The 1,033,339-nt window shown below is 43.8% G+C and overlaps 11 protein-coding genes, 4 long non-coding RNA genes and 2 pseudogenes across 32 annotated transcripts in view; 6 read left to right on the top strand and 11 right to left on the bottom strand.

Moving 5' to 3' along the window:
- Nucleotides 1-81,627: 81,627 nt before the first annotated feature.
- Nucleotides 81,628-267,151, bottom strand: PLB1 (phospholipase B1). Its single transcript, XM_032652827.1, is given in 62 exon segments — nt 81,628-85,076; nt 85,078-85,145; nt 86,670-86,744; nt 93,488-93,583; nt 94,107-94,205; nt 94,933-95,017; nt 96,125-96,219; nt 96,744-96,809; nt 98,239-98,319; nt 99,286-99,337; nt 103,027-103,126; nt 103,344-103,387; nt 103,635-103,702; nt 105,896-105,954; nt 106,522-106,582; nt 109,748-109,813; nt 116,051-116,122; nt 116,672-116,767; nt 117,818-117,922; nt 118,594-118,675; nt 119,669-119,769; nt 120,862-120,927; nt 121,462-121,542; nt 122,267-122,318; nt 123,680-123,788; nt 124,508-124,551; nt 128,701-128,774; nt 129,727-129,785; nt 130,625-130,685; nt 131,257-131,295; nt 132,377-132,448; nt 132,683-132,778; nt 132,889-132,993; nt 135,651-135,732; nt 137,734-137,834; nt 138,184-138,249; nt 139,467-139,547; nt 139,893-139,944; nt 143,142-143,250; nt 146,283-146,326; nt 147,853-147,926; nt 149,713-149,771; nt 158,405-158,468; nt 160,504-160,578; nt 161,377-161,448; nt 166,051-166,107; nt 167,176-167,280; nt 168,214-168,289; nt 169,372-169,451; nt 170,239-170,301; nt 177,204-177,290; nt 178,769-178,820; nt 179,157-179,247; nt 181,012-181,055; nt 181,638-181,678; nt 185,083-185,141; nt 186,333-186,405; nt 187,657-187,718; nt 216,649-216,836; nt 263,035-263,239; nt 264,666-264,854; nt 267,068-267,151. Coding segments are annotated over 59 exon segments (4,389 nt in total). The 5' UTR covers nt 216,707-216,836; nt 263,035-263,239; nt 264,666-264,854; nt 267,068-267,151; the 3' UTR covers nt 81,628-84,943.
- On the top strand, nt 103,065-111,383 carry LOC116764309. The gene is made up of 3 exons (XR_004352837.1): nt 103,065-103,156; nt 107,584-109,768; nt 110,675-111,383. It is a non-coding gene; the product is annotated as an uncharacterized LOC116764309 (long non-coding RNA).
- Nucleotides 267,152-296,635: 29,484 nt separating the features above from the next.
- Nucleotides 296,636-320,266, bottom strand: FOSL2 (FOS like 2, AP-1 transcription factor subunit). 3 transcript variants are annotated; one of them, XM_032652829.1, is made up of 5 exons: nt 319,349-320,266; nt 310,975-311,422; nt 308,959-309,210; nt 304,404-304,511; nt 296,636-301,953 (listed from the first exon to the last, which is right to left on the bottom strand). In XM_032652829.1, the coding sequence occupies exons 2-5, from the start codon at nt 311,008-311,010 to the stop codon at nt 301,432-301,434; spliced, it is 918 nt and encodes a 305-aa protein (XP_032508720.1). In that variant the 5' UTR covers nt 311,011-311,422; nt 319,349-320,266; the 3' UTR covers nt 296,636-301,431. The 3 variants fall into 3 exon arrangements, with proteins under 3 accessions (XP_032508720.1, XP_032508721.1, XP_032508719.1); XM_032652830.1 differs by having other exon boundaries at nt 311,063-311,422; XM_032652828.1 differs by lacking the exon at nt 310,975-311,422 and having other exon boundaries at nt 319,349-320,265.
- Nucleotides 320,267-325,461: 5,195 nt separating this feature from the next.
- On the bottom strand, nt 325,462-329,953 carry LOC116763926. The gene is made up of 3 exons (XR_004352679.1): nt 329,547-329,953; nt 326,543-326,712; nt 325,462-325,553 (listed from the first exon to the last, which is right to left on the bottom strand). It is a non-coding gene; the product is annotated as an uncharacterized LOC116763926 (long non-coding RNA).
- Nucleotides 329,954-355,779: 25,826 nt separating this feature from the next.
- On the bottom strand, nt 355,780-807,125 carry BABAM2 (BRISC and BRCA1 A complex member 2). 9 transcript variants are annotated; one of them, XR_004352840.1, is made up of 14 exons: nt 806,893-807,021; nt 803,124-803,275; nt 764,839-764,915; nt 721,265-721,359; nt 675,780-675,974; nt 656,893-656,967; nt 575,877-575,986; nt 550,177-550,212; nt 471,014-471,113; nt 467,915-467,985; nt 465,033-465,115; nt 412,949-413,102; nt 365,065-366,575; nt 355,780-356,985 (listed from the first exon to the last, which is right to left on the bottom strand). XR_004352840.1 is itself a non-coding variant. In XM_032652844.1 (13 exons), the coding sequence occupies exons 2-13, from the start codon at nt 803,249-803,251 to the stop codon at nt 366,491-366,493; spliced, it is 1,209 nt and encodes a 402-aa protein (XP_032508735.1). In that variant the 5' UTR covers nt 803,252-803,275; nt 806,324-806,417; the 3' UTR covers nt 366,387-366,490. The 9 variants fall into 9 exon arrangements, 8 of the variants coding, with proteins under 8 accessions (XP_032508735.1, XP_032508736.1, XP_032508737.1 ...); XM_032652844.1 differs by lacking the exons at nt 355,780-356,985; nt 806,893-807,021 and adding an exon at nt 806,324-806,417 and having other exon boundaries at nt 366,387-366,575; XM_032652845.1 differs by lacking the exons at nt 355,780-356,985; nt 806,893-807,021 and adding an exon at nt 806,295-806,412 and having other exon boundaries at nt 366,387-366,575.
- LOC116764321 lies at nt 406,275-407,983 on the top strand (annotated as a pseudogene).
- Nucleotides 793,042-793,495, bottom strand: LOC116764319 (mitochondrial import receptor subunit TOM6 homolog). The gene has a single exon (XM_032652860.1). The coding sequence runs from the start codon at nt 793,493-793,495 to the stop codon at nt 793,271-793,273; it is 225 nt and encodes a 74-aa protein (XP_032508751.1). The 3' UTR covers nt 793,042-793,270.
- A 138-nt stretch (nt 807,126-807,263) lies between the features above and the next one.
- RBKS (ribokinase) lies at nt 807,264-881,393 on the top strand. 3 transcript variants are annotated; one of them, XM_032652854.1, is made up of 8 exons: nt 807,264-807,492; nt 824,090-824,222; nt 830,324-830,387; nt 831,534-831,596; nt 835,186-835,350; nt 843,493-843,584; nt 848,726-848,914; nt 881,149-881,393. In XM_032652854.1, the coding sequence occupies exons 1-8, from the start codon at nt 807,395-807,397 to the stop codon at nt 881,320-881,322; spliced, it is 978 nt and encodes a 325-aa protein (XP_032508745.1). In that variant the 5' UTR covers nt 807,264-807,394; the 3' UTR covers nt 881,323-881,393. The 3 variants fall into 3 exon arrangements, with proteins under 3 accessions (XP_032508745.1, XP_032508747.1, XP_032508746.1); XM_032652856.1 differs by lacking the exon at nt 881,149-881,393 and adding an exon at nt 850,383-855,545; XM_032652855.1 differs by lacking the exon at nt 881,149-881,393 and adding an exon at nt 850,378-855,545.
- LOC116764322 lies at nt 821,049-848,703 on the bottom strand. Its single transcript, XR_004352842.1, has 7 exons — nt 844,698-848,703; nt 843,667-843,759; nt 829,852-830,031; nt 828,795-828,937; nt 828,315-828,409; nt 827,058-827,133; nt 821,049-821,238 (listed from the first exon to the last, which is right to left on the bottom strand). It is a non-coding gene; the product is annotated as an uncharacterized LOC116764322 (long non-coding RNA).
- MRPL33 (mitochondrial ribosomal protein L33) lies at nt 850,174-892,179 on the bottom strand. 4 transcript variants are annotated; one of them, XR_004352841.1, is made up of 7 exons: nt 892,060-892,179; nt 891,186-891,204; nt 888,819-888,925; nt 882,715-882,793; nt 861,390-861,614; nt 858,733-858,960; nt 850,174-850,217 (listed from the first exon to the last, which is right to left on the bottom strand). XR_004352841.1 is itself a non-coding variant. In XM_032652857.1 (5 exons), the coding sequence occupies exons 1-5, from the start codon at nt 892,079-892,081 to the stop codon at nt 861,515-861,517; spliced, it is 327 nt and encodes a 108-aa protein (XP_032508748.1). In that variant the 5' UTR covers nt 892,082-892,179; the 3' UTR covers nt 861,188-861,514. The 4 variants fall into 4 exon arrangements, 3 of the variants coding, with proteins under 3 accessions (XP_032508748.1, XP_032508749.1, XP_032508750.1); XM_032652857.1 differs by lacking the exons at nt 850,174-850,217; nt 858,733-858,960 and having other exon boundaries at nt 861,188-861,614; XM_032652858.1 differs by lacking the exons at nt 850,174-850,217; nt 858,733-858,960; nt 861,390-861,614 and adding an exon at nt 864,875-865,051 and having other exon boundaries at nt 892,060-892,176.
- Nucleotides 892,180-893,804: 1,625 nt separating this feature from the next.
- On the top strand, nt 893,805-894,114 carry LOC116764320 (annotated as a pseudogene).
- A 12,770-nt stretch (nt 894,115-906,884) lies between these two features.
- Nucleotides 906,885-911,633, bottom strand: LOC116764401. The gene is made up of 3 exons (XR_004352870.1): nt 911,549-911,633; nt 910,238-910,301; nt 906,885-910,000 (listed from the first exon to the last, which is right to left on the bottom strand). It is a non-coding gene; the product is annotated as an uncharacterized LOC116764401 (long non-coding RNA).
- Nucleotides 911,634-955,184: 43,551 nt separating this feature from the next.
- On the bottom strand, nt 955,185-977,776 carry SLC4A1AP (solute carrier family 4 member 1 adaptor protein). Its single transcript, XM_032652334.1, is given in 16 exon segments — nt 955,185-955,513; nt 956,739-956,808; nt 958,196-958,260; nt 958,937-959,023; nt 961,048-961,288; nt 963,503-963,614; nt 966,930-967,116; nt 967,497-967,566; nt 968,863-969,023; nt 973,512-973,651; nt 974,208-974,268; nt 975,056-975,072; nt 975,074-975,176; nt 976,639-976,834; nt 977,047-977,436; nt 977,438-977,776. Coding segments are annotated over 16 exon segments (2,223 nt in total). The 5' UTR covers nt 977,711-977,776; the 3' UTR covers nt 955,185-955,463.
- Nucleotides 977,777-977,836: 60 nt separating this feature from the next.
- SUPT7L (SPT7 like, STAGA complex subunit gamma) lies at nt 977,837-987,626 on the top strand. Its single transcript, XM_032652335.1, is given in 5 exon segments — nt 977,837-980,112; nt 980,115-980,469; nt 983,883-984,207; nt 985,120-985,357; nt 986,927-987,626. Coding segments are annotated over 5 exon segments (1,236 nt in total). The 5' UTR covers nt 977,837-980,057; the 3' UTR covers nt 987,190-987,626.
- A 975-nt stretch (nt 987,627-988,601) lies between these two features.
- GPN1 (GPN-loop GTPase 1) lies at nt 988,602-1,009,653 on the bottom strand. Of its 3 annotated transcripts, none has more exons than XM_032652336.1 (14): nt 1,009,384-1,009,653; nt 1,008,589-1,008,682; nt 1,006,463-1,006,502; nt 1,005,629-1,005,695; nt 1,004,869-1,004,906; nt 999,932-1,000,010; nt 999,630-999,724; nt 998,617-998,662; nt 997,822-997,968; nt 997,013-997,095; nt 995,670-995,709; nt 994,934-995,024; nt 991,739-991,846; nt 988,602-990,228 (listed from the first exon to the last, which is right to left on the bottom strand). In XM_032652336.1, exons 1-14 carry the CDS (start codon nt 1,009,492-1,009,494, stop codon nt 990,143-990,145), a joined length of 1,125 nt encoding a protein of 374 aa, XP_032508227.1. In that variant the 5' UTR covers nt 1,009,495-1,009,653; the 3' UTR covers nt 988,602-990,142. The 3 variants fall into 3 exon arrangements, with proteins under 3 accessions (XP_032508227.1, XP_032508228.1, XP_032508229.1); XM_032652337.1 differs by having other exon boundaries at nt 988,873-990,228; nt 1,009,438-1,009,517; XM_032652338.1 differs by having other exon boundaries at nt 988,873-990,228; nt 1,008,771-1,009,509.
- Nucleotides 1,009,654-1,009,703: 50 nt separating this feature from the next.
- On the top strand, nt 1,009,704-1,012,947 carry CCDC121 (coiled-coil domain containing 121). The gene is made up of 2 exons (XM_032652980.1): nt 1,009,704-1,010,172; nt 1,010,642-1,012,947. Exons 1-2 carry the CDS (start codon nt 1,009,841-1,009,843, stop codon nt 1,011,591-1,011,593), a joined length of 1,284 nt encoding a protein of 427 aa, XP_032508871.1. The 5' UTR covers nt 1,009,704-1,009,840; the 3' UTR covers nt 1,011,594-1,012,947.
- Nucleotides 1,012,948-1,016,852: 3,905 nt separating this feature from the next.
- Nucleotides 1,016,853-1,033,339, bottom strand: part of ZNF512 (zinc finger protein 512) — a 24,483-nt gene continuing 7,996 nt past the window's right edge. The window contains 4 exon segments of the mRNA XM_032652715.1: nt 1,016,853-1,018,871; nt 1,020,948-1,021,046; nt 1,022,220-1,022,282; nt 1,023,208-1,023,309. Of these exon segments, the coding sequence (XP_032508606.1) occupies nt 1,018,563-1,018,871; nt 1,020,948-1,021,046; nt 1,022,220-1,022,282; nt 1,023,208-1,023,309 (573 nt within the window). The 3' untranslated portion in view covers nt 1,016,853-1,018,562.

Raw genomic sequence — 1,033,339 nt, 5'->3', positions numbered from 1 at the left:
ATCCCACGTGCCGCAGAACAACTAAGCCCGTGAGCCACAACTACTGAAGCCTGCGCGCCTAGAGCCCATGCTCCACAACAAGAGAAGCCACTGCAGTGAGAAGCCCGCGCACCCCAACGAAGAGTAGCCCCTACTCACGACAAATAGAGAAAGCCCACGCACAGCAACAAAGACCCAGTTCAGCCAAAAATAAATAAATAAATAAATAAAATTTAAAAAAATAATAAGAATCCTGGGCTTCCCTGGTGGTGCAGTGATTGAGAGTCCGCCTGCTGATGCAGGGGACACGGGTTCGTGCCCCGGTCTGCGAGGAACCCACATGCCGCGAAGCGGCTGGGCCTGCGCGTCCGGAGCCTGTGCTCTGCAACGGGAGAGGCCACAACAGTGAGAGGCCCTCGTACCGCAAAAAAAAAAAAGAATCTGCCTGCCAATGCAGGGGACACAGTTTCCAGCCCTGGTCCAGGAAAATCCCACGTGCCACAGAACAACTAAGCCCGTGAGCCACAACTACTGAGCCTGCACTCTAGAGCCCGTGAGCCACAACTACTGAAGCCCGCGTGCCTAGAGCCCATGCTCCACAACAAGAAAAGCCACCGCAATGAGAAGCCCGCGCACCCCAACGAAGAGTAGCCCCCACTCATGACAACTAGAGAAAGCCCATGCACAGCAACAAAGACCCAGTTCAGCCAAAAATAAATAAATAAAATTAAAAAAAATAATAAGTAAAGAATCCGCCTGCCAATGCAGGGGACACGGGTTCAAGCCCTGGTCTGGGAAGATCCCACATGCCGCGGAGCAACTAAGCCCGTGTGCCACAACTACTGAGCCTGCACTCTAGAGCTCGCGAGCTGCAACTACTCACCCTGCAGGCCACAACTACTGAAGCCCTTACGCCTACAGCCTGTGCTCTGCAACTAGAGAAGCCACTGCAATGAGAAACCCGCTTGCCGCAACTGGAGAAAGCCCACACGCAGCAACGAAGACCCAACGCACCCCCCAAAAATTTTTTACTAAAATGAATTAAAAAAAGAAACAAACTTTGGTGTGCTTACAGTTCCCCAGAAAAATAATTTAAATCAATATTCCCAGCCCAACACCATAGATTTTGATTCAGAAGAGTGGGACAGGGCCTGAAAAAATGCATTTTTAATAAAAAACCAAGGAACATTTACTGTTCCTTGGTGACCTTCAGACCACCCTCTGGGAATCAGTGACCCAGTTCTAGAGAAAAGGAGAGACCAGGAGTAAAAATTTGCCAATGTTTCTCCAGCACTGGCCTTCCCTGTCCAGCTGAATAGTAGATCATTTGCCCACCCGAGGCTGTATGTCCTTGCAATGAAAAGAAAGACTGCTTAATGAATATAGCCTTTCCAAACATCGAACTTGATTTGTTCAACTTCCATGTTTAACATTTAACCATCTGACTTTAATCTGATTTCTTAAATATGTTTTCCTACCAGCCAGAGTGTGTGCTGACCAAAAACATGAATTTCAGTCAGTAGTTGTAACTCTCACAGGTAATGAATAAATGGCATTGTACTTTATTAGTCTACTATAAATCTGATTAATGTGAATCACTTCCCCAGAGCCAGCTCTCTCCAGAACGCACTGAGAACAATGACTTTATGAACCTGCAAACTTCAGGGCCAATGTACATTTTGAGGCCTGATTTATCCTTTCCTTAGTATCACTGAGCTGGAAGACACATTTTGAGACCCAGAATCCTGACATCTCCATCCCTCCAAAGGGGTAAGTTTATCAAATTTAATAAAACAATTCATAAAAAGCCATTCACTTGGGCCTTAGTCTTCCTTCCTTGGCTTTTAAACACCTGTGACCTCTGAGATCTTGAGGGGCACGGTGATGAATTTTTAACATCCTTGCCCTTTTGCTCTTCTCAAATGTCATTTGATTGATTTGGAACATGGTATCACCTGGTAAATCTGGAAAAGACTTACAGATGAGTTTGGCCAGAGACAATGCTACGGAGACTGAACCAACCCATATTACACACCCACCTTTCCTTATTACATATTTTTAAAATAGAACAAAAACATGAAGCAGGCAAAAAAAACATTTTACAGTTTCCACAGTCCCTCTAAATGAGGAAATTATCAACGTATTTGCCCCTGCACACATTCCACATCCCATGCTGTGGATGGAAGACTTATTCTTATTCCTGCTCTCTTCCCTGCCAGCCACCCTCTAGCCTTCTTTCTCTTCCCTCGCTCATTAAGCCTACTCCTCCTTTGGGGCATGTCCCAGGCCTTCTCTACTGTAATGTTCTTTACCCTCATATTCCTATAATTGGCTCCTACTTTTTGTTCAGGTCTTAGCTTAAACTGATGACCTCCATCTATTACGTTATTCAGTTTTGTTTTCTGTAGCGCTCAACTAGCTGCTGATATTCTTCTTGTTTGTTTGTTTATAGTCTGTCTCCCTCAACTAGAACATAAGCCCCATTAGGTCAAGAATCATCTGTTATGTCATATTTTCACGGTTATAGCTACAGTGCCCCAAACTATGCCTCACACAGGAGAGAGGTTTGGGGAGGAGAAAAAGGAAGACAGTGGGGAAAGACTGGTTCTGATCTGAGACTGATTCTGGTTGTCCAAGGCATCCAGCTAGCTATTTCTTTGCTTAAGAGTCAAATACTTTTATCCACCTCCTTTGGAAACAAATCAGAGATATTAAAGATGTGTTGAGTTTATTGCGTGAGACTAACAGTGGTTAAAGACCAGATGACTTACACTGAGAGTCTTCACAAGGTATTTGTCATCATTAGCTCAGTCTCATAAATTATTACAATATGAAATCAGCAAAAACTGCTTACGTGCTTGAATTCAGGTAGTTAAGTTTTAAAGTATAATAAAAAGTTATACTGAAAGTTTTCTTTCCAAAGAGCTCAAAAATGCCTTTGTTAGCAGTAAATGGGGTAATGGCTTCCAAAGAAAACTGGAAGTAGGAAATGAGGTTTCCTTCTGGGAGTTAAATGGGTAAGGCACACACAAATATACACACACACACAGATATGGTAAGTCAACTGAAGGAGTAAACTGATAGATAACCAGTGTGTAACTGCAAACACCTATAAATTCAGCCAATCTCAGGATGGCAATCTCAGGATGGCAAGCACCGGAATGTGACTGAATTTAACAAGTGTAAAGGTAATTGATTGTTTGGAGAAAGCCTGGATGAACAGCGGCGGTGGGCAGAGCCGCTGTTAGCCTATAGCATAGAAAACCCAAGCTAAGGGCTTCCCTGGTGGCGCGGTGGTTGAGAGTCCGCCTGCCGATGCAGGGGACGTGGGTTCGTGCCCCGGTCCGGGAAGATCCCACATGCCGCGGAGCGGCTGGGCCCGTGAACCATGGCCGCTGAGCCTGCGCGTCTGGAGCCTGTGCTCCGCAACGGGAGAGGCCACAACAGTGAGAGGCCCACGTACAGCAAAAACAAAAACGAACAAAAAAAAAACAACCCGAGCTAAGAAGCCAGAAGTTGATAGCAGCTTCCCAAATAGTGTTCATGGGAGAAGGGGCCTTGGCTCAAGGACTTGAGCTCTTAGGTCTCTGTAGCAAATGTATCCTTTGATAAATCATCTCCCTACTTCTCCTTATGCAGATTTGATGCTCTAAGTACAGAATTTAAATCACTTTTTTCCCTGTCTACAGGGAGCAAATGCCCTGATCTGCTGATGTGAGGGCCCACTGGCTAGCTGGTTGCATTTATCATTAAAATGGAATAAATTAGTATTCTGGCTATATGGCCGTCTCTGCGAGCTTGGGTTAGTGTGAGTCTACCCCTGAGATAAAGTTCTAGAGCAGAGTGACTTGTTGGCTCCGTACTGCATGGCAGAGAGTGGACCACACAGGCTAGCTCTGAGAAGATAAGGGCTGATCTAAGCTCAGTTCCTTCTCCCAAGTTCAACAGTCGTATAATTCACATGACTTCCTGAGGGGATGTTGAGTGAGGGGAAGATGAGAGGCCAGGAGTGATTATGGTGGACGCATCCCCAACAGAGGAGCCATGGGTACTTTAGTCCACGGTTTGACAGATGTTTTCTGTAAATGGCCAGATAATAAATACATTAGGTTTTGCTAACCACAGAGATAGGTAAGTCCAAGAGGGGAACAGGGACTGGAGGGGCCAGACAGGAGCTATTGCCTCCTAGGGCACTTGGGAGAACAGGGGTTTTTAGAACTAAAGCAGAGGGGGAGGCAGGGCAAGGTGAGACTTTTAGAGAAAGCTAAGGAGAAAATGCCTTTAGCCAGGAATGAGATGAGCTCAGGTAACCGGTGGGAAGTACCAAATCCAAGGGCTCTCTGAGACATCTCATACAGGTCTCCAAGCTACATACTTACCCCCGGTGGGTCTGTAACTGCCTGGCTCTGCTGGGTCCTGTCAGCGCTCTATCATTCGTCTAGATAAAGGGATCTGCCCCTGGAGTTTGGATAATATACCTAAATTGCATCCCAGGGAATGAACGGGCATCATTTTGAAACTGGATCCTTTAGCTACAATTGAATGTCTGTTCCGTTGAGGGGTAAACAAGACTTACTGAAAGAACCCAGTTTAACCAACTTTGCTGTTTTGGGGTAAGTATAGTAGGCAGTCTAAATATATTTTTTTCTATGATAGCTTTTTCATTATATATTTCATTCTTTGGGATTTAAATCACTTTAAATTTTTATGTATTTAAATTCAAAGTATACAGATGAACAGATTAGTGTGTTGACTAGAAGGTGAACCAGGATCACAGAACAGCTGGGGAGCTGGTGACAGAAAAGTAAGTGGAGCTTGGTCTCCATGTTCTAATCTCCTATTGAGACTCCCTACAGCAGTGATTCTCAAATGCTGTGATGGATAGGGATGGGCAGAGGGGCACTGTGTAGTTTGAAAAAGCTCTTATCCCTCCCACTTGAAATTCACTGATCTACAATTCATCTCATTTTACCTTGGGTCTTCTTGAAACCTCTTCAAAAAAGCAAAACAAAACATGAGTTTTACAACTCAAGCTGGAAGATGGTTCTCCTTATTTAGAAGTGGCCAGGAGAAGAGCTGTAAAGAACAGAATGATTCCTGAATCAGCAAAACCCTATGAGCTTGGATGATACAAGCCAAGAGCCTGTGCCTGGGATCAGCCTTGTACACTGGCAATAAATCACGAGATACAGCCATTTTAAGGCCTCTCTTTTCCAAAACAGAAGAGAGGAGTATGTCTCAGACTTGTATTCGTTTCAAAAGGATCAAAGACAAATTCTTTTAGAATTTGAATCTGTGGAAAGTAACTTGAGTAAGATGACAAAACCATTCTCCACCAAATGAGGGTGAATTGAAGGGGTACTGCACTTTCAAAACACACCCATACCAACCCCCCAGCCCCCATGGATAAAATGTAACTGTGGGACTTTACGTAGGTTAATAACATAAGGAAAACATTAAGAGAAGCCTGGAAGAGACAGACTGATCCTGGCATCAGCATTGGAGAAAGTCTATAGCTGCATCGGTGTAGCTGTTAAACACTTCATCTGAAATAATATGGAAACTAGAGTCATCAGCCAGATGTAGAAAACAAATTTATGGTTACCGGGCGGGGGGTGGGTAGTAAAGGGGCAGCGGAGGAGGGATATTTGAGAGATTGGGATTGACATATACACACTACTATATATAAAATAGATAACTAATAAGGACCTACTGTATAGCACAGGGAACTCTGCTCAATACTCTGTCATGGGCTATAGGGGAAAGAAAATCTGAAAAAGAGTGGATATATGTATATGTATAACTGATTCACTTTGCTGTATACCTGAAACTAACACAACATTGTAAGTCAACTATACTCCAACAGCAACAGAAAAAAACTAGAATCACGTACATTTTACAGTTTGAATGGGCCATAGAGAAGTTATTCAGATGAAGAAACTGAATCTCCTCTGGACTCAAAATCCGTGGGCTGGGCTGGAACAGGAACCTCATGCATGCCTCTAGCAGAGAGCACATATCACACGGTATTCCCATTGTCTGAATTCTCCAGACTGGGCTTCTTGACCCCAAAGACTGTATTCTTCATCTTTGAATTCCTAACATCAAGCACAGTGTCTGACAGTAAGTGTCCACTGATACTTGTTAAACCAATCAGAATAAACAAGAGTATAAGTCCTAGGGCAACAGAGGAAAGAAAAAAAAATTGAGAGGAAAAATTTTTCTCTGATCTCCCAGGGCATGGCAGGGCAAAATTACCCAAAAAACCAAAAGTGAGCGTGACCTCAGTGTGTCTTTTTTTAGGTGAACACCCCAAGTCACAGGTAAGCATTTGCTAGACTGCCCAGAGCTATCACTTCCATCATTGCCATTAACAACATGGCTTGCTTATTTTGTCTTATTGGAGTATTAGAATGAGTTCACTGACAATTAAGTTCCCTGCTTTAATTATGGCAGAAATAAAAATTAGGCAGACAATTGCCTTTGATTCAAGTATCTCAGAACTGTTTTACTTTTGAAGTCTGAAGTATTAAGGGTAGAAAAAACCAGCCTCGTTTGAAGTTAAAAGTACAGGTTATCTCCTCATGGAAAAAGATTAAATGTAATTCTATGTACCTTATGATTATAATGGTTCATCAGATTTAGTAACTGTAGGGAAACAATCATATCTTTTCTGTATCTTAATTATTTGGTTCTTTTCTCTGAAAAGACTAAAAATACATGAACCCTTAATTTCAATGGCACAAAGTATTGTGCACTGCATATTTGTAAGCTAGCCACAGGACAAAGGGAAACCATAAAGAATTAATCATTACATTCTCTTAAGAAAGACTTTCTTTCAGTATTACATAAATATCTTTGTGCTTTTCCATTTTCTTTTTGAAACCAAGTAACCCTTTGACATTTCAAAGTGAAATAACCATACACACAGTTTTTATACAGAGGCTAAGATGACTTTCTTTTTTTAAAGAACTAAGTGTAATTAACCACACATGGCATATTATTCATTGTCCTATGACCTTTGTAATTTAATTTCGTATTCTGAAAATATTTGCTTCTAAATTTAGTCAGGAAAATGAGGGAATGTCATGGTTGCTTTGCTGGCTGTACATTACAACGGATTATACCTAGAAGAATTTTCAAATGTGAGTGTTTAAAAAATGTATGTTGTTTGTCTGCTTTGGCATGTAAAACGTTTAATAAAGCCTAGTAATTTGGATTTATAGAGAGACTACCCACCCAAAGTCCTGAAAAATTCTAAGTGACTGTAAAGGCTAGTGCCTGGTAGGGTCAAGGAAAGGAAGTAGACTGGGCAAGGGCACCAATGGAGACCCATGTACCTTATGTCCACGTATTTAAAAGCTGTAAAAAAAAAAAAGGCTAAAAACTGTTAAATAAGATTATCCTATCCTTCTATCTTGACAAATCAATGACAAAATCCCAAAACACTGATAAAGCTATAGTCTCAATATGATGAAAGTTAGCAAAATATCCAAGCTGGCTGAATTTAATTGTTGCACATGTTTGGATGAGCTAATGATATTTTGTATGAGTGACAAAAGACTTAAATAATTCATAAATCATTTATTCCACAACATTTCCTTCATTTCAGCAAAATCACTGATTATGTTCTTAAAGATTTTCATGTAATATATTCAATTGACAGTAATAACAAAGTAAATATAAAGTAATTATATTCAAAATGTTTAAAATTTGAGTATATTTTTATCAAAATGTAAGTTAAGTGAATGTACATTTAAATTATAATTACTTTGAATATTTTCAAAAAGTTATTGCTTTAAAATATTTGTATTATCTATTAAAATTAAAGGCAAAATAAAAACAAATATATGGGGCTTCCCTGGTGGCGCAGTGGTTGAGAGTCCGCCTGCTGATGCAGGGGACACGGGTTCGTGCCCCAGTCCGGGAGGATCCCACATGCCGCGGAGCGGCTGGGCCCATGAGCCATGGCTGCTGAGCCTGCGCGTCCGGAGCCTGTGCTCCGCAACGGGAGAAGCCACAACAGTGAGAGGCCTGCGTACCGCAAAAAACAAACAAACAAACAAAAATAAACAAATACACGAATACACCAACATTTTAAATAAAGATTATTTAAATATAGCTGAACTTTAAATTTAACTCTGAATATTTGATTAAATCTTATTAAGTATATTTATAAAATTAAATTATTGCAGTTCTCGTGTTTAATATCTATCTAGTCATCAATAGAGAATCAGTATTATGTTCCATGCATGCTACATACACATATTTCCATGTTAGAAGTAATATGAATGGTTTGCTATTGTGAAATATCCTCAGTCACCTGTGCAATTATTGCAAATGCATCTAATTCTCAAGTGCCTCCAGGACTATGAGATGGAACACAAAGAGAAGAAAGAAAAGGGATTCTCAGCACTCCTGGCTAATGATACTTTGTTAGGCAAGAACCTATTGCGTTCATACTCTTTGAAAAGAAAGATTTGACAACTTAATTCATTTGTCTTTTCTTATCTAAGAGCTTCTGTCACTCAAATCTTTCCAAAGTAGTTTTTATTTCTAATATGGGCAGCAACACAACCCACAAACCTTTTGTTTTGAAGACATAGGGCAAAAGAGGTACAGAACTGCTCCCGTGAGTTCAGGATGGTGTTATCTCAAGAAGAAATATTTAGGGTAATGGGTCACATTTGAACCAGCATGAAGTGCTGCATCTCTGGGGCCAGAGGCCTTTAATCAAGTTACTCTGTGTGTGTCTGTGTGTGTGTGTGTGTGTGTGTGCGTGTGTGTGTGTGTGTGTGTGTTACATACTGGGTGCAGGTCAGGGGGCTCTGCTGTCTGGGTATCGGGGAAATTCAGGAGCAATCGTCCTAAAAAACACCTCTGGTGTCTGAATTCGGAAGCGCATATTTACGTGATAGAGAGCCTTCTTTAATTAGCAAATTACAAATAACATTTATGCCAAAAATCTACTTCCCGTTTTGCTGTGAGAATAGTTTTTTCTTTTTCTTTTCTTCCTTCCTCCTTGCTCTCCCTTCTTTCTTTCCTTCTCTCTTTCTTTCTCTCCCGCTGCCCCCTATGTATTGACAGCACAAATCTAAACTGGTCTGGGCTACATAAGTCAATTTGCATTCTGAACTTGGTGCCGGAATTCTGTTTTTTAGCAGTCTTACTGAGATATAATTCACATACCATACATTTTTATCCATTTTAAGGGTACATGTCAATTTTTAAAAATTTATCAATTTCTTTCTTTAACGCCATGTGATTTTTTAATTGAAGTATAGTTAATTTACAATGTTGTGTTAGATGTCAGGTTTTTTTGGTTTATATTCAGAGTTGCTCAACCATCACCACAGTCAACTTTAGTACATTTTCGTTATCCCAGAAAGAAACTGTGTAGCCATTAGCAGTCACTTCCTATTTCCCCCCAGACTCCTCTCCCATCCTTCTCCCTTCCATCCCCTCCCCAGCCCTAGATAACCACAAATCTACTATCTGTCTCTATAGATGTGCCTATTCTGGACATTTCATATAGTTGGCATCCCACAATATGTGGTCTTTTGTGACTGGCTTCTTTCACTTACAGGGTTTTCAAGGTTCACCCGTGTTGTAACATGTCTTAGGACTTCATTCCCTTTTGCTGCTGAATAACATCCCATTGTATGTATATATCACTTTTTTTTTTTTTTTGGCCGCACCAGGAGGCATGCAGGATCTTAGTTCCCTGACCAGGGATCAAACCCGCACCCCCTGCAGTGGAAACGTGGAGTCTTAACCACTGGACCGCAAGGGAAGTCCCACTACGTTTTATTTAGCCATTCATCAGTTGATGGACATTTGAATTGTTTCCAATGAACATTTGAGCTTTTGGTTATTATGAATAATGCTGCTATGAACATTCATGTCCAAGTTTTTGTGTGGACATATGTTTTCATTTCTCTTGGGTATATACCTAGGAGTGAAATTGCTGAGTCATATGGTAACTCTATGTTTAACATTTTGAGGAATTGCCAGACTGCTTTCCAAAGAGGCTATACCATCTTAAATTCCCACCAGCAATATATGAAGGTTCTGATTTCTCCACATCCTTGTCAACACTCATTAGTGTCTATCTTTTTTGTTACAGCCATCCTAGTGAGTGGGAATTGGTACCTCACTGTGATTTTGCTTTGTATTTCTCTAATGGCTAATGATGTTGATATTTCTTTTTAATTGGCTATTCCTGAAGAGAGAGAAAACAAAACTCTTTGTAAACAGCCTCCTCAGTGCCACGCTCATGGTGTTTAGATATAAACCAAATCATAGAATGAAAGTGTTAGAAGGGACCTTAGACCCAGGGCAGGCTCCTGTTTTACAACCCAGCTCACCTGTGGTTCTTCCACTGTCAGAAAGTTCTGATCTTTAGCATCTTTAGTGAGATCTTCTTTTTTTAATCTGAAACTTTTTTTTCTGAAAATTTTAGTTTCTGGGCCTAGCTTTGCTCTCTGAAGCAAGGTAAGCTCTGTCTTCACCCCAGGATCCATCTCCTTCATTTGACTAAACCCATCTACATATTTTTAAAGACAAGCTTTGGCAGTCCACTAAGTTGTTGCCTTTTCCTTTTCCCTTTTGGGTTAATGAACGCAGCCTGAGGCTGCTGTTGCAGATGTGGCCACCCTTTCAGGCTCGGACAACTCAGCAGGGATCCTCATGGAGAGCCCTCAGGTCAGAAGGGTACAGACCAAAATCTGGGCAGGGGGGCATATGTAACTCGAAGAAACATTCTGAAATCACCTTGCTTTGTTTTTAGTTACTATTTTTATTTTGAAGTTTCAAATAACTTTAAGAGGGGGTATGTGATTTTTATGTTTACTGAGAGGGAACAAAGGTTAAAAGGTGTTGAGGATGCAGTCTATACAAACAGACTGGTCCTCCTGCCTTCTGTATAAAAAAAGATACTGTGAGCTCATTTCCCTCAACCTGGCACACAATGAAAAGGCAGCTGTGATTGCTGCATGAGTGTGTGACTGTAAGTGTGTGTACCTGTCCGTGTGTCCGTGTGTTAGCTCCAGGTCTGCTGGGAACCTGGTCTTCCCTCTCCGATTCATCACGTCTTTAGTTCTCTCTCTTTAGACCTCTCAAGGATTCTCTCTCCTGTGTTTGCTCAGACTCTGGAACTCTGTGGGCAAAATGTCCTAAGCTAATTTCTCTTATTTCATATTCCTAATCCCCCATTCTTCCTCATCCAAACTGATGATTTTTCTCTGGAAGACACTGTGCCCCTTTCTCCCTTTCTTAAAGAGACCTCATCTTTCTCTTGCTCTCTGCTACCACCTCTGGAGCCTGGACTGATGCACTGGCCTGCCTTCTCTGTCTAGTCTTTCTACTCTGCCATTGCCTACAGCTGCCACACTGATTTCTGGAAGCACAGGATCCCCACCCTCCCCTCCATAGCTTGGAATGGAATTAGAGGCCTTTCAAAATCTGAACTTCTCACCTTCGGCAGGGGGCACGTCTTTCTCTCTTGGCATGGCTCCAGCCCAGCGACCTAGCAGCTACAAGTGGCCTTCATGGGTGGGTGACTGGATCCCAGGAATAGTTCACTGAATTCCTTTCTTTTCCTGGGATGCACAGAGCTCATGCTCCTCTCAAAGGCTTTGCTTTGGGCTGGTCCCTCTGGTAGGAGCACTCTTCCAAGTGTTCTCCCCTGGGCTCACTCCTTTTCATGATTCTGATGTCAGCTCAGATAACACTTCCTCTGAGCCACCTTCTCTGGCAGGCCTCAGAGGGAACTCGGTGACAGAAAGGATTTCTTCTGCTTTGTTCACTGCAGTATTCCCGGCACCCAGAACAGTGCTGGCAGACAGCGGCCACTTGATAAATACTTGCTGAGTTATTAGAATGAAGTAGCTTCTACATAAAGTACTAGGTTGCATAAATTCTGCCTTCCTGTGTTGGGCAAGAAAGAAACCGAGGACTGAACAAAGAAAGGAGGAACCAACAAGAGAAGGGGGGAAAATAGCTCCTTATAGGGCAGTGGACAAACCTGGATAGCTGGAGAGAAAATAGGGCACAGGGTTCAAGGCCTATTCTTCACTTTCTCTGATGTGGAGAATGCTTTCTGCTATGATTAAAGCAAAAGCCAGGCTTAGCTTGCAGAAAAGGACATTTTTGAAGGAACCAGAAAAGGAAACAATCCCTCCCCACATCCCTCTTGCCTCTCCTGATTTTCCAGTTTTCATCACCAAAATTAAAAATGGGTATATAAGTGTCAATTCTCACCACATATTAGATAATTCCTTAGTTAAAAACATCAGCAAAAAAAATGGGGTCCAAATTCAAAGGACACAAATCCTCTGAATTATATGAAATTTTAAAAAGCAGTTCCTTCTAAAGTGCACATCATTTCCTGAAACTTTTTGGCTACTCTTTAAGGTGTTTTGCTCATGATTGGCTGACAACATATAAAGAAACGGACAGTATATAAAGGACGTTCCCAACTCAGAACCCCATTGTGCAACTATTCTGGATTTTTTTTGGTCAAACTGGACCTTCTGCTTCCTTTGCCAACTGAGATCAAATGGATGCATTAGGTCATGACATTAATATGAAATCGTTTCCACCCTTGTTTTTCTTTCTCCATTCTTACTCTCTTTTTATTATGTGTAACAAGTCAGATTGTAATCTTGAAAGTGAGGAACTAAGGCAGCCTGCTAGCACTCTGAGGCTGAGCAATGCTGCTGATCTTGTTTAGACCATTCAGTCACAGCTGAAGGGTGTTATCCACATGATTGTTCAGGATGTGCCATCATCCAAGGCTAAAATGACATCACCAGAGTGAATTACTCTGGGACTTTGCAAATCTGCAGTGCAGGATTTGCCAGGGAAAATGAAACCATTCATTCTTTTTACTCCTTCCATCCCCCATGTAAGTAAGTATTGTTTCCTCTGTCTGGTATGTTCTTCTCCCTGGCCCTCTCCCCTTGTCTTTCTGGTAAACTCCTTTAAGACCATTTCAAATGACTCCTTCTAGGTAAATTTTAAGTACATACATATTTAGAGTTGTTACATCTACCTGATGAATTAAGACTTTTATCAAAATGTAGTGACTCACTTTATCCCTAATAATACTTTTTGTCTTAAACTCATGTGTATGATATAATAGCCATATTAGCTTTTATTTATTTATTTATTTTGGTGAGTGTTTGACAGCTTTATATTTTTTCATACTCTTTTCTGTCCTTCTGAATCCTTACAGTTTAACAAGTCTTTTATAAAAATATATTTGGATTTATAATATTTTTCAATCTAATATTTTCCCTATTTTTAATAGGTCGGTTTAATCCATTTACATTTATTGCAATTACTGATATATTTGGATTTATTTCTATAATCTCATTTTGTGCTTCCTATTTGTACTGCTTTTTCACTGCTTTCTTCTCTCCCACTTTTCCAAATGTTAAACTTTGTGATTCTTCCTTTTTCACAAACACGTTTGATGGGCTACCCATACATGATTGAACCAGTAGGTTTCTGTCTTGTTTCTTCGAGTTTCTTTTTCTTTTTTTAACATCTTTATTGGAGTATAATTGCTTTACAGTGGTGTGTTAGTTTCTGCTTTATAACAAAGTGAATCAGCTATATGTATACATATATCCCCATATCTCCTCCCTCTTGCGTCTCCCTCCCACCCTCCCTATCGCACCCCTCTAGGTGGTCACAAAGCACCCAGCTGATCTCCCCGTGTGATGCATCTGCTTCCCACTAGCTATCTGAGTTTCTTCTAAGAAGGCAAATGAGAAGATTCTAGTGGATGTTTATAACTACTCATTGCATCATCAGGAAAGAAGAATAGCTATGAGGAGACTTGGTGAAAATCTTTAGTCCTTAACAATTTGCACTGGGGACTAAAGCAGTTTAGCAGCCAAGTAGCTAGTTTTCGAAACGATGAGTCAACAGTGTGCAATGTTGGATAAAGAAAGGTGGAATCTGTGTAAAGTATTGTGAGGATGGTACCTAAGGGGAAAATCCTTGTGTGTCTGGCATACCTATACTGCTGTGTGCTGAGACTGCGTGAGGAGGCGAGCCTCCTATGATTTGTTTCTGTTCAATCACTTGTAAAACCCTCATTCACTTGGTGTGTCATTATCATATTTGGCCTCTCTTGGCTAGAAATAAATCACAAACAAAGCATAGTGAGCCATTAAATTGCAACAGGACTCAGTTATAATTGGACTGCCCGACGATCCAGAATATGCTTATATCTATTTTTAAGATTATCACTTAAAAAAAATACATATATTTTTTAACATACTTGAAGCAAGTTTTACTTTGTGGTGTCTTTTCTGGAAATTTTTTAATTGGGAAAAACAAGTATAGCAAAGCAGTTAATAGTCTAGAATTTGAGGTTTGATACAGACTGGGATTTGAATCCTGATTCTTCCATGTACTAGCCATGTGATCTAAGGCAAATTACTTAAGCAAGCTAAACCTCAGTCTCCTCATACTCTACGTGAGGTTAATGATAAATCTATACATAGAGTTGTGAGAATTTAATAAATTAAAACACAATAAATTATAAGGTCTCTGGCATAAAATGGTACTAAAAGGAGTAGTAGCTATTATAATGATTATTATTTTTTAAAAATAAGGAGCTTCTTGGAGGCATTCCTTCTTCAAGTCTTTGTCCCTCAACTCGGAATAATAGGTGGAGGATAGGAGCTGAAACTAGATGGTCTCTTTGCCTCTCGGATTTAACAGGCTGAGTATGGTGGAAATCCCTTTGAACTTTAAAATGCCCCGAAAGATGTCAGGAGTATGACTTATACCCTCATGTGTGCCGTCCTGAGTTAACAGACATCAAGGGTGTTGATAAACTCTTTGTTTCAGCAAATGTGACCTCCTTAATAAGGCTAGCCTGATTTCATGCCCTCAAATCCTGATCTCCCCTCCAAATCCAGTTAGAAAGCTATCAGACACCACACAGTTGCCAATCCTCTCATTTTCAGGAATCCTTACTCCAAGGGCTAGGGGGAATCCTGTCCTGAAATGCTGATATAGAATTGAGATTGCATTTTCCTATACAAACATGATTATTTGTAGCTGATATGTACCAATGAGCTCAGTACTATTAACAATGGGTAAAATAAGACCTTTAGGACCTACCTGAGATCCTAACCTCTTTAAATAATATGTTTCCCAATGGGAAATGTGTTCACAGTTCCAAATAATTGATTTGCAAATAAAATATTGAAATATAAACCATTAGGAAAATGGGGCTGCAATCCTTCACATCTTTTTTTTTTTTTTTTTGACCACGCCGCACAGCTTGCAGGACCTTAGTTCCCCGACCAGGGAAGTGTGGAGTCCTAACAACTGGACTGCCAGGGAATACCCCCTTCACATCTTTAGTGTAGGAAAAGGAAGAAAAATTCTGCAGACCACCCAAAGTGTAGGAACAGTTGAGCACTGTACCTTTCTCTAAACTGGATGTCAGCCAGGACAACAGATGAGCAGTTTCTTGCGAAAAGCAACGCCGGCTCCTTAGTGACCACCAATGATGGGGACAGTGAATTAGATTTGGTCGAATAGCCACCCCTGTTCCCTTGCTGTATCTGGATGCCTTATTATTCCTTGGAGAGTGTTTCTCAGAGGAGAGAAGACTATCTTTTTTCTCAGGGCTTTCTGGAAGTTTCTGAGTATTGCCTAGAAGGGGTCTCTGTGGCTGCACTACCTTACCCTAAATTGGCCTGGCTTTAAGCAGCTCTCCAAACTCTCTGCAGGATCCCTCTCTATCCTTTTGTCACCTTGTGTATGGCATTTGACCACCCTGGGCAAGGGTCTTCCATCAATCAGTCAGTTAACAGGCAGATGCCAAGAGTCTGCTATTTATTGCTCAGAATTCCTCTAGGCTCTGTGACAGTCCAGAAAAGAAAAAGATAGAATCTCTTCTCTTAAGGCATATAAAAACTTGTTCAGCAAGCAGTATATCTGAGATGTTAAAACACAGGATTCAAGTTAGCCAGCCCTGATCTATATCCCAGGTGTGTACCTTGGGTCTCAGTTTTTTCATCTGCAAAATGGGGATGATAAAGTAGCTATCTCATAAGGTTGTTATGAATTGTGTTGCAAAATAAAGCACTTAGCACATAGTAAGTACTCAGTAAATGTTAGCAGTTATTATTATTATTTTTAATCATTATTCAGAAAGTCCCAGATGTGGTATAGACTAGTCTGGGCTGTGTAGGAACCTAATAACACTTTCCTCAATGCCCTCCTTAGTCTTCTCAGACCTGGGGGAGGAAGTAGTACTTTGTGGGTCACAGAAATGGATGGGGATGAACTGGTGGGAAAACGGCTTTCGCGCACATTAAAGAGCTGCTGTTGACTTCCTGGCGAAGGGAGTCTGCCTGTCTTGGCTCAGTTCTGCACAGGGCTCCTTGTTGGGCTTAGAAACCAAACAACTGGAACTTCCTTTGCCCTTGAACAATTTGCTACCTAGGTGGGGATTCAAAACATAACACAAGATGCAGCTTTAATGTAATGGAGCAGAATCTTAATTGACAAGAACAAAATGATGTGGTAAAAACTCAGTATAAAGAAATGCTTATTAATAAGTCTAAATTCTGGACTCTGGGTAAAATGTTCTGAGTGTGTTAATACCACCCATAGCTCTGTGGCATCACAGCAGAGAGGCCCTTTTCTTACCCCCAGCCCCAGAGCCCTGCCTCTCTGTCCCCTCTCTCGATTTCTCTTCCCTGACAAAGTGTGATCTGGACCAGCCAGTGAAACATAATTCCGAGTCCTACCCACAGCCTTCAGTGATTTTGGAAGAAAGGCAAGGGTGATTTCCTAGGGGAGCCCCATGTTTGTTTTCATGTTTTAAAGCAGGGACTGGTGGAGAGATGAATGGTGAAAGCTCTCTTTTTAAAAGAGAGAGGTTGACTCTAGGTGACTCTGACTGGGCTTTTGCTGAGGATGGTGTTTACTTTGCAGGCTAATAACAGGGCTGGCTTTCTGGGAGTGTTGCAATGAAAGAGATTCAGAGGCCTACAAGGACCTCCTCTCTAGCAAGGCTGCTCCGGCTGGCATCTCGAGGGCAGTTCCACTGAGCTTGGGATTTGGATGTGAGGCACAGCTTTTGTCTGAAGATTTTTAATCAAACATCTGTGTGGTTTTGCCCTCTGGATAAATGTGTGTGTTTGGCAGCAACAACATCTCATTCTTTTACTTGATTATGCAACTCTGAGAAGTAAAGCAAAACAAAACAAAAAACATCGTTGTGATTCTATATTACTTAAAAATATTGTTACAGGGCTTCCCTGGTGGCGCAGTGGTTGAGATGCCTGCCGATGCAGGGGACACGGGTTTGTGCCCCAGTCCGGGAAGATCCCACACGCCACGGAGCGGCTGGGCCCGTGAGCCATGGCTGCTGAGCCTGCACGACCGGAGCCTGTGCTCCACAACGGGAGAGGCCACAACAGTGAGAGGCCCGCGTACCGCAAACAAAAAAAAATTAAAAATTAAAATAAAAAAAAAATATATATAGTTACAGAATTTGAAGGCACCATAGAAATCATCTGCAGATGTGAAAAGCTGAAGCCCAGAGAAGGCAAGTGCTTTGTCTAAGGTCGCACAGCAAATGAGTGGCAGAGCTAAGAATGAAATTAGGTTTTCAGCTCTGGTTCTGTTCTCTTTTCATTATTCTACTTCTGTTGACAAACATAGACAGTTTTCTTCTCCCTTTCGTTCAACTCTTCTTTTTTTCCCAAACCCCCCAAAGAGCCAAAATGATCAAGGAAATCATAATTCACTTCCAAAGCCAGTTTGTTGTCTGTTGGCCATGTTGTGTGGCTTGCTGGTTCAATTAAGTTGTTCAACATTCCGTATGAGAGCGTACAAATTACCACTGATTGTAAATAAATCAATTTAGATATTCAGGGTTTATAAATATAAAGAATTTTGCTTTCTGTCTCATCCTATCTCTCCCCTGGCTTTCTTCCCTCTGCCTGCCTCTGTTAAGATACTTTTTTTTTTTAAGACTTCTCTTGGGATACAAATTCTGGTGAAATCCTTCACATTTTTTATTTCCTATGGTTTTATATGATCATTGTTATAATGACCAATGTTGTAACAATATATATTTTGCAGATTTTTTAGTATATTAATTTTGCCCTATAAGTTTCTCAAGTTTTCTAATGAGAAGGGGGAGGAGGGTGCAGATAGGACTAGGTAGAGAGACTTTTGAAAATGTGGGCAGGGTGTTTGTGAATGTCTGGGCAGTGGAATATTTTGTGGCACGGTGGGTGTTTTGAACTCTCTGGAAACTAATAAGCAAGCTCCACACATACACTTGATGGAAGTCCTCCAGACTGTGGACAACACAGAAGCCTTTGAGAAGTCTGAACTGCATCCAAGTCAAATTACAGCCTAGTGTGCTAGTGCAAATGAGAAGCAGAGAGAATCAGAGGAAATGACCCTGGTCCAGGACCCCTAGGAGACCCAGGGCTCAGTGCTGGCTCTACCACTAGTGGTAGCTTTCTTGTCTGTGGAAAGGGTTCTTAATAGCTCCTACCTCATGGAGTTGCTTCAATGATAAAAAATAAAATGATGTATGGAAAGTGCTGAGCACAATGCCTGGCACATAATAAGCTCTTGTTATTTGTATGAGATCCCGATAGGCTTCTGAAGAGCTGACAGTCAACTAGACAAGGTCCCTACTTGGGCAGTGAGGAACCAGGGCTATGGCCACAAGATTTGAAGTCAGACACGGCTGGCTTTAGATCCCAGCTCCAGCATTTTCTAGCTGAGTGATCCTGGGTGAGTAACCTAACTTCTTTGGGCCTCAATACCTATCTCATAGGGTTATTGCATGGATTAGGGATGCAGCTCATGTGAAGGCCCTGGCTTACCACATGCAGTAGTGCGCAGGAAACGGTGGTTACCGTTCTAGGTTCTCAGAGAAAGGGGCTGCAATAAACTGGAGGAGTGAGGCAGCTAAGACAGCTGGTCAACTATGGGGGTTGAAAGAACCTAGAAAAGCAAAGTTAAACCCTTTGGGGCCCACGTTAGTTTCCTGTGGTTGCCATAACAGATTACCATAAACTTGGCAGCTTAAAACAGTAGAAATTTATTCTCTCACAGTTCTGGAGACCAGAAGTCCAAAATCAGTATCAATGGGCTGAAACCAAGGTGTCAGCAGGGCCACACTCCCTCCAAAAGCTCTAAGGGAGAATCCGTTCCTTCCTTCTTCCAGCTTCTGGTGACTGTTGACAATGCTTGGTTCATGGCTGCATTACTGCAATCTTTGCCTCTGTTTTCACATGGCCTTCTCCGGGGTGTGTGTGTGTGTGTGTGTGTGTGTGTGTGTGCGCGCGTGTGCATGTGTGTGTGTGTGTGTGTGTGTGTGTATGAGAGAGAGAGAGAGAGAGAGAAATCTCCCTCTGTTTCTCTCTTATAGGGACACTTGCAGTGCCATTAGGGTCCACTTAGATAATGCAGGATAATCTCTCCATCTCAAGATCCTTCATTAAATCACATCTGAAAAGACCCTTTTTTCTTATAAGGTAACACTCATAGGTTCTAGAAATTAGGACCTGAGGTCTTTGGGGAGCCATGATTCTGCCTACACAGGGTTTAAGGCATCAGTGGTTGGGACAGGATTCCAGTTTGCCTTTCCCTGGAGTGATGTGGCAGGGCCAAGAGGGGAGGAGAGCTGTCACCAGGACAGAGGCAAGACAAAGCAGGGCAGAGCAGGGATGTGGGAGAGACAGGTACAGACCACATGGCAACAGGCAGGGTGACATCAGTGAGGCCGTGGGGCAGAGTGGAGCTCAGCACCAGCGTCTGGGCAGGGACATGTTAATGGCCTCCAGGAAAAGGCGTGAGTCACTTAAACACCTGGCCAGGGGAAGGAAGAGACCAAGGCGTGGCTGATTGCACCGCCTGGGTTCAGAGCCTTGGTGGGCTGTATTGGGAGCTTCAGACCCGAGAGCCTGTGCCTGACCTCACTAAACTGGGCCCAGCTGGGCCGCAGTGAACAGGACCCAATCCCTGTCCTTGGAGAGATCACATCCTGGTGGGGGAGGCAGGCGTATTCAAAGTGCTCTATTAGTAATGTACGTATCTCTATGGGTCTGAGAATAGTTATTCTACCTGGAGCCAGAGGGTGGTGGATCTAGAAGCTTTCAAAGAGACATTTGAGGTGAGTCTTCAAGTTCAAGAAGTTTTCTAGGCAGAGGTAGGCAAAGTCTGCTTGACAGATAAGGAGACACGTGGGGCTGGGGACACCAGCTGTGACTCTGCAGGTTTCCGGATTCCACCTGCCTGAGATACATGGATCCTTTTTCAAATCTAAACAGGCAACAGAGCATCACCAGGATTTATCTTCAACTCGGAGCTGCAATATAAAACAGAACTCCAGGGCTTCCCTGGTGGCGCAGTGGTTGGGAGTCCGCCTGCCGATGCGGGGGACACGGGTTCGTGCCCCGGTCCGGGAAGATCCCACATGCCGTGGAGCGGCTGGGCCCGTGGGCCATGGCCGTTGAGCCTGCACGTCCGGAGCCTGTGCTCCGCAATGGGAGAGGCCACAGCGGTGAGAGGCCCGTGTACCGCAAAAAAAAAAAAAAACAGCAACAAAAAAAACAGAACTCCAAAACTGGAGTTAGAACATGTAAGCTCAAGTCATGGCTTTTCCTTGCCCAGCTGAGTGACTTTGGGCAAACCACAAAGGCCTTCTGAGCTCCGGTGCCCTATGTGTAAAGTGAGGGTAGTAACATCTTCCTCAGAGGACAGTTTTTAGGATTAAGTAAAGTAATGCGAGGGAAATGGTCTAAAAATCTACATTAACTACATTAACTACATAAATGTTAGTTTCCCTCCTTCCTGAGAGGTAAGGCAGCTTAGTCTGACAGACCATATATGGGGCAAAGGCTCTCCCTGCTGGGGATGGGACAATAGTATTACCGAATACCTTTATGGGTGTTAAAGGCATCTCACCTTACCAGAAATTAGACTTGTTTGTTTTCTCAATTGTATTTTCTTCCTCATTCTTTCCTCCCTCTATGCTCACAGGTAAACACGCAGAAGGATTCTGTCTGGTCCTTTTGCACGTTTGTGTCTCTCGATATCGCCAGTTTGAGACTCCATACTCCTAAAAAGAAGGGGGTCTCTCAGTCATGGTGAAACTGTGCAACTCAGATTGGGACTTGAACCCATGCACTGGGACTCGAACCTGGCCAAAACCCAGATTGGGGCTTGAATTCATGGTCTTTTAATTAGAATCACTCACCTGGTCTCAGGACTTAATAAAGCTCAGGTTCTTGATGTCTCATTGCAGAAAGAATTCAGCAAGAGACAAAGTGATATGTAAGAAGTGGATTTATTTAGAGAGAAGCACACTTCACCGAGTGTGGGCCATCTCAGAAGGCGAGAAGCCCCAAAATACGGAGTGGTTAGTTTTTATGGGCTGGGTCATTTCATAGGCTAATGAGTGGGAGGATTATTCCAACTATTTTGGAAGGGGTGGAGATTTCCAGGAATTGGGCCACCACCCACTTTTTTTTTTTTTTTTTTTTTGCGGTACGCGGGCCTCTCACTGTTGTGGCCTCTCCCGTTGTGGAGCACAGGCTCCGGACGCGCAGGCTCAGCGGCCATGGCTCACGGGCCCAGCCGCTCCGCGGCATGTGGGATCTTCCCGGACCGGGGCACGAGCCCGTGTCCCCTGCATCGGCAGGCGGACTCTCAACCACTGCGCCACCAGGGAAGCCCCACCACCCACTTTTTTGCTATTTGATGGTCAGCCTGGGAACTGTCATGGCACGGGTGGGTGTGTCACTTAGCTTATGCTTATGTTATTACAGTGAGCTTATAATGAGGCTCAAGGTCCACTGGAGGTCAAATCTTCCACCATCTTGGACCTGGTTGGTTCTAACCAGTTTTTGTCATGTCCTATGGCTATGTCATTCTTTCAAAGGTTGTGCCCTGCCCCCTTCCCTCCTGTTTCAATGGGGGCACTAATAAATACACATAGTATGAGATAGTTCCCATCTCATAGAAATGTTCCAAGGATGAAATGAGGTACTTGTAAATTACTTAGCACAGTGCAGGGTTACTATTAATTGGTCTGAAAGGGAAAGATTAGGAATAAAAAGAAGCAAAAGTTATTTAGAAAGACAGGAGATGAAATGGTGAAATCAGCATTTTCAAACTCTCCCATGATTTCCAGTGGTTGGGTCACCGGAGCAAATCCACAGCAAATTGTGATCTGATAGGAGGCTGCTGATAAAAGAGCCTTTCCCCAAAGCTATCTTTTTTCAGAGAGCCTGAAATTCCTAGAGAGCCTTTGTCTCTTGGCAAAGACATTAAGTCTCTAGGAGTTCTTTGATAAAACAGAGAGGTAACACATTAAATCATTAACAGTTTTGCTGACAATATTTAACATCAGCATTGGGACCTGAAGGAATTAAGCACGGGACAGGTAAATTTTGACAGGGGAGGTGGAGTGGGTTGAATGGTGGCTTCCAAAAGACACGCCCACATCCTGGAACCTGTGGGTGTAACTTTATTTGGAAAAAGAGTCCCTACAAACGTAATCAAGTTAAGGATTTAGAGATGAGATCATCACAATTATCCAGGTAGGTCCTCAACCCAAGGACAAGTGTCACAGAGGACAAGAGACACAGAGGAAGACAGCCCTGTGAAGAGGGAGCTATGCCTGCCTCCCCCACTAGGATGTGAACTCACCAAGGACAGGGATTGGGTCCTGTTCATTGTGGCCCAGCTGGGCCCACTTTAGGGAGGTCGGGCACAGGCTCTGAGGTCTGAGGCTCACCAAGGCTCTGAACCCAAGCAATGCAATCAGCTAGACCTTGGACTCTTGGTCTCTTCCTTCCCCTGGCCAGGTGTTCAAGTGACTCACGCCTTTTCCTGGAGGCCGTTAACATGTCCCTGCCCAGTTGCTGGTGCTGAGCTCCACTCTGCCCCACAGCCTCACTGATGTCACCCTGCCTGTTGCCATGTGGTCTGCAACCAGCCTCTCCCACATCCCTGCTCTGCCCTGCTTTGTCTTGCCTCTGTCCTGGTGACAGCTCTCCTCCCCTCTTGGCCCTGCCACATCACTCCAGGGAAAGGCAAACTGGAATCCTGTCCCAACCACTGATGCCTTAAACCCTATGTAGGCAGAATCATGGCTCCCCAAGGACCTCAGGTCCTAATTCCTAGAACCTGCAAGTGTTACCTTATTTAAAAAAAAAAAGACTCTTTTCAGATGTGATTTAATGAAGGATCTTGAGATGGAGAGATTATCCTGGATTATCTAAGTGGACTGTAATGGCACTGCAAGTGTACCTGTAAGAGAGAAACAGAAGGAGATTTCTCTTTCTATTTCTCTCTCTCTCTCTCTCTCTCACACACACACACACACAAACACACACACAGGAGAAGGCCATGTGAAAACAGAGGCAAAGATTGCAGTAATGCAGCCATGAACCAAGGAATGTCAACAGCCACCAGAAGCTGGAAGGGGCAAGGAGAAGATTTTCCCCTAGAGCCTCTGGAGGGAGTGTGGTCCTGCTGACACTTTGATTTTGGCCCATTGATACTGATTTTGGACTTCTGGTCTCCAGAACTGTGAGATAATAAATTTCTGCTGTTTTAAGCCACCAAATTTGTCATAATTCCTTATGGTAACCACAGGAAATTAAGGCAGAACTTAGGAAGGTGAGGGGAAGGTCTGAGGTGTGTACCACTGAAGGTGTTGGCTACCAGCGCTTTGAGGCAGGGAGAGACACTCACTGAGAAAAGCCCACTTTCAGGTGTTGTGTCCTCCGTTTGGTCGAACCCCCGGTTTCCCTCATCTTGCTCACTCATTGGCTTCTGCTGGTTTTTTTTTTTTTTTTTTTTTTTTTGCGATACGCGGGCCTCTCCCACTGCGGAGCACAGGCTCCGGACGCGCAGGCTCAGCGGCCATGGCTCACGGGCCCGGCCGCTCCGCGGCATGTGGGATCCTCCCGGACCGGGACACGAACCCGCCTCCCCTGCATCGGCAGGCGGACTCTCAACCACTGCGCCACCAGGGGAGTTTCTGCTGGTTTTGACAATGGCCAGTATTTATGCTGTTCTTATTGTGGGTTTGCCAAACTCTGCTCCAGGTTCTGAGCACAAGGCAGTGAACGGGGCTGGGGGATCCCTGCCATCACAGCGTTCCGGTCCTGGTCCGGTGGAAATGCACCAGCCCTCAGCCTGTGTCTTAGCCTCTGTTCTTGCTGTCACTCACACTTGGATTTAGCCGTGGGATTGCAGCGTTCTGACTTTAACCTGTTCTACTTGTTTTCAGCTTTGGCTATTTCCTGGTCCTCGCTCCTCTTCCATCTACTCCTTTCATTTTCCAGGGTTGGCACTTGGCTCCTGCTGTATGCCCGGCCCAGGCTGGCAGTTTTGGATCAGCTGATGCCAACTGCTCCATTATCCAGCACCTCATCGTGGACTCATCCACAGTGTGTGATTCTATTTTCTGGCCTGGTCTCTTAACATCCTGCTTTGCCTCCTGAGTATAACTTTCCATTCGTTCTTGGATTTTTACCACTGCTTTTGATCTCCTGGCTCTGATCCCAAATCAAAAAGCTGTTAGCAATTTGCAGTTATCGACCTGCCCCACCTACCTGGATCTAGCACAGTGAGGGCACCCAGAGTAGGTTGAAGAAAGCCATGATGAACTGGACAAGATTTCTGTTATTGTGATCTTGAGATGAATGCCAGCCACACCAGCTGACAGTTTAATTGTCACGGTGCTTCCAAAGGAGGGAACACTTGGCTGGCTTCTTTCTTATACATTGCAGCTTGGGCCAGGTTCATAATTCTACTTTGTAGACTGTAAATAATCTCTTTGTTCAAAGCAATCTGTTTATTTTGGTGTGTCTAACCCAATGATCAGCATACACGGCTCTCCACAACTTTCTCTTCAGTTCGTCTTTTACTCTTTCTTCTGTTTCCTGGGATAGGGTAGAAAAGGTGAGAGAGAATATTTGAAAGGTCTTTAAAAAATTTTATTGAAATATAGTTGATTTACAATGTTTTAGTTTCAGGTGTACAGCAAAGTGATTCAGTTATACCTATATACATATATCTATTCTTTTTTAGAGTCTCTTCAATTATAGGTTATTACAAGATATTGAGTATATCTTGTATGCTGTATACCTGTGCTGTACAGTAGGTCCTTGTTGGTTATCTATTTTATATATAGTAGTGTGTATATTTTAATCCCAAACTCCTAATTAATCCCTCCCTTAAAAGTCTTTAAACAAAAGCAACGTGTATCTGAAGTTTTTAATACTCAAATGTATGTCCTTTTAGAACACATGGTGCTGGATGAACCTTGAATGTATCTTTCTGTTTATTTCTCTACAGTGTTGTATAGCAAAGGAGTGAGAATGTGGGGGAAGAAGAAAGAAAGGAACTGACTTTCACCGAGTGCCTCTAAGTACCAGGCACTGGAGTGGGTACTTTGCAGATATTATCTCATTTAAGGCTCACAACAATCTCCAGAGTTAGGTACTATTATCTCATTTTATAGATGAGGAAATTGAGATAGAAGCCTCAAAAGACTTGCCCAGGGTCATGAAGTTGGGATTCAGAGCTAGAACTTGAACCTGTACACTGATGTCAGTACCTGATACAAATGGAATAATAATAATGAAATACTTTTTAGAAATCAGCTAGGAACGGAACTAAAATACGTCCAAAACACTGGAGGCATATATTACCTCTTTGCTGGAACAAGGGCTGACATGGTCTTTAGAAACCTTGAATTTCTTTCTTAATGGAGACTTATAAGCGTAAAAGGAACTGCAGTTGTAGCTGGAAGTTGCCGCCTGCAAGTCTGCTTTTTTAGACTCTGTCTTGCATTAATTAACATTCCCAGAGCTCTTTAAGATACAAAGATAAGAGCTGTCATAGGCGTGACATACTGCTCCCAAAGCAAGGAAACAGTCCAGAGACATCACGTGGGCCTGGCTGATGCATAGGTGTGTTCCAACAGCTTGCATGGTATAGGGAAGGCCCTATACTTTGGAGATGCACCAAAGCGAAATTCTCTGTAGGGAGATTTCAGTGCTTGGGCAGAAGGTTCTCACTCTCATTAAAATAGAAATGCTCTTTGGAGGTATTAGTGATTATCTGTTACTTTCACCTGAGTGGGAAGGAATTTCCAATTCTGTCCAGAGATCAGTTTTGGTTAGAGGAAGAGAAAACCAAAGGACCTCAGGTGCCAGGGGCTGGCAAGAGGGGGGTGCATACAAAAGCAGTGAAGTCCAAGACCAGCTCTACCCAATCCCATGTTTTGCTTGGGGTTGGTCCTTGGAATGAAACAGTATTTTAATTCTCCAGCTAAAGGCCCAGGTATAGGCGCTAACTGCAAACAGGGACTGGAGGCTTGGAAGTAGATGGAAACTTCCAGGGAAAGAAAATATAAGCACAAAGAGTGAGCAAAGGGCAGAAAGGTATTTCAGAAATCGAGGTCAAAAGGATTTCCTAGGGCAGGGGGTAAAGAGAGGGAGCCAGGAAACAACAGTAGGAGATCCACGTGTGGTGGGAAGGAGATATAGAACCATCTCATGCTTTTTGATTGTTGGTGACAAGACACACAAAATGCTGTGTGTTGTCCTTTTCACCATGATAGCCTTTACTTTCCTCACAACACCCCTGCAAAGTGGCGTTACTCATTTTACACGGGGAAGTTGAGGTTTGGAGAGTAGGAGTGCCATATCTGAGTTTGAATCTTGGCTCCAGCACTCATTAGTTTTTTTAATTTAATTTAATTTAATTTTAACATCTTTATTGGAGTATAATTGCTTTACAATGGTGTGTTAGTTTCTGCTTTACAACAAAATGAATCAGTTATATATATACACATATGTTCCCATATCTCTTCCCGCTTGCGTCTCCCTCCCTCCCACCCTCCCTATCCCACCCCTCCAGGCGGTCAGAAAGCACCGAGCTCATCTCCCTGTGCTATGCGGCTGCTTCCCACTAGCTACCTACCTTACTTTGGTAGTGTATATATGTCCATGCCTCTCTTTCGCTTTGTCACAGCTTACCCTTCCCCCCTCCCCATATCCTCAAGTCCATTCTCTAGTAGGTCTGAGCACTCATTTGTTGTGTGACCTCGGAAAGTGTTTGACCTTCTCAGCCTTCTTTCCCCCTAGTCGCAGAACAGGGGTGAGAGTCCCCCCCTCTTCTGTGTTTTAGAAGCCATTCATTTCACACTTAAATGCAGGTGATGACAATAATGATGTACATTATAATAGTTTACGTTTATTGAGTAATCATTTTGTGCCGCACACTGTTCTAGGCACCCGCCATGTATTAACATATGTAATCCTTACAACAACTCTGTTAGGTAGAGATGATTTGATTCCCATTTGACAGATGAGGAAACTGACGCACTGTGAAGTTAAGTAAGTTGCCCAAGGCCCCCTAGGTAGTGAGTGGGAAAGAGAGGCACAGATAAACCCCTGGGGCCTGGGTAGTGTAGATTTACAAGGATTGGGGGAAGAGCTGGCCTCGTGCCACCACTGGGCCCTGCACAGTCTTTGCTCAACAGGTGGGAGCTCAACAGGTAGTGCTGACAATGATCAGTTTCTTCGTCTAGGTCCTCCCTGTCCTGGTCGTCTCCTCCGGAAGCTTCTCTCTCTGTCTCCAGCCTTGATTTCCTTCTTGCTGGTTTTCAGCTGCAGGCCTTGTGATCCAGTTCACCTCTTGTGCCAGGCTTTCTCTCCTCAGTCAGGTCTTGATTCCATCATCTGTCACCAATCCCCACCGCCACATGTCAACAGACTCCCAGTTTCCTGTCTTTTGCTCCTCTGGTTTCTCTATTTCCGGGCACCCCATCACTGTGTTCACTTCTCGGGGTCTGATCCTGGGAGGCAGATTACACTGTCTTCAGCTCCCTAAACAGTTACCTCCAGGAGCACTTGGTCCAGGGGGATGTGGTCCAGGGGGATGAGAACATCCAGGGGGATGTTCTCTGATCTGCATGTCAGAGAAGGAGGGAGGTGGGACATGATCGACCTTGAAGAGTATTATACTTTGTCTCCGAGCAACTATTATAAAGGCAAAGCTGGTGTATGCTGGGCCTGGATAGGGCAAAGAGTCCCAGGAATGTGCACCTGGAGCTCCTGGCCACAAACAGTGTGACCAGACCTGATGATGAGCCCCCTATAAGACCCCAGGCCTTGTTGCTTCAAGTTTGAGATCCAGGGGCAAATCCGTCAATTTAAGATGCTGGAAAGTAAATCGAGCCTCCACTGATGGCCTTCTTGCTGGGGTGCAACTCTCTCCACCCCCACTCTCTGAATTTTGTTTAAGAAGCCACAGGTGATAGTAGTTAAGTCACTGGATGATGAAATTGATTTAAAAAAAAGCCTCTTTGGTTACACAGGGCAAACCTGGAAGAGTAGAGATGCAGAAAAACCTATACCTCCATCGCCTAAAAGCAGATGAAAAGACTGATGGGAGCTTGTGACCCCACGTAGTGGAAGCGCCCGGTGCTCACTGGCCTGGGAGCGTTGTGCACAGCAGCCGTGGTGAGCAGCTGATGAGATGCACACCCAGCTCGCATCTCAGACACAGCCAAGGCCCTGAGCCTTCTCTCGCTGCTGTGCTACTGCCATTTGCACCCTGTGGGTCCTTCCTGGAGAACCCACCCTCCTCTCCTCTGGGCCTGGAGGAGGGAGCAACCTGACTGATTACACCCACCTCCCCCAAAGCTCCTTTTAGAGCGGGCTGTTCCATTTTCCCTGTAGCTTAGCAACCCGAGCCCCTGACAACTGATTTACTGAAAAAAGCTTGACTTTCTCCCAGCAGGTTTTCTTTTTCCTTTCCTTCTCTTTTCTTGTCCTTCTTTTCAAATAACCAAACCTTGACTATGACCAGGTCCTTGTGGATTTCTCCCAGAGATGCTGTTTTCACCTTGCCTGGCTTGCCTGGACTCCTGCACAGACACCAGTTTCCTCCCTGGTCTTCCAGCGTCAGGTCTCACCCCAGTCCGCCTCCATGCTGTAGCCAGATTGATCTTTCTAAAGTTCAGTTCTGATAAGCTTCCTCTCTTGTTTAAAACCCTGTGGTAGCTCCCAGGAGAAATATTCCCAATGGCCCTTCAGCAATGAACCCTGCCTGTCTATTAGATGTTACCCATTGTCTGTCACACCTTCACACCCTCTGCCCCCCTGGATTATAACTCTTCCTTGCCTCCAGATCTTTGAAAATGCTGTTAAAACCCTCCTTCTTCTTACTTAGCTGTGAAATGTTCTTCAAGATTCAACTTAAACATTGGTGCCTCTGTGAGCCTTCCCTGACCACTCCCCAGGCAGAAGTGACCACCCCTGCCTTTACTTCTGAGGGTTATACATGGAATTGCCACTAGACTGTGAGCTCCTGGAGGGCGGGGAGTATTTCTCATCCTCCAAAATGTGGCCAGTGCCCAGCACAGTGCCTGATGCATAGAGGGTGATCCACACATAATCAGATGTGTGAATGAGGGATACTGGAAGGAAGGAAGAAAAGAAGGAAGGGAGGAGGAAGGAAGGGAGGAAGGAAGGAAGGAAGGGAGGAAGATGTCATGGAAACAAGCGAGTTTGAACATCCAGTAGGCAAGATGCAAGGGTGTAGGGAAATGGAGCCCAGAGTGACGCCTGGCCACCAGGACGAAAGCGGCTTCTCTTTGATTCCTGGGACTAAAACTTGTGGATCAAAGGCAAAGCAAGGTGGGCTTCTGGAGGCCTGGCACAGGTACATAGTAAGAGAAAATGCAAAGCCACACCAGTTGAGCCCATTTGCTTCCGGATCTCTTGCTCTGCTCTGAATCACAGGGAGGCTGACCACTAGAGGCTCCGTGTCAGTGGCTTCTGACTGGGTCTGACCAATCAGAGGTGTTGGTGGGAAGCTAGGGCATTTTGGGCAGTGACTCTTTTTGGGTCTCTGGTACCGGCCAGATAGGTCTGCTACTATTCCAGCGTTTGGCAGGTGACCCTCGCCCCTGGGCTCAGGTAATGCTGCCTCTCTCTCTCTCCTTGTCCCTCTAGTCCTTGGGAGTGATGGTTGCTTCCAGCCGCTCAGGGTGGCCTCATCATCCCCTGATAGATTTACCAGCTCCTCTGTCACGCGTGTAACTAATTCCGTGCATTAAATCCCCTTCGTTGTGAGTATTCAGTGCTTTCTGGTTTTTGGTTGGACCCTAATTAATATACCAGCTGAGTTTAGTGACCCCACTAAACTCATAGGTCACTGATGCGTACCTTGGAGGGGGTGGTATATTTCTGTCTTTTTTCTGGTTTATGATGGGGTAAGGGTATGTGGTGTGTATGTTTAAACCGGATGGGTGGGGGGGTCGGATGCAGTTGTTTGGTCTCCAGACCACACTGCTGCTCACTTTGAGCTCTGAGGGCCCCCTGTGCACGGTCTCCATCCAGTGGTTCCACCCAGCCCCCTGCCCCTGGGGAGGAGATGGGGGTTGGGCCTCTGCCCCTGAGTTCCAGTTGGAAAAGTAGCATAAAGGAGGATGTCGGGGAAGCAAGGAGCTGGTGAAAGGAAAGAGAGACTGCGAGGCATGAAGAAGGAAGGAAAGGAAAGGGAAAAGATGGGGAAGAGAGAGAATGGAACAGGTGTATCCCTGTTTATCACAGTGTCTGCACGTAGTAGGGCTCAACTGATATTTGTTGAACGAATGAAAGATCAGAAGAAGTAGAAGGAACAGGTGGGGTGCACGGGTAGTACTAGCAAAGAACAAGGGGAACTCAGTCCCCATTCCCACTGCGTCATCACCCTACTTCAGAGCCTCTGAACAGTTCACCTACGACAGCAGCTCCCTAACGGGTTTCCTCCACTCTCCCTAACCACTGCTTCAGGGACTTTTCCAAAATCACAATCTCAGTTGCTTGAGCCAATGCTTTAGTGGCTCCTAGAAGCGTAGAGATTAAATTCTGTTGTGTACTTCCAAGCATCATCTTCTACTACCTGCTTTCAGCCTGGACTCTTCACGTTGTTCCCCACTCCTGGAACGTCTGGGAGGACCATTTATTTATAAATGACCTGCTTCTTCTCTCTCTCTCTCTCTCTGTCCTTTTAAGGCCTGGGATTCTAAGGGATTTGAGGCAGGCCTAGGGAACAGAAAGTTAGATAATGAAACTCAGATCTGGCCCTCAGCCCCACCTCCTGCTCTCCCTCCTCCCATAAATTCCCTTTGTCTCTTGAAGAGCCTGGGATGACGGTCCCGCTCCAGCAGCCAGGAGGTCACTGCGATGGTTCTCACACCCTGGGCTCCTGAGAGAGAATGTGGAGGATGGGATGCGGCAGGCTCTTGGTGCACAGAGGGGCCCAGCCCCCCAAGGCAGGCTTTGTTCACGCTCACAGAAGTCTTACGGTGCCCGCTGCTGAGCTGTGTGCCCAAGCAGATGTGGGGACTGGCACTGGGCAAGTGAGGAGGAGACAGATGAGCATGTCAGGTGGTGCTTCCCCACAGCCCGGTGGGGCAGCCCGTGACTGCGTGGGAAGCTGAGCTGGGCCGTAAAGAATCTTCTGTTGATTCTGCCAGGGAAACTAGAGGACACCTGGTTCGACCACACCATTCCAATGCATTCCAGTTAACATCTGCAAACACACGTGGCGTGGCATGGCACAGCGGGTTTGATCTGCACAGACCTGGGTGTGACTCTGCTATTACCAGCTCTGCAGGCAAAGTCCTTAATCTCTCATTTTCCTCATCTGTAAAATGAAATAATAAATACCTTTGTTACAGAGTTCCAGGTATTTTGCACCTGATAAGGCTTCAGGAAAAGGATACTCTTATTATTACTGCTCTTTATTAATTTATAAATTATTTGAGACCTCTGGGGGCTGAACTCTGTGCTTGGCCTTGAGGCTACACGGGAAGCCACAGAGAAGAATAAAAAGCTTGTCAGTACTTTAGGGAACTGACAGTCTAGAGCAGGGTGACCAAAGTATGGCCCTTGGGTAAGTTCTGGTCTAGTGCCTGTTTTTGTGAACAAAGCTTAATTAGAACACAGCCAAGTCCATTCAGTTACACAGTGTCTATGACTGCTTTCATGCTACAGTAGTGGAATCAGGTTGTTGCAACCATATAACCTACAAAGTCCAAAATATTTATCATCTCGATCTTTATAGAAAAGGTTTGCTGACCCTTGGTCTAGAGAGGAAGATGGATATATAATCAGGATGAAGCCAGTTGCAGGAGAGTGTAAATTATCTAAACTGATGGCCCAGAAAAAGAGAGAATCAATTCTGACTGGAGTGGGCATTAGGGTTTTAATTCAGGCCTTGAAGGCGGAGAAGGAAATTCATCGCCCGCACCTGGGAGTGGGGAGGGGTGAGAATAGGCAGGTCAAGATGACCGCAGGGATTTTAAAGGGAGATCGTGCATATGAGGATGGAAGAGACTAGAAATTAAATGGCTAGTTCACTTTGGAGTCAGAACTTAAACCTAGTTCAGTGCCTTGTAGGATTTATTGTACATTGCTTTATAGTTAGATAGCATTTTGTAAAATGCATCAACATGCATCAACACATACTGTCTGATTTAATCCCCACAGTCACATTAGGAAGTAGGTATGTCTAGTCTGATTTTACAGATAAGGGACACTAAAAAGAATAAGGATCACTCAGCCAAGAGGTAGCAGTGCGGTGCCTTGAATGCAAGGAAGGGGCCTATGACAAGGGTACAACGCCAGCACAGGTGGGAACTCTGTCATAGGAATATGTCCCGGTTACCTGATGTATGACGTAAATGACGCCCTAAAGACACAGGCAAGGTAACCTTGGGCCTGCACAGCTGGGGGTTATTCAAAATTCAGGATATCTTTTTTTTTTTTTTTTGCGGTACGCGGGCCTCTCACTGTTGTGGCCTCTCCCGTTGCGGAGCACAGGCTCCGGACACGCAGGCTCAGTGGCCATGGCTCACGGGCCCAGCCGCTCCACGGCATGTGGGATCTTTCCGGACCGGGGCACGAACCCATGTCCCCTGCATCGGCAGGCGGACCCTCAACCACTGCACCACCAGGGAAGCCCCAGGATATCTTTAAGATCTGTGGTGTTTGTGCACAGAGTCAGATGCTGAGAGAAAAGCCCAGGGAAGTATAAGGTGAGCCTGTGCTGACCTCTGAGAGCTGTGGGTTCAGTTGAGGACAACCCTCAGAGTCCCCTCATGGTTTGAGGCTGTTCACATCAAGTGACCAGTGTGTGGTGCTGACAACAAGGGCACGCGAGTCAGAGGCTGTATCAGGAAGGCTCCATAAAGAGTGTGGGGCTGGAGCTGAGGCCTGGCTGATTCTATGCCATGGATGAATTCAGGCGGCCATCTCCTCATATCACAAAATCCTCATAAAACCATAGAACCTCAGAGCCGGAAGGGACCCCTGTCCTTCCTATCAATTTACAGATGGGAAAACTTGAGTCCCCAAGAAAGGACCAAGGTGCCTAATAAGTATTGATATGGAGTTCAAACCCAGAGCACTGTTTTGTCCCTTTCCTCTGAATTAACCCTGCAGACTCCAGGTTTTCCATTTCCAATCCACCTTAAAGAGTGCTCATAGATGAATATTCCCCAAGGCCCGGTGGTTTCATGACACTCTTCTCCCTCTCCTCTCCCTGTCCCCCACCCCCCACTCTTAATATCTCCTTGCTTCCTTCAGGATAAAGGCCAAGCCTTAGCCTGAGAGGCTGCTGTGGATAGTGGATAGGAGTGTGAGACCTGGCATCAAACTTTCTGGGTTTGAGCCCTGCTCTACTGCTTGATCACTGTGTGGCCCTGGACAAGTAATATAACCACCCTGTGTCTTAGTTTCCTCATCTATAAAATGGCTGTAATCACAGTAATTACCTCAGAAGTTTGTAAGGAATAAGCAAGATAATTCACAAATGAAACATAGATTAGTGTCTGGTATCTAGTAGGTGCTCAATAAAAGTTAGCTAAATTATTGCCATTAGCCTGGTATTTTTCTGACCCTGCAATTGGCCTCCAGCCCATTTTTCCAGCCTGGCCTCCCCAAACAGGTCTACTTACTGTCTCTTATAAGCCAAGCGCCATCTTGCCTCTTGAACCCTCCTCTCTGTTCTCCTTCTCTTCCCTGCATTAACCTCACACTCTTTCTACTTATCTAAGTGTGCGTGTTTTACTGAATGCCTTTGAAGCCCCAGCCTCTGGTCACCTCTTCTTTCTTACAAGTCTTGCAGCACTCAGTCTGGACCTCTCCCTTGGTGTCCTGCTGCCGTTATCCATCTTGTACGTCCATATCCAACCGTTCCCAAGGGTCAAGTTCAGGGTCCACCTAGCACTTCACGTCAGATTTTGCACTTGGCAGGCAGGCACTCATTCAGTTCTTCATTTATTGAGCGCCTATGATATAAAGAGGCCTTTGCTCACCACTAGGGGTACAGGCTTGATGAGCCCCAACTCCAGGCTCACAGTGTGGTAGGAGACAGACTCACGGCCAAGTGCTCGGCACTGGAATGGAAGTAGGACCACAGTTCAGGGGAGCCCGTGGAGGGAGTGAGTAATCGGTATATTTGAGGGTGATGACAAACAAGGGTAAAGGAACTAAAGAGAGAGATTCCAGAGTCATTATACCAGAGGAGTGAGTGGATCTGGGCACTGAAGGACAAGGAGTTAAAGCTGATTCTGGGCGTTCTAGCCTGGACAACTGATGGCATTTGTCTGAAAGGTACACGAGCCGGGTACCTGGGAGCTGCCATGAGCAGAGAATGTGTGGACACGGGACCTGGCTGGAGGCGGGGGGGTCTGTTACTCCATCTTGGTAAAGGAGGGAACCCTAGTCTGAGGCTGGGAAACAGCAAGAAGCTTCCCAGCCAAGGAAGGTCGATCTGTGCCTGGCACTGGAGGGGCAGCCTGAAAAAGAGGGATGGGCGGCAGCAGCAAGGCCGGGGGAAACAGGCATGGGTGGGGGAAAGGGCAGTTCAGGAATGAATTCTGAGAGTGCCCATTTCTGAGAGTGAGTCTGAGCATTTCGGGGCCAGAGTGGGGTTTTGAAGGCCCCACTTGCACTGGATGGTGGTGTTGGCAGAAACAGGGAAGTCCAGGAGGAGGACAAAGTTTGCACTTGGGGATTTAATTTGCAAACCCTAACTGCATGTATTGTACAGGCACCAGTGCCCAGAGGGCTGTTGGGAGATAGGAACCTGAGGATTGGAGTTTTCAGGTCAACAACTTTGAAGAGGCAGCAGGAGCTATAGCAGTGGGCCCATCCTCTGAGGGAGGGACCATCAAGGAGGGAAGAGGGCTGGGGACCAACGGGACTGAGGGGCTGGAGAAAGAGAAGTCAGAATAATCAGAGAGGTAGGACGAGAACCGGAGGCAGTGCCTCGCAAGAAAAGCCAGGCAAGGCGAAGCTTCCTCAGTTCAGGAGTGGGCCTCTTTCCTCTGGAAAGTTCTGAGTAAAAAGTCAGGGTCAAAGGAATGTGCACGGAGGCTCTCTAGTCAATTCTCTTTTGGTACATATACACAATGGAATATTAGCCATAAAAAGAACGAAATATTGCCATTTGCAGCAACATGGATGGGCCTAGAGATTATCATACTAAGTGAAGTTAAGTCAGGCAGAGAAAAACAAATACCATATGATATCGCTTATATGCGGAATCTAAAAAAAAAAAAGGATACAGATGAACTTATTTACAAAACAGAAATAGAGTCACAGATGTAGAAAACAAACTTATGGTTACTGGGGGGGGCAGGGATAAATTGGGAGATTGAGATTGACATACCCACACTAGTGTATATAAAATAGATAACTAATAAGGACCTACTGTATAGCACAGGGAAATCTACTCAATACTCTGCAATGACCTATACGGGAAAAGAATCTAAAAAAGAGTGGATATATGTGTATGTATAACTGATTCACTTTGCTGTTCACCTGAAACTAATACAACATTGTAAATCAACTATATTCCAATACAAATTAAAAAAAAATGTCGGAGCAAGTGTTTCAAGGAAAGGAGAGATGGGAGAGTTCCATTAGGACTTCATAGCAATTTAATTCTATGTGAATGAATGCCAAAGCTGAACAGCAAAGGGTCTCCCCAGCAGGCTTCTAGTGGCCCTGACCATCCCCTCATGAGAGGGAGCAGGTGTGACTCGTGCAGGGGAGCAGGGACAGTGGGCAACACGGAGGGCATAGGAGCACAGAGAGCTCCTTTACTGTGTGGGACTCTGGTGAAGGGGGACAGAGGGGACAGGACGGGGACTGATTTCAGGGAGCTGCCAAGTTAATGGAGTGAGAGAGGCCCATCCTGGGTGAAGTGTGACAAGTGACACCTGTCAGGTATGAAATGCAAGGTCGTTTCAGGAGTGTGTGTATTGCAGGGGCTGGCAGGAACGGGGGTTTGGGGGAACAGGGAAGCCTCGGTGAGGGAAAGGGCATTTGAGGCCGCCCTGAGAGAGAGGGGACAGGATTTCAACAGATGAAGCCAGGGGAGAGTGTTCTAGGTGGGCGACCAGCATGAGTACCGGGGTGATGCTGGAAGGGTACCTGCCGTCTGATGACGGGAGTTAGGGGACAGGATGCTGGGCTGAGGAGCTGACATAGGAGCTTGGCAGCAGAAAGCAGCCCCTGGAGGTTTAGGGCAGGGAACAGACGACCGAGATATGATTCAGACTGGCTTTCAGAGAGTTCGGAATGGAAGTCCCACCTGCCATGGGTTGATACAGGGAGTACCTGGTGCCAAGGGGACCTTCTAGAAGGCTGTTCTACAGCCTAGTGGAACTTGCGGCGGGAGCCTGAGCTGCTTCATTTTCCACATGGGGACCTGGAACCACCTTGCCGCCCTCCTTGCTCTGCTGACCCTCTGGCTGTTTGAGACAGGGCTCCTGATAAGGCGACCAGGTTACATAGGCCAGCTCGGTGGGTGTGTCACAGATAAGTGGGGATCCTCTCTCACAGCCTGACCTTATCCAGTCACTTTGGGTGGGGCTGGGGGAGGATCAAATAGCTGCTCTGGCCCTTCCCTTTCCCGTCAGACCTCTGCATCAAAACTCAGGGTTTTGAGCCGTTGATGGTCTTGGGGGTCACCCTCCTTTCAGATTACTTGTTCCTATTTTCCACCACAATTTATTTACTCTCTTGTATCAGGGACTATCCTGAAAACAAAGAGTTACTTCTTTTCTACCTTTGTATATCTCACACCATGCTTTGCAGGTAGTAGGCATGCAACATACTTGCCAACCTTCAAACCCAACTAGACAAACACTTCCCACTCCCCCAAGAATTTTTCAGTCCAGTCTCTGAGGTGCTCAGACAGATCCCTGCCCTGGTTAACTGGCACTATATCAAGAGGAGACAGGATAATAACCAAATAAAAACATTCCCTTGGCATCAGCATTTTCCGTGGAGAGAGGAGGAATTGTTCTCCCATGCTGAGTTTCGCAAAGGCATGTAAAGAGTTAATTAAATCCCTGCCCACGGGACTTGGCCAAATAAAGGCAGTGCACCCAGAAGGAATGAGGGAGTCGTGCTGGGAAGCAGGTTTCTCTCTAGGCTTGGGGGCCTGGAGGGCTTGTACCAAAGCTAATGTCTGGGGCTGTGTTTCCAACGCTGGGAGACACAGGTCCCTGGGGCCACGGAACGTGATGTAGATTTCCTGGCTCCCCGGCTTCCTTTGCCTGCAGTGGAGATGCCCACGGGAGTCCAAACAGTGATGTGGCTCCTGGCTGGGGGAGACTCACAATGATAATCGGTACAGCAGCTGCGTTTGCTGGGTGATCACCGTGATCAAGCCCTCTGCCAAGAGCTGTCATCTGTGACCTTGTGTCCACCCCCACCCTGGGAGCCCGTGGCTCTTAAGGACGCGTGGCCGTGGCATCCACCTGGAATGCTGGACTTCATGACCTCTCATCGGCCCTGGACCTGCTGCACATCTTCTGTGTCAGTTTTGTTCTCAGCTGAATCCCCAGTACCAGGTGCTGGTACCAGGTACCCATACCAGGCACATAACAGGTGCTCAAGAATGAATGGAGTTAATTGTCTCACCTTTACTCTAATTCAAGCGTGAAGGAAACAACTCGCAATCTTCTCCCCTCAGTTTCTCTGGCGTTGTGAAGGGTGGTGTAATTATCCCTGGGCTGGCTGGGTAGAAACACTTGCCTTTTCTCTCCTCTTGGTTGATCAGTGTTTACTTGCTGTACGATCCCCCTCAAATACAGGTATTCTGTGAAGCCTTACTAACTCCGCTCTCAAATCCCCCTCAATATGTATGTAGATAGTTATCTGCTATTGTCCTAATCAAAGTTTCTTGTTTTCTTTCTCCCCAAGTATTTCGCTTCCCTGCCATAACCGACCCTCCGCCACAAGCAGCCAGGCCTTTCTAAACCTGTCACCTCAGGGGTGGGATGTGACAGGGCAGAGGAAGAAACAAAGGCATCTTCCCATCTTTGGGGCCCCATAAATTTATCTTTAGGAGACCAGAGGGGACTATGGGCGTAGACAGAAAGTTTGGGGGAAACACAAGAGAACTGAAACTGGGGGGCAAGAGAGGGGCTGAGAGGCTGTCAGCTTCCTGCAGTGGAGCACTGGGGAGGTAGCCAGACCACAGAGGCGTTGGCCGCATGGTAAACCGTGGCCTATCAGGCCTTGGCCAGCCTCACAGAACTTCCTAGGGCCAGCATGGCACACAGTAGGGGAGTGAGTCCCCTGCCCTGAGCATGGCACCCCGCTGGAGGACAGGAACAGGGGACAGTGAGGGCCACCCACGTGGGACATGATTACTGAGGCCCAGATGGGTCAGTGAAGCCTGGACCACCTCTGGATGAGATGCCCCTTTGGCATTTTGCAAATCCCATCCTCACCCCACCCCCGCCACTGGAACTTGAACACATTTCAGAGAAAAGGGAAGAAGAATCACAAAATCACAGAACTTAGCTTCCTGCCTCCCCAGTGGATGGGGAATGTGGTGTAGAAATTAAGTTGTTACAGAGGAAGTTATAATGGTTAAGTACCAGACTCTGGAGCCAGGCTGCTTAGGTTCAGATCCCGGCTAGCTGTGTGAGCTGAGGCAAGCCATTCCACTTTACTTCTCTCTGTTTTGCCCCAGTTTTTGTTTGTTTGTTTGTTTTATTTTGTTTTGTTTATTTATCTATCTGTTTGGCTGTGTCGAGTCTTAGCTGTGGCAGGCTGGCTCCTTAGTTGTGGCATGCAAACTCTTAGTTGCGGCATGTATGTGGGATCTAGTTCCCCGACCAGGGATCGAACATGGGCCTCCTGCACTGGGAGCGTGGAGTCTTATCCACTGCGCCACCAGGGAAGTCCCTGTTTGTTTGTTTTTGTTTGTTTGTTTGTAATCTATAAAATGGCTCGCTCTACAATGGCGGGTTCGTATCATTTATAAGACAGTCCCGGGTTCCAGTCCTGGCTCAGCATTAACTAGCTCTGTGACTCTGTGACAGTCATTGAACACTTTGCGACCAAGTTTTCTCAAAATAGTCCCTACTGACCTCACTGGGCTGTCATGTAGATCCCAGGAGACATATGGTCTTCCTTTGGTGGTGCCCTAATATGCAGTTAATTTCTGAATTCTCATGCATTTTATAAATACCATTGATTATTAGGATGACCCTTGTGACTTGCAAGTAGATTACAAATAACTTGAGGGCAAATACTGATTTAAGCTATGCTAAGAAATGGATGTGCCACACCTTTGTCCCATCCTGCCCCGACGTAGTGCAGGGCCCAATCACAGGGACATTCGATAAATATCTATTACTATTGAGGATTCTGAAGGAATAGATGCAACTTTATTTACAAAGAATCTGAAAACAAGGTTTGGTTCAGAGGGTCAGGAGATGTGAGCGGGTCAGGATTTGCTTGGCAGTGGCCCGTAGAACTTAGAATTGTTTATTTTTTTAATTGAAGTATAGTTGCTGCACAATATTACATAAGTCACAGGTGTGCTAATAGTAAGTCACAATTTTGTTTTTAAAGGAACGTACTTTTCCTTTTTAAAAAAAATTTATTTTTTTTTAAAATTTATTTTTGGCTGCTTTGGGTCTTCATTGCTGCGCACGGCCTTTCTCTAGTTGCGGTGAAGGGGGGCTACTCTTTGTTGCGGTGTGCGGGCTTCTCGTTGCGGTGGCTTCTCTTGTTGCGGAGCACCGGCTCTAAGCGCAGGCTTCAGTAGTTGTGGCACACGGGCTCAGTAGTTGTGGCACACGGGCTTAGTTGCTCCGCGGCATGTGGGATCTTATGGGACCAGGGCTCGAGCTCGTGTCCCCTGCATTGGCAGGCGGGTTCTTAACCACTGCGCCACCAGGGAAGTCCAGTGATTCACAATTTTTAAAGCATATAGTTATCATAAGATATTGGCTATATTCCCCATGTTGTACAATATATCCTTGTAGTTTATTTTATTTATTTATTTTTGGCCGCACCGCACAGCGTGTGGGATCTCAGTTCCCCAACCAGGGATTGAACCCGTGCCCCCTGCAGTGGAAACACAGAGTCTTAACCACTGGACCGCCAGGGAATTCCCTGCAGTTTATTTTATACCTAATAGTTTGTACCTCTTACTCTTCTACCCCTGTATTGTGCCTCCCCACTTCCTTCTCCCCACTGGTAGGCACTAGGTTGTAGAACTACAGTTTTGACTTTGCTTCATTCTGTGATTAGCCTCTGAGAAAGGCAGCACAGGTAAATGTGCCTGAGCTCAGGCAGTGGTCCCAGGAATAGATCTATCTGGGTGGTGGGGTTTTTCCATCTTTCTCAGTTCTCACTTCCTGTGTACTGTCAGCAGAAGCACGCTGATTTTAGACATAGGTCTACATATCAACTCCACCCTGGACAAATGTTGTGATCTTGCTTGAGTTACCTAATGAATTGCCTTGTGTCTCAGTGCCCTCATCCATAAACTCTAGCCAGTACCACCCATGTTATTGGGTTCCTGTTGGGATTAAATCGGATCATGCACGCACAGCCCTCTGTCCAACGCTTGGCACCGAAGATGTGCTTCCAACATTTGTTTTCATCTCCATCCTTTCCCTTCTTGAGGAGCTGGCTTAGAAGGAAAAACCTAAAAGCAGGCAGTGGGAGCTTTCATCCTGCCATGAAAAGGATGGCACGCCCTGTGATGTTTGCCCCTGACCGGAGCAAGATTTACTAGATATGCAGCCACTTAAGGGATGTGGAAGCCCTCACCCTCCTCTGGGGTCAGAGAAGGTCAGGCTCATGTTTGAGAAGTGGTGTATTGTGTTCGGAAGACATTATACACTCTATCAATATTTGATGAGGCCCGGGGGTGCGGTGTGGTTGGCTGATCCACTCTGCAGTGTGACTACAAGCTGTCCTGTGGCTGACTGTGACAGGTCAAAGAGCAATGTCCTCAGGGAAGAAGGGGCACATTGTCCTCTAGGGAGGACAGCAGGGCTGATCTGGCTCCAAATATCTTCTCCCTTTTTCTTGCTCTCCCACTGGAAAGCACAATGATACTCATATCTAGCAATTGCTGACTGCTTATCCTGTGCCAGGCACGTAACAGGTGTTATCTCTTGTAGTCCTCAGAAGGCTCACCTTACAGTTAAGAACACTGAGGCCTAGAGAATGAAGATACTCCCTCAAGGTCAAATAGTAAGTTGTGACCTGAGGAGCGCCAGCTAACCAAGGCAAAGAGGTACATGAGTCAACTTGACCTCAAGAACGGGGGCCTTTAGGAAAGATGTTTTCACCAACTGGGGGCTGTGAAGCTCAGAGAATCTTGGGGAAACAGAAAAAGGATGGGAAGCCGTGTTCCCAAACACCCGCAGACCCGCCTCAAGTCTTAGCACAAATTGTGGAATTGACCTTAATGCCTCCTTCGATTTTAGCTTCCCTTCTCCCAGTACTGTTCTCTTTGCCTGGCCCAGACCTGTCCCTTTAAGAGCAAAGAGAATGACCCAGGAGCTTTATTGCTTTTTGTGAGTATGAAATAGTGTGTGCACTGCAGCCCTAAACAGCTCCCTCCCCACCCAAAGGCTAGGCAGGAGGCACCCATTCCCCCCGGGTCTGTTTCATAGTGCCCACCTCCCTGCCAGCCCCTCACGGTTGCTGCTGTAGGTGGACTGTGGGTTTGTTTGGATAACGGATGTTCGCTCCTGGATGCTCTTAGCATTGTATCATCTTTAGTGTCCATCCCTGGATGTCTTTGGGATGTCTAGCCTGAGCACAGCTCCATAAACTTGTCTGGCTGGGAAGTGAGTGTGCAGCGAGGGAATCATGGATTGAATAAGACTGTGCACGCAAAAGCACTCATCATGGTGCCTGACCCATGGCAGGTACTCCATGTGTGTTATTGGAATTTGATTTGGAGTGGAAGCATTGGATTTCAGTTCCGTAAAGGCACTTAAAAATTCTTGGCTCAAACCCCACATTTTATAAATGAAGAAGTTTGCCCAGAGAGTTGAAGTGGATTGCCCAAAGTCATGGGGAATGATCTGGGTGAGCACTGAGTTCCTGGATTCAGATTTTACATAATAATAATGCCCTTAGATGCCCTCTCTTACTCTGGACCCTGGGCTTCACAGGACCCCCACTATGAACCTCCTTCAGCTATGCCTCTCTCTATGGGTAAGGAGTCTGCAGGGCCAAGGAGATGTGACTACCTGGAGCCCATGTACCTCCTCTAGAACATTCTCTGGGTACCTAGAGAATTCTAGAATATTCTCTACGTACCTAGAGACTCTCTATGGTACCTTGAATTCCCTGCCTGAATGATCCCAAGCCCGTTTCCAGCCTTCTTCAGGCCTCTTTTCCAGGTTCATCCTACTAAAGGCAGAGGTCACAGCCAGTAGGGCCAGTCTGTACAGAGGGGGGCAAACGGGAGGCTCTTAGTGGGGTGTATAGCGGGAGCTCGGGGATATGGGCTGGGATATGGGCAGGTGGTGGCGGATGGGAAGAGAAGTCCATGAGCCCAGGCCCAAGCATTGGGGCAGACTCTCCCTGTGCAGCAGAATTCTGAGGAGGGTGAGAGCTCTAAATTTGAAACTGGGCTTCTAAGTCATTGGGAATATGTATTTATTAGGATAGGATGGTATAACATTTTCTTTATTTGTTAGCTTGATCTATAACCTTTAAATATTAGACCCCACGTAAATGGGGCTCTATTTGTACTCTTGTGCTGGGCCCTGCAGATGTTAGGGGTGGCCTGCTTCATAGTGATCTGTTATGAGAGCCCCAAGGGGAATCCTGGTGAAAAAGACAGAGAACACATCACTCACTGAGATGACTGGGAGAGCATGGCTGAGTGCTTTTCCTAATGCTCTGTGGATGTTCAAATATATGAAAGACACGGACAACGGTATGAGAAATGTGAATGCGCTGTAAATGAGGGCAAGAAGAATCCGTTGCATTATTGTATTAACATAATATCCATTCTTGAAAAAAGGTGACTCTTTGGCCTTCAGATTAGTTTTGCATTAAAACTGAAGGAACCTTTGAAAATGCCTTGAAGGGTTTATGTCTAGGCCGTCATCCACACCAGCAAGGCCTTTGATAATAAGTAGCCCTTTATTCTCCGTTCCTCAAAACCAGAGGTTCGGGGGAGGATGTGCAATTTGCCCTAGGTGCGTCTTCTTCCTTTTCCTTCTCTCCACAGATAAGTTTCTCAGACTCCAAAGTGAGGGGATGGACTCCAAGGGGAAGGGTTAGGTTAGAGCCTTCATTCCACCGGAAGGAAAGCCCTTTTCTGTGGCCCTTCTGTTTTTCTAGAAAGCTGGTGGAGATGCCTGGCTCCAGACGCCCCTCTTGCTGTGAGGTGAGCATGCCCTTGGCCGCGAGGCTGCACTGCCACGGTTGATAGGGAGCTACGTCCTGGGCTATTACGCTGCGCTCCCTGAAGGAAAACCTCCTTCCCTTCCCTGATGGCACGATCCACGGTCTCTGTTTACTGTCTTGCGCAGAGTCCGGTTCCCAGAACTCCCTGGAGGATTTGCAAGGCTCAGGCAATAAGGTGTCTCATCTGGAGAGAAGAGAGGGGCACGGGAGTCACCAGAGTCCATGTGGATGAGGTGACCTCGGAGTGGCCTTGACTGCTTGTTCTTGTTGACTTGAAGCCACCCAGCAGTGCTCAGGGTCTAACCGCGTTGCCAAAATGAAGAGGGGGTAGAAGCGCTCTAGTAAGCACTTTGGTGGAAGGCTAAGGGCTCATCCGAGAGGTCAGAGGGGTGAGACCCCTCATGTAATATCACACACTGTAGGTACCCTACAGCCTAAGCTGGAAGGACCGATCTTGCATGAGGCTCTGAGGCCAGCCAAGTTTGTGTTGGTCAAAGTACCCTCCATTAGCTCTTCCCCTGGAACCCAGATGGGTGCCATGCTGCTCTGTTGTCTCATCCAGCATTGGCCCACGTCTCGCAGCTCCCAGGGCCTACACTGGGCTTCCTGGGTGGGTCCCATCATACTACCCTCTCCTGCCACACCCTTGAGGACTAAGGTTTACACACACACACACACACACACACACACACACACACACACACACACACACAGAATTTACTGGTTGGCATTTTATTTCTCCAGAGTTCTGTTTACTGATGGGAGGCAGTAGAAGAGTGACCCTCACATTTCAGGGAACATTTGTTCATTTAAACCCTGATCACTTGTTTCCTAACTTCCAGGTGAGGGATGTGCTGGTCCATATGGCAGGCCGCCCATGAGAATTAGAGGAAAGCGCCCCTCCCTGTGGGCAGGCACAGGCCCTGCTAGGTGGAATTGAGGGTGGATTCTAGTCCCTACTTGCCCTTTGCCTGGATACCCTTGGGCTCTGAGCTCTCTCTCAACTGAACGTGCTCCATGGGAGTAATCCTAATGGGAAGGGTTCTAGGCTAGGGAGGAGGGGAAAGTTTTGGAGGCAGATGAAGACTTGTAGTTGCCCACAAATCGTCTCATGTAGTGCCTGTCTCTTTCACCTACTCTGATGCTGGAGCTGGTGCTATAGGCTGCATGTACCTCACTGGCTCAGCCGGGTTAATTCCTAGGAGTCCCTGCTAAGTGCCAGACACTCCCAGGAGTACTGATGCCCAGTGTGTGATGGGCTTTAGAGTGGACCACGTTTTTAGAAACAATGATTTTATTTGACCCAGTGATGACTTTGGGAAATAGGCAGGGCCAAAGATTATATCCATTTTATAGATAAGAAAACTGAGACTCAAGAAAGGGAAAGTGGGGACTTCCCTGGTGGTCTGGTGGCTAAGACTCGGCGCTCCCAATGCAGGGGGCCCGGGTTCGATTCCCTGGTCAGGGAATTAGATCCCACATGCACGCTGCAACTAAGTGTTCGCATGCCACAACTAAAGATCCCACGTGCTGCAACTAAGACCTGGTGGATACTAAATAAATAAATACTAAAAAAAAAGAAAAGAAAGAAAGAAAGGAAGGTGAAGTGGTGTGCACGCAGTCACCCAGCTAGTAAATGGCAACGCTGGAATTATGATCCTCCAGTTCTACTGAATCGACAGCTATGCCACATTGCCTCCTACCAGACAGACTCACAAAGTCCAGCTTTCATCTTAATTTTCCAGAATGTACAAATCTTTAAGGAGTCCTTTGTGCCTTCAAACTATGGACTATTTGCCCCACACATTCGCTAGTGTCCTACCGGCCATTTGACAGGATTCTGCTAACAATATGACACATCTGTTTAGCACTTAATGTTTGGGGGAGGCCTTTCCCAACAGTCTTGTATGGCTGGCAGGGTGGGCATTCTGTCCGTTAGAGATGAGCAAATGGAGACCCAAAGAGGATGAGTGAATTGCTGACTCACACGCCTGGTTCAGGACCAGCATCCAGGTCTCTTCCTTTTTAAGGCTACAAGCTTTCAGCTTTGTCATGCTGGATCTTCCCCAGAGAGCTTAGGAAGCATAAGAAACTGCCTACAGGAAATATGCTTCACCTTCCTAACAGACACGGCATTCCAGAACCAAACTTCATGGAAACGGAACGCAGAGGGTATGTCCATGCATCGCCTCTAGACCCACTCCAGTTCCCGTTAGAAGCTGATAAGCCACCACGTATTTTCATGGTAGGTCAATCCTAATCCATATCCTCTTCAAAGCCAGAAAAATCGAGTCACAGAATATCAGAAAAGAAAGGGAACCGTCGAGTCTCCCTTCTAGTCAAATGCCTTCATTTTACAGATGAGGAAATAGTTTTTTGTTTTGTTTTTCAGATTTATTGAGGTATAATTTATAAAATGGTAAGACATGAATTACGAGATGATTTGAAACACTTATGCCTTGTGAAAGGACTCCCCCCATCAAGTTAATTAACACATCCATCACCTCACATGTTCACCTTTTTTGGTGTGTGTTTGAGAACATTTAAGTTCTACTCTCTTAGCAAATTTCAATTATACAAGTATAGTGTTATCAACTATAGTCACCATGTTATACAGTAGATCCTGAGGCTGTATTCATCTTGTAACTAAAAGTTTGTAGAATTTTACCAACTTCTACCTATTTCTCCCCCTGTCAGCTCCTAGCAACCACATTCCTACTCTCTGTTTCTATGAGTTTGACCTTTTTAAAAAGTGGGGTTTTTTCCCTAAGATTCTACAAATAAGTGCTACCATGCAGTATTTGTCTTTCTCTTTCTGGCTTATTTCACTAACCATAATTCCCTCTAGTTTCATCCATGTTGTTGCAAGTGATAGGATTTACTTCTTTTTTAAGGCTGAATAATATTCCATTGTATTTTTTTTACCACATTTTCTTGATCCATTCATGCCTCAGTGGACATTTATGTTGTTTCAATACCTTGACTATTGTGAATATTGCTGGCATGAACGTGGAAGTACAGCTATCTCTTGGAGGTAACAGTTTCATTTCCCTGGGGTATATACTACGAAGTGGGATTGCTGGTTCATATGGTAGTTCTATTTTTAATTTCTTGAGGAATATTCATACTGTTTTCCATAGTGGCTGTACCAGTTCATATTCCCACCAACAGTGTACAAGCATTTCCTTTTCTCCACATCCTAGCCAGCATTTATTGTCTTTTTGATAATAGCCATCCTAACAGGTGTGAAGTGATTGTGGTTTTTTGATTTGCATTTTCCTGATAATTAGTGATGTTGAGCACTCTTTCATATACCTGTTGACCATTTATATGTCTTCTTCGGGAAAATGTCTAATCAGATCCTTTGCCCATTTTTAATTGGGTTATTTGATTTTTTGCTGAGTTATATGTGCTCCTTATGTATTTTGGATATTAATCCCTTATCAGATAAGTGGTTTGCAAATATTTTCTCCCATTCCATAGGTTGCCTTTTTATTTTGTGATGGTTTCCTTTAGATATTCTGTGCTCATGGATTGAAAGAATTAATAGTGTTAAAATGTCCATACTACCCAAAGCAATCTACAGATTCAATGCAATCTCTATAAAAATTCCAATGCACCTTTCACATAAACAGAAAAAATAATCCTAAAATCTGTGGAAACACAAAAGACCCCAAATAGTCAAAGCAGTTTTGAGAAAAGCAAAGCAAAGCTGGAAGCATCACATTTCTGGATTTCAAGCTATATTACAAAGCAATAGTAATCGAAACAGTGTGGTACTGGCATAAAAACAGATACATAGACCAGTGGAACAGTACAGAGAGCCTAGAAGTAAAACCGTGTATGTATGGTCAGTTAATTTTCAACAAAGGAGCCAAGAATATACAATGGGGAAAGGATAGTCTCTTAAATAAATGGGGAAACATGGACAGCCACATGCAAAAGAATGAAATTGGACCCCCATCTTACACCATACATAAAAGTCAACTCAAAATGGATGAAAGACTTGAATGTAATAACTGAAACTGTAAAACTCTTGGAAGAAAACTCAGAGAGATGAAGCTCTTTGACATTGGTCTTGGCAGTGATTTTTTGAATTTGACACCAAAAGCAAAGGCAACAAAAGCAAAAATAAACAAGTGGGACTACATCAAATTAAAAAGCTTCTTAGTATGGATAAGGAAAGAGTTTGTGGCTACAATAGAGACAGGTTAAATGACTTGCTCAAGGCCACCCATTTAGTTATGGGTATAGGGAATACTTCACAGTCTCATGTTGAAGTTGTTAGCTTGGCTTCCACCTACACAGATCCAACATTTGGAGACTGGGCCCTGGGAAAGGTGAATGGCTGCTGTCGTTGGAGTCCTCTGCTCTATTCTGAAGGAGACCCAGGAGGGTGACAGGGTGAGGAACATGAAATAGAAGGTTGGCATCTTATTGCTTGCTCTCAGTCTGAAATCTGGGCTCTGTTGGCTTCACCTGATTCCTTATAACCTGGAAGAAAAACCTTTCTACCTCTGCACTGACCTGTGAGGACTCTCTGGGCCCTGGACCTGGGCCCCATCCTCTGCAGATCCCCACTTTTCTCTGGGAGCAGTTGCTCCCTCCACACACTTACTGAGCATGTATTTCACGCCAGGCTCTGGGCTAGGCTGGTGATACCCAATAAAAGACAGACATGGCTTCAGTCCTCAGTCCAGCAGAAGCAGAAGGCTGCTTAAAATATTTAATCCTGGAATTAATTATACAATTAATCCTGAGAATTCCCTGGAATCAGCATTCATACCTTGGTTGGGCTGTTAGGTGACCCCACTCACCTATTCTGGATCCTGAGCCACCTTTCCTAGCCTCTGGGTCTGGACGCTTTTCCCTGATTGTTTTCTGATGCCCACCTTAGACCCCAAACCTTGACCTATGGGTATCTACAGAGATGACCACACCTCTGTGTTCTCCTGCCTGGCCTGAGTACCTGAATTGATCACTATGCCAGATACTGGGGAGAGGGTGCTGAACATGTCAGGAGCGAGCCCTATTTTCAGGAAAGGATGCTGGCTCCTGGCCTCTACTCTCTGGCCAGGGATATGCATGCTTTCCCTGTTCACTTGGAACTGCTGAGCATAAGCCTTGGCTCTCTTACAGATTCAGTATTATGTGTGTCTTGCCTTTGATCTCCTGTCAGTCTCTGCCCTTGACTTTGAAGTTTGGGTTCATGGTTACTGCACGTCTCCTTGCCCAATGAACGGACCCTGAACTGTAACCTCTGACACAACAACTTCCTGCCACCATGCCCACCAGCTTGGCCCACCTCCTAGTGCCTCGCCCACTTCGTCTGAGGCAGCCGATGGCCTGGAGCCGACCCATCATTATAACAGGCCCTCAATAAATATTTATGAATTCAGTGAACTCCAGAGTGGTTCAGAAATTACAGGTGCCTCTAAAAGAATCCGGAAGAGTTGGCTGTCATCTAATGGTACTGAAACCTTGCGCCTCAGACTGAGACTCAAACCCACATGGCCAGGACTCGAACCTGGCCAAAACTCAGATTGGGATTTGAATCCACGTGGCCGGGACTCGAACCTAGCCAAAACCCACGGTCTTCCAACTGAGATCACACGCCTGGTTTCAGGACTTAATGAAGCTCAGATTCTTGATGTCTCATCGCAGAAAGAATTCAGTGAGAGACAAAGTGATAGGTAAGAAGTGGATTTATTTGGAGAGAAACACACTCCACAGACAAGGTACAGGCCATCTCAGAAGGTGAGAAAGGCACCAGGGTATGGGATTGTCAGTTTTTATAGGGGTGGGTAATTTCATAGGCTAATGAGTGGGAGGAGTATTCCAGCTAATTCAGGAAGGGGTGGGGATTTCCAGGAATTGGGCCACCACCCACTTTTTGATTCCCATGGTCAGCCTTGGAACTGTCATGGCGCCTGTGGGTGTGTCATTTAGCTTGCTGATGTGTTACAGGGAGCGTATACTGAGGCTCAAGGTCTAGTGGAAGTCAACTTGTGCAACATCTTGGACCCATTTGGTTCTAATCAGTTTATGTCTTGTCCTCGGGCTATGTCATTCTTCTAAAGTTTCTGCCCTGCCCCCTTCCCTCCTGTTTCAGTATGTTCCAATATCCCTGTGCTTCTCTCTGTCTCCATAGAGAGTCCCATAGGGGATGTGAGTCAGGATGAGACAAGAGGCTACTCTCCATACAGGATATTTTTTTTGGCTGCGTTGGGTCTTCATTGCTGTGCGTGGGCTTTCTTTAGTTGTGGCAAGCAGGGGCCACTCTTTGTCGCGGTGCACGGGCTTCTCATTGCGGTGGCTTCTCTTGTTGCGGGGCACAGGCTCTAGGTGCGCGGGCTTCAGTAGTTGCAGCATGAAGACTCAATAGTTGCAGCATGTGGGCTCTAGGGCGCACGGGCTTCAGTAGTTGTGGCTCATGGGCTCTAGAGCGCAGGCTCAGTAGCTGTGGCACATGGGCTTAGCTGCTCCATGACATATGGGATCTTCCTGGACCAGGGATCGAACCCCTGTCCCCTGCATTGGCAGGCGGATTCTTAACCACTGCGCCACCAGGGAAGTCCCTCCACACAGGACTTTTATTCTAGGGTATAGTTGGCAGTCTCAAGCCCAGCCTTCTAGGGGGCCTGACCAGCCCTGGATATTGGAGGTGTGGGAAACAGGTGCTGCCTGTTACTGGCTGATCTGGTGAGCCTTTTCTTCCCTCCATACTTCTCCATAACAGGTCTGCCTACTCAGAAAGCAGAATCAAAGCCGGCCTGTGAGGTGCTTTGTTTTCCTTGAATGCCTCTTTAGATGTTTGCTTGGGCCGTTCCTCCAAATTAGAAACCTTTGTTGGCATTCATGAACTTTCTTCATGAGGTAGATGCAGTCAACTTGCTTGGGCACCAAAGCTTAAATCCCTGTAAAGCAAATGACCAGGTCCCTGCTGAGGGGCAGCCAATGGCGATGATTTCTGCAATCAGGCTCAACTCAGGCGCTGTGTCACTAACTGGGGCACACTCTGGTTTCTGCTGAAAGTGAGCTTAGAACTTTTCCCAAGTTCTGTTTGTCTCTTAAACGATCTCACCCCCAGGATGAGAGAAAGATTGTGTTTTCTCTCTCCAGTAATGACCTCACTGGAAGAGTGGTTGAAACTTGATATCCTGACAGGCAGCCCCTAAGATGGCTCCAATGATCCCCATCTCCCAGTATTCACACTCTAGGGTACTCCTCTCCCTTTGAATGAGCGCTGGATTTACTGACCTATTCTAAGAACAGAATGGAGCAAACAGGACGGGATGTCACTTGTGAGATTAGGTTATAAAATGACTATGGTTTCTGTATTGGAAATGTATCCGCATTTTTCTTTTCCTCTCCTCTCCTCCCTCCCCTCTCCTCCTCTCCCCTACTCCCATCTTGTTTTCCCCTGGAAATATATCCATGCTTCCCTCTCCTCTCCCTTTCTCCTATCTTCCTGTCCTCTCTCCTCCCCTCCCTCTCCTTCACCCCATCCCTTTCTCTCCATTATCTCTCTCTCTTGCATCATTCACATTGGGGGAAGCAAACTGCCATGTTTTGGGCAACTCTATGGAAACGCCCACGCGGTGTGGTGAGGAACTGAGCCCCTCAGCCCAACGACTGGGAGGAACGGAAGTCGGCCAGCTTCCCCATGAGAAATCTCTGAAGTGGATCCTTCAGCCCCAGTTGCGTTGAAATCACTGCAGCCCCAGCCGACAGCTTTACTGCAGGTTTATGAGATACCCTGAGCCAGAATCAGCTGAACTGCTCCTGGATTCCTGACTTACAGAACTGTGAAATAATAAATGTTTGTTGTTTTAAGCTGCTAAATTTTGGAGTAATTTGTTAGGCAGCTGTAGATAAACAGTATATATACCCATGTAGGAGCTCCAAATGCATGGCTTTCATTTCTTCACTACTGATTTGTTTATAACATTTGTGCCGGCTGCCTCCTGTCTCCACCAAGGCTGCTGCTGGCCCATCACATTGTGCCAATTAAGAAAAGGGACCCATTCCTCAAGATAGTTTTCTCCCTTTGGCTGGAAAATTGTCATGAATATCCACTCTGTGATGACCAGGAAGGGAGGATGCCTTGCAGATGGGCTGCCTTTGTGCAGTGCACAATCCACATGGTTGCACGTAGCACCCCTGACCTTACTCCTGCGGAAAAATTCCTTTCCACTGTCATCAAATCTGATGACCTTTCCTTAGTTCTCCTCCTTCTCTTTGATCTCTCAGTTTCATGTGACATTATGAGCCACCCCCTCCTCTTTGCAACTTGTTATGTTGGATTGAAGGAGACAGGATGGAGCCGGATTAAGGATACAAGTGATATATTGCTAAAAAGATTGACTGGCTATTCCAACAGCCGCAAGCCCCAGCACGGCTCTTCAGAACGCCAGACCTCCACGGTAATCTACCCCAGACGTTCGTTGCCTGGGGGCTTCCTGCTCTCATTCTCAAGGTCACCTCTGGTTCCAGCTTCCCGTCTCCAACGAGTTCTTGTTCTCTGCTCTGGCCTTGGGCCTTTCCCTTTATTGCTACCCTGGTGTTTGTGCCAACAGGGAATTCATCCTTTGTTCCTTACTTTTTACCCAAACCTCCCTACTCCAATAAAGTTTGAGGAGACAGGAGTGCCTTTTCATTACAGAGTTGCAAACAGTGAACTGTGAGAGCCCTCTACTTTTACATTTTTAAAAATTTATTTATTTATTTATTTATGGCTGTGTTCGGTCTTCCTTTCTGTGCGAGGGCTTTCTCTAGTTGAGGCAAGCGGGGGCCACTTTTGGTCGCGGTGTGCGGGCCTCTCATTGTCGCGGCATCTCTTGTTGCGGAGCACAGGCTCCAGACGCACAGGCTCAGTAGTTGTGGCTCACGGGCCTAGTTGCTCCGCGGCATGTGGGATCTTCTGGGGCCAGGGCTCGAACCCGTGTCCCCTGCATTGGCAGGTGGATTCTCAACCACTGCACCACCAGGGAAGCCCGAGCCCTCTACTTTTAGAAGTCCTTTGGGGTCTCTGTACTCCTGCTGGTGCCCCACTCTGTTCTCCCATCCCTTCGCCGATGCAGCCCTATGTAACCTTTTCCTTCATAAGCTTGTCTCCTGCTAGCCTATGCCTCCAGTCACACCTGCCATCTGAAGGCTGGTAAAGGTACTATCCTGTGGGAAGACGGTCTCCTCCCTGAGAGGAATTCTGTTACCAGACATTAAGCCAAGGATTTTTCCACAGGCCTCGGTTCTTAACGTGATCCCAGATGGATCAAGTGTTAAATGTTACCTCTCCAGACCGACTCAAAGTGGAGGGAGCAGTTTTAAGACAGTGAAGATTCTTTACTAGAATTCTCTTCTCTCTGGGACCATGTTTATCCCTCTTCCTGGGCATTTCCCCCAGGGTGCTGCTGCCACATTTTACCCTGCATTTCTGGGTTCCTACCATAGCTCAGAAACTGACTCCTGATTGGATGGATTCTCCATTGCGCTTCATGCAGGCAGCCCTTTTACTTTGAAAATAATTACAATGGAATGGGTGCCTGGGTTGCTCTTCACGCAGGCCCAGTCTGTCTGTACATGACATTTTCTTTGACCACCTTTGAAAAATCCAATTTAGATGATCACCACCTGCAGTTTCAGTCTCGCATGCAATGCTAACTCACAGACTCTTTTGTTACCAAAACAATTTGGTTAGACTTTGCTGAACAATCCCTCTCTCTCTCTCTCTCTCTCTCTGGCACTGCTACTTTCCAAACGTTTCTGAATCATGTCACAAATTCTCTCCCTCTTTGCCTTTTGTGACGTAAAGCCTTTCCTCCCTCTCCTTCCATCTCTCAGACCAACTGTCTCTCCTTCTTTAGACCAGCTTCCTTCTTCTGTTTCCCAAAGGTGACCCCTTCTGGCTCACTTTTCCCTCTTTCCCAGGAAACCTCATCTCCTCTTGAGGTTGGGCTATTACTTTTAAAAGTTAATAGAGATTTCCTTTATTTATTTATTCATACAGACACACACACACAGACGTATATGTTTTTACAATCCTAGCCATTTTTAAGTGTACACTTCAGTGGTGTTAAGTATATTCTAAGTATATTCATACTGTACAAACTTCACCACCATCCAGCTCCAGAGATCCTTTCACCCCGTAAAACTGAAGCTCTGTCTCCATTAAACATTGACTCCCTATTCTCACCTTCCCAGCCCCTGGCAACCATCGTGCTACTTTCTGTCTCTGTGAATCTGACTACTCTGGGTACCGCATGGAAGTGAAACCAAACAGTATTTGTCCTTTTGTGACTGGCTTATCTCAGCATAGTGTCCTCAAAATTCATCCATGTTGTAGTATGTCAGCTATTACTTTTATGCAAGTAATTCCTACAGATCCAGTGCTTACCTCTCTTTTCTGATTCACTTCTACACCCGCAGTTACCTTTGGATTCTCTAACATTGAATCACTGCAGTCCCCTCAAAGACCACAATCTAAGATCATGCTCACCTACCTTCCCTTCAAATCAGAGGTTCCTCACTAATATCAACAGAAATAAATTTCCATAGTCTCTTTACATCTTGGGTCCTTTTTTTTTCCTTCTCCCTTTATCTTTCCCCCTCAGGTTACTCCACAGCTTATAAACTGTCTGTAGCTCCTTATTGCCTATATGATGAAGTCCAGAGTCGTCAAGCCACTCACAACCTGGCTTTGAATTAGTTGGGATTAGGCTCAGTTGCATGTGTCAGAAAAGCCAAAATAATAGTGGCTTAAAAATGAGATAGAAGTTTATTTACTTTCTCTCATGCAAATGAATGCTGGAGATAGGCAACCCAGGTCTGGTACACGAAGCTGTCAGAGACCCAGACTCCTTTCTAGTTCACTGCTCTATCATTTCAAGGACATCTCTATCCTCATGGTGCAAGATGCAGCTGGAGCTCCAGCCATCACATCTGCATTCCAGGCAACAGGATGGAGGAAGGGGTAAGGAGAAAGGGCACATGCTAATTGTTGTCTAAGGACATTTCTTAGAATTATCCCCATGCCATTTGCAATTATATCTCATTGGCCAGAACTTAGTCACATAATCACACCTAGCTACCTGGGAGGATGGAACCTATCATCTTTATTTGGGTGACCCCATATCAAACTAAAAACTGGGAGTTCTGTTACTAAGGAAGATGGAAGACTAAATATTAGGTAGGAATACTAGGCCTCTCTTCTGCTTCAGAGTGCCCTCTGCACACCCTGGTATCAACACATCCCATTGGAATGGGATTATTTGACACTTGCTGTCACTCCTACTAGGTTGAGAGCTCTTTGAGGCTGAGAATCTTGTCTGCTTCATTTTTGTGCTCTGGTGTTTGGTGCAGTGCTTGGCAAGGAGATGGGGCTCAACAAGTGTTTGACGAAACACTGGCAAAAATCATACAGGAGGGAGGGGCCGGGAAAGTGTCCCTGAACAAGGAAGAAGCTTCTTTGGGGTAAATAATCCTCTCCTAGAAAAAATAACAATAATACTAATGAAATTAAATAATGTCCTAGAACATCATTATGCATTTGTGATTAGGACAGATATATTTTCCCCCCACTAACAGCAGAAATAAGCTATTCAGTGATGTTGAGACGATGCTTGAAGTCACATATCCATTTAGTGCTGAGGAGGCCTGGAGCCTGCATTCCTTCACTCCAAGCCCAGTGATCTCTTCCCTAGAATGGGGAGGCCAGAGCAGACTGCTGAATCACCTACCTCCAGTGCCCCAGCTCCAGATTCCTTTTGCTTTGTAAATAAATGAAGTCCTGGAGGCCTGCTTCAGAGCGAAGCAGCAGCTCCAGGGAGGCCCAGAGAGGAGCTTCAGAATGTGCCTTCTCCAGACGGGGACACCCCACCAGGCTGTCTGGCCTCTGTCCATCACCAGCCTTGTAAATTCATGGGAGGCCCAGGACCTGTAATCTACAGCTGCCTGGACTTCAGTAGAAGTCTGTCTTGGGGTCCATCCCACACAGTGTGTTCTGAAAGTGCCATAAAGTTCTCATTTAATTGTTGATTGCCCCCAAACCGGAACTCAAGAACAATATTAGAGCCGGGCTTCGCTCGGGGGAACCATGTCTCATACTGGACGAGAGAGGAGGGCTGTTGACGTGCTTTCCTGTCTAGTTCCATCCTGGGCCCAGGACAAGTTTTGGTAGAGAGTGAAGCACTAGCTGTGCCTTCCACTGACTCAAAGCACTCTCAGGCTTTCACTCACACAGTGGTCGGCTCTCCAAAGTGGTCCTGGGCCCAGCAGCATCAGTTTCACCGGGGAATTGTTAGCAAGGCAAATTCTTGGACTCCCTCCAGGCTAACTAAATTAGCAGCAATCTGAATTTTAAGCTCTCCAGGTGATTCTGAGAAACACTGCTCTAGTAGGCACCCAGGTGAAAGTTGTAAGCGTTGGAAGCAAGAGCTGGCGGAAGCAAGAGCTGGCGGGCTCCTCGGGCTGCAGTGAGCGTCTCGGCAGGCTGCTCAGGTATATCCTGGCCTGTTTGGGGTGTTGGCTTTGAAGAGGCACTGAGGTGTCTGTCCAGTGCGTGCTGCTTCCTGAGAGGAGAAGGCGCATCCCAAAGGAGGAACCATGGCCAGCCAGCGGCAACAAGTAAGGGAACTGGTGGGACCCCGCCATGGAGGAGGGTGGGCAGCCAGCGAGGACAGGCAGGTCCGGTTAGGCACAGCAGGGCCTAACGTGCAGGCCGGGCCAGAGTGGATGCTGGTCTCTCGGACAGCTTTCTCTTGTGCTCTTGGGTACGGGCCAAAGATTCTAGGCTGCCTGGTTGTCAGTGAATTATCAGTTTGTGCCCTCTTACTTGGTAATACCCTTCCTAGTTGCCTTGCATGAGCAAACACTGTCAATGAGCAACTGGCATTCTCCACTGTTCACAATATGCCCGGCACCTCCCATACTTCTCATTACCCGTCTCCCTCTAGCTCCTTGCCATGGCGATGTGTGGCAGCACCTCCGTGGGAAGGGGTGCACTTGGATGTTATGCCATGAGTACTGTCGGCTTGACTGGGGTTTCAGGCTTTTGTTTCACATCTCTACCTGCCAGTGCTTTGTCATTCCAGGGACGGGAAGATGAATGGGATATCAGTATTACATGCAGTCAGGAACTGGTGTGCCTGAGTTAGTTGTGTCATGTTAAAATCAATAAATCATATTATGAAAAGTTATTGGTAAAAATCAATTGTCCCAGTGCTGTAATTCAATCCTGTAACTCCATGTTTACTAGCAGGCAGTGAAAGTTCTAGCCTATGTGTTTTAAACATTGAGGGTAAATAATGCACCAGTCCTCACAGTCACATCACCATCATTGTGTCTGCACCTGTGAAGGTGGTGGCTCAGGTGGGCGGGGCTGGAAGGAATGCCAGGATCTTAACGCTGGGCGTGGGGAAGGGGTAGGCACACATTTGGGGAGTTGGATTCTGAGGGAGGTGACCAAAAACTTACTGTGTCTACATCAGTAATTGGGTTTGACAAATGACAAGGGTTTGCTAGTGTCCAAGTGTGGGGCACGGAAGGGGGAGTCTCTTGGTCTTGGGGAGAAGCAAGAGTAGACAGGTAGCCACTTGAAAGTCCATTGGGCTTAGAGCTGGGTGGGCCAAGGGCAAGGCTTCATAGCAGGGACCAGCCAAAGAGGCAGGGACTCCAGGCCTAGAAACAGGAGCTACCCAAGAACTCGGTGGTGACTGGACGGTTCAGAGAAGGTAAGTGGACATGTGAGTGAGTGTCTGTTGCAACAGCTGTGTGCCTGGAAAGGTGACTCCAGTTCACACGGCTGGTGGGTGAGAGGTTGTACACCTGCCAGGATTGGCTGCAGACGAGAAAAGGTGCCGGGGGGGGGGGGGTGCTGAGGGAGGTGGGACTGTTGATGCCTGAGCCCCAATTCCACTGCTGGGAAACAACGTGGAGTGAATGATCAGTTAGATAGTTTCCAAGGAGGTCATGGATTTTCCGAGCTTTAATTACAAGTCTACCTTCCACGTGTGCGCCCCGCCCCTGCCCTCCCTGGGGGAGGTTTCTGGAGCGAATGCGGAGGGTTGTAGAGGAAAGCACTTTGGAATCGGGCCAACCAGCCTCTGAACCCTGGTTTTGTTCTGTGAATCTGGGTATTTTGAGGGAATTTCTCTTCATCCCGCTGAGTTTCAGTTTTCTCATCTCTGAAATGGAATCCCTCATGCCTACTTCACAAATAGTGCAGTTATGAGGGTGAGGGAGGTCAAGCACCTACTTCATCACGAAGGCCCCTTCTCCCCCCTCCCAGCCCACATCCTGTACAGGGGACTTGAGCCCTCTGTATTTTGCAAACCCGAGTGACTGCCTTGAATAAATACACGTTAGCCCTCTGTGTCAGCTTTGCTGTAAACAGGGGCTTGGGGAGAGGGAATCTATTTCTTTCACTTGGAAAGCCAGAGGCAATTTTCTTTCCTTTTCTTTCCTTTTCGTAAGAGAGGATCTATGCTGGATATTCTGTCCGAGAGATCAAGTTCAGTCCTCTGGGCAAGGAGTCACACAATATCCATAGAAATTACAGGGAAGGCCGAGGTCTGGGCCTCACCCACGATGTTGATTGTGGATGTGGAGTCTAGCTCTGGTTGCATGTTGGTAAGAACCAGGAAGGGGTGTGGGCTCAGGCACTTAGACCATCTACTCTATGCTACCACTTTGGAACAGCCCAATACTTCATTCCCCTCTGGAGGAATGAATTTCTAAATTCCGACTCATAGCCAGGGTGTGAATTTGGATTATACCACTTCAAACAGCCCTGTTTGCTGTGTGCCCCGCCTATGCCCCAATGCCGCCTTGGGTTTGAGCTGTGTTTGCTGCTATTAGCCAAAAAGGGGAGGTCCCTTGGCCCTTCAAAATATTATCCGGTGGCAGGGCCGCCTGGCATATCAGAGCCTTACAGCTGCATCTAATCTTCCTGGAGTGGGCAGCTGAGGCACCCCAGCGTCCTGGCGCCTGTGGGCGGGTGATTGGCTTGCCCCAACTATGCATTTGAATTGAAGAGCCTTCAAAAGGAAGAGTCACGTTACAAAGCTATAGATGTTCCTAAGTGCTGTGCGTCGGGGGTACGTGATATGTGTATGTCATCCTGGCTTAAAACAGACTCTTGAGAGCCATTGGATCCCCAGCTGTTTTTGTTACACAGATTGGTAAAATGCACATGGAGATTTTTGGAAGAGGTAGGGGAAAATGGTAGGAAAGAATAAAGGAGGCCTTTTGGGAGACAATTCTGGAGGAGGAAGGAAAGGGACGGAGGGGATGAAGAAAAGGGGAGAAGAGAGAAGGCTGGCGGAGGAGAGGCAGTCAGCCGTAAGTGAGTGATCCAGTTCTATGTGCATACAGTATGTCCCTACTGTATGCCAGGTACGAATGCCAGCACCTGCAGCCATAAACACTCACTGTGCTGTGCTGTCAGCAGCAAGGTGAGGTTTCCACAGGGGAATGTGTCACAGTGAATGTCCAGCGCTCTGGACATCTCCGTGAACGCAGCCAGCCCTGGAGGACTGGCTATGGCCATGGCCTTGGTTTCCATTCCTTTGGAAGTCATCACCACAAGCTCTTCAGGACCTAGACTGGCGTTGTTTACTGCCCTGTCCCTAGGGTCTGGTGCAATGCTTGGCACAAGGTAGATGCATAGTAAATATCTATTGAATGAACAGGAATGAATATTTGATTGAATACTGTGAAAAATGACACCAGAGACTGAGGAAGGACTTCAGTCCAGACATAGCTCACTATATGAGTGCTTCTTAAATTTTTTTTGAATATTGTATTGCTGTCTTTGAAGATGGAGTAAGGGGTCTTACAGCGAAGGAATACAGGTGGCCTGTACAAGCTGGAAAATGAAAAGAAATGGATTCTCCACCTAGAGCCTCCAGAAGGAATACAGTTTTGCTCACACACACACACACACACACACACACAATTACTCTCCAAAGAATCTTATTTAAATGTTGATTAAGTAGGTCTGGAGCAGGGCCTGAGCCTCTGCATTTCTAACAAGCTCCCAAATGATGCCGATACTGCTGGTCCGTGGGCCACTCTTTGAGCAGAGATCTTCATCTTTCCTAAAAGCTGGTCAGTCATCTACTGATTTGATCTAGCATCCCCCTGACCTCAGAAGTGAGGCCCACGTGGGCCTCACTGAGAAGTGGTTAGAAAGGCTGAAGTCTCCTTCACCAGAAAGTGGAAGATTATAGTTTGGAATTCAAAAAGAACTTAGTTCCCAGCCTTGTCTGCAACTTGCTGAACTCTGTGGTCCAGTGACCCAGGACCAGACAGAAAGAGAATGCAAGCATTTCCCCTCTTCCCACGGCTGGCCCCCTGGGACATCCCTGCGGTGGAGAGGTTTGTGTCCTGCAGCCTCACCGAGCACCCCTTGTGACCAAAACCTTCCTAAACTCCAGGGAGGTGGTTGTTAGGATCCCATGGGTATGTTAGGTGTCTTTTCTCTGTTTTGGGAGCTTTTTTGTTGTTTTTTTTAACATCTTTATTGGAGTATAATTGCTTTACAATGGTGTGTTAGTTTCTGCTTTATAACGAAGTGAATCAGCTATACATATATCCCCATATCTCCTCCCTCTTGCATCTCCCTCCCACCCTCTCTATACCACCCCTCTAGGTGGTCACAAAGCACCGAGCTGATCTCCCTGTGCTATGCGGCTGCTTCCCACTAGCTATCTATTTTACATTTGGTACTGTATATATGTCCATGCCACTCTCTCACTTCGTCTGTTCTGGGATCTCTGAGGCTCTCTTTCTAGGATGGACATTACTCCCGGAGATTTTGGACAGACCCATTTTTCTTCTGGAATCCAATCCAGCTATACACAACCACCATCACTTCTGTTTCCGCCAACTTGTTACTTCCATCACTGCCTCTGCCACTTCTGCTGCTGCCTCTCCATCACTGGCACCATGGCACCAACTCCATCATCTCCACCTCCACTGCCTCTAGCTTCCACTCATAGAGCTTTTTAAAAAAATTTTTATTTGTTTTTGGCTGCATTGGGTCTTCGTTGCTGCACACAGGCTTTCTCTAGTTGCGGCGAGCAGGGGCTACTCTTCATTGTGGTGCATGGGCTTCTCATTGCAGTGGCTTCTCTTGTTGCGGAGCACGGGCTCTAGGTGTGTGGGGCTTCAGTAGCTGTGGCATGTGGGCTCAGCAGTTGTGGCTTGCGGGCTCTAGAGTGCAGGCTCAGTAGTTGTAGAGCACTGGCTTAGTTGCTCCGCGGCATGTGGGATCCTCCTGGACCAGGCCTCGAACCTGTGTCCCTTGCATTGGCAGGTGGATTCTCAACCACTGCGCTACCAGAGAAGCCCTCACATAGAGCTTTGGTAGTTTTCACAGTGTTGTCATATCAACCTGTGTGGTAGGCACTGTTACCTCCATTTAAAAGAAGTATAAGGGCAAAAGAAACTAAACTCTATGTCTGAGGTCTCAGAGCTAGTAAGTGGCAGGGTTAGAACACAAATCAGTGTCATCTGATTCCAGAGCAAGTGTTATCACCCACTCTTCCAGTGTCTCCTCGAAGGGGCCGTACAGTCTATTCCAGTCTCATCGGTGGTTTTACCCTGGCAGGGAGGGCCTGCTCCGTGGAGAGGGACAGATTCATCCTCCCCTGGGCATGGTGCTTATCCAGCCAGAGAGGGAACTGAAATCTCCCTGAGTCCAGTGGCCAACCCCATTCATTTATGGCCATGTTTCTGTGCCAAAGCGTCAAGCTGAATGGTCACTTCGTTGAAACTTTTAATTCAGTGGGGTGGATAGGGGGAAGTGGTCAGCAATGTCACTGTCACTTCATGACTGCTTGTAGAGCCAACCTTTGAAAGACATTTATTTGTACCTAAAAAAAAAAAAAAAGCAACAACACCCTTCACCCTGCTCCCATCCTGAGCCTGTGATGTGGGCAGAAGACGCTAAATTGTAAAACACTGATAAGAATGCCTTACATTGTTATGGCGATGTACACCTTCTGATTAGCCCGTAAGACTTTGTTTCATCTTACTCCTCCTGATGCCTCCTTTTAAGCTAGGCAGGACAGGTATTATTAACCTCATTTTATAGATGGGAAAACTGAGGCTCAGAGAGGTTAACGGACTTGCTCAAGGTCACAGATCTAGGTCCATAATGCAACTTGTCTGCCCCCAGTTCTGGTGCTCTTTGGTCACATGCACATGCTATGGTGGTCACCTGCCTTGAATGCACGGTGTCACCAACCAGCAAAGAACTTTCAGAGGGGCATTCCATCCAAGCCCTGGCGGATTTATTACCAGTAGCCGTCATGCCTTATTTTATTACCCCCAAATGCAAGTCTTTAGAAAAACACCTGCAAATTAACCAAAGTGCTCTGGGAGCTGAGTTGGCATCTGAATGAGAACAGGACATGGAACACCCAGGGGAGGGGCAGGAATGCTTCTAGAGGGAGGGGCATAGGTACTAGAAAAGAGCAGGTCCAAGGTCATGCCCAGAGACAGCTGATGTAGGGAGCAGCGGGCAGGGGTGTGCCACCCAGCAGGCCAGGCTCAGGTCTGGAAGAGCTGGGGCAGGAGGCACATCAGGCCCAGAGTCTGGGTTTTCAGAGCCCAGGCCCAGAATTCTGAAGAAGAATTGTCAAGGACTCATGTCTGGCAACAAACAGCCTGGGCAAAAAAAAAAAAAAGTGTCTAGGCAAGAGACCAAGAATACCAAGCATGGAGACCGACTCTAACTAGGGTTGCATAAAGCAGAGGCCGTTTTTAGACTTCCTGTCCAAGACAAAACTAGGTTTAAGTGTTTAGGTTGGTCTGAATCCATGGCGGAAGGCAAGCAGGCCGGTAGACTGCAGTAAGAGAAGCAGGAGGTGGAGTGCAAAGGATGTCTCTGACAATTTTTGTAGCCCTGTGTTTCCCGAGCTGACAGTCTGCAGAACACTGCTCCATAGGATGCTTCTGAGTGTGTCAAGACAGAAGGGTCTGTGCTCAATAAAGATGGGAAATGCTGGATTAAACGAAGCTATACAGGTTCCTTTATTACAGGAGTCCTCAGCACCTTTAATATGCAAATATGCAATGTGAATTTCCAGATGAGAACTATTAAAAGCAGAATTTTCCAAACATTTTGGACCCTTCCCCCTTTTATTTTTGCCTTGACACACTTGTTAACATCTCCTGGAACACTGTTTGGGAAACTCAGTCCAACCCTCGCTCACCTGGGCCAATGGCAACACCAGCAGCGCTTTCTGCTTCCATATTGGGACCCTGGCCTTCTCCCTTCCTCTTGAGTGTGCTGGAGGAAGGGGTGGTTAGCTTTAGAAACCTGAACAAAACAGAACTGTGATTTTAAGATTAGTCCACCCCTTCATCTCTAATTTGGCATGTTTCCTTCCAGTCTTCTTTTCAATGCCTTTTTAAAGCTCGGTTATCACAGTCTAACACATTTTAAACTCGCGTTGGGGTCTTGTATCTGGGGGTTGGCAGCCTGTCTCAATCAATGTGCAAACTATACTGAAATTCAGAATAGAAGATCAGCAAAGCCGGGGGAGTCCAGCCTTTCTCTGCTTACCAGGACGTAAGCTTCCCACCTTGTTCACCCAGCGAGCAGGACCCAGAGGGACAGAGTGGAGTAGGGGGCAGTCAGTCCTTATTGTACTTTTGGATCAAGCAGAGTCCTATGTGTGACCATAGCCATCGGGGCTGGAACCAGCAACACTCCCTGATTTTTCTTTACGGATCTGTTCCCTTGCTGTTTCTCCTGCTCTGGCCTCAGCCCCTCTGTGTTGGGAAGTCCTTGATGGTCATTGACTACTACAGTGGTTCTCAAACTTGGATATTGATCGGAATTACCTGGAGGGCTTTTTAAAACACAGATTGCTGGGTCCCACCCCCAGAACTTCTGATGGGATAGACCTGGGATGGAAACTGAGAGTTTGCATTTCTGTCATGTTCCCTTGTGATGCTGATGCTAGTGGTCAGAGGACCACATTTTTAGAACTATTAGTCTGTAGTTCCCAGACCTGAGTATTAGAATCAGCTCGGGAGATTGGTTACTTGGAGATTCCTGGAGCTCACCTCAGCCCTATTGAACTGGAATCACCAAGGGTCAATATCTTGTGTGCCTGGCCTGGCCTCTGGTGGCCGGTTTCCCTCTCTCCTGTGCCAAATAGGAATACTGGGATACTGGCCCCTCCTGTAGTGAACTTCCTCAATTGCCCATTGGCACAGAAACCCATCATCTCTAGTGTGGCTAGGAAAGTTGACAAGGAGGATTTGTATTTGCCATTTGATTAGTTTTAAGAAGGTCCCTATCTGGATGTAATCTTTTTTTTTCTCTCTAATGGAAGTAAAACTATCATTTGCGTAGCACTTACAGTTTGTCAAATGTTGATCTTTGACAGTAATACTATGTCATAAGAATCATAAACCCCATTTTACACATGAAAGTCTGTGCTCAGAAGGTTTAAGAAATTGGCTAATGACTCCAAGTCCCATTATTTTTCAGTTATCCACTGCTGGAGAGAAAGCTCTAGGAGAGTGTGTTTACACCTGATTTGGAGGGTAAGCTCCTCCCCTGTCTACCTTGGGGCAGGTGTGAAGGCAGACCTGATAGCTCTGCCTGATCCCTGTGGTGAGGCCATGGCATCAGGCTGCACTTTATTTCAGGTAATTTTTTTTTTTTTTTTTTTTTTTTGCGGTTCGTGGGCCTCTCACTGTTGTGGCCTCTCCCGTTGCGGAGCACAGGCTCCGACGCGCAGGCTCAGCGGCCATGGCTCACGGGCCCCAGCCACTCCGCGGCATGTGGGATCCTCCCGGACCGGGGCACGAACCCATGTCCCCGGCATCGGCAGGCGGACTCTCAACCACTGCACCACCAGGGAAGCCCTATTTCAGGTAATTTTTATACAAAGACATCTTGATAGGGCTCTTAAATTTGAACCTCAGACAAACTAGTCTTCAGAATTGAGACTAACTGAATAAATACAATGTGGAAGTAATTAGATGTGCTAAACAATTGAACACATAGTTTTCATTTTCACTTGCCACATAAAATTTCATTGTATGAATATTATCCTTATTTTAAAAATGAGGAAACTAGATTCAGTAAAACCAGATGACTTATCCAAGGTTATGGGGGTAGCAAGTGGCAGAACTAGAATTTGAAGTCTGTTTGACTTCAAAACCTGTGCTCTTGAAATGAAAATGATCAATAATAACGTGTTGGTGAGGATGTGGAAAAAATGGAACCCTTATACAGTGCTGAGGGGCATGCAAAATGGTACCACCACTTTGGAAAGAAGCTTGGCAGCTTCTTCTAGAGTTAAATGGACCCTCACTTATCATGTGACCCAGCAGTCTCACTGCTAGATATTTACCCAATAGAAATGAAACATGCATATATGCAAAGACTTGTATTTGATAGTTTTGTTCACAGTAATCCCAAATCGGAAACTACCAAAATATCCAACAACAGGTAAATGGGATAAATAAATTGTGGTATATCCATATAGGGGAATACTAGTCAGCAATGAAAAGAATAACAACATGGATGAATTTTAAAAAATTGAAGAAGCCGACATCAAAGAGCATATTCTCTATAATTACATTTATACAAAATTCTGGAAAAGGTAAAACAAATCTATAGTGGTACATGTGCCAGAGTTAGGGTATAAAACCCTGTTTTTTAATCTCCATTTTACAGCTGAGAAAATGAGGCTCAGCAAGGTTAAATAGCTTGTCCAGGATACACAGCCAGCAAGCTGCCCTTCTCTTCTTGATCTCAGGCCGTCTTGCCTGACCACACTCTTTTCGCTGGCCCCCTCCTCCGTTCGAAAGAGTGTCAGCTTATTTTGCTCAGAGCTGAAGCCTGGGCTTACTGCTTCCCTCTGCAAGTGACCCAATACCCTGTAAGGGCTGGCATCACTTGGACTTTTCTGCCCTGTTTTTACATCCTTAATCTCACGTTATTATTTTCTTTCTTTTCCTGCCTCTTCTGTTCTCTCTCCAATCTCTTAATACTCCTGCTTGCTCCCTTCAAATCTTTCCTTTGCTTCCTTCTATTTTCACTGTGTCTACACCCATATCTCACTGTTGAGGTGGGAGCTTTCTGCCAAGGTGTGACTCTCAAACAAACAGTTTCTTTGGTGAGAAATTATCTGCTCCTCCTAAGGTTGACAGGTTTAGGGTGGCAGGATGACCAGTTAAATTTGAATTTCAGCTGAGTGATGAATATTTTTTCAATATAAGTATGTCCCAAATATTGCATAGGACATACTTATACTAAAGCATTATTTGTTGCTTATCTGAAATTCATATTTAACTGAGTGTCCTGTATGTTACCTGGCAATTCTAACCTGTCTTGATAGCCCATCATTTTGTTAAGAAAGGACAGGTTTTTCGCAGGACCTCTAAGAACAGTCTCCCTGGGGAGCAAAATGAGACTGGCCCTTCAGGGTTTCTCCACCTGTGTATCTACCACCCAAGCTCATCTTGTTTAAGCCTCCATCCCCAAGAGGCTGCTGGGATTTCTCTCACTCCCTGCTCTGTCCTTCACCTCTTTAGCTCTGGATGCCTTGCCTGTCTCCGACTTACCCACTCACTGTTGTCCTTGCCCTGTTGTGGATCCACGTTCTCTAGCCTTGTCTGTCTCTGTCTCTCTCTGTCTCTCTGTCTCTCTGTCTCTCTGTCTCTCTGTCTCTCTCTCTCTCTCTCTCTCTCTCTCTGTTCTTCTTTTTGGGCCATGCAGCATGCAGGATCTTAGTTCCCCGACCAGGAACTGAACCTGTGCCCCTAGAGTGGAAGTGTGGAGTCTTAACCACTGGACCGCCAGGGAAGTCCCCCTTGTGTCTTTTCAATACCATCTTGCCCTTGCCCTGCCCTATCTGGCCAGGCTCAGGACTCTATATGCCAGGGTCAAAGCCACAGTGCATTGAAGATATCAGTGCATTCCAGACCCCAACTGGGGTCACAGCAAAAACCACTAACTGGGAGCCTTGGCTCGTCCATCCATCTCTACCCATTATGTGTAAGTTACACCAGCAGACTCATTCATTGCCAGGGTTGAAACTGGGCAGGCCTCTGATTCACTAGGCTGTTTGCAAGTGGTTGCTGGGTAAAAGGACTTAGAAATATATCCTCAGTTGACAAAGGGCAAAAAGGGCCTATATTTAGTTTATGTCAATAAAATTCAGCAAGAAACAAGGAAATCTTTTTTTTTTTTTTTTTAATTTATTTATTTATTTATTTATGGCTGTGTTGGGTCTTCGTTTCTGTGCGAGGGCTTTCTCCAGTTCCGGCGAGTGGGGGCCACTCTTCATCGCGGTGCATGGGCCTCTCACTCTTGCGGCCTCTCTTGTTGCGGAGCACAGGCTCCAGACGCGCAGGCTCAGTAGTTGTGGCTCACGGGCCCAGTTGCTCCGTGGCATGTGGGGTCCTCCCAGACCAGGGCTCGAACCTGTGTCCCCTGCACTGGCAGGCAGATTCTCAACCACTGCGCCACCAAGGGAAGCCCCAAGGAAATCTTATATTAAGCTCCCTGTTGAGATTATTTTGCAATTCTTTCTATTCCCTTTGAGATTTTGCAGGCACAAAACACATGTAAACTCTTTGGTCTGTGGAAAACTAAATGAGAAGCTGTCTGTGGGAGCGGTTGGTTGGTTTATGGTTATAGTAGTTTTTTTAATTTATTTTTTTTCAGACTTATTGAGGTATAATTGACAAAAAATTGCAAAATATTTAAAGTGTACAATGTGATGATTTGATATACATGTGCATTTTGAAAGGATTCCCCCCCATGGAATTAATTAACACATCCATCACCTCACATATCCACCTTTTTTAGTGTGAGAACATTTAAGTTCTACTCACTTAGCAAATTTCAATTATGCAATACAGTCTTATCAACTATAGTCACCATCCTACACATTAGATCATCAGCCCTTTTTCGTTTTGTAGCTGAAAGTTTGTAACCTTTTCCCAACTTCTCTGGATTTCCCCCACCCTCAGCAGCTGGCAACAACTTTTCTACTCCCTGTTGCTATAGTTTGACCTTAATTTAAAAAATTTTTTTCTAGGTTCTCTATATAAGTGATACCTTGCAGTATTTGTCTTTCTCTGTCTGGCTTATTTTACTTAGCATAATGCCCTCCCGTTTCCTCCATGTTGTTGCAAATGACAGGATACTCTTCTTTTTTTAAGGCTGAATAATATTCAGTGTGTATATAAACCACATTTTCTTGACCCATTCATCCATCAGTGGGGCACTTAAGTTGTTTCCATACCTTGGCTCTTGTGAGTAATGTTGCAACGAACACAAGAGTATAGATACCTCTTCGAGATAATGGTTTCATTTCCTTTGGATATATATCCAGAAGAGGGATTGTTGGATCATATGGTAGTTCTATTTCTAATTTCTTAAAGAACCTCCATACTTTTTTCCTTAGTGGCTGTACTTTAGTTTACATTTCCACCAACAGTGTACAAGTGTTCCCTTTTCTCCATATTCTAGCCAGCTCCTGTTATCGGTTGTCTTTTTGATAACAGCTGTCCTAACAGGTGTGAAGTGACATCTTACAGTTTGTTAAAATTCATTTTTAAATTTTCTTGGAGTATAGTTGATTTACAATGTGTGAATTTCAGGTATACAACAAAGTGATTCAGTTATACATATTCATATATTCATTCTTTTTCAGATTCTTTTCCCATATAGGTTATTACAGAGTATCGATTAGAGTTCCCTGTGCTATACAGTAGGTCCTTGTTGGTTATCTTTTTTTAAAAAAAATATTTATCTTTGGCTGCATTGGGTCTTTTTTTAAAAATGTATTTATTTATTTATGGCTACGTTGCGTCTTCATTGCTGCACACGGGTTTTCTCTGGTTGCTTCGAGTGGGGGATACTCTGTTGCGGTGCGTGGGCTTCTCATTGCAGTGGCTTCTCTTGTTGCAGAGCACGGGCTCTAGGTCCACGGGCTTCGGTAGTTGCAGCATGCGGGCTCAATAGTTGTGGTTCGCGGGCTCTAGAGCATAGGCTCTGTAGTGGTGGCTCACGGGCTCTAGAGTACAGGCTCAGTAGTTGTGGTGCACGGGCTTAGTTGCTCCGCGACATGTGGGGTCTTCCCGGACCAGGGCTCAAACCTGTGTCCCCTGCATTGGCAGGCAGATTCTTAACCACTGCACCACCAGGGAAGCCCCCTCGATATGTATATTCTTAGTGCCATTTTGTTAATTGTTTTGGCTAAATTCTTTCCTACTTTTTTTTTTAATAACTATGCATTACCTCAGAAATTCCAATTTAATTGTTCCAGGTGGGGCTCAGTTACTGTGATTTTTTTTTTTTTTTAAGATGTTGGGGGTAGGAGTTTATTAACTTATCTATTTTTGCTGTGCTGGGTCTTCGTTTCCGTACGAGGGCTTTCTCTAGTTGTGGCAAGCGGGGGCTACTCTTCATCGCGGTGCGCGGGCCTCTCACTATCACGGCCTCTCTCGTTGCGGAGCACAGGCTCCAGACGCGCAGGCTCAGTAGTTGTGGCTCACGGGCCTAGTCGCACCGCAGCATGTGGGATCCTCCCAGACCAGGGCTCGAACCCGTGTCCCCTGCAGTAACAGGCAGACTCTCAACCACTGTGCCACCAGGGAAGCCCTCCTGAGTGTTTTTTGATGCTATTGTAAATAAAAATTTTTTTCTTAATTTCTCTTTCTGATAGTTCATTGCTGGCATATAGAAATGCAACTGATTTTTAAATATTATTTTGTAGCCTGCAACTGTACTAAATTTATGAATTTCAACAGGTTTTTAGTGGAGTCTTTAGGGTTTTGTACATATAATATCATATAATTTGCAAAAAAGGACAATCTTATTTCTTCCTTCTCAATTTGGAGGATTTTATTTCTTTTTTTCTTGCCTGATTGTTCTGGCTAGGACTTCCAATATTATGTTGAATAAAAGTGGTGAGAGTGGGCATCCTTGTCTTGTTTCTTATCTTAGAGGAAAAGCCTTTAGCTTTTCACCATTGAGTCTGATGTTAGCTATGGGCTTGTCATATGTAGCATTTACTATTTTGATGTATGTTCCATCTATACCCAGTTTGAGAGTTTTTATCATGAAATGATTAATTTTGTCAAATACTTTTTCCACATCTATTGAAATGATCATATGACCTGTTTTTTAATTTTTTTTAATATTAAGGTATGAGGGGTTTTTAAAAAAATTTTTTTTTTGGCTGCCTTGGGCCTTCGTTGCTGTGCACGGGTTTTCTCTAGTTGCTGTGAGCAGGGGCTACTCTTCGTGGCAGTGTGTGGGCTTCTCATTGCAGTGGCTTCTCTGGTTGCGGAGCACGGGCTCTAGGCACGCAGACTTCAGTAGTTGCAGCGTGCGGGCCCTAGAGCACGTGGGCTTCAGTAGTTGCAGTGTGTGGGCTCAGTAGTTGCAGCGTGCAGGCCCTAGGGCACGTGGGCTTTCAGTAGTTGTGGTGCATGGGCTCGGTAGTTGTGGCTCGCGGGCTCTAGAGCGTAGGCTCAGTAGTTGTGGCTCATGGGCTTAGTTGTTCCACGGCATGTGGGATCTTCTGGATCAGGGATCGAACCCATGTCCCCTGCATTGGCAGATGGATTCTTAACCACTGTGCCACCAGGGAGTCCGATCATATGATTTTTATCCTTCAGTTTATTAATGTGATTTGTCACGTTGCTCTTGTGGTTGTTTGCATCCCTGGAATAAATTCCACTTGATCATGGTGTATGATCATTTCAACTTATTCTTGGATTCAGCTTGGTAATATTTTGTTGAGGATTTTTGCATCTATGGTAATCAGGGACGTTGGCCTGTAATTTTTCCTATAGTGTCCTTGTCTGGCTTTGGTATCGTGGTGATGCTGGCCTCATGAGTTTGGAAGTATCCCCTCTTCTTCTGTTTTTTAGAAGAATTTCAAAAGGGTTGGGAGTAGTTTTTTTTTTTTTAAATGTTTGTTGAATTCACCAGTGAAGTCATCTGGTCTTGGACTTTTGTTCATTGGAAGGTTTTTTGATTACTGATTCAATCTCTTCTACACTAGTAATTGGTCTATTCAGATTTTCTATTTCTTCATATTCAGCCTTGGTAAGTTTTCTATTTCTAGAAATTTATCCCTTTCTTCTAGGTTGTCTCATTTGTTGGCAGGTAGTTGTTCGTAGTAGTCTCTTATGGTCCTTTATATTTCTGTGGTATGGCTACAGCATTTTAGAGGGGACAAAGCATGGGATTTATTTTTGGCATTGGTCCAGCGGTAAAGATGGAATCAGTCCATCAGTGCAGCACCACTGCCTTGTGAGAACCGCTGTAAAAAACTGTTTTCTCAGAGACATTAAGGAAGACACACAAAGCAGTGAGCATGCAGGACAGTGTCATACGCAGTATAATTAAGCTGTTCATGAGGAGGCAAAGGTAATAAGCGGGTTCAGAGGCTAGAAGGGGAGTAGTGGTCCTGGCAGGGAGAAGTTGGAGAAGGAGTCAAGGAGAAGGTACTACATGGAGTTGCATCTAGATGGCTGAAAATGTTGAGTTCCAGGGAATGGAGGAGATGCCCTCCTTCTTCTTCCAGAAGCCCCTTCTCAGTGTGGGAGGCCCTTGGAAGGAGGCCAGGGTAGGTGACAGCTTTGCCATTGTTCCTGGCTTGGGCTCCCACTAGGTTTCTTGGTGGTGCCTGGGGAGGGGCACGGAAGTATTTCTCTCCATGGTGGTACCTTTCTAGCCCAGTGTGGAGAAGTTTCCAGGGGTCCCTGCCTTTTGGTTCCCTAGCACAGATAACAAGGAAAACGAAAGCTGCCCCCTACTGGATGGGGGCTCAGGCTAAACTACACTTAGAGCTCAGTAAAGGAATAAACTCGGGCATGATATTGCACCAAAATCACACTTGGTCACCAGGGGCAGCTGTGCAGCCTCCCAGGCCTCCATTGTAGACGCCACAGCACATTACACCATTCACTTGGTCTGTGGGCAGGGTGTGTGATTTAGGGTAGAGCCAGGGAAAGAGGCAGTGTGGTTTAGTGGGAAGAGCGCAAGTTGTCTTTTTTAAAAATCTACTTTATTGAGCTATAACATATATGGTATAATCACCCATTTTCAGTGTACAGTTTAATGAGTTGTGACACAATGTAACCCTACCACAGTCAAGGTATAAAGCAGTCCCATCACCAAGAATTCCCTCCCTCATCCCCTTTTGTACTCACTGCTCCTGCCGCAGCCCAGGGCGTCCACTTATCTGCCTTTCTGTCATTATAGATCTGTTTTAACCTCTTCTAGAATTTCATATAAATGGAATCACAGAGTATGTGCTCTACATATTTGGCTTCTTTATGTTTTTGAGGTCCGTCCCTGTTGTGAGGACTGGTAGTTCATTCTTTTCGTTGCTGAGTAGTATTCCATTTGTATGGATATACGGCAATTTTGTTTATCCCATTCTCCTGTTGTTGGGCAGTTGACAGTTTCCAGTGTTTGGACTATTATGAACAAAACTGCTGTCAACATTTTTTTTTTTTTTTAAGAAGATGTTGGGGGTAGGAGTTTATTTTTTATTTATTTTTGCTGTGTTTGGGTCTTTGTTTCTGTGCGAGGGCTTTCTCTATAGTTGTGGCAAGCGGGAGCCACTCTTCATCGCGGTGCGCGGGCCTCTCACTATCGCGGGCCTGTCTTGTCGCGGAGCACAGGCTCCAGACGCGCAGGCTCAGTAGTTGTGGCGCACGGGCTTAGTTGCTCCGTGGCGTGTGGATCTTCCTGGACCAGGGCTCGAACCCGTGTCCCCTGCATTAGCAGGCAGATTCTCAACCACTGCGCCACCAGGGAAGCCCTGCTGTCGACATTTTTGTACAACTTTTTGTATAGATGTGTGTTTCTTTTCTTTGGGGGCAAATATAGGAATATATTACTGGGTTCATGTGATAAGGTACATTTAACCTTAGGAGAAACTGTCAAACTGTTTTTCCAAGGTGGTTGAAGGATTTTGCACTGTATGGGGAATTCCAGTTCTTCCACCATCCTCTCCAACACTTGTTGTTAGTGTTTAAAATTTCAGCAGCACAGGTTTTTGAAGTCAGACAGATTTCAGATTCTAGTTCTGTTACTTGCTAACCCTGTAACTGTGGATGAGTTATCTGTTCTTCTAGAGTCCAGCTTCCAGTCTCATTTTAAGAATGAGAATCCTAATACCTTCTTCATGAAGTTGTTGTAAGGATAAAATGTTTAAGGTAAAGCACCTGGCCTTGGCTACATGATTTATGTAAACTGGGAACCAGGAAAAGGAGAGGGATACAAGTTTGGGAGGGGGGAAGAGTTAGACACTTTAATAACAACAGACTTAAGTTGAAGAGGAATGAACATAGAATTTTCAAGTTTGAACCTAAGAGTAGCTTAGGTAACTATCAGATAGAAGCATAATAACTTGCTGACATATTCTAGCTCAGAAAACCGACCACACAGTTACCTCCTAAAATCAGTAAACGTATTCTCAATTTTTAAAATTCTTTAAAAAATTTTTTCTATTAGTTTTTGGTCTCAATTTTTTAATGTGCACCTGAACCGTTGTAGGTGGAGGTGAGGCAGTAGGGTGATAGATTAATGCAAGAAAAAATTTAGCTAGAGAGTTTTGAAATACAACTTGCTGTCTGTATGATCCCTGGAAATTTCTGATTCTCATGATTTGGGGCAGGGCCCAGTCATCTGCATTTTTTTACAAGCTCTCCAGGTGATTCTGTTATCAGTGGAACTTGTCCTGTATTTAAGCATGTTTTCAAGAGGGCTGTGGAAGGTATCTAATCATACCATGCTCTACTTAAAACAAATCCTTCCCTTCTGCCTCTAACATACTGTCAAATGCATCCTGGACAAAGTCCAACTCCTTAGCATGGGCTTCCAAGTTTCTTCACAATTTCCAGGCTCAGGTACTAAGGAGGATAACGCTAGGAGACACTGTTTCTCATCAGGGAAGAAAACAAATCTCCCATTCTCTTTAAGAAAACACTGCACAGTGCTAATGTGAGGAGGGCACATCTTAGGTCCTTAACAGAAACCAGTTTCACTACCTGTTTCTTCTGATCAGCTATGAGTATTTCCACGTTCCCCAAACATTTTGCCACTCATCCCATAACTCAGATGCTTTTCCTTCCTCCCACTGAAATCCTACCCTTCTTTTATAACTTATTCAAAGGTTCCACTACCTCTAGTCTGAAATCTTCCTGAATTTCTCCTCATTCTGTCTCGTGAGGGTCCTTGTATTGTATGCAACTTTACTCAACATTCACTACATGCGTTTACTTGTCTGTTTCTCCATCTAGCACAGTAGTTCTTAATTGTTCACGCCCACTACCCAGGACAGAATAACACAACCCCACCCCTCAGGGATCACTCCATGCTCAGGTCCTCTTAGGCAGGAGTCCAGAGACCAGCTTTATCTTCAGACCATTCTCTCTCTCTCAGGAAAGCACGTTGGGTTGCAAGAGTGTTAGAATGATGGGTTGTAGTGATAACTGTGATTTCAGGTGAGGACTTGTCCCCAAAGAAAATTATATAGGTTGACCCATTAGGATGTGGAAGAAAATATTACATTTTCTACTTATTTGCCATTTTAACCTAAAAATAAAGAAGAAGCTGGCCTTCCTAATATTTTCTTTGTGGATTGACCCTGGCATTCCATGCAAGTGTAACATGTATGGGTGGTTTCCCGGGTGTGGCAGTGTGAACCCAGCACAGAGGGATTTTAAAGTGGTCCTTTGCTGAAGTGTCTACTTTCAACATGCTGTGATGGACTGTCCTCCCAGGTCATAGAGTTAGAGAGTAATAGATCCGGAGTTGAAATCTGTCCTGACAACAAGCTGTCAGACAAATTAAAGCAACAAGAAAAATGGCAGAGCTGACAGGCCATGAGAGTAAGGGCTCATTCAAAGCCACATTGAGAAAGTAAAACAACGATGATCTAAGCTGACCTAACAAGGAGACCAAAAAAAAAAAAAAAACAAAAAAACCCACAACCTTACAAGCAAACCCCCCGCCCAAACGTTGACATTGATGCTATCAAGAAGTCAAGAAGTCTATATGGAATAGAATTTATAGCAACCTCTTCCGAGTACTAGCAAACCCCTGCCTAAGTGCATCATTGTACATTCAGATTTAAGCTAATGGAATGAAACCACACGATTCGCAAGACATTTCAAAACTAAGCATTTTGTAACATGTCAGTAAACCACTATATTTTTTAAAAGCAATGTTTGAAATCATAGGGTTTGAATTCAACACCTCACAAAATTCACTAAAACTTACTGATAAATGTTTAGAGGTAATTTTTTTTCCTTTTTTTTTTTTTAGTTTTCTTACTAGCAGAGGCAAAGAGCCACATGCCATAATGACTAAATAAAACAAGGAAACCACACAGTGCCCCCCAAAAAGAATAGGTACATGCTTGTCTGTGTCCATTGTTGGAAGATGCATAGAAAATATTGCCAAGTGTTAGATTATGAAGCTTTGGGCATCTGGATAGAAAACCCAATATAACTTAGCCTATGGTGTTTGTTGAATTGTTTCAGTTATGAAATATACATACAGTTGCTCTTTCTCTCTTCTGTGTGTACCATTAAAAAAGGAATACGTACCAGTGAAGACATATACTCAACAGAAAATTACTTCTTAAAAAAAAAACCCTGGGGCTTCCCTGTTGGCCACAGTGGTTGAGAGTCCGCCTGCCGATGCAGGGGACACGGGTTCGTGCCCGGTCTGGGAAGGTCCCACATGCCGCGGAGCGGCTGGGCCCATGAGCCATGGGCCGCTGAACCTGCGCGTCCGGAGCCTGTGCTCCGCAACGGGAGAGGCCACAACAGTGAGAGGCCCGCGTACCGCAAAAAAAAAACAAAAAAAAAAAAACAAAAAAAAACCTGGAAGCCATTTTCACTAATAGAGTTACTCCATTGACTAGAATAAAAAGATTTCCAGGTAAGAGTACAAACCAGCACCGTCAATGAAATTCTTTCACTGTATCATTTATTGGCAAGCTATTGCAGCAAAGCCAAAAGCGTACAGAATGAGATAGGATATCATCAATGTGGTTATTGTTACTGGAGCCAGAATCCTTAAGTGTAATAGAATCTTTGTAACATTTTTGTAATGAGATGGGGAGTCACCGTGAAAATATTTTGGCAATGTGCTCGTAAAAACCATCAAGCCTGAAGATGAATTACGCATTTTTTAAAATCAATAGACAACTGTTTCAAACTTGCTGACCTTTTCTCTGATGACAGCTGGTTGTTGGTAACATGTCACCTAGCAAATATTAAAAACAAACAAACAGAAACACCCACCTCACTTCATGAAAAGGAGAGGAAGTAATTGCTTTCTGAAAGTAAGTTGTAGAGTGTGGTGTGTGAAAATACTCTTTAAAAACAAAGGTAGGGGAGTGGGAGAGGGATGCACTGGAAATTTGGGATTAGAAGATGCAAACTATTATATAGATAATGGATAAACAACAAGGTCTTACTGTAAAACCCAGGGAACTATATTCAATAATCCTGTGATAAATCATAATGGAAAAGGAATATGAAAAAGAATGTATATATATGTATAACGGAATCACTGCTGTACAGAAGCAATTAATACAACATTTAAAATCAACTATTAATTCAGTAAAATAAATTAAAAAATAAAATTCAACAAAATGACAACAACAAAACAAACAAAATAGGTGGCGTGGGAGCTGGCTTTGAAAACACATGTTTGGAAATGTTGCTACTATTATGTGATTCCGCTGCTGACAATGATGAGCTCCCTCCATAAACTCTCATATCTGTTGTACATTAAAAATATCTGGGAAGTAAACTTTTTAAACCTGCTTTTAAAATTTCAAAATGACTTCATCAGTGGGGTGTGAACCCATCTGTGACAAATCGGATAGCTTCCAGATAGTTTGCTAAAAAATAAAGATTAACGTCAGGAAGAAGCGTATTTCAGAGTGACGTTCAACAAAAACCTGTACATTGAATGAGAATCATGACTTAGCACAACCAACCAGGTACATTCTTTTGTTTGGAACAATCCATCTTTGTGAGGAATCTTTTTTTCAGCCATGGTTTTTTTGTTTGTTTTTTTTTTTCCTTTGGCCATGCCATGTGGCTTGTGGGAACCTAGTTCCTGACCACGGATTGAACCCCGGGCCCCAGCATTGAAAGCACTAAGTCCTAACCACTGGACTGCCAGGAATTCCCAAGCCATGGACTATCGTTGAAAGTCAGTTCAGAAAGAAAATTAACCTGAAACAAGGCCTTTGAATAGTCACATCACAAAGCTCTAATCAAGAGTCTAAAATAGTGAAACATATTCAATCAAAACGCTGTCCTCCCCCCAAATATTACTATTTTAGCAAGAGCAAAACCTTTACTTCACCTTTATCTTGTTCTTTACAAATGTCTATTTTTGTGAGTTTTGTGATTGATGTATTAGTGTAGTTATATACCTCTATAGTTTGTAAATAAACATCGCTATATTGTGGTTCACGTGCTGACATTTTTTGCAGGTACATAATCTAATAGTGTGGCAATCCCTACAGCAGAATGTAAATCCCTTGGAGGTGACCCGAGCCTTCCTCATCCAAGTTTACTTCTCGCCCACACAGAGCACGTGATAAGGAGCCTCAGTTCCGTAGGCTGCCTGGCGGGCTGGCTGAATGAACGACATCAATCGGTAAAAATGTTTCCATCATAGGAACAACATAAACACTCAACTCGCGGAGGGGGGCGGGGTACTGAATACATAAATAAGCATTGGCAGAGGAACAAAAACCATCAAATGTGAATCCTGAGGTGCGTCTATAAATAATACTAATAGGAGCTAAATTCACTGAGTGTTCACTCTGTGCTAGGTGTGTTCCATATTCAGCCCTCGGACCCTCCCCGAACTTTCACAACAGCCTTGTGAGATATGCCAGCAGCAGGCTGGTGTCACAGGTACCTGTGCCACCTTCTAGAAGGAGGGCTGCCCTGGGGACAATTCTGGAAACTGTTTCCTTGTCTCCTCAGGGGATTTTCAGACCCAAAGACGATCCCGATCATGTGCTCTCCTGTGTAAAATGAGTTACAGAAAGAACTGGGAAAAGAAAGGTCGACATGGAGCCTCCATATATAATGATGTTATCATCGATCTGCAGGGCACAGGAGATAAGCTCTGAGCTATTTTTCCAGCAAGTGGAAAAAACCAAGCTGCCCTGTAGGCCCTCCCTGTGGGTAGGGCAACCTCGGGTCTGCCCCAGGGTCCAGCACTTCCTCTCTAGGGGGTTGACACCCCTTGGCCTCCTCCTTCCTCTCCCCACAGACAGGGGACAGGGTGTGCGGGGAGGTCCTGTCTCACTCTGGCTTTTGAGAGCGCAGAGCACTAAATGGTCTAAGGCAGGCTAGCTTTTTTATTTCTAAACCTAGACAGGTTTAGAAATCAACTAAAACCAGACTTTGTAGCATTATAGAGTCCCCTGGCCGAGTGAGCACGGGAAACGGCTGCCCTCCCAGGTGATTTGGGGACTGGAAGGTGAGAGCCTGCCCTCCTTTGTATCCTGGATCCTGAGATATTCCCCCAGTTAGAGGAACCAAGATGATAACACTTGGAAGGCTGTACTGTCAACTTCTTTCATAGTCCTTTTGGGATCTCAGCAATTCAGACAATTCCGAATTGAATTCGTTGATGCTCAGAAAGGAACTGTCAGAGGCACCTGAGGCCACCCTGTTCACCTCTGAGTGTGGGACCCAGGGCTGCTGCCTCAATTGTTCTATCCAAGGAAGAGGCCTCTTCTTAGATTACCGGGGCGGGGAGGCTGAGCTTCTGCTGGAAGGCCAATCACTTTATTCTAGGCTTAGGTTGAAAATGTTTGGAGGACCAGAGTGGACAACGCACTGCCGAGGGTGGGGAGAGCAGGATTCATGGACGCGCTTTCGGCCCAGTTTGCACACAGGAGAGGAGAATAACTACAGCTGCCATGTTTTCAAGCTCCTCCTCTGCCAGACCCTTGTCATACTTTTTTTTCTCGTTTAATCTGCTGACAGCCTTTTAAGGTAGACATTATCCCTGCTTTATTACAGTTGAAGAAATAAGGTCACTCCTAATCATTCAGAACTGGAATCCCTTTTTGCTCCCATCTGATCCCCAGCTCCCCTTCTCCCGGAGCCTGCTTGTGCTTGCGACTTTATTTAATCATAAAGAATGAAGTTCAACTGACTGAAACGCCATCTGGGTGAATGTATTTAGGAGAAGCCTCTGTTTCCTCCCCTCCTTCTCCCATCGTCCTCACTTCCTGCTCACCCAGCACTGTGTGACAGTGTCCTGATGGCAGCACTCTTGGTAATGCATGGCGTAGCCAGGGCCCAGGAGGGGTGGACTCTGGGCCTCCGGGAAGGCACATGTTCCCTTGGCCCTTGGTGTATCCCAGTGCCAGCTGCCAGAACAGTGGGACAAGCTTATAGTGACAAGTCTTCTAGACTTTGCATGGAACACAGGGGGGACACACCTGAGTGGCCTCCTATTGCTGGTGAGCCCTGGCTGCCACCCAACATCGCCATGCTGCTCAGGAGCTGGGCCCAAACTGGCCTGCTGCAGGGAGGCTGATTCCTCACCAGCTGGATGTGGGATCTCTTTTTCTTTGCCCGATCAACTTTGACTTATGTTTACTTCACTTTAGTGACTTTGAACACTCACCAAATTTCTGTAGGTGGCCCTGGGGTAAAGAAACTCCTCCAGGGGCTTCCCTGGTGGCGCAGTGGTTGAGAGTCCACCTGCCGATGCAGGGGACGCGGATTCGTGCCCCAGTCCGGGAGGATCCCACATGCCACGGAGCGGCTGGGCCCCGTGAGCCATGGCCGTGGGCCTGCGCATCCGGAGCCTGTGCTCCATGGCGGGAGAGGCCACAGCAGTGAGAGGCCCGCGTACCGCAAAAAAAATAAAAAAAGAAGAAACTCTTCCAACTGGTCACTGAATGAATAAGCAGCTAATTTAGCTTGGTTCTTTTATAAAACATCTTCCTCCTTCATTCTTTTCACTTAAAAAATATGAAATACACATACAGAAAAAGCCTGAAATATATATATATTCAATTATAAGAATAGTTATCAAGCAAGATCTTGTGAAACTACCACCCACGTTTAGAAATTGCCATTCCAGTATTGAGAAGCCTTCTGTATATCCCTCCTCAATCACCAACCCCTCCTCCTCTCAAAAGTAGCATTATGGTGTTTCTGATAATGGCTACACTGATTTCCTTTTCTACTTTTACCGCCTGTCTCCATGTTTAAATGGAGTCCTCTTACATGTGTTCTTTGTAATACTTCCTTCTTTTTCGGCTCAACGTTATATGTAAGAGTACACCCAAGCTGAGAATGCAGCTGTAGTTATTTCACGATGCATAATTACTCCGTTATATTAATACACCATGAGCCGTTTTTCCCAGTCCATTATCGATGGACATTGACCTCATTGTTTCTGGCTTTATTGTTTTTATGAACAACACTGCCATAAATATTCTCCTACAACATCCTCCCAAGAGAGACACATTTGCAAATGTTTCTTGAGAGCCATCACCTAGGGATGGAATTACTGGGTTGTCGGTTTCCACTTGTTCAGATTTACTAGGTTTTTATAATGTATCCTGTGGTTTTATATACTTTCGTATAATTTAAAAAAATTAGTTTTCCCCTTAGGTATTTTAAATTTATTATTTGACTGCGTTGGGTCTTAGTTGTGGCTCACAGGCTCAGCTGCCCCACAGCATGTGGGATCTTAGTTCCCCGACCAGGGATCGAACCCACGTCCCCTGCATTGGAAGGTAGATTCTTAACCACTGGACCACCAGGGAAGTCCCCCCTTAGGTATTTTTAAAAAGTCATTTCTTTCTAAAAAGTTTAAAATATGATTCTCATACAAATATAGGATGAATGTATGTCAAGACTTTAACTCAGTGATTAACAAGGGGATTATTAAGATGGTCAAGTCTGATTCAAAGGAGATTTGAGGAATGGAGATTTATGTTGTTAGCTTGTCAAAGGAATACTGAAATGATGTTGCTAATAGAAATACTAGTTAATGTTCTATAGGGTGATAAAATCATAACCTTGATTTATCTTTTCTACCAGTCAGAAATCCATTAGTAACATAACTTCATAATATCTGAGCTCTAATCAAATAGTAAATAGCAAAGTCAAACACAAGTGTATTCTAGATAACTAAATATTTCTTAGATGAGCTTTGTTCAACAGTGACATTAATAGGACACGTGATCACTGTCCTGCCTTCTTTTCCAAGTTTGGGATATTTTTTCTTAATAATACTGCATGCACTTTGCTTCCAAGTTTGTGGTGAGGATCAAATGAGAACATATAAAAGTGCTTTGTAAACTGTAAGGTACCAAATATATTTTCATTATTATGGTTGTTTCACAAAGCCCTCCTAAATAATCTATTGGATTTAATATGGGATATGGGAATTATTGAATACCTATTTTTTAAACTATTGTTTTTATCTAATTTAATTCTTACAAAAAGACTGAAAAGACCCCGAATCTGCTTTAGTTTTTCTGTCTGTAAGATTGGGATAATAGTAGTACCTATCTCATTGGGCTGTTGTGAGAATTAATGAGTAATATAGACTTACTGTTAAAAACAGTGCCTGATACATAGTAAATACACAAGACATGTTGTTTCATTGAGTGTCAAATCTGTTACTTGAACAAATCTACTGAAGATTATTTTTAATAATATATTTCCATTTGGTTCTTATATAAATCTGCCTTCATTAAAAAATTACCTTAGTCTTATGTTTTAAGTTCCTGTTTTTACTAATATACTTTATTTTTAGAGCAGTTTTAAGTTTACAGAAAAATTGTACAGAAAATACAGAGTTCCCAAATACTCGCTCTCTACCCCTGTACAGTTTCTCCTATTATCAACATCTCGCATTAGTGGAGTACATTGTCACAATTGATGAACCAATATTGATGCACTATTAAAGTCCATGGTTTCCTTTAGGGTTCATTCTTTGTGTTGTACAGTTTTTTTGGTTTTGAAGGATGCATAGTGTCATGTATCCAGCATACAGCATCATACAGAATAGTTCCTTTTGTCTTTAATCTTTCAAAATCTGCTTACATATAGTCTGTCTTCAATACTGTTATGTAAAATGTGGGTCTAATCCTGTCATTTGTTGTGTCTACTAATTCTCACTGGGATTGTTTCTTCATTTTTTTTCCTAATTAAAAGATTTGCTAGCTGCTATATAACTCCACATATACTCTAGCAAAATAAATCTTAGCCCCTATAGTTAATTTTTAAATCACAGCTTACTAACCAGAGATGGCTGAGTTCTTCAGACCAATTGGAGGCACAGGAACTCGTGGTGGCCATCATAGCCTTGTGAGGATAATGTGTATCCTCTTTTCTAGATTTTTATTTTATATCACATTTATTTGCAGTTCAGCCCAGTTTACTGCTAGAATCATCTGTTGTGTATTTTGGGGTTATTCCCCTACCCTGGAAACCAGTATTCATCTTGATGAACGTCCCATTATGTAATGAAAGTATAACTCTGGGCCAATTAACTCTTCTGAGTCTTGGTTTTCTCTTCTGTAAAAAGGGGATGATAAACAGGGATGTGGAAGCTTAATTATTCTGTACCATGTTGCCTGTCATAGTGCAAGCACTCTATAGGCAACTCTTATTGATGTTATTTTTCTTCGTACCAATCTTTTCCCAATAGCATTTTAGTCCCAAATCAAATGCAGCCTGGTATTACAACCATTTTAACAATATAATCACTATTAATTCCTTGTCCTTCCCATAGCGTGTCCCTAATCTGACTGTATCTGGCTCATCCATCCTCATTGTTTCTGGACATCTTTCTTGTTGTCCCTATATACACACCATGCTCATTCATCTCTCCACTTAGATGGAGTTTTCCCAGTCTCCATGACCCCATTCTTTTCAGCCTCTAACCAGATCACCTCTCCATTCTTCAGCGCTCAATTAAAGTTCTATGTCCTTTGTGAAGTCTTTTGACCAAGTTTAATCCACACTAATCTTTCTTGAACTCGAAAGCCTCTATGGAGAGTATCTCAGAGTGTAGCTTTCTCAGGATTTGGTGGTTTTGTTCCTGGTGTGGCTGTGATTGGCTTCCTAACTAGATTGAACATTTTCCTATAGGAAAGGACATGTTTCGTGTATATATAATACCACCAGGTTCAAGTAAGTGCTCTCATGTATTTTTAAATTTTGTCTTTTTAGTGTGTATTTGGTGGGAATTTGGGGCCTGGTTTGCGGTTGTGTCCCTCCAAAGAGGATTTCTCTTTATTTCTGCAAAGTGTTCCTTGGTGACCAGTCTGGGAACCACACCTTTCATTAACTTTTCAGACTGGGGCTCCTGGATTACTCAGGTAGTATAAATTGCAACCCCCAACCCAAGTGAGGGAGACTTGTGGTTATGAATTCCATGGTTCTTTGAAGTAGGAGCTACTGGAAGGGAAACTTATTTAAAAAAAAAAAAAAGTCGAACTCTTCGACTTAATGAGTTATCTTGGTTGTCACACTGTGTTAAGCCAGGAACACAAGCTGGGATTGCTGGTTCTTTAGGGTATGTGATATTGTTTTTCGTCCACAGGAAGAAGTGGGGCAGGTATGCTGTTTCCCTTTGTACAGAAGCAGAAATTGAAACCAGCAGAAACCTGGGACTGGGTAGGTCCTCTGCAGACTCTACTTTTGTCAAGAGAAACAATATGATGACCCTTCATGAGAGGAAGGTGGGCAGTCTTCACCCATACATTACCCCCAGTTCCTAAACCCATCTCTGGACCCCTCCCCACCCCCAGCAGCCTGGACCCTAGCTCAACTCTTCATAGAGGAGAAGACAACCCACTTTCGTGGGTGCAGTATTTTAGAGTTACAGAGCACTTTTCTACAGCATCTTGTTTTTTAGCAGTGCTGGGAGACCAGGCAAAATGGGTACTCTCATTCGAATTGTATAGATGAGGTGTCTGAGAAACTGGGACCTAGGCTGGTGATGGGGTTTGCTGTGAAAGCCACACATTCAAATGGTACATCTGGGATTCTAACTCACATTCTTTGTCATCTCAGGCTTTGGGGTCAGAGAGGGTACTTAGTTCCTGATGATAATGGATTTTTGTTTGCTTTTTATTGAGGTGAAATTCCCGTGACATACAATTAGCCATTTGAAAGTGAACAATTCATGCATTTAGTACATTCACAGTGTCGTACAACCACTATTTCTGTCTTCAGAAATGACCATCAACCCCGCCCTGGGTTTTTGTGCTGAATAAAAGAGCTTATCTGTGTAAGACATCCAGCTCAGGGCCTTGCCCCTGCTAGGGGCTGAATGGAGGGAGCTTGTGTTATCAGACTCTCTCTAGCTCTCTCATAAACCTGGTATGTAGAAAGAGGAATTCTTTTCTAAATTTAGCACCTTGAGAAAATCAGGTTGAGGATATGTGAAGCATTCATGTCCCAATCCTTTTTTTAAAATGACATTTCAAATTGCTCTCTTCCAGGAACCCTTCCCAAGGAACTCCTATTCTTGAAAGCAGACGCATTTACCTGCCACTGCCCCAGGACTGAACCACACGCTGTCACAGAGCATCTCGTAGTTTTGAAAGAGTTCGTCTCTTGGCCAGGCCGTTACATGCACAACCTTGGAGGTACCACGATGCTCTACCTTGTCCTGGGTACAGAAAAGATGTTGGATGGTACTGAGTGATGGCAGGCAAGCTCCAAAATTCCAGCCAAACCCTGGTGACCAAGGTTTTTCCCACATTTGAAATAGTGGTTTTGGTGACTGAGGATATGCCTGTTGGGTGCCAGTCGGGGCTCAGGTTGGCCATCCCCGTCTGAGACAAGGTCCCAGCTCCCACATCTGCACCACACGACAGGTTGGAAGGCGAGAGCTTCAAGCAGGCGAACCCAAGAATAGAACGGCTTTGGCCTTTATTTAGATGTGCCGATTCCAGGATCACAGGTCTCAGGCCCCAAGAAGTTGTGACTGTCCCTTTGGCTTCCTACATTACCAGGTGTTGAAGCGAGTGACCTCCGTAGTGGCCAGGGGTGGCCAAGGGAGAGGGCTGGTGAGGAACGCGGCTGGGGAATTCAGCATGAGAGCCCGCACAGGGCTGGCGGGCCTACAAGCTCACAGTGTTCAGACTTATGGGAGGATTTTCCCTCTGGCGACCCCTTAGGGCTCTCCAGGCCATCACTGTGCCGACACCAACCGCAAGGCCACCTCCTGCTGCCACTGGCACGGCCAGGAGAGCACTGGGGGTCTGCTTTAGCCTGGTCTTGGAGCAGCCGACTGTTCCTCAGGGTGCAGATGTAGGGGCGCCCCTGTGGAGGAGGAGAGGGTCAGGGCTCAGGGCCTGAAAACCACCCATCTGAGGCTTGTGTAGTCCCCATCCCAGAGACGGTGCAATAACCTTGTTTCCACAGCTCATCCCTGTTTGTAAAGCTCCTTCATCCACACTGTGCCCCAACCCCTGAATAAGGAGGGGGTATCCAAAGTGGTCAACACCCAGCTATAACCTCCTTTCCTGTCAACTCAGTTTTGAAAGATCGGGAACTGATAGGTGACCCGTGGAAGAGAGTCCTGAGGAGCTTGCTGAGTGCCCACCTCTGTTTCCTCTAGGCCGCCCCGGACAGCTATTCCCATCCTCCCATCCAGGAGTGCCCGCGAGCAGGGAGGTCGGTGTGGAAGGACAGCTGGTTCTGTAGTAGGTTAAGAACCCAAATGTGAAGGGCCTGCCTCCCTGGATCCTTTCCTTCCCCCCGGTGAATGCTGGTGGCATGGTGGCTGTGTGGAGCCCTGTGCTAGGAACTGGGAGGGGGCCTGAGGGTTCAGGTGTGACATCAGTCGCTTGCGGTCCAGTGGGAGATAAGACATGTTCAGAAACAAATCACATCACAGAGGAGCCTGGGTCAGTGCTTGTGAGAGGCGTGCACAGAAAGAGAGACCAATGCTGATGTGCGTCTGGGGTGGGAGTGGTAGGGTGAGATAAGGTGGACAGTAGCCCAGAGAGGGAAACATCTGGGCCTTGCAGGATGTGAAAATTTCCCACAGGCGGAGATGGGGGATGAGCCTCCAGAGGGAGCAGATGGCAGAAGCAGATGCACAGACGGGGGCTGTCGTGGGGCTTCTCTGGGAAGCCGCTCTGTTTCCAGGAGCGGAGTGTGTGCCTAAGGTGAGAGAGGAAGGTGGGCCTCTTATCTGGACTCTCCTCCATGGGCGCGGGGACCGGGGAAGGGTTTTGACAGCCTTGACAAGACTGGAATTCCTTCCAGGTGGGCACTCTGGGTCTGGCACGATTACAGGACGGACAGAGAAGGGAGAAAGGAGAGCTGGGGAGACAAGGTTGGGGCTTCGTCCCTGGTCCGGGCGAGGGCGGTGCGGGCCTGGACACTGGTGGTGCTGGAAGGCCAGGAAGACGATGTGGGCACCCAGAACAGACACGGCCTCTTATTTCTCTTTTCCTCCCAACCCCCAACTCCCAGGAGCATGCCTGACGTGGGAGGGCTCCTCGACGCATGTTTAAGACAGAGGATGCCACAGACCCTCCAGGGTCACGGGGGTAACGAGGGTTCTGGCCAGTGCTCGCTCATCTGCCTCCCCGGGCCTCTTCCTGATTCGGCGAACCCATCCCTTTGTCCCTCCCCTCACTTCTGGCTGCGGCTCCCTGAGGACCTGAGAAGTGTCGGGGCAGCCAGGAGAGGTGAGATTTGAGAATGGTGGTCGTGAATGAACGTGCATGATGGTGAAGCCTCCCGGGGGACTTTTGTGCCTCCAGATGGCCAGGACCTCCCCCCTCCCCCAACCCAGGCACCTGTTCCACTCTAGACAGGCAGGACCTTACTCACAGGGGAGGGGCACTTGAGTTTGGTTCGGCTATAGGTGAAGTTGTTGGAGGTTGTCTTTTGACCCACGGGTTCCAGCTGAAAAGAGAAAAGGAAACCTTGGTTCCCTCCAAAGCTGGGAGAGACCTCCCTGTCCGAGGGAGGAGAATCTCACACCAGATTCTCTCCCTTTGCAAGGCTGAAACCAGCCAAAGGGGCAAGACCTGTGGCAGACACTAGCGGCCCTGGGGCCGGAGCTGGACCTGACTTCTGACTCACAGACTGACAGGTCAGAGTCCATCAGAGGAGGGGGCAACCCTGAGTCTGTGTCCTGGATTTACCGAGGAGGACACTGAGGCCCAGGAGAGACTGACCGGTCCAGAGGCTGCAGCGAGAGTGGAAGGGCAGAGCCCAGGACCTCCACCTCCTGCTTTCCTGGTGGGTGGTTGTGACTGCAGACACTGTATTTTCAACTTTATAAAATGGTGATAATCATATTTACCAACTCCTTGAAGTGTCTGGGGATAGTCAATTTCAGGAAAATTTTGAAAACATACTGGTTACCAGGACGTCGTTATTACGCTTGGCTTGTCAACCTTAAGAAATTGGCATTTTCTCACTTGAGCTACTTTCGTGTGTTTTCCGCATAGATGAAAAGGTTTACTTGAAACCTCCCGGGGAGCAGCTGTGGTTCAGGGAGGTTCTGCTTCATGCTTTTGATCCTGGGACCCTCTGAGAATGAGCTAGAAGCGGCTGTGACTCCCTCCCCAGCATCTTAAGCCAGTAGCCTGCCCCCTGGCAGCATGTGGCCAGCACCAAGGAGAATGGATCCCTGGCACTCACTTATCCAGACTCTGTCCTGAATGTCTAGCGTCCACCCATCATATGATCTGCTTCCCTGCCTGTTCCTGACCTCATCAGCTCCTGACCCCCAGGTACTGCCCAGGAGGGAAGGGAAAGTCCACTATGCCGGCTAATGACCACACCTGGCCCGTGACCTTGCTTTCTGTTGTCTTAAAGCCGTTTCCACCTGTCTGTTAGTAACAATTAGAGGAGGAAGGGCTGCTCTGGTCTTGGGAGAGTCACCACGGTGACTGGACAGAGCATGGTGGGCACATCCACTGGGGTCCTGGTTCTGCGGATAAAGAGCTGTGTGGTGCTAGGCGGGCTCCTGAACTGCCCCTAGCATTTTTCCTGCGTAGCAGAACCACCTAGTGACAGAACAAATGCTACAGATCGGTTGGCTGAGCCCCAGTGATACTCCAGGAACCCAGGAACTAACTGGCGTCGAGGAAGGTAATGTTCATATGGATTTGATGACTGTATCAGTTTCTCCCTTTCTACTGGTCCCTCGGCATCGGTGCACAGCCTACTCTATTTCCCAGCCTTGACGCCCCATCCCCCCTCCCCTCCAGCTGCCTTCACCATTACTCCTCATAACTCTAGAAGAGTTGTTTGTAGCCCCTGGTTGCACTTCCCAACCTCCCGTTCTCTCTAACACCCATTCAGTAGGTCTTCAGTCTCTACCACTTGACTCAGCTCTGGCAAGGTCACCAAGGACCTTGCCAGATTCAGTGGTCACTTATTTTGGATTCATCTTGCTTGACTTTTCAGCAGAATTTGTCAAAGTTGATGCCTCCCTTTCACAACACTTCTCGTTTCCCTCCCACCTCCCCCTTCTCTCCGTCTCATCAGTCGTTGGGTCAAAAGTTGGAAGAAAGCCCCAGGCTTGGTGGTTGGTCCTTTGCTCTTTTCCACCTATTCTTTCTCTAGGAGATCTCAGAAAACCCCATGGTCTCGAATACCACTTCTATGCTAATAACCCGCACATTTTTCCCCCTAAATCTCCATTTCTGACTCTCTCTGAGCTCCAGAATCATACATTTAACACCGTACCTGATGCCTCTGGGTGGATTTCTGGAAGGCAGCTTACACTGACCATGTCCAAAATAAGAACTTTTGACTTTCCCCTCCCAACTCTGTTTCTCTCTACACACCTCAACTGTCCACCCAGTTTCCTTGACCTCAGACTGAAGAATCACCCCCGTTCCTCTTCTGCCTCATCCACCAGCCAGTCCAAAACACATCCCAAATCTGACCACTTCCCTCCACCCCCACTGCCATCCCCTGGTCCCGGCCAACTTCACCTCTCACTTGGACTTCCAGCAGCTTCCTAATGGTCTTTCCAACTCCTCTCTTGCTTCCTTCTAGTCTGTCTCTATGCAGCAGCCGGAGGGCAAACCAGATCACGTGGCTCTCCCGCCGAAAGCCATCCAAGGACCCGGCCCCTGCTCTCGCCCACCTCTGACCTTGCTCCCCTCCCTCCAGGCACACTGGCCTTTACGCTCCTCACACGCTTCAAGCTCCTTCCTGACTCTGGCCCGCACAGGTCGTTTCCTCTTCCTGCAACGCTGTGGCCCCAGACCTCTGCGTGCCCGGCAGCCTCTCGACGTTCGGTTCTCAGTTCACACGTCACTTTCTGGTGAGCCCTCCCTCTCTCCACTGTTACTCTCTGTCACATGGCCCTGCTTTATTTTTTTTTTTTTAAGCCATGAATGTGGTCAGAAATTACCTCATTGATTTATTCACTTTTTTTTTTTTTTTGCGGTACGCGGGCCTCTCACTGTTGTGGCCTCTCCCGTTGCGGAGCACAGGCTCCGGATGCGCAGGCTCAGCGGCCATGGCTCACGGGCCCAGCCGCTCCACGGCATATGGGATCTTCCCGGACCGGGGCACAAACCCGCGTCCCCTGCATCGGCAGGCGGACTCCCAACCACTGCGCCACCGGGGAAGCCCGATTTATTTACTTTTTATCTCTTTTTCCCATTAGACTGGCAGCTCCCCAAGAGCAGGGACGCTCTTTTCCCCAGCACCTGGGGCAGTCCCCACCACATAGTGGAGCTCAGGAAATAGTGGTTGAGGGGATGGATGGAAGAACTGGACTCATAAAGGCCTGAGGCTGGCCACAAGAAAGGCAATTGTTTTTCCTGGAACTTACCTTTCCTAAGACAGACACTGTGGATACCAACGATGTGGCAAATGACAGGACTGAGACAAGGTAGGGTGCCACGGGGCCAGCTCTGGGGACTCGGAGAAGGCTTCTTGTAGAAGCTGGCACCTGAGTTGACTGTTGAGGTGGGTCAGAGTTAGCCGGGGAAGGAGGCTGAAAGGGCAGCCCGAGATAAGGGGAGGAGCAAGGGCAAACACACGGAGGCAGGAGACAGCATGGGTGGTGCAGGAAACTTCACTCCTTGCTGGATTGCTAAATGCAAATCAGGGAGATGGGAGCGGCTGCTGAGAGGTTAATTGGGGCCAAGTCCGGAAGGCGTGGTGTGCTGCGCTAAGGGGCCTGGCCTTTCTTCCTCAAGGAGGGGCCAGCCTTGGAAGTTTGAGAGCAGGGGCATGACTTGGTCAGATTTCACTTATGCAGACTATGCGGTTGCCCTGGGGTGAGGAGATCTAAGGAAGTGCTTTGCAAGCCCTATGCAGTAATATCACCTGGGGAGTGTCTAAAACGTATTGAACCCAGGTGCTACCCCAGACAGTCAGAATTTCTGGGGATGAGGCCCAGGCACTGGGTTTTTGTTTTGTTTTTGGGTTATTTTTTCTGGTTTTTCTTTTAAATGATTTTTTAATCGAAGCTCACACACATCTAGAAACAAGTACAAATCATAAGTGAGCTGCTGATAAATTATGACAAAATGAGCATGCCCACATAGCGTCCAGATAAGGAACAGAATATAATCAATACTCAGAGGCTCCCTCCTACCCTCTTCCAGTACCATCCACTCCCCAATAAGACCATGGATTTATTTGCTTGTTTTTGAAATTTATATATATAGTTGCATGTTGTTGAAATTTTATTCTCATTGCTGTGAGGTGTTCTATTTTATGAATGTGCTGTTTGTTTATCCCTTCTGCTTTTGGTAGACATTTGGGGAGTTTCCTGTTTGGGGGCTATGAATAGTGCTGCTATGAAAATTCTTGTTGTATCCATCTTTTGGTGAACCTTGTGTATACCTTTCTGTTGGGGAGATATACGTAGGAGTAGAATTTTGGGGCCATAGGGAATACATGTGTTCAGCTTTAGTAGATATACCAAGGTTTCCCAAAGTGGTTGTAGGTATTAATTGTTTTTAAGAGTCCCCAGATAACTGTAATACACAGCCAGAGTTATTCTAATGGCTGTAAGCCTGGAGACAGGGAAACCAGTTAGGAGGCTAGCGTTGTTACTCAGCGCCCAGGGAGATGCTAATGTTAGCTGAGAGTAAGATTTCCACAGAAGAGGGAGCGGGCAGCAGTAGAGGAACAGGCATCAGAAAAGAGGAGAAAAAACTGTTCATAAGAAGACAAAAGGAAGACTGGACTTCCCTGGTGGTCCAGTGGCTAAGACTCTGAGCTCCCAATGCAGGGGGCCTGGGTTCAATCCCTGGTCAGGGAACTAGATCCCCCATGCCGCAACTAAGGCCCGGCACAGCCAGATAGATGGATGGATAGATAGGTAAATAAATATTTGAAGAAAAGAAAAGAAAAAAAGGAAGAGAAAAAATTCCCTAGTGCCGTTGGTATTTCTGGCTTTGCGGAAGTCTCTGGAGAAGGATGCATAAACTGTTCAGAGAGGAGGGGCAGGAGATGCAACAGTTTCAAGTGTGTTTGTTGCCACAGTGGGGTACTCAGGGTGTGAGCCAAAGCCTGCAGACACTATGTCATAGGACTCTAATTATGAGACATGAATTCACTGGTTACGCATGTGCTTATCAGGCTGGGAGCAGGGAGGCAGGGTGGTGCTGTGGCCAGGACGCTTGGCAATTAGACCCGTGTTCTAATCCTTGTTCTGCAACTAGCTGGCTGTGTGATCTTGGGCAAATTGCTCCATGTCTCTGTATTTTAGTTACAGAGCATTCTGGCTAGATGATCTCTAAGAGCCTTTCCAGGTCTATCGGTTCGTCATTTATTTTATGTCACTTTAGGGGTGAAATTCCAGGAAGAAGACCTGAAAAGTTGGCATGATGCTATAGCTTTATATCTGAGATGGTTTTGGAGGAAAACACTGGACCCTGTAATTATTTCCACAAATCACATAGCACAGGATAACATACTCATAGATGATTTCAGGTTTGTTTTGCTTTGCGTTGCTTTGTTTTTTAAATTTGGGTTATGGCTGGGACAGGGTGGTTGGGGGGCCGTGGACAGTCTTGTAGTATTAATAATATGGCTCCATGACAGTGTTCATCTTTTGTTTTCAGATCTAAATCCCTTCTACTCGCTTTTATGAAATAGAAGCCTCTCACCTGTGTGAATGGGAAGACCTACCGAGCTGTTTTGGAAGAGAAAGGCCAGAACTACATTAAATCATGCAGAATGCGACAAATGGGCCCTTGACTAATGTTCAAAGTCATCAATACGGCCATCGACCCCCAGGAGACTTGTGGAGGGGTCCTGGGTCCTGGCACTGAGCAGGCTCAGAATGCCCTGAGGTAGGAAGACTATGCCCTGATGGGGATGCTGGGAGGGAAAGGCTAGGGCTCAGCATTCCTGCCCCTCCTTGGAGTCTGTGGATTCCCCCGAGGTCACAGGGGGGAGAAATGGACCAGGCAGAGAGATCCAGTCTTTGTGGGGAGGGGATTTTAAAAGGAATGAAACTGAGTGACTCAGCCCCGGAAAGACACCTGGACTTCAAAGCAAAAGAGTCTTCAAAAGAAACACAACTGCTCTCAGGAATTGTTTTAACTTTGATTTAAAAGACTACCGTGGAGGTAGGGTTGGGAGGGAACTCAAAGGTATTCTGATTGCAATTCTGAGTCCTGGACTGACGGGAGATGATGAAAGTTCCAGGAGGGGGCAGAATGTTGTGTCAACAGGAGGAAAACACCAGGAAAACAAAAGCAGAGGAAGGCTAAGTGAGCAATTAAGTAGGCCAAGGAGAAAACCTCCTTACATGCTGTTCTGAGGAGAGGAGGAGGTGGTGTAGCTAAGGAGAAAGACAATATTATGAGTCAGCCGAGTAAGATACTGGCCACGTGGGCGGAGCTGACAGGTGTGGGAATATTTGCACAGTGGTGCCTGGCAGAGCCGCAGCAGGCCTGAAACTGCAATGAAAGGAGCAGGCGTGTGGATTGTTTAGTCACCATGGGAGGAACGAGGGAGCAGGCAGGTTGGCGTGGGGATTGGGTCACCCGCAGAGCCTAGATCAAAAGAAGCCAGTGGGTTGGAAAGGCATTTCACTTGCTCCGTGCAAGAGGATACAGCGCTCAGGGTTACTGGTCGAGCTCTGTGCAAACATAGCTGACTGTCCAGTCATGCGTGGCCAGTTGTAAAGGGCAGAGCAAGCCACAAGGCCGGGTGGTCCCTGTGGCCTCTGGGCTGTATGTTCATTTCGTAAGGTCCCCTTTTTCCCCATTAGGGCTAGAATAGGTGGCAGCCTGGGAAAACAGGCTGAGTGGCTCTTTTCTTTTTGATGTTTAAAGAAATAATAGTTGGGACCCTGTGGATTATTGTGCTGGGTGCGGTACACACATTATCTCGGTCTTCTAAGACCTGTGTCACCTTTGTTGTTTTTGTAGATATCGATACCAATGGCCAGAGAGATCATTGGCCCAAGGTCACACAGTAAGGGGTTCGTGCTGATATTTTCATCCAGTCTATCTGATGACAACATTATCCCCCGACAGCACTGGGGCATTACCGAAAGAATAGAATCTGTCTGGACAAATACGTGAGCTGCCATTTGGAGCTCTGGGGAGAAGGGAGCCACATCAGCCAGTAGGTTTTTCGTTGTGGGAAAGAGTCAGCTTCCTCGGGTTTCCCCTTGACCCAAACCCACTCGACCCTCAGGCACTGACCATGTTATTCCAGAGAGCGATGGCCATCTCAGCATGCCCGCGTTCTGAGAAGTGGAAACAGTCCTCGGAGAAGAAGGTGAGGTCAGCGCCTCCTCTCTGTGACCAAAGGCAATGGGATTATCTTCCTGGGACGAGGGCACTGCTACCCCCCCATCCCGCGGCATCCTGGGCATTTCAACTTTCATCCTTTCAACTCTGCTGCCAGTTGGCTCAGATGTTGATGGAGAAATTCCCTGGTTTTGGAATTTTTATTTTTTAAAAATTATAGCCACCTACAGTCCACATCCCTTTTCCTTCAGCATCCCTGCTCTAATGGTTGAAAAAAGAATAATAATACTTTTAGGAAGCTTTCCATTTTATCCCCCAACCCAGCAAATAGCAGGGCCATGTCTGGGGAGCTTGGTCACTGTTAATTTTCACCTTTTCTTTCCAAGTACATCTAAGTTCAAGTTACACTCAGAAAAGGTGGGTGCAGGGGAAAGGAGGAAAAGCAGAAACAGCAACCCTTTGGGAGCGCGCTTGGAGAGAGATGGTCCAAAAAAGCCCATGTAGAAAAGGAAATACATTGCCTAAGATACGGCCTCTGCACACGCACCTCCGAGACACACCCGCAACTTACGTCGTTCAGGGGGACAAGAGTGTTTTGGAAGAAAGGCTGCACAACCACGGCGAAGTCCTCACGCTGCAGGTACTGGTAGGAGAGCCTGGAGAGGCCACTCTGGGGATGGGGAGAGAGGCTGCTTAACCGCCCGCAAGGCGGGGCAGACGGCCTGTTCCTGTGGGCTTGGGTGGGTCACATCAGGGGCAAGGGACTCAAAGGAGCCGCTCTAGTGCCTGAGCACCAGGTGGGGCCGCCACCCCGCTCTGCCCTGACGTCTGCTTGGGCCCAAGGCCTCCTCTGCCCTCGCTTCATGAAGAGGTGAATTAGAACACGGGGCCTCAGTTCAAATGGGAATTTCAACACCAGCTCCTCAAAAGGCCTGTGACGTTGGGGGATGAGTATCCATGGTCTTTGCATTTCTTAAGTGCCAAAAGGTGGACTATAAAAGGGATAAACTTATTCATCTGGGAGATGGAAAAATCAAAACCACGTAGGGCTGACTGAAATTGCCGGGGGTGCTCCGTGGGGGGAAGCTTCTCAGAAGAGGTAAGAAGACAAGCCCTGGGCATGAGATGGATACACTGCAGCAAGGCCCAGGGCACGGCAGGTCAAGGGAAGGCACAGACAGACGTGAGAAGCTAAAGGAGGGAGGAGCCCGAGGGCAGTGAGCACAGCCCCTCTCCCATCTGGGAGCTGAGACGTGGGCTTCCCTTCTGAGCTTCTCCCCGCCCCTGCCTTGGTGTCTGATGCACCTGGACACATATTTCAGGGGCTGTGATCTCGGTAGAGCCCTCACTCCAGGAGTAAAGATGGGGGGGTGGGAGGGAGAAGGGGACAGGGTCACCTGGAAGTCCCAGTTCACTGTCTTCAGTTGTTGCAGCAGCTCCAGGGAGTTCTCCTGGGAGCCTCGGAGGCAGGTGCAGTTGTTCCTGTGAGACAAGGAGAGTCCTGAGGCTCTGTGCCCGCCCCCCCCCCCCCCCCCCCCCCCGCCGCCACGGAGGTGTCCCCAGAACACAGCCTTGCTTTCTCTTGGGCCCGGATCACAGAACCATAGCTCAGGGGCAGGAGGTCTAGAAGGTGCTTGTTGGGAGAGAAGGTGGAAGGGCTGGCACCAATGCCCGGGTCTCCTGTGGACGGGCTGCCTGTTCCCCTGGCCGCCTGACTGCTCCTTCCCCATGCTCCTGAGGCCTCCCTTCTCTACCTTGGGCTGCTTGGGACTCTCCCACAGGGCTCCGGAGTGAGGGGTCTCTTGGGCAGCAGTGGCCACTCCGAGAATAGGAACCAGCTGGTCACCTTCCCAGCGAATCCATTTGACCCCAGATAGGACAGGACTCCTCAGCTCCCTGTAGAATCTGCTCCCCCCTAACTATGGTCACAGGAACTCTGGGCGAACCTCTGGCCTCAGAAGGGTCACAGCTGAGCTTTAATAAATTCCAGCCCCAGCAGAAATTCTTGCACATTGTACCTTAGCTCCAAGCCTGGCTTTCATGGACAGTCCTATCAAGCACGTTAAAAAAAGGTACTATTTCCCGAGCACCTGCCCCACAGCGACCAGGTACTTCATTTGCTCTTCCGCTAGACCTCACCTCTACCTCCCAAGTGAGGAGTAAGAGGCCGTGTGGTTTGTACAGGGTCCCACAGCTCCTAAGATGGCAGAGCCAGGATTTGAGGCCTGATAGAGCTGTTTTGAAAGCGCACTGCCTTGCGTTGCCTCTCAAACAGGAACAAGCAACTTGCTGAAGTTGGGGTTTGGCATCACAGACAATGTCAGGGGCCCTCACGGGTCATCTAAGTGTCTGTCTGCCTCACTTTCCAGAAAAGCAAACTGGGGTCCAGGGAAATAAAGCGACTTGCGTACAGTAGGCATTCAAGAAGGTAGCAGCATTTCTGAATAGTTTTCCAAGCCCCTGGCTAATTGCTGATGTCTGCTCCCCAGACGAGAAGGTCTGGCTCCGCCTGTATCAGTCTCACCCACTGACATCTAAGCCCTGCTCTCCCCAGGTGCCCTCCCCCTGGGCCCACGTACGTCTACTTACTGGGCTGCCAGTGGCATGACACATTTCCCACCTTGGCCCTGGTGCAGGCCAGCCAGCTCCATGACCTCTACCACGTTGATGAAAGCCCTTGGAAGCTGTGGGCAGAGGGATGGGCTTCAGTAGTCCCCAGGCACTTGTTGAGGGGTGGGGGGCACTGGTTACTGCTGGAAAGAGCTTGGGGGATCATCTACAATCTACTTCCTCCTCCCCAACTTTACCAATAAACTGAGGTCCAGAGAGGGAACGTGCCTCATATTATCCTGTGGAATCTCCTTTATTGGCCCCGCTTTATAGACTGGGAAACCAAGACACAAGGCACCTGCCCAAGCCACGGTACCTGGCTACAAATCAGGCCGACTGGCTCCAGAAGCCAGCTCTTTCTTTGCCACCAAACAGATGCAGTCGGATCCAGCTAGAATCTTCCCCGCAGAGGAGCTACGCAGCTGCCTCCCCCCACCCCCCACCCTGCCCATCCCATCCAGGGACCTGCTCACGGGGGTGGGGGTGGGGGCTCTGTTTGGCGTGCATCTCACTGAACACATCTAGATGCACACGGGTCACAGCCCCTGGGGAGCAGCCTGGTTGTCGCCAGGATCGTGCTGCCCCTGTGCTGTCTTACCTCCTCATAGAAGATGCCCAGGGCCTGCTGGATGTGCCGAACATACTCGCTGGCTGAGTGGGCCTCCTGTGAAGAAGCAAGGGGCTCTCCTCAGCTCCTGGCGGGAGGAGGAGAGTGACCTGAGGCCAGCACAGGAGGGCACTGCATGGGCTGGGAAGCCCAGCCCTTACTGCTGGTGGACACAGTCTCTCTTGTAAGAAGTCATCCCTTGACCCCTACTAGGTACCATGAACAATGCCCACCCCACTCTGCTCCCGGCTCCTCTAACCCAGAGCCTGTCAGTGCTGGACCCCACTGCCGCTCCAGTCCCATCCGTTCCCCTGCCTCTCCTTCTCCAACCAGGACAGGGCCCCTGGTGGCCATGCTGTCTCTTTCCTCTGGGCTTTGGTTCGTGCTGGCCCCACTGCCTGGGACCCTCTGCACTGCCTCCCCCTCACTCCCATCCCTGTAACTCAGGTCAAGGGTCTCATCCTCTGGCTCATCTCCCAACTGGAAGCTGATTTAGCCCCTTCCTAAAACATAGCTGGAGTTAATCCTGATGGAGGCCCCAGGTTTTTCCACAAAAAGCTGCTCTCAGTATCATAAACCTGACTGTTTGCACGAGGACAGGTATTCTGGGGTCACTTCTGGCTCCCTGGACCCCCAACGAGTGCAGGACACAATAGCATTTAAAACCCCATGGGACTAGGTCGCTTCTGCCTCTGGAGTCTGGGCAGGGAGGGAGAAAGCCCCTGGGTTGGGGGAGGCCGGTTCTCATCCAGAATTTGGTCACTGCCTGTGAGCCAAAGGAATGATAAAATGCCTTCTCCTCGCTGCCTGTGACTGTCAAATATTCTACCACAACCTCTGAATTATGGAAGCTGCTTTTTTTTTTTCTTCTGGCCAAATAAAATATAGCACATCCTCAACTTAGAATAAGATGTATTCCAAAAGTTATTACTTCCCACAGTTGGTAAGTCTGGACATATTTCCCCTTAGAAACGACATTAGGAGTGGGCTGGGTTCCCGGGCCGGCAGAGTTTGTTAACGCGTGTTGTCCTTGAAGGAGCAGTAAGCCATCGATCAGGAATAGTTCAGCTGAATCAACCCTATTTATGGCATTGTTTCATCCTCCCCCTGCAACCTCCCCACCACCAAGAGACGCCCAAAAAAGTGGGCAGGGACTCTAAGCAGGTGAGGGTGGGGCTCCCTAGTTATCCACTGGATACCAGAGAACAGTATTTGTGTGCCTAAGAGAGGCCGCCTTGGCAGTGCCTGAAGAGTGGGGACATCCAGACACTTCTGGAATCAGGGGACCAATGCAGCAGCCACTCAGCAGTGGGAAAGACAGGCCTCTCCTGGCATGTGTGAGCTGGGGCTTCCTGGGCAGACTCAGGTGCCTAGGAGAGCCGGCCCGTGTGCCTCCCGTGAGGGAGGTCCCGGCCCTGGGCCTGGATGGTGACCTTGGCCAGCAGCTCCCCTCTCAGGGCCCCCAGGGGGCTGCGCAGGGGCCTACCGGATTCTCGCAGTAATGGCACAAATCGTTGCTCCCAATGAACAGGGTGATGAGCTTCCAGTCTTTCTGTAGGTTGATTTCCTGAGGGGACAGAAGATCCCCGTTTAGGCCTTGGTGGGGGACACGTGCATGTGCCAGACGGCCCCCCAAGTGCCTTTTCCTCTCTTTGTATCACAGTGGAGAGAAGATGCCGAGTGCAGGCTCTCCTGCCCTCACCTTGGTGCTGGGGCAAGGACTCTGCCAGAGAGATGTGTGTGTGTGTGTGTGTGTGTGTGTGTGTGTGTGTGTGTGTGTGTGTGTGTACGCGCGCACGTGTGTGCTCACTCAGTACAGAGGACCTTTTTCCCTTTGAGATCCTCTTAAGAAAGTTGCAGTCCGGGAGGAGGTGGTGTGTATTAACCCACCCCTAAAAGGGGATCGAAAGGCCTTCAAAGGAGCCGAGGGCACAAGACACATCTAGAAGCAAAAGCCCAGAGCTGGCCTCTCTTGAGGCCTGGGTCCAGGGAGGGGGGTGGAGGAGGAGCCCCTCGTGGACTGAGAGTTGGGAGGGGGACGGGGCGGCCCCCGGGGGAGCCTGCTTTCCACTCAGCGACGCCATAATAGGAGTCCTCCCAGACGCTGAGTTCCAAGGCATAAACACAGAGTGTTTAAAAAAGTGCTGGTGGGGAGGTTTAGAGGGGCCGGGTTAGTGGGAAGGAGGAAGGGTTGGAATGAGCTGCCTATTTTTAGAGGCCAAAGTTTACATAATAGGGCTCTGGAAGCCAGCTCCTGGGTAAAGTGGAAAGCTGCCAGAGGCCGAGGTCTGCCACCTCCGGCCACCCTCTGCCCCTCTCACCTCCTGCAGCTGGCCCTGGGGGGAGGGGGGTGGCAGAGACGGGCGGCGTCTTGGTGGCAAGGCCTGCTACTCGTGGCTCCTTTGGCCCCTCTTAAGGACCAGCCAAGAGCCTGAGCTGCAGTGATACAGAGGGGGCTCTTTTAGGGCAGCTTGCACCCACCCCAGCTACGGGCAGAGCGCCTTTCAGGGGTGGCCAGGGGTCCTGTACTCACAGGGCTGTTCTTCATTCGCTCCATGAGGTCCCGGGCCTGGGCCGGCATGTCACTGGAGCGGGGGGAAGAGAAGGGGACGTTAGGGCTGGCTCACGAGGGAGGGCTCAAGCTGTAGGATTTGGGCCTGGCAAGGAGATGTTTCAGGAAGAAAAATGTTATATAAAGTTCACTCCTTCAGAACGCATTGCAAGGCTTCCAATTCTCAAGAAATCTCAACCTGTTTAAAAATCAAAGATCTGCCATGGACCTTGAAGCCGTAATTGATCCTGACCCTGCCAAGGGCTAATCTGCATCTCCCCACCCCCTTCTGCAGGCCTGGTCCTCTGAAGCCACTTCAGGGGGATCTGCTCGACCTTCCCATCAGGGACATTCCCTTATACTTCATCCAGCTCTTTCGCTGCAGGATGAAACTGAACTGAGCCTGTCCAGTTCTTATTTGGCTGTCTGTTTTAAAAATAACCTTTTGTATACTTGAAAAAATTCATCGTCCCAAATGATCCCTCAGCTTTCTCCTTTCCAAGCTTCACGACTCCTTTAACCTTCACCTCTAAGTCCCACTCTCTGTTCCTTTAATCCTTTTGTTATTCTTTTCTGTAGTTCCTTTGGATTTCCACGCCATTCCCCATCTCCTCACTTCTCCCACTTGCAACAAAACAGGACGGGGGAGACAAATATGGACAGGACTAGTTCTTCCTTCACCTCCTGGATACCTGCCACGAACGAGGAATTGAATGCTTCTGGATAAGAGACAGGTATGTCAACGGAAGCTTGCCCAGCAATAAAGGGGAATGAACTAGTGATACACAAAACAATGGGGACGTACCTGAAAATAATTTTGCTGGGTGGAAGAAGTTAGACAAGAAAAGAGTACATAGTCTATGGTCCTGTTTCTGTAAAGTTCTAGAAAATTAAAACTAATCTATAGTGACAAGAAAGCAGGTCAGTGGTTACCTGGGGCCCAGGGAGTCGGGTAGAGACAGGAAGGGGCGGGAGGGAGAGATTGATTACAAAGAAATACAGGGAAACTTTTGGAGGTGATGGATATATTTATCATCTTGATTGTGGTAATGGTTTCACAGGTATATGCATATAACAAACTGATCAAATTGTACATTTTTAATATGTACAGTGTACTCGTCAATCACACCTCAATAAACTGTTATTTAAAAAAAGATATGTATGTGAGAAGGGATACAGCCAATGGAGGCTTCCATGGAAGAAATCATAAAAGCAGTAACTGGTACAGAATGGGCATTTTAAATCTTTGCATGTCCACAGTGAGCTGGGCATGTGGCCAAGCATACATGGTACCATCCCTGCCATGTTTCTCATTAATACATTCAGGACCGCATCTCATATGCTACTGCTACTGATGCGTGTGTCAGAAAGCTACAAAGAAAGCCTGTCCTGGTTAAAGGTGACCACAGAAATCCCTGTAACCTTTTAATAGGTTCAAGATACGAATAGGGGAATCCACGGGTGATAAGCCCTCAAGGGCACTAGGGGAAGTCAGGAATGGCCTCTCCTCCCCTCTTCCCAGCCATGGTTCTTCCCATGCGTCAGGCTCAGCGCAAGCCCTACCTCCCCCATGGGCCTTCTCTCCGGGCTTGTTTATCCACACCTCCTCTGTTTCCTTTTTCAGTCTTGATGTGAAGAGCCATGCTCTGGGAGTTACAGGACCGGGAGTCCCCTTCCAGCTCTGCTACCAACGTGCCGTGGAGCTCACCCAAGTTACTGGGTCCTGCTAGCCTTGAAATTTTTCATCTTTTAAACAAACAGCCAAGCCTAGATGACTTCTGGGGTCCCTTCCGGGTCTGCATCTGTCTGTATTCAGCCTGCCCGGTTCACATTTTGTACCTTTCTCTTCTCTTAGTTGTGCTCCAAAGAACAAAATCATTTCAGTCTGCAACGTTGCCATTACACAGCACTGTTTTTTTTTTTTTTTTTTCCAAAAATTATGTCCTGTAGGTTTAGGCTTCTTAACTAGAAAGCAAGCTCTTTATAGGCAGGCAGTTCACTTTTTGGTTCTTTTGTATCTTTTAGTAACCATCTTGGGGCTCAGTCCTTCCCAGCTGTTCAGTGAATTCTTGCTTATTGATGGATGGAAAGGAAGTTCGATCTTGAATAAAACTTTGAAACGAAATACTCTAATAATGACGAACTTTTTTTGCATACATATTATATACTGTACTAAGTGCTTTCCAGGGGTTATTGGTCTCATTTAATCCTTGTGACAACTCTGAGAAATAGGTACTATTATTATTCTCATTTATAGATGGGGAAACTCAGAGATACTAAGTGACTTGCCCAAGGTCACACAGCCAGCAAGTCTGGGGGCTGGGATATAGACATAGATGGTCTGACCTCAGGTCTCATTATCCTGGCTGCTCTGCTGTGGTATTTATCTTTCTCTCTAGGTGAACTCATCCTTACCCACACTGTGCTAAATGGCACAGTGCGGGTAAGGGAGACTCACAGAACAGTTCTCCAAACTTGCTTACTTAAGCTGACTAATGGCTCGCTCTCCTTTCCCCTAACACGGGACCGCAGAGATACTAAAAAGAAGCTGCATGTCTCGGCTACGTCCCCTGCCACTCTTCCCCAGGCGCTCTTGGTGCCTGATGGGGACACCAAGCAGCAGTGAAATAGAAAAAGCAGTTTAAGAGAAGTGAAGCAGGAACGGGGAAAGGGGCTTGAATGTCAACAGACTAAGGAATCAATTCCTGGTTAATGAAGCCTGGGCTCTAAAAAAAAATAATAAAAAGGTAATAATAATAATGGTAATACCAGCAACTAGAGGTTGATATCATGGCCCCATGAAGCCCAATTTTTTTGCAGAAAATAATTCTTCCTGCTTATGATGTTGAGGACCTGACATCGCTTCCTGTGGCTCAGAGGCTCAAAGCGAGCGTGGGACCCTCCTTACCGCGTCTGAAAGGAACTTTCCCTGTAAACAGGGTGAGTCAAGCGGGTTCTGTTTCCCTGGCGATCTGAGTGCAGCAACCCTTCTACAAAGCAAAGACCCAGCACGCTCTGTGCAGAAAATCAATGAACTCCGTCAGGCATTTCAACTTTAATTATCTGGGTTGTTGTCAACCACAGAAATCCAAGTGAAAACAAACAACTGCTATGTTGTTTTGAGGGCCTACCATCTAACTCCCTAGTGTCGATATACGGCTTTTTCAGAGTCAAGGGCTGGAGGTTCAGAGGCGAGAGAAGGGAGGAGGGAAGGGCGGCCAGCCGTGAGGTCCTGCTCTGTGTCCCCAAGGTGCTGAGAGTTGTCACCTGCACATTCGACCCCAGCCTCCTCTGGGCTGGGAGACCAGCTGGAGTCAGCAGGAGGGCACCCTGCGCCCTGGCCGCACGCTTCCTGTCCGGCCACCCTCAAGGGCTTCTCCCCACTGCCCTGAGAGGTGCTAACAGCTCAGTGGGCAGAGCGAAGGCTCTGATTCAGCCTGGTCTGATCCTGGCTCCTCTGGTCCCTCGCTCTGATAACCTTGGGCCATTCAGGAAACGGTCTAAGCCTCTGTGTCCTCACGCTGGTACCCATCTTGAAGGGTGTAAGGATTACAGGAGATAATCCACATGAGGGGGCAGCTCAGGGCCGGGCAGCAGAAGCGCTCCGTGCACCACGGCTCTTACGGCCCGTCTGTGGGCCCGGGTCCCAGACATCACCCTTCTCTCATCCCCGATCTCTCGGCCTTGCCCTCCTCTGTCCCTCCAGTACCCACGTCTACTCACCGAGCTCTGGCCCCTCCCACTGCTGCATTCAGCCCAGCGGTCTCCTCCCGGGTGCCGGCGGAGAAGCCGAAGATTTTGGGGTTGAACTTCTTCAGAATGTCTTTGAAGAGGGAAGGAGCAGAGAGCACAGGTGAGAGGGAGATGGACGAGCAGTGTTGGGGCACAGGTGTGGGCAGAACGCTTCTGGGTCTTTTCAGGGCAGGCTGACTTCTCTCCTTACAGACAACCTTCTCTTCCCTCGCTCAGGGGAAGGGCCCTGGTCTCAGGGAGGGGTTGCTACGGCCACAGTGATGGTGCCTCTCCGTGTTGCTACTTACTGGGCAGTGTGGTGTGGGTCCCCAAGTCGCCATCCCCTCCAATGCTGGGGAAGAGAAAGCACATTTGTTAAAATCACAGGTCATCATATTTCTGAGTCAGAACCAGACAGTCTGCCCTGGGGCAGGATTCCCATCCCCCTTAGGAATAACAGAAGCATCGGGGATTCGCCTTGCATCCCAGCACCGGGCCTCGAGTACCCGGCCTCACCTCTGGAGGGGTGACAGGGAAACACACCACCCATGCTTCTGTGGGGAGCGTCATCAACAGAGATGAGTGGAGAACACCCTCACCTCCAGGAGAGTCCCCTCCAGGCTGTGGGGAGGTCACTGGAGTTGCTGGGTCGGGCTCCCACCGCTGTCTGAAAGGCAAAGAGAAGGCTCTAGAGCTGGGCTGGGTCGGGTGCAGGCTGGGGGCACCGGGGAGGGGCCCTCTTGCCCTGGTGTAGCAGCTGGGACCTGGATTTACCTTTTCTGAAAATGGTACTAGCTTTTCCCCAGGCCACTTAATCTCGGAGTCGTCCTGACTTCCCAATCTTCCACACACAACCAGTAACCAAGTTGTGGAAGAAGCAAGATTCTTCCTCCCCAGCCTCTCTGGCTTCCATCCCTTTCTTCGTGTTCCCTTTGCCATATTTCCAGGTGAGACTCTCATCTCCTCACCATGGACAGCTCTGGCCTCCACCTGACCCCACAGTCTCCAGTGTCTCTTCCCATCTCACGGGGCTGCCCCACCTGCTCTGCCAAGCACACCTGTTCCTTCATGCCTCCCCCAGACTCTGACCTTTCAGTGGGTGCCTCTTACTCACAGGGTCAGAGCCAAACCCCTTCACCAACATTCAGAGCTCACCATGACCTGGTTTCCACTTTCCTTTCCTTGTTCACCGCCTCCTTTCCTGTCCACACAAACCTTCAGGTCTAAACAAGTTGATCTGAAGCATGAGGGCCTTGGACCAGCCTACTACCAGCCACTCCATCCTTTCTGGGAATGCTAAAGCTCCTCCTTTCCAGCCATTATGTCTCCAGTTCATTCTCTAACACCTTTGTCAATTTCTGCCTCCTCCATAATGCTTTTTCTAAAGGCCCTATTTTTAACTTTTTTTTTTTTTTTTTTTTTTTTGCGGTACGCGGGCCTCTCACTGTTGTGGCCTCTCCCGTTGCGGAGCACAGGCTCCGGACGCGCAGGCTCAACGGCCATGGCTCACGGGCCCAGCCGCTCTGCGACATGTGGGATCTTCCCGGACCGGGGCACGAACCCGTGTCCTCTGCATCGGCAGGCGGACTCTCAACCACTGCGCCACCAGGGAAGCCCTAAAGGCCCTATTTTTAAAATTAATGTTTATTGGAGTATAGTTGCTTTCTAAAGGCCCTATCTTAAAAAAAGAGAGTATTCCTCTTTGAAAATTACAAAAGTAATATGCATTCACTATGACCAATGAAATGATACAAAGATGTTTTAATTACTAATTTACCCCTACTTTAATAACCTGCCCCCTGCTCCAGGTTCTACATCCCCTCCCTCCTCACCCCTTACCCTCACATACACGCTACCAGGATCAATTAATGGTTAAGAGCCTGGTGTGTATCCTTCCTTCCACAGCTTTCCCCACGTTCATACCAAAATTAAGACACACTCAAACTCATCTGGAGAAGTTGTTCTTTACTGAAATGAATACCTGATTTCACAAGTCCGGTTTGTCCCCTATATGATTACGTACCTCCTTCTGTGTAAGTGTTTCTTATTTCCCCAGCTGGACAAGTTTCCGGAGGGTTAAGACTACATCTCATACTTATTTTCCCTCTGAATTGCTAGCAGAGTGTCTCACACACAGACAATAGCTAAATAGTCGGCCAATACAATTCCTTTGGTGAAACTGGGCTACGTGCAGGTATTGGGCCCCCTCTGTCCCCACAAACACATCTTTAAATGGGGTGAGTGGGTGCTGGGCAGTGTGTGGGTAAGACCCACCACCCTAGGAGTCTGGGTGAAGGAGATGAGTTCCCTGGTAAAGGCAGGCAGACTTGGATAAGTACCTTAACACAGGGGTCCCCAACCCCCGGGCCTCAGACCAGTACTGGTCCGAAGCCTGTTAGGAGCTGGGCCGCACTGCAGGAGGTGAGTGGCGGGCAAGTGAGCAAAGCTTCACCTGCGATTCCCCACCGCTACTCATTGCTCACTTTACCACCTGAACCCATCCCCTGCCCCCCTCCCCGGTCCGTGGAAAAACTGTCTTCCACGAAACCTGTCCCTGGTGCCAGAAAGGTTGGGGACCGCTGCCTTAACACACACAGATGAAATGCTTGGGAACAGTGGGGAAGGGGGATGGACGGCTTCTATCAGGGGATGGAGGGGAGGCCCCGTGGAAGAGGTGGTGTTGAGCCAGGCTGTGGAAGGGAGGAGGGGAGGGCATTCTCGATTGCCTGCTGGTGTTTTGCGGCTGCCTGGCTATGTTTCATTGCCGGCCACAGGTATGTTCTCAGCTAAATGCTGAACACAGAGCTGATGTGGAGGAAGAGGTGATTCCGCACAGGGCCTGGCCCAGCTCAGTACTCACAGTCAGCGAGTCACCCAGGGCAGCCACCACTTTGATATCCGCTGGTCGGAGCTCATGGACTAGGGAGACAGGAAAAAAGATGGATGGTCAGTGGAGGTCTTCCTTTGAAACTATTAACTTGGCTAGGAGTCTGAGATTCTGTTCTTATGCCACAGGTTCCCATTAAACTTATTTCTAGCCTAAGGCTTTAGAAAATTTGTATTTTCCATCTATTCAGAGCAACTAAGGCACTGAAGGTAATGGCCTTGATGGCTCTCATCCATCCTGAGAGGAGCCCAATTCACACTGGAGCGGTCCAGGAAAGTTCCAGCTGGGTGGGGGGGGCGGGTGGGTCATGAGCACGGGTAGAGAGGACCCCAATCCCTGACTATACCTACCTCACTGGGCAGGGAGGTCAGAAAGGCTGCCATTGGGACTAAGCCGAGAGGAGAAGTGTGGTTTGTGGAGAGCCTGGGAGCCCAGCAGTGCTGCAGCCTAGCTTGTCATGGGCTACCCGGATCAAGGTCTGCACTGCATGGGAATCAGCAAGACCTGCTCAAGGCTCCAAGGTGTGTTTGCAGGTTCTCCCAACAACCTGACACTTAACCAGGCCCTTGACTGAAGCGGGTGGTGATGTTTATACTAACCTGACGTGGGGACACTGTTGGAAGGATTCCACTCCTCACACAGGAAGTCACTGCCCCAGTTCTAAATCAACAGGAGGAAAGACACAACACCCGACACTCACTGTGCAGGAAGGTTAGCTTCAGCCCAGGAAGAACTAGCTAAGGAATTCTTGGTGGAGGCTGGAATTATGTTACTGTAGGGGATCATGTGAGGCTAGAGCTGTGAGTTGTGGATGGAGTGAGAGGGGAATCAGAGAGGAGAAAATAGGTCTCTCCCCACCCGCCATGCACAAAACACACGATGTGTGGACACACTCATGCACACCCACAGTCTTTCCCACCTCAACTTATCTACACCCTTAAATGGAGCCCACAGTCATCCAAAGTAGGGGAGAAAACAGTGAAGGCGTGCAACAGGTGGTCTCCCAAAGGAACACAGACTTGGATGCCTGATAAGAGGTTCCATGTGGGTTTTGGTGGCGTCGTTTAACATGAAACTAATGGACACTAATGACAATGCTAGGACCAAAACAATAATTACAATATATTTAGGACAGTAACGTGAAATTTTTACAACTGCAAAGTTTCTGGTTTCTGCATATCATTTCTGAATATGTGCATATCATTTCTTTTGGTGTATTTAACTTAATGGCCAAACAATTCCTTGTATGTATATAAATTAACGTCTATAACCTGGATACCTTCAGTCCAATTCTCGTCTCCGGAATATAGGGCACACTTGCCAGGCGCTGGAGGAGGGGATGGGGAGGGAAGCAGAGGGCGCAGAAGTTGGGGGAAAGACAGAGTCCCTTCCCTAGTGCAGACGCTTGCACGTGCCCAGAGGGGCCTGAGGGACAAGCCCAGTAGGGCTGAGTGCACAGTAGGGCTGCACACACAGGTGTTGTCCGGTTGGCTGATTCTCTAGGCGTGTGGTTGCCAAAGGCTTTGGAAGCTTGTCTCTTTCATTTGGTCAGATGATGAGGCAGACATGCCTTGTTAAAACACTCCTCTCACAAGGGAGCAAAAATGAAACTTCCTTTAAATATTAGTTGCTTAATCTGATGTAATTTCGTTTATTCCAAGGAACTGCTCAATTCACCACACGGATGGAGTCCTTCTTCCGTGTGGGAGTTCTACTGAAATCAAGAACACATTTGTGCGCAGATGACAGACATCTGGGGAAGATGCGATTAAAAAAAAAGTCTATAGCCGTGAGCACTTTAGAAACACCTCAGAGAACTGGTGAGCCAGAGACGAGCCCGTCCCATGCAGATGAACAGACCCAGGTTGGAAATGGAGCGCTCTCGTCTGTCCCAAGGGAAGAAGTGTACTTGGCACCCTACGCCAGGGCACCTGGATCCCCTGGGTCTTGTTAAATGCAGATCCTGAGACAGCAGGACTGGTGTGCTGCCTAAGACTCTGCATTTCTAACAAGTTCTCAAGTAATGTTGCTGTTGCCTGTCTGTGGCTAATTTAAATAGCAAGGTATTTTAAAAAAAGAAACAAATCCCACCACTTTCTAGGCCTGGGTTTTTAACTCTGCCAGCAACAGAAGCAAAGACACATGAGACTAAGATCCAAGAGGACAGGACAGGAGCCACTGTTTTCACCAGTGTATACCCAGCACTTTGTACAGTGCCTGTGCCATTTAGGTATCCAATAAATATATACGCATGTTAGATAAATCAGTCAATGCCCAAGTGACAAGATGTAGCTGACATTTCAATTCTAATGGATTTTGTCAGTGGTTGGCCTGGGACACACCTCTGTTGGGCTAACATGAGCCTAAGAGAATTCAGGGAGGCTGGATGGCGGCATTACCACACGGCTTGTATCCCAGCGCTTAGCACCTAACGGTCCTTCAATAATTTCAGGTGAGTTAGTCTCAGTGCTTCAGCTGGCTTATAAAAGGTCTTTCCTCAATCACTCCTGCTGCTCCCGAATCCATTTTCCACACGAGTCAGGGGGTCTTTAAAAGGGTGAAATAGATTACATCACCTTCTCCTAGAACCTCCGACAGTTTCCCACAGCGCTCCACCTGAAGTCCAACCTTCTTTCTTAGGGATTCAGATTCCCTCAATTCAGGGTCCCTCAATAAACCCTCTGGTCTCATGACCTACTCTCTACCTCACTCACACACCCACAGCCACACTGACTTCTTTCTCTCATCAAATACACCCGACTCAGCCCCACTTCTGAGCCTTTGCACTCCCTGGTCCTGCCTGGGACTCTGGCTCTGGCTCTCCAGATAGCCGGCATCTTTTCATCATACACATCCCAGCTCAAATCTCTCCTCCTCAGAGAGGCCTGACGTGGTCTGCACGGCTCATGAGAACATGCCACCCTCCCTGCCCCATCTCACTTTCCTGCATCACCTTCCTCAGAGCTGTCTTCACTCTATGAAATGACTGTGCTTAGCTGTCTACTGGATGCCTCCTCTGGTAGACTGTAAGCTCCATGAGGGGTGGGACCCATCTGTCTGGTCCACTGCTCTATCTTCCTGAATCAGTGTCTGACACATAGTAGGTGCCCAGTCTGGAATGACCTCTAACTCCTGAGGGCAGGACCACGCGGACACTTCTCTGAACGGCCTCCGGCCCCTCGCACAAGACTGGACAAACCATAGGTGCTCATCCGATACTGGTGGCTGATCCCTCGATCTGGTGGCCGACACGTGTGGTCTGGACCCGGCCGGTCCTGCAAGGCCGGGCGTGGTTCAGGATCCTTCAGGCCATCTCTGCAGTAGCTGCCCCTAAAGCCACGGGCCCTGAATCCTCAGAGCTAGAATGATTGACTTGAACCAGAATGATTGACTTGAACCAAACAAGCCCTGGAGACCCACCTGCATATGTGTCAGCTTCCTGTTGGGCCCAGCCCCCGGAATTGAGGTTCTTCCCCCTCAACTACAGGAAACTGACAGTGCCTCATACCCACTGCCTCCCCCTCATCTCTTCTTGAAAGGCTGAGCTGCCTCAGCAGAGATGATGTTTGTGCAAAGGTCAAAGACAACTGATCCACAGGCACTTCCTCTAGCTGGTTGCTGACATGAGGTAAACACTCGAGAACACGTTAGGACAATCCTGGGACTCTGTGGTTCAGGAGCCTTTTCTTCACATTCCAATTTCCAGTATGTAAGAGGGGTACGTTTCTGATGAAGCTAACTCTCGGAGACCCACACCATGCCCCGAGTCGCCGGGAGGTGGACATGGTTTGTCCCTGAGAGAGGCAGACGTGCGTCAGGGGTTACCTCAATGGATGGCTTCGTGGGGTATGTGTAGTTACTGTTCCGGGGGGTTCTCAGGAAGGGTTCATTCTAAGAGAGAAAAGAAACCACAGGGAGAGGTTATCTGACAGCCTGGAAGATTGCTTAGGAAACATTAAGTACTAACAATCCTGTCCTGTAGATTTATTTAACGTGATCTTCTGCATTTAAATAGAAAGAACCGTACAAACATAATTTCATTCATTCCCTAGAGGGTTTTACATAACAGCTTTGACAAGGGGTGCACAATAAAAGGCCTAAAAAGGGTTCCGTACGTGTTCTATTCAGGGTTCTGCGCTGTTGTTTTCACCTCCCTCATCCTCAGAATGATTTTCTTTCCTTTGTCATTTCTCTGGCAAGAGATTCACATTATAGCACTTTTTTCTTCACCAACAAGTGTTATGATCATCAATGTATTTTAATATCTGTTGCTATTATTATTATTTTGCCTCCTTTGAATTATGTATCTTACCCCCTTTGGGTTGGCTTCACATACTCTGGTTGTGTTTTTTTTTTCTCGTGAAACAGCCTCTTCTTTCCCTGCTCGCCTATTTATTTTACAGTCAGTTTCACACATGCCCAGTCAAGAATCCAGGTCTATTCAGCTGTGGGTGATAAGTTAGTCGAAGAAGGAAGTAGACAAAGGAGAAACGGGGGAAAGCAGGTAATGAGAAAATGTGAAAATGACAGTGAAGCCATAAGAAGTTCATAAGCCAGAGATCAGGCCAAACAGCCCAGGGCTGTCAACACCTTCACAAGACGTGCTGAGTGGGGTAGAAGGGCCATGGTCTGAAAATTTGGGAATAACATGGGAGTAAGTAGGAAGAACCGGAATGTTGGAGAAGAGGTCATTGGAGATCCGAACCAGGGGTTGAAAGCTGACTGCCCATCTGCTCTATTTTGGCCTGAAAGGTGCTTAAAAAGGAAGAGGAGGAAAGGAAGGGAGAGGAGAGAAGACCAACTCTGAATGCTTCCAGAAGGGGTGTGTGCCCTTCAGTTCTGGCCCTACCACCTCCTCTTGTCCCAGACCTGATCCCATCCACACAGTTGTGTTCCTGCCTGGCACTGCATCTGAGTTTGCAACCCCTGAATGCCCCCACTCTACAGATGAGGAGCAACTGGGGGGCAGAGTGGAGGAGGGACCTGCTCCAGGTGGAGAGCAGGCAGTGAGTGCAGAGCCGGGCCCGACCCGTCAAGCCTCCTGACCAGCAGTGGCCTCCTTCCATTCCTCACGGGGAATTCCTCCTGATCACGGGGGTCAGGTCCGAGAAAGACCCTGCTGGTCAGACAGAGGGATGAGGAAGAGAAGGTCTCAGCAGTCACCTTGGAGGATGAAGTCTAGGTACATGAAAGCCCTAGCCCTCAGCACAGACCCTGGCTCCCTGGGCAGTGCACGTCTCTCCTAACCTCCGAGTCTCGGCATTCCTAGCTGCAACACGATTCAGAGGGGGCACTCGGGGCCAAGGGCGGGAAGTGTGCCCTGGACCATCTGCAACAATGCAAGGAGACAGAGCTTACAGTGGCACGTCGCCCCGGCTAACGAGGCTTGTCTCTGGCCAATGCTATTGTGTCCCCTGAGCTTCACCATCAGACGAGGGCACTCTGGGAGCATCCTATAAATAAATGACCCACCTTCGTAGAGCCCCATGTGTTCAGAGCTCTGTTCTAGGCGCCGGAATGAGGGGAGGATACAGAGGCTTACAACCCAGTCAGGCAGAGGACATCAGAGGATAGCGAAGCATCAGAGGATAGCGCGTCCAGTAAGTGCAGTAACTGCTGAGGAACGGCTGCAAGATCTGGGAATGTGTGGTCCTCAAAGACGAGACTCACTGGGAGGGGGGTCACTCGTTATCGTTCTCTCCCCACTTCACGGGAGCCCCGATGGGGCACAGGGCCTGGGGGCTGCAGCTAGTCTCAGAGTGGCTACCACAGGAAGAACCGGAGAGCAAAGACGCTCCCTGCCCTTCCAGACATGCTTAAAATCCAACTGGAGAGTCTATTCCATCACATGATCCAACGGTAGAGGGAGGGGCCGGAGAGGGGAGACTGAACTAAGGCGTCAGGGAGACACTGGAACGCGGTGGGGAGTGAGGCCAGAACGGGAACAATGAGAACAGGTCCAGGACAGTGGCAGACAGGTGGCCCGGGTGCCCTGGGCCTGTTTTACTGCCCGTTGACCGCACTGTGTCTGCATGAGTCAGACGGGGTTAAAGGCCTGGCGCTGAGCAGAGGGAAGAGGGAACCCATTTAGTCCGCTGGCTCTCCTAGGCTAGGTTGCTAACACCAGTAAGTAGAAAGCTAAGCCTACTGGAGGCCAGCACAAGGAAACGTTCTCCTAGTTAGAGCTGTGCAAAGATGGTGTGGCCTGCCGGTGGGCACAGCCCAGACAGCCACCTGATGTGAGTCAGCAGCGTGAGTCAGTGGTTTCGGGAAAAGGTCTTGTTCATCTTGGCAGTGTTACTAGGTGTAAAGTTCCGTGAAGGAGAGCTGGTTTTCTTCTGTTCTGTGCTGCTCGGACCAAACCAGGTGTGTACTGTCAGGGCCGGGCACCAACTTAAGGGGGGGGGCCACGTTCCAAGGAGACATACCTACTACGTGAGGCAGGGTTTGGGACACTTGTCTGCGATAAATAGTTGAGGAAACTGAGGAGAAGACCCAGGGGAGGGTGGTAGTGGTAGAAGAGAGGAGGACATAACAGCAGTGCACGGAACACCCTCTGACATTTCTGTCCCACCTCATCCCAACCTCCCATCCTATCCCATCCCATCATCCCATCCCAAACGCGACCTACTAGGCTGATTTTACAACATATTAACAGGTAGCCACTTGGCTGTTAGAAAAGCACTGCCTTGAGAGTGTGGAAGTTTAAGTAGAAGCCATAGCCTCTAGTTGCCTTGGGAGGGATGTGGTAGAATAATTCAATTATTATATGAGAGATTGCCTCAACAGGACTCCAAGGCCCTCTGCACTGAGAACCTAAGGTTATAAAATTCTCTGTCGCTCTATGATGGGAAGCGTCAGGTGACCTTTAACACACAAAGTGTTGAGGACCTGAACTGGGGTGGTGGCAGTGGGAACGGAAAGGGCGCCAGCAGGAAAAGCGCTAGGAAGGATCCCATCAGATAGCGTGCCTGACGTTTCACACCTGCAGAACTGTGACAGCCACAACAACGTGGACAGAAATAGGAAGTCCTAAGGATCAGAGAGTTTGGGAAGACAGCTATTTCGTTCCTATGGACGTTGTTACTCAAACATCATTTTTTGAATGAATATGAGTTTGAGATGATGAGGAGGTCCGGGCAGGAATGGGAGATTTAGAAGTCCAAAGCATTCAAAAGACAATAGCCCCCATACGTAATTCAAAAGAGAAACACTGCTAAACAATAAAGGAAGTATAAGGGAATCCAACAAACCTCGGCTTTTTCTCAAGATGAAAGACTGGATGAAATAGCACTTGAAATTACTTCACTTTGTCTCTCCGTGTTTCCCCCTGGTTCCCCCATTCTGTGGGTGCCCTGATCATATATTTAATCTGCCTTCTGGGTAAGCTTACACCATAGGGGGCAACCAAGGGGGAAAGATCTCTTAAGGGCTAGAAATAGAGCTCAAGTTTGGGGAAAAAAAGTAAGAAATGACGACACAGGTTGGGGGATCCTAGGCAAAGACATTCAACGGGAAACCCTGGTAATGGACAGATCTCAGAGTGAGGGGACCTAAAGAAAGAGAAAAGAGAATAGGGCTGAGACATGGAAGTTGGAGAATGTCCACATTTTCGATGCTGGGAGAAAGGAAGGAGGGTCATTAAAAGAGATGAGAAGGGGCAGACGCTAGAAAACAGAACAATCAAGGTGGTTTTACATCCACGAATGCAAGGAGGAATAAATTCACGGAGGAGGTGGCTAACTCTGACAAACGCTTCTAGAGAGGGCAAGAAAAAGACCTGAAAAAGGACTCCGCTCACCTTTGGCCGATTTCTTCAAAGCTTGGGGAGGAGCCACAGCCAGCAGCCCTGGGTTAGGGAAGGAGTGGGCAGAGGCCATGAAGGCAGGAAGGGGACAACAGTCACAGTCCGCAGAGCAACTGATCAAAAGTTGGCCATAGGGCTTCCCTGGTGGCGCAGTGGTTGAGAGTCCACCTGCCGATGCAGGGGACGCGGGTTCGTGCCCCGGTCCGGGAAGATCCCACATGCCGCGGAGCGGCTGGGCCCGTGAGCCACGGCCGCTGAGCCTGCGCATCCGGAGCCTGTGCTCCGCAACGGGAGAGGCCACGACAGTGAGAGGCCCGCGTACCGCAAAAAAAAAAAAAAAAAAGTTGGCCATAAAATCCTGTGTGCAACCTTAAAGTCTAACAGAAATCCATGGAATACTGTTAAGTGCCCGACCTGGCTGGGCAGAATGCACTTGCAGTTGATCGGGGCTGGGGGAGGCACAGGCAGGAAGCTGAGAGAGCTCCCCAGTGCTTGCATCCGTCCCTGCCCCCTCCTCCCTGCTGGGTCCTGCCTGTGGCCTCTATGTTTAGACTCAGCTAGGATTAAGATATGTGATGCCTGGCCCCTGTCAGCTCACACTGAGTTGCTGGTGGACTTTTATATAGCTCCAAGGCACATGGGAGGGAGCAGATGGGACCTGAGGAATGCAGAATTCTACGTTGCCTGGTGCGCTGAAGTTGGGCTGGCCAACAGATGGATCCTTTTGGAATGTGCTCTGGGGTTGCCTGGCAACTGCTTCTCCCAGGCTGGGCTTCTACGGTTCCAGGAGGCTGGATTTGCTCTCCTCTGCTCACCAATGGCTCATTCAGGTTCTGTCCAGGAGGAGAAGCGGAGCCTGATGTGGCTTGAGAGTCTGGGTGAAGCAGCAGCCTTTCGGGGCTCCTTGCCTGATCTGGGACTTTGAAGCCTATGGTGACAGGGCTCTACCTGTTCCAGTGCCTAGGCTCCAAGCTGGTACTTAACAGATATTTGTGAGGAGGAGAGCAAATGACGGCTCCCTGGAATGGGTTGTTATTACTTTTACTATTTAATGGAAGGGAACTTGGCAGATTGGAGAGGGTTTTCCATGGCTGATGTTCAGAATGGCCATATGGGTTCTGAAAATATTGAAATACTTACCCCCGTATGGCTTACAGCCACTGCTCTGAGTCCCCGAATGCCCCCACTACCCAGGTTGCCTGGTCCCTCCCCTAGAACCCGCTGTACATGGATCTAGCAATTAAAGGGTTTACACCTGGCACAGAAGGGCCCTCTAGGACCTTGCCCACATTGCACTGATTATTCCATCTTTTGACCATCTCCTTCGCTCCAAGCCCTGGACCCGGCATCTGAGCCCTCTGCTACCACTGCCTTCACTCCTGCATCCCTTCTTCCCACCCTCCTGATGAAGCTGATGGGACACAAGACTGAGCCTGGGCCTGAGACTGGGGTGGGGAAGGCAGCAGACAGGGAGGGGTATACCAGGCAGGGCTGCCCACTGTCTCTGGAGCCCTGGCAGACACACAGGGGAGCTGCAGGTCCTCTCCCTGCTCAGCTGGGAGGGTGGGAGAGGGCGAAGCAGCCCAACCCAGGTGGGAAACCCAGCCTCCCAGACCGGGTCAGGCTCTCCTGCTTTCATCGCCTCTGAGGGCTCTCTGGCCTCAGCCTTATTTGGTTAAAGAGCCATAAGACAGGGGGCTAGAAGAGGGGGTTGAAGGCAATGGGCACATGTACCTGCCCCACTCCTGGGTCTGAAATCAGGTTTAACAACCACTTAGATCTTCCTCCTTAAAAGGAGCCCAGCCAGCCTCACTCCAGTCATGGCAAGGCCGGGCCTGCTTGTCCCTCCCCCACCTAGCTCCAGGGCTCTCCTCTCTGACCCTCTCCCTGCCGGACATTCCCGATCCAGGCTCGACGACCACTAACCACAGCTTCTGAGCCCAGCTGGCTTCTTGCTAGGCCTCCAACCTGCAGCCAGACCTTCCCAACTGCCCCACGTACCGCTGCTGAAATGAGTGGTCTTGCCACCTTCTGGCTTATTAACGCCACTTCTCAAGAATCCACACCCGTCACCCTGCTCGTCTCCCTCTACTGGGGCCAGGCCTCCTCTCCCACCTGCCTCTTCTAAAGACACAGGTGCTTCTGTACCGTCTTCTACCCCTCTCTGTTCTCCTCCACTTTCCTCCATCCTCCGAAGTCCGTCCTCTCCCAGTCAGGGGGCAAGATGGGCAAAGGGGAAGCTGTGGTGTGGGGTGAAGGGGATGGGTGGGGTCTGAGCTCTGGGTTTCTGGAGAGCAGCACAGCAGGCCCTCCCTCATTACCTGAGCAGGGCAGGGGAGGGGTATATCTGCCGTCAGGTCCAGGGTATCCGTTTTCTTTCCTAGTGGTTCAAGCTGATTGAGGAAGAAAAGAGAGACGTGCATGTACTAATTTGTTTCCACTGAAGTGAACATTCCCTGGCAGGGCATCCTGCAGTGGGGAGAGCTCGGATTTGAATTCAGGGGGTCTGGCTTCTACTCCTGGCACTGCCAGTTGCCAGCTGTGGGATACGGGGCAAGTTTCTTAGCTTCTGTAGGATTCAGCTTCCTCATAAACTCCCAAGACTTTTCTTGCAGGGCTGTTGAGAAGCTTAAATGAGATAACATGGCTTAAACTGCCTAGAACAGCTGCTGACACAGAAAATACTGAATAAACGTGAGGGTTCTGCCTTGCATTCACGTAAAGAGTCCTGCACCGCAGTTCAAAGCCCATAAGAGGGGAGGCAGTTGATCCCGGAATCATAAGGACTCCGTATTTTCAGTTCTATACAGACTTCCACAGATGCGCTGGCCACTGCTCCTCTGTATCTTGCTTGCAAAGGGAGGCCAGGAACAAGCTCCATTCTGGGGGGCTTTGCTCTAGACTAGAACCCCAGAGAACCAGGGACATCCCACTTATTTTACCATATTGACCCAAAGGGCTCTGGAGAGCTGGGAGTGGAATTTCTGATTTGGATGGAGGCAGTCTGGGGCGAAGAAGGACACATCCGGGCGCCCATCCTGAAGGAGAGAAACAGACGTCCTTAAGATCCCGTTGGTGCAGAGGGTGGATAGTGGGCCACAGCCGGTGGGCCTGACCCCTGGGGTTGACCTCTCAATGCCCTCCTCCCCCGAGGGTGCTCCCCGCCTGTGGCTTCCTAAGGCCCTGCTCACCTCGAGAGGGAGATCAGAGCAGTCCCACAGATCAATAGCCTTGAGTGACCCCAAACTCCTAATCTGCTTTCTGGTCCCACAATTCCCCTTATTTAATTTAAAAAGTGCTATATGTATTTTTAGGCACATGTATGTAACCCATGCCATGGTTGAGGGAATGAGATACTAGTCCCTGAGGAAGTCTTGGTCAGCCAGCTGGGAAAAGCTACTTCCCAGCCCTTGGCCAGCTGGTCCCCGTGACCTTGGTGGGGAGAAGAGGCCAAGCCTTGGGGCAGGCCTGGGCAAAGCCTAGGTGCTCAAAGCTTCCTCTGGCTTCCCTCCAGGTAGGCCAGGCCCTTGGGATGGAGGCCCAGGTAGAGAGAACTGAGTCCCCACCCTGGTCCATTCACAGAGCTCTTCTGCTCAGAGTGGAAGTGTCAAGTGGAGAGCAGAGCCAGGGGCGGAAACGGTACCCTCCGTTACAACTACAGTGTTGGCTGTGGGGCAGAAAGTAAATAGTCTGGAATTGGACGTGTTCAAATCTCACCTCTGTGCCTTATTTCCTGTATGAGTTTAGGGAAGATACTTCAAGTCTCTGAGCCTCTGTTATGTGGGGATGATAAAACTCACCTCAAAAGGCAGTTGTGAAGATTTAATGCGTGGTGCGCACAGTGCCTGGCACATAGTAGGTGCTCAATAAAATGGAGGCTGTGATGAGTAGTAATGAGAACATCTCACGTGGGACTGCCTCTGGGAATGCAGCTCTGATGTTCGGGGAAGCTGTACCCACCAGACCAGCAGCTGGAGAGCTGCCCGGGTCTGCCCCATTTATTTTCACTCTCACGGAAGCACTTGGCATTTCTGCCTTGAATTTTCTCCTCCCTTTGGCAGCCCTGTCAGGGAGGGCAGGGAGCCTACCGCCAGGATGGGGAGCTGGATGTTGTAGAAGAAGGGCTGCAGCACCACGGAGAAGTCCTCCCGCGTGTCGTAGCGACCTGACTCCACCAGCTCACGCATGCTGCTCTGGGGACACACACATGGGTGCCTTCTGCACAGGCCCTGGGGCTCCAGGTGCCCATTAGGGCAGGGGTGGGGGTGGGTGGGTAGTGTCCTTGTCCCCATCTCCCCCAACAGGTGGGCTGACTCAGTTCTTCCCTTGAGAACACAGACACACCTGATGGTAAATCTCTTTCCAGAGTATTGGATATGGGTTGTGCCACCTTTTGGTTTTGGTTTTAAGTGGACCGCAAGTTCTGAAGGGCCAGGCAGGAAGTCCCACAAGGAACAGAAAAACCTAGGGAGAGTCTCCAGAGGGCCCCCAGGCTCGGGACCTGCAACTCCCCATTCGTGCGTGGCCTGCCTGTTGGGGAGGTGGGAGGTTGGGGGGACAGCTGGGCCTCCAGGGCGCAGTGGAGGGAAAGGTAGTCCGATGGGGCACCTAGGGCTGCCGCCCTCTTCAGGCCAAGTGTCAGGGCTGAGCCACCAAGGACAGCTCAGCCATGAGGACTCCGCCACCTGGGTTCCTTTGGGATGACCCCAACTGGGCTGCCTGAGACACCTCAGCCAGGAAGTGGCCTGGAGGGTGATGTTACCCCTCAAAGCCTGAACAGCTCTTCCCTTCCCCGTGTGCCTCCCCCAGGGGGCTCTGGACTGGCGTGTTCATCGAGGGGGAGGAGAGACTTTCTTGGTCTTACCTGGTAGGCTCGGGTGACGGCCTCCAACCTGGCCAGCTCTTGGGAGCTCTCCCGCAGGGTCAGAACGCAGTTACACAAAATGCTGCACAGAGAGGGGGAGGCAGGGGGACCCAGAGCGGAAGCTTAGGTCAGAGACTGACTCTGCTGCGTGGGGCGAGGTGAGGCGCTCACCGGAGCCCGGGCTTAGGAGGCTCTGCCGCGTGTGCTCAGGGCAGGTTTCAGGCCTGACAGGGGAATGGACAAAGCCCCAAGGGTGTATGGATGGGCAGCCTCTCATGTTCACAGAGTACAAGTGTTGGACCACAGGCCCTGGGCCTGCAGCAAATTACGCTGAACACGTGAATTTGGACAATGAAAAGCCAACGTTCAGTGTTTAGAAATAAAGTACAGGTGCGTGCTCTGGCTCTGGAGCTGGTGTTTTCGGGGCCTCTGATACTCATGCCTCAGACATCTCCTGAGTTCACACTAGTGCCGCACTGTGTCCCCTTTTGTTTTGTTATGGATTATTTCACATCCATAAAATACACTTAATGTTAAAAAAGATATCTCTAGAGCACTCAGAATAGTACCTGGTGCACAGCAAAATTTTAAAAAGTATTTGTTAAATGAGTATGTGGACATAGAATGTAGGAAGAATAATAAAACACACACCTTGCACCTCTCACGCAGCTTAAGAAACAAAACGCTCCCAGCTAGAAGCTCCCTGTGTCCTTCCCCAATTCGCTTCTTCCCCACAAAGGTAAGGGAATCTTGGGGACCATTCCCTTGCTTTCCGTTACGCTTCCACCACCTGTGGACACGTCCCTATATGTTTCTCCTTCTCACAGGCTGGGCTGCACAGTCTCTGAGAACTAGTGTTTGTCCCAGCCCTAACCTCTTCCCCGTGGCTTCCCCGTATCACAGAGGTTCTCGCTGGTACCCTGAGGCTGGTAAGCGGGGGCCCTGGCTCCAACTTCCCAGAAGGAGGTGGTCCTGGCACAGACCCTGTTACAGACTTGCACACGTGGACGGACCAAGTCACAGAGACCCCGAGGAGTCCCCACCGCATGAGCCAGACCAGCAAGCACCCGCCTACCTGGCCTGCTGCACCGGGCACTTGTCGGGGTTCCCCAGGAACACGCGCCGCATGACGCGGGGGCTCATGAAGTCCACGAGGTTGACCAGCGCCCGGGGTACCTACGGGAGAGGCTTCAGATGAGACAGGGGCTGAGGGGCTTCTTTCACAAGCTGCCTTAGGGCCCCAAGAAGTGGGATCTGGCTCCGGAGTCCCTGAGTTGGGTTCTGGGAGGTGTCGACACAAGGTGACCACCTAGGGCCCTGCAGGCTGTGCCACCCACGTTGGCAGCAGCGTGAATGGGCCTCCTGGAGTGGGACAACGTGGCAGACCCGAGTCTAAATGCGGAGGGCTCAGCTCGTTCAGCCATCCGTTAGTGAACCCAAATCCGTTAGCTTTCTTTTTTTAAATTTGTTATTATTTTTTTTTAATCTTTTAAAAAAATTTATTTATTTTTGGCTGCGTTGGGTCTTCGCTGCTGCGTGTGGGCTTTCTCTAGTTGCGGCGAGTGGAGGCTACTCTTCGTTGCGGTGCACGGGCTTCTCATTGTGGTGGCTTCTCTTGTCGCGGAGCACGGGCTCTACCTGCGCGGGCTTCAGTAGCTGCGGCACGTGGGCTCAGTAGTCGTGGCGCACGGGCTTAGCTGCTCCGCGGCATGTGGGATCTTCCCAGACCAGGGCTTGAACCTGTGTCTCCCGCACTGGCAGGTGGATTCTTAACCACTGCGCCACCAGGGAAGCCCCAAATCCGTTAGGCAGGTGCCCCGTTTGCCAGGACATTAGCCCTTGACTGTCTCCTTCCAGCCCGACCTGGGCTAACTCTGCTGAGCAGGCCCAGAGTCTTGGCAACCCATAGAAGCATCTGGTAGTCAGAGCGCCCCCTCCTGGGCAGCTGGAAAGGCTTGTCCATGCCGGGGGTGGGGAGACCAGAGAGGGGCCTACTGTAGACACTGCCTGCCACTCAGAGAGCGGTGCCCAGCTTGGGAGCCGCCCAGCTGCCTCCACCAGGGAATGTCCCAGGTAGAGGTGGGGGGACTGCCTTCCCTTCTTCAAGCCTGAGACCCTCGGGGCTGATTCCAAATAGAATGAGGCTTCCTTGGGGGGAAGCCCCAAACTCTGGAAAGGGCAGGAGCCCACGTCCTCGTCTGTCTCCTTCAGGGGAGGGGGCATTTCACAGCTTGAGCTGTGTCCAGCTTGTGGGAGCCCGCCACTCACCTCTCTGTGCAGGATGTCCAGGGCATTTCGGAGATGGTCAAAAAAGTTGGCTGCAGAATACAGATTCTGGGAAGAGACAGGATGGAGAGGAGGAGCTGGTTAGGGGGATAGGGCAGTCTCCCCACCCGGCTCCAGCCCCAAGGCCTCGTTCTCCCTCGGCATCCAACTGTGACCAGCTCGTCATGTCAGAATCTGAGATGAGCAGCTGGCTACTCGCTGTCGCCAAAGATGGGCCAGACGGAAGACCGGAACCTTCAGCCAGAGCTTTAAGCTCAGGAGCAGAATGTGTCTAGTACCCCTTTCAAGGGCTTGGGCTTTATGGCTGCTTCTCTTTCTGAATTCTCAGGAGCTGTAAGAAACGGGAATAGAAGTACTGTATATCTGATGCCAGCTGGGACATGGCGGGGGGAGCCAGAAATGCGAGGGTTCGGGGGGCAAGAAGTGTGTGTGTGCACGCGTGTGAATCGCGTGTGCATGTGCGTGTGTGCGCACACACACACAGGTGTAGGTGGACAATTCTAGGGACTGTTCTCAGATAGGACCTCCAAGGCTTACAGGTCAAATCAAGGGCGATGAGTAGGCCTGGCCCGCCCCCATTACCGAATCCGTGCAGTAGTCACATAAGTCACTGCCTCCAATCAACACCGTGATGACCTTCCAGTCCTCGTGGAAATTTACTCTCTGTACAGAGGGAGGAAAATGCCTGATGATTTCCAACAAATAAAAACACCACAGCTCTAGGAAATCCATTCAACCCTCTAAAACTTCCTTGCCCTCTTGAAATAACAGCATCAGAATCTCAGAGCTGACAGAACTTCAGAGGTTTGTTTATAGACCACAGATTCTTAGCATCAGGAGGGATTTTCAAGGTCATTGTGATCAGCAACATACCTCCCCCGCAGCTGACGTAATCTCCTGAGGGCCTTCGACAGGGGCTGCCCTGCTGCTGCTTGAATACCTCTAGTGACAGGAGGCTCACTGGTTTCATGGCAGACAATTCCATTTGGGGACTTTAGTGGGTCAGAAAGTTAGTGTTTAAAAATAACCATAGGGCTTCGTTGGCGACACAGTGGTTAAGAATCCGCCTGCCAGTGCAGGGGACACGGGTTCGAGCCCTGGTCCAGGAAGATCCCACATGCCATGGAGCAACTAAGCCCATGCGCCACAACTACTGAGCCTGTGCTCTATAGCCCGCGAGCCACAACTACTGAAGCCCACGTGCCTAGAGCCTGTGTTCTGCAACAAGAGAAGTCACGACCATGAGAATCCCACGCACCGCGGAGAAGAGTAGCCCCCGCCGCTCACCACAACTAGAGAGAGCGGGCGCACGGCAACGAAGACCCGAGGCAGCCAAAAAGAAAAAAGAAGAAAAAGCAATGTAAAAGTAACCAAAAATCTGACTCACATGGTCATCTTTCATCTTCTGTATCAGAGTCTGGACTTGGCTTGAAAGTTCCCTGAGGAGGAGAGGAAATCAGTCCTGTTGAGGAACAGCGCCCAGACCTTTCATCCTAAAGGGCTTGAACTGGAGGTTTCTATGGCATTAACTCCTCCCCCGCACCACGAGCTGGCAGAGACCCTGAGGCTCAGGACAAGAAGCTACTTGCCTCTCCTGGAGAGTTCTTACAACAAATAACCATTTGCAAAGCCAGTCGTGTGTTTGTCCTAAAGCAACGGGCAAGGGTACTGACAATTACATTTGTTACGCATGGTCTCCTTTCTAGGACTCCACATGCAAAGGGTCTTTAAGGATTCCATGCTAGGAAACCGTTCATCTCCTTTGAAGGACTGGTGTGGATTCTGAAATTAGATCTAGGAAAGTTTTGGCATGCTTCCTCTTTTTACCCTGGCTGCCAGGAAGCTGAGAGTTTGATGCTTAGACCCAAGAATCGTAAGAAGGCTCATACTGACACAGTTGCTTCTTCCCCTCCTCCCCCCACCAGAGGCTGTGATTTTTCTCTCTCATGTATATGTTGTGTCATTTTTGGTAAACTTAGCTACACTTTTCTTTTAGAAAGAGGTGGGGGAATAAATATACACCGTACAAACACTTGGGTTTAGAATTCATGGAAAGACTAGAGCTCAGGCATCCCCAGCTCCTCACCAGTTTAGGTCCCTGTTATAGTGTGAGATGGATCCACAGAATGCTCATCTCCTGGCACCTGCTGGTGGGTCCATCTGTCCCCAGCCGTTTCTACTACTAAGAAGGGTCTTCCCAGGCTGGGCCAGGAGCAAGGAGACCCGGGTGGCTGAGGCTTCTAGGAGCAGGGTGAGGGGCCTCCTTGGACGATCAGCCCGGGAGGCTGAGCAGTTGGCTCCAGCTGCCTCTGGCTTCTCAGCTGCATTTCCTGTAGCTCCATAGCAGGAGCAGGGACAGGACAAGACTTACTGCCCCTCTAAGTAGCCTCTAAGGCTGGAGATCCTGGCTTGCCCATCCGTTTGCTTGGTACTCCCTGATCTTTTGGGGGAATTACCACTTGTGAGGTGCTGTAGAGAGTACCATTATGCCACGGTAAGTTTTAAACATTGGCTAAGGTGGGTCGTTAGTTGAACGATTAGAACATGCTACGCAGGAAAGCAAGGCCAGGAGTTCAGGCTCTAGGAGCACGGCCTCTGTCCAAGATCCAGCCCTCCAGCCTCCCTGCGGCCTTGGTCACGGGGCAGCCACAGAAGAGAGTGGCCAAGAACTTCTCAAGTCATTGCTGCAAATGGATAAATGTCCCCTTGGCACTCAGAGGTCAGAATTACAACCTTAAAGGGGACTACAGGCCTCCCACTCCCTACCTGACAGGCCCCCTCCCCTCCCCAAATGCCATACTTAGCCTTTGTTCCAGGAACAGCCTGATTGAGGAAGGCGTTTGTGTCACTGGCGTTGCCTGTGCCCACTGCATAGCCTGTGAGATTTCCGTTAAACTTCCGAAGGATATCTGGAAGGGGAAGGGTGCACAGGACACAGAGGGCTTAGGATGGAAGGCAGAGTGTGCTCCTAAGAGGAGTTGGGGCCTCAAGCGACTTGATGACAGGCTGGGCCAAGACAACAAGAGCCTCTCAGTTTTTCTTTTCTTTCTTTCTTTCTTGTTTTTTTTTTTTTTTTTTTTTTTGCAGTACGCGGGCCTCTCACTGTTGTGGCCTCTCCCGTTGCGGAGCACAGGCTCCGGACGCACAGGCTCAGCGGCCATGGCTCACGGGCCCAGCCGCTCCGCGGCATGTGGGATCTTCCCGGACCGGGGCGCAAACCCGCATCCCCTGCATCGGCAGGCGGACTCCCAGCCACTGTGCCACCAGGGAAGCCCTCTTTCTTTCTTTTTTTATAGTTTACAATGCAGCAAATACTCACTGTCCCATTTGACTATCTCCACACTCTCTGGGCCAGTTGAGGAGATCTGAGGCTCAGAATGTTTAGTAACTTGGCCCAGGTCACCCGGCCAGCACACAGAAGGGTCAGGGCTCGAACCCAGGTCTCCGGAATCCAAACAGAGTTTATTCCATCCCCTTCAGCCACCTGTCCACAGGCCTCTCCTCTCATTTCAATGACAGTCCATAAGGAAGATGTTATTCCCTCCTTTCTTAGCTGAGAGGCACTTTCAGGAAGCCTGGGGGTCAGATGGACCCAGAGGACAACCTCAAGCCACTGGTGGTTACTTACTCGGTAAGGTGGTCACATTCTCCAGGCAGCTGTCCCCTCCTGCACTGTAGAGTGAACAAAGCCAACGAGAGAGATTGAATCAATACACAGGCTTTACAAAAAAGTGCCCCCAGCTTTTAACAAATGCCCATGCCATCAGTACCTGTCAGATGTGCCAGAGACATCTCTTTGTGTTTGAGGGATTCTGAGAATATTTGAATTCCGCGAGGAGTTGGTTCCCCCAAATTCAGGATTTGAAGCTGAAAGATGGCTGCTGCTTTTCTTCAGCAAATCAGGAGGGAGTGCACTCAGCTGAGTATATACTATGAGCTCAGCCATGAACCAGATGCTCTACATTAGTTATCTCAAATCTACAGACAAGCTTGTGATGAACATGAACTATCTCTGGTTTACAGAGTAGGAAGCTGAGGCGCACAGGGGTTAATCAACTTTCTAAAGGAAACTCAAAACCATAAAGGTAACTAAAACCAGCTTGAGCTGGAAACCTTTAGAAAATGGATAAGCTCTTCTTTGCCCAGTGGTCAGGTAAATCCCGCTGGAAGGTTCGGGGGATGGCCTCTCACTGCCTTCCAATGCCCGATCTCATTTCATCTCATCTCATCTCATCTGGTTTTATGGCCCTCAATCTAACTTCAAGAGACACAAAGTTTCATTGCCTTTCATGCATTTAAATTGAATACGTGGGGGAGGCAAGGAGAAAAGTATTTCTATTTGAAAAAAGTCCAATGTTCAGATGTATTGTATTTACTGTTATTTTTCTTCTGTGTCTCCTTCTTTCTTCCCTCCTCAGTCCCAGCATATCAGCCCAGGCCAAGAGATTCTGAGAACACAGTGTTAGCATTCAGCCCACCAGTAGAACCTTCCAAAGGACAGGCCACGAATCAAAGTCTTGGCTATTCTTCATTCAAGGGAAGGCTTGGAATGAAGTTGACTATTTCACACTATGGTGGTCAGGGGCTTAAGTCAAAGGTTCAAGAACCTCAAGTGGTGGAGAGAAAAAGAAGCCAGGTAAGCCCTACCTTTCTATCTCACTCAGGAATCTCTCTCCTACCTCCATCCAATGTCTGAACTTAACTTGGCCTTTGGTCGGGCATTTTCTTTTAAGCTTCGGATCCTTTCCCAACTCTGTATGAAGCTACTACTTTAGCTGATTCCTGATCCTTCCTTCTCTGGACTAAAAGCACTTAATCAGAACACTTTTCACTTGGCAGGAAATTACAAAGCCATATACCTCCTCCAGTCACTGTGTTCTAACTCTGCCTCCTTTTCTCCTTCAGTCAACATATAAACACGGAGATATACGTAAACACACACACATCAAGTACATTCTAATTTCTTGTCTAAAACCCTCTTTGTTCTAAAACAAGTGAGGTAGCTGATCAAGACCAACAGGCTACAGAAATCTCTCTGAGCCCGTTTCCAGGAGAAAAGAGAGAATTATACAAATAAATATGGAGGAACAAAAATATGAAAGCCCTCGTTCTGATCAGAACTGTGTGAAACACGAAAGAAAACAGACCCCTATGAAACAGCTAGTTTACACGAGACCCTTCAGATTAATGTAATTTGTATGACACCATGAGCTCAAAGGCTGGGCTTTGCTCCCCAGTCACCCACAGTGTGCAGAGAAATGCAGAGAAGATGCTTGATAACATCTATCGGAGGAGTTTCAATAACATGAGACTGACCTCCTAATTCAAAAGACAAAGAAATGCATTTTTTGATAAATATTATTTTTGTCCTCTGAATGAGTCCAACCATGCAAACATTTCAATTGGAAAGGCAATTCTCTAAAGACCTCTGGGCCTACCACACCGCTAAGCTACCCAGAGCTGGGGCCTTTCACTGCTGTGTGATTCTTACAGGTCAAGGGGCCTTGGAAATATTCACAGCCAAACCTCTTCTGGCAGGCCCCGCTCACAGCCGCCCACCCACCAAAAATTCTTCTCCCCTGTCTGACTCTGTGAGGTCCACTCTCTCCACTTTCTTTCCTTGGAGGAAGAGGCTCGATTTGCATTCTTAATTTACCTATAATCAATTAATTGCCTCTTATTTCCCATCCGGAAGTTTTAATGGCTTCAGAAAATGGCTTTTTCTCAGATCAGTCTACTGCATGGACATTTCCCAGGGGATGCTAATGGGCATTTACAGAGAAAGAGTTATGAACAAAGAAAGAGTTCTGGGATTAAGGGAAACACTGGATTCAACAGACACGATTTAAACAGATTTCTTCAACGTAGGGCGGCTTCTCAGAGCCTTCAGTATGCTAACATGTATGTGAATTCCCCCGAGGAAGGATGTAGTAGGAAATATTTTCCCCAAAATAAAAGACTGGGGCTAGTGTTCTATGGAACACACTATGAGAAACCCTAGTCTACCCACTTTACCAAGTGTCAAACTGTCTCTCAGACTCTGACCGAGAAGAGCTCCTACCTTTAACGCACATGGGTCTTGGGGCAGGTCTTTGAAACATTTAGAATAAAGGGTTTAAAGGGACAGCAGCCATTGAGCACACAAAGCCTTGGAATTGGAACCAGAAGAATGAAACATCAGGCCTTCTTGGACCTCACTCGTAGGAAGAAACAAAGAGCAATGGCTGAATTTTGCCACAGCTGCAGAGAGAGACCTTTAGCAGAAGATTGTCTCTATCGGAATCCCAGGAATCCGAGCAGTTGGACTGTTTGTGGAGCTGGGCAGATCACCTCACTCCCCTGACTACACCAGGACAGCTTGCCTGTCATCGCTGGCTGGCTCGTCTGCTTTATTTTCTGTTTTCCCACACTAGGATGTGAGGCCACGGCCTTCTTTAGCTCAGGCTAAGTAAAGCAGCCACAACCTCATGCTTTTTCGACTGTAATAAGCTCTGCTTTCCTGCTCTCCCTCTGGCTTTTCTCTCTGCTGCAGCCTCAGTAAAGCCTGGGGCCCAGTGGTCAGGAGGCAACCTCCACTCTGTCCCTCGGCAGCCCGGTAGAGACCCCTCCCCACCTGGCGGAGGGTGTGTGGGACCTCGGGAGCTGCGAGGTCTTTGGCTCAGCTCTAGGCGGGGGTGATGTCCTCACGCTACCCACGCCCTGGATCCTCTCTGTGGGTGGCTCCTGGCTGAGTGAGGATGCCTTTCTCTCACCCCGGGAAAAACTTTCTCTCTGGCACTGTCCTCGTCGTCCCCACTCCGTTCCCTCTCGCTTTCTTAGAAGAAAACTTTCACTTGAACCTCTCGGAAGGAAAGGGAGGGGGCCGGCACTGAGCTGTCCTGCCTCTCATCAGCGCTCTGCCCTCTCGTGGTAGGCCGTGTTCTAGTGGTTTTGAATCCTGAGCTAATCGCCAATGACTGTGAAGGGTTCGTAAACAAGAACTTTATTAGGAGAGAAAGAAACTTTAGAATACCCACATCCAACCACTTTCCTGACACGTCTCAAGCTTTCTTACCTCCTGCCTGGAATGCCCTTTCTCGCCTACCAAATTGCTAACCTGTCAAGGCGTAACTGGCTACCACCTTCTCTGGGAGGCCCTCCTATCCCAACTGGCAGGGCTGGGTATTCCCTCTTCTATAGTCCTGTGGCACTCGGGCATCTTTTATTTTTAAATGACACTTGCCAACTGGGCATAAGCCTTTGCCTGGGCTTCCCATATATTCCTCTCACCCACCCGCCTCCATCATACAGGCGCGTGGGAGGGGCTCGGCAACGCCTATTGGTTGTGGTTTTTGTCTCGGTTGTTTCTGCCTCAAGCGGGTGCTGCGTTTCGGAGTTTTCTGTACGGATGTGTGCACATACATAAAGGCAGAGGTGTGGCTACAGAACATGAATAAACAACATGAATCGATACATATAGACAGTAAACAAGAGACATGGGAGAATCTACGTGTGCACATATACGTGCAAACGGGCAGGTGAAGACTCAGAGATTCGGTGCTTTTCTGGTGCATTTCATGTTGGATCTGTTGACCCAGAAGTCTGATAAGTACCCTGACGTGCTCTTTCTGCACAATTAAAAGAAAAGGGTTACTAGCAGTAACATATCCTCTCTACTCACCAAATTGTTACATTTGGCAGAAATATATAGGTTTTCCTTCTGACAGCCCCCTCCAGACCTGGTCCTTGCTCTTTGGTATTTATGCATTTACAGGAGACCAACCCCCGGCCGATCTCCGCAGGTGAGCATGGGGTGGGAGGGGGGTCATGGGTTAACATTACCTATATGACAGCCCCCGGTACTGAGTAGTGACATCAGACAGGTCATTCGGTTTGGAGCCAATCCCATTGCCAGCCTTCGAAAACATATCAAAATCCACAGGAAAATCAGCAAGTCAAGAGAAAAGGGAGGCTGTGTACACGCAGGGCTTCCCAAGGTGTTCTCTGCGCACGCAACGTAGCGTGAGCAGAACGCTGCCCTGGGAGCCAGAACGCCCGGGCTTGCTGCTTCCCCGGCTGCGTGGCTTCCTCGAATCTCAGCTGCCTCCTTACGGAGCTGAGGCCATGCCCTGCTCATCTCACAGGATTGTTTTGATGACCAAATTGGATCACAGCTGCAAAAACAGTTTTGAAGCCTCTAGAGTGCTTTACAAACGTGAGACACTTACAACATTATTAGCAGTATTCTGCTCCTAAGTCCTGTACATGCACGAAGAGAGAGCCCATAGACTGAGTGGGCCCCAGTGGACACGTTTCTCATACACTTCACATTTCTCCTCTTTCCCTCTGGGACATTCTGTAGGACAATCTCACGGCCTTAGCCGTGCTGCCACAAAGTGCTGTTTGGGGATGGTACAGTGGCCCTGCTTCTTGGAACTTAAGAGCAGAGCCTTTGCCACAGCTGTGGAGCCTTTCCTGCTTTGGGGCAGAGGCAAAGAGGAAATGGATGTGAAGGTTGGAGCTGCTTGTAAAGTATAATCCAAAGGGAAAAGAGCAGCCACATTAGGTTTAGGAGAGTTTTTGAGTCAAAATGACATATTTTTGCAATGGTTCAAAAGGTGACATTAGGTGTTCAAAACCTCTACTGCCTGAGACAATTCAGTTCGCTCCTGAAAGAGAGTCCCCCTCGCACACCTGATGGCGAAAGTGGCTGCAAAATCAAACCACTGTCCGGCACTCAGACTGACAGAGTCAGGAAGGAGGGGTGGGATAATGCGGAGGCCAGGAGCACAGGCCCTGGGGTCAGGAGGACGGGGACCCGGAGCTGACACAGCCATCCCCAGCCACGTGGGGCCCACGCGTCCTTACGGTCAGAGAGTCCCCCAGAGCGGCCACAACTTGGATGTCTGCAGGTCTCAGGGTGTGCACTGGAAAGACAAACAGACACGCTTGAGTCTGTGCAAAGGAAGCTGCAGTCAGAGCCCACTGCTTCTTGCCTTAAGCAAGACCAGAAACACGACCCGCGTGTGTGTTCGGCTGTGCAGGACTGAGCGTCCATGGCGCCACAGAGGCAGAGCTAAGATGAAAACAGTTTCCCCATCAGAGGCACAATAAACGATCCTGGGCCTATGGGAAGGGAGAGGTGCTGAGAGAGAGGGGGAGGAGGAAAGGGGATGCTAGGGCACAGTGGGATCCCACCACCTTGGTGCCAGCAGTCACGTGGGACACCAGCTGTGACCTGAGTGCGTGACCAAATGGCCGCTGGCCCATCCGAGATGCGGTGCAGAGCCCGACGCACGGACCATTTAGAGCTGGGTTCCGGATTTCCACCAAGAATCTGAGGAATACTCATGTTGGGTCTTTCCCTGCCCTCGAGTCTCTTCCGAAGACTCCAGAGAACTTTCCAGCCCTACGGCAGGCAGCAGCAGTGATCGCAGAGCCTGGGGCCGCAGGGCAACCCGCAGAGCTGGCTCCCTCTGGGGCCTTCCTGGGCACCACACACCCCGCCTCCCGGCCGGGCAAGGTCACACCCCAGGCTGGGCCACTGAGGGCGGCACTCCTGTGGCTACTCCACATGTGCTCCCGGTGGCGGGCTGAATCGGAAGGACCCTGGCCGCCTTGGGTCCTGCTGGGTCAGACTTCACTACAGAAGACAGGGACAAAGCAGGGACGCGTCCCAGCGACCAGCCAGACAGGAAGCAAGCCCCGGCCATAAGTGAGTTCTTGTGGAGGGGCCCTGGGTCCTGCTGTGCCACAGGGGGCTTACCTGAGGTGGGCGGCGAGGCAGAAGGGGCTCTGTCACTGCACAGCAGCTGGCTCCCGTGACCCTAGGGGTGTAGAATGAATCCCAGAATCTCAGGGTTGCCAGGGGCCAGAGAGGCTGGCTTGGCATCAGACTCACCAGAGAGCTTTAACAAACACAGATCCCTGGGCCCTACCCTGGGGGCGGCCTAGCAGGAAAGGCTCCCTGGGTGATTCTGAGAATCTGGCTGGGCTCCATCTGCTAACCTAGTTCAGACCCCCACACACGGCCCCCACCATCCAGTGTAAAAATCAGGGCATCAACAAAACGGCCCAGCCCACCGCATGCCAGCCCTGCTTCTGCAGCAGCTTTATGAGAGGGATGGTTCTCTTGACTTACGTCTGGAGAGGCTGAGAGTTGACTGGCTGGCCCCCTATCTGTGCTGTTATCAATGGCTCCTCCTCTGCCCTCCCCGCTGTCTGAAGGTATAGGTGGATGGACTTCACAGAGGAGTGTGAATCCCCCCCCGCCCCCCCCTCCGACGGCCCATCGGGAACACCTGCCCACATTCCCACCCTGCCTTGCAGGGCTGGTCCCAGCTCGGGGGCCGCCCACTGCATTGGCGGCTGAGCCGAAAGGAAGCAACAAGCGGATACCTGCACAGCGTTCTTGTAGGTGCTCAGAAATGGCCAAACCTGTGAGGGGAAGGGGGGTGGTGAGCCACCGCAGCAAGCTGACTTGCTTCTTGCTCTGCTCAGAAACACTTTCCACATTCCCAAGCCCCCTGCCACCAGGCTGACCGCTGGCTCCCTCCCAGGACGTACCCGGCCGTCTCTGCAAACCTCTTGAACAACCGGAATAAACCCTGCACGGCTCCCAGGAATGAGCACCTCTGCTCTTTGCCTCCCACCCAACTGGCTGAGGTGGCTGGGTCACCTCTCTTTCCCCATGCTGCCCCTTCCCAGCAGAGCCCCACTTTCTGCTAATACAAGAGCACGTCCCCTACTCGCAGGACCCCTTCCCACCCCATGCCACTCCCGCCCTGCAGCGGCCTGGGCGTCTCCCGCCCAGACAAGAAAAGCCAGGCGCTTTTGAGGTCCTGCCCCCTGCAAGCCCCAGATCAGTGGGTTCCCGTCCCGGGCCTGGGACCCCTCTGGGAATCTAGGGGAACTGACAGAGGTGAGGGAGCAGCTGCAAAGGTCCAAGAATCTCTCTGATCATTTGTGAATGAGCTCGGAGATCTGCTTTGCCTTTCTGGTGAATGTCTGCTTTCTTAGCTCCGGCTTCCAATGGACCTCCCACCCCCAAACCCCACCTCCATCCTAGAAGATATTCTTCTAGGTCTCAGCCCCTCACTCTTTCCATCCTACCATGGGGACAGTGGCTCTGTGGAGATGGGGTATCCTCTGTCCCTTCCCGCCCTTGAGGTCCTCCCCTCCCCTGGCCTTCAAAATGAGATCTGGCTGGTCCTGCCATGTCCCTCTGCCCAGCTGGAGAGAGCCGTGTGCAGACTTATGCCAGGGCTTGCTGGGACATGGAGAGACAGAGGCGAGCTCTAGGGTCTCCCGGCCACTGGCTGTCACCCTTCACGGTCCAATCAGATGGGGCACTGTGGATGGCTAACTGGAGTCTGGAATGGGTGGGTAGGTGAACAGAGCTGGGGGTGGGGGTGAGAACCTGGGATGGAAGGAACTGAGAAACGTTAATGAGAGACTTCGAAAGGCTGGGAAGGAGGCTTTAGGTAGACCCCTGGCAAGGCTGCGCTCTTCACTGTACCTGGTCTGGACATGTGATGTTGATCTTGTCTTCAAACCTATGCCTTCTTGTCTTCTGGCCGACAGGTTCCAGCTAAACCAAGAAGCAGGAGGATGCAGAGTGAGAAAGGGGTGGCAAGAATGGAAAAGTCAGGACGCAGGGTGAGGCCCGAGACGGGAGGGCGGGACGGAGGAAACGGGGTTTATTGTCATCGCTGTGCAGGGAATCACACAGCCTGAGTGATGGGCCTCTGAAGTCCTCTGAAAGCTTCCTGGAATCTCTTTCCTATCAGAAGGAGAATACTTTTTCCTACCTCGGTCCTCTTACCATGTTGTTCCACAGGGCCTGGGCTGCGCGGGCATGAGCCTTGCTACTGAAGTGGAAACAGTCAGGAGCGAAGAAAGACCTGTCAGGCAACCCCTCCTGGTCACAGGACAGAATAGAGGGGCTGTGTTATAGGGACGTCGGATAACACAAATGACGCTCAAACAGCTGGGCACACCTGTGGCTCCCACTTATCCATGAGGCTCTACCGGGGTCTTTGGCATCTCCACGTTTTCAAAGAACGGCTGCACGACCACTGTAAAATCTTCCCTTGTGTCATATCGCCCACTCTCGACCAGCTGGTGAGTCCCCTCCTGCAGGAGGAAGGGGGACAGAGGTCAGGAGGCTCTCTCTGCATCTGCCCGGTCTTCGGGAACTCTTTCTCCACTGCAGAATTAAACAGTCTGACTTCTGAGTGAAATCAGTCTGCAGCAAAATCCCAACTGATGAGGCAGGAGCCAGCTAGTGACTTTTCAGATCAGCCTTTATCTCAACCCCTGCCCCTGACCTGGGCTGCCTTTGCATCCATTTGACCTAGGCTGGGAAAAAAGAAAAATCCAAGTCCATCAGTTTGATCCTCTTTTAAAGCTTCTGATTAAAGACTAGGGTGGAAGCGGGGTGAGTACAAATTTGATTAAATGACTGTCTTGGATAACCCTTACATTTATTTCTGTCATACATGTGTTCAGAAAATCAAAGGTGAATCAACAATGACGTTTAATGCCTATTGATATCACTCATGCATGAAGTGAGTGTGAGCACATGTGCTCGTGTGTGTGCACACTTGAGATTCTCAGATCTGTCTAGGAGGTAACAGAGCTGTTACTTTCATAGTTTCCGCCTGGGCTCAGTTCCAGAAGGACGAGTTACCCCAGTTCTGGCTCCCACTTCTCCCAGACTCTGCCATTTCACTGCTTGCCGGGTTTCCATCATTTGGACCAGGACCTTGGCTGGAGGGGGAAGTCAGGCTTCCACACCCAGAACATTACAGCAGTCACTTCAGAAGACATCATGACATCAAGAACACCGTCTTTTTCCAGGGTCAGCCAGAAAGAGAGTCCACATGCTGGGGATACCTCACCTCTGACCTCCTGGGGGGAGTCTCTTCCAGTTACACGCAGAGCCTTGAGGAAGGCAGGTGCAATACCGCTAACTAGTTGTGTTACTTTCAGCAAGATGCTTTCCCTCTCTGGACCTCTATTTCCTCGTCTGTAAGTGGAGGATGTTCACCGAGGCCTGGGCCATCCCTAAGTCCCTTTCAGGGCTGCTAGTGCCTCCGTGGGTCAGCCATAATGGCTCACAGTGGAGCCTCGCACCTCTTGAGAAATAAAGGAAATAGTGTGGAGAATGCCTAGCACATGGTGGTTATTAACAGCAATGAGCACCTCCAAGAAGAAGGATGGAATGATAGCTTCAGCAGGAAGTAGAGAGTCAGAGGATTCAGAGAGAGGGCATGATGGCCTCATGTGGCTGAGCTGTGAGCTTGTCCAGGATGCTAGATCAGGGTCTCCGTGGTAACCAAGATCAGACCTGGGAACAACAGCTGGCCAATCTAGAGAGGTCAGTGAAGGCCATTTTTGTGAATAGTTCTCCTTCTCTTTAGTTGCCCAGCATCTGGACCCACTTCCTATATTAAAAAAAAAAAAAACTCCACTGTGTGAAGACCAGCCTGACTTGCACTGCAGAAGGTGAGAAACCCAGATGCTGGCTTTCCCAATGCCCCTCACACATGCCCACGTGTCCCCCAGTAGATGCTCCCCCTTCAGGCTTTGGTTTGGAAGCTAGCGCTAGAAAGATGGAGGGACAGCACAGAATCCATTCTGCTGGGGGTGGCAGCTGCGTCCAGTTCCTAGAAGAGCAGTGACAGTGGTGTCCAGGGTGTCTCCACTGGACTAGCTCCTTGCCCTGATTTTTATTCTCATGGCTTGGCTCCTAGAATTCCAAGACTCGCAATTTCTGGTGGCTTGGCCTCTGACCTTAGCTCTTCCAGGCATTCTGCTTAAATAATACATCTGAATTAATAATAAATAATAAATTAACCAGAATTGCATAAGCGCTTGTTGCTTGCACCCAAACCGCACCTGGAAAAGGTCTGCTTTCATGGCCATAACCTCGGCTGCCTTCCCTCTCCTGGTGAGGCATGGGCTTCCTCACCTGAGACAGAGGCACCTGCTCACGGCAGAAGGAAGTGCAGCTGGGGAGTCACCCACCGGGCTGGGGGATGGCCTCAGAGGACGGTAAACAGAGGTTCATTCCCCTGAGCCTTGACACTGCTGGCAGATACGACTACCTTGAAAGAGGCTGCAGGGAAGGGTTCTGCTCCAAGGAGTCCATGGACTTGAAGGATGGATCCACCCTGGAAGCTGTCTGCAGCCCCCTTCAGAAGAGCTGGGAGACTACCACTGTTCTCTCGAGTGACTGGATGATTATTTGGGGGAAAACTCAAGAGAGTCAAGGGAGTCAGCTGCTCTGGTCAAAGATTTGATGGAGGAAGGCCTAAAGGGAACAACCCACAGGATGTTGGGAGAGCATCTGCTGACTTTCTTTCTCCCTGTGCACCCCAGTAACACCTGTTCCCCCCCCGAAGGGAAGGGCAGAGGGAATGCATGTTCTCTCACTGAATCCTCCAGACTCTCTTGGGCGGCAAGGGTTCCCCCAACCCCGTCCCCAGGAGTCAGACCTCATACTCATTTTCCACGGACAATTGGAAATACTCATTTTCGTGTAAGGCCGGGAACTGAGATTCGGTGACGTGTGTTCAGTGACTCGGCTCTATAACTTGAATCAAATACATTGAACCTGCTGTCTTGCGGCGGGGGGCAGGGGGGAGTATTCAAATCTGCAAACTGGTCAGTGGTAACGTCACACACAGTCGGGGTCGACATAATCTGAGTGTCTGTTGGTTTTCTAAGCAGAGTGATGAAACCACACAGCAGTTGCTGTGCAGTCTTGGAACCCTTTCCCGGCTTACCTGATACTTCTTATTCACTTTGATGAGGGAGGCAAGTTCTGTTGAGTTATCCTCAAACTTCAAGACACAGGGACACAGTCTCCTGCAGGCCAAACCAAAGAGAGGCCCCATCCACCAGGACCCCTGGCTGAGTGCCTGATGCAGAAGCGTTGGCTTGAGATTCAGAATACATTTAACTCGGAGGTACCAGAAGCCCGTGCTAACAGGGCCCTGGCTGGCTAACCTGTCAACTGTACCACATGGAAGTGAAGAAAATTTCCCAGACCTGGATTTGCCCATGAAAATGAAGTAGTTACATCGTCTGACATCCGCAGGAGTGACTTTTACGGAGCTGCGTTACCTTATGAACGCTCGATAACAGTGTGGTACAGGTGAGGCGTGCCTCCTTTTAAATAGGAGTGACAACGGTAACAATGCTAACACATACTGAATGCGTACTGTGCGAAGAGCTTCATGGGTATTGACTTGCTTAATCCTCTTAGCAATTCTAGGAGATGTATTTTCATTATCCCCATCTTACAGATGAGAAAACTGAGGTTCAGCATGGTTAAGTAGTTTCTCAAGGTCACATGGATGCTGAGTGTGGGAGCCAGGACTTGAACTCAAGTCTGCCTGGTCTGAACCTGAGCTCTTAATCCCTAGTTGAGCTGCCTCTGTCCAGTCCATACATCTGCCCTGACTAGCCAACTTACAGATCTGGGCTTTTGGTCTAGGGGGAGGAGGTGATGATAGTGAGGATGGCTCAGTGTAGACTCAGTGCCACCAAGGAAAGCACAGCCACTGAGGCAGGACAGCTGAGAGACAGGGAGTGCAGGGCACTGGAGAGGTGGCAGGACAAGGTGACCCTGAGTCTTCCTAACCCCACAGCCAGGGACTTGGCCACACCAGGTTGGACTCTGAACCTTTAGCTTTAATTGTCTAAAGACCTTGCAGTGATGGGCAGCCAGAGACTTTTGGGTGAGCTGCTCTGAAACGGAATGAACAAGCTGAACCCCCCGTGGGGCCCAGTGACTGGAGAGAGTGGGAGCAGGGGATGAGTCAGCAGCCGAAAATAGCACGCCTGACACCAGCTGTGCTAACAGGCGTGTGTCACCCTGCAGCCATCCTCCCGCTGCCCACAGCATCCCCAGGCCTTCCGCAGGGGACCTGTCAGTCAAGGTCCCCAGGGGTGGTTTGGCATGGATCTCCAGGGAACAGCCAAGGTACCCCTTCACTTCCCAGAGCAAATCTGGCCCTTGTGAATTATTCATTTAGTCATTCAGCAAACAGCCACGGAGCCCCTACACCGTGCTGGCAGTGACTCGGACACAGAGTTCAGGGCTTGCGGGGAGAGGCACACGAGCCATTATCATGTGATGCGCTCAGGGCAGTGGTGGAGGCCTCTACAGAGCTGGGGAAGGGAGAAAGGGGGTGGGGGGCACAGCCACTGTGATCTGGGCTAATGGTCCGGAGGAGACCTTGCAGGAAGGAACGGTTCACGCTTGGGGTAGAAGGATGCCTTATTCCTGAGGCTCATGTGTAACATTAGCAGGGGAGCCATCTTTGGCTCTGAAGGCTGGGCATGAAGGCGGCCTCTCGGGGCCAGGGCTCGGGCTCTTGCTGGCGGGGGATAAGACCGTCCTCTAGACCATGCTGATTCTGACTTGACCACCCTGTCTTTTAGAAAGTGACAATAGCCCTATCTTTGTGAATGCCCAGCCTTGAGCACCCATGCTGAACAGAGGCCCCTTCTGTCCTGGAGCTGGGCCTCTGGGAGGGGGCAGGGCACACTTAGAAGGAGGCCCTATCAGTGGCCAGTGAGACTGGCCCACAGAGGCTCGTTCCATCCGTCATGTTTTATTCTTCCCTCCCTGGAGGACCGAAGGGTGTCCTGAGCTGTCTGGCGATAGAAGTACACGTTGGGTTGCAAACTCATGAACTCCGAGGGTACGGGGAGCCTGTCCTGGGGTGTCTCCTCCAGGCTAGACCACGGGGTCTTAGCACTCCTCACACTCCTGCCCTTGGTTTTTCTAACTAAGCAGAGCCACTCTCTGCTGAGGGTCCCATGGCTTTTTCAGGAATAGGTGGAGAACTTCCAACTCACCGGAGGATCAGCCGCGGGCAGCTGACATTCTTCTCCTGGTACAGCTCCCTCAGGCTGATGATCTCCAGGATCTTTACCAGGTTCACAAACGCCCGAGGCACCTGAGCAAAGGCAAGGTCCGTCCCCAAGAGGATCGAGGCCAGGCTGCTCCAGCCTCTCACCCGGGGCTGGGGCTGGCGTCTCCTGCTGGGTTTCAGGTCTGTGGCCTTTCACCTGGCCCCAGCCACAGCCTTCACCCCTCCCCCTCTCTCCCCTCTGCTCCCTGTTGACGCACATGTTCTGGCTGCTGGGGCCAGGACTGACAGCGTGGTCTGTGCTGGTCTCCAGGAGAAGGGGACCTGGCAGGGAGGTCTCAGCAGGAAGCCAGAGCTGCCTCCAGGCTAAGACTGAGGCCCAAGGAGGAGGCCTGCGGCTGAGCTGCCCAGACGCCGTGTGGCCTGGCCTTTGTACCTCGGCATGGAGGATATCCAGAGCCTTCCCGATGTTGCCCACGAAGTTCTGTGGAGAATAGCGGACCTGCAGGAAGAGGAAATGTCTCTAACCCCATTCATCACCCCACCTCTCGGTAGACCGGGACCACTTCCTCTCCTGGGTCCCCTCCTCCCTGTATTTCAGGCAGAATGGGCAACACTGAAACACAGGCTATCTTTTGGGGCCCCAGCCTCCACCCTCACCCCATGGTCCTCAGGCTTGAGGTGAAGGCTGCAACCCTCAGGGAAACACTCTTTCTTCTGCATGGAGCTACGGAAAGCTCTGGATCCACTTCACGTCAACTGGATGTAGGGCCTTCGCCACAGCACATCACACCTCTGGGCCCCTCTAAACTGGGGTGTCGGAGCAGGGGACCTCTAAGATCTCCTACAGCTTGAACACTGTTTGGTCCTAGGGGCTGATCACTTCTGATGGAACCTCAAGTGCCTGGGAAGCAAAAGCTCAATCAAATCACTTAAGGAGATTGTGAGAGGGGAAGAGGGTCCTGCAAACCCCCCACCAAGCATAAGTACATTTTAATGGTGATTTCCCCTGATCTCGATACTTGTGGTCTTCAAACTTTTTTAAAAAAAGCAGTGGAACCCTGTGTCTGAATGAAATTTAGCCAAGAGCCCTGCTCTACCAAATGGATCAAAGCCTCAAGGGAAGTTGGGGAGGGACCCATGGTCCCACCTCCTGCCCCGCCCCACCCTGGCAGCCAGCAGCCCCCAGGCCCCACTGTGGGCCCTTCGCATTGTAGCTTGAAACCCCCAGACCCTGGTGACCTTGATGCCAGGAAAACAGGCCTTGAGGGGTCTGGCGGGCAGGGTCACCCCTTGGGACAGGTGCTCCCAGGCCACAGCTAGACCCACCGCTTTGCTCTGCTGGTCTCCTTTCTTCCTGACAAAGCTTCTCATGTTTCTGGCCCAGCTGGAAAGTCTCCTGCTCTCTGTAAACCTCTGACACCACCCCTCCCTCCCCCAGCCCCCCAAATCCCACGGCAGTTCTGACCCCAGACCTCTCTTCTGTGTGCAGCTCTAGAAGCACTTCAGGATGGTGAGTTGTCTGTACCTCCCTGCCCTGGCAGTGTGAGCTTATCACAAACAGAGCCTGTGTTTCAGTGTCTGTGTGGCCCCGGATACATTGCCCAGGCTGGATCCATGCCCGACTACGAGCCGAGTCCCAACCCAGCTGCACTGCTCCAGCGACCTGGGGTGGAAATCCTTCCCAGAGGAGTCTTGGGTGAGGGCCTGGAGACCTACCGGGTCATTGCAGACATTACAGAGGTCGTTGCCTCCTATAAACAGGGTTATTATCTTCCAATCTTCCTGAAAATTTATGTCCTGAAATGAATAGGAAACAAACAAGTAAAAGCCTTGCTCCAGAGTCAAGTCCAGGAAAATACAAAGTGCTGAATGCTGTAGGGATGGGTCCTCACACACAGGAGGGTTTAGTGGGGACATTAATAATTTCTGTTCTTTGGTTTGTGGGTCCTGAGGTCAGAGGTCACAGGTGCTAAATCATTTGTTGTTGTTTTAAAGGTGGCCTCTCTGGATTCCCATGTGGCCTTGTCCCCCCCCACCCCCACCCCAGAGCTGACCCTCTCTGTCTCTATGATCCTCCCACCCACTCCCTCCTCTGGGCATCCTACCTCAAGTGGTCTCAGGTGCCAACTCCCCTAGACTTACCATGTAATTCTTCATCAGATCCACCAGCCTCCTGGCCTGAACAGGTAAATCCCTGCAGGCACACACAGGAAGAAGTCATGTGACCAGCGGGGGCTGTGAAGCCGGGGTCGGGAGGGGACTTAGCAGAGAAATCGGGAATATGTAGCAGGAAAACTGGACTGAAGGCCATGCCCTGTCACACAGCTCCTTCCCCACTTGGTCTCTGCTGGGGGTGGGAGTCATGAGTGTGCCTTGGGAAGGGCAGAGCACCCTACGTATGAGGGGGTGACTGTTAGTGGGACTGTTTTCTGATTGGCGTATTTGAGTTCATAGTTTTCTTTCTCTTCCAAGCCAGGCTCATTCAAGACAAACAGAGGGCTGCATCTGAGTGTTTCATGCCACACATGGCTATCTCTGCAGGTGCCAAGACCTCAGCCGCAAGCGTGCCCTCACTTTCAACGTGACATGGTTGAGTCAGACACACCTGGGTGTGACATTTAGTTGCCTCTTGCTAACTGTGGGAATGTGACTTAAATTCTCATCCAAATGATAGGAGATAACCGCCCCCCCCCCCCATCTTAATGGGTCTTAGTAGAGACGAGCAAAGCAGCCCCATGGGGTAAGAGCCACTCTTGGTGCCAGGCAGCATACGGGTGTGAATCCTGCTTCCACCCCTGACCAGCTGTGAGACCTCGGCAAAGTACTTAACCTCGCAAACCCTCAGTTTCTTCCTTTGGAAGATGGGGATGACAAGCATACCTTCTTCACAGAGATGTTGGGTGAATTAAATAAGGTGCCCATAAAGAACTTAAAAGAGCACACGGTAAACATCCATATTAGAAACAATCCATTGAATTATTTCTACCATCGTCACCACCACCATCATCACCATCAATAAAGTCCCTGGCACAGGACTTAGCAGGAAACATTAGCTGTCACCCTCTTCCTCTCTTAATTATTAGCCCAACTGGCCCGCTCTTAGTCATAACAGGCTAGGTATCAGATCACCTGGGCGGAGACTTTGGGTAAACCACTTCACCTCTTTGAGCCTCAGTTTCCTCATCTATTGCTCTGAAGTTAGCAGGGCTGCTGTTCTTTCTATGGACCAGAGTTTTGGATGATTACTTGGCCACTCTGAGCCTCAAGATCATCATTAAGGAAACATGGGCATCTGAGCCTCTGCTCTGTCCATCTCACAGTTACCGTTCAGAACACAAGAGATAACAAACGTGAGGGTACTATGTAATTGCACACTGCTATATACACATAAAGGGTCATTAGCGGACCTGTGGTAAAGCCTGGGGGCACAAAGATGACAGACCATGTGGTCGAGATAAGGCATTTGTTCAGGCCACTTCATCTCTCTGGGCTACAGTTTCTTCATCTGTAATGGGAATAGTGATAATAATCTGGAATAATAATCCCCAACTCTTCCCTACAGCACGGGACATGCTTGGACAAATAAATGACTCACACGAACGAGCCCCAAGGCCTTGGGGAAATCAGGGAAGAAATCCGGGGCCATATGAATCACACTCCATTTTTCATTACATTTATGCTTTCAGCTAAGCTTTCATTCTTGGATGCCTTCCTGACCTAATCATGCTTAGAACTGCCTCTCCTCTTACACCACCAGCTGAAATATGCTTGGAGAAAAGCAAGATTAAGGTAACATTAACGTAAGCCTAAAATTTTAAGCAGTAAATCTGTAGCCTTTCACCCCCGCCCCACCAAAAGGAAAATGAAGCCACCGAATTCATTATAAAACCTATTAGGTTTTGTATGATCTCTGCTTCAGATAATCTGTCACCTTTCCTGTCCTGAATAAATAAGAGTTACTCTAGTCGGGGACTCGCAGATTCAGGATGGTGTTGAGAGCTGGGAGAATGATGTCGGGGATCTAGGAACCTAAACATAGGAATCCCTAGGAGCTACATAGTAAAGTTCGTGATTATTCTGGAAGAAATAGAGGACTAAGAAACAAAAAGGATCTTTCCATTTATTTTTCCTACGTTGGATGTGGCACTCACTGGTTCTCTGACTGGCAGCAAACCCAAAGAAGTACTCAGGGTTCTGGGATGGTGGGGAGAAATGGATCTATAGGACCCAGGAAAGCTGACCCCGCTCTCTGGAACCCTCCATCCAGTGCCCCTGGACCACGACTCAGTGGTCCTGTTGCTCGCTAAGAGTTTACCCCAGGTGGGTCCTGCAGCCCTGCTGCACTGTTGCCGGGACCACCACCCTGTCTGTGCTATTTACAGCTCACCAGAACTTTCACTTTCAACATGGCACTGAGGGCTTCCCTGGTGGTGCAGTGGTTAAGAATCTGCCTGCCAATGCAGGGGACACGGGTTCGAGCCCTGGTCCGGGAGGATCCCACATGCCGCGGAGAAACTAAGCCCATGCGCCACCACTACAGAGCCTGCGCTCTAGAGCCCGTGAGCCACAACTACTTAGCCCTTGTGCCACAACTACTGAAGCCTGCGGGCCTAGAGCCCATGCTCCACGACAAGAGAAGCCACCGCAATGAGAAGCCCGCACACTGCAACCAAGAGTAGCTCCCGCTCGCCTCAACTAGAGAAAGCCCGTGCACAGCAACGAAGACCCAACGCAGCCAATAAATAAATAGATAGATACAACGTTAAAGAAATAAAAGATGTTTAAAAAAACACACCGAAAAACACGGCATTGAGCCTCCCAGCCGGCCCATGGGAGAGGTTCAGCCCCATCTCTTAGAAGCTAAGGCTTAGAGAGGCCAGGGGAGAAACCAGGGCTCAGACTCAGACACTCCCCCACTCCCGCTGGCCCCAGGACTGGTGCTTTTCCCATGAACCAGGAAGGATGCAAAGCATGGAGCCTGAAAAAGCCTCCTGAAAAGCAAGTCTGAGGAAGAGAGGGAGAAGGTGACACGAAAGACGGAGCATTAACAGAGTGGTGAGACTTGGGGCTCAGTGAGTCCTCCTATAGCTGCTGTCTTATGTGAACATAAGGCTTATAGACGAGGCAAAGTAATTTGCTCAAAGCATGTACCTGGCAACAGAATCAACTGTGACTAGCTCCTGGGGGCGCGGTTGGTGGGTGAGCCAGCAGGCTTCCGCGTCCCACGGCAGAGAACACCCCCAAGAGAGCCCGCCCAGTCCAGCCTTTGACCCTCAGATCCTCCCCCTGGACCAAATCTGGAGCCTTTAGCCATACACCCTGGTCTAGGCTAAGCCCCCGACCAGGTTCCCGGAGACCCGTGTGGTTCACCCGCAAGGCTCCACTGCTCACTCAGCTCGGGCTCCTGCCACGGCCTGGTTTAGGAAGGCCCCAGGACTGTTTTCTTTTCCAGTGCCAACAGAGAAACCCTTCAGGGAAGGGTTGAATTCCCGGAGGATGTCTGGAAATATAAGGAAAAGATGTTCGTCATCACTGCCCCAAGGCAATCTTCAGATTCCTTTGGTAAGTGCCAGGGGGTGCTGGCGACAAAGCGGAGCGCCCGCCCCACAGCCCTCACCCTTACTGTTCGCTTGGCCCCCAAAATAAAACGTCCAGCAGGCTGATGCCGAACCACGTGTGCGGCACACAAGGGCGCTCAATGGATTAGCGCTGAATAAATGCCAATCTGGTTAAGGCGCTGCTCTCAGGCGCTTTGCTTTTTTCTCTAAATATGTAATCGCTTTATTGAGATACAATTCACATAACATAGAATTCACCAATTTAAAGTACAATTCAATAGCTTTTAGTACATTCATATAGTTGTGCCACCATCACCCCTGTAAACTTTAGAACATTTTCATCACCCCCAGAAGAAACTCCATAGCCACTAGCGGTCCCTCCCCATTTCTTCCAGCCCCATGGCAGCCACTAATCAACCTTCTCTCTCTATGGGTTAGCTTATTCTGGACATTCATATAAATGGAACCATACAATACACACGTCCTTTGTGACTGGCTTCCTTCACTTAGCAAGTTATCAATGTTCATCCATGTTTAGCATGGATCAGTACTTCATTCTTTTTTACTGGCAAATAATATTCCATTGTATGGATACAACTGTTCAAACTATTCTCTCATAATCCTTTTTATTTCTATACTTATGTCTCCTCTTTCATTTCTGAGTTTTAGGCTCTCTTCCCACCATCCACCTTGGTCAGTCTAATTGCTCGCTGATTTGGTTCATCTTTTCAATCTCATACATTCTAATGCCCTTACCATGCTGGATCTACACTTCTCACTCTGCAATCCCCCCCAGCTTGGCTGAAAACTCCTGAGAGCAGGGTCTGTATACACCCCTGAGCCTCGCATGGGCTCAATAAATGTTTACGGACTGAATTAAGAATAACTGAAAGTTCAGAAAGGTTAGGAGAACTGTTAAAAGTCATACATTATTAAGAATAGAATCCTAGGCCAGAACCTGATCTCTCAGCTCATGTTAGAGGGTACCTTCCCCAGACCTACAATCTACTAGGATGTGGGAAAGGAACTGGCTAGGTGTCGGTCAGGACTTTCAGGCATCACGCCATCCAGCAGAGCACTCTCTCCAACCAAGCACTGCTACAGGGCCTACACAACACAGATGGATTGAACTCATTCCTTGTGGCTCTGGGGACACTGTACCGATGGATGGCAATTACTCTGATCTACTCAATAGAAGGAAGAGTTGCGAGATCACTCGAGCTATCTGAAGACGGAAGGGATTGTCCCAGACTCCCCACTACTGGAAGCATCCAGCATCGGCTAGCTAGGTACCTATCAGGAATGTCACAGAAGGCACTACTCATTGGACAGGACAAGAACTTGCTGGTGCACACAGTTACCTCTGCCGGGAACATTCCCTTTTCTTATCTGATGAATTCCAGTTCTTAAAGCCCTCTTTCAAAAGGCAGGGTAACAGCCTTCTTATTTATTTTCCCCTAAACTTTGTACATGGCTATAATTATTGGTACACACGCCTGTCTTTAGGGAGATGTGTCCCTAAAGAGACTTCAGTGATGTCATCAGGGCAGGGACCTCACCTCATTCTCCTGTTTCCCAAGCACCCAGCACGGGTGTATTTGCTGGATTACATTGAATAGGGAGTTGAACTGAGGTTCTGTTCTGACCCCATGTTCTCATAAGTTTTCCAACTCATTGCCACGTGATTATTTCTCCATGGATTATCCAGTCCCTACAGCCAATCTGTCTTCACAACACTAGTAAGGAAGTCTGAACAGGCAATGTTCCACTGCTGGGCTAAGCGTGTCGGGGCGTCCACCCAGATGACGCTGTCTTAATATTTTATAAATCATTTTAGTGAAAGATCTTGAGTCAGATGATTTCCAATCATGTTATCAACCACAATAGCGTGGGAATCAGAGAGCCCAGCAAATTGTTGTGTATGCTGGCCCAGCTCATAGCCCAATTACATTCACAAAAGCAACCCAAATCATCTCCTAGAGATGGCGGAGCTTATTCATAGCTCTTGTGTGTGGACCTAGAAATAAGGAAGATGGGAAGGACTCGTGTCACAGAACTGTATCTACTTAAAATCAACAGGATTTGCAAATAGCAAGAACAGATAACACGCATGAAGTCCAACCAGTTCTGCCCATGCGGCGATCAAACCACCTTTATCATCAAAGTCTTGGTGACTTAAAGCTCAAATAATTTCTTAGCTGCTAAAGATATATTACAGAGGGATAATTACGAGAAAAGTAAATGAGAATGGGACCGATTAAACTCCTCTCAGGCAAAATCGTTAGCCAGAAGATTTTAAGGGAAAATAATTCAATTGTAACATTTTTTTGTACGCGTACTTTAAGAACAAGCACTGTGCATGCACTAAGGAGAATAAAAAGATGAATAAGACCATTCAAAGCATGTAGTCAGGCTTAAAAAAAATCATTCCGAACTGGTTGCTGATGCAGTAATTTAAAGAAAAGGTTGCACCCCAAATATGGCTGTGTTTGCAAAGCCTGAACAAGGTAATTTCATCATCACTGCTGCAATAACAGCGTTTCCTAAACCAACACCAGGAATTCAGCGTCTTTGTATGCAGTGGTGCCTAATACAGCCCGAGCCTAGATCAACGGCTCCCCGAAAGGTGCTCTGTTCTGAATGACAGGCAAAGCAAACATGGGTTTCCTTTATTTCCTTCTTCAATCATTTCTTAATAATAACTTGCACTAAGGGTTGGCCTGAGCATTCTTTCCCTCTTATTCTCTTCCTTCCTCGGACAAATACAATTTCTCTTAAAAAAAAAAAAAAAAGGCTTTAATCGCTCTCAAGCAACAGAGCAGGGCGACCGCCTCGGGGAAGCAGCGCCCCCTGCCGAACGCTGCTGTCTCCTGCCACCCTTCCCTGCCAAGCCCGCGGCCGCCGCCAGGGGGAGCTGCAGAAACGCGCAGGGCGGCGGCGAGCCCGCCCCGGACCTCCGGGAGCGCGTACTTACTGGGCAAGGTGGTGACGCTGCTGAGGTTCTGATCGCCGCCCGCGCTGCGTCGTCGTGGGGACAAAAAAGAAAATGAAGGTTAAAACGGCCAGCGACGCTGAGACACCTCAGACACCACCAAGACAGACCTTGCTCCTTCCGAGAAACACCCTGGGGGCTTGGGGCTTGCCCTTTCCTCATTATTTTTGTATAACAACTGAAAAACCAGAATACAGCAACTTCTCTCTCCTTTGCCCCACAAACCAGAACGTCCAAACAAAAAACTGGCTTAAACCGTCATGGCTGACCTTTGTTTTTTAACTTTGAGCTTTGACCTTGAGGCAGGGGAATTAAGTGGGCCTCTTCAGCCCCATCTTCCAAAGGGGAAACGGCCCTTCCTTGGATGCAGAGCCCAGCCCAGCGCCGACTAGCCACTGCAGCTGTGCATTATTATTATTAAAAAAAAAAAAAAGTTTGCCTTCATGTTTCTCGTCCTGTTTGGCTTGGGGAAAACCCGGTTTTTAAAGGGTATCTTCTAGAGAGCAACCCATCTTCTGAGCCGCTTCTAAAATTCCAAGGAAATCAAAGTTGGATGGGTTTCTAGGCATGAAAATAAGCAGCATTCCAGAGTTGATTGGATTCCCTACTTTTCCATATCCCCTCATTCTCTGCCAAGTACGTCTGGGAACATTTCAAAGGTTCTCAAAACGTCTGGGGTTTAACTCTGTGTAGCATCGCCAGGGTGGATGCCAGGGATTCAACGCTCAGGTTCAGGCTGGTGCCAGAGATGCTGGATTCCAGGTTGAGGGAACACCGAACCTGCCCTCTCCCGCTTGGCATGAGCTGGGCTTTCATAGCAGAGGTGAAGCAGGAGCGCTGCTCACCGCAGCCTGTGGCCGCCTGGGTTTGATTACAGGCAGAGCAGGAACAAGCCTGCACAAAATATACATGATGGGGGATGTGCTGCATCAGGGGTCAGGAGTCATCTACTCTACTTTTTGCTCTCTTACCATCTGACTGTGTGATCTTGGACAGGTTACTTGCCCTCTCTGAGCCGTGCTTCATCATCTGTAAAATGAAGGCCCTTTAATAATGATCCCAGCTACCATTTATACCTACCTTTGTGTCAGGCACTGTGCTGGGCATTTAAATTCTCTGTAAGCCTTGCGACAATGCTAAGGCAGTATTATCGTCTCTGCGTCAAAGATGAGACCAGCTCAGAGAGGTTGAATAACTTACCCAAGGTCACACAGAGCGGGCAGCTGGGGCTCCTACACAACCCGGGTTCTGAAGGCTGCTGCCTCCTGCTGAGGTGACTGCCCAGAGGGAGAAAGGCAAGCCCAAACTTTTCCAACCCAAACGTCTGAGTAGTTTTTCCCCTAAACTCCTGCTCAGGTCCTGGCTTGTTTTGGGGGAATATCTGGTTTGGGGAAGCTGATAAATACCTTCCTTAAATTGAACCTAGAAATTTCTCATGGAAAAGCACGAGGTTGACTCATCCTTCTGCTAGAGAACTTGTTTTCTACATGCCCAGGGGTCCTCCCCTGCCCTGCGAAGGGGCGTCTCTGGGCCTTGCCACGCCTGCACTTACCTCCAGGACAGACCTCGATACTGAGTTAAGACGTCCAGGACGTTCCCAGGCTTGGATCCGGCCCCATTACCTGCCTGAAAGGGAACCACAAGGGGGTGATTTCCTTGCCTGCTCACCAGAGGGTCTGTATTCTCGTCCTGGTCGGGCCGGAAGGTCCGGCACTTTAGAATCCAGCGTCTTGAGAGCACCACGTCTTGACCTGCATTCTGCCTCGTCAGAAACGAGTGCCGCTTCCCGCTGGGAATTCTGGGGTCCTCCAAGGGCAGCCTCACCCTAAGAAACCCTGCCCGGACCCTAGGCTGGCAGAAGCGCTCTGAAAATTATACCGTAGTGTACAGTTTTCCAGAGGACACATTTCAGGGTCCCATTTTCCTCATTTTTTAAAAATCGTGAACTGTATCAGAAAGGGAAGTATCCTGTAATCCTTTGATGTGAATAGGTCTCACATAGGTACAATTGGAAAAATTGAAATGAAACGCCACGTACCTACTCCTCAGCTAAAGAAAGAGCGGGGTCTTTTAAAACCACACCCTGACACACTCTGCAGGTGCACGTCCCTTGCCTAAGGCACGTTATTTCCCAGCAGAGCCATTCCAAAGGTCATGCCAAGGGCTAGCCTCCCAGGCAGCCTGTGGGGAAGGCTGGCCTCCGGGAGAGGAGCCTTGCTGCCTCCCCAGGTAGTCCTGAACAACTGGGCTGATTCTGTTTTTTGTTTGTTTGTTTGTTTGTTTTGGTCACGCCGCGGCTCCTGGGATCTTAGTTCCCCAACCAGGGACAGAACCTGGGCCACAGTGGTGAAAGCGCTGAGTCCTAACCACTGGACGGCCAGGGCATTTCCAGCTGCGTCAGGCCACACCCAGCAGGAAGTGGCTGGGATGAGCCGTGCTGCCCGTCCTTCCCAGAAGGTTAGGAGCCCTAGGGCCTTCGGGGTGAAGAGTACCTGAGGGGTCATGGAGGAGACGGCTACAGGGCAGGGAAAGAATTCTGGCCTCAGAGGCAGGACCTGGGAGTCCTGTCCTCACCCAGCAGTTACAAGCTATTGGCTGCGGTACTCACTTCGCTTCAACCCGCTTCACCTCCTTTGTTGGTTTCAGTTTGAGGAGAGTCATATGGCCCAGGATTTTGTTGAGGATATTGAGTGAGATCATATCAATGTGAAGAGGCCACAGACATGAAAGGTGTCGGCTGGTATTTGGGGGAAAATTCAGCTGGAGGCCCTCGATTCTACTGATCCAGAGAACAGCAGCTGGACTCCTCTGTAATGAGTCACTGTGGACCTGAAGTTCGAGAGCTTCAGAGCCCCCCTACCCTGGCTCTCTAAGGACCTGATTCTGATTTTTCTGGATAGCTTTTTGCTGGGCCTGGGAGGTCACCACAGCCACCTGCAGACATAGGCTGGGTCATCGTTAGTACCTCTGTCTTTTCCACTGATCCCGGTTTTCTCACCCCTCCCCCATTAGTACTCGTTCCTGTCCCATCATCCCATTGCCCTTGGGACCTTCCCTTCGCTTTCCTACGTGGACAAAACAAAGCACCGGGTCTTTGAAGGGGCCCTACACCCCACCACCGACAGGCTGTGCGGTTTGGGCTGGGTTACTTTCATTTCAGGGGCTCCTTCTGGGGTCCCCCCTCTTCCTGCTCTCTCCTTCATTCCCATGTTAGGAGAGGAAGGATTAGGTTAGAATGGAGGTGGGAAAACACGATGGGCCAGGGAATGCTGGATTCCAGGGTGGGCATGGAGGTGGGGAGGGACTGAGGTTGGGACCAGAGACGGCAACGCTTAAGGTCCAGGAGTGAGATTCTCCTATTAACCAAGATCATCTCCTCTCCTGCCCCTTCCTTCCACCGTCAGTAACTCACCGTGAGCGAATCACCCAGGGCTCCGATGACCTTGATGTCAGCCAGCTTCAGCCTGTGAACTGAAAACAAAGATGAACAGAAGGTGGGCTTCTTGTCTCCTCTGAAAATAAAGGAGCATCTTCCAGGAAAACTGAGACAAAGTAGAACAATTCAGCTTGGACAAAGATATTAAAAGGCCATCCTTGTCCTAAGCCTCAGCAGTAGCAGCCGTGGAGCCTGACTGCCAGTCTCCTCCGTGGGGCGCCTGGACACAGGGCTCGGGAGCTGGAAGGTGGCCCCGCTTTCGGAGAGGTGTCTGCTGGCGTTAGGTGAACCTGATGCCACAGGTGGGCAGTTACTCTCAGGGCGTGAAACAGCCCCTGGCGACATGATCTGGGAGTAAGGAGGGGATTGTGGTGGAGGTGAAACCCATACTTCATCCATTCTAGGATCTGTTGATAGTTGGGATAAAATATTATACCGTCTTATTAGAAAAAAATCAGCTCGGTTTTTATGAAGGGAAAAGGGAAATGCCTTTGTACTACTGTTTCTTAAAAACACTATGACAACCACTATCAAGGTGACGTTCACATAACATAAAATGAACCATTTTAAAGTCAACAATTCAGTGGCACTTCGCACATTCTCGATGTTGTCCAACCGTGACCTCTATCTAGTTCCAAAACGTTTTCATCACCCCCAGAAGAGACCTGTACCCACTAAGCAGTCATTCCTCACTCCTGCCAGCCCATGGCAACCACTATCGGCTTCCTCTCTATGGATTTACCTATACTGGATATTTCATGTAAATGGAATCATAAAATGTGACCTGTGTGTCTGGCTTCCTCCACTTTGCCTAATATTTTCAAGGTTCACCCATGCTGTAGCAGGTGCCAGTACTTCATTCTTTCTTATGGCTGACTAATATTCCATTGTGTGGATATACCACATTTTTCTATTCCTTCATCTGTTGACGGACGTTTGGGTTGGTCCCATCTTTTGGGTATTGTATATAGTGCTGCTATGAACATTCATATACAAGTCTTTATTTGAATGCCTGTTTCGAATTATTTTGGATATATACCAAGGAGTGGAACTTGGTGGGCCATAGGATAATCCCATGTTTAGCTTTCTGAGGAAACCCCAAACTGTTTTCCATAGCCTGCTACTATCTTCTCTCTTGAGTTTAGGCATGTGCTATGATGTGGCTAAGCAGCTACTTACTTGTATGACAAACATATTGGCCACCGAGCAGTGGCTGGGGACCCTGGGGACAAAACCGTGGTCAGAAATGGAGAATGTGCTCAGGAAGCTCGCAGGATAAGCAGGGGATGAGAAACATCCATAGTTATAATAACTTATAGGCTGATGAATACTATGGGAGGTAATAAAGTGATAAGAGGTTCAGGAGCTGGAGGGATGATTTACGCTCAGAGGTGTGTGTGTGGTGGGGGAGGAGAGTTTAGAGCAGGCTACATGGAGAAGGTCATGTTTGAACTCAGGATATGATGAGATAAGGATGCAGTGTGGTAAATCGTGTGACGTCCATAGAGAATGGATAGTTGTACAGTTTGACTTAAGTGAAGGGCATGGGAAGGAGACTAACAAGAAATAACACTGGAACCATAAACAAAATGAAAAAACAACCTACAGAATGGGAGAAAATATTTGCAAACGACGCATCCAACAAGGACTTAATTTCCAAAATATACAGACAGTTCATACAACTCAACAACAACAAAACAAACAACCCAGTCGAAAAAATGGGCATAAGACCTAAATAGACATTTCTCCAAAGAAGAAATACAAATGGCCAATAGGCACATGAAAAGATGCTCAATATCGCTAATTATTAGAGAAATGCAAAATCAAACGGTACAATGAGGTACCACCTCACACCAGTCAGAACGGCCACCGTTAAAAAGTCTACAAATAACAAATGCTGGAGAGGATGTGGAGAAAAGGGAATCCTCCCATACATATGGTGGGAATGTAAGTTGGTGTAGTCACTATGGAAAACAGTATGGAGGTTCCTCAGAAAACAAAAAATACAATTACCATATGATCCAGCAATCCCACTCCTGGGCATATATCCAGACAAAACTCTAATTTGAAAAGATACATGCACCCCCACGTTCATAGCAGCACTATTCACAATAGCCAAGACATGGAAACAAACTAAATGTCCTTCAATAGATGAACGGATAAAGAAGATGTGGTACATATATACAATGGAATACTACTCAGCCATAAAAAAAGAATGAAATAATGCCATTTGCAGCAGCATGGATGCAACCAGAGATTATCATACTAAGTGAAGTAAGTCAGAAGGAGAAAGACAAATATCATATGATATCACTTATATGTGGAATCTAGAATATGACACAAATGAACCTATCTACGAAACAGAAACAGCCTCGTGGACATAGAGAACAGACTTGTGGTTGCGTAGAGGGCAGGCGTTGGTGGAGGGATGGAGTGGGAGGTTGGGGGTTAGCAGATGTAAGCTATTATACAATATATGGAATGGATAAACAAAAATGTCCTACTGTATAGCACAGAGGACCATTCAATAACTTATGATAAACCATAATGGAAAAGAATATTAAAAAAAGAATGTATCGATATATATATATATATATATATGCATAACTGAATCACTTTGCTGTATAGCAGAAATTAACACAACATTGTAAATCAACTATACTTCAATTAAAAAAAAAATAACATTGGAAATGTATGTTAGGGCCAAAGGCCTTTTATGCCTGGCTAACAAGTTAGGAGCTTAACATGAATATTACACATATATACACACACATACACACATACATATATATATTTACTTGCATATATACGCCTGTCCTATATCTATCTACCCCTTTACCTTATATACATACGAACATGAATCCAAGTGCATTTTGGGAATCACACTTAAATTCCTTCTGCCATATGTGGCTCTGTCCCCTCAAATCACAAGTTCACCTCCCACTCCCCCGGGGCACCTCCTCCCATAGTCACTCCAACTTTGACACAGCTCCATCTTTCCTCAGATGTGCCTTTCATGGTCTCCAGCGGCGCGATATTGCAGTAACTTATCAATTAGCTTTCAGCCTTGGAAGAAGCCTAATAGAGCATTTGTACCACGGGGTGACCCACTACTTCAGTGGGCAAAGAAACCCATCATTTCAGTGGACCACTGCGTAAGATGGATAAACTGAAATCTGTCTGCCAGGAGGCTCTCTCGACAGCCCTTCTCCACCAAGTAACTCTATAACTAGGGCAGTAAAACACAGAGAACAAGATGCTTTCAACACCAGCAGGCTACATATAGCCTGCTTCACTCATCAACATCCAAATCATGGCGTATAATCACACCTGCATGGGAAGCTGTGTTAACAGTCAGTGGGATCGATGTTCAAAGAGATCTCTATGTCTTAGCCTCCTTCCATGGGGACATCTTGTCTACCTGACTTCCATGCTGTCTGCAGATGTGGACCTGCTGCTCCCACTGGGGATATCCTCTCATTGGAAAAGTCCCTGCCTCTTCCCTATGACAGCATGCAAAGTAACACACGCATAGCTGTGAATGTGTGTGTGCAAAATATAGACACTAGTGGTCTTCAACTTCGAGCATGCATCAGAATCATCTGGAGAGCTTGTTAAAACACAGACGGTTGGTTGCCGCCCTCAGAGTTCCTGATTTAGTAGGTCTGGGGTGGGCCCAATCCTATGTGGTTGGAAGAACATTATCAAATCACAAAGCCAGCTGCACACGTTAGCACACATCGACGGGCCAAGCCTGAGAACTTTCAAATGACCTCTTCTCAAAGAAATGAGGCTCTGGGTAAAAAAGGCAACAAAATGGAAAATAAGACCTCCTCCCTTCAACTCTAGACGGTTTATTTTAGCTCCTGATGGCGACAGTCAATCACCGTATTCTTGTTGCCATGATGTGTAATACAGTGAATTCTGTGAACACTACCTGGTGTGTCAAGGCTAGGGGAAATCTTTGGGGCTGGTAAGATGTGGAAGAGATGGATAGATTTGCTTTGAAAGCACATCGCAGTTTGCTAAAGGGGCAGCTGAAACTGGCCGTTCCTGTCTCCTAAATTTGTAGCAGGCAGAAAGGAAACCCACATATATGCGTGCACTCGTGTATGTCCACATCTACGCGTGTGTGTATACGTGTAGGTTGGTGGGTATGTTGGGAGGGGTGGTTTTCTGTTGGTCATTCTGTAAGGAATGACCTGTAAGAGATAATAATAAACCGAATGAACCAAGTCTAGATGGGAGGAGTTTGACTCATCTGGGATCTTATTCAAATAGAACCCAACACACATTTCATTGGTTTGACATTCTGGAGACCTTGATTTGAGCTTTGTTAATATTATCGTGTATGATAAAGACACAGGCTGGAACCACAGCAAAGCACTTTAGCAATTGCTCTCCTTGGGGAAAGAACTCTTTAGAGATAAGATTAAATTTGTGTGGCTGATTAGCTAAACATTTTCTGGTACAAACTGTCCACCACCTTGAAAGCAGTTGATAAACACATCATTCACTCATCAAGATTTTTACAGAAGGGACCTCTTATCAGAAGGCCATCCAAACTATGATAAAAGATCATGAATAGACAGAAAATGGTTGACTAGAGTAGAGAAAGGGGAAACTGACGTTGGACACGAAAAGGAACAGCAGGAAAAAGACTTGACGCTTGGGAGTTTGTCTTGTGTAACCCAACGACTTAAACCTGGGGCCATAACCTGAAAAACCACCTTTCTCTCGACTGTCGGTTAGGGCTGCCCAACCCTTTTGCTCTCAGATTTTAGGGACTTATGTAAGGACTTCTGCAATGGTGGTAAACTGCTGGCACAGGCTGGGCCTTGTTTCTGTCTTTGAAGTGCGTTGGCTTAAGTTTACATGAAGAAATACGTGCCTCGCACACGGTAGGAGCTCAAGAAATGTGTTCAGTTGAATTAAAGGCTAAGGAAGAGGCTCTGTGTCAGAGACTACAGCTCTCAAAGCTTTAAACGGTGGAAACTGCAGGGAAGGGAAATACATTCATCTGAGTGTCTTGAGGGTGAGTTTGAACTTGTCCAGTAGGCTGGTCACGCCGAGGGGACAGGCAGGCTGTTACATTCCCTGTGGGGCGTCACTACTTCCTAGTCACAGGCTAGGTTAGGCCACAAGACTCATGATCAGGTGGTGACTATAGAGACAGTTTCAGGACGTACACTGGACAGTACACAGCTGATTCACAATGAAGTGAAACCCCTAGTGGTCACCCAGTGCCTGTAACCTGGGCATTTTTCATATCAGTGCTTGAATAGCTCATTTTAGCCAAATGGGTAAAATGAATGACATCAGGGACTTAGAAAGGAATCAACAGCTTAAAATAAATGAACTGTTCTAATTGATACTACCGGTGACAGTGGCATGGAATTGGCTTGGTGGACTCCTATTTTCAAATACTATGAATTTTCCCCTCTGCAAGGAATGAGCAGCTTGACTTCAAGATAGCCAGCTTCAACGGACAGGCAATGAGCCATGTGCCCTCTGGCTCTTTATTGCCACTCTTCTGTTTACAAAATGCTACTCCTTTTCTCACTGGGAGAACCTTAAGTCATCTACCAGGCCCAGCATATTATTCTTAGTTATCCCAACTATGTTAGGGACAGGGCCATGAAGTAACATAAAATGATGTAAGTACTTATGAAGTTATAAAGTTCACAGGAGGTAGCACTCAGTAAATTGCATGTATGCACTGACCAGAAGGGAAAAATTGGAAGCACGCATTCATTTATTCATGCTACCAAATAGCGATTGGTAATAAAAATTCCTTACATCAGCTCTATATATCTCATCCCAAGCCCCATGGGTCAGTAGAAGAGGTTCATCACCTGTGGGCTCTGAATGGCGTGAGGGTGAGGCACCCGGGCTGCCAGGGGCCGTGACCTGTTGATGGAGGCAGTATCTTATTTTGAAATTATCACTTTTCATTAGCTAGGTGTATCTGTGGCTTGGTTTGAGAGAGACACTAGAAAAGGGGACTACAAAGAAGATTTTTGAAAACAACTCTGAAGATAAAACAGTTATTTCATAAGAGAGTCTTAGTGAAAAGTTGTCTTAACGGAAGGCATTTTGGTCCACTTGGTTTTTAAGATCGTTTTCAACTCTGGGAATTTTTGATTTGCGGAAGTAGGAATACTCCATAATTAAGATGAGTTCAACAATCATTCATCAGGCTCCTACCATGTGCTGAGTCACTGCGGTTGTAAAGATAAGATGATCTGCTCTTACAAGTACGTATCAGAGGGCTTCATCTCAATTAGAAATTGCCAACATGATCTCCAGAAGAGTGAATGACCTTTCCCGTACGACGATTATCAAGGGTAATAATAACGTGACCCTGTGCTAAGTCTTTTTCCGACCCTGACAGCCACAAGTATGATTAAAATGTCCAATCATAGATCAAGCGCAGTAATGAAATGTGTTTTTTGTTTTTGTCCAGTTGGTTGTTGCCATTTTTCTAAAGAGACTTTTCAGGGGGACTCAGAGGCGCAGGCCCAACGTTAGCCCATGAGTGCTGCCACCCAGTTGGCCAATGCTAATGTTTTGGTCCCAGGCCCACTTGGTTAGATCAAGGAGGCGTAAATCTATCCATCTGCTTATCCAAACAGCTTCTGTCACCAGAGTATCTAAGATCTCAAGGTCTCGAGATTTCTTGTGCTTATATCTTCAAGTGCCAATAAACAAGATAATCTTCAGGGTCAAGGAATAAGGAAGAGATTCACATTTTATTTGGCTTTCAGATGTTCAGATATGCTCTAATGGATTGGTTGGTTATCACTGTCATGATGGGAACATAATCTAGACAGATTGCAAAATCTTTACACATCATCCTTTCAGAAGGATAAGATTAAAAGAGGATGGATATCATTTCACTGTAAAGAGTGTGGCTATTAAAACATTCAAATTCCCCCCTTCCTCTCTCTATACATACATACATCTTTGAGGTTTTGCTGTTGGAGGGCCTACATATGAAGCTAACAATTTGTTTCTGCTACTGAAGTTCTGCTAGTAAACTAACCAATATGAAGGGGCTGTCACTAAGTACAGGGGGAAAAGTCTAAAGACTAAGTGTGTGTGTGTAAGACTTTTTTTTAAAAGACTTTTACCTTATTTATTTATTTTTTGGCTGCATTGGGTCTTTGTTGCTACGTGCGGGCCTTCTCTAGTTGAGGTGTGTGGGCGTCTCATTGCGGTGGCTTCTCTTGTTTTGAAGCACAGGCTCTAGGCACGCGGGCTTCAGTAGCTGTGGCACACAGGCTCAGTAGCTGTGGCTCACGGGCTCTAGAGCGCAGGCTCAGTAGTTGTGGCACACGGGTTTAGTTGGTCTGTGGCATGTGGGATCTTCCTGGACCAGGACTCGAACCTGTGTCCCCTGCATTGGCAGGGGGACTCTTTTTGTTTTCTTTTTTTTTTTTTTTGCGATATGTGGGCCTCTCATTGTTGTGGCTTCTCCTGTTGCGGAGCACAGGCTCCAGACACGCAGGATCAGCGGCCATGGCTCACGGGCCCAGCCGCTCCGCGGCATGTGGGATCTTCCCAGACCGGGGCACGAACCCATGTCCCCTGCATCGGCAGGCAGACTCTCAACCACTGCGCCACCAGGGAAGACCTGTAAGACTTTTATCACCTATTCCATTATTCTGCAACTTAGTCAAGAACCAGTTACACACCGAAGTTTTGGTGAGAAGATTTTTAACTTACTTGCCCGTCATTTGGCTAGATTTGAGCGTGTAGAGCTAAGACAGGCATGAAGGGCGGGCTGACAGTTAAACTTGTTCTACTGATACTCAGCAAAAGGAGACAATGTGACTACAAAGATTTGCGCACTGCGACATCTTCAAACTTCGCTTTCCATCCTGGCAGGCACATAAGGGGCATTCAACAATCGTCTAATAGATGAGTGAACAAGTGAACGAATCAATGAACAAATGAGTCACCGTCCAGGACCAAGCATGAGAACCTATCGCACTGTTGCAGAAACGCTCCTGGGCTGAGGTTGTGAGTCACGTGGGCCGCCACACGGCTCTCCCGTGACCTCCCATGATCATGTGCACAGAGCCATCACTCAGAGGTTGGCTCACCTGGAGGAAAAGTTTCAGCCCTTAGGCAGCCCCTCTTTGGGAAGGTCTCTGCCTAGAATGTTCCATGAGCCTCATTTTCATGGCCCAGCACCAGTCATCTTGGAAACACAGAGAGGCAGTGAAAATGGCATGTTTGTAAGATGGCTTTCCAGTGTTTGAGTGCACTCTGCATATGGCTCTGACCGGGAGCTTGGACTGGTTATTTTTGCTTCCTGCTTAAAGGTAGTTTTATTTTTCAGAGAATAAGTTCACCTCATCGAGGCTTCCCAGCGGGGACAATGACATCAGCTCACTTACCTGACACCGGGCCCTTTGCAGAGCATGGCCTGGCACACAGTTAATACTCAATAAATGCTTTCTGATAATGTTATCATGTCTTAGTTAAAGAATAATCAAACACAGGCATGAACTTACAAGCATACATACAGAGCTGTATGGCCTTGAAAACTTCTCAGGTGTATCTCAGATTGTGTAGAAAGCCCGTCATCTTAAGGCTGCTCTTACATTGATGGTTTTAGACCTCAAATGACTTTAAAAATCACTTGACTCAAGCCGTGTACCTGATGTGGGAATCGTGTCAGAGGGATCCTTGTCAGGACACCTGATTTCCATTCCATCTCTCACCTAAAATGAGACACACGGAGAAATAAGAAGAAATGGATCTTGCAACCTAAGAAACTGGGTGAGAAGTGGGCCTCTATTTTGGAAGATATCACTTAGTACAGAAACCTAAGCATCACGTAGGATTTCTCCCTCTCCTTCAACACTCACATCTGAGCGTCCACAACACCCTTTCCAGATGTTCCCAAGCCGGCCCCCCTTCCCTAGTCCCTCAGCCTCAGGCTAAGTCCAGGCCTTGTCCCTTCTTCCTGGAACATGGCCCTGTTCACCATCATTACTGCTGCCGGCCTGTGGGCTTCCTCCCCAGCCTTCTGAATCCATTCAGGGGACTCTTTCTCTCTCAATAGAAAAATCACTCCCTTGCTCAAATTCTCAGTGAAAGCAGGAATTTTCATCCATTTTGCTTCTTGTATGTCCAGAGCCTAGAAGGCTGCACAGTAGATGCTCAATAAATACTTGTTGGTTGAATAAGCATATTTCTACTCTGTACTAACAACCTCCTCAGCACGGGGTAGGAAGCCCCCGACATTCCAGACCATCCACCTGACTCTCTGTCCCTCCACATCTTCGTCCGAACACCTACGTCTGCTCTTTCTTTCCCTTTCCCTTTCCCTCCCTCTGTTTCCCTCACTCCCACACACCTGGCTTGACTTTTGTCATCCTCAGGCTGAGGTCATGGGTACTTCTGGGGAAGCCTTCTCAACTCTCTCCTGCCTGTCATTTGTTCTTCCGCTGTGTTCCCAGAATACCCCGTGGAAACCTTACGGCACTTTTTACATTGTGCTGTCACTGCTGGTTGACTCCACTAGACTGAGTTCCTTGGGACAAGCAACGTATTTGTGTTTTTATCTCCTATGCCTGGTCCCCGTCCACCCACCCACCCGCCCATTTAGTTTTTCGGCTAATAGTGACTAGGTACCTGCTCTGAGTCGCTGCCCCCATGGAGCTTGCATCCTAATGGTACACAGCTGGTATTCAGTAAACGTATCCTGAAGATATGCATTGCTCCCTCTCCTATAAAACTCATGGCATGCCAGATACTGTTATATGTGCCTTATACTTAATAACTTATTACAATTTAATAGCTCTGTTAGGTAGCACTATGACCTATCACCATTTCCCAGATTTGAAAAACTAAGGCACAGAGAGGTTAAGTCCCCCTGACACACAGCCAGTAAGTGCAAGAGTCTGGATTTGAACCCCGAGCCAGCTCTCTCAAATCGCGGCACCATGGTGCCTCTCAGATGTATCCTTACTGCTGTGTTATCAGTTAGAAAGCATGGGACAAGCTGATAAATCAAGTCTTTTATGCCGCATCTCTTGGGCTTTGTGGTGCAGGCCCAGGCCATCAGCTTTGCCTACACCCCTGGGAGTAAATCGCACCCTCTTTTATCCCATAGGGAGGCAGGGGTGGTGCTGGGACCACCACCAAATTCGTCTCAACCCATATTGGTCCCCAGTCCTCTGAGGAGGAGACAACCTTCAAGTGTTTCTCGCATCCTCAGAGGAGTGCGGAGTGCCCTATCTAATCTTGACAAGAAGTATCAGAAAGAGACTCATGAGATAAGTCATAAGCAAGACATGTGTGAGGCGGCCCCTAAGGTGTGGCCGACAGCTGAGGCCTTCCGGTCTCCATGCTGACAGCTTTCAGACTTCACCCCGTTTCCCTGCCTTTTCTGGACTTTCTCTTCAGATTAAGGGCTCAGATGAGTTTTAAAGGACTTGTCAGAGATCTGGGGAGGGCCTGAAATTCTTGTCTCGCATCAAAATAGACGGGGAACAGGTAGTGCTGTGCCCCCCAACACACCCCTTGAAGCCATGGGATGCTGGTTGCTGAGGCCGTTTTAAAGACGGAACTGGAGGGCAGCCCTGCTTCAAGCACCGAGGGGACAACCACATATGTGCTCCTTCACTCTCCTCCAACCTACCCATGGGGTCCAGGACACAAAGAACTGCCCTGGAAGCTTCAAAAGACTCAGCAAGGTACGGCCCCTGGTTCATTTGCATGTTTGTCAATCACAGAAGAACCTCTCCATACCTCAAACTCCGCATGGGATTCCAGCAACCTGGGCCGATAGTTGCTGTTCCTGTAGGTGAACAGATAGGGATTCTCCTGCAGAGAAAGGCAATGCGTTGTAACCACGATCCAGGAATCCGTATCCTATAATCATCAACTTTTATCACCCAGCAGTGCCTTTGGCCAATCTGAAACATTCATACCATCGTTTAAAGGACGAGAGAAACATTCTCTGGCTTTTCTTCTCTGTACTGCTCATTAGTTCCCTGAAGGAGTTCATTAACATTTTGAAATTTCCCATTTGCAGCAGTCAGCATCTTTTGCTCTCTACCCGAGGTCCATGCCAACAGGCAAAGTAGGTATATTTCCATGAAAAGAGAACCTAATCTTAAGTTTCCTGAGAGCCAAGGCAAAGAGGAAAAGAGGGTGAATTATACAGTTCTTACAGCCTGGTAAAAATATTTTCCAATTCATCAATAAAGCCAAAAATTTGACTAGCATTAAGTGATAAAAAAGAATTCTGTTCATTTACATTCAGCTATTTTTTCATTAATTTATTCAGCAACATTAATTCTATACCTACTATTTATTAGGCACATATTTAAGACCCATCTTAGCATTTGGGGCCATGTGAGCTGTGGCTTTGTTCCTATGACCTCTACAAGCACGGAAGGGGCCTCAGTTCTGTTAAAACAGCTCTCCTGGCCCACAGGTATAAACCTGAGGTGTGCCCAGGCCCAGAGAGAACAGACCCGAGACTCTAACGGGCTAATGTCTCAACCAGGTAAGACCCACTTCGCAGCAAAGCCCCCTGCTTTGTGACCCCACCTTTCTCCCCAACTCAGCAGGAGGTGCCGCCCCCCCAGTCCCCCACCCCCTCCAGTCCTTGCCTACCTGAGAGGGACATTTCACTGGCCTTCTCTCTTTTGCACTGAATGGCTCATCTTTCTGTCCTGCTGGCTCCATCTAGAAAAGAAGGTGATGTTTAGAACAGAAAAGTCTTACACGGGCGGCAGCATCCTAGGGTACTACCACTGAGAAAGGCTCATTAGCTCAGTGTTTCTCAGAGTGTGACCCTGGGTGGGCAGCATCAGCGTCACCTGGGAACACGTTAGAAATGGCAAATTCCCAGCCCGCAACTCTGGGGTGGGGTCCAGCTCCCTGTGCTTTATCAAGCCCTCCAGGGATTCGGATGCACGCTCAAGTCGAGGGCCCACTGCGGGAGAGGAACCACTGATTCCCAGCCCACCCCTCCTGCTACAGGGGAAAGTGAACACCAGGGAGGTTGAGCTGACACTAGGACATGGATGTCCAGATTCAACCAAATCGCTCTCATAGGGTCACCGGCTACCTGATCACCCAGGAGCCGGTTATTCAGCTTGATGTCACATCCCCCTCCTTCCTGCCCTGCTGCTGGCCGGCTCCCTGATTAAATTTCCCTCAGAGAGGAGAGTAGGAATGGGAAGGAAGGGCAAATAAATGGCTCTCGTGTAAACCAGCAGGGAATGAATGAAACCCTCTGTCACCTGGCAAGCCCCATGTCTTTACCTGGGACACAGAGGTACAGTGACATGGGACATAGCACAGCGCCACGCTAACAACTAGAGTGTCTAGCCATTCAGGACAGTGAGCGTGGGACCAGTGGCTGACAGAGGCAGCTACTTGAATGGTAACTGAAGCCTATCTAACAACATAGATGAAAAGTGTACGGTGTACCCGCCAGAGAAAGCAGCAGAGGATGGGCTCAGGTAAGGACATCGGAGGGGAGACAGAGAAACGAAGGCAGTTGGAGAATTCAACGGAGCAAGGATTTTAAGTTCCTTCTGTTATTTTTAAATGTTCATTATACATCTGTAAACACTTAACAGAAAAATACAGTGGCTTTGAGAGATCACAGATTTTCTCTTGCACGCACCGTCTTCTACTGTTTGGGGACCTCGCGTTTGCTGTCAGCCCTGCTGCCTAGAGGAGCTGGGCTCCTAGGTCACCCGGTCCCTCCTCCCCACTCCGCTCCCCTCCCACAGACCTTGACGGGGGACAAAAGTGCAGGAGGCTACAGGATGGAGCCCCCGTATCTGGCTCAGTCACGGGCTCTGCCATCTTCCACGAGCCCTTTAGATTCCTCAGCAATATCTTGCCCCGGCATCTGTGCCCAGCAAACAAGAAGCAGGGGAAGAACTTTACCTCCTCAGGTAACCTTCCTTCACCCAAACGGACAGGGTCAGATAAGAGGGTGTAATTAACCTTCTGGAAAATGAGTGGCAACCTTTTGCTCAGGGGCTGGAGGAGGAACTGCACTCCCCATCTCCTTTCAGTTTTATTCTGATGGTGGACACTCCTAAGTATGGGATTCCAGCCCAGAACTTTCAGGGCCGCCCTGAAAGGGAGTGTTCAGTGGGCCTGAGTCGGTGGCCCAATGTCGAAGTGGCCTGACTTCTCTTCTCCAATCTTTCAAGAATTTAATCAATAATAGAATCTGGAAAGAAATGTGGAGAAAGCCACGTTGTGATAATTTTAGTCGAATGGATATAACAGAACCTAATTTTTTAAGGACTCCAAAGGAAAATTCATAGGTTTTCCCAATAAATCCATTTGCACTAAGAACCTTGTCCTAAACGTCTCTTTATCAGTCACCTACGTCCTTCCTGCTGCCATTAATCCCCTTTACACACGCTCTGACCCTCCATCCTCAGGATGGAAAATGACTCGGCTATATCAAATGACCCTTTGCGTGTCCCTCCATCCACCGCCCTGCACTGCACATGCCCGCACGCACCCTGGGGACGCTGGTCCTGTTCTCTTACTCCACCCTTCAGCCCTTTAATTGCTCGCATCTCTTCTGCACAGCTTCCCTGCCCCCGAGATGAACTGGAGCGTGGCAGGGGTGGCGGGATGACCTTAGACGTGCTCTCAAGAGTCCCGCTTGACTGTGAGCCCTTCTCACCTCGCCCTGCGCCTCTGGCGCTAGCGCAGGGCTGGGAATAAGGTGGGGGGCCGTGACTGTGGGACCTGGCAATTGAGTCCCCACAGGTGGGTCTCATCAACACTACTGTTACATAAGAATCATCAGAAGTTATTGAGGAGGCAGGAAGGGCCCAGGGAATGAATTACATCCCAAACACAAAACCCTCCTCTGCTCCGTGCCAGGAGCTCCGCTTTCCGTCTGGGTGGCTCCTGCAGCCAGGTGTGTTTCCGAAGCAGGGCCGCTCACGATGACTGCATGCGTGTGTGGGGGGTTTTCCTTCACTGGCCCTCAGAGCTTACGCGCACCTCGGGACTTGGCCTGGGGAGCAGACACTGTGTGGCCCTGCACAGTCGCCGCCATTTGCTGTGTCCTAGGTCGAGGCCAAGCAGAGAAGCGGTAGAAGCTGGGCCCCTCTGGTCACAGCGATTCTGCTGGTCCCTCTCTGCTCCCCACGTAAGAGGGTGGCCCTCACTTGGGGCTCTTGTGTGTCTGCAAATGTGGGCATGACGGACATAGCTGTCTTTTACCTCCGTAGTCGCAGTTAAGCCCAACACCACAGAGGCACACAGAGGTGGAGGCAGGGAGGCTCCTGGACTCCCCATGTCCCTGGGAGGACGCAGGAGGGAACCCAAGGGTGAACTGCTCCTATATTTCCCAAGGTCCTCTGAGGCTGGCAAATAGAGAAAATGGGGCCCAGAAAGACCACGTGACTCACCTCAAGAAACAACCAAATGCACAGCTGGACTCAGAGCCCAGGTTTTCTGGCTCGTTACCCAGTGCTCTTTCCCCTAAACTGTTACCTTCGTAATTTCTCATAAATTAACCTGCAGGAGCTGTCCATGCGTTCGGGAGCCGTGGGATGGTCTGGCATTTTGCCCGAGAGGAAGCCAGGGGACACGCTTCCCTCCTTGTTGGCTCGGCTACAGGGACCTCGAGGCCTCTCCCTGGGAAACGACTGCTGGTTCGTTGGGCAGGTAACTGCCCACCTAGGAAAGCTGCCTCCTCCCCAAAGCCCCTGGGACATCTACTGGGTCCCAGACCTTTGGCCTTGAGTGTGAGACCTTCTGTTCCCCTCCGAGCACCTGCCCATCCTCACCCTCGAGCGGGTTTCAGGGCGCTGTGCGTGCCGTGCGCCTGTCTGATTGCACAGGGCACTTCATTCATTCGTGGGGCCTCCTTATCCCGTTCCTCTCCCACCACCCCTTGCTAGTGCATTTTATTCTGTTCACACAGCTCCTCTTGCCTGGGAATGCCAGCCCCACCTCCTCTGACATATTTCCCCCCAACCCATGCCGGCAAAGCCAATTCCAGTCCCACCCTCGTGGGGCTGTCCTGGCCTCTTGCCCATATCCCTTTTGGGTGCTCTGTCCAGGGCATGACCTTGTTCCTGCTGTGCCCTTCCAGCTATTCGCTAGGCCATTTGGTGTGTCTCCTGTATCTTCCTTGGACCCAGCATAGGGTAGGCACCCTCTAGGCTTTCTTTTGTTGCTTGGGAGAAAGGTAACAGAGGAGGAGAGAGGTTTGGCTGAGCTGGAAGAATCAGCCCTCCTCCCCCAGAGAGAGGGTAGAAGGAGATGAACAGCAAAGTGGTTTTCTGGGGCCTGACCGCTCAGGGGTCAGGCCCACCAACAAGGGTCCTCGTTCAAAGAAATCAAATGGCTTCTCCGAAGGCTAGTGTGACTCCATCAATCCGGGCTGCCTGGGCTGGCCCCTGCCCTCCCTGCTGTCTTACTGGCCACTGCACACCCAACTACAGCTGCTCACAGGACTCAGCACAGCACCTCAGTCTGAGGAGATGGAGAGAAATTTTTCTAATGCAAGGAAGAAGAAAACCAAGTTGCCGTCACTGGAATTCTAGGACAGTTTGGATGGGAAAAAAATAAATGGCAAAATCAGGTCTCTGTCTGGTGCTCTGGAGAGGTTCAAAGTATTGATGGAACATTCCATCCACTGACTAATCCCAGACAGCCCCGGGGGACCTTCAGAGTCTGGGGGAAGCCCGTCACAGTCAGAGTAAGAAGGGCCACCCAGGGTGAATACTCGCTGTGGGCCGGGAGGGAGCTATACACTCTCCACGTGCTGGCTCAGGGGTTTTGCAGAAAGGGAGCTGAGACCCTAAGTTCACACAGCTTGTGAGAGCTTTGAACCCAGGTCTTCATCACTCCACACTCACCCCAGGCACCACCCTGGGCACTGGAAACTTAAGTGTAAAATGAGGGAGAGCTGGACCAGGTTGCTACGCGAGCCTTCTCCCTAGTGCCCCACTCCAAGTGAGGTCTCCCAGACAGATGCCAAGGAAACGTTCCTGCATCCGGAAAGAGCAGGACTGAGGCTGCCCAGGGAGCCGTGCTCACTGTCAGGGCTGCAGCCCAGCTTCCAGGAAGAGGAGGTGAAACTCCCAGGTGGTGCCAGATGGGCTGTCACTGGATGTGGGAGGGACCCCTGATGGCCCAGAATCGTCATCTTGGGGTCCTGCTTGTGTCCCTCAACCCCTCCATCAGAGCGGTGAGCAGACGGGGCACGACGGCAGAGGCCCTGCTTCTCCTTCCATAGACTAAACCCCAGGCTGGCAGGGCAGTGCCCCGGGACCCCCAGCCACTCACCATGCTGTTCCAGAGAGTCAAGGCGAGGACGGTGGGATCCTGAAGTGGTCGCTCCCCCTGGAAGAGAACCAGATGAGAAGTCCCGTGTGCCCCCGGGGATGGGACAGCCCTGCCGTGCACTCTGAAGCTCTCCCGGCAGAGATGGGGGTCCTGATGCACCCAGATTCCATCTCTCAGTCCCTCCCCATCAATAATGGCGGGGACTTATAGGCTCGGAGGTGAGGGCCTGTAGGGGCGCGTCACACGTCTGGCCGCTCCTCCGCATTGTGGGGTTGTACATACTGTCCTCAACAGCAGAAGGAGGTGACAGGGAAGTGATTCAGGTATGGTCTGAGTAGGAGGGGGGGACGGGAACTAATATTCCTCCTCCTACTAAACCACTATTTAAACATCACTGAAGTCCTGGAGGGACACAATGACTCCAATGGCAGGAGCCAGGAGCCTGGAGGGAGGGGCTGTCCCACATGTACAGTGCTGAAGCCCCAGAGGCACAGAGACCTTGCTGAGCTGAGCACGTGTGCACCCACCACAGCGCTTGTGGTCTGCAGGGCCCCCCAGGGTAAGGGGCGTTTGCCCAGTGACCTGGGTGAGGAAACAACTCGAAGTACCCTCCCTTGCAGGGATAGATGTGGAGGAGCCTGCAGGGGGAGGAGTGCAGTGTGGTGCCTGGAAATTCCATCCTGAATAGTCACCATAGCTGAGAGACACTGCGGGCTTCCAAGAACCAGGCGCTGCTCTAAGTTCCTCACATGTATTTAATCACCCTGACAACCACTCTAGCAGGCGGAATGTTAATAACGGCCCTGATTTCACAGATGAGGAACCAAGGCACAGAGAGTTCAAGCAACTTGCCCAAGGTCACACAGCCGGCCCATTCCAAAGCCAGAAGCCGTCTGGCTGGAGCCCATGGCTCTTTACCTCTGGGCGGCTCTGCCTCTTGGAACCTTCCTCACGGGGCTATCCAACCCCACGGGGAAGTTGTCTAAAAAGTATAAGAGAACACTGCAGCATTTCCCCCTGAGACTACACATCCTGGGCTCGGTGGAGCTCAACTGGGTTGGGGCATCTGCGGAGGAGAGGGCAGGGGAGGGGGAGGGAGAGGGTGTGGGCCATGCCCCCACTCACCGAGGGTGGCGGCAGGGCTCCCTCGTAGAAGAAAGGCTGGAAAACCACTGCGAAGGACTCCTGCTCGTTGTACTTGCTGGAGGCCAGGAGCTGTTCCCAGGTTTCCTGAAGAAAGGAGCATCAGCGAGGCTCAGCCTGCCCCATCCTCACACCAGGGAGTTCCCAGCAGCCCCCCGGTCAGAATCACCCACCCATGCTATTCTGAATCACATGCTATTGGGAAGCTTCCTCTCATCTCACACTTCAGGGCCCTTTGATTAACTAAATCAGGTTTTCATTTTCCTCTGACGTCCAGCAGCAGGTAAGACCTGAGAACTGTTCTCTGGGAGCTCAAGAAGTATACGCCAGCCCAGTATGTAGCTAGGGTCCCCACTTTCTCTTCAAGGGCTGAGTTCTGTACAGGGATGTGCTATTAACCACTCAAAAAATGTCATTTCCAAAGCAAGAGAAATGACATACAGCTTCATGTAGAAAACTTCTTATACAAAACTGCCTCTTAAATAAAAATCATCATGTCAACACATGTCGGTGGGAACCGTGCTTTGCACTGTTTGCTGGTGGGGATGGAGGCTTCCGCTGAGCCACGCACACTGTCTTGGGGTCTCTCCTGTAAACTAGATGCACATCTTCAGGAGCCAGACCATAGTCCGGGCTGCAGTCTGGGCATAAGCCTAGTCCAGGCAAACCAGTCCACCAGCCACAGATGCAGTGGCAGAAGGGGTGTTGATGACCAAAAGCATCTCAGAACGAGCTGCAAAATTCTTCAGCATCTTTTACCGTAGGTACCACTACCACCCTCCACTTCCATCCACTCTCCCCGCAACCAGTATGGCAGTTCCCACTTTACGTGCTGGAAGATCAAGTCAGCACCTGGAAGCGACGGAAGAGTAGCTGCCGTCGTTCGCTCCTGACTCAGTTCTGACTTCAGCTGGTGGGGTCCTACATCAGCAAACGTGCGCCCTAATTGTTCCCACCATCCCTGTTCTCGTGACCACCTGCCCCTGTGAGCCAACAGGCAGTGTCCCAGAGGGTGCTCACCTGATAGGCCCACTGGGTCACAACCCTGGACAGCCGTGAGGTCTCCCCTGAGCACCTGCAGGGCTCGGCCGTGGGACTGCAGGTTAAAACAGCGGGAAGTGAGCATGGATGCCGCGTGGGGCTGTTTGGACTCCCTCTTGGAGGAAGGTGGGGCTGGGGGCACTGGGAGTTGCTTTGGGAGCCGGGGAAGGGGAAGCTGGAAGTCTTAGACGGCCCAGGAGAAGGAACGAAGGAAGCACACATTGGGGAGAAAAAAGGGTACGTTATGGCGCTTCCCTGGTGGCGCAGTGATTGAGAGTCCGCCTGTCGATGCAGGGGACACGGGTTCGTGCCCCGGTCCGGGAAGATCCCACATGCCCCGGAGCAGCTGGGCCCGTGAGCCATGGCCACTGAGCCTGCGCGTCTGGAGCCTGTGCTCCGCAACAGGAGAGGCCACAACAGTGAGAGACCCGCGTACCACCAAAAAAAAAAAAAAAAAAAAAAAGGGTACGTTATGGAGACGCTGCCTCTCACTTCATCTCCTGATGCACCGCTTCCCTCACTGCTCCTCCCCCAGAAACCCACCTCCTGTTCTCCCCTCCCCTCCCCTGAGCCATTCCTTCACCTTTCTTCCTCTTCAAACCCCCCTATCCTCTCTGCACTGTCCTCTCCTTTCTGTTGCCACCACCTACAACGCCCCTGCCCCGACTTTATCCACGTGAACTCCTTTTCCACGTGCCAAGTCAGAAATCTCAGGATCTGGGTTCAGAAAGTTTAAATTCTCTGAAAAATCTCAGAAATACATGGGAATCAAGTTGTGTGAAAATAAAATACAATTAGACTAAATTGTCTTTCCAGTTTCTGGAAATAATACTTCTTGGCTAATAGCTGTTTTGCCCAAGCTGGTTTTTAAACTCTCAAGTCACTCTGGTGGGGCTGGGGCACCCAACCAGGCTGCATATTTCATCCTTTAACTCAGTCCCCAAAACAATGCGGCAGAGGGCCCCTTCCGCAGCCTGGCTCTGCCCCCAGATTATGTGTGTGTAATCTCACACACGTCGCTTTGTCTCTCTCCCACTCCACACCTTGGATCAGTTGATGCACGTGAAGTGCCCCACGCGGTGCCTGGCGCGTGGCGCCAGTCGACAAATGCTGGTCCCTTTTCACTTCCCTTTTTACCTGAGCGGAGTCCCCTGATGCCAGTGCGAGCCCCTCAGAACCCCGGAGAGATCCACCAGGTTCACAAATGCTTTGGGGACCTAGGGGGATACGAGGGGCAAGATGAGCATTTGCAAAGTCGCTGTCGCTGCCCTGCGGCCTCTCTGGAACCCCTGGTTTGAGCCTAGTTTGGGGTCTGGCTGAGCACGACGGGACTCTCCTTAGTTAAACAGGCAGGCCTTTTGGGACGTGGTTGGTTGGGGTCAGTTCAAAGCTGTCAGCTCTGTCGGCTGCGCCATCCAGAAATGTGTCATTCACCGCCCCTCATGGTGGGCAGGGCACCTCCCCAACACAGGGCAGCAAGACTCAGTGGTAATGGGACTGTGGACCCTCTTCCTCCCTAGGGAAAGGCGGGGAAGGTGAGAACCCAGAGCTCCCCTGGGATTTCCAGGACCTGCAGTGCTCACACTAATCACTTAGGGAAGCCCTGAGAGTTCTCAAGGTCCCCGCAGGCTCCAGGCCATCACTGCCCCAGACACAGTCAGAGCCGGGCCTCAGGAAGGAGCGGGTCACAGAGACCCCAGGGAGGAACAGGGCTGTATCCTCCCTCCTCCCCAGGGGGCGCTCTTAGTAATATCCTTTGCAAGAGTGAAGAGGTCTATCTGTGACCCGTGTTTTCATCAAAAGCACTCCAGAGCTTTCCCTTTCCCTGGGGTCTTGGTCTTCCTCCTGGGAGTCCATTTTCCCGTCCTGGTGGAGGCCATTTGAAAGAAACCAGAACCTGTCCCCCCACCCCATGGAAGGGCAACTTCTCCCGGCTGCTGCAGGTGCCCATGAGGGAGCTCCGGGCGCGTGGTCCCACCAAGCTGAGGGAGCTGCCAACCTCACCTCCTGATGCAGGCAGTCCAGCATTCTCGTCAGCTGGTCCATGCTGCTCGTCACGTGTCTTTGCTGTGGAAGGAGAAATGTTCTGAGTGTGGGTGGGGACGGGGGACACGGGGCAGAGAGGCCCAGGCTCACACTGGACTGTCCCTTCCCCTCCCCAACCCCCCCATCCCCCCTCGACAGAGATGATAGTAACAAAAGCTCCATCTAGACCCCAGTTTCCCACACACAAGTGTAGAGTTCCCAGAGCTTCCTGGGATTTTTGTCCATTCTCTGACTTCCCCAACACATCACCCACCAGGAAAAAAGTAAACTCTCCCAGATGAGAAGTTCCGTGTCAGGGAAGGGTGAACCCAAGGCCAAGGCAATTCTAAAGCTCACATGAGGGACATGAGACCAGATTTATTCCCAAAGACTGATGGAATCACTTTGACCTGAAGAAAATCAGGTCCAAAGGGGAAACGCTTGGATTTAAGGACCCAGATGAACCTCAGAACTTCCACACGGCACTCTTATCAGACCTTTCCCTGCCACATCTACCCTAAGAAAAGGGCTCCTGTCACTGGGTATTTAAAGACACCTTCTTCCCACCCAATTCCTTGCAGGTAATGAAAATAAACAAATGAGAGCACTTCAAAAAATGACCCGGGTTTACCTTTCCAGTGTAAAGACAAAACAAAACAAAAATAAACTTTGCAACAAGACAGATTCCTAAGCTGCTTGCAAACCTGCTGTCCCCTGAGGCGACTTGGCTCAGACAGGAAGACAAAGCAGGCCTAGCAGCCGTTCTGTTTCCTGGGGGGGACACAGGTGGTGACTCTGGAGACAGCTGCCCATCAGTCGGGCTGGGACCGCGTGGAGGGCGGCCTCCCGCTCCTGCGTCCCCGCTTTGGCGCGAGGCTGTCCTCTGGAAGCCAGTCCAGCCCAGTCTGCTGCCATAGCCAGCAACAAAGCCGCTCGTCTCATTTTTTCTCTCCCTGAGCATGACATTAAGCATCACACTTTCCCTTCTTAGGAGTCATAGGAACTTCGGTCTAGAAAGGTCCTCACTGCCTGTATCTTACGCAGGGCATCCCTCTTTCCTCGGGGAATCCCTGTATGGGTCTCCTCAGACTGCAAACCCTGATTTAGAAACCTCTTAGTCAAGGTGCTGATTCACTGCTACAGAGTGAATCGGGGCCCACCTAGGCTTTCCAGGTATTGAATGGTTGTCCTTGGGGCACCAACTGTCCCTGTTCCTTAGTGGAAGACATAATGCTCCTATAGAATGTCCCCTGCCTAGAAGGTCACACGTGATAAACTCCTCCATAACTCGAAGTCAGGAAAAAGCTCATTTCTTCAAAAGAACTTACACATTTCCATATCTTGCCCCCAGAATCAGAAGAATGCTCTGTTACCAAACATGTGCCTACAACCAGACTTAACTTTTTCTACCAAGTTATTTATCCGGGATTTATTCCAAGAAGTAAGATTATTCAGTCAAAAGACACAAACACTTTTAGGTTTCTTGAGCCATACTGCCAGCGTGTCCTCCAAAATGTTGACACCTGTTTCTAAAGGCATCTGCAACGAATAAATGGGTATATTTTTGAAACCAAGTGTTGTCATCCATTAGATACCTTAACCTACAACTCGCTTAATAAATAATGAACTGTAACCTGCCTTCACTGATCAAGCTCCCTTTGTTTTAATAAAAACTTGCATGTTCTCCAAGCGTTCCATGGCCTAAATAATAAGATGTTTGTCCTAGTTGTGTTTCAGGAACTTGGAGTCAGCTGTTCACTGGCTCAAGCTCCAACTGGACAAGACTGGTTGAGGCCTCCAACTGGGCGTGTGTTGAGTGTCCCATCAGTGACCTTCTGACATCAGAGGGCCCAGAACTCCACCTTCAGAACATGCTAACACTACCATTTTCTGAACATGCGTCCCATGAAGAAGCATGTGTCCCCTTGAAGAAGCCTGTAGCTTAGTTGCACCTGCTCAGAACAATTACCTCACCTTTTTCTTCTCTCCAATCACCTATCCCCCACATTCCCCATGCCTCGGACTGCCCCGCTTCTTTATTCCATAAATATCCCGAGGTGGATTTGAGATTTGTTCTCGCATCTCCTCACTTGGCTGCCTGGTGAGTAAATCCTTTCTTTCTGCAAACCTCGGTGTCCCAGCATTTGGCCTGTCATGCACGGGGCAAAGAAACTTGATTCAGTAACAGGTTTTTGCAGTGTTAGGCTTTGTTTTTGTTTTTCTTTTCCTTTATTTTTTCTCTTCTCGCAATTTTGTTCTTACTCCATAAAACTAGACTTTAACTGGAGAGCAGTAAGCAAGAGTCCAGACCCTAAAAGCATCCCTGTGTCACTGCCATGAGCTAGGTTACTAGTTAGTTCTGAAGCACCTGCCTTTGAATTGCTGCATCCACCATAGCAGCCCTGAGGAAGCACCATCACTGCCTAATGAATGGTTCCTGGTCTTACTCTCTTACGGCTTTGGTCTTAAGAAATCCCTAAAGAACACATGTGGACACAAGCCCTTGTCTATTCCCCATGGAAGGAGCCCAAAGGTCTCTTAGGGGAGGAAAATTCCAGGTCCTAAGTAGGGCAGGACCGGAGTTTAACATTTCTTCTTAACAATAAAATACCTTTTTCTCACATGAACTATTGCAGGAAACCTGCTATATGTATGCCACAGTTAAAGGCAGAGCTGCTCTGTGAGGTCAGGTGGAAGCCTGGAACCCACAGTCTCAGAGCACCTCCTGCAGCCCCTGGGACTCTGCAGAGCAACCCCTGAGGGAGAGGCCATGCCTGGGATGTGCTTTGGGGATGCAGAAGTGCTGTGTAAGAGCTTCTCAGATGGGGGATCCTGGTTAGCTGTGGCCAGAAGCGCCACCAGGGAGACTAGGAGGTGAGGGCTGGGTCTGGGCTGCAGAAGCAAGAGTGCAAGAGTGAAGGGAGGAACCAGCCAGCCCAGGCCAAGGAGGTCGAGAGCCAGAACCATGAGCCACAATGTCCTTTGGGGGAAATGGAAGTGCAGGTGGGATTTATTCTAGGCTCCAAAGCCTCGGTGGTCTTTGGGCAAAAGGAAAATCAAGACGGAAGGAAAAATGCAATACAGTGGGAATATGAGTGGATGATAGTAAACATCGCTTCAGTGAGTTCAATTTACAGAGATTAAGTCACTGGTATGTAGCCATTTAGAAATCAGGAGTGGAGCATGGCTACTTTTGTCATATGTTTACAACCCATTAAAAGTGTGAGGTTCTAAGTGTGAATAAACCTAATCCACATGTATCAACACGACTAGATCCTGAGGGGATTTCACATACTGACAAAAAGTCATTGGCTTTGATAACTACAAGTGTTGGAAAGGTTGTAGGGAATGGGGGCACTCAGACACTGGTGAGAATATGTGATATTGTCATTTGTAATACGAGGTATATATTTGGTTTTTGTCCCCTTTTGCGGCACAGAGCTCATAAACCATTGGAATTTCCTAAGTGATGAGAGCATAGAAGTGTATTTTGCTGTGTTAATGAGGTGACTTTGGGACTACACCTAAGGATGGGGGCTGGTTGCCAGGAGAACCAACCCTGGGATCAGAGAGTTGGAATTTTCAGTCCCCCTGCCCACGACCGCCACCCAACCTGGGGCTGGAAGTTGAATCAACTGTCGTTGGCCAATGATTTAGTCGATCCTGACTATGTAACGAAGCTCCATAAAACCGCAAAAGGATGGGTTCAGAGAGCTTCCCCGTTGGTGACCACCTGCAGGTGCTGGGAGAGTAGCCCACCTGGAGAGAGCATGGAAGCTTCTCGCTCTTTCCCCATACCTTGCACTATGCATTTCTTCCATCTGGCTGTTCCTGAATTATATCCTTTTATAATAAACCAAGAACCTAGTAAGTAAAATGTCTCCCTGGGTTCTGTGAGCCACTCTAGAAAATTAACTGAACTCAACGAGGGGCTTGTTGGAACCTCCAATCTATAGCCAGTTGGGCAGAAGCGCAGGTGACAACCTGGACTTGGGACTGGCATCTGAAATGGGGGTGGGGACAGTCTTGCAGGACCGAGCTCCTAACCTGTGGGATCTGACGCTGTCTCCAGGTAGATCGTGTCAGAATTGAGCTGAATTGTAGGACACCCAGCCGGTGTCTGAGAATTGCTTGGTGGCGTGGAAAAGCCCCTTATATGTGGGGATTGGTCCCAGGATATTAGAATATAAAGGTGTTTAGCTCCTTTGGAGGGCAATTAGGCAGCCCTTTAAGACTTAAAGTGTACGTATCTGATGACCAGCAATTCTATGTTTACGAATCTACTCAAGGCACTTTCTTCAAACTGCTTTGATCATGACCCACAGTGTGAGATATGTTTCACATCACAACCCGGTACACACATATCTATATATAAATGAAGCAAAAATAATCACGAACCAACACTTACCTTACTACATGCAATGAACTCTAATCTTTTATAGTTGAGCCTAGTCTATTTCTTTTTTTATAATTTTTGGTTGTAATCTTTTAAACTGATTTTTGACCCACTAATATACTTCAATCTATAATCTGAAATATGATAAATTACACTGTAATTGAATACAATGAAATATAATCACTATTTAGAAAACCACCATGTTCAAGTAAATGAACAAGATTGTTTCTATTAGTGGAAAACTAGAAACACCTCCATGGCCATCAATACAGAAATAGTGAAATAAAATGTAGTAAATGCGCACAGTGGGATACTATTTAGCAAGTAACAGGAATAAACTCAATCCATATGTATCAACATGACGATCTCAAAAACACTTGATTAGTGAAAAACAATTGTTCAGTGGTACATACGATATAATACTATTTATGTTAAATCTCTCTCTTATATACACACACATAAAGGAATACTAGGATTTACAAATAGGCAAAAGGTTTGGAAGTAAAAAGAGAGAGAGGATTGGAGGTGGTGGCTAAAGGGTATTTTAGCTTTAACTATAATGTTTCCTTTTTTAAAAGAAGAAAGCGTCTGTGCACTGCTTGTGTAACTAAAAGTTAATAAAAATAAATAATGCATAAATGCACACAGGAATACATCATGTATGTATTCAAGAATGCATGTAATGCATTGAAGGAATAAATACACGAAAGAATGCAAGAATTCACATAGGAATGCTCGAACACAAGATAAAATATATGGAAGAAATCACGAATGAGTGTAAGTATCAATGAATACATTCAAATATTAAAAAATCAAACAAATGCTAGCATGAACAAACTCATCATAAATATAATAATGTGTGCCTGCGTGTAAGAAGAGAGAATGAATTGATGCATAAATAGATAACTTAGGGATGGATGCGTGGATGCGTGGATGGATGGATGCGTGGATATATAGAGGAATGCAGCAACGCCTAAATGCTTGTTCGAGCATTTCAATGCATGAATGTGTAAATTCATGAGTAAATGTTGGTGTGGCTAATGGCCAAAGAGCAGGGGGTGGTGCAGAGACTAAACAGGGCGTGGAAATTTCACTTGGTATGGGAGAAAACAGAGGTGAAGTAGAATAAGCTTCAAGATCTATATGCCACAAACCCAGGAGATCTGCAGGAATATTGTTTAACAAGAGCTCATTAGGCAGCTCGGTGCTTTGTGACCGCCTGGAGGGGTGCGATGGGGAGGGTGGGAGGGAGGGAGACGCAAGCGGGAAGAGATATGGGGACATATGTATATGCATAACTGATTCATTTTGTTGTGAAGCAGAAACTAACACACCATTGTAAAGCAATTATACTCCAATAAAGATGTAATTACAGATCACTAAGGATACAGTACAAAATGTACCCAATCCCACCTCTTCATACTTTGCTAAGAACAGGGTGCTTCAGTGATATATGAGCTTAATAAAATATCAAAAGAAATAATAGTTCTGGAAGAACCAAATCTTCCTGGTTAGAGTTATCAGAGCTGTAAGAATTACTACTAAAATTTAATCAAATCTATATCAACTATAAAGGAAAAAAAAAAAAAAGAGCTGATTAGGGAAGGTGGGCTTCTGTCAGCATTCTCCCAGGGCCTAACATCACTAAAGGGAGGGGATTTTGGTGGTGGAGCAGGGGTCATGGGGCATTTGGAGGAAGGCAAGAGTACGTATTTGGGAGAGGGGCACAGAAAAGAAGAGGACAGCATCTCAAGAAACTTCACCCTTGCCTGTGCCATGGCCTGGTGGAGGCCCTGGAAGGCTGCTGAAAGGACAGTGGGCAGGTTTTTGAACTGCCGTAAGTTGGCAGGGCCAGCTTGGTGGCAATTAGGCTTCAGGCTCCAGAAGGGTCGTCTGTGTGCCATTTACGTCACCATAGCCTAGGCCTCTAAGCCACCCTCTCACTTTCAGTTGATCCTAACCTGGACACTTGTCAATAAAGACTTAAGTCACAGTCAGTCACCCACCTAAATATTTTAAAAGTCACACGTTTCATATCTCATTCCTGGCAACGCCAAAGAGCCTGGAAGATGTAGTCTACCTAATAAAAAACTAGACAACTTCCCACTAAAACTAGGGTTCACGGTGAGCTAGAGTTCAAGAGGTGTTATCAAAAGTACTGCTTTATTTCCTAAGTTCAGCATTCAAACGAAATCAGAGTTAAAGGAGGCAAAATGATTTTTGAACTAGGAAGCGGATTTTCCTCAGGTGCAGAATGACCATTGACTCAGCTTATCTATACCATGGTTTCCTTTTCCTGAATGGTAAGGATGGTAAGTTAAAAATACCTCTCCCCCAATGTTTCCTTGAGCCCTTAGACATCTGTCTGTCTCTCTACCTGCCTGCCTGTCCTAACTCTGAAACAGGTGCTATCACCTGTTGCACAGGTGCAGCACTCTGAAACAGGTGCTATCAGGCCCAGCCTGCCAGATGTAGATCAGGCAGGTTTAGTTCCTTCTGCACCCACCCCAGCATCTGCAATCCCTCTGCCTCCCAGCCTGCGGTTTACCTGTTGGGCGGAGGGACACAGGTGACACTGGCTAGTGTTACTGAAGAACACGGTGATGAGCTTCCAGTCATTCTGAAAGTCAAGTTGCTGGAAGAAAGGACAATAGCATCGAAAAGAGACGGTGGTGAAACCTGAAGCCAACAGAACTGCTTTCTTTGCATGTCTTTCCATTTCGTACACCCACCCCCATAAAACCATATGTATGGATTTTTTTTTTTCCCCAAAAGGAGGTGTATATGGTGGGAATTTAAAGTGGTATAAACTGCTCTACGAGGCAGTCTGGCAAAACTTATCAAAACTGTTTTTTCTCTTTTAAAGGGCTTACCATTCGATCCAAGCCTTGTTCATAAGAGTCAAAAACTGGAAACAATATAAATGTCTAAAACAGAGGACTGCTGTGTGAGTTGTGGAATGCTCATAAGACAAAACACCATGTAAACATCGTTAAAACGATGCTGGGAAACGTAATTATTGTCATGGGAAATAGGATACCGAGAAAAGCGGATTATAAGAAGTCTCTACATCTAGTAACGTCCCTGTTTTATAAAGTAGAGACAGATAAACGTGCTTGGAAAACATGTGGAAGGGAGTGTACACCAAGTTGGGAACAGTAATTCTCTCTGGGCATCATGCTTAAGGATGATTTTAATATTCTTCTGTTGGTGTTTTCTGATCTTTCTCTAATGAACATGGGTTATGTGGAACAAAAAATAAACTTCTGGCATCACTCCTGTAATTGCCCCCGTCCTTGTATAACCTGGAATGACCTGGCTTGAACGCCTGAACTCTTTAATGAATGCGTGACTGGCCTTAAAAGTGGTTTCCCTTGGTTCCAGGGATCCAGGCTGAGACCCTGGTTAGAGCCAGCTTGGTAGCAAGGCTTGCCTTGATTTGATACTTGTTCATAAGGAGAGCACAAAAGATTAGAGGTGGCTAATTACAAGTCCATATGGGAGTTTCTGAGTAAAGAGTGTCTGAACTGCTAGAAGAGTGGAGACCAGGGCCCCAGCATGTATGTTACAGAAGCCTCCACCCAAGAACTAAAATGGGTATCGTAATTAATAACGACAGCAGTGGCCACTTCAGGGACCATGACAGCTGCAGGCTTGCACTGAGCACTGCCTCTGTGTGCCAGGCACATCCAACACCTCATTGAATCCACCCTAAGCCCTGTGCTGCAGGTCATTTTATTACTCGCATTTCTTAAGTGGGAAAACTGAGGCTAAGAGAGGTTAAGCGCCTTACCCAACGTCACACAGCTAATAGGTGGAAGTTCAGGATTCCCACTCAAACTGGTCTCCCTCTGGAACCCAAGCTGTCAACCATCTTGCTGAGCAGGAAGTTATTTAGCCCACCTGCTGACTTTCGGCAGGACCACATTGGGAACATGAGAAGTGGCCCAGGATTTTACTGGCCCCCAGAGAATCACCAGGGGAAAGGCAGTCTCCGAGGGCCCAGGCCACACTGGTTGCCTAGCTCAGGGCAGGATGGCCCCAGGGCGTCAGCTGCCTGATTGCCTCTCAGCAAACACAGATGGCCCCCAACAGAGCCGGATGGATTCTTACCTGGTTCTCTTTCATGCTCCTCACCAGCTCTTTTGCCTGAATCCACAAGTCTCTGCACAGAGGGAGGGAAGCAGAGAGAAAAATCGGTTAAATACCACTTTGTTGAGGGCCGGAAGCTTGCCCCTTGCCTCAGCCCACATGCCAGTCTCTGAGCTGGAGGCTACACTACATCACTCCTGGGCTCTGGACGGCAGACATTGACCTGATTTTTTTAAGTTAGGCCCATCAAGCAGACTCAAATCAGCGCAAGAGATAAGCTTTGGCTTTAACACAGATCTCTAGTTTTAAGCCTCTGACTCTTCCAGCCCGCCACCCCAAATCCTCCCATCTAGAAACCCAGGACTGACAGGAGCGCACAACCCCGCAAAGTGTCAGAAGAAGAGCTTACTCAGCAGCACTATGGGGTACCACTCCCTTCCCGGGGCTGCAGATGGGCCTCAGGACAGATGGATTGAAGTGTCTGATGACATCTGAAAGGACTAAAGAGAGAGCTGGTTTGAGGCCGTGGTCTCGGCATGCAGGGGTCACCTGTAAAGACTGACCCCCTTTGGGGTGAGGTACCAGGGTCATTGCCCCTGTTCCGAAGCATGGCCTGCCTTGGGCTGTGAGGTCAACCTCGTAGCAGGGCCCTAGAAGTAAAGGGAGCTGGAAAAAAAGAGCATTGGTCAGGTGCTAGGCCAGGCCAAGCGCTAAGCACTTAGGTGTGTGTGAAGGAATCCTGAAGCTGCGGGAAGCCAAGCTAGCTCCCCGAGGTCTCGGGGCTGCCTGAGGCGGCTGGGATCCGAGCCCGAGCGCTCGGATACCAAAGCTCTTCACTGTCCTGTGCTACTGACTCGTTCGGGAAAGTGTGCTGGGACAGGGACCCGGGCAGGCTGCCTTCCTGCCATCCTCCCTCCTCCTGAGAGCGACAGCAGGGCGGGAGATCTCCGGGGAACACGCAGAAAACTCGTCCCAGAGCTGACAGCCACAGGACCGCTAAAAATAGTGCTGTCAGGAGCAGCTAGGCTGCGTCTTGCTCCCCAGAGAAGAGAGGGCAGAGTGGGGAGAGTGTCACGGCAGGGAGGTTGCACTGCCCCGCCCCAGTCCCCCTTGCTTTTTGCCCCCGTCCGCGAGTGCCTGGGGCTTTGTGGGACGGGAATCCAGGAGGCGGCTTTAGAGGGGCCGCCTTTGAAGGGAGCTGACACTGTGCAGGCAGCAGATGGGGACCCTCCCACCACCTGGGCCATCAGTACCCTCTCACCTGTCAATCAGATCCTGGAGGGCTGCATACCAGGCCTCAGCCTCTCCTGCTGGATGGCGAGGGCTGAAGGCAGGACGAGTCCCTTATTTATCCCAAGCCTTGCAGGGAGCCTCGTAATCCCAGGCCCTTGGTGAAATTCACTGGCTGAACTGACAGGATACCAGCTACCTCACTGGTCCTCACGCTCTGCTAGGTGTCAGCTCAGCAGAGCGTCTGCATTGTTGCCCGAGTCTCCTCACTCTAATTATGGAGTGAAAAGCGGTGTCCCTGCTCTCGACTTGTGAGCACCAAGCATAGGTGACTCTATCCACCAGGCTAATTCAGCCGACGTTAAGGGACTCAGGGGTTCCAGGATGACTTAATCTACTTGCAAGGGACCTCTGATACTAAGTGAAAAAAACCAGGTTAGAGATAGCATATTCCTAGGCACGTTCATATATAAAAAGGTCAAAATGTTAACAATGATTATGTCTAGATAGCAAGATTACGGTTGGTTTTCATTCTTCTCATTTCATTTTCCTGAATCCAACTGAGGTATTTATTTTGTAAGTAAGGGAATTGCTACAAAATGAAATAAACTGAAAATCAGAGATGGGTCTTCTCCTTGGTGTGATGGGGGGATAGGAGGTGGAGGCAGTGAATGGTGGACAGGTTCCCAAATGAAGTGCTGTAAGTCCAGCCCTGGGGTCCCGGGGGAGAAGCAGCCTCAGGACTCTGGTCCAGCCACCCCCTGACCCCTTTCCCATGTCTCCGAAGCTTAACCCAATGTCTCCCGGAGTCTCTTTGCTCAGGGACTCTCAGATACGTTTCTCATGCCCTCCTTTCAGGGAATGTGTCTTTTCATACCCTGGCTCCCTATCTGTCCTCTCAGAATGCCTCCCCCTTTCCTCAGGCCCTGTCCTGAGGTGGCCAGTAGGGTACATCCTCTTTACTAACCGAAATGCTGCTGTGTCGGGAGGGACAGGGACAATCTGGATTCTGGCCACGAAAACACAGAACTCACCGGTCACCACTCCCATGCACGCCTGTGGTCCCTCGCTTTCAGTCCTGCAAGTAGAAGCAAGCATGTAAGCCTCAGACTGCATTTGTCGTCTGCCAACCCTTGCCCCCAACTGCTGTGGTCTCTTTCATAACAAGCGTCGGCTTAGCATTGCTCAGGTTCTGGTTTATCCTTCCTGGAGACAGAGACACACCTCAGATGGCAATGGAGTCACCAAAAGGGGGTGAGCAGGTCTGGACCCTCCTCCCCGCCCCCGTTAGTCTGGTCCAAAGTTGGAAGAGGATGCAGACCCCGTGTTGAACGAGCCTGACCCTGGTCCAACCCTGCTAGCTTCCTCCAGGGCAGAGCAAGGAGACTGGAGGAAGGAAGCAAGAATCCCACATTCGGCCTTTCCCACTATTCCTCCCTTATTCCCCTTATTCGGGGGATTCCCGGGCACGGGGAGTGTTGGCCACAGAGGCAGGAGGCTGCATTCTGGTCCCCACTCTGCCGCCTGATCCTAAGTGAGCCTGGAGCAGGTGTCTCCTCCCTGGCCCTCGGGTTTCCCTGCCAGTGAAGCAGGGAGATGAGAGCGGATCAGCTCTGAGGCTCCTCTCAACTCTGTTGCTCTGTGGTTCCAGGACAATTACCATTCTTGCTTCTCCAGGTCATCCGTCCCTGAGTCTGGAGGCTGGAAAAGATGCAAGGTGTGAGCAGCCCAGCCAGGGATGGCTGCAGATCCTGTCCTGGGGAGACCCCAGCTGCCTGCCAGACACCCGCCCCCCACCAACAAAAGGGAACCCGTGGATCCAGAAAAAGGCCAAACCCACCCATGTTCGTTTTTCAGGGAGGGAAGAAAGAAGGTTAGGTTTTCTCCAAAGCTTGTTGGTTCAAACTCAGAGCAATAAAAGGTATAAACATCTTCTTCAGAATAGAAAACTGGGTGAGAGAGCCTAGACTTAAATGCATCACTGTAGAATATTAACATCCCACATAGAAACAAAATAGATTGTTTCATTGTGATCTTCCATAATCTAAAATGTATTTGTGTATTGTTTGTCTCCCTTGCCTAGAATGTAAGCACCACGAGGGCAGGAATTTGTGTCTGTTTTGTCCTTGATTATATTCCTTGGACCTAGAACAGTGCCTGACACATCGTAAGTACCCAATATGTACTTGCTCGATACTAATTTTTGATGCTTGGGATGTGCCCAGTACGTAGGGATGCTTGGAATTGCTTGGAATTGTGCCCAGTACACAGAAAGTGCCCAGGACATATTAGCGGTTGTCAGTAGTATTATTTTCACAGGTTCTGACACCAATTTTCTCTCTCAGAACTCCTAGAAGACAGTGTCTGTGGTGCTGACAGGTGATGCTGTACCCGCACTACCTACACCCAGCCTGCTGTTGCTTCCCTTCAAAGGACCTGCCTGTCCTTAACAACCCAGCTCCAACGACAGCCATTCAGTCTGTAGAACTGGGCCACACTTCTGGGGCCATCTTGGGAGGGCAGGCTGACCCTGACCTTCCTCTAACTGGGATGGAGTCCTCTCTACTTCTCAATAAGAGGGAGCTCGAAAGGAAAATTTCCAGGGAAAGGTAACACATTAAACAGAAAATCACACACAGATGCAAGTCAGGGAGCGTAAGGATGCCAGACAGGAGAAGTCCTGAGGGAGGCTAGCCTCCAGGGCCGAGGCAAGGGGGATAGCCTGTGCCCAACCGAACGGGAGCTGATTGACAGCAGAGGTTTCCCTCAGGAAAGCTGGATGGGGGTGGTGAGGGGAAGGAAAGGAGAGAACAGGAGGAACAAGGTGGAGAGAGTGGGGGAGAGCTCAGGGGGAGGTCACAGAGGGAAGGCTGGGACAAACCCCTCAAACTCCCATGCCACCATTTTGCCCGCTGCCGCCATTTTCTCCCCACACTCTTCATTGGCTGCCTGTACTGGAGACACACAAGTAAGTGAGACACAAGCCCTGGCTTCATGGAATTTGATATAGTGGATTATAACCTCTCTGACGTGGAAAATGTCTGTGACTCTTAGCTAAGGGGGAAAAAAAGTCACAGCTAGTATACTGCAGTATAACCCTATTTAGGTCACACACACACACACACACACACACACACACACACACACACACACTCTCTCTCTCTCTCTCTCTCTCTCTCTCTCTCACCCTATATGTTGGAGAGTATGTGTGTGTGTGTGTGTGTGTGTGTGTGTGTGTGTGTGTTGGGGCAAGAGAATAGGAGATGTGAATGAGGTCTTCCATATTTTATACTATCTACATGTGCTTTGATTTCTTTCTTATACTGAACATGTATCACGAGTGTTAGTTTGAAAATAATTTTGATGAATCTGATCTTTAACGTTCTGTGAGGAAAAGGAAGTCCACAGCAATGAGACAAACAAGTGCTAGTCATGGATACAAGTAAGCGATCGGCCTTGGCGACAGAAAGCCTCAGGAACTCGAAGCAAAAGCGTGGGCCTTACAGACTTCCGTCTTTTTCATTTCACTGTCTTCCATTATTTTTCCCCGGTCTGATGTCTTTTATAAACCAGGCTAAGCTCATGACAGCTGACTCTCAGGGCAGACAGAGGAAGGTAGCCTCCTAAGAACTGTGCATTCAGGGCTCACCCTGAAGGTTGAGGTGCCCGTCAGTGTGATGATAATGATCCTGGGGCTAGGAGACCGTCATGGACTGAAACCGTCTCCCAGCGCCCTGGGCCTCGGGCTCCCGGGAGGAGAAAGGGTGAGCTGGGTGACAGCAGGAGATGTGGGGATGAATAATTCATGAGCGAAAGAACTCTCTCAGAGCTGGGACCAGACAGTGGAAACTGTTGATTGGTTTAACTTTAGAAACCTGACTTGGGGTGGAGATTTCCCTGCAGTGAATTTTCCTGCCCAAGGAAGGAGAATTCGAGTCCTCCAGCTGGTGTCACACATTCCTGGCTCTGTGATGTAGCGATCAGCATGCGGGGACACACAGGCTCGGCGGAGTCAGTGTGCTCTGCGTGACATGAAACCTCTTTTCTCATTATTCCAATCCCCCCCTTCACATCCCTCCTACTGGGAAACCTCCACCTTCACCCTCATACACACACACGCACACGCACACGCACACGCACAGTCACGTGCAGTTTTAACACCACCATCACAGGTAGAACAGAACAAGGGCGGGAGCCCTGGCTGCAGATTTCACTGGGCCCTGGTCAGTTTTCTAATGTGAAGTCCCATCCTTTACACACGGCTGGCGCTGTGCGTGGGGTAGCAGGATGGGGCTTGCAGCGAGGAGGCCGGCTGGGCCCAGGGGCAGGGGCTGAGGCTGCAGGGGGTACAGAGTGCAGCAGGGACACGGAAGGACATGGGGAAGGACATGTGGTAGGTAGTGGCAGGAGGAAGGCACAGGAGGGGAGAGGCAGGGGCATCCTGGTTCTGGTGCAGGAGGTACAGCCGGGCCCCAGGGCAGAGCTGAGAACACCTGATTAGTTGTCTGTTCGGCTGGGGGCTGCTAGGACTTGGGGGGCAGCAGTGCTGAGACCAGAGCAGGTGGGACTGTGGGAAGCCAGGACTGACTGGGGAATCACACTGGAAATTCTGCTCTGCTCTCCAACCCTCTTCTCTTTCTGCTCACCTCCTCTCTCCTCTCTCTTTCCATCCTTCCCTTCTTATTGCTTTCTTTCTCTGTTACCTGACCATATAGAACAATACCACTTACAACCTATTAGCAAAGAAGGGTGTATTTTTAAACATTTACCATGCAGGTAAGGACATTTTTGTTCTTCATCTCATAAAGAGAAAGTTTAAGAGATTACTTTTAAAATTCTGTGTGACCTTTGACTTAATTTATCATTAGGTTTGATTTTTTCATGAAACTCCAAAAGTTTCTTCATCCTAATGTAAAGGGAGGCGTTCATTTCATTTAAGTCAAAACAACATCAACTCAGAACCCTAGAGTTTAGGATGTTTTCCAACTCAGAGAATGCCCTTCTCTCCCCAAACGAAGCGTTCTGCCCGGTTACTAGCAGCTCATTCAGAAGGTCACCAGTCCCAAACCCTGTACCTCCCACCTCCGTCTCCTTGCCAAACTCACAGTTTCCACATTGCCAATGGCTGCCACAAGTTTAATATCAGAAGGGCTCAGGGAGTGGACTGCAAAGACAAGAACGCATGTAAGAAGGTCAGATCTATGTTCCCCACGGTGCGGGCCAAGGGCGCCAAATGGGAGAAGCAGACCCATGTCCCCCACCCCAAGGACAGCTGCTGAGGCTGTGCCTGTTGGCCATGGGAGCGGGAAGCTGAAGATCAGGCAGTTGCTGGGAGCCCTGGAAACCTGCTCCAGAGAGGCTCACTCCTCTCTGGAGGCCACACTGCTAACTGGACTCAGTATCTCCAAATAGGTGTCCCATGGAAGGTCACTCACAGCCCTCATTTCCCTCTCACCTGGCCCTCTTTCTGCCTCTTACTTCCCTCTACCCCTTGGCTCTGCACTTCTGGGCTACCATTCATGAGTGAGAGAGCAGCAAATTACAATGAAAACCATCTGGGTTCAAAAGGGTTCATGTTAGCTTGAAGGACGCAAAGCCTGTGAACACACATAAACATCAGATGCAAGCTGTGTGCAAATGGTACACCAGGAAGCCTCCGTGACCTACTTGGGCCCCCAGCATCCTTAGAATTAAGTTTCTTTAGAAACCACTGATATATGCCTCGGTCATGTTATGGGGGCATTCAAGGTAAGCCTCCCAAAGAAGCCACTTCCTAAGAAGTACATCAATTTCTTTTTCTACCCACATTCCTTACATGACAGAACAGTGAGAATAGCATGCTTTACTGGAAACCCTGGTAAGTCAGTACAATGCAAACATAAACAAATCCATTAAACACAGTTTATAATGCAGCCACGTGATAGGATAAGGCTGGAGAAGAGGACCAGCTCAAGAGCAACGTTCATGGCATCCAGGTATTAGATAAATGTAGCCCATTACAGGAATAATGTCTAGAGCTGCCACTGTGGCTACATTACAGGATTGGGGAAGGCACGTGAGTGACCAAGCTCCAAGCCACAGCTCCTGTGACTCAGTTCTACCCACCTGGAGGTGAGCTCCCAGAGGGTGCCCTCACCCAGGCAAGCCACTGTGGGGTCATGCCGGTTTTATCTCTGCGTGGTGTGTTGGGCTGTGTCCCTCCACAGGAATGACTGAGGGGGCCAAAAGAGGAAGGACTAAGGATGGGAAAGAGAGAGGGCTTGAACAGCCAAAAAGTGCAAGAGGAGTAGTGCTGGAGCCTCTGCTGGCCACACCAGAGAGAAGACGCGGGCCTTCCTGGCTCAGCGGCACATACCTGAGTCAGAAGGCGCATCAGATCCTGACTTCTTTGAGTTGCATGAGAATGGGAAACCCTTCAGGCTCTGCCACTGAAACCGAACAGCGGAAACATCAACTGCCTTGTATGGAAATATTACAGGTCCTGAAAACTTGGTGTAGAAATGACCGGGTACTTGTTGTACTAGGCTCAAAATCCAGAAGCAACAATTTTCCACAGTCATGTGCTTCTAACCCCTTACTCAGCTCACCTAGTAAAACGGGACACGTGCCTATTGACAGTGATTTTAGCAGATGGCAGTTAAGGATACCCCAGAACAGTGGGGTGGAGAGGGAGGGAGGATAAAGAATAAGAACAATTCTTGGAATAGCGAGAAAGTTCTGGAGATGGATAGTGGTGACAGGTGTAGCAACAATGCAAATATACTTAATGCCACTGAACTGTATACTCAAGAATGGGTACATTTTATGTATATTTTACAATAAAAAGGAAATCATTAAGAAGAGACCCAGTATATCTAGACTGAAAAAATGTTTAAATCTATTCTACCCTATGATGTGTTTTGTATTACCTGCTTGCTTTCTTTAGATTTGATTATTTACACAAAAGTAGGTATGAGGCATTATGCTATGTGCTGCTGGTAGCTGGATAAAGTGGAAACTGGGAGGCTCTCACATTCCCACTGGAGCGGAATGTGTCCTAAGCCCAGAGGGGCTGCTGAGAGCACAGGAGGGACTGGGTGACCAGTGCTGCGGTCCTCAAGACCACTTGGCCTCCTCAGATGCCTGTGAAAATCCAGACCAGCCTCTGCTTCTGTGAACCACATGTAGGGCTCTGGGAAGGGAGATTATGTTTTCTCCCCAGAATTGAGAGTGGAAGGGGAAATACTCCAATGGGGGAAAAACGTGCAGTAAATGAGTTGCTTGACCACATCTCTCTGTCACCAGGAGACACAAGTTAATTTCTCGTGAATTACCAATTTCGGTAAGAGATAAAGCATTTACTCTCAACTCTTATCTTGTAGATGTTCTGGGAAGATCTCACCCGGATGCCTTCAGATAACTCACAGCATCTGCTTCAAGGCTCTCAGAGATGACCAGCCCGTCTACAATCTTTCCAGACACTTCTGGGGACCATCTGCTCACCCTGCAGGGATGATGAGCCCCAAATTCCAGGGGATACAGGTATGCTCTGCCAGGCAGCCCTGCTGTCCCTGGAGAAGCCGCTCATCTAGCCCATTCCCTCAAGCCCTCAGGGAGGGAACCTGCCAACTTGCATCAAGACTTAGATTCACCCTCTAGAAGGGAACTCGCTCCCCCTCCCGTGAGGACAAAGCCCTGACCTCTGGCCATAGCTGCTCTTCCAGTGTGTTCTCTCCAGGGGAGGTACGGGCCTGGGTAGTTCCTAAAAGAAAGCAAAAACAGTTCAGGTTATTTAGCTGGAAATTAACTCCCGCCCAGATTTGCAGCTCTCGTGCCCTTCCTCCCTGCCCAAGCTATGTGCCCTGCTCAGTAACGTCCCTTGTGTTAGGAAAGTCCAGGTTCCATTCCTCCACTATCACCTCCGTTGTTTGGGACACTGTGCTTCCATTAATGCAGCCTATTAATCAGAATCCCCAGGATGAAAAGCAAAAGTGCTACCTGGGAGGGGTCAGCAATAACCCTATATCATTCATGGGCATGTTACCACAGATGCCTTTATTGGTTCCTTAGTGAAGGGCAGAACTCTCCAGGAGAGTAATGTTGGACAAATAGCTGCTGCTGTTTGGGGATCCAGGACAAATGAGGGAAGGCAGAGGACATCTGGGAACAGTCTGAAGGTGATGTGAGCTTAGCCATAACTATACACAGTAGCTGGACAGCGGCTGTCTCCAGTGGGCTTACTGACGGTGAGGCAAAGAGGAAGAAAAGGCAGGTGGAGAGCTGCTAAGGCACTGTCCTTGTCCCAGCTTACTTTGGGCCAGTCTTTTAAAACTTTTAATTTTTTTTCCTTTTTAAAAATATAATATATGTACAATGAGAGACTCATTTTATAAGCTAATGAGTTTTCCCATCAAACCTACCATCAAACTTTTAGCTGCTGAAATGATAGTGTGGTGTACAAAAACAGCACTCATTTTTAAATAAAGGAACCAAGACAACCACCCACGGTGCCACTACCCCTCTAGCCCAAGAGTGGTTTCATATGCTCACACCCTCCTGTCCACCATCAGTCTCCTGACCAGTCACACTTTGTATTCAGTTGTAATCAATGTGGATGCAACGTTGTATCCTACAAGCTCCCTTTAATGTATCACGAGCTTTTTGTTCACACTGTTACATAATCTTGATGCTTACTTCAACACCTCCAAGAAACATTTATGATACTGATATGTAATCAGAGGTCTGGCTCCCTTGCTCCACCTGGCTTCTCCCCACCCAGTTCTCTGCCCAGAGCGCACACTCCTTGGAAGGGCATATCATGCAAGAACCCCCAGACAGCATCAGACAAGGCTGAAGGGAGGCCTGGCTTGGGGGAGAGCGCTTGATTTCTTTACCCCACCCTTCTTTTGCAGCTTTACTTTCTGACCCTGAAAAGAATTTATCTGGAGTTTCATGAGGAACAAGAGTATATTTCCATTTCACGCCCACGGTGAGATCAGGCACTGATTTCCACTCCGGAGCTCGTAACAGGAATGTTGCTTGTATCCTGCCCCCAGATCTCAGTGACCCTTTTGAAGTGCCCGGAAGAAATGCTTCTGTGCAGAAAGAACCGCATGATGGGAAGGTGTTGAGGTGTGGACAAACAGGGAGAGCTTGGAAGGGCTGGAGCAAAGGGTTCATAGCTGGAGGGGAGTGCAGGGCAGGGCAGATGAGGCTGCCCAGACAGACGGCAGCTGGGCTGTGGAGCTGTGAATGCCAGGCTGCTCCACAGGCAACAGGAAGCCATGACCAGTCTTTGAAGAGACGACAGGGTGTGTTTTAAGATGATCATCACTGGGGGTAGTGGGGTAGGTGAATTCGCAGGGCAGAGATTTGAGACCATTTTGGTAACACTGTTTTTAAGCCGGGATAAAAATGTACATGGGACTCAACACTTAACATGCAGCTTCTGGGTGCCAGGACCTGTTCTAAGCACTTACGTGAAATAATTCATTTATTCCTCACAACAACTCGATGAGAGAAATGCTATCATCCCCACTTTACAGTTACGAAACGGGCCCAGAAAGGGTAAGTGACATTTTAAAGGTGACACAGTGAACACCTGGCGATGGAAGGATTTGAAAACGGGCAGTCCGGCCCATGGGCCGTGCTCAGAACCAAACTAAGTGTAAGTCACAGCCTAAGATTTAGACCAGGGCTCAGCAAACTTCTTCAATATAGTCAATATTTTAGATTTTGCAGACTACACAGTCTCTGTCACAAATACTCAGCCCTGCTGTTGTACTGTGAAAGCCACCATAGATAACATGTAGACAAATTATAGAGACATTTGAATTTCATAGAATTTTCATGTACCATTAAATACCTTTCTTTTTATTTTTCTCAACCATTTAAAAATGTAAAAACCTTTTTGGATATCAACAAACTGATTTTAAAGTTTATACGGAGAGGCAAAAGACCCAGAAGAGCTAACAGAATATCAAAGGGGAAGAACAAAGTCGGAGGACTGACACTGCCCAAATTCAAAAGTTACAATAAAGCTACAGGATGATACTGGCAGAATAGACAAACAGACCCGTGGAACAAAAGCGAGGGTCCAGACACAGACCCACACAAACAGAGTCAACTGCTCTTTGACAAGAGTGCAAAGGCAGCACAATGGAGAAAAGACAATCTTTTCAACGAATGATGCTGTAATAACTAGATGTCCACGTGAAAAAAAAAAAAATCGATGTAAAAATCATTCTTAGCTCACAGGTCATACAGAAAGCGGCAGAAGGCTGGATTTGGCCCATGGGCCGTTGTTTGTTAACCAAGGTCTGATCTAGACACTATTTTTGTTTATAATTAATTTTTATTGGAGTACAGTTGCTTTACAATGTTGTGTTAGTTTCCACTGTACAGCAAAGTGAATCAGCTATAGGTATACATATATCCCCTCTTTTTTGGATTTCCTTCCCATTTAGGTCACCACAGAGCACTGAGTAGAGTTCCCTGAGCTACACAGTAGGTTCTCATTAGTTATCTATTTTATACGTAGCATCAATAGTGTACATTTGTCATTCCCAATCTCCCAATTCATCCCACTCCTCTGATCTAGACACTACTGAAAAGAGGTCATCAAGGTGAAATGGGAAGATAACATCTCTGGTGATCAGCAATACCCCTTAGCCCTGGGCATCCCCGATGGGAGCCTGGGATCCATCTCTAGATTACCATGCTGGTTGCTGCTGCCACAGCTCCTCATTGGGCTTTGCCAGCACCTTCACAAGTAGAGGAACTCAGGTGCTAGAGCGACTCTCCCTGGTCTTTGAGAAATGTCCCGCTCAGCACATCTCCTGGTCCTCCAAGCTTCATGCCTGAGAAATAAAAAATTGCTCCTCAAAGAAAGCCTTTGGTCTCTGTTGAAAATAGCAGTTTTCTTAAAAAAGTTTTTTTTAAAAAGATTTTTATCATCATGGATATGCTTGTACTCTATAATTTATAAAATTTAAAAATTGAATAATATAAGCAGAAGATCTAGCCCAGTGCCTGCACAAAGTGTATATTGAAATCTGTTAATTTTGATGAAAGAAGTTGTTTCATTATCAATCCAGAGATACAATCTTACAAAATCTATGGGATGCAGCAAAAGCAGTTCTTAGAGGGAAGTTCACAGCAGTACAGGCCCTCCTCAAAAAACAAGAAAAATCTCAAATAAACAACCTAAACTACCACTTAAAAGAACTACAGAAAGAAGAACGAAATAATGTCATTTGCAGCAACATGGATACAACTAGAGATTATCATACTAACTGAAGTAAGTCAGAAAGAGAAAGACAAATACCATATGATATCACTTATATGTGGAATCTAGAATATGACACAAATGAACCTATCTACGAAACAGAAACAGACTCATGGACATTAGAGAACAGACTTGTGGTGGCCAAGGGGGTGGGGTTGGGGAGGGATGGAGTGGGAGGCTGGGGTTAGCAGATGTAAGCTATTATATATGGAATGGATAAACAAGGGCATTTAAAAAAGAAAAAAAAAAAGAAAAAATAATCCAGAGAGACAGATGTCATTATTAGTATAATTTTATAGCAATGAAAGTTAAAATTTTTCTTTAGAGAGGTGGGGCTGGGTTGAGAGACCCTATCTGCTGACTCTAAATCTAAACGGTTTTAAAGGGGCTCAGAAGAGCTTGTTTTTGAAGAGATGGATCCCTACATCTTTCCCTGAAAACATCATGGAATCTTCTGGGCCTGATTTTCTTCCTCTGCAGACATTAAATCATGCATTTCCCCATTTTGTGTGTGTGTGTGTGTGTGTGTGTGTGTGTGTGTGTGTGTGTGTGTGTACGCATGCGCGCGCATATGCGTGCCCGTCTGTTGAGAGTCATAAAGGCAGCAAGAACTTGAGGAGTAAAGAGCCAGAGAAAAGGACAGCAGAGAGAGTGAGTCCAACATTTGATGCTGTTTTTACCCTTGAAACACTTGCCAAATCATGGGCAACAGAAATCAGCAGGTAAGTCGCTAATATGCTGGGCAGAGCTTCAGACTGTCCATGGAGCTGGGGGGAAACACTGGAGCCCGGTGCCCATCAAGGAGGAGGTGCCCTGGTGAATGTCCCAGTCTTTTATTTGGGACTTCAAAGAGCTAGACCCTTGGAAGATGGATAAAGTGGAAATAGACCAGCCTCCAAAAAGACTGAAGCCCAGCTTTGAGTCAGTTCGATTCCCAGTATTAGATTAGGGTGATCTGCCCCTACCTAACTGCTTGCCCAAAGTAAAGCCTTTATGGAAGAAGACAGCACCATCTGGAACATAAAGTTATTTAATTTTTCATACACAATACCTGGCTTTCAATAAAAAAAAAAAATTGGGACTTCCCTGGTGGCGCGGTGGTTAAGAATCCGCCTGCCAATGCAGGGGACACGGGTTTGAGCCCTGGTCTGGGAAGATCCCACATGCCACGGAGCAGCTAAGCCCGTGCGTCACAACTACTGAGCCTGCGCTCTAGAGTCCATGAGCCACAACTACTGAGCCCACGTGCTGCAACTACTGAAGCCCGCACGCCTAGAGCCCGTGCTCCTCAACAAGAGAAGCCACCGGATTGAGAAGCACGCGCACTGCCTCGAAGAGTACCTCCTGCTCGCCGCAAGTAGAGAAAGCCCACGCAAAGCAATGAAGACCCAACACAGCCAAAAAAAAAATAAAAATGAAAAAAAAATTACCAGGAGATAATACCAAAGAAACAGAAACCAAGAGAGAAAAAAATCCCAACAGACAATAGACAGTGAAAAGTGGTGGAATAATGTGGAAATAAAGGGATAATATCTGCAGCTTTGTTAGCCTGATGTTTTGTTCCCAGTTGGGGTGAGGAGTAAACCAATGGGATATTCAATGGGGTGATCCAGGAATGAGAAGGAGGAAAAGGGAAGGGCAGAGATACACCTCACATATTCCCGGCTGGCTGGGAGTCTGTGTGCTGGGAAGACCTGAAAGAGCCCCACGTAAAATTAAAGTGAAGGAAAACTTGAAAATTGTCTACAACTTTGTGTTCACTCCCCACCCTACACACAGACCGATAAACAGAGGCTTCCAAATTCAAGGTCTTTGGACACCACCTCTGTCCAAATCACTGATCACTAAACCATCCAGACTCAGGGGTGACTCCTAGGATGCCAGGTTAAGAAAAAAAAAAAAGAAAGAAAAAACTGAGCGAAGACATCAGTGGCTGTCCAGTGTAGGGAAACAGATTCCACAGTTTAATTCCAGGCAGGTTACTAAAAAATGAACCAACAACCCTCAGAAATGGAATGTAAACTTGCTAAATGTTATCAGACATGTCCAGTTTTCAACGAAAAGTTACTAGATGTGCCATGAAGTTGAAAAGTGAGACCCATACTCCAGAAAAAAAAGCCAATGAAAACGTGGCCCAAACGTTGGGTTTTCCAGGCAAGGTCTTCAAAGTAGCTATTACATATATGTTCAAAGAATTAATGAAACTATGTTCAAGGAATTAAAGAAAAATGTGAAGGTGAAAGACTCAACAAATAGAAGCTATAAAAAGAAAATTCCAGAGATGAAAAATAAAATAACTGAAAGATTTACTAGACGGGCTCAGTAACAGACTTGAGATGGGAGAAAAAAGAATCTGTAAACTTAAGGACAGATCAATAGAAAGTACATTTCTGAAAAATACAGGGGAAAAGAGATTGAAGAAAAACAACTAGAGCCTCAGAGGTCTGTGGATACCGTCAAGCATAGAAAGCGTACAGTTAATGAGTCCCAGAAGAAGCAGAGAGAGAAAGAGGCAGAAAAAGATTTGAAGAGATAATGGCTGAAAATTTCCCACCTTTGGTGAAAAATATTGAGTCACAGATCAAAGAAGCAGGGATAAAAACAAAAGCAAACAAACAAAACAACCACTTCAGGTAAGAAAAACACAATTTTACCTAGACACATCAACTGTAATAATTGATGTGTTCAGGTGTAGTTTAAAGCCAAGGTTAAAAAAAAAAAAAAGCTCAAACGGCAGAAGAAAAACAGCTTTTCATGCATAGGAGAGCAACATTACAATTAACAGTCAACTTATCGGAAACGGTGGAGGCCAGAGGCAGTGCAATGACATATTCAAAATGCTACAAGGAAGATGACCTCACATGCAAGCATGGTAACGTAAGAAGAAATGAAGTACAGAAAGTAAACATGTAGGTAAATCCAAAATAATATTGCCTGTATAAAACAGAAGCCAGCAAGCTGTAGCTCATAGGTTAAATCTGCCCACAGCCTATGTTTGTACAGCTCACTAGATAGGAATGATATTTATATCTTTAAAGGGTTATAAAACAAAGAAGAATACGTGGCAGAGACCATACGTGATCCACAAAACCAAATATTTACTGTTTGGCCCTTTATAGAAAAAATGTTTGCCAACCCCAATACAAAAAATAAAAAATAATAGTGTGGAGTTTACAATATATGTAACGTATTGCTGTGGGCAGATGTGAATGGAGTAAATGGAGTTACACTGTTGTAAGGTTTTTCTTTACCTGGGGAGTGATTGATACTCATTTATATTAGACTTTAATATAACAAGGATGCATGTTGTAATCAAATACCAAAATAACAAAAATGTATAATCAGCAAGCTAATATTGGGCAGGATACTGCGGGGGAACTGAAACAATAGAAATGTTTAATCCAGAGAAGACAAGAAAGGAGGAGAAAAGATCATAGAACAGGTATGACACATTGAAGCACAGGGAGTCAGATATCATTTTTCAGCACACTTGGGATGAACAGAAAATAGAAGCTTAGGGGGGCTGCATGAGAACTTCCTTCAGTGTCTGAAAGGTCTAGATACCAAGGGGGATGGCCTTGTTCCATGTGGCCCCCAAACCAGGACTGGACCAGTGGAGACAGGTTGTCCCTTGGTAGAATAGCTAGAGCTACCTGAATAAGAATGGAGCTAGTGGGAAGCAGCCTCATAGCACAGGGAGATCTGCTTGGTGCCCTGTGACCACCTAGAGGGGTGGGATAGGGAGGATGGGAGGGAGGGAGATACAAGAAAGAAGAGATGTGGGGATATATGTATACGTATAGCTGATTCACTTTGTTATAAAGCAGAAACTAACACACCATGGTAAAGCAATTATATTCCAATAAAGATGTAAAAAAAAAAAAAAAAAAGTATGGGGCTGCTCAGGGCACTTGGTCCAGGCAGCGGCTGGGGACCATGGGGGGCATGTGGTACATACACCAGGCAGGTGTTAGGAGCTTGGACACCCTTGGTCTAGTCAATCTCTCCATGCCTCTGCTTCCTCACCTATAAGGTGAGGTTGATAACACCTGCCTCGTGGAGTTGCTGTAAGGATCATTCACATGTAAACATGAAGCGTGGTATCTGACATGTGCTAAAGGTTCAGTAACTGGTAGTTATGATTATTATAATCAGTATAAGAGAGATCATTAAGCACAGACCATTTTTTAGATACTTCCAGTCTCAATATTCTGGGATTTCCTTATATAACTAGAGAGTTCGTGTTTACCCTGATGATCTAAATCATCCCTGATAACTGCCCTGGGGCGTCACAGAGAGGCTGTACCTGGAATCTAAGTGTCTAGACCTGAAGACCCGGATGGAAACTTAGGACCCCTGGGTCCTATCCCCACTGACTCCTGGGCCCTCACCAGTGCTTCCCACTCTGCTTCCCATTCTGCTTCCCACCAGCAAATGGAAGAAAAATTCTTGCCTTTCCCATAGCACCCCGAGGTATTGTGGGAGAAACTGTCAAAGCACTTGTGGCCTGACTGGACCCCAATCATGGAATCCCAAGGGAATTTTCCCATTTGGAAGGTTGTTTTAGTCTCAAGCTCATGGATCTATGAAGGGCGTAGAGCTCCCTGAAAAACCACCACCTCAGTATGGTCAATAAGGGAAAAAGACAAGTACTTTTCCACCCTGCTAGGCAGGAAACAGAACGTGTGCGCACACTCTTAAGAGCAGGTTTGGCTGAGATCAATCATCCAAGCTGGACAGAGCTGTGACCACTGGGGTCCTGGAGCCGACAAAGGGCCATCATAGTATTCTGCCTTGGCAAGGCAGAGTCACACATGGTTCTCCTCCGGGAGGCCCCTCTGAACCTGTGGTTCTCAACCCACTGCCTGCTGCCCAGCCCCCAACACTGAGATTCAGATTGGATTGGCCTCGGGGTGGGGGGCCTTGGTGTGCTGGACCCCAGCAGATTTTCAAAGCCCTTTGAGTGATGTCTGTGTGCTTCTGAGGTTAACAGCCCTGACTCTTCATGGAAACCCAAAGCTTGTCAACCCAACAGCTGGCCAGGGGTAGGGAGTGTGATTTCAAAAGCAAAACTAAAACAACTCATGCGCTCTTAGATTTCACTTTTTTGTTATTATTTTTTACTTATACTGTGTCTAGAGCACAACTTTCCACCTCCATCCCTGCCTCGAAGAAAGATGGCCATGTTGTAACCCTGATCAAGCATCAATCTCTCTGGACCTTGACTTCCCCATCTATAAAATGGGGATGAGACCGGCTTCCCTGTGAGAACAGGAAAGCGCTGTGTGAATAGGAGAGGCCACAAGGGCCTCTTGCAAGGGAGGACTTGTCTCCCTGGATGAATGGGAGGCACATGCCCTGGGCAGTGGGAAGGACGGTCAAGGCCAACACATTTGGAATTAGGGCCACTCATCAGTGTACATTAAATCTGGGGGCTCTTTGAAAAAGTATAATGTCCTCACAGCAACCCTAAAGGGTAAGTAGAGGCAGGATTGACAGGCTCTAGAGAGGTTAGGTAACTTTCACCGGCTCACACAAACCACACCAGCAAGGGCAGGGTCAGGCCTCGCACCAGCACTGCCATTCACTAACCAGTGAGCTATCTGGGTAAGCTGGGAAGGGGAGGGTCCAAGTCAGCCAGGGTTTGTCTTCTGTGCTGTCCTGGGCTGTAAGCAGGTCTTCTGGGCTTTGTCGGTCACCCTGTGCAGCATCTTATCCCCATTCACACTTAGGGCCTGTGGGATGCTGCTGTCGACCTGCCAGCAGGCACCGCACAGGTCACGCACGGCTGCTGCTCCTATACCAACAGTGCTCTGAGGAGCGCAGGATGTTATCAGGGTGCTTGGGCAGTCACGTGCCACGGTCAGTGAGGGCGACCCAAGGGCCAGAGAACCTTTCTGGGGTAGCTAGACTGACCTCTGCCTTAGAATTCTAGAATGCCTGTGGTGGGCTGAACTTTGAGATCATCTTGTTTAACCCAGAGAGGTTAGCAAACTTGCCAAAGACCACTCAGCAAGTTATCGAAGGCTGTGTGTGGAGCTCAGTTTTCCTTAACCTAGTCTGGCCTGCTTTCCTTGGGACCGAAGTCTGTTAAACTTACGGTTACCAAAGGGGAAAGGTGGGGAATGGGGAGGCTGGGATTAACATATATACACGGCTACATATAAGATAGATAACCAACAAGGACCTACTGTATAGCACAGGGAACTCTGCTCAATATTCTGTAATAACCTAAATGGGAAAAGAATCTGAAAAAGAATAAATATATGTACATGTATAACTGAATCACTTTGCTGTACGCCTGAAACTAACAACGTCATAAATTGACTATAGTCCAATATAAAATAAAAATGTTTTAAAGGGCAATTATACAAAGGTGTTTTGTGTGTGTTGCTCTGTAGCTGAGTTGCCAACATACGGAAATTTGTTCCTTTGCCGTGTCTACAAGAAAGGTATTTTCAGCTGCCCTTACCTTACCCAGCAGGCAATCGAAATAGATTTAACAGCAGGATGCCAAAAAATGATTTCGAATTAACACTGTTACAATTTTGGGGTAGACACAACCTTAAGTCTGATGAGATTATTAAAAAATTAGAGATAATTTGGGAAGTCCCAAACCACCGTTCTTTAAATACCCATGCCCTGTGCTGATGACCCCGAGGAGACACCCATTACAAATTCCATCCTGGACAGAGACCAACGCACCCTCCCGTCTCCATCTCTGATGCCCACCCAACACTCAACCTCAAACATCTTGTGCCCCAGGAGAGGGAAGATGGTTCTAAGGGCAGTCCTAACAGGAGAGAGCACATTCAAAGCTGACCTGACCTTTGGCCCTGGGCTCATTATATGACCTCAGACAAGGACTGCTTCCCTTTTAGATTGTATTTTCCTTAATCTCCTCATGGGGACACTTGAGGCAGGGCCACAGCCAGGAAGGAAAAACCCAAAGAAGAGAGTCCCATGGTAAAGATGAACAAGTGGTCCTGGGCAGTGGCAGGTCAGAGCCCTGACCCCTCCATCATTGTGCTCCAGCTTTGCCTCAGCCCCAAGGGGCCAGAATTTAAAGGGACCAGGGACCCTCAAAGCCAGCTGGGGGCAGAAGCAAGGATTAGTGAGCTCCAACAGGAGGGGGAATCCCAGGAAACTGTGGGGGGGCTTCATGTCTCCCCCATCGGGAAGGTCTCCTCCCAGAGACAACTGGGAAGTTCTGGTCTGAAAAAGGGAGCATTGCCCGAGGACCACTGCTTCTCCCTGAGATGCAAGAGTGCAAGAGGAAACGACTGCCTGACTCAGGAGGAAAACACTTGGGTCTTCCCAGAGCCCAGCAAACTCCCTGCTGGGCCTCCTTCTAAGAGCCAGGTGGGCCTCTGACTCACCAGTGTGTTGCCTCTTTCAGTGCATGACCTTTTATGTCTGACCAGCAGACTCATCCTGCCCAAAATACCACTTCCATTAGGCCACTCCTCTGCTGAAGAACCTTTAATAGTTTCCCCTTCCCAATACAGCCAATCCAAATTCTAGACTTGCTGTATGACCTTGAACTGGTCACTTAACCTCTGTAAGGCTTAGTTTTTTTGGGTTTAAAAAAATTTTTTTTTAAATTGAAGTATAGTTGATTTACAATATTATGTTAGTTTCTGGTGTACAGCAAAATGATTCGGTTATACATATATATTTTCTATTTCGTATTCTTTCCCATTATGGTTTATTACAGAATGTTGAATATAGTTCCCTGTGCTATATAGTAGGAACTTGTTTATCTATTTTATATATAGGGTTTAGTTTTTTAAAATGTAAAAATAACAGATTTGGATTAAATCACTTTAGAAGTCTCTTTAAGCAAAAAGACACCGTAATAATCTCTACTGTTCCTATCTAAGGATTTCAGAACCTCACTTTACCTAACTCATCACCTCCCCCGACACCAGCCCTGCCCTTCAGCCCAACAGGCCCACTCCCTGCTCCTCAAACCCATCATGCTGAGCCCTGACTTTGCCTTTGGGTATGTTGTTTCCCCCACTTGCATGCCCTCCCTGTTCCTCTGCCTTTATCTTAAGCCCCCTCATCCTCCAGCACACTCAATCGAGTTTCACCTCCCACGTGAAAATTCTCCAGCCCACATTCATCTCTCAGTTCTCTGAATCCTGTTGCTTTTATTACAGCTACTTACACCTATTTTGGTACTTAATTCTTCTCCAGTGATTTTTATGCAGATCAGTTCTCTCTCCCCAGAGGGTTCCGTACATTTGGTTTATTATCTCCCTGGCAGGCTCAGCCCTACTTGGGTTCTTAGAAGGGTGCTCAGACAGTTAACTGACAGTAGCAAAAATGCAACTTGATGAAAATGATGATTGACAATAAAGTCCTCAAAATCTACAAGGTGCAGATGACATCCCAGGAAAGTAGGACTTCTGAGCCCCCAGAGGAAATCCCATACCTGTGCCCGCTACTCAGGGCAGGAATTTGGAGGCATGTGTGTGAGCTGAAGTGGGGGCTGGGAATGGGGATTCAGGCATCTGATGTAGAAGAGAGAGTCTGACACCAGAGTTCCACCATCTGCCACCAACTAGATAGGTGACTTGAGCAAGTCCCCCCGACCCCTCATCAATAACTGGAAGGACATGGGCCACCAGAAGTCCTCCAAGATTGCTTTCTACTCTTATTTGGAAAGAGTATTTCTAGAAGGCTGGGCTGGCATCCTCCAGGAAGGACTCCAGGCCCCTGTGAAACAAATGTTGACTAACTTTACTTGTTCTCATAATGAAAGAGGCGTTCCTTTCCTCACACAATGAGTTCACCCAGTTCCCACCTTTGGCTTCGCAGAGACAGGCCTGGCATGGGTGTGTTACCAAGGCAAGAGTTTTCATTCACAAGCAGGACAGTCTCCTGGGGAACTTTTGACCCATGCCAGGAAAATGAAATTCTAGTGAAAATGGTATTTTACTAGGCACAGGGATTTCCTTGCCAACTTGTTTTCGCCAGTTGTAGTTTTGAGATAATGATGTTTCAGTTTTCTAAACCAAAACTTTCAGAGCAGGAATCTGTTTTAATATGGGTTTTGGTGAGCCCATTTTAAAGCTTAAACAAAAGCCCTGGTTTGGTTTGGTTCTTTCCTCCTTTGGGCTCTATTGTAATGCAGGGAGATGGTGAAAGGCCCTGGCTCTGGACTCAGTCTCAGGACTACATTCAGGCTCCTGTGCTTATTAGCTGAATGAACTTGGGCAAGTATTTAACTTCTGAGTCTCAGTTTCCTCATCTATAAAATGGGGAGAATAGTACATCCCACTTAAAGGGAATATGTTATATATGTACAGTGCTTAGCATGGGGCTTGGCTATTCTAGGCAACCTCATACCACAAATTTAGTTTGAAGTGATCCTTCATGGTAATGTCCCAAGTGCCTGAAAGATGATGTTCATATAGTCTCTGAAGACAGCCATCTTCATCCTAGGCCTTCATCCTACGCCTCAAAGAATCTCACAAATAACTTTTCAAGGAGTCAAAGCATCACACACTAAAAATAACCAAGCACATAAACAAACACGGTATCCAGGAGCAAGTATTAGCAGAAAAAAAACAAAGCAGAAATAGATCAAAAACTTTGGAGACTGAAATTATCAGACAAAAATTATAAAAATACTATGTTTTAAAAAATAAAAGACAAACTAGGGCTTCCCTGGTGACACAGTGGTTAAGAATCTGCCTGCCAATGTAGGGGACATGGGTTTGAGCCCTGGTCTAGGAAGATCTCACATGCCACAGAGCAACTAAGTTCGTACACCACAACTACTGAGCCTGCACTCTAGAGTCCATGGGCCACAACTACTGAAGCCTGCTCGCCTAGAGCCCATGCTCTGCAACAAGAGAAGCCACCGCAATGAGAAGCCTGTGCACCACAATGAAAGAGTAGCCCCCATTCGCCGCAACTAGAGAAAGCCTGTGCACAGCAACAAAGACCCAATGCAGCCAAAAAAATAAATAAATTTTAAAAATAAATAAATAAGACAAACTTGAGGATATTTATAGGAACACAAAATTATTTTAAAAAATAACATTGAAAATTTGGTAAAGAACTAAATGTAAATTAAATTTGAAAAATAAAACCAATTTTACAAATCTATGATCAGGTTTAACAGCAAATTAGACACAATAAGAAGAATGAATAAACTAGGATATGTGTTATAATAAATTACGTGGAATGCAGTATAGAAAGACAACAAGATGGTAAAATTGGAAGACAGGCTAAGAGACATGGCACATAAAGTGAGAAAAGCAAACAAACATTTAATTGGCACTGCAGAAAGAAAAGACAGAAATCGTGGAGTAAAAGCAATATTTCAAGAGATACAAGCTGGGAAATTTTCAAAACTGATGAAAGATATTAAGCCACAGATTCAAGATACACTACAAATGTTGAGTAAGATTAACACAAAAATGAATGAACTAGGAAACACATATACAACATAGACTGTATATTTTTCCAAAGATGGCCATGGCATTTCCTTCCATCCTGTATGCACTTTTGCAATATGACTTTTGCCACTCTTCCCCCCTTAAGAAGTGAAGTCTATTTCCTTCCCCTTGAATCTACACTGGCCTTGAAACTTGCATTTACCAACAGAAGCAGCAGAAATTATTCTTGAGTCTATGCATTAAAAGGCCTTGTGGCTTCCAATTTTGCTCTTTTTGGACGCTGAGTCTCAAGGTAAGGAATCCCAGGCTTTTCATGTAGAGATAAAGGCTGTGTGGAGGGGCACCAAGGCACCCCAGTACCAAGTCCCCTGATACGGCATTTTAGACTCTCCAATTCAATCCCAGACGACACTATGTGGAACAGAGACAAGATCCCTGAAGTCATCCCAAACTGCAGACTCACTGAATTGTGTGTAAGTAAATGTGAAACATAAAACTTTCCAAGACTTACTTAAGAAGTAAATATGAATAATTCTATAACCATTAAAAAATTGAGTCAGTAGTCAAAAGTCCACCAAAAAATAATATTTCAGGCCTAAATGGTCTTATTGGTGAGTTCTACTACCAATTAAAGGAAAAAAAAATTCCATCATTAAAAACTATTCTAGAAAAGAGAAAAGTAGGAACACTCTCAAATTTATTTTATGAGAATGTTTAACATTGGTATCAAAATCCAACAGTAGTGAGAGAAAGGAAAGTTATAGTTCAATCTCATTCATGAACATATAAGGGAAAAAAATCCTAAGCAAATGTTAGCAAACCAAATCCAGCAGTATATAAAAACAAAATACACTGTGACCAACTTGATTCTATTCCAGGAATGTATGGATGATTCAACATTAGCAAACCATTCAACATAATAATAAATCTAAAAGGAAAAAAAAAATACACTTATTTCCATAGATGCCAAAAAGACCTTCAACAAACTTTAACATTCATTCCTGATAAAAATAAAAACACTCAAGAAAACACAAATTTGTGGATACTTCTTTAATGTGAACACACAAAACACACATACATGTGTACGTATGTATGTATGATTCCCAAAGTCCATCATCTAACTGAACAGGGAAAATTTGTTTCCTACTAAGATCAGGAACAAGGTGAGAATCCCCACTATCACCCTTGCTATTTAACATTGTATTGGAGTATTAGACAATGCAATCAGGAAAGAAAAGAAGTAAAGGCAGAAAAAGGAAAAATATCTCTATTCGTTGATAATGTGGGACTAACCATGAAAACTCTAGAGAATCAATGATAAAACTAATTCAAACAATGAAATAATTTAGCGAGATAGAAAGTATAAAATTAACATAGCAAAAACTAAAAGCCTTCATATACATCAATATATGACCTGGCTTGGTTAGAAGATACAGTGGCCTATTTCTCTCTATTTTGCAAATTTACGGCAATTCCAATAAAAATACCAATATCTTTTTTTTCCCTAAAGCTAGGCGAATTGTTTCTAAAATTCATATAGAAAAATAAACATGCAAAAATAGTTATGAAATCCTGGAAAACAAGGGCAATGAAGGTAGGTGAAGTACATTGCAAAATGGCCACAAATCTCTCCTATCCTTGAATGTATGTCGCTTTGCAGTATAACATTGCTGCTCCTCCCAACAAGACTATTTCTCTACCCCTTAAACCTGCAGTTGGCCATATGAATTGCTTTGGTCAATGGGACATTATCAAAGATGATGCAAGCATGAGACTTGAAAAGTGTTGATGCTTTTGCAGTACGTGGGCCTCTCACTGTTGTGGCCTCTCCCGTTGTGGAGCACAGGCTCTGGACGCGCAGGCTCAGCGGCCATGGCTCACAGGCCTAGCCGCTCCGTGGCATGTGGGATCTTCCCAGACCGGGGCACAAAGCCGTGTCCCCTGCATCGGCTGGGGGACTCTCAACCACTGCGCCACCAGGGAAGCCCAGTGTTGATGCTTTTGGAACTTACCCTTTTTCATTGCAGTTTGGAACCTGAGACCACATGGTCTTTAAAAAAAAAAAAAAAAAAAAGACAACTGCCTTTGCAATCAGAGAATTTAAAACTAAAATACTACTTCTCATCTGTGACATTTGCAAAAATTCTAAGTCCTGACAATACACTCTATTGTCAAGCTGTGGAGAAGTAGGCATTTTCATATATATTGCCAATGGGAATGTAAAATGGTATAATCCCTACGGTTGGGGGGAAATTTGGTAATATCTAACAAAACTATATGTGTATTTATCCTTTGACCCAGAAATCCCAGTTCTAGGAACTTACCCTAAGCTCTCCCTCCAACAACATGAATAAGACATATGTACACAATTGTTCATGACAGCATTACTTAAAGTAGCAAAATACTGGAAACAATCTAATGTGCATATTGGGAGACTGGTTGAATAGATACGGTACATAATGGAATATCCTACAGCTGGAAAAAAAATAAAAAAGATTTCTGAACAGATATAATGTAATTTCAGGATATATCATTAAGTGAAAGAAATCAAGATGAAAAAGAAGTTTATAGTAGATTACCTTTGTGCAAGAAGGAAGAAAATATAGAATATATATTTGCAAAAAGAAACATAGAAAGGATATGACAATAATGAAATTGGTTACCGACAGGGATAGGTGGAAATGGGATGGATGGGATAGGGATGGGAATGACACTTCTCTGGGTATATCTTTTCACACAGTTTTGACTTTTGAACCCTGTTAATGCTTTATATATTCAAAAACTAAAGTAAAATCAGGAATGGGAGAAACTTTATAAGTGAATAGAAACAGAGGCAAATTTAACTATATGTCAAATACATAACATAACCACACAGAGAGAACAAAAGAAAAAGAGTTAAAACAAGTGATTTTGATCAAAGTATTTTGATTATATACCCTGCGTGGGACATATCCTAAGGACAAAAGAACCACAAAGAGATTTCGAACTTTGTTTGTGGTGGTGTTATTGTTCCAGTAATTCTAATATTGTGTTGGATGTATTGTAGGATTCAGCAAATGAATAAATTTATCAATATTTTTGTAACCTCAGCTTACACTGTGGGATAAGGACAATACAAATCAGGAATAGAGGAAGGAGATAAAAGCCTAATTCTAACTAAAATTAAGAGATATCTGGACCTTGAAGATAGCGGAAGAGTAAGACGCGGAGATCGCCTTCCTCCCCACGGATACACCAGAAATACATCCACACGTGGAACAACTCCTACAGAACTCCTACTGAAGGCTGGCAGAAGACCTCAGACCTCCCAAAAGGCAAGAAACTCCCCACGTAACTGGGTAGGGCAAAAGAAAAAACAGAGACAAAAGAATAAGGACGGCACCTGCACCAGTGGGAGGGAGCTGTGAAGGAGGAAAAGTTTCCACACACTAGGAAGCCCCTCCGCGGGCGGAGACTGCGGGAGGCAGAGGGGGGAGTTTCGGGACCGCGGAGTAGTGCACAGCGACGGGTGCGGAGGGCAAAGCGGGGAGATTCCTGCACAGACGATCGGTGCTGACCGGCACTCACCAGCCCGAGTGGCTTGTCTGCTCACCCGCCGGGGCGGGCGGGGCTGCGAGCTGAGGCTCGGGTTTTGGTTTTGGACGGAGCTCAGGGAGAGGACTGGGGTTGGCGGCTTGAACATAGCCTGAAGGGGTTGGTGCGCCACGACTAGCCGGGAGGGAGTTCGGGGAAAAGCCTGCACCTGCCGAAGAGGCAAGAGACTTTTTCTTCCCTCTTTGTTTCCTGGTGCGCGAGGAGAGGGGTTTAAGAGCGCTGCTTAAAGGATCTCCAGAGAAGGGCGCGAGCCGCGGCTAAAAGCGCGAACCCCAGAGACGGGCGCGAGCCGCGGCTAAAACCGCGGACCCCAGAGACGGGCGGGAGATGCTAAGGCTGCTGCTGCCGCCACCAAGGGCCTGTGTGCGAGCACAGGTCACTCTCCACACCCCTCTTCCGCGGAGCCTGTGCAGCCCGCCACTGCCAGGTTCCCGGGATCCAGGGACAACTTCCCCGGGAGTAGGCACGGCGGGTCTCAGGCTGGTGCAACATCACGCCGGCCTCTGCCGCAACGTCACGCTGCCTCTGCAGCTGCAGGCCCGCCCCGCACGTAGTGCCCCTCCTACCCCCATCCCCCAACCCCCGGCCTGAGTGAGCCGGAGGCCCCGAATCAGCGGCTCCTTTAACCCCGTCCTGTCTGAGCGAAAAAACAGATGCCCTCCAGCGACCTACACGCAGAGGCAGGGCCAAATCCAAAGCTGAGCTCCTGTGAGCTGTGAGAACAAAGAAGAGAAAGGGAAATCTCTCGCAGCAGCCACAGAAGCAGCGGATTAAAGCTCCACAATCAACTTGATATACCCTGCATCTGTGGAATACCTGAATAGACAAGGAATGATCCCAAATTGAAGAGGTGGAATTTAGGAGCGAGATCTATGATTTTTTTCCCTTTTCCTCTTTTTGTGAATGTGTACGTGTATGCTTCTGTGTGAGATCCTGTCTGTATACTCTTGCTTCCACCATTTGTCCTAGGGCTCTATCCGTCCATGACTTTTTTTTAAAAATTCTTTTTCTTAATAATTAAGTTTAATTGTGATAACTTTATTATACTTTACCTTCGTTCCTTCTTTCTTTCCTTCCTTCCTTCCCTCCTTTAGACAACGAATCACCCCAAATTGAGGAGGTGGTCTCAGGGAGCAGGATTTATGATTTTTCCCCCTTTACCTCTTTTTGTGAAGGTGTATGTGTATGCTTCTGTGTAAGATTTTCTCTGTATAGCTTTGCTTCCAACATTTGTCCTAAGGTTCTATCCGTCCCTTTTTTTTTTCTAAATATTTTTTAATTCAATAACTATATTATACTTTATTTTATTTTTACTGTATCATCTTTCTTTCTGTCTTTTTTCCTTCTTTCCCTCCTTCCTTCCTTCCTCCCTCCCTCCCTCCCTCCTTTCTTTCCTTCTTTGCTTCTTTCTTCCTTCCTTCCTTTCCTCCTTTCCTTCTTTCTTTACTCATACTTCTACTAATTCTCCCTACTTTTTCTCCCTTTTATTCTGAGCTGTGTGGGTGAAAGGCTCTTGGTGCTCCAGCCAGGAGTCAGGGCTCTGCCTCTGAGGTAGGAGAGCCAACTTCAGGACACTGGTCAACAAGAGACCTCCCAGCTCCACATAATATTAAACGGTGGAAATATCCCAGAGACCTCCATCTTAACACCAGCACCCAGCTTCACTCAACGACCAGCAAGCCACAGTGCTGGACAACCTATGCCAAACAACTAGCAAAACAGGAACACAACCCCACCCATTAGCAGAGAGGCTGCCTAAAATCATAATAAGGCCACAGACACCGCAAAACACACCACCAGACGTGAACCTGCCCACTAGAGAGACAAGATCCAGCCTCATCCAGCACAACACAGGCACTAGTCCCCTCCACCAGGAAGCCTACACAACCCACTGAAACAACCTTAGCCACTGGAGACAGACATCAAAAACAACGGGAACTACGAAAGTGCAGCCTGCAAAAAGGAGACCCCAAACACAGTAAGATAAGCAAAATGAGAAGACAGAAAAACACACAGCAGATGAAGGAGCAAGATAAAAACCCACCAGACCTAACAAATGAAGAGGAAATAGGCAATCTACCTGAAAAAGAATTCAGAATAATGATAGTAAGGATGATCCGAAATCTTGGAAGTAGAATGGACAAAATGCAAGAAACAGTTAACAAGGACCTACAAGAACTAAAGATGAAACAAGCAACGATGAACAATGCAATAAATGAAATTAAAATCACTCTAGATAGGATCAATAGCAGAATAACTGAGGCAGAAGAACGGATAAGTGACCTGGAAGATAAAGTAGTGGAAATAACTACTGCAGAGCAGAATAAAGAAAAAAGAATGAAAAGAACTGAGGACAGTCTCAGAGAGCTCTGGGACAACATGAAACGCACCAACATTCGAATTATAGGGGTTCCAGAAGAAGAAGAAAGAAAGAAAGGGACTGAGAAAATATTTGAAGAGATTATAGTTGAAAACTTCCCTAATATGGGAAAGGAAATAGTTAATCAAGTCCAGGAAGCACAGAGGGTCCCATACAGGATAAATACAAGGAGAAACACGCCAAGACACATATTAATCAAACTGTCAAAAATTAAATACAAAGAAAGCATATTAAAAGCAGCAAGGGAAAAACAACAAATAACACACAAGGGAATCCCCATAAGGTTAACAGCTGATCTCTCAGCAGAAACCCTACAAGCCAGAAGGGAGTGGCAGGACATACTGAAAGTGATGAAGGAGAATAGCCTGCAACCAAGACTACTCTACCCAGCAAGGATCTCATTCACATTTGATGGAGAAATTAAAACCTTTACAGACAAGCAAAAGCTGAGAGAGTTCAGCACCACCAAACCAGCTTTACAACAAATGCTAAAGGAACTTCTCTAGACACGAAACACAAGAGAAGGAAATGACCTATAGTAGCGAACCCAAAACAATATATAAAATGGAAATAGGAACATACATATCGATAATTACCTTAAATGTAAATGGACTAAATGCTCCCACCAAAAGACACAGATTGGCTGAATGGATACAAAAACAAGACCCTTATATATGCTGTCTACAAGAGACCCACCTCAGAACTAGAGACACATACAGACTGAAAGTAAGGGGATGGAAAAAGATATTCCATGCAAATGGAAACCAAAAGAAAGCTGGAGCAGCAATTCTCATATCAGACAAAATAGACTTTAAAATAAGGACTATTAAAAGGGACAAAGAAGGACACTACATAATGATCAAGGGATCGATCCAAGAAGAAGATATAACAATTGTAAATATTTATGCACCCAACATAGGAGCACCTCAATACATAAGGCAAATACTAACAACCATAAAAGGGGAGATCAACAGTAACACATTCATAGTAGGGGACTTTAACACCCCACTTTCACCCATGGACAGATCATCCAAAATGAAAATAAATAAGGAAACACAAGCTTTAAATGATACATTAAACAAGATGGACTTAATTGATATTTATAGGACACTCCATCCAAAAACAACAGAATACACATTTTTCTCAAGTGCTCATGGAACATTCTCCAGGATAGATCATATCTTGGGTCACAAATCAAGCCTTGGTAAATTTAAGAAAACTGAAATTGTATCAAGTATCTTTTCCGACCACAACGCCATGAGACTAGATATCAATTACAGGAAAAGATCTTTAAAAAATACAAACACATGGAGGCTAAACAATACACTACTTAATAATGAAGTGATCACTGAAGAAATCAAAGGGGAAATCAAAAAATACCTAGAAACAAATGACAATGGAGACACAACGACCCAAAACCTATGGGATGCAGCAAAAGCAGTTCTAAGGGGGAAGTTTATAGCAATACAAGCCCACCTTAAGAAGCAGGAAACATCTCGAATAAACAACCTAACCTTGCACCTCAAGCAATTAGAGAAAGAAGAACAAAAAAACCCCAAAGCTAGCAGAAGGAAAGAAATCATAAAAATCAGATCAGAAATAAATGAAAAAGAAATGAAGGAAACAATAGCAAAGATCAATAAAACAAAAAGCTGGTTCTTTGAGAAGATAAACAAAATAGATAAACCACTAGCCAGACTCATCAAGAAAAAAAGGGAGAAGACTCAAATCAATAGAATTAGAAATGAAAAAGGAGAAGTAACAACTGACACTGCAGAAATAAAAAAAATCATGAGAGATTACTACAAGCAACTCTATGCCAATAAAATGGACAATCTGGAAGAAATGGACAAATTCTTAGAAATGCACAACCTGCCAAGACTGAATCAGGAAGAAATAGAAAATATGAACAGACCAATCACAAGCACTGAAATTGAAACTGTGATTAAAAACCTTCCAACAAACAAAAGCCCAGGACCAGATGGCTTCACAGGTGAATTCTATCAAACGTTTAGAGAAGAGCTAACACCTATCCTTCTCAAACTCTTCCAAAATACAGCAGAGGGAGGAACACTCCCAAATTCCTTCTACGAAGCCACCATCACCTTGATACCAAAACCAGACAAGGATGTCACAAAGAAAGAAAACGACAGGCCAATATCACTGATGAACATAGATGCAAAAATCCTCAACAAAATACTAGCAAACAGAATCCAACAGCACATTAAAAGGATCATACACCATGATCAAGTGGGGTTTATTCCAGGAATGCAAGGATTCTTCAATATACGCAAATCTATCAATGTGATAAACCATATTAACAAATTGAAGGAGAAAAACCATATGATCATCTCAATAGATGCAGAGAAAGCTTTCGACAAAATTCAACACCCATTTATGATAAAAACCCTCCAGAAAGTAGGCATAGAGGGAACTTTCCTAAACATAATAAAAGCCATATATGACAAGCCCACAGCAAACATCATCCTCAATGGTGAAAAACTGAAAGCATTTCCACTAAGATCAGGAACAAGACAAGGTTGCCCACTCTCACCACTCTTATTCAACATAGTTTTGGAAGTTTTAGCCACAGCAATCAGAGAAGAAAAGGAAATAAAAGGAATCCAAATCGGAAAAGAAGAAGTAAAGCTGTCACTGTTTGCAGATGACATGATACTATACATAGAGAATCCTAAAGATGCTACCAGAAAACTACTAGAGCTAATCAATGAATTTGGTAAAGTAGCAGGATACAAAATTAATGCACAGAAATCTCTGGCATTCCTATATACTAATGATGAAAAATCTGAAAGTGAAATCAAGAAAACACTCCCATTTACCACTGCAACAAAAAGAATAAAATATCTAGGAATAAACCTACCTAAGTATACGAAAGACCTGTATGCAGAAAATTATAAGACACTGATGAAAGAAATTAAAGATGATACAAATAGATGGAGAGATATACCATGTTCTTGGATGGGAAGAATCAACATTGTGAAAATGACTCTACTACCCAAAGCAATCTACAGATTCAATGCAATCCCTATCAAACTACCACTGGCATTTTTCACAGAACTAGAACAAAAAATTTCGCAATTTGTATGGAAACACGAAAGACCCCGAATAGCCAAAGCAATCTTGAGAACGAAAAAAGGAGCTGGAGGAATAAGGCTCCCTGACTTCAGACTATATTACAAAGCAACAGTAATCAAGACAGTATGGTACTGGCACAAAAACAGAAAGATAGATCAGTGGAACAGGATAGAAAGCCCAGAGATAAACCCACGCACATATGGACACCTTATCTTTGATAAAGGAGGCAGGAATGTACAGTGGAGAAAGGACAGCCTCTTCAATAAATGGTGCTGGGAAAACTGGACAGGTACATGTAAAAGTATGAGATTAGATCACTCCCTAACACCACACACAAAAATAAGCTCAAAATGGATTAAAGACCTAAATGTAAGGCCAGAAACTATCAAACTCTTAGAAGAAAACATAGGAAGAACACTCTATGACATAAATCACAGCAAGATCCTTTCTGACCCACCTCCTAGAGTAATGGAAATAAAAACAAAAATAAACAAATGGGACCTAATGAAACTTCAAAGCTTTTGCACAGCAAAGGAAACCATAACCAAGACCAAAAGACAACCCTCAGAATGGGAGAAAACATTTGCAAATGAAGCAACTGACAAAGGATTAATCTCCAAAATTTACAAGCAGCTCATGCAGCTCAATAACAAAAAAACAAACAACCCCATCCAAAAATGGGCAGAAGACCTAAATAGACATTTCTCCAAAGAAGATATACAGAATGCCAACAAACACATGAAAGAATGCTCAACATCATTAATCATTAGAGAAATGCAAATCAAAACTACAATGAGATATCATCTCACACCAGTCAGAATGGCCATCATCAAAAAATCTAGAAACAATAAATGCTGGAGAGGGTGTGGAGAAAAGGGGACACTCTTGCACTGCTGGTGGGAATGTGAATTGGTTCAGCCACTGTGGAGAACAGTATGGAGGTTCCTTAAAAAACTACAAATAGAATTACCATATGACCCAGCAATCCCACTACTTGGCATATACCCTGAGAAAACCAAAATTCAAAAAGAGTCATGTACCAAAATGTTCATTGCAGCTCTATTTACAATAGCCAGGACATGGAAACAACCTAAGCGCCCATCATCGGATGAATGGATAAAGAAGATGTGGCACATATACACAATGGAATATTACTCAGCCTTAAAAAGAAATGAAATTGAGCTATTTGTAATGAGATGGATAGACCTAGAGTCTGTCATACAGAGTGAAGTAAGTCAGAAAGAAAAAGACAAATACCGTATGCTAACACATATATATGGAATTTAAGGGAAAAAAATGTCATGAAGAACCTAGGGGTAAGATAGGAATAAAGACGCAGACCTACTGGAGAACGGACTTGAGGGTATGGGGAGGGGGAGGGGTGAGTTTTGACAGGGCGAGAGAGAGTCATGGACATATACACACTAACAAACGTAGTAAGGTAGATAGCTGGGGGGAAGCAGCCGCAAGGCACAGGGATATTAGCTCGGTGCTTTGTGACAGCCTGGAAGGGTGGGATGGGGAGAGTGGGAGGGAGGGAGACGCAAGAGGGAAGACATATGGGAACATATGTATATGAATAGCTGATTCACTTTGTTATAAAGCAGAAACTAACACACCATTGTAAAGCAATTATACCCCAATAAAGATGTTAAAAAAAAAAAAAAAAAAAAAAGATATCTGTATAAATTTATCTCATTAAAAAGAAAATATTTCTTGGCTCTGTCCACTGAGAGAACTTAGACATAATGACACTCCAGAAGCAATGAACACCCCTGGCATCTCGATCTTGGTTTCTAAATAAAATCCCCTATCAATTGGCACCTTAAAGACGTTGCTAATTGCATGGTGAGATAGGGAAAATAGAAGATTAGCCTGGAATAACTTGTTCCATAAAGCTAAAAAGTCCTTAAAAATTGATGGGGAAACAGGAGTCAGCTTGAAGTGGCTCTCACTGGCCAATAACTTGAGCATCAAAATGAGTAATGACAGGACTGGGTTATAATATACTGATTAATAAAAGAATCCATATGTCCATTTTATATTAGAAAGATAAAACCTAAAAAGAGCGGGGCAGAGAAGAGAATTTTATTTTATGGAGGAATGCCAACTAACAATAGTAGGAGGAATGATAGCCATTTTAAAGTCACCATCTTACACTCACCATGGTAATAATTCAGCCAAGAATCATCAATGGATGCTAAAAACCATTGGGTATAAGAACAGTCAATCAGTATCACAGTATCTCCCTACAGACAACTTATAAATCACATGGGGGGAGGTACCTTTACAAGGGAGAAATCTGGCAGACACCACCTTGACCAAATTATCAAATTTAACATCACCAATGAAAATATTTGCTAACGTCACATGTACCGCTGAATGTTACACATCAAGGACACAACATGATCTACATTGTATTTCTACCTGAAGAGTTTAATCTGACTCTAGCAAAAAAGAAACTGTTTGGACCAATCCAAATTGCAGTGGGCACAAAAAAAGCCAGCCTCAAATTTTCAAGGACACACACACACACACACACACACACACACACACACACAAAAGAAAGAAAGGGGAAAAAAAGGCTAAAGAACTACTCTAGATTAAAAGGGTTTAAAGAGGCAGCACAAGTAAATGCAATGTGCAGTCTTTGGTGAATTTAACAAGCAATGACTGAAAAATATGAACAAAATAATAAAAAGTCAATTAACAATTCACCATATTAGATTAGAGTAAATCATACAATCATCTAAATAAGTGCAGAAAAATTTATTCAGCGCCCACTTATGATTTTTTTTTTAAAACCGCTTAGCAAATTAGGAATAAAATAGAACTTTCTTAGTCTCATAAAGAGCATCTACAGAAAAGTCTGTAGCAAACACCACACTTACTGACGAAACATTAAACACTTTCCTTTTGAACTTGGGAATAAGACAAGAGTGCGTCCAACCGTCACTGCTATGAACAGTTGTAGTGAAGGCACCAGCCAGCACAGTAAGGCAAAAGAAAGAAAAGGCACACAGGCTGAAAAGAGAGCGACCAGACTGTCATCACTGGCAGGACTGTATATACAGAAAATTCAAAAGAAAATACAGATAACTTACTAAAATTTATAAGAGTTTAATTGGGTACAAAATTTAAAATTTATTTTTTATACCAATAACATTTTCAAAATGACAATTTAACATTCCATTTATCATACACCAAAAGTATTAGATACCTAAGAATAAATTTAACAAAACATATGCAAGACCTCAGAGAAAACTATAAAGCATTAAGAGGCATTAAAGGTCTAATTATAAGCTCATGATTTGGAAGACTCAATATTGTAAAGATGTCTGTTTTCCCCTACTTGAGTCACAGATTTAAAAGCAATTTCTATCAAAAGCCCAACAGGTTTGTTTTTGGGGGATAGAAATTGACAAATAGTAAAATTTATGTGAAAGTTCAAAGCCAAGTCACTTCTAAAGAAGAAGAAAAGGTCTTCCCTGGTGGCGCAGTGGTTGACAGTCCGCCTGCCGATGCAGGGGACGCGGGTTCGTGCCCCGGTCTGGGAGGATCCCGCGTGCCGCGGAGCGGCTGGGCCCGTGAGCCATGGCCGCTGAGCCTGCGCGTCCGGAGCCTGTGCTCCACAGCAGGAGAGCCCACAGTGGTGAGAGGCCCGCGTACCGCAAAAAAAAAAAAAAAAAAAAAAAGAAGAAGAAAAAACAGAAAGACTTGTTTCTCACAAATAATAAAGCTTAGTACAAAACTATAGAATTAAGATAATGTGCTACTGGCACAGGGATAGACAATGGGACAAATAAATCAAAACAGAGTTTTAAAACAGATGCACGCACATGAGTCCTTTATATATGAACTGAGGAGGCTCTTCAGAATGGTGAGGAAGGAACTGACTTTTCAATAAATGGTGCTGAGACAACCAGGTATCTTCATGAAAAAACATATAAAACTAGGTTCTCCTCTTACAGTAGTCACCAAAATCAATCCCAGATGTCTTTAAAAAGACCCAGTGAGAAAAGCAATTTATAAAGTTTTTGGAAGGAAATGTAGGATAATATCTTCATGACCCTGAGGCCAGAGAGAAGTTCTTAAAGAAGACACAAAGAGCACAAACGAGAAAAGATTAAAAAAACTTTAGAAACGGACAGACAGTATACAGACAGACAATGGCCAGACCATAGATGACAATACAACTGTGACCCACACATCTGCAGTAGACGGGCAAGGAATCAGCCTAGAACAGTCAGGACTTGGCCCGTGTCTGCAGCTCCCCAACTTTTGTCCCTGCTTCCAACTCAGGACCAACCAGAGAAAGCCACGTATGTTTCCCAAACGAATCATTTAAGATGCCTGGTTTCTAGTTAGCCACCTGCAGCTAGCTTCCCCCTGGCAACAGCCGCCAGTCAGAGCAGCCCTGAAGCCTTCCCCTCTTCCGTCGTCAGCTTTCCCACTCCCCTGCCTGCCTCAGAGTCTCTGCCAAACGCAAATGATAGCAGCTTTTACCATAGCAACCTTGGAATACATGCCTCCGTTTGTTCTCATTTGGCTGGTCTCCCTTTACTTCCCCCCCAGATTAGGAAGTTTGTTCACTTAAAGTCTCCATAAAGAGAATGAAAGACAGGCTTCAGAAGGTACTTGCTGGTTATACCAACAAATAGCAAGTGCACAGCCCATATGAAAAACTGAAAAGAAATCAGTGGGAAAAAGGACAACCTGTTGAAGAAAACGGGAAACACACTAGAACAGTCACTGCATGAAAGAAGAATTCAAATGGTCCATAAACATAAAGATTCCTAAGCCTCAGGAGTAATCAGGAAAATGCAGTCACCCAGTGTAGGAAGCAGAGCAGGCACTATCATTCTCTCTGGCCTCGCATCCCACCCAGCGACTCAGAGAGGGCGACCGACATGTCCCAGGTAGGTAGCCGAAGCAGCGCTTGGACCCCAGCCAGGCCCCGGCCTCTGTCCCTGCCTCCTCCTCTCCCTCTGCGGGCTCCAGGGCAAGAGCTTTCTGACTCTGGGCCCAGGCCTCTCATTTGGAGACAGTTAAAAAATCATCTTTAAGGGACTTCCCTGGTGGTGCAGTGGTTGAGAGTCCGCCTGCCGATACAGGGGAGGCGGGTTCGTGCCCCGGTCTGGGAGGATCCCACATGCCGCGGAGCATCTGGGCCCGTGAGCCATGGCCGCTGGGCCTGCGCGTCCGGAGCCTGTGCTCTGCAACGGGAGAGGCCGCAACGGTGAGAGGCCCGCGTACCGCAAAAAAAAAAAAAAAAAAAAGAAAAAATCATCTTTAAGGCCCTCTTCGGTTTAAAAGATCCCGCCTTTCTGAACAAAGGGAGGAAGGTAGAGCCAGGGGCTGGGAGAAGAGGGACAGAGGCACTGTCTTTTAACCATTAGCTCAGAAGAAATCCAAAGCCCTGGCTTGGAGCCCACTCGTTTCAGTCAGAGTCAGTAGTACTGAAGAACGTGGTGCAATCCTGTAGAATTCATCATCCTCAAATCTGCCTTCCTCTGCCCTTTCAGCAAAAACGAACAAGGCCCATGTAATGATCAAAATGTGCTTACCATTAGTGGTCATAGTGGTACTTTTCCATGTTAAGAATCAAGGTCCAGGGAGGTAGGACTTGCCCAAGGCCACGCAGCACAGAGCACTAGAATCCGCGTCTTCACGACTCCTACACCTATGGCTTTTTGCTTCCCCACCACGGGGCTGTTGCCCGCCCACACTTCTCACCTGTCCTAAGACCTGCCCATCGCCCACAGCTGTGGGCACTTAAGCTCAGCACTGCAGCCTGCCTATTCTCACCTGTGCGTTTTGTGCTCACTGAAAATTCCTCTCCCAAGCTCTGTGCCGAAGCAACATGGGACACCAGCAGGGCTGACCCACTGGTTGCCCTCCGAGCAAAAGGCAGACTTACCTCGCCCCAGCAGCAGCAGCAGCAGCCCCAGGAGGAAAGTGCACGGCCGCAGCCCCATGCTGGAACCCTCCAGACGTCCGCGGACCGATGGGCTATCACTCTTCCTTCTCCTTTTATGCTCCTCTGTTGTCTGATAGGACGCCTGTCATAAATTTTACTGTCTTCACCTTTGACAGGGCAGTGACCAGCTGTAAATGATAAATATTAACATTTAGGTAGACGACTTCTCAAGGTAGATGGGTCAAAGATGGGTGGCATGTTCTAGACAAAGGCACCAGAAGACCAGGACCACACAGCCCCCTTCGCATGGCCTTCCAGGATGGTGAGTGCCCAGAAATTGCTAGCGTCGGGGGACTGGAAATTGCTGGCACTGGGCTGGAATCCCAGGTCGGCCACAGCCATCAGAGCTTGGGGGGCATCCCTTAGGTTAGCCTCAGCTTTTCCGCTGTAAGCTACGGAACTAAACGCCATGAAAGAAGTGAAAGTACTCTGTAACAACTGTAAACCAGCCATCTCCGAATGTGAGATCTCTAGTGGGCAATGTGTTCCCACAGTGTCTCAGGAGTGCCTCTGGGTTCCCTAGTCTCCATGGCACAGAGAGGTTTTTTCCGAGCCCTGCGCCTAGAGCCGGGGTGGCTGGGAGTGTTGGGCTGAAGTGTGTGCCACACATTTATTGTGTCTGCATGTTGAACTGACAGATGTTAGCCAGACAGGTGAGCCATGGAACTCATCTGATAGAACTAGAAGTTTCCTTTGGGCAAACGAAGTCAGAATGCTGGGCTGGGTCCAAACTGGGCAGATGGCGCTGGAGTTTAAAGCCTGGGTGACAAGCCTTGAGGGGGTAAAGTTGAATTTTTTTCCCACAAGTATCAAGGAACAATGGCCTTTAGTTAATAGAACAAATATATTTAAATCATCCTTGCATTTTGGTGACCCTTATGGCAGCAAGGCTGAGAGCCTGACTTCTGAGATCTAGCTAGGAGTCTGGAGCTGGTTTCTATCACCCAACCTCAGATCTTGATCTGCTGACACTTTTCTCAAATGTTTAAAATCATAGTTGGGTTCTCTTAAGTATAAAGCGAAGACTAAGTGGGCGGCCCCTTGTTTCTGGCTTCCAGATATTAAGTGGTGTTTTCGTTTTTCACCTGCTCAGAAAAATGTGGCTTGTGGGTGACCACTGGTTTAGCTGGGCCTAAGGCTCAGCCTCAGGGCTGCACGGAGGTCTCAGGTCACACCAAGAGTGTGGAGGCACTGATACAACTTGACCAGCTGACCATCGGCTGGTCCTGGAGCCTGGCAGAGGGCGGCACACAAGGCAGAGAAGGAAGAAGAAGTAAACCCAAGGCGTGTGTGCAGGGGCCATTTGGACATAGATGCTTCTGAGCATCTGACGCTTGGTATCTTCACCAAACTTCCCACAAAGCTCAATGAGAGACCCAAAGCTGCTGTCCTGCTACAAGGATGTCAGGAGTCCACTCAGCTCCAGGCCACCAACAGCTTTGAGGAGCATCCCTGAACCTACTTGGACTGAATGGGTGTTCATAGGTCCCCACTCATGCTTAAGCCAGTTGGAGGTGGGGTGGGAAGCGTGATGGGAAATGGGCAGAAATAGCCTAGCTCTGCAGTCTGTGTATTCCTTTCCGTCTCTTACTGCTTCTCTACATGACCATTATGGCCCAGCTGGACTGGCACACATACCAACTTCTCACCTCTTTTCCATTTAGAAAAATTGAGAAATGACTTAAACACATATTTAACCTGTGTGAAGCATTTTTATATAGTACAGACTGAAGTCTCTCTTAGATAAAAAAATCTTTGAGTCCTGTCAGTGCATCAAGGAATTCTCATCACCTGTGAGGCAGTGGGGGAATAACATTTTTTGGGCATTCTTGTCAGCCTCTGTGGTGTGCTCGTTAGGTGTTAGCTTAATTAGCACTGAAGACCTATGTGATCTATTCGCAGCTGTGAAAACAATGGACAAAGGACTTGTCAAAAGCCAGAGGCAAACTCCGAAAGCTTATAAGCTTCTCTGATTTTTGCTACTAAAATGTCCTACGAGAACACGTCCTAGAGAAGGTAAGATGCTTCACTTCAGACTTTAGCAACAATCAGCAGGTGTTCCTTTTGCGAAAGGCACAGGCCCATGAATTCAAATCTTTTAGGGATGGCAGTCCGTGCCTTGGTCAGAAGGCATCTTAGTGACTGAAAAAGCTAAGAGTGTGCTGTTGTCCAAGAAACCACAAGGCGGGGCTAGACCAAGCCTTGGCCACAGGGCCTCTGCGGATTAAAGGGGCACTGGCGTTAGAAGAGTATTCTTCAAACTGGGGGTAACAACCCATTATTATCCCATGAATTTAAAGTAATGTTTTGAGAAACTTTCATTTCAGCTACATGTGGTGATACAATATGTATTTCTAAACATGGGTCACAGCGAAAAAGAAAAAGAAAAAAAGAAAACCACTACCTCAGAGAGTAGTAGATCAGATCCATAAGGAAATCCTTAGACTTTGAGAAAAAGGAAACAGATTTGCTTTTCCCTCTGGTGAAGGATGCAGCTACACCAAATGCCCATGTACTGGGAGCTAGAAGTGATGCCTGTGGGTCTTTTTAATGGTTGTGAGCAGTAGTAAATAAAATTGTTCTCTTCTTTCAACAAAGGAAAACCTAATCCCTGGCTCCTGGGTGAGCTCTGCCAATGTGGTAGAATGTGTGCCTGTCATTTAGGACAAGTACCCACTGGTGCCTATCTTACAAAAGACCCATGGCTAGAAGAGGAAGGGTACACACCAGAACTGTGGCAGGGGTGGAACCAGGGGTGTCAATTTCAGAATAATCTGCACGGATGCCACTCATGTCCTGAGAATTGTCTGCCCCAGTTTCAGCTTTTCTGAAGCACCTACTGGCCCTCACCATGACGGCCTCGTGTCACTCATTCCTGCATGGAACTAAGTCGCAGGATCCTGGTAGGCCTCCTGAGGGAGAAGTTGGGCCTTTCTCTTCCTGTCGTCTTGGCACCCCTGGAACCCCTCCCCACCGGAGCACCTAGCTCGGTGTCCTGCACATACGAGGCCCTCAACAAATCCTCATTCGTTGGCTAACTCTTCTCCAAAGGCAGAGACAACTGGTTTAACCAAGCCTGTGTTCTCCAAGCCCTTCCCAGCCACAGAAGGGAAAAGAGGCTTGGATTAGGCATCTCCAAACCTGAATGTTACCTAGATGTTCCTGTGGATACAAAACACAAGCCTGGATGTACACACACACACACACACACACACGGGCAAAACACTGTCCAGTGCAAGTAACTGAGCAGATTTAGCTTCCCTGGGGCAGTGGATTTTCTTATAATCAATATACCAATGATAAGAGTTTAATTAAGGAATGAAAAAGTAAGAGACAAAATGAAGAAGGGACCAGCAATGCATGTCTAGAAAAAATACAATTTTCAAATATCACAGCATTAGTAATAAAAAAAAAAGGACAGGGCAAATCCCAGTAGAACATACACTCCACGAGACCTGTCCTCCTTGTTCTTTGCTATGTCCCCCGTGGCTGGCACATTGCCTGTCATAGCAGGCATTCATTCAATGTTGGATGAATAAATAAATGAATGAAAGTCAGAATAAAAAGGAAAGAGACCAAGACTACTATAAAAAGATCAGCTCAACAGAACAGAAAAGATGAAAGGGATACACATCATGTTTTAGGACAGAACACTGAGGAGAAAGAGACAGGCAGGATGCTCTAATACCATGAAGCACGATGGGAAAAAATAATGGAGAAGCAACATTGAAGCTCACAGCCCATGGTCTTCCCCAAGGTCACACGATTATTCTCCCAGCTCCTTGGTTCTCAAGCCTGGCTTGCACATTGGAATCACCTGGAGAGCTTTCAAGAAAAATACCTGTGCCTGGGCTTTACCCTCAGACCTTCTGAATTAATTGGCCTAGGCTGGGGGTTGGGCATGAAGTTTAATGATGGATTCCAGTTGAGCCAGGCCTGCCCAGCACTGAGGGATGAAGAGGGCTTCATCTCTGCTGTTCTGGACAAGCCAAAGGTCCCTGGGACGTGGCTTGATGCCAGAACGGGCCATGGATGCTGACAAAGTCAGACTGACCTGGCAGCCTCTCCAGAGAGGAAACCCACAGGAACCCTGGGTAAAATGCTGGAGCTTCCCTCCGAGGTCAGGGAGTAGATGGGGAAAGGGCCAGATTCTGGCGCCTGGAGAGGCCCAGTCATTGAGCACCAGGATGTGTGGGCTACAGTTCCAGAACAGCCATGGTGCCCGTTACCACCTGCAGGCTTTTCCTCTTCCGTGCATCTTGGTTTCCCGGCCTGTGAGACTGATGGCATGAATTCCATGTTGTCACATGCAGTGTGAAGAACTGGACAACAGCAGTTGGGGAAGGGGTGAGACGAGCTGCCTACTTCAAGCATATAGGGTACCTCTCTCCCGCACAAACCTTTGTGCAGAGAAGGGCACCGTCACCAACTGGCCACCATTTACAGGTGGGGAGCATGTAGCCCCCACGGCATGAGCCCTGAGATCCTCCAAATCACACGCTGTTCTGCTTGTTGGTCCCTCTCTCCCCTCTCTCATCCACCATCTCCAGACTCTGAGCCCCCCAGACCCCCCAGTGCTTCCCAACCTTTATGCCTCCCAGCACACGGAAGATGGCGGTATTTGCACAACACAGAGTCTGAGCAGGTGGGGCGATCTGCAGCCTGAGATGATCAGCCAGACAGCCCCCAGGCCCCTTCCCACCCTCCCCCGCCCCGAGCAGGGCTTGGGGGGTGTCGTCAATGCGTTTCCCCATCTGTACACCTTAGTGCACCTACACCCAGGTGAAGACTTGAACAGCATTTGCTAAGCACCTACTGGGTGCCAGGCATGTTCTAATCAAACTCATAAATGAATTATCTCATTTAATATCAGCTACATTCATGAGGCTTAAAAGCCTTGACTGAGGTCACCCAACCAGTAAGTTGTAAAGAGGAGGTTCTGACCCAAGTCTTCTACCTCCGCAGCTGTGAGTTCCTCCCAGGTGTGACTGAGAGATGAGCCCGATGAAATGGTCTTAAACACCCTTCCGAAGGAGGGAAACCCGGGAAGGAGTCTGATTGTGCGTTGGTGGAGGGCAGCCTCTGGGCTGGAGAGTCTGGCAGTACGACCATTCCCTCCTGGGCGCTGAGTCTGAGCGGGCCACCCAGCCTGACCACCTCACGGCCCGGGCTCCGGGTACCCGCTAACCTGTGGAGGCCATCTCAGGAGGACCAGAGAACCAAACAGGGACGCTCTGCTCCATCCCAGTTGGTGGACGCCCGGCTGTGACCTCCTTTCCCCTCCCCGGGAGGATCCCACCCAGAGGCAGGAAAGCAGCAGGGATTAGGTCAGAACTGGTCAGAGAGCACCTGAACCTTAGCGGCCGTCTAGTCAGTCCCCTCCATCCCCATTGTACAGAGGGGGAGACCGAGGCAGAGGAAGCCGGAGGGCCAGTCTGTGACTAAGGGCCTGAGCTATAGGTCTTGGATTCCCTGATTCAAGTCCAGGGCTCTTTCCCCATTCATCATGTAGGGCTGGATCACCCCGACCACTTGCAGCAATGGAATTTTTAGGCCAGTTTTACTGATAAGAAATGAAAACCCAGAGAGGATTAGTAACTTGCCCAATTGCTCAGCTACTCAGGGTAGAACCCGGAGTGCTTGCCCTCTCTACCACAGCCCAGGAGTGGTCAGGTTCAAGTCAGAGACACTCGACACAGACCCTGCACTAGCAGATACCAACATAAAAACCAGGGCCCGCATCTCCATTCTGGGAAGAGGGTTCCCATGGAGACAGGTCGGCCAGCAGGGCCAGTAGGCACTGGAACGCAGGAAAAGCTCTTCCCTGGATCTTCCAGAGCTGAGATCCCCAGGGCAGGGCCGGGCGAGTGCCCTGGGGAGAGAAGTGGTGTGAGAGTCCTCTGCCCACTGAGGGGGGTGCTCCCGAGGGAACTGTGCCATGTGGCTAAGCTTTCCCTTATTCCATTTCTTTTGCATCCTTTGAGAGTTATGATCTGTTCCTCAAATCCAAAGGGAATAACCACAGTCTCCTGGCCTTTCCTGGGAACCTCGCGTGCTTAGGACCATGCCGGGAGGATCCTGGTTCCTGCAGCCCCTCATGGCCTGACCCCACATGCTTCCCTGGCCTGTGTTCAGAGTGGACCACCTGCTAGGAGGGCTTCTCCCAGACCACGGATCCAGAGACGGAAGAGCGCCTCTCTACCACCAAATCGGGGCAGCTTACCGGCTGTCGACGTCTCTCCATCCGCACTGCTGATCCAGACTGGGGCCTCTGGGCCTTGGGCCGTGGGGCAGGAGACGGCTGTGGCCTGGCGTCACCAGCTTGCTGTGGAGCTGGGCCGTCATCCACCCTCACACACGCTGCACGTGGTGTTAATAGCCTTAGTAATGATGACGATACACAAGTGTGCTTGCTTGGCCGGCTCCCTGTTTACCTGTGATGGGCATCACCTGGGGAGAGGGCCGTGCAAGTGGGCTGGGAGTGGGAGGGGGCCGGCCTTCTGTCCCAGGGCGCCGATGCAGATGGGCCTGCTGGGCCAGGCGGGGCTGGGCAGGCAGATCTGCGCCGGGCTCCAGTCATCAGCGTAGCCAGGCCTGGATTAAGCACAGCCCCGCGGAGCTTTGTCACCTCAGGCTGTTTCCCAGGGGGCGCCTGTGTGCCTCTCTTCGGAGCACTGCTGGCTGAGGCAGGCCAGCCTGTACTCCTTTCTTCTCTCCCTGATTCTGGAAGGACCTTCTTTATAACTGCAGGGTTATAACCTGTTAGAACCCAGAAGAGAAAACCTGAGGAAAAAGAATTTTCAAATTCCTAATTTTCTCCGTTCTAATCCCCGTACATTTTCATACTGTAACATCTCTGAAGACAGTCTCTAAGAAACCACAGAAATGTTTAGAAGCTTGCCCAAGATCACACGGAGAGCAGGTGGTGAGACCAGATTTTTAACACTGTTTTTTCTGCCCCAAAGGCCAGTCCTCAACCCAAGACACAATACTTCCTTACTTTTGTTCATTTCCGTTTGTTCCTTGATTGACCCTTGTAGGCCTCTTAGGGGCCAAACACGTATGACCAGGAACACCCAGGGCTGTAGGCCTTAATCCCAGGCTCTCCAGAGAGCGGCCGGAAGCTCAGGGTGGTCTCCATGGAAACCCCGGATGCCTCCTCCTACGCCCCACTCTCTTTCATCTTTGCTCTGGGAGCCACCTGGAGCCAAGTTTCCAATTGTTCCTCTCTGCAGACATTGAGATCCAGGTTTTCTTAAGCAGACCGAGGCTCCAGGCTCTTGACCTGTAGCATCTCTCGCCTGGATTCCTGGACCAGCCCCTGCAGGCTGGCCACCACAACCCCTCACCCATCCCCGAGGGGGTGACCTTTTAAAACCCTTTCCCCTCGCTCATCTCCCCTGCCCTCCACCGCGGCTTCTGCTCCCGTCACTCTAGCAGACGTACTCTAAGATCAACAATTTGTTCAATCCACTGGACGGTGAGGCCCTCAGACCTCGTCCTACCTGACATCTCAGCAGCGTTTAACGGCTGACTGCTACCCTTCTTCTCAGAAAGTGCTGTCCTAGGCCTGCATGTCTGTAGTTTCCTGCTTTCTTCTCTCCAGTTCTTCCTTTTCAGCCTCCTTTGCCAGCTCCCCCTCTGCTTCTGGAGCTCCTCAACACTCTGGCCTGGACCTTCCTCTTTCTCTCTCTGTCTCCCAAGGTGATCTCACCCCCCAACCACACACACACACACACACACACACACACACACACACACACACGGCTTCATTTAAAATCTGTGCATCACTGACTCCTACCTTTCCATTTCCAGCCAGCCCTCTCTTTCAACCTTCAAACCCCATAAACTTATTGATTCATTGACTCAGCATCTCTACTTTGATACTTCATAGGACTTCAAACTCAAGGAGTTAAGAACGGGACGTATGCTCTTCCTGCACTCATTTGCACTCCTACAGGAAGTGGCAGCAGTGGTTGTAGACAGACCCAAGAATGATTCTTGAAAGCTTCATCTCCTCAGCCCCAACAGATCATTCATTGCTGAGTCTCATCAATTCTAGACCCTCAATCACCTCATGAGCTCACTCATCGTTCTCTGTCTTCACCGCCCCACCCCGGGCCCATGTCACCATCTCTGCTCCCCTGAATGGCTGTAATATCTGCTCCATGTCCCATCTTGCTTGTTCCAATCTTGTTTGTTTGTTTTTTTTTTCACACAACAGCCTGAAGGATCTTTTCGAAGTGCAAATCTGATGTCACACCCTCGTATAAAAGCCTTTGACAGCTTCCCACTGCCCTTTTGACGAAGTCTAACCATCTTGGCGTGCTTTCTAAGGCCCTGCATGTCCCCCTCCTCCCTCTAGCCTTAAGCCCTCCTCTACCCTTTTGCTCGGACCCCAGGCTTGCTGGGCTCCTTTCACTTCCTTGAACGTGTCATCCTTTTTGCCACCTCAGAGCCTGTTCCCTCTGCCTGGAACTCTCAGGCCACACCAATCCCCTTCCCACCCCTTGGCCTCACTAACTCTCCTTCCAGGCTCAGCATAAATATTTCTTCCTAAAATGCTTTATCTGGCCCAGCGAGTGTCAGGCCCTGTCTCACGGTTCCCTGGCCTTGCTTCTCCTCCAATATTCAACACACTTGGAATTGCTTGTTCAAGGTCTATCCTGTCTTTCTGATTGCAAACTCCAGTAGGGCAAGGGCCAAATGGTTCTCTGCTGTGTCCTTAGTACTTAGCACAGGGTCTGATGTCAGCAGATGCTCAACAACTGCTACATTGATGAAAATACCCAGCCTGGCTGCAGTCATCCTCCGGAGCCCCTGGTGAACAGAAGCCAGTGCTACCTCACGGCAGATTAACTGCTCCTGCGCTCTCTGTAGCTGTGTTACATCACTTACTTAATTTTGTCAGCCATCCAAACATGGGCCTATTGGAACCGCCTGCGCAGTCTCTGCAAAGTCCCATTGCAGCTTTGCACACAGGAGGAAACTGTGTCACAAGAATTGCACTCTTGGGACCAAGAACAATACATCACCACACAAAGGAAGGGAGCCCTGCTTGGTCTCTGTCTGGCCCAGGTGTCCTCCTATGCTTGAGAAATCTCTCAAAATAATCCTCCTAAAAAAACCCCAGGAAAATCTGAAAATTTCCCAGTCTTATAACTGATGGATAGCGAACCAATCAAGGACTGGCAAATAGATTTGAAGGTCTATCAGAGTCTCCCCCGTTTCCAAAATCCCCCCGAAGAAAATGCTTGCCAATCAGACTGCCAGCATTTCCTCTTTCTTCCCCTATGAAACTTATTCTCCTTTCAGACACCTTTGAACCCCTGTGGAAACGAAAGTGACTGCAGACGGTTCCCTGTGGCTGCAAGTTTATAAAGAAGCAGCCTTGACTAATTTTCTCTTGGGTTTTGTTTGATTTTTCTGACTGTAATCTTGGTGCCATGACTCAGCTCCAGCCTGACCTGCCTGTCACTGTGGACCGTGGCTCTTGTCCAGGTGTGGTGCCCTCGAGCCTCACTGCCCGTGGACCATCGTCCATATCAACAAGTCCGTTTACGCGGGACCTCAACTCCGCTCTCCTTTAGGCTCCTTGGCTGTTTTACTCACTTGTCGAATACTGGGTGTTTATATTTGGCTAGGGTTCCCCTTTAGAGCTGCGTCCTTAGTGATTCGCTTCCACCTGTCCCTTTGTTCTGTCCTGTGTCCTTGAGTGTTATTTTGTCGAGAGGAGGAGGACCACAGGCCTCCTTCCTGTAAGCTGGCTGAACCAGCCTCACAGAACAGGGAGGTGGCAGTTCTCTGCAGATCAGCACCCTCTGAGAGCAAACTTTGCTGTAAGTCACCAATAAAGCCAGAAAAAATGTCCTCCCATCCTGGCTGTTTGTCCTGAGACCTTGATTTTGATTCGAAGAGAGCATTCTCTCTCTCTGATATATTCTACCTGCCAGGGACTCTGGTAGTTGGGTCTGTGGTCAGAGGCAGCTGACCATTAGGTCAGGGGCCCGAGACAGAAGATTGTAAAAGCAACTTCAGTTGACTGTAACTTTCAGCTGACAGTAGCCAGGAGTCTTCTCAATCCAACCTGTGTCCCCTCTAGCAGAACTTCACCAAGGATGACTTGGGCCTTCAATGGACACTTTGGGGAACACTTAATTTTTTTCTTTAATTGAAGTATAGTCACTGCACAATATTATATAAGTTACAGGTATACAATATAGTGATTCACAGTTTTTAAAGATGATATTCCATCTGTAGTTATTGTAAGATATTGGCTATCTTCTCCATGTTGTACACTTCATCCTTATAGCTTATTTTATACCTCATAGTTTTGTACTTCTTATTCCCCTACCCCTATATTGACCCTCCCTCCCTCCCTCTCCCCACTGGTAAGCACTAGTTTGTTCTCTATATCTGTGAGTCTGCTTCTTTTTTGTTATATTCACTAGTTTACTGTATTTTTTAGATTCCACATATAAGTGACATCATACAGTAATTGTCTTTCTCTGTCTGACTTATTTCATTTAGCATAATGCCCTCCAAGTCCATTCATGTTGCTACAAATGGCAAAATTTCATCTTTTTTTTTTTTTTTTTTTTTTTTGAAGTACGCAGGCCTCTCACTGTGTGTGGCCTCTCCCATTGCGAAGCACAGGCTCCGGACGCGCAGGCTCAGCGGCCATGGCTCACGGGCCCAGCCGCTCCGCGGCATGTGGGATCTTCCGGGACCGGGGCACGAACCCGTGTCCCCTGCATCGGCAGGCGGACTCTCAACCACTGCGCCACCAGGGAAGCCCTAAATTTCATTCTTTTTAATGGTTTAGTAGTATTCCATTACGCACATACCACACCTTTATTCATTCATCTGTTGGTGAACACTTAAGTCACTTCCATACGCTGGCAATTGTAAATAATGCTGCTATGAACATTGGAGTGCGTGTATCTTTTTTAAAAAATACATTTATTTATTTATTTGTTTATTTTTGGCTGTGTTGGGTCTTCGTTGCTGCACATGGCCTTCCTCTAGTCGCGGTGAGCAAGGGCTACTCTTTGTTGAGGTGCGCAGGCTTCTCACTGCGGTGGCTTCTCTTGTTGCAGAGCATGGGCTCTAGGCACGTGGGCTTCAGTAGTTGCACCGCCGTGGGCTCAGCAGTTGTGGCTCGCGGCTCTAGAGCGCAGGCTCAGTAGTCGTGGCGCACGGGCTTAGTTGCTCCGTGGCACGTGGGATCTTCCTGGACCAAGGCTCGAACCTGTGTCCCCTGCACTGGCAGGCAGATTCTTAACCACTGCGCCGCCAGGGAAGCCCCTGGAGTGCATGTATCTTTTTGAATTAGGGTTTTTTTTTTTTTTTTCAGATATATATCCAGGAGTGAAATTGCTGGGTCATATGGTAATTCTATTTTTAGTTTTTTGGGAAACCTCCATAGTGTTTTCCACAGTGACTTCACCAATTTACATTTCTACCAACAATGTACGAGGGGGAAACACTTGATTTAAGTAGAACTGCTCATTTGAGAGGTACCTTAGAACAAGACCAGAATAAAATTCCTCAGGCCCAATGAGCAGTGTTTACTGATTGGTACCCTGACGCTTCTAAGCAGAATTCCAGTTCTTCAAATTGTTTTGGTCAAGGGTCAACAAGGAACTTGATGGCTCAAAATGTAAAACCATCTGGGATAAAACCGCCTCTCTCACGAACCCCCCACTTCTAATACCCGCCTGCTCTTCATCATACACTCTCTACCACTCACACAGCTCTGACCCCAACCCCTCTACCTCTTCCTTCCCCTTGTCTGGATTTCTTGCCTTTTTCTTAACAAGCCCCTTGACACTCCAAAACATCAGTTTCCTTTAAAAATACATCCTGTCTGAGACTCACACATGCCACCTGCCATAGAGTTTAAACCCTGATCTCAGCACACCCAAGAACTATTGCCCAAGATTTCTCCAAATCTTGACAGGACAGACACCTCCTTTCTGAAGAATTTGGAATCTCCCAGGAGCCTATAAGTCAGGCTTGCCAGATCTCTACCAACAAATTCACACGTTGGTATGAAGATTAAAGGCTAAATTAGCAATGAAAAAAGCAAAATAGACCAATCCAGGGTAAGACTCAAGGAATCCCAGCATGCATGCTAAACCAGCAGGCATCGAGAGAGCCCAGAAAACAGGTCAGAATTTACTAAAAGTGATTTCTGGGACCTCCCCTGTCAAAATTGATTGGAATCAAGAGAACGAGAAGACAAGCCACAGACAGGAGAAAATATCTGCAAAAGACATATCTGATGTAGGACTGTCATCTTAAATACATAAAGAAATTCTTAAAACTCAACCATAAGAATATGAGCAATGTAATTTAAAAGTTGGACAAAAGACCTGAATGGATGCCTCACCAGAAGACATACAAATGGGAAATGAGCATATAAAAAGATGCTTCACATCATATGTTTAGGGAAATGCAAACTAAAATCCACCACACACTTATTCTAGCCAAAATACAAACACTGACAGCACCAAGAGCTGGTGAGAATGTGGAGCAACAGGAACTCTTATTCATTGCTGGTGGGAGCTCAAGATGGTACAGCTTCCTACAAAACTATTCATACTCTTGCCCTACAATCCAGCAATCACAGCCCTTGATATTTACTCACAAGAATTAAAGATTTATGTCTACACAGAAGACAGCACATGGATGTTTATAGCAGCTTTATTCACAATTGCCCAAACTTGGAAGCAAACAAGGTGTCCTTCAGTAGGTGGACTGAGAAATAAACTGTGGTACATCCATACCATGGAATATTATTCAGTGCTAAACAGAACTGAATGATCAAGCCACAAAAAGACATGGAGGAACCTTAAATGCATATCACTAAGTGAAAGCAGCCAACATGAAAAGGCTACATACTGTGTGATTCTAACAATGTGACATCCTGGAGAAGGCAAAACTATGGAGACAGTGAAAAGATCACTGGTTGCCAGGGGTGTCGGGGGAGAGAGGGGTGAATAGGCAGAGCACAGAGGATTTCTAGCGCAGTGAAACTATTCTGTATGATATTATGACGGCGGATACATGTTATTCCACATTTGTCTAAACCCCAGATTGTACAACACCAAGGATGAATCCTAATGTAAACTGTGGACTCTGGACGAGCATTCTGTGTCAGTGTTGGTTCAGGGACTGTACTGGACGTACCACGCTGGGTACCATGCTGATGGTGGCGGAAGCTGTGCATGTGGGGTCCAGGGGATGTATGGGAACTCTCTGGACTTTCTTCTCAATTTTGCTGTGAATCTCAAACTGCTCTGAAAAATAAAGTCTATTTAAAAAATTAAAGAACATAAAAATTGATTACATCTTGATTCGGTGTAGTAAGCAGAGAAAAGATGAATCAAAAGGGGGATTTTTAGAGACAGACTAGAAATTACTTTCCAACAAGATTCAGGAGTCAGTCTCAATGCTGATATAACAGCAGTCCTCTCAAACCTGAAATCAGAGACCCGGTTTGCAAGCAAAAAGGAGAATGGGAGATAGCCCCACTGTCTAAACTATAGCACCTAGTGGAATACTTTGAAAGGACTTTGAAACAGAAACGATATAAAATGTAAAATAAATGCATGACTTCGCAGATGAAACAATTAGATGGTCTAATTCTAACTGGCCTCGGATTGATAAAGATGCCCAGAAATACTGTAAACAGAAGGGACACTGGGACGAAAAGACCAAACTTATGTCTTGTTAGGGGAACCCCCTTCCAGGTGTCTAATGCAGTTGCCTAGAGGCAGGCCTCCTTCTAGGTGACACCGCCTGCTCTGAATCCCTTGCAGCTTGGCTCAGGCGGCCTGACTGGAAACAGCTGCCTTCTCTTGGAGGCCCCCAGGCCAACTGTTGCCTAAATTATGGCCGAGACGGAAGCACTGGATCTGCAGCTGGACCTCACAAGCCCTGCCAACCCTCTGCCGACTGTCTTCTGGGCTCGATACACCCACAGCTGGAGTCAAGCCCCTGGGCTTCCCCAGCTGCCATGCATGGTCCTGGGGAACCACTGTGTTTTGCATCCAAGTTTTCAGGCATACTCTACATACCAGCCTCACTTAGCCTGGCAATAGTTGGCTGAAGGTCAGTGGGTACATAGGATGGTCGAAAAGGACATTAGGATGGAAAGAGGGCTTAGAGGATCTAGTTTTCCACTCAAAAAAAATACAGTCCAGGACCAGCAACCCTGGCAGCATCTGGGAGCCTGTGAGAAATCTGGGCCCTCAGGCTCACCCAGGATCTACTGAATCAGGAAGCAGATTTTAAGGAGGTCCCCAGATACTCTGTGTGCACAGTAGGATTTAAGCAGCCCTGGTCTAGAACAGTGGTTCTCAAAACTTGTTGCATATTAGAGTTGCCTGGGGCACTTTAAAAAATGACTAAGAGCCCTGTCCTAGGCCAATAGAATCAGAATCTCTAGGAGTGTGGCCCAGGCACTGTTCTTTTTGGTGTTATTGCATTGTGCTCTTGTTAGTCATGTTGTTTAGAGTTTCCCAGGTGGTTTAGATGAGTAACCCCCAGAATGAGAACCTGGAGCATCCCAACCCTTTTATTTCAGAGGAGGGAAAACAGAGGCCCAGAGAAGGTGAGTGGGCTCAAGCCCCGGGCTCCCGACTGCTGGCGCAGAGCTCCCCTACCACCCCGACTTGCACGCCTTCTCATTACCATGTGAGCCTTGTCGGAGCCCCTCTTGTGTACTGGGACTTGCCAGCATCGACCCCTGTAGCTTCCCAGCTCTTTTGAACAAAGCATCTGTTGTTTGAAATATTGGAAAGTCTGTAACTGTCCATCACTAGGGAAGTGGTTGAATAAGTTGTGCTATGGCCACGCTATGGAATACTACACAGTAATGAAAAAGAATGGGGTGGCCCACACCAACCGACAAAGCTTTTCAGGGTATAACGTTGAGTAAAGAAACTAAGAAGATAAAGGTATATATTGTGAGAGCTCTTTTTTGTGAAAAGAATAAGAAAAAACAACCAACCAATAAAATACTGTATTTTTCCCATAGGACTGGTGGAGCCAGAGGGACCCTGCGTGACCAGGCTGAGGAGGTGTGGCCTGTGGCAGAAAACCACAGGGAAAATAACCTCAGTGCTAGGAGAGGCTCCAAAGTGACCACAGACTCCTCCACCAGAGAATCTGGTACCTGAAGGCAGGGCACCACAGGGAGATACAGTTGTAAAAAGTCCAGCAGGCCCTTCCCTGCCCTCCTCCGCCTTCCACCCAAGAGCACCAAGCTCTCCCAGAATGGGGAAAGGAGATGGAGACAGAAGCGGACCACTTCCCCCATCCCACAACTTTCCCAGGCTGACTGGAAGGAAGCTGGGCATTTTGATATCTCTCCCACAGGGCTGGATATCTTATTACATGAGAGTGACCAGAAAATCAGTGGGAGCTGCCTGGGGCTTCCCGGCAAGGAAGAATGGACCCAAAGAAACATCTGCAGGGGCTGATAAGAGAATAAAGGTGCTTTCTTCACGTGCCATACGTCCAGCCCGTGCAGCATTGGGTCACCTGGGTTTTCGTCTACCCCACAGCCCGGTGACCAGAACTCAGAAGCATCATCCCTGAGAGTGGCCTAAGAGCCAGCATGTGCTTCTTGAGCTACTTCTACATGCGCCGTGAGGCCCTTGACCTCACGGAGCTTATATTCTAGGCAGGTAGAGAGGGAAACGTGAATTCGTTTTACAAATGCACATAAGATGATAATATGAACACATGCGGCCAGGGGACCTCTCCCAGGCTGATTTCAAGGCTCTGTGATTAGTGGGATCCTGGGAAGAGCCAGGGTGGTGACCATGCAGAGGGAAGGGAGGCTGAGCCAGGGGAGGTAGGAGGGGCTATTCAAGCCTTGTAGGCCTTGGTCCTATCTGGGTCTTTACCCTGTAGGCCTTGGTCACGTCTGGGCCTTTACCCTAAGAGAAACAAGGAGCTAATAAAGGGTCGCAAATGGGAAAGTGACAGGATCTGCCTAATATTTTAAAAAGGGGACTGATGGCTGTGTGGAGTAGGGACCATAGGGAGACAAGGAGGGGCCCAGACAGGAGGCTGTTACCCTATGAGCAGGAGGTGGAGGAGGCTTGAAGCCAGCGGATGGTGGTGGGGATGGAGAGAAGTGGGTAGAGAGCTGTCCAGGAAGTAAAGCCAATGGATTATGTGTAAGAGGGGAGAAAAAACAATGCCTCAATTTCTGCCCTGTGCACTGGCATGGACAGTGGTTCATGCACTGAGTAGGGACCACTAGGCAGGGAGGAGGTTTTTGGAGAATGCTGAGGGAGGTCATATGTTCAGGTATGGACACTCAGGAGATGCCAAAGAGGCAGCAGATAAAGGGATCGAAAACTCTGAAGGGAATTCTGGGCCAGAGTTATGCGGAAGTCAGATGGCCGTTCCAGGTGTGGTGGGATGAGTCTGCCTAGGGAGAGAGGACGGAGTGCGGGGTGGGGGAAGAGAAACATCTAATGACTGCGTCCTAAGGAACGCTGGTATTTAGTGAGCAGCTAGAGATGGAAAAACCTACAAAGGAGACAAAGAAAAACTAGCCAGAGAAGTAGAAGGTTTATGTCATGGAGAGAAGAGTGTTTCTAACATGGGGATGCTGCTGAGAAGACACGGATCTGAGACCTGGGAAATTGGGTTCTAGCAGAGGGGGCTGTTGCTGGTCTTCATGCTGTACCTTGGAGTCTTGCCTCAGCTCTGTGCCCCTGGGGACACCTATGCCCCACCTGAGACTTTTGTTTACCGGTCAATGGAGGAAGAAGGTTGGATCATCACCAAGGTCCCTTCCAGCTACGCATCACTCCAGAGAAACATCATGGTGGAGGCGTGCTTCAGCTCCTGCCTGGCCCTGCTCCCCACCTGCATCTCACCACATCCTCTGGGTATGTTTTGTGGTCACATTCCTAGAGCCACAGGGTCCACGTGTGGGTGGAAGGGAATTCCCATTCATTTGATGTTCTGTGAATGCTGGGCCTTCTATGAGCCAATCTTAGGTATTATGTGGGAGACAGAAAAGATGTAAGATGTAATCCCTACCCTTAAAGATCTCATCATCTCTTTGGGGAGATAAGATGAACATACACAAAAAATGAAGCCTAGAGACTGTGTAAGTAAAAGGAAAGAGCATGTAAGGGTACACAGAGCCGCCAAGCAGAGAACGAAGGGTGGGACCCTGCGGGAAAGCTACCTGGAGTAGGCAAGCCTTGAGCCAGGTCTGGAAGAAGTGATGTGTGCTCATCGGGAGAGCTTGGGCAAAGGCATGGAGGAGAGCCATGAGCAGACTGATAGAGGGTCGGCAGGTCTGACGGGATGGGCTGGGGATTCCCAGAGATGGGGAGGCATGGGCGTGGCTGCTTGCATCCGGGTCCAGGGCACAGAGCCTGGCCCAGGGCAGAGCCAGCACTACAGGTCCAATATGCCTCATGGGACCTGTGAAAGCAGATATCACCCCGTGGGGACCTGCTCCCCCAAGGGTGACTTCAGGCCTGAGCGAGATACATGGACTTACAGACTCACAGCACTTCACAGCCAGGGCTGGGGCTGAGGAGAATATCTGAGAATTGACTGTGCTTCTCACCAGACTCTCTCCCTTCCTCATTCCCCCAACCCAGCCAACAGAGGGTCCTTTCTCACTCTGACCGTTCACAAGCCCCCTCCTCCCTCTTCTCATCGGCCTTGCACCCGGCCTCTCGCTCTCCGCCCCAGGGTGGTGGGTACTGCTGGGCTCCTCCCTGACAGCTGCCTGCTGAACCTTCAGCCCAAGACAGTGCTTCTCTGGGCAGCTCTCCTCCAGGAAACTCCACTGCCCACACGAGGGAGGCGACTCCTCCCCGCTTCCCCTCACCTCTAGCTCACGTGTCCCGCTGCCCTCCTTTCTCCTCGGTCTTGGTTTGCTTCTTCCCTTCTCTTTATCATTGGACCTCCTCCCTCCATCAGGGATTCCCTTCTGGTAGGGACACAAGCCCCTGGCCCTGGCCCTCAAGCCTTCCACGATGAACCTAAGCCTTCCCTTCCCCCCTTCCCCTGAAAGACTCCCTTTGAGCAAACCACACATTTCTGGCACCACACTGACCCCCACATCTCTGTTCAGGGCGTAACTTCAGCCTGAAATACCTTCCTCCTGTTTCCATCTAACAAGTTCCTTCCTACCCTCCAGCTTCAGCTCAAACCCCATCTGTCTCATCTGGCAGCCAGGCAAAATGCATATGACTATGTGCTTTGGAGCCAGAGACTTCTGACCTTAATCTCTGCTTAGCCATTTTGAAGCTGTTTGCCCCTGGGCAAGTCACTTCCTGTCTTCTGAGCCTGTTTCCCAATCTATAAAAGGAAGGGCTGGTCCATACTTCAGCCAAGCGAGGATGAAACGAAGCCAGGAGTATGAGGTGCTCGATGCAAGGCAGCGAGGCAGGAATGCTTACTATTGGAGCTTGTTTCCAGTCACCTCCTACCAGCTGTGATCTCACCCTCCTTTGAAGCTCTAGCATATTTTGCAACTCTCTTTCAGCATCCAAATTGGCTGTCTATTATAGGTGGCAAACTTCCCTAAGGCAGGAACTGCTTTTGTGTCCCTTTGGGTCCTACACAAAAGGTATTTGTTGAATGGAAATGAGGATGGACAAGTCATGACCCATCCTGGGAAGGTCAAACACTTCCCTGTGGCTGGAGATGCCCCAAAACCAACAAAGGCCAGCAGCTACCTTCTCACCTCAAAACTACCTCACCACCTGTCTCACACCTCATCCCCAGGCATTGGGCTACTTTTGCCACCTCCCAGTTCCTCCCGTCCCTCCAACACAGTGATCTTGGGCAGGAACAGGCCTGGCTGAGCAGAGAAGACCCCTGACAATGGCCAAAGAAGAAGCTGTGCCCCAGTGGTTCCTGCCTTGTCAGCTTGGCCACTCCACACGGCCTCAGGTCTTTGTACTGTGCACACGGAATGCCACACTCGGGGAGTTTCCTTCCCAAGGCCCCTGGTGTCCTCTCCTACCAGGTGACCTCATATGGAGCCACCTCCATCCAGTAGAGATGTTAGCATTGCTGGTCCCCAGTGATCAGGGAGCAGGCCCTTGAGGCAGCTCACAACTGCCCACCTCTTCCCAGCACCCTTCAAGCTCTGCCTACAGAGGAATATGTGCACAGGACGGCCCACACTGCCCGGTCACACCCTTCCTCACCCCAGGAAAATAGGTGTCAACTTACAGCTGTCCACATAACTCAAGGCAAAGAGAATCTGTTCAGGGTGGCAAAACAGAGTCTTTCCCTATTCAATCTCCTTCCTCTGGGATGAGAGACCAAAATGATCAGATGGACCACGGGTACCATCCACACAAAGAGATGGGGTGAGCTCTTGGTCACAGGGACTGGACCCTACTGAAAAGTTGAGTGGGGGATAGGTTCATCAGCAGGCCAGCAGCCACCCCGGCCTAGCAGATTCCCTAGAGGCCCAAGATAAATTGCCATCTGTGCCCCTGAAAACTACCTTGCCATCCCCCCTGCCCTCCTCGGTGTCCCTCCTCTGGCCAGGCCTGGTGGCACCTGGTGTCTCTCCCTGGAACAGCACTTATCCCCTGCCTTTGGCTGTCTCAACACAGATACAGAGCTCCTGGAGGGATCTGCCTCTCTATAGCCCCAACTGCCAACCACGCTGGCACATAGTAGCTGCTCAATAAAAATTTATTGACACGAATGAAGCAAAGAATTAGAATGTAGATTAAGACCTAGAATTTAAGCTTCTCCCATTGGTGCAAGGAAGAAGGAAGATGAAGCCTCCTTCTTCTGACATCGCAAACTGAGAATTTCCGTTCTCCCTGTCTTCCAGTTACCAAACCTCCGTATCAGACTCCTTCCTCTTCTTGCCCTTACCACCACGAAGCCTTTCCTGACTCCCCAGTCCCCAGAGACCATTTCCCTTGGTTGCCTCGGCCCTTCACCTGCTATTTGATTTGTACTATCTTGGTTCTTAATAATTTGCAAGCATGATTTCTCTCCCTATCCAGGACTGCAAACTCCAAAAAGGCAGCAAGCCTGTGTTCTTTTTTTTTGCATCCCCCAAAGAAGCAACACAGGGTGTGGCCCAAAGTCAGCATTTTGTAAATTAGTAAAATGACTGAGTGAATTGATGAATGGCTTAATTTCCAAGGGAAGGAGAGTTTCCACATTATCCCACAACTCCATACATACCTATGGGGCACAGGGAACCTCTCGTGTCCTCTCCAGAGCACACATGCACACGGCATATGCAGGAGTATCCCACACACTCCCCTCAGGGTGCACAGGACACTCTGGGTCCCCCGCAACCCCACACCTTCTGAGTGCCCTCTGCTCCCACTCCAAGAACATATGTTTCTTTCACATCTCTAGTGCAGGAGAAATAGCTCAGGGGCTAAGAGAGGCAGCCCAATGTAATCCTGACTTGGTCCTGTCTTGTTGGGAGGTTTGGCCCTATATGCCCCACATTTCTGTGTCTATTCCCTTTTCTTCTTTGTCCCTTTATTGTTACCATAAAACACATGTTTCAGCCTAGCATATAGGTATTCTCTATGATTCTCTTTGCTTTCCCTCGTGGTTGCAAAATGGCTGCCACATCTCCAAGCATCCCATGTTTATATAACAATGTCCAAAGGCAGGCACGGCTCTTTTGGTGTATGTCTATGTTTTGTCAAGAGAAATCATTCCCAGAGGTCTCTAGCTGACTCTTCCTTGGGTCTCAGTGGGCAGAACTGGGTCAATCACTGGCAAGGGAGATGGGATTACCATGTCTAGACTAGAGCAAGCATGACTCATCTCTTAGGGCTGGTACCACCTTCCTTGAGCATACTGTTGATCAATATCTAAGCAAAATTGGGATTCTACTCACAAGGTAGAAAGCAGGAATGGCTACTGGGAAGGCAGCCAGCAATGTCTCCCACATCACCAAGAACTCTCAGACCAGAGCAGGTTTCATCCAGTTGGGAAAACAATAAAATGTGTTCAGTGGAGTACCAGGCACTTCATTTCATGTGAAAAATGCATTTTGAAAACGTGCACATTTTAAAGCTCATGCAAATTAAAACCAATCCTGACAGTGTCTGGTAGTAGTTTCTGTTTACTAGCTAAATTTGTAGCACCATGTGGTAGTAGCATAAACAGTTTATAATTCACTTGGCCTGCCAGGTTTCAAATTATGCAATTTGTGAAGAGTTTATAAAACTTTGGGGGACTTGCATTATTTTATGTGTTACATATAAATGAAGGCTTCATTAATACTTTTATTAATCTTTTAAAATAAAATCGTATCTTAAAATATATTAATATTTTATGCAAATTTTCCACTTTGCACAAAATATGATACTATCGCAAAGGTAAGTGGATCAGGCCAGCTGTGATGTGTGTGAGTGGTAGGATGGGGTGAGGGGCAGCTGGGGCTCATTTTTCCAAAGCACAGGCAGGGAGGATGACGTGAAATAAAGGAATTAGTGAACCAGCAGCAAGATTTTAGGCAAATTACTCTCTGCCTCAGTTTACCTCATTTGGCTGGCTCGTTGGTTGAAAGGCCCCTTTTTGCTCTAAAAATCTATGGTTCTGTGGATCCCATAATGAGTGGAAAATTTTAGGATAAGCAACTACGTTTTAACACTGTCTTGCATGCTTTACATTTGAACCACACAAAAGCATTTTTATGTTCACTACTTCACAAATAGTTAAGCAAATGGTCATTGGGAAGGACAGATGAGGTCACTCAGGAAGCCAGAGGCCAAGGAAAGCCTGATTCCCTCCCCCACAAAGCAGGTAATGTTGACCAGGTGGTAATGTTCCCGCCCCTTGAGGGGGACGGGGTTGGATTCCATTCAAAACCTTCTTCCACCGCATCGCAGCCTCAAACGCTCTCTCCACCTGCCCAGAAAACACTAGTGAGGCTCCAGCAAGCTCCCTCTGGCTGCTCAGATAGCAGAGCCGTTTTTCCAAGTTTAGCCCTGGCTGCAGTGTGTGACTTGAGAACTGTCCGGTGACACTGAAGTAAGAGGAAGTCACCAGGCTCCACCCAGCCCCAGCACCCCCCTCCAAGGCCCCCTGCTCTGCAGGTAGAGAACAGAGGTCCAAAAGAAGAACTGAGGGTCACAGGGCTTTGGTCTAGCCTGGACACTGTTGCCTCATACAATAGTTTGAATGAAAACGTTGAACTAGTTGACTTTTTAAAAGTGGGATGATTCTAGATTTAAAACTTCATATTTCTGGCTTTTTGGGAAATGTGGATGATCTTGAAACATGAGGGCCCACATTCCTGCGTGGTAATAACCGGCCGGAGCAGGGTAAGTGCATCCTCCCTTAGGGGGAGTGTGTGCCTCCCAAATGCATGACAGTCCCACCACTCATTCACCTCCCTGAAGTTATTTGGGTCTGAGACTCCCTGGTGCAGCCACAGGATGTTTACTTCTTCCTGGGTGGGCTCGCCACACTCCTGCAGGCCTCATTCTTTCCAGGACTCCAGCTGGTGCATTTCCCCCAAGGGACTGTGCTCTGGAGGGAGGGATGCCACCCCTCCCACTCCTCCATTATTTGTGGGTGCAGGCCTCCCTCTGCTCTGATGTGGGCTATTAGTAATCCTGGGCAGCATTATTAGCCACCAAGTGCTCAGGTCACAGGAGGTGAGAGTCTCTGTTCTCTGCCCTGGTACCCTACACGAGGAGTCCGGTGGCCAATTCTGAAGGCTGGTGTTTTCACAGAAGTATCAACGTGTCAGAGACCCGCCCGCATCAGGAGAACAGTAAGCTGGATGCGAAGGGGCAGGAAAGCAAACTACAGCAAGAAGGATTGATGGAACTGCAGGTGTTTAGCAGAGAAAAGAGAAGACCCAGGCAATGTGATGCCTTCTTTTGAACACATGAAGGGCAGTCATGTGAGAAAAGGGTTAGATTAGTTACTACAGTTAATAGCACTAATACGACCACTGCTAGTCACTAGTAACAAATATCTATCTAGTGCTTACTATGTGCCAGGCACTGTTCCTAGAAGACACGTTGACTAATTTTGACACAAAAAGTAATAAATGGAAGCATAGGAAGACAGATTTTGGTTTAGCCAATATTGTCTAAAGATGGAAGGGGCTGCCCCAGTCAGTAGTGAGCTCACTGTCTCTGGAGGAATGCAAGCAGATACTGGAGACTACTGAGGTGCACCAAAAGGGTGGCTGTATTAAATGATTCTTAAGGTCTCTTTCATCCTCGACACTCTGTAATTCAAATATTTTGACTTCGGGGACCTCCCATGGGGACTGAGTGGGAAAGATGCAGTGCTGGGTTCAAATATCAGAGAAGCAAGGAATGAAGAGGTGCACTCAGCACTGTGGCTCTGATGTCAGGAAAGTGAGTCTGTCTGAGGTCAGGTCAAGGAGGACAAAGTGTACATTCACACAAGTGCGCTCTGAAGTTCGTATATGCAAATCTCTGGGAATGGATAGATATGCCAAGATAATCAGTTGTGCAAGAGACTTCTTGGGAATCTTTGTGTGGCTCCCCACCCCCTGAGAATCAGACAGACCAGAGCTGATTAGCTTATGTGGTTAGGGTGGTGTTTTCCAAACTACTGGTTCGAACCCATTGGTGGGTTATGACGTCAATTTGGTTGGTTGTAACTAGAATTAAAAGAAAAAAAATCAGAGTGCATCACAACTAATTACTACACACTGTTTCTTTAAAGTGTAGTTTCAATAATGCATGAGTGTATGTATCATATGTGTGTACTGAATTATGATGTGAAATTGGTGAATAAAAGCCAACCTCCTAGACCAACCTCTGATGGACTCTGTTCCCAGTTGTTCAAGGACAGACGGAACAAAAGTGCCCACAAAACTGAGAAGGCATCTTGAGACCGAAAATTGAGGCCGGCAGCTCCATACAATCCATGGGTCAGTTTATTGCAGGGTAACTTACTCACAGGGGGCATCTGGACCAGGCAGACAACAATCCAGCTGCACCTGCTGCTACCCTCTGTGCCGCCAAGGGGCCATTGGGACAATTTTATAGTTAACCGGGGTAGGCGGATAGGCACTTGGAAACAGGACCCGCATTCCTAAGATTTATGATGGGTAACTAGTCTCGTGGGTGCCAGGAATATGTCAGCAAAGGTCTTCATCATTGTTTGGGGACTAACAGAGCATAGAGGTTACCAGGTCCAAATGATTATTAAGCAATATCTATTAACTACACAGCTCTTGATGACAGAGAAGTGATTCACTGCACAGTACTTTTCCTGAGTAGTGTCAGCAAAAGGACAGGAGAAATTGTATAAGGCCCAAGATGGCATCAGTTACGCTAACAGCCATACACTGGTCAAGAAGCCAGTGGCAGAATGCACGGGCTGATCCCAGACTTCCGTCAGGAAGATGCTGTCAATCTTCTCCGATGAGATTGTTCCCCTGAGTGTCCTGCCACTTGTAGACATACCTCTCCATAATGCCAGCCACCGTTTCAGTGCTTTCATTGACCACACTCCTTACCACACCTCAGGATTAAGCCAGAGCTTCTGCGCCCACTGAGCCTCTGGAGTCTGCCCAGTAATCAGGTCTGTTCCCTTGACCCTTCCATCTCAGCACTTTGAGGCCTCTCGCCCAAGATTGCCTAAGTGCCTGAATTATGGCAAGGAATTAACTGCATAATCCGTATCCCCCCTTCCCAGTTTCCTGAATTACTTAACCTGTTGAATAGATTTATTTACTATTATCTGCAGACTGAAGGAACTGACCAAAGGTGGAGTGGGGGGAAAGAACAATGGTGTGGTCTATGGCAAAGCTATGCTGAGCTATTCTCCTCACAGTAGCTGCCTACCAGGAACAGCTGTTCCTCAAGGACCCTTCTGGAAGACAACTGGCCATCAGTATTTGTGGAGCAGAAGTACCCCGTTGGCGCTCACCTAAGGCCTGGAGCAGATTGTTTAGACACCATTTCACAAGAACTGGAGCTGGGGCAGAGTTATACAATGCCTTTTGCCTTACATTGGAACAACTTCTGTCAACAATCCAGTTCTACCCACTCTGATTTATGATGAGTGCCCTGAATGGGCATTAAAAACCAGGATGCTATGACTCATGTAGCTTGAACGTAGGATGGGTTTGTTTTGAAGTTGAATGCCAATAATAAATCAGTGAATGCTTCAAAGACTTAAATTTTCTACAATTTTTGGAATAGGTAATATATGGACATATTACAAAATTCAAAGGAATGACAGAATGTAGACCCTTCTCACTGCAAGTGAAATGCAAGTCTCCCTCCCTCCTCTTCCCCACTCAACCAATTCCCACCCCTACCCCCAGCCCTGCACACACCATTGAAACCACTGTCATCAGTTTCTTAAGTATCCCTCCAGAGATAGAACATTCTACATATATTATCTCAAATCGCTTAGTAGTTTTCTCAAAGAAGGGCAGCAACGGTCCACAGTAGACTAGACACCTGTGTCTAAAGCCTGAATGATATTGATTGAAATAGGGAGACTCAGACCTTCAGTCTGCTGTGGGAAAACCTGGGTCCATGATACATGCTCTTTGTACAAACAGAGTAGATTATATTCTGGTCCATTATGAATGAATAAACAAATATATTTCAAGCATTAGCTATGCGCTGAAAGTAACGATGGCTGATGTCTTTTGAGCACTTACTAAGCCCTCATATACATCATTTCACTTCATCCTGGTGATAACCTGGGAGGTGCGTGTGGATTGGCTTCCTCAGCTCCCGTAGCATCCTCCTGTGTACCTTCCTACTGCAGAAGCTAGAAAGCAGCTTGCAGCTGATGCTCTGGTTCCACCAATTAGAAGGACTTGCTTCAATTTTGGAACATGGAAGGAAGGCAGACACTGTTTCTCTGCTGTTTTCTGCACTACTCTGATTGATATAAACATCTATGAGGTGGATACTATTATTATGTCTGTTTTACATAGAAACTGAGGCACAGTGTAGCTAAGTAACTTGCCTGGAGCCAGGATTTGAACCCGAGCAAGATGACTCCTTTATTACACATTGCTAGGTGCTTTCATAAACCTTTCCCCTTTTAATCTTGTTGGGTCAAATATGAATCACTGCTATTTACAGATGGAGAAATTGGGGCTCAAGTGAGTTTCTCATCCAAGGTTGCATGGCTAGTAAATGAAAGCCAAAATGAGCCAGTAGCTTCTGACCCCTATTCTAGTTCTTATTCCACACTTCCAAATACCACCTGAGTAGTTTCTTTAGGAGAATTCAAAGTTTTCAGGAAAATTGGCAGTCCAAACGTCTGCTAGTGACTTTATCTTAGCTAAAGATGCAGACTTGAGGGTGTGGCCAAGATGGCAGAATAGGAAGACCCTAAGCTCACCTCCTCCCACTGGCACATCAAAATCACAACTATGTACAGAGAAACAATCGAGGAGAATGAACTGAAGACCAGCAGAAGAGATTTTTCACAACTAAAGGTATAATGAAGGAACCACAACAAGACAGGTAGGAAGGGTGAGATGTGGTGTAGTCAAGACCCATACTCTTGAGTAGGTGACCCACAAATGAGAGATAATCATAGTTGCAGAGGTTCTCCCCAAAGAGTGAGGGGTCTGAGCCACACATTGGGCTCCCCAGCCCTAGGGGTCCTGCACTGGGAAGATGCACCCCCAGAACATCTGGCTTTGAAGGCTGGGGGCTTGCATACAGGAGAGCCAGAGGGCTGTAGGAAACAGAGACTCTGCTGTTAAAGGGTACACAAAATCTCACCTGCTCTGAGACCCAGCACAGAGGCAGTAATTTGAAAGGAGCCTGGGTTAAACCCACTTGCTCATCTTAGAGGTCCTCCCAGAGAGGCAGGAGGCAAATGGGACTCCCCCGAAGGCAAAGATGCTGGTGGCAGCCATTTTGGGGAACTCATTCTACCACAAACACACCGGTGCTGGCAAGTGCCATGCTGGAGTCCTCTCTCTAGCCTATTAGCACCAGGGGCTTACCACCCACCAGCCAGTCAGTACCAGTCCTGAGACCCTCCCCCCCACCACAGGCAGAGCAGCCAGGTTAGTGGTGACCTGGATCCACCCACCAGTGGACCAGCCCCAGCCCCAGGATCTCCTGGGCCCCGAAGCCAGCTGTACCAAGATACGGCCCTACCCACCAGCAAGCAGGCAGCCTCTGCACAAAGTAGGGCCTGGCAGCCAACAGGGCTGGTGGTGAGCCCCATCTACCAGTATGCCCGTGGTAGTCCACCTGCCACAACAGGAGGACACATGCAGCCCATATATGGGGCATCCCTAGAGCATATAGCTCTGGTGACCGAAGGAAGTAAGTGTGCTGCTGTGTCCCATAGGATGTCTCCTACATAAGGCCACTTCTCCAAGATTGTGAAATGTAACCAACCTACCTAATACATAGAAATAAAAACAGAGAATTAGGCAACATGAAGTAACAGAGGAATATCTGCAAAATGAAGGAACAAGATAAAACCCCAGAAGAAGAACTAAGCTAAGTGGAGATAATCTACCTGATAAAGCATTCAAGGTAAGTATCATAAAGATGCTCAATGAACTTGGGAGAAGAATGGATGAACACAGTGGGAAGTTTAACAAAGAGTTAGAAAATATAAAGAAGAACCGAACAGAACTAAAGAATACAATAACTGAAATAAAAATACACGAGAAGGAATCAACAGATTAGATGATACACAGGAACAGACCAGCAAACTGGAAGACAGAGTAGTGGAACTCACCCAAGCTCATCAGGAAAAAAAAGGAATTTAAAAAAATGAAGGTAGTTTAAGAGACTTCTGGGACAACATCAAGCATACTAATATTTGCACTGTAGGGGTCCCAGAAGAAGAAGAGAGAGAGGAAGGGGCAGAGACTATATTTGAAGAGATAATAGCTGAAAACTTCCCTAACCTGGGGAAAGAAACAGACACCTAGGTCCAGGAAGCACAGAGTCCCAAACAAGATCAACCCAAAGAGATTGAAGCCAAGATACATTTGTGATTAAAATGACAAAAATTAAAGATAAAGAGAGAATCTTAAAAGTAGCAAGGGAAAAGCAACTAGTTACATACATACAAGGGAACTCCCACAAGACTACCAGCTGACTTTTTAGCAGAAGCTTTGCAGGCTAGAAGGAAGTGGCATGATATATTTAAAGTGATGAAAAGAACAAAATCCTATGACCAAGAATATTCTACCAGGCAAGGCTATCATTCAGATTTGAAGGAGAGATAAATAGTTTTATAAACATGCAAAAGCTAAAATTGTTCAGCACCACTAAACCAGCTTTACAAGAACTGTTAAAGGAACTTCTCTAAGCAGAAAAGACCACAACTAGAAATTTGAAAATAAAGAAAGGAAAACATATCACTGGTAAAGGTAAATATACAGTAAAAGTAGTAGATCAGCCACTTATAAAGCTGGTAGGAAGGTTAAAAGACAGAAGTAGTAAAATCATCTGTATCCACAATAAGCAGTTAAGGGATACACAAAACAGAAAGATGTAAAATATGATGTCAGAAACATTAAATGTGGCAGGGGAATAAAAATGCAGGGTTTGGTAGAATGTGTACAAATTTAAGAGATCATCAACTTAATCATATATGTTATGTATTTTTATACGTATATATAGTTATAGTTATTATAAACCACATGGTAACCACAAACCAAAAATCTATAATAGATGTAGTCACAAAAGAGAGAAAGAAATTTTTAAAATAACACTAAAGGGCTTCCCTGGTGGCGCAGTGGTTGAGAGTCCGCCTGCCGATGCAGGGGACACAGGTTCGTGCCCCGGTCCGGGAAGATCCCACATGCCGCGGGGTGGCTCGGCCCGTGAGCCATGGCCGCTGAGCCTGCGCGCCCGGAGCCCGTGCTCCGCAATGGGAGAGGCCACAACAGTGAGAGGCCCGCATACTGCAAAAAAAAAAAAAAAAAAAAAAAAAAAAAATAACACTAAAGATAGTCATCAAATCACAAGGGAAGAGAGCAAAACAAGAAAGGAAAAAAAAGGAACTATGAAAACAACCAGAAAACAATTAACAAAATGGCAATAAGTACATAACTATCAATAATTATTTTAAATGTAAATGGACTAAATGTTCCAATCAAAACACACAGAGTGGCTGATTGGATAAAAAAAAGAAAACACAAGACCCATATATATATTCTGCCTATAAGAGACTCACTTCAGATCTAAAGGTACACACAGAATGAAAGTAAGAGTATGGAAAAAGGTATTCCATGCAAATGGAAACAGAAAGCTGGGGTAGCAATACAATCAGACGAGATGGAACTTAAAACAAAGACTGTAACAAGAGACAAAGAAGGACATTACATAATGATCAAGTGATCAATCCAACAAAAAGATATAACAATTGTAAATATATATGTACCGAATATAGGAGTACCTAAATACATAAAGAAAATATTAACAAACATAAAGGTAGAAACTAACAGTAAGACAATAATACTAGGGGACTTTAAAACCCCACTGACATCGATAGAGAAATCATTCAGGCAGAAAATCAGTAAGGAAACACTGATCTTAAATGACACAGATCAGACGGACTCCATATATATATATATAAACATTCCATCCAAAAGCAGCAGAATATGTATCCTTTTCAAGTGCACACTGAATATTCTCCAGGATAGATCATATGGTAGGCCACAAAACACGTCTCAATAAATTAAATAAAAAAATTTTTTTAATTAATCTATTTATTTATTTATTTTTGGCTGCATTGGGTCTTTGTTACTGCACACAGGCTTTCTCTAGTTGTGGTGAGGGGGGACTACTCTTTGCTGCAGTACACGCGCTTCTCCTTGCAGTGGATTCTCTTGTTGCGGAGCATGGGCTCCAGGCACACAGGCCTCAGTAGTTGTGGCACTCAGGCTCAGTCATTGTGGCTCACAGGCTCTAGAGCACAGGCTCAGTAGTTGTGGGCTTAGTTGCTCCGCGGTATGTGGGATCTTCCCAGACCAGGGCTCAAACCCATGTCCCCTGCATTGGCAGGACGATTCTTAACCACTGCACCACCAGAGAAGTCACAAGCCTCAATAAATTTAAGAAGACTGAAATAGTATCAAGCATCTTTACTGACCACAATGATATGAGACTAGAAATCAACTACAAGAATAAAACTGCAAAAAACACAAACACGTGTAGGTCAAACAACATGCTACTAAACAACCAATGCATCACTGAAAATATCAAAAAGAAAATTAAAAAAAAATACCTGGAGACAAGTGAAAATGGAAGCACAATGATCCAAAATCTATGGAAAGCAGGAAAAACAATTCTAAGGTAGAAGTTTATAGTGATACAGGCCTACCTCAGGAAACAAGAGAAATCTCAAATAAACCATCTCACCTTACACCTAAAGGTACTAGAAAAAGAACAAACCAAAAGTTAGTAGAAGGAAAAAAAGCAGAAATAAATGAAATAGATACTAAAAAACAATTTAAAAAAATCAATGAAACTAAGAGCTGGTTCTTGGAAAAGATTTCTAAAAATGGCTAAAGCTTTTGCCAGCTTCATCAAGAAAAAGAGAGAGGGCCCAAATAAATAAAATCAGAAATGAAAGAGAAGTTACAATTGACATCACAGAAATACAAAGGATCATAAGAGATTACTACAAACAATTATACACCAGTAAAATGGACAACCTAGATGAAATGGATAAATTCCTAGAAATGTACAATGTCCCCAAACTGAATATAGAAAAAATAGAAACTGTGAACAGATCAATTACCAGTAATGAAATTGAATCAGTAATAAAATTTTTTTAAAAACCCAACAAACAAAAATCCAGGACAAGATGGCTTCACAGGTGAATTCTACCAAACATTTAAAGAAGAGCTAACACCTATCCTTCTAAAATTCTTTCCAAAAATTGCAGAGGAAGGAATGCTTCCAAACTCATTCCACTAGGCCAGCATCACCCTGACACCAAAACTGGACAAAGACACTACAAAAAAAAAAAAAAAAAGAGAGAAAACTACAGGCCAAATCACTGATGAACATAGATGCAAAAGTCCTCAATAAGATAGTAACAAACTGATTCAACAATACACTAAAAGGCTCATACACCATGATTAAGTGGGATTTATCTCTGGGATGCAAGGATGTTTCAATATCCACAAATCAATCAACATGACACATCACATTAACAAATTGAAGAATAAAAACCATATGATCATCTCAGTAGATGCAGAAAAAGCTTTTGATTCAACACGCATCTATGATTTAAAAAAAAAAAAACTCTCCAAAAGTGGGCATAAAGGGAACATACCTCAACATAATAAAGGCCATATATGAGAAACCCACAGCTAACATTATACTCAATGGTGAAAAGCTGAAACAATTTCCTCTAAGATCAAGAACAAGTATACCAACTCTCACTACTTTTATTCAGCATAGTATTGGTAGTCCAAGCCATAGTCCAGCCACATCAGACAAGAAAAAGGTATAAAAAGAATCAAAATTGGAAAGGAAGAAGTAAAACTGTCACTGTTTGCAAATGATGTGATACTATATATAGAAAATCCTAAAGACACCACCAAAATCTATTAGAATAAATGAATTCAGTAAAGTTGCAGGATACAAAATTAATATACATAAATCTGTTGTGTTTCTATACACTAACAATGAACTATCAAAAAGAGAAATTAAGAAAACAATTCCATTTTACAATTCCATCAAAAAGAATAAAACACCTAGGAATAAATCTAACCAAGGAGGTAAAAGACCTGTACTCAAAAAAGGCTCTAAGACATTGATGAAAGAAATTGAAGATGATGCAAACAAATGAAAAGATATACCGTGTTCACAGATTGGAAGAATTAATATTGTTAAAATGGCCATACTATCCAAGGTAATTACACATTCAATGCAATCCCTATCAAAAATCTAATGGCATTTTTCAGAGAACTAGAACAAATAATTCTAAAATTTGTATGGAAACACAAAAGACCTTAAATAGCCATAACAGTCTTGAGAAAGAAGAAGAAAGTTGGAGGTATCATGCTCTCTGATTTCAAACTATACTATGAAGCTACAGTAATCAAAACAGTATGGTACTGGCACAAAAACAGACAGATCAATGGAACAGAATAGAGAGCCCAGAAATAAACCCACACTTTTATAGCCAATTAATCTAAGACAGAGGAGACAAGAGTATATAATGGAGAAAAGATAGGGACTTCCTTGGTGGTCCAGTGGTTAAGAATCCACCTTCCAATGCAGGGGATGCATGTTTGATCCCTGGTCAGGGAACTAAGATCCCACATTCTGTGGGGCAACTAAGCCCATGTGCCACAACCACTGAGCCCGCGTGCTCTGGAGCCCATGCACCACAACTAGAGAGCCTGCGCGCTGCAACTACTGAGCCCGCACGCCAAAACTAGAGAGAAGCCCACGTGCCACAACTACAGAAGATCCCGCATGTCACAACTAGGACCCGACACAGCCAAATAAATAAATAAATAAATTTTTAGAAAAGAGAGAAAAGATAGCCTCCTTAATAAATGATGTTGGGAAAACTGGACAGCTACATGCAAAAGAATCATACTGGACTACTTTCTCACATCATATACAAAAATAAATTCAAAATGGATTAAAGACTTAAATATATGACCTGAAACTGTACAAATCCTAGAAGAAAACATGGGGAGTACACTCTTTGACATCAGTCACAGCAATATTTTTTTGGACCTGTCTCCTCAGGCAAGGCAAACAAAAGCAAAAATAAACAAATGGGACCACATCAAACTAAAAGCTTTCTTACAGCAAAGGAAATTATCAACAAAACAAAAAGGCAATCTACTGAGTGGGAGAAGATATTTGCAAATGATATATCTGATAAGGGGTTAATATCCAAAATATACAAAGAACTCATACAACTCAAAAAAAACCCAAACAAACAGATTAAAAAGTGGGCAGAGAACCTGAATATTCAGACATTTCTTCAAAGAAATACAGATGGCCAACAGACACATAAAAAGATGTGCAACATCACTAACCACCAGGGAAATGCAAGTCAAAACCACAATGAGATTATCACCTCACATCTGTCAGAATGGCTATTATCAAAAACAAAAACAGGGCTTCCCTGGTGGCGCAGTGGTTGAGAGTCCGCCTGCCGATGCAGGAGACGCGGGTTCGTGCCCCGGTCTGGGAGGATCTCGCATGCTGCGGAGCGGCGGGGCCCGTGGGCCATGCCGCTGGGCCTGCACGTCCGGAGCCTGTGCTCCGCGACAGGAGAGGCCACAGTAGTGAGAGGCCCGCATACCACAAAACAACAACAACAACAACAAAATAAAATAATAAGTGTTGGCAAAGATGTGGAGAGAAAGGAACACTTGTGCACTGTTGGTGGGAATGTAAATTGGTACAGCCACTACGGAAAACTGTATGGAGGGTCCTCAAAAAATTAAAAATAGAGCTACCATAGGATCCAGCAATTCCACTTCTGGGTATTTTTCCAAAGAAAACAAAGACCCTAATTTGAAAAGATATGTGCACCCTAATGTTCATAGCAACATTATTTACAATAGCCAAGATGTGGAAGCAACCTAAGTGTCAACTGATAGATGAATGGATGTATACATATGTATATATGTGGTGTATATATATACAGTGGAATACTATTCAGCCATAAAAAATAAAATTTTGCCATTTGTGACACCATGGATGGACCTGGAGTCAAATAAATCAGACACAGAAAGATATACACTGTGTGAGTTCACTTATATGTAGACCCTAATAACCAAAACAAATGAATAAACAAAACAGACTCATAGACACAGAAAACAAACAGATGGTTGCCAGAGCAGGTGGGAAAGGGTGGATAGGTGAAATAGGTGAGGGTGGTTAGAAGGTACAAACTCCCAGTTATAAAATAAATGAGTCATATGGATGCAATGAACAGCTCAGGGAATATAGTCAACAATATTGTAATATCTTTGTATGCTGACAAGTGGTAACTGGACTTATTGCAGTGATTATTTTGTAATGTATAGAAATAACAAATCACTATTTTGTGCACCTGGAACTAACATAGTGTTGTAGGTCAATTAGAGTTCAATAAAGAAGGGGAGGAGGGGCAGCGAGCATGAGAAAGGGGGCGAGGGAGAGAGGGAGAAAGAGAAAAAGAAAAAAAGATACAGACTCACTGTGAAAGGTAAGTGAGAAGAGGAGACCCTCCTGTGGCTCTCTTGCCCCACAGACATCTGAGGATTAACCTGTTTCAAAGGAGAAAATTTAACTTCCTGCACATCAGAAATGAAGTTCACATTGGCTATTTTCCTTGACATCAGCGTATGGCGTCTGTTGAAAATATTCCACAAGGTCGAATGGTCAGGCTAACCAAGAGGGATCCAAAAGATGACTTGTTACTCCAAAAGAACAAACTCTGGACAGTGACTCTTTTCTTTCCCATACTAAGGCTCCAGGTTGCACTGGACTTTCTGTGGAACAGGTTTTGATCTAAAAAGGTATTTGCTAGGGATTTCCTTGGCAGTCCAGTGGTTAAGATTCTGCACTCCCAATGCAGGGGATGCAGGTTCAATCCCTGGTCAGGGAACTAAGATCCTGCATGCCAGGCAGTGTGGCCGAAAAAATAAAATAAAATAAAAGATATTTGCCAGACTCAACTCCAGCTAGCTTATGTATATATCCAACACCTAATCCACCAACAAAAGACCATGATTTGTCATCTCTGAGGGTATTCAAAACATGTAACACAGATTTTTAAAGTAATTCAAAACAGAATAGAGTCAAAAGATATTTTACGGTGTGACAATATTCTTTGGAAGTGGCTCCCAGAAGTAAGTGAAAGAATGGCAAATACCCATTTGGACTCAGAACTTCTGGTCTATTATATGAAAATTCATTACTTTGTAGTCATTTCTTTTTTTTTTTTTTTTTTTTTGCAGTACACGGGCCTCTCACTGTTGTGGCCTCTCCCGTTGCGGAGCACAGGCTCCGGACGTGCAGGCTCAGCGGCCATGGCTCACAGGCCTAGCCGTTCCGCGGCATGTGGGATCTTCCCGGACTGGGGCACGAACCCGTGTCCCCTGCATCGGCAGGCAGACTCCCAACCACAGCGCCACCAGGGAAGCCCTGCAGCCATTTCTTATAAATAATAATGTTCTGGTCTATGAAAATTCATTTTTGAAAGATTCATAACAACCATATTGATCATTTAGGATGATTTTGGTCCTAAGCAACACAAAATCCAACACAAACTGGTTTAAGAAATAAAGGGGATTTCTTTTTGGCCCGTTGCCTCTTTTGACTTCCCCCTATTCTGGGTCCTCTCATAATAGTCTTTCCCACCCCCATCACATCCAATACCCAACAGCTTCTCTTCTTGCCTCCAGTTTCTATGAATGAGCTGCTCATGACTTTATCTAAGACCAACTCTCCACATGTGCACAGGATCCTGTCCCCTCTCTCTCAACACACCAATGAGCCCCTCTCAATTACTTCCTACTTTAGCAAACCAACATGGGTATAATTTTTCCTGATGTCAAAATCAAAACAAAACTTCTTGACTTCATAACCCCCTCCAGCTTCAATCACATTTTTCTTCCTTCTTTGATGGTAAAAGTCCCTGATGGATTTCTCCATTCTCCTGGACTTCAATTCCTCACTTCCTTTCAGTGAGTTCTGATTCCACTAGTTGAACAACACAGTTATTCTTAGGTTTACCAATGACTTTCTTGTCGCTAAATCCAGCAGTCAGTTTTTCATCTTCATCGTAATCTACCAGCAGCATTTGATACAGTTGACTATCCTGCCTTTTTTGGAAATCCTTTCTTTTCTCGGATTTCAGGATAACTCTTTCTTGGTCCTTCTCTTCCTTTGTTGTCCACTCTTTCCTGATCTGCTTTGCTAATTTCTTCCTCATCACGCTGATCTTTAAACCCTGGAGTACACCTGGGTTTGGTTCTGGGCCTGTTCCTCTTCTACAGGTATATTCACATCTTGGTTGATTTTACCCACACCCATAACTTCATACACCATCTATATTCTTTCAAATGTTGAATGATTTCTCTCCAGGACTCTAGGTGCATATCTAACTGGCTAGTGAACATTTCCACTTGGATATCTAATGGACATCTGCAACTTAACGCGTCCAAACCAAAACTACTGACAGCTCTGTTTCCAGGAAAGCTCAGTAAGCTCCTATGAGACAGACTCCTGTAGATAATAACTATGAACTCTTAAAAACTACCAGTTACCTGAAGGCCTTGGAGAGTGAACAGAAGCAAGCAGTTTCTGGAGAGGAATCAACACTTGGAAAAAGCAAATGCACAGGGTGTGTTTCCTGTTTCGTTTTTGTTTTTGTTTTGCCTGAAGCAGGCCACAGTAGAGTCACAATGGGCAGATAAAATGATAGAAAACCTGCAGTCCTTCTGGCCTGAAGAATCAAAGGAGAGAGTTTAAGGCAGCCACAGCCTTTAGAAAGTGAGGGGAGGAATCCAGGAAAAGAGAGACCCAGAGAAGAAGAACCACACATTTTATGTATAAACTCTGTCCAGGTCTCTGGCCAATTCCTGAAATGTAATACATGAGGCAGGCTTAAGAGGCCCAGATAAGAATAAAAGAACTGAGCTGAGTTTTAAACTGTGGCCCAAGAGACAGTTTATAGTTTGATACAATCAAGTTGACTGCCTGCTAAAGCAAACAGTCCAGCATTTTGGGGGAGCTGCAGAACAGAATCCAGAGTGTGCACAAATTAATCACAATGCCCAGCATAGCCCCCAATTTCTCAACACATGAAAAAAGTGGAAAATGTGACCTATACTCAAAAGACAATCAACAGAAACTGAGATGACCCAGATGTTAGATCAGCAGATCATAATTTTAAAGTAAGCTGTTATAACTATGCTTCATGAGGGAAGCCATCATATGTTTGTAAACGATGAAAAGATAGAAAACAGCAGAGAAATAAACTCTATTTTTAAAAAACTAAATGGAAATTCTAGAACTGAAAAAGATAATATTTGAAATAAAAAATGTACTGACTAGGCTTAACAACAAAATGGGGATAACAGAGGAAAGAGTCAATGACCTTGATATTAGACCAGTAGAAAGCATCCCATCTGAAGAACAAAGAGGAAAAAAGATTGAAAAAAAAAAATGAACAGAGCCTCAGAGGCTTAAGAAACACTACCAAAATGTTTAACATCAGCTTCCCTGGTGGCGCAGTGGTTGAGAGTCCGCCTGCTGATGCAGGGGACATGGGTTCGTGCCCCGGTCCGGGAAGATCCCACATGCCGCGGAGCGGCTGGGCCCGTGAGCCATGGCCACTGAGCCTGCGCATCGGAGCCTGTGCTCCGCAACGGGAGAGGCCACAACAGTGAGAGGTCAGCGTACCGCAAAAAAAAAAAAAAAAAGTTTAACATATGTAACTGGAATCCCAGAAGGAAAGGGGGAGAGACTACTGGAGAAAAAAAAAAAAAAGAAATAGCCCAAATCTCCCCCAAATTTGGTGAAAAGTATACATTTACAGATTCAAGAAGCCCAGTATACCCCAAGCAAGATAAATAAAAAGAAAACTTCCTCAAGACATGCTGTAGTTAAACTGCTAAAAACCAAAGATGAAGAGAAAATTTTGAAAGTAGCCAGAGAAAAAGGATACATTACATATGGGGGAAAAATAACCAACTCAAATGACCCTGACTTCTCATCAGAAATAATGGAGGCCAATATCCAATAAGGGGTTAACATCCAAAATATACACAAAATTTGTATAGATATCAAGGCGGGTGGGGGCATGGGATGAATTGGGTGATTGGGATTGACATATATACATTACTATGTATAAAATAGATAACTAATGAGAACCTACTGTATAGCACAGGGAACTCTACTCAGTGCTTTGTGGTGACCTGAATGGGAAGGAAATCCAAAAAAGGGGGATATATGTATACGTATAGCTGATTCACTTTGCTATACAGCAGAAATTAACACAACACTGTAATGCAACTATACTCCAATAAAAAATATATATACACAAAATTTTATACAACTCAAGAGCAAACAAACATATAACCCAATTTAAAAATGACCTGAATAGACATGTTTCCAAAGAAGGTATACAGATGGTCAACAGGTACATGAAAAGGTGCTCAACACCACTAATCATCAGGGAAATTATCAAAAAAGAGAGAGAGAGAGAAATGCCGATGAAGATGTGAAGAAAAGGGAACCCTGTGCACTGTTGGTGGGAATGTAAAGTGGTACAGTTGCTACAGTATGGAGGTTCTTCAAGAAATTAAAAATAGAACTACCATACGATCCAGCAATCCCACTTATGGATATATATCCAAAGGAAATGAAACCATTATCGCAAAGAGATATCTGTACCCCCATGTTCATTGCAGCATTATTTACAATAGCCAAGGTATAGAAATAACCTAAGTGTCTGTCAAAAGATGAATGGATAAAGGAAGTGTGGTATATGTATACAATAGTATATCGCTCAGCCTTAAAAAAGAAGGAAATCCTGTCATTTGCAACAATATGGATGAACCTGGAGGGCATTGTGCTAAGTGAAATAAGTCAGACAGAGAATGACAAATACTTGATGGTATCACTTATACGTGCAATCTTAAAGAAAGGCGGTGGGAGGGAATCAAAATCATAGAAACAGAGAGCAGAAGAGTGGTTGCCACGGGCTATAGGTCAGAAAAATAGGCAGAGGTTGGTAAAAGGGTACAAACTTTCAGGTATAAGATAAAGCCTGAGGATCTAATGTGTAACATGGTGACTAAAGTTGATAACACTGTATTGTATAATTGGAATTTTCTAAGAGGAAAATTTAAATGTTCTCACCCCACCCCCAAAAAAGGTAAATATGGGAGGTGATGGATGTACTAATCAACTTAGATGGGGGCAATCCTTTCACCATGGATCCTACATCAAATCATTATGTTGTGTACTTTAGATATCTTACAGTTTTATCAGTTATACCTTAATAAAGCTGAAAAAAAGGTGGGGGGCCTGGGGAGAAAAGGAACAATGAAGAAACCAGTGGACCAACATCTCTAAAGTAACTGAAAGTAAAAACTTTCGACCCGGAATTCTGCACTCGGCAAAACTATGCTTCAAAAAATGAAGGTAAAATAAAGATATTTCCAGATAAAGAAAAACTAAAAAATGTCACCATTAGCAGATCTTCAGTACAGAAAATGCTAAAGTTCTCAGGCTGAAGGAAAGTAATATAAGAAGGAAATTTGGATTATTAGAAACAAATGAAGACCATGGTAAATAATAATAACCAGATAAATACAAAAACGAATTTATAATTCCCACTTCGCCCCACCCAAACCTGCTTTTCCTTGTAGGTTCCTTATCTTGGTGATGAAAACACCATCTTCACATTTCCCCAGGCAAACACCTTGGCTTAGATCCTTCGCTTACTGTCCAGCAAGTAGTCTTGGCTCTACTTTCAAATCAATATATATTCAAAATCTGACCATTTTCTCTACGTCCATTTGCCTTCCCGGTCCAAGCCACTAGTATCTCTTGCTTGGATGACTGCAGTAGCCTGCTAACCAATCTCCCTATTTCTACCCTTGCTACCATGCAGTCAATGGCATAGAACACAGCAGACAAAGGGTTCCTTTTAAAGCCTATGTCAGTTCTTCCACTCTTCTGCTCAACAGGCTCCAACGGCTTCCCATCTCAGCAGGGAACTAAAAGAGTCCTTGCCACAGTCTACAAAGGCCCCATGTGATGTGGTCCCTGCTACTTCTCTGTTCTTCCTCCCTCCCTCTCTCGCTCATTCTGATCTGGCCACGTTGGCTGTTCCTTCCTTGCTGCTCCTCAAACCCACCAGCATGTTCCTGCCTCGGGGACTCTGCTCTTGCCCCAAAATCCTTCTCTGACATTTATAGGACTCACTCCTTCAATTTTCTCCCTAAATAATGCCTTATCAGTGAAATCTTTCCTAACCACCCTCCTTCATCTTTAGTTTTAGTCATAACACTTCTTGCCTTCATATTCAGTTAAATGTTTGTTGAATGAATGAATGACACAAATACCTATAACACAAGGCTGAAAGCTCAGATAAAGGGCTATGAAAGTTCAGAGGAAGGAAACTGTTATTTCTTGAGCATCCTTCATATTCTAGCACTGTTGTTTATACCATTTAATCTTCATTACTGTCCTGTTAAGTAACTCATCGCCACTAATTTACAGAGAGATGTTGAGGCTCAGAGAGGTTGTTTGCCAAGGTCACGTGCAAAGTAAGTGATGGCAGCAGAATTCAACCTAGGTCTTTATAATTTCACTTATACATTCATTGTATCACACAGCTCCCAAAACCCTATCTGGCTCAGATGAGGGAGAGAGAGGAAGCATCTGGAAAGACTTTCTGGAGGAGGTGGCACCCTGAATCCTGTGAGATAAGAGAAAAAATATTTATATCTATTTCCCAGTTCCTGGCACAGAGTCTTAAAACCCTTATAATTCCCTAAGTGATGAGAGCCCTGGGAGCATCTTTTGTTCTCATATTGGTCTTTGACCCAGTTTTTGACACAGAATTCCTAAATCCTTTGCAATTTCCTGAGTGATAGCAGTGTCTTTTGATGTAATGAGGTGGCCCTTGGTGGGTTCTTGGATGGGGGCTGGTCACTGGAAAGACCAAGCCACGATTAGAAACTTGGAAATTTTCAGCCCCACCTCGTATTCTCCAGAGAGAGGAGAGGGAAAATGGAGTTAATGATCGATCATTATGTGATGAAGCCTCCATAAAAATCCCAAAAGTATGGGACTCAGAGAGCTTCCAGGTTGGTGGACACGTGGGGAGAACAGCGTGCACGGAGAGGGCAGGAAGTTCCTCACCACCCCCCAACCCCACACACCCTGCCCATGCATCTCTTCCATCTGGCTGTCCCTAATTATATCCTTTTATAATAAACCGGTAAACAGTAAATAAAGTGTTCCTGAGGTCTGTGAGCCATTGCAGCAAATTAGTCAAACCTCCGATTTACAGCCAATCAGTCAGCAGCACAGGTGGCAACCTGGACTTGCAATCGGCATCTGAAGTGTGCAGGGGCCACTCTTGTGGGACTAAGCCCTTAACCTGTGGCATCGGACGCTATCTCCAGGTAGACAGTGTCAGAATTGGATTAAACTCCAAATTAAATTGTAAGACACCCAGCTGGTGTCACAGAATCGCTTGGTGTTGGGAGGTGGGGACGAACCCCACACATCTGGCGTCAGAAGGGCTGTGAGTGTGATAGAAGTGCGAGAGCAAAGGAGACACACAGGAAAAGTGGGTTTTCCTAACACAGTTCCCAAGGGAAAAGATATAGGCAGGAGGTGAGCATCGCTCACGATATCAAGGGGTTGGGTGGAAGATGAAACTGCTAAATGGAGAGGCACATCCTAAGACATACGTAAGAGGAGAGGTGATACCAAGAGCAACCTTTGCTACTTCACAATTCTGCCTGAACTTTCCAGCCATTAGAGTTGTCCCCAGATGGAGCCAATGACCTAGGAAAGCAATAAGGCTGATATTGTTTATGATTCCTTATCTGTACTGAGTGCTTCAGAATTTACACGTACTTTCACATCCATAACCTCGCTGATCCTGTGACAGTTCTGTGACATAGGAAAGGGCAAGTATTCTTTCCCCATTTTATATCTGAGGAAGATGAGGCTCAGCGATTAGGCTCAACTCAAGTCCTTTCACTTGAGGTTCAAGGCTCGTTTGAGGTAGTGAGAGCTCCGTTCTTGAGCCGCAGGCTTCCATGGGTGGGAGCCGTAGGGTTCCATGTTGGATTGTCATAGTGGGGGGGTAGTGTGAACAATGGTGAAAGAACATGATGGGCTCTGTGGACTTTACGATCCTGGTTCAGTCTTTTTTTTTTTTTTTTTTTAAGGTTTCTTATGGTAGTAAAATGTATCTAACATAAAATTTACCCTTTTAACCATTTTTAAGTGTACAGTTCAGTGGCATTAAGTACATTCACAAAGCTGTGCAACCATGGCCACCATCCGTCTCTGGAACTTTTTCGTCATCCCAAACTGAAGCTCTGATCCCATTAAACACTAACTCCCCTTCCCTCCACCCAGCCCCTGGCAACCACCATGCTACTTTCTGTCTCTATGAATTTAGCTGTTCCAGATACATAATATAAGTGAAATGACACAATATTTGTCCTTTGGTGTCTGGCTTATTTCACCTGGCAAAACGTTTTCAGGGTTCATTTGTACTGTAGCATTTATCAGAATTTCATTCCTTTAGAAGGCTGAATAATATTTCATTGTGTGGTATATACATACCTTTTCTGTATCCATTCCCAGGTGTTGTGGTTCAATCTTGCTAACAAAAGGAGCAGCCTCTTTCTCCAGAAATATTTCCCCATTTACGCTGCCAGCTCCAAGAGCAGAATATACCAGCACCCTTTCTCCTTACCCCAGGGAGGCTCTCCCCATGCAAATGGGGCCATTTGCCCAGAGAACTACCTACTTGGGGGATCAGATCCCATTGTGAACACAATGGAAGTTTCTAGTCTTCTAGAAGACAGTATCGTGTGAGGGCAAGGCACCAGAACTTCTTTCCCTGAAGAACACGAATGGCAAAATGCTCCAGGTCTCCCCCTCCCCCAAACCAAGAAATGTAGCTCGGCTGTCTGAGTTGCCTGGGAAGAGGGAGAGAGAAAGAGAGGTGGCCAATGGGGGACAGCCACCACTTCTACCTTGTTCCCTCACACAGTCTCCCAAGATGCCCCTGTCCCTCTCAGTCATTACCAACTAGAGGCCGGCCAGAGCTGGGTGGTGTGGCCACCTGTTGGGGACCGGGGGTGGTGCAGCCTTGGGGCCCGGAGAGGCCCCATGCTTTCCAGCTGGACCTGCTGCAAGCACCAGGCAGCGATACCCCTGCTCCACCTCCACCACTGGGGAATGAGAGGCTGGCAGGCTGAGACTGCTGCAGGAAAAGCTAGATAGAAGCCCAGCTAAAAAACAAAAACTGAAACAAAAGTAGCCCCTATATCCGGACAGAACTTTACTCAGCATTAAGAAGAAATGAGGGGCTTCCCTGGTGGCACAGTGGTTAAGAATCCGCCTGCCAATGCAGGAGACACGGGTTCAAACCCTGGTCCGGGAGGATCCCACATGCCGCAGAGCAACTACGCCCGTGCGCCACAACTACTGAGCTTGCGCTCTAGAGCCCGCGTGCCACAACTACTGAAGCCAGCGCCTAGAGCCCGTGCTCCGCAACGAGAAGCCACCGCAATGAGGAGCCCACGTGCCACAACGAAGCGTAGCCCCCTCCTCGCCGCAACTAGAGAAAGCCCGCGTGCAGCAACGAAGACCCAATGCAGCCAAAAATAAATAAATAAAATTTAAAAAAAAGAAGAAGAAGAAGAAATGAGCTATCAAGCCATGAAAAGACATGGAGGAAATCTAAATGCAAATTACTAAGGGAAAGAAGCCAATCTCAAAAGGCTCCCTACCGTACAATTCCAACCCTACAACATCCTGGAAAAGGCAAAACGATGGAGACAGTAAAAAGATCAGTGGTTGCCAGGGGTTTGGAGGGAGGGAGGAGTGAGTAAGTAGAGCACAGGGCATTTTTAAGGCAGTGAAACTATTCTGTGTGACATTATTATGATGAATACAGGTGTCAAAACCCATTGAGTGTACAACACTGAGAGTAAAGCCTAAGGTAATCCGTGGACTCTGGGTGATAACATGTCAGTGTAGGTTCATGGATTGTAACAGATGGACCACGCTGGTGGCGAACGTGGATGGTGGGGAGGCTGTGCATGTGTGAGGCGGGGGTACACGGGGGACCATGGGTAAATGGGAACTCTCTGTACTTCCTGCTCAGCTTTGCTGTGAACCTCAAACTCCTCTAAAAAATAGTCTATTGAAAAAACAAAAGCAACCCCAGGTACCCTGAGCTCTGGGTAACAGAGAGGGCCACCTCCCTCTTCACACCAGGAGTCACTCAGCGTTAGGCTCAGAGAGACTTGCTTGCCCCCAGGAGGGGGCAAGCCCCATTTTTCTCTTCTGATGCCATTTCTTTTTCCCAGGGGGCAGGGATGGAGAGGCATTCCTTTGCCTTTTAAGTGTAGGGAGGGGATTTCTGGAGTCCTTCAAGGCCTCTGCTTGATTCCTCAGCTCAAATCTGACACCTCACGAGGCCTCCCCTGACCTCCGTAATCCCTAGTCACTCCCCCTCCCTATCTGGAGGCCTAGTTTTCTGCCCAGCACTCTTCACCACCTGAAATTCACCTACTTGCTTTCATATGCCAAAACTGAGACAGAGCCTTGTCCCTGGTGTCCAGTGGGAGGCACAGAGTAGGAGCTCAATAAATGTTTGTTGACCAAATGAATAACTGTGGGACCAGCTGCATAACCGAGGGTGAGGCAGTTAAACCTTTCTGGACCCCAATTTCCTCATCTGTAAAATGGGCGATTAGACTTAATGACCGTGCTCTCTTGCTACAATGCTCTGAGTGTTCCAGCAAGTATCAGAATGACCTTGTTTTCCCACCCAAGGGCTTCTGCCAGGCCATCAGGTGACTGCGAGGCACTTAGGAAGAGAATCCCCAGCAGCCTGATCGATGTTGTCTGACTTCTCAGGCTAGGTCTGCAGGTGCAGGAGAAAGGCCAGAGTGTGAGCTGAGCAGATTGGGGTGTGGGGGAGCCCCCTGCCTAGAATGTAAGCTTGAGGTTGGCGGGGGTTCATATTTGTTTGTGTAGCCCATGTCCCTAGAACAGGGCCTGGCACACAGTGAGCTCACCAGACAGTGACCATATGAGTAAAGCGGCAGCCCTCAGAACACGTTTCCAGGCTTGGGTGAGTGTTCTGTTTGGGTTGAGTGCGGTATGAAAACAGCGCCAATAATCCCTCCCATTGGTGGAGCCCTTTGCAAAGCGTTTGCACGTGCGTGATGCATTGGATTCTCATGACAGCCCCATGAGATAAGGACCGTCAAGTATTATTATCCCCAGTTTACAGACGAGATAACTGAGGTGCCAAGAGTTTAGCTTGCCCGAGGCCACACAGCTGGTAAATGGCAGAGCCTGATCTCAAACCCAGGGTTTTTGTTTTTTCTGAATTTTTGAATTTTATTTTATTTATTTTTTTATACAGCAGGTTCTTATTAGTTATCCATTTTATACATATTAGTGTATATATGTCAATCCCAATCTCCTAAAAACCCAGGGTTTTTTGCTCCAGACCCAATGCTTGTGTGTTGCTGGTTGTGCAAAGCCCTGCAGGTGGGCTGGAGAAGGAAGCCTTATGTTAGAGCCAGGGTCCCGGGGACACAAAAGGCGCAGAGACTGCTGCGACTGAGCCCGCTGGCTGGGGGATGGGGTTCGGGGAGGGGGAGGACTGGGGGGGGAGGAGTGAGTAAGGAGGGGATAGGGGTGGGGGGAGGGGGAGGAATGGGGGAGGATGAGTGAGGAGGGGATAGGGGTGGGGGAGGGGAGGACTAGGGGAGGATGAGGAGGGGATGGGGTGGGGGAGGGGGAGGACTGGGGGGAGGATGAGTGAGGAGGGGATGGGTGGGGGGAGGGGGAGGACTGGGGAGAGGATGAGTGAGGAGCAGGAGGACAGCAGGCAGAGCCAGATGCTCCCTCCACTCCAGCAGTGGCTGGGACCGCTGGGTGAGAGGCTGGAGAGGCCACTGGCCTCACACAGGCGCTCTGCCCCTCAGGTCCAGACATGCCCAGCTGCAAACAGGTCCTTCATGGGGCACAGATGGCAAGGATGTGGGCAAACTGGTTTGAAGAATACAAAAACCAGCTTAAAGCTTTCTTCCCTTTCCCACACAAGGCACCAGACCTGGCCCATCATCCCTATGCCAAGGAACTCTCCAGAATGGCGTCTGCCCAGACCCCAAATCCGCCTGACTTCACCGAAGTCACTTACATGTCTCTTCAAATCATACACACACACACACAGAGCCACCCCAGAGCCCTCGCCCTGGAATTCTCCAAGCTGAGCCCGCTCGGGCCCTCCCTTCACCCCCACCTGTGGAAATCCTTTGCTCCCATCCTGCTTCCCTGCGCTGGGTCCCACCTGGTGCAGGGGTCACAGATGCCGGCCGCACTGCATCAGCCCACATCAGGGAGCCCCGGGGAGCCAGCAGTTATCACAAGTCCCTGAGGCCTTCCCCAGAAACCACGAGGCAGTGATGAGGAAATGGAGGGGGACGGGTGGGGCGGGGACGGTAGCGACCCACCCACTGGCCTGTGTTTGTCAAGGAGGGCACGGAGCGAGCAGCAGAGTAGAGGTCATCGCGAACGCATGCGCAAGGAGGGACAGACGGAGAGACTGAGGACCCACCTGAAAACCAGCGGGAAGAGGTGCCGTGTCAAAATGTCGTCCTCTTGCTGGAGGGGTGCTTTTCTTTCCAGACGCCGCAGCAAGACCCAAAATGGCCGGAGGGGGACGTCTCGGTTAATCACTGGCCGATGTTTGGGCCTGCTCTATCGGCCCCAAGGCCCGCGCTCCTGCTGCGTGCCAGGCTCCAGAGCCAGAGTCCTCCTTCCTGCTTCACAAGGAGATTTAGATGCCGCTTCCCCGACGCCCGGCTGCAACAGGGCCCCCAGAGCTAGAGCAAACAGGTGATTACCACCACCATGTGTAGCTGGTACTTGTTTATTGATCGCACGTTTCTTGATCACCTACTCTCCCAGGCCGTGTGCTAACGGGGTTCTCATTTCCTTAATGGGACGCCTCCCAGAGATGGTTCTGGCGGCCACGACGGGGAGGGTGTGCTTCTGACCTGGGTGGGGTGATCAGACGCCCCGACTTGCCTGGGACAGTCCCATTTTATGTCTGTTGTCCTAGCCTCATTGTCCGCAGAGCCCCCTCTCACTCTCAGAGGCGTCCTGGTTTGGAAGATACAGGATAGGTTTGTGGGGGGCCTGGCCCCGGGGACTGGCTCAGGGGAGCTGTGTGTGATGTGCCTTGTTCCCAAGAGGGGCAACTGGACTGAGAGAGGCAGACACTAGAGGGCGCCAGTTAGCTGTACTTGGCCGGCAAAGTTCCCAGGCTGGGGCCCGACTGGCTGCCAGGGGGCAAGGCCTGTCTGAGGAGAGTCGCTGGCAGAGGCCGGCAGGTGGGGACCAGTGCTCAGCAGAGGCCTAGCTGAGCCCTTTCGTGGCCTACACCCAGCCTGGCACGCCTCCTCCCACCCCACCACCCCACCACCACCCCCACCCCACCCCCACCCCCGCATCCAGCCAGCAGGGTGCCGAGCAGTGCCTATGAGGGAAGACGGGTCCTGGCACTGCCTCCCCTCCTCCATTTCAGCCTGGACAGGCCCCTGCCAGCCTCTCCCCCCCCCACCCCCGGGCTCTTGGGTGTGGCATGCCCACCCTTGCTGGAGACCTCAGGCCCCTGGGCCTGCTCTTCCGATGGTTTGTGGCTGGGCCTCAGATGGCCATTCTGGAATGATAGCCAGGCCGGGTCCAAGGAAGCCTCACAGCCCCGGAGGGGTGAAGGTGGGTGGGGAGGGCAGGAGGTAGGATGTAGAAGGGACCCACTTTCTCTTCCTTAACCCACCTTCCCCGGCCATGTGGACTCAGACGCAACACTGGGGTCTGGGCATCCTCTCCTGCAGAGAGCCCGAAAGTCTTGCTGCCCACGAAGAGCCCGCTGCCCACCGTCCTGACCTGGCCACTGCCCTGTCCACCCCACAACTGGACACAGGATTGGCCTCCAGGGAGGCAAACTCTCTGTTCCCCTTCTGTTCCCCAGCCCCCAGGCCCCGTGACTCCTCTCCAGCAGATGAACCTGATATCACTGGGCACCAAGCAGGAGAGAGCAGGCCACACAAAAGCTGGGTTGAGGACTGTTAGAACCGCACGCTCCGGCATCCAGCAGGCTTGGGCCCGGGTTGCGGCTCTGATATCGGTAGCTGTGTGACGTTGGGCACCTTGTTTAACTTCACTAAGCCTCGGTTGACTCACCTAGAAAAGGTTAAAAGGGCGTCTATTTCGCAAGGGTGGTGGGAGGAATAAACGCGGTAAGAACACAGAGCGCCTAGCTCAGTGCCTGGCACCCAAGCAGGCAGTGCCCACAGTGGAGGAGTCTCTGAGCAGCGCCGGCAGGGCCTTTCAGTCCCAGCCCAGCTTTCCTCCTGCAACAGGAGTCCTCGTCTGCAAGAGAAGAACAAAGATGGACCACAAAACGTGTAATGGGACACATGGTACATGTAGAGGAATTTCCTGTTTGACAGTGACATCATGGCTGCCTTAGTGCCAACAGCCTCAACCTCTTAAAGAATCTTTCATTCATTCGTTCATTTGTTCATTCATGCATTAGTCCCAGATTATAACTGTTGTCCTGACGTAATGAGTAGTAGCCTCCTTTCACTCTTGAAGTGTCCCGGTTTGGATGATCAATGATATGTATCACCCTACCTAGTGTGCCAGGTTCTGTGCCTGGCGCTAGGGATTGAGAGAGAGAGAGATGCTATATAAAGACACTGGGCCTATAAAACCTTACATAGGGCTCACCAGCCAGTGAGGAAACAGACACGGAGATGACTGGAGAAGTGTGAGAAGCGTGGGGCTAGAGACGTGTGGCCAGCTGGTGCCCCTCTGCCCCGTAAAACCCTCCCAAGAAGTACCCTTTGATTTATCTCTCCTTGGGTTCATTTACTTTTACTTATTTACAAACCAACTTTTTGAGGTCAGTTCATGCCATACATTTTCCACCAGATACATGAAGTAGCAGGTCCTCTTATTCATTATAATATTATTTTTCTCCAGCCTCAGAAGCTGCCTTCTATTCAGATATTTGTGGTATTCTGTTTTAAGAGTCACAAATATCCCATCTGCTCCTTCATGATCCTATAAACATCGGTTTTCCAGAAACAGGTACTAATTTATTTTTTCATTCTCGTGGAAAAGTATACAACTGGAAGATGGCAGTGATCTCGAGGCACACTCTGAAAGGCTAGTCCTCATAACTTAGGCCAGAAACACCTCCATGACATTTAATGAAGTTGAGGGGAGTCTTGGGGAAAAGGAGGGAAAATGAGAGAAAAGGAGCAGGGGTGTACCCTGGGGTTGGCTGGGGGTCAGGGCTGGAGCGGTCACCTCTGGGCTCCTGCCTGGTCATCTGAGTTGGGTTGGGGAAGGACAACTGCCCTCCCCAAGGGACCACAGGCAGCCAGGCATGAGTGTATGCGTGAGGGTGGTGCCCCCTCGCCACCCACACCAGAATCAGTGTTGGATGTGGAGGCTTTCAGGGTCCCAAACCTGCCAGGTTCCCACACACCGTGCCCATTTTCCTTGGCCCACGTCTCATCAAACACCTTCCTCCTTCCCCCACCCATGCCTTTCAGGTTCCTACTCAGTTAACTCAAGGACACCAGGGTCCAACATTTGCTGCAGGGCCTCTGTGTGTGTCCAACGCTAGGTGCACCACAGGAATCATATCTGTCCCACCTTCTCACCTGGGGATGGATCTCAGGATTCTATCTCACCATTATCCAAGAGTGTAACTGGGTGATGCCCCCAGGGGAGGAAGGAAAGGCAGGAGGAAGAGGGAGATGAAAAGCAAATAGGACCAAAAGGAGAAGAAAGAAGAAGGCATGGGTGATTCTGAGAATCAAGGGCAACTAGTGATGTCATCACAAGGACTGTTTCACCTGGGTCAGTGGGAGGGGGCATGGTGACTCATTTATGAGACTGGCCCCCATATCCCGGAGAAGCCATTCATTTAGCAAGTCTTCAAGTCTTTCAGCACATGCTTATTGAGCTGTTACTGTGTTTCAAGCACTGGCCTAGGCACAGGGGAGGGAGAGAGAACTGACAAGACACTGGGAGCTCGTGGCCTAGAAGGGAAAGACAGTTCCACGGCAGACTGTAGGTGTGCCGGGGGCAGAGGGAGATGGGGCCGGGGGCCAGGGGGCTCGGTGCCATTCAGAGGGAGTGGCAGGAAAGACTGCCCCCCAGGAGGGAAGGAGAGGGTGGGGAGGGGACTCTGTGATACGTGCCGTGGGAGGAGTAGGCAGACGCCCGATGGAGGGAGGGGAGGGGAGTTTCAGGCAGAGGAAGGAGCATTGTGCTAGAAGGCACGGAGGTTTCAGGGTGGAGGGAGATTTGGGGAACTGTAAGAAGATCCTGAGAGGGTGCAGGAGAAGATGGCAAGAAATGAGGTCGAAGAGCTAAGGAGAGCCGATCCTGAAGGAGCTGAGTTGCTCTTTCCAGGCAGTGAGGCCCCCCGAAGGTATAAACCCAGGAGAGCGTGGTCAGATCCCCTCCTGCGAGAGGAGACCCTTCGTCTAATGTGGGCAAATGACTCTGATAGCTGGGTGACCAGCTCGCTCAGAGAGAGACTGGCCCCAGTATGGAGCTCTTACGGGAGTCTGGCCTGCACTGGAGGTTTCATCACACGTCGCCCCATGCCACCGTCCAGTGATCCTCGGAGGTAGATCGGATTTCCCCAGTGGACGGATATAAAGGCTGAGGTGCCGTAGGCATTGAAGCTTGCCCACATCACACAGCCAATAAATGGCAGAGGCAAGATCAGAAGCCAGGTTGTCTAAGCTCTTAACTGCTTCCAAACCCTACCATCCCGAGGCCTCCCTAGGACCTCCTGCTTGAACTCACTTTCCGTGATCTTTCACAGCTCTTCCTCAGCCACGGCCAGTTTCATGGGATTCTCTTGAAAAAACAGCCAGGCTTCACCATGATGTGTGGCCCACCCTGGCTCGACCTTCTCACCCACGCCCCATCTTGTCCCATCATAGGACCTGGAGCCCTGGTTCCCCGAGTCAGGGGCTGAGGGGTCCTAGCTGTGTGGACCCCATACGCTCTCCCTGTCCCAAACCTCTACATCTCTGGGGAAGCTACCAGGACTCCCTCCTGGGGGAGTTGGAGCCAGGTCATCCTGTAGGCCATGGCCCACCAAGATGACTAGGGCTCCCAGGAGGGACCCTCACCCCAGAATTGCCTTTTTCAAATAGGAGACTTGGGTGAGAACCACGAGGACAGGCCCCGGCGTGACCAATAGCAACATCAGATCTCGCCCAAGCCCATGGTGGTTCCTGTTCTGCACAGAAGGAAGGAAAGACCTTTTCCACCTGGCCTAGGGTCCCAACACTGTCCATCTTTCCTGGCTAGCGATAAATTCCCAAACATGTTTTTGCTTTTCCCTCTAAAATGTAATCTTGGGTGTATTTCAAGGGAAACGCTACTCTGTCTGCTTCTGATTCATTCTCACTGAGCTCATCAAAACCAGAATTATTTGGTAATCCCTGCTGGGTTTACTGGATGCCCTCTGGGATCTGTAAAAATCTCTGTTCCTCAGAAACAGGAAGTTTCAACAGAAGGACAGATGCTGGTTGCAAAAGTCAAAATTTGAATCCTCTCTGCCTACTGGAGAGGCATTTTCCTTCTTTCTGCCCATCCACAAACGTGGATTCTGTGCCTACTTTGTGTGGAACGCAGAGACGATCTTTAAAAGGGGCTCTGAATTAATTCCTTAGAGCTGCCATAGCAAAGTATTACAGATGGGGTGGCTTAAACAGAAATTTATTTTCTCACAGTTCTGGAGGCAGGAAGTCCAAGATCAAGGGGTCTTCAGGCTAGTTTCTTCTGAACCCTCTCGCCTTGGCTTGCAGACAGTCGCTTTCTCCCTGTGTCTTCACATGGTCTGCCCTCTGTGTGTGTCTGTGTCCCCGATCTCCTCTTCTTAGAAGGACACCGGTCACGTTGGATTAGAGCCCACCCGTATGACCTCACTTTAACTTAATTACCTATTTAAAGACCCTGTCTCCAAATTCAATCGTGTTAGGAATTCAACATATGAATTTGGGGGGGGGGGGGGACACAATTCCACTGATAAGAGGCTCTTATCTCAAGAAGTCATTATCCTGTGACAATGGCTTTTTCTTTGATCTCGATCTGAGGTTGGGCCCTGAGATGAGGTGGTTTAGAATATATTTCCTGAGCTGTTGTAGACTTTCTAAGGCAGGATGATTCGATAGACTAGGCACTGAGCTGTCAGATCCGGATTCAAATTTTGCCTCTTTCGCTTACTAGTTGGGTGATGTAGCCCAAGTTACATAAGCTCTGAACCCTCAGTTTCTCACCCGTATAATGAGGATCATACTGCCTGCCTCACAGGGAGTTTTTGTGAAGATCCAAAAAGATAATACGTGTGAAACATAGCACAATGTCTGGGAACATAGTAGGTGCTCACCAAGGGGGAGTTCCCTTTCCAGGTGTATTTCCTGCAGGGTTTCCGCTTCCAGGGAATTAAGGATGTATTCCATCCATTCTCTGGGGAGGAGCGTGCCGGGAAACATAAGAAACTCAGGTACAGGGTTAAGATGTCAGCTTCCTCAGCCAATCCATAGCCAAAATGCCTGACCACTGTTTGGGCCAGAAGAACCCTTCCTTGGTCACCTCTTATAGTCTTGGCTGATTGGCTCACCAACTCTCCATCCTACATGTGGTCTCCTGGCTTTTCCACCTGTTACTGCCTCAGAAAATGTTCTACTCTGAAGGCAGCCAAGCCTCAGAGCAGGGAGAGGGAAAAATAATCTGTACTTGAACTTCACCGGGAGCACCCACTGCCGGGACCTCTGGGAGAATGTGATGTAGGAAAGGGTGGGGATGGCTGTCAGGTCCGGGCTGAGCCCAGCTGTGGAGAGCTGGTCTGGCAGAGAAAACAAGTCCAGAGGCTGGCAAAGACCAGACCTCACAGTCCAGAGATGTAGGTGCTGGACTAGTCTAGGGACCTGGGTTCTAATGCCAGCTCTGATAGTTCCCAGTGGTGGGCAATTCACATGACCTCTCTGAGCTTCAGTTCCCCTCAGAGAGACAAATGGGATAATGTGTTAGAAAAAATCGAGTTCATATTTTATCAATAATTCTAAAAGGTACCCTATTGGCATCTCTGGGCTACCACACTTCCCCAGGTGCCTAGGGATGAAGGGAGAAGTCCTCGTTGCTTTGGTTTCCAGTTTCCTTAAACTGCCAGCATTCTACACACACACACACACACACACACACACACACACACACACACACACCACTTTGCAGCAGATTAAGGATGCATTACTTCTCAAAAAGAGTAGCATTTCCAGCTCGGGAATAAGAGAGATGAGGGCTCATTCTGGGCCACATTGCCTCTTCAACATCATCCCCACCCCTACCCCGCACAAGTGTGAGTCCTCTCCCCTTCCCCCTCCCTCCCTGAATTACTCATACTCCTGGAAACATGACTGATGACTTCGGGATGAGTAAGAGGCCCATGAGCGTCAACTGCTGGGAGGGTGAACGAGTTCAATACCCCCTCGAGCAGGGCCACTTAGACATGTGCCAGGAGTCCTGCTGGGGGAAGGGGCCACAGGACCCTGGACAGGAGCTAGACTTTACTCAGCAATGAGCTAGAAGTCCTTGTACCCTTTCTCCCTTCTGCCAACCCCTGGGTGCCGATGGCCTTCTCAGCAGGAGGTGACAGCCCACACCCCTTTCTGGGCAGTGGGTGCAGGGCCTCTCAGTGAGCTCCAGGACACTGCATTTCTCTGACCCAAGCACCCCTGGCCTCACCCCAGCACAGCCAGGCCCAGGGCAACCCTGAACTTGGCAGCCTAGCCTTGGCTGCTTTGAAAGGGCCCTAATCCAGGGCTCAACCTGCAGGGTGCGTATGTGGAGCGGCTGTGTGTGTTTATACTCTCCTGTACACCCTAATCCACAGTGCCAGTTGAGCAAATATTTTTGGTCTGTTTTCCATTTTCCACGTGTCCCATTTCTGAACATTTGGTGGAAATGAGATCCCAGCAAAGGGAGGTATTAATTCAATGTGTTTTGAAGTGTTTATTTTACATGCTTGGATAAGCAAAACAACATGCAAACTAGATTGTCCTGCACTTAATACACAGAGCTGAAGCATCAGTTTCTCCATACCTACCATGGGTGTAGTCAGCACACAGATGGCATGGAAAATAACACCAGGACTGGGAAACATGAGGCGGCCCTACCTCAACGTTCTCTGCAACCAGGAAAAGACAGTGTCCTCACCCTGAGTCTCAGTTCCCCAGACAGTCCCTCCATGTAGGAAACGGGGCTCACCTCCAAGCTTCGCCCCGTGAGGATCTTGAGGTGTCATCTGGAACCCAGCACGACGTCCTTTGAATTGCTAAAGACAAGAGCGATGCATTGAGCAGAAGGACTTTATGAAGGTGTTTCGGGACAGAGGCACTAGATCTCAGAAGAACATGTTAGGAGGATGAATTGTTTGATGGCATTTTGAGATCCAAAACGCAGGGGCTGAAACATTAGTGAGGCAGGCAAATGGCCTGGCCGGGGAGCCCCCTGATTCCTCCCCACCAGCCCTTCTCCCAGAGGAAAGGAGGGCTCCCCTCCCCCATCTTCACTGTTTATTATCATTAGCCTCAGTCATTTAAATGTAGTTTGTTAGAAGTTCCATATAAAGCGGAATAAATCGTAAGCGATAAACTCAGATGTTTTAGGATCGTTCTTTCCTTCCCTATAACTCAGCTGAAACCCCTTGCTACCAGAGTAGCAGGACATTAATCACAGTCAATTCATGATCCTTCCCCCCTTTTCTTAGGGTCAGGGCAGATCTTCTGGGAGGTTTACAGGGAACCAAAGCACCGGGGTACATTTCCATCCCTCTGTTGGGATGGCTGCTGTGCTGATCCACAGCCTATTCCGGACACAGCTCTTCCCCAGGGCCACAGTGAGGGTCCAGGATTCATTCTGCTGCCCTGGACCATCAGAGACAGGGGAGGTTCTGCAAGGGTTCCCCTGCCTCCCTGAGATCCTAACCCCGACGTAGGGGTGCATGGTTGCTCTAATTCCTTCCATCCATCCTAGGGTGGGTTATCTTGTCTTAGAAGTGTTGTTGACTAGAAGCTGAGGGGCGGGCTGCTCTATATCACGTTCCCCAAATGTTATGTCTCTATTCCTCTGAGGACTTGGGCTTTCAAAACCAAAGCAGGAAATCTCCCTTTTGTGTCTGCCCTGCATCTTGCGATTGAGCTTATGCTTACTTCCCCTCGGCAATCAGCACAGAACCGCCCGAGCGGTGAAAAGGGCAGAGAATAAATACTGGAGGGAATTGTTGGTATTTCAAAACTGTGCTGCCCCATGGAGGATTCTCACTACCTGGTTTAGGACTTGCTATAAAGCTCTAGTAATCAGGACAGTGGGTATTGACATAAGAATAGACAATGGAATCGAGGGAACAGAGTCTAGAAGTATTGAGTTCGCCAAAAAGTTCATTCGGCTTTTATTTATTTATTTATTTATTTGCGGTACGCGGGCCTCTCACCGTTGCGGCCTCTCCCGTCGCGGAGCACAGGCTCCGGACGCGCAGGCCCAGCGGCCACGGCTCACGGGCCCAGCCGCTCCGCGGCATGCGGGATCCTCCCGGACCAGGGCACGAACCCATATCCCCTGCATCGGCAGGTGGACTCTCAACCACTGCGCCACCAGGGAAGCCCTCATTCGGATTTTTGTAACAGCTTATGGAAAACCCCGAACGAACTTTTGGCCAACCCAATGTATCCACACACATGTGGTCAACTGATTATTAGCAAATCAGCAAAGACACCAAGGTAATTCAATGGGGAAGGAAAGTCTTTCATTTTACACGGTGCTAGAACAACCGGATATTCATATATTAAAAAAATGAGCATTAACCGTTACCTCACATCATCCTCAAAAATTATTTTGAGATGGATTATAGACCTAAACAGATAAGCTAAAACTATAAAGCTTCTAAAAGAAAACAGAGGAGGAATTTTTCATGATCTTGCAGAAGGCAGTTTTCTTAAACAGGTCACAAAAAGCACAGAACATTTTTTGAAAGAAAGATTTATAAATCGGACCTCATCAAGATTTTTTAAAAATCAAGAGATGTTGTTACAAAAATTGGCAAGCCAGTCTACAAAGAAATATTCACCAAACATATATTTAACAAAGTTCTGGTATCCAGCATATATAGAGAATATCAACAGAGCAATAATAGAAAGGACTCCCCCAGATAAAGAAATAGGTAAATAAATAAACGAGAGCAAAAGATTTGAGCAGACATGTCACAAAAGAAGATTGGCCAATAAACAAATAAAGATTGCTCAACATCATTGAGTTAATCAGGAGACGCAAATAAAACCTCTGTGTGGCCACATTTTACACCTACTGGAAGAGCTAAACTGAAAAAGACCAGCAATTCCAAATGCTGGCGAGGACGGGGAGCAGCTGGGACTCAGACATTGTTAGCGGGGGTGTAAAATGGTCTGACCATTTTGGAAAACTGACAGTTTCTTATAAATTTAAACATACACCTGCCCTATGATTCACCAGTTCCATTCCCAAGCATTTACCAGAAAGAAATGAAAACATTATAGTCACCAAAACACTTGTCCAAAAATGTTCACAGCAGGGCTTTCCTGGTGGCGCAGTGGTTGAGAGTCCGCCTGCCGATGCAGGTGGACGCGGGTTCGTGCCCCGGTCCGGGAAGATCCCACAGGCCGCGCAGCGTCTGGGCCCGTGAGCCGTGGCCGCTGAGCCTGCGCGTCCAGAGCCTGTGCTCCTCAACGGGAGAGGCCACAACAGTGAGAGGCCCGCGTACCGCAAAAAAAAAAAAAAAAAAAAAAAAAATGTTCACAGCAGTTTTACTCGTAACAACAAGAACTGGAAACAAGCAAACTTCCATCCATATGTGGATAAATGAACAAACTGTGGTATTTTTGTACACTGGAATACTACTCAGCACTAGAAATGAACAAGCTACAGGCATGCCTTGTTTTACTGTGCTTCATTTATTGTGCTTTGAAGATATTTTGTTTTTTACAAATTAAAGGTTTATGGCAACCCTGTGTTGTCAGATGATAGGTAGCATTTTTTAGCAATAAAGTATTCTTTAATTAAGGTATGTTCTTTTTTTAGACATAATGCTTTTGCACACCTGATAAACTACAGTATAGTATAAACATAACTTTTATATGCACCGAGAAACCAAAAAAAAAAAAGTGACTCGCTTTATTGCAATATTCGCTTTATTGCAGTGGTCTGCAACTGAAACTGCAAGATCTCTGAGGTGTGCCTGTATTGACAGATGCTACATGGATGAATCTCAACCATATTGTGTTAAAAGAAATTAGCCAGCACAAGAGAGTACATATAGTATGATGACATTTATATGAAGTTCTAGAACAAGCAAAACTAATCTATAATGATAGGAATTGGAACATTGGTTGCCTCAGAGAAGGAGGTGGGGATTGACAGAAAAGTTCTGGGGATCTAATGTACAGCATGGTGATTATGATTATAGTTAATAAAACTTTTTTAAAAAAAAAGAAAAAGGAAAAGAGAATAAGGCCAGTTTGTGAGGTGATGGAAAGATGCTATATCTTGTTTGGAGACGTGGTTACACATATATGCATCTGTCAAAACGCATCGGGTTTTACACTTAAGATCTATGCACCTCACTATATGCAGAGTATACCTCAATAAAAAACAAAGAAAACAGTTTCCAGAGGCTCGGGAGATGGAGAACTGCGGAGCTGGGTTTAATGCGTCTAGAGTTTCAGTTTTGCAAGATGAAAAATTCTGGAGATTGGTTGCATAACAATGTGAATATACTTAACGCTACGGAACTGTACACCTCAAACGGTTAAGACGGTAAATTTTATGTAATGTGTGTTTTACCACAATTTAAAAAAGCAAACAAAATATGCTACCACGTACAACCTAACAAACCTTACTCATGAGGAGTCAAACACAAACAAGTTAATTTCATAATATTTATGTAGTCCTTGAACTAAAAGAAGCAAGGTAAATCGGTGGGCGTGGAAGGTGGTACGGGCGGCCGTGGACAAGTAAGTGGGCACCGCCGTAGGGCTGAGGAACACGGTGGACCCTTTAAACTTCCTAGGTCTCTGCCCGCTTCGGCTCCCCAGAGGACAGAGAGGGATGGAGCTGGAAGATTCAGGAGACCTCTTCCATGAACCCATTTTCTGAGAACTTGGCGCAGCCAGTCCCCTAGAGGTTTGTACGGACAAGAAGGACAAGGTCCTGCCTCAGTTGTGTGCGGCAGGGCCAAAGGAAGGAGGTAGGTGAGGGAAGCGTGTTGAGTCCCTGCACCAGAGGCCTCAGCGCACCAGCCTAAGCTCCACCCCTAACACACTATGTGGCCCTGGCCAAGTCCGTCATCTGTCACCCCTGTCGGAAGCCTAACTCAGGGCTTCCTACACAGAGCTCCTCAGCACCTGCTGGGACTTCCCTTGGGCTCAGCTGGTCCAAGAACCAGACAGGGGCAGGCTGGGGGCCCAGGGGGCCGAGGAGAGTTGACCCCCTCCTCCCACATGTGGCTGACATCTAGACCTGCTGCGTGGCTGACGGGTGATGCGGACGGTGGGATGGGGGTGGCGACAGTCGGGCCAAGTGGGAGGAAGGCAAGCAGAAAGGGCATCGTTGAGAAGCAGCGAATCGTGAGTCATGCTGTTCGTTAACTCGGGCTAATTAAGAGCCCGGCATTATGGCCATAGCGCTGGTAATTTCTTAATGCCCGGTTGTCACAGTCCCTGCGGATTAGCCCCTCTACCTCCTCATGGTCCCAGAAGTGCCCTGGGGGATGTCAATGCTTTGGGGGCACCTCTAGACTCTCCTGGCCTTTGCAGTACCTGCTGCCTTGAGAGAAGGGGAAAAAGAGCTGGCAGGCACTTATTAAGCACCTCCTATGGGTCAGGTCTGTGTTAAAAACTTTCATAAGGGGTATATATCGTTTGGTCCTCCTAACACCCTGAGAGGTGGGACCCATCATTCCCATTTTGTCGATGGGAACATGGAGGCTCAGAATGGGGAGTGGACTTGCCCAAGGTCTCCTGCTAAATTAGACATAGTTCCTGCCCCCTTACCTCACTCCATCACGATGCAGAACTGTCTCATTTGTAAGACTGAAGATACGTCTAGACGTTCTACTCTGACCCCCACCCCATGGCAGTCATCTGCTCTAACAAGTAACCTCCAGGTCTTTCCAACGACCCTCTTCCCTTGCTTGCTGGTGATGGAAACTCCCTCCACTGAGACAGATTTTAAGAGCTTGACTGAGAATGCTCCCCAGAAGAGGGAAGGCGAGATCTTAATTTTTCTGAAATAAATTGGAAACATGGAGGGACGGATAGCAGTTACAGTGTGCTGCAGAGGTGGATGGAAGAATGAGCTTGCCTTGTCCCAGAGCCTGAAGGAGCTGTTGTGTCTGGAGTACAGGGACTGGGGGGATGGGGGTGGGCAGAGACGAGGTTTGCATTCTCTTTTATCCCCCCGGTGTTTCTAGCAGAGGCAATGGTGTTCACCCTGCAGCCCTGTGAAGATTGGATGAGTGGTGCCAGGTGGGCAGCTCGACAGGGTCTGGGGCTCAGCAGAGAGATCCGGGGTAGAGTGAGACCTGAAGCTGTGCCGACCAGAGATGGCTAATCTCTGGGTATCCCCAGAGCCTGCCGCGGTGCACGGCGAAGCTGCTCGATGATGGAGATGGCCGACTGGCTGAATTTCAGCAGATGCCCTCGCTGTGGCCCCAGTGCTTACGATACTGGAAAGAGATTCTAGAGGAACAGCCTATATTCTGGGCCCCACCCCACTGGAAGTCTGTGTCCCCAAGTTCTCCCTATGTTTCTAGGCCTAGCAGCATCCACCCAGCTTCCGGAACACGTTGCTACCATTGCAGTGTTCTCCTCAGGCCCACCTGCCCTTGCCTTCCCCACAGCTCTCCCACTGAGCCCTCTGATTCCACAGTCCCATTTCTAAGCTGGAAGCCTCCCAGCTGACAGCAGGACCCGGGATGCAAGACTCCCGGTGCGCACACACACACACACACACACACACACACACACACACACACACACTTACACACTCACACAGCATCCTTCTCGACAGGCCCCATGTGTCCATCAGACTAACTCCTGCTACCGGGCAGGAGACCTGCTTCTGGAAGACAGAGAAGATACACAGAAACACACAGCACCTTGAGTCCACTTGGTCGTTACTTGGAGGACTGATTTGGTCCCGAACTCCATGAGCTGCTGAAGATCTTAGGTGCCAGCCCTATCATGAAAACCAGCCAGGCCCAGGAATCCACCCTCCTGCCAGCATTTTTCAACCCAGGAAGGGATAACAGGCAGTTACGTTTGCCTGCAGAGAGCAGAGAGTAGGAAGCCCGTCCTGACCGAGGTGTGGAGGATGGCCGCGGTGTGAGGCCCACCTGCCCACAATCACCCAGTGATTGCAGAAATCTTTTCCTTTTAAAATCATGGGGAAGGGGCGAGCTAGGTATGGGTTTGGCGTTCTACCCTGTTTGTAATTGTGAGCAATTTTACAAACTTGCCTCATCTTTCCCAATACAATAGATTTAGGGGTTCAAAAGTGCTGGCATGATGTCTTTTAAATATTTAGAAACCTTCTCCACCCCTACCACCAAAGCTGAGTATTTGTTTTTTAAAAATAAACCCTTGGCAAGGATGCCACGTGGTGTCCTCAGCACAGGTAACTGTTGTGCAAGCCGGCCCGCCCGACGGCCAAGGGTGGGGACCTGCCCACAGCTCTCACCCTGTTCCTAACAACTCCTCGGGGCACACCCTACTCATTAGGCCCCGGCCGCGCCTGGCCGCCCAGACTCTTGGTGGAACCAGAATGCCAGGAGCGGGCGGCTCCTTGAACCCTGAACAATCGGCTGTGAGGAGTTAATCCAGACCAAGGGCCGGGGTGCCCAGAAAGCTGGGTGCTGGGAGCTCTCTCTCCCACGCCTAGGACGGGCCTGGGCAGCCTGCACACTGGCCCAGCTCCCGGGTCTCCAGGTGGCCAGGAAGCAGCAGGGGCCCCAGAGGGAGCCCAGCAGAGCTCTAGGCAGTACAGGTGGACTTGTGTTTAGAGGCTGCCTCTCTCAGTGGAGGGCTGAGCCACGCCGACATTACCTCACTCCGGCTCAGTGACCCCCAGGCAGGTAAGGGATGGGACTTGTTTCTGCATTACAGCTGGGGAGCCCAAGCAGAGCGGATGGGCAGGCAGAGAGGGGAGGCCACCGTCAGAGCCCGGCACCTGCCCCGTCTCTGGCACCAGCTGGGCGAACGCCCATGCCGGCAGCGCTGCTGCCCCCTGGAATGGATGCTACCATCTTGGGGTGCGGATGTGCCTCCACTGAAACAAGCTGCCTGCCCCCCACCTCATCTCACCCCCCACCCAGATAATCCAGACCTGTCTCCCCTTCCCCCCGCGCCCCCCCCACGCCCGCATTTGCGGCCTGTGGCATGAGGAAGGATGGGGCTGCCCAGCCTGGCCCCGCCTGGGAAGTACGTCCCACTGGTGCGTCTGCCAACTCAGGATAAACCAGATTGGGGTTAGGCAGGTGGCAACACGCTGCAATTTGTGGAGGCTCCTGGCCTCTTGCTCCTGTGACACCAGGAGGGTGAGGGTGGTAGCCATCTCTGTCCATTCACGGGGCTCAGGCCTGCCAGAAGACAGGCCGGAGTCACAGGCCGCAGGCTGGAAGCACAGAATCTGCAGAGACCCAAGGAAGCTGCCGGGAAAGAGCCCTGGCTTGGGACACAGGAGTCCCCAACACAGCAAATCTAGCCCCCCACTAGTGGGCTGGGACAGCCCTCCCCTCCAGGGGCCCATCTGTCCAATGATGGGTTGGATTAGATGAGATCCCCTTACTCCATACTCCTCCACTGTCATCAGGCTGGGCCCCGACTCCCAAATCCTCCATTGCTTCTCTCAATAAACCCATTCTACTGGGGAATTAGAATTAGCCTCTGTCTAAATTGAAGGCCATGCATGTGCAGCTCTGGGCGGGCAGCCCTGGGGTCTCCTGAGAAGAGAGGAGAACCAACCGAAAGACAGGGGGCCCTACCTTGTACCTCCCACCTGGCCCCCATCCCAAACCCTGACCTCGTGAGGCTTACCCGCTCTCTCCAGGTCTCCAAAGCGGGGCTGAGGCACTTGGGCCAGAACCCACTCCTGGAGACACGGGCACAGAAGCCCTGCAGGTATCATGCAGGATGGGGGGCTGTGAGCCCCGCAGTGGGGAGCCCCCCAGGGTGCCAAGGACCAGCCACAGGGCTTGAGTAGGAGTCCAAAGCCCCCTTTAAACCAACTCTGCTTCAACACTCACCCCCTAGGAAGGCCCAGAACAAAGAAACTCCAAGCCCCACACCCCCTTTGCTAACCACTAGAATCAGTTACTCATTTGCAAAGCATGTTTTGGTCGACAACGCTTTTTCCCATATGTGATGTCATTTGATCCTCACAACAACATGATATTTCCCCATTTTACAGAGGAGGAAACTAAAGCTCAGAAACTCAAGCTTCAGAAGTGGTGAAACCAGAACAGGGAGCCGGGAGGTCAAATTCCAAGGTCAGTGCTCTCTGTGGGGAGCTGTGTCCCTATCTCCAGGCCCTAGGGACCCAGAAACACGCCTCCGGGACTCAGACAGTGGGCTGAGGCCTTCCCAGCCAGCAAGGCTATGTGTCTGCAGTCCAAAGGGCCTAGAGACCCACCCACACTGTTGCCCTGGGCCCACATGCAGGTTCATAGAGAAGGTTGGTAAAGCAAAGCCATTCTGCAGTGGGCCTGAAACTCAGGGTAGACCTTCCCTGGGGACTGACAGGGCTGGATCTCTTTCCTCCTGCTGAAACCCATAACTCTTCTCTTAGAGGAAGAGACCCATTTGCCGCCTTCAAATCTCTGAAGAGCCGTGAGGAACGGGGAATGGCCATCTTCTGTGGGGATGACGGGTTACAGTGCAAGGAGGGACCGATGGAAGGAAGAACTTTCCAGGCTGGGTAATCGTTCTGCCCTGGGAATGTTATATAGGAAATTCAACTCCTGTAATGCTGAGTGGGAAGAGTGGGGCTACGTGATAGTTACACCTTTTCACACCAAGAGCCTATGATGAAATGGGAACTCTCTTGGCTTCTATATGGCCCTTGAATTCCCCTCTATGAGTACCATACTGGATCAAGATAAAGTTGTTGCTGAGTGTCTCTACCTCCTGCTGTTACAGACTGGGATGGAGTGGAGAGAAGAGGTCAAGAAGCAGGGATGGTGGGCTGTGTGGTGGCCCCTGGACCACAGCCAGCTGAGAGTCTGATGTGGGAAGGGTCTGCTGGAGCTCCACGCTCTGAGGGCCGAGTGCCCTGAGGCCATCTTTATCTGCTGTCCCCGAGAGGTAACTGGGGCATTCCCATTGATTTGGGCGGCCAGCCAAAGACCTGCCTGGGCCTCGTGGGCAGCTGTCTCCTTTGCCACAGTGACCAGAATGAGTTGCCAGGTCAAGGCAAGCCCGGCCTCTGCCATGGGTGTTGGTCAGCCACCTGTGTCCAAGAGACAGCTGGCCAATCACTGGCCATCCCTCCTCTGCAGCTGGCCTGGATTGTCCATATCGAAGAGGAGCTCTCTTAGGACATCTGAGTAACTGAAATCTGGAATCTGGAGCTACAGGTGGAGTGATTTGACTCTAGCATCCCAACACTGTCTGCGGAACACCTCAAGCTACAAAATTGTCTGCCGCAGTTCCTTGAGGGTTAAGGGAAACCAGACCGTCCCCCTCGTCCAGAAAGCCTCCCAGGAGTGTGCTCCGTTGGTGAACAGAGGGTGGCACCATCCCTCCCCCACCACACCTCCTGGCCACCCACCTCCTGCTTGGTTCTTGGTTTTCCCCTGGAGGAATTCCCTGCCATCCTGGGGAGGTGTGGGTACAAGCAGCCTTCAGGCTCAGCCCAGCCTGGCCCATGTTCTTCTAGGAGTCCTGGGAGCTACTCCCACTCATTCATTCGTTACTCAATGCTTCCTGAGCACCTGTGCACCTGCAAACCTAAAACAGCAGATAACTCCCTCATAGAAAAATGGGCAAAGGATATGAACAGGTGATTCCCAGACCTGGCCTTGCTACTTATTTGCTGTGTAAATTTGGGGAAGTAACTTAACCACTCTGTGCCTGTTTTCTTATCTGTAAAATTGTGATAATAATGCTTCTAATTCACTGGGTTACTGTGGAAACTGAATGAGATAATCCACATGTTATGAGTAGAATTGTGTCCCCCACCAAATTCACGTGTTGAAGCCCTAACCTCCTGGTACCTCAGAATTTATTTGGAGACAGGGACTATAACGGGTGATGACGTTAAAATGAGGCCATTAGGGCCTATAAGGGGTGATGACGTTAAAATGAGGCCATTGGCCCTAATCCAATATGACTGGTGTCCTTGTAAGAAGAGGAAAAGACAAAGAAATGGGCACACAGAGAAAAGACCATGTGAAGAGGTAGCAAAAGGGTGGCCAAGGAAAGAGGCTGAAGGAGAAATGAACCCTGTGGGCACCCTGATCTTGGCCGTCTAGCCTCCAGAACCCTGGGAAAATAAATGTCTGTGGTATTTTGTTATGGCAGTCCTGGCATACTAATATACCACCCAAAGCACTAGAACAGCATCTGGCATATGGTATATACTCAATAAATACTAATTACTGCCATAAATATTATTGTTTATCTCAGCTGTATACCCACCATATTCGTTTCCTACTGCTGCTGTAGAAAATTACCCCCAAACGAACTGGCTTAAGATAACACATATTTATTTTCTTACAGTTCTGTAGGTCAGAAATCCCACTGGACTAAAATCAAGATGTCTGCACGGCTGTATTCCTTCCGGAGGCTCTAGGGAAGAACCCATTTCCTTGTCTTTTCCAGTTTCTAAAGGCCACCTCATTTCTTGGCTGTGGCCCCTTCCTTCGTCTTTAAAGCCAACAGGATAAGATGTTCCAATCGATCTTTCTCTGACCCTCCTGCCTCCCTCTTATAAAGACCCTATGATTACATGGGGCCCACCCAGATGATTCAGGATCACCTTCTCATCTCAAGATCCCTAACTTAATCACACCTGCAAAGTCCCTTTTGCCCTGGAAGGTCACATGTTCACAGATTTGGGGGATTAGGACATGTGCATCTTTGGGAGAAGGGCCATTATTCTGCCTACCACACACATAATCTATGATTAAGTGAGAAAAGCGACCCATAGAACAACACCTATAGGTTAATCTCATTTATGGAAAAAGATACTAAATCAATTTATAGGGAGAGAAAGAAACTCACACAACTATTAACCATGGGGAGGGAGTCGGGACTTATGCTTTTTGTGTATTGTTCTAACTTTTTTCTTTTACAGTATGCACATATTCACAGATTACTTGTGTAATTTGATTTTTTTTTTTTTAAGTAATCCAAAGGAAAAAAGAAGAGATGAGTACCCATCCTTGGGGAGCTCAGTCTAGGGACGTCAAACAAATCAACAGCCTCAAGGCCTCTCGCTTCATGGTCTGAGAAGAGGCAGCTGGCGTGGAGGCTCCCGCCTGCCTGGGTGACACTACCCGAGGTGACACTTCTGCTGGGCTCTGAAGGATAAGAAAAAGTTTCCCAGATAGAGAGGAGGCAGAAGACTGTTGCCAACGGCAGCGGGCCTAAAGGGGCCGCCCTTTACCGGGCGGTGTAGGAGCCATGGAGCAGAGGCCAGAGGCATGACTGGGCTGCTTGGCTGTGGGCAGGCCCTGTGCTGAGTGGTGGTGTAGGCATTTCCTCATTAGATGTAAGTGAACTGAGGCTGTGTGTTTTGATGAGACGAGAGAAGGTCTGACTGGATGAGAAAGGGCATGAAAGCAGGTGGCAGGGCCTTGGTGCAGCTGGTGTAGACAGGGAGAGCTGGGGAAGGGGGCAGGTAGGGCAGAGCCAGAGGCAGTGCCTTCCCTCAGTCCCCACCCACCTCCCACGGCCCCATCTGCAAGCTTAGCCCCAAGGCAAGCAGCAGGCCCAGGACAAGGTCTCAGGCAGCCTCTCCTAGGGTTGCGGGAGCTTCTGGGCCTGACCTGGGACCTGCTGCCTGGGGGCTGACTGCCAGGTCTGCATGGGGTGTGCAAGGCAGCTGGCCACAGACCCGGCCAGGTCATCCTGGCAGCGAGGGGACGGCACAACACCATTTCTCTTAGTCCACTGGGGCTGCTATAACAAAATACCACCGATTGGGTGGCTTATAAACATCAGGAATGGACTTCCCTGGTGGCGCAGTGGTTAAGAATCCGCCTGCCAATGCAGGGGACACAGGTTCGAGCCCTGGTCCCAGAAGATCCCACATACCGCAGAGCAACTAAGCCCGTGTGCCACAACTACTGAGCCTGCGCTCTAGAACCCGCGAGCCACAACTACTGAGCCCACGTGCTGCAACTACTAAAGCCCGCGCGCCTAGAGCCCGTGCTCCGCAACAAGAGAAGCCACCGCAATGAGAAGCCCACGCACCTCAACGAAGAGTAGCCCCTGCTCGCTGAAAGTAGAGAAAGCCTGCTTGCAGCAATGAAAATCAAACGTGGCCAAAAAATAAATAATTAAATAAACAAATTTATAAATAAATAAACATCAGGAATTATTTCTCACAGTTCTGCAGGTCGGAAGTCCAAGATCAGGGTGCCAGCATGGTCAGGTGAGGGCCCTCCCAGGGTCTCAGGCAGCTGACTTCTTGCTGTGTCTTCACCTGGTGGAAAGGAAGCAAGGGGTGTCTCTGGGGCTGGTTTTACAAGGGTGCTCATCCCACTCATGACCTAATCACCTCCCAAAGGCCCCACTTCCTAATACCATCACCTTGGGCGTTAGGCTTCAACATTTGAATTTTGGGGGGACACAAACATTCAGATCATAGCACCCTCGAAGGGTTCCCAAGCTGGGGTGAGGCTGGGTCTGTGGGCGGGGAAAGCAGACAGAGGGCCTTCAACCTGTGGCCAGCCACCCTGTGTGCTTGTCCTGACTTGCAGAGAGAACCCAGCCATGTCTCGAAGATGTAACTGCAGATAACACAGAAGGCACCTGTCAGTGGCAGAGGGGAGAGGTGATTGGGTGGGTGGGATTAGTTTAGGGGGTAGCCAGTTCCCATGTTCCAATGGCACCCTAGCCCAAATGATGGGCCCACATCTCTGCTCTGCCAGTTTCAAGCTGTGTGGTGTTGGACAAGTTACTTAGCCTCTCTGGGCCTCAATTTACCCATCTCTAAAGTAGGGGTAATAATAGTATCTGCTTCATAGGTTACTGTCTGGTAAGTGCTTGGAACAGCTTAAGTGCTAGTGGTCATTCCTGGGGACCCTCCATGGATCTCCCAGCTCGGCCTGGCAGGCGAGGACCCCTTCAGGGTCTCCACAGCGCCGTATCCCACCCTCAACCAGTCACCCACTCACACCTGCTCCTTGGGCCCATGGGGTGGCCCCGTCAGCAGGACCTGTGGCACAGGGAAGGGGGAGGAGTGATGGCTTATGAGGCAGTGGTTACGGGGTGCGAGGGCTCTGAAATGGTGGGAGGTGGGGACGGGAGGAAGCAGGGGTTTCAGAGTAGCAGAGACTCCCTCGGGGAGATCTGTCCAGGGCAGAGACTGCTGGTCACCGAATTCCTGGCTTTGGGGTATCGGAGCCAGCTTTGACGGGAGCCAGAGCTGTTGCGAAATGTTCCAAACAGAATTACATACTTTTAATTCACTTTAATTATATAAAAGACCTGCATGTCAGGCAGCACTTGTGAGAAGGGGATAAGGTGTCACCAAGTCAGAGAAATGCTGCTGATCTGGGTCCACTCAGGAGAGTTGGGGGGTGTGGGTGTCTAGATACTGATTGTGGCTGTAGGATGAGCAGGCCAGGGGCTCTGGAATGCTAATATTGTTCTTGGAGAGGGAGAGGTGTGCTGATCTGTTGGAGCCCACAGGGAGGCCCATCTCAGATGAAAGGGGCGGAGCTCAGCACTGAGGAACTCAAGGAAATCATCCCAGTTTGCAAACTAGTGGCATAGCGGGGTGGGGGGGAAGTAACAGCCTGTGGTTTTCTAATACCATTGCCAAATGGGGGCAGGGGCCTACTGACCGGGGTGTGAAATGCAGGCTATCGATTTGTTTGATCTGTGAGGGATTCTCAGAAAAGGCCCGACCAAGGCAGGGGTGGAAATGATTGCAGAGGAAGCCCAGGCCTGCCGCAAACCGGCTGTGTAGCCTGGAAAGAGCTGTTTGCACTCTCTGGGTTCCACCTCAGTCGTGTTGTAATAAGGAAGGATGGCTGCATAACCATGACATAATTAGCATGCAGGACTTACTAGGTTTGAGTCACCTTAAGTACATTATCTCACATAATCCTTCCAATAACCCTATGGAGTTATCCTCATTTTGCAGATGAGAAAATGGAAGCTCAGGGAGGTTGAGTAACTCATCCAAGTTCACTCAGCTAATGAGTGACCCAACAGGGATTTAAAGGCTTGAATGGCTTTAAATGGTTGCTAGCCGTGCTAGATCCCTCGGGATCAGCTCTGTGCTCCATCCTGAGCATGAAAAATAGGGAGGGGTCGCCCCCATTCCTTTGCGCTCTACCTCACTGCTGCTTGAGGGCCGGGTCCTGGGCTCCATGTGCAGGCAGTGGGTTGGGATGGCCCCGGCCGCCACCAGGACCCCCGAGCACGTGGAGAGGAGGTGAGAGCCCTGGCACCTCCACAACCTATACACCTCCCGTCCCCACAGGTCTGAGAAAGGCCACGCCCCTGCTTTAAACTGAACTCTTTTCTCCGAGAGCTTATTACACATACCCTTTACACAGCAACTTAATCAAATAATAACTTCTGTGCAAACCTCTACAAAGGACCTTTTCACCCAGGGCTCATTTAACGCTCACAACCTCGCAGGCGGGGATGTTGTCATCATCATTACCATTTGGACAGTCAACTGAGGCAGAAAGGTAGCCAAGGATAGGTGCTACAGTCGCTTGTGGCTCTTCAATGACCAGCTGGGTGCCCTTGGACAAGTCACCTATCCTTCAGAGCCTGAGCGTCCTCATCTGTAACCTGGGGATGGTTGTGAGGACTAAAGGCAGAGTGGGTGTGCAGTGCTCAGTACTCTGCTCGTGCAGAATAAGCACTCAGCAGTGATAGCCTGTATGTTTTTAGGTCCCTTTATTAAAATGGACTTAATTTTTTAGAGCAGTTTTAGGTTCACAGCAAAACTGAAAGTACAGAGGTTCCCATACACCCTCTGGCCCCCGCCAACACACACACACACACACACACACACACACACACACACACACACACACACGGCCTCCCCACCACCAACATCCCCCACCAGCGTGGTTACAGTCCCTGAACCCACACTGACACATCATGACCACGCAGAGTCCCCAGTTTACATTAGGGTTCTTTCTCAGTGTTGTACGCTCTATGGACAAATGTATAATGCCGTTTACCCCCCATTATAATACACAGAATACTTTCACTGCCCTAGAAGTCCTCCGTGCTCTGCCCATTCATCCCTCCCTCCCCTTGAACGCTCAGCAACCACTGATCTTTTTACTATCTTCATAGTTTTGCCTTTTCCAGAATGTCATATAGTTGGAATCGCACAGTATGTAGACTTTTTAGACTGACTTCTTTCACTTAGCAGTACGCTTTCAAGTTTCCTCCATGTCTTTTTGTGGCTTGATCGCTCACTTCTTTTTATCGCTGAAGAATATTCTATTGTCTGGATGTGCCACAGTTTCTTTCTTCATCCACCTACTGAAGGACATCTTGGTTGCTTCCAAGTTTTGGCAATTATAAATAAAGCTGTTGTAAACATCCATGTACAGGGTTTTGTGTGGACATAACTTTTCAACTTGCTTGGATAAATACCTAGGAGCACCACTGTGGGTTCATAAAGAGTATGTTTAATGTAGGCTCTTGTTTTTTTTATCCAGTCTGACACTATGTCTTTTGATTGGAGTATTTAGTCCATCAACATTTAAGGTAATTATTGGTAGATACGTATGTATTGGAAACAACCTAAATATCCATTGACATATGAATGGATAAAGAAGATGTGGTATGTGTGTGTGTGTGTGTGTGTGTATATATATATGTGTGTTATATATATATATATATATATATATATATATTACTCAGCCATAAAAAGAATGAAGTAATGCCATTTGCAGCAACATGGATGGACCTCTAGATTATCATACTAAGTGAATTAAGTCAGAAAAAGACAAATACCATATGATATCACTTAACATGTGGAATCTAAAACATGACACAAATGAACTTATCTACGAAACAGAAACAGACTCAGACATAGAGAACAGACTGGTGGTTGCCAAGGGGGAAAGGGGAGGGGGGAGGGAAGGAGTGTGAGTTTGGTATTAGCAAATGCAAGCTATTTAAAAAAAATTTTTTTTTGGCTGCATTGGGTCTTCATTGGTACACACAGGTTTTCTCTAGTTGCAGCGAGTGGGGGCTGCTCTTCGTTGCGGTGTGCGGGCTTATTGCAGTGGCTTCTCTTGTTGTGGAGCATGGGCTCTAGGTGCACGGGCTTCCGTAGTTGCAGCACAGGGGCTCAGTAGTTTGGCTCACGGGTTCTAGAGAACAGGCTCGGTAGTTGTGGCGCACGGGCTTAGTTGCTCCGTGGCACATGGGATCTTCCCGGACTAGGACTCGAACCCATGTCCCCTGCATTGGCAGGTGGATTCTTAACCTCTGTGCCGCCAGGGAAGTCCATAAACTGTTATATATATGTATAACTGAGTCACTTTGCTGTATACCAGAAACTAACACAACATTGTAAATCAACTATACTTCAATAAAACAAAAAAAATTTTTTTTAAGAGTATATTTAGCTTTGTAAGAAACTGCTAAACTGTCTTCCAGAGCGGCTGCACCATTTCTCTTTCCCACCAGCAATGGCTGTGGCTTTTATTTTCATTGAGAAACAAGAAGTGACTAGCTTAAGATCATACAGCCATTTGTTGGCAGAAGAAGGACCTGAGGACAGTACCATTTCGGGTGGTTTCCCTTTGACCACACTGCCCCTCAGCTAGACACACCAATCTCACGCCCTGACAAACACTCACACTTATTCACTATGGCTTTCAAGACCCAACTCTCGGTGCAGTTGTGTGTGGAGCAGTCCTCTTCTGCCCCGTCCAGGAAAGCCTGCCATCCAGTCCCTGCATCTGAGAAGAGTGTGATGCTCTTGCCCCATGCCCGGGTGCATAGGGGCCAGTGTCCAGGTGTTCCAAGCTTACCTGCAGCTGGAGAAGAACCAGATGTCCTGGAAGGCTCTTTCCCCTGTAAAAGCAGACCCAGCCAGCCCCACAGTCCCAGGAGTCACTGTAACTTCATCAGGGTCTGGCAGAGGGAAAGAAACGGCCCCTACACTCGCCCCTTACTCCAGCTCTGAGCCCTTCCTCCCTTCCTCCCTTCTGTAGGTGAAATTCACATAATAAAATTAACCATTTTGGGGCTTCCCTGGTGGCGCAGTGGTTGAGAGTCCGCCTGCCGATGCAGGGGACACGGGTTCGTGCCTCTGTCTGGGAGGATCCCACATGCCGCGGAGCGGCTGGGCCCGTGAGCCATGGCCGCTGAGCCTGCGCGTCCGGAGCCTGTGCTCCACAACGGGAGAGGCCACAACAGTGAGAGGCCCGCGTACCGCAAAAAAAAAAAATTAACCATTTTTAAAGCGTACAATTCGGCGGCCTTCATAACATTTCATAATGTTGTGCAATCACCACTACCTGTTTCTAAAACATTTTTATCACCTTAAAAGAAAAACCCTGTACCCATTGATCTATCACCCCCATCCTCCCTGTCCCCAGCCCCTGGCAACCACCAACTCACATTCTACCTCTTTGGGTGTACCTATTCTGGTAACAGAATAAACGGATTCATATAGCCAGACCTTTGGTGTCTGGCTCCAAACACGTTTCTCGGACCACACTTTCTGTAACTCCCTGAGGAAGGAGAAGCAGGGGCTTCTGCTGTTTCCTTTGCTTCCGTCCCTGCCCCCGGTCTACATTGCCCTGCACCCCCTGCCCACAGCGTCTGTGGCCCACCTCATCCGTTCCGTGCCATTTCCTATTCCTGTAACTACCCCCCAGCTGAGGACCTTGATGCTTCCTAGATTCAGTCAACAAATAGCTTTTGGGCTGGCAGGGGAGACAGACAGGTAAACAATCATTGCGGCGGTATGATGAGACACTGCTAGGGGGTTTTCGGAGAGTCAGGGGAGCCCAGAGGAGAGACATGGAACCGAGCCTCGGGCTGAGGGTGGTCAGGGAAGATAACACGGAGACTGGGGGTCCCGTCTGTCTTGTTCATGCCGTTTGTTTCCTCAGCACAGTTCCTGGCACCTAGAACAGGATGAATGACAAGTCCATCCATCAACCAAAGCAGCTCTTGGCTAAGAGCTGAAGGATGAAGTTGTTTATACCATACATTGGGCATAACTTACCTGAAGATTGTAGGCCAAGATTCAGCCCCTATAATACCCTGAAAGACATTTCAATCTAGATCAACATGGAAGGGGACGGGGAGTCAAGTGGCAAGACATGGGGCCAGATCACACAAGGCCTTGGAAGCTGCACAAAGGAGATTGACTTTAATCTGAGTGAAAAGAGGAAGGACTTCAAGAAGATTTGCGTTTTAGGAACTCATCATTCTAATCTAGGTTAGAGATTACGATGACCTAAGGATGTGTCAGGCGGACAGAAGAGAGATCATTCTTGCCCTCCTGCAGCTGATGTTCCAGTGGGGAACAGAGACACTTAATATGCTGTTTAAAATAATTGACTAGTCCCAAAGGTGCAAGATGATCTGAGGGATGCCATGGCAGGGAACTCTTTAAATTTCAGTGACCTTTAAATTGAGACCTGAGAAATGAACAGGAGATGGTCAGAGAGACAGGCAAAGAGATTTCCAGGCTACCCTAAAGCTGTTATGAAGGTCCTGAGCAAAATGTGTTGAAGGAACTGAGAAAAGTCCAGTGTGGTTGTTGAGAAAATGTGAGGCTGGGGAGGAAGAAGGAATCAAACCCCAAAGAACCCGCTTACACATTTTGAAATCACCCTCAGCAAAACAGGAAGTTTTTAATGATGTAAGCAGGATTCTCGTTTTCAAAATAGGATCACTTGCATTTCTCCTTTGCATTTCTGTGCATGTGACCTCCTTCCTGATCAGTGCATCCGTCTGCTTGCCTTGAAAGTGGTGTCAGAATTATCAGAGAGAAACAATTCAGAGGAGGAGATAAGTAGTATTTAGCTTCTGACATTGAAAATAAGATTTTTCAGCCAGGCGACAGTCTTGAAAGACTCTCTATCAAGAAAAAGATGTTCTGGATGTCTTTAACTTTCTCTTTAAGATTTCAAGAAGCTAACCTGACAGAATGGACCTTAGGGCGTTATCTAAAGAAGAGAACAGGGACTTCCCTGGTGGCCCAGTGGTTAGGACTCCGCGCTTCCACTGCAGGGGGCACAGGTTCGATCCCTGGTCGGGGAACTAAGATCCCGCGCGCCACGTGGTGCGGCCAAATAAATAAATAAGCGTGCAAGCTACCAAAAAGAAAAAAAATGAAGAGGAGAACAGAGGAGAGAGCCTCGATCTCTAGTCTGGAGGATGTTGGGGAGGAGGTAAGAGAGGAGGCAAGTGTGGAAGGAAGTCAGGTGTGCACCCTAGTGGTCCATCCTCCAGTTGATGTCCCAGATAGCAAAGGTGTGTTAGATGAGGGAGGGAGGGGAGCGTGGGAGGAGATTTCCTTAAATACCTCTCTAGAGGTCTTCCCATCAAAGTAAATTGCAGGGTGGTTAGGCACAGGGAAGGTTTGAATTTAACCTTCTGAAGCCACCCTGGGTTCCCATGCAGTGTTAAAATGATGGCTGCATTAGATCTGTAGCTGTGGGTTTTATATAAGAAATAGACAAGAAGCAGATAGATTGAAATCCTGCTAAGCATTTTTTTTTAACGCATTGAACAAACAACAACAAAAAGTATTGACTGTAGCCTGTCATTTAATAGTTACCTCCTTATACAATCCCTGGGTCCCAGAACCTGCAGTAGCAGGAAGTAGACGGTGAACACTCTGAAGCTCCCAGGGGGCCTCTGTTCACCAATGCCTGTTTCAGGCGTAGCCACGGGGGATAACGCACCAAGAAGGGCCTCCCAGAAGGAGAAGCCCAGAGACACAGACAGTGGACGAAGCTCCACTGCCGGGGAGGGGGGTTCCCTCCTCCAGTCTATCAGTATCTGATCGTTGTCATGAACCAGTGTCGGATGTGTTCCCTTGATTCCCTTTTCTGAATGGGAGTCTTCACTGCAGTTATCCTATTCCTATTCCACCCGGCAAGTAAGTATGGGGTGGAGTGTTTTCGCTTAGATGTGTTCAGACCATACAGAGCTTCATCTGAAGCCCATGGAGAGGGCTGCACATCTCCTGATGATCCTGGGCCCTTGATCTGCCTGAGGCTTTGGAGTTGTCTCCCCGGGGGAGGAAAGGAAATAATAATTCAGTGTATGCGAAGAGGGAGGCATATACATTTTGGGGTGGCCAAAGGGCAGATTATGGCAGAAACTGCCCATTGGTTACTCCAGTACCCATTCTTCCCTCCTTCCTCAATAACACAACCCCCAGTTTTATGACCAAGGCTGTGTATCACTAAGGCTCTATTTAAGATTACATTTCTCAGACTCCCTTGCAGCTAGCTCTGACCATGGGAGTAACTTCTAGCTAATAACGTATAAATAGAAGTGTCATAAGGTTTTTCAGGAAACTCTCTGTAAGAGGGAAGGAGTTGAAATAAAAGAGGGGGAGGAGAAGCCTCTCTCCCATTCCACCATACTGCTTCTTGGAAAGCAAACATGATGGCTAGAGTTTGGTAGAACACGGATCATGGAAATTAGGGCCATATCTTGGGAATGGACAGGAAAGAAAAGCTAGAGGATTTTGGCCCCTGACAACTTCATGAAACCACCAGACCAGCCCTCAAGCTCTGGCTCCAGACTTTTATAGGAGAGACTAAAGCTCTGTGTGTTCAAGGTTCTGTTTATTTGGGTTTTCTGTCACCGGCAGCTGAATGTAATACTAATGGATATATCTCTACCACAGGCTTTGAGTGGGAGACTTACACAGTCAGTTTAGTGGTTGGGCCCCAGAACCTGCAGACTGTGAACACACAAAGTGTTGGCGCTATGGCTGCAGAATGGGGATTGGAGGTGACATCCCCGGTGAGGGATGACAGGGGTTCGTATGAGGATGGTGATGGTAGGGTTGGATAGCGCATTCAGATCTGAAGCATATTTAGGAAGTGAGACAGGAGTTGGTGGTGGTGAGGGAGAGATGAGAGTCAAGGGCAGGAAGAGGGAAGCCAAAGAAAATGGCATTGCAAGGAAGGAGCGGTGAGCAGAGCCAGCTGCCGTGCCGTGGTCAAGGAAGATGCGGGCTGAGATATATCTGTAGGATTTGGTCACGAGGAAGTAGTCTCAGGGCAGTGGAAGTGGAAGCAGACTTGAGTGGGTCGAGGAAAGGGTGGGAGGTGAAGAAGTGGGCCCAGCGAGTAAAGATAACTCCTGCGAGGCTGAAATAGGGATGGAGTCAAGGGAGGGCTCTTATCCTTTTTAAGATGGGCAAGACTGGACCTCATTTAATGGGAAGAGCCCTTAGAGAGGCAGAGGTCAACGACAGAATAAGAAGAGGTATAAGCTGCTTGAGGAAGGTCCCTGAGAAGAAGGTGGGAGGAATGAGGCTTGGGGAGCAGGAGGGACCCTTCTCTGTTAAAGCAGGCAAAGGAGGGCAGGCAGGAGACACGCTGTCTCTCTCCCGAGCTGTGGGCAGAGCCCCTGGCCTCCCTGCTCCCATCTCCCCATCTTGCACATCTGCTGCCTCAATATTCCTAGTGTGTGATGGAAGCCACGTCCATACCCGCCAGCCCCCTGCCCACAGCTCCCAATACCTCAAAACAAAATTCTCATTTCTGCTTACATTTGGGGTCTCAGCTTAAATGCCACTAGTTCTGGGAAGCCCCACAGATTAGGGAAAGTCCAAGTGATAACTGCACCCATGACAGCTTATGTGTCTTCTTTGAGATGCCCAGTGAACTTGTAATTACTTGATCGTACTCCCATTAGACGATGGCAGGGGTGTGCGTGTATGTGTGTGTGTGTGTGTGTGTGCGCGCGCACGCATGTGGGTGCTGCCTTATCACCTCTATCTCCCCAGCACGGAGGACAGGGCCTGGCACACATAGGCACTACATTGGGCTGAATGAATGACTGATGAGAAGATTCAAGCTTGTCATTGAGGCTCTCGAGATCTCAGGTTCAATTTCCAGCATCCCTTAAACCTACCCATGCTCCAGATGTTGGGGACTACTTCTTGGTCCCCAAAGCTGTCCCACGCTTTCCTCCCGCACTGGGTCTTTGCTCAGACTGTTCCCTGTGCCAGGAATGCCTGCTCTCCACTCTGTCCTGTACAGACTCCACTTCTCCTCCCAGCCCAGGGCCTCTTCCGCTGCAGAATCTTCTCTGAAACCCTCACCTGCCACAGGCTTAGCCACTTAACATCTTCCACTGTGAATGTCTGTTTTCCCTGTCCCTTCACTCCCATCAGATCGTAAGCTCCTTGAGGGAAGCTTCTAGTTCATAATTAATTGTTATTTCAAATGAAAAATTTGACTGTGAGGCAAAGAGACACCTTATATAACACTTGGGTAAATAGAGTCTTATACAACTGTGTCCCCAGTGGTGGCTTTGGAGTGTCATGCACTAAGTAGGGACACAGAAATATTTTTGAATGATTATTTTCTCCCTCATACCTGCAAGACTACGATGGTGACAGTCTCCATCTGCACATTAATTTTTAAAAATTAATTTAAATGTGGTTCTCCTATGTTTACAACACAGAAAAGGTGCCTGTTTTCATCCGTGAACAAAGTCTGTCTTTTCAGATTTATTCCGTCTTTACTTGAGAAACAAAGGCATGTCTTATGTAGCAGATCAAGGTGGTGACTGTCTTTGCCAGTGTACCAGATCCACCACTGCGTAAGGGAAAAGGAATTTCTCCTGGAGCTGATAATTTCCAACACGTTCAGCAACACTTCTGCACAAGACCACCAGTGTAAAGGATACGAAATCTACAAAGCACTAAAATAAGGAGGAAACCACATCACTATTCATAGCTATTATTTTCCATGCTAATGTTTCATGATTGTTTTTTAGTTCAGAAAATAGAGTCATCGGGATTCTCAAAAATGCTACCTAAATTGAAATCCAGAGAGGCAGAAAGCATACTGGTGGTTGCCAGGGACTGGAGGCAGGGGGGATGGGGAGTGACTGCGTAATGGGTCAGGGTTTCCTTTAGGAGTGATGAAAATGTTTTGGAACTAGATAGAAGTGGTAGTAGCACAACACTGTAAAGGTACCAAATGCCACTGAACTGTTCACTTTAACATGGTCACTTTTACGTTATGTGAGTTTCACCTTTGGATCAGGCCTCCAAAGTGTCCTCAGAGACATTCAGCTGAGCACCGTTACAAACCAGTTGAATGTGTGTATTTTGGTTCGTTACTCCGTTGGCTGAGTCCTTAACAAGGACTTGTTAAGGTGTTTCGTTTGATTAAGGACTTTCTGGTTCCAGAGGTGGAGCCTGAAGCAGGTTTTACTTTTTCCTTTAAACCAGGGGAACCTCCCAGAGACAACAACTCGCAGACTGTGGATGGCACCCCAGACGCTTCTCTGGGTCGTCTGTCCGTCAGGGCCCAGTGGGGAGGAAGGAGGACGATCCTGCCCCAAAGAGCAGAGTCACAGGCTACAGTTTCTCTCCACTCCAGGCAGGTCCTGCGAAGGTGAAGGCTGGTTGCAAAGAATGGCGGCTGGACTTGTCCTAACAGCTCACAGCTTCTCAGGAAACCGTCCTTTTGTTGTCTCGTCACGGGGGGGGGGGGGGGGGGGGAACAGACTCCGTCAGAGAGAGCAAGGGCAGGTGCTAAAGCAGCATCCTGGATCAAGTGCCAGGCTGGTGGGGATGGGAGGGGAGGCCGTCAGCCCTCCTCAGTGGGGCCTGCTGCGTGCAGGCCTGGCAGGGCCCTGGACCAGCGGCGGGGGCTGGGCTGACCACATACCAGTACCCGTCCATCTTTTAAAGACACAGGACCCAAAGGGAAATCACACCCTTTCATTTCAAACATGGCCCGGGAGCCCAGAGCCCAGTGGCTGTGCTATAATCAAGTTGCATCAGTCAACTTTATAACCAAGCCTCCTCCTTTTTTTTTTTTTTCAGCACTTCATACCTTCTCCTATGCCTTCACATACGTGTCTCATTCAGTAACCCAAGAGACAAACACTGCTGACGGCCTTGGAAAATAGCAGCTCCAGGAGAAATTCCTTTTCCCTTATTCAGCGGCAGTCCAGTGACAAAGTTGTGTTCACTTGGGAAACTCTAGGTCCAGCAAAAGGGGATAGTCCCAGGAGTCGCTCACCAAGTCGTCTTTCCCGAGGGAGAGAACCCCGCTTAATCTTTAGAACTCCAACTGCGTTGGATATGTAATCAATAGAGTTTACCATCAACCCAGGTCGCTGAACCGGTGACCAGTTCAAGACAGCCTAGACTCAGCAGGAATTGCAAATTCCCCAGCAGACCCTGTTAGAGCCCAGTGGAGGTGGCCCCTTATTGTTTTTCTCAATAAAAGACTAAAAAGCTGTCTGCATGTTTTGAAGGCATCGACAGCCACCCAAAGAAACAGGACTGCTTATGACTCCATCTAATAAGCGCCTGGCAACCATCAACCTCTCTAATTGCCATGTGAGTGAAGCGGTGGGAATTTGAACAAACAAAGTCGATTTCGAAGTGTTATTTACTGGAAGATGAAAAATGTCACAGAAGCGCCTAGCCACGAGAGGCGAGCAGAGACGCCTGCTTCTCTCAGGACAGCATAATCCCGAAAGCCGACAGAAGCCGACGTGAACATTCCCAGCACCTGCCTCCCTGACACTCACAAAGAGACGTCAGTTGCTCAGGAAACTACAGGTACCACTGAGACACCCCAGACCCTTTCCTTGTTGTCTACTCAGGCAGAAGAGGTGGCTTGGAGGCCCGGTGCTGAGAACTCTGAGTGCCCCGTTCCCTTATATTCCAGGCCCTCTCGAAAGGGAAAGGAGATACGGGAAATCCTTCCCACGCGGGTGCTCTCATAGTATTATTGTTACCCTCCCCCTCTACAGAGAGGAAACTAAGGCTCAGAGAGGTTACGAGCAGTGGGGGCAGGCCTAGGATTCAGGGCCCCTGTGACTCACAGTCCAGTGCTCTTGGGTCCTCCAGGAAACGAGGCCTACACCCTGGGCTCCTCTTATGCAGATTCGGAGCAAGTGGTGTCATCTCAGGGCCCGACTCTCAGCAGCTGCCAACCATCGCGAGAGCTAACTAATGACAGGTGTGCCTCCCTACTGTTTATATTAAAGGGAACGAGCCCCCAGAATAGATGCTCCCCCGTTTACCCCGGGGTTTCCTGGTCTGCAGGGCAATGGGATCTGGCTGACACTTCTCAGTGTTCCACACCCAACAAACTGGCTCTATTCAAAAAGGAAGTCCAGAGATGTGGTCACCCCACTTATCTGCACACCTTGGTTGCTTCCAGAGGCCTTTCCTGCGCGTGACCTCACGTGACCACCTGGACCATCTGAGCGATACCTTAAATCGGTTTTTTGAAGATTCTTGAGTTTCCAGAGTCAACCTTGTTGAAATATAATCCAAAGTACCCCCAGGAAGGGACAACACTGTGAACCATTAGTGGCTTGCACCTGGCAGCCAGCTGAGAATCAGGCCCTGAGAAGTGGGAAACAGGACTGGGAGGGTTTGGAGAGGGTCAAGAAGAGAAAGAAGCAAGAGAGAGGAGGCGGGGAAGGTCTAAGCCCCTCCCAGCAGCTCACCTCCCAGTTTTGCAGAAAGAGGTTCCCGGGGAGCCATTCCTTGCTTCCCCACTCCCACCACAGAGACCAACTCTGCCCACGGGGCCAACGGTAGAAAAGTCTAGAAGAAAAAAGGAGACGTGACAGGAGAGATGGGAAGAAAACACAGAATAAACCAACCATCAGAGGCTCTTCAATCTTAATTCATTTTATTCTACAAAATGCTACTCAATTGAAAGTGGAGAAGCTAACCAAAAAAAAAAAAAAAAAAAGGAAAAAAAGTTGTAATATGTTCTCTCTTCCATAGCAGCAAGCTTTTTCTAACAAGCTTTCTTTAGTGCAAATACTGTAGGCTTGTATTACAGTAAAATAACAAAACAGAACAACAAAACACCACCAGAGATGCTTTAGAGCAGAGCTACTCCTCAATTTTCAAAAGTATACAAAGATTTTTGAGCTCACAGTCCTGCCTGGAGAGGCCTATTTAGAAGCCTTTCCAATGGGACCATTCCACCAATACTTAAAAAAAAGAAAGAAAACAAGGTGTTCAGAAAGATAAATTCCCCATCAAGCTGTAGGAATCTTGTACAACTTTTTTTTGCCTCCAGGATCTTATAGCAGTCTTTACTCCACATCATTGACATACCTCAAATACAGATGCACAAAGCTTATGATTGTCTACTATATCCAAAATACTATATATACATCTCTCACTGCAGAAAAGACACCCTGATACCTATTCTTTATACAAAGGTGAAGATTTTCTTCCTCAATATCAAGTAACCACAAACTAAAATAAATGGAATAAACTTTTAATCATACAGAGAAAATAATTTTTTGAGGAACAGGGCAGGTTCTCTTACAATGTAGACTTCTTGGTGACCACTGTCCCTAGAGGAATGACAGTCCATCTTTAAAAACAGACCTTTTTTTATACAGTTTATACAGCACAAGTCACAAATCATTTTAGAAACAAAAAAAGTATCATTAGCCTAAATTTTTTTAAAAAATTACAAAGAAGAAAGAGAGGGAGAGAGGAACTGAGCATTTTAATGCTATCTGTTTCTATTCAGGCTTGGTACAACACAAAGATGTAAACATTTAAAATAAATAATAAAATAAATGTCAATTTCTTCTCCCCCTCCCCTTCCCACGCCCCGCTCAAAAGTTGACCCAGCCCCTCCTGAACATGTCAGCATTAGATAGAAAATTAAAACCCTTTTTGATGTATGACCAAAATACTAGAAGCACAAAAAGATGTCAAATAGGTAGTGGGGTGACTGGGTTTCCTTTTTAAAAGGTGCAGGAGGACATGGGCACACTTAGAAATGTACACACGAACACACACACACACACACACACACACACACACACACACACACACGACCTGTCAATAAATAGTGAGATGCTGGCTTTTAAGATGAATGCCAAGAAGACTCAACAAGCAGAAAATAGCAAGACCCCTTTACTTAAGTTTTTAAAAGAAAGTTACACACACCACGTATCCTATTGGTCCACAAATTCTATAAAACTCAGGTCAACCATCTGAAGAGTGCAAAGGAGCACATCACAGGGAAAACAAGTTTAGAGGTGGAAGGATATTGTAGGGGGTGGGTCTTTGAGAACAAACCTCGGACTGAAGGCAATCTTGCCTTGGATCTTTGGAGAAAGACCTTCTCACCTCCAAGTGTTTTTATTTATTCATTACTTGTGGGCTTTTGATAAGGGAAGTCCTCATGGCTCAGTCTCATCCTAAAGAAGGTGTATATATATATAAGTGCCTAGCACATCGTCTGGCACATAGTAGGTGTTATTCTTTTCCTTCTTAAAGAGGCCACGTGGATGTCTCATCAGAGGAGGAAATCAACCTGAAAGTTACAAGATGAGACTGCAGGAAGCACTGGTGGTCCCTCAGGGAAATGGGAGCAAAGTCCCAATGCCTGTAAGTTGAGCTCATCCTTGAAATGGAGCCATGTGGGAGCAGAGAGGAGACTCCTTTCCCCAAAGCCTGAGAAAGGGAACCAGTAGCCTCTGATGGTTCTTGGCGTTGAGATGCTTGTGTTATTGGGCACAGTGAAGACACCTGGCCTGTCTCACAGGCAGAACAATGACTTCTTTCTGGAAACTTCCTCAGTGAACTCTCTGCTTGGAGTTGGCTCTGGCAATCGTCTAAACTTCACCTGGGATCTCCTCTCTTTCCTGTGTCAGCAGCTGTCCCCATCCACCCAGCCAGGAAGAGGACTATTCCCAGAGAGGCCAGCCAGGTGGCCAAGGGGACGGTGTGTTTCACACCAGCCTGTCAAGGGGTGCCTGCCCTATGCCATCCCAGAGCTGCCTGCAGCCCAACTGGAGTCCACACCAGCTGCCTCACGGCTGGGGACACAGGGGGAGCACAGGGTTCCCTGCCCGAGCACAAAGGCCTCCCCGCTGCGGCTGCTCCCTGAGGGGGAAGAGGAGGAGGCAGGCCTGGGTCTGGTGTGAACTTGGAGAACAGCCAGGAGGAAGTGACTGAGGGTACACTAGTGCGTTAGGTGTGAACACTCCGCCTTCTCCGAATAACCTCTGGCTTTGGGGAAGCCAGACTACCGCCCAGAACAAAGCTAGAGGGTCCTGCATAGAGACACGGCTCCGGAGGCCTCAAGATCCTGAGAGGCGGCTGGGCTTTTGCTTTCTCCTGGTCCCAAAGCCAACGCAGCTTGAAATCGGAACGAAAGCCAGACACTGTCTCAGGCATGTCCAGCCCGGCCCCAAGTCACATACCGGGACCTGCCTTGGGATCAGGGCTGTGCAAATTGGGGCACAAAGGGACTTTTAGAAATAAAACACCAGAAAGCAGCTTCATTTAAGAAATATATATATATATATATATATGCAAAAAGAAGCAAATAGCTCCCAATTGGCCACAAACACCACTTGAGATGATTAAGCCTTTCAGAGCTGAGCGCACCCCAGCTTCTCTTTGCCCGTCTCCTGCTACTCCTTGCTGACTTCCGCGTCCTTGATTAATCTGAAGCCAGAGAAACCCAGTGGCCCAATCTTATTAGGAGCGCCCCGCCCAGAACCTCTGGGGAACTGGGAGGGCAGCGTCACAGCCAAGGAATGTGGGAAATAACATCTTTAAAGCATTTGGGGACAAAATACTTTTTCTTTTAATCTCCTCTCTCTTCATGCCCTATCTCTCCACACGTCACTCCCAGTCATAGCAGTCTGTGTATTTTAGGCATACGGCTGTTCCATTCTGTGTGTCTAGTGCATGGCAAGTGGATAATGGACATTAAATACCAGCCCGCGTGCCAGGCCTGGGTACGTGAAGGGAATAGGGAACAGGGAACCATGTCACTGCTCTCTTTCTCTCTCTCTCCCCGGAGTCCAACTTTGAGTTCTAACCCCCGCTGGGTTGATTTAAATAATATCTATATAGTTTTAAATTATCATCCAATGATCTCTAGAGCTGAATCACAATAGCGGGGTCTCCCTCAGAGCACTAGCCCAGCAGAAGCTCATTCTGGAAGATCAACCCTGGGGAGAAAAAGGCTTTGAGGTGGGGGAGGTGGGGACCACGCTGAGCTCTGCTGAGCTGCGCTCTTGGCGAGGCTGGAGGACCCCTTCCCTGCCCCCCACCCCATGGGAAGGGAGCAGCTAGCTTGCAGCGGGAAGCAACACATCTCATCTCTGATTTCAGCAGCCCCCAAGCATGGCATGTACGCTGCAAGCCACAGTGACAGCTCTGGGCCAGCTGCTCACAACTGGCTGATGGATCTGAGGAGCACGCTGGGGTGAGGGGCAGGGGAGTGTAAAAGCAAAAGCACTAGCTCCATTAGGTAGCAGACGACCACAGGGGGTTGAACAGGCACCTGGGTGAGAGGTGAGAAGCGGGTGCTGGGGCTGCTGCGAGGCGAACCCCACTCCGACTGCCTCCCTCCTTCCTCCCCGTGCATTTCTGTCCACAGCAGAGGCGCTTTTGAGGCTTGGGGAGGGGCCAGGCCCACGCTCATTAAACCTCCGTGGGTGGCATCACCCTGAGAGGCAGGGTGGAGGAGGGCAGAGCCGGCAGGGACTTGGGTGATTTGTGGCTCCTAGGGAGGGATGCCTCCCTGGTCCGGAGAGAAGGGTCCGGGGCAGAACGGCGAGGCAGTAATTACAGGAGACGTCCTACTCAAGACACCCATGTGGATTGTTGGCACTATTCCTGGCCCGGTAATTAGGCATTTGGCAAACCCAATCTGTGCCCCGGCTGTCTCACTCACACCCTGTCTTTTGGCCAAGCCGCTCCTCCAAAAGCCGTCTCCGAGGATGGGGAGGAAGGGTCCGCCAAGCCTCCCAGCAATGGCGGCATCTCCTTGAGAGCTCAGGGAGCCCTGCTGGTGGTTCTGGAGATGGTGGTGGACCGGGAGCGTCAGGGAGGAAAGGTTCTGTATTGCACACCGACTGTCCCCTTCTGGACAAGTCAGCCCCAGCAGAAGAGTCACCTGCTGCCCCATCTCCAGAAATGAAGAGCTTTAATATTCAGACCACCCAGATGAAATGTCATGGCAAATTTGATAAAAACCAAGAGGAAGTGAAATTGACACTGGGGGAAGGAAGGGGCAAATAGTGGGAAGGTGAAACCAAAAGGCACTGAGCATGCTTGGTGGGGCAGAGAAAGACACCATCACTCCAGAGACATGTCGTGACAAAGGGACGGGAACGGTCCACACCAGCTTCAGGCTCTTCAGAAGCCAGAGAGATGCCCGGGTCCACCGAACCGAGTTGTCCAACGTTTTTCAAGAAACAGGATTTGCTTTGCAACATGAACGAGGGAGGAGGTCCCGTGACTTCCAAGAGATCGTCCAAGTCCTCCAGCGCCTCACTGCCAAATCCCACCTGGGTCCCTCCAGAACCAGGAAGCTCTCTGGCAGGGTCCCCTTCTTACCCTCATGGCCCTGGAGTGCTGAAAGGTGCTGGTCCCTGGGAAGGAGGCAGTGACGAGGACGCCCCTGGGAGCTGGGTTACAGAGCCAGCAGAGTCGGGGAGTTCAAGGAGTCTGACGACTGGTCCCCACTGCTACTGCTTCTGCGGTGAGCCTTGGAGCAGGACTCAGAGGGCGACACAGGCGACTCCTGCTCCAGGACGCTGGGGTAGGTGAAGACGAGGTTCGAGGTGCCTGGGGTGATGGCAGGAGTGGAGGTCACCACTATGGGGGTGTGCAGGGGCTCCTCCCCATAGAAGCCCCCAGCGATGCTGATGGGCTTGATCACGGAGCGCTGGGCCTTGTCCAGCCCCGCCGATGAGGACGAAGGGCTGTCCTCTTCCAGGGGCTCCTGCTTCACCACCACGGCGCCTACCCCTCCACTGCCCCCACTGCGCAGGGCCTGCAGCCCGGAGGCCGGGGGTGACCGGCGCTCCTCGGGGCTGATCTTGCACACGGGCCCGTGGGCCACCAGCATGAACTCCAGCTTCTCCTTCTCCTTCTGCAGCTCGGCGATCTCCTTCTGCAGGCCCGACTTCTCCTCCTCCAGCTCCTCCGTCTCCTGCAGGGGAAGAGGGGTACGTGAGGGACGGCAGGGGCTGCGCTGGGGGGTTGTCAAATCCGGCTGAGAGAGGGAAAGCCAGCCATGTGCTCAGAGGACAGCCCATGAAGGCAGCAAGCTCACAGCCCACTGCTTCTGAGCCACCTGCACGCTTAAGGTTTCCTTTTGTTTCCAAAGCTCCAGACTGAGAGAAGAGGAAAGTCAGCTTGGAGGAAGGGTGAATTAACAATCGTAGCTGTCATGATCGAGCACTTACTTTGTGCCAGGCACCGTGTCAAGCCTTTCACAGGCATTATCTCATTCAACCCAGCGGTTTCTTGAAGCAGGTATCAGCAACCTGCAGGTGTCAGTTTGCAGATGAAACTGAGTTTCCAAGAGGTTTAATCATTTGCCCAACGCCACAGAGCAAGCAGGTAGGGTAGCCCAGATTTGACCCCAACGTAGCTGACTCCAGAGTCCACATGCTACCGCGCTCTGCTGCCTTGGTGCCAGGACCGCCCCCCCGGTGCGCCTGGGGGTGAGATCCGGTGGGGAAGGGAGCACAGCACGCAGCTCCACCCCCTCTCCTCGTGCCTCCTCAACCCCATCCAGCTCGCCGTCGACACTAAATTCTAAGCTGCGTGGCAGTGCAGATTTCTGTCTGCGCACACAAGCCTAGGACAGTGCCCGGCTTACAGGGAGTGCTCAATGCATCCCGTCTGGATCTTCACCGTCCCTCTTCCCTTTTTAGCTCTAAGTAGAAAGCATATGTTTCAGGACTCACAGAAGCCCGGGAGAACGTTCAGTTCAGCCCCCGAGCTTTAACAGATGAGACCCCTGCCAGCCTGAGCGGGCACGTGAGGCTGGCATGGACCTCAGCCCTTCCTTTCACACAAAGCCAGAGAAGCAACAGATGCACTTGCGGGGGGTCGTCATGGAACACGGCAAGGCACGTGTCACCAGCCTCTTCCCCACTTTTCCCGAACACAGATTCCTGTTTGAGAACGAGATGACATGGGCCAGAGCTTCGCTAAGCCGCCGAGTACAGCACATTCCGAAGTGAAAAAAAGTTTCCATCTGTCTCAAGGGTCTGATGAATGTCATGAGCTTATGAGAGGCTTCCTGTGGAGGATGTGGCTCAGGGCCTGGGTGGCTGGGTCGTAGGTGGGGAGGCGCGGGGGAGTTGGGTGTGAGGCTTCTAGGGAGGTGAGGGGAAAGCTGAGGGGCCTCAGGGGGGCAGGCTCTGCTGCGGCTGGTGGCAGAAGCACCTGGGGTAGAGCCAAGGGGCACGGCTCCTTGCAAGGTCAGTGGTAGGGAGGGCTCTGCTGGGGGAGTCTCCCTGGGGAGTGCTGATCACTCATGGATCCGCCTCACGTGACATCGGAGCACCGCCACTCCTCCTCCCCGACTCTAACACCGCCACGGGGCACCACTACAGGCACCACGGGATTCACGCCGTGCACGTCCAAGACCCACGAGCGAGGGCTCCAGGATGGACAAAGGGAAGCAGAAGCAGCTGAATGGTAACTGGGAGGATTAGATCAAGTAATAGGATGTGCAAGGCAATGATCTCCAAAGCACCATCCTGGCTGGTCGTTGCAAGGATTGCCAACGGAGTCTCCCTCATCTCCTCACTTTGAACACATTCCACCCAGGAGAGTTAGTCCTGGCTTTGGGTTTCCCCCACATGGCATACGGCCCATCCTGGAGGGCGGGGCTCTGGAGGGAGTTATGTGACGTTGGTCAGGTCAAACTTTTGAGAGGGAGGGGTAGGGCCACGGGCCCCCAGGTGTGGGCAGTTAGGCAGCAGGGGAGAATGACTCACAAAGGCAGAAGGAGCTACCAAGGTGACAGCTTCAGGCTCAGGGCAGCGGCAGGGAACCCTCCCGGCCACGAAGGATATGAGAAAACCCCAAGACAGTACAACTCAGCTGCACGTGACCCACCTCCATGAGACCTAGAGAGCGTCACGACCCCTGCAGAGGTGAAGGAGCCCAGAGAGCAGTTCCCCCCAATGCTCGCCCGCCCAAACTAGATGGTTGAAGCTAGGCCGGGCCGCTCCTGCTGGTGGCAGGCACCCTGGGAAGAGGAGCCCCAGAGGAGGCAGGTCTGGGCTTGCCTTAGCTCCCGGGCCCTGCAATGCCAACACCCTCTGCCATTCCTCACCCAGGAGCCCCAGCAGGTCTCAGTGCAGGGACCGCACAGGCGCTGAATGAGAAAGGGTACCAGGCCCAAGAAGCCTGTCCAATTCTCTCTGGGCCCAGGCTGGTGCTAAAGGCCAGCTCCCTCTCCCCAGCCCTCTCCTTTAATCAGGGCAGTGCTGACCCATGTGCTAAAAGGAAGCAATGTTTCTGTCTGCACTGACTCACATGTCAGCCACTAGGGGCAAGGAGGAGGGGAAGGGCCGGGAGCCCTGGGGTCCCTGCTCTGGCCCGCCCAGAAGTGCGCCCGCCCCACGCAGAGCTCCTCACCGCCTGCAGCTTCTCTGTCAGCTCCCGGCGGCGGTTCCGGCACTTGGCCGCGGCCAGCTTGTTCCTCTCCCTCCGGATTCGACGCTTCTCCTCCTCTTCCGGGGACAGCTAAAGGCCAAGGTCAAGGATCACGGTTAGGCTCGGATAAATGTCTCGCCATCTTTTTGGCTTTTAACTGCATTTGGAGTAGGGGAAGAAGCCCTTCTGGAACTGGGGAGGGGAGGGCCGAAGGCAAGAGGAGCGCGGCTCAGAGGCCCAGAACACGCGGCTCACTGCTGTGTGGACGCCTGGGAGGGCGCTTAGAGCTGAACCCCCCCTGGAAGGTGATGTCGCGTGTTTGAAGGGAGAACAGGGTAGCCATGGGTCAGGGACTCACCAGCCCAAGCATGATGGCAGCACGTGTCAGGCCAGCCCCGATTCAGTGCCAAGGCCTGAGAACAGGCTGGGACTGCTTCCCGCAGAGTCCCCTCGTGCCAGGCCCGCCCCACCCACTTACGCAGCTTCCTCCACTCTCTGCCTAATTACTCCTCCCCATAACCCTGCCTGCTCTGCGAGCCTCATTATCTCCACGTGATTAAGTAGCTGGGCCCAGAGTAAGAAGCACCCAGGGGGGCATGTTCTGTTGCCAGGGGGAGGGCCACCCCACTCCCAAGCCCCTCTGCCGGCCCTCGAGTGCTGGCTGCTCACACTTCAACCCCGAGCACTCACCCGTGTGCCCGGCACAGTGCTGGGCTGGACAGGACCAGCGAAAGGAGGAGGGGCCCTTAGGCAGGTTAAACCCTGCTGCCCACCACATCCACTCATTCAACCAACGAGCCCTTCTGCATGCCAGGCACAGTTTGAGGGCTTAGAGGTTTGTCAACAGACCAAGTGAACACAAATCCCCCTGCAGGTCCTCACACTGAGGTTGGTTAGGGGCCCGCAGCTCAGGCCAGAGGGCAAGCACTGCCCCCACCATCAGGGCTGACACTCTGTTTACATAGAGCCCTCCTTCCAGAGGAGGGCCACCAGCCCCTCGCAGAGGTGATGTGAGGAGATGGCTGGGGGCCAAGGCAGAAAGCAGTTCAAAAGGACAGACCACCCCTTCAGTCATCAGACTGACGGCACCCCTACAAGATGCCAAGTACAGTACTTGGGGCTTAGAAGATTCTGGGGGAATAAGACCTGAGTCCTATCCTCAAGGGATACATGGGGAAAGGGCCAAAGCCACTTTTGGAGGGGCTAAGAGAGAGAAGCCGCCCCACTGACGGATGCTGCCTGGACCACCAGCCATCCTGTGAGGGAGGGAGCCACTGCCCAGGCTGGGCCGAGGCCGGAGTCCCCAGGACGCTCCCTGCAGCCTTGAAGGTGTGTGGCTGTGACGTCCTGAAAAGGACACAGCATCACTGCAGCAGCCTCCAGGTGGTGCGCACTGACCTGAGCCCATCCAGCCGGTAGCATCTCTGTTAGTCCTCAGGCCCCTTCCAGAGACCCGGTCTCGGAGTCCATGCTGGAGTCCCGGCTCCACTTCCCTCCTTAAGCCCCCTCCTCTGCCTAGGAACCCAAAGAGCCGTTGGCTCCACGGTCTCTCTTCTGAGAGGCGTCAGGCAGCTGGGAGCCGAACACAGATGTGGCACTTCTGGGTGGACTTGGACAGATTACTGACCCTTCTGAGCCTCAGAGCCCCATTTGTAAAATGGGGTTAATAGGACCTGCCCTGCCTTCCACGAAGTTTCTGCAGTGATCAGATGAGATGCAGTGTGAGAGTCCTCTCTAAACTAGAAAGTGCTAGAAAGAAGGTGCAACTCAGAGGTCTCCCCTCTGATGCCTTTTCTGCACTCACTGAGCAGCAAATCAACTGGAGACCCAGAGTCCCCAGATTCAGGCACCCTGGTCTCTGTGGAGATCAGTTGAGGTCACAAGGCCACTTGGCCAAGGCCCTGAATACTTGCTACTCCTAACCCTGTCTCAACCTGAGTCTAAGAGGGTAACCCTGCTGCAGTCGTGGGTTCAGGGCTCGGCACTGAAAGACTACTAGGGTTCCCCTTGAGGCCCAGCTAGCCCCCCTCCTCCTTCACTGATGAGGGGCAGAAAAGATGGAGAGCTGGTCCTGGTCCACTTCGGCCTCTGTTCCCCCTTGGCTGCTTCTGGACAAATTTTGACCTCCCAATTGCCCTAGAAGTCTCGCCCCTATCTGGTGAGGTGTGGGGCAACTTGTGGGAGCTCTTGGCTTAGGAAGCGTTCAGGGGTGGTGACAACACGGTTACAACCTGAGTGTGTCAGCACCACTACATACCCATCCACAAGCCACACACGCCCGCCCCTCCCCGCCACTGCTGGCCTCAGAGGGAGCCTCTGGGGCAGGTTACGGAGGAGGGCAGTGAGGCACCAGGCCAGCCCCTGGTAACAGGTTCCTGCCCCTGGGGGAGGCTGGGAAGGCGGAGGTGAGCCTCTGAGAAAAGACCTTCAGGCTAGGAACCCAAAGAGCCAAGGTTCTAGGATGCCGCCACCTAGGCTTCCTCCAAGCTGCCAGACGATGATCTGAACTCCTAACTGACTCGGGATAAAACACTTCTGGCTCTCTCTTTCCCTCTCAAAAAAGGAAGGAAATTCTCCAAATTGTCTTAGGGCACGCCCAGGTGGTGTGGTAGGAAAACCACAGGGCTGAAGGTCAAAAGAGGTGGATTCCAGTCCTGGCTCTGCCACTAACTCACTGTGTGAGCCTGGACAAGGCCCTTCTTTCTGGGCCTCAGTTTCCTCATCTGTTAAATAGGTGCAGAGGGAAAATTATTGAATTTTCTATAATTATTGAAAATTATAGAAAAGCTGGTCTCCAAAGTCTCTTCCAGATATAAACTTCTAAATTTGGTGTGAGCCAGGTCCAGAAAAGGATGAAGAGTATTCAGCACATCTTGCTTTGTTGTCCTGCTAACCCAAGAGTCCCTCACAAGCCTGGCTCTTACTCAGGGGTCCCTTACATACAGGGAGAATCCAAATCGTCAGTGACTATAAAGCTTAGCACCCTGGGCTCCCTGAAGGAAGCACATTTATAGAGGACCTTAGGATCGCTGCTACTGCAATATTTATAACTACAGGTATGGAAAGCAGCAGTGAGGGGGGATATTGGCCATTTGCCCCAGCAGCAGAAGCCCGACAGCACCCGGGAGCTGTGTCTGTTACCGTCTATTACGCACACCCCTCCATGTTGTCCCTGCACAGGGCCCTGCCACTAATAGAACAAACCAACATGTAATGGATACAAGGCCCAGCTTTGTCGTCAGAGGAACGGGGCTCCTGTGAAAGCTTCCGGTTCCTCAGAGCAGTGACCCTTGTGATTCTAAGTGTCCTGGGGACTAGTGGCACTGGATCTGCAATTATCCACTGGGCACCACGTTTGAAAGGTCCTTGTATTGGAACAAGGAGTGGAGGTGGACAGTGGTTGAAATGGGGAGGGGTTCCAAAGCTGTAACTGAAGTAATTCTTCAAGCTAACATTTCATTTGAAAAACGGATTCTACTGCCAAAGTATCTCCCTTCCCTGGACTTGTGGTGGCATGGTGCTGTAGAAAGAGCACCGCACAGGGGTCCAGGGGCCTGGCTCTAGGCCACGCTTCCCCACTCACTTGCCAAGTAGCCCCAGGTAGCTGTGTCCAGGCCCTGGCTGTGTCATCTGTGAAGGGGGACAGATGGGGCTCTTGGAAGGCTCATTCCCTCCTTTCTGGAATTATGCATGACTCTGATTTCTCTTTTGGGAAGCAGGGGGCCAACGCTGCCCTGGTAATCTGTTAATACAGACAATGGGCCTTTTGAGCGTTGGGTAGATGCTACCTAGAGAGCAGAGGCCCCACCCTTTGCTGGCGTCTCTCTCAGCCAGGTTGACTCCTGCTCAAAGCTGAGCCCCTTGAGGAAGAAAAAGGCTGATGATATCTGACCACCTCCCCCGCCAGCCCTGGGAGCTCAAGCAGCTGAGCAGACTCCAAAGACCCCCAGAGTCCCTCCACTTCCCGAATGTGCATCCCAGGCACTTGAAACGGGGTCCTGCCTTGAGTTGCAGGCCTGAACCATGGAGGGAGAATGGAAGTAGTGTGGGCAGTACTGGTCTAGAAGGTGGGGGCGGGGGGGCTTTAGGACTGCTGGGTATCTACCAGATACTGGGAGACAGTTAAGGACTCCCCAAAAAGCTCCCAGCCAGGGTTCACTGGCTGCTTGTCCTGTGGCCCCTGTACCAAGTTATCAGAGAATGATACTGCTATAGGCAGGGCCTAAGTCCTGCCCATGTGCTGACACCTCATCACTCACTATGTGCTTTCCCACCATGATCTCATTCGGGTGGAAGCAAGTCCTGGCCAGCAAGACCCTATCTCCATTTTGCAGCTGAGGAAACTAAGACACAGATTCTAAGGGACACAGGCGAAATGCCTGACTCTCAGGTCTCTAGCTCTGCCTCCACTGGTCCTGAGCTCCTTCATCTCCCCAGTGCTCCCAGAACATCGACCCTGCTCCCTGCCAGTCTTCAGAAAAACACTGTGTTATAAGGCCTGGAAAGCCACCAATGCGGCTCCTGATTGGAACTGTACCTGTTCATCTCTCCTCCTGCGGCCCACAGTGGTGCCAATGGTCTTGATCACGCCGGGTCTTGGGAGGGCCATGTGCCCGGGGACAGAGGCCAGGCCCGGCAGGGGGCTATAGGGGTGCGAACGGGGGTACGGGTTGGACATGGAGGTGATCACCGTGGGCTGTACCATCCACTGCAGGTCCTGGCTGGTCGTGATGGCGTTGATGGTGGGGATGAAGGCGCTGCCTGAGCCAGGCATATCTACCCGGAATTTCTGAAATGAGGAGAAAAGTAGGATTGAGCCAATAAATACTGCAGAACAGGACAAGCAGAGCCAGGAGGCCAAAACTGGCAGAAAGCAGAGTCAGAGCCTGGGAAGCCAAGGTCAAGACACTGGGTGGACTTCCTGCACATCCAAGAATCAAGGGGATCTTAACTATTCCTGGGACCCCCATGTCAGATCTGCTCCCTGACTGAGGTCCTGGAAACTCCATCCCCAACTGGCTCGGCGAGGATGTGGTCATATCTCCAATGGCTTCTAGGATAGATGTGGTCCCTAGCAGCTCACACTCAGCAGGTCCTCCCTGAAGCCCTCCAGGCCAGCTAGGCCCCCATCTGCAAGAGAGCAGGCCTTCCACCTGGGGCCTCCTGAACTTCTGGGTCACTTGCCGTTATTCCCGAGGGTACCAGCTTAGGATCCCTTGAGGAGATTTGCCGACCAACTGCTTTGCAGCAACGAGGATCACCAGGAAGGTTGTTATGTCTGCTTTCGTTACTTGCCAAACAGGTTTCATGATGGGGTTGTGGCCCCATCAGGGTGAGACCAGGTCCATGAAAAGATATCCTCTGACCCATGAGACTGGAAGTGGTAGCGTCTGCTGCCAGACTTCCCCTTGCTGTCCTTGTCCTCCTTGACCTTCACCCCCATCTTGCTTGGGGCAGACACACTGTGTCTCTCTTTATCTATCTACATATCTATCTATCTGTGCTCACAGGTGTGTCTGTGTGAAACTTTGCTGCTAGCTCTGAGTTCTCTCCCTGTCACTTAATTTATGCCCAGACCACGTTGCAGAGCTCTGTGGGACACGCTGCAGGAAGCATTCTATTTAAAATATAAGATGATGACAGAGTACAAAAGCTAAAATGGGCCATGCTCCTCAGCAGCTGGGCTTGACTTTCCCTCAGGGCAGCTACTAGAAAGCGAGAAGGAGGGAGAAGGGAAAGATCCCCTACGTCCAGATTTGCGGGAGAAAGCTCCCCTCCTGAAACCCTCAGCCTCGGATAATTCCTGTTTCCACAAAAAGGTTCTGCACATCCTTTCTTCCCTAACTTGGTGGATGAAATATTGACAACAATAATAACTAACACTTACTGAGCACTTATTAAATGACAGGCACCATGGTAGTGTTTAACCTAGATTGTCCCATTAATTTTCCCTCTGAGGTAAGAACTACCGTTATCTCCATTTTAGAGGCAGAAATTCAGGCTTAGAGAGATTAAGTAACTTATCCAAGGCCACGTTCCAATAAGCAGTGGGGTCAGGATTCAAACCCAGTTCAGCCTGACAAAGAGGCTAGGTCTCTCAAATCCCGCGCAACACAAGCTTCTGTAGCATTGTTTTTTCCTGCCTCAAAATCCAGCCCCAAGTGCTGGTATCCATCCCCACTGCCCTCGGACAGAGCATCAGGGTCCTCCCCACCAAGGGTCCCTACAGACCTTCCCTCACCCAGGACTCCCCACAGGTCTGGTTGACCCAGATGAAATCCCACCGCCATTAGCACGGATGCTATAGCATCTCCCCTATATTGGCCCAACCAGACCAACCAGGATTAGAAGTGTCAGCAGCAACGGCAGCTGCCACCACCACGGTCTTTGCCCCTGGTGAGGACAGCCGGGTTGCTTTGTGTAAATAAAGTGAAACTTAGAGTACTTCACTGCAGCTGAGGGAGCTGTGGACCCTTCGCTGTGGACCCTTCCTTGCTCACTCCCCTGCCAGCTGCCTGACCCTAGTCTGGGTAGTGGAATGTGGCTGTCTCACCTCCCAGACTGCCCTGGGGCCCCAGGTCAGGGGCATTCAGTGAAGAGAGTGACCCAGTGCAATGAATTCTGGGATTCTGTGAAGTTACCAGCGCAGTGGATTCTGGGAGTCCGTGAGGAGAGCTGCCCAGTGCAATGGATTCTGGGATTCTGTGAAGTTACCAGCGCAATGGATTCTGGGAGTCCGTGAGGCGAGTTGCCCAGTGCAGTGGATTCTGGGATTCTGTGAAGTTACCAGCGCAGTGGATTCTGGGATTCTGTGAAATTACCAGCGCAGTGGATTCTGGGAGTCCGTGAGGAGAGCTTCCCAGTGCAGTGGATTCTGGGATTCTGTGAAGTTACCAGCGCAGTGGATTCTGGGAGTCCGTGAGGAGAGCTGCCCAGTGCAATGAATGGATTCTGAGTCACCTCCCAAGGCAAAGACAACTGGACTTTTTATCCGGAGCTCACTGAAAAGTAATAGGTGTATCTGGGTATGTGTGTGTGAAGGAGGGCAGGATGCAGTGAACACAGAAGGATACAAGTGGGAAATGATCTTCAAGGAGGAAAAACAGACAACCAGGGCTCGCTGTGAGGAGGCAGGGCAGTGAGAACACGTGAGCGGCTGAGTTTGTGCAGAAGCACTAAAACCCAGGCAGCTATGTTTCTCTTGGGCTGCTGGATTGGGAGGGAGAATGGGGAGTACTCTGAGACAGGAGGCCTGGATTTGAGGCCTCGGTGGATCACTGAGGACCCAGTTTCCCTGTCTGGAAAGGGGAGTAGTAACACCAAACTCACTGCACTATGATGAGGATTAAATAAGAAGCTGCTTGTAGTCACAGGCTCCAAAAGCACACCGGCGGCTCTCAGCCCCGGCTGCACGTCAGAATATTCCAGGAGCTTTTTCAGAACACCAATGCCGGAGCCAGCCTCACCATTACAGGTCTAAATGCATTGCTTTGGGGTGGGGTTCTGATAAGGTGCTTTAAAAAAAATGCCTGAGGAGGTCCTAATGTGCAGCCAGGGTTGAGAAATGCTGCTCCAAATAAGTGAAAGGTGGCACCATCCTCATCACGACCACCATCGCCACCATCACCATCCTCGTCATTGGAAGTGTCTGTGCACTCACAGTGCAAAACGGGTGGCTCCAGGGAGAACTGCCAGCTTCTCATTCCTGGGAAGCACCCAACATTTTTATTGTTTCTCTTCCCAAGTCCGGTTCTGGGTTTGAAAGACACCCGAGGCATCCAGCAGGATGGTTTAATGTGACCTTCCACTTCTGTGGGGGAACTGTCAGCTTTCCTTTCAGGAAAGCACCCAAGAAATTCATTCCTCATTCCAAAAAAACAAACAAAAGAGCTCCCATTTCAGGCTGGGAGAGGGAAGCCAAAAACCTGAAGCAAAGCTGAGAGACTAAGATCCCTTAGGACTAAGTGGCTGACTCTCAGCCCCTCTTGGGGCCCTCCAGTCCACTCACTCTGTGGTGGCAGGTCTACGGAAGGCCGTGCCCAGCCATCAGCCAGATTCCTTGCAGCAATGGCTTGGTCTAGACAAAACAAGACAGCAATAAAAACAAGGCAGTAGGTAATGACTGCCTCTAAATGCATGTACAACTTGTTTCAGAGGGAGGTAAAGCCATCTGGAGAACACACTGGCTCTGAACTGCAAGGAAAACACGTCCTAGCCCCTGAGGGGACTGGGGCTGTGATAAAGAAGGCTTTTGTCTGCAGGTGGAGGCTCTCTGAGACACACAGAAGTTTAAGTGAGATCTGACAGATGTGTCTTGTCTCAACTCCAAAGGTATTTTTCAGAAAGCGACACTGGGGCTGGAGAGGAGAGGAGGGCCTAGGAGTCTGTGATCCCAGAAGTTAGCCTGGCATTCTTCTCTGACAACAGACCCAAGAATCAGTCAAATGTCAGGCTGGGGAGAAATCATGGCTCTCTACGAACGGGTTAACACTGAACAGAAACCAAGATGGGGTTTCCCAGCTGTGGGCATTAGGGTGGTTTGATCCCTGATGCAGCACCAGGTGTGTGCTGGGAGTGGGGGGCTACAGGAGGTAACCCAGGACCCTCACTTGACTCCCCTGGGGCTCTCCAGCCCCCTGGAAGCTCCTCCTATAGGGACAGAATCGAAGATGCTGGATGGCTGTGTGGTATTCCAGCCTGGCAGAGCCTCCAAATGTTTTCTTTCACTGTGTCATCCTGTTGACTTCTGGGTGGGCAAGAATGCCTATAAAAGGACAAACTGCCCCCCACCCCCACCGACCTCCTAGAGCATTTTGGCAAACTTTCGCTGTAAAAGGCCAGATAGTAAATATTTTAGACTCTGAGGGCCATAAGGTCTCTGTAGCAACTACTCAACTCGGCCATACTGGCGTGAGTGCAGCCACAGACCAGATGTAAACTAATAGGCGTGCCTGTGATCTCTTAAGCCCTATTTACAAAAATACTTGGGCCATCGTTTGGCAACCTCTGTCCTAGAGGATCATTCTCATCTCTCATGCTCAGGTTGGTGGAAAAAGAATAAAGAGAGGAAGTGAGAAAGCAAAAAATCACAACTATTCTTCTAACCCAGGGAGTGAAGGCATGGACTCTCACTAGACAGGTTGAATCTCCAGAACCTGAAGCCAAAGTTTGAGCCCTCACAAGCCTTGCTGCAGGTCTTTGGGCAGCAGAAACTCCTTATCCTGAAGCATCCTGAATTTAAGGGAGCTGCGGGGCCGCTCAGTAAGTACGTGTGTCCTCCCACTGCCTATGCGAAAGACAGCTCAGAACACAGGGCCCCTAGGGCCACCCAACTTCATCAGGTCAGACAGGTCCCTGTAGCCCAGCAGTTGCTAATTTGGGAAAATGACCTTTCTGAACTCTGCAGGGCCTTGGATTCAGAAATAAGGGTCACAACCACGGCCTTCTGCAGAAAGGTCCAGGAAGTAGGGCTTGGGTTCCTATTTTCTGCAGATGTGGATGGGGCAGGGCTTATCCCAGAAACTCCTGGGCTGGGCAGAAATGGCATTTGAGATGGAAGTCAGAGTTGGTGTTTTGGGTCCATCGCCTCAGCCAGGCATTTCTCCATCAGATTGATTCTTGACTGGGCCACAAAGCACTCGAGCCATGAACCCCATGAATACCTGTGACCTGCCTCGGCAGGCAGAAATGATTATGCATATCTGGGAAGAGACTGGGTTCTTTCTCTTAAGAACCCCTTTTTTTAGTTTCCCAGCACAGGAAAAGGAAAATTCCAACATCCCAGGAGACTGGCTTGGGGAAGAGGAGAAGGTAGGGCGAATGCTGCCTCAAATGCTCCAGAATAACCCTGTTGACGTCCAGTTTGACTCAAATGCTCTGTATTTTTACCTACCGTGGGGTGCTCTCCAAAGCCTTCTATGTGGAATTCAACCAATTTTCACAGATTCTGCAGTGGACATCACTTTGATCTTTGACCTTTCGTTCCTCTCTGAGGAAAGCCACTTAGCTCACCATGGAAATGGTCCTAAAAACTCGTGATTTCCCCAAATTTTACAAACACTATCTCAGGTGACCTGCCTCCTGTCAGGTTCACTTGAGAGAATCATGCTATCTTTCTTCACCTAACTGCCAGGGTGAAGCACAGCAAAGAAGAAATGAAAAAAGCAAGGAAAATAAGGTGATCAACACAGAGTTTCCACCAGGTTCCCCAGTGTCTTTCCTCCCAGGGCCCTCCTGGACCGAAATTCCACTCCAAAGCATTCTCATGAGTCCGAGTCTCCTCTCGGACTCTCTCCACCATTCTGTGGATCCCTTTTGTACCTCCACCAATCCTGGGACAGCTCTGCACTCCACGGGAAGGGGATGCCACAGCAGGTGAGTGTGGCCAAGTCACTGCCCCGTGACAGGGTACGAGACAGCAGTGGGCAAGAGGAGTCTTACACCTTCCCTCTCCAGCCCAGTGAGTCCAAGAGGGACAGAGTTACCGAATGGGGTTTGGAACAGATATATTTGCCTCAATCAGGGCAGCTGCCGTCATTTTGAAATGCTGTGGCCATCAAAAGATACCACATACAACACAGATGAGACATATCCATAAAACACTAATTCTTTTTCTTTCCTTCAACAAATAGGCCAGAAAGTTAGCCTCCCGAATTCTCAAAATCAGTACCTTTACTCCTGTATAACAGAGTGGGGAAATCTAAGGTAGAGGTGGCAAAGGTGCCTGCTTTTGGTGTGCCTTGTCTTGGTGACTGCTGTCCCAGGAAGACTCCTGAGATGAAGACCAACAGGATTCGGGGTCACACCCTGCTTTGGACCCAGACAGATCACCCAGACCTCATACATCACACTTGGTTCTTTATATGTCAGATCTTTCGATAACTTCCAAATATCAAATTCACCCTCAAAAGACAAAGATATGTTAGGAGGGAGGGTTTTCAAAAGAATTTGCTGAAGGCAGTCCCAAAGAGGGATGTTGTAAAACCTTTCTGAATCTAATAGCCACAGCATTCAAATAAGTATTTAGTCTTCTCAAGGAACAACAATGAAGGGGACAACAGTGATTTGGATGCATAAGTTCGGGTGTGTTTGTAATAAGACAGAAAAGAAAAAAAACAGAGCCTCCTAACTTTACACTCACCTTGCATAATGAGGCAGGCAGAAATAAAGCAATGGAAATGCACTCAGGAGTTTGGATAGGAAAATTCGACTGCCACTCAGACAATACGTGACTGCTGTTTCACCCCATTCACTTTGATGAAACAGTGACACTGACTTCCACCATCAAGAATCAGCGGAACAGACAAATTCCTGGGATAACATTTCGTTTGATCCTAATCTACAACATCTGTGAGATCAAGGCAAAAAAAAAAAAAAAGGCACCAGACCCTTAATATACACCTCCCACCTTCCCACCAATTCTGAAGACCACCTCCCCAAATAAAATTCCCAATGTCCTAATACAAACAATATCAAGAAAACAAGCCTTGGGAATTTGAAGACCTTGTGCTGACAGATGGCAAAATAGGGAAAGAAAAAAAGCACTCCCTTTTCAACTACGTTTTATTCAGAACAAAAAAAAAAATCAGAAAAGAAACTGCATTTCAAAGTCAAGCAGCTCCTAGTTAACCACTGTTAAATATATGGCATTTATTTGTCCCGGATTAAAAAGAAAAAAATCCTAAGAATTCCGAAAACTCACCAAGTTAACACTCTCTGGGGCTGGAAAAATACATTCCCCAGATAGTTCTTCTAAGAATGTCCCGTAGGGGGCACTAGAGAGGTATGATTGGGGCTGACTTGGGAATCACAGTCATTTCTGGTAAAAGTTCTTTGATGTGAGGAATGTCCCAGCCTGGGTACAGTTGGCAAAAGTTCACTCTGGGGAATTTTGTGTGTGTGTGTGTGTGTGTGTGTGTGTGTGTGTGTGTGTGTGTGTGTGTGTGTGTGTGTGTGTGTCTTGGAAAAGGATGGTTGCCAAAGAAGAGAGCTAGTCTGGTATTCCTTGAACTGTCCCCCTTGATTTATTTTCACAAGTTATCTGAGGAACAGACAAATGGCAGCCTTGGAAAAGTTCTGGGTCTTGTTTTTGTTTTGTTTTTCATTAAAAGGGGCCCCGCTGATGAAAACAAGTTATGAAATGACTATGTTTGTGTAACTGGCTGAATTGTGTAATGCTCAGGGCCTGAAACGGTTTAAGAGTCGTACAGCCAGGCAGGGCATATATCTGGTAGGTGTTTTCCTAGGAAAGTTAGGAGAGAGAGAGAAAACAACAACAACAATAAAAAGAAAAAGCCAGGAGGGGGAGGTGTGTGCAACTATTAGTGACAAATCAAATCACCAATGACCAACCTCTGAGATTAAAACTATAACTGGAACAGGAAATATTTTCCATGCTTCAAGTTCCTGCCATATACAAGAACAGAGGTTGCAACAGAGTTATCTGCCCCCCACCACCTTCCCCAAGTCACTGAAACTCATGGCCACGTGTTAAGATCAAGCTTTATGAAGTGAGAGGGGAGAGGAGCGTTCCAGGTTGAGTAAACAGCAACAAACTTCTCAGGAATATCAGACCCCACAAACAAAGAGAGCAGAGAAAAATAATATTCACTTGCCCAGGGTGAAACCAGAGAATGCTCTTACACTGATTGGTCCGCTGAGATGCCACAAAAGGAAGAAGGACCATCACTAACTGTCAGGAAAGTCTCCCCGTAAAGGAAGCTGAGAGAAATAAAGTGACTACAGGTTTTATCTGGTATGCAATGAAGTTACCTCGAGCCAGAGTGGGGTCACAGACTTGGGAAGTAACAAAAGCTTCTCGCGTCAGTCCTTAGGACCACAGAACAGCTCTGCTCAAAGTCACAGAGATGAGAGAAAAAAACCCTGCCTCCCTCCCCCACCCCCTCCCTCAGGAGTGGATAGGCTGAGAAACTTGTCCAAAGCTACAATGCCTTGCCAATCCCTCTGGTTTGAAAGGCGCCTCACTCAAGCTGCTGGGCCGAATGGGCAGGCGTATATATATGCAAGAACCCTGTGCACCAGTTATTACTAATTGCAAAATCCTCATGTGTTACAGCATGCTAGGAATTAGCCAACAGCTGCTTTTTGCTTCGGTAATGAGGCCCCATTACACTCTGCTGGACTGAGTTCTCTTCCTTCTTCCTAGCACTGGTTTCCTGTCTGATTTTCTTCCAAAACAGGGAATTGCCTCCGCTCACATCCTGGGCTCAAAGCCCTAGTGACACAGATTATTCAGTTGGGGCACTGATGTCCGGTCTGACTTCCCATCTAGGCCCCAGGGTCTGAGAAAAGCCAGGCGGCGAGGTTGTAACATTTCAATGATGAGTGCCACAGAAACGGCAGCCAAAGGAGCAGATGAGAAATCAAAAGATCCCCCTTCCTGGTTCGGAGAGGCAGAGAGGGACTTTTTGGGGGCTGTTGAACCGGAGAATGAGGGAATGGGTTATAAATGACTCTAACCCATTGCCTAACGATAGCTGGATTCAATACAAACCACCAATGGGGCTGCAAAGCAAACAAAATCAAACACTTTGGAACAAAATTTGAAACTCATCACCTTGGTATCCGTCATTAGGGGCGCACTGGCTGCACCCTCAGGGCACAGACTAGGCTCTCTACAGTGGTGCTTATGGGGACACCAGGGTAGGTAGAGGGAAGACCCAGAACGGCCGTTCTGAGGACTCACCAGGTACGGGGAGCCACTCTGGAATAAGATACCCCTCTTCAGTTACCAAAGAGAACCGTGTTTCCATTTTATTCTCCATCAGGGTCCCTCCTCCCTGGAAGCCCACCCCAACCCCTTCTGGTTGGCTGGCGTATAGAGGCCAAGGCCACTGCCTTACCAGAGCAACTCTTGCTGCAGCCAATTTGGCTACAGACTCTGCAGATACTGACTGAGGCGGGTTTCAGGTTCTAGCGGCCTTGTTTGTTTAGCCAGCTCCCTCACAAGCCTCGGGGTGGGGGGGGGGTGGCTGCTGCCGAGGACAGGCACCCCACCAGCACCACCAACCCAGCAGCACCCTTCTGGTATTTATTTATTCTGGTATTTATAGACAGATCGCACACACAATCCCTCCAGTGCAAACCAGTCCGCCTGCTTTAGAAACAAGTTGTTTTTCGGCTTCCAGAACCACTCAGGAGCCCAAGCGAGGTCTCTCCACCCTCCCCGCCCCCCTTCTCTCTGCAGGCGTCCTTGCCCCAAGGTACTCCCAGACCCACAAGGCGCCCCTTCTGGTGGCAGTGCAGACTCCTTCTCCGACCCTAACAGGAGATGGATGGGCGCCGGGCACCTAGGCGCAGCCGAGCCAATCAAGGCTGACCTCCTCCTTCCTTCCTGACCTTCGCACCTGATTCCCAGAGCGCCAACCCGCACCCACTCCGGATTACTTGAAGGAGCCCAACCATGTTTCCGAGTCCCCAACATTTTTCAGAAATTAAGACCGATGGGGGTCGGGGAAGAGAAGGAGAGGGTTTTTCGCAAGAATAAGGTCCCGAGATGTAGGGAGGGGCCCGTGGGTGCAAAGATTTTTTTTTTTTTTTGTCCACCACGGAAAGAGAGGAGAATGGAGGTGGATTCCTGGGAGAGGAGGTACAGGCTCCTGGGAAAGGGACCTGCAATTCCAGGAGCTGGTCTGGATAAGATGTAGTGTGAAGGATAGGGTTTGCTGGCTGTTCCAGCCCGCTCGCCGCTCCAGTTTAAAAAAAAAAAAAAGTGTTGTTGTTGGGTAGAGGGGATGAAAGGAGGTGTGGGCAGGACAAGACGAAAATCCAGAACTTACAATGGTGGCCCGTAGGAATTTTCTCGCCAAACCAAGAAACGGAAAAGAAAGCAAGAGAGGCAGTGGCGGCGGCGAGAGGAAGGCGGGTATCCGCCCGCGCCGCCAGGTGCACCCGGGCCCCGCACCTACCTGCTGGCCGCCGCCGCCACTGGAGTAGGACTCGGCGTGCGCAGGAGAGCCGCTGCTGCCCCGGGATGAGGTATCAAAGTTCCCGGGATAATCTTGGTACATGATCCGCGGTGGGGGCCCGAGAGGAAACAGGGTGTTTTTCTTCCCCCGCCCTCGCCGAGGCCGCGCACCGGCTGCTGAACGCTGGCTCCCTGCGGGCCGCGCCTCGGGCTCTAGTCTTCGCTCCCGGGCTTCTGCCCCTCGGCGGCGACACCCCGGGAACAGTGCCCCCCGAGCGCCGAGCGCTGCACTTCTTTCCTGCTCTACGAGCGCTGCGGGTCCGGCTGTCCACCCGGTCCCTCCCACTAAAAAGTCCGCGCGTTCCTCTGTCCCTCCCCTGCGCGCGCCCTCCCGCCCCCGCGCGCAACCGGAGCTCAGCCCGGACCGCCGGCTCAATCAAAAATTGGAACGTAAAAAAGAATAGGAGCCCGGCGAGTCAAGCCTGCCAGGTCTGGGGACCCCCGATTTCAGGCAGGGCAAAAAAAGGCGGAAAGAAAGGCTGCCCGCTTGGAGAAACTTCTATTTCCTCCTTTTAGAAAAGGAGCTGAGAATAAACTTCCTGTGGCCGACTCGCCGCCGGAGTTTCGAGCGGTTCGGACACTTGACTAGAAGAAGGCAGCCTGCGCCCGGCCCGCGGCCGGTGGGGTTCCAGTTGAGCCGGTGCGGAGAGGGACGCGGCTCCGCTCCCCGTGCCACAGCTGCGGCGCCCGGACCTGCACCCCTTCCCCGGCGCCCGCTCCCGGACGGGCCCGCGTCGCCCGTCCGCGCCTCTCTCACTCCCTCTCTCTGTCCCCGCCGAACGCCGTTCGCTTGCTCGCTGGTTTGCTCGGAGCCCCAGCGCTCTGCCCGAGATGAGTCACTACAATGGCACGAGTTCAACTCCACACTCTTTATTCTCCAGCCCCTGTACCTCACGTCAACCCCAGACTCCACCTTGCAGGGAGGAGCGCGCGGGGAGGCGGAGGGAGAAGGCCGAGGAGGAGGAGGAGGAGGAGGAGGAGGAAGAGGCGCGGGAGGAGGCGGGCGCAGCGCCACGTCCCTGCCCCGGCTCCCGGCCGCGCTGACGCCAGCCGCACACCCAGCGCTAGGAAGGAAGGGGGTGGCGGGTGTGGGAGCGGACCGCCGGCGCGGTTTGGGGGAGCCGAGGCTCCTGGCCCTTCCCCCACCCAGCCCACCCCCGGCCCCGCGCCCTTGGTCTGCTCCACAGGCGCATGTTGCCAAAGATGGTCATTTGCGTTAGAGGACGCGAGTGCGGGTTTCCTCGCTTTCGGGTGACGTGGAGGGAGAGGGATTCCCTCGCCGGCTCCCCAGCACGCCACGGCCTTCCCCCTTCCACCACCCTGGGAAGGGGCGCGGGGCGGGGCCCCCGAGAGCGGCCGCAGGGGCCTCGGCGCCGGGTTTTAGAAAATAATCACAGTCCCGAAGAGCGAGACAGGCGGTTCGGTGCGGCGCCACCGCGAGGCTGGGAGCCGGGCGCGCAGAGCCACTCGCAAGGGAGGGCGCGGCCGCGCATGGTCGTCGGCGTCCTCCGCGGCGCCGCCTGAAGCAGCGGGCGCCCTGGGCGCGCTGGGTATCCGCACCTCCCTGAGGCCGGGCCTTGCCGGGGCGAGGCGCAGCCGGGCGGGGCCGGCCTGCCTATTTTCCCCTCCGCGGCTGGCTGCCCACTGCTTCCCGCCCCTTGCCCCCCCCCCCCGCCCCGTTTTTTCGGCCCTGAAATTAATTTGTTAGGAGTAGCCTTTAAGACGAAATTAAACAGTCAAGACATTCAGGCCGCCCTCTACGCTGGGCAATTAGGACGCATCTAATAGGAGTAATTGGGCATTATAAGCAACCTTGACTGTTACGAATTTGGAAGAAAAAAAAAAAAAAAAAGGGAAGAGGGAGGCCCGGGAGAGGGTGTGCCCCAACGTTGTCTTCAGCTGTTTTGGAGCGAAGTTCAGGCAGTAGGTAGTGCGGATTCCTAGGTTCTCCCGCCTCGCTGGGCGGGGTGCGGGGTAAAGAGCACAGGCCCTGGGGTATGAACGCCGCCAGGCTGTGCTGTTTACGAGCTGTGAGACTTTGGGCGACTCCCTTAACCTCTCTGGGCTTTAGTTTCTTCCTCTCAAACGAAGGGGTTGAGACATGACCTTCTAAGGCCCTTGTCAGCTCTGGAGCTTCAGTCCTTCTGCAGAGATGATCCGGAGGCGCACTGTACTAGGAGTCAAGGAATTTGGGTTCTGGTCCAGGCTCTGCCTTAGTCTCGGTTTACCCAACTCTTACGTGTACCATCTGTACCCCCGCAGGGTCCTTGTGAGGACCCAACGGGAAGATGTGTGAAGCCTTATGCATTGTAACACATCACGGTTTCGGTCCTCAGTTTCCTTATCTGTAAAGTGGGGGTGTTGATAAGAAAGAAAAATAGAGCCGGGAACTCAACGCTTTCCCGGGGCTCTATATAAAGCGCTGGCGTTTCCGGGACGGCTGGCGGCATCTGGCCGCCCCAACGGCCCCAAGATACGGTAATCCCAAACAATACTCGGGGTCATTGTTTACAACTATAAAACACATTCTGTCCTGAGCTCCATCCCCAAGGACGCGCGCGAAGAGGCGAGGCTGGCCGGGCTCCTCGCACCTCCGCCGCCGCCTGCCTGGCAGAGTCCCCAACTCCCCCGGTCAGGGCGAGAAGTGTCGGCCAGACGGATGCGCGCACCCAGCACGGGGGCTTGGCGTTTTTGTTTTTGACTTTTAAATCCTGCGTCCTGCCTGCCTGGGTGTGTTTACGCTCCTCTCTCATCAGGACTGTGTAAATGCAGTCCTTTGACGCAAAACCCTTCAGCCCTTTCCCCAGCGGCAGCGGCAAAACCCAGAAAACTGGGGGTGGGGACGGTGGGGGGCGGGTGGAGCGCAGGAGAAGAAATCGTGACACTTTCTTCCTCGCTTCTCCGTCCCATCCCGCGCCACACGGCCCCCGGCCGCCTTGGCGAGCTCTTGGGGGGCTACAAAGGGAGTCGCGGTCCGGGCGTCCAGGGCCCTCCCGGGAGCAGCCGCGTGTCGAAGCGGCGCGAACAGACGCACTTTTAGTTTTCCTTTGAGCAGCAGCGGCTGCCCGGGCCTCCCCCGCCCCGCGCTTGAAAATCCGGATGCTTCTGCGTCTCTCCCACACAGTACTTCCAGTAATTCGGGGGGAAAGAAGGAGGGGGAAAGGGAGCGGGTTCTTCCTCGGTGGCCTCCGCTGTCCCGGGCGCGTCCAGGCCCGGGCAGGCGCCGCCGGGAGCGAGCGGGCAGGCGAGCGCACCCTAGCGCCCTCACCCGCCCCCGCCCTGCCTGCTCCCCAGCCCTTTCCTTTCTTGTGGGTTCCCGTAAAGCCCAGCAGCCCCGAGACGTCTGCAGAGCATCACGGAATCTGTGCTGATGCAAGTCGCTAGCCTCCCTTTGGTGCGCCCCGGCCTGCCTCGGAGCGCTTTGATCCCGGCCTTCCCCGACTCCAGAACTTGTGTTGGCTCCCTCTGCCCGCCGGGAGGCCTGCGTTCTGCAGCCTGCCTTCGCCCCTCAGTCCTGGAGCACCAGACAGAGCTGCGCCCGGTGCTATGGGCAGCTATGGGCTGGTGCAGCTGGTGCCTCGGACTAACTGTGAATGCCAAACCGAGAATTTAGCTTCCAAGCCCAGTTCATTGCCCCCTCCGGGGGGCATCATTCCAGGATCACCCAATTAGAAGGGATCCTCTGACTCCCAGGAATAGGATACCAAGAAGAATAGGGGCCAATCTTTCCTGAGCACTTACCAATAGTCAGGCCCCAGGCTGAATACTTTATGGGGATTGTCTCACGCACGCCTCCGAACAAACGTTTGAGGTGGGTATTCTTCCCTGGTTGCAGATCAAGAAAGGGAGATTAAGTAACTTGACCAGGAGAATTAGTTAGAGGGTGAGTGACCCAGTTGGAAGTGCAGCTGGTCCTCTATGACGCCAGGCTCTTCCTCTTACCTAGGACATGTGTGACCTGCCTCCTACTGGAACGTCTTTGTTTCTCTCTTACTGGTCTCCAGAAAGCGTGGACTACCTCTGGTGCATGACTTTTCCTCCCCTTAGAGGTTCTCCTTAATTCTCTGCCCAGCACTATCACTCAGGGTAAGGAAAGGTCATGTCATGTGGGGGAAGAGGAGGCGGTAAGCTGGGATGGGGAGAAAAAGGTAGCTTGTGCCTCATTGCCTCTCTGGGTCTTGGGACCTCCCTGCACTGAAGTTAGGTGTTTCCTCCTCTGTCCCTCCTGTCCAATGTTTGGCCCTGAAAGGGTCGCCTGCTCTGGGCTGCAACTGGCCCGCACATCTGAGTGCTGGACAGTTCACGAAGCCCTTTCACATACATGGCCTCGTTTTCCCTCACATTAACATCTGCGCCAGGGATGTAACAACTGCCAGGGTGACTCTGGATTGCCAAAGTGGAGGCCGAGGAGCAGAGTGGCAAGGCAGCCTCCTCAAGATCTCCCAACCCGTGGTTGCCAGAGCCTGAACTCAAGCCCATCTCACCTGACTTTACACCCAGCCTGTTATCCATGCTCCCGGGCTTGACAGGTCAGAAGCAGAGTCCATGGCTTAATAATACATGGTCCTTTATCCACCATGCCTGAGAGGATGCCATCATTTCTCTATTGTGAACCGTACATGTTGATGATGTTTGAACATTTCTGAAAGCCAGGTACCTGTTATCATCAGTGACTATTTAATACGGAAGCGTTTCTGTTTGTCCCAAGATCTCTGGATCACTCAGGAGTCCATCAGGAAACAGACCTCAACCCGGACGGTTCAAAGGAAGAGGCTTTAAAAATGAAGCATCTCCATAGAGAAGTGTGAGCAGGGCTAAGAGAGCAACAGGGGATCTTGCCACACCCAGGGCCTAGTAACACCTGGAAACTGTGACCACGCCCAGGGTTCAAAAGGGAAGAAAATAGTGTTATTAGAACCTACTGCACGCTGGGACCACGGAAGAAAGGCCATCCATCAAGATAAAGAGAAGCAACCCATGCCAGAAAGACACTGAAGAGGATGGAGGAAAGGATCCCAGACCATCTCTCCCATCCCCTGTCAGCCTCCCAGGCACCGCGAAGGGCAAGGAAGGGTGAGCAGTGGATCTGGCGGGGGTGGGAAAGGCACACTCAGTAAGTGAGGAATAACCAGCAAAGATGCTGTTAAACCCAGATGTATCTTCTCATGGGTGACATCTCAGGATGGGGGAAATACAGCCAATCAGGAAGTCTCACATCTCACCCCGAGTCGGGGTAAACATGAGAATAACGCGCACAGCTTTTCAAGCTGCGCCTCCCCTCCCTTTAAACGCCACGGATGCATTCAGCCACTAATCCAGAGGGAATGTGTTGTACCGTTCAGGTGTGGGGCAGAAAGAAAGGCTGGGAGCCACGGATCGGAAGAGATCGGCATCTGGAGGAAAGAGCCGGGTGAATAAGCAATGTTCGCTCCTCCCTGTGGCCTTACACAGCCTCCGTCACGTTCCAAGAGGGGCCCACCAGCTTCAGGATTCTGAGGCATGCCATGGGCCCTCACCCACCGTGATTCCCATTTCATGTATGGGATTCACACCAAGGAGGAGATGTGAAAGCAAGGAAGTCCAGAAGCTATTGCTCTAGAGGCTGACCTAATAATAATATTAAAACGGAATGTTCTGCATCTGGGTGGTGGTTACATCTGTACCTATGTGAGAAACCCATCAAGTTCTACCCTCGGATTAGGGCACCTACTTACTTTACTGTATGTTACCTTCAACTTAAAGAACACAAGCAGACAACAACAAGCCCTTCCTTCTGATTGCCTTAGACCACATTTAGCGTTATATTGAAGTCTGTGCAAGACTTCTCAGAAAACATAGGCAAATGAGGCCTTTCTGGTCCCCACTTATGGCCCCTAGGAGACTCTGAGTAGTGACTGCCCTAGAAAGACTCAGGCAGAAAGAAGGTACTTCCCCAGTTGCCCACATGTGTGCGTGTGTGTGTATGCGTGTGTGTGTGTGTGTGTGTGTGTTTAAGCCGGATACATTCCAGAGATAAGTTAACCAGTGCTATTATTCAGAAATATCTTTATGAGTCACAAGAGAAGTTACCTCTGGTAGGAATGTTAGTTGGGTCTGGAAAGGAGGAACAGGACCGCTTTGCTCGCTTCCTCTTCTGGGTCTAAGATCTACATGAGGAGAGGCAGCTCAGATTGGGCTTTGAGTTGAGAAACAGAGGTCCAAGGATGGCCCTGCTATGGCCGGCTCTGTGACCTGGGCCAAGTCCCTTGATATCTCCAGGCCCCTGCTTTCTTATCTGCCGCCAAGAGGTTGGACTGAACATAGGCCCTGTCATAGGGCAAGGGATGCACAGAAGCCCTAAAGGGGGAAACTCTTTCCCTACCATTCCTCTATCCGGCATGAGTCTCCTGCCAGGCATCTTCAAGTCCCACATGAAAACACATCTCTCCCACCCTCCTATCCTGAGGACCCAGAAACCCAGCATGAGCTTCCCCACTCCTGCCCCATCCCAGGCCAGAGCCTCTAGGCAGGCTTCCTCCACTTCTAATCTGGTCAGAGCGTGGGACCCATCAGCCTGGCCCCAGGATTTGCCCAGCATGTAGAGGAAGGGGGAGGAGAAGCCTGAAGCCTGGATGGACGCTGCCTTCAGGCAGTTCACAATCTGAGAAAAATAAAGAGAACACACACAATAGTGCGGGCGTGAAGCAACAACAATGGCGACACCTATAAAATCCTTTAATAGGGCTTCCCCTGTACCAGACAGTGTTTTAATTGTCGTATATATTAACTCGGTTAATATTCACAACACCTCTATGAGGTAGCTACAATCATCCCCATTCAACAGATGAGGAAAACTGACGTCAAGGGAGGTAAATTCACCCAAGATTCCAGAGCAAAAGAGAAAGAGTTGGAATTTGAACACCTGCATTCAGGCCCCGGACTCTTGGTATAGAAGGCGCTAACGAATCTTCCCCCTAGCTCTGCGTGGAATCATGACAAACCATCTCTACGCACTTAGACACCCAACCCACCAGGGTGTCATCTGATCCTCTCAACAGCCTATGCAGTAGCCAGGACCCACATTATTGGCCCTATTTTCCAGATAAAGAAACTGAGGTTCAGGAAAGGTAAGCCATGGGCTGAAGATCACACCCACCTTGCATGCAGAGCAGGGTGTACCCAAGTCTTCAGACTCCCACGTGCCAGGCCTTTGCTTTTCTCCTTCACACGCTGGGTCCATAGCGGATACAGGAGGAGCTCAGAGAATGACCAAGAGCGGGAGGCCTCGTTGCTTGATCCAGGTCTCCTTCCTGGATCTCCTCCATACTGAAAAACATGGGGATTAAACGACATAATGTTTGCATTTTGATTTAGAATATTTAAGCAAGGGGGGAAGCATATGTATTTTTTCACACACATATATGTATATGTGTGTCTATATATATTAGACACATATACAAAGTTAGCAAATATCATGAACAAAAGATGCCAGACACAAAGCAATACTGATTGTGTTGTCCCATTATATAATTTTTTAAAGGCAAAGCGAATCTGTGATGTTAGAAGTCATTGCAGGTCGGGCAGAGTGGAGGGTGTGAGAGCTGAGTTCTGTCTCTTGGCTGGGTCAGGCTTACAGGTGTGTTCACGTTGTGAAAACCCAGTGAGTTGTGCACACAAATTTGTATACTTGACTGGATGTATGTTTTTTTTTGTTTTTTTTTTTTTTTGCGGTAGGCGGGCCTCCCACCGTTGTGGCCTCTCCCGCTGCGGAGCACGGGCTCCGGATGCGCAGGCTCAGCGGCCATGGCTCTCGGGGCCAGCCGCTCCGCGGCATGTGGGATCCTCCCAGACCGGGGCACGAACCCGCGTCTTCTGCATCGGCAGGCGGACTCTCAACCACTGCGCCACCAGGGGAGCCCTGGATGTATGTTTTAAACGTCAATAAATTTACCCTAAAATGCCACCCGTACACACATGCCCGCGCACACGCACGCGTGCATGGGCGGGAGAGAGATCTGAATTGTGATTATGTGAGAGGGAGAATGATCTGAAGCACATATGATCCTCCACCGATAATTTCTTAGAAGACGCAATGTGAGCTACCGCCTCAAGCCTGAGTTTTCCAAACAAGTTTGAATGCTACCCTCAGGGGGAAGCTGTTTTGTTTGTATTTGCCTTACTCAGGAGACACAAATCATGGGCTACAGACAGAGAATAAAAATCTAGCTTTAAGCTGATCACCCTGGTAGAGGATGGAAGGGAGGGGGAAGAGCCCAGCGTGGAGACTGAGAGGAGAGAGGTGGGGGGACCGCAGTGGGCGAGGGCCTGGGAGGGCAGCGTCCACGTTCAATGCTCCCACCCCCGCCCCCGCCGGGCAGTCCCCAGCACACCAACCGTCTGGGGCGTGCTCATGTGGAGGGGGCAGATGTGCACAGACACCCCAAGTACGGCACACACAGAGGGGGCAGGCGCTGCCAGCACCCCTACTGAGCACCCCCTGGGTGTCAGCACACCCTGCCCCGGCACCCCTGTGGATCAGCTACTGTGGGTCACTGAGCGCATGGGCTGCCACGGGGACCCGCACCCCTAAAGACACACAGAGCCCAAGGAGCGGTGGCCCTGTTACCTGCAAAATGAGCACATCATGCGATTGCCTGCCTCGGACAGGGAAGCACTTGAGAGGTAGGGGATGTTCCTGGAAGGGAGGGAGGGAGGGAGGGAGGGAAAGAGGGAGGAAAGAAGGAAGGAAGAAGGGAAGGAGGAGGGGAAGAAGGGACACCACTGGTTTTCCTTTTGAGGCAACTGAGATGTTTCCACAGCCCTAGGTGTGCAGGCGAAAGACAAGGTTTGAGTTCTGGCTCTGCTACTCAGAGCTGCAAACCCTTGACAAAATCATTTCATCTCTATACACCTCGTTCACTCATCTGCAAAGTGGGGCAGAGAATGCTGATCTGCGCACAGCTCAGTGCTCAGAAAGGGCCATGGGCTTAGATGAGAGAGGCCTGGGTTCCGATCCTGCCTCTGCTGCCTGAGAGCCACGGGACCTTGGGCAGTTATCGAACCCCTCCAAGCCTCACTTTCCTGCCTTGTGATGTGGTGACGATGATAACACCAAGACCTCAGGGCCACGGTGAGGAGTATGCATGTATGCATTCATCTAAATATCCGTCCACTGTCTATTTATTTATACTCTGCTTATTCCCAAAAGGATTTCTGTAGCTATGGGGAAGATTCAGCGAAACAACACACAGGAAGGGCCTGACACATGGTTGGCTGAGAGCACCGCATCCCTTTCTCTGCCTACCTCACAGGGTTGGGTTGAGGCTCCAGTGGGATAATGTTTCTGAAAATGTCTTGCAAACTAGGGAATTCGATACACATGACAGCTAGAGAAAGTGGAAAAGAAAGGAAGGATTTGGGGAAGCTGAGGCAGGAATGGACATCCAGCCACCTCACAGAGGAAGAGCTTGGGTTCTTGGAGCACTGAGGGTGCCCACCCACCAGCTAGCGGCCCATGTGCTTAATACATAAAGCAACTCTAGGAGGAGCCGTGGCTACAGGGTCCTGTAATGTCTGAGCTAGAAGGAACATGAGAGATCATAGGGTACAACCCCACCTCCCTACCCCATTTTACACATGTGGGAACCGAGGCTCAGAGAGGGAATCGGGCTTGCCTCACATCATCCAGGGCAGCAGAGGCAGAGCTGGGACCAGACTCATTTCCTGATGCAAAGCGCAGAGCACCATTTCCACTGCCCCATGAACCTGGTACGTTTCTCCTCACTCTGGTCTGGGGCACTCCGAAGCAGGTCTGCAGGAGCCTCACTTCCTGGGGTGAATTCTGGTAGCTTAAGGCAGGAAGGTTTGCTCCCTCCCCTGGTAAGTGTGCCTGGGGCCCCACCCGGGTGACACACCCAGGGGCTCCTGAGCAGTGACTATAGCCAATGAATATAACCCACAGCCAAGAGCAAACGTAGAGCCTTATTGTTAGGGACATCGATTGCTGCACTGGGTTGGGCATTTACTTATTATCACAGCTATTTCTTTTCATCAACAGAAGGCAAACATTCCCCACCCCGGTAACTGGAAGGCTACCACGTGTACCAGAGGATGGCTGATGTCTCTTGAGGCTGGGTTGGGAGCAGAACGAACCTACTTACATGGTTCTTCCATCCGATCCAATTCAGGCAAGGGTAGGAGGGACTCAGGCCCGACCTACGGGAGAACTGCCCGCACCATCAGGATCCAGAGGCTGCATCACTAAATACCATCAAAAGCGATGGGGTGGGATTGGGAGCCAGAGCTTGTTCTATTCCTCTCTTTGCCTCTCAACTTTTGGCAAGATACTAAACCCGCCTCGGTGTGATCACCTGTAAAATATTAGGGGCTGTAAGGATTAAACAGAATACATGTGAAAGCAGCTAGCATAGTGCCTGATATATGGGTGCTCAATAAACAGCCCTGGATCTGTGTCTGAGAGCATGGTGAACCCGTATCCGCCGATGAAACTGTCAGGCCACAGCGGCTCCATACATTACAAGGTGGATCTGAGCTGGGTTGCCCCTTCTGGGGGAGGATAGTAGCCTGGCCGTAATCTCGCTTGGCGCCAGGGAAATAAACCTGGTGGCCTTCTCAGTCTATGCCAGTCTCCTTATTTAGCTTTCGTGCCAACGTTCCCATCTTTCTTTTGGGCCCAGAGTTGGAGCCCAGCACCTCCACCCATCCCGTCCTCAGGCTCTCTCTCTCCTCTCCCCTTGGGACACACCTTCAGTCCCTTCTCTTCCCCCACCAGCCCTGTCTTTCCCTTGGGAGGCCTAGGTTTCTTCTTGCTCCCATTTCAGAAGATCCAACTTCTCTGGGATTTTTTTTCCCCCAGCAAAGGTAGGAGGGATTTCGTTGGGACCTTTAGCAGAAAGCTCTGGGAGGGGCAAGTTCCGAGGTAGCTTTATCTAACGAGGGAGGGCCGAGCAGCTGGAGTCTGAGGTGGAGGTGAAGTTTGGATCCGAGGGATGTGGTGAGCAGGTCCTGTGGGGCAGAGCAGCGGAAATGCTCTTTCCTCCGTGGCTTCCTCCCAAGGGCCCCCAGCAGGCCCGGGGCCCTTGGGAGGAGGCCTTCACCCGCAGCCTCGCCCAGGCTGTCTGCGGCTTGGGGGAAGGGCTTCTCATTTTCCAGATTCTTGACTCTCATCTTGTAATGGATCATTTGTTACTTCCAGCAAAATGCCTGAAAACAACTCTGGGGATGGGAACCAAAGACTCGAACTCAACTGTTTGGTTTGACCTCAACAGACTGTGAAAGCTGGAAAGGATGCCCAGGCATCACAGAGACCGGTCCTCCTTCCAAAGCAACACAGAAGTTCTGCGGGGCGATAAAAGAAAATGGTAGTCGATAAAACGACTCTATTTTCAAGTAAGTTTGGAAAAGACTGACTTCAGTGGGTTTCTCTACTCAGGACTTCTCCCAGGCTTTTGTAGGCCAGTGCAAATTATGAATGTCCAGGATGCATTTTCCAAAAGCGTCCCTTGGAAATAGTGATTCAGCCAGCCCTTTGGCATTATGGTGAGGAAACCGAGGCACAAGGTTCTAGGGACAGAGCCACCAGTGAGTCAAGGTCTCATGACCTCAGGGTCTATGCACTGTCTCTGACACCAGGATTAAGCTGGCTCACCGTTTTTTGATTTTGTTTTTGCCTTGTAATCGGGGGCAGGAGGTAGTGGGAATAGTTTATTTATTTAGGTGTATTTTATGTGCTCTGAAGGACAGAACTAGGGCCAGTGGGTAGAGGTTCCTGTTGAGTGGAGTTTCAACTCCACCCAAGTTAAGAACTTTAAAATAATTAGACCTGTCTGGACGCGAACTGAGCCAACCCATGAGGTAATGAGTTTCCCATCATTGGAGGGGTCCAACCCACGGCTGACTGACCACTGGGTGGGGTAACAGATGGCTCCCAAAAGATATGTCCAGGTCCACATCCCTGGATCCTAGGAATGTGGTCTTATTTGGAAAAAGGGTCTTTGCAGATGTGATGAAATTAAGGATTTCGACACGAGGAGGTCATCCTAGATTATCTGGATGGACCCTAAATCCAGTGACAAGTGTCCTTATAAGAGTGAGGCAGAGGGAGATCACACACACACAGGAGAAGCCGATGTGAAGACAGAGCAGAGACGGATGCGCTGAGGCTACAGAACACCGCAGCCGCCAGGGCCTGGAAGAGGCCCTGCCCACACCTTGATTTTGGACTTCAGGGCTCCAGAACTGTGAGAGAATAAATTTCTGTCATTTTAGGCCAGCAAGTTTGTGGTAATTTGTTACAGTAGCCACAGGATAAGGGTTAGGGATGCTGGCAAGGGCAGATAAGCACAGATGGGCAAGGGAGGCTTCCCCGAATGACCCTCGGGCCTCTCCTCACCCTCTGCCCAGCGGTCATCATGCCTCCAAGACACCTGTGATTCGGGGACTGGAAAGCTGTGCCAGGATTTCCCATCTGTCCTGGGAAGGGGAAGCCATCAGGGTCTAAGGCCTGAGCTAGGAAAAGCTAGTGGGGACAGCTTAGTGGCCGAACCCTGGCTGGTGCTCCCCACGGCCCCCACTTTGGTGTCTTCAGCAGAGTGTCCCTTAAATTCAAAGAACCTACAAGCATCTCTACTAAGCGATCAGATGGCCTGTCAGATGGGGGCCCACGGGAGCTTCTGCGTCAACCAAGCAGGGTCTGCCCTTGGGTCCCCTGCCTCAGTGACAGAAATCAGTTCCCCCCAACACACACACACACGCATGCACGCACGCACGCATGGGAGGAGGGCCAGGCACGCACTCCGAGGACAGCCTGTTCCCTCACTGCTCCACGCATGCACGTCTACACGCACGCAGGGGCCCTGTGGCAACCGCCTCTCTGCTCCCGAGACAAGTGATAACACGCCTGCCGGCCCATCTCTTCTTGCTTCAGTCCCTGGCAGAGTTAGACCCAACCCAAGTTGCAGGGTACAGAAGGATTAATTGCCAGGTAAAGGAGGAGGCTGAGGTTTGACTGTCTCAGCAACAATCTAGGGAGACCTGGGGACAGGAGAGAGGGGGACTGAGGCCAGTGCCCCCCCTCAAAGCACCTGACTGCCCCCAAGACCTGCAGCCATCTGCAAAGCCAGTGTCGGCTGCTTTGTCCCTACAGCCGGGAGCCCAGCCCGCCGGGCACCTCCTGGCTGGCTGCCGCCTGCCTCCTTGGGGGGCAGGATGAGCTCTGCCCACCTGGGCGAGCCAGGCTGGGTGCTTGGCAGGAGCCCCAAGCCTGGCACACCTGTGCGTGTGGCGGCCTGGCTCATGCAGAGCCCAGCTGGCCTTGGGGGTGAGGAGGGTTCCCCCCTGCCCAGCTGCAGTCACAAGAGGACACCCAGCTCCCCCCTAGCTCCCACCCCACACACCCAGGAACCCGGGATCTGGTCTCAGAGGCAGCCTCGCTTTACTTCCTGGTTCCCTCTTTCCACTTTCCAAATCCTCTACAGACTTACCCCAAACACGAGAGGGAACATGGCATTCTCCCCTCTCTAGGTCACAGACGCTTTGGTATCTGCGCCCGCGGGCGCTGTAAATGCTTGCAGGCTTGTTTTGCTCAGCTGGGCCAGGGGTGGGCTGAAGCTACCCCCCAGCACCCCACCCTGCCCCCGCCCTGTCCTCCATTGCCTTCTACCCCTCCTGTCACCACCCTAATTTCAGGCTCAACTGTGCGCGTTTAGGGCTTAATTAAACTCTTGTCTCGCTTTCAGAAGAGACATTTTCTGCCCCAGGGAGTTGCTACCGAGCTTTGTGAGGAAGGCAGGTCTGAGCAGGCTCTCAGGTGAAGATCTGCCTGGTGGGAGAAAAAACATCGCCTCCTAGAAGCTGCGGAGCTGTGGCCAAAGGGGAACCAGCAGGGCAGGAGGTGGGAGGCAGGGAGGCCCCAGCCTTGGCAGTGAGGCCACCCCCCGGCACGGGGGGCCTCGCTGCCTCCGCAGCAGCCATTGCGTGCAGCACTCAATTATTGCAGGTCACGCTGTCCAGGTCACACTGTTCCCGTGCCCGCCCTGCCCTGCCCTGCCCAGCCAGCAGCAGCCTCCAGCGCCTCCCGCCCACTGCTGGCCGCACCCTGGACTCACCATCCGAGATTCCTCCCTCGGGGCCAACGCCCCACCCCCAATCCAAGGGGCCTCGGGAAGAGGAAAAGGGCCTAGCGAGTGGGCTCTGTGATCCAGACCCTCAACCCAGGTCGGGCCTGCCCAACACTGGTTCCAGGAGGGACTCTGTGGTATGGAACTTTCTAGAGAAATGTGTCTCAGGGAGAGGCCTGGGTTTGCCCCTTACTACTTAGGTGTCCTTGAGATTACTTCCTCTTTCTGAGCCTCAGTTTCCTCATCTGTAGATTGGGAGTGCTTGTATACCTCTCCCACAGGTGGGGAGGGGAATTGAAAGAGACAACACAGGAGAGAAAGCATTTTGTTAACTTGGGTAAAAGGCTGGGGCTTCCCTGGTGGCGCAGTGGTTGAGAGTCCGCCTGCCGATGCAGGGGACACGGGTTCATGCCCCGGTCCGGGAAGATCCCACATGCCGCGGAGCGGCTGGGCCCGTGAGCCATGGCCGCTGAGCCTGCGCGTCCGGAGCCTGTGCTACGCAACGGGAGAGGCCACAACAGTGAGAGGCCCGTGTACCGCAAAAAAAAAAAAAAAAAAAAAAAAAGACTGTACAAATATTAGGAAGTATTTCTATCAACATTAAGCAGGCAGTGAGCAAAACCACTGCTGGAGCTGCATCCCCGCCTCCACCCCCAGCCCCGCCGAACATCACTCCACGGTCCTCTTCCCACCCCGCGCCCCGCCCCCGACCCGTTCTACCCTGTGAGCACCGTGTCCCCTGCACGGCCCCCCACCCCTGCCCCCATCTCCTCCATTTCTTTCCTCCAGCCTTCAAAGCCCCCTCAGGCGTTCCCCACAGATGTTACCAACAGGGAAACTGAGGCAAGGTGCAGGAAGACCCTTGTCCAGACCACACAGCTTGTTTGTGGGGGCCAGGGGCCGGAGCCTGGTCTCCAGACACCCTGCTCGGGCCCAAGGCTCCCACCGCTGTCACTGGGATGAATCTGCTTTCTAACAAACTCTTTGTGCTCCTGTGAGGCAATCATTAAAAGCAGACAAGATTCTGGGGAGTGTGGCTCTGAGTCAGGGTCTCGGGGACTGTCAGAGCTGGAAGGGACCTCAGAGGTCTCCTAGGTCAACCCCCTTGGAGAACTGGGCCTCAGAGAGGGGCCCTAGCTGCCCAGTCACACGCCCTGGCCTCAAACTCTCCCTGGCCTGTTCTGGTGGGAAGGGACACCCTCAACCCTCTGTCCCAGGAAGCACGGTCCTGCCCAGAGTGTCCCCCAGGCAGGACATGGGAGGCTGCCCTAGAGGCCTGGAGAGAAGCCCATGGGCCACTGTCCCCAGGTGATCCCAGGTGACCATGGTGTTTATATCTTCTGAGAGCTTCCTTGTGGGATGAAAAAGAGCCCAGGACAGGAGGCTTTTCGTCTTCCCCTGGGAGGACCTGGGTGCTCCCTCAGAGCACTTCAAAGCCCTTCCTGCCATGGTCTCATTCAGCCTCGCCTGAGCGCTGGGGTTGGGAGGGAGTCAGGGCTGGGGAACTCTGAGGACTTGAGGGTGGTGGGGGAAGGGAGAGGTTGTCGAAGAACATGACTTGTCCAAGGTCACACCACTGAGCGAGTCACTTTTCCTCTGCGTACCTCAGTTTCCCCATCTCTAAAATGATGCCTAATAATGCCTCACGCTCCCCAGATGACTTGTGGCCCATGTTGTTGACAATCAGGGCGCAAGCATGTTGCTTGGTCCATGGCAGATGAGCATAAATGGTGGCTTCTTCAACGAGCCAGTTTTCTCACTTGTGAAATGGGAGCAATATGCCTACCTCACAGGTGGGGTGTGATCAAATAACACAAGTGCCTTGAACGGGGCCTTGGCACACACCAGGCGCCCTGTCAATGTTACTTCTCTTCCCAAATCGCTGGACCAAACTACCAAAACCCATGCCTATGGACCTCCTCCTATGTTCCCAAGTGTCCCCAGAACTCAGTGGTCCAGCCTCCCCTGGCAGCCACTCCAGGGCCCTGGCAGGTGAGAGGCTCTGCCTCTGTCCCATCGGCCTCATTGCAGGGCTGGGCTGGAGCCCACGTTTTCTGAACCTTTCCCAGAGGCCGGGGGCTGTGAGTTCTAGCCCTCATGGCGCTGCCGACTTACTGTGTGGCCTCAGGCCAACCTCCTGGATTCTCTGTTTCCCCATCAGTAAAACCAGGCTAATGACCATCGGCCTCCTGCACTGGGGTGTAGTGAGAATTCATTAAGGCTTGTAAGAGGCTTTGAGGTCCGTGGATGAAAGGCCCTGGAGAAGGGCAGTGCTGTTGTCCATTATTAGTGCTGTTATATTGCACCCAAAGATCTCACAGTCTCTTACAGATGGTAATTAGTACCTTGCAGGGGTGTTTTGAGGGTGATCAGTCCCATTTCACATTTGGGAAAACCAAGGCACAGAGAGAAGTTAAGTCAGAGCAGGACGGAAAAGGGAAGAGCTGGCCCAGCATTCCTAGAATCTATTGCCACCCTGGCTCTTGTGTCCTCAGCCCCCAGGGTACACCTGAGCATCTTCCTTAGGACCAATCAGCCAGGGTCCACGAGAGGCTGGTGAGGTGCCTCCTCACCTGTTCCCCTGATTCTTCCCTCGGGGAAACCCATCCCCAGGCTGGCTGGGCAGCAGAAGCTGGCGCTGAGGGGCCTGGAAGAAAAGCCGTAGCAGGATATGAAAGCAGAGGGCACGGCAGGATGGGGAGAGTGGAGACCCAGGGCAGCCCACTGCTTTGGGGTGCTGGGCACAGATGCTCCCTTTCACGCTTAGCTCCCCAAACTCCTCCTGTCGCCTTGAGGGTGGGATCGTATCAAGTTCCAGTGAACCAATGCCAGTCCAGCCTTCCAAGCTCTCTCTCCAAGGGCATTCAAGAAGGTGAAGAAGCGTGAGGCTCTAAGACTGACGAGGTGGGTGTTTCTGGGCTGTCAGTCCATTGAGGACTCATTGGACTAGAGAGCCCCCGCCTGCCTTTTCTGGGGGAGGCCCGTTTGTTTCCTGGAGACAATCAGGAGGCCCCGGTGCTTGGGGTTGGCTCCCTGGTGCCCTGCTATGTGGATATGGTAAAATTTTTTTCTTTTTAAAGTGTCCCAGAGCTGGTAGTTTGAAGGCAAGTTGCACTAGTTTGCAGAATAAGCCATGATTTTAAGTACATAAAGTAAAATCAATGCTTTAATGTAGCAAGCTACAGAGGTATTCCACAGCAAGCCCAGACTGAGAGCATGAATCCCCAACAGGGCTGCCATACTGCACAACTGCAGGCACCTTTCCTGCTCCTCAACCCCACTCCCTAGGAACCAGAGCACCGAATGAGGGACACTGATATTCAGCGACGTGCTGCAAATGTTTAATAACAAGCTCTCAGAAAACAAAACAAACCCAAAAAACTTGACATGTAGTGTTTGCCAATTTCAGTGGTATAAATGCTATCGCTGACTTCAAGCTACTGATGTGACATCGACCAGCTTACCCAATTCTCGAAACTCTGACAGTCGGCTCTCTTAAGCTGGTTCACACCAGCTTAAGACGCACACTGCCATCCCTTGAGACCATTTCCCCAAGGAGAGAGGGAGCTAATTGGTACCACAGGGAAGGAACTGGGAGGTCCCTCTCACCCAAAGTAGTTCCTTCATTGATTGTTTTGTCACCAGAAATTCCTATGAAACCTTCAGTTCCAATAGAGCCCTGACATAGGTGGAGCGGAGGGGGACTGCGGTACCTGCTCCGGGGGTTGTATTTCTAGGGCTCGTTCCCTGGGTGTTTCCTTGAGAAGTGGCAGCAAGCTGCTAAGGAAATGGGCATAAGATGGGCAGGTTTTGTGAAGGGATGGAATTATAAGGGGTACAGGTAATTGTCAAAGTGAGAGGCCTCAGGATAGAGGCTCTGGCTGGGAACCTGAAGCACAGCAATTTTGAGACTCTCCCGCCTCCAGCTAAACAATAAGGGGCACAAGAAGCCTTTTGAAATGACCTATACTATTCAAAGAAATGAGAGAAGCTACTGCATCCATGAAATAAGAACAAGATGATATTTTAAAAGGTGACATTGGAAAATAAAAGCTCTTTGAAATTAATCTGATAGAAAACCTCGAAAAAATCTAACAGAGAAGTCAGAAGATAAAGTCGAGAAACGTTCCCAGAAAACTGAGTAAAAAAAGGCAAAAAATTAGGAAAGAGGAAAAGTAAAAGATAAAGAGAATTAGAGAGTGGATCCAGGAGTTCCAACATTTGCTTGTAAATAATCTCAGAAAAAGATAATGGAGAAATTTAAGGGGAGAAATAATCAAAGAAATAACAATACGAAAAAATTTCCCAGCACTGATAAAATGGGTGACCAATATGAAAGGACCTACCAAATGCCTAACATGATAGGTGAGAAAAGACCTACACCAAGGACCATCATTGTCAATTTTCAGAATGGAGAGAAATAAAAGAACCTAAAAACTTCCAGCGTGGAAAAAAAAGCAGGTCACATGTAGAGGATCAGGAATTCAAATGAAACCAGACTTCCCAACAAAGCAAAACGACAAGGGAGCTATGTTTTTAAAATTATGAAGGAAAACAATCTTTAACCAATACATGGTTAAACTAAAAACTAAGTGTGAAGATAGAAAAATATATACAAAAACTAGATATGCAAAATCTTCAGACATGCAAATCTCAAAAAAAGTTTACCTCCTATGAATCCTTTCACTGGAAGCTGTTATTTGAGGTACTTTCCCCCAAAACAAGGTGAAAAGGGGAAGAGCTAGGAAACCAGGAATGGAAACAGGTGAGTGGTGAAGAGACATCTCAGATGATAGCTGTGTCACAGTCGTGGAGAACAATCTATCCAGACCAGAGCCTAAGGCCTCTAGGAGGGGTGTCTGTCCCATGGGTGATAAATCACAGCCCTGACCTGTTACCCACTGCACTGTAGTGAGGGGGGTTTTACTCTCTGTCTCAAGGTTAGATGAACTATATTGAAGTGTGTTAAGAATAAACGCTAAGGATGGGTGAAAAGATGTTAGGGGAATTAAGAGAGACCCTTCATGATGTCCTATAATTTCTCTGAAAAACCGGAGTTAGGTCATCTGACAAAAGGGGAGGGAGAGAGAGACAGATGGGGGCCTGAGCCAGTGGCGAAAGTTTAGAGATTCTGTGTCAGGAATGAAGGGGGCAGTTAACCAGGAGCAAAAGTGCTCCTGAGCGTCGGGTACCACACGTTTGCACCTGTCAGTAGAGCCGTGTGGGAGCTGGTGTCTGCACCGGGACTGGGTGTGAGGTTTATTCACTGATCATTTATTTTGAAAAAACTTCAAACCTATAGAAACATTCCAAGAACAATACAGAGAATTTCTATATCCCCTTCATCCAGATTATCTGATAAACATTTTACCACATTTGTGCTCTCTCTATTTGTGCCTCTCCCTCTCTCTCTCTCTTTTTTTTTTTTTGCGGTACGCGGGCCTCTCACTGTTGTGGCCTCTCCCGTTGCAGAGCACAGGCTCCGGATGCGCAGGCTCAGTGGCCATGGCTCATGGGCCCAGCCGCTCCGCAGCATGTGGGATCCTCCCGGACCCGGGCACGAACCCGTGTCCCCTGCATCGGCAGGCGGACTCTCAACCACTGCGCCACCAGGGAATCCCTCTCCCTCTCTCTTCATACATATATATAGATCTGCCTTTTTCCCCCTGAACCACTTGATAAGACCTTGTAGACAGGTTGCCCCATGATCCCAAAATACTCCAGTTTGTACTTCCCCCAAACAACACCCTCTCCTCATTACTATCATTCAACCCTCCAAATTAGGAAATCAAAATTAGTTTAAAGCTATCCTTTAATCCATGGACCCCATCCAAGTTTCTCCCACTGTCCCAACAATGCCTCATTTGCCTTTCTGGTCCAGGATCCAAGTCAGGATTCTGAGCGGCATTTAGTTGTCATGCCTCATTAGTTTCCTTCAATCTGGAACAGGTCTGTCCTTCCCTGTCTTTCACGACCTTGACAGTCTTAAAGAGTACAGGCCATTCAGTCTGAGGATGTCCTCCAGTGTGAATCTTTCCAGTGTTTCCTTGTGTTCACTCTCAGGATGTGCATTCTTGGCAAGAATACCACAGAAATGGGCTTCCCTGGTGGCGCAGTGGTTGAGAGTCCGCCTGCCGATGCAAGGGACGCGGGTTCATGCCCCGGTCCGGGAAGTTCCCACATGCCGCGGAGCAGCTGGGCCCGTGAGCCATGGCCGCTGAGCCTGCGCATCTGGAGCCTGTGCTCTGCAACGGGAGAGGCCACAACAGTGAGAGGCCCGCGTACCGCAAAAAAAAAAAAAAAAAAAAAAAAAGGATACCACAGAAATGATGCTGTGCTCATATCAGGACATCACATCTGGGCACGTGTTACTGACCTGTCCCACCAACAGTGATGTTAACCTTGATCACCAGGTCAGGTTGGTGGCTGCCAGGTCTCTCCATCATCAACTCACCATCTTTTTCTTTGCCTTTGATAAGTATGTTGTGGGGAGATACTACAAGACTACACCAATATCCTGTTCCTCATCAAATCTCCACCCACCAGCCTTAGCATCCTTTGATGACTCCAGCCTTATTCAACAACTAGGAAGGTTGCCAAATGGTGAATATCTATTTCCATCACTCGTTCTATACATATAGTTGGCATTCTACTGTAAGGAAGAGTTTTCCGTTCTCCATCATTTATTCATTTATTCCCTTATATCAGTATAGACTCACGGATTCTTATTTTAATCAAAAGGTTGTAATCTGTTACCATCACTATTTATTTTGATGCTCAAATTGTCCCAGATTCAGCCTTCAGGCAGATTCCTGTGTCATTTTGACATGTGCTCATTATTCTTTGACTGTTTCCTTGGTTTCTGGCACAAAAAGATGTTTTAAACTCATCTTGTAGTTTTCCTGTTCTAGCCCTGGGATCAGCTATTAACTCTGGTTCCTTTTAGTGGAGAATGGTATTTTTTTAAAACTAAGAAGTGGGCTCTTGATGGCTTATTGCTACTGGGTTATCATTGCCTCTAGGCAATTGCCTCTAACCAATAGCATTGATTGTTCCAGAATAATGTTAAAGAACACTGGCAAATCCTGGCACCCTCTTCTTATGCCTGACTTTAATAGCAATATCCCTGATGTTTCAGCGTCACGCATGGCGCTGTCTATTGGTTTGACATAGATATTTTAAAACCACATTAAAGAAGGATCCTTCTATTTCAATTTTACTAGGAGTTTATTTTTTTTTTTTTTATTTTTTTTTTTGCGGTACGCGGGGCCTCTCACTGTTGTGGCCTCTCCCGTTGCGGAGCACAGGCTCCGGACGCGCAAGCTCAGCGGCCATGGCTCACGGGCCCAGCTGCTCTGCGGCATGTGGGATCTTCCCGGACCGGGGCATGAACACGTGTCCCCTGCATCGGCAGGCGGACTCTCAACCACTGTGCCACCAGGGAAGCCCAGGAGTTTATTTTTTTAAAGCAGGTATGGATATTGAATTTTATAAAATATATTTTTTGGCATCCATCTAAATGGCCAAGTTGTTTTTCCTCTTTTGATATATTAATGAGTTAGTGTATAAAATTTAGCAGTATTAAACCACACCTCTTTCTCTGAATAAAGTCTATTTGGTCAGGATGTACTTTTTAGAATATAATGCTTGATTTAATGTGTTAATGTTTTATTTCAGAACTATGTATCAGTATTCATAAGTGAGAAGAGCCTGGCATTCCCTTTTTTTCTTGGATGTCTTGGTGGGGTGGAAACGGGATGCAGGTGAATATGTGCAACAGAAATGAGGGCTCCTGGAGTTAGGGAGGAAAGGAAGGCAGGTAGGTGGGAGAAAAGAAGGCAGAGGGGGTCCCTGGAAGGCATACAGGAGACATAGATGCACAGCAAGGTGAAGTGCCTTCTGAATGGGAATTTGAAAGAATGGAGCCCTTTCCAGTGAGGTCAAGGCTCAGATTTTGGCCAGGGGGTGGCTTGCTGAAGAAAAGCTATAAGTCATGGGGCTTGGAAAAGTCAAGAAACTGTGAGGCAAGGATCTGGACTGTGCACCTGGCTGTTGAAATCTCCCCAGGTGGAAGCCAAGAAGCTGGCTGAGTCAGTGACAAGACCAGTGGGGTCATGACCTGGAGGCTGATGGAGATTGCCACAGTGGGGAGGGGCAGGCAGGTGGCCTGGCTGGCTGAGAAGACCCCAAGGGGGAGGTGACTTCTTTTTCTTTTTAATAAGGGTGAAATAGCTTGACACATGACCAGCAGTTCAGAGCTGGGGGGCTGCTGTCCTGTCCTCTCCTGGGCTCAGGTAAGGAGGTGAGAGAGGGGAGTTGACAGCCTGGGAGGCCAGGCGTCAGGGCAAGCAGAATTCGGTTGGCCAGAATTGCTGTTGAGGGAGGGGCGGCTTTTCTAATCTCAACTTGAGGACCAATTCAATTGAATGAGTTAATGGATGTGCCTGGCACAAAGGAAGCCCAACAGAATCACTATCATTATTATTATTTGTATTAAGTAATTAAATGTCTTTAAGTGATGCTAAAAGGCATTTGTAGACATTGCCCAAGAACTGTGATTGACACATTCTATTTACAGGCAGAACTGGTTATCTTCCCCACCCACACCCCCGCCCCATCCTCCCTTTCCCTTTCTCATTTCCAGACAGCCTTTGGCATCATCCAGTCCCCTGGCTCAAATCCCAGCAGCCCAATGGCAAGTTGCATGGACTTGAGGAAACTCGGGCTTCATCTGGAAAATGGGTAATGACACTTCCTGAAGTTGAGACAGGGCACCAGTGCCACAGGGACCACTGAATCTTGCAGTACCCTGAGCCCAGGACTGCCTAGCACTGCAGGTTTGGTGGCTGCTCAGAGGCTGAGCAGATCCCGGGGTAGAAAGGGGACAAGAGGGGGAGCCCCAGCCAGGGCCTGGATTCCTGCAGCTCAGACTGAGGAGAGAAAGGCGGGGGGGCGGCGGGGGGGCGGGGATGTCAAGAACAGGTTTTCCGGTCCAGAGAGGCGCTAATCTGTCAAGCCTGAGATCCAGGAACTCTGGGAACTCCGCGGCAGGAGAGCATGGATAGGCAGGGAAGGGTGCCGGTCCTTGGCCTGTGGTTCGGCGGGTAGTCTCTGTAGTTCCGCATTTAAGCTGGGAACCAAGCAACCAGCCTCTACCACACGACTCCATCCCGCCCATTTCCTGCCATGCTCCTGGTCCCGAAGTCCCCTCCCGGAGCCTGTGTGGTCACAGGCCCTTCCCAGGGTCACTGCTAGGGCTGCCTCTTTCCTGCGTAGGACCCTCGCTCCTCAAGGGACAGGGCATGCTGGAAAAGCCTGGGTGAACTTGGAGCCTTGTCCTAAAAGCACCTTATCCCAGAGCCAGGGAGGGAGAGGGAAGGAGGGCAGGAAGGATGCGACTCCCTCAGCAGGACGAGCCTCTCCCAGGGGAGGGCTTCTATCCGGGGCTCTGGTTGCTGAGTAATAATGGTGATGATATTAATACTCATTCAGCATGTAACACGTGCCTGAATCAGAACCCGCACTTTACAGAGGAGGAAACTGAAACTCAGAAGAGAGTTTGACTTACCTAAAGTGACAGAGCTGGTCAGCATCAGGGCAGAATTCGAACCACATCCACGGAGCGCCAGAGCCCGTGCTTCCGTCCACTCCACAGTGCGGGGCATGAGTATTTAGAGAGGTGGGGGGAGCTCAGCAATCAGCCAGGAGTGGGGTCAGGTGTGAGTTACTTAATCTCTCTGGGCCCCAGGTGCCTCTGGTGGAAAATGGGCATAACGATAGCTCCCACAGAGAGGCGTGGAAAAGAGCAAATCAGAAAAGGTAGCTGTAACCCAGTCGGATGGGGTCTCACAGGATCAGTGTGAAACCCCACACCAGGCTCCGAGGAACCCAGGGCCCTCCCCAGGATTTTTGCAGATCACCCAGAGTCGGGGTGAGATGGGGGGCTTAGGTTCAGGGTCCCTTAGCCTCTGGGCCCCACCTTTGTGTTTCTCTGTCCATGCCACCCTGTGGAAGCCCAGGCTATCTGTCCCTTCCTCTCTCTCCATCAAAAGCCAGGTCTCCCACACCCAGAGGTAGAGGTCTTCACCGGCCAGTGGACGGGGAGGACAGAGAAGCGAAGAGCTTCCAAATGAACACAGCATGCTCGGCTTCTTCAAATGCCCTTCAGTCACGGGACTTCCACCTGCCCTCTCCCTGCAGGGCCCCAAAGTCCCAGGCCTCAGCTTCTCATGGGCTCCGGCACCCCCTGCTCTCTCCCCCCACCCTCCCCTCCCTGTGTGCCCTCTCCAGTTTTCTCCCTCTGTCAGGCAGTCCACTCAGCTTCCCCATCCCCTCCTGCCTGACTCCTTCTAGACCCTTCTCTGTACGTCCAAGCCAGCCAGGTGCTCACAGAGCAAAATGACCTTCATCTAATGGAGCCGGCTTCTTAGACAGCAGACTACGTTACTTAAGCAGGGCAGGGGCACACAGGTGAAGTGGTTTGCCTTTCCCATCACCATCATCCTTCCCTGCCGGCAACCCGCCCTTAAGAGTTGTATGGTGTAGTCGGTGTAAAAAAACAATTCTTGTGTTCTCCGTTAAGACCATTTGGAAATAAGATAGAGTTAAGTGTTCTAAGTAAACTCAGGGAGGGGAGTAACTGTAGGGAAAACAGGACGACTCACTGTGTGGCCTCAGGAAGGTCCCACCTCCAGACTTTCCATTCACCTGTGACAGGGGAAGGGGACAGGGCAGGACGAGGTGGCCCCGGAGGGCCTTCTGGCTGCTCCCTGCGTCCTGGAGAAGCTTTGGGAGGCGTGACACCCGCTTGACCCTCAGCCAAGGCACCGGGCTAACCCCTGTGGCACGTGCAGCCTGGCAGCCCGTGTCCCTAAACACTGTGCCAAGGAGGCAGCCCTGTGCACGCAGCAGGCAGCGGGGCTGGACGCTCCACGGACCGAGGACTGTGGCTTGAGCTGCGGTTTGCGCCGCGCACCAGGAAGGCTGAGCAGGGAGAAGTGGGTCCTGTTTCCTGTCTCAACCACTGACTGTTACTTTGAACAGCGAGCTTCCTCTCTCTGAGTCTTGGTTTCTCATCTGATAAGGAGGGCCTGGCCCAGCCAGCACAGATCACTAGGCCCTGGGCCTGTGGAGCCTGTGCAGGAGGCCACTCTTTGGGGCGGGGATTGGGGGACACCCCGGCTATAGGAAGAGCTGCCTGCGGAGGCAAGAGAGACACAAGAAAGGCAACTTTAAAGACTTAGCCAACCTCCAGACTCTATACCCTAACACACAGAAATCAACGCAAGAAAGGAAGAGATATCGTATAGCCCAGGAGCCCAAAGTGCTAAAGAGAAGTACTCGAAACGTCGCCTTAGCGCCCTAATCCTTCAGCACTCCCTTGACCTACTTTGCGCCAGGCAAGGCCGAACCACCAATCCTGGTCACATCCACCCTGACCACATCCTCGCCAGCCCCGTCGAGGTGTTTCCTTCAGGTCCAACCACCACCAGAGTCCCTCTCCTGAAGGACTCCGTCTCAGACCACCAGGACACCTGATTTTGCCCCATCACCCTTGGGTTTGGATGAATGAAGGAATGTTTTCAACAGTGACTAATTACTGGTGCCAGGCTCTGAGTTATGCCCCGAGTGTGCTGGGCATCGTGATGGCCCAGCCCAATCCCCTTTGGTGAGGACTTGTCGCCCCAGTTCCTGGGAGGGCCAGCCAGTCATCTTCCCCTTCAGGCACGGCCTCAGCTATAGGCAGCTGCCTCTCCCAAGATCTCGCCTTTCCCAGGGCAGCACAGATAGACGACGGACGGATTCGAGGGTATAAAGGGCCCATTCGGAATGACTCTGGAGAGCAGCTCTAGTTCCAGAGCTCCCATGGGGCTGGCTGAGGCTGTCACTGGGCATCTCTGCTCGGCTTCCCTCCGCCCAGCCCTGCTTCCTTGTCCCCTTGACCCCAGGCGTTGATCCCAAGTCCACTCCCTAAGAAACATCCTGCACACTGTCTGAGAGCCTGCTTGCAGGGAACTCAGCCAGCAACACAGACAAGAGATGTGGCCCTTGCTCTGGAGAGCGCTCAGTCTAGATGGGAATAGAAACAACAACAACAGCGGTAATAGTAACCACACAGAGCTTCCTGATGGCCGGTCACTGTGCTGTGTCTTTTACATCCACTGTATGTCAGCCAGGCCTCTCTCAGTTGAAAGAGATAGAAACTCAGCTGAAGCAACGTAAGTACAATAGGGACTAAATTGACTCATGCAACTGAAAAGTCCCCTAAACTTCTCGATTCAGCTCCTGTCGGATCCGAGTGTTGCCATGATGCCAAGAGTGTGGGTCCGAGGCCCTGTTTCCAGGGACGGCTTCAGTCTCAGGCACAGCCTCTCATTTGGTGGCTGTATCAGTTTCCTGTGGCTGCTGTTACAAACTTGGGTGGCTTAAAACACAGATAGTTACTCTCTTCCAGTTGTGGAGGTCAGAAGTCTGAAATCACAGTGTTGGCGAGGCCTGTCCCTTCTGGAGGTGCTGAGCGGAAAATTGTCCCAGGCCTCTCTCCCAGCTGCTGGTGCTTACTGGCAGTCCTTGTGTTCCTTGGCTTGTAGCTGCATCACTTCCATCTCTGCCTCTGTTGCCATGTGGCCTTTTCCCTGTGTGTCTCCAGGTCTAAATTTCTCTCTTCTTATAAAGATACAGGTCATTGGATTAGGGTCCACCCTCATCCAGAATGGCTTTCTCTCAACTTGCTTACATCTGCAAAGACCCTATGTTCAAACAGGATCACCTGCGGAGGCAGTTAGGACTTGAACGTATCTTTCTGGGAGACACCATTCAACCCTTAACAATGGCTAAAGGCTCCAGCTTTCCTTCTATAAGCCTAGTAACTTCAATGGAAATGAGGTCTCAGTAACTCCAGCTAAAGTCCCAAGTATGATTCCCACTGGCCTGGTGTGAGTCACGTGTCCATCCCTGGGAACCTATCTCTGTGGCCAGGGCTGGGCCTGGATCATGTGCTCACGCTGGAACCAGGAAGTAAGATCAGCCCTACCTGGACCACATAGCCAAGTACAAATCCCTGATGTCACCCAAAGAAAGAGGAATGGACCCTGGAAAGGCCCAAATAACAGATGCTTCTCAGTCTCCATACTCCCAAGTACCCTGCAGGGTGGGACTTGTTCCGATTTACCGAGTGGGAGATGGAAGCTCAGAAAAGCCAAGTGACTTGCAACGAGTGAATGGGATTAGAACTGAGCCAAGACTCTAACCCAGGTCTACCTGGCTCCAAAACTGGCTTCTTTCCCCAAGAGGTGAATGCCAAGAGTTCCTAAGATGTTCCCCCTCAGATGGGACAGTCAGGCAAAGCCTCTTGGAGGAGGTGGATCTTGGGCTGTGCCTTGACGGGAGGGAGAGGAGAAGCAGAGGCCTGGTGCCAGAGAGCACAAGGCCTTTGCTTGGGGCAGAGGCCTGGTGCCAGAGAGCACAAGGCCTTTGCTTGGGGCAGAGGGTTCTCTTAGAGCCGTGGGGAAGGGGCTGGAGGTGTGGCTGAGGCCCACTTCGAGGCCCTGGCACTCTTCTGTTTCCCATGGGCAGTGGGGAGCCACTGAAGATTTCGGAACTGGGAAGAGACAAGGCCCTTGATCAGCTCACAGGGCGCAGTCTCCGCGGAGCATCAGTTGTGGGGGCGAGGCTTGGGCCAGGGCCATCAGGAGGCTGTCGCCACAGTCCAGGTGGGAGGCGATAAGCACCAAGTGGGGCTGGAGACGAGGCAACTCTACCCGCGGCCGCCTCACTGGCCCCAAAAGCCGAAATGCAACCCTGTCCCAGCCCAGACCCCCACCCGCCTCTGTTGCTTTCTGCCTCTTGATACCAGCTGTAAATCATAGGAGATGACAAAGGACTGGCTGGGGACTTCCCTCACACTCATGTCTAGTGTCGGCCCTCAAAAACCCCTCCAGACAAACCATGCCAGTGCAGACCTCGATGTGGGCGAATCATTTCGTCCTGGATGGTTATGGTCTGGCACCAAAGGCATTTCCCCAACCAAGAGGGAGGGCAGCGAGGCCAGCTGCTGGGCCAGCTCCCCTGCTTCCTCCCGTCAGCTCAGGGGAATGGGGATGGGGGATGGGGGTCAGCTGCCCCCTGGGGCCCCAGGAGCCGGTGCCCTTTGCAATGGGCTCCCCTGCGGGCTCTCTGCAGGGAGGAATGCAAGCAGGGGAATTTCTCCTGCTGCACAGAGGCCCGCAGCTGAGGAAGGAAGCCACCCCCGGGGCCTGGCTTAAGAAGGGGAGTTGGGGGGCCGCACAGGTGGACTCCTCGAGAGCTGAGGGCTCTGTGAATCTTTCGCAAATGAGGCAGAGCCTCACAGGACAGGAGAGAGGTTCCCATTGTCCCCAGCACCCTCTCGTGAAGTGTGTGTGTGTGTGTGTGTGTGTGTGTGTGTGTGAGTACAACATACGTAGAGTGGGGGGTGGCAGGGGAGAGGGAGGCTTCACAGTCTCCATTCTTCCTGGTGCTAAGTCTGTGGAGATGGTCTCAGGCCACACCTATGACTGCACTTCCTCTCAGGGATCCTGGAGGAGATGGAATGAGACCCTTCCCCAGTGGGTCCCCCAGTCTTTCCAGTGACTCAGTATGGAGCGCCTTGCTCACCTTCCCCTCACCTCCTGGCATTTGAGAGAAGGGGAAGTGTGTGGGCAGCTCTGGGATTTCTCGGTGACCGTTCCCAGTCCCCCTGCCAGGGGCACTTACTGCTCCGGCTGCTGGGAAGCAGCCCACGGGAGGGGGCTCGCTCTGCATCAGAGGGAAGGCCCTTCATGTCTCACTGACTTGGCTTTTCCCAGAGCTCCCCCTGGCATCAGAAGCTACCAGCTCCACTCCCCGAGCACCTTGTCCTGGGGCGGTTGAGGCCTTCGCTTTAGGGCAGCGGTCCTGGGCTCCCAGTTCCCCAGCTTCTAGAGGCCGGGAGCGGAATGGCATGAAAAGGAGCCCCGAGTTTCTCAAGGGTGGATTCAAAAAGGTGGGGTCGGGGAGGCTCTGCCCGATACCTTGTCATTTATAACGATGAACCAGAAAAACCTATTCTCCTGAAAAGCTGGTACACTTCTTTTTATCAGAAAAGGAGAGCTTGACACAACAGCACAGACTTTTGGACGAGTCTGCCTGGAAGCTGTGCTCACATGCGACAGCAGCTCAGCCCACGGTTCTGGGACAACTCTCTCCTCCTCTAACCCAGCCTTGTATTCTTTTAACCTGACTTTAAAGGCCTCTTATGTTTGTGTTTTCTACTGTGAGTCATCTCTAACCTATTTGGAAACAGGACAGAATGAGTGAAGGCATGCATGCATGAGTGAATGAATGGTAATCTTTACTGAGTAAACGTGCCAGGCTCTGTTCTAAGCACTTTATGGTATCGACTTATTTAAGCCTCCCAACAACCTTCTGAGAAGATATTTTTAGCATACCCGTTTCACAGCCGAGGGACTCAAACACAGTGAGAATAAAAGCTTACCCCAGGTCAAGGCTGCCTGGCTCTGCATCTGCTTCCTACTGGCACTATCCTGCCTCTGAGAATGAGTGAGTGAAAAGAGCCCAGAAGTGCTGGTGAGGGAAGGGGCAGGGGCAGGGGGAGGGCAAGTGATGGTGCTGGTGCCGGAGGGTCAGAGCCGAGGCTGGAAATGCTGGTGGTGGGAGCGATGGAGGTGGGGCTGCTGAGGAATCCTTCCCACCTGGCTGCTTCCAGCTCTCCCATGAGAGGGTTCCTTCAGGTGTAAACACAAGGCAGCTGACACTGTGGGGATCTGGTCCCTGGCTTGCTTGTGGCCTTGGATAAGTTCCTTACCCTCTCTTGGCCTCACTCTGCCCATTTGGGAGACAGTGGGATTCAGGGATCTGGGAGGCCTTTTAGCCAAGACACACCATGCCTCTTCCCATGGATGGAGCCAGGGCAGGGGGTGAGCTCTGAGGGTCAGGCAGCCTGGCCCCAGTGGGACCTGGAGGGCATGGGAACAGGTTGGGAGGGCTCCAAGCTCTGGCAGCTCTTGGGGGCTACAGTTCTCAAGTCCAAACCACCCTGTCCTCCCTGAAAACTTCTGGGTTCTCAGAGCTGGGAAGAAACCCAGAGACCATCTAATCTGACCTTTTATTTTACAGACAAGGAAACTGATCCTGGGGAAGGGAACTCCCTGGGCCCCCCACTAAGCCACGGCAGATGCAGGGCTAGACCCCAGCTGCCTGTCTCTCCACCCACCTTCCACTTTCTTCCCATGGCTCTCTTTCCTTAAAGCTCCAGTGACCAGGCAAGAGGGCTGCAGGCAGGAGAGACCCCAGAGCATCTGGCTGGGCCAGTGGGATCTCCAGCGGTTCCTCCGGCCTTCATGTCATCCTGGGCCATGAGTCAGGGAAGCATCACTGTGACACCAACCCAGTGAACTACGACTTTTGAGGTCAAGCAGTTGTTTATGACTAACCCTCACACATAAGGTGATGAGTTGGCCCTAGGAAAGTGGCAAGGGAGGCTCTATCTCTTTCTGGCAGCCTCCCCTAGCCCCTGGACCCCCCGGACCCTCCCTCAGCTCCACATCTACATGCCAGGGCTCCTCAACCCCAAGCTTGCTGTCTGCTCGCAGCTGGGGGTGCCTTGGAAAGAATACGATGGGTAATTCATAGTAGGAGATAACAGCTGTGACAGGGAGGGAAAACCCCACAGCAAGAGAGAGGGAAAGAGAGGGAGAGAGAGAACTGGGTTCTGGCTCCTGCGCTGCTGACAGCTAATCACGTGCTTGTGGACAAATCCTGTCCCCTCTCTGGTCTCAGTTTTCTCCTCTATAAAATGAGAGCTTGTGCTGGGTGTCGGTATATCGTTCTGCACGCTGACCTTGGAGGATGATGGGGTGCTGTCCCTCTCACGGGGTATCTGCATTACAAGGAAAAGAACTGAAAAGGGTGAGCTTCAGCCCAAATAGCCGCGACCCCAGCGAAGAAATGTTGGCCACCTCCCCGCACTGAGCCCTCCCGTCCCCTGCCTGACACGGCGGTCCCTGAAGCCCTCAGAGCAGGTCTAAGCAGGAGCGGGGGCCCCTCCCCGGAGCAGAGGGACTGGGCCTGGGGCCTGGGGCAGGTCAGTGCACTTGGACAGTCTTGGCCATAGAATTAGGGATCTCACCCACCCCTGTGGGCATCACACCTACCCTTACACTCCCACCCAGACCCACCCAGGGCTACAGAAAACTCCCTTAGGCACTGCCCACCCCCAACTCATGCAGCCCTGGAGAGCGGGTGTGCAGGTCCCTCCTGGTCTCCCCGTACAGCTTTCTGTCCTCAGGCAAGCTGTCCACTGGACTCCGCTACACAGAGGTCACTCCCTCCAGCTCCACTCACCAGTCCGTCAGGACCAGTGCCGGGCCTGCTCTTAGAGACAGTTTCTCCAGAGAAAGCTGCTCAAAGCATTGAGAAAGGAATGGAATGAGACTGAAGAGTAGCGTTTGTTTTAGGAAATCTCTTAGCTTATGAGGCAGGACGGGGAGCAAATGAAGAAACTGAGGATGGCGGAGGGTAACTCAGTAAGTAGGTGGGGACTATGGGGCCTGAACCCGGGAAGCCTCCACACCGGCCTCGGTGTCGTTTCAAGGTTGAAAGCACAGAGCAGAGGCCCACCAGCCTCTTCTCCCTCATCTCTGCATGGGGACTGCGCCGACCTCATGGGGTGCTGTTGAGGAGGTAACAGGGTAATGGACCCACATACGTGACATTTATTGCCGTTATTATGGTCATCGTTACTCATTACGCCCACCACGGTGAGCGCGACCCTCAGTGCCTCAGGTGCCAAGTAGCCATGCCGCCCATGGGGCCCCTCCCCGCAGCGCCCCAGGAAGCCGCCCTGCCTGGCCTCTGACGTCTGTCCTGTCTGGGAGCCCTCTCCTTTCTTGTGGTTCCATGTTTGAAAATCTCCCTCTGTTTTCCCAGCTCCCCTCTAACCAGAATGGCCCAGGCTCTCTGTCCCTCTCTGCACATGAGTGACTTTTGCTGAAAAGCAAACATCATTGGGGCACCCAGCCTCGTGGTTTCAGGCTGTGCGGTTTACCTCATGACGTCATCTTCCTTCCTCCAGATAAACCAGAAGAGACTTAACAGCTCAAGGTCTCGGCTGGTCCTGGAAAATGGGGCCTGCACTGACTCGTCCTTTGAAGATTCAGAGCGGAGGAAGGCGTCCCCAGGCCTGGCCCAGGGTCAGGCTGACCTGGCATGGCCGAAGGGGGTTTTCTAGCACAGAGAACCTGGGTTCCTACTGGCTTGGACAGGGCTCTCTAAATGTAGGAATCAGGCTCAGGGCAGGAGCTGGGGCCCCTGAGGCTGGTAAGGAAGGGCTGGGACCTCCTGGGCCCCAGCTGACAGAGCACCGGGCCCTGAGCCGCCATCCACAGAAGGCAGGAAGGCAGTAGCAGCCTGAACACGGGGACCCCGCACCTTCCTCAGACCAGGGCACAGCCCCCCTCCCTGTCCCCTGCCAACCACACAAAGGGTGGGGTATACCGGGGCCGCTTACGTCTGTTGAATACCCACCGTATCCCAGCCTCTATGCTTTATTATCTCATTTAATGTTCTAACAGCCCTTTGAAGTAGGTAATTTATAGAGTGCTCAGTGACAGATGACAGACCCAAAGCTCAGAGAGGTTTGCCCAAGGCCCCAGTTAGCAATGGGCCTGGCACACAGTCAGTGTTCAGGAATGTTTGCTGCATAGAAAGGAGCCCAGATGCTACCTTCCCTCAGAGAAGCAGAGGTCTCCAGGGCTTCCAGGACAAGACCATTTCCCTTCCGAGGGCACTTGTACCCACGGCCAGAGGGGTCCTGGCTGAGTGGGGCCTCCTCAGAAGGAGCTTGGACCTCAGGCTGGGGCCGGGAGTGGCCAGAGCAGCCCAGATTCATCTCATTTCAGACCTGTCCACTGCTGGGGAGCATCATGGCCCTTCTTGTCTTCCCAGTGGGGCCCCATCTCCTTCTACTCGATCCAAATTCTTACTGGGCCTCCACCCTGTGCCAGTCCCACTCACTCCACAGGGTGTGACAGGGAACGTAGGGAGGGGAGAGTACACAGAAACAAAAAGACATGGTTCCGGTCCTCAGGGAACCTACACTCTTGGCAGGGATCGTGACAGGGACAAGGGGCAGCGCCACTGCCGCAGTGTTCACGGTCACTGCGTTACTATGTGCCTCACCCCACACTCAGCATGTCACACACTTGTCTCACTGAATCCCTGTTAAAAAACAACCTGTGAAGTGGCCGTTATTCCCATTTTACAGACGAGGCAACTGAGCCTCGGTCTCTCACCCAAGGTCACCCAGGTAGGAAGTGGCAGAGCTGGGATTTGAATTTGGGACTGTCAGACCGTGGGACTGTGGTCCTGATCACAAGGCTCCAATAACTCTGACCCAAGGCAGGACCCATGTTCCAGAAAGACATACTGAGTGTGCAGAGGAAGGGACGCAGGGGAGCCAGGGCCCCGTGAAGGGGACAGAGGAGGCAAAGGGCACTCTCAAGAGCGGCTCAGCTTGAGTCAAGTTTCATGGTGCACATGGGAGCAGCAAAGAGCTCCATTAGGGCAGAGCCCCGGGCCTGGGAAGCGGGGTGCCTTTGAGAAGAGAGATCAAGGACATCTGCAGGGCAGAGCAGATGCTGGGTGATAGCCTCCACCCTGCTGCAGCCTGGGCTCCTCTCAGAAGGTTGTGTCCTTGGGGTCAATGGCCAGTCCGGGAGGGAGCTTCTCCAGGGCTGGGCCACCCTCCTCTGCTCTCCGTCAACCTGCTGCCTCACTCCCTGTGGCCCAGATGCCTTCCCGGGTCAGCTGTGGGGACTAAGCAGTCCCCAAGAGGAAAGCCTGAGCAGCTCCAAGATTGCTGGGTTTGCGGGCTGAGCTGGAGGTCTGGACAATAATGAGAGCTGATAGAGCCCACGTGGGTGGCCTCCGGGAGAGCCTGGGAGGAAAGCAGGCAGGGTGCCTCTGTCCTTGGCCTGGGCTCCCAGAGCTCATTTGGAACAGGCGTGGCCATGCTGCAGGCTGGGCTGGCCGCAGGGCCTCCGGACCCTTCGGATTCTATCCCCCAAATCATGGCTGGTCATCATGAGTCACTGCTAGGTGGCCACAGCTGCCTGCAGGCCCTGATGGGGGTGGGGAGACCTTTCCTGCACTCGGGGGTTCACTCCACAGCTGGAGCCCTGGCAGCTCCTCTCTGCCCTCTGCCCTTGGCCACCCCCTTCTCTCGTCAGCCCGTCCTCTGCTCCCCCATCAACAGGAGTCACTCTTTGGGGCCCCAGAGCAGGCAGGACCCTGGGGAGGTGGACTTGGAGGTGGGGGAGGGGCACGGCCAAGGGCGGCAAGCCCCGAGCAAAGGCCTGGGACAGCGTCTGAGCTCAGCTCCCTCTGGCTCACGCTCCTGGCAGGAGGCCCAGGCTCAGAGCCAGCCTCACAGGCTGATTCGTGACTGAGAAGCTGCCTCCTGGGCCCTGCTCCGGGTGGGAGGAGCCTGGGAAAGCCAAGTTGTCGGCACACAGCACCGTGGGGTTGGCCCAGGCTGAGTGCAGCGGCTCGAGAGGCACAGAAAAACCGTTGTCTTCGTTAAGCATCGGGGTGGAGATTGAAGGAATCAGCAGGAAGGCTTTTCAAATTATCCAGACTTGGGCTGGCAGCCGAGCCCCCAGGGGAAGCAGGTTTGCCTCTTTTGGGCCTTAGGAGGCTCCTTGCTCTCCTTCCTGCCATGGTAATTAATTGGGGCCTCTCTGAGAGGTGAGTAGCATTTTTCCGTACTGCTCTGCCATCCAGCTGCCCAGCCGAGGCCTCTGACTCTGGAACCCGGGAGGAGCAAGGTCCCCAGGATGTAGTTGCCATCCCCACAGTGGGCCTGGTGAGGCCCACTTAAAGGCCAAGCTTGGGTGAAACAGGGAGCAGAAATGTGGCCACCCCAGGCCCTCAGGCAGCCTTGTGCACAGTGGCGGCTGTGGCCCAGTGACCTCTGCAGATGGCCGGGATGGTGAGGGTCAGCCACCAATGACCAGCCCCTTGATCTCTCTGGCAGCCATCGGCCTAGACCTCTGCTCTCAAAGAGCACGACACCCACCCGGGCGGACCCCCATCCCTAGGCACTGCTCTCTGTTTCAACTTTGGAGGCAGAGTAAGAAGGGCCAGTGACTGGTTGGAGGAGGGGATTAGAGAGAGTGGGGGGTGGTCTCTTGGGCAACTTGGGGTGCCGTCATCTGAGCCAGAGGCCCGAGGCCCCTCTGGGCCTCCTAAATCCATAGGATCCCCCATCCTACCCACTTCCAAGGAGGGATGACTGAGGTCACGACTGCCCAGCTCCAGTCGCTCTGTGGAGTCAGCGTTCTGGAAACTCACACAATCTTCTCTCTGCCTGTAACAAAAATCATGAAATAACCCAAATACACTCAAAAGAAGGAAAAAGGAGTATTATGACAACCCCCCACTCCCGTGAGCCCACCACTCAGCTTCAACGCTTATCAACATTTTCTAATCTCTTTCACTTCCCACCCCACTTTAAAAAAATATTTGAAAAGAATCCTAGACATATTATTATTTTTTAACATCTTTATTGGAGTATAATTGCTTTACAATGGTGTGTTAGCTTCTGCTTTATAACAAAGTGAATCAGCTATACATATACATATATCCCCATATCCCCATATCTCCTCCCTCTTGCGTCTCCCTCCCTCCCACCCTCCCTATCCCACCCCGCTAGGTGGTCACAAAGCACCGAGCTGATCTCCCTGTGCTATGCGGCTGCTTCCCACTAGCTCTCTATTTTACGTTTGGTAGTGTATATATGTCCATGCCACTCTGTCACTTCGTCCCAGCCTACCCTTCCCCTCCCCGTGTCCTCATGTCCATTCTCTATGCTAGACATCATATTATTACCCATAAATATTTCTCGTCTCCTGGCAGTGGCCACGTGGAAGTGACCTGAGCAGTTTCCACGTCAGCCTCCTTTGGGGCAGGGCCTGCCCCTGTCACCTCTGTAGCCCAGCTCCTGGCATGGTTCTTTAGGGAGAGATCACTGAGCCGAGGTGACCCAAGGGCCATGATGTGACCTGTGTGCTGTATGACAATCTCCAGGTCTAATTTCTATGACCTAGAAATCATGGCCCTTGGGTCACCTCGTCTCAGTGATCTCTCCCTAAAGAACCATGCCAGGAGCTGGGCTACAGAGGTGACAGGGGCAGGCCCTGCCCCAAAGGAGGCTGACGTGGAAACTGCTCAGGTCACTTCCACGTGGCCACTGCCAGGAGACGAGTCTTCCTAGACCAGCCTGGACCTAGGAAGATGTGGAATCCTCTCCTGCCTCCCCAGCATCCTCAGGATCAACTCAGTGGGCTTGGGAAGCCCCTTAATGGGGCCTGCACCTACCTGCGGCCCCTTTCTCACCCTTTGTCCTCTCTATGCACCTGTGCTGGAGTGACCAGGCCTGTCTCCTGGCCCAGAACACCCCTTCTCCCTGCCTCCAGGCCGCTGCTCAACACCTCCTCTGAGAAGCCCTCCCTGACCAGCCTGGGGTTGCTCCCGTGCCCGCAGCCTAAACCCCCAGCCCTGTCGTGATGACAGTTCAGTGTGTCCGGGGCTTTCTGAAAGGCAGGACTGTGTCCTGAGTGTTTCACACGCAGCCAGGCCTCCTCACCAGGGATGCTCTGTATGTTTGCTGCATGACTGTTGGTGTGCAAATAAAGGAGTGAATTTGCAGGAGAACGAGTCAGTGGAGTAGAGAAACGACTGGAAGCATGTGACAATGGGGAAATGCTCTTCCTGATTCTCTGTCCATCTTCAGAAACTGGAAAACAGATGGAGCCAGTGAAAGTGTGGGGATGCTTCTCTGCCGGCTGGAAAGAGGGTCTCCTGCCCCTACCCGTCAGCCAAGGCCTGGCCGTCCTGTCCGGTGTCCTGTGTCACTGGATTCTCGGAAGCCCCCAGGCAGTTTCTCTTCCTGGGGCGGTCTGGGAACTGGCGTGGGGCTCAGCGCGCACCCAGACCCTGCGCCTGCTGGTGGGGTCTGTTTGCACAGGGTCATCTGGTTTCAATCCAGTGAAACCTTCAAACTTTCCATGGGAACATGTTCTATTTTAAACTCTCCCGGATGGGCTGGACAAACTCAGCCCAAGCAGGCTGTGAGCCCTTGGGCAACTGCTGGGGGACTTGCCACCGCCAGCTGGCCCCCCATCGGCAGAAGCAGGCGTGGCTGGGGGGCCTCTAGGATCGACGCCCAGCTCCACTCTGGACTCCCTGGACGACCACAAGCAAGTCCCTCTGGACTGCCTTCTGGACCGCAGTCTCCTCAACTTTACTGGAGAGGGCTCACAGCAGGGAGCCCGACTGCCTGGGTTCAAATCCTGGCACCACCCTTAGTTAACTGTGTGAATGGCAAAGTTACAGAACCTCCTGGGCTTCAGTTTCTTCATCCATAAAATGGAAACAAGTCGAGCTGTTGGGATGACATGAGAGAGGTGCTCAGCAAAGTGTCCAGGATATGGCAAGGCCTATACTAAGCGTTGCCTATTACAGATCTGGAATATCTGATCTGGAACCTTTGGTCACTTGCGTTTCAGAGTTCATACGTTTTTGCATTTTTAGGAAGGTAATATAATGCATAGTCCAACAGCTCACGTAATCCAGTGAGGTCTGGGCAGTACCCCATCATCAAACACATTAATACTTCCTCATGAACACCCTTGAATAGTCACCCTAAGTGGGAAAATTATAGGTAGCCTCATGTTTGATCAGGCCAGGTTTTGCTGCCATATAAGTTATGAAAAAAACTTTGGGTTTTCAGAGCTTTGGGGAGTTTGGAATTTCAAACAAGGGATTGCGGAAGGTGTATTGTTATTATACTGGTCTGTTTAGGAGGAAATGCTGAAATGCTTTCCACTGATCTGGGGTGGCTCCAGGGCCACGGACGGGGAGGGCAGGGTGAGCCCGCTGTCGAGCAGGGTGGCAGGCCACCCCCTCCTGCCCAGCTGGGCTGCCCACCGTGGCCTGCCCTGGACTGGGCCCAGTCATGCAGGGCCTCCACCAGAAACTGGGCACCTTTGTGTGAATTTGAATAAAGCACCCCTCCATGCAGGCTCAGGCTCATGGGGGTGAGACTCAGTCAGCAGACAGCGACCTTGTACGCAGAGAACTCATCCCTTCCTCTGGGCAGGCCAGCACCACGTCAGCAAACCACACAGACCAACAGGGTGGCCCTGTACCGATGGGCGCTGGAGGGGCTGGCATCGCCCTCACCTCATGTGGACGCAGTGTACGGCTCACCTTTGTCTGAGAGTCACGAATCACAGAAGCTTCCCATGGCGTACAGCAGTGGAAGGAGCCCCTTCGGGTCAGGACATCTATCTGGGGGCACCTGAGGCTGATTTCTGACCCACCTCCCTCCCCTGCCCTCTGCTCTGGCCACTTGGGCCCAGGAGTGCAGGCTCAGGGCTATGTGGGGAGAAGGGAACAAGCTCCTTCCATCTTAGAATCCAAGTGGAAACTAGCGCTGACATCCCCACGGGGGTCATCTCAACTGACGTATGTCCCGACGGTGGAGTACACTGTCCTGGATATCTGCCCAGAGCTGAAGCATTTACAGATCACTGTCACAGACTCCGATTTATTAGCCACAAGGGTCTCATTACCCCTGTCGTATATTTCAATAAAACCAGGTTCAGAGGTGAAGTGACTGGCCCAAGGTCATACAGCAGCAGTTGGCGGAAACTAGGCTTCCCGCCTCCCCTTCTAGCGCTCTCTTTCCCACAACTCACGGTCTCTGGGGCCACCACCTCACAGCTCGTCCAGCAGTGGCCTCACAGGGACACCTTCCCTGCTGCCTGGGCGGATGCTGAGGACAGATACCCAATCAAAGGCAGGTACCGGAGAAGGAGCTGGGCAGCAGCCGGGTGGGACCTGGCCCCCGGGGTTCTAGTCATGCTGGCCAGGAGGCGTCCAGTGACTGCCCCACCTTGGGCTTGAGGAATTACGCCTTGCTGGGTGGCCAAGGGTTAAACACAAAACCTCAGCTAACAATGAAATACAAAGAGCAAACAAAACAACAGCCGGGGTGGATAAAGGAGATTAATGCTTATAAAAGTGCTTTGAGACTCTGGAAGAAAGGAGACACCAAACACAAAGCTCCCTTCCCCAGCCTTGTGTCACCGTCGGGCAGCTCTGAGCCTCACGATGGAGAGGGGAGGCGTGGGCGACGGGTGGGAGTCCACAGCTCAGGGCATCCTGTGAGGAAGGGGGTAGACACCCGCACCCAGACTCAAGGGGACAGTCTTGCTGAGATCACACAGCCCACAAGGCAGAGGGTCAGCTCTGGCCCACGCGTGGGAGGCCTCGCGAGCCTCGGGGGGCCCCCGGACAGGATTGACGTTCAGCACAGGTGGGGAGGCTGCCAGGCCCCTAGGGGCTCGAAGCCGGGCCAGGGGCCCTGAGTACTGAGCGCTGGCCTACTGCAGCTGCTGGACAGGTATGGCAGCCCCCCATGCGGGGTAAGGGCAGCTCCAGTGGGGCTCTGCGGGGACCAGGGGCTGAGGCCAGGGGCCGGGGTGGGAAGAGGCAGGAGCCCAAAGCAGATGCCTGTGGCCCTGACAGGAATCGGCACAATGAGAGCAAACAGTACCTGGAAACAGACGCAGAATCGTGGCTCCCAGACGGGGCAGGAGAAAAGAGGCAACCAGCCCAGGGCCGGGCCAGCGCTCCACGCGCCACTGCCCGCTCCTGCCCTCCCTCAAGCCAAGGGGCTCTCCAACAGGGAGGTGCAGCCACCACCTCGGCCGGCCAGGGATCCTTTCCAGAATGGGCCAGGTGACGCTGATCTGGGCTGTGGGCGGTCTCTACAGGACCTGAGGGCAAATTGGAAAAAGGTGCCCCTTCTGGGCTGCTGCTCAGCTCCAGGGTTTGCCGAGTAGCTGGGAGGCAGGGGCTGCACTTTCACCTCCTCCCCGCCTCCCTGTACGAGCTGGGCCTGAGCTGGAAGGCTCCCTGCGAATCAGGACCCGCCTGCCTTCCACGGGGCCTCTGAGGTCTTCCTTCCCACCTTATCCCTGCACCGGCCCCGTGATGCTGGGGACCAGCCTGCTTGGTCCCTGCCTCAGCTGAGTCAAAGAGGCAGGTGAAAAAGCACTGAACTGGGAGTCAGATTGGGTTTTAGCCTCATGCTGGGTCCCTGCCCCTCTCGGGGCCTCAGTTTGCCCATCTGTGTTAGTGTTGGCCCAGATGGTCTTGATGGTCTTCAGAAGCCTGGACATTGGTGATACATTGACAAGTGCCTGAGTAAAGGTCGCCCATTGCCTGGGTAAGGCCCCCGTGCCCCCCGCTTTTCCCACAGAGTGGCAGGAGTAGAGGCAGAGATGGGGGTTGATGGTGCGGGCAGCATGGGAGGGGCTGGATTCCGGGTCTTTCCCCACTGCCTGGGTCTCCTGTGTCCCAGGGAGATGCCTCAGAGAGGGCTCGTGCTGTGGGGACAGCGTGGCTTTTCCTAGGGTGAATGACACCCTGGCTCGTGTGGGTGTGGTCACATGCCTCCCTGCAGCCTGGGAGAGGGAGCCCGGAGACCTGCGTTCTCCTCCTAGCGATGCCTATTATGAGCCGTGTGGTCACGCTATGGGGACTCCACTTTCTTGTCTGTAAAATGGGGATAAAAACTTTTACGTCTTAGGGTCGTTGTGAGGGTGAGAGATGATGTGGCAAAGGGTCTGACCCCGGGGCCGGCACAGGGTAGACAGATGGGAATTGTCATCCATCCCACCTTTGGCCCAGCCGACTCCCCTGCAGCTCCCTCCTTCTGGGATGTTCTTTCCCAGCTCCCATCCATCAGAGCCCATGGGACAGACAAGTGCCACCTCTCCCAAGTTACATTTTATGATCCCCTAGCTGGAATCTATCTCAAGAGCCCTTTTTCGCCTCCACCATAGACTCTTCCTCTTCCCCCCGATCTCCTTGGAATGTAGTTGCTTCTCTGTGGGAGGCCTTGGGGGCAGGCCAGATCTGATGTCTCTTGGAGCTGATCTCTCAGTGCCCAGCAGAGCCTGGCACACAGTAGGTGTCCTAGCAGAGTGTGTGCAGTGCCCCAACACTGAGGCTGCCAGCCGGGGCCTTCACAGGGGAAGCTCAGGGAAACCTCTGCGATGTGCTGGCCTGTGAATGGTGCCAGGCAGGTGCTGAGGGCTTAGGCCATCCCCTCCGCAGCCGCTGCCCCCAAAGCCTCCTAGGATGGCCAGGTGTGGCTGGGGTAGAGCTGGGGGTGGGCTGAGGGCTTCTTCATAACAGTAATGGCAGCAGCAGCTCCCATCCACTGTCTGCTTGTTACATCCCAGGTGTGTTATGTCCATTATCTTTGCCCAATCAGCACAACCAGCCCGTTAGGTAGGTGTTACTATCATCCCACTTGATCGACAAAGAAGCTGAGGTTCAGAGACGTGTAGGTCAGGTGGCCAGTGAGTGGCTCAGTGAGGACTTTTGTCTCTTTGGTTCCAGACTGTTTGCTGCCTTCCCTCCAGCCTGGGGGTTCTGGCCTGTGTTCAGGTCAAGCCCCTGGGCCTCCCATAGGCCCTGGCTGGCGAGAGGCTGGCAGAGGAGGGCATTCCCACTATTCTCTGAGGCTCCGAGGCCTTCCCTTTGGTCTCAGAGCTCCTCCCGCATTGATGCCCACAGGTCTGTACAGGCCACGTTTCAGGGACTCCCTGGGGCTTCCGTCTGGGGCTGCCCCCAGGCGGGCTCCCCGCTCCCCCGCCACCCCGGCTGCTTCCACGCCCAGGCCCTGAAGGCAGAGGACTCAGGCTCCCGCTGCCCCTGCCGGGTCCTCCAGCAGTGCAGCCTGGCCACCAGCAGGCTGCCTAGCTCGCGCTCTGTGCCCGCTGGTCTCAAAGCCCAGGCGCTGTCCTCGCGTGCCGTCTCATTCCCATCTCTTCCTGTTCGCCCCTTCTCAGGACCTCCCCTGCTCCAGGGCCCCCCGCCCCGGCCTCACCTCAAGATGCGATTCCTTCTGCAGCTGCTGGCCCTGGGCTCCTCTGCCCCTTGCTGGCTGACTTCCAGTCACCACACAGATGAACCTGCCTTAAGTATCACTTTGATTCTGTCCCTCCCCTGCTCACAAGCCTTCAGGGCTCTCTGTGTCCACCTGCAGCAGCTGGACACCTCAGCCTTCGTGGGAAGGCCTTCAGAAGCCAAGCGTTTTAGTGACTGACTGCCTCTGTTCTCCTCACCGCCCCCCTCAGCTCAGCCTGGAGACACAACACCCTCCTCTGGGTCTCACCCAAGGCACCCACCTCAGTGCTTCCTCCAGCACCTTCCCCCATCCCCCCTGCTCTGGAGTCTCTGAGGCATGAGCTGGTCCACCACCACACGCGTTCCCCTACTGCTTGCTAGTTGAATCGCCCCAGATTAGCGTTGCCCTCATGCCTTACCTACAGTAGATTTAAGTAGTTATTTATGGAATATATTTATAATAGGGAAAATCAAGCCATAATTTAAATGGCCCCAAATAAAGGGCGTGGTGTGGGAACTGTGGAGAAATATGAGGTAGGCCTTTCAAAGATGGCTGTGCTGACTGTAGCAAGATGGCAAACCCTTATGAAATCATGTTAAGTAGAAAGAAAAACAGGATACAAAATTGTTTTGTATTGTTTCTAAACACGTTAAAAAAGAATAGAAAGAAAGACTGGAAGGAAATGCCTTTATTCCCGAGGCCTCAGCTGGGCTATCATTTCCCTCCATGGAATAGGTACAAAGAATTTGCTGCACAAGTTAACACCCCCCCCACCAAACACGGTCATGTTAGAAGGATGGGTCACGTGTGGCTTCTGTCCTCTGCTCCTTTCATATTGAGAAAAAGACTAGGATACTGACAGTGTTGATAGGAATGACATGGAGGGTTGGGAGCTTGTTGCTGGCTGTGACACCTGCCCAGGTGCCCACCTTCCAGGTCACACCCACCTCGGGCTGATCCAGGACCCAATAAGCAGAGATTTCAGGCAGGACTCCTTGTGGTCCCTCCTCAGCGCCCTAGGGGACCCTGTTCCCCCACAGCGTGTTCTCTAGAGCTGAGTGGGGGGAAAGGCGGCCCGCTGCCGGCGCACCTGCCGCCCCGTTCTCCCATCCACCCTCCGCTGGACCAGCAGGGGAGGGCAGGCGGGATGGGCATCAGCACACATGTCCTCTGCAGTTGGTGGTACCTTCACCGCGTCCTCAGGCACCTCTACCAGGCCCCGGCCGGGCAGCGGAAGGGCCTCTATCTTAAGTGGTGGCAGAGGCAAACTGCTTACATAGCTGCTACATCTCGTGGTTCCCAAAGGTTCCCCAGGCCCGGTCAGCCTTATTTTCATAATCAGCCTGTGAAAAGGGCTCATTATTTTATAAATGAGGGACCTGAGGCTCAGAGAGCAGCCAGCCAGGACTCAGCCCAGGCTTCTTGCTTCGCTGCTCTTTGCCTACCACCTCTGGATGCTCTGGGTTCCAGGACTGACTTTCTGGGTGGGTTCCTTGGGGACCCGAGGCAAGCCCATACTGGGGCCTGGGAATGGGGCAGGTTCCAGGAGAGGAAGGCGGAGGGCAGTGCCCTGCCCCTTCCACTTTCCTACTTTAGGTCTTGGCTCAAATGTCACCTCCTCAGTGAGGCCTTCCCTGAACACCCTGGTTAAAAGCACACTCCCACTGTCCCTGCTTTATTTTCCTTTTCCTCTCTTATCTTCTACCATGTGCACAATTTCCTACTTATCTTGTTCATGCTCCCTCACCCCTGATGGGGCTGGAAGCTCCACGAGGGCAAGGATTGTTATGCTCTATTCACTGCTGTTATCTCCAGTGTCTAGAACAGTGCTGGGCACCAAGTAGATGCTCAAGAAATAATTGAATGCATCCGAACTAGGCATCATGTGCTCCCCAGGCCAGTTGCGGAACTCGCCAGGAAGTTGAAACATCATGGTGACGTAAAGGGAGAAAATATTGGTGCGGCCAAGAGGCTGAATCTGTGCTTAGCTGGCCCCTCTTCCAGGAAGCCCTCCCTGATTTGCATGGCCTGGATGTAAGGAGTGTGAATCTGCTGCTCTCACCACACAGCTTATCACTGCCTCCATAGCTTATCAGCAGCAGGGGAGGGGGTACTTGCCTTATCTCCCTGGCTCTTTGTGGGCAGGGCTGGTCTTATCATCAGTACAGCCTCAGTGCCAGGATCAGTGGGGATGCTGACAGATGTCTGTCTAACGTATCAATGGGATTCACTTCTTACTTCTGCCCGGAAGCAACTCCCGCCTCTGGGCACATAGAAAGTGCTCAGTAAACAAGTGTGGAGCAGATGGAGGGCTGCCTGGCTGGGTACCGATTTCTGTTCTAATTTACATTTGTTTATCCTAACCTGTCAGGCTGGGCTCAACTGTCTCCTCCTTGAACTCGGCCCATCTTTGGGCTCCAGGATGGCCCTGGCACCTCTTCCTACAGCCTCTGCAGGCCTGCCCACCCTTCCTTGGGTGTGGGACTCTCCTCAAGGTTTCTGGGTGGCGCTACCCTCTCCAGACCTGGAAACCTGCTTCTCACTCTCTGGGTGCCCTGTCGAGACCAGGGAGGCTCACATGTGAACGAGTGGGGGACGGGGTGCTGGAGAGGGAGCTGTGATGGCTACACTGGGAGCTCCTCCTGTTTCTCCAGTTAGCCTGTGGGCCTGGCCCAGGCAGATCAGGCTTTCTAACAGGGGTTCCAAAAGGTAGGAAAGGGGTTAGTCAACGACAATCAAGATTTTAAGGAAGGCTAATGTTTATTGCATGCTTACCAGCAAGAAGGAACCCCAGCTAGTAAAGGGTTCTAGTTTTGACTGGAAACATGCCCACTCAGTGAGGTAACTTCCAGTCTGCGGCGCTCACCGGAATGTAAGCAAGGATGTATGTAAGTCCTTGGTTTCAAAGGGGAAATAAATGATTACTTAAGAAATGCAGTTTAATAAGCAAAACGTTTGAAACAAGGGGGTCTTAGGAGCTTGATGGAAGTGACGGGTTGGGGACCTCAGGTCAAGCTGCCCACTCAGCACAGGCTCACTGAGGACCCCGGGATGGGGGAGGGGCCGCGGGCCTGCTGGGGCTGGTGGAGGAGGGACAGCTGGCAGCAGGGGTGTCGCAGATGCTCTAGGAGGGAGTAGCATCTACGGGACTGGAAGCCAGGGGCAGAAAAGGGTTCTTTTTCTTTTTTGGTCAGGTGAAGCTTAAGGGTAGGAATATGACAGGAAAGGAAGCAGTAAAAAGAAGGCAAGGGGCAGCCTGCATCAGACATAAAAGGCACTAGCATCAAAGACACCTCGCGGGGCTTCCCTGGTGGCGCAGTGGTTGGGAGCCCGCCTGCCGATGCAGGGGACACGGGTTCGTGACCCGGTCCGGGAAGGTCCCACACGCCGCGGAGCGGCTGGGCCCGTGAGCCATGGCCGCTGAGCCTGCGCGTCCGGAGCCTGTGCTCCGCAACGGGAGAGGCCACGGCAGTGAGAGGCCCGAATACCGCAAAAAACAAACAAACAAAAAGACAGCCTTGCCTGAGCACTTACTCTGCCAGCGCTGGTCTAAGCACCTCACACGTCCGGATTCACTGAGTCCTCTGCCAGGTCCAGGACGCAGGTAGTTGCCCCATTTGCTTGCAGGGTAGGAAACTGAGGTCAAGCGGCTTGCTCAACTTCACGCCTCCAGTAAGTGGTGGAGGCGGGACTTGACCCAGGCCAGCTGGCTCCAGAGCCCGCGGGGCCTCAGCTCCTGACAAGCCAATTAGCCCAGGGCTCGGTTTCATCCACGCGAGGCTCCAGCCTGGAGAGAGCTCTGGAAGGGGTTGCTCCCCGGTGGCTGCCGGTGGCTGATCGGCCAGCAGCTGGAGTGGGCGAGGGTGCGGGCCACCAGTCCTGGGAGGCTGGGGTGACAGCAGGCGAGGCAAGGGGGTGCCCCAGAGGGCAGCCTGGGTCTCAGTGAGGGCGGAAAGCAGGGAGAGGGCTGGACTGGGCAACCCGCCGGCCCATGCAGGCTGAGAGCTGTGGTGCGGAGTTGCGGTGAGGCGTCCTCCCCCAACTTGTGCCTGGGCTGAGTCCCGGGAGCGGGCACCGAGGCAGGCTAAGCAGCGTCAGGTCATCTATAAAGCCCCCCTGTGTGCGTGTGTGGGTGCTTCGAGGTGGAATGCATCTCCCCTCAGGGCAAGCTGGCCGTGTCAGTGACCCCTGCCCCAGATCTCGTGTCCCCAGGCATGACACCAGCCTTCATTCAGCTGGGCTATAAAATGAACCCAAGGTAAAACCCCCTCCACGAACCTACTCCAACTTACGCACCCGAATGACTCGAAATCCCTTCAAAATTTCCCCTGGGGAGGTGGACGACATTGCCTTCCTCAAATGATTTTGTACTTCTCAGGAACTGCCATCAGAGCCCTGAGGCCTCCCTTTGGCTCTCTCTCTGCAGCGATGGCCTGTCCTAGTTCTCTGAAGGGTCAGAGGACCAAGAAGGGAATGGATGCAAAGGACCCAGAACAGGGCCCGGAATATCACTCACGGTGCTCAAGAGGGCGGCCGTCACTATTAACACCCGCCCACCACCTAATCTCTAGAGGCGCCTGGTACCCTCCTAGCTTCTACTCTTTCAGCACCTGCCCACACAGCCACGGGTCTCCGGGAGCTGGGAGTCCCATTCTGTGGCAGAAATGTGATCATGGAGTCGAAAGGGATGAATTTTTATGAGTGGCTCCTAAACCAGCTCAAAGGGCAGATTCCAAAGAGGACCTGGAATGAGGAGACTTCTGTAGAGGGACTCTGCTCTCTGGGGGCTTCAAAGAAGGGGACGGTGGGCTCTGCTTTGGAGGAGCAAGTGTCTGTCCCACGCTATCTGGCTCATTCCAAGATGGTACCAAGGCAGCTGGCCCAGAGCAGGGAGGGCCGTGCTGGTCATTCCTGGGTTGCTTGTGGGGCTACTTTTCCTGCCATCATTAGTCATAATTTATCATGACCCCAAGCATGACCTTGCAGGCTTGTAAAGTGTGGCTCTGTGAAGGGGATCAGAGAATGAAGGAGCCAACATGGGAACCCTGCAGAAAGAAAACATGAGTTACGTTAGGAAATAACCTTTGGAGTTACTGCATATTTAACCTGGAGTCAGTCGTGGATCCTGCTGTCTTTGGTAATACCTTCCTTTGGTAATTTTCCCTAATGATCAGAACAACTATTTTCGTCTTGTTTTTCCCAGATGTTAGGCCATTATTTCAACCAAGCGTGTGTTGGACTTTAACCTGAGAATATGGCACTAGCTTTGAAGTCAGATTTTTTTTAAAACTGTGGGCTGGCCCTGGCTCGACCATCTGAAAATCAACTGGTATTTATGTATATTTAGACAGCCACATAGCTAGACCTATCCGCATCTACAAAGACTGCTTCAAAGTATCTTAGTTGGGGACACAGACACACAGAACTGCTGTGTGAAGCCTGGCCTTGGAACCAGCATCTGACCTTGGCCAGTCCCAACCACCCCAAGCCCCTCTCCTCCTGGGGAAAATAGCAAAAACAAGTATATGAATGTCTTATACAGGGCTCTGTATATAGTAAATGCTCAATAAATATCTCTTTATTTGGAGAAGCTGGGAAAAGGAAGTAGAAAGAAACAGAGAGACCTGAGTTCACTTCATCTGTGTAATAAGGAAGGGGATGGAAAGGGAGAGATAGAGGGGAAGGGACGGAAAGTAGATATGATGGATGAATAAGGAAATATACCCATTCCCTGTCCGTGGGTAAGTTATTTAACTTCTTTGAGGCTTAGTTTCTTTATCTATAAGACGGGATAATAACACCTACCTCACTTAGCTGTTAGGATTAGAAAAGTAGCTAGTATGGAATGTCATTCATAGCTCACTAAGGGCAGGGATCACTGTTACCACCACTCAGTACCCTGCGTCTATCACATGTCTGGTCTACTCTCTTGACTTTTACTCTCCTAGCAGTGCCGTGAGCACCAAAGATGCATAAACGTAAAGGTGATGTTTCTTCTCTTGTTTTCATTTTAAAAAGCACCAATGAATTAATCACGATGCCATTAACAGAACTCGATGTCACGTTACCATTAGATGCCGTTAAGAACTGTGGCACAGGCCAGTCCCCATGAACTGGGGCAGGTTCTGGGCTTGTTCTATTTATAGGCCCAAGCAAGAGGCAAACCGAATGTGGTCATTTCTCTGGTTAGGCTGTGACTCCAAAACAAGGGTCTGTAGCTGTCAGGAACTGAAACTGAGTCAGAAGCAAAAGTGGCTTGTGTGGCTCTAGATTTTCCTGCCTATGGGGAGGCGGGAGGCCAGACAAAGAAGCAGGTCGCTGTGAGAGGCTGAGGACCTGCCGAGAGTTCAAGCAAGACGAGCGTGGGGCAGAGGTGGAGGGAACTCTCACGGATACACCTAACCCCTCGTTCGTTAAAATCAAGATGACATCATTTTGTTTTCCTAGTCACACAGACAGGGTCACTCTTCCAAAGGGGGCATGTTCATTGGCAGGACTTTTTAACAGGGACATTCTGCCTTTTTAGGAAAAGGCCAAAGTCAACATCAGAAAATCCTTTTTCTGGTCTGCAATAATAACAGCCACTGTTTAGCAAACATTTCTATGCGCCAAGCTCTGTGCTTTATATACTCTTCTTATTTAATTCTCACAACCCTGGGAGGCAGATGGTATTTATTCCCATTTTACAGATGAGGAAAACAAAACTCAGTGAGATTAAGTAAAGATCCACACTGGAGCCCGCTCACCCCAACAGAGGCTCCTACCACTTGACTCTCCCTACTCTTCCCAAGGCTGCATCCAGTGACCTCATTTTGGGAGCTTGGAATTGGTCAGGGTGGGAGCATTTACACCATGGAAATTGGCAAACAATACAAACCAGCCCCCTCCTTTTATTTCTCTTCTTTTTTAAACTGCTGAAGAACTGCTCATTAAATATTTACCAGCCACTAAGTGGGCAGAACCAGGATTCAAATACAAGTCTCTCTCCTCCTCAAGCCCACCCTCTTTCCAGTTCATCCCCAGGAGAAAACGAGCTCTCACTCTCTCTCTCTCTAACAAAGCACCATCTCCCTATTGTCAGTGGGTCCTCAGGAAACCGAGAGGCTGGGAGAAGGCTGAACACTGGCTGCCCTGGTCTCTTATGCCTCCTCCCCGGCCCCCCAGGAGATGCCCTGATGCAGCCATTAGTAGTAAACACTCAGAACATCTGAGTCCTTTTCCTTGTCTGTGCTGAGCTAAAGATTCAACTGAAATTACAAGGGCCGAGTACGCCGGAGACAGGATTTACAAGGTAATAATAATGTGCTGTCGTATATGGCACTTTTGATCTTCAAAGCATTTTATAGCCATTTACTAATTAGTCCTGGGCTGCACTCACTCTGTGCGCAGGTACAGTGCTCAGCGATGGGCTGAACTAGCAAGAAGTGTTTAAAAAACACACAGGCGACTGTCGCCCACTTACAAGTGCCGCTTGCTTCCGTTGCTGTTGTGGGTAGAGATAAAAATCTCAAAAACACTGGTTCTGAGTCCCTGGCATTTGAAATATGAAGTGGCTATTGTCACCTTCTGTTCTTTGGCTCCGCATAAGAAAATGAGCCCAAATCTTCCCCCTGTGCGAAGGGGGCTGAAAGTCTTTTTAAGCATCATATAATCTCCATGCTCACAAACCTACACATAGTACATCATCCTTCGCTGGGGAAGAAAGAAGTCTCTGTTTGTTTACTAGAGTCATGGACGAACGTGAGAAGCGGTACTGGATCTGGAGCTGGGAGCCCGGGCTGAGTCCTGACTCTGGCACTGACTGGCTGGTGATCATGGGTAACTCACTTAACCTCTCTGATCTTGCTTCCTCATCTGTGGAACAGGGGTGACCTTCCTCACTTGCTTGCTTCACAGGTCTGCTGCAGAGATGTGCTGAGATAAAGTGCAGGACAGCACTTCTGGTTGGACTGGGCCTGCTTCCCAGACGTGCGGGCTATACCGTTGACAATCTGGCCGGCCTGAGCCATCTGGACCCCAAGAGACTGGCAGGGGCAGGAGGGCCACTCCCAGGTCACACTGCCCAATACTGGCCGCTGTCACTGAGGACTGGCGATTTGAAATGCCAGGGGTCCAGGCCACGTGACCTCACCCCGCCCCACAGCTGCCAACCACCCCCGGCTAGAACTGGAGCTGGAAGCCCTTACCAGGGTAGGCAGCCGGCCGGGGTCAGAAGAGACCCCAGCATGGTTGCGACCATGTGCTCAACAGAATCACCTGGGGAGTTTTATCAAAATCCGGATGCCCAAGCCCCAGCTAATGATATATGATTCAGCAGACCTGCAGCGGGACCCTGAGAAGCAGCTTTTTAGAAAGCTCGCCGGGTGGTTCCGACTACACGGAGAAGTGACTTACTCAGCGTCACACCGCTGGCTGACGGCAAAGCTACGGCGCCAACGCACGACACTGGACTGCTCTCTGTCATGGGAATTCCCAAGGTTTCAAGGCAAAGTACTCAAGTGGTGAAAGATCCCAGAGTTGGGCAGCCCTTCGGCTGGAAGCCAAGCTGGGAGGTCTGTTCTACCTGTTCTCTCACCTCCTGAGAACATTCCTGGGTGCTGGAGAATACAGGATGGAGGGGTACCCTCACTGGCCCCCAAAAGGGCCCCGAGCTGGCTCCCTTTCAGGCTGACGCGGTGAAACTGAGCTCCACCAACCACAAGAGGAGCTGAGGGAAGAGTGAGAGGCTGGGTTCCACCCGTGCGGGCCCTACAGTGGGAGAGAGGCAGGTGGGCTGAAGTAAGAGCACAGGCCACTCAGCCTGCTGGTTTCTCTCGCCTTCGCGCCGAGGTCCCACTTCCCTGTGTCGAAAGCCCTCAGGGTGGAACGCCGCTAAACTAAACTAGACCTTGTCAAGCGGGCAAGTTGGCTGTGGCCAGCCTGGGTGTAAGTTGAGGGAAGTCGTGTGACGGCTCCCGACTCCCAGGTTTGCCCTGATTTGCTGGGAGAGTTTCTTTAGCTTGTGGGCCTTAGATCTCGCCTCTGACACTGAAGGGAGTAGCAGGGGAGAGGGGCTGGGCGTGGAAGCAAGGTGACTTCTGAAACCCCGCCTGGCTCTGATAATCCATACATTTAGGGAAGATGGAGCTTGCTCAGGGTACCTTCCCCCGCTCCGTTCCTGGACGGCTGCGGAGCTGGCAGGCCTGAGCCCAGGGATCACCCACGGGACCCAACCTGTGTCTTGCAGGTATAATTCGCACAGTCCTTTGTCAGCCCAAACAACTCTCCCATCAGCCTCGGGAGGAGGGATGGAGAGAGAGATGGGTTCCTTGATGCATTCAGCAACCTTTAACGACCGCCTCCTGGGTCAGGATGGGCTTTGTACACGGCACACACACAGGGGCCTGGAGATGGATGGGGGAGCGGCGTTTGACGCTGGCTCCCAATTGTTCCCGAGCGCTGGCCTAGGGCCCAGCTGAAACCTTGCCAGTTGGTCAGACTCATTCAGGCAGCACCTTTCCAGTGAGGGACTGTCCAAATGGGAAAGGTTGGGTGTGAAACACACACGCACAAGGCGCTAGTTCCAGGGAGAAAGAAAAGAGCAAATGGGTGTTTTATCTGAAAACTTAAAAGAGGTCTCAGAGACAGAGGCTTTGGAATCAGGGTGTGTGCATTTATGATGTCTTACGTTCCCTGGAAAAGTAACAGCATCCTGATTTGTGACTTTATTTCTTCCAACTAAGAAGTATACTGAAGGAAAACAAAAAGGGGGCAACCAGAGGTGGGGGGCTCTGGGACCCAGGTGCCCGCCAGCCAGCTCAAGTGTGGGTTCCAGTCGGGGCGCAAAGCTGCTGTGTGAGTGAAATGCTGCCGTGAAGACATTCCAATGGCTTCCAGGAAGCGGCCATATGTGCTGACACGCATGTGGACAGAGCAGTCTGGCTGGCCACCTCTCAAGACTGGTGTTTCCTAGAGCTTTCCATTGGCAAACGCTGCCTCCTGGAACTGAGGGACAAAGGTTTTGAAATAAGCCCTGGTGGGAAAGGGGGAGAAAAAAAATTGCGGTTAGCACAAACATCTTGAAAAAAAAAAAAAGTGCAACTCAGAGCTTTCAACCTAACTCGGAACAGTTGTTATTTATTGTTCGTGCATCTTGGATTGGATTTTCCTTCCCTGCTGATGCAAAGCCCTCTGGATTTTTCCAAGGGAGGTCCACACAGTTCACTACCGTGCTATCTCTCATGGATATTTAAAGGGCCTGTACCCGGACCTTCCTGGCTGCCAATTCCTATTAGACATCAGGACTCGGGTTCCGTCTGCCCTTCCCCAGGTCAAAGCCAAGGGTCCAAGCTACAAGCCAGAGAGTGATCAAGCCAACCACCCAGTCGTTTCTGTGATCTGAAATATCAACAAGGTTGCACGTTTACTCAGGTGGATCTCCGACTTCATATAGACAGAGAGGGTCTAATAAGAGGGATTTCTAAGTGATCCACGGCCTCCATTCGTTGGCAGACGTATTCGTAGTTCGATCTACTGGAAAGAAAGCCAGGCTGGGTATCAGGAGAACGTTCCCCGGTCAGCCACAGACTAGTGACAGGGTCTGGGGCAGACCGTTTGGCTTTTCCGCAACCAGGTTCGAATCTGGAGAAGCAGGCTCTCTGTCAAACGGCAGGAGAGGGGCACATGCCACACTGACTGTGCCAGGCACTGCCTTAGGTGCCAAGGGTTGTGAGATGACCCAGATGTGGCACCTACCATGCAGGTGATCTCAGTTTAGAGAAGGAGCAGACACATGAGAGATACCAACTGCAGTGGTGAGGGCATTTACGGCAATGCCATGAGGCACCAGCCTCGGGCAACCAGTGAAGGAGGCGGTGAAGTAGCCATTTTACAGGTGTTCGAGGCAAAAGACACAGCAGGAGCAGAGGCCTGGGGGCATGGGAGGGCTTGTCAGGAGCTGGGAACTAAACACTCTTCCGGAAGAGAAAGGGTGAAGTAGAAAGCAGAGGGAGAGGAAGCCGCAGAGGTTGCGGTGCGCACCGCATGTGCCTGCCAGGCTTCCCTCCCGCACCCCTGATGCCCGTGAGATCAGAGCAGTCACACCGGACTTATCCAGAAGTGGCTCACCTGGACCTGTGACTTGAGCTAGGAAGGGCCACCAAGACACCTGTCACCATCAGTACCACAAAGGCCTCAGTACCTCACCCACGTCTATGTTATTTAGGACATGGTTCTAATAAGCTTGGCGCTCCAGGCTCCCAGGAGGTCAGAAGCCCCACATTAGGAATCGGGGAGCTAACTTAAAGGCAGAGGGCAGACCTGCTGAAGCTGCAACAGGCAACAAGGCGAAACCCGTCTGTGAGAAGAGAGCAGAGAACAGCTCAGCAGTCATGAAACTCAAAAGGGTGGTTCATTGTTGGCGGTTCAGCGTCAAATGGGTGGTTCAGTGTCGGGCGAAGAGCCCCACAAAACTCAGCAGCCCCGGGGTCGCCACTAAGTCGCCGCTAAGAGCAGCCATTGATGACACCTGCCTGATCCCCTCTCCTAATGCCAAGTCACCGGAAACCCTCTTTCAAATTTCCGTGCTTTGCTGAATTTTTTCAGTCCCAGTCTCTGCAGCCTCTCTGCCACATTCATGCGTGGGCCCCCGTGTCTGGAAGCTCTCTGTCCCTGGGACATTACACATCTAGACCTGCTCCGTCCCTCTTCCTCTCCCTCCCGCCTTCCCCACTCCCATAGAAATCGAGTTGGCTACTCTTCCGGTCCCGGTCCCGCTCGCCACTCCCCTCGCATCCTCTCAGGCTCGAAACACCCTCAGCATAGAATCTGCCCCTCCCCTCACCCCAAATCTGGGTCTCCAGCCCTTATTTATCTCCCAAACTTCCAGGCCCACATTTCCAACCACCTCCAGGACATTGTGACCTGGGCGTCTCTCTATAACTCAAGCCAGTGTGTTCCAAATGTGCTTTTTCATCAATATTACTCATTTGAAAGTGCTTCGGCCCCCTGGTACTTCTGTAACAGAACCCTCAGTTTCCACTTCTCCCTAAACCCCTGCGGTGAAGTCATCCTGAAGTTTCTTCCTCTTCCTCCCCTGTGTCCCAACACCTGGGCTCCCTCTCTTGTTACCTTTCACAAAACTGCTGTTTCTCCCTGGGACAAAAGGCTTACTTTGTGGGCTTCCCTGGTGGCGCAGTGGTTGAGAGTCCGCCTGCTGATGCAGGGGACACGGGTTCGTGACCCGGTCCGGGAGGATCCCACGTGCTGCAGAGCGGCTGGGCCCGTGAGCCATGGCCGCTGAGCCTGCGCGTCCGGAGCCTGTGCTCCGCAACGGGAGAGGCCACAACAGTGAGAGGCCCGTGTACCGCCAAAAAAAAAAAAAAAAAGGCTTACTTCGCTTTTCTGTTGCAACTAAATCAATTCTCTTTGAATGTGGGTCTCAGTCACTACCCCAACCGAGACCTTTCATCTGCCCAAACTCGCAGCCTGGCATGCCACGATTTTTACTATTTGCACTTTTTCTCGGTTACATTTTTGGGATCGTGCCTCCCCCGACCTTTGAGAAGCTAAGAAAGCTAAGGATCCTCTCCCAGAAAAACTTCAGGTAAGTCTCACTGTGATGTCACATGCAGTTGGGGGATGCCGCAAGCCCCCTGAAGCCCACGCACGGTCCAGGATGCCGGCCTGCACTCCCGCCCCCTCCAGTGTGGCCATCTGCTCTTCCCTCACACGTGCCATTTCCACCTCGGGGCTTTAGTCACGCTTAGGCCAAACGCCCTTGCCGCCATCAAGGCTTCCCTGGTCACCAGAAGGTCCTCTCCCTGCTTGCAGACGCTCTCTGTGCTTCTGCTGGGGCACGTGTCACGTGTGCACATGGCTTGCTGGCCGGGCTGCCCTCCCAGACCTGGAAAGCAGGGGGCATGTCCCCTTCTCTGTGACCCCACAGGCCTGCCCATACAGAGGGCCCAGTGTGGACTTCATGGCTGTAATTAAGGTAACTACCGACGGCCACCAGGTTTGCAAGAGCAGTTAAAGCACGTCCCTTGCACGCTGTAGAGGGAAGTGAGAGACAGCAACCCCACAATGCAGGCGAATGCAACGTTCAGCTTCTGAGGAAGAAAAGTATAAACTGTCGTCCATTCTCAAACTTCAACCTGTGCCGACGGTTAGTGAGAAGGATAAACACCTTCCTCCATCTGCATCCTGACCCAGCCAGACCACCACCTGCTCTGAGACTGAGGACCTCAAACCCCTTGCCTCAAATCCCTCGCCCTTATGGGAAGGGGGACTGTGATGAGGCAGAAGGGGCCCCCGACCTAGGGTGAGGCTGGCGGGGCGAGAGAAGCCCTGAGCTTTGTTTCCCCACAGTGAGGAGGGGCAACAAGCCCACCCTGATGCGACGCACACGCAAAAGACGTGCGGGAAGGAACCTTGTCAACTGGCTGCCGCCACTCGGACGTGAGGGCCGTTCGTTCCTTCCCCGTGTTTCGCCTGCTGCTATTTCCCCAGCGGTATCTGTGTTTGCTGGAGGGGAGCCTGGTGGCCCTTCTGCAGAGGGTCAGATGTTGACAGGCCGCTGCCCGTCTCCGCTGCATCTGCGTTACTGCCTGAAGGACACTGTGGAGTGTGACGTACCCCAGCACCACTGGGCAGGGTGGCGTCCCTGTCCCAAGTCACAGGGGAGGACACCAGGGGCACAGGCTGTTGGCTCCAAGATAGGTGCCCGATGAGGGAGCGGTGCTGGCTGCTGCTGGAACGGGCCCTGGGCACGGGGGCAGGGGCATCTCTCCCCCGCTCTCCCTCCTCAGGCCTGGCCTCACACTGGGCAAATCTCATCAGCTCAGTTTTTCCTTGGACACTTCTGGGGGAGGGGCCACACCAGTGCAAGCTCCTTAGACCGAAAGGTCTTGGCAAGAGGGAGCAAGCTTTGCAGCAAGCTCTCTCCTTCTTCAGAAAGTTCTGAAGTTTCCTGTTGTGTCCTGGGCTTTCCCTGCCAGGGCAAAGAGTGTGACGCCCGGGGGAAGCAGTGTGGAGAAGGGCTAGTTAAAGGCATGATGCCACCAGCTGTTGTCATGAGTGCTTCTCAATGCGGATCCTCACCAAGTCAGCTCACGGAGGCGAGAAGGAAGGGGAGAATGACAACTGGCTCCCATCCATTTATAGGTTTTCTTTTGAAGTGCTGTTTTCATTTGTTTCAGTTTTTAATCAGAGAAGATGGAGAGCTGCCCAGAGTATATTGCCTGCCAATGGCACTAGTTGTCTGTCACCTTTTAAAAAACGCTTTCACCCAAAGACGAAGTGTATGGTAAGCTTTAAAAGTCTAAGTGTGTTACGGGGGGGTGGGGGGAAGGTCTTCTCACGTCCCCCCTTAACTGGCCAAAAGGGCCCTCAGGGAGGGAGGCCTTGAGTCAGCCAAGCTCCTCATTCTACTCCCACTGGAAGAGACATTATCTTTAGACCAAATTCGAGCTAAATATGCCTTAGGACAGCATAAGGCTCTGACCCTCTTCACTGATCTCAGTCCCTCTGCCCTGGGTTTTATTTAGTTTTTTGGCTGCGCTGTGTGGCATGCAGGACCTTAGTTCCCCGACCAGGGATTGAACCCATGCCCCCTGCTCTGGGGGCACAAAGTCTTAACCACTTGACCGCCAGGGAAGTCCCTTCACTCTGGGTTTTATAAGATCACAACTCCATCCAATCCCAGAGTATCAGGCTAGCAGAATAAAACTTAAAGAACTGACCCCAGGCTGAGGCCAGGTAGGTTTTCCATGAATTGGAAGCAGGACTGGCTCCTGGCCTCAGCTCACAGGTGCAGCAGGGGCGGAGCAGACAGACCCCTGAGGCCAGGAATCAGGGTGCTAGGCTGCTCAGCAGGTCTACTCTTCTGGGCCTTGGGTCCAGGAGCAAGTCTCTTCCCTTCTCTGGGCGCCAGTCCCTCATCTTCAAGGCAGGGAGCTGCGCCTGATGATCCAGGGCCTTGCAGGCTGGAGGCTGTGAAGGGCAGGCAGTGTGGGCTCAAGGCCTGGCCCTGCGCTTTACTGGCTGTACCACCCGGGCAAGTGACTCACCGGTTTAGCTTTAATTTCTTCAACTATGAGAGGCGAGCCGTGACGCCTACCTTAAAGTATAGTCCTCATGAGGATTAAATGAGACGTTCCATGTAAGCACTTGGCCTGGTACCTGGCAAACTAGTTGATCAACAGGTGTCAGCTGTTACCGTGGGGACCCAGCTGGGTCTGAGGGGGAGAGGCGGACAGCCAGGGCACGTGTGGCTGCAGAAGAGAAAACCCCCGTGTGGATGGAGAGGTCCTGTGGTCCTTGCTCCCGGTTCATCCTTTCCCCTGGGCCTTCTTGGATCATTTTTCACATATCGTATTGAGCTGGTAGCTGGAGGCACAGAGGTGGTCAGTCTCAGGATTGGACACCCAGCCAAAGTCGTTGGGACACCGCGCACCTCCTGAAATGCAGCCCGGAGCTGCTGGAGACGTGCGCGTGGTGCGAGCGGGAGGCACCCGCGCCCCGGCCGGCTTCCGCCTGAGCTGCTGCGTGTGCTCCCGTGCGTGGCTCTGGTCAAAAGCTTGGTCGGGGGGAGGTCGCAGCCGTGGACTACATGGATGTTCAAGAGTCATGTGGCTCTGGCTACCCCAGATGGGGGTATTGAAGTGGGCCCAGTCCTCAGACAGACCTTTTTCTGTCCAGGTCAACAAGTACTATAAAGGGGAGGCAGTTGGGCAAGTGAAAAGGGCACTGTCCACACGGGCTCTAGTCCAGGCCCTGGCTCGTGGGGTCATCGGGAGCTGGGCCTCAGTGTCCTCACCTCTAACAGGAAGATGGATACTTGGCAATCTCTAAGTGCCACCCAGTAATGGTTCTGAGATACCCACGTGACCTTGAGCAAGCCACTTAACCTCTTTGTGTCTTGACTCTTCACCTGTTCAATGAAGGCACCAGCCTAGCCCAGGCCCCGATGCACCGTAGGTGATGGTGGTGAGGGGAGACGGTGGTCGCCTTAGCTGGGATGCTTTTTCACAAACATGGCAGAGCTCTGAGCAGATGTTCAGGGAACCACAGGCAGCTGGTGAGAGGGAAGGAAGGCCTGTTCCTCTCGGCCATGTCTGCCCTCCAACTGAGAGGAGGTCCAGAGTCAGGGAGCTCAAACTAAGTTGTCAGGGGAAACAATGCCTGGAAAATCCAATCATCTATGTGTTCTGGGGAAGGGGCTCTGGGGGCACTAAAGAGAGTGGTGACAGGGAGCTGTCAGGAAGATCCTCAGAGGCCTTGAGATGAGGGCAGTTAGGAAACTTTCTTCAACAAGTCTCATCAAAAGGGATTTTCCCCGCTGGAATTATAGGTCTTGATTTATTCAGTGGACCTTTTCAAAAGAACAAAAATCCATGCAATCAACATCTGAACAATTGAATCAGTATGGCTTTAAGAAAATGAAAACAACAGAGAATCAAAAGCCCTAAGAGGTTGGAGACTCCGGGGAAAGAGGAAGGAAGCCCGCAAAGCAGATTAAACATCGCACAGGTGGCACTCACAACACTGTCGCGTGGGGCAGGAGTCAAGGTCCCATTTCGCAGGTGAGAAAACAGACGCTGAGCCAGTTTAGCTAAGATACACCCTGAGCGCAGTGCCACCGGCGCTCGTCTTGCTGCGGGAGCGCCACTTCAAGGAGGAGGCCCTGTGATCTTGCCGCCTTCAGCCTCATAGACTTGGGGCCTTGTACTTGGCAGGAGCCTAAGCAATTGCTCTCTTCCCAAACTGGACTCTGTAGCCTCTTTCTGGAATTCGCAAATGCTTTCCTCTGGGCAATCGTCAGACGAGCCTTACGACGCTTGCTGAGTCAGGCCAGGGTGGCGGTGGATAGCGCGGGGTGCGAGGAGAGGTTCGGGGACGCGAACCTCCTCGTCAGGAAATCAAGGACACACAAATCAAGTCAGAATTCATTTTTGCAAATAGAGGCAAGTTCCCAAACATCTAAGGCTCCTTTCTTTTTCCAATTTTCTTCTGCAGCTGTGACTTCAACTGCCACATGTTTTTAATCAGTCATAAGCAAGACGACTGTGGTCTGAAATCAAAGCAGTGCCGTAAACAGTGTAAGACAAGTCCCGCTAATCTCCTTGTGGTCTTGCCTTGTCCTCATTGTCCCGAACGGCCACTGTAAATACTGACTCACTTGGGGTTACTGTCCCCGTGGCAAAGGGGTCATCCTTATAATAGAATCTCTATAGAGAGACCCGGGTCTGCCTCAATGCCTGTCACCCCAAACCCTCCAAAGGCCACTGTGAAGACGGCCCATCCAACTCTGGGCGCCTTGGTAAGCAAGCGCCCGGCACGATGGGAGCTTATTTTGTAGCTGTGCCCTGAGCGATGTCAGCCTGGCTGCTGGTATGGGCTTTAGGAACAAACAAGTTGTTGTAACTGGTTCATGTACATGGTCTCCCTAAACGTGCCAACCCTTGAGCAGGCCTGGTTCATTTTTAGGGGGTCCAAGATCGCAAAACAAGGAAACTAACACACTTGAGATGCGAAGGCTTGATGTCATACCGAGAACACAGTATCACACGCTCACAGCTTCGGGCAGAGGCCCTCGCCCTCGACTGGAATCAATCTCCCCTCTGCTGGGTTCCATGGCACAGTGGCCTCCAACCTCAGGCCCAGCCATGGTCTGCCTCGAGTCTGAGATATTAGACTGGTGTCTAGGCTCTGTCTTACACAGCTCGGGCTCCTCGCCCGTGAGAAGGCTGAGACTGTAGTCTCAGTATGTGTTGAATTAAATAAAATGCTGTTTTAGGAGGACTTCAACAAACAATCACCTGGGATCCATTTCTAGACATCAAAGTATTGGGATGAAATCTGGCTCCTTCTAAATCACAGGGTATTTGTCAATGCACACTGAAATGATCACAATTACCTAGTGGTTCTTTCTCCTTCTGAGACTCTCCGAGGAGGCCTCCTGGAGCCGGGCCAGTTCCTCTGGGGCCTGAGCAGCGCGCAGCCAGCTTCTGCAACTGCAGGGCCAGGCCTTGCTCAGGGCTCGGGGTGGGGGGCTGTAGTCGCCTCTGCTCCCCGGGCGCCCCCTGCTGCAGTGTCTGAGGGGAGGAGGCCACGTGGGCCAACTGGCCAAATGAGAGGGAGGGGCAGGGCAGTCCTCGTGCGCTCCCCCAGCCGCAGGGCTGCCTTCCTCCCCTGGGCTCCCAGCTCTGTCTGCAAGCGTCTGTTGCAGTCCAGCCATCCCCCGACGTCCCACTAGAGGCTCCTTCACGGCAAGCCCCGCTGCTCATATTCAGACATCTCTGCAGCCCAGCTGCAAGTCTAGAGCCCGACACACAGCAATTCAACAAACATTTCTCAAACGACTGTGAAAGCTTGGCTTATTTAAAGATGTACTTTAGAATTATAAAATTTTACAACAGAAAGGAACCTTAGCGGCCATATAGTCCGATCATTACAGGCAAGGGAAAACTAAGGGCTGGCCTAGCTCTTCTCTGGAAGCCCCTTGGGGGCAGAATTTGGTGGTGGTTTACCCTTAGTGTCCCATGGTGCTCACCTTCCTTAGGGCCTGACAGCAGGAATGAATGAATGAATGCATGGCTGTCCCAAGGGGTTGCCTTAAGGCCCCGGAGCTAGTAGGCAGAATCTGAGCCCACCCTCCCTATCTCCTTACTCTCAGGCTGATGCTCTTTCCATCATGAACCTGCTTGATGAGAAGCTGGGAGGAGGGGGCAGCAGTGTGGCCACTGAGAAAGGCCGGCCCCCCTCTCCCCGGCGGGTGTATGTCAGCTGAGATGATGCAGTGCACCTGGCTGGGCCAAGGCTAGGGCAGACAGTGGGTAGGTGGGGCTAAGGAATATGGCGCTGCCTGAGGCCTGGGACCCCAGAGCAGAGCCACCACCCTTTGTCCACCTTGTCTCACCATCTGCGCCTGCCTGGTGTGCCTCGGATGGCAGGTGCCTTGGCAACGGGCATCTCATGTTCTCTGCTGGCTCTGCCCAGGGCCGCACAGGTGGGAGCTCAGCCCTGGAGGTGCTGGTGGCCATGCAGATGCCTGTGGAGGGTGCTGGGATCTCCTACCCACGCAGCTCACCTGCGCTGGACTGCTGGGGAGAAGCCGCCGCCTGTCTGATGGCGGTGAGTCACCGTCAAAGTCACAGATCACCCTCCTCCCCTTAATCAGCAACAGGGGAAAAACCAAAGGATGGCCCTCAAAGAGGAAGTGCTCGGGGTCCCAGGCGAGCTGACCATGCGTAGTGCGGGGCCTGGTCATGCCCCAGCGGGGATGCTGCCTCCAGGCTTCCGCTCAGCATCGCCAGGCATCGGCCTGCAAAGGACAGTGCCGGACCCCCAAAGGGCTTCGAGAACGCTTAGGAGATCAACTCTTTGGAGCATGAAACAATCTTCTTCACCCCAAGAGAGTCTCTCTGGGGCTTTTAAGTAATGCTTGCCTGGTTGTAAACTGGGTTTCTCCCAACAGACTCTCAGCATCTAGAGGTCGAAGCTCTGTCTCCCGGCGCGGCTCAGGCCCCTGCCTGCTGCCTTTTGAGTGCACCCCCTGGTCACGCCCACACTCTGGGTGTTCGCCCTCCTAGCTGGGTGCTCACAGATACCCCCGAAGATCTGGGGGAGGGGCAGCGAGGACGGCCATGGTCCCTCTTCAGTCTAATCCCCCCGCCCAGCAGCTGAAATGATATTCCCAGACGCCTGGCTTTCTGGGCTTACAGATGGAAAAGCAGCAATTCCCAAAGAAGAAACTACTGGATGGGAGAGGACATCCGCAACCTACCCTCCCTGCTGGGGTGCAATGGCCTTAATGGGAACTTCAGGTGGGCTCCTGGGCTGGGAGTGTGGGCAAGTTCCACAGCAGGCTGGCAGGAGGCAGAACTTCTGCAGGTGGAGGGCCCTACGGGTCCTCTCAACCATGCTGAGGTTCATGGCAAAGATGGGGAGGGGCGCAGAAGCAGAGCTCACTTGCCCTGCAGGCCCGCAGGGCTCATTCCACCCTGCACGAGCACAGGGCCCGGCACGTGTTGGCAACAGCTAGCTGTGTGGCCGTGTGCCAGTTACAAAGAGGGAGGGAGGGGGGAAAGGCCTGGAAGGAAAGGAAGGACATACATACAATGTGGATAAATGATATCCACACATGGTATGAAACAGGCTTGTTCAAACGATAGGTGTAATCCATTAGTGGGTCGTGAAATCAACCTAGTGGGTCCTGACCAGCATTAAAATAAAATGAAATCAAAATCAGAGTACATCACATGTGGCAAGTAGAAATTTTTGTGTGTGAAACTTTTGTGGATGTAAAATAAATGTCTTCCTGTGGATTGTGGTAAAAAAGTCTGGAAGCCAGGAGTATAAAGGAAGGGAGGTGCCTACTACATGCTAGACTTCACGTTATTTGTTTTCATCTATACTATTTTACGTTTACTCCTCCTAATGGGACTACTACCACGCAGGTATTAGTATAGGTTCCCCCCACCATCTGAAGGTAGAGCATTCCTATGAAACCTTTCGAAATGGCATAAAGCGAAGAAGCAATTAACTTAGGACACATCTTGCTAACGGACGCAAAAATAAAATGAGACAGAGCAAGATGCTCGCAGACACAGTTCAAAGCTATGGTGGCCTGATGCTGAGATGCTGAGTGTGGTTCCTGGGGAAGGAGCTTGGCGGCGCCACTCTGGCTGCTCAGGGTGAGCTCTGCCTCTACAAGGGTTTGCCACAAAACAAACGCTGAATGCTATTTTTGCTTTTTGCCTTTTTTGATAAAAGTGAAAATCCTCTTTGGATGTCTTTTAGTTACTGAAAACAGGTACTAATGTAGGTCTTTTGTAAAAGCAAAGTGGGGCTTCCCTGGTGGTGCAGTGGTTGAGAGTCCGCCTGCCGATGCAGGGGACGCAGGTTCGTGCCCCGGTCCTGGAGGATCCCACGTGCCGCGGAGCGGCTGGGCCCGTGAGCCATGGCCGCTGAGCCTGCATGTCCGGAGCCTGTGCTCCGGAACGGGAGAGGCCACAACAGTGAGAGGCCCGCGTACCGCAAAAAAGAAAAAGCAAAGTGGCATAAAGCGAACTTTCAAAAAGTGGGGGACACCTATATCTTTATTTTTGCCAATGAGAAATCTACAATTCAGAGATGCAAAGTAACTTTTCTAAGATCACACAGCTAATAGGTGGCAATGCTGTTTATGATTCCAGAGCTGCTTGACTCCAAAGAGCACATTCTTTCCACAACGCCATGATTTCCAGTGGAAAAGGCGCTGGCAGCTGAGTGCAGAGACCAGGCCTCCCCCTCGGGATCTGCTGTGTGACACTGAATCACTCCTCCGTTTCCTCATTCACACAACGAAGGCATGGGAGCGGTGATTTCTAAATTTCTTTGATTTGGTGATCCTCCCCCTCCCAAACATCATTTTAGGCATATCTCATTCTCCTTCATTAAAACTCCGTAAAATTGGACTTCCCTGGTGGTGCATTGTTTAAGAATCCGCCTGCCAATGCAGGAGACATGGGTTCGAGCCCTGGTTCTGTAAGATCCCACATGCTGCAGAGCAACTAAGCCCATGTGCCACAACTACTGAGCCTGCGCTCTAGAGCCGCGAGCCACAACTACTGAAGCCCGCTCGCCTAGAGCCCGTGCTCTGCAACAAGAGAAGCCACCGCAATGAGAAGCCTGCGCACCACAAAGAAGAGTAGCCCCTGCTCGCCACAACTAGAGAAAGCCCGTGCAGAGCAATGAGGACTCAACGCGGCCAAAAATAAAAATGAATTAATTAATTTAAAGAAGAAAGGTGCTTATGTTTTTAAAAAACAAAAACAAAAAAACTCCATAAAACTGGAATTGCCAACGGCCCAGTAATGAATGTTGAGGGCTCCTTACTGCCAACTCCCATTACACCTACGTTTGTTCTTACAAACCCCCCTAAATGGCCCTCTTGTAGGTCTGTGTGTCCAGAGGTGGTGACTGGTATCTTTAGCTCTCATTTAGGGACCTGCACTGGGTGACTTTTCAGTAGAATTATGACTGTGATAACAAGGGATGAAAGCGATGAACTTGACCTCCCTCTCACTTGTCCACCTGGTTTCTGGAAGTATTAATGCACCCTACAGAAGAACAAGGCCTGGTCTGAATGTCCAGGAGAAGGAAAAGAAGGGCACGTGCAATTCACACAAGTGCACACGGGAGGCACCATAAATGTTCTCTAAATAACGAGCCCCAGAAGAGCAAAGGATACCCGGAAGCTTCCTTTAACAGTAAAGTCATCTGTCATCTTAGAACTCTCCAGGGTTGTTGAGAAGTACCACGTCTGTAAAGTACTATGAAATGGGAGGCATTATTACCCTGACATAATCAAGCTTGAGTTGTGATCCTGGCTCTGCTTCTCACCTGCTATGTGACCTTGGATGAGCCACTTCACCTCTCTGTACCCCAAATGCCTCATCTGTAAAGTGAGGGGATGGCTTCTGAGCTTACTTCCAGGTCTAACATACAGTCATCCCCTGGTATTCACAGGAGACTGGTTCCAGGACCCTCGCGGATACCAAAATTCAAGGATGCTCGGGCTTTCCTGGTGGTGTAGTGGTTGAGAGTCCGCCTGCCGATGCAGGGGACACGGGTTTGTGCCCTGGTCCGGGAAGATTCCACATGCCGCAGAGCGGCTGGGCCCGTGAGCCATGGCCGCTGAGTCTGCGCGTCCGGAGCCTGTGCTCCGGAACGGGAGAGGCCACAACAGTGAGAGGCCCACGTACCGCAAAAAAAAAAAAAAAAAAAGTATGCTCAAGTCCGTTATATAAAATGGCATGGTAGGGCTTCCCTGGTGGCGCAGTGGCTAAGAATCTGCCTGTCAATGCAGGGGACACGGGTTCGAGCCCTGGTCCAGGAAGATCCCACATGTCACGGGGCAACTAAACCTGTGCTGAACCTGCGCTCTAGAGCCTGTCAGCCACAACTACTGAGCCTGTGCTCTATAGCCCGCAAGCCACAACTACTGAGCCCGCGTGCCACGACTACTGAGCCCACGTACCACAACTACTGAAGCCCGTGCGCCTAGAGCCTGTGCTCCACAACAAAGATAAGCCACTGCAATGAGAAGCCCCCGCACCACAATGAAGAGTAGCGCCCTCTCGCCGCAACTAGAGAAAGCCTGTGCATGGCAACGAAAACCCAACACAGCCAAAAATAAATAAATAAAATAAATAAATTCATATTAAAAAGAAATGGCATAGCAGTTGGCCCTTCATATCTTTGGATTCTGCAGCCTTGGATTCAAACAACTCGGTTTTTGATCCTCCGTTGGTTGAATCCGTGGATATGGAACATGCAGATACGGAGATCCGACTGTACTTGCATATGACCTATGCACATCTCCCGTATACTTTAAATCATCTCTAGATTACTTAAATACCTAATACAACGTACATACTATGTAAATAGTTGTAAATACAATGTAAATGCTCTGTACCTAGCTGCTGTGTTTGGCAAATTCAAACTTTGCTTTTTGGAACTTTTTGGAATATTTTTCTTTGAATATTTTCTTTTCTTTGAATATTTTTGAAATATTGTCCTGATGTGGAACTCACGAGACATGGAGAGCCGACTGTACCATTATCCATTATTAATATTATTGCTTTGGGATCAATTTAACCACTTTAGCCAGAGACAGTTTCTTTAGTGGAAGCAGTAATTTAATAAATGACCTCTCCCTGTGCTTTGCTAAAGGGGTTCCCTCCTTAATAAGCACCATCAAAGGCATGGCAAGAGGTTTCTATCTATCTCCCTTTTGTCTCTGGGTCTGACTTAGGACCCCAAGTATGGAGGCCAGCATCCATCCTTCAGACCAGCAGACAACCAGACATTCACTCGTTCATGCCGACCGAGCTCCTGAGCTAGACAAGGGCTGGTTTCTGCAGGGGGCAAGGGATGAATCTGAGTAAGGCCTGGGCCTCAGGGGACACACAGGCCCTGGACTCCCAGGCAGACTGCTGCCTGCTCACCCTGGGTGGGAGTTGGATGGCTTCACTTCACAGTCGGGGGCCAAGCCCTCCTCCGCTGCCTTCTTCCTGCTATTGCTCTGGAACAACCAGAACAAACTTTCTGCCTGGAGTTGGCTTTCGTTTCTGCTCAGAGCTCTGCCAGGCCATTAGCCAGTAGGCCAGACGTCTAGCACTTTCAATGACAATAATAATAATTTGCATTTATACAAGGTCTTTCATCAGGGAATCTTAAAGTGTTTTACAAACAATAATTAATTCTCCTTGGCAATTCTGGGGGCCAGCTATGTAGGAGTCCCTTTGCTTTGCAGGTAAAGGGTACTTTCCTGAACCATGCAACATTTTGGGGGCCTCCCTATCTAGCCAAAACCTACCCACACTCAAGGCCTGGCATAAGCCTCAGGCCCTCCGCAGAGCCTGCAGCACCTGTCAGAGTTATAATGTTTTTCCTTCTCCTGAGCTGGAATTTGTCCCCTGGGAGCCCCCACCCATGGGGCCTCCTTTTGCCTTCTGTAACAAAACAATCCTACCTAAACTGCCTGGGGTTGCTGGTTGGCGTCCCTTACATACACGTTGTCTACCTCTGTGGTCACCCTTGGGCGGAGCTTTGTGGCTCAGTCTCGCTGAGGTTCAGTGAAGCCTTGTGAACTGAATGGTGGGAGCAGCTGAGGCCTCCACCGTGTGCTCTTAGCTCCAGGGCCAGGCTGACTTCCTGGGCAGGAGTTCCCCGGGTGTTGCTGGCTCTGGAGCCGTGGGTCTGCCCATCTTTAAATGCAGCTCTTTAGATGTTTCCCCCTCTGTGTAGACACAGGAGGCTTCCTGCATTCATTTCTGGGGGCTGCACTTCAGTGACCCAGAAATACCCTAAATTTCTGTTGAATGGCTGAATGACAATGAATGGATATCCTTCTTTCCTAAATCCATCATCTTAAGTCTAGGCGATAACTGTCAATCGTTAAGGACTGGTTTTTGGAGACCAAGCCAGACAACAACCTCTTTAGTTCTTCTTTTTTCTTAAAAAAAATTTTTTTTTAATCCTTTATCAGAATAAATACTTGGTGCTACACTTGAGAAAAGGATTCATTGATTGCTGAGCTGGAAACCCACACAAGGACAGGAGCTCCATGCCCCTCCTCCTCTCCCAGGGGTTAGAGACAAGGGAGGACTCAGCACTGGGGGGCAGGGGGGCGGGGGCAGAGGGGCGAATGGAATCTTTTGCTAAGTTGATTTCAAAAAGCTAGACCTTCTGGGGAAACCAACAAATCCCTTGAGTGGCTTCTGGGTCCTTGCTGGTAGCTTTATGCCTGAAAAGACACCAGCCCTCCCTCGGCCAAGAGTACATTGTTTGGGTGAGATTTTTCTCACGGCGGCTTGCCATGAAAGGAATTCCGAGCATGCATCAAAGGCCCTTGTTCTCCTAAAACCTGCGCCCTGTGAACATGAGGTTTGGCTTGTGGTGACAGAGCCTCGTTTTGCTCTGACTTCACATGATTCCCACTTGCTGGCCTAGAATCAGGGGTGATCATTCTTGGCTTGGATTTGGCCTGGCTTATTGACCTGGGGGAGGCTTGGGAGGAGAAAAGTGGGCTGGAGAGGAAATCTGCTATTACCCTCCCCGAGCCTCCATGTATTTCTCTCTGATGGGCCCAAAGGACCCGTGCGGTGGCTGTCAGGCAACAGTGCCAGGCACACGGTAGGAACTCAAACCAGAGTAGCTTCCTTTCCTCCCAACCTCCCCTCCCACCGCCTAGCACTTTAATTTAACACACATTTAGAGAATAGCTCCTGTTTACAGGAGGGCCTGGAGTACCAGGGACACTGCCTGAAAGTACCTGCACCTAGTAGGCATTTAATAGTTGTTGGATAAGAAAATGAACTAACTTGGTCCTTGGTATTTTACAGTTTATAATATGTTTTTAAAAATAACCTCATTTTGAAAAGGGAACCCTCCTGCACTGTTGGTGGGAATATAAACTGATGCAGCCACTATGGAGAACAGTCTGCAGGTTCCTTAGCAAACTAAAAATAGAGCTACCATCCAACCCAGCAATCCCACTACTGGGCATATACCCTAAGAAAACCATAATTCAAAAAGACACATGCACCCCCAATGTTCATTGCAGCTCTATTTACAATAGCCAGGACATGGAAGCAACCTAAGTGTCCATCGACAGATGAATGGATAAAGAAGATGTGGCACATATATACAATGGAATATTATTCAGCCATAAAAAGAAACAAAACTGAGTTATTTGTACTGAGGTGGATGGACCTAGAGTCTGTCATACAGAGTGAAGTTAAGTCAGAAAGAGAAAAACAAATACCTTATGTTAACACATATATATATGGAATCTAAAAAGGTTCTGAAGAACCTAGGGGCAGGACAGGAATAAAGACACAGACATAGAGAATGGACTTGAGGACACACAGAGGGGGAAGGGTAACCTGGGACGAAATGAGAGAGTGGCATGGACATACATACACCGCCAAATGTAAAACAGGTAGCTAGTGGGAAGCAGCCCCATAGCACAGGGAGATCAGCTCGGTGCTTTGTGACCACCTAGAGGGGTGGGATAGGGAGGATGGAAGGGAGACACAAGAGGGAGGGGATATGGGGATATATGTATACGTATAGCTGATTCACTTTGTTATAAAGCAGAAACTAACACACCATTGTAAAGCAATTAGACTCCAATAAAGATGTTAAAAACAAAACCCCAACTTCATTTTAATGCAAGCAACAGTCATGTGAGAAATAGATAGCGGTACTCTACTTCCACTGTACACATGAAGAAACAGGCTTGGAGAGAGTAGGTAACCTACCCAAGGTCAGGTGCGTGGTAAAGGCAGAGTGCGGTTCAGATATGAGCCAGTGCCCTGCGACAGCACACTGCCAGCCCCGGAGGGCCTTCTCTGGCCACAGGCTTGGAGCAGGAAAGGCATGGCTCTGGTGCACCTGCGTTCCACTAGAAGGGTCCTTCTGAGCACTGCGCCCCACCCCATATCTGGCCATGACCTCTGCAGCTAAAGGTGTGGGGCATCATCATGCATCTGGTGACTTGGAACAGTAAAATTTTGAAGTTGGGAACATTTGCTAACTGGGAGATTTCTTTCTCTTAGGTCCTGGGGCTCTGGTCCGAAACTAGTGTACAGGGCTATTCCCCAATGTCAACTTCACGGGCTCCCACCACCCTTCCCTACAGGGTGCAGCCACACTGATGCCCACACTCCACCCACTCTCCTCCTGGTCGCATCTTTCTAGGGCACAGAGAGAAGTGCTCTAGTCCACAGGACTCTAACTGCTTCTTAGCACAGCGCTCTGCACAGTTGAGGGGCTCAGAACAGTGACAAACGACATTCCTTTTTATTCCCAGGAGCCTTTTAAGATCCAAGAAAGGGAACAGGAAGTAGATACTGAATCCTCGGCTACCCCGGGCTCCCAGCCTCTCTTTCTTCCCAATCCTCTGGCCTCTGGACTGCTGGGAACCGCTGATAGATGCGGAATGAAAAGGGTAGGTTAGGAATCTTTCAAAATTTGCCCACATGGCTGGCCGGCCCCAGTACAATTTCCAATGTGAGTTGAGAGGTGGAAACCAGATCTGACCACATAGCTGTCTCACCCACGGAGAGTTCATAACAGCCTTCTCAAAACCATGCTGACAACACGCCCTGCAGAGGAGGGTGTCCTGGCGGAATGTCGTCACCGCGCACGCTGGGCGACGTGTAACCCAGCGCCTGGGGAGTGAGGTCAGTCCCCACCATCGTGAGCTCGTCTGCTCTGGCCCTCTTAGCACATTTCTTTGTGCTGCTAGCATATTACCTCTGAGATCTAACTGTGGAAAATTATGTGCATTCCTAAGCGGAGCCAGTTTTAGGTCAGAAGTTGGCAAAGAAGAGCCAGGACTTGGGCTCTCCAAAATAAGCACCTCAACTAAATCAGGGCCCTTGGTGCAGCTGGGGGAGGACCATGTCTTGGTACTCCCAGCCCCGGGGATCTGAGCCACCCTGCACTGTGGCACTGCTGAGGGGATGGGTATTACTGGGCGTGCGGGGGACCAGCCCAGGCTGCTGTGGTCTCAAAAACCAAGGCCAAGGAGAGTTAACCTGTTGTTGGTCAGCAAGACCCTGTGAGGGGAGCCCCCCCCTAGACTTCTAAGATGCCAGGTAGCAGGAGTGGCTGCTCCACTGGGGAGGGCAGCATCTGCTCCGCACCAAGGAGTCTGGCCAAACGAGCAAGTGGGGGCTGAAATCCAGTCCCTGCCCATTTACTCAGCTGTGTGCTCACCCAGGGCTAGATGCCTAGAGAAAGGGGGAGGTTTCTCTTACCCAAAGCTATTAGCCAAGTCTGCACCAACCCAAAGGGGCATCTTTTTCTAGTCTGCACAAAACTTCTTTATAGGCCAGGGTGGCCTTGACTGGAGGACCGTGCATTTCTGTGCTTTGGATCCCCTATTACGCCCTGGGAACGTGGGTATGGGATGCATGTCACTGGGATGCAAATTTTATGTTAGAATCTTGTTTGGACTGGCACCAGGGGAAGAAGATTAAAAAGATTAGTTCTTCCCTAGTCTCTGCATTTTTCAAGGCTTCTTCCTGTTTTTCTCACCATGGCCACCAACCTACCTTGCCACTTTGAGCTATCCTGCCCCATCTCACTGCTCAGACTCAGAGACAGGCAAACACAAACAGCAGGTGGGGTGGGTCCAGGCAGCCACACAGGTTCTCAAGGCAGCATTTGGCTCCCTTTCCTACTATAGTTACCAAGCAGATGAGTCAGTGTTCTCCTCCACATGGGTACAGACGGGCGTCCCCCCTTGAACCATGCCACTGAATTCAATCAGACCTATACAGCTGGGGTGTCTTTTTACCAAAATTGGTGGACACCAAGGACGCCAGAGCCCTCAGACCAATAAACGAATACAGACATACAGCAAAATAAACTATACAAACACAGCAGAATAAGCCCCCTCCCTTTGTAGATTTCAGCAACCTCAAGGCGTGCTTCGCATTGTAACTGCTGCAGGGGAGAGAGAGGCCCCCTTCTAGTTAGCCCCTTATTAGGTGCTTCAGGAGCTTGTGCTGTAAAAGAACTGCACCAGTTCAAAAGTCATAGAAAGTTGGATTTGAAAACCCTAAAGGTCATCTAATTCAGGGGTCGGCAATGTTTTCCTGTAAAGGGCCAGACAGCAAGTATTTTCAGCTTTGCAGGCTATATACCCTGTCTCTGCAATTCAACGCTGCCCTTGGAGTGACAGCAGCCATGTGCCATACGTAAATGAATGGGTGGGGCTGTGTTCCAATAAAACTTTACTTATAAAAACAAGCAGCTGGCTAAACGTGCCCTGGGGCTATTGTCTGTCAATTCTTTACCTGTCCAACCCCTCTATTTGCAGAAAAGAAGTGAAGTGGCTCCTTCCCAGTCACAGGACCCACCTGAGACCATCCAAGACCAAGACCCCGGGGAGGAACAGAGATGCTGCTGCAGGCCTCAGAGCCACCAGTGCGGAAGGCCAAAGTAGCCACTGGGATAACTGGAGATTTTGACTCACACATTCAAGTTCTCCAGAGAGGACTAAACTACAAGTGGAAAATCACAGGTTGAAATCTAATGGGATTGGGAAAGACAACCCACATATAGAGCTCGGCTTGCAGAGATGTAACCATCGGTTATATCCTCATAAGTGCTAATGTTCATTCATCAGTTAAACTCCGGCACTGTCTTAAAATGTCTCTGGTGAAGGGCTGGAAAAAATGGGAAACAAGGACCTGGAAAGCCACCGGCACTTGCCTGTGAACAATATGAGAAGAAAATAGCAACTTCATTTTTTCCAGTCAGCAGCTAGTCAAACATCAAACAGTACAGAAATGGTCAGAAAGGACAGACGCTCTCGTCCAGAGCCGAGAACAGGTTGTTTCGGCTGTCAAGCATTTTCAAAACAAGTTTTCTTGGTCTCATGACAGCCTGTGGCAAGAACAAGCAAAAAAAAAAAAAAAAAAAAAAAGTGGAGGGCTTCCCTGGTGGCACAGTGGCTGAGAGTCCGCCTGCCGATGCGGGAGACACGGGTTTGTGCCCCGGTCCGGGAAGATCCCACATGCCGCAGAGCGGCTGGGCCCGTGAGCCATGGCCGCTGAGCCTGCGCGTCCGGAGCCTGTGCTCTGCAAAGAGAGAGGCCAGAACAGTGACAGGCCCGCGTACCACACACAAAAAAGTGGAAGACCCCCTGATGGCCTCTCCGGGCTTCCACGTGGGCCGGCTCTGCCCGCACGGCCAGGTTTGCTTTCTGAGTGCATATAAAGCTGGTCTTAGGGCTAATGCCACCTTGCCAGTGACACCACTGAGTAAAGGGCTCCTCTGAGAACTCTCTGGCACCCAGACAATCATTCTAGTCTGAGGGGAATAGGTCAAAGGCACTCTTAAACCCAAGGGTGCTGTACTGCTCCAACCTACGCCCTGCTTTGTTTTAATTTTCACCTCCTGTTATGTGGACAAATTACTCCTCTGAAAGCGAGGTTAAAAGCCCTCTGCTTTGAGATGGATTTTTCCATCTCAACCGCTGAACACTTGGTCAGGGTGGGGCAAAGGGATCAGCAAGGAGGCACTGCTGGGGAGGAGGGCGAAGATCAAGCTGGTCTAGAAAATGCCATGAACTCCGTACCAGGAGTGAACTTGCTCTTAGGGGCAGCAAGCATGAAGCTGAGAGCGGCAGCGCTGAAGGACATGCAGCCGAGTGGAGATCTGGAGATGACAGTTGTCAAGAAGTCCAGAGAAAATGTTCACAAGTCAACCAAACAAGTGTGTTGGGAATTCTCAGACCCCCTGAATTATTACAGAAGAACTCAAGGTAGTAGACCCAGGCTGAAGTTCAGACTCAAATTCTGGATAGCTGTGTGACCTTGGGCAAAGCACTTCCCTTCTCTGGGTCTTCTTTGTTTCACTTGCATAGTGAGGCAGCTGGACTGTCCTCCCAGCTCCAGTACTGTGGTCCCCAGACTCCCCAGAGCAGGGAGCATGCAGTCAGTTACTATCATGCCTGCTCTGGCCATCTCAAGTCACTCACGCCACAGGGACGGCTAAAGTCACCACTTTTAGTAATGTTCCTGGAAGAAGCTCTGTGAAAGAGGGCTTGCACTTATTCCGTGAGACAAGTTATCAGACCACAAAGGCTGTCTTCATTCTGCCAATTGTCTGTGAGAATGTTCCGAAGAAAGAAGGCTGGGGAGATGTGAAGGCTGGTACAAGACATCCTGCCCCACTTGACCTCTGCTCCCACCCCAAACACACACAGCGGGACCCATCAGCATTTACTGTCCCTACCCGGGAAGTGATTTGAAGGCACTGCCGAAGTCTGCCGAGCAGAACCTTTATTACCTGAGGGACGAGACTAGAAGATGGGGGGGTCCCCCTCCCCAGGAAGGCGGACAGATTGTTCTGACCGACTCCTGAGCTGTCCCTCCACAAAGGATACCCATATCAATTTAAATTTCAAATAAACTTCAAATAACATTTCAGTGTAAGTATGTCCTAAATTTTGCATGGGATATACTTATACTAAAATTATTTGTTGTTTATATGGAATTCAAATTTAATGGGGCAACTTGTATTTTTAATTGCTAAAACTGGAAACCCTAACTCTGGAGAATAAGAGTCAGTCTCTTGCGTATTGAGGTGGCAAAGAAAAGGTGAAAGGGCCCAAGACAAGCATTCCTTTATAGTGGTACACAAGTGTGACCACAGATCTCAGTTTTTACTGCCTTCCTTACTATTTCCAAGGCAAGAAGGCTCTATTATGCTTTCTATACCTATGCCAAGGCAGGTCACTGTATCAACATGTAATCTGCTAATTTAAGAAAAACCTTATTGCCTACAGAAAAGGAGATCAAGTGTCTTAGCACAGCAGTTAATAACAAGTCACCATTAATTGAACATCAACAATAACCCAGACATTCTACAGTCATTTTCCCACTTAACATTCACAGTCCACTGTGAGAGAGGACGGTTATCCTCATGTACAGATGAGAAAACCAACATCCACAGCGGTAACAAAATACTGCTAGCAAGAGGTAGAACCAGGATTTGAATTCTGGCTGGTCTGATCCCAGAGCATCATTCCTTCTACCGTGCAGAACTGTTACCTGCCTCTTTTCTTTCCTTCTCTCCTGCCTCATCTACTGCTGCCCTCTTCAAAGGAGACTGGCCTACCTGGAACCCCATGGTTCCCGGCCTCTGAGCCTCTGTTCCCTCTGGCAGGAGCGTCCTCCCTCCATCTCTGCACATCAGTTCCTACCCACCCTCTAGAGTCAGCCACCTCAATCTCAGGAAACAGACATCATCTCTCCTCGGGACTCTGACTGCATTTCCCCTGCATGTTGTACATGCTGCTGCCTGATAAGTTATTTACGTAGAATTTTCATCTCACCTCTGGCCCAGTGAAGGCAGACTGTGTCCCACGCATCACTTAACATGGTGCCTGATACCTACTTTGAATTCAACAAATATTTGCTGAATGAATGAATAAAAGAATGGGAAAAATGCTGGTGATCTGGGCAGGACCTAATCAAAATGACTGCCACTACAAATCCACACTGGGGCTCGCCAAACCTGAGTGCTGACCGAGGCAGAGAACCCAGAGACTCTGCAGTTACAGACAGACAGCTGAGCTCACTTGCCTGGCAATTTTGGGATAACTCAGGCAATCAGTCCGAGGAAGAGTGGCAGGGCATTCTAAGAGCAGAATGCCAGTCTAAAAGTTGGGAAACCCAAGGTATATCCTCAGTTCCTACACTAAGTTACACTGTGACCTTGGACAGGTCACTTCACTTTGTGGGGCCTCAGCTTCATCATCTGTAAAATAGGTGTCACGGCAGTACCTGTCTCATAGGGTTGTTACAAGAATCACACGAATTAAAATATATAAAGCATTTACAGCTGTGCTGGTGCAGTGAAAGCCTTCAATGCATATTTATTATTATTATTGTCTATAAGATGATCAGGAGAGACTGGTTGATCCATTATCACTTATTCTCAGAAAGAAACAACATAGTCTTGCCTTTACATATACGTTCCCATAAATTTCACTTTTCTGGGCAACTGAAATAATGACAATTTAAAGATTATCCGATCCCCAAAATGATCAATAATGGAAAATTTTGGTCTTCTAAATTTGATTTTTAGAAGAGCTACAGAGGGCTTCCCTGGTGGCGCAGTGGTTGAGAGTCCGCCTGCCGATGCATGGGACACGGGTTCGTGCCCCGGTCCGGGAAGATCCCACGTGCCGCGGAGCAGCTGGGCCCGTGAGCCATGGCTGCTGAGCTTGCGCGCCCGGAGCCTGTGCTCCGCAACAGGAGAGGCCACAACAGTGAGAGGCCCACGTACCACAAAAAAAAAAAAAAAAAAAAACAGAAGAGCTACAGAGCTTCCCACTTTGCAATTTTGACTTGTACTCAGTGTACTGAGTAGTTAATGTCATGGATGCCCTATCATTGGAACAGAATCTCAACCAGTGATGGATGGTTCCAAAAATCAATCAGTGGGCTTTGTAGCTGGGACTCTTCACAACAGGTGGATGAGTTTTAGCACCTGGAGGGCAGCAACCCTGTGTGTGTGTGTGTGTGTGTGTGTGTGTGTGTGTGTGTGTTGTGGTCCCCAGTGCTTTGCACATACTCTGTATATACAGTTGACCCTTGAACTACATGGCTTTGAACTGCATGGGTCCACTTAATCACGGAGATTTTTCAATTGTAAATACTACAGTACTACACAGTCCATGATTGGTTGAATCCGCGGATGCGGAGAAACTCTGGATACAGAGGGTCGACTGTATGTTATATGTGGATTAACCCTCGCATTGTTTGAGGGTCAACTATTGTGTATATAGCTCTTAAATGTTTGCTGAATGAATTACTAGCAATAACTTCACTGCAGAAGCCATTGTTACACTTGATTCTTATAATCACGGCTGCTCTAAAGCCTGTTCTCCCCATGGCCATGGCACTTCTACCTGGCAACCCAGCCCTGACCATCCAGGGCACTTTTTCTCCTCAGAAGGGACTCTGGATAAGAACCACCCTAGATCACTCCAGCCTCACTTCTGCTTTCTTGGCTTCCATTTCCCATTAGGTATGACTAAGTGCCAGAAGTTCTGTCTGGGAAGATAGGAGTCACTGGAATTTTTTGTCCTCTGCTTGATTGTGCAGACTTCCTGCTGGTTTGGAGGCAGCTGTGAAGCAGTGTCTTTCCTTTGGCCTGCTCCATTATCATACCCTTTTTCTTCCTTTGCCCACTGATTATAGTAATAAGTTCAGCCACAGGAATGTTCACCTTCCCTTAAAGGTACTCAGTGTCAGGTCTCCATACGCTTAGGAGAGCTATTTCTGCTCAAGAATACCTTGGGCTTTCCCCGTGGCCACAGCGTCCCTCAGCCTGCTGGGTGAGCCACTAGGAAGAAGGTTCGATGCCCGGCCACCCCAAGGGAAGGTGGTGGGTACGTGGATGCAGGCATGCTGCCCTCCAGCCCTTGACTCCACTGTGCTCTCCTGTGAGCAAGGGAGCGGGAAACAGGCAGAGTGAAGGGGAGAGGCCAGAGGCGGCTGGGGCCGGCCCTGGACCAGCGATCGGGTAAAAAGGTTCTCATCTTTGTACTGTATGGCCTTGAGCAAGTTCTTCCAGGAAATGAAGATGATGAAGTGAATGTCAAGTCTATGCCAATCACTGGGCTGAGGGCTTTAAATATACCAATCACTCCATTTAATTTCCACCACAATGGTTAATGCTGACCATACTCAATTTTGGTGGCACTAGATGATGCCTAAGGCTCCTTCCATGTTCCACGTCCTGAGACTGGCCCCTACTGTCACACTTACCTTCCTAAACGCATCCCTGCTTGGTCACCCAACCTAGCTCTGCTATTGGCTGTGGATTTTGGAGCTCACTGGCATAGTGGTTACTACCCCAATATCTGCTCCCTGTTTTTGCTCACCTCTATAAAGCTGTGATTTTAACAAGTCATGAATCTAGTCCATGTTCACAGGTGGTCCCTGTGCTGAAGCATCTGACCACAGACAAGACAGAATCCCATTTCTGCAGAAGCAAGGCCTCTGCTTGTCACTAACGATGTGCACAGATTAGATGGCTGTCCTTTGATGCTTCCCCTATTTCTAGAATGCATGCCTTAATGAGAAATGATAGAACCATGCGGCTTGGCCCTCCTGCCTTGGCTGGACTCCACATCATAAGCCCTGAGCAGCCCCGGCGGCACCTGTCAGAAACCAACACGCACATCTGAACAGTCAAGCCTAATTCCCGAGAAGCTGTTTTAACTTGACATCTGAAAAAGTATTACATCTAGAAGTATTTTACTGGGTGTGTGTGTTCAGGGCATATGTGTGCACGTCCCACAGCTGAAGTGTTCTATAAATATTAGATACGGGTTGTACAAAAAACATCACGTACGGAGTGTACTTAATTCCATTTAGCAATGTTTTCAATTTGTGTCTGACCTCTGGCAACAGAGATGGAATTTTGTCAACATGAACAAAAAAGTATGCTAAACTACCTTAAACACAATTTTCACTTAAAATCCCAGAAATATGTTAGAGCTTAGTGATCATCAGCTACTAGCCCAGTACTTTCAGATGAGGGTACTGAGGCCCCGAAAGGTGAAGTGTCTTTTCCAAGTTCACACAGGAAATTAATAATGGTGTCCAAATGAGACCCGGGTCTCCTAACTCCCAGGCTGTTATTCTCTGCATTTTCTTTACTTACTGTGCGTTTTCCCTTCCAACCGTTCAAAGGCAACTCCGATTCCATGAATAAGCGTGTGTTTCTACTTTCATATACTATAAAAATCCAAAACCAACTTCCCTATTCCTTCCTTTCTGACTTTATAGGACATCTGTCTATTTTTCCAAGAAAATGTAGGGTTGTAACTCACAAACAAGGAAGTAGGTGCACTTGGTTATCATGAACGTTTTCGCATCCTGGGAGGGAAACCCAAGTCTGAGCTGATCAGTAGCTCTCACAACAGCACAAGTAAGTGAATTCCCCCAACTAAGATGCGTTCATCTCCCAGTTACTCTGCTGTGTGCAGCTCCTTCCGGCTTGCATGACTGAGACCAGAGAGTAAAGCCTCACCCTGTTTCCCACTGAGAAAGCAGCATGGACAGGGGGTTCAGTCCTGAAAACAGCCCTCAGAGCGGCCAAAGAGTGGAATCAAAGGAAGCCAGGAGCCCAGCTGGAGGGCCTGGGAGGGACGGCCTGAGAGGTCCTGTGGAAGGAGCGGGGAGGCTGCGCGGGGCTGCGGATGCTCTGTGCCTGGTACAGCCTGGTCTGCACAGGCTGGAAGTGTGGTGAGCAGCCCACTCCAGGATGAGGGCTGTATTAGCAGTAATTGATGGCCGGGCTTTTTAATGGAGCTTATCATTTCACAGCAACAGATGTCAGGTTCTAATAAATAACATGTTCTCTCTGCCCTACGCAATTTGGAGAGGATGCCTGGATGCCAGGCAGATCTGGAGTCCTCCCCGTCTCTGTTGCTCTCTCTTCTGAAAGAAAAAACAAACCAAATCCCTTGAAGATACTTTTCAAAATGATTCTCTGTGAGAGTTCAAAGATCCAAGAATTTCATGGTATTTATTTCCTTTATTTTTCTCCTCACAACTTCTTTCTCTTTAAACCCTAGGAGGGATGGGTCAGCTTGTGAACACAGGAACCCGGGGCGCGTGGGGGAGAGGAAGGTTTGGCGCCCTTAGCCTTCCCCGGTTCCTCGGGAGGCACCATCACTGATTCCTCTCCTGTCTTCTACGGGTGCTCTCATCCCCCAGGCGAGGCCAGCCTGGGCCTGGAAAATTCCCTCTTCTCTCTTGAGGGGAGTTCAGCTGGGATGAGGTTGGGAGTTTTTAGAGGGAACTATTCCTAGGAAACTCAAGGCAAAAAAAAAAAAAAAAAAAAAGAAAGAAAACCTATGAATCATAGCAGCAGCTGGGCTTGCAGGCTCTGCCACTGAGGTCTGAGCTCCGATGGGCCCCGTGTGGCCGAGGTTTCTGGGAGCCCCAGCCTGGTTGCTCTGCCTAGCTCGGGGCTCTCCCTTCCATTCCCAGGACGCTTCCTGCCCAGAATGGCTCAGTTCTGCAGCCGCTCCCCTCGCAGAAAGGCTGTGAGGGTGAGCAGTCAGTGGCCACAAGTCTTACCTTCCTGGTCAACCCCTACCCCTGGGTGCCAGATGGGAGTTCCAAAAATACAGTTATAAAGGGGAGGGATGGGCGGGGGGGTTAGTGGTCCTGGGAGAGGGAGAGGGCTGCAAAGTCCCCGTCAGGGTTTTCCCTAATACAGAGCGATGACTGGATACCTGGGCCCCAAAGCTGGTTCAGTCAGCGTTCCCCCTGGCCAGCTTACCAAGCACAGGGACTGCAGAGAGAGGCCTGATGCCACAATTAAATCTTACCAGGAGATGTGAGTAGGCTCACATTATAACCACTTATGCTTCAAGATCACCCTTCCCCCCACCAGCCCTACCCTGGTCTCTAAAGAATTCTCAGGCCTCAGGGCTCCTGCAACCCTACTGTGAAGTGCCCTCTTAGGACTGGGATTTCCACGCTGTGCTCCATGGCATCCCAGAGGGGTCCCGGAGGCCACAGTAAGAGAAGGGATGAGGGGCACATCAGGTGGGGACATCTAACCCCCTTCTCTTGAGGAGAGAAGATCTGTTTTTACCTGTTTTACTTAGAGGGCTAATGCATAAGACTGGATTGAAGCATTTAGCAGCTAATGAGAAGTTTGAAGGAAACAGTGTCTTTGGGAATACTAAGGTATTAGCAATGAAAAATAACTGAAATAGCCCAGAACGTGCAATTTTAAAAAATTATTGAAAGAGAAGGTTATTCTGCAAAGACAACAGAATGACAAATAATAGAAGTATGCACGGTGAAGAGCCACATATGGGAAATTAGGGATTGCTCTGGGAGTATCTCGATAAGTTTCTAAATAAGAAAATAACATCTCTTTCTGACATGGAGTCAAGAGGGGAAACAAAAAAATGTTTTAGAAGGTTCATGATGAATTGCTTGCATGTGTTGACCGAGAAGCTATTTTTCGAAATATTCCATTTATGTAATGGATTTAATGTGTGACAAGCCACTGCAGTAGGTGGTTTTAGGGTTCAATGCTGCTCTGAGAACATACTCAGGCCTCTAGGATCAACCTAATGCTTTATACAATGAAACTCAGGGAAAACACACTCCACCTATTCATAGATTTATCAAACTAGAAAGCATTATAAAAAATTATCTGATTCATTCATTTAGACAGAGCTAAAGCTATGTATAAGATACCAAGGTAGGTAACGAGAGGATTCACTTTTTTTTTTTAAGTGATAGTTGGTTTTATGTAGATTATACAGTTGAAGGATGGAGGTTTTCCACCTTTCAAACTGGCTGTACTGGCACCAAGAAGACACAACCATAGGGGACAGCAGCCATGGATGGAGCAGCCTAGAACTTAAGAATCTCTGGCCAAGTCACTGAGGTTTGAGGGACTGTTTACTCGGTTGCATGTGAAGCTAGCAATGCTGACTCCACCATCTTTTAATTAAAAATCTCTGTTTTTCCTCCAGGTATGATGACGCTGAATTCTAACATTTACTGAATGCTTATGACATGACAGATCCTATGCTGGACAATTCACCTACATTACCCTGTGTAGTAGGCAGAATTCTAAGATAGTTCCTAGGATTCCTCAGCCCCTGGTGTACACTCCCTGTATAATCCCCAGGACTGTGAAAAATGATGAATTTCATTCCTGTAAGTGGGTTATGTTACATGGAACCAATGGATGACGTTAAGGAAGGGAGATTAACTGGTAGGCCTGACCTAATCAAATGAACCCTTTAAATCAGAGACTAGATGTCAGTGACACAGAAGTCAGAAATTGGAAACATGAGTGTTTGATGTACTACTGCAAGCTTGATGATGGAGGGGCCCACATGGCAGGGAATGGCCTCCACCTGACAGCCAGCAAGGAAGCAGGGACCTCAGTCTTACAACCACAAGGATCTGAACTCTGCCAACAACCTGAATGAGCTTGGAAGAGGCCCTGGGCCTCCGATGTGGTAACGGCCCCAGCCAACACTTTGATTTTAGTCTTTTGGGACCCTAAACAGAGAAGCCAGGAAAGTTGTGTTGGATCCACAGAGAATGTGAGATAATAATTTGTGCTGTTTTAAGATATAAAATTTGCAAATCAACAATAGAAAATCACACACCCCATTTGATATTCTAAACTAGCTTCACCATTTTATAGATAAGGAGACAGATTCAGACTATGAATTTGCCTAAAGTCACACAGCTAGTGATAGCAGAGACACGTTTAAACCCAACTCTCTCTTGACTTTAGGGTCAGTGCTCTTAACTGCCACATGCATTTCCTCTCTGTATTTATGTTACTCAAATGCCAGGCCTCTGAGGAGGGAGGCTCAGACAAGTGGTAAAGAGAATGGGAAACTTTATCTATCTGCCTGGGTGTGGATGTGCAGAAAGCCAGAATAAAATGGAGCATAATTTTTCTTTCTTTTCTAAAATTCTTTAGAAGTCAACTGACTATTAAAAGCCAAAGTAATAACAGTGTATTGTGGGATTCATAATATATGAAGAAGTGAAACATCTGAATATAATAGCATAAGAGAATTACATTGTTTTAGGTTTCTACATTATACTTGAACTGTTGTAATATTAATTCGTGGTAGACTGAGATAAATTAAGAATATATTTTAGTGTGTTAATAACTAAAATATGATACACAGAGCTATAACTAAAAGACCAATAGAAGAGAGAATGGTATACTAAAAAATACTCAAATAAATCAAATGGAAGATTTGGAAGGGAAGAACAAAGGGATAAAGAACAGGGGAAATTAAACAACAAATAGTAAGAAGATAGACTTATACCCAACCAGCTCATTAATTATATGAAATATAAATGAATGAAATACTCCAATTAAAAGGCAGAGATTATCAGACTAGATTTAAAAAGCCAAGTTACAAAAGGTTTCCTTGACATATAAAGGCACACATAGGATGAAAGCAAAAGGATGAAAAAAGATATACCAAGCAAAAAGTAGGCATAGGAAAGCAGGAATGAAGACGCAGATGTAGAGAATGGACTTGAGGACACGGGGAGGGGGAAGGGTAAGATGGGACGAAGTGAGAGGGTGGCATGGACTTATATATACTACCAAAATAGATAGCTAGTGGGAAGCAGCCGCATAGCACAGGGAGATCAGATTGGTGCTTTGTGACCACCTAGAGGGGTGGGATAGGGAGGGTGGGAGGGAGATGCAAGAGGGAGGGGATATGGGGATATATGTATACATATAGCTGATTCACTTTGTTGTAAATCAGAAACTAACACACCATTGTAAAGCAATTATACTCCAATAAAGATGTTAAAAAATAAAAATTAAAAAAGAAAAAGAAAGCTGGTGTAACTATATTAATATCAGACAAAGCAGAATTCAAGTGAAGTAGTATTATCAGAAATAGCGAGAATCATTTCATAATGATAGAATGGCCAATTTATCAAGAAGACATAACAATTCCAAATATGTATGTACTTAAATAACAAAACTTCAAAATGCAGAAAGCAAAAAATGACAGAACTAAAAGGAGAAACAGACAAATACAAAATCATAGGTGGAAATTTTACCACCTCCTTTCAGTAACTGTTATAATAATAAACACAAAAATAATAGTAAGGATATAGAAGATTTGAATAACACTAAAAAGTAATTTGACTTAATATGTATATAGAACACTATATCTCAGAACTGCAGGACACACATTCTTTTCAAATTCACATGAACTATATCAAGATGGACTATATGTTGGGCCATAAAACAAGTCTCAACAAATTTCAAAGGATTAAAATCACACAGATTATAATCTCTGACCAAAACAGAAATTAAACATCAGTAACAATAAAACATCTAGAAAAATCCCCAAACACTTGAAATTCAAGCAGCACAATTAAAAATAACTCATGGTTCAAAAAGAAATCACAAAGGAAATTAAAAATTTTTTCTAACAAAATGATAATGGAAAAGACACACAGATGGCCAAGAAGCACATGAAAAGCTGCTCAACATCACTAATTATTAGAGAAATGCAAATCAAAACTACAATGAGGTATCATCTCACACCAGTTAGAATGGGCATCATCAGAAAATCTACAAACAACAAATCCTGGAGAGGGTGTGGAGAAAAGGGAACCCTCTTGCACTGTTGGTGGGAATGTAAATTGATACAGCCACTATGGAGAACAGTATGGAGGTTCCTTAAAAATCTAAAAATAGAACTACCATATGACCCAGAAATCCCACTACTGGGCATATACCCAGAGAAAACCATAATTCAAAAAGACACATGCACCCCAATGTTCACTGCAGCATTATTTACAATAGCCAGGTCATGGAAGAAACCTAAATGCCCAGTGATGGACAAATGGATAAAGAAGATGTGGTACATATATACAATGGAATATTACTCAGCCATAAAAAGAAACGAAATTGGGTCATTTGCTGAGATGTGGATGGATCTAGAGACTGTCATACAGAGTGAAGTAAGTCAGAAAGAGAAAAACAAATATCGTATATTAACGCATATATGTGGAACCTAGAAAAATGGTACAGATGAACTGGTTTGCAGGGCAGAAAGAGAGACACAGATGTAGAGAACAAACGTATGGACACTAAGCGGGGAAAGGGGCAGGGGGGTGGGGGGTGGTGGTGGGATGAATTGGGAGATTGGGATTGACATGTATACACTGATGGGTATAAAATGGATGGCTAATAAAAACCTGCTGTATAAAAACAAAAAAAACATATCAAATTTTGCGGGATACAACTAAAGCAAACTTTAGAGAGAAATTTATACCTTTAAAGGCTTATATTAAAAAAGAAGAAAAGAGGCTTCCCTGGTGGCACAGTGGTTGAGAGTCCACCTGCCGATGCAGGGGACATGGGTTCGTGCCCCGGTCCGGGAAAATCCCACATGCCGCAGAGCGGCTGGGCCCGTGAGCCATGGCCACTGAGCCTGCGCGTCTGGAGCCTGTGCTCCGCAACGGGAGAGGCCACAACAGTGAGAGGCCCGCATACCACAAAAAAAAAAAAAAAAAGAAAGAAAGGATTAAAATCAATGATCTAAGCTTCTATTTTGAAAAAATTGAAAAAGAAGAGGAAATTAAACTGAAAATAAATTGAAGGAAATAATAAAGATAAAAGCATAGATTAATAAAATGGAAAACAAACCATGGATAAAATCAACAAAGTAAAAGCTTGTTTCTTTGAGAAGATTAGAAAAACTGATAAACCCCTAGATAGACTGTTTTTAAAAGAAAGGGAGAGGAAAAAGATACAAATTTTCACTGTAAGGAATAAATGAAGTTATATCACTATAGCCCCCATAGATATTAAAAGGAAAATAAGACAATACCATAAACAATTCTATGCTAATCCATTCAACAACTTAAATATAATGGATAAATTTCTTTAAAAAACCCCACAACTTGCTACAACTAACACAGGAAGAAATTTTTAAAAATCTGAATATCCCTATATTTAGTATAGACATTGAATTTTTTTTCCCACAAATAAACTCTACCAAACATTTAGAAAAGAATAATGCCAAACCTACATAAACTCTTTCAGAAAACAGATAAGGAAGGAAAACTTGCCAATTCCTTTTATGAAGCCAGTGTAGTGCTATTATCAAAGTCTAACAAGAACAACACAAGAAAGGAAATTTCAGACTAGTATCATCCATGAACACAGATGTAAAACTTTTAACATATTTTAGCAAATCAAATCTAATAATATAAAAAAGGATAAAATATCATGACTCAGAAGGGTTTATTTATCCCTGGAATGCAAGGTTGGTCTAACAGTCAAAACCTAATTAACGTAATTCACCACTCTAATAGAAGAAGAAAAGCCACAGGATCATGTCAGTAGAGGAAGAAAAAGCATTCTACAGAATTCAACACTCACTCATGATAAAAACTCTTAGCAAAGTAGGAATATAAGGGAATTTCTTCAATCTGCTAAAGACATCTATGTAAAACCTACTGCTAACATCAATTTTAATGTGGAGATATAAGGCCACATGTCTGCTCACAGCACTTGTGTACAACACTGGACTAGAGGTCCCAGTCAGTGCAAGTAGGTTAAAAAAAAAAAAAGAAAAAAGAAAGAAACTAAAAAATGTAAAGATTTAAACACTAGATAGAAAGAAGTAAAGCTGTTAACAGACGATATGACTATTTATGTAAAAAATTCTAAGAAATCTATAAAAAAGCTACTAGAACTTAGTAGGATTGTAAATTTAGCAACGTCACAGTACACAAGGTCAATACAGAAAAATCATTTCTATTTCTATATACGAGCAACAACTGGAAAATAAAATCTGAAAAGCTATCATTCACAATAAAAGCAAAAACATTAAAAAATATCCAAGACTTCTACACTGAAATCTTAAGACATTTCTGAGGTAAATTACAGAAGATCTAAATAAAACCATGTTTACTGATAGGAAGAATTCGGTATTGTTAAAATGTCGATTCTTCCCTTGTTGACCTACAGATTCAATGCCATCCCAATCAAAATCTCAGCAGGCTTTTCTTTTGCAGGTTGGGGTTGGAAGTGGCAAACTGATTCTAAAACGTATACAGAAAAGAAAAGGACCTAGGACAGCCAAAACAATCTTTAAAAAGAATAAAGTTAGAGAATTTACATTTCCTGATTCTAAGAACCATTGGTATTGGTGTATAAACAGAAAAATAGATAGATGAAATAGAATATCCAGAAACAGACCCACTCATATATGGTCTATTTATTTATTTATTTTTGCGGTACGCGGGCCTCTCACTGTTGTGGCCTCTCCCATTGTGGAGCACAGGCTCCAGACGCGCAAGCTCGGCGGCCATGGCTCACGGGCCCAGCCGCTCCGCGGCATGTGGGATCTTCCCGGATTGGGGTACGAACCCATGTCCCCTGCATCGGCAGGCGGACTCTCAACCACTGCGCCACCAGGGAAGCCCTGGTCTATTTATTTTGACAAAGGCATGAAGGTAATTCAACAGGGAAAGAAAGGTTTTTTTCAACAAATATTGCTTAAATTAACCTGGAGATATATAAACAAAAAAGTTAACTTTAGCCTCTACCTCATACCACATCCCCAAATTAATTTGAGATGGGTCATAGACCTAAATGTCAAACCAAAACCAAAGCTCCTAGAGAAAGACATAGGAGAATCTCTTCATGACCCTGTGGAAGGTAAATAATTATGAGGATACAAAAATATTAACATAAAAATAAAACACTGATAGGTCTTCCCTGGTGGCGCAGTGGTTAAGAATCCACCTGCCAATGCAGGGGTCACGGGTTCAAGCCCTGGTCCGGGAAGATCCCACATGCAGCAGAGCAACTAAGCCCGTGCACCACAACTACTGAGCCTGCTCTCCAGAGCCAGTGAGCCACAACTCCTGAAGCCTGGGTGCCTAGAGCCCATGCTCTGCAACAAGAGAAGCCACCACAATGAGAAGCCCACGTACCACAATGAAGAGTAGCCCCCGCTCACCACAACTACAGAAAGCCCGTGCACAGCAACAAAGACCCAACGCAGCCAAAAATAAATAAATTAAATAAATAAATTAAAAGAAAACTAAAACACTGATAAAATAGATTTAATTAAAAATAAAAAATTTCTGCTCATCAAAAGATACTGTTAAGAATATGAAGAGTTGTGGAGAGACGTAGACGAGTTGAGTCCTGGTCTGCGGGGAGGCTGCCGGCTCCGTTGCAGACTACGGACCTCTCTGGGTCTCGGCTGCCAAAGATCCTGTCCGGCAGGTGAGTGGCTCACTTTGAGGGAAAGGCTTCTCGGATTGAGGCTTCTTCATGGCCGCTCAGATCGCGAGTGGCCAGGGCTGCTCTCTGTGCAGAGGATGGCGTCCAATGAGCGCAGTTTATTCGAAGAAGTACTAGCCTGACATGAGTGGCTGTCGAGTATTCATTGGGAGGCTAAATCCAGCGGCCCGGGAGAAGGATGTGAAAGATTCTTCAAGGGGTATGGACGAATACGAGATATTGATCTGAAAAGATGCTTTGGTTTTGTGGAATTTGAGGATGCCAGGAATGCAGATGATGCCGTATATGAACTTGATGGAAAAGAACTCTGCAGTGAAAGGGTTACAGTTGAACATGCTAGGGCTCAATCTCGAGGCGGAAGTGGTAGAGAACGCTACTCAGACCTTTTTAGTAGTCGCAGACCTCGAAATGATAGACGAAACGCTCCACCTGTAAGAACAGAAAATCGGCTTATAGTTGAGAATTTATCTTCAAGAGTCAGCTGGCAGCCTATCTGTGTCGTTGGCCTTATGATGAAGAGTGCCTGTGGGTTATCCTAATCGTTGTCTTGGTCACTCTTGGTTGGGCCTGGTTGACTTTGCCAGTCAGCTCCTACAGTGATCAACTGGCCACCTCTAGATCTGTGTTTGCCGGTCTAGACGTAATTGGTGCACTTCCTTGAAGTGCCAGGTTGCAGTGATCCCAGAGCGTTGATAACGTGATCTGATCCCTAAGTTGAGAGCTGTCTTCCTGTAACGCTTCCGAATAAGAGGTCCTGGTCAAAAAGAGTTCAAAGATACAAAATTAGGTGGTCGTTGGAATCCTGATTGCAGTAAAGTGGTCCTTGGTAACTACACAAGAGTAGAACATGTCTGCATCCGCCAGTAGTCTGCTAATAGGGAGGGCTGTGCGATTAAAGGCTTCCATCGATTGGGTAGTGTCCTTCAAGTGGGTGGTGAAGAGCCAGTTGGGCATATGTCATGAAGGTTTCTCTGACCAATTAATGGTTTGCTGCTTGACTAGCCTAGGGAAATAATAATAAAGGATCTCAAAGATTTCATGAGACAAGCTGGGGAAGTAACCTTTGCGGACGCACACCGACCTAAATTAAATGAAGGGGTAGTTGAGTTTGCCTCTTATGGTGACTTAAGGAATGCTTTCTGGAAAAAAAATAAATGGGAGGAAAATCAAATTAATTGAAGGCAGCAAAAGGCACGGTAGGTCACGAAGCAGGTCTCATTCCCGGACCAGGAGTTCCTTGAGGTCTCGTAGCCGATCTTGTTCCCGGAGTCGCAAGTCTTAGAGCCGGTCCAGGAGCCGCAGCCGGAGCAAGTCCCGTTCTGTTAGTAGGTCTCCTGTGCCTGAGAAGAGCCAGAAACGTGGTTCTTCCAGTAGATCTATGTCTCCAGCATCTGCGGATCGCCAGAGGTCCCCTCCAGGTCCCGGTTCCGGTCAAGGTCCAGATCAGTTGACAGTGGCAATTAAACTGTAAATAACTTGCCTTGGGGGCCTTTTTAAAAAAAAAAAAAAATTTCCCAAACCATACTTGCTAAAAATTCTGGTAAGTATGTGCTTTTCTGTGGGGGTGGGAGTTGGAGGGGGGTTGGGTTGGGTTGGGCTGGGTACCTTTGTAGATGTGGACCACCAGAGGTTGTTGAAAACTAATTGTATTCAATGTTTTTGATAAGCCTTCTGCTCACATTTTTGTGAATGTCTGAAGTACACAGTTTGTGTATATCGACAGAACTCTTTTATAACTAAAGCAAATTTAATTTTTTTGTACTAGAAAAATTTGAACGTTTTAGTTCCTGGTTATTCAAATATGTTGATACAGAATTAGTTTAATGCCTCACTTAAACTAATTAATAGCTCTGGACACTTAAAAGAGCTCTAAATTTGCTTGTACGTAAAGGCTTAATTTGAGTTTTCCTTGTTAGGGTCAAGGGTGTCCGTCCACCCACCCTTTAACAGCTGCCTGGCAAAGACGTTAAAGCAGCTGTTTGTTATTGATAATAAAAGATTATAAAACTGAAAAAAAAAAGAATATGAAAAGGCAAGCCATAGATTAGGAGAAAATATCTCTAATACATATTTCTGACAAATATATAAAGAACTTTTAAAACTCAGTAATAAATAGACCAACAACCTGATTAAAAATAGGCAAAATCTGAACAGACGCTTCACAAAAGAAAACACACCAATAAGCACATGAAATATGCTCATCATTAACCATCAGGAAATCAAAATGAAAAACACAATGCTGCATCACTTCATCCCCTATAGCACAGCTAAAATTAAAAAGACTGATAATACCAAGTGTTGGAGAGGATGCGGAACAACTGGAACCCAGCACATTGCCGGTGGGAGTATAAACTGGTAGGACTTCGAAAAAGGTTGTCAGTTTCTTATAAAGTTAATCATACACATACTCCCAGGTATCTACCCACAGAATTGAAAACATATGTCTATTACAAAGCTTATATAAAAGTTCACACCAGCTCTATTCATAAAAATCCCCAAACTGGAAACAACCTAAATATAATATGCAGATGAATGGATTAGTACATTATAGTATATTCATATAATGAAATATTGCTCAGCAGTAAAAAAAAGGAATGCCATAACAGATAACTCTAAAATAATTATGTTGAATATAAAAGACACAAAAGAGTACAATCTGTATTATTCCATTTATTAGAAGTATCTAGAAGAGGAAAAACTAAGACACGGTGATAGAAATCAGACAGCGCTGTCTTGGGGGTGAGGAGACTATTTGGAAAGGGGTAGAAGGTAACTTTGTCAAAACTCCATCAAAAGATACACTTAGGGACTTCCCTGGTGGTCCAGTGGGTAAGACTCTGCATTCCCAATGCAGGAGCCCGAGTTCGATTCCTTGTTGGGGAACTAAATCCCACATGCATGCTGCAACTAAGAGTCCGCATACCGCAACTGTGAGCCCACCTGCTGCAACCAAAAAACAAAGATCCCGCATGCCGCAATGAAGATCCCGCATGCTGCAACTAAGACCCAGTGCAGCCATAAATAAATAAATAAATAATTGTTTTAAAAAAGATACACTCAAATCTGTCCACTTCATTGTATGTAAATTATAAGTGTATGTAAATTACACGACAATAAATATCTTTAAAAGATATATGCAAAACCCTTGCCTTCAAAGGACTCACAGGTCCATTAAGGAAATGAGATGTATACAAAGACGTGAAAAAAAAATCAAAGAATAATACAAAAGAGATTTCAAAGCAGTATATGACCAACAGTCAACCAAAACTGGAAAGAGGGGAACGAGCTGCCTGCAAGTTAGCATGGATGGGAAAACCACAAGGAAGAATGTGGAAGAAAGGGTAGACCTGCAGGAGCAGAAAGACAGCAGGAGGAGAGCAGTGGGCACAGGCACCGTGGGACAAAGCAGAAGCTAAACCCAACGGTCTTTCACAGGTCCACCCACTGACTGACCCTTCATATCAAGCCCATCAGTAGGGAGGAGTACAGTCTTGTTTTACACGATGAAGTTCAGGAAGGTTAATAGCCCTGCCCAAGGCCACAGAGCTTATAGATTAGAACTTGTGATAGGAACTGGGGCACACATGACCCTGAAGCCTGTGCTCACCCAGCAGAGGGTAATTTACTCGTGAGGACAGAATTTGCTGAACAGCCACGAGCAAGAAGTACATGTCATAGGAAGAGCCCCGGCCAGAAAGTGTCCTTTCTGAATTCACATGCTTAGAATTTTGCTCTGCAGGAGGGAATAAACAGCTGACTCCACTCAAAGGGCTCTAGCGCTGTTCATAAACCGTGAGAGTGTTTATGTCCGGGGCAGAGCTCTCCAAGTGAATTATAGCCTTTTACGCACTGTGTACATTCAATATTTTCAGCAGGGGGTGTAAGGAATGCTGCAGCTGACCTTTCTTTCTGTCCTGTCTCTCCACCTTCTCCACCAAACGCTGGTCTGTACTGCAGGACAGTTCGCTGGTTGTGCTTATCCATTACCTGGCCTTCTGACACAGCTCAGGGAAGTTACTCAGGTCAATTTAAGAAGGAGGTTTTAAACTATTTCTTCTTCCTAGCATGAGCTGCTGGCTTTCTCTTTTATTACATTTAAAATGGATCCATCTTCACTACAGTAGAAAGCAGACTTTTTTAACATTACTTCGGATGTTTTCTTTAGGCTGGTAAAGTAAAGCAAATGTCTCTTGCAACTCTGAACCAATCTGTTAAGATAAACAGGCTTCACTTACGATATTCCTATACTGAAATCATAGGCTTGCGGTCTGCAACTCCTTAAAGACTCAATTCATACATTCTAAAATGTCTACTTAAGAAGCGCGCGTGTGTGTATATGGATGCACGGACACACACACACACACACACACACACACACACACACACACACACACACACCGAGATAGCTTTGCCATGGAAACCACAAAAACACATCTGGTTCAGACTCCACAGCACATACCACAAATAACAGCCCATCTTCTAAGGGCAGATCCTATGTATACACAGGGAAAGCCCGGAGAATTAAACAACTGCAATCCCTCAAATGTAAAACTTACATCATAATCCCCCTTTTCAAGTTTATTTCAAGATAAGTCAGTCTTACTCATTGTTATTAGTTACATTTGCATATGTTTGTTATTTTCCTTAAATAGAATTTCAGACTTGGGCATCACAGACAAAAAGGAATACAGGGAGGACGGGCACACTAAAGGTTCGGGTAACAACAGCTCTGGATTCCACATGTGAATCTGGGGAGGTCTGGATTTCTAGAGAAAGCTACTCTGTCATTATTTAAAAGAGCCCCAACCCTGCTATGAGTGAAGGCCTTGTACTACAGAAAGTATAGATGTCAGTGGGTACCTGGGGATGGAAATAGGACCCAGGGAGGGGAAGGAAAGAGCAAGAAGTCTTACCAATCAAGAGCATTCTAGGTCTGAAAGGCCAGGTTTTACTAGTAGGTACTTTAAAACCGTCACACGTTTGATATGATAAAGGCTTTGATCTCTCCTGTTGGGCTATAAGTTCCATGAAGACATGGACAATTTCTAATTTATCATTGTATCCCCAGCAAGGGGCACATTGCCTGGATCATGGTAGATGCTCAGTAAATACTGGATGAGCAACAAAGAGGATGCTGAATTGATATTCTTCATTTCTGTGATTCTTTGGATCTGATCATCCTTCAGCTGGGATCACAGGTGAGAGCACAAGGCTGTACGGAGTGATAAAGTAATAACCACCTGCCACTCTTATGATTTAGTTTTGGAAACTATGGTGTTGATCCACTGTTGCTTCAATCTAGGAAGGCCATGGTTCATGAAGACTGGTGTTCCAGATACTAAAGTCTTACCTATAAAAAACTCTCTGCATTTACACTTACGTATTCCATATGACTGGTGAAAGCTTTCTACAGAGAGATTCATGTGCAATAGTCGTATCCCTAAATTCCAAGCTCCAGCTAACTTCAACCTTTATCAAATTCCCAACTTATTTCCATAAGGATTTTAACAGTCCTAAGCTATTTGTGTAGCCATTTATTCAATCAAAGAAGACATAGGCCCTACTTTGGGTAATGGCTGCAGAGATGCAATGGGATATATAATTCACTCTGTTCCTTCAAAGACATTATAGTTCCATATGAAAAACTAGGTACTGGATCCATGTGTTGACTACTAGGCAAAAATTCTATTTGTTTACGGTCAGCTGAAGTTTTCCATTTAAAAAAAAATGAAAGTAGCTGCCAATATTTTCTTCATCGACACCAGTTATTCCTTAACTCCAATTTCTACCTAGTACTTATTCTCTAATCTAAATAGAAAGGTAGAGGGACTTCCCCGGTGGTCCATTGGTGAAGAATCCACCTTACAATGCAGGGGACACGGGTTGGATCCCTGGTCAGGGAGCTAACATCCCACATGCCGTGGGGCAGCTAAACCTGTGTGCCACAACTACTGAACTCGCGCTTCTCAGCTAGAGAGCTTGCGTGCCACAAACTACAGAGCCCAAGTGCTCTGGAACCTGCTTGCCACAGCTACAGAGGCCACATGCCCTGGAGCCTGCGTGCCACAACTAGAGAAGAGAAAACCCTCGTGCCACAACTCTAGAGAAGCCCACGCACCACAACGAAGAGCCTGTGCGCCGCAACTAAAACCCAACGCAGCCAAAAATAAATAAATCTTAAAAAAAGGAATAAAATAAATAGAAAGGTAGATTTCAGAAAAATCATATAACCCATTTAAAAAGAAAAAAAGGCAATCTACCAGAGGAGGCTAGATGAGGAGTTGGCTAACTTTTTCCAAATAGCAAGTATTTTTTGCTTTCCAGGCTACATGTGGTCTGTTTCAACTACTCATTCTGCTATGGTTGCATGAAAGCAGCCATAGAAAATAAGTTTAAAAATGGGTGTGGCTGTTTCAATAAAACTTTATTTACAAAAACAGGCACAGGGCAGGATTTAGCCTCCAGGCAGTAGCTTGCCCAACTCCTGGACTAGATAAACAAAATGTTTCTATTTGCAAGAAATAACAATTGATTCACTTACTTTGCTCTTTTGGCCATTTCATTTCCATCCCATCTGGGGCTGTATGGATAATTTTTCTGGGCCTGGGAATAAAGCTGTCCACTGTTGGTAAAGTGATAGACGGACTGGAATGTGAGAGTCGGCTGGTCTCGAGGAAAAAACAGGGGCAGGTCAACTGCAAAGACAGAAGAAAGGAAAAGAAAGTTAGGGCTTAAATGCCTTTTAATACACTTTTTGGGCTAAACCTGAATGTTGGGTACAAGACTATTTGAACCACAAGTACTGGTTGAGGCTTAGGTAAAAGGTATGGAGAGAGAGACCAAGAAATACAAGGTGCCTTCCCTGTCTTCATGGAGTTTACAATCTAGGAGGAGAGGCAAATCACCCATAAATAAAAATTCAACCAATATGAGGCCTGATGTGCAGGTGCCGGAGGAAGACTAGGAAATGGTTACAGAAGCTGGCCACCCCCAGCCACCTGACCTGCTGTGGCACTTACCTTGTCCACTATTCCATAGAGGAGTTAGTTGTATATGTGCTTTAAGTCTCCATTATATCAGAAACTCCTCAAAGGTTAGGCACTGTCTTCCTCATCTAGAATTCGATGGAGGAAGTGGGATGGAGACCATCTTTAAAGAATGGATTTGGAAAGGGGATCAAGAGGGCAAGTGATAATCTTTCTTTTTTATAGGATACAGCAACTGGGCCACCAGAAAGAAGAAAAACGTTATCACTTACTTCCAATCAAGCAGTGAATTTTGGTACTCAGCAGTTTTACATTTTTCTATATGTGTTACCATATATATCTCCTAAACCAGTAGGAGCTCCTTAATGGAATGCAACAGGGACTACATATGTCTACTGTTGTAGTATAGACTGATTCTAATATTTGCTGTTAACAAGTATTATGTGCTTTATTTGTTCTTTTTGGGATCCTTTAACTCAATTTTTAAAAATAAAATGACTTCCTTTAGTTGCGGCATGCGGGATCTTCAGTTGTGGCATGCATGCGGGATCTAGTTCCCCAACCAGGGATCGAACCCGGGCACCCTGAATTGGGAGCGTGGAGTCTTAACCACTGGACCACCAGGGATCCTGCATGCTGCAACTAAGGATCCTACATGTAGCAATGAAGATCCCGTGTGCTGCAACTAAGACCTGGCGCAGCCAAATAAATAAATAAATAATTTTAAAAAATGACTTCCTGCTTTCAGTTGAGGCAAACCATAATTAAAAATGCAGACTGTTTCAATGGCACATTCCTCAAGGCATATTAATATGTATTTCTGTAAATGTTACCTACTTGAAGGACACAGAACAGGCACGTTAATTAATTTACAAAAAATAATAAGAAAAATGTGTATAGACTTTTATAGCTTTGCAGAGTACCTTTATATACTTTATCTGATTTGATACTTACAACTCCTTGAAGCAGACATTATTTTTACCAGCTGCATTTAACAGATGAACAGACTCCGAGAGGTTTATTAATTTGCTCAGGCCATAGCTACGCAGACACAGGACTCAAGTCTAGTCCTATGATTTAAATCCTAAGCTCCTTCTACTGGTCACATTGCCACCTGCCCTTGGGTTTACTGGTATCACCTGCTCACAACATACTCACTACGTCAAAATTACAATTTTAGTAAGCTAAAGTCTCCACTGTGAAGGATGTATCGGCTTCAACTTTTCGGCTCCATGAGGCAAATACATGACAGAAAAATACATACTAGATAGTTATACATGTATCACCATGTCAGTTAGGGTGACATTTGACTTGGATTAGGCCCACTAAGTACCCAAAATGATTTCTTGAGGGAAGTTAGGCTTGCAGCAAACTTAAAAAACTGTCCAGTTGGTAAGGCCTCTTAGACGTCTAAGTATATCTGACTCTGACTCAGTGCTGCAGGGGGTTTCTGACAAATGAATCACACCACGACCAAAGAAAAGTGGCAAGATTTCGAATGTCCACTCTTTAATCACATTTTCCAAGTGCCTCAATGCAGTTTCAATACATGTCTATTTGTGCCAAAGCAAAGATTTGGTTAACATATAGGAATAATACAAAACATGAAAAACAGAGCAATTCAAATGATAAGTCATTGCATTCAGAAAACCCTTTGGAATCCCTTCGTCTTACAGAGCTTCATCTGTAATGTCTTCGGTCTTTTTGGGTGTTTTTTGTTTTTTCTTTTTTTTTTTTACATTTTCTTGGCTGCACCATGTGGCATGTGGGATCTTACTTCCCCGACCAGGGATCGAACCTGCACCCCTTGGAATGGAAGCGTGGAGTCTTAGCCACTGGACCACCAGGGAAGTCCTGTCTTCAGTCACTTTGAATAAATATCGTTTTCTAAAAGTGTTTATCTCTTTTCTGATCACTCATTTCATTTCCTCTCATTAATTTTAGAAAAATGCCTATTCACATATTCTTTCCTTTGATTTCAACTATGTTTATAGTGTATATAAGTTTCCACACATTAAAATGAGATTCAGATGAACCCCCAAAGCAATAGCAATAGCACTGGTGAAAAGTGTTTAACATGCAATAATTTCAAATAATAAAATTCAATGGCAATAATATACAAATTCAAAGTAAGAACAGTCACCATTCAGTATCCCAGTCATACAGATAATACCATAGGCTTCATGATTCTCAAGCTACCAGCTTTTCGGAGCTTTGAAATGCATTATATTTTTTGTTCCTGTTATTTTGTTTTCTAGAAAATGAGTTGCTGGAAGCTTTTTTGAAGTCAATATTAAAATTCAAACACAGTGGCTACAGGGGGCACAGTGGCTGTAGGGGGGGCAGGACTGGTCAGAGTCCCTCAAAGGTAAAATCGGTAATCCACATATTAATTCACATATGAGAAAATAAAATTAGAAAAATATAAATACCTTGCTCAGCTTAACTAGGGTATATCCTGCCTGGACCAGTCAGCAGTCACTAAAAGGATGGCTTCTTTAAAAATGTTCTATGCATAAGAAGGAGTGAATAAATAAACGATTTATGAGAAATACTTTGCATTTTTCTTAGAAGAATGATTTGAATGGTACAAATTAGTCAAAATTTTTAAAAAACTAAAACTTGTTTTCCTTATCCCCGAATGTTTCTGACACTTCAGATTTTGCCTATAGGCTAAGTCATGATTTTCTGATGCATAGTAAAATAATGACTGGTGGGCCTTCAAACAGCTAACTCGCTTTATGGAACTCCCAAGGTTCTAAGCAGTTTGGGCTCAGCATCTCAGCCATGTCAAATCGGAACATTTTAACATGTGCTTCCTTAGAACCCAACCTGTCTACTAGCTTGGGTTTGATTCCCAGAGTAGAACCGTTCCATTTGGTTCAGTTACTCACTGTCAGTATGATGTTCACAACTGCTTCCTATTTCCTTCTTTCTGTATACAGAGACTGAATTTTGGTCAGCTCTCGAGTCACAGAAGGCAGGGTCCCCACTTGTTCAGTATAATTTCAATAACCATTTCTGAAGCATTACTTTCTTCAAGAACTTGTTGAAACAAGTCACATCCAAACACTGCTAATTCTGCTCAACCTGGGCATTTCACAGGAGTCACTCACAGGGCTCTGACACCCTGGCAGAAGGCAGGAATAATTAAGTTCTGCACCAGCTTGCCTCATACTGGACAGTGGCTGCAGTAACAGGTTCCACTGGTCACAGTCCCAGAGCTGGTGGTGCTGTCCAAGCAACCACCCTCCGTGCAGCTTTGAGAGGGAGCTGAACGCACTGATAAACGCTGCTGCCTCTCTCTAGACCATGCTGAAGTTCCGACAGTTTTACCTTCTCTAGTAAATAAGCATAACTGCCCCTATGTGCTCATCCTTGCACCAGAAGAAGACTTCATTAGATTTATCTAAGTTCATAAGACTCTCTAAAAACTGCTCACTTCCCCGAAAACCTCAACAATGGAAAAGTGACACTGAACAGCCAAAAGAAATGCCACACTATGTATCTGATCCACAGGACAGCTGCCAGATACTCACTCAACATTTCAGGCATAGTTCTAAAAAGTTTGATCATATGGTTTTTCCAGAAAAAAAAAAAAATCTAATGATGGCAAGATTAGGGCAAGGGACATTAACAGCAAGTAGTGATAATTAGCAGTCTGGCATAAAGCAAGGAGAGAGAATACGAAATAAAAGCAGACTTAGGAAATCAAAAAGCAGCCGAGTCTGGGGTGATTCAGCGTAGGAGCAAAAAGCTCCACCATCCCTCAAGCTATAACCATACGTAGTGACGTTCACTCCCAATCTTGGTAATGTGGCCGACACTCTTGGTTGCCTACCCAACAGCCATTCTCCATCCTTCTTTTTTACGGGCAGAGCCCTCCTCCCACCCCATAGTCGGAGAGTGCTGGGTATTCACTCCCTCAGACTTCCCATAAAACCAAGGTATAGAAATGTGACTCAGTCCTGCCAATGGGACCTGAGGGGAAGTTGGCCAGGGGTCTTCTGAGAAATATTTTCCTCTCTAATTAAAGACACATGTACGGAGAAGCCCCCATTTCATTCTTGCCTAGATCTTATCATGTGAGATCTTGGGACTTGGAGCCGTGCACCCATCTCATGACCATGAGCTTTTGGGAAGTCAGCCTGACATCACTGAGCTGAGAATTCATCATTCTCTGGTACTGCCCAGCTCTGGATTTCTTGTTATGTGAGACGATTACAAGCCCTAACTATTTAAACCTATTTAATCAGGTCTTCTCAGACCTGCAGTCAAAGGCAACTAAGGGAAATGTTATTTCTTGCAGCTTCTGTTCAAGGAGGCAGGATAATTGTATAATCTATTTCAGAAACATTTCCACCAAGCATGGTTAAAAACATTGAAGGCGCATAAGTAGGAAAGTTTTAGTTGTCTGGAAAATTCAGTTATGTGGGACAGTTCAGTCCTTGAAAATGCCAAACAAACGAGGGGTTAACCATAATTGCTTCCCCGGGGGTCACATCATCAAATATTTTCGTCATTATTCACAAGTCAGCCATTATTTCATTTATCCAAACCTTCCGAACTCTATATTCTTGCGTTCTTGGGTTAGCAGGGAAGATGCTCACGGGGTCACTCTGTGGTGGTGATGGTCCCATTGCCACTTCCAGTCCTCTCAGGCCCCTCTGGTTCCTCGAAGCCTCATTAGGAGATAGTTTTAACCCCACGTTGAATGGCTGTAAACTTCCCTTCCAAAGATGATTCCCACTGAGGTCAACTCTTCCTAAAGGTAGTTTGTACACGTCTCATTCCCAGGCTGCCCCCACAGTGGGCACACAACCAATTAGGGAAGCTGCCATTTATTTACTGACCACCCCTGATCTTACTAACCACACGCTAAACCTCTGAGACACACAGATTCTAACCACTAGGAAGTTAAATACCATACATTGCCTACAAGAAATATAAAAGTCAAGTTTTCCAATTCAGAAGTGTCCCTACTCAAGGCATTAAAAATCAAATGGTGTCTCCTTTTACGATCACTGCCTTACATTTAAGTGACCAAGGAGACTAAATATTAACCACATTTTATTAAACTGGTTTCAATTTTTCACTTTTAGTGATTTGATCATGTAAACAGATTACCTTTGGGGTTCTACTAGTATTACCAAACTAAAGCCTGAAGTTTCTTGAATTTTGCTGTAAACGCTAAAAATCCTAATATGGGAGGTGACAGCACGGTATGATGGAAAAATGTACCTACAGCTTTTGGAGTCAGATAAAAATGGGTTTAATTCCTAGCCTCATTCATTTATTAGCGGTGAGACCATAGGCAAAATATTTCATCTCTTTGAATCTTGATTTTCTCACCTGCAAAATGAGGATAATAATTCTTATAGCACTGTTGAAAGAACTGAACAAAAAAAGAGCAGGTACTAAATAAACATTCCTTCTCTCCCCCTACTCATCCTTTTCCTTAGTTTGTACTTTTTTTTTTAAAATCTGGCTTTATACACTCTTCCATATATGTGAAATTTCTAACTACAGCATAAATTTTCAGTGTTTAATTTTAACTATTTTGATGGATATCTTTCTAAACTTTGTACAGACCTTCACATCTCCGTAAATACAACATACTGAAAATAATTTAGCATTTTCTCGATGACAGAGAACACATGAAAAGACCATTAGACACAAGAGTCTCAAGTGTTAAGAAGACTTCGCTTGCTCTTTCACAAATACTTCCTACCAGACCCCCCCAAACCATCCTCTGTTAAAGAGTCGATGTGCCTTTAGTGTGGTACTGAGGTCCCCAGGGCTACTGGGATGTGCATGCTGTTTGCCCCTGACCACGAACTTTCTCTATTTATTTCTGTTGCCTTTTCCTAGCCAGCTCTCTTTCCTTTGCCACTTCTCACCAAGGCCAACTCGGTCTCAATATGGTCTCTCTTTCTTGCCTCTTCTCTTTGCCTTTTGTCTACTTCATCCCACATGTATCTCAGCTTCTGAAGAGTCAGGTATGGCTGACTATCCATCCCTAGGACCAGGACCCGGCGTGGATCAGGGGCTGCACGATATGAAGTGATGCTGTGTGAGCTCGGGGTCGCTTTCCTCAGGCACTGTTCTGAGTTCAGAGACTGTCTCCTCCTCTTCCTTCTCTGGCTGTTGTTTGTTTCCTTCCGAGTTTACAGCTGCCCCAGACAGGTGAAGTTATAGGAAATCTGGCCTCTGCTTACATTGTGTTTAGCATTTGCTTTTGAGGTACTTTCTATCAATAGATACAAATTAATCATTTCAACACCCAATGAGCCAATCAAATAAAACTGTAAGAAGAATCTCAAGATGAAAGGGATGCCATAGCATTGGCCCAGGAAGAGCCAGGTTCTCGCACCTGCCCGCACAAACGAACCCAGGCTGAATTAGCCTTCTCCCGCCACGAGCTCAGAGGTTCTCGACTGGACGTGAGCATCGGCATCACCCTGGAATTAACGTTGCAGATGCCTGGGCCCCACCTCAGACCTCTGGTTCCTGAAAATGCACCTTAAGCGACTCTGATATGCCTCGCCAGGTAGGAATCACTGCAAAGACTGAGCACTCCTAAGGATCGGGGCCATGAATTAGCACTTAGCACACAGCATGACACATTGCTAAATGCTTGTTGAACTAAAGGAAAGGAGCATTTGAGGGAAATGCCAAATTAAAGCCTCAAGGAGATTCCACTTCATACCCATTAGATGGGCAAAGATTTTAAATCCCAACAATCCTCAACTGTTGTCAAGGAAGTGGAACACCGGGATTTCTCATCACTGATGATGCAAATGTCAATTTCTATAACCTCTTGTACAGTAAAAGCGAAGATGTACATACTTCATAACTGAGCATTCCTACTCCTAAAATACTGCCGCGTGTGCATAAGAAGGCAGTTAGGAGAAGGTTTGCTGTAGCAATGTTTGTGATAACAAAAATTGGAAACATCTTCAAATGTCCATCAACTGGAGACTGTGGTACATTCCTCAATGGAATACCTTATAGCTGTTTAAACAAACGAGCTAGGGCTACATGTATCAACATAGATAAATCTCAAGAACATAATGTTCAGTGAAAAAAGCAATTTATAGATGAACGTTGTTAAGTATATACTTACAAAGTCCAAAAACATGCATACATTATTACACACTGTTTATGAATGTCTATGTGGTAAAAAGCATAAAAATGTACACAGGAATGGTAAACACCAAATTAAGGATAGTAGTTCCCTCTGGGGGTAATAGGGAAGGAGAGAGGGACAGGAATGCATCAGGGAGGGGTACTCAGGGAGCTGCAACCAATTTGATAATGTGCTCTTTCTTTAAAAACAAAACAAAACAAAACCAGAAGCACTTATAGCAAAATACTGAGATTTGGCTAAGGTGGATACACAGTATTTGTTTTTGTACTTTTTATATACTTGAGTAGGCTTTAAATATTTATAATTTTTAAAAGTTTTTCAAAAAGCAAAGACACATGTTCATAGCAGCAGAAAACAGTCAACATGATTCCATTTACATAAAGTTCAAAAACAGGAAAAATTCATGATATATTGTTTATGGACATATGTCAGGTGATAGAACTATTAAGAAAATCAAGGGCACAGTTGACATAAAATTGAGGGTAGTGGTTACTTCTGAGAAGGACACGCTTAGGGCTTCTAGGATACTGGTGTTATGTTCCATTTCTGAAGTCGGTGGTGTTTTTTTTTTTTAAGATTTAATTTTATTTATTTTTGGCTGCATTGGGTCTTCGTTGCTGCGCGTGGGCTTTCTCTAGTTGCGGCGAGCGGGGGCTACTCTTTGTTGCGGTGCGCGGGCTTCTTATTGTGGTGGCTTCTCTTGTTGCGGAGCACAGGCTCTAGAGCGCAGGCTCAGTAGTTGTGGCTCACGGGCTTAGTTGCTGCGTGGCATGTGGGATCTTCCCAGACCAGGGATCGAACCCATGTCCCCTGCATTGGCAGGCGGTTTCTTAACCACTGCATCACCAGGGAAGTCCTGGTGGTGTTTTATTAGTCTCTAAAGTACATAGGTATGTTTTATATGTTCCATATATATATATATATTCAAATAAATACTATTTTTTTAAAATGAGAGCATTTATAAAACTAAGAGGGTCAGGAAAGCTGAATGGTCTTCATGGGAAAAAGAACACCACAGTTGTAAAGAAAAATAAAAAGCACAGAAGAAAACTGCATAAAAACTGGACTACAGCTTATACAGGCACTAAGAAGATGTACATTCTCTCATGAGAACACTGTCAGGTTGGCAAAATCAGCTGGTCAGCTGGGTCCCTTCTTTTCTCCCAAATTTACTGAGTGGAAGGTAGGGTGCCAGGGAGAGCGAAGGCGTCCATGCCCTGAGCATGGGCGGGAACAGGAGGCCCGAGAAAGGGGGAGAAGCTCCCACAGTGAAGCACATCGGACAACGGCTGAGGCGTGAACATGGTGTCCATGCAGAGGAAGGGGGACCCTGCTTGAGGTGGAAGCTCTGCAGACGACATGCACTTTGAGTCGGTTCTAGAAGGTTAAAAGCTGAATCAGAATGGGAGTCTGGGGGATACTCTGTAGAGAGGAAAGAAGTCGATAAAGCTTCGATACTGTGTAGACATAACAATTTTCCTTTTTTATTTGGCTCTTTTGGTATTGTATATATTCAATTTAGAAAAGCTATAACCTGCCCTCTTTTATCAATCATGCTTTCTTTTCCACCACTGCCCTCACCTTGGTACATGCGGAGAGCAACAGGTGATGCAAAGATGAAGGGAGCCGGCGCTGGCCTTGGAAGCTCATGGTCAAGCTGCTCTCTCTTCCTGGAGGGCCCTCCTCCCTTTTCTGGGTTTATCTGGGTTTCTTCTCATCAAGACTCAACTTGTAGGAAATGCCTCTGTCCTAGAACTCTGCATGCGTCCAGCTCATACTCCTGAACAAGGCCCCCTCGGGGCTGTCCTCACCAGGAGAAAAGGAGAAAACCAGTGGCTGAGGCCAGGACCGAGGGGTCCCCAGCATGAGAAACCTTCCCTACCCCAGTGCTTCTCTGTCTGCTTTCCCTGGTTCGTCCATTCCCTCATCCATCACACGTTTTGTGAGCACATCCCATGTAGCAGGCCCCATGCTACACCTGAGGACCCATGCTTCCTGGAAATGGATGGTAGGTTACACTTCGTGCTTCCTGCAATGTCACCTGGTTTCCGTGTCCCCTGCGGTTGCATCCCGTTTGGATCCTGTGGATACTGGTATTTCCTCAGTCCTGGCTTCTTGTTCAGTCCCTTCAACCTGCTCTTGCTTCTGTGACCTTCTTCCAGGACACCTCTCTTCCCTGCTCTGTCACTCACTGAGTTCTCCATCCTCCACATCCCCATAACCCAGCCTCGGCTGAACTGCTAACAATGAAGTGTTCTTGTTATTTTATATCCTCCACATGTGAACACTGGGCTAGACACACAGCAATTAGTCGCTATGTATCTAGGGACTGACTGGCAGAGACCATAAAAGTGAGGAGATGTTGACTGCACTAGACATGTAAAAAAGGAAACATGTGGGGCTTCCCTCGTGGCGCAGTGGTTGAGAGTCCGCCTGCCGATGCTGGGGACGCGGGTTCGTGCCCCGGTCTGGGAAGATCCTACATGCCACGTAGCGGCTGGGCCCGTGAGCCATGGCTGCTGAGCCTGCGCGTCTGGAGCCTGTGTTCCGCAACGGGAGAGACCACAACAGTGAGAGGCCCGCTTACCACAAACAAACAAACAAACAAACCAAAAAACAACAACAACAAAAAAGGAAACATGTTTCTATGAGATGCAGAAAAAAATCTAGCAAGAGAGAACACCATAAACAGCATTTAATACTGTTTAAACTTCTATCTTTAAAAGAACGTAGTCACAATAAATAAAGTCCCGGCCTGGGAGGATTAAAACAGAAATCTGGCTAAATTAAGGAAGAATTTGATTAAAATAATCCTTAAATAAATTAAAATATATTCAAATGCAAAATCCTTGGTATTTAAAAGCTGGGCAAAGTCTTTAAAGAGTCATCAGCTTTTAATTTCAAAAATTCATGGATGATGTACCAAATGCAAATGATTAGAAGGAAAGGACAAAATTTTTAAAAGTAGCAGGACTGACACTGGTCAATTTAAATTCCAGTCTTTAAAAATTAGAACATCCTACCAGGCACAAATTTGCAAATACTGAGACTACTCCAAAGTGAAGGACGACTAACTTGGCTTTATGAAGAAAAAAAATTTTGAAACGAATCTAGTTATTTTTATTTTTGAAAGGGTCTGGTTACGAGCTTTATATCCTAGAGAAAACAGCAACAAGTATCTAATTTGACAAGCATTCGTGGAGCAACTACTTTGAGCCGGCTCCAGGGAGGTCAAGCTGACCAAAGCCCGGTCCTCCCCCTGACAGGACAACACCAGTATGCACTCGACCGTCACTGTACTCAGGCAGGGAAGCGATGGTGAGGGTTATAATAGAGATAGTAACTGCCTGGGGTGTGGGGTGGAAAGATAATCCATCTAAGGGCTTCTAGAAGGCTTGTTAGCTAAGCAGGGCCTCGAAAGACGACCAGGATTCAGACAGGCAGTTGCAGTGGGAGGGTTATGACGGGGAAGGGAGAGAGAAAGGTGAAGGAATTCCAGGCAGAGGGAACAGTGTCGAGCAGTCAGAGCAAAGGAGAGTGAGGGAATGCGGGTGATCAGGGTAGAGGGAATACCGGCCCAGAGGACAGGATGCCGGTGCAGACAGGCTCTGGATAAAGACGCCAAACTGTGGGAAGTCGTGAGCACAGAGCAAAGGAGTGTGGATTTTCTTGCGTGGGCACTGTTAGCCTTGAACATTTCTGGGGGAGATATCCCATACCACCCACTCTGGTGGGTCAGAAATTGTCCGGTAATTTAAATACCCCCAACATGGTAGAAATCTTCTAGAATGGAGAATGTTTTGGAAGGTATAACACATAAATCAAAAATGTTATTATTTATTATTAGAGGAGCGCAGTCATTCACGTCTCAGCTTGGGAACCGATTCCTCTTTACAAAACATCTCCTAAGACTTACTAGTGCATCCCTTACAGTCAAAGGGAGGCCCTGTGTGGCAAGCCTGAGGATGGCCTGTAACCGATTTACAGGAGTCTTCCGTTTTCTCTCAAACAACTCTACCTTCCTAGGCGGACAATCCTTACCGTAGGGCCTGAGATTTGGGATTGGGTGTAAGATTGGGGTGGGACATAGCTTAGGTTAAATACGTGTCAGTGCTTGGAAACCAGGCCCCTCAAGAGTGATTTTGTGTTTCCTCATAAGACAGGTTAAAATCCTGGTCACCACGTCATTCCCCTATGCAGAAACCGGCATGAACTTATTTTTTATTTGTGTATTACACATGCCAAACATCCTCCACTCCAGATTTATACTGTGCTGGGGGATCAAAATTACAGGAAAATGTCTGACCCGCTAGATTAGGTGGTTATGGAAACGTTTAAAGATAAGCCATTCCATTCTTTGGTTGCTTTAGGTTCAGTTCCATCTGGTGAGATGGACAGGAAAGAGCTTATCTCGGTGAGGCTGAATTGTCATGTGAAGGACATGTGCTCTGGAGGTGGCAACCTAGGTTCCACTGAGAGGTTGTATCACGTTGGTAGATTAACTGAGCTGCTTTCCTCATCCATAAAACTGGAAAAACTCCAACCTCCAGGTTGAAAGTAAAGCAGGTGGTACAACATCTGGCACATAGAAAGTGCTCAATAAATGAAGGTTGGAGCCTAAAGGAATGTAAGAACAGGATGGTACAGTGGAAAGAATATGATCTTTGGAATTTGACAGATCTGGGCTTGATTCCTAGTCTACTGGTTATGACCTGAGTGACCTCAGGCAACTTATTAAACTCTCTGAGTCTAGGTTTTCTCATCTTTAAAATGGGATAATACCTACCTTGCAAGACTGTTGGGTGGTTTACGTGACATAATGAATATACATAGAACACTTGGCACATAGAAGATATTCATAAATGATACTTATTATTACTCACTTTTCTCTTAGAAGCAATTAAAACAAACAGACCTGAGTCTGTATAATTTCTTTTTCTAATCTGACTTCCAGCTGAGAAAATACAACCCATAGATTAAAGGTAGCCAGGTTCTTTCAATTAAGCTTCCAAGTTAGTTCTGCCCATCATTTTATGCGGGGCAAATTCAGGAGTCTTTAGGAACTCTTCATTTTTAATTCTATAATCTTCTTCCTTCAAACTAAAAAAAAAAAAAATCATAGCTCTGGAGAATGTAAGGTCAAATGGGTTTTGCAGCAAAAGTTGACCAGAGACCAGAAAACATTTGAACAGAGGGAAAGCCTGATGAAAACTTGGCCAGTTTTCCTTTGTGCTTGGATAAAAAAGACCAGAAATGTAATCAATCTTTGTATATTTCAAGATCCCTATTTGGTCCGTGAATTGTCCAAGTTTTTGTTTAGTTGTTTTCTGGCCATCTCCTTGGTCATTATTTCTTCTGTGAGAAGGGCTGGGGGATACAGTAGGAGAATGGAAATTAATTCATGCTCTTCCTTGATAGCAACTCCACTTAGAAATTTCACTTCAGATGAAAGTGTGATCGCTGTCTAAAATGATGTTTTTAAACTGTCATATTCTCCTAACTTGAATTAAAGAGAATACATTGTGAAACACAAGGTGAGCGTGTTGAGGCAAACCCTTGACTTGAGTTGCTTGACTTGTACATCCAAATGTAAAGGAATAAGATCACGTTCAAGCAAAGGTATTGGATCACCGTTCTCCTAAGAGAAGCATCTTTGCACTCAATAACTGGAAGCTCCAAAACTTTTTTCTTCCTTTTTGTCGTTTTTGGTTGAAATCTTTCTAAAGCAGCCTTCACATTTACTTCTTCCATAACCTCCTTTATTTTTTAAAAATAAATTTATTTATTTTTGGCTGAGCTGGGTCTTTGTTGCTGCGCACGGGCTTTCTCTAGTTGCGGCGAGCGGGCTTCTCATTGCGGTGGCTTCTCTTGTTGTGGAGCGCAGGGTCTAGGCGCGCGGGCTTAGTTGCTCCACGGCATGTGGGATCTTCCCGGACCAGGGCTCGAACCCATGTCCCCTGCATTGGCAGGAGGGTTCTTAACCACTGTGCCACCAGGGAAGCCCCATATCCCCCTTTAAATGACTCAAAGTCGCAATTATGAACATTAGCTCTCAGAGTGGGCCATACAGCCGTGACATCAGGCTGAACGACACAAGTGTGTCTAAGTGTCTAGCGTCTGCTGTCTATAGCTTCTTGGTTCCCTCCACCCCCATCTCCCGGCTCCGGCTATAGATTAGGCTATACCTATATACCACAGACCTTCTCTGGACAGTTAAGCTGCTAGGAACTACGGAACTAGTGCACCAAACTTATTAGCAGGTGTAAGAGTCAGGCCTGAGGTCCCTGTGAGTGAAACACACGGACTGAGTGAGACCTCTTTGGTCTATTCCCTTCCTTTTGGCTGTGTTTTTTGACAGATATGCTTTCAGGGCAGAGCTGAGCTAGGCAGGTGAGATACTTAGAACTCTCCATGTCTTATCACAACAGAGGACATACTTGTTAAATCACAGTTCAGAGAGGGGCCTTGGAAATCATCTATCCATCTGGTAACTGAGGAGCCTGTGGTACAGAGTGGTGAGCTGCTTGGGCAGCTGACAGAGAACCCCAGGTCTTGATCCCGCATCCAGCAAGCCTCACTGTCTGATGCCCCTTGTGACTTGGCAAATCTCCCTGTAGGAGGAAAGTAACCGTAGCTACCAAAGCTGCTTTTGCAGTATGACTTTGGGTTCTCTCTTAACCCAACTCTGAAAAATCTCTTGCTAAAAATTAGGCATGGTGGTTTTTATTTTTGGTTCCATTCCTTGGTTTCTTTCTTTCTTTCTTTCTTTTTCTTTTTAAATGCTAAGAAAAAGGAAGGAAGTCAACATTTACTGAATACCTGCAGTGTGCTGGGCGCTTCCTGCCACACGGTTCTCTCTTGCCCCTTTTTACTAGGGAGTAAGGCCATGCACGTGGCAAGCCCAAGCGCTTTCCAGCAGCCGTGAGGAGGAGATGGGGCCAGGCTTAGCCCTGGGCCGTCTGGGTCTGAAGCCCGTGTTCTTTCTACCACAAGTGCTACAAATTAGATTTACTGCTTGTTTCTGACATTCTGGAAGGAGTTTCTACTCAGGGGCATTTTGGCTCATCTGCCATCTCAGCCAGGGGTTGCTACGGGCAAGCAACGTTCTCTGGCCATGAATCAGAAAGCGCACAGAGGTCTGAGACTGACCCGCACGGCCACGATAGACCTAGAGGAGGGATAGGATGTGTTGTTTGTCCAGAACTTACGAGTTATTCCCCTGGGTACAATGAGCTCAGACTTTTAAGAATTTTTATTTTTGATGCTTTGATTTCCTTGTTTTCTTCCTTTTGATTGGGAAAGTATTTTATGGTCCTATCTATAGGGTTTTAATGGCATTTGACGCTGTTGCTCAGTTCTGTTCTTCTCCCATGATTTCCACGACACCGTATCGATCTGTACTTCCCTTCCTTTTAAAATGTTTACTGTCTTCTTTTCTCCATCCGAGTAACAGCCCCTCACAAAGCTCAGGTGAGGGACTATTAACCCTGGAGGCTTGGCCCTCAGCTTTCCTCCTTTAGAAAGTTCCAGAGAGCCCAGTCTCTCAATACCCTCTGATGCCTTCAAAATCTCCACATCCTTCTCTGACTGCTCACCTTTGCAGTCTGATAATCCCAGAGGCCTGGTGAATGTCATAATACAAGCTTTTTGGCTTAAATGTTTTCACATATATCGTCTCATCTGTGATGTTCAAGGGGGCGTATTACCCCATTCACAGGTAAGAACACTGAGACTCAGGAACAGAAGGAAGCTCATTTAGAATTACAGTTATGTGACAGAGCTGGACCTTGAATTCAAGTCTTTCTTCAGATTTTAAACCCCTGGTTCTGACATCGTCAGGATGTTCTGCTATCGGCAGGGGAAGAATCACGCCACATGTCTGAAACAAAAGCCGTAAGCTTGTTCCTCGCTCACCCTCACAGACTGGGTCTAATATTCGACCAAGCTCAGGACCTCTGAGTCAACTCTGATTCTTCATCCTGCTGCTTCCATTTCTGGAAAGGCTCACTGTTGGCAGCTCCTCCTGGAGAGGACTGTGCACAAGGCACTGTCCCACCGGGAGGGGACTGGTGGCGCTGGAGGCACATCTACTTCCATCGTGGACAAACAGAAGTGGGAATGCATATTTTTTAAAGTATCAGTCCACTTTACACAGCTGAATATACTTTTGGTTAAGCCTAAGAACAACTGCATTGGGCCTCCCATGCCAACCCTTTTAGGTCAGCTCCAAATACTAATCAATTCACACCTGAACTAATTCAATAAGCTTCCTCAGCATCCAGGAATTGCTTCTCTACCTGTCCTACACATTAGTGCCAGCTTAATTACCTTAATTCTACCCCCTGTTCTAGCCTATAGGGACTAACCAAGGTCTCCTGGATAAGAATACAATTCTTACATGCTGGTGTGGGCAGCTCAGGGAAGGCCTACATAGCTTTTCCTTCTTAAGATGGTGGGTGTGGTACAGCCCATCAGGCTCCAGTTAAGACTAAGGTTATGAACACAGAAGCTGAAGCTCATATACACAGAGCGTTGAAGGACAGATGAAAAGAATCAGATTAGGAATAAAAAAAAAAAGGGAAGATCCAAAGGGCTTTAACATAAAGTACCTTAAACCTGGTCACACCTTAGCAGAGCCTGATGTGGACTCAAAAGCTAATCCCTTCTCATTCAGCCTGCCTGCGCTCTTACTGTAAAACGGCCATTCTCACCCGCCCCACCTTATTCTTGACTCTTTACCAGTACTCTCTATGATGGAATTATCTTTGTTTCTATAAGCCAAAGGGTTCACTTTAGGTATGTTATTAATTGGTTGAATGGAGAAATAGGTTTGATTCTTTCAATGTTCAACTTGCTAAGTCATCACTTACCCCTAGCTCATGGAAAAATTAAACTAGAATCTGCAAAGGGGGTGCCCTGAGTAGGCACTGATATGGATCCAGAGGAAAGGTGTGGGAACCCCAGGTCTAGAGGAATGCTTTACCAAGAGCTGCCATTTTTTATATGTGTGCACACACACCTCTATCTAAATATTTGTACGTACATGTGTATGTATTTGGTTTAAAGTGCAGGGAAGTTTTAAGACTTGTACAAAAGAGAAGAGGGAGCTGCCTGTCTGAAACTCAGAGATGGTGGCCATGAGCATTCTCGACCATGGGACTCTCGACCGGTGAGAGTTGAGGCATCTTTTAGCACAGCACAGAATGACCTATGGGGTTTTTAACTATTTAAAAATCAGTTATGATTTGGTATGAGAGTAGGACCACATGCATTATTACAAGTCAAATAAGAAAAGAGTATGCGAGTTTGTACATTTAGTCATAAAGACTCCGAGTTGCCCTACCTGCACTAGCCCTGTGCAAAGGGCAGGGGATTTCGAGATGAAGCAAAAATGTACTCTGCCCTAAAGAGCTCATCACTGGGGAAAGTCAGTAAACAAGATAATCACAGTATAGAATGAGAAGTCCTGAAGTGGGAGGGTGCGTTAAACGCACTGGGGTTCAGAGGAAGAGAGGCTGCCTCGCTACTACTCAGACTTTATTTTCTTCCTCTGTGTTTCATAATATGTCATTTTTCTTTGGATAATAAAAAGCAGATAGTGAGATCAAGGGCCTTGCTTTGCTGGTGTGCAGCACTGCTGAACTGTCCCGGGGTCTCTGGCTAACTCTCACGTCCAGGGACACCTACTTTGCCGCCACATTCACTTGCGTGTGGCAGAGAAGGCAGCGTGCAGACACCACGTGGTTCACAAGGGGCCGCTCGGGCAGGCCAGTTAGTGGTGCCAGCCGATGTCTCACCCTCTTCCATGTTTTGCTCACGAGGGGCTGAGCTCTACAGCCAAGAAATACTGTGGTTGGACAGGCCGTACTGGCTCCCGGGACTGCAGGACCAGAGCAGGGTGACAGGCCGCTGGGTGCCATCGGAGGAGTGGGGGTTCCTGTGTCAAGGCCTCAGGTGGAAGCGGACGTACTGCAGAGGGGGTCGCAAATGCTCTGAGGTGAAGGGCTACTACTGTTGTGTTTCATTTTAACTTCCAATCTGTCACAGACTGATAAAATAAAACTGAGTGACCAGAAGAACAATCATGCTCGGATGCCGGAGCAATGTCAAATTGCTGTAAAACTTTCTGAGTGTTTACTCTCAGTGTCCCCAAGCCTCTTCATGGTCGGGTCGTCAGCTGCAGGCTGCGCTTTGAGCCTCCGGTCAGGGGAGCCGCAAGATGCGCCTGATACAGATTTTTTTTTTCCCCTTTTTAAAACATCTTTATTGGAGTATAATTGCTTTACAATGGTGTGTTAGTCTGTGCTTTATAACAAAGTGAATCAGCCATACGTATACATATACCCCCATATCTCCTCCCTCTTCCCTCTCGCTCCCACCCTCCCTATCCCACCCCTCTAGGTGGTCACAAAGCACCGAGCTGATCTCCCTGTGCTATGGGGCTGCTTCCCACTGGCTATCTATTTTACATTAGGTAGTGTATATATGTCCATATCACTCCCTCACTTCGTCCCAGCTTACAGGACCCCCTCCCTGTGTCCTCAAGTAATCACATTTTCAATTTCAGTGCTTGTGACAGGTCTGTTTATATTTTCTATTTCTTCTTGGTTCAGTCTCGGTAGATTGTGTTTTTCTAAGAATTTGTCCATTTCTTCCAGGTTGTCCTTTTATTGGCATATAGTTGCTTGTAGTAATCTCTCATGATCCTTTGTATTTCTGTCAGTTGTTACTTCTTTTTCATTTCTAATTCTATTGATTTGATTCTTCTCCCTTTTTTTCTTGATGAGTCTGGCTAATGGTTTATCAATTTTGTTTATCTTCTCAAAGAACCAGCTTTCAGTTTTATTGATCTTTGCTATCGTTTCCTTCATTTCTTTGTCATTTTTTTCTGATCTGATCTTTATGATTTCTTTCCTTTTGCTAACTTTGGGGGTTTTTTGTTCTTCTTTCTCTAATTGCTTTAGGGGTAAGGTTAGGCTGTTTATTTGAGGTGCTTCTTGTTTCTTGAGGTAGGATTGTATTGCTATACACTTCCCTCTTAGAAGGGAAGCTTTCGCTGCATCCCATAGGTTTTGGGTAGTCATGTTTTCATTGTCATTTGTTTCTAGGTATTTTTTGATTTCCTCTTTGATTTCTTCAGTGATCTCTTGGTTATTCAGTAGTGTATGTTTAGTCTCCATGTGTTTGTATTTTTTACAGATTTTTTTCCTGTAATTGATATCTCATCTCACAGTGTTGTGGTCGGAAAAGATACTTGATACAATTTCAATTTTCTTAAATTACCAAGGCTTGATTTGTGACCCAAGATATGATCTATCCTGATTGGGTTTTGGAGCTGGGACAGTCCAGGCCTCTGGAGTAGCTGTCCTGGAATACATGTGCTAGTGGAGGTGGCGTCCGGGACAATCCGACCACCAGTTAACTGTGGCTCTCTGAGGGTTTGCAGAACTGAAGACAGTGTCAAATTATCACCATGGCTTTCTCTGCGGCTGGGGCTGCCTTCTTACTCACTGTCCCTGTGCAGATCCCTAGATATCTCTTTTCTTAGCCACCTTCTCCCTAGCTAATTAGTCTCTCACTTTCAGTGAGGCTTATCTTTTATTTTATTTATTTATTTTTGGTTGCATTGGGTCTTTGTTGCTGCACACAGGCTTTCTCTAGTTGCAGCGAGTGGGGGCTACTCTTGTTGCAGTGCACAGGCCTCTCATTGCGGGGGCTTCTCTTGTTGCGGAGCACGGGCTCTAGGTGCACGGGCTTCAGTAGCTGTGGCTCACGGGCTCTAGAGCGCAGGCTCAGTAGTTGTGGCACACGGGCTTAGTTGCTCCGCGGCATGTGGGATCTTCCCGGGCCAGGGCTCGAACCTGTGTCCCCTGCATTGGCAGGCGGATTGTTAACCACTGCGCCCTGGGGAAGCCCGAGGCTCATCTTTTGTTAAACAAACAAACAAACAAACAAAAAAACCGAAAAGAAAATCTGTCCTCCTGTCTCTTCCTGATGTCCTCTGTCACTCTGGATCTTCTCAGGATAAACACCCAGTCTGTACCGCACTGTGGTTTACCTCTGCTCCTACTCCGAGAGACGCCTTCTTGTTTCTTCTCAGAATGTTCCTGCTACCTCCTTGTCTCACGTGAAACCTGGCTTTCTCCCTTGGTCACTCCCTTGAGTAGAAGCCACCTGTTTTCCCAGACTCGCCTACACACTCAGCCTTGCCCCCAAGAAAAGCATCCCCATTTGAAGCTTCTACCATTTGGCTAGATCACTTGTGTTGATCCTCTTTGCTGTTATCTACTCAGTCTCCTGGTTACACACTAACTTCTTGAGAACGTCTACACTGGCCTCAAGTCCTCCTCTCCACTCTGGTTTCTGTAACCATCCAGGGTAACTTCAGCATCTACAAGGGCAACCTATCCAGCGCCCACTTCCCCGGGGCCACACCCCCAACCTTATCATCTATTCATGCTCGCCGCAAAATAATTTCTAAAATACTACTCTGTGACCACAATTTAAAACTTCATTGATTCAGAGACATTTTTGAGTGCTGGCTATACTCCGCGCACTGTTAGGTGCTGGTAGTTTAGAAATGAAGTAAACTACTCTTAGTTTGCTGTGCCAGCTCTGATGACTATGCCAAAACTTCCTGTCTCTTTAAAAAGCCGAATCCTATCCCTGACATTTCCACTCAGGAGAAAATCCAGCTTCCAAACTTCTCAGAGAAAATGGACACTCGAGGGCGAATTATCTTCCTTTCCTGGCACTTCCCCCCTCCCCACCTCTCATATACGCATCCTTTCCTTCTATTTCAGAGGAGGTAGGGTTCCTTCTTGTCCAAAGCTCTTTCCCTGACCCATGTTCCAGGTTCCATACTCTTAAGCCACTTCTAGAATTTTGGTCTTTCAATGATCTCTCTCTCTCTCTCTTCCCTCTAAATTGTAACTTCTCCTCCACTGGTTCCTTCTCATCCTGCTGAAGAATCTCTTCTTCCCATAAGGATCCCTCTTGACCACCACCCCTACTAGCTATTTCCCATTAGCTCTTCCTTTAATTCTCTAAACCCCGTAAAGAGGTCTGGCTCACCTTCTTCACTGTCAATTAATTCCATAACCCACTCACACCTGGCTTCCCCCAACTCTAATGCATGGATGTTTCTTTCACTGCTTTTCCCACTCTAACATGGCACACGTTAACTACCAAAGCAAGTGCTTTTCACTCTCACCTCACTTGCCACTCCTGCCTTCCTGGTGTCCCTCTCTCCTGGTTCTCATCTTTCCTCGCTGCTGCTTCTTCGTCTCCATCTGTCTCCTGACTGCCACCAGCTGCCGCCATCCCCAGAGTTGTTTTCAGTCCTCTCATGTTACAGGCTCGTCCTGTGGCCATTCCCCCAGTCCCATGCTACATGGATCACAGATCTGCATCAACTAGGATGGCTCTCCCTAAGCTTCAGCCTCACATTTTTGGCTGTTTATTGACTATCTCCACCTACTTACCACCTAAACACCTCAGACTCAATATATTCATTCTTTTTTTTTTTTTTTTTTTTTTTTGCGGTATGCGGGTCTCTCACTGTTGTGGCCTCTCCCGTTGCGGAGCACAGGCTCCGGACACGCAGGCTCAGCGACCATGCCTCACAGGCGCAGCTGCTCCACGGCATGTGGGATCTTCCCGGACCGGGGTATGAACCCGTGTCCCCTGCATCAGCAAGCGGACTCTCAACCACTGCGCCACCAGGGAAGCCCTAATATATTCAAACTCATTGTCTTTCCCCTCAACTCTGGTCCCCTTCTGTTTTTTTTAATTTTAATTTTTTATACAGCAGGCTCTTATTAGCTATCTATTTTATACATATTAGTGTATGTATGTCAATCACAATCCCCAAATACATTCCCTCCTGCCCCCCGCTTTCCCCTCTGGGCCCCTTCTTAAGTTTCCACTCTCTACTCAGCTATCCAGCCATGAATTACACAGCAATCTGCAACTCTCCCTTACTTCCCAAATCTGAGTGTTCACAAAGGCCTGCTGGTGAAGTAGTTCCACTGTGTCTGAAGTAGTTCTAGAATCTGTCCTTTCCTCCCCCTCCCTAGCTCCACTGTTTCAGTGCCTTATATTATCTTGCCCGGACTAGTTATCCCAAGTGGTTTTCCTACCCCTGGCTTCTTCCCACTTGAATTCATCCTCCACTCTGCCATCAGACCTATGGCATAAGTGAGACAATGTCATAGCTCTGTTTAGCATCCTTCCAAGACTCTCCATGAGTAATAGGACATACTGTGAACTCCTTACATGCAAGGCTCTTCATCCTCAGGCACATTTCTTTCCCGCCTCATCTCCCATTACTCCCTTAACTCACATACCCTAAACATGCAACTTTATGAATTATTCCCAATCTTCTGAATGCACCTCATCAGTCCACGAGCACTCTACTCTCTCTGGGATGTCCTCTCCTGGTTATCTCCACAGCGTAGTTCTGTTAGCACTTGAAGACGCAGCTCTAGGGCGTTTCTGTAAAACCCCACAGAAGGGGTTTTATACCCCTGTATTTTACACCCGTGTTATGGCTCTCCGCACAGGCTTGTATTACGGTATCTGCATATCTGCCTCCCGCACCGGAAGGCAAACTCCTAGGGTACCTCCCCATTTCTGTGGCCACCCCTCCCAACAGAGGGCTGCGTCTGTAGGAGGTCCACAAATGTCTGAGTTGAACGGACACAAGGCTTTTCTCTTTGACAACAGGACCAAGTTTTTAACCTCTGCATGCCCTGACGTTCTTAATAATAGTGCTACAGAGGCACAGCAGGTGAGGAATGCAATGGTTTCACAGGTAACTGCCAGGTGACAGAACTGGCTGGAAGTGATTGTCTGAGCGGTGTGGGGCAGAGTACTTTCGCTTTTCACTGAATTTCTTTGTGGAGTATTTGTTTTTGTAACCATGTTCATGTTTCTTTGATAAAAGTAAAAAATATAAAATTCTTTGGGTACTTCCCTGGTGGTCCAGTGGTAAAGAATTTGCCTTCCAATGCAGGGAATGGACGCAGGTTTGATCCCTGGTTGGGGAGCTAAGATCCCACATGCCACAGGGCAACTAAGCCCACGCGTCACAACTACTGAGCCCGGGCGCCTCCACGAAGATCCCGCCTGCTGCAACTAAGACCCGACGCAGCCAAAAAATAAATAAATAAAAAGAAACAAAGAAAAAAAGAAGTCAAATGCTAAAAAAAGAAAAAAAGAAAAAATTCTTTGTTGGTTATGAATAATCTATCGATATGTCTACAAGCTGCAAAGGACCATTTTCTGTGTGTTTGAAAGGATGGTCAAGTTCTGAGGGCTTAACTCCAAAGGGGCTGCATAATGAGCGTGTGCCGATGACCAGGGAGCAATCCTAGCGGGAGGCTGTACCTCCGGGGTCACTTGGCCAGCAGAGCCCTGCGCTCGAGAACAAAGCAGCAGCCCCGCAGAGAGAATAATGCATTTGCTTCGACAAGTCTGCTTACGTACACAGATCATTCTTACCAATGTGTGTTCACACGCGTGGGTATGTATGTTTGTGTATATGGCTTTTAAAAAAACATACAAAAGTATTTTAAGAAAATATCCTTTTGTTTCTTCTACTCCCTGACCTGGGCACAGTGTGGAGGGAGCAAGCCTTTGAAAGCTATTTCTCCCAGCTTAAGAAAACTAGAATTTTAATGCTAGGCTGAAGATTTTCACACACACACACACACACACACACACACACACACACACACACGCACACACATTTGGTTAAAGGAAGTGGGCCTGAATGCTGGGCAGCTTAGTGCAGAAAGGGTGCAGCTGAGATTTCCACTGAGGACAGCTGTACCCTAGGGTCAGGTGGCACTGCCATGGACAGCAGCAGACCGAACGGTCGTATCAGCCAGCACGAATCACAAGTAGAGTCTTTCAAAGGCCAGAGATGAAGATAAATCAATCCTTGCTAAAAACATCCGATGGCTTTGGGGCAGAAAGGCATATTTTGCTTTGCTATGTAATTTCCTCAGTCCTTAACTACAAAAGTGTATCAGAATTGAATTCTAGTGCTCATCCTAAATGGGGGCTGAGTCACAGTTACCTCAGTGCTGTGTCTGCAATCTCAAGTGGGTGACTCATGTCTGTAAAATTCTGAGAGAAAGTACCAACCGACCCGTTGCTTAGTCATCTTTCGCATGGATGCTGGGTTCATGAGCTCTGTAAACTATAATGAGCGATCTAGCCTTTTACCATCTCTTTATTCTTTTCTAAACAGTACAAATTACATCTCTAAAAATAACTTCATCTATGCAAGTGAGTCACTGCGACCTGACAAGCTTCCACAAGCTACCCAGCTAAACTGTAATATTTACTTGTGAAGGTACAAATCTTACTGTCATATTAGCTCCATTTTTTTTTTCTTTAAGATCAAAATTTGGTAGACTTGGGGAAGGGAGGAGGGTTTCATCAAATGTTTTAAGGAAAACACGGTTTACTCCTAACCTTTGATATGGGCAGGGCTTTGGGGTGGAGGTGGGGGAAGAAATCCTCTGAAAGCTGTTTCTAACAGCTTACGAAAACCAGAATTTTAATATTTCAAGTCGAAGATTAATCAAAGACTCTGAACTTTTAGTAAGGGATGCTTATTGGCTGTTGAAGGAGAAGTATCAGTAATCTTATTTACTCTAAAATCCTGAACTGTGAATTTATGACATTTTTGACAAAAGACCCAGCCAGCCACACTAATAAATGCATCTTATTAGACATTAACCTTTATTGTCCCAGTAGCCGGTTCCCTCACCGTGCCCTGGATTCTCCAGCCACACAGCTAAGCTTTGGTACTCCACCCGTTTGCTGGGTAGCTGTCCAACCCTCAAACCAGGCCTGCTGGTCTTTCGCTTGCTTGCCTTTCTGGGCCTGACGTTGCCAGCTCTCAGCAGCCCCACCCCAGGCCTGTTCCAGTTAGTCAATAAGTACAATGAACACAACCTGAGGCAGGAGCAGGTTACCTGCAAGGAGCTTATACCTTCATAAATTAGGTAGCAATACTGAAATATCAAAGCACTGTTAATCCACACTCTGGCTGAAGCCAGAAGACTGGAAGGGTTTCTTTCTCATCAGTGTTTGGTCAGGAATGGAATTACTGATACCTCTAAACCTAGGAAGTTTCCACTGCTGTTTCAGCTTCTCCTTTAAGAGATCAGACCACTTGGCCATAATCGGATGGCCACATGATCAGCCTCCCCCAGGGCACAGGGGTGCTTTAGAATAGAAAGATGAAATCACTGGTCCATCTGAAAATTCCCCAGGAAATGGCCTACAAAGCCCACTGCATGGCTTCGACCTGGGCAGAGGCTGAGTCACATTAAATCCTTCCCATCTCCCGCTCACTTGACTTGTCCCAAGGAGGAGGCCAGCTGGAGTCACCTGGCCTCTGCTCCTCACCCCAGGGAGCAGCTGCCCCCTGAAGGGGTACCTGCTGCAGCCTGTTGGGTCTGGTCCTTTCTGCTCGGACTTCACTAACTCAGCCTCAGTCCCGGGCACCTGCCGTGGCCTGAGCCCTACCTACAGGAGCTGTCGCTCACATCTACACCCCACTGTGGGCTCCACCGCGCTCTGGTTTCCCTCAGGAGGCACTGTCCCGTCGTCTCCCTGTCATTCTCGCAAGTTTGATGTTACTCAACCTCCCCAAGCCTCTTTCCTCACTTGCAAAATGGGGAGAATAACTATTTACCACTCGGGGTTGAGATGACGAAAAGACACCTGTAAAGGAAAGTGCTTTATAGGCTGCAAGTGTGCTCTGAGCACCGCACCCTCCCAGCTCAGTGAGGGGGTCCCTGGGCTCCTGCCAAGTGCCTGACACCGTGGGGGGCACTGCACATAAGAATAACATAATTTAAAAGATCAATTAGCCCTAGCAATCCTGGACCTTGGCAAGCAAATTAACGGGAATAATGAAGCAGATACGCAGGACAATTAAAGAACCATTCAATATAATACACGTTAAAGTCTCACAATTAGGTTAATCAGATTGAGATGGAGGTGATCCGGTTAGAAAACTGGAGATAGGTTTTAAGAAATGGTGCAAGAAATATATGGAGGTCAAGGAGAGACGGCAAAGAGGCCAAAGTTGAGTGAGAGAGAAAGTCCGGTGGGCAAGGGGAGCCTTGTCCTGAGAGAGACCGGCGGGCACTTCCGAGCAGAGGAAAAACACAATGGAAGTGGTGTTTCAAGGCGATTAACTTGGTGGCAGGGTGCAGGAGCGACAAACCAACCAGCTGCCAAGAAACAATCCAGGAGTGAGGTGATTGGCTCTAAACTGGGGTGGAAGCAGGGGAGTGGCAAACAGGGATAAGTAGCACCTGCATTTCCAGAGCACGTGAGGGTTTCCAGTTGGCTTTCATGTGATTTAATCTTCACAAAACCCTGTGAGGTCAGCAGGATAAACAACAATACCATTTTACAGGTGAGGAGACAGTCTCAGGGCCAGTGTATGGTGAGGCTGGAAACTCAATCCAGGTTTTTTGACTGGGAGTGACTGTTCCTTCTACTATGTGCGTGGTTCCCAAGACTAGCTACGCATCAGGCTTACCCAGGAAGCTGTTTTTAAAATATGCAAGTTCAGCAACGCCCGCCCCCCTGCCCCACCCATTCTGGATTCTGATTCAGTAATAGATGGGGGTGGGGAGAGGAGAGAGGCAGGGAGGTAGGTGTCCAGGTGTTGGGCTTTTTCAAGGCTTTGAGGGGTCCTGATGTAGGATCGGGGCTGGAACCTTGCGGGACCCAAGTGGACAAAGGGGGTGCAAGAAGAGGAGCAATTACCCTCCATTCCAAGATTTGGAGCCTCAGTTCATGGAGTCTGGTCCTGCTATTAAATGCCGGGTGGAGCAGAACCTGTTCAATCCAGGGAATCTGGTAAAAACTATCTCCTAGCCTGGGACGCTGCTTCAGCTCCATGTGTCTGTCTTCGCTCTTATCTTTTATCTCCACCAGCCAGAGTAAAAAGAGTTCTGTGGATTCCGGAAGACTGGTGGAGAGCAGTGGCTGTGAAGACCACCTCCTGTGTTGGGGGGCTCCGCACTCTCTCAGGTCTGAGTGAGCACGGGTGCTGCTGGGCCCCAGCCTCCCCCATCTCCTATCGCTCCTCACTCCACCTGCTACTTCAGCCCTGTCAGTTCCCAGTTCACATGGGGTCTTAGGGAAGCCTTCTCCAGCTTCCTCGGAACCTTCTCCAGTTCCACAGAACTCTGGAAATCCCTACCCTGCTGTGGGCTTTCTTGGTCTCACAGACTTACCTGCTAGACACTGAGCAACTTGCTGGCAGGCACTGACTGGCACCAGCTGGTTTTTCTGACACGGGAGAGGCTCAGTGACTATTGGTTTACCTTGTGTGGTCTCTGAATCTGAGACAAACTGAATAAACTTCTGTCCAGTTCTCAGCTTTCTGTTCCAGCCCACCACCCTTTGGAGCAAATATGAACTTCTATGAAGGCACACGTTCACTAGACTGTTCTGACTTACACTGAGGTTGGAATCCCGGAGTTGGGCCATGTCGGCCTTCCCCTTATTTTGCGCCTTTGTCCAAGCAATAGGTTGCCCCTTTTATTATATGGGGTTCACCCTCCACTCTAGTTCCGTCCCGGAAGCTACAGGATTTAAGAGATTTTGCCTTAATAATCATTTCCCCATGAAATAGCCACATTACTAAACCAAATTGACACAATTTCAAACCAAAGCAAAAAACTTAGTATTTCATTTATCCATGATATGAATTTATCATGGATAAGTGTTTGATTTCTATTAGGCTTTTTGAATTACAGCTCCGAACATAGTTCAGTCATGGACCACCACTGCTGCTTTTGTGAATAGTTAAACTAGAATAAATACTAGAAAGAATCTCTTATCTCCTGTTTATCATACCCCACCTTCAAAGTAGAATCTTAGGGCTTCCCTGGTGGCGCAGTGGTTGAGAGTCCACCTGCCGATGCAGGGGACACGGGTTCGTGTCCCGGTCCGGGAGGATCCCACATGCCGCGGAGCGGCTGGGCCTGTGAGCCATGGCCGCTGAGCCTGCGTGTCTGGAGCCTGTGCTCCGCAACGGGAGAGGCCACAACAGTGAGAGGCTCGCGTACAGCAAAAAAAAAAAAAAAAAAAAAAAAAAAAGTATAATCTTAAAACCTTTTGGATGCTTTCCCAAAAGAATTCTCCTAATTCTCTACCAGCTAATATTAACTCTCCCTTCTCCTCTCCTCTTAAAAGGTATTTGTACCCACTGTATCTGTACTTTCTACAAACATGCCAACCAAAAGTTAATGCCCTTAACAGTAGAAGCCACCTCTAAAATCTACCATGTGCCTAGAACTAAATGAGTAGTCACTTGAAATTATTAAATGTTACTAATTAGCATAAATTTCATAAGCTGAGGGTAATTACGAAGCTTAAGCACACATCTATGTAACTTCAAAATCCATTTTAAATTTGCCAATTTCAAATTGATAGGCAGAGTCTTCCAATGTTACATTGTACAGTTAACCTTCCTGGTTGGCCCTTTCCCTTTTAACTAATGGCTCTATAAAGGATGAATGTGGGGGTGATACCTGCTTTCTGTATGTATCTAAAATCTTTCCCAGTATTATGGTATTGCTTCAGTTTCTATATGTTAATGGAACCCTTACTGTAAAGAGCATGGACATTTACCATACTGCCAAAAGCAATGTACGGATTCAATGCAATTCCTATCAAAATCCCAATGGCATTCTTCACAGAAATTTTTAAAAATCCTAAAATTCATATGACACCACAAAAGACCCCAAATAGCCAAAGCAATCTTGAGCCAGAAGAACAGACCTAGAGGCATCATACTTCTTGATTACAAAATATATCACACAGCTACAGTAATCAAAACAGTATGGTACTGGCATAAAAACAGACACATAGACCAATGGAGCAGAATAGAGAGCCCAAAAATAAATCTACACATTTACAGTCAACTGATCTTTGACAAGATTACCAAGAACACGCAACGGAGAAAGGATAGTCTCGTCAATAAATGGTGTTCAGAAAACTGGATATCCACTTGCAGAGGAATGAAACTGGACACTTATCTCACACCATATAAAAAATCAACTCAAAACGGATTGAAGACTTGAACATAAGACCCCAAACTAAAAAACTACTAGAGGAAAACATAGAGAAAAAGCTTCTTGACATTGGTCTGGGTAAAGATTTCTTGGATATAATACCGAAAGCACAGGTAACAAAAGCAAAAATTGACAAATGGGATTGTATCAAACTAAAAAGTTACTGCACAGCAAAGGAAACAATCAACAGAGTGAAAAGACAACCTATGCGATGGAAGAAAATATTTGCAAACCATATATCCGATAAGGGGTTAATATCCAAAATATTTACAAAACTCATACTCAATAGCAAAAAACCAAGTAACCCAATTAAAAATCAGGCAAAGGACCTGAATAGATATTTCTCAAAAGTAGACACACAAAGGGCCAACAGGTGCTCAACATCACTAATCATCAGAACCACAATGAGATATCACCTCACACTGTTAGAATGGCTCTTAGCAGAAAGACAAAAGACAACAAATGTTACCAAGGATATGGAGAAAAGGGAACTACTGATGGGAATGTAACTTGGTTCACTAATTATGAAAAATAGTATAGAGATTCCTCAATAAATTAAAAATAGAACTACCATATAATCCAGCAATCTCACTTCTGGGTATACATCCAAGGAAACGAAATTGGTATCTCGAAGAGATATCTGCATTCCCATATTCACTGTAGCATTATTCACAAGAGCCAAGATACGAAAACAACCTACATGTCCATCGAGGGATGAATGGATCAAGGTAATGTGGTTTACACAGACAATGCAGTATTAATCAGCCTTAAAAAAGAAGGAAATCTTACCATTTGTGACAAAATGGATAAACCTGGAGGCCACTGTGCTGTGTGAAATAAGTCAGACACAGAAAGACAAATATTGCATGATCTCACTTCTATGTGGAATCTTATAGTCAAACTCTTGGAAACAGAGAGTAGGACGGTGGCTGCCAGAGTTGTGGGGGAGGAAGAAATGGGGAGATGTTGGTCCAAGGGTACCAAGTTTCAATTATGCCACATGGATACGTTCTGGAAATCTAATGTACAGCGTGGTGACTGCAGTTAACACTGCATTGTATACTTGAAATCTGCTAAGAGAGTAGATCTTAAATGTTGTCACCACATACAAAAATAAGAAAAGGAAAAAAAAACAGGTGACTTTATGAGGTGAATTTGCTTGATGGTGTTGACCATTTCACAGTGTGTATCATAACATCTAGCTGTACACCTTAAATACATACCATTTTTATTTTTCAATTATACCTCCAAAAAGCTGAAAAAAAGAGTGGCATGGATATTTAAGAGTCTTCTTTCCTTCACAATACGTTGACAGGTTGATCTCTCAGAATTTCTTTCTTTGAACAAGAACACCAGGAACTATTTGAAGACTGGCTGAGTCACGTCCCTGCAGCTCGAGGCACAGTGGTGCCCGTGAGGGCCCGTGTTGTGAGGAGAGGAGGTTATGTTGGTTTACTCCCTGGGCGGGCGAGACCTTGAAGGAACAATGTCCCTGATGCAGCAGGAAGTAGCCCTAGTGGCAGGTGGTGGCTCTGGTCCAGCTTGAGGCCCAACCAAATCAAACACACCCAACCACCTTGCATTTACAAAAACCTCTTCTAATTGAATGAGAGGTGAAAACTCTAAGACTCTGGGTCTGCGTTCTTCTGAAGAATTCCATACATGTGAAGCAGCTGCCTCCCTTTATCTCTGACACTGTCAGACAAGTAAAGCATTCCACAGAGCTTTAGCTGTGTTCACTGACGGCTATCATCTTCTAAATCGGGAAAACCAAGTAAGATGCTCTACATCCTCTTTGTCTCCAAGGCTCTGGCACATAATCTGTATATGTCAACTTGGTGTTCACGTACCCCCTGCATAACTGACGCCCGCATCCCAGGCAAGCACGGCAAGATCATATCATTATAAGAGTCAAGAAATAATAGCGTTACATCGTTGTGTGAGTAAGATGAGGCAAGCGTTTGAATTTAAACGTTTGGGACCTGATTTAATCATTCTGCATTTACCACCTGTGGGATCTTAGGCACGTTACTAAACCTCTCTGCTTTCTACCTTTCCATTTGGAGAATGGCAATCGTGATTTTTATCTGGCAGGATTGTTGTAAGGATTATGAGACAATGCACATAAAGCATCTAACACAGTGACTGTCTCACAGTGAGTGGTCTTTAGACGACAACTATTAGTGGGATGTGGATTGAGGGCCCAGATACTTTCTCTTCCATAGAAACAGCAGAAGACATCAACAGACTGAAGGAAGAACCTTGCCATCAGGGTGAACAGGACTCGTGGTTCAGCAGTGAGAAGATGAAGGTGGTTCCCAGTTTAGGTTCAATCACATCCATGACCAACAGCAGCAGTGGCCAAAACCCTCTCCAAAGCATAAAGCCCACAAAGTGGAAACAGAGGTACCAGACATCAGCACTAAACGGGCTTGTTCTTAGATCTGGTCCTTTCTTAAGAGACAATTTTAATATAATTTTCTGGAGCAGCGGGCTATACTGATGATTTTCTAATTTTAAGTTCCTTGAGGGAAGGACCGTATCTTATCTGTGTACCTGATATACTGCCTGGCTCAAGATGGGGCTTCAAAAAATAATTTTTAATTGAATTAAAGTAGTGGCCTTAACCCTGTTTTCCAGGCCAGAGTAGAGAAAAATAGCACATGTACTATAAACAATGCCAAGGCAATATTCCTTCCAGCATTTTCATAATATGTATGTTAGCCAAGTACTGCTAAGTCTATTAGTCAAGTACTGTTAGAGCCTCTGATGTGATCTTCAGCGTAAAAAAAAAACGACAAGAACAAAATCCAAAATATCTTCAGATTATTTTTATTGAACAGTCTGGGTTTGTTTTTACTCTTTCTACAGCCCATGTTCATATCTGTAGCCTCCCTTTTATGGGCTCTGAAGCTATAAATCTTAAAGAAGACAGATAAGGTAGGCACCTTGTTAAACAAAATCCCCACCAATATGACAAACATTCAAACAGGAGTGGCCTGCCTTTATCTCGTCGCCACCCAGTTTTGACGGAGTCTGTTTCCCTTTTACAAAGGGTTTGCTGTCTGAGAAGTGAACATTTTACCCAGGAGGCCAAAAGTCACTCCCCAGCAAGGTATTTCCCAAAGGAGTTGTACTGTCTGTTCCAGAGTGTGTGCTGCCGCTGCTGAACTAACTCTCCAGGCTGCCGTGAATGCCTTGATTTTTATCTATGGTTAGAGGGATTGCGTTTTCTGATAACCTCAGTCCACTCCCCTGAAAACGTGGGTATGTATCATCCATCTGCTGACTCATTCTGGGTGCAGAGAGCACAGAATCCCCTACAGAGGGTGGAGACTGCAGAGGCTGAAACTTCAGAGGAGGAGGAGAAGGGGGAAGGGGGTGGGATGGAGAGAACAGCAACCCAGAGGGCTGGATTGATTATTTACAAGCTACTTTGCCAGCAGCCAGATAAGGGATGGATCCTGGCTGGTGACTGTTACCGTGCTGCTTCTTTTAGGTCTTTCACTTAATGATAAAGAAGATTTGATGTGTTTATTAAGTCATTTGGTTGCCCTGGAAGTTGGACCTGTGCCTGTGGTGATAACTGTCTAGCAATGACTCCTGTTTGTTACAAGCCTCAGCTTTTGTTTGCTGAAATGTGGGATTTAGTTGCATCTTTGTAGGTAGGAGATACTTTTAAAGGGATGGTTTTGAGGAAATTTAGATACATAGAGCTTGCCTTTCACTGGGAAGGATCACAACATAGCTTTGCGGGATCTCTCTGCAAGGAATAATCCCCTCGGCACACATCAAGTCGCACTACACACTGAGAGTATGAAGACCACTGCTCCATACAGGAGAACCAGACAGGATTCTGACCAGGGCACTGGGGCTGATCAAAAGCATGGCGGCCAACAACGTCTGTGATCTCAGGGGGACTCAGCCCCAAAGTGAGTCACTTGTACAGCATGAGGAACACCAACTGACAGTCACCTTTTCAAGTGATGGGTCTGCTCCTTGTCACATTCTTAGAATTAATAAAGATTTATTTGTGTTACTACTAATGACAGTGTTCCAGTTCTTTTAAAAAATTACTGTGCAATGTTTGGTACATGTCAAAAACTACTTGTAATGCACGTTTAACATAGTGAAAAATCAGAACGTGAATGAATCCACACTCCCTCTCTGAACAAAGACACTACCCACAGGTCGAAGCCCCTTGTGTGCTCCCTCTTCCACTCGATCCCCCTGCCTCTCTCCCCAGAGATAACTACTACCCTCAAATATCTGTTTGCCATTCTTTTGTTTTTTAAAAACATGGTTTTAATGCCTATTTCTGTATCCCTAAGTAATATTTTATCTGGTTCTGCTTGTTTTTGAGCTTTTTATATACAAATTCTATCACACAGTATGTCTCCTGTGACTTGCTTCTTTCAGTCAACATTGGGTTTCTAAGATTTCATCATTACTGTGTGCAGATATGGTTTTGTCATTTCCACAACAGTGTGATGTTCCATGGGGTGAGTTTAACACTAGTTATTTATCTACTCCCCCATTAGTTTGTACCATGACTAACGATGCCACCATGACTGTTCTTGTACACGTGCTCCTCCAACACTTTTCCTCCTGAGCAAAGTCAAACAGATTTCTCAGCCTTCCTGCAGTGAGGTAGAGTCCCATGACTGAATTCTGACCCATGGACTGTGTACAGGAGGGATAAATGCCACTTCTAGACCTGGCCCCTACAACCCTGGACGTGCTGGTCTGAGGCAGAAGATGCAGTGGAGGACGCTGAGGCCCCAGGGAATGGTGCAGGCACTGAATAGAAGCAGCCAGGTCCCAGGATGCCTGCATGAGGCAGAGCCCTCCCCCACTCCCTAATGACGGTTGGTGAAGTGATAGCACAAAAAAATAAACCTTTACTGTTAGCCACAGAGGTGGGGGTTGCTTGTTGTACGTTAGGCTTTCCTGACTACTACAACCTCCATTAAAATAGATTAGAGAGTGGGTATGTATGTAAGAAGGGGTCAGGTCAGGGCTGGGGGTGAGGAGAGAAGGAGGGAGGTGTGTCTATAAAATGGCACCAGGGATCCTTGGGGTGATGGAGACGTTGTGCGTCTTGGTTGTGTCACTGTCAATATCTTGGTTGTTGATAATGTACCACAGTTGTTCAAGATGTTACTGCCGCTGGAGGAAACTGGGTAAAGGGCACACAGGATTCCTCTGTGTTATCTGTTACACTCACATGTAAATGTACAATTATCTCAAAAGAAAAAAGTTTTAAAAAAACTACGAAAGACAGTATGGTAAATATGGAGAAAGAAGTATTCACAAAAGGAGGAAGGCAATTTCTCCCTTGCTTTTGGAAAACAGAAATGTAAAGTGGCATTAGGTACAGAGGATGGCCCTGAGACCCAGGCGTGTGCCCCAATGCACATGACTTTGCCCTTTAAAACAAAGGACAATACCTGCCCTAAAACTTCACGGGGCTTGGGGAGATACAAATTACATGAGATGATAAATAGGAAAGTACTTTGAAATATTGAAAAGTTTTATACAGGATGTTGAAGACACATCTCTAGTAACAACTTGGGAATGATAAAGCATAATACAAATCCCACCTAAGTTTTTAAGAGCTGGAAAGCTGCGGGCTCTGAGTCTTTGTGTTAACTCAGCAACCAAGATTGAGGGGATGTTAGGGATTGCACATCCGTGGTAACAAGATAAAAGTACTTGTTCCAGGTGCAGACAGAGTGTGAAATATGCTACTTCTAATGTAAGAAAGAAAAGAATCAAGAATATATATTTATATTATTCACATAAAGAAACTCTGCAAGCCGGAATTGAAAAACTAATAAAAGTGACAAGAAGAGGACCAGGGTGGATTGAGCAGGGGTGAGGGTGAGACTTTTCATAGTATGCATTTTTTTTAACTAGGTGAATATATTGCCTATTCAAACAATAAAATGCAAAATTTAAGGGACATTCTTAGGGACTGTTCCTATATTGTGTGTGTGTGTGTGTGTGTGTGTGTGTGTGTGAGAGAGAGAGAGAGAGAGTTACTTTTGTTTTTCTCACGGCCTTACTTAGTTCCAGGAGGATGAAGTTTGCTGAGTGTTATCACTGGGGTGTGTATTTGTGTGTTCCCATGTGTGTGTGTGTTAGTACAAGTCTGCATATGCCAGAGAATTCTGGACAAGGTCTCACCTCCTTCATGTCTCCCCACATTGGAAATACTCAGGTCGTTTCAAAGGACTTTCTAGTTGTTACAAGAATTAAATTTGAAAAGCTGAAATCAAGAAGCAATTCTTTCTGACTGTGTTGGTTTTCTGCAGCCTCCACGATCTCGGCCATAATGGAAATAATGAACCATGTTGGAGTAAACCATCTTTGAACCTTTGAGTGTAGAGTCTCTTTTTGTCTACTCTCTGCAGAGTCCACTAAGCCTACAATCTTGGGCTGTTCACCTCCCAGAAGAATGGGTCTTTTGAAGTATGCTGTCGTCTTGGTTGGAGGCCAACTGCGCATGCTTTCATCTTCTTGTAAACACAATGTTCAAGCACTGTCCCATGGAAATGGGTTCTACCTTCTCATTGAATGACTGTGGTGGAATGATTTGAACTGAAGGTTTGGCCCCCTCCATTCTTCCAACATAAAACAAAGGTTATGCCACTGGGAGATGCTTTGCTGAGACCACAATTCATTTCTGAGGTCTCAACCAAACACGAGCTGAAGGATTAACTTTGCAAATTCTTTTAATTTGTCTGACACAGGAGACAGTTTACAAAACATATGAGGTTTCCAGGCTACAGCCAAATGAAAAAATAAGAAATATTAGCATAGCCAAAGAGGTTTTAAAAGAAGACTGTTCATTGGGAGAAGCCTCAGGGAATCTGAGTACAGCAGACGGTGAGTTCCTTTAGAAAATGAACATGTCCCATTCAGCCCTATATCTTTAGTATTCAGTATGGTGCCCGTCACAAAGAATATGCTTAAACATTCATGGAGTTAGTTAAATGCAGCTGCCACCTGGGAGGACATAAAAAGACAAACCCCATTTCTACAAATGTTAGGGCCTATAAAGCTAAATGAGACCCTATGTCTAACCTGACAGACTAACTGGAAAAATGCACAGAATTAAATTTGTATCTTTATTGGGAAACAAACTGAGGGGTGACAGTGGTTTAGGTCAGAGATTGCTGGGTGCCTGGCATTTAAAATGTGAATGTAGTTTGCTAATTCCCTGGCCTCGTGGAGAGATTCGTTTTGTAATTATCTTCACTAGACTCACCTGTATGCAAAGTTTGCTGATCACTGGCAGGTACTATGGTTTCCCTGGAGACAGGGAATCCTTAATCCACCTTTTCAACACTTGGGAGAGTTCAAAAGACTCACAGTACAAAGAGACAGATTCATAGTTGGGAGCATCAGAAGTAGCACTGGGAGAAGTAACTCATTTGCAGAAAAGAACTAAGACTTAGGATTCGTACCCACCATGCACACTGGGGTAGGGACTCTCCTGATGATATACACACCTAGAGTCTTTTAAGTGTTACAGAAGTGGCAATACATATATACTATATTACATATACTATATTACATGTATCGTGTTATACAGTATATGTACTGTGCTCCCCAGCCTCTTTCAAATCATAACATGTACTCAGAAAGTGCTATGATTTTATGGCACTATGGGAAAAATTTATGAGGCTGGCAGAGGTCACTGACCATAGGGTCCAGCTTCTCCAAGGACTGAAACGATCAGTAGCCTATCTGTAGCCTGTCCGCAACCCAGCAGTATGTCCTAGCGCGTGGGCTGGGAAGCTTTAGTGAACTGTTGAGAACAAGAGTTCTGGAAAGGTCTTAGTTCAAATGCTGTTCCCTTGTACTACTAGCTGTGCAACTTCTGGCAAGTTACTTCATTTCTAGGTGCTTTAGTTTCCTCTACTGTAGAATGGGGATAAGTAGCCATCTTACAGGGCTGTTGAGAGAATTATATGGAATTAGGAATGTAAAGTACTTAGTCCAGTACTTTGCACATAATAAGCATTCAGTAATAAGTGACACTATTTATACAAAACAATGGCATCATCATCTTCATCCTCACCACCTATCATTAGAGGTCACTTCTTATCATCTTGGTAACCTCTGATTCAGAATGAATTAGATAAAGAAAAAATACCAGGTTGACTGAGACTGATGAAATGTGAATAAGATGCCTGCCTCCTAATGAACTTTTTATTTGTTCATTTTTAAAATTGTGGTAAAACATACAGAACATAAACTTACCATCTTAGCCATTTCTAAGTGTACATTCAGTAGCATTAAGTATACTCACATTGTTGGGCAAACATCACCACCATCTATCTCCGGGACTTTTCTCATCTTCCCAAACTGAAACTCTACCTATGAAACAACAACTCCCCACTCCCTGTCTTCCCATTCCCTTGTAACCTCTATTCTGCTTTCCGTCCTTGTGAAATTGACTACTCTAGGTACCTCATATAAGTGTAATCACACGGTATTTGTCCTTTTAATTGTGTTTCGACATTCCCTTCACCCTCACCTATCTGAATACAAGGGTTTAAATCTAGCCAAGGGTCATTCTCAGTCTAGAAGTCACTCCTCAAAGCCTCTTTCAGTACATTCCAGGCCAGGCCATGTCAAGAATTTGGACCACCTCTATGGGAGGAAAAGTTACCAACAAGGTTTCAAGTTCCAAACCAGAACCCCATTCAGTGTGAAGTATGACTGAATCCTTTTGTTAAGGGTTCAGTCAGGCCACATAGTTCTGAATCATCCAAACTGGGGATGACCAGGGGTTTCTAGCTTGGGATAGATTCCAGGTGAAGCTGGTGAGAGCCTCCACCATGCATTTGTTTCATGTAAATGTTCACTCGTTGACTCTTCACCTGGATACCCAGTGGCTCATAAAATTCAACATATCCCAAACTGGGCTCAACATTTCCAAATCTGCTCCTCCTAATATAATCCTTGCTTCAAATGATGGCATCATCGGCTGTCTAGATGCCCATGGAAGAAATCCGGGAATCATCCTACTTCTTCCTAGTCCTTGACAGGGATCAACTACTAAGTTTTGCCAGTTTTACTTCCATTCTTGAAATATTTTCTTTCCCTTCATCTCTATCATGACTGCTCTAGTTCAGGTCTAATTATCTTTTCCCTAAACTATCTTTTTAGGTTTCTAGGTTCACATTTCAAATCACCTTCTACATAATATCAGAATAATCTCTTTTTGTAAAAAGCAAATATACGCCCCTTCTCTACTGAGCATTCTTCAGTAACTTCTTGCTATCCTCAGGATAAAGTCCATATCCGTCAGACTGGTATACGATGCTCTCCGAGTTCTGGGCTCTTACAGACTCGCTAGGTCAATGTGACACTCTTCAGGCTCTATTATATTGATACATTAGAAGAATTCTAAGCCACTTACAGTTCCTCACATATACTCTGTGTCTTCCCACAGTGCTTTTGTTTATGCTAGCCTCTCTGTCTGAAATGTTCTTACAGCCCTCCTGTCCTACCGGGGTGCGTGTCCCTTCTCTGCATCCCCCAAACATCTGGTGTACGCCTAGCACTGCACTTTAAATGTTTCACTGTTGTTTTTATATGTTTATCTTCCTCACTAGACTGAGCCATTCCAGAACAGGCAGCATTCATCCGGTATCCCTAGAGTCTTGAAAGTGCCTGATCCAAAGCAGATGTTCAATATGTGGTGAATAAAGGACTAAATCAACAAACAAATGAGAATAACTATGGCATAGGTGAGGTCTGGATGCCACTGGAAGGAAGGAAGGAAGGAAGGAAGGAAGGAAGGAAAACACATTGGAAAAGAAGAAGTAAAACTGTCTTTATTTGAAGATGACATATAGAGTGTACATAATATTCTAAGAAATCTACTAAAGGTCAACATACAGGAGTCAATTGTACCCCTATATATTAACAATGAACAATTAGACTATGAAAATTAAAAAAATACTCCATTCACATTAGCTTAAAAGACTTAGGAATTAATTTAACAAAAGATGTACAAGACCTGTATACTGAAAACTATAAAACACTGCTAATGGAAATTAAAGAAGATGTAAATAAATGAAAACATACACCATGTTCATGAATCAAAAGATTCAGTATTTCTAAGATGGCAATTCTCCCCAAATTGAGCTATATATTCAATGCAATCCCAATCATTCTTTTTGTGAAGAAACTGACAAGCTAATTCTAAAATGTATAGGAAAAGGTAAAAGATCTAAACAGCCTAAACAATTTGAAAAAAGAAACACAAGGTTAAAGACTTATCTTACCTGATTTCAAGGCTTACTATAAAATGAAAGTATAGATACATAGATCAATGGAACAGACTAGAGATTACAGAAATAGATATACACTTATTTGGTCAATTGATTTTTGGCAAAAGTGCCAAGGTAATTCAATGAGGAATGGACAGTCTTTTCAACAAACGGTGCTGGAACAAATGGTTATTAGTTTACAAAAAAAAAACAAAAAAAGAACCATGCCCTTAACTCACACTACACACAAAAATTAACTTGAAATGGATCACAGACTTACATTTAAGAGCTAAAACTATAATCTTTTTAGAATAGACAAGGCAGAAATTCTTGCTGAACTAGATGAGGCAAGAATTTCTTAAGCAGGACACAAAAAGCATGGCCCTTAAAATCAAAAAGTAATAAAATGGGCTTAATCAAAATTTTTTTTTTTTTTGCTCTTTGAAAGACATAGTTAAGAAAATGAAAAGGCAAGCCACAGATTGGGAAAAAAGATCTTCAGAAGATATAACTGAAAAGGGGCTTGTATCCAAAATATATAAAGAATTCATAACTCAAAAATAAGACAACAATCCAATTAAAAACAGAAAAAAGATTTGAACAGACACTTCACAAAATAACTTACTTGGCAAATAAGCACATGAAAAGATGCTCACCTAGCCATTAGGGAATTGTAAATTAAAACCACAATGAGACACTACTACACACCCTATAACAACTGAAATTAAAAGGACTGATAATAGTAAGTGTTGGAGAGGATGTGAAAGAACTGAAGTCCCATACACTGTTAGTGAGAATGTAACAACTTACAGCCTTCTGGAAAACAGTATGGCAGTATGCTACTGGGTTAAACATATATTTACTAGATGGTCCAGCATCCCCACTCCTAGGTTTTTACCAAAGAGAAAGAAAAACATATGCCCACACAAAGACTTGTGAAAGAAAGAAAATAGAAAAGACTATACTCTTTATGATTCCATTTTTGTGAAATTCTATAACAGAATAAACTATAGTAATGGAAAATATGGTCAGTGGCTCCCTGGGGCTGGAGGTCAATGGAGGGGATTCACTGCAAAGCCACAAGAGAAACTTTTTAGGGTGATGAAAATGTTCCATGTCTTGATTGCGGTGCTAGTTCTATGACCGTACGTGGTTGCCAACATTCATTTAAGTGTTCACTTAAAATGGGTGAACTTTGCTATATGGAAATTATACCTCAAAAAAGATGGAAACAAATATGCTTCGTGGACTTATGACAGTTGAATTCGTACGATTAGGAAGCATACAGTATGCAAATGGAAAAGTCATTAAACCTTAAATCTGAGCATTATTTTCTGGCTTTTTCCTTATGCTGAACATTACTCAGTTCTTCAAGCTAGCGTTAAGATGTCAGCAGTACAATACTGAACACATACTGTTGTAAAAGTACTCAACCTGTCTTAGTATCTTAGAACTGAGCCATTCAAACATAGGAAAAATAATTGGATTTAAGAAACCTGGTTTCTAGTCCTATTCTTCCCCTAACATCATACATGGCCTTGGTCCAGGCATTCAGCCACATCCTAACCCTGTAATACAGAGAGTTTTCAGAGATTCTTAACCTGAGGTCCATGCACCCTTCACCTCCTCCCCCTCCACAAGAGTCCTTGGATAAAATTCAGGGCATCTGGGAACTTGCATGGGAAAAATGTATGTCTTTATATTCACGACTTTTAACTGAAATTTAGCATTTCCTCTGATTATGAATGCAGGCAACCAACTGTAGCAGTGTTAGCAGTACCTTGACATCATTATCAAGAGAAATCATAGATATTTTCATATCACATTGTGGTTGTTGCTCATATCTTCAAATATTCTTTACGCTCATCACTATTTCAAAATTGCAGTGGTTATTAGATTTGCCATGGATATTGTTATTTAAGGTATTAACAAAGAAGCTCTTATATCTCTGTTATTACTTTTTAAAGATTTGATAATAGTATTTTAATATAACTGGCTTCCTTGTAGTACTATATAATTTATTTTATGCATTTTAAAACACTGAAGAAAGGATCCACAGGGTTCACCAACGGGGTCCTTGGCACAAAAATATTTTAAAAACCCCTGGGCAAGATGACCTCTAACCATTCAATTAACTGCTAAGAATTCTATTCAAAACTGGCATAGAGATAGATAGCTCACATTGTAAATAAGATAATTAAAAGCACTTTAAAACTGTAAGGTGGTACACTAACTTAAGAGGTTGTCTTATGCCCATGGGTGAAGCGATGTTTTCAACGATTTCACCCCTTAGTTGTGTTTTTTTTTTTTTTTTTTTTTTTGGGTACGCGGGCCTCTCACTGTTGTGGCCTCTCCCATTGCGGAGCACAGGCTCCGGACAGCGGCCATGCCTCACGGGCCCAGCCGCTCCGCGGCATGTGGGATCTTCCCAGACCGGGGCACGAACCCGTGTCCCCAGCATCGGCAGGCGGACTCTCAACCACTGCGCCACCAGGGAAGCCCCACCCCTTACTCCCTTAATTAAATTATGGGGAAGGAAAATGGGTGGTGATATCCATAATTTGCGTCCACATTTCTTTTCTAAAGAAAGATTTTCAAGATTTATGGGTCTTGACTTATTTGGATCCTGCTTTGAACAAACCAACTGTAAAAAAAACATGTTTGAGACAAACAGGGAAATTTGAACATAGACTGGGTATTAGATAATATTAAAGAATTAGGTGTAATCATGTTATTTTGGATACAGCTCTTTTAAAAAATTCTTATCTGTTAGAGATGCAAGTTGAATTACTTACAAGTGAAATAATATTTCACATCTGCTTCAAAATATTCCAGAAAATTAAAAAAAGAAAGAAGGTAGACAAAATTACAACAATATGGGTGATGGGTACATGGGGGTTCATTATATTTTTCTCTCTACTTTTGTGTTTTGAAATTTTTATAATAAAAAGTATTTTAAAAAAAAGATTCATAGGCTATCAGGATAGATCCAGCCCACAGAAATGCTTGGACTGTACTCTGTATAAAAAAAAAAAAATCAAAATCCTGTAAAGGAGCATGCAGCTTGCCACAGTTCCTACCACTCCCACTTGTCTTAGAACCTGGGCTACCCCACATCTATGTTGCCTCTTTGGCTGTAGGTTTGCATGGCCTTTGTATAATGAACCATTATAACTGACCACATTACTATGTCTAAACAGGTTAAATCTAGTTTTTGATAATCAGGAACTGGTAATTCTTTTCTGTTTGTTTCGTTATTGTGTTTTGTTTTTACCCCCAATCTTCATTAAAAAAAAATTGAACTATAGTTGATTTACAATATTGTGTTAGTTTCAGGTTTATAGCAAAGTGATTCAGATATATATATATATAAATATATATATATATATATATATATATATTCTTTTTTACATTCTTTTCCATTATAGGTTATTATAAGATATTGAATATAGTTCCCTGTGCTATACAGTAAAAATCCTTGTTCATCTATTTTATATATAATGGTGTGTATCTATTAATCCCATACTCCTAATTTCTCCCTGCCCCCCTTTCCCCTTTGGTAACCATAAGTCTGTATTCTATGTCTGTGAGTCAGTTTCTGTTTGTAAATAAGTTCATTTATATTATTTTTTAGATTCCACATATAAGTGATATCATATAATATTTGTCTTTCTCTGTCTGACTTACTTCACTTAGTATGATAATCTCTAGGTCCATCCATGTTGCTGCAAATGGCAATATTTCATTCTTTTTTATGGCTGAGTAATATTCCATTGTATATGTATACCATATCTTCTTTATCCATGAATCTGCTGATGGCCACCTAGGTTGCTTCCCTGTCTTGGCTATTGTAAACAGCACTGTTATGAACATTGGGGTGCGTGTATCTTTTGGAAATAAGAGTTTTCGTCTTTTCTGGGTATATGCCCAGGAATGGGATTGCTGGATCATATGGTAACTCTATTTTTAGTTTTTTAAGGAACCTCCATGCTGTTTTCTATAGTGGCTGCAGAAGCTGATAATTCCTTAATTAAGCCACTTACTTTTCTCTTTCTATGGCCACAGAGTGAAACCCTACTTGAGCCAATATATTTGTGCCACTGGACAGGGGATCACAGCTAGACCAACTGTCACCATCACTGAGGAGTGACACTAGCTTCATGCCTCACTGCCTTCAGATCAGTAATGTCTTTGGTGAGATGTCCACTTACATTCCTGGGAGATGAGACAGTATATGCATATCTCCCAGTACATGGATGGTCACTGACCCTCTACATTTGTTCCTGGGACTTACAGTTCTCTGTGAAACTCCAAAGGCTTTCGACATTCATCATATACGTATACATCATATACGTATATATGTATATATGTACATCATATACGTATATATGTATCACACATATATATCACATACATCATATATGCCAACCAATGACCTGAAGCATTATAGTAATATCGTTTATTAGCACATAGGCTCTGGAATCAGTTCCTGGATTTAAATCCTAACTCTGCCACAGTGAATACATTTACTCTTTCTGTGCCACAGTTTTGTCATTTGTAAAATGGGGCACTACTAGTAATTATCCTCAGAAGGACGTTGTGAGGAAGAATAACAATATATATACGCAAGGTACTGAGAACAACTTCTAGAGCATGGTATACACTTAATATCTGTTAACTATTGTTACTGTAACTATTATCTTCAACAACAGCAAAAGTTTTACAACCAAAATAATGCCCATGTTTCAATAATACTTTAAAATTGATTCTAAGAAAAGGTTATACTGAATGAGATTGATATTATAAAAGTTACTCTTTGTAAACAGCTTCCTTTCTTTCATTGAGTGAGGTGCCTTCTTGGGTTACAATTTGTTAATTTCAAAGCCGCTGCATATGTTTTTAAGTCAAAATCACTGAGTATTCATGACCTTTCTTTAATCAGATAAACTCACTTTAGCAATTACTTTACTCCAACAATTACAGTTGAAAAGAATAATATAACATATATAAGAGGGTATTTGGTATTGTGTATCTGATTTACAACCTCTTTCCTTACAAGAAGTCCTTTAAGGTCAATGAAGAGGTCTCACAAGGTATTAGAATGAAGAGAATATTCCCAATGAAAATTAATGAAATGAATTCTCAAACCAGGGTCACAAATTACAAAAAAAAGACTTTCTGGAAGTAGACTCTAAACATGAAACAGAAGTCTCAATTTGAATCAAAATAGTGACAGTGGTTGCTAAAGGACTGGAGCTATTTGAGCTGTAAACCTTGAAGAGGGTGTGTTTGTGTGTGTAATCAAAAGACGAAAACCACTTTGCCCAGCAGAGCTAACCACTTTCAAGGAAGTCCAGGATAAAAATTAACCCAAATGTTTAAAGTATCTAAAATACCCATAGTTCTCTTAATCAAAGCAAAAAGGCATTTTGCATTAGAAAGTAGATTTTCTTTTATCTTTTTCTATATTTTTAAATCATTTTGAACAGTACAGAGAACTGATTGGTTTCACTTTTTGTTCATAATCAATTTTAGTTCCTGTTGCTTTGATAGTTATTATTACTACTAAAATGATAAAATTAAATCGCAAAGCTTTACATATTCCTGATCTGAGGTAAATATATTAATTCTAAAATAATATCACACTTTTTATAAATCTGGCTTGAAATGAATTCTAATGCATATCATTGTGGTTCCTAATTTTAATCACTTTGTTGATTCTGATTTACTCTTCAAATCTATTTATTTACATAAAAATGAGATCTGTATCCAAAAAGCAAGCAGGTTTGGGAAACCACACAGTTTTGGTTTTACTGAATTATCTAGTAGCCATCTTGTTTGTTGCTGCTAAATATTCTACTAGACATTGTTTCTGTGGCAAAGAGATGAGTTCACACCACTTTGCTCAGGAGCTGAGTGGCTGTCAATTTCACAGCTTTGCTTTGAGTGGTGAAACGACAGTGACACATCAATGCAAATAATTTCTTTGGTTATACTAGCAATCACACAGCCTGACACAATCAGAGCTTGGAAGGGGCATTTGCAACAATAAACAGAAGGCTCTGATTTTTACTTAAAATTTCAAAAGCTGTCCTGATTTCTAGCTTATTGGCCTTGATTACAGGCCTATGAGGAAAGAATTATTTAAATGACTAGCAGAATTAGTCTGCAGTTGTCAATTTCCTCTAGCTTTCAAAAAAAAAAAAAAAGACTTACCAGAAGCTGAGCTCTCTGTAAAGCAAAATTACTGTTTTCTGGACTAATGTAAGCTTAAAACTAATGAATGTCCAAATGAGTGGAAAGAGAGACAGATAAGGACAAATACCAAAAGAAGTATATTAGGGAATCTGTATAATCTTTAATTATTGAAAATAAAGAAAAAAAATCAGAGTAAGAAACTCATCATCTGCTAGAACAAATAAACCCTGCCACCTCCTTCTGCCTCTACTATAACAACTGTGAAATGGAGTAACAGAGCATTCAAAGTCCTACTAAGACCTACCTGAAATAATGGACAGAGCAAAATACAATGAAAATTATTTTCTTCTTTTAACTTCTTTTGAAAATATAAGATTGCCCATAACTAACAGAAAAGGCTGTATTGTTGTATTTACATGATGACATATATAGATATAACATATATGACAATAATAGCACAAACGAGGGGGAGAAGGAGGAGCAAAGCTGTTATATTTTACCAGAATTAAGTCACTATTAAACTGAAGTAGACTGTGTTAAGTTAAAGACGGATACTGCAATCTCTAGAACAAACTACTAAGAAAATTAAAAGAAAAAAACAAGATAGCTAAAATATCAACAAAGAAATTAAGATGGTACACTAAAAACATTTGTTTGACACAAAATGAGGCAGTAAAAGAGAAACAAAAAAGGAATGAGACAAACAGCAAACAATATCAAAATGGCAGGCCCCAATCCAACTATACCAATAATTACATTAAATGTCAATGGATTAAACTCTCTAATAAAACAGCAGTTTGTTTAAATGTACACAAAAGCAAAACCCAACCATATGCTGTCTACAAGAGACACACTTTAGATTTAAAGGCATTAAAAAAAAAAGGTTGAAAGCAGTGGGCTGGAAAAGGTATACCAAGCAAACAATAAACAAAATAGAGCTGGGATGGGTTATTAATATCAGATGAAATAGACTTTAAGACAAGAAGTATCTAGAGACAAAAAGGAACATTCCATAACAATAAAAGGGTCAATAAGTTGAAAGATATAACAATTATAAACGTACGTGTACCTAAGAACAAAACCAATAGAACTGAAAGGAGAAATAATCCTTCCTGCATTTGTTAGTAGTAGCTACCTTCCTCAACCAAAGGCTTTCCCCAGTTCCCGCCAGGAAACCCTTTCCTACAGCTACAGCTATAGCTCCTTCCAGCTTCTGGTAACCACACTCTCCTCTTGCCCATGCAGTCCTAGGGAAGGTAAAGACTCGCTGCTGCTGCTGCTAACCATCCCTTTTGGTTTTCTTTAACTCTGTCCACACCTTTGAACACAGTCCTTCCATTGAATTCTCCCTAGTTACCTGTATGATGTGCCATCTGGTTTTCTGATGGAAACTTGACCTATATCTAAACTCCTCTCCTTGATTTGAAAGAGACTAGTAGTTTCTTACTAAATCGGCATTCTCTCTTTCTCACTCAAGTTAAAAGAACTCTGATTTTTAGTTGGGCGTTTGCTGCCCCAGAAAAAGAACTACATTTCCCAGTCTGCCCTAGCACACATGCTGAGGCCTTATGAACTAAGTTCTAGAACGATGACATGTAATTGGAAGTGGTGCGTGAGACTTCTTCACAGTCTCATTAAATGAGAAGGTTTGTACCCTCCTTCCATCTTTTCTCTATTCTCTTACTTGGATTGTGACAGCTGGAGCTCCAACAGCTTTTTTGGCCTATACGCAAGAAAGTCACACCCAAGGGATGATGGAGTATAAAGCTTGAAGGAATCTGGGTCCCATGTGACCTTTGGATATGTCATTCCAGCCCTGGACTGCTTCCCTGTACACAAGAAAGAAATACACTTCTATCTTGCTCAAACCATTGTTTTTCAAGCGTTTATTACCACTCCATCCTGACACGCATGGCCTGTGAGGCACTATCTCATCTGGCCCTGACTCTCTTTCTAAACTCTCTCATGTGACTCTCTTTGCTCACTGTGCTCCAGTCACACTGGCTCATGCAAAGCCCTTTGCTACCTTTTGTAGTTCTTTGCACAAGAGGACTTTCTTTCTCCTGAAATCTCTTCACTGAACCTGAATGACTGCTCATTAAGGTCTCAGCTGAAATGTCAGCTCCTATGAGAAGGCTTCCCTGACCATCCTAACAACAGCTCCCCTCTTAGCCTCTTTCAAAGCCCTCTGTTTTGTTCCATTATGGTATTTGTCGCCATCTGTAACATATATTTGTTAGTTTACTTCTTTATTGTCTGTCTCTCTCATTAGACTCCATTAGGGACAGTGTCTCTCTTTCTAATTCTCTCTTATATATATAACATATGAAGTTTTCTCTGTGTCACTCATCATCACTTTGTTCCTTGCATACAGTAAGCGAGCTTAGAGAATATTTGTTTTTAAAAATGCATATCAGTGTACCACACCTTTATCTGATCTCTTTTCACATTAACTAGATCAGGGGTTGGCAAACTTCTTTTGTAAAGACTCAAAGAGGAAATATTTTAGGCTTCACCATTTTCGTTGCATATTCTTCTTTTCTTTCCCCTAACAACTCTTTAAAAACATAAAAACCATTCTTAGCTCAAGGGCCATATAAGAATAGACTCAGGGTGGAGTTTGGCCCATAGGCTGTGGCCAACCAACCCTTGCTCGAGACTCTATGTGTCTCAAGGTCAAGCCTGAATTATTTACTTATATCCCCTGGGACCTAGCACAATACTGAGCACACAGCAGGTTCGCCATCAACTCAGAACTCAGGTGAATTGGATTAAATTGATTGGGTTAGGGGTCGAGAAGAGAAGAAATGAAATGGAATACCTAAAATGGCCAGATTTGGTCCAATATGTATTTTGCCAGGGAGATAAGGCCTATGGTCCAGGCTGGATGACTCAAAGGGTCATTTACCAAGGAGTTACAGGTAACTGCAAAAGATCTCAATACCCTCTCCTTCCAAGCAGCAACCCTGCGACCTTAGGCAGCTGCATTCCTTATAGTGCAGCTGACAGGGGCCCATGAAAAACAGGCAATCTTCCCCAGTGGTTGCTTTTGTTCTGTGTTACTGTGCCTTGCTCTCTGGTTCTCTTGTCATCCAGCATTCTGAAAAGCTGCTGCCTTAAAGATAGCATCTACCTCCAGAGGTAAATACAGCTTGGCAAATACAGAATTACCTACATAACCACTACAGATAATTCTTAGATGATGGCCAGGAAACCTTTCTGAAAACAGTTTCTGAATGAAAGCAAGTCCCTGATCCTGCTGTGGTTCCAACTCTTGCGATATGTTGATATGGATGAAGGAAAGAAAGAAGGAATAAATGGATGAAAATTCTCCATGGTCAGAGCTCCCACTCCTGGAACTGCCAGAATGTCAGGAAGTTGCAGTGTCTCCTGAGAGATTCCAGAATCCGTACAATGTTCTTTCTCCCCTAGGGCATTCTTACTTCCAAACACTCTGGCAAGGTCTGAGGTCACAGCCATCAGCCTCAAGAGAGGACTGCCTCTTTCCTCTAGCATCCAGAATGCTGGGAATTATTGCCAGCACCTGCCCTCTCGACAAACCTCTTCCCGGGCCTGGGCAGAACAGAGGGTGGGGGAGACCAGAGACGTTATCTGTGTCCTGCCAGGTCTTCAATCTGCATGGAGCAGTGAACCAGCCACAGAAGACTGGCTCCATCTCTAGGCGCTTCCTTCTTCCTTTTTCTTGTTCTTGCGATCTCAGAATAATTCAAGGCAATGTTCTATCATTAAGTCTCTGCCACCCCATATTCAACTCCCATCTTCATGACAAGAAAAAAGGGAATAAGCGGTCCCATGGGGGTTGTAACCAAGCAAGCAGATGCTTCCAAAGAAGGTAAGTTTCAGATGCTTAACTAACCAAGCTTCACTATGATGTTACAAGTCCTACACTTTAGATATAAGAAAGTAGCAAAAGGGTGGAAATAATTTATTTAAAGGCAGGCTGTGAGTTAATGACGGAGCAGGAAACAGCATCAAAATCCCCTGATTCACAGACAAGGTCTTATCTGCCAAAGAGCCGAGAACGTGGGCCGTGACGCTAAGAGCGGAGAGCAAACGGCCCGGGGAGGAAAGGAGTAAGAGCCTAAGGAAACACTTCGTTAAAAGTAAATTAAACAAATCTCAAGGTCCCTGTACCTGTTCTAATGAGTGTCTGGGGGTTCTATGTTTCTGAAGAAGGTAATCAAAACTAAGTGAAAATATGACTTTAGGACTTAATTTTGCATGTGACAGAGGAAGGCAGAGAAGGGGCTGTAAGAAATAGTGGATACACAGTACTGTGGGGAAAACATTCTTTGGGGAATAGACCTTCCAAAGGAACAAGAACTGCCGTGACACTGAACGCACTGAGAGGAGAGCCGGCAGGGGCTGAGAGGTGGACGCTCTTTTATCCCGGAACAGCTCTCCTGCCAGGCCCCGCCAGCACAGGCAGCCTTGAGTTGCATGTGGAAAACACAGGTGAGAAAGATCAGTGCCGAGGATATCTTTTTTCCCTTATATCTGATATGATCTGACATCATCTTTTATTTTATTATTATTTTTTTTTGTGGTACGCGGGCCTCTCACTGCTGCGGCCTCTCCCGTTGCGGAGCACAGGCTCCGGACACGCATGCTCAGCGGCCATGGCTCACGGGCCCAGCCGCTCCGCGGCATGTGGGATCTTCCCGGACCGGGGCACGAACCCGCGTCCCCTGCATCGGCAGGCGGACCCTCAACCACTGTGCCACCAGGGAAGCCCTGACATCATCTTTTTTGAAAATGGAATCACGGCTAGGAGACCAAAGTAAGTTTCGGGACAAACTGTTGAGATTTCATGCCACTTTGGGATGAAGAAATTGGTTGAAGCAGTCATCTAATTTACTGTTTGTAACTGTCCTCCTGTGTGTCCTTCCTTCTGCGTCCTTCTCTCACAGCTACTCCCGGAGGCCTCAGACCATAGCCACCACCATTCATGGCAGGGTACAGGTCCCTATTGCTGAGCTGGGCTAGAGGAAACACACCAGACTAATCCCCCAGGCAGCTGTCCAGGGTCATGAGACACAAACCAAGCATACAGTCAGGATCTGGGGTCAGGTTACCAGGATAGAAACAGAATCACTGGGATCAAGATGGTGGGGCAAAGTGGACAGAGCAAATAGGAAGTGAGATCTCAGAAAGCAATTAACACTCAGAACAGAAAACCAAAGCCGTGATAAGGTCAGAATTAAAAGTGAGAGCTAGCAGCAGCAGTACGAAGTTCCGCTCAGTAGAGCCACAGGAGACGGTGAGCAAAGAGGAGAGTGCCAGGAGGCCTTGACTGTGGCACTTCCTCTTCCACCTGGCCCTGTACTGTAGGTTAAGCTCCATCTGCTGATGTCTCCACAGGACTTACCAACCAAATCCCCAGAGACATGAGAGGGAACTAAAACAGAGGGAGGCTTGTCCTAGTGGTTTGAACAAGGTCATATAATTAGTTGGAGGCACACCCAAGATGAAAATCTTCACCTCTCCAGCTCTCTGCTTATCTGTACGCATAATTAATATGGAGCAACACGCTTGCATTTTTCAGATGCATTTGAAAAGATGGTCCCCATGTAAGACTAGTTTTCGAGTAGGAGCTCCATATGAAGCACTGCATGACAAGGTGGTTATCACCGGGAAATACCTTAAACGACAGGGATAACCAACTTCTTAAAGTACGTATGGCCAACTCTCAATGATCTCTATGTAGATTATACCGTGGTAAGGTTTTCATTAGAGTTTTCTTCCCTCTACCACTATGGACATTTTGGGGTTTCTTCCCCTACTATCTGTTGATGTGACATCAGGTAAGACAAATTAAGAACTATTTGAGCCTAAGCAAATCATAACCAAGAAAGTAAAACTGCTGGGGAAGAAAAATCCACCCAAGTCATTTATCTTTACACTGACAGCTTGGCTAAACAGGGCCAAAGCTGTGCATCCTGAAATAGTTTATTTAAGTCTAGGGTAGTTCTACATACTGAGTGAAGTCAACCCAAACCCACTGCTTTTCTGTAGCTGGACTTGGGAGAGCTGAAACTTCTGTGCCTTTAGCTTGAAGTCTGGGCATGTTGCATATCAAATTACTAAAGAATAAAGCTCGTAGCTGACTTGCAACTCAAATCTGGCACCATGGGTCACTGGTTCTTATATAACAAAGAAATATACAAAAGAGACTCTAAATGATCCATTAAGCGAAAGCTGGAGCAATGTTTACTGACTGATTAATATCATACAACAGGAATTTAAATATGCCTACTGTGTGGAAAACACTGAGAAGTCATGTCAGGAATTCATTAACACATAGTCCCACCTTTAAGATATATATTATATATTACCAAAGTTACAGATTTTTTTCACTTAATAAGAATGATAACCAAATGATCAAAGCAATATGTTTTGAGTAATCTTGAAAGTTTTGAGGCCTGAATCTGGAAAGATACTTTGAAAACAGAAATCTCTCTAGGGTAGGGTTTCTTAAATTCAGCACTACTGACATTGTGGACTCAATAACTTTTTGTTTTAGGGACCTGTCCTACGCACTGTAGGATGTTTAGCTGCATCTCTGACCTCTACCCACTAATGCCAGTAACAACAACCGCCAGCCCTGGTCCCCTACCCGTCGTGACAAACAAAAATGTTTCCAGACATTACCAAATGTCCCCTGAGCAGCAAATGATACCTGGTTGAGAACCACTGATCTAGAGATATTTTCTCTTGAAGACCACGCAGTAAATAGACTTATGCTAAAGTAAAAGGAACCAAGTCAGGACACTGAAGCTTGTCATATTCATTATTACATGTGGTTTAGTACATTTTAAAATGCAGGCTGACATGCTAATAGCAAAAGTATACTCACTGTGTACAAGAAAACAAAAATCTTTCCACATCAGCAACAGAGTGAGTTTTGTAAAGCCTTCTGCATCATATTCCACGACACCCCTAAGTAATAAAAACATACACACAAACAAAAAACCCTCATAAAAACAAGGTATAAAGGAGATGGAAACAAGTAAAGAATATATTCATAAAGTCAGGGTTATTGAATCCGAGATGCACTTAAGACAAGTGAGTGTTACCACAGGGAGGATGTGGGATTTGGAATGAAAGCAGCTAGGTTTAAGTTACAGCTTTGCCATTTTACTATCTGTTACAACCTCGGGCAAATCACTTAACCTTTGGAGCCTCAGTTTCCTCATCCGTAAAACAAATATAATCATATTTGTAAACTTCATCATGGAGTTGTGAAAAACAAGTAAAGTAAACCATAAAATGTTATGCAAATGTTAGTTATTAGTGATGAGCAAAAGGACAAATGAAGAAATCAGGGCAACAGTGACCCTATGTCTGTATAGTGATAGTGAAATCTCACTCACTTAGGCACTGAACAGTAACAAGCAGTGACAATATTACTAACTACAGGATTATACACTACTTTCTTCCAAAGGATTTGGAATCCTTTCTCTTGTGTCCCCCTATCCTCTCCACCAGGCTCAAGACAAAGTAGCAATGTTAGCTGGGTGGACACTGGGCTCAGATGGGAGATGCACGCTTCCTGCGTCAATGGAGAACAGCCTCTGAGCACGGAAGGGCCTGGAGAGAATTCTGATAGGCTCACCTCCCTCATTTCCCTCAAGAGCTAAGTGCTTAGGGGGTGTTACCATAATGTGCCAATACTAACCACACAGCGAGGACAAGGATAATGTTCTCTTGTCCATACAAGGAGGCCTTTATTGTCCTTAGAGATGCCTTCATCCTGGCTGAGTCAGGCCAATCAGACCATTAATACTGATGGCCTCCAGGTTTAAGTAGGAAGGAACAGTTGAACTCATTGGGAAGGTAAGGGAACTAAGGCACTGAAGGCTTAGTGATTTGCTCAAAGACTGTTGATACATCACTAAGATCTGCTGACTGAAGTCAACAACTCTGTTCACCAGTTTGTATTTCTTTTAAGGATATGTAATTTACTCCACATTATAACACTGATATCTAAACCTTTTAGATCCTGCATCCCGTAAGCAAAAACAAGCACAGAATCCTTTTCATTACGCATATAGTACAGTATATGGTAGTACTTGTATATGATTTCGTAATTGTATACAAGTACTACTATATTATATGTATAAAAAAACACAAAAATGTACATAAACCGAATGAGATTTAAAAGCAAGTGTAAATTCGATTTTCACCCTTTTTGTGAATGGAGTGAGGTGGGGCACACACCCCTGAGGTATGTGCACCTTGCTTTGGAGGTCATTGTGTTAACGTCTGCATTTTCGATTATATATAAGAAAGATAATCTTACTCAAAAATGAGGAGACTAACGGTGTCATTTATTAACCACTGTTTGTATCATAAGCACTTTCTCAAAATGCTCATAAATAAAGCTGAAAAAAATCTTAAGTATTAGAGACTCACGTAAGAGACAGTCATACTGTTTGGATATTGATACTTCTATTTTGGGGATATGACAAATTTCACTGTGGATAATGAGAAAATTTCTTGAAATTGTTTTGAGGAGTCAGAAATTTTGCTTATAATTATGCCACATTTGTAAAATTATACCCCAACCTTATTTTTTCTTAAGATTTTTTTTGACGTGGACCACTTTTAAAGTCTTTCTTAAAATTGTTTCTCCTTTATGTTTTGTTTTTTTTGGCCTCGGGGCATGTGGGATCATAGCTCCCCGACCACGGATCGAACCCACACTCCCTGCCCTGGAAAGCGAAGTCCTAACCACTGGGCCGCCAGGGAAGTCCCCCCAACCTTATTCTTGACCTCATCTTCTCTTTCTTATTCCTTTTGCCCTCATTTCTTCATTTACTTATTTAAAATTTTAATACACACACACACACACACACACACACACACACACACACACACACACCACTTCTCTGGAATAAGGTGGGAGATAACTAGACCACTAAAACCCTTAGGGCTTAGTCCCCCCAGGTAGGTAGAGGGATCCACCTTTTAAAGAAGACTGTGAGGAAAGTCCATTCCCCAACTAAGCCCTGAGGGGAAGGTTGATAAGGGCTCTACCATCATTAAGGAAACAGCTGCAGAGCAGCCCACCTCGGGCAAAGGAAAGGGCCAGAGCACAGGGAGGGTGGGAGGAGATGTCTACCCTGAAACTGCAGCTATACACTTCCCTCCTCCCTTGTGGGGCCTTCTTCCAACTCCTAATCCCAAGTGTGAGTCATCGTGATGGTGTCTAATGCCAGACTTCCTTCCCGAATCTCTGTGGCCCTGTGGGGAGCAGTGGTCCTATCAGGAGACCTGAGTCCTGGGAACAGGATCCCAGCCTGGCTTTCTCTCCCCGAGATGTGTGACTTCCACCGGGTGCCTGAACTGGACAAGGTTTCGGGGCTTTCTTCAGTAGAATGTGCCAGTCATGCCTGCCTGCTTCACCTCATGACTGCTCTGTGATGACGGAGGTGAAAGTGTTGTGCAGACTATAAAGAGCCTGAGAAGAAGCAGGCCTTACGCCCACTGTTACTGCAGTGCTTGGGGCTAGTCATGCGCTGCTCCAGGGAAGACATTTGATTCTACTATTTGCTAAAGAATGCTAAAGAAAAAAATCTTCCTGGGAGCTTCAGTGTAAGCAACACACCAAGAAGAATCAAAACGGCATTCGGAGGTATCATACAGAAGAACTGCTATTTTCTTAATCAAGCCCTTATATTAGGGTCATCAGGACGTGAGTGCGTCACTGATTCGTGGCTTAAACAAAGAACTTACGTGCCAAAGTGACTGAGAAAAGCAGCAATATACTCTCTTCTTTTGTGATATCCTTGAATCACATACTGCACCTGGAACAGAACCCAAAGCTGAGAAGTGGAGTAGGAAATCATTAAACATTTTATTATGTAAAATTTCAAAGATTCAGAGAAGTAGAAAGAATAGTAAGTTGAACACCCATATTCCCACACCTATATTCAACAACTGTGAATATTTTGTCTAGTTGCTTTATCCAGCCATCTACCTACCTATCAACCTGTCAATCAATCTTGCTGAAATGTTCCAAAGGAAATTAGAGACATCATGACAGTTTGCCCCTAAACACTTAGGCACGCATCTCCGAAAAACAAGCCATTTTCCTGCATAACCACAATACTGTTATTATACCAAATTTAGTAATCATTCTCTGAATTCATTTAGTACGCTGTCCATTTTCAAAACTTCCCAATTGTCCGCAAAAGATTTTTGAAAAAAGTAGGGTGTAAACAGGGATCAGGCATTTAATTCAGAAAGTCTTTTACTATAGAATAATAGTGCCTCCTGGGGTGTGGATGTGTGTATATAATATTGACTTTCCAAAGAGACTGGGCTAGTTGTCTTATTCTGTATTCTCGATTCTCTGATTGTTTCCTCCCTTTTTTCTCTACCTTCTGTATTTCCTAAAATTGGAAGTTAGAGCTAAAGGTGTGACTAGATTCAGGTTAAATATTTTGGGCAAGAAAACTTCCTAGGTAATACTGAGTTTGATCATTGGTTAAGGTGATGCCAGCCAGACCACTCTACTGTAAGGGGATGTTTCCCCTCTGCCATAGTGAGTAATCCAGGGGTACACCCCTCAAAGCATGGGAAGATCTAGTTCCCATGAACCTTTTACTTAATGGTTTTAGTATCTGTCGGAGATCCTTGTCTGAATCGATTACTTCACTAGGGCCTGAAAAAATGGTGATTTTTGTATTCTCTCATTCCATCTGCATTTATCAGCTGGAATTCTCTACAAAGAAGAGCTTCCTCTCATCCAGTGGGTCTATTTGGTTATCTTGAACTACAGCGCCTATTGAAAAGGCACAGTAATGCTCAAGTCTTTCTTTTTAAGCTCATAACATTCAGAATAAGGAGTGTTACAACAGGAGATTTTATTTTGCCTCTTTATATTTCCTTGTTATCACCAAATGACAGTTTCTATAAAAAAAAATTTGTGAACTCATTAAGCTAGGCATCTGAAAGTTAGTCATTTACCCATCAGCTTCTAACACAAAAATACATTCCTTATGAAATGTCTTCATAATGGCTGAAAGAAACAGTGGGAGAAAAAGACCCCCCAAATTGTTTATATTGGCTGTAGTCACACTGAGTTTCCATGGATAACAAAAGCCCGAGATAAAGTGCTTGAAATAACCTTGACACAATTGGTACTGATAGCCATTTGTACCCTTTAAAAGTAAAACAATTCTATTTATATAACAGGGGTTTTATGTCAATTTATAAAAACAGTGCTTGCTTTGCAGGCTTAATGCAGGATCAGAAATGTTATTTTGGGAAAAGAAAAACAGATGATAAGTTTGCTTAAGTGGCTTTGTTTAAAAAGGGGATGAAAACAGTTCTGTATACTTGATTTTAAAAACAGAAAACCATTCTAACAGAAACCCACAACAAAACTGGCTATAAAGATAGATTCCAATGTAATTATGGAAATTCATTTGAAGAGATTGTTTCTAAAAGCAGCCCATACTGTCCTCGTTTGTGGCAAGGAGAAGAACATCAATTTTAAAAGACAAGCAAAATTAATGAAAGGGAACCAGATAAGAAAAACTGACTGATTCTTGTATTTCTGGGAAAATGGTATTACAATTTTTTTGAGGAAAATGTAAGACTAGAAATTAATCTCAATTGGAGAGCTTTAAAAAGGCTTTTCTTCTTGGTTCTGGAAGACCAAATTTGCATTTTTCTCTATAATACTGGGATATCTAGATTTGAAGGCAGTGCAAAGTCCCCCAGTGTAAATAAATCTGTGCTCTGATCAGTTTTGTAGGAGGGCAGTGGCTGGGGGAATTTGGTCCAATGAGCAGCAACCAGTCTGTGAGAGTTAAATACCCTGGAATCTGGGCCGAGCCCACAGACGGTGGAGTTGCCAGATTTTAGTTTCTCTGACATTTAAAAAATAATACTGAAGCCTTTGAAATATTATTATATTTCTAAAATATTTTCTGTATAGAGATGAGCTATCTTTTGAATGAAAGAGACAAACAAAAGATTTACTTTCCAAGCCATTGTGAACAAGTCAACAGGAGCAAAGAAAATAGGATTTGGGGAATTAAGCAAACTGAGTCCATGTGGGAGAAGAAACAAAGTCAGTATTGCTTGCGGATTAATATCTCCGGTTTTTAGCTACATACACTGGCTGGACATCAACAAGCATATTCTATACTTTGTAGAAATAGCTGACAACAACCATTAGTGGAAACTCAGCTACTTGCCAGTGTAAGGGCTCATTAACACAGCTAAGAGACGGCTTTAGATAATCCGATGTGCCTGACTATAAGACAAGCTGACCTGGAAATCCTGCGCCTAGAAGCAGGACTCTGGCAAACTGCTCCTGGACATGACAGGGAGAACCAAGAGCCAACTATTAAGAAGTGCAGTACAGAAAAGCAGGAAGAGATAAAAGCAGCTCTACAGAATTACTGTGATATTAACTAGTGGCAAACACACACATACACACACACACACACACACACACACACACGCACGCATGCAACAGATAATTGGGAAATGAAAGTTCAAAAATTTTAAACTGTAAGGAGGTGTAAGATCTAGCAAAAACTTAGGGCATACAGGAAATTCAAGAAACAGGAGATATACATTTAAAAGATGAAGATAAGACTGGAACAGGAGGTCAGAATCCTCAGAAAAGGAAGGAGGGCAAAGAAATCAGGAGAGAAACTGATGAGATGTAATTCAAAGTAGGAAAGGTCAATGTCAGACGGAGGCTGAAACTAGGAGGATGGGGTGCAGAGGATGGTGTGTGCGCCGTGATGCTAGGTAGATGACACTGGAGGAAGGAGCCTCACGAGGTGGGGGAGGCAGAGGACTTGCTTTTACCTTGTTGGTGAGCAGGTGGCACACTTGAGGAACATAATCAATGAGACATCCTCCTCCTGGAAAAGCTGGGATATGAAGAGCCGAGGAGCCGCCAAGTGCACTGGAAGGACAACAGAACAATGGACACTTCTCTCAGGGCTCAGGCAGTTTAAGTGACACCCCACACAGACTTGGCTTCTCGTGTCCAACTCTGCCCACCAACTGCCTGAAGTAATGACGGTGGTTACAGGGGCTTCACTTTACGACTACATTTCCACATATATTCTAGCCATTTTGTTAAAACAACATGTTCATGTTACACATGACTAACAGCTAACGATTAATGACAACTCCTGATCCTATCACACAACAGTACAAATTAGTAAATCTTGATTGGCGTGGGTAAATGTCTTACCAACATTAATGGATTGTACCTGTTACTGAAACACAGGCTTTTATACTCTTGATTATGCCCAGTTCATAATTGGGCTGAGCAAAGCTAAGTCATTCATTAAACTGAACAAAACTGAACTGACACAATGGCGTAACAGTGTACCAAAGGGACTAGTTCTGCGGCTCACCGGCTTTGTTGCCCTGGGCAGCCTCCTTGGGCTTTAGTTTCCTCATTCTTAGTGTGAGGCAAGTGGTCTAGGGCAGGGGATGCAAAAGCCTGGGGTCTACCCAGCCCAGGCAGGTTTTGTAAATGAGTGGAGAGAACCAGGTGGGGACTCTTGAAGGAACTGGGGATTTTGTGCACAGTGGGAAGGGCTCTCACTGATCAGCCCCAGCTATCTCTGACATGTAGGAATACAAGCCTGGTCTTACCAGATCCTAATTTTTCAAGTGAAGCCAGAAATCCAGATGATTTAATCTCTCAATTTTTAAATGGTGGCAATTAATTAAACATTTTCTGAAACACCGGGGTCCCGTGTCTGTGGGTCAATATGGGTAGGAAGTGTGCAACTAATCCCAGTAAACACTGATATTCAATTCATCTAAACAAGAAGGTACAGTCAAAAATCATCAATCCAAACACTAAGATGCTGTTGATTCAGAAACACTTTCCAGAACTTTCCTGGATATTCTCTTTTCAGTTTAATTAACCAGCGTTAAGATTATTTAAAAAAATTGTTCAGAACCTTAGAGCATGCATTTTGTATATCATCCTTAATCTTGATTTCATCTTCTTTCCTACTCTCACTTTCCTTCGGTCCTCATTTGTTTTTCTTATTTGAATTTTATTTTAACGTATATATTTCTGTAAGCCTCTTAAAGCCCCTCTGTAAGACAACGGAATATAAAGAGACCCCTAAAATCTCTTAATGTTGTGATTATTCATTACCCAAGTCCCCACAGTAACGAGGTTGTAAATGGAAGCAAAACATTTCACAACAGTAACAGTCTAGAAAATCATTCTCAAATAGTGTAGAGCAGATTGACTCAGCCTAGAGTTTGTGGTACAAGGAACAATATATGTAACTGCTCAAAGGACTCCAGATCCAGCCTGTCTCCCTATTGACTACAGATTTCTGAAATTAATTTTTCCGGTAAAAATGAATATTATGTTTATTTATTTACAGGAATGAGAAATCCCAAGAAACAAACAAAATTCCAGGTGGTGTGAGCAACTCAATATGGAGTGGAAGTATTCGCTGTTGGCTTATCCTACTCAGACGGTAATTAAAAAGCACAATAACTGACAACTGAGAAAATTCTGAGACAGCGTTTGACTAAGTATGACACGAATATGTCATGTACACCCTGCAACTGCACAGAATCGGCAAGGACATCATTTCCATTCGCTACTCTCAGAGTAGACATTGGATGAGATTTAGCCTCAACTCTGAAGAAGGCTAGGAAAATTCCTATGACTTTCTGTGAACGAGAGGAAGGCTTTATGTCCCCTCTTTTCATGCAAAAGTACACAGAGGGCACACAACTCACTGGAAGTGTCTAATGGTTCCATTAGGATGGAAAACGGATTAAGAAGAAAATTCTATAGTACAGGAAAAATAAATCCAGTATTTACAGCCTGTGGTTCTTGGAATATCTGCACAACAGAGAAGAACAAGATCCAGGCTTCTCATAGGTTGCTTAGAGGAACAATCCTTAACATAATAAAATTAAAAAAAAAAAATTCGGACAGTTCCCTAGAATTGATAGTAATGGCCTTTGACCTGTAAATAGTATTACAGGATAAGTTCTTAATCATTCACTAAATTGAATACAAGGAGTGAAAACAGCGTGTGAGTAATCCTCTCAACTTGAAACTCTCTCTCTGCCTCTGAAATACAGCCATTAAACAAAAATTACCTATAATAATAGAAAGAAGCAGAGGTATGGAGAAATCCAATGACCAGCTGCTCTGCTGCCAGGCCCATCTCTCTGCACTCTGCTTCTGTGATTATCAAGAACTAACCCTTGTTGCTAGGTGCCTTCTCATTATCTAATTTAATCCTCTCCACAATTCAACAAGGTGGGAATTATCACTGTGATTTTAAAAGTGAAGGGATTGAGGCTCAGAGAGCAGAAGAAATTTCCCTGGGTTCACACAACTAGGAAATGGTAAAGCCAGCATCTGAACTCAGGGAAGCCTGTTGCCAGAGTCCAGGCTGCTGTTACTGCTGAATTATGTACCTCCCTGAGAGCAGGGGGGATTTTAATCTTGAAAGGGCTACAAGGGGACTTCCTGGTGGCGCAGTGGATAAGAATCCACCTGCCAATGCAGGGGACATGGGTTTGATCCCTGGTCTGGGAAGATCCCACATGCCACAGAGCAACTAAGCCCGTGCGCCACAACTACTGAGCCTGCTCTCTAGAGCCCACAAGCCACAACTACTGAGCCTGCGTGCCACAACCACTGAAGCTCGTGCGCCTAGAGCCCATGCTCTGCAACAAGAGAAGCCACCACAATGAGAAGTCTGCACACTGCAACGAAGAGAGCAACTAAGCCCATGCGCCACAACTACTGAAGCCCGCACACCTAGAGCCGGTGCTCCGCAACAAGAGAAGCCACCGCAATGAGAAGCCCACGCACCGCAAAGAAGAGTAGCCCCAGCTCGCCGCAACTAGAAAAAGCCTGCACACAGCAATGAAGACCCAATGCAGCCAAAAATAAATAAAAAATTAAATCTTAGGAAAAAAAAAAAAAGGGCTACAGGGATGGAAAGACACAGTGGGTATGGCCGGTAAGTGAGCAGGGTCAGGATTCCAGTGAGGCTAAAGGGCTTCTAGAAGCACTCAGACCACCACCGAAGCAGGCACTGTGCTGTACAGCCCATCTCCCCTTACAACTTTCCACAAGGCAGCAGGACAAGTATTCCTCCCGATTTTGTTCACACCTCAGTACTCTCCCACCCCAACCATCAAACAACCGGATTCACTGCCTCTTGGATGTGAGGGACCGACCACTCTGTCATGTCCAATCGTGAATGACTTAGCTGTGCAGGGGAAGCCTCAATGTGTGAAGCACTTCAGATACCAGCAAGGATAGTTTTAAATGAGAGTTGAGTTTTTAAAGGACACTCGCTGCACACTTTATTTAACTCAGCAGTTTCTCTGCCTGTGAGGGTTCTGAACCTGACTTCCAGCATCACACGCTGATAAGTGCCACTGATTCATGTATAAATATCCACCTCATTGGTAAATATTTAACAGGCTTGCTATAGCCTGAATGCTGCCCTGATAGCACTGAATAAACAAAGTCAAGTGCCTTGAAATAAAAGAGCTATTATGTTTTCAAAGTGTGCAAGATGGAGGAGGTAAGGCCTTGTGATCTCGAATCCTTTAATATTCATGAATCAAAAAATACTGGGCTGAGCATGTACAACAGAAAACTCACCCTGTGCAGGGACGCCCGGCCTCACTCAGCCATTCCCAGGAATGCAGGGCTGGCTGGCGAGAAGCAGGGCCTCACTAACTCACTAAGTGGCTGAGTTGGGGCTGGGGAAGGGGTAAGGGGGAGATGAAAGGGACCACTGGCTGTAGACTCTTCTGATCTCTGGAGCGGTGCAGGGAGAAAGCAGGGCTAAAAGGTGGGGAACCAAAATTGGTGTGGCAGGGTCTCAGGCTGAACTTGGGAGAAGAAACGGGTGAAAAGGGCTGCTTGGATGAGAAAGCACCGTCTACCTCTTTGTGGACTGTAATGAAACATGAAACTGCTTGATAATTCTTAGAACTGAAACTGAATCTGTGGATAGAAATTAGAAGGACAAGGCCAGAGCTCGAGAAACCTTTCCAACAGTGGAGTTGAACAGACCGAAAGTTAGCCAGAAAAACATTTTCCAGTTAGTACAAGAACTGTCTATGTACTAATACTATTGTTTCCACGCAAATACAGCTAATTGAGCCCTTGTGGACCTTGCTCTGTCAGCAAATATTCAGAGCGTCTCTGATATTGAAGACTTGGAATCGCTACAGTCAACAGCATAAAGGAAATATTTTTGAGCATTTTGACATGGAAAAATGCAGGCAGTCAGCCTGTCTGCAAGCTTGACTTGGGACAATAAGGTTTTAACTCATTATGGAATAATAACTCCCTTCTCCCCATGTTGGGCTTTACCTTACTGGCCAAATAAAATGAAGAAAACATGATTTGGCACTGGAGAAGACAAGAAGGGCCAATGATTTTCAACTGTAGTTCTTGCTGCTGCCAAGTTTGCTCTCTTTGGTCTTACTCAACTTTCCATGAGTGCAGCGGGGATAACACTACTCTCAAAAGGACCCATCTCTCTCAAGGGTTAAAGTAACAATTAGAGTTACACTAATATTAAAATAGCACCATGCACCCCAAGAGAGACGTTATTCAAGAATGCCTCTTGTGTGAGTTTTCTATGTCCAGGGTTAGTTCAGAGATGCTTCAATCGGGCTTAGTGTCCCCTTCTGCCTTTGAACCGGGTTCTGAGGGAGAGGAAGTTGCCCTGGTTGCCTCCTCCATAGTATGAGTCAGGGGAGTGCTGGAGGGTGAAGCATGGAAATGGGGAACTTCAAGGATGATAGATGGACACCAGCAGCCACTAGGCCCCAAGCTAAGAGAAATCTAAAGAAAGGTGAGCCTTCAATTCAATCCAACAAACACGAACTGTATGCCTAAATCTGTTTAAGGACTTGAGTTTTCCATTCTGAATATGTGACTAGGGCACCACTGTTATTTCCTTTCAAGGTAGAGAAACGCCAGGGACCTCAAGAATCTAGGGCACTCTATAATGACAGAGTATGTTTCCTGGTGGCTTGCCAGGAAAGCCATTACAATAAGACAAAAGTCACTGTTATTTATTGAGTATCCACTTTTGCCAGGCACTCTAACAGGCATTTCGTTATCTCTAAACCTCCCAAGAACTCTGCCAGATAGACCTAATTAGCCCAAGTTACAGATGAGGAAACTGAGGTTCTAAGAGTCTAAGTATCTTGTCCAAGATTACCCAGCAAGTAAGTTGCTGAGATAGGCTTGAATCCCAGTCTTTCTGGTTCCAAAGCCTGTGTCCTTCTCCTTTAGAAATTCTTTCATAAGAAGGATGGTGTGGAATTTCTAAAACTCTTACCCCTACTAATCCCTACCTACATACTGAAACAGTAGTATAAGTGGCTGAAATTATCCTCAAAAAGCCTTCATACATGAAATTCATCACCTTGTCATCTCACTTTTTCTTAAGATATCATCTGTCACAAGAAGTTAACTGGGTAGGATTAAAAAAAAAATCATATGTAGGTTCTGAAAACACAAAAGTACATAAACACTACACCATGGAAAGAGTCTGCTTTTTGTTTTTGTTTTTTCCTAACTGGACTTTCTTTTTCCTAGTAAAGCATTTTCTAGAGCTGCTGTAGCCCTTGTCTCATTTTATAGATTCAACTTGGAGCCATCTTAAGAGTCTCTCCACCGCTCAGTTAAACAAAATCAGGCTGTAATTCAAAATGGAAAAAAACTCAATGAATATAACAGGAGAAGAAAATAAAAGATCAGAATGACAAGTTAAGTTTATAAGTAGGAGAAAATTTGGGGAGTCGCACTGGATGAGAGGTTCACTGAAGCATCAGTGTGGGCCTGGCTGTATTACATTTATGCACCTGATCTAGTATTTCCACTAAACATACTTCACAGCATAAAATCAGGTCTTCTTAGAGCACTGTATTCCATTTCTTGTTTCCCATTTTTAGAGGGACATATAAAAATGGAAATGTTCTGAGACAATGATAAGTATGATTAAACACTCAGAAAATGTTCCTATTTGGAGCAAAGTCTAAAGAAGTTGAAATTGCTAAGTTAAATTACTTAGAAGGTTATGGAATTATGAAATAGAGTAATTTAAAAATGTGGGGCTTCCCTGGTGGCACGGTGGTTGACAGCCCGCCTGCTGATGCAGGGGACACGGGTTCGTGCCCCGGTCCGGGAAGATCCCACATGCCGCAGAGCGGCTGGGCCCTGTGAGCCATGGCCGCTGAGCCTGCGCGTCCGGAGCCTGTGCTCTGCAACGGGAGAGGCCACAACAGTGAGAGGCCCGCGTACCGCCAAAAAACAAAAAAAAATGTGGAGGCATACTATATGGATAATTTGAATCAGGTATTCTTTGCTTAGTCACAGTATAAATAGAGAGAGTTTAAAAGGCAATATGAGGGATTTAGTTGTTAAAATGAATTCTCCACAGAATGGAATAGTGAATAATAGCTCCATTTATGAAGTACTATGTATTAGGCACTATACCAAGTGCTTTTCCTATATGATATCCTCTCCTCTTCACATCAGTCTCTGAGAGAGGTGCTACCCCATTATACAGATGAGAAGGCTAGAGCTTAGAGGAGCTGCATAACCATCTCTGAAGTCACGTAGGTGGTAAAATGGCAGAAGGGCATCTAAATCCAGGTCTCTCTGACCTAAATCTACCCCACGCTCAGGTCTTCAACGATCACTTTTGTGACATCTGGTTCCACATGTGTCAGATCCATCAGGTTCCTCCTGGTTTGGGTGTTTCAGGCAGATGCCTGGGCTGACTGAGCCTGTAAGGCTGTTTCCAGGAATATTAATTAAACTTATTTAGGTACCTGAACTGAAGTGGTTAGGGACGTTTTCATTCTAGGCAAATGAACCCCTGGAAACTCTGAGGGCCAGAGGACTTGATGGACACTTTCCAGGAGAGAGGAGGTGAAATGCAAGCAAGGAAACGTTATACTTAAATACAAAAGACGAGAATATTGTAATTACAGAGTCTGTCTAATGACATGAACACTCACCAAGTTTTTGTTCAGAAATGTGTTTAAGTTTGTTAACATCTCAGAAAAGCCTTTGAGGGACAACCTTAACAGATGTCTACCATCAGTATTCTGTTAGCATATGGAAAAGCTTTTAAATCCCTGAAAAACAACAAATGAACTTAGCAGATGTTCTATTAGGATTTGGTATGAATCAGGCTCCTGGACTTCAGACTATACCACAAAGCTACAGTAATCAAGACAGTATGGTACTGGCACAAAAACAGAAATATAGATCAATGGAACAGGATAGAAAGCCCAGAGATAAACCCATGCACATACGGTCACCTTATCTTTGATAAAGGAGGCAAGAGTACACAGTGGAGAAAAGACAGCCTCTTCAATAAGGTGCTGGGAAAACTGGACAGCTACATGTAAAAGAATGAAATTAGAACACTTTCCAACACCATACACAAAAATAAACTCAAAATGGATGAAAGACCTAAATGTAAGGCCAGACACTATCAAACTCTTAGAGGAAAACATAGGCAGAACACTCTATGACATAAATCACCGCAAGATCCTTTTTGACCCACCTCCTAGAGAAATGGAAATAAAAACAAAAATAAACAAATGGGACCTAATGAAACTTAAAAGCTTTTGCACAGCAAAGGAAAGCATAAACAAGATGAAAAGACAACCCTCAGAATGGGAGAAAATATTTGCAAATGAAGCAACTGACAAAGGATTAATCTCCAAGATATACAAGCAGCGCATGCAGCTCAATATCAAAAAAACAAACATCCCAATCCAAAAATGGGCAGAAGACCTAAACAGACATTTCTCCAAAGAAGATTTACAGATTGCCAACAAACACATGAAAAGATGCTCAACATCACTAATCATTAGAGAAATGCAAGTCAAAACTACAATGAGGTATCACCTCACACTAGTCAGAAGGGCCATCATCAAAAAATCTAGAAACAATAAATGCTGGAGAGGGTGTGGAGAAGAGGGAACCCTCTTGCACTGTTGGTGGGAATGTAAATTGACACAGCCACTATGGAGAACAGTATGGAGGTCCCTTAAAAAACTAAAAATAGAACTACCATATGACCCAGCAATCCCACTACTGGGCATATACCCTGAGAAAACCAAAATTCAAAATGAGTCATGTACCACAATGTTCACTGCAGCTCTATTTACAATAGCCAGGACATGGAAGGAACCTAAGTGTCCATAGACAGATGAATGGATACAGAAGATATGGCACATGTATACACTGGAATATTTCTCAGCCACAAAAAAGAAACGAAATCGAGTTATTTGTAGTGAGGTGGTTGGACCTAGAGGCTGTCATACAGAGTGAAGTAAGTCAGAAAGAGAAAAACAAATACCATATGCTAACACATATATATGGAATCTAAAAAAAAAAAAAAAAAAAAGGTTCTGATGAACCCAGGGGCAGGACAGGGATAAAGACACAGATGTAGAGAATGTACTTGAGGACACGAGGGGGAAGGGTAAGCTGGGACGAAGTGAGAGAGTGGCATGGACATATATATACTACCAAATGTAAAATAGATAGCTAGTGGGGAGCAGCGCATAGCACAGGGAGATCAGCTTGGTGCTTTGTGACCACCTAGAGGGGTGGGATAAGGAGGGTGGGAGGGAGACGCAAGAGGGAGGGGATATGGGGATATACGTATGCATATACCTGATTCACTTTGTTATACAGCAGAAACTAACACAATACTGTAACGCTATTATATTCCAATAAAGATGTTAAAAAAGATATGGTATGAACTACTTATAATGATGCCCGGCCACGCAAGATATGAACAGGCAAAGGGAAAGAAAAGCTGGTTTCCTCTTGTTGTATCTTGATCCCTGGCCTGTTACCTGCAGTACGATTCCACCAAAATTTCTTTAAGAAGAGAAACTATTTTCAAATACTAGTCTTTAGGAATGAGTGAATTATTCTGAGTTTGTTAGAACTTTGAGGCTCCAATGAATGGCTTTACTGCTCTGCTACTGCACAGGTAGAGGTTATTTTTCCTATGAATTACTTTTGAAACATACTTACTGAAAAAAAACCCCAATACATGCATGTATCAAATCATTACACTGTACATTGTAAATATCTTACATTTTAGTTTGTCGATTATACTTCAATAAAGCTGGGGGGGGAAAATCAATGTATACAATAGTTACCCTAGACTAAACCCACAAGCATTTTTATAACTCCCTCCTCACTGCACACAGGTTTTAATGATGGTCAAAAGAAGAGGCAGAGAAAAAATTCCCTCTGCCTGACCAGGTAGAGAAGTGTACCCACCTGATTCCTGTTTGCTGGCATTTACTAAAAGCTCAGTCCTATGAACAGCATGAGACAACTTCACACACACATCACTGGTCTCTGTGCTCAAAGAGCTTATCTATAGGTAGCTGGAGCCTGGCTTGCACACACAAAGAAATGAAAAGATACCAGATGCGGTCAGTCAGGCTACTGGTACACAGCGCTTTACAATTTGTTTCCAAAGTGCTCCTCATTTGGATTTTTACAACAGCCTTACACAGTAGGTAACAAGTATTAATATACTCTCTATAGAGATGAGAAGACTGAGGCTTGAAATGGATGCCTTGTCCAAGGTTTAAGGCTGGCCAACAGTCAAAGTGAGAATGGAATCTTTCCTCTGCGCTATTTTCATGATTGCATAAGAATGATCTAGGGAGCCTATTAAAAGCTCAGATACCCAGGCCCCACCCCAGAGAAGTTGATAATTGATTAAGTTCAGCGGGTCTGAGGTGGGACCTGCTTCCCTAGAGGATGCAGGTGCAGGTGGTCCTCACACCCTGCTCAGTACCCCCAGGGACTGAGGACCAGAAGGTGTGTGGTAAAAGCAAATTTGCCTCCCATCTCCGAGGCATTAGGCCACTGACTATTTGAAAGGCACTGTGGACAAAAGCAGGAAGAGGAAGAAAGCAGAGATATGCTCTTAAGGAGCTCCAGGCCTAGTATGGGAGATGCGCCATTCATGGAAACAACTAGAAAAAAGATGATAACTGCTAAGTGTGTACATGGGCAAAATGAAGTCTAGTCACATGCAGGTAACCAAAAGGCAAGGCAAAAAGCAGTAAAACAAGACTGGGGCTGGAAGGGAGGAGGACACAGAGACTACTCAACACGGCAAGGCACATAATCATAGGCTAGGAACTCCGCAGACGGCGGAGTGTGGGGCCTGGACCACAGAGAGCAGCTTTTTGCCCCGACATGAGAAAAGCCTATTTCATACTTCGGGCTGCCTGGGATATCTGCTGGTAAAAGGGCATCTGCCTGGAGAGGGAATAAGAAGCTATGATGGTCCATCCTGATGCATCGCCAATGGCGAAGTGGGCAGAAAAGAAAATTCAAGGTTAAAAAAGAAGTTCTGTTTAGTCATAGAGTGAGAGATGTCCTGGAGAGAAGGAAAGGTCTGGGGTTTGAGCCTGAATCTCAGCCAGTTTCCTTGCTTAACATACCTCTTTTACACTGACAACTTCTAAATTTATATTCTCGCTCAGACCTTTCCTGAACTCAGGACTCATATGGCCAACTGCCTACTGAACGCCTCCACTTGGATGTCTAAAATCCACATCAAACTTACCCTTCTCACCAGCACACTCTGCCTGCAAAACCTAGTGCTCCTGCTCTCATCCCACGGCAGCTCCAACCGATTGGTTCCTTAGGCCCAGTCCAATCTAACGTAACTTCTCCTCTGGATTCTTGCCTCCAAGGATAAGCTGGGGCTGCTCCATCTCGGCGCACTGGCTCAGTTCTTCTGCTGTTCCTCTGCCTGCAACTCTCTTCCCAGCCATCTACTGGGCTTCCTCCCCTGCTTCAGGTCTTACTCAAATACCACCTTCTCAGTAAGGCCTCCTCAACAACCTATTTAAAATAACCCACCTTTTCCAGTAACCTCTCTTCCTTGTCTTACTTTTTTTTAATGGTGTATAAATGGCGTTTATCTCCGTAAAACATTCTACATATTGTATTTGTTTACTGTCTCCCCCCATCACCCTTCACTAGAACGTAAACTACTCCAGAATGAGGATCTTTGTTCTGTTTACTGCTAAAACACCAGAAATAAGAATAAGGCCAAGTTCATTGTAGGCACTCAATAAATATTTGTGGTATTAAAGTTGAAAGAATAAGTAATGAAAGATATGAGAGTTAAATTTCCAAAATGGACATCAGAAGTCAGTAAATGTATATTATCTTTTCTGAAACAGTCACTGTGAAAAAGAAGGTTTTAAGGGTCTAGGACAGGGGTTGGCAAACTTTTTCAGTAACGGGCCAGGTAGTAAGTATTGTTGGCTTTGGAGCCCTAAGGTTTCTGTTGGAACTACTAACTTCTGATGCTGTAACAGGAAGGCAGCCATACACAATACGTAAACGAGTGTGCACGGCCGTGTTCCCATAAAATTCTATGTATGAAAGCTGAAATGTGAATTTCACACGATTTTTACAAGTCACAAAATATTATTCTTTAAATGTTTTTCTAACCATTTAAAAAATGTAAAAATCATTCTGAGCTCGCAGGCCATACAAAACAGGCTGCAAGACAGATCCAACCAGCGGGCTGTAGTTTTCTGACTCTTGATCTAGGATTAAAGGATCACTTGAAAGTTCTACAGATGCCGAAGGTAGGAAAAATATCCAGGAAGACATATAGGCCCAAAGACCTAGATTAGATTAGCCAAAATGAAAAGTGGGCCCTTGGGTCAAACCTCTCAGAAACGGTATTCGATCAGCAGGTAAACCACAAGCATTAGCCTTTGCCAGGCAAGGGTGAGGTGAACGTTCGGCAACTCGGGGACTGTGGGGGTTCTCATAATGATACTGGATTAGAACTGTGCAAGAGAGAGCTATTTATAGGATCTCAGATGACGCCTGAGGCATGTTCTGCTGCTTTTACTTCTATGCTAGGTGAAAAAGCTGCCTACAAAAGCCTTCCTCCCACCCGAAATACTAGCTGTTCGCTGGCGACTGATCCTCAGAAATATTAAGATGAATCATATATGCTCTTTTCACAGTGCAAAAAGAGATAATTTTAAAATTCAGAAAATGTCACTTTGGGTAGTCACAAACCACACAGTAGAAGAGCTGCCCAGCCTGAAAATTGTAAATAAATAAAATCCTGTTCCTGCATGGAAACCTTTTTCCTCATTTAGGTTCCAATGCTGCCCTGGGACTTGCCTCCAAGGTTGGCTGCTGTTAAAACGTGTTGGTTCCCATCAGCTGCTGATGGGAGGTGGCCTTTGTTCCCCAGCCCTCTTCCCCCTGGCCCTCCCAGGCTAACCCCCGCTGTTCCTGGTAATGCACAGTGCTCAGCCTTGACCTCAAGCTGTGTTCTTTTTGCCTGCAGGCAGCTCTCAGCTGCTCTGTCTACTGCGTTCCGCCGGGACGGCCTGAAAGGTGCCAGCTGACAGTGGCTCAGTCTTTACCTGGGCACGGGGAAAGGACTCCTGTGTTTCTTTCTGCTTCCTGCTTGGAGAGACAGGTATTTTTGTCTTTGATCCCTAAGCTCTGTCTTCTTTCTCCTGTCACTAAACAGTTCACTCCCTCTTTCCTCCTGTGCCCCTACCCGCCGCCCGCCCTTTTCTGCAACTTCATCATTTTCCCCACATTGCACCGTTTGGCACAGGAGAAGGAGGGAACCACATCAAATAAAGGAATGCAACCACAAAAGCTGCCTTGAGAAGCAAGGCCCCAGATTCTTTTTTTTTTTTTTTTTTTTTTTTTGCCAATTTACCGTTTTTGGATTTGTTCTCCCATAATCAAATCCTCCCTATCGTGTTAACAATGTGGTGATGTGTCAATACACTGGAATTCTGCTTCAATCAGCGACCCAGAGCTTAATAGGAAAATGAAGCAATAAAATGTTGGTCTTACTGGTAACCTTAAGCTAGGCCTGTACTTAGGATGGGGATGTTGGCTTCTTGATGGTATGTGGGCCAAACCTTCAAAGTTTTGTGAGAGCTCGGGGTTGTCAGCAGAGGCCTAAAGCATTATTCAGGCGTACTTCTGCGGTCGAGAGGTGCAATCACTCCAAGTACCACTGACTGGAGCACGAAGCACCCCAAATTTTAGCAAGCCAGGGAAAGTTCAGACTGAATTTGCATGCAGACGTTGAAAAGACATATTCAGCTTACAGGCGACAGCAACTCTCGGGTCTGGCTCTGATGATGTCTGTACTTATCACAAAAGGATTTGTGTAAAGTTAAAGTGTTTTTTTTTTTTTAAAAATTAAAAACACGTGCCCAACATCCAAACCATTCAGAGACAACGATAAGGTGCCGCAACCCCCAAACGCTGGGAAGTCACTATTCCCTCTCCTCAGGATATATGTGTTATCGTTAATGTTTCACAACAGCTGGCCAATAGTCATCGTAAATGAAAACACCAGTTAGAGGTTGAGCACTTTTGATGTAGTGATTTTAACTTTTGTGACTGACTTGGTAAACCCAACTGTTCAGGGCAGGAAGGGAAGTACTTTTGTTGTTTTGGTTTGGTTCACACGGCGTAGTCACATGCGATGCTGGTTAATGTTGGAAGTCAGTCTGCTCTCGAACATCATCTCTAGCAGATACAAGCAGACATGAGCGGGCCACAGACAAGCCACTAGGCAGTGACCGGCCGCCTGCAGCTGTCCCAGAACACCCAAGTGATGTGATATCCTCCAGAGATCCTCTTGGGGAGAGGAGAAGGGAGAGGAGAAGAAATCTCTCTCCTCCCATCCCTCTTCTAGGGTAACATAGTAGAATCTTACGATGGAAAAATGTGTGATTTAAGAAAAAAAAAATCCTGTAGCCGGTCCTGATGTGAACTAACAGGACAGGTTTTCAACTGCCCCGGCACCAGCAGAAGAATTACCATGTCAAACATACAGAAGGAGGAGTCTTTGATCCTTAGGAGTTAAGGACCTTCTGGGCTAACAGGCATTTTTTTTTTTTTTTTTTTTTGCGGTACGCGGGCCTCTTACTGTTGTGGCCTCTCCCGTTGTGGAGCACAGGCTCCGGACGCTCAGGCTCCGGTCGAACGCTCAGGCTCAGCGGCCATGGCTCACGGGCCCAGCCGCTCCGCGGCATGGGGGATCTTCCTGGACCGGGGCACGAACCCGTGGCCCCTGCATTGGCAGGCGGACTCTCAACTACTGCGCCACCAGGGAAGTCCCCAGCTCCCCCTTTAAAAGCCAAGTCATCCATGTCATTCCAGCTGCCCGTCTTCCTGCCCCTCCTCCCCACCACATCCCCATGCTGCCCAACAGGACAGAGAGCAGGACCAAGGCAAGGCAGTGAAGGGAAGCGGCGACCGCAGGCTAGCGCCTGCGCAGAAGCCCCGCCTCTGCTCCACACTCTGCTGTTGCAGCTGAGGTGCCTGGTCCCTGTCCCAGCTACGGCCCCTGGAAAGGACCACAAATGTGAATACAGAAGTTTTCATTCTACCAAAACACCACACGTCTGCTGGATGGGGGCGCTGCTCCCCTCCGCAGAAGCCCCAGTCCTCCACAAGGCATGCTCCAAAACCCACCCGGAAAGTGGGAGGACCCATTTTCTGGAGACACTGGGGAGAAGAAATTGAGGAAAAAGATGATGAAAAAGGACATCTGGGAATCTGAAGAGGTGAGGGACTGAAGAGGCGTAGTCAGAATTTTAACAAAAACAACATGTATTGAGTAGATTCCTGTCATTTAAAAAACATTTTATTTTACTAAATAAATTGTTTACTTACTAATGAAGGAAGTAGGAGTTCAGTTCTGTTAACACCCATCTGTGCAAAACCGGAGACTGCTTCTGAATATCATAATTTATTTACCTGTATCTCTTACTTCAAAAAATACCTCCATCGGGGCTTCCCTGGTGGCGCAGTGGTTGGGAGTCCGCCTGCCGATGCAGGGGACACGGGTTCGTGCCCCGGTCTGGGAGGATCCCACATGCCGCGGAGCGGCTGGGCCCGTGAGCCGTGGCCGCTGAGCCTGCGCGTCCGGAGCCTGTCCTCCGCAACGGGAGAGGCCACAACAGTGAGAGACCCGCGTAACGCATAAAAAAAAAAAAAATACCTCCATCAGTTTAAATGCTATTTCTATCCAGTTCTCTAAAATAGATGATTCAAAACAGCCACAACAGTAAACACAGGTCTACATACTCCCAGACAAAGACTGCAGGGCACGCCTGGTGAGACGCAGCAGGAGGCCCAGGACAGCACACTGGTCCAGGCAGCTCAAGGAAATCTGGGTTTGCGGGGAACGTGACAACCCCAGAAGGCAGGTGTGTTTTCTTTCTTTAACCCAGTGACACAAGATGCAACAGAAGGAGAAAGTTTGAGTCAGGAAGGAAACGAGTTCTGGTAAATGTAGACAAGGATGATGCCAATTTAATTGGTCAGATATAAATGAAATTGGCCTAATAACTTCTTTGCAACTCACTTTCTTGGTTGCTTCAGAATTTTGACTACTATCATTTTCTTAAGCTTTTAAAACCAAAACACTCAAAATTTACTAACAGAGCAATACTAATAGCACAGAGGGAGCTGTCAACATGACTTATTTAAAAAGTATGACTGGGACTTCCCTGGTGGTCCAGTGGTTAAGAATCCGCCTTCCAATGCAAGGGACACGGGTTCGATCCCTGGTCGGGGAACTAAGATCCCACATGCCGCGGGGCAACTAAGACCGCGAGCTGCAACTGAAGAGCCTGTGCGCCTCAGTGAAAGATCCCGCAAGCCACAACGATGATCCTGCATGCTGCAACTAAGACCAGACACAGCCAAATAAATAAATAAATAAATATTTTAAAAGTAAATAAATAAAAAGTATGACTGAACCATAGCTATTGAATCCTGACCCTGCAGTAGTGAGTGTATCAATATGGCATCAGTGGCATCAATTTCACCCATTCACACAAAAGAACATGCTGAATGGACCCCTTGATGTAAGGGTTCAGTTTAAGACACTCTATAGCTCTCAGGAGTCCTGAGTACTCTCCAAAAATAACAATCCCATAGAAGCCCACGTGGATAATCTTCGAGGAGAAAGGCAGAGGAGGGATCCACAATTTCGGGGCCACCTGGCAAATTCTGAGCATCAAAGTATGCAGGGCTCAGTGGTCCAACTCAGAGCTTACAGCCCCTCAGGAGGGGGCTGGGCTCACATCAGCACCTCTCCTTCCCAGTCGGACCGAGACTGCTTCTCAATACAGGTGATGGCAAACTCTGGACAACTGTCTCTTCTGAGTACTTTCTCATTTTACTGGGCACTAACACGGGATCAGGGTCTCTTCAGAGCCAGAGGAGCCCTCACACTCACTCACATTATATCCTCAAACTATAAAGCTGCAGCCATGCTCGTTGCCTGAGTACACCAACTGTCCTCCAGACTCAACATATGCTCTCGGGCATATTCTGAGAGACTGGAGCCTCCTCAGTAGGGTGAGGACTGAAAGCCAATTCCTAGAGAATAAATGACAGGTTCGTATGGGTAGGACCAAATCACAAACGTAAACAACAAATTTCAAACAGCTGAAGTATCTGTCGATTGCAGTGTTGAATCCATTAGAGTAAAATCTTCTGATGCAGCCACGAGAAAGAATGACAGTGACTTACAGGTCCTGAGTTAGAAAACTGGCCGTGATGTATTGTTAAAGGAGAAAAAAGCAAGTTGCAGACTGGTATGCCATGTATCATACCATTTCTGTGACTAAACGAAAGCAACAACAGTAACTACAAAAACCCAAAAAGAGCTAGCAGGAACGACATTGTGAAAACACGAAGTCTACCTGCTTTGCATTTCCCAGTAAATCGTATTTCCCCTCTTTTCACTGAGGTGAAGACTTGAGGCTCATTGATTGTCCTAAGGAAGAGGGTGGTACCACACAGGCCAGAGGAGCCCCGAGCATAGGGAAGAAGATAGCTATAGCGCAGGCCCCAGATGGGAATGGAAAGAAACAGAGGCAGAAAAGAGAGAGAATCAGAGAAAACAGGGTCTGAAAACAGGGTGCTTGGGCCTCAGTGTGTGGTGCGTGCGTGCGTGCGTGTAGAGACAGACAGACTGACAGGGTAAAAGAAATAAGTGGAGGAAGTAGGTGTGTGTATGGGGGGGGTGGGCAGTGATGGTGAGAGGACAATAGGTCTAGATCACCCGAGGGAAATCCAAGTGCAGAGGAGTTTTTATTCCACTCTCCACTTGGGGCTGAGGAGATCATGCTGCAGGGTAACCTTCAGACTAAGGGGGAGCTACGGTCCGACACAACTATGACATTTTACCCTGTGTACTCTGTTCTTTGGTACCACTGGAAAGTTACAGTTGCCATTTATTACCTGTGTGTGGATGAGGGGGACCAGGGTATAAACAGAAGTGAATGTAAAGAATAGAAGGTCCTGAACTTGGCAGGCGAGGGTGGAAAGGGAAGGGCAAGGACCCAGTGAATGGAGCACCTGAGTGGTGAGCAGAGGAGCACAGTTTGCTTCTGGGGTTGGGAACCTAAAATTCCCGAGGACGTGGGGACTCCATATTATTGATCTGATTCCCACCATTATTTGGAAGAACAGTCATAACAGCCAACATATATTGAACACTTTCTGGGAGCCACGCATTGTACTGAGAACTCTCATTTATTATGTTTATTTAATCCTTACGAAAGCCCCGTAAGGTTGATATATTTCACAGATAAACAGTAAGGCTTGGCAGGTTAAGTAACTGACTCAATTAACTCATCTGGTAAATCATGGACCCTGGATTGAGCCAGGACATTTAATTCCTAAAGCCACACATTTCACCACCACCCAACCCCTGGCCTCCCACCACAGACCATCTGGCGGTGGGGCCTTAGCGATCACTTAGCTTTTCTGTTGTCCAGTTTCCTTATATGCTCAATGAGGATGGGGCCAACTAACTCTCACATCTCTTTCGGTTCCATCATTCCACTCTGGTATAATGCAGTGGTGTATACAAACAGGTAGCTATTTGGATTCAGAAAGCTGGGAGTATCTCTTATTAAAGAAGCTTTACGAGAAATCCTATAACACCGGAAAGATCCAATCTTAATGTACAAACTTCTCTGGCACAAAATGAAGAAAGAGTGACTAGTGGACGCAAGCGCATTATTCAGAAGCAGCAGGTCTAGCTGCTGTAAAGAGGGCAGGTACCAAATCCAGGAAACAGGAACACTGAGCCATTACCGTCCAACATGGTTCCGCTCACCAGCCTGGGTCCAGTGAAGCCCCTGCAGACAGTAGCACCACAGTTTTATTTTGCAACAGGGACACTTGGACATGAAGCCCTACATGCTCGCTTGACTCCTCAATAGTCTGTCCAACCTTTCAAGCACAGTTGTTGAGGCCCTGTTACTACTACATATTTTTCTCAGCTCCCACTTGCGACTACAAGCCTATTCCTTTGAACTAAACGTGAAATAATCTCTCACTGAACAGTTTCTTTGCTTGTAATCCTCTCCCTGATGTTTTGTCTGATTAAATAGAAGTAAGCTCCTAGTACAAGCCTTGAACAAGGATAAGCATTTGTGGGGGGCAGAATAATGGCTCCCCAAAGATGTCCAAGCTCTATCACCAGAACCTGTGGACACGTTACCTTACATGGCAAAAGAGACCTTGCAATGCGATAAAGGTTAAGGACCTTGACACAATTATCCTGGATTACCTGAGTGGGCCCAATCTGTTCATAGAGTCCTTAAAAGTGGAAGAGGCAACAGAAGAGTAGGTAAGAGAGATGTGACAACGGAAGAAGAGACAGAAAAGATTTGAAGTGTGAGAGGGACTGGATCTGCTGTTTTTGAAGATGGAGGAAGAGGGCCATGAGCCAATGAATGCAGGCAGCCCCTAAAAGCTAGGAAAGGCCCTCAGCCGACCTCCAGCAAGGACATGGATGTCACTTCTGTGACTGCAAGGCACTGGATTCTTCCAGCATGCCAAGGGAGCAAGGGAACAGATTCTCCACTAGAGCCTCCAAAAAGGAATACAGCCTGCTAACACCTTGATTTTAGGCCAGTGAGAACTGCACTGGACTAGTGACCTATAGGACTGTAAGATAATAAATTTATGTTGTTTTAAGCTGCTAAAGTTGTGGCAATTTGTTACAGCAGCCATAGAAATCCACACAGCACTCAAAATACAACTGTTTTTTAAAGCAAATACAATGAGATGAATTTATCTTTCTTTATGCAACAAGGTAAATAATGATAGTAGTGGCGTATATCCTACGGAATAAAACAGAGTCATTAAGTCCTTTATTTTTTATTTTTTTTCAGGCTCCGGACGCACAGGCTCAGCGGCCATGGCTCACGGGCCCAGCCACTCTGCGGCATGTGGGATCTTCCCGGAGCGGGGCATGAACCCGTGTCCCCTGCATCGGCAGGCGGACTCCCAACCACTGCGCCACCAGGGAAGCCCCATTAAGTCCTTTATTGACAGATGAATGGATAAATAAATAAATGATGAAAGCTCTTTTTTACAGTAGAAAGCCAACTAATAAATGTAGAAGGAAAGACGAAGCTAGAAAATCATCAGTGGATGTTAAAACTAGCGGTTTAAAGTCTGATGAGGATACTTAACATAGTCTCAGCACTTGTCTCCATGAAGTTCTTATTAATCACAGGGAGAAAATTAGTAACATTACAGTGAAGAAACCTTGTGGACATTGCCTTAACCAAGCGATCAAAGCTGACATCACCAATCCTGGGACAAACTGACTTCACATGCATCTCGGTATGATGCACTCAGGACACACACCATGTCTGCAGCACTGCTGCCAAATTTCATAATCTGAATCTAATCATGAGGAAGTACCAAATGAACCCAAACTGAGGAACAAAATAACTGGCCTATACTCTTCGAAACTGTCAAGGTCAAGAAAGATAAAGACAGACTCAGAAACCATTCCAGACGAAAGAAAAACAAAGAGACACGACAACTAAAGGCAACATGTGATCCTGGACTGGATCCTGGACCAGAGTAAAAAATAGCTAACAGGGATATTATGGGAACAATTGACAAAATTAGAATATGGACTGTGGATTAGATAATAGCGCTGTGTCGGTGATACATTTCCTGACTCGATAACTGCCCTGTGGCTATGTAAGAGAAGGCCCATGTTCTTAGGAAATACAATTTGAAGCATTTAGGGTAACGTCCACGTCCCCAGCTTACACTCAAATGGCTGAGTTAAAAATAATCATAATATATAAATACAGATACACAGAATACTAAGGCAAATGGGGCAAAATATAAATGATTGGTGAAACTAGGTAAAAGATATAAGGCAGTTCCTCCTTCTAGTAACTTTTTTCTCTTTTTAAATATCAACATAAAAAACCCTATTCCCAAACCATATAAATTATGCTTTCAATTCTTATGTTTATATTAGATCTACTGTTATATGACACACAAAGAGAATTTTATGAGTTCAATGAACTTAATTTTCTGTAGTGTAATACAATATATAAGTGGCTAGGTGACTTTTCAATTAATGTTAATATGCTATTTAATACCTTGAATACAGTAGGCAAGCATTATGTACCTGTGAGCTAAAAAGAAGTAATTCATTTTTAGTAGGAAAGTCAGCATCCCAAATAAAAGCATGGAGATACATACATGATATGAAATAAAAACTTTTTAAAAATTAGCTTAAAGTGTGAATGAGCCAGAAAAATGAGGAGGTTAAGAACTCTTGCTCTGGAATTGATGGGCTCAAGGATTTGAAATCCAATATCCACTTAGTATACTGACCTTAGGGCAAGTTGTTTAAAACTTCCCTAAGCCTCAGTTTTGCTCATCTGTAAAATGGAGATAAAATGAATTAAAGAATCCTGTGCCTCAGACATAGTTTAAAATGTTATTTATTATTATTATCTAATGAGTTCTAATGCTTCTGTACTTGATTGTTTCTTTCATAGGAAAGAGAATCAACATTCAAACCAAACTAAAAAATAAATTCGTTTAGTGGGTATCCACTGTCAAATGTTTGAAAAAAATCACACTTTCAATGAACTTCAAAAACCAACTTATCCTGGAGGAAAGCGTAGTTAAAGGTTCTTTTTAAACTTTCTAGGTCACTAGTCTCACTGGGCCCTCTTTCTCTCCTCTTTCCTGAGACTCCACAACTTTAGACATGTTTCTTCAAATAGACAAATGCTTAAGCATGTTAGGCTTCCTGCTTTTTCTACTGTAGGCCCACTGTTTATTTTCTTGAATCTGGAATGAGTCCCTGTATCTCTCAGGTCAAACCTGAACTACTTCCTTAACATTCTGAAATCCACTGATCCAGCTTCCTTCACGTTCACCTTCCAAGTGGTCCCTTCACTGCAGTTCATCTGGATGCTCAAAAATGCTCTTACTGAACAAATGATTTTTGACCTCCACACAGTACTGATTAGTATAGATCATTCCTCACACATAAAATGCCTTCTGGCCATTATGTCTGTCCAATCATATCCATCACCTTTTCCAAAAGAAGTAAGCAGCAATCCATGGAGCCTTTCTTGACCATCATGAAATTCTTCTTCATTCACTCATTCAATGCATTCATTCGACAAATATTTATAGACATGGCAAGGAACAGGACAATTGTTCTTTCTCTTACAGAGTTTACATTCTACTAAGGGACAAGAAATATAATAATAAATGATAATAAAATAATTGAGGAGAACAGAAAGCACAAAGAAGGAAATAAAATGTCATAATGTTAAAGAGCATGACTGTTTATGTGGGAGGCAACTTCAGTGCAATCAAGGAAAGCCTTTCTGAGGAAATAGATTTAAACTGACACCCATATGGTAAAGTGGAGCCAAGCAAGTGAACATCTGGGGGAAAAGAGTCTTTCTGGCAGAGGGAAGAGCAAGTGCAAATGCTCAAATGGTAGGTAAAGAACCTGGAGTGCTAGAGGCACAGAAAGAGGTCAACGAATGAGGCCAAAGTGCAGGGCACAGGGGAGGGTGGGAGAAGGTCAAATGTGCTGGCAGGGGCTGGATCATGAAGGTGATGGTAAGGTATATGGATTCTATTCTACGCCCATGAGAGGGTTTTACATTGTTTCTTTCTTCTTACGGTAGATATTTCATGGGCTTATATAAGCTTTCCACACAATAGGTGTTTAATACATGCTTGTTAGGGGCATAAATTAGAAAAGCATCTAGGAGAGAAATGGAGCCAATACTCTAAGATCATGGATGATGGTTTCTGTCACCAACTTGTACCTGTGCTCCATCAACCTTGACTTAAGGTCAATAAGTTTGTTACATGGCATGAAAACAGAATTGTCATGGCAGCTCTAATTAGATGGGTTTCTTTCCAAGGAGGATGAACCAAGTACTACACTTACAGGCTGGTTTGGTCCTCTAAAATACCTGAAAGAATTGCAATGCTCTACAAGTTGGAACATTTAGTACAGGGAGGGCCCAATTCACCAACAGAGTGGGTTCCTAAAGTTGGCTTGTTTGTGAGGAGTTTGGGGAATGCATTTTCCTTTAGAAAGAATGTTATAAAGGAGGTTAGACTCAGGCCAATCCATTAAAGCTTTTTAAAATTCATAGAAGTGGCAGAAATACCGTAAATTTGCATTGAGAAAATAATAGAAGTGAATTCTTTTGAAATGTAGCAATTAACCAAAAATTAAGTTGGAGCTTTTAATTTTTCTTCATACTGTCATTTGAGGAAAAGAAATTTTAATTAGAAGAAAATGAGGAGAGAAGTAGAAAATTTAGTAGAGATTCTATTAAGGAATTCTGGGCACCATCAGGCTTTTAGACATTAATGTCACTAATTTTTTATTATTATTACTTTGGATTCAGGTGTCTCTCAGATAGCTTAGTCATGATCACGGTCGTTTTTGGCTCAGAAATAGAAGAGAGCAAACCATGAGGAGTGGCTGTCCTGAGGTTGCTGAGCCGTCTTGAGGTTCTCCAAGGAAATGGAAGAGATTAAAGAGAAAGATAGCCTAAAATACAATTATGGGAACTATGAGAAACTGAAAAAGTAAAATGAAGGAAAAAGGGATAGAGGAAATTCCCATGAGAGTAGGCAAGAGTGGAGGGGTAGAAATTGGCTCACCTAGGACAGCTTGATTGTTACCAAAACAACAGGGAAATGAAGAGGAAGGAGAAAGGAAGAAAAAGAGGACAGGTGCGAAGGGAAGGAGTGGGAGGGTAAGGACCAAACACTGACTGATCTTGGATGGATGGAAGAGAAGAAAGTTTTCATTCTTTTTTTTTTTTTTTGCGGTATGCGGGCCTCTCACTGTTGTGGCCTCTCCCATTGCGGAGCACAGGCTCCGGACGCGCAGGCTCAGCGGCCACGGCTCACGGGCCTGGCCGCTCCGCGGCATGTGGGATCTTCCCGGACTGGGGCATGAACCCGTGTCCCCTGCAACGGCAGGTGGACTCTCAACCACTGCGCCACCAGGGAAGCCCAGTTTTCATTCTTTTATTCAAATATATGGGATATTTGAAAATTAAATGGTACATTCTTCTAAGACTGAATTTGCACTTAATATAACTCTGTTGCATATTAAAGAGAGTTTAATAAATTACTGTTAAATATACAAACACTTGTATTATTTTTTGTATACAAAAATATATTGTTTTGTTGTAACAACAAAATAACAACAGCAATCACTTATTAAATGTCTATTACCTGTTAAGCATTTTATATATATATATATATATATATATATATATATATATATATATATATATAAAATCTCATTTAATCCTCACAACAACATGAGATAGTTATCAGCCCCATTTACAGATGAGGAAACTGAGGCTTAGACAAGTTAAGTAGTCTGCCTAAGGTCACACAAGCTAGTAAATGATGAAGGCCATATTAGAACAAAATCTGATTCCAAAGTGCATTATCTTAACTTCTCTGCTCTATACCTGCCTCAGTAAATATTACAACAATCAGACCTTCAACAAGTATTTGACCAATTCTTCTTAACATTCATAGATGTAGAATTAACAGTAACATGAATTCATACGCCAAACTGCTTTCTCTAGAATCTTCCTCTTCTTTAGGTTAACATATTTTACCACTGGCAATATGAGACCTGCAATGAGCACTGGGGGAAGGCAGCAGTTACAGGATAGATGGCATTCGCCAAATCATATAAGCATACCAATAGACGCAGAAAACATACGATAAAATCCAACAGCCATTCATGACAAAAACTCTCAGCAAATTAGGAATAAAGGAGAGCGTCCTCATTTTGATCAAGAACCTCTATAAAAATCCTACAGCAAACATCATACTTAATAGTAAAAGACTGAAAGCTTCCCTACCTAGGATCAGGAACAAGGCATGAATGTCTGCTCTCACCACCCTGATTCAATAGTACTGGAGGTCCTAGCCAGTGCAACAAGGTGAGAAAATAAAATAAAAGGCATACGGATCAGAAGGGAAAGATAAAACTGTCCTTATTTGCAGATGACATGATTGCCTATGTAGAAAATCCCAAGGAATCTACTAAAAGCTCATAGAACTAATAAACAAAATCGGCAAGGTTGTAGAATATAAGATTACCATATAAAAAGTAATCATATTACTATATATACTAGTAATGAACATACGGAAACCAAAATTAAAAGCATAGTACCTTTTATAACTGTGCTCCAAAAATAGATAGACAGATAAATAAATCTCTAAGTATAATGCAAATGTAAAATAGCACAAAGGAGTTCTTCTGTGGTGATGTAACAGTTCTAGATCATGACTGTGGAGATGGTTACATGAAACTATACATCAGATAAAATTTCACAGAGCTACATACACACGTGCATACGTACACACAAATTGAATGCAGGTTTAAAAAGTGATGAAGAGAGGACAGATGAAGTATGACAAAATGTTAAACATGGAGGATGACTATCTGGAGTGCACTAGACTACGTTCTCTGGTTTTGCGGATGTTCGAAAACTTTCTTAAAAAAATATTTTTAAGTCCCAACCTAACTCAATGTAAAGACAACAGTTAATCAGTTTCCAAAACCAACCTGACTATGCTCTTTTGTGGTGACTAATAGGAAATACAGACATGAGGACGAAATTCTGTGGCACCCTCTGAAGGTTTTGGCTACTATATGCTCAGGGAATGCAAACTCACTTTATTGTTGAGCCAAGAAAAGTATCATGATAAACCTGGAGGACCAAATCATATATAGATCTCATTCTGAAACCAGATTTAAAATATCTGAATTGTCTTTACCTTGGGCTTCATTTGCATAAGAGTTAACCCTGATATGAAATCGCTTTATATCTCTGTTCCAAAATCTCTGTTAAGTATTCTGCTTAAACGTTTTGTTTAAAAGAAATATAATCATTTCAAGGAATCTTCTCCAAGGAACTACTTTTTTTCTACCTTTTTGGAGATCCATTTCTAAGCGACTGGCCACAAGTATTTAATGACTAAGCTTTAATGACTACTGTACTTCACTTTCAAGGAACACCTAATCCAGGAGTTTCTACTGGCACTGTTAGGAGGAGGAAGGCTTGATTGCTCTCGCTTTTCCTTTCTCTTGCATTTTATAACTCTCTCTCAAGGGGAAAAACAGAAAATAATTCCTTTTTCATTGGGGAAAAAAAGTCACTAGAGCACATGCTTTTGACGTCTTTCTCTTTTCTTGAGACATGAAGGTGAAATACTATCTCCTGCTACCACCTTTGCCACTGGGCACATTCCAAGGCCTTCTTTCATATCCAACCTAACCATTTTCAAACCATGGTGAAACACTTACTCCTTAGTCTTTCAGGAAGTTACCAGCACTCTCTCCTATTCTAGTATACGTCATTCATAATGCAAACACAGCACTTTCTACTGGGGAAATGGTATAAAGACTGGATTTGATCCGTCAGTGCACCACAGTCACAGTTTGCGTGTGCCAGGCATCACAGATACTCAGCCTGTACACACCAGAGCAACAGCACCAACTGGCTCCATTCTGATGATGGAGTTCCATAAATTCTGATTGATCACTGCCAGAGCTATACTGATAGTTAAATATTTCGGATAGCACCATAGTGCCAAGTGTTACGGTAATTCTTTACATGCATTAAAAGTGCTCTAAAATTAGGAGTTTGGCATTAAAATATATACACTGCTATATATAAAATAGATAACCAACAAGGACCTACTGTATAGCACAGGGAACTATACTCAGTATCTTGCAATAACCTATAATGGAAAAGAATCTAAAAAAGAATAGATATATATATATATATGTATATAACTTTGCTGTGCACCTGAAACCAATACAACATTGTAAATCAGCTATATTTCAATAAAAATTTTAAAAAGATGACACAAAGAACAATTTTAACAATACAAAATTTTAAAAATGTTAAACTTAAAAACAATTAAAGAAAATTTAAAAAACCCAGCACTTTCTATGTTGTAGCATAATTTACTATTTCCCGTGTTGTTCTTCCTCGCAGACTGTGAGCAGCTCAAGGGTGGAAACACATCTTTCTTCTTTATCTTTGTAGCTACAGGACCTGGCTCCATCCCAGACGCGTGAGAGGTACCAGATATCTTACAAATTAATACAAGGCAGGAGAGCAGGGGAGGAGAGCCACAGAAGAAAGCCTGGCCCCTACCCCTGCTCCCCCTGCACGCTTTTCTCTTTCAAGAGGCTAACGTGTTGAAGAGATGGAACGACATTACGCAAAGCCATGGAGCCAATGAGCCCAGGGATTTCTACATTTAGGAAGAAGGCGTAAGAAAAGAATGGAAAGTTCCTCTTTTAGACACTATGGAAATGGAACCACAGGGTTAACAATTAGGACAGTTAAAGGTATGTGAACAAGGTACATAATTATACCTAGACTTCTGCTTTCTCTCTACACCAATTACTTTAAATTACAGACATCTAGCTTTAGAGTTTAAGGTTACCTATTTTATGGAATCATTTTGTTTCTAAAAAGGAAAATCATACAAGAATCTCTATCTCAAGTAAACCATGCCTATATCTCAATCCCTAAGATTGGATTTGCAGCATGATCAAAAATATCACTACCTCCTAATGGCGGGAAACCCTAACTGCAGGCCAAGTGTCTAAGTAAAAACAGTCCTCAGTACTGGCCCTGAGGAGTAAAGAACCCTCAGCAGCTGGACAAGTATCTGACACATGGCTGTTCAGTGAATGTATGTTGAATGAATGAATGAGTAATGTGACAACAATTACAACACGATTACAGCACACACGTCATGTTCTACTAACCTGGCAGGCCTTCCCTCCTCTCAGTTGGCAATGCTTATAAGTCAGTGTCTAGAAACTTAAAAAAATGTTTTCTGTTCCTTATCAAGGTGACCCTTTTCCCCCAGGCCACACCTTCTACAAGGAATCTGAAGATCAGGCTAAGATCCAAAGTTTCTATTATTGGCCAAGTCTCCACCCCCAATTTGTGGGATGCCAATCCTAACAGATCGAGAATAGGTAATCGGAACCTTCTCCACCCAATGCAGCCATGACAGAAAACACTGCCTCAGAGATAAACAAAGTAATCATCACCCCAACTCCACCTCCACTCTGAGGAAGAATCAGGAGAGAGAGCTGTTGACTTCCTGCTATGGACACACACAGCCCGGGGGCCCACATTTAGCCAGTAAAGGATCTCTGAGCTGTGGGAATGGGGTGTGACAGCAACTATGACCAACTCAGCGGGATGTGAATATCCAGACTTATCACTGCAAATAACTTATGAGGGACCCTCAGACCTAATTTAGCCTCACTGTACATTTCAGGAAACTAAGACTCAGACATGTTAAAAGACTTGCCTGAGAACCCAGAGCCGGTAGAGGCAGAGTTGTGACTAGAAGCACCTGCCCGCGCTTCTCGCCTCCCGGTGTAGAAAGGGGAGCAAGGATCAAAGAAGAAAGAGGGTGAAACCTATCATCAATCAGTTCATCTGACACTCTCTTAGAGGTTGCTTACCCCATCGCCCCATTTGTCAACTCCAGAGCCCTTGCTCACCTGGTAGGTTTGTCAAATCCTATCTAAACAGGTAGAGGAGAAAATTGTTAGTAGGAACATAAGTTCCTTTACGTAAGGAACTTACATAAAGGTCTGAAGAATAGGAGAAGAGGGTGGACACTCAAGCAGGTATGCAAGAAAAAAAGAAAAGGAAACCGAAATTGTAGGAAAGGTACAATAAAAGAAGAATTTGTCTAGAAGGCGGTGCCTCAGGGGCCCTTTTTGGACGTCGGAAAGACTGAGTAAGCACAATCCCATGAGGGTGGGTCCCGATTCTAAGTTGTAAATATTGGGGTTGGAAAAGGGGGTATTTTTGCTAACTTAAAAAAAACTGTTAAAGTTCTCAAAAACCACTGTCCTACAGTACTTATAAACCAAACTCAACAATTCAGCTTTTTTTTTTTTTTTTTTTAATAGCAATACCCAGTTAAGAAATGTTCCATAAACATGCATGACCTGCTACAGACACAACATCTTGGGCTGGGCTCTCTCTGTCTTACCCTGAATCTGTTCTGATCGCAGCCGGGCTGTTCTGGACCAGCATGAGCTCTGGAGAGCGGTACCCAGAGGTAACTCCCTGCACAAGAATCTTCTATCACAGCTCAGTGAAATCTGCTGCAGGTGGGCAATCCCATTCTCACAGGTGTGTACACACACACACACACACATCCTTTAACACCTCCCCCTCTCACTCACAATTCTTTATGAATTGCTCAGGAAAAATGTATCCTCTCTCTTTGTTCCATTTGTTAAGCAAAGAAACAAAACACAAATGAAAACAATAACAGCAGAAACCAGGGACCTAAATCACAGAGGAGAAGCTACCAGGACTTAGCGGTGAACTAGACATATACTCATATGATGGAAAAGGAAATGAAATTAGACCTGATTAACAGTCAGTCTATACCACCAAATTTAAACTCTCTTTGAAATATCCCAAAATCGCCATCACTGTTTTCACAACAATCTTTATCTATTTTTACAGTGTCCTCTAATTTAACCTTATATTTTTTCCTCAAGTGCCAGCATTCAAGATGGTTGTGTATACAGATCATGTGAAACATTTATTGACAGAATACTGAACTAATGCTATCCCCGGGTCAAGTGTGTTGCTTTAAATATTTGTTATTGTTTTTTACTTGATTTCTAATAGTGCAGCAATTCTGTTTTCTGAGATACTTCATCCTTAAGTATTCAGGGGAGCTACTACTATAGTGGGTAAGCCCTCAGATTTGGAGCCAGAAAGATTGGCTTCAATCCCCGTTCTGCCACTCAGACAGCTAGTGTCAGTACTCACCTCACAGGGAGACTGTGAAGATCAAATGAAATAACGCGTGTACATCACTGAATGCTGTGCTTGGCGCAGGGCAAGCACTCGAGAAATATCAGATGCTGTCCCCTCCCTCCCCTCCCTCCTGTAGTAGTAATCGTAGTAGTCATGGTAGCAGTAGTAATAGGGGTAGTTGTCGTCATAGTGGTAAATAGTGGCAAAATCACACAGAGTTTGTAGTTAGGTAGGGCTGCAGTCGAATCCTAGCACTGTCACTTAATCAGGGCTGCTGTAGGCATATAAGGAATCTTTATAAAAAGATATACCCCTCCCCCAAAGATAAGTGACAAAAAGATGCCCCTTCCTCTGGATTGAGGCACATGACGAAGGGCACGGGCTTGCTAACAAGAGCAGCTGCACAAGTGGAGCGCAGGTGGGATTTCAGGCCCCAGTCACCATCTCATGGATCAGTATCATCATATGATCATCGTCATCAAGAACCCAGAAGAGAAATGAAGACTCAGAAAAGATGTCAACAGTTCTGGTTACTCTCCATTCCTGATCTTTCTAATATTCCTGAATTCCACCTGTCTAATGGAGTCTTGGTCTATAGCTCTGATCAGGTCATCCTGATGGGAGACTCTTGGCCCTCTCTCCTTCTGGCTGAATTACATACACATTCCTAAGGCTGGCATTCAAGGTTCCCTAGCTGCCTCTGAGCTTTATAACCTGGACGCTTTGTGAATACCTGCCTTATTCTTTCCTACCTTTTGCTAGAATATAAGCACCATGAGGACATAGACTTTTGCCTATTGCTCAAATATGTAGCACCCAGAAGAGTGGGTGCTCAACAAATATTGGAAAATAAATACATTTGCTCATTTCAGACCCTTTCACCTGGAAACCCTCCCAGCCTTCAAAATTTTATCTTTCCCCCCCATCTCCGTTCTACACGAAAGCTTCCCTGAGTCCTAATACATTTTCCATGGAATAATCAGAAAAAACTGCCCAATCTGAAAAGAAAGTCAGCAATGTGATTTTTTAATTTTAAAAGTTGAAGTATTGGTAAAATTATATACTCCTCTAGAAGTAGCCAAACTACTCTAGTGCCCTTTGGGAGGAATAAATTTATATTCATCCATTATAGCTATAAGTCAGGTACATATAAATGCCACAGATTGGTAATGTCTATTTAATTAAAACAAGCAAAGTAAGTTACTCAGCTTCAATCCATACTCTACAAAAGAGCTGGGACCTAAGCCAGCTGAAATTTTAGATCTCATTAATTTCACAGGAAAAACTGCATTGAAGCTAAAATGGTGGACTCTGGAGACAGAAAGTCAGAAACCTGGGCAAGTTAATCTCTCCGTGCCTTCTTCATCTGTAAAGTGGGGGATGATAACAGCACCTCCTTTATTAGTTAGGATAGGTTAGGCAATGCTGCAGTAACAAATAATTCCCCACACATCAGTGTCTTATCACAGCAAAAGCTCATGGAAAGTCGGCTGCGTGCACGAGCGACTGTCCTGGGCAGCTGTCCTCCATTCAATGGCTCAGTGATCCAGGTTGGCTGAAGAAGACAGTGACTAGAGAATCCAGTAAAAGAGGCTTTTAACCAACCCAGCGTGGAAGTGGCACGGTCACAGTGACCCTATTCCTATAGAGACTGAGAAAAGGTATTCCAGAGAGCCAGTACAAGCCCCACAGGTGACTCAAGCACTGGTTCACACTGCACATAACTGTAGGGCCTCTGTGCTTCTGCGTCCCTAAAAGTTCCTAGGTAACATTCTGCATGCTGCTTCTGTCTCAGACCAGGCTGCTTCTTAAATTCTCTAAGGTCATGGCCTAATAACAATCATAATTTTCATACCATCTACTGCCAATCTCTAGTTCAATGCAAATACAAAATTATACTTCTGGACTTCCCTGGTGGCGCAGTGGTTAAGAATCCGCCTGCCAATACAGGGGACACGGGTTCGATCCCTGGTTAAGGAAGATCCCACATGCCGAGTAGCAACTAAGCCCGTGCGCCACAACTACTGAGCCTGCGCTCTAGAGCCCGCGAGCCACAACTACTGAGCCTGTGTGCCACAACTACTGAAGCCCTCGCACCACAACTACTGAAGCCCACACGCCTGGAGCCTATGTCCCGCAACAAGAGAAGCCACCGCAAAGAGAAGCCCACACAGCGCAACAAAGAGTAGCCCCTGCTCGCCTCAACTAGAGAAAGTCCACGTGAGCAATGAAGACCCAATACAGCCAAAAATAAATAAATAAAATAAATAAATTTATTTAAAAAGTTATATTTTTCCTGGAAAGCTACAAAAATTTAAATAGGATAAATAATGATATCTGTTCAAAGATGGACATTAACAGACAAAATGAACAGATAGGTAACATACAGGGAGAAGATAACGGCAAAGACTGAAACAAGGGATTAATAACTAAAATATGTAAGGAACTCCAGGGAATCAACATGAAATAATGTAAACATGGGCAAAGAATACGAATAGGCAATTCACAGAAGGGGAAACTTAAATGGGTCAAAGCAAAGTGATGATCAGTCTCCTAGTAATCAGAGAAATAAAAATTAAAGCAAGATGCCATAAAGATGGGCAAAAATGATAAATTCATAGACTACAAAGTGTTGGCGAGGATGTGGGAGCATGGGCATCCTCCAGGGTTGCTGATGAGACTGTAAATCGGCACAGCCCTTCCGGAAGGGCAACCTGGCCCCGCTGTAAGAACGTTCACTGCAGCACACTGAGACAGCTTAGCTGTTTGTCACTACGGAGACGAAAAGCAAAATGTGGTGGATGCCTGGTATGGAAACCCACGTGGCAATCAGGTTCAACAACCTGCATATAAAAGGAAAGATCTTAAAAGCGTAAAGCCTAGCGAATGTAAGAAACAGAACGAGAACTTCAGTATATCACCTGTGTCAATGAAAAGCATCACTTATGTAAAGTCCACAACACTACACTATACCTATTTTAAGGGCATATCGAAAACATTATTAATGGGAATGGGAATCGAATGGAGATGAGGGTTAAGAAGTAATGAAAGAAAATAAACAGCCCTTGAACAGACTGGTGGTCGTGATACTGTGCCAGCAGGACAAATTCAACTCTCCACCCTGAGGTTCCATAGACACTCATACCCGCACAGAAAAAGTAGAAAATCATGGGCAGGAATTAGCTGATACTTACCCATAAAGTTCTCCCTAAAATCACCGACTGAGGTGCGGAGGTAATTTTTGAAGCACTAAAGGCACATATTTGTATTGTGTTTTACAGGCTTTATTTTGTACTACCTGTTGAAAATTTTTATTATATTTAAGTCTCTTTTCCTTTTTGCTTTTGTTTTCTCTCTCTCTTTTTCAGTACATCTAAAGAAAAGATGAGAGTTCTGATTATTTGTACTCATAGGTTCAATGTTTTCTTTTGGATATTTAAAGATAATGTTATGGACAAGTTAAATAATGCCATGACCTACTCTTCCCCCAGCTGCATGTGTTAAATTAACAAAAGCCCCAGCTAACATGTTCCCAACACATAACCTAGAGCAATAATACTAAGTTCAGCTTTGTCAAGTCCAATTCACCCTGCTGTTTCTGAAACAACTAGATGCTGGAATTAAAGTAGAATTTTCTATCCTTTGAGGAACTGTTTTTTGTTTTTTTTTAATTTTATTTATTTATTGGCTGCTTTGGGTCTTCACAGCTGCACGAGGGCTTTCTCTAGTTGCAGCGAGCGGGGGCTACTCTTCATTGCGGTGCGCGGGCTTCTCATTGTGGTGGCTTCTCTTGTTGCGGAGCACGGGCTCTAGGCGGGCAGGCTCAGTAGTCGTGGCACACGGGCTGAGTTGCTCTGTGGCTTGTGGGATCTTCCTGGACCAGGGCTTGAACCCGTGTTCCCCGCACTGGCAGGCAGATTCCCAGCCACTGTGCCACCAGGGAAGTCCTGAGGAGCTTCTTAACACGGTAAGAATATAAGCAGTCCTTGATAAAGCTACTGAGAGAAAAGTCACTTCTTAAATCTGAGGGGGAGAAGGGAAGAGGGAGAAGGACAGAGAAAGAAAGGGAGGGAGAGGGCACCAAAGGAGAAGGGAAGGAAGGAGGGAGGGGAGGCAACAGGAAGCAGGGGACAGGTGGGGTGGGGGAGGAGCCAGGGAGGGGGAGAGGAAGGTCAAAGTTGAGGACAACTAACAGAGCAAGGCTAAAGTAATCCAATACTGGGAACACAGTAAGCACCCTGGTCACGAGCTGTCCTCCATTAAGCAGTATTTAACCAAACCTTTCTGGTATCTTCCCTAGGGTTTATTTTCCTTCTCTGACCCAGCAGTGCTTTTCCAGCTGGTCGCACGCTCCTTATCAGAGTGGAGGAGTGCACTGCATCCAGAGATCGTTCTGAGACCTCAGAGCACTCTCAGTTCTGAAGCTTTTAACTTCCTCTGGTAAAGGATGCCCCTGGCCTGCCGTTCCCAATTGCTCCCCTGGCCAACCATCCCCGTGGCTCACCCCACATGACTCCCCTGAGGGAGGAACATCCCGTCTTTGCATCTGTACTGTGACCACGGTGATCTTTCACCATCCGGAGCTGCAGCTCTGCTTTTGTGGCCAGGCCTCTACCAGTCCTTGTGTCTTGCCAGAGGCTTTGTCTTCATTTTGCAACCTGTTCCTGCTGATGCACTGCAGTTTCTTGCCAGCATCTTTGTTAAGTCTCAAGACTTAAGAAATCCCTGGCAAGAAGCTGTGGAGGATTAGATGAGGCTACAAAATGGAGATGAAACTCCTGATACAGCCAAGTCTTAAGAGTTTGGCCACGTTTGTTCTTGATTTTTTTCTTTCCTTCCCTTCATATTAAAAACCAACTTAAACACAACAGAAGAGCTTTTTTTTTTTTTTTATAAATTTATTTATTCATTTATTTATTTTTGGCTGTGTTGGGTCTTCGTTAACAGAAGAGCTTTTAAGCAAAATTAACAGTGGTCTGTCTCTTGGTGTCAACTAAAGCCACAAGCCAAAGGGTGTTCCTTATGCACATGGAGATTTAGAGTGCCATGTGGCACCTCGGCCAACATCACAGCCTCTTTGAGTGGGCACTGGCTTCCTCAAAAATATCATCTCCCTTGGCATCCTACTTGAAGCCCCATATATAAAAAATAGACATAAATGAAAATGTGTGCGTAAAGCAGCAAACAAATGTTGAGGAGATTGAGGGTCCACATTAGCCACATGGTATTTTTGGGTAAAAACAATCATTATGTGACATTAGGACCAAAGAATATGAAATTCAGATTCATCTCTAAAATCTGGCGTCTTGTTTATTTCTGCTATTCTCGTTGTATAATACTAGGATTCCTTCTTTCCTTACAGTTAAATCCTTAAAAACAACAACAAAAAAGACATTTTAATATAGAATAGCATACTGTTTTTTTTTAATGAAACACAGGACAACACTCTTTTTTTCCTACACTTTTTCCCTACTTAAAAAAAAAAAACTGAACTGTAGTTGATTTACAATGTTGTGTTAGTTTCAGGTGTACAGCAAAGTGATTCAGTTACATATATATATTCTTTTTCATATTCTTTTCCATTATGGTTTATTATAGGATATTGAATATAGTTCCCTGTGCTGTACAGTAGGTCCTTGTTGTTTGTTTTACATACAGTGGTGTGTCTCTGTTAATCCCATACTCCTCATTTATCCCTCTCTCCTCCGCCCTCACCCCCTTTCCCCTTTGGTAACCATAAGTTTGTTTTCTACACAGGTTATAGCTCTTTGGTTATTAGTGAAATTTACCACCCCCCCACCCCATTAAAAAAAAAAAAAAGCTTGGTAAACTTATAAATGGCCTAGAGTTTTTCATTACAAAAGCCAAACCTTGTAGTTCTAGTCTATTTTTGGAAAGGTCAATGATGCTACCTATTGTTTGAATTTGATTGGCTGTGTCAGTCAAGTAAGCAAGAGGAGGAAGTTACTTAAACTATTATTTCTCGATGATGAGGCCAATTAATTGCTTCGGCAAACTCCCAGCTGCCTACTAATATGCGCTTGACCCCTGTGGCTAATTGAGTGTGTGCACAGGATGGTTACAGATGGATAGTTCGTGGTCCTTTTTTCCATCTGAAATGATACACTCCTTTTATTAACAGGGAGTGAAGAAGAGGGTTAGTATCTATAGATAACATTATATTTCATTCACTTCTCTAACCAATTATTAGCCTTTGCAGCCTTCCATTAGTAGATGGTAATAATGTACAAAAATATTCAGCAGAGAGGCACTTGGACCTGGCGAGAGGCAAATGGTGAATGATGATCCGTGAAAAACGAACACAGAAGACTCAACAGTGACTGACGAGGGAAAGGAATTCAGTGCAAAGGCTCAACCTTTCGTCCTGCCTTCTCCTTTCAGTGTTGTGCGCTGTCAATAGCCTAATAGATAGGAAGGGTTGTTCAGAAAGTAGGCTCTAAATCAACCGTGAAGAAGGTAAACAAGAGTAAAATGTGTTATTTCCCTAAAAGGCACATTTCATACATTTAGTGGAGAAGACGGCAGTGCTAACTGTGATTAGCAGTTCATTTTTATTAACACGTACAGAATGAAGAGGGGTTTCCTAATATTTACTTCACAAAATAACAGAGTGTTGGGGACTGCCTAGCTCTACCCATGCATGCCCTGCTTTACTGTCAATTACGGAGCACTTACTTTGTCTTACTGTCCAGGGTATTTCGTTCTATACCTGACTGTGGTTCCCAACTTTTGGCCAGAAACTCAAGGGTTATAGGCTCTTGAAACTTCAGTTGCTGCATGCCGCTACCTTCCTCGAACCCAGTCTGCCAACCTTGACGCAGCACACTAGCTGGCTCTCTACTCCTCACCTGCTTTACCGCCAAATTAAGGGAGAACACAACTCCTGAGCTCTTCTCCAGTCTTGCCTTAGGACACCAGTTCCTCATCTCCTTAGCTAATACCTACTCTAAGTTTCATCCTCTGGGCTTTAACTTCAGTCTATGCAAAATAAGAATTCATTCAGAGAATTTACTGAGCACTCACTATCTGCCAAGCACAATTCTAGGAGTTGGGTGTATGGGAGGGAACAAAGTCATTTGTGAACATTTTACGTTGAGAAACAAAGACCGTAATCTGCTAGAAAAACCCACAGCCGCCTGAGCAGCAATATGCAGGCTAGGAACAGGAAGAGCTGGGTGGCAGCAACCTGTGCCGAGAATATGCACGTGAAACATGCAACTCGCTACACGCAGGTAATGAAAGAGCAGAGGCTGTGAGTCGGCCAAGAAGTCAATTCAGCATGCAACGTAACAAATGCCACCTTGCTTCTGGGATTACACCAACTGGCACGATGCTTCCAAAATCAATTGTCTGTCCTCAATGCTGACCCAGCAAAGGGATTAGCACTGCATTATAAGAACGAGTCCAAGAACTGCAAAGACAAGGAAGGCACGAAAAGGTATGCTGGGACAGAACCATGGGAACAGGTACACAAATTCGAGCCAACAAACCTCAAATTCTAGCTTTTAATAATCGCACCTAAACAGCGGGCACTCCTGATCCTGCCTTCCCAGGCTGCTTAGTGGGAGCGGCCCTAGGGGCCCTAAGGCCCAGTCACCCACTTTCTCCTTCTTTGGCTGCCCTAGGGGGTCTTGCTCTGGTTAGAATGCTCCCCTCTCTGTCCTGCTGCCAAAATGACCACACTGTTAATCCACACCCCCCTGGCCTCCATCCCTAAAGCCCACAAAGAGCCTGCTTTAGGGTTGTTTATTTGGGGAGGGTTATTAAGGTCAGAATTGACTTTTCATATAGTTAGGGCATAGTTAAAAAGCTCTCTTCTCTTCGCTCTTCTTCCGCCCTCCCACTTGCATCGTGCAGGTCAAGGCCCAAGATTATGGATATCACAGGAGGTCTCTGCTTACCTAAAGGCCTGAGCTAAGACTGATATTAACGAAGAATACTGCAGCCACCTAAAAGCTCTAATATCTGAAGATTGGAAGAAGACCCAGTCTCCTGGTATCCAGTCACTGGAGCTAAAGGCAAGGAAGGTAAGGAGGGGGCAGGTGCTTTGAATGTAAAGCAGGAAGGCAGCTTGGGTACCAACAACCCAAAACTATGTTAAAGCAAAGTCTTTGGTTAAAGGTTTTCAGACCCTCTGACAGTATAAACGCAGGCTGCAAACTTGCTTGAAGGCTGCCTGTAGTTGTGAATCCCCAGGAAAGAGCTTTTGCTCCCTTCTATCTAATACCAACGTCATGACAGGCATGTTTCCTTGCTGTCCCCTTCTGTATTACAGATTCCTTTTCTCATTTATCTTTACATGGAGGGTATTGCAATTTGGGGCCCCAATTTTATATGGGTCCCTCTTATTAGACTCCTCACCTTGGGCAAAACCTTGGATTTGGCTCCTGTCCCCTACATCCAACAAGTTATCGGAACCCATGTCCAAGGGCATCATGGTCAGGTAGATGTCTCTGGGTGAAAGCTGACTTGAGTGCTAAACTACTCTGCTGGATTCCTGCTTAAACATTATTTCTGGCTTTTGAGGTTATGTTACTTTCTTTCAGTTTTTATTTTATGTTATTTCATTTCCAGAGCATTTTGGTCAGAGAGTTGTCAGGTACTTAATCTTACTTACGGGGAGAAACAGAAGCTGGGACGTATATTTTGTCAGAAAGTTCCCCAGATGATTCCGATGATTCAGGTGTGGTTACTAGGGCTCGAAAGCGTAGCTGTAGTAGACATAATTTCCTGATTCCTTCGAACAAAAATAGCCGTTATCTAGCTAATCTCTTTTACCGTCTTCATCTTCCATCTAGGTTTAAGGGTAGGACACATAGATAATTGTAAAGAGGAAACGCTCTAAGCTAATAACGCCATGCCCATTTTCCATAGCGAGCGTTTGTGGTACTTGTAAACGGGAGAAAAGCACATTCTGAGCACTCACAAAGCACAGAAGTCCTCTGTTTTGTGAGTTCACATACACTATTTCTTTTTACTTCTTCTTTCAGCCTAGTAAGTTAAGTATTATGAGCTGCTGCTTTACAGAGAGAGGAGGAAGCTCAGAGAGGCTAAATAAATTGGTCAAGGACACACATGCGCTGAAGCTTTGAACCAAGAGTCAGTGTGACTCAAAAGAATGTATTTTCCCTCTACCCATAATGTTGTTCCTCAGTAGAAAATAAAGGCTCATGTCCTCCTGGAGCTGACATTTTTCATTGGTAAACTGGTGTGTCAATTCAGAGATGAAGAAACTGAGGTTAAAAAAAAAGATCAGTGACAAGCGCACAGACACAGGTCAAGTGAATGGCAGAGTGGACACTGTTTGCTGAGTCCCTGGTTTCAAACACCAAGCTTAGCTTAAAAAAACATTAAAAAAAATTCTGAAAAAAGTCTTTAACTTTGGATTAATTATGCACTATTGTGAGAGGCACGATGCTCACCATGGTGGAAGCCGGCGCTTCTAAAGTATGGAGCTCACAGTGCAATACCTGCCAGCTTGGCACTAGTCACAGCCCCAGTGCCTCTGGGATGGGATTCTGTCTTTGCTTGCTCAAATTAATACTTTATGTGTGTGTTAGACTTGCCCAAAGCTACTTCTGTATTAGACAGACTTGAATTTTTAACTATTTTGTGTGAAAAATGTGTTACGTTCAAACTGGCACACTCATTTCTGCTGGTAAGCTGACTAATGGCCTGGGTCAAATACACTGACTGAGACCTTATGTCCGATGAGAGCCACTTTTTACACACACAGGTTGTTCACACACACATATGTAATGTGAACAGACAACACATTTTTTTTGTTCAATAATGATTCACTAGTGTACCTAGAGACTCTGGCCTTCTAAGACACCCCCCACTTAAAAGGAAGGAAACTGTGTTCCCTCGGTTACTGAAGTATGAATCCAGGAGTTTGCTCCATGGGGTCCATGCCCTCTGCCCTTTGGAATTCTCATGTCATAGGAATTTTTGTTCCCAGACAGAAATCTGGATGTAAAAACAAATAAACAATAAACTATCCTGACACCTGGGGAAAATTCTGTAAAGGTTATATCGTATTACTATCTATAAGAGACTAAGAAATCTGAAAAGTATAGAAGAAACCCTGTCCAAACACATCTAAAGCTATAAAATAGAAAGATAAAGGGAAGATCAACACAAGTACAAATAAGCAAAAACTGCAGATGTGTTCTTAACAGCATTCTTGCAACTTGCAAAAGTTAGCATACCTTCCCCAAGGTGTTTAAAAACACCAATGTGACATTTGGGAAAAGCGGAAACAGAAATTAATTATCCTACTATTAAAAAAAAACTCATTGCATTTAACCTCAGAGAGCTTCCCCTGTACTCAAATCTTTCTGGTCTTCCCTCCTAGAGCACAATTTTTCTCTCTGGTGTAGGATTCCCATTTAAAATGCCTATGTTGCAACTATACAACAAGTTGTGAGGGAAACACTGAAAAGTACGGTTTTACTAACCAGCATAAGTGACAGTCACTGTTTATTTGGAGAGGTTTCTGTTTTCTTGGCAGAAAAACAATGTAAACAAAGTCAGTTTGGTCACTATAAGCTTAGTTCCATCCAAGAAAATCTTGCCTAGCAACCTTCTTAATCTTGAGGACCGCCAACAGGACTTCACAAGGAACTTTGGGAGCTGTGAGCAGAAAACCTACTGCAGAGACAGGGAGCTGACAAACTGACCCATGGTTTCCCCTGCTCTTACCACGAGCCCCAACATGATCTGTCCCCAGAAAACATCCTCGTCTGTCTCTCGCCCACCTGCCTTCCACTGTAACCTCTGGTCATACTAAGCTCTCCTCTCAGCCTTTGCATAGGCTGTTTCTTTTGAGTGGAACGCTCGCTCCCATGCTTTGCATGGCTAACCCTTCCTTATCCTCAGATCTCAGTTTAAATGTCTCCTTCCCCCGACTCCCCACATCTGGGTTAGGGGGTCCAGGTGCTCCAGAGCACCTCCTCCTTTCCCCCTCATAACGCTTATCAAACTGTACCACACCCCACCTTACCCCCACTTTAAGGGCAGCTTCTCAAAGGCAGTGACTCATCTGTTTTCTTCCTTGTTTTATTTCTATTGCCTACAGGACCTGACACCTGGCAGGTGCTCAGGGAATATCTGCTGACTAAGTGAATGAAGCAAAATGAGGAAGCAGAGAAGAGAAGAGAAAAAAGGGAAGAGAGAACTGCTTTTAAAGGGGCAGCGGGGGTTGTCCATGGCAATAATGTCATAAGTTTTAGTGACATCATCTGTTTCTACATAGAAATTTCATGACATAGACTTCTTTTCCTTCTTGTAAGCTGTGAAGATTACTTACCTTGGGTTTTCTTGAGCAACGAACGAGCAGGCAATGAAATCCCAGGCAAGATAACAACAGAAGTGGCAATAACCCCTTGCATTTTTATGCCATTTTACAGTTTTTAAAGAATGGTCATATGACTCTCATATCAATTCTGGGAGGCACGCAGGATGGGTATTATTATTACTCTCATTTTACACATGAGGAAACTGGGACTGTGTGACATGACTTGCCAATGTCAAGTGTTTACTAAGTGGCACAGACACAGCCAGAGACCAGGCCTTCAGACTCCTCGCTGAGGGTTGACTTGGGTTCACTCAGTGCAGTGCATACATCTAGCGTCTTGCCTAATACCCGAGGAGGAAGGGCTCAGGAGTGCAGAATTATCAGCCTCTAACTCGAACAAATTAAAATCTAACCAAAATGTAATTTTATAATGTGCCTGATTTATTCTTCATAGGTACAGAACTACTGCTCAAGAACAGTTTCTTTGAAACAAATGCAAGCTAAGAACAGGCGCTAGAAGCCCAGTCCAGTTGACAGAGACCCACAAATTGTGATTGCTTTAGCTTTTCTACCCGGCTTCACGTATAATCTCCTGCCAGCATCAGTAGGACGCTGAGCTCCTGTCGGAAATATCTCTTTGATTGATGTCATCAATTAAATGAAAATGATCATATTAAGCAATCAGTATTTTTTTTCCTACAGTTTTGAGGAAAAACTGACATAAGATAAACTGCACATTTTCAAAGCATACAATGTTAGTGACTTTTCACATATGTATACACTACACCCGAGAAACTATCATCACTATCAAGATAATGAACAGATTCATCATCCCTCAGAGTTTCTTGCACTTTGTAATCTCTCCCTCCTGCAACTATATCACTCCTATCCCCAGGCAACCACCGATCGGCTTTCTGTCATTGTAGACTTGTTCACATTCTCTAGAATTTTATATAAATGGAATCATACCGTATGTACTCTTCTTTGTCTAGTTTTTTTTCCCCACTCAGAATGATTATTTTGAGATTTATCCATTGTTGGATGTTTCGATAGTACATTCATTTTTTTTTTTACTGCTGAGTAATATTCCACTGTATAGGTATACCACGATATATTCATCCAATCACCTGCTGATGGACATTTGAGCTGTTTCCACCTTTTAGCTATTATAAATAAAGCTGCTATGAAAATTCATCTGCAGATAGTTGTGTGGACAATGCTCTTGTTTCTTCTGCTAAACACCTGGGGGTAGAATGAGTGGGTCACTTGGCAGGTGTATGTTTAACTTTGTAAGAAGCTGCCAGGCTGCTTTTCAAAGCAGATGTGCTATTTTATATTCCCATGAAGGTTCCACTTTCTCTATATCCCTGCCAACGCTTGGTTTGGTCGCTGTTTTTAATTTTAGCCATTACAGTGGGTGTATACTGTTATGGTCTTTATTGTTTCTTGTATATGTCTTCTCTGCCCAACGAAATTGAAAGCCCCTCGGGAGTAAAACTATACTTTATACTTAATTATAAATCTACAATGCTTGGAATATTGATAGGCAACAGGAAATAAATCTTTTTTTTAATGAAGGGACTCATAAATTCAGCAAACCTTGTCTAAAACTCTAGTCTATCTGTATCCAGTACTAACTTACAATTAAGCAGATAAAAAACCCCAATATTAAATATGTGTTTGCTGTATTTAACTGTAGCCTAGAGACTAAGGGGTTCAAGGAAGTGTGGATTTGCCTTCCTGTCCTTAGGGAGCTCACAAGGAAGGAAAGCATCCCACTGCACACCTAGACGGCAAAGACCATCCCACTACATACCTAGACAGCAGTTCTAAGAGGGCCCCAAGGCCTGTTGTTGGGGGAAACCTAGTTTCATGATGGCTTCTTTCCACTTTTCCATTTCGGTCCCTGGTATATGCAGTTGTGACAAATACCTGTTACTATCTGATTGAGTCTGTTTACAAGATACAGGCAGTTGTTTATAAGACACAGGCCAAATTCTACCCTTTGATATCCAAGAATTATTTTCAGTGATTTCAGGCCCATTACTGGATTCTGGATTCTAGCCCTAACTATTTCTCAGCATAGTTCAAGACTGTAACCAACTTGTTTTCAAGCCCTTGAACTGTAGGGTCCCCCTGACCCACATAATAAATCAGTTTCAAGCTTATTCACCACAAAGTTTAAGGAAGTCATCAACAGAGTTTTTTAAGTGGCAAGCGAGTTAGATGGTTGGGATGTTATGCCATTGTCACATAGGTGAATGTGTAGGTAGGGTGAAGAAAGTGATACATGCCCAGAAAGGAGAGCATGAGAGGCATCAGGAGCAAATATATGAGGCTGGCACTGTGCTGCAGATCATATGGCGGCAGTGTCTCAGGGTTTACCTAGTCTAGAGCTTAAAACATCAAACTTGCAAATAAGATACTTAGGATCTAGCCTATGTTTGCAATTTATTATCTTATGCAAGTCTCAACTTTTCTGAGTCCCTCCATGTCAACCATATCAATCCACATTGCAGGCTATAGATAACAGAGACTGTGTAAGCGAATGGCTGTGAGAGTCATATGTAATGCCGTATTTAACAGGTAGCTGCTTAACCCAAACTCACTACAGAGCGTGCTAAGGGTCCCCCACCCAGTATTCTCTTAAAAACAAAAACAGGAATAATTTGTAAGGGACAGGTGTATTTGGGGAAAATAAACAGTGTCATCATAGCACAGTTAATTAAGAAACATTAGTTCAAAATCCACCATGCCTCATATAAAATTTGCTGGTATTTATGGACCCAAAGACATTAACAATCAATGGTGGATTTGCGTTGTATCTCTGATGCCCAGCAACCCTCAGGTTCAATCCCAGAGAATTCCTTCATATCTACTGCCTGGACTGGGGGTGGGACAAGGGGAAGCATGCCGTTGTAAATTACAAAAGCAGTAAAGAAGCATCTTTAAAAAGTAATCCCAATGGTCCTCTTACAGAAGAACAGTAATAACAATATTATGTGTGTATGTGTGTGTGTGTGTGTTTGTTTCAATTCTGTTAGTGAAAGCCAGAGGCCATTATCAAGATTTTTCTTTAGATTTGAAATATACAGATAAATTGACAGAATAGATAAAATTTTACATTAAAAGACTCCAAGTACAAAGAATCCCCTGAACTGTTCCTATGACTCTGCTTTGTCTTTAAAGCACTGTAGAGCAGAACTGTAGGCAAAAAGGCCTCTGCAATTCCTCTTCCACTTACTCAAGTGAGAGCTTTAGAGATGGAAGAATACACTTATTGAACAAATATCTGCCAGTCACTGTGGAAGCCACAACAACACAGACACAAAACAGACATGGCTCCTGCCCTCAAGATGCTCAGTCTAGTGGCTTTTCTCTACAGGTCTCTAGGAGCTCAATATCTTGCTACTGTCACTTTCCTAGGCAAGACCTGGGCTGAGTTACAGAGGTGCTCAGGAGAGAGAGGTGACTGCATGCGACAGAAAAAAGTCAGCAACCAAGGTTCACATACCACAGAGCCAGTAACGGGTACAATCAAAAACCTACTTCTCCATTATTAAAAATGTTGAATTCCTTATGACCCACAGTGTTACAATAAATAGTACAGAATAATGAGCTAGGCTACAGCCCTTCCTCAGTATTGTCCAATTTCACTTGCCTCTCTTCTCCTCTGTTTTCCCCTTTAGACCATACTTCTCACCTCCCTTTTGACAGTAATGTCCTCTAAAATTTCCCCATAAGGGTGAAAATTCTTATCACGCATTTTTGGATTTGTTTCAGAAACAATCCAGTGTATGTGTGTATGTGTGGGGGGGGCAGCTGGGACTGGGAAGTGAGTGGGGTACAACACTGACCACAGATAAAGGAAGGACGGTGATGGTTACCTGAGGTTCATTATACTATTCTACTTTTGTATATTTTTGGAATGGCCCATAAAAAGTTAAAATTAAATAATTTTTAAAAAACTTACCAACATCAACATTTTGCCCTGAAAATATGGTGGTATGTTAAGGTAGGACTTAACCATGGATTTGCAGACATAACAGAAATGCATTAATTTGTATTCATGAGCCATTCTCTTTTAAATAAGGAAGCCCTGTTTTCAGCTCTCTCTCTCTCTTCTTTACCATTTCCCACACTAAATCCTACCTTTGGGTATTCACCAGCTTTTACAGAAAGAAATCAGTGATATTCCACATAAGACCAATTCTTTTAGGAAGTGCTCTGTCACATTTAAAAATAACTTTTAGCCCGCGCACCACAATGAAGAGGAGCCCCCGCTCGCCACAACTAGAGAAAGCCTGCATGCAGCAACGAAGACCCAACGCAGCCAAAAATAAATAAACAAATGATAACTTTTAAGAAAAAGATGTATTTAAAAGGACAAAAAAATACCTTAAGTGTTTAAGATAAATAATGAAAATAAAAGAAAGGTGGTGATCAAGGTAATCTGCTTTACTTTCTAGGTAGTTTGTCCCCACTCTTCTTTTTTTTTTTTTTTTTTTGCGGTACGCGGGACTCTCACTGTCGTGGCCTGTCCCGTTGCGGAGCACAGGCTCCGGACGCGCAGGCTCAGCGGCCATGGCTCACGGGCCCAGCCGCTCTGCGGCATGTGGGATCTTCCCGGACCAGGGCACGAACCCGTGTCCCCTGCATCGGCAGGCAGACTCTCAACCACTGCGCCACCAAGGAAGCCCCCCACTCTTCTTTAATAGTAAACTGGAAAGCTTTCACACACTGACCCCTGCCCTGGGGATCACCTGTGGACCAATATGTATTCAGACAAGAGTCTCAGGCTGAAGACTGGAACTTGAGACCTAATTTATTTTCAATATAACTGAAGTTTAACATTACAGGAGTCCAAGCCAGTTCCAAAACTGTGCCCAGTGATGTTTCTGGCAGGTGTGCATTCTGGATCATCCATGAAGGTTTTTAAAATTGCTTGATATGTAACCACGATAGATTTTAAAGATCAAAACACAGGTGTGCGTCAGGGTTGCACAATTCTGCGGTAAGGGCAGAACATGAGATCATTCTACCTAGAAACACACCCAAACACAAACACCCACCAGGGGTTCAGGTGTATGGCTCTGTCTGCAGGCAGATGAATTTATCTCTGGAGTCTGTTCTAAATATAATTGTGTTCTGATACGAAATGAGGTTTTGATACATTAATACTACTCCAAACTGGGTGGGTCTTTTCAGCTGATGAGCACTTTCTATACCTGCCTTTACGTTCTTTTTAACACCCAGTTTCTTTTTAACACCCAGTTTCTCAACATAAATGGGTTACAGTCACCCATGATTTAAATAGCCTTATTTATTCTTTTCAGCCTCAGTAAGCATGAGAGAGGAGCACAAAATCTCAGAACGGTGGAGGCAGAACTCTTTTCCATCTTATTATGAACCAAGAGAGAAAATTATCAAGATAAAGTCTTAAGAAAATAAGTGACTTAATTAAAGCCACCTCACAAAGTAGTGTGTGCATGTCATCCAATGATGCATTTAATATGAAATATCTCCTATATGTAAGGCAGTATACAGTAACTGTTTTCATGAGTTGTAAAACTACTTGGAGAGAGAGAGAGAGAATTGAATAGAAGACAGTGCAAATAATCTTCTCAAGTCACAGCCCTGGATCTTTGGTTAAGGTTCACAGAAAGCCTGAGATTTATTTCACTTACAAAAGAAAGCTAACAATAGTAAAGGAGTTGCTGACACAACTGAGCAAGTATACACTTATCTCCTGTGCCCAAATGCAAACTTTATTGCTCAACAGACTAGGAGTTAAGTTTTGTGTGAATAAGAGCCCAAAGGAGAGGGTTAAGTATGTATCTTTGTGAGCAAATAACTACCTTGTGGCTCTCTGATATGAAGATTTCCCAAGAGAAAGAAATCCTTTCTTTAAAAAAAAAAAAAACTATAAAAAAGAAAAACACACACAAACATAAACAGAAGATGCATTTGGTACACCATCGCCATTTGGTTACCAGATGTTGGTGTCTGCCCTCAGCTCTCACAAACAGATCAATGCATTTATTTTTGTGTAGCATCTTCTATCCAAAAGCAAAGTGCAAAGCTGTGTGGCTGGTTTGACAGTGTGTCTGCAGAATCTGCGTAAGAATGGTAACGGAGTGAACAGCTGCCAGGCTTGTTTAGATGTTGTCTGCACTGGTGACTGGCTCCACGGTAAGGTGGCTGCCGGGCTGAAGAAATGTTCCGCCTTTTCCCAAGTGAACCCAGGTACCACCATGTGTCACACTGTGTTGCTATGGCTTGCTTACTTCGTGCCTTATTATTATATGGCCTTCACTTATATTGAGGGAAGAAGTGTATTTTTGTGAATTTTCCTGATTCAAACGGATGCTGTGGACTAATGGGAACCATACATGACGTACTTAAAAAAAAAACAACTCACTTTTGGATCCAAAAGAACTAGGATCTAGTCCCTACTTTATTACTTACAGTCTCCACCACCCCAAGGCTGTCAGGTAACTCCTCTGGATTTCAGTGTCCCGGCCTGTAAAGTTAGTTGGGCGGTTGGACTAGATACGCGTTTCCCAAACTTTTCAGGGATGAGGGACACTTTAACACATCAAAACCCCTCTTGGACTAATCGAATGGCAGCAGTTATACTTCAAGAATCTGTGCAATTAGAAAAGAAATAATGATAAAAAAAGACTTTCAGTGCAGTGACAGTTGAAAATAAAATTCCAAGTCATTAATCACAGCAGAGTCTGTATTCATTTGTAAAGGAATGGTATACAGATGTTAGACGTTATTTATTTAGTCTGCAAACAACAGTTGGTGTACATATGAATCTGCAGTCTTTGCAATAATTCCACAGCAGATTCCCCCCGCCCCAACTTGGTCTTCTGTTCAAAGGCTGAGAACCCTGAACTACAGCACAAACACTCCAAATCCTTTCTGACGCTGACTCTTCATAGTCCTAGTTTCTTTAGATGGTTATAAGGACCGTTTACACATCAGTGACAATTCTTTGGCAGTACACTTTTAATTCCGCCTCCTCAGCCAGCCAACCAATCAACAAGACCCATGAATGGATAATTACACAAACAACTAAAATAAAAAATGGGCCCAAGACCTTAACAGACACCACACCAAAGAAGATATGCAGATGGAAAATAAGCATATGAAAAGACGTTCCGCATCACATGTCATCAGGGAAAGAGATACCACTACACACCTATTAGAATGCCCCAAATCTAGAACACTGACAACATCAAATGCTGGTCAGGAATGTGGAGCAACAGGGACTCTCATTCATTGCTGGTAGGAATGCAAAATGGCGCAGCCACTTTGGGAGCGAGTTTGGCGGTTTCTTACAAAACTAAACATACTCTTACCATATAATTCAGCCACTGCGCTCCTTAGTATTTAGCCAAAAGAGTTGAAAACTTATGTCTACACGAAAACCTGCACATGGATGTTTATAGTAGCTTGATTCATAATGTCCAAAACTTGGAAGCAACCCAGATGTCATTCAGTAGATGAATGGATAAACTGTGGTAAATCCAGACAGTGGAATATTATTCAGCACTAAAAAGAAATGATCTGTCATGCCATAAAAAGACATGAAGGAAGCTTAAACACACATTACTAACTGAACAGATAATTACTACCAATGGTCAAAAAGAAAACTCAATGCCATGCATTTACACCTTTGTCCTCAGGCTATGAAATGTACACAGATTACTCCAAATTGTAGAAATAACATTAAAAAACAAAATCAAAAGAAAACTAACACCTTTTAAGACAGTTATCCCATAAACTGTATTGGGTAAAATATTTAACAACCTTTACCATCAAAAAGTTTTTACTTATATACAGCCTAAACCCTTCCTGCTGCAAATTTGCCTCCTTCTCTGTAACTGACCCCTAATGATTATCCATCACCTCATCATCAGTAGTTTTTATGTAATTCTCCTCATATAAGTGAATTAAAAAATAATAAGGCACAGAACTTAAAGTAAAATCTTGAATTTAGGACTTCTCTTGGCTCTATTACACACTATGGCTATCTAATCAAAAGGGACTCCTGGAATAAAAGAAAGTCCCAGAGTCTAAGAAAGGAAGAAGAAGGGAAATTCCTGGCATAGAGACAAGTGCGGGGATGTACAAATTATGGTACAAATTATGGTCCATGGGCCAAATCCAGGCTGCTGCCTGTTTTTGTAAAGTTTTATTGAACACAGCCTTACTTTACATATTGTCTATGGTTGCTTTTGTGATACATCGGCAGAGTTGAATTGTTGGCCCACAAAGCATAAACTCTTTACTCTATGGCCCTTTCCAGGAAAAGTTTGCTGACATGGACTTAGACTTTCACCTTTGCCCTGGGCTGGTTCCTGCTGGAGCTCCAGGGCTCAGACTCGGTCTTCTCTCCTCCATCTTACCCTTGCTTGTTACACGAGCTCATCCAGTTTCAAGACTTTAAATACCACCTATCTATCAACAACTCTCAAATACGTATCTCCAGGCCAGACTTCTCCCCTGAGCTCCAGATTCACATACCCAGCTGTCTAAGTGACACATCCACTTAGAGATCTAACAGACATCTCAAGCTTAATGCATCCAAAACTCAACTCCTGATCTTCTCCCGAAAACCTGCTTTACCCACAGTGTTTCTGATTTCAGTAAAGGGCAATTCAATTCTTCAGGTGAAACCAATAAAAACTAACCAACCTAACAAAAACCCTGGAATTACCCCTAATTCCACTCTCACTCCACATCCGGTCTATCAGCAAATCCTCAACTGTCTCAGTATATTCAGAAACCTGCCACTCGTCATCGCTTCTGCTGCTATCATTCTACTCAAAGCTACCGTCACCTCTCTCCTGGATTCTTGCAGAAGCCTCTTAATTGGTCTCCTGACTTCTACCCTTGTCCCTTTCATCCATTCACATGACAGCAGCCAGAGTGATCTTGATAAAACGACAGATCACATCATTCATCTTTCCCACTGCCACGCTGTGCTCCAGCCACACTGGGATCCTTGCTGATCCTTGATCACTGTCAGTAACCCCCCATCTCAGGCCTTTGTGCTGATTCTCCTCCCCCCAGATCTACGCATGGCTGGCTCCTGTACTTCCTTCTGCTCAAATGTCGCTTTCCCAGGGAGGCTTTTCCCCCGAACAACTTCATCTCTCACCCCTACCCCCACCCACACACCCTACCCCCTTTCTCTGCTTTATTTTTCTGCATATTTCTTGTTTATTTTATTGTCTGTCTCTACCAGCTACAGCATAATCTTCATGAGGGCAGGAATTTTTGTCCGTTCTGCTCACTGCTGTACCCCCAAGTGCCTGGAACACTGCTGGGTACATAGTAAGTACCCAATAAATACTGGTTTAATGAGTTAATGAATGGGCGAATAGGCCATCCCAAGGGTTTACAGCACAGTCCTACTAAAAATGACATTTCTGGTTTTACTATGAAGATTAATGGGAAAATTAAAACTCTTTAGTGAAAGATGCTTCACAGATAAAGTGGCTGGAAAGTACCATTCTACTCTAAAGCAAGGGATCCTGCCCCTTAACAATTTGTTTTTTACTCAAATACCTGTATACTAAAGGAGTTTTCAGTTAATCTTTATTTTCTCTTCATCCTCCTAATTCTCTTAAACTTTGTAAATCCGATTTCTCAATCTCGTCTTCATTTTACGTTTTCTCCTGGATTATACCCAAGGCTTGCAAACCCAAAGGTCATGTATCAACCTGTACCACAGAATGCTTTCAGCTGCCAGAAACTTCCATTGGCAATACAGAGCTGCCACTGATTTCCTGGCAGCACGTCATCAGTGATGCACTGATAAATCAAAAAGAAATGGCAACATCACGTTAATCCAACAACTGGACCTGACTGAGTTAAAAATCTAAAAACAGCAAGGAAAAATCAGGGACACTGTGATCCTGGCATGAAGGCAGTCTGCACACATTAAAGCCACACTCAGTGTGATCCAAAGTCTCGCCCTTGCTGCACTCCGAAATCCGGGAGCCAGATCACTGGAGCTGGCTTGGGTCACTGTAGCCGCTTTTAATGACTTCAAGTACACCCTCCTGGTGCTCTGAACCCTAGGACATCCCAGATAGCTAATTAAAAAAGAAAACCCTCCTCACCCCTTCCTGGGCCTGTGTGGGTCTGAGGGATCTGGCAGCCTACTTGGTCCTTGCCTGAAGTCTTCTGAGGCCTAGAGGCTTGGGCTGCACTGTGAACTGTGCATACTAAAGGGGGAAAAAGTAAATAGAGTCACTTATTTATATATCATTAGTCAGTTTTTGCTCAATTAGGGTCTTGTCAAAAGTAGATGGTAACCTGTCAGGGTACCCCCCGCGAGACTAACTCAGGCAAGGACTGAATGTCTGTGCCCTCCTCAAATTCATATATTGAAGCTCTAACTCTCAATGTGATGGTATTTAGGGATGGGGCTTTTGGGAGGTAATTTCGGTGAGATGAAGTCATGAGGGTAAGGCCCTGGTCCAATGGGATTAGTGCCCTTATAAGAGGAGACCTAGAGGGCTTGCTCTCTCTGCCATGTGAAGAAGTGAGAAGGCAGCTCTCTGCAAGCCAGGAACAGAGCCCTCACCAGAAATTGACCAGACTGGCACCTTGAACTTAGACTTCCCAGCCTCCAGAACTGTGAGAAATAGAATTCTGTTGTTTGAGTCACCCAGTCTATGGTGTTTTGCTATGGTAGCCTGAGCTGACTAATTCACAAGGTTTTAGATTTTAAAAGTTGTTTTAAATTGCCAAGTCCCAGAAAGCATATTTGGAATGCTCTGTTGACGATACTCTAAATTTGATTTCTTTTTCTATTCAACAAGAGAATACAGGAATACTTTTGTCCTTACTTACCTCACACACACACTACTCTGAGATCAGCCACATCTTGCTGAGACAAGTCTTCTGTGCAGGGAACTATAAGCTGATAGAAAGAACATTTCCAGAATGTCCAGGGGAAAAAAAGACATGTCAAGGCAGAGTCCCACAGCCCTGGGCTTCTGGCCCCCTCCCCTTGCAGTGCTCTTCTTGTCCAAAGGAGCCAGAATCGGAACAGGGAAGCAAATGCATGCAGGGTAGGTGTACTGGGGCTAAATGTAGGGGGGCATGAAACACAGGTCATGTGTTTCAGCATCTTCCCTGCTCTGTAACCATTCAGCGGAGATTCTCCAAAGGCTTACAATAACCTGTTCTTGCCTTTTCGATAGGAAAAATTAACACAATGAATATCCAACAATTAGAAATAGGGAGACAAACCCATGCATATTATTGTAGATGTGGTTCTTCAAAGCCCTGAACAAATGCACTCATCTGATCATGCTCTCAGATGCCAGAAAAAAAGGACAGGTCATTTCTATTAAGGATGGTATGTTGAATAATGTAAACACACACATGCACCCCTCAGAAGAAAACAAAACACAACAGAGGTAGGTAATCTTCAGCACAGTTACATTTCCCGAGTTCCTCTGACTTTTTTGGTCCCTTTTAATCATATCCCTGAACTAAACTCTGAAGAACTTATACCCTGATAAGAAAGTCCTTTGTTCTAAAATGTATACACAAAGGAATCAAGTAGCCATTGTTTCTAAGTTAGCTGAACAGAAGGAAATGACATTAATTTTCAAATCTGAAGAAAATAAGGTCCAAATCTATAACCTTCTTTGACATGTCTCTTACAAGTCACTAAACATTCCAGGTGTTACACATACCCTGGGAGAGCCGGCCCTGGTATCAATGACATAATTTATTAAGTAATACTGAATTAAGTGGTACCTCAAGCAAGGGGTAAATGAAATTCTCACCCACAGCACTCCAATTAAAAATGAGCACAAGGGGCTTCCCTGGTGGCACAGTGGTTGAGAGACCACCTGCCGATGCAGCGGACGTGGGTTTGTGCCCGGGTCCGGGAAGATCCTGCATGCCGCGGAGTGAGCCATGGCCGCTGAGCCTGCGTGTCCGGAGCCTGTGCTCCGCAACGTAAGAGGCCACAACAGTGAGAGGCCCGCGTACCGCAAAAAAAAAAAAAAAAAAAAACCCCAAAAAACAAAAAATGAGCACAGGGCACTAAACATGAAAAACAATTAGAGCACAACGAGATCGCCCTCCCTCTTTCCCCTGTCTTCAGTTGGTATTAGTAAGGAAACACCAACTGCTAAAAAAAAAAAAAAGCCTTTATTTGGGGAAGACCTACTGGACAGGAAAACAAGAATGGATTGCCTCATTTCTTGACTCCCTAACCAGAGGGCACCCCCCCAACCATTAAATGAATGATCCTCTCTCCATAGCAACCTTGGAAATGCACCTGATGGTAGCCCGCTTCCAGCAGTGGAGAGCTAACCATTTCAGAAGGCAAACAAATGAGGCAAATAAGGAGATACAGGGGAAAAGCCTTCAAAACTATCAAGTGCTATAGGGATATGAGAATATCACCACCATCTCTCATCACTTGATAGATGTGACTGTTATAACAGTACTCCACAGGGTATATATAAAGATATTCATTGTTAGTGATAGTAACAACAGACTAAAAAATGAAAACAAAAACTCATATGCCCATCAACGAGGATTTGATTAAATGAATTATGTTAAAAACATCCAATGAACCCACCTGGCTTAATATAGAACAATCTCCGTGATATACTTTGAAGTTAAAAAGAAGAAGAAAAAAAAAAAAAGGCTGCAGCATACTTTGTATAGTTCAATATCATACAAGTGACAGAAAAGGTACGTTCATAAACACTTTTATACTCATGAAGAATGCACAGACTTGTAACTGGCTATCCTGGGGGAGAGGAACTGGAAGCCGAGGGGGTCTGGGAATGGAGGAAATGTACCTTGCATTGTATATCCTTTTATATCGTTTCTTCACTTAAAATTTTTTAAAATTTGTATATCCTTTTATGGATATACTGTTTGATTTTTCTTTTAAAAATGTTTTAAAATGTGAGAAAGAAATTAATTTCTTGCAAAGTTAAATTCTTTTCCTTTATACCTTCTACCCATTTATCTTTGTATAATCTCTTAGAACCATAAAATACAAAACAATAATAACCAAAACGCCCTCTAATCTCCCTCTTACAGTTGTATGATCCTGTTGTAGTTCACAAGCATCTAAAAATAACTTTTAAAAATGTGATACTTTCAATCAAACATAAAGATATGTAACATAGCTTTTAGCTATTTTAGGGAGGAATCTTTCTTATACTTTATAATTGTTATTTTCAGAGTTAATAGCTAAGTTAATTACTTTAATGGCAATTGGTGGATGGAGTTAATATTCCTAGCTTTTTACCCACACTACTCGTGATCTTTGGGTTTCAGAGAAGTCAAAATATTAGTTCTATTCCTTAAAGTATTTAAATAACATTTTTCTGAATAAAAAAAGTAGTGCATGTTCATTGTAGAAAACTTCAAAAATAGAGAAAAGCACAGAGGAAAATTAAACAATTCATTATCCTATTACCCCAGGGAAATAGCCTTCCCTTTTAATTTCCAATGCATGCAAGAATATATGTTTTACATAATTGGAATCAAGCTGCACATATTGTTTAAAAAGCCTACTTTAATAAATTATCACCTCTACCTATCTTTTGTTTTATAGTTTTAGTGCTTAAGATTATAAAATGTGCATTACTTGTAAAATTTCAAACGGATAAACTTTTGATTTAAATTTTTTGTTTTAGTCTCTCTGACAAATGTTACCTGAAACACAAAACTTTAAATGACTCAAAATTCTCAAAATTCACAAAGTGAAATAAGTGGAAAATAAATTTAAATAAACTTTCAAAGAATGTTTTTTGAAAATTTGAAGCAATTATACTTCTGAAGTTACTAAAACTTAAAACTGCACTTAAGGCTTTTGGAATGCCCTGTATTACAAATATATTTTCATGCCACTAATTATTTTTGAAATGGCTGACAGGATTCTGTTATACTGATATGTCACAATATACTTAGCCAACCCCTTGTTACTGGATATTTAGATTGTGTCTTTGAAGAGGTCACAAAGAACATAAAGATGTCAGCTAAAAAGTCCTCAGGTTAGGTTAGGTTAGACCCAGGTTAGAATTATATCAACATACTGAGATACTGGAAAAATTGATATGAACCTTTTAAAAGTTTTTAACACATATTGTCAAATTATCGTCCAGAATGGGTAATAAGCAACCACGTCATCAATATTGGACATACTTAGAGTAAAATAAACATGTTTTTAAAATATAAGTGATTTTTTTCCCCCTTAGCCAAAGACACCTACAACAATAATTAAAGTAATGTTTCAAGCTTTGTTACCACAGCTTGAAATAAAATTCCAATACAGGGCTCAAAACGGCTCTTAAAAACTGACCCATAGTCCTTTACTGGGGTTTAAAAAGAAGTAAAGGTCTAAATAAACCCGTAATAAAATTCAGTTATCGGGTCTTCAGTGTGAGCAGGAAGAAAATCAGAAGCCCACATATTGGAGGTAAGCTACATCTTTCATCAGTTTGCTCAGAAGCCCTACCACACCATGAGGAAGAAAAAAGGGGTATTAGTGTCAAACCAATAATTGACTGAGTAATAAGACAGAGCCATTACTTATAGTGTCTCTGTCTTTCTGAAAGTTTGGCTGAATTAACTGAGTTGGGGAGAAGTGAGACTAAACTATCTTGCACCACAGGGGAAGTTACCAGATCTGTGCCCAGATAGGACACAAAGGAAAAAAATGTGAAGATACTAATATCTTCTTATCTGCATTTCAAGTATGACTTGAAGCCATTCAACTTTCAGGCAGGTCCTTCAAATCCATTTAAGAGACAAGTTTCAGAGATTAGAACCTTGCTCAGAACTAGTCTTCCTGTCCTCCGAGAATTATAAACAAACTGATAACTTTCAACAATGGATTGGACAGAAAAGGTTCAAAGGACCTTGGGTCATAAAACCACCCCATTTCATTTTTTGGCATGCCCCCACCTTCCAAAACCTCAAAATGGGGGGAGAATTTGGAATAAAGGAAAGGAGAAAATTCATAGCCACTAGGAGTGATTACTGCCCATACAAAGCAGACTGGCGAGACCCCATGATACCACACCAGGCCACAAGAAGACCTCCAGAAGTAGCAGGCCATGGCTTATAAAAGTCACAAACATACTCTGATTATAGTATGCAAGGCTATGAGTGACGACCTTCCGAGAAAATCAGATTCTGGCGAAATTTTTAAACTTGGTACAAAGGATAAAACTTTTATAATAGCCAAATCTAGAAAAGATGTATTTTGCTATCCATCCAACACAGGAAATTCTGGCCCTTTATGATAAAATGGTTCGTCTCTGTGCTGGACCTTCTTTAAAAGTATTTTCCAAGTCTAGCCCACAGGAACACCTTTTATGTGAAAGTGCGTTACACTGGGTTCCTTGAGTTCTTCTGTAACAAAAAGCACTTGGATGGGGTCCAAGAAAGTCTTTCCAAGTATTACTGAAAACCCTCATTTAGTCAGATAAATAGAAGAATTTGGTTCTGACATTTACTAGTGGTGTGGTCTTGGGAAAATTACTAACTTCTCTAAGACTCTGTTTCATCATCAGTAATAAGAAAGATATTAATGGTATCCACCTCATGGGGTAGAAATGCAGATTAAATAAGACAGCATGGGGAAAACAATTAGCGACTGAATATTATTATCTTCTCGATTCTATAGGTACCATAGATTAACTACTTTGGAATATATCGAGTAACTAAATCTCAGCCAACAAAGTGTTGTCTACTAAACGGACTTAGACTGCTTTAACAAATAGATTAAAATGACCTGTCATTAAATACACGGATTATAGTTGTCCCTCAGTAATCATCAGAGATTGGTTCCAGGACCCCAGCAGATACCCAAATCCATGGATGCCCAAGTCCCTTATATAAAATGGTGTGGTATTTGCATATAACCTACATACATCCTCCCAAATACTTTAAATCATCTCTAGATTGCTTATAATACCTAATGTAATGTAAATGCTACGTAAATAGTTTAAATACAATGTAAATAGTCGCCTGAGCACAGTAGATTCAAGTTTTGCTTTTCGGAACTTACTGGAATTTTTTCCCTGAATATTCCAATCCCTGGTTGGTTGAATCCACAGATGCAGAACCTGTGGATGTGGAGGGCCAACTGTACTTACAAATAAATATATTTCTGAAATCCTTAAGGATTCTCAAAAATGTTTTCCTTTGTTAAGCTACTTAAATATTCTCTTTGAAAGTGTTTCACTAGTCATTGTCTTAAACGACAGAACTTTATCTTCTCACAGTTCTAGAGACTAGAGGTCCAAGATTAAGGTGTTGGCAGGGTTGGGTTTTTTTCTGAGGCTTCTTTCCCTGACTGGTAGAGGGTCTTCTCCCTGTGTCTTCACACGGTCTTCCCTCTGTATGTGTCTGTGCCCTACTCTCCTCTTTTTATAAAGACACCAGCCATATGGATTAGGGCCCACACTAATGACCTCATTTTAACTTAATTACCTCTTTAAAAACCCTATTTCCAAATGTAGTCACATTTTGACATACTCGGTGGTGGTGTTTAGGGCTTCGACATACGAATTTTGGGGGAACACAATTCACCGCATAACACTGAGTATGTATTTTCCCTGCTTAAGAGCCTTTACTGTCCCCCCCCGCCCCACTGCCGCGTTTTTCTATACAACATACCCTAGATTTTTAAACTTGGCATGTAAAATGACCTTACCAACCTGGCTGCCTATCTTACTTTTCCAGCTTCGTCTCCTGTATCTCCTGGTTTTGTACCCTAGATACTGACCTCACTGAACCAATTATCATTTTCCAAATGTACTCTTTCGTACCTCCTCGTCTCTGGATATACTGTTCTCTCTGTCTAGAATACTCTCCCATGTTAGGTACTCTGTGAAGTTATTTTTGATGCCTGAGGCAGAGCCCATTACATTCTTCCCGCTCCTCAAAGAATCTTGAACACCCTGCTCTTATCGCATGTATCACCCTGAACTGCAATTAATTCTTTCCATGTCTTTTTCCACCACTATACTGGGAACTCCTTGAAGGCAAGGACCACATCTGGTTTTGCTCATTACTGATTCTTCTGCACCCAGTGCAGACCTGGTGGACACTAGAAGCTAAAAAAGTACTTATTGAATGAAGGAAATGAGTAAGTAAATGAAAATATGAACAACCAATGATTGAGAAAAGGGCTGAATTTCTCTTTTGATACCTAGTATAGTGGCGTGGTAGTCACCAGACTTAGTACGTGCTTAATACATGATTGCTGACTAAAATACTGACTGAACCATAGAAGAAAACCTGCAACAATGAAGGGCTCTGGATTAATTCACTTTAAGAAAAGTTATGAAAGCTGATCGTCTTTGGGGTGAAAAGGAAATGGATTTTAAGAAGCTTATAAACTTCAGGGAAGAAGCGCCAAGATACATGCGACAAGGCAATCTGAGCTCCACTCCGATCCAAGGACAAAGGGTTCCTGGTTTAAGCTATGGGAAGGGTCTGTTCCAGAAAGCAGCTGGGCAGAATTTCCTCACACGAATAGTTCTTAATGTATGGGAAAAGGAAAGAGCAAAACAGAACAAGCAAAGGCAGCGAAAGGGAACAATTAAACAGTTTCTTTTTTGTTGTTGTTGTTGTTTTAATGCACTGGACAAACCCCAAGAAGAATGCTGTGGGATAAACATCTGTCCACCGGGAACATGACAGAGCCCTTCACAGACTCTGTGGCCTGTGTGTGTCCTTATGTGCCCGAGGTTTATATTTGCGCTCCCTCTGCTCAGACAGCCTTAGCAAGAGGCCTATTCCAGGCCGGGACACACTCCACTAACTCCAGCTAGGGCTGGGGGGAGGGGGGAGCTCCCACTCAGTTGTGTCTGACATGACAAAAACCACAGAGAAGGGAAGAGCAAATACCAGTCGTATGTGCGTGCAGGACTGCCGTGCTCTATCTGTACAGGTTTCCACCGACACTGTATTTTTACTGCTTGCATTAAAGTGCTCAGACACGTCACATGTAGAGGGATAAGCATCTGTTTTCCATCCCTATGGTCCCTGGCATCAAGATATTAAGTACAGTACGTTGAAAGAGTGTTTCCTTGTGCCCCTTGCAATCATTCACCGAGGCTGGGAGTGTCTGTTAAGAAGAAAGGTCCATAGGAAAATTCTTCTCCAGTCTCCAGGATCACCTGTTAGTTTCTGCCTCCCCAGCTGAGTAGAGGTGAGTAGCTGTGGGCCTAGAGGTGAACCCAGACGGGAACACTCTAGCAGTTTTCAGCGGGCAGCGCCCTCAGGGAAACATCCCCCCAAGGGTGGGTGGCCTTAATTCCCATTCTCATGACGCTAGATGACCTCACCTTAGAGTCTTGGGCCACGTGGGTCCACTTCTGTGCCCTCTGACCCAGTGCCATCGGCCCAGCCCATCTCACACAAGTTTCACTCTTAGGAGTACGCAGTGTCAAGATGGGGACAGGCTTTGCCTCACCCTTCATCTTTCTTTCTGGCTGTAGTCAAAACTTCTCTTGCTTTCTATTTATTTCCCTTTTCTCTTTCTAAGGCCTGGTAAGCACAGCTTTTTCATGATTCTCTTACATTATGGCACCCATGTCTAAATCTGGCATTTTATTAAGTACCAGGCAGTGGTGACTGCCTTATGCTTCCTTCCTAGACCTTTGCTCCTGGCTCTATGTTATTTACATAAGGAGTTTAAGTTGTGATAACCGTGGTGCCCTGATCATCTAAGTCATATGGGATTTTTTTTCAGATATCCATTTTTTGTGACCTGCCTCAAGTCCAGAAAAAAACGGCTTTTTTCCCATAGGCATATAGCTCTCTACATCTCTAAAGCCTCCCAGTAGAGCCAGCTACTGACTTACCCCCATATAACACAAGAGGCCACATTTAACGGAAATACTTTGAAAGTAGCCAGTTGGGGCTGTTAAGGAAACTAATTATAAAACTTACCAGAGTCCACCTACTGAGTTGGCTGGAACAAGTACCAGCACTCAGAGCTTCACATTCAGAAGAAGGTCATGGAGAAAGCAGAGTAGCTGCAGGCTGGAAAGGCGTGTGGGAAGAGCAAGGCTCTCACGGGGGGAAATGCCAGAAGCCAGCCCCCAGACACAATTCCAACAGCTTTGCTCTGGGGCACCCCACTCTATCTGTCCATATACAATAAAAAATGCTTATACGTAAAGATGTTTGGTACCAGTTTTGATTTTCTATAGAATTGTGATTGAAAAACCAATTTATTCTGATGGATTGGATGGTTACTCCACAGTTTAATTTTATCTGAAGGGGAAAAAAAAAAGCTGACATCTAGCAGTTCAACAAGTCTTTGTCACCAGAGGCCTGTGACACAAATCTCGATATTTTATGGGAACATGTATAGCTTTTCTTCATTTGTGGCTATAATTGCTGCTGGAGACGCCCCAACATGTAAAGGTTGATGCTTCTGAATGTGCTGAAAGATGTTGGAACTAAACCATGCAGTGACAACTATCAAAATGTCACCAATGCAGTGTCATATTCAGTCAAGATGCTTCAAAATGCAAATGTTCAACTAACACTGTTCTAGCTGTGGAAGGAAGAGGATTACCTGGGTGGCTGATGTGGAAAATGAACTGAGTTAATGAGCATAACAGCACTTAGTAAGGAGCCTGGCACAAAGGAGGCCACGCCGGTAAGAGCTCTCCTGCATGGTGCTTCCTGGGTGTGGTTGTGTATGCCAGACGCTACTCTCAGTGCTTTACATGTTTTACTCAATCCCCACAACTGTCCTTATGCCCAGTTCACAGGTGACAAAACTGACTCATAAGAAACTAGTCCAGTATTACCCAGCTAGTAAGTACTGAAGGTGGGATTCAAACCCTGGTCTGACTCCAGAGTCTGTACTTTAACCATTATGCAAGTTCTAGCTTCTCACAGTGTCCTTCTGCAGAAAGTGGTATACGTTTCAAGTGCCCTTCATCTTTACTGCCCAGGTGTGAGCCCTGCACTCAGAGTTCAAAGATGGTACCTTCTTCAGCTTGAGCTAAACACCTACTGGAAGCAGCATGTAAACGATAAAAGTACAACATTTCAAATTCCTAAATTTTCTGTCTAAACAACTGCCACTCCTAGCCACCTGAGCATAAATTCAAAAGGCTTCATGTGAAACCACTGGTATTCATTTTACGAATGAGTATTTGATGTGAAGAGATGGTTACAATAGTTAAACTTTAAACTTACACTAATTAAGGCATAGCAAACAGTATAATCTAGTGAATTATGTTTGAAATTGAAAGCAACAGAAGGATGTCCAAATGTTTGGTCCTAGATCCACCAGAGTCTATCTCTGGCTTTAAATTAAACAATTAACTATCTCATCCCTCAGTTTACCCCAACTGCAAAATGGAAACAGCACCTAACCCAACAGATGAGTGGTTAAATTAGCTGCAGCTGTGCCAGCCTGGCATTGAGTAACTGCTGTGCAAGATTTTTTGACCGCAAAAGAACAAACTGGAGGGGGACAAGTGCCAGAAAGGACACACCCACTTGTGTTTCCTTTTACATTATGAATGCAGGGCTCAGCATTGCTCAAGGGGTTTCAGGATAATATCCGGGACAGGTCTGCTGCAGAGCTCTGGCTGCCCCTTGTTTGAAAAGTGGAAGGAGAGTTTGGGTTCTGAGTAGTTCCAGAATAAAAGGAAGAAACAGCTAGCTCTGAGACATTAAGAGTTTGGACCAAAACAGACACTCTTTGAAAATGGGGAAAATAAATTGGCATATCCTCATCTAATCTATATCTAATTTCCGCTTTCCGCCTACTCCGAGCCCAGCTCTTGTCCCCACGCCCACGACAAGCTCTGGGGTCATTTGCACTACTGAGGCCTGCTCAAGCCCGGGGCGGATTGTAGGCTTCCTCCAGCGCCAACCCCAAGCTCTGGAGCCACCTCCAAGAGCCCTAGGGGTCACAAAGTAGCCCTGGGGTTCAGGCAACTCAAGACGAGAACGTACCAACTACTGTTCCTCTCCCGAAAAGGGCAATGGTTGCACAGGTGCTCTTTGCCCCACAATGTCATTTTTCAAATGCTTTGTAAGCCACTTGAAAAGAAAACTGCTTACCCATAATTCCCTGAAGATGTCTGACAGGTTCAAATAATTCCTCAGTTATGAACCTTTCCTCTAATGGGAATCTGTTGGAAAGCTGACTCTTCACCATTGAAAAATGGGATCACCACGATTACAAACCACCACTAATAAATTCACAGAAAACCACACCTAATAGTTTTAACCTTGTAGTAGTCTCCAGAAATTTGACTAAATAGCATTGAATTAAAAGAAAAGAAAAACATGACTAGTAGAAATCTTTCACGTACCAGATTCTGACAATGCTTAGACCACAAGTTTCTGTACTTTCCAAACTCTCCTATTCACTACTGTCACTAACACCCACCAAATCACATCCTTTGCTCATTTGCCCACAATCACTATTCATTATAAAGTCCCACCTACCACTGTTTTTTTTTTTTAAAAAACAATTTGTTGTGTCCCTTTCCAGTTCACCTAACTCAGTTCTCCGGATAAATCTGTATGTGATATTTGCATGTGCTAGATGCTAGTGCCTGTGCCCCCCTCCAAAAACAAGGCCACCAAACATTTAGAAAGCACCTCCTGGGAACTCAATTTTTTATTAGGGATGATGGGAGGGAATACAAAAAAGCATATCTGCGTGACTGTGTGTGGTGCTTATGCGTAGGGGCACGTGTGTGGCCTCCTTTAAACTGCTGCTTCTCCAGCCCAGCACTGTGGCCGAGTGAATGAGGGAAATGCTGTCAACATTATGTGTGAAGAGAGACACTAACCCAGCAGGCTAGGTGGCTGAGGGACCTGAAGGGACATCGGCTCCAGCCTGAACACATCGGTAAGCTATGTGCATAGGACCCAGCCAAAAAGAACATTCTAAACAACAATAATTTTGCAGTTTTTTTCGAGGATGTGGAACCCTACTGGATCATTACCTTTTAGTTAGGTACCTACATTACCTAACTAAATTCTGGCACATGACTGAGCTACAGCTAGGATGACACATGACTAAACACTTGTACTGGTCCCCTCACAGTGCCCCAAAATGGCAGGGACACTCTCACCTCTGGGCCTAGTTCACAAGTCCCTTCTGTCTGGAATGCTCTTCCTCTCCTTCCCCTCCGGGAAAGATGTTATTCTTCCTCCAGTGTCCTAGTCAGGAGCCACCCCTTCCGGAGTCCTGGGGCCTCCAGCAGACCGAGCTCAATGCTCTCTTGGCTAGGCTCCTATGGTTCTGTGTGCCCACCTCCAGTACAGGACTGCTACAGTGTACCAGCTGGTTACTGCTGTGCTCCCCTCCACCAGTAGGCTGTTACTCTTGAGACTGTGACATCTTCATCTTTATTCCACAGCTCCCCACCCCGACCCAAACAGCGTTAGTAGAGTGTCTGGCATGTGACAGGCACTCCAAAAAACTGGTTGAATGAATAGAGGACTCTACTTTTCGTTTCTACAAACAAACAAACTCCTGAAATGCTTTGACATAAATCAATTCACTCAGAACATAGGAATTTCAGATCAAATGTTTTCTCCCTCACCCACTCAAACGAAAAGAGAATTTTGTTGACGATACTAAAGCTCCAAAACATGCTTTCCATACCAGGAAAATTTCCAGGCATGAACTAAAGCAGAATTGAGGCCGCCAGATAGCTTAAACCACAGGTGATAACTTGAAACAGAGAAAGAAAGGACAAAGGCCTTAATGAGAACAAACAAAAATTTCCTACTCTGCCAACTTTAACTTCTTTTCTATTTAAAAAACCTCCCACAATCCCTAACTAAAAAGTCAAAGTGTCAGTCATGCAATAATAAATAAAAATAATGCAGGAAGAAGCTGCATTAGGCAAGTAGGATCAAGAAGTGAGGTAGGAGTCTCAAGCTGTGTTACACTGCCTTTTTACACTGTTGAAAGGTTAAGAATTTGGCTCCAAATAACGAAGAAGACAGAGCAGGAAGGTCTAAGGAATGGAAAACGCAAATGTAAGTGTGAATATTGCCGGTCCTAAGAGATGAACCCTCTTAGTGGGGTCAAACAGTAATAGCACAGAGATCCAGAGTGGGGACAGGGAGTCCCTTACCAAAACTACCTTTGCTACTGATAGTTTTAGGACCACATAGTGAAGCATAAAGTGGGAGCTACCTTATTAAGGGAACAGCGTGCATATCAGCATTTTTTAACTTTCCTGTTACGAAGAACGTTACATAAGCAGACACTGTTGTTTTTCCTTTGGATCTCTATCTTTTCTCCCTATGTTAGCTTCTTCATTTTGAGTTTATTTGTATAGTTTTACTGCCCTGCTGACTTAAACCTGTTGCAAGTATTGTGCTGTTTTTATTTTGAATTTTTGGATTATTAGGTGCCAGTGAACATGGTTCCATATTTGTTAGTTGTCTTATTCTTTTGTAAACTGAAGGATATTATTCTTTGTCCTTTTACGAAGAGATCTTAAGTGTTCTGATCAATTTATACAGAAATGATGTTAACTTTTGTTATATTTGTGACAGATAACTTTCTGGTTTGTTCTTAAATTGTTTTCATCATATTCCTGACATAGAAGAAAAGTTCAGCTCGAATGGTTGGGTAAATCACTCATGGTTTTATCATTAGTAGGTAGTGTATGTGAGATTAGAACCCAGGCCTATCTGATCCTCCAGGTCACGTCCTTAAATAATTTGCTGAACAGAATTAATGAATTTTACTCTATTAAACTCTATCGATGATACGGAGCCAACAATGGAGAAGTCAGTTAATATACTGTTATTTGAGGTGGGTTTTCTTGCTGCTTTTTAAAGCTGTATTTTCTCCTGCTACCAAAAGTATACTCAGAGCAGCCGACCTACCTTCTTGTATGTTGCTTCATATATGCTATGGGTGTAAAAATAGGCTAAGCAAGTTTGCCGGGTCAGTATAAAACAAAACCAGAGTGTGTCTTTAAAACAGGCTCTTCAGTACTCAAGCTCCCCTTCTCTGAGTCCAGGGATCAAGGCTCTTTTCCAGGGGGTTGCCAGGAGTCTCACCTTTGGATAAGTGGGTTTTTTCCAAGGGACTGTAATATGACCTTCCCATAGCAATCACCTGATAAATATTCATTGAAGATGATGAAATACTTTTCTTTAGAGTCCTAATTGCCCAGGAGAAACTTTTCCAGTCAAGATTAGAGAAACAGGGGCTTCCCCGGTGGCGCAGTGGTTGAGAGTCCGCCTGCCGATGCCGGGGACATGGACTCGAGCCCCGGTCCGGGAAGATCCCACATGCCGCGAAGCGGCTGGGCCCGTGAGACATGGCCGCTGAGCCTGCGCGTCCGGAGCCTGTGCTCCGCAACGGGAGAGGCCACAACAGTGAGAGGCCCGCGTACCGCAAAACAAACAAACAAAAAAAGATTAGAGAAACAGAAATTTTCCATACACAGGGAAATAACTGGGATGTCATTTTTATAAGAAAAAAAAAAGTCTTACCATTTTCTTTAAGTTAAAGAGCTTACTATTTTCATCCTCACAGAAGTCTAAAACTTATAGACAAATGCGTTTGTTTTCTAAACAGAAACACCTAATTCACTTTAAAGAAAAGTTGGCTATGAAAAGGATTTCTATCAATTGAATTGAATGGAGTGAATCACATTTTCTTATTAAGTTCCACTTAAAAGTTCATAATATTGAATCAGTTTGGGCCTACTACTCAAAGATGTCCCTAGACTACTTAAACTCATTTAAAGAAAATATTTATTTCTCTTCAATCAAAGTCATAAAAAATGTATTCCAAATAAGTCGCAAAATGAAAATTCCAAATAAGTCTTAAAATTCCATAAGTCGGCTGCATGGGAGCAAACTATAGTAAGAAAAGTTAAGCCATATATATGGCATGGTCCTTGGAACGAATCCTATAACCCTTCCCCTTTTAAGATAAATGCTTCTTTCTAAAAGTCTTCTAAAATCAATTATTTTGTAAGATGACTCCTGATAGCTTATTTATAATCCTGGGAAAGACTCCATACCATAACTACTAATAACATAATATTCTTTAAATAGTCTATGAAGAACTATAATTCACAAATATTTAAAACTTACTTATTCTGTGATGGGTACTCACCAGGTTTTGTACTTGGTTTTGTACTCAGCAGTGCGTATAGAAATATAAATAGTCTATGGTCTCTAGAATCTTCCAATTAGTGACAAAGATAGATAAATTTAAAAAAATTTAATTCAATGAGATAAAAGCTATTATAGAGCATAAACAGTCATGTAGGAGTATGAAAGAGAGCACTCTTAACTCTGTCTGGTAGAATAGTGCCAAGAAAGGTTTTGGCGAGGAGGTGACATTTGATCTGAATCTTGAAGGAAGAGTAAAAACTAACTAGGAAAGCAAGATTACAGGCAGAAAAAGTAGGAAATTAAGTTTTCTCATGCTGTCTCTTAAGTGTGGGTACATATACTTAGAAAAAGCTATCTGTACTTGCACCCAAAATAAATTTGTAAACATCAGAAAAGGAAGAGCCAATAATAACTAGCATTATTTCATAAACAAATCACATCAGATTACTCTAATTTTCTTCTTAAAGAGAGGAGGTAAAAACAGTACGCTGGTCTAGAGAATTCAGGTAAATACTGTGCCTAATATACAGGTATCTCATGTTATGAATTATCCACATATACCACAACTAGTTCCACACTTCTTCCACCTCCTCGCTATCCGACTGGAAGCCTGATGGAACAGCAACTGAGCTGCCTATGGTTGACAGCCCCGTCTGGTGGTCAGGATCGGGAACTATGCGGTTAGTATTTCTGTCCCTCTGTTTTACTTCCCCAGAGGGAAGAATAAACACTATGTTCCCTCACTGTTCCTACTTTTCTCCCTATAGCTCAGTATCTCCAGCACCTGGCCTTTAGTACATTAATATTTATTTTTTAGATTCCCAAGAAATATTTACAGAGCTGAACTGTTTCAAATAAGAAGTCCCTAATTCAAGGGTTTTGTATGGCCCTTCCCATTTTTTCCCAAGTACTTTTACTGTGTATGTTTAGCTCAGTTATCTTGGTATGAAGATGAAGAACTCTGTTGCATAAATCACCAGGATTCTCATCGGCTTGCACTAAAATACAGTGTACTCTATAAGGAGATGATCCCTATCAATCAATTATTTGATGAATAAGTGAATAAATTTCCTATCTTCTTCTCTTCAAATTCTTAATCTGTTATCTTAGAAACTGTTCTTCATTTTATTTGTAAGGCAAAAGTCACCAGAAATCACCCATAAGATCAGTGCTCGTTGTGTATACACTTGCAGCTGAGCTAATGGAGGCTGAAGATTGAGCTAATAAAGAATGATTTATTTCCACAGCTGTTGAAGTGCTTAAAAAAAAAAAAACTCAAATATTCCAGAAGTCTCCAAGTACTTTTTATTTTTTCTTTAAGTCTGCTTTTTCTAAATCCTAAAGATCTTCAGAATTTAAAAAAACTTATTCAATCTTATTTTTCTGGGATATTTAATTACTTAGGATGCAATAGTATTAGTTTATAAAAGCAGAAGAGAGAGAAGGGAGATGATAGGAAGAATACAGGAAAAGCAAGTGGGAGAAAATTTAAAAGGTAGTAATAGCAAGGAAATACTGTAGGCTCAAAAGGTAAAGTTAAAAAAAAGAATATTAAAGAAAGAAAAAGGGGAAGAAACTATGGTGATAACTACACAGTGTCTCTGAAGGACCTGAACTGATTCTCAACATTAAACTGGATTCATTTAATACATATTCTAGCTCATTTGAGAAAAGATATATAATAAAACACTAGAGGGGTGGGATAGGGAGGGTGGGAGGGAGGCTCAAGAGGGAGGGGATATGGGGACACGTGTGTCCATGTGGCTGGTTCGCTTGGTTGTGCAACTGAAACTAACACAGCATTGTGAAGCAATTGTACTCCAAAAAAGATCTATTAAAAAAAAAAACCAACTCTGGAAACAGAGCAGAAAAGTGGTTGCCAGGATCTGGAGGTAGGGGGATTAGGGAGAGGCTGGTAAAAGGATACAAACTTTCAGCTCTAAGAGAATAAGGTCTGGGGGTCTAATGTAAAACATGGTGACTACAGCTGATAACACTGTAGTGCAGAATTGAAATTTGCTAAGACTACAATTTAAACGTTCGTATCTCTCATACCCAAACTTTGTGGGCCATTTTGGGTGAGTCTTTTACTTAATCTTTCTAGTCCCAAGTACCTTGTCCTGTAAAACAGAGGGGCCTGATGATATGATCTTTAAGGTTTTATTTTTATTTTTAATATTCTCTGATTCTATAAATGATTGAAAAATAAAGAAGGCCCAGTAAAGGAAAAGCAGATGAAGGAGCCTGAGGGAATGAGATTTATAAAATGCACAGAAATTCTAATAAAATGATGGTGTTTCCCAGGTAAACACCTCTAGTTACTAAAGGCATTAATTAAAGTAACCAAAAATGGTTGTTTTCACTCAGGATATACTCTGGAATTCCAAAATACCCTACCACTACCACTCTCCCAACTCCCCACAAATCACAAACGTTTCCTTTGAAACAATCCCGTTTCTCCAAGTTGAATGTGTCATTTATCCCAGAAAAGTGTTGAAGCTTAACTTTCTTATTCAGCTTCAGGTTCTAAATCGATAAAATGAGAAACTTAACACTGACCTCTCTTACCAGGGCGTTGCATACCATGGTCAATGTGGCACTTGAAGGCCTTGGCTTAAAGACACTTGAGAAATACAAAGTATCATTATGTTAATTACTATTATTATAAGGCTCCAGACCTTAGACTAGCTATATTCTGATGTCTAATGTACTATGTAGTCCTCTGTGACCCAGGAAGGTGATTTCCAAGCATCCCGTGTAGGTCTGCTGCCCTTGTATATTTCTAAAGCGCCACACAAACAAGAGGGCCAAGAGGGTCCAGTGACCTGGGTTTAGATAATACTGTTGGAGCTTAATTTTCTCTGTAACACTATTGAATACCAGGGAAAGTATGAACCTACTCTTTCTGAGGAGTATGCTTCACATAATTCAAATCAAAGAGAGTCCACAGAAAGAAAGTCCAAAACTCACTCTTGCATGTCCTGGAGAAAATTAGGTAATAGATCCCAAATAAATAAATGCTCAAGGCAGAACTTCCCAAACTTTATGTGCACACTACCACCAATGAAGCTTTTAAAAATCCAGATTTCTGAGCCCTCAAAATTCTGATTTGGTAGGTCTGGGATGGATTCAAGTAATCTATACTACAAACAAGTGGTCTCCTGATCACACGTTTGAGAAGCACTGCTTTGGGGTTCCAGAAAGCCATCTAATAAAACAGCAAAATCCTGATTCAACACGTTCAGCAAAGACAGAGAGATCTCAAAGACAGCAAAACCAAGTGAAATGAATTAATTACTTTTTAACATAGTTTCAACTAAACAGCAACTTAAGTGGCTAAGATTTGCACTAGTATTTCCAAAGTCTTGACCAAAAAGAAGCTGAATTCCAAAAATGCAGTATCAAGAAATCCACACGTATACGAACAGAATAAAGCAGAAGAAAAAAGCCTTTCAGATAGAAAAAGTGATTTTTACACGGTGTGCATTTTCAAATACACCAACGAGCAGCTCAGAGAACAGGTGTGACAAACAATGGGCCACTTTAACGCCCATTAAAGAAAAAGTATGTCCAAAAAAAAAAAAAAAAGCCATTTGTGAATAAGCCTCTGAAAAGAGGAGCATCCAGGAAACGGGATCCAAAATCCTAACGTGTCTTTACATTCTTAAATGCTAAAGTCATGGAGGAGAAAAAAACAACTCTATGTGAAATGTTATGAGGTGTTAATGTATCAAAGTGTTACCCACTAAGAATAACACACAAAACTGCTCAAGTGATTACTGGAAGCTTTTATTACAAAGAGGAGAAGAGGTAGAAGAGACACGGCTGAATGAAGTAGAGGGTGGCTTTGAAGAACAACAGGAGAACTGTCTACACACCCCCTCCCCCGCTCCCGCCAACTAAACTGCAGACTGAACTACTGGCAAGGAACAGCATTGTGTAACTTTACATGAAACTCTTGGTATAGTCACCAGCCAAATCAACTGATCTGTAATTAGGGCTCAATGCCTAGTAGCTGGTGACTGTCCTTTAAGATTCAGCTCAAATCACACCTCTTCTGTGAAGCCTTCCCTTCCTTACCCCAGCAAGAGAAATTTACTAGTGATTACCATGCTGGTTTTCGGTATTCTGGTATCACACTATTTTTACAAACCAAAATACTGATATTTCTGTTGGTGTTAGAGCATGAATTCATAATGGGTAGGCAGCTTCGTTTGTCCTGGGCTTTTTCCAATTGCTGGTTCTCTCCAATTCTTCCCGTCCCCAGTCCTTCCCGGCTAACCACTCACCCCACACACCTTCACAGTAAAGGAGGCAAGCCTCCCAGCTTCTCCTTACCACTCAGCTCCTGCAAGGTCCCTTCTCCTCGCCAAAACCAAAAAAAAAAAAAAAAAGGCCCACACTAGATTTGGGGAAGGGGGAAGATCTCCTGAAGTTGAGGCACCTCTTCCCTGGGGAAGGGTGGCCTAGAGAGAAATCAAAGCTGTATTGAGGCCATGGGCCAGAGCTGAGAAGCTGCCCAATGTCCTGAAAGCCTGACCTGGGAAAGCATCTGAAACGTGGCAAGAAAGCTCCAAAGCTCTGTTGCAATTCTAGGATGCCAGAGCAGAGGGCCGAGGTCCAACCCCTTAGGGGTCCGTGGATCTTCATTCTAAATTTTTTTAAAGCAAGAGTTTTAAACCTTTAAAAAGAGACGTGTTGCTAAACATAAGCGTGGCTTTTTGAGCATGCGGAAGAGTGATGCTGTGGGCCATTTATTGTAGCCAAAACGCCTCAGGAAAGCATAACGACCCAGTAAGTTTTTTCTTACATATTCCATGATATATTCATTTGGATTACTCCTTTAAAAATCATTCCTTTAAAATAAAAACGGCGCCTGGAAGGATTAGGTTATCTCCCACGGTGCAGCGGCAGTCAGTAATCTGGTTGTCTTACCGTGCAAACCCGCCCACCCTCTGGTGAGTATTCATGCTGTGAGAAGTGAGGAAGACCACTGACACCGAAAGGGGTCTGATGACCCAAGAAAGCTCTGGAAATTGTCCTCTCCAAGCAAGGATTTGAACTGAATTTCCTAATTAGGGAAAGCCAGAGGTAGTTTAAACAGCAAATGTTAAAATGTTTAGTTTATTAAGGAAGAGACCAAATTGTACAAAAGTATTTTTAACTATCTTGCTCTAAATTATAGTTTTCTTCATATTTATTATATAAGTATTAGTAATTAGTTTTAGCTCACTATTTAAGAATTACTGTAGAAAAATCTGACTGTCCAGTGAAAAAGTATGCCATTATCCTCCTTTCTTAGTTATTCCACACCTCAAGAGCAGCCTATCTGCCTGGAGCATGTACGCATAAACAAGGCATCGTAAGTCATCTGAAGTCAGTGAGAAGAGTTGCAAACAGTGTCCAAGAGAAATTTTAAAACCTCAGATAAGTTTTCTTTAAAACCTACAAAGCAAAACCCCAAATCACAGGTATCTTTAAAGACCCTAAACACTATTCTCTGGCCATTCACTAATTAATAACTATCTTACCCACAAGTTTGATAGGAGCACTACCTCCTGTGGCCCCCTATTTTCTTTAGAAAAGTCAGACCCCTGGGAGCTATTAACACAACAGAAAACTGTAATTGGCAAGGACTTGAGTAGCGAGAAAATTGCAGTTGCTGGGAGGACCGTCCAGTTCAGTTCCCATGTTTTACAGGTAAGGGGACTGGAACTCAGCCAGGTGAGGTGACTTACTAACCTAGGGTCACACGGCTACAGCACGGTACTCCTGCCTTCCGGGCTGGTCCTCCTTCCCCAGGTCTCACTGCCTTTCTGAGAGAGAAAAAGCGCTCTTCCCAAGCAGCTTTCTAACTGCTCAGCATGGGTAGTGTCTTTGATCGGGCCCGCCCTGAACAGCTACTAAAGCACTGACACACTGCTCTTGGTTAGCTTACCTTAGTTCAGCTAAGCGACGAGCTCATACATCGGAGCATTTATCAATAGATCTATGATCCTTAGAGGAAAGGGGACGGAATGAGTTCGCTCCTTTCTGGGGGTCGTCAGGAAAAAGAAACAGCTGTCCGCCAGCTTCCCTCCTTCCCTGCTGTGTCACCCTGTGTCCAGGGCATTCTTTTGTTTGTTACTATAAGCCCTGCGAACGGCGCCCTTTGCCCAAGAGGAAGGTACGTGGGAGAGTAGACAGAACATGAGCCTCAGAACAGAGAAGTCTAGGTTTTAATATTCCCTCTACTTTTTCCTTGCAGTGTAAGTTACTTAGCTTGTCTGACCTACAGTTTCTTCACCTGTAAAATATAAAACATCATAGGGCTTTTGCAAGGACGAAATGAGATCCCATACTCGAAGCTCCTAGTTAGGTGTCTGGTTCACATGAGCTCCTCAAAGAAATGAGTTCCCTTCTCCCCTCTTCTGCTCTTATTATTAAGATTTTAGACAAGTAATTTAACTGGTTAACCTCCCCTACATAATGGAAGATAATATATGCTTCTGATGAAAAGTCGATATAAAACAAAATATGATTATTAACCATCAAGATGAATACCTGAAGGCATTCATTCACTTTATAAAATGTGCAAAGGTACCAACTCACTAATAAATATGCTATGGCAGGAGCTTGTCCTAGGGTGCCAATTTGCTGAAGTAAGAGGATGCCAGGGCCAAAGTGCCAAGAACACTGACTAGAGCAGCTAGAGAAGGAAGCTTAGTTTTCTAGTAGGAGTGGTTAGTGCCAAAGTAAAGATCCAAAGAAGGAAAACAGCAAGGAATAAGCAGAGCTACAGGAAACAGCAACAGCACAGGCATACATTGTCGTAGTGGGAAGAGCACGAGAAGCCTGGGCCCCAGGAGCCCTGAGTTCTGGCTCCAGACCTGCCGGGAGAGGGTGTGAGAGTTGGGCAAGTCCTTTAAGGTATCTGAGTATTGATTTTCACTTTGGAAAATGGAGATGGCCATACCTGTCCTATCTAGCCTGCAAAGATAACAATGGAGAATACCCTTCTAAAGTCGGAAGTGCAGTATACACGTAAAGTGAAAATACTGTTACTAAGCCAGCATACAAAGATAGGAAATAAAAGACTAAAATAAGGAAGCCCCGAAGGGTGATGACAAGACAGCAGGATGGTACCCATCGCCCTGACTAGAGGACACCAAGTGAAGATGCTAAGGAATTAACACGGAAGTGCCCAGTGCTTGGCAGGTCAACTGCAACCCACACGCCAGGGGACAGGGCAGGTGACAAATAGGCACCAGAAACCTTTAAGCCCAAATTCAGCTTAATTTCAAAAAAGGCAATAAAAACACAACAGTAATACTCTTACCATTCCTGTCTTTAGAACAGTACAATGGGTCTAGAGGTTGGTCAGTTCCTATCTTTACTGTAATAAATGACAAATGACAGGGAAATGTGATTCATACTCAAGAACCTAGACTATGGGGTGATAAGCTTTTGTGGAGAGGCCCCCCTGTCTGGTTTGAGCTGGTTGGCTTTCTCTGGGTGACACAGGGTCCACATGGACGACTTACAGAGACAGTCATTTATTGCAAGGACATTTGATAACATAAGGAAGCAAAGAAAGTACTCCATCCGCTCTGCGTTCTTTCTGGCTCCAGTTCCCCTGGCTCTGGCGTGTGGAGGGGTTTCACAAGCAATAAAGGAAAGTCGCTTCCTACTATTCTAGATAACAATCCAGAATGGAGTGACAGCTCAGCTGCCGTGTGCCCTGCATTTATACGCTGTAGAGAGAAGATATGACTGAGCTCTGGAGGCCTCCTGGTGTATGGACTTCTACTGGCTGAACTGAGCCTGCACGATCTGCTGTGACTGGGTCACTGCTGGCTCCCTGCCATCGCCCAGCAAGGCAAGCTGTACAAGTGACAGCCACGGAAGAGAAAGAAAGAGGATTGGGTTCTATCCCTCAAAATGTGGCACTGTACACGGCAGGCACTATGGCTTGAGTACATCCAGTTTCCTTGGTAACCTAACTATGTATTGAATGGTTTCTATGGCAAAACATGTCCCAGAGTCCAAATAATCAACATATGCATACAATTTGAAATGTAACTTCTAACTGGGGGGCTCCCCACACTTGAAAAATTAGTAAGCTTGAAAACCAGTCGTGATGACCTTACTGTGGCACCAAAGCAGACGTCTCTGTGCAGCCTGATTTGAAGGGTACAGTATCAGGGAAGGGGAAAGCCAAACTAGAATGTGCCAGCCTGAGCTATGTGACATTGTCTCTGTGGATGCTACGTCCCAAGAGATGAGATCCTGATCTGAAAGTTACAGGCTAGACAACCACAGAATGAGAGTAAAGTACTTCTGGGACTCCTGGAAATCTTTGCTAAGAACAGGAATAAGAGTCTCAAATAAGCAATCTAACAAAGTGTTCATTTTATAATCTGGAACTCAAAGGAAAAGGTTCTTACTTTCCTTGTCAACTGGGGTGATAGCACCCCCTTAGGGGGCATATGGAAATATATGGGGACATATTAAGTGGTCTCAATATCTGAGGGGTTATTCATGCAGCAGGCAGGGCTAAGGATGCTAAATGTCTTGCCCTGCACAGGACAGGACCATAAAACAAAACGAGTATAACATCCACATTAGAAAATGTGTCCTGTTACCAAAAGAATTTCCTGATGGGAAAAATGATCAATTTCTTACCACTTGTCTTTTCTTCTTTAAAAACAAAAGATAATGGGCTTCCCTGGTGGCGCAGTGGTTGAGAGTCCGCCTACCGAGGCAGGGGACGCGGGTTTGTGCCCTGGTCTGGGAAGATCCCACATGCCGCGGAGCGGCTGGGCCCGTGAGCCTTGGCCGCTGGGCCTGCGCGTCCAGAGCCTGTGCTCCGCAATGAGAGAGGCCACAACAGTGAGGGGCCCGCGTACGGCCAAAAAAAAAAGAAAAAAAAAAAAAAGATAAAAAGGGAGGGGGCAAGTCTAAATAATATTTTTGAAGTTCTTAATCTGTTTGATGAGGGTGTTATATATCACAGAGATGTGAACTTAAGCAAATGATGTAAAAGAAAGGTAAAAATGACTCGTTAAAATGAAGAAGTAAGCAACTTTAATTTTTAATTTCTAAGAAAGGACAGGGCTCCAAAAAGCTGGTGGGAATAGAGGCTCCATGCCAGGCTTGGTAGGGTAAAGCTGCCCTGGGGCCTATTGTAATCTTTGAGTTCAGAACCCTTCAGCCCAAGGTCAGGGTCTATATAGGCCTTCTCTTCACTCTGCAACTAACTGAAAAATCTCTAGTTGTCTGGTATGCAAGCAATAGTGATTATGTAGAAGAACAGTGGCTAAGGGCAAAATCCTCCTTTCAGATCTCCAGAGAGGCTTCAAACGATGGGCAGATCCTACTTCATTCTGCAACTAGTCCAATTTCAGGCCCAAGACAATCTGCTGAAATCAGAAGACTCCCTTAGTTCCAGGACTCCCTTTGGGAATCCTGGACACCTTTAAGTCCGGACTGAACTGAAAAGCCCGTATTGGCTTTTCTTAAAATTCCTAGAAGTTCTGGGAATCTGATCCATATAAGAGTTCTTAAGATTAAGACCCAAGCTAGGGTCAGAATGAATTCACTAGAGGGCTGAAGACTTCCCAGCCTAGTTCCAATCAAAAGCCCAGTTCAGCCTTAAGATCTCACAGGCTGAGCAGCATTCAGAGTCACTCGATTGTTCTAGCCCGTCAGGAGTCTAAGGTGGTCCACTGACGGTAATGGCTGTCATAGTCATCATGACATTCTCATGTCTATTCTTACGTTTCCCCCACTAGCTTACCCTACGTGAATTCAGGAGACTGACATTACCTGTGGTTCTGGTGGATAGTATCTGGAGTGGAATTTTCAAACACTGGGGTCTCCAAACATTTCAAGAGGAGGAGGCACATGTTGATGCTGACTGGGAGGACAGTAATAATAAAACAGGAATTTACCACGTATCTAGTGTGCGCTATGCTAAACAAACCCTTTATATACAGTCTCTCATTCAATCCTGACAAAAATTCTATGAGGATTACAGATGAAGAAACCGAGTTACAGAGAAATAATTTACACTAGTTCACATAACCAGAGAGTCGCAGTCAGGCAGCAAACCCAAATCTGTCTTATTGTGAAGCAGTGCTCTTAACCAGTGCCTGCCTTTATATTTCACTAGAGACTTAATCCCGATGGGAGAGGTAGGTGGGCCAGAAGAGAGGTAAAGTAGCTATGGAGAGCAGAGGGGAAGATTCTGTTTTTGACTCAACTACATTTATCTCCCAAGAATTGAGAAGTGGGGCAAAAGGCAGAATCAGACCTTGGGCCCTGCTGGTCTTCGAGCTATGTTAGTCCTTGGAACTAAACTGTTGGGGGACCCTTCCAAAAAAAGCTACAAAAATCAGCCCAGAAATGTAAACATGCAAAACTGCTCTGCTCAACAAAGTCTGTGAGGAGACTGGAGACTGACTAGGAAATATGCGTCTGTGGAATGGAAAGTAGGAAAAAGCTACAAATGGAGAAACACAATTTAAATATGGTATCAAGTGGAGACCGTGGTCTTTCTTCCTGAGAGTACAGGAGGATAGGAAGTAGACAGACGGTGAACTGGAGAGACTCTAAAAGCGAACTGGCTATACAGCACCCATGGCATGTAAATACTAGAGGTTGTAAAAAGGGCAATAACTGCAGAGTACTATAGGGTCCAAGAGTTTATTTCAGTTTCTACCCGCTGTGCATGACCTAGGCGTCACAACCTTCATCTCAAATATATAATAAAGGAAAACAGTTCAATACTGTGAATAAAAGATATTTCTAAGGCGAAGCACAGGTACAGATAGACTCTTGAAGGTTCCTGAAGGATGATAATAGTAGACTGGTGGTTCTCAACTGGGAGTGATTTTGCATCTCCTGCCGTCCCTCACCCAGGGGACACTAGACATTATTGATGTCATGACTGGGGGATTGGTGGGAGCTACTGACATCGACTGTGTAGAGGTCAGGGATGCTGCTAAACATCTTTCATTGAACAGGAAAGCCCCTCACAGAAAAGAATTGTCCAGCTCCAAATGTCAACAGTGCTAAGGTTGGGAAACTCTAGAAGATGAGAGAGATTAAGCAAAGTACTTCAGACAATTACCAAATGTTCAGAGCCCAGCGAAAGTAGCACTTATTATATGCAGAACACAGGCTCCACCAAAAAGTACATAAATCATCAAATATATGGTAGATTTCTTCCAATATGATTCTCTTCCACTTTTTTAAAAATTAATTTTAATTTCATAATTGAAATGCTTAGATTCACCCTGAAGAAAATTAAAGCATTACCAACAGTCTAAAGTTCCCTTTGATCTGTACCCTCAGTCCTGTTAGAGTCAAACTGCCTAGTCTCAAACCACAGTCCCACCACTTGCTAGGCAGGTGACTCAGCAAGGTTCTGACCCTCTCTGAATTCCAGTTTCATCGTCTAGAAGATGGGGACAACAGTAGTAGCCAACTTTATAGGGATGTTGTAAGGACCGAATGAGTTAATGGGTATAGCATACTAAAAACTTGTGACATAAGTACTCATTAAGCATCAGCTATCATTAGTATCCAGGACACACATACACCCATATACACACACACTCACTTGTAGAGAACATACACTATGATTTTCATGTTTAGGTTTTTTTTTAACATAAAAGTGTACGATTCTGCTCATCTTTCTGATATTTGCTCTTTTTTTTCAACTCAGAAAACTTTCCACGTGAGCAAATAGAAATCTACCTAGTTCTTTACTGCTTCATTCTATGCCAAAGTATTTTAAGTCACTTCCCTACGGTTGACCATTTCAGCTCTTTCTATCGTTTGGACCCTTAATGTTAAATTCTCCACTGAGCGAGAACAAACAGGGCCAAGTTTATCTGCACCCTTAAGAAAGAGTGTGCAAAAAGCAAATGACCAGTCACTAACAGAGTAGAAATAATAAAAGCCATTCACCATAACAAACGATACCTACCAACAAATATTTTGAAGGGTTTCCTTATTGTATGAACAGAAAAATCTGAGATTAAAAAATAATAATATACTCTACAATTTGTTTTTTCCCAGGGAATCCTAGATGACAGTATAATTAATAAATCCTCAAAAGCTTTCAAAATAATTTTCTTTGGCTTTAGCACACATATTATATTGGTCACGTCAAACTCTGAAAAAATCGAAGTTAAGAAAAAAGCACTAGGTGAGAGGAGGAAATGGAAACGTGGAAGTATTATCAGCGTTTTGCCATAAACTTTTCTCAGAGAAACACGGCTATAAAAATGTGTTCCAGGATGAAAACTTGGCACAAAACAACCCAATCTTACATCATCCTTTTTAAAGATTGGGGTGAAGTAGAGAAAGGAAGGATTAAAAAGTGGGAGGGGAAAGCTCTTTGCATGTAGGAGAGAAAAGCGTTGTCGGTAAAATAAACTTTCCACTGATGTACAACTTCTTTAAATGAATGGTTTGGTTTAGCTGAAATTTAGCAAGGTAACAGATTTTAGTCTTTTTCAGGAATGGGGAGGCGCCTTCAAGATGGTGGAGGAAAAAGACATGGAGATCACCTTCTTCCCCACAAATACATCAAAACTACATCTACATGTGGAACAACTCCTACGGAACACCTACTGAACGCTGGCAGAAGACCTCAGACTTCCCAAAAGCCGTGGGGCTGACAGGGTCTTGGTGCTCTGGCCAGGTGTCAGGCTTGAGCCTCTGAGGTGGGAGAGCCGAGTTCAGGATACTGGTCCACCAGAGACCTCCCAGCCCCAAGTAATATCAAATGGGGAAAGCTCTCCCACAGATCTCAATCTCAAAGCTAAGACCCAGCTCCACTCAACGACCAGCAAGCTACAGTGCTGGACACCCTATGCCAAACAACTAGCAAGACAGGAACACAATCCCACCGATTAGCAGAGAGTCTGCTTAAAATCATAATAAGTTCACAGACACCCCAAAACATACCACCGGACGTGTTCCTGCCCACCAGAAAGACAAGATCCAGCTTCTTCAACCAGAACACAGGCACCAGTCCCCTCCACCAGGAAGCCTACACAACCCACTGAACCAACCTTACCCACTGGGAGCAGACACCAAAAACAATGGGAACTATGAACCTACAGCCTGTGAAAAAGAGACCCCAAACACAGTAACTTAAGCAAAATGAGAAGAAAGAAAAATACACAGCAGATGAAGGAGCAAGGTAAAAACTCACCAGACCAAAAAAAGGAAGATGAAATAGGCATTCAACCTGAAAAAGAAATCAGACTAATGATAGTAAAGATGATCCAAAAAGTGGAGAAAAGACAGCCTCTTCAATAAGCGGTGCTGGGAAAAATGGACAGCTACATGTAAAAGAATGAAATTAGAACACTCCCTAACACCATACACAAAAATAAACTCCAAGTGCATTAAAGACCTAAATGTAAGGCCAGACACTATAAAACTCTTAGAGGAAAACACAGACAGAACACTCCATGACATAAATCACAGCACGAACCTTTTTGACCCACCTTCTAGAGAAATGTAAATAAAAACAAAAATAAACATATGGGACCTAATGAAACTTAAAAGCTTTTGCACAGCAAAAGAAGCCATAAACAAGACGAAGAGACAACCCACAGAATGGGAGAAAATATTTGCAAATGAAGCAACTGACAAAGGATTAATCTCCAAAATATACAAGTAGCTCAATATCAAGAAAACAAACAACCCAATCGAAAAATGGGCAGAAGACCTACATAGACATTTCTCCAAAGAAGATATTCAGATTGCCAACAAACACATGAAAGAATGCTCAACATCGTTAATCATTATAGAAATGCAAATCAAAACTACAATGAGATATCATCTCACACCCGTCAGAATGGCCATCATCAAAAAATCTACAAACAATAAATGCTGGAGAGCGTGTGAAGAAAAGGGAACCCTCTTGCACTGTTGGTGGGAATGTAAATTGGTGCAGCCACTATGGAGAACAGTACGGAGTTTCCTTAAAAAACTAAAAATAGAACTACCATTAGGACCCAGCAATTCCACTACTGGGCATATACCCTGAGAAAACCATTATTCAAAAAGTCATGTACCACAATGTTCATTGCAGCTCTATTTACAATGCCAGGACATGGAATCAGCCTAAGTGTCCGTCCACAGATGAATGGATAAAGGAGATGTGGCGCATATATACAATGGAATATTACTCAGCCATAAAACGGAATGAAACTGAGTTATTTGTAGTGAGGTGGATGGACCTAGAGACTGTCATACAGAGTGAGGTAAGTCAGAAAGAGAAAAACAAACACCATATGCTAACACATATATATATATATATATATAGAATCTAGAAAAAAAATGATCAGAAGAACCTAGGGGCAGGACGGTAATAAAGATGCAGACCTACTAGACAAAGGACTTGAGGATACGGGGAGGGGGAAGGGTAAACTGGGACAAAGTGAGAGAGTGGCATGGACTTATATATACTACCAAATGTAAAATAGATAGCTAGTGAGTGGGAAGCAGCCACATAGCACAGGGAGATCAGCTCGGTGCTATGTGACCACCAAGAGGGGTGGGATAGGGAGGATGGGAGAGAGGGAGATGCAAGAGGGAAGAGATATGGGGACATATGTATATGTATAACTGATTCACTTTGTTATAAAGCAGAAAATAACACGCCATTGTAAAGCAATTATACTCCAATAAAGATGTTAAAAAAAAAAAAGATGATCCAAAATCTTGGAAATAGAATGGAGAAAGTATAAGAAACGTTTAACAAGGACCAAGAAGAACTAAAGAGCAAACAATGATGAACAACACAACAAATCAAATTAAAATTCTCTAGAAGGAATCAATAGCAGAATAACTGAGGCAGAAGAATGGTTAAGTGACCTGGAAGATAAAATAGTGGAAATAACTACCGCAGAGCAGAATAAAGAAAAATCAATGAAAAGAATTGAGGACAATCTAAGAGACCTCTGGGACACCATTAAATGCACCAACATCCGAATTATAGGGGTCCCAGAAGAAGAAGAGAACAAAAAAGGAACTGAGAAAATATTTGAACAGATTATCGTTGAAAACTGCCCTAATATGTGAAAGGAAATAGTCAATCAAGTATGGAAACACAGAGAGTCCCATACAGGATAAATCCAAGGAGAAACATGCCAAGACACATACTAATCAAACTATCAAAAATTAAATGCAAAGAAAAAATATTAAAAGCAGCAAGGGAAAAGCAACAATTAACACACAAGGGAATCCCCATAAGGTTAACAGCTGATCTTTCAGCAGAAACTCTGCAAGCCAGAAGGGAGTGGCAGGACATACTGAAAGTGATGAAAGGGAAAAACGTACAACCAAGATGATTCTACCCAGCAAGGATCTCATCCAGAGTTGACAGAGAAATTAAAACCTTTACAGACAAGCAAAAGCTAAGAGAATTCAGCACCACCAAACCAGCTTTACAACAAATGCTAAAGGAACTTCTCTAGGCAGGAAACACAAGAAAAAGAACAGACTTACAATACAATTAAGAAAATGGTAATAGGAACATACATATCGATAATTACCTTAAATGTAAATAGATTAAATGCTCCAACCAAAAGACACAGACTGGCTGAATGGATACAAAAACAAGACCCGTACATATGCTGTCTACAAGGGACCCACTTCACACCTAGGGACACATACAGAATGAAAGTGAGGGGATGGAAAAAGACACTCCATGTAAATGGATATCAAAAGAAAGCCGTGGTAGCAATTCTCATATCAGAAAAAATAGACTTTAAAATAAAGACTATTACAAGAGACAAAGAAGGACACTACATAATGATCAAGGGATCAATCCAAGAAGAAGATATAAAAATAGTAAATATTTATGCACCCAACATAGGGCACCTCAATACATAAGGCAAATGCTAACAGCCATAAAAGGGGAAATCGACAGTAACACAATAATAGTAGGGAATTTTAACACCCTACTTTCACCAATGGACAGATCATCCAAAATGAAAATAAATAAGGAAACACAAGCTTTAAATGACACATTAAACAAGATGGACTTAACTGATATTTATGGGACATTCCATCCACAAACAGCAGATAACACTTTCTTGTCAAGGGCTCATGGATCATTCTCCAGGATAGATCATATCTTGGATCACAAATCAAGCCTTGGTAAATTTAAGAAAATTGAAATCATATCAAGTATCTATTCCAAACAAAACGCTATGAGACTAGATATCAATTACAGGAAAAAAACTGTAAAAAATACAAACACATGGAGACTAAACAATACACTATTAAATAACCAAGAGATCACTGAAGAAATCAAAGAGCAAATCAAAAAATACCAAGAAAGAAATGACAATGAAAACACGATGACCCAAAACCTATGGGATGCAGCAAAAGCAGTTCTAAGAGGGAAGTGTATAGCAATACAATCCTACCTCAAGAAACAACAAACATCTCAAATAAACATCCTAAGTTTACACCTAAAGCAATTAGAGAAAGAAGAACAAAAAAACCCCAAAGCTAGCAGAAGGAAAGAAATCATAAAGATCAGATCAGAAATAAATGAAAAAGAAATGAAGGAAACGATAGCAAAGATCAATAACACTAAAAGCTGGTTCTTTGAGAAGATAAACAAAATTGATAAACCAGTAGCCAGACTCATCAAGAAAAAAAGGGAGAAGACTCAAATCAATAGAAATAGAACTGAGAAAGGAGAAGTAACAACTGACACTGCAGAAATACAAAGGATCATGAGAGATTACTACAAGCAGCTATACGCCAATAAAATGGACAACCTGAAAGAAATGGACAAATTCTTAGAAAAGCACAATCTTCTGAGACTGAACCAGGAAGAAATAGGAAACATAAACAGGCCAATCAGAAGCAGTGAAATTGAAACTGTGATTAAAAATCTTCCAACAAACAAAAGCCCAGGACCACATGGCTGCACAGGTGAATTTTATCAAACATTTAGAGAAGAGCTAACACCTATCCTTCACAAACTCTTCCAAAACACAGCAGAGGGAGAAACACTCCCAAACTCCTTTGACAGGGCCACCATCACCCTGATACCAAAACCAGACCAAGATGTCACAAAGAAAGAAAACTACAGGCCAATATCACTGATGAACATAGATGCAAAAATCCTCAACAAAATACTAGCAAACAGAATCCAACAAAATATTAAAAGGCTCATACACCATGATCAAGTTGGATTTATCCCAGGAATGCAAGGATTCTTCAATATATGCAACTCAATCAATGTGACACACCATATTAACATATTGAAGGAGAAAAACCATATGATCACCTCAACAGATGCAGAAAAAGCTTTTGACAAAATTCAACACCCATTTATGATAAAAACCCTCCTGAAAGTAGGCAAAGAGGGAACTTACCTCAACATAATAAAGGCCATATATGACAAACCCACAGCCAACGTCATTCTCAATGGTGAAAAACTGAAATCATTTCCACTAAGATCAGGAACAAGACAAGGTTGCCCACTCTCACCACTATTATTCAACATAGTTTTGGAAGTTTTAGCCACAGCAATCAGAGAAGAAAAAGAAATAAAAGGAATCTAAATCGGAAAAGAAGAAGGAAAACTGTCACTTTTTGCAGATGACATGATACTATACATACAGAATCCTAAAGATGCTACCAGAAAACTATTAGAGCTAATCAATGCATTTGATAAAGTAGCAGGATACATAATTAATGCACAGAAATCTCTTGCATTCCTATATACTAATGATGAAAAATCTGAAAGAGACATTAAGGAAACACTCCCATTTACCACTGCAACAAAAAGAATAAAATGCCTAGGAATAAACCTACCTAAGGAGACAAAAAACTTGTATGCAGAAAACTATAAGACACTGATGAAAGAAATGACACATGATACCAACAGATGGAGAGATATAGCACATTCTTGGATTGGAAGAACCAACATTGTGAAAATGACTATACTACCCAAAGCAATCTACAGATTCAATGCAATCCCTTTCAAACTACCAATGGCATTTTTCAGAGAACTAGAACAAAAACTTGCACGATTTGTATGGAAACACAAAAGACCTCGAAGCCAAAGCAATCTTGAGAAAGAGAAATGGAGCTGGAGGAATCAGGCTCCTGGACTTCAGACAGTACTACAAAGCTACAGTAATCAAGACAGTATGGTACTGGCACAAAAACAGAAATATAGATCAATGGAACAAGATAGAAAGCCCAGAGATAAACCCTCACACATATGGTCACCTTATCTTTGATAAAGGAGGCAAGAATATACAATGGGGAAAAGACAGCCTCTTCAATAAGCGGTGCTGGGAAGAATGGACAGCTACATGTAAAAGAATGAAATTAGAACACTCCCTAACACCATACACAAAAATAAACTCCAAGTGCATTAAAGACCTAAATGTAAGGCCAGACACTATAAAACTCTTAGAGGAAAACACAGACAGAACACTCCATGACATAAATCACAGCACGAACCTTTTTGACCCACCTTCTAGAGAAATGTAAATAAAAACAAAAATAAACATATGGGACCTAATGAAACTTAAAAGCTCTTGCACAGCAAAAGAAGCCATAAACAAGACGAAAAGACAACCCACAGAATGGGAGAAAATATTTGCAAATGAAGCAACTGACAAAGGATTAATCTCCAAAATATACAAGTAGCTCAATATCAAGAAAACAAACAACCCAGTCCAAAAATGGGCAGAAGGCCCAAATAGACATTTCTCCAAAGAAGATATACAGATTGCCAACAAACACAAGAAAGGACGCGTCAACATCATTAATCATTAGAGAAATGCAAATCAAAACTACAATGAGGTATCACCTCACACGGTCAGAATGGCCATCATCAAAAAATCTACAAACAATAAATGCTGGAGAGGGTGTGGAGAAAAGGGAACCCTCTTGCACTGTTGTTGGGAATGTAAATTGACACAGCCACTATGGAGAACAGTACGGAGTTTCCTTAAAAAACTAAAAATAGAACTACCATATGACCCAGCAATCCCACTACTGGGCATATACCCTGAGAAAACCATAATTCAAAAAGAGTCATGTACCACAATGTTTATTGCAGCACTATTTACAATAGCCAGGACATGGAAGCAACCTAAGTGTCCATCCACAGATGAATGGATAAAGAAGATGTGGCACATATATACAATGGAATATTACTCAGCCATAAAAAGAAACGAAATTGAGTTATTTGTAGTGAGGTGGATGGACTTACAGTCTGTCCTACAGATTGAAGTAAGTCAGAAAGAGAAGAACAAATACTGTATGCTAACACATATATATGGAATCTAAAAACAAGAAAAAAGAAAAAAAATGGTTCTGAAGAACCTAGGGGCAGGACAGGAATAAAAGCACAGAAGTAGCAAATGGACTTGAGGACACGGGGCGGGGGAAGGGTAAGCTGGGACAAAGTGAGAGAGTGGCATGGACGTATATACACTACCCAATGTAAAACAGATAGCTAGTGGGAAGCAGCCACATAGCATAGGGAGATCAGCTCGGTGCTTTGTGACCACCTAGAGGGGTGGGATAGGGAGGGTGGGAGGGAGACGCAAGAGGGAGGAGATATGGGGATATATGTATAGCTGATTCACTTTGTTATAAAGCAGAAAGTAACTCACCACTGTAAAGCAATTATACTCCAATAAAACTGTTAAAAAAAAAAAAGAATGAGCTCTATTTTGTTGAAGCCCTCTATAAAGGATAATGTTCACAGAGAAGATGTCCATTCCCTGTTACGGTCCTATGTACGATATTATGTTAACTCATCATTTGTTTTGTTTAAAACTAAAGGCTTCTCCATTCATTAAAGTTATTAGTGCTGCTAGTGAAAGACAGCATGTCTGAATTTTAATAAGTCCAGAAAAAATCCAATAAAATTCTTAGCTCTGTATTATGAGATTCAAAATCAGACATACCAGGATCAAATCACATGCTCTTTAAAAAAATGTCACGAAGTAAAATCTGAAACATGGTGTTAGACCTTTCTTCCAACAACAGTATAAGGGGTGCCACTTTATATATAAATTTTATACACTAAGAACCTTAGTCATTACCTACTCATGCCAAACACTTGTAATCAAGAACCATGCCATTACTTTTTGGTACTAAATAATTACCCTTTGAAATCATGTTGTGGATATAACAAACCATACATATTTTCAGGGAGAAGACGAGATAGAATGACTTTATTTTTAAAACCCAACTGACTTATCCCCCTATCGACACCCACACTCTGCTCTGTAAACTAAGTAAAAGATATATTAATGTAATAGACCAATTCACAGATCATGGAGATAGAAACATATTGAGAAACATGAGAACCAGTGGAACGTCTGAGAGCTAGATGCACTGGGACAGAAGTGCTATGAACCACACGAGCTTCATGGAGGTCAAGGCCTAAACACAAGAGGAAAGCTCCCAAGTGTCAGGGCTCAGTACCCTGGATCCTTGCTCCTGGAGTACCTCTGTCCCCACCGTGAGCTAAACTAAGAAACCTAGATGTTTGTGTTGGGCAGAGAGGAGTGCAAGTGGCAGGGTCTTCATGAATCAGTCATTCCACTGTGAGCCAAAATAATAAGGTTAAAAGGTGCTTCCTAACATAATGATATGTCAGCTATTCTGAGAGCAAGAAAGCAGTTAAAATGTGCTCTTACTGAAGCAAATATCAATCAACAAGAACAACAGAATTCTTAGAAAAATGGTCATTCATTATATACCCCTTATAGCGAACGTTCCCAATCTGTTGTCTTCATGACACTATAGGGCCTTAGACTTACAGGTTTACTAATTTATTGGACACCAAGCATCTGAGGACCAAATAAATGCTGTGTGTGTGTGTGTGTGTGTGTGTGTGTGTGTGTGTGTGTGTGTGTGTGTGTATGAGAGCGAGATATCACATACATAAAAATATGTATGTGTATATACATATATGTATACACACACCTACATGCATATATATACATATATATCCACAGATATACAGCATATACAAGTGTATATATGTATCCATTGTTCAAATATATATACAACCTGTTGTGATTAAAAAAATATAAGTTTATTTAAAAGGCATTTAATTCATCACTTATTAACATGAAATGCTAAAAGTATTACTTCAATCTGCATAGGTCTGTGAAATATTATTTTAGTTTATTTTCTACTCACAGTAAAATTCAGTCTTTGTGATGCACAGTTCTGTGAGTTTTGACAAATGTATAGATTTGTATATCCACCACCACAATCATGATACAGAACAAGTCCATCATCCTAAAGAATTCTCCTGTGCTGACTCCTTGTAGTCAAGCCTTCCTTCCACCCTCATGTAAAAGGTTTCCACATTAAAGATCGTTCTTCACACTTGGAAGGAATGGGGATAAGTGCCTCATAGCACTGATGACCATCTTTTTCATAATTTCATTTTTTACACACTAGTTTCTACTTCCACCCAGTTATTGACAAAACAGATTAAAAAAGAAGTTAACTGAAACAACAAGATAGGAAGAAATAGACTTGGAGGAGTTCAGACTTCAAGACAGTATGAAGAAAAAAATGCTAGAACTTGAGGATATACTAGATTAGGTAGGTAGTTAAAAAAAAAAAAGGCATATGCCTGGGAGATATGGGGATAAGCAACAAGTTGGATAAAGCTGATGAGTGATCATATATGAGGGAAGGGGATGAACTTGGCTTTTAAGCAAGAGGATGATGAGAGCAGACTTGTTCTTGGAAGTCCACTCCGCCTGCAGCGTGGCAACTAGATGGAAAAGGGGAAGGAGTGGGTGCAGGAGACCACTTAGAACAGTATTTCAATAGTCTGATGGAGAGATGACAATGGCTCAGCTAAGTTATCTGAAAGGATAGAGGTTTACTAAAAAACACAAGAAGTAAAGAAAAACAGGAAAAAGTTTCAACAGCTGCACATCAGAATATCAGTGGAATATCATTCAGAGCACATCTACAATCATAGTTGACCCTGTGGAAACCAGAACAATCAAGACACAAGGCAGAAGAACATCTTGGCAATATGGCCACCTAGATAACCTAAAGAGTCCTCTTGCTACAACACACCTAAAAATGTTGGATATAAAGTTTTAAACAGGGCTTCCCTGGTGGCGCAGTGGTTGAGAGTCCGCCTGCCAATGCAGGGGACACGGGTTCGTGCCCCGGTCCGGGAAGATCCCACATGGGCCTGTGAGCCATGGCCGCTGAGCCTGCGCGTCTGGAGCCTGTGCTCCGCAACGGGAGAGGCCACAACAGTGAGAGGCCCGCGTACCGCCAAAAAAAAAAAAAAAAAAAAAAAAAGTTTTAAACAAATACAGCTACACTTATAAAAAAAATTAAGGAGAATCCCCAGAAGTACCTGTCCCTGGTTGCATCGCCTGTGGTTCACGTGTCTGGGATATGTGGTACACAGGGGCTGGGAGTATGGACAATGTAGCAGGCAGTTTTCTCGCCTGTTCAGTAAAGAGATACTAAGAGTGTTTAAGCAAGGCAGTGACATGGATGGATTTCTGCTTTTGAAAGATTAATCTGCAAAGAGTTAGGAACATAGAGGCTTGAAACAGGGCTGGGGGGAAGGGTGAGGAGATAAATGTGAGAGACACCATCGAGGCAACATCAAGTGGCAGTTTAGATACAGGAAACAATGGCAGGAGGAAGGTCAAAAATAGGATGCCTAGGTTTCATGGCTGTGCTCAGTAGGACAGTTAAGTCATTAATGAAAATAAGAACACAGGAGAAGAGGAGATTTTGAGGAAGGGGAGATGGGCAATGTTAGATGATAATTTGCACTTTAGATATTAAATCTGAAGCTTCCATGATTGTTTCAGCATGAGATAGTATAGAAGGCAATTAACAATGAAGAAATGAAATCTACAACAAGGATCCTTAAATGAAGTTTATAAATTGGCTTCAGAGGCAGGTGTGTTACTTTCAGAACTTTATTTGAACTTTCTGTGTCTGTACATTTTTCTGGGGTAAAGTCCATGACTCTCCAAGATTGTCAAGGAGGTTGGTGTCAATCTGCTATTCCTTTACACATAATGTGTCAATTTCAGATACTTTTCCTCTTTGCTGTTCAGATGATATATCTAGGTGTCAATTTCTTTTTATTTAGCCTGTTTGAGATTCCTTGTACTTCTTCTATTTGGTGCCTCACATCAGTTCTGGAACATTCTAGACTATTTTCTCTTCCGCTTTCTTATTTCTCCGTTCCCGCCTATAACACAGCTTAATGTTTTCATGAACTACTCACTCTTTCACTGAGGAATATTTTCCTACTTGTGAATAAATATAAATGAACACTGACTGCATGTAATGATCAGTGCTCAGAGCTTCGCTGTTGAGATGTACTGTTAAATTGAAAATCATAAGGTTCTCGTCTTCATTACAGAAAAAAGCTCTGCACAAAATCCTTGAGATGTTTAGTAGAAAGGTGCTAGGCCTCAGCTTTTAAATGAGGACACATTATATCTTACAGCTTTAAGCTAATCATTATGCTGTAGAGAGAACAACATTTGAAAGAAACATGACACAGAACTGCCCAAAGACACAAAATAAATCTAAGACAGAGCTTAGAGGTCCAACAAGTTTAAGAAATATGTACCAGGGAGATTTAAGGCATCACAGACTTATATACATCTTCTTTCTAAATGTCTATTGTCTGCCTAAAAAGAAAGCTAGATAAAAACATTAATCTATCACTAACTTAGGCAGCTGGGGGGACAGGAGTTCTGCACCAGAATGTTTCCAAAAATATGGTATTTGGGGACTGATCGATTTTTTTTCCCTGAACTAAATTCCATTCTGGTTTTTTTTTATAATGTTTCCAAGTGCAGGCTGAGCTCTTGATCTTTTGGGAGGCACAGGCAAGACAAAAGGCCAAACTCACTAATGAAAACTTGCTGAACTTACTCTTCAGAATTCCATTCTAAGTCACGAAGAACCCTTCTGGCCCTGCTCCCGGACTAGTAAAATGAACATCTCAAGTCTCTAGAGACTAAGATAGCTCACTCCACTAAAACCAAATACACATCTCTCCTGACAGCTGGTTGTCTTAGCATACTCTGGACTGTATATTTATCAAAGAGAAAAAAAACCCACTCCAGGAGCACAATATTTATTATAGGATTATCTCAGTGACTCAAGCAAACATAAGTAAGGCTAAATTAAACCATGTTTACTATGATGTTCTATTACTTAAATCCTGACACAAAATCATCCCAAGAGATCTGGGGTCTCATTTCTTGAGACAGTTGATACAGCTTTAAAAATAGGGCTTCCCTGGTGGCGCAGTGGTTGGGAGTCCGCCTGCCGATGCTAGGGGACGCGGGTTCGTGCCCCGGTCTGGGGGGATCCCGCATGCCGCGGAGCGGCTGGGCCCGTGAGCCATGGCCGCTGAGCCTGCGCGTCCGGAGCCTGTCCTCCGCAACGGGAGAGGCCACAACAGTGAGAGGCCCGCGTAACGCATAAAAAAAAAAAAATAAAATAAAAGGCAAGATTTACTTTTCTTTTAAATCTACCTGTGTTTAGTTGCACAATTTCTTTAATTATTCTAAAAAATCTTTTGAGCATCTAAAATGAAAATTCCCCATCCCGTTAAGATGTTGTGGGGGGGGAAGGGTGAGCTGTGACAAAGCGAGAGAGAGGCATGGACATATATACACTACCAAACGTAAGGTAGATAGCTAGTGGGAAGCAGCAGCATAGCACAGGGAGATCAGCTCGGTGCTTTGTGACCGCCTGGAGGAGTGGGATAGGGAGGGTGGGAGGGAGGGAGATGCAAGAGGGAAGAGATATGGGAACATATGTATATGTATAACTGATTCACTTTGGTATAAAGCAGAAACTAACACACCATTGTAACGCAATTATACCCCAATAAAGATGTTAACAAAAAAAAGATGTTGCATTCAGTATCAAATTTAAATAAAATCACAAAATATTGAATTTGCTCATTGCTTTAAAAAAACTTATTTTATCTGATTTATCTGAATTTAATATCCATAATCTCATGAAATCTCACCCATAATTCTAAGTATTACTTTAATATTCAGTTCTCCCTACCCCCTTTCTCTAGGCCCTTTAGTCAAATTTCCACTTATCCCAGTCTTTGTGGATTACAGGCTATCCAAATGTTCCAAGCGACCATGTCTGTGGCCAGGCACACTGTGGGGGTAAAGGCAGGGAAAGAGAGGCTGGAAAGGCCACAGCAGGAGTAGATGACAGGTCACATTAGATCAGAAGCATATGTACCACTTCCAGGATTCAGTTGATAAGCCACTCCTACAAAATAAAGCTCCACCTCTCAGAAACAAGGCCAGGGTTCACAGGGAAACAAGCCTCCTGGCTAGCCACAAAGCACAGCAACAAGAAACAATGGAAACCACTTGCCTTTGCAGGCACCAGGATCCAACAGGTCCAAAGCTTTCTGCCCCACCAGGGAGTCCAATATGTGGCGACTGTGGCTGAGCTCACGTGGGACCACAAGGGCAGGGCCAGCTTGGCAGGAGGTGGGCTGTGGCTCACCAACCCTCAATTGCTGGAAAAAGAAGCCCACCCTTATAGAGTTTATAGTCCAGGGAAACAGTATGATAATAGAGGCACAAACACAGGAGGGGAGAGTGCAGTCATGCTGGAGAGGCAGGTGGTGGTGGGCAGAAAAGTTCCACGGAGAAGGTGGCGATGGAGAAGAATAAAGAGGACAGACCCTATGGGAGAGGAAAATAAATTCAGTGTTCTAGTATAAGAAGCAGTCCAAGCAAAGATACAACAATGAAAAAAGTACAAAGGGTGTTCACAGGAAATCACACACAAAAAACCAGTTTGGCGGAACAACAGGAAATATATAGAAGCCAGATCAGGGTGGAAAGGCAAGCTGGGATTAAAACAGAGAATACTTTGGATGATGAGAGAGCTGTGTTGGTAACAGGGAGGCACTGGTGGTGTGGAGCAAGGAAAGGACACTACATGACCGGAACTTACTTCAAGAAGATAGTGAGAGTTTTGTGCAAAATAAACTGAAATAGGAGGAAAAGTTACAAGGCCGTCAGGAGACATGGCAATTGAAGGACTGAAGTGAAATGACAGGAGGAATGACAAAAGTAGAGACATTGTGGAGACAGGGTTTCTAGTACAAAACAGCGGGCTGGCTATTGCCCTTGAGATGCAGCACCTGGGCACTGAAGACCATGCGAGTGCTGTGAACAGAAAGAAGCCCGTGAAGCAGAAAACACTCATCTACTGGAGGAATGATGAGTTTGGTTTTAGACACTCTGAATTTGAGGTGTCAACTGAACGCACAAAAGGATGTATCTATCAAGTGGCTAGAAAAGCAGATCTGTAAACAGGGAGAAAAGCTGGGATTAGAAATAGGGATTTGAGGGTCATCCACAAAGAGGCGAGGCCATGAAAGAGGCCTAGGGGTGGAATCAGGGAAACATAATTTAGTATAATTTAATGGGTTGGAAAAGGAAGTAAAGGCAGTGAAGGATGCTAGGAAGGGTCTAAGAATTCCAGGTTTTAGAGGGAAAAAGATGTATTATAAAACTCATGCTAGACTATTCACAACAGCCAAGACATGGAAACAACCTAAATGTTCATCGACAGATGAATGGATAAAGAAATTGTCATACATATATACAATGGAATATTACTCAGCCATAAAAAGGAATGAAATAAGGCCATTTGCAGCAACATGGATGGACCTAGAGATGATCATACTAAGTGAAGTAAGTCAGAAGGAGAAAGACAAATACCATATGATATCACTTATATGTGGAATCTAGAGTATGACACAAATGAACCTATCTACAAAACAGAAACAGACTCACGGACATAGAGAACAGACTTGTGGTTGCCAAGGGTGAGGGGGTTGGGGGAGGGATGGAGTGGGATGTTGGGGGTTAGCAGATGTGAGCTTTTATATACAGAATGGATAAACAACAAGGACCTACTGTATAGCACAGGAAACTATATTCAATATCCTATGATAAACCATAATGGAAAATAATATAAAAAGAATGTATATATATGTATAACTGAGTCACTTTGCTGTACAGCAGAAATTAACACAACATTGTAAATCAACTATACTTCAATTAAAAAAAAAACCTCATGCTAGGAATATTATCATGAAGATCAGATGGGATGCTAAATCTTAAAGCAATTTGAACATTTCAAAGCACAAAACAAATACACTTTTATTGTTACAGTATTACATATTTAATCTCTAGGAAAGCCACACTGCATTGGAAGTGCCACACTTCCAAAGTTTTCCAAAGTCCCCTCCTCACAAATTGATTGGAAATGTGATCTCCTCATCTTCCCTTGAAGTCTTTCAGTAGTTAATGTCTTTTCTTAGGTGTTTATACAGCTCAAGAACATCAACCATGAGTCACACACTACAGTAGGTACTTTCATATATATCCCACCTTGGAGTGGATGAAACTGAAGCCTAAGATTTATCCCCCTTTACAGAAGATGAAATGAGGCTCAAAAAGGTTAAGTATCTTGAGCAAGACTGCCAGCTCGCAAGTGGAGGAACAGAGGGCTTCTAATGCCAAATCTAATCGTGCTTTTTCTATATACGAGTTGGAACGTGTCATATTTGTTCTTACCTCCCTTACTGACTATAAGCAAACTAAAGGCATAAGCCATATCTCATTTTGAAGCATCTAGCAAAGGGCCTTACACTTGGTCACTTTTCACTGCATTTTTTTGCCTGAAAGAATGAATGCATGGATATTTGCAGGCGCACAGGCCTCACTAATGGTGTCTGTGGGCTGGTAAGCTTTGAGTATTTATTTCCAAGGCGGGGCTGGAACTCAACAACACAAAGTTCTAAAAACAAATTCTGTACTTGTGAAAGATGCCACCTGGTGCGCCTCAGGGGCTGAAGTCCTCTTTTTATGCACCGAGTGGGAACAGCACAGGGAGTGACGAGTTGGTTTTCTTCAAACTACTCCCACAAACCAGCTCAAGCCAAGGAAAGGGCCCACACCTTTTGGGGAAGAGAACTGTGCATTCTCTGCTGCCCATTTAACCTCCAGTGTCACCGCCAGAACTGCCAGCAGTCTGGGGAGGAGGGGAAGGTAGAGCAGGTTTAGTGCCAGCTCTGATGACGTTATCCTACGATTCCAGCTTTTATGCCAGGAAAAAAAGCCAACTGGTTTGGAATCTAGTTCCCCCCCCCACTCCTATTATTCAACCAAAATTTAATTTTCATAACTTACCACTAGCTTTTTTTGCATACTTTACCACTAACTTTTTTTAATTTAATGAACAGTCCTTTGTGTCTAATTCAACTGACTGGTTTTGGTTCCTTGGAAAACAAATGTATGGACCCTGAAATATGTGCATTTCATAAATGTCCCTTGTTGGAGAAGAACACAAAGTTCTCAGCAGCATTTACTTTGCAAGCCATGTACGCACACAGTGGGAGACCAGGAAACAACACACATCTAAACACTATAAAGGCGACCAGTCAGTCATGCTTTCCAGCGCTGCCAGAAACACCAGACAAAAATTCCAGGACAGACTTCTGAAGTCAGATTGCATCGCAGAGCCTCATAAATTATAATACACTTGGGAGTTTTCTACCCAATGTCTCTGACAGATGTTCCCTTTTGTGGCAGTCTCTAATTTGGGGGTAGTTGGTATCCATGTCCCTAGAAATCTTTAGGGTACAGTAAAGGATCCCCTTCCTTACATCTGATGACAAGACCCCAAAGTAGCCTCCTCCTATGTCTGAGACTAGTTAACGTGAGCACTTGCCTACTGCACAGACAAGCCGGGGCCAAGATATATCAGCCAGACTGATATGGGGTATCTCCCAAGCTCAAGATATCCTTCCACGCCCATGGAGAGTCTTTTCTTGACAATTTTTACCTAACGTGGATCAGGCTATTGGTCTCCTGGGCCTCTGCCTGTCAAATACACTGCATGGGACTTGGAACTTCCTAGAAAGAGCCACAGCAGAAGCCGAAAAGAGTACAAGCCTCAGCTAGGGCAAGCTTCTGGCATCAGCTTCGGGCGGGCCCACATGGGATGCTTTTCCCATGACTCCTGAAAGAACTCTCCAAGTCTGACTCTATAATCAATGCCTCGATAGTTAAAAGTTGACAGGATAGCACGAAACACAGAAAACAAATGAGAGCTTAACACAATATCAAAGATAGTACCAACCTCTCTTCACTCAGTTCCTAGAGTCTATCCTATGACCCTGGCCTTAATGAAATGACATTACTTCTTTTCTATGCTCTGAACTCTGCAAGAGTTAACCAAAGATATTAATAACTTTAGCAACTATGTAAGCCCTCAGAAGGTCATACCACAATTTGGCCACTTTCCATTTTAACCTTCCTCTAAAACCTCATTTTTACAACTTCTACTGAAGGGCATAACTTTTGTTCGTTTTTCTTCGGTATTACAAGTGCAGCTCTACTAAGTGAACTTGTATCAACCAGGAAAACTGTACAACTTCTTAGTGCAGCATCTTCACACTTTCTTGTGAGAATTACTTACTGACCTAGAACACTGACAATTATTGACTATTATTTGCTATTATTTACTGTGTACTGCATTCGTAAAAGCATTAAAGGAATGAAAAGACGTGTCCCTTGCCCTTGAGTTGCTTCATAGTTAAAAGAGGAAAAAAAAAAACGCACACCACTAACTAAATCTATGGTGGGCAGAGTATAAGAGTGATATAAATTCAGTGTTATAAGAACTCAGGGGAAGGCTAGAATAATTGTGCTCAGGGAAAATGGGTGGTAGATGGCATTTGATTAAGGCCTTAGAAAATGTATAATATTTCAATGCAAAGAGGGCATTAGAGAAGGGATTTTACATGGAGGTAACAGCTTTAGCAAAGGCATGGAGGCAAGAGAGTACATGCGAATTAAGAAAACGTCAAGTGAAGCACAGGCTACAGAAGGGGAAATGACTGGAAACTGACCTGGAAAATTAAGCTGTGGCCAGTTCTTAACATAAAAAGAGGGGGGTAAATGTAGAAAGTTAGATTTTAGAAATAGGAAATCGCTTTTAAAATATTCCCTTCACCAAGAATTTTCCCCCTCATATCTTTGACTTTTAGAGTGAGAAATATTTTATTAGCAAGTTCACTTGCAAAGTAGGTGCAATCACTTCAAAGAAAAGTAGTGTGGATGCTGGCAACATTGCTCTTCTGAGCTGGCAAATTCTTGGCTGCAGCTTAACTGATACATTCTTATTACCCACATCTTGGGATGCTTTATTGATAACTCTTTTTTGTCATCACCAAAATACCTTCTTAATTCCGCTCATTATGTATGTACTGAGTGGCTACTCCAGAACTAGTATTCACTCACTTGTTTACTCATCCTCTCCTTTTCTGCCCCGACTTGTCCTACTAACCACTAACCCACTCACTCAGTCCCTCACTCTTCTCCTGTAAACTATATCAGTGATAATGACATGAATACCTACTACTTGCTATAGTGCCAGGCACTGCAGTTAATGCTTTATGAACAGTATTTAGTAGAATGCTCAAAACAACACTATGAAATAGGTATTATTACCCCTATTTTACGGATGAGGAAACAAGTTCAGAGATGTTACCTATTTTGCCAGCTGCTAAGTGACAGAACCCAGGTTTAAACCAGATATGCTTAACCCTGGAACCCTTACCTGTTACCACTTCACTGTACTGCCTTCAACACCCTTTGGCCTCTTACTACTGTGGGTCAGTATTTTCAGTTATAAATGAAAACATTCATTGAGCGCCTGTTGCTGTAAGATCCTGTTCTAGGTGCTGTCATGTATATAAATAGAGGAGAGAATGCCTGTGGGTTATTAATGCTCATAATCTTCCATATTTGAGGATAAACAGTCATGTCTTTTATCAGTGTGTAAGACGGTATGTCCATGATTCATAAATTAAAGCAACTAAGGACAGAGGGGGTGAAAATAGCTTAGTACATGAATGTGGATGGTGACCACATCTCAGACAGAAATCAGTCAACCCTGACTAAATGACTTACAGAGAATTTTAATAATACATTTCAATTGGTCTGTAAAAACTCTCTCTGCTGATGAAAAATCTGTCCTGTCAAAAGTTCCCAACCAAATCTGCTTACAATCCATTTTCGATGAACCTCAACTTCCTTTGAAGTAGAATAAGCTAGTAAAGCATTTTAGCCAACAATAAGCACATTGCGAGGCTAGTCCTTATAAGATTCATTACTGATGAATAAAGTTATTGAGTTAAAACACAAACGTGATATTAAACTACTTGTACCACAGGGCCTGCAAGATGGCAGAGGACTAAGACATGGAGATCACCTTCCTCCCCACAAATAGATCAAAAATACACCTACATGTGGAACAGCTCCTACAGAACACCGAATGAACGCTGGCAGAAGACCTCACACCTCCCAAAGGCAAGAAACTCCCCACATAGCTGGGGAGGGCAAAAGAAAACAGAAAAATCAGAGACAAAAGCATAGGGACAGGACCTGCCCCTCTGGGAGGGAGCTGTGAAGGAAGAAAGGTTTCCACACACTAGGAAGGTCCTTCGCGGGCGGAGACTGCGGGTGGCAGAGTGGGGGAGCTTCGGAGCCACAGAGGCAAGTGCAGCAACAGGCGTGCGGAGGGCAAAGCAGAGAGATTCCCGCATGGAGGAGCGGTGCCGACCAGCACTCACCAGCCCCAGAGGCTTGTCTGCTCACCCGCCGGGGTGGGAGGGGGCTGGGAGCCGAGGCTCGGGCTTCAGAGGCCAGATCCCAGGGAGAGAACTGGGGTTGGCTGTGTGAACACAGCCTGAAGGGGGCTGGTGCGCCACAGCTAGCGGGAGGGAGTCTGGGAAAAAGTTTGGAACTACCTAAGAGGCAAGAGACCATTGTTTCAGGGTGCGCGAGGTGAGGGGATTCCAAGCACCGCCTAAACGAGCTGCAGCGACGGGCGTGAGCCGTGTCTATCAGTGTGGACACCAGAGACGGGCATGAAACGCTAAGGCTGCTGCTGCAGCCACCAAGAATCCTGTGTGCAAGCACAGGTCACTATCCACACTTCCCCTCCCAGGAGCCTGTGCAGCCCGCCACTGCCAGGGTCCCATGATCCAGGGACAACTTCCCCGGGAGAACACACGGCGCGCCTCAGGCTGGTGCAACGTCACACTGGCCTCTGCCCACAGACTCGCCCCGCATTCCGTACCCCTCCCTCCCCCCGGCCTGAGTGAGCCAGAGTCCCCTATTCAGCCGCCCCTTAACCCCTTCCTGTCTGGGCGAAGAACAGATGCCAGAGGGTGACCTACATGCAGAGGCGGGGCCATATCCAAGGCTGAACCCCAGGAGCTGTGCAAACAAAGAAGAGAAAGGGAAATTTCTCCCAGCAGCCTCAGAAGCAGGGGATTAAATCTCCACAATCAGCTGGACGTACCCTGCATCTGTAGAATACCTGAATAGACAACAAATCATCCCAAAATTGAGGAGGTGAACTTTGGGAGCAACTGTAGACTTGGGGTTTGCTGTGTGCAACTGACTAGCTTCTGATTCTTATGTTTATCTCAGTATAGTTCTTAGCACTTGTTATCATTGGTGGATTTGTTTATTGGTTTGGTTGCTCTCTTCCCTTTTTTTCTTACTTAAAAAAATTTTTTTAATTAAAAAAATTTTGTAAAAGTATTTATTTTTTATTTTAATGATTTTTTAAATTTTATTTATTTATTTTTCTTTCTTTCTTTTTTTCCTCCCTTTTCTTCTCAGCCATGTGACAGACAGGGTCTTGGCACTCCGGCTGGGTGTCAGGCCTGAGACTCTGAGGTGGGAGAGCCGAGTTGAGGACATTGGGCCACCAGAGACCTCCCGGCCGCATGTAGTATCAATCAGCGAGAACTCTCACAGAGACCTCCGTCTCAACACTAAGAACCAGCGCCACTCAACGACCAACAAGCTCCAGTGCTGGTCACCCCATGCCAAACAACTAGAAAGACAGGAATACAACCCCACCCATTAGCAGAGAGGCTGCCTAAAATCATAATACGTTCACAAATGCCCCAAAACACACTACCAGACGCAGTCCTGCCCACCAGAAAGACAAGATCCAGCCTCATCCACCAGAACACAGGCACCAGTCCCCTCCACCAGAAAGCCTATACAAGCCACTGACACAACCTCACCCACTGGGGGCAGACACCAAAACAACAGGAACTACGAACCTGCAGCCTGTGAAAAGAAGACCCTAAACACAGTAAGTTAAGCAAAATGAGAAGACAGAGAAACACGCAGCAGATGAAGAAGCAAAGTAAACACCCACCAGACCAAACAAATGAAGAGGAAATAGGCAGTCTACCTGAAAAAATATTCAGAGTAATGAGAGTAAAGATGATTGAGAATCTTGGAAATAGAATGGAGAAATTACAAGAAACGTTTAAAAAGGACCAAGAAGAACTAAAGAGCAAACAAACAATGATGAACAACAAAACAAATGAAATTAAAATTTCTCTAGAAGGAATCAATAGCAGAATAACTGAGGCAAAGAAAGGATAAGTGACCAGGAAGATAAAACAGTGGAAATAACTACCACATAGCAAAATAAAGAAAATAGAATGAAAAGAATTGAGGACAGTCTCAGAGACCTCTGGGACAACATGAAACGCACCAAAAGTTGAATTATAGGGGTTCCAGAAGAAGAAGAAGAGAAAAAGAGAGGGACTGAGAAAGTATTTGAAGAGATTATAGTTGAAGACTTCCCTAATATGGGAAAGGAAATAGTCAATCAAGTACAGAAGTGCAGAGAGTCCCATACAGGATAAATCCAAGGAGAAACATGCCAAGACACATATTAATCAAACTATCAAAAATTAAATGCAAAGAAAAAATATTAAAAGCAGCAAGGGAAAAGCAACAATTAACATACAAGGGAATCCCCATAAGGTTAACAGCTGATCTTTCAGCAGGAACTCTGCAAGCCAGAAGGGAGTAGCAGGACCTATTGAAAGTGATGAAAGGAAAAAACCTACAACCAAGATGACTCTACCCAGCAAGGATCTCATTCAGATTAGACAGAGAAATTAAAACCTTTACAGACAAGCAAAAGTGAAGAGAATTCAGCACCACCAGACCAGCTTTACAACAAATGCTAAAGGAACTTCTCTAGGCAGGAAACACAAGAGAAGGGAAAGACCTACAATAATAAACCCCAAAAAATTAAGAAAATGGAAATAATAACATACATATCAATAATTACCTTAAATGTAAATGGATTAAATGCTCCCACCAAAAGACACAAACTGGCTTAATGGATACAAAAACAAGACCCGTATATATGCTGTCCACAGGAGACCCACTTCAGACCTAGGGACACATACAGACTGAAAGGGAGGGGATGGAAAAAGATATTCCATGTAAATGGAAATCAAAAGAAAGCTGGAGTAGCAACTCTCATATCAGCCAAAATAGACTTTAAAATAAAGACTATTACAAGAGACAAAGAAGGACACTACATAATGATCAAGGGATCAATCCAAGAAGAAGATATAAAAATAGTAAATATTTATGCACCCAACATAGGGCACCTCAATACATAAGGCAAATGATAACAGTCATAAAAGGGGAAATCGACAGTAACACAATAATAGTAGGGGATTTTAACACCCCACTTTCACCAATGGACTGATCATCCGAAATGAAAATAAGGAAACACAAGCTTTAAATGATATATTAAACAAGATGGACTTAATTGATATTGACAGGACATTCCAACCAAAAAAAAACAGAATACACTTGCTTCTCAAGTGCTCATGGAACATTTGCCAGAATAGACCATATCCTAGGTCACAAATAAAGCCTTGGTAAATTTTTAAAAATTGAAATCGTATCAAGTATCTTTTCTTACCACAACACTATGAGACTAAATATCAATTACAGGAAAAAAACTGTAAAAAATACAAACACATGGAGGCTAAACAGTACACTACTAAATAACCAAGAGATCACTGAAGAAATCAAAGAGCAAATCAAAAAATACCTAGAAACAAATGACAATGAAAACATGATGACCCAAAACCTATGGGATGCAGCGAAAGCAGTTCTAAGAGGAAAGTGTAGAGCAATACAATCCTACCTCAAGACACAAGAAAAATCTCCAAAAACTCAACCCTACACCTAAAGCAAGTAGAGGAAGAAGAACAAAAAAACCCCAAAGTTAGCAGAAGGAAAGAAATCATAAAGAACAGATCAGAAATAAATGAAAAAGAAATGAAGGAAACGATAGCAAAGATCAGTAAAACTGAACGCTGGTTCTTTGAGAAGATAAACAAAATTGACAAAACATTAGCCAGACTCATCAAGAAAAAAAGGGAGAAGACTCAAATCAACAGAATGAGAAGTGAAAAAGGAGAAGTAACAACTGACACTGCAGAAATACAAAGGATCATGAGAGATTACTACAAGCAGCTATACGCCAATAAACTGGACAACCTGGAAGAAATGGACAAATTCTTAGAAAAGCACAACCTTCCAAGACTGAACCAGGAAGAAACAGAAAATATGAAATGACCAATCGCAAGCATTGAAATTGACACTGTGATTAAAAATCTTCCAACCAACAAAAGCCCAGGACCAGATGGCTTCACAGGTGAATTCTATCAAACATTTGGAGAAGAACGAACACCTATCCTTCTCAAACTCTTCCAAAATATAGCAGAGGGAGGAACACTCCCAAACTCATTCTACCTGGCCACCATCACCCTGATACCCAAACCAGACAAAATGTCACAAAAAAAGAAAACTGCAGGCCAATATCACTGATGAACGTAGATGCAAAAATCCTCAACAAAATACTAGCAAACAGAATCCAACAGCACATTAAAAGGATCATACACCATGATCAAGTGGGGTTTATCCCAGGAATGCAATGATTCTTCAATATAGGCAAATCAATCAATGTGATCAGCATATTAACAAATTGAAGGATAAAAACCATATGATAATGCAACACCCATTTATGATAAAAGCCCTCCTGAAATTAGGCATAGAGGGAACTTACCTCAACATAATTAAGGCTATATATGACAAACCCACAGCCAACATCGTCTCAATAGTGAAAAACTGAAACAATTTCCACTAAGATCAGGAACAAGACAAGGTTGCCCACTCTCACCACTATTATTCAACATAGTTTTGGAAGTTTTAGCCACAGCAATCAGAGAAGAAAAAGAAATAAAAGGAATCCAAGTCGGAAAAGAAGAAGTAAAACTGTCACTGTTTGCAGATGACATGATACTATACAGAGAGAATCCTAAAGATGCTACCAGAAAACTGCTAGAGCTAATCAATGCTTTTGGTAAAGTAGCAGGATAGAAAATTAATGCACAGAAATCTCTTGCATTCCTATACATTAATGATGAAAAATCTGAAAGAGAAATTAAGGAAACACTCCCACTTACCATTGCAACAAAAAGAATAAAATACCTAGGAATTAAACGTACCTAAGGAGACAGAAGACCTGTATGCAGAAAACTATAAGACACTGATGAAAGAAATAAAACATAATACAAACAGATGGAGAGATATACCATGTTCTTGGATTGGAGGAATCAACACTGTGAGAATGACTACACTACCCAAAGCAATCTACTGATTCAATGCAATCTCTATCAAACTGTCAATGGCATTTTTCACAGAACTAGAACAAAACATTGCAAGATTTGTATGGAAACACAAAAGACCCCAAATAGGCAAAGCAATCTTGAGAAAGAAAAACGGAGCTGGAGCAATCAGGCTCCCTGACTTCAGACTATACTACAAAGCTACAGTGCTCAAGACCGTATGGTACTGGCACAAAAACAGAAACACAGATCAATGGAACAGGATAGAAAGTCCAGAGTTAAACCCACACACATATGGTCACCTTATCTTTGATGAAGGAGGTAAGAATATACAATGGAGAAGAGACAGCCTCTTCAATAAGTGGTGCTGGGAAAACTGGACAGGTACATGTAAAAGAATGAAATTAGAACAGTCCGTAACACCATACACAAAAAAAACTCAAAATGCATTAAAGACCTAAACGTAAGGCCAGACACTATAAAACTCTTAGAGGAAAACATAGGCAGAACACTCTATGACATAAATCACTACACGATCCTTTTTGACCCACCTCCTAGAGAAATGGAAATAAAAACAAATGGGACCTAATGAAACTTAAAAGTTTTTGCACAGCAAAAGAAGCCATAAACAAGATGAAAACAAAACCCTCAGAATGGGAGAAAATATTTGCAAACGAAGCAACTGACAAAGGATTAATTTCCATAATATACAAGCAGCTCATGCAGCTCAATATCAAAAAAACAAACAACCCAATCCAAAAATGGGCAGAAGACCTAAATAGACATTTCTTCAAGGAAGATATACAGATTGCCAGCAAACACATGAAAGGATGCTCAACATCACTAATCATTAGAGAAATGCAAATCAAAACTACAATGAGGTATCACCTCACACCAGCCAGAATGGCCAGCATCAAAAAATCTAGAAACAATAAATGCTGGAGAGGGTGTGGAGAAGAGGGAACCCTCTTGCACTGTTGGTGGGAATGTAAATTGGTCCAGCCACTATGGAGAACAGTATGGAGGTTCCTTAAGAAACTAAAAACAGAACTACCATACGACCCAGCAATCCCACTACTGGGCATATACCCTGAGAAAACGATAATTCAAAAAGAGTCATGTACCACAATGTTCATTGCAGCTCTATTTACAGTAGCCAAGACATGGAAGCAACCTAAGTGTCCACCGACAGATGAACGGATAAAGATGTGGCACATATATACAATGCAATATTACTCAGTCATAAAAAGAAACGAAATTGAGTTATTTGTAGTGAGGTGGATGGACCTAGAGTCTGTCATACTAAGTGAAGTAAGTCAGAAAGGGAAAAACAAACACCGTATGCTAACACATATATATGCAATCCCCCCCCCCCCAAAAAAAAGGTTCTGAAGAACCTAGGAGCAGGACAGGAACAAAGATGCAGATGGAGACAATGGACCTGAGGACACAGGGAGGGGGAAGGGTAAGCTGGGACGAAGTGAGAGAGTGGCATTGACATATATACACTATCAAATGCAAAACAGATAGCTAGTGGGAAGCAGCCGCATAGCACAGGGAGATCAGCTCGGTGCTTTGTGACCACCTAGAGGGGTGGGATAGGGAGGGTGGGAGGGAGACACAAGAGGGAGGGAATATGGGGATATATGTATACATATAGCTGATTCACTTTGTTATACAGCAGAAACTAACACAACATAATTCTAAAGCAATTATACTCCAATAAAGATGTTAAAAAAATAAAATAAAATAAACTACTTGTACCATGTAGCCTGAATGTTGTGTAAAGTTATATAGAACTATTTCAACACAGAAAAATAATTCGAACATGTCATCGTTTTAAGCTATCTGCTTATTCTATTCCCTTCACTAATCTGAATAAGTTAATACTGTCAGGATACTGGTTACATTTTTGCAAACAACTGTAAGCATTACAAATACACAAGAAATTGCACAGGATGTTGTTCAGCAGTCCTCTTTCGGGTAACCATACATACTCAGGGGCATTTGGAAGGAGTCACAATTGTGAATCCAGTCTACCAGGCACAGTATTCACATCACAAACTGCACAACTAAGTCTCATCCAAAGATCACAGTTGCAAATACTAACTGCATTTACTCTGAAATCTAAACTTTGAATAGAATTCATTTTTAAGAAAACAAAGGTCAATAAAGGGAAGTCATTTTAAGAGTTTAAGAGTGGCAAAAGAAGTAGCAAGCATGTCTGATTAACAAGGAGAAGCATCAGGCTACATAACATAAATGACACGGATACTTACTGTTCAATTCGGGGTGACAAGTACAGCTTAGGATACACCTGAGTGGCTTCAGTGTCCTCAAAACTGACAGAAAGGAGGGCCACATCTTCTCCAGGGTCTTCATTCACATCCTTAAACAGTTGGTGAAAAACACAATGCCGTCAGTTCCTTCTCTCATGACATCTTTCTGGTGACCAGCTTACAGCCCACTAGCAGTGAGACCAGAGGTGTGAGTTACCTGGATTCAAGACGCCACACATCCTTTGCCACCTACCTAGTCACTCTTTTAGAGTGATAGCTTTCAAACTTTCTGACCAAAGCCTACCACAGTGAGAAAAAGCCTGCCACCAATTTCACTTGTTCCCACATTCCAAGAGGGGAAAAGTGAATCTGGTGATAACAAAGCATTAGACAAAAACATAGTTAACAAATTACAGTAATCATGCTGCTAGCAAGATATATAATGGCTTATAATTTACATAATACATACAAATAGCTTAAAATTTACTTTTTCTGGGATGAAAATGCATTATAAACGTGATTTATATCACTAGACAACAACAAAATCTTAAAATACCCAGTAATTTTATTATATCTACCTTGATAATAGAAGTTATTTAAATGGCAAACATTACCAAGAAGCATATCACTATGAAGTATTCCACTGTACATGCAAATGGCAGGGTGTTAATGTATATATCTGCTTTAGCAAAATGATTATGGATGATTCATATGTGAACCACAAGACATACGTATCTTAAAAGGCTAGTTATAAGAATATTATGACAAAAACATTGTTGATCCAAATATGTATCAAGAAACACTGAGAGGTTAACCAAACAACCCACAATAAACTAGACTGATAATGATAAAGCTAAACTTACTGTAATTTATAATTAAAAAGCAGGAATAGCAACAATCGAATGTCATAACCAACCCAAACCAACACGGATGATACACTGAATTGTCCTGAATTAAAATTGTGGGATTTACAACTATGTGCATGTGCTTTATGATTGCTGCCAAGCCCTGAGTATTTGCCAGAGTGCCAGAAGAAAATACCAAATTAGAATAAATTCTCGTTGCATGTTGATTTCAATTTGTGAATAGCAAATTCTAAAAACCCTTAATAATTTATTTCTGGTTGATAGTGGCTCCAAGTCAAATGTAGGTTTTTTAAAAAACTTAATAGCATTGCACATCTTTCACCCCGAAGGACCGGTAAGAACTGACCCACATTTCCGAATCAGTTCACAGGTCCTCAGGAGGGCTCAGCAGCCATCCTAGGAGGGTCCCAACCCAGACTTTAAGAATCACTGCCCGTGAGCTGTGAGAATCTCAGATATGAAGTCCTTCCTTTGATCTAAAACTAACCTCAGCCCTGTTTCTCCTGCATCCTAGGAAGCTGGACATCATGCTCACCTGCTCACCTCTAGCAACTTCAGTGTCCTTGCTCTGCCTTCTATTGTGTCTATAGGATGCACAAGTGTGTTAAGTATACACAGGGACAAGGACTGGAAGTCTCTCCCATCTTAAAATATAAAAATTTTAAAAAGAAAGAAACGAATCATGCTGGTCTCTAGCTAGTTCCCTGGGTTCTCTCTCTCCTCCCCTGCACAGACTACTGAAAGAGTGGTCCACACTCCCTGCTTCACTCCCTCCCCTCCTCTTAGCCTCCCCTTAGCCCACTAGAGTAGCCTTCTGACCCTACTTCTTCCCACTAAACACAGCAAATGCCTCTCGGTCCTTACCTTACTTGATCTCTAAACAGTATTTGACATGGAAATCTCTCTCCTCGGGAAATTCTCTTTCTTGCTTCTAAGAAACTATACTCTCCTGGTCTTCTTCTGTCTCTTGGCCACTTACCCTTCCCTTTTCTTTCTCTCTTTTATAACTTCTCAACTGATTTTTCGTTTTACATTACAAAATTTAGCCTTGTTGTAACTAGTCAAATGATACAGAAGTTTTTAAAAGAAAAAGCATTTCCACCCTCACTTTTCAAGGTAACCAATAGTAACCGTGTATATGGCCTTAAACAGCTTTTTCTATGATCATAAAAACACACACACACACTTGCATATAAATAACTCTTTAACCCTGTGTCTTGTTTTCCCTAATGGAGTCATATTATACACAGGACTCTACCAACTGCTTTCTAAATAGCCACATCATATTCCACGGCATGGATTTATTTTTTATTTAACCATTCTCCTAGCAACAGACAGTCAGGTTGTTTGTAGTTCTTAGCTACTTGATCGTGCTACAATAAATATCCTTGTATATATACCCTTTACTAGTGGGATTCATATTTCTTAGGAGATAACTAAAACTCAGCTGTTGGGTCAAAGGTTATAAATATTTTACATTTTAATAGAGTTTAATAGATTGTTTTTCTAAAAATTTTGCAGCAGTTCACATTTGGACCCATGAGTTTGCATCAGTATGAGAGAGAGCCTCTTTCTGTTCATCCTGAGTCACTGGATAACACTGGCTGTTGTCACTCTTTAATTTAATGTTGGCCATCTGATAGCTGGAAAATGGTATCTCAATTTAGACTCAATGAATGAAGCTGGGCAATTTTTTTCACTTGTTTACTGGTCATTTACATTTCTCCTGTAAATTTTCCCAACAAATCCTTTACCCATTTTGCTTAAAGGTTCTTAGACTTTTTTGTTATTGCTGTGTATTAGATTTACTAACCCTTGTCTATCACGTGTATTATACATATTTTCTCTTTTTGACTTCTGACTTTGTCTAGGGGCTCTTCTGACATCAGAAGAAAATTTAGATTTCTATAGAGTTAAATCTGGTTAATAACTCAGGGGTTGTTTAACCATTTTCCTAGTTTTTCATCTAACATTGTTACAATTTTATTTTTACATGTAGATTTGCAATACACATGTATATCTGGAACATATTTTTAGGTGGTATGACACAGGAAGTACGTACAAGGATGATTTTAGTACAGTGCCTGGAACACAGAAACCACTCAACGTCTGCTGAAAGGATAAATCAATAAACAATTTAATGTTAATTCCTAACCGTTTTTCTCCACTCCTAGTGATTTTCAGCAACCTGCTTTACAAAAGTTGCTGTCACCAGTGATGTCTGGAAACTAAGTACTGGCTCCTTGCTCCTGTCCTCCCCCCGCACACACACCCCCCCCCCTCAGATACACCAAGGTCCCTAGAACTAGTGGTTTTAAAAGGAAAGCCAAGATTGGGAGTCTGAGTTTATCTATCACTTTTTGCTCTTTTATAGATGATAAAGAGTCCAACCTTGAATATTCCTTTCTGCAAAGTAAGGATGGAAAATTTTTAAAATACTTATAGTCTCAACAAATAGAAACTATGTAATTATGACTCTAAAACTCATAAAATATCTAAAATAAGGTTGAAGCTAAGCTTGAAAAAATTCACATTCAGAGGGACAAATTCATTTTATTTTATTATTTTTTTATAAATGTGTTTACTTTACTTATTTTTGTCTGCATTGGGTCTTCGTTGCTGTGTGTGGGCTTTCTCTAGCTAGAGCGAGAGGGGGCCACTCTTCATTGCAGTGCGTGGGCTTCTTACTGCGGTGGCTTCTCTCGTTGCAGAGCACAGGCCCTAGAGCACGCAGGATTCAGTAGTTGTGGTGCACAGGCTCAGTAGTTGTGGCTTGCGGGCTCTAGAGTGCAGGCTCAGCAGTTGTGGCTCACGGGCTTAGCTGCTCCACGGCATGTGGGATCTTCCCGGATCAGGGCTTGAACCGGTGTCCCCTGCATTGGCAGGTGGATTCTTAACCACTGTGCCATCAGGAAAGTCCCGGGACAAATTCATTTTATAATCTAAGTGTAGAAGTAGTCCCCCTTTAGAGTTAGGCTGGTCATCTTAAGAGAGACAATAAAAAAAGAACTAACATTGAATTGACTTTCAGATACTTTTCTCCAATGACTAAGGTTCCTTGTTAAAGGTCAAGGCTCTGACCTCAAGTCACAAAACTCTGTAAAAACAAAATAAACACTGCAAAACTTGGGTCCACTAAAAACCCTTTTAATTAACAGCTTCATTCTATATGCCTATGGATAATTTATAATTATTTCCCTTTCCTGCTTTTTAACTTCTCATTTCACTACTATTTAAGCAAAGAACAGAAATGCTCAGAGACAGTCCTCCAAACAACCGGAATGACCCTGGTTTATATAATCAACGTTTATTATCTGGCATCCTGCAAAAAGTACACAAAACATTACTCTGAATATGAAAATAGTTGTTTCCAGGAGTTCCTTTACGAACTACTTTAATATGATTTATTCCCCTTGGTGTGGCACGTGAGTTTTCCCCGAGTTGGTATTTGATTCCTAATGGATACGTAAGTTTGACTTTGAGAGCTTAAATAAGCCCAAAGAGTTCCAAAAATACAAATCCACACAGAGCTGTTTCCAGTTTCTGCAACTCTAACAGGATTGTACATGTGTTCCTTTCCATCTGGGAAATTATAAAAGAAGCTCTTGTACCATGGCCCTTAGAAGCTAACATTACAGATGATTATTGTAACCACTAATGGCAGCATTTAGAAAACAGGGGGTGGTTACAGTGTAGTAGGGGACATTTAAAAATGTATAAGTATACATTTTCAGGGCTTTCTATCTGCGCCATTTGAAACTGCAACAAGCTAAAATGGGGGAAAGACGCCGAATCTGCTGAAGCTAAAAAAAAAAAAAAAATACTGACTCCTACCTTTATAAAAGCATGTCAGGCACTGATATACATAGGGTGAGGCAATAATGGCCATGATATTTTGCTGAAAACTAACTATGGATTTGGCTCGGCACTTGGCTGTAGCACAAAGAGGTTCCTACGGCTTGCAGTGAATAGTCACTAGATGGTGAGTTCCTTGCAGGCTGGGAGTTTTTCCTGTTCATTTTTGTATCCCTGTGTCTGGAACATAGTAAATATATAGCAAATTGGTTGAAAAAAACCTGAATTAATGCAGGAATGACTGTAAGAATGAGGAAATAACGGAGTAAAACAGAAAATGCTTTTTGCTAGAAAGATTCTCAATATTTATCTCTTTAGTTCCTTAAATCTATGACTACTTAAGATTTTATCAAAGAAAACTCAAAGCTGAACCATAGGTAAGCAAAGGATATATCGACTAATAAAAGTTAACATTCTGCTTAGGTCATAATGGTTTATCTATACACCTATTCTCAATCGCCGCTCATTGCAAATATCCAAAGGGTGTAGAAAAGACAACAATTAGCCTTGGAAATGAAAGCAAACACAAGTACAATTTATCATTATGTTGTAACCTTTCTGATATGCTAATTTTCCAAGTGAGGAAAGCAGCCATTAAACAAGCCCCTATATGTTGAGTGTCAATACAGGAACAAACTATCAATTAACTAATCGGTGATAGACATTAGCTGGACAATATATATTACAAACCACATGTTACATAGGAAGACTAAAAAAGCCACTGTATTTCTCAATTCGAAAAGGCTTACAACAAAGCTATAACCATTACTAGCAAAACCAGTTTGTGGACATAAAGACTGTAAGGAAGCTATTATACTGTCTGTCAAAAATAGAGTAAGAACCATTTAGAGTTACATTTAAAATGATATTAAACAAGACCCAGGATTAATCATGATTCCTAGGGCGAAAAAACTAGGTCTGAGTAAGCACCTCATTATACAAAAGCTATGAGCTTTTGAAAAGACGTAAGCAAATTAAAAATCCCCAAAACAGAACCTTATTTTAAAATAGTAACTAAGTGAGGTTTGTACTTTGGAGGCCCAGTATTTTGATATTACAGATTCGTCATCAAATTACATAAATTTAGATTTTTCAAAGTCAGGTTTTTTCAAGTAAGAGAATAAGACTCTCATGATGCTACCGTTCATTTAACAAACATTTAACAAAGTAAGGAAAATAGATAATATGTCACAAATATTACGGAGAAAAATGAAAGCAGGGGAAGGGGGCAAGGAGTGAGGAGGGAATGGAAGTTTCAAGAGAGTGTTCCAAGACGGCTTATGGAGACTCAGCAGTGGCCTCTCATTACTTGCGACAGGAGATTTAGGGTGAAAAGTCCTCTTGACTCACAGTGCTATATATCAGCATAAGCAGTCCCCGTCAAAATCTGAATTTGTATTCTACTAGCATTAAGACATGACAATGAACATGCTAGGGAACTGAATTAAATCTAAGCAAAAGAAATACGCAAGAACGAGGACAACGATGTACCTGACAGAAGACCTTGGTCTCACTGCTAAGGGGTCTCTGTCCAATAAAGACACTGGTCATTTTTTTTGATATCAGGTCATTTCCTCTTCATCAAAGTGCTGGGAAATATACAAGTGCAAGGAAAGGCAGTGTAGTCGGAAAGCAAAATGGATACAAGAGTAAGGAATCAATGGGCGTCGCGTCCTGTCGGGCCCTTTTGCCCTGGGCCCCTTCTTTCCATGCAGCAGGGGTTGCTGCACTGGGGTTGGGGTTCTGAAGGCCTAGTTACTGCTTATCTCACCACATACTGAGTTCTTGCCTAAAACCTACTTTGATATATTGATATATCTTGTGAAGGTAGCCTTTAAGAGAGTTAGGTCTGATTTGGTTTCTCCAAATAGAAATGGGAGTAAAAAGATTCCCTCTGCTTAGTCCAGACAAACTGGGCCACTCCCCATGTATTTTACTAGATCTTGACTAACACTTTTGCACTTGCCATTTCCCTTATCAAAAAGCTCTTTCTCTTGAGGGGGTTGGGAAGGGCAGAATAGGTGAAGGGGATTAAGGGGTACAAACCTCCAGTTATAAAATAAATAAGCCACAGGGATATAAGATACAGAATAAGGAATATGGTCAATAATATTGTAGTGATCATTTCATAATGTATGCAGATGTCAAGTCACTATGTAGTACACTTGAAGGTAACAAAATATTGTACATCAACTATATTTCAATTAAAAAATAAACCACAATTTAAAAATGCTCTTTCTCTCCTTTTCTTAATTGGTGTGACTTTAATTTCATTTTTCTTTTTAAAGATGTTTTTTAAGTGTGGTCCATTTTTTAAAGGCTTTATTGAATTTGTTACAATACTGCTTCTGTTTTATGTTTTGGTTTTTTGGCCGTGAGGCATGTGGGATCTTAGCTCCCCGACCAGGGATCGAACCCACACCCCCTGCATTGGAAGGTGACGTCTTAACCACTGGACCGCCAGGGAAGTCCCAGTGACTTTAATTTCTTTAACCCTGATTGTAAATTCACTTGCTCCATTAAGATTCCTTTCAACTGCAGTGTGATCTATGTCTCCCCTTGGTAGCTTTTACATGTTGCCTCATGAATTCCCCATGCTGTTTAAGCAGTGTATATTTTAAATTCCAAACAGACTGTGAATTTCTTGAGGGCAGGGTAGAGATCTCCTACTTCCTATCATGTCTAATAACAACAGCTGACATTTATTCAGTGTTTATTCCACAGTCACTTTCCTTAGTGCTTTCTATGCATTATCTCATACAATTGCCATAACAGCCTTATAAGGTAGGTACTATTATTGTACATTTGCAGATGAAGAAACTGAGGCTTGAAAGTGATTAAATGGTGAAAATGAATTTTGAACCCATGTATGCTGACTCAGAACCTGGACTCTTAGCCACGATGCTATACCCACTGGCATGCTGTTGGGCACAAAGAAAAGACTCAGTATCAGTGCTCAAAGAAAGATATAAAAAACTTGGAAACCCACATGCAGAAAAGATAGCAGAGATTTACTAACCACGTACTTGTCCTCCATTTAGTGTCTAAATCCTGTGTGCTCCAAACGACCATGAGCAACTTAAGCAGCCATTTCTTATTCCCTTTTTACCCCAAATAGACTATCTTGCCTGCACCAATGGGTATTCAAAACTAATTGAGGAGTATATGCTTTATGTGTTTTAATGTTTACTTTTAGAAACGGTGGAGCAAGAAATTTAAAATTTTAAGAGTATGAAGACTAAAAGCTATAAAGGTCACCATGCCAAATAAAATGTATTTGTTTGACATCTTCACACAGACTCAGTGAAGGAAAGAGGATGGCTTCCCCAAGAACACTGATGAGGGTTGTGGAGTTCTAAGCCGTAACATCAATCTTCCTTCACTTCTGTACGATTAGGCACACTCTATGATTAACTAACTGTACTCAGTGGAAATAAGAAGAGCTGATTGTCGGGTCGGGAAAGGGTAACTACGATGTTCTTGAAACAGCCAGCTCTTAGAAGGGGAGTCCAGGATACCAGGAAAGAGCTGCTGTCACCTACCGTGTTTTCTAAAAGTGACATCTCGAGTTCATTACTATGAGATGTCACGATACAGTATGGGGTTGGGTTTTTTTTTTATATATATATCTTGCTTATTAGTTTCATAAACAAAAACCATTTCACTGCTCTCATTTATGCAGGAATCTGCTTGTGAAGCTGTACTTAACCTTAATATGTTGGTTATAGCTTCTGTTTATAAAACTAAATTGAAACACATGTTGTGCAAACAAGTTTGGGGAAAAAAATTCCTGGCTCTTTTAAAATAATGATGATCAAGATTTCATTGGTCAACTACTGTCCCAACCGTTATTATACCTAACAGACATAGCCTTGAGAACCACCAACTTTCTTTGAATAATCAAAGCATTGACTACAAGCTGTGTAAAATGGAGCCTTCTCTCCAGAGGGTTAGAGGTTGTGATGGCGGGGGTTGCAGGACAGCCAGGGTCCTCACTGGAAGCACAGGATGTTTCCTGGCTTCCACCACCTTCTCTACTCACCAATGTTTCTAGAGAAAGAATCTGGAGTGTGGGGTTTCCCCTATTACCCTAACAATGGGTTCTTAATGAGTCTGATAGGAAGCTAAGCTTATTTATATAAGCATCAGTTTTTGTAAGTGTTTTACGAATCAAACTAAACCACATCCTCAGGCATCTGAGTTGTGATTTTATGCACACCTACAGATACAAACCTTGTGCCAGACTGTCATCCAGGAGCCCAACAAAACAAGTTAAAACAATAGTGAGTTTTCTTTAAGCGCATATGGAACAAATACGACACCATTTACCACATCCCCAGTATGGTTCCATAACTTAAGGAAAAGGTAGATAAAGCTTTTATGTAAGTAGTTCATATAGCTCTTTGTAAGGGATAGAAAAAGACATTTGAAAGGGTAGCTGATACAGTGGCTATCTGTGACGCTACCTGCCTGACACCTTCTCTTCTCCTGGGAAGCCCCTCTCTCTTCTAGTCCCCACCTGTAAGCCCCGATCCTTACAGCTCATGGCAGAGATGCCAGTTCCAACCTCCTGAGAACAGCTGATGGGTCCCGGAAGAGTCCAGTCCTTTTGCACAGGCAAAAGAAACTGTCAGTAGCCATATTTCCCATTCATGGAAGAGGCCAGGCTGTAGGGTGAGAGAAGAAAGCCTGCACCCTAGAGACGCAGAGCTGAGAGAGAAGAGAGTCCTGGGCAGCACTCGCACCGAGTTCCCGTGGTGCTTCGTCCGGCTGCGTCCTGCCCCTACTGTTGTTTGGCTTTTCAACCTTCTCCCAGCTTTGGAAAGCCAATAAATCGCCCTACGTGCTTTATGCTGGTTTGAAGTGGTTTCCCTTCACTTATAACCAGCATTTTCTCTTGTAAATTGTTAAACTAACTAATATAGATGATAACCATGGCAAATTGAAATTTACAGAACTAAGTGCTAAGAAGAGACTTTTGTTCCTGAGTTATCTGAATACTTGTTACATGCTGTGGAGTGCCAGGCCCTAATCAGAGCCTAGAAGGGGCTTTTAGGACAGAGGAGAGCGGCACGCCTCCACACGTGCCAGAAGAAAGCTTTGCTAGAGCATCGGCCGCAGCACCGGGCTCCGGCTGCAGCTAGGCTATTTTCCTGCACTTACTGCTTCTCGTCCTGGTGGACCTGAAACAGCACAGTAAGCCATCCCGGGCCTTGGATGGAACAGCCTGCACTGCCCGCTCTACAGCCACCCTAAACCTCACCCAGTGAATGAAAAGGTATTGGAGGTGCCAACGCTAGAGGCGGACAAGCCGCAGCAGCAAGTCGTTTGAACACATACAACGTTTTGCAAGTTCATCATACAATTTAACAACTGCATAGAAATGGTGACCTTTTAGCTACAGAAATAAAAAATTTTGCTAAGAGTTTGCATGTTTTTATGTTTTTTCCATATGACATGCTAAATGTGGGCATTATGGAAAGCAACAGGTTTGCAAGGCTTTGGCAAATGTATACGAAAGTAGCCAAGCACAGAACCAGGCATGAAGAATGTGCCTGGTAAATGTTAAGTTTCATTTCTCTTACTCCTTCCTCCCCGACTCTTGGTCTGACATCATTTCCATTACCATGCTATTCTTTCTACTCCACCCTATCCTTTCCATGCTAGGTAGCTTTGAGTTATGGGGTTTAGAGATTCTTCCTGGGTGGTTGTGTGTGTGAGGACAGAAGGGAACGGCACCCTAGAAGTGCATAATACCTTTGCACCTACCCACCCAGCGAATCATTTGGCTCAGTCTGGTGCCCATGGCAACTAGGCAACTGGTTACTTCCACGCTGTTTCAGCCACCTGGTACCGCACCCTCATTAACTGGCGACAATCACAAGCCACAGGTGTTAAAACAGAGAATGGAGCCTTCTAGACACTCTCTCCTTGAAGTCATCAGAGATCTTTTGATTTGCATACTGATGTTATCTGCAGAACCTAAAGGGCAGATAGGAGCTCTGAAAAGAACTAGAGGCTTAGAGCCATATCCCTCTGGAACTGGGTGGAGGAATGATTCCAGAGCAGAAAATGAGCTCTGAGAAGTAAATACTGCATTTCTCTCAGATTCAAAAGTGCACCCTGGCTCTACAGTGGCCTGGCATTCCAGCCCCTCCAAGGTATCCTTCCAACCTCATTTTCCCACTCTGCCGCTGACACACCCTAACTGCAGCAGCTGTCCGAACTCCATCCTGCCACTCAATCCTAAATGCCTTCTTCCCCAAACCTCCCAATTCTATCTGTTCTTTAAAGTGCCACTCAGATGCCATATCCTCTCACAAGACTTCCTGATCCCGCCCTCTGAGGTAATGGTTTCTCCTCTGAAATCCTACAGGTATTTAGCTACACCCTTCATATGGTAACATTTTATTGTTTCATCTGCATTTTAAAGTTACTTAGATATGTGCTCTTATCATGTATCTGGTTGAGTTCCTTAAAGGGCAGTGTTTCATTCATTGCCGTGCTCCCACTGCCTAGAATGGTGCCTACTACAAAAATAGGTACCCAATAAGTATTTGATGAACAAACGTATGAATATGTGTATGAAAGAATGACCACATATGCTTTCCAGTAAACTGCTGATCCAAAAATGGGTTCCACAAGCAGACATCCCTAGCAGAAACAGCAGAGGTCTATGTACCTTATTAACTTGACTTTCCAATATAAATCAGTAGGTGTAATTTGGGGCAGAATGAGCCATTATCCCTTGGGTTCAGGTCATCCCCTAGAATAAGAGGAAAATTCAAGTTCAAACACTTGACTGAGAGAGCAAACCCTATAAGACAAAAAGGCAAGAGCAATCTTTTTGCCATTTCTCATCAACTTCCAAACAACACACCATGTGCTATCGCTAAGTCAATACTCATTTATGATTTACCTACCATGGGCGAGACATTTTGATGGAAACAATAAGGAAAAAAAGAATTGCAAGAATCCATCTCCCAACTTAAAGAGGCAGATGTAAACACATGAAGATGAGAAATGTTCTTTTTTGCTTCTTCAATAAGAGATCCGATAAGATAGGACATGATTAATCCTTAAAAGGTAAGGCTGAAAATGCATCAGTTTTTTCTATGTATTGAGAGTGAATTCATCAGACTCCTTCCTGGCATTAGACTTTTATAAGAGAGGAGATAAAGCAGGAGAGTAATGGGCATCCTAAGAGGAAACAAGCAAAGCTTCTAGAGGTGGTAGAAGGCAGCGAAAGGAAGCTCTGACTTTCCCAGCCTGCATGACATTAAACAGTAAGCTCTGGACGTTTTTCAGTGACGACAGTCCTACCACTTCCTTACTCCAGACTATCTAGTTCAAAATGTGTAGAGACAGGGGCCCAGTAACAGACCCCAAATGCAGACGTGGCATTACATTTGTGAACAGCCGGCAGCTGAATGAAGCCTGTGTGGATGGAGCCTTGCGAATCAGACTAACAGCACCAGCTTCACCTGTGGGATACTTGACAAATGCTTAGATGATCTGTAGAACATTAAAGTTTGAGAAGCACCGGCTTAGAGAACTGACACTTAAGGGAGAGAAAATAGGTCCAAAAATAAAGAGAGAACTGAAAAGCAATGGACTAAGATATCCATCTTGTGATTAAACAGGAGGAGAACACAGATGAACTGTGATGTTGAACGGGGCTGTGGAAGACTGTGGAAGGTATCTGAGACAAAGTTTAGGATTTAAAAATAAGTATCTGTGGTATATTCCAAAACCTCAGAGTTAAATGGAGGAAAGAATCGTGGTAGAAGCGGAAAAGTACAGTAAGGTACTCTTCAAATATTCTTCTAACTGGCCACATCCATAAGCTATGGAGGAGCCAGAGAAAGGGGCCAGGTCAAGAGAGCTGGCACTGTGAACACTATCCCCTTCGGGTCATTGACGTTGGAAATGTGCCAAAGGTGAAATGACAGGAGCAAAGGGTAAATAAAATCAGAGAACGTTAAAAGTAAAGAAGAGGGCTTCCCTGGTGGCACAGTGGTTGAGAGACCGCCTGCCGATGCAGGGGATGCGGGTTCGTGCCCCGGTCCGGGAAGATCCCATGTGCCGCGGAGCGGCTGGGCCCGTGAGCCATGGCCGCTGAGCCTGCGCATCCGGAGACTGTGCTCCGCAACGGGAGAGGCCACAACAGTGAGAGGCCCGCGTACCGCAAAAAAAAAAAAAAAAAAAAGGAAAAACGACCCCTTCGAGATCTGGGCTAGGGGTTGTTACCCTGTGTTCTGGGGAAAACTTGGGATCATGTGTACCTGAGAGTATATGTCTTAAGACATATACCGGGCATTTTGTATACCAGGCACTGGGAGAAAGATTTCATTTGTAAAAAGGTTTCTATTATATTAAAAATAAAGTTTGTAGTCATTGATTCAATACCCACACTTCATAGATTTACAGATGGAGAAACCGAGATAAGGGAAGTGATCTGTCTAATGTGCAGAGTTGATCAGTCACAGGGCTGAAACCAAAACCCATGACTGCTGACTCCTGCATCAATGCTTTTTTTCACTACATCAATCTACTGTATACAAATCTTCTTTGAAAACTCTATGTCGCTTACTAAATGAGGTCTGTGTGAATCAAAAAGGAAATGTAAGACCCCCCCCAAACAGGAGGAAATTATTAAGAGTAGAAATTTTCATATGAAGAACATATTATACTAAAAAGTTCCCAAAATGAAAAACTCTAAATGTTGGACTTAGCATACATTAACTATTGAGTAGGTGGCTTTGTTATTTAGAACTTTACTAATTATAGAGGTGCTGATGACCAGATTTAGAAGAACTATAAATTGAGTTAGACTTTATCCTTGGCTTGGGTTGGTAAAGAATATTTCTTTAATTTCTAAGCTAATAACAGGTTTAAGATAGACCCATTGACGAACATTTGCAGTTCTGTGCTTATGAATAGAAATTGTGACATTTCATGATACATCAATGATGATGAAAGTACTGAAGCGTCCTAGCAAGTTGCAATTCTCCAGGGAAGCTACTAACAGCTTAACATTTCTTGTTCACATTAGAATGTGGATTCAACTTACTGAAAAAAGTTTATATCAAATAAGCATGAAAGAATGCAATTAAGATAGCAGACTAGGTTGAACCCTTTAGCTCTTGGGTCTCTTGGGTCTGTTACTTACTGAATCAAATGTTGCTAAGTGTACATGAAAATCTGCACAACAAGCCAAAACAGGTTTCACAGACTATGTCAAAAAACAAACAAGCAAACCACGTTTAAAAAAATACACGGGCAGAAAACCTTCCCAATGCCTCAGCAAACTCAATAGGGCTTTTCCCCCAGATAAACCATGGCTGGACCTACTAAGCCTATGCATCCTGGGCAAAATATATTGCAGATTTCTTTTATTTTCTTCTGTCTTCAATTATTTCCATTCTCCTTCTATACTGAGTATACCTTTGGGACTGACCTCAGGATTCATTCATTCATTCATTCTACAAACATGTATTAATACCCTATTCTGTGTTAGGCACTACCTAGAAGGTGCTAGGGACACATGCCCTCAAAGCCTTTACACACAAGTAGGAAAACTAAATAAACAATAAAAATAATAATAACTGACCACCTGATTAAAACTGTTAGAATAAAGGTGTATTATAAGAGAGGTGTGAATCTATGGCAGGAAGAAGGAGAGGTGTTAAAGAAAGGGCAAAACTGGCTGTCACATACGGCTTTTCAAGGAGATAACATTTTTAATTGGAAGGAATCTCAGTGCTCTAAAGGAATAAAAAGTATAAGGGAGTGAAACAAAGAGAGAACAGTGCATAGAAAGACACGGGGGTACAGAGGTACATGGCACATTCAGGGCAGTGTTCAGGAAGGCTGAAACAGAGGACACTAGTAAGGAGGGGTGACAGATGAAGCTGGACAAGTTTAAGGGACCGACCGTAAACAACCTTGATGCATTTCAGCCAGGAGTTTGTTTTTTTAAGGGTAACACAAAAAGGGATTACAAACAAGGTAGTGAAATGATCAGATTGCTTTAGAAAGAGTATTCTAACAGCTTGGGAAAGATGGACTGGAGAGCAAGGCTGAATGTGGGGTGAGGGTGGGAGCTCTACAGTGGTCCAGAGCAGAACGAGAAGGATGTCCCCATAGAAAGGCAACTTGGTGTAGGGTGTTGGAGCCCAAGCAGAGTGCAGAGCGTGCCCACACGAGGGAGAGACAGCAGCAACAATGGGAGGCTGGTCACATGCGGGGGTGGGGGTGGGGGCTGTGTAACTAATGGAATATATCCCTAATATATTATAGAGAATGGGAACGGGATTTATCACTGGGTAATATATCCATAATATATTACAGAGAATGGGAACGGGATTTATCGCTGGGTAATATATCCACAATATATTATGGAGAATGGGAACGGGATTTATCGCTGGGTAATATATCCACAATATATTACGGAGAACGGGAACGGGATTTATCTCTTTCAAAGAAGAAAGTTACAAATACATACAAAGAGGAAGAAAACAAAACAAATCCAGCATATTAAATTGGTATTGGAGGTATCCGTATGAACATAGTTGTTTAATATACACGGATAGATATAGAAATAATATTGAGCATCAAAATAAACAGTGATGTAAGTCAGAAAGAGAAAAATACCGTATGCTAACAGATATATATGGAATCTAAAAAAGAAAAAAAAAATGGTCAGAAGAACCTAAGGGCAAGACGGGAATAAAGATACAGACCTACTAGAGAATGGACTTGAGGATACGGGGAGGGGGAAGGGTAAGCTGGGACAAAGTGAGAGAGTGGCATGGACATATATACAGTACCAAACGTAAAATAGATAGCTAGTGGGAAGCAGCCGCATAGCACAGGGAGATCAGCTCGGCGCTTTGTGACCACCTAGAGGGGTGGGATACGGAGGGTGGGAGGGAGGGAGACGCAAGAGGGAAGAGATATGGGAACACATGTATATGTATAACTAATTCACTTTGTTATAAAGCAGAAACTAACACACCATTGTAAAGCAATTATACTCCAATAAAGATGTTAAAAAAATAAATAACTAAATAAACGATGATGGTAACTAACTATAATCCATTAAATCAAATGGGAAATCATGAGTCCATACTGCTATAAATAAAGTTTCATGAAAAATGAGACATTTGTATGGTTTCAAAGGCCCTCCCCAGAAAATACTTACCAATTACAAAAGAGAAAAAGTAACTTTGCAGGGGAGAGCCTTACAGACAGCACTTTAACCAAACAAGTCATGAAGGTGAACACAACATTGGTAATGAGTCAAACAGATAGGGTGTGCCACGTGAGAGAGGGCAGTGAGAAGAACACAGCACCACTTCTGTGATATTCCTGCTACAGACGCATAAACAGAATCCAATCATGATGGAACATCAGACAACCCAAATTGAGAGACTTTTTTTTTGGAAAGCCAAGTGAAGAAAGTGTATCACTCCTTTCCTTTTTTTTTTTTTTTTTTAACATCTTTATTGGAGTATAATTGCTTTACAATGGTGTGTTAGTTTCTGCTTTATAACAAAGTGAATCAATTATACATATACATATGTTCCCATATCTCTTCCCTCTTGTGTCTCCCTCCCTCCCACCCTCCCTATCCCACCCCTCCAGGCAGTCACAAAGCACGGAGCTGATCTCCCTGTGCTATGCGGCTGCTTCCCACTAGCTATCTACCTTACATTTGGTAGTGTATATATGTCCATGCCTCTCTCTCGCTTTGTCACACCTTACCCTTCCCCCTCCCCATATCCTCAAGTCCATTCTCTAGTAGGTCTAGTAGGACACAGTCTTTATTCCTGTATTACCCCTAGGTTCTTCATGACAGTTTTTTTTTTTTCTTAAATTCCAATTATATATGTTAGCATATGGTATTTGTCTCTCTCTTTCTGACTTACTTCACTCTGTATGAGAGACTCTAGGTCTATCCAACTCATTACAAATAGCTCAATTTCATTTCTTTTTACGGCTGAGTAATATTCCATTGTATATATGTGCCACATCTTCTTTATCCATTCATCCAATGATGGACACTTAGGTTGTTTCCATCTCCGGGCTATGGTAAATAGAGCTGCAATGAACATTTTGGTACATGACTCTTTTTGAATTATGGTTTTCTCAGGGTATATGCCCAGTAGTGGGATTGCTGGGTCATACAGTAGTTCTCTTTGTAGTTTTTTAAGGAACCTCCATACTATTCTCCATAGTGGCAGTATCAACTTACATTCCCACCAACAGTGCAAGAGGGTTCCCTCTTCTCCACACCCTCTCCAGCATTTATTGTTTCTAGATTTTTTGATGATGGCCATTCTGACTGGTGTGAGATGATATCTCATTGTAGTTTTGATTTGCATTTCTCTAATGATTAGTGATGTTGAGCATCCTTTCATGTGTTTGTTGGCAGTCTGTATATCTTCTTTGGAGAAATGTCTATTTAGGCCTTCTGCCCATTTTTGGATTGGGTTGTTTGTTTTTTTGTTATTAAGCTGCATGAGCTGCTTATAAATTTTGGAGATTAATCCTTTGTCAGTTGCTTCATTTGCAAATATTTTCTCCCATTCTGAGGGGTGTCTTTTCGTCTTGTTTATGGCTTCTTTTGCTGTGCAAAAGCTTTGAAGTTTCATTAGGTCCCATTTGTTTATTTTTGTTTTTATTTCCACTTCTCTAGGAGGTGTGTCAAAAAGGATCTTGCTGTGATTTATGTCATAGTGTCCTGCCTATGTTTTCCTCTAAGAGTTTGATAGTTTCTGGCCTTACATTTAGGCCTTTAATCCATTTTGAGTTTATTTTTGTGTATGGTGTTAGGGAGTGATCTAATCTCATACTTCTACATGTACCTGTCCAGTTTTCCCAGCACCACTTATTGAAGAGGCTGTCCTTTCTCCACTGTACATTCCTGCCTCCTTTATCAAAGATAAGGTGACCCTATGTGCATGCGTTTATCTCTGGGCTTTCTATCCTGTTACATTGATCTATCTTTCTGTTTTTGTGCCAGTACCATTCTGTCTTGATTACTGTAGCTTTGTAGTATAGTCTGAAGTCAGGGAGCCTGATTCCTCCAGCTCCGTTTTTCGTTCTCAAGATTGCTTTGCCTATTCGGGGTCTTTTGTGTTTCCATACAAATTGTGAAATTTTTTGTTCTAGTTCTGTGAAAAATGCCAGTGGTAGTTTGATAGGGATTGCATTGAATCTGTAGATTGCTTTGGGTAGTATAGTCATTTTCACAATGTTGATTCTTCCAATCCAAGAACGTGGTATATCTCTCCATCTATTTGTATCATCTTTAATTTCTTTCATCAGTGTCTTATAGTTTTCTGCATACAGGTCTTTTGTCTCCTTAGGTAAGTTTATTCCTAGGTATTTTATTCTTTTTGTTGCAATGGTAAATGGAAGTGTTTTCTTGATTTCACTTTCAGATTTTTCATCATTACTGTATAGGAATGCCAGAGATTTCCGTGCATTAATTTTGTATCCTGCTACTTTACCAAATTCATTGATTAGCTCTAGTAGTTTTCTGGTAGCACCTTTAGGATTCTCTATGTATAGTATCATGTCATCTGCAAACAGTGACAGCTTTACTTCTTCTTTTCTGATTTGGATTCCTTTTACTTCCTTTTCTTCTCTCATTGCTGTAGCTAAAACTTCCAAAACTATGTTGAATAAGAGTGGTGAGAGTGGGCAACCTTGTCTTGTTCCTGATCTTAGTGGAAATGCTTTCAGTTTTTCACCATTGAGGACGATGTTGGCTGTGGGTTTGTCATATATGGCCTTTATTATGTTGGGGAAAGTTCCCTCTATGCCTAATTTCTGCAGGGTTTTTATCATAAACAGGTGTTGAATTTTGTTGAAAGCTTTCTCTCCATCTATTGAGATTATCATATGGTTTTTCTCCTTCAATTTGTTGATATGGTGTATCATGTTGATTGATATGCATATACTGAAGAATCCTTGCATTCCTGGAATAAACCCCACTTGATCATGGTGTATGATCCTTTTAATGTGCTGTTGGATTCTGTTTGCTAGTATTTTGTTGAGGATTTTTGCATCTATGTTCATCAGTGATATTGGCCTGTAGTTTTCTTCCTTTGTGACATCCTTGTCTGGTTTTGGTATCAGGGTGATGGTGGCCTCGTAGAATGAGTTTGGGAGTGTTCCTCCCTCTGCTATATTTTGGAAGAGTTTGAGAAGGATAAGTGTTAGCTCTTCTCTAAATGTTGGATAGAATTTGCCTGTGAAGCCATCTGGTCCTGGGCTTTTGTTTGTTGGAAGATTTTTAATCACAGTTTCAATTTCAGTGCTTGTGATTGGCCTGTTCATATTTTCTATTTCTTCCTGATTCAGTCTTTGCAGGTTCTGCATTTCTAAGAATTTGTCCATTTCTTCCAGGTTGTCCATTTTATTGGCATAGAGTTCCTTGTAGTAATCTCTTATGATCTTTTGTATTTCTGCAGTGTCAGTTGTTACTTCTCCTTTTTCATTTCTAAGTCTATTGATTTGAGTCTTCTCCCTTTTTTGCTTGATGAGTCTGGCTAATAGTTTATCAATTTTGTTTATCTTCTCAAAGAACCAGCTTTTAGTTTTATTGATCTTTGCTATCATTTCCTTCTTTTCTTTTTCATTTATTTCTGATCTGATTTTTATGATTTCTTTCCTTCTGCTAACTTTGGGGTTTTTTTGTTCTTCTTTCTCTAATTGCTTTAGGTGCAAGGTTAGGTTGTTTATTTGAGATGTTTCCTGTTTCTTAAGGTAGGATTGTGTTGCTATAAACTTCCCTCTTAGAACTGCTTTTGCTGCATCCCATAGATTTTGGGTCGTCGTGGAGAGACATTTTTAAAAACTGGTCTATAATCTTCAGAAAGGTTGTGAATGTCAAGGAAAAACTGAGGAACTATTACAGATTGAAGGGACATGTCAACTTAATATAATCCATGATTCTAAACGGAATTCTTCTGCTATTAGGAAATCATTGGGATAATTGGTGAAATTTGAATGAAGTCTTAGATTTGGATGGTTGTATTGCATCAGTGTTAATTTCCTGATTTTTATGATTATACTGTGATTGTGTAGGATACTGTACTTATTTATAAGAAATGACTAAAGTACATGAAAGTAAAAAGGGCATCACATAACAACTTACTCTCAAATGGTTAAACAAAAACAAATGCTCTGTACTGTTCTTCCATTTCTATTATAAATTTGAGATTCCTCCAAATATAAAAAAAGAAAAGAACTAAAAGATGATAAAATCCAGACCAGGCCATACAAAGACACTGTTCTCTTAGGAACAAAAAGGAAGAGAACGTGGAAAGAGCCATAAAACAACAACAACAACAAAAAAAAAAAAACAAAAAGGAAGAGAGAAGTTGGAATCTTAAATCAGAAACCCATTATATACACATGCTTCAAAGTTTTATGGTACATATTTATGCTTAATTGCGTAATAAAATATGTATAATTCTCAAATCATAACACAGGTTAAGTAATCTCCCCAAATACTGCCATTTTTGCCCAAAATAAGGAACCTTGCCAGGTTTGGTTATAGCTATCTATGTGGAATGGCTGACCTCCACCTGATCCTGGAGTCAAGATTTGATGCCTAAAGTAGTCAAACCTGGGTTAGCTGTGCTTCTTATAGAAAAATCACTTAATAAGGCTGATTTCTGTCTGGGTACCATACATCACACCTAAACTTATATCACCAAAAACCCTGTAAGATAGATACAGTCATCTCTAATTTGCAGATTTAAAAATTTCTCAAAGAGATTAAGCAAAATATCCCAAATCTTCTACTAGGTAAGCGGAGCATCAGGAAATAAATTCAGTCTTCTCTAACTCAGAGCACATGCCTTTCCCACTACAATCCAGTAGGCTTGTTACGTGCAAGGCATCACATGCTATTCACCACGGGAGAGACAAGATGAATAAGACATGTTCTCATGGAACTGACCACTTTTGCTTTCTCCCCTTTATGCTGTAGTCAGAATCGTCTGCCTCTTACCTCTTGCCAGGTATGACTCACCCACATACCAGTTTTTATCAGTGGGTGAATGCAGGGACACAGTTTTATCTACCTTTTCCATCACTGAAGAGATGCAACAGCAATTCTGAAGATGTACAAACGTGCCTTAGAATATAAAGGCCAAAAAATGCTCTCTAAATGTACTGTGTTAACTGAGTTTTTCTGAGTATATAATGACCACTTAATCAGCTAAAACTGGAAAGAACAAAATGATACAGAAGGAGTGTAAAGAAAATAGTATTACTTCTGAACAATTTGATGCTGGATAAGAAAGCCAAAGACCGACCCAGGAAATGTCAGGAGTTCTGGACAAATGAACTGCTTACTCCCAAATTTTAATGTTTCATTTAGTAGAAGAGGTCACCTAAGAAGCTCTCAGAAGTCAAAGCCAGGCCTCTGACTAGAGCAATGGGACTGTCGCTCTATGAAGAAGCAATGGGACCTTGAAATCTTCAATTATCTCTGTGAAGATTATGGTATTCTTCTCCCTTCAGTGATGGTTAAAAAGAAACTTCCTGCTCGATAAAAGCAGAGGGAGGACAATGAAATGGCACGTTACTACGTCAATAATGAATTCCCTCCACCGAGCTCATAATACAAAATCTGATATGTTTAATATTATTTATCTAATCCTGATTTATCCACATGGAACAATGGATATAGGTCTTGGTAGAATTCTGAGAAGCTTATATGTATTGAGCAGATTTCCCCATAAAACAAATTCTCTAAAACTCAAGCTATCATGTAGGGAAACATATAATTCCTTTCAAAGTTTTATGGAGAAAAAAGGAAGGAAACCATAAAACAGAAAACAACAGAAAACTACAAGCTTGTTTATAGATTATTCAAATTAACATAATTTAGAAATGATTTTAACAGGGGAACATGTAAGAAAACTCAATGCTGTTACACTTCTCATCATTAGTACTATGTCAGGCAAGTCAGTGGCTTTGGTTCAACTCCAGTGGTCTCCCTTACAAACACCAACTGACTGAGTCTATTCCTGGAATTGCTCTAACCTCCCCTAGTATTTCGTCCTTTCACACACAGTAACGCACAGGGAGCAGTGCTAATATGTGAAACAAGTTCAAAGATCCCAAAGTGGAAGACATTGTTTTCTTGCATCCTACCTACTGTAACTGAAAACTGGGAATTTACTGGAATTGAGGATTTATTATGAGTCAGATGGTTGACAGCTTTTCCAACCAAAACATCTGCTCTACAAAGGCACAACTGCTACAATCCATTTCCTCTTGGATCTGGAGAATGACCAAGCTGTAGCTTAGCCCCTTTCCTTAAAGACACAGGGATCTGAAATGAGAAATGAAATAAAAGCAGACCTCTACATCACCTTCCAACCTCCACTATTTTCTTTGGTGGCATTAAAAATACAATAAAATATGAGAATTAACATAATTTTTGACCATTAAAAAATGACAATCAGCTCAGTGGAATAACCAAGGACTTTACCAAATCATTCAAATTGACAGCAGCCCAGCTAAAACCAATTCTTTCTTCGGTATTTGAAGAAAGAAGGGACACGTATTACCGAAACGCAGTGGGGAAATGGTTCCATTATTTATTCATTCATTCAACGAATATTTACTGAACACTTCTATGTGTCAGGCACTATTCTAGGAACAAGAGGGGAACAGGCTAGGTAATGGCCCACCTCTTGGAGCTTACCTTTCAACAGGGGTTAACAAATAATAAACAAGTAAGCCTATTCATAAACAGTCTTGAAAGCACTACAGGTTTCCAATAGCATATTCGTTACCATTGGCACTAAGATTTTTTTCCAGCAACTGTAAGCACTAAGATAGCTTTCAGGGACCATACCCTAGAGCAGTGGTTTCAATTCTGGTCCCTGTTTAAAAACACATTCCTGGACCCTACCCCTGGCAAATATGATTCAGTAAGTGTGTTTGGGCCAAGGAAATTTGGACTTTTTTTTTTCGATTTACCAAGGGACTGAACTGCCCATCCAGGTTTGGGGTCTATTGCCCTAGAGTACTGACCTCCAAACATTTAAAATCATAAGCTGTCAGTAAAAAATGTTTGGGCTCCACATCAATATGTCTTATATGTATTTACTTGTAAGCTATATACATGAACCATTGTGCCAATACATTATGAACATCATAAAACATGCACAAACAGTAGAAATTCTAGGAAGGTGAGATAAAAATAAATATGAACAAATATTTTCCCCCAACCTGGGTGGCTGCCTGCACAGGCTTTAGCTTACAAGATGGGGCACCCCACGAGGCCTGCAGGTTCCTCTCGCAGACTGGGGAGCGGGGCAACCAGAGGTGAAGCCCTTTGATTCACAGCCTGGGAAGACAGACTCTACCTCAGCCCTCACTCTGCTCCATAAACTTACACAAATATCACCTCTGGCACAGGTGAGAGAAGTAAGCAGAGAGGCATCAGAACTATAATCTCAGTGGCAGGAATTCAGGAGACCTTGCTTCACTCTACCTGCCAACACATAACCTGCCAGCTCTTGTTGACATAAACTAAGTATGGAAAAGCAGACTTGAAAAACATATAACCTCCATCCTAGGTTCAGCAGCTGTAACCCAGTTGCGTCAGCCGTCTGAATCATGTGTGAATGCTTCCATGCATGCTAGATGCCAGGCCATGTGATACAGTAGAAAGAGCACAGCCTTCGGGATTAGACAGGCTAGTGAAAATCATGGCTCCACAGCTTACTCACTATGTCAACTTGGCTGGATAAGTTATTTAAAACCTGGACGAGCCTCTGTTTCCTCAACGGTAAAATGGGAAGAATTATAAAACTATTATATCAATAACAACATCTGTAAAGGGTAGCCAGCACTATGGCCATCATCATTGTCACTGTTACCCCAGATCACCTTGGAATACCTGACCCACCTGTTCCTTGCTATCCATGCACACTGAGCCTGGCCTATGTCCCTGGAAACGATACCTGTCGGTTGCCTTCAGTGTGTGTAAACTCTTTGTTGGCAAACCCTGGCCTATCTGTGCAGAATCAGTTTCTTGTTTGGTCCCTCCTGACCATAATAAATGAGTGGCACCACAAATGATCATACTAAAGCCACTTGCTTGGCTTGGCCTACAGACAGCCCCCTGACTTTGAATTCAGGGTTACACCTCAGGGACCAGCAGCTTTCACCTGCCTTTTCATTTGGCAGCTCACTTCCTGGCTGTTTTCTCTCTGTTGACACACAAAAAAACCCTCAACAGCCAATAATTTCTCTCTTTCAGTCATAGCCTCCTTTCCAGTGTCGTCTTCTTTGTGCTTCCTATCACTATTCAAATAAAATGTAATAAAATCACTTGAGTGTGAAGATTAGAAGACAGTTCTCAAATGAGCTACTCACGGCTATACACATATATCCATAAAGAGAGTATTTCAACTAACAGGACTTTTACAAGTCAGGCAGCCATCTTAAGGAAGATCAGGCCTCTTAAACAAAAGATTTTCCAACTGTCTAGATTACTAAGGAAAGAAATAAAAACAATTCATAATCTATCTAAAAGAATTTAGGAAAAGAGAAGAAAAATGACATCAAAAGCAGAAAAAACATAACAAACAAAACATAACATTAATCCAGAGAAAAATTCATATTATCAAATCAAGATTACTAGTTAGAAAATACTTTTTTAAAAAAAATTAGGGCACGGGACTTCCATGGCAGTCCAGTGGTTGAGACTTTGTCTTCCAGTGTAGGGAGTGCAGGTTCGATCCCTGGTCGGGGAGTCAGGGACCTGGGATCCCACATGCCTTGTGGGCAAAAAAAAACAAAAAACAAAAAAACAAACAAAAAAACCAAACACCAAGGCATGGAAGAGAAGCAATGTTGTAGCTAATTCAGTGAAGACTTTGGAAATGGTCCATGTCCAAAATAAATAAATAAATAAATAAAAATTAAAATTAGGGCAATATAAAATTTTAGTTACCTGGTAATAAATTTAGTAATTAAATGGGAATGGATAAAAATTCAAAATAACAAGAGAACAAAAAGGAGATATCCAGAAATAGCAAACTGGAACGCACAATTTACAACAAAAAAAAGTTATTAGAAATTACCATTTTAAAAATGCCTACGGCCAATGAGTTTGGTAAGAATGTTTCTAAATTTTCCAAAAAATAGATAAGAAAGTTATGCTTTTCAATCTACTTCACAAGGCAAATATAGTTTTTTTTAACTGACATACATTACATTAGTTTCACAACATAGTGATTCAACATTTATATATATTATGAGATGAAGACAAAAATAGTTTTATTCTCAATAAACAGACAAGATATTCACAATGGTTTTTTATGAGTATGGCTCTAATAACTAATAAATAAAATACAAGACCACATTAAAATAACTTTCCATTATGAACAAGCAAAGTCTATACTTGGACTGCATGACTGGACACAAGGAAAATAATGTAATTTGTCACATGAAAAGAGGAAAGTAGTAAGAATCATAGCATCATCGCAGTAAGTGCCCGTAGAAACCTAAAATGCCCATTCTCAGCCTTTTGCCAATGCAAACACCACAACCAGGTTGTCGGGCTCTCTCCAAGAGGCCTCAGGAGCAAATTTATATTCTGAGTGAGCCTTCTGGGCTCAGAAACTCGATTCTGTTTGCACACCAACTGCAGAGCCATCGCTCAGGGGTAGGTGACATACAGCCAGAATGTTAACTTGTTAGTTTACCATGGGAAATTAGGTACTAAAATAATTCTAAGTTCATATGGTTAGTGCGTCCTTTCCCCATTATGTCAGTCCATTGTTTTGTAATGATAAATCACAGTCACAGGGAATGGAATATTTCAAGTCCCTGTATCAGTGCATTCTCTTCCTATGAGGAAGACCCATGTGGGTTGCTAGATGAGCCAGGTGAGATAGAGGAACTGCATTTTAATAAAGCCTGATACATCAATCTCACCCTAGGAATAACCTTGTCAGTGAGGCCAATGGGACACTAGGAGTGCTTAGTCTGTGAGTTACATCCTCCTGCAGCCAACTCTACTTTCAGATTATTCAAAATTCACCCATCCTTTATTCTGGATAACACTGGAGCAGTTACTGCCAAACTGACTCTATAACAATCTTTTTTTCCTGTTCTTTCCTTAGTTTTTGTTTGATACGTTCTTCCTCCAGATACATGATCACATTCAAACAGGTCTAATATTGTTCATCTGGGATCCATTTCATCTCCCAGAGAGAATATCACATGTTAATATCTTTATCCATTTATGTGCGGGCTGCAACTTTCATGGGGTAATTTGATTCCCCTACTTCCTAGTTCTTAGGGAAGCAAAAAGGTAGTTACTTCACTGAATGGGCCATTAGGTATTAGAGAAGAAAAGGATTTAAAAGTATAAACACAGAAAGGTAAGAAAAAATACGTTTTATATATGACATAATTCGGTATCATCAAGTTATAAAGTTATATGAGTATATAACTCAATAAAGTCAATTTGAAATAACCAGTCATTTAAAATAACTAAGTCATTATTTAAAATAACGACTTCAGCAAAGTTGCAGGATAAAAAGCCATTTGAAACTACTACAGGCCTATGTATCATGGGCCACAGCTAGAAAATGCAGTGGAAGAGACCCCATTTATAATGCTGACAAAAAAATTCAATAAGTGTGTATTAATTTAAAACAGAAAATTGGAGACATCTTAATCAAAGATGACATGAAGTCTGACGGCAGAAATAAAGATGGATAAATGGAGAAATATAATTTGCTCCATGCTGGGAAAACTAAATATAGTAAAGATGACAACATTCCCTAAATTATTATGTAGATTAAATAAAATACTGATTTTATAGAACTTGATATTAGTACTAAAACACATGTGTTTGAAAAGTAGGAAAAATGCCAAAGGAAAAACACTGAAGTTATGATAGTGGTTTCAAACTATCAAATTTTAAATTGTTACAAAAGAAAAGCTATTATCTTTTTAAGAAAGACAGGGTATTAGTTGAAGTAGAAAAAACTCAAAATAGTATTCATAAATAAATATAAAGGTTAGTACATGATCAACCAGAAGCAATCCTATTAGAGGAAAAGGTGCTAGTGAGCAACTAAGAAGTGAACAGAAATGCAAAGAACTAACTTACAGCCTTAAGCTCATACCATACGTGCAGGCTAAAGAGTGAAATTATATGTAGAAGATACCAGAACAGCATTATTTACTCCAACTATGGAAGAGACAGAACTTTAAAACTGCTCCCCAAAAGTAAAATATTATCACAGACAAGATATTTTCAATTATAAAAAAATTTCTATTCCCCCAAATATATCAAACATACCAATATAATACAGTATTAGATAGCTAAAGGACAGAGAGAGCAGAATAGTGAAATGTGAAAAACGTGATATAAGGTTACTATCCATAGCACATTAAAAAAAAAAAAAAGAGTCAATAATCAGACTTTAATTGAAAAAGCAGTTCAAGAAACATGAACCCTGGAAAGATGTACAGCTTAATAAGGCAATGAAAGACCATTTTAAGGTATCATAACTATGACTATTAACTTAGAAAAATAAATTAAAATGACAAAAATCCAATTAGGCCAGGGTTGGAGTACACAAAGCTCTGCCTCGGGCTCCCACCTCCCCAGCATCTCCCCAGCTAGTCCCAGATTTTCTGGTTATGTTTTATGGGTCTAGCCTGATTACATATGGCCAAAAACTTACTTTCTATGCATTCCAATAAAAGAATCTGGGTCTTATTTTCCTGTTCCTAGGTGCTTTGGCTGCCAGGCATCATAGATCTCCTACAACTATATCCCACCTTACTCCTGTTCATGCTCTTAGAGACTAAAATAAAATATCAATTACTGTAAACGGTCTCTCCTTCTGCCAGCTTGAATGCCTTGCCTTTATCTAGTTACCTTCCGAGAGTGACCATCCTCGCCAATGGATGGGTTTAGTTTCCAAGGCAAGGTTCTGGCTCTGATGCATCCCACAGAAAACAGAGATCTAATTAATCACGGAGATAATTTTCACATTGCTGGGAATAAACTGGTGTAATCTTTCCTGAACACAACCTGGAAATGTGTAATAAACTGTGCTTATCCTTTGACCCAATAATTGTATTTGGGGGAATTATTCCGACGAAATAATCCAAGAGTAAATAGCAGGAATTAGTACAAGATGTTCATGGCAGTGTTATTAGAAATAAGAGGAGAGAGGAAGGAAGGAAGGAAGGAAGGAAGGAAGGAAGGAAGGAAGGGAGGGAGGCAGGCAGGCAAGGAGGGGAAGGAGGGAGGAAGGAGAGAGAATTTAAATATCTAATGGTATGAGGAGAACAGCTGATAATACTCTGAAATATTAACATAATGGAATATTCTATAACTACTGAAAAATGGTAACTACGTAAACCATATATACATGGAAATAGCTGGGACATGGTTCAGTGACACTGGAAATGAAAGGACTGGGAAATTGTTGGCCTAAACTCCCGTGCTCACCCCAAAGCCTAGACTATCTAGTATTCTATCTGTACCTTCCCCCACCCCCCACCCCCACTAAGGAAAAAAAAGTTTTCCTTTAGTTTTTCCACCATAGCTTGATTTTTTTTCAGATTAATAATACTCCCAAATTGTTGCAACCTCTCTTTTTCTAAATGAGTGTCTAAACATATGTCAATAGGTTTCCAAGCTTTGCACAACTCGCGTACATTTCAATTTTTAGAACACTTCTGACAGATATCAGCCATTCAACCTTTGTTTTGCCTAAATTCCTTCCTGTTGGGCCCCACTTACCCTGCTCACTCAGCTGTAAGGACTACTACTAGGTTCAAGCCAGTATGCAATACGGATGTGGCCCTTGAACTACCCACACGGGTGTCAGACTGCACTCGCTCTACGGCGCCTCTAGCATATGTGGCTAAGAGCAAGACTGGTTCTCATGCTGGTTACCTACCAAAACTAAAACTTAGTTCTGAACCTCAGGTCACTTGATGAGGGAGCTGAATTCCTCACTCTCAGGACCTGACCCTATTTCCGATGTCTCTCGCGTTTCCTCAGATACTCCTTCCTGACATTGCAACCCCTTGGAATGGACTCCACAGAAATCAACTTCTCCAGTGGTCTCTCCCTGGAAAAGAGGTCTCTCTTGGGGCGGGGTGGGGGGGATACTTGTGTTAGGTGGGCTAGTTCCTACTCCGCACAAGTCTTCACTTGCTTTGTTTTCCTCGTGAAGAGAACCCAAAAAGCCAAACCGTTTATGACATTTCACGAGACTGTGCATTCACTTCTGGGTTCAATTACATTGAGTTAAAATCTGTAAATCTGACTTAAGAGTTCCAGTTAGCCCCTCTGAAACTACAGAGAAAAATCTTCTACTCTATGTAAAGCCCTTCAAAATATCTAAAAGCAGAACATCTTCCTTAAATTGTCTCTTCTCCTACACAAATAGCCCTTGTTCTTTTAACATACTTGGTAGAAATCCAGATCCTCACTCTCCTAATCACCTTCCACTGTTGGTCCTCTTCTTCACCTACACGCCTCTGAGAATGCAGCACCCAGAATTATACTACTACCTAAAACCCCAGAGGCAGCTTTGGGAACTATCACCTCCTTCGTTCTGGAAATGGCACTTCCATTAATGAAGTCTTATATTACATGAGAATTTTAACAGCTGATTCCCAATTCTTTTCATATGACTCCTGAATACCCTAAATCTTTTTCACATGAACAATTCTAAATACATCTCCCTATATCTTGCATTTATCTGTGTAGCTAACATGTTTTTTAAGTTGAGTATTAGAGTGAGAAATGGAATAGAATGATCTCTGGACTATGAATGAGAAGACTTAACTTGTTTCCATTCATCCGCTCAACAAATATTTATCGAGCACCCACTCTGCATCAGGCCCTGTGTTGTGCTAGGTATCAGAACTGGAGTGATGCACATGTAGTCAGGAAGACAGGAAAGTAAATCGACAATTACAGTACATGTGATAAAGGCTTTGTTAGGGGAGGCAAAGGGTATTATGGAAACATGGAGGACATGCACCTGACCCAAATTTGGTCTAGAAAGGCCTCCTGGAGAAATGTCCTCACTCCATCACTCCTCACCTATAAAATGAGAGGACTGCTATGGAGGAAACTTGACAAGCCACATCAAAATTACAAATGCATTACCCTCTGACCTGGCATTCCTACTTCTGGGAATTTGGCCTACAAATATACCAGCAAACACAGGAAATAATGCATATACAAGGTAACTCACCTGCAGCTTTATTTATAATAGACAAAGTCTGGAAACAACCCAGACGTCTGTAGAGGATGATTAAAGAATCCATGATATGTCCACATAATAGATTACTAGGCATTTGTGAAAAAAATAAAAACAAAAGAGGGAGCTATATAGCAGCATGAAAAGATTGCCAAGATACATTTGTTAAGTAAAAAAACCCAAATGCAGAGTAGTGTATGTAGTATGCCACCTTCTGTATAAGGAGGAGGATAAATAAGAATATATATACACACACACACGTACTTGCATATAGAAATCCTGGAAGTATATATAAGAATAAGTAATAAAAGTGATTACCTATAGGGGCCTGGAAACAGAATGGAGCACAGGAAAATGGGATGGGAGTGAGTTTTTTCAATGTATACCCGTTTATATATTTCAATTTCTGAGCCATATAAATGACTGAAAACCTACTTATTTACATTAATTTTAAGACTGAACTAGATGATTTCTAAAGCTCTTCTACTCTTAACATTCTACAATTATATGACTTAACCTACATTTAACTTGTAATAATATAGCCAAATATTCATCAGATTCTTTATTAGTAAGGATGCTGAAATTTATAATTTTAAAAAATTGAATACTTAGGTCAGACCAAGAGGAGTATCTTCAAACTCTGTATTCTGTGACTAACACAATCTTCTCTTTCTACCTATATTTAGATTTTTTTTTAATGCCTCTAAATTTATTGAAATTTAATAAAGACTTATTGAGTACCTACCCTGGGCCAGGCACAGCCATGAACAAGGCTAAAAAGGTCTCTGAATTAATAAAGCATTTATTATACTGACCAGAAGTCATCCTCATTACAGATGTTAACACTGAATTTAAACATAATTTTGTCATCTCTTTCTCCACATATAGATATTTGTGTTGTTTTTAATCTTTTTATGGAAAACTTTCTCAAATCTAATTTAAAACTTTTAAATTAAATTTGAGGAGGGGCCAGCTCATTGTTCTGATAATCTAACCTGGCCCTGCCCTGAACAGGCTAGAAAATACTCCTGGCTATTTTAATGTGTTCCTCAACCTAGCTCAGGACAGATAAGAATTTGGTTATCATTTCATAAATTAGCTCCCTCCAGACCCCTGGTTTCCCATATATTCATGCCACCAATCTCTCACAACAGTTTTAGTGTTTGATTCTCATATTGGGTTCAAATACTTCACAAGATAATCTGTACTTCTCTCTTAATTATTATAATAATTGATTTCTTATCCACTCCCCCACTAACTGTGAGCATTTTGAGGGCTCAGCCCCAGTCTTATTCAGTGCCTGAAATACCTAGTAGATGGTCAATAAACATTTGCTGGATGGATAAAAGAAGGAACAAGTAAACAAACAAAGGAATGGTTAAATAACAACAAAACTAAATTAAGGATAAGTTAAAAATGGAAAAGGAACCCAAAAACCACAAGGAAATTAATGTTCTATATTTATGCTCATTACAAGTAAACATAGTAGCTGGCTCTAGGCCCCAAAGGCAAGGTATGGGTATGCAGAGAATAAAGGTAGCAGAGTGCTGACGCTATGCAGATGACATGCTGTCTTCTGCAAAAGAGAGGCAAATGTCTCAGCCCAGATGGTGGTGAGTGGTGTGGTGCAGTAAAGAAAATAAAAAGACATGGGTTCAGGCCCCAGCATTACTACTTACTAGCTAGGAAACCCTGTGCAAGTTGCTTAACCTTTCTGACTCAATTTCCTCCTCTGAGAATGGAAAAAAATAGTATCTGTCCTGTCTACCACATGGAATTGTTGGCATGAGCACATAAAACACTCTTCACGAGAGTTTTGTGATGGTAAAGTGGTATACAAACTTAAAGGACAGAATGAATACTCTTCCACTCTGTGTCAAAATAACTCAAAGACTTGTTAATGACTAAAACTCAATAAGACTAAATATAATAGGGACAAATTGCATCTTAACTAAACTGTAAGTTCCTCAAAAGCTGCCATTTCATACTTCAGTGGAAACCACAGAGAATGGCCTGAAGATAATACCAGCAAAAGGTATTTTGCACAGCTCACTCAGTGCACGTGTGCCAGAGAGAGACTAAGCCAGATGTTGAGAATATGAAGACAAAGAAGATATGATCCTGAACCTATAAGGGCTCACAGTCCATTGAGAGTGGCAGAAATAAGTACAAATGATCAGGGTACTATGGGTGTGTGTGTGTGTGTGTGTGTGTGTGTGTGTGTGTGTGTGTGAGTGTGTGTGTGTGTGTGTGTGTGTGTGTGTGTGTGTGTGAAAAGGAAGAAAGGAAGGAGGGAGGGAGGCAAAGGGAAATTGGATATAATGATTAAGATTGGCTGGTTAGGTACAAAGTACTATGGGAGATTTACGAACCCATTCTAACCTATTCTTTACCCAGGCCCCTGTTTCCAGGCATCCCAGGGTATTTTGAAGATTCCTGGGCTCCACCCACGGTTTATCTTTCCATTTTTTTAGGTCTATAGTTTACCTCAGTAATATTCTGTATATTTCAGTGTAGATGTCTTCCACATCTTTAATTAAATTTATTCCTAAGTATTTTATGTTTTTGATGCTCCCTTAAATGTTACTGTTTGTAATTACATTTTCTAGTTTTTCTCTTAGTATATACAATAAACTATTTCTAATATTAACCTGGTATCCTGTGCTCTTGATAAATTCATCCTTTGTTCTAGCGGCCTTTTTGTAGATTTTATTGGATTTTCTACACACACAATTGTAACGTCTGCAAAGACAGTTTTGCTTCTTCCTTCCCCTTCATTATGTCTTTTATTTATTTTTCTTGCCTTATTGCACAGATTAGCACATCCAGTACAATGCTGAATACAAGTAGTGAGAGCAGACATCCTTGCCTTTTTCCTGATCTTAGGGAGAACACATTCAACATTTCATCATTAAGTATGATGTTAGTTACAGGTTCACTACAGATGCCCTTAATCAGATTGAAGACATTCCCTTCTACTCATAGTTTGCTGAGAGTTTTTCTTTTCTTTCATTATGAATGGGTGTTGAATTTTGTCAAATGTTTTTCCAGTTTCTACTGAGGTGATCATGTGATTTTTCTTCTTTATTTTATTAATACAGTTAATTACATTGATTTTTGAAAGTTAAACCAACCTTGTATTCCAGGGGGAACTCCATTTGGTTGTGATGTATCCATTTGGTTGTGATGTATTATTACCATTTTAAATATAATACTAAATTCTATTTACTAATATTTTGTTAAAGCTTTCTGTATCTATGTTCACACATGAAGGATAATGGTTTGTAATTTACTATTCTTGCAGTAACCTAGATAGGTTTTGGTATTAGAGTTACTCTGACCTCATAATAACCAGTTCTACTGAACTGCACTGATGGGCTGAAATTTACAGCTGATTTTAGCAATGCATAGACTGAAAATGGCAGACCCAGAGAATGGTTGCTAAATTTTATGTATAAGACAATTAGAGAAATTATCATATAAGCATATTATACACAATTTATTGACAAAACTATTTCCCCAAGTTAGCATAAGGAGAAAACTAAGCCATACTTCACTTTAACTCCATATTCCCTGGTTCTAACAATTTACCCTTCAGAGACAAGGAGGTTATTTGGGATGACGTTAAACATCAGAGATTTGTATTTATTTACTGTTTATATCTTTATACTTACTTCCCTGACTCTGAGAAAGAAAACCGCTCCATTCACACCATAGGTAGAGATGGAACGCTACTCCATCCCATCCCTACAGTCATCCAAATACACATTCTACTCTCCCTGGCCCCATCCAGACCCCCCCCCCCACCAGGAAGGGCACCCCTACTTTCCCATGCAAGTTCAAAAGAAAACACTGCAACTCTGAGCAAATAACACCCAAGTATCATGTATCCATTTGGTTAAAAAACTCTCAAAGGAGCTAGTATTTTTCTGTCACACCATTTTTAATCAAAACAAGGTCCTAATTGACATTAGGATGCATTTTAATTGTTTTAGGGCTGGAAAACAAGAGGTTCTGATGGAGATCAGAGCTAATGTGAAAACAAATTGACTACTTTCCTACCTTTATATGAAATGTGAAATTGAAAAATTAAATTTATAAGGCTAGTATTACAAGGGGAAAATATAAGGCTAAGGAGTGAGGAAAATCACATTATCACCACAGTAGATTTTTTAAAATGATATCTATTACATAGCACTTGGTAGCTAAGAATGTGTTTTACACGTCTCATTTGATTCTTCCAAAACCCAGGAAAATAGAAACCTAAATAGTACTATCCTAATCTTCATGGTGAGAAAACAGGTTCAGAAAGCTAAGCAACTTGCTCAAGGCTACACTCACGGCAAATGGCAAATCTGGGCTTTAACCCTTGTCCTCTAATTCCAGAAACAAAATCACTCTACTTGGCCACGGGCCCTTTGTTTGGCTACATGTATAATTTACACGTGAATATCTTCCAGAGGTAAACCAGAAGATAAATCTATCGTAAAGAATAGAGATCTTAAATAAGTATAACCGCCTTGGTGTGACCCTGAGCTAGAAGCATTTCTATCTATTTCAAGTCCAAAATAGGACTGATAGGTGATACCTCCAGCAAAGACCATGAGGACATGAAACAACAGCTAGAATAGAAACTACAAGAGGTAAATTTACTTTTCTCAATGACCTAATTTATTTGTGCCAGATACAAGCTCTCTGTCATTTGGCCATCTCTTGATTACTACCTTTTACTCATGTATTAGGAGTTAAGAAGTTATAAATATAATCCCTGTTAACGAAGACAGGTAAAAATTGTTCCAAGATTATCTGAACACTGGCGACTGAAAAACCCTGCCTAAGTGTAATGAGTGGCTCTGCCAGCTCATCTGAGGGCACCTTCGAATGCCCACATCTTTCTGTAAAATAATGCTAGCTCATTAAACACATGCATGCACGCACGCACGCACACGCACACACACGTACAAACATGTACGCACGCACACGTACAAACATGTATCCATGCACACAAGCCAAAACACCCCCACAGAGCTTAACAGTGATAGCTACTAGGTAATTTCAAAACAAATATCAATGGCATTGAAACTTATTTATGGTGACTAAATTTTTTAACCGTATTTAATTTCATTGCACCAAGTACAAAGTCAATCCAATCTGCCATAATGTAACAAGTAGAATATTAAGCCTCTTACTCTTAAGATTTGAAGATAGAGGACCTAGATTGAAGTCCCAAATGAGCTATTACTTGTTATGAACCTGGGCAAGTTACTCAAAGTGCATGAAAAGTATTTCCTCTTCTGTAAAATAAGGACAATAAAAATAACTATTAATTTTTTTCTCATCAGGTTGTTTACTGTAAGTTTCAAATGTAATTATGAATTTCATCATCTATTATAAGACCCAGAAATCTATCATTTGGGCTCTGGCCCAAAATCTGACTGTGAAAAGAATGAAAATCAGGCCTTAAAGGTGTATTTTAAAATTACTTACCAATATCAGGAAATTTGTTAAACTCACCTCAGGGCCTCCTGCATTTAGAACAATGACTAGAAGATAGAGATGGCCAGGACATAGTTGCTAAATGCAAAAATGAATCTGGTTCACAGTGATTTTTACTTTTGTATTGAGCTGTTTGTTATTTCTCCAAAGGTTTGGCTCTCTGAGCTGTAGTTCTTCCTAGGCACAATGTCAGAGGTGTGTGTTTGATCATAGCCATCATAGCCCTGTGCAAACCATGGGTAGTCAATACACACATTATAGGAAAAGGACGTCTTTCCTCACTGAATCCCACACACTCCAGGCTAGTAGAGCCCTTGAAAATCAAGAATGTGTAATGATGTTTTGACCATTTAAACAGTCTTTGCCCCCTTTTAGATTAAAAAAAAAAAGCTGAAATCATTAATTTTGCAAATATCTTTGATAACCTATTAGAACAGGGACTCTTCTAGACACTCGCGATACCATAAAAAACAGAAGGGACTGCCTTTCCTCTTACTGCTAAAGATTTGTCACATCAAGGCAGATACACACACGCACACACACACACAATGAGCACAGCCTGTTAGTCAAAGGGTATGAAGTGGCTACCGAATCCTGCCAGGTGCGTATTGAGATACAGTGAGTCCAGGGATTGTTTTCCAGATTGTCCCTGAAGATCCAGAGGGCTACTTAGAAATGAAAACATTTAATTTGTCCTTTAGAGCAGTGACTATGAAATCATCTGGAGAGTTTTACAAACTATAGATGCCTGGGTCCCCTCCCCAGAGATTCTGATTTAATTGGTCTGGGATGAGACCTAAGCACTGGGAGTTGTGAAAGCTCTCCAGGTATAGCCAAGGTTGAGCACCACCGGCATCGAGCAGCTCAGAATTTCCCGGGAATTAAACAGCCACCCTGTCCTATAAAAGTTCCCTCAGCTGGGAGAAGAGAATAATTGCAGAAGTCCATGCACCACCTTCCACGCCTGCAGCTCCAGAGCAGTTCAACTTAAAGCTCTCGGGTCAGGGAGGGGATCCTAACAGGGAGCTTTAAGGCAATCACTGGGGTCCAGCTATAAAGAACTATGCTAGGGGCTTCCCTGGTGGCACAGTTGTTGAGAGTTCGCCTGCCGATGCAGGGGACGCGGGTTCGTGCCCCGGTCCAGGAAGATCCCACATGCCGCGGAGCGGCTGGGCCCGTGAGCCATGGCCGCTGAGCCTGCGCATCCGAAGCCTGTGCTCCGCAACGGGAGAGGCCACAACAGTGAGAGGCCCACGTACCGAAAAAACAAAAAAACAAAAAAACAAAAAAAAAAAAGAACTATGCTAGTCACCACCTTATGCACCCAAATGGCAAGTTTCAGTAGAATACTAGTCATTTATTATCCTAAACATCTAGATGAGAACAAGCTGAAAGAAAACAAAGAGAATCTTCTAAGTAGTAGTGAAAAATTACAGGTATATTTCTGCTTTCTGAAAATTCTGTTAAACATTTTTTTTGGTAACATTATAGAGAAAATACAAATAGAAGAAAACTATCACCCACAAAAGAGGTTTATACTGTACACTCTTTTTTTGTTAACAGCCTGTTTTCAGTCAACAATATATTGTGAAGAAGACTTCCAGTTAAGACGACAGATTAAATTGCAGAAGGCCATGGTGACGAGAAGTAAATTCCCATTTGTTTCTTCACACTGAGAAAGTCCCAAAGGGCAAGACAGAGGTACTAGGTTCTGTGGGAGCTGAGGTCAGAGGCAGGGCTGAAAAGAGCGGTATTGATTCAAGGTGTGTATAAGATTGCAAAAAAGGAAGAGAACCCGTTCTGTGACTGCGGGCCCCAGAAACTTCAGGTTCTCAACAGCCTTGGCTTCCAGCAATTCATCAAAATTTCTAGTTTCATCATCCTACAAGCATCCAGTGACTTCTACCTCAGGTAAGGGAATGCTTATGTCCTGCATCTACTGAAGGCCCCAGTCTCCTTCCAGGTTTTGGGATGGTCATTTGTTCTGTGACCTTAGCTCTGTGATGGTTTCACGAAAATCTGTCTGTCCAGCTTTTTTTCTTGTGGTAAGGATGGGACTTAGGTTGTTCTAGCTCTTTAAATCACAGAGCTGAAAGTGGAAATTCACTCCTAGAATGTCAGCAGTCAGGCCTCTACGTTCTCACACCTCTCCTCCATCTCCAGAAAAGAGACAAAAAATTTACTCTCTGGAGAAGTTAAAGATTCCCCCAGAAATACCTACTGACACTGGCATTTGAGGATCTCCCAATGAAAAAGATAGCTCACTGCCTGAATCTTTTCCATAGCTGAGCCCTCAATCAACAGGCACTCCCTACACACCCACAAATACACAATCAATCTCTCTTCTTCCTCTGTCTCTCTCACATACACACACATACACACAGAGCTTCTATTTAGACTTTTAGTATCTCATTCTTTTTTTTTTCAAGTATATGTACTCTTTATTCCATTTAAGTATCTCATTCTTAAATATAAAAGAACCACCAGGCTTTCAAGGAAAGCTTCCAACATAAAAAAGAAGGAATTCAGAGAAAAAGTGAAATTAAAAAACCCCACAGAATTAATATCCTAAAAATATGATAGCAAAATTTTAAATTCAATGGAAAAACTTAAGATAAAGACAAAAAAATCTCCCAGAAAGTAGAATGAGAAAAGCAAAGAGAACCAGGGGAGGCATAATAAAACAAAAGGAAAGAAATCTAATCCAGGAGTCTACTTTCCAACAAACTGGAGTTCGAGAGAAAGAGAACAAAGAAAATGAAATGGAGTAAACTTTCAAAGGAAAAATATAAGATAATTTCCTAGAACTGAAAGATAAGAGTCTCTACACTGAAAGGGTCCAAACTGCCTACACAGTCACCTTTTGTTTATCTACATTAAAGAAGGAAAAAAATGAACAGGCAGATATACTATAACTAATTACATGAGTAGATTTTTTTTTGATTTGTTTAAAGAGCAGGGTTGCTTCTCTGCTAATTAAGATTTGCTTAAACTGATTTTAAAATTAATTTTGCATTCTTTAAATAAAAATATATCAAGAGGCTGCTAAAGTGTAGTGGCACAGCAGAGGAAAACCAAGTCAAGGTAAACATTTGTTTTCTCCCAGTTTGGAAAGTAGGTTGACTCTGTAGATATTTTGCAATATCTGAAGCCATTAGAGACAATTTAAGAAACCGTGTTGGAAGCAAGGAAGATACATTTATTAGAGACTTACAGGAGCACTTTTGTGCTTACCATAAGAACTTTTTTGAAAGTATTAATCTGAAGAAGGGAAAAGTACACCTTAAATAAGTTCTTGTATTCCTATTTCTAAGTGAAGTTTTATAGTAGTTAAATTATAAAATCATAGGACTAGAAAAATAGATAAGGCCCTTGAAAGCATATTTCAACATTTGCCTTCCCTCCTTCCTGAGGCAAAAAAAAAATACCTCAATCAATCACAAAAGGAACTATATGCCATGCTAAACTTTAAAAAAAAAATTGTTAACCCTGAAACAGGTATCCACATGCATTAAACAAGTATTCACTGATAAACCCGTTCATCTGTAAAGTGAAAATGTGTAAGCTTCTCCAAGATGGAGGCATGTTTACTTTGGGGTCTAAATTAACTCACTGTGGTTAATAAGTAATTAAATTAACTTAATTTAGTTAGAAAGAAAAAAAAACTGTTTTATGAACTCAAAGGGTGTTTGTGTTTTAAAGCCCAAGTTTTTCCCTGTCCTGGGGACTGTGTCAATGTGTTAGTACACTGGATCATATACAAACCAGCCTATTCTTGGATATGAGCTTTACACAGATATATTAAAAATTCTTTCTTCTATTTGTCTAAGCTCTAATCATACCTTTTTCTGCACTAGGGCATATCCTATCTACAATTTACAGATGGACAAGCTCATCTGAAAATTGACTAATTAAAATATATTGATCATAAAATACGTACTGTTATCTTTTTTCCTTAACACATCCTAAAGCCAATCTTAGCTGAAAACGTATACTTACTTATCCTTGTACAGCATAAGACAAGAATATAATTCAATGAAACCTTTACAAAATGTCAGATTAATTACATTTTTTCAGTGCAGATGGATTTAAGGAAATCATCTCTGGAAACAGTGCTTCATTTAAAGTAAAATAAAGACAAAATTTTCCCTGATAAGTCAATGTGTAGGAGATGCCAAAATATTAAAGCTGCCATATATTAAAGATGCTGTGATATGAATTTTTAAAGTACATACACGTAGTCTGTGATGATCCTGAGGCAACGTCCCAGAAGCACTAAGATTCTCTTTGGGTTGCCCAACAGGGAGGAATGATAACATGATACACAAGAAATAAACTTTCAGTTACTGGGGCTAAAAATCTCAAATTTTAGAGGGATCATTAATACACAACTCAAGTAATTCAGTCATTTAACAAATATTTATTGAATATCTGCAATGTGCAGTTTTTCAACTATGTCTGTAATTCTGAACATGAAGCTGGTATGAAGCTGATCACATAGGCAAACCTTACCTCTCCCTCAACACAGGTCAGCATGACATTTCTCTAAAATGATTTCTTTATGAGGTTTTGAAATTCAGTGCCATAAAAGGCAGATGCATAAATCACTTCTGAAGAATACATTTATAATGTACAATGTATTGTGCAATGGTTTCATGTTTTGGTAGACTTGAGAGATTTACTGTTACTTGAGTTAAACATTAACAGAGACAAAATATATTTCTCTCTTTGCCCAATAAAGCTTAATATGCACCTTAAAACAACATATGTTAACACAATACAAGTAATGTTCTATTCATCCCCAATGGAAATGTGATATTTAAAACATTCCCTATGTTATATCTGATTATAAATGACATTTAAGAGCAGTATTCAACTCAGGAAATGCACAAAGTAGGGAGGTTAGAAGTGTTATTTCTTGTAAAAATGGATTGGTAATGCCTTCCTTTTATTAGTCCTAGTACTATTTATTACTCTTCATTCTGTAAGAGCAATCTTCTTTTTATTTTTTTAAACAAAAATAAAAAAGATATTAGTTTGGTTTGCTTCTAACACTACACTAAGTAAAATGAGAGTGCCTGAATACACATTCTATCATTTAAAATAAATTACACAGGACTGGGAAAGTGTCAAAAATGGGGACACTTAAGGTTACCTTGGGTTTCTTTCTTTAACATGGTTTCCTAACAGACTATGAGAAGAAAGAAGGGCTTCTCAGGCCTCGTTTTCATGGACCGTAGACCATAGCCCCTAAACTACTGTCCTAGACCAGTTGTCAGAGTCCACAACTTAGGATCCTTGGATTCCTCCAATGGATCAAATCTCTAGGATTACTCTCCCCAGCAACAGACTAAACTGTCAATAGCACATGAAAAGGCATCGATACTATCTCTTCAGGAAACCACCCAAAATGAAGACACCCAAGGGCACTTGCAAAATAAACATCTTTCTCTCCACATACCCCTTGGCTGCCTCAAGACCTATAACTCTAGAAAGGAGAAAAGGAACTGCCTGGGTTATAGAGCTCACCCAAGTTCTACTTTCAAATATAATTACACACACACACACACACACACACACACACACACACACACAATGATGGGCAGATTCCATGTATAAGTTTCTACAATGGTTTATGCATACATCGTCCTCTAGAGAAATGCCCTATCTGTGCACATCTCTCCACAGAGTCGAGGCCTGCTCTCAGGCTCTTCCAGCCAAGATTGCCACTCACATCCCTGAGATGTCCTCTGCACACCACCTCGTCAAACGACACATCTCCTTTCCAAGCCCAGCTCTAATTTCCCTCTTAAAACACCCTATAGGTGTGGAGAAAAGGGAACCGTCCTACACTGTTGGTGGGAATGTAAATTGGTACAGCCACTATGGAGAACAGTAGGGAGGTTCCTTAAAAAACTAAACATAGAACTACCATATGAAACAGCAATCCCACTCTTAGGCATATATCCAGAGAAAACCACAATTTGAAAGGATACATGCACCCCGATGTTCATTGCAGCACTATTTACAATAGCCAGGACATGGAAGCAACCTAAATGTCCATAGACAGAGGAATGGATAAAGAAGATATGCTACATATATACAATGGAATATTACTCAGCCATAAAAAGGAATGAAATGGTGCCATTTGCAAAGACGTGGATGGACCTAGAGATTGTCATACAGAGTGAAGTAGGTCAGAAAGAGAAAAATATCATATAATATCGCTTATATGTGGAATCTAGAAAATTGGTACAGATGAACTTATTTGCAAAGCAGAAACAGAGTCACGGATGTAGAGAACAAACTTATGGTTACCAAGAGTGGGAAGGGGAGATGGGACAAATTGGGAGATTGGGATTGACATATATACACTACTAGGTATAAAATAGATAACTAATGAGAACCTACTGTATAGTACAGGGAACTCCACTCAGTGATCTGTGGTGACCTAAATGGGAAGGAAATCTAAAAAAGAGTGGATATATGTATATGTATAACTGATTCACTTTTCTGTACAGCAGAAACTAACACAACATTGTAAAGCAGCTACACTCCAATAAAAATTAAATAAATAAAAATTTTAAAAAGCCAACACACACCCTATAGAGAGGCCGTTTCAGACCCACCATTCTAATCAATTTGGTAGTTCCTACTACTTTAGACCCTCTCCAAGTGTTTAGCGCAATTGTAAAAATTCTGTACGGTTGCTGGTATGTCTCCATCGCTCACGTGTATATTAACAGCTGCCGCAGTCCTGGAGTCAGAAGGAAAAGACAGCCATGCTACCCGTCAAGTGGCATCTTGCTCCACCCTGCACCACAAGAAAGGGCAGGACAGTTTTTAGGTAACCAAATTCATGGTTAGAACCAAGTGCATAAGAACGAAGTTTTACTTACTTAAATTAGGTGGGTATGTCTCCCTCATTATCAATTCAGAGAAACGGAGGGCGGGCTATGTGTTTTACTCTCTTTCTAATTTTCCTTACTACCTACCTAACACAGGACACTATACTCAATAAATACAGATCACGGAATAAACTGAACACACACATACAGGTAAAGAAACATCATCGGGGGCTTCCCTGGTGGCGCAGTGGTTGAGAATCCGCCTGCCAATGCAGGGGACACAGGTTCGATCCCTGGTCGGCGAAGATCCCACAGGCCGCGGAGCAACTAAGCCCGTGCGCCACAACTACTGAGCCTGCGCTCTAGAGCCCGTGAGCCACAACTACTGAGCCCATGTGTCAAAACTACTGAAGCCCGTGCACCTAGAGCCCATGATCCACAACAAAGAGAAGCCACTGTAATGAGAAGCCCGCGCAGCGCAACGAAGCGTAGCCTCCGCTCGCTGCAACTAGAGAAAGCCCGCGCACAACAACGAAGACCCAACACAGCCCTAAATAAAGAAAAGAAACAACATCTATTTCAAAGATGGCCACTTTCTAAAGCTGGGACAAAGGCGAGAGTTAGATACATGCTTACTTAAAGGCTCAATCAGACTTCAGAGATACAATGCTGCCAGGTAACATTTTGTCATCAATCTCCCAGGGACCATGAGTGTACATGCACAGCAGCAAGAAACATCAATAATCTCGGTAAAGTGAGAGGCAAGATCATCTCCCAAGAGGAAGGGTGGGCTAGTTTAGAACTGGAAGCACAGGGAGAATGGAATATATATATTTTAGTCACTGAAGAGAATGTGCTACAGAATTGATAAGAAATTACTGTCGAGCCACAATAAGGGCCTAAAATGAAATTAGAATCACAAATTTGTAGTGGACCAAATCAGCATGGTTCTGGGAATTTCTTCTGTAATGTTTTACCATCAGATTGCAAAAAGGGGGAACGCACACAGCGACTAACGCAGTGGACCAAGCACGTGGCTAGGAGGGCCACAGAGGTGTTACTGAAGCAGCAGGTCTCTGGGACAAGGGTGGGCAGGGAATCAGCAGCATCTAGGAGTGAATGGATCAAGGCAAGGATACAGCTCCACAGACCTGGATGGAAGAGGCAGCAGCTGAGGACTCTGCAAACAGAGGAGAGAACTGAGATCTTAGAAGTGGAGCAGTGATGATGGAGTACAAGGTACAGCAGAAAGGGGAGGTGGGGAGCAGAGATGGAGGCGTAAAGAGTCTAGCAGGCTGAAGAACGATGAATGCACCACCATCTCACATACCAAAGTTGGTAAGGAGGATGGCAGAGGATGGAAAAGAGACATGAGCCAGGTACCGAGGTTGCCTTAAAAGGTGGGAATGAGTCCTAGATGGACAAAGTCAGCATGATTACTTGAGGTGAATGGTACAGGTGTACAAATGATTACATTTTAATACTTTCTCAACAAATCAGGATAAGTGGGAAAAAATGAGGCCTCCACAAAAGAGGGAAGAATCAATTTTCACTTAGAGCAGGAGGGAAGGTACATAAAGGAGAGGAGAAATGACTAAAGAATGAACGGGTATGTCTCCAGGTGAGAGAACATTTCTAGTCACTGTAATGTTGACTGGATTAATCAAGCTTAGAGTCTCTTAGTAAAATACTCTGAAAGCCTTTGAACTAAGGTACCACAAAAATAACAACTACCTCAACTACTATCATTTTCTGAGGATTTATATGCAAGAGACTCTATGAAGTGGACATGCATTATTTACTTTCATCCTTACAATGAGACTATGAGACAGGTATTACACTCATTTTAGTGAAGAGGATACAAAGGCATAAAAAAGCTAAATAACTCGCCCATGGTCAGAGTCAGTGATAAGGCTGGGACTGGAACCCAGGGGTAACTGAGCCTTTGCTGTTTTTAACCACTAACAGAATTCAGATGGTATAAAGTATTCCCTCGTCCCATATTTCTGGTCCTCATTCTTTCATCTTTAAAATATGTCTTTTAAAGCTATGCAACGCCAATTCTCAACCACATCAGAGAACTAACACCACATATTTGCACTGCACTGAGAATGCACTGTAGTGTCTTCCCGGGAATGCAACACTTCTAACCTAAAACAGAAAAATGCATTATGCTGAAGAACAATTGCTCTTCACTTTCAAATTACTGGCATCAGAGTGAATGGCTTGGTTTTTTTTTCTCCCCCACGACAATGTCCCACAATCACATCACAGTCACACCAAAGAAATGTTAGGCAGCTCTCCGATTGTTTAGTCTAAGGATTTATTTCCTCACCTCCGAAGAAAATAAACAACTTTAGGTTGTCTTCACTTTGTTACTATTAACTCATTACTAAAAAGTTACAGAACATATTATTATTATATAATAATCTATAAGAATATATATTAAGGTATTATTACCTCAATTCTTATATATAGTACAGAATTGTTTAAAAAATAAACTGCATGTAAACACATCTTTAGAAGAGCATCTGATAGAACTTATTCCTGTGCCTTTTCGGTAGCTGTCTCATTTCCACACCAAGAGAACGAAGCAGGTTTGGTCTACTGAAAAGCAATGGGTCTGAAGCAAACTAAGGAAACCATGGGTCTCTTCTAATTTGGTGTAAAAACAGATTGTCATTTCTGCTCAGCAACCTAAATTCTTTTAGGGATGTAATGAAGGAAATGGTCGTAAAAGAAGTGAGAGCAGCATGGCTTAAAAATGTGAGAGGGGCCCAGTGTAAATCAGGCTGGTGGGAGATGTGCACTCTGAAGATGTGTTGAAGTGTGATGACCACTTCAAGCTCCTCTCCAACCTGCAGTTCAGGTGGGCTGATGGTGTTCAGTGGTGATGGTCTACAATGGCTAAGCTGCCACTGGATGCACTAAAAGTGACATTTTCTACACTGAGCAATTTGCCTCATGGAAAACAACTTAACACCAGGATACGTCCCTGGTCTTAGCCATAGACTGGCAATTAGGGAAGTGTGGTTCTAGCCTGTCTTCACCAAGTATCTGTACCACAGACTTTGACAAGTTCCTCTTCTAGAGAGAGGAAGCTACAACTTGTCCAGCCTGTCTTGGAGGGCTGTGGGAAGACCCACGTTAAAGTAAAGAGCTGTGCAGGAAAGGAGAAGGGACTCTGGCTGGAATCAGCAGCTTCATGACCAGCCCTCAAGTCTGTGTGGCTGCACTGTGTTTCTCTGCCTTCCTCTCCCCCTACTATATAAGATTGTTTTTTAGGCTCATTATTGCTTCACACACTGCTTGCTAGGAAGGAAATATTTCTATGCAATAAAAATTCTTTTGGTGTTTTTTACTCCCTTCTCATCCATGCAAAACAGGAAAGCATGACACATTGCCTTTTATGGTTATAAAGATCCAGACTAAGGTTCTTAATGTTCTTAGACAATTGTACTCATAATATTACCACAATACTTTCCTAACTTAACACTGTTTGAAGAGGAAAAGATGCCTTACATACTCCAAGCTTAATATATCTCCAGGGAAGACATACCCTTACAAATGTATACTAAATCAAGTCACCAGTTAATCAAACAGGGAGTTCAATGAAATAATAAAACTAATATGCTTGTAGAGGGCTACTAAAAATGAGAATGCCAAGGTAATTTTACGTGGTTTTAAAAGCAATTTTCTTCTATTTGAACCATGCTCTGAACAGTGTGGTCTATAGGGCACTGAAAACCAAGGGCACAATTGGTGTCTCACAACAGGATCGCTTGTTTTTTGTTCACTGTTATTCAACAACCATCACCACAGAAGGTTCTGAAAAAGACTGAATATCCACATGAAAAGGAATGAAGTTGAAGCCTTACCTAACACCATATACAAAAATTAACTCAAAGTGAAAAATTAACCTAAATGTAAGAACTAAAATAATAAAACTCTTAGAAGAAAACACAGGACAAAAGCTTCACACTAGATTTGGCAATGATTTCTTGGCTATGATACCAAAGGCACAGGTAACAAAAGAAATAACATAAATTTGACTTCATGAAAATTTAAAAACTTTGTGCGTCAAAAGATAGTATCAACTGAATAACAACGCAACCCACAGAATGGGAGAAAATGTTTACAAAGCATACATCTGATAAGGGATTAGTGTCTAGAATATATAGAGAACGCCTAAAACTCAACAACAAAAAACAACCCAATTCAAAAATGGGCAAAGGACTTAAACAGACATTTCTCCAAAGAAGATATATGAATGACCAATAAGCACATGAAAAGATGCTCAACATCACTCATTATTATGGAAATGTAAATCAAACCAATGAGATACCACCTCACACTCATTAGGACAGCTAGTCTCAAAAAAACAGAAAACAACAAGTGTTGGCAAGGATGTGGAGAAATTGAAACTCTGTGCACCATTGGTAGGAATGTAAAATGGTACAGCTGCTGTGGAAAACAGTATGATAGTTCCTCAAAAAATTAAACATAGAAATACCAAATGATCCAGCAATTTCACTTCTAGATATATACCCAAAAGAACTGAAAGCAGGGTCTTAAAGAGATAATTGTACACCTATTTTAATATTCACAATAGCGAAAACGTGGAAGCAACCCAAGTGTCCACTGAAAAATGAATGGATAAGCAAAATGTGGTATGTATATATATATATATATATATATATATATATATATAGCAATATTATTCAGCCTTAAAAAAGGAAGGAAATTCTGCAATATGCTACAACATAGATGAACTTTAAGGACATTATGCTCAGTAAAATAAACTAGTTACAAAAAGACAAATATTATATGATTCCACTTATACAAGGTACTTGGAGCAGTCAAAATCATGCAGACAGAAAGTGCGATGGTGATTTCCAGGAGCTGAAGGGAGGGGAGAATGGGAAGCTACTGTTCAGTGGACACACAGTTTCAGTTTTACAAGTTGAAAAGAGTTATGATGATGGATGGCGGTGACAGTTGCACAATAATATGAATGTACTTAAACCACTGGACTGTACACTACTTAAAATAATTAAGATGGTAAATTTTTTTACATATATTTTACCGCAGTAAAAAAAAAAAAAAAAGCCATCAGCTGATAGATAGCTCATCTAAAGCAGTGCCATCTCTTCCGTTATTTCTGGAGATTTTTTTTCCTCTTAGATGAGGCAGGTAGTTTATGGACTCTTCTGTCTCTTCCAAGTAGTCTGCCCAACAGACAAATCTACGTTACTGAGATCAAACTCATTTTTTTCCCCAATGTTCTAATACTGCTTTCATTTAAGAATACACAGGTTCTTAACAATTTTTTAAATGCTGTATGGTACATTTGTTTTTAAAATGAGCATCACAGAATTTTAAGGCTGAACCTCAGAGATTATCTAGTCTAATTCTGGAATTAGAGATAAGAAGGCTGAAACTCAGAGAGGTTTCTTAAGTTCCCCAGAGTCACACCATTAATTAAGGACAAATAAGATAAAGGGTACCCAATGTTAACTACTTTGAAAAATCTAATCTAAAAACCTGAACTTACAAAAAGTTATTCATTTTATAAAAGGATTGGCTGAAGGGTTCCTTAAACAATGAGCTTCTGTAGTTCCTTTTTAAGAATTCACTATGCAAAATAAATGTACACTAAATCTGCAGAAATATATCTATAGTAGAAAGTTAACTATGAGCCAAGATTCATGACTGATTTTTGGGTAGCATATTTGTAAAATAGTATAAAATAACTTTCACTGTTTATGTTATCGATAAAACATTGGGATAATTCTGCCTTCTTCAAAAATGGTCCATTTGAGAACAAAAAAAGTAAATCTTCTAACGTCTTTGACACTGTTTCAATCAATAAAATGAAATCCACCCCCCTTTACTTCAAAGTAAAGGTGGTGCATTTATTTGCAGAGGATCATATTCCTTAATAAGCACTGTAAGTCCAAATAATGTAATTAAACTCTGAATTTCCCATGAAAAGAATTATGAAGGAAGGATACCTGACCAAGGGCCTAGAGCTCAAAAGTTCATCTAAAAACATATACAATGGGAGTTACTCAGTTTTCCTGGGTCTCTCCCATGTACACGTATTGAATTTTTTGTGCTGTTATCCTGTTAAAATAACAAACAAACAAATACAATGGTCATACTTTATCAAGAGTGAAATAATGTACTTACGACACATAAACAAAATAATACTGCAATTCAATAATTAATTATAAAACTTTTCTTTAGTAAGCTATATTTCCTAATAAAGGAAGCAAAGAGCCTTTATTTACCTTTTTTTCCTAATTCCTATTTACTTTCTCTTCTAATTCCCACCTTATTTGTATGACAACAAAAAGAAAATGAAGAAACACTGTCACTGGAGTCATCAAATCCTGAAGACTTTCTCTAGATATATGTGCAAGAGCTTTTTTTCCTTTAATGAAATAGTCCAGACAGGTATAATTAATGCTAATCTACCCATCATGCAGGTAAAGAAACACAAGAAATCCAAAGAAGTGCCTGTGTATTCCCTACCTTTTTACATAGCCTTCCCTATCACCTTTCCCAATTATCCACCACCCTGAAATTTTTTGACACTACTTTGGCACACCTGATGGCTTTCTGAGAAATGGCTTTTATTGTCATTTTTCCCTCTGTAAACTTCCCTTACTTAGGAAGTAATTTGCTAGAGAAGTTGAGATCAATAGTCCCCAATTTATTTGAGAGTATATGTTAATTTGTATGTTCGATTAACACAAAAATAAGAGATGAAAAACTGGTTCAAGTTGCAAATATGAATAACTTTAAGATCTGAGTTGAGAATCACTTCTTTAATGAATAACAAGTGAACAAATGAGTGAATGAACAAATGAAGAACAAACAGTCTAGCCAACATATTTTAGCACTGTCTTCCTCTCAGTCAGTGCTCAGCAGCATTAGACACAGGTGACCAAGCTTTCTTCTGGAACATCTCCTCTCTTGGCTTCTGCAATGCCACTCTTTCCTCATTTTTCTACCATTTCAGTAACCACCCTCGTCAGTCTCCTTTATTGACTGTTTCTCCTCTACAAGACCTCTAGATAATCCTCAGGGCTTGGGCTCTTCTGTCTCTACACTTTCTCTTCAGGTGACCAGAGACATTCCAATGCGTCTAAGCAATGTCTCCATGCTAAATACTTCCAAGTTTATATCACCACCTCAACCTCTCTTCCAAACTCCAGACTTACAGATCCTATCTACTGGACATCTCCACCTAGACGTCTACTAGGCAACTCCAAATTAACACGTCAAAACTGGAGTTCTTAATCAACCCTTCGACCTCTTCACCCCACCCCAAACTCGTACTCTCTCCTATCTCTATCCTCCCCATCTAAATAAATGGCACCACTATCTACCCAGTTACCCAAGCCAGAAACCTAGTGGTCATCTTTGCTTCCTCTCTGCTAGTATTTAATTGTCTTGACATAATGGAATTCATGAAAACTACAATTAACATTGTCCTACCTTCCCAAGACACTGAAGCTCTAGTGAACTAAAGAAAGGAAGTCTGATAACGTGATCTGGTGCCATTTTCTTTAGGGTGGGATTGAGAGAGGGGGAAGGAGGTTAGGAAAAGAATTGAAGCGATATGACCAAACTAGGTATTGGGAACATTCTGGGTGTTCACAACAATCCATGCTAAAGAATATTTGTTCTTCAAAACCCAAGACAGTTGTCTCTTTAAAAAAACACAAAAACCTTCATCTTTCTCTGAAATAACATTTATTTGGGTTTAAATTACCTCAAAAAGAAGAGCCTTTGTTCTTAGTAAGTTTTAGAATCTTATGAGAAATTTTTTGTGAGATGAACAGCTCTTCCATACACTACCTCTTCTGAAGTCTGTAATCAAGGATAATTATACTACAGCATAAAAGCCAAAAGTTACTACAATTTTAATAGCATCTTATACAGTCTATAAAAATATTTTAAATTCATAAAACATATAGGAACAAAGAGCTGCAGTCTTCTCTTAAGACTTTAGTCCTTAAAGAGCAAAAAGTTTACTTATATCTGCTGTAAGAAGATATTTAAATACAGAAAGTTGTGCTTTGTTGTTACAAACATTTATGTACTTTTATAACTAGTCTCTCCACTCCCATTAATTATATTTAATTCTACTGTCAGTAAGTAGACAAAGTTTTGGGCAATGTTAGTGTTTGTCTCCAAAACCTCAAGGCTAAAAGGTTTGCTCAGCTTCTGAAAATGAAGGACGATAGTATTTGAGAGAATTCTTATATATTTTCCAAGTCATTTACTCCCCCTGCCAATTTACAATTAATGAAAGAATATGTTGAGCTGGAAAACACTGCTGATCACCTAAATTAGGTACTGATGATACACGATGAATAAGGCACCGAGTCTGCTTTTTAAGAGCTCATGGTACAGAAATACAGTATGAAAAAAAATGAAATCATAAGATTCTTTATTAAAAATGTTAAGTGGTCATCTAGGATTTAAACAACCTCAGTTAAACTGCATGTTAAATTACTAAACCAGGAGTTACTTCCATAAACGTTTTAAATGTAAAATTTCATAAAAACAGGGATGAAGTTTGCTACCTCAAGATTTTAATTAAATCTAAAAATCTATAATATATAATTTATACAATATAAAATATAACATGTATACAATAAATGAGTAAAAATCCATGAGACAATGAGCAAGTAGAGAGTCTTATTCAAATGAAGTGAAAATAATGATTGTATTATAGTTACAGGAATCACACGCCAAAGAACACTCAATTTGAGTTAGCTGCCTACTGCAGTGACTTCTGAAGTACACAACAGCAAATACTGTATACTGCATTTGAACAATTAGTTAACATGACTTTGCATATCTGTCAAAAACTGTAGAACACAAAGACGTGTATGGTAGACAAAAGCAGGTGACGACCCTGAAAAAAGATACCCTGGGCTTGTACGTGCATACACACACACACACACACACACACACACACACACACACACACACACACACACTTTGTTTTTATGGTAACCCTAATTTGAAATGGTAATAGGAAGGTGTAATGCTTTTTCAAACTTAACCTTAGAGTTGGTCCTTGTATCCAAGGGTTCTGCATCCACAGATTCAACCAACCACGGATCAAAAATATTTGAGGAAAAGCAATTCCAGAAAGTTCCAAAAAGCAAAACTTGAATTTGCTGAGCGTCAGCAACTAATTTCATAGTGTTTACACTGTATTTACAACAATTTGCATAACATTTACATTGAATTAGGTATTATAAGTACTCTAGAGATGATTTAAAGTATACTAGAGGAGGTGCATAGGTTATATGCAAATACTATGCTATTTTATATAAGGGATTTGAGCACCTCAGGGGTCCTGGAACCAATTCCCCACAGATTCTGAGGGATGACTGCACTTTCATCCTTTCTTTTCTTTCTTTTTTTTTTTTTTTTTTTAAAAGAAGAGGTTGGGGGTAGGCGTTTATTAATTAATTTATTTATTTTTGCTGTGTTGGGTCTTCGTTTCCGTGCGAGGGCTTTCTCTAGTTGCGGCGAGCAGGGGCCACTCTTCATCGCGGTGCGCGGGCCTCTCACTATCGCAGCCTCTCTTGCTGTGCAGCACAGGCTCCAGACGCGCAGGCTCAGTAGTTGTGGCTCACGGGCCTAGCTGCTCCGCGGCATGTGGGATCCTCCCAGACCAGGGCTCGAACCAGCGTCCCCTGCATTGGCAGGCAGATTCTCAACCACTGCGCCACCAGGGAAGCCCCATCCTTTCTTAAATAAGGAAAAATTTTTCCTTGCCTAGAAGGGAGTGCCAATATGAACTCGGAAGCCCCTGTTTACTGCAGAGGTGGGGCCCCAAGGCTGTACAGCTCCCTCACTAACTTGTTAGGAGCCTGAAGGCCAAGTTAATCTGCTTTAAAAAGAATTTTTTTTTAAAGCAGCCCTCTCAGCTTTTAATAGAGGTGTGGTCCAATCCAGACAATTGTGTGTCCCAGCATATTCTGCTAGATCCAAATAGTTTCCATTGTGATCAAGAAAAAAGCTTGCTTGTCAGAACTTGTATTAGCTGTACTGGGTGTACTCTGTATTAAAACTGGAAGCAGGCAAGGGCAACAGCTGACTTCTTAACTAAGTAGTATGGAAAATCTTCAAGGTTCCATACAGATGTGGTCCCGAGGGTCCATGAACTGGGAAAATCTGTGACTATCTTAGGCATGCCCTAGGGGAACCTCTTAAAAAACTGCCCTCCTTTTCCTGGTCTACACCAAACCTCCTTTCCCCAAAAATTTTTGGCAGAAGCATGATCTCAAATCCTTATTTAGTTAAATGTACACTAAAAGTATAAAGTTCACTATTCTCAAGGAAATTTTACATCTTAAACAAGAGCTTGAAAATCCAAATTTATCCAAATCAATGGGCTGTCTATGGATGGTAAACAAGTACCATCCACTGGCCCTCGTCTGCTTGGGTGACCATTCCCTCCAATAAATACTCCACACTTTTCATCTTCCCTCACCCCTACTGAAGCCATGGAGGGCAGAAAAGAAGAGTGAATGTGAAAGTCCACAGAAAGGGAAATCGGTCTACTGGAGATTTACCAGTAGTATAATGACACTTAGGAAGGGTCAGGGAAGTTAAAATCCTGTTTTATTTAAAGACACACACACAAATCTACAAAGGGCTAAATTTGGATTCTGTCCCGTAAGTGTTGGTCCTAGACGCTTCTCTCAGAAATAAGGCGCTCTGCATCGGCTGAATAAAGAAATATAAATGGTACCAGTGGCAGCTGATATTTGACTAGAGATTAGAGCGAACTCCATATGGCCCTAAGAGATGTTAATCTGAACAACCAAAAGAAGTTCTAAACTTGAGCTCACACGCGACTAAATAGACAAAGGGAGACTTCAAAGCGCAGCAGACTATCAACTTTTCCTAAATGAGTGCAATGAAGAAATCTGAAGGTCAAGTGGCACCCACTTCAAGCATCTCCCTAAGCATATAACTGACTCTTTGTTGGTTAATACTTTTGCAATCCTAAATCTTAGGTAGGAACTGAGTTCAGGGTCAGAGAAGGACTCTTGGTTGTCATGGCTCTTGTCACAAGAGTAAAGCTGTGGTAACAGATAATTCTTAATTCTTTACATACCACTTCAAACATTTCTGAAAAGTAAAAAAACTGACGAAATGCAGTCTGCTCTCTACAACATTCAAGGTCTGGTCTCTATCAGCTTCACCAGCTCCAGCTCCAATGGAAACATCACATACACAACTGTCTAGCTGAAATAAAATTCCAGGATTACGCCTTTTGAATTCATTTGTGGTTTAGTGGATGGGGGAGTGTTAAACTCCTAAGTGAAATCATGGCCAGATAGGAAGCAGCAAAGGGCCATCACCACTAAGTAAAACTGGCGGGGTGGGGGTGGGGGTCCTCAGATGCACTGAAGACAAAGGGAGGGTGACCAGCGCTGCCGCCAGCTCCACAGAGAGAGAGCATGGGCGCAACACAGCCAGACAGCACCGCCCAGTTTACGGACCTGTCAGGTTGAGAGTGAGCAAAACTGAACACTGTAAACCACTGTGTTGCATCAACAAGGTTTCAACATAGTCTGTTTCCCACAAATTTTCTTTATTGTTCAAAGAATAAGGCAAGAACACCTATAGTTTTACCAAAGGAACTAAACCCAAGCTGTTTTCCCCCTCAAACCACTGTAACATAACATGAGAAAATCTTAACTATTTCTCAGGAATTTAATCATTATGTAAATTGGTATGAAGAGACTAAGAATTAAATTTAAACGAACAGAGTTGCATTATAGAAACAAAATTGGGGGGGGTTGGAATTCAGTGATTTTGAACCTGCCTTTCCCATATGAACTGTATCACTGGATAACCAAATAGTAGATGAGAGAAATCATCTCCTTATTCAATTATTCCAACTAATACAGAGAATGATAAAATTATAGCATTACCACTTGCAACCCCCAATGAATTAATGGATCTAAGCGTTAAGCACCAATGGCTGCTACCTTTACAAAAAGAGTGACAACCAGACATTTATGTGTCTCTTGATAAAAGAACACACTACCACCTATAGTCTTGCCAAAGGAATTAAACCCAGATCTGATTAAGCCTTTCGATTCAGCTGCCGATTTGCAGGAAATACATAGGAACATGCTTCACAGCACAATGAGTCTGCAATCAGCAAAATCTAGACTGTGGGAAACTCTACAAGTAAGTGACCTGGGTTCTTGACGACAACAACAACAAAAAAAGTAAAGAATAAAGGAGGAACCTGTAGACAAAAAAAGACTTAAAAGACACATCAAATTTAAAACAACAGGTAAGACACAACTATAGTTGAGGGATACACACTTGGGTGATGAAACCATAAGGAATCTCAAGGGTTTCTTCCTAAAAAGTCAGGGCAGTGCTTACTTTTGAAGTGAGGAAGAAGGTGTGATTGGGATGGGGCACAGGAAGTCACGGGAGAGTGCTCTAATAGGTGACAGTTCCGACAGATATTACTACTTTATAATTAAGGAAACTGAAGCTTAATGGGTCTGAGTAATTCACCAAGGTTCCACAGTAAGTGGTGGGTGTGTAGCTGTAGTTCCGACACAGGCCATCTGACTACAAGCTTGAGCTCTTGCCTAGGGCCTACCTGGATTTAGCACCTTTTTTTTATTTTCAAGGTATAATTTACAAAAACTAAAGTGCACCCATACTGAGTGTAACTTTTACTTGAGAGTAAAGTCCAATGACCTTTACATTTGAAAACACTACTTGCTTCTTAATATCCATAAAAATAGAGGAATGCATAATCTCTTTAAGCAAATATCTTCGCCAGTGCAAAGCTAAATTGTTGACAATTTAAGATTAATAAGGAAGGTACTTCAGAGACCACAGTAGTAAGTGAGTTTTTCCTGGAACTGGGGATAAAACAGGATGATGCTTCCTATGTGATCTAATGTTTTAGTTTTCTTTTTTTACTGGTCAAAATTAATAATTCCCTGGGGATTTCTGAAGACAGCCAAGGTGTGGGCATTGGAAGTAAGAGATGACAAAGTATTTTCTCTCCATAGGAAAAAAGAGACATGAGTGGGGCATCAGAATAGAAGCTACCGTAAATACAAACTTTCAGGTTAGCTAACAAAGGCGTAAGCTTTCGTAGCACCCCGGAGCAAGCAGAAAAAGACACGAGAAAGCTTTGTGAGAATTAAAAGATTTTCTTAAAGAGAGATTTTCCTAAAGAAAACAGAGTGAAAGAGTACTTTGATTACGGTTAGGTTTAATGAAGCTATTTGAAACTGTGCCTTAAAGTAGGTCTAACTCTTTTGAGTTTATTTATTGGAACATCTAGGCTTGGATTTGTTTGTAAATCATAGTAGTTAGTAAATATTTGTCCTGTTATTTTAAGAATTCTTTTCTGTAACAATCATAGTAATAGGAATGATAATAAGTAACATGCCTAGAGTGCTCTGTGGTGGTCCCTGAACTAACCAGTTACAGGTATCAACTCATTTAATCTTCAGAGCCACTCTCTGAAGTAGGCTGTAACTGTGGAGGTACCAAGGCAAACAACTAGTAAGCAGCAGAGCTGGAACACTGACACTTTTGTGTGTTTGCATTTATCCACTGCTTTGCAGTTACTTGGCAGTTAATCTTCTTGTTGGGCCAATCCTGCTCTAAATTAGCACCGCAATCCTCATGCTGGTGGGCAACCTTAATGGAACTTAGGAGAAACTAAGAGCTCTTTAGAGGCAATGACTATCTGAGTTTGTTCCATTTCAGGGAAGGAAATATTGGAGGTAGACTTGACCTATACTTTTAACTTTCTGTAACTAACTCTTTGATCCATTATATTCCAAATATATCTGGAAATATCAATACATCAGACAGGATTTATCCTATAAACTATGGGTTTCTCTACTGCAGAGCTCGGCACACAGTAGGTACTCAATATTGAATGAAAGTGAAAACGAATACATGAGCTAACAATCACAGAACTTTTAGACATATTGTATAATCTGTAGAGTACCAAGGAAGAAAACCGATCATCTCAAGTGGCCCCTTTCTTTTTAAGCAGTGTCGAAAGGTTGAACTAAAGAAAGGGATAAAAAGCGAGATCCCTGGAAAGAAGAGAGGGGAAGAAAAGGACCAATGCAGGGAGTATGTAGCTGAGAGTACCAATAAAGAGGATAGCAGGCAATGATTCAAGTTTTCTCACGAATGCATAAATTTATATGGATATTTGTCTTTATTTTCAGTTTGCTAGGAGTCTCTATTATCCTGAAAGGTGAAAATATAATGAAGATGGACCCCTTCATCACCGTCATACACAGACACATACATACTTACTCCATTAAAAACATCCTCTGACTTAGAGAAAAAACTTATGGTCACCAGGGGGGAAGGGTGGGGGAAGGGATAGATTGGGAGTTTGGGATTGACACATACACATCGCTTTATCTATCTATTTATTTATTTATTTAAAGCATTAGACCTATTGATTTTTTAAAATTATTTATTTATTTGGCCGCGTCGGGTCTTAGCTGCAGCATGCAGGATCCTGCGTCATGTGGGGTCTTAGTTCACCAAACAGGGATGGATAGAACCCACATCCAGTGAATCGGAAGGCGGATTCTTAACCACCAAGGACCTACTGTGTAAAAAAAAAAGGACCTACTGTATAGCACAGGGAACTCTGCTCAATACTCTTTAATAACCTAAATGGGAAAAGAATTTGAAAAAGAATAGATACAGGTATATGTATAAGTGACTCACTCTTCTGTACACCTGAAACTACTGCAACATTGTTAATCAACTATACTCCAATATAAAATAAAAGATTTTTTAAAAGTCCTCTGAAATAAAAGAAAAAAAATCAGAGCAGAGTTGTTTTTTTTTTTCTTCATGCATTCATTTTTTTGGTTTTTATCAACCCAGTTATTTTGGGTTGCTATAAACTAAAAGCTATAAGAATGTCAGTGTCGAGGCCATATGTTGAAAGTCAACAGGATTCTTTTTCTTCTAGCATTCTCTCTTTTATTGGCAGGTTTTCCTAGTAAGATCTGTCATCTGGAAGAGCTCATTCTGCACAGTTGATGATTTTCCATAGGTTATGTTTTCAGGCTGAATCATAATCTTTTGTAGCCATAATCTGCTGAAATTCTCATCACATGCATACAATATTTAAAACATTTCATTTTTTTTCCAAAATGTAATATACGAGTTTTCCCCCATCTTCACAATTAAACCAATATCAAAATGTCTTGGCAGAATTAATTATAGGGTGGGAAGGGTAATTAAATTTTAGAACTTAAAACCTCAAATCTACCACAGAGTTGTAAACTTAGAATTTTATGCATTCTTAACAAAGGTTGTCTGCCTCAGCCAAGTAAGTTCACAAATGTTACATTGCGTGACTCGATTCTGATTTATGGTTAAGATTGTTAGAACTTGTATTTTGTGCCCTTGCCACATATGTACACTGTAAATATTGCATAAGAAGACTGGAATGCAATAGTCATAAGAATAATTGCAGGCTATTACATAATCAGAAGTCTGTTTCTATCCTTTATTAGGCTAGTCTCATCACACCAAGTAAACTATATATACCAAATAAAAATAGAATGAGTTCTAGAATTATATTTCCTTTTTCATGTTTTCTTTAGATTTAAGATTTTAATTGCTATAATGTGGATCATAATGTTTCTTTTTTAAAAAATCAGTAGAAAAGGGAGAGTTCACTTGAATAATATACAAGTGAATATTCATCTACATTGCCATGAAATCATTCTACAGACACTGTATGCCTACACATGTGTGTTTTTTTCTTTAAAAGCAAATTCTTCCCGAGTATATACTGTGTTCATGATGGTACACCAGAATGAAGGGAAATACAAAGGTGAATTAGACTAAGTCTGCCATAAGGAGCTTAAACTCACAAACATCATCCTTTCCTTCCTATGTACCACTGCCAGTGTATCACTTCCCTTCTAGACCGTTGCTGTCACCTCTAACCTATGCTCCTTGCCTCCGTGTGCCATCCGCAGTGAAATCTTAAGGCACCACCTTGACTGTACCCTGCCACTGACTTTTGAGCACGTACTAAATGAAGTTCAAACCCTTTAGTCTGGCATTCCACACTCAACAATCTTGTTTTTCCTTGAACGGAATTCAAACTTGTCTACCTTTAGGCCTTTCCTCAAACTTTCATTCCTCCTAGAAGTAACAGTGGTATAAGGCCACAGCTGATGGGTAAGATTTCAACAGGTAGAAACTGCAACATAGAGGATTCCAGATTGAAGAAGACACAAAACCAAGGAAGAGTGACAAACGTTCAAGCTGATTGCTTGGTATGGTTGGAATGTAAGATTGATGTAAGTAAGTAGAGGGATACAGGGATAACATAATGCTCATAAGCTTTCAGATCCTAGTATTTATCTGTCTTTCTATCTCCCAATTTACCTACTTACTTCCTGCGGTGGTTTTAAAATATGTTCACAAATTCCTTGAAACTCCTGCCTTCAAGAATTACAGCCTAATTGTCTTTTTCTTAATTATGGGCTGGACTTAAGCCACTACTAACGAAGTGAATGAAGGGAAGTGACACGGTGTGACTTCAGACGCTAGGTCCGAAGCTTCTTCCTTACTCTCTCAGATTGCTTACCCTGGAGAAAGTCAGGTGCCATGTTGTGAGGACACTCAAGCAGCCTATAGTGAGGCCCACGTGATAAGGAATCAAGCCCTCCCGCCAACAGCCCTGAGAGTGAGCCGTCTTGGAAGTGGATGCTCCAGGCCCAGATAAACCTTCAGATGACTACATCACTGCCAACATCCTGACGGCAACCACATGAAAGACTCTGAGCTGGAAACTCACAGCTAAGTGACTCCCAAATTCCTAACCCAGAGAAGCTATGACATAATGAATGTTCACTGGTTCAAGGCACTAAGTTTTGGAATAATTTATTATGCAATCGTAAATAACTGCTATGCTACCGACAGGATAAATGTCTACCAAGAAGAATGACTTCAGATATAAATATAAATCTTTATGACAATATTCCCAAACAGTATACTAAAGAATAAATAGCCTTTTAACCTGTGGTATCACTCGTATGGTTAGAAAGCACAGTGAGGACACAGATCACAAATATCGTGTTTTCCACCATGTACATACTCAGTATCAAGTACAGTGCCTAACACAGTAACAATTTGTTGAATGGATGTACCCCTTCCCAAGGATGGCTCTGAAGGAGATTTCCTTACAATATAATAGATTTCACAGCCCTGAGTTTCTCAGCAAAAGACAAGACTAGGCAGGATAAATGGAGATAAAATATAATTCCTTAAAACTGTCTACATTCACCTCTGACCAAAGTGTTCCTCTTTGGCTTACCATTTTAGAGACCTTGAGAAACTGCTTTAATCTTCCTGAAACTATTTGAGTCTGACATTAACAGTACTACTTAGCAATAGACCTGATACGTTATTTAAATGAAATATTAAATCATCTGGAACAGTTCAAGGCATAGCAGGCACCCAATAATTAAATACTAATGTTAGCATTATTATTCTCTAAATATCAAGTCTAGAAAAATACAATTTACTTACAGTAGACATTGACATATATGTAAATTGTATCATTCCTATTTCTCACTAGCTATTTAAAAGGCAATGTTGGTTAATTTAAAAGTTAATCAAATGCTCTTATATGACTCAGATAATTGTTTTTTTAATGCCCTCCAGAAAACTGTCTATGTTATAAGCAGAAACTCATTTTAAGTGAAAATTACATCATAGCTGATCTTTCCTTGTGCATTTTGCAATAGTCTTTGTGCCAAAGCAATAAAATACAACATGGATATGTAAATGAAAAAAAAAAAAACTGTCTACATTCAATATATTGTTTTTATTATTTTACCTTCTTATTGAAAAATACAACTACATATACTGAAACTGACACAGAAAAGTATCTATAGCTTAGTGAATTACTAAAAGGCAAACACCCTCGAAAGAACCAACCAGGTCAAGAAATAGAGCTTTGCCAGCTACCCCAGGAGCCCCTCCAAACTGAGTGTGTGCGCAGATGTAGTTTCCTTTCTTACATCCTACAACTAAGAAAGGAAAGGACCAGACTACTTAGGCTTAGAAAATAGAGAGGAGATGAAAGAAGAACCAGATCCAAGGGGGTGACTCTCGTCATGGCCAGGATCTCACGAGCAGAGTTCCCACAGCACTAAGAACTGGCTGCCAACTGTCGAAACTGCGGGTGTGAAGCAAGAGCTGTATGACAGGATCGTGAATGGGAAAACCCTTAACGTGAACGTATTATCTTTTTTTCTTAACATTTTAATACATGGCATAAAAGAGGCATGGATGGAATTTCTGAATGAGAGATGTGATGGTGGTAGCAGGTTCAGACGTCACACTTGTAAATGTGACAGCACTCTTGCTTTGTAGATTTTAATTTGGGGGAGCTTTATGTCACATTATCCACTAAAGTTAAACTGCCTTGAACTGTTATGTTATTGTCTAATAATGAAACATCTGATAGTGTGCTAACAAGGTAAATAAATTAAGTTGAATTTCTAGCTCTGTGCCATCAAGTATAAATTTTTTTACTGAGTTTACGGATTGCCTGAGTGTTCTAGCATAAAACCCCAGCTCTGTACATGTTAATTATCAACACACGGGATTATGACAGCTTCCTAAAATGGATCAACTATCAACTGAACAGCAGAGTATTGGACTGAAAAACAAAAAAGAATAGCCTAATGTTGATTTCCAGTTTTTTGCAACATCAGTTGTGGCACCGAGAAAAGACTGAATCATTCTAGAATTACTGTGAGATTGTGCTTAACTATAGTCAGGGTGGAAAACAGATCTTACGCAGCCTTAACAGGGCTCATAAGTCTTGCTGTTTAATGATGTAATTGTTTAGAGGTGCTAATAAAGCTGCCTGGAGTGGCTGTAACAGCTTTCAAATGAAACAAGGTTGGATGACTCCACCAGTATACAAGGCAGCACATATGTGACCACAAGACACGGAGGACTGAAGCAGGTTCCATTCACGGCCAAGTGACTTGCTGAAGTAACTTTTTAGAGAGGGGTGGAGGTGGAATACGTTCCCACCAAAAAGTTCCTGTCAAAAAAAGAAGTATTTTCATAATTCCACTATAAGGGGCTAGAAAGAACTTGTTGACCTTTGAATATGTAAGAATAAAGTTCCACCCCTTTATGTGAAGAAACAGGTCTGCTCTACCGCTAGCTTCCATGATAGTTTCTTGTGGTGTAAGGAGCCTGGGCTTTCAAGTGAGACAAACCTGAACTGAAACCCTGTGCCCTGCCACATACAGATAAGGTAACCCACGTAACCCAGTTAACTTCTCTCAGTTTTCGTTTCCTCATCTAAAAAAAAGGAGACAATAATGTCTTCATGTACATGTCAAACCTTTTCTGATCATAAATGATGGAAACCCAAATGATACTCACTTAAGCAAAAAAGATTATTTATTGGAAAACTATTGGAAAGGCTCAAAAACTCCAAACAACAGCTGGTCATAGGAGTTAGAGCCAAGACAGGTCCTCAGACCTCAAGGAATGAAACCAAAAACCTCACCACTGACAGTACTGTTTCTCTCTCTCTCCTCTGTACTTCTTTTTCCATACTGGCTTTCTTCATTCCACTATGTAGAGGTGTACTGTCCAATATAGTAGCCATTAACCAAATGTGACTACTGAGCACTTGGAATAGGACTAGTTTGAACTAAGAGGTGGTAAAGAGTAATATACATACCAGGCTTAAATGGCTTAGTACAAAAAATATATATAATATGTCTCATTAATAATTTTCATTTTGATTATATATTGAAATACTATTTTGAATAATGATGGATTAAATAAAATATATTATTAAAACTACTTCTACCTGTTTCTTCTTAGTTCTTTATGTGGCAACTAGAAATTACATACATAGCTCATATATGTGACTTGCATTACATTTCTACTGGGCAGTGCTACCAAAAAACTACAAAAACAACCAGAAAACAATTAACAAAATGACAGTAAGTACACACCTATCAATAATTACATTAAATGTTTTTTACATTTACATGTTTGTTACATTAACAAACTAAATGCACCAAACGGCTGAATTGTTAAAAAAAAGACCTCTATATAAGCTGCATATAATAGACCCCCTTAAGATCTAAAGGCACACACACATTGAAAGTGAGGGAATGGAAAAAGATCTTCCATGCAAATGGAAACAAACAAACAAAAAAGCTGGGGTACCAATACTTATATCAAAATAGACTTTAAAATAAAGACTGTTACAAGAGACAAAGGACATTACATAACACTCAAGGGATCAATCCGACAAGAAGATGTAACAATTGTAAATCTAAATGCACTCAACACAGAAGCACCTAAATACAAAAATTTAATACAAAAATAAAGGGAGAAATTGACAATAACACAGTAACAGCAGGAGACTTTAAACCCCACTTACATCAGTGACAGTTCATCCGACAGAAAATCAATAAGGAAAAACTGGCTTTAAATGACACATTAGATCAAATGGACTTATATGTATATTCATTCCATCCAAAAGCAGCAGAATACACATTCTTTTCAAGTGCATATGGACTATTCCCCAAAATAGATAACATGCTAGACCACAAAACAAACCTTAATAAATTTGAAAAGAATGAACTCAAACCAAGTATCTTTTCTGATCATAACAGTAGGAGACTAGAAATTGACTACAAGGAAAAAAACCACAAACACATGGAGGCTTACAATATGCTGCTAAAGAACCGCTGGGTCACTGAAGAAATCAAAGAGTAAATAAATATATATCTGCAGACAAATGAAAATGGAAACACAATGATACAAAAATCTACGGGATACAGGGTGGAGTAAAGATGGAGTATTAGAAGGACATGGGATTCACATCTCCTCACAACTAGGGCACCTACCAGGCACTGGTGGGGGGCCAAGGACACCTAAGGGGACGGGAGGAACCCCCAGTGACTGGGTAGGACATGGGGTGTGACAGGAATTAAGGAGGAGGAGAAGTGGAGGCGGGATGAGACTGGCGCCCCAGAGGGGCGGCTAGGGAAGAGGAAGGGATCCCACACCTGAAGGGGGAGATTGGGCAACCACTGAGAGGACAGAGAATCAAAATGGAGCGTGGCCAGGTTTCCCCTGCCCACTTGGGCCACCAGGACCCTGCTGAGATCCTGGGCCTGGTCCTCTGCCCACCTAGGACTCCTCCAGCTGTGCGAGTCCTGAGGGAGTGGGAGGGAGGGAAGGGGGAGCAAAAGTAAAGGCCAGACCTCCGGGACTGGCACCCCTGAGGGGTGGCTGGGGGAGGGGAAGGGTTCCAACACCCAGCGGGACCCACCCAAGGTTAGGGGTCCAGTGGTGACACAGGAGACCCTGGGGGAGACAGTGGGGGAGGGAAGCGAAGGAACGGACGGGAATGCAGCCAGTGCTTTCCCAGTCCACTTAGGTACTGGGGAGCCTATTGGGCTCCTGGGCTTAATCCACTGCCCTCGCAGCCTCCCTCCTGCCCTGCAGAACCCAAGGCCTGCCCCTACAGCCCCACCCAGAGCCTCACCTCTACACACTGAGACCCCCTCCAATGCACTGGGCCTAAACCCCACCCACACACCCTCACTCAGGGCCCTACCTCCAAACTCTGGAACCCCACACTCCAGAGGCCCTCCTTTCAATGGGCTGCGCCTCCCCTTCTGCTCTGGTCCTAAGCAGAGGCCCCGCCCACTCTTGAACCGTTGCCCCACCTAGGCCCCGCCCCTGCCCCGCCGCACACTCAAACATCACCCCTCCACACACACCTAGGTCCCGCCCCACCCTAAATGCCGCCCCTGCCTAGGTTCCACCCCCGCCTAAACTCCACGCCCATACCAAGGATTTATTTATTTTGGTTTTTTTTTTTCTTTCTTCCTCTTTTTAGATCAGGGTTCTATTTTACCTTCTTGATTCATTGTTGTTGATACTTTTATATTTTTAGTTTTCCTAATAAGGCTTTTATTTTTCTAATTTTATTTTATTCTTTATACTTTGCTATTGTTCCCTCCTTTTAGCTTGTTTCCCCCCCACCTGTTCTTTTTTCATTGTGGTTTTAATTTACCTTGTTGCATTTGTCTCAATTATAGTTTTATTTTTCCTAATATATATTATATCTTTCTAATTTTATTTTGTTTTTTATTCTTTGATATTGTACTGCTATTTTTCTTTCTTTCTTTTACTTTTTTTTTTTTTTTTTTTACCATGCCACAAACCTTGTGGGATCTTGGTTCCCAGGCCGGAGGTCAGGCCTGAGCTCCTGTGGTGGGAGCTCCAAGTCCAAACCACTGGACTAACAGAGAACCTCGGACCCCACGGAATATCACTTGGAGTGAGGCCTCACAGAGGTCCTCATCTCAGCACCAAGACCTGGATCTATCCAACTGCCTGGAAACTCCAGTGCTGCACGTCTCAGCCAAACAACCAGTAAGACAGGAATAGCGCACCACCCATCAAAAAAAAAAAAAAAAAAGAAAAAAAGAAATGACAAAAAAATATGTTACAGACGAAGGAGCAAGGTAAAATCCTACAACACCAAATAAATGAAGATGAAATAGGCAACCTACCTCAATAAGAATTCAGAGTAATGATAGTAAAGATGATCCAAAATCTTGGAAATAGAATGGAGAACATACAAGAAATATTCAACAAGGTTGTAGAGAGCAAACAGTGATGAACAACACAATTACTGAAATTAAAAATACTCTAGAAGGAATCAGTAGCTGAATAACTGAGGCTGTAGAACGGATAAGGGACCTGGAAGATAAAATAGTGGAAATAACTACTGCAGAGCAGAATAAAGAAAAAACAATGAAAAGAATTGAGGACAGTCTCAGAGACCTCGGGGACAACATTAAACACACCAACATCTGAATTGGAGGGGTCAGAGAAGAAGAAGAGAAAAAGAAAGGGTCTGAGAAAATACTTTAAGAGGTTATACTCTAAAACTTCCCTAACATGAGAAAGGAAATAGTCAATCAAGTCCAGGAAGCACAGAGAGTCCCATACAGGATAAACCCAAAGAGAAACACACCAAGACACACACTAATCAAGCTATCAAAAATTAAATACAAAGACAACATATTAAAGGCAGCAAGGGAAAAGCAACAAATAACATACAAGGGAATCCCCGTAAGGTTAACAGCTGATATTTCAGCAGCAACTCTGCAAGCCAGAAGGGACTGGCAGGACATATTTAAAGTGATGAAAGGGAAAAACCTACAACCAAGATTACTCTATCTAGCAGGGATCTCGTTCAGATTCAATGGAGAAATCAAAAGCTTTACAGACAGGCAAAAGCTAAGAGGATTCAGCACCACCAAACCAGCTCTACAACAAATGCTAAAGGAACTTCTCTAAGCAGGAAACACAAGAGAAGAAAAGGACCTACGAAAACAAACCCAACACAATTAAGAAAAAGGTCATAGGAACATACATATCGATAATTACCTTAAACATGAAGGGATTAAATGATCCAACCAAAAGACACAGGATTGCTGAATGGATACAAAAACAAGACCCATATATATGCTGTCTACAAGAGACCCACTTCAGACCTAGGGACACATACAGACTGAAAGTGACGGGATGGAAAAAGATATTCCATGCAAATGGAAATCAAAAGAAAGCTGGAGTAGCAATATTCATATCAGATAAAATAGACTTTAAAATAAAGAATGTTATAAGAGACAAGGAAGGACACTACATAATGATCAAGGGATCAATCCAAGAAGAAGATATAACAATTAAAAGTATATATGCACCCAACATAGGAGCACCTCAATACATAAGGCAACTGCTAACAGCTATAAAAGAGGAAATCGACAGTAACACAATAATAGTGCGGTACTTTAACACCTCATTTACACCAATGGACAGGCCATCCGAAATGAACATAAATAAGGAAACAGAAGTTTTAAATGACACAATAGACCAGATAGATTTAATTGATATTTATAGGACATTCCATCCAAAAACAGCAGATTACACTTTCTTCTCAAGTGTGCACAGAACATTCTCCAGGATAGATCACATCATGAGTCACAAATCAAACCTCAGTAAATTTAAGAAAATTGAAATCATATCAAGCACCTTTTCTGACCACAATGCTATGAGATCAGAAATGAATTACAGGGGAAAAAAAGGAGCAAACACAAACACATGGAGGCTAAACAATACGTTACTAAATAACCAAGAGATCACTGAAGAAATCAAAGAGGAAATCAAAAAATGCCTAGAGACAAATGACAATGAAAACACGACGATCCAAAACCTATGGGATGCAGCAAGAGCAGTTCTAAGAGGGAAGTTTATAGCTATACAAGCCTACCTCAAGAAACAAGAAAAATCTCAAATAAACAATCTAACCTTACGCCTAAAGGAAACAGAGAAGGAACAAACAAAACCAAACTTAGTAGAAGGAAAGAAATCATAAAGATTAGAGCAGAAATAAGTGAAATAGAAACAAAGAAAACAATAGCAAAGATCAATAAAACTAAAAGCTAGTTCTTTGACAAGATAAACAAAATTGATAAACCATTAGCCAGACTAATCAAGAAAAAGAGAGAGAGGACTCAAATCAATAAAATTAAAAATGAAAAAGGAGAAGTTACAACAGACACCGCAGAAATAGAAAGCATCCTAAGAGACTACTACAAACAACTCTACGCCAATAAAATGGACAACCTGGAAAAAATGGACAAATTCTTGGAAAGGTATAACCTCCCAAGAATGAACCAGGAAGAAACAGAAAATATGAACAGACTAATCACAGGTAATGAAATTGAAACTGTGATTAAAAATCTTCCAACAAAAAAAGTCCAGGACCACATAGCTTCACAGGTGAATTCTATCAAACATTTAAGAGGAGCTAACACCCACCCTTCTCAAACTCTTCCAAAAAATTGCAGAGGAAGGAACACTCCCAAACTCATTCTATGAGGCCACCATCACCCAGATACCAAAACCAAAGATACTACAAAAAAAGAAAATTACAGACCAGTATCACTGATGAATATAGACGCAAAAACCCTCAACAAAATACTAGCAAACAGAATCCAACAACACATTAAAACGATCATACAAAGATCAAGTTTATCCCAGGCATTCACAGATTCCTCAATATATTCAAATCAATCAATGTGACATACCATATTAACAAATTGAAGAATAAAAACCGTACGATCATCTCAACAGATGCAGAAAAAGCTTTTGACAAAATTCAACACACATTTATGATAAAAACTCTCCAGAAAGTGAGCATAGAGGGAACCTACCTCAACATAATAAAGGCCATATACAACAAACCCACAGTAAACATCATTTTCAATGGTGAAAAAGTGAAAGCATTTCCTCTAGCATCAGGAACAAGACAAGGATGTCCACTCTCACCACTGTTATTCAACATAGTTTTGGAAGTCCTACCCATGGCAATCAGAGAAGAAAAAGAAATAAAAGGAATACAAATTGGAAAAGAAGTAAAACTGTCACTGTTTGCAGATGACATGATACTACACATAGAGAATCCTAAAGATGCCACCAGAAAACTACTAGAGCTAATCAGTGAATTTGGTAAAGTTGCAGGATACAAAATTAATGCCCAGAAATCTCTTGCATTCCTATATACTAATGATGAAAAATCTGAAAGAGAAATTAAGGAAACACTCCCATTTACCACTGCAACAAAAAGAATAAAATACCTAGGAATAAACCTACCTAGGGAGACAAAAGACCTGTATGCAGAAAACTATAAGACACTGATGAAAGCAATTAAAGATGATACCAACAGATGGAGAGTTATACAATGTTCTTGAATTGGAAGAATCAACATTGTGAAAATGACTATACTACCCAAAGCAATCTACAGATTCAATGCAATCCCTATCAAATTACCAATGGCATTTTTTGCAAAACTAGAACAAAAAATCTTAAAATCTGTATCAAGACACAAAAGACCCTGAATAGCCAAAGCAGTCTTGAGGGAAAAAAGCGAACCTGGAGGAATCAGACACCCTGACTTCAGACTATATTACAAAGCTACAGTAATCAAGACAATATGGTACTGGCACAAAAAAAGAAATATAGATTAATGGAACAGAACAGAAAGCCCAGAGATAAACCCACGCACTTATGGTGAGCTAATCTATGACAAAGGAGGCAAGGATACACAATGAAGAAAAGACAGTCTCTTCAATAAGTGGTGCTGGGAAAACTGGACAGCTACATGTAAAAGAATGAAATTAGAACACTCCCTAACACCATACACAAAAATAAACTCAAAATGGATTAGAGACCCAAATGTAAGACTGGACACCATAAAACTCTTAGAGGAAAACATAGGGAGAACACTCTATGACATAAATCATAGCAAAGTATGTTTTGATCCACCTCCTAGAGAAATGGAAATAAAAACAAAAATAAACAAATGGGACCTAATGAAACTTCAAAGCTTTTGCGTAGCAAAGGAAACCATAAACAAGACAAAAAGAGAACCCTCAGAATGGGAGAAAATATTTGCAAATGAATCAACAGACAAAGGATTAAGCTCCAAAATATATAAACAGCTCATGCAGCTCAATATCAAAAAAACAAACAACCCAATCAAGAAGTGGGCAGAAGACCTAAATAGACATTTCTCCAAAGAAGACATACAGATGGCCACGAGGCACATGAAAAGCTGCTCAACATCACTAATTATTAGAGAAATGCAAATCAAAACTACAATGAGGTATCACCTCACACCAGTTAGAATGGGCATCATCAGCAAATCTATGAACAACAAATGCTGGAGAGGGTGTGGAGAAAAGGGAACCCTCTTGCACTGTTGGTGGGAATGGAAATTGATACAGCCACTATGGAGAACAGTATGGAGATTCCTTAAAAAACTAGAAATAGAACTACCATATGACCCAGCAATCCCACTACTGGGCATATACCCACAGAAAAGCATAATTCAAAAAGACACATGCACCCCAGTGTTCATTGCAGCACCATTTACAATAGCCAGGTCATGGAAGCAGTCTAAATGCCCATCGACAGTTGAATAGATAAAGAAGATGTGGTACATATATACAATAGAATATTACTCAGCCATCAAAAGGAACGAAACTGAGCCATTTGTTGAGACTTGGATGGATCTAGAGAGTGTCATACAGAGTGGAGTAAGTCAAAAAGAGAAAAACAAATACCGTATATTAACGCATATATGTGGAACCTAGAAAAATGGTACAGATCAACCGGTTTGCAGGGCAGAAATTGAGACACAGATGTAGAGAACAAATGTATGGACACCAAGGGATGTCTGCATTTCCTAATCCTTCACAGATTGACGGCTTCATAAAATACATTAAAAATTCGTTCTTATAAAAGGAAAAAAATTTTAAACATCAAAATGCAAACCCAATATTTTTATCATTATAGTCAACAGACATGATTATTCTGTCAAATTGCTTTAAATGTTTCTAAAGACTATCAATTCTGTACTTATCTCACCATGAACCAAAACATACACTCTGGGTAGCACTGACTAGAACGTTCTGACTGCACCCTTCCTCTCTCTCATTTTCTCAGGTTGATCATTGAGTTAGGTGAGTAAGCACATCAGCTAACAGGTATGAAAACTTCAGCAAGTCTGAAATGTGGTCACTTAGAGCCTTAATATTCAGTTTTACACCCCTTGAACCCTATCAGCCTCATTTCCCTCTTCCTTCTCCCCAATCATTTTATATATGTCTCCTGGCACACTTCTCTTCCTAAATACAATCCCAATCATAGTACTACTCAAAGCAATTACTCAAAACAATCTCTAAACTCCCTAGTTGAATATTTAAGGCTCTGTCTGTATCATTATATCTTTAAAATGCCTTTCTTTTCTTATCTCCCACTAGTCTGTATACATGTTCTGTGATTTAGGCAAACTAGACATTTCTGCTGTTCTCCAAATGTTCTTTCATTGCCACCTAAAACCACGCTCATATTGTCCCTAGCTTCTCTCTATCAGTACGAGTCTTTCAGGCCCATTTCAAATGTCACCTCCTTTATAAAGGTCTTTTCTAACTAGATGTAATCTCTCACCAACCCATTAAAGAACTTTGTACTTCTCTTAGGGTACTTAAATTATTATGACTTGCATTACTATTGACCATGCAATCATCTTATGCCCCAAACCAGATTTTACTTTTATTTGAATTGTAGGTCCGCTGATTGATGAAAATGGATTAATGGTAACAGATGACACTGATAAAGTGACACTAGCCCTGTCATGTGCCAGGTGGTAACCTTATGATGTGGGGAGAGGAAATGTCACCATTGAGAAAACAGCTCCGAATAAAAAATGGTAAACCTGTAATGATCACAGCCTATAATTCCTGTTACCCTCACTGTGCTACTTGGTTCCAATCCATACTTCCCTTTCTGAATTATAGGTGGCAATACCTCCCCCATAAACAGGCTGAACAAAAAGGGTAAATTCAAAAGGACAGTATGAAGGGATTAGTCTATACTTTGCCTTAAAAAACCAGCTGCATAAAACAGGATTAGAAAAACAAGGAAGTCTGGGTTTTTTTTACAAACTCAATAAATACTCAATAAATGGTGAAGTTCAAAGTTCTAATGAACACTGACCTGATCAATCCTATCTGAAATTTTGTGCTTATTTCTGGACACCACAGTTTAAGAGAGATGCTGGCAATCTGGAATACCTCCTGAAGAGAAGTATGAGGACAGAGAAGGTTTTAAAATCTTATGACATGTAAGTATAAAGGACGAAAGCTGCCTAGCCTATAAAAGAACAGAATCTCTGGTTGTTTGAATACAATTGTTTTTGCTGTAATGTGAAAATGTATTCCTTTAAAAAATTGCATTTTAGTAAACTACACATTAAGAATAAGAGGCTTATGAGAAAAATATGGCAAGGCTAGACCTTACTTGACAGTTAGTCACTTGTACAACTTTGTAACCACAGCATTAACAAAAAACCAAAGTAAATCCAATAAAACTCTAATATACTTAAAATGACATGCTATATTCGTAATAAACAAAGAATTATTATACTAAATATAGGACTTTAAAAAAGCTGAAGATAACTTAATGAAAGGGGCTACAAGGAAAGGTTGAAACTGCTGAGTTATAGGAAAGAGTAGAGGGACATCATCATTAGAAGTTACAGCGGAGAAGCAGGTTTTGGACAAAATGTAATGATGCCAGAGAGGGAAAGCTCTGGCTTATTGCCTTGTGTTTGTTTCTTTTCCACAAAGATGGGGAGAAATCATGCTACAAATACTTAAATACAGAGTGTACAGCAAAACTGAGCCACGTGAAAGGAATGGAGTGAATGGACATTGTGTGCCATACAAAAACCCTCCACAGCTTGTTAGTTCATCTGCATTAGTGTACTTGCATTCAGCTGCTGTTATTCAGTGGTCAAACTATTAACTAAACCATGGCAACTTCTGCCTTATACTGACATACTTCCACTATCTATCAGTTGGGTGTGAACTAATCCATGTTACTAAAGCATTGTATGTAACAGAATACACTGTACTTGAAGAACTATCAAGATATATGGGGACAGGGTAGCAAAGCAGGTCAACTGATAGTGATTTGAGACACAGCTCCATTCTAAAATTATAATTTAGAAGATAAAAACACAAGTACACCATAAAAAAATAAAAGCAAAAGAAAACAATGAAAGAAAACTGAAAGGAGGAAGTTCACAGAAGCTGCCTGTGACTATTCTTCATTTTCAGTAGGGAAAAATACTACTGTCAGAATTACCATAAATTATATCTGAAAATTCGGGGCAAGTGAAAATTTGGGTTTTGAATTCTAGATGGGGGAAAAACAGGACAGAAGAAAAAAGAAGTAGTAAACATTACTCTATCTTAATTTCAATGAAATGCTTACTTTCTTCCTAGACCACAATAAATTCAATACTTTGAAATATAAATTAATGACTAAATAAAATCAAAACCATTTCTTTTCTGCATTTACTCCAAGCTCAGAAATGTATTAAGTACCATAATATTCATCATCTCATTGATATTCCCAACAATCCAATGTGTTGTGCTATAGCCTAACCACATTTTAACAGTTAGGGAAACTAAGACTTGGAAGAAAATTTAGTAAACTGTATGCTGCTGACAGATTATTTAAAAATAAGAGAGAAGATGGAATAAAGGAAGGAAGAAAACAAGGAAGGAAAGGAAGAGAGGAGGGAAGAAAGAGGGAGGGAGACTTCAACCAAGCTGAAGGTGCTAGTAAAATAAAAACAAAGAGACCATGGTATTAAAATCCACTTAAACTCACTGAACCAAATCCTTTTTCTCATCTTTCTATGATGCCCCAGGTGCCTTTGTGAAGAATGTCCCCCACCCTCCATCCCATAATTTAGGAAAGGGACCAACAAACAATTGTCTGCAGTCCAAAGCCAGTCCAATGTCTATTTTTTTAAACAAAGTTTTACTGGGATTCAGACACAATCATTGATTTAGATATTGTCCGTAGCTGCTTTCATGCTGTGACAGCAAAGTTAAGTAGTTGTGATGGAGACCACATGGCCTACAAGCCTAAAATTTTACTATCTTGTGATTAAGCCTCAAATGCAGATTTTGGCTCAATTTTAGCAATGATAAAGTAGAATTATTACTGGAATTAAAAGCACTCTACTTTTGTGGCACGTTCTTCCAGGTACATATTCCTACTTTTATAAAAGTATGCCTACTCCGATTTGATTAGACAGAAACTATTTCCTTTCAGATAAGATGAGGGTTTCCTGTGAATTCTTTATGGTCTTTCAAGCACCAGACAACTGTTTTGTTTAAAACCAGATTTCACAAGAGTGAGTTAAAGCAGTCTTTATTTCTAAAAGCTGCTTATTAAGTGTGACTTTATTGGATCCAAAAAATTCCCTAAACTAAAAGGTATCAAATTCTTGGTTTTTTCTTTTTAACATCTTTATTGGAGTATAACTGCTTTACAATGGTGTGTCAGTTTCTGCTTTATCACAAAGTGAATCAGCTATACACATATATATATATATATATATCCCAATATCTCCTCCCCCTTGTGTCTCCCTCCCACCCTCCCCCCCATCCCACCCCTCTAGGTGGTCACAAAGCACCGAGCTGATCTCCCAATGCTACGCAGCTGCTTCCCACTGGCTATCTATTTTATAGCTGGTAATGTACATATGTCCATGCCACTCTCTCACTTCGTCCCAGCTTGCCCTTCCCACTCCCCGTGTCCTCAAGTCCATTCTCTTCGTCTGTGTCTTTATTCCTGTCCTGCCCTTAGGTTCTTCAGAACCATTTTTTTTAGATTCCATATACATGTGTTAGCATATGGTATTTGTTTTTCTCTTTCTGACTTACTTCACTCTGTATGACAGACTCTAGGTCCATCTACCTCCCTACAAATAACTCAATTTTGTTTCTTTTTATGGCTGAGTAATACTGCATTGTGCCACATCTTCTTTATCCCTTCATCTGTCGATGGACACTTAGGTTGCTTCTATGTACTGGCTATTGTAAATAGTTCTGCAGTGAACATTGTGGTACATGACTCCTTTTGAATTATCGTTTTCTCAGGGTACATGTCCAGTAGTGGGATTGCTGGGTCGTATGGTAGTGCTATTTTTAGTTTTTTAAGGAACCTCCATAATGTTCTCCATAGTGGCTGTATCATTTTACATTTCCACCAACAGTGCAAGAGGGCTCCCTTTTCTCCACACCCTCTCCAGCATTTAATGTTTGCAGATTTTTTGATGCTGGCCCTTCTGACTGGTGTGAGGTGATACATCATTGCAGTTTTGATTTGCATTTCTATAATGATTAATGATGTTGAGCTTCCTTTCATGTGTTTGTTGGCAATCTGTATATCTTCTTTGGAGAAATGTCTATTTAGGTCTTCTGCCCATTTTTCAATTGGGTTGTTTGTTTTCTTGATATTGAGCTGCATGAGTTGCTTGTAAATTTTGGAGATTAATCCTTTGTCAGTTGCTTCATTTGCAAATATTTTCTCCCATTCTGAGGGTTGTCTTTTCGTCTTGTTTATGGTTTCCTTTGCTGTGCAAAAGCTTTGAAGTTTCATTAGGTCCCATTTGTTTATTTTTGTTTTTATTTCCATTTCTCTAGGAGGTGGGTCAAAAAGGATCTTGCTGTGATTTATGTCATAGAGTGTTCTGCCTATGTTTTCCTCTAAGAATTTCATAGTGTCGGCCTTACACTTAGGTCTTTAATCTATTTTGAGCTTATTTTTGTGTATGGTGTTAGGGAGTGTTCTAATTTCATTCTTTTACATGTAGCTGTCCAGTTTTCCCAGCACCATTTATTGAAGAGACTGTCTCTTCTCCATTGTATATTCTTGTCTCTAAAAGGTATCAAATTCTGAAGCATCTTTTAAAATGTGTGGTTTAGATGAAAAATTTTGTAATGAATAGTCTTTGAATTTATATTCATTTATCAGGATCAGCGGGCTTGTTAATGTTTGCTACCTTATGCTTGCTGAGAAAAAACTATAATCAATACATATCACTCTAACAAGCTTGTTATATTTTAAAAAAGAGAATATTTGGGGGAAGTTATCAGTTTCCTTCCTAGAAAATATGTAAAAATAAATGGACTTTCAAATAATTCCAAATAATAAAGAACAATGCAAGAATTCATTAAAAAAAAAAAATCCAGGGAGATTAATCAGCCTAATTCTCTTCTTCCGGCTGCAGAGAATGCAAAATCCTCCCCAGTTCCTAAGGAAAGGTGAGAAGAGTGAGGAATTTTAAAGCTGCAAATTTACTAATACTCAATCTTTGATGACAAGTCACATTTTGTGACTGTCATACACACACTTTTTCAACAGTCACACTATTACCTATTTTCCCCTACTATATGAAAGAATGATAGCGCCCCACTCTCACCACTTTTATTCAACATAGTACTGGAAGTCCCAGCCATAGCAATCAGACAAGAAAAAGAAATAAAAGGAATCCAAGTTGGAAAGGAAGAAGTAAAACTGTCACTGTTTGCAGATGACATGATACTATACATAGAAAATCCTAAAGATGCCACCAAAAAACTACTAGAGCTCATCAATAAATTCAGTAAAGTTACAGGATACAAAACTCATATACAGAAATCTGTTGCATCTCTATACATTAACAAAGAACTATTAGAAAGTGAAATTAAGGAAACAATCCCATTTACAATCACATCCAAAAAAATAAAATAAAATAGCTAGGTATAAACTTACCTAAGGAAGTAGAAGACCTGTATTCAGAAAACTATAAGACACTGATGAAAGAAACTGAAGATGACACAACAGATGGAAAGATATAACGTGTTCACAGATTGGAAGAATTAATATTGTTAAAATAAGCACACAACACAAGGCAAGCTACAGATTCAATACAACCCCTATCAAAATATCAATGGCATTTTTTCACTGAAGTAGAACAAATAATTCTAAAATTCATATGGAAACACAAAAGACCCCTAATAGCCAAAAGAATTTTGAGAAAGAAGAACAAAGCTGGAGGTATTACATGCCCCAACTTCAGACTATGCCACAAAGCTACTGTAATCAAAACGGTATGGTACTGGCACAAAAACAGATGCATAGATCAATGGAACAGAATAGAGAGCCCAGAAATAAACCCACACACCTATGGTCAAATAATCTATGACAAAGGAGGCAAGAATATACAATGGAGAAAAGACAATCTCTTCAATAAGCAGTGCTGGGAAAACTGGACAGCTACATGTAGAAGAATGAAATATGAACATTTTCTCACACCATATACAAAAATAAGCTCAAAATGCATTAAAGATCTGAATGTAAGTTCTGAAACCATAAAACTCCTAGAAGAAAACATAGGCAGAACACTCTTTTACATAAATCACAGCAATATTTTTCGGATCTGTCTCCTAAGGCAGAGAAAACAAAAGGAAAAATAAATAAACAGGACCTAATTAAACTTAAAAGCTTTTGCACAGCAAAGGAAATCATCGACAAAATGAAAAGGCAACCTACCAAATGGGAAAAAATATTTGCAAATGATATGACCAATAAAGAGTTACTATCCAAAATATATAAATAGCTCATACAATTCACTGTCAAAAAAATAAACAACCCATACAAACAGCTCATACAGCTCAATATCAAAAAAAAAACAACCCAATCAAGAAGTGGGCAGAAGACCTAAATAGACATTTCTCCAAAGAAGACATACAGATGGCCAATAGGCACATGAAAAGATGCTCAACATTGTTAACTATTAGAGAAATAAATCAAAACTACAATGAGGTATCACCTCACACCAGTCAGAATGGCCATCATCAAAAAGTCTACAAAAAGTAAACACTGGAGAGGGTGTGGAGAAAAAAGAACCTGCCTACACTGTTGGTGGGAATGTAAATTGGTGCAGCCACTGTGGAGAACATTACAGAGGTCCCTTAAAAAATTAAACGTAGAGTTACCATATGATTCAGCAATCCCACTGCTGGGCATGTATCTGGAAAAGATGAAAACTCTAATTCGAAATTACTCAGCCATAAAAAAGAATGAAATAATGCCATCTGCAGCAACATGGATGGACCTAGATATTATCATACTAAATGAAGTAAGTCAGACAAAGACAAATGTCATATGGTATCACTTATATGTGGAATCTAAAAAAAATTATAAAAATGAACTTATTTACAAAAGAGATATAGACTCACAGACATAGAAAACAAACTTATGGTTACCAAAGGGGAATGGGGGTGGGGCGGGAATAAATTAGGAGTTTGGGATTAACAGATACACATTACTATACATAAAATAGATAAACAATAAGGACCTACTGTATAGTAGAGGAAACTATATTCAGTATCTTATAATAACCTACAATGGAAAAGAATCTGAAGAAGAATATATGTATGTATAACTGAATCACTTTGCTGTACACACAATATTGTAAATCAACTATACTTCAATGAAAATTTTTTTTAAAAAAATAAAATAATAAATAAATAAACAACCAATTTAAAAATGGGCAGAATTAAAATAAACATTTTCCAAAAGACAAAACAAAACAAAACATACCTTTGGCCAACAGGCACGTGAAAATATGTTCAACATCAATAATCATCAGAGAAATGCAAATCAAAACCACAATGAGATATTACCTCACACCTGTCAGAATGGCTATCATCAAAAAGGTCACAAACAACAAATGTTGGCAAAGCTGCAGAGGAAAGGAAACCCTGGTACACTGTTGGTGGGAATGTAAATTGGTGCGGCCACTGTGGAAAACAGTATGGAGGTGCCTCAGAAAACTAAAAATAGAACTACCACATGATCCAGCAATTCCACTCCTGGGTATTTACGCAAAGAAAACAAAAACACTAATTCAAAAAGATACATGCACCCCCCATGCTCATAGCAGCACTAGTTATAATACCCAAGATATGGAAGCAACCTAAATGTCCATCAACAGATGAATGGATAAATAAGAGGTACTTATATACAATGGAATATTACTCAGTCATAAAAAAGAATGAAATTTTGCCATTTGCAACAACATGGATGGAGCGTATTCTCTTCAGTTGAGAAGTTCAGGGGTGCACCCCTGGGCCCAAGTAGGACAGACATGGGAAAGTCAGTCTATGCCTACCTGTAATTTATTGCCTGCTACATGGACTATGGAAGCAGAGGATTTGTACCACATTTCCCATTTCATTTATACTAGTTTGAGCTGCAGTCCTATCACCCAGAAATAAAGAATCCTAATTAATACAGAAGTTTTTTGTTTTTTTTTTACTGACTGAGTTTTTATGTAAATGATTTATCTAACCCTTTGACTTACCACAACTAAAAATAAAACTCAGACACTAAAGTCAGGACTCATTTTCAGAATAAATTCATTCTATCCCATGTAACAACCATTTACGTGGACTTCCATGGTGGCACAGTGGTTAAGAATCTGCCTGCCAATGCAGGGGACACGGGTTCGAGCCCTGGTCCGGGAAGATCCCACATGCTGCGAAGCAACTAAGCCTGTGTGCCACAACTACTGAGCCTGTGCTCTAGAGCCCGCGAGCCACAAGTAGTGAGCCCACGTGCCACAACTATTGAAGCCATCACGTCTAGAGCCCGTGCTCCGCAACAGGAGAAGCCACCGAAACAAGAAGCCCATGCACTACAATGAAGAGCAGTCCCCACTCACCACAACTAGAGAAAGCCCACACGCAGCAACAAAGACCCAACGCAGCCAAAAAAAAAAGAACCATATATGCTTGGAGTATAGTATAAGGCAAAATCATATCACTGAATACTTAATGGATTTTTCATTCTAACATCAAAAAATTTCATTGGTGGATAAAACATGTACACTTGGAAATATAAACTTATGAGTGAATGATGGCTTCATCATAGGGTGATAAAATTTCACGGTCGCAAATTGGTAGGATATGTAGTCAAACTCCATGATATCTCAATACTTAAGAGTTCTACTTTACCTTTCATTTCTTTGAGATGGTGAGGCAAAACTACATGGATGTTGTGAAGAGTATCCTAACCCTAGGAGTTTGACGAAGTTACTTTTGGACTTAGACTATCAGACAGCAGGCAGGTAATCAGATCAGGAGCATCCAAATGCAAATAACATGTAGAACAGTTCCTAATGCAAACTTAGTTTTAAGCATATAGCCAAATGTCCCAATATTATGATACAACAACTTTAGGAACTTAGATCTTAACACCCTCAGTAGGTATTCTGGATTACTTCTGGTATGCAGGTAGGTATTTTTTTGCCGTTGTTTTGTGTTATATAAGAGTTTCTCTTTTTTTTATCCTTGTTGTATTTTTTACTCTCTGCAGGAACTAAAGATCCAGAAAGACATTAGTGCTGCAAGGTAGGCATTTAATCTATAGTAGAAAAATCACTTCATTGTACTTTGGGAAGGGAAAAATGCTTTCCAATTCTGCCAAAGAGGTTCCCAATTCTGCCAAATAGGTTCCACCTTTTTCCTATCTGACTGGCAAGGAAAGTTAGGGCAAAACAGTTAGAAGTTAGAAGTTAGAATAGAAATCAAGTTAGAAGTCTTAGAATAGAAAATATGGAAATTTGGTTTTGAAGAGGAAAAAATACATAGATTATGATCCAAGAAGTATGTTTTTTCCTTTGGCCTTCAAGAACATGAGCAGAGACAACACTAAGTTCAAACAAACAGGACAACCATTCAAACTGAAAAGGCCCAACAGATCAAAACAAGGAACTATAACTGTAAATTATGGATTAAAGTGATTATATGAATAATATACTCTCATATACTACTGAATTTTGTTTTAAATGAGCAGAAATAGAGTTTTACGTGGACATATAGAGGTCAATGAGTCTGTGATCTAAGAGTTTCCAAAGAGGACTGCTTGCTATTCTAATAGAGCAAAGTAATTGCTAAAAACCAAATTAATTATGCTTGGTAATCACAGGTCACAACTCTTGGATACACAGTGGGAAAACAGTCAACTAGAAACTAAAAATGAAAGTTTAATGAGGCACAAAAATCCCATGTTCTACTTAGGGGAAAAGAAACTAATAAGTCCCTTAGATAGAATGTTTAAAAAAAAAAAAAGTGTTCCCTAATCTTTCCTATGGTCTATAGTTTATATTCCAGACTATACTGTATTTCCAGTCATTATCAAGATTAAGATCTAATGTTATTTATGACTACTATAATATGCAGGAACACTTGCACAAGGATTTTTATCTTCTCACTACACTGTAATAAATACCATTAACTCTCTGAACAACATCAAATTTGGAAGGCAGAAATTTTTCTTACATTAGAGCAAAGCTATATCACCATAGGCGGAAGATGGCTGAGGCGATACCTTAAATCACGACCCAAATCTACATCTATGATAAACTTAGGCCTTTGTCTTAAGGCTTCCTATTCAGAACTTGCTGGTTCCCTGGTCCATTTAGGCTTTTTTTCACACTAACCACAGCCTAGTGTGGATCTGGATTTCCTCTACAAAGCATTTTGCAGACCCCTTCCCAAAGTAGCTGCACCCAAGCCACAAGTTGCCTGCATCATATTTTAAAGAATGCCATATACACTGGCCTAACTCAATTCTAGGTCTCTCCAGGACAGTCCAACTTTCAAGGTACCCGGGATCAACTGCGACATAAATAAAGAAAATGAAACCTCCTTTAGCACAGCATAGTTAATACGCAATCCTACTCAAAGACAGAATGCATGTTAAGATAATTTCTAAGAGAGTCTTTCATCCCCAAAAGATTATTAACCAAAGGCAGGTTTTTTTTCCAATGTTTAATTTGCTTTTACTAATTTTGTCTTATAAGGAAAAATCCATTTTGAAATGATTTTTAGGGCTACTATTTTAGCTTTTAGGTAACAGTAACTCAGTGGATCTTCAGGTAATATATTTTTTAATAGAATTCATCATCTGAACAAAATGCTGGCAAACCATGCACACATTCAGAGTTAAACAATGACTTAAAAAGCTCATTTACATTCTCACACTGATAATCACACACTTTTACCTTGAGCAGGTATGTGGGAATATTGCTGAAATCCACTGGCAACTTCAAAAGGAAACGAGCTGAAAATTCACCAGTCTGCAGGGAACAAAAAGGTTTAATAATAAGATTAAAATAAAAAATAGATTGTGAAGTGACAATTACAGCCAAGGCCACAAGTTCAACCTGTTTGAACTGCAGGTATCTTCAATTTGGGTTTCCTAACATCAAGCAAGAAAAGAAGGTTGAAAAAGTAGGGGAGGAGCAAAAAGCACTATTAAATTATTAGTTACTAAAAAGCACAATTAGAATTTTTAAAATCTGCATTTTAAATGTGCAATAGAATTATAATGCAGTAGTATTACCTTTTTGTTTTTTAAAAGGATGAAAAGAATATATGAATGTGTGATTTTTTTTTAATCCAAACAATAGGCACAGACCTGCCCATTCGATTCATCTGATTTTACTAAAGCATTCAGACCACTTCACTAATATTTATAACCCATAAGCTAATGACATAAATCACCATCCTTTACAGTATGTCTGGAAGTAAAAACAAAGGTCAAACTTCGACCCATGCATATGAAGCAGTACATCAGTGGGTACCCCAAATAAGACTCTAACCACTTGACAATCTGCTAATATCATGATCATCAACTAAAATTTTTCAGTAATTCTTTCCATGCACTAGTCTCTATAGGAAAGACGTGCAGAGGTTTGGTGATTTAAAACATTTAACTAAGCTTAAAAAATAGCTTCTATTTTTTTCTAAGAGAGAAAACTCATGTAAAAGAAAAAAGTTTCCCTCTCAATTTATGACGATGGGAAATCATAACAATATTTTTTCTTTTTTATGATGGGAAAGGCTAAGGAATCACATTTTTTTAAAAAACTTTGGCATAGTCTAGAGGAGGGGTTTTTCCAACTGGGCTATGCAGACACCTAGGGGTTCTAAGAAACCTCTGCAAAGGCAACAAAGAGGGGTGCTGAGCTGGTGGGGTCCTGAGTCTTCCAGCCTCTCTGACAGCAAGCCTGCAGTGCAGCTTGGGATTTTGACATCTTGGGTTTCATTATGAAATTCTGTTTGAATAAAGAACTCTGAGGATGATCTAGAGCTACTCTAAAGAGTGGGTCTCCACCTTTTTCACATTATGGACCACTAGACAGCTCCCTGAATCTCCACTGTCTACCCGCCTTAAAAAAATGAGCACCCTAAACCTCCCTAACGCATCTTTAAACATGGCAGGCATTTACAAATAGTTTTTATGGGTGGGTGGATGAACGCACGTAAGGAGGCATGCACACCTCTTACAGAAGATTCCACAAGAGCCACCACTCCTCTCTACAAACACCCAAGCAACTGGCTTCAAGGTCCTGGCCCTATAACCTTGAAAATGCAAACAGAAATATAAACCTTGAGCTCGAAAGATAAAAATGCTAAGTACAATCTGCATAGTTGTGTGTTGTTTTACTGCTTACAACATCTTTTAACTTACATCAACCTCTGGCTAAGGACAGAACACTTCTTCATCACCACAAGCCTAACCCCATGACAGAAAAGGCAGAAAAGAGAGAACCAAATGGACAGAATCAAAGCTGAGGTCCCAGCAGTCACTGGGTCACCAGGAATGCCAACGGTGAGAAACAGCGATACTCCTGAGAGCTGAGCGGCTGTGCTCTTCCTTTGATATTTGTTCCTCATTTCAGTAAATGGTAATTCCATTCTTTCAGTCTCTCAGACCAGAAACCTCAGAATCATTCTTGACATAGTACGGAACCCCAGTCGTGCAGGCTACTTGCAACTCAACACTTGAGAGAATAGTTAAGAGCTACTTAAGGATCTATAAACAGCTCGTCATCGTGGCCGGGAGGAGGTTTGTGAAAGATCCTAATAAAATTCTTACCTTCTGTTATAGTCCAAAATTGCTAGAAAGATGTGGTTTTAGTGTAATGTTAAGCTCCTAGGGGACTAACATATCCTGTGAAGTGTTGATTCTTTGGCCCTAAGTACAAGAAGTCATACTTTGAAAGGGTTAAGTATAGGAGCAACAGAGTTATATGGGAACTTATAAGAGGAGCATCTAGCTCAGTAGGAGTTTGGGAAGAAGAACAGAAACGGCTTCCTTTAGTGCTGCACACAGTACTATAGAGGGAGGAACACTCACAAAAGAATACACGTTCCCAACAATTGCCTCCATTCCTTCTCCTATATTCTCTATTTTTTTCCTGTTTACCCACTCACTCCCATCAGCATGCAAACATCATTAAAAAGGTCTTTCTTGACTTCATCTCCCTCTTCAGGTCCCATCTCATTTCTCTGTTCTACTTTACAAAATAATCTCCTGTAAAGAATTAGTCTATATTCGAGGTCTACATTTCCTCTTTTATTATTCTCTCCAGAACCCTCTCCCAGTCATCCTTTCCTCCACACCTCTCTACCCTCTCTACCAAAACAGCTCATCAAGGTCACCAATGACCACACCATTGCCAAATCCAATGGTCATTTCTCAGTCCTCATCTTATTACTGTTCTATCAGCCGCATTCCGACATAGCTGATCACTTTTTTCCTGGAACATTCTTTACTTGACTTCCAGGATCCCAGTCTCTCTTGGCTCTTCTCTGCTTCTCCACTGGCCCTCCCTCTGGTCTCCCCAACCTCTAAACGCTGAAGTGTACAGCGCTTAACCCCAAGACCTCTTTTCTTTATCTACACTCCCCCAGGTGAGCTCATCCAGGTTCTTGACTTGAAATACCATTTATATGCTGATGATTCCCAACTATTTTATCTCCATCCCAGACCTCTTCCTAATTTGGGTTTCATTTATCCAACTACCACGATGAAAACCAAAATCCTGATTTTGTGCTTTTCCTTTGATATTTATTCCTCATTTCAGTGAATGGCAATTTCATTCTTTCTGTCTCTCAGGCCACAAACTTAAGCGTCATCCTTGATTCCTATCTTTCTCTTGCTTCCACATTCCAAATGGCAGCAAATCCTACTGACTCCACTGTCAATTTCTATCCTCAGTCCAGCCACTTCTCACCCCCTCCACAACCACCTGATCTGAGCCATTATTATCTCCAGCCTGGATGACTGCAACTACCCCTAACTGCTTCTGCCCTTGCTCACTTGCAGTTGATTCCCATCACCACAGGCAGAGAGGTCTTTTCAACACACTCATCAGATTATGTTCCTCCTTTGCTCAAAAGTCTCAAATGGTAGGGATTTAGCTCCTTCACAGAGGAGTCTGACAAGGTAACAATTGAGCAAAGATGTGAAAAATACACAAACAAATGTGTATTTTTGAAAACAACAACAAAAGGAGTGAAATGTGAGATTTAAAAAATTAAAACAGCTCTTGTACATATAAGGTAGCCGGAAAGATAATTACATATTTAGCACTTGGACTCATTTGAACTGCTAGTTATTTTAGTCCATGCACTGCACTGTAGCTCTTTTGCCCTATTTTAGTTTGTACAATGTATTTTTATTCTACTGGCTATTTTAGACCAACATTCTTTTAAAAATGCTCAGACAATCCCTACTTTATCCCTTCTCAAAATGTTGATCCTAGAACTAATATAAATTTATGTTTATTGGCAAAAGACTGATTTATACAGCTAAATTTGTAATAAGAGAAATGCTGATCTCAGGACTAATATTAATTTGTGTTTATCAGCAATGGGCTGATTTACACAACTAAATTCAAAATAAAAGAACTTAGAGTGTGAAAAGAATTTGGTCTACTAGAAACCATAAAAAGTGCTTTATCATCTCCAACTTTCAAGCCTACTATACATTCTTTATTTTGCCTTTGAGAGAATAAAGAAAACTTAGTACTTGTTTCTAACAGCATTGGAAATGTTGGAGACTTACGTTCTAGAATTCAGTTTTCAGTTCTGCCACTGATTTTCCTTGTGACCTATAAGCTAATCTTTTTTTGTAAAACTGAGTAAATGGTGATTTAAAACATGCCTTAATGTAAAATCTGAGCCATAAACATCGTATGAGGAGCAAAAGACAAGTGAAAAATCCTCCTGGAGTTCTCCCTCAGACAGTGACCCTTCCTTTGTTTTTAAATTTGAAGTTCCAACAGTTATTCAAGCAATTTACTGCCACTCTGTTGCAACGTCAAAGATTGCTTCCATAGCAATCTTTCCTGTAAGCCGAAAATGAGCCATTTAGATGTAGCCAAGTCAACATAATCGTTTGATTTTCTTTTTATCAATCCTTGGTCAAATCTTCTCTTGGATAGATGTAGAAGATTATCTGACCTATGACTGTTAAAATGTCAGCCGTTCTGCCAACTGCCTTAATGGCAATTTTCCCAGCATTAGCAATAAATATGTGCATCGTTCCTTTTTCAAGTTATAGTACCTTGGCAAGTAACTTAAAATAACAACATGGAGTTTTGGCAATTTATTAAGTCTCAGCTTTTCTTCTGGTAATAGCAGCTGTGGCATAGTTCTCTTTTCCTTTCAAAAGTGACAGGTAGACATCTTGTGCGGAATGGATTCCAAACCCAGGTTGCTCTGCAAAGGGAAATTTCATTTCCTTTCTTAGAGACTGTTCGCTGTCAACAAGCAAGCTGTCATCTGAAACTGACTGCTCTTACTGCTTAGGTAGCTAAAAGCTAAGAAATACTCAACAGTGGCTATAACTTTAGCTGGAGAGCCTGGTAGGGATGATTCTTTAAATAGACTCTGACAACCAATAGCCTAAATCTGGAGGATGCTCCTTGTTAAACACATAATTATCTACCACATGTGAGAAGGAAAGCCAAAGTTAGTCTGATTAGAACATCTCACACTTCACAAAAATGTTTTCTAAGATATATCATTTAATTATTCCCAAACCCTGTTCAGCAGATATAATTCATTTATACCTATTTTAGAAATGAGAAAACTGAGGCTTAGTCAAGAAACCTGCCTGCAGTCATTGAGAGAGTAATAAAGAGTCAGAACTCAACCTTAAGACTTAAAATGTATTCATCCATTCATTACTGTAGATTAAGAGCCTAAAATCTGCCAGGCCCTGCAGATACGAGGCACTGCAAATATAGTGAGTAAAAGAGACACGATCCCTGCCCTCCCTCCTGGAGCTTACGGTCTAGTGAGTGAGTCAGACATTAATCCAAAATAACACTCCTATAAATTACAACCTGTGAAAAATACTATCCATGAAAGGGCAGAGTGCTCTGAGAGCATTTTCAAGAAGACCTGGCCTGTTCAGGCTTTGGGGCTCATGACTTGAGGGAACTTTAAAAAGCCGAGTCAAAAGACCATGTGGAAAAATAGACAATTAATACCAGCCAGGAAAACTGTGAAGAAGAAAAGCAATGAGAGGAGGCTAGTCACCCCAGATAACAAAGCATCATATAAACACACAGTAATTACAGCAGCATAGTACTGGTGTTAAATCAACAGACAGACTAATGGAACAGGAAGTAAGTCCAGAAATAAGCCCAAAAAGATTCAGTGCATGATTGATACTGTGGGACAACTGGAGCCATAAAGGAATAAACAAAACTTAGATCCATATTTCACACCATATATAAGGAAAAAGTCCAAGTGGATTAAGAATTTCAGTGTAAAAACTAAAACTGTAAAGAAGCAAACATTGACGAATGTCTTTATAAAACCGTGCAGTGGAGAATGACTTTCTAATTCAAAAGCCACAAAGGAAAAGATAGATAAACTTGACTACCTGAATAGAAAAATTTTCTGGATGGCAAAAAAACACCATCAGCAATGTTAAAAGACAACTGGCAAACTGAGGAAAGTATATTTTCAACTCCATCACAAAGAGCTAATGCTCTTAATGAAAAAGAGATTTAAAGCCCAAGAGAATAACAGGAAAGGATAAACAGAAAAGAAATACAAATAACTCTTAAACATATGAAAATATTCTAAACCTCATTCATATCAAAAAATATACAAATTAAAACTAAATTGAACATCATTTTCCACCAAACAGATTGGCAGAAATCTATCAGCATTTTAAAGATATCACTGCACTGTCTTCTCACCTCCATTGTTTTTGGTGAACAGTTAGTGGTGACACAAATAATTTTCACCTACATATAAAGTGTTATTTTCTGTGGTCACTTAAAATTTTCTCCTTATGTTTGGTTTTCAGTATTTTGACTATGATGTGCCTTGTTTTTTCCTTGCATTTGTCTTGGTTGGGGTTTGTTGAGATTCTTGAATCTGTAAATGTATGTCTTCCACCGTATTTGGAAATATCTGGGCATTATTTAATCAAATATTTTCCTGCTTTCTTTCACGCATGTTAAACATTTGGATTTTGTCCCATAAGCTCTGCTTTCCCTTCTAAGTATCAACCCCCATCTAGTATCTGCTGCTTTTGATCACTCTCCAGTGCCCTGAGGCACATGGCTTTATATCTGTGGATGGATTAGTCTAATAGGAGCTACCCAGTCATTATGCAAAGTGGAACCTGACAGAAACCTGCAAATATGTTTGATTTATGATTGGCACTGCTGTGGAGAAACAGCCACTCTCATATATTGCTGCTGGGTTAATAAACTGGTATAAACATTATGAGGGCATTCTGGTGATAAAATTATAAACACACATAATCTTTGATCCAGCAATTCCACTTCTAGTTATTTATCTTACAGACATACTGGAACACCTGCAAAGTGACATGTACAAGATTATTTATTCCAGTCTTACTTGTAACAGCGAAAGATTCAAAACAACTTTAATGCCCAACAACAGAATTCAAATTAAATAAATTATGGTTCAATTATTCAGTGTAATAATATACAATTATTTTTTTAAAGGAACGCTCATACGGAAAAAAATCTCTGAGCTATATTAAGTCAAAAGTAAGGTGCAAAACAGAGTATATATGTTACCATTTGCATAAAAAGTATGTACTATATGTTACCATTTGCTTATATGTGCATAAAGAAACTCTGAAAAACTACAATAGGTAAAAGCTACACCAGTGCTTATCTGAGGTGGGAGAAGCAAAGGAAGGTGGTTTGATTTGGGTGGACACAAGGCAATGATGGGAGGGAGACCTTTCACTATATATCTTTTAATACATTTTGATTTTTGAACACTATGAACATATTACCCACTCAAAGAAATTTTAAGGGATTTGAAAAGTAAAATTAAAAGTGTATATAATGAGATGATCATAATTCATGCACTCATTCAACAAACATTTATTGAGCACCTACCATGCCAAGTCCCAGGCTGGGTAATGGAGATCTTAAGACCAACAAAATACAGTCTGTCTATCTTGATTAGACAAACAAAATATTACAGTATGATGTTTGGAGAGAGATATTTACAGGATGCGGAGGTAACTAAGTTAAGACTCTTAGTTTCAGGTGACAGAATTCTAATTCAAACTAACTTGAGCAAATAAAAGAGAATTTATTTAAAAGATATGCAGTATCTCAGGGAATCTAAGATTAAAAAAGCAGCCCACACCTAGAGGGGTGGGATAGGGAGGGTGGGAGGGAGAAGCAAGAGGGAGGAGATGTGGGGATGTATGTATACATACAGCTGATTCACTTTGTTATACAGCAGAAACTAACACACCAGTGTAAAGCAATTATACTCCAATAAAGATGTTAAAAAAAAAAGAAGCAGCCCAGCCTCAGTTTAAAGGACTCTAATGCCCCCAGAATTTTCTCTCTGTCTCTTATCTCTGCTCTCTCTGTGCTTCATCTTACTTTCTATTTACCACTTTCTGATTCTTTTGACTAAATAATATGAGAAAAAAATGGTCCTAGAGTTACATGTTACAGACCAGCTACCCATAACAAGACCAATCTCACTCTCAGAACTAACTCCAAAATCCCAAGCAAGAACTCTGTTTGGCTTAGGTGCCTCCTGATCTAATCAACACTATTTCCACAGTTTTTACAGTGAAAAAGTTAATGTTAGCATAAATTCATTAAAACTAACTGAAAAACTAGGAAACTCTTCGGGGGAGGCAGGGTTGGGTTATATGTACATTACCCAAAAGTCCTAAAAAAGTATGAGGGGTTTTCTTACAGAACACATCAAATACAAGATTCTTCATCTTTTTCCTTTTACTACGTGGAGAGAAGGCTTTAAAAAGTAGACTCAGCTGGTCCTTTGGAGAGACTCGTAGGTTCTCCTCACGCTGAGGAAATTTTGCAAGGGGTGCTCCCAACAACTAAATACCATCGAAAATGGAGCACCCAAGACTCAGAACAAACAAGTGGCTTCACAAATGCAAGTAAGCGGCACCATTCCAGCCCTCCCTCACATGCTGCTGTGTGAGGTGCAGGCAAAGGATTCCCTCTGTGTTTCATAATGTTTCCATAAAACCAGGTCTTTTCCACTTGACTGGTCTGGCTGCTAAAGGAAACTTGAATTTTCTACTGATGCTTGTCTTATATTAAAAAAAAAAAAAAAAAAAACAGTAATAAAGGCCCTTTTAAAAGTCAGTAAGATTGGAAAAGCTATCATGTTTACTTTAAATGTCTGGAGATATAAAGCAATTTAGGTATATACACACACACAAACACACTACTTTTAGTGAATAAACTAAAAAACTGAGGTATAAACTACTGTGACCAAGATCCTAAGTACTCCTACTGACATACAGGTCAAAATCCAATATAACAAATTCCATTACGCAAACAGTAAAATTGTGAGAGCCTCTGCCATGGGATCATTTATTTTAAATAATGCTCAACTCATAATAGTTCCATGTGGTTAAAAACAAAAACAAACAAACAAATCTGGACAGTTCCAAGAAGTGACTATTATAGATTTGACCACCATGCTACACTCCTTCCAAAGGAGAGCCACAAGTTTATCCCTGCCACAGGTCAAATGCCATCAGAGCATAACTCCCAAGTAGCATAAATTAAAGGGAGATGATGAGAAGCCCCCTGTATCCCCTGCTCCCTGTGGCTGACTGGTGTCACTGAACACCTACACCATCCTCGTGGCCAGCGGTGAAAAGGCCATCCACTTCCAGACCCCCTCCAGCTATTCTGATCCCTCTCTGAGCACTCTCGCCCTCCTCTCCCACCATTCTAGACCAGTGCTGCCCAAGAGACAGAGAGATAGAGAGAAGGAATGCAATACACAAATGTGAGCCATATATACATATGCCATTGGAGATTATTTAACATTTTCTAACAGCCACATGTAAAAAGATAAAGAGGGACTTCCCTGGTGGCCCAGTGGTAAAGGATCTGCCTTCCAATGCAGCAGTGGCCTGGGCTCGATCCCTGGTCAGGGAAATAAGATCCCAACTAAGCCCGCACGCCACAACTACTGAGCTCACGTGCCACAACTAGAGAGCCTATGTGCTGCAAACTACAGAGCCCACGTACCCTGGAGCCTGCACGCCACAACTAGAGGAGAGAAAACCCGTGTGCCATGAAGAAAGATCCCGCACGCCTGAATGAAGATACCGCGTGCCACAACTAAGACCCGACATAGCCAGAAGTAAACATTAAATAAATAAACAATAAATAAATCTTTTTAAAAAATAAAATAAAAAGATAAAGAAAAACAGGTGAAATTAATTTTAATAATATGTCCCAATATATCCAGAATATTATCATTTCCACATGCTATCAACATTAAAAAATTATTAACAAGATCATTTTTTGTGCCAATTCTTTGAACGCTGCTGTGTATTTCACACTTGCATGCATCTCAATTCAGACCAGCCACACTTCAAGTGCTCAACAGTCACTTATGTACAGTCAGGGGTTCCTGTTTTGGACAGCACAGTTCAAGATACTTTTCCATTAACATTAATTCCTATGTTAAGTTAGTTACTCCCTGTCACAAATACCTGAAGAGCTACCTGAGCTACCAAATGCTATGAACCTGGAACACTCCTGACAGGAAGGTTGGTAAATGTCACCTGGTTAGTGGGAATGAACATGGGACCCGTGCCTCTTGCAGCTAATATGTTTTTTCCTTCTTCCTCCAAATACCATCTGAACTTACTGCCTTTACTTTGTCTTCACCACTTCCCTTGCTAATACCCTGAAATCTGTTCCCCCAACCTCAGAACCCCACCAAAACTACTCCTGGAAAGATAAGCAACACTCTCCTTCTTAAAAAGTAACTCTCCCTTTCCCCTTGTTTTCCATACTTAATCTGCACCTTGGTGATATCAACTTCCACTGGTCCACATATGGTACTTTATGATTAACAGCAGTTTCAGAGATAAGACAGGAACAATCACTGAACTACAATTTACTGAGCAACTACTATAATAAGTTACTTCAAGTATATACAAAAGAAGGCTAATAATGATAACAATAATACTCTGTATTACACAACTCCACCGTTTGCTTAATTTTGTTTGCTTCGCACACAGGGGATCTAATTTAATCTTTGTGTCAAGGTTGGGGTGACAGAGTAGTTATCTCCAGCAAAGTGACACAGGGAAAAGCTTTAGTCACACACACACAAAAACTAATGACAGGGGCTTCCCTGGTGGTCCAGTGGGTAAGACTCCGTACTCCCAATGCAAGGTCCAGTGGGTAAGACTCCGTACTCCCAATGCAAGGGGCCCAGGTTTGATCCCTGGTTGGGGAACTAGATCCCGCATGCATGCCGCAACTAAGACCCAGCACAGCCAAAATAAATAAATAAATATTTTTTAAATACAACTAATGATAGAATTAGAATCCAAAGCTCCCACCTCCCAGATCACTTCTCTCTCCAACACATTTCTAGATGGCCTCTGCCCTAGAGGAGCTTACACTCTAAGCACACTGCTCTAAAAGTAATCAAGCAATGAGGCCATAAGAATGAGGCGGCTCTAATGCCTTGGTAGTCAACTTAAGCCAGAATCAATTCCTGTAAATGGCTCAAGGTTAAGAAGAACAGCCAATCCCAAACAGCCAACTAGTTTTTCCCAAAAAATGCAACCACTTCAGCTCTAGTCAATCAATTTCCTTGCTTTGCGTCCAACTCCTCTCTGTAAAAGCCTTGCCTGTAACTCTTATCAGTAGAACGGTCCTAACCACCCTGCATCAGTGTTTGCTCAAATAAACTCTTAAAAATTTTAATATGTCTCAGTTTATCTTTTAACAGTGCTCATATACTTTCCCTTCAAATGTAATATCACAGCAAGATGGGGTGACAGAAGCATCAAGTCATTAACTCAAATGAGGAGCTATCATGAAATGGCTCCTTTCATATTTTTAAATGTTGCCAGATTTTAATTTATAAACCATAAATTTTGAAAATCTTACTGGGATTTGTGGTCAAGTACAACAAAAAAGGGGAATTGTTTCACATTCTCCAACATGTTATCATTATTAAGAAAATGCCCACAAAAGGAAAAAATCGGTTTCTAAGAAAATGTTTTATCTCACAGGTCACCCACTGGTGATCCTTAATATGTAAAATATGTGGCTTTAGAACATCTCAAAACCTTCGTTTCACGACAGGAAAGACAAATGCCTTTAATCAAAATATTAGGGATGATAAACTAACTTTGAGTTCTGGGAATTAAAACAAAAGCCAGGGGCTTCCCTGGCGGCGCAGTGGTTGAGAGTCCGCCTGCCGATGCAGGGGACACGGGTTCGTGCCCCGGTCCGGGAAGATCCCACATGCCGCGGAGTGGCTGGGCCCGTGAGCCATGGCCGCTGGGCCTGTGCGTCCGGAGCCTGTGCTCCGCAACGGGACAGGCCACAACAGTGAGAGGCCCGCGTACCACAGAAAAAAAAAAGGCCAAAGAAAAATTCACAAATTTGCTTACTGCACTCTGTTACCATTAACAGACTGTGGTTCTTTAGCTATAACAGACACATGCAGGAAATGCTGACAAGGCAGTTGACAGATACAATGTAAAGTGAGACCTTAGGTTTTACCCATTGAGAAAACTTATAATGTACCTTTATTTTGATATGTTGTAGCAAAACAATTTTAACACCTATAGCTTACATTGTGACATTCATTGAAATTAAAATTCTAAACTTAATAACTCTGTTCAAAGAAGTAGCAGGAGGAAGATCTTTGTGGTAATCTGTATCTTGATTGCAGTGGTAGTTACAGGAAATTACTCGTGTGATAAAATGGCATACACATACATTGTACCAATGTCAATCTCTTGGTTATGTAAAAAATAACCACTGGGAGAAACCAGGTTAGGGTATACAAGGCCTCTCTGTACTATTTTGCAACTTCTTGTGAATCTATAACTAATTAATATATCTTTTAAAATTAAATATTTTAATATATCTTTTTAAAATGATTCTGATCATGCAGGTACATTAGAATTGTTCATTCTGAACAGGTAAGCTTGCATCCCAATGTATCATCTGTTTTCTCCCAACTAAAAAAAAAATTGGTGTTTACTAAAAATTATAAAACCAGCATAGACTAAGAATACAATCTTCAAAACTCTACTTACTAAAGGAGATGGACAAAGCAGTAAGAGAGATGACTTCATAAAAAGACCATGGTAAAGAATTAATAAAGAGTTTGTGTTGGTTTTTTGCTTTTTTTTTTTTTTTAATGTTTACTTTCAAATGTGCACTTGCTGAAATCCTCTAACTGGAAATTGGGGAGGAAAAAGAAGAGTGACTGCAGTGGTGTGGAGGCAGCAGTGTATTTCAAGTTAATATGCTTGTCAGAAGGCTGACGAGAGATCAGAGCCCTCTCCCTCTTTCTACTACATGGTTTTTAAATTTTTCCTTTTGCCAGCTGACAGTAAAATGGAAGAGGCATCTCAGGTTTTTAAAAGCCTCTTACTTTTAGAGCAGAAATGGAAGGTTAAGAATGTAAACACATGTTCCAGAAAGAAAAACTCCGTGATGCAAAGACGAAAACAAAAAGTCACCATCCTCTCAAATGAACACAGGATGTTGTAATCCAAAGGTATTCAATAATTATGCACAGTCTTGGATTCATTACAGAAAATATTTATCAGATGGACTAGTGGAATCAGGAGAATCAAAATACATGGATTCACATTTAGCCCAGGAAGAACAAATTGACTCATAATATTTTATTTAGAGAATATATTAATCTTCATATTTTATTTCCTATATCAATTTCTTTCATATTAAAATGTCCTCTTGCTTCAATAGTCCAAAAAGACATAATAGATATGATTTACTAATCAGTAAAACAGTCATATGTATGCTTATAATTCTTGTGCCCCACGTATGCTATGCCTCTAAGTTTTTCTGCAACCATATAACCCCCTGATCTCCTCTTCCTATAGTGCTGTCTATGTCCACCTTCCTTTAGGACCTAGGTCAGTTCTGGTTCATCAGTGAAGGCTTTCCTTAGTCACTCTGTTTCTCAGTGATTGGCTCTTCTTCTGAATTCATGTACAGGCAGTCCATTCCATCTGAGATAATCTGTTCAGCATTGCTATTTCATTTTTTACAAATATGTGTTGAGACTTAACTGGATTCTAACACCTTCAAGAGCAAAAGCCAGGACTGCTTTTTTTTACTCAAACTAGCATAGCAGACTTTCCATATCAGTCCTATACCGGCTTAGCCCTACTAAATTATATCTTATAGGTATGGTGCAGCATTCCAGTGCATATAACTATAAAAATAATTTTAAATATTGATTCTGTAGTTCTTCATAATAATTATCTTTTCAAGCTCTGTGTTATCAGAAAAACTGAAAAGCATGCCTTTCAATAACCTAATAAAACAATGAAACGGGGTCAAAGGAGAAGCCCTGTGACATTCCACAAACACCTGATGGCTGACAAAAGGTATAGCCAATCTTTTATGAGGAGCTCTTCCATAGATTCAGACAACTAAGAAAGGAGCCCACAATCAGTAGAATACTAAGGGAGAACAACTGAATGCTTTACTGAAAATTAGATAATCTAAGTCAATAATATTCACCTTCCTTAGAAGGATAAAGTAAGTTTGCCATGACTGTTTCTTAGTTACCCAGCTGTTGTTCCAATTGACTACTGCATTCTTATTTAAGTGTCTGCAAATCATCCACCTAAAGACCTGAGTGTAATTTCTTTCAAAAACCTCCAGAATGTTTTTGCTTTCTACAATCCCTAGGACCTTCCCCATAATTTCTCAAAGATAATATCTCTGAAGCACATCAGCCAGTTTCTTCAGTGCCCTGAACGAGTCCCCGCTAGAGCCTCCAGAAGGAACGCAGCCTGGACGATAATTTGATTTTAGTCCAGGGAGACCCGTTTCGAACTTCTGACCACCAGAACTGTAAGATAATAAATTTGTGTTGTTTTAAGCTACCAAGTTTGTGGCAATTTGTTACAGCAGCAATAGGAAACGATTACAGTCCCTGATTCAAAAAATCTTGGCTCAAAACCAAACTGCTTTCTTTCTGCTAGGGTCCCGTGTTTGTCACCCAAATTCTTGGTCTGGATTTGTATTCCATTAGCAAGCTGTCCTTTAACATATTCCTGAACCAGCATGCCATGCTCAAATATGTTTCACCCTGCAAGACTCACCTTTATGCCCTGTTTCTAGACCAGGAACTAACTCACATGCCTATATTTTAACTTCTAGAGTCTCGGCTCCTGCTTCCACTAGGCCCTCCCTAGGGCTGGTCAGCTGCAAGCTTAACCTCTAATTGTCCACCTTGCCTTGTTACAGGATTCTCAGTTTCTTTACTTCCCCTACGTCCATAATCACTGCCCTAATGCTTACAAATTACTCAATAGTATATCAAAATAAACTGGGGCAAATGTAGCAGCAGTAGGTTTAAAGAATGGAGAATCAATAACATTAAATGAGAAGTTTTAAATATACTATAAATTCAAACTACCTAGCTATTTTAAATGAATTTAAACTTCTACACTCAGAAGAACTATATCTCAAGTATTAGCTGAGCCAATGAACAAAATTTTAAAAATTCTTAGATCAGAAATGGTACCATAAAACTGGATATACCTAAATTCAGCCTTAATATTAAAAGGGGGAATTGGGAGAGAAGGAAAATCCTTAAAACTAAAGACCAATTAGTTTGACAGTGATTCCAATCATGTCTTTAAAGGAATCTCTCAGCACTAAAGACAACACAGACAGGTTCACCAAGAAGTCACGTCAAATTAACCTAACACCTCTTTTGAGAGGACAACTAAGTTGATTTTTTAATAAGAAAAATGTTGGGATTAGAGGATACACTAAGCTTAATAAAGTTTTCCTTACTATCCATACGAACAGATTAAAGTTTCAAAACAACAGTTTAAAACCTGCACTACTGGTAGAAATGTAAAATGGTGCAGCCATTATGGAAAACAGTACAGAGATTCCACAAAAAAAATTAAAAATAGAATTAGCAATATGATCCAGCAATCCTACTTTGGGGGATATATTCAAAAGAATTCAAAGCAAGATCTTTGTACATACCCATGTGTAGTCAGCATTATTCACAATAGCCAAGAGGTGAAAGCAATGCAAATGTCCACTGATGGATGAATGGATAAACAAAATGTGGCATATGCATGCAATGGAATACCAGGCAGTCTTAAAAAGGACAGAAATCCTGTCACATGCTACGACATGGATGAACCGATGAACCTCAAAGACATTATGCTAAGCGAAATAAGCCAATCACAAAAAGACAAATGCTGTTCGACTGCACTTATATGAGGTCTCCAAAGGAGTCAAAAATCATAGAAACAGGAAGTAGAAAGGTAGCTGCCAAGGGCTGGAGGGAAGAGGAATTAGTATTTAAATTGGTAGAGTTTCAGTTTTACAAGATGCAAAAGCTCTAGAGATCTACTGCACAACAACGGGAACACACTTAACATTACTAAACTGTGTACTTACAGATGGTTGACGGTAAATTTCATTTTGTCTTTTACCACAGTAAAATAAGCAAAATAAATTTACAAAATAACAAAAAAAACCTTGAACTGAACACAAGATGATTTGTAACAAGGGTGAATTTTAGTCCTACTGATTCAAAGGCATTAATCATGTATAAAACCTTGGAAAACATGTCCTTTGAGAAAGAGCTGAAGAACAAAAGGGGAAATGTATATTTAACCTAAGAAAAGAAAGACTAAGTGAAATCTAAAAGAATTAACACAGAGAAGGGAACCTAAACTTATTCTGTGCTTAAATAAACTAGAGTTTATTAATTCATTCATTCAACAAATGTTTACGGAATGTAAACAATATGGCAGGCACTGTTCTAGGCGTTTACTATATTTCCAGTGAATGGAACAAAGATCTTGGCCTTGGTGGAATTTTACATTCCGCCGGGGAGAGACAAACAAACAATAAACATAATAAGTAAGTGTGGTAGGCTCCCAGTGATCTCTGGTATTCACACTCTTACGTAATGCCTCCCCTGCGTGTAGACTGGACTTAACAAGCAGAATACATCAAAATTGATGAGATATCACTTCTGAGATTAGGTTATGAAGACTGTGACTTCTGTCTTGCCCACATACTCACTCCTGCTTACTCGCTCTGGTGAAGCCAGCTGCCATTTTATGAACTGCCCTGTGGAGAGGCCCTAAGAAGAGGCAAGAAACTGAAGGCAGCCTCCAGCCAACAGGCAGCACTATACTGAGACCCTCAGGTCAACAGCCCACAGGGAATTGAACGGTACCAAGAAATACATGAATGAACTTAGAATGGATCCCTCTCCAGTTGAGCCTTGAGTGACTACAGCCCTGGCCAGTACCTTGAGTGCAGCCTGTGAGAGATCCTCAAACAGAGGGTCTACACAGATTCCTGGCAAACAAAAATTATGATAATAAATGCTATTGCTTTAAGCCACTAAATTCTGGTATGATTATTTTATGCGGCAACATATAACTAATACAATATGTTAATTATATAGTTTGTTAAAAAGAGATGCAAAAGAAAATATAGAGCAGGGTCAGGGTCAGGGGAGGGTGTACAAGTTACAATTTTAAGAAGAGATGTTAGAAAGACCTGCACATGAATGTTTATACAGCATTATTCATAACAGTCAAAAAGCAGAAACAACCCAAATGCCCATCAATTGGTGAATGGATATGTGGTATGCCCATCAAATAGACTATTACTTAGCCACAAAAAGAAATGAAGTACTGACACATGCTACAACATGCATGAACCTCACACATATTATGTAAGGTAGAAGATGCCAGTCGTAAAAGACCACATATTGTATGATTCCACCACAGGCATACCTCATTTTATTGTGCTTCATTTTACTGCCCTTCTCAGACGTTCCATTTTTTATAAATTGGAGGTTTGTAAACCTTCTGTGTTGTTAGACAATATTTGGCATTTTTTAAGCAATAAAGTACTTTTTAATTAAGGTATGTACATTGTTTTTATAGAAATAATGCTATTGCACACTTGATAGGCTACGCTATGTGTAGAGTGTAAACATAACTTTTCTATGCATTAGGAAACCAAAAAGTTCGTGTAACTCACTTTATTGTGATATTTGCTTATTTGCAGTGGTCTGGAACCAAACCCGCAATACTTCCCAAGTATGCCTGTGCATGAATGTTCAGAAAAGAAAATCTATACAGACAGAAACTAGTTTAGTGGTTGCCTGAGGCTGGGGGTGGGAATAGGATTAACTATAAATGGGCATGAGGGGTATTATTGGGGTGATGCAACCACTCGAAAACTGGATTAATGGTGGTTGCTCAATTTGGCAAATTTATTAAAAACCATTAAACTTTACACTTAAAACAGGTGAATTTATGGTATCAAAATTATACCCAAAAAAAGTTGTTTAAAAAGAATGGGGGGGGCTTCCCTGGTGGCGCAGTGGTTGAGAGTCCGCCTGCCGGTGCAGGGGACACGGGTTCGTGCCCCGGTCTGGGAGGATCCCGCATGCCGCGGAGCGGCTGGGCCCGTGAGCCATGGCCGCTGAGCCTGCGCGTCCGGAGCCTGTCCTCCGCAACGGGAGAGGCCACAACAGTGAGAGGCCCGCGTAACGCATAAAAAAAAAAAAAAAAAAAAAAAAGAATGGGGGAGGCTTCCCTGGTGGCGCAGTGGTTGAGAGTCCGCCTGCCGATGCAGGGGACACGGGTTCGTGCCCCGGTCCGGGAAGATCCCACATGCCGCGGAGTGGCTGGGCCCGTGAGCCATGGCCGCTGGGCCTGCGCGTCCGGAGCCTGTGCTCCGCAACGAGAGAGGCCGCATCAGTGAGAGGCCCGCGTACCGCAAAAAAAAAAAAAAAAAAAAAAGAATGGGGGTATTAATATAGGCATTGCTGAGAACATAACACATGCGTAAAAACGTTAAGGAGGAAGGATATTAGCCTTGTGAATATCCAGGGGAAATATGCCAGACAACGGGAAAGCTATGCAAAGACCCTAGGGCAGGAGCATATCTTGTGTGTCTGCAGCACAGCAAGGGTGCTAGAGAGGCTGGAGCTGATGATTTTTAGACAGGAAAGTGGGAGACGAAGAGAGAGAAGGAATGATGGATGGAGGATGGTGGTGACAGGAATCACGTAGAGCTCTTTTACACCTCTGCAAAGACTGCGGCTTTTACTATGAGAGAAAAAGACAGGATATGAAAGTGCTGGGCAAAGGAGTGATACACTCTGACTTGCATTTTTAAAGGATCATACAATGTAAAGAAATTATAAAAGGATCCATATAAGCTGGCTACCTCCAGAGTTACTGACCCCTCTCATCTGACTGGGATACTATATACTGTCTCATAATTCAGAGTTTTGAAAAGACATTAATGTTTATCTGGTTTCTCAAGGATATCGCCTGGGAAGTTTGTAAAATCTGGAGTCTCACATCCGCAGCCGCAGATATTCAGAAGTCAGGGGCTGCGGATGTGAGACTGAGAAAGTACACGGGCAACCTAAATCATGTTTATCTAAGGAAATGGCCAGGATTTATTATTAATGAATGTCTGAATTGATTATTTTATTCTATTACAGATAAAGTGACCTTTTTTCTCCCATTCTCAAAAAACCTTACCCAGCTGTTTTTTTTCCCGGCATAAATTTCCATGTTCTCTCCATACTGCGGCTCTTCCAGTAACGTCTGGTATTCAAACATGAGGCGGGAACTCTCACGGAGGCGGCTGCATTGAAATTGGTGATACTGTTGCACAAGTTCCTTCACCACAAGTAAGAGACATTCAGGATTTGATGGATTCCAGGAGGCAAGGTTCTGCAGAAGCCAAAAATAAAAGACCAGTAACAAATGCATTTTCACACAAATCCAGTATCATATTAGCACATCAATATAGAGAAAAAGAATAATGAAAATCTAAGAGAAACAGACTACTCTTTTTTTTACTGAAGTATAGTTGATTTACAATGTTGTGTTAGTTTCTGCTGTACAGCAAAGGAATTCAGCTAAACATATATGTATATATACTCTTTTTCATATTCTTTTCCATATGGTTTATTACAGGATGTTGACTATAGTTCCCTGTGCTATACAGTAGGATTGTTGCTTATCTATTTTATATATATATATTATATATATATATATATATATATAAAATATATATATCTGCTAATCCCAAATTTCTAATTTATCCCTCCCCCACCCCCTTCTCCCTATGTTAACCGTAAGTTTGTTTTCTATGTTTGTGAGTCTGTTTCTGTTTTGTAAATAAGTTTCTTTGTATCATATTTTAGATTCCACATGTGATATCACATGGTATTTGTCTTTCTCTTTCTGATTTACTTCACTTAGTATGATAATCTCTAAGCCCATCCATGTAGCTGCAAATGGCATTATTTCATTCTCCTTTATGGCTGAGTAGTATTCCATTGTATACATGTACCACATCTTCTTTAGCCATTCATCTGCCAACAGACGCTTAGGCTGCTTCCATGTCTCGGCTATTGTAAACAGTGCTGCTATGAACACTGGGGTGCGTTTATCTTTTCAAATTAGAGTTTTCTCTGGATATATGCCCAGGTGTGGGATTGCTGAATCATATGGCAACTCTATTTTTAGTGTTTTTAAGGAACCTCCATACTGTTTTCCATAGTGGCTGAACCAATTTACATTCCCACCAACAGTCTAATAGGGAAACAGACTACTCTTAATTTATGATAAACTCAGAGCTGAAGTTAGAAGGGTCTTTTGGGCTTGGTGATTTTTCTTGCCTTCTAAAAATTCTTGCAGAAAATCAAGGAGAATTCCACCGTGGGTAGGCAGAAACAGTAAAGTGTAAAGTAGGGTAGTAACAAAACAAGAAACCTAAACATCCTAGAAGACCATAATTTTAGCCCTGGAAGACTGAATTTGTTTCACAGTCTTTCATAATTTTAATTTTTTTCCCTCTGCACCTAAATTCAGCATTAAAAGCTAATGTCATTCAACTCAGATCCACAGACCATGTGCATCTGTAATACCAGACATAAATAAATGCTCTGTAGACATTAGCACCCCACAGAAATATAAGCACAATGGTGGTGGTTCAGCCTGAAAAAGACAGGAATGGAGTAGAGATGAGGGAAAATACAATTAGGAAATGCAAAGTTCAAAGAAAAAGAAGAAGGGAATGGCTCTGATAGATTATGACCAGGAAAGGAGCTGGGAAAGATCTGGTAAGTACATAGTAGCTGTTAAGCTCTCATTCACTCAACAGATACTTATCAAGTACCTATTCTGTATCAGCCACTGTTCTAGGCAGTGACAGGAACAAGCCAGGTCCTTGCTAAAGGAGCTTACATTTTTGTGGGCCAAAATAAATAATAAACAATATCAGATGGTAATAAATGCTAACGAGAAAAATAAAGCATGCATCCCTGAAAAGTGATGAAGGAAGGGCTTCAAAAGGGAAGTGATCAGCTGGGTCAAATGGTATTGAGAGTAACATGAGGCTTGGCAATTGACTGCTGGGTCCATTGACACAGGTCAATAGTTTGCTCAGCAAGTGCTACTCTGGTGAAATAGAAGCTTGACTGTGGAGGTTTAAAGATAGGATGAGTAGAAAGAAACTGCAGACAGCTAATACAGACAATTCAAACTGGTAACCAGAGGCAGGTGCGGGGACAAGAAAAAGTTGTGCTCAGATGTTTACAGCTTGATGGAATATCCCCATAGAGGGGGGAACGTGCTGATGTAATACGGGAGGTGGGGCAAGGTTCCACCAGAGAAGATAACGATTAGGGAGGTAGGGATGGGATCTCCAAGAGGGTTGCCCTAGCAATGAGCACAAGGAGTCCATCCATAGGAACAGGAGAAGAGGTCAGCTTAGGAGTACAAATGCAGGCAGGCTGCCCTAAGTGCTGATAAGAGCTTGTGGCGGTTCTCTAACTGGGAGCTTACATTTTCTCCTTAAAATAAGGTCATCAGCTGAGAGTGAGGAAGAAGGAGGGGATATGGGAAGTTTAAGAAGAAGGTGTGAAATAGTCATTTAGAGCAATAAACAATAAATGAACTGGGGAAATGGGGGAGGAATAAATGGACTGGGGAAATGGAGGAGGCATTCCAATTAGCACCAAAAGCCCCACTGAGCTTGAGGTATGATTTTTTTTTTTTTTTTGCGATACGCAGGCCTCTCACTGTTGTGGCCTCTCCCGTTGTGGAGCACAGGCTCCAGACGCGCAGGCTCAGCGGCCATGGCTCACAGGCCCAGCCGCTCCGTGGCATGTGGGACCTTCCCGGACGGGGGCATGAACCCGCATCCCCTGCATCAGCAGGCGGACTCCCAACCACTGAGCCACCAGGGAAGCCCCAGAGGTATGATTTTTAAGTGAGACCAATTAGCATAAATTCCCTTGCCTGGGTGCAACGTGGAGTGGGAGGAATCTGGATTTAACAAAGGTTGGGATTTTGCCAGGTAAGTACAAAAGAAAGAAAGAGGGGCAAGAGATCTTAGAGGGTTTGCAAAAGAATGATCGTAATTATGGACCACTGACGTTAAGCCAGGAAAAAGCAAAGTAAGTTCATAAGGGAAGTGAGAGTTAGTGAAAAGGTGGTAGGACCCATGGTCCTGGTAAGCTGGAAGAATTGTTGGAGTTGAGATGCTAAAAAGAGGAAAGACACGAGGCGTGGTCAGAGAATGGGATGTTTGCAACTGAGATGATGGAGGTGATCTATAGCGGCACTGATGAGGCCTTGGCTGAGCATGTGCCTGGCTGAGGAGGTGAAGGAAGGACGAGACCACTAGAGGAAAGGAAGTCAGGGACTGAGAGGCCTGCGTGTCGGAAGGAGCTTTTGTATGAATATTAAATCACCTGGACTCATGGCAAGAGCAATAGTGCTGAGAAAATGACAGTGAGCCATGTGCTAAAATCTTCAAAGAATGTCTCTAGATAACAACAAGGAGGGGGTGGTGGGTCCCATTGCCTGAGGGTCTGAGTTTCAAGGCTGGGGGTGGGGTCAGGGAAAAGGGAATGACCTTTCCTTGGCAGCAGCACTGAGGAGCATGAACACCTACCACCCCTCCAAGTTCAGTGATACAAGAGGTGAGAGAGAAATCAGCTACAATTCGCTTGAGAACATGCAGGGAAGGACAGAATCTCAGGGTAGAGGGTCTGAATGCTCAGGCTTTAGAGTGGTGGTCATCAATCTTCAAACTGGAATCACCTAGAAATACTAATGCTTGGGCCCTACGCCCACCTCCAGACTCTGGTTTAACTGAGTTAATCTGGAGTACATCTTGGGTAATGGGGTTTGTTTGTTTGTTTGTTTTTTAAAGCTCCCCAGGTGATTCAACATGTAGCAAAGGTTGAGAACCACTGACTTAGAAGAAAAAGGGGTAGAGAAGTTAAGGATATCAGGGACTTTACTGATAACAGACCAGGTCAATACCCCAAAACACCCAATCTCTAGAAATCTAGAAATTTAGCACCTATAAAGGAAAACAGCAATACATTACAAATGTCCAACAGGTAGTAATTATATAGCTTGCTGAGTACTATAGAAGTTTTAAGAACTTTTCGTATATTCAAGTTAATCCTTATGACAACCTATGTTATATTATTATACCATTTTATAGGTGAGGAAACTGAGGCCAAAAGTAGTTCGGTATCTCATCCAAGGTCACAGAGCTATTAAACAATAAAACTAGGTTTCAAACTTAAGCAATTTGACTCCAAGTCCCTGCCTAAGCACCACAGCAGAGGTTCTTACACATTTTAGTCTCAGGAACCTTTTACACTCTTAACAAGTATTGAGGACCCCAAGGAGCTTCTATATATATGAATTACATGGGTTAAATTTGCTATATTAAAAATGAAAACTGAGAAATTTTTTTAATATTTATTAATTCATTTTAAAATAACAATCCTACTACATGTTAACATAAAAACATTTTTTAATGAAAAAACTGTATTTTCCCAAAACCTCATGAGATGCATGGCACTGTTTCATATTCTTGCAAATCTCTTTAATGTCTGGTTTAATTAAAGAGCTGGATTCTCATATGTGCTTTTACATTCAGTGTTGCAATATGTTGTTTTGGCTGAAGTATATGAAGAAAATCCAACCTCATTCAAATAGGTACTTTGAAAAAAGAGGAGTATTTTAATAGCCTTTTCAAATAATTCTGGATCTTCTTCTTTGATACTACACCAAAACTCAACAAGTGGCAGTTTCTTAAAGGTTAGTTGCAATGTGGAATCTAAAACTACTTTTTTTTCTTTTCCATTATGGTTTATTACAGGATATTGAATGTAGTTCCCTGTGTTATACAGTAGGATAAAACTATATTAATAAACACTTCATACTCTTACCCTAAATTCCATTTGTCTATCCTATACTTTAAATGAAGCTTTTACTCGTGTATGACTTTGTATCATGCATTGATCATTTAGAAAATACTGATTCACTGAGTTACACAGATCTTCCAAATGTTGACATATTTCATTTATATCATTAAAAAAACCCACATTCATTAATATCATGATCAATCTCACCAGAAAAGTCTTCTATCAAAAGAAAACAAACAAAAGGTAAAGAAATGCATCCTTTAAAAGGATGGTAATTACTTTGCTCCACTGCGTGGGTTGATTTAGGGACTAAATGACAATGGAGACACCACTAAACTTATAGGAAAGATAGGTCTTAAGGGATATCCAAATGAAGATTGATGAACAGAGGAAAAAGTAAGAGCTTCAGCATCCTACACTGAAGGACAGAGGGCCCTTGCTATGAAGTGATTGGACAGAAAGAGTACAGAGTCCTCACAGGCAAACCTCTGGACATCAAGAGCCTGAGGTCCTTTGGGGCTACTCAAGACCACAGAAGGATATAACAACACAGTACAGAACTTAAAGTGATCGTCATATAGCTGGCTATGCATTTCCTTCAGAGATCATCATTAAACACTGATAAATAGGAAAAATACACAATCTTCCATTTCCTGGTCAAGTATTCCTTTCAAGTTCTTGTTCCAGTACAAAAAGAAAAAGCTTTAGCTGCCTCAATTTAAACTCTTAATTCTATCATTTCTCTTTAGCTATGTGGCAAGTTACAAGCTTACATCCACAAAATTTTTTTAAATTATGAAAGCATATAAGCTGGCAAACACCTCTTACCAATTTGAATTCATTTCAAGTGATTCAATCTAATTGTTAAATGCATAGTAAAGACATGCCAAGCAGTCCCTTTCCATTAAATACAACCTCCCAATACATGGAAATGCATTTGACCTCTTTGGCCATTCAATGCAGACTTCACTGGGAAATGATTTAGCTGAAAAACATTCCCATCAAGGCAAGCAGAGACATGCTTACAGTGATAAAAATTCCTCTACTACTGCTACTTGACCACTTTTACATATTAAGTAATTTGTGCTTTGAACTACTTGGCCTAAAAGGCGAGAACCCTGAAGATATACAAGATCTTTGGGGTCACTTCCGAAGACTAAAGCGTATTTTAAAAACAAGTCTAACAATGCAGGATATTGGGGTTTTCCACTCTCTTGAGTAGGAGATAGAGAAAAATACTCAAAGCTTCCTCAAGGAAAGGGTGAGAGAGCATAAATTAAGAGGCCTCTTTATGAAAAGAAGAAAAATAAGTTTCTCTCTCTGTGCACAAAGTTCTTATTCTGCTTATTTTTGGTAATACATGAAAGAGGAAATCTGAAATGTGGATGGTCAAGAATAGGCACAGGACACATAATATACTAACATAGAAAAGAGTGATGAAAATGCATTAGGAGAAAGTGATATAATATGATAAAAGAGACAAAAGCAAAAGAATTAACTACTATTATGAAACTTTATTCATTCTCACCAGACACCTATGAAGCAGTTCAGGGAAGGTATCACAGCAGTGCTTTTTCCAAGACTGGTTAACTAGAGAGGTTGAATAACTCTGAGGATACTCAAGTGTAGAACCGAGAGTGTAGAATGTAAACCTGACAACCTTCCCCCATTCAGGTCACTAAAATATCCGCTTCTAACCAAAGAATTGGCATCTGCCTCTTTGTAGTCACAACCTGTCTCCCGTCTAGCGATAATTCTTTTGTTTGTTCGTTTGTTTGTTTGTTTCAGTACGCGGGCCTCTCACTGCTGTGGCCTCTCCCGTTGTGGAGCACAGGCTCCGGACGCGCAGGCTCAGTGGCAGTGGCTCACCGGCCTAGCCACTCCGCGGCATGTGGGATCTTCCCGGACCGGGGCACGAACCCGTGTCCCCTGCATCGGCAGGTGGACTCTCAACCACTGCGCCACCAGGGAAGCCCTAGCGATAATTCTTGATTCCTCACTTTGGCTCCCTGTCCAGGCTGCCTGACTTGAGGGATGTTCCTGTTCATGTGACCCTCAACCTTCCCACATCTCTCTCATCAATACACTCCATCACGCACATTATACTCCCAAATCAATGGCCCCACAGATTTGAAAAAGCACAACCAACCCTCAGCTCCTTATGTGAGCAACATAGCAAAGGATAACTTTTTCAGATGCCTAACTCACTTCACCCGCAAATCACATCTCACTTATTCAAAACAAGGCTTCTCAGCCATACTGAAGCAAATTCATTCACAATGACACCAATATATGCAACAAGCTGGGAAACGATGTACTAGGTTCACAGCGCTAGGGAGATGAACAAGGGAAATAAGCAAATTAGCAAATGAGCCCTGGGACCATCACTGTCTAATAATGAAGGGGGAAAAAATCTTCTAAGGGAATAAATTTTTCTTTTAAAAAAGAAAGCTTCTAATAAAAATTTTCAATCAATGAAAGGATAAAGTACAAGCATAAATTAGAAATACTTCTTTAAAATTGTCTGAAACTTCTTACTATAAAATCTCACACAACTCTCTAGCACTGTGTACAACATAGAATACTGTACTATATAGCACTAAGTAGGCCTTCTACCTATACCACTCCAAGAGTTAAGATAGCAGAAGCATTTAGAAAGAACATTTTTACAGTCAGTTAATTTACCATGTAAAATTGAAAGTTGCTAAGATAGTAAATCTTAAAAGTTCTCATCACAAGAAAAAGAAAGCTGTAACTCTGTGTGGTGATGAAAGTTAAATTTATTGTGGTATTCATTTCATAATTTGTATACATATCAAATCAAAATGTTGTATACCTAAAACGAATACAATATTATATGTCAATTACATCTCAATAAAAAGTTAAAAAAACAATATATGAAAAGTATGTAACCTTATTAATAAGCAAAGAAATGTGATTTTCCTGATTTCTTCTTTTTCATAAACTAATATTTCATTGAAATAGTAATATATACATGGTAAAAGTAACAGCATTTTTTTCCAATAGCATAAAAGAGTATAAAGAATAAAAGGTATAAAGAATAAAGTCTCCCTCCCAACCTATACTATCCGATCTCCTTCCGCCACTCTCCAAGAAGACTACTCTTATCCCCAAGCAGGAGCCACAGTGGGACTCCGTAAAGTACCAATGTTTGGCCCTTCTTGGGTATTCCTACATATGACCTCTGGCTGTGCTCACTCGGAGCTTCCTCCTCTCCTCTTTGAAACTCCATGACCTGCTTCCCATGGTTCAACTGGCTCCCTTGGATCAGGTCTTAGTTTGAACTCATTAGCCTGACTTTTACTCCAAGACAGGGCCTCAGTCCCACAAGTTGTTTCTTGTTCCCCTGGGACTTACTAATTTGGCCTGCCCCTCACCCAGCATTCCCCACAAGAGAAGAAAATCAAGCAATAATTATTAGAAACAAAATTTACATCTTAAATTAGCCAAGTTCTTTCTGTAAACAAATAACTAATGCTGGTGAGGATGAAGTTTAACAGACACTTTACACATGAGAGCACAGACTGGTACGAGCATTTTATACATATGATTTTTTTAGGAAGTTTTTTCCTATATATATATATATATATATATATATATATATATATATACACACACACACACACACACACACACACACACACACACACATATACACACACTACCATGTGTAAAACTGATAACTAGTGGGAACCTGCTGTATAGCACAGAGAGCTCAGCTCAATGCTCTGTGATGACCTAAATGGGTGGGATGGGGTCAGGGGAGGCCCAAGAGGGAGGGGATAGATGTATACATATAGCTGATTCACTTAATTGTACAGCAGAAACTAACATAACACTGCAAAGCAACTATACTCCAATTAAAAAAAAGAAAAAGGAATCTTAAATATGTTCATTCTCAAAACCTCAATTACCCCTAGAAATCCTATTTATCAAGAGTCTTAAAAATGTTCATTCTCGGGCTTCCCTGGTGGTGCAGTGGTTGAGAGTCCGCCTGCCGATGCAGGGGATGCGGGTTCATGCCCCGGTCCGGGAAGGTCCCACATGCCACAGAGCGGCTGGGCCTGTGAGCCATGGCCGCTGGGCCTGCGCGTCCGGAGCCTGTGCTCTGCAAGGGGAGAGGCCACGACAGTGAGAGGTCCGCGTACCGCAAAAAAAAAAATGTTCATTCTCAAAATCTCAATACCCTTAGAAATCCTATTTCTGGAAATCTATCTAAGAAAACAACAAAAATAAGGGGGAAAAAATCTTCATAGACAAAAAATATACTTTGAGTCATTCATAATATCATAAAATTGCAAATTGCAAATAACCTAAAAAGCCTGATAATAAGAAACAGTTGAAAAACTGTTATAGTCATTCAAAGGAATAATATACAGCCAATATGTTCACAAATACTATGTAACAGCATAGGAAATACTTTCATTAAAATATTAAATGAAGACAGATATATTATGATCACAACTTTTGACTACCGCTACCCCTCCAACCCTCCACAGCAAAACCCATCTATCCACAGAAAAATTACTATAAAAAATGATAACAACTGATGTCTATAGTTGGGAGCTGTTTAGAAGAGTTTTTCTTTCTCCTTCTTCCTAATTTTCTATAGTTTCCAAATTTTCTGAGTATGTGTCTACAGATATGTATGTATATGTGTATATGTGCACATACAAAAACATGCATATACCATAATGGAAAAAAGATAAATTTTAAATAAAATAGCATACTTCAGACATTTCGTTTCAACCTGCTTCTCAATCTCAAAGTTCAAGAAATTTCACTTGCCATCTACATATTTTATGAGACTTCAATCATCTCTTCTGATCAACTAAAAGTTAGTTCCACAGCCTTCTGGAGAATAAATCTTTCTAAATAAATACTGTTCAAGTAACCTTGAACCTGGTGTTTCTTAAGTTCCAAGCCTCACAGAACATTTCCAGAAAGCTAATGCAATATGCTATAATGTAACAGTCACAGTTGTAGGAATGTATTCTTCTCTCAACCAAAACTCTTTTGTATTACACTCCTCAAGTGGAAAGTCTCAGGAAATGACCAATTGACATCTTATATTTCTAACAGAACTGTAACTGAACAGCATGAATTTTTAAGATGTCACTTCATCCAGAGAATACAAAAGATAACAAAAATAATAAATTTTCTATTTGGTCTGTTTTTAAGAGAACCAAGTATTATCAGAAATGAATGTCTATACTATACATTAGAATAGTGTTGAGTATTTATAACTCCTCTAATATAGCATCTGAAATAACTTAAGTGAAATTACTTTAAACATTTTTTCATACTTTCTTAAAATGTACCAACTTCTTAACTTCTTAAAGTAGAGTTAACATAACATAAATTTGGGAGTGGGTGAGAGGAAAGTTGGATTAAGAGAAACTAACTTTGGGACTATACAGAGCAAGTCTATTTCCTTTTCCATATAACTTCCCTTCATATATTTATAGTCATGTAGCTAACAAAAAAGACAACACAGCACCCCCAATCATATCCCTTATAGTTATAATTAACTTGTAGTTAATGTTTTGGCATTTTATATTTGAGAAGAGTCAACTATTAAAAACAAAATGGGGCATGTGGAAGGGGAAAGAACATCATAGTTGTATTCTGCTCTAATACAATTTGTAGAGTACTCACAGAAATAAATATTGGTACAGCAAAAATTTAATTAGGGTAGTTTTATAATCCTCAGTGGCTTTATTTTCAAATATTCTAATAATTCTCTTGATTCTTGTAAGCAGAGCTGATTGAGTCTGAGATGTGAGAATGTTGCCATGTTCTTTGAAGTTGTTGTTAATTACAGTCTTGAAAACTCAGTGGCTTCTTGGAAGCACAGAAGCTAATTAGAAAGAGATGCAAATCTGTGACAGCCAAATGAATAGCTAAGCAGACAACCAATATAAGGCCACTTCTGGGATTAATACGGGCTAGTAAAAGCATTCCTAAAAGTACAGTTAAGTTAAATTCTCACACTTACTTAAGAACCATGTCTGACCAGTAAACTGAATGTATTCTGGTAAAATGTGGCAATTTGCAGCCTGTGTTCAGTGGCTGCTACTGAAGTAATGTGAGTAGAGGGCACTCCGACCTCTTAACCTGTTTTAACCAGGACGCCTCTGCCATTCTGCTTTTGGTTTTGGTTTGGTTTGATTGGGTTGGGTTGGGTTTGGGTTTGGGTTTTGTTGAAGTTTTACCTAAGATGTCATTTGAAAAAAAAAAAATTATTTTTTGGAAAAATGGGGCTAGTCTAATAAGTAGTGAATACTTCTCTGAAATCTTATGCTTCTTTTACCCTTCCTATTTGTGACCATCTTCATCTTGACCCTGGAGGCCCTCCTAGGAGCAATCCAGAATTATAAACTGGCCTGGAGGACCTTCAAGATGTGCTGAAAAAAAGCATTTTCTCTAGTTTTTAAGACTATAGTCCCAAGTCACCAAATTAGTCTATGTATACAGCTCATGCTTGGAGTAAAAGGGATTTATCTCCTTAAATCATACATATCTTGACAATAAGCAAAGTGGAACTGCCATCTTCTCAAAAAAATCTAGTCTGTTTGGGGCCAGTCATGGCAGCTTTTGCTGTGGTTCTGCCCCTGCTTTCTCTAGCGCTCTCCAAGGTTCTGACCTCCCTCTCAATCAACAACCAACTTCCCGGGATTTTTTTTTTCTTTTTTTTTTTTTAACCTTTTTGTGATCTAGGCTTTTCTAAACAGTCTTTTTTATTGTCTTGCAGGAAAAAAAAAAATACAGCAGTTCATTCCCTGGCTTACAATCAATCAAAATACACAAATAGCTTAGTTTATGAAAAATCACTTTCCCACATGATTTTATGATAAAACCAACAGGCTCATAAGGAAGAAAAAGCAAAATAAAGAATTCTAAATCTGAATTTTTTGAAATGCCATTCAGTAGGCAGCCTCACCGACAGTTGCTAGGTAAGCGAAACTTCCAATTAACAGAGGAATTCTGGGGAATCTTCAAATATCTACCAAGAGAGGACCTACTGTTGCATCACACCAGAATTTCTCTACCATCCCAATTTTGTGCTAGGGTGACAGACTCATTGGAACTGACATACTTGTTCACTTTCTTCCACAGTCAACCATGCTTTTCATCTAAAATATACAAAAGTATCTAAAAATTATAGCTTTGGCTCCATTTAAAAAACTCAAAAAATTGTAATATCCCTTCTTGTCCCTCAGAAGTTGCTCTACTGATTACCTGCCAGCTCCTCTAAAAAGAAAGTGATCCGCATGCAGCCTCATGACATGCTGAACTACCACTTCAAATAGGTCTCTAGGATCACCCATCACATTTTCTAAGTTCTGTTTCTTTCTTTGGAATTGGGGGTGGAGAGATGGAAGCAAGGAGGGAGGTGGGAGGGGAGCAGAGGAAGAAAGGAATCTCAAACCACATCTCTTGACCCAGGCTTCCTTGTTTATTAAGGGGAAGAGAGTAAAGAGCAGATTCTTTTCTATCTTGAAACCCACCTCCCCAAGTGAAACATACTTGAAAGTGTACCCTTCCCAGAGCCTTTACTAGCCTTTCTTCTCTTAACAGTACAACCACTTAGAGAATAGGGATGGTATCTTTTCCAAAATGTGTATAAAAGAACTAAGACTGGAAACACTAAAATCACTGAGTGCTGAATTTAATAACAACTAAATCCACTCTATTTCTTCCCTAAGATGTTGTCTTTGTCCACACAACTTTAAGGTGCTATCTTTCAAATACAAAATCAAATCTATTTGGGGCCAAAATGCTCAAGTTTTATACCTACTGTTTCTCAAAAAAAGTATGAATAAATAATATTATTAAGTTCAATTCTGGATAAAATGCCAGTGTAGACTAAAATTTGATTAATGAAACCTAAACATTAGAAATCCTTCTGTCTGGCCAACAAAGTGTTTTAAAGAAATTTAAATTCCTTTAAGTTGTGCATGCATCCAGTTTACCAAGACCCCAACAATTACAAAAAAAAAAAAAAATCCTTCTGTGACCTACGATTGGCTGTGGCTCTGAAAAGAAAGTCACTATTTACCTGAGACACTGATGCCACACACCTTCCCAATCAAGGCTACTCAGACTCTGAGAATAAAAGGCAACATTGCAATGGCAGAAAGGAAATTAGCAAATATGATTTCCAACTTAATTCAAATTGTTTTTCCTGGGGATGCATTTAAATTGTCCAGGTTGCTCGAATATCATCCAGGGATGTGATTTTGAAGGAAACAGCTTGTTACTGGTTTTCCTGGCTGTACTACAAGAAACAACAGTGTGAGCTTATTTTAAGTTAAAGTGTGCTTCTGTGTTTCTTTACAAGAAATTAACTGCAATCATTTAGTTAAAGCAAACACTTTGTTAGGGTTTCACTTTTCATTAGAAAATGTCTTCAGGAGCCTTTTAAACTTAGAAAATTAAGAAGCCCATCTGCACAGAGATTTTAAGCTTGGAGCAAATTATTTAAATCATGGCAAAAGATGATTGAAGTGATCCTCTGTTGGCACTGAGTGTTTTATAGCCATAGGTGAGTCACAGCATCACAGGAGTCCTATCCATTCTCCCCTATCAAGACAACATTTTTTCTGCCTCAGTCAGGACCAGACCTCAGGGTAGATTCTCATTTCTTTCCAACTAATCACAAAGATAATCACAAAAAGACCTATAGGGATGAGCAGTATGGAACAAGACAGAGAACAAACAGCTTCAACCAAGTTGTTATTTTTTAACCAAACACCTGCAAGCTCTGACCCCTGGTTTCTGACCCCTGCCCTAGATGATTTCCCTAGCTAGACCTGGCCCCTGGGCTGCAATGACTTACACTGTACAACTGCTTCTCCTCACCTTGGCTGAGCTCCCTGGACTTAATTCTAGGCCTGCAGTATTTGCCAGACCGTCTTCCTCTTAGCCAAAATCCCAGTCCTGGGCCTTCCTGGCCAGCGGGCTTAGAGCAACCAGTGTCCTAGTAATACAGTCTGTGTGTGAATGATCGGGGGAAACTCCAACTGAAAAGGAGGCTGCCTCAAGCTCCTCTTGCTGCCCCAGCCACAGGCAGCTGTAAGAGCAAGGAAGGAAACGCCATGTAGACTAAAGGAACTAAAGGGGAACTAAAGGAAAAGACATCCGCTAAATGCAATACACTAGGTAGTAAGAGCTTTCAATGTCTTTATCCTTCCCCCTAAAAACTCTACCTCACCCTAGGTCCATATAATGTCCTTGGTCTAAACCCACATTTGTAGACATCTATTGTTTGATTTCCAACACCCATTTCCCTTCTGGTAACACAATCCCAAATGTCCTTTGGGAAACCACCCCTCCCCATTCTCAGGCATGGGTTTTGAGTAAGAACCTCCACTTCAAGCTCCACAGGTCCTGACTGCCTAACCCCATCAACATTTCCTACGCACCTAGGAAATTCAGCTATGTGCACATATCCAATCAAACCCAATGAGAAAAATGAAAGACATCAGCTGGGACTTCTGAGAAATAAGTGTTCCTTCCTCCCATGATAGGAGAATACAAAGTCTGAATTGGAGTAACAATTTTATATTCACAAAGGAAGAGACTTGAGCCGCTGGGTGGTTATGGAGACTGAGAATAAAGTCAACACAGCGGAAGGTAGAGCAGAGAAGAAAAGAAATAGAAACTAGGTCCTTAAATGACATGATTGTAGCCACTGGACCAAGCCTTATCTGAAGCCCACCTCTGGTCTTTTAAGTTCTGTAAGCCAATGAACTCCCTCTATTGTTTAAGCCAGTTTGAATCACATTTTCTGTCAGAAGAAGAAGAGTAAGGAGGAAAAGGAGAAGAAAGAAGAAATAAAAGAGTACTAGGGCTTCCCTGGTGGCGCAGTGGTTGAGAGTCCGCCTGCCGATGCAGGGGACAGGGGTTCATGCCCCAGTCCGGGAGGATCCCACATGCCGCAGAGCGGCTGGGCCCGTGAGCCATGGTCTCTGAGCCTGCGCGTCCGGAGCCTGTGCTCTGCAACGGGAGAGGCCACAACAGTGAGAGGCCCGCGTACCGCAAAAAAAAAAAGGGTACAAGACACAGAATAGAGGGAGACATGCATAAACTCATAACTATTTAAAAGCCCTTTAATCTAAAGTATAGATTTGACGTGGGTCCTTATGTTTTCTGCTAGAGAAAAAAGTTAGACAGCTTCTTACATTATCTGCAGGAAAATCTACAGAGGATTAATCTATTTCCACTAACCCAACAATGATTAAAATCATCTCTTTTAAGGAAAAAGTAAATTAAAAGGAGGGAAGGGAGGGAGGGAGGAAGGAAGAGTCCAGCCCTATATATTAATATTACAACTCATTCAATACACGGTTAGTTAAAATGGATCTGAAATAGGTATCTGAGATGTTCCCCATCCCAGAGCTTTTCAAACACCAGTTAGATAATTGATTCAGTGGGTAATAAAACGAGACTTCTGAAAAAGCCAATAGTCCCGTTGAAGGATGCAAAGGAGAAAAGTGAACAACCGTTCCAGTCCAGATAAGGACACTTTGATTACTGGCATGTGACTTGGGAAGGCACAACGAGCCGCAGCCCAGCCCTTCATTAGCACTGAGCTTAGAGAGGAGGTCTTCACTGACTTCATGGTCCTGTAAACAGGAGATATTTTTACCTTTCCTCCACTTGAGTGAAACAATCAGCATGGACAAACTGTACTATGGTGTCTTATCAATGCTGGCTCCATGCCAAGCTTGAAGTGTGCAGCTTTGACTAGTAAACCTTTATGTCTTTTGCACAAATTCTCTCTCTAGAGAGAGTGAAAATAGGCCCCCACAAAGCAGCCACAGTGACGGCCTCAAACCATTTGTCAACTTAGCAATACACAGTGATTACTCAGTTTCATGAATTTTCACTTCCCTAAACTCACCCTCCCTCTCTAGCCCCCAAAGCCATTCCTCTCATCAGTTGTTTCAAAGCTGTGGTGCTCCTTACAGTCAACTAAACAAAAGCATCTACTTCAAATAGTGCCACCCACACAATCTTCCCTGGGTCTCAGTTAGGGTGAATAATCACAGATACAAACCCCTCTAGTGAAATGCCTCAAGAACCTTAACAATGCCCTTACATCCTAAGCCACCAATATCTATTACCATCAACACACTTTTATCAAACAGAATGGGGTTCTGTCTATCAATAAACACCACTTTTTAAAAAATTGTTCAACAGAGGGCTGTCAATATGCAATCTTCACTGACCAAAGAAACCTGATATCTTCCAGCAAGTATATGAAACCTTTTCTACCTACAGCTGTAGTTCCCATCCTGTCTATCATCAGAATAACTGTAAAAGTATCTTTCAAAAAGACAGATTCTCAGATCTTACACGCTGAGACACTGATTCAGTAAGCCTGGAGTGATACCCACTCCTTGGCCCTAGAAAATCTGTTTCATGATTTTTGGAGTCATGTTCAGACATTCTGATAGCAAGGTAGAAACCCAGAAGTTTGATCAACTTTCCGACAAGTTTTCTTATCGTGATCAAAGACCCAAATAATTTCACATAAACTCATTAGGCTTTCACATAAGATCCACTGTTTAAATGATGGCTAAAGACTCCATCCACTAGAACTTTCCATTCAAGTTTCCCTGCATATTTCCCAGGAAGTAACAGAATGTGTCTCCAGACCTGTGACCTGCTTCTAACAATAATTAACACCTGAAATCCAGGGCTATCCATACCCTGAAAGAAAAAAATCTTCAACGATGGAGAGCCAAGATCATTCTTGTGAATTCCTATTTCTCCTACAGTAGTAGAATCTACTAAACTTGATCCCCTCATCTGCCTAGATCTGTATCTTCCAGGCGGCTCTTCCTGGGATCCCATCATTCCTAATCCAATGTCATCCATGCCCCAGAAAAAAAACACCAAACAGCTTACCAAATGGTGTCATCATTCTTAAATTGGGAGTATTTGTTTGTGTTTAATTTTAAATCACATCTTTCCTCCCAAATGCTTTTATGATTGTTCCATTTATATTAAGGAATTACAGAGGGGTTGCAAACTGGCAGCCTCAGCCTGCAGACATGCTTTCTCTGACCCACACAAAATTTTTATTTGAACATCTTTAGACAAAACATATACACTTCAGCAGGTCACAATCACCACCAATTCGTGGTGATTGTGACCTGCTATACACTGTGCTATACACTGATCTTTTTCACTCATTTGTATTACCTGGCTGGCTCCTTTAGGCATCTGAGTTTGCAACACCTGAATTAAGACTTTAGGGAATTTACCAAGATATTTTTTAGTTCCTTCCTTGCTTCCTTCACTTGTGGTAGATACATAAGGTGTTTATTGGCATCACATAAGCAAAATGCAAAACGAATGGCTAAAGTTCCTCAGGCATTGAAAATTAAAGATAAAAAGAAAATTCTCCTTTTCAATGCACACCTAATGTTCGCAAAGAATGACTGTGTGGGTGATACAGTTCTTTCATATTATCTTCCCTCTATTAGACTATAAACTGTCTGAGAACAGGGACAGTATCTCATTGATCTTTGCACAAGGGATGTACTAGACATCATAGGCTATTCAACGTGGGCACTCAAACTATTTGCCAAATGAATGATCACTACTATTCATCATAAACTAAGTTAAATATATTAAAGGATCCGAAAATTTTCCAGGGTCAATAAAGATACCAGCTTTTGGGAGTCAAGCTAATCCGCGGTTAAGGGCAGAAGTAGACAAAAGAAAATGGGACAGCAATTCTGAAAATACAATATTGCAATACAACTAATTACAGTCATCAATCATTAAAAGTTTGAACAGTCTGACAAATATTATCTTAAAAGCATTTTAAGATATCATATCTTTCCAAAAGTTAACACGCTTAAAATAAGAATTTAAAAATTATTAAAAACAAAATCAAATTATCATGGCTCAACAGACAAGGTCCAAGGGGTACAAAATAGCACATTAAATCAGTTCCCCGTTCAAAAAACCTGCATGAGCTGTTGATCTTCCTGTTTTTCATAAACCTTATAATTGTGCTTCCAGAAAACTACCAAGCATCTGCCTCTATGTAGCTAATTCTTGTCATCTTGGAGCCCTCACACGGAAATAGAGAGCACTGTGCCAGGATCACTATCTTCTCTAGCCAAGATCATTATGCTTCAGAGCCAATTTCCTCTTGGTAAATTCTGATCAAATTCCTTCAATTTGCAATTTCCTCAGTACTGGTAATGGCTGCACATGTCACAAGTCAGTACATATGTGTTATGTGTTTAACAATATTCATTATAAATTTAACAGTAATATGTGCACATGTGCACACATGTAAACATATATCTATGTCTGCAGCCACACACATATATCCACGCATACTGGTTCCTATAAGTCTCTTTGCTTGGCTCTCTATGAACACCACAGTCACAAAGCCCATTTGGGCTTTCCTAACCCAGTGATAATTCTCCAGGAGTTAATATTACTTTGGAAATCTGCATTAATCAACTCTACTACACAGCTACAACATCATGACAATCAAGCTTAATAATAATTCGGATGCTATAGACAGCCCCTTAAAAGCTTCTGAATCATCAAAAAAAGATCAAATTATGTTCTAGTTTTAGTGTAAAGGGTATTTTATCAAAAATCAATTATTTTAAAAGAATTGGTGATCTATATATAACTTGCACAGTAAATTTCTATGAGTCTGAATATTTGATTAACCAGTATACCTTATTTCCCAGTTATTACTGATAAAGCAGAACTTCTATAATTTTTATATATGACTCCTATCTTTAAAATGTACATATTTACATATATTATTAACAAGAATTGCAGACTAATCACAACACCATATTTTACAGCTATGATATATAATTCTTCAACCCTTTAAGTGCCAAACTGTCGACTCTCTAGTTGTTGTTAGTCTTTCAAAATAAGCCATATTAAATATAATTCACCTTTCCTGATGAATCAAGGTCATTTTTATGAGAGCATATTACACTGCCAGTATGTTTTTAAAAACAGTGATATCATTAGAGGTGTTTTTTTAAGAGAAAAATGAATATTTTTAATTAATTTTTATTGGAGTATAGTTGCTTTACAATGTTGTGTTATTTTCTACTGTACAGCAAAATGAATCAGCTATACACATACATATATCCCCTCTTTTCTGGATTTCCTTCCCATTTAGGTCACCACAGTGCATCAAGTAGAGTTTCCCTGTGGTATACAGTATATTCTCATTAGTTACCTATTTTATACACAGTATCAATAGTGTACATGTGTCAATCCCAATCTCCCAATTCCTCCCACCCGTGCCTTCCCCCTTGGATCTATACATTTGTTCTCTACATCTGTGTCTCTATTTCTGCTTTGCAAATAAGATCTATACCATTTTTCTAGATTCCACATATATGCGTTAATATACGATATTTGTTTTTCTCTTTCTGACTTACTTCACTCTGTATGACAGTCTAGGTCCATCCACGTCTCTACAAATGACCCAATTTTGTTCATTTTTATGGCTGAGTATGGAGGTTCCTTTAAAAACTAAAAACAGAACTACCATATGACCTAGCAATTGCACTACTGGGCATATATCCAGAGAAAATCATAATTCAAAAAGAGTCATGTACCACAGTGTTTACTGCAGCTCTATTTACAATAGCCAGGACATGGAAACAACCTAAATGTCCATCAACAGAGGAATGGATAAAGATGTGGTACATATATACAGTGGATCATTAGAGGTTTTTAAGTGAATAGGCTATCCTTAAAGTGAATGAGTCCAGGATACTTTACCTTAATAATCCTTCTGTTGCTTTTGATAATTCTTTTCTATCTACTATACAAACATTTGTCTCATTTTGCTATAACCAGTGTCACTGTAAATTTTAATCTTCAGTCATGCATTATTTACAATTATCTAAATAAAAACTAAAAATGCCTCTATAGCTCATGTATACAATACAGCACGTAGTCCCTACCGAACCTCTTTTTTTGGAAGGGTGGGGGTTATTTTTGGTTTGTGACTACATACCAGGTGGTTGAAGGTGCACAAAATCTGGGACATATTTCCACCTACCAATTCATAGGAAATGCAGAGGAACATGTTAAACTGTGCCATGGGAATACAATCAACAGAATGTAGTCTGTGGCAATTTTATAAGACAAATAGCTCTGCTTCTTCAATCATAAATTGCAAATGGGGGAAAAAAGACAGAGAAAACTTACAAGTTAAAAGATATTTAAAAGACAAAACAGGAGCTTCCCTGGTGGCGCAGTGGTTGAGAGTCTGCCTGCCGATGCGGGGGACGCGGGCTCGTGCCCCGGTCCGGGAGGATCCCACATGCCGCAGAGTGGCTGGGCCCGTGAGCCATGGCTGCTGAGCCTGCGCGTACGGAGTCTGTGCTCCACAACGGGAGAGGCCACAACAGTGAGAGGCCCGCGTACCGCCAAAAAAAAAAAAAAACTTTGATAATTACTAATACGGATTTTCTGATTTGGTAAAAATATAATTAAGGGTGCCTATGATTTATTCACTATGAGTTACAAAAGATACATTTATAACGTAAGTCTATAACTAATACCAAAATTATTTCTAGTCAGTTCTATTCATATATCAAGACGAACATACAAACTCAAATGTTGAAGACAAGTTATTTCATCTTTTCCTGACCCTAAAATGCTTTTAAATTTAATGTGGGTGGATTTAGTGAATTTGGGTTGAGTAGTATTACCTAGGTAGGGGTTGAAAGTAAAACAAATGGTTAACTTACACTTTTAATATAATAAACTAATTTTTAAATTAAAGTGAGTTTCATTGAGACAAATTTTACATTTTTAAAATAATTCCCACGGAAGCTGACTGTGCTAAAAGTTCATGTTAACCTTGCAAACATCTCCAAAGTAATAAAAGAAATAAATCCTTTTAAAATGTACCTTTAAACATACAAATTATCTACAATTGTTATATTAGTTACTATACTTACCAATTAATTTTTTCAAATGTTCTAAAGGACTCCTTTGATTTAAAAATGTGACTGATCATTTCCGGTACACTATATTTTAGATACTGTAAATAATTAGCTGTCCTTCTTTTAAAAATCTATAATAATCCAGACTTCTTACTTTTCAATCTGGCTTCTTCACTAATATTCTTGAAACATATTCAAGAAACTGCATTAAATATGCTGAATGTTTTGCTTATAAGAATATTGTTCTTCTATGGTATTTGCATAATCCCAACAACTTAAAAACATTTTAAAAATGTATACAGGGTCTACTGAGTCACTGTCAATTCAAGGCTACAAAGTACTCTGTGGTTAAGTGATTACATCAGACCATTGTAAGGGCTGAGCCGGCACTTTACTTTGCAGGTTTAACTATCTTGGCTTCTCCAAAGCTTGTGTGGGGGCTGCAGTTTGGCATAAAATTCTCAGCCGGATACAGATAATTTATCTGAAAAACTGTTTTAAATGGCTAAGGGTTTTTTTGGGGTTTTTTTGCTTTTTAAAAATGTTGGAGAAAGCATACATTAGAATCAGTTTCAAATTTTATAATATTCTTTTCCTTTTTAATGTTCCCATCCCCATAGATAATCCAAGTATAGCAAAATAATCCCAACCCTAAAGACTTTCAATAAGTACAAAACCTCACTTCTATATAAGTTGAAATGCAAACACAAAGATCAGAATAAATTGCTTTGAGTTATAAAGGGAAACCAGAGGACTTCTCAGAAAATATAAACATCTGCTAAACCTATAGTTAAGATTACACTGCCCTTGGTCATTTTGGCTTCTACACCTGTAGTTTTATTTCCGTTTTTCCATTCAAATGTTACTTTCTTTATTCTTCACAACAGCCTTGTGAGATAAAGGTACTAGTATTAGCAGTTTTATTAATAAATAAATAAATGTATAGATGCTAAGTACCTTGGACAGCATAACCCACACAGTAATCAACAGAGCTAAAACTAGAATTCAGGTCTATCTCAACCATATTTGTTTTCAGTACCCTTAGGTCTCAGCCCTGGTCGTACACTAGAATTGGCTTTCTAAAACCACTGGTGGGGCCTCCCTGGTGGCATAGTGGTTAAGAATCCACCTGCCAATGCAGGGGACACAGAGCCCTGGTCCAGGAAGATCCCACATGTCCCGGAGCAACTAAACCCGTGCGCCACAACTACTGAGCCTGCACTCTAGAGCCCGCGAGCCACAACTACTGAAGCCCACACACCTGGAGCCCGTGCTCTGCAACAAGAGAAGCCACCGCAATGAGAAGCCTGTGCACCACAACAAAGAGTAGACCCCACTTGCTGCAACTAGAGAGAGCCCGTGCACAGCAACAAAGACCCAACACAGCCAAAAATAAATAAATAAATTTATTAAAAATAATAAAACCACTGGTGCCCAGGCTCTAACCTAGACTAAATACCTAAATTAGAATCTTCAGGAGATAGGAGGCTCAGTATATTTCCAGTGGTCCGCACAAAAGAATCACAGTATTACACAAAGCAATACAAGAACAGAAGAGTAGAAGGAAGGATGGCAGACATGGTCAATATTAAGTCAACCACGTGTAAAGCCAAGCTTTAATGCTATTTTTTTCCTCACCCTATAGACACCCACATCCCCACTCCCAAGTAAACACCAAGAAAAAGTCACTTAATACTTGCCTAAATAAATTTTATTGGGAACATAAGTGCTAATATCCACCAAAATGTTTAAGATAGGTGTAGCTGAAATACCTTCTGGATGATTTATAATTTTATCCCCTCTTTACCGCTATCTCCCTTCACTGATTTTGTTGTTCTTCATTCCTTTCTGCATCTCTAACCTTCCAATGGAAATCTTTTCTTCTCCCTAAAGAATTAGTGAAGGTTTACTGATGATAAACTCTGCTTTTGTTACCTAAAAATGTAATTATTTCACTTAAATTCTTGAAGAATATTTTTGCTAGATACAAATTTTAAATGGCTGTGGTTTTCTTTCATTACATTAAAGATATCATTAAACTGTCTTCTATCTTCCATGTTGCCATAAGAAGTCAACTAACAGTCTAACATTTGCTCTTTTGTTTTCTCTGGCTATTTTTAGATTTTTCTTATTGTCTGGTTTTCTGTAATTTTGCCATGATGTATCTAGAAATGCTTTTCTTTATATTACCTTCTTAGGATTAACTGGACTTCCTGAATCTGAGCAATTACGTTAACTTTTGAATGCTGAATGTATTCAATTATTTTTAAAATATTTTATTGTAAAATATAACAAATATTTAGACAACGTCACAAAACAAAAATGTATAGCTCAATTAATAATCATAAAACTAACACCTGTGAAAGGAATGGAGCACATGTACAAAGCTAGGCTGACCATCACCTTCTATCCCCCAGGCAACAATGTTCATGGATATGATGACCCAAGTGAGGCTAATCAAGACTAACAAGTTTCAATTCTAAGACTTTTGGTCATGATGTCAGATTTGCTCTTCTTCTGGTATTGTGATGTTGACCTAGAGGTATTAGGAGATGCTATGAAGGGTGTGAGAACAATGTCAGCAAAGCAGGAGGCAGAGCAAAGCCCTGATGCCACTGTTTGATCCTAAAACCAGTCATACCCCAAGCTAGCTTTATCCCTGGTCTTTTTGGTTATGTGGACCAATAAATCCTCTTTTTACTTAAACCAGTTAGGTGACATTTCCTGGCACTTGAATGCTACCAGGGTCTAATTGATACAATTCATTGTGTGGTCTCCCTTCTTGAAGCATTTCTCCATCTGAATTTCGTTATTACCTTTCTTTTTTACCTTATATCATAATTATCTGCAGCCACATTTTCTCTACTATTGAACTATGAGCATGGAGCACAGGGGCTGACACAGAGGTATTTGATAAACATGTACTGAAGAAACCGTAACTACATCAATCACTCATCTTTGTATTCCTAACACCTAGTACAAAGGCTTAAATATAGTACAGATTCAATACATGCTTGTAGAAGGAATTAACTAAAAAATGAGCAGCTGGAAATAGTATTACAACAGAGCAGAGATCAGGACACACAAACGATATCTTAAAATAACCCTTTCCAAAGGCTAGAATGCTCCATGTGGTCATGGATTAGAGTTGGAGACATCAGTATAAAATCATGTTTCACTTAATATAGATACAAATGGTTAATATATACAAACATTTACAGATATGTGTGTTTCCTTGCTCTGTTAGCTCAGAGGACCCAAAAGGAATGACACCCCAGTAGCAACAAGCACACTTAGCACTCAGATCTTGGTTTCTAATACCTTTGTCCAATAAAATTAAAAGAACTAGGGCTTCTTGGGGAAATGGCTGATTCCAAGACTAGAGCAGGAAAGAGATAAGATGGGCCTCAGCATCTTGTCGTGCTATAAAGTAAGAAAGTGATCCAACAAACAAACCTATAATAATGGGGGCATGTTAAAAGGATACAGGAGCCAACTGAATAGCTTCCAGTGGCCAAAGCTGGAAAAATTTCAGCAGCAAAGTAAATAATGTAGTATTGGATTGTAACCCAAAGTATAAAATAAATAAGTCCATACTGATATAAATAAGTGATGTGGGAGAACACACAAATCTCCCATGCAGAAGAACTCCAAATAAATTATGTAGATATTCTGCCACTAAAGAGGTATATCATACCTCCCAATCCTTAAGTGTGGCCTGCACACTTAAGTGACTCCCTTCTAGGGAGGACAGTATGGAAAGGAGGAGAAAAGAGTTAACTTTACAGTAAAGAACTGGCAAACACTCTCTCAAGCCAAGTAATTAAGGTTAATATCAACAGTGATAAGTCATATTGATAGTATGCACCCTAGATATGATGTGATGAAAATGGCACATTACCTCTGACGTCCTCCTACCAAAAGCCCATAACCGCAGTCTAACCATGAGAAAAATATTAGACAAATTCCAGTTGAGAGACATTCAATAAAATACCTTACCAGTACTCCACAAAACTGTCAAGGTCATTATAAACAAGGAAAGTCTTAGAAACTGTCACAACTACAGGAACGTAAACAGACAAAAGAACTAAATGTAATGTGGTATCTTGGATGGGATCCTAGATAGGAAAAGGACAGTAGGAGAATACAAAGGAAATCTGAATAAAGTGGGGACTTTAGCTGATAATGATGAATCAACATTGGTTCATTAATTGTACAAATGTATCATAGTAATGTAAGATGTTAGTGATAGGCAAAACAATGTGGGGTACACAGGAACTCTCTGTACTATCTTTGCAATTATTCTGTAAATCTAAAGCTAAAAGTTCTAAAAATTATGTTTATTAAAAAATAAATAGTCCTTCACTCATAAGGCCCTGCATACCAAAAGCACACAAGGTAAGCTAGCTGTAAGACTACCTTTGAAACAAGTAGAGAATGGGAAATAATCAATTTAGACATTCTGAGGGAACATAACCAACAATCAAGTACACATTTTTCTTTAAAAATGTAGAATAAAATTTGACTCCTCTGAAAAACTAATGTACACATATGAAGTTCATAACTATTTCCAGAAATGTACTCACCAACAGGTGGCTAAAAAATAAAGTCATCAAAAATTTCTGGAATTGGGGCTTCCCTGGTGGCACAGTGGTTGAGGGTCCGCCTGCCGATGCAGGGGACACGGGTTCGTTCCCTGGTCCGGGAAGATCCCACATGCCACGGAGCGGCTGGGCCCGTGAGCCACGGCCGCTGGGCCTGTGTGTCCGGAGCCTGTGCTCCGCAACGGGAGAGGCCACAACAGTGACAGGCCCGCGTACGGCAAAAAAAAAAAAAAAAATTTCTGGAATCCTTAATACCACAGGGGAAAAAATATCTTCAACTCATGAATATCTCACAAAAGCATGTCTTGGTAAACCATATTTTTTAAAAAAGGAAAACAAAATAAAATAAGACTGCAGCAGTTTCTTAAAAATCACAGCCTAAATCTGTAATGAATAATCTTTTGTATCCTAAACCCCTAACAATTTTGCTTCCATCTACTTCTATAACTACACTTTCTATTCTTTTTTTTTTTTTTTTTGCAGTACGCGGGCCTCTCACCATTGTGGCCTCTCCCATTGTGGAGCACAGGCTCCGGACACGCAGGCCCAGGGGCCATGGCTCATGGGCCCAGCCGCTCCGTGGCACGCGGGATCCCCCCGGACCGGAGCACAAACCCGTGCCCCCTGCATCGGCAGGTGGACTCCCAACCACTGCACCACCAGGGAAGCCCTATACTTTCTATTCTTTACCTATGCAAACTCTACTCCAAGAAAACTGGTTTGCATAAACAAAACAAAAAGACAACCTACAGACTGGGAGAAAATATTTGCAAACGATGTGACTGAAAAGGTATTAATCTCCGAAATATACAAACAGCTCATAGAGCTTCATATCAAAAAAACAACAACAACCACCCAATCAAAAAATGGGTAGAAGACCTAAATAGACATTTCTCCAAAGAAGACAAACAGATTGCCAACAGGAAGATGAAAAGATGCTCAATATCACCAATTATTAGAGAAATGCAAATCAAAACTACAATGTGGTATCACCTCACACCAGTCAAAATGGCCACCATTTTAAAAGTCTACAAATAATAAATGCTGGAGAGGGTATGGAGAAAAAGGAACCCTCCTACACTGTTGGTGGGAATGTAAATTGGTACAGCCATGATAGAGAACAGTATGGAGGTTTCTTAAAAAACTAAAAATAGAGTTACCATATGATCCTGCAATCCCACTCCTGAGCATATAATCAGAGAAAACTCTAATTTGAAAAGATACATGCACCCCAATATTCATTGCAGCACTATTTACAATAGCCAAGAAATGGAAGCAACCTAAGAGTCCATCAACAGATAAATGACTAAAGAAGATGTGGTACATACATACAATGGAATACTACTCAGCTATAAAAAAGAACAAAATAATGCCATTTGCAGCAACATGGATGCGCCTAGAAATTATCATACTAAGTAAGTCAGGCAGAGAAAGAAAATATATGATACCACTTATATGTGGAAGCTAAAAAAGTGATAGAAATGAACTTATTTACAAAACAGAAATAGACTCACAGACAGAAAACAAACGTATGGTAACCAAAAAGGATAGCGCTGTGGGGGAGATAAATTAGGAGTTTGGGATTAACATACACACACTACTATATATAAAGCAGATAAATGACAAGGACCTACTGTATAGCATAGGGAACTATACTGAATATCATACACACACACACACACACACACACACACACACACACACACACACACACATCTGAATCATTTTGATGTACATCTGAAACTAACACAACACTGTAAATTAACTATACTTCAATTAAAAAGAAAAAGAAAAGAAAACCTGTTTTCTCAATGCTCCCAACATGCCATACTTGGTTTGTGATAATTCGGTGTAGCTTTGTCTTCCTGACTACAGTGCCGTTACCTCTGTCATTTTCTAAATCCTACCGCTGCTTAAAGACCCAGCTAAAACCCTTCCTCCCTCATAAAGCCTCAGGTGACCATAAAGGCGCAATAATCAACACTTCATCAGAACTCCTGTACCATTAATGTGGTACTTAGCATATTCATTCATTTAGAAACAAAACAAAACAAACCTTAGTAGTGTGTACTTACTAAATGCCTATACCACAAGTAATTATTAGGGAAATTAAAGATGAGTAAGATATGGTCTCTGGCCACCATCACCCTGATACCAAAACCAGACAAAGATGTCACAAAGAAAGAAAACTACAGGCCAATATCACTGATGAACATAGATGCAAAAATCCTCAACCAAATACAAGCAAACAGAATCCGATAGCACATTAAAAGGATCATACACCACGATTAAGTGGGGTTTATCCCAGGAATGCAAGGATTCTTCAATATATGCAAATCAATCAATGTCATAAACCATATTAACAAATTGAAGGAGAAAAAACATATGATTATCTCAACAGATGCAGAAAGAGCTTTCAACAAAATTCAATACCGATTTATGATAAAAACCCTCCAGAAAGTAGGCATAGAGGGAACTTTCCGCAACATAATAAAGGTCATACGTGCCAAACCCACAACCAACATCGTTCTCAATGGTGAAAAACTGAAATCATTTCCTCTAAGATCAGGATAAAGACAAGGTTGTCCACTCCCACCACCATTATGCAACATAGTTTTGGAAGTTTTAGCCACAGCATTTAGAGAAGAAACAGAAATAAAAGGAAACCAAATTGGAAAAGAAGAAGTACAGCTGTCACTGTTTGCAGATGACATGATACTATACATAGAGAATCCTAAAGATGCTACCAGAAAACTACTAGAACTAATCAATGCTTTTGGTAAAGTAGCAGGATACAAAATTAATGCACAGAAATCTCTTGCATTCCTACACACTAATGATGAAAAATCCAAAAGAGAAATTAAGGAAACACTCCCACTTACCATTGCAACAAAAAAATAAAATATCTAGGAATAAACCTACCAAGGAGACAAAAGACCTGTAGGCATAAAACTATAAGACACTGATGAAAGAAATTAAACATGATACAAACAGATGGAGAGATATACCATGTTCTTGGATTGGAAGAATCAACATTGTGAAAATGACTATACTACCCAAAGCAAACTACAGATTCATTGCAATCCCTATCAAACTATCAATGGCATTTTTCACAGTACTAGAACAAAAAATTCTACAATTTGTATGGAAACACAAAAGACCCCAAACAGCCAAAGCAATCTTGAAAAAGAAAAACAGAGCTGGAGGAATCAGGCTCCCAGACTTCAGACCATACTAAAAAGCTACAGTAATCAAGACAGTATGGTACTGGCACAAAACAGAAATATAGATCAATAGAACAGGATAGAAAGCCCAGAGATAAACCCATACACATAGGGTCACCTTATATTTGATAAAGGAGGCAAGAATATATAATGGAGAAAAGACAGCCTCTTCAATAAGTGGTGATGGGAAAACTGGACAGCTACATGTAAAAGAATGAAATTAGAACACTCCCTAACACCACACACAAAAATAAACTCAAAATGGATTAAAGACCGAAATGTAAGGCCAGACACTATCAAACTCTTAGAGGAAAACATAGGCAAAACACTCTATGGCATAAATCACAGCAAAATCATTTTTGACCCATCTCCTAGAGAAATGGAAATAAAAACAAAAGTAAACAAATGGGACCTAATGAAACCTAAAAGCTTTTGCACAGCAAAGGAAACCATAAACAAGATGAAAAGACAACCCTCAGAATGGGAGAAAATATTTGCAAACGAAGCAACTGACAAAGGATTAATCTCCAAAATATACAAGCAGCTCATGCAGCTCAATATCAAAAAAACAAACAACCCAATCCAAAAATGGGCAGAAGACCTAAATAAACATTTCTCCAAAAATGATATACAGATTGCCAACAAACACATGAAAGGATGCTCAACATCACTAATCATTAGAGAAATGCAACTCAAAACTGCAATGAGGTATCACCTCACACCAGTCAGAATGGCCATCATAAAAAAATCTACACATAATAAATGCTGGAGAGGGTGTGGAGAAAAGGGAACCCTCTTACACCGTTGGTGGGAATGTAAATTGGTACAGCCACTATGGAGAACAGTATGGAGGTCCCTTAAAAAACTAAAAATAGAACTACCATACGACCCAGCAATCCCACTACTGGGCGTATATCCTGTGAAAACGATAATTGAAAAAGAGTCATGTACCACAATGTTCATTGCAGCTCTATTTACAATAGCCAGGACATGAAAGCAACCTAAGTGTCCATCGACAGATGAATGGATAAAGAAGATGTGGCACATAGATACAATGGAATATTACTCAGCCGTAAAAAGAAACGAAATTCAGTTATTTGTAGTGAGGTGGATGGACCTAGAGTCTGTCATACAGAGTGAAGTACAGAGTGAAGTAAGTCAGAAAGATAAAAACAAATACCATATGCTAACATATATATATGGAATCTAAAGAAGAAAAAAAAAGGTTCTGAAGAACCTAGGGGCAGGACAGGAATAAAGACGCAGACGTAGAGAATGGACTTGAGGACACGGGGAGGGGGAAGGGTAAGCTGGGACGAAGTGAGAGAGTGGCATGGACATATATACACTACCAAATGTAAAATAGATAGCTAGTGGGAAGCAGCCGCATAGCACAGGGAGATCAGCTCAGTGCTCTGTGACCACCTAGAGGGGTGGGATAGGGAGGGTGGGAGGGAGAGGCAAGAGGGAGGAGATATGGAGATATATGTATATGTATAGCTGATTCACTTTGTTATAAAGCAGAAACTAACACACCATTGTCAAGCTGCTATACTCCAATAAAGATGTTAAGCACCTCTGCCTGCAAGGTGCTCTCGGAATGGCAGAGGAGACAAAAATATAAACAAACAACTACTGGACAAAATAGTGTTGCTACAGAGGTATATATAATGTGTTATGACAACACACAATATTGTAGCAATATGCTACAATATTTCTCTATTTTTATTTAAGTTCTGTTTCTCCAATTAAATCAAAGTCCTCTTGAAAGGTAGAGTTCTTTATCTCTACTCAATGCTGTATACATGTTAGCCAAAAACAACTTGGATGTTGTTTCACTAAAACCTTAATTTCACCTCTATTTTCTTAAGAGAAGCATGGGTAGAATCCCTGTTTACAGAAATTAGACTTACAATGATGAATTAATATATATTTTTAAGCAAGTTACTGTAATATTAAGTAATATTATAATCACCAACTATTAGGTATTAAGAATTCACAAATTATTTCCATTTCACTTAAGTGAAGCTCATTTTTTTTCAATGAAAAACAAACTTGAAAGTAAAAAAAAAGGACGGGTTTGAGATACACTTTTTATGTTCCTGGGGAGGCACTAACCATCAGGGACAGGGCAAAAGAATAGAAGCCAATTTTAAAAGATTCTTCAGACGAATTCATCATGTCAAAGGAAAAATGCTTACAATAATATGTAAGGTAAAAAAATATATATTGAAAACTGTAAAGGACATGTATGCATGTGACAAAGACATAGAAAAATACTGAGAGTAAATCCACTAAAATGTTAATAATACTCATCTCTAAACTGTGGGATTAAGGATTTGTTTTTCTTGGTACTTATTTGTATTTTATATGTTGTTAATAATAAAAATACACTGTTATAATTTAAAAATCTAACTCTTTGAGAAGAGTGCTGGAGAGGAATAAAGGTGATAAAGAGAGGATGACAGAGATGACCAACCAAAGACAATGAATAATCTTCAAAACTGATCATCAAATAACTCCTCTGAATAAGCAGTTTCTGAACTGAAATGCTTCACACACAATTCAGTACCTCATTTTCCCAGAAGCATTTTTACAAATTCAATTGAGTAAATCAAAACTGGCAATATATGCTAAATGTTATATTTGTCATTGGATTTCAAAAAATAACTTGGTTTGCCTTTTTTTCATTTGTCTTATAAGAGTGAACATTTTTGGGGGGGTATTTATTTTTGTTTAACATCTTTATTGGAGTATAATTGCTTGACAGTGGTGTGTTAGTTTCTGCTTTATAACAAAGTGAATCAGCTATACATATACATATATCCCCATATCTCCTCCCTCTTGCGTCTCCCTCCCACCCTCCCTATCCCACCCCTCTAGGTGGTCACAAAGCACCGAGCTGATCTCCCTGTGCTATGGGGCTGCCTCCCACTAGCTATCTATTTTACATTTGGTAGTATATATAAGTCCATGCCACTCTCTCACTTCGTCCCAGCTTACCCTTCCCCCTCCCCGTGTCCTCAAGTCCATTCTCTATGTCTGTGTCTTTATTCCTGTCCTGCCCCTAGGTTCTTCAGGACCTTTTTTTTTAATATTCTATATATATGTGTTAGCATACGGTATTTGTTTTTCTCTTTCTGACTTACTTCAAGAGTGAACATTTTAAATGTACCTTGTTTGTACTTACAAGATGTTCTGTTTTCCTACAACTGTGCTTTTAAAAGCCTTGTTTGTAACACATGGCTTCAAAATTATATGTGTGTATGCCTATGTGTGTACATTAATACTCATCTTAATCCACAGTTGGTTATGGTAGCAACACCCTTGAAAAAATAGATGAACTCATAAATCATCATTCCTAGACCAGGGGCCTTCCACTGTCTCCCCTAAGGAGGTATATTTTACAAAGAATAACAGTATCAGCATATTTCCTACCTCATAAAATGTTTCCATGGCTGATAAGGAAAAATAGATAATGGTGGAAATACAGAGTTTTTAACTCATCAGCACATAAACCAAGTTTGCATCGAAATTTCTCATAATTTTCTCATATTCACTTGGACCATACATTGAAGCATCCTTTGAATCCAAGCTGCCATCAGATCAAGAGAACCAGAGATGCCATCTCTAAACAACGTTTACCCTTATTTCTTTCCACCTTAGGAAAATCTACTGGAACTTAAAATCTAGGTTTTCATAAGAAAGGAAGAAGTACACTGTTTTTTGGCATTTTCATAATTTTTATTGATGTTATTGAAATTTTATTAACATTAAGTATTTTTATTATTAATAATGATTTTTCTTAATTCTGTATTCTTGCCAACATAGGAAGTGGTATTTATGGTCCACTAAGGTTTTGTACTTTTGCTTTGTTTGTTTTGTTTTGTTTTTTAATTGGAGTATAGTTGCTTTACAATATTGTGTTAGTTTATACTGTACAGCAAAGTGGATCAGCTATAGGTATACATATATCCCCTCTTTTTTTTGGGTTTCCTTCTCATTTAGGTCACCACAGAGCACTGAGTAGAGTTCCCTGTGCTATGCAGTAGGTTCTCATTAGTTATCTATTTTATACATAGTATCAATAGTGTATCTATGTCAGTAAAGGGCAAAACTATATGTAGGACAACTGACTTATGCTTCCAGATAGGATGCAGTGGCTTTGTATAAACCAGCAGTCTCAGTAAGAACAACCAGAAAGCCAGATTGTTGAAGGTATTCGACGTCTGCTGAAGCAATGGGAACTGGAGGGGCTGAGAATTCAGAAAGGAGAGAGCATCAGGGAGAGGTATCCCTGGGACATTTGCAAATTCTGGGCACAGGAAGGAGGCTGAGAAACCAGGCTTTGCACAGCACAAAGTTGCTGTTGGACTCAGAAAAAACCATCAGAACAGAGTCTTGAGAGACCTCAAAAAACATGCAGCGAGTTCCCCTCAAGACATCTGATAAATTCTGGGGCAGCCCAAGGGCAAGAAGCTAAAAATTAAGCAACCACTTCTGAAAAGCACAGCAGAGTTACCAGCAGGCTTAACAAGACAAAATTTAGAATATGAGATCTCTCAGGGCAAAGATCCATGCTGTGCGGGTGTTCAAATAATTTGATAAATAACATAGTGTCTATTTTAAAATATTTTTTTGGCCAAAGCACTTAAAAGGGTCTAAGAACAGTGGCCACTCCAGACTCTTGGTTTAAAACCCTGAAGAGCTCTACTTCAGAAACAGTAGTAAAGCAGAGGTAGACCCACCCTCACCAAAGCCATAAACCAGCCTCAACCCAGCAGAGTCCCTGTCTGGATTAAGGTCATCGGTCCACATGCATCTGCCTATGAGAGGGGACAATGAACTTTCTCTCTAGAAGAAAAGAGCACCACCTGGAGCCTCTATTGTTTTTGAACTGGAATGTCTGACATCCACTCAAAACAACTAGAAACACCAAATACAGAAGCATATCACTGATAAAGAAAAAAAGCAGGCAAAACAAATAGACCCAAGAATATTCCAGATATTGGAATTGGTTCATAAGGACTTGAAAATAAATACAATTAGTATGTACAAGAAAATGGAGAAAACTATAGATGAAAAGATAAATTCACTAAAGAACTTTTAGCAAAGAACCAAATGGAATTGTAGAATTGAAGGATCTATTACCTAAAATTAAGAGCTCATTAGATGGATTTAATAGCAAATTAGACACAGCAGAAAAAATAAACTGGAAGGTAAGTTTGGTGTTACATAGTTGTGCTAGTTATTCCCTTATTGCCTCTCATCTTCCAAATCTACTCTTCTTTGTCCCGCTTATGAAACTGGAACTGGGCCCCGTAAACATGTTTCCTCTGTCAGCTGGTGCAATGTTTAGCTTGTCAACAGAAAGTGATGGAGGGATGGTGCAAGGCATGACAGAAAGGGAGCTTCTTACCCTGGCTCTAGTGCACTTTTCAGAGCTGCACCTATGGACAGCTGCCAGAGGCACGCAGGAGACCCAGCAGTGCTCACCCTCCAGCCCGTTTGACTGGCACCTAGCCCATTTCTACTTGCCAGCCTTGGCCTACCAGCACCCCCACGTAAGGGTCTCCATCATCCAGGGGGCTGTAGCCACACCCTCTCCAACAAGGAGGTCAGAGTCTCAGCCTTGGGGGGCCGCAGGGAGCCATGAGAAAAGGGTCTTCCCAGTTTGTTCCTTTTGAGGTATTCTTCCTCTACCCTCCTCAAATTACTGATACGGTTTCTGTCTCCTGACTGAACGCTGACTGACAAAATGGTCAAGTTTCATTTTCAGTGTACCCTGTTTGTACTTTCAAGATGTTCTGTTTTTCTACAACTGTATTTTTAAAGACTTATTTATAACACATACCATCAAAATTATGTGTGTGTGCATATGTGCGTATATTAACAGTCCTCTCCTTAACCCTCTACACAACGCGAGCCAGTGAGCCCGCCCTTCAGTATACGCCCATCAGAAATGCACACATATGTCCACTGAGACATGCAGAATATTCATAACAGCACTATTCACAACGGCAAAAAAATGTAAATAATCCAAACGCTGATCAACACTAGAATGGAGAGATGCACCGTGGTACGCTCACACAGTGAAACGCTACGAGCAATGAGCGTGCAACAACAACTACCACACGGGTAAAGCTCCCAAATGAATGTTGAGTGAAAGGAGTCAGGCACAAGTACACGCTGTTTGATTCCATTTGCAGGAAGATGAAAAAGAGGCAAATTAATAACGGTGAGAAAGTCAGCACAGCGTTTACTCTTGGGCAAGGTGGTCACGGCGATGGGAGAGGGCATGAGTGGGGCTTCTGGAAGCTGGATATGTTCTGTTTCTTGATCTGGGTGCCGATTACATAATGTTTTCACTTTCTGGAAATTTGCCATGCTAGGTAGTTACGATTTGTACATTCTTCTGTAGGCATGTTATTCTTCAATAAGTTACATAAAATGTGTATTAGTTATGAACAACCAAATAATACGTTTCTAAGTCCTTGACACTTACTATCCATGGATCTGATAAACTGCTCTTCCTACATGTCCCCCCAGCACCCTGTGCACATATCTCTATTTCCTGCTTATACCACCCGAGGCTGCAATTCTGTTCACTTATTTGTCTTGAGCATTATGTCCAGCTGGAGGGTGAAGGATGAGTCTTTTACAGGCCTCAATTGAGGCATTAAACAGATATTTGAAAAATGCAGAACGTTCTATCTTATAATATGTTAATGGCAATGGACGTGTCGAGGAGCAGGGGCACCACACATCTGGATGGCATTTTTGAATGGTGGGCCATGCAGTCTATCTCAGCTTAGTGCGTCCTTCACATATATTTCAAATATCTTTTATGTACACAGGATACGGACACTATTTTCCATGGACACATTCAAAAGATGTCTTTCTTCAGGTAGCACAGAGACGAGCAGGGAAGGAGAAGCAACAAGGTGTGAGCACACTACTCTTTCTACGCTTACATTCCATGAGCAGAACAGAGTCAGTGAAATAATTACACAACCAGTGGGTAGTACCTGCAGTAGCGTTAGGTTCCCTACCCTGAAGGTGCTTGTCGCAAACACAAAATCGTTGTCACCTTCTTCAAACTAGGAAGTCAGATATCAGTGGTTTCTAACCATGCTATAATTGCAACATGTTCTTCTTATTTAAATATATGATCCACCCTTCCCCCTTTATGCAATTTTATTTTAAATTAAAGTGAATTATCACTATTACTTTGGGGGGGAAAGAATTTCACAATACCCTCTAAGTCAGCTGAACACAACACACGGTGTTGCAAAAGCGAGGCTGAAAAATCACAGCTTCAGAGTTTCTGTTAACTGATTTTTATCCTACAAATTTCTCAAAAATTGAATCTCTTTCTTCTAGTTTGAAATTTTTATTTAAAACATTTTCTAGTCTTGGAAACCAACAAGTCCCTTAAGGATGCAGAACCTTAAAGGCAAACTGTTCATCTAACAGATACACACTGCACACCTCTATGCACCAGGTACCCTTCTAGACACTAGGATACAGCAGTGAAGAAAACAAATTCCATTCTCTCAAGAAGCTTCCAATCCAGTGAATAAACAAAGGTGATCATGTATCCCAGTTTGCCTGGGACTGTCCCATCTTAGCAGTGAACATATTAAATCCCAGAAAATCCCTCACTCCGGGACAAACAGGGCAGTTGGTAACCTTAGCAGAAATAGATACCTAATAAATAAGCATCCCCAAATTTATCAAATGGTGATAAAGTGCAGTGAAGAAAATAAAGCAGGATAATGATGAGAAAGTAACGGGGAGAGCGTTACTACTATTTTGTGTAGGGATGTCAGGGCAGGCCTCTCATATAACGACGTTTGAAGATAGGAGGAGAGCAAGCCATTCAGATAACTGGAAGAAGAAAGTTCCAGGCAGAAGGGAATGAAACTGGTAAATAGCAAATAAAAAGTTTCTAAGGAGGTCCTCAGACTTTTGGAGGAATAGCAAGGAGGCCTGCGTGGCTGGAAAAGAGTGAGAACGGAATAGAATGGAAGGAGAAGCAATTACAACCGCTAGAGCAGGCCCATCACTTACAGCTCAGCACACGTTCCAACTTCTTTCTGATCATTTTAATCCTGCAGTTCCAACCCGTGGTAATTTTCCCTTTTTCATTTTAATGGAGCCTCTGTCTTAATTTAGTGATCATCCTCTCTTCTCATATTATATATGTGAAAACGCTATGTAATTATCCCACAGCACTTCTTGGTATCAAGTATTCCAGCACTGAAGTATATATACCACCTATGGCCATTTGTTTTCATGTATCTATGTCTCCCTAAAATTTAGCCTCCTTGAGGTCAAATTCCATATAACACAGTGTTGGACACACAGTGTGTAATCAATAAATACCCACAGATAGGATTTTCCTCAATTTGTCTTTTGTTGATTTTTATGCTTTTTCATTAGTAAAGGAGGGCATCAATAAGTCAGCCTCTTAGTTATAATATGACAGATGAAACAGTATGGCAAACACATAAGACAGAACAGAGTGAAAGCAAAGCCACTGACAAATTAACTTATATGGCAGGGACAGCTCTTTAATCAGCATATGCTTCGGACTTGAGGCTCAAAGCAAATCTACAAACAGCAAAAAGCTCTGCAAATAACCTCTCCGACCAAGAATCGACTCTTCTTAAGTGTCCCTGAAAAATACTTCTAAGCACAGATTAACTGGATGATTATCACGTTACTGTTGTATTAAAAACTTTCCACCACCAGCCCCAAACCAAATTAACATATCCCTCTGCCATGTACTATGTTGTATTCACATGATTTTCTCATATTGTCTATTAAATAAAGTTGTGTGCTAACCCTGCTAACCAGAGAACACATCTAGAGTATAGTTCAGGCTTTTTTTTTTTAATTGAAGTACAGTGATTTACAAGTTGTGTTAATTTCTGCTGTATAGTGAAGTGACTCGGTTATACATATATAATAAATTCTTTTCAATATTCTTTTTCATTATGATTTATCACAAGATATTGAGTACAGTTCCTTCTGTTATACAGTAGGATGTTGTTTTTCCATCCTATATATAACAGTTTGCATCTGCTAATCCCAAACTCCTAATTCTTCCCTTCCCCCCATACCCTCCTTGGCAACCACAAGTCTGTTCTCTATGTCTATGAGTCTGTTTCTGTTTCATAGATATGTTCATTTGTGTCATAGTTTAGATTCCACATATAAGTGATATCATATTGTATTTGCCTTTCTCTTTCTAACTTACTTTACTTAGTATGATAATCTCTAGGTCCATCCATGTTGCTGCAAATGGCATTATTTCATTCTTTTTAATGCCTGAGTAATAGTCCTATATATATATTCCACATCTTCTTTATCCATTCATCTGTTGACTGATATTTAGGTTGTTTCCATGTCTTGGTTATTGTAAATAGCGCTGCTATGAACGTAGAGGTACATGCATCTTTCAAATTATAGTTTTGTCTGGATATATGCCCAGGAATGGGATAGCTGGTTCATATGGCCGTAGAGTTCAGGCTTTACCTCCATTGCTTAGGCCTTAGGTCCTAACTTTCAATTAATATTACCTTACATGGTTTGGTGAATAAATTATTAGCATATATAATGTAGAGCAAGGAGGCAAATTTTTAAGAAATCTACTACAATTTACGAATGTTTATCTTAAAAGAAGCTCCCAGACATACTGTAAGCTAATTGCAATGCTGCTTCCATCTCTATCTTATGAAATGCTTTGAGTTTAAGAAATCAAAGGAAAAGCAATATCGGTATTTTATGACCACATCTCAATATCAAAATATGTAATCACCCAGCTTGCACAACAAACTGATTTACATCAAAAAAGTAGAAAAAGATGAAGAACGTAAATCTGTAAAGAGATTTCTGCTCAATAGAAAGAAAAACTTTATGTTTAAAGTTAGAGCTGTAAGGTTGCTGGATACAAGATCGATATACAAAAATCGATTGTTTCTGTATAGTATCAATGTGAAAATGAAATTAAAAACAAGTTTATTTACAAAAAGAATAAAGTTCTTAGGAATAAATTTAACAAAACAAGTGTAAAACCTGTACTCTGAAAAGTACAAAAATTATTAAAAGATATTAACAAAAGACTTAAAAATGTTAAGGCATTTCATGTTCCTGGATTAGAAGACAATGTTGTTAAAATAGAAATAATCTCTAGCTGGATATACAGATTAAATGCAATCTCTTCCAAAATCCCAGTTGGATTCCTTGCAGAAATTGACAAGCTTATCCTAAAATTAATATGGAGGGCTTCCCTGGTGGCGTAGTGGTTGAGAGTCCGCCTGCCGACGCAGGGGACACGGGTTCATGCCCCGGTCCGGGAGGATCCCACATGCCGCGGAGTGGCTGGGCCGTGAGACATGGCCGCTGAGCCTGCACGTCCGGAGCCTGTGATCCGCAACGGGAGAGGCCACAATAGTGAGAGGCCCGCGTACCACAAAAAAAAAAAAAAAAAATTCATATGGAAATGAGAGCAACCCACTAGTCAAAGCAATCTTGGAAAAGAAGAACAAAATTCAAAAACTCATACTTCCCAATTTCAAAACTTATTACAAAGTCACAGAAAGCAAGACAGTGTGGTACAGGTATACAAATTAGGAGTTCAGAAACAAACCCACACATTTATAATCAATTGACATTCAGAATGCCAAGAATGCCAAAACAATTCAATAAGGAAAAAATAGTCTTTCCAATAAACTGTGCTTGGGGCATCTGGATCTCCACTTGTAAAATAATACAGCAAGGCCCCTACCTCACATAAGAGCAAAAATTATTAAACTTGGACTAGGCAATGCTTTCTTAGATATGAAACCAGAAGCACAAACAACAAAAGAAAAAAGACAAGTTGGACTTCCTAAAAATTAAAAATTTTTGCCCTTCAAACAGTACTATCTAGAAAGTGAAAAAATAATCCATCGAATGGGAGAAAGTTTTGTAAGTCATATATCTTGATAAAGAACTTGTACCCAGAATATATAAAGAACACTTATACCTCAACAATAAAAAGACAAATGACCCAATTTAAAAATGGGCAAAGGATTTGAATAGACATTTCTACAAAGAAGATAAATAAATGGCCAATTAACACAGAAAAAGATGCAAAACATCAAAAAACCACAATGAGATAACCACTTTACACCCACTAGGATGGGTCTAATCATAAAGATAGATAACAATAAGTGTTAGTGAGAATGTGAAGAAACTGGAACACTTATACACCACTGATGGGGATGTAAAATGGTACAGACACTTTGGAAAACAGTCAGGGAGTTCCTCAAAAAGTTAAACATAGTGTTACCATTTGACCCTGTAATTCCACTCCTATATATCCAAAAGGACTAAAAATATGTCCACACAACAGCAGTATTTATAATAGCCAAAATGTGTAAACAACCCAAATGTTCATCAACTGACAAAAGTACAAATAAAATGTGGTACATGTATACAATAGAATATTACTTGGCAATAAAAAATGATGTAGTGATACATGTTACATTGAAAACAGTATGCTAAGTGAAAGAAGTCAGTCACAAGTACCATATATTATATGATTCCATTTACATGAAATATCCAGAATAGGCAAATCCACAGACAGAAATATACATTAGTTATTGCTGACAGTGAACACAGGTGGGGGTGGGGAGGATAGGGAAGTGACTGCTAATGGGTTTGGAATTTCTTTTAGGGGTGATGACAATGTTCTAAATTTGACTGTGGTGATAGTTGCACAGCTAAAAACCACTGAAATTAATCAAGACAGTACGGTACTGGCACAAAAACAGAAATATAGATCAATGGAACAGGATAGAAAGCCCAGAGATAAACCCATACACATATGGTCACCTTATATTTGATAAAGGAGGCAAGAATATACAATGGAGAAAAGACAGCCTCTTCAACAAGTGGTGCTGGGAAAACTGGACAGCTACATGTAAAAGAATGAAATTAGAACACTCCCTAACACCACACACAAAAATAAACACAAAATGGATTAAAGACCGAAATGTAACACCAGACACTATTAAACTCTTAGAGGAAAACACAGGCAGAACACTCTATGACATAAATCACAGCAAGATCCTTTATGACCCATCTCCTAGAGAAATGGAAATAAAAACAAAAATAAACAAATGGGACCTAATGAAACTTAAAAGCTTTTGCACAGCAAAGGAAACCATAAACAAGATGAAAAGACAACCCTCAGAATGGGAGAAAATATTTGCAAACGAAGCAACTGACAAAGGATTAATCTCCAAAATATACAAGCAGCTCATGCAGCTCAATATCAAAAAAACAAACAACCCAATCCAAAAACGGGCAGAGGACCTAAATAGACATTTCTCCAAAAAAGATATACAGATTGCTAACAAACACATGAAAAGATGCTTAACATCACTAATCATTAGAGAAATGCAAATCAAAACGATAACAAGGTATCACCTCACACCAGTCAGAATGGCCATCATCAAAAAATCTACAAACAATAAATGCTGGAGAGGGTGTGGAGAAAAGGGAACCCTCTTGCACTGTTGGTGGGAATGAATATTGATACAGCCACTATGGAGAACAGTATGGAGGTCCCTTAAAAAAACTAAAATTAGAACTACCATATGACCCAGCAATCCCTACTGGGCGTATACCCTGAGAAAACCATAATTCAAAAAGAGTCATGTGCCACAATGTCCACTGCAGCTCTATTTACAATAGCCAGGACATGGAAGCAACCTAAGTGTTCATCGACAGATGAATGGATAAAGAAGATGTGGCACACACATACAGTGCAATATTACTCAGCCATAAAAAGAAATGAACTTGAGTTATTTGTAGTGAGGTGGATGGACCTAAAGTCTGTCATACAGAGTGAAGTAAGTCAGAAACAGAAAAACAAATACCATATGCTAACACATATATATGGAATCTTAAAAAAAAAAAATGGTTCTGAAGAACCTAGGGGCAGGACAGGAATAAAGACGCAGATGTAGAGAATGGACTTGAGGACCCAGGGAGTGGGAAGCGTAAGCTGGGACGAAGTGAGAGAGTGGCATGGACATATATATACTACCAAATGTAAAACAGATAGCTAGTGGGGATCAGCGCATAGCACAGGGAGATCAGCTCAGTGTTTTGTGTCCAACTAGCGGGGTGGGATAGGGAGGGTGGGAGGGAGATGCAAGAGGGAGGAGATAGGGGGATATATGTATGTGTATAGCTGATTCACTTTGTTATAAAGCAGAAACTAACACACCATTGTAAAGCAATTATACTCCAATAAAGATGTTTAAAAAAAACCCACTGAATTATACACTTTAAATAGGTGAATTGTATGGCATATAAATTATGTCTCAATAAAGAAGTTATTTTAAAAAAATCACAGCTATTCCCAAAATGGAAAATGATACCTCACTGGAAATAATGTCAAGCAAAGGCAAATGGCCTTCTATTGGAGATATTACTGTAAGAGATGGATTCAATTAGTGGTTCCCAATAGCAGTTCACAGACTAACACATAAAAATCACCCAGGGAACTTAATGACTCTGTGGCTCCCTAAAGCATCTATCTAATTCAGTATGTCCAGTGAGGTTCAAAAATTTGTATTTTTAACAGGCTTCCTAAATTATTCTAGCATATAGCCAGAAGTGGGACCAACTATGCCATTAAGATCCTAACAATAATTTTATGATTCCCTGATATCTATGAGATACCTATCTCTAGATCTGGTATCTATCTAGTACTTTCCATTCAGCTGAGAATCTCAAAGTCCATAATGAAATTCACCTTCCTGAATGAAAAGTCTGTGTTTAGAAAAAAGTGGCTTCATCAGATGGATTAGGGCACCTCATATATTTTTATTAACCTTATGTGTATCCTTTAAGCTACTTCAAACCGTTTTTTGCAAAGATACAGGGCACCCTCCAGAGCTGTGTAGACCTCACCCAGCTAGTGCAGGGTGTATCCTGGTTGCTTATCTAGACTTGTCCGGCTGACTGGTCCATGAAGAAGCACTGGGTAACCTGCCTGAGGCCTTAGATAAACTATAGCTAAAGAGAGGTGTTCCCCTAGATTTGTAATCTTTCTTTTAGATATAGTGCTTTATTTTTTTGGCTGTTCTTTTTCAGCTAATTTCTCAAAGACATTTATGATAACTTCACTCAAAACTAAACAACAGGGGACTTCCCTGGTAGGGCAGTGGTTAAGACTCCACGCTCCCAATGCAGGGGGCCCAGGTTCAATCCCCGGTCAGGGAACTAGATCCCACATGCATGCCGCAAAGAAGAGTTCGCATGGTACAGCTAGGGAGCCTGTGTGCCGCAACTAAGGGGTTGGTGAGCCACAACTAAGAAGCCCATGAGCCGCAACTGGGGAGCCCACCTGCCGCAACTAAGACCCGGAGCAATCAAATAAATAAATAAATAAAATATACACCATTAAATAAATAAATAAATAATAAAAAGGTTACACTTCTAAAAAAAAAAAAAAAACTAAACATCAGAAGAGTGAAGTTATAATATCAACTCCAACACAACAATATGGTCGATTTCCCAGATGAATGGATAAAGAAGATGTGACACATATATACAATGGAATATTACTCTACCATAAAAAGAAACGAAATTGAGTTATTTGTAATGAGGTGGATGGACCTAGAGACTGTCATACAGAGTGAAGTAAGTCAGAAAGAGAAAAACAAATACCATATGCTAACACATATATATGGAATCTTAAAAAAAAAAAAAAAAGGTTCTGAAGAACCTAGGGGCAGGACAGGTATAAAGACGCAGACATAGAGAATGGACTTGAGGACACAGGGAGGGGGAAGGGTAAGCTGGGACGAAGTGAGAGAGTGGCATGGACATATATACACTACCAAATGTAAAATAGATAGCTAGTGGGAAGCAGCCCCATAGCACAGGGAGATCACCTCGGTGCTTTGTGTCCACCTAGAGGGGTGGGATAGGGAGGGTGGGAAGGAGACGCAAGAGGGAGGAGATATGGGGATATATGTATACATATAGCTGATTCATTTTGTCATACAGCAGAAACTAACACACCATTGTAAAGCAATTATACTCCAATAGAGATGTTAAAAAAATAAAATTAAATAAATCTAGGTCGATTTCCTGAATATTAAAACAGAAAAGTGGAATAAGATAAAACTTAAGGTCCTTTCTAACTTTTAAAGTCTATACTCTCACCAAAATAAATAGATAGATAGACAGATAGATAGAAAGATAACATCTATACTCACAATCCTTGCCAATATTGAAGATGTGCTTTGTAAATTTTACAGGCAATTCGTAAAAGAGAAATTGTAAACATATATTTCCTATCCTTCCCATCATAGTGTTCCCTCTTGCATCATCCTAGCTCAAAGCCCCTTCCCCCGCACAGATTTTTACAACAGTCCTCAATCTCTCTTAATCCATTGTACTGACCACACTGCTGTTAGATAATTCTCCAAGTATCATTTCCTTCAGTGGCTCTTAACCTAGCATTCAATGCATTCCACAATCTTATCCCAAGTTATCTTTCTAACCTTTTCTAGCCCTTCCTTATATTAACTTACCCTTCAGCAAACCTGTCAAGTACCTTCCTCTACAATATATTATACATATCATTTGCTTATGCCATGCCCCTTACTTGAAATACTCTCTGCCACACTCCCCACTCTTGTTCCATTCTTCAAGTATTATTATAAGTTTCACCTCCGCAACAAAGCCTTTTCTGACAAGCTCTTAGCCTGTAATATATCTTGGGCATTTAGCATACGCTACCTTCCACTGGGCGGATTTAATACAGGACAGATCTGTAGGGGCACGTCCGCCTTATTTTCTCCAGGTAAGGCCTTCAGCTTCAATATGGGGTGAATTTGTAACACAAAGCATCTAAAGGGACCATACTTAAACTACAATTTTTTTAAAAAATCAACTAAAGTAACAGTTTATGTGTAATTATTAGATATTTTGCAACAAACCCATCCTACTCTTGCCAACTGTATTTTTACAGCTGTGTTCCAAAATTTAAGATAATTCTTTAGGTTTGGGTTAGTACTTCCTGTTTAATACTTCCCTTTTAAAAAAGGGAGGGGGACAAGATTTCAAAGCAAGTCCTCAAACTTTTAATTACAAAACTTTAATGAGACAAAAAAAAATTTCCAAAAAACAAAACTTAGAACATAGTTTTTGAACAATAATGGAACCTCTTATGGTATAGGCATCATAGCAAAATCAAACTTGAGAAGGGAAAGAGAGAGACATTTTGTCTGGTCAGACCTTTTAAACAAAATGGCACATGCTTTTTCTCCACTAGCCATGAAAAAAACACTTTTTATACAAACCACATGTGATCTGACAAGTACTACCATCCTTTTCTCTGCTTTAAATCCAGAAACATTTTACTTCAACTACAAAGTTTCTGGTCTTGCTTAATAAAGAACACTTAATCTGGTCTTTACCCTTCTGATAATAATACTGAGAAAATGCAGATGTAAGTCCAAATTTGCCACTTTCACTTCTATACAAAAAAAGGCCTCCTGAAGAGCCAAGAAACACTCCCCTAACAAGCCCCGTGATGAAGTGTTAGTAAACATTAGAAAATCGATTGCAGGCATGAAATATTAAGTTAAAACAAAGAAAATGTTTCCAACATGTCTCCTTCAGCTGAAGTAAATATATTTTAACCAGTATGCTAGAGGTTTTCATTAATTCAAAATAGTCTGAAAATAAAACTGCAATGAAAAAAAACTCTTATTTTAACTATTTTGGCACATAACGAGTTACACTTATTTCACAGGACAGAGAAAAAAGGGGTGGAAAAAAATCCATGTGTTCAGCAAATGTATCTGTTAAAGAATTGTCAAAAGCTAACTTTATTCTCCTTTCAGCAAACAGAGATCATCCAAACAGGCCTGCAGTACTCACATGCAGAGCAGAGGGGTCTGGCAGGAACTCAGCATCTTCTCCAAAGATGAAGTCGGGAGGCAGCTCTGGGTACTGGGCATTGAAAATGATATCCCCTGAAATAAAAGAAAATGTCAGGCTCTTCTTATTTCCTTGCAAATGTGTGAATGATCTGGGGAGTGCATCAGAAAAACTTCTAAAAGAAGTTTATATTAGCTTAACAAAAATACTGAAAAGCACTTTCAGAAACAAAAGAACTGATACCTTCTTTTAAATTAACATTCACAGCATGCAATCAGAAAATGTTACCTCCTAATACACTATAAATACCCATGTAGAAAAGTAGAAGCAACGACATCCAGAATACATGCAGATTTTGTTAATAGGAAACATTACTGTCCAATCACTGCCCGCTAATTAATAAGCCTTTATCAAGGACTGATTTTCTAAAGATAAAGTCCTTGCCTTGAAGAAATTAAACACACAAACCTTTGGTATAATGGAAAGAACATTTGGCTTGGAGTCCAAAAAGTCAGATTTAAAACCACAGGATCTCCTAATTATTTATTAGTTCAAGTCATCTTGGGCAAGTTTTAACTTCTTTGGAGTTCAGTTTCCTCATCAGTAAAAAGGGGATATAATAGTTCTGACATCACGGATTTGTTGTGAGGGTAAAAAGAGATAGCATGTCTAGCTAGGTGTCTGGCATACGGTAAGCACTCAACAAGTCATACAGGAGTACTACTATTGTTAGTAATAGTGTTATGACTATTGAAAGTATTATATTGAAGCATAAGATAAATTACAAAAGCTCCTTGACAAATTTGTACTATAAGTTCTTCTACCTCTCTGTTCCTCTCCTTTCTCCTTCTTTAGCTTCCTTTTCTTCCCCTCTGCTCACCCCAAGAATCAGCCCTCATCATTCCACTAACAGCAACGAGCAGATTAGTATACCCACAATCTAACACACACCCTGGATTGTAGTGTATAAGAGTGTGTATACTTGTATACATGCACACAACCTCTGTACCCATACACACACGTAGTGTTGGATCAGTCCAGTCATTTTTACTGCTCAAACAATAATATCTTCATAGTGAGATCTAAATTCAAACATTCAGAATTCAGTTTTCATTTGAGCCTTTCTAACCCTGTGTACTGTGTATTTCAACTTCAAACTCAACAAGTCTAAAAACATGCTCATGACTACCCCTTTTCTCACTCCTTTCTTCCCCTAACTGACTTCCCCATTTCTAGGGATGGCACTGCTACTCCTTAATCACCCATGCTGAAACTTTAATGTCATCTTTGAACTGACCCACACCCTTTATACTCTTAGAAAACAAGTCATCTCAATTTTTTCCCCAAAATGTTTCTCATATGCATATTTCCTGCTGCTAACAGCTCAACCCAGGCTCAGATGACTTAGTCCATACAGTTATGCATCCAAAGAACAAAAATTTGAACTCTCCTCTAGGCACTATGCTGGGCATGAAAGATCAAACAAAAAACTCTGTTTTTAAGGACTCAACAGACTAGAAGAATTATTACCATACCCGCTTAAATGGTCTCCCAATACATCCAGCCCATACTACATACTATCATAAAGTAAATCTTAAAGTACTGCTTTGCCCCAAAACATCCTAGCTCAAAAACTTTCAATGGTTCTCTAATGTCAAATGGAGTAACAGCAAACTTCTCAAACTGGCATTTAAGGCCTCCAAAATACAATGTTCCTCATTCATCCACCCTTCTCTCTATCTACAAGCCGATGCCAATATTCTATTCCAATCAACATGATCCACTCGCTAACCTCCAAACTATGACACCTAGTTGAAATGCTCTTTCCCCTTTCTCAGTTCTTACTCATCCTGTATGAGCCCTCTTAATTACCTTCTCTTGCATGAAGCCTTCCCTAATAAATCCAGTACACACTGATCATTGTTACTTCTGAAATTCAACAATACTGATTGGTTATGCCATTCAGTGAGTATTTAACTGTAGACTTATATTGGTTTTGTAGCTCCATTAATTTTAAAAATCCATAATAAACACATGGTACATGTGAGGCGCTATGATACATACCATGTCAATACAAAGACGGTTATCCTCAAGGAGCTTACATTTAGTGAGGGGGACAGAACATATACACTGCAGCACAAATACACAGCAGTACAAAGTAAGTACATATACTTGATCTTCCTAAATATCTTGTAAGCATTCAGAGAATAAATATGCTCTTATTCTTATTTCATGTCTTCTCCAACAGGGCAAAGTACAATAGATACAGAATATATTCAAGAAATGCTCAATATATGAAAGAAGTTCTGTTCTCTGAATTGGTAAAGAATAGGGCTTCCCTGGTGGTGCGGTGGTTAAGAATCTGCTTGCCAATGCAGCGAACACGGGTTCAAGCCCTGGTCCAGGAAGATCCCACATGCTGCAGAGCAACTAAGCCTGTACGCCATAACTACTGAGCCTGCATTCTAGAGCCCGCGAGCCACAACTACTGAGCCTGTGTGCCACAACTACTGAAGCCCATGAGCCTACAGCCCATGTTCCATGACAAGAGAAGCCACCGCAATGAGAAGCCTGCGCACCGCCATGAAGAGTAGCCCCTGTTCACCACAAATAGAGAAAACCCGCGCGCAGCAACGAACACCCAACGCAGCCAAAAATAAATAAATAAATTTATTTTTTAAAAAAAGAATAAAGTATGGAAGAGTTACTTCCACCACTTTCTGTAGGGAATAAATCTAAACAAGAAAATATACTCTTCAGAGGTTGGGTGTGGAATTAAATGATCAAAAGTAGTACAATCACTACCTCTCCTTCACCCTACCGCAATCATTATCCCTGGTTTTTAACTATATCTATTACAAATTATAAACCTCCTTCAAGTGTTCTAACTATAAAGCATTACCCCAAGCCAAGACTAAGAGGCAAAGGCAATATAGATGTACTGATTACTCATTCTTACTCAACTATACCCATAAGTTAATAGAACAGAGGCATTAAAGTTTTGGAAAAAGCCAAGCTAGAATCTATTGTGCCTTGATGTTCAAAAAATAAATAGCATGCTAAATTCCAATAGAAGAAATTTTATTACTTTTGTTACTACAGGAGGACACAAAGCTGGATTTTCAAGTTCTCAAAGGAGCACTGTCAGTAATACGTATTTCCAAACCACTAAACATTAGAAATCTGATCCCAGGATATCTACTCTTGCCAATTCTATTCAACATTGTACTGGAGGTTCTAGCCAGGGCAATTAGGCAAGAAAAAGAAATGAATGGCATCTAGATTGGAAAGAAAAACTAAACTTATCTCTATCCACAGATGACATGATCTTGCATATAGAAAACCCTAAAGAATTCACACACACACACACACAGACACACACACACACAAAACTATAAGAACTAATAAACAAGTTTCACAAGGTTGCAAGATACAAGATAGATGTATAAAATCAACTGCTTTTCTATACACTACTAACAAACAATCCAAACATAAAGTTAAGAATATAATTCCATTTACAACATCAAAAAGAATGAAATACTTAGGAATAAACTTAACGAAAGAAGTGTTAAGACTTGTACTCTAAAAACTACAAAACATTGTTGAAAGACTTTAAAGAAAGCCTACATATATGGAAGATGAACAACTCATGCTCATGGATCAGGAGACTTAATATTGTTAAGATGGCAATAGTACCTAAATTAATCTACAGATTTCATGCAATCCTGCTGGCTTTTTTTTTTTTTTTGCAGAAATTGACAAACCACTCCTAAAAGTCATATGGAAATGCAAGGGATCCACCATGGCCAAAAAGCAATCCTGAAAAAGAGCAAAGTTGAAAGACTCACACTTCCCAATTTCGAAATTTATTACAAAGCCACAGTAATCAAGACAGTGTGGTAACGACATAAGGACAGACATACAGATCAATGGAACAGAATTCAGACTCTGGAAATAAACTTTCATATTTATAGTCAACTGATTTTTGCCAAGGGTGCCAAGACAATTCAGTGGGGCAAAAAGAGTTTTACATCATTTGACACCCATAAGGATGACTATTAAAGAAAAAAGAGAGAGAGAATATAACAAGTGTTGGCGAGGTTGTGGAGAAACTGGAACCCCTGTGCACCACTGGTGGGTATGTAAAATGATGCAGCTGCTATGGAAAACAATATGGCAGTACCTCAAACATTTAAAAATACAATTACCATATGATCCAGCAATTCTACTCTGGGTATATATTCAAAAGAAGTGAAATCAGTGTTAGTGTCTCAAAGAAATATTTTTATACTCAGGTTCACAGCAACATTATTCACGATAGACTAATGAAAACAACACAAGTGTCCATCGACAGATGAATGGATAAACAAAATGCAGTGTACAAATACAATGGAATGTTAATCAGCTTTAAAAAAGGACATTCTGGGACTTCCCTGGCAGACCAGTGGTTAAGACTTCGCCTTCCAATGCAAGGGGTGCAGGTTAAATTCCTGGTCAGGGAGCTAAGATCCCACATGCCTTGCGGCCAAAAAACCAAAACACAAAACAGAAGCAATATTGTAACAAATTCAATAAAGACTTTAAAAATGGTCCACACACACACACACGCGTGCACACACACACACAAAGACATTTTGACACATGGTATAATATGGATGAACCTTGAGGACGTTATGGAAAGTGAAATAAGCCAGTCATAAAAAACACAAATACTGTACAAGTTCACTTATATGAGGTACCCAGAGTAGTCAAATTCATAGAGGCAGAAAGGAGAATGGTGGTTAGCAGGAGCTGGGAGAAGGGGAGAATGGGAAGTTGCTGTTTAAAGGGTATAGAGTTTCAGTTTTGTAAGATGAAAAGAGTTATGGAGATTGCACAACAACGTGAATGTACTTAACACTACTGAGATGTTTGTTATATATATTTTATACAATTTTTTTAAAAATTTTAAATAAAAGAGTCTGTTATAGACTGAATGTTTGTGCCCCTTTAAAATTCATATGTTGAAACCTAATCCCCAGTATGACAGTACTTGTAGGTGGGCCTTTGTGGGTGATTAAGTCATAAGGGCAGAGCCTTCATGAATGGGATTAGTGCCCTTATAAAAGAGACCCAAGAGAAGGCCCCTCCCGCTTCTGCCATGTGAGGTTATAACAAAAAGACAGACTGTTTATGAACCAGGAAGAAGACCCTCACCACTGACTCTGCCAGCACCTTCATCTCAGACTTCCCAGCCTCCAGAACTGTGAGAAGTAAACATCTGTTGTTTAAGCCACCCAGTGTGTGGTAATCTGTTATAGCAGCCTGAACAGACTAAGACAGAGTCTTTTCAATAAATGGTGTTGGTAGAACTGGATAGCCACGTGCAAAAGAATGAACTTGAGTCCCAACTCATACCATATACAAAAATTAACTCAAAATGGATCTAAGACCTAAGTGTATGAGCAGAAACTATAAAAATCTTCAAAGAAAACATATGAGTAAATCTTCATAACTAGGCAATGTTTTCTTAGATGATAAATCAAAAGTACAAGCAACAAAAGTAGGTTAACTGGACTTCATAAAAATTTTAAACTTTTGTCCTTCAAAGAACAATATCTAGAAAGTGAAAAGACAACCCACAGAATGGGAAAAAGTTTGGATTTGGGATTTGGCAAATCACATATCTGATAAAGGACTCGTACCCAGAATATAAAGAACCCTTTTACTTCAACAATAAAAGGCAAACAACCCAATTTAAAAATGAGCAAAGGATTTGAATAGACATTTCTCCAAAGAAGATACAGAAATGGTCAATAATCGTATGAAAAGATGCTCAACATCATTTGTCATTAAGGAAATGAAAATCAAAACCACAAAAAGATACCACTTCAGACCCACTATGATGGCTACAATCAAAAAGACAAATAATGACAAGTGTTGGTGAGACTGTGGAGAAACTGGAACCCTCATACAGTGCTGGTGAGAATATAAAACAGTGCCATCACTTTGGAAAATAGTTTGGCAATCCTCAGAATGCTAAACATAGAGTTACTTCAGGACCCACCAATTCCATTCCTAGTTATATATCCAAGAAAAATGGAAACGTTTGTCCACACAAAGACTTGCACATGAATGTTTGTAGCAGCATTATTCACAATAGCCAAAAAGAAACAACTCAGTGTTCATCAACTGATAAATGGATAAATAAAATGTGGTATATACATAGAATATTATTCAACTATTAAAAATAAAAGAAGGGGCTTCCCTGGTGGCGCCGTGGTTGAGAGTCCGCCTGCCAGTGCAGGGGACGCGGGTTCGTGCCCCGGTCCAGGAAGATCCCACATGCCGTGGAGTGGCTGGGCCCGGGAGCCATGGCCGCTGAGCCTGCGCGTCCGGAGCCTGTGCTCCACAACAGGAGAGGCCACAACAGTGAGAGGCCCGCATACCGCAAAAAAAAAAAAAAAAAAAAAGAAGAAGTACTGATATATGCTACAATGTGGATAAACCTTGAAAACTTTATGCTAAGTGAAAACAGCTGGACACAAAAGGCCACATATTGTATGACTGTTGTGTAATTCCACTTCTATGAAATGTCCAGAATATGTAAACCCATAGCAACAGAAAGTAGATTAATGGTTGCCAGGGGCCTGGAAAGGGGGGAGTGGGGAGTTATTGCTAACAAGCACAAAGTTTCTTTTTGTGGAGATGAAAATGTTCTGGAATTTGTGTTGATGGTTGCACAACTTCATGAATGTATTAAAAACCACTAAATTGTACATTTTGAAGAGTGAATTGCATGGTATGTGAGTTATATCTCAATTAAGGCATTGTTTTTTTTAATCTGATGCAAAAATTCATCCCATTTTAATCCAAACTTAAACACAAATAAATTAGAAAGTGTTTACTCAATGGTTATGAGTAAATTATTTTTTATAAATAAAATCATCTTGAAAATGCAATTGGAGAGTTCTCCATTTAAAGAAACTCTGCAATGAGTCCTTTTTAAAAGCAGAGAATGTTTTTATAAGATGAATACTTACAAAGACCTTTATTTTTCAAGAAGTTCCCCAAATGGGTCCTTTTAAAGGAGAGTACTGGGGAGTGTTAATTTTTTTTTAATTTTCATTGATTTAAAACAATTTTTTTTTTTTTTTTTTTTTTTTTTTTGCGGTACGCGGGCCTCTCACTGCTGTGGCCTCCCCCGTCGTGGAGCACAGGCTCCGGACGCGCAGGCCCAGCGGCCATGGCCCACGGGCCCAGCCGCTCCACGGCACGTGGGATCCTCCCGGACCGGGGAACGAACCCGTGCCCCCTGCATCGGCAGGCAGACTAAAACAATTTTTTAAAGCTGCCAAAATTATTTAAATATGCAATAACTTTTTAAAGGAAACAATGTATACCAATTATTACGCCCTCAACTGAAAGGATCCTTTTAGAGAGAAAGAAAAGAGAGAGATTACCATATTACACATAGCAAAAATATTATACAAATAATTTTCAAAACAAAGAAACAAATATCTTTCAGAATTTCACACTCTTACATTTCAGAATTTCTCAAAATATTACTTTCAACCTCAAAGAACTCCTAAAACACTCTACCTTAATACTCTATAGCCTCTTGGGAATAAAATGCAGCAATGTTTTCTTGCTAGGGAGAATGGTCAGGTGGAGATGCATATTGCACAGCCTGCCCTCCCCTCAGATACAAAAACAGCTGGGGCCACCACAGATATCAGACTTGCATCACCTGTGCCGTCATCAATCGTACCCAGAAGGCTAACTGTACAGCTACCTCTAATGCCGTCTGTGGGGACTGTCTGCCCAGGTTCTACCAAAAGACACGTACTGGAGGCCTGCAGGATCAAGAGTGCATCCCATGCACGAAGCAGACGCCCACCTCTGAGGTTCAGTGTGTGTACCCAGTTCCCTTCTCCCCTTTCTTCCCCAATCCATTGGGTGACAGCAAGACAGGGTAGTAAAGACTTCCCCTACCCCCTCATACTCCTTCCTATAGGGTAGATTGGCAAGGGAATGGGTTAGATTTGAGTAACAGTTTCACAGTATATTATCTGTGTAACCTTCTATAAATCATTGAAACTCATTGAACCTCATTTCCCTCATCTGAAAAAACTGTAAGTCATGAAAATCATTGTTCTTCATACGTTATGGGATGCTGTCTAGTTCTAATGAAATAATAGGTTCGAAAGCACTTTGTAACTTACAACATTTGTACACTTGTGGATTATTTATTTGAAGTTTACAGGAGTCCCTAATGCTTAGGACTAGTAAAAGGCTGAATGAAGTACTAGGATCTAGTCTATGCCCATATCACTATTCATTTATCTATCATTTTTGTCTATCTGCCATCTATGTCTACTATTTTTTTAATTGATTGATATCTTTTTAAAACATGAAGTATTTCGAATATGTAGAAATATTTTAAATGCAGAAAAATATAAAAATAAAAATGTTCAGTTACACAGCATCAATAATTAATAAATCTTAAAATTTTGCAAAAAACCCCCCTACAAACCTCAACATCCATCACAAGGATATGATGAAGAAACTTATCAAATGCCTCAAACATACACTCTGTTTTCCCCAAATTCAGAGATACCGCCAATGATTCCACTGTACAGCATATTTTTTTGTCTTAAGAGGTAAAATTTGTTTTCCTATATTAAGAAAAAGAGACTATAAAGAGTTATATCTGAAAGTTGTTATAATTTGCATGAAACAGGCCCTCAAAAATTATCTGTAGAGGAAAGAATGAAAGTGGGGGTAGATTAAACTGAGATCGTTTAAATTTCCCTCCTTTCCTTATGAGACTTCCTTCTGTCAGATTCCTGTCTCCAGACTGAGACCACATGTACTCCTTATTTGCATTTCCAGTACCTAAGCCACATACATAATTTAAACATTATTAGTAGCAACTTGAAAAGAGTAAAAAGAAAAGGATGGAATTACATTTTTAACTTTTTTTAAAATTTTATATACAGTAAAATGTACTTTTTTGTGTAGAGTTAAATGAGTTTTATCATATGTGTAGTTTCACATGCATAGATTTGTATAAATGCTACCAAAATTAGGATACAGAACAATTCTATCACCCTCCAAAATCTCTTCATGCTATGCCTTTGTCGTTGAACTTTCCCACCATCCCTCATCCCTGGCAACCTCTGATCTGTTCTCTGTCCCTTCAGTTTCACATTTTCCAGAATGTCATGTTTAGAATCATATAGTAAGTTATTTAAAATCCAGCCAAGTGTAGTGATACATTTAAATGCATGTATGAATAGTCTGTTCCTTTCCTTGGCTGACTAGTGTTTCATCGTATGGATGTACCACAGTTTGTTTATCCATTTACCCAATGAAGGACATTTGGGTTACTTCCAGTCTTATAATGCAGCTACAAACATACATGTACAGGTTTTTGTATGAATACAAAATTTCCATCTCTAGAAAAATGATTATCATTTCTAGTAAATGCCTAGGAGTGGAACTGCTAGGTCATATGAAAAAGTATATCTTTAACCTTAAAACAAATTGCCAAACTCTTTTCCAGAATGGCTGTTTCATTTAATAGTCACAAAAACAATGCATGAGAGTTCCAACTGATACACATTCTCACCAACTGACCGGTCAGTTTGTTGTTCTCATTGTCCTTGTTGTTTTTAGTCCTCCTAACAGGTGTATCATGGCATCTCATTATGGTTTTAATTTACATTTACCTAATGACTAAGTAAGTTGAGCATCTTTTTACATGCTTATTTGCTATCTGTATATCTTTTTTGGTAGACTGTTCAAATCTATTGCTCATTGCTTATTATTCAGTTGTTTGTTTTCTTCTTATTGACTTTTGAGAGCTCTTTATATGTTCTTGAAATTTGTCCTCTGCTAGATATGTGATTTACAAATATCTTCTCTCACTGTGTCTTATCTTTTCACTCTCTTAACAGCATCTTCAGCAGAACAAAGGTTTTAATTTTGGTGAAATCCAATTCATCAACTTTTTTCTTTTACAGATTGTGTTTTTGATGCTGTATCTAAGAATTCATTGCCTAACTCAAGTTACAAAGACTTCCTACCTATATTTTATTCTCAGAGTTTTATAGTTTGAAATTTTACATTTCAGAACGTGATTCATTACTTTTTGTACATGGTTTAAGATACAGATGGAGGTTATTTATTTTCCCTTGTTACAGAGATGCCCAATCACTCTAGCACCATTTGTTAAGAAGACTATCCCTTTTTTCCACTGAAATGTTTTTTTCATAATTGTGAAAAATAAACTGACCATATTTATGTGGTTCCTTTATTGTACTTTGTATTTTATTTTATTGATTCATGTCTATTCTTTTATCAATACGGCACCACCCTGATGATAAGTCTTAAAATTTAGTAGTCTGATTCCTCCAACTTTGTTCCTCTTTCCAAAATTATTTTACTATTCTAATTCCTTTGCCTTTCCAAATAAATTTTAAAATCATCTTATCAATATCTACAAAATCCTCCTGGGATTTTGATGGGAATGACACTAAAACTATAGATTAATTTAGGGAAAAATGACTTAACTATATTGAGTCTTCCAATCCATCAATATGATACGTCTTTCCATTTATTGAGGTCTTTGATTCCTTTTTTTTTTTTTTTGGCCATGCCATGTGGCATGCAGGGTCTTAGTTCCCCAACCAGGGATGGACTCCGTGCCCTCTGCAGTGGAAGCATGGAGTCTTAACCACAGCACCGCCAGGGAAGTCCCAAGGTCTTTGATTCCTTTCATCTGCATATAGATCCTGAACATATCTTATTAAATTTATAACTATTTCTTTTTTCTTTCCATTTTATTTACTGTATTTTATTTTGAGAGAGGGTAGCTATTATAACAACACTGTTTTTAAATTTTCTGTTTCCAATTGTTCTTCCCAGCATAAAAAAATATGATTGATTTTCCTGTGTTGACCTTGTATCCTACAACCACGGAAAACTCACTTATTAGTTCTAGGAGTTTTCTAGAAATTCCTTGGGATTTTCTACATAAACAATCATGTCATATCAAAGGGTTGAGATTCTTCTACTCGGTAACAGTTTCCTGTGTCACTTCCCACTAGAACACAAACAGAGGCAAACAGAGGCAGTGTTATCTCTTCCTTTCCAATCTGCATGCCTTTTATTTCTTTTACTTGCCTTACTACTCTGTCTACAATTTCTAGGATAAAGTTATACAGGAGTGGTGAAAGTGAACATCCTTGCCTTGTTCTCAATCTTAGGAGGAAAGCATTTAGGTTTTTTTTGCCATGTATGATGTTAGTTTTAGGTTTTGTGTAGATGCCTTTTCAGGTTCAGGTTGGGGAAATTCCCTTCTATTCCTATTCTGCTAAAAGTATTTGTTATGAACAGATTTTGTTTTTTCTGCATCTATTGATATGATCATACAGTTTATCTTGTACTAGTCTGTAAATAATGAGAATAACATTGATTGATTTTCAAATGTTGAAAACGTTATTTATTCCTAGGATAAAGCCCACCTGGTCATAATACATTTTTTTGTTCTGCTAGATTCAATCTGCTGATATTTTTTGGTTTTGTTTTTGTTGTTTTTTTTTTTGCGGTACACGGGCCTCTCACTGCTGTGGCCTCTCCTGCTGCGGAGCACAGGCTCCGGACGCGCAGGCCCAGCGGCCATGGCTCACAGGCCCAGCCGCTCCGCGGCATGTGGGATCTTCCCAGACCGGGGCGCGAACCTGTGTCCCCTGCATCGGCAGGCGGACTCTCAACAACTGCGCCACCAGGGAAGCCCTGCTGACATTTTTTGAAGAGTTGCTTCTCTCTTCAAATGATGGATACTGGTATAAACTTTGTTTTGTTTTTCTTGTATTTCTTTGACTGGTTTTTATACCCGGAGAATGTGGCCTTATAAAATGAGTTGGTAAATTTTGTGTCCACTTCAATTTCTGGAAGAGACTGTGTAGAACTGATGCTATTTCTTCCTTAAATGTTTAGTAGAATTCGCCTGAGATGGTCTGGACCTGGAGTTTTATTTTTGAAAGATTGCTTTTTTTAAGCTATGAATTCAATTGTTTTAACAGATATGATATTATTCAGAGTATCTATTTCTTCTTGAGTGAGTTTTGATAATTTATGTCTTTCAAGGAGTTTGTTCATTTAAGTTGTCAAATAAGTTATAAAGTTAGGTTCAGACTGAAAGTGCTAAACTATGTTCTATGGACTTGGTTCAAATGGCAGTAGAGTTTTCAAAGCCTTTTAATGCTATCCTAGTTTTCCCCAAGGGTATGCTACCCAGAGACCAGTCAGGGACCTGGGCAAGAGTCTACACCACAGTTTAATTCTCAAAGCCTTTGCTATATTGATTCTGTCCAGTTCCATACATGTGCAGCTCGAAAATAAGCCTGCAATTCCATACACAAATTAAAGGATGCTTTTCTCCAGCTCCTTCCTCACCATGATTTCCCTCTATACTCTCTGACTCCCAGGGGTGACTTTTCCTGGTGTTCCGGCTAGAAAGCAGGAGTTTTAGCCTTCCCAAGTTCTCGTGTGTTTCCCATCACTGTGTCCCCCTAAAGTTGAAGCAGCAAAAGAAAAGAGTTAGAGAGGCTGCTGCAGGAGTCCAGTTTCACCACTGGAGCTTACCTGAGTTAAGGCCAGGAGAGTTTAAAAAGCTCCATCTTAAAGCCCCCCGACCCCACCCTTTTGATCTTCTAACCCGAGAGAAAGGGTTTTCCTTGCAGCTTCTTCTGTCCACGTCCATTGCATAGTTCTAGGATCCAGGGTACTCTAGGGTCTAAACCAGGAGATGGGAAAGGAAAAATTGGCGGCGGGGCGGGGGTGGGGACAGGAAACTAACCTTTAACCTCTATATGGGCCGTTCTTTGAGCTTTGATCTCTCCTCTTAGTATGTCTGCTATTATTTATTTTTCTGAGTCCTCAGGTAGTTGCTGTTTATATTCTTTAGGTATTCTAGGGTTTTTAATTGTAACCACTGAGAGAGATAGGGTGGAGAATATTCCTTCTTATCTGGAACTGACAATTAATTGTAATCAATAAATATTTAATAAATAATCATAAACAAAACAATTAACTAAAATTAATTAATCTTAATTATTTATTTAGCCAATAGATACAAAACAGTATCATTTCAACACACAATGAATATAAAGGTAATTAATGAGATATTTTACATTATTTTTAGTGCTAAGATTTCAGAATCTGTTGTGCCATATTTACAGCACATCTCAAATTCAGATTACCCATATTTTAAATACTCCATTGCCACTTGTCGCTAGCAGTGACCACGCTGGGCAGCACAGAGCTAGAGGAACAAATAAAAGGAAAGAAGAGAACAAAGGGAATGAAGGGAAAGTAAGAAGGTCACCCAACCTTCCATGACCACTTCCAGGTAAAATGTGCTATTTCATGGGCAGCAGATTCTGTTGCTGGGCAGTCATCAGTCGATGGATAAAGCACTATCTTGTACAGGAAAAATATATATGCCTACAGATCACTTTTACCTACTCATGGAAGTCCTACCCTAAGCATTATCCTACATGGCAGTACCTAAATCATCTGCAAATGACTTCTTCTTTTAGGCTTCTTTTCTCCAGATAAAACATGTCAGTTGTTTCAGTGGTTTATAAAAAGAGACAGTTGCCAGGAAATTAAGCTACATAATTCTTAGGTATGTCAAAGGGAATTTGCTATGTTGCTGATTCTTAGAAACTTAGGCTAATTAGGAAAGGGGTATAATGTCCCATCTTCAGATGCTATGCTTTAAATGAACCTTTAACCTTGAATTTTTGTATCCTTATTTCAGCACATAAAATAACAATAACTTAAGTCAAATGCTATGAATTAGCATTACTTTATTGAGTAATAAATATTCTATTGTAGACAATTTTAATCTTAATAATTTTCTGATGCATATTCACAAAATGTTTCATTAATACAATTTGTTACCAACTTTTTTTTAATGACTAAAATGCATCTGAAACCATAAAAAGAAAGTAAGCTTCCTCAACCTTTCTATGATTGTTTTTTGTGGTTTTAAAAAGTAGTTAGGTATCAAATATAATTTTTAAACAAATCAGTAATAATGACTGTCATGACATAGTGAAACTGATGTTAATTAATTAATTTAGGTATGCAGCCTCTACACTACTATGTACTTACATTTCATTTTCTGTGAACTAAATATCATGGTGAGATGGATAAAAAAGTTGATTTAAATGTACAGAGTAAGTAACTTTGCATTTACAGAGAAGAGACACTGTCATTTGGAGGATACTATGGAAAAAATCATAGTATTGTATGTGAAGCAATACACACACACACAAAAAAGGTAACTGATTATTCTATACTTGAAGAAGCTTAAGAGAAAAGAGTATGTAACTGTAAAGATTTAGGTTGAACTGGCAGGATAAAAGAAGGCTTTTTTTTCTCATTTTTAGAGAGATAACCTTTACTTGTTAATTCACCCAATACCTCAAAAAATATGGAGCATATACAATACTCTACGTCATGTCAGTAACAGAATAAGAATTAAGAGATTCTACTCCAATTAAGCTTGCAATCTAGGAGGTATGATCTTAGAGGTAAGACATTTATGAAAATAACTATAAACACTAATAAATTATTGATTCAGAATAACATCAACCAATGGATACTAAAACCATTGGACAAAAACTTGTTGGGGAACAGGATAGTCTCAAATATCAACCCACAGATAACTAATAAATTACAATATGAAGAAAAGGTATCTTTATAATGGAGAAATCTGGCAGATACCACCTTAATTTAACCATGTGGTCAAACTTGGCAACACCAACAATGGAACAAACGGGCATCATGGACCTTGTGATGACTGCACTGAGAACGATATAACAGCACCTGTTTAGAAAGCTTGTCAAACATGTTTAAGCTAAATGCAAGCATGAAGAGATAATCAGACAAACCAAACGGTGGGACATTCTACAAAACAACAGGCCTGGAGTCTTCAGAACCATAGATATCATGAGTGAAGGAAAAAAAAAAAAATGGTAAGAGAACTATTCTAGATTAAAGAAAATAAAAGAGGTATGAGCAGTAAATACAGTGATGATCCTTCCCTGGACCACAGATCAGGGGAAAAAAGCTAAAAGGACATTAATGGACAACTGGAAATATAAATATGACCCACAAATTAGATAATATTATTGTATCAATGTTAAATTTCTTGAGCGTGATAACGGCATTGAGATTCTATAGAAGAAAAATGTCCTTTTAATGAGAGATATATACTGAAGTACTAGAGGTGAAGTATCAAAATGTTTGCAACTTACTTTAAAATGGGTATGCAAAAAGATTTAGATATATAGATATAAATATAATCTATATGTGCATACGTATGCACACGTGTGTGAGTAAAGAGAGAAATATGATAAAATGTTAACAACTGACAAATTAGATAAAGAGTTTACAGATGTTCATCGTACACTTCTTTCAAAATTTTTATAGGATAGATGTTATTTTTAAAAATAACAATTTGAAAGAAAAAAACAGTATAAGGTTAAAACTGATTAGTGTCACATTAAATGTACAAAATAACATGCCATGGAAATTCTGAAAATGGAGGCATTAGTATGGAATATAAGAGATGGCTTCATCAAAGAAGTGGCACTTGAGCTGGGTGTTAGATAACAAAAACAACTTTAAAAGAAAAAAAATTTACAAAATACATTAATACATTCTTTCATAAAAAGTGAAACAACACAGAACATATACAAAAAAGTTAAAGAATGAAAAGGATTTAGAAATGAGTTATGAAGGGAACATCGTCAGCAAAAGCAGAGTTGTAGGAAACCCAAAGCATATCTAGAGAAGTGTCGCAGATGCCGCCGTTGCCCAACCCATATCCCCCTGGTCCACCCACCTCAGCACTCACTGAAGCTCTGGATTCCTGTACACCAAAGCTTCTCAACCTCAGTCCCACTGACATTTGGGCCTGGATAATTCTTTGTTGTAGGGGGCCACTCTATGAGTAGGATGTTTAGCAGTATCCCTGGCCTCTACCCACTAGATGCCAGCCAGGAACACTCTCCTCCTCCCTCAGCTGTGACAACCAAAAGTATCTCCAGATATGGCCAAATGGTCTCTGGGGAGCAAAACAACTTCTCCACCCCCAACCCCACTCCCCATTTCCCTACCTCCCCTCCTTATCCTGCTACTCCCCACATACACTATAAACCAGTGGCCACCCAGCTCAAGTAATTTCACCTGTCTGCCTGAGGGCATTCTCTGGCCTAAAAGAGAGCTTGGTGGGGTGGGGGGGGGGGGGGGTGACAAACAGACAAAAAGGCTACAAGGCCTGAAAGTGAATGACACTAAGACCAAAGGATGAGAATGGATGTCTAAAGAACTTCTTTGCCCTTCCTTGGGACAATATGGAGGAGTTCTACACAGTTGGGAGGCTGGAAGTAGGCTTTAACTCCCTCTACCCACAACAATAACCCACTCATTTATGCACCCTTTTTTGGCCTTTCCCTCTCCCTTGTCTCTCTTCCCCACTCCCTCACTGTGTTTCCAGAGATCACCTTCCAAATAAACTATATGTACCCAAATCCTTGTCTCAGGCTCTGCTGTTCTAAGTATCCAAACTTAAGGCAGAAAATTTGGCTGTTCAGAGAAGAAATGTACATTCCTCCTGGAGAAATGAAATGTTTAATATCTAACCATGACTAGGTGGGAGTTTCCAAAATCACACCTCTGACAGTTTTGCTCAGCACTTGGTCTGAGCCACTAAAGTTCAGCGTCATGAGACAAGGCTCTGGTCCTTCCACTTCTATTTCACAAGCAGAAAAGGAATGCAGCATGCCTGTACTCAAAAGGCAAAGAAAGGAATAAAGACTGAACAAACAAACCAAGTTACTTCAAAGAGAGGAGAATGGTTCAAACTATTAAAGCTGCCTGATCTACCAACTTAATCAAACCAAGGGGTAACTTGAGACCTGAGAGAATCTGGCTCAGCAACTCACTAGAGACAGACACACAACTTTGCAAAGTGCAACAATTTCTTACAAGAAATTGCTTCCCGCAGTTGTTCCCTGGAGGGAGAGGAAGAGTGAAAACGCTGGCCTGAGGCCTGGAGTGAGAAAAATACAATATGAGCCTGGAATATCTGGTCACGCCAGAAAGCAAGAAAGCCATCAAAGGCTTTTGGGGTCATACTGACAAGACTCAGGAACATCACAAACAGGCTCTCACTGGCCAAAGCTGGTTCACTTCAAGCGTCAACAACAATAATAAGTGTAATGGGCTAAAACACATCAATAACCAATTAACCCTGAGTTAATCATGATACACTAAAAAAAAAAAATCAAGTTATCTTTGGAAGATGTGAAGGAAACTACTCATTATTTTGAAAACTGATTCATACAGGAAACACAGGAGCAAATGACATGGCTGAAATCATCAAAATTCAGACGGGGGAAAACTCTATAGGACAGGGCTTCCCTGGTGGCGCAGTGGTTGAGGGTCCGCCTGCCAATGCAGGGGACACAGGTTCGTGCCCCAGTCCAGGAAGACCCCACATGCCGCGGAGCGGCTAGGCCCGTGAGCCATGGCCGCTGAGCCTGCGCGTCCGGAGCCTATGCTCCGCAACGGGAGAGGCCACAACAGTGAGAGGCCCGCGTACAGGAAAAAAAAAAAAAAAAAAAACTCTATAGGACAAATGCCCCAGTTTCTTAACAAATAAATTGAAAATGAAAAAAAAAAAAAAAGAAGAGAGAAAAAAGACTGAAGGAGGAGGAAAGAGAATAGGAAAGAAAAACAACATGAAGAGGAAAAGGAAAAACAGGAGAAAGAAGGAGGGACCAGGGATAAGACAACTGTAAATAATACATCAGTCTATTGCAATATATACACTCTCAGTATCCAAACAAACTGTAAAACACACACACACATTCTGTTTACATATGTGTGTAACACACACGCACATTTTGTTTACGTGTGTGCGTGTGTGTACGTATACACTGACCCAGGGAAATTTGAATACTACCTGGTAATGAAAGATTTTAGGATTAGTATCAACTTTTTAAAGTGTTACAATGATAGTAAAGTTATGTTTTAAAAAAGAGTCATTATCTCGTAGCAATACATACTGAAATATTTACAGATGATGTGATATGACACTCTGGATTTACTTCAAAATAATCCGGGAAAAAGTTGACAGAGGACACATCAAACATGATGGACCCTGAACTGATAATTGTGAAGCTAGGTGATAGGTACCTAGGAATTCATTATACCACTCTCCCTACTTTTGCATTTGAAATTTTCCAAAAAAAAAAGTTAAGTGACTTTCTCAAAGCTTCCACATACTGACACCAGAGTTGATCTCTGATGACAAACAATATAACTTATGTTGAAATAATCTTCATTCAGCAGACACAGAGTTGGAAGGGACCTTATAATGAAGGCAATCATACAATTTATCATCCAAACTGGGACACCCCAGAGTGGGAAAGAGGGCGTTATTAATAATTAACCAGGACAAGAGATGTAAAAAGGAATACAGTTGATCGCCCTCCACGTATGATAACCAGCTCAGTTTCTGACAGCTCACAATTATCCCTTAAAATACACAATGTCTCTAATAAACAAGTTATATGGAATCTATTTTAATTCTTCCAGTAACAAAGAACTCCGTATATTAGTGGACAACACCAATCACTAAAAGCTCTTTTGCAGAGCCCAAATCCTCTTCCTAATAACCTGTCCCTGGTAGTATTACTTTTAATACTTTCTGGGAGAACAGACTGTGATGAGTAGAAAAAACCCTGAACTAAGAGTAGAGAATGGGATCCGCCATTAACTAATGATACCATCTTGGACAATTTACTTAACCTCTCTCAGCCTCCACTTCCAGTCCTTTTTATCTTTAAAAACTAGCACACACTAGTTTGATAATGTTTCTCCTACACTGTGGTGCCCAACTGTCAATACCATACTCATGTATAGTCCACTATGTCACAGACACAGCAGAAGAAACTCATTCCAAGCCGGGGACCCAATGATTCTGTTAATACAGCAAAAGATTGCGTTCGCTTTTTCAGTAGTCACATCACGTTATTGGTTCATACTATATATCCCAGATTGTTTTTCGTGTAACTGATTTCCTCTACCTACACAGCTAATTTCTGAAATCTAAATAAGGGACTTTACACAGTTAAATTTCATCCTGTTGTTTTTGAACCAACATACCAGCCTACTGGGATCTGTCTGTCACGCATCATTGTATCAGTCTCTTTAAACCTGTGTTCTCCACAAGCTGAGCAAATATGTCCATATCACTCACAAATATCTTGAACAAAACACAGTCGAAAATACAATCTTAGAGTACTTCATTCAGAGACCTTCCAATGATTGTACAATTTATTGTGAATCTACTTAACCATTCTTTGATTTAATAGCATATGTATCCAGAAAGACATCACAGGAAAGTGGTCAAACTTTCTGCTGAGGGACTCCCCTGGTGGCGCAGTGCTTAAGACTCCGCGCTCCCAGTGCAGGGGACCCGGCTTTGATCCCTGATCAGGGAACTAGATCCCACATGCATGCTGCAACTAAGAGTTCTCATGCCACAACTAAGGAGCCCATGTGCTGCAACTAGGGAGCCCACCTGCCGCAACGAAGACCCGGCGCAACCAAATAAATAAATAAATATTTTTTTTAAAACCAGCAACAAGAAAAGCTTTCTGCTGAAATGATTTGCTATGTCAGCTGATCTACCATCAAAAAAGAAATAAGGTTAGTTTGGCATAACGTGCTTCTAAGTAAACCTATGTTGGCTACTAAAGATATAACATGTTTTAAACGCTCTCAAACCATTTGTTTAGTAACCAGCTCTTGAAGCTTACCCAACATCAATATAAAAATTAAACTGTCACTTTAAGAATATATCTCTCCTTCCTTTTCTTTAAATATTAGGACCATGTTTTTTCTTCATTGTAGTCTGCTACCATTATCCACAATTTCTCAACCCCGATAATTACTTGGTAATTCTAATAATTCCAGTAATCCCATTTTTTCAAAAAGAGTACCACTATAAAAGGAATATTGGCTTGGCTAATTAATTCAAACAGGAATTCCACTGAGTGCTCCTTTCAGTACCATAAAACTGTCATGCAGATGACAAAATAAAGCTGTTTTGTCTCCGGGACAAAAATATTTTTTGAAGAGCACTGCAATGCTGTCTCATGAATAATAAGATTCCTATTAATGATAGTAGCTATATATCCACTTACCAAGGACACTACTAAAGAAATTGCTACAATCAGTAGTGGATTAGATGACATCAAAGAGTCTGTAGCTCTAAAAATAAAATTCTTTCACTTCAGTTAATTATCAGGATGACATAAATTCTAACAAATCCATGTCTCTTAAGAGGAATTGTAGCAAGACTAATAGGTTGAAGGCAGAATATTCTATTTTCATTAAATTTGCTTTTGATCATGTCTAATTTCTTTCAGATTCCTTTTGTTTCATAAAATAAAACTGAGTATTTGATATTTAAAGCTTATGCTAAGGTCTAAATCTTGTCATGATTTCATTTCTAAATAAATGTTAAGTACATTTTTAAATGAAAAGCCAATTTTTTCAACTCAAAAATGCCCAAAAAGTTTAGCTCTACATATCTGGTCCACCTTATTATCTTAACCTTTAAGTTATCTTGACCTTTAAGTTTTCTTCCCTCATCTTTCCCACATTAAAGCAAAACCATCCAAGTGATTTTAGAAAGTTGCTAGAAACTGTTGTCTAATTTGTGATCTGACTGCAAATTAAACAACAGATTTTACTATATCACAAAGACACAATTAAGACAATGAAAGATGTATTAGGCCAGATAACAGATCTGAATCATAAAGCTTTGTTGCTAAGTTAGGGTCTATAAGATAACTGAAGATCACAGGCTTAAAGACACACACAGTAAAATCAGCATTTCAGACAATTCTCTACATCTCAAAAGCTGAAACTAAGCCTTTATCTCTCATAAACCTGATTAACTTCTCAACCTATTTTCAGCAACTTCTGCTTGTGATTTTTGCCCTCAGAAACAAAACAAAAATAACCAACCATGAGTTGTTACTCTTCAAGTGTCCAAGAGAGATCCACACAAAAGTGGAAGTTTGTCATGTCAGTTCGTTTCCCAGTCAGGTACTAATCAGACTGACCACCACCTTTCCCAGCTGATGTATGAGTGAAGCGTTAACATTTGATGTTGTGTTTACTTCCTTTTCAGCAATGCCACTGCTTGTTCTTATTCCCTGCATAACTTTCTCACCTCGTTGATTTGCTCTTATCTGCTTCTACTAAGAAGCCAATTGTGAGTGTATGGTAATAAAGACAACAATTCTTTCCCAGCATGTTACAGTGGGAAAAGCATCGGGCTTGTACTCAGAAGTCTTGGATTTGGCTCCCTGACTTGCCAGTTATGTGACCTAGTCACTTGGACTTTGTGAGTCCTCCCTTGTATGTAAAACAGGGCAACTGGCCCTCTTGAAAGTTGTTGGGCAATTACAGTGAGATCATTTAAGTAAAAATACTTTGGAAAATATGGAATGCTATATGATTGCAAATGCTTCTTTCTAATTCCTAGCTGAATTATACAAAGCAAAAATTTAAAGCTGCTGTGGTCACAGCTTGACACAGACGAGCAACACTTGCCAAAAAATCAGGAGAAATAACCACAGAACGCTAGATGGGGTAAAAAAAAAAAAAAAAAAACCACACCAATCTTTCTTTCAATTCTGAGTTCATTGTTTAGCAATGTGTCTTTTGCTGACTGCATCCACTGGCACAAACCAGCACACCAGCGGCAGAATCAAATGAGCACAGAAAGAACAATCTCAGCCTGGGCCTTTGCCTTCAGCTCCCACAAAGCAAGGCTTGGAAGACTGTGCAAAAGCCCACTCAGAAACTTTCAGAAACTTTGTGAAAACCAAGCACTAGCCTGTGGAATTCATGAAAAAAAAAAAAACTGAATAATACTTCCTACTGTCAAATAACTCTGAAATGCCCAGCAGCTGAACCAAGAAAGATTAAAAAAAAAAAAAAATAGTATGAAAGATCCTTTGAGTTCACACACGACAGAGTCAAACAAGTCTAACAATGAACAAAAGCAAGTCCCGTAATCCACAGAAGCTAAAGTGGGGGGACATCTACTGAAATGAATGAAAATTTAGGATGCTGAAAAATAAGGATGAATAGATTAAAATTCTTCAAAAGTAGATAAAAGAAAATGCTTTACAGAAACAAGGAATGATAAAATTTTTAAAAATAAAACCACTACCAAAGTAAAAACAGTTAAAGCTCTAGCCAACATTCAAAAAAAAAAGAAAAAGAAAGCAACATAAAATGAACAGTTTTTTAAAAGCAATGGTATCACGATGACAGTTTTTCTGTTTGATAATTTAAGTTGATGATAACAAAGGACAGAGACGGTCAAGCTCCAGCCAAGAAAATTACACAAGTCAGAAAGAAACAAATCAAGCAGGGTCTGTAAGAGCAAGTTATCTACATGTATCACAGTTTTTAGGGAAAGGGTGGAGAAATAAGCAAAACAAGTCACAACATCTCAGAAGTGCCAAGGTCATTCCAACAGAGTGGGGGGAAAAAAAAAAACCATTAAGAAATGGTATAATCTAAAAGCATGTAACAGAGACCAAGTGAAATATAGTAGAATTCCTTATAACACAGGGGCAAATTCTATCTTGACCACAATACGTGAAGTAAAGGGTTGATACATCATGGTTACCCTGTCATGAAAGTAGCGCTCTTTTATCCAGCAATAGTATTTCAATGAGGCTACAGCATCTCTCTTCTTACAACATTAATTAAAAGATTTCAACAAATTAAATATTTTACTGAATGGAAAACTATCTAAAACTACAGGATTCCCAGACTCTTAAGAGTACACTTAGACATGGAGCTTGTAATCCTTCACAGAAACAAACTGACTTGCGTGTGGCTGGTGGCCAGATTGCTGGATGGCTACAGAAAACAATTATTTTATAGAAGCAATTCCACCACTCAATCACAACATGCACTGAGTCTTCAACGTGGACAAAAGCCCTCTTAGGCTCCATAACTAAAACTGTAGATTTGTTCCCCTCTTCTCTCAAGAAAGCTGCTACTTAAAATCAACGCCCCACTCCAAAGGTAGGATCCCTTCCATTCCCCAAAACCACAAGCATCTTTGGGTTATTCGAAATCCTCAAGAGACATGTTGGGGTTCAGAACTCACACAGAGTCCTGGTGGTCCAAGGCACTCCCCTGGAGAGAGTCCCCTGTACTTCTTCCAAGGGTTCCCAGTACTTCACACTGACAGTATTCACTGCGCACAAAGCTCACTCAAGAAAGGCACACCGGGCTTCCCTGGTGGCGCAGTGGTTGAGAGTCCGCCTGCTGATGCAGGGGACACGGGTTCGTGCCCCAGTCCGGGAAGATCCCACATGCCGCGGAGCGGCTGGGCCCGTGAGCCACGGCCACTGAGCCTGTGGGTCCGGAGCCTGTGCTCCGCAACGGGAGAGGCCACAACAGTGAGAGGCCCACGGACCGCAAAAAAAAAAAAAAAAAAAAAAAAAAAAAAAAATAAAAAAAAAAAAAAAAAAAAAAGGCACACCGTAATGACTAAACGCCAAGCCTCTCTCTTTCCTCACAAGAGTATGTGTCACAGGCAAGGACCTGATGGTCAGTTATCTGCACTGTCTTGAATGCTCTCCACCAGGCAGCCAAGCCCTCTCCAGACCTTCCACCTCCTGGAAGGAGACTTCAACTCCAACCTCATCCAAATGTGAAAATAAATAATATATATTCAAATATATATATATATATATATATATACATATATATACACACACATACATAATTAATGTAATAGATCATCAGTGTGAATTCCCCACCCCTCCTCCTCAAAATTTACCCATTTCTTTCCTAATCCTTTTGTCTTTTCCTCCTCCCTCTGGAGACTTCACCTCTGGTCTCTGCACTTGATCCCACCTCTGCCATCCTCCTACAGGCTCTTGTTCCACAGCTATTCTTCAGGGTCTGTATTCTAATTACTAATGCTACTGAACAAACTACCCCAAAACTCAGAGGCTTAAAATAACAACCATTTTATTATGGTCACAGATTCTGTGGGTTAGAAATCCGGGTAGAATGCAGGTGGGTGATTCTTTTGCTCTTCACAGCATTGCCTGAGATCACTCAGTGGAATTCAGCTGGTGGACAGACTAGTTTGAAGGGTCCAATATGGTTCCACTCACATGTTTGGTGCCTGGGCTGGAATAACCCCAAGGCAAGAACTGCCAACTGCAGTGCCTACACGTGAACTCTTCGTGTGGCTTTGGCTACCTGACAGCATGACAACCTCAAAACAGTCTGACTTCTCATGCGTTGGCTCAAAGCTCCAAACCCAGTGTTCCTGCTAATAAGACAAACGCTGAATTGCCTTTGATGACCCAGCCTCAGAGGTCAAGCAGCATTACTTGCATCATACTCTATTGGTCAAAATAATCACAAGCCCACTCAGATTCAAGGGGAGGAAAATTATCCTCCAACTCTTGAAGGAGGAATGGCAAGGTCACACTCAGTACAGAAGAGCATGCAGGGCAGGAAATATTGTGACCATCTTTGGACAGTCTGCCACAGTCTCCTACTTCACTACTTTGTTTCAGTTTAAAATCATGCTCAGTCTAATCAATTCTCTCTTAAAATGTCTACTCTTAGTGCTGTCCATAGTAGGCTTAGATAAACAAAGAAATTTGAGAAGGTAATTGTAGGCAAGGGTAAGAGAATTAGGAAAGGTTGGGGGGTAGAAAGCAAATTATGTGCCCAGGGGATGATGAGCAGACTACACTGGTAAGAACAAGATGTTCAGAAGGGAGAGGGCAGATAGAGTCGAAAATGAAGGCTAGGGACAGATTATCCAAGTTGTCTGGTTTAGAGTAAAGAAGGGGGTAAAGAGAAGAGAGAGTGCTGGCAAGGTTATGATAGTGCCAAACAAGGGAGGCCCTCAAATACTGGGCTTCAGAATTCGGACTGAGGAGGTGCTGAGTAATGACTGGATGAGTGGATGGGAGAAAGTGCTTTGAGATTCGCGAATTCTTTCCTTTCTATAGGAGATGGCCAACCCTGAGAAAGCAAGTAAACAATCTGATGTTTGAGGGTGATTGCCTGGAACTTATCTTACCCAAGAGTAATGAAATTACACTGCGAAAAACAGAAAAGAAGAAACAGGAAGATAAGAACAATAAAAAAAAATTAACTGGAGAAGAAAACATTTTGCAATTTGCTCTACATTAGGATGACCAAATTGTCTGATTTCAACATGAGGTAGCACTTATTCTTCAGTCATGACAGTCTTTAGGCATACTGTCAAGCAACGCATTTCATGTCTAACTAATCATTTCATGATCTGCTTATTGGACCCATCCTGAAGACAATCAAAAGTGCTGCTACTCTCAGGATAAATTCAACTTACTCTTTTCTTCCCAATGTATTATACTCATCATTTTAAAATAAGAGATTCATCAATTAAGAGTTGTTCTTTACAAAGTAAAGTCATTTAGTCCTATTGTAGCCAAGTGTTGGCAAAACTACTTTTGTGAGTCTTTTCCCTGGTTCTTTCTAAATATGCATATCAACCGGGTAGATTTACATAAACTTGCAGAGCTCTCTTTCCCTGTCTTCAGTGCAAAAACCATGATGCCCTTTCTCAAACCTTTAGATACACCCTTGTCCCACTGAAAGTCCCACTGAAAATTAGTATCCTTCCAATTGAGACTTTCCACATAAGATATAATCTTTTAGTGCTCTGGTCTCACTCATTTAATAAATAAGCATTTCCTGATCAGCTACTATGTGGGGCATATGGACCTTAGAGATCCCAGGGATTCTGCCCCTAGAGTTTAGCAATATGCTATTTCAGGAACCACAGATTTGATTGGATATAAATAATCCGGATAACAAATTCTCCCATGTCTTGGAATCCAAATTTCTTCCTTCATGCTCTCCTTAGTGCATTATCAGGATTCAGTCTGTTTCTATGATGAACTGCCTGATGTCCATAAATCTGACATAAAATCCACCTTCAGAAAGTTCACTTTTTCTGTAAAGCAGCACAATTTCTCTTTCCTTTCCTCTCATCTTAAGAACCAGAACACAAAAGAAACAGAGAGCTACGCTAACGATGTTGAACCTTACAGAAGATGGGGTTTTCATAAATACGAAAAGAAGAGTCAGAAGTAGAAATGATGTGTGCCAGGACAGACTGTTAAGGATGCCACTTAAAATAACTCATGCATGGGTCTGTATTCTCTTTATAAACAGGTTCTTCTCTCAGATGAACCGGGCTAAAGGTAACTCCTATTCTACATGAATAAAATTAAGTTGTCACAATGTGACCTCCAAGTCATAAGAAAGTAAGAAAATTGCTCTTTTCTAAGTCCCACAACATAGTTCACCCACTATGGCATGACAAATTAGAACCAAGATGACATTTATCTTCACATTAAGTAGTGAAGACATGTGCTTTAAATTATCTCTGCTTTCCAAAGAGTGAAAATCCAATGCAAATACTGAAGTCATATCCAACGTGAACAGTCTTAATGGATGCTGGTAACAGGAACTGAAAATTCCCACTGTTAAGAGGAAGACAAACAGAGAAGAAATAACTGGGCAACAACATGGCCTAAGTCATTAAAATATCCTTGAAAATCAAAGCCCGAAATAAAACGAAGCACCCCATGTGACTCTGAAGACTTAAGCATGACTCATTTGCAATGGGGGGAAAACTTCCACTAATGCATATACATGTGTTAGGCAAAAAACAGACAAGATTTACAAATGATGTCAAAGATCACTCAAGTTTTTGCCCTAGACCAACAAAATGGAAAGGGTAATTTCAAACTGCTACCCAGCACTTTCAGAAGTTGCCAAAGTTTGAAGATTTTTGTTCTTTCAAAGGAAGAAAGCAACGATGACTAATAATAGGGTACTTCCTGGCCTGAGGAAGAGGGAGACAGGAGCTCTCCAGCTGCACTTCCTAGAGAAGTATGCCAGCTGCCTTCTGCAAACTGAGATCAAATTTCCAAGAATTTACAGGATAGCAGTTATGATAGATGACCTAAAATACTGATCTGTTGCAAGGAGGATGCAGTAGAGACCACACAGGAACTGACAGGAAATCAGCCCTCGGGCTGGCACTTACACATTTAAGAAGGCTAGGAATTCTGGACCTTTGACAGCCAAATTTCATCATTTTCCTTTGTAGGAAGAGGTATCCTTCAGAGAGAACAGTCAGAAACATCTTGTACAAAGCTTCTTGGTGCCTATTTCTATTTAATAACACTGCCCCCTGCCTGAACCAGTGGTTTCCTCACATGTTAGAAGTCCATTTAAGGTCCTACAGCACTTACGTGACCAAAAATCACATGTTTGCTGGCACACACCTTCATTTCCTCAGCCACAAGCCCACTGAATGCCATAAATGATTCACAGACTGTGATGATGCTAAGCAGAAAAACTAATATTTGGAGTTCACCAAATAATGAGTCATCCTCCTGGAAGAAAAGAAATCCTTAGGACTGGCAGCCCTATTGGACAAAATTTTAAAAATTGTTTTTAACATTAGTATTAATTCCATAAAAGTTGGCGGAATGAAAACGGTTGAGAAACATGTGACATTTGGTTTGCTCGTGCCTTCTAGAAGTCCAGTTCACGCTCCAGGAAAAAGAACGAGTAGGACATCTATTACCTATTCCTAGACCTGCCTTCTGGACTCACTGCTGCCAAGTTACTCACTCTCCCACACAACACTTTCCATACTAATTTTGACCCTTAAAAATCAAAAAGAAGCCTTGCCTTCTTTGCACCCAAATGCCAAAATGGAATCTTTTAGTATTTCACCTTTATAAAGGGAATGTTTGAAAACAGGCCTCTTTGGCTGTGACACCAGGGAGTTGCTGAGGCCTCCAAGGGCCGGAGGAAACATTCCCAGCCCCTCACAGTGCTGCCTACTCCTACGGTGCAATCTGGCAATGGCCAGGGACCAAGTCTTTAAAGCTGTTTTATGGTATTTAACATATGGTCATAAATTGCTCAGTGCTCTGAAGAGGGGCTAAATTTGCCACCCCTATTGATGAGAAATGTTCTTATTTATTTAAATTTAGTGGCAAATTGGCACTTCTCCAGATGGAGAGGTTTAGGCATAAGTACAAAGGAAGAACTAACTAGAGATGGAGTTGGAACTTTTCTATACGCTGAATGCAACCACATCAATTTAGGTTTACGGCACCACGATTAAACAGGGTTTCCCATACAGAGCGACAATAATAGGAAAAGAGTCTAATTTCTAAGGCCCAAGGAGGGGGGGAAATATAAATTTTATTCAGACGGCATGAAAACTTTTTTTTTAACTTATTTCTCTTTCTCCTCAAGTTAACTCTCTCTCTTCCTTTGTGCCTTCACCTCCCCCACAAGTTAGATGTATGTGGACTTCATCTGAAGTCTATAGACCTCCTTGGAAGTTCCTAAATCCCTTCGCATCCACCTTCCTATTTTGCCACAATTTTTAACTTGCTTATTTTTTTTTAATGGCTCTAACTCCCCACCACTAAAGACACGATCCTACTAAAACACTTTGTTCTCTTCCTTTTCCAACCAAGCCCTGTAGCCAAAGGCAGAAGAAAAACAAGAATCTTATTTATTGATTGATTTGTTTTTTGGTGGTATTGTTACTAATGGTATTAACGTGAATGGCATCAAAAGGGAAATGGGAAAGGTAAAGCCACTTCTGGTTTTGTTTTTTATATGCTGATATAGAACCAGCAGAAGAATCAAAAGATCTCTCGCCTAACTCTGGAAATGTGAAGAAGTATTTCAATAAATTGGAGGTTTGACAGCAGCCTGGGAAAAGTATTAAAAGAACTGTTTTATGAACAGTTAGGCTGCTTATATCAAATAGAAGTCTCATTTTTTATTTTGATAGAAACAGAAGAGCCATCTCTGCCACACAAATAAATATAAAGAGAGATTGATTTATTAAGAATCAACATACACAAGTTAATATGAATGATGCCACATACTAGGAAATTTAGACATGGTTCATATCCTTTGGGAGAATGGAAATATGCAATCTCAATTATTTCCCCTAAAGCAGACTAATGATCCAGTGAAAATCAATGGAGATCAGCAATCAGAAAATGTCACATAAAGCCTGCCGTGCAACCAGAAGTAATCGGGAGTGCCTGTGCCATCTGGAATGCCCATCAAATGTCCCAAAAGGTCTTATGCTAACTTCTGTTGAAATATCCTGGAGGTGAGAGCAGCTCAATGTCCTTAAGGGCCAAAATAATAAAGAAAAAGGACTAGTTCAAAAGAAACAGAAGCACATCTGGGCCCTCCATACACTTCCATTCAGAACCTCGTTTCCTAAAAACCTTTAATTCTTAGGTCAGACCAGAATTTTAAAGTCTCTGCTTTACCTATTTTGAAAAACTATTAGTCCCTCTTTTCTGATATGAAGTCACTATTGCCAGTACCATAATCTTGCAAAAAAAGGGAATCATCCTAAGATACAAAGTTAATTAACAGAAATGTACTGACACCAACTTTGTACTCTCACAAGATGCTATACATTTACTAAGACAGTCCATACCAGAACCCATAAAACAAGTCACAATAAATTTTAAAAGATGTAAATCATACAAAGTATGTTCTTTGACCATAATGGGACTAAATTCAAAATCACTAAAAGAAAGATATCTGAAAAATCTAGAAAATTCTGGAAACTAAATGATGTTTCTAAATAACCCATGGGTCAAAAAAGAAATCAAAAGGGAAATAAGAAATATGATGAACTAAAATGAAAATATAACATATCCAGATTTGAGGGATAGAGCTAAAGCAGTACTTAGATAGGAATTTATAGCATTAAACACCAATATCATAAAAGAAAGATCTCAAATCAATGACCTCAGCTTCCACTTAATAAACTAGAAGAAGAAGAACAAGAAAACCCAAAGTAAGAGAAGAAAGAAATATCAAAGATCAGAATAGAAATCAATAAGATAGAAAACAGAAATACAACAGAGAAGATGGATAAAGTCAAAAGATGGTTCTTTGAAAAGATAAAATTAAAAGATTAGCCAGACTGGTAAAAAGAAAAAAGAAGAAACAAATTACCAATATCAGGAAAAACAGATGTGACAACATTATAGATTTTATATATTAAAAAAAAAAAAAACAAGAACATTATGAAAAACATTATGCCAATAAATTCAGCAACTTGGATGAAACGGACAAATCCCTTTAAGGATACAAGCTACTGACACTTGAGAAGAAGTAGATGACTTAAGTTCTATATCTATTAAGGAAATTTAATCTGTACTTTAAAGTGGTTTCACTGGAGAATTCCACCAAACATTTAAGGAAGAAATAATATGAATTCTTCACAAACTATTCCCCAAAACTGAGGAAAATGGTTCTCATTTCACAATTCGTTCTGTGCTGAAGTCAGTTTTGCCATGATGCTAAAACCAGTAACAAGCATAGAAGAAAACTACAAACCAATATCATCCATGGACATAAATGCAAAATTCTAAACTATTTTATTTAGCAAATTGAATCCAACAACATATAAAAAGGCTAATACATCATGACCAACTGGAGTTTACATCAGAAATGCAAGGTAAGTTGAACATTCAAAAGTCAATCCACCATACTAATAAAATTTTTTAAAAACCACATGATCATCTCAATAGATGAAGAAAGTATTTGCCAAAATACAACATCCATTCCTGATTTTAACACAAAACAAAAAACTCTCAATTAAATAGGAATAGAAGGGAACGTCCTCAAACTGATAAAGGGTGTCTGTGAAAAATATACCGCCAATATTATACTTAATGGTGAAAGACTGTATATTTTCCCCTAAAATCTGGACAAGGCAAGAATGTCTGCTCTCATCACTTGAATCCAACAACATGTAGGAGACTCTAGTCAGTGCCCTAAGGCAAGAAAAAGAAATATGGGGGGATTATATTTTCAATATATTAGCAACAAAGAGTTAGAAAAAGAAAGTTGAAAATAGACATACTATAAATTAGCATCAAAAATATGAAATATTCAGAGGTAGATTTAACAAAATTTGTACAAGACCTGTTCACTAAAAACTACAAAATACTTAAAGAAGACCTAAATAAATGGAGAGGTTATCATTTTCATCCATTGGAAGACTCAACGTTATTAAGATCTTAATTATATGCAAATTGACCTCCAGATTCAATGCAATCTCAGCAGGATTTTTGCAGACATTAACAAGCTAATTCTAAAATTTCTATGGAAATAGAAATAGTAGAAGTAGTAGGACTTATAGTACCTGACTTAAAGATTTACTACAAAGCTATAATAATCAAGGCAGGGTTATACTCACATAAGGATAGATATATCAGTGGAATACAATGTAAAGTCCAGAAATGGGCCCACACTTAAATGGTTGATTAACATGCATACGGTCAAAGTTAACTCAAATTGGATCATAGACCAAAATGCTAAAGGTAAAAAATATAAAACTTCTAGGAGAAAATCTTTAAGACCTTCAGGTAGGCAAAGATTTCTTAAACAAGAAGCCAAAAGCATAAACAACAAAGAAAAAATGTTAAATTTGACTTCATCAAAGTTAAAAAGTTGTGCTATTGGAAAGACACCATTAAGAAAATGAAAAAAGAAGCCATAGACTATGAGAAAATATTGACAAACTGACAACTTCTTTTCAGACTATATAAAGAACACTTATAACTCAACAAAAAAACCAACAATCCAATCAAAACATTGAGCAAAAACAGTTGAACACTTAACAAAAGATATATGAATAGCCAATAAGCACATGAGAATGCAAATCAAAACTACAATGAGGGGCTTCCCTGGTGGCGCAGCGGTTGAGAGTCCACCTGCCGATGCAGGGGACACGGGTTCGTGCCCCGGTCTGGGAAGATCCCACATGCCACGGAGCGGCTGGGCCCGTGAGCCATGGCCGCTGAGCCTGCACGTCCGGAGCCTGTGCTCCGCAACGGGAGAGGCCACAACAGTGAGAGGACTGCGTACCAAAAAAAAAAAAAAACAAACTACAATGAGATACACTACACATCCACTAGAATAAATGTAATTTAAAAGACCAACAATATCAAATGTTGGTAAGAATATGGAATAACTAGAGAGCCCATAAATTGCTAGTAGGAATGTAAAATAGTACAACCACTTTGGAAAGCAGTTTAATCATTAACATACACTTAGCTTACAACACAGCAGTACCATTCCTAGGTATTTACCCAAGAAAATGAGAACATATCTCCACAAAAACACATGTACAAAAATTTAACAGCAGCTTTATTCATACAAGCCAAAACCTGGAAATAACTCAGATGCCCTTCAACAGATGAATGAATTTTTGTTTTAACTGTGGTATATCCATACAGTGTTCTACTGTTGGCAATAAAAGAAACAAAGCATTGATATATGGAATAGTATAGATGAATCTCAAAAACATTAAGCTGAATGAAAGAAGCCATATACCCAAAACTACATAGTATATGATTCCATTTATACGAAATTCTAAAACAGGCAAAACCGTTTACAATTTCAGAGAGAAGATAAGGATCAAGGGTTGGGGATGGTGGTGGAAGGAACTGACTTGTGGAGGAAAGAAAATGTTCTATACCTTTGGACGATGAAAATGTTCTACGTCTTGACTGTGGTGTAGTTAAATAGCTATTTATAGCTGCCAAAATGTATGGAATTGTTCATTAAAATGGGTACTTTTTTTTTTCTTTGCAGTACGCGGGCCTCTCACTGTTGTGGCCTCTCCCGTTGTGGAGCACAGGCTCCGGACGCGCAGGCTCAGCGGCCATGGCGCACGGGCCCAGCTGCTCTGCAGCATGTGGGATCCTCCTGGACCGGGGCACAAACCTGAGTCCCCCGCATCGGCAGGCGGACTCTCAACCACTGCACCACCAGGGAAGCCCCCGGTACATTTTATTTTATGTAAATTATACTTCCATAAAGTTAATATAAAAAAGTGGGATATAAATTTCTATCTCAAAGTTACTGTGTGATTAAATGAGAACATGTATATAAATAAGCCTGTCTATAAAATATATGCTCAATAAGTTAGTCATAGCAATTTTATCAGTCATCTTTTAATAAACTATAATCAGCATCAAAGCCAGATTTTATACATATATAGTTAGCCTATAACTAAGCTGACTTCTGACTTTACAAATTTTTAATAATGTTAGCTGCTATTATTAAAAATTCTTCCAACATTCCATGAATTCCCAGAAGAAACATTCTGAAATACCAGGACAAAGGAATCCTCAAAATCTAAGGGAGAGTTAATGTCTAATCCACAAAATTAGCACTTCTTACTTGACTTTCAATGATCATTTTTTAAAACATTCACTAAATCAAAGGTGACCTGCCTCCCTAATTAGCCTCTAAAAATACCTTGAACGCTAGATAATAATAATCTTTAAGTAAATGAATCTTTTGAAAAGATAAAAATAAAGTAAAATGAAATATACTACCAAGAAAAATTATAATGCCTCTTGGCATGATGCCAAACTAAATCCCTGGACTTCTGTGTCCAAATTTTTACTTAGCCCAACTGTTACAAGTCCTAGTAAAATTGGTTCAATCCTCCTCTCCTCGCAGGTGATCTGGAGTCCCAGCCAAGGAGCCTCACAAAGAGCACAGCCATCAGAGCAGCAGGTTGGCAGGTGCCAATGAAGAACCAAATACGTCACAGAACAGTCGGCCATTTTACTATTGCCTTGGTCCGTCCTACTGAAGACTAAACAGTGCGAACAGAAGTAGAAAGAGGGGGGCTTCGCTGGTGGCGCAGTGGTTAAGAATCTGCCTGCCAATGCAGGGGACATGGGTTCAAGCCCTGGTCCGGGAAGATCCCACATGCCGCAGAGCAACTAAGCCCATGCACCACAACTACTGAGCCGGCACTCTACAGCCTGCGAGCCACAACTACTGAGCCTGAGTGCCACAACTACTGAAGCCCACAAGCCACAACTCCTGAAGCCCACGTGCCTAGAGCCCATGCTCTGCAACAAGAGAAGCCACTGCAACGAGAAGCTCGCGCACCACAACGAAGAGTAGCTCCCACTCGCCACAACTAGAGAAAGCCTGTGCACAGAAACGAAGACCCAATACAGCCAATAAATAAATAAATGAATAAATAAATTAAAAGTAGAAAGACAGGATATTTGAGAAGTACAACAAGCAAATCACTTGTATATAGGCTTTTTTTTTTTTTTTTTTTTTTTGCGGTATGCGGGCCTCTCACTGTTGTGGCCTCTCCCGTTGCGGAGCACAGGCTCCGGACGCACAAGCTCAGTGGCCATGGCTCATGGGCCCAGCCGCTCCACGGCATGTGGGATCTTCCTGGACCAGGGCACGAACCCATGTCCCCTGCATTGGCAGGCGGACTCTCAACCACTGCGCTACCAGGGAAGCCCTAGGCTTTTTTTTAAAGAGAGAGAGACAGAGTAGTTTAATATGATTGTTTCCAAACATGGCAGCAGCACCTAAGAATTTTTTTTTCATGCAGATACCTAGGAAACATCACAGGTAATTCAGATTCTGTAGGTCCAGACTGGGGTCTGGGAATAAAATAAGGTTGTCGGACTCTCCTTGAGGCCCTCCTCCAATTTTCCAATGTTATGATCCTGAAAGGCAGACTAATAATTAAACCCACTTTTTCCTTCACCCTCATTCTCCATGGGTTGCCATCTGCTGTCACAGGAAACCAAGAAAGGTCACAGACCCAATGGAAAACAAAGCAAAGATAAACCACTGGTACAGGGGATTCATACAAGAGAGGAATTTAGGGAAACTGATTGGAGGGATGAAAAAGCCCTAGGAAAGGCAGGTGTTAGAGAATGGCAGAAAATAAATGAACTGAACTTCATTATATTACATGTTACATTTCCTGTCTCAGGGATTGTGAGCATCTAACACTTGGCTATTTCTTTTCCCCTCCTGTTTTAAAGTGAAAGTCTTAAAGAAAAGAAGAAAATTATGAGAGTATTTTTGTTTGTACTTTATACTATTGAAGAAGGACATTAAGTGAGTTAATATAAGGCTAAATATTGAATGCATAAATATTGCTCTATAATTCTATTCACTTTAGTAATTCAGTGAAAGATGAATCCATCCATTCTCTAGATCTTATCTAAGGAGCTGTGTTTCAGCTCCTCAAAAGCAAAGGTAGAGTCATATGGCTCCTTCAGGATGTAGGCCTCTAACGTAAGTTGCAAATACAAATATTTTGAGGATATATTTGCTCTTTGCTAAAAGCTCTAAATTTTTTGCACAAAGATTCTAAAATTCCAAAATTTTTACTTTTTAATGAAATTCATTGTTTTAAAGGAGAAACCTTTGAGGTCCCAGAAATTGTTCCATTTCGCCTGACTCATAATATGGTTAATGGAATGGGTCCTATGGAAACAGAAGGTCTTTTTTGAAGAGCCTGTGAAATTACAACGAGGCTGATGCGAGATCAGAGAGAACCTTTAATGAGGTAATCATCTATATTTTGTAAACAATTTAATAGTAACTTTGAATGTGATTATTGGCTTCTAGGTTGTTTTCTTTACATAGAAGCTACTTTGCTGAGCCTGTGAGCCACAACTACTGAAGCCCACGTGCCTAGAGCCCATGCTCCGCAACAAGAGAAGCCACCGCAATGAGAAGCCCATGCACCGCAACGAAGAGTAGCCCCCACTTGCCTCAAGCAGAGAAAGCCCGCGCGCAGCAACGAAGACCCAACGCAGCCAAAAATTAATAAATTTTTTTAAAAAAGACCGAATTGTATGGTATGTAAAATATATCTTAATAAAAGCTACTATTAAAAAAAATCTACTTCAACCAGTACAGCGTATATAAGCTTTTGACTTGGACTGTCGTCAGCTGAGCTCCACCGAGGGGGGCCAAGGAGAGGCTGGAAGGGCAGCCTGTGACAGCCTCGAATGCTAGGCTGTGAGATTCGGTTGCTAAAATACTGAAGGGAAGGGCGAAAAGGTTAAAGCAGAAAGATTACTCGGTTAACATTTTCCAAATAGATTATTTATTTTAAACAATACAAGAAATTTTTCATAAAATAACACTGTCATCCCAACAAAACTGCCAACAGCTACAGCCACAGCAGCCAACCTTTGAACCTACACCAAAGTTCAGAATATAAGGTATAAGAACAAAGCAAGCAAAGTGCAAAGTTCTTACAGATAAGATTAAATCAATAGAACCTTAATATCTCCTTCAGCTGATGCAACAAACTTCTCCAAAACACCACTGGGACCTTCTGGTGCCAGCAGTTTGCGGTTTAGTTTATGTTTGACAGCCATCAGGCAAAGCCCTTGAGTGTCTCTACACACCGCTACATAAGTGAAAAGGACAAAGAGCAGAGGAAAAAGAGCTTTCTGAGTTTACTATGCTGATTGGCTAAGACAAAGTAATATATAATAGACTTGAGATGCAAGAAGCACTGTGTCAATGCATACACACACACACACACACACAAACACACACACAGAGCAGCCAAACCACTTGAGATAGGATAAAAATGAAGTCGAATTTCAAGATTCAGTAAAGCAGAAGTTCTGGAACACTATTTACAATTTGTCTATAAAAATCTTTGTGTATATTTGACCACTGTTTCATTAAATGATACATTCCATTTAAATAGCAGTTCTGAGATTGGTTTCCTTTTGTTGTAATCATTCTCCAAAAAATACACATTTAAATTTAGTGACATAGTATCGAAGCCTTGGAAATGCTTCGATTTTATACTCCTCCTCTGAAGACAAGGAGACATAACATATTATTCAAATCATAATCTTTGTTTTTTTTTCACTTTTTCCTCTGAAAAAAAGGCTTTTCCTCTGGGAAAGTCTTTCAACTTCAAAACCTTTGGAGATAATTTTTTGGCATGACTTCTTGACTCTGTCACAAATGGCTTTGAAATATTCATCATTCCTCTCAGATGATAAACAATGGCACTGCTTCTATTGCTAAAGACAAAGGGAAAATGCCTCTAGTTTCACGTGGAATCTCTTTAGAAAGAACTCCTGAAACACTGTAATAGATACCTCTCTAGGTACCTGCCCAGCCCATGCTCACTTTGTGTTAAAATGGCCTCTAGTAACCATGATAGTACATGAACCAGAGCTCTTGGCTATATGACTGGATCCCAAGTGGACACCCAGCCCAAGATGCCAAACAGACCCTCTCACTCGAAGACCACAGACTGTCTCTTGTGGCCTTGAACTTAGTCACCATGTCCTAGGGGGCTCAGGAAGCCATTTCTGCTCTACATGAGGAGAAACAGAAATATGGGGGGAAAGAATAAAGTGAATATGGTGACAAGAAAATATGTTTCAGGAGAAAGACAAAGACATACAAGAACACAGATGCCGACCAGCTACTATTGTGTCTGCCATCCTTCCAGTCCGTATCAGGCCTGGCTATACTTCCTGCCCTTGGGCACCATGGAGTTCACTTAATTCCTTATAAAGACAAACAAACTCTTTATTTACGTTTGTTCCAATGGGTTTCTTATAACCAAACAGTCCCTGATTAAAATAAATTGTTAGTATGAAAAATAGAAATTTTCAACAAAAGATAATTTCAAATTTGAAACCAGTGTTAGGAAACCATTTGATTTCGGCCACAGATTTGCTTGATATAACTTAAAATATTTCAATTATCTCTCTTTATAGTTACATAATAGTGTTACTCAAAAAACTTGTAAAATTGAGAATATTTCAGAGTTCTGTCACTTCCTCACCAAACCTCTTCATTACCATATCCAAAGAATGAACATGGTCCATTCATTACACAAACACAAATTTCCCTCTAAATACCAGGCAATAAGGTACAGGTTACAAATAAAATACGAGCAAAACAGCTTCACACCCGCCCTATTTAAATAGGACACAAAAAAACACAAACACAATAATTTCTTCAAGAGTTAAGTGCCGTAGCGCATGACTATTTTTACAAATATGCATTTATAAAAATCTCGCGGATCTTCCTCTGTGAATTTTGCTGTAATGGGCATATTTTCACTCATTTTAGTGGCACCATCTTAGATCTTAACATTTGTTTTATTTAAATCAATTTCATCACTGATGATTCACTTCTCCAATCCTCTTTAAGTAAGTACCAGTTGTCTCTTCTACAATCATGAAATTCAAGGACTTTTTTTTTTATTAATTTTTATTGGAGTATGGTTGCTTTACGATGTTGTGTTAGAAGGACTTCTCTTTATCAGATATCCTTTGATATCTTCCATGAGAATCTTACACAAATTGGCAATGCTTTCAATGCCCAAGTTTTCTCTTCACATTGAAAAGAGCTGAGGAGACAATAACGTCATTCCTAATGTACTGTAATCTTCTGGTCTTTTTTACTTCAATTATTTCATTTTACATGTGGGTAATTCTGTAGGAATAAATTCATGAATTCATGAGTAGAAATGTGCCCTCTCCTTTGTCTTTCATTCTCACTATCATTAACTGCAAAATTTATAGATGAACTGTTTCCTAGTATATAAAATATCTCAAAATATAAAATTTGGTTACATAATACTGTCATTAATCTGCTTTGAGAAGGCAGAGTAAAATATATAAGACAAAATAGAAACAGACTCCAAATCTGCAAAGTACTGTACGTCCTTCCTGTTTTCTGAATTGTTAAGAGCAATGTTCCAATTACAAATTCCTTGTACAATAAATAACTTCTAAAGATTGAATTTCTGTTGGCAAAAGACTGATACAAGAACAGAATGTCACATTCTTATTTTTCCAATTCAATAAACTTTTGTAAATACAGTTTCCATAATCAATTGTCTTTTCCTTTTATTTGGCTATGCGCTGCTTAAGGTTAGGAGTCTGACTCACCTTAATGTGCAAGAATCTCAGTATATAAAGTTCATCTATTACTCAATTATTATAGAGCATTCTACAGGCTACATTAAGTCTCTAGCATATAATGATGATATCAAGCAATAACTTAATAGGACATAACTACAAGATATGGTAAATACCAGTCCAAATACCCTTATCACCAATGTTATAAAAGCTTACAGTAGTGAGAGGATACAGGATACTAGTAAATGCTTCCTAACATAAACTCATACAGCTAGAAGGATCTTTGTGAAGTCACATTACTTCTGGCTCAAGACTGTGGACTGACCACAAACATTTACTTCCTCTCTCTCCTAAGACCCACCCTCTCATTAAATGATAGTGGAGAAACAGAAAGATAAAAATCAAAAACAACAGGAGAGTGAAGAGGAAGGGAAAACAGTAGCAACATTTCCACAAATTCCTAGAAGGCAGAATGCAGATGGAAGAGTAGTACTTGAAGAGACAGGGCAGAGAAAGCTTTAGTTGCAATAATGAGAGGAAGAGGCTACTGATGAGAAGGAAGCCATCTGTCCTGGTAAAGCCATAAAAACTTGTAGTCATCCGGTGTAAGGAGAGGCAAGAATGAGACAAGGGGCTAAGAACAGGGAGACTGACTAAAAGCTCCACAGGCAATAATCTATATACCCATCTCCCAAAAATGGCATGGTGGCCAGATATGTATCCCCAGGAAAAAAATATAGAAGACTTTCTTAAAAACCAGAATAAACTATTTGGGGGAGAGCTAGAACAGCTGAACTCCAAATATGACACGTAGGGGTGCTCATATTAACAGCCTGCCCACCATTAACCCACATACCCTATTAAGTCCTGCCCATACTGAAGTCCCAATCAGAGTTTTATCATGTTTTAAATATAAATGGACAACCAAAACCCATCTTTTATTTGAGGAAAGGCTATAGAATAACAGAGGTTAAAAAAAGATGATAAAAATATAATCCCTGGGGAAAATCAAAATAATTCAGAAAACAGAAAAAAAAAAGTATATCCTTCAAAAACTTTTAAGATACTACATTCATAAAATAAGAACAAGATGTTGCAAAAGAGAAACAGAGCTCTTAGAGCTCTTAAAAATTAAGATACCTGGGCTTCCCTGGTGGCGCAGTGGTTAAGAATCCATCTGCCAATGCAGGGGACACGGGTTTGAGCCCTGGTCCGGGAAGATCCCACGTGCCATGGAGCAACTAAGCCTGTGTGCCACAACTACTGAGCCTGTGCTCTAAGGCCCACATGCCATAACTACTGAGCCCATGTGCCACAACTACTGAAGCCCATGCACCCAGAGCCTGTGCTCAGCAACAAGAGAAGCCACCGCAATGAGAAGCCCATGCACCACAACAAAGAGTAGCCCCCGCTCTCGCCACAACTAGAGAAAGCTCAAGCACAGCAACAAAGACCCAATGCAGCCAAAAATAAATAAATAAATAAATTTATTAAAAAAGAAAATTAAGATACCTAATTATGACTGTGGTAATAAAAAATTATCAGAGGAGCTACAGGAAAGGTGGAAGGATGGAGGGAGGAGTGGAATCTGAGCAAGTTGTTTGAGACTGTGGTCCAGCAAAATAACAAGGTAACCTGTTTACCAAGACATAATTCTAAAAACACAGAATTTTCAATACACAGATTCTACACAAGGTCAAATCCAAGAGAATAATAAAGGTAAATCCCATAGTGATAACTGCAGGAGCAGGCCTGCAGAGTAATCATTCAAGCAATTTGTGGACAAAGCACAGATGGCAACTGCAGATTTAGAACAGACAGTAAATTATCACCCTTGACAATGCAAAAGGAAAATAAGAGAAGACAGAAGTTGGGAGGGTGAGGAAGAGGAATGGAAGGAAGGTCAGGGGCTAATATCTTCATCTTATAAAGTGAGGAGCCAAAAGACACCGTCTATGGTTAACGGGAAACTAAATAAAAGCATACTAAGTGGTCATGATCACTGCACAGAGATTTTGCTTAAGTAATAACAGTGATAACTGTGTGCCAGGCACTGACTGGGAACTTTTAGGAGCTGTTCACTTAACTATATAATACAATGCTTTAAATGATCCTTTAAAAAAAAAGAAAAGAAAAAATTTGAAGCTACAGGGTAACCAACACAGGAACCAATAGTGGTGGTAAAATTACACTACAGAGGAGAAGAGAGAGATAAAGGGTGCAGTGAAAATAGGCTGATACCCTATGCATCAGAGCAGAAAATCAAAAGATAGTAATATCTAAAATTGATAAGCCAAGAAATAGAGGCATAAGCATATTACTTAGATATGTGGCGATCATCCCCAGGAGAGCTAAACACTGAAACAATTTTTTTTAAATATTTTAAGTGGTTCCCTTGAGAAAGAGGACTAGCGTTGGGGAGAAATGGAACAGAGGACTACTGTTTTCATGTATTAAAAAATGTTTGAATTATTTACATTTTTAGTAAATGCGAATGATTTACTTTGATCATTTTCTTCAAATTTAGTCAAAACTATTTTTCCCCCAAAAAAGTAGCAACCTAGTCTGTCCTACTACCTCAGACAGGTGAAATTCTTTTGTATTTTAATGGTTTCCAGAGAATGATCTAACAATGAAAGGTTAGCAAGTCAGCACGTCACAAATTTTTTGGTTCACGTTGCATTTGGTAAATTAATTTAAAGTGATTCTGCGAATACTAAGATGTGGCCTTTCCTAGCCTATAGTGGTCTGAAAGACACTGCTTACCCGTCTGTCCCACCTTCAACATCTTTGTTCTTTATTCCTCTGTATAAGAATTGAGAGACTTTCATATCCCATTCACTAGTACAGTTTCAAGAAAGAAAATTCCTGATGAGATTATTGATACTAACCAACCAAAGCTATCATCATTTCCACACGAGGCTAGAGCTTCAGTACTGGTAATTATGGCAGAGAAGGGCTGATGCAACCTAGGCAGATGCTGTAGATGGTGGACTAAATCCTACAGTAAGTCTTGCATACTATTCATGGAGGTCACAAACCAGTGGTTCAAGAGCTCAAGCCAGCCCACAAACACATGGTTTGGCCTGCATAATGCTGGCCCACATTGTAATTTTGAAGAAGTGGCCTACATCTAAAACTGAGAATTCAAATAAAAATTCAGATTTCTGCCTTTTCTCAATAAATCAGTAAGGGCAACCCCTCGAAACTGGGTAGGAGTGCCCCAATTTGCCACACCTAGGCTGCTTCCCTCATTCATGTTACCAGTCTGGCCTCGTAGCCATTTGTATTTCTGACCTTTGCTATAAAAGATAAAACGTGTGCATGCCCACTTGACCACAATTTACTCCCTGCCAACTGCCTTACTTTGTTTTTGTTTTGTTTTGTTAACATCTTTTTTGGAGTATAATTGCTTTACAATGGTGTGTTAGTTTCTGCCTTACAATGGTGTGTTAGTTTCTGCTTTATAACAAAGTGAATCAGCTATACATATACATATATCCCCATATCTCTTCCCTCTTGCACCTCCCTCCCTCCCGCCCTCCCTATCCCATCCCTCCAGGTGGTCACAAAGCACCGAGCTGATCTCTCTGTGCTATGCAGCTGCTTCCCACTAGTTATCTATTTTATATTTGGTAGTGTATATATGTCCATGCCACTCTCTCACTTTGTCCCAGCTTACCCTTCCCCCTCCCCCTATCCTCAAGTCCATTCTCTAGTAGGTCTGCGTCTTTATTCCCGTCTTGCCCCTAGGTTCTTCATCACCATTTTTTTTTTTTAAGATTCCATATATATGTGTTACCATACAGTATTTGTTTTTCTCTTTCTGACTTATTTCAATCTGTAGGACAGGCTCTAGGTCCATCCACCTCACTACAAATAACTCAATTTTGTTTCTTTTTATGGCTGAGTAATATTGCATTGTATTTATGTGCCACATCTTCTTTATCCATTCATCTGTCAATGGACACTTAGGTTGTTTCCATCTCCTGGCTATTGTAAATAGAGCTGCAATGAACATTGTGGTACATGAGTCTTTGAATTATGGTTTTCTCCGGGAATATGCCCAGTAGTGGGATTGCTGGGTCGTATGGTAGTTCTATTTTTAGTTTTTTAAGGAACCTCCATACTGTTCTCCATAGAGGCTGCACCAATTTACACTCCCACCGACAGTGCAAGAGGGTTCCCTTTTCTCCACACCCTCTCCAGCATTTATTGTTTGTAAATTTTTTGATGATGGCCATTCTGACCGGTGAGAGATGATACCTCATTGTAGTTTTGATTTGCATTTCTCTAATAATTAATGATGTTGAGCATTCTTTCATGTGTTTGTTGGCAATCTGTGTATCTTCTTTGGAGAAATGTCTATTTAGGTCTTCTGCCCATTTTTGGATTGGGTTGTCTGTTTTTTTGATATTGAGCTGCATGCCTTACTTAGACTAGAACTAGGACTGAAAGACAAATTTTCAAAAAGTGGTAAATCCTTCTGATCAGTATCTTAGGAGATAACACCTAAAAGCCAGAAATAAAAACTAAAGCACAAAATCCAATAGCTAGCACTGTAATCTACATTTTTCAGTAGAAGAGTCATCATTTACTTACATTTTAACGTCTCTCCAGCATATGGTATGTGCAATTTAAATCGGTCACAGTTGGGTCCAGGAGTCAATGACGTGCAGCTTTAAAAGAAAGAAAGAGAAGAAAAGAGTTTCTTAAAATCCCGCGTATTTACAATATTTAATAAGTTAATAAAAAGTGATCCTTAAAGACAACCGATTAAAACACTGGCTTATAGAACAAAATAAAAGCCCTTAATGGTCATGGAGGCCAAGACACAGCAAGACTTGCACTCAAACAAATAATTCATTTCTCCCACAATAAAACCTATATGCCTTCTAAAAATAAATAACAACACTGCTTCAACTACTTCTCTCAAAGAAGTGTATCTCGACTTTGAAAACAGGTATATGATCCAAAACAGGTCTGTAGTCTTTGATGTCAAGAGCTGTAAAAGAAGAGTAGTTTTATGGTCATATTTTAAATATAGACTCTTGGTTTTCACTCAGTTAGTACTAAAAAGAGCCCACTTGTGGTCTTTTTCTAGTACCAGATGGTTTTCTCTCTTTTCCCGAAAATAAGGCGCTTCCTCTAGATTTGGCGCCCCATAACTTACATCTGTAGCAGAGCACAATGCACTGCACTCAGTTTCAGGTAAAATGCAAATCTAAAAGGGGGGTGAGTTAGTCACCCAGGTCTCAACAGCTTGTTTTTTTTTTTAATCTATTACTTAACAAAGTTATACAATACTCTTTGTTCTTTACAGAGATTTACTTTGTAAGATATCTCTCGTAATCTTCTGAGTCATAACTTCAACTGCATAACAGCAGTATTGGCTTCATAAATTAATAAAATATTAATATGAAGTCAGTCAAGGCAGTTGTATGTCTTCATTTAGTCCAAAAAAAAGCAAGGTTTTTAATTTGTAAAGAAGGCTAATTTTCATTCATAATTCCAAAACTGCCTATGAAACATTTCTGAAAAAGAACCTACAAAAGTAGTTTAAGGAATGGAAGCATTGTTAGAACAAATGTACAACTTTCCGAGATGGCCACTTTGAAGGGCAACAGTCATTTGAAACTAAATTTAAGAAGTGCTGGCTCGAAAAAAAACTAACTCAGATCTCAGATTAACTATTACTTTTTCCCAAAACTATTTGAATGTGAAAGAGAAAAGAAGCAGAGAGAAACTTTAATGTATTTAACATAAATCACTAGGTTGATTATTCCTCTTTACCTTTAGGGGCCAATAAAAATATTAGTTTATAAACTAAACAAAATTGCACTAGTCATTGCAGAGTAATCTACTTTAATGTTTTACAGGTTTTAAGAACACAGCCTCCTTTACCTTTCAATATAAAAAATTCTTCAGGGCACATTTTATTAAAGGTACTAAAATATTTCTCTTATAGTATAATCTTTTCTAGCTCACAACATAGTAGTCCTTTGAAAACACTTATGGGAAACACATAAATTTTCGCATTATAAAATACAAAGGGACAGAAATGACCCTATAAGCAACACTAAGAATTTTTTCTCTTATATTCAACCAGCAATGTTTTTAAATGATTTTTTTTTAAAAATATTCAATCAAGTGTCTTTTGGGGTCTTGAAGATCATCAAATTACCTACACCGCTTAACGACTGAAGTTATTAATAGTACAGGAAATCCTCAGGATTAATCTGATTCTGGTTTGTTTGAATAACTCATCCTTCTTCAATGTGAATTAGGTTTCTAAATTCTTACATTCACGGTGGGGCCACACTTTATATTATTCACTTTATGCCTTAACCATGACTAGGAAAGTGTTTTTGTGCTCTGCCTCTTCACCTTCCTCCCTTCCTACTTGAAGGGCTGGTTCCAGCCACCTCAGGGTGTAGAAAAATACATTCCTCCACCTGCGTGATTCACTCACTGATTCTTTTCACTTAGATAAGATTTATTGAACATTGTTCTATGTGTTAGGAATACAGGGTGGACAAGACAGACAAGAGCTACAGTCTCACAATAATTAAATTCTAGCGAGGGACGGAGAAATGATAAAAAAAGAGACAAACACACAAAGATGGTTTAAGATTGCTAAATGTGATGAAGAAAATAAAGCAGCGAGCTGCAATAAAACAGGAGCCACATTACACTGGAAGACTGGGGAAGACCCCTGGAGGAGGTGAAATCCGAAACCTGAATAACGCGAAGGGGCCAACCATGAAAGCTCTGGGGAAGAGCGTTCCAGCTAGAGGAAACAGCTGGTGCAAAGGCGTGAAGGCAGGAACAAGTTTGATATTTCTGGGGGAAGGAATCTTGCTAAGTCTGGGCAATGCGGCTAGGGCAGAGTGACTGAGAGAGAAAACAGCAAAAGATTAGGACAAGAGATTAAGCAAGGGACAGACCACGCAGAGCCTTGGAAGTGGTGGCGGTTGATCCAGGTTTTACTCTAAGCACAAAGGAAGGTTTTAGGAAGAGTAATATTATCTGATTCTAAGCTTTTAAAAGATTACCCAGTATACTGTATGGAAAAGGGAACTGTAAAGAGGCAAAACGGAAACGAGGAGACCAGAAACGAGTCCATTTCAGGCCAAGAATGATGCTAGGTACTTGGATGAGGGAAACAGCAGTGGCAAGGGAGACCAGAAGATTTATTCAACAGGGACAACTAGCGGAGAAGCTCACGTTTAAGGAGAAGGGAAGTCAAGAGCTGAAAGTGTGAGATGACAGCCAAGTCTCACATGGACACAGAGGCAGATCCATGGGTGGGCCAGCCAATCTATACAGGCCACTAACACAGCATGAAAAAGAAGAAAAGATAGAAGAAAAACTCACCTTAGAAGAGTCCTATTGTTGGAAAGATCACTTACTCGAAGTGGGGATGGTGTCAGGGGTAATACTCCTCAAACAGGAGTATAAACAGGTTATGTCACTAATCTCCAGTGAACTGTAGGGCTTCTGTTTTGCTGAGAGGTATACACAAATTTGGGGCCAATAACTGAACTGTTCAAGGGAACAGAGGCAAGAAAGGCTAAGCTGGTCTCTCTCTCCTAAAAAGTAGTCAGCTTCTCCTCCAATTAAATACTGAGAAAATTATTTAAAACATCTTGTTAGGCTCTGTCTTTCATATTACCTAGGATAAATAGCTTTATGGGAAACAAACCAATGTCATGTTACCTAAAGGTTCTTTTAAGATTAAACCAAAATGTTTCCCCTTTTTTAATTACCTCTGTCTAAAACTGGTTTTGGATGGACTTCCCTGGTGGCACAGTGGTTAAGAATCCACCTGCCAATGTAGGAGACAAGGGTTCGAGCCCTGGTCTGGAAAGATCCCACATGCCGCGGAACAACAAAGCCCGTGCATCACAACTACTGAGCCTGTGCTCTAGCGCCCGAAAGTCACAACTACTGAGCCCGTGTGCCACAACTACTGAAGCCCAAGAGCCTAGAGCCCATGCTACGCGACAAGAGAAGCCACCACAATGAGAAGCCCACACACCGCAGAGAAGAGGAGCCCCCGCTCACCGCAAGTAGAGAAAGCCCACGAGCAACAACGAAGACCCAATGCAGCCAAAAGTAAATAAATAAAATTTATTTAAAAAAATAAAATAAAATTGGTTTTGGTCATGTTATTTAATATACCATGAAATTTCAAATCACACTCAAAGAGTGTTTTTCTGTTAATCAAAAAAGGGCACGGGTTAAAAAATACTGAAAACCACATATGGATAGTATGGCTCCACGTACGGAAAAGATAGATCAATGTGTGTGTATTCCTATGTACATAACAGATTTCAAAAGGACCGTCACCAAAATGTAGCAGGATTTGGGGTGATTTTTAGAATGTTCTTCAACTACCTTTCTGCATTGTTTTGATTAATAATGAACATGAACTATTCTACAATTATATAAATATTTTAAAGCTAAATACATTCTTTTTATATTTGTCTCAGGAAACTTGGCTATGATGGCTTGATTTATCTTTTTCTTCTAAAGTGCTTCACTCCTCTTCAAAAGGAAAGAAGGCAGGATGATCTACCTATAAAGAGTCTACAGGTAAAGTATATGAAAGTCTTTACATTGTGATATCACAAAATGTCACATTTGTAACATTTATTATCTCTCCACAGTTTCTTATGTGGCAGGGTTTGGGAATGGCTTGGCAGGGCAGTTCTGGTGTAAGGCCTCCCATGAAGCTGCAGTCAAATGCAGTTACAGAGAACTAATACAGTGGGAAAGTTCATTCTCCTAGAAAGGCACTTCCTTACACAAGCATGAAAATGCTAGTAAATAAAAAGCTACCAACTTCATTAAAATTATATTTGTATAATGGCAACTTGTCCTAACACACAGTTAGAGCTAAGGTTTAAAAAACCAATATTCCAAACTGAGTATCTTTTAATAGTAAAATAATTTTTAAATGACTTAGAAATTGCTGACGATTTAAATGTAATTTCAAATTTGTCTCTCAACTATATTTTTTTGTTTAATTTTTTTTTTTGCCACGCCAAGCAGAGGCTTGTGGGATCTTAGTTCCCTGATCAGGGATTGAACCCACGCCCTCAGCAGTGAAAGCACGGAGTCCTAACCACTAGACCGCCAGGGAATTCCCTCTCAACTATACTTCTTGAGTGCTTACTACAGGTCAGGCAGTGTGCTGGGCACTGGGAATACAGCAGTGACAAGAACAAAACACATATCTTGTCATTATAACATAAAAAGGATTTTTGGATGAACTATGCTCTAAAAATGTATCTTTCACTAAATTCTAATTACCTCAATATCTGGGGACTCAAGATTTTAAAGTTTAACATGGGGAAGAACAAAGTGGGTTGAGTTCCCTTTAAAAAGATTATGCAAGTGGGAATTCTCAAGTGGGGATTCAGGTTAACAACAAATCAGGCAGTTTACTCTGGTTCTTTATTACAGAAATTGCAGCTAACCATTGGCACATTGAAATGCTAAGCATAATAACCTTCTTATACTCTCGTTCCTATGATCTCTTGTTTTACATCTAATCACGACCCTCAGTATTATTATTGATCTATTTTCTAATTGTGGTTTGTTTTTCCTACCAGATCTAAGATTCTTGGTGCCAAGAACTGCTTTACAGTTTTTAAAAATGTCTTAGTACAGCATCTAGCACAGTGCTAAGCACCCAGCACTGATGAAATTTTACTGTATGATTGTAATCATCAGCTAAACTCAGAAACTGTCATTTTACAGATGACAACAGATTAGAAACCACTTCCACTTCTGGCCACATCTTATTCTCCTGGGCCTAAGCATCTTTTCTTTTTTTTCTTTTTTTTTAAGTTTTATTTATTTATTTTTGGCTGCGTCAGGTCTTCATTGCTGTGTGCAGGCTTTCTCTAGTTGTGGCGAGTGGGGGCTAATAATCTTCATTGCGGTGCACGGGCTTCTCATTGCAGTGGCTTCTCTTGCCGTGGAGCACAGGCGCCAGGCGCGTGGGCTTCAGTAGTTGCGCCTCACGGGCTCTAGAGCACAGGCTCAGTAGTTGTGGTGCATGGGCTTAGTTGCTCCGTGGCATGTGGGATCTTCCTGGACCAGGGATCAAATCTGTGTCCCCTGCACTGGCAGGCAGATTCTTATCCACTGCGCCCCCAGGGAAGCCCAAGCCTAAGCATCTTTAAATCATCTTTAAATCTCTAGAATCCAGGGCTTCCCTGGTGGCGCAGTGGTTGAGAGTCCGCCTGCCGATGCAGGGGACACGGGTTCGTGCCCCGGTCTGGGAGGATCCCACATGCCGCGGAGCGGCTGGGCCCGTAAGCCATGGCTGCTGAGCCTGCGCGTTCGGAGCCTGTGCTCCGCAACGGGAGAGGCCACAACAGTGAGAGGCCCGCATACCTCAAAAAAAAAAAAAAAAAAAAAAATCTCTAGAATCCAGCAGCACTGGTGTCCAGAACGTGGCTACTCCACCGACTATGTATGGAGATAAAGGTTTGCTGAATGAAAGGTTTGCATAAGACTTGATTCCCGGTCTAGTGCTCTTTTCCTGACAAAAACTGATGATTTAACTGGAATTGGGAAGGCGCTCTCATCCTCACCTCTGAGAAAGCTGAAAGTGTGACTATTTGTGGAAGGTCCTCCCTTTGAAGAGTTGTGCATGCAACTCAGAATTTAAACTTAAAGTCATTACCTAAAATTACTGTTTTCACAAGAAATAATAATAACAACAACAGCTAACATTTGTTGGGCATTTACTATGTGGCGAGCACTGTTCTAAGTTCTTTAATTAGATTAAACTATTTAAGCCCACGGCAACCTTCAGAAATAGATGCTATCATTATCTCCATTTTACAGATGAGGAAACTGAGGCATACAGAAGACATGCAACTTGCTAGTAAGTGACAGAGCTGCGATCCAAGCCCAGGATGTCCAGCTCCAGGGCCCATTTTCTTAACCACCAAACTAAATCATCTCTCAATAATTAAAGGGGAAACCATCAGACTTACTGGAAAATGTGAATTATAACTCTTTTCAACAAACGTGTTTTTATTAAGTACTTATAATACTGGAAAGTAAAAGCTGACAATAAGCTGCCAAAAAGTGTCCAACCACATGTGCTTTAATGAAAAGAAAATGATTTCTCAGTAATAAGAACTGTATACATGTAAATCAATGATGCAAAAGAGGGAACAAGGCCCTTATAACTTGATTAAATAGGTGCTACAATGTTGACACTCTTGATTTATTCAGCAAACTCTTTAAATAAATAGTGGAACATAAATTTGGACTTGAATCCTCTTTAAATTATTACTTGTTCCTAATTACTGAGATCAAACTCAAATTAGTAGAGTTTCACTCTAAAGAGGAAAAGGTAGGCAATTTCACAACACTTTATATGATATGAGTGACAACCAAGAATTAATCTTGATTAACAAAGTTATATGAAGATATTCTACAACATTTAAGACATCAGCATTTTTAAGACAATGCAAAATATATGCTTTCTAGCTTAATGCTAAACCTATTATTTGACATACTTTCTGGAAAAAATAATGACAAACCATTTCTATTCTTCAAGCCACCTAAAAAGAACAAAGTAGATGAGTCTAGGGTTCCTTCCCTGAGTCTACGTCAGTTTCCTTTACCCTGACTATTAATTCACCATTTGGCATGTTCTCCTACATAGCTTCCTGTTTTCTTGATAATGACGTTTGTGCTTAACCAACAATATTTAACAGCAGCTAAGAAGGAAGTCTTCAGCTTTGGCAACCTAAAATAACAGGTGACTATAAAGAAAAAACAGGCTCAAAGACCAATAACTGCATTTTAAATAACTATTAAGTTATAAATTAGAGTGAATTATTGTTAGTTGATATTCAGCACATTTCCATTTTACAGAATTAATTTATTTTCTCTGAACTAAATCCAACAACAATAATTCCACTCAGACTAAATCAGTTTCAAAATTATCAGTTTCTAGACTGAAATTCAGCAGTATTAAGCAGTAAAGAAGCTAGAAGACGGAAGTAGGATATCTTAACAGCTATCTAAATAATCTATAAAATGGGCATTTTATCTGTGAAGGCATCTGAACCTCTGATTCACAGAATCTTTCACCCTCAGTCTTGGAAGGGAATTATGGTACGTCTAAGTTGACTATATCAAAACCCACTAGGTCAAGTCTTAGGCCTTTCTACAAGAAGACTCATGAATTAAAATTGGTAAAACGAGGCAGCAAAATCACACTGAAGTAGATGTTTTAGATCAGGGGTCCCCAACCCCCAGGCTGCGGACCAGTACTGGTCCGCAGCCTGTTAGGAACCGGGCCTCACAGCAGGAGGTGAGCAGTGGGTGAGCGAGAGAAGCTTCATTTGCCGCTCCCCATGGCTTGCATTACCACCTGAACCATCCCCCCTCCCCCGTCAATGGAAAAACTGTCTTCCATGAAACTTGTCCCTGGTGTCAAAGAGGTTGGGGACCGCTGTTTTAGATCATTATCCAGGAGAATGAAACTACCTACTTGATGACATATGATGTTCCTGATATACCAAATACGTCCTCTACATCTCTAAAGCCTAAAATCTATTTCTGGGCCCTACTAGAAAGTGATAGATTTAATTCTTAGCATAGGAATCCAAAATGCCATTACCAGAATAAGTGAGTCAGCCCAGAATGTTTTAAAAATTATAAAATTAAAATATTCAAAAATATGTGTTTGCCAGTTCATGTGGCATCAACTGTTATTCTCAGTTTCCATGCTATATCTCCATTTATAAATGAGAGATTTCAACTCTACTTTAGAGTAGGGAGTATTTTTAAATCTTAGTAGGTGTTCCTATAGCAAAAATGTGGTTTAAATTGCAATATGATTTCAGTAGGAATGATGGGCTCAAATACTATTTTTAGCAGTTAACTAGGAGGGGGGGAATCCTTTAACTTTCTGAGATAGATGCTTAGCTCATTACTGTCCAACCTTTCTTCTTTTCTAATACGTGCATTTAATTCACTCTGCTAACAGAATAAAAAAGAAAATTAAGAGGATTATCTCAATAAGTGCAGGATAAGTGTTTGACAAAATTAAATATCCATTTATGATTTTTAAAACTCTTTGAAAACAAGGACCAAAAACAGAAACTTCTGGGGCTTCCCTGGTGGCACAGTGGTTAAGAATACACCTGCCAATGCAGGGGACACAGGTTCGAGCCCTGGTCCGGGAAGATCCCACATGCTGCAGCGCAACTAAGCCCGTGCGCCACAACTATTGAGCCTGCGCTCTAGAGCCTAAGAGCCACAACTACTGAGCCTGTGTGCCACAACTACTGAAGCCTGCGTGCCTAGAGCCCATGCTCCGCAGCAAGAGAAGCCACTGCAATGAGGAGCCTGTGCACCGCAATGAAGAGTAGCTCCTGCTCGCCGCAACTAAAGAAAGCCCACGTGCAGCAACGAAGACCCAATGCAGGCAAAAATAAATAAAATAAGTAATTTTTTTAAAAAAAGAAACTTCCTTAATATGATAAAGGCCATCTACCAAAAACCTACAGCAACATCATACTTAGTAACAAAATGTTAAAATTTTCCCTTTGAGATAGAGAATCAGACAAGGATATCCTTTCTTACTACTTTTACTTAACACTGTACTGGAGGTCCCGGCTAGTACACAGTATGTAGCATGGGGAAATAAGGATATAAATATTGGAAAGGAAGAAATAAAACTATACTTATTTGCAGATAATATGACTGCATGTAGAAAGCTTTTAAAATCTTCATCTGCATCATTGGAAATAATATGTGAGTTTAGTAAAGTTGCTAGACAAAGAACATACAACAAAAATCAACTGTATACTGTATATGTACATCTATATACCATCAACAATCAGTTAAAAAATAAAAACTTTTAGAAAGATGCCATCGAAAATAACATCAAACAATCGAATACATAGAAACAAATGTCACAAAAGATGCACAAGAACACTATTTAGAAAGCTATTATTAAGAAGAAAATAAAAAATGAACATAGATATCGTGTTAACAGATTAAGAGAAACATAATGACAAGATGATAGTTCTCCTTAGGCTGATCTGAAACCTGAAAGGCAGATTCTAAATGGAATGTTAAGAACCAAGAATAGACCAGATTCTCTTGAAGAAGAAAACTTGAGAGAATTATTTACAATAACCAAAAGGTGGAAGCAACCCAAGTATCCACCGACTGAGGAATGGATAAACAAAATGTAGTATATACATATAATGGAATGTTATTCAGCAGCCTTAAAAAGAAAGGAAATTTTGGGACTTCCTTGGTGGTCCAGTGGTTAAGAATCTGCCTTCCAATGCAGAGGGTTTCGAACCCTGGTCAGGGAACTAAGATCCCACATGCCACGGGGCAACTGAGCCCTCGTGCCACAACTAGAGAGTCTGCGTGCCACAACTACTGAGCCCACACGCTCTGAATCCCACGCACCACAACTAGAGAGAAGCCTGTGCGCCACAACAAAGAGCCTGCCCACCGCAACGAAAGATCCTGCGTGCCACAACTAAGACCCAATGCAGCCAAAATCAATCAATCAATAAAAAGCAAGGAAATTTTGACATATGCTACAACATGGATAAACCTTGAAGATATTATACTAAGTGAAATAAGCCAGTCACAAAAGGACAAATACTGTATGATAACATTTATATGAGGTACCTAGAGCAGTCAAATTCAAAAAGACAGAAAACAGAATGATGGTTGCCAGGGGCTGAGGGGAAAGGAGAAATAGTGTTTACGGGGTACAGAGTTTCAGGTTTGCAAAATGAAAAAGTTCTAGAGATGGATGGTGATGATGACTGCACAACAGTCTGAATATACTTAATGCCACTGAACTGTAAACTTAAAAATGGATAAAATAGTAAATTTTATGTCATATTTTACCATAATAAGGAAAAAAACGCAGGAGGAGAACTTACTCTATTGGGTATCAAAAATTACTATAAATCATCAAAATAACGACATTGGTACAAAGACAGACAAATAGAACAGTGGAACAGAATAGAGAGTCCAGAGAAAGATCCTCACATATCTCGACAGTTGATTTATGACAAAGGCATCTTTACACAGAAGTAAGGAAAGGAAATTGTTTTCGATAAATGGTGCTGGGTCGACTGGGTATACTTGCAGTGAAAAATATGAAACCTGATCCCTATCCTTGTAATATTCCACAAAAATCAAGTCTAAGTGGATTGAAGCTCTGAATGTAAACAGTGAAGAAAAATATTTTTAGAAGATAACTTGGGATGGAGAGAGATAATGTAAGAATATCTTCAAGAACCTGGGGTGAACAAAAATTCCCCAAAAGCACTAACTATAAGGGAAAAGATGGGTAAACAGAATCACCTTAATATTAGATCTCCTGTTCATCAAAAAACACCATTAAGGGAGTGAAAGACAAGCCACAGAGTGAGAGATGATATCTGCAACATATAAAATTGATTAAGGGCTCATATCCTGACCATATAAAGAACTCCTGTAGTGTTAATAAGAAAAAGATAACTAAGTTAGCAGACCCAAAGGAGCACTTCATAAAAGGAGATCCAGGGGTCTCCCTGGTGGTGCAGTGGTTGAGAGTCCGTCTGCCAATGCAGGGGACACGGGTTCGTGCCCCGGTCCGGGAAGATCCCACATGCTGCAGATCAGCTGGGCCCGTGTGAGCCATGGCCGCTGAGCCTGCGCATCCGGAGCCTGTGCTCCGCAACGGGAGAGGCCACAACAGTGAGAGGCCCGCGTACGGCAAAAAAAAAAAAAAAAAAAAAAGGAGATCCAAATGGTCAATAAACTTATGAAAAAGTGCTTATGGAAGTTCACATTTTCCTTTCATATAATACTAAATCATTTTGAAACAGCTGTTTTCATGATCTTCATCTCTTTTGGGGGGGGGGGGGCGGTACGCGGGCCTCTCACTGCTGTGGCCTCTCCCGTTGCGGAGCACAGGCTCCAGACGCGCAGGCTCAGCGGCCATGGCTCACGGGCCCAGCTGCTCCGCGGCATGTGGGATCTTCCCGGACCAGGGCACGAACCCGTGTCCCCTGAATCGGCAGGCAGACTCAACCACTGCGCCACCAGGGAAGCCCTTCACCTCTTCTTTAATTGAATTTTTCTTAACTCTTATGGAAACATTTCCAAAAATATGTGATTGGGGATACACATTTCCTTACTCCAAATCAATTTCTAAGTATTTGTTGAACATTATTACTAAGATAACTATATAAAGTGTTACACCTAACAGGTCAATGGTCCATGGTCTGTCTTCAAGTGAGTATGTAAGACAACGCACTAGGATGCAGGAAGAAAAACTTAGGGGAAAAGAGTGTGTGTGTGTGTGTGTGTGTGTGTGTGTGTGTGTGTGTGTGTGTATGCATATATATGTATATGTATGTGTGTGTATATATATATATGCAATATATGTATATGTACATGTGTATATATATATATGGACAGAGAGAGAGAAATTAATCCTTACCAATATGTAGTATACAGATTGACCCTGGCACTCTCTTTCAGTTCCCATGTAGTTGTTCATGTGCCTTGAGTTTAAAAAGATTACTTTTTCAGGTATGACAAGTGAAAATGCCATGTTAAAATTACGTAAATTATGTTTACAGTAGTGCTTATTTCATTTTATATCATTTTTTAAACTTTTATTTTATATTGGAGTATAGTTGATTAACAATGTTGTGCTAGTTTTGGGTGTACAGTAAAGTGATTCAGTTATACATATACATATATCTTTTTTCAGATTCTTCCCCATATAGGTTATTACAGAATACTGAGTAGAGTTGCCTGTGCTATACAGTAGGTCCTTGTTGATTACCTACTTTATATACAGTAATAGTGTGTATATCATTCTTTTTAATATATGTCATATATGTTTTATAATATACAAGTATGTTTTATAATTAAATAAATATGCATGTATTCAGGGTTCATAATCAAATTATTTGAGGTACATAATCAAAAAAGATCACTGCTATAAGAGTTACAGAAAGGAGTCTCTATTCTCAAGAACCTTGAACTGTAATCAGAAGACAAAAATCAAACCTGTGAAAGTCAAACACGGCACAATTTAAATAACAATCCAAGACAACAATAGATATAAGTCACAAAGCAATTAACATGATTAATTGCCAAATTAGTGGTTAAAGAAAATAAGCACAATAGGAGTTGAGACAGCAGAGAAACCACTTTCAGCAGGTAGTCAAGGAAGGTTCACTGGAACCCGGGCTCTAAGAATTAATTGGATCTGATCAAGAGAGAGGAAGGAAAAATAAGTACCTGCAAGTGTCCTTAAATAGGGCAAAACCAAGGAGACAGATGCTCTGCTAAAACAAAAGCTCTATAATAAACTAGAGTACATTAAACCTTGGATCCCTTAATGCTCAGCAGCCTACCCGGTGGCACACAGGAGGCACCTGAAAACTACTGCATATATAGTACAGGTGAGCAAGTGGAGCCGGAGAGGACAAGTGTACTCCAAGGTCATATCAAAGTTGAAACAAATTACATAAATGTCCTGGACAGATTCCTATTCCAACTGTGGGAATGCTGGTGATTCTTACATTAAAAAATATTATAGGGCTTCCCTGGTGGCGCAGTGGTTGAGAGTCCGCCTGCCGATGCAGGGGACACGGGTTCGTGTCCCGGTCCGGGAAGATCCCACATGCCATGGAGAGGCTGGGCCTGTGAGCCATGGCCGCTGAGCCTGCGCGTACGGAGCCTGTGCTCCACAAGGGGAGAGGCCACAACAGTGAGAGGCCCGCATATCACAAAAAAAAAAAAAATATTATAGAAATCCCCAGGGACAAGGCCAACTTACATACTATTTTTTACAATTAATGTACAACATAATTTTAGAAAAAGCTATTTTTATATAAAACACTTAATTTGTTCAATAAAAATATTCCTGTAACAGTTTTAGGCCACCATTTTCATTCCTTGACCCCAAACATGACCTAAATGGATGTATTCCCTATTAATACTCTGAACTCTGCTTTATATTTTATACCATTTATAACCTATATGCTAAATCCCAATCTCAATTCCTGCTCCTTACAGGAAAGGACTGGAGAGTATTTATCTTGGCATGCTCCAGTGGCTCACGTTCTCAAGGGAATGAACTAGCAGAGCTTTGATCTTTCTCTTATTGATTTTCATGATATTCGTTTTATTTGTTTGTATCTCCACAGTGCCTCACACTTACTAGCTGCTCAGTATATTACTTCTTATAAAAAATAAATTTGAACACTGCTATATTTAAAATAGATAACCAACAAGAGCCTACTGTATAGCACAGGGAACTCTGCTCAATATTCTGTAATAACCCAAATGGGAAAAGAATTTGAAAAAGAATACATATATGTATAACTGAATCACTTTGCTGTACAACTGAAACTAACGCAACATTGGTAATCAACTATACTCCAGTATAAAATAAAAATTTAAATAAATAAATAAATTTGAGTGAACATGAACAGTGCAAAGGCAGGGTACAGAAAAGAATAAATGGAAAACTGGTAGGGGACAGGGGAGGACAGAGAGAAGAAAAAACAAGAAAAAGTAGAAGAGTGAACTGCAGTGGAAACAGACAACACAGTGGAGGTAAAAATGGAGAAGGGGAGAGAGAATGGGAGAGCGGAGGGAAGAGGGAGAGTTAATAGATTCTGAAGTGTCATTAAAGGATTCCCTTTCCTGTTGGTGAGAGGTGCTTTCCAAAGATGAAAGAAAAGTTTTTTAAATTCTCAAATTCTTCTCTTTAAGTGATTATGAAAAAACTTAGCATCTGCTATATGAGCATATCTGGAACTACAAGATAATGGGACAAATGTGCCATCCACGGATTTCAGGTGTAGGTGGTTTTAGAGGATTTTTTTCTTAGATTGCCATTTGAGATACAACTGTTATACACTATGAATTTTAAAGCCTCGTGCAGGTTAAATAATCGGTCTCTTCCTTGGTTTCCTCATCTGTAAAATGGGGATGATAGTCACACTCCATGGAGCTGTTATGAGGATCCACTGACTTGATATATATAAAATGCTTAGAACAGGGCCTGGTACAGAGTACGTAATTACTGTTAGGAGTATTCAAAAGCACAAATTGCAAAACCAGAAATATGGAGAAGGAAAGTCTATCTCAAACACTGTATTCATTAAAGCCTTAATTTTGCTTGGGTAATAATTTTCAGAATTGAAAGCAAACAAGCAAAAAAAAAAACTTCAATTGACCCCCTCACCTCACTACTATGCCTTCTTTATTCCACAGACAAAAATTATCAGAGGGGGTCCCATCGTGCAGAAATTGAATCAGAGCAGTAAAATGATTTTCCCAGGTCCCAAGTCAAATCTAATGGAGCCCAGGATGCCCCTCATATTGCACAGCAGGACCCACAGGGGAAGAGAGAGAAGAATATCAGCTGGAGGATGTAAGTGGTGGCAGAGCCGGAAGAGAACAGGAGCCATCAGAGAAAAACAAGGAGGGGAAGCCTCTAGTCTAGACCAGAGGCTTTCACACCTTTCTGATACACAGTAAGAAACTTATATATCACCACTTTGTACCACCACTCACTACACACACATGCGCTGAGTATATATGTACATATATGGGTACGTGTGTATACACGAGTGTCTATGTGTCTATATATACAAATTGAAACATTTTTCTGTAATACTTAGCTCTACTACATGAAATGCACTGATATTTTTTATTCAATTCTATCCTATTTCATATTTTTTTAATGTGGATCGAGACCCACTAAAATGATTTTATAACACAGCAATGGGTTACAACCTGCCAATGGTTTGCAACACAAAGCTCTGTCCAATGCAACCTCAGAGAATATAATTTCCAGAAAAATGAAGATAACAGTACTGTACTCCACACTGGTTAAAACCATCCCTCAAACACGTCATTCAGCTCTAGGTATTACACTTTGAGAAGCAGAGAGACTAACTGGATCACATTCAGAAAAGCCAACAAGAATGGTAAAAGGACACAAATCACATGGTATAAGCAAAGGCTATGTGTCAGCCTGCAGAAGAGAAAAATACAAAACGTGACAGCTATCTTCATTTATGTGAAGTACTGTTGCATCGAGGATTCATTGCTTGTTCCATACTGTGTCAAGATGTAGAAGTGACACAAAAGCACTTTCTAACAGCACAGCTGCCCAATAAGTGGCCTTGGGACTCATGGAGTTTCCCTGTGACTGGAGATACTCAGGCACAGCCTGGACAGGCGCTTAGCAGGGAAGCTAAGAAGGGGCTAATATATCACATGGTGGTTGTTAGAAGGGGCTAATACATCACATGGTTGTTGTTAGGGTTTAATGCCTTCCAATCCTGAAATTCTGTTAACTCTAGACTAGATTAAGACAATATTATACTATAACACGACTTAAAAAGCCAACACCAGTTCTTTATTAAGTTTTTATAAAAAAATGAATTCTACCATGAACTACATTAAACAACCTGAAATGGCAAATGTCGACATTTTAACAAAAAACAATATAATAAAAATTGACTTAATGTGCCCAGCCCAGTCAATAAAAATCATCAGTTTCGACAGAAAAAGTGAAATGCCACCCAAGTCACTGGCATAGTGTTAAGATGTTTATCAACTTAGAAAATATAAATCCATATATAGCTTTAACAAGCAAATAGCAAAAAATGTTTGATTTTTTTTTTTTTTGGTGGGGGTGGGGTGCCGTGCCGCACAGCATACGGGATCTTCGTTCCCCCACCAGGGCTCAAACCCACACCCCCTGCAGTGGAAGCGTAGAGTCCTAACCACTGGGCGGCCAGGGAAGTCCTAAAATGTTTGATCTTTAAAATGCGCAGGAATAAAGGAAGAAGGTTTCCCCAAAAAAGACTATATTGTAAACATTCTCTCCTTACTCAAAAGTCATGCTTCTTTGGTCTATATGTAGAATACACAAACAAAGTAATCATGCTTTGTCTGAATTTTTACTAAACCAACTAACTGAAAGTTTTGAGAGAAGTCTTCATTCTTATAACCTTCTACCATATTTGTTCTACTGTATTTGTTTCAAACGAAAAAGAAACCAGTATCTCAGATTATGCAATGTGTAGCTAGGAATTACTTATCACTAATGTACTACACTGTCTCACCCCTCAGATAGAATTCTCAAAAAGGCCAACTCCAGGACTGTCAGAATGTAGAAATCCTCTGAATAGTGACACTCAAAATGGGGCCCATGGGCCAGTACTAGACTATAAACTATTACTAATCCATGATGAGACAAGCACAGATACTGAGAGTAAGAATTTAGAAACTTTTAGAGCAATTTATAAGAGTAGTTTTAATTTTGATGAATCTAATATAAAGAATCTAATATAAATATTTCATTTTTCTAGTAGTTCTTTCTTATTATATTTTAGAAAAGTATCAGTTGGTGACAGACTGGACTTTTTTTAAAACTCTAGTCCTTCACCAAAGACAGTTTGAGAAACATTTATCTAAATATCCTTTAAATGCTGAAGGTCCTTGACCATAAAGATAAACTGCTTTACTTTGATGTCCCCCAATCTCTCTATTCCCTTTGGTTTTCCCACTACAGTAACAAACACTATTTACTCCTTGCCAAGTGTTCTTTTGATATCCCTGCTAAGTTGACAATAATATCAATATAGCTCACTGCTTAAAATTTATCATTGGATTATCTATCTGTCTGCTCAGAGTTTGCAACACTACTTCATTTGCATCCAGATGTAGCTCCAACATGTTCTTGGATTCATTCCTTTTAAGAAGATATTAACTAATTTGATGATCCAGTTTGGAGGGGTCACCCAATCTTATAATATGACTGCTGGCATAATCTGTGGCAGTAAGTCATAATTTTTTAGAAAGTCTAAAGATAGTATAGCTCAGTTCTAAATCCTAGGCCTCCACACCTAAAGTAGTGGCCTGCTGCGTCCTGAACTCATGATTAAAGACCTGATACCTCTGCAATTCTGCCAATCTACCCGGACTCTCAATTCTCCATTTGAACTATTTGGTCCCCAGAATCCCTTCTGATTACACATTCTTTTGTTTCTTACACAAATATGTACAAAGATGGATATAATAAATATATAGTAGTCCCCCCTTAAATGCAGTTTTCCTTTCCAAGATTTCAGTTACCAACGGTCGAAGTCTGAAAATATTACATGGGAAATTCCAGAAATAAACAGCTCATAAGATTTAAGTTTCATGCCCTTTCTGAGATCTCGGGCTGTCCCATCAGGAATCCCCAGCCATGTCACGGTCTGTTCCTGACATCCAACTGCTGACATCATCAGGGCTCAGTGATCCAGGATCACCTGAAGCAGATGGTCCTCCTCCCGACCAACCGTCAGGTCATTAGTAGCCTAACACTAAGTCACAATTCCTGTACCATTTACCTCACTTCACCTAATCATGTAGGCATTTGATCATCTCCCATCATCTTAAGAAGACAAAGGGTACTTACAGTACAAGATATTTTGAAAGAGAGACCACAGTCACATAACTTTTTTACCATATATTGTTAGAATTGTTCTCTTTTATTATTGTTGCTGTTAATCTCTTACTGTGCCTAATTTATAAATTAAACTTTATCATAAGTATATATGGAGCTCAGTACTATCTGTGGTTTCAAGCATCACTGGAGGTTCTTGGAACATATCTCCCATGGATAAAGGGGGACTAGTGTATTTATAAAAACCTGCCAATAACAACTCCTAAAGACATTTTTATTATCCAAAAATATAATCAATACTACTCTTAGGAAAAATTAAATAAATACACAGGGCTGTGCTATAAGAAATCATTCCAGAATGCCAATAGTTACATACTTTTAGTTAAAATGTGCAACATCGCTTAAGCTTCCAACTGTTCAATAACTTGAATAATGGAAAAAAGCAAAAAAAAATATGAATTAGAATTCATATTTTTGACCTAAATGAGAATTTAGGTCAAAGAATGAATCAGTGACAGACAATAAAATAACTACGTGTTTACCTTCTGCCCCAGTTCCAACTATGAAATTGTTTAGTCTTTAATTTGTAGACATCTACAAGCTCTTGTCAAATTATCTACAACACTGAGAGCCAGCTCATTTGTAGTAACTTATTGCCTAGAAAATATTATTTTAGACAGCTACTTTTTCTGAATGACGTCTAATACTGACCTCTTCCTGATGTTTAAGTTTTAGTCTCAACTGCCTAAGAAATTTCTGAAATCTATCCAGTAAATGGGTTTTCTTACTACCATATCTAAAGATGTTTCACAAATGTAGATGGCCAAAACACCTGTTTCACAGTATACTATATTAATAAGTGATTCCTATCTTTTTCTGGCCAATGTTTTCTTGAAAAATAAATAAATAATATCTGGTAGAGAAGACCTGGGATCCAGTCCTGTTCTCCACAACGTATCAGCCAAGTAACCCTGAATGAGTTACTTAATCTCTCTGAGATTTATGTCCTCATATGTTTTTTTAAAAATTTTAAAGGGATGATTATAAAAACATTCCTCACAGATTTACTGAGGGCAAAAAAGAGCCAATGAAAAAAGAGCTTTGTACTATTCACAAATGCTAAATACATTTATTGCCCATTTCTTTATGGTAAAAAGATGACAGATAGATAGATAGATTGATAGAAGATAGATAGAGAGACAGATAGGGAGACAGATAGATAGATATTGTCTATTTAGAGCTCTGAATCCACTGTTGGCCATGGTCAGTATCCACTATCCAATTCACAGTAAAATAAATTTTATATTCTTTCCCAGGAATGCTACTGAAAGTTCTGTCACTCCTACAATATAAAGTATATACTCACACAAAGAGTCCTGATGATAAACCTACACCGGGAAGGGCACAAAGTGACAAAGATGCTCTCTTTTGAATTTCATTCTTCCCCAAGTCCGTTTCTTCAATCTTCTATCCCAATGTCTGTGTTTTCTCCTAATACTAATAAAAATTTCCCCTGATGCTGTCTCATCCCACTGGGCTCCTACAGCAGAAACTGTTTTTAAGCCAGATCTACCTTTTTTTAAATGAATTACACAAGTGAAAACCTTTCACTATAAAAAAATTATAATAATATGGAAATCAAAGTACCAAGTATCCCTTCACGGCTCATACTTCCCTCTCCCAAGTTAACCACTGAGTTGAGGTTTTTAAATATCCTTCCAAACCTTCCTCCATACATTTAGATATACATATGTATACATCTATAGAAGACTTGTGTACACAGATACAGTCATACAATACCTGTTATACTGTAGATTGACACTTAACCTACTTGCCATTCAGTCCTGATCAACACTCCTCTAGTGGCACTTTGGCAATACAGACAATACTTCCCAGTGGTGGGTCACTGAGATCATTCCACTCACAGCACAGTTTCTTAGAGCTTCAACAAGTATTTGCTGAGTGCCTACTTTGTGCCACATACAGGGTGTAAGGTCCTGAACAAAACAGGCATGGTGCCTGCCTTCATGGAGCTAAAAGTCTGGCGTTAAGACACAGCATTAAATAAATAATCAGCTGTGGGGCTTCCCTGGTGGCGCAGTGGTTGAGAGTCTGCCTGCCGATGCAGGGGACACAGGATCGTGCCCTGGTCCAGGAAGATCCCACATGCCGCGGAGCGGCTAGGCCCGTGAGCCATGGCCGCTGAGCCTGCACGTCCGGAGCCTGTGCTCCGCAACGGGAGAGGCCACAACAGTGAGAGCTCTGCGTACCGCAAAAAAAATAAAAATAAAAAAATAATCAGCTGTGAACATAATTTCAAATGGCAGAAGTGCTAAAATAAGATGTTACAGGAGCAACCTAAATGGGAAAAGAATTTGAAAAAGAATAGATACATGTATATGTATCACTGAATCACTTTGCTGTACACCTGAAACTAACACAACATTGTTGATCAACTATACTCCAATATAAAATAAAAAGTTAAAAAAAAAAATAAGATGTTACAGGAGAACACAGCCAGGAAACCTAATTTAGCTGGGGGCTAGGAGAGCCCTCTGAAACTCTGAAAAAATTACATTCAAGCTAAATCTGAAGCATTGTAGAAATCAGACAATTCATAACAGGAGGAGAAAGAATGATCCAGGAAAAGGAAGGTGGTGAGCAAAAGCCCCCACTGGAAAAGGGCTTGGGGCCTTCTGGTAACAAAGAGGAGGTCAGTGAAGCTTCAGGGAAGTAAACGACGGGGAAAGCAACATAATATAAGGCTGAACAGGGGAGAGGTGCCCAATCACATGGCAAATCACTGAGCATTTGGAGATTTTATCCTAAGAGCAAAGGGAAGCCATTCAATAGCTCTGAATTAGCCACAAGATCTACTTTTGATTTTTAACTTACATTTATTAGATTTCCTGAAAATAATATAAATGGCTGCTAGGTAGAAAACAGATTAGAGAAGAGCTGGAACACTTATGAAGAGACTGGTTAGACAACAGTTGGTGGTGCCGACAGTGCAGACGGAGAGAAATGGCTGGACTGGAGGCCAAAGAGCCTCTGAGAGGAGCTGATGGGGCTAAAGAGACATGTGCATTTCGAGAAGTAATGATATCTTGAAGTCCACACTCACGATTGGGACAGGATTCCGTCTCAGCAGCTCACTTTGCTGAGGAGTCCCTCTCAATGGCTGCATGCTTGCCTCTGGTTTTCTTCACCCTTTCTTCCCTACAATCTTTTCCTGTCCCAATTTTATCTCCCCATATTGTCCCTCTGCCTCCCTCCATCGCTTCTTTTTTTCCCTCCATAACCTTCTCCCTTACTTAGATACAATATGAAACTGAAATAATTTTTAAATGTTTACTCTACTTAATGAATAGTTCTTAATTTAAAATCCAAAGGATTCAAACATGTACACATACATTCACCGAAAGATACGTACTAGAATGTTCACATCAGCACTATTCATAAAAGACAAACACTAGGAGCTACCCAAGTGCCCTCCATCAGCTGAAGAGATAAACTGCTGTGTTCAAATAATGGACTACTCCTTACTCAAGCAGGAGAATCAACATATCCACAACAGTATAAAATCTCACAAACATAATGTTGAAAAAAAGAAGCCAGACACCAAACGGCATTTTGTGGAATATAAATTCTACTTACATTAAGTTTTTTTTTAAAAAAAGGCAAAACTAACCTATGCTTCCAGAAGGCAGGACAGTAGTTATCCTTGCACGTGTGATGGGGGAGGAAGAGCGCCAGGAGGATGCGTGAGGAGCTGGTAACGTGTTGTGCGGGGTGCTCACTACACAAACGTGTTCAGTTTGTGAAAATTCACAGAGTTATATAACATATGATTAGGTGGACTTTTCTGAATGTATTCTGTACTTCAAAAAAAGTTTTTTAAAATCAATGAGTTTAGACCTTTAATGTCCAGGGGAAGGGAGCAGTAGCAACAACTAACCACTTTTTTGATCCATGATGCCCTCTAACGACCTTTTTTACCCCAGGAGACAAATGTGATATAGCCCTGAACTTGGAACCATGAAATCTACTCTCAGATTCCCAGCTTTTTCTTTTCTTTCTTTTTGTTTTTTTTTTTTTGCGGTACACGGGCCTCTCACTGCTGTGGCCTCTCCCGTTGTGGAGCACAGGCTCCGGATGCGCAGGCTCAGCGGCCATGGCTCACGGGCCCAGCTGCTCCATGGCATGTGGGATCCTCCCGGACCGGGGCACGAATCCGCGTCCCCTGCATCGGCAGGCAGACTCTCAACCACTGCGCCACCAGGGAAGCCCAGATTCCCAGCTTTATACTTATTGTTCTTCTACTGTGCCGTGTCCTACTCTTGGCACTGAGGACACAGCTGTGATGCCAGGTGAGACCCCTGCCTTCTTTGAGGCAATATATGCTTGAAATTGGCAAGAAGCTGGATCCCGTAATGGAGAAAAACAGGGGAGACCTGCTTTTGATGGAATGGTCTAGCTAGACAACCCTGAACAAGTCACTTAGCTTACTTGAGTCTCAGTTACCTCATCTGCCTTAAGGGATTATTATAAGGATCAAATGTGATAGGATCTTTCAAAGCACTCATAATGATAGCATTATTAATGATAACAGCTCTTATTACATTATTGTCCTTACTGCTCAATACAGAGGTGCTTGAGTTAACCAGTGTCAGTCTGGTCTACACACTAATACAGTAACAATAACAAGGAATAATATTTTGGGGGCCGTTAATTCTCCATTAAGAGTAGAAGCAGGTGTATTGATAAACAGCTCTCCACTCCCTCTAGAGGGGTGCTAATGACACAAAGGCCTGACTCAATTTCAGCACAGCCTTCTCCAGCCTTTAAAGAGAAGTAAGCACGGAAAGACGGAGCTAAGAGAGGGGCAGGCTAGAGAAGTGATAGCAGCTTCTCAGAGATCAAATTAACCAACCAAAGAACATATATGCAGTACCTTCATTTATTATCTGACCAGCACTTCCTTGGTACCACCATGAATCAAGGTCCATACTTAAAGGAGCTTAAGATACGGTATCAGAACTAAAATCAAACAAAGACAACAAATTTAGGGGAAAGCAAAAGGACTGAGCAATCAGAGACTTAGTATCAAATCCTGGTTCTGCCATGTAGCAGCTTGGGACCCTCACCTTGACCTCTCAGGACTGCTTCCTTCCTTGTAACAAGAGGATGCCAACACCTACACCTTGTGCAGTGATGCTGCAGAAGGCAGTGTAGCTAATGTGCCTAGGACACGATGTGGTGTAGTAGCTACTATTACTGCTACCATCATCGTGATTATTTTATAGGCAGAATTCCACTAAAAGCCACTAGTATGCAGCCCAAAGTGTCTACACGTTGGTTCCCTCTATTCTTTCTGACTGCATTCCCTAAGTCCTACACGGAGCAGTATGTACTCAGATACATTTACACTATACGGCTAAAAATACAGTATGAACATAAATCTATGTGCTTGCACAGACTGAAAAGGTAAAAAAGCCTCTGAGTTTTCAGAACCTCAGCTGCTTCTAAAACTATGAGGATGCTCTCCCTGCTACTTATTCTGGCTTAAATCTTGGGGCAGCCTCCTTTACAGAAGCCATTTTCATAAGAATTTACAGTTCAAGAATAAGTTCACAATTTCAGCACTGTTTTAGCTTTCCTCACAGTACTTAATTTAGTTTGCCTTCTCAGCCAAAGGCTTGAATCAAAGCATAAATTGAAGGAAAAAAAAATAAACAATGGTGAAAGACTGATAGCCTTTTCTGTAAGGTCAGGAATAAGACAAGGAGGCCTGCTTTCACCACTTCTATTCAAAATAGTACTGGAAGTCCTAACAAGAGAAATTAGGCAAGAAAGAGATATAAAAGGCATCCATATCGAAAAAGAAGTAGAACTACCTCTGTTTACAGATGACACGATCTAACATGCAGAAAACGCTAAAGATTCCACCAGAAAAAAACTGTTAGAACTAATAATCAAATTCACCAAAGTTGCAGGATACATAATTAACACACAAAATTCAGTGTTAGTTCCATATACTAACAATAAACAGTTTGGAAAGGAAATTACAAAAACATTTACATTTACAACAGAATCAAAAAGAATAAAATACTTAGGAATAAACTTAACCGAGAAGGCAAAAGACTTGGACACTCAAAACTACAGAACATTGCTGAAAGAGATTAAAGAAGGCACAGAAAAATGGAAAGACATTCTGTGTTCACTGAAGACTGTTAAAATGTTGATATTATCCAAAGCGATCTACAGAGTCAATGCAATCTCTATCAAAAGCTCAATGACATTTTTTGCAGAACTAGAAAAAGCCATCCTAAAATTCAAATGAAAGCTCAAGGGATTCCCTAATATCCAACACAATCCTGAAAAAGAACAACTAAGTTGGAGGTCTCATACTTCCCAACTTCAAAACTTAATACAAAGCTATGGTATTCAAAAGAGTGTGATACTGGCATAAAGACAGACATACAGACAAACTGAATAGAATAGAGAGCGCAGAAATAAGCTCTCACATATATGATCAAATGATTTTCAACAACAATACCAAAAGCATGTAATGGCAAAAAGACTGTCTTTTCAACAAATAGTGTTGGGAAAACTGGATATCCATGTGAAAAAAAAATGAAGTTGAACCCTTATCTTACACCATACCCCAAATTTTTTAATTAAAAACTGAAAATGGATCAAAGACCTAAGCATAGAGCTAAAATGATAAAGTTCTTAGAAGAAAACGTAGGGGGAAAGCTTTATGACATTGGATTCAGCACTGATTTCTTGGACATGACACCAAAAGGACAGGCAACAAAAGAAAAAATAGATAAGCTAGATCTCATCAAAAGTAAAAACTCTGTGCATCAAAGGATACTGTGAACCGAATGAAAAGGTAACTCACGGAATGGGAGAAGGTATTCGCAAATCATATATCTGATAAGGAATTTGATATCCAGAATATATAAAGAACTCCTACAACTAGAAAACATCAGCAAAAATTTAAATAGGCAAAGGACTTGAATAGACATGTCTCCAAAGAAGATACACAAATGACCAATAAGCACATGAAAAGATGCTCAACAACTTTAGGGAGATGCAAATCGAAACCATAATGAGATACCACTTCATATTCATTAGGATGACTATTATTTTTTTAAAAAATTAAAAACCAACATGTGTTGGTGAGGATATGAAAAAATTAAAACCCTTGTGCATTGCTGGTGGCAATGTAAAATGGGGCAGCCACTGTGGAAAACAGTATGGTGATATCTCAAAAAATTAAACGTAAAATTACCATATGATCCAGCAATTCCACTTCTGAGTATGTTCCTAAAAGAACTGAAAACAGACTCAGAAAGATGTTTGCACACCCGTGTTTATAGCAGCATTACTCACAACAGCCAAAAGGTGGAAGCAAACTAACTGTCCATCAGTGGATGAATGGATAAACAAAATGTGGCATATACATGCAATGGAATATTATTCAGCCTTAAAAATGAAGACAATTTTGACACATGCTACAACATGGATAAAACTTGAAGATGCTATGCTAAGTGAAATAAGCCAGTTACAAAAAGACAAATTCTGCATAATTCCACTTATACAAGGTACTTAAGGTAGTAAGATTCACAGACAAAAAATAAAATGGTGATTGCCAAGGGCTGAGGGAAGGGAGGAATGGGGGGTTATTGTTTAATGCGCAAAAGTTTCAGTTTTGCAAGATTAAAAATGTTCTGGAGATGGATGGTGGTGATGGCTGCACAACACTGTGAATGTACTTAATGACACTGAACTGTACACTTAAAAATGGTGAAAAAAGGGCTTCCCTGGTGGCGCAGTGGTTGGGAGTCCGCCTGCCGACGCAGGGAACGCGGGTTCGTGTCCCGGTCCGGGAGGATCCCACATGCCGCGGAGCGGCTGGGCCCCTGGGCCATGGCCGCTGGGCCTGCGCGTCCGGAGCCTGTGCCCTGCGGCGGGAGAGGCCACAGCAGTGAGAGGCCCACGTACCGCAAAAAAAAAAAAAAAAAAAAAAATGGTGAAAATGGTAAATTTGTGTTACGTATACTTTACCACATTAAAAACAAAGTATGTGCTAAGCCCGAAATTGAACCTCCATGTTAATAATTTACCGAACCACAAAAATTTTTAACTGAAAAAGTCTTAGGAGTCTACAGATGAAAAAAGCAATTGTTCTGAAGGCATTATGCCTACTTAACAGTAGAATATCAAGATGTTTCCCAAAACTTCCACTTGATTCCAGATCTCTTATCAATAAGTTGGCAAGAGCAAAGGCTGAGATAAAAACCTTTGCAGAAAACAAAAAGGATACGTTTTTCAAAAAGTCAAGAGAAGCAAGGTCAATGGGAAAAACAGCTTTCATAACGTGCCATTAGAAAGATAACCAAATGACTCAGGAAATGTGGCCCTGGAAAGGAAAATTACGAAATTATTTCTCAAGACCATGGCACCAAAAAGCAAGATTATTCAAGCAACATGGAAGCTAAAAAGGGGGCTGTGTAACATGCGCATAAGGAGTCCTTTAACATATGACTGATGGCACAGGACAGTTAATTTGGAGCCCTGAAACAGATTTATGTACCTATCAACATGTATTAAAAGAGCCCCGCTTTAATCTTAAAGAATTTTGCAAATTTGTCATTCTAATTAAACAAAAACGAGTCAAAAAGTACTACCTTAAAATTGCACAGAATAGAGAGGACAAAAGATAACAGTAGGAATGATTTTTTTTGTTCTCTTTAATAATGCAAAGTAGAGCTAGGAACAGACTAAATTAATCTTATACCCCTTTCCTTTACACGTTAGACTGGCTACTTCCCTTCACCTCTTCCCCTTCCCCAACTTCCATACCAAGTGAAGTCACCCTGAAATTAAGTCACTGCAGGGCATGAAAAGCCCAAGACTGACAAACATCTAAAACTCCGGGCTCAGATTTATCCTAGCATTCACCACCCCAGGCTCTGTGTGAACACTGTGGAATCCTAGCAAAAGTTCCCAAGGCCAGTGACTGCAGGGTTCACTGAGCCAAGGCCAATACCAGCACGCTGACTTTTCCCAAAAAATCCTAAGTACAAAATATCCACAACCCCACCCACCACTGCCCTCACTAGCTCTCCACTTTCCAACAGGGCTCCCTAATCTAGCCTGCACACCATCTTACCAGGCCTTGCCAGGCAGGCTTCTTCAACCCTCTGCTAAGAACTGCTGCATGTCTCTGCCCAAGACAAACAATGTTCAATCTCTAATAACTGTTGAAAACTGTTAGGTTCTATCTGCTGGGAAAAAAAAAAAAAAGTTGATATCTCCATGCCCATTCATTCTTCAACCTAATCAAATATTCCAAATTATATCCACCTGCAGGGTCTAAGTTAGCCACATTAACTTTTTCCTGTCTCCATAGATCTCCAAAAAGCAATGAACAGGATAGAAAGTTACCCTGGAAACAAAAGTCTCTGACCCTCCTGTCCTTTTCTGCTCTATGATTTCTGACCTTTGTAATATATGTGTGAGCTCCCTTTTTTTTTTTTTTTTAGAGATTTAATTTTATTTCTTTTTGGCTGCGTTGGGTCTTCGTTACTGCGAGGGCTTTCTCTAGTTGCGGCGAGCAGGGGCTACACTTCGTTGCGGTGCACAGGCTTCTCATTGCGGTGGCTTCTCTTATTGCGGAGCACGGACTCTAGGTGCGCGGGCTTCAGTAGTTGTGGCACACAGGCTCAGTAATTGTGGCTTGCGGGATGTAGAGCGCAGGCTCAGTAGTTGTGGCACACAGGCTTAGTTGCTCGACAGCATGTGGGATCTCCCCGGACCAGGGCTCGAACCTGTGTCCCCTGCATTGGCAGGAGGATTCTTAACCACCCCACGACCAGGGAAGCCCTCATGTGTGAGCTCTTACCTTGCTCTGCTCACCTGGGTCTGATTAGACAGCTCCTTTATATCGTTTGCATAGACACTCATTCTTTATAGAGTCCCTGATTCTGGAATGCCAATGTGATTCTACCAACTAACAACAATAATACAGTGAAATAATAAATATATAAAATATACATATAAACTATGAAAATATATTATATATACATTATACATAATGTTATAATAATAATATAATAGTAACTACCATTTATTGAGCACTATGACCAAGCTATTCTAAGTGCTTTATATAAGCTATTTCATTTCATCTCCATAACTACTTTTTATTTGGTCTTTATGTGCAGTCTTTAGTTCAAGTATTTGTTAAAATACCATTAGGTTATTCCTCAGGACAAGAGCAAAGATCATCCCCTGCAGAAACTTAGGAACTATGTACAGAACTTTACAGAACAGAAAACAACACTTTAGCTGAAGCCTGACTGCTCACCAGTGATTGGTGTTCTGAGTGGACTCAGCGAGGAAAGGAAATCAAGCAGGGAAGGAAAGGTGCCCCTCTGGGCAAGTCTTATGATGGTCACAGACTGGAGGCTCTGTTTCTGGAAGGTTCAAGTACAGCACAGGGATTCTATGTGTCTTTTTTGGCTACACGCCAGGCTGAGGAGCCATTAGTTTAATGTCACTTAAATTCCTGGCCAGCCAAACTCCCGCAGCAAAAAGTCCCAAACTGAGGATCAAGTTCTTCCAGAAATCATTCCTATCAGGGGCGAAGTGGTAGACACCCTGAAGCCAATATCCCACGCCGTCCGGAATTTCAGGAGCTTCATTTGCCGAGCCAGCAGTGTTCACGTCAACCCCACTGGAAGCCATAGCAGCACTTTTGGGCTCCGCAAGGCCTCTCACCCCCATAACTACTGAATAAGATAATTATTAATATCATCCCTATTTAAGAGAAAGCACGGAAAGGGTATGTAACTTGCCAAAGGTCATAAGCTACTAAGCAGTAAAATCAGGATTCAAACTCAGACCTCATTGGCTGAAAAACCTACATGCTGTGATCCAACACCTCTAAAGATGGCTCACTGGGCTCCAGCCCCATCCACCCTGACTTCTGGCTTGTGCCTACCCAGCCCCTCTCCCCAGCCTTGCTTGAGCTCTTCTGGTCCTGGCTATGTTTCTTTTCTCCAAATTCTTAAGTATTCTTAAGTATTCTGATAAGAGATTACTGAATTATTAAATTTTCCAATATGTCTCCTGATTCTACTTTAAATTCTATAATGGCTTTCATATATGCCAGTAAACCACTAAGAATTTCTATATGATAGCAGCCAAAGAATAAACATCTAGGAAGTTAACAGTAAATGTGCAGGAACAAAATGAAGAAAACACAAACCTTTATTCACATACACAAAAATGGATGTGAACAAGAGAAACTGACCATATTCCTAAAGACGTATACTCAATATTATAAAGCAGGAATACTCAATATTGTAAGACTATGACCCAAGGGCCACTTACCTATTTTTTTCAATAAAATTTTGTTAGAACACATTTATTCATTTTTGTATCGTCATAGATTTTGTGCTACAATGGCAAAGCTAAGTAGTTGCAACACAAACAGTAAGGCTCAGCTAAGCAGCCGCAACACAAACAGTAAGATGGTAAATATTTTAATACCTAAAATATTTACTATCTGATCCTTTACAGAAAGTTTGCTGACCCTTGTTGTAAAGATGTCCATTCTCTCCAAATAAATAAAGAAGTTTTATGCAACGTCAAACTCCCAGCAGGTGAGACGACAAGTACTCGAACATATTATAAAGCTATAATAATTGAAAAGCGATATAATTGTACAACGCAAATACAGACCATTGAAAAGAAATAGAAGGTCAGAAATAAATATAAGAATTTAGCATATAAGATGGCATTTCAAAATAGTGACTGAGTAAAGGATTCATTTTAGAAACTGTTGGAATAACTAGATAATTATTTAGAAAAGTAATAAAATCCCATTCCTATAGTGTATTATACACCAAAATAAATTCCAGACTGACTACTTTTCAATAAAAATGAAACGATTACAGAAGAAAATATAGGTGGTCTCAAAGTAGGAAAGGCATTAATTGTGCAAAATGTTAAAAGAATCCATGAAGGAAACAGATTTGATGACAACTTACAAAGTAAAAGTTTTGGCATATCAAAGATAAATACAAAAGGAGATTCTTTACAACCCCATGTTATAGCAAGATATAGATACAAACTGAACAACTATCAATAATAACTGATTAAATTATAGTACATTCACACACTGGAATATATGCAGAGATTAAAAAGGAGGCAGCAGCTCTATAAGTACTAATATGAAATAATCTTCAAAATATCAAGTTAATATGAATGTTTAATATGTTACTATATCAGTTATCTATTACTACATAACAAGCCATCCCAAAACTTAGTGGCCTAAGAAAACAATTTTTATTTCTCATCAATCTGTGGGTTGGCCCGTCAGTTCTGCTGGTCTCTCCCTGGCTCACCCACTCAGCAGCACTCAGCTGATGGGTTGGCTGTGCTCAGCTGAGCTGAGCACAGCTGGGACAGCTGGGATACCTGAGCCATTCTTTCTAAAGGAAACTGGACTAGGAGACTCCTGAACATGGTTGTGGGGCTCTTCCACGAGAGTGAAACAGAACACAAGGCCTCCTAGGGCCTAGACTAAGAAGCCACACAACATCATTTTCACCACACTCTACTGGTAAAAGCAAGTCACAAAGCCAGCCCAGATTCAAGGGGTGAGGAAGTAGACTCTACCTGCTGATGAAAGGAAGGACAAAATCATATTCAAAGGAGAAGAGATAAATAAAGATAGGCAGGCTTTATCAGGAGCCATTACTGTAATAATTTACCACAGCTATTGCTTATACAGAAATAAAAAAAAAAAAGGGCTTACATCTACAAAGAACACCTCTAAAAAGAAGTAAAAGAAGCTGGTAAGCAGTAGTTTCCTCCAGAGAAGAAAATTTGGGGAAAGGAATAGAAAGGAGACTTATCTTCTGCTTAATACCCTTTTGTATCTTTTATGTTTTTTATCTTTTATTTTTTGTATGCTGTACATTTATTACTGCCTCAAAAATGAATGCTATTTAAGATATTCTGCATATTGAATAAATTAATTTAATTGAATGACACTGAAAACTTCGGGAAAAACCATCTGTAATACCTGTGACAAAAGGTTAATCTTCATAATATATAAAAAGTTTACAAATCAATAAGAAAAAGACAAATACCCCACCAAAAAAATGGACAAATGTCATTAATTTGTAATTTTCACACGCACACACAGACATGCAAACACATGCCAATAAATGAAGCAAAATAAAAGAGCAAATACCATTTCCGTCTATTGAATTAGCAAGTAATATTACAAAATTTATAATACTGATACCAAAACTAGAGGACCTAGCATCCTCATATACTACTAGTGGGAGTATAAATTGATAATACATTTCTGAAAACACGTATGTGTACATTTACATATCCTTACATATAAATACAATAAACCAATATATTAAATACATCAAAAGCCTTAAAATTTACATACTCTTTGGTCTAATAATTGAAATTATGCTGACACATAGGAATATATACATCCATATAGGCACTTTAACTTTTTATAGCCCCAGAGAAAAGACCTCCGGAAAATGAAACTGACAATCACCTAATAAAAAGGCCAGGTTTTTTACTGTCTGAAAAACAGTTCCTGGACCCAATTCCAATGTACGTGTGGAGGCTTCCCCATACCAACAGCAATTCTCACCCTACTGGTTTCTGACAATTCAACTCAATTCTGACACTATCTATCCAGAGATAAAATCAGATTCCACAGTTAAAGGGCTCAGTCCCATAAGACCACCTCCACTTCAGATGCCAGGGACCCACTGGCTATAAATCAGAGGTTCCCACCACCCCCTCCTCAGGTTCTACTAATGTGCAAGGACAGCTCACAGAACTCAGGAAAACCCATTTACTCACTAGATTACTGACTCACTATAAAGGGACATTAAAGGATCGAATAACAGCCAGAACTTCTGGGTTTTTATGGCAGCTGCATTATTACATAGGCATGATTGATTAAATCATTGGCCATTAGTGATTGATTCAACCTCTAGCCCCTCTTCCCTCCCCAAAGGTCAAGGGGTGGGACTGAAAGTTCCAACCTTCCAAGCACAGGGTCTGTTCTCCTGGCAACCAGCTCCCACCCTTGGGTGGGATCCAAAAGTCACCTTCCCTCAAGCATTTTCAGGAACTGAGGACAAGAGACCAAATATTACTTCACCGCTCTTGCCATTCAGGAAATTTCAAGGGTTTGGGGAGCTATGAGCCTAGAACTGTGGCTGAAGACCAAATATATATGAGATAAATATAAATCACAACACCACACTGCTTGATCACAGTGCAGTGAAGCTCAGTAGTTGACAAGCCCACCTATGCTCAAAGAGCTTCAAATTCATATTTTAGAACTTCAGCCTTTAATAGACATGGACAGCCAAGAATCATCAGTTTAAGGAAAGCCACCAACATGAAAGACAGAGAGCAAAACAGAGATAATGCAAGGCATAGAAGAAATATTTAAACATTTTTTAAACACTTAGTCAATTATACCTCAACTGAAAAAAAAATACTACAGTTAATATCCTACAGAAAAGAAAATACTACATCCATAAAACAACAATATGTGTTGGGGGTCCCCAAGCTTACAGATCAAGGCCTCCAAAATTTAAAAGGAAGATAATTTGCAACCTACACTTTTGCACCTGCCCAAATTATCAACCAAGTTTAAAGTAGAATAAAGATATTTTCAGACTTTCAGGTACTCAGAAATGAACCTCCTCCTCTCCTTTTCTTAGGATGCTATTGGAGTACATGCTCCAACAAAGCTAGAGGGTAAAACAAGAAAGTAAGATATGAGATTCAACACGGGAAAGAGGCAAAGGGAATGATACAGTGATACAATGAGAGCTGCCTGGCAGACCTAGACAACAATCAATCCAGATTAAAGCAGTTCCTCCATCAATCTTCTCACCTTCCCATGTCAGCAGATGGCATGACCATCTACCTACCCACTCACTCAAGCTAAAAAAGAAGTCATTCTTGATTCTCTCTCAAAACCCAAATTTGGGCTTCCCTGGTGGCGCAGTGGTTGAGAGTCCTCCTGCCGATGCAGGGGACACGGGTTCATGCCCCGGTCCGGGAAGATCCCACATGCCACGGAGCAGCTGGGCCCGTGAGCCATGGCCGCTGGGCCTGCGCGTATGGAGCGCCTGTGCTTTGCAACGGGAGAGGCCACAGCAGTGAGAGGCCCGCGTACAAAAAAAAAAAAAAAAAACCCAACTTTAACATACTCATCATTTTACCTTCTAAGCAGCTTATAAATACATTCACTTCTTTCCATCTCCATTGCCACCACCATATTCCAAGACTCCACCATCTCTCACCTGGTCTACTGTAATGGACAGCTAACTAGTCTACCTTATACTGCACAAGCCATTTTCCATATAACAACCAGTGCTTTTTTTTTAATATAAATAAGATCATGTCACTCTGCTTAAAATCCTTCAATAGCTTCCCATTCCACCCAGAATAAAATCCAAGTCCCCAAATATGGCCCACCGGGCTCTGTATAATCTGGCCCCTGACTATCTTTAGAATCTCATTTCCCTCTCACACTCCCTCTCTATAGTCCAACCACAGTGGCCTTGCAGATCCTTGAACATGGGAAGCTTTCTCCTGCCTTTGAACATGGTATTCCCTTTTCACAGCAAATTCCCCAGCTCTTCGTTGAATTATCCTCATCTTTCATGATTCACCTTTAAATGTCATTTCCTCATAGAGAGCTTTTCTAACCATCAATTCTCAACTAGCCCCTCACCAGGTCAGTTTCCCTTCATTTCCTTTCCTCCATGAGTTAAAAAGAGGGGGTTTTGTTCAATGAATTACAGTACAACATAATAGAACAGTATGCAACCATTTAAATGAAGTTATTGAGACTTCCCTGGTGGTCCAGTGGTTAGGACTCAGCACGTTCACTGCCATGGCCCAGGGTTCAATCCCTGGTCAGGTTACTAAGATCCCACATGCCACGTGTCATGGCCAAAAAAATATATAATAAAGTAAATGAGGTTATCAAAAAATATTTAGGATATATGGTTAAGCAAGACAAGTTCTAAGTATTAGAATAAGATGGATGAGGAGAAATTTTTCTACCAGCTATCATGACACACTACAAAGTTGTAATGGTTAATACAGTGGGAACTGGCACAGGACAAGGAGGCTGACTGACCAGGACAGAAAGCCTAGAAACAGATCCATGAGTGATGTAAACTTGACTTAACAAGAGAGGTAGTATTGCAGAGCCACAGGCAAAGGATGACCTTTTCAATAAATGATGCTGGGACAACCAATTATCCATTGGGGGAAAAAACTATACTCCTATCTCACAATATATTTTACAGAAAAAATAAATTCCTATTTAAAGACCAAAAAAGGAAAACTTTAGGGCTTCCCTTGGTGGCGCAGTGGTTGAGAGTCCGCCTGCCAATGCAGGGCACACGGGTTCGTGCCCCGGTCCGGGAGGATCCCACATGCCGCGGAACGGCTGGGCCCGTGAGCCACGGCCGCTGAGCCTGCGCGTCCGGAGCCTGTGCTCTGCAATGGGAGAGGCCACAACAGTGAGAGGCCCGTGTACCACAAAAAAAAAAAAAAAAAAAGGAAAACTTTAAAATTCTTAGAGAAAAATATATTACTTTTGTGTAGGACAGAATTTCCTGAAGTGGTCCCTTTCTCTCTCTTACAAATACACACACACACACACACACACACACACACACACAGGCACAAATCTAAAAAGGAAAATATTGATGAATCTGACTTCATTAAATTAAAACTTCTGGACATCAACAGCACCAAATTAAGAACATAAGCCACAGACTAAATGCAGATATTTGTAATATATGTAACTGCCTAAAGATTAGTATCCAAAATACGTAAATAATATTTTAAGATCAATAAAAATATATATAAACAATCCACTTAAAAGACAGGCAGGGCTTTCCTGGTGGCGCAGTAGTTGAGAATCCACCTGCCAATGCAGGGGACACAGGTTCGCTCCCTAGTCAAGGAAGATACCACATGCCACGAAGCAACTAAGCCCGCGCGCCACAACTACTGAGCCTGCGCTCTAGAGCCCGCGAGCCACAACTACTGAGCCTGCATGCCACAACTACTGAAGCCCGCACTCCTAGAGCCTGTGCTCCGCAACAAGAGAAGCCACCACAATGAGAAGCCCACGCACCACAACGAAGAGTAGCCCCCCATCGCCGCAACTAGAGAAAGCCCACATGCAGCAATGAAGACCCAATGCAGCCAAAAACAAATAAAATTTTTTTTAAAAAAGAGTATAAAAAAATTAATTAATTAAACAAGAATCCTGGCCTTAATACTGACAGCCTAGCAACGGAGTTTAGAAACACACATAATCTTACATAAGGTAGAAAGATTTACTTGCCATAAGAGAAATAAAGATGAATTGCGATTAAAAAACAAACAAACAAAACTTACTTTGCATAGATTCTTGCCTATCTATTCCTTCTGTGAGTCAGACCTAGAATATAGATACTCTGGTACCTCATCTCTTCAAGGGCAAGTAGCTATATATAGTAACAAGACCGGTTCTTATGACCTCTAAAAATCAGTCTCCTCATTTTATACCTTCCGTGTACACTGTGTCCTACAGGGCATGCGCCATTTGAGTTAATAGAAATTCCCAATGTTAATCCCAATTCTCATAACTTAGTGCTGCTGATCTAAAAGAAAGGGAAATGCCAAAAGTGACACACCAAAAGAAAACAATTCTCTTCTCTAACTCTGCCATTGTTTTGCTATAGAAACTTGAGGAATTCACACTTTGGTTGACGGAAGGACTGAGGAAAGAATTGTTAATGAGCTTCGAAAGAACTTTCATGAATCTTTCAGCCAAGTACTACATAAAAGGCATCAATAATGCTCTAGATTAATAAGGCTTTTCACATCATTTTATGTGTAGCAGCTTCGTTAATGTAGGTAGAGGTATTTTTATTCTTTTTTTAAATTGAAAGAAAGTAAATTCCATAAATACTACATGTCATTAAACACTGTTTCAAATATTTTTCACAGAGCTAGTCCAGACACAGCCAGGTTTAGTGGATTCACTTCAAATTGATCATCAGATCCACTATTTGCATTTAAACACTCAACTAAACATTCAGGATTTGGGAAGCACCGAAAAGGGAGTCTAGAAAAAGTAAAGTGACCTTATGTTGATGAATCCAACTGTTCTCTCAGAATACCAATAAAAGAGTAGGAAGTTCAGGTTTACATGTTTATATCATCTTACATAAACCAGTCCCCAGTCCTCTGGCCATCAGTCCCCTCTCATGTCTTCAATACCTCTGAAAAGAATGTTTGTGACAAACTAAAGAAAAAAGACCTCTTTGCGTGTCCTAGCCATTCAAGCCAGTAAACATCCCTGGTACACAGATGTGTTTTTTTTAAATGACAACTTTAATGAGATATAATTCACAAACTATAAAATTCACCCTTATAGGTGAATAAATCCGTCATTTTTTGGTATATATACAGAGTTGTGTAACCATCACCACTAACTAATTTTAGAACATTTTCATCACCCCAAAAGGAAACCCCAGGCCTGCTGATTAATTAAATTGAAGGTAATACCAGATCTTTTAAAAAGCAGCCTACCATTCCAATAAAATGTCCAACTAACCTAGTCTTCTCTAACTTACTACCTTATATCAAGGTCTTCAGCTTAGTCTGAAAATAGCAAGATTTGCAGAAGGCAAAAACAAAAGAGCTTAAAAAACAAAAGCTAAAAGAATCAAGAATGTAATGTTTCTAGTAAGAAAATGCTCAAAAACTGATAGGGATATGCTCAAAAGCCAACTTGACAGGGCTCTCAGTGACAAAGACTAGAACAACTGAGCCAAAAAAATAAATGAATATAGTATTTGGATTATAACCAAAAGAATAAAATAAATACCTAAAATTTCATACTGACATAAATAAATAACAGAATAAATAAATAATTGGGGGTGGGAAGGAATAGTGCTTCTTTACAGAATTCAAATTACTAAATGTGGGAGGAATAGGGACATTAAAAATCACCCTTATACAAGAACCACAGTAACAATTATTGCAGGCAAGAACAATTAATGGATGCTGAAATTAATGGACAAAAGTATGATGAGAACCAGAACATCTGCACAGTCTCAAAATGTCACTCCACAAGACACTTACGAATTACAAAGGGAAAGTCAGTTAACTTTACAGTAGAGAAACCTGGTACACACAATCTTAACCAAGTGGTCAAAGTTAATATACCAATAACTAGACTTATGAACATCATGTACTCCCTGATTTGATGCACTGAAAATGGTTCAACAGCTCTTCTGTAGTATTCTTGGGTGGAAAAATAAGGTGTTTCTCACTCTAATATAGGGAAGACATTAGGCAAACCTGTACTGAGCAACATTTTACAAAGTAACTAACCAGTGCTACCTTTAAAAGCTTCAAAATCATGAAAGACAAAGAAAGACAGGAACTGTCACAGGTAAATGCAATTTGTATCCTGGATTGGATCCTGGACCAAAAAAGGACATTAATGGGAAAACTGGCAAAATTCAAATAAGGTTTACAGAGTAATTATCAGCATGTAATGATGCTAATTTTCTGTAGCATTTTTGTAACTTTTCTTTAAGTAAATGTATTTCAAAATAAAAAGTTGGGTTTGTTTGTTTTTTTAATTGGGGTATAGTTGTTTTACAATGTTGTGTTAGTTTCTACTGTACAGAGAAGTGGAGTTCCCCGTGCTATATAGCAGGTTCTTAGTAGTTATCTATTTTATACATATTAGTATATATATGTCAATCCCAATCTCCCAGTTCATCCCACTCCCCACCCCCCGCTTTCCCCCCTTGGAAAAAGTTGGGACTTTAATGCAACATTTCTGGCCTGAGATATTACTGTTTCAACTCAGTTGTGAAAAATGCCTCACTTTTGGCTAGCTATTATAATCTTCCTATTAGGAGAGACTATCAAATAATGTCAGATTCACAATCTCAAATCCCAACTCTTACAGTGCATACTGAATTGCAGAAGACACAGCGAGAAAACAAGTCCATGATGAAAAACACACTTGCTAAAAACCGCACGGCACGCTGTTAACAAAGAGATATGCCTTTAAAAAAAAAAAAGAACATTCTGATCATAAAGCGATGGCCCACAGCACAGCTAAAACAACATGAAACATAAAATGTCAAGAACTGGACAAAACCAGTCAACACGTGATAAGGTCATGACTTGATGAATTTCTGCGGTGTTCAATTTTTACAAGCCTGGTGAGAAAGGTTTGCTATTAGCTAAAGCTTGGATTGGTTCTGGTACATACCCTGATTTCAAGTCAGTTATCCTCAAACAGTTTGTAGCATCCAGTCCCACTTTCCCATTGCGGACCACGCTAGATATGAATGGGGAGAGCATTGGAGAAATTCGGTTCAAGGCCACTTCCGGAGACATTTTAACTTGACTTGCAAATCACCACTGAAAGGAGAAGGAAAGAATGATGATCAGAATATCCAAAGGAACGAGATATAACAAGCTTCCTGGAAACTAGCACAGCACACAGAAGTGTCTCTTGCATGATACCTTATTTCCTGTCTTAGAGCAGCCTCTTCAAATGACCCCCTGGAAGAACCTATCTCCCTACTGCTCACCTACTCGGGACGCAGACTTTTCAGGAGCAGCAGCAACCCCTGAAATCCAATTTCCTCCCCCTTTCCAAAGCCAATTTCTACGTTGCCTCACTGTACTTAAAAGCTGTCCCACTCTATCTTACAATTGGCAGGTCCTACTTTAGTTGAAGCCTCAAGAAGTCTTCACTGACAATCCTCTTCCGCATCACACAAAATGCACACACCACTAGGTTAGGAATCCCTCCCTCTGTGTCCCCACAAAGAGTAAGAACGTGATTGATAAAACTACGTAAAATTCTAGAAGAAGCATATCCTACTTGCAATTGTTACTTACTAGAAATTATTTACTTCTGCTATACCTCCCTTAATTACTTCCCCTCCACAGTGTATTATAATTACCTGCTTAGTGATCTCTCCCCTGCAGAACTGTCTTTTTTTTTTTTTAATAAATTTATTTAGGCTGCGTTGGGTCTTGGTTGCTGCGTCCGGGCTTTCTCTAGTGGCGGGGAGAGGGGGCTACCCTTTGTTGTGGTGCAGGGGATTCTCATTGCAGTGGTTTCGCTTATTGCGGAGCATGGGCTCTAGAGTGCAGGCTCTGTAGTTGTGGTGCACGGGCTTAGTTGCTCCGCAGCATGTGGGATCTTCCTGGACCAGGGCTTGAACCCATGTCCCCTGCATTGGCAGGAGGATTCTTAACCACTGCGCCATTAGGGAATTCACCTGCAAAACTATCTTGAATCCCTAGTGTTTAACAAAAGTACCTGGCACACACTAAGCACCCAATAAACATCTTTTACTAACTATGTGAATAAGGAGACAAAAGCTAGAGAAATGTTTAGGTATGAAGAGAAGACATTATGCCCTCAAAAAATCTGGTAGAAGATAGCATATCTGAGATGTGGCAAAAATCTACTTAACAATTAAATCATGAAAGCACACACCTATCCAGATATTAAGCAGCACAAACTAACATGGATCTAAAAGTTTTTGACTTTAAGGCACTAAGAAGTTCTTAGACTTGAAAATACAAAAGTAAAACCAATAAATCATCTCTAAATTACTTGGAAACCCACGGGGCTGGAGGAGGGAGTACCTGAATTCCTCTTAATAGATTTCTAAATGAAAGCCTCCACTTTCAGAGGTGAATAAGTCAATTTAAATGATCATTTTCTTCCTCGACCTGAAAGGATAATCCCACATCAAAAGCAAATTAATTTCCTGCAAGTTACAATTACAGGTAAATGATGTTCTCGTTCTAGTTTTCATATATTATGCCATATGAGGCTTTACAGCTCCCTGCTAAACGTTGAAAACTAGTACCTGTTTTAATCACTTCAGAGTAGTAATAAAGGGCAGGACTGCAGTAATCTTTCAAAAAATAATAACACTGTGACCCTACATAGTGATGACACCCAGAAGTACCTCTGAAGCAGAAAAAGCTTTATACTTTAGTACTCAAATCATCCTTTCTGCAAATATAAAACGACCTCCTCTTCCGACCACTTAACAGATGATCTTCCTCCACCATTCCAATATTTCATCACAAAATAAGAATAAACATCTAATGCACTGTATTCAGTCATCAAAATCATGTATATTTTCATAACACTTTATCACTTATAAAGAGCTTCCATATACATTAGTGCCGTGGACCTTCACAACTCTAGACAGTAAGGCATATATTAGAATTCCCATTTTACAGATGATATGGATAACTTTTATAATTTGTCTTTTAATAGTATACTAGACCATATTATCACTTTGAAGTCTATTTTTTTCCTATTCTGCAACATTTCCACTTTTATTTCTACCCACTGATGTCACAGTTCTTGAAAGGATGCTTATCTAGATCATATGCAAAACAGAAATACTCATCTTGGAAAAAGCAAAAGGACCTTACCTACATTACAAAATTATTCTTCCATGTATTTCCCCACAATACCTATTATTATTTGACCTCTCATTTCTATGAAAAAGGGAAACAGAACCAACACATTCTGAAAATCTACTGAGTATCAAGCACTATATTATACACCTCTATCTGTAATTTCTACCTTGTTCTCTGATTAGTATTATTGTTCCCATTTCACAGATAAGAAAACTAACACTCGGCAAGACTAAGTAACTTGTTCAAAGTCACAAACCTAGCAAGCAGAGGATCGGAATTCAAATTCAGATCTCTCTCAAAGTCCACTATACTCATCTTCTTCTCAAATAAACATAACTTCAATCACCAAAGAGAAAAGCATCACAGTGAATTTATGTTTCTTTTAACACATACATCTAGCAAAATGAACAAAAAGTCATGAATTTAAACTAATGGTTGCTTGACAACTAGAAAAAATTAGACTACTCTTGGCCTACTGCTGAAGCTGGCCTGAGTGATTCACTAGGCAAATGCTAAAGGGAACAAACCTGCTCCAGAAACCAAACTATACTTCAGGTGACAACACCCCATCCAATTCAGCAACTCTCATGACCTTAGAATGACACCTGAAGGAATGAATTTGTCTTTGTTTCCAGAACAGCCATAATACTATCTTTTGACAGTGCAAGATTTCATGCAGCATTAAAATGTTTCAACCGTAGCTGTTGTGACTTCTCTGAGGGAAAAAAAAAAAAAACCTGACTCCAAAATCAGAGGTCACCAAACAGCCAAAAATGATGGCTCTTTGGCTTTTGAGCCAGGGACACGGATGAGAGATCACCCCCAAGTAGTAGCTTTTACACATCAAAGCACAATAATAGATCCCAGATAGTCAAAATTTTACGGTGGCCAGCCTCCCTTGAATGCTAGTTGTGCATTTTCTATTTCCTGATTTTGACGTATAACATACACAAGGAAAATGCAGAAATACAATTTTTACAGGGGTCTGCTGCCTCAAGATAGGGTCACCTGAGGTCCTCTGATGGGTAGTCTGGGGAATACAAAGACGTCCAAAGCATCGCCTAGTTTCTTGCAATTAAGATGGGATGACAAACACGGAAATATGTGCCCAGCTAACGTCATGGAACGGAAAGGGGTGGCGTCCTGCTGCGTCACGTCGACGTCATACAGCGCACGAGGGAAGTTACACTGGGGAAGCAATTTCTCCAAGGGGCAAAATTCAAGAAAAACAAGTCGGCTCAAACCCAAAGAATGACCACCCCGCTCTAAAAGGGAACAACTAAAAGGGGACGCTCTTCCTTCCCCCAAATTGTATGATTCCCTCATCAGGCGGGAAGGAGGGAGTCTGAGCTTATTCAGGGACCAGGGGGCGGGCTAAGTGTGGGGAGAGCAGCCTCTGGCCTTGGGGGCTCGTTCTTGAGGGGACGAGCGTCATGGGGATGAGCAGGGCATCTTTGGAACAGGGGCCTTCTCTATAGGAAGAGAAGGCGAGCCCTGGGCATATTTAAACCACGGTCCTCAGCGCCACCTGTGCGACTCGGGATCCAACCTCCCCGCACCAGCCCCAGTCCAGGTACCTGGAACTTAGTCCGATCGGTAACCGGCGACTACGTGGGGGTACAGGTTACCCGAGCGCGCCCCCGACCGACGCACCAACCTGCGCGCGCACCGCGGGCCAGATGCGTGCGCGTCCCCGGACGTCCCGCCCCGCCCCGTCCCCTCTGCGGCCCAGGAGCCGGGCGGCGTGCGCGTCCCCGGCCGCGGCAGGCCGGGCGCTCGGAAGGGCGTCCCTGCAGTGCCTGAAAGTTCCTTCCTCCGCGCCTGCCTCGTGCGCGGCTAGCTGCGCAGAGCGTGGAACGATTAGGAGGGCTGTGTAACGAGATGCTGTGCAGGGAGACAATTCCTGGGAGAACTGGGGGCAGTAGGTGGGCGGGGTTATTTCGGGCATCCAGGTGGGCGACCCTCGTGGGCGTCCGGAAGGCCCGCGTCGTTAGGGAGCGTGGGAGCTGGGTCTCTGGTTACGGTGTCGGGCAAAGGTTAAAGGGCAGTCTCCAGGTGGGAGAGCGCCGACTTTGCGCAATGGCCGCGTCTGGGAAGCCCGGGAGGCAGTGGCAGGAGAAGGTGGCGGCGGCGGCGGCGGTGGTGGTGGTGGGCTCCTGCATGACCGACCTGGTCAGGTTAGTCCGGGGCCCTCACGCAGAGTCTGCGGCTGGAGCGAAGGGCGGACTGCGCTCTCGCTTCTCACTGCTTTGGCACTGGGGCTTTGGGGATGTTGACTTGTGGTGTGAGCTCCAGGTTTCCCCAGCCCGCAGCGTGCCTCGATAGGGTAGAAGAGGCAGGGTTTGAGTTTGTATACGTAACTGCTAGATGAGGGAACGGAAAGGCCGGGCTGTAGGGAAAGCTCTAGTGAAAGCTCTAGTGTAACTAGTAGCGCCTCCAAAGACCTGCTCCTGTTTTCTTGACCAGGCTGCTGAACTCTCCTCTGGCTAGCCGAGTGACTTTGGCCACGTCATTTTACCCCCGAGAATGTGCCCGCCTCACAGCGTTGTTTTGAAAACTGAATGAACTAAAGTGTTTTGAGCTATAATATTATCCAGATTGGGTATTATTCGTGTGAACGTGTATAAAATGAGTGGAGCAGAGGTCAGAATTTTAGGCGGTCATCTTTCACCGTATTGATTGTTGGCTTTCCCACATTTCATCTTTACCGCATACTTTTCACTATTAGAGTAACCATAGGTTACCTATGGCAAACCAAGTGTGAGTCAAAATAAAAACCCGTAAAGCACAATATTTACAACAATTTTTAAAAAGTGATCAAATAAAATATGCTAGATGAAAATAGTTGAGTTAGGTCAGTGAGATTGGATGAAGAGATCTTCCCAATTTATCTTTTTTTTAATGAAAATGGCTTTTTTGATTGTAAAAGCAATGTTTATTATAAAGAAAAAAAAACATATCCCAAGAAATCCTACCATTCAGGTTGCTTCAGTTTAATTTTTTGGTGAGTGGCATTTTAGATATAATGCTATTTTTATATTATAAAAATAAAAAATGATCATACTACAGTAAGACTTTATCTGTCCTGCAACCTTGCTTTTCCAAAGGATAGCCGAGAACCTGGAAATATTAAATAAAAAGGCCTTGGGACAATCAGAATAAGTCAACAAATCCCTGCACTAAACCACCTGTGTTTTACTTAGAAAATAGTTTTAGGGCCTTCACATAACCAACTTAATCTTACATTGCTTAAAATGTTTATAAACTAGGTTATCACATTTCCAGACCAAGATTAGAAAGGTGGAAATTAGAAAGGGGGAGAGACTGCAAGGGGCAGGTATAGTAATCACCAAAAACTTGGAAGTGAGGAGAGTGTATCAACAAACAACAAAAGAGTTTTAAATGCCAAGAGCCTGGGGGAATTCCCTGGCGGTCCAGGTCCAGTGTTTTAGGACTATTCGCTTCCACTGATGCGGGCCCAGGTTCAGTCCTTGATCAGCGAACTAAGATCCCACAGGTGTGCAAGTGTGGCCAAAAAAAAAAAAAAAAAAAAAAAACACCAAGAGCCTTTTTTTTTCCGCAAATATTTGAGCTACACTGTGCCAAGATAGATGTGCTTCCTTTAGTGACAGAACATAAAGTCCAATCTAGTTCTGGATATTTGGTGAAGAGGCCTACACATCTTTCTGTAGAGCTAGAGTCAGCAAACCTTTCTTCAAAGAGCCAGATAGTAATTATTTTAGGCTTTCTGGGCCACATTTGGTCTAGGTCACATATTCTTTTTTATTTTATTTTCTTAACAGGTACAGAATGTGAAAACTATGCCTTACAAAATCAGCCTGCAGGCCATAGTTTGCTGACTGCTGTCTAGAGCATCACTGTCTGACAGCTCCCTATAGTAATTGATGTTACTAGCGATGACTGTTTTCAAGAAAAGGGAATGTGGTTATCGTTAAATTTTATATACAAATGGGGCACGTGTTTTATTTTAGAAATAGTTCCATCAAATATACTTAAAATTTAGTTACATAAAGGAATAAACCTTCCGATATCTAAAATAATTCATTCCTTAGAAAATTCATCTAGCTAAAATTTTACCATAATTCTATACATGAAGTATAGAAGAGAAAGAAAGCTAAATAATTTTCCCATGCACCCTACCTTAATAAGAATGCCAGGGTTAGAATTCAGAGCCACCTTCTTGTTAAACTAAGTCAGAGCTTTCTGTGAAGCTTGACCATCACACATTAACAATAATTATAGTACTTTCTAAGATGAATACTCTTCAAACTTTGGGGAGGGCAGGGTCTCAAATGCCCATGTTAGCATCTGTCAGGATTTAAAAGCTTATTTCAGAGCTAGAGGAATTTAGAGATTATTTATAATCTCTAAATCTCTTCAGTTTATAGATGAGTAAAGTGAGGTCCAGAGAAGAAACTCTTACATTGTGGATAACCTTTCTTTTTTTTTTATAATAAATTTATTTTATTTATTTATTTTTGGCTGCATTGGGTCTTTGTCGCTGTGCAGGTTTTCTCTAGTTGGGGTGAGCAGGGGCTACTCTTTGTAGCGGTGCGCGGGCTTCTCATTGCAGTGGCTTCTCTTGTTGTGGAGCACAGGCTCTAGGCATGTGGGCTTCATTAGTTGTGGCTCGCGGGCTCTAGAGCACAGGCTCAGTAGTTGTGGCTCACGGGCTTAGTTGCTCTGTGGCATGTGGGATCTTCCCGGACCAGGGCTCAAACCTGTGTCCCCTGCATTGGCAGGTGGATTCTTAACCACTGCGCCACCAGGGAAGTCCCTGGATAACCTTTCTAATTTCTCTTCTCTTGCCATTTTCTTTCCTTTATAAGATATCCAGGTTTCTACACTTCACATGAGTCACTATTAAAACTTTTATTCCCCTATAGATTCTCTCCCACGACTTTGCTAACAAACTTTTCATGACTTCTTTTCTGATTACTTCTGCCTCTGAAGATCTTTACAAAATACCTGAGTATAGGATTTTTATTTAAGAGCCTGCTTCTATGATAAACTTGGGTCCAACTTCACTGGTTATGGTACATATCATGATTGTATTATTTTTCTATTGCTTCTGTAACAAATTACCACAAACTTAATGGCTTAAACAATACAAATTGAATACTTATAATTCTGCAAGTCAGAAGTCTGACACAAGTCTCACTGGGCTAAAATCAAGTTGTAGGACTGTGTTCCTTTCTGGAGGCTCCAAAGGAAATCTTTTTCTTGCCTTTTCTAGCTTCTAGAGGCTGCTCACATTCTAGCTCATGGCCTCTTCCTCCATGTTCAAAGCCAGCAATGGCATAACTCTGACACTCACTCTTCTGCCTCCCTCTTCTACATTTTAAGAACCCTTGTGATTTCATTGCGCCCAAATGGATAATTCAGGATAATCTCGTTATTTTAAGGTATCTTATTAGCAGCCTTTATTCCCCCCTTGCCATGTAACATTACGTATTCACAAGTTCTGGGGATTAGGATGTGAACATCTTTGAGGCAGGGTTGGTCTGGGGGTGGGGCGTAATTCTGCATACCACAGTGATTAAAGTCAAAAAATCTTACAATACTTAGAGCTTAGAGAATCACTGAAGCCTAGCAGTCCATCCTCCACATTTTACAGAGAGGTTAAATGACTCACCCCAAATCATACAGCCAGTTAGTGGGAACCCAGGTTTCTCATTCTTTTTTTTTGTCCTTCGGTATGCAGGCCTCTCACTGTTGTGGCCTCTCCTGTTTGCGGAGCACAGGCTCCGGATGTGCAGGCTCAGCGGCCATGGCTCACAGGCCCAGCCGCTCCACGGCATGTGGGATCTTCCCGGACCGGGGCACGAACCCGTGTCCCCTGCATTGGCAGGCGGACTCTCAACCACTGTGCCACCAGGGAAGCCCCTCAACCTTTATCTTTCCATTATATCATTGTACCTCTAACTCTGGCTCATATTTATTGCCCTTTTCATGTACAATTCATTTAAGGGCATATAGTCTGTGCATTCATTAAGTGTTTACTTTGTAAGCTGGCAAGGAATAACAACTTTATAATGTTCAAGGAATAACAACTTTATAATGTTCAGGTCTAAAGATAGTATCGTCATTACTGTTCCTTACTTCCTATCTAAGTTTAACCATAACCAGCCTGGACACCCATGCCTATACTGTAAAATCACTTCAGAAATAAAACTACTTCAGTAACTTAGCCCTCTTGGATGGCATCCAAGTCCAACTCACTTTATATATTACATTACTGTGTGCCAGACACTGCTAATTCAATCAATGAGCAACTTTTTTCATTTCTAATTTCAGTCCACTATGAATAGTAAGCTCTATGTACTAATAACTTAAAAATCATTAGCTCATCCAACATGACAAACAATGAACATTATTTAATACCCACCTGTATTTATCATTATTCTCTTCCTCCTTGAACAATCATCTCTGAAGTTCCACATTGCAGAGATAAGAGAAATCAAGTCTGTTCTTGTGGAAAATTAAGTCAAAGTTCCTCCAAAGACAGATTCCCATGAGAACCTAACAACAGATGAAACTTTTTAGACGTTAGGCTCATAGACCTTGGTTAATCATGCTTTCACTAATCTTTATTTCTTATGACGTGTGTCACCCATTTTAAAAATTATTCAGCAAATATTTATTGATTTTGTACCATGTGCCTCTGGACTTCCCAAGGTGCAGAGGATACAGCAATGAAAAACACAGCAAAAAATCCTTGCCTCATGGAGCTTACATTCTAGTGGAAGAGACAGTATCAGTTAGAAATAAGTAAAATACATTCTCTGTTAGATAAATGCTGAGGAGGAGGATAAAGCATGAAAGGGGGATGAAAGTAGTAATTTTAGATCATTGGCCACAGAAAGCCTCACTGAGAAGGTGATTTGAGTAAAGACCTAAAGGAAGAATGGAAGCAAGCCATACAGAGAACCAGAAGAAGAGCATATGCAAAGGCCCTGAGGCAGGAGCAGACCTCTTATTATCAGTGAACTACAAGGAGTCCAGTGTAGCTGAAGAAGAAAATAAGGGAGAGGGGAGGGCAATTGATGGTTAAAGGACATTGGGTCCTACCCTGGGTGAAATGAAAGGCCAGTGGAGGGTTTGAGCAGACAAGTGACATAATATGACCCACAAGGGCACAAACAGGGAGACCAGGTCAGAGTTAATTACAGTAATCCAGGCAAGAAATGATGGTAGCTTGAAAACAGTGCAAGTGGGGAGAAGTGGGCATTTTCTGATTATATTTTGAGGGTAGAGCTGACAGGATTTGCTGAGGAGTACGAGATAGGTCAAGGATTACCCCAAGTTCTATGCCCTCTGCAAGTGGAAGGGGAAGTTGATGTGTGCTGAGATGTAGAAGATTGTGACAGAGCAAGTTGCGTAGGGAGAGGGCAGTATCAGGAGCTCAGGCTGGACGTGTGAGATTTGAGATGCCTGTTAGACATCCAGCTGAAGGGGTCAAGAAGACAGTTAGATATATGAGTTTGGAGTTCAGAGGAGAGATCTAGCTGGAGATATGAATTTGAGAGTCATCAGTGTATAGATGGTATTTAAAGCCATGAGACAGGATGAGATCACTGAGGTCTGCGCTCCGAGGGCACTCCAACATTGAGAGGATCCATTTTACATAATTTATCTCTTGTCTTCCATCTCTCTGTACCCCTAAAACTTGTTTTGAGACAAGCTTAATACAAACCCATGTTTACATTTCCATGGCAATAGACTATGATGTCAACTAAAACCCTGTGTTATCCTTTTACATGCTCCAATTAAAAGTGATGGCTGGAGAGGTAAGGCTCATGTTCAACCAAGCATCTAAATTTAATCCTTGGCAAGTCAGGAAATGATTGCTTAATTCTCAAAAGATTTTAATTGGAAGGTGGCATAAGTGAATTTAGAAGCTTTTCGATCCAAAGTGGATGAAATGTTGGACCTAGATTACTTAAAAAAAAAAAAAAAAGGCCAAAATTTTATACTGTACCTAGAAAAGGTTACATGTGTTTGACATATTACGGTACCCTCTAACCTGCCTTCCACCAGAAGCTTCTTGACTTGTCAAATTTAGAACAGAAAAATCTCTTTGCAGTTACTTTTTCAGGAAAGTAAAAGCCAGAGGAATGTTGGTCTAAGAAGTATCGTGCGTTCCCAATAGTAGAATCCTTCAGTATTCTTTCTGCCCCTTAAATTGGTCTTCAAAATTGCTTATCAGTTACCAATCAATCTTTAAATTAATGTTTCATTAAACATGTTTCTGTCAACTGAATTCCCTAAATTCAAATGAAATCATTCATGGGAAATTTGCTAATTTTGGTCCCTTCAAAGAAAATATATGTTAAAAGGTAAATTACGTATGACAAAGAAAGAGCACCTATTGTTTGGTATTACTAAGCAGTCCCTTTTGCAATCCATTACTTGGCCAGCTCTTCGTACCCTAGTATCTGCATTCTAGGGAGAGCAAGGTGAAGTGGGCTTTTGTGATGAACGTTGCTCCAGTATTTTGATTACTTGTACGTAATACTGAAATACTGAGAGCATGCTAAGTGCTAGGGATACTGCAATTAGTATAACATGGTCATTGCTCTTGAGGAATTTATACTCCAAAGAAGGCAGACGCAAAGATAGATCATTGTAGTATGGTGTGCTAAGTACCTGCAGATTCTGTGGAAGAACAGGGGAAAGTTCCTGGATAAGATGCCTCCTGAGCCAAGTCTTGAAAAATAAGCAGGTGCTAATCCAGGGGAAAAAAAAGAAGAAGAATTAGATAGACCTAGAGGGCATTATGCTAAGTGGAATAAGTCAGACAAATCCTGTTTGAGATCACTTATATGTGGGATCTTAAAAAAAATGTATTTCATTTAAAAACTAAGCTCATAGATACAAAGAACAGATGGGTGGTTGCCAGAGGTAGGGGTGGGGGTGAGTGAAACGGGTAGGGGATCAAAAGGAACAAACTCCCAGTTATAAAATAAATAGGTGACAGGGATGTAATGTACAACAGCGTGACTATAGTTAACAATACAGTATTGCTAAGAGAGTAGATTTTTAAAGTTTTCATTTAAAAAAATTGAGAGAAAGTTGATTGTCAAAGAAAGTAGCATAGAATGATTTAAAGACCATGGCAGTGGAATCCTAAGTCCAGAATTCAGATTTAGGCTCATCTGCCTAACAGCTGTGTACATTTTGATAAGCCATTACTTTTTTGAGTTCTCACTTCCTTCCTAAGACAGAAATGATGATAATGCCTATCCTGACCCGTCTTACAAATGTATTGTGAAGCTCAAATACAATATAATCAGTTCTTGATTATTCATGATGATGGGAATGTGAAAGAAGCATGAGCACTAAAAACCAGACATAGTAGGTAAATTAACGTTTTTAATAACTGATTCCAGAATACATTATTTTTGTGTGTTGATTTAGCCTTCTGATCATATTTTGCTTACAATAAAATTAATTCCATTTATAGTTCTTTTACCTACACCAGCGGACGGCAGGAAGAACTAGCCTAGAGATAATTACAATGTGGTGACAGGAGTCATTTTGAAATTTAAAATTTACTATAATTAACTGGCAAAATAGAAAATAAAATCTTGGTTTATAGTTATTTGACACTGTCATGCTTTGCTTGTCTTCTTCAATGAATTAAAACATTTTTCATCAGGAACTTTGATAAATGTCTCCGCAATTCTTTCTGCTCCTTTCTTTCTGCATCCTGATTGTCCCACATACCTTTATGCCACCCTGTAGTTGTCCAGTCCCCACTCGCTAATCCCCCATACGCATACATATATGTATTTCTCCTGCCCTCTCCTCTTGCACCTTGTAGTTCCAAAATTGGCTCACTCAGCACCTCCCTATCCAAGCTTTTATTCTTTCTCCAGGACTTTTCTCAGCTGGGAGTAAGGAGGTATATATATATGTATAATTATTCAAAAAGACTAGTTGACATTAGATGGCGTTTTAGTTTTTATATTTTTAATACTTTGACCTGTATGCCTCTGGTACCTTCTGTACTCAGTCCTCTATCCCACATTGGAAGACTGAAGAGAGATGTGAGCCTGTTTTGTCCCTGTTATTCTGACCACATTTGTTTAATAACCATTCTATTTGGGCTACAGTCATACATAGCACTTTTGCCCTGCTCTCACCTCATTGTATGATTTATTTTTTAATGTGGAGCCGTATGCTTATTTGCTTTTTTTTTTTTTTTTTTGGTTGTACTGGGTCTTAGTTGCAGCAGGTAGGCTCCTTAGTTGTGGCAGGTGGGCACCTTAGTTGCAGCTCACCAGCTCTTTAGTTGTGGCATGTGAACCCTTAGTTACGGCATGCATGTGGGATCTAATTCCCTGACCAGGGATAGAACCTGGGCCCCCTACATTGGGAGCACGGAGTCTTAACCACTGTGCCACCAAGGAAGTCCCTGTATGATTTATTATGTATGTGGGATTCTGTCATCCCAACTAAGTGTCTTTTAAGGTGTAGAACATTCATTCAAAAATATTTACTTCTGACCATATTAGAATAACTAGTGTAAGACTTACCTTCCCACCATAAACAACAAGAAAATGGGACAAAACATATGAAGCAACTGTTTCTGATACTGGACAACAGTAGTGTTATCCAGAAGAGAAAGGAAACAAACAAGGTAAGTCCTGGAGGCACGTTACTGACCATCGCACAGAGAGGAGGAACTCAAGGGAAGCATGGCAGCATCAGTGAGTTGAGAAAACTGAGTTCGTAACTTAGGAAGACTACGGTGGCTAGGATTTATGGGAACATATACTGGAAGAGAAGGAGCTAATCAGGGGAAGGTCCAGAAATCTGTAAAGGAGTCTCCTTGAGTCTGTTGCTAAATGCTAAATGGACATACATAGAAACTCCACAAAGCTGGGCAACTACTGGAGAGCTCTGAGCTGAGCATGTCCCAGAAATTGTACAGGAATGGGAGGTGTTGAGTTCTGTCCAGCCAGAGACATTGTTGAACCCCTGGAGCATTCAGTGGAGATCCAAGAAGGATCACAATTTAGTTAGAAGGGGTAAACTTGCCCTAAAGTAAAGGTACTCTAAACTCACTGTAACAACTCTCAAAAACATTCCTCAAAGGATCAAACAGATCCACAAATTAACTGCCTGAAGAAGTTCAACCCTTTGGAAAAATACAATAGAATTAAGACACCCGATGTAACATTTGCAATGTTTCGCATTAAATCAAAAGTCATTAGACATGCAAAGAATCAAGAAAATGTTATCCCTAACTGAGGGAAAAAAAAGTCAAAACCAACACAGAAATGACAGGGATGATGGAATTCACAGAAAGGAATTTTAGAAGAGCCCTTGTAAATATGCTCAGTGATTTAAAGAAGAACTTGAACATAATGAGGAGAAAAGTGGAAGACGTATAAAAGAACCAAATAGAGATTTAAGAAATGAAAGGTGCAGTATTTGAAATGAAAAATTCATTTGATGGGCTTATCAGCAGAGTAGACATTAGAGAAGAAAGGATCACTGTACTTGAAGACAGGGAATAGAGATTATCTAAATTGAAGCGTAGAGGAAAAAATTGACTGAGCAAAATGCACAGAGCCTCTGTGATATGAGACAAGCAGTCTATCATGTGTAAATGGAATCTAAGAAGAAAAAAAGAGTGGGAGAGGCACAAAAACTATTTGAAGAAACAATGGCTGAATTTTTTTCAAATGTTATGAAAAATATAAACACATAGATCTAAGAATTTCAATGAACCCCAAGTAGGATAAACATAATGTAAACCATAGCAAAGCACACTGTAATCAAATTCCTGCAAACCAATTAGAAACTCTTAAAAGCAACCCGAGGGAAAAATACATATTACATAAGGGGAGAAAAGATTGACTGCAGACCTATTATTAGAAACAATGCAATCCAGAAAAAAATGAAATCTTTAAAGTACTGGAAAAATAAATTGTCAACATAAAATTCTATATCCTTCAAATATGTTGGGGAAATAAAGACATGAAAACAATAGCCAAGAGAATTTATTACTAGAAACTTGCACTACAATAAATAAACCCTAGATCAGTCACTTATAAAAAATAGAAAAAAAGAGGTGGAGTTAATAACACATCAGTAGTGAAGAAGAAATGGAATACAATTAATCCAAAAGAAGCTAGGGCAAGAGGAAAGAAATAAGTGAGTGTTGTAACGTTGGGCAATGATATTGCTATGAAGAAGATTGTTGGGGTGCGATGCTCCATGAATGTTTTCACATTTGTGAATGATCATGACTTCCTGAGAAAGAAGGTTGGCACTTGGATTAAAGAATGTTTGAACAGCAAACAAACTGTACAAATCAGAGATCTCTGGAGAGATTTAGAGACTTTTTCTTTGGATACATTTATTTACATTCTAGGGACTGTAAACCTAAAGACCTCCCCCTCCTTTCCCCTAAGCGGATTTGTTTACATTACAGAGCAAAAGTCAGTAGGTCATATTCTTCTCCCCTCCCTCCCTCCCTCTCTCTGCCCCACCCCACCCGAGAGGGGAGGAAGAGCAGCAGCTGTGTCAGATGTCCTACATCAACTCCCAAAATTCATGATTTAAAGATTTCTCTCATCATGTCACCCCACAGGGGATTGGGACATGGAGAACTAACACAATTAAGAGTAATCAAAAGGCTGGATCTGATCCAAAATCCTAGTGTTATTTGTCAGAATGAATGAATGAATACTTTACAAAAATTCAATTAGGAAGGGGGTATCTCACCTGTAAGGTGGTCTGGGAAGGCCTCTCCAAGGAGGTAACATTTGAACAGAGATGTGAATGAAAAGCCATGTAAGACCACAACGTGGGAGAAAAGCATAACATGCTTGGCTTTACTGGCTCTCCCAATGCCTAGCACACTTTCTCACACATAAGCAAAATTTAAATAAATAAGGGTCAAGTATATGACACTCTGAAAGGCTGGCCACTTCTGACTAGAGTATTGTTTATCTATTCTATAAATTCAAGAGTAGCTGCATCTTCAGACAAAATGACGTTTTAGCCACAGGCTTGTTAGCTAGACAAAGATATGAGTTAGAAATCAAAATCAGTTAAGAACCAGCTAAAGCATAATTCATGTTTCATTTCCTTAAATAAATCATACGTGTATATATGCAAATTTAGGGTTAGGCACCGCAAAATGAAGTTTTAGCTGCAAGGCTAAGTTCTTTTTACAGAGGTAGAAATAGGTATCACTAGCTTGGTTTGGGAATTACCCCATGCTTGTAAATGTGACATACACAAATGCTGGGAAGAATAGATATGGTTGAAAAATACAGGCAGTAGGAGTAATAAATGAGCATAATGAATGTTAACTGGGTGATCACTAATGGTACAATCCCCTGTTAACAGGGGTGTACAGTGTCAGAAGCTTACAGCCAGAAGAGGAAAGGATGGAATTCAAAAGCCAAAAAGCAGCATATTCCTTGACTTTTGGCTGGAGCCAGTATCAGTGTAACCTCTTTGGTCAAAACGCTTCTTATCCCTGTTTCACCAGGTCATTCCTTCCTTTGATATGAATCATCTCTGAGAATCTGTAACAGGCACATCATTGTCAAGAAGTTAAAAGCAATTGATAAGTTGTTCTGGTAACACCTGTCAGTGAAATAACTCAGAGTACAAAACCCAGGCATTTAAGGAGTTGACAAGTATTATTAAACCTGTTTTGCAAGAGAAGAAGCTGGTTCAAAGAGGGAAAAGCTGTCAAAGGTAATGCAGTCTGTAAGTGGCTCAGGCCTCCTTCCTCATACAACCAAACTCTAACTGCATGACCTCTCATGGCCCAGAAGACTGGGAGGCCACCTGAACATTTATCAGTGCTTCCTTCTGTCCAACTTTAAAATATCATGACATTTTAAAGTTACGAATTTGTTTTAAATTCAAATATATTTCTTATGACTGGTTTTCTCCTTCATTCAGAAATTTACACTATTTAAAAATTTTAAATGGTAGCAACAGTATATTTCTACCAGTACTGCTACCCCTTTTATTTTTTTTCCTTTGAGCACTTAATTGGTCTGTCTTTGACACCCTACTAAGAGCTCATGTTTGAATTGGGAAGAATTATGATGATGCTTTCATACAGCGGATGGTGCTTTGTGCAGGTCCTTTCCTCAACCTGACCTTAACTTCATGATTTTAATAAAGAAAAAAAGATAGAAAAACCTAATTCAAAGTAAATTAGGATCTATAATTCAGAAATGCTTCTGCCTATTTGTAACTAATGTTCCAGTTGCTCTCCACTTCACTTTCCACTCTTCAGTTCATTCACTTTTAAAAAATAATAAATCAGCAATAAACTGTCTTTCAACAGAAAGCAGGGCAATAAGACAAAGGCTTGAGTGCACATCCTCTGTGCTGGACTGTAATCCAGGGAGCGAGAGTGAGGGCCAGGGAAAGTGAAGCCAGGAAGCAGAAGAGCTTATACCAAGATACTTGATGTGTTTAACAGGTTGCTCTGTCCTTCAGAACAGCCAGAAACAGAAACAGAAATCTTGGAGTGGGGAGAGGATGGCCCTGGGCAAGGCTCTATTAGGCTGCACCTGCAAGAAGCCAGCCGGAGGCAACTGGCGGCTAGAAAAAGATGCGGCGAGGCCAGATGAATCTGAAGTAGTAACAAGTGGCTTCCCATGAAACACAAAGATATTCTTGTTGAATATAGTAGGTCCCCTACATACGAAACTTCAAGTTGTGAACTTGCCGAGATGCGAACGTGCGTTCCATCAACGTCAGGCATGAGTTAAATTGCAGCTTACCCTCCGTCTCCTATTGCTGATGATCCTACCATCTCCCACCTCCTCTCCCTCCTCCAGTCAGTAACTCTTCTTGCCTGTTCACTCAGTTCCAGCCCCTGTATGCCAGCTGTTGTACTGTACTACCATACTTTTCAAGGTACTGGACCGTGAGATTAAAATGTTTTATTTTTTGTGTTTGCTTGTTTTTTATGTATTATTTGTATGAAAAGTATTGTAAACCTATTATTACAGTGCAGTACTATATAGCCGATTGTGTTAGTTGGGTACCTAAGCTAACTTTGTTGGACTTAACGAACAAATTGGACTTACGAATGCGTTCTCGGAATGGAACTCGTTCGTAAGTAGGGGACTTACTGTACTTCCGTGCACTTTTGCCCCCCACTCCCATCCTTCTCATGGGTATCTGTCATTAACATTTCATTTCCTATGCATTTATAGATCATATGAGAACATGTATCTTTTTCCTTTTAAGAAACATGAATCAGGGCTTCCCTGGTGGTGCAGTGGTTGAGAGTCCGCCTGCCGATGCAGGGGACACAGGTTCGTGCCCCGGTCCGGGAAGATCCCACAGGCCGTGGAGCAGCTGGGCCCGTGAGCCATGGCCGCTGGGCCTGCGTGTCCAGCGCCTATGCCCCACAACAGGAGAGGCCACAATAGTGAGAGGCCCGCGTACCGCAGAAAAAAAAAGAGAAACATGAATCAGGTCATACTAATCTTATTCTGTGACATATTTTTTTCACTCATGTGTTATTAGCATCACAGTTAGGTTTTATCTCATTGTCAGCAAGCTTATTTTGCCCTTAGGAGGTTCATTGGAAAACACTGATTTAACATTTGTTGAATTAATGTGTGAATGAAGGAATGATAGTATGAGTTCTAGTTACAGTTCTTGCTTATAGAAAGGAATGCTGCCAGTATTGGGAATGCAGTGGGCAAGGTCTTGTAAAACATGGAATTTTTATTGCCAGACAATTGAACAGTCATCCCAGCCTCTTCCTCATTCGTCAACACCTCCACATCTTCAATTCAGAGGAAAGAACGGATGCCATACAGGGGAGACATGGAAAGGAGATGTAGGGGTAGAAAAATAATCTTCCCTCTACCTTTCTAAGTTCTTGGCTGAGACCCCTGTAATGAAAAACAAATAAGAGAAAAACAAACAAATTTATTAATGTATCCCTCAGGTATACACGGGAGATACCCAGGGAAAAAATGAATCCCCAAGGTGACTTAGAATTCGTGATGAAATAACATCTCAATAGGGAAGGGGGAGGGGAGTGTAGGTCTCTTAGGGGAGAGTGAATGATTTTTAGGTCAGATGAATGGCCCCTTAGAAGAATAGATGGGAGTTGTGACAGTCTGTGACAGTGTCTGTCTAGGCGTGGTATTGACTTCTAGTCTCTCCTGTGACAAGAGTCCATCCTCTCTGGTTGATGCAACTCCCAGGAAGGGGATTTATGGCAGTTGAGTTCCTTTGGGAGGATCTGTCCGTAGGCAGATAAGGGGAGTTCAGAGAAAGCCTCTCCCTGCATTTGCCGTTTTTCACGTGCCTACAGTCAAGATAATCAATATACCAAAGCAGCATATTTTGCAGTAGCACGTCCTTCTCCAGTCATATTTTGGAGTAGCATATTCTGCTACCTCAGAGATAACAGGAGACTCTTACAAAGGTTCATTCAGTCAGCAAATGGGGATAAGATGGTGCAGACATTGGTCCCTATCCTCATGCAGGGCAAGGCGACAACTGAGGGAGGAAGGAAGTAAGAATAGGACGAAGATGTAGAAGGGAAAGAAAATAGTAGTGTTCCAAAGGAGTGAGGAATTTCAGTGATGGCTAAATTAGTACAGCGCTTGTGTTAATATAAGTTGTTTAGAAATGAGTTTAAATCCCAGCCATCTGCTCCCACATCAAACACATACACGCAGTACCCCTGATTTCACTCCTCCCCCACATACACGTACATCCCAGTAATAATCTGGTGATATATTTTTCATGCCACAGTTGATAATAAAAAATACACTTAATTCAAACCAGTGAGTTATGACCCAGATCTAAGTATAAATATAGTGGAAGTCATAAGTTTCTTCAGTGACAGTCTTACTAATTATTTTGGCCTGTTTTTAGCCACATTGGATATTTTTTCTTTTTAAGGTTGCTATGAATGTTGTTTGCAGCAGCATCAATAAGCCAAGAATTCATATAGTTACTCAATCACACAGATTACTCATCATTGCCTGTTCATAACAGAATCCTAAAATGTTTAAGATTTCTGATGCAAATCAAAATCTCATCATCACTTGTCATTGCTAAATTAAATGACAGGATAATAACATTACATTAAAACCATTTTTCTCTTGATTGAGTACCTTTTTCAGAAGTGAACCTTGTAGATGTATATTTTTTTCATCAGTACTATAAATGCATTTAGAATCCAAGATAAAAATAGAATTGAAAAGGGGAGGAGTAGAGTGGGATGTTTTCAAATTATTGATAAGTCTCTTTTGAATCTCAAATAACCATATTTGACAGGGCACTGCTAGGGAATGGAGTAGTTTTGGCCCAATTTATTGAGACTTTTAGAAATACATAAAGGAGGTTCATAGGTCAAACTTCGTTTTTATTGACACGATCATGTGTTCTTGGCATCAGTCATATGTCATTCCATTGCAGACAGGCTGTTTTCAGTTAGATCACAGCCTAGGTGGGAAGTGAATGTAAATTTCTAATCTGCTAAAACAGAGTAGGTTCTCAGTTGAGTTATTGTGAACTTCTCTCTTGGTCTTTCTTTCCTGTCTAAAGCTAATTAACCTTTGGGGCACACCTGCCATCTCTCCATTGGCTCCGTCTGGCCCTTGGCCCTCTTTGTGGCCAGTCAACCAGTCCTCATGCCACTTGAGCCGATCTTCTCCACTTGCCCCTATACCCAGAGCTCCTTTTCCATTTAAAGTCATCTGTTCTTCAAAGATTTTGTTTCCTCACATCTTCCACCTTCAGTGTTATGAAAATCATATCCTGGAGTAAGTCTTTTACGCTTTTTGCCTCGTTTAATATTATCATTAGAGAGTAACGTCAGTAAAAATCCTTAGCACTTGGAGAAGTCAGTGAAGGTACAGACTGAAACAGGATTGGCTATGAGTTGACAATAATTGAATCTGGGTGATGGGTACATGGGGATAGGGTAAGTCAATATAACATTTCCTCTAGTTTTATATGTTTGGAATTTTCCATAGTAAAAATTTTAAACTAAACTTAGATCTTTAGAATGCTTTTATATATTATATATATATATATATATATATATATATATATATATATATATGCTCTTTTTGAGTCAGTGCATGAATTGGGTGGTATACAGGATGGACTAGGACCAAAACCTAATCCTGCCATCTAAATACCCCACCCCCACCCCACCCCCAAGGAAACAAATAAGATTCTTTAGTGCCCGGCATTGCAACTTCCCTCTTCTCCTTAGGTCCTGAACAGGACTACCAGAATCCTGGCACACTTCCTGCTTCTTGTAAATGACCAGATAAACCTGTACAGAAATGCACAATAACTTGGTCCCATTTATTAAGTCCCACCGTGAATAAAGTTCTGTGCTGGGCATTGGGAAGGGTGAATATGAAGTTACTTCCCTCCAAGAGTTCCCCAAGATGGAAAACAGAGGCACCCGTGAACAACCCTGATGCAGTACAGACTCTAAGAGCCGTCATGTGAAGTAGAGCTACAGCAGTATGACTGTAGGGCAGTGGGGGAGAGAAGAGTTTTGTCAAGCAGACGCGTTCTTGACAGTGATGCGAACTACTGAATGTTATCTTCAAGGAAAAGGTAATCTTTCCTGCTTCTGCTTGCAGTTCTGGCTGCTAAGACTAGAGCTCCATCAGTAAACTTCCCTCTGTCTTCTGAAGAGCTTAAATTGATTGCAGTTTCCAATGTGCTTTTTTTTTTTCTCCTTCTCTTTTAAAATTATGATAGCCTTACTTCTCGTCTGCCAAAAACTGGTGAAACCATCCATGGTCATAAGTTTTTTATTGGCTTTGGAGGGAAAGGTGCCAACCAGTGTGTCCAAGCAGCTAGGCTTGGAGCAAAGACATCTATGGTGTGCAAGGTAAGTGTAAAGTATGGTGGAGAGGGTTCTAGAGGCGAGAACCCGGTTTAAGACATGAGCTCATTTTTTTTAACGATTTTAAAGTGAACAATTTAGTGGCATTTAGTGCATTCACAGTGTTGTACAACCACCATTTCTATCTAGTTCCAGAACATTTCCATCATTCCAAAGTAAAAACTCCTTGCCCATTAAGCAGTTTCTCCCCATTCCCCCCTCCCCTCAGCCCCTGGCAACCACCAATCTGCCTTCTGTCTCTACGGATTTATCTATTCTGGATATTTCCTATAAATGGAATTATATGATATGTGACATTTTGTGCCTGGCTTCTTTCACTTAGCATAATGTTTTCAAGGTTCATCTACCTTATAGCATGTATTAGTACTTTATTCCTTTTGTGGCTGAGTAATATTCCATTGTATAACCACAATTTCTTTATCCATTTATGTGCTGATGGGCTGTTCCCACCTTTTGGCTGTTGTGAACAGTGCTGCTATAAACAAGTACATGTACATGCATGTTTCAGTATCTGTATGAGTCTTTGAGAGGTTCGTGGTTTTTTAAATTTATTTATTTTTATTTATTTTTGGCTGTATTGGGTCTTCATCGCTGCACGCAGGCTTTCTCTAGTTGCAGCGAGCGGGGGCTACTCTTCGTTGCGGTGCACAGGCTTCTCATTGCAGTGGCTTCACTTGTTGCGGTGCACAGGCTCTAGGCATGCGGGCTTCAGTAGTTGTGGCTCGCGGGCTCTAGAGCACAGGCTCAGTAGTTGTGGTGCACGGGCTTAGTTGCTCCACGGCATGTGGGATATTCCCAGACTAGGGATCGAACCCGTGTCCCCTGCATTGGCAGGCAGATCTTTAACCACTGCGCTACCAGGGAAGCCCAGGTTCGTTGTTTTTAAAGATTTAAATAGGAGAGAGTAATCTTCCTTGTCCTTCATATTAGTTTCTACCTCACTGAATCCTCTGGGAAGTAGCAGTCCTCAAATAACTTAATGCTGCATTCCCTGAATTTAATTAGTTTATAACTGGAGTGTAAGAAGTGAGGGGAATTAGCCTACTCCAGTGGTTTTCTGTGGTCCAGCTTCTAAACAACAGCATAAATCATCCTGTTTTTAGCAGGTTTCACTCCACTGACACAGCTCTTGGAAACTTGGTCTAATAACTGATGATTTACTCATCTCTAAGCTATTTTATTCTAATGCTGTATCTTGGATCAGAAAGGAATCTGGGGGACTTCCCTGGTGGTGCAGTGGTTAAGAATCCACCTGCCAATGCAGGAGACACAGGTTCCATCCCTGGTCTGGGAAGATCCCACAGGCCATGGAGCGACAAAGCCCGTGCACCACAACTGCTGAGCCCACACACCATAGAGCCCGTGAGCTGCAACTACTGGGCCCGTATGCCTTCTGTTCCTTTCACATCCACTCCCATGGTTTCATGATTCATTTCCCAAGTTCAGTTTCACAATTCAAATATTTCTATTTTGCATTTTGGGAAATGTTCGAGTAAGGAGGCTGGTTAAACAGAGGTGCTATTTGTTTTATTCTGGTCTGTGTGATGATGGTTATGTGAGCACCTGTACAATTTTGAAAGTTCTTTATATCTACTGTGACTGATTTAGTTGTCTGTTGTTTAGCCCCACAGTGGAATTTAGCCTGGGTGTCTGTACAGAAAGGACATGGAAACATGGCTTCAGCTAAAACCTATACAAGGTTACTTTGCTTAGATACCCTGGGACCTTTAGACATGGATTTATTTAAGCTTAAACAGACTGCATCATATTCTTAGACTTCTTAAAAAGAAAAAATATCTTTTATAATAAGAGTTATTGTTATCCATTAATCATAGTATTTCATTCAATTATGAAGTATATTTTTATTTAGCAAATTAGCCAAACTGCCTTATAGCAGGTTTCTTAAGGATAACAAATTCCAAGTAGAAAACCAAAATCATGAAATTACTCAAGCTAAAAATAAACAGATGGAGCAAAAGAAAAACAGGTAGAAAATTTTCTTAGCAGCCTTAACTTACTACTGCCCTGCAACAAGCTCAGATTCAAGCTCTGATGGAGGAGCGCTGGCACAGGCTCAACATCCAACACTGAGCTAAGGGGAAATATTTGTCAGGACATTGTGATGAAGGCTATTAAGCAGGAATCCATCGAGATGCGTACAGTGACACGTGTAATGAAACACTTCAAGCAGTTAAGAGTTGTGTAGTCAGTACTCACCTGAGTCACGGGCCAAGGCCACAGTCTGAGGATCATAGGGAGCCCCACCCTCCCTATCCCACCCCTCTAGGTGGTCACAAAGCACTGAGCTCATCTCCCTGTGCTATGCGGCTGCTTCCCACTAGCTATCTGTTTTACATTTGGTAGTGTATATATGTCCATGCCACTCTCTCACTTCGTAAAGGACTTTTTAAATAGGACTCAGATCTCCATTGCTTTTTGTCCCCGTTTCAATACAATAAATATTGTAAGCCTGGGCATAGATATGCTCCCAGTTGGCTATATTGTTCTTATGAAAGGAATAAGATACATGGTTATATATATATGTACATATATATGTGTGTATGTGTGTATGCATATATATATATATATTTTTTTTGGCCACACCAGGCAGCTTGTGGGATCTTAGTTCCCCAACCAGAGATCAAACCCACACCCTCGGCAGTGAAAGCATGGAGTCCTAACCACTGTACCACCAGGGAATTCTCAAGATACGTGGTTATATTAAACAGCATTATTTACACCAAACCATTAATGGAGCTGTTATGTTTTTACTAAAATAATAATAGTAATACAGTCTCATTTTTAAAATAATGCACCCACCTGCTTGCTTCCATGGTCAATTGCTTTTCTGTTGAAGATAGGCAGCAACAGGAAGAATTAGAAGTGTCTGGGAGAACTAGATGGGCAGGAAAGTAGTTGATAAGATTGACTCCAAGCAGCAGTAGCCCTGCCCCTACCCCAAGAGAAGCAGCCATAGTAGCAGCAGTAGAGCCATGATGATGATGATGATAACACCAAGTCATATTACTTAATCCTTTAAAGTTTTAAATGTCCTTTCATGCATATTATTTTATTTTACCCTCGCAGCAACCTGGCTGGGTCTTTCCAGATAAGGAAACTGAAGCCTGCAGACGGTTAAAGTGGCTTGCCCCAGATCACACAGCTAATGTGAAGGGACTTCTGACTTCCATGACACAAATGAAAATATTGTCTTCCTATTCTTAGGCTTTTTTCACTACTTGTACTTTGTAATGTGTCACTACAACCTCCATGCGAAGTTAATGGAGCTAGAGTCAACTTCTTCTAATCCTCAACAGTGTTGCTATTTTTCCATTTATTTTTGACAGGAGAATACCAAAGAAGGCAAAAACAAAGCATTTTATTTCCACTTCTCATGTAGAACTTAGAAGGCCAGCCAACAGATTTGCCAGGAAATCACTATTAGAATAAATCTGGAACCATCACAATCACTGAGGGATGTAGCCAATCAGGTAATTCTCTGGGCAGGAAGAAGACAGGCAGCTACTGCAGCCTCTAAAATACAGCTGCAGCAAGCCTGCAAAAGCTTCCACAGCCTGAGCATGAAATCCCTTCCTAATTAGGCCTCCGATGCACACGATATTCCACCCGGTGTTATAGCTGTGTCTCCATGTCTTATTTTCCCTCCAATATCATCCATTTCTTGAGGGCAAAACTCCATGTTTTGGTTTCTTCCTCCCCTCCAACAATTCTTCCGAACCCTGGCACTTCCTAATATTTGTAATATCAGCACCATTTATCAAGCCTGCCCTTGGTATTCACCTTAAACAGATTTTGCCTGTATAAAACTGATACGGAAGGGTAGAGAAGTTCCTTTGCTCTAATTTGTATCAGGCTCCACATGCCTAGGGATGGCCTTTCTTAATTCCTACAGCATTCTTATAATGATACTTTCCCAACTATACAACACTTTTGATTACCCATGGGAGAGAGTTAAATAATGTAAATAAATTTTTTTTTTTTTAAAGATGAGATAACAAAGATTTTGTTTTCTTGTGTGAGTCTTTGACCTAAGAAACAGGATGCCTTGGCTCTTACCTGGTAGATAATGGCCAGCCTTCCATAAAGGAAACCTTTAGTCGATGACCTCCTTCTACCAGGGGACTCTCCCCACAGCAACCTTCTGTACTTCACTGTAGAGACAGAAATTCTGCTAATAACAACTTACATATTATTTGAGATTATTGCCTAATCAGCATTTCCACCAGAAAAGGAGCACAGGGAAAAGTGTTCCTTGAGGAAGAAGGCGTCAGAGGTGGCATTTAAGTCAGAGGTCAGCAAACTGTGTCCCATGGGGCAAATCTTGGTCACCATGTACTTTTGCAAGTAAAGTTTTATTGGAACACAGCCAAACCCATTTGTTTACAGATTGTCTTTGGCTGTTTTCACACTACGATAGCAGAGCTGAATAGGTGCAGGAGAGACCATCTGGCCTGCAATGTCTAAATCATTACTACCTATCTGGCCCTTGACAGAAAAAATTTTCTGACCCTTAACCTAGACAGTCTAAAAGCTTACCAGGAAATGTTATCGTCACTCATTGAGGTTCTTGATCAAGTTAACCTCTAGGTTTCTTTCTGTTGATATGTCCAAAGAGGAGCAGAATATACCAGGAGTGCTGACACCTAGATAGAGACGTTATCCACTGACCAAGCACTCATCTGCAGGACAGAAAAATAGAAGTGTAGTTCAGGTGTGGCAAGCCTAAAAGCCTATGGGGCCAAACAGGTAACATACATTGCAGTAGGCCAGGTGGGGGCTATGGTGAACTAGAGAGCATGTGCTCACTAATGAGATAGGTTCAGCTCTGTTGTCTTGCAAGAATGTAGGCCTGGTGTTTACCAGGACCTCTAAATTTTCAGGACTTCCCAGAAACGTGTTTGTTTTTGTGGAGTCTCCTGATATTTAAATGGCGACAAGCTGGTTAAAAGTAAAAATAGGAGGAGATCCACACAAAAACCTGCACATGGATGTTTATAGCAGCTTAATTCACAATTGCCAAAACTTGGAAGCAACCAAGGTGTCCTTCAGTGGGTGAATGGGGAAATAAACGGTACATCCATGCCATGGAATATCAGTCAGCACTCAAAAGAAATGAGTGATCAGGCCACAAAAAGACATGGAGGAACCTCAGATGCATATTACTAAGTGAAAGAAGCCATTCTGAAAAGGCTACACGGTGTATGATTCCAATTATATGGCATTCTGGAAAAGACAAAACTATGGAGACAGTGAAAAGATCAGAAGTTTCTAGGGGCTAAGAGGAGGGAGGGATGAATAGGCAGAGCACGGAGGATTTTTAGGGCAGTGAAGCTACTCTGTATGAGCCTATAATGGTGGATACATGTCTATACGTTTGCCAAAGCCCAAAGAATGTACAGTCCCAGAATGGACCCAGATGTAAGTATGGAGTTTGTGTGATAATGATGTGTCAATATAGATTCATTGATTGTAAAAAATGTGAAACCCTAATCATGTTGTCTGTGAATGGAAGAGTCCAAAGGAAAAATCGAAGTGTCATTACCAGAATGGATGCTAGGATGCAAAACAACAGAATTCCACTACACCAACTTACCCAAGTTAGCAAGGACTTTAAATTAAATTCCCTCCTCTTTGCCCCATGTCAGGGTCAGTGGAGAAGATAAGAAGATTCTAAAACACCAGGCAGGTCATTACAAAGATGCCTTCATTTATACTGAAGTATGAACAGCTGACATTCTTCATAAATATTGAGGATTGTTGATGGTGGACAGCTCTGTCTCAATGGCAATTTCCGTATGAAAAGATCAAAATGAGAGTGAAGCTACAGAACTTGTGACAGTCATTAAATGTTTCACGTTTTAGGCAGGATACAAATGGAACATTAATATATAACAATTATTTGGGCTGAAATCAAGTATAGCATCTTACATTAAGAGGATTAATTAGTTAATGTTTACAATGTACCATACAGACATGCCCTTTTAAAATGCTAAGTATTCTAAAAACTACATTGTAGCATTTTACTCAATGTAAAAAATCTAATGTTCATCATTTCTTTGGTACAGGTTGGCAAAGATTCCTTTGGCAATGATTATATAGAAAACTTGAAACAGAATGATATTTCTACAGGTAAAATTTAATCTTTCTTAAAGTTAGTTTTTATAACTTTCTTCTGGAATCTGGTTACAAGTTGAAATTACAATAGAATTATTAGATCCTCCCCTGGTGGCCAGAGAATTTTTATGCACAGCTTTGTCTAGTCTTGCTTAAATATCCTTTGGTTAATTCTTTCATGTACGTTTCTCCAGACAGGAATAAAATGATAGGAGGTTACAAGCATTCATCTCATAGAAATGTTTCAAAAGTTGGGCTTCCCTGGTGGCACAGTGGTTGAGAGTCTGCCTGCCGATGCAGGGGACATGGGTTCGTGCCCCGGTCCGGGAAGATCCCACATGCCGCAGAGCGGCTGGGCCCGTGAGCTATGGCCGCTGAGCCTGCACATCCGGAGCCTGTGCTCCACAACGGGAGAGGCCACAACAGTGAAAGGCCCGCGTACCGCAAAAAAAAAAAAAGTAGGTGACAAGAGAAAACAGGTGCTGCATTCACAAAAGATATCTTAAGAAAAGTCATTGAATGTCATAGCTGGAAATGATCTTAGAAACCACTGATGCTGATACCATCATTTCACAAAAGAGAAAACTGAAGGCCAGATTGGTTCTGAATTTGTCCAAGAGCACACAGTTAGCTAGAGCCAGAGCCAGGACTGGAGTGCAGGTCTTTGGCTCCAGTTCAAGGCTCTTTGCTGCTGCCAAAGGCTGCCTGATCAACATTTCCATTTACACGCCAGACCATAGTTCTTAATGAGATGCGAAGCTTATGAAAATGAAGAAAATCAAACAATCTCATTTTATGAGTTTGACCTTTAGTCTTTCATCTCAAGTCTGTCATTTCTTTCACTGAAGAAAAGAAATATGGTGGTCTAGAAAAATGCATATGTGTACAACTGTGAATAATCTGAAGGCATTGGAAGCGGGGGTGGTTTGCTGGGTTGCCACTAATGTAGAAAAAAGGCGCAGCTAAGTGTGAAGACTTGTATTTTTCTCATTGTATAGGTGATGGGTATAAATTAGCACTAATTACTTATTTCTTTTTTATCATTCCAGATGGTTAAAGGTTAAAAAGTTTTTCCAAGGATTAGTGGTGCATTGAAATTGTTAAAATAGATTATCCTTGCCAGGCTGTACATACGTGACTGTGATTTCCTTTTTCTTTTAGAATTTACATATCAGACTAAAGATGCTGCGACAGGAACTGCTTCTATAATTGTCAGTAATGAAGGTATGTGTTTCACATATTGGAGTATCATTTCCAGAACTAGAGCAGAAGCATCAATTTTTACCCTATTCCTATGGATCTCTTACCATAACCACCACTCCAAGTTTTAATGTATGGTCTTTCCAATCTAAATATATATGTTGCCCTTTACTTATACTTCCCTAGTTGATCATTCAAATACAGAATTGTCCATCCAATACATATGAAGTGGTATAGTTGCCTCAAAATTATACTTATATTCTGTAGCATCCCATTACCCTTCATGTGAACCCAGAATTGATATTTCTCTCTAAAGTAGTTAAGTATTCATCTGTCATTTCAGTTACACTAAGTAAATAAATGTAAATAGATAGGTGCAAAAGAAAGTTGATGAATCATATTTATAGAATATTTACTGAGCAAATGGCAGCAACCAATTACTTCTAACTTATTGTTAGTGTTCAATTTTGTCTGCTCTTTAAACAGCAACCAAATCTCAAAAGTCTATATATACAGCTATGCCTGTCACGAAGCCTTGCAATAGTTGAAACATTTGTCTTTTAAAAACAGTAACTTCCAGGACTTCACTGGTGGCACAGTGGTTAAGAATCCACCTGCCAATGCAGGGGACACAGGTTCGTTCCCTGGTCCGGGAAGATCCCACGTGCCGCTGAGCAACTAAGCCCGTGTGCCACAACTGCTGAGCCCGCATGCCACAACTACTGAATCCCACGCACCTAGAGCCCATGCTCTGCAACAAGAGAAGCCACCACGATGAGAAGCCCATGCACCACAACGAAGAGTAGCCCCCACTCACTGCAACTAGAGAAACCCCGCGCACAACAACAAAGACCCAACACAGCCAAAAATAAATAAATTTACGGGGGGAAAGAAAACAGTAACTTCCCTTTACCCTCAAGTAAACTTTTCATAATTGCTGCCAACTATTTTAAGTATAAAAACACCTACATAAGATATTTTTTCTTTTTCTTTTTCTTTTTCTTTTTTTGCGGTACGCGGGCCTCTCACTGCTGTGGCCTCTCCTGCCACGGAGCACAGGCTCCGGACGCGCAGGCTCAGCGGCCATGACTCACGGGCCCAGCCGCTCCGCGGCACGCGGGATCCTCCCGGACCGGGGCACGAACCCGTGTCCCCTGCATCGGCAGGCAGACTCCCAACCACTGCACCACCAAGGAAGCCCTACATAAGATTTTTTAAAATTAGAATTAACATTCAGAAGGACCAAGCATTTCATGGAGCACCTAGGACAGAAGAACCTACTGCATTGTGAGAAGTCACGAGTGCGTTGTTTTAAATTAGGATTTCTCACAATATGTCTTTTATTTATAATGCAGTTTCACAAAATCATTTATCATGAAGTTATGGTATTTTTAGTTCTACTTTAGTGATCTCAAAGTTGCAATAACAACCCCCCAAAAAATATATTCCACTTACAGACAGTAGACAAAAGATTTCATTCTAACAACAGTCTGTGTCCATTATTTTAAGCTACATTTAAGTAATTATTGCTGCTAACAGCAGCTCATTCCCTGTCTTAAACCTCTTTTTTGTGTTCTAGGGATATCGAGTTCTGTTTCTTTCTTATCTGTGTAACAAAATACTGCATTTTCCGTGCAAAGATATTTAATATTGTGTATGGGGTGCCTGTTATGGTAGACTCTGTCTGGTTTATAGTGTATGGTAATGCCCTCGAGAGTATAGATTGTAGTAGAAGAGCTAACACAAATACCCAGAGAGGCAACAATCAGCATCTTTAAATGAAGGGATGAGTAGCAGTTTTGACAAGTTTAATTTGAGGCATGAACAAGCTCGCCATATGGCAGTGTCCACCAGACAAATTTCGTCTTGGGCTTTGTCACTCATCAGCCAAGGCCAGGCCAGAAATGTCTATTCAGGAGTCAGCAACACAGAGCAGCAGTTGACTGTAGCAGAGAGAATGAGGTCACTGAAGGAGAAAGGCGAGGAGGTATGCTGTCTTTCAGTGTGCGGGTACTTTGAATTTTTCCAGTACTGAGATAGGGTTTATGCTGAACCATCCCCACTTTATTAAGTCCTCCTTGGCCAACAGACACATCTGTGGTAAGATGATAGGCCAGCATGTGTTCTGCGGTCAGAGGTAATTTTAGGTCACGTCTATACAAGATCAGCACAAGCAGCCTAGAGCACAGAAAAGACTGATGCAACTCATCCCCCTAGGTCAGGCTGTCCTATAGGATATAATGCAAGCCACGTCCATAATGTTACAGTTTCCATTAGCCACATTTTAAAAAGTAAAAAGGAACTGGTAAAATTAATCTTAATATATTCACTTAACTCAATAGATCCAAAATATTGTCCTTTCAACATGTAATCAAAATGTTCTTTAAAATTAATGAGGGACTTCCCTGGTGGTGCAGTGCTTAAGAATCCGCCCACCAATGTAGGGGACACGGGTTCGAGCCCTGGTCCAGGAAGATCCCACATGCCGCAGAGCAACTAAGCCTGTGCACTACAACTACTGAGCCTGCGCTCTAGAGCCCGCAAGCCACAACTACTAAAGCCTGCACGCCACAACTACTGAAGCCCACGCACCTAGAGCCCGTGCTCCACAGCAAGAGAAGCCGCTGCAATGAGAAGCCCACACACCGCAACAAAGAGTAGCCCCCACTCACCGCAGCTAGAGAAAGCCCACGCGCAGCAACGAAGACCCAATGCAACCAAAAATAACTTAATTAATAAATTTAAATAAATAAAATTAATGAGATATTTTACCTTCTTTTCTTACAACTTAGTCTTTGAAATCTGCCACATATTGTACGATTGAAGTACATTGCAGTCTAGACAAGCCACATTTCAAGTGCTCGGTCACCACATGTGGCTTGTGCTCATGACTACCGTATTGGACAGCACAGCTCCTGAAAGTTCACCTGACAGAGAAAATGCACCACCACGCCTCCCTCACTTGTGTGGGATTGTAGAGAGTGGGTCCAAGTGATAAGCATACAAGATTCCTTAGTCCTGCTTCTGTTTGATCTAGTACAGTATAGGCCAAATATCACTCTCTCCCCTGCCTTAAGTTATCTCATATAGTTTTTCATGTTTGATATCATAAAATGTGTTTTGATTTACAAAATCACTTTTCTGAATACCCTGGGGTATACACATGAACTGACTGCATGTTAAAGAGCATGAGTTTTTAGCATTAAGCAAGCTGATTCCTATTTATACTCATCATTATGACCTCTGTCATTTAGGATTCAGAATCTTTACCACATATATTGTACCAGCCATTTCCCATAAGAGAAAATTTTTAAGTATGTTATATATAATTCATCAGCTAATATTCTTTGTAAATATATAAGAATATTGATAAGGGAAATCTTTTGTTTTAGATTTTTTCTCAAGATGATCAGAATAACGTGATACCTACAGAGATGTAAAGGAAGATCCATTAGGAATACGAAATTTAACCTGAATGGCTTAGAAATGCTAGAATTAATACTTACAACACATTTTATATATAATGACTTTCTAAGGGTGATTTTAACATTGCAGGATGTCGTTGCTTGGTTTTGCTTGATTTTTAATATAAACATGTAGAAATTCTTTATAGGCCAGAATATCATCGTTATAGTGGCTGGAGCAAATTTACTTTTGAATCCTGAAGACCTGAGGGAAGCAGCCAGTGCCATTAGCAGAGCCAAAGTAATGATCTGCCAGCTAGAAGTAACTCCAGCAGCTTCTTTGGAAGCCCTGAGAATAGCCCACAGCAGTGGAGGTAATTCTACACATTTGTCCTTTCTGTAAAAGCTTTTATCACTGTCTCAGTGAAAGTTAACCTTTCAAGTTAAGCAAAGCCATACTTTTTCTGCAGTAAAATATTCTTTCTCCCATCTGTGAGATTCACTGTCTTCCTGTAGTTCTCGATAATGTTAGAAAACCTTAAAAATAGTGAAAAAATAACATGAGTAGCATTTCTGATATTTTGAAGTACAAATCTCCAATCTAGTTAGCAGAAGTAATTCAGGTAGTAACTAGAATCTTTGAAGCAGCCCATTGTCCAAGATACACTCTTTAGTAGAATGAGTTCCATTCTGACAAGCAGAGGTTAAGCTGCAGGTCATGTATAATCACTGCCCAGGTACATTTGGATAAATATCTCAAGGAACTGAAGATTTGTTCTTTCTCCTTTTTGTAAAACTTTATTGTCTTTTCTATAAACAACAAAGGATTATTTATATGTAATATTTTCTTTGTTGTCAGTGTCCTTTAAGCAGCTTTTTGTTTTGTTTGATCTTTGACTTTGGAAATTTTCAAACACACAAAAGCAGGCAGAATTGTATAAGGAAACCCATCACCCAGCTTCAACAGTCATCGACTCGTGGCTAATCTTGATTCATCTGTTCTCCCACCCACTCCCCTTCTCTCAACCCCAGCACATAACCAACTTTTTAAAACTCCAGATAGTTTCTTTCTGTTTGCTTCTTTTTTACCACCGACTAGTGGGGAAAGTGCCTTCTGAGTTAGAATCCCATTTCTGTTCCTTGTTAGCTTTGTGGTCTTAGCAGAATTATCTGATTTTTCTGAGCCTTGTCTGTTAAATGCATACAGAAATACTCCCCTACAGAATTGGTCTAAGAACGAAATAAAATATGATGCCAAGGATGGTGTAGTACCTCTCAGTAAACACCAATTTTCTTTTCTCTTTCACGTCTCTCTTTAAATTAAAATTAGGATAATATCCTGATCTCAGCACCCTTTGGTCAAAAAAATCAAAATAAAAAGTAGCCACTCTAAGACAGTGGCTTCTCCTTGATATTGTGGCCATAGTTCTGTGAATTATACTAAGAAGGAAATAGGGAGAGAACCACATTGACTTTTCCAGATAAAACTTTCTCATCAAGATACAAAACCAAAAAAAAGAAGAAGAAAAAGAACAGTAAGTGTGTGTATGTATCTGTGTGTTTATATAAGTGATTCTCTCAAAGTGTATAGTGTTCTACGTAGCAATAAATGGAAAATAAGTTACTGAAATGATTTTGTGGAGAATTTTAAAATGTATGTCCTGATTTAACAAATTTCCTCTTGGCAAAACAACATGCTGTGGCAAATTCTCACTGACATTTAATGTATTTTTAATGGACTCAAAGCTGTCAGAAAGAATTTTAAGCCAAAACCCATTTGGTTACATTTTCTCAGGGTGTCACAGATAAAGTCTAAGGCTTATGGTGAGCATTCTCTGCAATGACTGCACTCATCGTAATCAGGTGATGTGAGTACACCGTGCCACTTCATTCATGTTCCTGTCTTTCCTTGTACAGGTCAAAGTATATTCTCATGGAACTTCTTTTTTTCCTACTGTCCCTTGCTTCTCAGAGATGACTGTTCCCTCTGTCCTAGTCTAATGGCCTGTCACCTACCCATCTTGTGGCAGAGAGAAAGGTACAGGAACCACAGTTGAGGAGCTAACCTCTCACAGGTGAGGCTAGAGTTACCCGGAGGGACAGGCAGCCTGACTCGGGCTGTCATTTGTGTGGGGGGGGGGCGTCCAGCAATGCCTCCTCCATCACCTGCCAGGCAGTTCTTCTAGTCGAGGAGCTGGAGGATCTGGGGCATCAGGAATGGGTGGGGGTAGGTGATGGAGGGCCAAAGATCACCTAGCCTACTTCACATTGTTACTGAGAGCCAGCATGCCTAAGTAGTGATTCTGCATGATCTTTCTTATATAGTAATATTGGAAGTAGTAATTCCTGCACTTATATGTACTTTACAGTTTATAAAGCACTTTCATATATATTTGATCCTCAGAAAAACCTTATGACAAAAATATGGCAGGCATTCTTCTCCCAGATTGAAGGCGAGAAGACAGACTCGGAGAGGTTAAGTAATTAGCTCAACCAAGGTCACTGTAGAAACCAGGATTCCAGACTCCAAGACCCAAGTTCTGTATCCTAGAGCACGTTTTAAGTAAAGAAACTGCCACATCCCATTGATATCAAGGAACTGAGCCTTTATGAAGAGAATCTCTAGAAAAGTGAAATCCATGAATTGTAACAATGTCCAACATGTAGCCTAAGCTTTGAGTGTTATTACTGCTCGAGTCACAGAGACAAGACCCTAGAGTGTTCTCAGCAATGTGTCCCCTATCTGCAAATGCCCATGCACACAGGAGCCTCTGTCTAGAACTCAACTGGTCCCCATTTGGTAGTTACCAGTCAGACACAGCTTAGATTTTATACTATGAGTGGTGTGTGTGTGTGTGTGTGTGTGTGTGTGTGTGTGTTTGAATTTAATGCGTCTTCATTCTCACCTGAGAGAAGAGTGGTACAATGAAAGGAGCACTGATTTGGGAGTCATGAAGTACGGCTTTGAATTCAGAATCAATCACTTACCAAATAGGGGACCTCATGCAAGTAAGTCAGTTCCTTGCACTGAGCCTCATTTTATTCTGTGAAACAAGGGAATTGGACTGAGAGCTCTCACAGTTCCTCAGTGTCACAATGTGAGAATGGGCTGATCACAGAGCAGGCCCGGCAGAGCATAAAGACCTGTTGAGTGCTGAGTGTCCTGTCCGTTACCCCACAAGGCTGCATATGTGCTAATCAGCATTATTCCATCTACAAGGAAGATGGTAAAATCCATGTCATCATCATCATCTATGGGTTTATTATCACAACTCCCTTATCTATATACTTATCTGTGTACTTCAAGCAGTGACGTTTGAATTAAACACATTGTATAACTGGATTATGTATCAGTTGTTAAAATACAGAGGAAAAGACCCCCCGCCTTCATCTTAGAATATACTTTCTCCGAAATCGCTCTCTTTACCAAAATGAAAGCACTGGTTTTAAACAGCACCTGCAACACCAAAAATGACTTGGGAGCCCTCTACAGCCCCCTTCTCTCTAGGTCACAGTGGTGTGAGGTAGGCCCACGGCAGAGCTGGTGGTACAGCTGCTTGTGATGAAATTATGCCTGTTGGTTCTGGTCTTTATATCCATTTCAAAGCAAATGGGACATTACAGGAACAATTATAAATAATTGAGATTGTAAGATCGCCAAGATTAAACTCTCGGTAGGACACAAAATATCTTTTAATGACACTTTAGTCCTTTTCCATTTGGCAAACAGAATTTCTTGGCTGGCCACCTTGACTTTCACAATAACATGGTCCAGCACATAGCCCAAGCTTTGGGTGTTTTTGATGCTCAAGTCACAGAGAAGAACCTCTAGAGTGGGAGACTGCCAAGCCAGTGTTTTGGGTAGCCCAACCTTCCTATGGTTTCTTTACTTGGGGTGATTTTCTTCCCCTGTTTCTCTGAGCTCGTTATTAGGGCCTTCTTAACTGTCCAGCCCCCTGCCCTCCATGGTGACATCATTAAGAGCTTCCACCTCATTTTCCTGTCTTTGCGCCTGTACAATTGCTTCCCTGGGCCTCACCAGTTCCTCACTGACATTATTGCACCAGCCATTGACATGCTGTTAAGACAACTGGGAGTTTAGTCCGTCATACGTTGTAATGAATAATAATTACTGTTGGGTGCTGTCAGTCACCTCTGCAACTTCAAGTTACTCCATGGTACATCCTGTGTTCTCTAGTTTTGCATGGTTCCAGGATGACATCAGTTTTTGTTTTCATCTTGACTATTACAAATTTGCACTCTTCTTTGATGAACTACATCTGCTAGTTCTTCGCTTTTTTTTCATCATGGTGAAGTATTCATGCTTATTTATGGTAGCATGAGCCAAAGAGACTCCTTTCTTTATGGTATTTTCACTTTTCCCCTAAATTTAGTTATTAGACTCTAAGCCTATGTATCCAGTTTCTTTTGGTAAGAATGCTTTCCCTTGGTAACATACAGGCAAATAAGATTTGGTTGATTTTTTTTTTTTTTTGTGGTACGCGGGCCTCTCACTGCTGTGGCCTCTCCCGTTGTGGAGCACAGGCTCCGGACGCGCAGGCCCAGCGGCCATGGCCCACGGGCCCAGCCGCTCCGCGGCACGCGGGATCCTCCCGGACCGGGGCACGAACCCGCGTCCCCTGCATCGGCAGGCGGACTCTCAACCACTGCGCCACCAGGGAAGCCCTGGTTGATTTTTATACAGTATTTACAGTCAAATTAAATTGTAGAATTTCTCAATCCAGCAGTTGTTGCTTAAAATTCAATGTCACTGTTTCTTTAAAATTTGTTTTTGGGACTTCCCTGGTGATGCAGTGGTTAAGAACCCTCCTGCCAATGCAGGGGATACGGGTTCGAGCCCTGGTCGGGGAAGATCCCACATGCTATGGAGCAACTAAGCCCATGTGCCACAACTACTGAGCCTGCGCTCTAGAGCCAGCGAGCCACAACTACTGAGCCCACGTGCCACAACTACTGAAGCCCACGCACCTAGAGCCCGTGCTCCTCAACAAGAGAAGCCACTGCAATGAGAAGCCTGTGCACCACAATGAGGAGTAGTCCCTGCTTGCCGCAACTAGAGAAAGCCCATGTGCAGCAACTAAGACCCAGCACAGCCAAAAATAAATAAATAAAATAATTTTTTTTAAGTTGTTTTTATTGTGAAAATTTTCAAGTATGGTAAACTCATATATACTCTCATTTAGCTTCAACAATTATCAACACTTGGCCAATCTTGTTTCATCTATACCCCAACTTATTACTCCCATCCCCCATTGCAACCTTGGATTATTTTGAAGCAAAACCCAGACATTACATCATTTCACTCACAGTGTACTCATTTTTTCCATTACATCATTTCACTCACAGTGTACTCATTTTTTGTTTTTTTTAATCTGTTGTGTATCTATACACTAGCAATTCTTTTTTTAATTAATGAATTTATTTATTAATTTTTGGCTGCGTTGGGTCTTTGTTGCCGCACACCGGCTTTCTCTAGTTGCAGCGAACGGGGGCTACTCTTTGTTGCGGTGCACAGGCTTCACATTGCGGTGGCTTCTCTTGTTGCGGAGCACAGGCTCTAAGCACGCGAGCTTCAGTAGTTGTGGCACACGGGCTTAGTTGCTCCGTGGCATGTGAGATCTTCCCGGACCAGGGATTGAACCCGTGTCCCCTGCATTGGCAGGCAGATTCTTAACCACTGTGCCACCAGGGAAGCCCATGTACTCGTTTTTTGATGTGAGATATTATATATATTTTAAGAATTATGTCTTTGCATGATGTATAGCAGTTAATCTGTGGTCAGATTCATTCTCAGCCTTTTGTAACTAATCACTTATTAGTTTAGTGAGTAACCTCTCAGACTTTTCTATGTAAGTGTATAAATGTAAATACACATATAGTTATGTTTTATTTGTTTTGTTCAAAGTGAGGGAGATCCTACCATAGACTTTATTATAAAACTGCCTTTTTCACTTATAAATAAATTATAGAAGTCTTTATGTGACAAAACAGAGATCTGCTTCATTCTTTTGAAGAGCAGCAGGGCATTCCATTGGACGTATGTGTCATAATTTTTTATCCACTCTGATAGATACTTAGGTTTCTTTTGGTTTTTTTTCTGTTACAAGCAGAGCTGAATGAGCGTCACCGTACCTCATCTTTGCAGGCCTGTGTATGTCTGCAGGACAGGGTTAGAAAAGGAATTGCTGGATCAAGGATCTTTTAGGATAAAATGGAACTTTTATTAGAAGAATGGCTCTACCCTATTGTTGCATACTGATAGCTTGCTCTAACTTGTGCTCAGAGCTGCTGAGTGCAGCTTTGAGGATCAGATTAGGTGAGCAATGGTGTTTCAATTTAATGCTTGAGGAAAATAGGGAACAACATATTTATTTTGAAAACCTAAAAAGCAAATGGGTGTGTTAGAATGCTGGGCAATGATGGCTTTTATGCATAATTGACATCTCTGAGACCTTACAGAAGCGGGAAAACCAATGAGAGAGATTTTTGCCAGGCTAAAAACTCCATCAGAAGGCAGAAGAGATGGGTGGACAGGCGGGGGTGTTGGGCTATGGGTAAAGGACAATATAATAACAGTAATAATCCTTTACTTTTGTACAACACTTCATAGTTTACACAGGGCTCTTACATCCATGTTCTAATTTAAGCCCCACAATAACCCTGTGCAAAAATATGAAGAGCCAAAAATATACCATAGAATTTCTGTGAGTGGACATTCTGGATTCTAAAATAATGAAAATATGGGAATAGTGTTAGCCTATAAACCACTGGACGAGATCCACTGACTGAACCAAAATGTTAAGTAAGACCAAAGAAGGTGCAGCAGTAGAGTAGCTAGCCTCCCCAGGCAGAATTAGTGGACACCTTCCACTAGTCACATGCTGATACACATCTCCCTAGGAACGTGGAATGCATCAGCGCCAAACTAGCCATGGAAGAGCCACGTGGAGAACTTGTCAATATGCACGCTCACTGACCTTACCCCCAGAGATTCTGATTCAGTGGGTCTGAGGTGGAGCCCAGAAGTCAGGCATTTTAATAAGCTGTCCTAGTGAGGCTGATATACAGCCAAGTTGGTGAACCACTGTTCTAGAAGAGTCTCTGGGGACTGCAGCTAGAGAGTTTTACTCTATGAGTCTATAGTAAATTAAGGTTACTAAACACACACATAAGTCACTGGACCTGGGTAGAAGAAAGAAGACCAACCAATCTAGTTGGGCACTCTGGTGGATAAGTGTTTTGACAGAGGGAGAGCTTCCTATGAATATAAGTTCTGAATACTTAAAAAAACAATTTACAAAGTTCCAGAACAAAGGCTGTTTTTAAATATTGTGAATTGCCATGGGGGGCTTGTGTTGCTATGGACAAAGTCCTGGCCTAGAGAGGCAACCACTTTAGAAACGACCAAACCCTGGACTTCAAGCTGGAGGACCCTGGGTAGGGACCCAGCTTAACCATCTCCCAGTGTTAGAACCTTAGACTGACCTCATCTCTCTGAGGTTCACTTTCCTCCTCTGAAAAATGTACTTCTTCTAACACTGCAATGGCCGTGACATTCTCATTTTTCCTCTTTCTGCTGTCCCCATCCATCCTCCTCTTGTAGTCTGAGCTAGCTCTTAGCCTCTGATTCAATTTCTCCTCCTTTATCAACCTTTCCTTTACATTCCCAGATTGCCCACAGAAGCCAAGACTATAAGCTTTTGTGTGAATGTGTATGTTTGCATGAGTAAGTGCAACATATTTGGAAGACATACATAGGTGTTCAAAACGTGGATATGTACATGAACTTCCTACTTACCATTCTTACCAGGAAATTTTTAAGCTCTTCACTGTTTCCTTTCTATCATCTCTTTTTTACTTTCCTGGAAAATGGATTTATGAACTAGCCTTGCATCTAAACACTCACAGTAACCCACAAAAATGTTCACCAGCCTGCATGTTCACATTTATACATGTCCTTCCATGCCACAACATTCAAATTTTTCTTTAATGTTCCTGTTGTCCTTTGTCATAACTTTGTAATCACCTTAGTTGTAAATATTGATGCTTGCCCTTGAAGCTGAAATGTTGTAAAGTAAAAAGTAGAGCAAATGGACATAACAAGGAATTGCTACTAGGCTATCACGGAGATTGAGATTCCAGACTTTTCTACATCTGTAACTAAGTTGATTTTTTTTTTTTTTTTTGGCCATACACGGGCCTCTCACTGTTGTGGCCTCTCCCGTTGTGGAGCACAGGCTCTGGACGCTCAGGCTCAGCGGTCATGGCTCACGGGCCCAGCCGCTCCGCGGCATGTGGGATCTTCCCGGACCGGGGCACGAACCCGTGTCCCCTGCATCGGCAGGTGGACTCTCAACCACTGCGCCACCAGGGAAGCCCTGATTTTTAATCTAATGGGGAAAATGGTTGTACTTGGGGATTTCCCTTACTCAATGTCCATAAATGCACCATGTTAAAAACGATAACCACTGAAACCCTTTTTCACTCCTTTGTAGTAAAAACACTGTTCAACCCAGCGCCTGCCATTGCTGACCTAGACCCCCAGTTCTACACTCTCTCAGATGTGTTCTGCTGCAATGAAAGTGAGGTAAGGATGGAAGGTTTTGCTAATTCCTTGAGAAACCAAAAGACTTTCATGTACGTGGATAAAGCAAAGAAACAGGACTTACCTCATCAACTTGATTGCATGTGAATTCTTGGGCATAACGAAAACAGATTTTTTTTGGATGACTGGGATGTAGAAAAAAGGAAACTAGGGAGTCCTAGAAGAAAAAGGATTCCCTGAGTCATACCCATAATTGGGCATTTATCAAACCTCAGCTAATTTTAGTCCCCACCCTGCCCTCATACTATTAGTTTCTGTTTTCTTTTTTAATCATCCCATATTGTATGGACTAATTACTGTTATATTAGAGTTGCCAGAGATAGCAAACAAAAATACAGGATGCCCAGTTAAACTTGAATTTCAGGTAAATAAGGAATAATATACTAAACATACCATAAAATTATTTGTTGTTTATCTGAAAGTCAAGTTTAACTGAGAGTCCTATATTTTATCAAGCAGTGCTAACTAATGTACAACACTGGAGCATTTGCATTCTGTTGTGAAGACCCTGTGATTGCACTGGTGGACAGACAGAGGTTCTCCATTGATGCCATGGGAAGCCCTGGTGGCCACTCTGTTAGGGGAGCACCGTCTCACTCCACCTGAGGATCATAATGTACATATCTGCATAAAATCTCTATCAATATATTCATATCGTGCCATTCTAAAGCATTTTAGGAAGAAAATTTCAATATTTTCCCTCTTATAGGACAAACAGTATTAGACCAGCACTCTCCTCCAACACTGGGAGGCAAGACATATTATACAATGCAACATACAGAGAAAGAAAGTTTATAATTAACGAACTATTAGTTTTTCATTTGGTGCAAAGGCTGAACGAAGGTTTCTAGGATTTCCTGACCTGCCTTTTTATTAACTTCATCTCTCAGAACATAAAGGAAATAAGAAAGAAGACTGCAACAAGGAAGCTAATTTTAAGAAGCCATAATAGGTTATGCAATATTTTTGAGCAACCACCATGGCCAGGCATTGTGCTAGGAAACAGGAATCACTGGAGAGAGTGACCATTTCACAATAAGAAGTTAGATTACCCTCAATGCCAAACTGGCTTAGATTTCCCTGCTAGATACTTACAGAGCATCTCTAATGATTCTTCAAACACTCATCACAGCATGGACTGTTTGTTCAATACCTCTGTCTTCTCCTGGGAAAGAACAGACATCTCTTATTCACTATTGTATCCCAATGGCTATCTATTGCTGTATAATAAATTACCCCCAAATCTAGTAGCTTACAACAACAGGAATTATTTATTGTCTGTCATGGTATCTGTGCATCAGGAATTGAGACAGGACACAGTATGGCTTGTTTCTCCTCTACGATATCTGGGGTCTCATCTGGAAGACTCAAAGACTGGAATCATCTGAACCTTCTTTCACTCACATGCTTGCTAGTTGATGCTGGCCATTGGCCAGAACACTTACACATGGCTTCTGCTTGTGGCCTGGGCTTCCTCACCATATGGAAGCTGGGTTCCAACAAGATACAGTCTCCTGAGAAGGGGTGAGGGAGAGAGAGCGCAAGAGCCTGGCAGAAGACATGGTGGCTTTTATGACTTAGCTTTGGAAGTCACACAGCATCTCTTCTGGCCCACTCTATTGATTGACGTAGGGAAGTCCACCCTGGTACCCCACCTCTCAATAGAAGGTTGTCATTGTCACAGTGTGAAAAGAGCATGTATGATGTGATACATATTGATAGTTATCTTTAGAAATTATCATCTGTTATATTGTACTCTGCACAGAGTTGGCACCTAGTAAATGCTTATTGAATGAATGAATAAATGAATGAACTCTGGTCTTTAAGGAAATTGATCTCAAAGGGAACTCTATTCAATACTCTGTGATGACCTATATGGGAACAGAATCTAAAACATAGTGGATATATGTATATGTGTGGCTGATTCACTTTGCTGTACAGCAGAAACTAACACAGCATTGTGAATCAACTATACAGCAATAAAAATTAATTTTAAAAAACTTAATAGAAAAAAGAAAAATTTTTAAAGCTTAACATTCTCATAGATGATTTCTAATCATGATAACAATGTAAATTCATGCTTTAAGATATTCCCTCTGTGCCACACACAAACCACTGATATATAAATACAAAAAGAGACAATGAAAATATACTCACAAGCTCAAAAACAAGATAAATAACTCCACAGATCAGAAATGGAACAGAATCACAGAGATTCAGCCTTGGGTGTGCTGTACTCCAGTCCCAGAAGCTGGCATTGCCTCCCATGGGTAATGGGCACTGAAAGTGTGCCACTCATGGGAGACTGGAGCAGTGCCCAGGCTAGAAACCAGAGATGCTGGGCTAAGGCTTCCCTGCTAAGGAAAAAGAGTGGAAGAAGCTGCTATGCCTGCTGCTTGAGGCTATAACATATAGAAAGCTCCCAACCTGCAGAGACAGGAGGACAGAGAGCCTGCCTCTGATCAGGAAGAAAACCAAGCCAACTGATGACTTAGTGACTGGATTGGCGGTTAGTGCCAGTACCCACCAGAACAGGAACTCTCTGTTGCCGACCTAACACCTGGCTCTGGTTTAGAGACCCTTGGGGACCCAGTGGATGCAGCTGTAAAACCACTAGAAAGGCAGGGATAAACCTGATTGGAGTGAAATGTGCAGACTCTCCAACTCACTGCGAGCAGAGTGAGCCTGCAGATGAGGAAATGTACTGCTGCTAGAGATCCAGCAAAATCAACAACCTGATGAGAAATTTGCTCAAGATGAAATTCAAATAATAAAACAATGCAAAAAGACTTTTAAAATAAGTATGATTAAGATTCTCATTCTTTAAAAAAGGAGAAGAAATTGTGAAAGAAAAACAGAATCATAGCAACAGTCTGTGAATAGGAAAACCAACCAATTAGAAGTCCTGAAAATGAAGAAGTCATTGAAAAATTTTTAAAGCACTCATTAGAAAGATAAACATCAGACATGAACTGAAAGAGAATCTTGATCAATTCACCTGGAGGTAGAAAACTCAATTCACCTAGAAAATAGCATGGAAAGAAAAATAGTTTCAACTGTTAAAGAGGAAGTTAGCAGCTTGAGAGGCTTCAACATGTGTCAAATTGGAATGAAGGAAGAAGAGAATGGAGGGAACTGAAGAGAAGCTATGTTAGAGGGAAAACTGCAAGGTGTTTTCTAGAACTGAGAAAAGGCATGAGCTCTCAAAAGATCAGAAGTGTGTTAGAAGTACCACATAAGATAAATAAATATAACTTTCTGCTATCATACATTTTAGTGGAACTGCATAAAATCAAGGGGTTTAATAAAGATAAAAATATTTTTAAATAGCCAGAGGAAAAAGGATTACATGCTTGTAAAAAGGGAAAATGGAAAAAACCAAATTGTCCATGAAAGAGAAACCAGATTTTGTTTAAACTGTGGCATGTATCTGCAGTGTGGAACACAGTGCAGCTTTTTTAGAAAGCTACATATATCAGCACAAATTTTACAATGTTAAGGTGAAAAGTACAATACTAAATAATATATGTGGAAAATATCACTTAATTTCTTTAAAGAAAACTATTGGAAGCAAATAAAGTAAAATTTAATAAAGTAAAATGTACTAAAGGTGGGTGGTAGGTCCATGAGTGTTTGTGCATTATTTTTCATGTTCAGGATTTTTCATTAAAGAATAGCTGTTTAAAACGTTTTTAAAAACCAGAAGAAATCGATATTTCTGAAAATAAACTATCCAACTCAACAGAAATATCCCAGTAATGAAGATCAATGCAAAACTTATAAAAAGAAAAAAGAAAGTGGCCTCACAGTATAACCCACACAGACTGAAAGAAAGGGTCTATGGAAAAGATGGTAAGGGGGGCGCTGGGGGGTACATGGTCAAGTTAACGAAACACATGCTCCTGGGAAGACTGACACCAAGAATGAGCAGACACTGTGGGATGATTTACAGGCACCAAGAAGGGTTAGTCTGGGCACATTCAGAGCAAGCACAGGAAGGGATATACCCATTCTTAGGAAGAGACAGTATATGATTAAACTGTAATAGAGAAAAGACAAAATTTGGTTATAAGCTTTCTAAGTCAAAAAGTATCATATAATTCATCTAGTCCAGTGAATTTTCAGCTGCCAATCCCAGAACCATAAAGGTTCCCTGGAGATGCTGGGCGGGTACCTGGGGGATGAGGAAGCAGGGCTGCAGCCCCTCACCCCTACTTCATCCAGAGGATTTTTTATATTCTAGGAGGAAACTACTGATCCTGTCCAAGCCCTACATTTTACAGACTTTATGTGACTTGGGGAAGTTTCCAGAGTTAGTGAGTAGTGGAGGTCTCTGAACATCAGCACATTGCTTTTTCTGCTGTATATCAGAGCCTCTCCCACTCTGCTTCCATTTGCTCAAGCAAAACAAACAAAAGAAATGAGTGGTCTGCAAACTAGTAATATGCAAAAGGCATTATGGCCCAAGAGAAGCATAAAAGAATTTAGGTGTGAAATTTATGGGTATGATTTATACCTAAAATCATTGGCAGTGGCCCCTTCCTTTCTTCTTTTCCTCCCTCCCCACTTCCCTTATTTCTTTTGTAAAACTCTCTTTGTTCCTCCTAACTCTTTACTATGAAAATCATCACAAATAAGGAAAAGCTGAATGGGCAATACAGTGAATACTCATATCCTCTCCACCAAAAAAGCTGTTAACATTTTGCTGCACTGGCTTCCCCTCTCCCCTGTGTGTATTTATTTTTGTTTTGGTTGAATTATTTGGAAGTTGCAGGCATGATCCCTCACCCCTAAATACTTCAGCTTGCATCTCCTAAGAGGAACCACAATACCATTATCACACCTAGGAAAATTATCAGTAATTCTATACTGTCATCTGATATTCAGGCCACATTCAAATTTCCCCAGTTGTCCCAAGAATGTCTTTTATAGCTTTTTTGTTGTCATTGTTATTATTGTTTTATTTTATTTATTTTCCTGAGCCAGTATCTACCAAAGTTCCCCACTGCATTGGTTGTTATGAAAAAGAAGGGAGACATCGCCTAGAAAAACAGATCTAATCTAGAAGCAGACCCAGTTACTTATTCTCACCACAGTTTCTTTTCTTTCTGTATGTATTTCAGGCTGAGATTCTGACCGGCCTTGAGGTCAGTAGCCCCTCGGATGCTGGGAAGGCTACGTTGGTGCTCATGGAAAGGGGCTGCCAAGTTGTAATCATCACCTTAGGTGCTGAAGGATGTGTGATGCTGTCACAGAAAGAACCTGTCCCAAAGCACATTCCCACAGAGAACGTCAAGGCTGTGGATACTACGGTAGGTTTTTCAATTACAGAATCCTTTTTGTCCCTTGAAAATCATCATTTAGTAACTAAGATACTGCACCTGAATTTTTGGATCACGCAGTAGAGGCCCTTAGAGGTAATATGGGGGAAGCGGACAATCAGGCAGGAAAACTGTATCTTAACCTTTTCTAACCCACTGTAGGACTTTATACAAGTCACTTAACCTCTCTGAGTCTGTTTTCTCATCCATAAAATTGGAATATCAGTAAAATTATAACCATATTACCTATATTCATTCATTCATTAAGTAAGTATTTATTAAATACCTATTATATGCCAGTTATATATTAGGTGCATATATATAGTGATGAACAAGACAAAGTCTCTGCCCTCATGGGGCCTAGATTTTAAACAATAAACACATCGCCGGGTCTTACAAGCCTCTTGTGTGGAATGAAATCACAAGGACCACTGGTTATTATATTGTAGTAATAATAGCATTACGACGTGCTTACTGTGTCTCTTTCACATACCTCTCATTTGATCTTTACAACCACCATATGAGGCAGGTACTATTATCCTCATTTTACAGATTTAGAAACTTGCTCTAGATCCTAATGCAAGGAAGTAGCAGAGCTGGAGGTTCAAAACTAAGACACTTGTGTGAGGTGCTATGTTAAGGATAAGCAGGTTAAGTGGACAAGTCACGGCTACAGAGCAGGGATGAAAAGGAAACAAGTTAGAAAAAGGCTCAGGGTTCCTCTAAAGCTGGGGAAATAAAAATTATTTGCTTATGGCCTAGACTAGAAAAGTAAGTAAACATCAAGGACAAGAAATTAGAGTTGAGGAAGAATAAAAATTTTAGGGTTTTTACCTATAAGAAACTGACATATTATTATTTATAAAATGTTTATTTCTTTGCTTAGAAAAGACTTTAAAATGTGGGTCATTTATCAAAAAAAGAAGCCTAAGGGCATCTGATGACGTTTTAGTTAAGAATATGCATTGAAATAGATAAGTGCAAGGAATGCTTTATTACATGAAATTACATCCTGATTGCTTTTGTGTGTGTGTGTGTCTTTTTTTTTTTTTTTAAGTTACTTACTTATTTATTTTGGCTGCGTTGGGTCTCCGTTGCTGCATGCAGGCTTACCCTAGTTGAGGTGAGCGGAGGGGCTACTCTTCGTTGCAGTGCGTGGGCTTCTCGCTGCGGTGGCTTCTTTTGTTGTGAAGCACGCGCTCTAGACGCATGGGCTTCAGTAGTTGTGGCACACAGGTTTAGTTGCTCCATGGCATGTGGGATCTTCCCGGCCCAGGGCTCAAACACGTGTTCCCTGCATTGGCAGGCAGATTCTTAACCACTGCACCTCCAGGGAAGCCCCTGATTGCCTTTTAAAATGTCTTTTATCAGGAATTTGATAAACTATACTTGGCGATGTTATTCTCATCATATTTATTTATTTCTGAAACCATTCGTTTTTCTGTTTTGTCAAGGACAGTAACCTGAATTTGAGAGATTCCTTATTAGTTCTGAAGTCAATCCTGCATTAGACTAAAACTATTCCAGGTCCTGAACTAAAGCAGAAGAGTTTGTTCTTCTTTTGCTAAAAATAAAACGAAGGGTCCTCATGAAGCTACTGGACCTCTGTGACTGCCCAGAAGTGGCTCAGCCTCTGCTTTCAAAGTCTGTGTCAGTCACGACTCCTTTTGCTCATAAGCACCAGGAACACAACTCAAACGGCTTACAGAGAACAAGGGATTTATTTGGTGCACATAAGTGGAAGGTTCGAAGGTACGGCAGAATGCAGAAGCTAAACCGTGTCGTGAAGACTCACTTGCTCACCCTCTCCCTGTCAGCTCTGCTTGCCTTTTGGTGGGCTTTGAACTCAGACAGGTGCCCTCCAGGTGGTGGTCCCTGGCAGCACCCTACTCACACTGTGCCTCACATCATGTCCCCATCCCCAGTGTCAAATAAAAATCAAAGAACTCTCACAAGAGGATGGGAAATGGATACTGATCAGAGTAAAACCACCCATGCCCACCACGGAACACTCATGTAGAAACGCACTGCTTGGGCATAGGATTAAATGATGGAGAAACTGGCCTTGGAACTCTTCCAATTTGAATCAGTAGTAATAATCCTCAATAATTTCACGTTGAAGGATTGGATTTCACAGATCATGACAGATTATAACTTTGAGCATCTTATGTACAGCGATGTGCACCAAGGAGGTTTTCACACTTTGCTGATACAGTTTTGTGCTCTTTCATTTGGTTCCTTAGCACTTGCAGTTAATTTCTAGGTTTCAGGAAAGGTGAAACACAGTGAGAGTTCAGAGAGAACAGACTGCTTAATGCTTGGAGGCAGGAGAGAGAAAATGGGATCGGGAAGATCAGGACACTGGATCGGGATCAGCAGGTTTTTTCTGTAAAGGGCCAGATGGTAAAGTTTTAGGCTTTACAGGCCATATGCATACATGCTCTGCTACAAATACTCAGCTCTACCGTGGTAGCATGAAAGCATCCATAAACAACTTTGTATGCTACTGAAATTAAGTTAGTATTAATCTAAACTAGATTATGGTGTTAATTGGAATCACCAGTGCAACCACTAAGAAAAGAACCAAAAAACAAAAAACACCTAAAAGAAACAAGATGATTAAAATGGTACACTAGAAAATATTTAACAAAAACAAGACGGTAATGGAGGAATAGAGGAATAAAGAAGCTACTGGAAGATATGCTATTGTAAACTGGGATAAAACTAAGACAGGAAGATATGAGATCCAGGAAACAGGTGATGCAACTTGAGAGAAGTCAGTGACGATGAAGGAAAGTTCCAGGACAATAGCTATGCAGGAAGTTCAGATTAGAGCAGGAGCATGGTGGGCTCTGGAAGGAATGTCTCCCAGAAACAAAAAAGAAAAAAGGAAAAAGAAAGAAATAGTGGAATATCCAGATATCTAGTGTGTTTGAATATGCACAAAGATTTTTAGCTCTTGTAGAATTTGAGGATGAAGTAGTAATTAATATGTAGAAAACTGAGGAAATTTTAAAAAAGCAAATTTTTTCCTCTAGGTCATCTGGAATCTAAGGGGAAAAGGTATGGTTAAGTAAATATAAATTTTGTACACCACATGGCTATGAATGCATAGTCATAACAATGTAAGTGCCAATTATTGATTTAACCAAAAATAGAGATTATAATCATACTGTGAAAATGGAAAGATAAAGTGAGTGTGTATTTGTGTGCACATAGGGGAAGATAAGAGAATTAAATGCTCATCTTCCATTGTTGGAATTCAAGAGATAATACCTAAAACAGATTTTTTTTAAAGACAACAGTATAAGCATACTACCAGAAATAGAAGATAAAATCAGAAGAAACCAGTAAAAGAATTTAAAGTATTTGCCTCATAGAAATAGGAGTGGAGAGGGATGGGGCATTTACACTTTAAGCTTTGTCTTTTTAAACTATGAATACAGATGGCTTGGATTTTTTTTTTTTAAGGCAAAACACAATGAGATACCATTTCACACCCACTAGAATGGCTATAATCAAAAACAGATACTGTTGACTAGGATGTGGAGAAATCAGAACCCTCAAACACTGCTGATAGGAATGTAAGATGGTACAGCCACATTGGAAAATGCTCTGGAAGTGCTTCAAAAAGTTAAATTTAGAGTTACAACAGACTCAGCACTTCTACTTCCAGATATGTAGCCAAGAGAAATTAAAAAAACATACGTTACACAAAACCTTATACACAAATGTTCACACAGCATTATTCATAATAGCCCCAAATTGAAAACAAACCAAATTTTCATCAACAGATAAATGGAGAAACAAATTGTGGTATATACATATGATAGAACATTATTCAGCCATAAAAAGGAATACTGATACATGATACAGCATGGATGAACATCCAAAACATTATACTAGGTGAAAGAAGTCGGACATAAAAGGCCACATACTGTAGGCTTCCATTTATATGAAATATCCAGAGTAGGTAAATCTATGGAAACAGAAAGTAAATTGACAGCAGAGGCCGGAGAGAGGGTAGAATGAGCAGTGACTGCTAATGTACACAGGGTTCCTCTTCGGGGTGATGAAAATGTCCTAGAATTAGATAGTGGTGATGGTTGTACAACCTTGTAAATATACTCAGAACCACTGAATTGTGTACTTTTTTAAGGGTGAATTTTAGGGTATGTGTATGATATCTCAATTGAGAAGACAAAGGACAAACAAAAACAACAAAAAGGCACTTCACTAATGAGTGGATACTCTCTCAATAAAGAATCTTCTACTTAATTGCTGTACTGAATCTACTGACTGGGCGCTTAACATCCCCCCAGTGGAACCGAGGTGACAGAGGAAACAAGGGTAGTTATTTTCTGGGTGTAGAGTCTCCCTCAGCTTTTTCATGCTGTCTTTCTCCTCTCATCCAGCACTCATTATTAAAATTCTTGCCTGTCCTGCACACAACTGTTCAGCTTCTTCATAAGTCTGGTAAAGAGGAGCTAATTCACCTGGTGAGTGAGGAACTCCCAGGGAGGCATTTTCTTCTGAACAGATGGGCTCCTTCCCTTTCCTGTCAGGAGGGTGTCACTTGCTCTCAGGCAGTTTGTAACCTTCTCTCTTTTCTCCTCCTCATGCCTTATGATGTTACACCTTCACAAAACAATCCTGCTGTGCAACCTGAATATAGCCAGTTTTTATTTGCCGATCAGACTGGCATGGACGGTGGAAACCTCTGTAGTTAGTTGGCACGTTGTCCACTGGAGACAGCCTGCCCTAGCGGGAGCCATCGCCTGCTCTACGCTGTGCCTCTGCAGACTGCTATATCCAGTTTTGCCTCAGTGTTAATAGTTGGATATATCGCCTCTATTTTTACATCTGTTTTTCCCCTTGTACTAAAGTGAGATGGTGGCAGTAGCTGCAGATGTCCTCGGCTCAGTTTGGAAGACATGACAGATGTGTCTCTTCTCCCATCTCTGGCGCTCATGTCCTCACTCAAGTCCTTGCAACCTGAAGGTCAGGGGCTTTGCCTTCTTGTGTCCATGACTGCACTGAATATTCGCTCCATAGTCAGAGTTACACACATATAAGCATGGTGACACTTTAGGATTACTGTAATAGTGTGATATACTGTAACCTTAATTATCCTTGGCCTATAAGCTCTGTAAAATTCCTGATTTATAAATTTCCTCATGTAAATGGTTAAGTCCTAAAGTCTACATTGACACTCTTAATTTCAAGAATTCAGCCCCTAAGCTAAATCTGTCTTCTCAAGAATCACTCACTTTGTAATAAATCATCATAATTCAGGATATGTAAAGCCACAGTAATCAAAGGCAAGGGGCAGGGGGGACTCATCTTCCCTACTTTTTATTCCTCTTTCTTTCTATCCATTGCATTTGAGTCCTGTAGTACTCACGGTTATTGGTGAGGCATGAGGCAGCGTCAGCCCAGCTGCATGGATGCCCCCAAGGGACAACCTGGGGCTGGAGAAGCAGCTCCAAACTAGAGACTGCACCAGTAGGAAGTGGAATCATTTCAGTCACAGTTGGCGTGGAAGCACTCATGAGGGCAGGGTGATTGCTGGGGCTGGTGGATTACCCACAGTTTTCCAAGGTAACTCCTCCTTGGTGTATTCCCCCCATCCTGGGGTCTGGCCTTCTGCCATCCAGGCTGCTCACAAGCATAGGCTCCCCCCATTAATCCACTTCTGAGGTACCATCCAGAATGACAGTTCAGTCATCCAACAACTGAAGGGCCATTATTTCCATCTTGGTGTGACCTTCCCCCCAGCCTACACCCTCTTCCCATCCCCAGCCGCCTGGCCACTGGAAAGCCAAACTAATTTTGTCAGATGTAAGTAGAACGATTGAATTTAGGTGCTCTCAAGAGATGTTTCTCAACTCCGGCAAACTCAGACACTGTTTCCTGCTGAGCCACAGTCTTGCTGAGAGGACTGAGTACTCACCAGGTCTCCCATGGCACTGCCAGAGGTAGTCTTTGTGATGCTCCTTAAACTGTGGTTCCCCAGCAAACCATTCTTTCTTTCTCCCACCTCCTTCTTTCTGATCAACATGTACATTCCTTGCATTTGTTAATAATTGGTGGAGTTGCTGAGGGGACTTTGTAGCTCAGTAGCCATTTTGTCCTTGAATAGAGATTTTGCACATTTCTGTCCAGAAGCTTCTGTTATAGCCAAAATGTTTGAGTGTCCCTCACTGTTGATTGCCAATACTTCAGAAAGGGTTGGGCCATAAAATACAGTGGGTAAACAATGATAGAATCTTCGGTGCTAAAGAGGTAACTATAAAATAATAAGACTAACTGTATCTCCATATCAATTTATTATCCAAGAAGTGACTGTTGTTTCCTTCAAATTTTGACTTAGGAGAATTAAGTATATACTGATACTGCCAATACTCAAAGTACCTTGCGAAATGCTCTTTTAGAATTGCTTTGAGAGCCTTCATCACCTTTACCCCACCAGTCACTCTATTATTTTTTTTACTTTCTACTCATGAAATTAATACATGGTTAGTGTTCAAGAGGAGAAAAGAGCAGACAACACAGAAAGGTATAAAAAAGTCCGGGGCCTCCCTGGTGGCGCAGTGGTTGAGAGTCCGCCTGCTGATGCAGGGGATGCAGGTTCGTGCCTCGGTCCGGGAAGATCCCCCATGCCGCGGAGCGGCTGGGCCCGTGAGCCATGGCCGCTGAGCCTGCACGTCTGGAGCCTGTGCTCCGCCACGGGAGAGGCCACAACAGTGAGAGGCCCACGTACCACAAAAAAAAAAAAAAAAAAGTCAGATATTCATGATCCTATCACTTAGATGTAACCACTGTTAACATTTTAGTGTAAATCCGCCTAGACTTTTCTATGCATAATTTTGAATAGCTGTACTTTGGAATATCTGTTAACAGCAAACTTGAATATTTGCAACAGCAGAGGATTAATGTGTGTCATTATGGGAAGGCTCTACATCCCCAAAAATAAATGAAACATTTCTTTAGAATAAAGTAAGTAGGCAATTCACTGAAGAAGAAATACGAAAGATAAAGAAATGAGACACTGTTCAACCCTACAAGAAATCAGGAATATGCAAATCAAAATAACAGTAAGATTCCCTTCATTGCCCATCAGGTCAACAAAAAATAAAGATTGATAATGTCAAAGTCCAAACAAATTGGAAAAACACATGCTCTCATATAGTTCTGGTGGGAGTATAAATTCATAGAATGTTTTTGGAAGGTAATTTGACAATACCAATTTTTAAAATATGTTTTCCCTTTGACCCAGTATATCTCTTTCTAAGAATCTGTCCTACAGAAGTGTTCACATATATAAATATTTGTACAAGTATGTTTATTTCAGCTTTGTTTGTAATAACCAAAAAATCGATTAGACAGGTCTACATAATCATCAGTAGGAGAAGGTCAAATGATAATAGTATGGTGTCATTGATTTAAAAATAACTCTTAAAAAATAAAATAAAATAAGTCTAGCTATCTGTAAGTAAAAGTATAATTTAAAATCCAAAACAAACAAACAAAACCACCAAACTTTCCCATTACTCATGGGAAGGGGAACAGGATGGGGGATAGGAAAGTGTTGAAAAGGAGGACCTCTGCATTCTGCTCCATATTCTTCTGAATTGTTTGCATTTTTCCATAAACCTGTATTTTTCACGTATTACTTTGAAATTTGGAGTAAAGATGATTTGGGGACATAGCAAAAAACTATTTGGAGCCACATCTAGCAAGTAAGATAGGTGATATCCTTTCTCAAAGGGCAAACTGGGCATTATTTTCACAAAGGAGCCAAATTAGCCACTGTTCACTCTTGATCTCATATAGAACCTCTCAAGCCTTCCCAAATCTCTATATGTGGAGGCTGAGTAGCCCTTTGACTTAGGATGACCTCTGAATGGAGAGTCCTGATGCCAAAGAAATAGATCCACATGCCTTTCAGATCCACAGCACTTCAGCCTCCGTAAATCTGGATATTTCACCACACACTTTTGACAGTTTTTTTCTTAATCTTTCTAAAGAAAAAATTTCCCTCAAAAACATGTTATTTTATACAGTTTCCTTTGGAAATATCAGAATAAATGTCAAAGCTGCACTGTTTCTGTTCATCACTCAAATGCACGGCAGGTCTTCAGAGAAACTTCACTCACGTTCAAGTTTTCTTTCTGAATGAGTCTGTTGATATATCTCGGTTTAACTCTTAAACCCTCATTCTCTCAAGTGATAACAGAATGAATGATCTAGACTATGGCTTTGCCACATTTCTTGGTATTTGGCTAATGAATGATCTGGAGGAGCTATAAAAGGGGCCAGGCTGTAGGAGATGCCTCATGTTGAGGTACTTAATAGTTCATGTACTTCATCACACATATACCTCTCATTTGAAACAGACCTGAATGGAAGGGCTCATGAGGGATGGAGGAACATATGTAACACAAGCCCTTGGACTGAATTGTGCTCCCCCTAAAAGTTATATGTTGAAGCCCTAACCCCCAAAGCTACTGTATTTGGAGATAGGACCTATAAGGAGGTAATTAAGATTAAATGAGGTTATAAGGGTGAAGCCCTGATCCCAACAGGATTAGCGTCCTTATAAGAAGAGACAGCAGAGAGTTCAGTCTCTCTGTATGTGCATTCAAAAAGTTCATGGGAGCACATAGCAAGGTGGTGGCCTCCTGCAAGCCAGGAGAAGAGGCCTCAGAATGAAACTTATCTTGCCAGCACCTCTATCTTGGACTTCTAGCCTCCAGAACTGTGAGGAATACATTTCTGTTGTTTAAGCCACTTAGTCTGTGGTATTTTGTTATGGTGGCCCAAGTAGCCTAACACATGCCATAAAGCAAATCAGCATGCTTCAGAAGTGACCTAAAGTGAATGCTGAAAAATCAGCTGTTCTGTGAGAAAATAAGCTGAGGCAAACTAACAGGATCAGCCTAAATCACCTTTTTAGTGAAATATCTCAAGAGTTTTTCGTATGGTTCAACTGTAATCATTGGTCCTGGTGGCTAAGGGCAGGTGCTGTCCTGGGTTCTAATCCTGATTTATCTAATAACTAGCAGACAGTTTGGGGCAAATGACTCATTATGTTTGGGGCTCAGGTTGTGCATCCAAAGATGATGTGTCTGGAGTGGGTGATCTCTGAGTCGTCTTCAACCTCTGAAATTCCTTGATTCTTACAGATTCTTGGGGACATAAGGATCCTTTGGCTAATAATGAAAATCAGGGCACTACTCTAGGCCAGGCATTGTGCTGGCCTCTTTATGCATTTTCTCACACACTCAGAACAACCCTGCAAGACAGGCTGATGCCCACTTTAGAGAGGAGGAAGTTATACCCCCAAAGGTAAACAACCTGCCCAGAGTCATCCAGCTGGTAAATCGGCAGAGCCAGGAATTGGTTCTAGGTCTGTCTGCCTGTCTGCCTGACCCTGACATCCGTGTCCTCCTTACCACACCCTCTTGATTTGGTGGCAGTCTGCCTAGCGTCCAGTCTCTTCTATTTGGCATTCCAGCACTGACTCCTTGCCACTTGGCATGCTGTAGGCTTCTGTAAGTTGCTCCATTTCTCTAGATTTTCAGAAGCTTCCACTCTTGCTTTGTGCAGTGCAGTGCAGCCTCACTTAAATGCAGTAACTCATATATAGTCTAAGAACAGTGCCTGGCTCATGTCAGCACTCAGTACATCTTAGCGCTCATTAGTAGCTCCCCATGTGCCTAAATGTTCACTTTACCTGGGTATCTGTGGGGAGGGGGGGCGGTGGCATAACCAGGTAGCACGTACCAGGAGCTTGCACTACTCACCATCACACAGGGTGGATATGACCTTGGCTCTGTACATTACTGGAGAGAAACCCAGGTCCCACTGCCATTCAACTCCAGCACCTTCCTGTACAGGGCAAGGAGCAGGACTGCACGGGTGGCAATGTGGCGGGATGGTGCCAGGCCAGAGAGCAAAGGTTCAGGCACAGACCACTTCATTCATTCTTGTCTTTGAATGATCAAGGAGGAGAGGTGCACCACTCCTAGAGTCTGTAACAAAAATATCTTTTCATTAAACTTCTTTAAGTAAGGGTCTGAACCACTAACTAAAGAGGCTAAGGAAAATGTAATTCTTCTTTTTTTAATCTTCCCAAACTAGTTCTCCAGTTTAAGGAAAGAAAAAACACTACTCTTTCGCTGCCTAGCAAACTCCTACCCATCCTCAAGGTCCAGCTCAGAGAGTTACTTTTGGGCAACCCCAATGCTTAATACAGTGCTTGGCATATAATAACAGGTCCACCTGAAATAACGAAGAGTTCCAGTTCCTTCCAGGAAAATAACTAGTATGTGTGTTACAGTCACTTAGCCTCACTGAGCTCCAGTGTTCTCAGGGCACTAGAAGATCTACAGGATTCCTTATAGTCCTTCAGTGCCACACTGAATGTGCCAAGGGAAACAACCAATCTCAGATACAAATGCTCTTTTTTAATGATTTGCAAACAAAATAATTACCCAGTTTCCCATTTTTTTTTACAGTTGTTCACAGTATTTTTATTTGTAATATTTACAAATAGTTAATTTGTAAAACAAAAAATAACCTAAATGTCCATCCAAGTGAATGGATAAAACAATTGTGCTATGTCCGTACAGTGGAACACTACTCAACAATAAAAAGGAATTAACTATTTATACAGCAATAAAATAGATGAATTCAAAATAATTACACCGAGCAGAAGGAACCAGACAATAAAGAGTACGTATATCATGATTCCATTTATATAAAAGTCTAGGAAACACAAATTTATCTATAATGAACAGAAGCAAGCCAGTGACTGCCTAGGGACAGAGCAGGATTGGGGGAGGAAGTTTTGGATTACAAAGGGTCACATAGGCACTTTTACCCAGTTTCCCATTTTAAAACATATCCTAGGATTGTCTTCCCTGGAGTCATAGAAAGGCGAGGCCAGAAAAAAAAAAAAAAAGAAAAGAAAACTTACAGAGGGTAAATGACACCTCTGAAACTGGCATCATAGAATAAAGAAAATCCATATCCAAATGAGGCTCTGAAATAGCCATCTTTTTTTTTATTTTTTTTTTTTTGGCTGCATTGGGTCTTCGTTGCTGCACACGGGCTTTCTCTAGTTGTGGCGAGCAGGGGTACTCTTTATTGCGGTGCATGGGCTTCTCATTGCAGTGGCTTCTCTTGTGTTGCCGAGCACAGGCTCTAGGTGCACAGGCTTCAGTAGTTGTGGCACGCGGGATCAGTAGTTGTGGCTCGTGGGCTCTAGAGCACAGGCTCAGTAGTTGTGGCGCATGGGCTTAGTTGCTCCGCAACATGTGGGATCTTCCCGGACCAGGGCTCGAACCCGTGTCCCCTGCATTGGCAGGCGGATTCTTAACCACTGCACCACCAAGGAAGCCCTGAAATAGCCATCTAAAACTTAGGAATGATACCAATAAATAGGCATGATGTCTGTGCAAGGTCTGCTGACTCTGGCTGCCAGAAAGGATGACGATGACAAAAAGAAGTTCACTGACTATCAAAAAAAAAAAGGACAGAGGACAAGGTAATTGCTAAAGAGACTGATCGACAAGGCACAAGACATCTGTCATGCCGGGGGGCATACTAACTCTATTACATTACTTCCACATCAGCAGATCACCTCAATTACCAGCTAATCAGGCAGAATTAAACATTTTAAATTATCTTTCTTAATCCTGCATGTGATTATTTGAAAACCCAGGGCTCTAAAAATCTAATTGTAACTGCTTACCAGAAATGTCATCTTCACTTTGAGGAACTGAAGCAGGGCCAGATACAAGACTGTTTTTTTTCCATTTTCCTAAAGTACCGTCCCATGGCCAGAACTGGACTTGCATATATATCTGCCTAGTGCCGGGCATATTAGGGGCTCCCAAGGGGACCTGGCCCTGCTTCAGAACTCATAATGGCCAGAGACCAAAAGAAGAGCAATGGTAGGGGAGAAGGGGGGCATGGGGGTGGAGGGAGGATGGAGAGGAAAAAACAACTGTTAAAACCTTAGCAAGGGACTTCCCTGGTGGCGCAGTAGTTAAGAATCCGCCTGCCAATGCAGGGGACTCGGGTTCAAGCCCTGGTCCGGGAAGATTCCCACATGCTGTGGAGCAGCTATGTCCGTGTGCCACAACTACTGAGCCTGCACTCTAGAGCCCACGAGCCACAACTACTGAACCTGCGTGCCTAGAGCCCGTGCTCCATGGCAAGAGAAGGCACTGCAATGAGAAGCCCACACACTGCAATTAAGAGTAGCCCCCGCTTGCTGCAACTAGAGGAAGTCCACGCGCAGCAACAAAGACCCAACGCAGCCAAAAAAAAAACCCTTAGCAAATGTCAGGAGAGCAAATTCTAGATTTAGAGTGTTCTGTGGGCCTAGAAGGCACAGGAAACAGTCCCTCTCCCAGTAAGAAGGGATGGTATGAGGTTGTGGGAGATTGCTTACCCATCTACAGTTAAGACTTCTGAGCTTCCTACGCCTAAGCTCCTCTTCTTCCCACTCCTTCAGTGTCCTGGACATCAGTGTGATGACATGTCAGTGAGCTGGTAGTCTACTCCTTGCCCATCTTCCTAGGATGCTGCAATAGTGTCCTCAGGAGCAGAGCTGCCAGGACTGTACTGTAGGTCTCCTAAGTGATTTCCATTGCATGAAGATGATTCTTGGGTAGGCCTAGAATTATATGGAGGTGAAAAAACGTTTGGAGCCAAAGAGTAGAGCCCCGTGAGTTAGAGCCTTGCCCGCTGCCCTCAGTGCCCATTGCTGCTGATAGAGGTGGACAAGGAAGTGAGAAAACAACTGTGTGGATCATAGCTTGCTGAACATCTGCCTGCCCTTTGCGTGAAAGTATGAGTATGTGTGTGTTAGGTTAGCGGTGTGTGTACTTTGTGTATTTTCAATGTGGATAATGTGTGCTCCATGTGAATGATCTATGACTGGCATGAATGCCATGTGTTCGTGTGTGCATATGTGGGTGAGTAAATGTACAACAGGGGGACAGAGTTTAAAGGGCTAACTAGTCACTCTCACTTTCCTCCTCCTACTTCCATTCCTTTAAAATCTACAGGAGGGTGCCATACAATGGGACAACCCCTGAAAAAGCTATGTGATTTGGGACCAGAAGTTAGGTGAAGTACATCTTCCTAAAAGATTCTCTAAAAACAGGAAGTTTGGGGCTTCCCTGGTGGCACAGTGGTTGAGAGTCCGCCTGCCGATGCAGGGGACACGGGTTCGTGCCCCGGTCCGGGAGGATCCCACATGCCGCAGAGCGGCTGGGCCCGTGAGCCATGGCCGCTGAGCCTGCGCGTCCGGAGCCTGTGCTCCGTAACAGGAGAGGCCACAGCAGTGAGAGGCCCACGTACGGCAAAAAAAAAAAAAAAAAAAAAAAAAAAAAAACCAGGAAGTTTTATATCCTTTTCCATCCTTGGTCAAAACAAACCAAAACTGGGAAAAGAAAGATCGTGGTTACATTTGCTAGATGACTTCCCTATGACTGTCCTGTTCCCAGTTAGGAAAATCCTCTTTACTGAGACTTCAACTTTTAGGTTTAGCATATGGGAATGTAATTAGAAACACATTTGGACAGAAGAATAGTAATATTTTGTAAGAATTTCTCTTGATCTTTGCCATTCTGAAGTTTTACTGCAGTGAATTCAGATCTGAATTTATTCTTTATACTGCTCATGATTCTTTGTTCCTCTTGAATCTCAGTATTTGTGTTTTTCATCAATTCTGAAAAATCCTTAACGATTCTCTCTTTTATTACTACCTCTCCTCTATTTTCTCAATCCTCTCCTTCTGGAACCCCTATAAGGTATATCTTAGACCTTCTGTTTTCCATATCTTATATCTTTTAAAATTACTAGAGGGGCTTCCCTGGTGGCACAATGGTTAAGAATCCACCTGCCAGTGCGGACAAGGGTTCGAGCCCTGGTCTGGGAAGATCCCACGTGCTGTGGAGCAACTAAGCCCATGCACCACAACTACTGAGCCTGTGCTCTAGAGCCCACGAGCCACAACTACTGAGCCCGTGAGCCACAACTACTGATGCCGCAACTACTGAGCCCGCATGCCACAACTACTGACACCCGTGCACCTAAGAGCCTGTGCTCTGCAACAAGAGAAGCCACCACAATGAGAAGCCTGTGCACTGCAACAAAGAGTAGCTCCCACTCGCTGCAACCAGAGAAAGCCTGCGCACAGCAATGAAGACCCAATGCAGCCAAAAATAAATAAATGTATAAATGTATTTTTTTTTTAAAAAAACTACTAGAGAGAGAAGCCTAAATAGGATTTCTTCATAGTCAGGATCCTGGGGCTGCCTGGCACTTTATTCTTGTAGTTCCAGGGCTGATGAAGCAAAAGTGCCCTCTAGAACTGAAAACAGTTCTTTAAGAAATGGAAAAGACTCCTGTGGAAAATTATGGCAAAAGGGGTGAGGGGCACCCCACTGTGCACTCATTTCTTCACACTTGACCTGAATTTTCTGCGTGGTAGGGACATGCTGGTGTGATAAGACAGACCCTGGCCCCAAAGAGCTTCCATCTAGAAGGGTATGTAGCCCACACAGAATGAGAAGTGCCATGATAGGGATGCTCCCGAGGTGCCATGGGAGTGCAGCTGAGGGGTCCACCTGGCCTGAGGAGCCCAGTGGACCTGCTTCGAGGGCCAGGGAAGGAGATGAGCTGAAGGCTGTCTTCCCCTTAGTGAAGAGTAACCCAGGCAGAGGCAGGAGCTCATGAAAAGGCCAGAGGCAAGACAGCAGGTCATGTTTGTGCCTTTTCAATTAGTTCTGATTGGAAGGAGCTTAGAGTACAGGAGGAGTGGGAAAGGATGAGGTACAGCTGGAACAGGGATGGGTCGTGAAGGGCTTCGTTTGCCACTCCTGGGAATTTGCACTTTCTCCTGCGGGCAGTGGGGAGCCACTGATAAGAGGTTAAGCAAGGGACAGACTTGATCAGATCTATACTTTATAAAAGATTAACATGGCTGCTGTGTGAAGAATAAATTGGAGATCATAATACTGGAGGCAGGAAGAACCATCCAGAGACTGTTACAATGAAACAGATAGCTAGTGGGAAGCAGCCACATAGCACAGGGAGATCAGCTCTGTGTTCTGTGACCACCTAGAGGGGTGGGATAGGGAGACGCAAGAGGGAGGGGATATGGGGACATATGTATATGTATAACTGATTCACTTTGTTATACAGCAGAAACTAACACACCATTGTAAAGCAATTATACTCCAATAAAGATGTTAAAAAAAAAAAGATGTTACATTGATCTGAGAGATTATGGCAGCCTGGACTGGGAACGTGGCAACAGGGATGTGGAGAAGTGGCTTTAAGAATTCTTAAGAATTCAGAAGACACCCCACCCCACCCCCACCAAAATAAAAGAATTCAGAGGACATAATGGCAGTCCATTTCCTTTTTTAAAAAATTGGCGGGGGAGCCTAAGTTAGATGCTTATTTCATAGTCAAAACAAATAGCTCATTCTATCAGTCTCCATGGTTTTCAGCATCTTTTTGAGCCCTGACTCACCTAAGAGCTAAGACCTACTCCCATTAGAAACAGTTCACATCATCAGTTATTCTCTGCAGGTGGAACAGGAAGATGCCTGTGTAATTTACAAAAAAGAAAATGAAATGAAATACCCTCATGATTCTTATGTGCCCTTCTACTGGGCATGCCGGGCTGCCTGCCACCATTTGGGGGAAGCACTGATCTATGCAACAGAGAAACATCTGGAGCAGAAACTTATCCTTCATGTAAAGTAAATAACATTTGAAGGAAACTCTTTTGCAACATAGCGCTAGCTCAGATATCTCGCCCTACCACCTGTGCCCTAGACACTAGCTTACTCCTGATAGAGACACAGCCTTCACGAAACTACACACTCTCCCCCTGATGAAATGACAAATCAGCCAGTATGTGATGAATTTGGGTTGTGTAGACAAAAATACCAGGTATTCCAGCCAAGGCACACACAGTGTGCTGTGAATCATCCCCACCAGCTTTCAGCAGTTAGATTAGCAGAACAATTGCTCAGTTCCTTCCTTCGTCTTCACAGTGTAGACCTGGCCCAAGACCCAAGAGTGAAGCAGCAACTGTAAGGAAGCAGAAACATTATAAATAACCTAGAGAGCCCTTTTATAACAGCAACTGCCTGCTGAGTTTGTGGCCTAACAGCTCAAGCAAAAAGGATATAAATATAATATTGTGCAATGACTGATTACTCAAAATGTTGTGCATCAATCAGCAGAAGTGGGACCTGTGGTTGGTGCTAATATTACCAGATGCCTTTGCTGTTTAATAATCTGGTAGCTCTGTATTATTTAGCATGCAGTTTTCACAGAGAACAATGATCTTATTTCAAGTACCTCTCACTGAAATAAAAAAGCAGCTGTTAGAAGATGAACATTTGGCAGAAAATGTTTTAGTGGAATCTTTCGTGAGATACTAAATCATTGGATTAACTGTTTTCTGTCTAGAATAGTGGAGTCACAAAGAAAAAAGATCGCTGACCACAGAAGGCAAGGGCAGTCTTTAGAACCCAGTGAATCACTAACAGACATTTTAGTTTTAAGTGCCATTTATTCACCAATATATAAAGTTATTTATATACAAAGCTTCCATTAATAGCGCCTGAAGAATGGGCCTTTTTTATTCCAGTTTTAGCTCATACTCAGGATTCTACTTCTCTTTCATTAATAATGGAATTCTTTAAATTATAGAATAAATTAATACACCACAGACATTTTGGGCAGAATGGGGTTTTTAACCAGTCTTAAGTCTCCACAGGCCATTCTGTGTGGCTAGCCTGCTGAGCGCATGCCGGCCCTGCCCCTGAAGAGGCACCAAGGCAGCCCGCTGGGCTCCTGGGCTCCTGGCCCACCCACTCCCAGGTTGCTAGAGCAGGGCCGACAATAGACTCTCACAGGTTCTTCAGGCTGGCGGGCCACTGTCAAACTAGGGCTCTGCTGGAGAGGAAGTGACATCATGACATAGCTACTGGGCATCGCCATTTTCAGCCAGAGAACATGATCTGCTGCTTTCATGAGGCCATATTGACTCAGGAACATTTTTCACATGAAATTATCACTAAAACATAAAATTCTCTTTTCTAAACTATCAAGCGATGTATAGAGCAAAGACTTTCACAGTATACTCCCAATTCCCACTCTTGGGATGGAGTGGGTGATGGGTAAAGATTAAAAATGGAGGGTTTTCAGAAATGGCTGAGGATTGCTCATAGGATAAAACTAGCTCAAAACAGCTTCATAAGAATGTCCATTTCAATACTGGTGTGATTGGCCAACCCAGAACCCATCAAAAACCAGAAGCTGAGAATGGACTCTGAGACACTGAGTTGGGCCCCAGATGGAGCCAGCAAATGACCTGTCAGCATGGACCACTGGCTGACTTAGACCAGGAATTTGTCACCAATAATGGAGCCAGACCAGTTCATGGTGCTAAGCTCTGAGGTAGAACACCTCAACCATGTACATTCAGGTGGCGAGGCTGGGATAGGTGAAACGTGCCATCAGCCTGGCAACTTCTTTTGCCTTTGATTCAATTTTAGATCAAATCAAGGTGATGCAGTTATTATGATCACTGTACTCTTGCAAATTGTTATTAAATACTAGTAGGGTACCGATAAATAAAAAATCTAGCAGTTCTGGGGTGAAGGTTGGTAGAGTTTTTCTTATTCTTTAGGAGTTGAATTTTAATCAATATGTTGAAAATTGGAAGACCAGAGTCATTTTTTAATACCCCTTACAATCTTTTGGGGCAGTAATATGCTGCCTTGAACATGTATCTCCCAACCTTACTTTGACTTTGCACTCAACTCCCTATTGATCCCTCTCTGTTTTCATCCATCTAAATGAAAGAAGGCTTTGGCCCCATAAACCTCATTCCAGATGGAAATGCATAATTCAAGACAAATACTGATGTCAAAGAAGAGAAGGCACACCAATTTGTGTCAGCAGTTGCTATAAATTAAAGGAGTACACGGAGAGTTTAATGTAATGTAAAATTGAAAATAAAATTAGAACCAATATTTAGGCAGTTCTCCACCTCTTTTTTCCCTACTGTGACATGAAGGATTGACTCCCAGCTTAAGTACCTAATGTAGTTCATTTTTCTTTTCTGCTAGAATTTTTTTCCCCATAAAATGTTGCATGTTTATCTTTGGCATCCAAAATTAGATCTCTTCACTTTTTCCATTCTAATCTCAACAGAAAAGTCAGGGTAGGAAGAGTCAAAATTTTCCCCTCATCTTCTACACCCATCATGTTTGCCGCATAGAAAGGACCCCACTCTACCAGTCTGACTAGTTCAGCTGCTGTAAATAGCTATTAATCCTTCCTTAATATTGATTCTCTGTGATGTGGATGTCACCTACATGGTTTCTTTTGTTTTTCTAAGGCTGCAAAACAAAAGGTTGATAATGAACATCTCAGACATGTACGACTGCACAAGGTGTTCCGAAACACTCAGGAGAAGCATTCTTGAGCATGCATCCAAAGGGTTTAGTCTGATCAACTGCCATTATTCAGAACCTTTTTGGAGCCCTTTATGCAGATTTCCCCCAAAGCCAGTGTTGTTCTTGATAGTCACCCAATGTTTTGGCCACTGGTGGAATTTCCTAGCTTGATCCCCCCACCTTAATCACTAGATGGTTTTAAATGATTCACTCTTTCCAGAAATAAATTTCTTAGGATAGTGGTTCTCAAAGTGTGGCCAGGGACCAGTAACATCAAGATCACCTGGGAACTCTTTAGAAACACAAATTCTGGGCCCCACCCCAGATTTAATGGATCAGAAACTTTGGGGGTGGAGCCCAGCAATGTGCATTTAACAAGCCCTCCAGGCAATTCTGAGGTACAGTCTAGTTTGAGAACCACTGACTTAGAAGATGAAATATTGCCTTCATTGAGGATATTCGAAGATGTGCTACTGATTTTTAAGGCATTCCGAAGAACAAGTTTCCAGAAGTTTTTGAGCAAAGCTGGAGTACATGTATGGCCTCTCTGGGGGACCGCTTTAAGAGAGACTGGCCTTCCGCTGAGACATCCCGGTTCTGCCACCTAGCCATTTGACCTTGAGCAAGTTCTTACACTTGGTTTCTCATCTGGAAAATGAAAGACCCACCCTTACCTACCTCACAGAATTGTAATGAGATTCAAAGTGAGTCACATCTACAAATATGAAACCAGAAATATAAATATAAACCAGAAAGTACTACAAAATGTGAAAAGTGAAAGTCATGTCATTCTGCAGACAGGATTCTGGTAGTCTGAGCATTATGTCAGGGCAGAGAGTTGGAGAAAGGCCTGTATTTATCATTCCTTTGGCCAGATCCACCTTTTTGTCTATATAATGACCGATTCATCACCTTAGTGGATGTGTCTAAGATTCTGCCATTTCAGCCCACCAACTTATTTGGTGCTAAGAGAGGAAAACCATTGCCTGACTGGTGGCTACAAGGGGCTAGGAAGATGTATTCATTTTCAGACATGCTATTTTCTATGGAAAGCTTAGTGATGGTGAGTAAGGATGGACTGTGTATGTGGGCACTGTACTCTCGTGCCCAGAACTTGTCACACACTAGCAGTGAAAGGGTCTGTACTGAAACTACCCATTTCAGCCCTGTGCAAGGGAGTCATGACCTTCAGCAAGGAAGCGAGTGTTCATTGCCACATACTAGTCATTGCAGAGAGGCCCAAAAAGAAAATCCCTCGAGCAAACCAAATCTATAGAAACTGAGATTTTAAAACAGACCAGTTAATGTGTCTGTGCTTGAGAAGAATGTGGGTGGATTTTCCCTCAGAGGTTAGGCTTTACAAACAACTTCACCATAGGAATTCTTTAAACACCAAGCTCCTGGTGCATTTGTAACTTAACTTTAAAGCTTTACAGACTGTTAAGTGAACATATCTGGGCAGGAAAGAAGCTAAATCTGTTGTTGCCTTAGTGCTTATTGGGAATGCAGTTTTAGTAACAAAGAAAACAGTTCCCACTAGGCCAACATCAACTTCACTTTTCACACAAAGTGGCAGCTAAAATCAAGAGATTCAATAAGAATCTAATTGGTTAATTATGATTAAATTATTGGTTAATTATGGGAAAATAAGCTGTTGGTTAATTATGGAATTAGAATAGGAAATGATTTTGCTCAAAATGTGTGCCTATTTAACAAATCTGTAGAGACAGAAAGTAGATTAGTGGTTCCTAGGCCTGGGGGGAGTGGGGAGGAATGAGAAGTGACTGTTAATGGGTCCGAGGTTTCTTTTAGGGGGGATGAAATTTCCTAAAATTGGACTGTGGTGATGGTTGCTCAACCCTGTGAATATACTAAAGAGCACTGAACTGTATACTTTAAATGGGCGGATTATTTGGCATATGAATTATATCTCAATCAAGCTGTTTTTTTAAAAAGTCAAATTGCTAATAAATTGTAGAGCCAAGGAAAACATTATGGCTGTTTAAAAGACAAAAATCACATCAAAACTTTGCTACATGTGGTTTCGGATCGATATGAAATAGTGATCATTTGAAATATATTAAGGCAGAAAATATTTGCTTTCTTTTAGTCAGAGTATTTTAAAAGACTATCTCAGCCAAATCATTGAAATTTAAATGTAATAAATTAAGGTGGCTAATAGTTGAAGCCAAAGTCATGGATATTTATGACCTAACGAGTAGTCTATGTTCCCTACAGATTTATTTAGAATAAAAATCAGCAGCACTTACACAATAATGATTAGAAAACTGGATTCTCACTGTCCATCGTGTTGCCCTAAACTGATCTGGTTAGGGAAGGCTGGAAGGTTGAAGTTGGAAAGGATATGATCTCATCCTTATGATGTAAATATGCGCTGATAAGAGAAGATAGAAATATTCAGATTTAAGCTGTGAAATGGGGCTCTTGTATAAGCAGCTTCGTATCTCGTGATATGTTTATCAGACGGACTACTCAGTTTTGTCTGCCCAGGAGAGAACCTTTGCCCTTTCCTGCCTCGGCAAGATAGGCCAGGCCACGGTAGCTCTAATCTCCTGGTTAAAGTCCTGGCTCCAGGGCTTGGGGCTTGCCTACGGCTCACTGGTGGCCATGGAGACTGTAGATTGAAGTAAACAGGAAGGGAACTGGCTGGGAGATGTAGGAATTTCTGGCTCAGTGGAAAGAAGGCAGGGAGCTACCAACACCTGCCTAGCAAGCCTTGCAATTTGGAGGCTGCTGGTTAGGGCTTCTTAATGCACCGGAAGACCCTGACTGGGCCACTGGCAGTTCTTTGCGGCAAGAGGCCCTACTTTGGTGGTGTTTCTCAAACACCGTTTTTTCATTAATCACCACCCACCCACCCACCTCAAGGAGACTTTTAAGAGATTTTTTTCCTAATTGTCCTCTTCTTCCATGAAATGTAATACCACAGATATTCATTCATATTCTCTGTGTGTGTGTATCTGTTTACATACTGCGGTACTCCCACACACACAAGAATGAATTTTCAGCCCCGAGAATGCATGCCCTGGATGGATTGAAGGCTCTAGGCCGGGCCTTTCTCTTTGTCCTCACATTTGGAGTGAGTGGTGAGGTCAGTCACACAGAGAAGGTGGACAGGGTGGCCCATGCCCATCACTAACCATAAGAAGCCCTGACTCCAGGTTCCAGCACGACTAGAGGAGTGTCCTCTCAAGTCACATTGTCCCCGCACCATCTGTTCAGCCTGCCTGCCATCCTCCGGGCTCTGCCACCACCTCCTCTCCCTGGCAGGAGCCCTCTGCCCAGTGGCTGGCTGACTGTGATGGAAAGCAGGGTCCTCCATCAAAGCAGCAGCACAAGTAGAGGCATAGCTTTCCCCGCCAGCAGGTCACTTCCTTCCCATGCTGTCCTCCAGCCCTTCCCAGCTCTAGGCCTCTCCCCAAACCCTCACTCACTGTTCTCTCTCTGTTCCCTCACCCAAATGAAAGCGTGAGATTTATCAGGTTCCCCAGTCTTGCAATGACCTTTATACTCTTCATTTCACATTTCTTTAATACCCTGCTCACAAACTCTTCAAAGTTCTCAGAAAGTATCTCCCCTGCCCTCACAGAGAAATGGATTTCAGAGACCCCCAGCACATACAGATGGCCACTGCTAGAACTCTCTAGAACCTGGCTTCCTTGTAATTAAGAGCTACAGGACATACTTCTATCTTCTCTGCCTTTCCAGACTATGAGAGCATTCCTAATGCCCTCTTCTACTTGGAGCTGGGAACATGAAGCCAGGCACAGCATAAACCCCTGGCCCTGGGATCCACAGGATCATGACCCTCTTTGTTCCTTAGAACCCTCTGACTTAGATCATGGGCTTTTATTTCCAAAAAAGTTAGCAAGTTAAGGGGCCTCTAAGATGGTACCATCGAGTCTCCCCCACCTTTGTTGAACACCTGCTCTGCTCCAGGCACTGTGCTAGGCCTTTTCACATACATTATCCAATTCAGTATTTACCCCCTATGAGGTAGGTTCCCATATTACAGATAAATAGTCACAAGAGAGGTCACACAAGAGGCTGAGTCACTTGCCTAAGTGGTGAAATCAGGGCTTAAAGTCAGGCCTGTTTAACTCCACACCACTTACTGCATTGTCCCAGGGGAGAAAACATGTTCCCACTTGAGAAAAACATTTTTCCCAGCTGTGTACAGAGGGGCTTCACTGTAGTTTACCATTCTCAAAAGATGACACAGTTAAAAGGGAAGAAGGTGGGATTTAATTCCAGGTGTGTGTTCCCTCGGTGCGTCTTCCCCAAGATCCATGTCTCCGGCCCGTCTGTGATTAGGCCTTTAGGACAAAGAATGACTTTTCCTCTCCCAGGCCCCACCAGGTGTTCATGCCTCAGCCTCCTGCCAACAGGAAAGAGGCAGAAGCCCCATTCTTGGAACTTGGAAGCAGGAGCAAAGCAGAAATTGCCACCAAGTTAGCCTGAGGGCAAGCCACGTCAGCGGCCCTGCCTGCACGGGGGTGGCAGGTAGCAGGGAGCCTGGTGGGTTTACACTGATCGCTGTCCCTTTCCTGAGCCCCTTGCAATATTCTTTTTTATGAAGAAGAAATAGCACATTGACTTGGGATTTAGTCATATTTCATTCATCCCTTTTGCCTTTTCCCTGGCCTCTAAAACCACGAGCCTGGCTGAGGAATTCAGGTCCACAGTGTAGGCTTTGAACAGCTTTGTGTAGGGAGAGGTTTTGAAAAGAAAGGAAAGTGGTATCTACTTGTCAGATGGAATGTGTTAACAAATCAGGGAGGAATGCAAGGACTTTAACTGTTAGGGTCCCTTGGCAGTTTGGGTGATGAATCATCCAGCGTGGGTACGGATTCCTAACAAATGAAGCCTCACGATGACATCATTCTTGCAAAATCATCTGGGTTTCTGTTGTAGGCGCCTGACAAGTTCTTACCTTGGGGATTTTCACCACATGGCGTTTGTTGTTGTTTTTTTTCCCCCAGCCACAATTAATACCCATCATGCCTTACAATTCACCCACTTTTCTATCAACTGGAATTTGGCAAACTAGGACTTTCACAAGTCTGTCTCACTATCACCCCTCCTACAGGGCATTCTTGGGACACCTGTGCTTCTCACCTGATCACTCAGCACCCAGCCTCCTGATAGTCCTGGGTTCAGTCAGGCTGTATTTCAGCAGCGAGCCTGGGCTTGCACTAGTCTGAGGGCGTGGACGTGATGAAGACCACAGAGGAGTGCAGGGGCATCTAGGAGGGTACCTAGCCCAGACTCGTGGGATCAGGGAAAACACAGTGCTTTGAATATGGTGCCAGTCAGCAAATATATGATGACTAAGTTAATAACTGAGTTGAGTCTTAGGAGAGGAGTAGGAGTTAGTCTAAGGATGAGTTCAAGGGGAGATATCTCAATGAATGAAGACCCGTGGTTACAATGTGTGAGTAGGAAAAAGTAAGAGATGAAACTGGGTAGGTGGGCGGGAGCGCCTCATGTGCCATGCTAAGGAGCTGAAACGTTATTCTAAGAAAGATGAGAAATGATCAAAGGGCTCTGGGCATGGAAGTAAGGTGGCTTGATTTACAGCAGTATGGAGGATGGAGTGGAAGGGGCCAGACTGCGGACAGAGAGACTAGTTAGGAAGTTAACGTGGTCCTTTAGAGGTGATGTGAGCATGAAGTAGGGCAATGGGGTAGGGATGAAATGAGAGGACAGATTAGCAAAATATTTAGAATTTACACTTGGCAACTGGTGATTATCCAGAAGACCCCCCAGATTTTCAGGGTGGAGTTGCCACAAACTGAAAAGATAAGAAGAGGCCCATGTTCAGCCAGAGTTATCAGTTCGATTCGGGTATGTTGAGTTAGAACTGCCTGCAAGAGACCTGCGGCTGGTCGAGCTGACTCACAGGTAGTTAAGATACACGAATCCCAAGACAGAGGAGAGTGGGGGCTAAAGATAATGACTTAGGACTCCTCATATTCATAGCAGTCAAAACCATAACAGCACAGTATTTGACACACCCAGGAAATTAGGGGACATGAGAAGGGCAGTGGGTGAAGGACAGAACCTGAGGGAATACCAATGTGGATGGTGGGGGAGAAGGAAGACAGACCATGGCAGAGACAAAGAAGGAGGATCAGAGAGACACGGGGGCCCAGGAGGGTGCCTTACTGCTCTGTGCTTCTCTCCCCTCTAAACCTTATGGTTGTCCTGTTCCTCATAAGTAAGCTCTTCCTCACCTCCCCATACAGCCCTTATAGGTGAAAGTGGCTCCTGATCCCAAAGCACATTCTTGCAGCTTCCAGCCATCCCTCCTCTACCCTCCTGAAGAGATTCCTGCACCTTCATGGCTCATACAATTCAGTTATAAAGCCTCAACTTCCTTTCCTGGTCATTCTCTGTTTATCTAAGCCTGGCATCTACATAACCATTTCTCTCTCCACACCTCCCCCCAATGCTACCATCACAGGATGACTTGAGTACCGTGAGGATGAACCATCACCAAGACACACAGTTCCTAGATGCCCCCACCTCCAGGGACTCTTCACCTCCACTCCAGCTTCCCGTTCCCATGACGACTCCCAGGAAATGGTTAATACCTGGCACAGCTTCAGTCCTGTGGGAATAAACCTCACATCCTACTCTGACCACAACCAGCTCTCTCACCTCTTCTCCTACACTTGTGTTCTCACTTTCCTTAGTTCCCTCCATTTTCTTCTGACCTGTTGCCCCCCCCCCCCCCCCGACCTCTCTTCCTTCTTTACCCGGGTTAGACTCTCCAGTTATTCATCTGGTTATTCTTTTTTTTATATAAATTTTTTTTTTTAATTTTTTGGCTGTGTTGGGTCTTTGCTGCATGCAGGCTTTCTCTAGTTGCTGCGAGTGGCGGCTGCTCTTCGTTTTGCGGTGCACGGGCTCTAGGCACGTGGGCTCAGTAGTTGTGGCACATGGGCTCAGTAGTTGCGGCACGCGGGCTCAGTAGTTGTGGCACACAGGCTCAGTAGTTGTGGTTCGCGGGCTCTAGAGCACAGGCCCAGTAATTGTGGCACACGGGCTTAGTTGCTCCACGGCCTGTGGGATCTTCCCGGACCAGGGATCGAACCCGTGTCCCCTGCATTGGCAGGCAAAGTCTTATCCACTGTACCACCAGGGAAGCCCCATCTGGTTATTCTTTCCTGAAATCTTTACTCCCTTTGTACCTTCCCTCTTCCCCCACACCTGCCCAGGGCAACTCTGGTCCCCATTCTCTTCTCTGCTCCTGCCCCAAGCACACAGAGGGAAACGGGATCCCATACAGAAGAACATCATTAAAGATTCACGGTCTTCACTCTCATCCCTGTAATTCTTCATCGCTATAGAAAACATAAGCCCTTCTCATGGGGAAATAGGAAAAATTGAGCAGTAGCCCAAAGCCCAATCTCTCTCCCAAAATAGCTTCTCCACCTGCTCTATTGCTAGATTTCCACACAGATGTCCTTGGTACAATCTTGACTGCCATTTACCACATTTAGTCTTACCTTGGGCAAGTTACTTAACCTCCTTAAATCCTAGTTTCCTCAGTTTTAAAATAAGGATCCCCCAGGCTTGCTGCCAACCTCCATGGCACTTTGTGCAAATTAGAAGGCGCCTCTCTGAATAGGTGTAGCTTTGGGAGCTGAGCACAGCCTGCAGACCCACAGTCACCCCGTCACCGGGGCACCCTCGTGCAGAGCCACCTTGTATGACCAGACACTGCAGCCCCAGCTACACCCACCTCCACAGGGTTCTTAGGGAACAAAGGCGATCAGCTACACAGTGCCCAGCAGAGAGGATGACCCTGAGCAGAACCTCAGCCAGAAGAGCCCTTGCGGACCACCTGGACTTGTAGGTATGCTCTGCTGAGGTGGCACCTGCAGCCATTTCAGGCATTGCCTGCCAGCTCCAAGAGGTTTATCACTGTGCTCCCCTCTCTCGTCAGAGAGCAGACCCCTGAGAGACTGGGACATGTGCTGCTAAGTTCAGTGAGAGAGCAGACCAGGGTCACAGTCAAGGGCTCAGGCAGGCAAGGGGCAGTGGGAGGGAGCAGGGAGTGCGGGCAGCTAGACAGAGAGGATGGTCTGCAAGGGAGAAGGGAAATGAGCAGCCCGCCTCCCCAGGGCCACACTGCCTCCCCCCAACCGCACACCCCAGCTCTAGGTGCTGTCCTTAGGAGCACCCACCTCTCAGATTCTCCCCTTGTGGTCCTCTCAGCAGCTGCTGATGAGTGTCATCCCTACGCCACCAGCCCTGCAGGGTGCCTCGCCCTCCCCCAGGCCCCCACCAGAGGGCTCAGGTACTCCATAGGGTGTTTTGCTCCTTCCACTTCACTGTTAATCCATCTGCCTCCCAGGTCCCACAGGCCAGAACCCCTCAGGACCCAGGAGTGTGCAGGCCCTCAGGAGAGCAGGAATTTCAGAATGCTACATCCATTCTCTAAGAGCGGCTCTTCCTTAAGAGGCAATTATTGTGAGAAGGCAATGAATAGTAGCCACGTGGGTATTTTTACTGAAGAAAGATGAATTATGTCATCACCCCTTTTGGCACAAAAATAATTTTCAGTAAAAGGTTAAAGCCATCATGTTGTATCAATGAGAACTATTCCATTATTCCAAGAATGATTGATTGGAAAGTACTTTACTTACAGGAAAATCACAGTGATACAATACAGCTTCTACTTAAAGCGCTTTCCATTAAAAAAAAAATTATAACCAGTGTATAAAAATAGTTATACTGAAGATGTGAATCAACAGCCGAGTAATTTATTGGCATTTGAAAGCCCTGTGCTATAAATAGATTCAACAATGAGACTATCAAGTAACTCTGGGCTGTGGCAACCTAACCTCCATTTTTTCTGACACAAAAGAAAGTCACATGTAGTTCAGCAAGGGACATCTGACCCCCTTGGAAGAGATCACTGGAAGAGAAAAACACGATGGAACTAGGACCATGAGTCTGGCCAACTCAAAGCGCTGGGTGAGGCAGTGGAAGAGACACAGGGGACAGAGATATGGTCTCTGCCCTCAGAGTTTTCAGGTTGTCCCAGACTGTAGGCCTGTACATACAATCGTCAGTACAATGTTTTAAATGCCTAAGAGAAGTGCAAATGAATGTATCACTCCCTTTCTTTCCCTTACACTCTTCGGTGAAAGTTAAATAGTACTTTTCTACCTTTTCACTCATAAATTTCAAAGAGCTTTTCCACTGTTGGATGTGATGTGACTTTTAAAATAGTATTCACTGGGGCTTCCCTGGTGGCGCAGTGGTTGAGAGTCCGCCTGCCGATGCAGGGGACATGGGTTCGTGCCCCGATCCGGGAAGATCCTACATGCCACGGAGCAGCTGGGCCCGTGAGCCATGGCTGCTGAGCCTGCGCGTCCGGAGCCTGTGCTCCGCAACGGGAGAGGCCACAACAATGAGAGGCCCGCGTACAGAAAATAAATAAATAAAATAGTATTCACTGGCCTTCACATCTTTGAGCTGATGGCCCCAGGAGTCTCCCTACTTCTTTGTGCTTTTGGAATGAGGCGAGACTGCTGCCCTCTTTGCGAAGAAGAATGTGGATCACCACCCCTACCCCCACCATCTCACTTCTGGTGAGAAGGTGGAGACTGGGGCAGCTGAGAGTTGGCCCATCAGCAGTCATTAACTGAGCATATACTACTTTTAAGGACTGTATAACTCTGGGGAGTCATCAGATAGGAAAGAACTAGCCAAGATTTCTGGCCTCTCAGAGGAGTTTAATACATGGGATTGCCTCAATCAAGGTTCTTGGTTGAAAAATCGAACAGCTGTGTTACTGACATGGGGCACTGGACACCATCACAACGCTGCCACTAACATCCCAGAGTTCAGTTTTTCTGCAATCACTGTCACAGCCAGAAAATGTTCCTCCCAGTTCCCTGGACTTTGAGGAGGGTGCCACTGCCTAGTCCTTAGCTGCAAAGGAAATTGCCTCAACGAGATGGGGTATTTCCAAATGCAGGAAAGAGGTTCTCTCAATTCAGTTCACCCCGACTTGTAGTAGATGCCTACTTAACTAAGAAAAAGAGGGAAATCATTCAGAGGCTGAAATTGGCCCATTTGCAAATTCACACAGTGACCGATCCTGATTTTTTTTTTTTAACTTCTTTAGTAAAATTTCCTTTGTTAAAAATTTCTCGGGACTTCCCTGGTGGTCCAGTGGTAAAGAATCCGCCTTACAATGCAGGAGACGCGGGTTTGATCCCTGGTCAGGGAAGTAAGATCCCACATGCCCCAGGGCAACTAAGCCCACGCGACACAACTACTGAGCTCGCGCGCCTCAACGAGAGAGCCTGCGTGCCGCAAACTACGGGGCCCACGTCCTCTGGAACCCGTGCACCACAACTACAGAGCCCATGGGCCCTGGAGCCCGTGCACCACAGCTAGAGAAGAGAAAACCCGCACGCCACAACTAGAGAGAAGCCCGCGCGCCACAACAAAGAAACCACACGCCACAACTAAGACCCGACACAGCCAAATAAATTAACTAATTAAAAGAACAATTTGATACAAATCCTTCTTCATTTTTCTCTGTATTCTTAAAAAAAATACACACATACTCATAGACACAGGTATTTTCTTTCCTCTCTCTTCCATTCCCCCCACCACCCCCACAACCTCCTATCGATCATGATGCTGAAATCTTTTCTGGCTTAACTAATGGACATTTCTCCAGGTATGTGCATGTATTGCTAACCTTTTCGTATTAATAGCTGCATATTTTTCCATAATACAAATGTACGAGATTATTCACCCATTCTCCTATTTGATAGAAAATCACATTATTTCCAGTGTTTTGCCTTTGGAAACAATGCAGCAATAAGCATCTTTGAGCACATATCCCAATATTATAGGAGTTTTCACTTCTGTAGATTTCCAGAAGCAGGACTGCTAAATCAAAGGACACACACATTTTTTAACAAATACTGTATTACTCTTCCACATTCCTACCAACAATATATGAGAGCATCATTGTCCTCTCCATTTTCATCTTGCTGCTCTTGCTATCAATCTTACTATTTTATCAATCTGATGGGTAAAAAATATTATTTTAATTTGCATTTTACTTAATAGCTGATAACTTAGTATCTTTTCATGTTTACTGGCCATTTACATTTCCTTTTCTGAAATTGCAGACCCATATCCTTTGTCCATTTTTATCCTGCATTTGTCTTTTTCCCAGCAATTTGAAGGTGTTCTTTGAGTATTAGGAATATGTCATATGTATTACAAGAATTTTCACCAAATTTGTGCTTTTTAACTCGGATCTTTTTTTTTTTTTTTTTTTTTTTGCCGCACAGCGCGGCATGCGGGATGTTGGTTCCCCGACCAGGGCTTGTACACGCACCCACTGCAGCAGAAGCACGGGGTCTTAACCGCTGGACCACCGGGGAAGTCCATTTGGCTTTATTTAGTGTCTTTGGACATATTTATTTTTATTTTTTTAAATTATAATCTAATCTTTTTTTCATTATGGCTTTCGGGTTTACTGACTGGCTCGTGGTTTCCCTGCTTGCAATTATTCAAATATTCATCTAAATTTTCATACTATGTTACTGTTTTATTTTTTATATTCAAGCCTTTAACCTACCTGGAATTTAATTTTGTGTATGATGTAAAGAGGAATCAAGACTTGAAATCTTAGAGTTTGCCATAACTCTTCATATGTTGTAGTATTTTCCATGTTTTCATAATACACCCTCCACCCAGCTCATAATTTCTCTGGTTTCAGACCTTTCTCTTGTCACATTGCTGTGTTGTAAACTGAGGGAGGGCATGTCTGTCTGTTTCTTTCTTTCTCCATTGTTTCCCTCAGGAAACACTTAATAAACAATTGCAAGTCACCTAGCATAGAGCTTGACATATTTTAGGTACTCAGAAAACATTTCTGGGAGGAAGGAAAGTGTTGAATTCACACCTGAGTTACTAGGACTCCTTGGCAAGTTGAATATTGACTGCTTATCTTTGTTAACAAGGGGAAATGTCATTCTCCTTAAAGCCATTCAGTGTCTCATGAGTTCACTCTGTTCCTCCTCCTATATCTTTGTTCTCTGAGGCCTTCCTTCTCTCTATAAATCTGTCTCATTTCATAAGGATTCCCCTTAGGCAGGCTTTCTTCAACCATTCCTTAAAATTCAACAGTATTTATAAACTCTGCCATACTATTTAGCATTTAATCCACAATTGATTTTATTCTTTTTCAAGTACCCATCACTGTGCTAGGCACACAGCTTAGTAAATACTTAAACTGCAACTGAAACAATCATGCATACCAAGGTATAGCCTCAAGATTTGTTATGAAAGCTCTTGGGACTAAGGAAGCAACAAACTGGGAAAAACTGGAAAATGACCCTGAAAGCTGTAAAATACCAGAATGATTTTTCAAGTGAAATTGTATTACATTTATTTTAAATACATTTGTTGGATGAACACATGACTAGGTACTGCCCTACCTGAAGGCAGAGGTCAACAGACTTTCTTTGGTATTTTCTATTTCCATGGGTCCCTATATGGCCTTCACCAACTTGGGCCTTTGGAGATTCAGGGGAAATGGAACTAAGGCTTATATGACCCTACATTAGTTTGAAAATAACATCTGAATGGCTCTCACCACGTTCCACATGAATTTTTAATGGAGAAACAGCTAATTCTAGGGCTATGGCAGAGAATATACAAGATGAGCCTGGAGCATCTATAATGTCAGAAAATAAGAAAGTGCTCAAAAAATAAAATGATGGAAGTATGTCAAAGGGACACAAGTACCAACTGAAAGAACTCCCAACTGCCAAAGCTGGAACAATTTGAGCAAAAAATAAATAATGTAGTGCTGGATTATAGCCTAAGGAATAAAATAAATATCCCTGAGTTCATACTTATATAAGTGAGCAGCTGAATAAATAAATGAGGGAGAAGAAACAAATCTCCCATAGAGAATTCCAATTTATGGAGATACTCCATAAATGGAGTTACTCCACCCTCAGGGATGTAGAGCATAACTCCCCACCCCTTAAGTGTGGACTATACTCAGTGATTTGCTTCCAAAGAGCAAGTATAAAGAGAGAAAGTAACTTTACAATGGTGAAACCTGGCCAAGACTACCTTAGCCAAGTGCTCAAGATTAACATCATCAGTGTAAGTCATGTTGACAGTATGTACCCTTGATACGACATGATGAGAATGACACTTCACCTTTGTGGTCTTCCTCCCCAAAACCGTAAGACAAATCCCAATTGAGGTACATTCTACAAAATACTCAACCAGTCCTCAAAACTATCAAGGTCATCAAAAACAAAGAATGTCTAAAAAACTGTCACAGCCTACAGCAGTCGAAGGAGATATGACAACTAAATGTAATCCAGGTATCCTGGATAAGATCTTGGAACAGAAAATACACATTAAGCAAAACTAGTGAAATCTGAATAAAGTATGTAATTCAGTTAATATGATAATGCTATTATTTCGTCAGTGGTGACAAATGTACCATAATAATATGTTTACAGAACTAGACGTGGGGTATATGGAAATTCTCTACTATCCTTGTACCTTTTCTGTGCATCTAAAACTATTTTAAAATAAAAAGTGTACTTAAATATTTTGAAAATACAGTTTGGGCAACAGATGGCTACATGCTTATCTCTACAACTGTGCTTTTAATTACAGGGCGCTGGTGACAGTTTTGTGGGAGCGTTGGCCTTCTACCTGGCTTACTACCCTAATCTGTCCTTGGAAGAAATGCTCAAGAGATCCAATTTCATCGCAGCAGTCAGTGTCCAGGCTATAGGAACACAGTCATCTTATCCATACAAAAAAGACCTGCCCCTTGATCTGTTTTGATTGCTATTAACTCCAAAATAAATATACCTGGAAATAAAGTATACTTGGGGATGGCCACTCTTAACCAGCAACTTACTATGTCATCTTCTCCTTTCTTTGCAAATACTATATTCATTTACTAAGTCATCCTCAAGCCTTCATTTATTTCTTTATAATGATGATTTCTTTGCTTTTCATGCAAAAGTCAACGACAGAATTAAGGATTCCACAACGAAGACATGTACAAACAATACCACTATTCAGGAACCAGCAAACTCTACTGCCAACACATCATGATACTATAATGTAACACCATACAGCAGAGGTTGCATACAACGGTGTCTGGAGTCAGAGCAGAGTGTGTTAAATAAGCGAAGGGGGCATACAAATTGGGCCACTCAAGCAGTTCCTAAGAGGGGCAGCTGACATTCAGCTTTGCCTTTAGTGTTGTTAAAGCTTCTGGTTTTGCAAGGGAAGCCAGAAGTTTGGATGTTTATTGAAATCTTTCAACGTTTAGGTATCAGCAACTGATTTTTTTAATTGTAAATACCACCTGTGGGCTGCTTTCAGCCCATGTGCTGAATAGACAAGTCATCTGCTAAGCCAGATTCTAAGTTTTTTGAAAAAAAAGGTGATTCATGCATGTCACAGACCCTTTACACTGGGCTTAGGTAGGATCAGGTGCAAGATTTTTCTTGTAACCCAAGACCACAATGTAGAGTTTCAATCTAAAAACAGCCAAGATCTCACCTAGTACTTTAACAAAAGCTTTAACAAAAGATGCCAGAAAAATAGCTGATTGACTATCATGCCACAAGCCTCTAAGATTCAGCAACTGTCTAATTTTATTTCCAGAGAGCTGCGCTCACATCCTCAGGAGATAGACTGGGCCACAGGGAAGGAACACCTGTTATTTTGGAACAACATTGGTTTCTTAATGCTTGTGGTCATGGTGAACACTCTATCCTTCTCCCCTATAAATGCAGTAGGATACGTACCAGCAGAGCTCAAAATGTGAGCTGATGCTTACCTTCAGCCACAAATTTGACAAGTAAAGGAGAAAATGGGCAATTCTGAAAATCTGTAGTAAACAATAGCTCGAGTGGGAAAGTGTACAGAGCTGGGTAGGGCAGGAGTCCTTATCTGACAGGGATTTCCAAGCTGTGTGGTACCACTGCCCCAGAAGCCCTAGCCATTAGCTTTATGGAAATACACTATAGCGCCTCTTATTAAAAAAAAAAAAAAAATCTAGGAGTTAAAGCAGTCCAAAGCTGTCCTAGAAAATCCTAGATACTACTTTGGAGACATGAGTTTGAGAATATGGACCAATGGCATTTTTCTAACTATATAAGCACAAATCAAAAATAGCAGTTCTCTTGGTTTCTTCTGTGTTACAGCTGGCTCCCTTCTTACCATTCCTGCTCACCGCTGCCATCTCTGTTATTGCATGGGAGTTCTTTCAAGATCATTCTGGACTGTGACTCTGCCTTTTCTGTGAAGTACAAGAAAGAACAGACTGGAAACTCTTGCACAAATCTCACTATGGAAAATTTTCTTTTCTTATGTGAAACAATGGTTATTTTTTAGGAATGTAGTTTTTAAAATTTCAAATAGTGGGGGAAAACACCACTAAGAGACAATAGTACAGGCTATTTTAATATTTTTATTAAGGGCTATAAAAATATCCAGAAAGATAAATAAATGTGATGCAATGATATATGTCCTAATATGAAGAACTTTCTTTCACTCCATTGTTTTCCTTCACAATGGCCTTCAAATCACAGGAGGCAGTGATTCCATGCCATTTCCTCTTCTTTCATTACACGCTGCAGAATTTCTGAATCAGTATCCCGCCCTCAGTCTTCTCACTTATAAATCAAATTCATTTTCAATCCATTGTTTAGAGGGAGCGTATTTTTTTCTGTTCCACAAAGAGGACTTTTTTTTTCACTGAAGGAGGAGAAAAAAGGATTGTAGCAGAAAACTAAAAAGTATCGTCACCATTTTTTAATAAAAATACGTATCAGACCATGAGCCCTCTCTTCTTTTTCTTTCCTTTGTCATGAGGATGGAGCTGACTTGCTAACTCAGTTCCTCAATCCCAGAGATCAGAGAAGACTGGAGAAAATGGTAAGGAAAACAAGGGAAGGTGCACCAGCCAATCAGCGGCATCCCTGGTACCCCACAAGGTCACATTTCAACCAATGTGAAATAATCAAATTTAAAAGAAGAAAATTACAAGCAAAAAAATGAAAAACAACGTCTTCACCCAGCTAATGTCTACTCTTGTAGGAAGTGAAGCAAGAGCTAGACTCCAGAAAAAGAGCAGTAAAAACTGAGCAGACCGGGCTTCCCTGGTGGCGCAGTGGTTGAGAGTCCGCCTGCCGATGCAGGGGACACAGCTTCGTGCCCCAGTCCGGGAGGATCCCACATGCCGCGGAGCGGCTGGGCCCGTGAGCCATGGCCGCTAAGCCTGCGCGTCCGGAGCCTGTGCTCCGCAGTGGGAGAGGCCACAACAGTGAGAGGCCCGCATACCGCAAAAAAAAAAAAAAAAACTGAGCAGACCACAGAAGAAAAGGAAGCCTGGCTGAAAGAGTAAATACACATTAAACCTTGTACCTTCCAGAAGTGGTTTCATATACCCAAATATAAATTTTCAAGTTTGGTAATAGATTTAACATCATAACCCAAATCTTATTATTTTAAACATCATAACAGAGTACAGCTCTCTGAAACACCCAAAACAAAAATGCTAACTGCCTGGATGAAAGATTAGAGACCAGATGCTAGGCAATTAGGTTTTCATAGTTCCTGTAATGCCCTATTATAGCACTCCATTAACATCACACATCTCTTCCTCACCACCCCCCACACACATACCCCACCTGAATTCTTCTTTGCCAAAAAAAGCCAAAAACAGTGCATCCAGGAAGATCCAGGAACTCAAAAGACTAAGACACAACAGCAACTCACCTGTCCCTACCACATATAGAGATTTTAGCTTTGTTTTTTTGTTATTCTTCTGTATCAATATGGATACCCTGTATATGAGATTCCCAAACTGTCTATGATTAAGAATTAGCTAGAGAGCTTATTTAAATACACTCCTACTTCTTACCTCCACCTCTACCCTAATTCTGGTTCTGTAGAACTAGAGGGGGACTGGAAGTCTGTATTTTTTCAAAACCCTCAGATGATTCTGATGGGCAGCTGAAATTAATAACCATTAACCAGTCAACAGAATTTTATCTATAAAGTTAATTTAAAATACATATTTTATTACTTTGTATATAGGGATATTTTTAATATACTTCAAATCATCTAATATTAAACATAAGTAGGACTCATGCTCCTTCAAAGTCCAAGGAAGACTACAAAGCATTATAAGACAGTAGTAAAGAACCCAAACAGCTCCCTACCAGACAATGTTATTCATTGCAAGAAATATTTCCCCCATGTTTTTCTACATGGAACTAAAAAATGGATAAAAAAAAGAATTTGTCTCATGGATAACCAGTCAGGAGATTATTTAAATGACCTTGAACAGAAATAACTGATGAATATTAGTAAAGCAAGGCTTTATTCATAAAAATTTTGATTTACTTGCTGCATTCCTTCCCTTAATTCAAAGAATAAATATTTAAGTTCACAGAACTGTGCTAGGCAAAGTGGAATTTATGAAAGCGTAAAAGTCCCTGATTTAACAGCAGTGTATCATGAGGTGCCTGTATGGATGTCCAGGAAGCCCCGCAGGAACCTAAAGATCAAAGGGGACTGGAATGGTGAGGGAAACGCCTCACAGAGAGGGTCAGGTTTAGCCTCTGAAGCAGCAGCAGCATCTGGATGAGCTGAAACAGGAAAGGGCATGTAGTGTAGAGAAATGGCGATAGGAGGTAAGAATGAGGTAAGTGCTGACCACAGGGGAAGGTCCTGATTAAAAAAAAAAAGAAAACAGACTAATATGGCTCCATGTAATAGAAAAAATATGGGGCCTGGAGTCAAAAAGACTGGGTTCAAACCTGGGTGCCACCATTTATCTACTGTGAGTCCTTGGGCAAATTTCTCAAAATACTCTTCCTTCAGTTTTCTTCCCTATGAGAGGGATAACTCCATCTCCCTCACACGCTGCCAGACAGCAAACACTCAGTAGGTGTTAGATGAGTTGAAATGACACACTGCTATCCACAATCATAAACATAAATTAATTTTCTGTCAAAATATTTGCTGCTTAATTCACAGAAGAATGAATCTGTCAAGTTCTTCCCCTACATCTAACCTAAATCTATTCTGCTTCAATTAAAGTCTATATTGTCTTGTTTAGTCATCCAAGGAATTAAAACTGACAAGTTTTCATTTTCTTTATAATAAACCTTCATATATTTAACAAAGTTTAATAAGCTTATGCCTCAACCTTTAATCCTTCCTCCTTGGAAATTTGCATCTAGTTTCATATGAGGAAAAGGAGTTTGAAAGGACTTGGGCTGGTTCTAGCCATAGAGTATACCATAAAGTCCTCAAATAATTGGGAATTTTTCCATGTTTCCTTGCCTGATTTCCTTCATAAAGCAGACAAGGAAAACATTACCCTTAAACTAACCATTTATTCACTGCAGTAAAATATGCTGGGAGAAATGCCAAGCTATTTGGTACCCTGGGCAATGGGGCAGGCCGAAAGGCAAATATCACTCAAGTGTCCACGGCATTCAGTAAATGGGCAGAAAGCCAAGCGCTCTGCTATCCCAGAACATTCCCTTCTTCAGAAGAGACAAAGTTGTGCTGCTATGGCTCCAACCATTGCTTATCAGAAAAGCTCTAATCATCTGTTTGAAATTTATATGAATCTTTTCTTCCACTTTCAACTTACAGTCAGAACTGTTTATGGCTGTATCCTTTCCCAATCTCAAAACTTAAAATCAGTCTGACAAATAATAAGCTCCTAACACCCCCATACAACAGTGAAAATTCCAATACATTTTCACACTTAAAATATCAGAGAAGGTTATGCAATCAACATTTATTAATGTCGTATAAGTTCCTAAAAAACTCTATAATGGAGCTAAAATGCTAGAGAAACAACTACTTTATTGTCAAGTTCATCACTTTGGGTTTTCACCAGCTGATACAAAGAAATCAGAGGGAGAAAACCACCACACCAATCCAATATCACATTGCTATGGTCTGAATGTTTGCGTTCCCCCAAATTTATGTCGAAATCCTAACCTCCAAAGATGATGGTATTAGGAGTTAGGGCCTTGGGGAGGTGCTTTGGTCATGAGGGTGGAGCCTTCATGAATGCGATTCATTCTCTTATAAAAGAGACTCCAGAGCTTGCCTGCCCCTCCACCATGTGAGAACACAGCAAGAAGAACCCCTTCCTATGAACTTGAAGAGGGCCCTCGCCAGAAAGCAACCATGCTGGCACCTTGATCTCGGACGTCCCAGGTCCCAGAACTCTAAGAAAGATCTGTTGTTTATGAGTCACCCAGTCTGTGGTACTTTGTTATATCAACCCAGACTAAAACACATACCTTATCATTCTAATAATTTTTCCACCATATGAGATGTCATCCTGAAATTCAGACTCCTAATTATCAGGTACAAACCCCTTTTTATTATAATAAAGAACGACCAGAAATTTTAACACCAAATATACAGCAGGAAATTTTATTTCTGTTAAAGAATGGAATTTATACCAATTTTAGGCTGACAACTGGGCTTCTCAGAGCCTTTTTTAAATGCCTCCTTACATTGGTACAGCCCTCATTTTTTTTTAAGGTGGTATTATTTTTGTTTTTCTTAGACATTGACGAATACAGCATAATGAACAGTGGCTGTGAGACCTTCTGTACAAACTCTGAAAGCAGCCAGTAAGGTAGCTGTCAGCCAGATTCGCATTAATGCCCAACCACAGTTCACGCACCAGTGAGTTTTAGCTTCCCATGAAATCTCTCGATAACAGGTCCATACGTACAGTGATTCCGGGCCTAGACTTGGAGTCAGACAGTCCTGAGTTCAAATTTGTATTCTGTCACATATTTTAGCTGTATGTCCTTGATTAAGATCCTTGGTACCAGATTCCTAACCTATAAAATGGGGTTCAGATTGCCTGGAGAGTATGGGTGCTTATGTTACTATGCATTCACATATCCGAAGACCTGAAGACTTGTGTAGGTAAACAAAGAACACAGAATTTTCCATTTGGTCTGGTTATTCACAAGCACTAGCTTGTTTCCTTTCTCTCAAGGATCACTGTCTTTTGTTGCCTATACTGTCCTTTTGTTGTTGTTGAGTTTCAAGTGGGAAAGTAAATTCGGTCCCATTGCTCCATCTTGGCCACAAGTGAGTCGATCAGGTCTTGTTCTTAGTTAAAGAAAAAGCTGATTATGATATTAAGTGCCTATCTTTCATTATATAATGGATTAATTTGGAGAAATAAGATTCTAGCACCAATTTCAACTCTGATCACCAACGAGGTGTCTCACAATTCAACTCAACTCTGACACTATCCGCCTGGAGATAGTAACTCAGGAACAGCCAGATGGAAGTGACGCATAGGGCAAGGTACGGGGAAGGGGAGTGAAGCTTCCGTGCCCTAAGCACGCCAGTCTCCCAGAATCGCCACGTGATTACCAACCCAGAAGCTCCGGCACTGCCATTATTAACAAGCAATTATAAAGGGGCTGTTTAGAAGCAACGGCACAAAAATGAGATGAATGGCCTGCAGTTTTGTTTGCTAGTTAATTTTGCATAAATTGGCTCATGAAATCCAAAAACAGGATAGGCTACCACCAACAGTAATCGGGGTGCTGACCCTTTTTATCTGGACTTTGGAACATTTGTCTCTTTCAGACAAATGTTTCTATCCACTAAGGCCATTTACAGTTATCACTTACTATGGCATTCTAGCAGATGGTACAAAACAGAAAAGAAATTTCCTACCCTCCTGCTCTAATATATAGACAGCATACTCCTTTAACTCGAATCTGGACCTAATTACTTGCCACTGTTGGGCAGATGACCCCAGCAGAACATTCCCTCCCTTTTTCAAGACACTCTTCTCTGTTTCCAGAACAATATCCCCTATTCTATTTACATGGCTGCTTTCTCACCTTCAAATCTTTGGTTAACCATCTCCTACTGGATAGACTTTCCCTGAACTATCCTATCTAAATGATAAAGGTAGGATCCACCTCCCCCCAACTTCATCCTGTATCTCAGCATCCTGCTTGTTTCTCTCATAGCACTTAGCATAATTTGTCATTTTTCCTTTCTCTCCCTTCCAAAACCAGACTGTAAGTGCCAGTACCACAGGTATGGAGTCTATCTTGTGTCTTCGTATATCCCAGCACCTGGGATACTAACTAGCACCATGGTAAACTTTCAATATGTACTTGGAATGAATGCTATAGTGACAAAGGGGCCACAAAACTGCCCAAGATGTTCAGCATCAATCTGAAAAGGGCATCAGGCCTTGAAAGCATTTGAATTTATTATGGAGCAACTTCTCTGAATCTTACCTACTGGATCATAATGCAAGAGAGTCAGTTTCTCCCGCAGTCGGCTTCTCTTAGTGTTGAAGGAAAAACCTGTTCCAGCTTGGCTCAACATTTTCACCAGAATTGTTCTAAGATTTAAAAGCAAATTGTTACAAGCTGAGGAAACAGAATAAAATCAGTCATGGGGGGATGGCACATTCTGAGAACCCTATACAGCAGTATTACTTGTGAGACATCACTTAAGCCTTAAATTCAGTTCTAAGACAGCCTATTTTTCTATAAATCACAGCTTGAATGGTTCTGATTCCCAAGATTTGTTCCATTACGCAGGGTGCCTTGGTAATGACCTAACCAAAGCAACAAGAACAATCAAACCACACTGTGGGAACAGACTCAGACACCCACCTTTTAGAAAGAGCAGAAGTCAGGAGTGGGAAAAATACCAAGTACTGGTAACCCTAGCTGGCCAGTCAGGAAGATGGCTGTCTCAGAAGAGCCCTATCTTCCACAGATGAGTAATAAGAGTAAAATCAGGAAAGGACAGAATAAAGGTATTGGAACTTTTACATTGACAATGTGCAAAACCTTGTTCCCCTTTATATTCTGTTTAAGTTGTTTAAGTTCTAGTCATCCAAAGCATTAAAGTTCATGTTTTGCCTCACTGGACCTTTTAATACCTCATACTATTTGTTATTCTTGCACATGTCTTGTCTCCCTATGTAGATCATGCTATTTGATTTCTCATCTAAGTCCAAAAAAGAATTTGAAGCATTCAAATATACAATATATCTAAGATATATTACACATCTTTGCATCCCTTTCAATATACAGCACAGTGCCTCATACTAAGAGGGATATAATATCTGTTGATTAAGATAGACAATAATTAGTCGTTCATTCAAAAAGATTCAACAAATATTAAGTGCTTACTCTGTGGAAAGCACTATAGGAAATGCAAAGCCCTGTAAGTCCACATCTGCACCTTGGAGAACTAACAGTAATAGTATGGAAGGTGGGCCTCCCTGGTGGCGCAGTGGTTGAGAGTCCACCTGCCGATGCAGGGGACACGGGTTCGTGCCCTGGTCTGGGAGGATCCCACATGCCGTGGAGTGGCTGGGCCTGTGAGCCATGGCCGCTGAGCCTGCGCGTCCGGAGCCTGTGCTCCGCAACAGGAGAGGCCACAACAGTGAGAGGCCCGCGTACCGCAAAAAAAAAAAAAAAAGAAAAAAGAAAATAGTATGGAAGGTGAGTTGTGTACACAAGGTCTGTAAGGCAAGACATACATGACAAATGGCACAAGGATTCAAAGAACATGACAGGCAGGGAGCATCTCTAAAGAAACTGAAGGCATGGGAAATTCCTACAGAACCTGAAGGTGGGAAATAAATAACTGAACTGTGGGAAAAGCTATATTAATCAATAAAAAATATTGAGGGTAAAACACTAACATACATGTGTTTCATTAACTTTAATCCAAAAAACCTAGTTTTAAGGATCTGTGATGTGTCTTGGGTTGTAAACAAAGGCTGCTTTAGAATTTTTCTATTTTTAACACAGAAAATCTTACTTTGGTTATTGCCTACAAAATTTATTTTGAAATACCAGTTTGGTATTTATAGTCTCTCTGGTACAGCATGAAATCTTTAGCCTTTGCTATTTTTGAAATGCTTACACCATGAAGGCAAAGGATTACAAAACTCAATAAAACAGGCTCTGTCGATTAATCAAATCACAGCTTGTTCTGCTCGATTCCTGTAGTGGGCTCCAGACAAAAGTCCCTTGGTCCTCAACTTGAGGAAACAGAATTGCAGTGGTAGTCCAAAGAGAGCACGGGGACCCTGATGATTTGTTTAGGAACAAGACAGCAAGAGCAACTTTTTTTTTTTTTTTGCTGTGTTGGGTCTTCGTTTCTGTGCGAGGGCTTTCTCTAGTTGTGGCAAGCGGGGGCCACTCTTCATCACGTTGCGCGGGCCTCTCACTATCGCGGCCTCTCTTGTTGCAGAGCACAGGCTCCAGACGTGCAGGCTCAGTAGTTGTGGCTCACGGGCCTAGTTGCTCCGTGGCATGTGGGATCCTCCCAGACCAGGGTTCGAACCTGTCCCCGGCATTAGCAGGCAGATTCTTAACCACTGCGCCACCAGGGAAGCCCAAGAGCAACTCTTAGTAAATTATTTGAATGTTCACTTAAGTAGGTCAGTTGGGAAGGAGGGAAAATATTTTTTGAAATAGTTCATGGGGCCAAAATAATTCAAGTAACTAATCCTCAAATCAACTTTTAGAAAATTGAAGCCAAATGCTTAATTTCACACAAGGATTCATTGGCAGCAGTGGGACTGATGAATCTAACATAAACAAGTGAAGTTTAAAAAGAGAAAAACTTTTACTTACTTTGACTTGGTCTTGGCAACTTTTTTGTAGGGAGGAAAGAGAAAAGAAAAATAACGATTTATTATCTTGCTTATGCAAAGCTCATATAATGTCAGGATAATCAAAATTATTTAAATCATGAAGTAGGCCATAAATTGTCACTCAAGTCACTACTCCCTAGCTATTAGGGATCCCGTTAGGATTTTATAGAAGGTTTTTAAAAATCCAATCAGACCACCACAGTTCTGGATGTAATGCTATGCAGTCTCTTTTCAGTTGGACTGGTTACCTTTTAAATCTTCCTAAACTAAGATCTGCTCCACTTGCTCCTCTTCTAAGGTGCAAACACTTGAACTAGAACAAGCCTCTTGTTTGGTAAGTTAACCTGTGCAAACTCCAACAACCATCACATCAGGTGGGGAAGTGAAACTAACTCTAACCGGGAAGTCAGCCTGGTGCATGGAAGAACACTATCTTGGGAGTCAGAGGGCTTCTTTCCCAGCCCAGCTGTATGACCTAGAGTCAATCACTGCTCTTCATCTTTAGAGTTCTAGACGACTGAACTAGAGGTTTTCCCCAGTTAGCACGTCCGGAGATTCTACTGACACACCGCTACAGAGGGCGGGGGAAAGCGGCCCACTCCTGACGGGCTGACTCTACAGTCCGAACGAACCGCAACTGATCCAGAACCAGCGCCGCAGACCCCCGAGACCCACTAGCCCCGCAGTGAGCGAGGGGCGGGTCATGCCGGGCGCTGTAGTCCTGAAAGCCTGGGAAGTCGCAGCGGCAGCTTCCCAACCGGCGCGCGCACCCCACCCCGCAACGTCCCGGGCCCCGCCTGTCACGGCCTCCCGCCCCCGCTGCAGGCCCTGCCACCGCCTCCAGCCCCACTTACAGGTAACCGCGGATAGGAACATGGCGACAGCAGCCTCGGAAACAAGTCCGAATTCCCTCAACAAATAACTGCTTCCGGGGCACAGGCCTGTTCCGGAAGAGGATACCGGGAGTGCTCCGAAGCCACGCCCCCCTATTTAAATCTCAGGGCTGAACCCGCCTCAATCCTGTGTTCTTTACACTCCAGGCGTCTCTTTCGTGGTGCTGGAGCGTGGAGTCCCCTCCCGTTTTGGAGAGGGCCTTTGTTATCGCTCGAGGTTCGCGCCCCAGGCCCTGACTCCTACTTCTGGGTCAGAGTTAGGTGCTTTCCATACATGTTTCATAAATAATCGCAGCCGCCTACGTTAAAGCCACAGGAACTCCCTATGTTCCTCAGCCGCTTCGGGCTATCGGGCTCCCGCGTTATTTCCTTAAATTTGTTGCCTTTTTTTGCCTCCTCTGGCCCATCTCCATCTCCACCTAGTTAACATCTACTCTTCAGTCCCTCCAGAACTGAGAACTCCACCTGAATATCCCTATTCCTTAATTATATGTTGGATTTCTAGGAGGGCAGGGCCCTGTGCATCTTGTTAACTGCTGTATCTAAGCACCTGCGTGGCAATAGGGACCGAATAGCTGAGATTGGGAGCGCTGACGTAACTTGCTTAATGTCACAAAACTAGTAAACGGCAAAGTCAGAATTTGAACCCAGATTTTGTCTGACTGCAAAGACTCATGCCTTTCCCTCTAGACATTGGGACCTAACCACTTTGCCATCTTCCAATCTTTACCTCTCCACAAGGAACCTGGGCTCCTTCAACACCAGGTACTTCAGCAGAAACCTCATTTCCCAATAATCAGGACTTAAGGATTTTTTTTCCAATCTGTGATTTTACCTATATATTAAATTTTACAAACATGTGAAAGATTTATTCTCATGGATCATCCTCACTGCAAGTAATAAAATTATTAAAAAGAGAAAATGTAGCTCTCCAATACAATACAACACAATTTTTAAAATTAGGACTGTCCTTGCCCTTAGTACCTCTAATGTTTTTTGTTTTCCCCATAACTTAATTCCAGCAACTGAGCACCCTCTAGGTGCCCAAACCCTTCCTTACCTTGTGCAGTTCAGCTGCTGACAAACAAGAGCTTCAGGTGTTCAAGAAGGTAAGGTTTCTTATTTAGGAAATTCCTTTTGGGGATCTATAGGAAAGGAACACAGGACTGGAAGCCAAGGGACGTGAATTCTAGTGTTTGTTCTGTCCCTTAGAAAGTCATTTCAACTCTTCAGACCTCAGTTTCGGGCCCAGTGTGGGCACTGGATCAGTGATTCTCATTCCTGAAGGTATATCAGTCATCTAGGGTTCTTTAAAAGACCTGGATGCCAGAGGAGAGGCCCAGAGTCTGTACAGTATTTCTTCCCCCTCCCCAATTTTCTATGAAGCATTTCAAATATATCAAAAAGTAGAAAGGATAGTATAATGAACAAACTATATACCCAATTCAACAAATGTTAAGATTCTGCTATGTATATGGAATTTTTAAAAATATGCATATATATATGGTTAGGGTTTTTGGCTAAGCTGTGTAAATGCAAATTGGAGACATAACCTTTCACTCCTAAATATTTAAGTATGTATCTCTCAAGAATAAGATCATTATACCTACAATAGTGTGTTTATTCCTTAAAAAATTAATAGTTTGCGGGAGAAGCTGGGTAAGAGGGAGCAGTATGTTCACGGAAGTCCCCGAGGACTTCCAGCCTCTGCAGAGGAGAAGAAGGAAATGGAAGACAAAGTGACTAGTGCAGAGAAAGCTGAAGAAGCAAAATTAAAAGCAAGATACCCTCATCTGGGACAAAAGCCTGGAGGTTCAGATTTTTTAAGGAAAGATTGCAGAAAGGGCAAAAATATTTTGATTCTGGGGATTACAACATGGCTAAAGCAAAAATGAAGAACCAGCAACTTCCTACTGCAGCCCCAGATCAGACAGAGGTCACTGGTGACCACATTCCCACTCCACAGGACCTTCCTCAACAGAACCATCTCTTATTGCTAGCAAGCTGGCTGGCTAAGTAAAAGAGCTGAACGGCATGAATCTTCTAATTCCCATTATTTCTCTTTAATATGTTACTTCTCTACTTTTTATTTCCTTTCACTAAGTCATTTGAGAATTATGGCTATGCAGGTAGTGGTAGTGTGTATGTAAGGGAATATACATGTGTAGAGTTTTGATTCGTTTAACAGTGCACTGATAAAAAGAACATGTTAGAGCAACATAACCTACTTGAAAATAATTGTATATATTACCTAACTTCTAGTGTAGGGCTGGTTCCAACAAGTAACAAGCAAGTTTTACAATTTTAATGCTTTGGCTTTCTTTAATTCATCTTAATTATAGCTTTGTGTGTTACTCTTATTTAACATAACCTCTATTGTATTGATTTCCTCTGCATTTTCCTTTTGGATTTTGTAAAACAGAAGTTTAAGACCACAAGTTAGAAGAAAGGTCACATATTTCAAACACAAATAGATCGGGCTTCAAAAGATTTGTATCCTGTGCTTGAACTTGAATGGCCTTAAATCTGTTTCAGCTTTAACAATAGAATTTTATTTGGGCAATATTTGCCCATTCTGGTGTAACTTATGTGACTCCAGCGCTTAACAGCCGCTGTTGAAGCTAGTATTCCTATTCAGGTCTGTAGTGTTAGAATACATTCTGTTGTTGAAGATGTGAATGAAGCGTGCATGTGCATCCACTGTTGAATTCACTTTTGTGCCATTTTTGTAAACACAGTAGTTTTGCACGACCTCTCAAAAAAAAATTGATAGTTTCCTCATCTCTAAGCCATAGGCAAATTGTCTTTTATGGCTGGTTTCTGCAAAAGCAGTGTCCAGTCTGGGACTTCCCTGGCCGTCCAGTAGTTAAGACTCCATGCTTCCAATGCAGGGGGTGCAGGTTCAATCCCTGGTTGGGGAATTAAGATCCTGCATGCCATGTGGCATGGCCAAACAATTTTTTTAAATAAAATTGCAAAACAAAATGTCCAGTCAAGGTTCATACGTTACCTTTAGTTGTCATAAACCTTTAATCTCTTTCAAATCTAAAACAAAACCCCTCACTTTTTCTTTATCGTGATACTGAATTTTTAAAGAGACTGAGCTAGTTTCTTGTGGAGTGTCTCGTATACTGAATTTGTCCGATTGTTTTCTTATGTGGTCATTTTATTTATTCTTCTATCCCCTGTGTTTCCTGTAAGTTGGAAGGTAAATCTAAAGGCTTGAGTAGATTTCATTTAAAACACTTTTGACAAGAGGACATGATGCTCTCAGCTTCATATCCCAACATATCAGGAGGTCCAGAATGTCAGGTTGTCCCACTGCTAGTGCCAGGTTGGCTGATCTCCGGATCTCTCCGTTGTAAAAGTAGATTTTGTTTCTCTTTGCAGTTTTCTGTAGGGTGGTACTTTGGCATATGAGAATATCCTGCTCCCCAAGAACCTTTCCTCATGGTTTTAGCATCCACTGATGATCTTTTTTTTGACTCAGGAATTACATTTGGGGGTACACAATGGTAATTTTTCTAACATTTCACTTCTTATTCATTTGCTAGTTTTCTTCTGTAAAGAAGAGCTTTCTAGGGACTTCCCTGGTGGTCCAGTGGTTAAAACTCTGTGCTTCTGCTGCAGGGGATTCTGGTTCAATCCCTGGTCGGGGAACGAATATCCTGTATTTTGCATGCCTGTGCAGCATGACCAAAAATTTTTTTTAATTAAATAAATAAATAAAAGCAGAGCTTTCTATAAGCAGTTGAGGCTGAATTATAGTTCCTCCTAAAAAGTCAGGGTAAATGCTAATTATTTTCTCTTTAATTACTAACATTCAGAGTAAGAACTTGGCATGAGTCACTTCCAGTGGTGGCAAAGAGGTTTTCCCCTTTCTGTAATTTTCTTTAACTTTTTAGTATCGCTTTAACGGATTTTTATTCACTGTTTTATAATCAAACGTGGTCATTATTATTTTTGATGTTTGAATTTTCCCAAAGTAGGTCATTAGGCTTCCCTTCAAGTTGGTCCAATGTTTTGTTTTGTTTTTTTAATAACTTTATTAATTTCTTTATTTTTTTCTGTTTTGGGTCTTCGTTGCTGCACACGGGCTTTCTCTAGTTGCAGCAAGCAGGGCATACTCTTCATTGTGGTGCACGGGCTTCTCTTGTGGCACAGCCCAGGCTCTAGGCGCGTGGGCTTCAGTAGTTGTGGCACATGGGCTCAGTACTTGTGGCTCACGGGCTCCAGAGTGCAGGCTCAGTATTTGTGGCGCACAGGCTTAGTTGCTCCGTGGCATGTGGGATCTTCCCGGACCAGGGCTCGAACCCACTTCCCCTGCCTTGGCAGGAGGTTTCTTAACCACTGCGTCACCAGGGAAGTCTCCAATGTCCTTTTGACACACTTCCTTCCTTGCTTTCTGTCACCAGCTGTCTCAGGTTGGCCTTGTACTTTCCCTGGCCCAAACCTGGAATCAGCCATTTCTCCAAGGTACTCTGATTCCTTTTTGTAGAAGCCACAATCTGATGCACAGCCACTGGACTAGATCTTAGTGGATTTCAAGCTTTATTTTAAACCATAGAATCTTCATTCAAATGAAATCTGTCTCCGGAGCTCATCTCTTGAGGGATGTCCTCAGAATCCTAGACTCCACAGGTCACAGAAACTCTGGACTGTGGAATGGCCACATTCTCTTCCAGAGCTGTTGCTCGGGATTCCAGTTTGAGGTTTCAAACCCCACCCACAGGCCCTGCAGCCTTTTGTCATACTTCCCATTACGTACCTCCTTCTCACACTGTCTGACCACGCGGAGGACTGGTCCAGCTAGGAGAGAGCCCTGGAGGCACCTTGGCAGCAGCAGGAACAGCCTGGAGCAGAAGACCACTTAAGACCTCTGCTGCCTCAGAGATAGGAAACAACACTTCAGAAACAATTCGGGACCACAGTTAGAGTATCTGCCATAGACTGAATGTTTGTGTACACCCACCCCCCAGCCCCACACTAAATTCATGTGTTGAAACCTAATCCCCAGTGTGATGGTGTTTGCAAGTGGGGCCTTTGGGAGGTGATGAGGTCATGAAGGCAGATCCAGTCCTTGGATCTCATCTCTGTCTACACTCATTCCCTTGATGGTCACATCCGGTTTGTTTTTAAAAATCTACAAGCTGAAGACTTTCAGATTTATGTCTCCAGTCCCAACCTTTCCTCCTAACTTCAGGTTAGTGTGTTTAACTGCCTACTTGACATCACACGTCCACAATCAAATTCCCAAACTCCTGCTGCACCCCACAGGCTTCCTCTAAATCAGTATGTGACAATTCCATTTTTCCAGTTGCTCAAATAAAAACCCCGGCGGCCAACTTGACACCTCTTTCTCCTACACCCTATATCTAATCCATCAACAAATCCTGTCACTCAAATGTCACCTGATCAGTGAGGCCACTCTATGTAAAAAAGCAATACACACACACAGTCCCTATTCTCCTTACTCCACTTTATATTTTCCTACAGCACTTATCACCATTTAATATTATTTGTGTACTTGTTGATTTCCTTATTGTCTATCTTCGTTCACGAGAATGTAAACATCTTAAGATCAGGAATTTTGTCTTATTCACTTACTGCTGTATTCTGGTGCCTAGAACAATGCCTGCTGCCTCTATTAAATATCTGTTGAATAAATGAATGAATAAATCTGAGAAGAGAGGCACCATACAAATGCTAAATTACTGGGAATTCCCTGGCGGTCTAATGGTTAGGACTCCGCGATTTCACTGCCAAGGGCCCAGGTTCAATCCCTGATCAGGGAACTAAGATCCCACAAGCCACGAGGCATAGCCAAAGACAAAACAAACAAACAAAAGACAAATGTTAAATTATTATATGGCAAACAATGGTAAGTATTTGTATATTGTTGATTGTTTCAGGCTTCAGAACTTATGATTACTTTTTAAAAGAGAAGCATGTACACTGTTTCTTGAAATTCTTGAATGGAGTAGAAAGGAAGCAGTGGCTTTCCAGTCTCATTTCTTCAACATGCATCCACGTGTTATTTACACCTCACACTTCGTCGGCAGTCGGTAAGTGTTAATTAAAATGTTTATTAATACAGATGTAATTCATGATCTGGGGTGTGTATGTTTGCTTGAATTTACATAATGAGCCCTCTGTGCCTTACTAAAGTGAAGAACAATTAGATCATCCTGGAAGCCCAAATGGAAAGGGTATAGTCCTTATGGGAGGGGCACTCACCCTCTTTCTGCAGCTGGGAGAAGGTACAGCCGTTTAACCTAGATTCTTAACCCAGGGAAGTAGATGGAGGAAAAGAACAAATCTTAAGAGCACCTATTATGTGTCCTGCACCCGGATCGCTGGTCTGCCTCCCTGCTGGCATCTAAGTCCCCTGAGGGCCAGAGCTTCTGAATCTCCGTATATTTCCACCCCCAACAGTAGGAGCTCCTAACACAAGGCAGCTGCCCCACTCACTTTGACAAATATGAACTGAGCACCTTCTGTCCTAGGGAACCCTGCTCCAGTCATTCTCCGTCTCTTCAATCCTACCTCCCCTCCCATGTCTACTTGACACAGGGAGAGTGGGAGGAACCAGGAGAAGAATAGAAGCAAAGGCAGAGAGGTGTCGAAAAAAATGAGCAGTAAGCATCCTTCTGGGGCTAGAGTGTGTGAAGAAATGAACGCAATGACTAGAAAGGATGCCTGGGGCTAGGTAACCAGGAAGGAAGGAACCAGGATGTTATCGTCGGGGGTTTGGCCTTGGTTCTGTGGGCAGCAGGGGAGTTAAGTGATGGGATCAGATCTCTGTAGTGGCAGCATCTGAAATCACACGGTTTTCCTGGCTAAGTGCGAGAGAGGCAGGGCCTCTCCCGTCCCACCAAACACAACATTCCCAAGTCCCCTTCACTTGCGAAGCAACAATAGGCACTTTTGCTGCTCTACATGTTAGTGCCTGTTTATTTAGTTAACACAAGTATTTGGTGTTTCTGTAATAACTGGTGAGTTCTTCGTTTGTTATCTTAGACCAGCCACTGCGCCTTTTTTGAGGGGGAGAAAGGTAAGGAGAAAAGTATCATTGAAGACTTTGAGAATCTGCTAAAGGCTATGGCTTAGGTTTTCCACCAAATGCACATATGCCCATCCGGAAACAATTTTACCTGGACTTTCCAGTGGTTCTCAACCTTGGCTGCACGTCAGAATCACCTGGGGAGAGCTGTCAACCACTGGTGCCTGCCTCCCACCACCAGAGGTTTTCATTTAATTGATCTGAGTACAGTCTAGATTTCTAAGCTCCCCAGGAGATTCTAGTGTACACTCAGGATTTTACATTATTGGGCTAGGGATCTGTGGACTCCGAAAGAAGGCCCCTACCTTAGACCATAAGTTCCAGGTGTGTCCACTTAACTTTGACGGTGAGTAGCACCTACCTGTGTAGGCAGGGGAGGGGAGAACATAGCCAGTTTGAAAGAACGAGGAAGTCCTCAAGCTGTCAGCAGAGAGGAGGTGCTCACATACATTCCAGAAGGCTGCAGGACACTTAGCAAAAGAGGGGCTGAAACAGAAGACAAAGAGCCGGAAACTTAATTGCCTTCCTGAAAGATGGATGGAAGGCCAGCAGACAACACCCTTCCCACCCACGCACTGCACCTCCCCCAAAGAGCTGAAAACATGATCGAGGGGCTGGCAGAATCAGTCTTTGGGGAAAGTCAACCAGTTAAACGTGTGGTCTGATTGATGGGTGACATGGGTGGGGAGAGGGTGGCAACTGTGGGTGCTGAAATAAAGCAGCTGTGAGGGTGTGGAGGTTTGACGGTAAGGGGCTGGAGGAGAGAAAGATTGGGGGCGTGGTCAAGGAGAGGCAGTCCTGGGGTGGCTGCGGTGGAAGGAGAATTTGGAGCAAGGCCCGGCCCCACCGTGTACTAGCCACGGACCCTGCACAAGGACCTGGCCTCAGTTTCTTACCTGGGACTTGTGTGACAATCACTTCAGAGGAGCCCACAATCTCAGATGATATCGTCAGGTCAACTCTAAGGCTTTTCTCACTGTGAGGTCCCATAAGCCTAGGAAAGTGCCCTCTGAAAATGCTCTTTGAGGTTTTCAAACCTGGTATCCATCAGAATCACCTGGGGTGCTCACCACCCAATAATACAACTCAGAGAGGGATGGGGGGCGGTCCCCAGGCAGTTTATAATTCTCACCTGGTGCTCCTGATGCTTGTGCTTTGGGAATCACTGTTCTAGATCATGGTTTCTCAGCTCCTGGGGATCTTGTCAAGGGGCAGATTCTCAGCCGGGAGGTCTGAAGTGAGGCCTGAGATTCTGTGTTTCTAACAGACTCACCGATGGTGCTACTGGCTGTACATCCTTGCCACTCAAAGCGTAATCCAGGCAACGTCCCCAGCAGCTGCAGCAGTAACATTTGGGAGCTTGTTAGTAATTCAGAATCTCAGGCCCCACCCTAGACCCACTGAATCAGGATCTGCAGCTCCAAGTGATTCGTATGCATACTGAAGTTTGAGAAATGTTTTTCTAGAAGAAGTGACTTCCTGATCAGGTAACCAAGGTTGAGACTTGGGAACGGTGACACAAGACTCGGTTCCTTAAAACAGAGTATAAGTTAGAGAAAGGTGAGTATTTTATTCTGTTTTAGTTACTGCCATATTTGTGGGCCTGACACATAGTAGGTGCTCAATAAATGTTTGTCAAGTGAATGGATGAGGTAAGAGTCCAGTTTCTAGGGCCAGGGTATGAGGCTAGAGTGGGGCCAGTAACCATCATGACTAGATGCCAACTTCTGGGATCAAGGTCTTTCTAGCCCTCTGCCCAGGACAGGATTGGTCCTGATGCTGGCCCAGAGTAGAACTCATGGCCATGTGAGGTAGGAGTGTATCAAATTGTCTCATCTGTGAAGATTAAAAGGCTATATGGAAATGTAGCCAAGAAATACTCTGGTGTTCTCAAGTAGGTCTGCTACAAGAAGCAGGGGCTGAGCCAACCAGTGGGGTATGGGTGGCCAAAGGAGCCCCAGCTCCAGAAATAACTCATCTGGTCTGGAGGAGGGATTCCATGAAGCTGCCTCAAGCATGTACATAAGGGGTAGAATTTAATACAGTCAGCATCTATTCTAATACTCCCCTCTTTCCTCTGTTTAAAACAGACGTCAGGGGCTTCCCTGGTGGCGCAGTGGTTAAGAATCCGCCTGCCAATGCAGGGAACACAGGTTTGAGCCCTGGTCTGGGAAGATCCCACATGCCACGGAACAACTAAGCCCGTGTGCCGCAACTACTGAGCCTGTGCTCTAGAGCCGACGAGCCACAGCTACTGAGCCCACGTGCCACAACTACTGAAGCCCGTGCACCTAGAGCCTGTGCTCTGCACACAAAAGAAGCCACCGCAATGAGAAGCCCGAGCACGGCGACAAAGAGTAGTCCCGCTCACCGCAACTAGAGAAAGCCCGCCCACAGCAACAAAGACCCAATGCAGCCAAAAATAAATTAATTAATTAAAAAAAAAAAAAAAAACAGATGTCAGTAAGACCTAGCCCAGGATCAAAGGCAACCAGTATGGCTCTCGTGGGTTGGGGAAATATTAAATCCTCCAAAGGACAAACAGTGTTCGTTATTAACTAGCCTTAGAGGAACAGATCAGTAATTCATAGTTGAAGTGATTTTATCCCTAGTCTTCAGGGGTGCCAGTCTAGAAGAGAAAGTGTTTCTCTTTGTTTTTCCTATGTGTAGCATTATCCAGACTTTCTGCATAATCCTGACAATAGAAGTTAGGATTTCAACTGAAGTAAATCCATTCTCATCCTGTCCTAGGAACAAATTGGGCTGAAGATTTCTGACAGACTCTTCAAAACACCAGGCCCCTTTTCCTAATGATTATTCTAAATATACTGTGAACATGAGAGAATGCCTTCTAAAGCAGTGTCATTTTTATCATCAATTTCATTTGCTTAATTCCTGCAAGCGAACCAAGTAGTAATTGTGCATTCCCAAGGGCTTATCTACCTCCGCCGTGGACTGGGGTGCACGTTTAAGGTAAAATGATATGACCACGGTAATGGCCCTACCAGTCATAGCAAAGTTTCCATGAATAACTACTTTCAAAGGAACAATAATTTTCCATCATGGCTTCCTCCCCCCTAACCTGATCCTCAACGTAATTTCTAACTGTTCCAGAGAGGCAGGTCCCACAGAGGGACAATCCTGTGAATGTCTGCAACATCTCCCAGAAGGATGGTTCCTGCCCAGCATGCAGTCCCCCAAGTTGCTAGGTGCATGTGAGGAGGGAACATGAACTCAAACATTGTACTCATTGCCTGCCAGAAAAGTGATTTAAACTCCTGTACTTGACTGTCCGGCTACAGACGGGTGTGAATGTATCATTGCACCTTTCTTGGCTTGTGAAAAGAAAGGCTAATTAACTTTCTCAGTTGCTTTGGAATAGCATTCAATGTCAAGCTGCCATAGTTATGCATATTCTCAGTCCTTTAGAACCATTTTTGAATGGGTCTGTGTTTCTTTTTGTTGACCAAGAGAGACAGTGAATTGTCATGTTCACAAAGATTGACCTAACTTGAGCTTCTGTGGTTTGGGATCCTGCCTGCCTGTGTTTCACCCTGTTTTGCCTCCAAGGCAGAAGCCTATGTCTCTAGCCAGGATATTGTGGTTAGTTTCCTGGCCTCTGACCCAGGTGGGGACACACCTGCACCCCTGAGGGAGGGAGAGCCTGTGTAGGGTTCATGAGGCCAGGGCTGAGTCACTCAGCCGGGAGACATGTGAAGCAGCATTAGAACATCAGTTTGGCACTTAAGGAGCAAGTCCCCACACAAAAATTTGTCTGTATGTTAACAATCTAGTCCATTTTCAAACTAAACCAAGGAAAGAGATTAAAGTTTTCTATCACCTATTCCAGCATTGGAGTTTGGTCATGTGAAATCACCCCAAAGGAAACCTCAGCTTCACCCACAAATCCAAGGATCCGCCCCGATAATATTTCATCACAGGCCGCTCTCTACTACTCCTACACTTCACAGTCCTGTTCAAGGACCATGCAAATTCAAAACAACCTCATTGCAAGTCATCAGCTTGAATTTTTCTACCCAAATCGCTTTCCTTTCTCCAGAAAATTATTTGACATGTAACTTGAATAAAATGAGCCTTCTTAAAAAAAAAAAAAAGGGAATTCCCTGGCAGTCCAGTGGTTAGGACTCCATGCTTTCACTGCCAAGGGCACGGGTTCAGTCCCTGGTTGGGGAACTAAGATCCCACAAGCTGCCCATGGCCAAAAAAACACAAAGCAAAACAAAGAAACAAACAAACTGAGCCTTCTTTCTCCCTTATGAAGTTCCATCTTCACATGGTATCCATTTCAAAAGAAATGTAAGTTAAACTCCAAATGCCTTAAAAATCATGTAAAACTTTGAGAAATTTCTTGAAAAAATGGCTATTTTTCTCACCCAGTGTCCCACTCAACAGCGTACCCAGCCCATTCTCTCTCCAGAGAGTAGCTTCCCCCTTTTTCTTATGTAGATTAATTTAGCCTCTTTGATGTCTATCATCCTTGCATCCTAGCCACCATCTGATTCAGCCATAAGAAATGGAGGCGGAGGGGGAGGGGGCGGGGAAGGCAAGCAGCTCAGAATCCTCCCATAGAAAGCTAGAAGGGAAGAAAGGCTGTAACAACCTCTGCCTCAGTGTCTTGGTCCCAGAAGTAAGAAGAGGAAAAGGGAAGGAAAAGGATGCCCATAGCACTGTTAGTACCTGAGAGACCTTCTCCATCCTCAAGACAGCAGCCTCCTGAACAGGGCTGGGTCCCAACGTGTTGCCCTGATGCTTACCAGCAGGCAGAACGCAGGCAGGGAGATCCTCGGGACCCTGCACAGGGTCCTGGGACGACTTTACCCAAATAGGGGCAATTACTGCAATGTGCATATGCCTGTCTCTCTGTGAAGCAAGAGCTTTTGAAGGATTCAGACTGTTTTGATGTAACGTGGTGTGCGGCCAAAAGGAAAATCAAGATCCACATCAAGCTTGATTTTCATTCCAGTAAGCCATTCCAAATGAAGGAGGCAAAGCCTTTCAAAAGATGTCTTCTGTGATTGGGAATAATTGGGTCCAGTTTAATCTGGCTCACGGTGAAGTTAAAGAGCTACGGGACCGCTTCTAGTGTGTTTTGCAGTTTCCAGAGTTACTAATTAGCTCCATGACATTAAGGTTAATGAGATAAAACATCTATAAATCAAGTTGACGGCCAATTCAAGAAGAAAGCCCCCAACTCCTGCACCACGATGAGAACACTACAATTTCACTCTTTCAGGCTGTCCATTTGATTAAATTTGATTATGTGTGAATACATACAAATGTATAATTATAAAATTCATACTTAAAGTATAACTACCTTGCCCAAACCTCCTTTCTAAATGTATTCAGTACCAATAAGACAGTCAGTTGTTAACTATCAACAGAATGAACTGATTTGATGAACGTTCTAGGAGTGACCCTTCCCAAAGAGCAAAAGTCTATCTGTTATGTTAAAAAAAATATGTTCCTTAAAATTTGGACATACACTCCAGAAAATAAAATTATGGATTTTATTGACTGAAGCTATAGAGGAATTTGGGGTATAGAGAACATTCTGATGAATCCTTTTGTGATTTGAAGGATTCTATCCCTCTTGAACTCTCTATCTGTAAATGTGGGTTTTTCAGATGGTTATGAGCCTAGGCTCCAGACTCAGGAGAACCAGGTTAACACCTTGGCTCTAGCACTTACTAGCCCTCTGTCCTTGGGCAAGTTACTTAAACTTCTGTGCCTCAGTTTCTGCATCTGTAAAATGGGGATTATAATAGACGTCCTCATAGGGTTTCCATGAGAATGAAATGTGAAAATTCATGTAAATCATTTAGCACAGGACCTGATTATGAGTGACGTAGGGCCTAATTTTACTTTGACTTTCCTTCTTGAGCCTTTTGCAGGGAATGTAGAGCTTTGAAACATAGGTTTAGTCAGACAAAGTTCTTTGCAATTTATGATGGAGGTATAGTTGCTCATCATCAAGCTAGTTTGAGTGCAATATTTAGCAATTTTGCTTTGTCAAAGACTTGATGCACCTTCTCTTTTTTCCCTCTCAGACTCTTTTTTTTTTTTTTAACTTAAAAGATAAGAGTTATTGTGTTCTGGGCGTCCAGGTCCCTGGGATATGAAAAGTAGCCCAGAGTCTCATTTATATTTGATAGATGGGGCCTTGAATAGAAATGGCATTCCCAAGGGCATGTTTTGAGGCTTTGGCTATATAGAGGAAATTTCCAGATCTTCTGACACTCTCTGATCCTTCTGACTGGATCCACTTCCTCCTGGAAGAGCTCGTGGGAAGCATGGTCTGGTGGGAGCAGATTCTCAAAACAACTATCTTACCTCTGGATGACCCCACTGTGTGTGGTGGGGGCGTGGTATGTGTGTGTATATACACTGTGTGTATATACTCATGCATGTCCACATTCCTAGCACTAAAGGATATTCTCTTCAGCTACAGGTTAAAGAGCACCAGGGTTAAATGGACAAAGTATCAGTTACTGGCTCTGATGACAAGTCAGTGAACCGCATTTCAGCTATAAGGAGAGAAGAGGAAGCTGAAGCTCTGCAAAGAGCAGGGCCTTGCAACTGCAGCCCAGGCTGGCCGGGCCCAGCCCAGCCAACTTTTGCTTAGTCTTCGAAGAATACAGGCTTGTGCCTGCCTATTGCATCAGCTGCTCCCCAGCTGCCCTTCCCTGCCCCACCCTGGAAAGTGGTAAGGAGAGTGACGTAACAGCCTGTGAGGCAACCACTCAGGCAGGGGGAGGCCTGGGGGAGACTGTCTCACTCCTTCCAGCCAGGCCCCACCCAACAGGCACTCCTCTAATCCAAGTCCATGAAGGGAAAGCACTCATCGGGCCCAGAGTCCTCCCTGCTGTCCTGACACTGCACGCATCCCTCTCTACCTCCACCTGGGCATTGTGGGGTGACGGACAGGACCTCTGAGCCTCTTCTTTTGGCCAAAGCAGGCACCAGAATCTCAGAATGTTAGGGCTGGAAGACTTCAGAGGGCATCTGAAACAGCATTCACATTTTACAGATGATAAAATTGAGGCCCAGAGAAGCAAAATGACTTGCCAAAGAGCCCACCGCTGGATTGCATCAGCTTGTTCAGACTATAGCTCACATCTCCTCTCTCCTGCACAACCCCAGCAACAAAGGACAAAAGTGTTTGGACTTGTCCAATCTTTGAATGGAAGACAACACCAGAAATGAGTGCTCTGCCGTCTGTGAAGTCATATAAGCTGGAAAGTAGGATGTTTAGGAGATTCTAAGGAGTGAGGCTGAAATCCATTCTGAACATATGCAGAAGACTCCTTTAATAGAAGTCTTGCAGGAGAGCAGGCCAATTTCAGGCTGAGCTGGGACAGGAACAGACTGGGGAGACGGGAGAGGGGAGGGACTCAGCCTGGAGCAGTGCCAGAAAGCTTAACTGATGCCTGGCTCTTCCCCAGGCCTTCAAGCCCCCTGGATCCTGGGAAGTCCCAGGGCCACTGAGGCAGGTCATCAGGTTCCAGGTTAAACTCAATTACCAGGCCCACTGTGGGGGGGCTCAGGATGGACAAAGAGAGCAGCCATCAACCAAAGGTGTTAACATGGGAATCCAGGGTACTGGGTTGATTTAGAGGGTATATTAGAAGCTATAGCTACACACAAATCCACGTACATATTCTTTTTTAAAAAAAAATCATTTTATTGAGGTATGATTGACATACAAAAAGCTGAAGATATGTAATGTACACGATCTGATGAGTTTGGAATATACACATATTCTTTATTAACGTGTAGTTCCACCGATGCACAGTCCAAGAGGTATCCGGCTTCCCTGGGTCACTTGCAGCTGACACATGCAGCCTCACTGAGCTTCAGCTGATGAAGAATCAGTGTTAGCTCCTGCTCTTCCTGGGACCTTGTTTAAGAACCACCTTCTTTGGCTTTTAACCCAAGGGCTGCCAGCAGCACGTGATGTCCTGCACTTTCTAGGCTTTTCCTGGACTCTGGACACCTCATGCTGAAAGTCTCTCTCTAAGGATGATGCTGATTTGACAGATACTCTGGCTGTTTATCTGGCACGTGTGGTTTTCCTGAAGGCGATATCTCCCTTGACTGACTTCTAGAACTACCCACATTCTCACAGCCTCTCGGGACTTGAGCGCTCAGCCATGTTCTCCTGCTGACACTCAGGTCCTGAGTGATTAAAATTCTTCGACCCACCTTTCTGATTCAGGGCTCTGCTTTTACAATGTCATTAGTTGTCTTGAATCTCCATCATCTCAAAGGGGCAGGAGGCATTCTTTCTTTTTTTCAGCCTGCTGTACGCAGGAGGTTATCCAGCTGCCTGCCAGTTAAATGCTGGGCCCCACCAGGTACGCAGGAGGCACAGCCCCACCCACTAGTAGGTGCACTCCTGGGAGAGCCCTCAGGTCCACATGAAAACAGTAGGATAGGGCTTAATTGTATCCATGGGCTCCCCCATTCGGCCACTGAGCCCCTGGTGCACCTAGGAAGTCACCCTGACACATCATCCCTCCCCCTTCCTCAGAAGGATAGTGAGTAAGCAAGGCCTGTGAATTGGGCAACCCCATGTCGAGGGGCAGGGAACACACATGAGCTCACAGGGAGGACAGGGAGATGGTCCTGTGAGCAAGAGGGTCTGGCATAGTCCCAGTGGGGAAGCAGGAGACAGGAGAGGAATCAGGAAAAAGGCCCAGGGGAGGAGGCTCGGGCAACAGAAGGGGGTCCAAAGCAGTGTCATCAAACGGTTTTCTATTTTTTGCCTAATAAAGTTTCATGAGTCAACTCAAATGTTTGCTCCCACTTCCTGCCCTTAAGGAAGAAGATGGTAGAGGATAGCTCGTCCAAGGATTTGGAATTTGGAAATGGTCAATTTCCAATTATGGGAAAAATTCATGTAAAATGAGCACTCATACCCCGTCTTCATTCCACCGCTGGCATGGACAACACATTCCAAAGGAGAGTTGAGTAACAAAGCATAAAGGGAAATTAGATATGAGATCATTTCGTCAACATCCTCATTTTACAGATGAGAAAACTGAGGCCCAGAGAGGTGCTCAAAATCACCATCAATAATCGCAGAACCGGTGAGACTAGAACTCTGGCTCCTAACTCCCAGTCCACGGGTTTTCTTCCCTCCTACCTGGGGCTAGATTTCCATTCCAGCTGCCATGACTATTCAGGGATAAAGGTTTGCCTTGGAGCGCCCTCCTCTGGCTCTGCGCAGCCACTGGAGTAGCTACGATGATGTAGGCCTGGGTTCTTGGACTTGACCGTGCAACAGAACCACCTGCAGGTGGTCAAAACAGGCATTGCTGAGCCCACCCTAGAAGTTTCTGATTCAGTAGGCCTGGGGTGGGCCCAATAATTTGCATGTCTAACAAGTTCCCAGGTGAGGCTGATCTGCTGATTCAAAGACTCATTATTGAGAACCTCTGGTGTAGGCAGACATCTTACGGCTCTTGCAGCAAGAATACCTGGGTTCAAGTTCCAGGTTTGCCACACATGTACTATAACATTGAACATGAGGTTGCTTAATCTCTTGGCATCTCAGTCTCTTCATCTTATGATGGTAACTGTAATAACCACCCATCAGGTAAATGTGTAAAATAAATAAAGCACATGTAAAACTATCTGAGGAGTACCGTACTGATGCCGTGTGACTACATAGACTCACAGATATACGACCCTTGTCTGGAGACATAGCGCTGTGGGCCAGGAAATGTCCATGGTAACTGAAGCATTCTCTTAACACTACTCAGTAATACCACAAATCCAGCAGAAATGGTGTTCATTCTTACACAAATATTGCCCGAGGAATTATTAGGGCCCAGCACTGGTTTACAAAGGTGAATGACACAGTCTCTGCCCTGGAGGAGCAACTAGGAGGAATTTAAACATGCAAATCCTAATAATTACCCTACTGGGTGGTGAGCCAGGGAAGGAGCCCTATGCCTTGGAGCACAAAGCAACCAACCCTGAGGATCAAGTAAGGCTTTGAAGAGGCAGATGACTTTTAAGTAGGCTCTTGAAGGATGAATAGGAGTTCTCTAAGAAAAGAAGTGGCAGTGGGCACTCCAGACAGAGGAAACAGAATATGCAAAGTAGCCACAGAGGCATGAACATGTATAACATGTCCAGGGCAATAGTGCAGTTTTATGTAGCTACAGCTCAGTGGGTCTGGGAAGAATAGCAGAAGAGGGGGTTGGCAAGGAAGGCCAAGGCAAGATTCTGCAGAATCCAGGATGCCAGGCTGAGAAGTCTGGACCTGATCATGAGTCTGATGAGAAGCCATTAGAAGACACCCACCTCCTCCTTGGTGGAGTCCTTGGAAAAAAATCCCTAATGAATCCCCAAGATGAGGATTTATGAGCCCAGGGCCTTCACCACCCTCCTGAGCATCCCCAGTGCCTGCAAGCCTCACCTGCCAGGAAGCCAAGCCCAGAAACGCCTCCTGAATTGGGCGGGGGGCCCTTGGGAACCTGGAAGGTGTGAGGAGTAATGGGGCAGCCTCCTACCTCTTACCTTCATCAGATAGGCTGAACTTTCCCGAAGGTTTCCTCATTCCCTCTCCCCATGGGTGTGGAGCCAGCGAGAGAACAAAAGCGTGTTATCTCAACCTAAGAAGTTTTGGCAGTGGAGGAGGGAGGTGTAGGCGCCCTTGGAGGTGGAAGAATGAGCGCTGATGCAATCCCGGGAAAAGGTCTGTGGAGACCAACACCTGGGGAGGTGGCCCCTTACCTCACTGATCTGGCTGAGGTATGGAGAGTTCCGGAGCTGGAAGGGGCCTGAGAGGTTGGCTCTCCCAGGTGCCTCCTTTGAAGATGAAATAACAAACACTCAGTGGTCAGGCGAACTGACTGTGATTACTGTCAGTCCCTCTCTCCCCATATCTGACTCCAAGTGCCAGCCTCTGGGAACCTGGTGCTTTCTGTGTCCACTGACCTCCCACCCGCCTCCTGAGTCTCTCCCACACCCCACACCCCATCCCCCCACTCCCCAACCCCCATTCCCCACCCCCCAGCCAAGCCCCTGACCCTCTGTCAGACTCACGCTTTTGTTTCCAAATAGGTAGATACGAAAATGTGTAGAAAGTGGTCTCTCCTGTTTTTGAAAACTGCAATGGTGAGAAAAGAGGACAAATTGCTATGCTATACTGTGTGGGTTTGGGTTTTTAATCCCAGTTCCTCTATCTTTTGTGGAGGTGGAAGCAAATTGCTCTCGTGGGAATAATCCCTTTTGTTTTTAGGAAAATATTTTAATAGGACTTCACATTACGCAGGGATAAAACTTAAACCTGTTCTGGAAAAGAGACAATGCAATTCAGAACACTGTGAAACTACAGGCTCTGTGTCGTTATTATAAAAGGTGGTTTTCTTTTGGAATGAGTGGCATCTCTTCAGGGGTTATGGGGAGTTTTGTTAATGCTGCAGCCTGGCCTTGGCTGTGCTTTAGGGAGTTGAGGGTGGGGCCTGTGTCCACAGTGGGAGAGCGCAGGATTGAGCGGGCGACTGGCAGGGAGGGCAGCCCAGTCTGTGGAGAATTCCCAGAAGTTCTCGTAAACACTGGAGGAGGGAACCCAGGAAGAACGGGGCTGCCACTGGAGCTGTTTCTCTTCCGTTGTGGGGTGGGAGCTGTTCCACTCTCTGGCAGGGCTATGGAAAAAACCTACTGAGCTCCTTCTAAAATGACTACAAAACTGGTCCCTCTATCCCTGGTCCTCCTGCCACTGCCAGCTGAGAACACAGCCTGTTCTTTGATGAGGTCTAGCGTCTGGTGGGATGTGGACAAAACCAATAGAACCTCTCAGTTCCTAAATATTGTATTTTATTTTGAAAAATACCTTTTTCATAAATACTTTACTTTGAAAAGGTAAAAACCTTTATTTTGAAAAAAGTTGTTCTAGGACACTGGATCGTCCTGGGATTAAGGATGCATGTCCTACCAGGCGTAGGGAACTGGGTTTGAGTCAGTAACCAAGGGAAAGAAAAAATGGACCTTAGGGGGTAAAGGACTTCTGTCTTATATTAGTGTAAAAATTACACTAATCTATTATTTAGATAACAATATATTATAAACATATTTCTATGTACTTATGTTTTGTAACATAAGTATATTATAAAATACCTAAAAACAATAATTTATAACAGGAAAAATCTATGTTAATATAAATGTAATATACGACTTTATAGAAAATATAAATAATACATGTGTAAAAACCATAAACATCACCAATTACCCTATCACCAAAAATTAATTGATGTTAACGTTTTGGGATACTGTCTTCAGATCTTCTTCTATGCATATAAACAAATAAATAAGCAAACAAATAACTAGATATATTGACCATCCATTCACACTTACTGTATAATCCCAATGGAAAGAGAACACGCTTCTTTTCCAACAGTTCTAGCAATTGTCCCAGAGCCAACTCTCATTGGCGCAGCTTGGATCATGTACCTATCCCTAAATCTAGAACACACAAAAGCCAATAACCTAAGATATAGGTTAAAACTAAATATATACTTTTATGAGTCATTATACTTAATGAAATAAATGAAACCATGCATGTTCAAGTTTTTTGCAAATGTAAGTAATTATTAAAATCATTAATTATATACGTTATTAATATCATCACTGCCCTTTCTCCATTGTCCTTTTTCCTCTCCTCTTCTCGCTTTATTTATTTTTCTGCTTTTTCCTCTTCCCACCAAGTCTCCATCATGTCTGGGTTAACTCGGCTGTGGTGGACTAGTAAGGAGACCAAGTGCTATTTATAGCAGTGTTGCCTCAGGCGGTGTGGTGTGTGGTGATATGGGAACACACCATTAAGGGATACTTCTATCTCTCATTGCAGCCAAAGTGGCTTCTGAGAACTTTGTCCATGGTGAGGAAGAATGTGGAGAACGCACTCCTCTCTCCCAGCAGAGACAAGCTCTACCTTTTACACCACCTGCTCAACCATTTAGGCATAGCTTTGGTAGAATAAGAGTTTGTTACTCAGGGAATATCTGGGATGATGCATTCTTGTCAGTAGACCTACAGAAGGACATTTCAGCTGGAAAAAGACCAGAAAAAAACAATCAACCCAAATCCTGGAGAAGACATCAATGTGAGAATTGGCATTTTAGTTTGGCAAACTGGGTTGGCACAGGTCAGAGACTGTAAGGACAGAGTATCATAAAGTCCTTTATGGAATCTTGGATATGTGAAATAAGTAGTTTGGGAATAATTAAATTCCTACTTTAAAAAGTGGGTGGTTGAAAACACATGTACATTGGAATTGAATAATTAAATGAATGGAAGATGGTGGGAGCCAGATTTCTTATTGTTGGAGTAGATGTTTATAGACAAATAAGAGAAGGCTAGAATGATCCATGTGGTAATGAATTAGAATTGAAGACATAAGTGGGAAATCATGCTTAACTTAATATTGATACAGATGGTTACATATGGAAATATTTATAGATATACGTACATACATGGGTTAGTATACACATCTATTTCCTTGCTATGTCAGCTGAGAGGATGTAGAAGCAATGACATCCCAGTAGCAATGAGCACACCTAGCACCCAGATCTTGGTTTCTAATACCATTCTCCAATAAAAGGACTAGGTCACCTCGGAGAAATCGTTGATTCTAGAACTGGGGCGGGAAATATACAGGATGGTCCAGGAGCATCTTATAATGCCAAAAAGTAAGGAAGTACTCAAAACTCCACAATGATGGGGGGAGGTGGTGCGGTAGAGAACACAAAGGAACACGGGAGCCAACTGAAAGAGCTCCTAATGGCTAAAGTTGTAACAATTTGAACAAGAAAATAAGATATTATCATATTATAACCCAAAGTATAAAATGAATATTCATGAGTACATACTAATATGAATAATTGAATAATTAGATAAATGAGGGCTAATAGATAAATCTCCCATGTAGAAGAATTCCAAATAACATGTGTAGATACTCTCTGCCTTCAAGGAGGTGGTGCATAACTCCTCCATCCTTAAGCTGTAGATTGCCCAGAGTGACTTCCTTCCAAAGAGAACAGTATGGAAAGGAGTGGGGGGAGTGACTTTACAGAGCAGAAGCCTGTCAAATACTACCTTAGCCAGGTCATCGGGTCACCATCAACAGTAACAAGTCATGTCGATATACGTACTCTTGATATGATGTGATGAGAACAATGCTTCACCTCTGTGGTCTTCCTCCCCCAAAAATCCATACTCCAAGTCAGAGCACGAGAAAAACATCAGACAAATCCCAGCTGAAGGTCAGTCTACAAAATACCTGGCCAGTACTCCCCCACACTATTAAAGTCATCAAAAACAAGAAAATTTTGAGAAACTATCACAGTCAAGAGGAGCCTAAAGAAGCATGACAACTAGATAACGTAGTATCTTGGATGTGATCCTGAAACAGAAAAAGGAAATGAAAAAAAACTGAGGAAAACTGAATAAAGATTGGACTTAACTAATAATGGTGTACCAATATTGGTCCATTAATCGTGACAAATGTGCCATACTAATGTAAGATGTTAATAATAGAAAGAGGGCTTCCCTGGTGGCGCAGTGGTTGAGAGTCCGCCTGCCAATGCAGGGGACACAGGTTCGTGCCCCGGTCCGGGAGGATCCCATGTGCCGCGGAGCATCTGGGCCCGTGGGCCATGGTCGCTGAGCCTGTGCGTCTGGAGCCTGTGCTCCGCAAGGGGAGAGGCCACAACAGTGAGAGGCCCGCGTACCGCAAAAAAAAAAAATGGTTAGCAGTATCTCACCCAGGGTCTCAGAATGCTTTTAAGATGCAGCCATTGCATACCTGACCTTCCTACCTCCAGTCTTACCCCATCCAATCCATTCTCCACACCGCAGCCAGAGTGATTTCTCCAGAGCGCACATTGGACCATGCTTAAAACACCACAGTGATTCCATTAGGTGTTAAAAGGCCTTTGCTGCTCTAGTTCCGTGCTTGTCTCCAGCCGCCCTTCTCACCACTCCTGCTCTCTCTGTCTTTCTGCCAGTCATGCTGCACTGGTTTGCAGATCCTCAGTATGAACCGTTCTCCTGCCTTGGGCTTTTGCATATGCTATTTCCTCTACCTGGACACTGCTCATCTTTCCTCTTCCCCTCCTCCTCTTTCTTTTTCTTCTTCTTCAAGATAACACCTTCTAGGGCTTCCCTGGTGGCGCAGTGGTTGAGAGTCTGCCTGCCGATGCAGGGGACATGGGTTCGTGCCCGGGTCCAGGAAGATCCCACATGCCGCAGAGCGGCTGGGCCCGTGAGCCATGGCCGCTGAGCCTGCGCATCCGAAGCCTGTGCTCCACGATGGGAGAGGCCACAACAGTGAGAGGCCCGCGTACCGCAAAAAAAAAAAAAAAAAAAAAAAGATAACACCTTCTAATCACTTAGGACTCAGTTCAGGCATGACCTCCTCCAGGGAGCCTTTCCTGGCTCCAGGAGATGGGGTGCTCCCTTAGCCCCTGATATTCCCTCACAGAGAATATATCAGCCTGCTGGCCACGGGCCTTTTCTTTCTCTACTCTAGACTGCAAGTTGAGTTCTGGAAGGGCCAGAATTGTGGAGTTTTTTTGCTACTGTACCCTCAATCCCTAGCACATGCCTGATATACAGAGAGACTCAGTAACTATTTATTAAATAAATGAACAGTGGGCAGAGGTAGGGATTATATCACCTTTATGTTACTGGGGAAGAACAGAAGCCTAAAGATAGTCAAGAAACGATACAGAATCGGATGGAGGTAAACTCCTTAAAATCTGGCCTCTTAGCCAGGGATCTGGTCCCAAGGTCTCATGGACCCAAAATGAGCTGTCTAAGACAAACAAAGCTGACCATGTCCCTCACATGTAAAAAACAGATGATCTTTAGGAGTTTTATAAGCAAAGCAGTGCAAACGGGAGCTTCTTGGAGTTCTTTGTCTAGGAGTGTCAGTGGGTTGGGTGGCCAAAACCATGTAGGATGGTGAGAGATAAGTGTGTCCCTGACATCAGCCCTTCCCTCCTAGGCTTCTTCCCAAAAAGTCCACACTGAGTGTGTGCCCAGGTGACCCTGGAAAGGGGTATGTACTCCCCAACCTTCTCCACTATGCCTAGCAGAGTGAAAGCCGGCTTTCTGGAGCAGAAAGCTCCATCCTGGGACAGGGGAGGATGTTGGGGGGGAAGGGGACAGTGCAGAAGGGCAGGGGCATAACAGATGAGGCTAAATTAATTTTGGAAACCATTAAATCTTTGAAAAGAGAGCGTGTTTTCAGCAGGGACAGTGAATCACTGTGATTTGCAGAAACAGGCACAAAGCAATTAGCCATCTGGATGCTGTGGCTTCCAGCCCCCCAGCGGAAACTTCAAGTGAGCGGAAGGCTGGTCATTACCCAGCCCCGGCCCAACTCTCCAGTCCCCACAGATAAGTCTGTGCCTCCAGCCGGCTGGGAGCCCAGAGGCCTAGGACAAAGGGCAAATTGGCAAGAGTCACAGAAGAATGGGCAGGAAATGCAACACCAGCCACAGGGAGCCAGTACTACTTCCTTCTTCCTGTGAGCGCCTCTCAAAATCCAGCGTGACTGAGTGAGCAGTTCATTCACTTGGCAAGCATTTGTTAATCACCTACTATCTCCCAGACTGTGTGCTAGCACATAAATTATGTCATTTAATCCTCATGACATGCATATGAGGAGCTCCACCTGTGGCACAATTTCAAGGGGACTCATCACATGGTATTCCATGTAAATAGCACCCCCTGGAGTTATAAAGCAGAGTAGCCTTGCTGGGAGAGATTATTATCTTTTTAAATTAAATTTATTTAAACTAAAAAAAACCCCACAGTTCACCCATTATAAAATAATTTGTTATCTTTTTTAGTGAATGAGGAAATAAAAGTTAAAAGAGAGGGCGTGAACTTGCTCAAGGTAAGTGGCAGGATTGAGAATGGAACTCAGAATTCCGTGCCCTTTCCTAGATGATCTATATTTGCCAATTACTGCTCTATCTGGCTCATCAAGTTTTGAGAACCAAATAATACACATAATAATGGATGTGAAAGGATTTATAAACCGTAAGGTGCCACACACAGCTGAGCTATTTTTATAAAGTAGTTACCCTGCTTCCTTTGGAACCCTGTAATCCTCAGGCATTGCTCCTCCATTCATTCCTAGAAACTGCTGGAGAATACTGGACAAGCCCTTCCAGAAAAGGGTCAGCCAGCCTCTCCAGGAGGAGAACGTACCACTGACCAGAAAGAGTGCTTTGCTCGAGCAAGCCTGACTGGTCTGGACTGTGCTGTGATTTGCAGACTGCGATGGTTTTGGCCCTTTTGCGCCATCAGTTTGCACCACCAGTTTGCACCACGTGTGGCAGAAAGGCCAAATGGAGCAAGATGCTGCCAGAGGGAGCCTGCTTCCAGCGAAGGGGAGAGAAGCCAGGAAGGGAGACACCACCTAGACTGACCAGAGGTGCCCAGGTCCTCTCGCCTGCCTGAGTGGTGGTGAGACCATTGACCAATCACTTCCGGCTCCTTGCATGGGTAAATAATTGCCTCTCCAGAGCCTCTGCTGAGAGCTGGTTCGCCCAGCTTAGGACTCTGCTGAGGCCTACGAAACCCCAGACCTGGGCAGCCAGAGGGTTTTCATTTGTTGTCTGCATCTGCAGTCCATCCAGCTGCTGCTGGGAGTACCAGCTCTCTCACCAGGAAAAAGTTGAGGGGAATGCAGAGAGCATGGACCGGGAAGCAGATTACCTGGGTGAGAAGCCCAGCTCTGCCTCTCCCTGGTCAGGACCTTAGGCAAGGTTATTGACCTCTCCCCTTGCTTTCTTCATGTATAAAGTGGGGTTAATGTCTCTGGCCTCACAAGGTGATGGTGAAGCCTGAAAGAGATCACAGGGGCCCTTGGGGAATAGGCAGGTAATAGAAGGAGTGAAGAGAACTTCAACAATAAGGTTTCCTGACTTACCATGGCTGCCACACAGAACACAGGCTCAGGGTTGCCAGATCTTTTCATTTGTCAAGAAAAATCAGAAGTCTGGATTTTTACATGAACTTTTCCAATTGTCAACAGCCTGTGAGGACAGAACAGAGCTTGACTGCTGGTGGCCAGAGCATGAACTCAGGTGATGACCACATGCCTGCTGGTCTCTGGGCTCACTCTGTGCTCAAAGTATTAGTGTCCTTCCTTGTCTCCCTGCTTTACTCCTTTCTGGTTGGCTCCCTAAGGCTCTGCCCTTCCCAGGTGGTGTCGGTTACCACATTGTAAACTGAGCTGGGGTCGGCTCAGCCCTGGCGTGGCTTGAACCCAAGGCCCTGGAGCTGAGGGAGGGCAGGTCCTCTGGAGCTCTGAGGACAGGTGTTCTCAACAGAAGCAAGCTGGGTACAGGATGGCCACCTGGGAGCCCCACCGAGCCTCTTCCCCAAGAGGGAGAGAGAAGGTTGAGGAACAGGGATCTCCAGCTACAAAATGAATGAATGAATGAACAAATGGACAAGCCACTGCTGCCTCAGGCAGAACTTTGCCTGGCAGCTGGGGATCAGGATTAAAGATTCTGTTCCTCTCCATCACGTTGACGGAACTCCTAGAAGGCCTCTTGCAAAGGTTGGCGGGGCCTTGGGCTGGGAGTCCTTGCGGAACAAACAGGCTCGGGGCCAAGTGAAGCAAGATGCTTTCCAGCTCCCCATCTCCATCTCCTGCCTGATTAGAATTCGCGGCAGCCTTCTCTCCCCAGTGCCTTCCAGAGAGCCGAGCTGGGGCTGCCGGAAGCTGGAGGGCAGGGCACGGGAGAGGGAGGGGTATAGGGGTGGGCTCTTGCATCAAAGTCCTTCCCAGAAAGGGGCAGCTCCTTCCTAGCACTGGGCCTGCTGGTCTCCCCCACCCGCCCTTTCCCGGACATCCCCACGTCTCTCTTTGCAGCCTTTCCCAGGCGGGGCCCAGGCTGGTCGAGGCCTCAGGAGTCCTCTGTGAAGCCACAACAGGAAGTACTTGGCCCTGAGACACACCCTCTCGTTCCCTCTTAGCAGTTCCCAGGAAAGGGTGAGGGAGAAGTCCCCACAGAGCCAGTCTTTCTCGGGGCACTTCCCAGGAAATCCTCCAGGTGGGGAATCTTCCACTGTGGTGTCCCCTCCCTAGTTCCTTCAGCTTCCCCTAAGCTCCTCCCCTGAGGTTGTGCCCTGGCCGGGCTCCTCCAGTCTGCAGCTGCCTGACCTGACCTCAGCGTCCACCAAATGGACACTGGAAGCTCAGCCAGCCAGACATCAGATAAACCTAAACTGAGGGGCATTTTACAAAGCCACAGAAGGATAAAGAAGGGCTGAGGAACTGTTCCAAACTGGAAGAGACAAAGACAACCTAATGCAATGCATGATCCTGGGTTGCATCTTGGATCAGGAAAAAAAATTGCCGCTTTAAAAGGACATAACTGGCAAAATTTAAATATAGACCATATAATAGGTGGTAATATTATACCCATGTTAAATTTCCTAAATTTGATCATTGAAATGTAGTTATGAAAAAGAATGTCCTTGGTCTGTTTTCTCTGAAGTATTTAGGGATAAAGGGGCATGTCTGCAACTTAACTCTCAAATGGTCCAGAAGTAATAATATGCACATTAATATTCCTCAAAGAGTTAAGCATACAATTAGCATGAGACCCAGCAATTCCATTCCTAGGTATATACCCAAGAGAAATGAAAACTTATGTCCACACACTTGTACACAAATGTTCATAGCAGCATTATTCATAATAGCCAAAATGTAGAAAAAACCCAAATGTCCATCAACTGATGAGTGAATAAATAAAATGTAGCATATATCTATATACTGGAATGTTACTTGGCTATAAAAAGGAATGCAGTATGAAAGGATAAATCTTGAAAACATTATGCTGAGTGAAAGAGCGAGTCACAAAAATGACATATATAATTCCATGTCCAAAATGTGTTGAACAGAATAGGCAAATCTATAGAAACAGAGAGCAGATTCATGGTTTCTTAGGGCTGGGGGGAGTGGGGTTTATGGGGGAGATATCTAAAGGATATAGGATTTCTTTTTTGAGGTGACAAAAGTGTTCTAAAATTGACTGTGGTGATAGTTGCACATATCTGTGGATACACTAAAAACCATTGAACTGTACACATTAAATGGGTGAATTGTATGAGATGTAATACTTCAATAAGGCTGTTATAAAAAATAATAATACATATATATGAAGAGAGAGAAAGAAAGTGAGTGATAAAGCAAATGTGGCAAAACATTAATGACTGCTAAATCTTGGAGAAGGATATTCAGAAGTTCATTATACTATTCTGAGTTTGAAATTATTTCAAAATAGAAGGTCGATTTTTTAAAAGGAGAAATTTTCCTTTTACCTATCTTCCATCTAAAGGGTGGTTGCAGAGAGGCTATAGTACAGGCTCTTGACTCTGACAAGGTGGGCTCCAAGTTCAACCCCACAATTTACCAATTGTGTCACCTTGAGTGAGTTACTTGATCTCTCTGGACCTCAGTTTCCTCATCTGTAAAATGGTAATAATGCCAACATTACTTACCAAAGAGAACTGTTGTGAGCATTAGAGACAGTACATATGAAGTCCTTAATTTTTTTATGTGGTAAGTGCTCAAAAATTATTAGCATTATTACTCATTCCAAAACAATTTAAAAATAATTTAAATTTAGTTTGCCTTTGGTATTACAAAAGTAATACCTGCTCATTATAGAAGTTTTGGAAAATGCAGATATACAAACAAAGAAATAAAAATCACCTGTAAAGCCCAAATTCTGTGAAAATCATTGTTAACATTTTGGGATATAACTGGATTGTGATAACTTTACAGTGTACACAATACGATATTTAGCAAATTGTACATATTATTTTGCAACATGCTTTGTTCACTGTACATAACAGACATATGCCGAGTATTTAGCAAGTACTGGGTTTAATGTTGAGGAGTCTGAAACGAATAAAACAGATATCAGCCCTTAGGAGCAAAATCTAGAAGTAAGACAGACTCGTCAGCCAATAATTAGAGGACAATTTGATGAGAGTCACTCACATTGAAAAAGAAGAAAGAAAAGGGCCTGCCTGACTCGGTCTACAGATAGAAGGGCTTTTCAGAGGTTCTCAGTGGATATGAAATAGGAGGGCAGGGGGCAGGGCACAACCTTTAAAAGAATGACATAGCCACAGGACACAACATAAATGGTTAGAACCAACTAGGTCCAAGATGGCAGACAAGACTTCCACTGGAGAAACCGAGTTATTTGTAGTGAGGTGGATGGACCTAGAGTCTGTCATACAGAGTGAAGTAAGTCAGAAAGAGAAAAACAAATACTGTATGCTAACACATGTATATGGAATCTAAGGAAAAAAAAAAAAAAAGGTCATGAAGAACCAAGGGTTAAGACGGGAATAAAGACACAGACCTACTAGAGCATGGACTTGAGGATATGGGGAGGGGGAAAGGTAAGCTGTGACAAAGTGAGAGAGTGGCATGGACATATATACACTACCAAACGTAAAATAGATAGCTAGTGGGAAGCAGCCGCATAGCACAGGGAGATCAGCTAGGTGGTTTGTGACCACCTAGAGCAGTGGGATAGGGAGGGTGGGAGCGGGGGAGACGCAAGAGGGAAGAGATATGGGAACATATGTATATGCATAACTGATTCACTTTGTTATAAAGGCAGAAACTAACACACCATTGTAAAGCAATTATACTCCAATAAAGATGTTAAAAAATTAATTAAGTAAATAATAAAATAAAATGTAAAAAAAAAAGACTTCCACTAGACCTTGAGCCTCAGTACACGCTCACTGTAACGCATCAGCATGCTAAATGACACACCCACAGGCGCCATGACAGTTCCAAGGCCAACCATAAAAGGTCAACAAGTGGGTGGTGGCCCAAATCCTGGAAATCCCGCCCCTTCCCTAAAATAGCTAGAATACTACTCCCACTCATTAGCCTATGAAATTACCCACCCCTATAAAAACTGACAACTCCATACCCTGGTACCATTCTCGCCTTCTGAGATGGCCCACACTCTGTCTGTGGAGTGTGTTTCCCTCTAAATAAATCCACTTCTTACCTATCACTTTGTCTCTCACTGAATTCCTTCTGTGATAAGACATCAAGAATCTGAGTTTCATTAAGTCCTGAGACCAGGTGTGTGATCTCAGTTAGAAGACTGTGAGTTCAAGTCCCAATCTAAGTTGCACGGTTTCAGATAGACATTTCAGACAGAGAAATGGGGAAGTGCTGTCTGGACAGGGGAAAGAGTAAGTGCAGACCAGCTGGGGCAGGTTCGTGGAGTGTTTCGTAATGGATCACAGTAGGAGCAGTGTGGCTGGAACCAGATCATAAGGGGCCTTGAATGCCATGCCCATGTTTCTGGACTATAGCACTGCCCTCAAGGGTTAGAATAATCCCTCAGTCTTCTAACTCTCCCTCTTATAACACAGCGTTTAGAGTCCTTAGTTAGGAAGCAGATTGGCTGAGTTCATATCCTGGCTGTGTAGCTTACCAGCTGTGTGACCTTGGGCAAGGTATTTAACCTCTCTGAACTTTGATTTCTCATGAAGACAATGGGAAAAATAACAGACCCAAGTTCACTGGATTGTTGTGAGGATTAAATGAATTTACAATACATGTAACAAGCTTACAGTAATGTCTGGCACAGAGTAAGCACTAAGTATTTGTTATTACTTTTCACCTATCATCACCTCAACCCTCTCTTCTAGCAGCTGACTCTCCAGTAATTTAACTCCAATAATATAGAGCAAGGTGGGATGCCCAGGGCTCCAGGGATCACAGAAGCAGGCTGTTTGCCAGAGCTGGAGCCAAAAGCCCCTTCCAGCCAAGCCCTGGGAGTGGGAAGAGGTCAAATAAAGGAGCCTCCTTACTTCCAGGAGCCCTCACTAACATCTGATTCCCCTCTATGGGGGAAGTTGTCCCCCGAGGCTGGGACTGGGCCCACACAGCTGTCTCCTCCCTTGAAGGGAAAGCTATGATGGGAACACTTTTCTCTAGGGAGGAAATGGGCAGGGAATGACATTTGTGTCCCCACCAGTATGCAAATCATCTTGTGAGACAAATGATTTTGCAGGAAAACACATCCTGTTCCCTCCACAACATTTCCCTTGACGTCTGGGGGGAACCTGTTGGGATGATCAGGGTCAGAGCAACTGCTCAGGGAGCTCCTGACTACCAGCCCGTATCCCCCAGGAGCCAGAGGGCTCGTGAAGACGAGAACCTATAGGCTGGGCACCCCAGGGCTTGGCTCATGTCCCCTCTCCAGCCAGGTTCCTCCAGCCCACAGGGAAGAGAGAGGAGGTCTGGTGGAGCAGTGTCTGAGGAGCCAGTAATCCTGGCTTCTAGGGCTGACTCAGCCCCTAATCCACTATGGACAAGTCATTTCTCTCTCTAGGTCTTAGTTTCCTGATCTATAAAATAAGTTGGTTAAATCAGATCAAGTGTTTGCTTGAACATAGACCCTTAAATCATAAATGGGTCCAGGAAGTTGGTGCTGCCCTCAATTGTATGCAAACTTCTTTGCATGTGTGTATTTTTCTGGGGAAGCGTTCAAAGCTGTCATCAGTTCACCGTGGCAGGGGCAGGGGTGGTTCCTGTTAGTCAGACAAAAGGTTGGGTGACTTCTGTGGTCCCTTGAGCTGACTACTGGATAGATGGAACTTCTTGAGGACAAGGATGTGTCTTATAACAACAGCATAACCTGCTATCTGACAGACAGGAGCTGCTCAATAAATATTTCGAATGAATGAATGACACTCATCAAATGCTGGGTAATGATGACAGCAAAGGATGGAGGTGCTCATCAGTGCAGACTCTCAGCTGTGAGAGTTGAGGTGGCCAGCGGTGACAAGGCTGGGGAGGGGACAAGCTGGTGGGAAGTGAAGGAAAGCTATCTGAAGACCCATCCTGGAATCTGCACAGTTCTTGGGCTACCTGGCTTGGGTTTCTCGTCTCCACCAGACACGCACACCTCTAGCTCCTCTTGGTTTCTTACAGAAGACTCAGCCAAGCCAGGCTCAGCCCAGCGTTCTGCAAGTAAATCGGTTTGGTTGCCACAATTAAAATTCTCAAGTTTCTCCAACCAGAAAATCCATCGAACCTAAAGATAGGCTCGCTGCTGGTCTCTTGAGGGTCACTGGAGCAGGAGTGAAAGTAAAGCAGGGGGCAATCTGTCTCCTCAACCAGGATACCTCCAGCCCTGCCACCTCAGCACCCTCCCTCATGGCCCCACTTGGACTCTTGGCTGAACTCCTTCACCCTGCAGCATCGTTGTGTTTCCTCCCTCCACTCCTTTGCCTAGAAATATACACTGGTTTCTACACCGGCCTCTCCCGGCCTTAATTAAAATGCCTTCACAAGTTTTTTATGACCTGGAAAAATGCTTGTGATTTGGTGTTATGTGGAAAAAAAAAAGAGAGAGAGAGAGAGATACAAAATTGTATATCTACAATAAAGTCTCAACCCCCAAAAATAAACTATATAGAAATATGGATGCTATATACATTATAATATTATAGTATCAGTATATTATATATTTATGTATATGTTTGTTTAATATTATAATATTCAATGCTCTGTCTTAAGACAATATTATTTTCCCCCTATTTCCCCATTCAGGAAGCATGCTCAAGTGAGAGGCATTCTGGGAACTCAACAGCAAAGGAGGCATAGGGGCTGGGGTGTCTGCATGGCAGCGGAGATCATGAACAGGATAACTGCATGGTCCGGGACACAGAGGTCCTGGACAGGCACACTCTGGACCTGGCTAAAGGAAGCTCATCCCACCATCATGCTCTAGGGAGGGCCGGCCCGGGAAGAAAGGTTCCAGCTGGTTGGGCCCTTCCAGGGAAGACCTCAGCCCATAGGAAGTAGGGAGGTGGGGTGTGTGCAGGACCCAGCAGGATCAAGTTCTCTTGTAGAGGGGGTGACAGGGGCTGGGGTCAGGCCTGGGGCTCCCACATCTAGTGCAGGTCATTGTCAAACTGTCCCAGCCTTTGTCATGGCAACTCCCTGGCCTTGGGAGGAGTCCTGAGCTGGTGGTTTGTCTTCCTCTTCCTTTCTCCCTCTGCCCTTGCTGAGAGCATTGGGAGGAGTTGCCTTTGCAGCGATCCATTTGTAGATTACTATTAAAGTAATCATAGACTATGGTAGTGTAGTGTTGTCTCCATTCAACCAACATCTATTATTATACCGAGTGCCTACTATATACCCAGAACTTCCACGGGTTCTGGGTATATAGCAGTGAGCAGAACAAATCCTTATCCTATATCGTAATAGAAATATATTGGACAAATTTTTTCAGCCTTGGATAACACCTACATAAACCCACAATGACAATGCTGGCTCAAAAGCTTTCACTATAGAGACTTACCATTTTGTCTGCCTAGAACAGCACCTCCCTTTTTTGGGGGAACAGCTCTTTCACCACTCCAACATGTAATTATGGAAAGAGCTGCCAATCAAGTGTGTTGCTCCCCTGTTCACAGGGCTGAATGTATAACCCACGTGGGGCCAATTGTAAAACCCTAGGGGCGCCTTGGCCACAGTGCATTGGTCTAGGGATAGTCACATGACCCAAGATGAACCAATCAGAATGCTTCCATAGCTTTTTCTTTTTAAATTTTAAAAATTAAGTTTAAATACATAAATTATACATAAATGTGTTATCACTGACAAAATTCAAACCTGACAGTCTCCTACGATCTCCACCCCTAATCTTAGTCTCTCACCAGAACTTTTTCTATGCATTTGGATACAATTAGAAATATATGTTATAAACGTACACACAGGTATATCTATCATTACTTCAAGGTTTTGTTTTTGGTTATGCTTAAGTTACACCATATTATGTGTCATTCTGCAAATTACTTTTTTCATTTACCAGATATCTTAGGGGTTTATGTCAGTACATATTTCATTCTTTTTAACAGTTTCCATATTTTCAGAGTATAAAATGTACCATGGTTTAAAGATGGACACTTAAGTTATTCCTAATTTTGTGCTACAAACAACATTCCAAATAACCCTTGCTGATATTTCCTTACGCACATGTTTGAGAGTTACTGGTCAGGATTTTGAGAAGTGGCATCATCAGAGCAATAGTATCCACATTTAAAATCAGAATAGAGGGAATTCCGTGGCCATCCAGTGGTTAGGACTCTGCACTTTCATTGCCGAGGGAACAAGTTCAATCCCGGGTCGGGGAACTAAGATCCCGCAAGCCACACAGCGTGGCCAAAAAATAAATTAAAAAAATATAAAATCAGGGCTTCCCTGGTGGCGCAGTGGTTGAGAATCTGCCTGCCAATGCAGGGGACACGAGTTCGAGCCCTGGTCTGGGAGGATCCCACATGCCGCAGAGCAACTGGGCCCGTGAGCCACAACTACTGAGCCTGCGTGTCTGGAGCCTGTGCTCCGCAACAAGAGAGGCCGCGACAGTGAGAGGCCCACGCACCGCGATGAAGAGTGGCCCCCACTTGCCACAACTAGAGATAGCCCTCACACAGAAACGAAGACCCAACACAGCAAAAATAAATTAATTAATTAATAAACTCCTACCCCCAACATCTTCTAAAAAAAAATATATATATATATATACATATATATATATATATATATATACAAAATCAGAATAGACAGTGCCAACTGTCCCTCGAAAATGGCTGGGACAATTTACAACCCCCCAGCAGTGTATCAGAGCATTAGTGTCTCCATTTTCCCATTCCTTCACTGATAGCTGAGAGTATCAGAGTTTAACATTTTTGAAATCTGACAACTGAAAAATGGTATGCTGCTGTTTGCCAAGATGTCTGAGGGGTTTATGTCAGTAGTGGAGCTGGTGGGAGGAGCTCTCTGTGCTCCGGCATAGCCCTGAGAGCTGCAGTGGAACCAACACCCAAGAGGGGAGGGAGGGGGCGAGTCCCGAGGGTGTCCATGGACCCAGTTGTTCCCTCTCTGCTGTCTCCACAGTCAGCTCATGTGAGCCAGCACCTCCCAAACTAACCACAGCTGTGTTTCTGTTACTTTCAGCCAAAAGATTGAACTCCTAATTAAAAGGTACAAATGACCATTGTGTCTGTGATCCATGTCACTGAGTTCACAGCGCTTACACTGATTCTCTAGCCTCTCTCATTGTTCCTTTTTTCTTTTCTTTTCTTTTCTTTTCTTCTCTTCTCTTTTCTTTTCTTTTCCTTTCCTTTCCGCTCTCCTTGCTCTCCTCATTCACACATCTCTCGCCCTAGGCAACATATTTGTGTGTCCAGATCACCCCGGAAGGCCCTTTTCAGGAAGGGTAGGGCAGAGCAGCAAATAAAGCCCCTGGGAACAGTGGACGGAAAGAGCATTTGCCTGACTCCCGACTGGAGTCTTCGCAGAGTGAACACAGACATTCTTAGAACCCAATTTCTCTGCTTTGGCCTTGTCAGAGATGGCCAAAGTCAATGTTAATGGAAGGGTCAATATCTCTGTTTTAAGGGAGAAAAAAAAAAAAAGAAAGAAAAGGAAGAGAAAGAGCAAGAATGAAAGACACAGTAAAATAATCAGCCCTCCCTCTTTGTTTTAATTATCATACCCCCCAACACAGAGTGAAAACTCATTTTGTTAAAAATCTACAAAGCAGTTGCAATCGATACAGACACAACATAAACACAGGCTGTCAATGTTCTTTTGATGATAGTATGTGTTTATTGTTTTATTTTATTAACAAAAGAGTGAGGACAAGGTGCTAAATTACATCCAATTCAAAATAAAGGGGACCCGCTCAACCTTTCCTCCTGTAAACACACTGTGCTTGGTCTCCCGCTGGCTGACCTAACGCTGAGAGCAAGTCACTGTCAAGTGTGTTTCTGGTTGACATGACCTACAGTGCTGGAGAGTTCTGAGTACAGTTCTTTTCAGATACGAGGTCATTTCACCCTGGAATAATTCTGAGAAGTAGAAATGGGAGAGGGACAACAACCCCATGTCAGAAAGTAGGGGCCTCCCAGTAACAGACTGTGTTCTTCAAGACCAAACAGTGACAGTGGAATGACACAAAAGCCTTCCCTCCCAAGACTGGATGTCTGTGAGAAAACTGCTGGAGAAAGGCTGGCTGGGCTGGGAGCTCATGGTGGGAGATGAAGGGAGGGAAGTGCACCCCCAGGATGGCTGCAGGGCCAAAGGGGGACTTAGGAGAAGGGTCATGTACACTGAGGATTGATTCACAGAGTGAGAGGCTGTGAGAGGGGTGATGGCCTCTCATCATGGCCCCATAAATCTTTAGCAAAATACCCCCTGCCCCATACACACATGCCCTACCCCACCCCATGTTTGGAGGGAAAAGTTTTTTTCTAGAAACTGGTAAAGGGGCTGAATTTTACATTCCATTTGCTGGGGTCAAGATATTCAGCTCACTAGCAAGAGAAGACAATCTGTGAGGCATCTGTGTGTGCTTATTTGTTCTTTCCTGTGGTATCCCCAGTACCTAGAATGGTGACTGGCATGTAGTGGATGCTCAGAAAATACTTGTGGAATAAATATACACAACTCTTCATGTGTGCAGTTTCGGCCACACACATCGCTGTGTCTTCCTCCTTCAAAGCCTGTTCAGCATTCACCAAGACTCTGCTGTGATTGACCCAGATCCTCACTCAGCATTCAGCACCCTGCCCTGCCGCTCCAGGGAGGTCCTCACCAAGATCTCTGCCCCCCACCCGTGTCTAGGAAGGATGGAGATAAGATGCATCCTGAGGAAGCTCTTCAAGCTCCGCCAGTGAGAGCGACTGGCCTCTTTTTTGTCTATGGCCAGGGTGGGGTGGCAGACTTGTCCACCTGGTTCTCAAAGCAAGGCCTCAGGTCTGCCCCCTACTGTGAGAATGAAGGAACTTCGCCCAGAGCTTCAACTCCCAGGCTCCTTGGAGCTGCAGCACATTTTATCACTTTGCTCTGTGTAAGGGTGAAGCCACCACTCTCACATGTGTTAGGACTGGTCACCCTGAGCAAAGACCTAACCTCTCTCAGCCCCAGGTGGCTCATCCATAAAGGAGGAGGCAGCTCCTTCCCTGCTCGCCTGACTGCGACTTGGTGAGGGCCAAACGAGCTCAGACACTCGAAAGTGCCTTGAACTGTATGAAGCCCTGGCCAGGTGTGGCGCTGCCATTTTCTAACATAGGCCTCTGAACAAACACACACTCCACAACCCTATGTGCAGAGCTTACACCTCCCTTTTCCTGCAGTCCTCAGCCTGGGCACCACAGTGCCAGCTGCTGGCTGGCCAAGGGCTGCAGGCTCCTGAGCCACCTACCAGGCCTGGATGCAACACCCTGGTAGATGCTGCTGGCTGGAGCAGGAGAGCCCTGGTGCCCTTACTTGTTAGGCCTCACGATCAGGGGCAGAGGGCTATCCATCCAGGTGGGGAGCCACAGGCATGTGGAAGGCCACAGTAGCTTGGGTTAGACGCCAGCTAACCAGAAGCTGGAAGGCCATCAGGGACAGGGCATGTCTCCCCATGTGCCCCTGAGCCCCACATGCTGAGGGCTGCAGAGGCTAGGTCTTAACATGGCCTCAGACAAAGGAAAATCCCACAGGCCCTGGTATGCAGGGGGCAGTGAGGTACCCCATGTGTGTCTGTCCTGTATTTAGCAAATAAAAATACAGGACAGACACCCAGTTGGACTTGAACTGCAGATAAGCATCAAATACTTTATAAAAATATAAGTATATCCCATGGAATGTTTGGGATATACTTATACTAAAAAGTATTTGTTGTTGACCTGAAATGCAAATTTAACTGGACATCCTATACTTTATCTGGAAACCCTACCCCCTCCAGCACGCCCCAAGACTAAAAGGGCTCAAGGAACCCAGAGCCTGAAGCCACAGATCACCGGAGGTTCTGGGAACTCTCCCAAGAGGCCACTTCCTGGCAGCCTGCCAAGGCTATGTTCTCAGTTGGTGACCCGTGCAGCCCTGCATTGGGTGGAAGAAGGAGAGGGACCATGACAGAGGGAGAACTAGGGGTCCCCTCAGGTCATTTCACCCTTGAGCCTCTGTGAGGTGAGATTAACCTGTCTCCTTCACAGGGCCTTGTCCACATGGAAGGCAGTCACGGCGGGCAGGTGCTTTAACTTATGACGTGCCCTCCTCCCGTGAGGGTATTGTCACGGGGCCACACCTGCCTTTGCTCACCTCTTAAGTGTTGGTGTCCCCAGTGCCCCTCCCTCTTCCCCCAGCCGTCTCACTCACTGTCTGGCTCCAGTCACCATCTCCAGAGAAATCCAGCCCCCTTTACAGGAATAAACATATACAATGTTCTCAGGGTTGACACCGTCCCAGGAGCCACTGCACACAGGCATTCCATCCACTCTCACCTGCACAATGGACACAGCCTCCCGGCGTGCCCGGCTCCGGTTCCCTGCTTAAAACTCCTCAATGGGTTCACACTGGTCTTGGGATAAAGTCAAATCACTCCTCATCTGTCTTCTGCCCTCAGGCAGGCATATTTCTCGTCATGTCACAAACTGGCCAGCACTGTCCCTCTTCCCCAGCCCACTGTCCAACCAAAAGCCTTGCAGTTCCCCTGACAGCCGTGCCCTTTCCCGGCAAGCCTCTGTCCGTCCTGGCCCTCAATACCCTTCATGAATCTCTTTAACAGTTTCTTCGCTTCTTTGACCTTCCGCGTCCTTCCCTGTCGAATGGTGATATTTGCTGCTCTGCCAGGCTTCTTAGGGTCTCAGAGAGAATCAAATGAGAAAAGAGATGTAAAACTATTTCCTAAGCTGTAAAGTTTTGTGAGAGGTGAAGAACAGAATGACAGGCAATCCAGGAGAGCCTTACAAGTCTCCTTATAAGCTGACCTCAAATGCCCACAAGAAGCACAGGGGACAATCAAGTGAAGGGACCAAGGAAATTATGGCATTTGAGCAGGGAGGTGTGGGTGGGTGGGTAGCACCGGGGTGAGAGCCTCTAGTGGAGCAGCCATAACCTCCGCATGGGGTCCGGGGCTGCACGGGAACCCCTGGGGAGGCAGGGTGGTGATGAGGTGTGCAGGAGAGGGGGGTTTGGCCCCTTCCTTCCAGCTCAGCAGGGTGAGTCATCCAGGAGTACGGGCCCAAATCTCACCTTCCCCCGCTGGAAGCTGAGCTGAAATGGTCCAGAGGATGTGCCCAGAGCATGGAGACTGCAGTACAGAGAATGAGTCACAGAGCTGAGTCAGAGCCCACTCAGCCCTTTTCAGGGCTCTGACGAAGGCTGTGCCAGCAGAGTGGCATTCTTCCAGCCTTGCCCCTTCATACACACACACACACACACACACACACACACACACACACACACACACTCCAGATCAGTGGACTCACAACATGTTTCCCCTGACTGCTAGCCTCAGTTGTATCCCAGGGTCAGTGAAATCCTGCTGGGTCTCCAATGTAGCTCATAGCAGGGAGAATGAGGGAGCAGGTCCAAGACAGCCCCTCAACACTGGGATGAGTTGGGAAGTCACTGCTCAAACACCCAGCACCAGGACCCCAAGTCCTGGTGGGAACACTGAGCCTAAAGGTATGTGTCTACACAGATTCAGAAAACATTCTGTTTTCTTCTTCTTCAAGTTAATATGGAGGCTTTGATACACGTAAGCATAACCTGAGCTCATGATCACAAAACAGGTTCTAGTCTGATCTCTCCATTTTCAGCATGAATACTGAATTCTGGCTTTGAATCTATAACAGAAAGAGCCACTTGCTTGTATCAGAGAATATACAATATCAGAACCGGGATGACTTAGAAGTCATCAACTTCTAGTCTAACTGCTTCATTTATAGAGGTAGAAACTCAAATCCAGAGAGGAGAAAGGAAGCAGAGTCTTTTGATAATTTCCAATGATTTTGCAGTTCTTAAAGATATATAACATTTACTACAAAAATAAACCATATTACAGAAAGAATAAAAAAGAAAAACCACATTAATCCCAACACTCTAACATAACCATCGATATCATTTTGCTACTATTTCTTTACGGTTTCTTTTTGTACAATTGTAATCCTACATGCATATAATTTTGTTTTTTGTTTTTGGCCATGCCACATGGCATGCAGGATCTTAGTTTCCCGACCAGAGATTGAACCCATGCACCCTGCAGCAGAAGTGTGGAGTCTTAAGCACTGGACCACCAGGAAAATCCCATGCATATAATTTTGTACATTACTTTTTTCATTCTACTGTAACTTCTCAGCATTTCCACCATGTTATGAGAGTCTTTATAACCATCATTTTTAATGACTATATAGTATTCCAGCATGGAGAAGGTCATAATTTTTTTCATGACTTATTTAACCATTCCCTTATTGAAAGACATTTAAGTCATGCCCAAATTTTGCCTATCATAATGTTAAATATTACTTTTTCATTTATTTCCTTGGATTAGACTCCCATAAGTGGAATTGCTCTAAGGTAAAAAGTGTGAACATTTTTACGTCTCTTGATATATGTTAACAAATTGCTTTCTTTATGACTGTATTAATTAAACTGTTGCCAGCAGTACAAAGGCCTATATTCACTGCATCTTTACCCTCCACTGCATACCATGGCTTAAAATAAAATAACTCTGGATAGTCTCATCCACCAGAGGGCAGACAGCAGAAGCAAGAAGAACTACAATCCTGCAGCCTGTGGAACGAAAACCACATTCACAGAAAGATAGACAAAATGAAAAGGCAGAGGACTATGTACCAGATGAAGAAACAAGATAAAACCCTAGAAAAACAACTAAATGAAGTGGAGATAGGCAACCTTCCAGAAAAAGCATTCAGAATAATGATAGTGAAGATGATCCAGGACCTCAGAAAAAGAATGGAGGCAAAGATCGAGAAGATGCAAAAAATGTTTAACAAAGACCTAGAAGAATTAAAGAACAAACACCTAGAAGAATTAAAGAACAAACAAACAGAGATGAATAATAAAATGACTGAAATGAAAAATATACCAGAAGGAAACAATAGTAGAATAACTGAGGCAGAAGAATGGATAAGTGACCTGGAAGACAGAATCGTGGAATTCACTGCCATGGAACAGAATAAAGAGAAAAGAATGAAAAGAAATTAAGATAGCCTAAGAGACTTCTGGGACAACATTAACACAAGCATTCACATTATAGGGGTCCCAGAAGGAGAAGAGAGAGAGAAAGGACCCAAGAAAATATTTGAAGAGATTATAGTTGAAAACTTCCCTAACATGGGAAAGGAAATAGCCACCCAAGTCCAGGAAGTGCAGAGAATCCCAAGCAGGATAAACCCAAGGAGAAACATGCCGAGACACACAGTAATCAAACTGACAAAAATTAGAGACAAAGAAAAGTTATTGAAAGCAACAAGGGAAATATGACAAATAACATACAAGGGAACTCCCATAAGGTTAACAGAGCTGACTTCTCAGCAGAAACTCTACAAGCCAGAAGGGAGTGGCACGATATATTTAAAGTGATGAAAGGGAAGAAACTACAACCAAGAGTACTCTACCTGGCAAGGATCTCACTCAGATTCGATGGAGAAATCAAAAGCTTTACAGACAAGCAAAAGCTAAGAGAATTCAGCACCATCAAACCAGCTCTACAACAAATGCTAAAGGAACTTCTCAAGTGGAAAACACAGAGAAGAAAAAGACCTACAAAAACAAACCCAAAATAATTAAGAAAATGGTAATAGGAGCATACATATCAATAATTACTTTAATTGTGAGGGATTAAATGCTCCAACCAAAAGACACAGGATTGCTGAATGGATACAAAAACAAGACCCATATATATGTTGTCTATAAGAAACCCACTTCAGACCAGGGGACACATACAGACTGAAAGTGAGGGGATGGAAAAAGATATTCCATGCAAATGGAAATCAAAAGAAAGCTGGAGTAGCAATACTCATATCAGATAAAATAGACTTTAAAATAAAGAATGTTACAAGAGACACGGAAGGACACCACATAATGATCAAGGGATCAATCCAAGAAGATATAACAACTATAAATATATATGCACCCAACAAAGGAGCACCTCAATGCATAAGGCAATTGCCAACAGCTATAAAAGAAGAAGTCAACAGTAACACAATAATAGTGGGGGACTTCAACACCTCACTTACACCAAAGGACAGATCATCCAGACAGAAAATTAATAAGGAAACACAAGCTTTAAATGACACAATAGACCAGTTAGATTTAATTGATATTTATAGGACATTCCATCCGAAAACAGATTACACTTTCTTCTCAAGTGCACATGGAACACTCTCCAGGACAGATGACATCTTGGGTCACAAATCAAGCCTTGGTAAACTTAAGAAAATTGAAATCATACCAAGCATCTTTTCAGACTACAACACTATGAGATTAGAAATAAATTACAGGGAAAAAACGTAAAAAACACAAACACATGGAGGCTAAACAATATGTTATTAAATAACCAAGAGATCACTGAAGAAATCAAAGAGGAAATCAGAAAATACCTAGAGAGAAATGACAATGAAAACAAGATGATCCAAAACCTATTGGATGCAACAAAAGCTGTTCTAAGAGGGAAGTTTATAGCAATACAACCCTACCTTAAGAAACAAGAAAAATCTCAAATAAACAATCTAACCTTACACCTAAAGGAACTCAAGAAAGAAGAACAAACAAAACCCAAAGTTAGTAGAAGGAAAGAAATCATAAAGATCAGAGCAGAAATAAATGAAATAGAAACAAAGAAAACAATAGCAAAGACCAATAAAACTAAAAGCTGTTTCTTTGAGAAGATAAAAAAAATTGATAAACCTTTAGTCAGACTCATCAAGAAAAAGAGGAGAGGACTCAAATCAATAAAATTAGAAATGAAAAAGGAGAAGTTACAACGGACACCACAGAAATACAATGCATCATAAGAGACTACTACAAGCAACTCTATGCCAATAAAATGGAAAACCTGGAAGAAATGGACAAATTCTTAGAAAGGTATAACCTTCCAAGACTGAACCAGGAAGAAATAGAAAATATGAACAGACCAATCACAAGTAATGAAATTGAAACTGTGATATTAAAAATCCAACAAACAAAAGTCCAGGACCAGATGGCCTCACAGGTGAATTCTATCAAGCATTTAGAGACGAGCTAACACCCATCCTTCTCAAACTCTTACAAAAAATTGCAGAGGAAGGAACACTCCCAAACTCATTCTATGAGGCCACTATCACCCTGATACCAAAACCAGACAAAGTTACTACAGAAAAAGAAAACTAGAGACCAATATCACTGATGAATATAGATGCAAAAATCCTCAACAAAATACTAGCAAACAGAATCCAACAACACATTAAAAGGATCAAACACCATGATCAAGTGGGATTTATCCCAGGGATGCAAGGAGTCTTCAATATACACAAATCAATCAATGTGATACACCATATTAACAAATTGAAGAATAAAAACCATATGATCATCTCAATAGATGCAGAAAAAGCTTTTGAGAAAATTCAACACCCATTAATGATAAAAACTCTCCAGAAAGTGGGCATAGAGGGAACCTACCTCAACATAATAAAGGCCATATATGACAAACCCACAGCAAACATCATTCTCAATGGTAAAAAACTGAAAGCATTTCCTCTAAGATCAGGAACAAGACAAGGATATCCACTCTCCCCACTCTTATTCAACGTCATTTTGGAAGTCCTAGCCACAGCAATCATGGAAGAAAAAGAAAAGGAATACAAATTGGAAAAGAAAGTAAAACTGTCACAGTTTGCAGATGACACGATACAGTACATAGAGAATCCTAAAGATGCCACCAGGAAATTACTAGAGCTAATCGATGAATTTAGTAAAGTCGCAGGATACAAAATTAATGCACAGAAATCTTTTGCATTCCTATACACTAACAACGAAAGATCAGAGAGAGAAATTAAGGAAACAATCCCATTCACCACTGCAAAAAAAAGAATAAAATACTTAGGAATAAACCTACCTAAGGAGGTGAAACACCTGTACTCAGTAAACTATAAGACACTGATGAAAGAAATCAAAGATGACACAAACAGATGGAGAGATATACCATGTTCTTGGATTGGAAGAATCAATACTGTGAAAATGACTATTCTACCCAAAGCAAACTACAGATTCAATGCAACCCCTATCAAATTACTACTGGCATTTTTTGCAGAAGTAGAACAAAAAGTCTTAAAATTTGTATGGAGATACAAAAGACCCCAAATAGCCAAAGCAGTCTTGAGGGAAAAAAAACGGAACTGGAGGAATCAGACTCCCTGACTTCAGACTATACTACAAAGTTACAGTAACCAAGACAATACGGTACTGGCACAAAAGCAGAAATATAGATCAATGGAACAGGACAGAAAGCTCAGAGATAAGCCCACGCACCTATGGTCAACTAATCTATGACAAAGGAGGCAAGGATATACAATGGAGAAAAGACAGTCTCTTCAATAAGTGGTGCTGGGAAAACTGGACAGCTACATGTAAAAGAATGAAATTAGAACAGTCCCTAACACCATATACAAAAATAAACTCAAAATGGATTAGAGACCTAAATGTAAGACCAGACACTATAAAACTCTTAGAGGAAAACACAGGAAGAACACTCTTTGACATAAATCACAGCAAGATCTTTTTTGATACATCTCCTAGAGTAATGGAAATAAAAACAAAAATAAACAAATGGGACCTAATGAAACTTAAAAGCTTTTGCACAGCAAAGGAAACTATAAACAAGACAAAAAGACGACCCTCAGAATGAGAGAAAATATTTGCAAACGAATCAACAAACAAAGGATTAATCTCCAAGATATACAAGAAGCTCATGCAGCTCAATATTAAAAAAACAAACAACCCAATCAAAAAATAGGCAGAAGACCTAAATAGACATTTCCCCAAAGGAGACATACAGATGGCCAAGAGGCACATGGAAAGCTGCTCAACATCACTAATTATTAGAGAAATGCAAATCAAAACTACAATGAGGTATCACCTCACACCAGTTAGAATGGGCATCATCAGAATATCTACAAACAACAAATGCTGGAGAGGGTGTGGAGAAAAGGGAACCCTCTTGCACTGTTGGTGGGAATGGAAATTGATACAGCCACTATGGAGAACAGTATGGAGGTTCATTAAACACTAAAAATAGAATTGCCATATGACCCAGCAATCCCACTACTGGGCATATACCCAGAGAAAACCATAATTCAAAAAGACACATGCACCCCAATGTTCATTGCAGCACTATTTACAACAGCCAGGCCATGGAAGCAACCAAAATGCCCATCGACAGATGAATGGATAAAGAAGATGTGGTACATATATACAATGGAATATTACTCAGCCATAAAAAGGAATGAAATTGGGTCATTTGTAGAGACGTGGATGGACATAGAGAGTGTCATACAAAGTGAAGTAAGTCAGAAAGAGAAGAACAAATATCATATATTAACGCATGTATGTGGAATCTAGAAAATGCTACAGATGAACCAGTTTGCAAGGCAGAAATAGAGATACAGGTGTAGAGAACAAACGTATGGACACCAAGGCTGGAAAGGGTAGCGGGGAGGTGGTGGTGGTGGTGGGATGAATGGGGAGATTGGGATTGACATATATACACTAATAAGTATAAAATAGATAACTAGGGCTCCCCTGGTGGCACAGTAGTTAAGAATCCGCCTGCCAATGCAGGGGGCACAGGTTTGAGCCCTCGTCCAGGAAGATCCCACATGCCGTGGAGCAAGTAAGCCCGTGTGCCACAACTACTGAACCTGCGCTCTAGAGCCCGCGAGACACAACTACTGAAGCAAGCCTGCATGCTGAGAAGCCATGCCCTGCAACAAGAGAAGCTACCACAATGAGAAGCCCGTGCACCACAACGAAGAGTAGCCCCCGCTCCCTGCAACTAGAGAAAAAGCCCGCATGCAGCAACAAAGACCCAGCACGGGTTCGAGCCCTGGTCTGGGAAGATCCCACATGCCGTGGAGCAACTAAGCCCGTGCACCACAACTACTGAGCCTGCGCTCCAGAGTCCACCAGCCACAGCTACTGAGCCCATGTGCCACCACTACGGAAGCCTGTGCACCTAGAGCCTGTGCTCCACAACAAGAGAAGCCACTGCAATGAGAAGCCGGTGCACCGCAACGAAGAGTAGCCCCCGCTCGCTGCAACTAGAGAAAGCCTGTGTGCAGCAACGAAGGCCCAATGCAACCAACAATAAATAATAAATGAGTAAATAAACTAAAAAAAAAAAAGAACCTGCTGTATAAAAAAATAAAATTCAAAAAATAAATTAATTAAATAACTCATACATTTCAAAAAGTGACTAAAATGTGAATGTTTATACCTTCTGACTCACCAATTCCCGTGTTAGAATTATGGAAATAATCTAGTGTGTACTGACACATGCAAGTTGTCCACTGAAGAGTATGATAGTGGGATACCAGGTATCTTAAAACGGAGAGGTGTGCTAATGTCTGTGCAGAGGGGTATTATGGAGAAAGACGTCAATATTTTACTTCATACACTTCTGTGTCGTCTTAATTATTCCATGAGCATGTATTACTTTTATAATTAGCAAAATGACAGAGATATTTCCATATCGGAGAAAAAAAAACCTTGCGGAAACCAGCAAGTTTTCATTTGCAGTTAGTGCTGCTTCAATGCATCAGAACCCCTGCCCCTAAGCCTTACATGACCTCGAATTTTCTGTCAAATGGTAATGATACTACTAATGTCATAGGGTTATTGTGTCGTGTAAATGAGATCATTCCTGTAAAATGTTTAGCACAAAGCCTTGCATTTAGTAAGTACTAATAAATGTTAACTACATAATTATTTCATTCTGACATTTGTTTTAGTCTCCTACCCACAATCTCAGCCACTATTTCTTACCACGAGTCCACTAACTCCCAGCTTCCAGGGAACAAAGCTTATGTGAAGCCACATTAGCCACATACCTTTCCTGAGAATTCTGTTTGACAAATCATAATCCATTAACCCCAGAGCGACACAAAGGCGTGATTCAGGAGGGAGCTAGTGGCACAGGTATGTATATGGGCAGTGCACTTGAGCACCAATGAATACACTTTCCTTTCCAGATAGTGGCAAGTACGCACACCATTTGAGATTGGCAAAAATGAGAGAGCTTGTTTTCAGCCACAGCTGGGGGAAAAACACCCAGAGAAGTAAAAATAAGAATATGTGATTTTTTAAAAATTGAAATCTCCAAGCACCCGTAACTGCTTAGAATCTCAAATACCTTATGCTTATTTTCAGAAAAGAGCAAACAAAATAAAACAAAAATCACTCTTTAGAAAGAAAAGCTGAGTAGAAGCACACTAAGCTGAGAGGCAATGGTGTGTGAAATTCAGTAGGACCTGCAGTCAGACAGCCTGGGCCCAAATCCTGGCCCTTCCCCTTGACTAGCTCTGTGAATATGGCCAAGTTAATTCATCTTTTTGTGTCTCAGTTTCATCAACTGTAAAACGGGGATAATAAAAGTTCCTACTTTATGGGGTTGTGAGAATTAAGTTAGTTAATATGCAGGTATAAGTGCTCTGTGAGTACTGGCCGTTACTATTTTTGTACGTGGCTGTTTGCTTTCAGCAGGTATGTGCTGGGCGACCCTCACAGCCAGTCAGGGAACCAGACATAGCCTTGGAAGGAGGGCCAGCCCAGGTCTACAGGCAAAGCTTTTGCTTCCTCTCAATCCCTCCTGAGGCAAGGGCCGGGGTGAAGGAACCCCTGCCAGCTGGTCTTTCTGCGCAGTCTCACAGCGGTGGGGATGGTGCCAAGGTCAGGGGTGGTGGCGGGGTTACTGCAGTCAGGCAGAGGGAGGCTGACCTTGAGGGCAGCTGCTCCTAGAATGACCTTTGATTACATCGCCTGGGAAGGCAGCAAGGGCCTCCACGCAGCTTCCTATTTGGAGACCAAGGCCTTGCAGTCAGAGGCTTGGAGCAGACAGGCAGGGCCTGATGGGAGGGGGTGGAAGTGGAGGTGAGAACTCACGAGGGGACTTTGGGGGAGGGAGAGGAATTGGGAAGGTAGGGGGCGGATGGCGAGGCAGAGGCAGTGGGGAAGGTGAGAGACCAAAAGTGGAGGAAGGAGGAGGAAGAGGAGAGGGGGCTTTGGGTGAAGAGTGGGGGGCGTGTGAAAAGGAAGGGGGAGGGGGAGGTTAGGGGCGACAAGAGCGGCAGGGCCCCTTCTCCTCTCAGAGTGTGGCTGTTTTCCGAGCACCCCTCCTTCCGCAGCAGAAATGCAGCCTCGGCCTTTCTGGCCCTTTTCTGGGCCCCGTTGCTCATCCACACGCCTCCGACGCACTTGTCAGGCAGCCACTGGGGAGGACGCGGCGGGAGCCTCAAATGCCACCTACTCCCCGGCCTCTCTCCCAGTTGATGCTTCTATTTTAGGCACCACATTATTTCCTGCTGTGATTTTTTTCAGCCTTCTAATTCGGGCTCTGAGGTAAGCCGTGACATCCGCTCCGGCTCCCGCAGCCTCCCCCTCCCGCCCCCTGGAAGCTGCGCCTCGACCCTTGTCGGCTGCACTCCTGGGACTTCAGGGATTCACTCAGCCACGCCCATCCCAAAAAGAGGCTTTTAGGAGGAGGGACATTCCCCCTGTGCAGGGTGAAAGAGCCCAGCTAGAATACATTTCTAGGCAAGGATTTAGAAAAAAGACAAGGACTGGATATAAATTATACCAGTGTGTCCCAGATCCACCAAGGGGACTGCTGATGCTTCCGTATCAGTGGTTTTCAGTTTTGGGGGGGACAAGTCCCCGTTGAGAACTGATGAAAGCTATGCACCCTCTCCCCAGAAAGTGTCCACAGGCAACCCCCGACCCCTCCACCACAACACACTTTGATTCTGCTTCTAATGTCAGGGCTGTGCATGAGACCAGAGGTGTCCCAAGACCCCAGGATAAAAGCTCCAGCTCAAAGGCCCTGGGTATCCATAGATCGGTCTCCTCTTGCCAGTCTCCTCCCAACCAGACTCATTACTCCCTTTTTCTTTCCCCTCCCCCAGGATAGCCCTCATTTATATATATATATATATATATATATATATATATATATATATATATAATATTGCGCTATGTGGGCCTCTCACTGTTGTGGCCTCTCCCGTTGCAGAGCACAGGCTCCAGACGTGCAGGCTCAACAGCCATGGCTCATGGGCCCAGCCGCTCCGCGGCATGTGGGATCTTCCCGGACCCGGGCACGAACCCGTGTCCCCTGCATCAGCAGGCGGACTCTCAACCACTGCGCCACCAGGGAAGCCCAGGCCTCATTATATTTAATCAATGTGTCTGTATGTGCAAGGATTTCACCCCCAAATGGGCAAAGGGAGGTCAGATGGTAAAGTGCTTACTGGGGGTTGGGAACATGCCCCTGGGTCTCCATTCTGATTCCTTACTTGGGCCTGCATGACCCTGGCAGTGGAAAGGACACTGCACTTGGATTCGGGGAGACTTGGGTTCAGATTCAACTCTCAGTAGCTTTGGTACATTGACCTTCCTGAGCCTCCATTTCACTCGCACAAAAGGAACTCTGACAATAAAGCTTCCCTCATAGGGCTAAACGAGGTGGTGCAAGCAGAGGCACCTTTTAAAGACCTTCTCAGTCAAGGGAAGGGGCTAGTTTGCTTCTTTTGAATCACTTAGACCTTGTCTGTTGCCCCTAAGAGTGGGAAGCACCCAAGAAAGTTTTGTGGTGGTTGTTTTCTAAATCCAAATAGGTAGAATGAGTCCCAAATAAGAAAGTGATGTGAGCTGAGGTATCTCCAGAAAGATGAGTGAGAAGTCAAGAGCCCATCGCCAGACAAATACAGAGCAGCTGACACGGGAATCTGCCTTTGAAGTCTGGCAGATCTTGATTCAGAATCTCCACCTTTTCCACAGGTGCTACAAGGGGACCCTCCATCCCTTCCTCTCCACTGACGCCTCCCCTCCCACCTCCAGATACAATTCCCTCCCACCCTCCATGCTGTCTCCAGGGTGCCCTCTGGTTATGTCTTAGTTCTCTCTCCCGGCCCAGTGAGATGTCTCTAGAGTGCTGAGTGCCACCCTCCATGCTGTCTCCAGGGTGCCCTCTGGTTATGTCTTAGTTCTCTCTCCCGGCCCAGTGAGATGTCTCTAGAGTGCTGAGTGCCACCCTCCATGCTGTCTCCAGGGTGCCCTCTGGTTATGTCTCAGTTCTCTCTCCCAGCCCAGTGAGATGTCTCTAGAGTGCTGAGTGCATTCTCAGCAAGATGCCCTAATGGTTCAGCTCAGGGGCCTTTGCTCAGTCCCCACTCCCTTGACTTTGGACACACTTTCTGACACTGTAGAGGGCTCTTCTAAGCCTCTCCTGAGCTCCTACAGTGATACTCTATCCTGGTTCTCTTCCTGCCTCTCTGATTGATCTGTCTCTTTTGTTGCCTCCTCTCCCTCCTCTGTTATCTTTTTAAGGGTGGCTGTTACCCAGGGTTCATCACATTGCCCTTGGTTCCCTGTCCTCTGCCCTTTGGGAGGGAATCTCATCCATCTTGGTGGTTTCAACTATCTCCTCCAGGCTACCAGCTCTGACCTCTCTTTGAGTTCCACTCCCAATTTCAACTGCCCATTGGTAAGCCCTGTTATCGTCTCAAAATCAACATATCTAGAAATAAATTCTTCATTTTCCCCCACCCAGCTTTCCCTCCTGGCTTCCCTTCTCTGTTTGGGGCATGACATTCTCCTGGTCACCCAGGGACAAAGGCTCCATCTGCTTTGACTCTTCTTTTTCCCTCTCCTCCCACCTCTGTGCAGACACTAAATCCTGTCCATCCCCCCTTTGGGATGTCTCTCTGGCATCCATCTCTTCCTTTCCTTTCCCACCTCCATTCACCTAACCCTAGCTCTTAGCTCTGATGGCTGAAATAGCTTCCTGGCTGGTTTTTCTGCCCACAGTCTTGCCATTCTTTAGAATAAGTTAACTTCTGAGTCAGGACCCACCTCCACTATAACTTCCTTGACCATCTGAACTACTTTAGCACATCTTGCCTGCTCCATTCACTTTGTCAGTACATCTTATCTTGCCAAGTGCTATCTCTCCTATTGCTGTTTAGCTTTTCACATTTTTCACCTAAATGAGAAGCTCTTGGAGCTCTTTCTAGCCCCTGATCTGAGCTTGCCCAGGACCAGCCAGCATCCTTGGCGCTGCACCCTGGCATGTAACACAAGTACTTCTGATTCCTCACTGTCGCCCCTGTTTTTCAGTCTGGCCACTTCAGCCCCCTTTTTAATTAACCAAGGAGTGCCCTCCACCAGAAAGCAGAGAACCCAAATTCTAATGCCTAGAGGGACCGGCCGATCATGAAGTGGGCGAGGCGGGCCAGATGTGTGCTGACAGGGAGTGGTGGGATGTAGATCCCATGTCCCCAGTCCAGAGGGCTTGCTGCTACTCAGTCCCCCTTCGTTGCCATTGGGCCCAGTGTGGACAGATTTCCCAGGTTTTCAAAAGAAACATCAAATTTGAATTTTTACAGGAAACTTCCCAGCTTTTAAAACACCGTGCAGGCTAAACAGAAAACACGCCACAAGCTAAATTCAGCCTGCAGGTCACCCTGGACATAAAGGCTTCTAGCCTTGTAATTATTCTTGATGTGGCAGAAAGAACTTTGGATGGGAGGTTCCTAGTGAATAGTTATGTCAGTAATGAGCTGTGTGACCTTGGGTAAGTTACATCCCTCTCTGGGCCTCAGATTCCTCATCTGAACAATAAACAATCCTATTAAGTGATCCCTAATGCCTTTTAACATGGTTATTCTCTGGTTCTGTGGCTTATACCAAATGGTAATTTTAGGATTTCCCTAAAGAGGTAAATCCTGTTTAATTGAATTGTCTGGTAAATGAGGTTTACTCTAAATACACAATGAACACAGATAACCACATTTCAAAGAACTAGAATACAATAAGTCATTGGTTAACAGAAATTCTCCAGGGTTAACTGGAAAATCCCCTTTTAATCAAGCTTATTGTTGAAAGACTTTCTAAAATACCAGAGTTCAGTTTCCTGCCTTTCTAAGCACAGGAGATGCAGCAGTGCCGGGCAGGCAAGGGGAACTGGTGAATCAATGTCTGGATGGCCCTGCCACCTGGGCTGAAGGGGCGGCAGCAGAGCCGCGGGAGGTCCTCTCAGGCCACTCTCAGCAAGGGGGGCTGCTGGGGATCAAGGACCAGCTGGCTGGGGCCAGAAGATCACTGCACTGGGACCTCATCAGCCTCTTTGCAGGACTCGCGCCCCAGGGCTTAACTAATCCACGCTGGGAGTGGAAATTACCTCACTCGTAAGCTGGGAATTCATTGAAAACTGGCACTGGCAGAGATGTGTGTTGAGGTTGAAGGTCATAAAACAACCCAGGGCTCCTTCCCTCTGAAAAGAGTAAGAGTTTGGAGCCCAACAGATCTTAGTCAGAATCTAGACTCTTCCACTTCCTAGATGTATGACTATAGGCAAATGCCTCAAGCTTTCTGAGTCTTAGTTTCCTCATCTATAAATTGGAGATAACAATACTCTTTCAAAGAGTGGTCATGAGCACTAAATGAAATCATGTCTGCTAAATGGCTGGTGTAGTGTTAGGGATTTACTAAGTGCTAGATAGGAGGAAATTCTTCTTCCGTTAGTAAGTAACAGCTTTTATTGCTTAAAATCCAGTCTGATTTTCCAGTCTTTTTTCTTAATAGGGTTAGAAAGTCAATACCAGTCACCTTCCATGATAGACTTCCACTTTCCATGATAGACATCTGAGGAACTGTTTACAGAATCGGAAGCTGTCTCTTGTTCCCTCCTCCCTTCCATCCTATGCTATCATTCTGAAATACAGACACCAGCCTTAAAATCAGAACCAAGATCTTGATTTTGCAACCATTTTGCTAATCATTGATTCAGTCAAGCATCATCAATGGATGGTAAAGTCTGATGAAGGCAGAGTATTCACAGGCTTAAAGTATCTCCTCTTAAATTACTTATAAATTACAAAGGGAAAAAACAGTAACTTTACCATGGAGAAACCTGGCAGACACCTTCACCTCCATTGGTGAAGTTAACATCACCAATCCTGGGACAAACAGACATCATGTTGGCTCCTGATATGATGCACTGAGATGCACAGCATCACTTCTGTGAGATTCCTGCCAACAAATGCCTAACTTTAATCTGATCACGAACAAACATCAGACTAACCCAAGCTGAGGGACAGTTTACAAAATGACCGGCCTAGATTCTTGAGAAATGTCAGCGCCATGAAAGAGGAAGAAAAGCTGAGGAACTGTTTTACATTAAAAACTAAAGAGATATAACAATTAAAAGGAATTAAAATTAAAAGAATGTATGCTCTGGATTGGATCCTGGACTAGAAAAAAATATCATTATAAAGAACATTATTGGAATAATTAGGTAAGTTTTAATATGGATTGTACATTAAATAATAGTATTATATAGACTTTAAATTCCCTGATTTCGATTTTATGGAAAAGGACATCCTTGTTCTTGAGAAATTCACACTAAAGTATTTAAGGACAAAGAGGTATAATGTCTGCAAATTACTCTAAAATAGTCGAAAAAAAGAAAGGTATAAACATGTAAAAACACATACAAGGAGAAAGAGAATATTTAGACAAATGCAGCAAAATGTTCACATCTGGTGAACTTGAGTGAAGAGTACAGAGGAATTCTTTGTACTTTGTACTAGTCTTGCAACCTTTTGGTAAGCTGAAATTATTTCAAAAGGAAGAGGAAAAAAAGAAGAAAAAGTCTGAGCCAGGGGTTAGTTAGAGCCGGGCACAAAGCCTCACATCATTTGGCCTGCAGTGCGGTGAAGTAGAAAGAGCCCTGACTTGCAGACAAGGTTCAAGCCCAGCCCTGCCAACTGCAAGATACTTAACATGTCTGGATGTCTGTCTCTTTACTCCAAAATGTAGAGAATAATAGTACTGCCTCTCCCTTAGGGTTGTCAAGAGGACTAAATTAGGGAGTTGATGTAGAAAAATCTGGCACATGCCAAAATATTATTCATGTGTTCTACAAGTATATGCTGCTAAGTGTCCAGAAGTGAAAAATACAAACAGAATTCTTGCCCTCAGGTAGCTTGCCCTCAGGTAGCTTATACTCAAGTCAAAAAGGTGGAAAATAAATGACTAAATGAAGGGCAGACATATAGTTACAAACTGCCATAAATTCTATGAGGGTGACGGAGTGTGTCTGGAGAGATGGGGAGAGATGGGGAGAGATGGGGAAACCTACCACTTACAGGGTGGTCAGAGGAAATGCCATTTAAGCAGAGCCTGCAGAAGGAGGAAGAGGGAAGGGCTGGCAGTCTAGGTGGTGGGAACAGCAGGAGCAAAGGCCCTGAGGTGGGTGAAAACTTGGTATATACGAGAAATGTGACCCTCTCTCCTCAGCTAGAGCATTTATAACTCCTGTATGTTCTGTGAGGGAAGGGGCAGCATAGCACCGAGCACAGATTGGACACTCAGTGTTTGATGAGTGAATAAGCGAATGGGTGTTCTTTGGTTTCAATATTTGCCATGAGGAGATCTCCTCTCTCTCTGCCCTTAGCTGCACTATGTGGTGAAAAGAAAGGAGGCTTCTTCTGAACTGGCAGCTCTGGAGTTTTCCTCTCTGTGGGCAACTTGCTTAGATCACAGAGCCGGGAGGGACCCCAAAAGTTCCATGCTCCCACCTGTCATGGTAGAGGGAAGAAGCCAAGGCCCAGGCTTGGGACAGACTTGCCAGAACCCATGGATCTGGTTGGGGGCCCACGTCTGGTGCTTTCCCAGCCCCGCAGCCTGCCTTGTTTATTTGTTCAGCAGGTTTGTTCAACCATGGCACAGCCTGATTTGACTCTGCAACGTTTAAGAGATGAGCCAAAAAAATCACAGAAAAATGGTTTGCTCTTAGAGCTAAGGGTTGGGGCAGCCAAGGTGGGAGACAGGGTTCTGGCCAGCTCTGGGGCAGAGTTTTGGCTTGTCCTCTGCTGTCTTTTTCCCTCCCGCCCTTGAGAACCAAAGGGACTCCAGTGGGATTGCCTGTCTCTCTGTCCTGTTTCTCCAGGACCTTGATGTTGCCAGCCTAGAACTTTCAACTGTTAAGATCCCTGGTTCTCATCTCCACCCTCATTAGCTCCATCCCAAACCCCAGCTTCCAGTCACCAAGTTCAAGCCACAGCCTGATCCACTTGACCAGCCCTGGGATGGAGGTGTTGGGCCCAGCACCTGGATCATTCTGCCCCCCTCTGCCTACATCGACCTCTTTCTCCCTGCTTGTGAACTCTTGCTTATCCTTCAAAACCCAGCTGTTATGTAAAACCTTGAACTGACTCCGCGGGTAGTCTGCCAGCTACTTTTTAAATTCTAAAAAGCCCAACCAGGATAAACAGGATAGCTAAAATGCTGGATTTCTTTGCTTTTGTGTAACTAGATACTAACTCAGTGTCATAATGTTAGTTATCTCATGTTGATCAGAAGCACTTATTTGCAGTTACATAAATGTTTGATTACAAAAAAAAACTTGAACACCTTAAAAATGCAATCTATGGGACTTCCCTGGCGGACTCTGCGCTTCTGCTGCAGGGGGCATGGGTTCAATCTCTGGTCAGGGAACAAAGATCCTACATGCCGCTCGGCTCCCCCACCCCACCCCCCAAAAAAAAGAAGGTAAAAAAATGCAATTTGTAAGGCTGACAAAATAATTTATTTAAATATTAATTAAGGCCAGGTGGTAGAGGGGATGAAGTAAGGATGACAAAAGGAATCCTGGTGGTAAAAACGTGACTCTAAGGTCCTCTGCAGCCTTTTGATACACATGGCTGCCTCATTTCCCCAAAGGCTTGGTACACAGTAGGTGCTCAGAAAGTATTCATTGAATACCGTATGTGAAAGTGTAGGAGTATGCAAGGATGATGACTAGAGTCACTGAAGCCTCTGTCAACCCTAGTGGCTGTCCCTTGGGGACCAGACTAATAACCAATGCAGGAGCTGTCCTAGCCTCAGGCCCTTTTCCCCTAACTGCCAATCCTTAGTGTTCACCCAAGTAGCACTGAGATTAGTCAGAACCTGGGGAAGAGGCTGTGTATTCTGGAGCCCCGCCAGGAAGCAGGGGCAACAGCCTGGATTCTGATGCCCATTGCAGCCCCCTCTGCCCCTTTGCTCCAGGCAGCTCCCCAGGAAGCTTGAGTCTGACCAGTTGTGGGAGGTGCTGCTCTCCTTCACTTCCAAAATTAGCTCAGACCTTAAAAATCACAGCCTGGCGCCTGCTCTTCTCATGACGAGGAAAACGGGAGATGTCAGAAGCCTCCCTAGGTATCGGCAAGAGAACAGCTCCTCTGCTCCCTCCCTTCCTTGTATGAGGTCATTGAATCAGGATGACAAAGCAAACAGTGACAGGTTGGGACTTGTTCCTGGACTGATTCCAGGGTTGCCCCAGCCCCTCCCTCCTCCTCCTCAGAATGGCAGACCCAGGTGTGGACAACAAACAGACCTGGACTCGGTCCTTGGGATCTGGGAAATGGACACTAGTTGGGAGGCATCCTCCGTGGTGGAAAAGAGGAGGTCCTGGATAGACCTTGGTGGAACTGGGAATCGTGATATTGGCACCACCGGACACCTGCACAGTTTCCCAGGCTTCAGTGTACTTTCATTTATTCTCATTTGAGTTAAGGAGGACAAGAATTCTTTTCTGACTTTACGGATGAGAAAACTGAGACTTGTTTAAGGTCAGCAACTTAATCAGGGTAACATGGCTTAAGGGTCACAGAGCCAGACTTGAAAGGGTTTTGTGACTCGAGTTACAACCATCTTCCCACCTCACCACAGTTCCTTGAACTTCACTCATTGGTATACCTGTCTCATGCTTTGTACCTTGTTGCATCCCACCATACTGTTACTTACTTAATGTTCTTCTTTAAATAAACTCACTTTAAAAACTGACCTCATTCTACGCAACAATATGTTTGTGCGTGTGTATAAATAATAATGTATTTATATGCGTAACTGCTAAAATTAAACATTTTCATCCTCCTCCCCTAAAGTCAACTCTCATAATGCCTGGGATACTACTGCACACTTTCAGAAACTGTCCAACTGTCCTCCGCCCTCCCTGCATTACTAATGATGGATTGTCACAGGCTGGCAGCCAAGCGGCTGCCCTTGTTGAAATGCTCAGCCAGTAGGATCACTCAGGGCCACCACTGTCGTTGTTAGCGCTGTGCCTCCATATCACAGAATTACTGAATCAGGGGGGATAAGAGAGAGATCATGGAATCCAGCTCCTAGCGGGGAGAGCCTTATACAACACACCCACTCATAGTCCTAAAGGTTAAGGGAGCACCGTTCAGAGACAAAAAGAGGAATGAGATGTAGTCTTTGCTCTTGAAACTCACAAACCTTACAAACAACTGAAAACTAGAAGGAATAAGCAAAGGATCTGGAATTATGGTTCCACCATGAACTTGGCATGCCTTTGAACAAGTCACTTCATTTTCTGAGCCTCAGTTTCCTTAAACAGAGATGATAACATCTCCTCTTTTTACATTTTAAGACATCTCCTCTTTTTACATTTTAAGACAGATAGGAGATTCAGATTTTTGAAATAAGTGTGATATATCAAAATATCAAGTTGTACACCTTAATTATATACAATTTTTGTCAATTATTCCCCAATAAAGACAGTGGGGTGGGGTGGGGGTTGGTGTGAAAAAATGCTCTGAAATACACTGTGTAAATAATAAACAGGCAATGCCTAAACTCCTCCATAAAATATGTGCATTATGACTGGAGAATGACTTTCTCCGGGTGAAACTAAGCACCAGAAACAACAGGCTGGGAAGAGATTTAGGGAACACTGTTTGGACCTTGTCAGTGTCCCTAATTTGCTGCTTTCAGGTCTTGGATGTGGGAAGACATTGGTGACCTGAACCAACTTGCTGCCCTGGGTCTTTCAGAACCCTGATTCTGAAAGAGTTCAGGATGTGCTTCTTACTCTTTCTTCTGCTTTGAAACATTTGTCTTCTGGCTTTCGGCTCCAAGTGCAAGTTGCTGTACAGTGATGGGTCTTTACTGCCCTCTTGTGATCACTCCCTGACATAGTCGCATTGACTTTTGAAGGGGTGTGCGTGACAGCCTGAGGAAACCAGAGCCAACCCTCAAGATCAAGATTTTCCAGGGCCAGCAGAGGGCTTAAAGCCCAAATTAAAGCCAGCTGCTGTAATCCGGAGCTCCTTGACGGGAAGGGGTAGTTCCGCCTGATTTTGCCCCAAATAGTTCAGGAATCCAGGCCTGTGCCTGCATTAACCCTGCTAAAATGGTTAGTGCTTAGATTGTCCAGCTTGTCTGGAACAAGTTCTGGAAATGAAGGCAGCTCTAAGGTCCTTTCTCTGCCTGGAAAACCCAAGGGCAGGAAGGACCAGGACTAGAACTTGCCCTGCAACCCTCACACCTATAAAGCAACAGTTAACTGAGCACATATTTTGTGAACTGGTAGGTGCCATGAGGTGCAGGTGGGGTACAAAATAAGATAGTTCCCATCCCCAACTCAGAAAGTTTACAAACATAAATGACCCAAGCACACATATAATTAGCAGATGCCAGGTCATCCGAGCAAGGGGTATCACAAGAGTAGAAATTAAGTGCTGTAGGGCTGGTGGGAAAAGGGAGATTAGTGACAACCAGGGGGATCACGGTTTCCTGAAGATAGTGAGACTCAAGCTGAACTTTTAAAAATGAGTAGGACCTTACCTAGTAGACATGAGCAAGCAAGACCACAATAATGCTAATAACTACATTTCGGGGAGCTGATTGGGTGTCAAGCATGGCTAAAGGCTTTACAGATAGCTCGGCTATTTAATCTCCACAACAGTACTATGAGGTAGCTATTACTTTCTCCATTTAACAGACAAGGAAACCGAGGCTCAAGGCCATGTACGGCAAGATGTGATGGAAAATATATGAAGAAGTAAAAACAGAAGTTGTGTTTGGGGCAAATAACCTATTATTACTAGAGTATGGGTTATACTTGGTGGGTAGCAGAAAGGGACAAGAGCATATGGGGATGAGTTATGATGATCAAAAAGTACAGGAACCCTATGATATGGGATTTAAAAGCCTCAGATGAATTTGGACCTCACCCTTTGGATAATGGAGAACGTCTTGAGGTTTCAGAGCCAAGGATTCTGCTCAGTGATGTACTTTAGGATAACTCAGATGCATGGAGGAGAGCTTGATGAGGCAGAGACAAAAGGGAGGGAGATCTGCGAGGAGTCATGAGGCAAGGGGAGCTTGGGTCAGGGCAGTGGGCAATGCAGAGGAATGAATCCTAAAACCTCTACACGGAGAAATTGTTGAGATTGACTTGGGGTACTTCGATTTTTAAAAAGTGGTTAAAAAAAAAAAGAATGCACTTTAAATGGATGAGCAAAACAAAGTTACAGTGTTTGGCTTCAAAGACCTCGAGAGACTTAAGTTATATGCTTCATGTTATACAACCCTCAACTACAAACATTTACACACAATGGTTATAGAATCCTCTTCCAGCAAAGGTCTTATGAAGCCTGCAGAAATGCTTCCTCAAGAGATATAAGATACACATTGATTTATAAGATGTTCTTTCACGGGTTAGGTGGCAAGAAAAGTTGTCCTCTATAGGAGATAAACAGACTTTTACTTTTAAGGATAAAAGAAGACTCTAAATACTACACTTAAAATTCCATATGAAATTGGCAATTAGTATGGTCAGAACCAAGAATGTGGACTAAGTTCAGATACAGAGTTATTATTAAATCTAGAAAAATCTCACACTACATATTTCTCACAGTTTCCAAATGAAATAGAAATCTGTTCAGTCATATCGTCAATTTTATTGATACTTCATTAAAATGTGTTACAAATAAATTCTATGAAGACTTGAAATTAAAAAAACAAAAAGATTGATTTGGAGGATGAAGAAGGTGGAGCTACATTCAGTGGGAACCACTGTACCCTCACATGCTGAGCCCTCAAACCTGTCATCAGTCCCAGGTCCTCTTGGGGGGAGAAAGACTTCTGGTCTCCCGTGGAATAGAGGTCTCAGTCCCACCCTGGACTGTCGTAGTGCCAAACCTCTAAAACCAAAGCAGGGCACAGTCCTCTCAGATTGCTGAGAAGAAATCTTGAAAATGGTTCTCAATGCCCACATCAAATGAGGAATCTCATGATCAAAGAGCAGCCTGTCACAAGAAGACATGATACCAGTTTGATGCCATGACCCACCCTCCACAAAGGTCAAGGAGAGTTTTACGTCATTTCCCAGCAGTTTGTCAAACCTGGTTTGGTCCAAACAGGGATGGACCAAACCTTGTATGGGAACTCAGCCATGCCAGGGGTTTGCATTCCTGCTTTTGATTGCCACAGGGCTGGCAGGCTTCCTTCCCTCTGGCTCCCACTCAGGAAGCCGTCCACAGCTGCTGGTCACTTGTCACACCCTATCCGGGAGATGGCAGCATTTCAATGGTAAAGCAACAGATCCCCAGGCTGTGGCTAACGACTTCAAAGTTTGATAGGAATTGTGTCATTATTTCCCAAAGAGTTAACTCCATCCAGCTACAGTGAAGTAGTAATGGGTAAAGGCTTGTAATGGGCTATAAGGAAATAATGGGACTTCATACTTACTATGCTAGATTGGGACAATTCCAGGGAAAATATTTATAGCAGGCACTCAACAAACATTTATTGCATATACCAGGCACTACGCAAAATCCTTAGAAATGTCCTAAAGCAGACAAAGAGATTTGCTTTAAAGTTCCACTCACACCCCCGACCTTTCTTTCCAGAATGATGTTCACTGTACCACTTACTTTACTTTTTCCCCAAATAAGTAAGTACCTATAGCCAAGAAAAACTGTTCCCAATACCAAAGATATGAAGACCAGTTGTCCAAGACTGGGGTCTGCCTGCAAAATTCATGCCTGCCACCTGGTCTTCAAAATCACCTGAATCTTAGGCTCACCTGGTAGAAGACTGAAACTGTTCTCTAGCCCTCTCTTGAGATCCAGACCTCTACATTCAACTGCTTTCTGGACACCTTTACTTAGATGTCTTAAAGGGACATCAAGTTCAACTTGTCCAAATGGAATTCACGATCTCCTCCACCTCCACCTGGTCCTCCCTCCTCCAGTGTCCCCTCATCTCAGCAAATGACGCCATCGGCCATTCAGATATATAAGCCAGCGATCTAGGAATTACCCTCCAGCCTCCTTCCCCCTTCACTCCCAGACAATCCATCACTCAGTCTCAGCCATTCTACTTGTTAAAATATTGCAGGGACCCCTTTCTATCTCTGTATCTCGATCTCCACTTAGTTCAAGCTGCCATCATCTTTCACCTGGATCCCTGCAGCAGACTTCTGACTGGTCTTCCTGCATCCTCTTGCCCTCTTCCATCCTTCCTCCAACCTGTAGCTTAAGTGCTCTTTTAAAGACCCAAATCTGACCACTTCACTATTACTAACATCCCAGTGGCTTCCCGTTGCTCTTTAAATACAAAGGCAGATATGATACAGAATTCCTGGGGAGGCCAGGAGAGACCAGGGACACCCTGCTTACAGATAACCTGTTGCGTTCTTGCTGTAACAATATTTTTTGTAATGACTAATAACCTTGCTTTCGTTTCTGTGAAAAGGAGACTAGATCACTTTGATTTCTGGTAACCAAAAAACTGCAACCCATACAGTTCAGGAGGGGGTAATTAGCCTTCTGAATAGAAACTTTTCAAATATCCTAAAGACACTGTAATGAACATCTTGAGTCAGGTGAGACCCCAAAGATGAATTTGCCTAGAGCTGAGAGGGCCAAACCTGGCCTGCCACCTGTTTTTGTTTTTAAAATATTTATTTATTTATTTGACTGTGCTGGGTCTTAGTTGTAGTGTGCTGGATCTTTAGTTGTGGCATGTGGGATCTAGTTCCCTGACCAGGGATGGAACCCGGGCCCCCTGCATTGGGAGCACGGAGTCTTAGCCACTGGACCACCAGGGAAGTCCTGCCACCTGTTTTTATAAGTAAATATTTATTGGAACACAGTCACACTCATTCATTTGTATACTGCCTATGCCATTTGCACTCCAATGGCAGAGCTGAGTAGTTGCGACAGATTATATGGCTTGCAAAGCCTCAAATACCTGGCCATTAATAAAAATGGTTTGCTGACTCTGCTCTAGAGGTTCTCCATTAGGGGCCGCACATTAAAATCACCTGGAGTGCTTTTAAAAGGGATCAACTCAGAGATTCTGCCTAAATTGATCTGACATAGGATCCTAGTATTAGAATCAAAAACTTCAAAAATTTCCCGAGGTAATTCTAATATGCAGCTACAGTGGAGAATCACTGATATAATCCAGTCTCCTCTCACAGGTAAGTCGGCCCAGATGTCAGGATATGTCTCCTTTTTGTAATGAATAACAACTACTAATATCTACAACTCCCTGTAAAGCATATCCATCTACATGGTCTCCTTTTATCCTAGAACAAATCCAAGGTCCAAAGAGCAAAAAGCGTTACTGTCCCTGCTTCACACATGACAGAATTCAGGCTCAGGGAAAGGTCATGTCCCCAAAGTCTCCTATTTAGTAAAGAGAAGCTAACACTCACGTGCAGGTCTTTTGAAACAAGTCCACTGACCACTGATATTAATTGTACAAGTTACATATTTATATTTTATTTTGGCCAATGGAGTCCTACTCGCTTTCATGCTCTCAAGACATAGGACCATACCTACCCCTCCCAGAACATTTAGGTATCTGCCTTCCTAAAGCAGACGATGCTCTGTGTAGTCCCTAGGATTCCTCAAGGTCACTATGAGGGTAGAGTGAGGAGGAGAGGATTGTATGCATGCAGGTATGTGTGTGTACATCCAATCCCCATCCATCCCCAACTCAACTCAACCAGAGCAGGCATATTTTTTACCTGTTCAAGTATTAGGGTTCCACATACAATTCTGTTTGAATCAGGAGTTTCACCTTTGAAGACCACTGATCTGGCTCAGACCTCAGTCCGCGGTTTCGATCCAAGGTGGCACAGACACTCTGCCCCCGAATTCCTGTCACTTCTTACATCATCAAGTCCTTCCCTGTTGGTCTAAATGAAGTCCAAAATAATAGTTTCTCATAATGCCAATATTGGTATTGTTTTTTGAGAAATCAGACTTATTTTTAGTAGAACAGACATCTGTTAGGGTAACTGAAGTTTCTTGTTACTGCTTCCTGCCCACCTCATGCATCCCATATAATCCATATTGGGAAAGCATCATCCTCATCCACTCCCTCTCGCTGGGCCACAGCCTTTCTCCTGCCTGCTCACTATGTCTGCCTCCAGCATAATCCACTGGTTTTCCACCTTGCTTCCACTCTTAGGCTTTCCTTTCCTGTGGAAGTGAGGCACTGATGATGGGAAGTGGGGGACGGGGTGGGAATAAGACATATTCTTCGTTTCTTCATGTTTCCAGAGAGGAAGGAACTTTTATTCCCCTCTCTACAGAGGTGAGAAACCCTACAGTGGGCAGAACACATCCAGCTTTTAATTTTGTGACCTTATTTGCACCTTTCCACAAGAGGAGGAGTGACTAACCTAATTGGTCAGAGTCCAGGATTTTCAAAGGGCTGAGTTTTTATCAGCATCAGTGCCTGAGTGCACGAGGTGTGGTCCTGAACTGTGTCCTCATAAGTCAGGGTCTGTTCTCAAACCTGGCAGGAGGATTATAGTGCGAGGGAGTAGGAAGCCCCCACTGTGTAGGTATCTTTTTAGTTCCAAGAATGACAGAGACACTCAGGGTTACACCCTGGCATGACCTCATATTTCAACACTTATTTGAGGAGACAATTACCAGTGAATCCTAAAGCCTAACTGCCAGAAGCACCCTATTGCTCAGTAAAAGCATAGTCCCTAAAGCTTAAGACAGACACTGTAGCCTTAAATAAACATGAGACATCTTCCCCTTCTTATTTAACATAGTCATGTCTCTCACTTTACTAATTCTCAAAATATACGGTTCCTTTTTACATACATACACAAACACTTTTAAACATAAATACCAAATTCAAAAGAATCAGATGGGTAGATAAATTTAGGAAGCCAAGAGCACAGAAGAAAAGGCCAGTCACCGGATTTTACAAATGATCATCTGAACTCCTTCTCTGGACATTCAACTTGATATATTATCCTAAATATCCCATGTCACATGGTCCACAAGGTCTTCCTTTAGGATTCGGAAGCAATCAATAGCCATACTTATCATTAAGATGGGTCCTGCCATCTCCACTTTGGCCTAGATCAGAGTAAAAAGCAGACAAAAAGCAAGCATTTTAGTACCTAAATTTCTATTAATTATTAGTATATTAGAAACCCAATCCACAGAAAAAGCAACCTGTGATAAGCATACGGGAAAACAAGCATCTCATATATTGCCTTAAGGGTATAGTAGGAACATAAACTAGTATAATCCCTATAGAATGCAATTTAAGGTCTCTTAAAAATGTTCGTAGCCTCTGATCCAGCATGTTGACGTTTAAAAATTTTTTCCTACAAGTACACCTTTACACTTGCAAAATTACACATATTAGAGGTTACTTATTGCAGACTTGTTTGTAATGGCAAAAGACTGGAAACACAGCAAATATTCATTGAGGAAACTGGTTAAATAAATAAAGGTATATCCATACTACAAAAAAGAACTATGCTACCATTACAAAAAAAAAAAAAAAGAAATCTATAAGTAGCTATGGAAGGATGTCCATATATTATTAAGTGCAAAACAGTAAGGTATAGAATATGCTTCCATTTGTGTAAAAAAAAGTGATGAAATATTATGTACTTTATTGCTTACATAGGTATTTTATATTATATATATAAGAAGTCATAAGAAACTGATATTTGGTTATCTTTAGAAAAAAAGTGAGTAGCTAAAGCACAGCTAGAAGACTTTTTTTTTCCCCCACTTTAGAGAAAATTTAAAATACATGCAAAAGTAAAGAGAAAAATATAATGAACCTCCATGTACCCTGCACCCAGTGTTAACCATGATTGACATGTCGCAAATCCTGCTTTATCTCTTGCCCCTCCTCTACCTTCCCTCATCCTCCACCACTGGACTATTTTAAGGGAAATCCCAGGTATCATTCCATCTGTGAACACTTCTGTACACATTCCTGGAAGACAAGGACTTTTTCTAAAAAACATAACTCAGTATCACTCACACTTTAAAAAAAATTAACAATAATTTCCTAGTATCATCACATATCTAGCTAGTGTTCAAAATTATCTGACTGGCTTATAATTTTTTTTAATAATTGTTTGTTTGAATAAAGATCCAAACAGAATACACAAATTATATTTGGTTGATATGTCTTTTAGATCCTTTAATCTACCCAGAAGGGAGACTTTTCCACTACATACTCTTGTAATGTTCTTATACTAAACCTTAAATATATATTACCTATTCAGAAACCTAAATAAATAAATATTAGAGGAAAAGAAAAGTAAAAACCATCTACCTTCAGGTGGGACCCACACACAGTAATCTGGATCATCTTCTGGATAGTTGGAGGAAAGTGTCAGTGGAAGCTGCAAAAACAGATAGGTTATTTTATTCAAAAGAATTTTAACTCTAAGAATTATTGTCCCTATCCCCGTGAGCAAACAAAAATTAAGAGAGAACAGCTTCCACTAATGATCTTGACATAAGTAACCAAAAATGGGGGAGCATTCTCTCTCTGAATCTTGATTTTTTTCCACAAAGCCTCAACAGGCTGATTTTCAGCCAGTGAGAGTGATGTTTTTTCTAAAAGAGGCAGTCAAGACAGGTGTGACTCTAAATGATATAACCTCCACAGAGGAAAATTTGACATTTGCCTTTTGACTCAGGTGCAGAAGAGTTAACAAAGCAAGCCTGACTGCTATCCTTTGAAAGGCCTGTTTGAAAGGCTTGTTGGTGGCCTTCTGGGAACTTGGATTTCAAGAGGGTTCCCACTACCCTAACTGACAAAGAGTGGCCCCCTGGGCCAAAACTGTTCGTAAAAACAATGTGGTTTATGCTGAACACCTGCTTTCCTCCTAGGACAATGGAATTTGGGTAGATGCCAGGCAGGGTATACCTATGTGATCAGTACCCAATCTAAATCCTGGGTACTAAGCCTCTAACGAGCTTTCCTGGTTTCACAAGTTGTAACTCTTTGTGAGGGGAATTAAGCACATCCTATGTGACTTCACTGGAGAAGGACCCTTGGAAACTTGTACCTGGTTCCCCGGACTTGTACAGTTGTTACAACTTATAACAGTTGTAATAAATCACAACTGTAAGTTCCACCTCATGCTGAGTCCTGTGAGGCTTCCTGTGAATTACCTAGCCTAAGGGTGGTCTTAGGGACCTCCTGACACCAATTCCACTTCTGGGAACTTACAGTATCCATACAAATTATATACACATAAGGTTATTCATTATAGCACTGTTATAATAAAAGACTAGAAAGAACCCAAGTGTCCATCGATAGAGTACACCCCCAAAAAAATGAAGTCGATAGAGTACACCCACACAGTGGGAAGCTCTCAGTGCACTGATAGACAATGATTTCCACCACAGGTTTAAAAAAAAAAAAAAAAATCACAGTGTAGCATGCAGTATATTACACTCTACCTTTTGTGTAATAAAAAGAGGAAAATAATACATTATTCAAATGTCTTTGTATGGCATATTAGGATATGAAGAAAGATTCACAAATTAATAAAAGAGGTATCTGAGCAATTATAAAGAACAGAGTAGATAGAGACAAGAACAGAGAATCCAAAAATTCAAAAATACAAATAAAAGAGCCCAGATTTCCAGAAGAGAGGGTAGAAGGCAGCTGGGAATTCTGCTAAGATAATCCCTGGATTCACTCTTCTGGACATGGCCCATGGCAAAGGGGTTCATTTTTACTTTCAGAGAAATGAAGGTTATGACTAAAGCACTTACTTTGCCTAGACCAGGAGCTTTCTTTTTCTTCAATTCATCTCTTTTCTCATATTCATTCTTTGATGCTAATTTATGAAAAAGAAAAAAAATAAAAGAGGCAATAGCTATTTCAGAAAAATAAAATGGAAAAGAAAAATTCCTCCCTAAAGAGCATTATAATTATTGAAAAAAAATCACAATCTAATTCTCAAAAATTCCTTCTACTACTGTAAAGACTATAGAGAGAGAACTGTCCCTTCGTTAATAACCTTAGTTTTCAAATCCTAAGCCTAAATGTAATCACACCTTTCGAAAAGGTAAAGGAAAATGGGGCTGACTTTATTATTTTACAATTTAATCATTATAGTTAAAAGCAGTAGAAAACCGGAAAAAAACAGTCCTTTTAATAGCCTATCCTTTCAACCAATTTATTTTAATAATGTTGAAATCACCCCCATGATAGGCACATATTCAACTCTGGGAGATGTAAAATTGTACAGAGCTTTGCATGGCCAGAGGGAAACATGAAGGCATTAGGTGCTTTGGGGGTCAGGGGGGGAAACCCAGGAGACAGAGGAGGAAAAGAAAGGCAAACAGGATGGCACCAAACATGAACCTCTCATATATTCCAACTCTGTCCACAGCCCTGGCAGCAGCATCTACCCAGTGCCTGCGCCTCTCAGGTCAGCTGCCACCCCCTCCTCTCTGACACCAGTTGGCTGCCTGTGTGTGGAGCAGCAGTGGAGTCTCTGTGCTACTTGCCTGAGGGTTCCTCACACGATGCAGCTGTCTCACTAATCTCTTGGTAACCTTTATTCTGTTCCACTTGGCCGAGTTGAGACATGTTTTCTATAAAATGCAGAACCAAAGCATATCGTATTACTTAATTCGTGGTGGGGAACCAAGAAAACAAATCAAAAGCAAGAAAAGCTAAGTACCTACATAATCATCCAGTTTTACTATCATTAGCTTCAACTAACCTTAATAAGGTTTTCAATAATAAAATGTGTCTCCAGAGGTCTAACAGAGAACCACCAATTTTCCACTTCAAAAACTGGCCAACTCTGAGGTAAAACTTTTTAGCAATACTTACCAAACCCTTAAAAATGTACATATTCCTCGGCCTAGAAATTCTACTTCAAGGAACATATTCGAAGAAAATAATCAGAGATGAGCACCAAGATTTATTATATACAAGTATGTTTATAACAGCAAAAATTAACAAATAACTTACATGTATAATAATGTGGAGTTAAGTAAATTATGGCACATTCATGTAATGGACCACTTTGTCCCTTATTAAAATCACATTTTAAAAGACTATTTTAAGACGTAGAAAAAAATAGGTTATAAAATAGCATGTACAATACAATCCCAATGTTATTTTATAAATAAATTAATAAATGAATGCCTGGAGTAATCCCTAATTAGCTGCAGATTTACTAATTAATGTATCTTATAAACCAAATTTTTAAATCTGCTATTTTTATTTTATTTATTTATTTATTTAGCGGTACGCGGGCCTCTCACTGCCGTGGCCTCCCCCGTTGCGCAGCACAGGCTCCGGACACGCAGGCTCAGCGGCCATGGCTCACGGGCCCAGCCACTCCGCGGCACGTGGGATCCTCCCAGACCGGGGCACGAACCCGCGGCCCCTGCATCGGCAGGCGGACTCCCAACCACTGCGCCACCAGGGAAGCCCTAAATCTGCTATTTTTAGACACACATATTTACTTTGGTCCCTTAAACAAAAAAAATACAGTACTTACTGCTCGCCTCCCCACTGACCTGTTTATGTAACACCTTTACAATGGGTGGATCAAAGATTAGACTCTGCAAAAAGGATGCTTTCCTTTTTTGAAAAGGCCAAGCATTGTGCCAATAACAAAGGAAAATGCAAAAACAAAAGATTTACTTCTCACAGATGAGGAAACAATAACTTTTCTGTGTCTAAAACAGCTGAAGGTGACTCAGGAGAAGGTCTACATACCAGGCCTAGTGTTTTTACATGGACTTGCCTGGTTTGTTTTGGAAGTCCATATGCACACATTCCCATACACGTTTAATGTCAGTGTTTTTTGCTTTTCCTCATGCTCCCTATTTTCTGTGCAGTCTTAATCTTCCTAAGCAGTTTGGCCAACCTGCAGGAAAATAACCCCTGCAGCTGACAAGGGTTAAGAGGATACTAAAAAGATAAACAATAATCTCTGGGCGTGGGAGATTCCCCTTTTCTTCTTTGGACTTTTATGTATGATCCAAAGTTTCTAAAATGAACATATATGCCTTTTATAATCAGAAGAAAACATATTTAAAAACTAATCAATTCCCTCTTTTATATTTTTCATCAGCCCTTTGTTGAGGTGGGTGAATACGACATGTCAGGTTCTCTGCTAGGTACCACGGGCAAAAAGATGAATAAGGCATGATGCTTCCTGAGAAGTACATCCAGTGGGTACAATTATGTTTAGCCTCTGTTTCAGGCACGGGGGGAAAATGAATAAGGGGAGGCTTACCCCGAGACCACCTAATCAGGCCCCATCATCCACCCTGTTCCACTGCCCTCCAATCACAGAGTGGCAGCAGCTCAGGACTGTTCCACAGCTGCTGTGGTTTCAGATTCCACAGCTTTCAACTTTCCATAATTCTGGAACACACTGGAAATACCTGCCCTTATTTTACAATGAGGATAAATAATGACTGGCAATCAAAGAAAGACCAGGAAAGTATGTTTCCACAGAGTCAGGTGTATCACACATCACAAAGTGTCACAAAGCCAAAATGCACAGGCAAGAACTGGCTTTGCTTTTTCAAACCTATCCACGATGAATGTATATGCCCCCTGAATAGCACAGGAAGGAGAAAGAAGACATTACCATGATTTTTTGTTTCTTTAGAACATGTGAAATCTGTGGGAGGACCTGTTTCCTGCACTGCTCCTTCTGGCTCTATCTCCTGCTGCAGCCTACTGCTCCCTGCCTCCATTTTCTTCTTTTCATGCTCCTCCTTTTCTTTCTCCTCCTGCTCTTCTTCCTCCTCCTCCTCCTCTTCTACTTCAGGCTCATCCTTCATTCTCATTAGAGTTGGAGGGAGTTCTGGACGCTTGGGGGGTAACTTCTATGAGGGAAAAAAACCCATGAACAAGCAGTTCTACAATATGACAGAGACACATCTTTTCAAGGGGGTTAAGCTAAATGAGCAGAATGTCTAACTTCTCTAGGCGGATCAACCCTGCCGAAGTTTGTTAGTAGGAGGACTTTCACGTGAAATATTATCCACCTATGAATCCTTAACAAGTATGTTTGTTAATTTCTAGGGTCAAAAGAACATGAAGTATGAAACACTTGAAACATCTTGTAGGGAACAAAAACATTTATTCCAGGTATGACTTACTGAGTACCAGCTGTAGGAATTCTGTCCTGTTACCCCTCATGATGTTAAATTCATTACAAATCTTTATTCATTACAAAATCTCCTAGGGAGTAAATCAGACACACATTTCTAAAAAATATATCATTTGTGCAGCTTTTTCATTTTAGATTTAACACAATTTCAAGGAAACAAGATATGTAAATCAGTAAAACAGATCCTGAAGAAAAAGAAATTTCTTGAATAAGGTCAAATATTCTAATCAAGACCTTTCAATAAAAGTAATTATTAGAGGGCTTCCCTGGTGGCGCAGTGGTTGAGAATCTGCCTGCTAATGCAGGGGACATGGGTTCGAGCCCTGGTCTGGGAGGATCCCACATGCCGTGGAGCAACGAGGCCCGTGAGCCACAACTACTGAGCCTGCACGTCTGGAGCCTGTGCTCCACAGCAAGAGAGGCCGCGATAGTGAGAGGCCCGCACACTGCGATGAAGAGTGGCCCCCGCTTGCCACAACTAGAGAAAGCCCTCACACAGAAATGAAGACCCAACACAGTAAAAATAAATGAATAAATTAATAAACTCCTACCCACAACATCTTAAAAAAAAAAGTGATTATTAGAAAAAGTTGATCACAGCTTAAAGAATAGGAAGAAGGTACCAAAGTATGTTAGGTATATCATTTTTTAAACATAGGATTTAGCTCAGTAATCCTAAGGAGAGCTTTTTAGTAAAGAGTTTTTCTTCTAACTAAAATACCCTCTCCCCACCTCACAGAAAAGCTTCCATCACAGGTAAACCACATGGTTCTCACTCAGGACACACGGTTGGGACTTCAGACCTCTGCCACCAGAGGACAGTTTACCCTGATTCAAGGTGTTATGGACTGAACTGTGTCCCCCCAAAATTCATGTTGAAGTCCTAACCACCAGTACCTCAGAATGTTACTTATTCGGAGATAAGGTCTTTAAAGAGTTGATTAAGTTAAAACAAGGCTGTTAGGGTGGGGCCCTAATCCAATATGACTGGTGTCCTTCTAAGAAGAAGGAAAGTCACCAGAGTTGCAAGTGCACAGAGGGATGACCATGTTAAGAGGTCATCAAGGCAACAAGAGGGCAGCCATCTGCAAGCCAAGGAAATAGCCCTCAGAGGAAACTAACCCTGCTGGCATGTTAATCATGGACTCCTAGCCTCCAGAACTGTGAGAGAATAGATTTCTTTTGTTTAAGACACCTAGTGTGTGGTATTTTGTTATGGCAGCCTTAGCACATTAATACATAAGGTTATGCTCTTTGGGGTGATGAAAACCTTTTAAAAATTGAATCTATAAATAAGGATGTACAAAGAGCAAAAACATACATCAGTGAAGTATTAGAGGATAGTAGAAAGATCACAACTCAAGAGATATAAGACCTGGATTTGATTGCATCTAGTTACTTAACGATGGTGTGATCTTGAATTTAACCTCTCTGACCCTGCTTCTCAACTGTGGGCGGTAATAATTCCCACACATCATGAGGTGTTGGAAGGATTAAACAAAGTAAGAAAAACCATATGGCAGAACCAGGTGTAGAGATTATGTTACTACCAAGTGTTAGCTGACTCTGAATATTACAACATCTAACCACCAGGAAAAAAAGCAAAAAAACCCAAACAAACCCAGAAACCACAGGAGACCCTTTCTTAAACGCAACACTGATCACAAATTAATAAACTGGTATTCTAATTCACAAATCGGTTACATGCAAATTGATTCACATGAATCGATTCATCAATTCTTGATAAGCCTAGGCTGAAGAGAAAAATCCAAGAACCACGTCCTGGGAAAGATGTGATCATACCAAGTCCACAGCCCCTTTTTACATGACTGTGGGATAAGTCATCTGAGTTTTGAAAAGAAAAGAGATAAATTAGCTCAGGATAACTCAAGAGCTAAAAGTTTTAACACCTTGACCCACAACTCACCCCTATTGTTCCAGTTTTTAATTTGAATTTGCTTCCTCCTTTCATGGCACCAAAGAGAGGCAGTGTAAGCTTTTTAGCTTTGTTTTCTCCATCTGTAGCCTGACTTTCAGTTCTAGGAAGAAAGAATAATTATCTATTCCAGTGAGGCCAAGGTTTTATCTAAAAATACCATGGTAAACAAACTTTTGGCACCACAAAACTTTCCACAAAGTGAACATTTATGCATACACGAATAAGAAAGAGGTATTCAGGCCAGCAAAGTTTGAATGGACAACACTGCTGATTGTCACAGACACAGAGGTATTAAGGGCAAGATAAGGATACTACCTTAGTCTAGCAATTTACAACATGCTACATGACTTCACATTAATAAAATGATGCCTACAGTACACAGGTCACTGGCAAAGGAGAATACACAGGCATGCCCCATCCCCACTAAATGGCAGGAGATGGATCCATGGTGTAAAGCCCTATTTGCCATCAACCTCTGAAGAGGACTCAGTGCTTTACTTACTTACCTGGAGGCCACACTTATCATAACCACACACCAACAGCTCTGAGCACAGAAGTTTAAAAAAAAAAAACATGTGTAAAGGGTGCAGGAGGCAGGATATCCTGTGTAGTGAGTAACAACAAAGACTTAATGAGAGACCCCACAACTGGCGAGCTTGTCAACGTTCTCAGTGGCTGAATATAGTTATAAAAGCTAAGCACATGAGGGTAAAGCTGAGGAAGAACAAAGAGAAGAGATTGTAGAAATTAGAAAAGAGCAGCGGAAAAAAGAACAAAGCAAAAGCAAAACAAAAAGGATGGCAGTTGAGTTGACAAGACACTCAGAGAGTAGTCAGAGGTGACAATGACAAGATAGCATGAGGAGAAAGAGGGGAGAAAGCCCTATGCTTTCTTCACATTGACTACAGGACAACCCTGCCTTCTGGAATATAAGGACAGCACTGGCCCTCCTGGCTCACAGGGGCCCATACAAGAAACTGACTACGCTGCTCAACCCTGAAGCCCCATTTCCACTCCCGCCTTCTTTTACCTAAGTCTTACCCCCTCAGTGGTGCTCTTGAGCCTAGCCTCACCCACCTTCTGTACCAGAGACAAACCCACTGCCTTGCTGAGGCCATCAGAGGAAATCCTGCCTGCCTGGCCTTAAAGACACTGTCAAACATCCCTCACATCCCTTCCCCACAAGCGTCAGGAAGCATGGAAAGGCAAAGGCAAGAGCAACACAGATATTTTTCAGCTCCATTAAATAGCTTGGCTGGCCTGGAGGACATGCAAAGACTCCCAAAGGAGAAGAAAAAGTAGAAGATGGGATCACAATCAAGAGTTGCTTGTGGGTGGAGCAGGGGTGGACTTAGGTAGGAAGTTTAGAAGTTCAACCCTCAAGTGAGAAGAGGAGGGAGAAGATACACAGCATCTGAAGGCCAGTATCCAAAGTAAGAAAGGGAGGAGGAACAAGGCAGACACACAGACAGCAGGAGGGGAGGCTCTGGAGGAAGCTGATGTATGTTTTCTAGCTCAGAACACCTTTCAGGGCTGACCTAGCAAATTAAAGGATTACACAGTTGGAATTAAAATTCACTGTTAATTTGTCTAACCTGGGCTATGGCTCCTGAGCTTTTACCTTTTCTCCACAAAAACGATGTCACAAATAGTGGCTATCAATGATAGTAAAAATTACGACAATGATAATACATATGCCAGCACTTTATTAAGTGCTATTCGGTTAATCTTTGCAACATCATTATTCTAATTTACAGATGAGGAAAGTGAAGATCAAAGAAGTTACATAACTTGCCTTAAAATTCCCAAAGACTAATTGACAGAGCTGAGAATGAAACCCAGGAAGTCTAACTCTAGTGCTAATCTACCTCCTCACTGTCAGTAAGGTAACTCAAACATCATTTGCGGCAAACAGACTTCTGTAGACTGATCTATGCATCACTGTCTTAAATATCCAAACTACATATAAATCTTTGAACAAACCTGCTAGTAATTTGGGGATACATCTTCTGTGCAGATGACCAAGAGCTCCAGAAACGGTTGGCCATTACATTTTTGTAAACAGAGGTGCCTCTCAGTTGATAGATACTCATCTATGCAATGCCCCCAGAATCAAGTTACAGGTTTTGTACACGGGGGTGAGGGGCTGAATAGACGCTACTGACAACCTAAAGCAGCACCGTCCAACAGAACTTTCTGGAATGATGGAAATGTTCTCTGTCTGCACTGTCCAATACAGTAGCCACTAGCCACATGTGGCTATTGAGCACTTGGAATGTGGCAACTGACTGAAGAACTGAACTTTTAATTTTGTTTAATTTTAATATCACATGGGACTATTGGGTGCTGTCCTGAACAGCACGGACCTAAAGAAAACAAGAAACCTTCTATATTGAACTACCTTCATAAGTGAGTGAACGTACCTATAGGTAATACCAGTTTTTGAGATGCCCATCTGGATTGTGTTTATTGAGGGCTGCTTACTTCTACAACCACCTACTCAACATTTTCAAAATCTGTTGACACCACATAGAAGACAATTTTAAAATATAGTCAAGTTGAAAGACTGGATCTCTCTCTCTCTCTCTCTCTCTCTCACACACACACACACACACACACACACTCACTCACTCACTCACTCATAAATACTAGCCACGTCTGGGAAAAATTATTCTTAAAATCTTGTTTACAAATTACTCAAAAATCTTCTGGATGTCTGCAAATGGATTTGGGTTAATCTCTTCCAATAATTTCCCCAAAATCAAAGTTAACAATAAGATCAACTTCAGGGGATTATGCTTTTACCTCTTTTTAAGGAAGAGATTCCAATTTTAAAAAGTATTTAAATATAGTGAAGAGTTATCAACTGGTTCTTAAGAATGACAGATATAGGCATTAAAATGACTATCTGTACTCATATCTTTTCATCTGTGATTTTAAAATCATAGATAAAAATGGTATTACATTGTAGTATTTGTATTTCTCTTATTATGAGTGAGGTTGAGTTTATATAGTTAAGACTTATTTGTATTTCTTTTTCAGTGGCCTTTCAGTTGACATCCTTTGCCCATTTGTCTCTGGTGAATAGGTCTTTATATATTAGGGAAATTAACCTTTTGAGCATGTTGCTTTTTAAAGAAGTTTACTCTGCACTAAAAGTATTAAGTAAAAATTTAGAGCCCTCCAATGAAACAGGAATCAATACAGTTTTCCTTAAAAATCCTGTAGTGGTCTAAATTTCACAAATAAACTGGGTTTTTAGTTACTCCATGAAACCACTGCCTTCTGTGCTTTAAAGAGTTTCTTATAGTCTATTTCTAGTCCATAGTGATTACCTAAAAAAATAAAGATATAATTCAAAATGTTATCTTTGTGAACATGCTTATTTAAAATTCCAAGTATAACTAAGACTTACTTTTTTAGTTCTGGGATCTCTGCTGGCTTTACAATTTTTATCAACCCTTTAAGTCTCTGCTGTTCTTTTCTCAGTTCAAAAGTTCTCAGGTGAAGTTTCTTCCGGGACACACCATCTAATGCATTCCCTGATTTCATTTCTGACATGAACGCATCTAAAGAGTCCTGAGATGGTGACTCTGATAGAGCTGTCCAAGAAAGGGATAATACATGTTTAGAAAGATGGCACCAAATATTTTAAAATTCAGCCCAAGTTTCCATAGAAAAGTCACTAACTTAAAGCTGGACAGAGGACATTACTGATATTAGGAATAAGGAAACTGGTTATACCTGGGAGATCTTAGAAAGTCACTTTGCCTCAATGGGCTTCATTCCCCTCATCTATTAAATAAAGAGGTTGAACCAAATAATTTATAATGTTCTTTCTAGTTCTAAAATGCTATGCTGCTCCTTAGAAAGGCTCCATATCCTGTAAATCTTACTAACCAATGTAGCCTTAGTACCTAGCAAAGTGCACTACACACAGTAGGTGCTCAATAAATATTTGTTTAATGAGTCATTACCTTACCTGTGCCGGAGGCTTTCAGTCTCTCAGAAATTTCAGAGAGTTCCTTTTCAGCATCATTTAACTTTGCAACCTGTAACACCCAAATTAACAGGGTTAGCAAATGTTTTTCTTCTTTCGAAATGTGGTAGCTTTCCTTTTCTTCCTCCTCTTATTTTAATTATTGTGACAAGTTTTAAGAGGATTAATTCAGAAGTCCATTTAAATCTGCTCCTCATGGAGTTAACATTTTTCATTTGTTTATTTAAATCTAATTGAATAAATATCTGAATTAAAGAATCAAGAATTAAGCAGAAGGAATGTACAGAACACAGACCTTATTTTACTCAAAAGAAAGAACTCAAGGGACTTCCCTGGTGGTCCAATGGTTAAGAATCGATCTTGCAATGCAGGGGACGCCAGTTCGACCCCTGGTAAGGGAACTAAGATCCCACATGCCTCGGGGAAACTGAGCCCACAAGCCACAACTAGAGAGCCCACGTGCCACAACTAAGACCCAACGCAGCCAATAAATAAATAAATAAATATTTTTTAAAAAAAGAAAGAACTCAAGGCATTTGTTTCCAGTGATGAATCAAAACAATAGATGTTACATAATGTTTTAAGCTCTGAATACTACTTAATATAGTGAAAATACAGGTCATCTTATGATAATTCCATGGAGGATACACTGTTTAAAACTACAGGCATAGCTCATTTTATGGAGCTTTACTTTACTTGCACCTTGCAGACACTACATTTTTACAAATTGGAGATTTGTGACAACCCTGCATTGACAGAATGATGGTTAACATTTTTTAGCAATAAAGTATATTGAAAATATACATTGTCTTTTTAGAGATAGTGCTATTGCACACTTAATAGACTATAGCATACCTTTTATACGCACTGGGAAACCAAAAAGTTCGTGTGACTCACTTTATTACAATTTTCATTTTATTGCAGTGGTCTGGAATTGAACCTGCAGTATCTCTGAGGTGTGCCTGTATTACCAAACTACACTCCTCAAAATTCCTTTCACGATTCTTGGTTGCCAAAAGCCTAGAGTCGATTTCACCTCAGAATGTCCCAATTTGGAACTTTTTCCTTTCTTTTTTGGGGGGTAAGACCATATCCAAAGAATGCTCATTAATGGATCACTACCCACCTAGAGATAGATATAGTCTCTAGCAACAAGCCAAACTTTTTTCCAGCTTGGATAAGACTAGTTGTTTGTTACCATCAAATTTACAGATCACAAAAATTATACTTCAGTACTAGATTTCAATGCTACTGCTTTAAAAATTATAATTATAAGACAAATTTAAATAATACATTATTTTATTTAAAAAATTAAACTACCACAGCTATTTCTATAAATAAAACTTGCCAATGATTCGAAGGTCTCTGGCTTCTCATCAATCTTCCCAGCCTTCTTCATTCGGTTCAGACGCTTCTTTTCAACCAGGCCAGTCCGATCAAGAAACGTGTCATCATCACTATCATAAAAGTCTTCATCTTCCCAGTTCTTGGCCTTCCTTTTCCGAGATACTAGAGGTAGATAAAATAAATGATAATGAATCAGGTTAAAAAAAGAAAAAGAAAGAAGGCAAGTAGACAAGCAGCTTAAAATATCACCATCAGTTATTAAAAGAGAGGATTCAACAAGCTGCCAAACTACATATAAAAACAAAGAGCTAAAAAAAAAAAAGGGCTAAACCTTGAAGACATTATTACAAGTGAAACGAGCCAGACACAAAAGGACACAATATTGCATGATTCCACTTACATGAGGTACCTAAAATAGTCAAATTCAGAGGGACAGAAAGTAGAACACTGGTTACCAGGGGTTGGGGGAAGGAAGAATAGGAAGTTACTGTTTAATGGGTACAAGGCTTCAGAACGGGATGATGAAAAAGTTCTGAGATGGACAGTAGTGATGGTTGCACAACATGAACATATTTAATGCCACTGAACTATATATTTAAAAATGCTTAGGAACTTCCCTGGTTGTCCAGTGGTTAAGACTCCATGCTTCCACTGCAGGGGGCATGGGTTCGCTCCCTGGTTAGGGAACTTAGACCCTACATGCCGCGTGGTGCGGCCAAAAAATAAATTTAAAAAGAAAAATTTTTTTTAAATGCTTAGAATGGTAAATTTTATGTTATGTATATTTTACCACAATAAAAAAATGTTAAAACAAAGGGCTAATTTATTTAATGAGCAAAAGCTCTCAAAAATCAATTAGCAAAAAAGAAAAAAGATAAATGAGGAAAGGGCCAATAATCAAAAAGAAAATTTTAAAAGTAATAAAAACAGTTCACAAAAAATGAAATACAAACGCCCAAGAGACATCTGAAAAGATGTTAAACTTTTTTTCTAATAATTAAAAAACACAAACTAAAATAATGAGATACCACTTCTTACCTATTAGACTAGAAAAAACATAAGAAGATTAATAATGCCTAATTTGGTAAGGATATGGGGAAATGGACTCTCAAACAGTTGGCTGGAATGCATATTGACACCATCTTTCTGATGGTCAATCTTACAACAGCTGTCAACATTAAAGATGCAATTAATCTAGCAATTCTACTTAAAGGAATTTACCCTATACATATCAATGAAACATTGTAACCATGAAAATCTAGAAAGCGCACCTACAGGGGACTATGGTAGCTATTACTTTTTTGTCTACCCTATGTCATCGTACTCCCCTTGTTCTGTTAAAAGTACCCCCTTTCCTCTAGAAAATTCCTCCCCCATTCCATGTGGATTAGGGGTAGTCATGTGACCAGAGCCAGATCAATAAGAATCTTTCCCTCATAGTTACACTTAGATACAGGGAAAAAGAGGCTCTCTTTCCAATGAGGTTATTAAAGAGAGAAGATATAAATCCAGGGCTGTAAGCATCCCTCTTTTCCGCGTGAGGTAAGAATCTGTCTGCAAAATAAAACCATGCATTCATGAGACAGACTCACTCACAGATACACATGTATAAGTTGTATGTGTCCTGGTGATACTGAGTTCCGGTTCTGTAGCACTAAGTTCTGCTTCCAGAACTTGAGGTCCTGGTTCATGCAGTTCTTCCTTCAGTCCTGTGAGGTACTCTTCCCAGCTTCTGCGGCCAATAGCCTTTCCCCCTAAGCTAGTTTGAATCAGGTTTCTATTATTTGCAACCAAAACAGTCCTTATTAATATAAACCTGATAATTTCAGGTTAAGATGGTACACTGAACACACATATCTAATTTTGTTCTCGTCCCATACTCCACTAAAACTGCAGCAAAGAGATCTTTTTTTTAAAGACACTAATCTACAAAGACAGGGAGAATAGTAGTGGGGACAGTGACACCAAATTTTTGGAAATTAAAAAGCAGACAGGTAAGTGGAAACTAACTTAGCAGAAATAAAAAATGGATCCTAAACCAACAATGGGGAAAGCTGAGAACCAATCTGATTATACTACAGAATCCTCAAAAGGATCTGGAACTGGGGCTGGATAGTAGTGATAAAATAAAGAGGACTGAGTAAAAGCTGATTGAGAAACAGATCCTTCTCCCTGGCTACTCACCTCCTTCCCACCCCCAGGAAAAACACAGAGTTTAAGACAGAAAGTCTTTGAACTATGGGTTGACTAGTGCAATTGAGGACACGGGTACGTACTCTCCTGAAAACAGCTGAACGTTGAGAACACGCTCAGCCATCTCCACCATGCAGCGCTAGGAATGCTGGCAGCCAGTCCTCTCCCTTCATCCAGGAGACTGGAAGAGTACTCTCTAGGGAATCTTGCCAGCAGAAGAAGGAAAATCTAAGGATACTTACATGGAGAGTTCCCCAGCAAAAGGCCCACCCACATCATCGTATAGTGTTCCTCAGACTTAACAAGCCCCACCTATATATTCCACAAAAAAAACCACACTTTTTGTCCCTATATAAGTATCTACAACCAAGAAATACATGACATCTGAGAAAAACCTCTACCATGCACGATACATACCAAATAAACAAAAAGAAAAAACAACCTGGAGAAAACTGATTAGCAGAGAGATGAGACATTAATAATCCACGAACAACAACAGGATATTATGTTTAAAAAATGAATATTCAAAGAAAAAAAATGAGCTTTGGAAATTAAAATCTTGATAGCAAAATGAAGACAGAAAGATAAAGTTGCAGAAATATCCCATAAAGAACAAAAAATACAAATAGAAAAGAGAAGGGAAAAAAAGATAAGAAACTTAGATGATTGGTCCAAGAGGTTCAATATCTAAAATAACAAAATTCCAGAGAACAGAGAAAACAGAGGGATGAAATGATGGAATGGCACAATTCCAGAAATGTTCCTAAACTGATTTCCAGATCAAATGGACCCAACAAGTACCCAAGGGAAATGGATGAAAATATACCCACAGAAAGGTACATCATAGTTAAGTTTCAGAGCCTTGAGAACAAAGGGAAACTTACAAACTTGTAGTGAGGGGGGGAAAAAAAGATGACATACTAGAGATCAGGAATCTGAATAGTTTAGGACTTTGATAGCAACACTGGATGTCAGGTAAGAGCAATGCCTTCAAAGTTGTGAAGGAAAATTACTTCCAATCTAGAATTCTATTTCCAGCCAAATTATTAACCAAAAGTAAAGCTAGAACAATTATATTTTCAGAGTGGAGGGTTTAATAAAGTTGACTTGCTATATATCCTTTCTTAGGAATCCACTAGAGGATGTCCACCAAAACAACAATAGACCAAGAAAAATGGAAGATGTGAACTCCATTGAAGATTATATCTGTGCCCCCTATTTTTGTACCAGCTTTCTATCCTGCCAAAGCTACAGAAAGATGTGCTCCACTAAAACAAGGGAATAAACCAAGAAACATGAGAATCTGAGAATCACAAAACAGAAAATCCATCCCTGGAGAATGAGAAAGGAAATCTCAAGGAAGACAGCAAATGAAGTCCCAAATGACTGTTTTGCAGCAGGCCTAGAGAGTGGTCATCCTTAAAAGAATGAGAAGAGTCCTCTTCAGGAGAAATGTCTCCAAAACAGTCAGAACTGATAAATTACTTAATGTGATTGACCATATGGAAAAACATACTGAAAGGCTACTGAAAGGTGTGGGAAGAATGAGTACGAGGTACCAAAAAAATCAAACACATACACAATTATTAACTTTAGAAAAACAACAAAAAAATAAAACTGCTCAGTTGTGACTAATATTTGCATAAATGTAACCCTGTAAATATCAAATACTAATTTAAGTCAAGAGATAATGTTTAAATGAATCAAAATATAATAGCATATTCATGTTTTTTAGAAATATGAATTTTTTTAACATTTATTCTTTTTTTATTGAAGTATAGTTGATTTATAATACTGCATTAGTTTCAGGTGTACAGCACAGTGATTCCATTTTTGTTTTGTCTTGTTTTTTTGCAGGTTATATTCCATTACACGTTATTATAAGATACTGGATTAGAAATATGGATATTTTTAAAGGCCAGAAAAAATAATTGAAAGAGTTAAAAGCCTTCTAGGGATGAAGACTGGGGAGGGGCAGGACAAAGAACAGGTATATTTAGTTATAAGCCTTTGGTAGTTTTAAATTATATGTAAGTTACTTTGCAATAAAATTAATTTTAGAATAAATAAAAAATAATTATATACCCAGACAGATTTTTAAAAAATAAGGTAAATTTAATGCAATGACATGGGTAATGTCCATGATACATTCTTATGTTAAAATGTCACAAAAGAATACTATAAGTAACATAAATGCATTTGTGTATGCGTGGTTTTTTTTTTTGTTAAAGGATCTACTTCTGAACACACATCTATAGAAAATGTCTGGGAGAACACAAGTAAACAACGGTTACTTTTGGGTATGGAGATAGGGAATTTTTTCTTTTCACTTCATAGAATTCTGTACGATTTACATTTTCCCCCTAAAAAGAGGTTTTGTAACCTTATGTGTTAAATTTCCGTTCCTTCTTTCCTTTTTTTTTTTTTTTTTAAAGAAAAGTGTTCCCACGTACTCACCTGCCTCCTGACGCAGCAATCCCAAAGTATCAAGGATTCGACAAGCTTCCAGTGAGCACTGGATCATTGCCTCTTTTTTCTTTCCTGAGTGAATAGCCTCAGCCACTAGCTGTTTTCCAGTTGAATCATCCACAGGTAATCTGCATTGGTTTGGGGGGAATTATAGCACGGCACTAAGCTCCAATTCTCATGAAAAAAATTAGTATCTTATGATAATAGTCATAGTTTTCGAGTTGGCTTTTTTTTTTTTTTTTTTTGCGGTACGCAGGCCTCTCACCGTTGTGGCCTCTCCCGTTGCAGAGCACAGGCTCCGGACACGCAGGCTCAGCAGCCATGGCTCACGGGCCCAGCCGCTCCGCGGCATGTGGGATCTTCCCGGACCAGGGCACGAACCTGTGTCCCCTGCATCGGCAGGCAGACCCTCAACCACTGCGCCACCAGGGGAGCCCTGAGATGGCTTTTTAATCTCTCAGTTCATTTTGTTCTATCTTGCCAAGGATGGACTTCAAATCTTTTCCTTCCACCTTTTACTCATCCCACCCTAACCCCAATGTGTTACTAAACTATCAAGGTCCAAATTCAGGAATAGGCTAAAATTAAGATTAAAGTTGCTCTTTGGGTTGTTGTCTGTAACCATAAATTAAACCTGAAATTGACCACTTTCCATAAATGGATGTTAATGAGAAAAGAACATACCTCACCCTGCAAAGCCAAGTGCTATGACCCTGTTCATCAAATTCATATTCTAATTCTTCTCCTGTGGAAGGAAGAAAGACAAAACAATTTTAATAGCATCTGAAAGTTACTAGTTGATACAAAGGGAAAAGACAGCAAAGGTTAAGTAAGAATATAAAGTTCTCATACCACACTGAATACTAAATTTCAAAGCATTTCACTTCCTATTCCTAGGAATTATTATCTGATAATAAAATTAGAATGAGCTTGAGGCAGAGAAAAGCCCAAACTCAAATCAAAACAACTCTCCATACACAGGTTTGTCCCCTATATAGGAGCTTTCACACTTATAAGTTGTAGACTTAGTGTTAACTTATCATGGTTGCCTAGTTTTTAGAAGCATAAATATTAAGTGCAGAATGCAAGCAGTTCATATATATATTTACACTCATACACACATGCACACATACACATAGATGTTCTCTCAAAGCATTCTACTGAAACTATTCTCTGTGGAAACATTCTTTAAATCATACAAAAGTGAAAATCCATGTTAAGAATTACAAAAGATCAGGTGAATTAGAAACAAAAAAATGACAAGAAGTTGGTCAATCTCCCCACCACCCCAGTCCTGGATCTTCTGACAAGAAGGGGATGAAGTCAGGCAAAAGTACTTCTTTTTCTCCAAGATGTGAAAAATAACAAAATTCTTACTATTTTCAAAATAAACCTGAAGCAACTGACCACACAGGCAAGAACTGAACAAGGAGGAGAGCAGATAAATTACAGCATTTCTAAGCACCTGAAGATCTGGAAAACCACCTGTTGTGGATACATTATACTGGCAGTGTCAGAATCTGTTTACATACCTTCTCGGTCAAAAAACCTTGGAGAGCCTTTTTGGATCCTTTATATAAAAGGCCTCTCTTTCCTGCTGAAACTCTAAGACAATGGGGTTCTCTTCAGCCTCATCCTCTACAGCATCTTCTCCTACAGGATATGGGAAAGAAAAGACAATCAGACATAAGAGACTATCTGAATGACACCCATTATCCCTTCAGGCTGAATACAGACACAGTTATCAGTGATGAAAAGAAAGGTGGGGTGGGCGGGAGGAGGTACAACCACAAGACCATCAGTATGAACATCTTCAGGTTTTCTAAATTGTGTGACAAGTTAAAACTTGTTTTCATGCCACCTTATTTTCGTTCTCCATCACTGTATGTATTGATATTTTAAAAGCAAAATTACCTACCACATTCTCTATGTAAAAAAAAAAAAAAATGAAGTTCCTCAGCCCAGCATTCTCACACCCAGGTCTAATACTTTGTCTTCAGTATAATTTCCCAATACTTATCATATCCACCAACAGACTGGTCTACTTAGTACTCCATTACAATCATCAATCCCTGCCCCAAATACCACCCCAATGCTCAGCTTCTTAAGGGCTTCTTTTCCTTTCCTTCAAGTCCCAGCTCAAAACCCTTCTGTTTATAAACTTATAAACTGTCCCAAAGATCTGTTAGTGCTGGCCAACAGAAATATAATGAAAGCCATATATGCAATTTACATTTTCTAGTAGCCACACCAAAAAAGAGAAACAGGTGAAATTATTATCAAGGAATCTACATAAAAATATTATGAATATTTTACATTCTTTTTTCACACTAAGTCTTTGAAAACCCAGTGTGTATTTTACATTTACAGCACATGCCAATTTGGACTAGCCACACTGTAAGTTCCCAATGTGGCTGATGACCACCATATTGGATAGCGCAGGTCTAGGTCCTCAGTGACTGCTCCCGTCTCTGAACCCTTACCCTAGCATACTAATGGTTTTCTAGCTTTGTTTGGCACTTACCACAAGTAATTTCATAAGATTTATCTGTCTTCCCAACAACATAGTAAGGCCATCTTCTAGCTTTTCAAAATCCTAGCTCCTGAATACCCGTCCTCTAAGATGTCCTGGTGTTATGGAAAATTCAATTTATTCCGTCTGACTTGATAGATATTTTCACATTTCAGGGTATTTACCCAAAGTATGAAAAATTCAAAAGAACTCCTATACTGAATAACATTCTGTTTTATTTGATTGAATGTAGTTTCACCCCCTTTAGCAATAATCAGTACTTAATTAAATAAATTTAATGGTTAAAAATAATAAACTATACGCTGAGGAACTTTTGAACAAGGAGTGCACTGTAAAACACATTAAAAGAAATCAATAGTGCCCATAATTCAATTTTTTGGCATCAGAAAAGTTAATAAATCTGAGTTTGGCTAACCTAATGTGCAAACTGTATTTGTCCTATCTATCTCAAAGAGTCATGAAAGCTGTATGATAAAAAGAGAAACAAAAAACCCCAAACAAAAAAACACCAAAAAACATTTAAGCGTACTAGTAGAAATGAATTTAAAATATTAACCTCTGGCAGCAAGTTTGATTCCTTACCCATTCCCCAGGTGCAGCCCATTTCATCATCTTGACTACTAGTATTTCTCTTTCTTTCAGCTGTATCCGTTTCCTCTTCTTCATCTGAGTCTTCTCCCAGCATCTTCTTTTCCAACATCATTTGTTGCTGCTTGTGCAATTCCTTCAATTGCGTTACTGTCAACTCAGATTCTGCCTCTCGGTCTTCCTCTGGTCCCTGATGGATCAAGCAAAAGAATTCTTTTACAGTTGATTGTTAAAGTCACTTTCAGAAATATAGCAATGTGTACAGAGGTCTGGAGATGAGGGGCCAGATTTCTCCACTTTTGTAATCGCTGAGACAATCTCCTTCCTTAGTGAAAACTTAACGAGCTCAGGAACGCAGCTGGGTGCACTCCAGAGACTGCAATTCTAGGTTTTTCTACTTACCTGAAAAAGAAAGAGCCGGGTGCTGCCTCCAAAGCGAAGAACATGCCCGACGTGGACCCGACAATAGGTGCGGGGGGGGATGCGGGTTTTGTTAAGAAAAGTGCCATGGGTGCTTCCCAAATCGTAGAGGTAGAAGCCAGGCCCGTGGCCGTCGCATTGTGCCTCGGGACCGGACACCCTGTGCTGCAGCACAGCGTGGTAGCGAGACACCGAAGGATGCTCCAGGCACACGTCGCAGCTAGCGAGCCTCCCGAAAAGACAGCAACTCATCCCTTTCAAACTCCGGGTGCCAAGGATGGTGCCGCCCTTCAGTGTTTCTAGGCTGTAGGGGGCCGTGGCGGGGCCGCCCCACGGAGGCTCTCGGTAAGGAGGAGCCCGGCCGGGCCGCCAGGGAAGGAGCCGCTGTGGGAGGCCGTGGCTGCTCCTCCGCTGGACCCCTAGTCTCCCCGCTGTCCAGCAGGGCTGGCGGGTCTTCCGGCTCCGCGGAATCGGAGTCCGGCAGCACCGTGGGCCCTCCCTTCTTTACCTCCTCAGGGTTTGAAGGATTGGTGGCCGGGGCTTTGCCCCGCACCGCCGGGGGCAAGGGCGAGCCTGGCTTCTTGAAGTCGCCATTGAGTTCCTGCGAAGCCAGCGGCTCGGACTGAGAGGGACCAGCAGCCATCATCGAGCGCGTGCAGCGTCGAAATCTGTTCCAGGGAAACCTCACCCCCTCGGTCTCCACATTCCTCTCCACGCCTCCCTCTCCCCAGCCCCCAGCGGCTTCTCTGGCAGCGACGGTAGAGTTGCTCCTTCACGACCTACAGCGTTGTGAAGAAATGAGTATCCTGGGAAGTTATAAGAAGAGGAAAGCAAAAAGGCGGTCGAGGTACTGTCGGAATGGGGACATCTTTAGAGGTTGCAACTGGGTTATAACGGCTTCCTGTGGCAGCGCCTGATTGAGAAGAAGCGCTTCCGGCAGCCTTGAATCACTAATCAACACACCGGCTTTCCGGGCCTGACGCGACCCTTGTCTCGGGCCTCTCGGAGTCGTACAGCCGCCCAGCCCCGCACCTGCGACGTGGCAGTCCATAGTGGAGCCTCCTTGCCTCGGTCCAGGTCCAGATGTCCCTGTGTCCTGGCTGCCCCAGCATTAGGGGACCCCAGGACCCTGTGATTGGCGCCTGCGCCTGCTGGACGGTGACGGAGGAGCCCCCCCTAGGGACTTGGGCATTGCTTGTGCTTGGTGTCTGTCCTTCGTGCTCCTTTCGGTGAAGCTAGGGGAGAGGGCGATTTTTGTTGTCACTTGGTTCATTCATTTATTCGTTTGTTCTTTATTCTTTCCGAAACCAATTAACGAGGCAGCATAGTGTAGTTGTTAAGAGTGCAGGCCCTGGAGCCTGGCCGTGTTGATTTTCCCTCTCAGCCATTTCTGACATTAGGCAAGACAGTAGGCCTCATCTTCCACATCTGCAAAGTGGGGTAATAATAGTATCTACTTCATAGAGAGGTTGGGAGAATTGAATTAACAGTAAAGGCAAAGCCCGGCATGTTGTAGGCACTCACGGTACTAAGATCACAGTTGTGAGAGCTAGATGGAAGAATAAAATTGACATAAGTACTAGTTTAAATATAGGGATAAATGCTGTGATGGAGACATGCAAAGTGCTGTGAGAATATGATGAAGGGAGTTGTACTGGGGAGGTGATAGAGGGTGGTGACGTAAGCCATACTTAAGAATGAATACAAGTCTGCCAGGGATGTGATGGGTGTCAGGGCATTTCTGGCAGAGATCACATCTTTAAGCTGTGAAAATGCATGGCATTCTCAGTCTGAGTAGTCTGATACTGGTAGATCTAAAGTGGTCATTTTCTCCAGGAAGTTCTTCCTTTGTGTTTTCTCACTGCACCAGGTCTGTGTCTCTAGAACAGCTCTTACCACACATTTTAATATTGAAATGTCCCTTTTTATGTTTTTCTCCCTCGCTTCAGGGTAAGGATCTTGCATTAGTCTTTATCTCTTCACATGATACCTGGCATTCGGTAAATGTTTGTTGAATTTGAAGAGACATATGGGCAATGAATCTGGAAGGGTGAGTTGAAGCCAGACTGGAAACGTTGTTGAATGGTAAACCAAAAAAATTTTGACTGACTTTTTCCAATAGGCAATGAGTTTAAAATATTAATTCTAGCATTACTGTAGAGAGTAGATTAGATATAAGGAGAGACTGAAGGAAGGGATATTCGTTAGGAGACAGCAGATATCTCAGATTCTCCCTATATACGTCAAGTTGAATGCATAAGACCGTTTAGGTAGTGGTTCATAAATTTTTCCACCAGGACCAGTTAAAGGTTCCCACGCCTAGCATTCACAAATTAAGAACCACCTCGGGAATTCCCTGGTGGTCCAATGGTTAGGACTCGGCACTTTCACTGCCCAGGCCTGGGTTCTATCCCTGGTCGAGGGAACTAAGATCCTACAAGCTGCATCAAAAAAAAAAAAAAACCACCTTTTCCTATCTTTAACTCTATTTCCCTTTTCTCCTACTAATCCAGGACAGATGTGTCAGATACTCTGAGAAGTATTCCAGGTTTCATTTAAGTATCTTGCCTTGCAAATCGTTCAGGACTGGGTATGATGGCAGGTTCTCGTGATGAGTTAGTAGGGTGAGATGGAAAATATGGACACTATAGCCCCAGATGCTCTTGCAGCTATTAATCTACTGATGACCCAAACTCTACCTTGTGGTTCAGTCCAGTAGGAATTGTCCATAGTGTGTGATTGTGATGACTGGCATCTAACAGTTATATTTCTCTTAATTTCTTCAGGGAGAACATCCTTGGTCCTACAGTGTTGCTGACACTGACATTTTCTAAGTGGTCTTGAACTGCCTACTTTTTATGTAAATAACTGGCTAGACTTCATATTTTTCACTACAGAAGCCCATAATCTGCAGTTGCTAGAGATTTTAAAACACTACTTTTCGGATATTCATCTATATTTAACTTGAAAGCTCTTCCTTTCTTATTCCAAAAATGTTGAGATACTGGGGAGAGATACCAATCTCATCAAGCCAGACCAACAGAAGTTCCTTGACTTGCTCCCTCGGGAGTTCCGACTGGTAGAAGTCCATGACCCACCCCTGCACCAACCCTCAGCCAACAAGCCCAAGCCCCCCACTATGTTGGATATCCCCTCAGAGCCATGCAGCCTCACCATCCATACCATTCAGCTGATCCAGCACAACCGACGTCTGCGTAACCTCATTGCCACAGCTCAGGCGCAGAATCAGCAACAGACAGAAGGTGTAAAGACCGAAGAGAGTGAGCCTCTTCCGTCCTGCCCTGGGTCACCTCCTCTTCCTGATGACCTCCTTCCTTTAGATTGTAAGAATCCCAGCACCCCATTCCACATCCGGCACAGTGACCCAGAGAGTGACTTTTATCGGTAAGGCAAGGCTTTGCTATATCTTACTTTTCTCAAAAAATCTTCCCAACAACTGTGTTAAGCAGGTAATCACATTTCCAGGAGGAAACTGAGGATGAGAGTAATTGCCTTGGCCAAGTTGCTCAGGTAATTAGTGGGAAGTCTAGGGACTTGAACCCTGATTTCCGAATCCAGAGTCTGTTACTTTTTATTTTCTGATGCAGCAGATATTTATGGAGTGCCTAATAGTGCCAAGCACTTTACTAGGAGCAAGTACTACACTAGTTTGTAAAATAGGCCATGTCGCATAGTCCTCAGAGTCTAGTCCTTCTGTTTCATTAAAAGGTATAATATGGGTTTAGCTCAGTGCCCTCAAAATGAGATTCATGGACTTATTCTCATACTATTAGGAATCTCCAAGTTCTATACAAGAATTTTTTAATTGTGTATTTTCATTTTGATAACATAGTTTAAGAAATAATAATAGAAAAATGTTCTTGATCCTTGCTACTCAAATCTGGTCAAGATCAGCAACATCAACATCACCTGGGAGCTTGTTAGAAATGCAGAGTCTCAGACCCACCCAGACCTGCTGAATCAGAATTTTCATTTTAACAAGACGTCCAGAATGTTCATAAGTATATTTCAATTTGAGAAGCCCTGCTCCAGGTCCTCTGAATGACTGCCTTATAACCTAGGGCTACTACTAGGCTTCAGTGTGAAAGTTTGCATTTGGTGCCAAATAATTACTTTTTCCTTTTCATTTTGAACTTTGTCAGACCTATAGAAAAGTTTAAATAATAGTACGACACACACCCAAATACCCTTGACCTGGATTCACCAATTGTTAACATTTTGCCACATTTACTTTCTCTCTCTCACGTATGTGTAAGTGTATATACACACATTTACACACAAATATACAAACATATACATATACACATAAGACCTTTTTTGCCAATATTTTAAAGTTGGAGACATTGCAATATATCACCCCTAAATTCTTCAACTTATCCTAATAAGGAAATTTCCTACACAATCCCAATAACCATTATCACATCAAAGTAAATGAACACTAATTAAATACTATCATTTAATATGTCTGTATTCAGATTTCTCCAGTTGTCTCCAAAATATCTTTTGTAGGTAGGTATGTTTGTCCCCAGTCCTGGACCTAACAAAGATTCACGCATTGCATTTGGTTGTTATACCTCTTCAGTGTCTTTTTTTTTTTTTTGAGGTATAGTTGATTTATAATACTATATTAGTTTCAGGTGTACAACAGCATGATTCAATATTCTTATAGATTATACTCCTTTTAAAGTTATTATAAAATATTGGCTATATTTCTCTGTGCTGTACAATATATCCTTGTAGCTTATTTATTTGATACATAGTAGTTTATACCTCTTCATCCCCTTCTCCTATCTTGCCCCGCCCCTCTTCCCTCTCCCCCACTGGTAACCACTAGTTTGTTCTCTATATCTGTGAGTCTGTTTCTTTTTGTTATATTCACTAGTTTGTTTTAGATTCCACATAAAAATGACATCATACAGTATTTGTCTTTCTCTGCCTCTTTAGTGTCTTTTAAGCCAGAATAGCTTCCCCCTTTTATAATACATGATATTAATCTTTTTTAAGAGTTTAGGTCACTTGTAGGCTGTCCCAAATCAGACTGGATTTGCTGATTATTTCCTCAAGATTAGATTCAAATGAAATGTTGGCAAAAATACTACATAAGTAATATTGTATATCACTTAGTGCATCTGCCTATTGATGATAATAGTTGCTACTATTTTAGTTTGTCCCAAATTAATGAGAAAAGAACAGAAGTAGACTTGTTAAGTAAGGCTTGCAGTTGGGCCAGATGAAGGCCAGAAAATGTCATGGTGTATTGTCTAATCGAAGGCTCTGAAGACACTGGAATAGTGAAAAAGGGAGAGAGAACTGTGTCGTTACATGCTTGCCCCGTGTTAGTATAGATGTGCCTAACTTCAACACACTTACCCTGTGGGAATCAGTACCAAGTTTACATTTTGAGAGCAATTTACCTTTAACAAAATAATATTGTCCTTCATATTAAATTGATGCTATTATTTAGAATTTGTACTTTCGTGTCAATTTTCTAATTTTAATTGTTAGGAAGATTCTGTGAACATCAGAAGTTTAAACGTAGTTTGTTTTATACATATTTAAGAAACGGTGTACAAAAATAATTTGCATCAGCTATGGGGGTACGGGAAGAATTATTTTCCTTTGAAATGGGTCCACATATTAAGCAAAGCAATACTGATTTAGCTCTGTTTATTAGGCACTTCTGAAGCCTTTAGCTTTTGGTCCAGAGAGACTGGCCATGGGAAACGATGATGCAAACAGTGAATGGAAAGTTATTAGGCAGTTGGTTTTCTTATGTTCCAATTACTATGTGAATTACAGTAGTTGCTACTGAGCAGATAACAGCAGCATGGGTGTGCAGCTCCTTAGGCACTCTGTACAGCAAGCACAGGGTGACGCATGCCAAGTATGGACCAGGGAAAAGTAATTTTCTGTACCCTATCTTTTTTTATCTATTTACTTTGTCAGAGGGAGGCAGAAGATAGGAAATTTCAGGAGAGCGGGTAAATTATTAGGAGCTCATTAAAAGTTATTTTAGGAGACCAGACAGTTTTTTGAGGGTTTTTGTTTTGTTTTGGAAAGATTAGGATCTTTGTCATAGTGATTAGGCGCAAAAACAGTGTATTATTAAGAACATGGGATCTAAAGGCAGAAGCTCTATCACTTAATAATACCAAAAATCTTTTGGCAAGTCAGCCCCTCTGAACTTCATTTTCTTCACCTGCCGGATAGGAATGTGAAGAAATATGGACCCCTACCCACTTCACAGCATAAAACAGGATAAAAATGCTTTGTAAGCTATATATGTTTAAATTGCCTTTATAAAATTGAGTTCCTTTCCCAGCTTTACAAATGGTCTGTTGTAGTTAAATAAGAATCTCCTAATTGGGACTGTGAATTTCTAGAAGTCCATATATTGCCCAGCATGTGAGGACCTATGTTCTGGTGAAATAGAGCACCACTGAGCAGTATCTGAGCTATACTCTTAAAATTAATCAGATCCTAAAAGTGATCAAAATCCAGCAGTTGTTATAAGGAGAAGGAAACTTCCTTTTCACTAGATACCCTTTTATACTGTTTACTACAGGCATCTATTGCCTGTTCAAACTTTATGTAATTGGAGCAGCTCAGGGATATGACTGTGGGTTGTTGAGACATGCCCTGGCAGCAACAAGATGGCACTGGGCTATGTAACCTGCCTAGAATTCCCCTGGAAAGCTGAGCCGGTGGTTTGATTGGGATTGTAAACTTCCTAGGGAGACAGGACAGGTCACCCCTTTGCAAGAGCACTAATAACACTAGCATGTCTCCACTTTCAGTGGGAAAGGGGAACCTGTGACTGAACTCAGCTGGCACTCCTGCCGGCAGCTCCTCTACCAGGCAGTGGCCACAATCCTAGCCCACGCAGGCTTTGAGTGTGCTAACGAAAGTGTCCTGGAGACCCTAACTGATGTGGCACACGAGTATTGTCTTAAGTTCACCAAGTTGCTGCGCTTTGCTGTGGATCAGGAGGCCCGGCTGGGGCAGACTCCCTTCCCCGACGTGATGGAGCAGGTTTTCCATGAAGTGGGCATTGGCAGCGTGCTCTCCCTCCAGAAGTTCTGGCAGCACCGCATCAAGGACTATCACAGTTACATGCTGCAGGTGAGAGGACCCTGAGGAGAAGTGGGTAAAGATGTGTAATCTAGGCGTGTCCAGCAGGATCCCTAACACTTGCTCTAGGGTGCAGAGCACAGGGTCTTGGAACAGAGTGGACTTACCCTGCTTTCCTCTTCGGCCCTGGCTGTGTTCCACTGGCCTCATCACTGACCTGGCCAGACTCAGGGGTCTCCTTTAGTCAGTGAAATTATAGCATGTGGTTAGCATGCTTTTATTCAACGAATATTTATTGAGTGCCTATTGTGAGTCAGGCACTATGAGATTCAGCAGTTAACAAGTGCCTTGAGCTTGCACTCTTGTTGAGAGGGAAACAAAAACAAGTAAACATATAATGATCAAAATAATTTCAGATGGCGTTAAGTGCTATGAGAAAGAAACAAAGCAGAGTGAGGTGATGCTGCCCAAGGGTGGAGTGTGGTGGGGGAGACACCATTTTTGGTTAGAAACAGAAATATCTGAGCTCTTCAACCCTTGTGGCCTGAGGCATTTTGTTCACTGTTTCGGTTTCCCCAAATCTAAAATATGGTAAGGAATTCTTAACTCCCAGTCGTCTTTGCTAAGCGATCCAGATTTCCTACAGTGCTCATCATCCACCTGTGGTACCTTTGTTGAATCTTAATTTTTATAGCTCAAACTGTGATCTTTTGTCCCAGTTCTGATATAATACAGTCTAAATATTTTTCACCTTTATGTACCTTTTAATTAATGACATACACATTCTCTGCTAAACAGATATTCTTTACATGTCTCTGTCATTTACGAATTTCAAACTCACATTCCTTCCTTTGGCAGTGATGTTTTATGCATATTCATATTCTGTTGGCTTTTCCATGGATGCCACAAGCTGACTATCCAACTTGCTTTTAACTTGGAAAATTGACTCTTGCTTGCCAACAGATTAGTAAGCAGCTCTCTGAAGAGTATGAAAGGATTGTCAATCCTGAGAAGGCCACAGAGGACACTAAACCTGTAAAGATCAAGGAGGAACCTGTGAGCGACATCACCTTCCCTGTCAGTGAGGAACTGGAGGCTGACCTTGCTTCTGGAGACCAGTCACTGCCCATGGGAGTCCTTGGGGCTCAGAGTGAACGCTTCCCATCTAACCTGGAGGTCGAGGCTTCACCACAGGCTTCAAGTAAGAGAAAACAACGTACCCATTTTGATTCTGGGAGATCTGCCAGTCTCAGTACTTCTTGCCTTTTGGATTCAAACTCTGGAGATGGAAGAACAAAAGTGGGGATGGGCAGGAGAATGGAAAGTCTGAAAACGAATATAGCTTCACTGATCCACAGATACCAATATTCTCTTTGTAATTAAGGAAGAAAGGACTAGCAGAGCTTTACAGACATTCTTTAAAATTATTTCTAGTTAGGATGTAGATGCAATAAGTGATTACCAGAGTTAATTCAGCTGACGAAGCTGGGTGGGCAGATGGCCTCCTGTTCTCTGTATTCTGGTCTTTCCTGCTGCTTGTACTGAATTGATTAAGGCAACTTCCAGATAGATGGAGTAATGTTAATTGCTCAGGGATGTTTGAATAGTTGGGGTTCCTTGCTAAAGTACCTCCCAACAAGTTGGAACTGAAAGGAATTGAAATAGGGCATCCCAGTTACAGGCAGCTGGCCTCTTCTTCCAGATAGACCCTGTGATTACCTTCAGAACCAGATGACTTGATCCCTAAGTCAGTTAGATTGCAAATTAGTCTAGACGCCCAGTTCTTTACAAATATAAATTGTCACGTCATCAATGCACAAATGATGCAAATAGCCAGTCCTTCAGTGTAGTCTAAACAGAATTAGGCCGCATTTTTTAAAGTATTGGGCAGAGAGCCTTTCACCATGGAAGACGTAATAACCACAGAACAGTGTTGCTAGAAGACACAGAGGCAGGAGAGCCAAAAAGAAATTGTTGCAGATGTAGGGGTCATGTCTCTTTTCAGCAGTCTGGAACAGCTGCCAGCATTTCATACTGGTCATTAACTTTTCATAATGTGAGAGAAGACCAGGGACCCAAACACAAGGCAGGAAAACAAGACAGCCCCATAAAAGGACAGGCCAATGTAACACCTGACTAAGAGCCCATGGTTGTGCCTGCCTTTGAGCCATGAATCTTTCCACGAGCATAGTTTTACTTCCCTAGTTTAGGGAAAATGGAGGTGGATGAGGTGGGGGTAAAGGAGGGTGAGGAAGTGGAAAAGAAGATATTTAGGGTTGGTAACTGTTTGAGCAGAGAATAACCACCATATTCTCCATCCAAGTAGAGAATCAGAGTGAAAACTGACCTCAAAGGTCATCAGTTGGCCCTGGGTGGTGCATGTCTCCTACTTTGTTCCAGCCTTTTTATTTTTTAATAGATTTTTTAAAACAAATTTATTTTATTTATTTATTTTTGGCTGTGTTGGGTCTTCGTTGCTGTGCACAGGCTTTCTCTAGTTGCGGCGAGCAGGGGGGCTACTTTTCGTTGTGGTGTGTGGGCTTCTCATTGCAGTGGCTTCTCGTTGCAGAGCATGGGCTCTAGAGCACAGGCTCAGTAGTTGTGGCACACGGGCTCAGTTGCTTCGCGGCATGTGGGATCTTCCCGGACCAGGGCTCAAACCCATGTCCCCTGCCCTGGCAGGAGGATTCTTAACCACTGTGCCACCAGGGAAGCCCTATTCCAGCCTTTCTTACTGCTAGTTAGTTCTACGTTCTTCTTCCATTCCCAGGTACAGAAGTAAATGCTTCACTTCTTTGGAACTTGGCCCACGTGAAAATGGAGCCGCAAGAGAGTGAAGAAGGCAACGTCTCTGGGCATGGCGTGCTGGGCAGCGATGTGTTCGAGGAGCCCATGTCAGGCATGAGTGAAGCTGGGATCCCCCAGAGCCCTGATGACTCAGACAGCAGCTACGGCTCCCACTCCACTGACAGCCTCATGGGGTCCTCCCCTGTTTTCAACCAGCGCTGTAAAAAGAGGATGAGGAAAATATAAGGCAAAGAGGGAGAGTTTCTCTCCAGACCTACAAGACCCCATAGAAAACCTTGATGTATTCTAATTCGTTTCCATAAACAGTGATTTGACTTTTATTCTTAAACACAGTGGATTTTCCTGATATCAGTGGAACTGGATTTAACCAAATAAGTCTGCTTTTTCCTTTTGCATCCAGTTTTTGTAGTTTTCCACAACAACCAAGCTACCTTTCACAGACATCATGACACTGGGATGGTAATCCAGAGACCAAAGCACTGTCCCTGACATCTACTGTGTGACTAGACAAGTGACTTAGCTTCTCTAGAGCTGTTTCTCTTGCACAACTGAGAAGAGTCATACTGCTTTGACCTACCTTGCAGAGATATTACGGAGATGTTGTTAAGCCTCAAAGCTGTGCTTGAATAGACTCACAAGTAAATATCAGATGTCAGTTTTTTAACTTGCTTCATTTTTGGTCGAAGTCCTTGGGAATCCAGTGCTAATACCTAACAGGAAATAGCTAAACATTGCATAGCTTATCTATCAGTAGTCTTGTTTTCAAACTGTTTTTGCTGCCCATGAGGTCGCCTATAAAGTCAGAGCGGTCTGTGGTAAACAGGCTTTTTGCTTTTTCAGACAGCCCTCTACTATCTCAGCCACATATTTTCTTCTTCTCTAGAATTATTCCATGTATTTCCACCATCTTTATTTTTTTATTTCCATTCAGAATTTTTTTAATATTTTCACCATGTACACTTTTTGGTTGCTCCTTTCATTTTTCTCCTTTGTGGATGAAGCAAACAGGGCCTGTCCAAGGACAGGCTTGTGCCTATTTCATTTGTTGCATCTGTTTGGCCATCAGAAAACAGTCCATTCCTTTGCCAGAATTCTGTCTGCACATTGTGTTTCTACTGGATGGGCAGCCGCCAAAAGGATAACAGTATGCACCTTTCTGCTTTACATCATGTCTTGAACAACTTTATTGCTGTTACTCATCCATAGCCGTACCTGCCCTGCTTGGCATCTGATAGTCTCAACCAGTATTTATTAAGTAAATGATGTAGCACTGGAATAATCAGGAGTAATTAGCAAATGTGTGCATGTTAAATACTGCTGAAGTTTGGTTTGGGGGTGCAGAATACAAGTCTTGTGAAAGTTAGAGCACTCCTATAGTGGAGACCAGAAATCAAGGCCCACATCATTGAGTGCCTTAAATATCCAGCACTGAGAATAAATATGAATGCAATAGCAACAAAATGAGGTTATAATTTAAACTGTTACCAGGTCATTTATAAGTTTGCTAATTGTACATCCTTGGCACATTTATCTAAACCCTTCCTGTTCCAGGCTTAGCTTCATTTTCGCTTATTTATTGATGGAAGTACACGTCAGGTGGTCAGTTTCCATAAAGTAGCCACCTAGTATTTAGTTCATTCACTTAGCAAACATTTGTTGAGTACCTATTATGTACTGGGTCCTCTGCAAGGGATACGCAGATGAGTAAGACTGTCTCTGCCCTTATGGAGCTTATAGCATAGGCCAGACAAGTTCCTCTTTAAGTAAAAAGTATACAAAGGCACTAAGGGAAAAAATCAGGTATGTTCAGAGTTTTGCCGTGCAAATGGTTTCCTCTCAAAGAACAGGTTCAAGTTTTTAGACCAGTGGTTTCCATTAGTTACAGAATACTGAAATTAATACTTCATGTAAAGCAAAACACTTTTATTTATTTTTAGAATGTTAGATTGGAGAATAGGCACCAGATGGTCAAGGTTGGGGTACTCTGATAAAGCAGGTGATGAGCACATTGATATCTGAGATTCACCTGGCCTAGAATTACGTCATAGGCTGTTTGAGTTAGAATATTATTCTGAACTTAGCATGCATCAGAATCCCCTGGAGGCCTTAGTAAAACGGACTGCTAGGCCCCACCCACCCCCCAGTTTCTGATATAGGGCTTGAATGTCCCATTTTTAGTAACTTCCCAGATGCTGCTGCTGCTTCTGGTCCAGAGACCACACTTTGAGAACCACTGATCTGGAATACAGGTTAGGCACGGACAAAATTCCTTAAGAGAAATGTATAATGTTTTAAGATACTGTGAAGAATGTGGAGGCAAAGCAAACCCTTACCAGGGCTGTTACATATAGAATGTGCAACTGACCCAAATCCGTGGCCTTTGAGTAAATCACTAAGGATACACTGCATTAAGTTAAAGTACAATACAAACAGGGCCTGGCTTTGTACCTGGTTACTAGGTGTGGTATGTACATGGAACCTTAGTAAACAACATGTGGCTTTAAACCTCTCTTCTGAACTGCAGTGACTATTTGTGATAATTTTCTTATTTGAAATTATGACAAGCAGGCTTACAACAAAGTTAAAATTAAAAACTCTTTATCCAAGTCACCATCTAAAGTAGAATTCTTATTCGTTAACAGTGTTTTGCCCACTTTCTTCAATGAACCTGGTGTGCTACAATAAGCTACCCAGTCTGAGGCACATTTCATACCAAGATTGATTGGTTGCCAAGGAGACTCCACTGCCACTCTGGACAAGCTCCTGTTTCCCCCTCTCTTTCTGCTAAAAGGAGGGGAACTCGTGGTGCAGGTTCAAAGGCAAGATGCTGGAGAAGTAGAGGCTACAGATCCAGCCTACTAAGTTCTCTCTCTGTTCTGTCCATCAGCAGCAAAAGTATGTGCGTTCAAATGATAAAACTTGCAGTTTTAGGCTTGAAGGGATATCAGCATCCAAAACCAGAATATCCTTCCTTGCCTAAATCCAAGGAAAATGCCAAGGGGAATCAGCATCTACCTGCCAGGTCCAAATGTATTCTATCCCTGGCTTCATCTGAGTCAGGAGATTTCACTAGTAAGAGAAACTGCTATCCTGAACAAAACTGTCCTTTATAGTAGCCCCCAATCAGAGATAAGGATAGTCCCTTCACACAGAGTTCCAAAAGTTTGGACTTTAGAAACTATTTGTTGTTTCTCTTCCAGTACTGTGCCATTGATTCTTGCATAAAATTCTGGAATGCTGGCTCTTCACGGCTTTCCTCTGTAACTGCAAGAAAAAAAGGTTAATTCTTTTTAAACTCTCCCATTAGACAGGTGGATTAGAGCTGCTGTCACCCATCCATCAGAAACAGTACCTTTGACCCTTGAACAACACGGATTTGAACTGCGTAGGTCCGTGTATACACAAATTTTTTTCAATCGTAAATACTACAGTACCACACGATCCACAGGCGGTGAAATCCATGAATGTGGAACCACAGATACGGAGGGCCAACTATAAGTTAATTATACGGGGATTTTAAACTGCGAGGAGGGTGGGTTCCCCTAGTCTCCAAGTTGTTGAAGAGTCAACTATATTTCTAAGACACTGTATGTTCACTTCTCCCAATAAGGAAATATCTCCTAGAAGCAGGCTGTATTTATCATGTTGCCCAAAATATACAATTTCCTTGACCTGTAAGTGGGGAGAATACCTCCTTCAGAAATTAACTAAAATGAGGTCCCACTCCTACATATTTTTAACTGAGAGAAATGAAAACCTCTGTCCACAAATACCTGTTAATGAATGTTTAGAGCAGCTTTATTCATGACAGCTAAAACCTGGCAACAACCCCAGTGTCAATCAGCTGGTGAATGGATAAACAAAGGTACATCCACATAATAGAACTATTACTCAGCAATAAAAAAGAACATATTACTGACACATGCAGTAACATGGATGGATCACAAAAGCATTACACTGAATGAAAAAAGTCAAATGCAAGTTACATACTGTGATTCCACTTACACGACACTCTGGAAAAGGCAAAATTATAGGAATAAAAATCAGGTAAGCGGTTGCCAGGAACTGGTGTGGGGGAAGGGACTGAATAAAAACGAGCATGAGCGAACTTTTAGGGTGATGGAAGTGTTCTGTTTCTTGATTATAATGGTAATTACAAAACTATATATATGTATTAAAATTCAAGCTATACACTTTAATAAAAGGGTGGGATTTATTGTTTGTAAATTATACCTCAATAAATCTTATTAAATGATGCAATTTACATGTTAGTATCCAGCACACTGGAATAAAGAGAAGTTTGCTCTTGGGCACAGCTAGGACCTAAAAGCATTGTTTCAAGAAACAGATTCTGTCCACAGTCCATAAAACTATGCAAAGTGGAACACTTTTGGGTTTCCAGAGCCATTCTATCTTCAATGCTACAGTCCCTTCTGACTGGTTTAGGTCTGCTGAGGCCTCCTTTTGTATTCTTAAAACAATGATTACAATAAACAATCCTGGATTCCTCAAAATTGAGTTAGGACCTAAAGATGAGAAGACACAAGACTAATAAAAGCCTGTAATCAAGCTCAATATTAACCATTCAGTAGGAAGGCCAGGAACTTTGAATATATGGAACTCCTTCCTGGTGCTGCATCCTTTAGCATGTCCTCTCTCCCCTGTAACTGGCTTCATGCTCAAGGTCTTCCCTCAGTAGCAGAAAGCTCCCGGGCAAACAATGAAAGAATAAGCAGCTGTTCTGTTCTCATGAGCCACATCAGCCACCTCTCACCTCTGTGGTCAATATCTTCAGTATCACTGTCTGCTTCCTCATCCTCTTCATCCAAGGTTCCCCGAGTCAGGATCAAGTCAGAAGGGTCCATCACAGGAGGTAAGCTGCCTACATAGAAAACATCTATCAGTAGCATGTCATGAACATAGGCCTCCTCAAAAAAGTGATTTTGAATCGATAAGCAACTATGATTAAAAACTAGCAGGATGAAAGTGATCATGATAAAATGCAGGATCTTATCTCTTCTAAATGTACAGTTAATAATACCACTTAACATTTCTACACTAGTTTATTTCACAAAGTGCTTTCATGAGGCCAGTAACCCAAGAGGTCTCATTTTTTTTTTTTTTTTTTTTTTTTTTTTGCGGTACGCGGGCCTCTCACTGTTGTGGCCTCTCCTGTTGCGGAGCACAGGCTCCGGACGCGCAGGCTCAGCGGCCATGGCTCACGGGCCCAGCCGTTCCACGGCATGTGGGATCTTCCCAGACCGGGGCACAAACCCGTGTCCCCAGCATCGGCAGGCAGACTCTCAACCACTGCACCACCAGGGAAGCCCCCAGAGGTCTCATTTTTAAGTTGAGGAAAATAACTCTCAAGTAGCTTGTCTTCATAGTAATAGTAATGTCATTTGTTTGTACTAGCTCTCAGCTTAGAAGAGGCTATGGTTTTTCCTATGAAGGCTAAAGACATTTGAGCAGATCCAGTGTGCTGATAAGTCAAGAGTAAAAGTGTGGAGCATGGAACTCACTTAACTGGTAAACCCAGCCAGGTTCCAGCACCTAATCCACCAAGTGGCTTTGCTGTTCTCTACTAGACCTATAGCAATAGCTATTATTAACAGAACTTTACTCCTTTAAAGGCCAGTCCACCAATGAGTGTAGGTGGGTGAGTGTGTATATATTTAAATTTGAGCACCAACCTAGGAACCCCTAGAGAATTAATGACAAAACTAACTCAAACAATAAAAAATGTCAGTTAAGTAGCAGAATAAAAAGACTAAAATACAGAAATGAAAAGTCTTCATAAACACAAACATAACCAGTTAGAAGAAAAATTCCATTTTCAACACTAACGAAGATACAATCCTTGGGGAAAATTTAACAAATTTAACAAAACCTACATGAGGAAAACACTCCTGGAAGACATAAAAGTAGACTTGACAAATATAAACACATTCCTTGTTCTTAGACAGGAAGAGCAACATCAAAGAGATGTCAATTAATTAATTAATTAATATAACACAATCCCAATAAAAATATCAAAGAGGTTTTTTAGCAAGCTACATTAAGTTGATACTAAAGGTCATTTGGGAAAACAAACAAGCAAGAATAGTCAGGGAAACACTAAAAAAGAAAACGTTGAGGAGGACTAGCCCTAGCAGATATTAAAACATACTATAAAGCCTCTATATGTAATTAAAGCCACACAGTACAGGCACACAGTCTAGAGGAATAAAATAGGTAATCCAGAAATACATCCAAGTACATATGAAACTTTAGTATATGATACAGGTAGCATCTCATCACTGGGACAAAGATAGACTTTTTAATAAATCATGTGGGTACAACTATTTATGAAAAAGGTAACACAGACCTATACCTCACACCATACCCAGGAATAAACCCTAAATGGATCAGGGTTCCAAATGTAGAAAATAAAACCATACAAGTACTACAGTAAAACATGAGCGAATGCCTCTTTAACACAGGTGTAGATAAAGGATTCCCAACTATGACTCAAAACCAGGTGCAATAAAAGATAAATAAATTTGACTACATCAAATTTATACAAAATGAAACAAAAACTTTTGCATGGCAAAATAACACCATGAACAAAGTCAAAGGGCAACTGACAAACAGGGAGAAAATATCTGCAACATGTATCAGGAAAATGAAGACTATCCCTACCTAGATTAATGCATATTAAAACTAGTGGGTGAACATTTGAAAATTAAAAGTACATTTATCTAATCAAAGCATCACCCCACAAAATACTTATTATGAAGGGAAAAATAACTTTATGATCAAAAAACCTGGCAGACACCACTTTAAGTAAGTGATCAAAGACAACTCATCATCATGTAACTTGTGATATGATACATGGAAAAAAACACTTCACATCTGTTAACTTCTGCTAAAAAGGAGCCACCTGAATCGAACCATGAGGAAACATCAGACAAACCCAAATTGAAGAAAATTCTACAAAAATATAAGTACCGTACACTTCAAAAATATCAATGTCATGAAATGCAAAGAAAGACTAAGGAGCCATTCCAGATTAAAGGAAAATAAGAGACGTGACAACTAAATGCAACACAGATCCAGAACCTTCTCCTGCTATAGAGGGCAAATGGCTACATCTAAATAAGGTCTATACATTAGATAATAGGAATGTGTCAATGTTAATTTCCTAGTTTTTGATAACTACAATGAGAGTATATAAAATAATGCCCTTATTTTTAAGAAAAACTCAAGGGTTAAGGTGCATCATGTCTGCAACTTACTCTTAAATGATTCAGAAAAAAGTTATATATAATATACAGATATTTTATAAGTATACTTATATATTTATATAAAATGTAAAGCCAAACATATATAACAGAAAGAATAAAGTAAATGTGGTAAATGTTAACATTTGGCGAATCTAGCTGAAGGGTATATGGCAATTCTTTGCAATTCATGAAACTCTTCTGTAAATCTAAAATTAGGTCAAAATAAACAGTAAGAGGGGGAGGATTAAAAAGTAATTAAAAAAAAAAAGTAGACATCAAGTATCTTGCCAAAGTAAACCAAAAACTACCTGAAGAGAATCATCATATACATATGTATAAAAATATAAACACAGATAAGATAAATGTGGTATGAGAGACACAGACAGTGGATTCCTCTTTAACACAGATGTTAGATATGGGTATGTCCGTAGGTATATATCTACATCTGTACACTTCAAAAATGTCAATGTCATGAAATACAAAAACAAAGGATCCATTCACGATTAAAGGAGACTAAGAGACAACTAAACACAATGCAGATCTAGGATTTATCTAAATTGACTGAGGAACAGATAGATAGATACACTATACAACATTTACTTTATCCTTTTCTCTTTCTCTCCCTTAAACATAAATACCTACCTACTAAGTGGAGATAAGCATAACCCGCTCTTAGTTCCTAACACCAGAAGACCCTCCAGTACCTGTGGCAGTCCCGGTGTCCAAGGCTATAGAGCCCATATCTTTCCGAAGTCGTTCCAGTTGTTCTTTCTGCTGCTGGCTCTGTGCACTGGCCTATATACACAGAGGAAAATGTTGTCATATTAAAAAAGGAGGCCCAAGTTAGATGCCAGACTTCTAACTGGAGATGACAAATTATACAAATACTAGAGGCAGATAAGGGATGGCTGATGACAGAAACATTGAGCAGTGTGGGCCCAGATTAGCAGAAGTTCATTCCGGAGGGCTCTGCAGACTGTATTAGAGGTTTCAGAAATTAGACACAAAATCATCAAAAGAACCCTCAAACAGACACAGCAGGAAGGCTCAGTGATAAGATGTCCAATGTAGCCGATGGGGATAGGACACTTGATCATTTGGGGTAAGAGTTGTGAACTACCCTCTGTTCCTAAACAAAATTCTACAAGTAGCCTTTAAATGGACTTTGGAGTAGGGGTGGAGGTATGACACAAGAAGGGCTCAGCATATATAAAAGGAAAAATTACTGATTTTTATTACTTCAAGTGTAGAGAAGAAAAATAATTAAGGGCCTTTCTGCATCCAGACAGCATACGTACAAATTTACAGGTTTAAATTAACAAGTATCTGAAGGATATATTGAGAACCAAAAACAAAAGCATTTATGGCAGAAGGATTAGTACGTAGTTTGAGATTGTTTATTCAGTGGCCCTAAAATACACAAACAGCCTCTTTTCTTACCAGCGATTTCTTCAGACGTTCATATTCAGGACGATACTCTCTGGAAAGAGAAACACTTTCTAAATCCCTTTGATTAATAATCTATCTTGTCCCCGCCTCCACATCACTTCTATTTTCCTAGTACTTTGATAATAACAAAAGATCTTATGTCACCATACATCAGATGTAACAAGTCTTAGTCACTGAGATTCTATCCCTAAGGAATTAAAAGCCAAGGTGCCTGCCCCCTCCCTGAAATCAGCAACAAGACAAAAGACTGACTGCTGATCTGGGAAGATCAACTCTGGGGAGACCATGACCAATGAGTTCACCATTCACTTGGATAAACATAAGTAAAAGATGTTTAAATGATGAGTAAAAGAGGCTAGGCCTACTGGGCTCAGGAAGCCCAATATATAATTATGTCGTTTATCTGGGCAACCATGAAAGGATCTAGAAAGAGTCTATCCTGAGGCTTTGATAACACGTGCAAAAACACAAAACAAAAAAAACAAACCTCATCTGATGAATAAAAATCAAAATAATGTTTCTGAAAAACCACAATGTGGCTATTAGGCTCTTGCTAAGTATGAAGCTTGCTAGAAAGCAGCCAATTATCAGGCCTAAGGAAAGTGTATAGGTGCTATGACTCCACTTTCCTTTAGATAAATGGAACTCCAGTATTAACCAAGAAAATAGTTATAACAATCATTTATTAAGAAATATGCTTACTACATGTCAGCAATTGTGTTAGGTGCTTTAGATATATTATCTCAAATAATCCCCACAACGACCTTAACAATAAATGCTATTACCCTTCATCTATAAATGAGGAAAACTTGCTAAGGTTACACACTTATTAATTGGAGGAAAAAGAAATCTAAACCATGTCTATCTGACTCCAAAGTCTATGTTCTTCATCAGGGGTCAACCAATGTGGCAAACAGGACAAATCCAGCCCACTGCCTATTTTTATAAATAAAGTTTTATTGGAACACAGCCACGCCATTTGTTTAGGAATTGTCTATAGCTGCTTTTGCACCACAATGAGAGTTGAGGAGTTTCAACAGATAATACAACCCACAAAGCCTAAAATATTTAACACCTGGCTTTTTACAAACAATGTCTGATGACACCTGTTCTTCATCATTCAATACAGTGAAGATTTTATACTCCTATTCTTTTTTAAAAAAAGTTAACAGCTACTTGTTAACCCTAAGTGTGATCAGATCCAGTACACATCTGCATAGCAAATATAATACAAACACCATGAAAACCAAAATGTTTTGCCTGGCAGAACAGCTATCACATCAGACTTGTGGGTAACTAAGAGTGCCATCAATAGAATGTTCCTTTATCCTCACCTTTCATATTCTTCTGTGGCACTGGCAACTTGCACGAAGAGTTCATCTAAGCCTGTACCCAGAACAGCAGACACACCCACCACCTGCCAAAAGCATCATTAATGCCACTGAGGAAACAACTGTATATTTTTAAATGGCATATATTATTTGGCTCAAATTTCATAAAATCTTCATAGAAGAGGTTTGGCTACTTTAAGAAGTCTCTGGCAAAGAATGAAGCTAAAACAAGACAAAATGGCACACCTACTCAAGAGTGATGGAAATAAGTCTATGGAAAATAGAGAACTGAGAAAGATAATTAGGATCAAACAAGCAGCAGTTCATCTATTCCCTATCAAATCAAACCACAGTCTGTTCTCTATAAAAATTAGTATCTCGATGTCTTCGCTTGGGCAATTAACATACTTGCTGCTACCCACACCCACTTTTGCTTACACAAATCTTACCCATCCTTCAAAGCACACCTATATTGGCTATATCCTCAAAAGATCTCTCACTTCAAAAGTGATCTACCCCATCACCACTATCAGGCCCAACTTTTAATCTTTCTTAAGATATCACAATATAAGTTACTACAATATATCATGTTTTAACTCTGCGTTTAGCCTTCTCTCCTAACTAGACCATAAACTCTCTGAGGGTAGGGTCCATATCATATTTATCTTTTAAGTCTCCAGTTTTTAATAAGCTACGCCTTAAAAATTACTTTTCAGAAGGTAATGAACTTCCTTTCCAAAATAGGTTCAAAGCCAGCCCTTTGGGTTATGAGGTTATCTGGAGAGACCAACAGCATAAGCAAGAAAGTTTACCCTGAGGGAGCTGTAAAACTCATCTAACACGAGGCTCATTGAACGAGTCAGGTTACTGACGTATGTAGTCTCTTGATTCAAGGCATCTTGGAAAGCCTCAAAATCCTGCATCCATTCCACTGCAAAGCTGTGATCAATGATGTCAGTCTGTACCAGAGAGAAGTCAACTATCAGCAACCAGAGATGAGGTCAGACATCAAACAATGGCCAAAAATTTTTTTGAATTAAGTGATGACAGCAGAGAGCAATAATTCACGTATGTTCTTTCTCTGCTTCCCCCATTTCCTCCTCCACTGCAACAAGCCACAAAGAGCCGAGACTGCTGTGCAGTATAAATAACTAAATGAAGATCTGTATATTCTAGGTTAGAACAGACCTTCACCATCCACTGCCAAGTGACCATGGCCACAGTGGAGGCCAGTACCCTCCAGGCTCTGAAGTCAACTACATAGTCTCTTGCATCCTAGCCAACAACAGAGAAGTTTTGGTTTTGTTTAACTGCCACTTCCAATAGACTAGCAGTCCCTCCCTCGTTTACACAGTCCCAATCCTGAGGGATAACCTATACGCTGTGGACCAGGGGCTACTCTTTCTAGCCTAAAAGAACTTTGGAAAAGAATCAGCAATATATATTCATTCGATTTGATTGAATCCATTTCCTAGAAGTGCTCATGACTTTGCTTCAGGTTAGCTTAAATCTGCTCTCCAGCATCTGAAATAATCCTTCTCACCTCCCCAAACACAAGGTTCTGATGAAAACGAAACATTCAGTCACAACAGGAAGAATCCACTTACTTTATTCATGACCACAATAAAAGGCAGCTTGGTTTTGTACAAGATGCTGAAAATCAAACATTGAGGCATTATTAGTAAAAGCACTTAAGCACCTGCTTGCCTGTTATCTGATGGAACTGAGTAATCAATAGGGAGATGGGTTCAGACTCTAAATACAGGTATCCATTCTTACACAGCACTCACATATTCTCCCCTCCCAAGCAGGAAACTACCACTACCATCAAGCAAACAACACACATACACACTCTCTCCTTTTCTTAGAGTAATAATGCTTTGGTACTGATCCTGGTTGTGTGTGTGTGTGTGTGTGTGTGTGTGTGTGTGTGTGTGTTTCACCAAATTAACGGTCTTTTAAACAATTAATATGAAGACAAAATCATGCTATCAAACATCAGATTTCTAACTGGACTAAGATTTCTTGTGTTTAACAGGAAGGGACATCCCTAGTCATAACAGAAGAGACAAATCGGGGTGATTGTTTTTGCATATCCCCAAAATAAAATTCAGCATTAATAATGGTCCGCCTTGCTCCTAGGTCTAATGCACTAATATAGCCTAGTGAGGCATGTCCTTCCTCTCCTAAAGGCACCACACTTGGGAAAACACGTGCATTTAGAATCATGGATGGATCTTTTTATTCAGTCTCTCCTCATGTTATAATTTCACTCTTCCTATCACAACACAGAAGAAAGGCATTTAGACCAGGGGCTCTATTCTATTCAGAACTGGATTTCATTCAACTTGGGGCAACTGCCAGAAGGTTCATATTCATTCATCACCTATTCTGTAACAAGCAAGGGAGGAAGATGAGAAGTGGCTGATAGAGAATGCCAACAGTATATGTGCTTCCTTTCCCGCCCTAACCCAGAGCCCCTCCCTAACCCAGAGCCACTAAAGTGAGTGGCAAGCCTGAATGAAAACCTAGGGGTAAGCACTCAGGACTCAAAAATGATGGAAAAGAAGTGGAGACTTCATACCTTGACATAATACCATGCCCAACAATAACGCATTACCTGCAGGCATAGAGCATATTGGACATGAAGGTCACTGGGTTGATACTTCGAGATGTGTCCATTACATAAATGACAATCGTTGGAAATGAGGATGCCTAAAGCCACAAAATAATCAAAGCTTTAGTCAGGAGGGTTCTTGACCTGTCCCCAAATTCTTCTCCTACCTTCCGTGGCAAGGAAGAACCACTTTAGGCAGGTGTGCAGAGCTCTATGACTCTATCCCACATAAGATCCCAAGCAATAAGAAGCTTTTCTTGTCTGGCTCTCTACTTACCCTGAGTAATAAGTCCTAGAATACTCACCAGGGCCTCAGTGATGATTGTCCCAGAAGCTGACCAGGTGAATACCTCAATCTGTCCAGGTGTGTCAATCAAGACATACCTGTGTCAAAAAAGACCATTAAAGAAGTTTTTATTTATGCATTCTGAAAGATATTCCATCCCACAAAACATTAACATCTGGTTACTCAAGACTGAAATAACCTCTTCACACTGTCAAGTCTCACTTCTTCCCATTGCCCTTAAAGTGCATACCACATTCCCCTGGGTTTTGTTCAATGTCCAGTATTCAGGCTCATTGGCAGGAGCACCAATACATCACTGCTGCAAATTATCACAGAGAAAACTGACAGTTTTAGAAACACACTGCATTAAAAATGAGAGATAAGCAAAACCAGAGTGTAAATCTCTTGGGAAACCATCTGGTTACATAGGGGTAGGGTTGGAGGAAAATGGAGGGAGGGAGAAAAAGAATAAGAAAGTGATAACTAAAGAAGAGGGTCTCTTCTTGAGGGGATGAAACGTTCTAAAATTGATTGTGATGATGGCTGTACAATTCTGTAACTACACTAAAAGCCACAGAATTGTACAATTTAAATGGGTAAATTGTATGGCCTATGAACTATATCTCAATAACGCTGTTTTTAAAAAAGCAAAGATCCACACATACATGGACAATTAATTGACAACAAAGGAGCCAAGAACATACAACGGAGAAAGGAAAGTCTGTTCAAGAAATGGTGTTGGGAAAAACAGACAGTCACGTGCAAGAGAATGAAACCAGACCACTCCATACACAAAAATTAACTCAAAATGGATGAAAGACTTGAATGTAATACCTGAAAACATTAAATAAATTTCTGGAGGAAAACATAGGCAGTAACCTCACTGACACCTGTCTTAGTGAAGTTTCTGTGGATCTGACTCCAAAGGCAAAAAAATCAAAAGCAATAATAAACAAATGAGACTACATCAAACTAAAAAGCTTCTGCACAGGAAAGGAAAACATCATCAAAACTAAAAGGTGGGGGCTTCCCTGGTGGCGCAGTGGTTGGGAGTCCGCCTGCCGATGCAGAGGACGTGGGTTCGTGCCCCGGTCTGGGAAGATCCCACATGCCACGGAGCGGCTGGGCCCGTGAGCCATGGCCGCTGGGCCTGCGCGTCGGGAGCCTGTGCTCCGCAACAGGAGAGGCCACGGCAGTGAGAGGCCCGCGTAACACACACAAAAAAAAAAAACTAAAAGGTGGGAATTCCCTGGTGGTCCAGTGGTTAGGACTCAGCGCGTTCACCACAGTGGCCCAGCTTCAATCCCTGGTTGGGGAACTAAGATTCCGCAAGCTGCTGGGCATTGCCCAAAACAAAAAACTAAAAGGCAAGCTACTGAACAGCAGAAATTGCAAATCGTATCTCTGATTAGGGATTGGTACCAAAATATATAAAGAACACATACAACCCCAAACAAATAAACAACCTGATTCAAAAATGGGCAGAGGATCCGATTACGTAGACATTTCTCCAAAGACACAGATGGCTAAAAGGCACATGAAAAGATGTTCAACATCACTAATTATTAGGGAAATGCAAATCAAAACCACAATGAAGTATCACCTCACACCTGTTAGAATGGCTCTTACCAAATAGATAACAAGTGCTGAAAAGGATGTACAGAAGAGGAAACCCTCGTAAACTGTTGGTGGGAATATAAACTGGTGCAGCTACTATGAAAAACAGTGAAAGATTCCTCAAAAAATGAAGGATAGAGCTAACCGTATGATCCAGTGATTCTACTTCTGGGTATTTATCCAAAGAATATAAAAACACTAATTAGAAAAAAATATATGCACCCTTATGTTCACTGCATCATTATGTACAATAGCCAAGATACGGAAGCAACCTAAGTGTCCACCAATGGATGAATGGATAAAGAAGATGTGGTATATACACAGTGGAATACTATTCAGCCATAAAAGAAGAATGAAATCTTGCCATTTGTGACAACATGGATGAACAACATGAGGGTACTATGCTAAGTAAAATAAGTGAGAAGGAAAAAGACAACTACCATATGATTTCACTCACATATGGAATAATCTGGAGGAAGGAAGGAAGGAAGGGAGGGAGGGAGGGAGGGACGGATGGATGGAGGGAGGGAGGGAGGGAAAGGGAAAGGGAAAGGAAAGTGAAGGGAAAAGGAAGGGTAAGGGAAGGAAACCAACCAACCAAAAGCAAGCTCACAGATACAGAGAACAAATCAGTGGTTACCAGAGGAAAAACGGGTTGTGGGTGGGCAAAAAGGGTGAAGGGGATCGATTGTATGGTGACAGATGGTAACTGGACTTTTGCGGGGTGGTCACTTTGCAGTGTACACACGTTAAATTATAATGCGTACCTGAAACATTTTTAAAAAAGCAAAAAATTTGAATAGACATTTCTCCAAATATATACCAATGGCCAAGAAGTACACTAAAAGATGCTCAACATCTGGACTTCCTGGTGGCGCAGTGGTTAAGAATCCACCTGCCAATGCAGGGGACACGGGTTCAAGCCCTGGTCTGGGAAGATCCCACATGCTGCAGAGCAACTAAGCCCGTGCACCACAACTACTGAGCCTGCTCTCCAGAGCCCGCGAGCCACGACTACTGAGCCTACATGCCACAACTATTGCAGCCCGCATGCCTAGAGCCTGTGCTCTGCAACAAAGAGAAGCAACCACAATGAGAAGCTCAAGCGCTGCAACTAGAGAAATCCCGTACACAGCAATGAAGACCCAAAGCAGCCAAAAAATAAATAAATTTATTTAAACAAAAACAAAAGCAAAAACAATTACAAGTAGTGACCAGAATTTACAGAAAATGGAACCCTCCATACATTGCTGGTGAGAATGTAAAATGGTACGTGAAGCCAGCAGGAGCTTGGAGTAATGGGGAATAGAGTGACTGCTAATGAGTATGGGGTTTCTTTTGGAGATGAAAATGTTCTGAAATTAGGTAGTTCTTTTTTTTTTTTTTAAAGATTTATTTTTTATTTATTTTTGGCTGCACCAGGTCTTAGTTGCAGCACCATGGGACCTTCATTGAGGCATGAGGGATCTTTCGTTGTGGCACGCGGGATTCTCTCTAGCCGTGGCGAACAGGTTTTCTCTTCTCTAGTTGTGGCGCGGGCTCTGTAGTTTGTGGCACATGGGATTCTCTCTAGCCATCGCAAATGGGTTTTCTCTTCTCTAGTTGTGGCGCGGGCTCTGTAGTTTGCGGCATGCGGGCTCTCTAGTTGAGGCGTGAGAGCTCAGTAGCTGTGGCTCGCGAGCTTAGTTGCCCCGTGGCATGTGGGATCTTAGTTCCCTGACCAGGGATCGAACCTGCGTCCCCTGCATTGTAAGGTGGATTCTTTACCACTGGACCACCAGGGAAGTCCCTGAAATTAGGTACCTCTGGTCAATGCACAACTTTGTGACTATACTAAAAACCACTAAACTGTATACTTTAAAAGAGTGCACTTTATGGTCTGTGAATTCATATTGCAATAAAGCTGTTACTTTAAAAAACTAGTATGATCCTATTTTTGTAAAAACACCTTATCCATCCATCCTTCTACCTATGTACACATGAATAGAAACGCCTGGGATGACAGTCACTGATAGCAATAATGATAATAATGATAGTTATTTCTAGTGACAAGAAGGGTGATAGTTTCATCTTTTAAATACTATGCATGGTAGGAATTATTTATAGTAACAAGCCTATATATCCTTTTCACAAAAATAATAAATTAGCTTCCTTTCTTTTAAAAAAGCAAACCTATTAAAAATTTAACAACATGGGGCTTCCCTGGTGGCGCAGTGGTTGGGAGTCCGCCTGCCGATGCAGGGGACGCGGGTTCGTGCCCCGGTCTGGGAAGATCCCACGTGCCGCGGAGCGGCTGGGCCCGCGAGCCATGGCCGCTGGGCCTGCGCGTCCGGAGCCTGTCCTCCGCAACGGGAGAGGCCACAGCGGTGAGAGGCCCGCGTAACGCATAGAAAAAAAAAAAAAAAAAAAAAAAAAAAAAAAAAAAAAAAAAAAAAAAAAAAAAAATTTAACAACAGTTCATTGTGGGTAATGATAATAAGAATCTCCTATTTTATATTTTGATGCTTTTTAAATTAAAAAATATCCCCTTTGAATCATGTAAATTATATTAATTTAAACAAGGATTAGGGGCTTCCCTGGTGGCGCAGTGGTTAAGAATCCGCCCACCAATGCGAGGGACAAAGGTTCAAGCCCTGGTCCAGGAAGATCCCACATGCCGCGGGGCAACTAAGCCCCGTGTGCCACAACTACTGAGCCCGCGCTCTAGAGCCCGCAAGCCACAACTACTGAGCACGCGTGCCACAACTACTGAAGCCCGCGTGCCTAGAGCCTGTGCTCCGCAACAGGAGAAGCCACCACAATGAGAAGCCCGCGCACCGCAACGAAGAGTAGCCTCTGCTCGCCACAACTAGAGAAAGCCCACGCGCAGCAACGAAGACCCAGTGTAGCCAAAAATAAACATAAAAAAAAAAATAAATTAAAATAAAATAAACAAGGATTAAAAAGGTATTTCATAGACTTTAATGCCAACAAGCAAGAGAAGGCAAGTGGACAAGTGAATGTGGACTCAAATTCTCAAAATACCTCCTAAGAAGCTGGGAACATATACCAAAGTGATTGGGGGTGGGATCCTATTAAATTGAGCTCTACACTGTAGAGCATCTTGTCGCTTTTATTTATTTATTTATTTTGGGCCACGCCATGGCTTGTGGGATCTTAGTTCCCCAACCAAGTAGAGCATCTTAATGATTGTCTTCTTGCCAACAATTTTTTCACTTATCATGTTTTCATCTCAAACTACACCCTCTCAGAACTTGATAGTAACCCAAAATTCTTCAAAAAACCTAGAAACGTGTCAACTACAGAGTAATAAATAGACATTAGACTGAAATCACTTACTTAGACATGTTCTGGGCCTTCTCAATAAATTTCATCACCTAAAAGAAAAAGATGCCAATTACAACAGAATCCAAGTTCAACAAAAAAAATCACAGGGCCCTCTCGAGAGTGGCCCACCTGCAGGCACCATTAACAACTGAATCTCTATGTTCTCTGTCTAAGGACACCAACTAACGTGCTCATGGAACCAAAGAAACATAGCCACATCTGCCATACCACAACACCCTGGAGCACAGGGCAAGGCCTAAGGAGCTGAAGACTTGATCTGTCACCGCCAAGTCTCCCTCTTGGTGCTTCAGTAAAGCGTTAACAGCCTGAATCACTGAGTGAAATCGGGGTAAAAAATCAGTGATTGCCAAACACTCTTAAGGAAGTGGAATGTGACAGAGAAAACATAACAAGATGACAGCAACTTGTCACAAGTGAAAAGCCCCATAATTGTTCCATTCCCTGCCTGGTAGCCCATCCCACTCCCCATCCCTCCACCCCATCCTCAGGGTAACACTGCAAGCCAATAACAGATCACGAAGAGAACCCAGGTCTCTTAGGTCTTTATTGGCCGCCACAACGTTCAATGTGAAGTCTCTCACCATGTTGATCATCCTCTCATAGCCTACTTCTTTGTCCACCAAAATGCCTCCTTATATTCTGTATTGACGTTGAGGTTGATTGCCCTTCTTTCCCAGTGTGATCAAGCTAAGGCATTTAAGAGTCACAGGTTCTGACACAGCCATGTCTATGTAAATAGAGACAGACATACCTGATCAAATCTGGTAGCAAAGAGATTGAGTGAGGTCACTATGCCACCATTGGGTCCAAGTCCATACCTAGACACTAAGTTGAGGATTTAAATTGCTTATAGATCAATTTAGATGAAAAAGTTTATTATCTAGACAATCCCTCACAAAGACAGCATAACGTTTGTGTTCAACTGACTAGTATGTATCACACAATCTTAACCTCATAGGGAAACATTCACTATCGATGCCTACCTCGTTCATCGTTTAGAAATGGCCAGGTGAAATGGGGCCAAAATGGAACAGACAGATGTATCAGGCGCTGACAGCCTGATGGCATTAGCCATGAAGATCATTTATATACCACTCTTTGCTCTGATCCTCACTCATCAAGCCACCTGAGGATTAGAATTAGTCTTCCTATCTAGACTTACCTATAGGGAAAGTACACATTTCACACAGCAATGTACTAAGAGTTGATCTTACTAATCTTTGAGCTTCCCAGTCTAAGGGGATGGTGATCAATGGATGCATCCACCAAGACAATACTCCCTTGTGGGACCCAGGCACATCACCAGCTAGCCTCTCCTTCTCTGTGCTAATTACAACAGCCTGCAGTTCAGGACAAAGGCAGAAAACGGAACTCACAAGCTGAAATAGGATTTCTAATCACCTACAATGCTTCTCCCCACATTCATCTTCCCTCCTCTTCATAAAATTACCTGAAAACAATCGAATGCTTTTGCTAGTATATTTCACAAGGGAAGGCACAAACACTTTTTTCAAAGCTACACAATACACACACAGTAAGTAGCCAGGGATGAGCCAAAAACCAAAGTAGATGTGAAAAAGGATACTGTTTCATGACTTCTTTATACTTCACAGTGTCACGAATATCTGGAGGGAAAAAAAGAGAGAATGAAATGGAATTTAACACGTAAGAAACAATACAGTTTGAGACTCTCCACCTATAATATCTAAGCCAACAGACCTCTCAAGTCATCTCTGCTTCCTCTGAGCAAACAAATCAGTTTCTCTCTTAGCATCCAAGGTACTTTTCCAATCTGTTTTCTAAATTTTCAAGCTAAGATCACTGAATTGCAACAGCAAAAGAAGCAAGTTCAGGAAGAGACTAGGAGGACAAAAGGTACCCTGCAAGTACCTTCCCTCCCAGCAAGAAACTGAAACTAGCTTCTGAGGCTTCTATTGTCAGCACTGTCTTCTAGTAATTTCTCCAGCTTCACACTGGCCAAGGACAACTGCCAAGTAACCCAAGAAGAATGTTAGGCTAGGAGCTCTCAAGTTATGGTAGGGATGTCGGAGACAAAGAGAAAAGTTTTATACAACTTAAATACCTTCTCAGTGACCATATACATAGAAAAAGGGAGCTAAATAAAGAAAAAAGGTTTATTTCTTACTCCTTCCTTACTGGTAACAAAGGCAATGCAGACAACATTTTTATAAAGGCATTAACTTGGGAAGTGGATGGGTGGGGAGAGAAATAGGTGATGGAGATTAAGAGGTACAAATTTTCAGTTACAAAATAAATGAGTCATGGGGTGAGATGTACAGTGTGGGGAATACAGTCAAAAATTATATAATACCGTTGGATGGTGACAGATATTAACTAGACTCATCACAGTGATCATTTTGAAATGTACACGTATTTCAAATTATTGTGTTGTATACCAGGAACCAAATACTGTGGCAGGTCAATTACACTGCAAGACAGACAAACCCACAGAAAAAGAGATTGGATTTGTAGTTACCGATCTACAAATCGGTAGAGGGTGTGGAGGGAGGGACAATTGGATGAAGGTAGTCAAAAGTACTAACTTCCAGTGAATAAATACTAGGGATGTAATATACAACATTATAAATGTAATGAGCACTGCTACATGTTATATGTGAAAGTTGAGAGTTCTCATAACAAGGAAAAAAATTTTTTTCTAGTTCTTTAATTTTGTATCTATATGAGATGACAGATGTTCACTAAACTTACTCATGGTAATCATTTCATGCGTTTGTAAATCAAATCTTTATGCTATACAACTTAATCATATACAATGCTGTATGTCAACTATATCTCAATAAAACTAGAAAAAAATTATTTGGATGGAATTTTAAATAAAAAGGAAATTGGTCTGTCCAGTAATATCTAACTAAACCTATCTAGCAGTCAGGAGACCTATATCCCATCAACTATTAGAGTTCCAGCCTTTAAGTGAAAAGATGGAATTTTTTTTTTTCAAAATTCTTCCCATAATGATTTCTGCTTCTTAACACAAGGTCTTCCTTAATTAGTATGTTTGGAGTACAAGCTTAATAGGATTAAAAAGAGACCAGGAGGGAAAAGACTAACATCAAGGAATAGTCTGAAAATCAGGAAGCCTAGATCCTATCAAGAATCAGGACACTGGATCCCATCCATTCTTAATCTTTTTTATACAGTAGTCAGGGACTCCTCTACAAGTCTGATGATAAGAGGGAAGGAACCCCTCACCAAGACAATGCACACAGGCATATATACACACATTTTCCCATGTAACTTTGCAAGATTCCTACAGATCAGTAAGCAAACTCTGCACAAAACCCACACGCTCTTAACTTGAAGAAAAAAAACTATACAAACAAAGTTTATGTAACAGAGCCTGCTGAAGGGTTTACGGCTTAAAAGCCAGAGGACTGACTTTCTGTCACTTCATTTTCCCAAAGAACCATAGTCTGACACCCTTGGGTCAAAAGAGGTAGAGAGAATGGTAGTGGTAAGGAAAAAAAGGAAATTTAGGAAGAGGGAAGGAGTAAACAAAGAGAAAAGGGGAATCAGGAAGAAGCCTGTTTCAGGATGCTAGCAAATCCAAGGGAAACGAAATTAGGCAGTTTAGAAAACATTAAAAATGGAAGCATTGAAGACTCATAGGATAGGCTGACAGCTTTCCATTCTCTGAGAAACTTCACACAAGTTCTGGCACAGTTTACTCACCAATATTGGCAGGAAAGGGAACTTCATGCACAGCTGGATCCAGGTTGATCACATAAGGTGGACACCCTTGACTATGCAGATATCCTGTGAGCCTCTGCAGACATATGGGGAGAAGGATGGACTGAGACCAAGAGGCATGATAAAGGAAAAAGAGAGAACTTCCACCCCTTAATCCAACTTACCAGAATTCTGCACTTCCATTTCCCTCTACCTTAAATATTCGTTTCTGATCTCCACCGCCAACATTCACCCTCAGTTGAAATGCTATCTTTCTTCATCACACATCCAACAGAGCCTCCTCTACTCTCCATCACTTATTGACTTGGTGGGTTGGGGGGAGCGGGGGTTTCTATCTCCCCCACAAAAAACATTAGCTCCATTTAAGCGGGAACCTTGTCATTTCCGCTAAATCCCCAGTGCCTGAAACATGGTAGGCACCCCAGAAGGAATTCTTTAGGAATCTACACCAAAAGCCTGTGTGCAAGCACTCTATTAACAGCCAGAATTACTTGTTAAGCCTCTGCCTTCGAGGACTTGGCACTAGCAAGGCAATTCCAATACCAAGGACGGTCGTCACAAATAGGCACTGAGGGTGCGCAGAAGAGAGGCTGAATGAACCCAGGCTAGGATCTGAGACGGCTTCGCGGAGGAAGAAACAGGGGTTGCTGGCATCCCTGAAAGCCAGGCGCCGGTACCCTCCAACTCCCCAGAGAGACCTCCCTTTCTCCCCTGGCCTTACGCCTGCCACAGACAACTTCTCGCGCGCTCCTACTACGCCCGCGCCCTGCAGGTCACCTGTACAAAGGTGGTTTTCCCAGACCCCGCCATTCCCAACACCAGCAGACACACTGGGGGCCGGGGACCCCCGGAAGCTTGCGGCTCCGTGGCAGCTGCGAGCGCGGCCATCTTGCTCCTGGCTCCGCCCACTCGACCATAGAGACGCTTGTAGCTAGAGAGGCTCACGCGACATTCGGAACTCTGAATGAGACTAGAACAGAGCAAACCAAACCGAACCGAACCAAACCGGCCAGAGAGGGCAGGGCCAAGGGGCCAGGCGTGCGCCTTTGATCTGTCCGTCCTGACCCGGATGGGGGCCCACGTAGGGACAGAGGCGGGGAAGTGGAGACACTGGGGGGACGACTGGAGTAGGCCACCTAAAGAGCCGCTCACCGTCGTCGGGCAGGGCCTGGGAAGGGCAAAGCTCTGGACCCCGGGCAGGCGGGACGACAAGGGACCCCCGGGCTCCCACACTATGAAAGTGAAGAGAGTGCCTTTTCCTGTCGGCCCTCCGAGAGCGGGTAACCGAGCCGCCGGAGGCCCGGCCGCTAGGGCTCGTCCGGCGGCCGAGGAGGTTAAGCGGCTCAGGGCTGGACGTGCCGGGACCCGGGCGGGATGCGAGCGCCGGGGTTGCTGGGCTCCGCCAAGAGCCGCAGAGACCAGCCCGGAGAAACTGGAAAAACCCTCCGCACTGGGACGCCGTCTCCGCGTGTCGCCAGCCCCAGACCGTAGGGCTCTTGCCCTGGCGGTCTCCGCAAAGGTGCACCGTGACTTTGGGGAGGAACGTTTGGTTGCTGAGTTTGTCAAGTAGGTACTCAGGGGGCGCTTCTCTCCACCCAGGCGCCCTCGGTACACGGAAAGGTGGTGAAAGAGCCGAGCCATGTATACACACCTACTCCTGACCGCCCAGTTGGCTGCGGTGGCCCTTTGGAGCAGCTGTAGTGTTCAGTAAGCCGTGAGATCTGGGTTTAGACCCAGGCTCTGCCACCCGCTGGCGGTGTACATCGTGGCCAAGTCACTTCAGTTCTCTGAACCTGTTTTCTCCTCTTTACCCTCGAGATACTACCTCGCAGGGTTGTAGAGACGGCATATTGTCAGTTGTAAACTACACTCCCTCGTCTTTACCCCTAGCTCTGTCCCCCGTGCCTTGTGTGAGGAACATCGTAGGTGCTCCCAAAGAGTTGGGATATGAATTAAAGTACGTGTGCATTTTTTAAATTATTTCCTAATTTTTCGTGAAAAACATGGGGGGATGTCGCTCTTGTTCTTCCTTCAGGTTGACTGAGGACTCCAGTAATTCCCTTCAACCGGATCTTAGTTTCATAAATTTTCTCAAGCCAGAGAAGCTAACAAAGGCAGGGAAGAGGTTTAAAGAAAAGGCAGTAGTGGAAATGATGAAGCTAGACAAGCAAATCAAAGAAACTCAAACCCGACTAGAACCGTTAGTGGAGGAAACCAGGCAGCTGCTGGCGGAAAACGTACGTGTCGAGGAGGAAAACCAGTTCTTTCTGGAATACCTGACCAAGCAAACAAAGGAGTCTAGACAGCGAACCGAGAAGCTGTGGAACTACTGTTTACAACAAAGTGGGCAGATTGAACAAAGGAGACAAGAATTAACCTCCAAATATGCGGGAAAAAATTCAGCGCTTAAAACAGAGCTCTTGCAGAAAGAAAAGATCCTATCCAATTTGAATAAGCAGTTGGAGGCAATGAGGGACGTTTCGATAGTAAAGGAGAAACAGGAGAGAGAAATTCAGACACTACAGCAGGAGATAAAGAAAACCCACGCTGAGACAGCTGCAAAGAAACAGGCCATGCTGGTCCAGTTCTTCCAGGATAAAGCATTACTGGAGGCACAACTGAGTGAGCTAGATGCAAGGCAGTTGGGAAAGAGACCAACAAAGGAGCTGAACAGCAAGAACAAGGCCTTGGAGAGGGCAGCAAAGCAGTACACTGCCGAGTTCCACAGTAGCATCGACAGACAGCACCAGCAGTTACAAAAGGAACTACCACAGCTAATTCAGAAATGCCATAAGTTGGAGGCTACTCACAGCCGTTTAAAAAAGCAGCAGCAGCAGCTGCAGCAGGAGCAGTGGTACCTAGAGTGCTTAAGCCGGGGGAGGCAACGGCTGCAAGAAAGGCGTAATCCGTGCCCAAAAGGACAAGGTGCTCCAAAGACCACACTGAACCCTGCCCTAGGCACCAAATCAAGGACGCATCCAAAGTAATTCCTAAAATAACACGAAGTCAGGAATGGAGCAAGGGTTCTTAGGTGCTATGTAACATAAACCAGGTTAGGAAGGCTTTAGGATCTCAGGGTGCTGTGGTTAAATATCCATCATGATGTGTTAGTGTGAAGGATTAGGTGCTTTTCTCCAGCAGTACTGCTAGATTATGTGTGGGACTGGCTTCCCTTAAAGTTAGGTTTTCCTTTAATTAGCTCTTGGTAATAAATGGGCTGTGCCTCACACCTCCAGATAACCCAGTACCATTTGCCAAAAACCCAGATGTGAAACTACCTCAAGAAAACCACCTTGCGGAAGTGACAGGAAAATAGTTGTGTGGTGTGTTTCACCTAGCTAAGTTAGGTTTCTTTATAGAAAAAGACCCCTGAAGAATAGCATTTCAGATTGTTATATTCTGCTTTCTGCTCTGTAAAGAACCAATGTCCACGTATCCTCACTTCTTTGGCCACCTTAGCACACAGTGTTTTTAAGCTCTTTGTAAAGTTTGTGCTGGTGATCAGGTAGCTGCTTCTACAGTTTTCTCATGATTGAAAAACTCTTAACAGCAAGTGTAATAAGCCTTAGGCAGAGTAACCTTCTGTCTGATGCTCAGCCCGTACCATTTTTGCTTTGTGTAAACTGTGTGAAGGGAAGAGAAGATAGAGGGTATGTATACCTGGTCAGTTTTCTGTGGAGAAATACCTCTAGCCTGAATGAGGTGACTGAGTGCTTCTGCCTGTTTTAGGAAAATGTATCAAAAGAAAGTTTTCATATATTTGGAGAACTTTCTAAAGAGTCTTTTGCCATCTCTTTCCCAGGCAACATCCTCAATTTCTAAGATGACAAAGATGACTGAAGTTTCGATACAGTGAGCACTTTAGCTTTAGGTCACTTATTACGTTTTTACTGCATAAGCACTTCCTAGTCCTTGAAATGTGTTTTTGTTATTCATGTGTACCCTCTTTATGCCCCTTCAGTAGAACTAGGAATAGTATTTTAAATTAATATAGACTTTTAGGGTAGTTATATCTTTGGCACTTAGGACATACTGATGGTTAGATCAGGGATTTCTTTGCTGAATCCTGGTACAGAAATGCAGCCTCGTTTTAATGTTGCTCCTTTATGGAAAAACAGAATCAATGTTTTCAAGAAATTGTCAGTGATGAAAAAGTTCATAATGGTTTTCCCAGATTTGTTTTATTCATATGTAAAATGAATTCCTGTACAATTAGATTCAGAAAAGGATTTTGCCTCAATGTGCCTTAACTTCTAGCTTTAACAACCTTTCTGTTAAATGTGTAATGTCTTGGTTCTTAAAATTTTGTTGTTATTGAAAATAAACTCAGATTATAATATACCCACTGATTTCATTATTGTTCCAATGTAATGTACCTTCTACTTACCTCTCTTCTCACGTCTTATCAACTCTGCATGTCTTCTTCATACTAGTATGCACATAATAAAAATGCAGTTTTAGTGCACAAAGTAGAATGTTAGGTAGCACACAGTTGCCTTAACCTGAATAGTTCTATTCAGTGGAGCTGAGAATACAGAGAGCCTGTTTAAAAATATGGTATCCAAGACACATTCGAAACCGTCATTCTCTGTCAATGCAAAGACCATAGGAAGATATAAAACTAAGGATAAGGAGCTGGAAAGAGGGTTGGGGAATCTTATTAATCTGCTGTTAATTCCCCCTCCTGCCAGTGCTGTCCAGATGAATTAATTCAGGAGTGAGTAACTTCCACCCTGTCTCAGTTTATTTTGAATTCCTCATCCCAGATAATGGATCTGATCTGGTGTACTGCTTCTGGCTGTCCCTTTGTGAGGCCTCTGAGGGCTTGAAGACTTTAAAGGGTGAATCATCTGATAAAGCAGCGGTCACCAACCTTTTTGGCACGAGGGACCGGTTTCGTGGAAGACAGTTTTTCCACGGACGGGGGTGGGATTGGGGGCGGAGGGGAGGGTTCAGGCGGTAATGCGAGCGACGGGAAGCGATGGGCAGCGGCAGAGGAAGCTCTGCTCGCTCGCCCGCTGCTCACCCCCTGCTGTGCGACCCAGTTCCTAACAGGCCGTGCACCGGTCTGCAGCCCAGGGGTTGGGGACTCCTGTTGATAAAGGCCCTTAGAAATTCCCGTCAGCAAGCCAGCAGGAGGTGTGGCCAACGAGGATCTCAGTCTACTTTTTGTCTGCTTTCCTGTGCTGGAAAGGAAAGAGGGTGATGTTACAGAAAGTGCATTTAGATGGAAAAGACCTCTGAGGTGAAATTTAGGTTAAGACTTGAACGACGACATGAAGCCTGATGTACAAAAACTGGGGAAGACGACGTTCCGGACAGACGGAACAGTGAATGCAAAGGCCCTAAGATGGGAAGGAGTTTAGTAGGATTAAGGAACAGAAGAGTCAGTGTGGCTAAGTGTAGCTGGGGAATGGCAGCGAACACGGACAGAGCAGAGGCGGATGAGGCTAAAAAGGTTAATAGAGTAGGCAGGCCTTGTAGGACAAGGTAAAGGGGATGACTTTTATTCTAAGTGCATTGGGAAATCACTAGGCTTTAAGCAAGTGAACGAGGTTGATTTACAGTATAAAAACTCACTATAGGGCTTCCCTGGTGGCGCAGTGGTTGAGAGTCCGCCTGCCGATGCAGTGGACACGAGTTCGTGCCCCAGTCCGGGAAGATCCCACATGCCGCAGAGCGGCTGGGCCCGTGAGCCATGGCTGCTGGGCCTGCACGTCCGGAGCCTGTGCTCCTCAACGGGAGAGGCCACAACAGTGAGAGGCCCGCCTACCGCAAAAAAAAAAAAAAAAAAAAAAAAAAAAAAAAAAAAAAAACTCACTATAGCAGTATGCGGAGTGTACCAAGCCAGTGAAAAGCAGACAGAATCCAGTTAGAAAGCTCTTGAAAAGGCGAGAGGTGATGACTGTTCGGAATGGAATGGCAAACATGGAGGTGAACAGAAGACATGGGGGAGAGCTGATTCTTAGTGTGAGGGGAAGAGGAAGCAGAAGTAAAATTCCTAAACTGTTCCTTTTGAAGAAGGAGGTGGGCAGAGTACTTTTTCTTTCTTGTTTGTGTGAACTTTTTCTTTTCGGCCACAATATGCGGCTTGCAGGATCTTTCTTCCCAGACCAGGGATTGAACCCATGCCCCCTGCAGCGGAAGCACAGAGTCTTAACCACTGGACCACCAGGGAAGTGCCTGAACAGATTTTTAAAATGAAGCATTTCAGACATAGCAAAAGATATAGAAAAGTATAACAAACTCACTATCCATTTGAAAAAATAAGAACTTACCATTCACTTGTCCCTCTGGATCCCAGAAGCATTATCTAAAGTTGATGTTTATCATGCCTGTGCATGGTTTCCTATCTTTTCTATATTTTATTAAAATATATTTATAGGTACTATATTTATATAGTCTATATACTTTTATTTCTATATATCCATAAACAATAGAGCATTGTTTTTCCATGTTTTTAAACCTTCCACAGATGGGACTCTTGATGTATTCTATAACTTGCTTTTCCCAGACTTTATTTTGGAGCTGTATTCATGATGATACAAGAAGACCTGGTTCTTGGGGTAGTGTTAAAGGGGTAAGGTTACCTGACTGAAATGGAAAATCCAGCCCGTCCTGCATGCTGCTGCAGAGGGGCAGCCCCATCCATCATCTCAGTTCACATCTGGTGGTATCACCCCCCACCTGACACTCCCCTAGCTGTCCCTGTTGCCTTAGGAAGAAATCCACTACCTCGAGTGGCATGCAGAGACCCAGGCCCTCTCCCCCAATGACTTACCCACTGAGTCACGTAAAGGTTTTCTGTGTCTCTTGGTTGAATGAATCAGTTGTTTTAAAGAGATGTGAGGGGAAAAGTGCTTTAAAACCTGCTATTAAACAAATGCTAATTTTTTTAAAAAGAAGACCTGGTTCTTCTGACAGCTGTATAGTATTCCTCAGGAAGACTACCACAACTTACCCATTTTCTCCTGATAATGGACAAGTAGCTTATGTAAGAGACTAGGCTCAGGAAGAGACCCAAGATTATATCATGACTCAAAGAAAAGGCATTTATTTTTTGCTCGTACAATAGTCTCAGATAGATAGATCATCCTGATTGGCAAATAGTCTTTCTTGGGGTCATTCAGGGAATCGATATCTTCCATGTTATGGTCTACCATGACCTAGAGCTGCCTTATCAACTGCATCTAGCCAGAAGAAGGGGAAAGAAAGCATGGAGGTACACTCGCTCTCTTAAAAGTCCTGGCATGGAACTGACACACATCACTCGCACTCACATTCCACCAGAGAGAAGTTAGTTGGCTACCCCATCACTACAGGGGAATTGGCTGGAGGGCTGGAAGTGCAGTCTAGCCATTTCTCCTATAATCCTATAATTCTGCAAGGTAAAGCCAATTTTGCTGGACAGCCAGTAGTCTCTGGTACAGCATGTTTCCAGTACACATTGGAAATTAGACTGCAACATCATTCTTGGAGATGTCTAGTAGAACACCTGACCAGGAGTAGTTTGTATAGCCGTAGGAGTGAAATTACTGAGTCTCAGGGCATATCTTCAATTTTAAGAGATCCTGCCAATTAGTTTTTAAATTGATTGTACCCAATGTCCATTCCAAAGTGCAGGGAGTTCACATTGCTCCAAAATCTAGCTAAACCTGATACCGCTCAACTTCAATAAATATTATTCTAGTGAATTTGGTTAAAAATCTTAAAAATTCAATTAATATATTTAGGATCATCTCTAGTGATGCTGCTGATCCCTGGCTCAGACAGGAAAAATCAAAGGATCACCTGCAAGGGCCCTGGATGAGACTGGACAAGTTTAATCTCAAACCAATTACAGGCACACATCTGTTATTGGGGGTTTGGGTGTAGACCACCACAATAAAGTAAATTTCATAATAAAGCAAGTCACATGAATTTTTCAGTTTCCCAGTGCATATGAAAGGTATGTTTATATTATATTGTAGTCTATTTAAAGTGTGCAATATGTCTAAAACAAAATGTCTAAAACAACAATGTACATACTTTAATTAAAATCGCTATCTGTAAGAGGAAGAGCAATAAAGCAAGGTATGAGTGGATTCATTTGAACCAGCATATTTCAGGGCCTAAAGAACTACTGACACAACTGTACGTGTTACTTCTTCCAAACTCATTCCCCTCTCTAGTCGTTATCTTCCCCAGACACACTGTGTCAGCAAGGAGACAGGTAGCACGTTGGAGTCAATGAACAATGGAAAACATCATTCTAACACAGAGTCATTTATTTTTCTTGCCATTGCCAAACATTCCCCAAGTCTTACTCACCAGAAATTAACAGAGCTTCTCCATTTTCCTCCCTGACAATCCTCATGTACGGAAAGGGCTTTAAGGGAGCAACTGCCAATGACAATGTCGAGTGGACAGACCACGTCCTTCCCTTGTTGCAAAACTACCCGTTCTGGCAGTATCCCAATCAGGTTTCAACGCTCCCATGTTTGAAAGTGGTCTTCACAAAAGCCCACATTTTAAGGCTATATGGAGGAGCACAGAGAACAGAGTTAAAGTGGTAACAGCCTTTCAGAATTTGAAAAGGCAGTATTGGTCCATATTAGGGTTAAGGGTCCCTGGCTTTTTATGTGGCGTAAGCCACCAAAAATTGGCAAGAATATAGAAGACCAATATTTATGGAAAAGGGGAAGAGAATCCAGGAATACGACAACAGAGCTGCTCTAACCAATGCTCCAGGGAAAGCCAGCCTCAAAGAGAAACAGGCTAACAGATACTATCAGGTAGGCATGAGGTTCAGAAAAAGAACTTTTCTTTCCAACTCCAGATAAATATCTACACCTGGTGTCAAAGTCTAAGGTTATAAAAAGGACAGAACACAACATCTAAAAAAGAAGGTAGAGGACAATATTCTCAGAAAATTCAAAGAGACAGACTTTGGCTAAAGGGAGATACGAGGACTTAACAGAGTGCAGACTAACAAGTCAGGTCAAGTCCAGGGGAGAAGGAATGTGCACCTTGGCTACCAATCCTCACAGGAGTACCAGCAATATTAGGGTTCTGTGTCAAACATCAGGAGCAAAAGGGTTTATTTCTCTTTCAATCCTCAAAACGTCAGGAGCAAGACAAGCTGCAGGAGGGCACGGGTCATAGCAACAGAGGAGGCCCCACACCCAGGGAAGTTGAGGCGGTATTTATTTTTGCTGCTACTTTCTTCTTTCCAGTCATTTTATGTGTGGGACACATTCCTCCTAAGGCTGCATTTCATGTGTGTGGGTCTAGTTACTTACTGCCACCTGGGAAAAGCATTTCCTTGGAAAACCTGTGTCCGGAGGGTCTAACTTTTTTATTCTAAATCTATTTTTTCACTTTCAATCCTAAAACCATATTGAGACAACAAAGAGCCTCCATAAATTCTGTCACCCAAGCAGACGGGGGAACCTTATTAAAGGAGTGACAACAGTTCTAGGTTCTAGGCTTGTTATATCACAAATACAAAATGATAAATCAGTATGGTTTTAAAGAGTTAGTTTGGAATTGTTTTATAAGATGATGGAGTGACTACGAAATCAATGGAGCTTCCAAGAACATTCTACACCCCAGTATGGAAAGGATAATCAAACAGGTTTCTTAGTCTTGTATGGGGCAAGAAGGGCCTATAGTGGGCCTTAAGGAGGAGCTCTTTGGGCAAGATAAGAGAAAAATAGGAGGACTCCAATGAGAATAGCAGGAAAATCTACCAAAAAGGAGATGGGGGTGTGGGTGGTGGAGGGTCCACGTGAATCAATAGGGAAAACACTGAAATTTACACAGGAGGAAGGAGCTGAGAGTGCCACAGCCTTACACAAACAGCTGAAAGAGTAAATTTCTCTTCACTTGGCCCCCGTGACTCAGGCCTCTCCACACAGGTTCCTGTGACCACAGCATCCCATCCACTCTCCCAGGAGTGCTTTCACACTGACTGCCTATTTCTTTCCTCGTTTATGATTCGTCTTTGGGGGCTTGACTTTCTGGAACTGTGTTGGCACTGGCTCCTGCTCTGGTTCTTTACAAGACGTTGCCACGAGCAGTTCCTCATGACTCCTCCTCTGATCCTTCCCTACTCTAAGACTCAGCTCTGTCTCAGGAAGCTCAATGCCAGGCTGCTGCCGCCTTCTTAGAGACCTTCGGCTCCTGTGCTGCTGCCTCCGCTTTTCTTCTTCTTGCTGTCGCTGTTTTATCTTCATCAGCTTCTCAAAGCTTTTGGTCGTTGTTGGGTTTACAACAAACCAATCCTACAGAGGCAAAACAGAAACATTATCCAGTCAAAATATAGTGCACTAGGAAGTGGTATGGGAAGATTTTTTTTTAAGGCATGATTAGGACAGAACACAGTAAAGAGGAAACAGATATGGAACCAGAGCTTAGAACTGTGTCTTTTAAACTGGAGAAATTCAGTACAGAGCAGTCATTACAAGCATTTCTTGTATAAGACATGATTTCGGGTACTACTGATTACTTAGCATGATCCCACCCACTCCTCTCCTTTTAAAAATCTTCTCATGAGATGTAAAGCACTGAGCCATAGGAGATTTTTATTTCATGACAGTGTAGTGGTTAAGAGCATGAATTTTGCAGTCAGACCACCTGGGTGCAAATCCTAGCTCTGTTTATAGCCATGTGACCATCAGAAAATTAACCTCTCTGAGTCTCAGTTTAAAAAAATTAAGGGTTAGGGACTTCCCTGGTGGCGCAGTGGTTAAGAATCCGCCTGCTAAGGCAGGGGACATGGGTTTGAGCCCTGGTCCGGGAAGATCCCACATGCTGCGGAGCAACTAAGCCCGTGCGCCACAACTACTGAGTCTGCACTCTAGAGCTTGCGAGCCACAACTACTGAGCCATGTGCCACAACTACTGAGCCCACATGCTGCAACTACTGAAGCCCAGGAGCCTAGAGCTCATGCTCCACAACAAGAGAAGCCACCGCAATGAGAAGCCCGCACACAGCTCTCCGCAACAAGAGAAAGCCTGCGTGCAGCAACGAAGACTGAATGCAGCCAAAAAAATAAATATAATTTAAAAAAAAGAAAGTGAGGCAGAAAGGGAGGAACAAGGTAAACACGTTTAACACCATAAGGATTTCATAAATACAGGCATAAATTATTGAATAAATACTTGGGAGCAAGTCCCAAACTAAGTGAAATTTGTTGGTTCCAACTTTTGAAACAGAAACTGGAGAAACAAGTGAACTATACAAAGGCCAGATTTTGTCAGGAGATAATTATCTTTCAAATACTTCCCAAAGCATAGAAAGGTAACATTATTTAAAAAAAAAGACCGCCTTCCTGAAGAAATCTCAGATATGGAAAGGGATTCCCAAAGCTTCAACCAGTAAAGCAACAGGAACCACAATGGATGACACTAACTCAAGCCCACACTGCTAAGAACTATTGCATCTGAGGGCAGAGGACAGCCGCAGGCGCTTGCTATTTTTCCTCGCCAGGCAACAACAGTATCTGCAGTAAAATATTCCAAGAGAATGCACACTCTACTCCTTGAGCTTTTGCAATAAGGGTATTTAATTATACGGTAGAGAATTTCTCTGTTCACCTGGACTCCTAAAAACTTTCCCCAAGAGAAAACTCTTGACCTTTTGAACCTAAAGCATTTTTAACAGAATTTTTTAATTTTGAAAATTTACAAACTTTCCAGAAAAGTTACAATAGTTCAATGAACACCTAGATTGACCATTGTTAATCTCTCTTCCCCTTCTTCTCTCCCTTCCTCTGAACCATTCACAATTTAGCTACAGACATGATACTTCATCCCTAAAAACATCATCATGTACCTGCCTAAGAACAAGCGCATTCCCCTGCATAACTACAATACAATTATCACATTTTGGAATATTAACATTGACACATTACTATTACTTAGTAGTACAGCTAGTATTCAAGTCGCCTCAATTGTCTCAATAACATCTTTTACATTGTTTCTATATGGTATATCAACAATATTCAAAACAGGTTGCTCCAAGATGTTGGAATACCAGAAAACTGGAGCACAGACATTGCTGTGAAACAAGAATTCCAAAGGTGTAAATGCAGCCTGGTTCCCAGATGTCTGATTTAATCGGACTTAAGATAATTAGAAGAGTCAGGGATGCTCACACCCACAGTGATCTTTAAATGCTTTCACAGAAAAATACTATTACACGCCTAATTTTAGGAAGTTTTTAAACTCTAATGTAGACCCTTTAGTCTCTCTGACAGTCTTAGCTTATAATAAGAGGCACAAAATTCCCATCCCTTGTGGCATATTCATGGGGTCCACAAGATTATAAAAACACTGTGGGAAAGGAGAAACCTCACCTCAGCGTGGACAGAGTTGATGTGATACTTGACACCACTCTCTGACACAAATTCTTTTTGACATAGAAGACACTTGTATTTTCCAGCCACAAAGGTTCCCTATTTTCAAGAAAGAAAGAAAGAGAAGGGTAAATTCAGGAACACATACCTGGGCAATGGGAAGGGACTGTCCAGAGATGAAAAGAGGAGATACTACTTCAGCAAAGTGAAGAAGGAAGAAAATCCGAAACGTCACTATATTAGGAAAACAAGTTTTGGGCATACTATGACCATAACACATCTATCCTATGCAGTTCTATACCAAACACTGACCCCACTGACCCTCCCCAACACAACCTGAAGTTCCCCTAATTTTATTATGTAACATGTCACGTTTTTCTATCTTCCCTTATGTCTTCCACTTCACTTCCAGGTTCTCTTGGCTCCTCCCCTCAAATTATCAAACTCCTTAAGTTCAGTGAGGCACCAATGTGCAATTCTTCCCGCTAGAATGCAATCCACTGCTGCAAAGCGTGCCTTAGGAATCCAGAATTAGAAGAGTACCCTCCACAAGATCTAGCTGAATGACTCAGAAACTAGGGATCAAGATGGCGAACTCCTAAGCATTCCCTGGACAGATCTGGTTGGATGTCTCCAACTCCCTTGGTTTGCCTTGACTGAGACTTCTCTCTGCTCCTGAAGCTTCGGGTTTCCATGGTGCTTATTTGTGTGAGGAGATACTTCTGAATGGGAATGGAAAGTGGCAGCCATCCCCATGACTGGTAGGTTGCAGGGCACTGGGGTCAACATGGAAAAGATTCAGTGAGGTGAATGGCTGTTAGCCTAACACCCAGGGATCGCACCTCCCATCCCCAGAAGTCAGAATAGTTCAGATGGGTTTGAGGATCTTCACCAATCCAGATAAGCACAATGTAAGTTGATTCTAGGAAGTTGAAGGCCCAACAAGATAGGGCAGGCGCAGTGTGGTAGACGCTCAGGTGGAAGAAGTTAAATCCCTGGTAGGGACTCAGAACTATATATTTTTCTCCAAATTTTTTCATTGATATGACTTATGGCTATTTTGGCCCATTCTGCATCTTGGACATACCCTGGCATCCCACCCAATTAACAGACCGAGGATCTCTGGGACAAAAAAAAAACAAAACTAAACTAAACCAGCCTTTGAAGGTAATAGCAAACAGGACAACTAGCTGTTCACCGAATCTGAATTCTCTTCCATGTCAGACTATTTTAGAGGTCATGTTAAGATAAATAGTTCAGAACGTTACAAACCAATGTACAAGAGCCCAGGTGAGCTTTAAGGCCAGATACACTACTGTAGACAGCCTCACAGCCCTGAAAAAGAGAAAAAGAAATCATGTGAAGACCACACCAAACAGCATCCTTTTCTTAGCAATCTGGCCATTTGCACTAACCCACTGTACCCTTGCGGGGGGAGGGAGGGGGGAAGAAACCCAATAAATTGCACCACAAACCACACAGAAAAATATGTAAGCCAAAGAACAAAAAGAAAACCAAGGAAAGGTAAAAGAAAAAGAGGTTAAAAAGTTGTTTAAAAAAGCTTAAAACACTCTGTTCCCTAGTACTTTTCTGATACTTACAAAAATACAAAAAACTGTATGCTCAAGTTTTTCCAAAAATCAGCTTTCTTTAGTGCAAATGTGTCTCTTACTTCTTATATATCTACTCCTCCCCAAAGTACTGCATATACAGCTGTAGTAGATTAATGATGGCTGGAAATTCTCTACCACTCTTCCCATCAAGAAGTGAGTCATTTATCCTCCCTTTGAAACTGGATAGGTCCTATTATTTTTTTGACCAACAGAATGCTACAGAAATGAGGCTGAACAAATTCTGAAGCTAGGCCTAAGAGATCTGAGCTGTTGCTTTTATGTTCTTGGAACACGCTGTCTGAGAATTCAGTCACCATGTACCCCACTGGTAACCCAACTACCATGCAAGAGAGAGAGGCCATATGGACAATCAATCTCCCAGCTGAAGTAGCTGCTTAGAAGCCACCTGACATTCAGGCCCCATCAGAGCTTCCAGCAGAATGCAACCCATGAATGATTCCAGCTGGTGCCATATACAACTGCCCTCTGAGTCTTGACAGAATTGTTGATTTACAGAATCATTAACAAAGTAATTGATGTTTTAAGCCTCTAAAGTTCAGGTGTTTTGTCACAAAGGAATAAATAACTGAAACAAACAGCAGATGCTTGATCAACATTTAGTGAATAAATGAATGAGAAAGAACCACCTGGTTAGGACACTGAATGCGATGATACTTCTTGATATCTGACTTCCATTTGTGTAGTACTTCCTGGCTGAAGGTCGGTAGCCCAGGACGAGTATATTTTAACTACAAGACAAGAAACATTTTATTGGAGGAATCCAACTTTCAACCAAAATACCCCAAAAGTAACAGAATTACATAACTCTTCAGGTTCATATAATTCTAGAGTTGCAGAAGTATATTTTCATACACAAAAATGATAATATGTAAGATCCTTTAAAGTTCCTGAAACACGTAAGTATAATTGCCTATTGTTCTGTCTTAAAATAGTTTGATTTTTAACAGAGGACAGAAGACTTTCAGATATAACATTTCATCTAAAGTTGAAAAAAAAAAGCTAGTGACAGAGCATTATACAGTTAAAATATTTGTTACAAAAGAGAAAGCAATATAAATTTTCCCTCTCTATATATAATATATATATAATATGTATATATTATACTCAAGGAACATATATATATTACATATTCAATAGAAATATATGGATATGGGTCAAAGGCTATAAATCAAAATGTTAACAGTGGTATTCTCTGGGTGCTAGAATTTTGAGTGATTTTCATTTTTTGCCTGCTTATCTGCATTTATCATTTTTCTTCAATGACATCATGTTAATTTTTGATATTTTAAAAATTCTAACACAAAAAAATTAAAGTTCAACCTGAAAGAATGTGAGAAAACTCAGGGAATAGAACATCTATTCTTTGCTTATACTGCAAAAGTAGAATTATTCCTAGCACTTCCTTTCTCATGCTTTGACACCAGTTAGTCTCTTCTTACAACTATAACTAGTTTCCAGAAGAGTTAACACCTGTAGAGACAGTTCTTGCAAAGTTCACTATTGGTAATACACAGTCCTCCTGCTTGAAAAATGGAAGCATCTGAAAGGAAACTGATTCTCTGAGACAGAAGAACAGATCCAAGCCCATAGAGGTTAATGGAGGAAGTAAGAAAGGTAACCTAAAGAACCTTTGGTAAATCACAGTACAAAACTCGTTTTATTTATAAGCATTTCCTCTTTCTTAGTCATTTTAATAATATTAATTCTTCCAATCCATAAGCATGGTAATATCTTTCCACTTGTTTCTGTTGTCTGCAATTTCTTTCATCAGTGTCTTACAGTTTTCTAATTATAGGTCCTTTTACCTCCTTTGTGAGATTTATTCCTAGGCATTTCATTCTTTTGATGCAATTGTTAATGGATTGTTTTCTTAATTCTGAGTTCTGAATAGCTCGTTTTAGTGTATAGAAACACAACAGATTTCTGTGTATTAATTTTGTACACTGCAACTTTCCTGAATTCATTGATCAGTTCTAATAGCTTTTTGTGGTACCCTTTGGATTTTCTCTAATTGTATTATGTCATCTGCAAACAGTGACAATTTTACTTCTATTCCGAATTTGGATGCCATTGATTTTACTTTCTTGTCTGATTGCTGTTGCATAGGACTTCCAATACTATGTTTAATAAAAGTGGGCATCCTTATTCTCCTTGATCTTAGAAGAAATGCTTTTAGTTGTGTTCACTAACTGAGTAGGATGTTACTGGCAGGCTTGTAACAGATGCCTTTTATTATGCTGACGTATGTTCCCTCTGTAACCACTTTGTTGAGAATTTTTATCATAGACGGATTGCATTTTGTCAAAAGTTTTCTGTATCTATTCAGATAACCCATACTTTCCATTCTTTAGTTTGTTAAATGTGGTATTCACACTGATTGATTTGTGGATACTGAACCATCACTGCATTCCCGGGATAAATCCCCTGATCATGGTGTATGATCCTTTTAATGTATTGTTGAATTAGATTTGCTAATACTTTGTTGGGGGGGGATGTTTGCTTTATGTTCATCAGTGATATCCGACCTGTAATTTTCTTTTTTTGTGGTGTCTTTGTCAGGTTTGGTATCAGGGTGATGCTGGCTTCACAGAATGAGTTCAGAAGTGTTCCTTCCTCTTCAATTTTTTGAAACAGTTTGAGAAGGACCAAGTGTTCACTCTTCTTTATATGTTTTGTAGAATTGACCTATGAAGCCATCTGGTCCTGAACTTCTGTTTGTAGGGAGCTTTTAAATTACTGATTCAATTTAGTCTGTTCATATTTTCTTTTCTTCCTGATTCAGTCTTGGGAGATTGATGTTTCTAGGAATTTATCCATTTCTTCTAGGTTGTCCTTTTTATTGGCATATACTGTAATTATTCATAGTAGTCTCGTGATCATTGTATTTCTCTGTTGTTAGTGGTAACTTTTCCTTTTTCCTTTTATTTGGTCACTCTCTTTTTTCTTGATGAGTGTGGCTAAAGGTTTATCAATTTTTTTTAACTTTTCATAGAACCAGCTTTTAGTTTCATTGATGTTTCCTTTTTATTTATTTTTAGTGTCTATTTCATTTACTTCTGCTCTGATTTTTATTCTTTCTTTCCTTCTACTAACTTTGGGTTTTGCTTGTTCTTCTTTTTCTAGTTCCTTTAGGTATAAGGTTAGGTTGTTTATTTGGGATTTTTCTTGTTTCCTGGGGTAGGCTTGTATCATTAGAATCTAGCAGTTCCCTCTAAGAACTGCTTTTGCTGCATCCCATAAATTTTGAATTGTTGTGTTTCCATTTTCATTCATCTCCAGATATTTTTCAGTTTCCTCTCATTTCTTTAGTGACCCACTGGTTGCTGAGTAGCATATTGCTTAGTCCCCATGTGTCATACCCTTCTGGTTGGAAAAGATGCTTGATACGATTTCAATCTTCTTAAATTGAGACTTGTATTGTGGCCTAGCGTGTGGTCTATCCTGGAGAATGTTCCATGTGCACTTGAAAATAATGTGTATTCTGCTTTTGGATGGAATGTTATATATATAAAACATATAAAGTCCATCTGGTCTAATGTGTCATTTAATACCAGTGTCTCCTTATTGACTTTCTGTCTGGATGATCTGTCTATTGATGTAACTGGGGTGTTAAAGTCCCATACTAATATTGTGTTATTGTCGATTTCTACCCCTCCCTTTTTTTTTTTTCTGCCATATCACGCAGCATGTGGGATCTTAGTTTCCCAACCAGGGATTGAACCCACATCCCCTTCACTGGGAGCGCGGAGTCTTAACTACTGGACCACCAGGGAAGTCCCTCTCCCTTTTTGTTTGTTAACATCTGCTTTATGTATTTAGGAGCTCCTACGTTGAGTGCATATATATTTACAACTGTTATATCTTCTTTTTGGATTGATCCCTTTATCATTATGTAATGTCCTTTGTCTCTTGTTACGGTCTTTAAGACCTATTTTATCTGATATCAATATCTGATCTATTTTATCTGATATAAATATAAATATTTTATCTGATAAAAATATATTTATCTGATATAAATATAAATATCAGATATAAATATCTGATATAAATATTTTATCTGATATAAATATGGATTGATCCCTTTATCATTATGTAATGTCCTTTGTCTCTTGTTACGGTCTTTAACACCTATTTTATCTGATATAAATATTTTATCTGATATAAATATAAATACCCCACCTTTCTTTTTGTTTCCATTTGCATGGAATACGTTTTTTCACCCCCTCACTTTCAGTCACTCAGATCTGAAGTGAGTCTCTTTTAGACAGCATGTATACATGTTTTGTTTTTGTATCCATTCAGCTACTCTATGTCTTTTGATTGGAGTACTTAGTCCATTTACATCTAAAGTAATTATTGATAGATATGTACTTATGGCCATTTAGGTAACTGTTCTCTGGGTATTTGTTACTCTTTTTTGTTCCTTTTTCTTCTTTTGCTCTCTTTCCTTGTAATTTGATAACTATCTTTAGTGATAGTTTTGGACTCCTTTCTCTTTTTTCTATTGCAGATTTTTGGTTTGTGGTTACCATAAGGTTTACATACAGCAACCCATATATATATTTTTTTTCTTTTAAGTTGATGTTCTCTTAAGTTTGAAGGCATTCTAACAACCATGCATTTTTACTCTCTCCCTCAAATGTTTTTGACATATTTTACAGCTTTCTGTTTTGTATATCCCTTATGCACATAGATGATTTTACTAGTTTGTCTTTTAACCTTCCTTCCAGCTTTATAAGTGGTTGATTTCCTATTTTTACTGTATATTTGCTTTCACCAAAGAGATTTTTTCCTTTTGTAATTTTCATATTTCTAGCTGTGGTCTTCTCTTTTCCGATTAGAGAAGTCCCTTTAACATTTCTTATAAAGCTGGTTTAGTGGTGCTGAGCTCTTGTAGCTTTTACTTATCTGTAAAACCTTTTAACTCTCCTTCAAATCTGAATGATAGCTTTACTGGGAAGAGTACTTGACTGTAGGTTTTTTCCTTTCATCACTTTAAATAAATCGTGCCACCCCCTTCTGGCCTGCAGTTTCAGCTGAAAAGTCAGTTGATAGTCTTGTGGGAGTTCTCTTGTACGTATCTAATTGCTTTGCTGCTTTTAAGATCTTCTGTCTTTAATTATTGCCATTTTAATTACAACGTGTCTTGGTGCAGACCTCTTTGGGTTCATCTTGTTTGGGACTCTTTGTGCTTCCTAGACCTGGATATGTGTTTCCTTCCCCAAGTTAGGGAAGTTTTCAGCTATTATTATTTTGTTATTATTTATTTATTTTTTGTGGTACGCGGGCCTCTCACTGTTGTGGCCTTTCCCGTTGCGGAGCACAGGCTCCGGACGCTCAGGCTCCGAACGCTCAGGCTCAGCGGCCATGGCTCACGGGCCCAGCCACTCCGCAGCATGTGGGAGCTTCCCGGACCGGGGCACGAACCCGTGTCCCCTGCATCGGCAGGCGGACTCTCAACCGCTGCACCACCAGGGAAGCCCTCAGCTATTATTTTTTCAAATAAATTCTCTGCCCCCTTTTCTCTCTCTTCCCCTTCTGGGACCCCTATAATGTGAATGTTAGTTCTCATAAACTATCTTCATTTCTTAAAATTCCTTTTTCTTTTTTCTATTCAGCTTGGGTGATTTCTACTATTTTGTCCTCCAGTTCACTCTTCTGTTCTTCTGTATCATCTAATCTACTGCTGACTCCTTCTAGTGTATTTTTTATTTCAGTCACTGTATTCTTCAGTTCTTCGGTTCTTCTTTATACTTTTTAACTCTTTGTTAAACTTCTCACTGTATTCGTCCATTCTTTTCCTGATTTCACTGAGTATCTTTATGAGCATCACCTTGAACTCTATCAGGTAGAAGGCTTATCTACTCTTTCCTTAGTTCTTCTTCCAGGATTTTGTCTTGTTCCTTTGTCTGGAACACAGTCCTCTTTCTCATTTTGCCTAATTCTCTGTGTTTATTTCCATATATTAGACAGGTCAGTTACAGTTCCCCATCTTGGAGAAGTGGCCTTATGTATGAGACATCCTGTGGCACCTAGTAGCACACTCCCCTCTGGTCACTGGAACAATATGCTCTAGGGATTTCCCCCTATGTGGGCTATGTGAGCCCTTCTTTTGTGGTGGGGCTGGCTACTGCGGGCACACTGGTAGGCGGGGCTGGCACCTGGTCCAGCTGGCTGCTAGGCCCTGACTCATGCACTGGCTGTCAGCCCACTGGTGGGCAAGACTGGGTCCCAGTGCGGCTGACAGCAGGCCCCCAGGGGGCCCTGGGACCGGTGGTGACCTGCTGGTGGGCAGAACTGGGTCCTAGGGTGGCTGGCTACCAGGCTTGGGGGCACCCAGGGATGATGCTGGCCTGATGGTGGGTGGGACAAGTCCAGTAAGGCTGGCTGCATAGCCCAGGGGGTCCTGGGGCTGGTGCCAACCCACTGTTGGGAAGGTCCAGGTCCCAGAAAAGCTGCCTGTGCAGCCTGGGGCTCTTAGTGTTGGTGCTGGCCCACTGGTGAGCTGGGCCAGGCTCTAGTGGGTGTCAGGGCTGGTGCAGGCCTGCTGGTGGGTGGGGCCAGGTCCTGGGCCCAGTGGTGGAGGGAGCTGGGTCCCAGTGTGGTAGCTGCTCAGCCTGAGCCAGTCCTGGGACCGGTGCTGACTGGCTGGGGGGTGGTAAGCCCCTGGTGCTCACAGGCTAGAGGGAGGACTCCAAAATGGCACTTGCCAGCACCAGTGTCCTCGCAGTCAAACAAGCTCCCCAAAATGGCTGCCACCAGTGACTGTTTCCCCTGGGGGAGTCACAGTTGCCTCCTGCCTCTCTGGGAGGCTCTCCAAAACCAGCAAGTGGGTCTGACTCAGGCTTCTTTCCAATTACTGTCTCTGTAATGGGTCTTGGAGTGTGTGAGGTTTTTTGGTGTGCTATCTACGAGGACAGTCTCTGTTTCCTACAGCCCTCTGGCTCTCCTGTATGCAAGCCCTGCTGGCCTTCAAAGTCAGACATTGTGGGTGCTCATCTTCCCAGTGCAGGACCCCCAGGCTGGGGAGGAGTCAGATATGGGGCTCAGACCCCTCACAGCTTGGAGAGAACCGCTGCAGTTGTGAATATTCTTCCATTTGTGGGTCACCTATCCAGGGATATGGGTCTTGACTACCATGTCTCTGCCCCTCCTACCCATCTTGTTGTAGTTCCTTCTTTACATCTTTAGTTGTGGATATAACTGCTATTTTCTGCTAGTCTTCACCTCATTCTCAAAGATAGTTGCTTTGTAAACAGGTCTGTCCATGGGAGGAGGTGAGCTCACAGTTGTACTACTCTACCATTTTGGCTACTCCCCCATTAAATTAAATAGGATGTAGGGGGAACCCAAAATGTAATAAGAGTAACACATGAACCTTATTATTACAAATGAGAAATATAATTATTACAAATGAGAAACATAATGAAAGGAGTGGGGGAGGTGGGAACCAACCTAAGAAACTTTGGAAAACAGTACTTTGACTATATATGCTAAGGCTAAAGATTAAAAAAACTATATATAAATATTAGTCTCTAGTTAGTAAATTTGGTTTTTACAGAGGTATGGGTTAACAATTCTGAAACTACTTCATGTTATAGTAGGATTGAGCAAATAAATAAATATACTGTAGACAGTGACAGCCAGGATTCTCATTACTAGAGAAAGGAGTTACAAGTAAGGAAAAAAGAAGGTGTGAATGAAACTTGTAGTGTTGGACTGGAGATGAATCATGGCTTTAAACAGACAGATATAGAATAAATACTATTATGTGTATGTGTGCATGAATATTCATACATAAATGTCATATTTCTATCCATCAAGAGGACCCAGAAGCAATGACATCCCAGTAAGAATGAGTACACCTAGCACTCAAATCTTTGTTTCTAAATATATTCTCCAATAAAAGAAAGTAGGATTCCTTAGAGGAACAGTTGGTTCCAGGGCTGGGGCAAGAAAAATACAAGATGCACCTACAGTATCTCACGGTGTCAGAGAATTAAAAAGTGCTCAAAAAGTGATAGGGACATGCTGAAACGACACAGGAGCCCACTTAAAAGAGCCCTTGATGGCCAAATCTGGGACAATTTGAGCAGCAAAATAATAATAGCATTGGATTATAACCCTAGAATAAAGTAAGTATCCATGACTCCATACTTACATAAATAAATTAATAGAAGAAAAAGATCTTTCTCACAGGAGAATTCCAATTAACATTGAATAAGAAATGATGGAAACAGAAAATCATCATTAGACTAAAACACAATAGAAATAATTGTTGCAGGCAAGAATCACTGATGGATGCTAAAGTGGGCAGAAGTATAATAAGACAGATTAGTTGAATGTCTCAATCTACCCACAAAATATTTATTAATACAAAGGGGAAAACTGTAATTTTTCCATGGATAAAACTGGACACCAAATCAAGTGACCAAGGTTATTGTCATCAGTAAAAAGATACATACACCTCCTAATATGGTACACTGTGAAGGGCCAACATTGCTTTGAAGGCATTTTTGCCAAAAACATAAAACCTTCAATCTAATCTTGAGAAAATACCAGACACACCCACATTAGGGATATTCTACAAAATAACCAGATAGTCTCTTCAAAAGTGTCAAGGACACAAAAGACAAAGAATGCCCAAAGAACTGTAACAGATTGGAGGAGACTAAGGAGACACAGTTAACAAAATTAAATGTGGAATCCGGATGGAATGCTGATGGGATCCTGTTATACTTACATGTTAAGATGTTGGCATTAGAGGAAGCTGGGTAAAGAGCACATGGAAACTCTGTACTAATTTTGCAATTATTTTGTAAGTCTAAAATTATTTCAAAATACAAAGGTTTTTTAAAAAAGGAATACATATTTGTAAAATAGTAAGAAATATATATTGGTCTCTGAGCCCTAGATCCTGCTAATACTTAGTCTTTGACCCTGGTACTTGACACAGAGCTCCTAAAATTTGTAATTCCCTCAGTTACAGGAATATCTGACACAGAGCTCCTAAATCTCTTGGAATTTCCTGGATGACAGAAGCATCTTTTGTTCTAATGAGTTGACTCTTGGTGGACTCCTAGAAGGAGGGTGGTCACCAGAAAGACAAAGCAATGATTAGAAGTTTGGAACTTTCAGGCCCACCTCCCATTCTCTGGCAAGCAGAGAGGGTATGAAAATGGAGTTAATAATCAATTATGCATATGCGATGAACCCTCCATAAAAATCCCCAAATAACAGGGTTCAGAGAACTTCTGAGTTGGTGAACATATCTATGTGCCAGGAGAGTGACACACCCCCAACTCCACAGGACAAGAGCTCTGATGCTCAGGAGTCTTCCAGACCTCACCTTATGTATCTCTTCATCTGGTTGTTCATCTGTACCCTTCATTACATCCTTTATAATAAACCAGTAAACGTGTTTCCCTGAGTTCTGTGAATCATTTGAGCAAATTATCAAACCCAAGGAAGGGGTCATGGGAACCCAATTTATAGCCAATCCATCAGAGTACAAGTTGACAACCTGGGACTTATGACTCGAATCTGAAGTTGAAGCAGTCTTGTGGGATTGAGCCCTTAACTTGTATGATCTGATATTAACTCCAAGTAGATAGTGTCAGACTATATTAAATTGTAGGATACCCAGCTGGTGTTGGAAAATTGGCCAGTGTGGGAAAACCCCACACATCTGGTATCAGAAGTGTTGTGAGTGTGTAGTAGTGTGAGAGTAAAGGAAAACACAGGAGGTTTTCCTAAACAAATTGCTTGTGTTTGCATCAAGAAACACCAGAAGGACACACAAGAAACTACCAATCATAGATACAGGAGAGGAAAAAGACAAATGAGAGTGAGATATCTCAATGTTTGTCATCATTTTGACTTTTGAACCACAATCCAAAAAATTAAGTTTTTATGTTTAAAAAACATAATTATGCCTTAAAACCCACACACGGTCAAAATATAAAACTGTTTGATGATTTTGAGAAAGTATCTGCTAGGTAACAATACCAAAACTTATGAGTGAGCTAACAAATTCTCTAACGCATACCATGCAAAATGAAAGCAACTGGACTGCAATATCACAAGATATATATCACTGTGCAAAATTCACATCTAAACTGAATTTAGATAACCATGTACTTTAGCCTGTGGCATGAAAAAAGTGGCAATAAGTCTGAAACAAGAAAGGATGTTCTGATATTCAAAAATAGGATCCAACTTCTTGGACACCAGTAGGACTGATTTTTAGACCAAATAAGAAAAGTGTTAACTTCTAGATTTGACCTATTTTCTTATAATACATAACATTCCTCTCACATGGGTCAATGCACCAGGCCAAATCTAAACTATTCTTCTTGACACCCTGGAGAGTAACAGACCCTTAACTCTGATCTTAGTCCTTACTGTATAGCCCTCCAAGCCCTTCCCATGACTACTCCATTGTCATATACTCCTTGTCTCCACTTGGCCAAATAGGGCTCCTTCCCTCTATGATCTGTTTATTCTAAACCAAAGGCTTCCAAGATGGGCTCTGCACCCCTGAGAAGTGCATTTGGGGCCGTGGAGGGGAATGATAAAAGTATCAAGGAGAAGGCTAAGTAGACAAGCCTTTGGGCTCACTACCCCTAGTTACTCAGAGCAACTCCATTTTTAGTTATTTTATATACTGGTGTTTTGCATAAGCTTTTATTATTTGGAAAAAAAGTAGGTGGGGAAAGGGGTTCTACTGCTATAAAAACAAACTGAAAACACCTACCT

This window comes from Phocoena sinus, chromosome 13 (assembly GCF_008692025.1).
Source record: "Phocoena sinus isolate mPhoSin1 chromosome 13, mPhoSin1.pri, whole genome shotgun sequence".
NCBI classification, from domain to species: domain Eukaryota; kingdom Metazoa; phylum Chordata; class Mammalia; order Artiodactyla; family Phocoenidae; genus Phocoena; species Phocoena sinus.
This window is presented reverse-complemented; position numbering and strand designations above follow the sequence as displayed.

What these genes read in the sequence shown, in the direction of transcription:
- MRPL33 (XM_032652857.1), bottom strand. Translation starts at nt 892,081, where the DNA reads ATGTTCCTATCCGCGGTTACCT. An exon ending in CTTGCATTATGATCCAGTAG is followed by an intron (nt 882,794 to 888,818) that starts GTAAGATTCAGA and finishes TGTACTTCACAG; the next exon opens with AAAAGGCAGAGTCACAGTCC. An exon ending in GGCAGCGGTGAGCAGGAATG is followed by an intron (nt 861,615 to 882,714) that starts GTAAGAAGGGAG and finishes ATATAATTCTAG; the next exon opens with GCCTACCCAAGAATCATCTT.
- BABAM2 (XM_032652844.1), bottom strand. Translation starts at nt 803,251, where the DNA reads ATGTCTCCGGAAGTGGCCTTGAACCGAATTTCTCCAATGCTCTCCCCA. An exon ending in TTCCCACATACCTGCTCAAG is followed by an intron (nt 575,987 to 656,892) that starts GTAAAAGTGTGT and finishes CAACTGTTTAAG; the next exon opens with GATGTGAATGAAGACCCTGG. An exon ending in TTGTCACCCCGAATTGAACA is followed by an intron (nt 550,213 to 575,876) that starts GTAAGTATCCGT and finishes TTTCTTTTTCAG; the next exon opens with GTTGAATGCCTATTTCATCT.
- LOC116764319 (XM_032652860.1), bottom strand. Translation starts at nt 793,495, where the DNA reads ATGGCTTCCAGTGGGGTTGACGTGAACACTGCTGGCTCGGCAAATGAA.
- GPN1 (XM_032652336.1), bottom strand. Translation starts at nt 1,009,494, where the DNA reads ATGGCCGCGCTCGCAGCTGCCACGGAGCCGCAAGCTTCCGGGGGTCCC. An exon ending in TATAAAGAAGTCATGAAACA is followed by an intron (nt 1,005,696 to 1,006,462) that starts GTATCCTTTTTC and finishes CTTAGTGTCTAG; the next exon opens with GTATGGACTTGGACCCAATG. An exon ending in AATATGCTCTATGCCTGCAG is followed by an intron (nt 998,663 to 999,629) that starts GTAATGCGTTAT and finishes TTTGATTTTCAG; the next exon opens with CATCTTGTACAAAACCAAGC.
- FOSL2 (XM_032652828.1), bottom strand. Translation starts at nt 319,450, where the DNA reads ATGTACCAAGATTATCCCGGGAACTTTGATACCTCATCCCGGGGCAGC. An exon ending in GTGGCGGCGGCGGCCAGCAG is followed by an intron (nt 309,211 to 319,348) that starts GTAGGTGCGGGG and finishes TCCTCATTTCAG; the next exon opens with AAATTCCGGGTAGATATGCC. An exon ending in TGACAGAGAAGCTGCAGGCG is followed by an intron (nt 301,954 to 304,403) that starts GTGAGGAGCTCT and finishes CTTCCCCTGCAG; the next exon opens with GAGACGGAGGAGCTGGAGGA.
- RBKS (XM_032652854.1), top strand. Translation starts at nt 807,395, where the DNA reads ATGGCCGCGTCTGGGAAGCCCGGGAGGCAGTGGCAGGAGAAGGTGGCG. An exon ending in ACAGAATGATATTTCTACAG is followed by an intron (nt 830,388 to 831,533) that starts GTAAAATTTAAT and finishes TTTTTCTTTTAG; the next exon opens with AATTTACATATCAGACTAAA. An exon ending in AATAGCCCACAGCAGTGGAG is followed by an intron (nt 835,351 to 843,492) that starts GTAATTCTACAC and finishes ACTCCTTTGTAG; the next exon opens with TAAAAACACTGTTCAACCCA.
- CCDC121 (XM_032652980.1), top strand. Translation starts at nt 1,009,841, where the DNA reads ATGAAAGTGAAGAGAGTGCCTTTTCCTGTCGGCCCTCCGAGAGCGGGT. An exon ending in TTGGTTGCTGAGTTTGTCAA is followed by an intron (nt 1,010,173 to 1,010,641) that starts GTAGGTACTCAG and finishes TTCTTCCTTCAG; the next exon opens with GTTGACTGAGGACTCCAGTA.